This window comes from Natator depressus, chromosome 5 (genome assembly GCF_965152275.1).
Source record: "Natator depressus isolate rNatDep1 chromosome 5, rNatDep2.hap1, whole genome shotgun sequence".
Lineage (NCBI taxonomy): Eukaryota > Metazoa > Chordata > Testudines > Cheloniidae > Natator > Natator depressus.
This window is the reverse complement of record NC_134238.1, coordinates 17,088,015-18,241,447: the sequence shown is the minus strand read 5'-3', so window position 1 is coordinate 18,241,447 and position 1,153,433 is coordinate 17,088,015. Positions and strand designations below refer to the sequence as shown.

General features: G+C 41.3%; 1 protein-coding gene across 1 annotated transcript; it reads right to left on the bottom strand.

The window, feature by feature from the left end:
* Positions 1 to 197,506: 197,506 nt before the first annotated feature.
* DCC (DCC netrin 1 receptor) lies at positions 197,507 to 1,151,887 on the bottom strand. Its single transcript, XM_074952368.1, has 29 exons — positions 1,151,183 to 1,151,887; positions 840,431 to 840,751; positions 738,399 to 738,683; positions 711,859 to 712,009; positions 711,315 to 711,451; positions 590,886 to 591,040; positions 588,384 to 588,504; positions 506,348 to 506,504; positions 487,161 to 487,315; positions 462,067 to 462,215; positions 460,289 to 460,427; positions 446,438 to 446,487; positions 370,120 to 370,261; positions 366,958 to 367,068; positions 358,788 to 358,982; positions 327,365 to 327,460; positions 323,353 to 323,591; positions 316,508 to 316,646; positions 309,809 to 309,916; positions 299,561 to 299,755; positions 291,461 to 291,493; positions 265,350 to 265,415; positions 258,264 to 258,426; positions 253,148 to 253,374; positions 249,636 to 249,752; positions 243,665 to 243,820; positions 230,406 to 230,618; positions 206,560 to 206,702; positions 197,507 to 203,958 (listed from the first exon to the last, which is right to left on the bottom strand). The coding sequence occupies exons 1-29, from the start codon at positions 1,151,271 to 1,151,273 to the stop codon at positions 203,869 to 203,871; spliced, it is 4,344 nt and encodes a 1,447-aa protein (XP_074808469.1). The 5' UTR covers positions 1,151,274 to 1,151,887; the 3' UTR covers positions 197,507 to 203,868.
* Positions 1,151,888 to 1,153,433: the final 1,546 nt, after the last annotated feature.

Here is a 1,153,433-nt window from a genome sequence, read left to right as displayed (position 1 = left end):
GAGGGAGAGAAACAAAGGGTTTGTGTGTCTGTCTACATTTTGTCTTTGCCGGAGATAGACCAGGAATGAAGCCTTAGAACTTTTAGTAAGTAATCTAGCTAGGTATGTGTTAGATTATGATTTCTTTAAATGGCTGAGAAAAGAATTGTGCTGAATAGAATAACTATTTCTGTCTGTGTATCTTTTTTGTAACTTAAGGTTTTTGCCTAGAGGGGTTCTCTATGTTTTGAATCTAATTACCCTGTAAGGTATTTACCATCCTGATTTTACAGGGGGGATTTCTTATTTCTAATTACTTCTATTTTTATTAAAAGTCTTCTTGTAAGAAAACTGAATGCTTTTTCATTGTTCTCAGATCCAGGGGTTTGGGTCTGTGGTCACCTATGCAAATTGGTGAGGCTTTTTATCCAACATTTCCCAGGAAAGGGAGGGTGCAAGTGTTGGGAGGATTGTTCATTGTTCTTAAGATCCAAGGGTCTGGGTCTATAGTCACCTAGGCAAATTGGTGAGGCTTTTTACCAAACCTTGTCCAGGAAGTAGGGTGCAAGGTTTTTGGGAAGTATTTTGGGGGGAAAGATGTGTCCAAACAGCTCTTCCCCAGTAACCAGTATTTGTTTGGTGGTGGTAGCAGCCAATCCAAGGACAAAAGGGTGGAATATTTTGTACCTTGGGGAAGTTTTGACCTAAGCTGGTAAAGATAAGCTTAGGAGGTTTTTCATGCAGGTCCCCACATCTGTACCCTAGAGTTCAGAGTGGGGGAGGAACCTTGACACTCTGGCTATGAAAGCCCCCTGGAGGAAGCGAGTTCCAGAGTTGAGAACCTTCTGCTGAGAAGCTGCAGTGTCTAAAGGCCAAGACATACAAATGTAGGGCAAATTTTCAGGAGATCTTCACCCACATACTGTAACCCTCAAGACAGAGATGCATTTGGTCAGTACTACTCTCAGATCCCTCTGAGGAAAGAATGGAGTGATTCAAGTATAAGTGTTACAAGAAATTCTATTTGAACCCTGGGAACAGTTTTTATGAACTTTTGCAATTATGTATTAGATATCTATTGCATCAATGGTTTTTAACCTCTTCTATACTGAAAGCCCCTCTTCCATAGTGGAATCACCTGGGACCCTGACCTTGTTTAGCTGGGCCACCCATTTAGCTATATGAGAAGGGTAGGTGGCCACATCTCCTTCACACCTGTTTGCTGCTCTCAGGTTAAGAACTCACATTTGACATTATTGTTAGAAAAGATGAGCTGGATTGTTTCCTGCCTCCATGAGTAAGGCAGATGGAAACCTAGAAGATCCATTTTGGGAGTCCACAGAAGAAAGATTTCTGGGAGGATCTTCTGGTTTGTGGGGCCAATACTCTGCTTCTTCCATGGAGTGAGGCAAATTATGACCCCACTAGCCGGCAGTGGAATGATACCAGGGAAAATTCAGCAAAACAGATGAATAATTCCAACATAGGGCACAAATTGGCCTTTAATCTATTAATATCAACTTGTATTTATTATTCCAAAAATGCTTTATTTGATCATAGTTAACTCATTACAGCACTTAGGACATTTAATTTAGTTATCAATTTTCTTTTTTTAATTGGGTGCATCTAAAGCACCTTAACTACTGTTAAATAAAAAACTTACTAAAAATTGCAAATGCCCATGTAAACAATATTTTAAGAAGAGATTCATGGAGGAAATTTCTTTCCCACAAATATTAACCCCAAATATATTCTGACATAAAAATGTTGCTTATTTATTTTTCTAGGTAAAGGAATATCATAGATCGATCCTATAAGGATACAATGGATTATCTAGCTATCTAGCTATCTATCATGCTTCTAATAAGCCTATTGCTGTAGTATCTAGGTAGATTACATTGTTAGCATGTGTGATCAATAAGTCAATCATAAAAGAATGGTTTCAAACTGATCTACTGCAGCCTGGAACTGAAAATGTACTGGGAAGATCCAAAAACTGTTAAATTGTACCCATTAAAATATTAATTTCAAATATTTCTTCTGAGTCTTTCTGATAACTTATCTTCTGGTACTTAAATGCTATTGCAATCTTATTACATCAGGAGAATACAGTTGTTAGACAGCAGAGGAAGGCTCTGGGGTATAGTCTCAAAACAGAGATTAAAGGGGTCCATTCTTGCCTCACAAATGAACCACCCAAATTAGTTTGTCTAGAAGCTCTTGGTCCTGGAAAACTTCCAGAAGATTTTGGAGAGGAAATGCACCACTCCAAAAAATGGTGCATTAATTAACTAGTAGCTGAGATATGCGACCAGTTCAAACAAGTTAGTTTGAAAATGATGCCCATCTAATAGCAGCCACAACTCAATCTAGGAAGGACAGAAGTGAGGGAAACACCACTTTTCTGCAAGTATTAACGTCACCCATCAGTGAAGGCATCAGACTTCAAATCACTAAGATGTACAAAGCCTCTAGGTCATGCTGGACTGATCCTGAAGATGAAGATTGGCACAGCAGTGAGGAATATCTTATTCCATCTTTTACTAATCAGCAAATGAACCCTCTCCCCTCAGAAGAGGTCTTAAAGTCCTTAATGACTGAGGCCACCTCCAATCTTTGGCATTTCGTATATACCAGATGACCGTATGACAAGTCAAACTGGTGAAGATATGTCTTTACAACCCCATAAATATGGACCTTGACTTATGTAATTCACATATAGGAGAATGTGGGTCTTTCTGTTCCTCTGGTCTGATTAACGAAGAGATTTATTAGTATAATTGGTACAAGCTTTAATGAGTGTATATATATATATATTTAATGAGTATATACAAAATATAAAAGAAGAGGTGTGTGTGCGTGTATATATATATATATAGTTGCACTTTCAGAACAAGGAGTTTTGGTAACCATATCACTTCCTAACTATCCATTTAAAATGCATAATTTCAAAATTATTCATTTTTAAAAAAAGTATACTGCATGCATTGATTCTGTTTCATAGTGTATCTTAGTAGAATTTGGCATTTGCTGCTCCCTGTTATTAATCTTTAAACATTTTGCAGCAGTAAGATAATTTTTCTTTTATGTATGGTTGAAAAATCTGAAGCACTGAGATGACGATCGCCAGTATAACTTAATTTCAAAGGTAATTAATGAGACTGCATTTTAATGAGCTTTTTTATGTAGTATTGTGAACTGGGCTGTTTCATGATGCCATTGTTCTCTCACTGCTAGAAGGAAAAAAAAGCAGAACTTGGTGAAATTAATCTAAAACAGACCTATCCCCCCTTCTCCAAATAATCCTATGCAGCAATTTGCATTTATTTTTCTTTAGAGGTGATTTTTGTAGCAAACAAGCAATTATTTCAAAGTTCTGATGGGGGGGGGTAGTAGATTTCTGTCATACTCTTATTGTTTATGACCTTTCATTCATTATTTTGTGATTTAATATTCTGTTTCCCCCCAGTTTGCAAAGAAATCAGGTCTAATCAGAATCAGTGGTGTCTAAAGGATGTAAGCAAACCCATTATTTTTATGGAATAATTTATTTTCTTCATCAAACGATTTCCGAATGGTAGTGTCCTTTAACTCTTTATTAATAGTTTATGCAGAATTACCAGTGGAGTGACAAGGTATGTGTGGGGGATAGGTTATGCATTCTAAGGCTGCAATTTAATGAATATTACTATAAGCTGTATCTGTTAATGACTTATACATGGGTGTAAACATAACAGAAATATGTGCATAATAGTTTAGGGTTGGGAAAACCCAGAGCCATTTTGTTTCTAACGTGTGATCTGTTGTTGGCCAAAATGCTCGGCAGCAATCTAGATATCGTCCAAAATCAGAACGTCAGCTTCAAACTGGTTTATATTCCGAAAGATTTAGATTCAGATCCCTGGATCTGTACCTGCCCCTATTGCTATGGATGGAACTTAAGACGGAAGAGGCTTATTTTCCAGTTCCAGTTTGGATGCATCTGGAATCTCATAATGAAGGCCAATCTTGTGACACTTCCATGATCCAGTCTAGTGGAAATCTCACAACAGCTGCTGAGCTCATAAGATTTCTGCACGTTGGGCCAAAAATATGCAAGAACAACTTGAGAAGTTTTGGTGCAGTCGAATCTCATTTTAAACACAAACCCTAGCCCTTCTTTGGACTTTTATATTAGTTAAGAAGGAATATATTGGCCTAAACTGTCAAAGGTATTAACAGGACCCTGTCACTGTCTGATATTAAACAATTTTAAACAAGGTTGGGGTTTGGTATAGAGAGACTTCAGCATCCTTAATACCATGGCAAACACACCATTAACATTATTTAAAACCTTTTAGTAAAGATTCAGAAAAGAAGGAAAAATGGTTAAAGCATTTGAAATATAAAGCTCTACAACAGGTTTTCATTTTAGCAGCATCCCTTGTTCCCAATCCGTTTAGCTGGAGAGAGTTTTTAGAAGGAAAATTTCCTTTGTTTGACAGTCTCCATGGTATCAAAAATGATAAATATCCTTTTGTGGGAAAAGAGGAGTTGAGACAGGTTGGGGCTTTTGTTAATACTGTTGTTGTTTAATTCTGATCCTGTTTCCTAAGAAGACAAAACAAGACAAACACACAGAAAAGGGGAGCAAAAAGAACAGCAAAGATAAAAATGCAGCTTCCATCTCTGTTGCTGTCCCTTGCAGTCTCACTGCTGGAGAGACAAAGGCACGGCACGGGGTCTTATCAGCCACTCCAAGACTTGGCAAACTTGTACCGGCACTGAGCTGTTTAGGGCATTGTTTTTAGCTGCCTCTCTGGTCACAGGCTTAAAGCAGTGTTGCAAAGTATGCAGTTTTGGCTGGTTAAGCCAGACTCTTGTTAGATAAAAGGCAAAAGGAGAGGGATAAGAAAGAGAGGAAATAAAATAGGGAAGGAAAAGGACACCTGGGAGTATAGGGTGGGGTGACAAAGTCTCACATCTCAGGTGATACCTGGGATTTAGCTGAAGCCAAAAGAATTGGCAATGTCATCTGAGTCTCTCTCTGGCCTCATCTGTCTAGGACATCTCTCAGGATCAGGATGACAAAGGCCTGGGTCCTAAGAGATGGTAGGAGTGGCAACCATGTTGGTGAAGCTCACTCCAGTAACCAATTTTTCTCCCCAAAGTCTTTTTCTTTAAGGCCCCAAAGGCAGTGATGGGTGGAATAGCCAATCCCCTCATTTTGTCCACCAGTTAAACCTAAAATCTGACATACTGATTTTGGTTTATTCATTTTCAGTCTTCACTTCCTCTTGTTTACCAGGGATGATCTTAGCACAGTCCTTGAGTTATGTCAGGGGCCCTTTTCGTTTGGACTAATTCAGTCTGTCTGTCTCCCTTTTGTACCTTTCCCCGTCAACATTTATTATGCGTTATTGTGACATCTAATGAACTTTCATTCACTTTTTTTACACTGGAGCTCACAGTTAGGGTAAATGTGTAGGCCCAATTATTACACAAGGCCTCAACCCCTGAGCACTGCATACGGCTACACTGGATCTGAACACCAGCTCTTCAGTCCATTTTCAACAGAAATCAGAACTTGCAAAACCCAAACTGGACAGAACATACTGCATAATATGGAATGTGTGTACAATGCCACTCTTTAGGGGTCTCTGTCAACGGAGAGCTATTATAATGCTTACTGTGTGAGAAAAGAAAACTATTTCCCTATAAATCTTGTTCTTGGAGGGTATAATAGAGCCCATGCCATCTCTTTCTCAGGGAATGTGGGATGAATGTTTGCATTTTGTATGGCTTCTATCTTTGCTTAAAATAAAGAACAATTAGGCAATTTCTCAGTAGAGTGAGTGTCATATGACTTGCAAACATGCCGTGGCCAAGAAGGCTCATCTTCAACTGCTAGACTATCAAGACTGTTGGTTTAATCTACCGCACTTGTTAGTCCACAGTTAAGAAGCAGACACAGTCCCACAGAAGTTTCACTTTATCACATTATATATTTGTGCCTAAGTCAAGCTGGCTGCTACACGTGTGAATCGTTTTCTGTTGAATGAAGGGTTTGGCTTTTATGTGAAAAGTGTATCATGGTATTACTATTATGATTTATGATTTGTTTTACTGTAGCACCTGGGAGCCCTAGTCATGGACTGGTGCCCACTGTAGATACAACAAAAAGACAACCCCTGTCCCAAAGAGCTTACATAGGGACTAGTCATAAGAGTGGACTCTAGTAGCTGTTCTCTGCCATTAACACTAGGCTGCCGGCTTTAGGCAGTGAAGGGAGGAAGCCTGTCTCCTACTGGAAACAGGGAACAGAAGCTAGAGAGAAAGCCATTACTCCAGCTAGACTTTGACAGGGACACTGAGGCCAGGTCTACACTTAAAATGCTGCAGCGGCTGCTGTCGTGCTTCAATGAAGATGCTAGTACGCTGGAGGGAGAGCTTCTCCCATCAGTGGAGTTAATCCATCTCAGCGAGAGGCGGTAGCTATATTGGTAGGAGAAGCCCTCCTGCTGACATAGCACAGTCTATGCAGGGCGTTAGGTGGGTATAACTACATCACTCGGGTGTGTATTTTTCAAACCTCTGAGCGATGTAGTTATACCCATGTAAGTTTATAGTATAGACATGGCCTAAGGCTAACTACCCTGCTCTCATGTGAGGTAACACATTTTCAGCCCTCATAGAGGCATGGATTTATATGGGCAGTCTGGAAGTGCATCTCCAATTTTAAATTGAACAAAACATACAATATGACAACATTGTAAATGTGCTACTAGGATGCAGAAATAAACACTATTATCAAAAATGTGGCTTGATTCTAACACAGCCCCACACACGCATGTCTCAGTGATTTACACACATGTACCCAGAGGAATGTGCACAAGTAGGCATGTTTAGCATGAGTGCAAAGGCATACGTCTTTGGGACCTAAAAGTCAAGCACAGAATCTTAAATGATCATGAGGAGACATGACCTCAGTTCTACATCTCACAGAGAGCAAAAACCTCCAGCAGCTGGCTTCAAACAGTTAACAGCTAGTTTGATAACATATTGATAAATGCTTCACACTTCTACTAATTTTATTTTCTAGCATCTGTGTTTTGTGATTGTCAGAGGCAGAGCTAAATTGTGTGAGATCAAAATTATCATTCTAGCAACATACTAGTGTGTTTTAAATGCTCCAAATAGGTTTAAACAGATTCCTGAATGGAAAATATAGCTTTATAAGAGATATTTTAAAAGAAATTCTTCACAAGACAAATAGTTTTTTGCCAAATAGTTTAAAAGGTTTTTGAAAAAATAAAGATTTGTAAATACTAATACTGTGTCAATGAAAACTGAGTCCTTGTAATATGGTGATTATAGAATGCAATCTGCTACTAATGGGGAAAGCCACTTAAATTCAAACCTAGCAAATGACCTTATCTGTGATCATTCCCAGGAATGGGCTCAAACCACATAATTCACATCTGGAGTTTGAACACACCGAGGCGGGAAAGTGTTTGGATGTTAGGATTTGTTTCAATCCATGGGTGGTGGAGAGCAGAGGCTTAGGAAAAATCATAGCCACATCTGCCTTCAGATTTCAAACCTGCACAGAGGTTATATAGTTTGAGCTCATCTCTAGTAATTACCAGAAATCTGAGATTTTTTAGGAGCTTTCTTAACTCAATGCAACAAACAAAATGAAACCTTGGTTGGTAAACACATGGAAATGTCTTTTAAAATGACTAAATCCCACTTTATCACTCATTGCAGGGCTAGCAGACCTTCTCCCTATTTCCTTGTGTTATTACTTTCTGTGCTCTGAAGGGCATTCTAGAGCATGTACAATCTGCACACAATATGCAATCATCACATCACAACCCTGGGTAAATGCACCTGTGGAAGTTAAGAGGGGGTGGAAATTACTCTGGGGTAGATTCCACTCTGTTTCAATGATGTAGTGTTCCAGTTACACTCAATCACATGTGTATGTAAAAGTAATATTGATAAATGATATAGGGTAATGTCTTTCCCCCCCAGTGTAGGTAAAGAGGGAAAGGATTTGCAGAGTTAGCACAGGGGAGGTGAATGACTGTACACCTCAGATCTTTGGAAGCACTCTGCATGCTGTTCCTCTGAGGGGATGTGGTATGTAGCTATATGACTGTAGGATTTTTTTTCTTATGTACTGCACCTTTAAATTTTTACAAATCTGCTGCCTGCTGGAAGTAGCTGCCCTTTTTCACTCTGTTCAGATGCAATCTGTTGGAGAAGAGAGGTACACACACTGTGCCATCTCAAGACTGGATGTAGGTTAATTTGTGGCCCTGATTATATTAATTTGTGGCCCTGATTATATTAAACATTCATTTGGGTTCTTTAATAGAGAATGTAATTAATACCCACAGAAAAAGTAATGCCATGTGATGCTTGAGCCCCAGTCCTGCAATTTCTACACACACCCACAACTCTCATAAAAGTCTATGGGTTTTCTGAGAACCTTTCATTTTGCATATGGAGCTCTGGGGCACCTTTTTGGAAATTTTTCTTACTCCTTAAAGCACTCAGTTGGTTAAGGGAGGCATAGATCAAAAAGAGCTTTAAGTCAAAATGAGTTTTTGAAGGAAAAATGCTCCTTGTAATAGCTCTAGGTGATCTTTGAAAAGGGAGCAAATAACAACCACAACAAAAAAAATGCATTTATTTAGCACCCATCACAGCACAGCTATCCCTGGGCACTTGACAAAACTTGCGTGTTTGCATTAAAGAAACGCTGAGAGATCACTGAATATGAATATATGTAAATCACAATATAAACTTCCAAAACATTGCTTATAACAACTGTTTTATTAAGTCACTCTCTCTTTGAGTTTTCGTGAGTTTAGGGGAAGAGGCAGGTCACATTTCAGAGTTTTCTCTCAGCTTTCAAATGTATTTGAGTTGTGTGCCATGAAGTGTATGAGTTTGAAGAATCCAGATTTGGGAAGGTATTTGGAGATATCATCTGATTTATAATAGTGACTCTGCAAGTCATCCAGAACAGGAACAAGCATGAAGGTTTGTTTATTTGAAGGAGACACAAGTTGCTACTCCTTGCCTTTTTTTAGCTGTATTCGTCAATAAAATATGATCAGAGTTTTGGGGAGACTCATGAAGTTTCCATCTGTACGGCAGCCAGTCAGAACCTGTCAACACAATTTTTGGAAACTGTATGGAAAACATTAGCAGAATTAAAAGCAATCTAAATATACAGTCAGGTAGCATGTGGATATAACAGGATGGCAAACACCTTATTTTTTTTAAACAAAGAAAAGGATTTGCTATTAGATAGATTTGAATGGCTAGGCAGTGCTGGAGAACATTCTGTGTTGATCACATGTAAAAACTACAGTAAACAAAATGAATTAACTCTCCAGTTACGCCAATATATTCAGAAGTAGCCAAGTCACTCTTGCTATCAGTCTTTCACATTGTTGTGAATTACTGTGTGACTAAAGGGCCAAATTCCTGCTACATAGGGGATTTTGGCCACTCTTGCAAATCCTCTGGCCTCACCTCACAGCTTCCAGCTGCCCACTCATTGACCATAGAGGGGCCTGCTGCAGAGTGCTGGTCCTTAGCATGCCAAATAGGGGGTACAGGTCACATTCATCCCTGCTCCAATGCAGAGCCCGGCACTGATGTAGCAATCTGGTGAGAATGTTACATGTCCTCCTGTGCCCAATTTGCAGAAGACATGAGTCTGTTAGAACCCCTGGGTCTAGAGTGTGGCTTTTAAGATCAAGCAGCAGAGACTTATCTGTTCAGCTTATGGTTCAGTCCCCTTGTGCCCATCGAGAAAGCAGCCATCACCTAAGTGAGGCTTGCTCAGTATCTGAACTGCTGTGGGTCTCAGATGCTCAGAGAAAAGGTATCTCTGTCCAGAAGGAGTTCATAACTCACAGGTCAGTGTGTGTTAACATCTCTTTCTGTGCCCAGTCCACAGAAGCTGTGGGTCTGCTTCAGCTTGAGAGGCTGAATCTCCAGCTCAAGCTGCAGTGATTCATGCTTTTGGTGGAAGAGGTCCCCACTTTAATCCCCAGTGTTGGCCAAAATGGTGGTCATCACATGGACCAACGGGATGCAGCTTGCACCCTCCCTATCCTAGGGCTGCCCAAGGGCTGATCCAATTCCCAGTGCAGTTAGGGCAGTCTTGAGGGATGCTGTAACTTGAGCCCTGGCTGTCATGGCCTCTATGGACTTTGTCACAGCCAGATAATTGCTGGCTACCACTTCTGTTGCCTGGAATTCATCCTTTACTGACCCCAGCATGTTTCCCTGAACTGGGGGCTCCTGTGGGGAAGACAGTACAGAGCAGACTATGTTGGCTCTGTGAATAGTGGAGAAGGCCTATTGCACTGGGCATATTCCCCAGTGGGGAAACAGCTTATAGCTGCTATGGTACTATTTGGACCAGCTTATCGGGCATAAAGGGCCTATAGGAAGGGTGACCAGATAGCAAGTGTGAAAATCAGAACAGAAGGTGGGGGGTAATAGGCACCTGAAAAAGCCCTGAATATCAGAACTGTCCCTATAAAATCGGGACATCTGGTCACCCTACCTCTAGGACACTGAAGATTTCTGCCTTTTGCCACCATTCACATATCCCGGCTCCACCCAGTGGCTTTTTGCTGAATTTAGGGCCTTGCTCACATATGGCAGGGAGGCAACCTTGGGTCCCAAAGAGTTTGCTGAATATCACAAGACCCCTTTTGTTCTCTGTGCACTAAATGAAGTGACACAGATTGCTGATGTATTATGTATCTATTTTGTGCTCATTACAAACAAAATGTCATGACAGAGAAGTGTCACCTGCTAACATCTTCCAGTGTAAGATTAGTGATTGAAAGGAAGGGGAATAAATTCCTGTGAGTGATTGTCAGAGGAAGGTGAAAGAATTAAACAAGAGGAGGAAGAGGAAGGAAAACGTTTCACGTGTGATGGATTTTTGATGTTTTGATAATATATATTTAATAAATTCCAGACACGTGAAGCACCAAGAATCTCTCTCTCTCCCTCTCTCAGGATATGTCTACACTGACACTGCAAGTTGTAATCCCCAGCTCAAGGATGTGCAGCTGTGGCAGCATGACTGGTGGGAGGGGCTAAATACCCCAAGTACAATCCTGTCCAATACCATAGGTACGTAATCAGGGCGTCCAGCCCCACCCAGCACTTACACTACTGCAGCTACACTTCAGGTTTTAGTGTGGTAGCTCAACCAGAACTAGCGAGGGTACATCTCCTCAAGCTGGCATTTACACCTTCCAGCTCCCATGTAGATAGCTCCAGTGTAATTTGCACTACATTTACTGTACAACACACAGTATGGTAGACCCTATGTAGCATGCCCTGCACATAAAAACCCATTAAGGGGAAAGGAGACTCTGGAAGCACCCTGTGCTTGTGGACTTTCCACCAAATTGTTCCATCAGAGGCTACATTTGCTGTCAAATTGTCAGAATGTTCAGTCCCTGACCCACAGATTCCCCCCAAGCTCTATGGGAAACTTGGAAGGTCCCACACAGATCTTAGGAGAAACAGTGAGATCCAGAGCAGGCACCTGAAGGCCCTGTTCCTGAGTACTGCTCTCCTGGCCTCCATGGAAGTACAGTGACAACGTCCCACTGAGCAGCCTTCACCTCTCCTACCTCACCCACAATGACATGAATACATGAATGAAAAGAAATGAGATCAAGTAGTCCTAGGCACTTAGATACGATGGGGGACAATGCCACAGAGCCAGCATTCCACCCCTTTCCCTTTCTTCTTCCCTCAGCCAGATATGTCTATCTAGGATTTTATACCAGGTTTCTCACTATCATATCAGAGTGTTTAGCTCCACATGATTTGGTTCCCCTTCACTCAGGAAAGTAGCAGGGACCATCTGGCCTGATATTAGACTCCAGTTACCATGCAAAAGTCTGAAGTAGTGCCAGTGTAGCTGAGGGAAGAATTTGGGATGTACCAATAAGCAAATAATAGCCTGTTAACGTTAGAGTTGAAAATGGCGTTACCGTGCATAGGGGTTCAGATACTATCATAATGGGCACTAATACCAAGCCCAAAGATAGATAATACAATAAAGGAAAGAAGAAAAGGAGTACTTGTGGCACCTTAGAGACTAACCAGTTTATTTGAGCATGAGCTTTCGTGAGCTACAGCTCACTTCATCGGATGCATAGCATATCGTGGAAACTGCAGAAGACATTATATACACACAGAGACCATGAAACAAAACTTCCTCCCACCCCACTGTTAGCAGCAGGACAGTGGGGTGGGAGGAAGTTTTGTTTCATGGTCTCTGTGTGTATATAATGTCTTCTGCAGTTTCCACGATATGCTATGCATCCGATGAAGTGAGCTGTAGCTCACGAAAGCTCATGCTCAAATAAACTGGTTAGTCTCTAAGGTGCCACAAGTACTCCTTTTCTTCTTTCTTTTTACGAATACAGACTAACACGGCTGTTACTCTGAAACCTGACAATAAAGGAACAATTTCTACAACTTCTCTATCTTTAGTTGTTTTTACTGGGAAAAAATATAACCAACAAAATTAACCATGAGGCTAAAAAAATAACAAACACCAATATCTCTTTCGTTTACAGAAATGACAAGGAAGTCATGCCACACTACACAGTGGAACAAATTACAGGGTTATTGAATCAGCAAAGTACAACACTATTTGTAAACAATGTGATACTGGGCTCTGGAGAAATACAGAGGGAGATTTTCTGGCACTATTTGATGACCTACAAAAAATATTAAATCATTAGTTCAAGCAATCAAACAGGGTAAATAAGTGAACAGACTTTCTGCTAAATGACAGTGATGTTCTGTGCTCAGTGTTGATTAGTGTCTTAATTTTAATCAGCTGAGAAATACTGCAGGGGAAATATAAATACAACAATAATTTGTTGTTTTGGAAAGAGTTTTTCTTTGTGGTGTTTCAACAGATGGTTATTTTTGTTTCCTGGAGACAGTGCATGTGCAAGCCATTTATGCTTTGATTTAAAGTGGCAGGTTAGTGCGGCATTTTTGAAATTTGCTTCCCCCCCTCAGTATAAATTCTTTGCATTCTGATCTGGGTTCACATCACTGATGCTGCAAAGAGAGGAGTAAAATGAATGTGTGCATCTGTGCAGATGCACAGTGTACTTGTGCGCTATGTGTCAATTCTATAAAGAGCTCCATTAAACAAAGCAGATTGAATATTACTCTGGCTAATTCTGTAACGTTTGCTGTGCCAAAAATTGATAAATTCACTTGTTATGCACTCATAAATTTCAGCAAAGTAGGCTGAGAAACGTGCCAAGCGTAGTGCCACATGTTCCTACTTCCTACCTCCGCTAGTGTCCTCAGACAGGAAGAGATAACTCAAGAGAACCTTATCTAAAAACTCTTTGATATTTTTAACATAGCCTCAGGGTCCTTACTTCTTTTTTAGTCAGTTCTCAGGAAAACTCACACTGAAGTAAAAGTTGAGTGAGGACTTTAGACCACTGTCAGGGGTCGGCACCACCATGTTGCACGACAGACACTTGACAAAATTACCATACTTAGTGACGGACACTGGGGGGGGGGTTATGTCATTCAGTCATTCAACGTTTCTTGAAAAATTACCACGGACCTCAGAGTTTTTACCATGGACACTTGTGACTGTGTACAGACACGTTGCTGACCCCTGACCACTGTATCTATACTTTACTGCTGGTAACATTAAGCTAAACTGGCTGTTTTATGTTGTTTTAGCCTGCATACCACATCCAGTGAAAAACAAATGCCCAAGATTTTCAGAAGTGATTAATGGCTTTGAGTGCTCAATTTAAGATACCTTAAAGGAGCCTGGTTTTCAGGAAGTGCTGAGAACCTGCCCTCTGAAAATCTTGGTCCTTTGGGGCATCTCAAGTTTCCCCCGCTCGACACTCAGAATCAAGGCACTGCGAAACCACTAGTTACTTTTGAAAATCATGAGCAATAATTGTATTTAGAAAGTGCCCCTATTACTTTACCCTGCCCAGGGGTCTGCACCAAAAATGTAAAATAACTTCATCTCATAAAATGAAATACTCCCAATTGCTGGGCCTGGCCCAACTGTGTTCTGTGCAAGACTAGGGGAAGGGTGGCGGAGAGAAATATCCCATTATGTCACATTTACATTCCCTCAATCCTGGGGCCAGCTGCAGACTGTTTCTACTACTGCTGCAAGTGAGGATACATCTTCACTGTAAAAAAAAGGGTGTGTTTTTAATTTGGGTTTAAAATAGCAGAAAAGACTTGGTGGGGAATGTCATAAAAAGGGTTTTAGTATTTTTATCTTTGAAGAACCATAGAGTTTATCACTATATCCTGAGAGAGATGGAATAAATCCATGGAAGAATGACAGATATAACTGAAGAGAGGTCTATGGCAGTAGTAGTCTTCTGCCTAATCTCCTTTCTTATCTCTCTCTGTTTCTCTCTGATTTGAGCTTTTTATAGTGACTCTTGACCTCCTCATACAAAATCATAATTCCTCCTGTATTAGGACTTATTCTTTTGGGCTTAAAAAACATTGTTCATTTCTTAGGAGAGAGATTTTCTGGGCATCTGTGTCTGTAGTTAAGACATACACCATTAGTTTTAGCTTCCTTTCCCTTTGTTAACCTCGTGTTTTGAATGTACATTAGCCAGAAGGATAATCTCTTTGATTCATTTTGTTAATCTTTGTTAATAAATCCTTATTGCTTGCCTTGTTGTCTATTTTTCTATATTAAACAGCTCTACATGTCCCCCAAGATTTTCTAGGGAAAGCTCTGTATCTTTTAGTCTTTATATTGCATATTAAGCTTGTCAGAATCAAAGTCCTTTCATGTTCCAAGGTTCACCAAGTGCTGTTACTTGTTGGAATTAAACCACTGTACTATTTTATCCTTCTTTGTATGGTTGCTTTTGAACTTTTTAATTGTGTCTCTTTATACACACAGGTCAGTGTATGATACCTCCTTTGCATAATAATAACAGTGACATTTTTGTAGTATATTTGTTGTGCTTTGTTCTTACCCTTGTGGAAAAGGTCTATAGAAATAAACAGAAAATGAAAACCTTTCTATAGGTGCTTTCTGCCATCCACCAGAACATAATAGACAATTATATCCCCTGTTGTGGAATTCTATAGGTTTGTTAAAAAAACTATTCAAAATGTATCATTCTCTATTAAACATTATGGGCTAGATCCTCAGCTGGTGTTGGCATAGCTCCCCTGAAGTCAAGGAAGATATGCTGGTTTAGCACAGCTGAGGATTTGGTTTTGTGGGTTCTACGAATATTTTCTATGGGAGCTTATTTGATTTCTGAAACATCCTCTTGCTTTATCCCTCATTAAAGTGTTTGTTCCCCAACTACATTTCCAACGTTAATGACAGTCCAAGGCAAACTATATAATAATTCTGGGTTTTCACTTGGTGGGGATGGATCCTATCTGTTGTGGGAGATCACCTTCTTTACAGGTGTCAGATTCTACTTCCTTTCAAACAGGATACAGAGTCTATATCAGGGGACTGCAGACACTAGGTCTGGCCACCTAGGGGACAAAGAGGGAGAAATGGGTAAAAAAGAGTGTTTTATTTTTTTCTTCCCAAGTGGAATCTAACAAACTGGTTACTTTCCCCAATTTTCTGTTCCTTTAGAAAAAAAGCCAGAAATGTGATATTATGACCCAGAAGTTATACACACACACACACACTCTTACACTTTGTTAGGGCATAAGGGGTCTTCATTAATCAAAGTTTGGACCTGTCTGTTGTTCCTTTGTTTAACCTAGCAATCAGTGACCCTAGAGACTTAATGAAATAAGCCCCACCTAGGCAAAACTTCCTTTGTAACTAATGGGAGTTTTGCCAGAATTGGGACTGCAGAGCTGGGCCCTTGGTTATCAGACATATACCAGAAGTATTCATTTGAATATCATGAATGATTTAGCTTCCTATGTTTATGACACTGCAGTAATTGGAAAGCCTATTCCACATAATACAGAATTATTAATTACTATTTTCTCTCCCATCTTACCATAAGTCATTATTCATATCATGCACATTATCACAGATTTCTTGGTTTTTCTTTTCCTTTCATGGAATTCTCTTTAAGGAATTTAACTATAATGCAAATTTTGTAAATTTTTTAATTAGTAAGGTATTCTTTAAAATTGACTTACAACAAGATACTTGATGCAGAAATCACTGTAATAGGTTTTAAAGGTGCATACTGGATTTTAATTGAACACTCTATGATAAATCCGTAATCACAACACATCAGCTAAACCACATGCAATCGATGTGGAATAGAATTCATGGCTATAGTTGCGTGAAGGGTTTAGGATTTGGTGAACTTGTTGATCTACATTTTGGGTTCACATAACGAAAGCTTATGCTCAAATAAATTTGTTAGTCTCTAAGGTGCCACAAGTCCTCCTTTTCTTTTTGCGAATACAGACTAACACGGCTGCTACTTTGATAACTTATTTGAGTTCACAACTCCTTGCAATTTAAACACATGAGGCCAGACCCTTAGTTGATTTAAATCAGAGAATGAGCTCAGTGGAGCTATGTCAGATTATACCAGCTGAGGAACTGGCCCATTTTTGTTTTTCAATAGACACTGAGTTTTAAAACAAACCAGCATATTTTTCCAGCTGAGGATAAGCCTGTGCTCTCTATGGTTGTTATTTCCTATGCAGTACCTAAGATGTGCCCATTGCTTTACATACTGATATTTATTCCGTACATTAAAGAGCTTGCAATTAAGACCCAGATAGTAAAATGGGAATCTGCACAGAGCCTCCCCATGTGGAAGAGATTGCAAGATCTGGGCCTAAATGAAAATAATATCAATAAAAGTAGACAACACAGCAAGGGATTATGAAAGGAGGATTATTGAAAGGATTATTAATGATCTGGAGGATGGTGTGGATTGCACCCTCAGCAAGTTTGCTGATGACACTAAACTGGGAGGAGAGGTAGATACGCTGGAGGGTAGGGATACGATACAGAGGGCCCTAGACAAATTAGAGGATTGGGCCAAAAGAAATCTGATGAGGTTCAACAAAGACAAGTGCAGAGTCCTGCACTTAGGATGGAAGAATCCCATGCACCGCTACAGACTAGGGACCGAATGGCTCGGCAGCAGTTCTGCAGAAACGGACCTAGGGGTTACAGTGGACGGGAAGCTGGATATGAGCCAACAGTGTGCCCTTGTTGCCAAGAAGGCCAATGGCATTTTGGGCTGTATAAGTAGGGGCATTGCCAGCAGATCGAGGGACGTGATCATTCTCCTCTATTCGACATTGGTGAGGCCTCATCTGGAGTACTGTGTCCAGTTTTGGCCCTCACACTACAAGAAGGATGTGGAAAAATTGGAAAATGTCCAGCGGAGGGCAACAATAATGATTAGGGGACTGGAACACATGACTTATGAAGAGAGGCTGAGGGAACTGGGATTGTTTAGCCTGCGGAAGAGAAGAATGAGGGAGGATTTGATAGCTGCTTTCAACTACCTGAAAGGGGGTTCCAAAGACGATGGATCTAGACTGTTCTCAGTGGTAGCAGATGACAGAACGAGGAGTAATGGTCTCAAGTTGCAGTGGGGGAGGTTTAGGTTGGATATTAGAAAAACTTTTTCACTAGGAGGGTGGTGAAGCACTGGAATGCATTACCTAGGGAGGTGGTGGAATCTCCTTCCTTTGAAGTTTTTAAGGTCAGGCTTGACAAAGCCCTGGCTGGGATGATTTAGTTGGGGATTGGTCCTGCTTTGAGCGGGGCGTTGGACTCGATGAATCATTGATTGACTAGATGAACTCCTGAGGTCCCTTCCAACCCTGATATTCTATGCTTCAATATTTCTATGAAAGGAGGAGGCAACTAGGGTGAATCAATACATCAAGCAGTATGAGGGACAGAATGGCCCTCTTCACCCATACACCTTTTAGGCTGGCACAGGTGGGTACTTTGTGTGGCCAACCTTTTGAAAAAGTGACTAGTGATTTTGGATGCCTCAGTTTTTAGATGCTCCTTTTGAAACAGCTTACTTGGCCCTGATTGTCAGGGGATGGGGTGCTGAGCACCTTTTGAAAATCAGACCCCTATAAGGTGCCTCAAGTTGGACACCCAAAATCATTAGTGACTTTTGAAAATCTTGAATATTGACATAATCTGTTTAATTATTCTCATCGTTTCTCTTATATCCACACTTCTTGTATTCGTCATTTCCCACTCTGCCTCCTTTGCTCTATGTTCACAGTCTTTACTCAGCAGAATGTGAATCCAATAACGTGTGAGTCCAAGGCCAATATTTAAAGCTATGGTGTTTGTAGGGGTGTTGAAATAGGCAGTACAATTTTTCTCACCCCTGCTTGCATTATATCTCATAGAAATTTGATGTTATCTGATGTACTGTGCCCACCATTAAGAAGTCATTTGCAATGGTACCTAAGACAACACAATACTCCCTTACAGCTAAAATCGGAAATCACTGCAACATCTCAGATGCTGTGGTGTGGCAGCCCTAGCTAAATGCTGACATTTTAATGGCAGGCACCATAAATTCAGACAGAACAATAATGAAAATAGGAAGGAACTTTGGCCCTGATCATGCACTTTCTTTCTTCCATAATGTTTACTTGCGTATAATTTAATTAAAGTACTTTAAAGAAAGTTTAGATTTCATAATCTGACCTTGTGCTCCATACACTCAGTCCTCTATCCTGGAGCTAAAAGACAAACTTCATTAGTGGTTGCAAGTGATTATTATTATTATTATTATTAATAGTTTGTTCCACCCAAAACAAATACATAAGGTCTCCTGCCTTGAAGATCTTCCAGTCTCATTTAAAGATTGATTTAATCCACATTTCTAGTTTAAAAATGACACAATGAGGGAAAGAACAAAGAAACAAGAGAGGATAAGGGATGGGAAAGACAGAGTTACATAAAGAGACTTATGTGATGACTTTGGTCAGTTTGTGTACATCTAATAGACCATAAACTTTTAAAAAATATATCCTCTTGTTTAATTTGTTTACCGTGGCTTTGCAGCAGAAATAATTTTTTAGGAGAGATATGAATTAGCAAAGTGTGGATTGGTTTTGGGAAGGCAATCCAAATATAACAGACAACATGTAAATAGGCACAGGCTTATTGTAAACCCTTTGCACACTGGCCACTAGAGGGCAGTAATTCATATACTCACATTCATTATAACCAAAGCAGTGAAATTTTCACAAACTATTTTCTATTTCCTTAAAGGTAGCCTTATCTATACTGTACCCTCTTACAGTAAGTATTACATAAGTTCACTTATTATTTGCAAAGGAAGAGCAACAATTTAGTTACTTAGCTAATTAGACATTTCTGTCTTTTGCTTTTGACATTTACATCAACTTGAAATTTAGCAGAGTAGATTACTGAAAGAATTTAAATTGAATGTTCTAGTGATTAAGCATTTAAAACTGAATACTAATGCATTTAAAACTGGGTTAAAGCTATAATGAATATAACATATTTAGTGTTAAAGTGGACCAATTAACAACCAAGTTTCAAGTGGAACTTATTTACATGTGCATTAAAAAAATCCCCAATTTTTGAGTGGCTAAAGTTGAAGTCGTCAGTTTGGCACCTCTCTGCTGTTGATAGGAATTTGCTGCTCCTCTAATTTCTCCAGATGCCCGACCACTATCTCTTGTCCTTCTCAGGGGTCTTCTCCATCCCCCGGGAGATTCTTTCCAGTTCCCCTGCCCTAAATCAGAAACTGCTTTAGGAATAGAAGATAGGGAGGTCCATCCAAACAGACGGAACAAGAACCCATCATTTCATTAACAGGAAGGCCATAAGGATGGACACCAAGAATACTCACAGATCTGTGCGTGTGTTTCATGAGTTTGAATGACTTGGCTTCTGTTAATGATTATGGGGCAGACGCTGCTGCTATTACATTGAGATTACTACACACGTAGTCCCATGGATTTCAGTGTAGATAGTCAAGTAGTGAGGGAACCACGGAGAGTGAGAAAGGGTGTCAGTGTTGGACTCTAAGTGAATAGCTTGGATAATCCCCATTTATTGTTTTGAAGACGGGGACATTTTAAACTTATCTACAAATGGAGACTCACTGAGAGCCCACCTGGCCAAAGATCATCTCTTCCCAAAGCCTTCCTTTGGCCTAGTCTTTACTCTGCACAATTCCTGGAGGCACTGGAAACTTTTGACAAAAGACAGGTGTATCTTTTGATACGGTATCTTCACTCTCAGTTGGGTGCAGCTATGTTAAGACTGGCCTAGTTATTTTTGACCCAGCTGCAGAAAGCCTCATGTTATGTTTCACAGTATATGCACAGAGAAGTTAGATAAAAACATAAACTACTATTGCTGGAAGGCTCAACATAGCAGAACTTTATTTCTTAGAATTCAGAATTACGCACAAGAACCCAAAAAGAGAGAGAGCAAAAGTTGGCTGCTCCCTAAAACACCAAGGAAACTCCCTGAGAATTTAAAGTGATAGATCACAATTTTAAGAGTTTTCAATAAACAACACCTAGGAGAAAGACATACCTCTTCATCTCTCCCCTCATGGGATAGGGGTAACCTTTATTTTCCTCCTCCTCCTTCTGTACTCAACTAGAGCAGAAGAGGAGTAGGAGGTGATATTCCCTTTGGAATACATTTGACATCTATTTGGCATTTTATAATTGTTGAATTCTAAGGGGATTAGCCCACCTGTCAAGTAAAAATATCAGGTTTAGAATAATGGATCATAGAAGATTAGGGTTGGAAGAGACCTCAGGAGGTCAACTAGTCCAACCCCCTGCTCAAAGCAGGACCAACCCCAACTAAATCATCCCAGCCAGGGCTTTGTCAAGCCAGGCCTTAAAAACCTCTAAGGATGGAGATTCCACCACCTCCCTAGGTAACCCATTCCAGTGCTTCACCACCCTCCTAGTGAAGTAGGTTTAGTTTTCCCCTGGACTAATGCTCTGAATGTATAAACTTTTACACTAATATCATGAGACAGGTTTCCACAAACTTATTTTAATTCCAAGGGAAACAGGGTTTAAAAAAATAAATAAATAGCCATTCCTCCTGCAGCTTCCATTCATAGATTTTTTAGGATGCCAGGAACACCCAATCTGACCCGCAAAATACATGCCCAAGGATCTCATCCAGTAATTTCTGCATCTACTTGTGCAGTCCACACACTGCAGCATTGAGTTATTACATAAGACACTGAAATGGAAATTGACTGGAAGCTAAGTACAGGGAAAAGTAAAAAATGACTTTTTCACTTTCATTGTCAAAGATGAAGAGAAATGCTGAAGGGTAAACAAGCAGCAAAAACCAAAGATGAGTAAGATAGACTTTCAATATTTTTCTTTGTATTGATAAGTAAAGTATGATTTGTAACACAGCTAAGGAAATGTGGTTTAAAAAAATACTGAGTGTGATTTTTAACCTAAAAGTATCTGACTCTGATAGAAGATAATTGAAGCCCCCTGAAACAATTTAGCATTGGGCATGACTTGGTCCCCCAGTTCCTTGCTCCAGCCCTGTTGATTGGCAGGTGATCTACCCCATTTATTCGCTTGGCTCATCTAGCAGGGCCTCCATCTGCCTCAGCCTTCTCTCTTTCAGTTCATGGCCAATTTGCAACCCTGACATCTCTCTCCAGCTCTTACCAGCTGTAACCGTGCAACTGCTCAAAAGACCCTGGATTCTGTTCAACTCCAGCCTTCATGTCTGTCATCACTAGAGCACCTGCCACACCCACATAAATCAGGCACAACAGCTCAAAGTAGGGGTTAGAGTACATTTAACAACGGGCTAGACTAAGGAGATGATCTGGAGCACACAACCCCAGCTACTGTGGGGTGCAGCTATGTAAATCTAGGGGAGATGTTGTGATTCTGTATTCTGGGCACTGCACTTCTAAATGGAAGGAGATTCTCTGCCCCTTTGCTGGGAGGGTGGAAGAAAGGGATAGTGCTATGAATCCTGCACGGAGAGAATATCACCCAGTGCACATAATCTCTCACTAGGCTTTTTTCCTAAAATAGGCAACATATTATTATTTATTATTTGTATTATTGTAGGCCCAGATTCACAAAAGGGCTTAGGTACCTAACTTCTACTTCAGGCACCTACATTGAAAATAGGGGTGTCACTGAGATCCTCCAAACCCCTGCTCACCTGCTGCTTAATTCTGTAAGTGCCTAAACTCACATTTTCACCATCAAAATTCCCTAGATGTCTACGTTTCTGCCTCTGGGCACATGAGCATGCCTCACTCTAGGCATCTGGATGCCTATCTTGTGCCTAAGTCCCAGAGGCTATGTCACCTTAGTGCTCATGAAACCTGTGGCTGGCCTGGGTCAGTTGACTCCAGCTCATGAGACTCGGGCTCCAGTTTTTAAAATTGCTGTGTAGACACTCAGGCTTGGGCTGGAGCCCAAGCTCTGCAATCCTGCAAGGGTGGGGGTCCCAGATCTTAGACTCCAGTCCCAGACCAATCCTCTACACAGTACAGCAATGTTTAGTCCCGTTGTGACATTCCCCAGGGTACAATCCGGACTGGTGAACAGCTGTGTCTCCTACATTCTCCAGCCTGGGGTGCCTTTTACACTGCTTCACTATGGGAGCAACCACTCCTAGTCTGTTCATGCACAGCTTCCAGCATGTAAATTACTGCCAGCTACACAGTCTGAGTGCCAGCCACTCTCGAATGACAAGAGAAATGGGTTTTCTCTGCATGAGGAGAGCTGGAGCTTTACATTAAAGGCTATTGCTTTTTCACATCCTTACAGATAAAAACATGAGTTTGAAGAGTCAGCTGATAGAAACAAAAGGAGCCTGATTCTTCTGAATGACACTGGTTTTACACTGCCATCACTGCACTATGATAGGGAGACAATGTGGTCCAGTGGATAATGCACTGATCTGAGTTTCAGGAAACCTGGGATTGAATCTTGACTCTACCACTGACCTGCTGCATCATCTTGGACAGGTCACAAAATTTCTCTGTAGCTGTTTCCCCTCCCCCACTTTGTCTGTCTTGTCTATTTAGAGGATAACAGATTTGGCATGCATTGTCTCTTACCGACCACAGTGGAGCTCTGCTCTCAGCTGAGACTTCCAGCAGCTACAGTAATACAAATGAATAATAATCAATGGAGCTATTCCTGGTTTAAGCAGAATGGCTGAAAGAAAAATCAAGCCAGCTGAGTTGTTTAGATTGGTAGCCTTTCAAAAGACAAAAAATCCCATGTTAATGCCTTATTCTTCCTTTGGCACATGCCACCTACTCTAGAGTGTTGTGAGCACCCAAAGCACTGTCTAAACAGTACATCGTTTGTATCATTGATAGAGTAGTATAAGTGTACACACAGCCAGACTGTATTGATCTCTGCCAAATACTAGGCACCTGGCCCAAAGAAATCTAAAGACAAACACAAACACTACCAATCAGAATAGCATGCACATATTGTGAGACATGACAACTCTAGCTATCACATCTTAATGAAGAGGTGGGGATTGCTTTGAGTGGGGGGAGAGAGGTATCTTGGCGTATAATAAATAGGAAGCCATTTCTCATGTATGAAAGAAAGCATGGACTAAGAACCTGAAGCAAGGAAACATGCACAGATCATAGGAAGCAGAAGGAAATGCAGGAGGAGATAAAGGCAGAAATATAAGCAGGGTGAAGTAACAGAGAGCTTTGAACGTAAGGAGCTTGAACTTCATACAGAAGGAAAGTGGAAGCTAGTATAATTTTAGGGCCAATCTGGCAAAGCAGACAGGAGTAACTTTACTCATCTGAGTAGTTATTTTACCACCAAAGTGTTTGCATAATGGAGACTTTAGAATAAAAAGTAGGAGGATTGATTCCCCCCCCCATCCGGTTGGAATTCTCCTATATGTGATTCTGTCATTTATTTTGACTTAGTGTTATATATACTTTTTCTGGAATTTCTGCATCTCTATATTCTTTTCCATATCCCCTTTTCTATCCCCTTTTACCTCTGTGTTGATTATAAAAAAGCACTGACAGTTCTAAAGGTGATAAAAATCACAGCTGGTTTCTGCTAAGTTTACGAGCTTATAATAAGTCTTAATAAAAGTAAACTGAGAAGTTCAGAATACCAGGGAGAGAAAAAATAACATATTAGGAAGGAAAATTTGATTTTAGTTGTATTGTGAATATTTTCTTAGGGATGCTTTCAACCCATTCCAAGTAAATGGAGTGTTCTGCAGATGGATGGCTCTCTGTTGGCTGGCATACACCCAGCTGGGCATGTCTAGCAAACAGGCGCTTCAGTTTGTAGTTGTTAGCAGGCAGAGTGGTGCCAAAAGTTTTGCATACACTCTCCCTGTGTTTGCAAAGCGGGTGTTGGGGGGTGGAATTACTGAAGAGACAGCTGGCAGTGTTATTGTTTGGTTGGTTTGTGAAGTTACCTATGAGTGAGTGAGGTGAGAGGTTGGGCAAGTTGGTCATGAGTTGCCGAGTTTACAACTGAGGTTCTGGTTTGGGTCATCACTGGTGGAAGGCAGAGACAATTTATTGTTCCTTAGGGCAGGTCTACACTTACAATGCTGCATTGGTTCAGCTGCAATGCTTAGGTGAAGATGCTCTTATGCCAACAGGAGAGCTTCTCCCATCGGTATAATTAATCCACCTTGTGAGAGGCAGGAGCTATGTCAATAGGAGGAGCTCTCCGGCCGACATAGCACTGTCTACATGGGGGGAGCGAGGGAAAGAGTTAGGCTGGTATAGCTACATCACTCCAGAGTGTGGATTGTTCACACCTGTGAGCGACATGGTTATACCAATATAAGTGTGTTGTGTAGATCTGGCCTCATAAATTTAGGCTTCAGAGAACCCAAGAATAGCACTGTCTTGGGAATTATTTTTTCCCTGGAAAATTTCAGATTTTTTTTGTCAAAAGCCCCCAAATCAAAAGCCTTCTGCCAAAACTTTAAAAATCCATTGCGAAAACTGAAATGGAATATTTTGTGTCAGGTTGACCTAAACAGAAATATTTTCATTTGTTGAACTGAATTGAATTGCTTAGTTTTTGGCATTAGTTTGACATGCTCCCAATTTCCCCTGTATGCCAGGAACCCTGGCCAGATTTTATCTTCCATTGTGCACCACAATCTCAACTCATTGTGACCTATTGCGGTGTATCATAGGACTCGTACGGCTGTGATTCATCAGGGGAGATGTAGTCTGGCCAGGGAGCCTGGCCCATAGAACAGAAGGGGGACCTAAGGCTCCCAAACTACAGCTCCAGTGAGGGACCAGGGGAGTTCAGGAGGACACGGTTTAATGTTGAACTGAGCTGAAACGAAACATTTAGATTCACGAACACTGAAATATTTCATTTTGATCAAAAATATTTAAACCAAATGTACAGACGTTTCTGAACAGAAATTTTGTTTTTTGTCTGAAAACAAAAAGCTTTTTGTTTTTTGGGTTGTTTGGGTTTTTGAGGAAAAATCAGTATGTTCTACTGAATGCAGCCAGTTTTAGTGAAAAATTTCATTTAGTTAGAAACCCAATTTTCCATGGAAAACACCCTTTCAATGAAAATTTTCCACCACCCCATCCAAGATTTTAACCATAAAGTCCTGTTCAACGTTCTTGGGTTATGCAGGCAAGACCATGTTTTCCTCTTTCAAATGGTGGCTGATCTCCTGTTTGTAATATGATCAAGAAGCTGACATCTGATTTTTCCTTCTGCTTGGCACTATATCTTTACTCAATTAGTTTGCTTTAGGTCTGTGCTTCCTTTTCTTGTCTACATACAAACCAGCCAAGAATAAAAGCCTCACAAAGCTAACTAGCATATAAAGAATAGAATAGGGCCTCTTGCAGAGCAAGCAACATACTCCCATATTTTTCATGTTTCATGTTTTTCATGTTTTTCCACTGAATGCATCCGATGAAGTGAGCTGTAGCTCACGAAAGCTTATGCTCAAATAAATTTGTTAGTCTCTAAGGTGCCACAAGTCCTCCTTTTCTTTATACTCCCATTGCGTGTCAATAAGAAAAATAAATCTGATGGCATTATAAATTGATTAATTATATTTAATCAGGTTGCAAATACACTGCATTTTTCTTTTTCTTAAATATAGTCCCAGACAAATAGGAAAATGAATCAGTACCAGTTGTGTACATTGTATATGAAGTGAACTTGAAGACAACTAAAAGTCACACAAATCATCAATCTGACAGGTGATGATAAATGACAAAAATAATAGTAGCTGCATAGAAATTATGAATATATCAAGTATACTAAAAGAGAAAAGTTAGTTCATGAAGTTGGTGTCACACTGCCTGGAGTGGCTCACAACTGTGAGTACCTACATCAGGGCAGACTGTCAAAAACAGGGCAGACTCCTCAAACAGGTGGCATGTTCTCTCATTAGATTTCACCAAGCCAGTGATAAATGTGAACTCCCGGATCACTGTAACAGTCTTAGCATGGAATCACTGACAGTCCCCTTTGACTAGGGTGACCAGATAGCAACTGTGAAAAAAGGGGACAGGGGCTGGGGGGGTAATAGGAGCCTATATCAGAAAAAGTCCCAAAAAACGTGACTGTCCCTATAAAAACGGAACATCTGGTCACCCTACCTTAGACTCTCCAGTCTATCTCGCCACCCAGGCAAGCTGGCCTTAGTGATGAATGGTCACCTACACCAAAAATCACAAAATATTCAGGTTGCTTCCAAGTCCATAGAGACCAGTCACTTACCCCAGATCAAGTGGTACCTGTTCTTACACCAAAGACAAAGCCTGTAGCCAGTCCTATAATAAACTATCTAAAGGTTTATTAACTAGGAAAAAGAAATGAGAGCTATTTATAGGTTAAAGCATAAGAACATAAGAATGGCCTTACTGGGTCAGACCAAAGGTCCATCTGGCCCAGTATTCTGTCTTCCGGCAGTGGCCAATGCCAGGTGCCCCAGAGGGAATGAACAGAACTGGTAATCATCAAGTGATCCATTCCTTGTCACCCATTCCCAGCTTCTGGCAAACAGAGGATAGGGACACCATCTCTGCCCATCCCAGCAAATAGCCATTGATGGACCTATCCTCCATGAATTTATCTAGTTCTTTTTTGAACCCTGTTATAGTTTTGGCCTTCACAACATCCTCTGCCAAGGAGTTCCACATATACACACAAATGAGTTGCAATCTAAATCCTAAGAATGACAAAGTTGTAGAGATCTGTCAATTCAAAATATCTTTCAGGGCGGACCCCCAGGTGACCCCTGGGGATCTCTAGTTCAGTTTAGTATCTCTGGCCATGTGAGAGCTTGAACAATAAAGAGATGACAAATTTTCATGTGTCTTTGTTTTTATTTCCTTCATTCAGGACAAGCTTCCATGCATTGAGCTTTTCCAAGGTGTGATAGGGCCATTCACTGATCCTTTGTATTGCAATGTTCCTTGATGGCCCACCTGATTTTGATAATCCTTCTGGATGGGTGTGTGTGTGTGTGTGGAGGGGAACACTCTTCCCATCTGAGTTTACACGTTTAGAGTGAACATTTTCAAAGTTAGAAAGCAAAACTTACAAACATTCCATTGAGTCTAAACACTAAAAACATTCTTATAAGACTAATACCTATTTTGAGCAACACTAACACATAAGTGAATTGGTCTGGTCTCCAGCTATGAGTTTATCAATTCTTAGCTAATGCCTGCAGCCTTGGCAAGAGCTGGCATCTGGCCCACCACACTCCTGCAAGAAGAATCACATGGTCCTCTACTTAACTGGGAGTGAGAGCTAATCATAGAATCATAGAATATCAGGGTTGGAAGGGACCTCAGGAGGTCATCTAGTCCAACCCCCTGCTCAAAGCAGGACCAATCCCCAATTAAATCATCCCAGCCAGGGCTTTGTCAAGCCTGACCTTAAAAACTTCTAAGGAAGGAGATTCTACCACCTCCCTAGGTAACGCATTCCAGTGTTTCACCACCCTCCTAGTGAAAAAGTTTTTCCTAATATCCAACCTAAACCTCCCCCACTGCAACTTGAGACCATTACTCCTTGTCCTGTCCTCTTCTACCACTGAGAATAGTCTAGAACCATCCTCTTTGGAACTACCTCTCAGGTAGTTGAAAGCAGCTATCAAATCCCCCCTCATTCTTCTCTTCTGCAGACTAAACAATCCCAGTTCCCTCAGCCTCTCCTCATAAGTCATGTGTTCCAGACCCCTAATCATTTTTGTTGCCCTTCGCTGGAATCTCTCCAATTTATCCACATCCTTCTTGTAGTGTGGGGCCCAAAACTGGACACAGTACTCCAGATGAGGCCTCACCAATGTCGAATAGAGGGGAACGATCACGTCCCTCGATCTGCTCGCTATGCCCCTACTTATACAGCCCAAAATGCCATTGGCCTTCTTGGCAACAAGGGCACACTGTTGACTCATATCCAGCTTCTCGTCCACTGTAACCCCTAGGTCCTTTTCCGCAGAACTGCTGCCTAGCCATTCGGTCCCTAGTCTGTAGCGGTGCATTGGGTTCTTCCGTCCTAAGTGCAGGACCCTGCGCTTATCCTTGTTGAACCTCATCAGATTTCTTTTGGCCCAATCCTCCAATTTGTCTAGGTCCCTCTGTATCCTATCCCTGCCCTCCAGCGTATCTACCACTCCTCCTAGTTTAGTATCATCCGCAAAGTTGCTGGGAGTGCAATCCACACCATCCTCCAGATCATTTATGAAGATATTGAACAAAACCGGCCCCAGGACCGACCCTTGGGGCACTCCACTTGATACCGGCTGCCAACTAGACATGGAGCCATTGATCACTACCCGTTGAGCTCGACAATCTAGCCAACTTTCTACCCACCTTATAGTGCATTCATCCAGCCCATACTTCTTTAACTTGCTGACAAGAATACTGTGGGAGACCGTGTCAAAAGCTTTGCTAAAGTCAAGAAACAATACATCCACTGCTTTCCCTTCATCCACAGAACCAGTAATCTCATCATAGAAGGCGATTAGATTAGTCAGGCATGACCTACCCTTGGTGAATCCATGCTGACTGTTCCTGATCACTTTCCTCTCGTGTAAGTGCTTCAGGATTGATTCCTTGAGGACCTGCTCCATGATTTTTCCAGGGACTGAGGTGAGGCTGACTGGCCTGTAGTTCCCAGGATCCTCCTTCTTCCCTTTTTTAAAGATTGGCACTACATTAGCCTTTTTCCAGTCATCCGGGACTTCCCCCGTTCGCCACGAGTTTTCAAAGATAATGGCCAATGGCTCTGCAATCACAGCCGCCAATTCCTTTAGCACTCTCGGATGCAATGCATCCGGCCCCATGGACTTGTGCATGTCCAGCTTTTCTAAATAGTCCCTAACCACCTCTTTCTCCACAGAGGGCTGGCCACCCACTCCCCATGCTGTGATGCCCAGCGCAGCAGTCTGGGAGCTGACCTTGTTCGTGAAGACAGAGGCAAAAAAAGCATTGAGTACATTAGCTTTTTCCACATCCTCTGTCACTAGGTTGCCTCCCTCATTCAGTAAGGGGCCCACACTTTCCTTGGCTTTCTTCTTGTTGCCAACATACCTGAAGAAACCCTTCTTGTTACTCTTAACATCTCCTGCTAGCTGCAGCTCCAGGTGTGATTTGGCCCTCCTGATTTCATTCCTACATGCCCAAGCAATATTTTTATACTCTTCCCTGGTCATTTGTCCAATCTTCCACTTCTTGTAAGCTTCTTTTTTATGTTTAAGATCCGCAAGGATTTCACCGTTAAGCCAAGCTGGTCGCCTGCCATATTTACTATTCTTTCAACACATCGGGATGGTTTGTCCCTGTAACCTCAATAGGGATTCCTTGAAATACTGCCAGCTCTCCTGGACTCCTTTCCCCTTCATGTTATTCCCCCAGGGGATCCTACCCATCAGTTCCCTGAGGGAGTCGAAGTCTGCTTTCCTGAAGTCCAGGGTCCGTATTCTGCTGCTTACCTTTCTTCCCTGTGTCAGGATCCTGAACTCAACCAACTCATGGTCACTGCCTCCCAGATTCCCATCCACTTTTGCTTCCCCCACTAATTCTTCCCAGTTTGTCAGCAGCAGGTCAAGAAAAGCTCTCCCCCCAGTTGGCTCCTCTAGCACTTGCACCAGGAAATTGTCCCCTACATTTTCCAAAAACTTCCTGGATTGTCTATGCACCGCTGTAGTGCTCTCCCAGCAGATATCAGGAAGATTAAAGTCACCCATGAGAACCAGGGCATGTGATCTAGTAGTAGTAGTAATAATGGATGACATCAAGCAGGCTGAGGAATTTAAGGCCTATTTTGCTTCAATCTTCACTAAAAAGGTATATTGTGACCAGATACTTAACCCAATTAATATTAACAACAAGGAGGAAGGAACACAAGCCAAAATAGGGAAAAAGCAGGTTAAAGAATATTTAGATAAGTGAGATGTATTCAAATTGGCAGGATCTGATGAAATTCATCCTAGGGAACTTAAGGAACTAGCTGAAACAATCTTGGAACCATTAGTGATTATCTCTGAGAACTCATGAAGGACTGGTGAGGTCCCAGAGGACTGGAGAAGGGCAAACATAGTACTGATCTTTAAAAAGGGGAAAAAAGGAGGACCTGGGAAATTACAGACCAGTCAGCCTAAGTTTGATACCTGAAAAGTTACTGGAACCAATTTTTAAACAATGAATTTGTATGCACCTGGAGAATAAAAGGGTGATAAGTAATTTGCCAAGAACAAATCATGCCAAACCAACCTAATTTCCTTGCCTGGCAGGGTTACTGGCCTACTAGATAGGAGAAAGCTGTAGGTGTGATACATCTTGATTTTAGTAAGGCATTTGAAAGTCCCATATGGCATTCTCTTAAGCAAATTAAGGAAATGTAGCTAGAGGAAATCTCTATAAGGTGGTGTCAAGGCTGATTTCCCACTCTGGCACTTCGAGTGCAGAAGGTGGGGACCCGCAAGGACTCTAAAAATTAATACTTGCCACTCCAGGTTTGTATTAAATTCTCAAGGTTACAGCTTTTTCTGATCTTGGATTGGTAAATGCTGCCACCATCCAAGTACAAAGCCCCTCTGAGAACCCAGGAAGGCGCACTTGGGAATTCCTTCCTGTGGGGTACCCTCAAGCCCTTTTACACATACCCCCACCACTCCAGGGAAGCGCTGAGAAAGAAAAACAAAGGAAATCAGCTGTTGCCACCAGCTAATTAAACAACATCTGCACAAACTTCTTAGGACACAAAAACCCAATTCTGTTTTTAAAAAAGGTAAATTTTATTAAAAACAAAAAGAAAGAAAATGCTAGATTAAAAAAAACCACTTACAAGGATTAATCATCAAGAATAACTTTTTTGAGGTCCAGCTTAAAGGTTACAAGCAAAACAAAAGCATTTGGGGTTAGCACAGAGGAGTCCACAAGCCATAAAGAAATAACAGGAGGTAAACCTGATCGTGTCTTCCTAGACATTTCCTGATCTACTTACATATCTGGGGTTTCAAATGAGTAGTTTCTAGGTATGATACCAATCATTTTTCATGCCTGGACCCAAGTTTCTTACAGCATAGTTGCTCATTGTCTGTTTCTCCCTGAGAACAAGAACAGACAGACAAAAGGGGAGGCTTGTTTCAATTTTAAAACGTTCTAGCCTTCCCATTGGCTCTTTTGGCCAGGTACCCACGCAATTCCTTTTACCTGTGTATCGCAGTGACTTTTAACCCTTTACAGGTAAAGCAAGTAAAGAATAGCTACTAAGAGGGATTTTATAGCTAAGTGGCTGGCTGGGTCCCTAAAAGGGAGCTGCCCCCCCCTTCCTTTATCACAGGTGGTATCATGGTTTCAGTTGAAAGACTGTACTCAAAGACTAGTTATCAGTGGTTCACTGTCAAACTGGGGGCACATATCTAGAAGGAATGCTCAGATCCTGGATCTAGTATTATTCAATATTTTCATTAATGACTAGGATTATGGAGTGGAGAGTACACTAATAAAATTTGCAGATGACACCATGCTAGGAGGAGTTATTAGCACTTTGGAAGACAGGAATAGAGTTCAAAACAACCTGGACAAATTGGAGAACTGAAATCAACAAGATTAAATTTAACAAAAACAAGTGCAAAGTAATATACTTAGGAAGAAAAAATATCAAATGCAGAACTATAAAATGGAGAATAACTGGTTAGGTGATAGGGGTGCTGAAAAGGATCTGGGGGTTATGGAGGATCACAAATTGAACATGAGTTTTTGGGGAGTTAATTTGGGAATGAATAAGCTGCCATCATTCCACTAGTTACAGATGAAGGGATCAAACTGTCATCTCATCACCATTTGTACAGAGTGGTAAATATACTTTTTTTTCCTGTATTCTATATAGTGCTGTGTTAATCTTTGACTAATCTCTGAATAAAAAATTCCAATTGAGCTGATTATTTTAACATCTTGAATTGTTATTAGTTAAATTATTATTATTTAATTCGAACATTCAACATATATTGGACATTTTTATGAACAGGTTGGACAAACACCAGTCAGGGATGGTCTAGGTTTACTTGGTCCTGCCTCACCACAGGGGCTGGACTAGGTGACTTATCAAGGTCCCTTCCAGCCTGACGTTTCTATGATTCTATGGACAGACTTCTGGGGCTGGGCAGAGTTCTGCTAACTTTACTGGGGATGCATGTGAGTGCAGGGGACTGCCCAGGAAGTTTTCTTTGCAGATCAGGTTTTTCAGCAATTTCTGTGGTTACCATAGACTGGTAACAAAGCTAAAAATGGGGGGTGGGGTGGGGGACTGGTTTTCAAAAGATTCACTTTCGTGTCATGGGTTCCTCTTGGGAGCAAAGTAGTTTTATCTCAATTTTTACTTTAGCAATACAATATATACACAATAATAATTTGTCATGATATAGCTTACTTTAAGGTATTATGTTTGATTTAACAATATTGTAGCAGGTCTCACATTTGTGAGAGCTCAGTGAATAGACAGAAGAACTTTAAGTGCCCAGATGCCAAAAGCATATATGCATTTGTAGATTAATAAGAACCTCAAAGGTTTTCATGCTAGCTAGTTCTTTATGAGCCATTATTAGAGCAGGTCAGTCATTTTTTCATAATGGAGCTAGCTAAATATTATTGCATATGTGATGTATTCACTTAATTTTGCTTACTGTTCAATAATTATTTTGCATTATTTGACCTTCCGTTAGCTGATCAAATACTATTCATGAAGTGATTCAGTAAATATTTTTATTAGATTAGCTCTAATTATGAATCATGTTTATTCATATTAATCCACTCTTCTTGTTGCTTAGCAAACTATTTGCAAACTGATCATTGTTTACTTTGAACACATTCACTGTTTCAAAGGGTGTATTTAATAGCTTCAAGGATTGATTCTTCCAGGTATGGGCTCTTTTCAAATTGCTCACTTTGACTGCTTTCCATTGGTTATTCTTGTTGTGTGGTTGGTCACTTAAGTCACATTATCATTTTTGTTCCCTCTTTGAATGATTGAAACTTTTTAAACATGAAAACAAGTAACAAATATTGAATAGGCACTTTCAGTATGAATTCGTGGATGAATAGTATTTTGTGCTAAGAACCCAGAGAACCAGGAGTTGTCTACGTTCTTGTGAATAAGAAATAATGTGACACTATGAATCACAACAGACTGGGGGTTTTTTGGCTTTTATTTGTGAAAATATTTGCAAATATTTTTTTATTTATTTAGTACTATTTGATCAATTCTAGTTGTTACCAGCTAATAGCAGATGGGCCCCATCTTGCACTGGGACTCTTCAGTGGATCATAATGAAAATCTGTACATGTGACGGCAGAATCAGTAGAAAATGGTTGGTTATGTCAATTCAATTAACACTTTCCCTCAGGGCCACAGGGTACATTTCCTGGTTGGTATGACTGAAGCGTGGGAACTAAATCACATTCTCATAACTGAGCAAGACAGATCTGTGGATTTACAGCTTTTTCCTATAATTGTAAGGAAACAAAGGTTTAGTTTCAATGCAATGCTCCCTATTTCATTTTTAAGACTAGGATTTTTAAAGGAACCTAGAAGAACTACGCACGCAAACCACACTGAATTTCAACAGGAGTTGGGTCTTCAACTCCTTCGAAAATCCCAACCTAAATCATTGTTTCTAAACATACCCCAAGAAACAGCCTGAACAGTTCCTAAATAATTAGAATAAAAAACCTGGTCACATTTTCAGAACCATGGCTGTAATATGTGTTTAAGGAAATAAGGACTTCACTGAAATTGGTGCTTCAACTTTTTCTCTCCGATCGTCTTTAGCACATATCATTTACTGGGATATTGTGTTTCCTAATGATGCATGCCATCTGCTTTACTGTCCTAGACTTTATTTCAGAGGCAGTGATCACTCTTTCAACCTATTCAGCAGAAAAGTGGTCTTACTGCAGGGTCTTCTTAGCCAGCTCTGCCTGAAGGTCACCCTGAATATCATTAAAATATTTCTCCCTCCTCCTTTGTCAATTCTTAGGTTATGTCTACACTGGCGCACACACCTGAATACTGGATTGTGTTCATGCTTGCACGTGCTCCCCTTACTTATGCCCGAGAGTCCACATATGCCATACTAGACACGGGTACAATGCCATGTACATTTGTATACCCGCATCTGTGCTGCCTCTGTAGGTACACAATGTTAGTGCTACCATTTAAGGCGTGGTATCTCACGATTCTGTGCATCACAGGGAGACACTGAAGGAACAAACTTCTTTGTTGTGCTTTGTTGGTACTATTCCCTGCTTTCACACATTTGCCCATGCTAGTTCCTGATCATGTCATGCCTCACTGTTATCTCTGCAAAACTGGATGGAAAACATGGAGCAACTGGATGATGATCTGGTTCCAGTTCTGCTCCTGCTCCTTTATGCGGGACAAATGGTTATGTAGTGGCGTAGACGCTTGTCAAGATGTTGGATGGAATTTGGGCAGCATTTTCTGACACATCAAGGATGAATTACATGACAATTCATTCAGCTCACACTGTACCGGTATAGCAAATGCTGGTATTTTTATGGTGTGCCCTTTGGTTGACTGTTGCCTTTGGTGTAGGCGAACCAGCACAGTATGGTGGGATCACATTGTTTTGGACACCTGAGATGACCAGCAGTGGCTTCAGAACTTCCAAATGAGGAAACAGACCTTCATGGAGCATGAATCAATCCTTCAACACCAGAACACTCAATACAGGGAAGTCATATTGGTGCAGAAGAAGGTGTCTATTGCTCTGTGGAAGTTGGCAACACCAGACAGCTATTGATCCATTGTAAACCACTTTGAGGCTGAAAAGCCACTGTCAGGTCCATGGTTGTGCAGATTTGCAAGGCAGTTAACATTGTGATCTATCCATGGGTAGTTGCCATAAGAAAAGTTTCAGATATAATAGCTGGATTTCAGATGATGAGGTTTCCAAACTGTGCAGGGGTCATCGATGGTACCTGCATTCCAATATTTTGCTCACCAAAAGGGGCAATCTAGTATGTGAACCAAAAAGATTATTGTTCTGCAAGGCTTAGTGGACCAAAGTTGCAGATTCATGGATCGCAATGTGGGAAACACTGGAAAGGTTCATGATGCCAGGCTGCTGGGGAGATCAGGATAGTACTTGAAGGGGGAAGGAGGGACTTTGTTCCCTAGAAACAATATGGATCTCTATGGTGTGGGTCTGTGCCAACTGTATTTTGGGTGACCTTGCATGCTCAGTCCTCACTTGGCTCATGAAACCATGCCCCCATATCAATGACGCTGGAAAAAGGGAATTCAGTGACAAACTGAGTGGCTGCAAAATGGCTGTGGAGTGCTCTCAAGGTAGGCTGAAAGCATGTTGGTGCTGCATTGTGCTGCTCTTCTAAGGTCTCCCATGTAGTTGCTCTATGCTGATGGGAGAGAGCTCTCCCAGTGGCATAATTAAACCACCCCCCACGAGCAGTGGTGGTGATGTTGGCAGGAGAACATCTCCTGCCAACATAGCGCAGTCCACACTGGCACTTCTGTCAGTGAAAATTATGTTGGTCAGGGTGTGTTTTTTCACATCCTTGACTGACAAAAGTTTTACCAACTAAAGTGTAGACATAGCCTAAGATGCAACTGCAGCACCACCTATACCAGGGGGGTCAAGTAACCAGTCAGGGAGGGTCACCTCCTGCGCTAGTTGTTTACACGAAACTAACTGCAAGCACTTAGCATTGTACAACTTAGGGAAAGACAACAGTGGACCATTAAAGTTCATGGAAGACAATGAAATGGAAAAGAAAACCCCAGTACTGGAAAACTAAAGAAGAAGGGAGTTTTCCCTGCTCTGTGTAACCATAAATTAAGATAGTCTTAGGGCAAGTCAACACTTAAAATGCTGCACTGGTGCAGTTGCACCGACACAGCTGTGCCACTGTAGCGGTTTAATGAAGACACTCCAAGCCGACGGGAGAGAGCTGTCCCATTGGCATAGTTAATCCACACCCCCAAGACATGGTATTCTCACGCCGACATAGTGCTCTCTACACGACGGGTTAGATCGGTACAACTATGTCACTCAGGAGTGTGGATTTTTCACACCCCTGAGTGACCTAGTTATACTGATATAGGTCTGTAGTGTCGACCAGACCTGAGAGAAAGGGAAAAAAAACCCTTGCAAACTCTTAAAAGGGAAGAGGGTTTGAAGAGAAGTCGATCAAGAAACCAGGGGCCAGCATCTAAGCAGAGTGCTGTCCAGTGAAACACTGGATCCCTTCTGGGGCAGAAGGCATGCTGGAAAATTGTTCAGAGGCAATAGGGAACTTGTATTAAAAAGGGAATTTAGCCAACACAGAAGTGTAAAGCCTGTGATTGGATCTTTATGTTTATTTTCTGTGTATATTGTATGTGTTTGCTCTTCCTTAATATTTCATCTCTGAATCTATGATTTTCTATTAAATAAACTTGTTTATTTTTACCTCAGCCAGGTCTCTGATGTGCAAACTGGGTGGAATGTGGGTGTGTCAAAATGAACTGATAGCTGGGGTGCAGGTTTCATTACTTCAGCGGTGATGAACCAGAAGGGAAAAGTCTGAGTGTCTGGTAGTTAAGAAATTGGGGAGATGGATTTGGGGATCACCCAGACCAGGAAGGGTTCTGTCACCACCTGTCTTCTGTAACTCTGGCTGCCTTAATGTTGTTGTGGCTTAAAGCTCTGACACCAGTAGCTAGCTTACAAGCATAAGGTCTCCACCCTGGCTCCCCCTGCCCCGTTAACTCCTTGCAGCATGTCCCCACTAGCCCTTCTGGTCCCAAGTCCCCCCAAATCCCTCTTCCTGAGCTCTTAACTACCACTTAGACATTTCCCCTCTGGTTCAGCTCTCCTGAAGGAGTGAAGCCTGCCCCTAGTTATCAGTTCACTTTACACATGTCACACAGGTTGTGACTGATGAGCTGGTTCTGGGGTCTTGGCAGCAGGCAGACGCTGTACTCTTTTGGTCCCCCATTCAATTAGCTTCTCCATTGGGAACTTGGAGAACATAGCGGTTTTCAAAGTACCAGAATGGAAAAGAGAAGTGGCTTACCACATCTGCAAAGGAGATCCAATAATCTGTGCCAGAAAGATGTTTCTGCTAAAGGTCACCCCACTGCATATGGCTGAATGGAGTGGTTTGGTCAGCTCTGAAGGTAGACAAGGCACATTTGTACTGTGGGTGAACCTGAAGAACCAGGTGGAGTTTTGCTGCAATAGAAATTTTCTGAAATATGCTTGCACGATTGGGAGGTAGTTCAAATGGAAATTGACTATCTTGTCAGCTACCATATGGAAATTTCATGCAGAAGGAGATCTGAACCACAAACCACCACCACCTCTGGGTTTACCAGGAATACCTGTGCCTACTTATGGACAGGGAAAGAAAGGGACATGCTGCAGCTTCATTAGGTCTCCTGAAGATTCAGCTGAGCATCGCAACCCTCACCTTAGACAACTGGAAAGGGACACTATTTTTATCCTAATGCCAGACTGGATCTTTCTCCCACCCCTGCTACCGCTGGCTTGTGTAACATGGCTCTGTGAAGGCAAAGGGACAGAGAAAGACTTCATAATCTTCCAAGGGAGAAAAGACTGCTGTAGCTAACTTTTCCTTGGACAACCACTTGTAGGTTTTCTACAACAGCATTCTGTTCCCTTCCTCATCTGGGACCTTCCCTCTCCCACTCCATCCCCTGTTCTATGTGGCTCTTGTTTGGAAGGAGACAGGTTGATCAGAGGTGTGGGAGAAGACCTGAAACTGTGTGATCTTTAAAGGGAGAAAAAACACTAAATTTTCCTTAAACAACCAACTAGGTTTTCTACAACTAAATTCACTACCCCCAAGTAGGATCATTCAAAACCCCTGCCCCCCGTCTGTGCAGCCTCAGAATCAACACTACCTGACTGCCCGCTGAAAAATGCGCAGACATGGGCACACTGGTTGTTTTTTTCTTTTATAAAGCGTTTGGAAAAATATCTTTAGTTATGTAATGCTGCGGTTCACAGAAATAAATAAAGTCATTGATTTATAACTGTCTCCCTGGAGGACCATTTCAGGGTGGAGCAGTAAAAGGGCCAGATGGAGGAAGGAAACCTGCAGGAGTCTGGTAAGAAGACGGAGCTTGACAAAATACTGGCTTCAGCACTGCATGGCATACTATCCAGGGAAGAAAAGTCAGAGTACAGTACTTCAAATACCCTGGATCTTAAGATCAGGAATTTAGCTCCAGCACAAGAGGAGATATTGGTGCGGGGGGAGGTTGGGAGACCATTGTAATTTACCAGCCTTGAGTTCCTGCTGCAGTGTAGGGTTCTCCTCAGGTTTGTAATGGGGGCGGGGGGTGGGGGAGGGGCTTCTTCAACTTGCTCCTCTGGATAAAGGAGTAGAATGACCTGCTTCTCCTCCTCCAGGTCTGGGGCACCCTCTATGGTTCCTGCTGCCTCCTTATCCATGTGCCCTGATCAGTGTCCTGTTGGACAATGAGGTAGGTGGGGCTGAGGAAGGGATCATAAGCCACTCCAAGTTGTGCATTGCGACCTTGATAGCACCAGTCAAGCTCCTTGTAGAAGGGGCATTCACGATGAGCCCTCCTGGACCAACTGTTGGAATCTTTGACCTTCCTACAAAGGTTCAGTACATTGTGGTGATGGGGATGGAGGACTATTGAAACTTGAGAGTACATTCCTGTTACCCCCGTTCACACTGCAGACTGGCTTGGGTATGTGGGCATGCCACAGCTAAGGCATGGACTTACCCACACCCCTCAGGCATGCTAGCTTACTCGCCCTCTACTCTCCTTGAGACATGTTTCAGGGGTTTAAGTGTGGATCACAGGAGGGTTCTGGCACAAGCCCACTCAAGGACATGTATACCGTTGATAGTGTAGACATACCCATAGTTTGACTAACTAAAAGGCTCAGTCGCCTACGCCTGCAAGAAAACTCCAGGAAGGGGGCTGAAGCAGAGAACATCTCTGTGTGAGTCTCCTTGTGGTTTTCTGCCCACTCTTTCTGGTGCAGGAAGCAGCATTTGCCTCCCTTGGTGCCCTATTGAAAAGGTCCTGAGGCCATTCTCCAAACCCCACAATTGGATTATAGGAGATCAGTTGGAGTCTAGGGCCATTCCCACCGAGGCCCTGTACCTCCACACTGGCTCCAAGTCTCTGGTAGAAGTTTAAGCAGAGACAAAAGGTAGCTGTGCTGACATTCCATATAGCCATGCTGCCTGTAGCGATCCTGCAGCCAGAGGTTGCCCCAAAAATGCCTTTTAAGGGGACTTGCCAACATGGAAGGGCAGCACAGACTTCTTATTCAGCCTATGGCTGTATTGTCTTTTTGTTCACAAGGCTGATGGGTGGGAAACAACATGCATTTTTCTCTGTGGCCACCTAGGCCACTCCTGACTCTCCCCCTCCCATCACATGACCCTTTGGACCTGCAGAATGGATCCCTCTGGCATGTCTTAATGGAAAATACCGACACCTCCCTACTCCTCCCCTCCCCAAAGCCAAACACAGTCCTTTAGGAATGGGAGCAGGACTGCTAGACAGTATGATCAGGTCCTGAATAAAGAACAGGTTTTTAGTTGGCAAAATGATGCCCTTTCTAGCTATCTTGAAATTATTGCATTCAGCATTCACAGCTGGTTAAACATGTATGATGTCCTGGTCCCCAACGTCCATGAATATGAATTGCACCAGTTTCATCAGGACAGTGAGTAAAGCTAACACTGTTTCAGTTCCCTTATTGGTGACCGTGCTATTGCATTCATACACCGTGTCTCTTTACACTTCATCGTTCTGGCTGTCATTTTATGCTAAATCAGAATATTCAAGCAGTGCAAGAGGAGGAGAAAAGGGGTTCACAAGCACTTGAGGATACCAAGCAGACGTGTTATCACAGGGCGAGGAGAAAGTGTCAGGGATAGGTCCTGTGCCGGACACGTTTGTCAGCAAAAGCTGCAGCATCACAGAAAAGACACAGCATCTGGCTCTCTGTATAAGAATACCAAGCTTACACAAGGACATTCCCGAACATGGCTCTAGGGGATAAACTCAAACATATAGGAATCTAGGTGACAGAAATTGTAATGTGCAATGACATTTTGCTTAACATGTATCTAAAACAGTACTGTTGGGAGAAAGATTAAAAAATATAGTGGAGCATTCTCATCAGGTAAATAGCTTGAGGCAAATAAACTGAACAAGAGTTTGCACCAGTTGTGTTCATTGCCTTTGAATATAGGACACATGAATAAAAGAGAGATTGCCTATGTGGATTCCACCTGTGCTTACTGCCTTCCCCAGTGCCCTGACTGACTGGGGGCATAGTCACAAAAAAGAGCCCAGAAGACAGATTGCCTTGCTGTAATCAGGCAATGGGCAAGTGAGAGTTTGCTGAAACTACCGTGATCCGGAGCTGAAATTGCCTGCAACAGCAAGGAGGCTTATGTAGTTATGCTGAACTTCAAGTGGCTCAGTTCACTCTGGACAAGCATCCCAAAGTACAGATTCTTATCCAAAACTCTCTGTTCTGGAAATCAGTCTGGGAAGCTTGTGAGAATAGGGTTTCTAGGGAATTGCTAATCACTTGCTGAATTCATCTGGGTTAATACAATAGGCTCTGTGACATTATTTTAGTATTTCCTGTCCTGAAAAAGAGGGCATGCAGAGGTGCACAGAGATTTGAAAAAAGGATGTGATTTTTTTAAAAAAAATTTAACCCAGAATCCTTTCTCAACAGCAATTTTGCATATGCAATTATTTGCAAGTGCAAATGAGGGCATCAGCTGTAGATCTCTAAGTACCTGATCTGCATGCACAATCAGGTTGTTAGAAGTCTTCTGTGTCTTCATTTGCCCTGGTAAAGAGTTGCACTTATAAGATTGTGCTGGCCATTTGGGATATAAATTCTGGGTGTAAAAATTCTGTTTTTGAAAACAGGGTCCAAAAATTTGCTAACCTGTTTCTACCTAAAAAATGGTACTTGTTTCAGATTAAGGCATAAACTGCGGTTCAGACTTCATTCTAACAAGTTCACACTTCCTTCAACCTGACCAGCATTCTAAACAAAATTATGTTTTCTCTTTAAGGCAGGGCCTACTAAGGTCATTCCCCAAAGTGAGGCTGTCACAACTCTTTTGACATGAATTTGGCTCATTCTTCAGTACGTCATCCTGGAAGGTTTGCATTGTAATGGGACAGACTGTATGTATTCAAAGGAAGACTGGGATTAGAGGAAAGCACCATAAGTGACAAAATATTCATTTATATCTCTTGAATAAGGATTAAACAGTGAAATTATAGAAGGTTCTGGTGACTTTCCAGGCAGGGTACTGTAGCTGAATGCAATACCTCTGTATTTAAACATTATTATTGGAATGGAACCAAGTTGTTTGACTTTCAACAACAACCACCATCAAAAAACCCACCCTGATTTAAAGTACCTCTTCAATATTTAATCTTTTTTCTGGTGCTTTTAGTGGCTGATGATTTCAGTTCCTATTAATTCATTAGCATTAATGAAAAGAATCTCTTCTATTTTTAATTATTAAGTTTTCATTGGCCAAATTCTGTTTGGGGTTGCAGCAGTGTAAATTGAGAGTAACTGTAAATAATCTACAAAAATCTAGATTTTACCTCAGTGGTGTAACTGAGAACAGGATTTGGTCCCATATTTCCAGATCCATATCAACTACATTATTTTTATTTTTCAGATCTGCAGACCGTATATTTCAAATATAAACCTGGATTATATTAGCACTGCAGACCTAGGCTGAAAGCGTATGTCAAGAGGCCCATCTTTAGTAATACTGGAGCCTTCCATATAGTTCATTCTTTTTTAGCCCACATGAGAATTTAGTGCTGAGAAGGAACTAGTATCACCGAACTACCCTCACATATCTGCCTGTTCATCTCAATTCTGTCCTGCCACACCAATGCTCTTTTAGTCCTGGGCTATTCTTGAATTTTTTGACCACGTCAGCTTTTATAAATTCTCTCATCTTTTAAATCTATAAGGGATCCTATATATTTTCATCCTTTTCTTTCTTAGGCTGCTTTCTATATATGGCTCTCCAAGTCTTTTTTTTTTTGTTTCTTTGTAAGTCACGTACAGTGTGATATGAACAAATAAATATACTCAAAAGTGTTGAAGGCTTTCTCAGGTTAGTCATGGTCAGGTTAGTTAGATGAGTTAAGTTTAGAAGGAAAATGATATAGTCTTAACTTATTATTATTATTTATTAATGTGTATTATGTAGCACCTAGAGACCTAAATGAGACCACCCCCATTGTACTAGGTGCTGTGCAGATACATAGTAAAAGACAGTCCCTTTCCTGAAAAGATTACAGTCTAACAAGACAAAGGGAGGGAGAGGAAAACAAAGGCACAGAGAAATTAAATCACTTGCTAAGATACCCACTGTGACCCTACACCCCATATTCTTCATAGAGTTATTGTTATATGAATATGGCATAACTAAGATGTATTTTATGCAAGATGGGTAATGTGAGATATTATTGGAAAGGTTCTAATTTACTGAATATGATTATCCTATTTGTATGCATGTATCATTTATGTTTCAGAAGTTAGGAATATGGACTATGTATCAATTACAAGAGTGTTTGCACCTGGGGAATGCCCACCAGACAAAATGCAATCAGTCTGTCTGGTTAGTCAATAAATCCACTAGGGAGAACAATAGGACTCCTTCCTGAGAAGTTTCCTGGGATGCTGCTTTGACATGGCAGGGTCAGGTGATCATGTCACCTGGTACTGGACACCATCTTGGACTTCTTGTGTTTTTCCATTGAGATGGGGTGGGGGTCAAACTGGGAAACAAAGGATTCCCGTCATATACAAATCCTATTTAAGGCTGGGAAGTGAGTTAATCTTGGTTCATTTTTCACTGAATCCCCACCCCGGATTACTGCTGCAAACATCTAAGAAACAAAGACAAAAGGGGAACGGGGGGAGGAGTACTAAACCTGGGCTGGGAATGGTATCTGGCTCATGAAGGATATACCTGGAATTTTAAGCTGCAAGCAAGAGCAGTGTGTCCACAAGAAATTCTGAAACCTGCCTAAAACAACATTTAGGGTGAGAAATTACTATTTGTAGCCAATTTCTTTAGTGTATTAAGCCTAGTTTGCGTGTTTGTTTTATTTGCTCAGTAATCTGCTTTAATCTGTTTGCTATCCCTTATAATCACTTAAAATCTACCTTTTGTAGTTAATAAACATGTTTTTTGTTTATTCTAAAACCAGTTTGTGTAGTTCACAATTGGGGGAGAGGGGGAAAGCTGTGCATATCTTCCTCTACATTGAGGGAGGGAACTTTATAGATTTCTATGCAGCACAAGGCAATACAATTTTGGGTTTATACCTCCAGAGCAGGTGTGCACTTGAGTGCTGGGCAATCCCTGAGCTGAGTCATCCCACACAGAGCTGATCTCAGTGTCTAATTGTCTATAAATTGTGCTTGATAATAGATAGCTTCCCTGGCACATGTCCCCTCCCACTCTCAGGCACACTTTCAAATGGCCTATTTGCAGCCAGCCAATAGGATAACTGAACTGAAAAAAAAGAAGAAGAAGAAGAAGAATTAGCCTGAGCAGACCTACAATTCCTTATATCACTGGGTGCCTCAAGACATGGTAGCCTGGTAAGAAACATTCTTACTGTAACATCATTTGTATGGGAAACTTTAGGCTAAAAAACAATTTCTAAAAATTGATGGGGTTTGACTGGCTTTACAAAAACGGCTTGCTTATTGCATGAAACAGCATCATTTCTTCTACTATTTAATGAGAAAGGTAAAATGGAACCTTTTGAAATTATGGGATACTTGTGGAATGGTTACCCTTCCCTATTACACCTGTTATGACTAAAGTTGATCAACTTTTGTCATGCAGAATAAAGAAGACAGTGGGCATATTTTTAGGCTTGTGAGGAGATATTTTTCAAAACAGTCTAGGGGACTTAGAAACATGTAATCCATTAAAATTAATGAGAAGGATGCATCTAAATTCCCTAGACTATTTTGAAAATCTCAGCTGATAACTGCACAAAAGTTTTCTACAAGAAATAGCCTTGTCAAAGCCTGAATGTTTTTTTTTTAATTTTTGTAATTTTGAGCTGAGCTGTCAGAGTTCAGAGATCAACTGAATTAAGTCTAAAATAACTCAAAAATTTGAAAACTGTCAGTGGGAGCCCAATTTTCCCAATGGTCTGTATTCCTGAAAATCTACGAATAGCTGTGTAAGACAATTTTCTGCATTGGTAACAGGATTTTAGATAACTCTGCTAATGAACTATCTTTTGTTGCTGCAATAATGAAGCAAGTCTTTTGTAGTGTGCTAAAAAATACCACAAAAACAGTTGGGTTCAATTGCAAAGTAAAATATCGAACTTTTTGAGATAGAGTTTGACTCTATAATTCTAATGAAAAATAATTAAATTTCGGTATGTAAAAGGCCATTTTTATCAGCATTGTCTTGATAAAATGAACTGACAGCTGGTAACATTTAGCTATACCTTCAAAAATATGCAGCTTTGACAGAAAGTTTGGTTTTGTGATTATAATAAGATCATTAACAACCCTGTCTGCTGTTAACAAAGGACTGAGATTAAAAGAATTCTGGAACAATATTCACTACAGACTGGACTTTTCTTTACTTACAGGACAAGGATCACAGCCAAGATCTTCATTCAACTCTCCCCAGTTCCCATTAGCTTCAGCCACGTTGACCTGCACCTGCCATTTCAATGGAATACCATTCGGTTAAACAATGTGATCCTATGAAGAGAACAGTTGGAGTAATGGTTGCAGCTTTGGTTCAAAATGTATGGCAGACATCTGAGTGAAGATTGTGGTGTCAGCAAAATATAATTGGAGCAGGAGAATGGAAAAGTTCTATCCACTTCAATCATTCACTATTATTCTCCATATTCCATCTGTATATGCAACCCACCTTTCAGCATTTGTTACACATCCCTATCTGTGCCTGACCCACAGCAGATCTTACTCTGCTACTGCTCTCAGCTAGAGGAACTCGTCCTTTACCTCAGGCTGTAGAAGCTCTGGCTCAGGATCAGTCTCTAGTGACAACATGGATAACTGGTTAAGGGTTGAACAAGGAGATATTTTCTCCTCTCCTCTTCATCACAGGCTAGCCATGTGTACATATGCACACCTTTGCCTTATACTAGATGGAATAATGATGCAAGCAGCAAAGATGTCTGGGTGCCTAAATGTAACACACTGACTTCATTGGGATAAAAAGGCTGAAAACTAAGATACAGAAAACTCAGATTCATCAGAAATTCACAGAGAGTAAAAACGAATTCTTGTTCAACTATACATAAAATAAATAATGCAGATTTTCTGATTCCCCTCATGCTGCTGACTGTATTTGGGCACTCACATGTAGGAATTCTATTGCAGCCTGACAAAAATATAATTCTGGATTCAGTTCAATGCCTGTATTTAGCACATGAGTAATACATAGGGTTCCTCTGACCACAAAGCTGAAGAGAAACAAAGTGTAGCTATATAGTATAGGTAGAAAAATGTAGGAGTTGAGACTAAGGCCTGGCCTACATTACAAAGATAGGTTGACGTAAGCCTCCTTGCATCAACCTAGTTGTGTCTACACTTAGATTTGTCTCCCATTGATGTAAGATCTCCATTACACCAACATGGTAACACCACCTCCCAGAGTGGTATTGAGCAAAGGTTGATGTATTGAGGTCAATGCAGTGCAAATGTGGACACTGCACTACCTATGTCAATCCTAACAGTCCTCCAGCAGCTGTTCCACAACACTGACCACACTGGCCACAATTGTGAATTTCACTGCCCAGGGATCATGAAGAATGGAAAGCTCCCTCCCTCCCCTGACCCTCTTGTAAAGCCCTGCAAGTTTTAGAAAGGCCTTTTCCTGATTGTCCAGCATGGTGAGCACACCTAACAGCTCTCCATTGCTGTATGCAGCTGACCAGGCTGGCTACACACTTCAGATGTGTTCCAACTTGGAGCTGACAGGAGATATTGGATCTCATGGGTGTGTGGGGAGAAGATGCTGTGCAAGCACAGCTCTGGACTAGCCATGGAAATGTGGACCTCTACAAACAGATTGAATGAGGGATGCATGAGCAGGGATACAACAGGGATCAATAGCAGCGCCACATGAAAGTGATGGAACTGCAACAGGCATATCACAAGGCCAGGGAGGCCAACAGTTGATACAGGCCTGAACAGAAGAACTTTTACAAAGAGCTGCATGCCATACTTGGCAGAGACCCTATCCCACCCCCACAGCACTATGGATACCTCTCAAGTCACAGACCCTAGTGAGGAGAAGGAGGAGGTGGAGGAGAATGGGGGACATATGACCAAGGGGTCCAGCTATGCTGTGAGCCAGGACCTGTTTCAGACTGCACTGCAATGCAGTGCGTTCCAGACATCAAACACGAACGAGCCTGATGCAGAGAAAGGAACTTAGGGAAGTGTGTACATTTATTTCCCATTACAGAGATGGTACCCCCAATTTAGCAGGACACACCTATTGACTTTTCATTAATTTACTGATACTAGAAGAGGTGTCGGTACAACAAAGAAAAGTAGAGTTGTTATCTGTTTTTCATTCCCCCTGTAGAGTTAGGCAGTGGGGCCACGTGGAGCAGTTTGTTTTTGTACACAGGGATGTCCCTTGAATCCTCCTGAGAGATCTCAATGAAACTTTCATGGAGATACTGTGCAATCCTCTCCTGAAGGTTTCTAGGAATGGCAGCCTTATTTCTTCCACTGTGGTAGAACACCCTCCCATGCCAGTTGGCAATAATTTTAGCAGTGAGCATTGCAGTAAACTGGCTAGCAGCATATGGGCCAGAGCAGTTCAGGACACCACCAGCAACTGTGCTCATTGTACCTTTGTTACCCTCAGGAGTGAGCAGTTAGCTAAAAACACCACAGCCTGCATAAAATTGTGCCAGTATTCAGTTCCATCACCCTGTACTCAAAGTTGCATGCAACTGAGCAATTCCCTCCTCATTTCTTCCTCCCTGGTGGGCCATACTCACTATGGCTGAAGCTGTGAGTGATGCTGTGCACAAGCACGCCAAAGCAGAAGTGTCACTAAGCTTGTCTTGTTTAAAACTTTAGGGGGGCATGAGAAGGGAGTTCTGAATCTTAACTTTTGCTTTCCCCTGTGAATATACTGACAATGGCACCTCTGTGTGTTTTATCCGTAGCTGCTGTTGTTGAGGCTTTGAGGGATTCCCCCTCCACAATCGTGGAACACCGGAGCCAGTTAAGGAGAGGAAAGAAGCGGACTTGGATGACTCGTTCAGTGAGATCCTGCAAGCCAGTGCGGCATCAGACGGTGAACAGCAGACCGGAAGGATGACTATTGTAGGCTGAATTGAAAAGGAAAGAGTGGACAGGAGAAAGGCCCAGGAGTCGGAGTGGGAGATGCACCAGGACATTATGGGACTTCTCTGGCAGCAAACACAGATACTTCAGACTCTTGCGGACCTCCAGGTTCAACAATCCTGGCCTTGTCTCCCTTTGTGGTCCATGGAGAACTTAAATAAGCACCTTCCTGCACCACCTCAACATTCCATGTGGCATCAGGGGCCACATCCCTACCCCATCACTCCACATCAGGGGACATTAAGGACAGCCACAGCTTCACATACACGGACCTGTGAGTCATGGTTGATGTATGTGTAGCTAAAATGGACATGAATATTCCTTCCCCTTCTTTAAGCTCTGTTCCATACATTTGTCAAGGATTTAATGTATTTGCTTTTAACTGGCACAGATTTTTTGAAGTATTTTTGTTACTCAGTAAAAGTCTATTGTTTGGAAAATAATTTGCCTTTGTTAGTTCTTAACATATGTTACAGAATGCCTAGCAGTAGTGAAAGCACCCACTTAGTTGTTATTGTACATTGTGACACAACTCAGGGAATCAGTGACAAACACAGTGTAATAATCATAAATGTACAGCAAGCACCACAACTTTAATAGTTGCGTTATCAGTGTTATATTCATAGATGTGCACCAAGCACCATACAGTTCGTAACAGAGCTCCAAACTGCAGGGCCACGCAGAGAATGGTACACTAGAATGTATTACCGTGGCTTACTGTTAAAGTGCTCTTTCAAAGTCTCCCGGGGCTGTATAGCTCCACACTGAGCTCTTCTGTTAGCCCTTGTGTCTGCCTGTTCAAACTCAGCAGACAGATGCGCCATCTCTGCCCCTCCACCATAGTGGCAACTTTTCCCTTTGTTTCACAGAGATTATGTGGGACACAGCAGGCAGCTATAACCATTGGGACATTTTTGTCACTGAGATCTAATCTTGTAAGTAAAGAGTGCCAGCATCCCTTCAATCTACCACAAGCACATTCAAGTGCCATTCTGCACCTGCTGAGCCAGTACTTGAATCTTTCCTTGGTGCTGTTGAGGTGGCCGGTGTACAGCTTCATAAGCCTGGGGAGTAAGGGGTAGGCTGGTTCTCCAGGTTCACAATTGGCACCTCAACAGCGCCAATGGTAATCCATTGGTCAGGTAAGAGAGTCCTGCTTGTAGCTCTCTGAACAGTTCAGTGTTCTTAAACATGTGAATGTCATGCACCTTCCCTAACCAGCCACCACGGATGGTGGTGAAATGTCCCAGGTGATCCACACACTTTTGCCTAACCACAGAAAAGTAGCCCTTTCTATTGATGTACTCTGGTGCAAGGTGGTCTGGCGTCAAACTAGAGATATGTGTGCTGTCTATTGCTCCTCCAGAGTTCAGGAACCATCCACTATGTCCTGCATGTTGCTGAGAGTCACAAGCCCTGTGTAGCAGGAGACAATTAATGGCCCTGCATGCTTGAATGACAACAGCTCCCACAGTGGATTTTCCGGTTCCAAAATGATTTCTTACTGACCAGCCAAAATCCGGCACTGCAAGTTTCCACAGTGTGGTCTCCACTATCTTCTTCACTGTCAGTGCAGCTTTCATACTGGTCCCCTGCAGTGAAGAGCTGGGGCAAGCTCAGCACAGGAATGTGGCCTTTCTCATCCAAAAGTTCTGCAGGCAAAAGTTCATAATCCCAGGCCTGCATTACGATGCAATCCCATCAGTCAGTGCTCATTTCTTGGGCCCAGAAACAGCATTTGCAATTGCTCTGTGGACAATCTTGAATTCTTTCTTGCTATGGCCACAGCACTCTGACCTCCAGGAAATCATCATGTTCCCCACGGCTTTTCTTGTGGCTCTGCAAATAGTGGAGGATTGTGTGTCCTGCGCGTGCGATGCTCTTGACAATAGTGCTGTGCATGCTTCTGTCAGAGATGGTGGACAGCAACAAGTGCCTCCCGGGTTTGTGGGATTTTCAAAATAGACACAAAAATTATGGGATAGAGATGGCATTATGCGGTGGAGAATGTCACATGCTGGGAACTTGACCCTGCAGTACCAGTCACCCCTGCACAACTCATTTCTGCACCACCATGCATTGCCAAAACTTTCCAAAAGACAGTGCACTGGACAGTGGTATGCTGCACAGTGGGATAACTACCCCTTGTGCACTGCATTGTGCATCAAAGCAACCACGCCTGCTGATTATGCACAGTATCGGCGCAATGTACGATGTATTAACTGTGGCAGCTTTATGCCAATGTAATTGCATCAGCAAAAGTTAATAGTGTAGACACACCCAAAGGCAGAATTTGGTAGCATCAAGGTAAGGAATGCATTTTCAATACAGAAAGAGATAAAGACTTAGTTCCAATGCTGTAAAGATATTCATACAAATTACTAAGGCCTTAAAGAAAGTGTAGTAGCAAGTAAGAGATGTGTGCTGTGAAGGTGAGCAAACAGCACACAAAACAAGCTCAAGGATATAATTGGATGAAAGATGAGCGTCTGTGATAAATGTCATTAAATATAGTGAACAGTGAAACACTATGTTGTGTTTCAAAAAAGATCAGAAATGCTGCCTGAAAATAGTATATTGACATGATTTACTTGTGCAGTGTTCTCCACAGAAACAAGGTGCTACCAGACACATGAAATGAAGCATCTAAGAGGCACTGAGCATAGCTACCAGCACCCATTTAAAGCTAATACCAAAGTTTTCCCAACAATTGGAAAAGTTTGTTGAATAGCTGTGTTACCAACTCTAGCAATTTGATTTTGAGTCTCACAAAAGGCTGAAATATTCAGGAATAAGTTAGTTCTCATGAGACTTTCAGCCCAGCACCTTATAGTGGTTTGGATAAGGTTCAGATGAACACTTGGAATTGTGAGCACTGAACTTCACACCCTATTTTGGTTTGCCTATGATCAGAGAGGAAAGGATGAGATTTACCCATCCATACCTGGGAGAAAGCATAATCTAGTCATCAGAACACGGGGATTTGGTTTCAAGGTTTAATTCTTGGCTCTGCCACTGACTTGCTAGTGTTGTTGAGTTAATCCATCTGTAAAATGGCTGAAAGAGTACTCACTTACCATATGGTGGATTTGTGAGACCTGGTCAATCAGTGGTTGTTAGAATGCTTTGAGATCCTCAGACGAAGATTATAATCGGGGTTTTCATAATAGATTAGTTATAACCATGCAGAACAGTATTTGATTTAGTGGCAACTAGCCAAAGAACCTTACAAGAACATTACTATCTTTATTCCAAGCTTTTTGGTACATGTTTTCAATGCAAACAATGCAGAGAACTGGTGATGTCTGAAAGCCAATAGGTAAAAAGGTAACACATATGGAGAATCAGTTTTAGCCATGGGTTAAGATAATGGATTAAATGAAAATGGAATGCTTAAAATTAGGCACTTAAATCTACATTTAGGCATCTAAATAAGTGACCTGATGCCTGCAGCTCCCAATTAATGTCAACTGTGGTGGTAGTTTTATTATATGGATATGTATCCCCTAGGAGCTAGATTAAGATATCCCAGTTTATTTCCCATTGTCTATGAAAGACCCAAGGTCTGGTCAATATCAATCCAGTTTAATTTGAACTGGATGGGTAGATGTTATGTCCTATGTCTTATGGACTGAGACAGTCAGTCCAAATGTCTTCTTTCATCCGAGATGGCATTAGCTTTCTGTCTCTCATAAACAAAGTTCCAATTCTTGTGTTGCATCAGTTAGGCCAAGGACATAGACCTGGCAGGAGTAACCTGGCAGAGCAGTATTGTTTAAACCGAGTAGGTTTTACAATATATTTACAGAGGAAATTATTCCACAAGTTTGATTTTTGTAATGGATTTCATTCTTGGTAGTGCTGGTAATAGCACACCTTTCCTGATCACTCTTGTTACAGTCTGTATGGTAACATCCATTGTTTCATGTTCTCTGTGTATATAAAACCTCCCTACAATATTTTCCACTGTATGGCATCTGAAGTGAGTTGTAGCTCACGAAAGCTTATGCTCTAATAAATTTGTTAGTTTCTAAGGTGCCACAAGTCCTCCTTTTCTTTTTATGGATACAGACTAACACGGCTGCTACTCTGAAACATGTCAAAAGTTTTAGAAGTTCAGTTCACTTTGGATACACATTCAAACTTCGAAATCTGGTTCTACTCAAATCTAAGAACTACAGAAATATGTCAAAATTAAAAATAAAATAAAGTCTTTACTAATTTTTTTTGAACATCTAAAAATTCTGGTTCACTTAAAGTTTTTGGCAAAGTTTGGGCCGATTTTTTTTTTATTAAACCAGTTTTTCCATCCCTAAGCATTAATCTCAAGTGTATTCACATGGTTGTTGAAGAGGTAACTTCAGGGGTATTTCATCTGAAACACTCTTTAACTATACAAAGAAGAATTCATAGCTTTACTCTATCCTTGTGTTTAATCAATTCTTTTCAAAACAGAAACTTATTAGCAAATCCCTGGAGTAATGGTTCATGTTTGTGTTGGAAGGCAAAATAAACTTCTTGTACATTCAGTGATAATGGTTTAGTTACACGCCAGGTTTTATGAAGGCCGTAATCTCTAATGTATGTCATTCCAAACAGACTAGAATATTCATTTATTTTTGAGGGTGATAAATGAGTTCTAGAAGGTGACAAAGATTTGTGTCTTGCTCTGTTGATCTAACAACTCTCTGCATTTCTCTGAGCTAAGAAAAAAAAACGGAGTCTTGCCAGCTTGATGGGGGAGTAAAAATGCCATGGACTAGTGAGTACCAAAATGAACTGAACTGAACTGAATCCAAAGCAGCTCAAACTTCAGGCAGTTTAGACTCAGAGCAGACAACTAAAATTTGCAGTGTGACATTTGCCAGTGTGCCACATTTGGGGCCACATGGGACATGATGATTTTTTGTCACAGAGAAATGTTTATTAATGAAAAAGAGAGTTACTTCTTAGGAAACCATTTCCATACCATTTGGGATTAGCTGGCAAGGAGGATGAAGGAAGAAAGTTCCTGGGGTGGGTCAGTTTAAAATTAATTGATTTTGCTGGACCATATAGGCTTGTAAAGCATATGATACAGAATTGAAAATGTGAGATATAGTCACATATGGACAGACATTTATTAGCTATTGCCTAGCATTGTTCTTTTATTTTTCTAGATTTGCAAATGCAACTAGATTTGAGAGACACAGATACAAAGAAGGCGATTACTATAAATAGATTATTTTTTTCCACCCTCCCTAGGGGGGTGGGGGGGGAAGACCTTCGTGGCTGAAATATTCAAAGCCTAATCTTTGTACAAAGATGAGGTTTTTTTCCTTTTTTTTCATTTTTTCAGCTAGCCTTGACTTTATTGGGGGGTAAAAATATACATTCCCCATTCCCATATGATAATTTCTTTCCATACAGTGTGAACGCAAAAACAGATCAACATGAAAACTTGGGGGCAGACTGTGAAATCCCTCCTCACATAGAATAGTATCTTACTCCATGAATAGTCACATTGATATCAGTGAAAAGTACTCAGAAAAGGGTTCACAACCTGACCCTTGGAGGGTAAGTAATCTTCTTAAGAAAATATATCCACAGTTTATGTTTGGAATAATTGGTTGGAGAATAAGCTAGGGTTGCCAGGTGTCCGGTTTTCGACTGGAATGCCCAGTCGAAAAGGGACCCTGGCGGCTCTGGTCAGCACTGCTGACCGGGCCATTAAAAGTCCGGTCAGCGGTGCAGCGGGGTTAAGACAGACTCTCTGCCTGCCGTGGCTCCGTGCAGGTCCTGGAAGTGGCTGCCAGGTCCCTGCAGCCCCTAGGTGCGGCCGCTTCCGGGAGTCGAGCGGAGGCAGGGCAGGCAGGGAGCCTGCCTTAGCCCCACTGTGCCACCAACTGAGAGCATTTGAGGTAGCACCACCTGGCTGGATCCCACACCTGAACCCCCTCCCACCACCCAGTCCCCCTCCCAGGTCAGAACCCCCTCCCGCACCTTAACTCCCCCTCAGAGCCTGCACTCCAACCCTCAGCCCCAGCCCTGGGCCTCCTCCTGCACCCCGAACCCCTCATCCCTGGCCCAACCCCAGAGTCCATACCCCAGCCGGAGGCCACACCCCCTCCCAAAGACCAACCCCCTACCCCAGCCCTGAGCCCGCTCCCGCACTCCAAACCCCTCGACCCTAGCCCAGAGCTCCTTTCTGCACCTCAAACCTGTCGTCCCGGGCCCCACACCAGAGCCCGCACTCCAAGCCAGAGCCCTCACCCCCTCCCGCACCCCAATCCCCTGCCCCCAACCTCCTGCCCCAGCCTGGAGCCCCCTCCCGTACCAGTTTGATTCAAACCAAAAACAATTTAAACATTTTTTTTTGTCAAATTGAAATACTTGATAAAAATTTTTTTGTATCAACAAAAACATTTCAGATCAACTCAAAACTATTTTTAGGTTTGTTTTTTTTTTCATTTAGAGTCAGATGAGTCAGAGTCAACTTGAAACAAAATTTTTTGTTTGTTTTTCATTTTGTTTTGATTTTGAAAATGTTTTTTCATTAACTTGAAATTAATTGTTTTTGTCTTAATTTTTTTATCAAGGTTCTGCAATTTCCAGGTGTCTTTTGTTTTATTTTGTTTTTTGGATTTTTTTGTTTTAAATTGGCCAAATTTGAAAATGAAATGCCATTTTAAAATGAAAAGTTCAAAGGAAACATTTTTGAAAAAATGTTTTCATTTTTTCAGCCAAAACTATTCATCAAATTCAATCTTAGACTGCAAATAGTTTCACTGCCCCCCAAATGCATTTTTTTTGCAAAATTACTATTTGTTGAAATTTTTTTGCCCAGTCTTATGTGTGATTAGTAGGATCTGCTAAGGGTTTACCTAAACCTATTGAAACCCTGTCTCCTTTGTGACATCCCAAAACAGTGTGACCAGAGACCCAAAAGATACAGGGGCTCCTGCTGGGACTGGGTGAGTGTAAATGTCCCATTGAAATACATATAGCAAAACCTTCCAAAAGAAGCATAAATCCTGCTTATGAAAAATTGATTTAAAATGTGTGCATGACTAAATGGAGTAATTGCATCACCATTATTGCTGTAGCCCTCATCCTTTTATATCTTCCGTGTGATTTGTCACCATCAGTTGTATAACATCTAAAATAAGCCCTTTGAGGCAGGGATATGAAGGTGTAATTCTGTCTTGTGTGAAGCACCAAGCATATTTTTGGATGCTATCAAATAATAAAAATTATAGCAGAGGGTCTCTTTGAAATTCTGCTGCTCTCTCCAAACTCTAGGTTTAATATAGATATAGATATATATCTTTCCATTACCATGTTAACAGGTGTGCTGGGCATTGCTTAAGCCTTGCTACATAGGTGCTACATATGGAGATATCTGCCTATTGAGAAGCCTCATGTGGGTGTGTCTACAGCCTCTAAAAGGGTTTCACAGCAGCCCTGCATAGCCCAGTATGGAGGGCCACATTTATGGTAGGTCAGGTAGGGGCATCGAGTACTGGCTTTTAATGCCCAAATACTGTTGTGGAGGGGTTGCACTTCCTGTTCTAATCTATAGGCTGGGACAGCGGCTGTCTGGAAATTGCACAGCAGACCCACACCCAGGATTTCACCTCTACAACCATCCTACACTCCACCTACATACAGCTGGATTACTATGGTTCTATGCATGTGGGGTGAATCTTCTCTCTATGATACTCCTGCCTGTGGCTGATCTTGGAACTTTCGAACATGGAACTTGGGTTTGTTCCACAGTATGAATAGAGAAGCTGCACAAGTTACGGTAGACTCTGTTTGCCCTGAGGGGTTGGTGAGATGGAGAATTCAGAAGAGACTTGATCCTGTCTCCCATATATATATATATATATATATATATATATATATATATATATATATATATATATACACATATACATATACATATGCATGTGTTCTCTCCTGGTTCCATCCACCTTGCAGAGCTGGAAATCAGAGGGGTTTCTACAGGGTTGGAGGAAAGCGGGTGCATCTCATAAAAACAACAATGCCCATTGCCTTAATACCATACGCATCAGCCAGGATCTGTAGGCACAGGAAGTCTACTGCTTGTGGGAGGGAGTGGAACACGGGGACTTCACATTTCAGCGTATACTCCAATCATTCAGAGGCAGATTGTTCTTGTGCAAAATTAAATGCTAAATCTAGATGCAAGCTTTCCCCCTCCACCAGCGTATTATGAGGTGCTTGTGCTGAAACTTTATTATACTAATTCATTTGTGTCAAGTAATATATTACTTAACCTGATTCGAAGACAGGTGGGTGAGGATTCCTAATAACTAACAAAATGCCATTTCTTTAAAAATGTCATCTTTATTAAACTGAAGGTGGCATCTGCAGACCCTGATCCATCTGCAGAGGCAAATGTCTTTAGTTATTCCTGGAATGTGACCAGAGAAGAGAGAGAGGGTGAGGGAACAATGAGTGACAAATGCTGAACGTTCAGTGAAAGAATAAGCAGCATCTTGGCAAAAGTCATTTATTTATCCAGCCAACAGGAGTGAGATAAGGGGAATCAAATCCTCTTGGTGTAGGCACATAATGCATAAATGGGCCCAGGCCTCTTTTCCTTGCACACAGCACAACTAAAACTCCTATTGATCTCTGTGAGAGGTTGGGGCATGATTAGAATGTATGATTAGCCTATAGAAGGGAAGCGCTTGCTAGCGGGGCTGCCCTGTCATATGGTGTCACACACCCCCTTTTTCATTTCTCCACTCCTAGCACAGTAATAGAGTAATTCAGAGTCAGGCCCATAAGATCCAACCATGAAGTGCAAAGTTATGGAGACTGTTACTTGTTTGCCAAGTGATTTTCAGGGCCTCATGTTATTTTCCTGCTGGAAGGGAAATTAGTGACAGAGTCCACGTAATTTTTACCATTATTTGTCTATTTACATTCATCCTTATTCTAGGAACAGAAATTGTTGCAAACTGCATATAGGCCAGTCCGTCTTGTAGAAACCTCAGCAAAGACACTGCTTTCCTTCAATCAAGAAGCAGCTGTCTTAGGTCTCTGTCTCTTTTGGGCCCTGTCTACACTTGGAAAAAAAAGGTGTGTTTTTACACTGTGAAAGCCAACACGCTGTAAAATCCTAGTGTAGACAGCAAAGTTGCCATTTTACCTCCACTTTGCTAGGGTTCCCAGGGAGGTTCACCTCAACTAGCTAAATTCAAGTAAAATTACAACTTTCCCAGTCAACAATAGGGTTTTACAATATGTTACCTATCATGATATAAAAACAAACCTTTTACCTTGTGTCACCATACACCTGGAATCCTACTGCTTAACACACATTCTTTTTGCCTTCTTCAGCCCCTGTGTTTTACAACCTGGAAACAACCCTAACATAAAACCTGCTCATCTGGGATCATGTAATGTTCCAAAGTAGCCAGATGATTTATCTGTCTTTTGTGAAGCTTCTCTGCAACACACACTGACTTAAGCATGGTTTAATTGCCCCTCAAGAGATTTCTTTAACCACACACTCTCCTTAACAAAATTCTGAGTGTGGCTACTGCATGATTACTTTAACTTTTTCTATGGAAATGTTTCATCCCGAGGACTTGTACATCATTGACTCATAACTTGTGTGACCTGTTGTCATGACAATATATTATCAGTGACGATATTAATGAAACTCCATAGGTGAAGTTGAATTTAACCATAACCCATACTAGGCTGCAGAGGTGATGTGTGTGTGAAGGGGGCATGCGGGGTCACGTGCCCCTCCCTCCCCCGATTTGCTGCTTGGCTTATATTGAGCATGCTCACACTCTGCCTCCCGCTCCCCCATCCGCAGGCATGGGTTGTCTCTGCTGGACAGTCTGTAGAATTACACTGGGATGTGCTCCATTCCCTGCTAATGGTCAGTTCAGATCCTAACTTAACTACACAGAGAAATCTTGAATTCATTTGGATACCTTCATTGATTTCAAAGGAGTTGAACCCTTCATTGATTAAACTGTAATGAACCAGCAATTACTCTGCATATACACAATTCTTAGGTCTCAGGTTGTTGGTTTTTTTAATAGCAAAAAATACCAAAATAGGTCATGGGCTAAGTACTTGCCAAGGTCTGCATCTGAAAATCAGCCCATATTAAAATACTAAATATATGAAATTACCATTGTAATTATTTCAAAGTATTTTCCTGCTTTCAGACTAAATAAACAAACCCAGCTCATCTTTTTTGTTATTGGAAAGGGGGATGAAATGCTCTCAGAGGATGAAGATTTCTATGGCAACTGCCAGCCTGAAAGGAACATTTTGCAGCATTATGAACCTTCTGAAAATACATTACTTTCAAACCACGTTGTATTTAATTAGTTGGCCATGCCACATTTTCCTCTATCACTTTTTCCTTTAAAAGAGGATATTGAGGTTGTAAAAGAGCAGAACATGTATAGTCATCAGATTAAATTGCAGAACACTGAAAAGGTCAAAATCATTGCAGTATAGTATTATCTTTCAGAAACTGTCGCCAAAATGGAATGGCCGTATTTGAATGCTTACTCATGCAGATATTTCAACCAAAAGTTGAAAGGGAAATATGAATTACTTCTCAAGTCGGGACTTGATCGTAGGACTTTACAAGTTGATTGCAAAGAGAATCAGAAATAACAACAAATGAAGTCCCTTCTCATTCTAGAGTGTTGGTGCCACTCCACATAGCTTATCTTTTCTTTAAGATATGGGCAGATCTCTTCCATTGACTTCATAGGAATTATGTTTGTTTACATGAACTGGAACTCTGCCTCTCTGTTTCTGTGTCCAAATTTAAGAGATCAATCTTATCCCCAATCATTTACTGAAGCAATTTAGATAGCACCATATGGAATTTACTTGTATCATTTAGCTTCCCCAGTACAGACATAACTCTCAGAATCTTTCTTGTGTGGCAGTTGCACATGTGGCTGGGGAATGATCATTTACCACAATGGACAGAATCAAAGAACTATAGTTTGTGCATTTGTGAGTTAATATTTTCTCCCTGGCATTCACTTGGAACTGTCCCAGTTGTTGAAAGCTTGAGTTGTTTATTAGGCCAGCTTCCCTATTTAAATACAAGCTGTCACTTTTCATCTGCTTCTATCTTAGCGGCTGGTTAGTCATTTGGTCACTTGATTATCAAGGAATGGAGGGGGAAAAGAAACAGATTGGTAAACAAATTGAACTGCTCAATATTTGAAGAAGATCCAAGGGTGAAAAAGACTCAAAATATTCTAAAAATCTGCTGGCTTCCACAACATCAGCAGTCTAAACTATGTTAAAGGAAAACCAACGTGTTTTTAAGATTAAAGGGAGATAAGATTAACTGATTTATATGTCTAGATGAAGCAGTGACATATACTAGAGTGTTTCAAAACAAATTGATTAATTACACCTAAGGGTATGTCCACACTGCAGCTGGAAGCATGCCTCCCATCCCGGATACACAAACACGAGCTAGCTCCATGTGATCTAGCATGTTAAAACTAGCAGTGTGGATTATACAGCCACCTACACCTAAGCTGGGGTCACGTAGACATGTACTCAGGCAGCAGCTGACCTCTGCTGCTGCCCATACCATAACATCCACGCTTTTATTTTTAGCGTGCTACCTCAAGGAGAACTAACATGTGTCTATCTACCCGGGATAGGAGCCACAATCCTAGCTGCAGTATAGACCTACCCTAAGACAGTTTAGCAGCTTCTTTAGTATAAAAAGGTTTGTATCTCATTGGTTGTTCATTATGTTGTGTGAATAAACAGATTATTTCAGAGCTAATGAAAGCTTTACCTTAACAACCGAAGAGCCATAGAAGGCAGGGATGGGAAAGAACTATTAGCACAGTCAATCCTTCTCTCAGCCAATGCAGGTTTGTTACCTACGGTACATTATCCAGGGTTTTGTCCAGCATAATTTTAAATATCCCATACAATGGACTTCTGCCGCTTTCTTTGCTAGACTATTCTATAGCCTAATAGCTGTTGAAGCCAGTTATGACGAGATAACTGGCTCTGTGGATGAGGGGAAAACAGTGGACGTGTTATTCCTTGACTTTAGCAAAACTTTTGATACGGGTCTCGCACAGTATTCTTGCCAGCAAGTTAAAGAAGTATGGGCTGGATGAATGGACTATAAGGCGGATAGAAATCTGGCTAGATTATTGGGCTCAATGGGTAGTGATTAATGGCTCCATGTCTAGTTGGCAGCCGGTATCAAGTGGAGTTCCCCAAGGGTCAGTCCTGGGGCCGGTTTTGTTCAATATCTTCATTAATGATCTAGAGGATGGCGTGGACTGCACTCTCAGCAAGTTTGCAGATGACACTAAACTGGGTGGAGTGGTAGATATGCTGGAGGGTAGAGACAGGATACAGAGGGACCTAGACAAATTAGAGGATTGGGCCAAAAGAAATCTGATGAGGTTCAACAAGGACAAGTGCAGAGTCCTGCACTTAGGACAGAAGAATCCCATGCACCGCTACAGGCTAGGGACCGAATGGCTAGGCAGCAGTTCTGCAGAAAAGGACCTAGGGGTTACAGTGGATGAGAAGCTGGATGAGAGTCAACAGTGTGCCCTTGTTGCCAAGAAGGCTAACGGCATTTTGGGCTGTATAAGTAGGGCATTGCCAGCAGATCGAGGGACATGATCGTTCCCCTCTATTCGACATTGGTGAGGCCTCATCTGGAGTACTGTGTCCAGTTTTGGGCCCCACACTACAAGAAGGATGTGGAAAAATTGGAAAATGTCCAGCAGAGGGCAACAAAAATGATTAGGGGACTGGAACACATGACTTATGAGGAGAGGCTGAGGGAACTGGGATTGTTTAGTCTTCAGAAGAGAAGAATGAGGGGGGATTTGATAGCTGCTTTCAACTACCTGAAAGTGGGTCCCAAAGAGGATGGATCTAGACTGTTTTCAGTGGTAGCAGATGACAGAACAAGGAGTAATGGTCTCAAGTTGCATTGGGGGAGGTTTAGGTTGGATATTAGGAAAAACTTTTTCACTAGGAGGGTGCTGAAGGACTGGAATGCATTACCTAGGGAGGTGGTGGAATCTCCTTCTTTTGAGGTTTTTAAGGTCAGGCTTGACAAAGCCCTGGCTGGGATGATTTAGTTGGGGATTGGTCCTGCTTTGAGCAGGGGGTTGGATTAGATGACCTCCTGAGGTCCCTTCCAACCCTGATATTCTATGATTCTATGATTTTATGAAGTAAGGAAGTTTTTCCTAATATTCTGCCACAGTTCTCCCTTTCTTAAATTCATCCTGTTACTGTGAAACTCCAACAGCTCCAGCCTTCCAATGGGAGCAATGGGGACAAAAAATGTAAATGGCATCCAGATGGAGCTTGATAAGTTTATGGAGGGGATGGTATGATGAGACTGCCTACAATGGCTTGTAGCCAATCAGCAGCTGCTAGTAGCAAATATCCCAATGGCCGGGGAGGGGGAACTAGATGGGGAGGGTTCTGAGTTACTAAAGAAGATTATTTCCCAGGTATCTGGCTGTTGGGTCTTGCTGAAATGCTCAGGGTTCAACTGACCACCATATTTGAAAAGGAATTTCCCCCCAGATCAGTGTGGCAGAGACACTGTTTGTTTGTTTTGCCTTCCTCTGCATCCCTGGGCATGGGTCATTTGCAGGTTTAAACTAGAGTAAATGGTGGATTCTATTTAACTTGAAATCTTTAAATCAAGATTTGAGGATTTCAGTAAATCAGCCTGAGGTTATGGGCCTATTACAGGAGTGAGTGGGTGAGGTTCTGTGGCCTGCAATGTGCAGGAGGTCAGACTAGATAATCAGGATGGTCCCTTCTGGCCTTAAAGTCTATGAGTCTATCAACTGCTTGCAAAAGGTGACCATACTGGAGCTGATCCTCAGCAGGTGTAAATCAACATAGCTCCCTGGACTTCAACGGATTTACATCAGTTTATGACAGCTGAGGAAATGAACCACTATCTTTGAGTCCGAGACTGCAGAAGTAATTATCACTATAGAAATTGGAAAATATGTTTCCTATACATTTAAAATCTACATTGCTATTTTTCATTGCACAAAAACAGATGTAAACAACTATTCTTATTTTGAAAGCAATTATAAGACAATAATTGTAGGGGGAAACATTCCAGCTGTAAATATGTAGTAGACAATGGTACATCAGTCTTACCTAAGAAAATTAATCTGTAACTTACCCAATGAAAAATTACTTCAGCAGTAGTTTAGAAACATTGCTTAGGAAAAGTTCTATAAAGAGCAGTGACTTTGGAGTTCTGCTCATATCTGAAAATAGAGCTGGTCACAAATGGTAAGTAGATTCATTTAATGGAAAATGTTTTGTAAAACATTTTACAAAAAAGTGAAGAAAATATTGAATTTTTCCTCATTTTTTGTTCAATAAAAATGAAAAACAGTGAGAACCACTTTTTGGTTTTTGAAATTTTTCCCTCCTTGTTCCATTCCCCTTGTTTTCTCACTGGCAAAATGAAAAAGAAGGGCCTAAAGGGGATTAAAAAGGAAAGTGAAAGAGGTATGGAAAATGGAAAACTGGGGGTGGGTGGAAGGGGGTTGGTTTTGAAAACTGAAAAAATAATTAGTTTTTTGGTTGCTGGCATTTTTGCTGAAAAATTAGAAAACTTTAAAAAAAAAAACCCAAAACTTTGTCACTAAAATTTTAATTTTTTTAAAAAGGCCATTTTTAATAAAAAAAATTATTTGAATTGATAAATTTTGTCCAGCTCTATATAACAGTTTTTTTCAAATAATGGGGCTACTTCTACATTTCATTGAAGAGAGGCCTCTGGTTCTGGACACATCCTGGTTCTTCCTTCCGGGGGAACCCATCTGCACCACTCTGTTCACTCAGGCTTGGAGCACAGTGGAGGATTTGGGCAAAAGTCAACATCAAATACAGGGTGTGCATAAATATGCCTCCATACATTGCATTCTGGGTAATGTAGTCTTCACTTTTGTTCTCCATACTGCTCATTTAGATAATGCTTGCTGTCCTCTTTATTCTTCCAACCATTTTCCACCAGCCAGAAAGGGAGACAAACAGCTGCCTCCGCAGCTGATGCCAGCATCACTCTCCTGATGCCTGGCAGGTGTTACTTATGCATAAATGGCTGCATTCCATCCCTCCAGCAAACTGGGTGCCTTAGCACTGAATTGCACTTGGCATATATTGGCCCACAATTGTTCCATCATTAAACCAGTTTGTGTGGAATTGGTAAGCTCTAGTCTCTGGAGTCCAGCTGCAAGATCAGGCCACAGGTATAAGACTTAAAGCACAGAGATGGAGCTCAGAGTTCTTGCCATCAGAAATCTGATCTCATCTGGAAACATTCTTGACCATTATGTAGTGGTTACACATAAATAAAGTTATGCAAGAAAAGATTCTCATGTTGGTACCACTGGAATAATTTGCTCTGAACTATAACATTAAGAACTTTGAAAGAGGCTTATCTGCAACACTGGATGTTTCATAATACTGCAGAATTAGAACTACTTTGGCTTTTGTCAGCCACTTAACAACCAGCGGGAGTGCTCACTGGCTCCAGTTTTGACTTAGGGATCTTAACTCCTTCAGCCAGCTACATACTATTAGATGAAGGACAAGTAATGTAAAAGAATAAATAAATCATGCAACATGGAATACACTTCCTTGTAGCTGTGAATCAAAATATTTTCAGTATTTTAATGTGTACTTATATATTAATAATCTTCCTCTTTACAAGGATTATGATGAAACAAATTCTATCCCTTTGGGCCTGATTTCCTAGACTTCAGAGGCTGAGCTCCAGCCCAAGCCAAAACTTCAAAGTACCGTCTACATGGATATTTTTAGAGCTCTAGTGTGAGCCTCTCGGAACTAAGTTTGTTGACTGGGGCTGGGAGGCTCACTCCCACAGGCTTCAAACTGCTGTGGGTAGGTAGACCTACCCTCTATGAACTTAATGGTCCCTTATGGGCCTTAAAATATATGAGTCCATGTAATCAAGTGTTCCTCTCACTATTACCTTTATCTCCCAATGTCACCCAGTTATTGCACCATTCAGTTACTACAGGTGGGTGGATCCCTACACCTATGCGGAACCCCTTGGAAGCCAACGGGACCTGCAGGCACAGCATGTGCCAGTATGCATCTGTCAGGGTTCCTTCCCCACTCTAAACTCTAGGGTACAGATGTGGGGACCTGCATGAAAACCTCCTAAGCTTACTTTTACCAGCTTGGCTTAAAACTTCCCCAAGGCACAAGCTATTTTACCCTTTGCCCTTGGACTTCCACTGCCACCACCAAACGTTTACCTGGGTTTATTTTTATTAGGAAAGCGTTGTTTGGAAATCCTCCCAACCCTTGCAATCCTCCCTCTCCAAAATCCTCCCAACCCTTGCACCCCACTTCCTGGGGAAGGTTTGGTAAAAATCCTCACCAATTTGCATAGGTGACCACAGACCCAAACCCTTGGATCTTAAGAACAATGAAAAAGCATTCAGTTTCTGAAAAGAAGGATTTTAATAAAAGTAAAAAGTAAAAAAGAATCACCTCTGTAAAATCAGGATGGTAACTACCTTACAGGGTAATTAGATTCAAAATATAGAGAATCCCTCTAGGCAAAACCTTAAGTTACAAAAAGACACACAGACAGGAATATCCATTCTAGTCAGCACACCTTAATTTCTCAGCCATTTAAAGAAATCATAATCTAACGCATATCTAGCTAGATTACTTACTAAGTTCTAAGACTCCATTCCTGTTCTGTCCCCGGCAAAAGCATCACACAGACAGACACAGACCCTTTGTTTTTCTCCCTCCTCTCTGCTTTTGAAAGTATCTTGTCTCCTCATTGGTCATTTTGATCAGGTGCCAGTGAGGTTATCCTAGCTTCTTAACCCTTTACAGGTGAAAGGATTTTTCCTCTGGCCAGGAGAGATTTTAAAGGTGTTTACCCTTCCCTTTATATTTATGACAGCATCTAATTGCAGCATCAGAGCCTTAAACTGTGAGCCAAAACCTGCTGTAGTCAGAGGAAAGACTCATTTTGATTCATTGGGCTTTTGAGCAGGTCCTTAAGACTATAAGATTTCTGAAATGTGGAATCTCTCTTTCATGGGTTTGCACAGCATCAGACACAATGGGGCCCTAATCCTGACTGGGGCCTCTGTGTGCCACTATAATACCCATAATAATAATAATAAATAATAAAAGCCCTTTGATTAAATGCAAAATGATAACAATCTCTGTTTCAATGTAATAAAGTGCAATATATTGGGTTCCATTCCATTCTCTATAACACCTATGCGAGTGTAGGGCGATTCCATTGAACTCAGTATGGTTACTTTGAGTCTTCACCGTGTAACTGACAGCAGAATTTGGCCTAGAATTTTTCCTCATTTTATTTTGCATCCTCTGGGAAGACTGGAGACAGCCACCCAGTTTTTAAATAAAACCCAACACAGTTATTTTTCCTTCACAGGCAGCCTCCTCACTTCCGGTGTTGATGTCATTAGGAAACAAGGACACTTCTATACAGCAAGATTTCTGTAATCACAGAAACTCAAGGCTTACAAAAGAGGAGAAAGGTAGCAAAACTATGGTAATCAGAACACATTAAAGCAGTGGCCTTTCTAATCCACTATTCCATCTGGGACTGTGGTCAGTACCAGCTGCTTCACAGGAAGGTGCAAGAAACTCTGCAGCAGGCAGTAATTGGATAACTTTGCCTTAGGGAAAATTTTCCAACTAACCCTTTGAAATGAAAGATTGTCTATGACAGTGGCTCATTCAACTGCCTTGTAATTTTTGTTTCCTTAAAAACCTTTCCACTCCACATCTATTGCTAAATTTTAGAGGTGAAGACATTTGGAATGACTTGCTCAAAAAAGTGCCATTTCAATCTGGGATTTAAGATCCCCAAATGTCCATGTTTACCAGAGTTTGTTTTTTGTTTGGTGAGTGTCTAGACTGAGAATAAAAAGTTTGCATATGTATTTTATGCCTTAATAGCCTTGAGAAATTAAGTCATGTTAGTAGTGATAGAAAGTCAATTTTCCTTTAATTAATTGTGCTTTATTAGTCCCATGATGTCCTGCTGATTGAATTAAACTTTACATCACAGGAAGAGTTATTATTTTTTCACATTATATGCATTCCCACACCCCTCCTCCTCCTGGGAAGCCTGAGGATTTAAGTCCTGTACCTTCACCAGTGATCTTGTTAGAGAGAAATGTAATTATTTTTTGGCACATAAGTTGGACTTTTTGGGACACTCAATTACAATATATATTAAACACAAATGTTTTACTACTGATAATTTACATTTCAATTAGAAACTGCATGACTGTGCTTATTTAAAAAAAAGCTGATTACACTCACAAAAAAAGCTAGTCAAGTCAAGTTAAAGGTTGACACTAATGCACAAAAGTCAGGAAATGTGTTACCAGTTTCTTGTACTAAGCTGCTGATCCAAACCCTAGCTTGATCCGATGGAGGACCTGATTTTTAAAAGTTCACCTAGGTGCATCTGCCAAACACCCTAGGTCTGATTCTCCCTTGCCCTGCACCTTGTGGAGTCTTTGAAACCTGTGCAAAGTGGGTGTAAAATGCTACCAGATCAGAATGTCAGCTTTTTAGATCAAATTTGTGCTGTTGTTAGAGACTACTCAAGGCCCAGGGCAATGGATGACTATGGGTACATGTACCCCACACAAGCCTAATATGGAGATAGCTTTTTAAGTCATCTAAAGAGAAGAAGTGTATGTGTGGAGGGGGAGGAATGAGATGTGTCTGAGTCATTGTTGCTCCACAGATGCAAAATTAGCATTCATGCCCAGAGTTTCTGGGCATGCTCAATAGGTTCCCTGTAGCTGGACTAGTAGACTCTATTGAGCAAAAGCAGACAGGGCAGCTGCTTTACAAAAGGACATGTGACCAGCATGGGTTGGGAGAAGTTCAGCTATCAGAGCAGAAAGCAGTCTGTTTTCCCTTAACTTTGAAGCATTCTGCAGCCGATTGATAATACTGTTAACTTTCCCACAGGGAAACCTTGTTAGTTATAGAAGGGGAAAATTGGGAGGAAAATTAACTTTATTCATTTTAATTGTATACCTTGAATGTTGTTCGATTTTCGCCATTTTTATCACTACGGATCACCTACTATTTTCTTATTTAAATGTGAGATGGGGAAAGAGTCCTTTATGTTTTGCTATTCTCAGTTCATTATTTTTGTGATGTCAAGGATATTCATTTACACATTTTAATCAATACTGATTATAGAATGAGTCAGTTAATTAGTTAGCTGATTAGCTAATTGCGTGATTCCGCAGTCCAGCAAAGGAGGAAGAAGAGTCTGCACGGGTTTCAATTGGAAATTTCTGTAAGCCAGAGTAGGGAAGCTCCTGCCACCCTGCTTTTGACCCAGCAGACTGTGTTGAGCTAATGAATAAGGACTCTGAGACTCAGGTGAACTCAACCTGAGCTTTTGGAACCCTGAGTTACTTCTCCCTGTATTTCTGCAGGGACTGACCTGTTTCAATTTATTTTGTTATATATTTCTGTATAACTGTGAAGATAATGTATGTGGATCATAAAATAGCTTTGTTTTGTAGTAGAAATTAAGCTGTTTTTTTTCTTTGCTATAAAATGTTATATAGTTGGTACTTAAGAATTAAGTGCATTCGTCTTGTTTTTCAGACTTGATTGTGGGCAGGGTGACCCTCTGCAATCCTTGCTCAGAATCCTCCGTGTCTGAATTCTGGGTCTCCATGTGCTTTTCTAGCAGAGTTGTGTTGAAGCATTAGAAGAGGAGTGGTAAAGTTAACTCTGGACCACCCAAAGATTACTCACACATTCATATACATGCAAATTGTCACAGGCCCTGCACAGGCTTCCCCTTCAGAGATTGATTTAGGTTCTCAGAAAGGGCAGCCCATCATAAACACGTAGGCATGCACAACATCTATAAAAAATTAGATATTTCTCGGTTTTCCACACAAACTACCTGATTTGTTCATGCACATTGGGCATTTGGGGGCTGGTTCTGCTCCCACTGAAATGAATAGGCTGTTTGTGGGCCCAGCTGAAGGGTACAGAAAAGAGTGCCCACACTTTTTAGCTGTATGTGGGACCAAACACCCTGCATTCTAAATGGAATAGTAAAAGGGAAATAGTAGCTAATCAAAACACAACCAGAACTCAGACTCCCCTGATGTTTCCCAATTATTCGTTAGAAATGTTTGGAAACCACAAGTGTTAGATCTACAGGAGGTGGTTTATTGGCCACAGAAACTGCGAATAAAGGGATATTAAATGGGGAGGCTGAGAAAAGATTTATTAGCTAAGGAAAATCAGTATGAGTAAACAGTATGTGGTAATGAGCTAGAAGGAAGGAGGGGAAGTTTACAGAATTTCCCTGAGAGGGGGCTCTGTTTTCCAATGTGAAGAGAAGAAAAAACCATATTGAGCAGATTGTAGCAGAGAGAGTGTGAGCAATATTAAGTGATACAATGTATTATTGTGAATAATTAGCTACATTTAAAACTTTCTCATTAACAGTTCTTCAAACGGTGACTTGGAGTTGGGAGCAACAGGCCCCCAACTGCAAGAGTGTTGTGTTGTGTGCATGTTCTCGATGATTTTTATTGCAGCCTCAGCAGAGACACAGGATCCGATTTTCAAAAGAACTGGCCTCATTCTGTTCCCATTGAAATCAGTGGAAGATTTACTATTGACTTCAGTGGAAGCAGAGTTAGGCTAAAGTGGGGTGAGTTTAATCCCACTCAGTGTCCAGACTGTTAAAGATATGTTGTATGAGACTAAGAGGGCAACCCCCACAAATATCTACCAAACCCTGCACTCTCTATCCTATATATCATGTAATGGTCAATCAACACAGGACAGTGCTTCATTACAATCACAAGGTCATGTCCAAAATCTTAGATTTTGTAAAATTTTGGGGGGCAGTGCCCTTCTGAAAAACACCTGATACACCTCTAAGGGCTCATACATACAACTCTGTACCAACATCGTTTATAATAGGTGGTTTTGCAACAATGAGTTTGTTATTAGTTGTCACTAGTTTGGATAAGTATCCAAAATGTTGTATATCTATGTGAGCTCTGCTGTGTACCCCAATAACTGTGTACCCCAAAAGGCCCTGGCTTTTCCTTGCTGTTGTTCCCTTCTGACGGAAGATCTGGTGGCTTCCTTTCCCCCCAATACCTTCGGGGTCAAATTGCAGTATGGTCCTTTTAGGGGGCATCTCACCCTCCTCAGTCCTCTCCCAGTGTTTTCCCCTTCTCTTACTCATTTCCCTGAACTTCCATCTGGTTTGGACTCCTCTTCCTTGTTAATCTATCATACCCTCCCCTGATCTTTGTAATAAAAACATGCTCCATTCAACGGTATTCATGGCGATGCGCAACTAGCTAATAGCATGGCTTAGCTCACATAATTCTCAGAAAAAATGCTTGATCACACTATCTATCACCCACAAGGTCTGTCCTGTCCATGGTGCTATAACAGTAGTAGCAACTGACTCTGAAACTCCCTTTTCATGTATCAGAGTAACAGCCGTGTTAGTCTGTATTCGCAAAAAGAAAAGGAGTACTTGTGGCACCTTAGAGACTAACCAATTTATTTGAGCATAAGCTTTCGTGAGCTACAGCTCACTTCATCGGATGCATACTGTGGAAAATACAGAAGATGTTTTTATACACACAGACCATGAAAAAATGGGTGTTTATCACTACAAAAGGTTTTCTCTCCCCCCACCCCACTCTCCAGCTGGTAATAGCTTATCTAAAGTGATCACTCTCCTTACAATGTGTATGATAATCAAGGTGGGCCATTTCCAGCACAAATCCAGGGTTTAACAAGAATGTCTGAGGAACAGTGGGGGGGGGGAGGAATAAACAAGGGGAAATAGGTTACTTTTTATAATGAATCAACCATTCCCAGTCTCTATTCAAGCCTAAGTTAATTGTATCCAATTTGCAAATTAATTCCAATTCAGCAGTCTCTCGTTGGAGTCTGTTTTCGACGTTTTTTTGTTGAAGGATACTCACTTTGAGATCAGAAATTGAGTGACCAGAGAGATTGAAGTGTTCTCTGACTGGTTTATGAATGTTATAATTCTTGACATCTGATTTGTGTCCATTTATTCTTTTACGTAGAGACTGTCCAGTTTGACCAATGTACATGGCAGAGGGGCATTGCTGGCACATGATGGCATATATCACATTGGTAGATGTGCAGGTGAACGAGCCTCTGATAGTGTGGCTGATGTTATTAGGCCCTGTGATGGTGTTCCCTGAAAAGATATGTGGGCAGAGTTGGCAACGGGCTTTGTTGCAAGGATAGGTTCCTGGGTTAGTGGTTCTGTTGTGTGGTATGTGGTTGCTGGTGAGTATTCGCTTCAGGTTGGGGGGCTGTCTGTAGGCAAGGACTGGCCTGTCTCCCAAGATTTGTGAGAGTGTTGGGTCATCCTTCAGGATAGGTTGTAGATCCTTGATAATGCATTGGAGGGGTTTTAGTTGGGGGCTGAAGGTGACGGCTAGTGGCGTTCTGTTATTTTCTTTGTTGGGCCTGTCCTGTAGTAGGTGACTTCTGGGAACTCTTCTGGCTCTGTCAATCTGTTTCTTCACTTCAGCAGGTGGGTATTGTAGTTGTAAGAATGCTTTATAGAGATCTTGTAGGTGTTTGTCTCTGTCTGAGGGGTTGGAGTAAATGCGGTTGTATCGTAGAGCTTGGCTGTAGACAATGGATCGTGTGGTGTGGTAAGGGTGAAAGCTGGAGGCATGTAGGTAGGAATAGTGGTCAGTAGGTATCCAGTATAGGGTGGTGTTTATTTGACCATCGTTTATTAGCACTGTAGTGTCCAGGAAGTGGATCTCTTGCGTGGACTGGACCAGGCTGAGGTTGATGGTGGGATGAAAATTGTTGAAATCATGGTGGAATTCCTCAAGGGCTTCTTTTCATGTAGTCTTTCCAATACTGGGAGTTCATGATTCAGTGGTTGAAAATATTGAATTGGTTTGATTAAATCAGTTCTTGTTTTTACACTTGTATATTCTGCTTTTTAAATAATTAGGGATTTCTTTCCTGGAATATTCTTTTCTTGATCAAATGCAAAAGCGAACAATTGTCCCAAAGGATACTTCATCCCACTGACATGAGACAGAGGTGTAGTAACACAGACCTTTTCCTGGTCTATCAGTACTGGCTTCAAGCTATGCGTCCCGAGCTGTTGAGTGTCTCAGTAACTTCCTTCACCTTGGGTAGCTAGGTGCAGCTGCTGCCCTGCATCGTCGCCACCTGTGTTAGACATAATTTTCAGGGTTCTTGTTGGGTTTCTCCACCTATTCATAATGCCCAAGCCTTCATCATAGATGGCATAGCTCCAACGAGCAATCCTCTACTTCAGATGTTACACCCCTCCACCACAATGAGGTACAGGTCAGACTTGGAATGGCGGGGGATTCCGCGATCATGAGGCATATTATAACCAAGTGGCGGATGATGCTGAATTTGGCTTAGCCAGGGGAGACTTAAAGCCGGTACTCCGCACAATCCACAACCTCAATGGTCAAGAGGTAGTCATTACAAACAGCATCCTGAACTACAGCCAGGGCCATCCACGTAAATCGGATGATGACATCCTCTCACATTGGGTGGAAAATTATCACAGTGCCCTGCACCAACCTCCAGCTGCTGCTTGTTCAGAGCTGGACAATTTGGCAGCCACTGTGGTTTCAGACCCTGACACTTGTACCTATGCACCAACATTGGATGAAGTGAAGGGTGATATTTGCAAACTGAAAAACGGACATGCAGCTGGCACTGATGGCATCCACCGAGAGCTGCTACAATGTGCTATTGATCCTGTAGCGGAGTCACTTCTGGCCATCTTTCATCTTGTATGGAGAACTGGAACCTTGCCAACCTCCCGGAAGGACAGTTTTGTGATTTCACTTTATAAGGGCAAGAGACTGTGTGGTGAATGTAGCAGCCACAGGCCGATCACCTTGTTGTCTGTGCCCTGGAAGGTGTTTGCACACGTTCTGCTGGCGCATTTGGAGCACCTGCTACATTGGAAGCATCGTCCTCAACAGTCAGGCTTTACAAGGAACAGGTCCATTTTGGCCATCCACTTGTTGTCGGAGATACATCATGAGTTCAAGAAGCCTCTGTATGTAGCATATATAGATTTTTAAGGCTGCGTTTGATTCAGTTGATCAGGTCACACTATGGGTGGCCTTAAAGGGCACTTGGACTTGACTAGTGAGTGGCATAATGGAACGACTGGCTGTATACGTCTAGGGAATCAGATGTTGGCACCTTTTAAATCAGTATCTGGTGTCAGACAGGGCTGCGTCTTGCCCCCTACACTCTTTTGTCGGGCAATCGATTTCATAATGTATCATTCCGTCAGGTCCATAGGCATTAAGATCGGTGATCTCTTTCTCTCTCAGACCTTGACTGTGCTGATGACATTGTTCTTCTAGTACAGAATGCCAACAGATTTTGGGAGGCACTCCAGCACATGGAGGAGTTGTCCATGGTTGGTCTCCAAGTTTTACGGTCAAAAACAAAGCTGCAAAATCTAGGACCAATCTAGTCCATCTGCAACTCCAATCTCTTTGAATAATGAAACTGTCGAAGCAGTCTCCAGCTTTTGCTATTTGGGTTCTATGCTCACCAGTTCCTCCAACTCTCACTCCATTGGATTGGCATCACAGCGTCTGCCATGGGTCGTATACGACGAGTATGCAATCAACATAGGGGAAGGGATAGCTCAGTGGTTTGAGTATTGGCCTGCTAAACTCAGGGTTGTGAGTTCAATCCTTGAGGGGGTCATTTAGGGCTCTGGGCAAAAATTGGGGATTGGTCCTGCTTTGAGCAGGGGGTTGGACTAGATGACCTCCTGACGTCCCTTCCAACCCTAATATTCTATGATTCTATGATCATATCAGCACACCAACTAAGTTCAGGATCTATTCAAGTTGTATCCTCTCCGTACTGTTGTACGGTTGTGAAACATGGACATTATGCAACTCAGCTGGAGGCTTTCCACACAAAATGCCAATGTTGTCTACTGGGCATAAAGTGGAATTACTTCATTTGTAATGCAGATGTTTATGGTCACTCTGGTCAGACAGCATCTTATGTTTTTCATGTATGTCGCAAGAATGCCACAAGACGTTCCAGCAAATGCCATTGAAGGTGGCTTGTAACATCTGGGATAAAATTCCACCAACTGAGGGGTGAAGGCGGCCTGGAGGCCATGGGTTCATCAAGTCTGTTCCAATCTTGGACTCTCGGGCCATCAAGCCTTTGCGGCTGCACTGGAGGAGACCAAATGGTGAATGATTGTTACAGGCGACTGTACAGCGTCGGAGAAGAATATATCTTTGTGAGGAGTAATCAGGATTAAAAATTCCTTTTTGGTAGGTAGTGTAGTCCTGCGAGGGAGCATAGGATTGGGACTCAGATCTGGGTTTTATCCCCAGTTCTGCAATTGACCTGCTGTGTGACATCAGCCAAGTCATGTGTGGTGCTGGGGACTGAGTAACAGAGAGTCTAGCTGGGGCATTTGGAAGTCCTTGAGGTTATGCACAGCCAGTTGGAACCAGATACTGGAACCTGATAGAATAAACCAGATCTCTTGCAAGCACCTTAAGCTTGCAAGACCCTGATCCTCAAAGGTATTTAGGCACATAACTCCCCTGGGAGTGAGATGCCTAAATACCTTTGAGGATCTGGGCCTGAGAGATCACTGAACACAGCATCCTGTAACCCCTTTGTACTGTGGTTTACCCTTCTGTAAAATGGAGATGATTTATTTCTTTTTAAGAATTTTATTTTAATGTTACTGTATAATTTATAATTCTAGGTACTCATCCTGTGCTGGCATAGGTTAAAACACAAACAATAACTGTCCCCGATGAATATAACGACCCCAATCCCCTCCCTTCTCAGTAGCTTGAGAAAAGATAAGGATAAAAAGTGCTGCATAAAAAGCTAAGTGATACTGTGTATTCCTTTTTTTCTTCTTTATTTAATAGACCTCTAATTTGTTTCTTTCACAGCTGTTTAAAACCTGTAGAGGTTTATGTTTCTCTTCACCCAAATTACCACAGTGAAAATACTCTGGTAAGCAGAGCCAAAAGCAGAAGAAAGTATGTTGAAAGGTTACATGCACAGAGAACTTATGAAAGGAAGAACGTTCTTCAAATCTGCCTGCCAAGGAATTTTCTTTTGTTAAAATTCTGTCTCATTTTGAGGGGGAAAAATCCTTTTTCCAGGCTCAGAGCTTAGATTCCCTTGGGGAACTTCTAAAATTCCAAGACTAAAATGGTGGCTCAGATTTCTCAAATGACATGTCTTTCTTTTTACCAGATTAGCATTTTTTCTCATTACTGAAAGGCTCACAAAGAATGCTTAAATAGGCTCTTCTAAATTTGCACATCCAATAGAAATATGGTTAGAATGTTACAGCATCTGGTGTGCCTGATGATTATTCATATACTCCAGAAAGATGACTATCACATGTGTCCTTACTGTTGTTTTTTAAGGAGTCTTTTGCTATTACATATGGTTGAACTCTAACTGGAAATAAGGGATAAATTAGGAAAAAATATTGATTTCCCATCTGGGCAAAGTCAGTTTCTGAACTGGATGGGCACATACCATATCAGGCATGAGTACCTAATGAAACTGCAGGATTTTGGGTGGGGGGGGGTAGCAATCTTGATGAACTTTAACCTTTTGCAAGGTCCCAGTCTTCTTTTGCTTTGCAAAGTGTAGACAATAACGATTAAAACCTTGGTCTGACCAAAGTTGTTGGCAAAACTCCCACTGACTTCACTGGGACCAGAATTTCACCCTAACGGTCCTAAGCTCTGTTAGTATCTGTTGGTAAATATTAATCCTCTTAGTCCTTTTCTGCTTCCAAATCATATTCTAATTGCCTCATTTTCTCCTTCATTTTACTAACCACATTACTTAAAGCCATGCAGGTTACAACAGACCTTGTATAGCCATGCCTTTTAACTTTCTTTTTCCCTTTTTTACCTTTTCCCTCTGTCTCTTCTTCAAACAACTTACACACGTATTTCCAAGGATCACTTTCATTAATTGCTTTTAATGCAAATAAAATGGTTCCTTGTTCAGTAACAGTTTATTATAAAATCGTCCAAGGTTTTCCCCTTGTCGGCTGAGATTTTTCTTATTTAACCTATTTCAAACTTTTCTTCTTCTTATTAATCTTACTTTATTCTTTCCCCCCAAGGTACCTTACTGCCAAAGTACCACAGTGTGCTATGCACATAGGCTTTAAAACAGTAAAGAAAAACACTCTGTTCCTAGACTTTTCCAGAAAACATAGTTTGCCACCCCAGGTAATCTGGATCCAAATGATACTGTTATTGACAATCACGTTGGGGGTCACCAATTTTTTTTGTGTGTGAGTTAATGGCGACTCCAGATTGTTGAATAACAGGCTCAATTGGAATTATTTAATCAAAAATGATCAATCGGGGATTAGTAAATACTCTATAGATTACAGAAAAAATAAATACATTACCACCCTTTTCTTGTAAAATCAAGAGTTGGATCTGTGTCTCTTCTTCACTGTAATTGGAAAGATGAGTCAGGTTTCATTCTCCAAATAAATTCCAGCACCAGTGTCATTATATAGGGTTCTCAAACAAAGAGACCTTCTTTGCTAAAAGAAATATATGTTTTGATGTCATTTCTATACATTCTCAATTTACCTAATTTATGTGTGAAGGAATAATTTTCAGCTCAGAGGACTAACAATTCAAGATAATATCTTTCAGTGAATCTTTCTTCCCCTGTAATCATTCTTCCCTGTTGATTCCCTAATAGGAAACATCTGCTGTAGCAATTATCCCTTATCAGTTTCCCAGGTTTATATATGCTTATGTAAGCTGTGTGTGTGTGTGTCTGTGTGTGTGAAGGGGCTGCTTTCTCAGACTACCTTGAGGTTTAGACATAGAGATGCCATAGAATATTTGATACAGTCTAATGCACAGAATTCCTGAATAGGGTTATTTATTGTTCAAGGACCAGTGATCTGGGCTTTAGAATTCAACATACTCTTTGTTACTATCCTACAGATTTTAAAGAATAGATAATATATAAATTAATCAAATATACAAAAAGAAAATGACTAAAAAGATGAACAGTGAATAATTTACTATTACTAACAGATACAGCTTATCATTTCCAGAAACCTCCTTTTATTTTCTTATCTCATGCCTAAGCCTTGGTGGGAATCACAAAGTAGGTCTTCCATCTCAAGAAATTGCCCAAATGACTAGGTTATGGGAAAATCTCCATGTATCTCCTATTGAAGCTGTTTAACTGTGTATAAATAAATACATATGCAGTGGAGTAGAGGGATTGGAACCTGAGTTTCCCACAGCCCAGATGAGTGACTTAACTATGGGGCTACCAGAGTCATTCTGACTCCATCTTCCTCTGGAAGTTTTCAGAGTTTTTTCCCATGGCCTATCTCTTCCTAGAAGGGCAGATAGCTAGAGCTCCTTGAATAATAACAGAAGTGATTTGTGGGACTTCACTCCATTGTTATCCACAGAGATATATCATTTGTTCATGATTATTTAGATGTGACTGGTTTATTTATCAACTTACTTGTGAATCCTGGAATCCCACAGTTTTTTAGCACAAATGATCATTCACTCCATAGAGAGAAGTATTTTCTTGTTCTCCTAGAGGCAGAGATAGTAGTTGCAGGAACTGAAACAATTTAGGTGGGCAAAAACAATAAGTGTAACCTTGGCCCCATTCAAGTCAATAGATGTTTGCAATTGATTTCAGTTGGGCCAGGATTTCACTCAATAAATCTGGCAAAATGGGAGAAGACTGATTTCCCTGCTGTAATGACTTGGAAAGTGTCACTATGCTATAATGACTGAAAAATCTATTTACTGGAAAGAAGAAACACCTAAAACGTTGGGTTAGCACTTGAGCATCTCACTTGACTGCTTTTAACTGCAATGCTTTTACTATGGCTGTTTATATATGTATGTACAGAGCCTAGCACTGTGAGGGTTTGATCTCCATTTGGACTGCTAGACATTACTACAATGCAGACAATTAATAATAATAATACTCAGCAGTAAAGGTCTGGAGGCTCAGACCACATATGTTTAATACAAAAGCTGCCACCCAAGGGATGAAGGGTGGCCTAGCATTGCACACCACACTGAAAAAACGAGATATTTTGATCAACAACACAGACACTAAACCCTAAACAGATCCTTGATTTTTTTTTTAAGGTCAGAGCACAGAAGAGAGGGTGCAAGGGTAAAATTCACCTCCGTGCAGAAGTTCAGCTCGAGGCCTATGTACCACTTAAGCCCTGTTTTTGAGGCCTTGTGCTGGCTGTCTGCATAGAGGTGAATTTCACTTTTTATATCTCATTCAAAACACCTCCTGTACAATGGGTGAAATCCTGGCCCCACTGAAGTCAATGGCAGTTTTGACACTGACTTCAGTGGGGCCAAGATCTTACCCTGAATACTTCAATCAGACTGACTGAAGGGCTGTGTCAGTCCTTCCAGGACTGGAACCTGCAATTTCAGGGACTCCTGGTTATTCTTACCTGATACTTAGAACACTATGTTTCATTCTTCAGAGGTGTATATTATAGGCTGTATGTTTTACCTGCTGCTATGTACACACATGTAGGAAACAGTCAGAAGGGTGGGAAAAGGCAATTTGATACAAATTCCAAAGATTTGAAAAAAAAATCACGTTTTAGTTTTTATAGAAACAAGACATTGGAAATAAGCATAAGATTTGAAAGTTCATTCTTCACGATTAATGCTTTTGAATATTTACATTTAGCTTTGCAAGAAATGAGAATCTTTGGTTTCCTGTTAGATGGCTGTTGCACGATAAAATATTTTGAAATTGGATGTTACAGGTCATGGGTTTGTATTTATATATCCATTTCATGCTTCAAAAAATCAGCTTCTTAAAATGTAATACTTGATTACAGAAAAATGCTGCCCAGAAGAATAAATAAATAAAATCCTGATAGATGTTGTTCAGCTGTCTGATAGGAAGGGGAGGAATGTGACAATCTGGGAGAGGTACGAAAAGTATCATCAAAATAGCAGCTGCTTTAATTTAGTCATTACACTTGGCCCTTTTTAAAAACAAATAGCTAGTTCTGTTTAAAAAAGAATGAGCCCCAGACAGGTGTTGTGTCTGTAATAGTCAGATGCCCAGGAGGGGCTGTGCACCACGAGAGGTTTTGAAGTGTGTAAGTGGGGGGAATTCTGGGGGCTAACTTCATTTTCCCCTCACATCCTGCCTGCCTCCCCACTCGAGCCAGCTAAACTGTTATGAGATGCCTTTTACCTTAGGGGCAATTCTTGCTTCCACAGAAAAGATTCCTTCTCTTCCTGCTCACCTAAGATATATCCCAGCAACCCCACCCACGACTGGCCTTCCCACCATGAATGCTGTAAGAGACCTGCTGAAAGGAATATTCTCCTCCTGCCATGAGACTCATGATTGCTGGGCTCTCCTCACGACAGATTTCCCACATTATTTTCCCTCTGTAAGACATGGGACTTGCCTCAGTGTACCAGAGCTCTACCCTGCAACCACCCCATCTTCTCACAGCTAATGAAGAGAAATGGCTGCAGCCCGCTGTGGTCCAATCCCAGTCTCCAATCAAGTAAACCAAAGGCTTCTCCAACCATAATAATTTCTAAGGCCTCATCTACACTAACAAGTTAGGTTGACTCAGCTACGTTGCTGGGGGTGTGAAAAATCCACAGCAGTGAGCGAAGTAGTTAAGCTGACCTAACCCCTGGCATCGACAGCACTAGGTCGATGGAAGAGTTCTTCCACCAACCCACCCACAGCCTTCTGGCAAAGCGGATTCCCTACACTGATAGGAGAACCCCACACTAAAGTGCTACAGCAGTGCAGCTGCAGATGTGCCACTGCAATGTTTCAAGTACAGAGAAGCCCTAATGTCCTCTTCAGCTCATAAAGCTCTTTTTGCCTGCTTTTCCACTGTGCTATGTGAAGAAGCAGCAAGTGTGGATGGCCACTTCTGGGCCAGTCTTTCCCTTCTGCGTAGAGAAGGAAACCAGGAAAAATGTAGCTTTGTGCAGCCCAAACTTTTCCCCTGGCTGCTTGTTGAAGAAATAAGATGGTGTAGGCGCTGTCATATATTCTCGCTTGACGAACTGTGGGAAGAGGTGGCTACATTTAGTCTGACACGTTCCACCCCAAAAGACCTTTCGTAGATGATCCAAACCATTTTGCAGCAAAATTCTTGGTGGGAGCAGCACCACTCGAATTAATATTCTGGAGGAGGAATGAAAGAACAAAGACCTCTCATTCTAGCCATCTGCTGCAAGAGAGAGACCTTTTTACTATTACTTTCCTCTGTGCCTCATTGTATCCAGTGTTGTTGTAGGCGTGGCTGTCCCAGGATATTAGAGGGACAAGGTGGGTGAGGTGATATCTTTTATCTGACCAACTTCTGTTGGTGAGAGAGACAAGCTTTTGAGCTTTCACAGAGCCGAAGAAGACTTTGAAAGCTTGTCTCTCTCATCAACAGAAGTTGATCTAAATATTACCTCACCCACTTTGTCCCTCTATATGCCTATTGTCGGTTAAGCTCTGAACAAGCAATACTTGATGTGGATAAGGACAAGCGAGCAAAAAGATACTTGCATTTATTTTTAAGAAGGATCTTCTTCACGCACATGCCAGAGCAATAATTTAGAAAAGAGTGTTCAACATCAATAGCTTCACCATAGCTGAGTGCTACTCCAAGGGCAAGCTAACAAGAAAGCTGTCTCTCACTCATTTCATTTCCTAGTGCCAGTTACTAAAGAAGTCTTCTCCTCCTGCTCCTCGTTTTGCTCTTGGTAATGACAAAGAGAGCAGTGAGGGAGGCTGTGAGTTGTATTGGGCTCACTATAGACCTGAGTAAAATTTACCCAATTTTGTCTAGTAAAATTTTATGTCGACATTTTCATTATTGTGAATGATTTCATTCCCTTGACGTTGCACTTTATGCAAAAATTTCAAGCCCTCTGGCTAATTTTACATCAAAAGAATGTGGTAAAAATGTAAATTTTCCCCTTGAAAGTGAGCCTGTTTTCCCTTGAAAACAGGGTTCCATTTCACTGGGAAAAATTTTAATATTTCTCTAAAAAATGTTGTGTATATCTCAGTAAAGCTGCCTGTGGAAATGATCACATTTTGAGGACTTAGAGAAGTATAAGGAAAAAAAGATGAATTTTGATTGGGTGCTGCATCTCATTAGAAATATTTCACACACCTCTCATCAATATGTGGATAAAGGGTACAATGTGTGAGGAACTGGGCTCATTTGCTTTCCAGGGAGAGGTTGTACCCGGAAGGATCTCTTTCATACCATCATACAGAATTGCTAATGCAATCAGTAGAGAGCAGCCTCACCTTTCAGCCTGATTCTGGAGGCATAATAAATTCTGAAGCTAATTTCTACTCTTTTTTCGGTGACAGCAGTTTGAAATAGACCTTCAAAGGAATCACAGCAGTGCTTTTAGCCTTTGGAAATTATATTTTCCTGTGTTTCAAGTATGTCCCATCCTTAACCTCCTCCCGTGTTCTTCCTCTCATTTCTTATGCTGGCAAGTGCTAATGCTGCCACCATGTGAGTCTTTGATCCAAAGACAATCACAGACTTTGTTAAAGTCAATGGACACTCTTTCAGACTCAATGGGAGGAGCAATTAGGCCTCTTTATGTAGTGAGATAACTGGAAACAATGGAGCTATTGCCCAAGGCTGAAGCAGAGCTAACCCATGTAGATTAACACAGCGTTCCCTGACTGAAAACACAGGAGGCTCGGAGTTTGAATTTACAGGGTATCAGTGGCAGAGGGAGAAATGTGCCTGCTCACAACTGCTTCTCCAGGCTAAAAGGATGCAGAGAGACCGATCTTCTTGGCACAGAATTCACTGAGCAGGCACCCAGTGTATTTCTGAAGAAGGAAACTACCTGCTGTTGCTTGTTTCCATTGTGTTCATGGAAACAGGACATCTTTGTAAATAAACAAGATTGCACCATAAAAATACCCAACTTGAGATTTCTCAAGATTATCAATTTCTCCTACTAACAGAAGCAACCCTCCAAGGCTCCCCATAATGGCTAACCACTGAGGCCAAAGGGTTAACATTATAATTGCAAAACAAAAAATATATTAACTAAATTATGTAACAACCAGGAGATAAATGTACATATGCGTTGTATAGCAGAATATATAATAAATATCTCACAAAAATGTTGCTTATTCAGTTTTTAACATTATATTAAATGGAGGTATGGAATTTCAGGCTGCTCCTGGCACCAACTCAACTTCTGATTTGCAACTTTTGTATGAGGTGATGGATTTTAATAGTAATGTTTCTTTCTGAATGTTCCTCTCACCACTCAAACTTTACATGCCAGAAGAGGACAATCAGGTCTGTCCAACTTTGATTATATATGTACTTGTATTAGTCAATCTATATCTCACTGTATAACTCCATCACCATCTAGCCTTTCCCCCAAATAACGACTTATCTTCCTATTTGGATTAATTTCAATAGCTTGTACTGATGAGTTGGCAACTAGTTCCATACATCAAATGTCCTTGCTTCTTATGCTCTTGCTTTTTAACTAGTAACTATAATATTCAGGTGATTTGCATGAATCTGTCCTATCCTTTTAGGATCTTGAAAACCTTTGAAATTTCCCTTCTTAATTTCCTTTTGAGGTCTGATCTGCCTAACCTTTCTCCCTGAATCTGTTTGATTGTCTTCCACTAACCTTTTCAAGCTCAGCAAAGTCCTTGACCAAAACTGTAAACTACAATTCTAATCTAATATTGGTCTTGCTAGTAGTTTAAACAGTGTCAGCAAAGCTGCTTCCAATTTATAATATATGTCTCTATGCATATATCTCAAGATCTCATTTACTGTTGCTAAACATTGTGCAGATGGTTTTAGCGTACTATTGATGATCTCTCGCCAGTCTTTTTCCTGCCCTTTATAAGTGCTGTGTAGATCTGCAGCGAGACTTTACTCACAAGGGAAAGCATTGAAAAAGTGGCTGGGGTGTGGGACTAAAGGTTGCTTGCACTCTAATTAAACAAAATCTTAAAGTCAAGAACTGGATTCTGTAAGTAACAAACCAAGTTCTGTTTTTACTACTACCAGCTCAACAGATAAGAGACAAAACATAACTAACTCGTCATTCATGACCAGCTTAATTATACTGAATGCCAAAATAATGTAGTATGTATCATAGGTATGTATGTATCATAGGTTTTATCAGATGCAATAGCACCTTTCACAATAAAATCAAGTGAAGCTTGAGTGATCAATTGAAAACATGCTTGAACACAACTACAAAATAAAAATAAGTACTCTAATGATTTGGGGAATTCTGGTGGAATTTATGAAATTGCTGGATCAATGACTGGCTCCGCAGGTGTGGGGTCGGCCATTTCCTAACAGGGGTTGTGTCATGTGCCTCCCAGATGGGGAACAATGGAAAGTCATTAACATGAATGGATCTCATTCAGATGGGAGCATTTTAGGAAAATGGGTTGGCTGTAGCCTAGGAAAACCAGTTGGACTATGTTTGTATACAGTAAGCGGGTTTTGGAGCAGTCCAAACCCACCCCCCCACCCCTGAAAGGGGAAACAAAAAGAGAAATCAGTGCTAGGGCTTAAAAACCCAGAGGGATTGACAGCACTAAAATGGAAGTTTGGGCAGGAGCGAGGAACAAAGGGGAATGCTTTTGTAGCAGAGGGGTTCTTTTGACTGTGGGACCAGCTGGGAAAGAAGGAAGCTCTCTGCAGGAGTGAGAGATTTCATTGTTCAGCAGAAAAGCCATATTCAAGAGGGGGACTGAGGACACTGTCTGAGTCCCAAAGAACACTCAGGAGTGGTGAGCAAGCTGAGGCAGGGAAGGGCATGTTGTTTTTACTTAGATCTATCTTTTGTGCAATCTAAAGTAAAGAGTAATAATTGTGTTACAAAACTTTGCAAAGCTTATGTGTTTTGTGCTTCCTCTGTCACATCTCCCTGGAGAGGCAGAGTGTAAACCAGCATGCTCACGTGGTTGGAGCTCTCAAAAATAGTGTGCTTAAGCAACAGCGGTGGTCTTGAAGGAGAGGGGTTCTGGGGGCCTAGAGCAACCGGACTGCAAGGTCCCGCTTCTGTGAAGGGATAATAGAGTCTGTACCCAGGAAGTGGGCCAGAAAGGCCAAGGGGAGAGAAAGCGCTAGAGCCTACCCAGACCAAGGGAAGCTTAAGAGAGGCCTGTGTGATGGGAGCCAAACACAGCAGCCTGCTGAGTGTCCAGCAGAGGGAGCTCAACCAGGGCTGTGACAAATGCGCATCAGCACCTAAATTAATCTTAGGTTAAAGTTAAGCAATTTATCTTCTATAGCTATTGCAATAGCTTAGTACCTCACTTTGCAGGCAGCCTACTCTTACAAACAGAAATGGAATTACAGCGATGTCAGTGTGAATATAGTAAAGCTGGCTGAAATTTGCTGACGATCTTGGTAAATTTTGAATTTCAGGGGGAAAGTGGGATAGAAACACTCTGGAAAAAATGGTCTCAAAACGTTTTCCCCCTTTCAACTAACTATAATCGTAGGGTCTAGCTGAATAAAAGCTTCTGGTAGGAATATCTTATATATTGTAGGTATGTGTTTATGGCTATGTGTATATCAGAAAACATCTATGTCCAGGCTCTTATTTTGCTAGCCTTTGTTCCTAGACAGGATTCCAAGGCTGGTGGTCAGCCGGGCTTGTTAGGCTGCTCTTGCCTTAGCTCTGGTCACATACATTGTTATCTTCTTCCTTCCTTTTTTTGGTCTGGTCAGGAGTTATCTCAGAAATCCACAAACATTCCTCCTCCCACAGTTTCCACATTTTGGAATAATTTAAAATCCTTTAGAGAAAAGGAGATCTACTCCGGTGCTGTTCATTAAAGCTGGTTGGAAAATGGTAAATAAGCGCTGCAATTTTTTCTTAAGTTTTCCAATTCTTTTTGATTAAAATCTATGGGTTTGTTTTTTTCAGTTTTCATTTTCTTGGGTTTTAGGGATCTTCCCCCTTTTCTCTCCCTTTTGTCCCTTTTCAGTGGCAAAATAGAAAAAAAGGGGGAGGAGAAGGGGAAGGAGAGTAAAGGGGCAAAACAACCTAAACCAGAAAAGGCTGAGTTTTGACTTTTGTAAACCAAAACATTTTTGATTTTGTTGTTGTTGCTGCTGAAAGATTTCAGTTTTGGAAAACTGGCCATTTTACAGCTAAAAAAAGTTACGACTGGAAAGTTTTTAACAGTTGTGCTGTTAAACTATTCTTTAGCTTTCTCTCTCAATTGAGTTCTCAGGACTCAAACAGAGCTGCACAGGTTATCAAATAAAAGCTTTTTAGTTTTCTTCTTCCCTTGTAATACTTAACTGCTGCTCTTTCTTGTCTTACTGCGTTCAAGTTAACTGTGGCCAATTTCCTTTTTGTTATTTCAGTCTTTACTTCTAACTGTCACACTCTTAAAAAATATAAGAATACCTACCAGAGATATTTCCAGTACTGCTGCTGTAATCGAGACACCTACTCTCAAGCTATTACTATGTGGGCTTCACAGTATTAGCAAGTTAGGAAAGCGAATAAATTAATATATTTAATATTAACAAATGGAAGGAAAACTTCATTTATTTTCCAGCTGTTACTCTGGTGTGGCTTTTGTGAGTCACATAAAATAAAGAATAATAGAAAACACTGCAGACAAGCAAGCATCAGCCTTGCCTCTCATGCTGTGAAATATAATTAATAATATTTCTAGCATTTACCTGTCTCTCTTTTGAAAACAATTTGGTAATAATAAGTGTGACTCCTTCAGTGGTTCTAAAGAGGAAAAGTAAGGGTTAGGAAGTATACGAAAAGGGGGAATTAAATCAAGGGAGAACTAGAGAACATCAGTAAGGATGAAATGAAGCCATCACAAAAGGGCCCGAGTTTAGCGCTCAAGCCAGATCCAAATGTTTCTAGTCCAAACCTGAACCCAGTGTTAAGGAGCATTACATGCCTCTAGCATCTGTAAATACTTGTAGTCTCCTGGAGAACTGTGTGAAACATTTCATATCAGTGGGAAAAGTGAAGAAATGTGCCTTTGCTGTTTTCAGTACATGCAGAAAAATATATTTCCATCTGGGTTAGTTTCACCAAGTGTGCCATAAAACAACTTATTTTTCCATCTGAAGACTGCTTTATACGCTTGGAATTGTAGTGCGAAATGCACAGCCCGCTTAGAGAGGAAGTTATAAAATACAGCTGGTTGCATCTCTCAAACTTGATTGGAATGTCGTTACCTACACCCTAACTAAATGCTACTGTTGCGACAGGAAGTCCCCAGCAAGTTAAAAAAAATATATGGATACTCGAAGTTCAGATTGTTAAAATGGACAAAAAGATTCTTAGTTTCTCTAGAGTTCTTCTGTTCATGTTATATCCCCAATTGCCAGAGATTAGCAGTAAAAGACTTTGTTGCTGCTGCTGTGGGAAATAAAGGGGGTGCTGTGAAAATGTTAGGAGAGAAATTGGATCTAAGTCAGAAGAGCACTCCAGAAAGTGAGGAAAGAACACATAAAGAATAGAGCCAAGGATCATCAAAATCCTTCCCTCTGATGCAGCATATATTGATTCTGATATTTCTGCATGTGCTTCTGAGGACAATATGGGCACTTGGACAATACCAATGCCCTTAGAATTGTGCAAACAAAATTAAATTTGTCAAAAATCCAGACATTTACAGTTTGTTTAAAATGTTCAAAAATAGTCCATTTTGTGAAAACCATACAACTCATGACTTCAGTGTATTACTCTGGTATATGAGCCTGCACCTTCTGTAAAAGGGACTACAAGTTATTTGGTAAATAGACATGGGTAATTCCCTATCACAGATATACTGGCTAGAGTGCAGTTCTTTAGGCCCTTGAAGGTGTGTACATGAAATGTACACTTGATGTGGTGGACTGAGTGGGAGCCAATGGAGGGATTCAGAGAGATGGTTGGTTGTGGTGATGTGGAAAGAGACTATGCAACTTCATATTGACCACTGGATCCATTTCATGTTCCCAACTTACAATTTGGACAACTATTTTCCTCTACAGCACAAGAACTTGGAACTGTGGACCAACATTTGGAATTCTACAGCTGAGCATCCCACTTAATAAATATCTTGAATGTAGGACTGATACTCTTTCTTATATTCCATTGGGATATTGTACATCCTTGACTTATTGATTCTTGACTTACCTTAGTGGTGTTTTTTTCTTTTATTTCACTTTTATGTGTTTGTTCTGATAAAAGTAATACATTTATTGAACAACAATGGAAGTAATGAAGAAAGGCCTAGAAAAGATGTGTATGGCTGAAATTCATCTCTTTGCAGAGAGCCAGCAAAAGGTCTATGCACCACTGAAGTTGTTTGCCTTAGCAGGCCTACACTATTTTAAGCATAGACAATAACTGTACTATCTGTTTGTACCACACCTAACATATGGAGCTGTAATCAGGGCATCTGGGTGCTACTGTCATATAAATAAATAACAATGGTGTTTAGGCTTTGCTCTGGCCTTCTCAACTGGGGTGAGTTTCACCCTGTATGTATTGGCACTGGGGGCATGAGCAAGAGCTATATTACTGAACATGCCATGGTGAGGCTAATTTTTTTCCAGGGAAAAGACACTGCATGCATGGGAAAATCTACTTTAAGAACCTACTTGCCAATGTGTCATGGGGAAGCATCTAACAATGAGGACCAGGTCAGAGTAAGGAAAAATGAGTCACAGAAGCAAGACAGGAGTAAGTTAGGGAAAGGCACCTAACTGAGTTTTGTACCTCTATTATCTTTTTATTGTCGTATCCACTTGTCACTGCACTAGATAATAAGGGAAGCTATGTGATGTATTGGGCAGTTGCTATAAGTAAGGTGGCACCTAGCCAATATGTCTATCAGATAATACAGCCTATTGCTGAATCAATCAGAAGGATGACACACTTACCACAAGGAACACCCTGTCAAAGGTGGCTAGATTTCTAGTTCATGACCACTGTCCTAGTAAATAAGTGGCTCTTTCTGTCGTTTTGAAAAAGCCCTTACTGTAGTGAATCTGAAGGAAAAGCTGTTTGACAAGGTTGCCATGTGCTCTGCTGGACAGCACATTTGTCATAGTGACAGGGAACGTTCACATAAAAATAAAGAATCAGAGGGGCCTATCCTTCATTGTCTATATGGCTGAAACTCACTTGCAAAGACTGTAGCCAAAGCAACTTGGAACAACACAGAAAAATTCTTATGTTTAAGGCTTCCAACTTAATATCAGAGAATACTAGTGAGAAATGAAGATGAAGCTCCTTCACTATTAACTAGGAGCAGATCAATGAAAAAGACCCGAATGGCTGACTACTCCCCCCTCTTCTTCATAGAATTCTATACCCTCAACATGCTCTGGGAATGGGAGCTTGGTCTGCAGATGGTAGATGTATAACATGGTTCAAAACTACATAAAGAACTTAGCAGAGGAAAATAGATCCCTGACCGCCCTTCCTGTGTTGGTGTGGGGGCAGCCCTGGAAGGGGGTAGTCGACTACGCCTCCACCCGCACACTAGTGAGGAAGAGTCTAGCGAGGGCATGCTGGATGATTCCAGGGGCAAAAATGGCCCTGCGATGCGTCCATGGCGACATCCGGAGCTACCAGATGGCCCGGGTGCCTTTGGAGACCCAGGGGCGCTTCCAGTGGCAGCAGGTAGGGGTAATAAAGAACTTACGCTACCCGGTCCTACTGGGAGGTGATTGGGGACCCGCAAAGCTGGGAATCGGGGCATGGATCCTGGGGAGGGGGGAAGGAGGAACAAAAGGGGGAGAAAGGAAGTTTGAATCCCCAAAGGGGCAAGAGCCCCCCACCGCGGCAACAAAAAAGGAAACTCCTAGACAACGGTCAAAGAACTTGGGGAATGTTTGTTATGCAGCAACAGGGGATCCTCCGGCCAGGAGTGTGGGCCCCGAGAGCCTGAGGAAGGCCAGAGAGCCGAACCAAGAAGTGGGGTACCTAGGCCACCAACCACAGCCTGAACAAGAGTGTAAACTCTGCCGGGCCAAGGGACATACAGGGAGGCCTGTCCCTACCGCGGAGAGGGGAGGGGGGCAGGAAACCCCAAGGAGGACTCACAAGAACCCACGGCGGGGTAGTAGAAGCCCCACCAAGGGCTGGATATGTCCGGCTGCAGAGGGGAGGGAGCAGGTGGAGCCTGGCAGCTCGTTGAAGGGGGGAGATGTGTGGTAGGGCAGAGGTAACCCCATGAATGCCCTGCTAAAAGGGGCTGGCTGCACCCTGCTTCCTGGCAGGGTGGCCAGTTATGGGGGCCCAGGCACTCAGCAGGGGGCCCAGCTGCAGGCCCGAAAGAGGGCTGGCCCAGAGGAATAAGCTAGGCCAAGTGGAGGCAGCTGTGCTGAGTACTGGGATGATTATATAAACCCTGAGAAAAGCTCAGTCAGGGCTAACCTGGTAGAGGATAGGAGGGCTGTATTTCTGCCTCTGTACCAATCTAAGGAAGGCTCAAGGGCCAGAAGACCCTGGGAAGGGTCTGTCAGGGGATAGCGGCTGGGGGAATTGGGGGCTAACGGGAGCACCGTAAATAAAAACACGAAGGTCAATCAGCACAGGAGGGCATTGAGACTCTTTATTTGACCAGTCTAAGCACAGGGTGCAGCTGTGAGGGAGGGGAAGCCTGAGCAGACCCTGCCACAGGGCCCCACATTGATTACTTTTCCCCATCCCATCTCTTTCCCCATTCTGTTTCTGTCAGAGTGCCTGCTTGATTTGTTTCCCTTTTATAATTTTAAGAGATTAGGGATTTGTGTTCTTAATGTATTTTAATCTGGGATTTTCAAAGAAGCAAAGGGGAGCTAGGCATCCATTGACTTTCAATAGGAGTTTCAGCAGGAGATGTTAAAGGTGCTACGGGAGCACTCAAGGCAGATAAGGCTATTGAAGAGAAGCTAAATGAATTATTTGCATCTGTCTTCGCTGCAGAGGATGTGAGGGAGATTTCCACATCTGAGCCATTCTTTTTAGGTGATGAATCTAAGGAACTATCCCAGATTGAGGGGTCAGTAAAGGAGGTTTTGGAACAAATTGAAAAATTAAACAGTAAAAAATCACCAGGATCAAATGATATTCACCCAAGAGTTCTGAAAGAGCTCAAATGTGAAATTTGCCGAACTACTAACTGTGGTAGTAACCTATTACATCTGTACCAGATAGCTGGCAGATAGATAATGTGACACCAATTTTTAAAACAGGCTCCATAGGCGATGCTGGCAATTACAGGCTGGTAAATCTAACTTCTGTATCAGGCTAATTGATTGAAACTATAGTAGAGAACAGAATTATCAGATACGTAGCTGAGTGTGATTTGTTGGGGACGAGTCAGCATGACTTTTGTAAAGGGAAATCATGCCTCACGAATCTATTAGAATTCTTTGAGTGGGTCAATAAACATGTGGGCAAGGATTATCTAGTGGATATAGTGTACTTGGATTTTCAGTTCCCTCACCAAAGGCTCTTAATCAAAGTAAGCTATTATGGGAAGGTCCTCTCATGGATCAGTAGCTGATTAAAAGATAGAAATCAAAGGATAGGAATAAATGGTCAGTTTTCAGAATAGAGAGAAGTAAATATTTGCAGATAATACAAAATTGCTCAGGATAGTTAAGTCCACAGCAGACTGCGAAGAGTTACAAAAGGATCTCACAGAACTGAGTGACTGGGCTACAAAATAGCAGATGAAATTCAATGTTGATAAATACAAAGAAATGCACATTTGGAAAACACAATCCCAACTATACATACAAAATGATGACAGCTGTTACCACTCAAGAAAGAGATCTTGGAGTTATTGTAGATAGCGGTCTGAAAACATCCACTCAGTGTGCAGTGGGAGTCAAAAAAGCTAACAGAATGTTAGGAACCATTGGGAAAGGGATATAATAGGACAGTAAATATCATAATGCCACTCTATAAATCCATGGTACACGCACACCTTGAATACTGGGTGCAGTTCTGGTTGCCCCATCTCAAAAAAAGATCTATTAAAATGGGAAAAGGTACAGAGAAAGGCAACAAAAATGATTAAGGGTATGGAAAAGCTTTAATATGAGGAAAGATTAAAAGATTGGAACTTTTCAGCTTGCAAAACAGACGACCAAGGGAGGATATAATAGAGGTCCATAAAATCATGAATGGTGTGGAGAAAGTGAATAAGGAAGTGCTATTTCTTTCCCTCATCACAGCACAAGAACCAAGGAGCACCCAATGAAATTAATAGGCATCAGGCTTAAAACAAAAGGAAATACTTCTTCATACAACACAGTCAATGTGTGGAACTTGTTGCCAGGGGATGTTGTGAAGGCCAAAACTATAACAAGGTTAAAAAAATATAGATAAGTTTAGGTGTAGGAGGATAGGGCCATCAATGGCTATTAGCCAGGATGACCAGGGATTTAACTCCATGCTCTGAGTGTCCCTAGGCTCTGACTGCCAGAAGCTGGGTATGGACAACAGGGGATGGATCACTGGATAATTGCCCTCTTCTGTTCATTCCCTCTGAGCACTTGGCTTTGGCCACTGTTTATAGGTAGTTTACTACAAACTTTAAAGAGAAATAAAGACAATGATTTTACTACACCACAAGTTTCATCTAAATGTTAATATTCCCTTTTGATCTCTGAATCAATGGAGTATAGTAATGGAACATTACAGTCAGGAGCTGAAGTTTTAGCATCTACAAGCTAATTAGATCACATTGTTGAACCTCTAGTCTATTTAACATGGCTTTGCTAACTGTCTACAAGGAATGGCCCCGTTTACCATTTCAGTACTTTCTAATATGTCCTTAAATATTGCTTTTAGTTCAACCAGCTTCCTGGTTGCTTAACGCTCACTGGCTCAGCGTCACACAAGTATTTCAGACATCTTCACACAGGTTTTTATTATAAGCATGCTTTCACTGATTCTGGGGCCAGTGTAACTGACCAGAGGACTTGTTTGTTTACGACTGTTGTCAAACTAGTGACATTCATGAGGATGAGCACTCACCTTTCACCTTTACAAGTCATCATTAGCTAATTTAGTACACCAAGCCAAGTGAAACAGGTAATGACAATGGGGAAAGTACAGAAAGGTTATTTTGTCACAAGAACTGCTAATATTTAGATGCGAAGCTTTGTAGGATGCAGAACTGTACATTATAATCCTCAAATCTGACCTAGGTTAAACATGGTGTGACTTGCCTTTTACTCACGAATGCCCATCAACCCACAGGCAGAAGACGTGCATTTGTTTTAATGCTTCACTGTGTTGTGACTACTATGAAAATTACCATAAATATATTTCAACATCTGATGATTAAAACACTGTCATCTAAGTGGATGTTTGTTGTCTGAAAAATGCACGGCTTTGTAAGCTTCCACAGCTGGATTGCTATGGTGACATTTCCATTATAGCTACGGTCTTTTGTGACTTTTTGGTTTCACTGTGAACATTTGGCAAAAGCAAAAGCTGCAAGTTTCACATGTCGCTATTTCTTAGCCCTGGTATCTAACACGACTTTACAATGAACTGCACAAGTCATTTCTTATTCATGATGGGTCTAAGCTTTCCTAATCGTTTTGAATTGTTTTCCTTTGCTTCTTTAATTTTTTTGCCTTTTAATATTAGTACTGCCCCATCTACCAGTAGGAAAATAGTGGGGATATTTATCACCCTCCAAATTATATTAATTGCTTGTTATTATGGTTATTTATTAATGACTATTTGTATTATGGCACAAGTCATGGATTAGGTGCTATATTAATGCATAACAAAATGATGGTCCCTCCCCTGAAGAGCTTAAGTGGAGAGTATTTTAGGACGTGCCTAAACATACCTGTGTTTCTCTCAGCAGTGCACGAGGAAGTCAGTCTTAAAGATCTGGACCATTCCAGATTCCTCAGCCACATCACAATTCTACTGGTTCCAGGTTTTGGTATTTCTGGGCAACACAGTATGGGGAGGAAGTGAGCAGCCCTCAGTGGTGAAATAACAGGTTAAGGACTATTTAGAAAGTCCATGGGTGCATTCAAGGGTGCTGAGGGAATTGGCTGATGTGAGTGCAGAGCCATTGGCCATTATCTTTGAAAACTCATGGCAATTGTCCCAGGCGATTGGAAAAAGGCAAATATAGTGCCCATCTTTAAAAAATGGAAGAAGGAGAATCCGTGGAACTACAGACCAGCCAGCCTCACCTCTGTCCCCGGAAAAATCATGGAGCAGGTCCTCAAGGAATCCATTTTGAAGCACTTGGATGAGAGGAAGGTGATCAGGAACAATCAACATGGATTCACCCAGGGCAAATCATGACTGACCAATCTGATTGCCTTCTATGATGAGATAACTGGCTCTGTGGATATGGGGAAAGCAGTGGACGTGATATATCTTGACTTTAGCAAAGCTTTTGATATGGTCTCCCATAATATTCTTGCCAGCAAGTTAAAAAAGTATAGATTGGATGAATGGACTATAAGGTGGATAGAAAGCTGGCTAGATCGTCGGGCTCAACGGATAGCGATCAATGGCTCCATGTCTAGTTGGCAGCCGGTATCAAGCGGAGTGCCTCAGGGGGTCTGTCCTGGGGCCAGTTTTGTTCAGCATCTTCATTAATGGTCTGGATGATGGGATGGATTGCACCCTCAGCAAGTTTGTGGATGACACTAAGCTGGGGGGAGAGGTAGATGCACTGCGGGGTAGAGATAGGGGCCAGAGTGACCTAGACAAATTGGAGGATTGGGCCAAAAGAAATCTGATGAGGTTCAACAAGACAAGTTCAGTGTCCTGCGCTTATGACAGAAGAATCCCATGCACTGCTACAGGCTGGGGACCGACTGGCTAAGTGGCAGTTCCACAGAAAAGGACCTGGGCATTACAGTGGACGAGAAGCTGGATATGAGTCAGCAGTGTGCCCTTGTTGCTAAGAAGGCTAACGGCATATTGGGCTGCATTAGTAGGAGCATTGCCAGCAGATCGAGGGAAGTGATTATTCCTCTCTATTCGACACTGGTGAGGCCACATCTGGAGTATTGCATCCAGTTTTGGGCCCCCCAGTACAGAAAAGATGTGGAAAAATTAGAGAGAGTCCAGCGGAGGGCAACAAAAATGATTAGGGGGGTGGGGCACATGACTTATGAGGAGAGGCTGAGGAAAATAGGCTTATTTAGTCTGCAGAGGAGAAGAGTGAGGGGGGATTTGATAGCAGCCTTCAACTACCTGAAGGGGGGTTCCAAAGAGGATGGAACTAGGCTGTTCTCAGGGATGGCAGATGACAGAACAAGGAGCAATGGTCTCAAGTTGCAGTGAGGGAGGTCTAGGTTGGATATTAGGAAAAACTATTTCACTAAGAGGGTGGTGAAGCACTGGAATGGGTTACGAGGGAGGTGGTGGAATCTCCATCCTTAGAGGTTTTTAAGACCTGGCTTGACAAAGCCCTGGGATTATTTAGTTGGGGTTGGTTCTGCTTTGAGTGGGGGGTTGGACTAGATCTCCTGAGGTCTCTTCAAACCCTAATCTTCTATGAGTCTATGATATTAGTGGAATACTCCAGATATTGTGATTCTGAGAGCACAGAGAACTGGAGAGAGAGAGAGACCAAAATGCAGGTGAGTGTAAATCAGTGGTTCTCAAACTTCTGTACTGGTGACCCCTTTCACATAGCCTCTGAATGCAACCCCTCCTTATAAATTAAAAACACTTTTTATAAATTTAACACCATTATAAATGCTGGAGGTAAAGCGGGTTTGGGGTGGAGGCTGAGAGCTCATGACCCCCCATGTAAGAATCTTGTGACCCCCTGAGGGGTCCCAACCCTTAGTTTGAGAACCCCTGGTGTAAATCTACCTGGGGTGAATGCACTACATCAGGAGGTTAAGATAAGGGTGCCAACCTCCAGGATTGTCCTGGTGTCTCCAGGAATCGAAGAATAATCTTTAATTAAAGATTATGTCATATGATGAAACCTCGAGGAATATGTCCAACTAAAATTGGCAACTCTAGGTTAAGAGGGTGTTAAGAATTTAAGTACCCCATATTTGGAGCATTTCAGGAAAAAAATATTTTGAAGGACATTTTCAAAAAGAATGAAAAAGCTATGTGTTTAGAGAGGAAAACAGTCAAAATATTTTATAATTACCATGTGTGTTGGGTCATCTGCCCCACACTGGCCTATAAGGGGCCATAGGGAGCCTGCACAGAAAGCAGCCAATTAGAGAGGGGCTGTGAGGAGCAGCTAATCGGTGCAGGGCAGGCCCATATAAGAAGAGCTGCAGGGCAGAGCAGGTTTAATTGCCCCCTGGAGCTCAAGGAGGGATGACTGCTGGCCTTGCAGGAGGAATAAAACTAGCACCCTGGACAGAGCAGTGCTGGGCAGGATTAGGGTAGTGAAAGCGAGCTCCTGGCTTGCTGCTAAGAATGGCATGCTGAGGCCCCTAGGTAAGGGCAAAGAAGGTGTGGGGAAGTGGCACAGAGAAATAGACTGAGAGGCTGCAGGGGATGCAGCATGTGGCTGCCATCTACAGGGTCCCTGGGCCGGGACCCAGAGTAGTGGGTGGACCTGGGTCCACTTGTTCACACTCGCCACTCAGGAAGTGGCTGGACTGTCAGACTGGTATTGTCTCCTGCAAGGGTGGGGTTCAGAAAGTAGCACGGCTGGAGGGCTGTGTCCTGAAGAGGATGCCATGGTCCTTGGAATGACTCGGGTCCAGAAACAGAAGTGATAGTGGGTGAGACACCACCGAGAGTCAGCACACCAACCTGTGGAGTCGAACTGCAAGATGACGAGCAGGAGGTGCTAGTGTGGTGAGTCGCACCCTGTCACACCATGTAACAGGGACTGATAATTGTGCAGAGTTCTCTTATAGCAGCATTAATGCCATATTTCAGAGTAGCAGCCGTGTTAGTCTGTATTCGCAAAAAGAAAAGGAGTACTTGTGGCACCTTAGAGACTAACAAATTTATTTGAGCATAAGCTTTCATGAGCTACAGCTACATCTTTTAATGCTATAGCTGAACTGCTTGCAGTGAATATAATATAACGAATGCAGAAGAAATACAAGGAAAAGATATTGCACTGCAAGCAATTTTTAAACTTTTTTGATCTTATGTACAGAATAAATAAGGTTGTCAAGCTTCCTTCCCCACTCTGAACTCTAGGGTACAGATGTGGGGACCTGCATGAAAAACCCCCTAAGCTTATTTTTACCAGCTTAGGTTAAAACTTCCACAAGGTACAAACTATTTTACCTTTTGCCCTTGGACTTTATTGCTGCCACCACCAAGCTTCTAACAAATATATAACAGGGAAAGAGCCCACTTGGAAACGTCTTTCCCCCAAAAATCCTCCCAAGCCCTACACCCCCTTTCCTGGGGAAGGCTTGATAAAAATCCTCACCAATTTGCATAGGTGAACACAGACCCAAACCCTTGGATCTTAAGAACAATGAAAAAGCAATCAGGTTCTTAAAAGAAGAATTTTAATTGACGAAAAAGTAAAATCAGGATGGTAAATACCTTACAGGGTAATCAGATTCAAAACATAGAGAATCCCTCTAGGCAAAACCTTAAGTTACAAAAAGACACAAAAACAGGAATATACATCCCATTCAGCACAACTTATTTTATTAGCCATTTAAACAAAACAGAACCTAACGCATATCTAACTAGATTGCTTATTAGCCCTTTACAGGAGATCAGACCTGCATTCCTGCTCTGGTCCCGGCAAAAACAACACACAGACAGAGAGAACCTTTGTTTCTCCCCCCCTCCAGCTTTGAAAGTATCTTGTCTCCTCATTGGTCATTTTGGTCAGGTGCCAGCGAGGTTATCCTCGCTTCTTAACCCTTTACAGGTGAAAGGGTTTTTCCTCTGGCCAGGAGGGATTTTAAAGGTGTTTACCCTTCCCTTTATATTTATGACAAAGGTGATAAAATAATTATTTAAATTCAGGAAAAAAGAATACTAATGAAACAATCAGTGATGAGAACAAGTACAGTATGTCAATGCTGGGTAGCTCTTTGTTTTGTTTTGTCTAATTTATTCTTATAGTATTTTCTAAAGTTAGATTACACACTTTAGTGTATCACCTATGGCCCCAAATGTGCTAACACATATACGTAAACATCTCATTAAGGAGACTGTTCACACACTTAAAGTTACAAACATGTTTAAAATTAAGCACATGCATAAGTGTTTGTAGGATTGGGGCCAAAGCTTGTTTTAACAACTGCTGAAAAGGAAGGAAAATGGAGTAATATAATTAATGGTGCTCCAAAGCATTCAGCTCCAAAGGTGATCTCAAAGACGCAGCATGAAATCAAATCACCAGCTATAATTAATCACCAGACCCTCTAAAATGATTAATAAATGTGAGACTCTTGGTTTTGCTAGGAAACTGTTACTAACAAAACCCAAATATCCAGCTGTAATTAGGAACACATCACTCAAAAGGCAAATGAGTACTAGGGAACTCTGAGAAAGAAAACAAGTTGGCTGTAATTGTGTGCATTTTAACAAGCAATCCTTCTCTCACATGAGATTTTTCAGGATTTTTAGTTGATGAGCCAGTTTTCCAGATGGTAGAAATCAGTGTAACTGAAATGAATTGCCATCAGTAGAGATCTGACCCATATTATAAAACCACTTATTAAACTGTACATCTCTGAAGCGCTTTTCTTTACATGAGAAAATGTTTTAGACGTGATATCATTTCTTGTTCACTTTAGAAAGCTGTTAAAGATTGCTTTAAATTGTGCAGATGAAATAATGTTAATAGAAAATAATAAAGTAGATACATTCTCACTAATTTGGAACTCAATAGTTTGGAAGAAAAGTCAAGTAGTCTTTAGGCTACACAGATATTGCTTAATAGTCATTGAATTCTATGGATCGTTCTAGTCACTGGAGAGCTACCATATTTTTCCAGTCATGTTCTAGAAACATAATGAATTCCTTTTAATATAATAGATATTGGTGATGCGGCTGAGGAATGTGGAATGGTCCAGATCTGCAAGACTGACTTCCAGGTGCACTGCTGAGAGAAACATAGGTGTGTTTAGGCATGTCCTAAAATAGTCTCCATTTAAGGAGTATTCATCAGAAAACTCCAATCCAGATGCATGTTCATACTGGCAGCAGTGAGGCGGTTATGAATTAAAGAGTCATTTCTTCTCAGACTGCAATCTGAAAGGTCAGCAACCTCTATCTTTTAGGTAGCTGTTTTCTTGTCTTATTGGAGAGAGAAGCTTTTTGCTCCAGCTGGTGTTAGCCTCCAATCTGACCCCACTAGTGTCCCAATATTGTAGTTTATTTCCCATAAGACAATGATTGCAAGATAAGGAAATGATCTTTTTTGTTCATTTTTATGAACGCCTGTTGGGGTGGGCTAAAACCATCCCCCCCAAAACTCTGCATTTTCTGGTATTATATTGACTATACAAGCAACAGTGTCACTGCCTCTGGATTTTGAACAAGAGGAGAAGAATCCTAATACCATTCTTTTGCTCCCCTTATTTTCTCTCCTAATCAAATCTTTATTTTCTGTCCTCTCCTGATTTTATTTTTTTCCTTCTAAACCTTTGTTCTGCAGTCATGCAGTGTGTAATGGGGTGTCCACCCAAGACAAGGTAAGCAGGTTAAATTAATTAAATAACCTGAGAAGCTGCACCTAGGAGAGGGCCAGGGATTGAAAGGCTGATTGATGATGGAGTCCAGCTGAGAAATAACAAGAGGGACAGGGATGAAGCCAGGAAAATGGCAGCAGAAAGGGGCTGCACAGGAAGTAGTCTGCAGTCACTCTCTGGGAGAAGGGAGGTGTGTTCGGTGCTATGAAGTTAAGTAGTCTGAAGTTACTCTGTGGGAGTAAGGATTTTGGGCTGATAAACTCAAGGAAGAGGGAGCCAGAAGATGTTAGAAGGAGTCCAAGGAAATAGCAAAAGGTCTGGGAGCAGTTGCTAAATATAGGGTCCCTGGACTTGAACCCAGAGTAGAGGGCAGACCTAGGTTCCCTTACCAGCCCCTGGAGAGGTGGCACAGTCTTGGATGTGAAGGGAAGACTGCTATTGTTGTTAGAGAGACTTTGATACCCCAGATGGAGTGGACTATGGTGACCTGGCTGGAGGGCCAAGACATGAAGAGGGAGCACCCTAAGGCGCAGAGACAGAAAGAGAGACAGACGGACAGAAGGCAGGGTGCATGAATGAGCAGTAGAAGGGGGCATCGGACCTGGAAAGCGCTAATCCCCACAGCAGCCAGGAGGAGGTGCCCTAGTAATGAGTAAATCCTGTGATACAGTCACATCTCTCCTTTCTAGCCAATAGTGCTATGTAATACAAATAAATAATAGGGATATTTGAATTTTTTTATTACAGTTTATTTGATCTATGACTTGGACCAAAAATAGATTCTGCCATTTAAATCACCCCAAAATTTTGGGGGGTTAGATTTGGACCACTCCTGGTTGGGTTTTGCTTTTTCACCATCTCTGGACCATCTCTAGTTTTCACAGAGCAAACCCCTGACTGCAGTAACATCTGCTTCGGCATAAGTAAAATACACTACGTAGCAGAGATTTTGGTCATTACTATCCATTATAAGGGAATACCAAGAAAACCTGGAACCAGGAGAAGTGTACTTGTTTGTTTTCACGAGGAACCTAGCTCAGTGGAGGCTTCTGGCAAAGAACCTGGCACAAACTTCATACACACTATATATGGCAGCAAACTGGCTTGCAGCTCCAGGAATCTAAAAGGAATTTTAGAGAGCTTTATATTTAAAGAACAAAACAAAAAGGCTTGAATAGTTCTGACCAGGAATTGTTACAGTCCTTTTTCTATACAATAGCCAAACTGTCCATTTAAGTCACCTGCCAACGTGCTGGTAGAATGAGAAAACCCAACCCTCAATTTTGTCCCTCTTCCTAGACAAGCAGGGTTACAGAGCAACTGACTGACAAAAATGGGGGAATGAGCAGGTTCTCCATTGCTCTTTTGTAGTGGTTTATACCAGTGCAAAGTGGGTGTAAACTGTTACCACTTTCATTGAATAGTGTTTTACCTACACTGGTGTAAATGTCTCCACAGGTGCAAGGCAACAGGCAACCCAGCTCAAATTCTCTAATTTACCTTTATATTAGACCAACTCAATTCTATGTACATTTTTGTATTGAATTTGGTAATACACAATATTTCATGCAGCAGATTTGGTGGGAGCAGAACTGAGTGTTATACTACTCCATTGCTACTTTGAACAGTAGTTTCTGAGGGCTGGTTTACACTGAAAAGTTACATTGGCATAGCTACATCTCAAAGGGGCGTGAAAAATCCATACCCCTGAGAGATGCAATTAAGCTGACCTAACCCCAGTGTAGACAGCAGAAGTGGATTACCTACAGCGAAGGGAGAACCCCTTCTGTTGCTATGGTATGTATCTACACTTAAAACTCTACAGCAGCACAATGTAGACATAAGGCTATGTCTTGTTTTTAGAGCAAGATAGTGAACTGGAGTTTGCTACCTCACTATAAAATCCTAGTAGACAGGGCGCAACTAAATATTACCTCAGATGAGGGGTATAGTGTTGTCTTGACTACCTACATTGAGGTAAAAAACTGTCTGTGCCTTGTCTCCACCAGGATTTTACACTGAGACAGCAACTTGAGTTTGCCATCTCACTGTAAAAACACACCTCTTTGGCACACAGCCTGGGTAAGGCATGCCATATATGCAGCAGTGCACTTGATAAAGACCTGTGCGGAAGAGATGCAGGATTGAATTCATGCAGGGGATGGGAGCGGAGAATATCTGGCAGCTATTCAGCCACCCCCATACAAAAATATTACAAGTTTGAAATGCATAGTAGGCTTACTGCCCCTGAAGAAATATCTCACCAAAGATAAAATATACCGCAGCATATCCAGTGCAGAGAATGTGCCTTGGTTTCTTATTAGCTACTCTGCTACCATAGGAAGGGAAGATACTATTCAGCAATATTCAAGCTGTCAAACCCAGTGCGGGATATCTTTGTCCCTTTTAATCAGAGATTCCAGTACATTTTTCACTTAGGAAACTAATTGACAGATAACATATTTATATGGACATATTTTAAAACTGGAAAGACACACACATTTTAAAGCAAAGCAGGGCCCTTATTCTAAATTCTGCCAAAGGCTGCATTATTTTGGGGGGTGTTGTTTCTCAAAAAAATAGGGGCAAATAAGTAAAAATTATCCCATTTGGATGATAGATAGATATAGGTAGTAACAACTCTTTGCATGAATAAACTTAATCTCAAAGCACTTGACAACTATTTTACTTGTATGTTATACCCAGTTTGGGTTTTTTCTTTAAATTTTCAGTTCTTGTCTCTAAGAACTGTCTTCCTTCATGTTTGCATAGTGTTTAGCACAATGGTGCCCTGATCTTGACTGTATTTCTTAATAATAATTAATAAAAATAACTAAATCTATGAAAGTTTACAGCATCCTTGTGAGGTAGGTAACTTATAGGAAATTCCCTTCACTCATCACTGAAATGCAGCTACCTCTGTAATAGACTAGAGCATCTGTTTAATTGATGCTCACAGCAACATAATACAATAGTTTAGGAGAGAAGGGGTGTGTGTGTGTGGAAATAATGTGTTGTAGCTAAAATTAGAGTAGGTATCTAGGCAGGCACAGGGTAATTACTTAGGACAGAATTTGGCCTGGATATTGGTGTTAACAGCTCTGCTTTTATGAAGCATTCCATGGACTTGTTAAAGTCCATAAATAGTCAGGACCTCCTGTTTATTGCTCTCTACAATGGATGAGCTATTTTGAGAGATGTACAAATATTGTACACATTGTATAATATCACACAGTCTATCACCTTGGAGTGGGACCTGATGGTGCAGGCCTATCAGGACTCGAGCAGACCAGCAGAGGCGAGCCAACCCCAAATGCACCTGACTACCACTGAGACTAACGTTACCTGTGAGTGAAGTATTATTTGGATGGGGTTTATGGTGAGAGACAGTTCTGGACCTCCATAAGATGGACAAGTAGTATTTGGGACTCGGGGATTGACCAAATTCCAGATGTATTGATTTGGATTGCTTAAATACTTGGATGTATATATATATAATAATGAGTTTGCATGTTTCTTTTGACTGTTTTCCTCTTTTTCCCCAAATAAGACGATACAGTGTTCCCAAGGACTCATAGTGCTTGCGACTGGGGAAAAATCTGCAAATGTGACCAAGTTTTATTTAATGTCCCAGAGCCAAGAATAAGACTAAGGTTGTGGGTGAAGGCTTGAACCACAGTTTTATTTATTTTAGAAATGGACCACAAGATAGATTGTTGTAGTACAGGCACCTGGCAGATGGGTTACACATCTATATGAGCATGGATGATAAGAGGGGTATTCAGTGAGAGAGGCTGGCAATGTGCAGCAAGGGTCCAGAATGCCCTAAATTGAGATGGGGGTAATTTGGACAAATTATTGGAGTGCCAGGTTCCAGAGAGATGAATGCATCTGCAAGGGTATATCTTCTGCAGTATCACAGCGTCACACGTTGTTAACAAACAAGCACACTTTGCCTTTTTGTTCTGTGGCTGCTGATCAAAATGGGACAAATGCATCCTTAAGAGCAGTGGAGTTAGTTATACCAGGAATGAACTTGTCCTCATTGAGGACTATACCCGTGGCAAGTTCCGAATTTTGAAAAGAAGAAATTTTTGAGTCATTAGCACACAAAAAATACTTCTTAAATATTTTGTGCCTGGTGAAAGAAAACTATGTGCCATCATCGCAGGAATAGCAAAAGAGAATATTGGGTGTGACTGCAGCAGGTGTTAACAGGGTGGTCGAAGAGAGGGAGATAATGCAATTGGCTGTTCAGTGCCTATGTTTATTCCTGAGGGTCAGTCCTAGGCCAGGTCTACATTAGCGACTTGTGCCATAACAGGTATGCCATAGAATCATAGGACTGGAAGGGACCTCGAAAGGACATCTAGTCCAGTCCTCTGAACTCATGGCAGAACTAAGTATTATCTAGACCATCTCTGGGAGGTGTTTGTCTAACCTGCTCCTAAAAACCTCCATTGACAGAGATTCCACAACCTCCCTAGGTAATTTATTCCAGTGCTTAACCACCCTGACAGGAAGTTTTTCCTAATGTCCAACCTGAACTGCCCTTGCTGCAATTTAAGACTATTGCTTCTTGTCCTGTCCTCAGAAGTTAAGGAGAACAATTTTTCTCCCTCCCTCCTTATAACAACCTTTTATGTACTTGAAAACTGTTATCATGTTCCCTCTCAGTCTTCTCTTCTCCCAACTAAACAAACCCAGTTTTTTCAAGCTTCCCTCATAGGTCATGTTTTCTAGACCTTTCATCATTTTTGTTTCTCTTCTCTGGATTTTCTACAATTTGTCCACATCTTACCTGAAATGTGGCTCCCAGAACTGGACACAATACTCCAGTTGAGGCCTAATCAGTGCAGAGTGGAAGAATTACTTCTCGTGTCTTGCTTACAACTGTCCCATTAATATATCCCAGAATGATGTTTGCTTTTTGTGCAACAGCATTACTGTTGACTCATATTTAACTTGTGATCCACAATACCCTGAGATTTCTTTTGGCAATACTCATTCCTAGGCAGTCATTTCTCATTTTGTATGTGAGCAGCTAATTGTTCCTTCCTAAGTTGAGTACTTCATATTTGTCCTTATTTACTTCAGGCCATTTCTCCAGTTGGTCCAGATCATTTTTCATTTTAATCCTATCCTCCAAAGCACTTGCAACCTTTCCCAGCTTGGTGTCATTCGCAAACTTTATAAGTGTACTCTCTATGCCATTGTCTAAATCATTGATGAATATATTGAACAGAACTGGACCCAGGGTTTACAAAAGTGGCATGTTTTTGTGTGTTGCATTGTACCTGTAATTCAGAGGTGATTTCTTTTTAGATTCAAATTAGAAGATTATTCATGGAAAATATTTTGTATTGAGAGATAAAGATGAAATAAAAGTAATAACAAAATGTATGTGTGATAAATGTCACATATCTTACAGCCAATGTGAACTTTCATAAAATAGCCTGAATATTGGCACGAAGAGGAGTTTTCAATGATTTGATATTCCCTTTTTCGTCACAGATGCATTTTCTGTCTAAAATTAATTTTTGATTTACTTGCAATTGATTTGATTTGAAACCTGCTTTTTAAAAATAAACCTTGACTGTGAAATAAAAGCAAAAGGGAAAATCATCTTGGTCAAATTGGTTTAGTGTTATCTGCTGCTACCTTTGTCATACTATAACCAGTGTCAATACATTTTCACTCACCCCTTAAAGCTTTACCCTTTATCACCCTCACTGTTATCCTTAAGGATCAAAACTCCCATTGATCTTTACAAGTGATTGGAAGGTCAGTGGCCATCTTACCTGATTAAAAACTCCTGGTTGGGGCCCCAAAGTGAAATATAATAATATCCATAGTTCTACTCCCTTTCCATTTGAGCAGTGCACCTTGACACAAATTTCCCCTGGCATTTAATAGGGGCTAGTATATCCTTAACTCTATCCAGTGACTGCCTGCAGTGTCTGCTTTAGTTTCTCATATGGTATAAGGTACACATATGTTGTAGAATTCTTCTCAGTGAAAGTGCACTTCAGCTTACTGCAAGGAAGAACATCAAATCTTGATTTAAAAGTTGTCAGTGATGGAGAATCCACCATGACCCTTGTTCAGTTGTTCCAATGGCTAATTATGCTCACTTTTTAAAAATGTACACCACATTTCCAGTCTGAATTCATTTAGCTTCAACGTCCACATTTTGGGGCTCCCTCGGTCTCTCCTGTTGAAGCTGTTGCAGTTTGGATAAATACAAAAAGAGTAGTTGGGCCAGAGAGAGAGTGAGTGGGAATGACACTAATCCAGTGGATGGAGCACCTATCCGGGGGAGGGGGTGCAGGAGCCCCCGGGTCAAATCTCCCTGCTTCACTCACTATCTTTATTTATCCAGAGTGGACCAGGCTCAACAGGAGAGACTGAGGAAGTCCCACAGCTCAGTGATTGGAGCCTTCTCCTGAGAGATCGGATACCCCCCGTTCAAATCCTTTCCCTCCTCTGCCAGGGAAGGGGGAGTTGAACTTGTATTTCCCACATACCAGGTGAGTATTCTAACCACTGGACTAATGACTTGGGCACCACCACCTCCTCCAGCTGTTTTGTGTGGAGTGAGGCAGGTGCCTCAGTCATGCCTGCAAGAAACAACATAGGCACCTAAGTCAGGAGAGGGGTTCCTGTTTGTGAGTCTTCAGCAGAGCTAGGCATGTCCCTGCATCCTGGATTTAGGCACCTATGGCTGAGAAAGTGCAGGGCTTGATACAGCATCTCCCGCTGGCTAGCTTAGGTGGGCGGCCACCTAGTATAGGTGCCTATCTCTCCCCATTCTTTGTGGAGGCACCTAGGTGCGCAACTCTGCTTTGTGGATTGCAAACTGCACCGCAGAGTTGTTCCTTTGAGTTTCTAACTTTTAGGTACCTTGACACTCAGTATTGCAGCGCCTAAGTCCCTGCATGAATTCCACCCTTACTGTCTGTACTGTGACTGCTCTTATGTATAAAGAGAATTTCTGTTTCCAGAGGTATTGTGCCATCACTTTTCACCATCCCCAACTTCACTAAGAATGAGACATTATAAAATAAATTGGAACACTGCTCAGCCTTGCTTTTGCAGACTTATTTGAAGGTTACACCTAATTTGATGCAATTTTGATGTTCAGGCTCCCAACTGCGAGGAAGCCCACTAGCAGTACATCATTCATAACGAACAAGTTGCTGAGAAACCAAAAACAGCTTTAAATAACAGTTGGTATATTTAAAAAGGTGTTTTAGGTCTCTATGCAGCATAAAATGCATGTTACTGCAGCCTCTGGCTTGTCACAAACTTTAAAAGTCTGAAGATCCTGGCTCTGTGGGAAACTAACCTCTCCAGGCAAAAGATTGGCCTAATGCAGAATCCCAGTATGAAAAGTTGCATTAAGATAGTGAATGAACTCCTCTCTTCAGGCTAATTTTTGCTTATCCCACTTCACTGCTGACTGGACAGTAAACAAGCATGACAACTGAATTTGATAGTGGAATCTAGTCTTGCAGGTCATGCAAGACACACAATCTTACATTAATATTTCCCTTCATTCTCCATAATATTCTGTATTAGGGAGCATGAGAGACTTTTATGTATCCCCCTCCCTGGGAATTACTATTTTTGAGAGTTATGTCTAGTCTAGCTTTAAATTGTTTGAGTTAATTATCATTACTGAAATGAATTAGGCAATTTTATAAGTAGTGTTACTGTAAAATATAGCCATAACAAGAATAAAATTCAGAATGGAGGCTAAATTCCTGAGTTTTGCAGCATACATAGCTCATAAAATCTCATATTTTTCTGATATTTCTAAAATGTACTGCCCCCATGCATGAGTTTAGGACTGAATGACATTTTGAATTATTGTCGATAGCTCTGGGAATTTCCTTAGCATTTTTGTAGATCCCACTAAACCTCAGACATTTAACTTTAATATTAGCCATATCATCAGTTGTTGCAAATCTGCATACTCGCATTCAAGTCAATGGCACTATGCTGTTTTACATCAGCTAAGGATCATCCCCAATATATTTGGTGGTCATGGAAGACAGATGTCAGTGTATAAAAAATGTCATGTACCCAGCTCACAAATAAAGGACTGGATATGGAAGTTAATGAAAGTTTTGTCTGCATATAGTCTTGAGCATTAGTTCCAGCGTAAATTGTCACTGAAGAATTGGTATTTCCCAGCGCTGGTGAAAATGAAGGCAGCAAAACACCCAAATATGCTTCTAATTGTGCCATGGCCTTTCTCTCTACAGGTTCTTCCCGCTAGTCCTAAATGAGCTGTGACAAAGCAAGAGGAGTGAAATACTGCTTCCATTGAAATCAATGAGAATTTTGCCATCGGCTTCAGTGGAGCCAGGATTTCATCCCAGGTGTACAGGGCTCATCTGAAGCCAATGGAAAGACTTGGGTGGGCTTTAACAGTCTTTGAATAAGGCCCAAATTCAGCAAGCTCTCTGTATGAATATGTATTTTCATTTTTTTTACTTGATATTATACATGTGGGAGCCAGAATTATTTTCATTGTTATTTGTGTTTGTTAAGGTTGTGTCTAAAGGCCAATCAAGAGTGGGGCTGCATTTTGGTAGGCATTGTACGGCCACAGAGTAGTAGATAGTCCCTGACTCAAAGAGCTTATAGCCTAAGTAGAGAAGATGGCTACAAGGTGCAAGCAGAGGTATAACAAGCAAACAATGTGATGGCAGCAAACATCATGTTAGAATTCTTGCAATGCAGTCATGGGTTTGTGCAGAGAGATAATAGGTTTCACTGGGACAAGATGGCTTTTAGCAAGCAATATACACAAGATTCTGCTTTATGTTTTAAGGAAGAGATGAGCATACTCAGATCTGATAACTGCCTTCCCCTGCCCCTGCTCTGTCCCCCATATATATAGGACATATTTAAAGTCATGTTCATTGATCATCTTTCTATTTCTCTTGGCCGGTTTTCTTAGACTTGCTGGAAGCTTAGCATTCATCTTGCTGGATACCGTCTCCCTCATTTGCTTTAAATAGAGCTGTAGCTAATTGTTCATCAGCGTTGCAACTCACTTGTGGAAGTTCATGAGCTATCTGCCGTTTGTCAGAAGCTTTGCTCTTCATCATCGTCGTCCTGAGTGTGCATGTTTGGCTTAACAACCTCCCTCCCACCCCCCAAAATGACCATTAAAAATATCATACCACTAAGAATGAGGAAGCTAAGCAAGCTGCTTTGTTGGTTAATGAGAAACAAAAATAAAATTTCCATAATCAAATAGGTCAGCTGATGGGCAAAATAAAGCATTTTGGAGATTCCTGGGTAAAAATATGGAGATGGTTCAGTAAGACATATTATGCCAATTTTTGATGTACATTTTATCAACATTAATTGGATAGTTTACAATGAAAGCCATTGCCTGTGATATTCTAACTCCAAAGATGTTCCAAAAAAGCATTTTAAGTGTTTCTTAACTTAGTTTCTATATATGACAGTGGTCACAAGTGATGCTTAAGACTGAAACTGTAGGTTTTAAAAACTGGAAATGTTTCTAATGGCACAGGCATGGGATGCAGAGTCAAGACCGGGTTCTATTTGTAGGCAGATATTTCTCTGTGCCTAAGTTGATCCATCTCTATAATAGGTATACAGCCGTAGTTATTTGTATTCACTTTTTTAAACACCATGCATTCTTTGTGCTGTATGTGTTCTCATTTATTTTCATGCAACACTTTTTTGAAAATGTCACCAGTTCCTAATTATTGTTACAAAGGATGAATTTTTTTATTCTAAATTTATTTTATGCATTTTCCAGATGTGCAGAAATAGGGAAAAGTCAGTACTAATGTTAGCAGTGCTGGAAGGGTCTCAGCAAGGCGCTTGCTGGAGGCATGATCCAGGAGCTCCATCTGAATCTGTATATCATGTTGGGGGTTGGTTTTTTGTGTGGTTTTGTTTCACTGATGATAGAATTGAAAGGTGGGATTTTCAGAAGTGCTAATTATTGGCCTAATTCAGCTCCCAGTAAAGTCAGCAGGAGTTTTCCTCCAAACACATAAAAGATGCTAAATCTGGAGAAGCAAAACATGATCATTTTTAGTTTTACTTTTAATGGACATCTGGACTTTAATCTAAGGTCTTTTCCAGTAACATGCAGGTGGCTGCACTCTCAATCAGAGGCTTTTTCTATCCTGAAATAAAACTGACTGGATTAATTCCAAGCAAGACATTCTCTGCACTACCTTCTCAGTGGAAAAGGCAATTGGTATTTCTCCAAAATCTGCTAAACTAGAAGCCAGGAGGGTGGGGGAAAATGATGGCAGTGCACATTTTAGGTAGTAAAATAAAATTATCTGAAAATCTCCTCTTTGAACTACTCAGGCAATTTCAAAACTAGTGAAGTGCACTGCAGCACTTAGAAAAAAAGATTACGATCCCAAAAGGTAAAAGTGGCAGGTGTCCCGCTAGGGGAAGTGATTTGGACTTGTGTTCTTTTATAGCCAAAAGAACTTGAGCTAAAAGTTCTGGATATGGATATCAAGGATGATCTTGCAGAAAGCATGTTGGGTTCCAATGTTAAAACACCCAGGAAGGAAGCCGCGTTATCATAACTTTGTCTGGTCAAAGGGCTCAAGGCATATTTCTGCATTTTGCACTTACTAATTTTGGGGTGAGTTTGTGTGGTTGTTTGTGTTTTTCATTTTCTTTCAGGTTATTTAAAGTTACGGGGTCAGCTGAGATTGTGAGTTTGGGGACTATTTGAACCTTTGTTCCCTGGATCATCTTTGATCATCTTTGATCAGCTTCAATCAGCCTTGTGATCACCTTCCCCCGTGTGAAATGAGGAGGTAGGGCTGACCTAGGAGAGAAGGCCTTAAAAACCAGAGGCTAAGCAACCAGGGGAGTTAGCAACCAGGGAAGCTTGTAAGAGGGAGTCTTAATATAATCACTATGGTTAGGAAGGGCCACATCACCAGTGCCAACGCTGCTCCTGTCTCCTCCACCTGTGTCTGTATCCAGAGAACCTGACCATGGCTATTTCTACCCAAATCCTGGTGTGGATTTGCAGACATCGTTGCCCGCATTTTCCACTCTCAGAAAGCCAGGCTGGGGGGAGCGTCCAGAGTGAAAGGTGCCTGCTGGTGGAATCTCTCAGGAAGCAGATGGGAGAGCTACAGGAGTAGGTGGCCAGGCTGAGAAGCATCTGTGCCCACGAGGAATTCCTCAAGAGTATTCCTATGGAGACGTCCAAGGCTGAGGAAGCTATCTCGTTAAAAAGGACTGCTCTCATGCCACCGGGGGAGGAGGAAATAGCTCTGCCACAGGGAGGACACCAGCTCTTGGTTACTTCTGGCAGCCTGGAGCCTTGGTTAGCTAGAAAGATGGGGGGATATTCTACCCTGCTTCCGATTGCCCGCTCTCTTCCAACTGAAGGAGGGGATGCCATTCAAAACCACATACTGCATATGTTGCTGGAGATGGTATATTCTGCTGCTGCAGAGACAGCAAGCACAAGCAGATGCTCATCTTGTGGATGAGGGGCAGGCCCAGTTTGAATGCTTGATCCCTATGAGCCAGCATGGCATGTAAGAATTGGCCACTGCCCAAAGGGAAGGAGGTGCCTTCATCTGGGACTAAGGAACCAGGGTTGGAGGGGCAGTTGAGACAGTTTGTGAGTGATGGAGGTAGCGTTCCTTTTAGGTATGTGGGATTTTAGGTATGTGGGAAACATAAAAAAGAAGCTTACAAGAAGTGGAAGGTTGGACATATGACCAGGGAAGAGTATAAAAATATTGCTCGGGCATGTAGGAAAGATATCAGGAGGGCCAAATCGCACCTGGAGCTGCAGCTAGCAAGAGATGTCAAGAGTAACAAGAAGGGTTTCTTCAGGTATGTTGGCAACAAGAAGAAAGCCAAGGAAAGTGTGGGCCCCTTACTGAACGAGGGAGGCAACCTAGTGACAGAGGATGTGGAAAAAGCTAATGTACTCAATGCTTTTTTTGCCTCTGTTTTCACTAACAAGGTCAGCTCCCAGACTGCTGCGCTGGGCATCACAGAATGGGGAAGAGATGGCCAGCCCTCTGTGGAGATAGAGGTGGTTAGGGACTATTTAGAAAAGCTGGACGTGCACAAGTCCATGGGGCCGGACGAGTTACATCCGAGAGTGCTGAAGGAATTGGCGGCTGTGATTGCAGAGCCCTTGGCCATTATCTTTGAAAACTCGTGGCGAACGGGGGAAGTCCCGGATGACTGGAAAAAGGCTAATGTAGTGCCAATCTTTAAAAAAGGGAAGAAGGAGGATCCTGGGAACTACAGGCCAGTCAGCCTCACCTCAGTCCCTGGAAAAATCATGGAGCAGGTCCTCAAAGAATCAATCCTGAAGCACTTACATGAGAGGAAAGTGATCAGGAACAGTCAGCATGGATTCACCAAGGGAAGGTCATGCCTGACTAATCTAATCGCCTTTTATGATGAGATTACTGGTTCTGTGGATGAAGGGAAAGCAGTGGATGTATTGTTTCTTGACTTTAGCAAAGCTTTTGACACGGTCTCCCACAGTATTCTTGTCAGCAAGTTAAGGAAGTATGGGCTAGATGAATGCACTATAAGGTGGGTAGAAAGCTGGCTAGATTGTCGGGCTCAACGGGTAGTGATCAATGGCTCCATGTCTAGTTGGCAGCCGGTGTCAAGTGGAGTGCCCCAGGGGTCGGTCCTGGGGCCGGTTTTGTTCAATATCTTCATAAATGATCTGGAGGATGGTGTGGATTGCACTCTCAGCAAATTTGCAGATGATACTAAACTGGGAGGAGTGGTAGATACGCTGGAGGGGAGGGATAGGATACAGAAGGACCTAGACAAATTGGAGGATTGGGCCAAAAGAAATCTGATGAGGTTCAATAAGGATAAGTGCAGGGTCCTGCACTTAGGATGGAAGAATCCAATGCACCGCTACAGACTAGGGACCGAATGGCTAGGCAGCAGTTCTGCGGAAAAGGACCTAGGGGTGACAGTGGACGAGAAGCTGGATATGAGTCAACAGTGTGCCCTTGTTGCCAAGAAGGCCAATGGCATTTTGGGATGTATAAGTAGGGGCATAGCGAGCAGATCGAGGGATGTGATCGTTCCCCTCTATTCGACACTGGTGAGGCCTCATCTGGAGTACTGTGTCCAGTTTTGGGCCCCACACTACAAGAAGGATGTGGATAAATTGGAGAGAGTCCAGCGAAGGGCAACAAAAATGATTAGGGGTCTAGAGCACATGACTTATGAAGAGAGGCTGAGGGAGCTGGGATTGTTTAGTCTGCAGAAGAGAAGAATGAGGGGGGATTTGATAGCTGCTTTCAACTACCTGAAAGGGGGTTCCAAAGAGGATGGCTCTAGACTGTTCTCAATGGTAGCAGATGACAGAACGAGGAGTAATGGTCTCAAGTTGCAATGGGGGAGGTTTAGATTGGATATTAGGAAAAACTTTTTCACTAAGAGGGTGGTGAAACACTGGAATGCGTTACCTAGGGAGGTGGTAGAATCTCCTTCCTTAGAGGTTTTTACGGTCAGGCTTGACAAAGCCCTGGCTGGGATGATTTAGTTGGGGATTGGTCCTGCTTCGAGCAGGGGGTTGGACTAGATGACCTTCTGGGGTCCCTTCCAACCCTGATATTCTATGATTCTATGATTTGTTATATTCCCATTGGCTAGTCTTTAGAATGACAGTCTTTACAGTGTCTGTGCTGAAAAAGGTGTTGGGATAGCTCTGTGCTTTGGAGTAAATCCTGCAATCTATCCTGTTAGACCTATTTGTGATGTGAGCATATAATTGCTTTATATTGTGCCATTTAGAAGTTGATAGGAGGGTATATTAGGAAACTATAAAACACTTGCCCTCTGAAAACCTAAGGGGTCTTAGGTTGCATACCAAAAATTGAGCCACCCAAAATCACTAGCCAATTTTGAAAATGTAGGCCTATAATTGATTATTTACCAAATGTTCTTTATTATAATTATGTAAAGCAGAAGTTAATTTTAATGTTAGACCACAAATTTGTCAAGAAGAATTTTCTTCTCTTCTTGGATTATGCTGACTTTTTCTCTTTTGTGTTAAGAGACTGAGCAAACTGTGGATACCACGAAACAGTAAACATTATGGGAGGCATTAAGGGAAAGGAAAACTCAGCCAAGATACCCTTACGTCTACTGCTACTGCCTACACCTAACACCTGTTTACGTCCTGACTTCAGCTTGCCTAGTCATAGAATCGTGGGACTGGAAGGGACCCCGAGAGATCATCTAGTCCAGTCCCCTCCACTCATGGCAGGATTATCCTCTGCCTTGTAACTCACCTGCTGATTGATAATAGGGTTGGCAGGAAAAAGGAAAGTATAGTGGAGGCCCTGTGTTTTTTAAATTTTGGTTATAGTAATGAGTACTTTCAGATATTTCTGCACCAGAATTATGTGGTTTCTCCAATGTCATGTATTTATTTTGTTTTTACTGAATAAAGCATTATTGCTCTATTCAGTAAAAATTACATAACATAAGAATGGCCACACTAGGGCAGACCAATGATCCTTCTCGTCCAAGTTCTATCTTCCAACAGTGGCCACTGCCAGATGCCTTGAGAGAATGAACAGAACAAGGCAATTATTGAATGATCTAGTCCCCAGTCCCAGCTTCTCGCAGTTGGAGGTTTAGGGACACCCAAAGCACGGGGTTGCTTCCCTGCCTATCTTGGCTAATAGCCCTTGATGAACCTCTCCTCCATGAACTTATCTAATTCTTTTTTTTTAACCCAGTTATACGTTTGGCCTTCGCAACATCCCCTGGAAATGACTTTCACAGGCTGCCTGTGTGTTATGTGAAGTACTTCCTTATGTTAAATTAAAACCTGCTGCCTATCAATTTCATTGAGTGACCCCTGGTTCTTGCATTATGTGAATTAATAGATGGACAGTGGATGCTATAGTAATACTTACTTATCTCACAGGGATGTTGTAAAACTTAGTTAACTAACATTTGTAAATCACCTTGCAAATCCTTGAATTCAATGTGCTATAGGAAATCAAAATATTATTGTTCAAGTATCAGTTGGATGGAGACAGTCCCACATAACTGCAGTCAGTATTTTAAGGGAACTTTTTAATAGTCATTATAAAATGGCTCATTTAGTTCTCAAATTTATAGCACCACCTAGAACAGTGTCTGAGAATATCAAGGTACCAGCCAACTCTCAGTTTTAAAAGCAGAGGCTTTCCTTCTGAAAGGAGGAAATGTGTTCTTGATAACTCCATTTTGTCAGAAGAGGGCCACAATTCTCCTAAAAGATACTTATGATACACATTTCTGTTCTCTGTGAAGAGGTACTAGCTATTAGCTAGGATAGGCAGGGATGGTGACCCTAGCCTCTGTTTGCCAGAAGCTGGGAATGGGCGACAGGGGATGGATCACTTGATGATTACCTGTTCTGTTCATTCCCTCTTGGGCACGTGGCATTGGCCACTGTCGGTAGACAGGATGCTGGGCTGGATGGACCTTTGGTCTGACCCAGTATGGCTGTTCCTATGTTCTTATGAATGATTCCCCCAGAGGAAGAGGAGGAGTCCAATACGATGAAGTAATATGGTACTGAACAAGTCATATTTTTAGATGGAGGGAAAACATGAGTTGCTTGAGGAAAAAAAATTCCAGACACTTTGACTGCCCTTGTTTTCAGTTGGTTCTGGTTGCTGTTTCAGCTCCTAAGAGGAAAATGTCTCGTGTGTCCTTATTTGGAAGGAAATGTAGAGAGTCAATGGAGTTGTAAGGAAATCAGTGGAGCTTCACCTGCTTACACTAGGGGTGCATTTGGCCTGATGACTGGTGGAGATGAGAAATACATGCCTCGTAAATGATATGTCTTGAATGACCTTTTACAAATACAGCAAGATTCTTTTGAATTGAAGAAGTGAATACATTTATGCTAGTGCTTCCCCATGGAAATGGTGATATGGAAAAATCATGTAGTGTAATCAGGAAAAAAACAATCAGACTTTAGATTATTTCAGCAAGTCAAGGTTACTCCAAGGTCGCTGCTGCAGTTAAGAAATTCAAGGAAGAAGCTAAGCACTTCTGATCAGTGAAAGTGAGTGATAAAATTTACAAAGAACTGGAAAAATAGCTGGTGTTGAGCTGATACAACAAATAATTAGGTTCCACAGTAATAATAACTTGCAACTAGTTTCAAAGCTATGTAGCTTTCAAATGTTACAATAAAGTGGGTGAACCATTACAATTCACTCAAGGGCATCCTGATCCTCAGGTCTTTCTCATATGATTTGAATGGGGGTTGCATGGTACCTGGGGTGCAGATATAAAATAAATTGATTACATATAAGTTTTCTTCTATTTTGGCATTTCGTGCTTGGATGCCCCGCAACTATTATTGAGCAGCTATATATGCTTCCTTACTGGTTATATCAATTACTTGGTGCTTTGCAGTTAAATTGGTGTCAGATAATGAGTTATTGATCATTAACTGGACTGAAAGTGAGGGGATGGATGGCCTGGAGGTTTATCAGGATAACCTCTAACTGCCATGTTTGCATAGTTATCTGTCATGCTATCATGAAAGCCAGCATTTTAAAAAACCTACTAGGTCATGTAACTTCACTACCAAAGTTTCCTACAAGAAGAGCTGGTTAAAATCTTTTTTTTTGAAAGAACATTTTTGCATCAGAAATTTTTTGTTGTTGTTGAAATAGAAATATTTCATGGGAGTGTGTTGATTTCAGTGATTCAAAATTGAAACGGAATGTTTTGTTTCATTCCAACTGCCTTCTTTTGTTTCAACTTTTACATATCGTATTAATTATAGTTTATATTGTAGTTTTGAATTATTGGAAAGTTTTATTTTGATAAAGTTGTTGCAATGTTTAAACATACCAATATTCCACAATTTCCATTCTAAGACTTTTTGTTCCGATTTGGGATAAAAACAGATTTTGAAAAGTTGTTGTAATTTCCCACGAGATGGAAATTCAGTTTTCCAACCAGAACTACCTACATGTTCATTGTCCAGTCTGGTAAGTATGCTGAATAATGAGGCTTCCACCTCTTCTCTAGAGAGATTACTTCACCCTATAAGTTTATTGCTCTTAGAAAAGTTTTCCTAATAATCAACCTAAATTTTCCATTTCTTAATATCATCCCAAGGGACCGCCATACGTTTTGTTTTTCCTACTGGTTGGAAAGGACTTAACTCTTGATTTATACTCCAGTTGGACGTATGCACACACTCACCAAATTATGCACAGAACCTTCAGTTTGTTGTTGTTCTGACAGTAAGGCAAACACTATCTCTTTTAAAAATTTTCCTAGTGGCTGCAATGATCACTTTGAAAAAATGATCATGAGAAAGAGTCCTTCCTGATGGAACTGCAGCCAAGGAAAGGACATTTTTGTCATAGCAGCTCCAACAGTCTCTGCAAGCTTAGATCTATAATGGACAGCCATGCCTTCATGCTCTGTCTTCTGGACAGCTCACATTTCTAAGGCTATGTCTACACTACTGCGGTACGTTGACCTAAGTTATGCAACTCCAGCTATGTGAATAACTTAGCTGGAGTCAATGTAGTTTAGGTTGACTTACTGCGGTGTATGCACCATGCTGGGTTCACGAAAGACACTCTCCCATCAACTTAGCTTACTCTTCTTGTTCTGGGTGGAGTACCGGGGTCAACCGGAGAGCGCTCTGCCATTGATTTACTAGACCCGCTAAATCAGTTCCTGGTGTCCTGATCGCCAGCGCATTGATCCAGTGGTAGTGTAGACATAGCCTTTAGTAGCTACTACTCCAGGAGTCTGTGGAGCATGTAAAAATAGAAGGTACATCTTGATTCAGCTGATGAGGCAGAAGATTGCTCTTATATATAATGCATGTTTTTAAACATTTAATGGGGCTTCTACAGCAGAAAAAGACTGAATGTTTTCCCCATTGAATGAAACTGTTTTGTCTGCTTCTTTCATTCTGCAGGAAATTATGTATAGCACATTTCAGTCAATACATGAAGCTGCTCTGCTTAAGTCACACGTGACATGCTGGCTCTGTTTAGGAGTGGATAGAGTATGGTGTGTTTTTATTTTTGTTTTAAACCTCAGAGGAAAAAGAAACCCAATTTGTTTGTTCAGCTGTTTGGAACAAAATATGAGCTGCTCTAGGCTGGTGAAAATATTATTTTTAAGCTTTTTAAAAGGATTTATTTGCACTGTCTCATTAAAATACAGACATCAAATAGCTGTTTAACAGAATTGATACCTTATCCTCATGCATGTTTTTCATTCAGTTTGAATGAAAGACTGATCGAATGCAGCACTCCCGTGAATTCACTTCAAATCAGAATTACCCCTCGGTAAACTTTTTTCAAATCAAGCACTGAAATAAAGGATCTTTATGTAATGGTTGTGTGCAGAGATTTCTAAAAGGAGCTGGAGAGTTTGGAAAAGGAGGAAAATGGGCTCAAACTAGTACATTAAACTCTCTGAATGATAGAAAAACACTTTTAAAAAAAATGAGAGCTCATTTAAGCCTGCCTGCAGGCAGCTTTCTCTTGGGTGACTTACTCCCAAGGCCCATCTGTACATAAACATGAACTACTCTTGAACAATTTCTCTAATGTAGTGCATGAGATAAAAATGTATTTGCCTGAAACCATTGGGCATGAATTTTGTTTCACCATTATTCCTCAACAAACCATATTTATTATGGCAAACACTATAAAAACCTCTGTACACTCCTAAACTGCTGCAGATTTGCGCTAAGTGCAGAAGGCGCTATGATTTACATCAGTGTGAGGATTTGGCACTGCAAGTCTCTTTATATACTGTACCGGTAAGACCACAGATAAAGTATCATGTTCTAATCTCCCTAGGAAGTAGTAGACAAATTAGAAATTAATGTAGAGAAGTAAAATGGACAAGGAGTTGATGGGGGCAAATTCACAAAAAAGAATGATAGGGTAGCATTCTGTATGTACTGAACACACATTCATCCAGTAACTCAGGAGTTAATTACCTACATCTGTTATGGATGTGTTAATTTGTACACCACAAGTTAGTTTTTGATATCAATTTCATCTCCAGTGGAAATCAAGAGCAATTTGATTGAACTGAATGGAATTAGGAATGATGTACTCCAGTATAATTTAGGCCAATAGGCCCAGATATCTGCTGTGCTTCTGTTGTCTAGAAGTTTCGGGAAACGGTGTAAAGGTTGTGAGAGCTGGTTCTTTCCCCTGCAGTCTAATATCAGTCTTCGTCTGGAGAAGTGCTGTGCTCAGAGTGATTTAGAGGTAGAGTGCTGACCTTTAGCAGTGGCTGAAGGATGGCCTTGTGATTAGAGTGCTGGCCTGGGAGTATCACACTGAGTTCCCTGCTCTGTCATTGTGTAATCCAGGGCAAACCACTCAGGGCTAGATTCACAAAGAAATGGAGGTGTGGTGCTGCTGGCATCACTTTTAAGTGCTAAAGCCTGAGTTTGGTGCTAAACTCTATGCATGGGGAGAGAGACATGGCTTAGAATGAGATTCACAAAAGCCAGCATGCGAGATGGCTCCCAACCTGAACTAACCAATGGGAAAGGCCAACCTGAGGGCTGTGTGCTGAGCCTCACCCCTGTCTTGGAGATAGATGCCTGGGGGCAGGGAGGCACCTCCCTCCATCTGGGATTCTGAGCTGAAATCATCTCATAATGTTAGACTCCTGTGCCATTTTAACAAGAAGCCAGGGGAGGGTGGGAAGGAGGAGAGGACTCCCCTCATAACTTTTAGCCCAGGGGTTAGGACACTCGGCTGGGAGGAGGAAAACTGCCAGTTCACATCCCCCTCCTTCTCCTGAGGGGAAGAAGGGATTTAAACTGGGCTTTGCCACTTCTCAGGTGAGGCCTTAGCTACGGGGCTGTGGTATATTTGGATATAGGGCTTCCTGAATCTCTCCTGTTGAAACTATTCCACTGTGGGCTGAATAACTTTAGAAAATCATTGGGCCAGAGAGAAAGGAAGACTGAGGCCGACTCTGATACTGTAGTCTGGTGGTTAGAGCACTCAGCTAGGACATGGATTACCCAGGATCCAGTCCTTTCCCTGCTGCTCCTCAGAGGGAAGAATGGACTTGGACTGGGGTCTCCCACCTGAACACCCTCACTACTGGACTAAAAGTTATGAGGGAACTCCCCACCACAGCCATTTTGTGTAAGCTTCCCTATAGGGCCCTGTCTGGTAGGCGAGGTCTGAGCACACTTACTGGATTGAGCCCCACAGGCAGGTTAGGAGGAGGAAGCCTATCTTCTCCCGGATAGTGCATCACTCTTGGGCATAGGCATCTGGGTGCCTGGCATAGGGCTTCAGTGTCTATGCTCAGAGGCAGAGACTTAAGTGCTTAGGGAAATTTAACTTCAAAAACTGAGTGAGATTAGGCATCTATGGGATTCAGGGAAAACACCAAGGGCTTGTGAATCTCAGTGGGGCCTGATTAGGCAGCAGTTAGGCACCTAAGTCCTTTTGTTAATCTAACCCTTAGTCTCCTCTGTGCCTCAGTTCCTTATTTGTATAATGGGGATAATAGCACTTCCCTGCCATGCAGGGTTGTTGTGAGCATAAATTAATTAAAGACTCTGAAGTGCTCAGATACTACAGTAGAAGACCATGTAAATACTAGAGAGTGCTGTGTTGATTTTTTTTTAATTTAAATCAAAGTTAAGTATTTTAAAGGAGATTCAAGTGGGCTCTTGGCTACTGGCTATTCTTCAATGCTAGAAATATACCCAGATTTACCCAAATGTAGCCACACTTAAACCAGACACCAAAGAACTTTGGAGAGTCAGAATTTGAATCCAGAATCAAAATGTTTTGAAAAGCTAGATTGAGCTGACCACAGTTTTCCCATCTATGGCTTATGCGAGGTTACAGCACAGTCTCTTGAAATATTTAAGACTTTGGTAAAAGTGTCAAAATTTTATAAGAGCATCTTAAGGTAAGTCTTTCCATACCATTAACCTTTTCTGTCTCTTCCCCCTTCCCCCGCCTATTGTAAAGGGACAAAAATATAATTAATTAGCTGGTTCAGAACACAAGACATTCTATAAAAAATACATAAAAATCCTGAATTGTGCATGGCCCCATTCACAGGAAATAAAACAAACTTTATAGCCAAGGAGAAAAAATGCAGTTTCCAGGAAGCTAAGTGTCTGGAACAACATTGAAGGAACACTGTCCACAGTAGCAAAGCAAATGGCATAACAGAATAAAGGACTCATTGCCTGGAATATTGAGCATCATGTTGCGAACAAATGTGAGAGAGTGTAAAGAATATATATGTATATATATATAACTGGGGAATTGGAACTCATTGGGCAGCATTGCCAAATAGGAACAGGCACCAGGATGACGGGAGGCTAGTGCTGGCCCTAACTTGACTTATGTTGCTTTAAGTAAATTATTTAAGGTCTGTGTGCTTCCCTTTCCCCATCTGTAAAACAGGGATGCTAACACTTCACCAGATGTTAACTGTGGAGAAGCTATCATATCTCCATAGTTAAGCACTAAAATGTCTGATAAAGAGGCAACACTTTGTTATGCTGCCCCAGTAGCAGACTGAGAGTAGATTGCAACTCCAAAAAAACTCTCTCCTACTAAGTGTATGTACAGCGGCTACCAGAATACATCCCTGATCTCAGCTGTAGCCTCTAATGGTATGTCTACACTACCATGAAAGACCTGAGACACTGAGTCTCACAACCCAGTAGGGTTGCCAATCTTCTAATTGCAGAAAACCAAACATCCTTACACTGCCCTTTGCCCTGCTCCTTTCCTGAGGCCCCCATCCCTGCCCCGCTCCTTCTCTGAGGCCCCGCCCCTCTCATTCCATCCCCCCTCCCTCCATCGCTTGCTCTCCCTCACCCTCAGTCACTTTCACCAAGCTGGGGCAGAGGGTTGGGATGCGGAAGGGGGTGAGGGCTCTGGCTGGGGGTGCAGTCTCTGGGGTGGGGCCAGAAATGAGGGGTTCAGAGTGTGTGTGTGTGTGGGGGGGGGGGGTCTGGGCTATGGCAGGGGGTTGGGGTGTGGGAGGAGGTATGGGCTCCAGGAGGGAGTTTGGCTGCGGGAGGGTGTTCTGACCTGGGACAGGGAGTTAGGGCAAGGGAGGGGGTTTGGGGTGTAGACTCTGAGCAGTGCTGACCTCAGGCAGTTCCTGGGAAGTGGATGGCATGTCCCTCTGGCTTCTAGGTGGAGGCACAGTGAGAGGGCACCTTGTGCTGCCCCCACCTGCAGACGCCACCCCCGCAGCTCCCATTGGATGAGAGTGTGCCTGGATTCCTGGCACTAAGCTCTCACCTAGCAGCATTCATGAGTAATGGTTTCTACTGTCTCTGGTGAATATGAGACTCTGTCTCACCCTGGTCACAACTTCACTCCACAGACACTATAGAAATTGTGCAATAAGGGTAAAGCTTGTTTGTGCAGGAGAAAGAGACTACTTTTGTATCAGTCCATCCCCTCCAAGTGAAATATGCACCTCTTTGACCTGCCTTCTCTAACATAAACAGAGCAGCAAATCGTGACAGGGTAGTTGCCCCTTAAGGGCACTACTGCCTATTGGTTAGTTCACCCCACTCCTGTTATGGCTCTTAAGAACTGAAAGGTCCAGTTATAGATGCAAGATTGGGTAGTGGACAGACCTGATGGGTCTGTATAGGAACAGTGAGACACTTCTCCCCTCCACTAGTCTTGGGGCTAAACTTTGGGTAAGTGTGGATAACCCCTAACTTTCCCTGCTAGGGTTACAGCAAAGTCTTCATTGGCTGACTATGCGGAAGAACACATTAGTGTCAATGGAGAGGAAGGTGATGAAGCCTTTTTCTCCAATTTCTCCACATCTTTCCTGAAGTGAAAGATTTGGAGAAAGGCCAGAGGACCAGAACAAAAATGTTTGAAGGTCTATTAAACATGACCCAGGACAAAAGACTGAAAAAAATTGGGTTTGTTTACTCTGGAGAAGAGAAGACTAAGAGGGAATATAGCTGTATTCAAGTACATAGAAGGTTGTTATGAAGAGGAGGGTGATACAATGAAGAAGCACTGATGGGAACAAAAGGCTGCAGAACTGCAGGAAGTGGCTAACAAGCAAGATCTGAAGGCCTTCTATGAAGGTCTCTGTGCTGTGTTTGACCTGAAATTCAGTGATACAGCCCCTGTCCTCACAGCAGATGGTAACCAGCTGCTCACAGACAAAGGCAATATTCTCTCTTGCTGGGCAGAGCACTTTGATAGTCTCCTGAACTGTCAATCCACTATGTCCAGTGAAGCCATCAACTCACTCTTGCAGCGTCCTGTCCTGGAGGAGCTATCTGTGGATCCTGCTTTGGATGAGGCTTCTGAGGCTATCAAGCATCTGGCCACAGACAAGTCTCCAGTGTACAAATATGGAGATGCCCACCTGTTCAGGAAAGTCAACAGCCTTTTGAAGACTAATGGGAAAAGGGAACCATGCCCCAGGAGTATAATGGTGCTTTTATAGTCCATCTATATGAAAGGAAGAGAAGCACATCTAGCTGTGACGTTGCAGAATCTCACAGCTATCTGAATCAGGGAAGATCCTTGTATGGCTTGTCCTCAACAGGCTCATCTCTCACCTACTTGATTTGGTGTATCCAGAGTCTCAGTGTGGTTTTTGTGCTGGCCGTGGTACCATGGACCATTTTTGCAGGCCGAAAAGTACCAGGGAAGGATCATTAAAAGAACAAGGATTTGTACATGGTGTGTGTTGATATGGCCAACGCCTTCAACACAGTGAATCACAAGGGTCTATGAAAACTCCTTCATGAATGTGGCTCCTTGGAGAAGCTGATTGCTATCATCTGCTCATTTCTCAGTAGCATGATGGCCAGGGTGTGGTGACTCATGGCAAGCTTTCCCTGTTACCAATGGCACCAAATAAGGATGTGTAATGGCTTCAGCTGTCTTTGCCATTGTTTTGTCAGCCCTGCTCTTGTTTGCATTCCAGGGCTTTGACAAAGGTGTACACATCTGGTTTTGATTGGGTGTCTAGTCAGGCTATAGTGACTCAGGGCCCACACCAAGATAATCAAACAACTATTAAGAGAGCTCCTGTTTGCTGATGACTGCACCCTCCATTGCGCACACGCGCGCACACACACACACACACACACACACACTTGCGGATATTCAGCTTATCATGGATCACTTTGCCTATGCCTCAAAATGCTTTAGCTTCACAAACAGCTTGAAAAAGATGGAGGTCATGTACCAGCCAGCACCAGGCCACCAGCATCACGAGCACCATAAGCCCATCATCACAATTGACAATACACCCCTCAACTTGGTCAGGAAATTTTGCTGCCTGGATAGCGTACTTCCTAGGGTGATCAGATTATTCAGCGCCTGGCCAAGGCCAGCTTGGTATTGACAGGTTCACCCACAGGCTCTGGAGGGAGCGTGTAGTCTGCTTCAGAACGAAGACAAAACTCTATTGCACTGTTGTACTCACTGCTCTACAGCTGCAAGTCACAGATGCTGTACTGACACTGCATCAAATAGCTGGAGAGCTTCCACCTTCACTGCCTAAGATTCATCTGCAATGTCAAGTGGCAGGACAAGATCCCTGGCATTGAGATGCATGCTTATCAGGGTTCAGCTTTGCTGGGTTGGACATGTGTCCTCATAGAGGTTTCCTATATCCCAGTGGTCCTCCCTCTCCGTGCACCACAGTCTGAGGACCTCTGCTATATACTGAAGCAATTCTCTACAGCCAGCTGAGCACAGGAACTCACTCTAAGGGTCGACCTATCCTCAGCTATAAAGACACCTTGAAGGCCAACCTCAAAGCATGCAAGAGGGACATTAAAGCATGGGAACGCTGCACTGGACAGACTGAGATGGAGAAGTGTGTGCCATGAGGTCATGTCCACTTTTGAGGAATGGCAAATAAGGTCTCGTGGGAAAAGAAAGCACAGCATAATGCCAACATCTCCAACCTTCCCCCAACAATGACTACACTTGCAAGATATGTAACGAAATGTGCAAATCTGAGATCGGACTCACTTTCCATGGGAGAAGCTGTAAAAATAAAATAAACCCTGAACTCAAGTCAATAGTAGCTGAACACTCCTCCGCTGAAGTGATGGGACAGTCCATCGCAGGCAAGGACCTTGGAAACAGGGAGTGTTCCTAGGAGTAAGTAGGGTTTGGAAGGAAATGCTGGTACTACTGTATTTCTTTAAGGGCTCAGGACCAGGAGCCTGTCAGACAGGACGGAGCAAGGCTCTCTTTTCTCCCAGCTCACCCTCAATTGGCTGGGAGAAAAGGGGAATAAAATGCTGCCTCCCTCATAACAGGGCAGATGCCTGTAGATGCTAAAGGGAGTAAAGGGCTCCTGCAGGGTCCTCAGTTAACATAAGAATGGCCCAGAGGGAATGAACAGAACAGGTAGTCATCAAGTGATCCATCCCCTGTCGCCAGTTTTCAAGCTTCTGGTAAACAGAGGCTAAGAACACCATCCCAGCCCATCCTGGCTAATAGCCACTGATGGAGCTATCCTCCATGAATTTATCTAGTTCTTTTTTGAACCCTGTTATAGTCTTGGCCTTCACAACATCCTCTGACAAGGAGTTCCACAGGTTGACTGTGCAGAGTTTGAAAAAATACTTCCTTTTGTTTGTTTTAAACCTGCAAACAAGGAACAGGAAAGTAGTGACAGGAGAAAGCTTCCAAACCTCCGAGCCTAAGGACTAAGTGGGGCCAGCTGAGGATCACAAATTGCAGCCCAGCTCCAGGAGGAGGGGTGGGGCACCTGCCATAAGGATAAGACACAGACTGAGAAGATAACCCTGAGGGGGCTCGTAACAGAGCTTAGAAGGCAGACTTCTTTTGAAGAAGCACTTTTTTTTATATGGGACTTTTAGTTATGGATCCTTTTGTATGAGGTTTTGTAATAAACAAGCTCCAAGAAGGGTATTATTAAGTTAAGCATCAAGAATGCCTGAAGTGGAATTATTGTCTTCCTGAGAAGGGAAACTGAGGCAGGGAGTACACACAGTGTCAGACTAACTTAGCAAGGGGTGCAACAGGGCTGGCACACCCTTTGACACATGTACATTTAGAGAAACAAAATCCCCAAACAAAACCCTACCCAAACTCTCACCTGCACACATATTTCTTTCCCTGCAGAGAGGATGAGAGAGAGAGAGAGAATGAACCACACGTGAAAAAATGTCAGTCACGTCACTTAAAGCACTATTGGATAGTGCTCAGATACTACCAGGATGCGGTGGCATAAGGATCCATATAGAATAAAGTGGTAGCGTGCTCTGTAACAATGATCGATATTCCATGTAAAAGTTAAAATTAAAAAAAACTTGACCTCAGCTTCTCAGCTTGTCACCACAGCGGCACCATTGCTCAGTTGCCGCTCTGCAAAATTCTTCTCTCACGCCCCCAAGATCAGATAACACAGGCGATGGCAAAACTGAAATTAGACCAAACAGATCTTTAGCGCAGCTTTTACTGCTTATGTTCACAAATGAGTCTTTAATAAACCTCGGCTGAGATAAGGTTCCAAGGTTGCCTCTTTAGGAAACTTCAAGGGATTCTAACTCAGAATATCCCCCTTTTTTTTAATGAGTGCATGTTAAGTGAGTGGGTGTCTGTAATGAAAGTGAAATATATTGTAAAATAGATGTTTCCTAGGAAAAATAAATTAAAATGTTTGACAATATAATAAATGGCTATAGCATAGTTACCATGGTATCTTGTGAGAGCCTCTCTCTGGTCATTCTAATTTCACATCAATAGCTATCACCTTATCAAAATGTTTCAGTGCCTCAGGTGGTCTGGCTATTTCAGATACAAGCTGAGAGCCCTGGCCTTTTGGTCAATACGTCGGTTTCATCCAATAATTTCTGATGTGTGGAAAGGATCAATATTTAAAGCCATCAGAAGTACAGGATTTCACACTTTTTAACAGCTTATGCCTCAGTCCTCTAGCATCACAGATTTAAATTGTTTGGGCTAATCTTATATACCCCAACAGCAGCCAAGGTTTTCACTTAGGGGAATGGGGGGAGCTGCATCTCAATATCTGTCAGAGACCCAGATTGTCTTAGTCCTGGCATGAGCACGGGAAGGAAAAAGGAACTATTTGTTATGCCTTATCCTCATGTCAGGGCTAAAATAAGTAGCAGGCCCCACACTCCAGGGACTGCTGCTCTGTGCACCATTTGATTAGAAGTTCCCCCAAAGTAGGTGGGAAGGAGACACGGCTGGCATGCCTTTGTCTCCCCTTTAGTAGCCCATGGAGCTGGTTAGGTGAAGGAGGGGAGCAGGCTTTCCCATCCTAAGGCAACATCTACACTGCACATGCCTTACAGCAGTATTTTGAGTACATACATTGCATGCCCCATCCCCCTTCCCCGGGTGGATATAAATAGCAGTGTAGATGGTGAGATATTGCTTGGGTGAGGCACGCCTGACCCCTGTGGGTCTGTACCCTCCATGGTTCTCTACATGCCCAAGCAATGCCTCCCCCAGCTACACTACAGTTTTTAGCAGCATAGTGTCCTGCTGATTCCCCGCTGCTAGAGCCTTTGTCTGCCACAAGAAGCTGCTGGAGCCTTCCCTGCTGCCTCCCCCTGCGAGCACCTTTCACTGAGACGTGTAGCTTCATAGTGTAGTGTGGATGCAGCCTGCTTTTCACTGAGGCGTGTAGCTACGCATACCCTATGCGCTGCCACCAGTGGTTTGGAATGTATCCATACCTATGTGATGGTTTGGCCCATGCACGCCCCTGTATGTTGGCAAGCACCATCCTGGAGGTACAATCCCTGGAGTTTCCTTGCGAATGGGATAACGCCACTTAATGATGCAATTTGGTGACATCAATATAGATTCTTCCTAATGATGGTTCATATAAGCAATATACATTCGTTATCTAATCTCGCAACAAACAGTCTACAGTGCAACTGTATTCTGAGACCCACACAATGTAGAGGTAAGTACGATTGCATGAGAATAAAGTTATAATACATTTATAAGCCTAAGGTGCAGTGGTAGGAACTCCAAATGGTGGACTACACACGGCTGCATGTTGGGAGAATTTCCTAGTTTCCTGCCAGGAAGACCCGCTGCCCTCCCAGCAGGAAGTTTAAGCACTGAAGCTGGGAGCAGGAGGTATGCAGAGAGGTGGCTGCAGGACTGGAATCCTGTTCTGTGTTTTGCTACAGAATAAAACTAAAACTTTGTTCCTGGTGGTGTGTCTGGTCTGTGGTGAATATACACTGGCACACAACGCAGAGCCCAGTCCCCCAGAGTTGTGTAAAAAGTCACAAGGCCCTATCTTGAGCAAATCCTACAGGGATGATGAACAGGAGTGTGTGTATGTGCATGTGTGTAGGGGGGTTACACACTGATGATAATATTTGTACAGATGTAGCACCTTACATGCAAAGATTTCAACACGCTTTACAAAAACTAAGATTCACAACACCCCTAGGGCCTATGTAAGTGCAATCACTATATTACAGATGAGGGGAAATGGGGTGTAGATGGGGGGAAAAGAGGATAAGTGGTCTTGCCTAAGGTCACAGACCAGGTGAGTGATAGAGCTGGAAACAGAAGCTAGGAGTCCTAATTCCCAATCCGCTGTTCCCACCACTAAACAGCATAAAAAGAATAATTATATGAGGAAACCTCTTACAGCTGGGAACTCTCATACCAAACAGTTAGTTTGACTGCAGCATCATATTGTGGGTTGATACAGCAGTGGTGCAGAGAGCGCACTAGCCTTTCAGCATTAGGAAGGTGTCTGATTTAGCTCTAGCCTAAAAAAACAAAAGGAAAACACACAGTTGGCAGTTTCTGCTCAAGAGCCTCGAGACTGGCATAGCAGGAGCGTTCAGGTCAGGATGCAGGTGGCTAGGTAGAGTCAAGGGGAGCTGTTTGTGGAACACTTGCCTCCACACTGCTCTGTCTGGTGTTATGCTAGTGGACGTGGGAAATATGTAACCCACTGGTCATTGTGTGTTACATTCCATGTCCCCATCTGACATTGATCCACGGAGGATATGGCTTTATTTCAGCTTGAGATCCATGCCCCATGAAATGGCTATGGGTAGGTAATTGCATATTAGTCTATTATGGGGTTTCTTGGACTTTTCTCTGAGATATTTGGGGCTAGGCATTGTTGTAGATAGCATACTGCACTAGAATGGCCCTGGTCTGATTCCATATGATAATTCCTGCATTCTGTTCTCCTTAGAAAAGAGACAACTAAGGGGGGATATCATCGAGATGTATAAAATCATGACTGGTGGGGAGAAAGTAAATAAGGAAGTGTTATTTACTTCTCATAACACAAGAAGTAGGGGTCACCAAATGAAATTAATAGACAGCAGGTTAAAAAAAAAAGCAAAAGGAAGTATTTTTTCACACAACGCACAGTCAACCTGTGGAACTCCTTGCCAGAGGATATTGTGAAGGCCACGACTATAACAGGATTCAAAAAAGAACTAAATTAAGTTTATGGAGAATAGGTCCATCAATGTGTATTAGCCAGGATGGGCAGGGATGGTGTCCCTAGCCTCTGTTTGCCAGAGGCTAGGGGTGGGCGACGGGTGATGGATCACTTGATGATTACCTGTTCTTTTCATTCCCTCTGGGGCACCTGGCATTGGCCACTGTCAGAGGACAGGGTGCTGGGCTGGATGGACCCTTGGTCTGGCCCAGTATGGCCATTCTTATGTTCTAAATAAAAGCAACTGAGTGATTTCAGAGAGAGAGAGAATCTGTCCTTGCTCCTCTGCATGTTTCTGTAACATCTTCATTCGTATGCAAACTGGTCTGTCTCTTTCCTTTTAATACTTCTTCCATCGATATGCAACAGCCATTATAAAGAATCTGGTATTGGATTCCCAGTTCTCATCTTGTCACAGGGTTTCTAGACCTAGAAACTCCATGTACTATAATTCTGAATCTTGATTAGACTGATATTATTGGGAAGTGAATTTATGGCTTTCAAGAGTAATAGGATCAATATCCATAGAGTAATGGGTTAGGTAACCATGCCAACGCAATTTACCTGCAAGACTTGAGGGCAGGTTACTTTTTAAAACACTGAACATAGAAGTAATTAACTTGATCCTGACAAGACATGCAAACAAATAAGGATGCACTTCAAGACATCTGGAAATTCTTTAGATGAAGAAATAAGGCTAATGCTGAAAACAAAATGAATTCAGTAGGTGGTGTGCGAAACAAAGTTCCCCAGCTTGAGAAAACATCAGAAGAGTTTGTTTTTCTTCTGGGCAAACATTTGTCTCATATTGCGGTCTCCTTTCTTTCAATAGGTACCTGAACTTTCTAGGTGTTGTTTGCGACGCAGCAGCACCCATGTGTAGTGGTGTCGCTCAAGGTATCCTGTCACTGGAATAATGGCGTGCCAGAGATTGAAGGATGGAGCTATTTCTTCTTTTGTAGTTTTCTAGAGAGGGAGATCCAGTGTCTGCCAGGAGAATTATCTCAACCGCACTTTTCACCACCCACAATTTCCACTGAAAATCAGGCCACATCTGTGAATGTCATAGCAACAAAGAAGCTCGAATTCAGCCTGTGTATAAGCAGAGTCAGTGGAGATACACGTACTTACACTGTGTCTGTACCTTTACAAAGATGCATGCTGTGATAGGCTTATGTGAGTGTATGGTATGCATCTTTTGCTAGAGATGTGAAAATGTATCCGCTGAATGTCCTGTAAAATGCAAGTATCCTGTGGGGAAGTATTCTTTCTATCCACACTAAGGTGAGTAACAAATAATCACCTGCTTATTACATTGTTAGCACTGAGAAATGCTGATTTGAAAGGTTGGAGAGTTGCTCTGTAAAGACAGGCACAGCACATTGAAACAATTATTGTTGTTACTTACAATTCACAATACAGCAAGGGTCCATATCACTTTACACATATGGGCCAAATTCAGACGTGGTGTAAGCCAACACAACGTAACGTACTAGGAGTGGCTTTTGCCAAAGTCCTGGCCATAAGGAACTTAGAAGTTGACTCAGACCTATGCAATACTCTGGATAACAGCTAGGTAGTGATAGGTGCAGCTGTCAGTGAGAAAGATCATGAAAAGAGGAGTTTAAGGTAAGTGAATAATTAGTTTAGAAGAAGAAAGGTGCATAAGATACATAAGATGAAGAAGGCCATTCCAAACACGGCAGACAGTGTGAAAGGAGGCACAGAGGCGAGAGTAGGTGAAGGACACAAAGGAACAGTTAGTAGGCAGCCTTGGGAGGAGTGTTGTGGGAGATGGAGACACTCTGGTGAAATGACAAAGCAGTTGTGATGAAATGATGGAGCTTCATGTAAATCCTCTCTTATTCCACCTGTGTTCCCACCCTCATCTACCCATTTGTCACCACCTTATATATTCATCTTCAGGTTTCTTCTGTTTCCCCTCCTCCCCCCAGCTCACTCACAAGTGATGTTTCCATTCCCCTAACCTCTGTCTACTGGCTCTGTCCCTAAATTGTGAGCATCTTATGGCAGAGATCGTCCCTTCTTGAATGTCTGCATAGCACCTAGCATGTTATGGGAACTATCATAAAATAATAATGGGGATGCTGCACATGACACAATAACTGTATAAATTACACATAGCCCATGTGGATGCAAGCGTAGAACTCTGGTCCTTCAGTTCCAAAACATAGGATACTAACACTTAACATAAAGGAAGAACATCAGTAGCAAGTTCCTTACCCTTTCTGTGGGCCGTCCTCAAGAAGGAAACATCAAAGAAACCTACAAATCTCGACAGACAGTGATGTAGTGGAGACATGTTAGTGAAACAAGGGATGGTATCTTGGCAGGAAAACATTTTTTTGTCAAATGCATTTTATTCTCCAGTTGTGTATAAATTATTCTGTGTAATGCTTTTGGCTCCAAACTCATGCTGTAAACATAATGCTAACAGCTGGCAAATCTGTCGTGCCCTGCTTCTGGTTTGCAGTATTGAATTTTATTTAAGAATAGCATCAGCTCGAAGCTGGCAAAGTGAATCAGAGTTATCATGTTTTATCTAGTGGGCCCATAAAATCACAACCTGGATCAGATCACTGGAGCCGTGCGCGCCGGCTAATGAAATCACATTTCTTTACAATGGCCATATGGGCAGAGTTAGAAGATACAACTCTGTGTTAAGGAGGCAAAGAGGTAAATTATGAACACATTCTACTTGTCATACTTTGAATAGACATCCCCCCCAAAAGGGAGTGTTTTCCACATTTAAGACTCAACCTTGAAGTCCACGTAAAACAAAATTCCCATAAAAGTAAATGAGATTTTTGCCTGAATAAGGGCTCCAGAATCAAAGTCCATTGCAAGCTGGGGCAGCCTCTGATCCGGATGATCTCAAGTCTGGGCAATTTTTTTTGGCCAAAACTTTTTTTCTCTGAAAAATGAAAATTTGGGTTGACTAAAATATTTAGCCACAAATTGTTTTGGTCAAAAATATTTTTTTTAAAATAAAACCCAAAATGTTTCATTTTGACATTTGAAAAATGTTTTGATGTTTTTCATTCAAAACCACTTTGTTTCAACTATTACTTTAATTTTCTTTAAAAATGTTAAACTCTAAAACACAATGTTTCATTTTGGGTGGAACAAAAATTATTTTTTCCCCTGCTCTTTCAGTTCACAGAAGAATTCAACCACTTTGGGTTGACCCAATTTTCCCCCCCTCCCCCCTTTCTTTTTTTTTGGCCAGTGAACTGAATGCTGGAGTCCTTACTTTTTATCTCAGTCCTAACTCAGGCAGACATAAATCGGACTGAGTGGGGTTTGGATTTAAGGGCTTGAGTCAGTGTCCTTTGAAATCAATGGAAAGACTCCCACTGATTTCAGTGGGACTGGACCAAGTCCCTAGACCAGTATTTTATACATGTTAAGGTTACTCCTTCTCATTTGTGACTCCTAAAGAGAAATAATACTCTCCTTTCCCCCTTTAAATGGCTTTTTGCTGATCTTCACAGCATGTGGAGTAGGCTTAGCCAGTCAGGGAACCTGAACACCATATAACAAAACCAGGTAATGAAAACTATGCAAAGCAGCTTGCAAATCAAAGATGCACTACAAATAAGAAATTGTTTCTGCCAATCAGTGAGTGAAAAGCAACAGGCAAAACATTTCTCAGGACATACAGAGCATTTTCACAGAAGCGCCGCTGGACTTGAAAAGCACGTTTTAAAATGTAACAAATAGCAGAGCTCTGGAGTTAATTACTTCCAATCTGGAGCTTTGGAACACTGGACCAAGACCAAACACATTAAACTTGGATCACTGAATATCCACCAGAGGGGGCTTTTTAGTTCAAAGGACTTGATCGCACAATTTGTTATATGACGGCTGACAGCTGAACTCATATGGAACCCCATTGATTTGTTTTATTTTTTTACTTCAGTGTAATGCTGTCTGGATACAGCAGTCTGTGTGCTTGCAACACATTGCAGGATCAGGGCCTAAGCATCCTCTGTTCTGATGTTACTGTTTCCTGATCTTTCTCTATTATGTTTACCCCTTTTTGTGGCTTTCTTAATCAACTCTAATTCATTCTCTGAGCCATTTTTCCTTGTTTTGTAGTTTTTTCTCTCTGCATTTTAGGAAACTGCTGTCCTCTGAGCCCTTTCTTCTATACTCTTCCCAGCTCTCTCATTTATATAACTGCTCATGCTTGGCTTTGTAATTGCCCAATCATATACACTATCTTTTTTTGAGCAGGCTTGAGGTAGACTATAAATAGATATTTCTTTAGGGTAATTTGATTTTACAAATGTAGTGTGGGTATCTGTAACATTGTTCTTCTAAATCCTCAGCTGTACCCAATATAAAACAGAAGTGTGTGTTAATCCCTTCAGTTCCTAATCCACACATTTATAAATGGTAACTTCATATTCAGACATATTCCTGCAAACATAGGCACTGATGTAGTGCATCAGATTAGTGGGCCATCTAATCCCGTATCCTGTCTGCACCAGTGGCCAATAGTAGATGCATCAGAAGAAGGTGCAATAAAACCTTGCAGTAACCAGTTTTGGAACAACCTGACCACAGGAAAAAAAATTCTTCCTAACCTCTATTAGTTAGGAGTTGGTTTGCGCCCTGAAGCAAGAGAGTTCATATTCCTTTCAAAATGCCTTTTTTCCTCTTTAAAAAATAGCCTTACTGTTCTAGCTCTGCAGCTTCTTCTTATCCATATAAATGTCCCTGGTATCCTTACAGCAGTCTTGGTTAAAATTAAGAACATTTTTGGTATTATTTGGACTTGCCAGTGATTGTACAAGCATTTATATTTATTTATTTGTATTTGTATTTATTTATACAAGTTTGGAACACATTAAAATAAATATTGTAAATCACTCATGACTAATAATAATTAATAGGCATTATTAATACTCCTACACTAAAATATTTTATATCAATTTACTATTTACCATCCTAAAGGCTCACAAGACATGTAGATTACAGCTATTGCTAACCTATCTACATTACATATCTGGAGTAGCCAGTACTCTGGTCTCCAATGATTACTCTTCAGTAGAAACCACGAAGCAGTGATGCATTACTGCTCCTCTTCCTCAAAGATCCTCCTTTGTAGGGTCCCACGGGACTCAACACTATTCTCTCTTCTCTTTGGTATCTATACGAAACCATTTAAAAATACAGTGAGACATCATGGGATTCACTACCAACAATATGCCAATGATGACACTGAATTGCAGATCTCATTCTCCACTGATGTGCCACCCACCATTACTAAAATGTCCCCATGCCTACAAGAGATTGGCTCCCGGAGGAATAGCAGCTGGCTGTAACTGTACCGAAGCAAGACCAAAATGATGCTGGTTACCCAAGAGAATCAATGTTTGCAGGCGTAGGGTCTAGAAGAGCAAACAATTAATTATGCTTTTCAAAATTTTCCCCCTAAGAACCGTATTTTGACATGAACTACTTATAATGCTTGGAGTAAGAGCCCCCCCGCCCAACCCAACCCTTTAGATTTCGTAAACAGACTACTAGACCTTGGCTCCAGAAGCATAGAAGTAAGTCAGTCTAGATGTCCACTTACTCCTGCCTTAGAACGCATGGGTTGCCTGGGTCTGAGCAGATAATGGGCGGAGCCATAGCTCCAAGCCCCAACTTGCTTCATAGAGTAGCTAAACCAGCATATTGAGGAGGGTTAGTAATTTACTGCTGGCCTGTACATCAGAAGCAAAGTGGAAGCTGGGGAGGAATTTTGACTAAGGGGGTCATCTAAGGGTTTCAGGGGCTAGGCCTAGGATGGCACAAGCTATGTGTCACCCTTTATTCAGGACTGTGCCTAAAGTCACAATCAAATCCACTGTGCGTGTGTATGCAGGCTAATGGGAGAGAGGAAGTTATCAATGTCCTCTGGTTCTGTGTTGTTTTTTCTTCAGCTGTGTAGTTTATTTAGCTGGGCATTTTATGCCTGGGGGATTTTTATTTGTTGTTAGTACCATTTGTGAGAGCTGTTGTTTTTTAAGTCTGTCTAAGAGCAGCTCGCATCTTTGTGGAGCTATTGCTGCATGGATGGTTTGCTGTGTATCTCACACACTTCCAAAGCTGTGCAGTGTGATACTGTTTTTATTTTTTTTAAATCACCATTCCTTTGCTGCAGTTTTTTGCAATTAATCATTGGCTGTTTGCTGGTATGTTGCTCTTCTTTAAGTTTTGGTATCCATAGAGTTGCTGCTCTTGCCCTGGAAATATTTAAATGTTTTAAATGGTTTAAATGTTGCGCTGAACTCTTTTCTATGGAACATCTGTTTTCTGTATCCTTGTCTCACTTTCCACTTCTCAGTGGTGCTTGTTGCTAGATGTAGTACTGTCTAAAGGATACTGAAGGATATATCTCCAACTGAACTTGGTGGGAGGCAGGACAGCTTGGGCACTTGGGATTGCTTTCAATTCTGAGGTGATGAAAGTTAATAGTTCTGGACTGTTAATATTAATGGTTACATCTTTATCTGCTTTCCTGATTGACTTTTCCCTCTGCATTTCAGCACTGGAATTTAGACTGTCTTAAGCTGACTTTCAAGAACAGTAAAAGATTGAAGAGGTTAAAATAAATTATGCTTTCCATGATTTTTATCATCTTTTATGGTTCCCTGTTTATTTTCCCCCATTTATATTCCAACCTCTTTTTTTTTTATTGTCTGAGGGTATGTCTATACTATGAAATTAGGTCGAATTTATAGGAGTCGGTTTTGTAGAAAGCGTTTTTATACAGTTGATTGTGTGTGTCTCCACACAAATGCTCTAAGTGCATGTAGTCGGCGGAGTGTGTCCACAGTACCGAGGCAACCGTCGACTTCCGGATCGTTGCACTGTGGGTGGCTATCCCACAGTTCCTGCAGTCTCCGCCGCCCATTTGAATTCTGGGTAGAAATCCCAGTGCCTGATGGGACTAAAACATTGTTGCGGGTGGTTCTGGGTACATATCGTCAGGCCCCCGTTCCCTCCCTCCCTCCGTGAAAGCAAGGGCAGACAATCGTTTTGCGCCTTTTTTCTTGAGTTACCTGTGCAGACGCCATACCACGGCAAGCATGGAGCCTGCTCAGCTAACCGTCACCGTATGTCTCCTGGGTGCTGGCAGACGTGGTACTACATTGCCTCACAGCAGCAGTTTATCGCCTTTTGGCAGCAGACAGTGCAGTATGACTGGTAGCTGTCATCAACGTAGTCCTGGGTGCTCTTTTAACCGGGCGCCTGGGCAAACATGGGAGTGACTCAGCCAGGTCATTTCCCTTGTTTCGTCTCGTGGCGATTCAGTCCCGCGCTGTCTTTTAATCTGCGGCTAGCAGAAGATGATGGCCAGTAGTCATACTGCACCGTCTTCTGCCAAGCACCCAGGTGTTGACGATGGCTAGCAGTTGTACTGCACGGTCTGCTGCCAGCAAGATGTATAAAGATAGATGAAGTGGCTCAAAACAAGAAATAGACCAGATTTGTTTTGTATTCATTTTCTCCTCCCTCCCTCCTTCCCTCTGTGAAATCAACGGCCTGCTAAACCCAGTTTTGAGTTCTATCCTTGAGGTTTTGAGTTCTATCCTTGAGGGGGCCATTCAGTTTTTCGCAAAGCCACCCCCCTTTGTTGATTTTAATTCCCTGTAAGCCAACCCTGTAAGCCATGTCGTTAGTCGCCCCTCCCTCCGTCAGGGCAACGGCAGACAATCGTTCCGCGCCTTTTTTCTGTGCAGACGCCATACCATGGCAAGCATGGAGCCCGCTCAGATCACTTTGGCAATTAGGAGCACATTAAACACCACATGCATTATCCAGCAGTATATGCAGCACCAGAACCTGGCAAAGCGATACCGGGCGAGTAGGCAACGTCAGCATGGTGACGTGAGTGATGAGGACATGGACACAGACTTCTCTCAAAGCACGGGCCCTGGCAATGCAGGCATCATGGTGCTAATGGGGCAGGTTCATGCGGTGAACGCCGATTCTGGGCTCAGGAAACAAGCACAGACTGGTGGGACCGCGTAGTGTTGCAGATCTGGGATGATTCCCAGTGGCTGCGAAACTTTCGCATGCGTAAGGGCACTTTCATGGAACTTTGTGACTTGCTTTCCCCTGCCCTGAGATGCAATAATACCAAGATGAGAGCAGCCCTCACAGTTGAGAAGCGAGTGGCAATAGCTCTGTGGAAACTTGCAATGCCAGACAGCTACCGGTCAGTCGGGAATCAATTTGGAGTGGGCAAATCTACTGTGGAGGCTGCTGTGATGCAAGTAGCCAATGCAATCAAAGATCTGCTGATATCAAGGGTAGTGACCCTGGGAAATGTGCAGATCTTAGTGGATGGCTTTGCTGCAATGGGATTCCCTAACTGTGGTGGGGCCATAGACGGAACCCATATCCCTATCTTGGCACCGAAGCACTAAGCCGGCGAATACATAAACCACAAGGGGTACTTTTCAATAGCGCTGCAAGCACTGGTGGATCACAAGGGACGTTTCACCAACATCAGTGTGGGATGGCCGGGAAAGGTACATGACGCTCACATCTTCAGGAACTCTGGTGTGTTTCAAAAGCTGCAGGAAGGGACTTTACTCCCAGACCAGAAAATAACCGTTGGGGATGTTGAAATGCCTATAGTTATCCTTGGGGACCCAGCCTACCCCTTAATGCCATGGTTCATGAAGCCATACACAGGCAGCCTGGACAGCAGTCAGGAGCTGTTCAACTACAGGCTGAGCAAGTGCAGAATGGTGGTAGAATGTGCATTTGGATGTTGAAAAGCGCGCTGGTGCAGTTTACTGACTCGGTTACTGACTCAGCAAAACCAATATTCCCACTGTTATTACTGCTTGCTGTATGCTCCACAATATCTGTGAGAGTAAGGGGGAGATGTTTATGGAGGGGTGGGAGGTTGAGGCAAATTGCCTGGCTGCTGGTTATGCACAGCCAGACACCAGGGCGGTTAGAAGAGCACAGGAGGGCGCGGTGCGCATCAGAGAAGCTTTGGAAACCAGTTTCATGACTGGACAGGCTACGGTGTAAAAGTTCTGTTTGTTTCTCCTTGATGAAACCCCCCGCCCCTTGGTTCACTCTACCTCCCTGTAAGCTAACCACCCTCCCCACCTCCCTTCGATCACCACTTGCAGAGGCAATAAAGTCATTGTTGCTTCACATTCATGCATTCTTTATTCATTCATCACACAAATAGGGGGATAATTACCAAGGTAGCCCAGGAGGGGTGGTGGAGGAGAGAAGCCCCAGGAGGGGTGGTGGAGGAGGGAAGGACAAGGCCACACAGCACTTTAAAAGTTTAAAACTTTAAAACTTATTGAATGCCAGCCTTCTGTTGCTTGGGCAATCCTCTGGGGTGGAGTGGCTGGGTGAAGTGGTCCCCCCACCACGTTCTTGGGCGTCTGGGTGAGGAGGCTATAGAACTTGGGGAGGAGGGTGGTTGGTTACACAGGGGCTGTAGCGGCGGTCTGTGCTCCTGCTGCCTTTCCTGCAGCTCAACCATACGCTGGAGCATATTGGTTTGAGCCTCCAGCAGCCTCAGCATTGAATCCTGCCTCCTCTCGTCATGCTGCCGCCACCTTTCAGCTTCAGCCCTCTCTTCAGCCCACCACTTACTCTCTTCAGCCCGCCACCTCTCCTCCCGGTCATTTTGTGCTTTCCTGCACTCTGACATTGTCTGCCTCCACGCATTCGTCTGTGCTCTGTCAGTGTGCTCAGAGAACATTTCATCACAAGTACCTTTTTTTCGCCTTCTAATCTTCGCTAGCCTCTGGGAAGGAGAAGATCCTGTGATCCTTGAAACACATGCAGCTGGTGGAGAGAAAAAAAGGGACAGTGGTATTTAAAAAGACATATTTTCTAGAACAATGGGTACACTCTTTCACGGGAAACCTTGCTGTTAACATTACATACATAGCACATGTGCTTTCGTTACAAGGTCGCATTTTGCCTTCCCCCAGCGCGTGGCTAGCCCCTCCCCCCTCCCCGTGGCTAACAGCGGGGAACATTTCTGTTCAGCCACAGGCAAACAGCCCAGCAGGAACGGGCACCTCTGAGTGTCCCCTTAAGAAAAGCACCCTATTTCAACCAGGTGACCATGAATGATATCACTCTCCTGAGGATAACACAGAGAGATAAAGAACGGATGTTGTTTGAACGCCAGCAAACATACACTACAATGCTTTGTTCTACAGTGATTCCCGAGTACGTGCTATTGGCCTGGAATGGTAAAGTGTCCTACCATGGTGGATGGAATAAGGCTGCCCTCCCCAGAAACCTTTTGCAAAGGCTTTGGGAGTATATCCAGGAGAGCCACAAATGCCAGGGCAAATTAATCATTAAACGTGCTTGCTTTTAAACCATGTATAGTATTTTAAAAGGTATACTCACCAGAGGTCCCTTCTCCGCCTGGCGGGTCCGGGAGGCAGCCTTGGGTGGGTTCGGGGGGGGGGGTACTGGCTCCAGGTCCAGGGTGAGAAACAGTTCCTGGGTGTCGGGAAAAATGGTTTCTCTGCTTGCTTGCTGTGAGCTATCTACAACCTCATCATCATCATCTTCCTCGTCCCCAAAACCTGCTTCCGTGTTGCCTCCATCTCCATTGAAGGAGTCAAACAACACGGCTGAGGTAATGGTGGCTGAACCCCCTAAAAAGGCATACAGATCATCATAGAAGCGGCATGTTTGGGGCTCTGACCTGGAGCGGCCGTTCGCCTCTCTGGTTTTCTGGTAGGCATGCCTCAGCTCCTTAAGTTTCACACGGCACTGCTTCGGGTCCCTGTTATGGCCTCTGTCCTTCATGCCCTGGGAGATTTTGACAAATGTTTTGGCATTTCGAAAACTGGAACGGAGTTCTGATAGCACGGATTCCTCTCCCCATACAGCGATCAGATCCCGTACCTCCCATTCGGTCCATGCTGGAGCTCTTTTGTGATTCTGGGACTCCATCATGGTCACCTCTGCTGATGAGCTCTGCATGGTCACCTGCAGCTTGCCACACTGGCCAAACAGGAAATTGAAATTCAAAAGTTCATGGGCCTTTTCCTGTCTACCTGGCCAGTGCATCTGAGTTGAGAGTCCTGTCCAGAGCGGTCACAATGGAGCACTGCGGGATAGCTCTCGGAGGCCAGTACCATCTAATTGCATCCACAGTACCCCAAATTCGACCCAGCAAGGCTGATCTCAACGCTAATCCCCTTGTTGGGGGTGGAGTAAGGAAATCGATTTTAAGAGCCCTTTAAGTCGAAAAAAAGGGCTTCATCGTGTGGATGGGTGCAGGGTTAAATCGATTTAACACTGCTAAATTCGACCTCAACTCCTAGTGTAGACCAGGCCTGAGTTATATTAGTAGCCATCGGCCGTTGGCTGCTTTGGCTCACTGGGTCTGAACTGACATTCCAAGCTAAAAAACAGGGAGATAGAATTGAGGAAAGGAGAAGAAAAGAAATGGAAGCGAAGTATCAACATGAATATGACATGAAAGAAGGGAGTGGCATGAGAGAGAAATATAGGCAAAAATGAAAAAATAGGAAAATAATAGGTGAAGAATGGGAGAAGAGGTATCTTGGTGGATATGTAGCCAACTAGATGGCTCCTTCTCCATTTACAATGACATCTGTGATAGCTTGGAGCTTGTCTCTTCACAGTTTGAACTAAGCAAAAGAGCTAGTCAAGAATTTTCCACCAAAACTTTTTTTTCTCTGTAAATGGCTTTTTGATGGTATGGAATTTTTCATATAAATTTCTGGGTTTGCAAAAAGAAAACCACCTCAAGACTGAAAACATTGTGGTTCTCATTTGTTAAAACTTGGTTTTCAGAGAGGATATTTTTTTCCTGACAAAAACCTGGAAAATTCAACAATTTTTTTTTTAATTTTGTTTTGTTTTTGGAATTTTTTTGTGGTAAATAAAATCAATTTTTCCGCCAGCTGTACTAAGCAGGAATAGGTAGAAAGAGACAGGAGTAATTCTTTCTGAGTGAAATCCAGCTTTGGCCAAAGTAGTACATCTTTCAACACTTCAGAAGTTTAATTTAAAGTGAAAGTCTTGTTCAGCAGCCTTGTGTAAGCATAATTATATTGTATGGAACAAAATTGTATGTTTCCAAAGAAACATGGGCAGTGTCACATTTGTCTGGTTTTTTCCCAGCAGAAGCAGAAGAAAATTCCTGCAATTAAAGGCAAAATGTTCTGTAATTTTCCAGCGGGCCACTGCCTTGATGCTTTCACACATTCTGTTCTACCTCCTGTGCCTCTGGATGTTAGGGATTCCATCCTCTCCCCAGTTCACCTCCCACAGCTGGGTCTTTGCTGGGCTAGTGTGAGTGATTACATTTTCTGTGCTCTCTCTCTCTCATTCATCTCTTTCTCTCTGTTTTGGGGCACTGTGAGAAGGAACTAGAAACATTATTTCTATATGCTGCAGTGGGGTCTTTTGGCAGTCACTATAGCTTCAAAATCAATTTCCCTGTAGGTTCATACCTACAAAGTGTTATTCACATGAGTAATATAAACAAACTGTGGTCATATGTAGTATCTATAAGTCCCCCCTCTTCATCCACTAGAATTGAATCTGGGATTTTCAGCCACTGTAGCATGATCGAGCCACTGCTCCTTTAGCAAAAGGAGAATTCCTTTAGGAATGAATCAAGAACAAGTTGTCATAGCTGCTTGGGACAGCTAATAGAACTAAAAGATATGATTACATATGTGAGCTCAGTACAGTAGTTCAGTGTACTTAAGGACTACTCACGTGAGTTAGGTAGAGAATAAGAGTCATCTATCATACCAGGGCCTGAAAGAGAAAATTTCTGTATCCTAAAGAAGAGACTTAAGGATAATTGATTTATACCAGGGGTAGGCAACCTATGGCATGCGTGCCAAAGGTGTCACACGAACTGATTTTCAGTGGCACTCACACTGCCCGGGTTCTGGCCACCGTTCCGGGGGGCTCTGCATTTTAATTTAATTTTAAATGAAGCTTCTTAAACATTTTAAAAACCTTATTTAATTTCCATACAACAATAGTTTAGTTATATATTATAGACTTATAGAAAGAGACCTTCTAAAAACGTTAAAATGTATTACTGGCATGCGAAACCTTACATTAGAGTGAATAAATGAAGACTTGGCACACCACTTCTGAAAGGTTACTGATCCCTGATTTATACAGTGCTTTGAAATTGTAAAAGATACCGTAAGGGCCAAGAAGTAGTGTTAATAACTGTTGCAATGTATTTGGAGATTTGGTTTCTGAAATTTTGAACCTTTGTACCAGATAGTTATAGCTCTCCAGCAGTGATGAGATATAGCACTGTGGGGTTTATGTAAAAAAAAGACAGGATTAAATACCACTGACACCGTTTTGTAAAAGCTTACAAATAATGTAGTGCATATTGAGGCTATCCAACTCCATTTTTTAGGAGAGACAATGTGACGTTACTGGGAACAGTGGAGTCAGACTCTTTCGCTATCCAGATGGATCTACTAGAGCCTGACTACAGAAAATTACAACTTAGTGAAAAACAACTAAACAAACATCTAATCTTTCCTCTGCTTAATAAACTCACCAAGCCAACCCCTCCACACAAACCCTGACAACTCATTGGGGGTGGGAAAAAGATGGGCTCTAGCTTTCGTTCTGCAGGGAGACCATGCAGCTGTAACAATACCTGTTTAAGAGTGGGAATAGTGACTTCTACCTATCTAGATACTTATCTGACCTCATCTCTCTAGTATCTGAGCACCTCGCCATCGCTAATGGATTTTATTTTCACAACAATCCTGTGAAGTAGGGAAGTGCTTGTCCCAGTTTTTTTAAAGATGGGGAACTGAGGCACAAGGTTCATTAAGTGACTTGCCAAAGGCCAGACAAGAAGCCTCTGAATGAGCCAGCAACTATATGCAAAAAGAAAAGGAGTACTAGTGGCACCTTAGAGACGAACCAATTTATTTGAGCATAAGCTTTCGTGAGCTACAGCTCACTTCATCGGATGCATTCAGTGGAAAATACAGTGAGGAGACTTATATACACACAGAACATGAAAAAATGGGCGTTTTCATACACACTGTAAGGAGAGTGATCACTTAAGATGCGCTATTACCTGCAGGAGAGTGGGGGGAGGGGGAGAGAAAACTTTTTGTAGTGATAATCAAGGTGGGCCATTTCCAGCAGTTAACAGGAACGTCTGAGGAACAGTGGGGGGTGGGGGGAAAATAAACATGGGGAAATAGTTTTACTTTGTGTAATGACACATCCACTCCCAGTCTCTATTCAAGCCTATCTCCTCACTGTATTTTCCACTGAATGCATCCGATGAAGTGAGCTGTAGCTCACGAAAGCTTATGCTCAAATAAATTTGTTAGTCTCTAAGGTGCCACAAGTACTGCTTTTCTTTATGAGAATACAGACTAACACGGCTGCTACTCTGAAACCTGTCAACTATATGCAGGTACCAGTACACGCTAGACCATCTGTCCTAGCCACAGTCCTTCTGCATCCCCTAGACAAATTGGGATCACTGGATTAACATATATGCAGATTCACTTAGACCAGCTTTGCTAGAATTCACAGTAAGAATCCTATGAAGTATTCATGTTAGTGTTTATATAGCTAATTGAATCATCATTTTTTTCCAGTATTGCAATAAATAGATACCTTGTTATGAAAATGGAACAACTAAGTGATACTGTCATTGGAAAGGAATGTTGGAACTGAGTAATGATTCCCGCTGAAAGGTAAATGCCAAGGCATTTGGAGAAAATAAACTTGTGAGAAAGAAGGGAAATGGGTTACTGCATTTTTCAAGTGGCAAGGAAACCTTCAGCTGGGCCCAGATTTCAATTCCAGGAACATTATTGCCAATCTACTTGTTAGGGGGCTTATTCCTTCACCCACTTACTTCCCTGGTCCTTCTCGCATGAACACAGAACAACAATACTCGAAGTCCAAAGGTGCAAACAATTCGATGTTTATTGGGGTGAACTTCCAGCAAGCATGATTCCAGTTTCCTTCCTTAGTGTCCCCCTTCCCAGCTCTGACACCCCAGAGCCTTACACCTGTATCCCTGTTCCCATTCCTGCCCTTAGCCAAACATGATTCCAATTTCCTTACCCCCATTCCCTGTTCCCATTTCCCCCTTTAGCTAAACATGATTCCCATTTCCCCACCCCCATTCCCTGTTCCCATTTCCCCTCCCCACACCCACCCACCCACTTCCTGATTGACTGCAGACTATATAGTAAAACTTGAGTTCAGCTTAGCTATACCTTAACCAATCATTTTCCTGAAATTTAACTAACCAATCCTAACATACTGTAACATGATTATGTAACCAATTATATCCCACCACCTTAATTAGTTTACACCCAGCAAAATTAATTATACAGCAGACAGGAACAATCACAGAACCAGACAGAGATTATACAGACAAACAATAGCAAAGTGGGAACTATAATGACAAAACAATACAGAAGTGAGGATTTCACATCCCAGCTATTGAAAAGTGAGTTCTTGCCAGACAGGATGCTATCAAACTAAGTTTCCTTTTACATTTTCTAGGCACTTCCCTTTCTCTGGAGGCGATAGGCATTATCAGGACAGGATTGTATTCCTAATAGCCCAATAGCACCTTCTTTCAATGTGACTAGTTTGGAATGTGAGGATGTGACCGGTCACTTCCCAGCTTATGGCTGCCTCTGTTGCTTAGCCAAAGGCCTTAGCCTAAGAACAGGGCCTCAGACTGTCACAGTAAGAGAAGGCCCTTACACCGGCAGACAGTGATTTTGATTCTTTCTTTTATATCTCTATAACTAGCCAAGTGATAAGAATACACCTAAATTCTTAGAGTATAGGCCTTTACAGACAGGCCTGAATATCTATATCCTAACATTACTGATTGAGTGAAAATAACATACAATAGAACAGTTCTAAAAGACTAACAGAAGAATGAGGTTGCAGCAGGAGTGAAAGCTGCTACCTGTCCCACTGCTTTTAGAGTCTGATCCAAAGTGTGTTTAAACCATATAACAACACAAATTGACTTCAATGGACTTTGGGTAAAGGCTCCTAGTGGAAAACTCTATTCCAACTGCCTTAGATGGGACCTGATAGGTTGGGGCAAATGTCCAGCAGTGCATGAGCACATGTAAGGCCCATAAGCTTTGGCATGCAGCTCAGTTGGTTAGTATCATCTGGGTGTACATGAATCAGCATTATTGAGCGTGAACCCATTGCATTTGAGAGCTTAGACTCGTGTATTTCAGGAATAAAGAAAACAGCTTGCTCATAAAAGTGCACATTACTATGCTGATCTATGTTGGCTGAATTCATCCATTTGTACAGTGCTAGCAGCCTTTCTAATCCCATTGATGTGGCGTTTGGGGAAAATAGTTACAGTGACTGAAGCTCTTTGTTTTGCTATTGCCATTCCTGAGGTACAGGGTGAATGGGAGAATTGGAAAGAGATATCTGCTGTTTTGCATACAGTAGGGAAGATATTTTTATGTTGGCATGTGTGGTTTTGGCTATAAAGACAATGGCGCATATAATATGGAGTCTCCATTTCATTGAATCAGACCTTGAAGTTAGTGCAAGGAGTTGTCTGGAACGTGACTGTGATGCAGGGAATACTTTAACTGACTGAGCAGAACTGACAAATATTGCACCACAGGAATGGACGGATGCTCATGGCATGGTTACGTCAATGCTTGGCAAACTATATAGCAAGGAAATAAACTTCGTGATGGCAAAATGTCAAACTTGGGCTACATCTACACTCGGAGCTAGGGTGTGATTTCCAGCTCACATAGACAAACATGTTAACTCTCATCTGAGCTAACAAGCGAAAAAAAGCAGTGTAGCTGTTTAGCACAAGCTAGCTGCCTCAAACTCAACCCTCCTCCTCCCCCGCCCCGAGTCCCATGGATACATCCTCAGGGTGGTTAGCATGTGCCAGCGCTGCCCAAACTACCACAGCTACACTACTATTTATAGCATTCTAGATGAGAGCTAGCATAAGGATATGTAGGCAAGCTGGAAATCACACCCCTCGCTCGTAGTGTAGACATAGCCTTGGAATTTTAAAAGCCCTTGAGTGCATAGGAAGAGGTGAGGCTACTTTCATTGGTTGTCTCTCCTCACAATTTCCATAATTAGATCAGATGCATAATCTTAAGGCTAGGATGGACCATTATGATCATCTGTTCTGATCTACATAACACAGGCCAAAGAATCTCATCCAACAATTCCTGCATCAAGCCCCTCACTTCTGTTTGAGCTATAGCATAGTTTCCAGAAAGAGTCAGGAGACAGGGCTGCTTGCGGTTACGGTGGTTTGTCTCATCAATGTCCATGTCAATAGTTTCCGGAGGGCTGATTGGACTGAACAGTCTCTTCTTAAAATAGATGGAGATCTTGACTACAATAAAGTATTATCTTCAAGGCCCTTTAGCCCTACAGATGTCTCCATTAGCAGCGCCTCTGAGGTTACAACTGTTATAGCATTTTCTATTTTTACAATCTCTTTATTAATTTTTAAACAACTCTACAAAACTGCAGAGTGGAATTGCTAAAAAATCCCCACAAGCCCACAGCTAATAGAACCAAAATACGACGTCCAAACAGCACTGAGACAAGACATAGTGTTCATTGCCTTTCACAGATAACTTCTCACATTGTTTGTCCCCTTTATACTTTCAAAATTTGAATTAGAGAGAGACTATGAAGGTCTCCCCTACACATGTCAGCAATAGGGAAGGGGTAGCCCTACTCCCCATGAACACTGATGGACTTGGGGACTGTCAGAGAGCAGAGCTGACCTCCTGTGGCCCCAGCTGGCTACAGAGCTGGCGGGAAATCCCACCCATGCTTCCTGCCACCAGCTCTCTTCCTGTTGAAAGATGGGGATGCCATTTGATAAAGTGTTGCATGGACTAGAGGACAGATACTACTCTAGGGAGACTGCAAGTCCAGAGCCTGAGTCAGAGCTGTTGGTCAGGTCTAGAGGGCACCCTGGGTGCGTGGCTAATAGGAACCTGCATTGCACTGTATGCAAGACTCAGGCTGAGCACAAATGTGCCCTGATTGGTGACTAAGGGAGGATTTTGGAGGGACACTTGGCCTGTTTGCTAGCAATGAAGATTGTTTGCTCACTAATAAGTGTATTGCTGTAACGTCGACAGTCGAGATAAAGTCTTCTCCACCCAGAGGGAAAGGATGGGATTGGAACAAACTACCAGAGAGGACAGCTTCCACCACGAACACATGATATAAGCAGATACGCTATTATTAGTTAATGTATTGTGAGTGTCCAGGAGCCCCACCACGGACCAGAGCCTTTCTGCTAGGTGCTGTGTAACGCAGAGCAAAAAGACATTCCCTGCCTCCAAAGGGCTTACAATGCTCAGTTACAGTGGCATGGGGTGACTTAAAGACCTATACAGACATATAACTTGAAGTGCCAGATTTTCAGGGTTGTGTTCTGTGAACCTAATTTACACCTTTTTTATCTGTATTCCAGTAGTACCTACAGGCCCCGTTGTGCTAGGTGTTATACATACACATGCTAAGAGGCAGTCTATGCCTTGAGGAGCTTACAGTCCAAATCAACAAGACAAGACAGACAGTCAGTGGCAGGGGAACCAGAAGTAGACTGACTTGCCCAAAGTCACACAGTTGATCAATAGCAGAGGCAGGAATAGAACCCTGGTGGCTTGAGTCATGAGCCATCACCCTATCTAGTGGCCTGTGCAGTATAGGTAATAGTGTGTGAGAATGAAGAGCTATTACTACTTAGAGCACCAAGGATCAATTCCCTGATCAGAAGAGTTTACAGCCTCTGGCCCCAATCCTGCTATGGGATCAATACAAGCAGTCCCCACACAGAATACATCAATAGGGCTCTGCACAGGTGCCAGAGTCTGTTTGCACAGATCAGATTGCAAGAGGGAGGCCTAAATTAAGACAAGAGCAAAAGGACTTAATGGCAGAGTGAGAGGGAGATGAAGACAGGACAATTTTACCATACAATTGCTTGGGTGATTAGTGCTTGTGCTGTGTTGGCTACTTTTTTTTAAGGCTGTAATTTACAAGCCACCCTGATCATTTGCAAATGCACTTATTGCAAACATACATACAGTAATGGTAACAGTGCCTGGAATTTAAATACAAATACTCAGTTCTGGAAAAGTCTGGTCCTAGAAAGGATGAGTAGAGTTGAACTAGCTGGGCATGCTGATAAGATATAATAAAGCAAGTTGGAACTGTTAGTCAAGCGGATCACTCTCCCATTTAATTACTGTTATTCATCAAGGCTTAGGATCCTACAGCATATCACAACAGTACATAGTGAGTGAGGCCAAAAGCAAAGTGATTTCAACTACTCAAAAATGCAGATTATTAACAGCTACACTTTTTTTGGAGCATGTTATTGGTTTTATAAGTTGTATTAACATTTTTGGCTCTTAACCTGTGGTTATTTCAGAAACTCAGATACCTACAGAGTTGAAATCTTGGACAATCCTTTTCTTTTTAAACACAAACAAGCAAAAAACATTTTTAAAATTCTTTTTAACAGTCAGAATTAATTCTGTAGGTAGGAAAGGCCTTGTCATGAATATCAGTGTGATCAATAGTGATCCATCACAGCCCAAGCTGTTCTGATATCCTGCATTTATATTGGCACAGCAGCATCTTAAGTCGCCAAAATATATTGTGGACTACATGGTTGACTAGAATTGGTGCTCATGGCCATCCACCGTTATTGGGGGGAGACAGAGAGACAAGGTGGAAAAATTATTGAAACTGAACTCTGCTCACAGCTACTTTTTATTTGTGTTCTTTCGCTAGGCTATAGCAAAGCATTAGATGCTGCACTAGTTAAAAGTTTGCTATACATAATGGTTTGTTTATGTTCACCTCTGGATGCACGCTGACCTATTCGAGGCTTTACCATGGGGGCAACGATTGCTTCTCGAAGAAATCAAGAAAATGCCACAACCATTCATCACTTATAAAGGTTTGTTTTGGATGCAAGTGGCTTAACTCTGATTTTGGAGCCCAAAGTTCTATATCTCACAACACCCACGTAGCACATAGGGTTACTGTGAGTCTTAAATTACGTTTGCATAGCTTTTTGAGATCTCAGCTGATAGGTGCTAAAGAAATGCAAATGTCAGCATGATACAGACAGAACACAGTTGCAAATAACAACTTGTCTGTTATCTACAGTGTATGCTCAACACAACTGCCTATTTTAGAGGAGAATTGACAGGTGACATCACTGTGTGAAAGCTTGTAATGGTTCTAGATTCTATTATTGTTTCCACTCAGAAACACAAGTCTTGCAAAACATAATTAAGTTGTACAACTTCCTTTGCTGTAGGAAAAGACAGTAGCCTACTAAATGTAAAACTATTGCTGTGAGGCATTGATTATGGCTGTGCTAATTTTAACTGACATTTTCAGTACTTCTGTATCATCAGTACAGTGCTAATACATTCTGAGCAATTACTTCAGCGCATAACCATCAACCAGTGATGGATGACCCTTGAAAGGGTCGAAAAGTTGGTACACATAAAGCAGATCCACAACTTTTTTCATTCATCTCCTTAGGCCTGGAGCAACTTCAGCTCACACTTCTTCAACTTTCTGCACTGAGGCTCCTTCTTTTAGTCAGCCTTCCACCAGTGATCTGCACCCTGGGGCTTCACTCCAGATACCGTCTCCACCTTTTAATCTGTTCAGTGTCAATGAAAGCAAATTAAAAACAACAACAACAACAACAAATAAACCCAATAAGGAACTACCAAAATAAGTATGTAACCGTAAACATTTCTCATGAACGTTTAAGTACAGAAAAGCTCTCCTTTTCCTTCCTGGTATAGGCATCTGTAGCACACATTTTTTCCTGAAAGAAAAGTTTGTAGGTTATAAACCTTTCTACAGTATTTAAAAATACATTTGTTGTAGGTAATAATCATTGGAACAAATGACCAAGACTAGATGCCTTTCAGGAAATGAGCTTTAGCCACACAAGTTATTGGTCTCAATTCGGGAGTAACTGGATGAAATTATGTGGCCTATTATGTACAGGAGGTTAGACCAAATGATCTGATAGTCCCTTCTGGCCTTAAAATCTATGAAAACCTCTCTCTCTCATGTAATTTATCTTTTATCTACCACCCCCCTTCTCCCCGCAGCCTAGATTCTCAAAGGTATTCTAGGCATCTAACTCCCACAGAAGTTCGGATCTGAGGATCTAGGCCACAGATGCGTTTTGTTTTTCTTTTAAATGAATCCGTTAGTGGTTGTGAAAAATGCTGTACTGACATGCCTGGAGATGGCTGTCTAGACTTTGGCATGAGGGCCTGGCATCAGATTGGAGTTGAGGGTGTTCAGCACCTTGCAAATCAGGAGTAGAACAGGTACATCTTAGGTAATGGCTACTCAAGCTTCCCTACTCCTTTCTGTCTATGGACTTGTCCTTGCAGGGAGTGCCAACAAAGGTGTCTATTAGTGCAAAGGGTGATGGTAGCTTCACTCCACTATGAGCTGAACTGTGACTAATTCACTTTATACAGATCTCTGAAAATCCTTTAGAAATTAATGACTTTGAATCATTTCTAACCTGGGTTACTTAGCTGGGTTGGATTTCAAGCAGTCTGAAAGATTCTTTGGCCTGTTACCAATCCCCTGAGCAATCTCGGTCTCCAGCACATAGCAGTTTGAATTAAATGAGATGTGAACTCATACCACATCAAACTGTCTCAGAACAAAACTGCTTGATTAAACAAGAGTCACGTCCTAGTGATCTGAACTCAGGACAGCAAGCCAGGAAGTCGTCCTGAATTTTAAACCTTCTAAACAATGACTCCGTCTGTGGCCTGGGACAAGCAGAGTAGGCCCAGATCCTCAAATGTAATCCAGAATGTTGGCACAAGAGTTGTGATACAAAACATCTATGCTTCCAGATAGACTGCGGAAATAATGGATGACTTTAACTATCTAGGCAATAAATTGTCATCAAATGAGCGCAGCCAGTCAGTCATTCTAAGGAGAATTGGTTTAGCAGCCTCAGTCATGAAGGACCTGCATAGGGTCAGGTACCAAAAGAAGACAAAACTATATGCAAAAGTATGGGTTTAATCAAACCTGTGTACTTCCAATGCGCTTATATGGGTCTGAAATATGGACATTGCTGAGAGAAGACATCAGGAAGCTGGAGGCATTTCATATGTTTGTTTGTTGCCAGTGGTGACTACAGGATATAAACTGGTTTGACTTTATCAATAGTAGGGGTGTATCATTGAGAGGACTGTAATCATCATTGATCACAGGCTCTTTTTGGTCATGTTGTCTGCCTCAGAGACAAGGTCCATGCACACGGAGCTCTGAAGATCAGACTTGAGGTCAGGATGGGGGGAGAGGGTCACTACCTGCCAGCAGTCATGTGGTCACCCAGGATTAACCTGGCTGAATCAGATCAGTGAGGAGCTCTTGGAGCACTGGAATAAAGCCGTAAGGCATGGTCATGGACGTTCGGTGCTATGATCCTTTGCTGTCTAACTGTATAGTTGTTACTTGGTGATTCTGTACCTTTGAGGAGCTGGCCTTTAGTGCCTGATCCTGAAATTCTTACTCATCTGAGCCATTCGTACTCATGAGAATATTGTTATTGAACTCAAAACTATTTTTATGTATCGGAACTGTTCAGGATTTGCAAAGTTGTGCCCTTAACACTCTCTAACATCTGTAAAATGGGGACATTAATAATTACCTATATATTATACCCGACAGCAGTTTTGCTATATACGTGCTAACTATTCATTCCTTAATTAAATTTGTTTTTCTGACCATAACTAATTAAATCATATTCTGTCTTCAGAGCCTCTGATTTGATGTGTTTACTCTTTTATATTAACCTTCAGAAATATGAATTGGTGCTCCAAGAGTTAAGTAATGAATCCATTGCAGTCCCTGTAAGTCAATATACAATGCTGTTGCTTGCCTAGAAGTTTTCAGGGGCTACTTTGTTTTTTTCAGCTTCTAAAGAGGAGTTCAACATTTATTGCCACTTGTTTTAGCATATATTGGGTTGACATTTTTAAAAGAGTTCCCCACTGAACTTCCAAGAAGTGTAAAGACACCCAGTTTTCTTTTTTGGAGATTTCCAGCCTGGATTCTCACTTGGCCAGAGAGTTCTAGCAAATGTAGATTTTGCTTTCACTTGCCTGTATTTCTCAAGAAGGCTGTGGTTTGAAGTATGAACCTTGGTTCCCCGACATCTTCTCACCACACTGAAGCTACGCTTTTTGAATCCAGGAAAAATTATATTTCAAACTAGAAAAAAATAGAGAGTCTGGGAGTAGTGATGTGGTTTAGTCAGTCAAAAGGCCTAGTGGTCTGGGCCTCTGTCTCAGTCTTTCTCTCAGTTCGGGGTGTCCTGGCACTCAGGATGAGGTCCAAGCTGGACTGACCTCTCTGCTGGTAATCCATAGATCTGCCTTCTGTTACAGCGACTAAGTCTCCTTTGTGACTCGCACTTAGAGTTCCTATAAACCACCATAGTTGTTAGTGCCAAGGATATTTCATGAAAATATTCAGCCTTGTCAAGAAAGCTGCTGAGGGTTAAAGCTTGGTGAAAGGGAGGGAGCACCCAAAGTTATGTCTGCAAACATTGACAGTGTATGGTACTACTTGATCTGTCACTCTAAAGGATCCCAAAATACTGTGCAAATAGTAATCTTCCTAACTTCCATGTAAGGTAGTTACTATCCTGATTTTATCGAGAGGGAAACTGAGGCACCGTACTTCTGTGTGCATTTGCTCAAGGTCACTGGGAAAGCCAGTGGGAGAAATAGTTGCAATTTTGTTTTAAATTGAAAATGTTGATGGCATTTTTTGACATCTCATGGTTTGAAATATTTTCATAATATTGGTTTCCCTGGTTTTTAACTAGTAAGGCCCAGGAGTCCTGAGTCTTGGCTCTTCGTCCTATATATGCTCACTCATGTCCCTGGTATTTTGTGTTAGATGGGTAAAGGCACAAAACAAATCCAGGTTTAGGTAACCCAGGAACAGGCTCATCGCGGTATAACAATCACAGATGAGCAAACTCCCTGGCTGACTCTTGCTGCCTGCACCCCCACAGAGCCACAGGGAAGTTCAGCTCTAACAGAGACAGACATCCCAAACAGAATATTCAAACAGACTTTTTGAATAACACTGACCACTGCGCAACAGTCATTCATTCCGATAGCAGATTGAAGGAATGATGTGTAAAGGAACAGCGTAGTTGGCAACAAGTCCTCACTTATTAATTTCAGGCCCAGAGAACCTCCCATAATGCAAATATAACTGCCTACCTTCCCAGTATTTTGGTTTGAGATGCATTTTGTGATCACAAACTAGCCACAGCCAAAGGCCAAAACAATATGAAGGATAACAGCTGTGACTACAGGGGAGAGAGAAAGATTTTTTTTGCTCAAGAAGCCAGTTAATATTTTTTGTTTGTTCGTTTAAAATACCAGTGCATCCTCAATTCCGGCAGAGCCTGTTTTGTTTGGATTAAAATCATCAGACAGTTATATACTATATACTTAGTGTACAAAACCATATTGGCACTTATTTTCCAGAGTGTCACAAGCTGGAAGGCTAATCTCAGCCTATTTAATTTTCAAGATGTAAATTTAAAGGGGCAATTATGTTTTAGTAAGCTATAAAGCATAAATGAATAACTATGCTGCTACCATGCATCGCCCTATCAAATCCATTTGCAGCCTTCCCCTTGTCATCTGTATAGAACTGAAGCTGCTTAGAACTAGTCCTCACAATTCAGCTTTAGCCTTATTCTCTATTCTGCTATTGTGGTACTTATGTGGACCTCACCATTTTTATCTTATTTGTCCCCAGAACACCCCTGTGAGGGAGGGAAATATTGTTATCCCCATTTTACAGATGGGTGACTCATCCTTCATTCCATAATTTACTGTTCCCATTGTGTTCTTCTCCTGCTCTTGTCTCTGTGACTTCTACTAGACCCTATATGCTTGAGATCCTCTCCTTGGCTCTCCCTGCCATGCCTTCCTCCATCCTTTCCCTCAAGTGATTCCTGAAATCACAGCTGTTTGAAAGAAGGATAGTCCAGTGATTAGAGTGCTGACTTGGGCTCCAGCCCTTGCTCTGGCACAGACTTCCTGTGTGATACTGAGCAAGTCACTTAGGCCCAATTTGGAAAGGGGTTTAGGCATTGCTGTGCTCAGTAGTGTAACACCTAGTTGATTTAGGAGGGTGTTGGGGGAGAAATATATCAAAGATTGCGAGGGGGGGGCATCTAAGTACTTTATATAGAGAAAAATTTGCCTCTAGCCTTTGAGACATTGAGGAAGGACGACCTGGGATTTTTCTAGATAATCATTAGGCACTATTGTTGTTCCACACACATCCAGCAGACAGTATATTTAGTGGGCAGTTAAACAGTTACAAACTGTTAAAGAAAGAAGTTTGGAATAAGCCAATACGGGCTGCAATCTAAATCAAAGCTGAGTGAGACAAAGGTTCATGCTTTCTGGAATACTGCATCTAAACTAGATAAAAAGGTACTGACAAAAGTCTTTAAATAAATATTAAAGTGGACTTACAATCAATGTTACTTTGATTTTTTTCCCCGTTTCTTTCTAATGCAAACACTAAAGAAAATAATGCCGCAAATATAGGTATAGATTTTTCTTCCCTAAGCAAATACTGTAGAACAAAGGTTTAGAATTTTTTTTAAAATATGAGCTTCCTCAATAAACTAAAGAATTTCCAAACAACTCCTAATATATTCAGCTTTGAAAAGGATTTCAAAATTACAAAGAAGCGATAATCTGGAATTTATCGAGCCTAATTCTAATGTACACAAAGGCCCCTTTTTCATCATTTTAGCAAAGTGAAGGGTCCAAAATGTATGTGCAAATATAATTTACTTCCACTTTTAAGGACTGTTGTATTAATTTAGATGGAATAAAGAGGCCCAAAAAGTCAAAGGCACTAACATAATCCAGTCACTGAACAGCATTAAACAGTTTTAAATAAGATTTCGGGTTTGGTATACAGAGATCTCAGATTGCTTAGTACCACGGCAAACACACCATTAAAAATCCTTTTAAATTTTAATTAAAGATACAGAAAAGAAAGAAAAATAGTTAAAGCATTTGAAATGTAAAGTATTAAATAAAGGCTTTCATTTTAACAACATCTCTTGTTCCCTTTCCCTTTAGCTCGAAGGAAAAAACCTTCCTTTGACAATCTCTTAGATTTTATTAAAGATAGTAATAACTGTCCTTTTTGGAGAAAAGAGAAGTTAGTTAAGATGGGCTGGAGTTTTTATTGTTGCTGTTGTTAAAGTCCAATCTAGTTTACTAAGAGGACAAAACAGGACAAACACATACAAAAGGGAGAGAGAAAAGAACAGCAAAGATAGAAAATGCAGCTTCTGTCTCTGGTGTTGACTCTCATGTGCAACCTCACTGCTGGAAAAAGTCAGGCACAGCACACTGTCCTAACAACCACTCCAAGACTTGGCCAACTTATACAGTGTCAAGCTGTTTAGGGTATTGCTTTTAGCTGCCTTTTTGCTCACAGGCTTGCAAAATAGGTAGTCTTGCCTGGCTAAGCCAGGCTCTTTTTAAACAGAAGGAAGAAGGAGAGGGAGAGAGTCTATCATCCCAGGTGTTTTGGATTCATACAGAACTGGTAGAGGTGGTGAGGTCATCTGGCTTTCTCTCTCTGGCCCAGTCTGGTCAGGACATCTCTCAGGATCAGGATGATGAAGGTCTGGGGTTGCAGCAGATGGTGGGGGTGACAGACAGGATAGTGAAACTTGCTCCAGTATCCAGTTTTATTCCTCAAAGTCTTTTGAAGGACACCAAAATGGAGTGATGGGTGAAACAGCTCATTATTTCCACCAATTAGGCCTAATTTCTGACACATCAATTTTGGTTTACTGATTTCTGGTTCCACACGTATCGTGTTTACCAAGCATGACTGTAACACAGTCCATGAGTTAAATCAGTAATCCTTTTTCTTTGGACTAATTCAGACTTTCTGTCTTGCTTTTGCACCTTTACTTATCAACATTTATTGTTTATTTATTGTGACATCTTATGAATTTACACCCACTTTTCTGCAGTAGAGCTGACAATTAGGGTAAATTTGTAGGACCATTTATCACAACAGGACCCTTTGCATTGCCACAGAGAGGTGTGAAGTAGCTTAGGGCTAGATTCACAAAGGGGATATATAGAGACACATAGAAGTAGAAGGAACCACAAGGGTCATCTAGTCTAATCCCGTGCGAAGAGGCACGATTTGTTGTGTCTAAATCATCCAAGAAAGATGGCTGTCTAGCCTATCCAGAGAAGGAGCTTCCATGATCTCCTAGGCAGTCTGTTCAACTGTCCTATTGTTCTTACAGTTAGGAAGTTTTTCCTGCAATTTAATCTAAATCTGCTATGCTGTAGTTTGAACCCATTGCCTTGTGTCCTGCCTTTTGTGGCAAGAGAGAAATTTTCTCCATCTTTTTTTATAGCAGCCTTTCAAGTACTTGAAGGCTGCCATCACGTCCCCCCTTTGTCTCCTCTTTCCCAAACTAAACATACCCAGTTTTTTCAGCCTTTGCTCAGATAGCTTGCATTCCATCCTTTTGATTATCTTTGTCACTTGTCTCTGGATCCTTTCCAGTTTCCTCCAAAGTGTTTGAATCCTCCCCCCCCCCATCTTTGTCATTAGCAAGTTTTATCAGTATGCTCTCTATTCCTACATCCAGGTCATTCATAAAGATGTTAAATAATACCAGACCCAGAACAGAGCCCTGTGGAACCCCACTTGAGACCTCCTTCCAATCTGACATCATTCCATTAATAAGTTACTCTTTGTTTGTGGTTGTTTAACCAGTTATGTATCCATTTAATGGTAGTTTCACCAAGCCTGCAATTCTCCAGCTTACTTATCAGAATGTGCCTAGCTGACACTTTAGGCACCTAAATTCAACATTTGGGTGTCACTTGCATTCACAAAACCACTGGTCAGCTGCTGCCTAGTCCTATTTGCACTTAACCTCCTAGGTACCTAAGTTTCCATGTGTAAAGTCTCCTAGGGGCCTAAGTCCTGACACCACTGAGCTGCTCAATACCTAACTCACACCTACGCCCTGGTAGGATTCTCAAATGAGGCATTCCTCTATCTCATCTCCATGGCCAGATCCAGCAGGCATTCTTCAACATCACCTGTCGTGCACAAAAGGCAGCCAGGAGGAGGAGGAAGAGGAGGTGGTGGTGATGTGCCCTTTACCCAGTGGCCCAGTGGTTTGGGCACTGAGCTGGGAAGTTAGAGATCTGGGTGTATGTATCTGCTCTGAATCAGATACAGATATTAATCCAGGTCTCCCACATCCTGGATGAGAGCTCTAACCCCTGGGCTATTGAGTAGGAAGGTGGAAAGGGTTGGCACCACTACCATCTTCTCATTATAGCTTTGCCTGGTTTCACTCTGTACAGTGTACACGCAGATTTCACACAGCCTTCATAGAAGCTGCATTGGGCACCCTGTGCATGTTGTATCTGAACTACAACAGACCCAAAGAAGGTTAGCTATTGCCAGCCAGTTTCATTGCCTTGCATATTTCATCTTCTGTCTGTGCTACCTCTTGTGAATTCCATTTGGAAGAGAAAGGATCAGATTCTCAAACCCACTAAAGCTTTGATTCTTGAAGATGTCGGCTGCATATACTTAATTTTACACGAGTAGCTCATTGACTATAAGGTTAACATATGCATGTGTTTGCAGGATCAGGGCCTACATTTGATTTGACCTGCTCCCAGGGCCGGCTCTAGGTTTTTTCCCACCCCAAGCTCTGAGAGCTCAACTGCCCAAGCAAAAAAAAAAAAAAGGGGGGGGGGAGTGGCCAGAATGCCGCCCCTGGAATTGAGCCACCCCAAGCACCTGCTTGCTTTGCTGGTGCCTAGAGCCGGTCCTGCCTGCTCCATTTGCTAATGGAGGCTTTCATAAATACCATTGAATTTATGTCTCTTTTTGAATGCATCTGCAAGATATTTTGAATCCCATTCTCTTCCCCTTGACGTTAATGGGAAAAGTGCCATGAATTGAAGTTCAGTCCAAGAGACTGACTAAAGCAGAAATCTCTCTTTTGGACCAATTCAGTTTCCTCATCGAACTGCACATCTAGGCTATTTTATTAGCTATTTAGAGTGGAAATTCATCAACAGCATTCCCCCCCTGGAATGGTGCTTTCCTCATTCGCACTCACCTAATTTAAAAATAAAAATGATTCTGACTGTGGAGTTCTCCAAAGGACACTTTTACCCAGAAGGTTTCTCCTTTCTTTGCTTCGACAAAACACCTGCAACCAAATCATTATTTTGGCTTTTCAAGCTACAAGTGCTGGGTTTTTTTCCCCCTTCCACTTTTCATCCACAGTGCAATCAAGCATGTAGTTCCTAATCATATGGAACATTTGAAAACGATGATTCATTGTTAGGAGCACCGAGCTGGTCATTAAAATTTAAAGCAAGGTTATCAGAGTTATTTCAGTTGTGGTCTTTGAGGTAGATTTGAGGAATGACTTCCAGCCAATTACTGCGCTGCCTGACTTGTGTCTCTTCAACTCTCCACTCCTCTCATCCCTGTCTTTTTCTTAAAGCAAGCCATTGGAATGACTTTGCCATTGGATCAAGTGAAATTCTGAAGTCTCCATCTGACTATTAGCCAACACCTTTCGTGAGCCAATTGTAATATGACAGCTCTTTGTTCATATTTTAGTGTTTTTGTTACTTTTTTTTTTCCCCTGGCAAAAGCAGAGTTCTCTAGCATCATATTCCCAAACACCAATAAGAGAGACTAGTGTAAAGACATTTTCAGTGATCCTTTAAAATCAGCCCTAAAAACTAAGTAAATGAAGATCTTTATTCTGTCCTAAATTTGCTGCAAATACACTGTCTATGGGTTTTTGAATATCCATAATAAAATATTCGTATATATCTATGTAAAACATGCAAAACTCCTTTCATCCAGAAGGATCCTAAAGTGCTTCACAAACTATGGACCCGTTCTTACAATCAGACTCAGTCCATGTACCTTTTCAGCTGCAGGGAGCCACACTAGTTAGTGAGGCTCTGCATAGGTGCAGGGGTCCTCAGTAGCAAAACTAATACAGAATGGGGCATGGACGAGCGCAGCACCAGTGAAGATGCTTCTGCCAGCATTGGCGCTGGATAGTAGAAAACTGATTGACACACAGAACAGTTCCCCCTGGTTGGCTGAGGAGAAATGGCTGGTCAAGCGCCCTTATCCTTAGTAACAGTGGCATGGGATCGTTTATGCAGAACACACAGGACCTCTCTTTTTTAAAGTTTCATTCAAAAATCCATCACTAGCTTTGAAAGTGAAATAGAGCACAATGGCCACATCAGTGCAAGGGACTGAAAAGTAGTTTTGCGCTGGCAGTCTGAATTTTTAACCTTTAAGATCAATAGCAAAAAACCCCACAATGGGGGGAAAAAATATGGTGAGAGTGTGCGAGTTCCCAGCTCTGTCGTTTCTCCACAAGCCATTCGTTTGCTGAACTTTCCAAAATGAAATATTTATGCAAACACCCTGGTGGCTTTCTTTTAAAGGTGGTTGTGTTTGCTTGGGAAGAAGCACAGATGGCTCTATTCACTCAGGCTACATTCTTTGCACATCACCAGTTAATTTGCTTCATTCTCATTCCTCAGCAAGCCTTTCAGCATCTGTAGTTATCAGACCTGCAAGGGTACACCTGTGGCTGGGCACAGCTTGCTCAGTGCTCCAGTCTCTCAGGGGAAGGGCTCAGCACTCAGGCGGTGGCTGGGAAAGTGGGTTAGTGCATTCCCTGTAATCTGAACTGCATGCATACCACACGTCAGTGAATTGTAAATGCAGAAAAACGATATTCCCTTGGAGAAAGCTCACACAGCAGGAAGGTGACAGTTTGAGCAACAGCAAATATTTCTAGCATAACCCTGAAACAGAGGGGGCAGAGGAAGTAGAAAGGAGTATTGTTCCAAGAATTGGGAGGCTTTCTGTGTTGATTGTTAGGGGCTAATTGTCTTGATGAAGGGGTGGCCCACAGCTGCACTGCTCCAGAAGCAGAGCACAAGTTGAGACTCATGGAAAACTCCTCTCCTGTGCTCCCTTCATTTCTTTTCATGGAGCATCTTAGTCCCCTAATGTGCCCAGCCAACTACCTAGGCTGGCCAGTAGAGGAGGTGGAACCAGAGCTTCTACTTCTCATCCCTACCCACTTGCTTGCAATGTTTGAATAGCCCTTGCTCTTCCCCTCTCTGGCTGGAATCACAATCTGAGCAGGTCCAAGTAAGGGTGTGGGGGAAACTGTTGTCATCCCTCTTACTCACCTGCAAAGCTGAGTAAGGCCTGCGACTATCTAGCCATGTATGGTGCAGCTGCTCTCTAAATGCTGCACTAAACATTGTTTGTCCATGCTTTACCTGAGCAGATATTGGTTGCATTAACCACAAGCTGTAAGTCAAATGGTAGTAAGGAGAAGCTACCTGGATTTACATCCCCCGTTGAGTTGCCAATGTTTTAAGAAGATTTTTCTGCTAGAATGCAACCTCTGCTCTTACCAGTGGATTACCTTGCAATCCTGCAGTGAGAACTCAGCAAAAGGGATTATCTCCAAGGACATTATCCTTGCTATGGATTTTGGAAGAGTATCCTTCTTGCATGACAGTACTGCTTGCTGTACATGAGTAATGGTTTCATGCGATTCAATTTTTAACAGGGGCCGGAGTTATGTAAAAAGAAACCTGTTGGTACACAGTTCTCCTCAGGCAATCAATATCTGAACTCTATATCAGGGTAAACCATAGACAGGCGGAGCTGGGGTTGACTTTTGAGCAGGAAAGTATCACTGAGCACCAGCTATTTGAGAAAGTTGCTCAGACAGATCTGAACTCTTTCTAGACCTAATACTGGCAAAGTAATATTGAAATGAATGAATGAGCACCCCCACATAGTGCCTTCCTCCTGAGAATCTCAATGATTAAATGATAGGCTGCCAGAGACTGAATCATTACTCACACTGAGTAGCACCTCACACTATGAGTATCCATGAAAATTAATCCTCAGAGTGAGGTGCTACTTAATGCAAGGGTGTTAAGAAGGTGGCCCAAACTAAACCCTTCTGACACCTCTGTGAGAGGTTCTTATTTCCACTCAGGCAAATTGAGGCACAGAGAGGCAGGATCAAAAGCAAGTTATTATCTGTATTGTGGTAGAGTCCAAAGACCCCAATCAAGAAACAAGACGTGACAATCAATAGGTGGGAAGAGTGAAGGAATAAGGAGGTTAATAGTAATAAGGTCACATGGTTACATAGGTTAGCTCTGCAAAATGTGAAGGTTGAGTCAATGGAAGAGTAAGGAACAAAACACAGGAATTCTGAGTCCGTACTCTAATCACTAGATCTCTTTTGACCTACATGTCAGTGGGAGCCTTTTAATGAATACGAGAATTACTGAATATCCACACTGCATGTTTTTCAGAGGAGTGTGAAGTGTGTCCAATACCGACTGAAAGTCAGTGGGATTTGGGAACCTTACTCAGGCTTCTCTGGGTTAAAAAAAAAAAAAGCACAGTTAAGAGTTACTTTGGTTTGCTGATTTCCTGTGTGTATTCTGGTGGTACGTGTATCTGTATGTCAGGGTGCATCAGATTATAGTTATCTGTAGTCAAGATGAGAGCCAAAAGAAATTCAGTGGTGTTGCTTCATAAGGGTTTATGAAAATGTTCTCTTTGGTTTCGATCCACATGGTTTCACACCTTCTAAGTTTCGCTTTGTGTTTAAAGTTATAGTGATGGCCGAACCTGAAACCCTGGATTCAAACATTCCTAAATTTGTATGGTGATTACTAATCTAATTTAGATCTGGATCAACATTTCCTAAGTGGCCTCTTTCTTTATTTTGGACAGGCCCAAAACCCAATTGTAAGTGTGATTCACCAGTCAACCTGCCCCCTTGTAGCAGGGTATGGCACAGCAGGATCTCCTCCTATTTGGCGTGGCTGTCAGCTGACAGTCACACCAGCCCTGAGGTAGTCTGCTTCTTCTTGAGATTCGGCCCTCCATCCAGATTACATATAATCCCGCCATTCCGGGATAAACAAACAGTCCAACAACCAATAGTCCATCAACCCCCCAATTCCAGGCTCTCTAGTCCTTACCACTTGTATCAGGGAGTTTCAATACCCCTTCCCTCTTGTCTCCAGAGGCTTCCATCCTATCTTCCTCAGTCGGTAAGTAGGGAAACCCAGGCCCCAGCCCCTCCTCTGGGTTCCGGTCCAGGGACCCTTTAATAAACAGTCAAGGTCTGGCTACATGGACCCTTGACTGCCTCCCGAAGCACTTCCTATCAGCCCTATCTCAGGGCTTTCCAAAAGCCTTTCTTTGGGCTTACTGTGCATTTGCATCACTCTCACTAAACCTCCTCTCCAGGCTCACTGCAGAGCTTCTTAGTGCTTTCAGCCATCCAGCTGGTTCTGCTGCAGGAAACTTTGCTCCACTCAGAGGTGCCAACATTTCACTTTCCCCCAGGGGTGCTGGACCGCTGCTCCGCTCCAGGCCGTGACCCGACTCCACCCCTTCCCCCAAGGCCCCAAGGTTAATGAACTGGATGCATGAATCATGGAGTAAAATTCAAAGGCCTGTGTTATACAGGAGGTCAGACTAGATGATTAAAATAGTTGCTTCTGGCCTTAAAAATCTATGAAAAGCCCTCCTTGGCTGGAGAGTCCAGAAATATGATGAATTTTCTTGCTGATTTACTTGGTAAGAAAATGAAGAGTTCTGTAGATCAATTTCTAACATAAATAAAAAAAAAAACAAACAAAAACGGACAGCAAATAACACACAGAGAATCAAATCCAACAGATAATACAGTGTAGCCCGATTATCCACATTGTAGAGTTGGAGGCAATTTTTTCCTTTAACAGGCTCATTCCTTTGTCAGATGATATTTATATTCGGTGTATGGAAAGTTCACAGAACATACAGCACGGATATTAGTGCATAGCAGCATATCGCATTAGCTGTTCTAATACTCATTCGTGACTCCGCCCAAGTTGCTCCATGCATCTGCAACCGTAAACGAGGAATAGGGCCTAATATTAACACGTTAAAACTGGGTTCCATTGCCAGTGCAGGGAATCCTGGCTGTACCACTGACTTAATCTCTGTGCCTTGGTATAGCCCCCAGTAGAACAGGAAGCTTGTTTGCAAATTGCTGAGCTCTTTGCTTGACAAGTCCTACTCTCATAAGTGTAAAATATTTGACTTCTGAACTACAGCTCATGATCGAAATGTGCCTCTTGCGGGTTGAAGGTGCAAGTTAGATAGTTAAAGGAGACAGTGCTAGGGATTAACACCACCGGGCATTCAATTTTAGCTGCAAATTGTTCTCACAAAAACAGAGGTTGGGCCTCAGCCTGAAGCGTTACCTGAAAACATTCGCTTTTCAGCATATTCTGGAAAAGAGTCTGAGCTCATAATTCGTATTGAACAATATTCAGGGGATCTGACACGGCTTCCTAGGAAGGGAAAAAAAGGAAGGACAGATAGCAAACCCAGTCTCTGGTAGCAGTGGGCTGTGGATGTAGACTCAGTGATGGTGCACTGGCTGGCAGTTTTGCTGTGTGCATGTTGAGGCAATTTCTGATCAGTCCTCTGCTGGTACAAAAGGCCCTGCCTGCAACTTCAGTGGGACACTAGAAGTGGGTGAAATCTTTCCACTGAAAAGTTCAGATTTGGGTCAACCAAAACATTCCACAAATTCGTGTCGAATTTGCTGAGTTGTTTCATTCAAAGCCACTTCCCCCCCCAAATTTTGACATTTTTGTAACGAAATGTTTCTCAATTTGAAAGTTTTTTGTTCCAAATTTTACTTCAGTTTTTATTAGGAAAAAAGGTTAAAAAACTCTTTAAAACTAAATGTTTCATTTCAGGTCAGATGAAACATTTTTGTCGACTGGAAATGACATTTTTCAGTTTGCCAGCAAAACAAAAACAACCAAAAAAAACAAAACAAAAAAACTAACCAACCAAACAAAAAACAACCCAGCAACCCACACCAGTTATTCACATAGCTCTCTAGGGTATTCCTTCACTGAAAGAGTGCAGTTCTTAACAACCTGGGTGGGTGATATTCACTTCCCAGGTATCCCCACCCTTGGGGAATGCCCCAGCACATGGCTGAACAGCTCTGACTTTGGAGTAGGGCCAGCATTTCCTTGAAGAGCAAGGCCATACAGGTTGTGCTGGCCTATACATCTAAAACTCTTGCTTCTCTTTAAAGTCCTTCTTCAGAGGCTAAAATAGGGAACGAACAAATTAAAAATTACTTAGACAAGTTAGATGTCTTCAAGTCACCAGGGCCTGATGAAATACATCCTAGAATACACGAGGAGCTGACTGAGGAGACAACTGAGCCATTAGCGATTATCTTCATGGAAGATGGGGGAGATTCCAGAGGACTGGAAAAGGGCAAATATAGTACCAATCTATAAAAAGGGAAATAAGGACAACCCGGGAAATTACAGACCAGTCATCTTAACTTCAGTACCCAGAAAGATAATAGAGCAAATAATAAAGCAATCAGTTTGCAAATACCTAGAAGCTAATACAGGGATAAGTAACAGTCAGTATGGATTTCCAAAGAACAAATTGTGTCAAACTAACCTAATAGCTTTATTTGAAAGGGTAACAAGCCTTGTGGATAGTGGGGAAGCAGTAGATGTGGTACATCTTGACTTTATAAGGCTGTTGATACGGTTTCGCATGACCTTCTCATAAACAAACTAGGGAAATACAACCTAGATGCAGCTACTGTAAAGTGGGTGCATAACTGGTTGGAAAATCATTCCCAGAGAGTAGTTATCAGTAGTTCACAATCAAGCTGAAAGGGCATATCAAGTGGGGTCCTGCGGAGATCAGTTCTGGGTCCAGTTCAGTTCAATATTTTCATCAATGATTTAGATAATGGCATAGAGAGTACACTTATAAAATTTGCAGATGATACCAAGCTGGGAGGGGTTGCAAGAGCTTTGACGGATAGGGTTAAAATTCAAAATGATCTGGACAAACTGGAGAAATAGTCTGAAGTAAATAGGATGAAATTCAATAAGGACAAATCCAAAGTACTCCATTTAGGATGGAACAATCAGTTGCACACGTACAAAATGAGAAATGTCTGCCTAGGAAAGAGTACTGCGGAAAGGGATTTGGGAGGGTCATAGTGGATCACAAGCTAAATATGAGTCGTGTGACACTGTTGCAAAAAAAAGCACACATCATTTTGGGATGAATTAGCATGCGTGTTGTAAGCATGACACGAGAAGTAATTCTTCCACTCTAATCCAAACTGATTAGACCTCAACTGGAGTATTGTGTCCAGTTCTGGGTGCTGTTTAGTCTGGAGAAGAGAAGACTGAGAGGGGATATGATAACAGTTTTCAAATACATAAAATTTTGTTACAAAGAGGAGGGCGAAAAATTGTTCTCCTTAACCTCTGAGGATAGGAGAAGAAGCAATGGGCTTAAATTGCAGCAAGGGCAATTTAGGTTGGACATTAGGAAAAATTTTCGAACTATCAGGGTGGTTAAGCACTGGAATAAATTGCCTAGGGACATAGGTGCTGGAACTAGTAGTGCGGGGGGTGCTGCCACACCCCCTGGCTTGAAGTTGTTTCCATCATATACAGGGTTTACAGTTTGGTTCAATGGCTCTCAGCACCCCCATTATCCAAATTCTTCCAGCACCCCTGCCTAGGGAGGTTGTGGAATCTCCATCATTGGAGACTTTTAAGATCAGGTTAGACAAACACCTGTTGGGGTGGTCTAGATAATACTTAGTCCTGCCATGAATGCAGGGGACTAGACTAGAAGACCTCTCAAGATCCCTTCCAGTCCTATGGTTCTATGGTTCTTTGAATAGGCAGTGTAATCACAAGAGTAAGTCACCACATTGACACCAACCAACCATCCCCTGAAATAAATCAAATCCTAAACCTAAACAAAAACCAAAGTAGCGCTACCACCCCACCCCCCCAGCACACAATTCCTTCCTCTCCCCTCCCTCCCCCACTTCCAAATGGTGAAGTGTCAGAGATTCTGTTAAATCCTCTTGGGACTTTGTTGCTGCTGTTGTTTTTACATTGAAGATGTTCAGATACTACAGAGATGGGCAACAGAATAAAAATTCCCCTGTATGTGTACATCCAATGGAAATGCATGAGCCTTCCAGGGTATATTCCGTAGGCAGATTTAGTAGACTTTTCACATTTATTTGGATAGAGATATAATTTGAATGTGGAGCTCTCAGATCAGGGTATTCTAAGTATTTCTTAATGACTCACCCATAGTTAAGGCTGATTGTAGCTATATATGTGAAGCATGAGTCACATGATCTGTAAAGCTTTATACCTCCCCCCCCCCAGCACTTTTTTGTTGTAACCATTTTGTTGCAGTTGGCTGGGTATTTGTGTGTCTGCCTTTTACATTTACAGAAACTTAACAGAGAGTATTGCAACAAACAACATTTTCAAAATGAATTAATGCTCAGATCTTCCCTTGGGGAATTTGATTATTAGGAACTTGGAAACAAAAGCTGACAAGTAAATAACCAGCTTTTACTTGCATGTGCAAATACATTGCCTTAATTTAGGCAACAAGGTAGGTAGCTGATCATTCTGAACATGCATTTGAGTGTATAAACTGATAGCCTTGTCCCCTCATTTCATTCCTCCCAGTTAGACAGCTAATTTTTAATTGTATCTCATTTGGATGTGCACTACTAGATTTTCTTCTCTGAAGTATCACGGTCAAAGATGTTCTAGTACAATGAAAGCAGAATTAGGCCAAAGGAGAGGGCTTTTTAAAAATGCCACTCTCCTTTGCAGTTTAAAGCTGTAGTGTGTCATGTGTCTTTTGGAAAATGTAGCCATCAGGCATGATTTTTTAAACCCCAGCTGCCGCTTTTGCATACACAAATAATCATGGATGCAAATGACTGAGCCCACAAATCAGCTAGCTGGACATCCAAGACTAGCAAATGAAGGTTGTACAATGCGAAATTGCAAGTACACAAGGGGGGGGCGGTATTAAAAAAAAAAAACAGGACCAGAATGTTTAACTGATTAAGTAGTAGGGAGTGTGCTTGTTTTGCTAGAACTTTGAGACAAATGCATTTTCTCAACCTAAGCTACTTTAGAACTGTATAGTGACCCTTGTGAAATTAATTGGTAGTCTCAGTATTGCTCCTTGTGGAGAAGTATCAAAAAAAATATCGTTCTACTAGGCAGCAGCTGGCACCCCTATTGGTAGTCTTATTAAAGGCAAGGACTGAACTGACCATAGAAACTGAACTCTAGCCACATCACCAGGTCAAGGTTGAGAGGAGGTGAAGGACCTTGCACTGCTTTGCTTGTGCTACCTCCAGTGTGAATAAATGGAGGATTTTTTCTCCAAAAGAGTCTTTCTGACTCCTCTCATTCACAGAATATTCATTTTAAATCCCCCTACAGTATACTGTGGAGATAATAGTTTAAAAGGGTATCTGGCTTATAATGAGCCATTCTGAGTCTGACCGACCTCTTCTACCAGGCACCAGGATCATTCTCTTTGGGAAAGATGCCCAGAATGGTTGTATCTGGAGCAATTTTATTTTTGCCATCTGGTGGATTATAGATGTAACTGCAGCAGCAGGGGTCCACATTTTCCAGGGATACATTGGCAGAGTTGGAAAAAATTTAAAAAAGACACACACTCAAACCAGAACATCAGATCTGAATCCCCTCGAGCTTTGGGGAAGCCAGTTTTAGGCTGAGGTTTGTGGGTTGAGTCACCCCCCCACACACACACAAGGTTTATTTAAACCTTTTACGTTTTTAACTGCGAATGAAAGTGTGATGCTCCAGCCAGTAGGACCCAAAGCAGAGACAGCTGCCTTAGGAGGAAGGGGGTAAAATGGGGCCCATTTAAGGCTACCCTTCCCATTTAAGGCAAGTGAGAACCCCCCACTCTGGTGATATTAGGGTCCAGTGGTGCATCCCCTCTGCCCTGCCCTGTGGCCTTGGGGGACAACTGCAGAGAGGAGCCAGCCAGAGACTCCAGCCCTACAAGAAGCAGCCAAACCTGGCACCTCTGGGAATTCTAGTTAAAACAGTAGAATGGTCTGAATTTCCCTGCCCTGTGCTGATTGGCTGTTTGCACCAGCAATCCCAATAGTCTTTTCACCTCAGCTGCACGCCACACCTGCTCCTCCTTCCCTGCTCCGTTCCCTTCTTCCCCCCCGCTTCCCTTTTTTCCCCACTTAGCTGATCCCTAGCTAAGTAAACCCCCTGGCTCTCCCCAAAGAAACACTTATCCTGGAACTAACATGCCAGTTGCAGTCATCACATTGTTCACTCTGCTTGTGTGTTACAGCGGTGGTTCTCAACCTGTGGCCTAAGGGGTCTGCAAAAGACAGACTGAAAACTGACTGAACAGAATTCAACTACATATACAAACAGTAGATTTCCAAAGGGGTCCACACCTTCATTCAAAAATTTTTAAGAGCACGCAAGTGAAAAAAGGTTGGCAACCAATGTGTTACAGCCCTTCCCCATCCTGTGTCTGTCTTGTCTAGTTAGACTGTAAGCTCTGGGGAAGGGACCATCGTTACTGTGTTTGTACAGTGCCTACCACAATGGGATCCAGGTCCAGGAGTAGGGCTCCTAGGTGCTGTGGCAATACAAATAATAATCATAACCCTAACAACAACAACTTCTCTGCAATGCTTGCCTGCTTTTTGGTTTTTGTAAGCAGTCAATGAAGAACTATTTGTAAGGGAATGTTAAACTGTATTATACTAAAAGCAGCAAAGAGTCCTGTGGCACCTTATAGACTAACAGACGTATTAGAGCATGAGCTTTCGTGGGTGAATACCCACTTCATCGGCTGCACCCACGAAAGCTTATGCTCCAGAACGTCTGTTAGTCTATAAGGTGCCACAGGACTCTTTGTCGTTTTTACAGATCCAGACTAACACGGCTATCCCTCTGATACTTGTATTGTGCTAACCGCAAAGAGTCCTGTAGCCAGGGGTCGGCAACCTATGGCACGCATGCCAAAGATGGCACGCAAGCCGATTTTTAATGGCATGCTGCTGCCTGCTGGGTCCGAGTCGCCGACCCCCGCTCAGCCCGCTGCCGAACCCAGGCTGGGACCCCGGCAGGCAGCAGCGTGCCATTAAAAATCCTGCCCTCCCCAGCCCGCTCTTCTCCGCCTCCACCACTGCGGGGGCAGGGTGAAGAAGCTTGGTCCTGCCAGCTGCTGCTGCAGGGCAGGCAAGGTCCCCCCACCCCCCTGCCATGCTGGGTTCCTGCCCCTCCTCCTCTCTCTCCCTGCCGCCGATCAGCTGATGGCGCTTGCGAGGGAGGGGGAGAAGCGGAGCCACAGAGCGCTCGCTGCTCCGGGGAGGAGGCGGGGAAGAGGTGGGGATGGGACCTTGGGGAAGGGGGATGGAATCAGGGCATATCCCCTCCAGCCCCCTGCTGTGAGTCAGTCTGGGCAGGGAGCTGGGAGCACCCCCACGACCCTAGCCCACACCCACACCCCCAGCCCTCTGCCCTGACCCCTGCACCCCCCCTCACACACCTCCAGCCCTCTGCCCTGACCCCTGCACCCCCCCACAACCCCCAGCCTTTACTCCAGCACCCCCACACATATCCAGCCCCCCCTGAGCACCATGCCCTGACTCTTGCACCCCCCACATTCTCACCTCCACCCTGAGCACCAACCGGGAGCTCCTGCACCCCCCCCCACATTCCTACCTGCACCCCTCGCACCAAATGGGAGCTGCCCAGGTAAGCACTCCACACCCAAACCTCCTGCCCCAACTCTGAGCCCCCTCCCTCATTCTAGCTCCTGGCCAGAACCTACACCCCAACCCCCAGCCTGCTCCTTCACCCCCAGCCCTGTGCTCAGTGCACTCCCACCCTCAGCTCAGTGCAGAAAGAGAGGAAGAGAATGGGCTAGAACCAGGGAGAAAATAGGTACCCACTCTATGTGGGCAGGGCAGGGATCCCAGACCGGCAGCGGGCTGAGCAGAGCTGGCAGCCGGGACCCTGAGTCTCTCAGCCCACTGCCGTTCTGGGGTCCCGGCCGCTGGCCCCGCTCAGCCCGCTGCCAGTCTGGGGTTCTGGCTGCCAGCCCCTTGCCAGCCGGGGTCCTGGCCGCAGGCCCCGCTCAGCCTGCTGCCGGCCTAGGTGAATGGAACCCCAGGCCAGCAGCGGGCTGAGCGGGCTGGCGGCGTAAGATCAGCATTTTAATTTAATTTTAAATGAAGCTTCGTAAACATTTTGAAAACCTTGTTTACTTTACATACAACAATAGTTTAGTTACATAATATATAGACTTATAGAGAGAGACTTTCTAAAAAAAAACGTTAAAATGTATTACTTGCACAAAAAACCTTAAAGTGAATAAATGAAGACTTGGCACACCACTTCTGAAAGGTTGCCGACCCCTGTGATAGACTAACAGACGTATTGGAGCATAAGCTTTGGGTATGCGTTGGATGCATCCAATGAAGTGGGTATTCACCCATCAAAGCTTATGCTCCAATACGTCAGTTAGTCTATAAGATGCCACCGGATTCTTTGTCGCTTTTACAGATCCAGACTAACATGGCTACCCCTCTGATACTTGTATAATATTATTCAGCCACCAGGTGGCACCGTGTGTAAAATAGCAGGGATCTTATGATGAACACATCTGGTGTAATAAGCAAGCTCTGTAGCTAGACGATATCTGGTCCAGGAACACAACATGGTGTCAGGAGTAAACTAAAAACAGAAACAGAAAGAGCAAAGGTTGCAGACAGAAGGAACAGTACCAATGGTTGGAAGATTTCATCAATATGCCACTCTTCAATGCCCCAGAGAACTTCAGCTTTGACAAACCTTCACAATGGACAGACTGGAGGCAATATTTTTCAAGAATTGGAATTGCAAGGAAACTCCACACAAAAACTGAAAGTATACAGGTATCTTCTTTAATTTATACTATGGGGAAGCAGGCAGAGAATATCTTTAAATCCTTTGAAGACAGTCACAAAGATGATGATGAAAGCATTCTGGCTAAGTTTGATGCATACTTTATACCTGAGAGAAATGTGGTTTACGAAGAACATGTTTTCACCAGAGAATTCAGGAACCAGGGGGAAATGTTGAATGTTTTATAAGAAGCTCTGCATACATTGGCTGAAAACTGTGATTTTGGGAATGCAATACATGAAAACATCAGAGACAGGCTGGTTATTAGGTTAACATATAAAAACTTTTCACAGCAGCTACAGCTGAAGAGAGATTTAACCCTAGCCACAGCTATTCAAAGCAATCAGAGCTGGTGAAACAGGAGCAACTTGACAAACGTGAAAAACCTGAAACTAACTTAGCAGCTATAAACAATCACTTGTATGTCAAAAATCATCATCATAAAACTCCTGAGGCAAGGACAGAAAACTCCCAGGGACAAATTCCAGTCTACATGCACAAAGTGTGGAAAAAATCATGTCCCAAGAAGTGATGCATGGCCAGCCAGAGGCTCCTGACATAATAATCACTTTAAATATGGAGATTTTGCAACTGTTCGATGCACCAAAGTGGTCAGGGAGTTGACATATTACAAACAGACAATCAAGAACCATTGTTTCTGGGGCCTATCACTTGTGATGTCATACAACCTGCCTGGAGAGTGAAATTGAATATTCATAGCAAGACTACTGACTTTAAAATAGACTCAGAAGCTGATGTCAGTCATCTCAAAAGGGATTTAAAATAATCTTCAACACCTCCCACAGCTCAAGTAAAATGACATAGCTCTAAACTAGCCCTGGAGGTATTCTTAATGGCATAGACCAGTTCATGCAATGTTGATATAGCTGTGTCCGTCCCAGGATATTAGAGACCAGGTGGATGAGGTAATATCTTTTATTGGACCAACTTCTGTTGGTGAGAGAGACAAGCTTTAGAGCCAGTTCATCACATAAACAACTTAGAAAGACAAAAGCTGAGCAATTCAGAGCATATATGATTAAAGGACCACAGACTAACAGTCTTCTCAGCCACAGCGTGGCAGCCATAATGGGCCTAGTGAGAAAGGTGGAAGAACTCAATGGAATATTTAGTGAAATTGGACTTTTGAAAGCAGATCCAGTACAAGTAAGCGTAAGAGACAATGCCGAACCATACAGCAGTGGTTCTCAAAGCCGGTCTGCCGCTTGTTCAGGGAAAGCCCCTGGCGGGCTGGACCAGTTTGTTTACCTGCCACGTCCACAGGTTCGGCCGATCGCAGCTTCCACTGGCCGCGGTTCACCGCTCCAGGTCAATGGGGGCTGCGGGAAGGGCGGCCAGCATATCCTTGGCCTGCGCTGCTTCCTGCAGCCCCCATTGGCCTGGAGCGGTGAACCGTGGCCACTGGGAGCCGCGATCGGCCAACCGTGCGGACGTGGCAGGTAAACAAACTGGTCCGGCCCCCCAGGGGCTTTCCCTGAACAAGCAGCAGACCGGCTTTGAGAACCACTGCCATACAGTGTACATATACCTCTCAGGATTCCTTTTGTTATTGCACATGCACAGAAGCATAAAAATTATATGTGCAGATTGAAAAGGAGTGCCTGGCAAGCATACGGGCTTGTGAGGCATTTTACAGATATTTGTGTGGACTGGAATCGTTTACACAGATAACAGACCATAAACCACCTGTAACCCTCATCGATGGACAAGACCTGGATCAGGAAGCTAAGATGCCAGTATCTATTTCTATGGTTAATGAGATTTAACCTCATTTCTAAATATGTTCCTGGGAAAAATCTGGTAGTAGCAAATGCTCGGTCAAGGAGCCCACCATCACACTCAACTACCCATGAGCTCAAAGATGAAGTAAAGGCATACGTGTATGCTGTGGACACAGACCTATGTCTGAAGAGAGACTATTCCAGTTACAAAAAAGCAACTTTGCCACACAATTCTAAGTTACATTAGGGGTGGCTTGCGTAAGTATCTCAGAGGTCACCAAGGAAGCGCCTATCCTGTGTTGTGGTGTGTGGACAATTAAGTGAGTCAAAGGGACTCATGATTAAAAGCAATTGCGTCGCATTTCCAAATGAAATGAGAGGAGAAAACATAAAACTCATCCATGAAGGACATCAAGTATTAATGGGACAACTAGTCACTGTGGTGGCTGGGCATCAGCAAGGACATAAAGAATGAAGTGTCTGCATGTGAACATTGCAGAACTAACAGGCCAACACAACACAAAGATGCTTTAACACCACCACCTTTCCCAGACAAATCTTGCTGCAGATTTATGCAAATTCAGAGGACATTACTACCTGGTGGGCATGGGCTATTTTTCCAGGAATATAGAACAAATGTGTTTGAGACATAATACGTAGCTGTGTTATCAAGAAACTGAAAAGCACTTTTGCTTATTTTGGTATTCCAGAACAACTAGTGACAGACAATGGACCACAATTCACTGCAGCAGAATTTAAGTAATTCCAAATGAAATATGATTTTGGTCCTATTACTAGCAGTCCACATTACCCACAAGCAAAGGCAGAAGCTAAGAGAGCTGTATAGACAGCCAAGAAAATCCTACAACAGGAAGAGACATTCCTTGCTTGTCTGAGTTACAGAAAACCACCAGTAGCAGCTACTGGATATAGTCCAACACAACTCCCTATGGCAAGACAACTCAGAACTACTGTTCCAACTTTGGAAAAGAATCTATCTCCAAAGTGGCCACACATGAAGAGAATAGCCAAATCAGCTAAAAGAGTTTAGGAATACTTTTAGAAGAGATGTCACTCGGACAGCTGCTAATTCTAGAATACCATGACTATGTTCATATCAAGCTTGGCAACAAGGGCACACTGTTGACTCATATCCAGCTTCTCGTCCACTGTAACCCCTAGGTCCTTTTCTGCAGAACTGCTGCCGAGCCATTTGGTCCCTAGTCTGTAGCGGTGCATGGGATTCTTCCATCCTAAGTGCAGGACTCTGCACTTGTCCTTGTTGAACCTCATCAGATTTCTTTTGGCCCAATCCTCTAATTTGTCTAGATCCCTCTGTATCCTATCCCTACCCTCCAGCATATCTACCTCTCCTCCCAGCTTAGTATCATCTGCAAACTTGCTGAGGGTGCAATCCACACCATCCTCCAGATCATTAATGAAGATATTGAACAAAATCGGCCCCACGACCGACCCTTGGGGCACTCCACTTGATACCGGCTGCCAACTAGACATGGAGCCATTGATCACTACCCGTTGAGCCCAATGATCTAGCTAGCTTTCTATCCACCTTATAGTCCATTCATCCAGCCCATGCTTCTTTAACTTGCTGGCAAGATAACTGTGGGAGACCATATCAAAAGCTTTGCTAAAGTCAAGGAATAACATGTCCACTGCTTTCCCCTCATCCACAGAGCCAATTATCTCATCATGGAAGGCAATTAGGTTAGTCAGGCATGACTTGCCTTTGGTGAATCCAAGCTGACTGTTTCTGATCACTTTCCTCTCCTCGAAGTGCTTCAACAGAGCAAACTCAAAATCTCAAATAGATGGCAGATGCAGACCATGAAGATGACAACTCTTATTCCAAACCAACTGGAGACAGTCATTGTAACTAATGGATAGCCAGATGACCAAGTTGTTACGTGTTCAGGTCATGTAATTAGAAAACCAGTACAATTCAGAGATACTTAACAGATTGCTACCTACTGAACTTCAAAGACAGCATGATAGTGTAAATATTGTAAATGGTCGGAATGTAGAATTTAAGGGGGGAGATGTAATGGAATGCTAAACGTATTATACTGTTGACCTGCTAGGTGGGACTGTGTGTAAAGTACCTTATATAAATGAACCTCAGTCATACCTGGCAGAGTATTAAAGGAACTTGCGATGAACACAGCTGGTGTGTATAAGCAAGCTCTCTAGCCAGTCCATATCTGGTACAGGAATATGACACCATTCAAAAGAAGCCTGTTGTTGGAAGCAGGCCAAAAATCAGGATTATTACTGCAAGTTTCCCTTTACTGCCAGGAAGTGTGAACAAGAACAAAGCAGATGCAAGCACAGCATGAACAGCAATAATGTGCAGATGCTCCCTGTAATGTATGTGTTAGCCAGTCTCGCTGCTATCTGTGTTCTAGTAGCAGGAGACTGATGGCTCATTAGAACTTGGCAGGGCCTTTTTGGAAGGACAATTTGCTGCGGGGAGTAGTTTAGTGCTAGGAATGATGCCTCCTGGAAACATAGATTCAGCATGTATTCTCCCCCAAGTGGGGCTGTCTCAGCTTCAGTAATGGGTGCCTGTGGTGAAATTCCCAGGCCTGCTGCATGCTACTTGCCTCTCTAATAATATTTATCTGGGGGCTTTGGAGGGTGCAGTGAAGTGCAAACTTAAAAAAAATAAAGTAACTGGTCTGCTTTTTCTCTGCCACAAATACACAGGTGGAGATGTGGACTAGCTGGCTGCTCTCTGAAGAGAGAGTCATGTAAGAAACTAGCAGCCATAATCAGTGATGTAAAGAAGAGGAATAGAATGCCATTAAGAATAGAATACGCCCCCCTCCTAGAAGACATCTCAAGGGAGGTGGGGCCTAGGTACTATAATGGGAGGACAAGGAGTCCTCTAGACAGAAGACAGTGGGAGGGTAGGTCATTATTCAGACAGTGATATTTGTGTTCAAAAGTCCCAATATCATAGATGTATATTTAATACCAGAAGGGACCATTACATCTGACCTCTTGTATATCACACACCTTTACATTTCATCCAGTTACTCCCGTACTGAGCCCAATAACTTGTGTTTGGCTAAAGCATCTCTTCCAGAAAGGTGTCCAGTCTTGATTCGAAGGCATTAAGAGATAAAGAATCTACCGCTTCCCTTGGTAGTTTGTTCAAATGGTTAATCACCCTCACCATTAAAAATGTGCCTTATTTCTAATATGAATTTGTCTGTCTTCAGCTATTGGTTCTTGTTATGCCCGTCTCTGCTAGATGAGAACCCATTACTACCTGGTATTCTCTCTCGGTGAAGGTACTGTAATCAAGTCACCCCTCAACCTTTTTGATAAGCTAAACAGATTGAGCTCTAAGTCTCACTGCAAGGCATTTTCTCCAGCTGTTGAATCATTTTTTGTGGATGTTTTCTGCGCCCTCTCCAAATTTTCAACATCCTTTTAAAAAACAAGCACATGAGAACTGGGGGCATTATTGCAGTATCGGTCTCACCAGCACCATATACAGAGGTAAAAATCACCTCCCAACTCCTAGTTCCCTGTTTATACATCCAAGAATCATATTAGCCTTTTTTGCCCCAGCATTGCACGGGGAGCTCATGTTGACTTGCTTATGCACTATAACGACCCTTGAATATATCAATATATAGTAGTATTTAACCATCCTTCCTCTCTACTGGATTCAGTACAGCCTAAAATTGCAGTGGATCTGGCCTTCATGACAAATTCACATTGTCCCTCATTGCATCTTATTTTTATACCCCCACATATACAATCCTCTACCACATGCAGACTTGTCTCAGACAGAGTCCTTTCTTTCCTCATTGACTCCCACAAAGGTGCCTTGGTAGACAGATCTGCACACAACCAGCACAGGGGATTACAGATCCCTGGCGGCCTTGAAAGGGGGTCTCAAATCACTTTACTAGTATTTTGCTTTTACATCTTGCAGAAATTTGCTTTTTCTTCTTTGACCTATATCAGGCCAAATTCCACCACCCTTACCCATGCTGAGCAGTATTTTATTCCATCAGTGAAGTCAATGGGACTCTTTGCAGAGTAAAGTTCTCAATATTACAACCTTAATGTAAGCGCAATGTGATGGCCCTGGATTCTCAGCAGCAGGGATCAGACCCAGAATCCTCTGCCTTCACCAGCATGAGTTTCTGCTGCCTGAGCTGAAAGACTGCTCTGTTAGCCAAGGCTATGACAGCCTCTCCAATCTGTATAGCTGGCCCAGGGACAGAGCACCACACTGAGTGGGAGTGGGTTACACACACACCCTGGCTGGGGAAGTTCATCTTGGTCTTCAAAGTCCAAAATCATCTTGTCCCTGCTCAAATCCCACTGGAAGTGGGGAATCTCAGCTTCTACTGTGGAGTGACTCCTGGCCAAGTGGGGCAGGGATTAGCTGCAGGCCACCAGATTGATTCTGGGCCAATCATCTGCACAAGGGTAGACTGAGTGATGGGAGATACACAGCTAAAGCCTAAACACATCTTATTTTGCAGCTGCTGGAGGGATCAGGCCCAAGTGCAGCTTTACCTATGGTGAGCAGGCCAGGGGAAGTTTAGACCTAGCACGTGTCCTGACCAGCACAGTGGCCATGAGGCTTGGCACCAGGTAGCGCAGCAGCATTTCCAACTCTGACAGTTTTATTGTGACTCTACCAATTCTGGGGTGTTTTACCTGTGTCATGACAACATGATGAAAGGCTGCCAACTGATGCGTTTTTCCTCATTCAACATGGCCACCATCCCCTCTTACTGCCAATGGGGTTGGAGCCAGCAAGATGGCCGCCATTTCCTTAGAGGCTAGCTCGGGGTAGGCAACCTATGGCACGCTTGCCAAAGGCGGCACATGAGCTGATTTTCAGTGGTACTCACGCTGCCCGAGTCCTGGCCACCGCTCTGGGGGGACTCTGCATTTTAATTTAATTTTAAATGAAACTTCTTAAACATTTTAAAAACCTTATTTACTTTACATACAACAATAGTTTAATTATATATTATAGACTTATAGAAAGAGACCTTCTAAAAACATTAAAATGTATTACGGGCACCCGAAACCTTACTCGGCACACCACTTCTGAAAAGTTGCCGACCCCTGGGCTAGCTGTATGTGACTATGTGTTGGGGGCTTATTCCTTCACCCACTTACTTCCCTGGTCCTTCTTGCATGAACGGAGAGCAACAATACCCGAAGTCCAAAGGTGCAAACAATTCAATGTTTATTGGGGTGAACTTCCAGCAAGCATGATTCCAGTTTCCTTCCTTAGTGTCCCCCTTCCCATCTCTGACACCACAGAGCCTTACACCTGTGTCCCTGTTCCCATTCCTGCCCTTAGCCAAACACGATTCCAATTTCCTTACCCCCATTCCCTGTTCCCATTTCCCCCTTTAGCTAAACATGATTCCCATTTCCCCACCCCCAGTTCCCATTTCCCCTCCCCACACCCACCCACTTCCTGATTGACTGCAGACTATATAGTAAAACTTGAGTTCTGCTTAGCTATACCTTAACCAATCATTTTCCTGAAATTTAACTAACCAATCCTAACATATTGTAACATGATTATGTAACCAATTATATCCCACCACCTTAATTAGTTTACACCCAGCAAAATTAATTATACAGCAGACAGAAACAATCACAGAACCAGACAGAGATTATACAGACAAACAATAGCAAAGTGGGAACTATAATGACAAAACAATACAGAAGTGAGGATTTCACATCCCAGCTATTGAAAAGTGAGTTCTTGCCAGACAGGGTGCTATCAAACTAAGTTTCCTTTTACATCTTCTAGGCACTTCCCTTTCTCTGGAGATGATAGGCATTATCAGGACAGGACTGTATTCCTAACAGCCCAATAGCACCTTCTTTCAATGTGACTAGTTTGGAATGTGAGGATGTGACCGGTCACTTCCCAGCTTATGGCTGCCTCTGTTGCTTAGCCAAAGGCCTTAGCCTAAGAACAGGGCCTCAGACTGTCACAGTAGGAGAAGGCCCTTACACCAGCAGACAGTGATTTTGATTCTTTCTTTTATACCTCTATAACTAGCCAAGTGATAAGAATACACCTAAATTCTTAGCGTATAGGCCTTTACAGACAGACCTGAATATCTATATCCTAACACTGTGATTCAGGCACCAGACGACTCAGGAGATCTGGGTTCAGTTCTCGGCTCTGTCACATTGCTGTGTGATCTTAAGCAAATCATTTAGTCTGTGTCTCCGTTCAGCTGTCCTACTCATTCTCTGTCTACGTACAGCACAAGCTGTTTGGGGCAGGAAGTGTCTCATATTATGTGTACTAGCAAATGGCCCCCTGATTTCAGTTGGTGCTTCGGGGTGCTGCTGTGTATATATATATATATATGGTGACAAAGTTCCTCCTCTGCCTTGGTGGGTCCTGCGCTTATTGATGGATTTGCTCACCTCAGAGGTTCATGGCAGCCCTCAGTTTGGCCACTTTCATGGCTCAAATCTGTCATTCACTCAGTTAGCCTCATCACTGGCCAGCATGGGGAAAAGGAAGAAGAACAATCCCCGCAGTCTCTGCTGATCCACCTAGTGGACAAGGGAACAGGCCAGAGACCTTCCCCTCTGGTGGAACCCACAGTCCAGGTCAAATCCTCCGGTATCAAGTAGGGAGTTGGGGGGATGGAGGGAACCTGGGCCCGCCCTCTACTCCGGGTTCCAGCCCAGGGCCCTGTGGATTGCAGCTGTCTACAGTGGCTCCTGCAATAGCTGCGTGACAGCTACAACTCCCTGAGCTACTTCCCCATGGCCTCCTTCCAACACCTTCTTTATTCTCACCACAGGACCTTCCTCCTGGTGTCTGATAATGCTTGTACTTCTCAGTCTTCCAGTAGTACGCCTTCTCACTCTCAGCTTCTTGCACCTCTTGCTCCCAGCTCCTCACACGCACACCACAAACTGAAGTGAGCTCCTTTTTAAACCCAGGTGCCCTGATTAGCCTGCCTGTCTTAATCGATTCTGGCAACTTCTTGATTGGTTGCAGGTGTTCTAATCAGCCTGTCTGCCTTAATTGTTTCCAGAAAGTTCCTGATTGTTCTGGAACCTTCCTTGTTACCTTACCCAGGGAAAAGGGACCTACTTAACCTGGGACTAATATATCTGCCTTCTATCACTCTGCTGTAGCCATCTGGCCTGACCCTGTCACAATATGTATTTTATATATATATATCTCTCTTAAGGGGAAAGGACCTATTCTGCCAGGTTCTAGAATTTTGATGTCTTGGGCAAATCCCAATCAAAATAATGGAATGGATGATACAGGAATAATTAGACGAAGAATTAATGGAGATTAATGTAATTAATGCCAAGCAACAAGGGTGTATGGAAATAGATCTTGTGAAATGTACCTGATGTCTTTTTAAGATGAGATTACATGTCTGGTTGATAAAAGCAAATGGTGTTGATGTAATATGCTTAGAATTCTCTAAGTCATTTGACTTGGTACCACATGACATTTTGATTAAGCAACTAGACTGGTACAACATCAACAAGGCACACTTCAAACAGATTAATAACTGGCTAACTGATAGAATATCCTCATCAAGGAACAGGAGAATCCTCATCAACTGAATGTTTCTAGAGGGGTCCTGGAGGGATTGGTTCTTGGCCCTTTGCTATTTAACATTTTTTATCTATGAACAGGAAGAAAACAAATCATTACATATAAAGTTTAGAACATAAGAGCGGCCATACTGGGTTGGACGAAGGGTCTATCTAGTCCAGTATCCTGTCTTCTGACAGTGGCCAATGCCAGGTGCTTCAGAAGGAATTAACAGACCCAAATCATCAAGTGATCCATCCCCTGCATCCACTCCTGCTTCTGGCAGTCAAAGGATAGGGACACTCAGAGCGTAGGGTTGCATCCCTGACCACCTTGGCTAATAGCCATTGATGCACCTATCCTTCATGAATTTTTTAATTTTTTTTTCAGATGGCACAAATATTGGCAGAAAATGATAAATAATGAAGAGGCAGGTCACTAATACAGAGCAAACTGGATCACTTGGTAAGTTGGGTGCAAGTAAACAATGTGCATTTTAATATGGCCAAGTTATACACGCAGGAACAGAGTGTAACCCATACATGCAGGATGAGAGATGATCCTGGGAAGCTGTGACTCTGGAAAAAACCTGGGGGATATGGTGCATAGTCAGCTGAACATGAGTTCTGAACGTGAGGCTAATTCATCCCCGGATGTATAAACAGGGGAATCTTGAGGAGTAGTAGAGAGGTTATATTAGCTATGTATTTGGCAGAGAGGCAAAAGCTAACAGAATACTGATTCCAGCTCTGATGTCCAGAATTCAATATGGATGTTGAGAAATTGGAGCCGGTTCAGAGAAGAGCCAAAGAATAATTAAAAACATTGGAAAACATGCCTTAAGGTGAAAGACTCAAGGAGCTTAATCTGTTTTGTTTTATTAAAGAGAACATTAATGAGTGACTTTGTTATAGTTTTTAGGTACCCATATGGGGAACATACATTTGATAATAGAGGCTCTCTTCACTCTAGCAGACAAAGGTATATAACCCAATCCAATGGTTAGATATTAAATCTATTCAAATTGTGACTAGAATAAAGTTCATATTTTTAACAATGTACCAAGGTTGTGGTGGATTCTCCAACACTGAAATTTTGAAAGCTACAAGCTGCGCTCTAATTAAAATGGGAATTAAATCCAGGACGTCCTATGCCCTATGGTATGCAGGAGGTCAGATCAGATGATCACAGTGAACCCACTGGCCTTATAAAGCATGCATCTATGAGTTAGAGATCTATTTTGTACTCACACCCACATGCCTGAGTTCATGAAGGCAAACACCCCTGAGCACTAGTATGCTATTTTAGTGCTAAGCTGGAGGTGGGCTAGAGTCCCAAGGTTTGGATTTCCATCTGCAACTGAATCAGAAGTTCATCACTGTTGGTTTTGCAGGGATGTGAGCCAGATAGGAAGTTTGTTTCTATCGGATGAAGCTTGTGCTTGTTTCTAGCGTAAACAAATGAAAGAAACCTGCCATTCCCCTCTACTCCATTTACGTATCTTCCCTTTCTTTTGGTCTTTTCCCACTCCTAATTTCCTTGCACCTATTTACTTGCTGGCTTTTCCTCTTGAGACAATCAACTGGTCAACTTCTGGTTGCCAGTAACTTAGATTGTTATAATAATGAGGCAGTAGCTTTCCACTTTCTCCGTATGCTGTTGTGTTAGTTACTTGTCCTGCTTTAATTATCCTTTTAAAATGCCTCTAACAGCCTTGTGATTAATCTACACTGTGATTATTCTGTTTCCATCTCACACTAACTCTTCCTTAGTTACTGAAATATTCATGTCTGGAGCGGGTTGTTGAGAGGCTGGATAGCACATTGTCATAATAAAGTTATATTGATTTTACATGGTTGGTGCCATTTTCTTTTCACACATTCCAAACCCTATAGATTATGTTTACTCTTTCAAAATTAAAGAGTAAATAGTATTTTTCAAATTTTAGAAGGTAAGTAATTTATTAATCAAAAGAGTCTGCTTGTTATGAAAATTATTTCCAGTTATCAAAGATAATGTATACACCAATATGTATAATCATTTATAGGTCAGAGCCACAATGCAAAGTGGAACAATCCTTTTACCCAACACTAAGAACAAAGTAACTCTGACCTAAATTCATAATCACACCATTACCACCAAGATGAATCAAGTGATTGGATGAGATCTGCTCTTTAATGAAGAGCAGCAAGCTGAAGCTGAAACTGAGCAAGTCAGAAGTGATGCTCGTGGGCAGAGGACAATACTTTGAAGAACTTGCAGCCGTGGTGCAGTCTCTGTTGGTTGAAAATACAAACCCACAATTGGTGATATAGTGTGTAGTCTAGGGGTACTCTGATTCCTTACTTACACTGTGCTCTCACATAGAATTGTAAGACCCCCCTGCACACATGGCAGGACTAAGTATTATCTAGACCATCCCTGACAGGTGTTTGTCTAACCTGCTCTTAAAAAATCTCCAATGATGGGGATTCCACAATCTGCCTAGGCAATTTATTCCCATGTTTAACTACCCTGACAGGAAGTTTTTCCTAATATCCAACCTAAACCTCCCTTGCTGCAATTTAAGCCCATTGCTTCTTGTCCTATCTTCAGAGATTAAGGAGAATAATTTTTCTCCCTCCTCCTTGTAACAACCTTTAAAGTACTTGAAAACTTATCATATCCCCACTCAGTCTTCTCTTCTCCAGACTAAACAAACACAGTTGTTCAATCTTCCCTCACAGGTCATGTTTTCTAGACCTTTAATAATTTTTGTTGCTCTTCTCTGGACTTTCTCCACTTTGTCCACATCTTTCCTGAAATGCGGCACCCAGAACTGGACCCAGTACTCCAGTTGAGGCCTAACCAGTGTGGAGTAGAGAGGAAGAATTACTTCTCTTGTCTTACAACACTCCTGCTAATACATCCCAGAATGATGTTTGCTTTTCTTTGCAACAGTGTTACACTGTTCACTCATATTTAGCTTGAAATATCAGCATCTGTAAGACTTTCTACCATGTCCGCAAGGCAAGGGAACTCCATCCTTTCCTGGTGGACAAAGATCTGGCCTCAGTTATTCTTACCTTCATCACCTCTCAGCTGGAGTACAGCAAAACAATATCCTGGGCATGCAGCCTTCAGCATATAGGAAACTCCAATGATTCAGAATGCTGCACCATGTCTCCTCAGCAACACAGGCAAACCTGTCCTCTGCTCTCTACACTGGATTCCTATAGAATTTTGAATCCATTTCAAGGTCTCAGGCCTGATCTTCAAACCCAGGGCCCAGACCAAGATGTGCTATCTAGAAGATAATCTAAAGCTCCGGGATGAAGACCGTGGTGTGCTTATAGCACAATGGAACTCTCAACAATAAGAGTAAAGCTCATCTGTGCAGGAGACAGAGCTTTCTCTGGAGGCAACACACAAGAATAGGTATGTTTATATTTTAAAAAAAAACAAACCCCACATCCTGCTAACAAGACACTCCACTGCACACATTTATCTCCCTTGGGAGAGGATGAGAAAACCACCACCATGTGCCACATGTGTAGTCATGTTGCTTAATGCACTACTGGAAGGTGCTCAGATACAACAGTGGTTAGTGAGATATAAAAACCTATACAGAATAGAATAGAAGGTGATTAAGGCACTGGACTGGGGAGACTTAGATTAAGTGCCTTGCCTAAAGTCAATCAGAGTTCCACATCTGTAAAATGGGTATAATAGTAGTAGAATTCCCAGATAGGCAAATTTGCCTTTCATGTTAGAAATGTGTACAAAAGACCTGAAAACACTGATCTGCAGCATAGCATTTCTGTCTAACTGAATGGCCTTGTCAAGCTCATTTGTATCTGGTAGCGTGGGTTCAGACTATTTCCAGTCAAACAGCTTCTCTGAAGGTTAAGAAAGAAGAGGGACACTGCTGGTATTCTGTTCAGTTCTGCCAGTCAGAGAAGCTTGGATAGACATGCTTATAAAGCCAAGCCATTTAAACAAAGCCAATGTAGCTCATCCTGGATTAGTGACCGCTTTACCCACCCTACTACATAATATATGGTAGGAGATCAAGTGAGGCCCACTGGAGCCAGTACACACAATTCTTGTTCTTGCTTGAAAGAGAAAATATGTACAAGGAGGATTCTTAGATACTAGTCACTTCTCTCTCTGTGTAATATCTTGTTCTGACTCCCCAGTCACCTTCCTTTTGTCCAGGTCTGTGATCCTCTGCAAGTGTTATGACTTGCTCCACTGAGCTGGCCAGTGGACTTAGTTACATGGTAAGGACTGACAGGCAGGCACCCACTGGAATCTATGAGGTTCCATGCAGGCGCAGATGTCTGCTAATTGCAGGACTGGGTAGAGCTGTTAGGAGACTGGAGAATTAGAACAGTTCAGTCCAGGCTTTAAAGAGAAAGGTGTTTCCAGAAGCATCAATTTTCATAATATTGTTAACAAGGATGGAAGGGGAAAAGTCATTGAATTGTAGAAGTCCAAAATGGTAAGAGACCTATTCTGGCATCCAGTCCATCTCCTGACCAATGTGGGATTCACTTTCTATGGTATATCTAGCACTGAGTTCTAGCTTGTTTTAAAATATTTTGAGTGATGGGGCTTCCATCACATCCATTGATATCATTTCACAATTTGTTCAGATTTCCCTGTTTTGAATTTTGTCTGTATTTTTCCCAGTTTAAGTTGTAATTAATTTAAATATCAAATAAGATCAGTACAGCCAAATTTATCACATTGATATAATTGCCATAGTATCTGTAACAGCCTGGGTCTTGTAAATAGAAGTATTTCTCTTATACAATGTTTCTGAGGTTATTTCACATGATCCTGACTCTCTCCTCCAAAATATGCCAACTAAACTAAGTCATTATTTTAGCACACATTAATAATGAAGACTTTTCCTCTACAGAGGGATGGATATATGGCCAATTGAATACTCAATGTTCTGTCCTTGAACAGAGTTCATATCCATAACCATTTATCACATGCAACAACCAAACAATTTCAGTACATTAATTCTGCCCAAATCAGCAAAAGATTCATTTCTGTGTTTAGTAGATGGGCTTAAGATGGAAAAATAAAACTTATCGATACAGCACATCACAGAAATGGCCTTTATCAAGCTAGAGTCATTGAATAAAAGCAGGCATATCAGAGCAAGCATATACAGTGCCATGGGGTGATTGATTTCCTCAGAGGTTGCTGATTGTTAATGTTGTTTGTGTTTGAATATTTAAAACTGTTTAGGAATAGAACATTACGAGAAGGAACTGATGATTTTGACACTCTGTAATTCTCCTGGTTAAAAAAAGTGAAAGAAAAACAAAGTTAGGTTTTTGCCCAATTGTGCTTAGTTCTGGTGTGCATAAAAAGGCCATTTCCCCCTTAAAGCTATAAAGAATATCAGGAATTTTGTTAAAAGAAAAGGAGGACTTGTGGCACCTTAGAGACTAACCAATTTATTTGAGCATAAGCTTTCATGAGCTACAGCTCACTTCATCGGATGAAGTGAGCTGTAGCTCACAAAAGCTTACGCTCAAATAAATTGGTTAGTCTCTAAGGTGCCACAAGTCCTCCTTTTCTTTTTGCGAATACAGACTAACACAGCTGTTACTCTGAAACAGGAATTTTGTTATTGCTGCTAGCAAGCTCCTTGGATGACCAGAACTTTTAGTTGCTATTTGAAGAGATAAGAGCACTGAATCCCTCATAGAGATGCCCAGTCCCAACAGTGTTGCAGTTGTTTGCTTGTTGTTAACCAAAACAAAGGAAAGGTTTTTAAGTCTGACTGTGAATTCCTTCCCCTCAGTTACTCAGCTTTCCCCTTCTTTGTCTTTGTGATGTCATTGTGTAAGTTCTCCCATATTTACAGGTGGATTAGAGCAAGCTCGCTGTGTGGTCAAGGCACTGGCCTCAGATTCAAGAAATCTTTGTCTTGTCTCTGCCACAGACTCCCTCTGTGATCTTAAACTAGTGGCTCATCATAAAACAGGAACAACAACATTTCCCTTTTCTTGTCCAGTTAGACCAGTGGTGGGCAACCTGGCCGGCCACCGGACAGTTTGTTTACATTGATTGTCTGCAGGCACAGCTGCCCACAGCTCCCAGTGGCCGCAGTTCTCCGTTCCCGGCCAATGGGAGCTGCGGGAAGCGGTGGCCAGCACGTCCCTGCAGCCTGCGCTGCTTCCTGTGGCCATCGGGAGCTGCGGATGGCCATGCAAATGTAAACAAACTGTCTGGCAGCCTGCCAGTGGATTACTCTGACGGGCCATGTGTGGCCCATGGGCTGCAGGTTGCCCACTACTAAGTTAGACTGTAAGCTCTTTGGGGCAGGAATTTATGATTGTACAGGGCTAGCCCCATGGGGGCCATATCTCAGTGGGGGGTCTTTAGGAGCTAGTGTAATGCAAATAAAAAATAGCAACAAGACCAGAATCTCAGATGAAAACACAAACAGAAAGGGGAAAAATACCTTTCAGGCATTCTTTATACACAGCCAGCCAAAGAAGAAACCATTCTCTTTTCCTTTTGTAGGGCACCTTTAAGAAACTTTTCACCTCCCAAGCTTTGTTTCTGTATCCAAAACTGTTTCAAGTGGAGACCCAATCATTCTGCCCTGGCTGCTGAGGGGGATAATATAGTCTTCCAATTTAATAGTCTTATCTCTTTCTTTGTGCCACAGGTAACTTGCACTAACAGACTTGAATCACTGGGCTTAGGACATCACTACATCTGTTAAACTGGCACGTGCCAAGAAGCCTCAACCCAACTCTTGTAGAGTCAAATGAACACCAATGACTTTTCGACTGTATGTTACCAGGGAACGCTCCAGGCATGGTACAAACAAGCAATGAGGAGATAAATTTCACTTCCTCAGCCTATCACCACCAGGAACCCTTTGCTAGTGCACTTTGTAACTTCAGATGGGAATTTTCCAAAGTTTGCCTAAGCCCAAGTGGTCCACTGCGCACTTGACTGGGGGCTCAGCATATGTATGGGGACTCCAGGCCTTTTTGTAGAAACAGTCTGTTGATGTACGAAAGTCTCCCGAGATCTCCGGGTGCTGAGTGTTCCAAGAGGCTGTGCCAAACATGGTGTGTGCTCCTGCAACATTCACCCATGTACTCAGAGGGCCCTACATGCCCAGTCAGGTACTTCTGAGTGAGTGGTGCCAAAGGCACAACTAAACTTGAAGATGCATGTTTAGCCACTCAAGCATCAGTCATTTGCTCATTGGTTTCCTGGATTATCCCACACTGAAGATTCCCAGTATAAACAGATTAAAGACATCAGCTGAGTGGGTGGAGGCTGAGAGAGAGTGTATCAGAAAAATGGCAGGGAACAGGGTATGTGCCAGACAGGGCAGGGGGTCTGAGAAAGGATTCCTCTTGGGTTTTGCACTTCTGGGTAGGGGCTTCACCAGCCACTGGTTTAGCCCAGTGCCCAACCCTGCTAGGGTGCATATGTGGAGTAGGAGGAGGGAAGATTTGTCCTCACTCAGAGACACAGGTGGTACCAATGTCCTCCCAAAAATGAGTCTGAGACAAGTACCAAAAGGCACTGGTAGTCCAGTGGTACAGATTCACTCTGGATGTCATCATGTGATGAGCTGAGGTGTGGTCTGGAGAAGGCAACACAGGGGTCATAAGTACAGAACCTCCCACCACCTCCCTGCAGATAAAACTTGTATAAGCTCATCTGCTCCCTCTTTCTAAAAGACTTAGTATTATGGTGAGAAGGGGAACACATAACACCCCCATGGACAGAAATACACAAATATCCAGGACGCAAGAATTCATTTTCTGTCCATGCTAGACAGGGTGGCTCACTGATCAAATATGCAACATACAAAAAAAACCACCCATGCAATCATATATATGTTATTTCCCATTGTTATCCATATAATTGGTAGACTATCATGCATATCAATTTTATTATGATTTTATATTTATATGTTGGTGAGTCCCCAAAACCCAATGTGTTAGACCTAGTGCAAGATATGGCCCCAGCACTGCAGAGCTTCCAAAAAAGTGTTCGCTTTACTTTTGTGCAATGCCCTATTCTTACTTGAAAGATTTTGTGAGGCACTGTGGTTCCTTCAAACTATGAGACTAATGCAGTAGAGCAGCTCTGTGTTCCCTGTTTGTCACTGTGGATGACTAGATGCACGCAGAGGCTCACTTGAGGTTCATTTTCTTGGGATGCCCTTAGCTCTGGGAGTTAAAAGCACTGATGCATGAGTAATTGCTTAGCTCTCAGTGCACAAAGTAAAGGTTAGTTTTTCTCTCGGGAATAGGGGAAAGGGTGGGGGAGGGAGGGGGAAAAAGAGAAATGGGTCTTAAAGGAAAACACTTAGTGTTCCCTGGAGGACTTTCTGAGCCAGCCAGCACTATTGGAATTATTAGAATGCTGTAGCGAGGCGGTCTGGCTCCCCGCCGCCCCGGAGAGGGATGAGCCGGCCGAACCCCCCTACAGATGCATAGGGCAAACACTGACAGGACAGGAAGCCTGTACTGGCACCAAGTACTGCAGTGACTCAACATGCATCAGTGACTTCAAAGGATGCTGCACAAATACATATTCAGCAAATGAACTCTATGCATATAAATAACCTCCTCCTCCTCCCAAATATAAAGGTTTTACATGAAAGCACATTGATGTAACAGTGTCAAGTTTGACTTTAAAAAAACACAAACCAACACCCCAAAACCAGATAGCAACATTTTCTCTTTAAACTCTATTGATTTATTGCCCATACTGTTATTTTGTTACATGAAAATCTCAACTGGATGTAATTTATTAGGCCCAAGGGAGGACAGCATCTTTTTGTGCCTGAAATAAAAATATTCCCACTTGGCCAATAAAATACTGAATCATGATCAGTTTATTAGTGTGCCACTATTTTAAATTCAAAGTAAAACCTCACACATACAATTCATCATGGCTTGGTTTACCCTACACTCATATTTCTCTGCCCTTAAATGTGATATAATAGAAAAGGCTTCCATTAATCCCGACTGACAGTCCCAAATAGATTTTTTCAAGGACTCTAGCACAAAAATAAAAGCAGTGGTTTAGAACATGTCCTCAGGTTTGCACCTGGACGATCATTTAGAGATAATGATCCACCTCTTTCATATACTAGGGCAGATCGAGAGTAATTCATTGAAATCAAGTTATAACTGTGTGAGAGGAGAATCGGGCCCAGTATCAATAGACTAGAACATAGTCACAGATAATGGTCTCCTGTTGCTAGGTAAGTGCTGAGGCAGGGAAGAAGAGATGGCATCAAGGCAAAGCAGAGATGTTTATTTTCAAAGCCAGGCTCGTTTCTTTTGCTGATCATATTCTACTCCAGGAACTTCCCTTTCTGTCTACAGAAAAGCTGGGGCCTGACTTTCCCCACCCTTGTACCTATTTACACCAGCGTAACACAATTGATTTCAGTGGCATTGCCACTGTAGTGTCTATTGGTGTATCTTAGGTACTTATGTGGCCCCCGTCAGCAGAGCATGTAAGCACCTCACAATGCATTTATCCTCACAATAGTCCTGTGAGGTAAGGAAGCGCTATTATCCCCACTTTGTAGTTGGGGAACTGAGGCACAGGGAGACTTAGGGCTTGTCTTTGTGGACACAGTTTGCACCAGTTACTACACTCCAAGACAAGCCCTAAGTGGTTTGCTCGGGATCACATAGGAAGTCTGTGGCTGAGCAGGGAAATGAGCAAGGTCTCCCAAGTCCCAGGCTAGCATCCTAACCACTGGGCCAGCCCATCTGTAAAGACTTACAGGCCCGCCACCTCATTGACTTAAAAATGGGTTTATTCTACTAGTTTGCAAAGTCAGAAAGGACAGCTGTGATCATCTAGTCTGACCTCCTATATAACACAGCCCATAGAACCTCCCCCAAATATTCCCTTTTGCTTTGTGTGGTCCTTTAGTCTCCTGGCTGTGTCTTACTACACCCAAAGCAAAAGGGAATATTTTGGGGAGGTTCTATGTAGTGTAGCAAGACAGCTCAGAGGGCATGGTCTCATATCATGCTGGTACTACTTTGTCCTGTACTTACTAGCTGCCTCCTTTTTTTCCCCCAACAGCAAACAAGCAGAAAGATGTTAAGACACCTGTCCCTTTAGCAGGTTACAGAATTCATGCTTTCAATGCGGCCAGGCCTAAAGTGTCTGAGCCTGCTCACCAACCAACATTTTTAAGAGCAGCTGTGGCATGGGAGAGTATATAAAAAAGACAATTCCCCTTGCCCTTACCTCAGTGGCAACCAGTGAGAATGACCAGAATAGTTCCTAGAGTTATAGTAGGCGAGTTTCCTCTTGTGTTGGTAGAAAGGCTTCTTGCTGTGACTCAAGAGCTGATGAGAAGAGTCTTCAGTTGGAGGATATCTTGGCATTTCCCATCCTTTCTGATTGTTTTTTCCCCCCCTCAAGCTGCTGCATGTATGGGCTGGTTTCCAGTTTACTGCTGTTATATTCCTCCCTCCTTCTCTCCTGCTTCCCAAACACGCAAAGGGCAATCTCATGCTTTCACTTGGAATGATTTAGTTTAGATTAAAAGCCGAATAAAAGAAAAGTCTCAAACAGGGAGAGACTGTTCATTTTGGTGGAATAGGGGGGCCCAGAGAGTTGAAGTGTTAAACGGGATCCTGTCACTGTACAAAACAAAACAGTTTAAATGGGTCAGGGTTAGGCGGGCCCAAGATGCCCCCATATTAACACACCAATTTGACTCCTTTGTAAGATACCCCCTTTTGATTCTGTTCACATTCCGGATCCCTTGGGGAGAGGCTGAATTTTTGCTATCCAAACTGCAGAATGCTAGCAATGCACAGTGTAGGCTAGGGATTATGGATTACTCTACCAGCTGGCTGTTGAATGAAGTAATACAGTGTCTTCCGCTGGCTAGATCCTTTCCATCCAGCTCAGCACGGGCAGAGTCAGCATGTTTGCCACACTGCACCACAATGACTCTTTAGTCTATCAGTTAAGTAAAGGGCTTGTCATATAGCAATTTTGATGGCTGGAAGGGATTTAATTTAACATATCATGTACATTCCTGGGTCCTGTTTGACCTGTCCTGTAGGTGATTTCCTACCCTGCAGGATAAATTCTATTGAGTAGTTCCTGTAGAAAAGTCTCTTGCAAGACAGGAGGGGCTATAAGCCTCTACAGCTGCAGCCCAATCATATTTAGCACCTATGGATGCTTCCAGAAGGAAAGTCTAAACTATTACCTCCAACCTCTGCACTGACTCCACACCTGCATTCCTGGGGCAGTCATTGACTCTGGTGAGAGATTGGGAATGGGCAGGGAACTCAGGATCATGCACAAGGTATACAAGCCCTCATTTTTCACAAATGAACTACAATCTTTCGTGTTCCAGAGGCTGTGGATGTTGGGCTGTGTGTAGGTGGTCAGTTCCAAAGCTCTTACTCACATAAGTAAATCCTTAATTAGCTAAGCCAGCCTCTTGGAGTCTTAAGAGTCTCAGGCATGTAGGGGAGTCATGGGGGTGGGTCTGCTACTGTTAAATCTCAGGTTTGCCTCTTGGCTACTTGGGGATGCGGAGCCTATTTCCGTAGCAGAAAACGTGTCCAGGAAATGTCTCCTCTCTGCCCCCATTTCTCCCAGTGGCTGCTGTGATGATTGGTGCCTCCCTTGTCATTAGTGAAGTTCTGGTGCAGGGATAAGGGGAGGATGCAAATACTCCCCCAACTTGGCTGATTGGGGTGCTGGCGTAGGTGATATTCATCTTTAGGTTGAGCTGGTTAGCCTTTCAAGTTACTCTCTCTAATACAGGGCCCATCACTGCGGTATCTAAGAAGCCCCACAAAACTGACATCCCGAATTGACGTCACCCAGGGAGCTCACTATGGTATGCAAGTCACACACTACCCAGCTCAAGAAAGTTATGTGATTGGATGCTCTGCGTGCCTCTTGCTGTCTCCCCTCTGCCGAGGGGCATGAGAGTTGTTTTTATTCTGTTTTAAATCCAAGGTCATTAAGTTCTCCCTTCTGCAAATTCCATGGTTATTTGTTTCTCTATATTAACTTTGAAACTTTAAAGTCTCCTACCAATTTGATATTATAATTTGGCACTGCTTGGTACCTGCAGCTCCTTAGCAATTATTCAGTACTTTGCATGGTCTCCAAGGCTGCAGACGTTTGCAGTGATTGACATCTGAGAAGACTGTGTGTGTGTAAGTAAGAAGGGCCGTGGAGAATGGGCAAAATGACTAAGTCTTCCAAAACCAAGACAACTTATGGGGTTCCACTCACCACTAGGCACCTCCGCCTCACTGCTCTGGAGATGAATTCTTTCCACATATGCCATCCCCTTCTTGCAGTTGCTCACTCGGATCACTTTGTCATGACTCAGTTGCTCCCTCTTTTGTGCTTGGCCCTCCAGCCAGTTCACTGTAGTTTGCCCCTTCGGGGGGATGGGGTTGTGTATCAAAGTCTCTCTGTACCAACCAACCAACCCAGGCAGTCTTCCAATTCACTGCCTTTCAATGGTGCCACTTCCCTTGTGGCTGGTGGGGAACCCAGGCCCACTCTCTTCTGCTGATTCCAGTCCAGGGACCCTACAATCAGCAGCTGAGGTCTGCACTGTCCCACACATTGCTGCTCCTCCCCTGGACTACTTCCTACAGTGCGTCTCTCAGGCTCTATCTCTACACTGCCCAGGTAGGCCTGTCCCTCTGGACCAAGCATCAAAGAGAATGACTATAGAACTCCCCCCTACCATCCCTTTCTGTGCTATACCTGGCTTTATATAAACCCCAACTGTTGCTGTCCGGGTGAGCTTCCTCCTTTAATTAGTCCTCATTGCTCCTTGACTGCTCCTCCAGGTGCAGCCTACACAATTAATTGGCTCATCTAGCCACCTTAACTTTTTCAGAGGCTGGTGTTGGGTGACAACCCCATCATAAACCTTTAACAGGATACATGAACCCAGGGGGATAATGTTGTCCCCAGTGATTCCCCATCAAATGTCAGTGAAGAGAACCACAGAGACTCTGAGAGGCTTGGGGTTTTTTTTCATGGATTTTAATTGGAAGGGGAAATACTAAAATACTAGAGGTGAGCGCTTCCTAGACAGTGTATTGATGCATTTCTCATGTTCATTTAATCCTAATAAATCTAATATCAGCATTTCTTTTTCTAAGGACAAGGTGGAAATGGAAAAAACTGGTTGATGCTCTAGATTATAGAATCTGCAGGAACTGTTGGACTAAAGGAAAGGTTGGAAAGCAAGAAGCTTGAGGGATTTTTTCAGGGGTCATTTATTAAACTGCCTGGGCTGGGCTATTTCGTGATAGGTCGCGGTAGAAAATTGCTATTTATTGAGCAGGATCATGCCATAGAGAGAGGCTGTGCTGTCTCATATAAATGCTTAAGTATTATTTTTTAGAGCAGGTATTTGTGTAAGAGCTTTCTGACCCTTATAGCAGACATTAATTTTCTCAAACAAGTTTTTCAGAATGCAAAAAAAATATTTTTTTTTGATACATTACACTGGATCACATGGCCTCAGAAATAAATACTTCAGGGAGAAAAAAGAGCAAACATTTTGTTCCATTGAAACACCTCCCCACATTACCAAGTCAAGACAAACACTGTGAAAGAGAAGAAACACCTTTAGGAATAAAACGCTGCTTTTAAACAAGACTGAGGCTGTGCCAATGCCTCAGGAATAAGGCAAAGTGGAAAACATAATAGGAGCTAAGGATATCAAGTCTAAAATGGCTGCCCCTCCAGTTACTTCCTCCACTGTCTGGACCAAAAGTTGTCTCTGATACATTCCAAGAACTTATTGGCGATTTTGTGTTTTGCTGTATTACTTTCTCAACAGAGTCTGGGTGGTTAAAGCCCACTCCACCTCCTGCCCCGCATTAGTACCAGGTCCTGTGTTTGAATATTTACATTGTTTGTTTTAGAAGTGCCGCATATACTGCCTAATTCTGATTTGGTGGTCTATGACATCACCCCTATTTTTTAACCCTTTTAGCTTCACCCAGAGACACTCAACTGGTCTGCCTCCCACTTCCTTCTGGCCCTCAGAACAAGAGCCTATATCCTTTATGTAGCATGCAACACCTTCTCCCTTTATTCCCTGCCTATTCTTGCTAAACAAGCTATACCCCTCTACACATGCAGTGGGTATAAGAGGCGAAGGGAGGCTAAGCCTCCCCAGACAACTGGCCCACCACCTTTGGAGCACGCCGCTGCTGAAAGGCGCCCCAGCCATGCTCTGCCCCGCTCCTCCTCTTCCCACCTCTGCTCTGCTGGCATGGGGGCCTCACGCGAGGAGGTGAAGAGGCGTGCAAAAGCAGTGAGTGGCCAGCCATCAGGTGGGCAGGCGGCGGGCCCTGGGAGAGGGCAGCGAAGAGGTGTGAGCGGCAGCCAGGGGGGTCTCGGGAAGGGGGGCTGAGTGGCGCTGGGTGTGGTGAGTGGGCAAGGCTTTGGGGGGAGGAGGCTAAGCAGAGGCTGGCCTCAGGGTGGGGCCACAAACCAGGCACGCGCAGCCTCCCCAAATGGAGGAGTCACGCGCTGCCCATGCCCCGCTATACCAATATTCCAGTCATGAGACTTAGCCCACCAAGTCTCTGCGACTCCAGTTAAATAATAATTTAGCTTATATATACCAGGGAAATGTGGTCTAGCTGAAATTACTATAAGGTGGGTGCACAACTGGTTGAAAGACTGCACTCAAAGAGTAGTTATCAATGGTTTGCTGCCACACTTGGAGTCCCCTGTCTAGTGGGCATAGCTAGTGGGACGCTGTAGGGGGTTTAGGCCTGGGTCTAGTACTATTCAGTATTTTCATTAATGACTTTGATAATGGAGTAGCGAGTATGCTTATAAAATTTGCAGATGACACGAAGCTGGGAGTCGTTTGCAAGAGGAGAGGTTTAAAATTCAAAATGCCCTTGACAAATTGGATAATTGCTTTGAATTCAACAAGATGAAATTTAGTAAAGACAAGTGCAAAGTAGTACACTTAGGAAGGAAAAAATCAAATGCACAGCTACAAAATGGGAACTAACTGTTTAGGTGGTAGCACTACTGAAAAGGATCTGGACTATGATTCTGGCATGTTGTATATAAGACACAGAAGGTAATTGTCCAGCTGTACGTGGCACAGTTGAGACCCCAGCTGAAGTAGTGTGGCCAATTTTGGGCACCACCATTTAGAAAGGTTGTGGACAAATTGGAAAGAGTCAAGAGGAGAGCAACAAAAAATGATAAAAGGTTTAGAAAACCTGACCTATGAGGAAAGGTAGAAAAAAACTGGGCATGGTTCGTCTTGAGAAGACTGGGGACCCTGATAGCAGTCTCCCAATCTGTTATAGAGAGGATAGTAACAACTGTTCTCCGTGTCCACTGAAGGCAGGACAACAAGTAATGGATCAGAAAGTTTTTCCTACCATGTAACCTAACTATAAGGGCATTAAGCTCTGGAATAGGCTTCCAAGGAAGGGCATCCTTGGAGTCCCCATCACTGGAAGTGTTTAAAAAAAAAAAAGTTGGTCCAACACCTGTCAGGGGTGGTCTAGGTTTACTTGGTCCTTCCACAACACAGGGGGCTGGAGTGGATGACTCCTCGAGGTCCCTCCTTGACCTACATTTCTATGATACTTACCAGATGGAAAGGAGAGAGCCTACAGCAAAGACACCTCCTTACAGGCTATATCTTCTGTTGTTGCTTAAAGGATCAGAACATGCCAGGAAAGTGTCTAGTAAAGGCAAAGTTGAGAACTAAATGCTGCCTAGGAATTTATTAGAGGGAAAGGGCTAAGCTCCTAACTCTAAGGGTTGGGGAATCTGTGCAGAAGACCACATTCTGAGGTGTTCAGAGCTAAATGGTAGGGTGTTTTGAGATATTTCATGTCATTTCAGTTTCCTAAGACATGTTTATATAATATCAATCTGGATGCCTTTTTGACATCAGTTACTGCCCATGCTTAAATTTAAAACCAGCTCATCATGACCAGTAATAGGAATGAGGCAGATCCACTCATTAATTCTCATAAAGAAAAGGAGAACTTGTGGCACTTTAGAGACTAACAAATTTATTTGAGCATAAGCTTTCGTGAGCTACAGCTCACTTCATCGGATGCATGCAGTGGAAAATACAGTGGGGAGATTTATATACATATAGAGCATGAAATAATGGGTGTTACCATACACACTGTAACGAGAGTGATCACTTAAGGTGAGCTATTACCAGCAGGAGAGCAGGCGGGGTGGGGAGGGAGGGAAACCTTTTGTACTGATAATCAAGGTGGGCCATTTCCAGCAGTTGACAAGAACGTCTGAGGAACAGTGGAGGCAGGGGAGAATAAACATGGGGAAATAGTTTTACTTTGTGTAATGACCCATCCACTCCCAGTCTTTGTTCAAGCCTAAGTTAATTGTATCCACATCACCTTCGGCCCCCAACTAAAACCTCTCCAACGCATCAGCAAGGATCTACAACCTATCCTGAAGGACGACCCATCATTCTCACAGATCTTGGGAGACAGGCCAGTCCTTGCTTACAGACAGCCCCCCAACCTGAAGCAAATACTCACTAGCAACCACACCCCACACAACAGAACCACTAACCCAGGAACCTATCCTTGCAACAAAGCCTGTTGCCAACTGTGTCCACATATCTATTCAGGGGACACCATCATAGTGCCTAATCACATCAGCCACACTATCAGAGGCTCGTTCACCTGCACATCTACCAATGTGATATATGCCATCATGTGCCAGCAATGTCCCTCTGCCATGTACATTGGTCAAACTGGACAGTCTCTACATAAAAGAATAAATGGACACAAATCAGACATCAAGAATTATAACATTCAAAAACCAGTTGGAGAACACTTCAATCTCTTTGGTCACTCGATTACAGACCTAAAAGTTGCAATTCTTCAACAAAAAAACTTCAAAAACAGACTCCAATGAGAGACTGCTGAATTGGAATTAATTTGCAAACTGGATACAATTAACTTAGGCTTGAATAGAGACTGGGAGTGGATGGGTCATTATGCAATGTAAAACTATTTCCCCATGTTTATTCCCCCACCCCACCCCCCACTGTTCCTCAGATGTTTTTGTCAACTGCTGGAAAATGGCCCACCTTGATTATCACTACAAAAGGTTCCGCACCCCCCACTCTCCTGCTGGTAATAGCTCACCTTAAGTGATCACTCTCCTTACAGTGTACATGGTAACACCCATTGTTTCATGTTCTCTATGTATATAAGTCTCCCCACTGTATTTTCCACTGAATGCATCCGATGAAGTGAGCTGTAGCTCATGAAAGCCTATGCTCAAATAAATTTGTTAGTCTCTAAGGTGCCACAAGTACTCGTTTTCTTTTTGCGACTACAGACTAACACGGCTGCTACTCTGAAACCTGTCATTAATTCTCATGTTCTTTTAAATTTGTGAACCCATTGGTGTAGCCAATTAGCACTAATCAGGCTGTAACAGTAGCCCCTGTACTCAGGGGATAATGACTCTTCTCATGTCATAGGCCCTGTCACAATATTAGGGAGACAAATATTATTGATGGGAGATACCGGTTAGGGCCTGATTCAGAGGTACTGAAAGCACAGCTTCCACTGATTTCCGCTTTGGGTGCTCAGCACCTTGAAAATCAGTCCCCTAGATCATTTTCTCTGCCAATACAGGAATATTCACTATGGTTTTTTAATAGTACGTTGTCCATTCTAAGGCACCCAACCATGCAAACACTTAATTGAGATTACTAATCTAAATAAGACTTGGCCCTAACTGTTCCAAGCAACAGGATTTCTACCACTTCCCAGGGCGGATCTCACCCCACTCAATTGAACTCGCTCACTGTCAAGAAGTGTTCCCTTATATTCAGCATAAATCTTCCCTTTTCTTAATTATACGCTATTATTCCTAGTTATACCTGGTTTCCCCTATTTCCCCAGTTCTATTTTATTCTTATTTCTACGCCATCCCATTTTCCCAAGTTCTACCTAAAAAGTTCCTCTCTTTCCTTCTCTTTCAATCCTGCAAACCCTTATGCACAAGCTTAATTTTAAGCATGAGTAGTTGGGTTGAGGTCAGTAGGATTCTCCTTGTACTTAAAGAATGTACCCATGTGTTTTCTATGATCAGGGCCTTACTGTTCATAATTTTCAAAGAGTTCTTGCCTGTTATTTATCCTTTCCCACCCACCCTTTGTCCTCACCAAGCTAAACTATCTAGTCTGATTTAGATCGTGCAAACTTTACTTATACTGGTGAACAATTGCTTATTGGAGGAGCTCAAAGGGCTTCTTGGGTGAGTAAGTGCTTGCCAGTGTATCTAGGGGTTGTACTGTCATCCTCACTCAAACTCTTTAATCTTTCTTCATAAATCAGTCTCTAGCCTCCTAATTAATTTTTGTTGCTCTCTGTGAATTCATCTGGATAAAGCTTACAGACTTTTTACCCTTTCTGTGTTGTGACAAACAAAAATCCTCACAAAGCTAGTCAATGTTCTTGTTTTCACTTTGGGTCACGCAGTGCAAATAAAAAATGCCTGAACTTTGTACACCAAAAGGAGGACGTTTGTATCAAAACTTTATTTATTAAACAAAAAAATGCACCATTGGAATAACATTTCTATAAAAATGAATATGAGACTGTTCTACAGTGCATTACAAAACCCCCTTTTTCTTCATGTAGTAGTATACAAGAGTGTGTGTAGAAACAGTCATTTATTTTTACATTGTAAGCAAGTTTCCTTTCGCATAGAACAAGATTTACACTTAAATATTGCAGTCACTAGTCTAATTTGGTTAACAATGCTAGAATTTGACAATTTAAAGAAACTGTTTATAGGCTCAAAATGCCATTTTCAGGCCTTTTGTAACAACAAGATTTTTTTTTAAACTAAGGCTAGTTAAAGCTGTAGTGTAACCCATTTCGACCAGATTAAGGTATCACTAGTTGGCTAACAATTTGTTTGAATTACCTTGCAAAGCCCTTTAACTGAAGAGAGAGCACTGTTTTCCTTAATGTTGTAACGATTAATTAACAGTTTACGTCAGTGTTTCACAGTCACCATCTTTTGTGTGACCTCAGTGGCAGATACCAGTGAATATTTAGCAAGATATCTTTGCCAGTTACTCTTGAGTACTCTTATAGTTAGGTCTGAATAATATAGTTTCAAAACACAACACACTGAGACATGGGACACAGCAGCTTTAACAGCCAACTCTAGGTTTCCAACCAGATCTCCCTTTTATCATAAATTATCCAAAAGAAAACACTCTAAATAATAAATTAAATATTACTTATAAAAAGTACACCCTTCCCCCCAACCCTCCCATCCTACACATGGTGACAATTCAAAAATGTAGGAATTGCCAGGTATATTTTACAATAATAAAAACAGCAGTTTTCCCTTCTTCTACCAACATTGCTTTCTTGCACTTCAAAATACGTGTACAGCATACAGTGAGAGACTCTGGCCTGTGCCGCTTTATGACAGATGTACTGTATTGTTATTGTTTCTCTCCAATCAAAAAAGGTCAGAATGAAGATGCTTAAAATGCTGTCTGCTGAGATCTAAAAAGAAAGACTGAGCAAATTCAACTTGAAATCAGACAGGATACTTGCTGGCCAACAGAGAGACAAGTCAAACAGATAAGAAAAATAATCTCTGATCACTTTCAGTAGTTTGTGGCTTTGCTAATAATCAGCTTCCTTTATCCAGTTTCCAGTGCTTCCATTTCTGACAGAATACTGAATGCTTTTCATCTTATCCACCCTTTATGTTACTTATTTACACTGTACAATGTGTATGTTTGTGACCTGAAATATTTTTATTTTCCATATTTTTACATGCTTATATATAGATTCAATAATGTTTAACACCCTGACTCTGAAAACACATATGCATGTGCTTAACTTTATTACCGTGAGTAGGCTCAACAGTAAGTTACACATATGCACAAGTGTTTGCATGAGGTTGCCAATTCTCCAGGATTGTCCTGGAGTCTCCAGGAATCAAAGATTTATCTTTAATTAAAGATTATGTCATGTGATGAAACCTCCAGGAATACATCCAACCAAAACTGGCAACCCTAAGTTTGCAAGATTGGGGCCTAGCCATTTTTAATAAAATACAGATTTGGCATGCCAATTAAAGGATTCAGTGAAGATATTTGGCTGTCAAATAACCAGGGATAAGGGGCTACTGGAAACAGGATCAGAATGTTCTAATGGAAATAATCATTTCATTATGAGGTTGAGTCTTGATACAGTAAGAGACATGATTTTCTAAAGTATCACAACTGATGCCTTGGTTCTCAAGTGTGTTACTCTAGTTTTTGTTGATTCAATTCTGTTGATTGCAGTGAGTCTGCATTAGTGTATAACTGGAGTAACACTGTGGAAAATCAGACTTGAGAATAATATTGCATTTAAGAGAGGACATTTTTATAACGCAATGTAAAACTCACCAGCTCCCACCAAACTCGATGACAAAGCTCCCATTCACTTCAGTGCTGAGCAGGACAAGGCCTTTTATCAACACAACAGTTCACAAAACCACTCTTACAATAAGGATGTGGGATTAGTAAATTATGATTTTGCTCTTCATGTTAAAAAAATTCTTAGGGCAAACTTTGAATGTACAAATACCTTGGCCATCATTCTTCTTCCATTTAAGTTAATGGAGTTTTTCCTTCAGTGGAATCAGAGTGGTGCTATTTATGTTTGTGGTATATTTGTATATTAGTGGTTTTCAGATTTCATTTGTTAAACAATACAAAGTTGTGAGACTAACCTAGGAATTGTGTTCACAACTAGGGGTAGGCTAACTGCTTTGGAGAAAATGAGTAATAACTCCTGAACTATTGGTAACATTATTTTGAAACTCCAAAAAGGTAAATTAGCCCTTTGAGACTGCAATCTGAATCACCTGGGTGGCCGCTGTACTCATATGGAGCCACAATGATTTCAGTTTGCGATACTTTGCAATTCATGGCTTCTTCTGGTCAGGAAGCAGAAATTCCCATACACCATGGTTTGGGCAGCTTTTGCCGTATTATCCAGCCCAAACCATGAAGTAATGGAGATCATATGGGAGTATACCAATTTTTCTGCTAGTTTACCAACCAAAAGGATAAATGGCCTTAGATAAGTAACTAAATGTTTGGATGGTTTCCTGAACTAAGCCTTCCAAAAAAAAAAAGAAAAAAGCCAACCATCACCAGACTAACTTTGACAGCCAAGTTCTCAAGCTAGAGGACTCTTAAACAATGAAGTTCTTGGCAGCATTCCATCTGTGAGGTCTTTCTCAGAAAAATGAATATGATACAAGATATACAGCTGCAGAAGTCTTGACTGCAAAGTCTATCTGCTACCTGTAATGGCAGCCAAGGAAACCATTCCTAGGTGTGAATAGCTAGCTACTTCCCCATGGCAGCTTTACAAATTCATTACAAGTTGATTTATCTTTCTTTACATTTACGAGGGTGTTTGTGGTAGAGAATGATTCAGTGTCAATAATTTTTCATTTTAAATATTCTGAAAGCTTAGGAATCAGTCAAAACTGAAATAAATTTTACAGCTGAATTCACTGCAAACGTAGCACTATCAAAATATGCCTTTAAAGGTTCTGTGCCGTTACACTCATGTGAGTCTCCCATGTTTGGATGTTTATGTAGAAGGTCAATATCTTTGAAGTCCTAATGTGGGCGTCAGTCCTTCAAACGCGTCTGTTTAACTTTACGGAAGTGAGTTGTCTCATCTAAGTCAATACAACTTTGCAGGACTGGGGACAAAATCTGAGCTAAAATAAATTCCTGTGTTCTCTATCCTATAAATAAACTATGGGAAGGAACAGCTCATTCTATTAGCTAATACCAAGAAATGCTAAAACCTTTCATTCTAGTTAGTAAGATGCTTCTGCTGCAAGTTGAGTTTAAAATTTGCCAGGAAAAGTAGAACTGTGCCTATTGAATACATATTTCACATAAAAAGTAACCGAGTTTTTCGATTAATTTTTAATTTCTCCATTTTCCAAATACTCTAGACAAGTACTAAGCTATGAACATTGTAGATTACCTCCATTTGTTCCTCTTGCCAATCCAGTTTATACAGTTTAGGTTTTGCACATAAGTCTCCTTTAAGATTTCACTTGATAACTAGAAAAGAAGCTGTAGCCCTGTGACTTATATCAAGCTAACTGAAAATAAACTTGTCTACAGGAAAAATGAAGGATCTCTGGGCAATAATGCCCTTCAGAAACTTTATCAGAGGAAGTCCAGAGACTCTGAGTAGGATTATTAAATAAATAGCTACTTAACTTTATATTTTCAGGTATGACTGCAAATGCCCGCAAACTAGGGATGACTGAATTACTATGTAAAATTTAAGAATCTCCTCTTCCTGAAGACTCACAGATATCTAAAACCAAACTTGTTCTGAATCTTCTTCAGGTTCTGAAATTTTGCATTTCTTTTTCAATTTCCAGTTTCTGGCTGAGTTTAGAGATGGAAATGCTTTAGAATTCACAAGAAAGGCTGTCCTCAAGAGAAATCCAGACCAATTTTGCAGACATACAAGGGTCTAACATTTAAATCAGTGGGAGTTGCACATTCACCAAATGAATATGATAATCCATGTCACAGGACAGCCAACACCATAACCAATGTTCAAATAATCATCTGAATATTAGGATGCTTATCCAAACAAAATCCAGCTGTCAAAACTTTTGAGGTTCACCCGTCACATATTTTAGATAATTTTGTACCATGGATATATTCAGTTTTAGGTTAATGTTCTATGATTAAAAGCCCCTTGTTAAAGTCCTATGAGTCAGATACTGTTTTCCAGAGTAAGGGAGTACAGAATTTGGTCCTATGGTCCCATTTCAAAATAATTGACAATCTCTGCTAGAAGGGAAGAGGCTCTTTTTCAGAAGCTGTATTGAAACCTGCCTTGCAGAAACAAGGTAGTAGGCTGGACATCATGGGATCCAATACCAAAGCTATGAATTTGATTGTCATCATGACAGATTTGCTTGCTTTGTTTTCAGTGGAAGTTCTTAGTTACAAATCTAACAGAACATAAAAACTCAACCTCTCACCTTCTTAACTCTTAGGAAATATCTGACTAAAATCTTAGTCAATTGAATAAAAATATATTTTGGTAAGGAACATTTTCACAAACACACTAGAGTTCCTAATGAAGCATTTGAATTCCATCCTTCACATCTGATTTCCTCTCCAATACATGACTGCAGAAAATAATCTGAATTATTACTTCTGTTACAGTGCCATTTTATGCCAAATATTTTATTCAGGGATTCACATATAATTACCCACCTAATAAAAGGAACTATTAGGTTGTAAAGATCCCGGCCCTTCCATGCTCTTTTAAAATTATGACCTACTCAAGCTTGAAATCAAAGGCAGAACTGAATGGAGTAATTCATCTGAAACTCTCTTATTGGGTTTTGCAGCCTCCTAACTGATAAATATGCAAATTAGTTCCCTTTTGGTGATTCAGCTGCATAAACAGGGATTAACTCTGAATGCAGCTGAAAATTCAGCAATAAAAAGTATGCTCACAAAATTTAGTCAATTCAAACAGTTATAGTTATCAATAAATGCTGTAATATGAAGCTAGACTACTAGAAGAGGGAGGAAAACACTGAAAGGGTTCCTCTAAGTTCACAGCAGTGTCCTGATGCTAAATTGTGATTGGTTGGTTGTTTTTTAACTGTGACTGAACAAGGAATATTCTACTGCAATCAAGCACCTGTAATTTGTTTCCCAATTATGCAACACAGTTTCTGAATTCATTTTCTTGGATTTGTTGCTTGTCTGTAAAAACTGTGATGTGTCCATCACTGTTAACCGATAAGTCTTATCTTTCACTGTGCCTGACTGAGGGTTGCTTTCCAATTTCTGCAGCCTTCACTGAGTTAAGGAGAAGCCATTGGTGACTGAATCACAGAGTTAATGGAACCGAGCAGTCTCAAACAAGAGGTGGAGCAGTAGAGAAAGGATGGGAGGAACTTCACCCCATTTTCCTCTTTGCTGCTGTGAAAGGTGGCCCTGGAGGAGCTTTCAAATGTCATCACAGTGCAGTCTGGCACAAAGGCCACCCATATTTAGAAGTGTTCTATTCCAAGTTTAAGCACATCATTAGTGTGTGTCAGAGAAGATTGCATATCATATCTTCTTTTTGTAAGCATACGGCAGCTGGCAGCGTGCCACCAATGCAGGTTTTTTTATGTTCCCGTTCTCTGTAGCCAGATATAAAATGTTACATATGGGAGGATTTCCAAATACTTGCAAAAATGGGTGGATTTTACAGCAACTCGCTAATGCACACCGCTTGTGCAAGATGAGTGATTGAAATTACAAAAGAAATGGGAGTTATTTGTCTGGTTTTGTGCTGTTGGTAACACTTCCAATCCTTTGGTGCTATGTCGTGATTATTTGTTACGGGTGCTTTCATGTAAAAAAGGTATATAAAAAACAAAAAAAAACCCAAAGAGTGAACTTCCACCCTGACAAATTATGGCATGGTATATGTTTAAAAATACATTTGAATGACATAAAACTAGATTTTCACCAAGAACCATACACCTCTATTAAGTAAAATGTGAGATAGTCATGACACCTCAAGTATTACAAAGGCTAACAGATCAAAATGAGCAATCAAGTGGCATCACCTTGGTCTCTGCTGTAGTTATTTCACTTATTTGCAAGGGCTGCACTTTAATTGCTTTAGATGCTTGATCTATGGTAATGTAACATATTTTTTGTTATTTATTTTTTAGGACTCATCAAGACTCTTCCTTACGTTGAATGAATGGTACTGCAGAAAGGGTGGTTTTATGGGGTTGTGTATGTGTGTGGCATATGTGAAGTACTTGTATGCTGCAATGTTCCTGGATAATACAATTTATCTATTCATCAACAGCTGTTAGAAGGCTGAGCCTGTAATAGCGTTAAGTTGCTTCATTAACCCCTCCAAACTGGCCATTTGTTCACTCAGATCATCCTGTTCATATACCTGCAAAAAACCCAAATCAACAGTCAATGTGAGCAATAACCAAAATCTGTTTTAAAGGACACAGAAAAGACAAGGAGGGGCAGAGCCACTTGAAACAATGCATTAAAACAGTTGTTCTCAGATTCATCACTTTGCCCAACGGAGACCCCGTCACCTCCTTGCTCCCCTTCCACTGCAGTCAGCAACCTCCTCTCCTAGAGGATATCTAGTTGGTGAACTCAAGGACCAAACTCTGTGATGAGTCCTAGAGTTCCAGTATATGCCTTCCACCAGCAGTGTTGTTTGCAGTACTCCAAATCTTGGATTATTCCAGACTGGCATGAGACTGAACGAAGGAATGGGAATGCAGCCATGGTGCACTGGGATGTACTACAGAGGCTGCTCCTGGAGTTCATAATGAAGGGCCTGATTCTGCCAGGAGCTGAGCACTCCCAACTCCCATTGTAGCCAGTGAGTCTTAACTCTTACCATTGCTGTTAACGGGATTTGAGGGCACGCAGCGCCTTGCAGGAGGTATTCAGTACCCTGCAGGATTAGGGTCTGTGACAACAGTGGAGGGGGAAGTACACTGGACAGCCGACTGAGTACCTGTCATGAAACCTTAAATGACCGGCAAATGTACCTATCATTGGGAACCACTGACCTCAAAAGTTATAGAGACAAGAGTAAAATGAATGATTCTCTGCTTTTGATTCACTGAGCGAGAACTCAAACACTAGTTATTTATGTGGGACTTTTCAAAGTAAATGATTTGAAAGCACTGTGGGAAATCTGCAGCCTAAAGGTCTGGACAAAGTTAAGAATCCAATAGCATAATCGTACCTCTGCAGAAATAAACTTAAAAAACTCCCACAATTCACCCCTCCACCCCCAAAACTCTGACTACCTGAAGAGCCTATTAACTCCTGTCATTATTTCCTACAAGTGCTTACACACTTGCTGAGTTTGAAAAGTGTTCCTCTTGGGAAATAAATTGCGCTGCTGTTATAAGATGTTTAGAGCCGAAATAGCATTTCATGTAATCAAATGTTCTGTGCTAAATTACTCTTTATGTCAGTAATTTTACCAAGTAAGTCATTTTCATTTCTCTTCCCCCAATACAAGACTCCGTGTCCCTTATCTCCTCTCTGCGGTAGAGCCAACAGGACTTGGAAGAAGTTCAGAGAAATAGTAAAGGCTGCAGTAACCCACAGGACTGCTCTGTGACCACATTGTTCAGTACTGGATTTTACCCACTGGTGCGCTGGCTCAGCACTACCCTTCATTCCAAGCACTAGTGGTTTCAGTCCCATTGCTGTTGCAGGGTTAGACTCTAAATCATGGAATCATGTTACACTTGTTGAGCGAAGGTCCAGGTGATGGCCAGAATCAGGAAAAAAAAATCCCAACACAGCAAGGGGAGTAAAGAAGTTTGAAAAGAAACTTCTTTAGTTAGACGAGGATATTTATCTTATCTGCTTTGGAAAGAGCTTTGAGATCTGTGGATAAAAGAACCAGGGCATAAATCCTGCAAGTAGATCTGCATTTACAAGAGTCAGTGCTAAGCATTATTATCAATATTACAAAGAGCCACTGGCAGCATAAGCATCACTAGAAAAAAAGCTACTGGGTTAGGAAAGGGTCAGGTAAGAAAAACCAGTTTTTTGGAGATGGCTCCACACTTTGATGGCCATTACTCTAACCTAACATGAAACGAATTCTCTCAGAACAACACAATAGCACATTGCTTATGATACTACTAACAATAAGAGGGAACATAATTTAACTGTTCTACATTTCTATGGGCAGCAGACCAAAAATCTCTCTGTGCATGTCAAAAGCAGATTTCTTGCTTTTTCCCTTCCCCAAGGTTTCAAACATAAGAGGATTAGGTGACAAGATGCCAGATGAACCTGTCTCATGATGCCTAGTAAGCCACTCTCACATGCAAGGAAATGAAAATAGATTGTACATAACAGTCTGTCTCCCTTATTTTTTTCTTCCTATTTAGTTTCTTTTGCTCTCTCCCCACCTTTTGTAAAGTACTGCATCTAAGATTGGGATCGTTTTAAATTTTCTGATTATTTTTTCAGACATCTTTTCCCTCTGATCCTTTCTTTTCATCTTACCTGTCCCTTTCACATTATTTTCTCTCTCCATTGTCTGGTATTACTTTATAATCTTTTATTCCTTAACTTATTTTTTCTGACATCAGTTTTCTCATTCATTCTCTCTTCCATCAGTCCCTTTCTCCTTCTGGATCCCATGCTTGACAACTAGAATTGTTTTGATCTCTCAGTCGGTACAAAAGAGATCATGTAAGTAACAATATGAATTATATGTGCACAGAATACAGGTTATCTGTCCATCTCTATCAGACACAGGCCCAGATCCGAAGACCACTGAAGTCAACAGAAAGAATCTTACTCACGCTAGCAGGCTTTGGATCAGACCTGTTGTTCCTTAACTGCTACTCACTGGTATAACCTAACACATCAAGTAGGCAGAGATGAAGCTGTTCAACTAAAATGATTGCACAGAATATGATTTACAGCTATGACCCTTCACTTAAAGTTAATATGATTTGCGATGAGACTCTTGTTTTTTTAAGATTGTTCTTACGTTAGCTGGATCATCTGTCTGTTTGTGGCCCTCTTCTGACACTTCTGGGGCTGTTGGCACCGAGACTGGAAGCAGAGGGGATCGTGCTTTTCCAGCTAATCCAAGTGATGCTGTTTTAACCTGAGCCTTGGGAAGATTAGGCCCTGAAAGAGGAAACAAATCACAATAATAATGTATGAATAATACATATAGGGGAACAATGAGGTTTAAGCCTTCTATGCAAAATGCACTTGATTTAACTGGTTATAATTGGTTTTATATTTTCAATCCTAAATACAGATTATCTTTTCCAAATGTTCTTATATTGCTTCTTTCCTGAAGGGAAACCAATTCCGATTGGAACGCTCTTGTTAAAACTCTGTCAATTAGATTTCACTGTGAGCAAGCTCTAAATCCTATTGCTGCCATATTCAGATTGTCAAGTATTTTGGGATGTCTTTGTAATCCAGATGGCAGCTGTTTTTGCCACTAGGCCAGACCACGGTGGGCTCATCTCCCAAAACAGGACTTAAAATCCTGCCCAGTACTAACACTTCAGCATTGTGGGTGGTGGGAGAAGTAAGGGTTGCTACTTGCCACTCGTCTAATGAGACATTATAATGAGGTCCCCGGTGGTTTTTCTGGTGGAAATTAAAGGTCCTCTCTCATGTTTTATCTTTTAAAACAACCGGTAATAAAACCAGTGTCGTGGTCAATGTGTCCTCTCTACATACAATAACTTCTGATGCTCATGGATATGTGGAAACTATTGCTGCTGACATAATGTCTGGCTACTGCACAAAGTACATGACTCTGATTTTAAAGACACTGGAATGGTTTGAGAGTGAACAGTACCATATGAAATAAAATGTATAGTATTCATTAAAGAAATCGGGCACATATCAAGGACTCATACTATTAGAGGTGAGGTTTTCAAAAATGGTCAGCTTTGGCATAACTCTGCTCCCACTGAAGTCACTGGTAAAAGTCCCACACTACCAGTTGTGTAAAGCCAACTCAGTCCATTGCATCTACTTTATCCCTTCTCTTGAATATCCCTTAATCTGACTCTCTTCTACCTTGCCTCTATGGACACTCAACCACTGCAATGCATATTTGCTTCCTATGGTACATTTTAGGTTGATATGCCCAGGTTATCAGCACTCTCCAGATTGAAATTTGTTTGGCAGAGTACATTTCTTGCTAGGGTTGTGGAATCTCTCTCAAAGCATGGCTGCTATCAGTTGTCAGGAGATCGCTGCTAATACAGATGATCCTGTTAGGGACAATGCTCCATTTTCTATACTGTGCAAGACATTTTTTTATTCAGTTCATTTGTCTCTCTGGGAATCAAAACCAAAAAAATATATGAATGAATGACTCTGGCCCACCAGCCTCCCTTCCTTATCTCCCATAATGTTACTAGGAGCAAGGCATTTAAAATGTCTGTGTTTTTGTCTACCCATGTGTAAAATGGGTACAATAATAATTACTTACCTCACATAGGTGAATTATATCTAGATATGGTCTTAAAACCACCACTATCTCTGTAGTATCGGAGTCATGTTAGGCTTAATTAATTAATGTTTGTAAAATGCTGTAAAATACTTGTATTAAAGATGCTAGGAGAAGGTGCAAGATGGCATTATATAATATTTTCTATGTCTATTACTACATCAGTTTGCTCTCCCTCCTCCATGTGTAGATTAAATCATTGGGAGTAAGGTGCCTAAATACTTTTGAAGATCTGGGTTTACCTTCCCAGATTGGATTATCATACCATCCAGTCTGATATCCTGCCTCTAATAGTGGCCTATGTGTGATGCTTCAGAGGAACATGAACATCCCTCCTGGCCAAATAATACACCAATAATACCATCTTCCTGATGTCCTGACCCTGGTGGAAATATCTGACACCCCGAGGCATGAGAACTGATTATCCTATTTTAACAAGCAAATATCAGTTTTGGTCATACAACTTATCCAGCCTCTATTTAAATCCAGACTGTCCTTTCTAAATTATAGGGTTTAACTTTAATCATTCATTGCTCTTGTTCTTCCCCAGTAGGTTCCAACCTGATGAGCTCAGTCATTGTAGATCATTAATAGATCATGAAGAGTAATTCTCTGGGGCCATCAGTGGTTCTACCAAGAGGAATAACTCTCCTATGGTAGGAAAGGCAGCTGCTGCAGCTGGAGCAGAGAAAGTACTCCCCTACTCCAAATAACGGATTGCAGTCATGATAGTTTTTAGTATTTTTACAGCTCTAGTGAGTAGCTTGGGGACAAAAGCTGCAGATTAATTCCCTTGCATTTCAAAGAATTGTTTTTACATTTTTAATTAGTTTAAAATGTGTATAACAGAACTAAAATACTCAGGACCCGCAGCAGAAGAAACACAAAAGAGCAAAGAGAGAATGAAATCCCCCCCATTAGAGACTCCCCTAGCACATTAGTTATAAGTAACTTCCAATAAAGAATTATAAGACAAAGACTAAAAGGAAAAGAGACCCATGTATCAAGCTCTTTGATAATACAAGTTTAACTGAAACAACAACAAAAAAGGAAAGTCAATACTGACTAAAAGAGATCACTAAAAAGATACAAACCCTTTGCTTGCTCCAGTTTAGTAGCTAAAAAAGTTCTTTAATAACTGGCGCTCCAAACTTCCCAGTACTTCAAAGAAAGACTAGAAGACACAGATATCTCCAACAGATAAAATCTCTTAAATGTCACAAATTCAAGTTTCAGAGTAGCAGCTGTGTTAGTCTGTATCCGCAAAAAGAAAAGGAGGACTTGTGGCACCTTAGAGACTAACCAATTTATTTGAGCATAAGCTTTCGTGAGCTACAGCATCTGATGAAGTGAGCTTATGCTCAAATAAATTGGTTAGTCTCTAAGGTGCCACAAGTACTCTTTTTCTTTTTACAAATTCAAGTAAAATTTGTAAGAAAGAAAATGTATTTAGCTTCCATTTCCTCAGAGAAAAGTGATTTTCAAAAGGGAAGAGGCTTTTCTCTCTCTTTTTTTGGCTATTAAAGGATTTCTGCTGATGTTGAAGTGAATGCAGACACCCTCATTTGCATTGATGGAAGCATTCTTTAAAATTTGTGTTTGACCAAGCAATTTCTGGACCCTGGCTGTGGCATCAGAATCCATTTGATATTATAAGAAATCAGTACATGTTGTAAGGCATGCAGAGGAAGAAGACAAAGCTCTCAAGATAAAATGAGAAACCATCCAAACCTGAACTTTTAAATTCTATTTACACAAAGAAAAACATTATGAGTCAGAGGGCGTACATGGGTGTATCTATATTGATTTAAATGGAACTGTGTCCATTTACACCAGCTGAGAATCTGGCTCTATAAATTATTAATACCCTTTTGTTTGTAGTTTCAAAATGCGCTCTGTAGGTATCTGTCCGTATGAAACAGCAGGAGCAGAGACCAGAAACTGGCTGAGAAGCCTGGATGACCCAAGCCCACAATACTGGGGGCCTTTCACCTATGGGTCCCAGGTGTGAATTTTGCCAATGTTTGTAGTGATCAATGTTCAGTGGGCCACTATATGTGAAACAGCAGAGTGGTTTCAGTCCAGTTGTGAAAGGCTGGGGCCCCAACTGAGCAAAGCGCTTCAGCATATACTGAACTTTAAACACATGCTTAGTGACTTCAGTGTGGCATACACACATTCTGAAAGTACATCGGCCTCCATATCACAAACCCACAATTACAGCTACCACTCTTGTTGGAGGTCTCACTGGAGAGACCAAAGACTGATTGCAATCACAAAAGTGATTCCTCTGGGTCCCGGTTGAGGCACAGTGAAGGGTCCTGTGCTATATCTGTTGTGAATAAAACAGGATTTCTGTTTCCAGTACTATCCAGGCAGCGCCTTTTGCAAGCTCTGAATTCAATCAGCATTGTTTTATTTATGCCTGGCTGCCCTTGACTCCTATAGGCTTTTAAGGGACTCAAGCAATCCCGGTTCAATTCCTAGCCCTGCCACTGGTTTCCTGGGTGTCTTGGGCAGGTCATTTCCCTGCCTGTGCCTCAGTTTTACCATCTGTAAAATAGGAATAATTATACTGATCTCCCTATGTAAAGCGCTTTGACATCTAGAGATGAAAAGCACTATATAAGTGATAGGTCCTCCTCCTCCTTCCTCTTCTTCCAACCAGTGCTCACTGGAGTTCAGGAACAATTTGAATGGGAACATATCCTTGATTCCGCTGATGTGGTACAGAATAAAATAATGCAAGCCTGTTCTCCCAATATACTGTCTGTACAATACATAACATATTGTTGTTACAAGAACTTGCTTGGTCTTTGTGACCATAGCATCTGGGTCTCAAGCCATGCATCCACCTAGGTTTAGAGCTTACTTCAATTGTTTGCATGCTGATGTGCAATGCTGCTGAAATATAAAGCAGAGTAATATAAAGAGTTCAGTAATGCCTTCTGAAACAAGACACTGCCTGGAATGTGCATCTGGCAGTCATATATAACTAATGAGCAAATTAAGTGTTTAATATTTTTAAAATATTAAAGATTTAAAAAGGTAAAAACACTATTTAGGTGCTGGTGTGCACAGACTACAGACTATCATGCTGACCGATACTGTCTTATTGTTCACTCATACTCCCTGATCTGTCTGTATCCATCTGTTGTCTCTTGTCTTATACTTAGCTTGTAAGCTCCCCGGGGCAGAGACTGGTTTTTGTTTTGTGTTTGTACAGCGCCCAGCACAATGGAGTTCTGGTCTATGACTGGGGATTCCAGGTGCTATGGTAATACAGATAAAAAATGCAATAAACTGTAAGCTGGTATGGGCAGGGACCGTACCTTCTTATACGTTTTTAAAGCACTAAGAGTAACCTATGAAGAAAAAGAGTGCAACTGTGACTTCTGTAACTGTAGGATTTATTTTATTTATATTAGCACCCAAAGGGCCCAATAAAAATATATTTATTCAGATTCCTATTGCAGTACAATTTGATTGGAACCTTTGGGTACCACTGTAACATAACAAAGAATAAAACTAAACAATTGCTAGTCAGACTTGCACCATGCTTGTTCACTGGTTAGCACAGCTATACTGTATAATGTTTCTTTCAACAAATGACTTCATACTGTGACTTGCTTGATCTTCATGGATTTGGGGAGAAAGTAAACATTTTACATGGAGGAGAATGAGTTTATGTGAACTGCAGAAATATTCTGCTACAATATTCCTGCTGTAATGCATATTTGTACCTGTAAATCCCCTGGTAAAAATCCTGTTACTAATATGTAACTCATTATAGTAATTGGCCTTAAAGAGCTGCTTTTCTGTACAAAGACAGATGTTCCCTCCTGGATATTGTTAGAGAAAAGCCAAATTGACAATTAGCATTTTGTTTCCCCTTCAGCTCACAAAAACAACAGGCAATTTCTAAAGCTTGTAACTAAAATGACAACCAGAAAATGTTACTTAAGTAACCCTACATTTAAAGTTCCCCAGTAAATGTTTACAGACCACTATCAAACCACACACAGTATATAATTTCATGAGTTGTACATACAAGAAAGAAACAAAGAATATTAAAAAGACCAAGCAGACCTTTCAAAAAATACACTGGACACAGAAGGTTGATGTGGTAAGTAAGCTCATATATGCAAATGAATTACTAATTAAATTAACAACATTAGTTTCTAATGCTTCCAAACCCAGCAGGACCCTTAGAAGAAAAATAGGAACTGCCAGCTCATGAAGAGAAAAATGACAGCGCTCATCAGGTGTAGTTCTAAGTAGCCACAGCATGAATTTACTGTTTTAAAGTTTTATTTCTCAGAAGGGTTATTAATTAAACACTTCATTTGCTCATTAGTTATACAACATACGGTTGCTAGGTGAAAATTCCAGCTAGTGTCTTATTTCAGAAGGCCTTATTGAGCACGTGATGTCACTCTGCATTATATTTCAACAGCACTGCACATCGGTGGGCAAATAAGTATTCTGTAACATCATTAAATGAAGATAACTGTAAATATATTGCATGCAAGAAGCAATATTTCAGATGGAAAGATAATTCCATAATTGTCCACTATAGGATTTCTTGCACTTTCTTCTGAAGCATCTGGTTCTAACCACTGTAAGAAAAAGGGTCCCTAACTAGATGGACCACTCGGGTGTGATTCAATATGGCAGTTCCTACATCCCTTTCTTATATTCTGTTCTTCCTACAAGTGTGCAGCCATGAACATCAATGCAGGCTGAGCAAGGTATCAGGATCTGAAAAGAGAATTTTGCTCCAAGAGGTGTATGGGCACACTTTAATGGTTCCAGTTTTTAACTTACTGGTATTGAATCCACTGACTCCATAAAGAGTATTGGAGGACAATAACATGCTGTCAATTTTAGTTCTGAATGAATTCCCCATCCCCTTCTCCATTCCAGCTAGTACAGCTCATGGAATTTTTAGGGTTGGATCAGACCCTCAGTAAGACATGTAGCCAATTCCTCCCCACTCAACCCCCAGGACCCTAACATGTCATGTGTATAACTCATACATTTAGAGTCACTCTCTTTTTTTGAAAATAACTCTTTCATTCACAGACATGCAGTTATTTAAAGAATGGTATTTCCCCCCAACCCCCATTTACACAGAGAGTTTTTAAAACTTACTTTTAAGGTTTCATTGAACAATACTGAGAATGAGAGGAAATACTATGTTTGATGAGGTTAACAATTTTATCTATTACACATTGTATTTTCCCAGTTTCACCGTAAAGTGGGAATTTGCAATCTGGGAATCATTTTAAAGTAAGAAATTGCTAGGCTCAAAAGGCAGAAGCTGACTGAATGTTTACATGCTCTCGAGGGATTTAAAAGCTAATTAGGCAGACATTCAAAAGACTATAAGAAATAGACCAAGTGAGCTCAGGTAAAACTCAAGCTGTTAACTAATTAACTAGCCTGTTACCATTGCAGGAAGGATCAACACATAACAGCAGGTTTCAGAGTAGCAGCCGTGTTAGTCTGTATCCGCAAAAAGAAAAGGAGTACTTGTGGCACCTTAGAGACTAACAAATATATTTGAGCATAAGCTTTTGTGAGCTACAGCTCACTTCATCGGATGCATTCAGTGGAAAATACAGTGGGGAGATTTATATACACAGAGAACATGAAACAATGGGTGTTACCATATACACTACCAAGACTACAAAAAGAAGGATTCTGGGTGGACTCCTCCTTAAGGTCGAAACAACAGACTGGACTTCTACATAGAGTGCTTCTGCCGACGTGCACAGGCTGAAATTGTGGTAAAGCAGCATCACTTGCCCCATAACCTCAGCCGTGCAGAACACAATGCCTCAGAAACAACTCTGACATTATAATCAAAAAGGCTGACAAAGGAGGTGCTGTCGTCATCATGAATAGGTTGGAATATGAACAAGAGGCTGCTCGGCAGCTCTCCAACACCACTTTCTACAAGCCATTACCCTCTGATCCCACTGAGGGTTACCAAAAGAAACTACAGCATTTGCTCAAGAAACTCCCGGAAAAAGCACAAGAACAAATCCGCACAGACACACCCCTGGAACCCCGACCTCAGGTATTCTATCTGCTACCCAAGATCCATAAACCTGGAAATCCTGGGCGCCCCATCATCTCAGGCATTGACATCCTGACAGCAGGATTGTCTGGCTATGTAGACTCCCTCCTCAAGCCCTATGCTACCAGCACTCCCAGCTATCTTCGAGACACCACTGACTTCCTGAGGAAACTACAATCCATCGGTGATCTTCCTGAAAACACCATCCTAGCCACTATGGATGTAGAAGTCCTCTATACCAACATTCCACACAAAGATGGACTACAAGCCATCAGGAACAGTATCCCCGATAATGTCACGGCAAACCTGGTGGCTGAACTTTGTGACTTTGTCCTCACCCATAACCATTTCACATTTGGGGACAATGTATACCTTCAAATCAGCGGCACTGCTATGGATACCCGCATGGCCCCACAGTATGCCAACATTTTTATGGCTGACTTAGAACAACGCTTCCTCAGCTCTCGTCCCCTAATGCCCCTACTCTACTTGCACTACATTAATGACATCTTCATCATCTGGACCCATGGACAAGAAGCCCTTGAGGAATTCCACCATGATTTCAAGAATTTTCATCCCACCATCAACCTCAGCCTGGACCAGTCCACACAAGAGATCCACTTCCTGGACACTACGGTGCTAATAAGCAATGGTCACATAAAAACCACCCTATCCCGGAAACCTACTGACCGCTATTCCTACATACATGCCTCCAGCTTTCACCAGACCACACCACACGATTCATTGTCTACAGCCAAGCTCTACGATACAACCACATTTGCTCCAACCCCTCAGACAGAGACAAACAACTACAAGATCTCTATCAAGCATTCTTACAACTACAATACCCACCTGCTGAAGTGAAGAAACAGACTGACAGAGCCAGAAGAGTACTAGAAGTTACCTACTACAGGACAGGCCCAACAAAGAAAATAACAGAACGCCACTAGCCATCACCTTCAGCCCCCAACTAAAACCTCTCCAACGCATCAGCAAGGATCTACAACCTATCCTGAAAGATGACCCATCACTCTCACAAATCTTGGGAGACTGGCCAGTCCTTGCTTACAGACAGCCCCCCAACCTGAAGCAAATACTCACCAGCAACCACACCCCACACAACAGAACCACTAACCCAGGAACCTATCCTTGCAACAAAGCCCGTTGCCAACTGTGTCCACATATCTATTCAGGGGACACCATCATAGGGCCTAATCACATCAGCCACACTATCAGAGGCTCGTTCACCTGCACATCTACCAATGTGATATATGCCACCATGTGCCAGCAATGCCCCTCTGCCATGTACATTGGTCAAACTGGACAGTCTCTACGTAAAAGAATAAATGGACACAAATCAGATGTCAAGAATTATAACATTCAAGAACTAGTCGGAGAACACTTCAATCTGTTTGGTCAGTCGATTACAGACCTTAAAGTGGCAATTCTTCAACAAAAAAACTTCAAAAACAGACTCCAACGAGAGACTGCTGAATTGGAATTAATTTGCAAACTGGATACAATTAACTTAGGCTTAAATAAAGATTGGGAGTGGATAGGTCATTACACAAAGTAATACTATTTCCTCATTTTTTTTGCCCACGCCCCCACCCCTGCTGTTCCTCAGACGTTCTTGTCAACTGCTGGAAATGGCTCACCTTGATTATCACTACAAAAGGTTTCTCCCGCCCCGCTCTCCTGCTGGTAATAGCTCACCTTACCTGATCACTCTCGTTACAGTGTGTATGGTAACACCCATTGTTTCATGTTCTCTGTGTATATAAATCTCCCCACTGTATTTTCCACTGAATGCATCCGATGAAGTGAGCTGTAGCTCACGAAAGCTTATGCTCAAATAAATTTGTTAGTCTCTAAGGTGCCACAAGTCCTCCTTTTCTTTTTGCACATAACAGCAGTGATTCATCATGTAGAGAGTATCAGAGGGGTAGCCGTGTTAGTCTGGATCTGTAAAAGCGGCAAAGAGTCCTGTGGCACCTTTTTGACTAACAGACGTATTGGAGCATAAGCTTTCGTGGGTGAATACCCACTTCGTCAGATGCATGTAGTGGGAATTTCCAGAGGCAGGTATAACGGGATTAGTTCAATCAGGGTGGATGAGGCCCTCTTCTAGCAGTTGAGGTGTGAACGCCAAGGGAGGAGAAACTGCTTTTGTAGTTGGCTAGCCATTCACAGTCTTTGTTTAATCCTGAGCTGAGGGTGTCAAATTTGCAGATGAACTGAAGCTCAGCAGTTTCTCTTTGAAGTCTGGTCCTGAAGTTTTTTGCGGCAGGATGAATCATAGAATATCAGGGTTGGAAGGGACCTCAGGAGGTCATCTAGTCCAACCCCCTGCTCAAAGCAGGACCAATCCCCAATTTTTGCTCCAGATCCCTAAATGGGCCCCTCAAGGATTGAACTCACAACCCTGGGTTTAGCAGGCCAATGCTCAAACCTTTAAATCTGCTATTGTGTGTCCAGGGAGGTTGAAGTGTTCTCCTACAGGTTTTTGTATATTGCCATTCCTAATATCTGGTTTGTGTCCATTTATCCTTTTACGTGTCCATTTATCCACAAATAAGATATTAGGAATGGCAATATATAAAAACCTGCAGGAGAACAATTAAGCCTCCCTGGACACACAATAGCAGATTTAAAGGTAGCCATCCTGCACCAAAAGAAAAAGTATTCACCCATGAAAGCTTATGCTCCAATACGTCTGTTAGTCTATAAAGTGCCACAGGATTCTTTGCCGATCATATAGAGAGTTTGCCTGTAAAAAGGAAACAGCTCCCAACAGACTTGGCAGAATTCCAGTTAGTCCCCAATCCAGCAAACATTTATACATGTATTTGATTTTCATGGGACAATTAATAGTAGTAAATTTAAGCACATGCATAAACGTTTACTAGGATCGGGGCCTTATTTCCTATATAGGCTCCCAATTTTGCAAAGCATTTAAACACCTGCTTAACTTTAAGCATAAATAGTTTCAGTATAGAATATTAATATATGTAATCTATAATAGATATTCTTTATACTGGGGCTGAATTAAGTCTTTAGTTTTGTAAGAACTGAGCCATTTCCTTGCAGCATTAACAGAATTGTGAGACACTCTGCAGGATTGGACCACGAATGACTAAGTAAGGTACTACAGTCACATTAAAAGATATTTAAGCATTTCATTTAGTACTTTCTTCAGTCTCAGATGCTTCTGACTATAAAGAAGGTGACAGACAAAACTTGAATCTTTATTATTTTAGTTAGTAATAAATAAATGTGATGTTTTTATTGTTATGAATTAAATATTTGTAGAGGGGTTTCTGGGGACGGTTATGTATACTGCAATGCGAAGAGGTCTTTTTTCCCCTTTCAGTTCCACAACAATCACAAAAGGATCAAAGACAACTAACGGGTTATTCGATACTGACTGTACTAAAGTGTGTGTTCTAGCTGTTTAAATGTAGTTCTGAGCTTGCTTGTAACTACATGGCAGAATGTCCCCATTAAGTGAGATGGTGCCTCTCAAGGGAATGGAATGTGAAAGCATATGAAAAATATTTGAAGACTAGACTGTTTTACACTATAAGTAAAAAAAAAATGAAAGAAATAAAAAGATATTTACATCATCGGTAAAAATGGAGCTTTAAAAAATGACTTTCCCAGATGATAATGAACAGCGGCTTGACTCATTCTATAGGGGAGATGCTTTTAAAAAGAGCCAAAGTTTCATTTGGGTAACTTTGATATTGTGGGGAAAGAAATTCAAAAAGGCAAACAGAAAAGAGAAAAAGGAAGAGGTCATTTTGTGAATTTCAAATGTACAGTACCAGCTATTTCATGGAATTGCCAATTGGGAAGACTTCTGAAGGATGTTGACAAGCCTTATTTTTAATGTAATAAGTCTTCATGATAGATGTAACAAATGGTGGGTATAGAAAGGACACTTGAAGATTAAAACAATCACAGAGAATGTTAACACGTAGAAGATGAAAGTCAAAGCCTTGAAACATACGAGATGTTTGTTCTGTCCTTTCAGGGTCTCTCCATCAAAATTACAGATATAAACTTTAAGACCATGAAGACACTCACAAATTTCAATTGGGTATTATGATGTTTTCTTACAATTCCGTTATATGAAGTTAACACATTTGTCAGAATTCCATGAAAAATCCGGTGACTGTTAGTGTTTTACTTTACATCACCACATTGATCCTCTTTGTCTTTTAATTCTCAACAAGGAAAAAGGCTTTTCATCTCTCCTCAGGAAATATGCAATGAGATCAGTGAGCTGTCAGTATAAAATGGATGTTGCTGATCAGTGATAATGAACACAATCTCAACTGCATATTCATACATCCGAAAAAGATTTTCCTCCTCCACCTTTGTGACACTGAGCCAAGCCATATTAGATTGACTCACGCTTTGAAATGTAGACTTGCATTCTTAGAAGAATTGGAAGAAGGTAGTGATTGTATTGGTCTGAGTTTACATATATCTTGTTAGAGGTTAACAATGTAACCAGATGGTTCCTGTCTGTTCCTGTCTTTTATCTTTAACTCAACTATCTTTAACTCAGCGAGCAGCCCCAGCAGTGCTCCCCGTGCCTATATCTCCCACCCTTGGTGCAGCACCCCAGGGGGTCTCGTGAGCCATTACGGCAGCACCCTGCCAGCCCAGTGACAGCCCACCACCTCTCCAGCAACCTTGCAGCGTGTCCCCCAAGATGCTTTAGCATGGTGGGGGTACCTTTGCCCATGTGTCTGCTCTGGGGACCTGTGCTCTATACTGTGAATAGCAGAAGCACTTTGCCCAGGCAGGGAGCTGGCTGCAGAGGGAACTGGACTCAGATTCTCCACTCCCTCATCAGCTGGATAAAGGTGTGACACTCTTCAGCCTCGGCACATGACGTTATGGCCAGTGGCTGCCAGGCTGGGTCCTCTGGGGCTGAGTATGATGGGGAGGGAGGGGAGAAGAGGTAGAGAAGGGTAATGGGCCAGAATCGCCAGTGGAGTCATTGTTGGGGCCTGGGCTGTGGAGCCTGTGGCCCAGAGAAGGCCAGCACAGACCCAGAAGCAGGGAGGGTGGGATCAGAAGGTGCGCAGATTCAGTGTGTTTCCCAGAGAGTCTTCCCCTGCCAGCAGAGCTCCTCTGGAGCCCAGATGGAACTGAAAACCCTTGGTGAAGGGGAACCTGGTGCCACTACCTGGCCTCCCCTTGGTTTGGCGGGGGGGGGAAGGTGGGGGTGAGGGGGCTGCTCCAGGGCAAAGCAGCAGCAATTGCCAGAAGCCAGAGGGATCAGTTTAGAGAAAAAGTTCAAAAGAGACTGAATCTCTAGAGCTGAGCTCACAAAGGGTGGATGGGGAGTGGCCATGAGAAGTGACTGCAGGCTCCTGGAGGGTGCAAATGCCATGGAGCAGGGTGGATAAAAATCAATTATTCTTTTTTTTTTAAAAATCAAAATCAGATTTTTTTTAAAATGTCATATTTAAATGAAATAGAGGTTCAATTTTTAAAAGTAAACCTATTGTAAATTAAGTTTGAAATTTAAGGCCTAAATTTATTATAATCTATTAAAATCATTTAAATTAAATACAAAAAATAATATTCACCAGTACAGCTTTGCAGCCAAGCTTTTAAGCAACTCAAACTGCTGAACTGGTGGAAGTCACTGACTAGGCACTCGGAACCAGAGTTTGCTGAAGTGGATCACTTGATGATTACCTGTTTTGTTCATTACCTCTGGGACACCTGGAATTGGCCACTATTGGAAGACAGGATACTGGGCTAGATGGACCTTTGGTCTGACCCAGTATGGCCTTTCTTATGTTCTTATTGATTCAGAGATCAAAAGGGGATATTAACATTAAGATGGAATTTGGGTGTAATAATATCACTGTCTATGTTTCTCTTTGAAATTTGCACTCAACTGTCTATGAACTGCTGAATGGATAATTACCTTATGCCGATGAATGCAACTAATTACCTTGTATACATAGGATATAAAATGTTTTACTTCAAAGCCACTATTCTTCACCCAATGAATATCTGCTGTCAAGAGACTATCATAGCCTACCAGAGATCTATAAAAGTATTCTAGGGCCCTGATCCTGTATCTGAGATCTACTTAAGCTTTGACAGGAGAATTTAAGTCTCCTCAAGACTGAACTCCAGTCTGGATCACCCTGATATTGGACATGGTTTGCCTATTTTGGACTATAACCTGATGAACTGATTCTGAAAAGAACTTTTTGCAACTCAAAAGCTCACCATCTCTACTATGAAATGGACCTAAGAACTTTACTCATATCTGTATGTATAATGATCTTTTAACCAATACTCTCTCTCCTTTTCTTTTTTAATAAATTTTAGTTTAGTTAATAAGAATTGGCTGTAAGCATGTATTTGGATAAGATCTGAAATACCCATTGACCTGGTGGGGAATGTGTCTGATCCTTTGGGACTGGCAGAACTTTATTTTCGATGAATAAGATTTTCAGTAATCCCCATCATATTTGACTTGGGTTTCTGGGGTGGAGGCCTAAGGCTGGGCTGTTTTAAGGGAGCTGTGTTTTTGGCTTCTGGGTAACCAGCAAGGTATTGTAGAAGCTGTTTGGTTGCTGGATTGGTGAATCTAATTATTAGAAATAACCACCAGTTTTGGAGATCACCTGCCACCCCATTCTTTGCAGTTTGCTCTCATTAAGCAATCTCAGTGTGCCCCCCGGACCCTGGTCACAACCTAAAAACCAGGTGGTAAATAAGCCATCCATGCAGTATTTTTATGGATTTGTAGTGGATCTTTTGGAAAAACACCCAACATTTTCAAAGAGAGTTTTTTAGAGAAGATGTAGTGATTCTCCAGAAAATCATTACAAAAAAAAAAAACTTGACAAAAGTGTAATCAATCAATTTATTTCTATAGGGGCTTGATCCTGCAAAGCACTTAAGCACATGGTAAATTTTAAAACCTTAAGTAATTCCAGTATAGTCAATAGTGCTATTCAGTAGTTAAAATTAAGCAGGGGCTTAAAGTGTTTTGCTGGACTGTGGCCAGATGTCTCATTAACATGCATGATTAAACCCCTGTGATCCTTCATCACTGAAGTATTCGAGTTGAATGGAGGAAGCCTGACTTAATAAAATGACATGGGAGCCAAAAAGTTTGAAAGGGTTTTTAGGGGAGGGGGACAGGGTATATGGGGGGTGGGATTTTGAACATAAATGACAACAGTCTTTGACTTCAAAAGTTGTGTTTTTTTATCTGATGCTAATGTGAATTAATTTACCATTCCAGCACCAAAAGGCTGTGAATATGCCATTAGTTTACCAAAGAAAGTTTCTAACATACCTCCTGCCCTACCAGTGTTTGCTGCATTCTCAAGACATCTGTTACTCTGTATTCTAGATAATTTATCAAGAGAAGAATCTAAAACTGCCATTTCCAGCCAACATTAAAAGATGAAGAACTGGAACTAGAAGAACCACAGTTCTCATAGTTTTTATGCAAAGAAGCTGAAGGCTCTCTTTAAAAACTATTAGGTGAATTGGTGGGAGTTAGAACTATATATAAAACGACAATAGGATTTTATTTAAATTTTCCATTAGCAATGGGAAATATTGACTCTGAGGGGTAAATTTCTAAAAAAGCACACAGATTTATCTAAAAAAGAAAAGGAGGACTTGTGGCACCTTAGAGACTAACCAATTTATTTGAGCACAGCTAATTAATTAGTGTCAGTTGGACTCATGTGAATAAATGCCCCTGTTCCATCACTTGATTACACCTCTCTGCTTTGTGCTTAAGTACAGTTCTGCTCCACAGGGTGTTAGATTTATAGTCTCCCCCAATTACTTCCTGATCGGGTTTGCTTTGCTTACAATTAAAGAGTTGCCCTTGCCCTTGGAACACAATTAGCAGTTAACAGCTATTAATTATTATTATTATTATTATCATTCATTTAGTAGTAGTGCGAAGGAAGCCTAGTTCTGGACCAGGAACCCCTGGCCCTAGGTGTGGTACAAACACAGAACAAAATGAGAGTCCGTGCCCCAGGAGAATCGAGCTTGCTCTCTCATAGCTTTGTTGGTTCTGCAGTGCCAACAAAAGCAAAACTACAGCAGCCTTTTGTCTGTTGCTATATTAAGCAGCTATGATTCTAAACACACAAAAGTATAATGGAATGCTAACCTGTATGATACTGTTCAGCTACTTGGTGGCACTGTGCAAAGCAGATCTTATTTAAGGTAACCTCAGCCTGTATTTGTTTTCTCTTTTAGGTGTTTAACAGGGTCTGTGGAATTGGTGATGCCGCAGAAGAACAAGGTGGTGACAGTGCACGAAGTGGAGACTGCCACCCTAGCCTTATGGTTCTCGGGTAATCATGTCGGAAAGCCGAAGTGTTCTGGTACAAAGTGGATTGCAACCAAGGTGGAGGATCCTACAGCAAAAGCAACTCCCAGGAGCAGGAATATGGACTGGGGGACCTACAGGGTGTGGTGTGTTTAAATGGAGTGCAGTTAACACTTGCAGGAAACGTTACGGTTATTTTAGTAGATCACTGAACTGTCGCCCATGAGTTCGCCTACCAAGCCAGGAAAATGACTAAGGCCATGTCTACACTTAGAGCGACAAAGCTGTACCGATGCAGCTGCGCTGCTGTAAGATCTCTGGTGTAGCTGCCCTCTGCCAACAGGAGAGAGCTTTCCTGTCGACGTAATTAAACCACTCCCAACAAGCAGCAGTAGCTATGTCGGCAGGAAAAGCTCTCCCGCTGACATAGCGCTGTGCACACTACCACTTATGCTGGCAAAACTTACGTCACTCAGGCGTGTGTTTTTTCACACCCCCGAATGACATCAGTTTTGCTGACATAAGTAGTAGTGTAGACATGGCCTGAGACTTTGACCTGCTCTCTGAATGTGATTAAGGACTGGCAGAGTACCACTCGTGAACGTACTGGAGTAACAATGCCTCCTACTCCAGAATTGAATCAAGATGATGAACCATGCCTAGAAACACAAGCAGGACCTAAAAATGGACTAATGATAAATTGTGAACATCAGATTATATATAATAACGTACAGTACCAACTGATACCAGTAGTATTGAATTTAACCAATTTTTCATCTCAGCAGCTCTGTCATGGAAAATATGTGCGCCTCTGTGTGCAAACGATGCAAAGTTTCAGACAAGCAATGGATGGGGTGGAGTTGGAGGAAAGTTGGTGGTCTGAGAAGGGAAAGAGTCAGGGAAAGAGAGATAAAAGAGAGAGACATAGGAACAGTGTTGGGAGTGAAGGTATGGGTAGAGTCTGATAGAAGCCTGCTGTGAATGTTAAGAGTCTGTTCTGATAACATTTAACAGCGTAAGCATAAGTAGAACTGTACTTGTGTGAGAAATTACAGAATAATCATGTTTGTGAGAAAAAGAAAAGATAAAGTAGCTAAAAAACTAGAAAAGACCAGTTTAAACTAACACTAGCTCTGTACTGACGGGGGAGGAGCGTTAACAGGGAAATGTGAGATTAATACATATGTATAAGAGAAGATAACAAAAAGTTATAAATAAATTTGTGTAAAAAAGGGAGGTCAAAACTCTACTGTCCTGTGCTGGATGTGACTGTGATGAGATCATCCCGATGAACTTTGCACTTGTAAGTGATCACTACTTGCTGAGTGTCTTGCCTTAATAAAGATGTTAGACCGACCTGCCGAGTAAATGAATCTCAATCTAACAATATGTGGCAGAACATTAAAGGGTCTGATCCTGAACATATCTGGTGTGTAGCTCTGTAGCCAGCCCATATCTGGTACAGAAGCCTGATTTGCTAGTAGCAGCCCTGCAACCTACTGTGTACAAGAAATACATGACAGGGAGCAGATCTGTTGAATAAGATGGTGTCACTTTTTACAGGCATTTTTCCAAACACAACAGCAACTTCTTAGGCTACAACTGCACGACGAGCTAGGGGAGTGATTCCCCTTGTCATGCACATGTATTTCTGCTAGCTCTCATCACACCAGTGCAAGTATAAATAACAATGTAGCCACGGCAGCACATGGAGGGGCAGCGGAAGCACAGGTGAGCTGTGCTGAGAATGTCCCCTCTGGTGTCAGGCGGGTTTGCCATAAGGCCACTGCCTGTACTATGTTGGCTGCACTGTAGTATTATACTCATGCTAGGCTGATAAGAGGTAGCACAAGTGTGTGCACGCAAGCAGGGAATCACACCCTAACTCATAGTGTAGATATAGCCTGTAATTATGTCTTCTCTGGCCAAAGAGGCCTTTATGTATGTGTGAGATTACTATGGCACAGGATTAATTAAGTTATATTAAATCCATTGTTTCATATTGATTTTACCTCTCATTTCTGTGGGTGTGATTTTTGTTTTTGTTTTTTCAGTTTTCTCTCTTGTTTTTCTGGTTCTTTCTTTGAAATCTTCATACAGAGGAAGAAAAGTGGCAGACTCAGCAACCACCAGACTGAGCTGATTTCCTTACGCAGGTATGCTGCGGTAACGTCTAACAAAGACAGTTAATGGGTGGCTATAACCAGGCACTGGTAGGGACTTGTACTAATGTGCTGCCATAATTTATTACTTTTTTATATTTATAGGCATGCATGCTCGACTACTTCTTGCAAAAAAAAAAAAAAGTTATGCCAAGAATACATGATGTCCTGACGAGCCAGAGAACATAAATCAGTCCACATTCTGTGCAACCCTCCCCTACAACTTCCGGATCATATCCAGTTTAAATCACACCTTACAGTATGTAAGGAAGAAAACAATATCAAACTCAATTTTTCTGTACAATGATGTACTTTTTAGTTCTGTCATTTCCCCTGGCATATTGGTCCATGGAAGATTGAAAAGATGGGAATTATTACTTCTGTATATACATATTATGCAGAAAAAAGGAAAGTGGCAATAGAGTACAGCACTTTTACAACTGCAAAAAAAATACAAGGGCTAAAGTTATAAACCTGTGATACAGTATACAAGGCTCTACTTATGAGGTCACATTTTCTATCCTGCTTACAGCACACTTCCAGCTACAGAAGACAAATGGCCTGCTAATCCAGGTTCATTTAAAGTGCAGCGGATCATTTCAACAGTTAAAAGGAATTTCCACTTGTCAGGAATTTAAAAAAAAAACCCACTCCTTTCCTGGCCATTTGTAGAATTTATGTCAGATCCATCATGCAATAAGCTCAACACTCCATCAAGCATTTTCTATTTAACCTGAAAGGGAACTAAGTCAAATCGCTTAAATGTCTATGTCCATGATTTGCAGGGAGAAATGACCGCAGCCACAGTGGAGCGTGGAAAGGAAAGATTGTGCAGTGGCTCTCATGTCTTCAGATTTAGTATTAAGAATCTGAACCAGTGTATCATAAAGCGGTGATGAAACGGTGTGATCTACTATAAAATATCCATAAAATGGGCCAGCTTAAAGCAGAGAGCAAACTCAATGGCCTCAAGTAAAAAGGAGTAAATTTCAGCTTTGGGGTATGTTGCATGCATGACCTGAAAAACAGGATTGTGGCCTTTTAAGTAATTTATTGGTTCCCTTATGGTAAAATACTATAGAACTGAATAAATGATGTTAATCTTTCTACAGGTTTGTATGTACTAGTTTATAGATGTTAATAGCTAATTATAACACTTCTGTATGTGTGAGATTACTATGGCACAGGATTAATTAAGTTATATTAAATCCATTGTTTCATATTGATTTTACCTCTCATTTCTGTGGGTGTGATTTTTGTTTTTGTTTTTTCAGTTTTCTCTCTTGTTTTTCTGGTTCTTTCTTTGAAATCTTCATAAAGGAAGAAAAGTGGCAGACACGGCAACCACCAGACTGAGCTGATTTTGGTTGGCTAAAATGCCTGTAGAAAAGATCTTCTATTAGGGCTTGTTTCAGTGCCCACTGGGAGTGGGGGTGTCAACAAAAAGACTCCCATTGACTTAAATGACCGTGACATTTGGCCCTTAAATTCTGTGGCCATGATTTTCAAAAACAGGGGCTTAAAGTTAGTCCCCTAAATCCACATTTACGCATATGAATAAATGGTCTGATTTTCAAAAGTGCTAACATACACAAGCTTCCACTGAGATCAGTTTAGATCTGCTGCATAGTCAGAATCTTTAAGAATCAGGCTGCTTATTTAGGTGCCTGCATATATTGATATAGGCTCCTAATTTTAGGGATCCACTTTTGAAAAAATCTTGGTCTATAGGTTTTTAGATCAATTCCTATAGAACCCTGTTATATTTCTATAGAACCCTGTTGGCTTCATCCCAGTTCATTTAAATAGGAAGTTTCCATCACTGTTATTTTTGACGGGATAAGACAGTTGCCCAACATGTGTTTGAGAAATGAGAGAGTGATGTTTTCCATGACACTCACTTAAACATTTTCCTTGCTGTAAGTTAGGGATCGGCAACCTTAGGGAAAGCCCCTGGTGGGCTGGGCTGGTTTGTTTACCTGCAGCATCTGCAGGTTCAGCCAATCGCAGCTCCCACTGCCCGTGGTTCACCGTTTCAGGTCAATGGGGGCGGTGGGAAGCGGCGCGGGCCGAGGGATGTGGTGATCCTCTGAGCTCCATACAATTATCAGGGACTACCCACAAATAAGCCAGTGTGTCTCCACAGCGGCTCTGGTACATGGCAGCCACCTCCTCTGGAAATGTGGATCCAGTGGTCACAATTAATGTTAACTTTTGTCTAATTAACAACACAGCCTTATACAGCGTAGGGAACACAGCAAATTCTGAGGTAACATAATTACTCACAAACAGCTATTTTAATGGTGATCACTGAACTTTATATGGGGATGGCTAACATGCCTTTACTTCCCCCCACCACCAAATCACGAAGATTAAGTGCAAACACCTGATTGCCAAGTAGTTCTACTGAAGTAAGTAGGCTTATTCACATGATAAGGTCAGTAGGATTTGGCCGTAGGTAAACTTGTGGTATTACATAAGGATGAACAAACCCTAACACATATAAAAATATAGTTCAGTTGTAAGAGTTGGCCAAAAAAAAAAAGACTTTCCAACATTGTAAGGTTTCTCTGCTTCTGTCTGCTGTCAAAAATTGAATTACCTGGTGATGGATAGCAGGTGTTCAAAGTAGAAACATGGTGCTTTTTTGGTAGTCCTGTAATCACTTACAGTTAGGTAACATATGCTATGTGGCAAGAACACTATGTTCAGAGAGCAACATCTGAATATAGAACAGAATTCAGCAGAGCTGAAATTTCTGAACTGCAGGTAATTCTGCCAAATTGAGCAACCCACCAAATTGCACAGCGTGAATTATCAATATTTTTTAGTTCCCATCCTGCAAACGTTATTCACACAGGTAGTCCTTATTTACCAGATAACGCTATTGACTTCAAAAGCACAACTCATAAGAATTATTCATGTAAGGATTCTAGGATATTGGGCTCATATTATATATATATATATAGTAAGGCTTATGTTATAAAACTCTTCTAATTTTATTGCATTTAATACAATATAGAAGAGGGGTGAAATATGGGGTGGTGTGTAGTTGTGCTATCCTAGCAGCATCCCAAGAAAGGAATCTCTTTAGAAAAGCGCAATTCCCTCTCTCTGCTCCATAGTCCATAATAGCAGCAAACAACTACCTTCCCCATGACAGCTCCAATGTGGAGATGGTGCATTGTGGAGAATGGACCTAAGATTCTACTCTTTCCCCACTTGCTTGTGACGCAGGATAGTTGGTAGATCAGGTCAATTTTTTTGGCATATAGTGTATTTGCCGAAAAATGCAGTTTCAGTCAACATGGAACTATTTGTAAATTTGAACCAGACCATAGATTATTTTGGGATGGGGCACACTCTGTCTCTCCTTTTGAAGCTGTTCCTCTTCCTATAAATAATCATTGGAGCAGGGATTTAAACTTGAGTCTCCCTCACCTGAGTGAGTGTCCTAAACACCAACCTAATGACTCTGTAGTGATTCTCCTTGTCTCTGGCCAAATGACTATTCAAGTACTTAACACAAAGTGGAGGAGCTTCGAAAGGAGAGGCTGAGACAAAGCCATCCCTATAGCCTGGAATGGGATGAAGCCTGGGTTCAAATGCCTGCTCCAGAGCAGGGATTCAAACCTGGCTCTCCCAATCCCAGGAGAGCACCTTAATCACTGGGACACAAGCTCTAGGGAGGTCCACCACCATCTTCTCCTCCTCCAACCACTTTGTGTATCTAGTCCTTTTAAAATGACTGGAAACAAAATGTTTCAGGTCAAACTTTTGTTTGACCCAAAACAGAATTTTTCAATTTGCCAATTTTTTTGGCATTTCTGGATTTGGTTTGATCCGAACTGATTTTTCCACTCCTATTTTTCAGAACTGCCAAGAGAACAAAAAAATCAGGTATTTGTTCATCTCTAGTAGTGAGGACTCCCGGCCCCTTACCTCTCTGCACCTGGACCCATGGTGCAGGGAGGCAATGCAGGAATTTAAAGAAGGGTCTTACTAGCATCATTCTCATCTCCTAGTGTTTTTTTCGTGTAACTGTTTTCTATTTCTTTCCATTCCCTGCAAATTTATTTTTTATTTTTAAAGAGGTTGCTGTCAGGACTGCATTCCAGACAGTTTTTCTGGCAAATATACATAATCCTTTCATTATCAAGAAAGTAAACCTTGAAACAGGAGCCAAGGATTTGGCATGGGTTTAATTTATTGAAGCAAATATGAAATTTGAAATAAGACCAACATATTCATTTGGCTCCTGATTTATTTAATTCGCCTCCCTTATTAGTTAACTCTAATTTTAAACTATTGCCTTATTCTGAATTCCCATTCCAGAAAATCCTAATGAAATGCTGGAATATTATCATAAAATTGTCTGAATTCTTTTTTCATTCTACAAGAACTTAAAGAAACTTTTTTAAGATACAGGACAGTCTATATTTTATTTCTGACAGTTAAAGCATGTCTTTTTCTTTCAAGTGAGAACTTAACTGTATTTAATGGAGCTTCCCTGTAGAGGATGAGGAATTTTAAATGTAGAGGACTGCAACTTTTAAGAAAGTCAAAATATAGGTAAGGGTTGACCTTTAATTCTACAATTCTCACCAAGATGTCACTTAGTTTCAGTTCTACAAACCGCCTCAGTCCGCAGGCACAACCATCACTGATGTCAATGATGTGACTGGGAGTGGTGTGTATAGATAGAAGGCGCAGTACATGGACATTACAATTTATAGCCAGATTGTGCCTATTAGGATCTGGCCCAGGTTGCTGGCAGAGAAGAGCTGCTTTGTTCCAAGGGGCACCTCTGAAAGGTACTGGAGGCCTGATTTGCATTTACACTCAGGCCCCCACTTGACGCCACTTTGGAGCACTTAAGTGGGCATTAAGGGCATTTATGCTCACTTCAAGGCCCCCTCCAATGGCCAGAATGATGTAAAGAAACTTTGGTGCAAATGAGTGTGAGGCTCATCCCTTAGAGTACAGCATGTGCTCCTCTCCACTGCTGCTCCTCCCACTCTCCTTTGAGGTGCGTAGCCCTCCAGGGAGTGTTGAGAACAATCTCTGTATTTAGGAGAACACAAGGACTGCAACTGTGGCTGGCTTATATCTGGGGTTCTGCAGCAGGAGGGAAGGTCTTTGTGTCCTTCACTTTCCTTGCACATCCATGCCGGGTGCCGGCGCAGTACAAATTAAATGCAAAAAATAAAATGATGGCAGTCTATGGAAAATAAGCAGAACAAAAATCAAAGCCCTACTGCAGAAAGAGGAAGGATGGTCCAGTGTCTAGGTCGTGGAATATCTGGGTTCAAATCCGTAATCTGCCCACAGATTTCCTACATGGCCTTTGGCAAGTCACTTAGGGCCAGGGCTATATAGGTATTTAAGCTCCTAAAGATGCAGATAAGTACCTAGTGGGATTTTTCAAAAGCACCTACCTAGGTTCCTGTGGGCTTGTGAAAATCTCACAATGTGCCTATCTGGATCTTTAGGCACATAAGTAGCTTTAAATATCTGGCCCTTATTTCTATGTGTCTCAGTTCCCCACCATCAAAATGGGGAAAACAGAATTTCCCTGCCTCACATGGGTATTGTGAAGATAACTAACTTAAAATTATGAGGTGCTCACAAACTATTCTGAGGGCAGAGGTCAGATAAGTACCTTAGACAGATAATCCCTGCATCCAGTCTCGACTAGAATACTGCACCTTGGTGGCTAATAAATAATACCAGTCATTCTTTCCTGAATTATTACCTGTTTGAGACAAAAGTGGTGTATAAGGGACTTTCGGTTCTATTGCACTCATTGGTGGAGGTAGCAAGGGGTTGGCAAAGCTGCGGAGAGGGTGCGTAGGCCGGACACAGGCTGTGGGAATCGTTCTGCTCGGGGCGTCCTCATTGCTGGCATGTTCAGGCTGTGTCTGTGGCAGCATGGATGGCTGTTGTGGGACTGGTCCTTCACTCACCGCTGTAAGGGAATAATAAAATGAACTATTATTGAGATATTTTTCCAAATCCTATTTCTTACTTTTGTGATCATTTCCCAAAGAAAGGGAAGTGCCAGCCTTTAATCTTTGAGGAGCTGTAAGATATATGTAAACATTTTTTTTCAAAAGATATGAACAGATGAATTAGAAACAAGACATTCCTAAAAGCAGCCATGTGCCAGAGTGCTGCAATAGATCTTCCTTCAAATAAAGTACAGAAAATGACATTTTTAGCTCCCTTTGTGTATTTTATTTGTATACAAACTTCTTAAGTTCCCATCACTATTGGATCTAGGTGCCTTTAAATTCTAAAAATCAACCAAAATCGTAAGTATATCATATGGATAGTGACACAAATCCCAGTTGCTGGAACTCATTACATTCTGCCCTATATTATTGTTATAGCCACAGCTAATGAGAGTTGAAGACAAAGAAGGGACTTAATTTCTATTTAACCAAATACCAACACCATTTTTCCTTGAAACAGCGTAATATTCACTGTGCCAAAGCAGTCAGTTGCTGTTTTATTATCCTTTACTCAAAGTCAATTTTTCTGTGATTTAAACACGCCATGTCAACCTGCAAACATAAATCAAGATTACTTTATGTTCTAGAGTGTTTCTTATAAAAGGCTCTCAAAAATTACCTCTCTCGTGAACTTTCTATGCCAGAACAGAGTTACAAACTTGACTAAAGTAATGTGAAAGAAAAATGAACGAAAAGGAAAACATTTCAGTGGATGAAATAATTTCTTTTTTTGTCTGCTTTGTATCCAGACTGGTAATTACAACTGTTTAGGCATTTTCATCATGGTCACTGAGCAACAGCATGGTCTGTTACTGAGAATATGCACATATTGCAAATGGAACTACAGAGAAGCTGCTCAGTGATGTTTTCAAAGAACAGTGTCAGGATAAAAGAGATGCTATGTGACAGTGCCAAAGCTTCTGAACATGTTAAGGGCATTTGTATTAATACTGTAAACCAGTGCTACTCAAAGTGGTGGTCCGTGGGCCGGTGCCGGTCCGCGAGCCATCGGCTGCCGGTCTGCTCGCACATTGGAAAAAAAATTGCTGGTCCCCCACATCAGATAGCTTGAGAAGCACTGCTGTAAACCACTTTATTTGCACAGTCATGGGCCGTGTTTGAAAGCGATAAATGCTCTGGGTTCATTTTTTTTTTTAAACTGAAAAATTTCACGTGAGTTGAGTTCTCATGAAAGGTGTTGGATTAAGAGTCCTGGAATCTAAAATTGTTTGCCTATTTGCAGCAACCAGCATGGAACTTGGAAGGAGGAGCACAGGTTGCAGGAGGGAAGAGTCAGGAGGAGGCAAAGGAAGTCAGTCTGTGTACATGTAGCTGGAAAGCTAGCTGCAGTTTCAGAACCTCTGTAAATAGTTCTATTAATAAAGAGCCAGTTTTGTTTTTGAAACATGGAGTTCTCTCATGATAGTACCCAGCATATGATATATAAAATGCTATGCACAGAACAAGTACAGCACAAGCAATGGCATGGTTCAAGTTTCCCCATACTGCTCTGTCAGTAGTTTTACTGGATCACCTGTGGGGCAAAGGGTAGTTCAGATTCCATGCCCATTCATTTCTTGGCTACAGATCTCTTTAGGGCAAGAGCTATGTTAAATTATTTCCTTCTCGGATTGAGCCTGCAAGTGGATCATGTGGTATGGAGGAAAAACATGAAGAAGGTGGGGTCCAGCTGAGCAGGGAGCATAGTGGAAGGGTTGAAAACCTGATCATATCACCCCAGTCTAACAGACCATAAAGGGATCTTAGTGGTTATGGTTTGTTTGTTTATCCAGAAGATAAAACCCAGGAGTTGAGCAACTTGGAGGAAGAGGTATCTCGTTGCATCTGTATATGGAGGGATGGAGGCATAGAAAGTGGGAAGGAGGGAGTAAGATCAGATGTCACTTAATCTGTGTGGAGACTGGGTATGAAATCCTGACCCCATTCAAGTCAATGGAAGTTTTGTCATTCACTTCAATGGACCCAGGATTTCACCCTGGGTATCTCATTTTACAAAGTTATCTGCATTCTGTAAAAAGTTTGAGTGCTCCGTCTAGTGCTGTCTCTAAGTCATCGAGTGTGCTGGTCTTTGCTATTTTATATAGAGATGCAATACTGCACCATCAGAAAGTCATTACTGTACCACAGGACATTCTTCAAGGGTACCACACCATCCAAATGAAGTTGCTCTGCCAATAGATTAATCAAAAATATAAGGGTGAAGGGAATAGATTATTTTGTTCTTGAGAGAAGAATTTTAATTTCGAAGTAGTAAAAGTCTCGAAGAAGTAAATCCTAGCCACCCCTATCTACCATGACAGGCCCAACTAGCTAGAGTTATCCACGGGACAATAAGACTGTGAGGAACAAACGTTGGCTGGCTATGCCATGGTTATGGGTATAGTATACTAAACAGAAAGATGCCCAGGAATTCCCTCTCCCCTGTCACAAGGTGGTGGCCACTTCCACACAATGCACAGCCAACCTGTGGAACTCTTTGCCAGATGATGTTGTGAAGGCCAAGACTATAACAGGGTTCAAAAAACAACTAGATAAATTCATGGAGGATAGGTCCATCAATGGCTATTAGCCAGGATGGGCATTGATGGTGTCGCTAGCCTCTGTTTGGCAGAGGCTGGGAGTGGGCAGCAGGAGATTGATCACTTGGTGATTGCCTATTCTGTTCATTCCCTCTAGGGCACCTGGCATCGGCCACTGTTGGAAGACAGGATACTGGACTAGATGGACCTTTGGTCTGATCCAGTATGACCATTCTTATGTTCTTATGCACTAGCTCATAACGCTACTCCATGGTGAGAATATGGGAAATTGATCTGCACAGTGTCTCAACCATCCCATTCCAGATCCTACATCCTAGGAAAATTCATAGAGGCCCTGCAGCCCTGGGCTCTGCTGTGTTTCCTGAGGATTTCCCAAATCCTGCTCCACTGCACCGAGGAATCTCACTAGAGCAGGGTTTGTCCATTAGTAAGTAGGCCAAGAGCTTCCCTAAATGACTAAAAATCTTTACTTTACTTGCAAACAGAGCAGTGGAAGGGTGAAAACAAGTTAACAAAGTGTAATCAGAGGAGGGATGTCTTTATTTTGAGCAAACTGGATTTGTCCAGTCTTGATTCAGGTAAAAACTCCTTAATATCTGTCCCAGCTAGAATGGCTCATAGCTCAACAGTTAATCTTGTGGCAGGAGCCCAGAAAGCAAAAACAAACAAACAATCAAGACCCCAAACAGCTCATCCTTCTTCTATAGAAAACAATCTTCCTGACACTTAGATATCAGATCTAGTTGTTATACTGGGAATGAAAATACTCTAGAGGATCTGGTTGCTTTCAAAATCCAGAACTCATTGTAGAAATAACGTAATTACAGAGCCAAGACAAATCTCAAGGCACTTTATAATAATGAATGTCAATGTATATAAGTAATTACAATCTACTAGGTGGCAAAATTATTTTGAAAAATGGAAATGAGGGTTTTTGTTCCAGAATCCTGTTATCTGTTCCCGATGCAATATTGCAGACCTCTCCAGCAATTTGGAACTCCAGGCAGAGGAGACTAACTACAGGATGAGACCAAGGTCACAATCATTTGTAGTTTGTAAAAGTTTACTTGGATTGTAGTGAAGTTTCCTTGTCCTCACCTTCAGTGCTCTCTGCATAATGATGCCACTGCCTGGCATCTCCACTCTTCTTTCCTTCCACTCCCTTGCTATGTGCACCCTTTCTACTCTTCTTTCCTGACTGTTCTCTTTGGACTAGGATTTGACTTGGACCACATGCCAGTGCAGGAGAGTAAAAACACCCTTTAAATCTCTGACTTGGTGCACAGAGGTAAACTAGTGCTGTGGGAGCAGGCTGGGAAATAGTAGGGGCAGAGAATGGGTGGAATGTTGGCTCCATCTCTGCTACCTGCTGGCCAAGAAGAAACTGGAGAATCGTGACTCAAAGGTATGTGTCTCAGTGGCAAGGTCTTTGAGGGTGACTCCTCGCTCACAGCTGTGCTTAAAGGAAAAAAATCCAGCCTTTTGTCTCTTTCTCCTGCTCTTGGCCTCACATTTTCTTTCATGATATTAGGAACAGCCTGCTTCTTCTACTGTGCCCAAGGCTATCATGTCCTTCAAATCCACTTCTTTTGGGAGTCTGCTGGCTCGCATGCACAGACAAGAGAGAACAGGCACATATGGCTAACCTCCACTGACCTGCCTGATATCTTCTGAGTTTATGGTCTCAGAGAGAAAAACTTGATCAGCTGGCAGCAGCAGTGTAGAGAGTGATATTTTTAACATTAGATTAATGGGCATTAGATATAGTTCCTGAGAAAGTTTTTGTATAAATCCAAGTGGGCTAGAAATGAAAGATGGTGATGGATATTGGAAGGGAAGCACAGTTGTAAAATCTGAAGACTACAATAACTTTTATTATACAAAAAACTTGATAGGGTTGAGCACTCCATCTACAATTGAAGGCAAGGATTCCATAAAAATTAGAAGGTTAAACTTGGGCTGTAAATATTGAAAGTAAGTTGTCTGAGGAAGATGTCTAGTATTTGAGAAGGGAGTTTTAAAACAATAAAACATACATGCTTGAAAAACTAATGAGAGCCATCAATTCGCAGTTAGTTCAGGTTCCTGAGGGAATGGAAGATGGAAGCTCTGAAAGTTTATTTAAATAATGGATGAAGATGAGTCCGTTGCTGGTACCACATGATCCAGTTACCTCAATTTCCCACTTAGAAGCTAGACATTTGTCCTTATGAAACTCAGCATGGATGTCTAATTCCAGAAGAATTCTGATTACTTGAACAGATATTGTAGTTAAAAAATAAGATTTTCATGGAAGCTAGGCTCTCAGACAACCCTGAATATGAAAATCAGTGTAGTGGGTCCCAACTGTCCTCACTGCTGAAGTTAACAGCTTTGACAAGGTAAAAAAAAATTTGCTGTACCTTGGCACCTGATCCAAACCCCAATGAAACCAATAGGAGGGCCTTCCACCGATTTCTAGGGGCTTTCACCAATTTCTAGGCCCTAACAGTAGTACTTTTATGTCTAGGTAAGCTCCATTTACAATGTGGAAGATTTATTTACTTCTTTAAATCCTCTGCTGCTGTCATGTTTTTCTGGATTCCAAAAGGAATGAACTGTCTACTAGAAGAACAAGAGGCATGTGATAGACTTAACACAGACTTAGCATTCTTGGTCCTGCTTTGAACAGGGGGTTGGACTAGATGACCTCCTGAGGTCCCTTCCAACCCTGATATTCTATGATTCTATGATATTCCATGATTCTGTATATTTTGATTTTCTCTTGCATTTGCATATAGACTAATAGAATCATAGAAACATAGGCCTGTAAGAGACTTCAAAAGCTCATACATTCCAGCCCCCTATGCTGAGGTAAGACCATCCCTGACTGGTGTTTGTCTAACCTATTCTTAAAAACCTCAAATGACAGGAATTCCACCACCTCCCTTGGAAGTCTATTCCCTTGCTTAACTAACTATCCTTATAGCTTGAAAGTTTGTACTAATAACTAACCTAAATCTCCCTTGTTGCAGATTAAGCCCATTATTTCATGTCCTATCTTCAGTGGACATGGAAAACAAATGATCACAGTCTTCTTTATAACCTTAATATATTTTAAGACTATCAGGTCTTCTTTTCTCAAGGCTAAACATGCCAGGTTTTTTTTTAACCTTTCCTTCTATGCCAGGGGTGGCCAAACTTACTGACCCTCTGAGCCGCATATGACAATCTTTAGATGTTCAAGAGATGGAGCATGCCTGCCGGGGCTCGGGGCTCCAGCCCCGAGACCCCCCTCTCCACCGGTCAGAAGTTAGAGGCGATGCGTGGTTTTTTTGCCAGGATTTGCTGGCCCTGCTCGGTTACATGGTGCCACCGGGCCCCCTTCCTGCACGGCCTCTGCTGGAGCTGGCAAGCTGGGAGCTGTGGCCGTGGGGAGAGGCAATGGCAAACAGCTGGGAGCTGCAGGGGGAGCCACTGCTTTTGTTGCTGCCCCTCCCCATGGAGCTAAAGCAGCAGCTCCTCCCTGAAGCTCCCAGCTGTTTGCTGCTGCTTCTCCACGTGGAGAGAACACCTGGCAGCTACAGGGAGGGGACGCTGAGGGTAAGAGGGAGGGTGTGGCTGGGGAGGCATGACTGAAGCTATGGGGGAGGGTTGCGAACCTTTAAATTGTGCCTTCCCCACTCAGCAGGCACCAGTTGTCTCTGGCAGAAGCCCCTAGTGCTGAGCTCCTCCTCCCCCGCTCTGGTAGGTGGAGAATGGAGGAGCGTGGTGGGGTGGGGAGGGGCGCGGGCTCCACAAGCTGTACTTGAACTGTCAAAGAGCCGCATGTGGCTTGCGAGCCATGGTTTGGCCACCCCTGTTCTATGCTCCCTATACCAATATTCTAGTCATGAGATTTATTCCACCAAGTCTCTGTGACGCCACTTAAGTCACAATTTAGCTTGTGAACTAGTACTTCCACATCTTCTGGTTTATTCCTGCATAGGTCTTGGTTTGATAGATTTGAGAAGTTTAATGATGTCAGACGTATGAATCGTTCATTGCACATCTTTTACTGAGTGATATCTTTGAGAAGTACTCCCACTTTGAATGTGGCTGTTTGCCCCACTCTGACATGAGATAAGCCCGGGCTATCCAGCGTATGTTTAAACATGAATGGCCATCATGACCCAGAGGATGACCAGGGTATCAGACTGGGATTTAGGAGGTGTGAGTTTTATTCCTAGCTCTGTGTGACCCTGGGCTGCACTTCTCTGTGCTTCTGTTCCCCCTCCCATGCGTTGTCTGTCTTTTCTACTTAGATTATAAACCCTTTGGGGACAGGTTCTAGCTATTTGTATAGCACCTACACAATATGGCCCCCATTTCAGTTAGGGCCTCTGGATTTATTGTTATCCAAATAAGAATAATAAATCTGCTAAAATATCAGTTTTATTCTCAGGTGAGAAGTTTAGGTATTTATATTTATATTCTTGGGGAAAAGGTGGTGTGGGTGTTGGTTTTTGGTTTTGTCTTATTTTTTTGCATTTGCAAGAATAAGACCAGATCCAGCTTCACTGAAGTCAATAGAAATATTTCTGAAGTCATTTATGATGGATCCCCAAATAATTCATTTCTTAAAAAAAATTACCTTTAAAGCTATTTTTCCTATTCATCCAGTCGATAAAGAACAAATGTAGAAAATGAGGGAGAAAGAAGAGCCTCAGTCAAAACTCAAGGATTGGGCCCACAGCTACATTGGGTCATGTCACACCATCATTTGTACGTGCAGCAGTCCCCAATGAAATCACAGAGAAGGCCTGCCTAAAATAGAAGGCATGATATAGCCCAGTATTAAAGTATCCTTTCTCTCCTCTCTTAAAAAACTGGTTAAACTGAAATATCAGTGATTCAGCTTAACAATACTTCCTACCTAAAATCCCAGAATTAAATATTCACTGTTACAGTTAGCTCCAAGAGGAAACACTGTCAAGAAATAAGATTTATTTTAATTAAAAAATGAGTATAATTCACTTTTGCACTTTGAGGGAGGTGAAGCTATTTTAGTTCCTTGCTAATCACGTATTGTTACCTCAAAATGGTGAGGACTGTTTCTTTCTTTCTTCTTTTCTTTAGTTTTTTGTTTGTTTTGGTTTTGGTTTTACAACTAACAATCTTGCCTTTACTCATATTTTCACTGGAAATTCATAAATTATCATTTAAAAAAATTCACTTGATTTCTGGCTTCCTCTTCTACTGAAGCCTCCGGTGAAAAGTGTACAGTACTGGGCATGTGGTGATGATGATCTGCCCCTTAGAAGGGAAGCTGATCTATATTGGACAAGTGGAGGCGTCCATATGACCTTCAGAGTCAGCCAAGTCAGAGCACATTACAATAGCGCAATCTAGAAGTGATTAAAACGTGCTGTGGTTATGTTCACATCTGAGAGGGAAGTCTCCTGGACAGCACCATTTTGAAAATTGGAGAACAGACCTCCCCCCGCCCCCAGTTGAGGGAGACACTGCAGCTCCTACTAGTCCTTAAAACTGCTTCTTCCTGACCAGTACCACTTCAGTGTTTTTCTTAGTTGAGGATGAATCATCAGGTCTCATCCAGTTGCTCATTTCTCTCATATTCTGAGACCTCAAGGGGACAGCATTGTCTGTGCTTGATGGGGAGGAGACAAAACTGAGTGTCCTCTGCAAATTTGATGACAGTGCAGTCCACGGCATTTCACAATCTTTCCCCGGCATCCTGAGGTACACATTAAACAGCTCAAAATAGAGACCAGACAGATTCCTCAGGTGAAGGCTAATGGTTAGGAGGAACTGCTGCACAGAGTGAAGCCACCTTAATATGGCACCGATATATTTCCTGGCAGCAAGGATAGAAAAGCAAATGTATAATAATTGGCTTATATAGATTTCACTGATAGTGTGAAACAGACAAGCAGATCTGTTATTCCAAGAGGTTCTGGTTGATTCTGATTTAGCCCTTCATTTTTTTTTTAAAGTTTTCTTCTCAGTAGAAGATGAACAGTAAAACTTGGCTTAAGGAAGATTTTCAACACTGGAAGCTTTGAGGTCAACCATGAAGAGTTTCAGGAACAGAAAGAGGTGTTGGAGCATGGTCCACTTGGCAGAATGCACAGCAACACCCTCCCTAATGACATTGCACAGGATGTATTCAAAGATTGCTACGTCCTGATCAATAGCATGTTCAGCCATGTAGTACAGTAGGTAGAATTCACCGCAAAGGAATTACTGCAGTGCATGTATTTTATTTTTTTTAAACTTTACTGCAATGGGACAAGAATATCATGGGTTTTTCACTGTGTAGTTCAAATGGATACAAACCTACCTTATGCACCTTCCCTAGTATGATCTTCAATTGCCATTCACTGTCAAGAAAACCCCACATGATCACATGAAGACAAAGAAGTGGGTATGACTGAGTCAGAATCCTAGATTAATTTTGCTGAAACCATTTTCTGCAGAAGAGAAGCCGTATGGGAGACCTGTTAAGGTGATCCAAACATGAAGCAGACGCTCCAGCTGCTTTTTAATGTTGTCTGCTGGCCGAGTGTGTGGGAGGGAAATGTGAAACAAGGAGCACAGCCATTCTTTCATATGATGTGTTGCTGCCAGGCCCTGTGTCAGTGGTGGCAGCATTAGTAGCGATAACAGGTATGTACATACATATATATGTACACACACACACACACACACGCACACAAATCTATCTGTCTAGCCTCCCCTCCATTCTACTTAGGCAGAAAGCTAACCCACCATGTTGTTACAGAAAGCTAGGCAATTGCTTGGCTGGTTGTCTGCATGTCACCGATAAAACAAACAACATATATAAAAATAGTTTCTGCCTTATGGATTTTTTTGTGTATGGAGTTTTGTGGCACTTCTTTCTGTCATATTTTGCAGCTGAGTTTCCTGCATCTCTGATGAATGCTGCAGAAGTAACAATGTCTTCTTTGATTTCCCACCTGGTTTGTTGCATGTGTGGGAATTTATCCATAGATAAGAACATAAGCATGGCCGTACTAGGTCAGACCAAAGGTCCATCCAGCCCAGTACCCTGTCTGCCGACAGTGGGCAATACCAGGTGCCCCAGAGGGAGTGAATCTAACAGGTAATGATCAAGTGATCTCTCTCCTGCCATTCATCTCCACCCTCTGACAAACAGAGGCTAGAGACACCATTTCTTACCCATCCTGGCTAAAATCCATTAGTGGACTTAACCTCAATGAATTTATATAGTTCTCTTTTAATAACTCTCCTCACTTCTTCTACTCTGCTGTGTAAAAGCGAAATATTTTGGCAGAAATTTTCAAGATGTCATTCTGAAAGTAGTGCCTCACAATTCCTACTGGAGAGCTGCAGAAATATCTGCTTTGGCTCAAACACTGCTGTACAGAAATGCTCAGCTGCTCTCACCGCCTGCTTCCAGTGGTGATTCCAGGGTGGGCAGGTTGGTCAGACTCAGTTCAAAATGCATTTTTTCCCCAAGAAAAGGGTAAGCTATTGATCAGATGACTGAGGTGTGCTATGACATCCTCTGGGGAGAAGTCTGGCAATGTGGGGGCCATGTAAAAGGATTGTTTGTGGATGGAAGCACTTGATGGGGTGAATGCTGTGAGAGGTCACAGGAGAGGTCTGGAGGTATTAGAAAAAAGATGAGGTAATGCCACAAGGAGGGCAAGATGATAGCGGCTGATGTAGCAGAGTTCAGAGACAGGAGAAAAGGGCTTTCTCTCAAAAGGAGGCAGTCATGTTCCAATCCATCCTGATGGAGGCCATCTACAAGATATGGGGGAAAGGACACCAGCCTCCTGTCCAGTGCTCTTCAGGGGAGTGTCGAGTTTGTGCATGCCTTACTTTGTGTTATACTGCTGACAATTTATTAGATATATAATCCCTTGTGAAATGTACCATGCAATATACTTATGAAATGTACGGTCCCTGCTCCACATTGCTCCTGTGAACACTATTGCAGTGCCTATCAGAGGTGCAATTGCCCATGCATTCACATTTTTTTCAACTCTCCAGGATAAAGACTACACATTCCAATCTGTCAATCTTCTCTTCCATCTCCATGGGTAGGCAGAATGTAACACCTTGTAATGTGAAGTTAAAATTCTCCCTCCAAGTCTGGTTCCCATACATCACCGAGCTGTGTTTCTGTGTGTTAAATCTGTGATAATTTTGGGGTGAGGGAGGTCTATATTCTCAGAAACATCCAGCCAGAGTTAGCCACCCCAGTCACGCCCTCCAGAGGCAACCACCACCTACCCTTGTATTGGACCCAGTCATTGTAGGGGAAGAAGGTGACAATGATACTGGGCTCATGGATAGAACATCTAGGCCCACAGTCTACCCACAAGCCTTGTACTGAAATGTCAATTGCCAGTCCCTCTGGGCCTGACCATAATGACTGAAAGCAAAAATCAAACAGGATAAAAACCACTCATGGAATTTATTCTCCATGAACTAGCTGCACAGACTGCCAGGAATATGAAAAATGTGTGTGATAGATTGACATAAATATGTCAATAATTCATACCAAAGAGTAGAATAAAGTTAAGAGGGAATTATAAGAAAATATGAGCCCTCCAGCTATGATAATTAGCATGCAAAAGCATGGTCATAGGCTAGAACATATGGCCCATGATGTTAGGACTGCTTATTTAAAAATAAGGTGTGAAGGTGAGGCTGAAGGACAACTGTTGTGTGCATATGCTTTCCAAAGAGCATTATAAACTGTAAAGTAAGTACAGGAACAAAAAGACCCCAATCTATTTCTCTAAAGAATATAAGTCTGGTAAATGTATGCCAAGGCAAGCAGTGTGGGCTAGTGGAGAGTGCAATAGTCTGGAACTCAGGAAACATGGATTCTATTCCTGGCTCTGCCAATAGCCTGCTGGGTGACCTTGCACAAGTCATTTCAACTCTGTGTGCCCCAGTTTTCCCATCTGTAAAATGGCAATAATGATACTGACCTACTTTGTAAAGTGCTTTGAGATTTACTGATGAAAAGTGCTATATAAGAGCTAGGTGTTATTATTTCATGCAAGACTGTTATATCCTTCCTGAAGGGTCCATATGTGGTAATATCTTTGTGGAAGATGCCATAGCAAGGCAGTTTAAAGTAAAGTGAGAGGATGAGGGGGCAAAGGATGGTATGAGATGCCTGAGTCTAAGAAATGCTGCCCTGTCAAACCATCAGGGACAAAGGGGCAAGCTGATAAAAGGATGCATTCTCCAGAACAGTACAAGATTTCTTCCAAGTTTAATGGCATGACTTGGACCTATCTACATAAGTTGGTGCAGAGTTTAAGGCTAGATACATTATGCAGATTGTTTTTTTTTATTTTGATCCAATTCTCTTTCAATTCTTAATAAATCTCATTTTGGTACAAACCAAGGGGTCTTAAAACTTTGGGGGGATTTGAAACAGATGATCCTGAATAGTGCAACAACTTTCAACCTCTAAGAAGAGATGTGAAGCAAGGCTGTCTGGTGTCGCCCCTGATCAGTATTCTCAGTCCACCTGGTACAAACTAACGAGCTCTCTACCATAATGTTTTGATCCTCCAAATGCACAAGAATGCCTAATTAAACACAGATGAACACTGAGTTTAAGGAGTATATGATGACAATGTTTTATAAGGAGCAAGTCTGCTGGTAAGAAAATATTAGTGCAATTTTGGCAAACCTGGGTTTAATATAGAGAATGCTGGGTGGGATTTTGAAGACCAATCAACATTGGCCGAATTCCGTTCCCACTGAAATCAATGAAAATGTTTCTACTGATGGCAATGTGAATTTTGACATTGATTTCGAATTAGACCAGGACGGAGTGCTTTTTGAAAATGCAACCCACAATGTATTCTTTTTATATTGTATACTGGTTAACTTTGAGAAGAAGAAATTAACTGCAAAGACCGCATGTATTCTTACTACACTTCAAAATAATACTGTTCTACACAACTTCAGATATTTTCCTTTTTAGTACTGGCTCATACCAGAAAACATTCAGAGGAACCCAGTCACGAGGTGAGATGTCATTTTGTTCAAATGAATGTGTACACAAACTCTAAGCTAGTTATAAGCCTTCCTTTACAGTATACTGTCCTCCTGAAAAGAAAATAATACTGTGTTTGCTATTTCATAGATTCATAGATTCCGAGACCACAAAGGACCCATTCTGATCATCTAGTCTGATCTCCTGCAGGCCACAGAACTTTCCCAAAATTATTCCAGTTTGCACGAGAACCGATCTTGTAGAAAAGCAGCCAATCTTGATTTAAAATTTGCCAATGATGGAAAATCCAACACAACCCTTGTTCCAATGATTAATTACCCTCACTACTAAAAATGTATGCCTTATTTCCAGTCTAAACACCACTTCAAAACACTTCATCAGAGAACAAACATCAAAATAAAAGGTAAGGCACTGTACTGACTTCTTCCTGTTCCAAAGGTTCGGTCAACAGAGAGTGTTGGGAATGGCACAGGCCGGAGGGTGAACTGCGGGTGTGGATATCCACATGTTGGCGATGGCAGAATTCCTGGGTACTGGGCACTTTCTAGTGTTGGCACTGGGATGGCACTGACAACAGCTGAAAAGAGAGAGAAGGAGAAAGAGAAGTAAAGATCTCTTAACATTCTGTGGAATTAAAGATCTCTTAACATTTGTAGAAAGTTAAAAATAAATGGATGGATCTCTCAGAAAACTACAAATGGCCACATTTCCAAAGCAGGTGCTTAAATTGCAGCCACAAAATATGTATTTTGTACAGTGCCTGATACAGTGGGGTCCTGATCCATGACTAGGGCTCCTAAATGCTATGGTAATATAAATAATAGATAAACAAACAAACAAACAAACAAACAAACAATGTGTGTATGCTCTTTATAGACAAACCAACACACATACATACACCACATTTGTATACAGAAATAGGCATGTTTCATGTGACTGGGATATTTTCACATACAAAAAGCCACTTTTATGTATGAAACTATCTGCACACATAAATGCCTGTTTCAAGGGTGCAGATTAGGCAGACAAGTTTGAATATTTTCCTGTTAAGTGACAAATATTTGAAAGGGAAATGGATGAATCAAGGCTTCAAGAGCCAGGATATAATCTTAGTGACTCTACTAAAGTTATTCCTGATTTACACCAGTGTAACTGAGATTGGCCTTACTTCCTCAGGGCTTGGCTACACTTATATTTTATAGCACCCTAACTTGCTGGCTCAGGGGTGTGAAAAATCACCTCGCTGAGCGCAGCAAGTCAGACCGCTTTAAAGCGCTAGTGTAAACAGGCTCCGAGCGCTGGGAGCTGTGCTCCCAGTGGTCGGAGCTAATCCCGTCCTGGAGGTGGATTACCAGGAGCGCTGGGAGAGCTCTCTCCCGGCGCTCGCACGCAACCACACTCACACTTCAAAGCACTGCTGTGGGAGTGTTCCCACAGCAGCGTTTTGAAGTTTCCACTGTAGCCATGGCCTCAGTGTGTACATTTAACTCTAATTGTTCTAATGGGAATTACAACCAAGAAAGAGAGGAAAGAGAAACAATGCATTATGCAAATTAATCACCTGAACATTTAAGGCTTCTCCAAAGCACATGAACCATTTTGGTTTGGAAACTGGCTCAAAATCTAATGAAATCAGGATTTCTTGTGAGTGAATTCCAATATGTTCTGGTTTTGAACAATCCAGGAATAAACAACCAATAACAAAAACAATGGGCCAAATTCTGAATTCCTTTACCGGTTTTTATGCACTTCTTACTCAGGGAAACTCCCACTGACTTTAACAAAAGTTTTGCCTGAGTAAACACTGAGTAGTAACTTCAGGATTTGCCCCAATGATGATTTTTTTGGCTTACGTAGCACTTTTAACACGTGAATTGCAAACAATATAATAAATATTAAAGTAGACATTATTATTACTTCTAGCCCTTATTAAATCCACCACACAGAGCTGTAAACTGGGCAATTTGCCCAAGGTCACACAAAGAGTCAATAATTGTGCCAAATCTTATTCTTTATTACTTCTTTAAGCACTAAACGACACAGTCTTTGTTGGGCATTTCTGTACTTCCAGAGGAAAACGGGAGGTGTAGAACCGCACAAAACTTTTATTAAGAAATGATAATCATAATATTTTGAACGTTCAAAATGTCTAGGTTCAATTTACCCATCCTTAGAATAGAAATCTTACTATTCAAAGATTTAATTTTATCTGTGTAAATCATTTTATTCACACTTTTGAAAGGTTAAATAATAGTCTTCCTGTTTGTAACATTGTTAATGCACTGCAAAAACAATCATTCTGTACTGAGTCATAAAAAACCCAACACATTTATTGAAGGCCATCCCTTCATTCTTCTCAAAGATATAAGTAATAAGAATAAAAAAAAAATCAGAGTATTCACTGTAATATTATATTTATGTAGAGAAGCTAAGGGAAAAGATAGCTTCAAGCATTTTCAATAAGTCTCTGCAATATGACAAGAAATTTGTTCTGACATAGCCTAACAAGAGTTGAATTTGTATTTGATATGGATGCTTTCTGCTATGAAAGCAGAAATTCCCTTACCAGATTTTGGAGCTCCCTGATCACTGCCCTTCTGCGTCAAAAATTTTCAATATGTCCTATAAACATGTAATCTAAGTATGGCTTATTGAATTTACAAAGTAGAGATTCCAAAGCTGTGCTCAGTAGCCCAAAGTCCACAGATGCTGCCAAACACAATATCAACATGATTGTTTCCACAACTTGGGAAAACATACTTAAAAAAAAATCAGTGATAATAAACCCCCAAAAGTGATTCATTCTATGAGCATATTTCTTCCTCACACAGATGTATTATAAAAAATAAATATATACTGGAATTCTGTAGGTAAATCACAAGAACATAAAACTAAGTAGTCAAAATTTTTCTACCTCCTTTTTAAAAATCTGCCCTTATATAATGATACACTCTTATCAAGTTATTTGTTATCTCAGCGCTTACCCTATTATAACATTTTGACTAAGCCAATCAGAAAATGGAAAATCTGCTGTGTTGATGCTAAGAAGGAGCACAGGTCTTTCACCAGTAGATAACACCCTGAATTCAACTGTCCTGTTTTCCAGATTTTACTCCATAATTTGTCACCATTTTGATACAACAAATTGTGATATAGCCTCCTGCACAAACAGACTTGGGATCGAAATCCAGATCTTTGATTTTAAATGCTTGGGGAGAAGGAAGGTGTTTAGGACTATGTATCATCAGCTAGATTTCAGCCTCTTTTCTGGTTTTCAGCTCAGCTCTCAGCTCTTTGATCTGAGTATTTGACATCAATTGTGTTAGTTATGAATTGGAAACAATGCTCTGAATTGTTTTTCAGTTTTGTCCTTGTGTGCGTCCAGGTCTTCGTTATTAATTTGATCAAGCCAGATTTCCACTGAGACTGTGACTTTAGCGTCATTGGACTGTAATCTGCCAAGACCCTATGAAACCCCCTTCAATTGCTTTATCAAGTTTAGTGCCTTCCTGTGAAGGAATTTAGAGACTTAAGAGTATCACAATGGCTACATTTCAATAACAATGATGGCCTCAAACAGTCTCACTTGTAGCATCATGAAACTCACCAATGTTTTTCCCTTTTACGTCAATACAAAAAGTTTCATTCAATAGCTCATTTGATCCTGAAGAACCCAAATAAACTGATTTTCTGTGCTTTTTAAGATCAGCTTAAATCACATATATTTTGTCACTTAACAGTGCCAATGTGTTTATTTTACTTCACAATAATTACCTCTTTTGATTTCTTCAGTCCTTTCTATAGCTTATTTCCTATCACTTTTAATGTTTGGCACATTGAGTCAGATAAATTAAAAAAAATACAATAAAGCCCCTCAAAAACATACCGCTTTTATTTTATGGAGAAAGAAACAGGTTTTTTACAACCCAGCCTAAAAAGTTCACAAATTAGACCTAAATGTGAGATCAATTTCTCCCCCACCCCCATGTATCATTATATAATCTCTCTATTAGACATATACTAGTGGGAATAGGATACAGATAGAAAACAGGACCACCCTTCTAAAACTATTTATGATTTGATCCTAAAAAACCCAACAGCACATTTATCCATATACACTGACCTATAAAGCGGACTGATTTTACTTATACTGGTATTGTCCCATTGCAATTATAATGAGTTTGATTCTGATCTTGCCTACAACACGTCTACATCCGTGTAATTCCACTGCCCTTATTCATATCTCCCTTGTATCAGGTAAATCAGGAGTAATGCTACTGCAGCTAGTGCAGTTATTGCAGCGTCAGTCTAGTGTGGGAAAGAGGATTATCAGGCCCATCAACATCAGTGATGTTACTTCTGATTTTCTCTGAAGTAAATGAGATCAGAATCCAACCCACTGAATCTTTATCCTGTGCATTCTCCAATATTTTTTACGTTTACAACTCCCCTTAGGGAAAGTATGTCAGGCCGGAATGTCAAAGTGTGTATGTGACCGCGTTATCTACAAGTGGATACAGCCTAAAAAGGAGAAAGTTCCCAAGAATGATTTTTGCCTCCGTATATTTAAGTACTTCCTTACCTTAAAGTACAAGTTGTTCCATTGATATCAGTGGGACTGCTAATGTGCTTAAAGTTAAGCACCCATGTAATGGATTGCTGGATCAGGGCCTTATAGATTACTGGTAATGTAACATATACCAAATAATGTCTAGATTTAATATGTGTTGAGCAGTTCTTTGAAACCAAGGAATTCTTTCCAGAGATAAACATCTCCATCCTGTAATCCATGTTGAGAATCACACTGCACAGTAATGCATAAAGAATGAGGAGAACTTGTGGCACCTTAGAGACTAACAAATTGATTTGGGTATAAGCTTTCGATGGGCTAAAACCCACTTCATCAGATGCATGGAGTGGAAAATACAGTAGGAAGTCTGTTATTGAGTGTCCAGGTTAGTGCTTTCGTTGTGTGATGTGTAGTTGCTTTTGAGTATTTGCTTCAGGTTGGGGAGCTGTCTGTAAGTGAGGACTGGGCTGTCTCCCAAGGTCTGTGAGACTGATGGATCATCCTTCAGGATAGGTCTACAACCTATACCGAGGGACGATCCCTTACTCTCACGGACCTTGGTCAGTCCTCGCTTACAGACAGCTCCCCAACCTGAAGCAAATACTTACCAGCAAGTACACACCACACAACAAAAACATTAACCCAGGAGCCTATCCTTGCAACAAACCCCGTTGCCAACTCTGTCCACATATCTACTCAAGGGACACCATAATAGGACCTAACCACATCAGCCACACCATTAGAGGCTCGTTCACCTGCACATCTACCAATGTGATATATACCATCATGTGCCAGCAATGCCCCTCTGTCATGTACATTGGCCAAACCGGACAGTCTCTATGCAAAGGAATAAATGGACACAAATCAGATGTCAAGAATTATAACATCCAAAAACCAGTCGGAGAACACTTCAACCTCCCCGGACACTCAATAACAGACTTAAAAGTGGCAATTCTTCAAAAACAAAAACATCAAAAACAGACTCCAATGAGAAACTGCAGAACTGGAATGAATTTGCAAACTGGACACCATCAAATTAGGCCTGAATAAAGACTGGGAGTGGATGGGTCACTACAAAAACTAAAAACTAATTTTCTCATGCTGATACTTCCCCCTACTGTTACTCACACCTTCTTGTCAACTGTTTGAAATGGGTCACCCTGATTACCACTACAAAAGTGATTTTTCCTCCTGTTGTTAATAGCCCACTTTAATTGAATTGTCTCGTTAGAATTGGTAAGGCAACTCCCATCTTTTCATGTACTATGTATATCTTCCTACTGTATTTTCCACTCCATGCATCTGATGAAGTGGGTTTTAGCTCACGAAAGCTTATGCCCAAATAGATTTGTTAGTATCTAAGGTACCACAAGTACTTCTCGTTGTTTTTGCTGATACAGATTAACACGGCTACAACTCTGAAACCTGTCGTAATGCATAAAGAGTACATTTGTTGGCTAAATTTTATAATTAAGAACAGCAATGATCATAATAAATATAACTCTTTGTAACATATGTCCCCAAGTACTGTACACATAGGAAATGTACACATAGGAACTGTGTGGTCTAGTGGTTAGAGCAGTGGACTGGGAAGTTAGGACTTCTTGATTCTATTCCCACCTTCTGAATCATTGTGAAGCCTTGGGAAACCATGGTTTACTCCTTTGTAAAATGTGGCTAGTGCTATTTACTGTAGTTGTGTTATGAGGCTTAATTAATTAATATTTGTAAGATGCTTTGCGATCCTCAAATGGAAGAAACTGTAGATGCACTATTGTTCTCACATACAATTGTAAGAGGGAGTAAGAGATGTGCTACTCACGAGGGTTGTTTGGTTGTGAATCCATCGGAATCATGAGCTTGGCACGAGTGGCTCTGCGGGCAGCAAGCGAGCGCTCTAATGTGGACATGCTACTTCCCACATCCTCCGTGTCAGGACCTAGTGAAAAGCAACACAGTGGCTATGTTAATAACAGCTAAACACCAAACTGTTTCCCTCTTTACCATGTGTCTTGCAGTAAAGTGGATGGATATTTTTTCAGACATCTATCATTCAAACCGATCACTTAAATGGTATCATCTCCTAATTGTTCTACAGAGACTACTTTGGACACCATTCCTGAATAAAATGGTTGTTTCTCATTTTTTTACAACTGTCTTTAAATGTAAATTTCTCCCTTTACAATCACATCCTGGTTTAACTCCCCTTTCTCCCTGCCGCTGAAACAAAAATTGCTTCATAAAAATGACACTAACCCTGTGCCTCAACATTTCTTGTTACCCACTTCCTTTAAAGTTCAAACAAAGTATCATGGCCAGATTTGGGTGCATAAAGTAGGACGTCTAAATCCATAATCTAGCACCTAAATAACTGGCCTTATCTGCAGAGATGCTTTATATGCACCCACCAAGTCCCATCAAATTCAAATGATTGGCTCAGCAGCTACAAAAATCAGGCATTATATTTAGGTACAAAATATAGATGTAGGTATCTTCAGGTAGCCAAATTGAAAGTTTTAGTCCAATTATACTCATACAGAGATGTTTGGTGTAACCAAAGAAGCTAGGGTAACTATCTCTGGTTACGGAGGTACCTTGTTTTCCGTGGTTTGGTACAGTAATTCCCAATGAAATAGAAGATACGTTTTCTGGTTCCCAGATTGTAGCATATCTCATATGTATATTATATTAATGTCACATAAGTAGTTAAACTACCATGGGGAAAATGAGTTTATTATCGCCATAATAACATAAACTGAATTTATTTGGTATCTTTGAGTAGTTCACCTCCATTTTACCTACTCATCTCCACAGGGCTATTACTTTCTAAACCTCTGAGCAGCTCATAAACTTTTTTTTTAAATAAGAGTCTCCACAAAACTATTTCCTTCAAATTATCTTGATTTAATTTTCAGGACTAAAATCTCAGTCTTGCACCAGTAACTGTTTTAAGGTCCAAAATCTAGTGATTAAATAGGGCGAGGACAATATGTTTTATTCAGTTGATATTTTAGGATTCCTAGTACTATAAAAGTATTTGTATGTGGCCTAGTTGTTTGCATGTATTTGTATCTAGCCCTTATAGCGAGGCAACTGGTGTGCTGTGACACTGCTTATCTTGGGTTTGATCCAAAGATCACTGAAGACAGTGGAAAGACTCCAGTTGATCATAATGGGCTTTGGATTAGGGTCCATAATCATCTTACTTATGAACAGATTATAAAGTCTTTGGGGCAGGGATGTATGTTTGTGAAGTGCCTAGAGCAATGAAGCTGGGGCCTCTCAGTGCTAATCCAAGACAAATTAAAAAAAGAAAAAAGACAAACCACTATGTAAGAGTTCAAACCCTAAAATCCTGACAGCAACCTCTGATTTTTAGATCATTTTAGAGGTTTGAAATCCAATTAGGTCTGCCATTTCTTTCACACTAACACCTGTACCTCTTATGGTAGGTAAGGAATAGAGAGACACAAACCATAGTAGCAGCTGAAGAAATCTAAGCATTTACCATCATATATATCACCAAAGAATCTGAAATACTTAAAAGCCTATGTGATTTTCCAGACTAACTTGCTTCTGTCACTCATGAATGATGCAGCCATGCAAACTCATGCCAAATATACTTATATTTTGAATCTATATATTGCTTCTTCTTCCCCACCGCATTACATTTTATTACTGAAAAAAGTTTCTCTAACAAAAGGGAAGCCTGTACAGTTTAAGGATAGAAAAGAAAAGCTAGGCTGTCTGTATACTACACTTAAATTGCATTCTTTGCATTAGAGTTTTTTTTCTCTCTGGACCAAATTCTGATCTCACTTACGATGGTGAAACTCTTTTTTACTGTGTTGTCTCTCTGCTCCATTTTTCATTTGATTTTTTTTCCATTGTGTTCCCCCCCACACTATGTCATTCCCTTCCTCCCCCCGCCACCAATAGGTTCTCCTAAAGTGGAATGCAAACTCAGGGCCTGTCTACATGGAGACTTAGTGCATTGCAAGCCAGGAATATACAGCATGCTAGCCTGCCGTGTTCACCATGTGGAGCCTGCAACTGCACACTAAAGCACTATAGTACACTTTGACTAGCTGATTCATACAGTAGGGTCCACATGACCAGTTTGTATGTGCAGGCTAGGGCACTGAAGATTTACACCCCAGCTTGCGGTGTACTAATTGACCGTGCAGACAAACTCTCAATAACGTTTGATTTCCAGCGAAGTTCTGAGCCCATCATGAAAGAATGGAGTAGAAATCAAACATAATGCATATTCTTCTAATTATTAACTGATGCAAAGTAGCATGTCATTTTGGAAAAATGAAATGTACCTGTTCTGCAGACACTATTGAATTGCCTAATATTTGATTTCTTGAAAAATCATTCTTATCCATTAAACCAATTGGGAATATTTGATTACGATAAGCTAAAACCTTCCAATATTGTATAAAATATACTCTGCTCATCAATTGTGGGTCCAGGTGATTTTTTCCTTCCCTCAGATCTCAATTTCAACATATGTATTGCTCCACTTGCATTAGAAGCTACCCATGCAGCTAGTCATGCTGTTATATTAGACAAGAAGTATCTGCCACCATGCCCAGTCGCAGTGTTGCCAACTCTCCCAATTTTATTACAAGTCTCCTGATAATTGGTGTTTGTTAGAGCCCCAGTTGCTGGAATCTAGACTGGTTATCATCTGAGAATCCCAGATTTCATTTTTTTGTGGCTACAGTGCAAAGCTTGACAGCATGAACTCTAAATACTCCAACATCAGAAGGCAAATAAACAGAGCCTAAAGTTAATTATTTTTAAATCTCGTGATTTTTTTAAACCAATCTGCGGATGGCTTGACTTGTGATTTTTGAATGCCTGGAGCTGGCAATACCACCAGAACTGTATTGGGCCTGTTAATCACTGCTGGCATTGGTGGAGGGGGCCTGCAGCAGGGGACTCCCTCAGAGGCACATTTTAGAGCAACCACCGTAGTACCCTTTACGCATGTACATTGCACATTTCCACCCTGTGTTGGCTTGATTCTGCCGGCTGCTCCCTTTGGTGGGTCTAGACTCCCCAGTCCTTATGTCTAGGAGTACAACAATGGGAGGGTGGCAGGCCCATGTATAAGGATTATGAGCAGCCTTTTCTCTCTCAGATAAAACTGTATCCAGCTAGGCCAAATTTGGACCATAGCACCCAGATTTATTGATTTTAGGACTGACTGTGTTATTCTGCCCCCCAAAGAGACTATTTACATATCACTACAGATGCTTGAAGTTAAAAACAACTCCAGGCAGAGCTGGGACATTTCAGTGAGCACAATGGCGGTGCTGTTACCAGACTGTGAGGCACTCTTGCTGCCCAGCTGAGTTTCAGACTGGCTGTGGCTGACTGGTGTGATGTCTTGACAGCTCTGCATCGGCGAGTCTCTTCCTGAGGGGTCAGAACCTGACGGCTTTTCAATATTCTTCATCTCCATCTCTTCATGGTGTATCCAGAGGTCTGGGGGCCTCAAGTCTTTCTGGCTGCCCTTCCTTTTACCAGCACTATGGGTAGCACGCTTTCTATGGAAAAAGTCAAAATTGAAATCTAAGAAAATGTCCCCCAATAAAAAAACCAAAAACCTTAAAAATTAAGTGATCTCAGGTTACACAACAAATAAATCCATTTAGGTTTGTCCTACAAGGCTTAGGATCCAGTTATCTTGGATCTGGCTGCTATGCCTTTAGGCCTCTAGAGATAAATGTATTATTGCGATATGTTAAATCCCCAGGGCATGGGGGTAGGTACCACCACGTGTCTCACTGTCTAGCACCAGCTGCTTGCTGATCCATGAAATGGCACTGGCGTTAGTTCCAGATGAGGCCACTTGCCAAGCCCTTAGAGCTAGACATAAAGGTGTCTCACTGACAGCATATGTTTAGGAGATGAATGAAAGGGGCAAGTGAGAGGAAATACTGCTGTTTGCTCCAAGGGGTGGGCTTGGGGCTCAGCAGGGTAGGTCATCTGTGCACCAGCTGATGTGCAACTGGAGAAAAATTCCTTCCAGAAACAATAGGGGAATTGTGAAGTTCCTCTTGGGAAGACTATAATTTCTGATTTAACTACATATAGCAAAAACAATTGAATAGTGCAGAATATATTCCCATAGTGTCCTGCAGGCCTCATACTTTCCATAAATGGCTACAGCATATATTATATTTCTTAAAAGTATATTAAAACATTATTTTTATCACACAAAAGCTAAGAAATTCAGAGTGATATATCCCACAGCAACATTAACTTTCCTCCTTATGTATATTCATTACAATATGTTCTATCCTTACAAGACCATACAGTGTATGTGTGTATGTACACAAAACATGCACGCACACACATTCAGAGACATATGTGCATCTGCTGTTACAGAAAACGTATGCAACTTAAATATAAATCAAGAGCTCTCTGTTGCAGCTACCTAAAAAGTTTCATTGGAGATGCATTATTTAAACTCATTTTAAGCAATCTAAAAATATGGAAAACGTGCAGCCCCTCTGTTTTATTTTTAATGGTATTAATTGCAGAATAATCTGCCTGAGCATTCACATAGCATTTTTCATCGGCAGATCTCAAAGCAGTTTACATAAACGGATAAGTATAATCCAATGTACAAGTGAGGAAAGTGAGATACACCTCGATGAGGCCAAAATTTTCAAACTTGGGTGCATATTTAATCATCAGAAAAACAGCAGCTTGATTTTCACATGCTGAGCACTCCCAACTCTTATTCAAACTTCAGAAACAGACTTCAAAGAGAAACTGCTGAGCTACAATTCATTTGCAAACTTAACATCATCAGTTTGGGCTTGAATAGGCACTGGGAGTGGTTGGCTCACTACAAAAGAAATTTTCCCTCTCTTGGTATTGACACCTCCTCATCAATTATTGGGAGTGTACCGCACCCACACTAACTAAATTGGCCTTCAACATTGGTTCTCCACTTGTAAGGTAACTCCCTTCTCTTCATGTGCCAATATATATTTATGCCTGTTTCTGTAATTTTCACTCCATGCATCTGAAGAAGTGGGTTTTTTACCCACGAAAGCTTATGCCCAAATAAATCTGATAGTCTTTAAGGTGCCACCAGACACCTCGTTGTTTTTGTGGATACAGACTAACATGGCTACCCCTCTGATACCAACTCCTGTTGAGCCACACAAGCTATTCATGCCAAAATGCACTTTATACATCTACCGAGTCATCACAGGCCTGATTGAAAGACCATTGAGCCAGGAACTCCTGAGTTCTAATTCTGCTCTGCCATTTATTTACTTGATCAAGTTGCAATCAATAAAACATTTACTTACTGCAGCTATCTCGCATGGGAGTCATGAACATTCATTTGTTTGTAAAGTGCTTTGAAGATATATGGTGCTGAGTGCAACTATTATTAAATCTTAAATGTCTTTTTGGTAATTGAATTAAAAATTAAGATGTACTACTCTTTACTTTTAAACTTTGCAATACACACAGAGTATGGTATTATACAGTACACCTTGTGGAATTCACTAAGACACAGTACACGTTGAATCTTTTAAGAACGCTCTTTCCACTTTGCTGAAACATTGCCTTTTGTTATGCAGACACTATCCTAACCAGCTTGGATGAGGCAAATAAGTGAAGACATAGCTGATAACTCATTAGCATCAGACCTTGGAAAGGATGTTTTGTCCCCTGCAGGAGAACAGCTTTTTGTCTCTGATTTAAACCAATTACTGTACCATATCATAAGTCTTCCAGCAGATAGGGATTCTATCTCCCAGCAGCTGTAGACAAATAAATAGAAGAGAAGCTCAATGAAGCCTTTTGCAATTCACCCCATTTGCCCTGACAGCATCGTACATATAACACTTGTCTGCACTTTTGTTTTTGTAACAGGCTACAGTAAAGGGAACGCAGCTGATATAAAGGTGTTAGTAAGAAAAAAATCTCTTTACAAATGAGAAGTGATTTCACTTTCAGCTCAGTTATTTCCTGCAGGTTACCATGAAAGGAATGGAAATGACACGTCTTCCCTATCCCCATTCACACCACCAACAAATGTAACCTAATGCCTGGCAGGCAAGAGTCAAAAACATAAGATGCAGCTAATGAGCAATGTCAAGGTGGGAGATGCAGAGAGAAAGGAAAAAAGCAGAAGACATATCCCAAGAGAAAACTGCAGAGACATACTGAGGATGTCTAGTGGCTGCTGACTTATTCGCCTGAACTTTATTTTGCTTTTCTTTAAGTCTCCACCTAGCTTCTCCTATCTCTGTACACATTTGCTACCATCAGTTATAATAGTACCTTGCCAGTAATCTTTATTTATTTCTCATATTTTTCCTTTACCCACTTCAGATGTCTAACGTCATATTCACTACCTGACAACTTCTGAAGGACAACCTCCTATCAGCTAGCTGCTGTGCTCTGGAGTGGCTTAGGAACAGAGGATTTACCTAACTGGATCAGACTAGAGGTCCACCTATACCAGTACCTTGCTTCTTGCAGTGGCCAGTACCTGAGTTTTTTTAACATCTCAGGTTTTAATTTACATTGCACATGTGAGATTTCATGGTTTTAGCTTGCTGCAAAGGCCATTAATAAGCATTATATTATACAATCTAAGCACAATGTCGTTTACCATCCAATCCTGACAAACTCCTGCAGCAGTGAAGTTCACGGGTTGGCTATATACTGCATAAAGTAGAATCACAAACACATAGGGCTGGAAGGAACCTCAAGATGTCATCTATTTAATCTCTCTATGCTGAGGCAGGATTAAGCATATCTAGACAATCACTGCCAGATATTTGTCTAACCTGTTCTTAAAAATATCCCTTGATGGGGATTCCACAACTTGTGCTTAACTATCCTTATTGTTAGAAAGTTTTTCTTAATATGTAACCTAAAGTCCTTCAATGCAAACAAAGCTGATTATTTTTTGTCCTACCCTCAGTGGACATGGAGAACAATTGATCACTGTCCTCTTTATTACAACCTTTTCCATTTGTGAAGACTGTTACCATGTCCCCCGAAAGCCTTCCCTGGTCTAGTCTAAACATGGCCAATTCTTTTAACCTTTAGTCCTAGGTCATATTTTTAATATCTTTAATTTTCTCTCTATTTACTGCCCTTTACTTTATGTAATTTTGTCTCATTGTTTACTTGTACTCCTCCATCTGTCTCTCCACCTGTTGTCTCTTGTCTTATACGTAGATCGTAAGGTTTTTGGGACAGAGACCATATTTATATTCTGTGTTTCTCCAGTGCCTAGCACAATGGGGTCCTGGTCCATGACAAACAAATAAATACATATATACACACATACATGTTGATACTAGGGAGATGTGTTATATATAGAAGTTAAATTGCCTGATCTTTTATTAATGAATAGTAAGGCTGCACATGAGGATGGGGCACCAGGGCTGCCCGTTGGTGGGCCCTGCTGATCAGCTCCTCCTGCTCCCTCCCAGTGCTTCCTGCTCACTGCAGTCAGCTGTTCAGTGGCATGCAGGAGGCGCTGGTGGGGGGGAAGGAGCGAGGAGGGGGTGCGCTCTGGGGAGGGGGGCTGGAATGGGGCGGGGGCAGCAGGGGTGGGAAGAGATGGGGCAAGGGTGGGGACTTGGGGGAATGGATGAAGTGGGAGGCGGGGCCTGGGGCAGAGCGGAACTTGAGCACACCCCGGCAACTTGGAAAGATGCCACCTCTGGTGCACCCTACACTGTCCCTTTAAAATATATGAAAATGGTCTCAAATGGTCTCAGTGCTGTTTTCTGGCATTTTTTACATATATATGAATAACAAGAACAACAGATGTTAACTTTCTTTTGCAGGACAAAAGCCTCACAACAGGCTGAAAACTGAGCCTGAACTTCCCCATTTTTCAGCTGAATGGGGAGAGGAAGTTAAGTCAGACAGTCTGGTACCTAGAAGGCATTATCAGGCATGCAGACAGATCACATTTTTCCTTAAATCAATGGAATTGATTCTTCCCCCTGTTTGATTGAACAGAGATGGGGTGGGCCATGAGGGGGCTGGTTCTGGCTGTCTGATTCTGAGGAGCAGCCCTCGGCCCCAATAAATGTTTGAGCTACTTTTTAGCATCACCACGCCCTCTCCCATTCTACTGTGTGCTCCCAATGTGCTCCATCAAGGGTAGGCCATCTGTGGCAAAGGGACTGGAGTTGGGAATTCCCATATGACAGGGAAATTCTCTCCACTGGCCAGTTGCATCCAGTTTCTGGAACTTTTGCACCCTCTAAACGGCACAAAGTGGTTGGATCTGATTACATATTTCAGCCTGTGATGCCACATCCTCTAAATGCTCATTTGAGGACCTTGCTCATACCATCTTTGAAACCTAACAACAGAAAAGACATTAAAAAGTGGCCACTTTTTTGTCTGTTTGTTCAGGTATTTGACAGCAACATACTTTCTCTGTTGTGCTGAAGAACGCCTGGTGCAGATCACAGCCACGATCACCACCACCACCACCGTAATGACCCCAACGGTGACCACAATGATTACTAGAAGGTTGCTGTTCTTCTGAGGCGTTACACTGCCGTGTGGAGGGTGCATCTGCCCTATGGGAGGTTCTGAAAAAATATAAATCACGAGAGTTTCAGCAGCAAAATTTAACAACAGAATGTAAAAAACAGATGTCATGTACAACAACAGTTGGCAGAGACTGCTAGATCCGGGGTATAGACCTTTTGCCCATCAGATTGCCTGGATAAGTTTTGTCCCCAGTTGAGAGAGACAAGGAGAAAAAGATATTTTATGCCACACAAATACTTTTCTGACATAATTGATGAAAGGTCATGGTTTATGAGAAATAGCCTACTTATTTCATGCAGGAAGACAAATTGCTTGACACATTATGATCACAATTTACCCCCCTTCTCCTTCAGAAGCCACCCATAAAAAAAGGCACAATTTAAAACCTGTCTGGGGTGTGTGAATTCTACTTTAAAACAGACAGTGGGATCAGAATGGTGTCATAAAGCACTGAAATTTATGTTTCACTGTGTTTCAGTGGTATAGCAAACAGGAAAATATTGAAGCAGTAAGGACTGAGGTGCAAGGCGTTTACTGGAGATTAATGACCAGCTGCTGGAGTTGATGGCTATCAGTTCATTATTGCTATTAGCAGCTAAAACTGAAAAAAAAAAGCAATATGCATTTTTATTCCTTTCATAGCCTCTATTGATATTTACCGGAAAATTAATGTCTTGTGTATTAGCCAATCTGAATGTGTGATTCATCTCTCAAGATTCCATTCAGCTCATAATCAGCCACATATTATATTCTATTGTATTTATTGATATAGCTCCTCTGATGCAAGGTGTTAATCACTCTTCACTTGGAACATAATAGCAGATACAGAGGTCAATTCAATGGAATGACAAGACTGGACGCCAAATGATTAAGTTACATCATTTCAGGTTTCAGATCCCAATACCACTGACTTCAAAGATTGGGCCCTTGCTCACTAGCTTTTATGGATGCTATTACATGGTGGATGGCACATTTTTCAACTGCGTTGACAGCTTCTTGCATAATTTACATAGAAAAATAATTACTCCCCTTGCATACCATCCAGAGATGGCCCAATCATGCAGTCTTTATTCAACAAAATTTGCATTTTGGTCAAAGGAACTTTTTGCCTGAGTAAGGACTGAAGGTTCAGGATCATACATTATAGACACTAGTGTAGGACAATATGAAATTTGGTTATTTTGTCTGCTAATGGAGCCCATAAAGACTAAGAGCTCAGAAAAACCAAGAGATGATGACACTCAAGTTTGGAGAACTTGTCAATAACTTCATGAGCAGAGTCTGTCAAGAGTTTTCAGACAGCGGCATCATCCCAAAAGCCCATCTGTAACTTAAAAAAAAAGTGATTGTGAAGTCATTTTACCTTCATTAGAACTGAATGAGCAAATGACAAAGGTCAAAGCTTTCTAAATTGCCATTTTAGCTAGTGATAAATGTAATTTTATTGTAATTTTCTATCTTCATTCTGTACTGTAGTGTCATTTCTTTATATAACAAATTAATTTGTTTAAATAAATTGACTTTTTCTCATAGTTCTTTTTCAGGCAATGGAACATGACAAGCTCTTGTGAGTTTCATGGCTTTTGTCATTAGAAGACCTAGTACAGGAATTCAGTAGTTTTTCATTTCCATATTGTGTATAAGGAATATGACATGTATAGTAAACACTGTAAAACAAATTAGCCTTCCTCCTTCCCTAGTTCATGCATCCATCCTCTGTTCTCTCCGCAAAACTCAATTTTTCCATGAAGCCAACAACTATTAACCCAGATCCATAAAATCCGCTAAACCAAGCAAAATAAACAAGCTGCAAGACAGAACCTTTCTGAAGGCTTTTCAGTAAATTTTGCCTCAAAAGTCTACTTAGAGTATAAGCTTCACAGAGCACGGACTGTGCCTTCTGTGTCTTGTACGGAGCACATGGTTGCTGCTTAAATAATAATAATTATTCCTATAAAAACAGTAAACAAATGGCAGGTCTGGTGTTCCATTCTTAACTAGTGAAGTAGGAGTAAGTCCATGGATGTAATACTAGTATAAAATTGATACAAGATGGAGGAAATTGCTAACGGCTTATTTTAATTTTTCTCTTGCAACCCAGGATAGTGATTCATATAATAAAGTACCGACTGGATTTGTCTGATCATTATTAAGGTAACAGAATCCATGTTCACACATTTTCCTCCAAACAAGATGTCCTGGACTCCAAACCCCCCTCAACCTCTTTGAAGCCAGGAACAGCCAACCAACAGGAATAGGCACAGGAAACTTCAAAAAAATACCCTAACAACTTAAAAGACATATCCAGACAGCAGTAATCATTTAAGCACACGCATTACCTATATAAACCACAAATTGATATTTTCTAGAGGTAATAGCGAGGGTTTTCTTTTTTTAAAAAATTACAGTATCTCTCACATCTTAATATAACACTTGCTGAAAAAGACTGGAGAAGCTTCTATTAAAAAAGAACACCATGTTAAATAACAGCCTTCATCCTATCTTTCACACAACATAATATCCTTTAGAAACATCCATATTTTCTACAGTTTTCTCAGGGATTTAAGATTACACAGTAAATATGAATTATCTGGAATCAAGAAGCCTCAGATTGATTATTTGGATTTTAAACAAGATTGTTCAGCTTCACAGAAGTGGCATATAGCAATGCAAACGTAATTATTAGGTATTTCTGCACTTCTTCCCCAAGGGTGTCCAATGTCCCCCAAACAAGCCATTATTTTACTGTGCAACTTCTTTCTCTACTACACGCTGTAGGCATGTGTCAAGGTTCCTTCCCCACTCTGAACTCTAGGGTACAGATGTGGGGACCTGCATGAAAGACCCCCTACGCTTATTTTTACCAGCTTAGGTTAAAACTTCCCCAAGGTACAAACTGTTTGACCTTTTGTCCCTGGACCTTATGCTGCCACCACCAAAGTGTCTAACAAAAATAACAGGGGAAGTGCCCACTTGGAAACATCCCTCCCCCCCCGCCAAAAATACCCCCCAAGCCCTACACCCCCTTTCCTGGGGAAGGCTTGATAAAAATCCTCACCAATTTGCATAGGTGAACACAGACCCAAACCCTTGGATCTTAAGAACAATGAAAAAGCAAACAGGTTCTTAAAAGAAGAATTTTAATTAAAGAAAAAGTAAAAAAAAAACCTCTGTAAAATCAGGAAGGGAAATACCTTAGAGAGTAGTCAGATTCAAAATCCCTCTATGCAAAACCTTAAGTTACAAAAGGACACAAAAACAGCACATTCAGCACAACTTATTTTATCAGCCATTTAAACAAAACAGAATCTAACGCATATCTAACTAGATTGCATACTAACTCTTTACAGGAGTTCTGACCTGCATTCCTGCTCTGGTCCCAGCAAAAGCATCACACAGACAGAGAGGACCCTTTGTTCCCCCACCCACTTCAGCTATGAAAGTATCTTGTCTCCTCATTGGTCATTTTGGTCAGGTGCCAGCGAGGTTATCTTAGCTTCTTAACCCTTTACAGGTGAAAGGGTTTTTCCTCTGGCCAGGAGGGATTTAAAGGTGTTTACCCTTCCCTTTATATTTATGAGAGCATGTAGGTAAGTATAGCGGCCAGTAGGTTTCCGGTATAGGGTGTTTATGTGACCTGTACTTACCTACATGCCTCCAGCTTTCCTCCAGACCACACCACACGATCCATTGTCTACAGCCAAGCTCTATGATACAACCGCATTTGCGCCAACCCTTCAGAGAGAGACAAACACCTACAAGATCTCTATCAAGCATTCTTGCAACTGCAATACCCACCTGCGGAAGTGAAGAAACAGATTGACAGAGCCAGAAGAGTACCCAGAAGTTACCTACTACAGGACAGGCCCAACAAAGAAAATAACAGAACGCCACTAGCCATCACCTTCAGCCCCCAATTAAAACCTCTCCAACGCATCATCAAGGATCTACAACCTATCCTGAAGGATGACCCATCACTCTCACAGATCGCGGGAGACAGGCCAGTCCTCGCTTACAGACAGCCCCCCCAACCTGAAGCAAATACTCACCAGCAACCACACACCACACAACAAAAACACTAACCCAGGAACCTATCCTTGCAACAAAGCCCGTTGCCAACTGTGTCCACATATCTATTCAGGGGACACCATCATAGGGCCTAATCACATTACTATCAGAGGCTCGTTCACCTGCACATCTACCAATGTGATATATGCCATCATGTGCCAGCAATGCGCCTCTGCCATGTACATTGGCCAAACTGGACAGTCTCTACATAAAAGAATAAATGGACACAAATCAGATGGCAAGAATTATAACATTCATAAACCAGTCGGAGAACACTTCAATCTCTTTGGTCACTCAATTACAGACGTAAAAGTGGCAATATTACAACAAAAAAACTTCAGAAACAGACTCCAATGAGAGACTGCTGAATTGGAATTAATTTGCAAACTGGACACCATTAAATTAGGCTTGAATAAAGACTGGGAGTGGATGTGTCATTACACAAAGTAAAACTATTTCCCCATGTTTATTTTTTCCCCCTACTGTTCCTCAGACGTTCTTGTCAACTGCTGGAAATGGCCCACCTTGATTATCACTACAAAAGGTTTTTTTTCTCTCCTGCTAGTAATAGCTCACCTTACCTGATCACTCTTGTTATAGTGTGTATGGTAGCACTCATTGTTTCATGTTCTCTGTGTATATAAAATCCCCCTACTGTATTTTCCACTGCATGCATCTGATGAAGTGAGCTGTAGCTCACGAAAGCTTATGCTCAAATAAATTTGTTAGTCTCTAAGGTGCCAAAAGTACTCCTTTTCTTTTTGCAGATACAGATTAACATGGCTGCTACTCTAAAACAAAGTAGGGTACTTAATAGCTGGATCTGATTTTGTCTAAGATACCATTACTAAGTTCCTTTTAACAGCAGGAGCTATGTCTAAAATATGAAGCATACATTTGTCAGCTGGCAAAATATAGCAAGGAAAGGTTACTGAGTTCAGTATTCCCTCCCTGTCTGGTCTATGGAAAGTAATCAGTCTGACTTAATCAGTTAGGTGCCTTGCAATAATTGTGTATATTCCAGACTGGCTTTATATAGCACCTCTGGTGCACTGTTCCTCTCATTTGTTCAATAATGTGAAAACTAAAGCTCCATTAGGTAACTGGGGAGGAAAAGGTGTTGATAGCATATCTAAAACTCAGTTGATAGTGGTCAGATTCAGTTAATCTTTAGTAATCCACAGCTTTTCCTCTTGTGTCTTGCTATATCAGCTCAGGTTTAATTAAGATTGCATTTGCCAACAGGAGGTTTAACACATTGAAACAAAATGCCATGAAATACTTTTTATGATGTTTTCCCTTTACGATCTTTTGGTTCTCTGTTTTATTTCTTTTACTTCCTTCTTAACATTGTTCTTATGATGTGAGATAAAACTAAAACATCTCCTATGAAGAAAATAGCTAACTGGTTTTACAATAAGCTTCTACTAGGGAAAGAATATCTTTTTGACTGGAAATATGACAGGGGATTTATTTATTTTTTTACTTTGCTGGGTCAGCTTTTGAAACAGTCAAAAAAGATTTTTTTTTAATTTGTCACACACAAAAAAAGAGGACTTCCTTTCTGATATGCTTTTTAAAATGGAATAATTTCCTCTTTCTGTGGTTTACAATTGCTAAATCTACAATACATATAATAACTATTTAGTCATGGTTAGAACTTGCCAAGGGATAATTAAATTTTCTCAATTATCTATTTCATTTTACTCTTTAATCTCCTTTAACCTCTTTTCTCTTACAGGCTACTTTGCACCAGTGCTTACAGAGGTACCTCAGTTGGCAATGGAATGTAATACTACTATAGGCTGCCTCATAGCAAAATCTTATCAATATCAGCCTTGTTTAAATTTCACTTAACTCCACCTGGTCTTCCTCTCTCAAGTGTACTAAGATCCATTAATGTCTATCTAAACTACAGGATCTGAAATATGATTTCAACTCATCAAAACTGTTATTCCTCTTCCTCTACTGGCCTAGGGCATAGAGGGGAAGCAGTAGACATGATATATCTTGATTTTAGAAAGACTTTTGACACAGCCTCACATGACATTCTCATAAACAAACTAGGGAAATGTGGACTAGATGAAATTCCTACAAGGTGGGTGCACAGCTGGCTGAAAGACCGTATTCAAAGAGTAGTTATCAATGGTGTGCTGTCAAAATGGGAGAGTGTATTTAGTGGGGTCCCATAGAGGTAATTCCTGGGTCTGGTTCTATTCAATATTTTCATTCATACTTGGATAATGCAGTGGAGAGTACGCTTATAAAATTTGTGGATAACACCAAGCTGGAAGAGGTTGCAAGCACTTTAGAGGACAGGATTAGAATTCAAAATGACCTTGAAAAATTATAGAATTGGTCTGAAATCAACAAGAAGACTGAGGGGGGACATAACAGTCTGCCATTCTGTTAAGGTCTGTTATAATGAGGGTAGTGATCAATTGTTCTTCATGTCCACTGAAGGTAGGACAAGAAGTAATGGGCTTAATCTACAGCAAGAGAGATTTTGGTTAGGACACATGTCTAATTATAAGGGTAGATAGAAGCTCTGAAATAGGCGTCCAAGTGAGGTTGTGGAATCCCCATGACTGGAGGTTTTTAAGAAAAGTTTGGACAAACACCTGTCAGTAATGGGCTAGGTTTACTTGGGTCTGCCTCAGAGCAGGGGCTTGATGACCTTGAGGTCCCCTTTCCAATTCCATATTTCTATGATTCTGTAACACAAACTATCATACTATGAATGGGATTTTGAAACTCACCCATATATGAATGGAACAATCTTATAAGTGGTGAAGAAGGTGATGGGGAGGGAGAGAGAGGATGGGGTTCACTGCTGAAAATGGACTTAATAATCAAACTTAATTAGAAGGAGTCTAGTTTAGTCTATATTTACCATTGAGGCTGCTTCTGTCAATCAAGTTCGTGTCAACTGGCCAATAGGCCCCATCTCCATGACGACCTGTTAACAGAAAAGCATGTGTCAGAAACAGAATAACAGATAAACTGATCTAAGTGTGATCTGCTTCTTGAAACAGAGTCCATCTGACAACATTTAAGCCATTAGACAGTGAAGGGAAAAATAATTCTGTATGTGCATGAGAAAATCTGTCATAAAAGTCAACTTTTAAATGAAGCTGAATTTCAAGCCTTTGAGAGGCTTGCCTTTTTACATTCTTTCTCCAATAGTCCTTGTCAAAGGGACAAAATAAGGTGAGGCAGTAGTAACAGTCAGAATGTTCTTCCTCAAAAGCTGACAGATCTGATGGAAAAGTTAGTTCATAGCACAGATGAAAGACATAATATTGGGCTTCCCTCACATTTATGTGGCTTATGTTCATTGATGGCTCCCAACTGACATTTCTTTGAGTGCAGGTAAATTGTCATTATTATTCTACAAGATGACAGTACATCTCATCTAGTGTCTGGGTGTCTAGTATTCCTTCTGTTACTTGCCACAGAAGATAAGTTTAATATTTGATTATATTCTTATATGGGGAAAGTATAGTTTATAAACTGATATAGTTTATAAACTGATGTTCTTTGGGGTGCTATACTTAGTATTGAATCAAATCAGTCAGAAGAATGTAAGAACACTGTAAAATTGTCAAATAGTATTCCACAAGATATTAAGCAAATAAATATATATATATATATATATCATTTTATTCCATCCCCAGAAATACTATTTTTCATGGAATTGCCATTTTTTACATTGAAAATGCAGGAATTTCAAAATGGATATGAAGTGATTATTGTTCTAAAGAAACTACAAAATCTCCTTTAAAATTAATATTTGTTGTTGTTTTTAAGAAAAGAATATTTGCCCCATTTCAAAGGTTTTACACAAACGTGGAAAATAAGGAAAACTTTGACTTCTGAGATGTTCATATTTTGAACTTAATTTTTGTATGCTTATACCAGTAAGCAATTTTAGGGCCAAATTCAAAATGGTGGCTATGGCCACCTTGAGCCACCCAGGTGATGAATCTGTGATGTTGCCAAGGACTATGCTTATGCCTTCCCCATTCCTGGTAGATGGGGCATGTCAGGGTTGGTAGGGGGCAGGGTAGAGCTCTGCTATACTATGTTTATCTTCCACTGGTATAGGATCAATCAAGGACCATAAACCACTGGTAGAATGTAGTGCAGCTCTGGTGCAGGACAGAATCTGAGTACTTTGCCAGTCTAGGAATCCTATACCAGCAACATACTGCTAATATGGATGCAGCTTATACTAGCAAATCTGTGCTCTTGGCAGTATTGCTTATTCCACCCCCATCCCTCTCAGCAAAACAAGCTGTACCAGTAAAAGTGAAATTTTGCATTTATTACTACATTTACATTAGGGGCTTCTGCTGGCACATCTACGTTTGTCAGGGTGGGATTGCACACTTTCACACCCCTAACCATTACAGCTATACAGCAGACACCTGTAGTATCGGCATGGCCTGAGTAATGTACTTTCCCAATAGATAGCGAGGTGACTAAGTAGATGGTATTCTTCCCTCTGAGTTCGTAATAAATCAGCATCCTAGCATGGAGTCATGGAGTCTTGTTACTTCCATTTTTCAGGTGAGACATAAAAATGAGCCGATGACCAATTTTGGACAATAAAAAACCCAGGAGTCTTTTTAGAAAAGTTGTATGGGGGCATTTAACCCCAAATGTTCTAATTAAATTCCAGCTCTGGTATCTAGTGTTTAGTTTACTTCGAATCCCTCAGTAGTTGCAGCTGGAAAACATTTTCTTCACTTCCTACCATACACTATTATTATATTTGTGCATTGTTAAACAGTTGCAGCATTTCATTCCAGAGGTAGCTGTGTTTTGGGGGAGTATGAAGTGATTCCTATGTATAATTTTGTCTATCAATTTGTAAAGTGCTTTGCAATGAAAGGAACTATATAAATGTAAGATCATTATCATCATAGGGACTTCAACATAATCATCTTTTCAATCAGCATAATTGCACAGCAAGGTTGTACAATATTTAGCTGCAACAAGTAACAGGCAAAAGTGAAATGAATGTAGGATGCACTGTAACTCTATTTACAAAAACTGCACTGTATATAAGTAATATTCCCGGGTTTGCACTAGAAGCTTTCAATATATGGGGATAAATTGTCAATAGAACCAAGTAAATTGGGTATCTCAGTGGGAGATGCTGGTGGGTACTCAGTATTTGTTTAAAAATTTGTCCTTACTTAGGCGTCTAAGTGGGAGTTGATCTCTTTTAAAAATCTAGCCCCTACTGTCTGCTTTAACACCTCTCTACAATTTAAGATATTAGAACTCTTCAAGGCATTACATGTCACATTAATTGATGTACAAATATTTTAGAAACTGGAGGCCAATTTAAGGTTTCATGATCCTCATGAAATCAGGGATTGAGTAATTGAGCAAAGTACAAACAACATGGCTATTTCAGAGTCCTAAGGCCAGAAGTGACCTTCAGATCATCTAGTCTGACCTCCTGCACATCATAGGCAACAAAGCGTACCCACTTATCCCTGTACTGAGCCCAATAATCTGAATTAGACTACAGTATTTACACCTCCCAGGAGACTAAATTACTCTGTCTCACAGGCAGAGAATAGGAAGGACTGAGGTGCCGCAACAGCTAAACCCCCTGCAATGGCAGGGAATTGATTTGGTGAGACTTCTTCTAAGTTCATTTTCAACTGAATTGCCCTACAGGCAAACCATGGTGAACCTGACCAGAGTAAGAGGAACACTGGGATTCCAAAGATCAAATAACACTTACTACAGGGCTAGGTTAAAGCACAGGTAATATAGGCTTGTACCTAGAGACCCAGCTCTTGAAGTCGTATGATTATAAATAAAATAACTGTAATAGTTATTCTTGAAAATGTGACCCAGAGGTAATCAACACAGTGATGTCGGTCTGAGTGGGCACACATCATAAAACAATAGCACTGAAAGGCATAAATGGCGCTATACATCTTCCTGGATGTTACCGCCAAGAATTGCTGTGTAGAGGAGTGGTCACCCACTCCTGCCCTGAAGGGCTTGAAATCAGCCCTAGGAGAGGGCTAAGGCTGTGAGAGGGCTGCTGCTAGGGAAAGCAGCAAGCCTCGGCTGATTGGGGAAACAGCCACAGCTGTGGCCAAGCCACAACCAGGGCCCAGCTGGCCTTTATAAGAGGGCAGTGGGCCAGGAGGACACACTCTTTCTCTAGATGTTGAGAGGGAGGGGCCTAACTGCTGGGAGCTGAGCAGGGTACCTAAAGTGGAGCAGGGCTGGGGAAAGGCCAGAGGAGCTGGGGAGCTCTAGCCTGGGCTGATAGCCAATGATGGACCTATTCTCTGAGATGCTTAGGACAGCTCTGAAAACACTCAGTGTATGGCAGGAGGAGAAGAGTGCAGCCATACCCACTTACCTAAGCAAATACACCCCAACTTCTGGGGTAAATAATGGTCGGGTCCTCTGCTGCTACCCCTTCCTCTCATGCTTCTGTTCTTGGGGGAAAGGAGGATCCCCATGATGCTCTGGTAGGGGAGGGAGAACCGTGCCACTGTGCAAGCGGTGGGGGGAACAACCTTATAACCTTTCATAAAAAGAAAGCTTTCATAAAAGGAAAGCTTCTAAAATGTCTTTTGGGGGGGAAAATCAGCTTCCTGGCAAAGGAAAATGATTTAATTTTATGCATGAAAGCTAATGTTTTCAAATGGTCTAACTTTTGATAAGTGTTGATTAGACTGATAACAGGGCAGAGAAATAAATAACACTTAAGCCCAGCACACAATATTTCAACAAAACTAGCTATCACCAGTAGCTAAAATTGGATTTATGGTAATATAGATTTACTCTGGTATTAAGATAAACAAACAAACACAATTATTCAACATTTTGATTATCTTGGAAATCTACACATTTAGGAGGCTGTAAAGCTGTAAGGTAAATCTTCAACACAGCGTGCTGGAAGCTAGATGCTAAAGAGTAAATGGTGCTGGTGCAGGACTATTAATGCTGTACTTCGAGCCAACATGCCTTCTTGGAAGCTTTCTTCATCTAGCTCTGTGTGGAGCTTACCACTTTCTTCCTTTTGAAAAGTAAAATGATGCACAGGTCCATTGCTACTTTGAGCCCAAGTGCTTCATTCTGGCTTGATGTCTCATTCTCCCATTAGCCTACATACTTAGTCTCATCTACACACAAAACCACCTCCTTTGTGAATCCTTCTGCACTTACAACATCACCTCCTACCTTGCTAAGCCTGCCTCATATCACTGTGATTTTTTTTCTGCCACACTCAGAACTGTTGCTATTCCCCTGTACAATCTTCCCCTGGGTGAAACCCCACCTTTCTCACTTCTCCTTCTTTAGTGGAGACCTTATATTTCCCCCTCAATATCTGATCTATGTAGTTGGCACAAGGCTGGGTTCTCGGTACTCTGCAGTTTTTCTCTGAGTTGTGTAACGGGTGGCAGAATTCAAAATAGCAGAAATATGTTCAAGAAGTGCCAACTTTTCACTCAATTTATGCAGAAAGGATGGTTTTAACTTTGGACATCACTTCAGTGTGAATGATTTCTGACCTTTCTATTTCCCATTTGTCCTCTGTCTTCAATTAGCTCCTTCTTTTGAATGCTTCTGTGACTAAAGTCCTCCACTGGAAAATGTCCTTCTCCCACAACTATAGCTGAACTACCATTACTTTTAATATGTTTTAACTTTGCCTCATCAAGGCCACAAAACTTGAAGTTCCCCATGACTACAAATTTTCTTTTTCTTGTCAGTTCTCCAGCATTTGTAAATCTGGCATCACTCCTGCTGTAACTCTAGCAGACTTCTTCATTGTTAGCTCATTTTTCCTGATTTATGCTTCATCATTTATATTTTAACTACTGAAAATCCCTTATCTCCAAACTTCAGATATCCCAGAATGCCCTGTCCAGAGTACTCTCACTCCAGGAATTATTGCTTCCATTCTACTTAATGTTAACTATATTATACATGGGTACTTGCTATGAAGAGTAGTGACATCATTATAGTATGTCTTGCTCTCCACGAAGGACTCATCATCTGATTCATCTGACCCAGATACATCCTTTCTCTACCAATGTTTTCAGCCCTATACTCATTTAACCCTGGGAAAATTGAGAAGTAGTCTTATTTCAGTTTACAGAAGCTGTAAGCAATTTTCCTTCCCTCCAGGAGCCATAGTTTGAGACATGATGCCAGCTATAAGTCCTTCGGTGCTGTGTATGGATACCAGCCAATGCAAGGCCGTAATATAACCATCCTATTTTACTTCAACAAAAAACCATTTCTTATGTGGCACATGATTTTCCTCTACAGGCACCAGAGCTGCCAAAACAAGCTCCAATACACTAACGGACACTCCTCAGACATAGTGTACAATGGGCAAAAGAAAATGTAAGAGAGCCCAGCTCTGCCCTTTCGCGCTTCATGTTATTCATAGACATCTTCATTGCCAAAGTTAGGGATTGCCTCCTGGTTGTTCACCCTTGTATTTCCTTAGAGGTACTGACAGTTTTCAATCATAAAAAAGAACATTATATTTAGTCAAAGATGTCTCAATTAAACCTCTTCATTGTGCCAACACACCAAAAGCAGTTTTTCTGCCATAGGATTGTTAACACAGACAGCTTTGGATGTAAGCTGCAGCATCACCCATTCCAAAAGCCACTGAGTATTCTATGTGCCTGCACCCATGGGTGATAACTTGGCCATGCACTTTGTCTGAGTCTGCAGGCTTTATCATGCACAGAAAGGTCAATCTTGGGACTAAGGCACTGGATTGGGACTGAGGAGATCCAGGTTCAATTCCTGGCTCTGTCACAGTGAGTCTGGTCTCGTCACTTAAGGTATGGCTGCACTGCACTTGGGTGTGAGCCTCCCACCTTAAGTAGACAGACTTAGGTTTGTGGGGCTCGCGCTAATGTGCGAAAAATAGCTGTGCAGATGTTGTGGCACTGGCGGAGGTTTGGGCTAGCCACCTGAGCTAACCCTATTCCCTGGGTCTGAGCTCAGGTGGCTAGCCTGAGCCTCCACTGGTGTTGCAACATCTACGCAGCTATTTGTAGTGTGCTAGCACAACCTCTGCTAACACAAGTCTGCCTACCCAGGCTGCAGGGCTGACTCCCACTTGCAATGTAGATGTACCCTTAGGGGCAGATTTTTCAAAACTGATCAGCATGTTGGGTGCTCATTTCTTTTGAAAATCTGGTCCTTAGTGTCAGAATGAGAGCTGCCGGGTGTTAAGTACTATTGAAAATTTGGCCCTTATTTAGGTGCTTAAATGAAGCTGAGCTCTTAGGAAACTTGGTGCCAGTTGAGGGTGCTCAGCACTTGAAAATCTTGCCTTGAGACATAAAGCAGCTGCAAGAGAGAAGGTCTGAAACAACTGAAGCTGGCCTTCTAGCAGCTTTGGAGAGCGAGCTCAAATTGGATTGCCAAGCTGCCACCTGGGAAACTGGCTATGAAAGCCAGCCAGGTGTATATAATAGTAGAGTAAGGAAGGCTGATGGAGAGGAAGGAGCAACAGGAGTTTGAGCATGGAATTGACAGACAGGAATTTGCAAGAGGAAGTAGGAATCTGATTACCAGGAAACCCATCCACAGGAAATCTACCCACAAGGGCCAGCAATAGTTTGTTGTAAACATGATAGACAGAATGTGGGACTGGAAAAGTGGCACACAGAAGTAAGAAGAGAGATAAGAGAGATAAGATTAACTTGCTACACTGTACAGTTCAAGGTGGCAACTCCATTAGCTGCTCTTTGTCAGGAGGATTGCTACTCCCTTTTAGACTTAGACTGGCAATAATCAGTAGATTGGGAAGATGACTCCGTACTCATCCACTCAGCCAGAAAGAAGGATGCCAAAGTTACTCAATCCAATTCTTGGGACTGAGACAGCCCCTTTTGCACCACTCCAGTGGCTAACCAGGATTCCTTCAGTTTTGGGAAATTCCTACCCCTGTTGCTACAATCCTGGTGTAGGGAGCATGGCCAGGGTGTTACTGAATTCCATCTATCCTCAGCTGCTTGAATGGCCTCTTAGAGGTGCTGGGCATAAATTACATCAGTTCTGGTGGGCCCCAGGATTAGGCAGAGGATGGTGTAAGAGACATAAATCTATCTGTGCCCCCACCAAGCAGAGTTCAACCACACCCAAGAATGAGGGCCACATGAGAGCTTCGCGAACCAGCTGAGCGGCGGCGAACCAGCTGAGCAGCAGGGGACAGCAGAGCAGCACACAGCAGGAGTTTGCCTGGGATTGGTGAGTATCCGAGTGCTTGTTTGCTGAGTAAGTATCCGAGTGTGTGTGTGTTTGCTGGGAGGGCAGTGTGAGAGCCTGAGCGAGTGCCTGATTGGCTGGTAGCCTGCAGGGGGCGGGCCTTGGGGCTGTCTGTTTGTTTGTTTCAGGGAAGCCTGGCTGTTTAAAAATAGCCAGAGCTTCGCGAACCAGCTGAGCAGCGGGGGACAGCAGAGCAGCACACAGCAGGAGTTTGCCTGGGAGTTCGCCTGGAGTGAGCCCAGTGAGGCTTACATCTTGCCAACTTCTCTGAGGAAGCTCATGGTAGGAAAGTGATATGGAAGGGGGGGGTTCAGCTGTTGTGACCTGCACTGGATGTGCCATGTTTGTCTTTCTTCCACAGGACAGAAGCGACTTTGTCTGTACAAAGTGCAAGCTGGTCTCCATATTGGAAGAGAAGATTGAAGGTCTGGAGCAACAGATAATGACCCTGCGTTGCATACGAGAATCTGAGGATTTTCTGGACAAACGTCAGGATATGCTTCTACAGGCACAAAGCTCTAAAGATTTAGAGCAGGTTGCACAGCGGAGCCAAGAGGCCAGTGAAGAAGCTTGGCAACATGTGACCTCCAGAAGAAGAAGGGGGAATGTCCGGGTTCCAGCAACGCAGACACAGGTAACTAACCGCTTTCATGTTCTCTCCACAGGTACCATTGCGGAGAGTGGACCAGACAATACGTCTGGGGGGAGAAAGCAGAAGGAGACTCCGCTGGTTGGAAGGCATGAGATGCGATGTCCTGAGGTTGGGGGTTCCACGACCACCACTCCCAAGAGAAGGAGGCAGGTGGTGGTGGTCGGGGACTCTCTCCTCCGGGGGACTGAGTCATCTATCTGCCGCCCTGACCGGGAAAACCGAGAAGTCTGCTGCTTGCCAGGGGCTAAGATTCGCGATGTGACGGAGAGACTGCCGAGACTCATCAAGCCCTTGGATCGCTACCCCTTCCTGCTTCTCCACGTGGGCACCAATGATACTGCCAAGAATGACCTTGAGCGGATCACTGCGGACTACGTGGCTCTGGGAAGAAGGATAAAGGAGTTTGAGGCGCAAGTGGTGTTCTCGTCCATCCTCCCCGTGGAAGGAAAAGGCCAGGGCAGGGACCGTCGAATCGTGGAAGTCAACGAATGGCTACGCAGGTGGTGTCGGAGAGAAGGCTTTGGATTCTTTGACCATGGGATGGTGTTCCATGAAGGAGGAGTGCTGGGCAGAGACGGGCTCCATCTTACGAAGAGAGGGAAGAGCATCTTTGCGAGCAGGCTGGCTAACCTAGTAAGGAGGGCTTTAAACTACATTCACCGGGGGAAGGAGACCAAAGCCCTGAGGTAAGTGGGAAAATGGGATACCGGGAGGAAGCACAGGCAGGAACGTCTGTGAGGGGAGGGCTCCTGCCTCATACTGAGAATGAGGGGTGATCAGCAGGTTCTCTCAAGTGCTTATATACGAATGCACAAAGCCTTGGAAACAAGCAGGGAGACCTGGAGGTCCTGGTGATGTCAGGGAATTATGACGTGATTGGAATAACAGAGACTTGGTGGGATAACTCACATGACTGGAATACTGTCATGGATGGTTATAAACTGTTCAGGAAGGATAGGCAGGGCAGAAAAGGTGGGGGAGTAGCACTGTATGTAAGGGAGCAGTATGACTGCTCAGAGCTCCGGTACGAAACTGCAGAAAAACCTGAGTGTCTCTGGATTAAGTTTAGAAGTGTGAGCAACAAGAGTGATGTAGTGGTGGGAGTTTGCTATAGACCACCGGATCAGGGGGATGAGGTGGATGAGGCTTTCTTCCGGCAACTCGCAGAAGCTACTAGATCGCACGCCCTGGTTCTCATGGGTGACTTTAATTTTCCTGATATTTGCTGGGAGAGCAATACAGCGGTGCATAGACAATCCAGGAAGTTTTTGGAAAGCGTAGGGGACAATTTCCTGGTGCAAGTGCTAGACGACCCAACTAGGGGGGGAGCTTTTCTTGACCTCCTGCTCACAAACAGGGAAGAATTAGTGGGGGAAGCAAAAGTGGATGGGAATCTGGGAGGCAGTGACCATGAGATGGTCAAGTTCAGGATCCTGACACAGGGAAGAAAGGTAAGCAGCAGGATACGGACCCTGGACTTCAGGAAAGCAGACTTTGACTCCCTCAGGGAGCGGATGGGTAAGATCCCCTGGGGGACTAACATGAAGGGGAAAGGAGTCCAGGAGAGCTGGCTGTATTTCAAGGAATCCCTGTTGAGGTTACAGGGACAAACCATCCCGATGAGTCGAAAGAATAGTAAATATGGCATGCGACCAGCTTGGCTTAATGGTGAAATCCTAGCGGATCTTAAACATAAAAAAGAAGCTTACAAGAAGTGGAAGGTTGGACATATGACCAGGGAAGAGTATAAAAATATTGCTCGGGCATGTAGGAATGAAATCAGGAGGGCCAAATCGCACCTGGAGCTGCAGCTAGCAAGAGATGTCAAGAGTAACAAGAAGGGTTTCTTCAGGTATGTTGGCAACAAGAAGAAAGCCAAGGAAAGTGTGGGCCCCTTACTGAATGAGGGAGGCAACCTAGTGACAGAGGATGTGGAAAAAGCTAATGTGCTTAATGCTTTTTTTGCCTCTGTCTTCACTAACAAGGACAGCTCCCAGACTGCTGCACTGGGCATCGCAACATGGGGAGTAGATGGCCAGCCCTCTGTGGAGAAAGAGGTGGTTAGGGACTATTTAGAAAAGCTGGACGTGCACAAGTCCATGGGGCCGGACGAGTTGCATCCGAGAGTGCTAAAGGAATTGGCGGATGTGATTGCAGAGCCATTGGCCATTATCTTTGAAAACTCGTGGCGAACGGGGGAAGTCCCAGATGACTGGAAAAAGGCTAATGTAGTGCCAATCTTTAAAAAAGGGAAGGAGGAGGATCCTGGGAACTACAGGCCGGTCAGCCTCACCTCAGTCCCCGGAAAAATCATGGAGCAGGTCCTCAAGGAATCAATCCTGAAGCACTTACACAAGAGGAAAGTGATCAGGAACAGTCAGCATGGATTCACCAAGGGAAGGTCATGCCTGACTAATCTAATCGCCTTCTATGATGAGATTACTGATTCTATGGAATCTGTGAAAGCAGTGGATGTATTGTTTCTTGACTTTAGCAAAGCTTTTGACATGGTCTCCCACAGTATTCTTGTCAGCAAGTTAAAGAAGTATGGGCTGGATGAATGTACTATAAGGTGGGTAGAAAGCTGGCTAGATTGTCGAGCTCAACGGGTAGTGATCAATGGCTCCATGTCTAGTTGGCAGCCGGTGTCAAGTGGAGTGCCCCAGGAGTCGGTCCTGGGGACGGTTTTGTTCAATATCTTCATAAATGATCTGGAGGATGGTGTAGATTGCACTCTTAGCAAATTTGCGGATGATACTAAACTGGGAGGAGTGGTAGATACGCTGGAGGGCAGAGATAGGATACAGAGGGACCTAGACAGATTGGAGGATTGGGCCAAAAGAAACCTGATGAGGTTCAATAAGGATAAGTGCAGGGTCCTGCACTTAGGATGGAAGAATCCAATGCACAGCTACAGACTAGGGACCGAATGGCTAGGCAGCAGTTCTGCGGAAAAGGACCTAGGGGTTACAGTGGACGAGAAGCTGGATGTGAGTCAGCAGTGTGCCCTTGTTGCCAAGAAGGCCAATGGCATTTTGGGATGTATAAGTAGGGGCATAGCCAGCAGATCGAGGGACGTGATCGTTCCCCTCTATTCGACATTGGTGAGGCCTCATCTGGAGTACTGTGTCCAGTTTTGGGCCCCACACTACAAGAAGGATGTGGATAAATTGGAGAGAGTCCAGCGAAGGGCAACAAAATGATTAGGGGTCTGGAACACATGACTTATGAGAAGAGGCTGAGGGAACTGGGATTGTTTAGCCTGCGGAAGAGAAGAATGAGGGGGGATTTGATAGCTGCTTTCAACTACCTGAGAGGTGGTTCCAAAGAGGATGGTTCTAGACTATTCTCAGTGGTAGAAGATGACAGGACAAGGAGTAATGGTCTCAAGTTGCAGTGGGGGAGGTTTAGGTTGGATATTAGGAAAAACTTTTTCACTAGGAGGGTGGTGAAACACTGGAATGCGTTACCTAGGGAGGTGGTAGAATCTCCTTCCTTAGAAGTTTTTAAGGTCAGGCTTGACAAAGCCCTGGCTGGGATGATTTAATTGGGGATTGGTCCTGCTTTGAGCAGGGGGTTGGACTAGATGACCTCCTGAGGTCCCTTCCAACCCTGATATTCTATGATTCTATGATTCTAAGAGTACCCAGGAAGTGAGGGAGGAGAGAGGCCACAGGGGAGAATATTCACAGGGTCTTAAGTTTGTTTTCCTTCAGCCAATTAGATCCTGATATATTTCCGGGCAGGAAACTGGAGTTTTGAGTAGAGATGAAGTTATCCCTTGACTACATTAGCTATATCACCTCTAGATTTGCTCAACTTTCAGTTTCAAACATTGTAGTGTCTCAGCAAAGCAAAAATTAAAACCAATATTCAGTTATATCTTTTTAGCTTCTTTCCCAAGAATGCTAGCTATGCATTGCTCATTAGCAAAGCTTTCAATGTCTCTCCCATTAAGGATGACTTTCTATTGGCTGCTTCATAATATTAGCCATATAACTGAATCCCTGCTGACTTGGGTGGTGGGGAGATGTTCCACAAACAAACATGGCATTTTAATTTCTGTTTTCCTTAATCTCCTTGCTTATTATACATACAGAAACAGAGTATTTCAACCCACAGCATTATTTGTTTAGAAATAATCAGACATGCTGCCGAAAATCTTGTGCATATCAAAAGTCATCGGCCTCCCAGCACCTGGTAAAGACCCAAACCAGGCAGCGCCACCTGATATTGCTGCTTTCTGTGTCTCAAGATTTTAGAGCACCTAATTTTACAGCGAATAACATGAGAGGTGGAGAACACTTTGAATGGCAAGGAAGGAGACTTTCAACAGGATCAAAGCACATGCGACCAAGTACTTGTGCTAACCACATGAATCCAAAATGGTTTTCAAAGAAACCTGAAAACAGGCACTATTTTCTTTGACCTCACTGCAGCATATGATGTGGTATGGCCCACGGGTCTTCTTGTTAAAATATTAAGAATCCTTCCACCATGGGTCACTGATGTCATCGAACTGCTACTCCAAGACAGACGGTTCAAGGTGCATGTAGGTGAGCAAACAAGTGCTTGGAAAAAAAGATGAACGGGTTGCCCCAGGGATCTGTTCTAGCCCCAACCTTTTTCAATATATACATCAATGACCTGCCACCAACCCAGTCATGGAAGTTCATCTATGCAGAAGACATCTGCTGAGGGCTACAGGCTCCAACTTTCTCTGAGCTGGAGAAGACCCTGAGTAACGAAGCTGCAAAGCTTGAAGATATGGTGCCTTCAGCCTAGCACCAGCAAGACAATCTCTGGCACATTCCACCTCCACTACGCCAACTCTAAGACGGAACTAAACATCATAATAAATGGCCAGAGGCTGAAGCATGAAGCATACCCAGTTTACTTAGGTGTGACCCTTGACCGAACACTGACATACAAAAGCCACCTGAGGAAGATAGCAGTGAAGGTCAAAACATGCAACAACCTTTTCAGCAAACTGGCAGGTTCTTTACGGGGCACAAATGCTCCATCCCTAAGGACCTCAGCCCTTGCTATCTTGTATTCAATAGCAGAGTACCGTGCACCAGTTTGGAGTCAGTCAGCACACATCACAGCACAAATTTGCTGACTTACAACTCAACTCAACAACGTGCATCATACTAGGAACTCTCCGACTGACTCATCTTCCATGCATAGATGACTTGTGCATCCTAATACTGGTGGGGCACAATCTAAAGGGGAGGACACATGACCGCCCCATGTGTCTCCTGTGCCCAGGGACCCCCCAGCCCTGAGCCCAGCCTGGGGCCACTGTGCTCTCCCCACCTCACCAAAGTTACCTGTGTGGGGAGAGGCTCTGTCCTTCTCCCACTGTGCCTCCTCGTGGCATATTCAGCCACTCTCCCTGGCAGCTGGGCCTGGGTGGGGAGCAGAGGTGGTGGGACAGAGTCACTTCTCACGCTGGCTGAAGGAGGCTGCTCAGGGTCACTGCTCTGTGCAGTGTAGCAGCTGCCTGAGAGACAGCCCAGCCACCACTGCCACTGCCCCAGCCAGACTCTCGCAGGCAGCAGCAGTGCTGCACAGAGCAGTGACCCGAGTGGCCGGCATGAGAAGTGGCTCGTCCCACTGCCTCCACTCCCTGCCCGGACCTGGCTGCCAGGGATGGGGCCAAACGTGCTGGGGGGAAGGCATGGCGGGAGAAGGACAGAACCCTTCTCCCCCCGGTTGTCTAAGCAGAACTCTTGAGGGGCATTTGACCCTGCATACTCCCCCCACGCATGGCCTATGCTTCTATGGCTCCTAGTTCTGAGCCACACTGCTCACCCTTACATAATGAGGGAGATTGCAGCTGGCAAGTTGCTTGAGAAGCTATGTGCCAACCCAAGCTTGCCCTTGTTTAATGACCTTTTTAGTCCACCAGCTACATCTCTTTCATCACGACACCTATTGTGGTTGAGGTTGCCATGCTAGGATGTGACAGCAGAGCCCTGTGGTGGGAAGACTGGTGCTTAACTTCAACCAGCAGTCAGTTCCTTATCACAGACCCTACTGTCTGCTCGCCCGGCTTTGAACTGCCAGGTCATCAGTGGGCCCTTCTTTACCGATTCTGGACTGGACAAGGCCTTTGTGCAGCCAACCAGCACCGTTGGGGGTCTTTGAGACAATCCAAGCTGCAGCTGTGGTGCAGATCTAACAATGATATACATTGTGGAGGACTGTCTGCTCGCCAAATCCAGCGGTGGGCTCCAAGAGCCCCACTTAGCCACTAGCAACATTATTGCTTTGCTTGGTGAATATGTAAACCGTAAACAAATAAATAAATTTGTTTAGAAAGCAGCTGTTTGAGATGCTCATGAATTACTCATCTTATTTATCTCTGCTATGTTCACAGCTTCCAAGAGAGACTTAGGGTATAATACCAAAAGCCTGGAGCTAACAGAAGCTTCCGCAAAAGGTAAAGAGGAGAGTTAGCTGCCTTCTGCTGTCACAGTATGGGAGCAGGTTGCTGTCTCTAGGCTGACATCAGGCTACAGATGTATTTGCAGTTGTTTTCATACTGGCAGAGAGGAAGCAGTAAGCAGAACAATGAGATGGTTTATAGTTTTCAGATTAATGATATTGAACACTGGATGGTTTATGCTTCAAATAGCCAAACCGCAACATGCCCACTGTAATCCAAACATGGCAAAGGTTGAATGACAGAAAGTTAAGTTCTCAGCATGACTAGCCTGCCTTAAAAACCCTATTTCCCTGAAAGCTAAAACAATTAGTGCTCTGTTTATTCATGAGCTCAAAACCACTGAGGTGTAAAGTGGTTAGGTACACAGCCACGTGTAATGCATTCATTCCCTATCCAGAAAAGTCAAAATCCTTTGAATTCACAGGGATCTGTTTGGATGCCTTGCTGAATGCCCTCAGAATGACGAAGGCCACCATTTTCTCCAGGGTTTTGAGACATGAGTCTTGGTTTTCAGTCTTGAGTGATCTTCCAGCAGTGCTTCTGATGCTAGACCCATCTGAGGAGAACTTCTTTACATCCTGCCAGATATGCTTGTTAGATCAGATACTCAGCAGGTGTAAATTGGCATAGTTCTTCTGGTCCATTGTTTTTTCGAGGTTTATAAACTATAGATAAGGCAGATGGCACTCCATTGGACTTGTACATCGTGAAATTATTCCTAATGGTAGTACATTTTATACATGCCCCTGTAAATCTCTAACTCATGGGCTACCACCAAAAGGGTAATGTTATATGAAAATCTGACTTCTCGTCAACACACAACACAATTTTAATTTGAAATAACACAGCAGTCTGTACTGGCAAATTGAACCTAACCAACTCTGGAAAGCTCAAAGGAGTCATTGCATAGATTATATATTTGAAGAAAAAAAATCTACTGAACTTCCCCCAGGATAAGGAAACTATCAACTCAAAAACTCACATGTTCCCTTTGACCGAACATTACAAATCAATGATAAAACTTACCTAAGTCCACACATAAGAATCAGCTTGTCACCTGAGAAGACATGATTGCCAAATTTGGAACCAACCTTAATTCTGCATGTAACTGCTACTATTTTTTCATTACCTACCTATATACTAATCTGCTCCTATCCAGAGAAAATATGGAATGAAGAACTTGATATGAGCTTATCATATGAAAACTGGGATAGGATAAAACAAAATAAACCAACCTCTTCATCACCCACTGTTCACTTATTTAAAAAAAAAATCTTAAAGAGAAACTATTTAGACTTCAACAAGACTTTGTTACTCAGCAACTCTAACAAGCTGTTTGAAAGTATCTACACACCTCGGATCCTCTTTCATATGTACTTTGTGCCTCTGACAAAAATTCCTTCTCATATGACCTGGTCTATAATTTTACTTTTACCTTCATATTGACAGTTATTGCCTTGGAACTTGAGCAGGCCTATAAATCTCACACATTCAAAGTAAATAAGGGGAACCTAAATCCCATTTCCAAATGCACCTAACCCATGGCATGAAGGCTCCTAAGGGATTTGGGTACATTTGCAAACTAGATTTTGGCTTCTCACTGACTTAGGCACTTTTGAAAATTTCACACTCAGTGTACATTTCCTTAAATCTCTGTGTACCTCTAACCTCTGCAAAGAGCAAGGGGGACTCCCTATTCCAGGACATTCAGGGATGGATTTTTAAAGGTATTTAAGTGCCTAAAGATACAGATTGATGTCAAATGGAATTTTTAAATGTGCCTAGGCACATAACTCACAGTGAGAAGTCTTTTGAAAATAAGAAAGTTTTTGAAAATCTCACTAGGCACCTATCTGCATCTTTAAAAATCTGACCCTCAGTCCCTTAGATCCAATGAGTGGACATTTTTGCTAATAAATCAAGATTAGCTCTTAAAGATGCCAAATACAGTGCTGTAGTATTACAATTCCACCTGTTCTGAATCACATTTCCTACCCTGGAATAACATTGAGTTCCTGATGTTTTTAAAGCAATTGTCTTTCTGAAGGAAATGGGAATTTTAAAGTTCAGTCATAAAGATGGGACGACACTTTGTTCTGTACACAGGACTCGAGACCCAGCTTCTAAGTGAAAGTCATGGCTCCATCCCTGATTTGCAGCATGACCTTGAAAAAGATTCTCACTGCAAATGAAAAAGGGTATTATTCTAATCTGTTAAAAAACAACTTCAAATACAAAGAGAATCAGAGGGCAAAGCTTTAGTAAATCAATTAATTACAAGTCTCAGATGCCCCCAACTCTCCCTACCATAAGAAGTGATCCTCAGTGCTGAATGACATACTATACTAAGAGCATGTCTACACTACAAAGGTAAGTCGACTTAATGTAAGTCGACATCAGGTCTCCACAGTAATTAAGTAGATCGTTTGTGTCCACACCACTCTTATTGTGTTGGTGGAGTGCATCCTCACTAGCAGCACTTGCGTCAATGCACAGAGCAGTGCATCATGGGTAGCTATCCCACAGTGCAACTAGCTGCAGGGGGTTTTGGGAAGGTCTTGCAGTGCTTCATGGGACCAAAACATTGTCGCAGGGGGAAATGGGAACATGGCTTGGGCTTCCCATGATGCAATTTCCTCCCTCCGTCTCCCTTCTGCTATCAACAGCAAACAACCATTTTTTTCTGGGGGGCTTTCACTGGAATGGGGCTGTTTTCTGTGTACCTGGCTGCTGTGCAGTGGAGTTGAAAATGATCTCCAGAGCATTCACAGTGCAGCATTATGGGATATCTCCTGGAGGCTATTTCAGTTGAATTATGCAACTATGTGTCTATACCGCCTTTCTGTCGACCCATCAATATTGAATTAAATGCTATGGAGGTGGAGTTATTAAGTCGACATGGAGGTGGAGTTATTAAGTTGACATTACAGATGAGTTAGGTTGGTGGAACGGACCTGGTTGTGTAGATGCATACTTTATTAAGTTGACTTCAGGCAGCTTCCATCCACCTACATTTGTAGTGTAGACCAGGCCTAAGTAGTCATAAGAAATGTGCTATTTCTGGGTGGCCCAATATATGCTGTCCCAAAAGGTGCAAAAGTGTTAATATTATACAATGATTTAATTTCCATAATTTTGAGAAATTCTAGCTCATTTTGAGAATTATTCTGGCTGAGATTTTACAAGTTACACATTGCTTCCATTTTCATACAAACAGAACTAGGATGAAACTTTATTAAGATCAAGCACAGTATTCACTCAGTGAAACAGCTGCCACTCACAAACATGATAGAATTAGCTGCAAGGGCTATTATTATTGACTTTGCAAAATTGGGAAAAATTTGATCTGTCACTTCAGCGGAAGTGCTAATTTTTGAGTACATCTGGAGAGTCAGTTCAAATGAATCTAGGCTATTTTGATTGTATAGAGTTTTCTTTATATCCTGACAATTTGTTAAATAGCATTGTTCCATGCGGTTAGACAGTTTCTGTAATCCACCCCAGAACTGGCTGCATTTTGTTGGTGCCTGAGATGATTACTATACTATACCTTTCACAAAAAAATTTTAGGATTATTTTGGTGAACGTGAGCTGCATAAATATGTGATATAATTCTACTCAAAATGCCTGTCTGCCTCTTCTTCTCCTTCACATAAGAGTGCTTTTAAGCAGGGCCGGCTCTATCGTTTTTGCCGCCCTAAGCAGTGGAGAAACCTGTCGCGGCCGAAATGCCGCCGCGGATGGCAGGACAGAGAGAAGAAGTTGCCGCCGAATTGTAGCCGCCACAGAAACTCTGCTGCCCCTTTCTGACTGCTGCCCCAAGCACCTGCTTGGAACGCTGGTGCCTGGAGCCGGCCCTGCTTTTAAGCAGTTCACTGTGCTCTTATTTGTTTTCTTCATCTGCTGTGCTTCTTTTCCCTTCTTCTTTGTTGACAAGTGCCTGCCTTGTGCTCTTGCCTCTTTTCCTAGCTTGCTCTTTTGACCTTTTAGATACTGAGCAGCTGACAGCAGAAGTTAGTTGCCTAGGCTGAACTAGCAGAGTGGCTTTGACACCACCAATGCTCCCACCTACTTCACTGCATGCAGCTCTCATGTTATTAGAGCATGCTGTGATGACATAGCTGTCATTAAGGGTCATGGTTAGTTCCTGCTGAGCCATGTGAGTTTCTCATCCTCCCTCTGTCTCCTTTTTCCTGTAAATCTCTTTCTTTGCTCCATCCAAACCTAGTGGACGGATAGGCAGGGGGTTAATGAAACAGCTGCAGCAAAAGAAATGGGAGGGAGCACAGGCAGAAAATTGAAGGAAAAAATAATGCATGGGCACATTTCTCAGTAGCTGCTTTGGAACCTGGGGAGCAAACAGGTCTCATTATAGGCATGAGAGTCTTTCTAGATTCCAAAGTGGAAAACTCTGTGGGAGAGACACTGGAGATTATGTTGGCGGGAACAATCCTGCACTAACAGTAGAATGAAGCAGATGCCCTAATAGGGTTAATTCTGTTATTCTATGAGAAGGACAGATGTGATGGAATACACCCTAAGGGCCTGATCCAACACTCTCTTAGGTATGTCTAGGGTGCTTATCACCTTATAATCAAAACTCAGCTTCTAATTGGATTTTATCTTGGTGTGTGCTTCTACTGGGCCAAATCCTGAGATCCTTACTAAGGTTTTACTTGGTGCTTACTTATCTCCACTGAAGCCAATGTCAAAATTATCTTGACTTCAGTGGGACCAGGACAAACAGTAGTTTGTGTAAGAATTGTGTGAAAACTGAGTAAGAACCTCAGGATTTGGCTCATATGCTTGAGAAATTTATTAGATGACTTTAACGTACCTCTTTACTGATTTAGGACCTGATCCAATGCACATTACATACCATAAGATGGGGTCCTTAATGACATACAATACTAAGTAGTCCACAGAAATGTGCTGTTTCTGCGTGGTCCAAAAGGTGCAAAAGTCTTACTATTACCCCTAAGTGAGATATCATAGATGGATGGGAAATTAAAGCCTGGTTTTTACATAACACAGTCATAAATAACTCAAAATGGTATGTTAGAGCTACTCTGGAAACATATTTGTGTATAGGTAATACCAGAATGTTTCATAACACGGAACGTTAGCTCAGAATATCCTAATGTCTGTTAAAACAACAAACTACATTTATAATGTATCAATAATGTGGCCCAGTCAAAAAACTCCCTAAACAAACTCCAAATCAAAACAAACTAGGGTATTCATAGACTATGTCTGAAATCTCAATATTAACTTAACCCCCTGAATGTATTGGTTACACCTGAATCTCAGAATATAGTAGATATAAAACACTTTCTGAAATCTATACCCAACCAAATCAAATTTTATTCAGAGTTTATTTAATCACATATATCACAAACATTCCTCAGATTGTTCTAGGGACAGTATTTTAGCCTTTAAGTTACTTTTAAAATTAATTTTGTGTTCATGAAAGTTGCTGGATTGAGAGCATTGAAAGACCTACGCAGGACAGTTCCAGTATGGGCAGGGTCTGTAAAAACCCTGACCAGCTATATGATTCAGAGTTTTTCAGTTGTCAATCCTTGGTCTCCCTTCTGGGATTGAAAACAAGATTGCGGAAATCTGTACTCTAGTAACTGAGCTGAGACCACTAACTCATTTAACCAAAGAGCAATCCAGTGATAACACTTTTGTAGTTGCTGACACTGACTTTCAATTTATGGCCTACATGCAAGAGTCTGCATCTCAGTACTCCATGAGACATCCTCAGGTTCTTTTTGTATTTATTTATTTCCTTAATTTTAACTCTTGTGTCATAATGGTGATTAACTATGGTCTGAAGGAGTGTAACTTTCATAAGACAATTAAACCTGATACATTTAAAATGTGTTTTGATTTTTTAAGAATAAATTTGTGCCTGCCAGTACCACTGGTAATATTCAAGGTGTCTTTCCATTCTATTTGACACAATACAGATTGCCATGGTACAGTTCACCAACAACACATCCAGCAGGATGACTGGCATAGCTCTGGGACTGTGTTTTAGACTATATTTAATTTATGGGATACTTTGGTGGAGAGAATCCCCTACAGGAAGTGATTGGTGATGATGTAGTGGAAGAACACCATGAACATGATTTCTATATGGGGTTGATGGACTGTGCTTGAAAATGGAAGTCAGAAGAAAGATACAGTTTAGTGACACGAGCATGAGAATGGGGACCAGGAGCATCTCAATTCTAAATTCGGCTCAGAGAGAGACAACAGCCCCGCCCCAGCAAGTCACTTAGGCCTAATCTTCAAATTTGCATGCACCTAAACATGCAGGTCAGCACCCACAACTCCCATGTCACTGTCAGTTTAAGTGCCTAATTTTAACTGCTTGACAGTGAGCCTGACACTAGGTAAGATATAGAGCTCCCTGCATGAGGATCTCAGAGTCTCAATATGGAGAAAAGACAAAACACCCCTATCTTATTCTGACTGAAAACTTGAGCTCCTACTACACCTATCCGCCAGCCTTGCTGTGCTATGTATCCATCCTGTTGTTTTTACAGTATTGATATACTTTTCTATATCAACTTCTATGTGTATTATATATGGCTCTTCGAAATGAGCTCTCTCTATAAGTTATCTTCAGTTACAACTATGTTTAGTGCCTATAATAGGACAGAAAGTCCTGCTTTCTCACTTTCAGTTCAAAAGAATCATAGAATATCAACGTTGGAAGGGACCTAGGAGGTCATCTAGTCCAACCCCCTGCTCAAAGCAGGACCAATCCCCAACTAAATCATCCCAGCCAGGGCTTTGTCAAGCCTGACCTTAAAAACCTCAAAGGAAGGAGATTCCACCACCTCCCTAGGTAATGCATTCCAGTGCTTCACCACCCTCTTAGTGAAGAATTTTTTCCTAATATCCAACCTAAACCTCCCGCACTGCAACTTGACACCATTACTCCTTGTTCTGTCATCTGCTACCACTGAGAACCGTCTAGATCCATCCTCTTTGGACCCCCCTTTCAGGTAGTTGAAAGCAGCTATCAAATCTCCCCTCATTCTTCTCTTCTGAAGACTAAATAATCCCAGTTCCCTCAGCCTCTCCTCATAAGTCATGTGTTCCAGTCCCCTAATCATTTTTGTTGCCCTCCGCTGGACTCTTTCCAATTTTTCCACATCCTTCTTGTAGTGTGGGGCCCAAAACTGGACACACCAACGTCAAATAGAGGGGAACGATCACGTTCCTCGATCTGTGGCAATGCCCCTACTTATACAGCCCAAAATGCCGTTAGAACTTCTTGGCAACAAGGGCACACTGTTGACTCATATCCAGCTTCTCGTCCACTGTAACCCCTAGGTCCTTTTCTGCAGAACTGCTGCCTAGCTGTTCGGTCCCTAGTCTGTAGCACTGCATGGGATTCTTCCATCCTAAGTGCAGGACTCCGCACTTGTCTTTGTTGAACCTCATCAGATTTCTGTTGGCCCAATCCTCTAATTTATCTAGGATAAAAGGATTATGTTTGTGCTGACAAAACCTTAACTGTAACATTACTCGTGATACTACACTTGTTCTTTGATCAGTGAATCAAAGTACCATGTACATTCTCAGCATAAACCTGCACTGAGCCTTGCTGAGCAGTAGTTCTGGGCAAATGGAGCTATTTTTCTATTTTCCTAGCAGATTTATATAAACAAACTTGAAATAGCCTTGTTCATATCCTGGTATTATATTTGCACAGTATTCAAGACCCTATTTGAATCTGTAGTAAAATGCACGTTTATTACAGTGGAAAAAGAAGTGATTAGATCTCTTGGTGATACAAGGAATGTATATTCGTATATGATACACAGGCTAGTTCCACCTTCAACTGACACACTTATTTAGTTCCTCACATGAATTAAACTACAGCACCATTTTTCAAAGGGGGTGCAACCAGCCTCCCTGCTGAGGCTCTGATCTTTTTCCAAGAGGGACTCGGGCAAGTCTAGAGAAAATGAAGAGAAGACTATACTTTTCCCCCCTACTTATTAATTTTTTAAAAGGGCATAGCCAATGCTGTATCTAGAATATTCAATAAATGTTCCTGTATTTTTGCTGGTTTCTACATGGATACAAGCCAGCAGACAAGAAACAAGAACACCGCTGATCCTGACTTCATATTTAAATTATGCACCTTTTTCATGGGCAGTAGCTGTGGGACAAATACAAAAGAATCCTGAACTAGAGGTAAGACAGGCTTGGATAACCAAGCTATAGCAATTTTGTACACCACACATTCAGAAATATAACCCCAATGCCCACAGAAAAACTACAGCCCTCATCCTTTAAGTAACTCTAGGAAGGCAAACATGAGCACCAGTATGGAGCCCTCCTGGGGTTCCATATGGGTGCAGGTGCCTGTCTGTACAGAGCCTGTTGGAGGGCTGAGGCTTAGATTAGTTATTTGCCATCTGAAGTGACAGCAAGTGGGGCAGAAATAAATACATTGATTTCTCCCTTTTCATTCCAAATAATTTGCCATGACACAAAACATTAAATTGTGCAATATTATGTTATGTACATGCAATTTTACATTTAACTTGAATTAATGCACCATACCATAATGCTTTAAAGAGCAACAGTTATCACTAAAACCCCCCTACCCTTTTGTTTTCAAGCCTATTTTATGTTATATTGTTGGATTTCAAGTTGATAATCCAAATTTATTATGTGGGTAGCAAGTTAGCTGCACTGTTACCAAAATGATAACTCAAGTTTCCCTCTATTTGCATTTATTTAAAATCATTCCCAAGGTATCTGAGCAAATTGGCATCTTCTTTACGCTCCCGATTTTCTATTAAGATCAGAATTGACTGATTACTTGATTGCCTCATTTGTAAACTGGCATCAAAGGTAGAAGGAACATTTTGTAACAGGCAGTCCTGGAGTTATAACAGCTGGGGATCTTACTGAAAATCAAGATGCCCCGTTTGTTTTATCAGCTAAGGCAAGTCTAATGAAATATGCGGAGATTTTTGCAGAGATCTAATGGAGTTATGTGCCCAATTCACATTGTCTTTAATTAGAAGAAGAGTGCCTAAGTGGTTTAGACCCCACTGAAAATCATAGCCTATCTACTTATCATTCTTAACTGTTCCTCAGTACTGATAATTTTAGTATTAGGGCTGTCAATTAATCACAGTTAATGTATGCAATTAATGCAAAACAAATTAACTAGATTAAAGAATAGTTACAATTAATTACCATTTTAATTGCACTGTTAAACAATAATAGAATACCAGTTTAAATGTATAATAAATATTTCCGGATGTTTTTCTACATTTTCAAATATATTGTTTTAAATTACAACACAGAATACAAAGTGTACAGTGCTCACTTTTTAGTATTATTTTTATTACAAATATTTGCATCATAAAAAATATAAACAAAAGAAATAGTATTTTTCAATTCACCTTATACAAGTCCACTCAATCTTACGTCTTGTTCAGCCAATCGCACAAACAAACAAATTTGTTTACATTTATGGGAGATCATGTCGCCCGCTTCTTAACTACAATGTCACCTGCGAGTGAGAACAAGCATTCACATGGGACTGTTGTAGAGGGTGTTGCAAGGTATTTATGTGCCAGATATGCTAAAACATTCGTATGCCTCTTTGTGCTTTGACTTGTAGGCTGTAAAGTTTTACATTGTTTTGTTTTTGAGTGCAGTTATGTCACCAAAAAAATCTACATTGGTAAGTTGCACTTTCATGATAAAGGGATTGCCCTACAGTATTTGTATGAGGTAAACTGAAAAATACTATTTCTTTTGTTTATATTTTTTACTGTGAACATATTTGTAATCCAAAATAATAAAGACAGCACTTGTACACTTTGTATTCTGTGTTGTATTTGAAATCAATATATCTGAAAATGTGGAAAAACTTCCAAAAATATTTATAATACGTTTAAATTGGTACAGGCAGTCCTCAACTTTACAACGTTTGACTTACGATGAGATGTTTCTGAATTGATACCTTGGTTCGACTTATGACAACTGGTTTTGACTTAATGACGCTCGGTCCCGCAATGGAGTGGATTGCAGTTCCAAGTTACGATGTTTTGACTTACAACGCAATTTTCAGGAACCAATTGTGTTGTAAGCTGAGGACTGCCTGTATTTTATTGTTTAACGGTGCCATTAAAATTGTGTTCATTAGCAACAATTTTTTAAAATCTCATGCTTAATTGCAATTATTTTTTAAATTGTTTGACAGCCCTATTTATTGCTTGTTAGGCCTGCTTGGAAAGAACAATTATTTTAAAAAGGCAAGGGTGGGGGGTTAATTTGAAACTATTTTGCAGCCCACAATTTTTCACATTTTCCAAAACAAAATAAAATTGGTTTTTCATGTAAAAGCATGGAATTTGTCTGTTCTGGTGAAAAACCTAACATTGGTTGAAATCAAATGTCAAGTTTCAAAAAGATAAATGTTGAGATCCCTGTCCCCAAAGATAAAGAATGAAATCCTGAAACCTTAGGGTGGATTTTCAAAACAGTCTAAAGACGCATCTTCACTGGGGTGGGAGGTATGTTCTTACCTTGTGGTAACTGACACGATGTAAAATCCTACTTAAGATACAGTTTATAGCTTTCACAGGTGCTAGCAAATTGAGGTAAAGACTATGGGAGAGCATAGGCTTTACTGTGACCTGCTTACACAAGTGAAAGCTACAAACTGCATTGTCTTCACTAGGATTTTACGTCATGTTAGTTAACTCGAGTTAGCTAACAGAAGGTAAGACTGCACCTTTTCTCCAAGTGAAGAGAGACCTAAGGGGTTTGGATACCTTCTTTCCATTGAAATTAGTGTGAACTGGGAGTTCAAATCACCTTCTTAAACTTCGTAGCCTTAAACTTTTCAGATATCATTGTGAATATTTCCCCCTCTCAATGTTTTGAATGACATTACTTATGTGGAAGATGCTATAGTTGCATTGGAAACGGATGTTGACAATAAATCAGTTTGGAGTAAAAAGAAGATGAAAATTTCCAAGCAACAGACAACACAAATAATAAAAAAAACTGTAGTAAGTTAACAGCAGAAGAAAAATGACTAGTTAGACAACATTTCATACTTGGTAAACATAGCAATGATAATGCCTTGAAAAGTTGACTAAACTTTGCTTTTATTAAACAGGGGCTGCTGACTTGAGAAAGAAAATGATTCATGATTTTTCACTGCAACACTTCAGAACTTTAATCTATAACCCATGAAAGGGTGCAAGAGCGGTCTGAATATTATGCTGAACTTAATTATACTTAATGTGAATTATTCAGAAATGCAGCAGAGAGAGTAAAAATTTATTTCGTACAAAGAAGCTTGACATTTTAATTGGTCCTTCAGAAAAGAGACAAAACAATTTCCTCTCAAGAAAATTTACATCTTCCCCATCAAAGCAGCAGCCTTTGCGAAGCAGAACTTCATTAACAAGATTAATTATCATGCCAGTGCCTGCCTCATCAGGTGTGCAGCCCAGGTGAAAAACAGAATGCAAAGTGACGAGTAACATCGTTCCTAACATTCAGCACTGATTCTAAGAGAAAACGTGACAGATTGAGGCTACTGTACCTTGGTCATTAGCCATTTTGTCAGGGTGTTCGACTGCAAGAAAAAGACAATATCATTAGACTGTGACAGCTCCTAGTAGGAAAGCTGACATATCAAATCAACAATTTTGTTAGCAGGTTTTCATATCAAGTTGCTGCTCTCCTGCACTTTTGGCAGATTGACTGGGACAAAGAGAGATATTTTACCTTTTTCCTGTTCAAAGAGATTCTGAAGAACAGACAGGACAAGTACAAGTCGCACTGTATTTCTCATCAAATGTAGTCACAAGTTCTTAAAAAAATAAAGCAGTAAAAATATATATATTTCCTCAACTTGTTGGTCTATGAACTTAGAAGTATCATCTGGGAAGTTTAATTAAGCTTGGAAGTGAAAAAGAGAGAGAGAGAGAGAGAGAGAGACTGTTCCTTGAATGGTTTCAGAGTAACAGCCATGTTAGTCTGTATTTGCAAAAAGAAAAGGAGTACTTGTGGCACCTTAGAGACTAACCAATTTATTTGAGCATAAGCTTTCATGAGCTACAGCTCACTTCATCAGATGCATACTGTGGAAAGTATAGAAGATCTTTTTATACACACAAAGCATGAAAAAATGGGTGTTTTACCACTACAAAAGGTTTTCTCTCCCCCCACCCCACTCTCCTGCTGGTAATAGCTTATCTAAAGTGATCACTCTCCTTACAATGTGTATGATAATCAAGGTGGGCCATTTCCAGCACAAATCCAGGGTTTAACAAGAACGTCTGGGGGGAGGGTAGGAAAAAACAAGGGGAAATAGGTTACCTTGCATAATGACTTAGCCACTCCCAGTCTCTATTCAAGCCTAAGTTAATTGTATCCAATTTGCAAATGAATTCCAATTCAACAGTCTCTCACTGGAGTCTGGTTTTGAAGTTTTTTTGTTGTAATATCGCAACTTTCATGTCTGTAATCGCGTGACCAGAGAGATTGAAGTGTTCTCCGACTGGTTTATGAATGTTATAATTCTTGAGATCTGATTTGTGTCCATTTATTCTTTTACGTAGAGACTGTCCAGTTTGACCAATGTACATGGCAGAGGGGCATTGCTGGCACATGATGACATATATCACATTGGTAGATGTGCAGGTGAACGAGCCTCTGATAGTGTGGCTGATGTTATTAGGCCATGTGATGGTGTCCCCTGAATAGATATGTGGGCACAGTTGGCAACGGGCTTTGTTGCAAGGATAGGTTCCTGGGTTAGTGGTTCTGTTGTGTGGTATGTGGTTGTTGGTGAGTATTCGCTTCAGGTTGGGGGGCTGTCTGTAGGCAAGGACTGGCCTGTCTCCCAAGATTTGTGAGAGTGTTGGGTCATCCTTCAGGATAGGTTGTAGATCCTTAATAATGCGTTGGAGGGGTTTTAGTTGGGGGCTGAAGGTGACGGCTAGTGGCGTTCTGTTATTTTCTTTGTTAGGCCTGTCCTGTACTAGGTGACTTCTGGGAACTCTTCTGGCTCTATCAATCTGTTTCTTCACTTCCGCAGGTGGGTATTGTAGTTGTAAGAATGCTTGACAGCGATCTTGTAGGTGTTTGTCTCTGTCTGAGGGATTGGAGCAAATGCGGTTGTATCGCAGAGCTTGGCTGTAGACAATGGATCGTGTGGTGTGGTCAGGGTGAAAGCTGGAGGCATGTAGGTAGGAATAGCGGTCAGTAGGTTTCCGGTATAGGGTGGTCTTTATGTGACCATTGTTTATTAGCACTGTAGTGTCCAGGAAGTGGATCTCTTGTGTGGACTGGACCAGGCTGAGGTTGATGGTGGGATGGAAATTGTTGAAATCATGGTGGAATTCCTCAAGTGCTTCTTTTCCATGGGTCCAGATGATGAAGATGTCATCAATATAGCGCAAGTAGAGTAGGGGCGTTAGGGGACGAGAGCTGAGGAAGCGTTGTTCTAAATCAGCCATAAAAATGTTGGCATACTGTGGGGCCATGCGGGTACCCATAGCAGTGCTGCTGATTTGAAGGTATACATTGTCCCCAAATGTAAAATAGTTATGGTTAAGGACAAAGTCACAAAGTTCAGCCACCAGGTTAGCCGTGACATTATCAGGGATAGTGTTCTTGACGGCTTGTAGTCCATCTTTGTGTGGAATGTTGGTGTAGAGGGCTTCTACATCCATAGTGGCCAGGATGGTGTTATCAGGAAGATCACCGATGGATTGTAGTTCCCTCAGGAAGTCAGTTGTGTCTCGAAGGTAGCTGGGAGTGCTGGTAGCGTAGGGCCTGAGGTGGGAGTCTACATAGCCAGACAATCCTGCTGTCAGGGTGCCAATGCCTGAGATGATGGGGCGCCCAGGATTTCCAGGTTTATGGATCTTGGGTAGTAGATAGAATATCCCAGGTCGGGGTTTCAGGGGTGTGTCTGTGCAGATTTTCAGGGAGTTTCTTTTTCAGGGAGTTTCTTGAGCAAACGCTGTAGTTACTTTTGGTAACTCTCAGTGGGATCAGAGGGTAATGGCTTGTAGAAAGTGGTGTTGGAGAGCTGCCGAGCAGCCTCTTGTTCATATTCCGACCTATTCATGATGACAACAGCACCTCCTTTGTCAGCCTTTTTGATTATGATGTCAGAGTTGTTTCTGAGGCTGTGGATGGCATTGTGTTCTGCACGGCTGAGGTTGTGGGGCAAGTGATGCTGCTTTTCCACAATTTCAGGCCGTGCATGTCGGCGGAAGCACTCTATGTAGAAGTCCAGTCTGCTGTCTCGACCTTCAGGAGGAGTCCACCTAGAATCCTTCTTCTTGTAGTGTTGGTAGGGAGGTCTCTGTGGATTAGTATGTTGTTCAGAGGTGTGTTGGAAATATTCCTTGAGTCGGAGACGTCGAAAATAGGATTCTAGGTCACCACAGAACTCTATCATGTTCGTGGGGGTGGAGGGGCAGAAGGAGAGGCCCCGAGATAGGACAGCTGCTTCTGCTGGGCTAAGAGTATAGCTTGAATAGAGACTGGGAGTGGCTAAGTCATTATGCAAGGTAACCTATTTCCCCTTGTTTTTTCTTACCCCCCCCACCCCCCAGACGTTCTTGTTAAACCCTGGATTTGTGCTGGAAATGGCCCAACTTGATTATCATACACATTGTAAGGAGAGTGATCACTTTAGATAAGCTATTACCAACAGGAGAGTGGGGTGGGGGGAGAGAAAACCTTTTGTAGTGGTAAAACACCCATTTTTTCATGCTTTGTGTGTATAAAAAGATCTTCTATACTTTCCACAGTATGCATCCGATGAAGTGAGCTGTAGCTCACGAAAGCTTATGGTCAAATAAATTGGTTAGTCTCTAAGGTGCCACAAGTACTCCTTTTCTTTTTGTTCCTTGAATAATTACATACAAATCACCTACATATTGGAAGCTAGATCTGAATTATAATGTTATTGTTTCCGCTTTTTACAAAAGAGGTTTTAAATTATTTACACGTTTTTGAATAATAATTACACAAATGATGGTGTGATTTGAAGTGCATCAGACAAGGCTTCAGAATTCAACAGACACATTGAAAACTCTTCTGAATGGTTAGCAGCTCCCAGCAATTTATTAAATGATAGAGAGTATTAACTTTCCCTTCAGATTCAGAAATAGCTATGATTATGAAAAATTATCCAATTTTCTGGTTAATAAAATTTAAGAGAAATTTAAGCTACAGGAGATTTAAAAAAAAAAAGAGTTTGACACACCTGAGTTTAAGTAGCTGAGTAAGTAGTCTATAAATATAGGGTGGTTTTTAGAGGCTGGTCTATTCTCCTTTTGAAGAACACTACATAAATTGGTTACCCACCTTCATGTTATGATCACCATGTTATCCCATGATTTAGCTTACAAGATGTTGCCATGAACAATAAAGGCCCAAGCTGGTGGCAACTTACATGTAGCACAATGACATTAGTGCGTCTATTTCTGATAACAATGTCATCAGCACCTGTTATCATTGTAACTCCCCTCAGTACTTATGAAAGTTCCATGTGTGCAGCAAATGGAAAACAGACCCCTGAATGATCATCATGCACTCTATTATTTTAACTATGTTAACAGAGAAAAATGTACAGAGTTGTACATATTCCCTCAAAGTTTCTAGAAATCTTTTGGGGAGAATGGGTTTCCCTGCTGAGTAATATCTGGGATTATGACCTTCCCCGGAGAACAAATTTATTTATAAAAACATTAAACCCTTGATTGCAACTGCAGTTACTTCATTCCAACTATTTATAACATTTAAAAGCTGACCTCAACTTTTTCTGCCTTCTTCGAGTTATTAAGGAGATGTAACCTGTGACATCTACAGTGTTGTGAAATACTGCTGTGGTGGGTCAGTAGGTAACATTTTTCTCTGGCAGGTCATAAAGGTTCACGTTTTGTAGCTTAGGAGCAAGGATTTGTTTTTTAACCACCACCCCAATACAGCATTAGAGGGCACTGTAATGCTAGAAATGCTGCCCCACATCAGCTTTGCCAAAGAAAAATGGGACATCGGCAGTATGTATTCCTGATGTCCTGCAGCAAGTCCCCAAATAAAGACTTTCCCTGCTTATCTTCGTACAATGGCATTAGTAATATCTGACAAAATTGAAAAGCCAAGATAATTCTCTCTCTCTCCTTTTTATAAACAACTGACCATGTATTTCATTCATCCTTGAAATAAAGCTTATAAATGTACTGCACGTACACAGATTTGTAGAAAATGCAGTATGTACATTTTCATATTGTTATCTATGCATGTTGGTTTATTTTTGTGTGCGACATTAATAAACAGTTCAAATACTGTTATTTTATTTGCTTCATTTAAAGTTCAGTAGACAATTATGGTTTGTTTCTAAATTGAAGCTGAAATTTAGAATCAAATTATGTTTCAGTTGAAAAGGGGGTAAGTACAGTTCTGGGATTTATTAGTTTCTGCTACAGGTGAAAAACATAAGTTATTAATAAGTTAAAATTGGAAAGAATGAGGGGATCTCCTACTGATTGGACACTACTACATTCAGACTTTCTTAGCTAGCCTTTTCATAAGGCAGTCAGAAGTAAATTCCAGACTGGAGTTGCTTCCCTATCTTGTTAAATAGATTCCAGTTACTTTGCTTCAGAAATGTATCATTTAATGTTACTAATTTACATACAGTAAATCTAGTGGAACATTGAGATTGAAGTTCTGCTTTCCCACTTGTTACTGCATGCATCTTTAACTTCTAGAGGAATCCATGTCAATATGCAGTTTAATATTTCAACATATAAAAATATGATTTACTTCTAATTTTCTTTATATTTTTTCAGGACATCTAATGAAATCAACTGGAACCTGTTCGCATAAGAACTAAATAAAACCTGAATCAGGTGATTCAGGTTTTGGTCCAACGTATATAACAACAAAAAAGGGACGCACTCCCCAGTAATTAATTATGGGGTAGATAATCACGTCACACCCTCATCTCCTCCAGGCACATAAGAACGACCTGGTAATGCCTGTATCCGAGCAATTATGTCTTAAATGGTGAATATGACCATACCCAGCCAAAGAACATGCAGGCTGATCCTCAGCTGGAGTTATGACAATTTAAAACAGCTGAAGATCTCTCCTTGGATTACATTTTGTTACCAATGGATCTAAGGGGAAAAACCATAAGCACTTTGCTCATGTGGCAGTGATATGTACAATAAAATGTATCTGTTCTTGTACAGGTCACTGCATAGTTAGTTACTAAAGGCATGTTACGGAGAAAAAAAATTCAGCTGCAGTTTTATAACCGACTATGGGTGTGGTTTCCTTGAAAGAGCTTTGTGTGCTATAATATCTTAAATCAGATAAGGGGTGACTTTATAGATCTTTGATGCTTCCTTAGTTCCTTGCGGTTTAAAATATCTTGTGATCAAAACATATATTTGCCAACAGAGCATTCATTACCATAAGTCACATGCATATCTCCTGTTAATAATCATTAAGGTCAGGAAACCAACGTTTCTGCATAATGCAGAATGCACTCAAGCCTTCAGAAGCTCTTTTCGCCTTATAGGTAGAGACAGATTTGTCAAAAACCAGCTGAATATTATTGAACATGACATATTTAGGGTGGATAACATTAAATATTCACGTCAGGGTATTAAACATAGTCCTTGTAGACTATTACAAGATGTAACAAATGTGTAAATTTATCTTTTTGGTATCTCTTGATGCTCTCTGATATAGAATTTATTTCCCAAATGAATTTTACGGTACTTTGTGTAAACACTATGAAGTAGGTGATATCTAGTCCATTAATCTTTTTGTTTAGTTAGATATCTGGGTCTCTGTATCTTTTGATGTCTCATTACTCTGTCATTATTATATTTTGATTCTTTGACTCACTTTAAATTATCTCTAATAGAGTTCTTTTACTTGGCACAAATTAGGAGCATGAAATTAACTTGGCACCCCTCAAGTTGATAGAGACTAAGCACTTGCAAAGTGCTTTCTATTCACATTTCATGGTAGTTGAGAATGAATAATCAGGATCCTACAAATAATTCATTCAGAGTGAAACCAGACTCGGACAAGTAAATCCTGAAAATCTGGATAGACTGTGATAAGCTCTGAACAAATTAATACATTTTTTTCATTTTTCTGACTCTTGTTAATTCACTAAAACTGTTATATGAGGGTTTTCACACTTAGCCTGAATATTTGATAACATGGTCTTTATACACATAGATAACGGCTAGCCCTCTGCCAATGCTGCTGAGTGCACTGGCCAATTCATTGCGATGCTAGGGACTGACTGAAAATGGAGTCTCCCTTTCCTCCTTCAAAAGCAGCAGGAGTAGGAAAAATGACGTTTCTGTTCCAATATTTGTTAAAGGCTGAACTTGCATAATACCTCTTTCCTACAAGGAAAACAAGGATAAGATGTATGTAGATCTACAGAGTATTGCATATGAATTGCCCTTTTGTTCAGTCATTTTCATATATATGTTTAAATTAAAGATAGGCCTGAAGCAGAATATTGGATCCAGACCTCTTACTCCCCACAAATGGAATTGGATCTGAAACCTCTGATCAGAGCTTTTCAGCTCTGGCCCATCTTCATTTTAAGCAGCCTTCTGTGAAGACATTATTTTTTATACTCAAAAGCTTTGGAATTTTTGCTCTCGAAAAGCTACAGCTCTACTACATGTGACCCCAGTTTCCTAAAATAGGCACATAACTTATGTCACTCTATTTGTTTCCTTAATTAATTGCCTTTTAAAAAAGAAGACTTTATATTCTGTCATGTAACTACATAAGTGACAGTTTCAAACATAAGGCACACAGTTGCTGCCAGTATCCTTTGTGCCACTCGCAGTAATATAGTCTACCTTTTCATGGCTAATAATGTAGGGGCAGATTGTGACAGATCTTTGCGTTTGTGGATATCTCTCCACTTCCACTTTCAATGGGGCCAAACATGGTTGCAGTCCAGAGTTCCAGTAAGCACAGGCACTGCTCCCCATTAACACGCACTGAGGCACAAGCCATTGATAAGGTCCCCCTCATCTTGCCTTTCCTCCATACTGGCCAGCAAGAGAGATATCTGGCACAGACTTGTTTAGGCCAACAAATAGTTTGTTCCAAGTAAGAGAGAAAATTCCATATGTATCCAATTAGACTGTGCCTCAGACAGTGTTGATCTGTTCTTTAATTATTTTGCATTTGTTTGATCAATTAAAAAGAAGGAAATCATAATTTTGTATCCCTATTTTCTAGATATGTGAGAGAGTCACTACTAGTTCTTTACAGCCACCAACAGAGATAAAATAAATACCAAGGTGACACAGTATCTCACTAAGAAATTGCAATCATGTGCAATTAGCTTCCTTGTTCATGGGAGAAAATGGAATGATGTCATAGTTTTTTTACCCAATGGTATGCGTGTGAATACAGCTGCTGCATTATTATGGCGTTCATTTTTGTCTACTATGGCGCTAGTTCCAGTCTCTCAATAACGGTTTCAGAGTGCCTTCTAAAACTTTTGTATTAGTGTTAGCATAACTGACTCCTAATGTCACTGAAGTAAACTGCAAGCATTGAAGCATGAGCATGTTGTATATCTCATTAATATCCAGCTATCTAAGAGAAAAATTCAAACCTTTCAGAGTCCGGAAGAGAATAGGGTCAGAGAGCGGTCCCACTCCTTTGGCATTGCGAGCTTGGATTCTAAAGTAATACACAGTATCTAGGTTGAGGTCCATGATTTGATGAGTAAGTCGGTCACCACTGATTGACTCCATAACCCAGTCATCAATTGGAGCATTCTTGTCCAAGGTGTAGAACAGAATATAAGCTGCATAAACATTGTCTTGGTTAGTACATATAGTGCATTTTACATTCTATATTTAAAATTCAAATTTCAGACAAGATAAATGTTTTTTATTTCACCTACATTAATGACAGGTCTTTCATTAAAATCTATTTTGATGAATGTTACAAGAATTAATGCATAATTTTCCTATTTCAAGATCAGAGTATCAATTGCAGTATTCACTGCAATATAAAACATAGGATTAACAATTAGGGAAATACCTAGCAAGCTTTATTGTGTTATATTTGTTACTTGTACAATTGCACTTGTCAATTCAGACTCGTGATTCAGTATGATATCAGTCATAAGCCATATGTGATAAGTCTTTAGTGTTTCAGGGCTGGTATAAAACTAAACAACATTGATGATAAAAGAAAAGGAGTACTTGTGGCACCTTAGAGACTAACCAATTTATTTGAGCATAAGCTTTCGTGCTCAAATAAATTGGTTAGTCGCTAAGGTGCCACAAGTACTCCTTTTCTTTTTGCGAATACAGACTAACACGGCTGTTACTCTGAACATTGATGATGCACATCATTCACTGGGTGCTCATGAGAAACCATGCAATATTTCCTGGTAACTATACAGTAAATCCATTTGAAAAAACCATGGTAACTCACTGTAATACTATCACTGTATCTCACAATCCCCAGGAAAATAAAATAAACCACCGCTGTAGGTAATTTGATTTAGTCCTAAATTGTGCACAGGAGCCTGTCCAAAAGGTGAATACAGCTGACCCGCTGAGCAATAATGACCATAATGTAATTAAATTTAACATCCTGGTAAGGGGGAAGATACCAAAGAAACCCACCACAGTAGCATTTAACTTCAAAAAGGGGAACTACACAAAAATGAGGAAGTTAGTAAAATGGAAATTAAAAGGAACAGTCAGAAAAGTGCAATGCCTGCAAGCTGCATGGAAACTTTATTAAAAAACCATAATAGAGGATCAAACTAAACGTATACTCCAAATTAAAAAAAAAAAAGCAGTACAAGGATCAAAAAATGTCACCATGGCTAATTAACAGAGTAAAAGAGGCAGTAAGAGGTAACATTCAAAAATTGGAAGTGAAATCCTAGTGAGAAAAATAGAAAGGAGCATAAACACTAGCAATTCAAGTGTAAAAGTATAATTAGGCAGGCCAAAAACATGTTGAAGAACAACCAGCAAAAAGTACAAACACTAAAAGCAACTAAGGACACAGAAATCAGACACAGGAATCTTGCAAAACAATCAGAGGGGCACTGGATGATCGAGGTGTTAAAGGAGCACTCAAAGAAGACAATGCTGTTGTGGAGAAGTTAATTTTTTTTTTTGCATCAGTCTTCACTGCTGAAGATATGAGGGAGATTCCCATACCTGAGCCATTCTTTTTAGGTAACAAATCTGAGGAACTGTCCCAGACTGAAGTGTCAATAGAGGAGGTTTTGGAACAAACTGATAAATTAAAAGTAATAAGTCACTATAACCAGATGGTATTCACCCAAGGGTTCTGAAGAAAATGCAGAAATTACAGAGGTGAACTTGCAGAACAACTAACTGTAGTACGTAATCTATCACTTAAATTAGCCTCTATATCAGATGACTGAAGGATAGCTAATGTAATTCTGATTTTAAAAAAGGACCCAGAGGCAATCCCAGCAATTACAGGCTAGTAAACTTAACTTATTACCTAATTTCTTGCCTAACTTACCAAGCAAATTGAATGAAACTATAGTAAAAAACAGAACTATCAGACACATAGATGAATACAACATGTTGGGGAAGACTCAGCACAGATTTTGTAAAAGGAAATCAAGCCACAGCAGTTTATTAGATTTCTTTGAATGTGTTAACAAACATGTGGATATGTAAAAACAATGAAGAGTCCTTGTGGCACCTTAGAGACTAACACATTTATTTGGGCATAAGCTTTCGTGGGCTGTAACCCACTTCATCAGATGCATGGAGTGGAAAATACAGTACGCAGTACATATATTACAGTACATGAAAAGATGGGAGTTGCCTTACTGAATTGGGGGGGGGGGTCAATTCACGAGACCAATTCAATTAGAGTGGATGTGGCCCATTTTCAACTGTTGACAAGAAGGTGTGAGTATCAACAGAGGGAAAATTACTTTTTGTAGTGACCCAGCCACTCCCAGTCTTTATTCAAGCCTAATTTGATGGTGTCAAGTTTGCAAATTAATTCCAGTTCTGCAGTTTCTAGTGGAAGTCTGTTCTTGAAGGTTTTTTTGCTGAAGAGTGGACACTTTTAAGTCTGTTATTGAGTGTCCAGGGAGATTGAAGTGCTCTCTTACTGGTTTTTTAATATTACAGTTCTTGATGTCTGATTTGTGTCCATTTATTCTTTTGTGTAGAGACTGTCTAGTTTGTCCAATGTATATAGCAGAGGGGCATTGCTGGCACATGATGGCATATATCACATTGGTGGATGGGCAGATGAATGAGCCCCTGATGGTGTGGCTGATGTGGTTAGGTCCTATGATGGTATCCCTTGAATACATATGCAGACAGAGTTGGCAATGCGGTTTGTTGCAGGGACTGGTTCCTGAGTTAGTGTTTCTGTTGTGTGGTGTGCAGTTGCTGGTGGGTATTTGGTTCAGGTTGGGGGGCTGTAAGCGAGGACTGGCCTGTTTCCCAAGGTCTGTGAGAGTGAGGGATCGTCCTTCAGGATAGGTTGTAGATCCTTGATAATGTGCTGGAGAAGTTTTATTTGGGGGCTGTAGGTGAGGGCTAGTGGCATTCTGTTACTTTCTTTATTGGGCCTGTCCTTTGTAGTTGACTTCTGGGTACCCTTCTGGCTCTGTCAATCAAGCATTCTTAAAACTACAATACCCACCTGGGGAAGTGAAGAAACAGATTGACAGAGCCAGAAGGGTACCCAAAAGTCATCTACAAAGGACAGTAACTACGGGGGGTGTGAGTGATTGCTGGACCCAGACAAGGAAGGAGTCTAGTCTGTGAAAGAAGCTTATTGGAACATCTCTAAGGGTGAGATTTACCTACATTTAGTTTCCTACTGTATTTGGCTTAGGCTTGTGTGGTTTTGTTTTAATTTGCTTGCTAATTTACTTTGTTTTCTCTGTTATTACTTGGAACCACTTAAATCCTACTTTTTATATTTAATAAAATCACTTTTTGCTTATTAATTAACCCAGAACATGTAATTAGTTCCTGGTGGAGCAAACAGCTGTGCATATCTCTCTATCAGTGTTATAGATGGCAGACAATTTATGAGTTTACCCATACACGTTTTATACAGAGTAAAACAGATTTATTTGGGGTTTGGATCCCATTGGGAAGAGGGTATCTGGGTGCTAGAGACAGGAGCACTTCTTAAGCTGTTTTCAGTTAAGTCTACAGCTTTTGGGGGATGTGGTTCAGACCTGGGTCAATGTCTGCAGCAGGCTAGTGTGTCTGGCTCAATAAGACAAGGTACTTGAACTCCCAAGCTGCCAGGGAAAACGGGCTTAGAGGTAGTCTCAGCACATCAGGTGGCAGTTCACAAGGGGGTTTCTGTGGGGTTTCTGTGACCCAACCTGTCACCAGAGATGGTATGATGGGATAACATGATTCTGGCAATTAACTGATCTTTAACTATTCATGGTAAATAGGCCCAATGGCCTGTGATCGGATGTTAGATGGGCTGGGATCTGAGTTACTACAGAGAATTCTTTCCTGGGTGTCTGGCTGGTGAATCTTGCCCACATGCTCAGGGTTCAGCTGATCGCCATATTTGGGGTCGGGAAGGAATTTTTCTCCAGGGCAGACTGGAAGAGGCCCTGGGGGGTTTTCGCCTTCCTCTGTAACATGGGGCACGGGTCACTTGCTGGAGTATTCTCTGTTCCTTGAAGTCTTTAAACCATGATTGAGGACTTCAATAGCTCAGACATAGGTGAGAGGTTTATCGCAGGAGTGGGTGGGTGAGATTCTGTGGCCTGCATTGTGCAGGAGGTCGGATTAGATGATCATAATGACAGGTTTCAGAGTAACAGCCGTGTTAGTCTGTATTCGCAAAAAGAAAAGGAGTACTTGTGGCACCTTAGAGACTAACCAATTTATTTGAGCATGAGCTTTCGTGAGCTACAGCTCACTTCATCGGATGCATACTGTGGAAATTGCAGAATACATTATTATATACACAGACACCATGAAACAATACCTCCTCCCACCCCACTCTCCTGCTGGTAATAGCTTATCTAAAGTGATCATCAAGATGGGCCATTTCCAGCACAAATCCAGGTTTTCTCACCCTCCGCCCCCCCACAGACAAACTCACTCTCTTGCTGGTAATAGCCCATCCAAAGTGACCACTCTCTTCACAATGTGTATGATAATCAAGGTGGGCCATTTCCTGCAGGAATCCAGGTTCTCTCACCCCTTCACCCCCCTCCAAAAACCACACACACAAACTCTCCTTACAACGTGCATGAAAATCAAGGTGGGCCATTTCCAGCACAAATACAGGTTTTCTCACCCCCCCCACCCCCATACACACACAAACTCACTCTCCTGCTGGTAATAGCCTATCCAAAGTGACCACTCTCCTTACAACGTGCATGAAAATCAAGGTGGGCCATTTCCAGCACAAATCCAGGTTTTTTAAACCACCCCCCCCAACACACACACACAAACTCACTCTCCTGCTGGCAATAGCTCATCCAAACTGACCACTCTCCCCACAATGTGCATGACAATCAAGGTGGGCCACTTCCAGCATAAATCCAAGTTTAACCAGAAGGCCGGGGGCGGGGGGTAGGAAAAAACAAGGGGAAATAGGCTACCTTGCATAATAACTTAGCCACTCTCAGTCTCTATTTAAGCCTAAAATAATAGTATCCAATTTGCAAATGAATTCCAATTCAGCAGTTTCTCGCTGGACTCTGAATTTGAAGTTTTTTTGTTGTAAGATAGCGACCTTCATGTCTCTGATTGCGTGACCAGAGAGATTGAAATGTTCTCCGACTGGCTTATGAATGTTATAATTCTTGACATCTGATTTGTGTCCATTTATTCTTTTACGTAGAGACTGTCCAGTTTGACCAATGTACATGGCAGAGGGGCATTGCTGGCACATGATGGCATATATCACATTGGTGGATGTGCAGGTGAACGAGCCTCTGATAGTGTGGCTGATGTTATCAGGCCCTGTGATGGTGTCCCCTGAATAGATATGTGGGCACAGTTGGCAACGGGCTTTGTTGCAAGGATAGGTTCCTGGGTTTGTGGTTCTGTTGTGTGGTATGTGGTTGTTGGTGAGTATTCGCTTCAGGTTGGGGGGCTGTCTGTAGGCAAGGACTGGCCTGTCTCCCAAGATTTGTGAGAGAGTTGGGTCATCCTTCAGGATAGGTTGTAGATCCTTAATAATGCATTGGAGGGGTTTTAGTTGGGGGCTGAAGGTGACGGCTAGTGGCGTTCTGTTATTTTCTTTGTTAGGCCTGTCCTGTACTAGGTGACTTCTGGGAACTCTTCTGGCTCTATCAATCTGTTTCTTCACTTCTGCAGGTGGGTATTGTAGTTGTAAGAATGCTTGATAGAGATCTTGTAGGTGTTTGTCTCTGTCTGAGGGGTTGGAGCAAATGCGGTTGTATCGCAGAGCTTGGCTGTAGACGATGGATCGTGTGGTGTGGTCAGGGTGAAAGCTGGAGGCATGTAGGTAGGAATAGCGGTCAGTAGGTTTCCGGTATAGGGTGGTGTCTATGTGACCATTGTTTATTAGCACTGTAGTGTCCAGGAAGTGGATCTCTTGTGTGGACTGGACCAGGCTGAGGTTGATGGTGGGATGGAAATTGTTGAAATCATGGTGGAATTCCTCAAGGGCTTCTTTTCCATGGGTCCAGATGATGAAGATGTCATCAATATAGCGCAAGTAGAGTAGGGACATTAGGGGACGAGAGCTGAGGAAGCGTTGTTCTAAATCAGCCATAAAAATGTTGGCATACTGTGGGGCCATGCGGGTACCCATAGCAGTGCCGCTGATCTGAAGGTATACATTGTCCCCAAATGTAAAATAGTTATGGGTAAGGACAAAGTCACAAAGTTCAGCCACCAGGTTAGGCATGACGTTATCGGGGATAGTGTTCTTGACGGCTTGTAGTCCATCTTTGTGTGGAATGTTGGTGTAGAGGGCTTCTACATCCATAGTGGCCAGGATGGTGTTATCAGGAAGATCACCGATGGATTGTAGACTCCTGCTGGAAATGGCCCACCTTGATTTTCATGCACGTTGTAAGGAGAGTGGTCACTTTGGATAGGCTATTACCAGCAGGAGAGTGAGTTTGTGTGTGTATGGGGGAGGGGGGGTGAGAAAACCTGTATTTGTGCTGGAAATGGCCCACCTTGATTTTCATGCACGTTGTAAGGAGAGTTTGTGTGTGTGGTTTTTGGAGGGGGGTGAGGGGGTGAAAGAACCTGGATTCCTGCAGGAAATGGCCCACCTTGATTATCATACACATTGTGAAGAGAGTGGTCACTTTGGATGGGCTATTACCAGCAAGAGAGTGAGTTTGTCTGTGGGGGGGCGGAGGGTGAGAAAACCTGGATTTGTGCTGGAAATGGCCCATCTTGATGATCACTTTAGATAAGCTATTACCAGCAGGAGAGTGGGGTGGGAGGAGGTATTGTTTCATGGTGTCTGTGTATATAATAATGTATTCTGCAATTTCCACAGTATGCATCCGATGAAGTGAGCTGTAGCTCACGAAAGCTCATGCTCAAATAAATTGGTTAGTCTCTATGATCATAATGGTTCCTTCTGACCTTAATATCTATGAGTCTATCTATAAAAGTCATTGTGAATATTTCTCTGAAACCATCTGCTTAAAGTGCAATGGCAATCAAAAAGGCCCACCGAATATTAGGAAAGGGATAGCTACTAAGAGAGAAAATATCATAATGCCACTACATAAATCCATGCTACACTCACATTGTGAATACTGTGTACAGTTCTGGTTGCCCCATTTAAAAAAAAAGATATATTAGAATTGGAAAAAGTTCAGAGAAGGGCAACAAGTACAAGTAGGAATAGTGGTGTTGGAACAATTTTCATACTGGAGGTGCTGAAAGCCACTGAACAAAACTGAAAACCCCCATATATGATGGAAACCACTTCACAACAGTGAGTGCTGCTGCACCCCCAGCACCTCTACTTCCAGCACCCCTGATAAGCAGTATGGAACAGGTTCCATTTGAAGAGAGATTAAAAAGACTGGGTCTTCATCTTGGAAAAGAGACAACTAAGGTAGGAATTGATACAGTTCTATAAAATTATAGATGGTGTGGAGAAAAGTGAATAAGGAAGTGTTATTTACCCTGTCACATAACACAAGAAACAGGGATCACCCCGTGAAATTAATAGGCAGCAGATTTAAAACAAACATAAGGAAGTACTTTTTCACACAAGACACCGTCAACCTGTTGAACTCATTGCCGGGGTATCTGTGAAGGTCAAAAGTATAATTGGATTTAAAAAAGAATCAGAAAAGTTTATGGAGGATAGGTTCATCAATGGCTATTAGCCAAGATTGTCAGGCATGCAACCCCAAGCTCTGGATGTCCCTAGAGTGGACAACAGAAGCTGGGAGAGGACAACAGGGGGATGGATCACTTGATAATTGCCCTATTCTGTTCTTTCCCTCTAAAGAATCTCACACTCGCCATTGTCAGAAGACAGGATACTGGGCTAGATGGACCATTGGACTGACCCAGTATGGCCATTCTTAAATCACTTATAAAATTCCACCACATAAAACCACAGTAACTGTAAAATAAACAAACAAAAATAGAAATTAAGTATTTTCATATAAAACCAAAGTGACTAAAACCACAAGAACTGTACTATGAGCAAATTGAGTCCCTGATCCTACAACCAGATCTATGACTGGACCCTCATGTTTTTGTGGACCCCGACCAACTTACATGAGACATCACATGGGTAAAGATAGGTGAGGTTCAGATTGCATTATTAAGCCTTATGGTATTATTTTAAAACATAAGATGAAAGCCCACAGAAATAGAAATTATAGTAACCCTTAGAATAACAGAACTAACGTGAAATAATAATTGTCTATAGAAATAATTTCCTTGGCTACTCTAATTCTTGGGAAACTTCTTGTGTCTAAATCCTCAGCTGGTGCAAATCGGCATAAGTATTCTCATCAATATCCCTCTATTCACTTTAAAATAAAATAATCTTTGCATGTCCCTGTTTCCAAATTAATTGGGGTATTAATGCAGAGAAAAAAATGTCAGAATGAAAGGCCATGATTGTACTTTAAAGAGTTTTGGCATTGTATGATGTTTACAGGATTGTATGCAGTTATTTAGAGGTTGTTCTAACTATGGAAGTTCTTTGTAGTCATGTATCAGTCAGCCCATTTAGGTTAGTCCTTCTGATGATGATATGAATGTCATGTGTCATATATCACCTCAACTATGTAACATATTACAAATCATTCAATGGGATTAGTCACATTAATAAAGTTACACACTTGCTTAAATATTTGCAGATACGGAGTTTTGGTCGTTTTGCCTTTGCTTGACATTTCTAAATAACATTTGGCCACTCCTGGCTGCATTATAGATTTCCTGTATGTGTCGTTTTTCAAACAATTCCACAATGAAGAATAGTTCTCCATGGAAATTTTCAAGCAAAGTCAGCTCTCACTTACAACCCTGTAAATAAGAAACTCCATTAAAGTTACTGCCTTTGATTCTTCTCTCACTTACACCTATGGAAATCAGGAGTAATTCTTTTTAAGTCAATGGAGTTACACAGCAGAACAGAAAGAAGACTCAGGACCACTGACTGCCAATTAAAATGACCATTTTTCCCTCTGAACTTGGGTTAATGTCAGAAAAAAACATTTTCTATGAAAATGCATACCTTTAACATGCCTTTCTTTTGGATGTGGTCATTGAGTGTAAAGTACTGAATATAATGTACAGGGAAATAATGAATACAGTATTTCCAACCTGAGGTGTATTATCCCTGGGAAATTTCCCGACAGATCCAAATATATCTTATTTTACTGGTAATACTGGACCAGATTCTCCACTGGTGTAAACCACCCCAGTTCTACCAAAGCCAATGGAAATATGTTGTTCAGCACAGGTTAAGAATCTGATCCAATAGGCTTTGAATTACTCACACAGGGTTTATATTTAGAAGTATTCTTGCGCCAGCATTTATAGTTCAGGATGCTTGAGCGATATGTGTCAGGAATTAGTAGTAGTATTGGTGACATACACAGACTATCTCTGACACACAGAAGATATGCTGCATGACTTCCAGGTGTCTACCCCAATAGTTTGTGTTAATTAAACCATTATGTGCATATTTTTAAATTGAATTATATTTGTCACAATAATTCTATGTCTCTTAGATGTCTATTAAAATCCTAAAGTGATCATTTAGATGCAAAATCTCTGATAGAACCTGTTATATTTTTCATACTAAATTAACATTATGGGCTTGTAATGGGTGTCTTAATTATGCATTGATGTTATCTGCAATATTTTGAACAATAAAATTTGTCATTGTGAAGCATCCATTAAGTTCAGTCCTTGTCAGTCAATATTAGAGTTTTTCTGATCATCAGTGCTTTAAATTGTTATGATAAAGTTAAACATCTACATAAATCCTACCATTTATGTGTTGTACTAAGCAACCTATCATTATATACCTTATGTATTACAATATTGCCAAACAAACTACTTATTATTAGTCATTTCTAATTGCCACCAGAAGACCTTTGCTCAGAATTACTACATTTAGAACGTATATTAATGCCTTCAGCAATTAAAACTAAAGGATTTATATTCTCTCAATTCTCCATCTCACTGTAACTCTGGCACTGAATTAACTACTAATATAACTCAGCATTTCTATGCAGAAAAAAAATAAAGTTCAGATGAAATATTATAGTGGAAACAAAGAAAGATAGAAGAAGAATAATGGAGGAGTGAAACCAGAAAGTGAACAGAGCTGTAAAATAAAAAGATAGACATGGGATAATATAAGCTTTTACCAGTAATTTTTCCATTGGCTTCTAATGGAGGCTGCCAGCTGACAATGACAGCTCGAGGCTTCCCTTCCCGAGTAATGACTGTCAAATCCTTGGGAGCAGAGGTTGGTGCTTAAAAGAATGGAAATAATAGAACACAAACCATCAGTTTCTCAGCTATATACTTGTTTTCCTTAAAATGCTATATCAGTCTTTCTGCATAACTACTCATTCTGCATTTACTTCTTTTCTTAAATCCTCTGATGCATTACAGATACATTCTCGGGCAATATATGTTGAGAACTAAAACCTCGATTCTTAAGGGAAACTATTGTATCATCCCATTGGTTATGGGTACTTCTGGAAATGTAGATCCTTTTTATCCCATTCCATTCCACTTTGGTGCTTATCTTTCACGCATCACTGTGGTATTTGAGCACCTACTGTCCATGTTAGGGCCTCAAGGCATCACCATATTTAATATTAATACCACTGCTACTACCATGTTACAAAGATTTTTTAGGTGCCCATCACCATTTATGAAATTAAATTAAATGAAAATACACCTAACATGAGACATTCTGGATATAGTAGCAAAGTCCTGGGAGTATTGTGTAACAATAGTACAAAAGGAGTCCTAAATAGAGCAATATATCCCATTAAATATAGAAGGCTGGGTCTGTGAGTGTCTTGTGCCTTCTTTACACTGCATGTCTGTTGCATGTTTGCCACATAATCTTGCAGAGTGGCTTAGGGATGATCATCAGTGGGATCTTCTGGTGGTGTACAGACTATCAGCAGAGTGGAGAAAGAGGGGAGTGGTTATTGTTAAAGAACATGATGAGGACTGCACTGAGCTATACTGTTCCTGAGCTAGATGTTCAGTGTTTGGGGTATAATATAGTAGGTGTTAACTTAGGGCTTCCTTCACTACTGGGGTAAGTCGATCTAAATTAAGCTATTATGTGAATAACGTAGCTGGAGTCGACGTAGCTTAGGTCAACTTACCTCAGTGTCTTCACTGCGCTGGGTCGATGGGAGACACTCTCCGGTTGACTTCCCTTACTCTTCTTGCAGAGCTGGAGTACCGGGGTCGACCAGAGAGTGCTGTTCCATCGATTTTGTGGGTCTTCACTAGACTCACTAAACTGATCTCCCCATGGTGAAGACAAGCCCTTAGATTATGTCTACACTGTAGTCTAAGGTGTGATTTCAGCACAGGTATATATAAGCACATGAGATTTACCCATGCAAGTATAACTAAAAATAGCAGTGTAGATGCAGTGACATGGGTTTTAATGTGGGCTAGCAATGCAGGTAAGTATCCAGGATCCTGGAGTGCTTGTACAGCCATGCTGAAAACTGTGCCTCTTTCCTAGATTCGTTCATAGATTCATGGATTCTAAGGCCAGAAGGGACCATTGTGATCATGTAGTCTGACTTCCTGTTTAACACAGGCAACAGAATTTCCCCAAAATAACTCCTAAAGCATATCATTTGGAAAAACAAACAATTTTTATTTAAAAATTGTCAGTGATGGAGAATCTACCACAAGCCTTTTGTAAATTGTTCCAATAGTTAATTACCCTTACTGTTAAAAAATTATGCCTTATTTACAGTCTGAATTTGTCTAGTTTCAACTTCCAGCCACTGGACTGTGTAATACCTTTCTCTGCTAAATTGCAGAGCCCATTATAAAATAGTGGTTCCCCACGTAGACACTTGCAGATTGTAATCACATCACCCCATAACTGCCTCTTTGTTGAGTTAAACAGATTGAGCTCTTTAAGTCTATCACTCTAAGACAAATTTTCTAATCCTTTAATCATTCTGGTGGCTCTTCCTTGAACCATCTTCAATTTATCAACATCCTTTTTGTACTGTGGGTACAATATTTCATCAGCAGAAACACCAGTGCCAAATATAGAGGTAAAAATACCTGTCTACTCTTTCTCGAGATTCCCCTACATATGCATCCAAGGATCACACTAGCTCTTTTGGCAACACCATCACACTGGGAGCTCATGTACAGGTGATTATCCACCACAACCATAAAATGTTTTTCAAGGTCACTGTGTCCCAGGATAGAGTCCCCCAACCTGTAAGTATTGCCTATATTCTTCATTCCTAGATGTATACATTTACATTTAGACTATTAAAATACATATTGTTTGCATGCACCCAGTTTACCAAGTAATCCAGATTGCTCAGACCCATCCTGTTCCTTGTTTACCACTTGCCCAATTTTTGTGTCATCTGCAAACTTGGTCAGTGATGTTTCCTTATGTTAAATAGCATTAAGTCAAGGAACTGATCCCTGAGGGACCTCACTGGAAATAAACTAACTTGATGATGATTCCCCATTTACAGTTACACTTTCAGACCTACGCTGCTATTTTCGGCTGTGCTATTGCAGGTAAATCTAATACAGGTATGCCTACACATGCTGTAATCATACCTTGGCTTGCAGTATAGACATACCCTTAGAGCAGTCACACAGCTCATTGTGAAAGGCATGTGCAATATAGAAAAAGAACAGGGCAGTGCAGTGTGAGCTCCACAGCTCTATTCACCATCTCCTACCTGACTTCCACTATGTGAATTTTCTGAATATTTGAAAATCTGCATCAAAGTCTTTTTTAAAATATTGTTTCTAAAAAGTTTGTTGGGTTGATGTTACATCAGAAAAAAATCTATATTAAACAAAGAGGTTCTAACTGAACATCTGACCCAAAATGAAAAATATATAATGGTGCTAAATACTGTGAAACAAATGAACAACCACACACTTAACAAAGAAAGGATCATTACGATATTGAATATAGGATTCAACAGAATACTGATCAGCTAATCTTATAATTAACGTGTCAAATGACCCTATTCAAAAAAGGATCCCAAACAATCAAGAAAGATGTAAAAAGGAAGATCACATTATAATTAATATTGATAAGTAGGTGAGACGATCATTCACTGATGTTTTGGCTTAGGCCTAATGGCTACTGAATGCTAACTTTAACTATTCCATTGGGTTTCCTTACAGATGAGCCTGGTCATGTCAAGATTTTTGATCATTCTATTTAGTAAGGCCAAAATATTCGAACAAGGATGTTCAAAATTAGGCACACAATGCACAATTTTAGTTCTTCAAATCTCTTAACCTAGATATATTTACAGTATGACATGCCTGCACACTTAACTAGGAAAATTAGTGTAACAACAATAGCCTCTAATGGGTTGTGCTTCATAAAAAACATTCAACTCATAACCTGTTTATGACATTGGCTCATCAATTTCTGTTGAAGGGCTGAAGTTTGAGTTCTGGGATTCAACAGATTGTGAACATAAGGAATTGTGAGTAAAATTAAAAGACCGAATCTTGCTCTCAGCTCTCATTAACTCCTACTGAAGTCAATGAGAATTATCTGGGTATATCAAGGGCCAAAATTTGGCTCTAATTATTGTTTTTGTATTGTGGGTGCACACCTTCTTTCCACCCCATGTTGCTGATTTCTACTGAATTTTATATGAATATTGATATGAACATTCTTCATTAAGGGAACTTCCACACGCAGAATGGGTATAAAATAGGCATTAACAATCAGAAATACAGGATCCCTTTAGTTAATGCAGCTGCATCTCCAGCTTAATTAATTGTATGTCAACCATATGGGAAAATCTACAGATACATATATTTCCACTGAGTTTCCCCCTGTTAAATAACTGATGTGTTCAGCAGTTGCCATTAAAAAGTCAATATTTACCAGCAGACATTTCCACATTTGACATCTGTTGGTAAATGTTGATTTTTAGTTGTAACCATTGTACTTTTGCTGCTTCTTGTCATGTACAGAAAATATCACAGATATTACATAGTCATCTAAGTTTATATATTAGTTTATATATTAGAATCAACACTCAGTTAGAAAGGAAAATATCATACTCAGAGCTATAGATACACTTTTTATTGAGCATGGGAAATACAATAAAGTAACTAAACAGTTTGGATCCTATCCAGCACAGTATATCTGCAGTCTTCTGAGCCACTCAGTTTGTGGAAGATCTACCAGCTCTGCAGAAGGCCTACCTATTCAGAAGAAAGACTGGCCTACTTTGGAGTGCAAAACACAAAATGAACAAAAACAGTGAACCGGAGAGCTCAAGTTTAGTAACTGCATTTAAGAAACTTCCTGCCTGCTCTTCTCCCTATTTAGATTCCGCGGATCTCCCTATGCTGAGGCAAGGCAGCTCATTGGCTTGACTCAAAAGCAATTCTTCTGAAGAGCCTCAAGGAGGGAAGATGAATAATTTATTCTAAACACATATAGAATTTAATAGAAAATACTAATCATTCTGTAGAGCAGTGATACTCAGACCTCAGTGGTTCGGGAGCCAAATTAGTGATCAACATTACCCAAAAAAGCCACAGCAGTGTGAATTCATTGTTTCATTTATATATTTAATACATATTATTCTCACAGCAAATAAGTGAATAACTTGATAAAAAATTTGATAACTTAATTGGTTAATAGCATAGTAAAAGCTGACTGGTTAATAACTTAGATTGGTTAATAATTAAATCAATCACACAGTGTTTTAATATCATGTGCTGAAGAGAGCCTCGGGAGACACATTAAAGAGCCACTTGTGTTTCACAAGCCTCAGTGCGAGTACCACTGCTGTAGAGCATTGTTTTTATCCACTCAATAGAATTCTATATTTTGGGATACACTTCCCCATTAATGTCATTATAATATTAATATGACAGTTAAAAAAGCAAAACCCAGAGAAAAGGTATCATTCTCTATTTTTTTAAGGGAGAACAGACTAGAAGGAAAATAGAGAGGTTGGGACCTGACAAGCTCCTTAGCTTCCTTTTCCTTGCAGACAGAAATAAAGGTCCAAGCCAGAGACCTCCTAACTCTATTGCCCTTTTAATATATGCTCATTCAGCTTACTGGAGATGTTATCTTACAATAAACATTACATGACTGCTACCCAAGCAATACTTTTCCTCAGAGTCTTAAGTAGCCATCATAGTTGTATTCCTGAGAGCCCCACTGAGCATCTGAGGCCAGCAGCTACATAAAATCCTTAATGCCTAATATCTATTCAATGATATAATAACAATTCTAATAATAGGGAAAGAATAATGGTGACTAGTAGGGGCCTGAATACAGAAAGGTGTGAAGACAATGGGAGTGTCATCCAGGGCTTAAATTCTCATTCCCACTCAGGACTTGGGACTATAGCCCCATGGAGGGGGCGCCAGGGCCTGAGGCTTTAGTCCTTCAGGGGAGAAGGGGGGTGCTGGGGCTTCAGTCCCCACAGCGCATGCTGTGGCTTAAACCTCAAGCCCCGGTGCTTCCCGTGGGGCTGAAGCCCTAAACCCCAGGGCTCCAACGGGGCTCTGGTGGGTTCTGACTGAATTTAAGCCTTGGTGTCATCTAAGGAGCCTCATCCACCCAGGCAGGGAGCCTCTGACATGAGACAAGAAGTTCTACAGGTAGAAAGTTTGTATCTGTAAATAACATGCAATTTGAAGAGACTGCTCAACTTCGTTGCATATTTTTTGTTTAATTTTGTAGCTGTACCAGCTGCTGTAACTCCAATTCAGGATCTTTAATCCATCTGGGCTGGAGCACATGATTTAAGAGGAGAGGCTGAGGGAACTGGGATTATTTAGTTTTCAGAAGAGAAGACTGGGGGGGATTTGATAGCTGCTTTCAACTACCTGAAAGGGGGTTCCAAAGAGGATGGATCTAGACTGTTCTCAGTGGTAGCAGATGACAGAACAAGGAGCAATGGTCTCAAGTTGCAGCAGGGGAAGTTTAGGTTGGATTTTAGGAAAAACTTTTTCACTAGGAGGGTGGTGAAGCACTGGAATGGGTTACCTAGGGAGGTGGTGGAATCTCCTTCCTTAGAGGTTTTTAAGGTCAGGCTTGATGATTTAGTTGGGGATTGGTACTGCTTTGAGCAAGGGATTGGACTAGATGACCTCCTGAGGTCCCTTCCAACCCTGATATTCTATGATTCTATGTAATGTCCGCATACAGACACCTCCAGAGCCCACAGAACTTCACATATACAATATAGTTAATAGAACTGTGGGCCTGTGGCTTCAAAAGCATCTTCTCCTCTTCAGCCAAAAAGAATCTCTATTAGCTGGTATCAGTACTTGATCCATTCCCAGAGGCACTAGGGGGCTGGGACAGGATCACACACACTAGAGCCAGTACAAGTCGCCTTTTATGAATTAATAAATGAGAGAGACTAACAAAGCTGCCATCTTAGTCATAGAAGACTATTTCCATCATTGTTCTCATCTGATATCAGTTTTCTTTGAAAACTGAATACCAACTAGGTCACATCATTAGTGAAAAAGATCTTTGAAGCTCACCGTATTTATGATCCATATTATTGGAAACATGCCATTTACTAAATTCCAACATTTGGCTTTGAGAAACTTTAGAGGAAATATTAAATGTCTTCTGTTTTGTTACCCATAGAAAAAAGTGAAGAAAATAAATTTAGCTTTTAATGTACACTGTTGATTTGTTTTGCTGGCATGAAATTTGACAATGCTACCAACTATATCAGCAGTAGTTCAGCAATTTCAGTATATTTAATCAGTTCCAGATTTTGAAAATTCCTAAATATATTTTACTAATATGAGCATCTTGAAACAAAATCACTTTTTAAAGCTATCAAAATATCTAGACATACCTGCTTCATATGTTGTGGCATGTGCAGTCATGCTCCACGTGCTTGACCTTCGACCTTTTGTTACCATGACAGAGAATTCATACATAGTGTTTGGCTTAAGGCCTATTACACTATGGCTCAAAGCTGTTGTATCTGCTGACTACAAAAGGGGGGGAAAGAGGAAAACAAATACATGTTTAAGCAAGTAAGACTTGAAAAACGCAATCCTAGAAAACTAACTTCCACACACACTTTCTCCATATAACAGAGAAAATGGAAGAGTATAATAGAGTAACACTAAATAGCCTTGGCACTGTAGCATGTATTTTAGTGGAACTATTATTAATACTATAAATAAGATACTAAACTTGTTTTCTATAATTTAGACAGTTAACTAAGGTATGGAGAAAAAATGTTTAGCAGCCTCTAATGGAAGTTTACAAATACATATTTTCTCACCAGAATGGTTCTAACTAAGGCACTCTGGTCTTTCTACGTTTCTTGAATGAATATGTATTTAATTTCTTATAAAAACTAGAACTGTTAAGTGTTGTATTTTTGCTTGTTTAATTATGCATTATTTATCCGGTTCACTACAGCATGTTAAGAACAGGTATATAAACTAATATTGATGTGCATATTACATTTTTATAACGTAGATTTACCTGATCTCAGCCTGTTCTAAGGAATGACTTAAGAGACACAGCACATTTTTATCACATGAATAGAGCCAGAGGAAAATTGCAGGATAAAACTGGTGAAAACTGAATGAAACCCTGTCTGTATTTTCAGAGCATTATGAAGCCCCATCATACTGGGCCCAATTTCTGAAGAGTTAGGCACTTCCAGTGAGATGTTGAGCATCTTCCGTGCCCACTGACAGCAGTGAGAGTTGAGGGAATGCCACATCCAGTATAACATGTGATCTCAGCTCATTTATCTGAGCGGTAAATCTTTAACTTGTACGATATATCTGATGGCCTAAAATCTACCAAATGATGCCTGAACCACTAGAGCGGGTGAGTGAAATTTATGCCCAGTTATGCAAAACATCTGACTTTCATCATTAGAATGGATCCTTTTTCACTGTTCGATAGGATGTGTTTGGAACTCTGCAGCTCTCTGGTATTCACCAATAATGTCACCCTTGTGTAGACATTAATCTTCAGCCCTAATGATGCAAGTTAAATCTTGTAAAATGTTACAATTAGCTTCGAAGGCAGTGCAGAATACTGCTTTGCTTTGCTACTCCACAAGCATTTACACTGAGGCTTTGCACAGCAGTTAAACAAAGAAGCTTCTGTATTCAGAGACAAATTCCGTCATCTTTGTACTCACTGGGACAAATCGTAGCCCTATGCAAGCTAATGAGAGATTTGCAGTTGACTTCTTTGAGACTAAGATTTCACCCATTGAGTAGTCCCCCACTCTGTGAGTAATCCTAGTGAAATCAACGTGTCAACTCATGGAGTAAAAGTGGCAAAATTTGACCATTAACTATGTGACAGATTTCCCTGTGGTGGGAATTACTGTTCACCGTAAGTACGCCACTGACTTAAGTGGGACTATTTGTGGAATGAGGTACTACACAGCATGACTGAAGGAAGCTAAATCTTATAGACAGCACTGTAGAAATTAGAGTTATATTGGTAGGATGGCCCATGCAATGATCTTTGATGGAAGATGACCAAGGGGGAGGCCAAAGACCGGCTATGTGGACTAGATATAAGCTGACTTTATGGAGACCAATTTGCATGACAGCCAGGCATACTATCATGAGTTCTGGAAAAAGGCTATAAAAGCCGCCAACCCCAAGTAGGAAAGAAGAAGAGGAAGAGGAAGAAGAGCACTGTAGAAATTAAACTTTCCTTTTATTTCAAACTTGCTCAGATATTTCACATGCTCAGGATGAAGGGACAGGAATAAAACAAAAAGGGCAGGTCTCCACTATAGCACTACATAGGCACAGCTGTGCCCCTGTGGCACATCTGGTGAAGACACGTTATGCCGGTGGGAGAACGCTCTCCTGTGGCCATAATTACTCCACCTTGGCAAGAAGCGGAAGCTATGTCAGCAGGAGAGCATCTCCCGCCGACATAGCACCCGTGTGGACAGCGCAAAACTTATGTCACTCGGAGGAGGGAGGAGGGACAGTCTTTTTCACACACCTGGGTAACGTAAGTTATATTGACTTAGGCTGTAGTGTAGACCTGCCCAAAATGTTTGGAAAACAGGCTGGGGTTGAACATGTTCTGGACACAATAGGCTTTGAGTGAACATACATTCATTGTGACTTTTTTTTTATTAAAAGTAAAGTTGTGAGATTGCTGCTTCTGGCTGAACTGGGAATAACAAAGGAACAGACTGATGTGACAGATATTGCAACTGTATGCAGAACCTTGGGGGAAACATTGTATCAACATTGTATACTGTGATAGACCCAGGCCAGTTGGGTACAGAAGAGTAGCCTTATTGAGATCCAGGAAGTGGGCAGGCAAAGCCCGGCCACTGCTAAAGGATTCCCCCCCAGCCTAGGGGGGGCGCACAGGACCTGGAAAACCAATTAATTATGGGGGACAACTCATGAACAACAGGGACAAGAGTGCGGTCAAAGGGTCAAACGAAGGGAACCAGACGGGGACACTGAGCAGAGAACCCCGGACAGCGCCCACCGCTCCTCAAAGGCGTCAAGGGAGTCAGTGGACGCCGCCCAGAGGAACTCTGCCCGGAGGCGTGAACGGACAGAGGATCGGAAATAGGCCCCACAGTCGCAGGAGACTCCATCGGCCAACCTCCTCACCCTGGTTTTATAGATGGCCACTTTAGCCAGGGCCAGGAGGAGGTTGACCAGGAGGTCCCGCAACTTAGTGGGGCCATGGACAGGGGGTGCACAGATAAGGAGGTGAAGGGAAAAGTGCAACCAAAATCTTAACAAAATATTTGTGAGGAGCCGGAATAGGGGCTGCAACCTGGCGCACTCCAGGTAGACGTGCTCCAGGGTTTCCCTCACACCGCAAAAGGGGCAGGTGTCCGGGATTGGGGTGAACCGCGCCAAGTACACGCCCGTGCTCACGGCCCCGTGAAGGAGCCGCCAACTGATATCCCCGGCGGGCCTCGGAACTAAGGTGGAATAGAGGCTGGCCCACCGGGGCTCCTCACCTGCTAGAGGTGGCAGGAGGTCCCGCCACTTTGTGTCAGGGTGGTACAGAAGAGTAGCAGAAGGCAGATATACTGGCCACTGGATTAACAGTGTTCTGTTCCCTGACTAACCAGAGCAGGGGCTGCTCCAGGCTAATGAGAGCACCTGACTCCAATTAACCTGCAAAGAGTGACCACCTGACTCTAATTAAGGCCCCTCTGATAATATAAAAGGGCTCATTCCAGTCAGGCAGAGAGAAGCCAGAGGAGAGGAAATGTGGCTGAAGGGCTGGTTAATGAAGACACCCTCAAGTCATTGGTAAGGGAGCCCTGAGGTAAGGGAGAAGCAGGAGAACTGTGGGGAAGTGGCCTAGGGAAATGTTGCAACTCTGGCAGTAAAAGGTTGGCTGCCAACAGCTGCTGCCATTAGGGTCCCTAGGTCGGAACCCGGAGTAGAGGGCGGGCCCGGGTTCCCCCCAACCCACCACTGCAGAAACACCTCCTGGGAGGGAAAAACAGGCCCCTGTCAGGACAGGAGGCTAAACTGTTTTAGCATGAGGCTGTAGGAGCAACAGAGACTATGGGAATTCTCTCACCAACCTCCATTGCTGGCTTATGTTGAAAAAGGCTCAGTAGACTGTACCCCTGGCCCTAGAGAGAGAAGGGCTATGTAGTGAGCCTCTGAAGCTAGCATAAACCGCCTGGAAGCGCAGGACCCACGGGGACAACTTTGGAGCTCTGCCACAATACATACAATCCCTGTGGGCCAGGGATTGTATGTATGACCGTGTCCTTCTCCACAGGGAAGTGTTACCCGAGCTGCTTCAAGAACTAAAATAGCAAGGGGTTGGGAGGAGGGGCAATTATTAAGGTGAATCACTCAAAATGTAAACTCCTCCAGAGAGATACCACTTTCTGGAGAGGTTCAATCTAGATTTTCCAGAGACTATGAGACAAATACATGGCTTTTGGCATTAAAAAAGCCATGTTTAAATTGAGTCAGGGCCTTCATTCTGATCCAGCTAACGGACAAGACTTTCTGTCTTAGGGCCCCAACCCTTGCGGATTGGGAAGACTTTGGCCCTGCTAGGGCCTCAGAAGATTGATAGGTGACTTCTGGTAAGCTTTTTGCATGCGGATTGGAACTTATTATTTTTTGTATGTTTTCTTAATGCTTTTACTGTAAGAATAAATGTGCTTGCCTAGAGAGTAACTTGTAACTGTTGGCAATACACTGTTCATAGCCCTCAGAGAAAACGCAACACACAGGGGCAAACTTTAGGCAGAGTGCCTTTCTGGGGTATCCGAGTATAAGGCAGGGAGCTGTGCAGCCTTAAGATCTCCAGGCAGAAGGGAATGGGACAAGGGTCCTTGGTGAACGCTGGAGACCTTAGGCCTGACTGGTCACTCTAAAGCGGACCATGGAGGAGGGGATACAGATGCAGTTACCTGGAAACTGCGACAACTAGTTCATGACATTTCAGCTACAGATTGGCTAAACCAAACCAACCAAATAAACAAAAAGCCCAGAAGGGTTTGACTCTTCATCCCCCAATTCAACTGAACTTTCAATGGAAAAAAAGCAGATTTGGAGACTGTCTTGAGTTCTGGATCAACTCTAATTTCCATAATTCTCCTTCAGGTGGAATCAACATGAGCCATCTCTTTTGTTGTCCTGTTCACTAAAAATAACCCTATATGATCACCCCACCTTAAGTTTTTCCATCAGGCTTGGTTGTCCGTATAGTTACTTTATAGTTACCTAAGCTTTTGTTTCCAGTCTTGACCATTCCTAGGGTTCCTTCCTATATCTATGTGCTGTAATAAGTTAGTTTCTTCAATGAGTTCCACTTATCCATTTTAACAGTTTCCCAGCAAGAAACAGGGTGATGACAGGGTGGGGTGTCACAGGCAAACACAGTTAACCTGTTAAACTCGTTTTACATAAGTGTGGTTACTATGAGATGACACTAACAAAGCTAGCTTTATATTTTTTGTTTGGCACATGCAATTTTCCACTGGGCCTGCACATGATGAACACACAGTGACAATGTGGACAATTTCATAATTGTCTAAAGGTCACAAATGATGCTGTGCTCTTTGGAGCCTTGCTCTTACTATAGGAACTAAATTAATAAAACTGTCTCGTTCTACTGTATTCCACATTTTACTGGGAATGGGAATAAATCTCTCAATGGGTACAATTACATCAAAATACAAAACTACACTATTTCAGAAGCCTTAATTTTTCTACACTGGAGCTTACTACACTGCCAACAAGCCCCATGTGTATGCTACATGAGCGTATAAGAATTTGGTGATCTTACGGTTTAACACTGGCCCAGAACAGTGCTATCTGAGGTTGAGATAGCTATGATAGTAATTGTGACACCACTCATTCTGTGATACACTTGAAAAGATGTTCAAGATGTACTGTTATATAGTTAAGCACGTTTAACTAGTATCTCTTAAGACATTTAAGATCATCAGCATCTACAGTTAAAAGACAACTGGCCTGATTCTCCTCTCACTTACACTATTGTAAATCAAAAGCAGTGGTTACAACAGTGCAAAACTAGTGTAAGCAACAGAAAAATTAGGACCACTGAATGAAATTCTGGCAGATGTGTTATGGTCTCTACTAGAAAAATCATGTCCAGCAGGGGAGTGAGAAAAAAAGTTTCCACCATTATTTTGTCTCCTTTCAAAATCCACTGACACAGTGATATAGCTCAGAGTCTAAGAACAAGAACCAGATTCTAAAAGGTATTTAGGAGCCAAAAGATGAAGATAATTCTCTAGTGGGATTTTCAAATGCACCTACGTCCCTAATTCAATAAATATTTTTAAAAATCCATCCCTAAATCCACGCTTCTAATCACAAATTCATTTACTCACTAGTGGCCCTGTGATCATAATAGGAACAATCTGTACTAGAGAATTATGTTTGGGGTGGTGACCAGTCACTTATCGGTGAACATATTTGCAGTGTATATGTGCAACTATTGGGAACAATTGCATGTTGCTCAAGAAGATAGCACCATATGGCAAGAAAAGTTAACCAGTAATTATGACATCACATGACAGGAATGGTGAAGCATGTTCACCAGGAGTGATTTGGACATTATAAGATGCAGGATATGAATTGACTATAGTATGTAAATTGATAGAGTTTATTTTTTCAGATTATTAATTATTATTATTTTCTCTCCTATCCCACATACATTTTAATATTTTGTTGGCATTAGTGTTTGAAAACATCTTTCATTTACAAGCAGTAGGATATTCATCCTATTACAGGCTATTTCCAAATTGAGAAGTTTCCTGTTCACTTGGTGCTTTTTGAGTGTTTGTTGCTAATATAATAAAACAGGGATTTCCAACAGTGTGGTTGATTTGAAATTGGCATCCCAGTTTCATTCTTGGGCATTATGCTGTCCAATCAATGACTTTCTAACTTACATATGATATGTAAAATTAAACATGAGAACTTTCAACAATTAGATTTTTAGTGTGGCATTTTCAGGCCAATAAATACTCTTAAAAAACCTCAACTATATATATTTGTAGCCCTATTACATGCTTGCTATTCAGGACAAATCTCCCATTGACTATACTGGGAGTTTTTCCTGAGTGAAGTACAGAATAGGTAGATTCAGGTTATTGTCAAATAAAATACGAACACAAGAAATCGCAGGTCTTCAATTCATATCCCTTTATAACTTCACCTTGTATTTAGCACTTGTAGAATAGCTGGTTCTCCAACGGACAGTGTAAAAGCGAACCTCAGTTGTCTTTTGATTCTTTGGGACAGAGTTGTCTGCCCAGCTGACTCTCACTGCATCATGGGTAAGTGCAACAGCCTGGACACCTACTGGTGGGAGCATGGGGGTGGAGATATCTGGGACTGAGGTAGGGAAATCATCAAGCAAAGGATAAAAATCAACTTCTAATGGATCAATGGGATCTGGGTCAAAAACCACCAAATGAGCATTCAAAAAAAATGAATAGCAGTTAAAATAAAATCAAAACAAAACAATCACCAGTGGATACACATCACAATGGGTTAAATGATGAGAGGGGAACAGGAGAAGAACAGAAAGAGAGGCATTAATTGAAAAAGATAATACCGATATATATATATATATACACACACACAATATTTCACTTACATTACTGTAAATAAAGCTAACTAGCAATTAATGTTATTTTGCATGGCTTGTTCAAATACTTCCAGGTGTGCTTTCTTTTCTTGGCTCCAAAATGAAGTTGAAATGCATTGTTTCTCCTTAAAATGATTTACTTTGCAGAAAAAAGAAATACATAAATGATACATTATTAAAAACACGTACAAAATAGTGTCATTCTAAAAGACACTCTGATGTGTGTAGGAGTTACCTATGCTTTTCTCTCTCTCTCTCTCTCTGCAGCTTCTTTTGTTCTTTTAATGCTATTCAAAGCAGCACTTCTACATCTGCTTAAACATTTGTCAGGCAAAAGAGAACATAATTTTAATGCTAAGATGGAGGTCCCCATTTGTTGATTTAAGAATGCCAGCATGATAAATGTGTGCATCCAGGTATGGATATGTGGATTGTTTTCATCTCTGAGCATGTTTCCTCCTTGAGACATAAGCACACTTCTTTTATGCATTTGGTGATCATGCTGCCTTCAGACAGATCAATAGACTGAACATAATGATATGCAGAGGTAGGTGAACTTAGTACAACATACAGAGGCAATCTGTGGTAGGTTTTATTATATAGAAAAGTTTGCTTCCATTTCCAAAAATGCAGTTCCATATTGGAAAGCCATACTTGGCAGTTAGCCAAATGCTATCTAAAACATCATGGGCCTGATTCTCCTCTCACTTCATTGTAATTGAATTGACTTCAACAAAATTAACCCTGATTTACAACAATGTGATAGGAGAATTGGATTGTATGTCTTTTTTTTAACCTCTGAGTTTTAAGTGGTTAAACTACTACCTCTTAATGCAGAAAATGTTGGTCAGAGCAGAGTCATTATGTTAAAATGTTACCTTTTAAAAATATATATTTGCAATTTAAACGCAAGATTATGATTTTACCAACCAAAAATTTCAGGCAGCAGTAGTTATGACACAGCACACACCACCATATTTTTTTCCAAAATAACAGACTGCGTAATTAATCAAAGCACAAATTAATCTGACATTTCCCGATTGATAATTACTTCAGTTTGTCAGCTTTATATGTATGTCAAACTGCTGACACTCTTTGATCACTTTTTTTTTTGTAACTAATTATTTACGACTTCAGGAGGCCATAGACTTTGGAATAAAATATACAGGAGAAAAGCATGTTTAAAATTTTTGATGAGCAACTAGATAAGCCTTTTATTGCTGCTGTTGTTGCTGCTTCATTCATCATCAGCTTCTTTAGAAGCTTGAAAATAGATGCTTGGGAAAATAGAGCAATCTGGTAGTTCACCTACGGTTCCAAAATTCATTCGGACATTCTGCATAGCAGGATGGGTTGAAACTTCTTTGCCTATTCACAAAGAATATTGCTACTCTTAAGATTTCAATTCCCAGTTCTAAACTGAAATTTTCAAGGAGATTTGTCTATAAACCGTGACATAATGAACACTTTTCATTTTTGTTTCTTTTTTGCTTACACAGTTAATGCTGTAAGGTAATATGCATTCGGTATTTTGGCAAATAAAACACTGCATCTTTTTTCTTTCCCCATAGTGACATACTGAATTCTGAAGGTCTGTTGTACAGAGGATCATGAAGAAAGACTAGGTCTAGCAAAATAAATGATTAGATTCAATCAAGATGATTCAGTTCTTGACACCTGCCATCACTGAGCTGAGAAACGGTGGAATTTCTATAATCCTTTGGTGTCTGAAAATAGGTCCCTAAACACTTCCTCCACTTTTCATAACAGAGTTATTTGCTGCTGTTCGTGTTCGGACATCTGTCATTTAGAAATTGCATACCCTGGATAAAAAGGTTTCTGCTTCATTTAAATCTTATTTTGCTTATCACATCATTTGAGATTATATATTACACACACCCACACACAAATTTCTATATCTGTCTATATACACACAATTCTTATGCACTGAAATAAATACAGTAGTTAAATCTTCTTTTTCATTCAGGGCAAGTCAGTTCAACAACCACTCAGGGAGTTCAACTAAAATGCTTCTCACTTTGCTGAACGTAGTTTTTGAAATGTTCTTCCATGAATGACCCAATGGCACTGACTCGCTTCAGAAGCTGCATCCAGAGGGGTAAGAGATTAGATAGGAAGCTCCTTGTTAGAGCTGCTCTTAGAAGTAAAAGAGAAGCTGCAAAATGGCATACTTGTAGTGAATCCTTGGGTCAATTCACCAAAGTAGAATCCAAGCTTGACATACCTTTTTCACATCTGGATAACATTTAATTTATGAGAGGTCACATACATACATACATAAAAAAAATTCCCCACAGGCTACACATAGATAATTCTTGATCTAGCATCAACATGGAACAAAAGGTCAAACAAACAAAAACAACACATATATTTTGAACCAAGTTAATCAAATAAAGATTTCAAAAGACACATACTTAATCTCGCATGCCTAGCAGGAAGAACTGACCATTTCAGATACCACACCAGAAGTGATATTAACAATGTTGAAGTCACATGCTCACTGTTAGATATTACATCTGGATACGGTTTCTCACAGTTGTCTTTGCTTTTACATTGACTGTTTTTCCCCACCTTTGGGACTTTCCAAGATTTCTTAGGGGAATACTTCACAAAAACATACGGACAACGGATGGTTTTCCATTTGGAGCCACAGTGCTGCCATTTGATTTAATTATCCTTAATGGTTCACCCTAGTCAGTCTGTCTGTCAATGGTCCTTTTGCTCTCAGTGACATAAGTGTCCTTCCTCCGAGGAAGTTCTTAACGTGGTGGGTGAAACACAAGGAAAAACTACCAAATGATGGTGTCACTCCAGAGGAAAATCGTTTTTGTTTTTGTATTTTTTTTTGTTAGCTCTCTTCAGTTTCACCCACTCATCCCCAAAACCCATAAACGTACAAAGGTCACCAAAGGAACCCTAAACTTAGTGGCACCCTGTTTTTTTGTACGAAGAATACATCTATGAAGAAAAATGTTGCATGGTAAGTGAGTAGCCTGATTAATACTGGGTATTCTGTTTTGTGTGAGTTTATATCATCATTAATTATTTGCAATACTTTCCTTCATCTTATCTGAGACCCGGCTACCTGACCCTATCTATGTCTGTGACTGTTCTTGGCTTTAATTAATTAATTTAAACTTAGCAAAAATTATAAGAGATACAGAAAATAATTAAATTCTGTGCTTGATCTGTAACAGCAGCTACAATTTTAACCTGATCTTCAGATATTCAAATTGCTCTGGGATTCATGCTGCTCCCAAGCCGACTCAATCAAACTACTAACGGATGTGCAAGCATTACATTATTTTATATCAGCTAATGAAAATTTACTGCTGTAAAATATATTTCAGGAAAGTGTAATTAATTCATTATCTTACATCCATGTAGTTCAACCATTTAAAATGGGGTGGAAAAATAATAATGATTTATTTTAGCAGAAAGTTGGATGTTGAAGAGCTCTTTCTTTATTGGCTTCCCAAAATAGTTTGCCTAATATGTAGGTAAGGCTAATGATAACTGATATGGAACAAAATAAAAATCAACATTGCCAACTCACCTGTCAATGATCTAGTGGTGGCACTTTCATAGAGAGGGACTCCTTCACCCACGTTGTTAAAGGCTTTTAAAGAAATTACATAATGGGAACTTGGCTCTGCAGGCAAAAACAAACAAGGCATAACACACATTGTTAAAATCAATGCTCTGAATCAGACTGGATTAGCATTTTCATGAAAAATAAATAAAATATGTCAAGTGAACGCCTGTTCAAACTAAACCAACAGCTATAGAGCTGCTTAGAAAGCTGTCATGTTTTTGCTTTCATTCCATTCAGGCTTCTAATTTAGGACCAACCTTGTAGTCCTTTCTCAGTCTTTAATCAAAGTTCCCATTTAATTCAATGAAAGTTTTGCCTGAGTAAGGACTGCGAGATCAGCGTTTTCTTCCACAAGAAGTAACTACTGATGCACAACTCTGCATGGAGGTTCATTCAGGAGTTCACACTCCCCCTGCATGTTGCATGGAGTTTTGCTTTGTGTCACTATGCAGTATGGATTTAGCGATACATCAGGAATTGGATCCGCTGGCCCCTATATGGAAGGAAAGTTGTCAGTACAGATGCTGTGGTTGCCATTCCATTTCAATAATAGGAAACATTCCTTTTTCCCAACCCCTGATGAGGTCCCCAGCTCACCACCCAGGTACTCAGGCAGTGTATTTGGGGAAGAATTTGAGGCCAAGATTTTAAGATCGCTAACTATATATCTGACTAGTTTTTTGAAATGCATGTCAGTGCATTTAAAATGTTCCCCTCCACCACCATTTTGCTGGAGATTTTGTTCTGAACCAAAATTTGAACAACTCACATACCATTATCATTCCTATATTGCTGCTGAGGAGTATATCTCACTCACTAACTTTGTGACAGAAAATTCATTGGTAATAGCTATTTTACTACTGTTGATCTTACTAATATTGAGCATTTATCAAGCCTTGAGCTATCTGAATAATGCTGCATCCTGACTTGAAGCTCAGACATTGTATATCACTCTGGTGTGCAGTTAGAGATTTATAATTTACTAACTGTTGTACTAATGAAGACCACTAATCATCCAGGGATATACATCCAAAGCTATCCAGCTATGCTGTAAATGTGTGGGATGAGAAGGACAGAAATACTGACATACAAGAATTAACTTTTGGCAACATGAATATTCTTTGATACCTTTATGTGTCATAGATTGCAATAGGAATATTCTAAATATATTCCCCCAAAGAAAAGAAAGAAACAGAATAGGTCAGTTTTGTAATGCTTTTTGCTACCGTTTTCAGAAGAAAATAAAACAATCCACTCCGCTGCATGTTATCAAGTGATACCTTCAGGGCCACATTTTCTTCAGTAGGGAAGTTGGTAGTTATTGTATTGATGTAAATTTTAACCAAGAATGCTGCATGCTCACATATGGGCCAAACATAGGGAACCACTTTCTTGAGATTCTTTATTTCACAGAAACAAATGATTTTAAGTGAGGAGACATGAATTAACATAACATTACAAAGGAATTGCTGTGGAATTACATACTTTATCCACATTAATATTAAATGAGTTAGGAATGATAGATGTTGTTATACTGAATGAAATAATAATAATTAACAATGTATTGTAAGTGTTGCTAGTACCCCCGAATTTTGTAATTAATATTATGTTGAGCAGAAACTGACGTATTTGTTTAATATTCAGGTAGATGCTCTGTTCATTTCCAAAAAGAGCTAAATTTTTAAAAGTGGCTAATGAATGACTGGAGCATTCTCCATTAATAACGCTCTACACTAAGTGTTCCACAGTGATTACTTCAATTGGTATTCAGTGTAATATCATTCGTCATGATGAAATTATTTAGTATTCATGGAGACGTAATATAGATATGCATGTGATTTCCGCGATACACTAGCTTACTATCTTAGATTTCTAATCTTTGTGGGTACCTGACTTTTTTTATCTTTAGGTTCCATATGAAAATATAGTAGTTATTATAATTTAAAAAAATTGCCTAGTATTTTGCAAATTTTACAGTATGATTCTACAAGTTATTCTCTGAAAAGAAACATATCATGTGATCTACATGTCGAATCAAAACACTTTTTGAACTTCCAATATTGAATACTTGATATTAATTGCTCAAAAATAATCTACTGACCAAAAATTATTCCTAGGAATTATTTGGCAAACAATTTCAAACAAATTCTTTGCAGAAAAATGTGATCTGTTCACAGAAAATCCACAAACAGAAGCTATATTCATCAAACACATTCTTCCTTACAACTGTCTATCGAGCTCTAAATTATTATCCACCATCCCTTATTCTCTCTCTCTCTCTCTCTCTCTCTCTCTCTCTCTCTCTCACACACACACACACACACACACACACACACACACACACACACACACAGATGATACTTTCCTGCTTTCACATTTTAACTAATTTGGGTGAGGGTCCCATTAGCAAACATGGATCATGTTTCAAGAGAACTTGGTTTGAAATTTGGCTGTGAGGAAAAGAATTATGGCTTTGAGTAACAAACAAGAAAAGTTCAGAGGTTTCAGTGAAGTCTGTTGCTAATTAGGACAATAAGTAATAGACTAGGTCTCATTTAAAAAAATAACATTTACCATACTTTAAATAGGTCTTCATCCTCTCTTTTGAGTTTATGCCCAGATGCATTCATAGAGATCAATCATATCCCTTCTTAGCCTTCATTTTGCTATGCTAAACATGCAAGCTTGTTTAATCTCCTCTCATCAAATAGGATCTGCATTCTCCTGTTCATCCTAATAACTCTTCTCTGCAACTATTCCAGTTTGAATTTACCTTTCTTGCTCATAGGGTTACCAGAAATGTCTTCCAAATGAAGTCTTACCAGTGCCTTGTGTGATGTATTAATTTCTCTCTACTGGAAATAACTTGCCTGATAAATTCTAGGATGACAAGATGGGTGAGGTAATTTCTTTTATTGGACCAACTTCTGTGGGTGAAAGAGACAAGCTTTTAAGCTACTCAGAGCTCTTTAGTTCTGACCTGCAATGAAAATTAATACATTGTACAAGGTCTGACCTGAAGAAGTAGCTTAAAAGCTCTGTGTAGGTCAAAAGCTCGTCTCTCTCACCCACAGAAGTTGGTCCAATAAAATATATTACCTCACTCACCTTGTTTCTCTAATACCCTGGGACCAACACAGCTTCAAAACATGGCAAACATCCTGGGACCACATTTGATTTTTTTTTTACAGCCACATTACAATGGTGGCTCATAGTCATCCTGTGGTTCACCAACACACCAGGGCTTCTTTATTCCTCTGTCACTTTCAAGCAGCTTACAGCAGAAACTCTTATTATTAAACCCTAATGCTGTGGTATTTGAGCTCAATATCAGAGCTACATCCTATTCTAAATCTAAAAAACACTGCAGTAAAGTCAAATACTGTTGCATGGCTAAATGTTGCCTTTTAAATTGAACCCACTGTATATTAATATTACTTATGGGGCCACTCTGGAGTTGAGTTTTTTATTTCTGTATTCAATTTGGTTTTAAAATATAAATATTTAAAATGACACTCGGCACCCTTGACAATTTAAAAATACAATCCAAACCAGTTAAAAACACCAGTGTCAAAACAGCAACCATCATACAAGAAGACAAATTTTCCCCCCACCTCAGTTTCCAAAAAACCCTAATCTTTCAATTCAAATCTACTCCCAAATTCCCCCTCCCACCTAACATTTCAGCTTTTCCCAAATGCTTACCCAATACATGTGCTTTGAAGAGTGCCCTGAAACTCAATACCTTTGGGATATTTCAGACTAAAGATGGAGTCTCTACTTACCCTGAAAAATGTGTCCGTTTTACTGTTACCTGAGATGCACATTTTACTATTACCTTCCAACTGTGGTGGCTGAACTTTGTGACTTTGTCCTCACCCATAACTATTTCACATTTGGGGACAATGTATACCTTCAAATCAGCGGCACTGCTATGGGAACCCGCATGGCCCCACAGTATGCCAACATTTTTATGGCTGACTTAGAACAACGCTTCCTCAGCTCTCATCCCCTAATGCCCCTACTCTACTTGCGCTACATTGATGACATCTTCATCATCTGGATCCATGGAAAAGAAGCCCTTGAGGAATTCCAGCATGATTTCAACAATTTCCATCCCACCATCAACCTCAGCCTGGACCAGTCCACACAAGAGAACCACTTCCTGGACACTACGGTGCTAATAAGCAAAGGTCACATAAACACCACCCTATACCGGAAACCTACTGACCACTATGCCTACCTACATGCCTCCAGCTTTCACCAGACCACACCACACGATCCATTGTCTACAGCCAAGCTCTACGATACAACTGCATTTGCTCCAACCCCTCAGACAGAGACAAACACCTACAAGATCTCTATCAAGCATTCTTACAACTACAATACCCACCTGCTGAAGTGAAGAAACAGATTGACAGAGCCAGAAGAGTACCCAGAAGTTACCTACTACAGGACAGGCCCAACAAAGAAAATAACAGAACGCCACTAGCCATCACCTTCAGCCCCCAACTAAAACCTCTCCAACGCATCATCAATGATCTACAACCTATCTTGAAGGACAACCCATCACTCTCACAGATCTTGGGAGACAGGCCAGTCCTTGCTTACAGAAAGCCCCCCAACCTGAGCAAATACTCACCAGCAACCGCACACCACACAACAGAACCACTAACCCAGGAATCTATCCTTGCAACAAAGCCTGTTGCCAATGGTGTCCACATAGCTATTCAGGGGACACCACCATAGGGCCTAATCACATCAGCCACACTATCAGAGGCTCGTTCACTTGCACATCTACCAATGCGATATATGCCATCATGTGCCAGCAATGCCCCTCTGCCATGTACATTGGTCAATCTGGACAGTTTCTATGTAAAAGAATAAATGGACACAAATCAGACGTCAAGAATTATAACATTCAAAAATCAGTCGGAGAACACTTCAATTTCTCTGGTCACTCGATTACAGACCTAAAAGTTGCAATCTTCAACAAAAAAACTTCAAAAACAGACTCCAACGAGAGACTGCTGAATTGGAATTAATTTGCAAACTGGATACAATTAACTTAGGCTTGAATTGAGACTGGGAGTGGCTAAGTCATTACACAAAGTAAAACTATTTCCCCATATTTATCCCCCCCCCACCCTCCACTGTTCCTCAGATGTTCTTGTCAACTGCTGGAAATGGTCCACCTTGATTATCACTACAAAAGCCCCCCCCCCCCCCCCGTCCTGTTGGTAATAGCTCATCTTAAGTGATCACTCTCATTACAGTGTGTATGGTAACACCCATTGTTTCATGTTCTCTATGTATATAAATCTCCCCACTGTATTTTCTGCTGAATGCATCCAATGAAGTGAGCTGTAGCTCATGAAAGCTTATGCTCAAATAAATTGGTTAGTCTCTAAGGTGCCACAAGTCCTCCTTTTCTTTTTGTGAATACAGACTAACACAGCTGCTACTCTGAAACCTTCCAACTATATGTCTCTCTTTTGTTGTGTCTTGTCAGAAACGGGGTCATAATCTCTTTGGGACTAGAAGATATTAATGTAATACAATGAATAAATAATAATATAGGTGAATTACAAAGCCAAGAGCCCCCAAAATGAATTCCCTGCCAACATCCCTTCTCTCATATACCAATCTCAGCTGTCGCAGTAAGGCACAGGGAGAATGGCGGTAGGGTGACCAGATGTCCCAATTTTATAGGGACAGTCCCAACATTTCGGACTTTTTTTAATATGGGCTCCTATTACCCTCTACCCCCGTCCCAATTTTTCACACTTGCTATCTGGTCACCCTAAATGGGGGTCTATCAGATAGGCAAGTCACAAGTCATTATGGACTTTACACATCAAACCCACAACCTTGAACTCTGCCTGAGAAGCAATGCAGATCTCAGAGTACTGGTGTAATGTGCTCCTGACAAGATAGCCTGCTTAACAAGTAGGCTGCCACCTCCTGCTCTAGCTTCTTGTACCAAGTTGGTTTAAGACGTAGCCTTGTGTAGGACTTCTTACAGTGTTCTACTCTTGGGAAGACAAAGGCCTGGAGGATCGTAGTGAGGTCTGCAGAAAGGGCGGGTAAACTCCAGCCATCTTGGTCATGGCTGCTGTATGACTGTTTAACAAGAACAAGGATTCTAACAAAGCATCTGAACTGCAAATGTGATGAGTTGAGGGGGGCTGGCCTGGATAATACTGAGGAGCTGCTTGAGGGAATTTTGAAGCTGTGCCATTGATATAATGCCCTTAGGCCCCCTCGCTTGTGAAGTGTTGCTGTAGAGACCTCTGCTTCATCACAGCCACTTACAACTCCCCTCCCATCTTCCACCTCTTCTATACCTGGGGTGGAGGTGGAAGGCCCAGCTGCACAGGAGGGAGTTCCCCTCCAGCAGAGGAAAGCTATACTGGACAGTCACAGCAGAATTATGGCTCCTTTGAATCATTTGAGTGGCACAAAGGGTACATAACCTGAGAATCTGGCCCATTCTATTTTCCATATCTTCCAGTTCCCTATCTCAGCCTGCCAACATCACTTCTTTTTCTCTGGATTGAACCTTATCTGCACCCCTTGAGTCCCATGACATGGAGAGAGAGAGGAGTGTTGTCAGCACACTGAAACACCTCAACCTAGGCCTCAGCCCTACTAACAACCCCATGTATAACTTGAACAGGATGGGGGTGATAACGTGGAATCCTACATGAGTGATTCCTCAGGGCAGAAAACGAAGCTTCTAAAATTATTTCAGAGAGAAATGAAAAAGCCACCAAAAAGCAGTCCAATCTGCTCCCATTTAGGTCTGTGAAACAACCACATGCAATGACCAATAGTATCAACATATGTTGACAAATCTACTAACATCAGCATTACATATTGCCAGAAAGAGATCATTAAGCAATACAACAAGTGCCAAATGGAGGCTGAAAACCAGATTGACAAGAGCCATGGACGTCTGAGATGTTGAGAGCCCAGGTTTGGAACAAAGGTTTCCCAGCACATGCAGCAACTCAGTAAGCTGCACCATTGTAATTTGAGCAAAGGAGTCTGAGTCACTGCCTACTTCAAGATTTTGCTCTTTGAGACAACTCAGTGTGTATCTGAAGAATGCTCTCTGTAAAATAAGGAGGAATTTCTTCATAATGGGAGGCACTCAGATCTGGCCCCGGAGAAAACTGCTAAGATATAGCAAGTTACTCTATGCAGAATACATCTGCTCTTTGAGATTGATACGGTGAAGGCTGCAGAGCTGGTCAAGCATGCCAAGGGAATTCACTGCACTACCTGTAGGAATATAGTAGTAGATGTGATTCTCTTGAGGGCTGGAAAGCCCAGGGAGGGATTCTGCTTTCTTCCTGAAATTTCCTGTGAGGCAGCATGGGTGTGCACCACCACCAACACAAACATATTGAACTTGACAAACTGGAGAATTTGTCTGATATCAATGAAATGTAATTCAAGAAAGACAAATGAAAATACTATGCTTTGGAGGGAAATATCAAATGCATAAATAGAAAGTGGGGAATAACTGGTGAGACAGCGGGACAGCTGAAAAGGATCTGGGGGTTATGGTGGATCACAAATTGAAAAATGAATCAATCGTGTGATATAGTTGTGAAAAAGGGTAATATAATTCTTGCATGTATTATCAAGAGTGTCGTATGTAGGATATGGGAGGTAACTGTCCCATTCTATTCTGCATTGGTGAGGCCTCAGTTGGGGTACTCTGTCCAGGTCTGCGCATCACACGTTAGAAAAAATGCGGACAAATTGGAGAGAGACCAGAGGAAAGCCAGAAAAAATGATAAAATGTTTATAAAATCTAACCTATGAGAAAAGGTTTTAAAAACTGGGTATTTTAGTCTTGAGAAAAGAGGGGGGACCAAATAACAGTCTTCAAGTATGTCAAAGGCTGTAAAGCATACTGTGATCAATTCTTCTCCATGTCTGCTGATGGTAAGACAAGAAGTAATCAGTTTATTCTGCAGCAATGGAGATTTAGGTAAGATACTAGGCAAAGCTTTGTAACAGTAAGGAGAGTTAAGGACTGGAATAGGCTTCCAAGGGAGGTTATGAAATCTCTGTCATTGGAGGTTTTTAAGAACACGTTGGACACATACCTGTCAGGAATTGTCCAGGGATACTTGATCCTGTCTCAGCAGAGGGGGCGGCACTAGACGACCTCTCAAGGTCCCTTCCAGCCCTACATGTCTATGAGTCTATGTGCCTTAATGTTACAATGAAGCCCTGATTCAACATATTTTCACCGCCATTAGGTGCAGTGAGATTACAAAGAAACAGCAAGATTGACAAGTTCTCCATCTTGCACAATCTTATCCTTTCCCCTGTGAACAAGACTGAAAAGTAGACCTGAACCCAGTATAAGAAAATTATATCCTATTTAGAAACAATCTTTTAATCCTATTAGCAGCCTTTAATCATATTAGCTGTTCTCTTTATAAAATATTGTATTAGCATAGCATTAACAACGTGTCATGGTGATGCTCAAAGAAGTTAATTTCTTCTTACCTAAACTTCTCCTGTAGTTACAGCTAGATAAATGAATTTTTACTTTCTGCCTTTAACTTCTGCTATGCATTGTATACAAATCACCTTCCACCTCAGAAATGGCTGTATTTCAGTGATGGATAAGATCAACACTATAATATCAGTGGATAAAGTAGGCCAGGTAATTTGGAATTTTTGCTTGGTTGGCAAAGGAACACTTTAAGTGATAATTGTTATTATTACGAATGAAATGGAAATACATGTCTTTTGAACACATTTTCAGTAAACTAAAAGAACTACCAATATATTGGCCATTCTGTAATATACTAGAACTTGCATTTGTTTTTCATCTTTCTGGTAAATTGTACGTTGCATTATAACAGAGAGGAAATTACTGTATTTAAAAAACATGTTAGTACAATGCAATTTAAACTAGCCTTATAGGGTATACTTCAAACATTTCTTCTGCATGTCTATAAAATGTGGGTCTAACTCTCCTATTTGTTTCACAGTAGCAGCCGTGTTAGTCTGTATCCGGAAAAAGAAAAGGAGTACTTGTGGCACCTTAGAGACTCAACTAAGTTTGTTAGTCTCTAAGATGCCACAAGTACTCCTTTTCTCCTATTTGTGTACATGAAAAACCAAGGATTTGTGCACACAACTGTAAGCAATGTGAGCATCTACAAATAGTGAAGGTTGAAGTTTGGCTGCAGATGTGAAAATTCAGCCAATAATATTTTCCTAGGCCAAAAGGTTTAAACTTGGTGCCCAAATTCAACCAGCTAAATACCTTTTAGGCACCTAAGTAAATGGCCTGATTTTTGAGATACTGAAGATAGGAGAGTGTGAACCTCCTAAAAAAAATCAGGTGGCTTTTGTTTAGGTTCCTAAATATAAACGTAGGCTCCTGAATTGGGCACTCAAGCCTGAATGTTCTGGCCTATCAAAATATGACAGGCTGAACTTTCAAACCTGCTGCAGAGGATAAAGAATGATCTTATGATTAAAACGTTGGACTGGGATTCAGGACACCTGGGCTCATATCCTGGCTCTGCCACAGACTTCCTGAGAGACTTCATTTTTCCATGCCTTAGTTCCCTGTTTGTAAAATGGCATTAATCATTCTGCTACCTTTTGTCTCCTCTCTGTTTAGCCTCTTTGCGGCTATGCTCTTTGTGCAGGGGCTGCCTCTCACTATATGTTTGTCCAGGGCCCAGGTGCGCTAGGCACTGGTCTCAGTTAGATCATCCAGACGCTATGGTAATACAAATAATAACAACATAATAATATATAAACACTTGGTTACATTTAAAAAATAGTGTTTACGTTTAATTTATAATGGTGCCCAGGGACTGCAGTGTTACCATGCTGCTGCTGCCCAGGGATTCAGGGGGTGGAGAGAGGTCCTGGCTAACCTGTTTTGCAGAAAGGCCCAAGCTTGCCCTCCGTTTTTCATCCAATGCCAGTTATTAACCTAATCCACTAAAGATGTAATGGGGAGTGTTATAGGAGCAAATTCTGCAGTCTTTACTCAGGCAGGCCTCCTACTGACTTTCCTAGAAATTCGACTAGAATCAGTACCACAGGATTTGGCCTCTTCTGTGACCTGTATAGTAACGTTTCACTTGGATGACTCCTTCAGCACTCTGCTTCCCTGACTTCAGAAGACAGTCAATGAATCATTGTGAGAATTAGATGTATGCATATCCATAGGGCCAGTGTGTCTTTTCAGGCAACAAACAATCCTAAGGCACTGAGGTAGTAACACGACTTTCAACTGGTGAGTTTCATGATATTAAAATATTTCATTGTGATTGGCTGTTAATTGTGCCACAATATATTGGAGTCAATTGTGTATATATAGAGATACATGTACTGCCTCTAGAAATAGTTTGTTTCTAAAAAATTAGGGAGTTTGATTCTCATTATAAATTCTCTCTTCTCTGTTAAACAATCATCTGCATTAATTTTAATGCAGTTCAGGAGATCCCATCAAGAGCAAATCCCATCTATACAGTAGCTTTTAAGATGTCATCTCATCATGCAATATACCTGCTCACTGATTTCTCTTGAGTCATGTCCTATGTGCATCATAACAAAGCATACAGGCTTTCAAAGAATGACTGTAACTAGAACATGCTTAGAAATAGGTCTCCTCTCCTGTGGAGACACGAACCTTTATAACTCCCACAGTGCATTACAAGCTCAGTGCATACTGTATAAGTTATAAAGCTAAATAAGTTTACAAAAATAAATGGCATATGTGTTTGGAATTTATGTTACAAACACAGCTGAAATCAGTAAAAGTTAAACAGTGTAGCAGAAACTAAAGCAAAAGATATATGGACAAATGAATTAAAAATGAATAACTATAATCTACAAGGCATTCTGGCTTCCTAGTAAAATGAACTCACTGTGTGAGTAGTGTAAACTTGGCTTTGTGCAGGATTTCTTTAGGTACATGTACAGAAAGTAAAACTGACACTTTTGGAGCAGGAAAAGGCTGTCTGACTTCACAGAAATGGTACTTGCATTCAGGGAAATGTGAATGTATGTACTTAGGATCTGTTTCACAGTTTTGCTCTGCTCTGCATCAACCTGCTGAGGCAAGGTGAGGCAGAAGTAAGCCTATCTAAGGCAGGGCACACCACTGAATTTTGTAGAGATAACAAATCTTTGAGAAAATTCACTTGTCACTTGATTATTACCATTTGGTAATAATCCTGTCATTTTGCCAATATTTATGAGCAAATATATGTAACTAAATTATTCCTTTGTGATATTTGTCTCATTTATGCAGGAAACTGGGCCCAAGGAGTTTATTCTAGGGCATTCTGCGCTGCTGCAAGGAACACTACTATTAAAATCTAGTTCTTATATAATTCTTTTCACCACTAGATAGCAAAGTGCTTTACGAAAGAGGTAAATGTCATTCTTCCCACTTTACAGATGGAGGCAGCGGGAGATGAGTGACTTTCTCAAGGTCACCTAGCAGGCTAATAGCAAAGGCAGGAATAGAACGCAGGTCTTCTGAGTTTCTATCCAGTGCGCTAGTCACTAGGCTACATTGCAGCATTGCCCTAGTCTCTTGTTCTCCTGCTCAACTTTAGTTGTCTTTCTCTTCTTTCACTCTCGCTAGGATTCAAATCTTGCCCTCGATAAGTGAGGAGACAGACTCAGCAACTGCTGCAGGATTGTGGTGCATGGGGAAGAGAGGCAAACTCTGGGAGCTCATGTGAGAAATATGGGTTTGAGGGAAAGCCTGTGCATGCTGCAGTGTCTACCTTTGGTCTAGAGTCTGCCCATCCGTTCAGAAAAAGGAGTAATAATACTTGCTTTCTCCCACCTTTGTCTGTCTTGCCCATTTAGATGGTAAGACCTTCAAAGTGGGGCATGTCCATTATTATGTGTGTGAACAGTGCCCAGCACAATGGGACCCTGGTTTCTATTGACCCACTATTTCTGTAAAGACACTATTGTAAGCATAAGAACAATAACCAGAGTGGTAGGAGCTTGAGAGGAGATATCCAGCACGGGCCCTGTGGAGATATCCAGCACCAAGCCTCATTACACAGGTTGGCAGAAATTCACCCTGGCTGAAGGCCAGGACAAGGCCTCTGTACCACTCAAGACCAGGACTGAAGCAGCACATATGTCTTGTGTTGACCCTCTGCCCCAGAGTGAGGCCTCATCTACACCTAAAACAGGATGAACTAGCTCCATCACCCAGGGGTGTGAAAAAGTCACACCCTTGAGAGATGTAGTTAAGCCAACCTAAGCCATAGTGTAGATGCTGCTGGGTCTCTGCACTGAAACCAGGATCTGAGGCCACAATACAGGGAGAAGGAAAGAAGGAAGGAAAATCAGTCTGTGTAATGTTTGGTGCAATGAATCATTTTGCAGTCATTTCTCAGAGGAAGGAAATAGAATGAACAGTCCCTGGAGTTTTGAAATGCTTTTTTTTGCTACTGCTGTGCTTTAATTTGATCTTTGAGGGAGGAAGTGGAGCTGCATAAAACATAACATGTTTTTGTTTGATTTCTACTGCTCCATTTTGTTTTAAAAAAATGTAAAGGGAAGAAAAACCCTAAACCTATAATAAAAAAACCACTTTCGTTTCCTTTCATGTCTTTGTTGGAATCCACAACTGTCATCTGCAGAGATTAAACAAAATGAAGAGATCTCTCACTCTCGGTTTGCAGCAAACCAAAATAATCATTTGCTTCATTTATGTATGAGGGTCAAATTTAATCTAATCTGTAGTTAAAAGGGAGGTGAAGTCCTTTGATGTTCCCTATGCTATGTTCATTAAAATATAACTTCAGATCTCAAGTGCTTCATCTGCTTGTATTTGTTGATATTCTCTTTGCTCTCATTCTGTGAGCAATGACGTGACCTCCAATGTTTAATGGATAGACACAGAACTATAGTGCACTACCATAAGGGAACATGGTAGCTGCAGGAGGCACAACTCTGCAGAGATAGCTGGGCATCCCATGTGCCTCAGAAAGGGTCTCTGAACTGGCTCCACATAGGCCAGCACTGAGGCATGTGATGGGAAGAATGCTATGTGCTCCAGCTTTACTTTGAACCAGTGGCTTCAACACCCTCTGTGAGCAGGTTGGCTTGGGTACAACTGCTATTGCTACCGTGAGCCTTTGGCTGGTTGGGAAGTGGATTTCACCTCACCAATTTATCTGCATTTATCCTGCCTGGAACCTGACTACTCAAGCTCTACTGGTGAGAAGCAGATTTCAGCCAAAATTAATACAATGTAAAATATAATGTAGCGTTGCAACACATTGAAGAGCCACTAAATCAAATTTAACACATCCCAAAATTTTCTTGTACTGTTCTACTCACATATGATAGATGATTAATGTGAAGGAGTTTGAAATAACTCTAATTAATTCACTTTTCACCATTTATTTTTTATACTCTTGTTGTGATCTACACTTCATTCAGTGTAGGAAACAAAAACTATCTAGTAAGTTTCACTTTGTTTTTCTAGTCAATTTCACCTTCCTGCTCCTCACAGATATTGCAAGTCTGCAACATTTGGTTTGCAAGCACTGTAGGGGAACTAATTCCATTTAACATTCATTTAAGGAGTGAAACTCTGGTTATATATAAACACTAGTTGGTAGTCTTAACAGGGTATATTACCCCTGGGGAAATTCTGCGCCACTGCACACGAGGAGAATTCGTGTCCCCTAGCAGATTTTTTTTCCTCTGCAAAAAATACATTCTGCCAGAGAGGCACTAGAGTTATGCGTTTCACCCACCAGTGGCTGCTGTGGTGCGAGAACAGAGGATAGACGCTCACCAACCGAAACAGCTGATTGAGGAATGCAGCCTCTGCTCTCTCCCTAAGCACCGGTTTCAGAGTAGCAGCCGTGTTAGTCTGTATTCGCAAAAAGAAAAGGAGTACTTGTGGCACCTTAGAGACTAACCAATTTATTTGAGCATAAGCTTTCGTGAGCTACAGCTCACTTCATCGGAGGCATAAAAGTGGAAAATACAGAAGATGTTTGTTTTTATACACACAAATCATGAAAAAATGGGTGTTTATCACTAAAAAAGGTTTTCTCTCCCCCCACCCTACTCTCCTGCTGGTAATAGCTTATGTAAAGTGATCACTCTCCTTACAATGTGTATGATAATCAAGGTGGGCCATTTCCAGCACAAATCCAGGTTTTCTCCCCCCACCCCCCAAACAAATTCACTCTCCTGTTGGTAATAGCTTATCTAAAGTGATCACTTTAGATAAGATATTACCAACAGGAGAGTGGGTTTATAATTAATAATAAGCTATTATTATTAGATAAAGTGATCTAAAGTGATCACTGTAGCTCACGAACGCTTATGCTCAAATAAATTGGTTAGTCTCTAAGGTGCCACAAGTACTCCTTTTCTTTCTCCTTACAATGTGTATGATAACCAAGGTGGGCCATTTCCAGCACAAATCCAGGGTTTAACAAAAACGTCTGAGGAAGGGGGGGGGGAGAGGTTAGGAAAACAAGGGGAAATAGGTTACCTTGCATAATGACTTAGCCACTCCCAGTCTCTATTCAAGCCTAAGTTAATTGCATCCAATTTGCAAATGAATTCCAATTCAGCAGTCTCTCGCTGGAGTCTGGATTTGAAGTTTTTCTGTTGTAATATCGCAACTTTCATGTCTGTAATCGCGTGACCAGAGAGATTGAAGTGTTCTCCGACTGGCTTATGAATGTTATAATTCTTGACATCTGATTTGTGTCCATTTATTCTTTTACGTAGAGACTGTCCAGTTTGACCAATGTACATGGCAGAGGGGCATTGCTGGCACATGATGGCATATATCACATTGGTAGATGTGCAGGTGAACGAGCCTCTGATAGTGTGGCTGATGTTATTAGGCCCTGTGATGGTGTCCCCTGAATAGATATGTGGGCACAGTTGGCAACGGGCTTTGTTGCAAGGATAGGTTCCTGGGTTAGTGGTTCTGTTGTGTGGTATGTGGTTGCTGGTGAGTATTTGCTTCAGGTTGGGGGGCTGTCTGTAGGCAAGGACTGGCCTGTCTCCCAAGATTTGTGAGAGTGTTGGGTCATCCTTCAGGATAGGTTGTAGATCCTTGATAATGCGTTGGAGGGGTTTTAGTTGCGGGCTGAAGGTGACGGCTAGTGGCGTTCTGTTATTTTCTTTGTTAGGCCTGTCCTGTACTAGGTGACTTCTGGGAACTCTTCTGGCTCTATCAATCTGTTTCTTCACTTCCGCAGGTGGGTATTGTAGTTGTAAGAATGCTTGACAGAGATTTTGTAGGTGTTTGTCTCTGTCTAAGGGGTTGGAGCAAATGCGGTTGTATCGCAGAGCTTGGCTGTAGACAATGGATCGTGTGGTGTGGTCAGGGTGAAAGCTGGAGGCATGTAGATAGGAATAGCGGTCAGTAGGTTTCCGGTATAGGGTGGTGTTTATGTGACCATCGTTTATTAGCACTGTAGTGTCCAGGAAGTGGATCTCTTGTGTGGACTGGACCAGGCTGAGGTTGATGCTGGGATGGAAATTGTTGAAATCATGGTGGAATTCCTCAAGAGCTTCTTTTCCATGGGTCCAGATGATGACGATGTCATCAATATAGCGCAAGTAGAGTAGGGGCATTAGGGGATGAGAGCTGAGGAAGCGTTGTTCTAAGTCAGCCATAAAAATGTTGGCATACTGTGGGGCCATGCGGGTACCCATAGCAGTGCCGCTGATTTGAAGGTATACATTGTCCCCATATGTAAAATAGTCATGGATAAGGACAAAGTCACAAAGTTCAGCCACCAGGTTAGGCGTGACATTATCAGGGATAGTGTTCTTGACGGCTTGTAGTCCATCTTTGTGTGGAATGTTGGTGTAGAGGGCTTCTACATCCATAGTGGCCAGGATGGTGTTATCTGGAAGATCACCAATGGATTGTAGTTTCCTCAGGAAGTCGGTGGTGTCTCGAAGGTGGCTGGGAGTGCTGGTAGCGTAGGGCCTGAGGAGGGAGTCTACATAGCCAGACAATCCTGCTGTCAGGGTGCCAATGCCTGAGATGGAGGGGCACCCAGGATTTTCAGGTTTATGGATCTTGGGTAGTAGATAGAATATCCCAGGTCAGGGTTCCAGGGGTGTGTCTGTGCGGATTTGATCTTCTGCTTTTTCAGGGAGTTTCTTGAGCAAATGCTGTAGTTTCTTTTGGTAACCCTCAGTGGGATCAGAGGGTAATGGCTTGTAGAAAGTGGTGTTGGAGAGCTGCCGAGCAGCCTCTTGTTCATATTCCGACCTATTCATGATGACAACAGCACCTCCTTTGTCAGCCTTTTTGATTATGATGTCAGAGTTGTTTCTGAGGCTGTGGATGGCATTGTGTTCTGCACGGCTGAGGTTGTGGGGCAAGTGATGCTGCTTTTCCACAATTTCAGCCCGTGCACATCGGTGGAAGCACTCTATGTAGAAGTCCAGTCTGCTGTCTCGACCTTCAGGAGGAGTCCACCTAGAATCCTTCTTTTTGTAGTGTTGGTAGGGAGGTCACTGTGGATTAGTATGTTGTTCAGAGGTGTGTTGGAAATATTCCTTGAGTCGGAGACGTCGAAAATAGGATTCTAGGTCACCACAGAACTCTATCATGTTCGTGGGGGTGGAGGGGCAGAAGGAGAGGCCCCGAGATAGGAAACCTGGATTTGTGCTGGAAATGGCCCACCTTGATTATTATACACATTGTAAGGAGAGTGATAGAATCATAGAATCATAGAATATCAGGGTTGGAAGGGACCCCAGAAGGTCATCTAGTCCAACCCCCTGCTCGAAGCAGGACCAATTCCCAGTTAAATCATCCCAGCCAGGGCTTTGTCAAGCCTGACCTTAAAAACCTCTAAGGAAGGAGATTCTACCACCTCCCTAGGTAACGCATTCCAGTGTTTCACCACCCTCTTAGTGAAAAAGTTTTTCCTAATATCCAATCTAAACCTCCCCCATTGCAACTTGAGACCATTACTCCTCGTTCTGTCATCTGCTACCATTGAGAACAGTCTAGAGCCATCCTCTTTGGAGCCCCCTTTCAGGTAGTTGAAAGCAGCTATCAAATCCCCCCTCATTCTTCTCTTCTGCAGACTAAACAATCCCAGCTCCCTCAGCCTCTCTTCATAAGTCATGTGCTCTAGACCCCTAATCATTTTTGTTGCCCTTCGCTGGACTCTCTCCAATTTATCCACATCCTTCTTGTAGTGTGGGGCCCAAAACTGGACACAGTACTCCAGATGAGGCCTCACCAGTGTCGAATAGAGGGGAACGATCACGTCCCTCGATCTGCTCGCTATGCCCCTACTTATACATCCCAAAATGCCATTGGCCTTCTTGGCAACAAGGGCACATTGTTGACTCATATCCAGCTTCTCGTCCACTGTCACCCCTAGGTCCTTTTCCGCAGAACTGCTGCCTAGCCATTCGGTCCCTAGTCTGTAGCGGTGCATTGGATTCTTCCATCCTAAGTGCAGGACCCTGCACTTATCCTTATTGAACCTCATCAGATTTCTTTTGGCCCAATCCTCCAATTTGTCTAGGTCCTTCTGTATCCTATCCCTCCCCTCCAGCGTATCTACCACTCCTCCCAGTTTAGTATCATCTGCAAATTTGCTGAGAGTGCAATCCACACCATCCTCCAGATCATTTATGAAGATATTGAACAAAACCGGCCCCAGGACCGACCCCTGGGGCACTCCACTTGACACCGGCTGCCAACTAGACATGGAGCCATTGATCACTACCCGTTGAGCCCGACAATCTAGACAGCTTTCTACCCACCTTATAGTGCATTCATCTAGCCCATACTTCCTTAACTTGCTGACAAGAATACTGTGGGAGACCGTGTCAAAAGCTTTGCTAAAGTCAAGAAACAATACATCCACTGCTTTCCCTTCATCCACAGAACCAGTAATCTCATCATAGAAGGCGATTAGATTAGTCAGGCATGACCTTCCCTTGGTGAATCCATGCTGACTGTTCCTGATCACTTTCCTCTCATGTAAGTGCTTCAGGATTGATTCTTTGAGGACCTGCTCCATGATTTTTCCAGGGACTGAGGTGAGGCTGACTGGCCTGTAGTTCCCAGGATCCTCCTTCTTCCCTTTTTTAAAGATTGGCACTACATTAGCCTTTTTCCAGTCATCCGGGACTTCCCCCGTTCGCCACGAGTTTTCAAAGATAATGGCCAAGGGCTCTGCAATCACAGCCGCCAATTCCTTCAGCACTCTCGGATGTAACTCGTCCAGCCCCATGGACTTGTGCACGTCCAGCTTTTCTAAATAGTCCCTAACCACCTCTATCTCCACAGAGGGCTGGCCATCTCTTCCCCATTCTGTGATGCCCAGCGCAGCAGTCTGGGAGCTGACCTTGTTAGTGAAAACAGAGGCAAAAAAAGCATTGAGTACATTAGCTTTTTCCACATCCTCTGTCACTAGGTTGCCTCCCTCATTCAGTAAGGGGCCCACACTTTCCTTGGCTTTCTTCTTGTTGCCAACATACCTGAAGAAACCCTTCTTGTTACTCTTGACATCTCTTGCTAGCTGCAGCTCCAGGTGCGATTTGGCCCTCCTGATATCTTTCCTACATGCCCGAGCAATATTTTTATACTCTTCCCTGGTCATATGTCCAACCTTCCACTTCTTGTAAGCTTCTTTTTTATGTTTAAGATCCGCTAGATCACTTTACATAAGCTATTACCAGCAAGAGAATGGGGTGGGGGGAGAGAAAACCTTTTGTCGTGATAAACACTCATTTTTTCATGATTTGTGTGTATAAAAACAAACATCTTCTGTATTTTCCACAGTATGCCTCCGATGAAGTGAGCTGTAGCTCACGAAAGCTTATGCTCAAATAAATTGGTTAGTCTCTAAGGTGCCACAAGTACTCCTTTCCCTAAGCACCCTGTCTGCGAGGCCAGAAGAGGAGGCACATATGATGGGGGACAGACAGAGTGGGGCACATGGGGCTTCTGGGGGGGCCACAGACTGTGGTTCAGTGGAGGGGGACAGACTGGGGCAGAGGCTAAATGGGAGTGGGGTGCAGGGCCACCTGGGATGGGGGGAGTGGGTGCACGGAGACAGGAGTACAGGGACACATGGGGATGGGGGAGGGGTGCAGGGACACATGAGGTCAGGGGAAGGGAGGGTGCAGGGAGACATGGGGTGGGGCAGAGGTGCCTGACTGAATGAGAGAGGTTAGGACTCATCCAGGGTCTGCATGCGGAAGGCTCCACAACTCCCTAACTATCCCTCCCCCGAAAAACCCCCCAAACTGTTCCATACTTCTCCCACTCACACCCCAAAAGCCTCCAGCTTCACTCCCAGCCTCCTTCCCAGCAATTATTTCCCTTTCCCTCGGCTCTTCCATTACCCCTGACTCCCCCAAGCCTTTGCATTGCTTCTGAGGAGTGCAGGAAATGTGTTTCTGTGTTGTAGTTTAAAGGAATCATTACTCAAAGTTCTTTACTAATATGCCTAGTAAGGAATCTATTTGTCAAAAAAAATTAAAAAAGAACATTTCCTGAACCTTTTTCATTGTCTGTATTGTTACAGAAATACTTGTTGACAGGTATTTTGAAATAAATTACCAAAATAATTGAAACTGGTATGATGATTTATTTTGACAAATAAAATATGCAGAATTTTAAAATATTGTGTGCAGAATTTTTGTGTGTGCGCGCAGAATTCCTTCAGGAGTGGTATATGAAAAGCATAGAACTACAGCATGTAAGTGTGGTTAAAATGTTTCTCTGTGTGAGTTTTATTAGTACTATTGATGCTTATCATTTATAGTTTAACCCTTATTTTCCAAACTACTGGTTAACAAAGGTTGGTTACATCCCCTAGGTTTACACTGTGGAGCTCATTATTTCCATAGATGGGCAGCTTCAGTTCTACAGAGCCATTAAGCTCTATAGGGCTTAAGAGAACCAAAAATTTCCATAGAGCTGCTCTACTCCACAGTAGTGGAGTCCCTCTTCCATCTATCCTCCTAAAAGCAACACAGGAGCTTAGTTTTGATGCTGCAAAGTTTAACTGAAACTCTCAGTTTTATGAAGTGTTCAAGTATCCCTGGGAGATTTTTAAAATCAGGATTTACCTGTAGATAGTGCCAACAATGTACAAGGTATTTTATAGGGAAGAATGAAGTCAAAAATAGAAGTTCTTATTTCAGCAGTTTAAATCAGAAAAGAAACCCAAATTCTTTAAAAAGTCCTTATCTAGATTATGTACGAGGGCTGTGTTTTAGGAGATTCAGTTCCAGGGGTGGTGAAAAAGCATCAAAGGTTTACATCAAAAAGAGAATAATATTTAAAGCTGTGTACTCCTGTTTCCCAAAGAAACCCTTTCATGTGCTTGTAGATGAACTCCTACATTACCATCATGCTCAAGGAGATCAATTTGATTTCTTTCTTAAGACGCTTAGACATGAAGGTCCATGTTTTTAAAATGTATTTAGGCATAGGTGCTGCAACTCTGAATGCAGCAAAGTCTCATTTTCACAAGTGATTTAGGTACTTATGAGCCTTTGAGATTTTGGCTCCTAAATTATGTTTTCTTCTTCTGTTCATAAACAGGTAAAAAGGGAAAGATGTACTTTAAACAATGAAATTCACATTCCTTTAATTTACTGAAATTCAATACTGTGTTCATCTGATACTTGATTAGTAAGGGTTTTTTCAACAGTTAAATCGTAACAGGTAGTTTTATATAGTACTCCTCACACACAGATCTCAGGGTATTTTACAAAGAAAAGGAAACATCATTATCAGGGAAATTGAGGCAGAGACAGTTGAAGTATCTTGCCCAAAAGTCACACAGCTGGTCAGTTACAGAACTGAGACTAGAACCCATATCGCCTGGCTCCCAATCTAGTACCGATACTTTGGCACACACTGCCTGTCCTATCATATGCTCACCAAAGTATTGTTTATTTGCTCTCTCACATATGTTATTAACAAAGAAATAAAGCTTTAAAGATCATAAAATGTTTCATTCAGATTATCATAGTGAATCAGTTGTTCCACTGCCAGACTTATTCATTTTTCACTTACTCAAAGTTTTTGTCGATAGTCGCACATTTAGTAAACTCTGGTATGCTTCTTTCCTGTTCTTTTTCACTTTTGATTTCATGAGTAAGTTTTAACACAAAGCTCCATGGATGTGAGCCCAGTCATCTCATTACACGGTTTAATGCCTTTTGAGTTGGATCAGTACAAAAATCATTATAACTTATGCGTAAAAGATTAGAATGGGCATGTGTGGAAGTTCCAGAATTGAGCATTTGTCAAAACATCCATTAATCAGGCAATAACCTTGCTATTTATAATCATAAGGTGGAAAAAAGAGCACATTGCAAATGGGCCTTCTTGTTAGAATTATTCATTTGGGAATCAGTCAACCACTGATTCCTTTGACACAGAAGAGGTTGAATGAGAGCAGTGGATGATTGCACCTGAAATTTATGAGACTGACACAAATATCTTTCAAACACCGCAAAAGAAAATATAACAAATTCTTCACTGACAAAGCTGAAGTCATTCCAGATTTTTATATTCTGACATGCCCAAGAAGAGTATTTCCCAGGCAGTATGACCACTTTCTCATGGGATTAATCACTCTGTTTAATTTATGCTGACTTTCAAGTGTTAGTACCAGCCAATCATATTCAAGGCAATCACCACAAGAAAGGGGACCCCCAACAGTTATTAAGACAAAGTGAGTGCTGTCCTTTATGCTTTTGAAGTGATTTATTCAATATTCAAACTGTACTGCTTGGGTTACTTCTGGAGCAAGCAGCTGAAGGCTGATTAGGTAATTAAGAAGGCTTCTGGGATACTAAAAGTCCATGAAAAGCTGAGATGAGGTGCAGGTAGACAGATTAAGGCATGATGTTTTGTTTGGGAGATCACATATTATGAAGAACCACCTATTTTGGTGTGATATTGCCAGTCACTGAGAGAAATAAAGTAATGTATTTATTGGACCTGCTAAAATAACCTATTCCGGGAGATTGTGGGTCTTTGGCTCCATCTAATGGATAGCCCATTGAGAGGTTGATGAGTCTGCTACTGCTTCCAGCTGGTGGATTTAGGGCCAGATTTGTAAAAGTATTCAGGTATCTAATGCTGCTGATAGAAACCTAGTGGGATTTTGAAAAGTACATAGGAACCTAATCCCGTTGAAATTGGTACCTATCTGCATCTTGAACAGGAGGAGGAGGAGAACACTTACTGAGGAGATGCAGGATCCCCCTACTTTAAAAATGTCTAGCTACTTATTGGCTAACTTGGGGAAGAAGGAAGCTGACTGGGTCCTCACCCTCCCTTTTTAAACCCTAGCCTGGGCCATATGGAGCTTCTTTGTGTTCTGTTCCAGCAGCCCCACCTTCTCTGTCCTGAATTGCTAGTTCAAAGCTATGTTTTGCAGATGTTGTGGATCTGACCAGTCACCAGTTTGGGGGTCAGGAAGGAATTTTTGATTCTCAGAAGGACCAGATTGGCAGAGGCATGGAGAATTTTTATGCCCTTCTCACAGCATCCTGGAGACACAGTTAAGTTAAATAGGAACAGTATTTAATTATTGATAGTACTTAGTAAGGATGTTAGTTCATTGCAACTTGCGGCCAGAAGTAAAAAACCTGGGATTTTACTGATGGACCTTGTGCTCGTGGGATAGGGATGGTCTTGTGGCCTTTGAGGGCCGAGGTCCCCCCTTTTAGTATCTTGTGCCATGTTATAGAGTGAGTGGGTGGTAGAACTCAGAAGAGTGAGTGAGTCCTAGGGGTTGGCTGAGGAGAGCCTACCCTGAGTTATGGGTTAGATAGTAGGAGCCCTGTAATCCCAGCACTTAAAATGTCTGGTACGTGACAGGGCGGGTGATCCCCTCCCCTGTGTTTAAATTTAATTAAGTTGTGGCCTGTCACTTAAAATCCATCCCTGCCATGTCTACATCAATTCCTTTTGCTTACATTTCTAATACTAAAGTTCAGCTCAGGTACTTGGTGATTGCCACTCCCCTACCTGACCATCACTAAATTTAGGGTTACAAGATATTGGATCGTAAGCCTTTCGCTAGTGCACTACTGAATACATTGCCTATTCTGCCTAATTGGCGGAAACTTAACACTAGAGGGGAAAAATGCACAGGAACACATTTTTTTTAATGGCAGGTGACTGACTAAAGATTTAACATGTCAGAATTAGTGAGCAGAGTGTAGGTGAGGCACTCAAAGGTGCGTAACAAATCTAGTTTATCACCTGGCTCATCCATGTATTACAAATATTATGTTACCACACCTTGTACATATCTATATAATGATTGCCACTGTCTGTCACTCTGAAGCTTAACGTCATGTTTGAACCTAGAGCAGAGAGAGGTTCCTGGGGCAAGAGGTAGGAAAGTGGGGAGGTAGGGAAGTGTTACTGCTGGGTCCAAACAACTGGGAAGGAAGGTTGGTATGTTATAGTTAGGTGATAAAAGCCAAAGTTGTAACATGTAATGGGTCCAGGCCTATTCAACATACTCATAAATGATCTGGAAAAAGGGGAAAACAGTGAAGTGGCAAAATTTGCAGATGATACAAAACTACTCAAGATAGTGAAGTCCCAGGCAGACCGCAAAGAGCTACAAAAGGATATCTCAAAACTGGGTGACTGGGCGACAAAATGGCAGATGAAATTCAATGTTGATAAATGCAAAGTAATGCACATTGGAAAACATAATCCCAACAACACATATAAAATGATGGGCGGGGGGGTCTAAATTAGCTGTTACCACTCAAGAAAGAGATTTCGGAGTGACTGTGGATAGTTCTCTGAAAATATGCACTCAATGTGCAGCAGCAGTCAAAAAAGTGAACAGAATGCAAGGAATCATTAAGAAAGGGATAGATAATAAGACAGATAATATCATATTGCCTCTATATAAATCCATGGTACGCCCACACCTTGAATACTGTGTGCAGATGTGGTTGCCCCATCTCAAAAAAGATATATTGGAATTGGAAAAGGTTCATAAAAGGGCAACAAAAATGATTAGCAAAAAGAAAAGGAGTACTTGTGGCACCTTAGAGACTAACCAATTTATCTGAGCATAAGCTTTCATGAGCTACAGCTCACTTCATCGGATGAAGTGACCTGTAGCTCACGAAAGCTTATGCTCAAATAAATTGGTTAGTCTCTAAGGTACCACAAGTACTCCTTTTCTTTTTGCGAATACAGACTAACACGGCTGTTACTCTGAAAAATGATTAGGGGTATGAAACGGCTACCATATGAGGAGAGATTAATAAGACTGGGACTTTTCAGCTTGAAAAATATATGACTAAGGGGGAATATGATAGAGGTCTATAAAATCATGACTGATGTGGAGAAAGTAAATAAGGAAGTGTTATTTACTCTTTCCTAGAACACAAGGACTAGGGGTCACCAAATGAAATTAATAGGCTGCAGGTTTAAAACAAACAAAAGGAAGTATTTTTTCACAGAACGCACAGTCAACCTGTGGAACTCCTTGCCAGAGGATGTTGTGAAGGCCAAGACTATAACAGGGTTCAAAAAAATAACTAGATAAATTCATGGAGGATAGGTCCATCAATGGCTATTAGCCAGGATGGGCAGGAATGGTGACCCTAGCTTCTGTTTGCCAGAAGGTGGGAACGGGCAACAGGGGATGGATCACTTGATGATTACCTGTTCTGTTCATTCCCTTTAGCGCACCTGGCATTGGCCACTGTCGGAAGACAGGATACTGGACTAGCTGGACCTTTGGTCTGACCCAGTATGGCCGTTCTTATGTTCTTATGTGCGTATTGCAGGTAGACAATGTGCATGTTTTGCACTTGCATTCTTTCTATGTGTGTTGACTAACAGTTTCTTCCAGCAAGCTCTGTCGCCTCATAAGACGAATTACACCCAGACAACAGCGCAGGCTTTTAACTAGTATAAGTGTATGCACTGGATGCTCAGCGAGTGATTATTGGTAAGCTGTACTGGCAAAGTAGACAGGGCTTTTAAAGTGTAGAAGCTGAGCAGAAGAGTGGAGGGATGGTTTTATGGTTAAGACATAAGACAGAAATTCTAGGTTTGGTTTCTAACTCAGCCAGAGACACACTGTATGATACTGGAAAGTCACTTGAGGTGAAATCCTGGCTGACAAAACTCACATTGATTTCAATGGGGGCAGGATTTCACTCTTGCGCTTTCTATGCCTCAGTCTGTCATCTGTAAAATCGGAATAACACCACTTCCTTTTCCCATCCTTTGGCATATTTTCAACTGTAAGCTCCTTATGGCAGTAATTCTCATGTACGAGGTGAATATGCAGTGCCTAGCTTAATAATAGCAAATTATAACATGCCCACAAGTTTATGGGTAAAAAACAACAGTAAGTTATCCTCATGTTTACATTTTCATTTGCATCCCATTGTCCATGTCTATCTTTTTTGACTGTAAGATCCTTGGGGCAAGAACTCTTTCTTATTGTGTATTGTCCGAACACATAGATAGTTCCTGGAAAGAGGTTTATGTATGCACACATATATGGTGTGTACAGAAGTGGTAGCAAAATTGCAGAGTCATGTGATAAACTACATTTATGTAGCACCTTTGACAGCCTCACCTATACAAGAATACTAATGCATTCCACACACCATTTCTTCTACTCTTTGGTAGCCTTGCTTATCTTATACCTTGTTATTCTATCCTAATCTATTCCACTCTACTCAGGTTCTTATGTTACCCTCATTACCATAGTATCTAAGCACCTTCCAATGGTACATTAATTTGTTGGTTACTTTTTCTGCTGCAACCCCACTCATCTACCAATTGATACTCATGTCCATTTGCATCAACTCTCAAATGTTTCACTTATGACACTATGTTGCCTATTGGCCTGATTTTCAGATGGGCTGAGCACCTACAGTTCCCATGGATTTTAACTGGAATTGCTGATGCTCAACCCTTCTGAAACCAGGCCACATGTGTCTTCCTGCTCCAGTCAGAATCCTTCTCTCACTCCCATTTCCAAGCTCTTTGCCATTCTCCCCTAAGACGTCCCTGCTGTCCCAGTTCATGAAGGCATGCATTTTTCTTCATTTAAGAAGCTCATAAAAGCCATTTCCCTTAGGCCCTCAAATGTGAGTTTATAATGTTATTTCTATTAATTAAATTATCTCCAACCATGGATTTAGGTTGCTAGCTTAAGGATTTACCACAGAAGTGAGTCAGCATGGATTTGTGCAAGGTAAATCATGTCAGGCAAATCTGATTGCTCATTAATGAACAAACCTATTGCTCTGGAATCCAAATTATACTTAATTAAATATTTAACATATTTCAAAACAACACCCAGAGCATAAACAAACCAAACACACACTACAGTGCATTTCAGTCATAGGGAGGTCAGATAAGTATTAAGTTTGAGCCCTGAAACAAAGGCCTAGACTCTCAGTTACACCGGTTGTCCACTGGGTACAGCTGAAATGGAGGGCCTGAAAGGAGATGGTTGAAGAGCCCCTATTCTGGGGCTGGATTTACAGTGGTCCCGTCATAGATTAGAGCATCTTTTGGGCTGCTCTAATCCACAGTGGCTGGTAATGGCCTATGCTAGCTGGGGGTACACCCACTGGGAGAAATCCTCTGTTAGGAAGATACCTGGCCTTCCAGCTTATTTGCATCAGCAGAATGGTACAAAAGGGCCAAAATAAATAATAGGATCTGGCTTAAATAATTTTAAAAAGGGTGAGAGAAGAAATATGTTAATAAATTACACCTTTAAAAGTTGAATTTAAGTGCTGATATTCATTATTTGGGACCTTGGGCCAAATTATGAAAAACGGCCCTTAACTTAAATTCATATATGTACCTACAAATATACACTTGGTCATGAAGATTCTCAGTCTGATTTGAATATGTAAATATGGGTTCTGAACAGACAGCCATTTTGATTTTTTACTAGGTCCTGAACTTTCAGAAAATGATTATTAGGTCACCATCTCCATGCAGAATCCTCCAGTGCAGGATCATTCTCTGTTGCACACAAGACAGTATAGGATAGTTTGAAATGTGCCAAGAGATAGGGCTTTCCAACTCTTCCACTGGGAGACATCTCTAATAATGCTCATATTCAGGAAGCTTTTTCCTGATATTTACCTATTTTCCCCTTTCTGAATTGTATTCTATTACCCCCAGTTACGGGGTAACTTCCTTTCATTACGCAAAATAATTCCTTTTCCTCCATGAGGTTTCAACATTTAAGATACCTGTAGACTGTTACTGGTATCATGTTGCCCACTTATTTACTGCTTTGCTAAAATACATATTTATCTCCTTCACTCTTCAACACATCTGGGCTACATGACCATTTTTGTTGTCTTTCTCTAATTTGTCAGTATCTATTTGGTAACAAGATACCCAGAACTGAATGTGGTATTCCAGGTCCAGAGCCGAATAGGACCCCTTCCTGAGATGAGGTAAATACCTTTGACTTCGTAGCATCAGGCAGAAACATGGCCACAGAAAGTGACTATCAAGGTCCCTCTCCTGTGATGTTCATCTATATAGATGGAGCTGAAAATAAACCTGTAATTGCAACTATCATATTACACTGAAATATTATGTCTAATGTTCTGATCGCTATCACCCTATGTCAGTATTACTAATTCACCAGGAGTCAGACTCTTGAGAATGTCTGGAGGACAGCATGAGGGTTTGTAGAACTGGGCAGGAGATGAAGGCGGGGAGGAGTAGTCAGAGCTGGGCAGTGAGTGGGTGAAGGTGATGCACCAGGAGAGTGGGAATGCAACAGGTGTGGTGTTTGCAGAATGAGGAGTTGGAGACATTATTTGGGACCCAGGAGAAGTGGAGTTGGGAGAGGGAGGGATGAAAGACAGTGGAGTATAGGGGAGATGGTCTGTGAATGCCACGGTTGTTGAATGGGTTAGTAGGAATTTGTTCTTTGGAGCACAGAGGGAAGTCTGAAGTTTCACCATTTATTTTAGGTATCAGATTTTTATTATCATATTATGTATTAACAATACCACTTAATATGCATGGTTTGTGGGACATTTTACAACAGTTGGGATAAGACCATCTAATGCCTATCTTTTTTCCTTTCTGTCTGTTAGTGTATTTTGATCCATATCTTCTTGAAAACAATATTTCCATTAGGAAAAGAATCCTGTCTAATCATTTTGTAGTAATTTTCTTGTAATGGTCTCTCATAGAGTTAGGTGAATAACGTAAGAAATTTTGGAAGATGTTTGTTCTAATTTTTAAAAGCATTCTTTGGGCTCTTGGTTACATCATTTCAGGGTTCATTTTTTGTGAACATTTGAGCAACTGACTTTAATTAGCACAGTTGCTCACCAAAAATGATTTTCAAAGTTGTACACAAGAGTATTCACAGACATTAAGTATAAAAAGTACACATGCCAAAATTCCCAAAGTTAAGTCCCTCAACCAATTAGGGAACAAATGCATATGATGTATCTGGAAAATCACAACTAAATAACACTGTTTACATTTTGAATATTTGTGATCAAACCAGAGTATAAACATCCAAAAAAGCATTTGGCCAATACATTTGAATACTGATGAAATCTTGAACAGCTAAAGAATGTTCAGAAAGTTAAAAAAAAAGAAAAAAAGGAAGCTACATTCAACGAATAAGTTATTTGTAACTAAATATTTGCTCAGCTCTAAATAGTTTCCTCACACTTTGGTAGAAGTTTTAGAGTAATTTCTGGAACTACAATAAATTAGAATAATTGAAGCCGCATGATGCCATGTTATGAGGCATCTCTTCAGTTGCTAGATAGAATATCTATAATGAAAGGTGCTCATTAAAAACTTTCAAGAATTTGGTTGTATAACCATCTTCTCCTGGGGCCTTGCCAAAGTCCAGAGAACATACTGACCTATATAAGTCTGTTAATATAATTTCTGTTTCTAATACCTTCAGGTCAGTGGAGGTGAGACACTTCAATTCAATCTCAGTAAAGTTATGAAACGATTTAAAGTAGGATGATTAAATTTGGAAGAATATAAATCCATTTTGGAATCTAGAAAAATGTGTTTAATCATTAATTGTTAGACCTATAAAGTCATTAGTAATCACTTTTATCCTTATGTTCCACTAACCTTCTTTGACGGCCCATTCAGATCTCTTTCCATTTTGCATAATAACTTTAATCTCCATCAAAACACTTTCAAGTCAGCCTTTACATATATAACACTTTGAGTCTTTGTACTTTGGTGGCAAAGCTTACATGTAGCTCCCTGCAAGTACCTTCACGGGCACAATTTCGAGAAATTCTGATTATTATACATTTGAGGGACATGGAATATATTAAATGGATTCAGTGCTGTTCATATGAGTTACTGGGTTGTCCAGAAAAAAAACAGTTCTTTTATCATAATGGTGCTGAGAATGGGAAAACTACAGTAACATCTAGCGCTGCGTATTTAATTACTTAAGAATTAACCGTAGATGATAATTGTGACAATATTGTCATCATCATCAGTCACAGACTACCAATATTTAAGGGATTTAAAACATTCCTGAGAGATTTTTGATATATGTTTCTATATGTTAGTTTTTTGCATTATGGTTGTTTTTGTTTTGTTTTTTTTTTCTAATTTTTCAAATGACTTTGCCAAGCCAATTTCTTAAAAATACAAATGCCCTAATAGACACAGAGAAGCCGCTTGGTGAAGTCACAGTGAGCAATTTCTTCACAGTGCCTTTTATTGTGACACCCCCCCCCAAAAAAAAACCCATCCCACCAAAAACAAAACAAAAGTCCTCCTATGTATGAAGAAAGATTTTATCTGTATGAGATTTCTCTTGAGAACAGGGTGATCACAGAAATGAATCATATCTGGTTTCTTGTGCTACTGGATGCTATTACCAAAAAGGTGTATCTAGTGATCACAGAAGATGACTGGAAGACAAGAAGTTCTATGTTCCATTCCCAGCTGTTACAACAACTATCTGTATAAATTCTAGCGAATCATTTAACTTTTGTGCCCAGCCTTAACATACAGGTGCATTATGAGACTTAATATTTGTAAAGCATTTGAGCAAGCCTAGAGCATCACATACAAATGTTAAATAACAATAATAATAAAGAAAAATAATATCTTTGAAAGAAAAAATGCTATAGAAGTAAAACAAAGAAAACTGATTATTTCTCATGACTTCATTCAAACTGTGAACCATTTCCCCAATGCTTGAATACCAGTATTCCATCATCAAAGTACCAGTTCCCTGCATACCAGGCCCAGCATCAAGATGAACCATCAGAGACAGTGTGCAATGAATAATGGGATAACAGAATATCTCCTTAAACCTTTTTGACAGATACAAAATATGAGTTTTGTGAGTGCCATTAAATTCAAACACTTGGGCCAGCTCAGGGAATAGCATTTCCAGCGCCTTTTCTCTTCAAAATAGGGGGCCACATGGTGAAGTGCTTATTTAGTATTTAGATTTGCTCTGAAGTGTAGGAGCCAAGCTGATATGCCACCAAAGTTGCAGTCCAAAAATATAAAATGCTGATTATATTTTGGAGTCTATCTTTAGCTCAATGAGCTTTTCATTGGATCATCAGTTAAAGGTCTACTACATGACATGACCACTTGATTAAGAAAACTTGATCCTCCCTGATCTGGCTATTATTATAGTTTTCAGCATATGATCAAGGACAGAGAATAATTTCAACCAATCGGTGACGAACAAATAAATGCATGATCTCAGTTTAGTAGATGAATTATTTGTTCTAAATTCCTTGGAGACAAACGATTTTTATTTCCTCTTTTCCCAACTCAATCATTGATGTATCTCATTGTTTCGTAAAAGCCAAGCAGAAGATGATTTAGCAATAATTTCAAACACATTAAGAGAGTGTATGTGCTCATTAGAATCAAATACTGTAATGATATAAGATCTTTTGTTGATTATTGTTTCCAAAGTTATAAATGTAATGTAACTAAGGTTCCATCTAGACTGTAAGTACAATTTTATTCTGGTAACATGGTTATAACACCTTCATTGACATTCATGCTACAGAATTATAGTGTTATCACCTGGTTACAGGAAGATAATCAAGTGCCAGTTTTGGTCAACTGCAGGAGTCAAACCTCAGTAGCCAATGCTGTTAGTAGCTGAATATTAACCATTGTTTGTGTTGGCACAAACCATACTATGGCAAACTCAGCCATTAAGTGGCTACAAATTTGGTTTGTACACAAGGACTTAGTGATAGCCTAGGAAAAGTCTCAAAAATTAGTAAACTCCAGAAGAAACTTCTTTCTTTTAAAATCACTAAAGAACAAAGAACTACCTACCCAAGTTTTCAATGGAATAGTAGCGCTGTTTGCTGTCTACTCGCACTGTCTCAGCATATGGGCTGCCCACTCCATAGCCAATGATGTATCCGCGTACAACAATGTTTGGATTCAGTGGTGGAGTCCAACTCATGACGATACTGGTTGTCAATGGCCTGACATGAAGAGAGCTTGGCTGATCAGGAACCTGAGATTCTGGGATACAAATAAAGGATCCATTAATATCCTGCTCATTGAGTTTTACCATTCACAAAGGCAGAGTTGAGATTAAGAAATATGTTATAAGAAAGTAACCAGGAATCTCACAGCTACATGCATAGTCTACCTGCAATTTTCCTTCTGAACATTCAGACTTGTTTTGAACTACATTCTTCAGCAACAAGTACATTAAGCAGCTTCTTCAACATATAAGGGTCTCCTTTCCTCTTTTTAAGAAAAATAGAATATCCCTCTGTTCGTCCCATTTTTAGTGTATGAATACAAGGCAGATCTGAAATTATGCAGGAAAGTGGAAAATGGAAATGTTTGGAATTGATAAAAAATTTTCCATAACGAATTTTGAAGTCTTCCTGGTTTATTTGCAAGTCGAATAAGATGCTGAAATGAACTAGATGACTTATCATGGGCCAGTAGTTTAACTACAGTATTTAATGAGCTGGTTGACTTTGTAAGTGATATAATAGCATTTATAACAGCAATGACCTATCTCATGCCTGTGAAAACTTAATGTTAATTACGAGCAAGCACGCTTGAACTTTCTTGGACATGCCTCTCTTGGCTTGGAGGCTGCTCTGAATAATACAACAGCACTCGGATAATAAAATGAAATAATACAATGATATCTTTTATACAAAAAGAAAAGGAGTACTTGTGGCACCTTAAAGACTAACAAATTTATTTGAGCACAAGCTTTCATGAGCTACATGCATGCATCTGATGAAGTGAGCTGTAGCTCACGAAAGCTTATGCTCAAATAAATTGGTTAGTTTCTGTAAGGTGTCACAAGTACTCCTTTTCTTTCTGCGGATACAGACTAACACAGCTGCCACTCTGAAATCTTTTATACAGGTTCTCTCAAGACATATTCATTTCTTATGTAGTACTTAATGACTTGACGTGTTATTAGCACACTTTGTCTTCAGTGAACCCATTTTTACTTTAAAGAATAGATGAATAAACGCCTTTTGTTGGAGTGTATGATAGCTACTATATCACAAGTCTCTTTAGAAGAGCAGCACAGTAGCTTGTCTTTTTGAGAGCAGAAAGAGACAAGCTACTATTTTTCCCCACTGAAGAGGCCTGTAATATAATAGGCAAATGCATGGGGGGAGTGGTACAAAATGCTGGTGTAAAACTCCAACAAAAGATATTTTGAGATTGTGAAGCATTCCCACTATAAACCTTGGAAAAGACCATAAAAAGATGGACTTAATACTTTTCAGTCCTATTGTCATATATGGTACAATGGTGTCTTTGGTATTTTATGTCCTTTGAAATGAATTCTGTTTAATGCATTTAAAATCTTTTGAAGAACTATTGAATCTGATTAGTACATTACCAATCTGATATATAAGTTTTAAAAGTTCTTTGCACTCAGTTTTCTTAAAGTTGCTATACATGGTCATAAACTTTAAGAATGAAGGAAATGCATTGAAGAATAGCTAATGACAAAACAAAAACCAGATTACATCAGCAGTGCCACAGCAAATCAAATACAATTGTCATTCATCTCCTTCTGACCTCCAGACTTTGCTTCAATGCTCAATCTAAAGTTACTTGAATGACTGTCTTTGCATACCGATAATTTTTAAAATTACAAAAGTGGTTCTTACGTGAAAAAGACATATAGTAGCAGTTTAGCACCTTGTAATAGGAAGTCGTAGAATGAAGTGATACTGGATTCCTTGCACATGGTAGAAGCAGTAAATCTCAAGCAGTTCATGAAATCTGAACATTCAAAAAGCTATTGGCATCAAGCAATAATCTTTTCATCTCACTTACATAATATATAGAGATTTTAACACCAGCATAGACATCCCTAGGTAGCTGTTGGGTTCAAACAATTTTATTCTGATAGGCTGAACTGTTAGTATGAAGGAATTCAAATATATGTATCATACAATTTTAAACAGCGGTGCCACTGTTGTCTCAGTAGGAAAAACTATAAGGAATTTACCCTTCTTGTGAAATACAGAGACAAAAATGAACCTAGAGTGAACTCAACCATTTTGGACTATTTGCCCACATAAAAGTTTTATGAACATGGGAACATAGGACATTTCAGGGGCAGAATGCATTTTAGAGACAGAAGAATTCTATATATAATTCTAGCTTAAATCTAGCACCTGTCCTACTCCTTTTACATTGTTACTTAGATGATGCCAGGTCTTGGCATAAGGGTTTAGGAGAACTGCAAATGTGGTTAACTCTAATCTTTCTGAATATAGCTAAGTGCTTAGAGTTAACAATCCACTCTTGGAAGAGCTTGTTTCCTTCTGGCAGACTCATGGGAACTAAATGAATTGGTTTACTTTTGAAGGTTTTGTTCACAACCAGAAGGAACAGAAATGTAACATCACTCAAATTCTGCAAAAAACACTGTAAATGCTAAGACTCCACCAAGAAACCTTAATTATATGCCAGACTGTGGAATTTCCATGCACAGGTGCTGGAACTAGTAGTGCTAGGGGTGCTATTGCACCCCTGGCTTGAAATGGTTTCCCTCAGATACAGGGTTTACTGTTTGGTTCAATGGCTCTCAGCACCCCCACTATTCAAATTGTTCTACCACTTCTGTTTTCATGGCTGGTAGTGGTCTAATTATGATTAGAAATGATGCAGAACATAGTCCTTTTGCTTAAACTTATTATCTGATATTTTTCTACCCTGGAGTAAATGAAGCAATCTATCCATACTCCTCATCTAGCCAACTAATTCTGAAATGTATTGCCTTTGTACTGACCAGACCCACAGTTTATTTTTGTGATTAAACCATTTCATCACATTGCTAGCCATTATTTCTTTAGGTCACATATCTAAAATGATCCAAAATACTTCCCCTTACACAATTACAATCTGCCTTGGATATCCAAATAGGTTCTTTATCTGCTCAAGTAGCTCATCCCAATATCACCCATTGTCAATTCTGACTATAAGCTTCTTGGATGATAATGCACTGTAAACTTCCTTAAACACCAAATATATTACTTTAGGCCAGATCCCAAGGTGGTGTAAATTGATGTAGCTCCATTGACTTCCATGGAGCTATGGTTGTTTCTGCCAGCTAAGTATCTGGCCCACTGTCTCCACAGCCACATTCATTCATCAATGAATACTTCCTAGTTCACCACTGTTCTCTTTATCTCTTCTACTTTATTAAATGTCTATATCTGTTTACTGAAGCTGGTCAGAAAAATTAAAATGGAACTATTTTCCATAGGAAAATGCTGTTGTTAAAACCAAATGCTTTGTAAAACAGTGTCAATTTTGTAAACATTTCATTCCAGACAAAAACTGAAAAAAGGGCCCAATGTCTTCACCATGCATTAAGCAGTGGAGCCCTTTCTCTAGATGGATGTAGGAGGTAAACTGTCCCTTTCAACTTCAGTAATGGGGTTTGTACAGAGGCTGGTTGAAAGGGGGCCATTGCCTCTTTAAGGCTCGCCCTCCCCCCCGACCTCCATGGATTACCTTTCCCAGGTAGCAAGCAGGAAAACAGTACAGCCAGAAGAGGTCGGGGTGGGGAATGCTGCCCCCTCCCTTTCCAGCTAGCCGGAAGGCAGGGGTGGGGGTGGAGGTTAAAAGAAAGGAGGAGTGTTTATATGCATGGAAATTCTGGAAAAGCCTTCTTTAACCTGGACAAGGTATGCAGCTCCCAGAAGGAATTAAAATATTAGCTGTGGGCATTACACTAGTCACCCCTTTTCTTGGGGGGGCGGAAGAGGGGAGCTGGGAAGGAATTTTCCCTCACCACCAAATTGGCCTAGGTGAGATGGGTTTATTGCCTTAGGTGAGTTGCTGACCTATTGAGGCAGAAAACAGGGCGGGGGTGGGGGGGGAGGCTGCAATGTCACAATTCATTGTGCAATGATGTGGCAGATGTCCAGTGCAAGTATTCCATTGGGAATGGATATGGATCAGATAAAAAATGGATGGGTAAAGGAGCTACAGAAGACACACTTTAAATAAGCAGAAAAAGGGGGTTTGGGGCTCTTACAATTGATAGGGCAAGAAGTCAACTCCTCCTCCTTCATAGCCCCACTTGACCCTCATATGAGAGGCTCAGTGGCAGAGTCCCAGCAGCAGGGTGGCTGGGACCAGAATGGAAAAGGGGAACAGATGATAACAGCCCCCAAGAAATGATCATGGAATTACCTGCACTGTACAATTTTATCAGCCAAGTATTCCCAGGTATTTTAAAAATAAAATTGCAGCCTAAATAATACCACATTCAGGGTCTCCTGTCTTCCTCCTAGCATAGATGGGCAATGTTGTAACAGAATATTTCAGCATCATTTCCAGAATGAAACATTTCAATTTTTTTCATTGTGAAGTGATTTTTCATTTTGATGTTTTCCTTTTTATAATATATAATATGACCTTTTTTAAAAAGTCAAAATTGAAGCCAAAGTATATGTGGTGCTTGATTTGAAATGATTTTTAAAATCATCCCTTGGAGAATTTTTAAAAGTTGATTTTGTTCTGATTCAAAACAACGCCAAATTTCAAAATCTGAAACACTTTGTGAAGCAGAATTTACATCCTTCACACAGCTCTACTCTTTACATACCTTTTACATTTAGCCCCTAGTAACTCTCACTTCCCCATCATCTTCCAGCTAAATGCATGTAAACATCTACTTAGAGCGTATAGATACATCTCTTGGTCTCTTCTTTATTGCATTTTTTTGCACTTTTATAGTCAATATCCAGTTATGCCTTTGTTTCTAACCTTTTTTCTATCTACCTGATATTAAACATGATGCCAGAGACATTTCCGAAAGAAGGAATCTTGAAATTCTGTTTCTATACATAAATCCTCAAACCTGCTTTGAAAGATCTCCATTCTACTTCTACATTTGTCAACGCTTCTAATATGAATAAAGATTCCACTTTCATTGCACTCTGCAATTGTGCATGGAGTTTCTCTGACTGTAATTTGATGTCTCCTGTCCTCGTTCATAGAAGGAAAAATTCTATGTATACGTCAGCTGCTGAAGTCACACAGAATTGCACACAAGTATCTGAAGGCTGAATCTGGCACTCCATGTTACTTTGATTCTGCACTCTTTACCTTCTGCACTATGCACATTTTGAGAATCTTAGGGCTTGTCTACATGGTGCCAAGTAGTCAAGCTAGATTCTCCAAGAAATAAAACCCTATACCATAGTTTCACTGCATAATGTACTATCTTCTTCATTTCATCCTTAATCAATTACTCTTTTATGTAATGGTCCAATCACATGTCTTTCATTCAGGGAATGTCGTATGTTTAAAGGTCCTTAATTCCTCAGGCTAACTGACAACACTAAGAAAGTTATTTATATTTGGGTCACTTTAGCAATTGTTGTAGAGCGTTCTCTGGAGTTCATAGTTGTATATTTTACAGATTAAATTAAGGCTATCTGATATTATTTTCATTTTCTTCCTGTATTCCCACAATTCATTTTCAGAAGAAACTATACTGTAATATAGGTTTAGCTTGTCATGCTCTTAAACACTAATTTAGAGCTGAAGTTAAACTATATCACTAATATTTATAATAGCTTCCATCTGTTCAAGGCAGTAAGCAGAAACTGAAAATTCTAAACCCATTTTCCTGGAGGATACCTTTGAAAACTTGAGTCTCTTGCATTCTTGCTCAAGCTATTTAAATCAGACCCTATGGGGAAAGCTAAATTTCCATTTTTTAAAGCACAAAATTTGAGGCTCAAAAATAAATATTTAAAAGCTTCCCAGCTGTCAGTAAGGGCACACAAGCTTTCCAGGGAACCTTGAATAAGCAGTGATGTTTGGCTTTCTAATCACTTTAACAAAACACACTAATTAAAAAGAATATCCATAGGGGTTAGTGTAGTTCTCTTAGAAACTGTTCATCTTTGTGTTGCTTATGCCAAGCAGACATACAGTGAAGGCAAGAAAAACTGCACAAACCATAAGAGCAGAAAGGGAATTGCGGTTAACAATCCGTGCAACGGCATTTCTACTATTTAGCTGACAGTTGCAGGACTTTGCATAACTACAGTAATAAGTCGATTTCTCCCCAGAGTTTATGAAATTATCTCAGTGGTGTATATATTATGCAACACAGAGCACGCAAAGTGTCAGACTGCTGCAGCTTCACTACAGATTTTTCATTGGTACTGTAAATGCAAATATGTGTAGACACAATATATGAAAAAAGTCTTCAGTTTAATTTGATTATCAGGGTGTTTTCATTTTCACTGCATGTCCCCTATGATTACACTGCTAGCATCTTTGCATGCATATACATATATATTGTTGGATGAAAACAAATATCATGATATTTTCATATGGATTAAATGCAAATAAAAACAAATGTGTTCCAAGAAATGCATTGTGTTTCATTTTGCAATATAAATAAATAAAGCCAAAGGATGTATTTGCTTTAAAAAACAACAACATGATATTAAATATTGAGACGTGTTTAGAATATATTTATTTTTACTTACTAAGATCTACCTCCAAATGAATGGCCAGCTGCTCTCATCTTGAGTAATGTGTCATTTCTGAAAGCGCTATCCACCCAAAATAGTAGTTAGTAGAATGATAGCATACATCACCAGATACCATAGCATATTGTGGCCAGTCAGTATGGTCACATCACTTCCAAAAGTGTCATCACCTCTTTAAAATGTTCATTGGAACCCAGCTGCATTGAATACAATATTTTAGGTGCCAAGTAAGCCAGATAGAGTCATTCCTGGATCCTCCATAAAAATGGAATTGGACATGCTGGTGAGGAAAAATGCTCAAAGTAGGGCAGGCTGGTTGTGAGATCATGAGGAAAGACTCTTAGTCAAAAAAAAAAAAAAGGAAGATGACAATCTCTTGTTGCCTGTTTACTTATTGCCTGTTTATTCTTTCATCCATTTTACCTTTGTTCCTCTTTAGATGTTTTTGGCTTTATTTTGCTTCTGAGACTTGATTTGTTTTTTTCCCCTCGTTCAGTTTCCCCATATTTTCTATTGATCTCCTTCCTTATATATTTGCTTCTTGACAATTTCCTTATTTTTCCCCTCAATTTCTATCTGCATCTTTTTTGTTCCATTTTACTTGCACTTTCTTTACTTTTGAAAGTAGGAAGATGTTTCCATTACTTTCTCTTTCTTCTTTTAGTTCTTCAAATGTCTCAGTCATTGTATCTGTCCCTTTGCTTTCAGTCACTTTTTTTCTTTTATATCAACATCTGTGCTCATTTTTACATTCCATATTTTTCAGGTTCCTGTTTCTATCATCTTTCAGTTATTACGTGGCTTCATTGCCAACCATCTGAAAATAGATAGTTCAAAGACAATAATCCTCAAGACATTTGTAGGCTCATTTTGATGAGTTAGAGGCATCATTATTATTTTAAGTGTTTCTCTGATTGATTATGTTTATCGTTCATGATGTTATTGGTTCACTTCCTACTAATTTTCTTTCCAATAGTCATGACACAAGGCATGAAATTCTAATACCTGATAATTACAACAAAGACTTTTGATGCTTTATTGGTGATCAGACCAGAGATATAGCTTAAGAAATATTAGTAGTGAAATCTATGTATGCATTATTTGGTTGGTTATTATCCAAGATTGTTATTGTATATTTTCACAAGTGCAGCAAAACTGGGGGACAAAAAAGTGAGACTGAAAATGAGAGTTTTTAGAGTGCCCGTGTAAATGGGGGAATAAAATTAAGTTGTCTTGTTTTATCCCTTCCACTTCACTTGTTCAGAATGCAAGCAGGCAATCTTAATAATGGGTAATCACTGAGTTCTTCTGCTCAAAAACACCCAGACAACAGCTCCTGCAGCTATAATCACTGGAATCTAACCCAAGACCTGCACAGCATCTGGTTAAAGCTCTAGGTAACAATTAGAATGACACCCGTCAGATAAAAACCTAGAAGGAATGTGGTGATAATGTCTGAAAAGAAATGTAATTACCATCAAGATCATTCTCTGGAGTTTCTGCTGTATACCAGTCCGAGGAGGGTCCTGTCCCATTGACTGTCATGGCAGCTACCTGGAAACTGTACTGGCTTCCTTTATCAAGTCCTGTTAAAAACATAATATAAACCAAATAGAAAAAAATAGTTTTATCAAGTTCCAAAGTTTGCAACAGAACTAGAGCAAAATGAATAGTCTCCAGTAAAATTCCAGCTTCCTTGCCACATTGAGTTGTGTAGATAAACAGGTCTGCACTAATATATTCATTTACATGAACAGCAATAGAGGGTATGTTCCTACAGACATATTCATTTACAACAGAACCACTGGTCACTCTAAATTTCTATTACTGTTGCTACTTAGTACCAAATCAGTTTAACTCATAGACTCAATTCTGGACCCTATGTGGCTATGGTGAAGCAATCTGGCCACCAAACCTCCTATAAGTGTTTTATCATTTTATTTAGCCCATCCTGACCATAAAGTACAAGAAAAACTGTTATGTTCAATTGCAAACATTCTCTGAAGAAGAATGATCAAAATTAAAAACAGCAATTTAAATTTATCAGTCATTGGAACTTACAATAAAACAGATAGCAGCCTTTTAAAATCTTTGTTGTAACTCTAAGTTACTTTGCTATTACAGGTTTCTACATTACCCTACAAAAATACCTGCCTAACAAATAGAGGATTGTAAAAAGTATTTACAACTGAATATTTAAGTCATCCATTTAAAAGAACTGTACAGTTCAGCTTCTCTAGCAACTATTTTATTATTTTATTTTTAATATTTTATTATGTTAGAACCTATAATAATGCGATCTGAAGGAAGTTTTGTTTTTAAACCTGCACATTTAAATATGTATTTCCACTACTTTCCCAAAACAAAATACCCAACTTAATATTTTGAAATGCAGAAAATCTTCCACACATTGAACCCCCCCACAAAGACAACCAGCACCCTGTCCTCTATGCTAGGTATATGCCTACATTTGAGTCTCACTTTACAATTAGAGTCAAAACTTTAAGGACACTCTTTCTTCCTAAGCAATGTTGAATTTTCTGAGGTCAAGGTAGCTCTATTATATTTATATTAGTGTCTACAGTACAGTGTGCGTGCATGTGTTTATTTTACAGAGGGCTATATCATAGACTGATGATATCAGAGGAACACATTATGGAGTCATGTGATAAAACTCCCTTCATTATGTACCTTTGACCATATCACCTGCATTATTCCTTCTAATCCATCACCACCTGGAGCACTTTTAACACTCCAAGTCTCTGAGCATCCACCACTTTTTATTTTGAAATCACCTGTCATAGAAATGTTTCATTCTTTCCCAACAAACCTGACATTTGTATCTCCCCAAAACTACCCTGCTCTGAATCCAATAATCACTAGTCCTGCAACCTTTACTCACATAGTCCCATTATCTTTGAGACTATTTACATGAGTAAGAACTACTCATTGTTGCATCGTTAGGTCTTAATTATGTAAAAATTATCTTCTGCGTTTGGTGTTGTGTGACTCTAAACAAAGTTGGTGTTTTTTCAACATAAATATAATTTTTGTCCCTGAGATATGTACTTTCATGAGACAGAAATATTTTCAAATCTCAAACAATACTATTTTATTTTAAAGTAAATGGAATGGGGATATTTCAGGGGGAGAGTCTGGGTTTCACCTATGGAACTTAACTTCCTTCACAATAAACACATATTGCTGGTGCAATATGAAAATATACCTGTGATAGTCTGACGATATCCTGGACAAACTTTATGGAATTAAGATAAACTTTACTGAAAACAAGTTAAATGTTACTCATAGACTCAGACTTTAAGACTAGAAGGGACCATTAGGATTAATACTTCTGGGGGCCAATTGGTATTAAAAATGAAACAGTGTATTGTGGAATTGATGTACCTCCTTGAGCAGGGATGGGGATGCTAATGTACTTCCTCCATTATCAACCCTTTGAAGGCACCTCCCAGGAGAGTTATGCATATACTAGTTCAACCTGGATTCTTCAGGATTTTTGGATAAATAGCCTGGTTTTAAACAGGCTCAGTGCCTTTTTTCTAATCCAGCAAATAGACAGGATCCCGGTCCGTGGAGGGCCCCAATCCTTAGGGAAGGGTTGGAAGCACTGGGCCTACTGAGGTCCATAAGACTGTGTGCTTATTCTGAGCTGAAGCTGTGAGGAACTTGTAAGCACAAGGAATCCCCTTTGATGGGGATTTGAAGGACTGCTTCTGCCAGAATCTAATGTTAGGGTTGGGTTGAACCCTGGTAAGCTTATTAGCATGTGTGTAGGTTCTTTATTGTTTTAATATGTTTTCTCTGTAGCACTTTTATCTTAAGAAAAAAATAGTTTTGTACAGAAAAAAAAACAGTGTGGTGACGTATAACGATAGCAATTACACCTGTTAACTATCTCCGAAGAGAAAGCAAGCAGGTGTGCTTGAGTAGCCTATGCTGGGAATAACACAGTTAAGGAAGGGAACTGTGCAGCCTGAAAATTTACCCCAATCAGAAGGGCATGAGATGCAGGTCTCCACCAAAGAAAGGCAATGGCTGGGGAGCTGGAAGCTTGATACTGGGTGCCCTGGCTGGGCCATTGAGGAGAAATACAGATACATCTGCTCTGTGACAACATCCTCCTCCAGAAAGGACTGAAATGAAATTATTCTTTGTTTAATTAAATGTTACCTTGAAAGTACTGATTTGGCTGCTTACACTTAGCATGGCAATTATATTTTTAAAATAGTGTAGTGTTGGACCTGTCACACTTGGAAGAGAGATTTCCCCCCCATAAAGTACAAGAAGAGGGATGGCGAAAAAAAAAAGTGTGGTAGATGTCGTTGTACTAAGAGAAAGGATTTGTGGTGGACTCAGTGGTCCGAGAAACCAAGCTAGGTTTAAGATGAACAGAGGGAATTTGCTTTCATTAGGGTGATGAAATCCAGGGGACAAAACGTATGAAAAAAGCATTAAGAAGAAAAGTAAAAAATATATATATAAAGGTTGTTCCTGTACAGCCCAATAAATGTCACCTGCCAGAAAAGAAATCAATGTTTCCTTGAAGTGAAAATATATTTTATTCCCAAAGCATTTAATTCATCAAAACCTTGCAAGGCTACACCATGAACACTGACCTGTGAACAAGTACCAGAGGTTGTTTGGCTCCAGTGTTTCTATCTCACCCCTGCGGGTAGTCTTTCTGTGTCGGATTTTATAGCCAGTAATAAATCCATTTTGTGTGCCTGATGGTGGAGGTAGCCAACTAACTTTGATGCTCTGTAAAAACAGGAAATGTTAATGTTGAATTTTTTGCAAAAGAAGACGAGAAATGGAGCCACAATAAATGGAATCACAAGTAAAGAAAAGTGTGGTGGGGGTAGGTGTGGGGAGGAAGAAGGAATAGATGTCAAGGCTGTTTTTTATAACAACATTGATTAATTTTAGTTACTACTACTAACTTTAGAACAAACAAATGTAATTTAAACCAGGCACCAAATAAGTTTGAAAAGATTAAAACAATGATATCACAAACTACCTATTAATTGGCAAAATTAACTATACGGATGGTTGAAGCTTGGGAGATAAATAGCACGGTCCCTTGCTAAAAAACTGTCTCAGTTTCAGGAACATTTCATTTCAACAGGCCAAAGGGATGTCTCAGCTCCTTCATGTTACAGCTGTCATCTTTATATGTGAACATATACTGTGGCTCATCTCCACTTTCTAGTGAACCTCGAAGTTAAAAAACCACCCACGCTAGCTGTACAAATATTTAGAGACAGATTCACATCAAGAGCTTTCTACTTCCATTGACTTCTGTGGAATAATTTCTGACTTATACTAGTCCCCATCAAAAAATCAGTCCCCTTGGTTTTAATCTTATTGATGATTCTAATACATTAGAGCATTTTAGCAGAATTGTTCATTGAAGTCAATAGCACTAAGATTGATCAAAATTTGTGTAAATACATTGGCCTGCCTTTTCCAAAAATGACTTTGATTGTCTCATTTTTGGAGCACCTTAAAAGAAGCCTGATTTTCATAAATACTGACCACCACACCCTCTGAAAAATAGGTGTCTCAAACTGGACATTCCCAGTACTGAGGTGCCCCCAAATCACTGGTCACTTCTGAGAGCTGAGGTAGTTGCTTTTAGGATTCTTTATGATAATTCACTTTACACCATGTTATCAACAGATACAATAAAATCCCCGAAGGCATGATTCTTATCTGAAAAGTGAAATCTGAGCTACCATTTATAAGGGAGCTTTTGTTGTTCATCAATATCTTTTCCCCAGGACCACTGTCTGGGAATTCACTCTTTGTAAGATTCTGGTCACGTGAGTACTGAGTGCCTTTAACTCCCATTGACATCACTGGACAATTAGGATGTTCAAGACCTCACAGGATCAGGGCCCTATAAAAGTAACATACCCAGTCTTCAACAGAACCTATGCAGCCAGCTTTTGGACAAAAGGAAGAGTCATCTACAGGGCAGTGGATAGTTTTTTGACCATATACAATTAATTACCATTATTGAATTGCTTAGTCCATGCACAAATATAAGTTATGGCAAATATCAAATTAATTACTGCAATATAAAAATCAATTTTGCACATCTACTGCATAGTGATTTATTGGTCCAAACCAATTATGCATTTCAAAATCAATATGTGGGGTTTTCAATATGGTAGAACAAGCTACATTTTTCAGTTCAAGGAATGATTTTTTTTAAAAAATGGATTTAGCAGCTGTGGCTATAAAAATTGCATTCATGTAATATGTTTATGGGAAAATGCAACTGCTCAGAAAAGAGAAGTTATAAACATAGACGTAATGGAGAACATAAAAAAAATGCTTCTGAATTCTTTTGGGAGGTTAACAGTAATTCTGTTAACATTTGCTTAAATGAGGGATTTTAGCTCATATAAATCTGAGCACTCTGTGGGCCCTAAAAACTGCATGGTACTGTGCACCTTTGTATGATCCTGTGCATCTTTATCTCCCTCTGAAGTTAATAGTGATGGCAGACCCTTGAATGATTGGCCCCATAGGAGCAATGGGTTTGATCTCACATTCAAGGTATAATGCATAAAACTACTTTATAGTTAGACAAGTCCCAGTCCCTTACAGCTCTACCCAAAGCTGTCATTATTATGGTAACGGTTCACTTTCACCTCAACTCAGTCTCCATGGACACTGCAGCAATGCTTTTCATCAATAGTACTTAACATGTGACCCTTGCTTCTCAAAAATCAATGGCTAAGGCTCTGAAGTGCTTCTTCTCCTTTACTCGGTTTGAGAGAGAATAGTAATTACTCGTACTTTAATCCTTTATGTTTTACAGAAGGGACAATTTACTGAAGGAAAATATTTCACTTCTCTCATACCAGGATTCCTAAGGAAACCACAAAAAGATTCAGCTATCAAGTTTGTTTTATGAGTCTTCTAGGCATGGCTGAAAAGAAATTTTAATAATGCACTGAAAGGATTTTTCACCACCTGTGTGTTATTGCAATAATTCCACTGTAATCAGACTGTGTACACTGGCCTGCACTTCTGTAAGGTCATCACCACCAGCACTGTATGGGTCTCAGAAGCCAAAGAGATCATTGGGTTCATTCAGAGCTGCACTTTTGAAAGTCAGACCCTATGCTTATTGTGGCACAGCAATGGACATGGCACTACCCCACTCATAACGTGGCACAGATTACAACTCTCCACCATAATGTTTAGACACATCTTCAAATGTTTTCAAAGGGCCTATCCTTTTAGTGATTGCAAACTGCACTGCATGACACGCATTAGGTTGACTGAGGACCAGTAATCATAGAATCATAGAATATCAGGGTTGGAAGGGACCTCAGGAGGTCATCTAGTCCAACCCCCTGCTCAAAGCAGGACCAATCCCCAATTAAATCATCCCAGCCAGGGCTTTGTCAAGCCTGACCTTAAAAACCTCTAAGGAAGGAGATTCTACCACCTCCCTAGGTAATGCATTCCAGTTCTTCACCACCCTCCTAGTGAAAAAGTTTTTCCTAATATCCAACCTAAACCTCCCCCACTGCAATTTGACACCATTACTCCTTGTTCTGTCATCTGCTACCACTGAGAACAGTTTAGATCCATCCTCTTTGGAACCCCCTTTCAGGTAGTTGAAAGCAGCTATCAAATCCCCCCTCATTCTTCTCTTCTGCAGACTAAATAATCCCAATTCCCTCAGCCTCTCCTCATAAGTCATGTGTTCCAGACCCCTAATCATTTTTGTTGCCCTTCTCTGGACTCTTTCCAATTTTTCCACATCCTTCTTGTAGTATGGGGCTTAAAACTGGGCACATTACTCCAGATGAGGCCTCACCAGTGCCGAAGAGAGGGGAACAATCACGTCCCTCGATCTGCCAGCAGTGCCCCTACTTATACATCCCAAAATGCTGTTAGCCTTCTTGGCAATAAGGGCACACGTTGACTCATATCCAGCTTCTCATTCACTGTACCCCCAATAGGTAAATCTATTCAGAAAAAGTCGGTATTGACCTGAACTTTCATCCAACATTCATTGTCCTGTTTTATAAACAATGTATACATGTTGTGTGCACGCTGCAGCTGCTGCTTTTCTTCTTCTTTCTTTCTTTTTTTTTTTGCAATGCTAATGGATAACGAGGATGCAATTTTCAAAAAAAAGGTCAACTGAACATGCAAAAGTGTATTTACAATTAAACCAACTAGATCCACAAATCAAGTAACTGCACCCAGGAAAGAATCATAGAATCATAGACTTTAAGGTCAGAAGGGACCATTATGATTGTCTAGTCTGACCTCCTGCACAACGCAAGCCACAGAATCTCACCCACCCACTCCTGTAACAAACCCCTAACTTATGTCTGAGCTATTGAAGTCCTCAAATCATGGTTTAAAGACTTTAAGGTGCAGAGAATCCTCCAGCAAGTGACCCATGCCCCACGCTGCAGAGGAAGGCGAAAAACCCCCAGGGCCTCTGCCAATCTGCCCTGTGGGAAAATTCCTTCCCGACCCCAAATATGGTGATCAGCTAACCCTTGAGCATGTGGGCAAGACTCACCAGCCAGACACCCAGGAAAGAATTCTCTATAGTAACTCAGATCTAACATCCCATCACAGGCCATTGGGCATATCTACCACTAGTAGTCAAAGATCAATTAATTGCCAAAATTAGGTTATCCCAACATATCATCTCCTCCATAAACTTATCAAGCTTTGTCTTGAAGCCAGATATGTCTTTTGCCCCCACTGCTTCGCTTGGAAGGCTGTTCCAGAACTTCACTCTGATGGTTAGAAACCTTCATCTAATTTCAAGTCTAAACATCCTGATGGTCAGTTTATATCCATTTGTTCTTGTGTCCACATTGGTACTGAGCTTAAATAATTCTTCTCCCTCCATGGTATTTATCCCTCTGATATATTTATAGATAACAATCATATCTCCTCTCAGCCTTCTGTTAGTTAGGCTAAACAAGCCAAGGTCATTGAGTCTCCTTTCATAAGACAGGTTTTCCATTCCTCGGATGATCCTAGCAGCCCTTCTCTGTACTTGTTCCAGTTTGAATTCATCCTTCTTAAACATGGGAGACCAGAACTGCACTCAATATTCCAGATGAGGTCTCACCAGTGCCTTGTATAATGGTACTAACACCTCCTTATCTCTACTAAAAATACCTCGCCTGATGCATCCCAAGACTGCATTAGCTTTTTTCATGGCCATATCACATTGGTGGCTCATATTCATCCTCTGATCAACCAATACGCCGAGGTCCTTCTTCTCCTCTGTTACTTCCAAGTAATGTGTCCCCAGTTTATAACAGAAATTCTTGTTATTAATCCCTAAATGCATGACCTTGCACTTTTCACTATTAAATTTCATCCTGAAAGGTCAGTTATGCACCTAGTTGGCCATTTTTGAGTTCACATATGTACCTGATTTGCACATGCCCCTTGTTAGAAAACCTGGCCTTGAAAACTGTCAAAAATGTGGGGAGGGGAAATAGAATTAAAACAGGAGGACTCTAGAGTAAAATTGTGTAATTGTGCTGCACAATACACAGACACATACAGTTTGTATAAAGTTGAACAAAAATAAAAGAAAGAAGAGTGTAAATTCAAATCATCTGCTGTGGCCACATCTGATGACTTCATTCAACTAAGAGATTGACTATAGCTCTCTGAACACTCTAGGAGCAAGAAACAACTCAGTTCTAATCCCAAATCTAACTCTGACTTCCTACATGACCTTGGACAATCACTTACCCTATTCATTGAACAGGGCAGGAAACTTGGGAGTCAGGAGACCTAGACCTGGACTCCTAGGCAAGCACTTAACTTTTCTTTTGTTTCCCTGGGGATAACATTTACTAACTTTTGTAAAATGACCTGAGATTGTTGCATAAAAGGCTCTATTTTAAGTATTATTTCTGCCTCAGTCTAACCATATCTGCCGTTTACCGATATCAACAGCAACATTGTGAAGATTAATTATTTAAAGTTTGTAAGGTGTTGTGTACTGTATGCATTAAATATTAACAATAATTTCTGTTCAAATTGTATTCTTTCAAATTGTGTACTGCACATACTTACTGTGTGCTGAAAATTCATAGGAATGTTATGTATTGCACTTTAGTACATATTCAATTTAAACAAAACTCCACTCTCCCTCAAAATGAACTCAATGTAGTGAGAGATTTATATTAAATAAGAAAGTAATCCATAATTATGGAAAGTAGAATTTTCTGGAACAGACTTCGAAGCACCAATCATTCTGAATTTCTAGTTTAGCCATGGTAGTTCCTTCAAAACCAGCATATTCCAGCAGAGTAATTGCATCCTGTCTACACTGAACAGTATCATTGGTTCCAATACTTCTAGGGAATGATATCTAAATGCATAGGGTCATTACAAAACCTAAACCTAATTTCCCCAATAATAATTTCCCCCTACTGTTCCTCACTTCTTGTCAACTGTCTGAAATGGGCCACTCTCATTACCACTTCAAAAGTTATTTTTCCTCCCTTGGTATCCCACTGTCAATTGAATTGTCTCGTTAGTCTGACCTCACACTTGGTAAGGCAACTCACACCTTTTCATGTATTTTTACCTGCTCCTGTATTTTCCACTCCATACATCTGGTGAAGTGGGTTCTAGCCCATGAAAGCTTATGCCCAAATAAATATGTTAGTCTCTAAGGTGCCACAAGGACTCCTCATTGTTTTATCTAAATGCAGAATACCATTCACAGCAGACACCAGTTACAAATAACAACAACCTCCTAAACACATTTGATGGAAAGCTTTAAGATTAGTTTGACCCATCTTCAGTACTTAAGAAGGAATTGTCTCATAGGATCAGACTAGCAACAGTAGCCCAGCTAGTCCAGTATCTTCTCTCCAACAGCGGCCAATGCCAGCTGCTCTAGAGGAAGGTACAAGACATTTTTCATTAGGCTTCAGGAAAAGTCTGTCTTCAGAAAAAAATTCCTAACCAACTCCCAATATTCAGATGCTGCCTTATGCTGTCAAGCATGAGGGTTCCAATTTCTACCAAACCCTTTTTAAAAAAATTACTATTAGAACTCGTGATAGATTTATTACCCATATAAATGTCCAATTGCTTTTTGAATTCTGCTGAGTTCTTGGCTTCCATGATATCCTGTGCCAATGACTTCCATGTGCTAACTGTGCATTGTGTGAAAAAGTGTTTCCTAGTATTTTGAATTTGCCACCATTCCATTTAATAGAATGTTCCCTTGTTTTTGTATTATCAGAAAGGGTGGACAGACAGTCCCAATCTACCTTTTTCATTACAATTAAGTCCAAGTCTCCTGAATAACCCAATAGTTGTTGAGCCAATCAGACGAGAACATGTAGACCATTTCCTGAATCAAGTATTTTTTGAAAAACATGTGGGACTTGAAAAGAAACAAAGATTATATTTGAGAAACAAGTATAGTCTTCAGGTGTATTTTAAGGCAAGTTATTGCTTCAGCTTTCTCAAATAAATGTTTCCTTTTTGCCTGAGAACATGAAAATCAATGTATTATTCGAGCAGTAAGATGTGCTAACAGATGGCATAACTGTAAAGTAATTGATTTCACCAGTAAGTTAACCATCCTGAGGTGAAGGCAGCTTAATGTACTGACACTTTGCTACACGTGAATTCGCTCACTTACGGGATAAGATCAATTTCCAAGAAATGCCCATTAGGTTTTATGTATGTGTAATTGGCTTCCATGGGGCAAAGATTAAGATTATATGCAAAATCCAAACTCTCTGTTTAGAAACGGAACTATGGTAGTCTCTGGAATTGGTGTATGATGTTTAGTAAGAAATAAGTGTGTCTCACTTTGAAAGAGGTCACATGTGCTTCAGTTCTGTGAGAAAACAAATGAAGCCCAAGTATTACACATGATATCAAGACCCTCAGACTAAATATAGTACTTCAATTGAACACCCCAGTTATTGTGACTGAAAATAATTTACTTGTCCACCTACGTTTCAGTCCTTATCTATATTTATGCGTATAAAAGAGTAACCAAACTACAGAACTCCCAGATCAACCAGGCTAGGTCCTGAGGCTCGTTGTGAAGGTCTGGGTGGAGGAAGCTTTCCCCTGAGGTTGCAAATCAGCTAAAGAGTTATCCCATGGCCAGTATTGTAGTCTTCAGACTGAAATAGCTCTCATTTCTCTTTCTTTTGTCACTCCCCTACCTCTGTCTGTGCACAGAAATCCCCATACAGAACTACGTTCTGTACAGCACACTGGGGGTTCATCTCCTGCACTGACTCCCCAAATCCATCTCTCTCGCATACACACGTACAGAGCAGAACCATGATAGTTTTGCCGCATATGGGAACCATTGAAAGCATAAGAGGTGAGGGAGGGCAGAATTCACTCCTTATCCAGTTACTTTCCTTTAAAGCTGATCAGAAAACTTCAGAAGCTGATGGAAAATAGGGATGACATTTTTGTGAACACTGAATCATTTTTCAACCAGCTCTAGCAATTCTGCTTATATATGGAAAGTGATGCAATGGATATAAAGGACCTTAGTTCCAACTGTACCGCTGAGACATCAGGGAAAAAAAACAATTTAATTCATGATGTTTGATCTCCATAATAAAAATATTTAACCCACAATGTCTATCTTGCATCCTGCATCCCACAACATTCACTTCCTCTCTTGTAGAAGAGGTCTAGCAGTATTAGTTTAAAAAAAAAAAAAAGGAACAGACCCAAAACTTCACTCTAATCTAAACCCAAAGAGAACATTTTTTTAAAATTCCTGAATTCAGATAACTTGCATTTTCTTCTCACCCCTGAAATCACTGCACGTCTTGACTTTGGCTGGGACTGGAAGTGTTAAGCTACCTTGTAAATAGACTATTCTCATGGTAAGCCTGGAATATAAAATACATTCCTTCTCACAAGAGAGCCTGTTTACTCAAGCTTACAAACCCAATATTTAAGACATTTGGGTGTGTGTGTGTGGGGGGGGGGCAGGTCAGCTAAGCCTTCCTACTTAGAGGGCAGATCAAAACTGAACCTCTGAACATTCAGAGATTCAATTAGAAGTTCAATCACTAGCCGGATGACTTATGTCCCAGGAACAACACTGTACATACAGTGCAAGACACTATAAGGGGAGGGGGCACAGTTAAAGGGGTACTTTACTCCTTGATACATTATTGTAAATGAAATGCCCTGTCTACCTTAACACATTCCCTTGCCCCATTAGTATGTGCATGCACAAGAGGCAGCGGAGGTTTCATGTTTAATATTAAAGCTGCATTTCCTCAAATATACTTGCTGCTGTCAGATCTCAGTCCTCAATCCTCTTCAGCATCATCGCCACTCCACACCTGACTTACTCTGCACTGTTAGGGAAGTCTCTATTGTACAACTAACTTGGAAACTGCAAATTGATTTACAAAACAGGTCTGATGTCAGTGGACAGTTGCCTTGGATTCCCGCAGTTTTGAAGTCCCCAATCATGTTGTTTTTATTAAACCACTTTTGCTCCACTGTTCATCATGACAAAAAAATTATACGAGATTTTGACAGCATTAAGACCCTGCCAGTGTGTTTTGGGTATTTCTCTTCTGCAAATATTTCCCCAAAGAGCTCTCAAATTAAAAATGATACAGTTAGATATTTAACACCGTCTCAACACCACAAACTTAAAAAAAAATATCAGGAAAAGAAGACTGATATAACACCTAGGACCTCTTCATGGTTCTCCTGAGTGGCCCAGCCCAGAAAGCTGGTGGGATTTTCCAAAGTGCAACATTGGTTTAACTTTAATTGTATCTTGATTATGCAGTTACTAAGAGGGAGAGAGGGGGGCATAACCATATACACGTGTCTAAAGAGTTTAAACAACAAGTAAAGAGAAGAATTATTTAGGGTGGCACAAGACAGTATAACTAAGAGTAATGGGATGACATTAAGTATGGAAAAAAATCTTTTCTAATTTCCACTCCCTATTTTCTATGCTTCTGCGATACAATTGCAGTTATTGCATATGCAGTGATATATTGGTCATTCAAATAACTAAATAAAAAAACAACAGATATTGCTCTCATTCTTTCTAAACTAGCCTACTTTACTATTGCATTTAAATATGATGTGGGTAATAAATATGTACAACTCAGTAAAGTATCCTTTGGAGGTAAAAAATATAGTATTAGAAATACTATCTAGCTGGTTGGGAATTTTTCAACAAAAAAATTTTCCAATTAAAAGAATGCTGATTTTTTTTAAAGCGAAACTTTTAATGGGAAAAGGTCAGTTTTGATTAATTTCCTGTTTTAAAAAAATTGAAAAAAGTTTTGAAGCTGTCAAAAATGGAACTTTGACATTTTATAAATGAAATGTTCCAGGGGTTTTTTTGGTTCAAAACAACTTTTCATTTAGAAATTTAAGTAAATTTAGTAAAATAAATAAAATAATAATAATAAAGGTCAAAACTGAAGTGAAACATTTCAAAACTGTTGAAACAAAATGTTTCAATTGACCCAAACCGATTTCCAATTTGCAAAAATTTTCAAGATTTTGACTTTTTGTTCCAATTTGGGATAGGAAATTTTTTTGAAATCTCAATTTTTTCCAAAGAGACGAAAACCATTTCCTACCCAGCTCTAGTACTATATCACAACAGAGGTAAAATATTACTTTTTAGTATGAAAGCCTTCCCTTCTGACTCAGGTTCATTTATTCCAGTGATATTTGCTTTTTTCCCTTATCAGTATTCTAGCTTCCAAATGGCTATAAACATGTGGACTAATTAACCCCCCATGAAGGCCAATCAGCAAATTGACATTGATACTGACTGCAGCCTCCCGGCAAAATAAGAATTCTATAATTGTTTATTGACTGTCACATTGCATATGTAATGGCCCTGGCATTTGCCAACTCCAGACATACAGGGACAGCAAAACCATCTGCAGAAAGCCGCTTGTTCTCATGCAAATAAACCTATTAAAATTCAAACACCCATTCAACAGCCAGTCAAGCCAGTTCTGATCTACAGTACCAATTTTATTCATATGAACTGGAGTGGGCAGGGCCATTGATACTGACGTTTAGAGCCAATTTTATTCTCCTACAACTCTGTAATATTCCACACCTGTAAAATGCTCAAGTCAACTTCCAGAATACCAAGAGGCATTTCACTGTTCCAAGGTCCATAGGCAAGTATCAATACTTCAGTTGAGTTTTCAATTACAGATGCAATAATTATGCATTTGATTGATTAACAATTAGCAGCACCTATAGTTGGCTATCATTTAATTACTGATTACACCAGTGCTGATTACTTAAATATCTGCATGAGAGCCCTATGATTAACAGTTTATAAAACAAAGGGCACAACAATTCCAAAATAATTAGGCTATTAAGATTCAGATTAAAACCAAAACTCTAAATATTTCAAAGAGATTTCCATTTTAAACAATAGTAATGTTCTTTTCCTTAATTATGCAGCACAGATCTGAGGAGCTTCCTAGCAATCACTCTAAGGGAGCTAATCGCCTGCTTCTCTCTTGGATATGGAATATGTAAGTTGTCCATCAGAGCGAAAAACAGAACAAAAACAAACAAAAAACCATGGACCCCACCCCTTCTAATTCTGTTTATTAAATATTCATACTTCAGCAATGGGAAGCTTGATTTTTTTTAATAATGCATTCTGTGATGCTGGCTGACCAGGTGCTAGCTCATGCCAATGTCCCCAAGCCTTAATGGAATACTGAAATCAGTCTCGCTCACCTGTGTGTATTGTTAAAATGGATATTAGAATTATAAGAATGTGTTTAGTGATTAGACTTTATAGAATGCTTTTAAGTTTCTGCCTGCATTCATCTCACTTGTAACATCTGTATCCCACATTATAAAATAATATCTGAGTGTTTGCATTGTGAGCCTCTGTCACCATGTAAATCTCTAGAAGGAAAGAGACTTTAACTAGCATGAAATGCCAATCTCCAGCAGAAGGAAGGCCCCTCAACACCACACAGACTAGAGTGGAACATTAAAGAGCACAAAAGACTTTGTTGTTTACCCCCATGAAGATATGTCTTGCAAGTGAATTCCTCCCATCCGGTGAATTTGCAGCTCAAAAGCAGAATGGGGAAGGGAATAAAAAACTCTAACAAGGAGGAACTGTGTCTTATTGCTGCTTGGACTCTGGGGGCAAGATTTCTGTGCATAAGGAAGAGATCCCCAGCTCCTTAGCCTGGATTAGCCCTAAAGGACATGTAGAGTTTACTTATAGAAGCTTCTATTACCTTTTGAAATTTAAGATTAAAACTCATTTTTATACATAGGTTTACCTGCTTTAGCCTTGGAAATAACTCATTTCCTTTTCCTCTTAATAAATCTGTATATAGTTTATTATAGGAGTGGCTACAAGCATTTTTTGGGTGTGAGATCTAAGGTGCAATTGACCTGGGGAAAATCACTGGTCTTTTGGGACTGGAAGTAACTCGAATATGACTGTGATTCACAGTGTAAAGGATCATCTATCAGAAAGTTAGGCTTACCTCAGTGGCAGATCGGAGTACACAAGGGAACTCTCTGTGACTCCATGTCAAAGCTGTTACAGTGCCTAAGGAGTTTACAGTTGATAATTGTTTGGTGAAATCTAAGTGTAGAACTCACAATCAATTTGGGGTTTGTGCCTAGGTTCTTAATAGCATGCCCTGAGGTTGGTACTACTGCTGTTAAGCTACTGCAAGACAGCTTGACATATTCATCAGTCATTCCTTTTCCAAAGTGCTCTTGATTTCTTTGTCATCACAATAAAAACCACATCACTGTGACCACATTAGATGGATGAGAGAGTTCGGCAGAAATCTACAATTTACTACTTAACTAAGGCCTGATTCTGCACTCTTGCCTTATTCATACTGAGTAGTATCTCTCTCCACAAATAATCCCTGATGACTGCTACTCAGTGTGAATAAGAGTGCCAGAATCTGGCCTATAAAGGTTAGGGCACCAATCTTGTTCCCACTGAAGTTAAAGTTAAAACTTCCACTTACTACAGTAGTGCAGGACTGAAATTTAAAACTCAATTGTACTCTCTCTTTTCACTGCTTTAGTTGCTGCCCTGACACTGACTGTGTGTGACCTATGGAAAGTCACTTAACTTCTACTTGTCCCAATGCAGCTGTGTGCAAAATGGGTATAGTAAGTAATTACTTACCCCCACATAAAAGAAAAGGAGTACTTGTGGCACCTTAGAGACTAACAAATTTATTTGAGCATAAGCTTTCGTGAGCTACATCGGATGTTGTGAGGCTTATTTAGTGAAGGTTTGTCAAACACGTTGAGAACCTCAGATATAACACGATATAGAAGTGCAAAGTATGACTATCGTTACTATTTACTTATTATTAAGGCTGCGAGTCTGTCATGGAGGTCACAGATTCCACGAGTTTCTGGAATCTCTGTAACTTCTACAGAGGCCGGTGTGTCTGGCCTGGGGGCCGCCGAGCAGCTCGGCAGCCCTGGGCCAGCTGCAGCGTCTGGTGCTAGGGCAGTCTCGGGCCACCCCCCCGCCGGCCCCCCCAGCGGGAGTCCCAGGCCACCCTCCGCGCCCCCCCTCCCCCGCACTAGCGGGGGGTCCCATGCTGCATTGCCGCTGCCCATCACACACCCAGCACCAGCGGTGGTCCTGGGATGCGAGGACCAGAGCAGAGCAGAGCAGCGCACCTCGGACACCCCTTACCCCAGAGCATGCAAGATTTAGTCAGGGGCATATAGTACAAGTCATGGGCAGGTGAATTTTTGTTTACTGCCAGTGACCTGTCCATGTCTTTAACTAAAAATACCCGTGACTAAAATGTAGCCTTATTTATTATCCTGGATGCTGTCTTTTTGATTCTCTAATTCAAAGAGTACAAATGCAGTTCTCTTGTGGAAGGCGCAAGATCTATACAGGGGCACCATCTGGGGTCTCAAGAGGGGTGGGGGTTGAAGTCTAAAAAATTTAGGGAATGTTTCCCAAAATGTTATTGAATTTGTGAGCTAACAAAAATGGCAATTCTTCAGCCTACAAAGAAGTGACAAAACATGCAAATATTATTAAATCAGATTTCACTGATAAGCTGTTAATCAAGGGAAATGTCTTGTGAATGAGCTCTGTGGGACTGGGGTGAACAATGGGTTCGAGGTAGTGTGAAGGGGGCTGTTACAAGACAAGGACCACGGGGGAGAGGGGAAGGGGGAGAGGGAGTTTAGGTGCAGGGGATTTGGGAGTGTGAAGTGGAAGTGAGGGGCTTTGGGGGGAGGAGACCCTGGATGAGGGAGGAGATTGGGGCAGCCACTGGTGGGGGAGGGTTTAAGAGCCAGAGTCAGGTTGGCCAAGGAAGTAGGGCTGGGGGTGGAGACAGGCCTTGACAGATCTGATCTGCATCACAAAGTTGAATTGGTTGGTGGGGTTGGTGCTTTTCTGAGCCGTGCCTATACCAGCACCCACTGGCAGCCTGACTAGGCCCTTCGCTCCTGCCAACACCTGGGGCCGAGCCATCCCGGCCCCACCCTGAGCTGCCTCAGGAGCTACTTGGATATGGCAGCAGAGCTTGGGCTCCTACACAGGCTGCTTAGTAAAAAAAGGCTGGCAACAGGCCACCACTGCCCCCTCCCAAGAACCAGCACCCCAAGAATCTGCATCCCGCCTTCTCCCACAGCCCCTCCCCCGCCCCGACCCAGCTCTGAGTTCTCAGCATCCTCCCTCCCCATGGGCAGCATGCAGGGAGTCCTGGAGAGGCAGCGCATTCTCCACCAGCTGGCAGCAGTCACAGCCCGCGTTCCTCCGCCACTGCCATTCTCTACAGGCAGGGGGAGGAGACCCGTCGGCATGGCAGCACGCTGCCTCACAGCACTCCCAGCCAGGGGATAAAAGTTTACCGAATGTGTCAGGTGCAAAGGGGGGGGGGGCGGAAATCTTTGCTCGTTCCCCCCCATCCCCGCCTTGTGGTGCCCCTGGAGGTATAGGTATCTTTGCTCATTTCCCCTCCCTCCCGCCCCTAACACAATAAAGATATGTCTACACCTGGAGCTGGGGTGTGTGAGATTCCCAGCTCGTGTAAACCTACTCACACTGGCTCTCATCAGGCTACAGCACTAAAAATAGTAGGTTTCAGAGTAACAGCCGAGTTAGTCTGTATTCGCAAAAAGAAAAGGAGGACTTGTGGCACCTTAGAGACTAACCAATTTATTTGAGCATAAGCTTTCGTGAGCTACAGCTCACTTCTCGAAAGCTTATGCTCAAATAAATTGGTTAGTCTCTAAGGTGCCACAAGTACTCCTTTTCTTTTTAAAAATAGTAGTGTAGTTGGGACAACAGGGCAGCAGCAAGAAGGTTAGCTGTGCTGAGTATGTACCCACAGGGGTCGGGCGGCTTTGTATTCAGTCCGGCTAGCCCATACTGCTTCTGTTGCCACTGGTCATGCTACTCCGGCTACACTCCTATTTTTAGGGTGCAAGCTCAATGTGAGCTATCATATGTAAGTCTATGCAGCTGGGAATCATATCACTAGCTTACAGAATAGTTGTAGCCTAAAAAGAAAGCAGAGTGAGACCCAGCCGCCTGCATGCATGGCAGCTTTGAGCTCTCGAAGGAAAAAAAGAAGCCACGTAACTTGCATCAGAGCAGCTGACTGAGGACAATCTACAGTGGGGAAGTCACTCTGCATGGGGCTGAACCAGGAGCCAATCAATGAAGAGGTGAAGTTACAGGTGGCGTGTACAACTGCTGCTGAAGCGCTCAAAGATATAAGAACATGAGGCTGGGAGAAGGTGACCACATCATCAAGCCTGAGAAAACAAGAAACCCTCTTATGGCTGGAAACGGCCAGGAATAATTCCAGACTATTGCACAGTTTAACCAATATTCTGAATGTGTGGTTTTGAGAATGAATGTGCAATTACACATTCACACTGTGCAAACGCATAATGAACTTAGAAATGGATTTCCTACCCAACAAGACACTTCCCATATCTTTTAAAATTTCTCTTAAGAGGTAACATTTCATATGCCAGGGTCCAAGAATACCATTAATTTCTATTGACCTTCGTAAGAACTACTGATATCCTCTGGAGAAACAAAGATGGGGAATGACAGGGCCCCAGAAGTTAATAATTAAACCTTACAGACATAGGTGCCAGCTTCATCTGGGCCCTGGAGGTGCTCAATCTGCAGCCCCACCCCCACCAGACCCCTTCCTCCAAGGCCCCACCCCTGCCCCAGACCCCGCCCCTACCCCATCCCTTCTCCCAAGCCCTCTCCCTCGCCTCTTCCTGTCCCCACTCAACCCCCACCTAGTTTTGCCCCATCCCCCAAGTGTGCTCCATCCCCCTCCTCCCACTCCACCCAACATATCTTGCACACCGCAGAACAGCTGACCATGGCAGGCAAGAGGCAGTGGGAGGGAGGGGGAGGAGTTGATCTGCAGGGTTGCTGGTGGGCGGGAGGCACTGGGGGGGGCGTGAAGGGGGGAGCTGGCTGCCAGTGGGTGCTAAGCACCCACTAATTTTTTTCCTTGGATGCTCCAGCCCTGAAGCACCCAAGGAGTCGGCGCCCCACAGATACTCTTGGGTTAGCATATGAACCAGTTTGTTTATTTCTACTCCAGTCCCTTCCCTTCACAAATGATAACTGACTCATGTCCACTCTTAACATAGCATTGTACACAGGATTGGCCTTAAACCTTTTTTGTGGGGGCAGAGGGAATGAAAGGGGCTGACTGTAGGAGAAGTGGAACCTAGGTGTGTGTGCTGGGATCTGCATATTGTTTCTGAAATTTAGAAAAGTCTTTCAATGGACAATCCTCAAAACAAGCTGGGTGGTGTGTGTGCAAAAATTCACCTGAATGAGCACTTATTAGCATCACTTTACAAATATTAACTAAACAAACACCTTAACACCCTTGGGATTGGTATACAATAACATCCTCCTCTTGTAGAGGGAAAAATTAAGGAAGGAAGTCTTAGTGACTTGACAAAGACAGAGATGGAGTAAGTGTCAGAGATGGAATTAGAAGGTACTTGCAGAAGACAATAGTTAGTATTTCCATGGAATCATGGATTTTAAGACCAGTAGGGATGATTATAAACCTGTAGTCTGACTTCTGACACATCACTGGCCAGAGAATTTCACCAAGTGTTTCCTACATCAAGCCCATAACTTCTGAGCTAGAGCACACGTTTTAGAATGACAGCTTTTCCCAGCTGACCATGGGTCAAATTCACCCTGCACATAATGCCAACACAAGGCATCTGCAACACTTTTAGACCTCAAAGTAGTGCTTAAGTTGGACTTAAGTCCTGCTTAGGCCTTTTGTAGACCCCCTGCTTGAGCGTGAATTCTATCCCATGTGAATAGTTCAAGTGGGCCTAATTTTGAGCTTTTATGAAGATCTTACTCAAGACTTTAATGTCAAGGGAAATTTTACTTAGCTCGGTCCTTGTTCCAAGTCTTTTGAATTTGGTCCAGTTACTTCAGTGGGGTTTTCTGGCATGAGCGTGTAAAACAGAATTCAGCACTGAGCTATGCATGACTTTTTGACAGGCATAAACCCCCATGCTTTTCAATACAGTGTTTTTACAACTTGAAACCCACAGTGACTATGGGAAGAATCAATCCTCTTTGTTACTGCTATTCTCTGATTTCTCTGTCCTGTGTTTTATACAATGTTTTTGATATTATGCTAAATATTATAGACAGATTGGAAATAAAAGACTTCTCACACATTGGTAAAGATAGACAGGCAAACTGTGAGGGCCCAAACCTCTGATACCATCTAAAATTAAAATGTGAAGTTGGCATTTTGGTGAAAAATTAAGGTGCTCGGCCATTTTCCCTAGAGCAAATCAGAATACGTTAATCCATATCGAAGAGCAATTGGCAATCCTACCTTGGGTCTCCTTTCCCCGATAGTTTTTTGTATCTTGGCACTTTAAATCCTGCCCACAGTTCACTTCTCCACATTTTGCATCCCAAGGCTGATCTTATTCATAAATTCTTATTGAACTTTATCTATTCTTTTTGCTTTAAGCTTTTTGAATTCTATAAAACATTGGCTCTTTAAACAAAAGTACTCCAGCTATCCCATATTGCCTTAAATATCTCTGGCTGCAGGCAGCTATGAAAATACATGATCTTTAATAATTATTTTAGTGTTGATCTCTATATTTTCATCTTTAAATTTTAGATGCTGGAGGGTCCTGTAATTATCCTGGGCACCAGACACCAAATTCATCTTGAAAAGGTAAATGACTAGAAGTTGCTAGACAATGCAACACATTATATTGATTTTTAGGATTAATGACTAGGGTCATTCAGCACAGGTCTTTAAATTGTGCACCCACTGGCATCCGTTTAATTAATATTTTTTCCCCTCTTCTTGTGCACATATCAATAACATTAAGCAGAGTTCTTAAAAAAAATCAACTTTGCCATAAAAATAGATTTTCCTTTTTTCCCCTTTAACTTTTATAGCTGCAGAAAAAAAAAACCCTCTTCAGCTGAAAAAATAAAAGGAATATTCCGCCAGTTACAAAACAATTACACTTATAAAAAACAAAGTCAGACATTTGAAAATAAATTTCACAACCAGACATTTTTTAAATTTTTAATGCTGGTTGAAGAGCAGCAATTTGAGAAGCCAAACAAACTTGTGCAGGACTTCTTTAGCTATCAGCTAGATTTTGATGGTGTCTTTGCAGACAGTCTTGAACCCATTAGGCAAACACATTCTACATATCTGCAACTGATGTTCATAAAAATTGTGAGAACACAACCCTTTCTGTCCGTTGGGCTGAGTTCTTTATATGGCACCAATCAATGTAGGATGTAGTCAGGAGCAATTCCGCTTCCACTGAAGGCAATGGGAGTTTTGCCATTGACTTTAACGGGAGCTGGATTTTCAGGGTTGCCAGGTGCCTGGTTATTGACCCGAAAGTCTGGTAAAAAAGGGGACCTGGCAATGTCCGGTCAGACACCAAAAGTCTGGTTACTGCGGACGGGGGGAAGTGTATGTGTGTGCGGGGGGGGGGGGGCGAAGGCACCGGGTCATCAACCTATGCCAGCCCCTGCTCAGCCAGGGGCCATCTCCTACCTGCATCTCGTGGGCAGACAGCAAGCTCCACAGCAGGCTGCAGTTCCCGTCCCATCCCCGGAGCAAAGGGAGCCCAGCTGGGGAGGGCAAGGGAGATGAAAAGGTCTGAGTGACAAAGAAGGGTTGTAGGAGGAAGAGGAGTGAGCAAGAGGCAGGGCCTTGTGGAAGAGGTGGACAGGGGGGCGGGGTCCGTTTTTCAGCCATTAGAAAGTTGGCAGCCCTAAGTGGGCTTTCTTGGATCAGCACTAAAATAAGCAAATTTGAGGGATTTCTCAATATAAATAGTGAAGTAGGAAGCAGACTTAGAAACTAGACCCAGGGTTTTCAAAAATAAGTTAAAGTTAGGTTCCTAAAATAATAGCCTGGGCGTTCCAAGTGCTGAGTACCCACAGCTTCAATGGGAATTCTGGATACTCTACACCACTGAAAAAAATTGGCATTACAGAGACTTGGTAGGACACCTCCCATGACTGGAACACTGGTACAGCGTGTTCAGGAAGGACAGCCAGGGATTATACAAGCTTGTCCAGAGCTCCAGAAGGACGTGAGAGAAGGACCAGTTGAAAGTCTCTGGGTGAAGACAAAAGGGTAACAAACAGGGGCAATGTCATTGTAGGGGTTACCATCATCCACCAGATCAGAAGGAGGAGGCAGCATTTCCAGAACAAACAACAGAAATATCCAAACCACAAAACCTGGTAGTAATGGGAGAATTTAACTATCCAGACGTCTGTTGAAAAAGTAATAAAGCAAAATACAAAATGTCCCCATAGGTTCTTAGAATGCACCTGGGACAACTTTTTGTTCCAGCGGTGGAGGAAATAACCAGTGGGACAGCCATTTTACTCTTGATTCTGACTAACAGGGAGGAACTGGCTGGAAATCTAAAGACTGAAAGCAACTTGAGAGAAAGTGACCATGAAAAGATAGAGTTCATGATTCTAAGGAAAGGAGGGAGTAAGAGCAGTAGAATCAGGACAGTGGACTTCAGCAAACTCAGAACTAGTAGGTAAGGGTCCATTGGAAGAACATCTAAGGGATAAAAGGAATTCAAGAGAGCTGGCAGTTTCTCAAAAAGATATTAAAGGCCTGAAATATTAATGACCTAAAAATCAAAAAGGAATCCTACAAAAAGTCAGTTATTCACGGCACAGTCTCTCTCTCTCTGTGTCTTTCTCTCTGAGTATTGGCATGCTCCCTTTCTTTGTGACTCAGCCCTCTGGCTAGATCACAGATATATAGTCTTATATAGTCCCCTCTTCCGGGATATCAAAGTCCTTCTGGACCAGATGTCCGGTTGGCATCTCCCATAATTCTTTGCCACTTCCTAGTGGCTTATAGGGGAAACCGGACCCACCCACTACTCCAGGTTCCAGCCGAGGGACCTTACAATCAGCAGCCAAGGTCTGCACAATTTCTATCTTCTGGTCTTGCTGCTCTTTCCCTCAGCTGCTTCCTCCTTTACTTCCCAGAGGCTTTCTACACCCTTCGAGGTAAACCCTTCCCTCAGGGCCAGGATCCCAAGGCTTCGTTCACTCCCTGGGTTTCCTCCCTTTCCCTCTCTAAGCCCACATTGTGACTGCTGGCTTCCACACTGCAGCCCCTTTCTGCTACAAGCCTCCTGGTTTTGTACCTTGGCTAGCTTCTCACCCACCTGAATTTTATCACCTGGGCTGTAAATCAAGCCAGATTCTCCACCAGATGCAGCCTAGAAAGTTAATTGGCCCACTGTGTGCCACCTTAACTCATTCAGGGCTGATGTGGGGTTAAAATCCAATCCCAGGTGGGTGCAAAACTAGTTGAACGATGGTACGCAAAGGATAGTTATCAATGGTTAACTCTCTACTGGGAGGGCATATCTAGTGGGATCCTGCCGGGGTCAGTCCTAGGTCCAATACTATTCAATATTTTCACTGATGACTTGGATAATGGAGTGGAGAGGGTGACATCAAGCAGACACAGGAGATAACTCTTCCCTCTACTCAGCACTTGAGGCCTCAGATGGAATACTGTGTCCAGTCTTGGGTGCTACACTTTAAGAAAGATGAGGACAAACTGACATATAAGTAAAGGTTAAAAAAAAAAAAGACTAAGGGGGGAAATCTGATAACAGTCTTCAAATATACTAAGGGCTGTTATAAAGAGGACTGTGACCAATTATTCCTCCATGTCCAGATTATTTTTCTGGATTACAATTTTTGGAAAATAACCCATTATAATAATCAACTCCTTTAACAACCCTGGCTGGATTCCCAGTTGCTGATCACAATTAACTTCCAGAACCTGAAAGAATATTTGAGAACAGTGAAGTACCTCAGCCTGGCAGAATTATCACTTTTGGCAATTTTGCTCCTTATTCTTTGTTAAAAAGTTTTTAATACAGCAATAATGTAGGTAAAGATGTATTTGAATTCTCACCATCCTCATTCACAGGGACACAATGTTCATGCCATTTTAGAACAAGAACTGTTAATTTCTTGGAAAGTATAGACTAGTAAGAATTTACCAAATCACCTCATGGTGTTGTGCAAAGAACACCAATGCATTAAGCAAATTATGTGTCTGGTTTCAGAGCAAGTGCAAGCTTTATCACATCAAACTGCCTTACTAAATATTATCAACCTTTCACAAGAAGGGGATCCTAAAAGAGACTGTCCTGGAGCTTCCTTCATAACATGTTAGAGTTTAGGGCCTTACTCTCTACTCCATTGCACCAGTTTTACATTGGTGAAACTCCAGTGGAGTTTACTTGAGTTAAATGCACTCAAAACCAGAGTGAAGAATCAAGCCCTTACTTATCTTCTGACCAAATAATTATATGCATAACAAAATGCTGCACAGTGAACCATACTCAATGCCTTGTCATCACTATTCAAAAAGCAAAACCGCAGAAATATTATGATTATATATATCATCCCACACCATGTCCTTCTCAAAGCCTTAGTGGGCACATCAGGAGCAGTAAATTGCCAGTACATGAGCTATTCTCAGAAGTAGTGGTTTTATAAATTTGCAGAGCAAAGCATCAGAGTTATACTGGATATAAATAAAAGTCAGAGTTGGTGGTGTTGTGCTCTGCTGAGTTGAGGCACTGATGATTTTTTTTTTTAAACATAGTGTTTTCGTCAAACAAATGACCAAAGATTGCTCAGGAATTGTCCACGGAATAAGGGAAAATGTTCATTGTAGATTATATTCCTCAGAACTTAGTTTGTTCAATCTTTAGCATCACAACTCTACAGGAAGAAGAAAGCAGCTTAAAAAAAAATCTTTGTCACATATTAAATGTGACAAACCACTTCCATGGTTTTTGCTAGTTTGCTTAGTTTTTACCTGATGTCAACTCTCAGAATATTCAGGCTGTAGTTAAGATGATAGTATAAATTAGTGTTTAGGTCCCATTTGTATTTGGCATGGAAACCTAGCTTGCAGAATAGCAAACATACAGAATAAATTGTTGTCCAACAGCAAAGAGTGACATTTCCACGAACTTCCTTAAAAGAGACAAGCTTCAATCTTGCCATCTGGGTGAAAGCACTCGTATGCATATGTGAACCTAGACGGACAGGGTCCTAGCAACGGTAATTAGGTCTTATGTAGAATTTTATAAAGAGAGATCTCAAAACGCTTTACAAAGGAAGGTAATCAGAGTTTTACTGATAAGGAAACAGACACAGGGAGGTGAAGTGTCTTGTCCAAGGCCACAGAGCATATCAGTGGCAGAGCAAGGAGAAAGTACACGGAGAGTGGGCAAAAGAAACAGTGAGGGCAAAGAATACTATGGACCCAGCACATTCACATGCAATGAGGGAAGTAGCTAGTTATGGGAGGAGGGCACAAAGAGGTCACTGGAGGCCCAGATGTAGCTTTAATCTAGTCAACTGGTAGCGTTATCTGAAGAACAGAGATGATCCAAGCCCCAGATCTGGAACTAATCCAAATTTCCTCAATGTTTGGGGGTGTCTGAATCTGGGACTTTGTTTTGTACCCAGTACTACTGAAAAGTGCTGAGCATGAATAATAATCATCATAAGCACATACACGGGCAGAGGGATTTTACTACACTTGGTTGCCGTAAGTAGATCTGTTAAAACACTGGCATTGTCCCTTTAATATAACTAATAAAGATGAATGCAAAAAGGATGTTGTTGGAGATTCTTCAGAGGTTAAAAAAACCCAACCCTCTGAATCTGTTCCTCATGACCCACATTAGCTTAATCGAAGAAACAGTTATGCAAGGATGTGCAGCATATGTCTTTGGTCCATACATATGTGGCTTCTCTGGGTGTATGCTGTATGAATTCAGTTTCAATAGCTCATTTGGACAAGAGAAGCAAGATGCTGAAATACTGCTGTGTTTAAATGAAAAACATCCAGAAGACACCATAAAAAAAATGCAGGGAGGGATGGAAAATAAGTAACTCCCTGAGCATTCAAAAAACAAGTGGAGAAGGGAAGAAACGTTAAATAGATTGTCAAGTGCAAAGTGCAGTTTAATACATCAGTATAAAAAAACTTACAGATGTGAAGATATTTAGCTAAACACATGATATTTAATATCTAGTTTTTGACTCAAAAAAAGGCAAATAATGCTGTATTTCATGATGATACCAGATCTACTTCTCCCTAATGACAGTGAAAAAACAAAGAGGTCAACAGCATCATTTGGTTTCATTATTTAAATGGTAATATGTTATCAGTCTGGGCAGCTGTTGCAGCATCTAAAAATGAGCCAGTTTTGTGTGCACTAAACCCCATATATTTTTCACATCCAGATCCAATGCTCATTGCAGTTAATAGGAGTCTTCTACTGACTTCAGTGGGTATTGGATTGGGCCCATAAAATGGGTAATTGTGGACATAAGCAAGCAGTGAAACCCACTCTTATATACCAAAAATTCCGGTTGTTGTGCATTTGCAAATTGATGCAAACATCAAAACTTCGGGCCTCTTTTAGAGGCCAACAAATCTTTTCTATGATATGTAAAATTACCCACTGCATGGAAACTTTTGAAATATTGTGCTTACAGTAGGCAAATATGAAGGGAGCACAAGATAGAATTTAGCTTTAGTTCAGAATTTTCCTACATTAGTTGGTTTAATTAAACTTTTACCCTTATTCAAATGTAATTTTGTGGAGACTAAAACTTCTTTGATGATGATTTAACTATTCTGGAAGAAATACAGTCGTATAATTAGCTGCTTTGCATGCTGTGTAACGAACAAGAGTTAGAGTTGTGCATAGTTTCTGTAATAAACTCAAAGATGTTGAAGCTACTGCTGGAATGCTTCTCCAGAATAACTGTGGTGTTGCTCCATGGATAACAAAGAACACCAACTCCTCTACTCTCCTCCACTCATCCCCCAACTCCTCTCATCCCCCCAAAAGAAAAACTCTGAATAATACTGGAAATTTCACATACTTTCTGAATTCTTGCTGAAAGATAACACTGAGTTTGTGAAAGGAGTCGATTATGCATTAAAAGGGTACTCTGACGGTTACTTTAGAAATTCGTAGGCAAAGTTTTCCTGGCATGACTGATTCCACTGAGTATCATGTAATTTAGGCCTGAAGACAAACTATACCTTTGAACTTACATGTATTCGTGAGTGTGAAATCTACACCCACTCAGTATGGCATCCATATGTATACACAAATCTACACACAGTGTGCATATCAGAAAAATGTAGTCTCTGAGGATAAATGGTCCTATCAACATGTTTGATTTAAGGGCTAACTCTGGCCCTAACTGGTAATTACAAGCAACAAAAAGCTGAAAGACCATAAAAACATTTTAAAGTATTCAGCAGTGTGACATTTTATTTTATTTTAAAAATAAATCCTAAAATGATTTCCACATTTGGAGCACAGTGGTAGTTCCTTAAATTTTTGAGATGGAAACCAATATCAATAAGAGGAACAGTTTAACTTTATTTTTTCTTTTGAATTTTTCATCCAACCTGACACCTGTCCCATAGATGACATTTCTGCTCAGACCGTCCATTCACTAATGTGCTTTTATTCCAGAAAAATGCATCACTATTGCAAATGATGTGGACCACAGTCCATAAGGGGCAACTGCCTTGTCTCCCAAAGGTGGTCCTCACAAGCTGGCTTCCTTACTGTCCATCCATCCTCATTTTACACTGATCCTAAACGAACTCGGAGAAACATTTGGCTTTCTTCTTGCTCAAATAAAGTGGAAAATAATGCTGCTGTTAGAATCACTCAGGATATCATCGGAAAGACTCAGAAATAACATGGTAATCATGGTACATTTTAAAACTAATGTGACAGCCTACGTTTGCTGAGTGAAAGTGCTCCCGTTTCTACCAAGCTGACTTGAGCAAGGTCCAGATGTAAATGCTGTCATTTTTTACATATAAAGAGAGAGGACTTTGGGAACTTACATCGACCTAGCTACATTGCTCAGGGCTGTAAAAAATCCACACCTCTGAGCATCGTAATCAAGCCGACCTAACCCCCAGTTTCGACAGCACCAGGTTGAAAGAAGACTACCGCCTCTCACGGAGGTCGATTACCTACAGCCCTTCTGTCGGCATGGATAATGTCTACACTGAAGAACTACAGTGGCACCACTACAGTGCTGCAGCTTCACCACTGTGGCTTTTCAAGTGTAGACAAGCCCTAAAAATACTGAAGGAAAGACAGAGAAAATATGTGGCCCAACTAATATAAAGCTGATCTTTCTCACCAGAGACATCTAGAATATTGTTATGACAATTATATTATTCCTCTCCTTTCCAGGGACAAGGATTTAAGTTCAATTTTAACTTCTCCTTCAGGAGCACCAAAACCAGTTTTCAAAAGGATGGGTCATATTGAGAGAACCAAATTAAGAGACACACAGGAGGGTCTGGGTTTGCTAGGAGAATGTCAGATGGTTATGCTTTGTTCCTGCAACGGAAGAAGAAAATCTATCTAATTTAGTGTGTGTGAAGAGGCAAGATTAGATGAGAGTAAACATGCATGTTGGCTGTTTGTGGTTATAAATGCCTTTTGCTTCTGGTGTAGAGTTCCAACTACTAAATAAAATTATTTTGTTTCAAGAAAGCTGTTGGTAGCACTGGTCACAGGTTCCAGAAGACAGGACAGGCAGGTGCCCAAACCTGAGTTGGACCTGCAAGGTGATCAAATGGCTGGAATATGCTGCAGAGGTGTACCAAGTTCCCAGTCTTAAAATGGAAAAATTGGTATATTTCAACCGAGACAGGTAAGAGCAAGAGGCCTTGCACCTGAGGTGCACTCAGAGAAAACAGAAAGGGGGCTGGGATGCAGTTAGCTTTATACTGTGACCATGGCATGCAAGTTCCTGTCTTTGTTTTCTGCAAAACTGGGTTAACAAGATAGCAGCAATAAAGCAGTTTATACTCTTACGCGGTATCTTTGCAATGGGAGGAGACAAAAACTTGGGGCCTAACCCTGGAAGACGTTAAGCACACTTAATTCCTATAGGAGTCAATGTAATCTGAGGAAACTAAGCACTATATAGGAGATGCTCAGCACCTGTCAGGATTGGGCCTCATGTATTTTGTTTGGTTCTTTGTTTAAATGAGAGCCTAGAATATGACCACATTTGTACCGTGTAGCAAAAAATGATAATTATGGGATCCATGATTTTTTTTCATGCCAACAAATTTTCTCTTATCCTTAATATGGATTAAAAACAAAAACAAAAAAGACTTAGGGCCAAATTTTCCCATAGAATTGGCACCTCACCTGCTTAGATGCTTTTAAAGATTCCACTAGGTGCCTAGCTGCATTTTTCAGTGCCTAAATACGTTTGAAAATCTGGCCCTTACGAGCCAAGTGGTATTGGCACTTGTTCCTAAGTCTCAAGTCTCTTTTGAAAACGGGACACAGGCAATGCTGAAAATTTTACCGCAAGCACAGAAAAGTTCAGCTCAAAAGGGGAATATTCCAGAATGTTACGAGGCCATGAAAAATGGGATTTATGATAGAAACTGATTTGTAATAATGATAGTAGGCACAACTATTGATGCCTATAATAAATTAGATCATGAAATCAGACTGGTAGCTTATTAAATAGCTTTTGTTTTAGGTATTGTTTATTCTGTGTGTTATAGTGGTGCCTAAAAATCAGGGCCTGATACAGTGTACAAACACACAGAAAGAGACAGTCATTGCTCAAAGAACTTTCATTCTAAATAGATAAGACATTCATTTCATTCTAAATATATAAGTGTGAAAGTGATTTATCTAACCCTGCAGGTCAGTGTAAGAGCCAGGAACAGAATCTAGGCAGATCAGTGCTCTACCTAGTAGACAAACCTGCCTCTTTAAAGACAAATATGTTGCAAGATTTCATTTCAAAGTGAAAATGTGTGTGTGTGTGTGTGTGTGTGTGTGTGCATGTGCATTTTTAGTATAAGTCAACATAAATTCCTGTAATTTCTACCTCAAACACTCAAAACTCATGCAACTGCAAGAATGGAAAGTGAATTTCTTTCTCGTTCCTTACTCCCTAAAATAAGCCTCTCAAAGAAAGCTCTTTATTCTTGACAGCTCTTAATATTAATCTTGTTCATGGACAAATTTACTTTAGAGACCTTTTAAATACTCATTTCAGTTGCTTGTGTTCAAATTGAAATCAAATATTACAGATGTAATGGAAGCTCCCAGCTATACCGAAGCAATAAGTCTGCTGTACAACTTTCTCGCAGGGGAATCTTTGAGAGTTTCAAGGGCTTTCTTTTTTATAACTTCAAAACAATTATTTCTGTAGTTAGAACACAAAAGAGACTTCTATAGATGAAAAACATCTCTTCCAGGTTTATCCTTTATTAGAACATTATACCTTGGAAGAATGCCAAGGAGGAATCTAAACATTTCACCTTCAATTCACCGGATTTTGACAAGTCAACGCACATATAGCAACTTTACTTTCATCATCAGTGTTTAAGGTGCATTTAATAAAAAATGCATGTTTTGTAAGGGAATATTCCTACATAAGTGCAGAGTCTGATTTAAGCGAAGAGTCAAGGGGGAAACTAAAACAAACCTCTCAAAATCCTGAGGGTGACAATGTATTTCGGGCTAGCTCATCAGATCCCAGAACACATCATGGGTCATTTTCTACAAGTAGTGACAGCTTATGCCTGTAAACTATGTAACCTACCCTCATCTCTGCAGCAGTAAGTCATGTTGCTTTGCAATGAGAGCGATGAAGCTTTGAGAATACATTTTTTATCCAAGGCACCTGACTCACTGAATTTGGATAAAAGAGAACTGTGTACCTCTCTTGCAGAAGTCATTGCTACGGAATCCATTGTTGGGGGTCATAATTCGATATTTCTACACGTAGTAGCTTATTCACCCTTTTGACTCACAGGAGTCACAATTACAGACAAAAAAATGAAGTCACATATGCATAATTTGACACAGACCTCTAAGATCTAGGGCAGCATCTCTATCTAGCACTCAGGTGAGTACTTAAAAGGAGGCTTGGGTTCAACATTAGCCAAAATTCATGACTCCTAAGAGGCATATAGTCCGTGATTGGGAAACATGGTTTCAAAAATGTGATTGCTAGGGGCTAACAACATTGTGCACCTGGCAAGGCATTCTGCTAGCCCAGCCTGAGCCATCTGGTACCAACTTGATAGCTTATTTTGTGCACAGTCAGTCCCAACCCACTCCCTCTGCTCACTTCTGATAGGCTCAAGATTCTCCTTTAGTAATTGCACATCTATAACAAGATCTTACGTTATATAAGATAAGTAGCAAAATTATATAAGTGATTTTGCTCACTGGTCGCAGGAATTAGCATGAAGAGTTCTAATATTTTCAGTGATATTACATATTAAACAAAACTATGCAGCCAAAACTAGAAAACTGTTTTATACCTGGATAAACAAATGACCAGAAAACTGCTGATAAATTTGAGGGAGTACAGAGAATAGCAATTCCAGTGATCAGCGAGGGGAGGGGAATTTAGTTGTAAGAAAAAGATGACATGAACATGTTCACAAAAAAATGTGTGCATATTTGCAGACTCAGTTAATGTAATCTCGCAAAGTACCAGTTAGGTATCCAAAGTTGTTTGCACATGCAGTTTTAATGCATGTGCATGTCAACAGAATAACTGCCCACAGAAATGAAGCACACATTTTTCTGAAAATATATCCCTTAAAGAAATAAACGTGTATAGCTTGACTAAGTGAGAACAAATGCAGGAACAAGACAACTGTCCAAAAACATATGAAGGCTATAAATACCAAAGGAGAGGCATAACTAGGAGGAAAAGAATGAAATTAAAAATGAGAAAATTTATGCTGACAGTGAAATATTAGCCACTGGAATAGCCTCCCAAGGGAAGTGACCGATAAGCACTATCACTCAGAACTTCCAAAATTAGATGTCGATAAACACTAGAAAAATGCATGGTAGGTAACAAAGAGTGAATTAGGCAAAGAGTAGGTCCTGATGATGTAATGACTCTTTCCAGCTACAATTTCAACCATTCTATGACAGAATCACATAACCCAGAAGCCTTTATTTCCTGGTTCACTGTGAATGTAAAAAACCCTCTTACTCTAGATTAATGAACCTCAGAAATAAAGTTTTCATGAAGCCAAGCTTAGATGGACACGGGCTTCATCAAAGGCATTTATTGCCTAATTTGTTTTAAACTGTCTCATATTTCTTCATTCTCCCATTGCTGTGCTCTTGTAATTAAAAAAAAAACTTTTCCTAAAAAAGGCAATACAAAAGAGAAAGATTGCACCCAAGATTATGATTTTAAAACCTACAGTACAAATAAATAAATAAAATAAACCCTTATGGTTACAATTCAACAGAACTGCCCAGTCACTTCTGATCCTTTGAGAATGAAGGATTGTCCTATTATGTTCCCGGTCTTAACTGTATATTGCACTGTAAATGTTGCATTTCATTTTCTGGCCTGCTAGTATATTGTGAAAAATTATTAGAATTATGGAGCTTATGGGGAGAGCTCTCTGACAACTAGTTTATAATTGAACTGGGTATGGGAGTAGCATACCTCTCTCATCTCACTCTAAGAGATGGATTATCATCATCATCTCTCTTAAATGAATAGAAGCAGCACAGTCAGGTTCACTATTGACCCCATCCATAAGCCCATGAAAGTACACCATTAATTACAGTTAAACTTTAAACCAAGGGTGGGTACATGAATATGTTCACTGAATATATTCTACTCTATGGGCACACTGAAGCTATAACTTTTAATCATCTGCAGAGGAGTCCAGCAGAAGAAGTAGGCTGAATGTCGGCATAAACCATGCAAACTACAGCTTGTGCAAGTGTGCACAAGACGCCATCCATAATTACAGACCTTTCACTCTAAGAGAGCAAAATCTTGAAACAAGCGTTATCAGCAGTACTAGCTGCCTAAAGGTGGGTGAAATCATGGCTATGCCTTCTCTGGCCCAGCCAGTGGAGCTGACATGATATGGGAGGAATGCCTGCTGCATTCTTTCAGAGTATAGCAAGCACCATGTTAGTCTGAATTTTCAGAACCATTTTGCCTATCCCAGAGACAAAGGCACACAAAACATACAATATGTAACTGGTCAAGGCTGATCATTATCCACAGATGTAACGGAAAGGTCCCAGCTCCCAAAAACTTTTCTTTAAGGACAACACTGATTCACAAAATAAGAGCTGTCAACTTATTTCTTATTAAATTCTCTGTCTGGTTCAGATAAATAATATCTTCTATTTATTCAGTGCTTTTATCCCAAATGGTTCCAGAACACTTTGCAAACTATGAACCAGATTCTTTATCCTAATGTACTTACACACATTTTGTACATGGTATAAATTACAAAGCAAGCTGCAAGGCAGTGATGAATCAGTTCCACACACACACACATTTTCCGGAAGTGGTCTCTGGTTATGGACATGTAACTTTATAAGCACAAATACATGGGCAAATGGATTTTGCACTTGTAAATTCATCTTGGCACGCGGCAGTTAGAACCTACCAACTGTAAACACTAATATTTGTGCTAAAAAATGTGTGTGCAGGTATCTGTACATTACAGATGGAGGCCCCATGCTCAGCATAAGCATCATGGAACATGCAGCCTGGTGCACACTACTACATGACACTGAGGAAGGTGGGGACATTTTTGCTAAGGTCACTTTGGCTGTGCCCATTTTCATTAGATCTTTGGGAGCAGATTTTGCAACAGTCCTCTGTATGGCCACCTTGTGTGCATGCACACATGCACAAACATTTAGGCATGCAGATGATTGCACATTAATGTGCAAATCCCACTTGTGATTACAAATCACACACCAATGTGTGGATATGAATATAAATTGTTACTTATACACAAAAACTGTGCACACAAATGATTATGTGTTGCAAGCTGTGCATGCACAAATACAGGTCACGTTTTGATAATTTAGCCCTGCATGTCCAAGGACAGACATGCTGTCCGTTTTAAAGATCTTCTCCACAAAGCCAGCATACAATAAAATCCATCAATCCCTATTTCTTTTCCCTACATCTGGAATTTGCTTCCTTGGGTTCCAGAGACTAACTTTGGAGACCTTCAGAAGAAAGTTTTCTCAAGTATGTCTTTGGAAGGGTTGATAAGCAGCCTTTAATGGGGGGTTGAGTGAGGGACTGATTGGATATCTGTGTAATCCCCACTTGGAGTTGGCCAGCTCCTGGCACTCTGTCCTGAGCCTGTAAGGGGTCCTACGTAATAGACTACAACAATAATGACTATCCCCAGAGGCCTCTGACACCATCATGCCCTTGGAGTCAGCGGAGGGAGTTAAGTGGGGACAGAATGGACTTGCAACACCGGCTGAGGCCAATTGGGAGGGTTCTGCATGGGGTGATTTGCTCAGACAGTTTGCTAGGCCTCTAAAGAGTCAGGGCTGCTAAGCCCCTCAGTGGGAGGGGACAGCCTGACTGAGACAACAATTAGTTTTAGTTTCAGGTTTGAGCTTTCAGTTTGGGAGCTGTGAGACAGAGAAGCAGAAAAGTTCAGGAAATCTCTGATTAACTCCCCCTCCCCACAAAGTCTTTGATCTGCTGTGGGATCTGCTGCATGGCTCAGGCCATTCCAGCCCTACAAAGTCCAGAGTGGCAGAAATCAGACCTGGTGCTGGCTATCAAGAAGCAGCGGAGCTCTCCACAGGACTCCAGAACAGGGAGCCAGGAGAGGACCTTGTCCTGCCCAGGGGAAAAAGATACCGTAAAGCACTTCTCCCACTCCCGTTTTTTGTTTTATTTAGGCTGGCCAATATTCACATCAACACCCATTTCCAGATTCATCCCCAGAGTACCAGCTGCGTGGGAAGGTGCTAGGGAGGGAGCTGGGGGCTGGGAAGAGTGATGAATTGGGGAAATAGGCATTTACTGTATTATTCACGTTTCAGCATTTATTAGTTAAACTTAACCCCTTTGTTCTCTTTGTCCAGTCCCAAATAAACTCCCCTTTGCCTTTGCTAGAGTGGATTTTTTGTGTGTGCAACCACATGAAATGCCATGCTGTGTTATACTCCTTGTTAAGAGTAATAGCATTTTCCCAAGGAACACCATCCCATGCATAGTGGGGGGTTGGGAGAGAAGGGTTACTTGGTAATTTCTGCAGTATCCTGTACAAATCTTATTGAATTAAATTAAACCTTACTGAATTAAGTATCCCAGGAGTTCACTGTATGAAAAAAATGTATGTGTTCATGTGGGATTTTAGATAACTTCTCCAGGAGACATAGCTAATACAAACCTTGAGAAGTGTTATGAGCTTCAAAGGACTCTTTGAAACGAATGTGCTGGACAGACAAAATTAAGTGAGATTGCTGGGAAATACTTGGGAGGAGGGGAAGGCAACTTCTCACCTCCTGGACCCATCCTTTTGAAGCTGTGCCCTAAAGAGAAACCATTGTCTACCGATCCCTTGTTACATGGAGGACAAAATCAGAGGCCCACTCTAGATAAAAGAATGACCCTCGGATTCCTGGATATGCTTCTCCTGAGCAAAAGCTGTTATGAACTTGTAACCGCAGAAAACCCCTTAGGTGGAGTCTGAAGGATCATTCACCTGCCAGAGACCTTGCTGGAGTTGGGGTGATTTCTAGTAAGCTTATGCATCTAGGTTCTTTTATTGTTTTTAATGTTTGCTCTATAATGCTTTTACCATGAGAATACATATGCTTGCTTTGAAACAGCTGTGGGATAACTCAGCTGTGGCAACTGTACTATTTATAGTCTCTGAAGAGAAGACTAAACAGGCCTGCTTAGGCAGCCTTTGTTTGAAGGGGAATTCACAGTGAAAGCAGGGAACTGCAGCCTGGAACAACCCCAGTCAGGTGGGAGGAAGATGTGGGTCTCTACCCAAGAGAGGTGACGGCTTCTTACGAGTGAATGCTCTTGCTTCACAGAGGGGAAACAGAGGTGCAGTCGCCCTGAACTCTGACAGAGGTGTCAGGCATCACAGCAAAGAACCCAGGACCAACCCCTTGAAAGGAGAAGGGAGAAGCCACTTCAACAACAGATACCAGGGAAGAGGCCTGAGCCACACCTCAGGGGAGGGGCTACAGTGAACGGGGAATAGCTGGTTTGGGTGTTGGTGATATTACAGAAGGTCTTTGTTCTTTTCTTGTATGATCTCAGAGTGGAGGTCTGACCTGGAAAACATTCTATTTCAAATATTATATATAGTTTTGAACTGCAGTAAATCCTGAGATAGGTGCAATGGGTATCCGTGATTGAATAAATATCCTGAGAAGGTTAAAGGATAATATTGCACAATGCAGCTAGGGATCAGTTCTGTTGAAGACCATCACACAAATGTTACCAAGGAGTGGGTTTTCATTATTCTATGCTATTCCAAGTTGTCACTCTTTCAGCACAGGCAAGTTGTTTATCCCTTTGCAGATAAGTTTGTACATTGTTCTTTTTTACTGTTGAAAGTAGAAATTTCCATTATGGCATTATCTTCAGAGGCAGAACTGCTGCATATTCACTTGTGAACAGGAAAATTTCAGGCACTGAACTTACATTCTGCAATAATCTAGCAGCAAAAACAAATTAAGTCTCCTCCTGTTGGATGTAAAGGATTCAAATTTAATTATAAGAAGGCCAGCATAGCTTAAGCAGGGTATTTGAAAGATTACAGTATCCTAATTCTGATTTGACCAGACTCCCTGGATCAGTCTACCTAGAGGTCTGAGAATATATATTACCAGATCACTTATTACTTCTTGGTTCTGCTTTCCTGAATGTTTCAGTCACTTCTATATTCCTTTCAGGATTTCATGCATGTCTGGGTAAAGGAATTTGAACTCAACTAAATATGAAAAACAAACAAACGAGGGGTTTTTTTGTTTGTTTTTTAAAGACACTTTGCATCTCCTAAGTAGAACCCTTGGCCATTATTTTTATTAGGTTTTGGAGAAGATTCCAATACAGCACAGCAACCCACCAATACTAAGGGGAGAGGAGAACACCAATCCACCTTGCACTGTGGTATTGCAATCTTAGACCCTGCAGTAAGGCAGCAGCGAGGCTGGACTCCACATTATCCTGAGACTCTTTCCCTTTGTTCTCTAGCTATAGTTGCAGAACAAAATAAAGTTCTAAAGATTTTGCATAAAAACAGTTCCAGGATCCTCTCCTTTCAAATGGAGGCAGCAGGCTACACAGGCTGGAAGTAATTAAAATCCCCTCTGAATTCCTTTAGTTCCTCAGAAGAGAAAAAAGAGCACAGGGGCCGATTCACCATTATCATGCTCTTAGTGTAGTCATTTGCACCAGCACAAAGTGGGTGTAAAATGCTACCAGATCAGAACGATAGCTATTTACACCCATGTGGCATTAGCATAAATGTCTACACTAAGTGCAAGGCCATGGTAAATTGGGCCTACAGTCTTTAACACAAATTAGGCTCACTCTGAAACTGGCAGTTTCCTTGCCTAGATCTGCCACAGTCCTAGTCACATTGCCAGCCATTCCCAGCAGGCTCTAGGTGGTAGTTTGTACTTCCTTTTCTATGCTCCTGACAGGGTAATAAGCTCCATGCTATTCTTCCCCTTCCATTAAACCTTCCCTCCATGGAAAAAAAAAACCAATATGGGACTCCAGGGCCTTCTGAACCCATCAGCCTCTTGTCCATCTTGGGATTCAGGAGGGTACAGACGGTACATTGCATCACACAATAATCTAATTAGATATCTAGGTTTCCTAGACACCTGCCAAAATTCATAGCTTCTATCTGAATCACTCTGTTTTCCCACACATATCAAATGTACTTGAAGAAGCATGCTCCATACCCAGCATTCCCTAATATTATACGGTATATAGCCATCCTCTGGTGTCATTCAGTGCCTCCTTGACAGATTCACCATTACAAAAATGTGTTGTTTTACTCTGCATGCATGTATGAGAAAATGTATGTTGTCATCTCCACATAACGGGAAATGAAAAGATCCACCTATAAAAAATGGATACCTCTGATGATCACCTAGTAGAATACGTAGATTCCAGTGGTATAGATAAATTTTACATTCACTGCTCCTAGGGAAAATAAGTGGCAACTAATAGATGAGTTTCAACTGTCTCCTATTCTAGGGCTTTGACTTTAATAGCATAGTACAGGTGATAATACCTGTGCACTTTTATTTAATTTTCTCATAGCTTTTATGATTGAAATAACTTTGTTTTCCTCATTCAGTAATTTTGAGTACTGCAATCTCAACTGAGCAATTTTCATCCCTGGAAGAAAGGGTACTATACTGAACAGTTACTAGATATGCTATGTACATAAAGTGTACTATATTTTTCCGGGAAGTTGACAGGCATTCATTCATTTCATAGGGGGTTTGTTTTAAACAATCACAAGACCTGTGATACTGTTTCAGTAAGAAGATTGTAGAAATCAACCAAAGTGAAAAGAAAAAGTCATCTCAAGAAGTACAGGTCAGATAAGTAGCAGCACTGTTGACAGCCTATTAACAACCTTGGCTGACTGCATCTCCTTCCTTTATATTTTATAGGAAATGTCTCTACCTTTTGATCACCAAAATGCTTGGCTATATTAAGTTTTGGATGCCAAAAAAGTATTTATCTAACACCTGGAATGCCCAGGAGATACACTTCTTCAACCATAGCATCTTCGCACTAAACTGGCTTTGAGAGGCATCCTGTTATTTTTATTCATCACTTATATTTGAATAACTATTAATCACACTTTAAATTCAATGGTTTTCTTTTTATGGTATCATAGGGGTTTTCAATTTCTCAAGAGTGAAGAGATAGAAGCTTTCTATATGCTCCTAATAGAATTTTTTGTATTTTACAAAACACTTGTTTGCCCCCAAAAACTTGTATTGTGTTTTGATAGCAAAATTAAGCACGTTGCTTACTGAGTTCTAATTTTACCAGCAATTAAAGGCAATCTAACTGACCCCCATATTATAGATTTCTGAGTAAATTAACAAAAAGTAGGGAGAGATAGAACAAAAGTTAGATTGATTTCTATTGAATAAAACTGAGTGCCTACAGTAAAGATACTCCCATTCTGTAGGACAGGTGGGATTTCACAGCTGTGGGAATGAATTGCTAAACTTTGCATATATTGTTTTTACCAGAGATAAAAAATACTGAAAATGTCAAAATCATGTAAATCTATATGGTGTGCCATCCAAATGTAAAAGAGGAATTTTCTTAAATAGCATCAGTTCAATACATCTGAGGATGCTAAAAGAACATATTGTCAATGTATCCATCTATATAAAAGGCAATTAAAATATAATGTTAAGAAATATCAGAAAAATTGAAAGAAAGACACCACTGTCTTTTTTTTAACACTAAATAATACAATAAAAATACAATACCATTAAGAAACTTTGCAAATGCTGCAAAAATCTTATGACTCATTACACGCCACTGGAAATCAACAGAAGACAGACACCCTAAGTAGTTGACAACCCAAACCAAGTGTATCCAGAGACAGTGGAGGAATGAATTGCCACTGTGTTCCTGATTCAGTCACTCTTTTTATCGTGAGTCAGTGTAAACATTTCCAATAGCTCATTTTATTTTCATTGTGTTTCAGTTGAGAAAAAAAAAAACTTGTCATAATGAACGAACAGAAGTTTATAACAAACACCCACACAACAGCATTTAGCAAGTTATTTGAATGGACACATCACTTTAGGTTGAGCCTTTACCATCTGTTTCAGTCTCTGATTAGCAACACAAAAAAAGAGCAAAATTCACAAGTGCATCATAAAATGAAAGCTAGTGATTGGAATACATGTGTGTGATCTCTCCATGCTTTTTTTATGCATCAGAAACAAATCACTAGGAAAATCTGCTCACTCTGCACTGGTATGCAGACTATTGTATAGGCCACTAGAATTCACTGTAAGAGGACTACAATGTACCTATCAAGAGATGATTCTGGTCCTTTCTAGAATCTATATGGTTGGAAACAATGGGAATTGGGAGCAGTTGGCAGCTCACAGGAGCACTTAGCACTTTTCAGGATCTGGTCCTAAATCAGTAGCTAAACTCCCTTTCACTTGAACAGCAGCAAGCTCATGTCACTAATTAGTTTTTAACAAAATCTACATACACATACTTACAATTATATTGACTGGGGAACACTACTAAAATGCTTCTTATCCCAAATTACCTGTTTAATTGACAAAGACATCATTTTGGATATCTTATCTGATGATTTCTGTAATCATAGTGGAATAGTCAAAATATCCACCAAGTGAAGACTAGCTAGAAATAGGTAACAGCTACCTAGGAAGAGTACCCAGAAGTTGCCGACTACAGGACAGGCCCAACAAAGAAAATAACAGAACGCCACTAGCCATCACCTTAAGCCCCCAACTAAAACCTCTCCAACACATCATCAAGGATCTGCAGCCTATCCTGAAGGACGACCCATCACTCTCACAGATCTTGGGAGACAGGCCAGTCCTTGCCTACAGACAGCCCCCCAACCTGAAGCAAATACTCACCAGCAACCACACACCACGCAACAGAACCACTAACCCAGGAACCTACCCTTGCAACAAAGCCCGTTGCCAACTGTGTCCACATATCTATTCAGGGGATACCATCACAGGGCCTAATCACATCAGCCACACTATCAGAGGCTCGTTCACCTGCACATCTACCAATGTGATATATGCCATCATGTGCCAGCAATGCCCCATGTTCATTGGTCAAACTGGACAGTCTCTACGTAAAAGAATAAATGGACACAAATCAGACGTCAAGAATTATAACATTCAAAAACCAGTTGGAGAACACTTCAATCTCTCTGGTCACTCGATTACAGACCTAAAAGTGGCAATACTTCAACAAAAAAACTTCAAAAACAGACTCCAACGAGAGACTGCTGAACTGGAATTAATTTGCAAACTGGATACAATTAACTTAGGCTTGAATAGAGACTGGGAGTAGATGGGTCATTACACAAAATAAAACTATTTCCCCGTGTTTATCCCCCCCCCCCCCCAGCACTGTTCCTCACACGTTCTTGTCAACTGCTGGAAATGGCCCACCTTGATTATCACTACAAAAGGTTTCCCCCCTCCCTTACCCCCCCCCCTGCTCTCCTGCTGGTAATAGCTCACCTTAAGTGATCACTCTGGTTACAGTGTGTATGGTAACACCCATTGTTTCATGTTCTCTATGTATATAAATCTCCCCACTGTATTTTCCACTGAATGCACCTGATGAATTGAGCTGTAGCTCACGAAAGCTTATGCTCAAATAAATTTGTTAGTCTCTAAGGTGCCACAAGTACTCCTGTTCCTGAGCATTAGAGACTCATGCAAACTTGACGGAACCAATTTTACTTATTTCTTTTCTGTCTGCCAGAGAAAATATTTTTCCAGTGTCTAGGCTATTTGCTGTCTACAGTTAATCCTGATTCCTAATTAATTCTCAAACCCTATAAGCTCCAAAGACAACTAGCACAAAGGCTGTCTGAAAGCATCTGGTGCAGTAACTGGCCTGAAGCACATCACAACTCCTGACTTTAAGGTGCTCCAGAGCTCTCAAATGTGGTAGCAACATGGGATGCACACTGAGGCATTGACTTTTTAAACTGTGGAATGTTTTAGCACAGCAAAGCAATAACATCAAGAGAAAATGAGATGAAAAACTTTTCTTGAACTCAGTTTTCAGACAATATAAATCTATAGTATAAGGGTATTGATAGCCTGATTGAATACATCAAATAATACTATTGGTGATTATATTCTCACAAAAGGCCTTTGTACATCACAGAAGCTGCTCTGGCAGACTCCAGTATTCCTTCTATTGCTGTTCCCTCAAACCAGGATGGCTTAATATTCCTCTTCATGGCAAGTAACTAACTGAGTAAATATTATATTGAAACTGGTGCAAAGATGTTTTGACTTTTCTAACTACACTGCAAGCACACTTACACTCAGTAGTGAGCTGAGGCACATAGGAGATTGTCCAAAAGGCTTGTAATAACTATTTTAACTGTCTGATAGCTTCAGACATTCTTTTTAGCACGTTGGTCCAGGACCTGAAAAACCTTCTGAAATGATTATGCATAAAATAATCATGTAAAAAGAAGCTGCAGTAAACTGCGAAAAGCCAGCTTATGAATATGGACGACGCTTTCACCTGGTTTGTTCCAGAACAGGGGGGGGAGCAGCTATAGTCTGAGAGTGGCTGTTAAAGAGACAGAAAGCAGAAAAAAAATGGCAATGCTTCAGATGAAAAGGACTCGGTTTACTAGTAGAATAATTGGAGGAACAAAGTCTCTTTCCTGACAAAGGGATGAAACCTGTAGAACAAAGAATCTCTTTCCAAAGAGGTAAAACCTACAGAGTTGAATTTTCATCACAGATGATCTACTGAGGGCTGACTGCACCAGCAGAAAGGTGACTAATAGAGAGTATTTTGGAAATGCTTAAAGTGGTTGCCATTAAAATCTTGATATTTTTGCCTTTTATTACTGTAATAGGGCTGTCAAGCGATTAAAAAAAATAATCATGCCATTAGAAAAATAATTGTGCGATTAATCACAGTTAAACAATAATAGAATACCATTTATTTAAATATTTTTGATGTTTTCTACATTTTCAAATATATTGATTTCAGTTACAACACAGAATACAAAGTGTACAATGCTCACTTTATATTTATTTTTGATTACAAATATTTGTGCTGTAAAAACCAAAAGAAATAGTATTTTTCAATTCACCTAATACAAGTACTGTAACGCAATCTCTTTATCATGAAAGTTGAACTTACAAATGTAGAATTATGTACAAAAATAACTGCATTCAAAAATAAAACAATGTAAAACTTTACAGCCTACAAGTCCACTCAGTCCTACTTCTTGTTCAGCCAATTGCTCAGGCAAACAAGTTTGTTTACATTTGCAGGAGATAATGCTGCCTGCTTTTGTTTACAATGTCACCTGAAAGTGAGAACAGACGTTCGCATGGCACTGTTGTAGCTGGCATTGCAAGATATTTATGTGCCGGATGCACTAAAGATTCATATGTTCCTTCAACTTCAACCACCATTCCAGAGGACATGCATCCATGCTGATGACAGGTTCTGCTCAATAGTGATCCAAAGCAGTGCAGACCGACACATGTTCACTTTCATCATCTGAGTCAGATGCCACCAGCAGAAGGTTGATTTTCTTTTTTGGTGGTTCGGATTCTGTAGTTTCCACATCAGAGTGTTGCTCTTTTAAGACTTTTGAAAGCATGCTCCACATCTTGTCCCTCTCAGATTTTGGAAGGCACTTCAGATTCCTAAACCTTAGGTCAAGTGCTGTAGCTATCTTTAGAAATCTCACACTGGTACCTTCTTTATGTTTTGTCAAATCTGCAGTGAAAGTGTTCTTAAAATGAACATGTGCTGTGTCATCATCTGAGATGGCTATAACATGAAATACTTGGCAGAATGCAGGTAAAACAGAGCAGGAGACATATTATTCTCCCCCAAGGAGTTCAGTCAAAATTTAATTACACATTATTTTTTTAACTAGCATCATCAGCATGGAAGCATCTCCTCTGGAATGGTGGCCAAAGCATGAAGTGGCATATGAATGTTTAGCATATCTGGCACGTAAATACCTTGCAACACTGGCTACAAAAGTGCCACGCAAACATCTGTTCTCACTTTCAGGTGACACTGTAAATAAGAAGCCGGCAGCATTATCTCCTGTAAATGTAAACAAACTTGTTTCTCTTAGCAATTGGCTGAACAAGAAGTAGGACTGAGTGGACTTGTAGGCGCTAAAGTTTTACAGTGTTTTGTTTTTGAGTGCAGTTATATAACAAAAAATCTGCATTTGTAAGTTGCACTTTCATGATAAAGAGATTGCACTTCAGTACTTGTATGAGGTGAATTGAAAAATACTATTTCTTTTGTTTATCATTTTTATAGTGCAAATATTTGTAATCAAAAATAATAATATAAACTGAACACTGTACACTTGGTATTCTGTATCATAATTGAAATCAATATATTTGAAAATGTAGAAAAATATCCAAAAATATTTAATACATTTCAATTGGGATTCTATTTTTAACAGTTTGATTAAAACTGTGATTAATCATGATTAATTTTTTTAATTGGGATTAACTCAAAACAATTAATCACATGAGTTAACTGTGATTGACAGCCCTAGTAATTTTTTATATATATATATATAATTTTATAGGAATACTACACTAACAATAACTTTCAAATGACAAATGCAAAGTTTTTAATTGTGAACCACTGGCGTTTTGTATTGTGTGTGTGTGTGTGTGTATATATATATATATATGCGCGCACATTTGGGCATGGAATAAATAATAATATTCACATATACAGTGCATGCAAGCACACCCAAGACAGAGAGAGGAAAGCACCTTCAGGAAGAAGCTTAAGAAAGTCAGATCTAGGAAGTATGACCCTATGCCTAACTCTAGTTATGGGAAACTTGGGGTTAGGTTGTAGAGTTTCTTTTAAATTGTTTAGCCTATCCAGGATATAGGTTAGTAAATATATAGGCTAGATATTATTAAAAATAATATTGTGTATTGATAGATATTTAAAATTAAATATGATGCTTATCTGTTGCCTTGTTCTTTAATAAAATATATTTTATTTACATAATATTTTTCAAGGTACATAGGAATTGTCATACTGGATCAGAATAATTGGACTATCTAGTCCAGTAACCTGTGTCTGATGGTGGCCAGCATCAGAAGAAAGTGCAAGAATGCTGAAGAGGGCAATTATGGAAAAACTTCCACAGAGAGAAAGTTTCTTCCTATCTACCCATGGTATTTATAGACTAGACATGATAAATCAATCCCCGCTGGATCGATCGCTGCCCACCGATCTAGCGGATAGTGAAGACATACCCCAAGGCCATGTCTACACTACCGTGGTAACTCGACCTACACTACGCAACTCCAGCTACATGAATAACGTAGCTGGAGTTGATGTACATTAGGTCGAGTTACCGCGGGGTCTACACCGCGGGCGGTCGACAAAAGAATCTCTCCCATCGACTTACCTTACTCTTCTCGTTGGGGGTAGAGTACAGGGGTCGACTGGAGAGTGATCTGCTGTCCATTTGGTGGATATTCACTAAACCCACTAAATTGACCACCGGTGGATTGATCTCAGAGTGTCGATCCCGGCTGTAATGTAGACTGGATGAGGAGCCCAGGGAGGAAGATTGTGACTAGAGAAAAACTAAAGCCAGGAGCCTGAGACAGGGTTATCAGGGTTTCTAGACTCCCTGATGCATAGTGGGGGACTCATTTGACTCCTGAGGACTCCCCAGGAGCAACCTAGGGAGTGGCTCTGTTTAATTTTGGAAAAATTGAACAGAAACTTTTCAATTTTTTTGAAACCTAAAGAATTTTCAGAACATATTTTCCACTTGAAGTTTTGAAATTTGTAACTTTTGTTCTGATTCCAATCCAAAATGTATTTGAAATGTTAGCATTTACATTCAGCTCTAATTGGGTCTGGGGCCAGTGGATATGGGGAACGTGGGTCAGGGATTGGGTGACCGAGGCCAAAGTATGTTGGGGGAGAGACAGATTAGTTGAGGAGCCAGGATGGGATGGAAATAGGACTAGCTGAGCAGCAAAACTAGAAGCAAGGAGGTGGGGGTAACTAGACAAGGAGACTCAGTGTTGGGGGAACTGATACAGAGGGTCCGGAGGGCTAACACTAGATTTGCTGGGACTGGAATGAAAAACCTGAAGTGTGCAGACTGGGACGACTTAGTTGAGGAGAACGGAAGTGGGAGAAGGAGCCAGGGGTGAGAAAGAGGCAAGTCTGGGACAGGATGGAGGGGAGGAGGAAGAAAGGGTGAGGCTTGGGGAGGAATGCACAGAAAAATCTGTGCCCGTCAGAGCCTGAATGGAACCCAGGATTCCTCACCATTCCTCTGCAGGCAGCAAATATCTGTGGAATCAACCGACACAGTCTGTGTCTCATTCTCTTCTAGCGCTGGTACATGTAGAGGATGCTATTAATTACTCAGTTAACTCAAGCGGCGAGGTCTGACTGGTAGATATAAAGTTTACAACACTGCTGCTGACCCATATGGAAAAAAATAGCATGTGATCATATAATTAAAGATTGTACCATAATGTCTACACACAAGGGGGCTGAATTAAGGTTGCACAAGCAGACTTAATTGTGACACTTCATAACTTTTAAATGCTTGATTTTGCAACCTTACAAATGTTCTTTTAAGAGTTTTTTTAATTGTTTTGTTTTGAAGTGTAATTTAATACAGATTACACAGTAGCCTGAAAAGAGTGCTAAACAACCTAGCTATTTTATGGCTATGACAGGAGATTAAAAACTTCGCCACCTCAATGTACTCTTCTTCCTGCCTGTCATAAATATAAAGGGAAGGGTAACCACCTTTCTGTCCCCAGTGCTATAAAATCCCTCCTGGCCGGAGGCAAAACCCTTTCACCTGTAATGGGTTAAGAAGCTAAAATAACCTTGCTGGCACCTGACCAAAATGAGCAACAAGGAGACAAGATACTTTCAAAGCTGGGGGGGGAGGGGCGGAGGTGAAAACAAAGGGTCTGTCTGTCTGTGTGATGCTTTTGCTGGGAACAGATCAGGAATGCAGCTTAGAAGTCCTGTAAAAAGTTAGTAAGTAATCTAGCTAGAAATGCGTTAGATTTTCTTTTGTTTAATGGCTGGTAAAATAGCTGTGCTGAATGGAATGTATATTCCTGTTTTTGTATCTTTTTGTAACTTATGGTTTTGGCTAGAGGGATTCTCTATGTTTTGAATCTGATTACCCTGTAAGGTATTTACCAACCTGATCTTTACAGAGGTGATTCTTTTACTTTTTCTTTAATTAAAAGTCTTCTTTTAAGAACTTGATTGCTTTTTCATTGTTCTTAAGATCCAAGGGTTTGGGTCTGTGTTCACCTGTACAAATTGGTGAGGATTTTTATCAAGCCTTCCCCAGGAAAGGGCTTGGGAGGATATTTTGGGGGGAAGACGTCTCCAAGTGGGCTCTTTCCCTGTTCTTTGTTTAACACACTTGGTGGTGGCAGCATAGGGTTCAAGGACAAGGCAAAGTTTGTACCTTGACAAAGTTTTTAACCTAAGCTGGTAAGAATAAGCTTAGGGGGTCTTTCATGCAGGTCTCCACATCTGTACCCTAGAGTTCAGAGTCTGGTAGGAACCTTGACAATGCCTTATAATCAGAACATAAGGATTAGTACCTGCAAGACAACCACCAGCTGACTGGATTCTTTGCCTATGCGGATTACTTCTAAATTGGTAGCCAGGTCTGCATCAAACAAGCAAATAGATGAATCACTGCAGAGGTGTTCAAAGAGTAGGCAGTATTCTTCAGAAGTTAATTTCTGACTGTGAATGAGGTTATGCTTACTTACCTCATGAGGGTATTGGGAGGATTAATTAGTTATATTTGTGAAGCACTTTAAGAATTAATTGTAATAGCTCAATTATTATTAATCATTGAGCTAGCACACTCTTTTGAAACAGGGTTTTACTTCAACCAACATGCCATTTAGATGTGCATGTTTGAGCATGAGGAGAAACCTAATTTTATATAGTGAAAATTATCTTAATTATCTAATATTTTCAGATAATTGTGCTTTAGAAATTTCACTGCAGCCTCCAGATTCCAGAAGTCTGCAACATAATAGCTCTAATATTTTGCATAATTTGCCATGGAGTGTCATCATCCAAGTTCTTCTAGTGTCATCATGCAAGTTCTTCTAGTTTACATTCCTGTGATCACTGCAATAACAATAATTTTAGCAATAGCAATAACTTGAGCCAATTTGCTTTATCATACTTGTTATCCTCTCACAGCACCAAAGATGTGTGTGACCACAGGAGCCAAATGAAAGGATATTCACAGCATGGTACTAAGAAAGCCTCAACATCTGATTTACCACAGTTATCGGCCAAATGTCAGACACCCCATATTCACTATGTTCGGATTAATTCATTTTAGTCTGGCTGCCACTCAGTTGTGTTTCTCAAGCCACACCGTCAGAGTAAAGTGCAACAGGATTCTCAAAGAATATTGAATATTTCTACTGCAGTCAATTAGTCAGATATTGTCTTCTGGTTCCCTATGTGTGCAGAGGATTCCAACTCATGCAACATGCCTTCAGAGGTTTTCACTGTCCCCTACTAAAATGACAACCAGTTTTGTTGTCAGTATAGAGGCTTTGATCCCAGAATACAGAGAAGAGGAATTCACAGTTCAGTTTCACTAGTAATACCGCTAGATATAGTAGCATCAGCATCATTGTCTTACATAAATATGCAGCAATTTAATATCTCATATAGCACAGAAGACTGTAGCAGGCCACTGACAGATGGCAGCAATTATTTTCCAAGTTGCCATTGAGCTGGAATCTTGAATTTTCCTACACCCATTGATTGCGGGCTACTAAGATTCAGACATGAAATCTGACTGGCTCATCAGCGGTCATCAAAAAGTCAACAACTATGTGGTTTTTTAAATCGGATCTAACCATTCCAGTGTCATTACATGTGTAGACGCAGCAACAATTTTAAATGAGTATAGTAATTTTTTTCCATAAGCCAGTCATGCTGGATAAAAACTTCCCAATTTGGAGAAATTAAGATCATTCAGGGCTACCAGTTCTATTTATTGAATTTTAGCCAAGAACATCTATGCAAGTATCTGGTAGGTGATTACACAAATTACATTAATTTCCATGTTCTCCTCTGTGAGACTGTGGACCAAATTCAGACACGACATATAAAGGTGGGTATGCAGTGTAGTTGTAGCCATGTCCGTCCCAGGATATTGGTGAGACAACAGAAGTTGGTCCAATAAAAGAGGTTATTTTGCCCAGCTTATTTTGCTAATATAAAGATGGTGTCAGTTTGCCATCCTTATCCCTAACATCAAGCTACAAACGTGTAAGCATCTTTAAAATAAGTGTAACTTACCCGGAAGAGTCAGAAGAAAGTGGAGTTAAAATTACCCTACCTATTTTAACCTGTGCCTTTTACCCCACCATCTAGCTTCTCAGCATGTATCCTTCACCAACGTAGACCCCCTGGCATGTCAAAAGAGAGGTGTCAAAGGTGGTCTTAGAAGTGTAAGGGCATTTTAAGTCCGTATTAGGGGGTCTACATTACACCGCCTTGAATGTCACATTTGAATTTTGGCCCCATCCATTTGTTCGCAGTCAGCTGTTTGTTGAACTAGTGCATGGGTGACCAGAGGCCACTATTAAAACATCAATGGCAATATACTGGTGTCAGAATAGTGACCTCTTTATGCACACATGGCCAATATAGCACTCCTAGCTCTGAATCAGGCACAGGCAATAATGTTTGTGTGAAAAAGCTAGCTGCTTGACAGTTTTATGTTTTAAAAAGTATGATGAAATTACCATATACAGTATACTCCCACTTATCCCAATAGCCTGGAGGACATAGATTTTATTCAGATAATTGAGAGTTTTGAAAATCCAAAGGGTAGGTGCTATTCAGTAGTGGGGTGGCCTCCCCGGTGGCTAGGGGCTTGTCTACCGCTTTCTTCTTTTGGTCCTGGCTGGAGGTTTCTGCTCTATTGTCTCACCTCTGTATTAGCGGAATCCCACCCTCGTTCTCCAGCATAAGATACATGGGGGACAATAAAGGGATTTGGATAATGCAGATGTTCAGATAATGGGGAGGATACTGCATGTCCCTTCTGCAATTTCTGTATCCCCTTTAAAATATGAAAAAAGTATTACTAGAAGGATGAAGATCTACATATATGAAAAAGGAATTGAGTTTAGTGACCACAGGCTACTCTCCTTGTTTCAAATAAAAAGAGCAAACAAAATTGCAACATTTACAAGTTGGAACTTGCCCTAAGCAAGCAATGTGTTGCAGCTGCTGACACTGATCACTATTAACTCTAAAAAAAATAGTTTCAAGTTTGCAAGACAATTGTCAGCATCTTGACAAAACTGCCCTCCACTTCCATTACCTTGTACGTATGTTTGTACAGCAAACAAGCTCATCCTTCCCCCGCCCCCAGCAGTAGGCCATTGTTATACTGACATTTCTGTGATGTCTCACATTAAGACACAGCCAACCATTCAGGGGGTCCAAAGTAACATAAAATCCACAGACCAAAAGTATCCTTGTTTGCTCTCAGTGAGTCAATTCAGTAGTGTTCTAGACACATGGGAAAACTGACTGCTACTTGACTGTCCTATAATATATTTTTCTATTTGTCGTTGCTTGTGTTAGCATCTTCTGTTCTTTGTGTCTTTTCAGCTGTAATGGCAGTGTTACTCTCATTTACAATTTTGTTGTTCAATTTAAAAATTCTGTTTTTATTGCAAGATGTTTTCTAGTCAAAACAATTACAGAACAGACATTAGGTGCAGAGGACTAAGTGATAACAAAAACCAAAGAAATCAGTGTGGAATAAAATCCCTGGAAGGATTACAGAATTAAGACAAAATAAATTAGAGATGAGCGAATAATTCACAATGAGTAATTTAGCCTCCTTTCTGGTAAAAAAAACATCCATGAGAAACTTGCAATTACCTCATATTTATTCAAAAAATCTTTGAAAAATGTTACTCTGATTTGATTATACAGACTGCTTATCTGAACTGTGTAGATTTGCTGTGACTTGTCCTATGTGTCACATGGTATTGTTCCTGTTGCCTGAATGTGTGAGCACACAAACACTCCTGTTGCAAAGACTTGGATGTGCAAGTTTTAAATTTGGTTTCCACAGACACTGATATATGCTGTCCTCAAAGGCTCACAGAAAAGAAACACAGCCAGAGTAGATTCAGCTTGAAATGAATATGCAAAGAAATGTTCTTACTTTTGTCGCCTACCTCTAATTAACACACAGGATGAAGCAATAGGACAACAGGGAGCTGATTCTGCATAGAGAGAAATAGTTGTAACTTTTTCAAAAGCAACTAAATGATTAAGAAGTCTAGGTCCAATTTTTATATATAACTGAACATCAGGGATTTAGGTGCCTAAATCCCATTATTTTCAAAAATAACTTGGGTATTTGGATGCCAAAGTCATCTGGATGTTTTTGAAAATTTTACTTAGGGTTTTTTTTTTTTTTCAGATTGATTGTTTTGTCATTAACATTTTCCACATTTAGTGCTCCTGTCCAGTTTTATTGAGCAATACTGGAGGGATATTATCCAAACTGATGGCCAATATCTTTACTAGATTTTTAAAACTGGCATTCAGGAGCAATATTGATTGATAAAGGCAGATAAGCATTGAGTCCCTCAGCCAGTGGTAACTACAGTATTGTAAATGTATATCTGAGGGTAGGTTCAAACATTTTCGCAGTGATCTCCAAACCACTTAACATTACTGAATTAAGCAGAACAGGACCATTGTTAAATAATATTTAAGACTGGCTGGAAAAACAAGAATTCTGTTTTGTGAAAAGATTTGAAAGTTTTCAATATTTGTTTTAATTTGACATTGGAAAAAAAAGTCTGATTTTTTTCATTAAAAAAAACCACAGGAGACAGACCCATTCCAGAACAGCCAACAGCCCAATGGTTAGGGCATTTACTTGCGGTGTGGGAGGAAAAATTGTTGAAAGAAAAGTGGTCAACTGCATTGCTTTTACAACATTATGCTTATTAAGATTGCTATTATACTAATCTCTCAAGAGTCAATATTTTGAGGAGATGTATAAATTGGTTTATGCAACAGGTCAAATGAAGGAGAAATTGTGTTTAGAATCTTATTGCTGATTTAGTTATGAATATATCCTATTTGTTATCCTCAATAGGCATAAGCACAAAAGGATCAATATCAGTTAAAGTAAAAAAAGAAAATTTACTGTAACTCACTGAATTGTAGAATCCAAACAGTTTTGACAGAGACAAAATAAACATTTTTACAAAACCCAATTTACTAGTTTTTCACCAAAAATAAGAGTTTTAATATTAACTATATTTTTAAAGTCAACAACAGGAAAAATAAAAGCATACTGGAACTGTTTCAGAGGGAAAGTCATATATAACACTTATGCTCCACACTGGAGTGTCATGGGGAGGTTATAGGCTGTGGGGCGATACCGATGGAGCGTTAGGAGTATAAACACACTGTCACGGAGTGTGGGGGAGTCCAGGCCCTGCACCCCTCTTCCTGGGATTCACTGAGACTCTCAGCCAGCCAGTAAAACAGAAGGTTTATTGGACAACAGGAACACAGTCCAAAACAGAGCTTGTGGGTACACCCAGGACCCCTCAGTGAAGTCCTTCTGGGGGAGCAGGGAGCTTAGACCCCAGCCCTGGGGTTCCCTGTGTTCCTCCACCCAGCCCCAAACTGAAACTAAACCCACCGAGCAGGTTCCCTGCTGCAGCCTCCATCCACATTCCTGGGCAGAGGTGTCACCTCCCCCTCCCCCTCCTGGCTCAGGTGACAGGCTCTCAGGTCTCCCGTCCCCAGGGCACATTCCCAGGTCAACACTCCCCCCTCCCTGCTGCGTCACATCGTCACATCTCTCCCCCCTTCGAGACTGAACTGAGCGGGGTCACTGTGACCAGTGACCTGGGGAAGTTCGGGGCCCCCTCTCCGGGACAGCGCATCCGCTATCAGGTTGGCACTTCCCTTCACATGGACCACGTCCATGTCGTAATCCTGCAGGAGCAGGCTCCACCTCAGGAGCTTGGCGTTGGCTCCTTTCATCTGGTGCAGCCAGGTCAGGGGAGAGTGGTCGGTGTACACGGTGAAGTGTCGCCCGAAGAGATAGGGCTCTAGTTTCTTGAGGGCCCACACCATGGCCAGGCACTCCTTCTCGATGGCCGCGTAGTGTTGCTCCCGGGGTAGCAACTTCTTGCTCAGGTACACGATGGGGTGTCTCTCCCCCTTTTCATCCTCCTGCATTAACACCGCCCCCAGTCCCGTGTCGGAGGCGTCGGTGAACACCACAAAGGGCTTGTCAAAGTCTGGGTTTGCTAGAACTGGGCCACTGACCAGAGCCTCCTTCAGCGCCCGGAAAGCCTCCTGGCACTGCTCGTTCCAGACCACCTTGTCTGGCTTCCCCTTCTTGCATAGCTCAGTGATGGGGGTGGCTATGGCGCTAAAGTGGGGCACAAATCTTCGGTAGTATCCTGCCATCCCAATAAAGGCTTGGACCTGCTTTTTGGTGTGGGGAGCGGGCCAGTCTCTGATCACCTCCACCTTGGCCGGTTCCGGCTTTAGGCGGCCGCTCCCCACCCGATGGCCCAGGTAAGATACTTCAGCCATCCCCACCTTGCACTTCTCCGCTTTGACAGTCAGCCCAGCCCCCTGGAGTCGGTCCAGCACTTGTCTAACCTGGGACACGTGGTCCTCCCAGGTCTGGCTAAAGACACAGATGTCGTCAATATACGCCACGGCAAAACTCTCCATCCCCCTCAGGAGCTGGTCCACCAGGCGCTGGAAGGTGGCCGGCGCTCCCTTGAGGCCGAAAGGCAGGGTCAGAAACTCATAGAGCCCCAGAGGGGTGATAAAGGCCGATTTCAGCCGGGCATCTGCATCTAGCGGCACTTGCCAGTAGCCCTTTGTAAGGTCCATGGTGGTAAGGTACCGAGCTCCTCCCAGCTTGTCTAGGAGCTCGTCCGGCCTGGGCATGGGGTAGGCATCCGACACAGTGATGGCATTGAGCTTCCGATAGTCCACACAGAACCGGACTGACCCATCCTTTTTGGGGACCAGCACCACCGGCGAGGCCCAAGGGCTGGCCGATGGCTGGATCACCCCCAAAGCCAGCATGTCCCGGACCTCTCTTTCCAGGTCCTGAGCAGTTTTCCCTGTGACTCGGAAGGGGGAGCATCTTATCGGCGGGTGCGACCCTGTCTGCACCCGGTGGACAGTCAGATTAGTGCGTCCAGGCTGGTTGGAAAACAGCTGTCGGTACGGATGCAGCACCCCCCTGACCTCAGCTTGCTGGGCAGGGGTGAGCTGATCCGAGAGGGGGATTGTTTCCAGGGGGGAACCAGCTCTGGTCCCAGGGAATAGATCTACTAAAGGGTCATCTCCCTGCTCCTCCCACTGACCACACACAGCTAACACCACATTCCCCCTGGCATAATATGGCTTCATCATATTCACATGGTACACCCGGCGGTGGTGGGCCCGGTTCGACAGCTCCACCACATAGTTTACCTCATTGAGCTGCTTGACGACCTTGAACGGGCCCTCCCAGGCGGCCTGTAGTTTGTTCTTTCTCACGGGGATGAGAACCATCACCTGATCCCCGGTGGCGTAGGCACGGGCCCGCGCCGTGCGGTCATACCAGACCTTCTGCTTCCTCTGGGCTCTGGCCAGATTATCCCTGGCCAGGCCCATGAGTTCAGCCAGTCTCTCTCGGAAGGTCAGGACATACTCCACCACTGACTCTCCATCGGGAGTGGCCTTCCCCTCCCACTCGTCTCTCATCAGGTCCAGGGGGCCCCTCACCCTCCTTCCATATAACAGTTCGAAAGGCGAAAATCCGGTAGACTCCTGGGGCACCTCCCTGTACGCGAACAGCAGGTGAGGTAAGTACTTGTCCCAATCCTGCGGGTGCTGGTTCATAAAGGTTTTCAGCATCATCTTTAGCGTCCCGTTAAACCTCTCCACCAGCCCATTGGACTGGGGGTGATACGCTGAGGCCCAGTCATGCCGGACCCCACATTTCTCCCACAAGCACCGGAGCAGGGCCGACATGAAGTTGGAGCCTTGGTCTGTCAAGACTTCCCTGGGGAACCCCACTCGGCTGAAAATGGTCAGGAGCGCATCTGCCACGGTGTCTGCTTCAATGGAAGCTAAGGGCACTGCCTCGGGGTAGCGGGTGGCGAAATCTACCACCACCAGAATGTATTTCTTCCCCGACCGGGTCGTCTTGCTGAGAGGCCCCACGATGTCCATGGCCACCTTCTGGAAAGGCTCCTCTATGATGGGCAAAGGTCTCAACGCCGCTTTCCCCTTGTCCCGGGCCTTCCCCACCCTCTGACAGGGGTCACAGGATCGGCAATACTGCCGGACGGTGGTAAAGACCCCGGGCCAGTAAAAGTTCTGTCGCAACCTCTGCCGGGTGCGCCGGATTCCCTGGTGCCCTGCGAGGGGGATGTCATGGGCCAGGGACAGGAGCTTGCGGCGGTACTTCTGGGGGACCACCAGCTGCCTCCTGATCCCACAGGACTCCCCTTCCCCTGGGGGAGCCCATTCTCGGTACAGGAACCCCTTCTCCCACAGGAACCTCTCCTGGCAGCCTCTCCTCATGGTCCGTCCCTCACTGAGGTCGGCCAGGTCCCTGAGCTTCTGCAAGGAGGGATCTTTCCTCAACTCGGCCTGGAACTCAGCGGCTGGGGAAGGGATGGGGCCTGGTTCCCCCTCCGTGGCCAGGTCTGAGGCCGCAGCCTCTCTGAGCCGTGCCCCTCGGCGCTCCCTCCCCACCCGAGTAGGGTCTCGCGCCTCCAGTGTGGTACCCTCCCCAGGGTCAGGTCGCAGTGCCCCTCGCCGGCTCTGGCTACGGGTCACAACCAGGGCGGTCTGGGGGTCGCTTGGCCAGTCCTCTAGGTCTCCCCCCATCAAAACTTCAGTGGGCAAATGGTGGTGTACCCCCACATCCTTGGGGCCCTCCTTGGTCCCCCATTTCAGGTGTACCCTTGCCACGGGCACCTTAAATGGGGTCCCGCCCACCCCCGTCAGGGTCAGGTAGGTGTTGGGCACCACCCGATCTGGGGCCACCACCTCGGGCCGGGCCAGCGTCACCTCCGCGCCCGTATCCCAGTATCCATTGACCTTCCTCCCATCCACCTCCAGGGGAACAAGGCACTCTCTCCGGAGGGACAGCCCCGCACCCACCCTGTAAACCGAGCACCCTGAGTCCAGAGCCTCCAGCCCTCTGGCGGGGCTGGCTGGGGGTACTCTTCCCTCCTGAGCAGGTGGCAAACTGGTAGCCCCCCTTTCCTGGGTCGCCTGCCCCTCGTCCAGCTGAGTCCCTACCCAGTTAACCCTGGGTAGGTTGGGTCTGCTCAGTTTGTCCCTGAGCCCGGGGCACTGGGCCCGTACGTGGCCTCTCTGGCCACAGTGATAGCAGCTCAGGTCACGTTGGTCCCCTCGAACGGGTCGGAGGGGCCCGACACCAGGCGTTCCCCTTTGGAGGGGGTTCTCCCTATTTCCCCGCTGGGAGGCCCCATGGTGACTCTCTCTCTGCATCGGGGGGGGGCCTGTTCTTTTGGGACTCCTCCCGGCTACCCCCTGACCGACTGTTCACAAACTCGTCGGCCAGCTGCCCTGCATGCTGGGGGTTCGCGAGCTTTTTGTCCACCAGCCACAGCCTCAGGTCGGAAGGGCACTGTTCATACAGGTGCTCCAGTACAAACAGGTCAAGCAGGTCCTCTTTAGTTTGGGCCCCCGCTGTCCACTTGCGGGCATATCCCTGCATCCTGTTGACCAGTTGTAGGTAGGTGACCTCAGGCGTTTTACGCTGACTCCGGAACCTTCTCCGGTACATCTCGGGGGTCAGCCCAAATTCACGGAGCAGGGCCTGTTTGAACAGTTCATAGTCCCCTGCCTCTGCCCCTGTCATCCGGCTGTACACCTCCACGGCTTTGGGGTCCAGTAAGGGGGTGAGGAACTGGAGCCTGTCTGCAGGGTCAACCCTGTGCAGCTCGCAGGCATTCTCAAAGGCCGTCAGGAAGCTATCTATGTCCTCCCCCTCCTTCCGCTGGGCCAGGAAGCACTTATCAAAGCTCCTTGCAGTCTTGGGTCCCCCCTCACTCACCGCAGCCGGGGCCCCACTGCTCCTCAGCCTGGCCAGCTCCAGTTCATGCTGTCTTTGTTTCTCCTTCTCCTGCTGCTCATGTTGACGTTCCCTCTCCTTCTCCTGACGCTCCCTCTCCTTCTCCTCCTGCTCATGTTGACGTTGTTTCTCCTCATGTTGACGTTGTTTCTCCTCATGTTGACGTTGTTTTTCATGATCCTCCAGCTCCCTCATTTTCCTCTCCCTCTCCCATTCCAGCCGCATCCGCTCCAGGGATGGGGAGCTCCACTGGGAGGATCCCCTGCTGGCTGCTGGGGTCAGGGGGCCCTCGGTATTCGCTGGGCTTCCCACAACCCCTCCCCCAGGCATAGGTAGGAAGGGTCTCGGGGTGTCCTGGGCAGCAGTCTGACCCCTCCCAGCCTGGTCAGGCCCCAGGGCCCACGCTGCGTCTGCCGGGCGGCTTCCCTCAGGGACAGGGATCGGGTCATCCAAGCGATCCCTCTCCTCCAGCTGGGCAATCAGCTGTTCCTTGGTGGACCTCCCGACGCGCAGCCCCCTCTGCCTGCACAGCTCCACCAGGTCGCTCTTAAGGCGTTTAGCGTACATCTCCCGGCTGGCCACTCGCAGGCCGGGCAGCTGTCCACGGTTTCCAGGAAAAGCCCCTAGTGTGCCAGTCCTTCTTGAGGTCACCACCTCTTTGCCAGGGTCGAGCTGCAGACTCCTCCGCCCCTGGGACCGCTCGCTGCAATCCCCCGGGGGACCCTGTTACTGCAAAAGTCCTTCTCTCTGGTCACACACTCCCAGGGGTTAACCGCCCCCTGAAACCGTCTCTCTCTGAATCTTCAGCACGCCTGGTCCCCGTCAATCCCCCTTCGTTTTACTGTTCCCCAGTCACTTACTGCAGGAAGCGCCGTTCACGGGGTGCAGTAGATCCCACCGCTGCCACCAGTTGTCACGGAGTGTGGGGGAGTCCAGGCCCTGCACCCCTCTTCCTGGGATTCACTGAGACTCTCAGCCAGCCAGTAAAACAGAAGGTTTATTGGACAACAGGAACACAGTCCAAAACAGAGCTTGTGGGTACACCCAGGACCCCTCAGTGAAGTCCTTCTGGGGGAGCAGGGAGCTTAGACCCCAGCCCTGGGGTTCCCTGTGTTCCTCCACCCAGCCCCAAACTGAAACTAAACCCACCGAGCAGGTTCCCTGCTGCAGCCTCCATCCACATTCCTGGGCAGAGGTGTCACCTCCCCCTCCCCCTCCTGGCTCAGGTGACAGGCTCTCAGGTCTCCTGTCCCCAGGGCACATTCCCAGGTCAACACTCCCCCCTCCCTGCTGCGTCACATCGTCACACACACATCTTTTCTTAACAGAACAGGAGATAAAATAGTGATAAAATATACTGGGTGAAAACCACTTCCTGTATATAAAGCCTTAGTAATCAGCTCTAAACACAAGAAGTGTGAATGCCCTAGGGAGAATCAAATCTCCCTGTTTAGATTCTTAAGTTACATCCATCATTGTAGTATTTGAGTATCTGGAAATCCACCCCCAATGTGGGGCCTAAGCCTGGGGGCTGCAGTGCAGTGCAGTCCTCCATGACTGCTACTTCAGCCTATGGGCTAAACTAGCAGCCACAGTCCCTTTGTAATACACATGAGCGTCCGGACCATATGCGGCCTTCAACTGTCCTGCTCCCTCTAACAGTGCTGGCTTAGGCAAGACTAGCTTGGAGACCATCGGGTGCGCCCCACAGCCTATAACCTCCCCATGACATTCCAAGGTGGCGCATAAGTGTTATATATGACTTTGTAGTACAGGTAAATTTCACCCCCAGGGGTCCATCAGTTGGGCAACCCACTGAAGACTGACAGAGAACAGCATTTGGCTCATACTGTATTGGGAAGGATTAAATGCAGTGACCAAAATGATTAGTAAGTTGGATGACTGGAGAGCTCACTGGGTTGGTAATGAGATACAGAGTTTGTCTTCTATCCCACCACTCAAATCCAGTTTAGCGCCTGAGTTGCCGAAGCAAAAAACAACAACAACAAAAAACCGCTGGAGCAGCCAAAGCTGCAATATCGGGACAAATGGCGTTCTGACCGTGCATCAGTCGGGACGTGGGACAAAGAACTAAAAATCGGGACAGTCCCAATTTTATCGGGACGTCTGGGCACCCTAAATGTAACTACTATCTAACAGCTGATCAGTTGCCCAGATGAAGTGAGTTGGCTGTTTCAATCTGCACCCAATGGACAGGTATCCACATCACACACACAAAAATACTGCCACAATTAACACCTTTCTGGTAGTCTGAGAGCTCAAGAATGGGATGGGCATGGAGACTAAACTATTCTGTAGGTCCTAGAGGTGGTCACTACAGATCAGGACTCAGGCACGCTGGCAGGATGTGTGAGGAAGCTACTGGCAGGGTGTCTGAGCAATCTGCCTCTTTTCCCCAGTACTAAACAACTGGCTTTTAAAAAGATTGTATAATAAAACTAAAACCATGGCTCAGGGCAAAGAAACATAAGAACAATAAACCCATTTACATTTTTCAGCTGCAAAATGAAAAGTCTGAAGAATTCTAAATATTGTAATGCCATGGAGAATGGAAATGGATGGATGATATGTTATATTTTTCTTATCTGATTTTTATGCATGAAGATTTTTATTTTCTTGCTGAACATAGTCTCTCTAATTTATTTCTAGAGAGGAGGCTTTTAGCTTTTGTAAATTCAAAGATTTCTTCAGGCTGTTTGAAGACATGTCTTTTTCCAAGAACTCATCAGGCTTGCTAAATATTGCAGGTCACACTGTATTACAACCGTACCTGAGATTAGACTTAAACAAAACAAAATCCTTGTAGTTTCTTATATAGTTCAGCAGAAAGAATTTGGAAGAAACATATATTAGAGCATGCAATAGTTAGCTCACTCTTCCCTGAATTCTAAAGGTAGGGTTTTTCAACCATGATGTTTACAAAAAACAACAAATAAATGTCACAGTTGTTCTCTGCATAACAAGCAGTCTTAGGCGATCCTATGCATATTTTTAGTGTGTTCAAACAACGTCACTGCACATGTTTATTCAGCATCAAGTACAGCAGTGCCCTGATCCTGATTGGGCTGTCTGGGGACTACTGCAATACAAATCATTCTTTTTTGCGGGGGGAGGGAATGGGGAAGAAGAGGTTGGGAGAGAATTTTATAAGTAGCGAACAAATCTCCAATTAAGATCAATATCTATTGAAGCATGTTAATAGCCACCAAGGACTCCATAAATATGTGCTATGCTTCAATTTGATCTCTGGTTGTAATCATACCAATCAAAGAGCTGGCTGACTTTGAATCAGTTGAACTCTTTATCTTCTTGTCAATGAGAAAATTTTCCTTGTCAATTCCAATTTGATCCTTTGCCACATTTTATAATAGCAATGAGATCAGGCAATGTTTTTTTCAGGCCATACATTTTATTTTTTATTCTTGAAATAGTTTGTATTTGAGCAATTATATTTTCTTAACAGAGCCATCATCTCCATCATGATTTCCCATTTCAAAGACCCAGCTCATTTAAAGTTTTCCTTAGCCGCAGCCACTTTTGAGAGGCAACTGATTCCACTTTAGTGTCCGTGTAACTCTTTCACCTAATTTCCAGTAGAGCTTTCAAGCAGTCTTGTCTCAGAGGACCCAATCCAGCACCCATGTAAATTAGTGGGAATATTTCCATTGCCTTTAACAGGAGTAATTTAAAGGACTTACCAGTACGCCACAGTCCTGAGCAGGGGCGTGGCCTCAACCAGAAGAGGCGTGGCCTCAACTGGAAGAGGCAGGGCCTTTAAATCAAGATTTAAAGGCCCCGGGGCTCCGACTGTGGCTGGGAGCCCCAGGGCCTTTAAATCACCCTGGAACTACCAGCTGCAGAGGTGGCTGGGAGCCCCGGGGATCAGGGGTGAATTAAAGGGCCCAGGGCTCCAGGCCCCTTACTGCAGGAGCCCTGCCGCCGCTACCCCGGGGCTCCGGCAGCAGGGCTTGGGCGGCGCTTTAAAGGGCCCAGGGCTCCCGGCAGCAGCCCGAGCCCTGGGCCCCTTAAAACACCGCCAGAGCCCTGCTGCCGCTCGGGGTGGTGGTGGCAGGGCTCCGGCGGTGCTTTAAAGGGCCCAGGGCTCCCCACAGCAGCTGGAGCCCTGGCCCTTTAAATCACCACTGGGGAAGCCAGTCCGGTACACCGGACCGGACCGGACCAGCTTACTTGCACTTCTGCAGGAGTTACATCAGGATATTAGGAAGCTTGGAATTCAACTTATGCCTAAACCAGAAGTGCCTCATCCTCCATAGCACTACACCATTTTTTAACCAATGTGGCTGTACCAAATTCCAGAATAACAATAGAGTAACACTGAGGAGTATCAGGCCCCAATGTGGTTCATGGGATAAAATCCTCTAAAATATAGATCAGCACGTACGGCCTGATCTAAAGCCTATTGAAATTAACAGTAAGGCACCCTTTGACTTCAAAGGTCTTAGCAGCTTGCTTGCTTGTATCCTGTCTCATGCAGAGCCTCTTAAGGGGCTCGATCCATAGCCCATTGAAATCAGTTTGAGTCTAAATACTTCAGTACATTTTTAGATCAATCCCTAATCTTTTCATGGTTCATATGTAACCATAATAGAACTGGAAATACTTGGGGAGGTGAGATAGTGACTATAAAGGCCAGCTGAATAATGTCATAATGAATAATTTCCACAGCAGTTAAAAGTAAATGAATAAAGATACATTGACAGACAAGAGATAAGAAGGTAGTTGTAAATTCCTTGAGTGCTGCTGGAGTATATTAAAAAAACGAAGGACCTATAGCACTGCATAGATACTCTACAGACTTCAGAGGTAGAGTAGCAACACACAAGTCCTTCCAAATGAGTAAGAGTGACACTGAGTATAGCACCTGTTCATGAATGTAGCAAAGGGGTGACACAATGGTCAGCAAAATTTAGTGAAAAATATAACACAATGCTTAGAAAGAATCTTTAGAGTAAGCTTGAAGAGTCAGATGACCAAATCCATTAAAAGAGATGGCTATGTTGTCCACAATGTACTTAAATGCCTGGGAATGCAAAGCAGGCTTTGAGAGGTTGGACTCCAAAGACTAAAAAGGAAAAAAACATACTCTGATGTATGTCTGGAGAGTCTTCAGTGCCATTAAATGACCAAAATAAATAAGCACAACCTTGAAAAGCCTGCTTAGTAAATAGAATCATAGCATAATTAATGTATTTCATGAAGGAAGATACAAAAATATAGCAAATAATTTATAAAAAGCATATACCTGATTTAATGCCCAAGGGGTTCCCAAACTGTGACATGGTGACCCCTGGTGGTACATGAGCTCAACGGTCCCATTCATTCACTTCACAGCAATTTTTAAGAAGGTGATAATTAAAACAATAAACTGTGGGAACTGCTGAATGGCAGCAGAGCAGCTTTCCCTCTGCCGATGCTTCAGTGGTTTACCTCCCCTGTAATCTTATTTTATTCTGTTTTTCCCTTCCCAGACCCATTGTCTTCCAAGCAATAGCTGGCTGAATAATGGAACTTGCCAGTTTTATACACTAGTGCAAAATGGGGAAGGCCCCGGTCAAGATTTGAGAGTTTCAGTTACTGTGTGAATTTCAGACTTAGCAGAAAGTCACCACTGACTTGCCCAAGGAAAACATGGCAGATCAAATGCATTTTCCCCCTTTGCAAAGAATGAAGAAAAAGGGAATACTGGAGTGTAAGAACCCACTGTTCATGGTGTGTTACATGCCCCGTGCACCCATGCCTAGCCAACAGAGGATATTAGCCTGTTAAAGCTGACAGCTAAGGGACTTGGCTCTTTAGATCAAACTCTAGAGGCTCATGCTTTTAGCTTTGGAGAGCCTGGTGGTGACCTTACAACAGTGGGGGCTTCTCTGAGATCTGAGCTGCTGGGGACCTCAGATTGTTGTATCAAGATTCCACTGTCCAAGAGAAATATGCAACTTGTTGTTCAGTGAAACTCATCCCTCTCTGTGCTGAGCCACAGAACATATGAATTTAATACAGCAGGGAAAGCCTCACCTTTCCTAGCACGCAGTTGCTAATGGTCTTCCAAGGGTTCATTAGCTCCAACACTAAGGTTTATGGGACAACTTTTCTCCTAAGCTTATGCAGTTGAGTTTCCCAGTTCCTGCTGCACTATATGGAATGGAGTAGTCACGTTCTAAGAATGCTCTTTACTGGGAAGGTGACCAGATAAGGGAGAAGTAGACATACAGTGTCTCCATCAAGGTTTAGAGGATGCAACAGAGTCCACCAGATACCAAGAGTTAGGAGTCCGAGGGAGCCAGCTCCCTTGAAAACAAAAATAGGTAAGAAGAAGGATCTCAAGCTTGAGCAGAGGGGCAACTGCAGGACATAACTAGGTCAAGAAGGAGTGAGCATTCTTCTTAGAAGCACTGCTTCTTTGTAGAAGTCTTGGTCCTAATTCTCCACAGCCCTGCATCTTGTGGAGTCATTTACACCTGTGCAAAGTGTAAAATACTTTTACTAAAAGTTATTTATCCCTGTTTAAAATACTACCTTCTAAGAGCTTTCCATTTATTTACATCAACGGCAGCATTCTGCACTGACTTTGCACATTTCTTACGGACGACATTAGGCAAGTCAAGGCAGTGGAGAATCAGGTTCCTTACATCCAAGAAAATCAACAAGAGGCTGATTTGCTGCCAGATATTGCTAATGGCCCCAAGAGGACTCAGTTCACAGATAACTTGAGAACAGAATCCTCTAAGATTCTAATAGTTCTGTCTGCAATGATTTAGGAATAGCTGTGAGCTTTGCGCCCATTTCTGTTGCCAGCACGTGGAACCTTTGGAACTGGAAATTAGACAATGCATCAGCTACATGATTGTTCTTTGATGGTACATAACTGGCACTGAAAAGTATTCTATGACTATTTTCCATGGCATAAGTATTTTGACCCTGCTATGAGACTGATTTTGATTAAGGGGGTTGTTTATTCTCAGTCTTGAGTACAGGTTTATTATCTAAATGAAATATCACTTTTTATCCTTCAGACTTTTTATCCTTTATCCCCCAAGTTGCACCTCTATACAAGACAGAAAAATTGGAGAACATATAATCTCTTGTAATTCCCAGTTTGCCACAGACTGTTGACTGCTGTGCAGTACACCATGATTCTCAGCAAAGGAGAGGACAAAAGAGGAAATTAGACAAAATAAAGCTACCACCCCATTTCCAAACGTTTGTCCATTTCTAGAACCAAATCTGAATCAAACGTTTATGAAAGTTCTGACATATTTCGCTGACTCCGTTTTAATATTCATTTTCCTTTCTGTGCCTCTGAACTAACTTCTGCTCTGAATGAAAACCGAAAGTAATGGAATGCTCACAAAAAACACCTTTTGGGAAGGTCTGCAGGCAAGTTTTGCAAACACAAGAAGTTGAACTATCGGAGGCATACAAGTGTTTGCCTCAGCTAGAAGGCAGTGTAGTCTGGTGGTGAGTGAAAGGAGGTTGGAGTCAATACCGCAGGGTTGTTTCTGCTCCACTCTGCCTCTTGGTCATTGTGTAATCTCAGGGGAACCATTCAACCTCTGTGCCTCAGTTTACCCCTATGTAAAAAGGGGATAATAGTAATACTCAGCTTTGTACCAATGCTTTGAGATCCTGGGGTTTGACGCATTGTATTACTACCATCCAAACCTAAAGCATAGCTCCTAACATTTCATCGCTATAATGAATTCCAAAATCCCAGAATATTATAACATGTAGCTCAAGCAAATAAGTACATCCACTTGGACTGAAACAATCACTCTGTATTTCTTATGTTTAAAGGAGATCGTCTGAACCATCAAACTTAGGTGTTAGGTTAGATGAGTGACTTAAAATAGAGAGATTTTGGCAATGTGTCTGATAACTTCTTTACAAACTACCTTTTCCAAAGCCTGCACAGGTGTAACAGATGCCTTCAGCATAAAATCTCTATGATTCAAGATATCCGAGAAGAAATTTCACTGGCTATTTTACAACTATCAACTCAAGGTCCATTTCCAAGGGTCGGTATAATCATCATCATCTGTCTTCAGTTAATGAGATTCTTAGGTATTGATAATTCTTTTAGATGGTAGAATGCTTTCTTGATATCATCATTCTTAGCTGGATCTATAAATGCAATATACGGATATAGTGTACTCTCCTTATAAACAACTTGAATTGAACCTGCCCATTTGAAGGATATTCAGAAGCCTATGGGCAAGGAATTACCAAAATAATATTAGACACTGAACCACATACCTAACAATTCAAAGTCCTTGGGGGACACTGGCAGTTGTCAAAACGTTAATTCAATACTTTTTGAATGTTGATGCTGAGTTGCCTAATGATACAGCACTCAGTTATAGTTAGAGGAAGCCATTATCTGATGTGCCTTCCAGATATGATACATGACAGATGTAACATGTATTTTTCCAAACTCCCTTTTTGGCACCAGGCCATTGGCAAAACAGTTAGAATTTGGACAAGAGAAATTATATTTCTAAGCTTAATATATTAAATGTTCTTGTTAAAAATGCTTCAGTCTTCATTCGATGCATTATATAATTAAATGACTTGGCTTTTTAGTTAAATTGCACCATAACCTTGGAGGACATGTGTGCATGGCTGACAGTGAGATACTAACTAAATAGATTTAGAAAATACACTTAAAAAGCTAAACCTAAAGCTAAAGAAATTAAACCCATATAAATAGCTAGAAAACTCATTAACAGATTTAGAACAAAATATTTGAAACACGGTATAATAATGCCACCCTGCTACTGAAACTTTTTCAGTGGCATAAGTGCAAAGAATATTTACCAAGAGAATGACCCACAAATGGTGTAAAGTGAGAAACAAAAGATATGTTGACTTACAGACTATCAGCAAATTTCTCCTTTTTAAAGGTTAAGCTCAATGTTCATTGCTGTCCTTCCCCATAAGTAATAGGTTTAAAGGTTAAAGAGCTCCTGCGATGCAGTCCTCTTCATAAGCAATATATTTAAAGGTTAAACCCATATCCTAGGGGTCGCCTCTCTAAATAGTGGTGACAATCATTGTTTTCACTTTTTTGTGTTTTTAAATATTCACTTGACTATTTTATAATACATTTTATATTTGCCCCTGGATCTCATTAAAGTTTATTCATGTCGTCATGGGTCAAAAATCTGCTGAATATTTTGAATGTTTTCAAAAACTAGTTCCCATTTAATTTTATTTTATTTTTACTCTCTGATAGTTCTTCATTTTGCAAGACTGGAGTAAACATTTTATCTTTCCTCCAGTCTCAGTTTTAAAAAAAGCAGCTCACCTTTGGAACTTGTTTCTATTAAGAATATTACTTTGCATTTATGTAGCTCTTCCCAGCTTGTTAGTGTTTTAGAAACAACAGTTAATTAAATGAGTCAGACACACACCACAGCAACCTCTGTGCTAAGTTCCAGCCTAACTACCCACCCGAACATTCCTACATCCTTTGATATAAAAATGCTGCATTGTAGAAGCACAGGACAATATTTTCAACTGGGGTGACTAAAGCTAATCACTGAAATTGGTGACTTGATTTGCAACAGTAATGAGCTCCCACAAGCTTCCACTGACTTGAGTGCCTTAGACAAGCCTTCCTACTGGAGACACAGCTCATTATAGGCAAATATATATACCAGTTACAAAATAAGCTATACTGGCAAAGGGACCTTTCCCCCCTCCAGCATTATTACATTTACACTGGTACTTTCGCTGGCATAGCTATGTGGTTAGGAGTGTGATTTTTTTTATATTCCTAACCAACACAGCTGTCCCACCAGACCTCGACTTGACCATCTGCAAAATGGGGATAACTGCTGCTTAGGGTAGCTACCTGAGAAAGGTGATGTGACTGAATTCTAATTAGTTCCCGATCCTAAGACCCTCCACTCCCTCTCAAGTCAATGTATGTGAAAGGCAGTCAGCATCTGGCAGGTTCAGGCCTTAATAGATGGTCAGTGCTTTGTGATCCTCAGATGAAATAAGTGTGCAGTGTAAGTGCAAGGAATTATCATAATTGCTTAATACTCTACTGCAGTGGTCCCCAAACTTTTTCAATCATGCCCCCCTTTACCCGGTCTGCACCGCGCCCCTCTCCCCCAGGAGCCAGGACAGAATGTGGGGGGAGTGGGGCAGGACAGTGGAGGGTGAGCCGTGCTTGGGGCAGGACAGGAGAGCCACCGGTACCCCTCTCACTGGAGTTGTCCCTGAGTGCTCCTTGAGGCTCCAGCAGCAGCTGCTTCTGCTTCTGCTCTTCCCGCTCCCTGGTGGCAGAGGCCAGTTACTCTGGGTAACTGGACTTTTAGTGTGCAGGCAGCTGGGACTGGTTCCAGAGCAGAATTGGGAGCAGAGCTGGGCTGGGTGGCGCTCTCTCCCCACCCGGGGCTGGGCTGGGCCCACCATGTCCTCCCCAGATGTTACTTTGCACCCCCATAAGGAGGCACACCCCACACTTTGGGGACCACTGCTCTACTGGAGGTGTTCAGACACTACAGTGATGAGTTCAGTGTAAGAACCAAAATAGAATATAAAAGAATAGTATAGAACTGTATACCTGCCTCATTGCTTGGGTTCAGCTGGCCTTGCAGACAGCTAGTGGTGGAGATGCTACTTCTGGTCCAACATCAGGTAGCAGAATGCATGGAGGTGACCAGAGGGGAGGAGCAAATACGATATATGCAGATTCAGGGCAAGGACATGACCCTCCACCCGCAATCATGGTAACCAGTGGAATGCTGAGCCACCATAAGCAATTCCTTGGTGCTTTAATGTAAAGGACATATTCATCCTAGTAATTTCACCCACTCAGTGGCATTAAAACAGGCTGTGTGGCCTGATATGTCAATATTGTAAGAATGGTTTGGGATGGATTTACATGATATTTCAATGCAGATTTCATAGGAAAGTAATTTTAAACAGTTGAACTAAATGTGTTGTGATAGACCTGTTCATCCCTTTACTCTGCTACAGTATATAAATTCCCTTCAGTACAGAGCAGTCGCCAGACCCAGATGCCAAGCAATGAAAAAAATATTTTTCCACTGGCAAATCTGGCTCCTGTGTGTCTCGTGTATGTCACACTGTATCCCACGGCATGGCTTCTGATGTCTGCGTCCGTTTAAGTAGCAGAAATTAATTCCAGGAGTAAAACCAGAAACAGAAAAAGTGCAATAGCATTTTAGAGTTACAGTGTTTAAAAATGGTGGCAGCCACAGTTGCATAGGAATGATATGAACAAAGGGAGGGCACTGGCTTGGAGGACTAGAATTCCACACAAAGTGGGTGGCGTGGAAATAGGCACAGAGACATTTGTAAATGAAGCAGGCTAATGGTGCATCAATGCTGGCATCATTGGTGAAGCAGCAGCAACACGAACTTACTGTGCATAACAACCCAAATGGGTCCTATTTCCAGGTTTGGCACTCATTGTGACCATGGGCAAGTCTTCTAGCCCCTCTGTAAAATGGGGATACCAATACCACTCACCAAGCTCTGAGCAGCATTGCAAGACTTAAATTAAAATTTGTTATTATTTATACAAAACAGAGGTGCCCGGTGCTTTACAAAGGAGCTACCTACATGAGTAAGTAGCACTCAGGGTGAATATAAGTTGTAGAATTGGATTTTAAATTAGACAAAGGAGTGGGAAGGGAAAGAGAAGCAACAAACTTTCATGTGATTTTTTTTTTAAAGAAAACGTTTAAAAACCCATTCTGATATTTCTGAACTATCTGTATTGTAGGGTGTTGTTTTTTGGTTTTTTTTTATAGTGCCCATCACCCTAAGGGCTCTTTTTCATGACGAAATGTTATTCTGATTGAACATGGTTAAGAATCAAGTTAGCAGACATGATGCTGACTACAATTTGTCCTTCCCTAGGTTGATCAAAGTCAGGCTCAACATTGCGCCAGACAACCATCATGGAACCCTTACGTCCTCAGGTTTAATCATGATTAGCTGACACAGTGCTGAATGTGATTTGCTCCGGTCTACCCTGACTACAAAGTCATGCTCAAAATCATATTAACGAACTTGATTCTTGATAATTGTATTCAAACACATGAAAATTTTGCAGTGTTGACCAGCGCTCAGAGTCGTATGAGTTGGAGGCAAATCATCAAGCCACAAATATATGGCTGGTGGTAAAAGTAAAGTAATTTGCTAAAGGCAGTGGACCCGATTCTCCATTATTTTGCCCCTTATGTAACCATTTAAACCTTTGCAAACTAAGGACAAAGTGACTGTAAGATGCTATCACCAGTTTATGTAGATATTTCAGATTTGGTAGCATTTCACTTCAATTTTGCCCTTTGTCAAATGACCGCACCAGGCACAAAGCAGGGGAGAGTGGGACTCATTGAGTGCTAAGTGTTATAATTATTACTACTGTAAAGTAAAAAAGAATATTCAACACTTTTGCAAATAAAACATTCAAAAGGATATTCCATTATCATCATCTGTTTATGCCAGCCATTGTCTCCTTCAGCATGGCTGCAACAAGAATCTTATGCTTGTCTTAACTTAAATTGATGAGGATGATCATATTGAAGAACATTCTTCTGAACTTTTCATATACAGTTAAACAACTTATATCTTTTCACACTTTATTAACTGTGTGAATTTTATTTGGGGTAAGATTCTGCAAACAGTACTTGACAGAGTACTTATTATCATAAGTAGCCCCAGTGAAGTCACACTATGCCTTTGTGATAATAAATCTTTGATGGATCATTTGTGGGTCTTACTGTTGTAAATATTACACCCTAAGCATGGCTGGGTCTGATTCTGCTCTCAGTTACATCAGTATAAAACTGGTATAACATTGAGTTTCTTCTGATTTATATTGGAATAAGAGAAGAATCAGGCCTGTTACCCTTTATCTCATCTTTGATTCGGAGGAATTATTACATTCCCGGTTCTAAGACCCTTAACTATATTGTGCAGTGCCTTACTTCACAAGCAGTCCCAGTCACTTCAGTGGAACAACTTGTGGATGATAATTATTAATAGAAATATTGTAGAGACTAGGAAACCCAGTCATAGGCCAGGACCCCCCTTGTGCTAGGTGCTGTTCAACCAGAGAACAAAAAGATAATCCCTGCCCCAAAGAGCTTACAATCTAAGTAAAAAGCAAGAGACAACAGGTGGCTACAGACAGACTGACGGGGGAGTAAAAGGGAAAAATGAGACAATACTGGTGAGTATAATAGGCAGTAGTCTCAGCACACCAGCTTATTGTTAATTTTTTTGTAGGCATCACAGCAAAGGAGATATTTAAGGAGGGATTTGAAAGAGAAGAATGGGAAACATGCCTCTATGTTTGCTGTACAAATCCTTGATGCTCCTCTCATACAGGTCTTTTGAAGTACCACACAGATAATGTAGACATTGAAATATAATACAACTACTGCACACTTTAGTGGCTTTAAAACTGCCAATATACTAACAGGCATCAAAGTTTCTGTGCATCACAGAAAAATTCAAAGACCGTATTGTATTAAAAAAAGCTCCATTATAACAAAAATCCAAACAAAGAAACCAAAAATAGACTGAAATATTTCTCTTCACATAGAAGGGCTCTGTTCAGACTAAAGTACTTTCCATTTTAAAAACAAAATAGGACAAATATCAACTTAATGGCTATTGCCTCTCAGCTAAAATAGCAGCTGGTCTGTCAAAGAAATCAGACTGGAATTCTGAAGTGTTTAGATCCAAGACAGGTCTCTTTCGCTCTCCAAAAGAAGAATTTCTTATAATTTTTACCCAGAGCTAGAGTTATGTAAAGAATTTCACACATATCCTCTCCCACAAGAATAACTAAGCACAGTATTATACCAAGTAACTTGCTTTTAAATTAACTTTCTTGGCACATGGCACATTTGTGTAGGTGGCTCATCCTACTGACATCACATTATGAATGCCACAGGTTTTGTTTTCTTCTCCAAGATTTCCAATTTTGTCAGTAAATATGAAAAAGCACAGAGCTGTATATAACTTTATGGTCAAACACTGTTCTAGGATGCATGCTACCTCCCACTGACTAATGAAAGAGCTGCCACGCGCAGCTCTGAGAGCTGAATTTGAGCCCATGTAGAAGTTAAACTGAAGGAAATACACACACAAACACTATAAATGCTTATTTTTTGTAACGCTGGGATACCACAATGGAACATGCATTAGTAGAAAAAGAAGATCTGGAACAGTCAAATATTATGTGTAAAGAAGTTATGAAATAAAATTTCATGATAAGATAGACTTTTGGCCACTTAAAAGAAACACAGGCAGTTGTGATTACGGCTACTGATTGGCTATGAATTGCCACACACAGCTCATCTAGTCTCCGATAAGACATTCTATGATTTTTGTTACTCTGTCTTCCAATAACCCTCAGCCACTTGCTTATCTCATCCCCCTGTAATATCTTGTATTTTAGATTGAAAGCTATTTAGGGGCAGGGACTGGTTTTTACTATTCAGTACCTAGCAAAATGGAACCCTGATCTGACTGAGGCCTCAAGGCACAACCACAATATAAATGTTAATAATAATAATACTCCAAAAATCTTCTATGTAATTAAATGTTTATATCTCCCACCACTGAGGAAAAATATTATGAAGCCAGAAATCTTATTAAAGTCAGCATGAAGTTTAAACAGGTATGGGACGTGCTGAAGCAGGTTATTTTATTTGACAAGGTTGCATTATGAAGCATAGTTGCCCTGTGCAATATTTAAATACAATTTGGGAACTGTGCTGGAATAAAGTTCAGCTACGTTTTTTTTTAATTTAATCAATTTGTGAAATGGAAGTTTTTAACTGAACTAATTCTCAGTGACTACTGTCAGGTTAGAAGAAAAGAAAGAATGATCAGGACAAAAGCTGACAGAGCGTAGTGTTATATTTTAGATCGTTGCAAACCCGAAGCGATAAAAGAAAAACATTACAAAACTCATGCAGACTTTCACAAGACTGGAAAATAATTGTAAAGTTCAATGTGAAATTGGGAGTTAAATTATGTCTTGGCAACAAATGCCACAAGAATCATATTTCTTAGCTATAAACAAATGCATTTTAAACACAGCCCATGAAACCAGTTCTTCTGCTTGATTAACTTTGTTTCTCTAGATTTAGTGAATTTACTTTTCTTTTTACTGTATTAAGATTGTTCTTCAAAAAACAACCCACATTTAGAAATCTATTCTAGCTTTTTCAAACAGTGCTCCTGTGTAGATATACACGTCTACCAATGTACTTTCTAAAGGTTGCGGGCTTTAATGATGGACAAACATGAAATGTTTCAGAAATTCACTTTGGGACCAATAAGCACTCAGAAGTTGAGATGCACACTCTTGGAATCACTCTTTTTGAATGGATTGCTCGTCAATGGTGCCATATTGATAGCTCTAGGAAGCAGAAATTCCCTATTAACAGAAGAACACTTCAGGGACTATCCACAGAATATTTCCCACACTTCCCTGCCAATGTGCATCAATCTTGACATAGTGGGAGGGCAGTTCAGATTCCATATCCAGCATTCAATCCTTTGCCTTCAGTCTCTTCAGATTGCCAAAAAGTGTGCATGTTACCGGTCATTTGGTTCTGTGATATCGAAACTTGGCCACCGTGAAAAGAACTGGGATAAATTTGTTTTGCCTGGGCTACAGCACAGCAGTCCTGTAGGCCATGATTCAGCAAAGCACGTAAGCATGTGCATTAATCCATCCCCATTTAACAGAGCATTTAAATATGTATTTTAACATCCCATTGAAGCTTTATGCTTAAATGCTTTGTGAATCAGAACTAGAGTAGCACCTTCTGATTATGCCAGATATAGAAAACCTAGAGATAAAAGGCTCTATCCTTTAGCAGTGGAAACATAAATATCATTACTATAGGAACAAACAAAAATAACTTTAAAATGGACTTAGTCCTCCCCATTTCTGTGTAGCATTATTTCCTACAGCATATTTTCCTGTTTTTGTTTTAAATGTCTTATCACTGAATGATCTCTACATAAGGTCACCAAAGATTACCAGCTGCTCTGTGACATGTGTCTTGAGAATAAGTCAAAGATACACACAAAGGTTTGGAATGAGATATTTCTAGACAGCATTGCCCGTGGGTACTATATGTAGGAGGGTTTTAAAAGTGGAGAGTAGCACTTTTTTTAAAATACAAATTTGCATTCAAGAGAACAAGAGATGGAAAATGGAGATCAGCATGACTGAAATTTAAGTTCATAATTAACATGAGATTGCAGAAGTGTTTCCAAAACAGTAAGTTCATCCTTATTAATGAGCTTTTGAATTAACTTGTTGCTTAAGTGTCAGTGGTGCAAAAGGAAATGTCTGAAGGGCATGTTCCATTAGACCACCTGTAAATACAGATTTCACACATGGACACTTTTCCATTATGTCTGATGGCTGCTGAAATTGATAAAGTATGTATGCACATTTCTTTTAATGCTCTGAAGTGTCAACTTGAGGGTCTAAATGGACTTCCTATTGCAATGAGTTACCAAAAAAAAAATTATGTTGCTCCAATAAAACAGGGAAAAAGAACCTCCCAAACACACAGCATAATAAAATAGTACATTGCTATTTATATAATATAATGCTAACAGAATTAATACCAAACATATAAAATATCAAATGGAAGAGACAGTATTAACCAGCATCAACAAAAGGTATGACTACACTGCAATCAGAGGCATGACTGCAGCATACATAAATCTGAGCTAGCTTTGATCTAACTAGCTCGAATAACAACAACGTAAGCGAAGTGACGGCAACGAGGGGTAGCAGCACAGGCTTTACAAGCGCACCAGGGACCCTGGGTATGAACTCATGTGACCAACCAGTGCTGGAACTTCACTGCTATTTTTAATTGAGCTAGCTAGATCAAAGCTAGCTCAGGTATGTCTACACATGCTGTAATCACACCTCTGAGTGAAGTGTAGACAAACCCTAAAGGCTTGCCTACACAGCAAGCTACTGCATGGCAAACTGGTGCACAGTAACTGGCCATGTAGACAAGCCTTTAGTGATCTCTTGGATTTAATTGACATTTGTGCCATTATGAAGGAAAAGATGTCAACAAATATATTCATAAACTTAGCAAGATGCAAATAGTCATACACAGGACATAGAAACACTGCAAGCCGTGTATGTTGAACATAATTTCCTGGTGAGAGTTTTTCCAAAGGGCACGTTTGCCTCTCTGTCTTCTAAGTGATTGTTTCCTTTGGTGATCATTTATGATTTGGGATTACCTTTCAGTTGTTCACCTCAGCTGCACTGACAGTGCTGTTGGCTGAATCCTGAATGAAAAAAATCACTACTTAAGATGTTTTACAGATACCTTTCTCCCCTTGCCTCCACCATATTTTTTCTACATTGGATTAATTCTGTTGCTCAGTTACAACTTCTCAGTTGACAACCTTAAAATATATGAGCAAGAGCTGGGTTTTGTAAAATTGATCAGTGATTTTATTCACTGCCTGTGGGTCTGTTTTGTCTTCGTAAACTAGCATGGCTTCTTATTGCGATTTCTATGGGGCATGTACAGTGATTGTTTTTATGAGCTAATAAGTGGTTGGCATCAGCTGGTATTAATTCTTGTGTGAAGATCAATTTAACCCTCAGGAAATTAATGTAAGTCAGTCTAATATGTGCTAACATCTCATGTCCACGTTGAAAGGATAAGATTAAAGAACGCCCATTAGGAGATGGTTGAAATTCTGAATTTCTGTCCTGAAGGAAATTCCATGATTTCAAAATGGATATCATCTCCAACCACTTAGTAAAGGCGAAATGTCGATTTTTTTCATGGAACGAACTATTCCAAATATGCCAGTATTTCATTTTGACCTTATCCAAACATTTGGATTCAATAAGATGGAAAAGTTCCATTTCCACTTTATTATTTTGACATCTGTGTTATTTTCATATAATATAAAAGCTGAAACAATAAAATCCAAATCAACCTTACCAAAGCAAAACATTTAGATTTTATTAAAATGAAACATTTTGATAATTTCCTGAAAAAAATAGACAAAAATCAATGTTCCCATTAAATGTTTCAATTTTATCTGATCAGTATTTTTTTGATGGGAAACTGTTCTGCTGGCAAATTTTTGACCAGCTCTGGCGCCTCATGTACAGTGGAATTTCATACCACTAGGACAAAACTGATCTGTTCAGGCTGTTTCCAGATTGTGGAGCAAACTCCAACAGGAGCTGAGAACCATCACAAACATCACGCCCCTCTGCTCAAAGTGCAAGACACACTTCTTTGACCTGCCTTTTCTAATACAATCATATAGGAGCAGATACTACATATTTATTAGGACTGTCGATTAATCGCAGTTAACTCACGCTATTAATTCAAAAAATTATTCATGATTAAAAAAACTAATTGTGATTAATTGCAGTTTAAATCACACTGTTAAACAATAGAATACCAATTTACATTTATTAAATATTTTGGATTTTTTTCTCCATTTTCATATATATTGTGTTGTAATTGAAATCAAAGTGCATATTAGTTTTATTATAAATGTTTGCACTGTAAAAATGATAAAAGAAATAGTATTCTTCAATTCACCTCATACAAGTAATGTAGTGCAATCTCTTTGTTATGAAAGTGCAACTTACAAATGTAGATTTTTTTTGTTACATAACTGCACTCAAAAACAAAACAATGTAAAACTTCAGAGCCTACAAGTCCACTTAGTCCTACTTCTTGTTTAGCCAATCGCTAAGACAAACAAGTTTGTTTACATTTACAGGAGATAACGCTGCCCTCTTCTTATTTACAACGTCACCAGAGAGTGAAAACAGGCATTTGCATGGCACTTTTGTAGGTATTTACATGTCAGATATGCTAAACATTTGTATGCCCCTTCGTGCTTCAGCCACCATTCCAGGGTACATGCTTCCATGCTGATGATGCTAATTAAAAAACATATGCATTAATTAAATTTGTGACTGAACTCCTTGGGGGAAAATTGTATGTCCCCTGCTCTATTTTACGTGGATTCTGCCATATATTTTACGTTATAGCTGTCTCGGATGATGACCCAGCATATGTTGTTCATTTTAAGAACAGTTTCACTGTAGATTTGACAACACACAAAGAAGGTACCAATGTGAGATTTCTAAAGATGACTACAGCACTTGATCCAAGGTTTAAGAATCTGAAGTGCCTTCCAAAATCTGAGAGGGACAAGGTAGGGAGCATGCTTTCAGAATTCTGGAAAGAGCAACACTCCAATGCGGAAACTACAGAACCCAAACCACCAAGAAAGAAAATCAACCTTCTTCTGGTGGGATCTGACTCAGATAATGAAAAAGAATATGCGTCGGTCCGCACTGCTTTGTATTGTTAGCAAGCAGAACCCGTCATCAGCATGGAGGCATGTTCCCTAGAATGGTGGTTGAAGCATGAAGGGACATATGAATCTTAGTGCATCTGGCACATGAATATCTTGCGACGCCGGCTATAAGAGTGTGATGAGAATGCCTGTTTTCACTCTCATGTGATATTGTAAACAAGAAGCGGACAGCATTATCGCCTGCAAATGTAAACAGACTTGTTTGTCTGAGTGATTGGCTGAACAAGAAGTAGGACTGAGTGGACTTGCAGGATCTAAAATTTTACATTGTTTTATTGTTGAATGCAGGGGGTTTTTTTTACATAATTCTACATTTGTAAGTTCAACTTTCATGATAAAGAGATTACACTACAGTACTTGTATTAGGTGAATTGAAAGATACAATTTCTTTTGTTTTTTTTTACAGTGCAAATACTTGTAATCAAAAATAAATATAAAGTGGGCACTTTACACTTTGTATTCTGTATTGTAATTGAAATCAATATATTTGAAAATGTAGAAAACATCCAAAAACATTTAAATGATATTCTATTATTGTTTAATCACATGATTAATCGTGATTATTTTTTTAATTGCTTGACAGCCCTAATATTTATTTAAGAGAAGAAAACAACCGCCAAAGCACTAGACTATAGACAAAATTTCCCCGTGGGGGGTATGAGAAAGAAATGAACTTCACATGACAGATGTTAGACCCATCACTGACTGCACTAGTGGAAAGTACTCAGATACTATGGTAATGAGGGTAGTACAAGAATCTATTTAGAATAGAATGCTTACTTACATTTACAACCAGATATTGGTATTTCACACCGTGACAGGGCTCACAGTACTCCCACTCATGGCCCACCAGGCACTACTCACCATGCCTCGGGGTCAGATGCCACCTTTCGTGATGTCCAGTGCAGTGGTGTATAGACCCTCTGGCTAATGCATTTTTCAGTCCCACCCCTTCCAGAGTATTAATATTCACAAATAAAAGACAAACCAAGAAACCAAAATAGGGTCATCCGAAGAGTCTTTGGCAAGACCCTACCATATTTAGGTTCTGTCTTCAAACAACCAGTCCTTTGGTCAGTCTCGCAGGGCCTGGTCATTCCATCCACCAGGAGGCTTGTATTACCAGCAAGCTGTCTCAGTCTCCTGGCTGTAACCAAGCTTCTCTCCGAGAGAGAGAAGTAGAGCTCTGCCCTCCTTCCTGTGCAGCCCCCAATTCAACTTGCTCTTCTCATTTTAACTTCTATCTCCACACCTGATATCTGCTGCAGGTGTAGCAGAGCAGGGCTAATTGGGTCCACAGGTCCTCTTTAACCTCCTCCTTTCCAGTATGGGTCCTATATGCCTCATCAAACACAATGATTTTTTAAATTATTTTTATTTCAGAAGCAATTTCTAGCACATTTGTCCAAAAACATTTACACTGCTTTCAGCAGTTTAGCTGTTTCTATCACAGAAGCAATCATTCAGATAAACTAGCTTGGCTAAAATTGGTTGCTTATGACTGAATTGGATCATATTTTTTCAATTTACTAATTTTCAAGAACCACTATCTTGTGCACGGAACTATTTGTGCCCAGAAAGTGTACATGTGTATGTGCAAAGGGGTCATTGTGCACAAAGGCATTGCTACACCAATGAAGTCAACACAAGTTTTTCCACTGACTTCAAGGAGAACAGAATTGACCTCAAAGCATTCATTTTCTTATGTGAAAAATGGGTACTTATGAATTCTGGTAGCCCTTGTACACACACAATTACACTCTGTGGTCCACATTTTCAGCTGGTACAAATTGGTACAGCTCTAATGAAGTCAGAGCTACACTGTCTGTTTCCCACTGGCAAAAATCTAGCCCAGATTTGTGAGGACAGATGCTAAATATGTGTGCCCTCTTTGCATCCACACATTCTACTGGCAAACCATAAACAGATGTACATCACAGAAAAAAATAATGGTGTATTGAAAAGCTAAGGGGACAACAATAAATAGCTATTTACATTTTCAATTTTTTTTTTAAAATGGGAGTCAACTATGTGTTTTTGTTTGTTGAGACAGAATGAACAGAGCAAGACAGGGAATCAGGGAGTTCTGCTGAATGGCCCTTTGCAAGTCACTTAACAGTTTCCTTGTCTGTAAAATATTAATAATTACCCTACTTTGTTAAAACCTTTGAGATTTACAGTGTAATAACAATAATACTTAGAACTTACAAAGTGCTAACAATGAAGCACATTCTTAAGCAGGCTGAAGACTCGATTGTAAAGTAGTCTAGGATTTATTCCCCACTTTGCTACAGATTTATTGGGCATGTCTCCTATCCTCTCTGTGCCTCAGTTCACCCAACTGTAAAATATGAACAACATCTAAGTCACAGGATTGTTGTGAAACTTGTTTTGTGATACAGCAAGTACTATTTGTAAATAAGGAGTTTCATTAAATGTGTTGAGGAGAGAGACTAAGTCACGTTCTTCAGGAGAACAGAACTTTTCATGGTTTCCAGAGAAAACTGAACTCCTTTACTAGTGATAGGGAAACCCGTTTGAATGCAGTAGAGTCAGCACTGTGTCAAACTCCAGACTGCAAAATCAAGTGCCACAAGAATGATGCCTCATTAAAAGCATTGGAAGGAGCAATCTTCTCTTTGTTTGTTAGAATCAACAACAAGATTACAAAGTCTAATTCATTAGCAATGAATACACATTCTCATCTAGATTGTTACTGTAAGAAGTTTGTTGTCTTAATTACACCAACTCAGGCGGACACTATGGCCTATGGAAAGGAAAGAAATATAATGTCCACCAAAATGACTGTCACAAAAGAGAAACAGGGATTTGGAACGGTCAGTTCAACTAATAAGGAAGGATAAAGAGATGAATGAAACAAAGCATTGTGTGGAATTTAGAACATTTTCTCTAACATAAAATCTACACATAAATAGGGTGTGTTTATACAGGTTTACCAAATATATATATGAACTCTGACAATGAAATGGTGAACATATGGCAGACTTACCCTTGAATTAACCACTTCCAAGGAGACATTCTGAGGCATTGCACTTGGTACTAAAAGGGGAGAAAAAATTGGAAATATGTAATTAGCAGCAGAGTCATAAAAGGCTATGTCAAATCTCTCTCTTATTGGAAAGAACTGAGTATGGCTTTTCCACACACTTTATAATCTGTTCATAAATGTGTAGTTAATTCAGGTGGCACTTCAGGGGTCCCCTCGAGAGACAAAAAAATAAATACATCTATTTGTTTCTTCTCATTTTTGGTAGACCTATTAGTGAGCCCCTTAAACAGTTAGTCAGTAGATTTTATGCAGTGATACCAAGTAGCTGATTTCAGTTACTTGTTTATTTCAGTTGATGTTTATAACAAGATCTTTCAGGTAATTGCTCTGCTGAGCACCAGGCTATTAGAATACATGCATTTCAGAATTCACACTGCATTAAGATAAATCCGTGCATGCTCTCCTAATTGGTACTAGTTCTGAAGATCTCCCAGAAAATAAAAGAATTTGAAGTCTTTTTCTGATATTAGTAAAAAATTATTTTAAAATATACCATCTTGCTCTAAGTAATATATGTAACTGGGGAGACACTGTTTATTAATTTCACTATTAATTTTATTATGTCCACACTAGTAAACATACTTTAATTGTTAAATGCAACTAATGCTTATTTAGCACCTCATCTTACAAGCTGCTGAGCACCCTCTTTCCAGCTGCTGATGCCCTTGGCTCCCTCAGAACGGAATCATCAGACCCCCACAAGAGCAGGCCTTTAATTTGAAGAAATAACTGATTCAAGTTCCTATCTAGTTAAAATTAGAACTTCCTTCAAACAATAAATCTATTTTTATTAAACATCCCCAAAGTAAAGCTTTTGTTCATCTAGGACTCATTTCTGCCATCCTCACCCACATTGAGTGATGCCACTGATATCAATGGAATAGTATTCAGGCTTCACCATAAAGGTGGTAGAATAGGTCCTTATTAGCTAAATGTTTACAGAACTGACAATTGTCTTCTTGGTGCCTGTATAAGTGAAGCAGATGTGTACTACAGATCTGGCTGTGGGAGGAGGTTTTCATATATATTTTCTCCTAGCACACAGTCAATGTTCAACCAGTAGCTTAACAGACGATATCTTCAGACATAAATTCTTGGTTTGTGGTGCCTTTGCACATTTTGTCGCCTCCTGTCACTCAGAGATCTAGACCCATAATTCCCTCTGACCTGAGTATACAAAGAGAGTTCTGGATCACATGGTAAGATGGGCTCCCTTAAATTTGAACATGCATATTGATACAGCTAAATGACCATCATACATCTAGAAGCCAAGACTGTAGGTCACACATATAGAATGTGGGGGACTGTATTTTCATAGAAACATAGAAATGTAGAGTTGAAAGGGACCTTGAGATGTCATCAAGTCCAATCCCCTGCACTGGACCAAATAAACATTGACTTTTAGTTAGAAAGTTGTTTGTGACATCTAACCAAAATTTCCCTTGATGGAGATTAAGCCCATTACTTCTTGTCCTACCTACAGAAGATATGGAGAACAATTCTTCATAACAGTCCTTATCTTTTGAAAACTGTTTTTTTTAAAAAAAACAGTGACTAAACAAAGAACTTAGGGACCACAGTGAATAATCATCTGAACATTAGCTCACAGTGTGATGTTGTGGCTAACAGACCAAATATGATCCTTGGATGTATAAGAAGTAAAATATTTATTAGGAGTAGGGAGCTGTTAATACTACTGTATGTGACATTAGTGAAACCATTACTAGAATACTATGTCCATTTGCATTGTCCACAATTTAAAAATGCTGTTGACGAATTTGAAAAAGGTCAGAATACAGTTACAAAAATGATATGAGGTCTGGAAAACCTGCCTTACAGTGAGAGACTAAAGAAGCTCAGTCTATTTAGCTTAAACAAAGAAAATTAAAAGGACACTTGATTGAGATCTAACACAATAAGAATAAGGAGAAGATTTCTGATAGTAGAGAGATCTTTAATCTAGCAGACAAGGACAAGCTCCAATGGCTGGAAGCCATTCATACTGGAAATAAGGCTTTTTTTTTTACAGTGATGGTAATTAAGAATTGGAACAATTTACCGATAGGTGTGGTGGCTTCTTAATGTGTTGGAAGAACAGGATCGTAGTAGGGAATATAAATGATAGTTTCATGTATTACCCTAAACTGCTTTGCTCATGAAACTGAGAACTTTCAAAAAAATTGTGAAAACCAGAGACCCACTTAAACTAGAGTACCTAATAGCTTACTGGTTAGGCCACTCACTTGGGATGTTGGAGACTCCAGTTCAGGTCTCTACTTCAAATCAGGCCCAGCAGATATTTGAACCTGGTTCCCTGACATCACAGATGAGTACTATTGTCTATTCTGGGATGGGTCTCTCACCAGGAATTCCATCCTAGATCTGAGGAAAGTTTAATCAATACAGCTACATTTCTGAAAAAAGTTTCAGTTTTGAGAAATCAAAAGAAATGTTGTTGAAAAATTTCTCACCAGCTCTAATTTCTATCAAAGTGTACCAAGAAATACATGTTTTGGATGAATGGTGCAATGAAGTGTTTGACAATGATCTTTGAAACCTTTCCTCAATATATAGCACATCACAGGGGTCTGCTTTGGAAAGGATGATGAGCAATCAAGCATTTGAACATAGCTTCAGGTTTCTTAAAGTGACAACTGAGTCTTTAGACTTTTCCCCAGTGCTATTGAGGTTTGGTGTGGTCTTAGGAGACATGTTCTCCAAGAAGTGTTTACAACTGAATTGATGTTCTAGATTGTTAATGTCCATTTTGTGCCTTTTGCATTAGGAGACACAGTATGAACCAATGATTAGGGCACTAGAATGCGAATCAGGAGACCTAGATTCTATTTTTAGCTCTGCTACTGACCTGATGTGTGACCCTGGGCAAATCACCTCCTGCTCTCTTCTCATCTTTTATCTGTCTTATGTATTTAGATTGTTAAACTAGATGGGACAGGGACTGTTCCCTACTGTGTGTTTCTAGCAGTTCCTCGTACAATGGAGCCCCAGTCTTGACTGGAGTCTTAGGTGCATCCGATGAAGTGAGCTGTAGCTCACGAAAGCTCGTGCTCAAATAAATTGGTTAGTCTCTAAGGTGCCACAAGTACTCCTTTTCTTTTTGCGAATACAGACTAACACGGCTGTTACTCTGAAACCTGTCATTAGGCAGTACCATAATTCAAATACCAATACCAATAATACGTTGGTATACAAGGTTCAGTCCAGCTGCTTAATATCTAAGGAAGCTGTGGTTGCTCATCAGTTACTCCAGAGATTGTATTCATTACTTCATTCTGACAAATTTATAGACAGAATCTGTATCTGTAGGACACTCAATAATTCAAGTCAAAAAGAGAAGTAATTATGGTATTCCTGTGATATTACTGACCTGATCAGAAACAGTGAATAACTGATCTCACACAAGAAAGCCTGTTCTCATGAGCTATTTTACAGAAGCAAGAATTCAGATAACATTTCTATATATAGTATATCAGTATTTGTAATATGATCATCATGATGGTGTGTGAAGGAATTGTACACTTATAAAAACACTATGCTCGCAATCTACACAAAGACCCGATTTTTTATTTCTCCCCTCCTGCCCAAGAAGCAGGAGGAATGGTGAAGAACAAGGATTGTTTTTTTCCCCCCTCTCTATCTTCTGCAGAGGACAAGTAGGAGTGTTTGTCTGGTTGGTTTTGGCATAGCGCATCTGTGTATAAGCATCATGGTGAGGCTATGACAAAGATGGGTGGATCTTTCACCTTCTCTTGGTGCTGGTGGTCAGCATTCACATTTGTGGGTGCTTATGTAATCAAAAATATTTTCAAAAAGAAAAGCAGTACTTGTGGCACCTTAGAGACTAACCAATTTATTTGAGCATAAGCTTTCGTGAGCTACAGCTCACTTCATCGGATGCATACTGTGGAAAATACAGAAGATGTTTTTATACACACAGACCATGAAAAAATGGGTGTTTATCACTACAAAAGGTTTTCTCTTCCCCCACCCCACTCCCCTGCTGGTAATAGCTTCTCTAAAGTGATCACTCTCCTTACAATGTGTATGATAATCAAGGTGGGCCATTTCCAGCACAAATCCAGGTTTTCTCACCCCCCCACCCCCCTCTAAAAACCACACACACACAAACTCACTCTCCTGCTGGTAATAGCTTATCCAAAGTGACCACCCTCCCTACAATGTGCATGATAATCAAGGTGGGCCATTTCCAGCACAAATCCAGGTTTTCTCACCCCCCCCACACACACAAACTCACTCTCCTGCTGGCAGTAGCTCATCCAAACTGACCACTCTCCTTACAATGTGCATGATAATCAAGGTGGGCCATTTCCAGCATAAATCCAAGTTTAACCAGAACGTCTGAGGGGGTGGGGGGTAGGAAAAAACAAGGGGAAATAGGCTACCTTGCATAATGACTTAGCCACTCCCAGTCTCTATTTAAGCCTAAATTAATAGTATCCAATTTGCAAATGAATTCCAATTCAGCAGTTTCTCGCTGGAGTCTGGATTTGAAGTTTTTTTGCTGTAAGATAGCGACCTTCATGTCTGTGATTGCGTGACCAGAGAGATTGAAGTGTTCTCCGACTGGTTTATGAATGTTATAATTCTTGACATCTGATTTGTGTCCATTTATTCTTTTACGTAGGGACTGTCCAGTTTGACCAATGTACATGGCAGAGGGGCATTGCTGGCACATGATGGCATATATCACATTGGTGGATGTGCAGGTGAACGAGCCTCTGATAGTGTGGCTGATGTTGTTAGGCCCTGTGATGGTGTCCCCTGAATAGATATGTGGGCACAGTTGGCAACGGGCTTTGTTGCAAGGATAGGTTCCTGGGTTAGTGGTTCTGTTGTGTGGTATGTGGTTGTTGGTGAGTATTCGCTTCAGGTTGGGGGGCTGTCTGTAGGCAAGGACTGGCCTGTCTCCCAAGATTTGTGAGAGTGTTGAGTCATCCTTCAGGATAGGTTGTAGATCCTTAATAATGCGTTGGAGGGGTTTTAGTTGGGGGCTGAAGGTGACGGCTAGTGGCGTTCTGTTATTTTCTTTGTTAGGCCTGTCCTGTAGTAGGTGACTTCTGGGAACTCTTCTGGCTCTATCAATCTGTTTCTTCACTTCCGCAGTTGGGTACTGTAGTTGTAAGAATGCTTGATAGAGATCTTGTAGGTGTTTGTCTCTGTCTGAGGGGTTGGAGCAAATGCGGTTGTATCGCAGAGCTTGGCTGTAGACGATGGATCGTGTGGTGTGGTCAGGGTGAAAGCTGGAGGCATGTAGGTAGGAATAGCGGTCAGTAGGTTTCCGGTATAGGGTGGTGTTTATGACCATTGTTTATTAGCACTGTAGTGTCCAGGAAGTGGATCTCTTGTGTGGACTGGACCAGGCTGAGGTTGATGGTGGGATGGAAATTGTTGAAATCATGGTGCAATTCCTCAAGGGCTTCTTTTCCGTGGGTGCAGATGATGAAGATGTCATCAATATAGCGCAAGTAGAGTAGGGGCATTAGGGGACGAGAGCTGAGGAAGCGTTGTTCTAAATCAGCTATAAAAATGTTGGCATGCTGTGGGGCCATGCGGGTACCCATAGCAGTGCCGCTGATCTGAACGTATACATTGTCCCCAAATGTACAATAGTTATGGGTAAGGACAAAGTCACAAATTTAAGCCACCAGGTTAGCCGTGACATTATCGGGGATAGTGTTCTTGACGGCTTGTAGTCCATCTTTGTGTGGAATGTTGGTGTAGAGGGCTTCTGCATCCATAGTGGCCAGGATGGTGTTATCAGGAAGATCACCGATGGATTGTAGTTTCCTCAGGAAGTCAGTGGTGTCTCGAAGGTAGCTGGGAGTGCTGGTAGCGTAGGGCCTGAGGAGGGAGTCTACATAGCCAGACAATCCTGCTGTCAGGGTGCCAATGCCTGAGATGATGGGGCGCCCAGAATTTCCAGGTTTATGGATCTTGGGTAGTAGATAGAATATCCCAGGTCAGGGTTCCAGGGGTGTGTCTGTGCGGATTTGATCTTCTGCTTTTTCAGGAAGTTTCTTGAGCAAATGCTGTAGATGCTTTTGGTGACTCTCAGTGGGATCAGAGGGTAATGGCTTGTAGAAAGTGGTGTTGGAGAGCTGCCGAGCAGCCTCTTGTTCATATTCCGACCTATTCATGATGACAACAGCACCTCCTTTGTAAGCCTTTTTGATTATGATGTCAGAGTTGTTTCTGAGGCTGTGGATGGCATTGTGTTCTGCACGGCTGAGGTTATGGGGCAAGTGATGCTGCTTTTCCACAATTTCAGCCCGTGCACGTCGGCGGAAGCACTCTATGTAGAAGTCGTCTCTAAGGTGCCACAAGTCCTCCTTTTCTTTTTGCGAATACAGACTAACACGGCTGTTACTCTGAAACCTGTCAAAAATATTTTGAGGTCCAATCCTCACTAATCCTGAGGTATTTAAAAATGTGGGATTTTAAAGGCGATCTGATCAGTGCCAAAGCAACTTGTGTCTCCTGAATTCAGGTGGGATGTCTCAGCCCATGCAGATCAAACTTGCGTTTTTTAACTACCACATTAAACTTCGATGTTGTATATAATTTGCTCTCCATTATCACCTTAGGCCTTTTTTGTCATTATTCCTTTTCCAAGTATTACTGCTACTGATTGTTAGTTTCAAAAGATTCCTCACCCAAATGCATTAGCCTGCATTTCTCCAGGTTGACTATAATTGTTTTTCCTGTCCACATTGATAACTTTTTATTATTTCTCTGTCCTCACTGTGTGCAACACCTCCCAATTTGGTTTCGTGTGCAAATTTAATTAATGTGCTGTTTATCCCTTCTTCCAGATCTTCAATCAACATGCTAAATAAATCCAGACCCAGTACCAAACTGAGTCACCTTCACAGGAACATTGCTGATTGTCTTTACCTTTGTTTACTGTACTTCAGCCAATGAGACAGTACTTATAACCAAGACAATGCGATTTAATATTTTAGGCAAAAAAAAAAATCTGTGGGTCACTGTATCAAATGCTTTACAACAGTCTAGAACGATTACAACTGCTTTATTTCCTACTTCTACCAGTTTTGTATCTTGATCAAACAAAGCAATTGAGTTTGTCTGGTGCAACTTGTTCTTTATAAACGGATGAGGCTTATTATCTATGGTTCCATTATGTTTGATTAATCATTGGTCTATTATAATCTAGGTATTTAGAGACTTCTTCTTGCTCTTGATCAACCAGTAACCTAAAGTTTAGTGAAGTCAATGGGAATACACATCCATTAACATCAGTGGTCTTTGGATCCAGACCCAAATTCTTACAATAGATTTCGCAACTCTTTCATATTCATACAATTTTAAAAGCACCCAGTGTCCTCTCCACAGGCAATTACTCTCTGCTGTGTCATTAAACTAAGCAGGTACACAGCACAAAAAACTCCAGATTAACTCTTCCTCCATATTCAAAAACAAATGCTGCCAAGTGCAATTACACTTCAGATCATTAAGCATTGTCTTTTTGCCTTCCTTTGCTGCATCATCACATTTTCCAAAACATAGTACATTACATTTATTTTTGAGGTGGCCAATCAAAAACAAACTAATATAACTTCAGATTATATGTAGCATGGGGCAGGGGTTGGGATTGCTGGCAGGAGTCATGACTGGGAGTCACTCTGAATATGAATATGAAACTTCTTATCATTCAATAAAAGAACACATCATGTATCTGGAGGCTGGGATTAAGCAGTTTTCTTGTAATCTATTTTTAACTAACTTCAAAATGCAGGGCTAAATTCAGGCCTCATTTACACCTGTGCAATCACATTCAGAAATTTAAGACAATGGGTTGCAGAGTTTAGGGGAGGCAGAATGTTGCCTGAAAAATCTTCCTTACTAGCATTGGTGCATGCACCAGAATGAACACATTTTTACTTTCAAATCCCAGGCTACATTTGCAAATCTGGAGGCTACCCAAAAAAATCATGTCGTATTTGTAAACTGAGAAGATCTGATATGGAATCTTTGAGAGACAATAAACTAATAACCCTACCGACCATTGCTACGGAGTCACTCTTCAGAACTGAACAGAAGCTTGTATTCTTTTTTTGTAGTGCACACCACACATCCTAATAGACAGATTGTGTTGTGTGCCACATGGATTGCAGTTATTTATTATTTGTATTTTTAAGTGCTGACAATATGCTCAGGGCTGTGCCAAACAGAAATGAAGCCAGGCCCTGCCTGGAAGAATTTATAATCTAAAATACAGACAGAGATGAGAGGACAAACTGGGAAATCAAGAGGATGGAGTAATTCCCCCACTTTTCAGGGAACAGACTGGAAACATGTCCCTGTGGCCCACACCATTTCTCACTGCTCCCATTGGTCGGGAATGGCGAACCACAGCCACTAGGAGCTGCGGGCAGTGGTGCAAATGCAAACAAACTGTCTGGCGGCCACTGTCTTAGAGATTATATAGGAAGGAACTGTGAGAGCAAGGATGGTCTAGTGCTTAGGGGTGCTAGCCTAAGACCTGGGATACCTGAGTTCAAGTCCCTGACCTGCCACAGAATGTCTGTGTGACCTGGGGGAAATCATTTAGCCCTCTCTGTATCTCAGTTACCCATCTGTAAAATGGGGATATTAGCACTTCCCTACCTCACCGCAAGGTACTTAGATACTGTGGGGAGTAAAGGGAAGTCTGTATACAAAACACAGAGAGGTCAGATAATATTCTTTAGTTGGAGCTAACTATACCCAAGAGAACTGGGGTTCAACAGAACCCGAAGGAGTCCTAAAGCACGACATCTCTCACAGAGTGTTTGCATAGGGGAAATCTGCACTCTTGTGAGTTAGAACCACACAGATTCTGGTAATTTTCTGCATTAAATACTATAACAGCCTGCATTTCCTCTGCCACTGTTACTTCTCCCCCCACCTGCAAGTAAACACATGAATAGCTCAAGTTATAGAGCCAGCTGTTGATATATGAATAACTTTATATGCTCAGTGTCCTGACTGTGTCAGTTTGATCCTCACTCCTTAATTTTTTTTAAAAAAAATATTCCTATCATCATTATGGATATTAATTATTTTGAATCAAATATTCAGAAAGAATTAAAAAAAACTGTCTGCCAATTTTTGGGATTAAACACATTTTGAAAAATTCTTAGGCATGATCGTTCAAAGCATTTCTGGAATGGCAAAAAGCCAAAAAGACCAAATATTAACTGAGCTGTATATTAAACAGAAAACTAAACATTAAAGAACCGGTAAATTCTATAAGTCTGTGATTCTATAGTTCCTGGAATTGAAGATAATAACAACTGAAGATAATAAATCCCTGTGATTAAAGTATATTTCTTAGACTGTACGTTAGATCCCAGAGCTTCATGAATAATTTCTTCCTACAGACATGCAAGGAAATAGTATGCGTGGCTTCTTTATGACATCATCTACTGTATCATATAGTGTGAAAGTGCCACAGAATTTAACACCAGAAGGAACCACCAAATCATCTAGTCTGACCTACTGTGTATCACAGGACATCAATATAACCCAACACACACACACTAAACCCAACAACCGAAACTAGACTGAAGCAGTACAGCCCACAGTGAAGGACGCACAGAAAAAAAGAACACAGGAGGTGAGGTGGGGACCTACAGAAGTGATGACACAGCAGTGTTACAACAACAAAGAAAATCAGGTAGAACAACAGTATCAAGGCTTCTTCATCATTTTAATTTTTAGTCCTGTTCAAAATAAACCCTTGGAAGACTGAAAAGGAAATCTGTTTCCTTAACAGAATCCCTATCCCCTTTTTCAACTGTACACCTACACAAGTCTGTTGTAGTATTCATCTTGGAGAAATAAAATAAGATTACATGGTCTTTGCAAAGTGATACAGGGGAAAATGTTGGTCATTAAGTTTTAGAGAGGAAGGTTTTGGTCTTGTGGTTAAAACACTGGCCTAGGATTTTGGAGACCTATATTTAATCCCTTGCTCTACACAGCCTTCCTACTTAATTTCTCTTTGTCTCTGCTCTCCATCTGTAAAACTGTGATAATAATTCTTCCTTTCTCCCACCCTCTGTCTGTCTGATCTATTTAGATCATGAGCTTTTTGGGGTGGGAATGTCTATTACTATTTGTTTGTATAGTACAGTACGTAGCAGAATAAGGCCCTAATCTTGGTTGTACTCTCTAAATTCTACTGAAATAAAATAATTGTAATAAGTTCTGGTATCACTTTCAGCTTCGCACTCTTTAATTCCCTTCCCCCCTTCACCGTGCATAGCATTTTTGTGGGAACTCAGATCACTGTATGATATTATACATAAAGGGCCAGATCCCAGGCCCCTCTGCCAACTACTCCTGGGCTACTGTGGCAGTGCAAAACAACTGAAAAGCTGTCCTAAAGAGGCAACCAGAAATCCCAGCATATACTTCCCCCATTTCCTCCCCCCCACACACACACTTTGGGAATATAATAGGGGGGCAGGGCCAGAAAGCCCAGGCTCCAGCCTTGCTTTGGCCAGAAGAATGGTCCCAATGGCACCACGGAGGCTGGTATAATTTAGTCCAGTGTTTCCCAAACTTGGGACACTGCTTGTTCAGGGAAAGCCCCTGGCGGGCCGGGCCGGTTTGTTTACCTGCGTCGTCTGCGGGTTCAGCTGATCACAGCTCTCACTGACCGTGGTTCGTTGCTCCTGGCCAATGGGGGCTGCAGGAAGCGGCAGCCGGTACGTCCCTCAGCCCGCGCCGCTTCCCGCAGCCCCCATTGGCCTGCAGCGGCGAACTGCGGCCAGTGGGAGCCCCGATCGGCCGAACCTGTGGACGTGGCAGGTAAACAAACCGGCCTGGCCTGCCAGGGGCTTTCCCTGAACAAGCAGCGTCCCAAGTTTGGGAAACACTGATTTAGTCCATAGATTGCTCTAACTTACACCAAAGGCTTAAATGTCTCCTAGTGGCCCTAGGATCAGGGAAATGGAAAGATGCCTTAAAGACACCTTCCTCTCCTCCCCTAACTACACCAAGTCCTCAGTGTTGCAAAAAGCTACAGTTTACACCTCCCTGCAGCACCAGGGGTAGTTTTGTCTGTGTGTGCTGCAATTGCTGTATTCAGTGGGATGAGTTAAAAGGGCAAAATCTAAGTTGACAGGCTCAAAATTTGACTGTCCTTGCCACAGAACATTACAATAGTTTTACAAATATCTCCTGGATACTGAAAACTCTGTTAACTCTAAAAGAAGAGGAGAGGAACCTGCGTAAAATTCTTAATTCTCTGCTGGGCAGCTCACTCCCACCAACAAAACCAAACCAAGAGCACTGAATTAGTTTGGATTCATGATAATTTACACCACATCATCTATGTCCGCTGCCTGCCTGCTCCTTTCCTGTAAACTGAACCTGCAACTGATAAGAAGGTTGCTCTGGAGCAAAAGACTTTTGTAACTTTTAGTCACCTGCTGGCACCCAAGAATGGAACCCACTTGTGGGGACAGCATGAAGCAAATCTACTCACTTGCTTCATGTACACATATACAAAACAATGCAAAACTGGTACCAATAGGTTTCATTTCAGACCACCCCACCTTCTCCCCTTGCTTAACAGCAGAGAAGTTAAATGCTTCTTGGGATGTCATATTCTCCATTTTGCTGTTTTCTGGAATAGTTTCATAAAAGCCTTCTCTTCAGTGACATTTTGTGCTCCCAAAGAGGTGAAATCTTCTGACAAAATTTGCAGAGGATAATCTTCAGACTCATGAATAACAATCTCTCCCTTTCTCACTTATGATGACATTTAAAACCAAAGTGAAGAACCGAGCCACAGTACTACACTTCACAGTCTGAATTATATCTACATAAATTATGCAAAATATTCATTTTCACTTGTTTTCCTTTTGTTTTTATAATTATAAGTGTGAAGTAATTTATTCTGCCAAGATCCAATCTGTGTTACAAGTGATGACTGAATTAGATGGATAGGCCTAAGTAGTACTTGAAAAAATATTGAAGAGGTATCAAATGTAAAATAATTGAAAGTTGAAGTGCCAAATGAGGTGTGGGTATCACAGATGAACCTTATAAAGGATACTACAATGATGGTCTGAAACACTACAGCCTACAATAATATTATCATAGTGTTTTTATCAATTCTGTAGGATAGCAAATATTTGTTTTTTAATAAGGGAAATATTTGTAAATACAACAGAACTTGAGGCAAGGGTTCATCCTTATCTATTTAAATCTTTTCTTCCATCATAGGCACTGCCTAGATTAGGAAAAGGAAATGTTTTTAGCAAGTGTGTTAGCTAATATATTTATAAGCACCATTGTCTTTGTCTCCACTGGCTGCAAAGTGGAGTTTTAAAATGTGTTAAGTAAGTGTTATGCTAACACGTTTGCTAAACACTTCTGTTTTCCTAAGTTTTGTCTTCACCACAAAAAAATGTGTATTTTTTTTACAGCTAAGTAGCCATGTCTCTGTAAAAATGTAAGAGAAACAAGGGCAGGTAAGTTCTTCATTTAAATGGAGCTAGTCAAGGTCAACTCTATATCCCCACCTGGGTGTGTGCCTTGTCTCCACTAGGATTTTATAGCAAGATAGTTACCTAAGTGTAAAAAACCACCATTTTTTTGCAGTGAAGACACAGCCCTGGTAAAGACAGCACTACTGTGAGCTTAAGTCAAACAGTGATTCAAATACAGGACAGGAGCAGAGACTGTAATTTGAATACCTAAATTCAGAACTACACAGGAAAAAACCATGGCTATCAGAATACATGCAATTATAAAAATCTCCATCACTACCCCAACACTACCACCACCAATACTAATTATTCCCTTCTAACTTTCAGGGTTCTGTTTTCCTCCAAAAAGTTGTAACAAGTTTCTAGCAGTGAAAAAAATCTACCCAGAAAAGTCATCAAGGTACCACCAGAAGGACACACACATCCATTTTTTGTACACCCAATTATTGGGCTAATTCTCCTATCATTTACACTGTTTTTACACCACTGTAACCAAACTGATCAATGGAGTTACTCCTGATTTACAAGTGTGGGAATCAGGCTCACTGACTTCACCAGGAGTCACTGCAGCACTTACACATGAATATCAGGCATTAGACGTTTCCAAGCACAAAATAAACTTCAATTTATTACCCCAAGAATGCGGAGACACAAAGCACAGTGCAAGACATGGGACGAGTGACTATGCAATCACTGTGACAGGGAAGAAAGTAAACCAAACATTTTCTACTCTAGTATTCCAAATATGAGGAAGATCTAGAAACCTGTTTCTTCAGATTACCAAATATAATAAAATACTTTCCATTAAAAAGTGGTGAGGACAAACCTGTGTATAACTTCAGGAACTGGAAAGGGAGGGTAGAGATAGCATCATGCTATGTAACAACCTTCTACCAAACTAGGAAAAATGAAAAGGACAAATGATCATGAGGGATATGACCACAAACACCTATGAAACGATATAATGGGGAGACAATGAATCTATGATTTCTGCCTCTGAAAAAGACCTGAATATATTTATTTATTTATTATTTTATTTAAGAGTTTACATTTTCGTAGTCAATTTTCATTTAGTTTGTCGTGCCTATCATTGACTTGAACTGAGTATATAGTAGAGGAAATCCTAAATTTGTCCTGGTCCAAGGATAAAACTTTTACATAGCGATCTGTGATGTTCATCTACAAAGTGCACATTTTTCTTCTCCTTACATTGTCCATCCTGGCACCTGTAGTTCTAACTTACCATCAGAAAGCGTCACGACAGTAAGATCTTCAGTGGATACCCCAGGGCCATAGCGGTTATAAGCCAGGAATCGTAAGGTGTATTCCGTGAATTTTTTCAGCCCCTCCAGTTTGTATGATAGTCCATCAACCTCTATATTCTGGGCACATAAAAATGATAATTGTTACTAAGGGGAAACGTTAAAGAAGATATGACAGTAATGCTGAGGGATGAACTGATTACACAGTAGGGCTTTTCTATGTCTAAGAGGTAATGCTAAATCCTTATTTAAGTTGCTGTAAAAGGTAATTTGTAACATAGCATTGCTTGTTACAGCTCAGTTCTCAATAGATTATGATATTAAACTGCCACAGTTCAAGATGTAGCTGACTCTGGTGCTTATATCTTTGGTTTAGTTATTTAAAGCACAGTAGAAAGTTTCCTTGCTTAAATCAATCACTCCTTCTCCCATAAGAAAGTGATAGGGAAAGGAAGAAGGGAAAAGAAGGGAGAAAATAAGGACTAGGAGTCATGGAGGAATTCCAGGAAAAAAAGGAGAGAGTGAAATAAAGAAAGACAAGAGAAGAGAGAGAAGATTTTGGGGGGTGAAGAAGCCAGATAAATCTACCCTGGGATTTATGATGCCTGTGACTGCTACAGGCTACTAATAAATTAAACTGGCTCAGATGGAGAAAAGGGGAGTCCCTATTTTACTACCCTGTCCTCTTCTAAATCTCTATTATTATTTTTTTAAGTCACATTTCATCCACATAGCATATTTCAATGACCTCTACAGGATCACTATGCCACCTTAACTTTACATCAGCTACTGATGTACTATGTTAACAGTCTGAACTGTTTAAACTGTTTATTTGCTAGAGTGCAGGATCCTTGGAACAGAGACCATGATCTTATATGTTTCCACATAAAAACACACAGTCATTGCAGAACACCAATAATAATGATGATGCAAATTCCCTTTGTTTAGATCTCTCATTTATGAGAAATACAGATAATGCCTAGACTGGGTTTATATATTTTACACTCCTGGAATGGACCTGGCCCTGAGGAAAGGGAAAACGAGCCACTGAGGAAATAAATTAGATCATATCTAATTTGTAGAACTTCCCTTAACATCAGTAGTAGTTCTGCACAAATATAACAGGGATTCTGTGTCTGAAAAATCTAAAGGACTGTTATAAGGGAAGGGCTCTTTGCTTCGTTTCTAGACTTTGGATAAGAAAGGTAAACTAAGGGCTTGTTTCTCTCCTGCTTACACCAATCGTATGCTGGTGTGAATCCATATGGCTTGATCCTGCTGCCATATTAGTAAATCATAAGACTAATGTGGATTTCAATAGGCCATCCCATTTACTGCCGTGGAGATACTCATGTCTTGCACAGTGTAAGTGAAAGAAGAATGAGTTCCTCTATATATTAAAGTATTTTGTAATAGGCCTGTGTAATATTCAGCTAAAGTGGCATGTAAATTCTCACAGTTCAAACCTGCCAGGGGTTCTAAAGGCTTGATTTTTTTCAAAAAAAATCCCCTCTACTCACTGCCTTTCAATGAACATTTCCAAGGTACTTAACCTGAGGAGTAACCACTCCAATCTGTTATGCCATTGAAGCACCAAAATTTCCACTATCAACAGGTTTAAAGCTGCTGAACAGATATCCTTGATCACTTGGATTGAACGCTTCTTCTCCTTCCTGTCTGATTTTGTCACGTCATCCAGCAAAAGCCTGCTCTCACAACTAACTGAAAGAAGAACATACAGCTCCATTAACTTGCTCACCTGTTCTTTTCCAGTAGCAGTCTCTGTGCAGAACAATCTGTAACCTTGGACTGGACCATTTGCATAGGCAGGGGGTTCCCAGGAAAGAAGAACTGAGGTAGGTGAGGTAGATACAGCCCGCAGGTTTTCCACTGGCCCTGGAACTTGCACTGTATGAAGAAAAATTGCCTGAATAAAAGCAGTCATTTATTGCAGCTCAGTTCCTTAATCATTTCGTTATCCTTTTGATTGCTCTGGCATATCCAGCCCCAATATGTGTCCCCAAAAGCGCACACTTCTCCTGCTATATATGACTGTGCAGAGCTGAATGTTTTTAACATTGGAGTGAAGTGTGTTTCTCTATGAGGAAGCATTTAATAGACTTGAATGGTGTTGGGGCAAAGCACGATTAATCCATAAAGAAGCACCGCAGAGTGATACAACATTGCATCACAATAACCTTCTAAGTACAGAGGTGGCTTTGTAAAATACTGCCAATCAATCCCAAGACTGGTTCAAGAAAAGGAGGAACTTTAGCAGACACATTACTTTCTACTTATAAAAGAGCAAAACTGAAAGACACACAACCTAAAATATCAACACAAAACCCAGCTTTTCAGAGAAATACAATGTAGCCTTACCATACTTCTTGAATATCTATTCAAGCTGTGTATAGACTGGCTCAACTGCTACTTGTTTAAAAATTGATTTAATGCATCATATATTGGCTTGGCCTCCTATTACCAGTGCAACAATGGGGTTTTAGTATCACTCCTATTTACATTGTTGCTTCATGTCCCTGTATATTTACTTAACCTTAGGTATATTTTATATGCTTTCCTGTAACTAACTCTTTGGATCACAAATGCATGGTTGCTAAAAATAATCATCATAATAAAAGTAATCTTGGGCATGCACTGAGGTCCAAACTGGGAACTATGAAACACACAAGTAATCCTATTGCCTTCTTGGATTCACAGTTTGGCACTGAACATTGCTAGTGATTTGGTAGGAAGAAATGCAGTTTAGTGTGACTGAGACATAAGTAAAAACTTTCAAACCTGGATACCTAAAGTTAGGTCCTGAAATCCATATTTAGGCACTTAAAGAACTTTCAGGTTTGAATTTCCGGTGAAAGATAATTATATGAATTGGTAAGAAAATGTAGCACATCCCCAGTTCTGTTTAATAACAATGGTTTTGTATTTGTGCAATATCTAGCACTCCGAAGATGTTACTGGAACTCAATACTTATAAAACTAAAAGCAACAACAAAAGTGTTAAAAACTGCAACCATCTGACAAAATCTTGCAATTATTGGAGTTAGTGCAACCAGTTCTAACAATACTTTAACCTGGAACAGATTTATTTTCAGGCAAAGGAAAATCTGGGACCAAAAACACAGAAAGCTGAATTATTTTCCATTTTCAGTATGATTTCATAAAATTTGGTGTAGGAGGTGAGAGAGGAGATTTTTTTTGGCATGAACCAACCCAAAATGAAATTGCCTGTTTTCTTCACAAATTTCATGGAAAAGCCCCCCAGCGTTGCACAGCTCTATGTTTTTATGTTTTATGTTTTTCACTCTTAATTCTGATTGTCACACATTATTAATGTTATGCATTCACTGTTGACTTGAACTAGTTACCAAATAACAAAAGTGCTATACTTGGGAAACTCCCTTTACCACTAATAGCCATTCCATACATAATCATTCCTCACATGTCAGGCAATGAGAAGGAAACACTACGCAGACTAATACTTTCAAGTCTGTCTCTACAGTTCATCTGTCCCTTCAGCTGAAACCCAAGGAAGAGTAACAGATGAGAGAAAAAGGAAGAAAATTGGCAGAAAAGTCGCAGAACAAGTGGAGAACCAATTCTGAAAATGATCTAAACGTTAAAGACTGGTGTGATCAACAGTGTTTAATATATCTGAGTTGTTGTTGCATGTCTATACCTTTTTCTTGCCTGAATATGAAATGGTCTATTCATATTTTACATATAGAAAATGCCATCAGGCAAAACAAATTTGCCAGTTATTGTGCAGTTGAAAGATAGCAGCATTACAATTCCTATAAAAGGCTTTTCACAGTCAAATGAATGTTACCAGACAATTTCATAGAAGAAAGCTGTTAGGGTAAAACTAACAGGTTTGTGGCAAGTGACAGGGAAAGAACATGACACTTTCTTCTGCTAATACCTGTGTATTTGACAATATGCTAAATGCAAAGTGGAGGATATCTAAAAGACTGCTACCCGGCCCAGGGTAAAGATCATGGTTGACAATTTCATTCCTCTGGCCCAAACAGAACTCTGTAATAGGGATAAACCATGGGAGGCAGAACTTTCTCAGGGGCTAGACCGAGACGTGTAGTGAACTAGTCCCTCAGGAACCAAGGCTTGTCACTCTCTACTCCAAGTGTAAGGGGCATTTCTTTGACTTCTAACAAATACATAGCAACATGTGTATTAAAAAACCCAAAACCAAACAATTCACTCGGGTGCACACACTGCACCCTCTGGGGAGAGGAGGAAAAAACGAACAACACATGCCAGATGTCTGTCACATAGCTGAATGTACTACTGGAAGGCATTCAGATACTGTGGTGATGAGCATGGCAGGAGAACCAATACAGAATTTGTAGAAAGCTAAAAATCAGTGAAAGGCTGCCAGTGACATATACTTTTAAATGGCTTTCAATATTCACTCTAATATAGAATTAATACATTTTAAAAGGTTTTTCCCTCCAGCTTTCCATTTCATTATATTTCAGTTTGCCTGGCAGGCCCGCTAATATGCTAAACTTCTCAACGCTTTGGCATGCAGAAATTCTTTCGTCTCTGCTGATCCCTGCTGACAATAATGTAGGGGGAAATAGCATTTTGTTTTGGTCCTTGTTTTCCTGTTACTTTTTTGTTTTTGTTTTTTTGTTGGTGGGAAGGCTTTAGAAGTACAGCAAGAGCCATTCAAGCAGCACAAACCACTTCTCCCAGAAAAGTCATTCTCTTTAGATCAATCAGTTTCCTGGCCAAAAAGAAACATACCCAAAGATGGGAAAGAGCAAAGATTAAGTGCTTTTTGCCCCATATGGACTGTGCATAAATTGTGAAGTCATATTTATATTTGATCATTAATACTCACAGGAACAAAACATGCTAAGCCTACTTATTCCATTGAGAATTTTCCTCCTGAAGTTTGAGACACTTTTATAAAATAAAAGCTACATTAATTGTGAAAGAATTTGATTCTACTCTCACGTATGGCAGTTTTACACCACTGCGAACCCACTGATTTCAGTGGAGTTACTCCTGATTTAGACCATGTAAATGGGAACAGAATCAAGCCTAAAGCTACAAGTGGTCAAATTCTATATCATTTTCAAGGCTGGCTTTAGAAATATGGTTCCGTTCAATATCTACATAAATGATATTGCATAAATGATATAGCATAGAGAGTACACTTATAAAGTTTGTGGACAATATCAAGCTGGGAGGGGTTGCAAGCACTTTGGAGGACAGTATTAGAATTCAAAATTGCAAATGACTGCCTAAGAAGGAGTACTGCAGAAAGGGGCCTGGGGCTTATAGTGGATCACAAACTAAATATTAGTTAATCACTGGAACAAATTACCTTGAGAGGTCATGGAATCTCTGCCATTGGAGGTTTTTAAGAACAAGTTGGACAAACATCTGTCAGAGATGGTCTAAAATACTTAATCCTGCCTCAGTGTGGGGGACTTGACTAGATAACCTATTGAGGTCCCTTCCAGTCCTACATTTCTTTGATCTATAATACCTATAACTGTCTTAATTTCTCCATAACTGCTGAAGGTGCCACTGTCTCTCATTGTGCCTGAGTGGAGTTAATAGGGCCCCATTTCAGCAAAGCATTGCAGCATGTGCTTTATGGGGGGAGGGATAGCTCAGTGGTTTGAGCATTGGCCTGCTAAACCCAGGGTTGTGAGTTCAATCCTTCAGGGGGCCATTTAGGGATCTGGGGCAAAAATTGGGGATTGGTCCTGCTTTGAGCAGGGGGTTGGACCTCCTGAGGTCCCTTCCAACCCTGATATTCTATGATTCTATGTCCATTCCTATTCAGCCAAGCACTTAAGCACATTGTGGAACTTAAGCAGTTACTTAAAGTTAGGCACATGCTTCTGGACTTCATTGAATAGGAATAGGCTGCTGAACTGGGGTGTGAGAATTTTAACATTGGTTTCAGTGCGCACAGGTTCAAACCTAACAAAAGCTGCCTTTTTTATTATTTCCAGCAGATTGTCCCCTCTGATGAGGTAGGTCAAGACAAAGGAAACGTAGGTCAGCATTTGAATGCATAAGGAAGGCAAAAAACTTTCACAGCTGCTGAAATAGAACACTGATTTTTTTTTAAACGGTCAAAACCAATGTTTTTAAATTAGAAGTCAATTTAAAAAAACTTTGTGAGCTTAATTTCAGTAGGTGTATAGAAGTAAGAGGTCCAGGACCTGTTTTTCAGTGCTCCATAAGTGCTACTGCCTACTTTGGTCATGCATAACCAGATTCATAGAATCATAGAATATCAGGGTTGGAAGGGACCTCAGGAGGTCATCTAGTCCAACCCTCTGCTCAAAGCAGGACCAATCCCCAATTAAATCATCCCAGCCAGGGCTTTTTCAAGCCTGACCTTAAAAACTTCTAAGGAAGGAGATTCTACCACCTCCCTAGGTAACGCATTCCAGTGTTTCACCACCCTCCTAGTGAAAAAGTTTTTCCTAATATCCAACCTAAACCGCCCCCACTGCAACTTGAGACCATTACTCCTTGTCCTGTCCTCTTCTACCACTGACAATAGTCTAGAACCATCCTCTTTGGAACCACCTCTCAGGTAGTTGAAAGCAGATATCAAATCCCCCCTCATTCTTCTCTTCTGCAGACTAAACAATCCCAGTTCCCTCAGCCTCTCCTCATAAGTCATGTGTTCCAGACCCCTAATCATTTTTGTTGCCCTTCACTGGACTCTCTCCAATTTATCCACATCCTTCTTGTAGTGTGGGGCCCAACACTGGACACAGTACTCCAGATGAGGCCTCACCAATGTCGAATAGAGGGGAACGATCATGTCCCTCGATCTGCTGGCTATGCCCCTACTTATACATCCCAAAATGCCATTGGCCTTCTTGGCAACAAGGGCACACTGTTGACTCATATCCAGCTTCTCGTCCACTGTCACCCCTAGGTCCTTTTCCGCAGAACTGCTGCCTAGCCATTCGGTCCCTAGTCTGTAGCGGTGCATTGGATTCTTCCATCCTAAGTGCAGGACCCTGCACTTATCCTTGTTGAACCTCATCAGATTTCTTTTGGCCCAATCCTCCAATTTGTCTAGGTCCCTCTGTATCCTATCCCTACCTGCCACCATATCTACCACTCCTCCTAGTTTAGTATCATCCACAAATTTGCTGAGAGTGCAATCCACACCATCCTCCAGATCATTTATGAAGATATTGAACAAAACCAGCCCCAGGACCGACCCTTGGGGCACTCCACTTGATACCGGCTGCCATCTAGACATGGAGCCATTGATCACTACCCGTTGAGCCCGATAATCTAGCCAACTTTCTACCCACCTTATAGTGCATTCATCCAGCCCATACTTCTTTAACTTGCTGACAAGAATACTGTGGGAGACCGTGTCAAAAGCTTTGCTAAAGTCAAGAAACAATACATCCACTGCTTTCCCTTCATCCACAGAATCAGTAATCTCATCATAGAAGGCGATTAGATTAGTCAGGCATGACCTTCCCTTGGTGAATCCATGCTGACTGTTCCTGATCACTTTCCTCTCATGTAAGTGCTTCAGGATAGATTCCTTGAGGACCTGCTCCATGATTTTTCTGGGGACTGAGGTGAGGCTGACTGGCCTGTAGTTCCCAGGGATCCTCCTTCTTCCCTTTTTTAAAGATTGGCACTACATTTTTTCCAGTCGTCCGGGACTTCCCCCGATCGCCATGAGTTTTCAAAGATAATGGCCAATGGCTCTGCAATCACAGCCGCCAACTCCTTTAGCACTCTCGGATGCAACTCGTCCAGCCCCATGGACTTGTGCACGTCCAGCTTTTCTAAATACCTACCACTTCTTTCTCCACAGAGGGCTGGCCACCTACTCCCCATGCTGTGTTGCCCAGTGCAGCAGTCTGGGAGCTGACCTTGTTCGTGAAGACAGAGGCAAAAAAAGCATTGAGTACATTAGCTTTTTCCACATCCTCTGTCACTAGGTTGCCTCCCTCATTCAGTAAGGGGCCCACACTTTCCTTGGCTTTCTTCTTGTTGCCAACATACCTGAAGAAACCCTTCTTGTTACTCTTAACATCTCCTGCTAGCTGCAGCTCCAGGTGTGATTTGGCCCTCCTGATTTCATTCCTACATGCCCGAGCAACATTTTTATACTCTTCCCTGGTCATTTGTCCAATCTTCCACTTCTTGTAAGCTTCTTTTTTATGTTTAAGATCCACAAGGATTTCACTGTTAAGCCAAGCTGGTCGTCTGCCATATTTACTATTCTTTCGACACATCGGGATGGTTTGTCCCTGTAACCTCAATAGGGATTCTTTGAAATACAGCCAGCTCTCCTGGACTCCTTTCCCCCTCATGTTATTCCCCCAGGGGATCCTACCCATCAGTTCCCTGAGGGAGTCGAAGTCTGCTTTCCTGAAGTCCAGGGTCCGTATTCTGCTGCTTACCTTTCTTCCCTGTGTCAGGATCCTGAACTCGACCAACTCACGGTCACTGCCTCCCAGATTCCCATCCACTTTTGCTTCCCCTACTAATTCTTCCCGGTTTGTGAGCAGCAGGTCAAGAAAAGCTCTCCCCCTAGTTGGCTCCTCCAGCACTTGCACCAGGAAATTGTCCCCTACATTTTCCAAAAACTTCCTGGATTGTCTGTGCACCGCTGTAGTGCTCTCCCAGCAGATATCAGGGTGATTGAAGTCGCCCATGAGAACCAGGGTGTGCGATCTAGTAGCTTCTGCGAGTTGCTGGAAGAAAGCCTCATCCACCTCATCCCCCTGATCTGGTGGTCTATAGCAGACTCCCACCACTACATCACTCTTGTTGCTCACACTTCTAAACTTAATCCAGAGACACTCAGGTTTTTCTGCAGTTTCATACCGGAGCTCTGAGCAGTCATACTGCTCCCTTACATACAGTGCTACTCCCCTACCTTTTCTGCTCTGCCTGTCCTTCCTGAACAGTTTATAACCATCCATGACAGTACTCCAGTCATGTGAGTTACCTCACCAAGTCTCTGTTATTCCAATCACGTCATAATTCCTTGCCTTCACCAGGACCTCCAGTTCTCCCTGCTTGTTTCCAAGGCTTTGTGCATTTGTATATAGGCACTTGAGATAACCTGCATTCACTCCCCCCTCACTCATTAAACACTATGTGTGCACATATGTAGCCAGACTCCCAAATCCTCTCAGAGCACGATCCTTCTCACAAACCTTCTCAGTTCTTTTGCTCTGCATTCTCACACAGATCTCCTAACTGCTACCTCTTACCCAAAATTTTGTGCATAGTCCTTAGTCGTTTGTATTGTATCTGTCAAATTCTATACCACTCTTTTTCAGGGAAAGGGTCTCATCTTCTCGAATATGAACAACAAACAATAATCCTTTCCCATGCATCTAAATCCTGACCTGCATTTCCTTTGTCTCAAACAGTGTCAAGGTGCCTATTTCTATTTATTATTATTATCATTATGTATTACTCTAGCACTCAGGAGCCCCAGTCATGTTTATGATTGTTGGTTTGTTTCTGTTCTTATGTAACACACTTTAAAACATTTTTCTAGTGATTCATTCTTCCTTATGAGATGCAATGATGAAAATTTTATTTTTATTACATTTCACTTTCCCTTAAAACAGCTGATTCCTATGCTGATTCGCAATGAAACCATTTAGAATGTGACACATTTACGAAGCCACTTGCATTTATTGATAATAGAGTGCATGCTTTGATTGTGTCTTTGATTTTTTCCCCCCTTTCCCTGTAGTTAACAGCTTTAATGATATTTCTGTAAAATCTGTTTCTGTGCTGTATGGGGAGATGTGACTTCAAAAAGCCTGCAGGCAATGTAATTATTAGCATAATGAAACCCTTACTTCCCTGCACTGTATACAGCTGAAAGATATGACAGCAGTTTGGCAAGAAATGCAAAAACTATCCTGGTCTGCCTCGGCTGCTGATCCATGGGAGTTCTGCTGGACACAGGTTTTTGAAAGTAGCTGTCACTTAAAGATATTTTCACATTTTGTTCTGCTTTGCATCGAGTTATTCTGTATTTGCTTACATGGTGTGCAACTATATTCCATAGTCAAATATATTAACCTACTGTACAATGTTTTCTTCACATTACTAGCAAAACTATGGGCCAGATCACATATCATCAGATATGCAAGCAGCAGGTCTCTTCCACCTGCAGGTCTCCCACTTTCTCTGTAGAAAGTTGGCTTTAAGGGGGGACGTTGCCTTCCTTGCACAAGCCCTCTGTCTATGGGGATGGGGACTAATCTGTATCTAGTTAGGGGTCTTGGGAAAACACCTCTCCATCCACTTAACCCTACTGCAGGGAATCTGATTTTTTTTAAAATGGGGAAAAGGGAGGTACAGGAGTAAGTGACTTGCTTATTGTCACTGTCAATTGCAGAACAGGACATAAAAAAGAACAGAGGACAAAGTGCACACTTCATTTACACCGCTGAAACTCCCATTGAAGTGAATGAGATTAGAATTCGGCCTTGGTCTCGACTCCAAGTCCTGCACAGTAGTCACAAAACAACAAATTATACTAACAAAATATAACACAAAACACATAGGAATACACACACACCTCATCTCCATGGAAGGGAAGTTATAGAAAGCTCAGATCAAAGGAAAAGACAGTTTAGATGGAAGAACTTCCCTGCTATCTCCTCTACGAACGCATCCTTGATTAGAAAGATACAGTGTGTCTACACAGCAAACGTGCAGCTGGCCCGGGTCTGTTGACAGGCTCACCAGAGGGGAGTGTCTCAGAGCCCAGGTTCCAACCTAAGCCTGAACATCTGCAGCCTGAGCCCAAACCAGCTGGCATGGGCCAGCCACAGGTGTTTAACTGCTGGGTAGACATACGCACAGAGCATTGACATCTGAAGGAATCACTACCACAGCTTTTAAGCTCAAAGGTTCCTATACTGGTCTGTGGAGAGTTGATCTGGTCACATGGGGACAAATTTTCATTTACGTACCTAATTAAAGACCAGATTTTTTTTTTTAAAAAAAGGACTCAGCACCCAGCAGCTCTCCTGGTGACAATGCAGCCAGATTTTCATGTTGAGCTGTTCCAAAAAAACTGTGGGAGCTGATCTGTTGAGCATCCTCATTGTTTGCAGCTGCTAAGTTGTAGTAAGAGACAGCCTAACATATATTAAATGATGTATTAGTATTACTTTTGCACAGGAGTAATTGCTATAGTTGCCAAAGTGAAGCTACCCAATTGCAAATGGAGGGCGAGGTGGTCGATGCAATAGAGTCTGGGTCCAGGAGACAAGCTCTCTCTTAAAATGAAATTATTGTTCGTGGTTCTGTCATCGACTTCCCATGTGAGCCTGGATAAGTCACATAATGTTTTTGTGATTCAGTTACCCTACAATAAAATGGGGAGAATGCTTTCTTTTGCCCACCTCTAGTCTTATCTATGTAGACTGCAAGCTTTCTGGGACAAGGACTTACTCCAAATATGTACAGCTCTGTAAGGGTGTGGGACTCACCCGTGCGGCGCCACCTGCTGGTGTCCTGGGAATTAGCTCTACTTCCAGCCTTGGAGCACCCTCTGCAGGCAGGTGTCCTGCTTATGCCAGGCCCCCATGTCCCTCCTGGATCCGGTGCCCCTTGTACGCAGGGGTGCTGCCCCCTAGCAGTAACCCCTCACTTGCAGGGTCTCCCTCCCTGGGGAACCCCAACCCCCTATCCCTACCTCACCTCAGTCGTAGGCTACTGCCAGTCACCAGCTAGTCCCCAAGCCCTGGGGCAGACTGCAGTATAAGTCACTCATCACAGGCAAGGTTGGGTTTGGACCTGCTGCCTCTGTCTAACCTTCCGTTGTCCCCTGCAACCCCAGTACCTGTTGGGCCTAATACTAGGCCACAGCCTGGGGCTTTCCTGGCTGGTGCACCCCCAGCTCCTCAGGCCCTTCCCCAGCCCTGCTCCAATCTAGGTACTCTACTTAGGTCCCTGCAGCCAGGTCCCTCCCTCTCAGAAGCTAGAGAGAGTCTTTTGAGCTTCAGCCCAGCAGCCCCTTTATAGGGTCATCTGAGTCTGCCATGCTGAAGCTGCCTCCCAATTAGCCCACCCTACGGCTCCCAGACCAGGCCTCTCTAAGGGCTGGCTTTTAAGCCCTTTGGGCTGGGAGTGGGTGACCACCGCGCTACAAGCTCCTAGCACAATGGGGCCTTAGTTTCAGGGTCTAGATACTGTTACAAATACACATGATTTATAGAGGGGACTGCTTTGATAATTATCATTATGGGGTTAAAGGGAGAATGGTGATCTTATAATGCCTCCATACCAAATATGCAATTCAAGCATGGGAAAGAAAACATGTCAATCTGAAGCATCAACAAGGCTCTTCTTTCACTGACAACCCACAGTTATGATAAAGTTTTAGTTTAGTGGAAGTATTCAGAAGATAAGTTCATTACCACCATAGTGGATGTTGGCTGGTTTAGAGAGAGCTGTATGAAGACAAATAGATTTCAGCAGAATGCCATCCAGAAATAGTTTTGGAATGATTCTGAATAAGCTGAAATTGTTGTGCTTTCATGGCAACAGATAAGATCAATTTTACTTTATAGTAATTGCTAAATCATGTCAGATTACGTCAGACCAATACTAAATTAAAAACATAGGCGTGCTACTCAAGCACTATTAAATCAAAATGATTTTTGCTGGACCTGAAGACGAAGGGAGGAAATTGACCATAATCTTTCTTAAATTGCAAAAGTACTTCACATTAAGGAGACAGTTTTTTCTAAGTAAACACAGAGGTTGCAGATCTTATTTAAAAGCTCTGGATGGATGTGTTCTCTCTTAAGCAGGTCCAGAAACTGGAGATTTTATACAAATAATGTAATGCCTAAATTTGCATGTTTGAAAAATATGCAAAATCTCAATTGCATATATATGCATGTATGTATTTAAAACACTACCGCAGCATAAATGTGAATGATTCGTCTGAGCCAAACCAGAAACTGCCATATTAAGTTCATTGGTGTTTCTGACCCCACAGAAGCCCTGGTGGGAGGAGCTCTGAGATCATTCAAGAGGAGATTCTTTCTTTCTTTCTTTCTTTCTTTCTTTCTTTCTTTCTTTCTTTCTTTCTTTCTTATATTCACCTTCCCAGTTCCCCAAAAGACTCACAGAGCCTGGTTTCAGTCCTAGCCCAGCTGGCTCAGCTCCCATAGTGAAATCCATCCATTAACATACAGGCACTCTATCCCCAATACAGCCCATAAGAACTATGCTCCGAGGTCTGCTGGGAAGTAGCAGTCTACACTTCTAGGCACTAGCCATGGAGCAACCTAGCTGAGACCACAGACTAGAGGTCAAATCCTGGCCCTACTGGAGTCAATACTCCCTGGGGCCAGGATTTTACCCACAAAGTGTTTGTGGGTAGAGTCTCACCCTCACTTACTGTTTACATCTAATTTCCCCAAGAGATTCAGACTCTCAGTTGGGAGGCCATGAGACAAAGAGTATGCACAAATCTGTACAGGTTCCTGCACACAGTTAACTTTGTCTCCTGGGTTTGGGCTGAGGAGGTGAGAAACAAATGGAGCATATCTGGCCCCGCTTCCCCATCCTGTCCATTCACACAGGATCCAGAACTTCATGGAAACCTTGTGGAAACCAATGTGAACTCTTCCATTGGATTCGGTGTGGAAATGAACAACATGCCATGGAAACAGCTTTTCCCTCTTGTGGGCAGCTGGATCCATGATTTTTGGCTGCCCTTTGCTTGTGGAAGCAGAGAGAAGTATGGGGCCCTGTACTATTACAACAATACACAAAAATACCAATAATCTTAGCATTTTCTAATGTCTTAGGAATGGGATAAAAAGCATGTATCAAAGGGGACTACACATTTCCATTGAAAAGGTAATACCGGACACATACATTATCTTTTATAAGCAAAATGGCATGTCATGTAGAGTGCAAATAACCTGTATTGACGAGAGGAAAAAATGAACTAAAATCAATAGAAAAAAGCTATTTACTTCAGTCTTATTGGAATTCCCTCTGAAATTACTATAATTGACCCTGATACAGTCCATTCAACCAGCAAGAGACAGATTTCCACACTGGGAAGTTTATGTGTACATTGATATCAGCCATAGCTAGACAGGCCCCATCAAAATGGTGTAAAGAGAGAATTATCCATTTCAATTATCACTGCAATGCAGCATCAAAGAACTGGGCAACAAGGGGAATAAAGGCTCATGCCAAGCCAGTGATTTATAACAAGGAGCAGGAACAGATGCATCCATTTTGTTTTCAGCATCTTGTGTAGACTAACTTCAATGTAGCATGAGGAAGTCTAGAGTAATTGTTCTCATTGCTACTGTTATAATTATTGATGCTTTTGTGGTAACTGATGCTGATATTATACTTAGATAACATTTACCCTGGAAAAGGACATCACAAGAGACACTCCAGCTCATTCAAGTTCAAGGCCATTTTTATACCTAACAAAATATAAACTATTTTAAATAAATTCTGCAATAAATGTAAAAAATGACCTTTGTGCTCAGAATAGAATCTCTTTCTACTGTAGCAACAACCTCGCTAATCAGGAGCAATCCAATTAAATACCTGTGTGCCTTAAACTGTCACTGATTTAGAGGGCACTTAATAAAGTACTATCAATTCTACCCTAAGTGTGAAGCCAGGGAAATCTCTTTAGAGGATTATTCATAAATTCACTAGTAAAGAATCTCTGTATGCTTCTAATGTAAAATGTATTCCTGGGTTTCTTGCACTGTGGGACACAGGATGCAGGTCTCAGAGAGGGGATATGGAGTCACTCAAAGTAAGTTGTAATTACATATTTAATGTATCCATGTGAGTTTCTAACAAGATTGGCACTTTTCAAAGGAAACAGTAGAATGGTTCAAAAAAAAAAAAAAAGATGTCCAGTGTATTATGCCAGTTAATTAAGATGAATGGTGAACAGTAAATAACTAGTTGGTGCTTCTTAGAATTAAACACAAGGCAATTTAAAAAAAATAAATTTACTTTTTGGTTTTGATGAGTTCTGTTATCTATCTCTTAGTTTACCACTGTGCTCAGTAAGGAAACTGCTCCTAATGGGCCAGATTCTGCCATCTTACTTATGAGGGTGTACCTTACTCCTAGAGCAATTAATATTTAGTTCTGATTCAGCAGTGTACCCGGAAAGATAATGGAGCAAATAATTAAGCAATCAATTTGCAAACATCTAGAAGATAATATGGTGACAAGTGACAGTCAGCATGGATTTGTCAAAAACAAATTGGGTCAAACCAACCTGATAGCTTTCTTTGACATGGTAGCAAGCCTTGTGGATGGGGGGAAGCAGTAGATGTGGTATATCTTAACTTTAATAAAGATTTTGATACTGTCTCACATGACCTTCTCATAAATAAACTAGGGAAATTCAACCTACATGGAGCTATTATAAGGTGGGTGCAAAACTGGTTGGAAAACCATTCCCAGAGTAGTTATCAGTAGTTCACAGTCATGTTGGAAGGGTATAATGAGTGGGGTCCCGCAGGGATCAGTTCTGGGTCCGGTTCTGTTCAATATCTTCATCAATGATTTAGATAATGGCATAGAGAGTACACTTATAAAGTTGTGGACAATACCAAGCTGGTAGGGGTTGAAAGTGCTTTGGAGGATAGGATTAAAATTCAAAATGATCTGGACAAACTGGAGAAATGAGAAATGGTCTGAAGTAAATAGGATGAAATTCAATAAGGACAAATGCAAAGTACTCCATTTAGGAAGGAACAATCAGTTGCACACATACAAAATGGGAAATGTCTGCCTAGAAAGGAGTACTGCGGAAAGGGATCTGGGGGTCATAGTGGACCACAAGCTAAATATGAGTCAACAGTGTACCACTGTTGTAATAAAAGCAAACATCCTTCTAGGATATATTAGCAGGAGTGTTGTGAGCCGGACACAATAAGTAATTCTTCTGCTCTACTCTGCACTGATTAGGCCTCAACTGGAGTATTGTGTCCAGTTCTGGTTGCCACATTTCAGGAAGGATGTGGACAAATTGGAGAGAGTCCATAGAAGAGCGACAAAAATGATTAATGGTCTAGAAAACATGACTTAGGAGGGAAGATTGAAAAAAATTGGTTTGTTTAGTCTGGAAAAGAGAAGACGGAGAGGGACATGATAATAGTTTTCAAGTATGTAAAAGGTTGTTACAAGGAGGAGGAAGAAACATTGTTTTTCTTAACCTCTGAGGATAGGACAAGAAGCAATGGGCTTAAACTGCAGCAAAAGAGGTTTAGGTTGGACATTAGGAAAAACTTCCTAACTGTCAGGGTAGTTAAGCATTGGAATAAATTGCTTAGGGAGGTTGTGGAATCTCCATCATTGGAGATTTTTAAGATCAGGTTAAACAAACATTTGTCAGGGATGGTCTAGATAATACTTAGTCCTGCCATGAGTGCAGGGGAATGGACTAGATGACCTCTCGAAGTCCCTTCCAGTCCTGTGATTCTATGATTCTGTGATCATCCATAGATCTGAAAGTGCCTTTACAAAGGAGGGTAGGTGTAATTATCCCCATTTTGCAGATTAAGAAACAGAGGCATAAAGAAATGAAGTGAGTTGCCCAGCAGTTGGTCCTCCCATGGGGCTCTTTTTGCAGAGCTTCACAGTATAAGTCTACTACCTCCTGCCTGCAGTGCAGTACTCAGCTCTCCTTATAAGCTCCTCCTCCAGCCTGTGCATGTGTTGCAGGTGTGTGCCTAAGCCCTGAGCAGTTCCTAAACCCCTTCCTCTCCTATGTGGGGGTTTGTAAACTCCATCGTAGTTGCTTAAGAATTAAGTATTTTCATTAGCCCTCTCTTGCAGTGCATGGTATTTTGATTGGAAAATGGATTTCTTTCCTCCTCCATTACTACAAATGTTCCAGGGCAGTTGCATGTCTGTGATGCTGATTTGTTTCTCCGATCTCCACCCCATCCTACCAGTGAATGTAATAGCTATAATATAATCACATGATTAAATACTGTGTTTAACTCCAACTGACTGGCAACTGTATATTGTCACAGTGCATGGGATGGGATTATGTGACTGGCATCTGTCATGTAAAGATTTGTTTTAGTTTATATAATTTTATCTTTAAATTTCAGCACACGCTGAAAACATCCAGTTAGCATAATCTGTGTGGCCAAAGAGTGAATAAAAGAGTGTATATTATTTATTAGCTTTGACTTTGTGGTTCTCAGATCCAAAGCCCTTTCTTTGAAGTTAAAGGAATTGGCCTTTAGGATGTGTATTCATATATGGTACCCCTTATATATAGTGAATGAGGGGGTGCAAAAGTCAAAGAGAGGCCAGTTTTTCCACAAAGCTAGATTTTTCAAAAGAGTTCAACTACCAGCAGCTCCTACGGTGATGACATTTTTCTTTTGAAAACACCAGTCTCAATAATTAAAAATCATGAGTCAGGCCCCCCAGAATCACTAGATTGTCTTAAATGTAGTAAATTTGAGGTTCTTTTTACTTGCCTCCTGGCTTTTGAGCTCAGAGTTTTTGTGCTTTTCTCCAACATTGACAGCTAGGAACTTACTATTATTTTTCTTTTAATAAAACCTGATATTCTGACATAATTATATACATCTAAAAGCTGAGGGTCAGATTTTTAAAAGTTTTTTATGTGCTTTTTTTGTTAATTGAAAGACATAAGATGCTGTGTTTCAATATAACTTTTTACAATGGAATTGAAACAATGGGAGGTAAAATTAAAATGCACAGCATTAAATCTACTCAGCTTGAAACTTTATTTCACCTACAAGGAAGTAGTATTCAGTACTTGGTCTGAATTAGTAGGGCTAGCTAACTTCACACCATTAAGCAGCTCCTGATTTAACTTTAAACAGTTAAACCTGGCTTGGCTGCCTGTGTGGAGTTGTTGGAAGCAACAGTACTCAGAGGTGGACGTTAGAGTAGAACAGGGTTGTGAAGCAGAAGAGCAGGTTCAGCTCTGTGGGAAGGTGTATGCAACTGTACCTTCTCTGGTTATGCAAACTTAACCTTTGGAAGCTTCACCTTGAGAAGGGGACCTTTTATTTTTGGGGAAGTTCTATGGTCTGAGTTATACAGGAGGTCAGACTAGATGATCACAGAGGTCCCTTCTGGCCTTGGAATCTATGAAAAATTCATCCACTGATCACTTATCCCATGAGGACAAGATCAGAGGCTCAAACTGTATAAAGGAGTGACTCTCAGATTCTTGCTCTGAGCAAAAGGTGTTATGGACTTGTAACCACAGAACAAAAACCTTGGAGGTTGAAGTGCTGACACCTACCAGAGCCCTTGTTAGAGTTGGGATAATCTCTGCTTATTGGCATGCATGTAGATTCTTTTATTGCTTTTAATATGTTTTCTCTGTAATGCTTTTGCCTTAAGGATAAATGTGCTTGCTTAGGAAAAGCTGTGTGGCACCTTGTAACTGTGGGCAATTTTGCTGTTTAGAGCCTCTGAGGAGAAAGCAGAGTAGGCTCCAACACCTGGCTCCAAACATGCCCATTGGCCTCTGGTTCCTGAACTCTGCACTGAACACCAAGCCTGGACACCCACTTCCTGCTACTGGTTTTCCACAGATGCTGACCCAGCATGAGGGAGTTACAGCATAGCATTTTGATGCACACACCTCTAGCCTGACCTGTGGGGTAGTGTAGACATGCGCTAAATCTCTCAGATCAGAATGGATGCCAAGTAGTGCCAAATGTCATGCTGTTTGTGATGGTGCACAAGTCTATTAGAAGGAGGTGGGCCAAACTCACCGGTTCACAAATCATTTTGCAAACGAACATCCAGCAGAAGAGAAGGTTTTGTTCACAGCCAGCCTGAACCAGTGACCTAGAAATGAAAATCACCTTTCCTTCTACCCCACTCCCATTACCAGATCTATCCAGATGTCTGGGAAGCGCAGATTTATAAATTCACTGAAATTTTTGACACCTTTCCAAAAACATCCCATGACGGTAATGCCCTGAGTAGATCTAGATGATGACAAGACAACAATCTGTTAACAGTCTCACTGTTACATGTTCTGCTTTGATGTGTTGTAAAAGAGCCCACTGCTTATCTCCTTGGCATGCAGCCACAATAGCAGCAGCAGTTGTTGTTTTTGGATCATTCTTTGCCAATAATGATGATGGTTCCTTCTGGCCTTAAAGTCTGAGTATATAATGCTAGTCGCCCCAGGAGTACCAGATTCCTGACATTAAGGGGTTAAGTTACACCTCTCCCAGTAAGATATAACGAAGAGCTGACTGGCTGTATAACTTTGCCCTTGACCAAAAGCATACAAATATTGTAGAGCATATGTCCTGAGAAACAGACAGATGCTTCATGTCATAAAAATGACAGCTGGAGATGTAAAAACTACAAGTCCATTGACCCATCATCTACCTATACTGGACAACACATCAATCTGCACTTTCTGGTAAGACTTTCTAATGTTATGAGTTAATAATCCATAGACCAACAATCCATGCATTACACTGAGACATTCTGAAACCCGGGCTTCCATTGTATTGTTGGCTAGAAAAATATGTCATTACTGTTGTTATTATTAATGTTGAAAGCGCGAGCTAGAAATTCTAAACATTGACACCTTAAATGTTTGAATGGGAAATAACTGTGGTAACTGTGTGTTGAGCAATGTTGAACATTTGAAGCAAAGGGCCCGATTCAGCATTGCCATGTGACCCCAGCCAGCCACAGACTGGGAGAGGTACAAACTCAGTCCCTCCAACAGTATCTGCAAGAGGATGAGTCTGCTCTGACCTTATTTTTTTTCCTATAAAGAAAACAAAATTTGCAAGTTAAAAGGACACAGGTGTGTATGTGTTACATACACATATACTTTTGTTCTTTAACTTGCCAATTCATCTCTCTTTCTCTCTCACTCACACACTTATCACTGTGGAGCTAGTTGTGGCTTGATAGTTGAAACTGGGTTCTGAAATGGGCTTAAAATGTGGCACAAATCCCTGTTTTCCCCAACACCTGACCTTTTCATGTGAAATTTCACAGTGTTATTTTTTATGCTCTTCAAATTTTCTAAGATGTTTTGTTTAGATACATTTTTAATAGCAAGTGTTTAAACTTGGTTGTGGCTGACATTGGTCTATGTCAATCTGATTATTGTGTTTATAACTATTTTAAAATATTGCTTATCTACACAAAAATTGGTTGAGAAAGAAAACTTGAGTAGATCTGGTCAACATTTTTTAAATGTAGTATTTAGGGATGTTTTAGCCATTGTTTGTTTAGTTGCAACAGACAAATAAAATCTTCTCTGTTATAGACATAAACGGTGATATTTTCAAAAGCACTTGGGGGCAGATTTACAAAGGCACCTAAAGATACAGATGGATACCCACTGAGATTTACAAAAGCATCCAAGCAGGCAAGGGGCCTTACTCCTACTGACTTCAATTAAAATCAATGGAATTTGTAGATATTTTTTTCAAAAGCATGTAAATGATTTAGAAGCTTAAATCGCACTGACTTTCAATGGCACATAGGCTCCTAAGTCACTTGTGGCTTTTGGAAATCCCACCCAAAATCTTCTGTTGGCAGCCACACATTTCTGTCCAGTTTTATTCTCTCACAACTACTGTACACTGCAGACCAAACATTGCAACCTTAATTCTGTCCCTTATGAATGTCAGTCTTCTAGCAACCCCTTAACCGACTAACTCATCCCAATATAATACGCTACCACACACAAATCCACAACTAATTAGGATTAGGGCCTCAGGAGCCTGAATCTCTGAGGTGCTGTGAACTGACAAATCTCACAGGATATGTGGAGACAGCGTCCTCAAAAAATCAGGGGGCTGGATTGAAGGGCCTAACATAGGCATCCAATTGTGAGAAATTTGGCCTGAGTGTTTGTCTCCTCTTGATAATACGTATGTGTGCTCTGAAATGCTCTCCGAATAATCAAGCCAGTTCTGTGTTGTCATTGATGTTTGACCACATATTTGGCTCACTTCAACAGGTGGATGTTTCCCTGAGGAAAATCAAACAACAGATTAAATACCCACTTAAACGAAAAGCTGGCTTTTCCTTGGCCTCCAGGAAAAACCTGAAAGTAGCTACCTCACACTTACTGTTTCTACCATGGGGACAAAGGGATTTAGAACTGAATATCACTCCCTTGATAATCACAGTATGTCCTGTCACAACAGTTATTCATTTGATTATTTTTTATAATAGAAGAAGGCCAGAACATAGAATCAAATATTTCAAGCCTGTTTTTATCTGCTTCCATTACTCCAAAACACATTTTTTAAAAATTAATGGAGACTTGCTTATGCCTAGTGTGGAGCAGACCCTGTAAGTGTTCAAATAAATTACTGCAACTCTTTCCATAATGATTTTTTTTTAGCAATCATAAATATAGTGATAGTTCATCTTTGATACTGAAAATGCAGGTTTGGATGATGGATTATAAGAGAGTGGATTAGCTCCTCCTGTTTATCAGTTTCCTCCTGATTTATTAGGGAATAATGGTTTTTATCATGAGGCCAAACCTAAGGCTTTTATTCAGAGTTCGATCCTTCTCCCACTGAAGCCACTGACTTCAACAGGAGAAGGATCTGGCCTCCTATTTTTTACTCAATGGACCTGATCCTGAAAACATTGAGGACTTTCAACTCCCCTTGCAGAGAAGAAGGTGCCCTGCACCTTGTAGAAGAGATTCAGCACCTCGGAGGATCAGGTCCACAACCAGTAGAACCAGGAAAGCTCCTTCATCCTGTGACTGCTCATGGAAAATATATTAAACAAATGCCAGTCCTTCCTCTAAATTACATTATCTTTCTCCTTTCTCAAATCTGCCTTGAATAGTGAGAAATGTACTGTTACAATATATTACAGTCAGCCCTGTAGCACTCTCTTCCAGTACTAAGTGACCTCTCAGATAATGGAAATGCCCTGCCTTTCAGCTCTGTCATAACTAGGATCACAATAAACTGCCACAGAAAAGCAGTTACACTGCTGAGACCCCTTAAGACCTAGACTCATGGATGTAGAGATTCATATGATTATGTTAAGGAGAACGGATTACCTACAGTAATTCATCTTCCCTGAAAAACTGGCCTCCAGTCCTGCTGACAAAGACCACACAACCACTTCCCTTGATTGCACTTATCTCATTTCCAATCACAGTAGATATGTACTGAAATAATAGCAATCTTCCACTCTAACCGTAAAACCTTTAGTCTGTGGATCTTTATCACTCACAACATCTGTTGAAAATTACTGATTGTGACCAGTATTTCACTCTTTCATTTCTCACTTCACACAATTTCTTTAATCTAAAGCAGCAGCATCAGGCAGTCCTACACTTTTTTCAATAATACATAGTTGATCTGCAAAGTCAGGTCTAGTTAACCATGCCTCTCTGAAATGATATGTTCATCTTAGTTAATTTAATAGATGTCGGGCCCTCCGACTTCTAGCAGCAGTGCTCATAGCAGCCACACTACAGTGATTTGGCAGCTAGAGGGACTTACATGGGTGTGGAGAGGCTGGATTGGCCCAGAGTGTGCAGCAGAGAGTTAATCCTGTCTCAAGCAGCAATAACTCTTCAGCCTGTGGTTGGTTTGGTTTCTGGAGGAGGAGAATGCCATGTAATGCAGCCCCTCCTCCCAAACATTGAGCTCACCCACTTTTCCATTGTCAACAGACTATGTGGCTATTTTGTGGAGGGGGCAAAGTGGCTGGGCTCCATGGATGGGGGCATCCACTTAGCCACTTTTCCTCCCTGTGTGGGATCACTGGCTTTTCAGTGGATTTGCTCCCTTCTGCACCACGCAGTGTGTGTGTGTGGGGGGGGGGGGTGAACATATGGATACACAGATGGGCCTCTGTGCTGCAGTTAAGTAGGTATAATAATACTTCCCTACCTCAGAGGGATGTAGTAAGGCTTAATTAATTATTCCTTATCAAGCCCTTTAAGACTCTTGCATGGAAGGTTAAATGTAATTGCAAAGTAAAAGGATTCCATTAGACTGCAGATGATCAAAGGCAATGTTTACAGGCTGCAAATTACACGACAGTTAAGCAGTAAATCAATCAAATTATTTAAGTGTATATTGACACGTCTCCCTATTAATCTTTTCTTTTTCCAACCTCTTCCAATACACATATCACAGAGAAACAGGGTTAATAAAAGGCATGTGTCATGAATATAAAGGGATGGGTAACAACCTTCCTGTATACAGTACTAGAAAATCCCTCCTGGCCTGAGGCACAAAATCCTTGTACCTGTAAAGGGTTAAGAAGCTCAGGTAACCTGGCTGGCACCTGACCAAAAGGACCAATAAGGGGACAAGATACTTTCAAATCTTGGGGGGGTGGGAAGGTTTTGGTCTGTCTGTTGTGTGTGCTTGCCGGACACTGATCAAGGAAGCAAGCAATCCAACTTCATTAGAATTAGTAAGTACTAGCAAGGGAATGCGTTAGCTTATTTTTGTTTTGGCTTGTGATTTTCTCTGTGCTGAGAGGAAGGTGTATTCCTGGTTTTCTTTTTGTAACTTTAAAGTTTGGCCCAGAGGGAAATCCTCTGTGTTTTTTAATCCGATTGTCCTGTAAGATTATCTTCCATTCTAATTTTACAGAGGTGCTTCTTTTACCTTTTTTCTTTATAATAAAGTTCTGTTTCTTTTAGAATCTGATTGGGTTTTTTTTTAGTGTCCTAAAAACCCCCAAGGTTGGTCTGTGCTCATCTTGTTTATTCTCAAGCCTCCCCAGGAAAGGGGGTGAAGGGGGTGGGGGGATATTAGGGGGGAGTAGGAACTCCAAGTGGTCCTTTCCCTGAGTTTGTCTAAATCACTTGGTGGTGACAGTGCTACCTAATCCAAGGTACAAGGGAAAATTTGTGCCTTGGGGTGTTTTTAACCTAAGCTGGTAGAAATAAGCTTGGGGGTCTCTCATGCGGGTCCCCATGTCTGTACCCTAGAGTCCAGAGTGGGGAGGGAACCCTGACATGTGTCTTAATAGCTAACAGTGGTGAAGATAATGGAGTTGGTGCCCCAGCAGGGAGGCTACCTTCAAAAAACACAGAAAAGCTCAACCCTTCAAGCTAGAACTAGACCAATTTCTGTACTCTCTGCTGCTCGGCTGCTCTAATAGCATCTTGAAGAGTCAAAATAATAACTCACAAAGTCTCCACATGTGGTATGAAAAGATTAGACAACTTAAGCGGGCAGGGATTTAAATCTTGACTGATAATACAGTTGTGAAATTATACACCATCAAAAGCAGAGGAAAAGGGGTTGGAGTTTAGTCCAAAGGAAGATTTAATCTGGAGACAAAGACCTTCATATAAATCCATCCCATATATTTTGGATGATTATTTCAAAAGCTGGAACTTGTGCTTGTTGATCTCTTAAACTGATTACTGAGAAACTGTATGCACTTTTAGAAACAGTCATTGACAGACATGCATTTCAGATGTTCTTTTTCATTGGTTTTTATTTCTTAACAAAGCTAGATTGCATAATACTTCTGATATTTTCAAATAACACAGATATCTTGATATTCAATTTGTTGTGCAGCTGTATATTTTATTGTACAATAGCTACCTCATGTTCCAGGAGACAGCAACATAGATACTGACTGAATTCCAGCACAGAAGGGAGTTGTTTCAAAATGATAACATCATTTTGTCAAGGGGGGAAAAATAATGATGGGAAAAGATATTTTCTCCAACCATCAAATTCTGATACTTTGGAGCAACCTTCAAGTTACTGAATAGGAGAGAAATTTTATTAAATACTGTAGGAGTCCCTATGTTATTTGAGCTTCACATACACTAAGAGCAACACTAGGAAGTGTTGGTGCATGTTTATGCAAGGATCTCTTATGAATGTGCTTTCTTGATAGATACATTAATGTAATTTTTTAAATTGAATATATATATATATATATATATATATATATATATATATATATATATATATATATATATATATATATATAAATTAATGGTTAAAAGGAACATAAAAATGGCCATACTGGGTCAGACCAATGGTCCATCTAGCCCAGTATCCTGTCTTCTGACAGTGGCCAGTGCCAGGTGCCCCAGAGGGAATGAACAGAACAGGCAATCATCAAGTGATCCATCCCCTGTTGTCCACTCCTGGCTTCTGGAAAGCAGACTCAGAGCATGGAGTCGCATCCCTACCCATCCTGGCTAATAGCCATTGATGGATCTATCCTCCATGAACTTATGTAGATATTTTTTCAACCTGTTATAGTCTTGGCCTTCACAACATCCCCTGGCAAAGAGTTCCACAGGTTGACTGTGTGAAGAAGTGTTTGTTTTAAATCTGATGCCTATTAATTTCATTGGGTGACCCCTATTTCTTGTGTTAGGTGAAGGAGTAAATAACATGATAATAGCTAATTTAATAGCACCTTGCATCAAAGGATATCAAATTGCTTTTCATATTTATAAAGTGATTTTCAACCTGATTTCTCCTCACTCAGGGCTGAAATGCAGCCACCTCTGGTGGACCACAGCAGGGGAATAACAAGACAAAACAGCACTGCAAAAGAGTTTCACGGCAGGAAATGTAGAATACTTTGCCCAAACAAATCTGCAGTACAGGAGAACTTTAGGGAAGCTGAATGTAATTTCCCAGGTTGGCATTGGTCCTGCACTAACATCCCTACTTGTGCTGTGGTGGTGGGGGGAGAGAGGGGTTGTTTGTTTGTTTGTTTGTAATGATCACAAATGAGAGTATCTTGGTTTTCTCTCCTAATTAACACACCCAGTGTGTACATGTGGTTTCTCCAGTCCATTCCAAAGACCTTCCACACGTGTTGTAGTTGGGCTGAAGGTAGCCCTTTCCTGGATTTGATTTTATTCACAAAAGGAACGCAGAATTAAACAGTATAAAATCCAGCTAAGCCTTCTCAAGAATCTTGGCATCTCAAGAGACTTGTCTCCAAGACCTCAGTCTATTTCCCCCCACCACAGAGAGCCACGCCCATCTCCTTCACTTAGATGGGCAACAAGTCACTTGCAACAGTAAATAAGGAAACCCCATTTAACCCTTTCCACTGAGGCAAAATGTATTACAAACTAAAGAAGATTCCCCTTCTGACAATAAAGTTGACCTACCAATTGGTGGTGCTGTGAAAATCAAAAATTGGTCCAGCCTGGGTCCCTTTCTCTGGGACACTGATTGGCTAAGTGGGACAACCCTGACATATTGCAGAATACTCTGAACTAAAGAAAGTTTATCTTCCTTCTGAGGATGAAACATGTGTGCAAATATTTACAGCTGGAGAAAACAGAGAAGAAAGTGCAAGGCCCTGCAAAGAAGCTCCAAAATATACTGAAGACTAATAAAAATATTTCCAATTAACCATGAATAGATGAAACATCTAGCAACTGGAAAATTTTCCATGCCCTTCAAGGGGACTAGTATTTCACCCTGTATGTAAAGTGTGAGAAATACTGTGTGTGTGAGAGAAAGAGACACACACACACAATACAAAGTCAACACACCAACTAACAATATACCGTAATGTTCAAATCTAATAAACAATTCACTGATCAGATCAAATATTTTGAAAATACATTGTAAGAACATATATTATATTACAATGCAAATAGAGGGAAGTTTATTTTGACCATCCATATGGACTCTGTTACTAATATTGATAATGAAGAATTATTTGTAAACCTTAAAGAAATTCAGCATGACAAATGCAGAGCTGCTGCAGAAGTAGATCATTACTAACTCTATCTAACTTGGAAACACCATTATACCGCATACTTACATTCAGGCTGCGTGGCAACCTTGATGGATTGCGAGCTCTCTCCTGGTCCCCATTCATTGTATGCCACCACTCGGAACGTGTAGGTCTCCTCTGGTTTCAGATTTCCCACTGTAAGCTGAAGTGTCTCAGACTGTGTTGTGTTCTGTGCCCGTTCCCTAAGTAAAGACATTAGCACAGCAAAATAACTTTAAAATTAACATAGCCTTCCAAGCAATACTTATTTAATAATACTTGGCAAGCTAGCAAAGTGTCGCTAATTCTTTTAACTCTGACTTTGGGCTATAGAGTTTCTTTTAGGTGCCTGAAGCATTATATTACAAATTAACTCATGCGATGGGGCCCAAGATAAATGCTGCAAGAACTACAAGGACCTCAGAAATGTTCTATTATAAACACTTAATAAGCAACACAATCTTCTGGTTCCTTCCCTGCCTTAATACAATAGGAAATGGAAACTGATGGGAAACAAATAGCTATTCAATAAACAGAAACATCTGTGATCTTGACGGTGAGATGTGTACTGGATCATAAACACTGGGCTAATGACAGAAAAACAGGTTCTGATGTTCTACAAATTGTTTTGTCAGTGCCGCTAACAGATGTGCCTTCTTGATGACAATGGGGACAAAAGTATACCACCATCCAGCTAGCAGTGCTGTGTTCAGTGGTGTCAGTTACTGTAGCTAATGCAAAGAGATCACACAGAGATGAAGTGTATCCATTTGATTGAGTCCGTCTCCATTACAAAGGTCTGAAAAGAAGGCAAATTTGTAAAGTTTGCCCCACTTAGCTCTTTTAGCGTCTTGGCAAAAATAGCACAGAGATTATTAAGTGGTGTTCTCCTATCCTAGGAAGACAAACAGTCTCTGATACATATGTGCAATTCCCATGGCTGTCAACAGCCGTCGAGCACACAGATTAAGGGCGATATATTGCAAAAAGTATCTGGGAGTGTGGCCTGTTTACGAACTGAATAAGGATTTTAGCCTCAGTCCCATAAGATAAGACTATGGCTGGTCTTGTGCATGTACCCAAAGCTGGGAGAGAGAATAAAAGGAGTCCTTCTTCCTTCGCACATCTTCTCAGATTCTAGTCAGGTTACTGATCCTGGCCTCTAAGTACACAAAGACTAAGGGTGTGTCTGTTGGTGGCACTGGACTCCCTAAATAGGGCAGGAGGAAGCCATTGTTTCATGTCCTTTCCTACTGATCAATAGACAGAAGGCAGCATCAGGAGAGCATGTTACACCTTGAGAAAGGAACTGCTGTGACCACAGCTGTGTGGAAACACCCTGCATTCTTAGAGGCATTGGGAATACTCCAGGCCCAGTGCCTCTGAGGGCAGTGTTCCTCCATACTTCCCTATGCTAGACTGTGGCTTGAAAGCCACAGAGGGATAGACTCTTCTGATTTTGAGAAACAGTGAAGGCTTAGTAGGTTCAGGCTTGGTGTTTGGGCTCCCTAGAACCTCACCTTCACAGATTCCGAGGCCAGAAGGAACCATAGTGATCATCTACGCTGACCCTCTGCATAGGCCAGGCCACAGAACTTCCCCAGAATAATTTCTACAGCAGATCTTTTAGGAAAACATCCAATCTTGACTTAAACAAGGTCATTGATGGAGATTCCACCATGACCTTTGCTACATTGTTCCAATGGTTAATTACCACATTGTCAAAATTTACACCTTATTTACAACCTGAATTTGTCTAACTTCAACTTCCAGCCACTGTATTCTGTTGTACCTTTCTCTGATAGACTGAAGAGTTCTTGTTCCCCATGTAGATACTTACAGACTGTAATCAAGTGATCCCTTAATCTTTTCTTTGTTATGCCAAATAAACGGAGCTCTTTGAGTCTATCACTATAAGGCAGGTTTTCTAATGCTCTAATAATTCTTATGGGTTTTCTCTGAACCCTTTACAATATATGAACATCCTTCCTGAATTGTGAGCACCAGAACCGAACACACTATTGCAGCAACAGTTGCACTAGTGCCAAATACAGACGTAAAATAACTTCTCTACTCCTATTCAAGATTCCTGTTTATGCATCTCAGAATTGCATTAGCTCTTTTGGCCACAGCATTACAGTGGGAGTTCAAGTTCAGCTGATTGTCCACTATGACCCCCAAATCTTTTTCAGACTGACTGCTTCCCAGGATAGAGTTCTCCATCTGAAAGCATGGCCTACATTCTGTGTTCCTAGATGTATACATTTACACTTAGTCGTATTAAAACACATATTATTGCTTGTGCCTGATTTATCAAGCGATCCAGACCCCCTGTCATCTGCAAACTTTATCAGTGATCACTTTTTCTTCTACTTTTGCAGGACTATGTCAACACTACTTTCCTAACCACCAGGCTACAGTATCAGTCTCTCTCTCTAGATTAGAGCACTTGGGGGGGCCCAGGTTCAAGTCCTTGCTCTGCTTCATTCAGACAAAGCACTGGTGGATTAGACAAAGCACTGGTGAATATAGTCTACGGAGCAAACCAGCAAAGTCCTACATAGGAGATAGTGGGGACCATAGGTCTCTTCTAATGGTGCAAGCAGATAAAAAGCAACAGGTCGATTTCCTGTTACATGGGCCAGAGAGTTGTGGAGTAGTGCTGCTCCTCCAAAATGGGAAGAGGAGGGGAGCTCTCCCTTTGCTTTTAGCAGAGGAAGTAGATCTGTGCTTGACCAAACCAAACCCTCTTCACCCCTGGTCTCTTCCATCTCCAATTTCTATTATTATTCTGGTGGAATCCAGAACCAAGCTACTCCCTTCTTTTGGGAAATGGAATCTGTTGAACTCAAAACCAAAATAAGCCATATTGCAGGCTCACTGACCCTGAGTGCAACTCCGCTGAAGTCAGTGAGGTAGCAAGAGATTCATGTCAATGCAGAATCTAGCCCATAACAACCTTTACATTAATTCTTTGCAATGTGGGAATTCACAACAGTAAGAAATGAAGGAAAAAAATAACTTCAGTGAGCTGTGGGATGGTCAGACACGTATTGCTATTGCCTATGAGAACCACTTTTTTGTTGAGATAAATAAGTAACAGAAGAGGCCCTTCAACACACAAAACAGTAGGAAGGAAGTGATAAAAGGAAAACAGAGATGAAGCAAAAATGGGAAATTCTATTCACCTAAATCTCAAAAAATGAAACTTCTCTTAAGTTCAGCAGCTCCTCTAGAACTTTTGATTGTGTATTTGCTTTTATATATCTGTTTATCTTCATCTGTGGCAACGCTACCTGCAGTGATGTCCATCTTATACACATTAGGGACGATACACAGCACATTAGGGATGATACACAGCGTCCAGCACTTCTGCAGCAAATCTATTCCAAGTAATATGCAAAGGAAATACTTGAATTTTCTTTCCCTGTTATGTAGAACTCCAGTCAAGGAACTGAAGAGCCTATTATGCCTGCTGAGTACCATTATTTCCCCTAAGTGTATCAAATCTACACTTTAGGCTTAAAGGGTCTGAATCTCTGCTGCTTTACAACTTGTGTAGTCTGTGCAAATTGGGTGCAAAATGCTACCAATGGCATGCGTGAAAATGCTGACATAGTAGCATTTTGTCCTCTGCAAAACAATGAAGAATCAGGCCCACTGGACACAGACCAGGGTGGGATTTATAACTATTTTGTTTCTCAGACCTACATCTCAGGCTACTGTTCACATCTTAATCCATTCAGAATTAGGCTTGTCAGAACAAGTGATCAATACGCAGATAGTGATTCTGGCTAGGACTTTCAAAGGCACCTCAGAGATTTAGGTACTCATCCTCCATTGAATTTCAGTGGTATTTGGGTGTCTAACTCCCTTAGGCTCTTTGAAAAACCACAGTCTAAGGTGTTCCCGTTCCTGGCTAGCTTGCTCTATACTAACCAATACTTCCCTCTTTATATGCTAGAAAAGATGGACAGTATTATATTATGGCAGGTTCCATTATTTGTCTAATTCCTATTTTGGGGGGTTTCCAGCTGTCGTATTGAGGATGTCTTCCAAATAAAGAATTAGAAACCTGACATCTGAGTCTAGAAATGTTCTTTTTGCAACTGCAACACATAATTTTCCTATATGTCTTATATCCCAGATTAATGACCTGAGACTAGCTGATGTATTGTTTTATAAAATCTAAGGAGTGCTTTTATGCTTCCCCCACTTTCTCCTAACTTCAAAAAATAAGAAATGTACCATAGCAAAAGTAAATTTTCCAAACTTGACTGAGTAAGGACTGAGTAATAACCCAAGCAAGGACCTCAGGATTTAACGTGCGAAAAATAACAAAGAAAGAAGGGCTGAGATTCATGAAATCCATTCGGGACTTTATAATTGCTTTCAAGTTCACATGGGAGGCAACCCAATACTATGGTGATGGGCAGTAGTATAAAGCCATAAGATAGCTAGACAGACAGATAGATAGATCTTCAAAACCCGGTGTTCTAAATTAGAATCATAGAATATCAGGGTTGGAAGGGACCTCAGGAGGTCATCTAGTCCAACCCCCTGCTCACAGCAGGACCAATCCCCAATTAAATCATCCCAGCCAGGGCTTTGTCAAGCCTGACCTTAAAAACTTCCAAGGAAGGAGATTCTACCACCTCCCTGGGTAACGCATTCCAGTGTTTCACCACCCTCCTAGTGAAAAAGTTTTTCCTAATATCCAACCTAAACCTCCCCCACTGCAACTTGAGACCATTACTCCTTGTCCTGTCATCTTCTACCACTGAGAATAGTCTAGAACCATCCTCTTTGGAACCACCTCTCAGGTAGTTGAAAGCAGCTATCAAATCCCCCCTCATTCTTCTCTTCTGCAGACTAAACAATCCCAGTTCCCTCAGCCTCTCCTCATAAGTCATGTGTTCCAGACCCCTAATCATTTTTGTTGCCCTTCGCTGGACTCTCTCCAATTTATCCACATCCTTCTTGTAGTGCGGGGCCCAAAACTGGACACAGTACTCCAGATGAGGCCTCACCAATGTCGAATAGAGGGGAACGATCACGTCCCTCGATCTGCTGGCTATGCCCCTACTTATACATCCCAAAATGCCATTGGCCTTCTTGGCAACAAGGGCACTTTGTTGACTCATATCCAGCTTCTCGTCCACTGTCACCCCTAGGTCCTTTTCTGCAGAACTGCTGCCTAGCCATTCAGTCCCTAGTCTGTAGCGGTGCATTGGGTTCTTCCGTCCTAAGTGCAGGACCCTGCACTTATCCTTATTGAACCTCATCATGTTTTTTTGGCCCAATCCTCCAATCTGTCTAGGTCCCTCTGTATCCTATCCCTGCCCTCCAGCGTATCTACCACTCCTCCTAGTTTAGTATCATCCGCAAATTTGCTGAGAATGCAATCCACACCATCCTCCAGGTCATTTATGAAGATATTGAACAAAACCGGCCCCAGGACCGACCCCTGGGGCACTCCACTTGATACTGGCTGCCAACTAGACATGGAGCCATTGATCACTACCCATTGAGCCCAACAATCTAGCCAACTTTCTACCCACCTTATAGTGCATTCATCCAGCCCATACTTCTTTAACTTGCTGACAAGAATACTGTGCGAGACCGTGTCAAAAGCTTTGCTAAAGTCAAGAAACAATACATCCACTGCTTTCCCTTCATCCGCAGAACCAGTAATCTCATCATAGAAGGCGATTAGATTAGTCAGGCATGACCTTCCCTTGGTGAATCCATGCTGACTGTTCCTGATCTCTTTCTTCTCCTCTAAGTGCTTCAGGATTGATTCCTTGAGGACCTGCTCCACGATTTTTCCGGGGACTGAGGTGAGGCTGACTAGCCAGTAGTTCCCAGGATCCTCCTTCTTCCCTTTTTTAAAGATTGGCACTACATTAGCCTTTTTCCAGTCATCCGGGACTTCCCCCGTTCGCCACGAGTTTTCAAAGGTAATGGCCAATGGCTCTGCAATCACAGCCGCCAACTCCTTTAGCACTCTCGGATGCAACGCGTCCGGCCCTATGGACTTGTGCACGTCCAGCTTTTCTAAATAGTCCCTAACCACCTCTTTCTCCACAGAGGGCTGGCCACCTACTCCCCATGCTGTGATGCCCAGCGCAGCAGTCTGGGAGCTGACCTTGTTCGTGAAGACAGAGGCAAAAAAAGCATTGAGTACATTAGCTTTTTCCACATCCTCTGTCACTAGGTTGCCTCCCTCATTCAGTAAGGGGCCCACACTTTCCTTGGCTTTCTTCTTGTTACCAACATACTTGAAGAAACCCTTCTTGTTACTCTTAACATCTCTTGCTAGCTGCAGCTCCAGGTGTGATTTGGCCCTCCTGATTTCATTCCTACATGCCCGAGCAACATTTTTATACTCTTCCCTGGTCATTTGTCCAATCTTCCACTTCTTGTAAGCTTCTTTTTTATGTTTAAGATCCGCAAGGATTTCACCGTTAAGCCAAGCTTGTCGCCTGCCATATTTACTATTCTTTCGACACATTGGGATGGTTTGTCCCTGTAACCTCAATAGGGATTCCTTGAAATACTGCCAGCTCTCCTGGACTCCTTTCCCCTTCATGTTATTCCCCCAGGGGATCCTACCCATCAGTTCCCTGAGGGAGTCGAAGTCTGCTTTCCTGAAGTCTAGGGTCCATATTCTGCTGCTTACCTTTCTTCCCTGTGTCAGGATCCTGAACTCCTGATTTATGCTTTCAAATCCTATATTCTTACTTAGGCACCTACATAAGTGATTTAATTTTCATATGAGAAGGATGAGCATCCGTTAGGGCACTAGGCTAGGACTTGGGAGACCTCGGTTCAGGTACCTGCTCTGTGACAGCCTTCCTGTATGACCTTGGGCAAGTCACTTAGATTTTCTCTGCCTCAGTTCTCCATATATAAAATGGGGATAATAGCACTACCCTACCTCATAGGTGTGTTGTGAGGATAAATACACTGACAATTGTGAGGTGCTCAGATACTACGGTAATGTGGGCTATAAATTACCACAGATAGTGAGGAGGATCCAGCAGCTCCCATTGAAATCAGGAGCCTTTAACTTTAGACAATCAGTTTTTGAAAATCTAGACCACAACATTCATGTGTAAAATAAACAACAGTTTCTAACGTGATTCACTTGTTTATAAGATGGAGCCTACAATATGTAATTTCCAAAGGTGAATGTAGATCATCTTACATAAGTGTATCAGGGTTAATAATGCAATTACATTGTTCCCATACACCTCTGAGGCGAGCAACAAATGCTTTTACAATGTATCAAACACCTAATTAGTTGTTTCAAGGTGGAAGAGTCATGTTAATGTTCCTTGCTGTGAAATGCATATTATTAATTTAATAAGGTTTTAGCACCTTAAGTTTTTTTGGTACCTCCCACTATCTTCACTCCTGGGAAGTAGCAGAAAGACCTGGATTATAACAGGAAAACAACAAACATGAACAGTGCCTCTAGGAATAATTTTTAAAAACTTTAGGATGAAAATCTTTCTGGGAGATATGTGTTAGTCAGTACAGGGGTAGCTGAGTGAAATTCTATAGCCTGTATTACACAGGTCAGACTAGATGATAATCTGATGGCCTTTCTGGCTTTAAGATTTTGCACCTGTTAATTTGTGACCAAAAAGAAAAACAAATCAATGCCTTGGTCCTTTATAATATTAATGTAGGCCCTGATCTTCCCTACGTGGACCTTTACATCAAGGGGAGTCCTGTTGTCTCCAAAAGTATCAATCTCTTTGCAAAATCAGGGCCTTAATTTCATTTATCAGAGAAAAAACTGAGATTTATTAATAGTAACTAAGAAGAAAGATGGGCACAAACCAAAATACCAGATCCAAACACAATCAGAATTTGAAGGGTTAGAATCTAAACATGGACTTTGCTTCTTGGGCCCATGTCTAGCTGAAAATGTTGGACAGGAATATATATTACAGTATAAATACAGCATTGCTCTTTTTATTCTCCACTGGGAAGACTGAATTCTGTGAATACTGTGCACGGTTAACTAGACATATTCTGAGGTGATATTAGAACTGAATGTAATTTTTTCTCATAATAGCATGCATCAGATCAGTGGTCTCCAAACTTCTTGGATCGCGCACCCCCAGGGCCAGCTCTAGGGAAGCAAAAAAAAAAAAAAAAAAGAAGAGCTGCCGCCGAAGGCGGAGCAGGGAGAGCCGAGCTGCCTCCGGCCTGCCGCCGAAGACTCAGCGATCCAGGAGCGCACCCCACTTTGGAGACCACTGCATTAGATCATGAACAAATTGCCAAAAGCAAACAGTGGGTCTGTCCTTGTGGTGACTAATGTAAAACCACACAAAGATCAAATGCCTGCATGAATCAATGCCCACACTTGTCCAGGGTCAGCCTGACAAAGACAGAGATGGGGTGTGGGTGGTGGATGGAAGATTAAAGATGAAAAGAAGAGGGAATGCAAACAAATGGCCAGCGAGCAAATCCTGCATGTTTAAATTAGATCAGGAAAGAGAACTGAATAAAAGTCCAATCTGGGGGCAGGTTTTAAAAACAGTTCAGCCTGAGCAGGGAGCAGTATGAATGCTCAGAGCTCCGGTACGAAACTGCAGAAAAACCTGAGTGTCTATGGATTAGGTTTAGAAGTGTGAGCAACAAGAGTGATGTAGTGGTGGGAGTCTGCTATAGACCACCGGACCAGGGGGATGAGGTGGATGAGGCTTTCTTCCAGCAACTCGCAGAAGCTACTAGATCACATGCCCTGGTTCTCATGGGTGACTTTAATTTTCCTGATATCTGCTGGGAGAGCAATACAGCGGTGCATAGACAATCCAGGAAGTTTTTGGAAAGCGTAGGGGACAATTTCCTGGTGCAAGTGCTAGAGGAGCCAACTGGGGGGGGGGGAGCTTTTCTTGACCTGCTGCTCACAAACCGGGAAGAATTAGTGGGGGAAGCAAAAGTGGATGGGAATCTGGGGGGCAGTGACCATGAGTTGGTCGAGTTCAGGATCCTGACGCAGGGAAGAAAGGTTCGCACCAGGATACGGACCCTGGACTTCAGGAAAGCAGACTTCGACTCCCTCAGGGAACTGATGGGTAGGATCCCCTGGGGGACTAACATGAAGGGGAAAGGAGTCCAGGAGAGCTGGCTGTATTTCAAGGAATCCCTGTTGAGGTTACAGGGACAAACCATCCCGATGAGTCGAAAGAATTGTAAATATGGCAGGTGACCAGCTTGGCTTAACGGTGAAATCCTAGCGGATCTTAAACATAAAAAAGAAGCTTACAAGAAGTGGAAGGTTGGACATATGACCAGGGATGAGTATAAAAATATTGCTCGGGCATGTAGGAATGAAATCAGGAGGGCCAAATCGCACCTGGAGCTGCAGCTAGCAACAGATGTCAAGAGTAACAAGAAGGGTTTCTTCAGGTATGTTGGCAACAAGAAGAAAGCCAAGGAAAGTGTGGGCCCCTTACTGAATGAGGGAGGCAACCTAGTGACAGAGGATGTGGAAAAAGCTAATGTACTCAATGCTTTTTTTGCCTCTGTCTTCACGAACAAGGTCAGCTCCCAGACTGCTGCACTGGGCATCACAACATGGGGAGTAGATGGCCAGCCCTCAGTGGAGAAAGAGGTGGTTAGGGACTATTTAGAAAAGCTGGACGTGCACAAGTCCATGGGGCCGGACGAGTTGCATCCGAGAGTGCTAAAGGAATTGGCAGATGTGATTGCAGAGCCATTGGCCATTATCTTTGAAAACTCGTGGCGAACGGGGGAAGTCCCGGATGACTGGAAAAAGGCTAATGTAGTGCCAATCTTTAAAAAAGGGAAGAAGGAGTATCCTGGGAACTACAGGCCAGTCAGCCTCACCTCAGTCCCCGGAAAAATCATGGAGCAGGTCCTCAAGGAATCAATCCTGAAGCACTTACACGAGAGGAAAGTGATCAGGAACAGTCAGCATGGATTCACCAAGGGTAGGTCATGCCTGACTAATCTAATCGCCTTCTATGATGAGATTACTGATTCTGTGGATGAAGGGAAAGCAGTGGATGTATTGTTTCTTGACGTTAGCAAAGCTTTTGACATGGTCTCCCACAGTATTCTTGTCAGCAAGTTAAAAAAGTATGGGCTGGATGAATGCACTATAAGGTGGGTAGAAAGTTGGCTAGATTGTCGGGCTCAACGGGTAGTGATCAATGGCTCCATGTCTAGTTGGCAGCCGGTGTCAAGTGGAGTGCCCCAGGGGTCGGTCCTGGGGCCGGTTTTGTTCAATATCTTCATAAATGATCTGGAGGATGGTGTGGATTGCACTCTCAGCAAATTTGCGGATGATACTAAACTGGGAGGAGTGGTAGATACGTTGGAGGGCAGAGATAGGATACAGAGGGACCTAGACAAATTGGAGGATTGGGCCAAAAGAAACCTGATGAGGTTCAATAAGGATAAATGCAGGGTCCTGACTTAGGACGGAAGAACCCAATGCACAGCTACAGACTAGGGACCGAATGGCTAGGCAGCAGTTCTGAGGAAAAGGACCTAGGGGTGACAGTGGACGAGAAGCTGGATATGAGTCAGCAGTGTGCCCTTGTTGCCAAGAAGGCCAATGGCATTTTGGGATGTATAAGTAGGGGCATAGAGAGCAGATCGAGGGACGTGATTGTTCCCCTCTATTCGACATTGGTGAGGCCTCATCTGGAGTACTGTGTCCAGTTTTGGGCCCCACACTACAAGAAGGATTTGGATAAATTGGAGAGAGTCCAGCGAAGGGCAACAAAAATGATTAGGGGTCTGGAACACATGACTTATGAGGAGAGGCTGAGGGAACTGGGAATGTTTAGTCTACGGAAGAGAAGAATGAGGGGGGATTTGATAGCTGCTTTCAACTACCTGAGAGGTGGTTCCAGAGAGGATGGTTCTAGACTATTCTCAGTGGTAGAAGATGACAGGACAAGGAGTAATGGTCTCAAGTTGCAGTGGGGGAGGTTTAGGTTGGATATTAGGAAAAACTTTTTCACTAGGAGGGTGGTGAAACACTGGAATGCGTTACCCAGGGAGGTGGTAGAATCTCCTTCCTTGGAAGTTTTTAAGGTCAGGCTTGACAAAGCCCTGGCTGGAATGATTTGATTGGGGATTGGTCCTGCTTTGAGCAGGGGGTTGGACTAGATGACCTCCTGAGGTCCCTTCCAACCCTGATATTCTATGATTCTATGATTCTATGAATCATGGCAACAGCCCCAGTGTTTGGGGGAATACTTGAAATCTGAACCAGGGTGTGGATCTGAATATTGAATCTAACTCCCTATTATTATGAGTGAATTTTCACAGGGAAAAAATGTGCTACACAGTGCACAGAACAAACAGAGCCCTGCTCAAAAGACCTTGCAATCTATATACTATGCCAGACCTAAAGCCTGTGTTTAAATGCTCCTGAGTTTTGGGGAAATTAAAGAGCTGGATCTAGAGCTAGTTTTTGCATCTTGAGTCCATTACTAATTTTAAAGACTTTGAGTAAATTTTTCGAAAGCACCTAAGTGACTTGGGAGTCTAAGGCATTGTCTACACTACATGGAAAAGTCAATCTAAGCTATGCAATTTGAGTTACGTCGGGGTTCTCAAATTGGGGGTCGGGACCCCTCAGGGGGTCACGAGGTTATTCATGGGGAGTAAGAATAAGCTGTCAGCCTCCACCCCAAACCCCGCTTTGCCTCCAGCATTTATAATCATGTTAAATATATAAAAAAGTGATTTTAATTTATAAGTGGGGGGTCACACTCAGAGGCTTACTATCTGAAAGGGGTCACCAGTACAAAAGTTTGAGAACCACTTAGTTACGTGAATAATGTAATTCAAGTCAACGTAACTTAGATCTACTTACCGTGCGGACCACACTATGCGATGTCGACGGGAAATGCTCTCCCATCGACCCCCTTACTCTTCTCCATCTGGTACAGTACAGGAGTTGACAGCAGAGTGATCTGCGGTCGATTTAGCGGGTCTTCACTAGACCCGCTAAATCGACTGCCGATGCATGGATCGCCACGTGTCGATCCCCGGTAAGTTTCGACAAGCCCACAGTCCCATTGATTTTCAGTAAGACATAGTAGTAATAGTATTTACTATTTGTATTATTGTAGCTCATAGGAGCCCCAGTCACAGAACAGGCACTGTACAAGCTGCTCGCAATCTAGGTAGGCTCCTAAGTGACAAAGTAACTTTTGTAAATGGGTATATATGTGTACATGGAAAAGTTTTACAGGTTACATAGATACAGCTATCTCAGTATCATTACCTTCTTATCCGTCTAAAAGTGTCTCTTTTTGGTAAGCTTATCTCACTTGGGAAGAGGTTTGAACTGCGGCTGTTGATTAATCTCAGTTAACTCATGCGCTTAACTAAAAAAATTAATCATGATTAATCACATTGTTAAACAATAGAATACCAATTGAAATTTATTAAATATTTATGGATGTTTTTCTACATTTTCAAATATATTGATTTCTATTATAACACAGAATAAAAAGTGTACAGTGCTCTCTTTATATTATTACTTTTATTACAAATCTTTGCACTGTAAAAATGATAAACAAAAGAAATAGTATTTTTTCAATTCACCTCATACAAGTACTGTAGTACAATCTCTTTATTGTGAAAGTGTAACCTACAAATGTAGATTTTTTTGTTGCATAACTGCACTCAAAAACAAAACAATGTAAAACTTTAGTGCCTACAAGTCCACTCAGTCCTACTTCTTCTTCAGCCAATCGCTAAGATGAACAAGTTTGTTTACATTTACGGGAGACACTGCTGCCTGCTTCTTATTTACAATGTCACCTGAAAGTGAGAATGGGTGTTTGCATGGCACTTTTGTGGCTGGCATTGCAAGGTATTTACATGCCAGATATGCTACACCATCGTATGCCCCTTCATGCTTGGGCCACCATTCCAGAGGACATCCTTCCATGCTGATGATGCTCGTTAAAAAAAGAATGCATTAATTACATTTGTGACTGAACTACTTGGGGGAGAATTGTATGTCTCCTGTTCTGTTTTTCCCGCATTTTGCCATATATTTCATATTATAGCTCTCTTGGATGATAACCCAGCACATGTTGTTCATTTTAAGAACACTTTCACAGCAGTTTGACAAAACACAAAGAAGGTACCAATGTGAGATTTCTAAAAACCCAAGGTTTAAGAATCTGAAGCGACTTCCAAAATCTGAGAGGGACAAAGTGTGGAGCATGCTTTTAGAAGTCTTAAAAGAGCAACACTCAGATGTAGAAACTACAGAACCCGAACAACCAAAAAAAGAAAATCAACTTTCTGCTGGTGGGGCCTCTGACTCAGATGATGAAAATGAAGATGTCCGTCCATTCTGCTTTGGATTATTATCGAGCAGAACCCATCAACATCATGGATGCATATCCTCTGGAATGGGGGTTCAAGCATGAAGGGACATATGAATCTTTAGTGCATCTGGCAAGTAAATATCTTGCGACACTGGCTACGACAGTGCCATGCAAATGCCTGTTCTCACTTTCAGGTGACATTGTAAACAAGAAGCTGGCAGCATTATCTCCTGCAAATTGTAACCAAACTTGTTTTTCTGAGCGATTGGCCGACGTAGGACTGAGTGGACTTCTAGGCTCTAAAGTTTTACATTGTTTTATTTTTGAAATCAGTTATTTTTTGTACATAATTTGACATGTTCAATGTTCATGATAAAGAGATTGCACTACAGTACTTGTACTAGGAGATTTGAAAAATACTATTACTTTTGTTTTTTAGAGTGCAAATATTTGTAGTAAAAATAATAATATAAAGTGAGCACTGTACACTTTGTATTCTGTGTTATAATTGAAATCAATATATTTGAAAAGGGAGAAAACATCCAAAAATATTTAAATAAACGATATTCTATTATTAACAGCACAATTAATCACGATTAATTTTATCAATCATGTGATTAATCACAATTAATGTTTTTAATTGCTTGAAAGCCCTAGTTTAAACTAAACCATAAAAGCCAGAATATACTTGTATAACGATATCCATTTAAATCTGCAACCTAGTTTACACTGAACAAAGCTTTCCCATGTAGACAACGCTTTAGCCTCCCAAGTGACTCTGGCACTGTTGAAAATTTTACCATTATTTTTAAAAGTGTGACATGATATTTTCATGATATTTTAATGGAGAAGATAAACATTAGCACCCACTAACAGATGTTTATCATTACTTTTCGTCATCTGTTCCTTTGAATCATGTTTATTTTTCCTTTAAATATGTCAGCAGATAGTTTGAAAGCATGATGTCTTTTAAACGAAAGCATTTTCTCATGCAGATATTCTTTTGGATGCAGGTGTGTTCTGTGGTCTTTATTTATTTATTTCCTAATAGATTTAGGTTTGTTTTATCATACTTATAAGAATAAAAAACCCTGCCCTTTACCTGTAAGTGCTTTCCTTATCAGCAAGCAAAACCATTTCAGTGTTTGATCCCCTGAAGCAAGCCTACCCAAGTGCGAAGATTAAAAAGCAGGCCATCAAAAACACACCAAAGGTGAGGGTATATGATAAATGCTTCACTTCCAAAGGGGTTTCTCTTTAGAAGTGTTGAGTCAGGGAGCCCTCTTGTTCAAATTGCAGCCCCATACTACACAAACTTCTCCCTCTCTTTCCCCTTTAGATGTTTTTGGTGTCTGGTAAGGAAAGACATTCTTGAAAAGAGTCCAGCTTGTTTTCAGCAATTCACTGTTCCTATTAGCTCAAGTTCAAAGACTTGCCTGGCTCTTTGGCATCCAATAACAGCATGTAATACAAGAAAGCTGATGGGGAAAATTTAAAATTCACTTATTGGAAAGCTGGATTAGCAATAAGGCAATAGCTTCAACCTAGCAAGTGTACGATCTGAGGAGACTTGGTTCTCAATCTGCTTTTCAAACCTGTGAGATGGATGTCACCCAGTAGTTACTGTACAACTAAAGGTTTCAGAGTAGCAGCCGTGTTAGTCTGTATTCCAAAAAGAAAAGGAGTACTTGTGGCACCTTAGAGACTAACCAAGTTAGTCTCTAAGGTGCCACAAGTACTCCTTTTCTTTGTACAACTAAAGATTGGCTCTAAAGAAGTTTGAGGTATGGACTTATACACATCCCTAGCATTACTGGTACTGTCAATCGTCACACAAAATTACTGTTATTCTCAAACTGGGAAGAGCTTCTTACTCTCGAGTTACAGTAATTTGCCTGACAATTTCTTTGCATGCCTGAGGTTAATGTCAGATCCACTATTTTTGTAAGGAGAAAAATAGCTCTTCTGTAAAAATAACATATAAACAATAAATGACTCAGTAGTCTATGCAAGTGCTTAAAGGAAAACTACCTTCATTTGGTTCAGCCTCACAGGCTGAAAGTTCAGAAGACCAGAGGCAGTTCTCGCCATGGCTAAACTGTGAAATTTATTTTTTAAGAAAGTTTTTAATTACAATTGGCATCTTTAAGCTAAGCGCTGGAGGCTGCCATCTTGCTAAAAAGATTTTTTTTTAAATTTTGGAAGCATGAAAACCCTCTGCAAGGGAGTGTTAACAACTTCCATACCTGGGTTAGGGCTAGAGTCTGACACCCTCACATTGAATAGTGCCTTACCCTCTGTGAGAGTGTTACTGAAATTAAATGGAAGAAAATATTCAACCAGTGTAAGGGAATTGGAGGCCCTTACTACACAGATACAGATATAGATATGGATATATCTTGGAATCTTAAAAAAATAACAGTAGTTTTATATAAATATTTCATATTTAAATACTGAAGTATTCTTTTCAATGTTAAGCTGCTACTGGCCATTGTTGAAAACAGGATACTGGGCTAGATGGACCACTGGTCTGATTCAGTATGGCATTAAAGCAGATGAGAAATAATTGTAATAATGCTTTGCATTGTTACCATCCCTTCCATCCTCAAATCCCAAAGCATTTTATAACATCAGTTCTGAAAGTTCCCATGTGCAGTATGGGTGGTATTATTATCCCTAGTTTATAGTTGAGGAAATTGAAGCACAGATGTTAACATCCATATTTTCAAGAATGTCCATTTATTTGAGAGCATCAATTGTTCGGTGCCCAAACTGAGATAGCTAATGGATAATGCAACGATTTTGTCACAGGTATTTTTAGTAAAAGTCACGGAGAAGTCACGGGCAATAAACAAAAATTCACAGCCATGACCTATCTCATGACTTATATTATAAATACCCCTGACTAAATCGGAGGTGCCTGGGGGCCGCTGCTGTGAGGAGCAGCAGCTGCTCTGGCTGCCCCAGGGACCGCTGCATGCTGCGGGGATGCCAAAGTGGCTGGCTGCAGAGCTGCGCCAGTAACGGATGGTGTGGCAGGCTCTGTGGCCACCAGAGCAGCTGACCCGGAGCCAGCTGCTTGGGCGGTCCTGGGGTCAGCCACACTGGCCACTGCACAAGTCACGGAGTTCGCGGAAAGTCATGGAATCCGTGATAGACACGGGGCCCTACTGATGGATTGATTGTGTAACATGCTGAGCATCCGCTGATCTAAATTGGATTTTAAGAACAGTCAGCTCCTCACACAGTGGTTAGCATGTTCTAGCTATCTTAGTTACTTATATATCCCAAATTTCTGTAGTATCTAAGAATACCTTAGAATCTTTAATTGATAGGCCTGTAAATTAATCTTATTTAACGCAAGCAATTAATGCGAAACAAATTGCGACTATTTTTTTAAATCTAGTGAATCAATCACAGTTTTAATTGCACTGTTAAACAATAATAGAATACCAATTTAAATTTATTATACATATTTTTACCTAACTGCACTCAAAAACAAAGCAATGTAAAACTTAAGAGTCTACAAGTCTACTCAGTCCTACTTCTTGTTCAGCCAATCGCTAAGACAAACAAGTTTGGTTATATTTATGGGAGATACTGCTGCCTGCTTCTTATTTACAATGTCACTGAAAGTGAGAACAAGTGTTTGCATGGCACTGTTGTAGCCAGCATTGCAAGGTATTTACGTGCCAGATATGCTAAACATTTGTATACACATTCATGCTTTCACCTGTACGCTCTAAAGGTTTTACTAATAATAATTCTAAATTTGTAAGTTGCACTTTCACAATAAAGAGATTACACCACAGTTCTTGTATGAGGTAAATTGAAAAATATTATTTTATCTTTTTTACAGTGCAAATATTTGTAATAAAAATAATAATATAAAGTGAGCACTGTACAATTTGTATTCTGTGCTGTAACTGAAATCAATGTATTTGAAAATGTAGAAAAACATCTAAAATATGGCTAATTTAAATTGGTATTCTATTCTTAACAGTGCAATTAAAACTGTGATTAATCACAATTTTTTTAATCGTGCAATTAATTGTGATTATATTTGTAATCGTTTGACAGCCCTATCCATATATTATCTTCACAACACAAGGTCACAGAGAAGTCTGTGGCAGACCCATGAATAAAACCCAACAACCCTGGCTCCTAGGGCTGTATTTTCAACAGAAGCCCATCATTCCTCTTCACCTTTATAGACACTCCACAGGGCTCCCACAAATGACATCATGTTTCAGGAAGTTGTGCTGTGGGCACTGTGTACTTGCAGGGTATTCTGCTGAGCAAAATGGGTGCAGTTTTCCATTAAAGAGAATGGTTTGACTCTTGCTGTAAGAATTTCTGTAATAATTGTAGGTTTCTGTTTGTTCTGAGAAGCGCATAGCACTATTTTTCTTAAAAATCCCAACATTATTGTAGCATCATCAAATAAAACATATAATGCTAGAGATCAAGGGCCAAACCCTGCAGTTTTTTGCACATGCTAATCTCCAAAAGGGGAGTTTCTCCTTTGGTAAGACTGTATTGATTATTAGTAGTATTAAAGTAGCGCCTCTGAGCCCTAGATATGGATCAGGACCACATTGTGCTAAGCACTGCACAAACACAGAACACAAACACAGTCCCTGCTCCAAGGGGTTTACACTATAAGTGTAAGATAAGAGATAACTAACTGATGGTTACAGACAGACAGGAGAATACAAGTAAACAATGAGAGAATGGGACTGGGCCCTTCATAGCTAAGCACATACTTCACTGTGGATAAGGCATAGTTCCCAAAAAAACCCAAGGCTAAACCTAAAAATCTCTCTTTGCAGATGCTACTCCACCTCATAAAATGAGATCAAAATGTGGGAAAAGGTTTTTGGGGAAAATGACTATACAAAATGGTCCTGGGGTGCCAAGTATATTAGTTCTCAATGATTCCATTGCAAATTCATTTACTTCTCAAATCAATATAGGTTTCATTCTAATTCACCCTCAGAATCTGTGTTCTTTCTGGCTCCTACAAGAATACCATTAACCATCACACAGTTGAGGTGTATTACAAGTGCAGTTAAGGTGAAAGTGACGTTTAATAGACAATGATGTGAAGGAAGGGAAAATCCATCTTAACTCTCAGATCTCAGGCTGATTTTGCCCATTAGAAAAACTAAACTAAACTAAAAGCATCTTTTTCACATGTACCCTGAGCACATTAGACAGGGAATCATGTGAGCAACAAACAAGACCCCCACAACATCTTTATTACAGAATAGCTTTTCAATGTACAATTATAAATACTTATGAAACTGAGGCATAGCATAGTGCAATCTCCAAAACACAACTCTGCTATTAACAGCTCAGTTCTCACCTGTAATACCTGTACCACTCTTGCACCCATTCTTGTTACTCCATTTTACACCATTGCTGAATTAGACATTGGTTTTTTGCTGGAGCTATCCTCCTTTATCAATTAAGGAAAGCTCACCAAATTTACTTTCATTTGTGATTTTAACAGAATTTGAACCTGTTTCTCCAGAGGGAAATGAAAAGTAAATGTGCTAATCTACTAGCCATATATTAGACAAGAAATTAGGATGATAAAGTTGTTGCAAGTAAATTGGGATTGCATAAGCTACAATCAATATACTACCCTCCTAGCCAGAAAGGTGCTCTGTTATCAAGGTACTAAGCATGGTATATGAACTTAGATAAATTACAGTAGACAATCTCAGTCTTCATACTGGCTATTATTGTGAAGTATTGTATCCAAAACCATAAGAATAATTTGTGAGACACTAATAAAAACCTTGCGCAGCTTTAGGACCATGAACACCCTGATAACAGTAGTGGGCTGCTTAAGTCATCTTAGTCATTTTCACCTACCTGTTGATGCTTTCCCTGGAGAAGTAGACAGTGTATGCCAGGATATTCCCTTTAGTTTCTGCAGGTGGGCGCCAACTGAGACGGACAAATCGACTGGAGACCAAAACAGGGACCACATCTCGGGGAGCAGAGGGGAGGACACTGGAACTTGGGATAGCTGAAGGGGAAGGAGAGGAATCAATCAGAGAGGTTGGTGGAACAGGGGATTCAGGGCTGGTGGGAAGCAGTGTAGTTGGCATAACTGATGTGTTACAAAACAAAGGGCCAATGTGAAATGGAAGTGTGTGAATAAAATGAATGGGAGGGGAAAAAAAGAGAAAACTGACAGTAAAACCACACTTTAAAATACAACATTCTGTGCAAGCAATAATCCACAAAGTTCAACAGCAACAAACATATATTAGATGAGCTACTGTCCTGCTAATGTTCAGAGCTTCTCTCTTACATGTATGATCACAAAAACTCATAAAAATTGCATTGCTCACACAGAAATCTTTAGTTATCTGACAAACAAAAATTTTTTAGCAACTCTTAAAAATCCATTTTCTACAAGAACCAACCTTATTGGACTGGGAAAGGCAGAAACTAAGAACTCTTCTATGAATTACTTAGTGGATGATTGCATCCAAGTTCAATACAATAAAAAGCAGAATGGAAACTCAGATTTCAGTTTTAATATTGGTACATCTGAGCATCTGTTTTTGAGTTAAAAAAAAAAAAAGTCAAACACACCAGGTGCATAAACAGTAAAACGAGTAAATGGATAGGTCAGGGTTTCAGGTTGTGAAATTTACAAAAGTATTTGTGTGTGTTGAACACTAAATGTTTGTCTTATAAGTTGTGGTTCCAGCTACATATAGTTTTAGCATGCAAACTCCATAACCAGCATCCACAATCATCTTTCTTCCTTTGTGACCTAATGTGAAATCCAATGCTTAATCTCACAGGCCGGTTGCTGTTACCACGGTCACAACTTCCTGAACTGTTGTCATGGAGAACCACAGCCACTCAAAGAATACCAGCATATTCTTATAACTTTTTGAATGATCCGTGTTTCTGGTTGTCATAAATATAAAGGGAAGGGTAAACCCCTTTAAAATCCCTCCTGGCCAGAGGAAAACTCCTCTCACCTGTAAAGGGTTAAGAAGCTAAAGGTAACCTCGCTGGCACCTGACCAAAATGACCAATGAGGAGACAAAATACTTCCAAAAGCTAGAAGGAGGGAGAGAAACAAAGGGTCTGTGGGTCTGTCTAGATGCTGCTTTTGTCGGGGATAGACCAGGAATGGAGTCTTAGAACTTTTAGTAAGTAATCTAGCTAGGTATGTGTTAGATTATGATTTCTTTAAATGGCTGAGAAAAGAATTGTGCTGAATAGAATAACTATTTCTGTCTGTATATCTTTTTTGTAACTTAAGGTTTTGCCTAGAGGGATTCTCTATGTTTTGAATCTAATTACCCTGTAAGGTATCTACCATCCTGATTTTACAGAGGGGATTTCTTTACTTCTATTTACTCCTATTTCTATTAAAAGTCTTCTTGTAAGAAAACTGAATGCTTTTTCATTGTTCTCAGATCCAAGGGTTTGGGTCTGTGGTCACCTATGCAAATTGGTGAGGCTTTTTACCAAACCTTGTCCAGGAAGTGGGGTGCAAGGTTTGGGGAAGTATTTTGGGGGGAAAGACGTTTCCAAACAGCTCTTCCCCAGTAACCAGTATTTGTTTGGTGGTGGTAGCGGCCAATCCAAGGACAAAGGGTGGAATATTTTGTACCTTGGGGAACTTTTTGACCTAAGCTGGTAAAGATAAGCTTAGGAGGTTTTCATGCAGGTCCCCACATCTGTACCCTAGCGTTCAGAGTGGGGAAGGAACCTTGACACTGGTCAAGTGTCCAAAAGGTGTGGGTGGGGCCCAAAGGGAGTGATTGTTTATGGAGGATGCAAGCTTAGTGGGGAAGTCCCCCTGGTGGGATGTGCTAGGGGTGGAGTTTTCCTCTGCGCATTTATTATTGGTTTTGGTTTTGTTGTGTTGTTATTTTAAATACTATCAAATGCCCACAGAGTAGCAGACAGGCACCTTTGATATGTTTTATAAACTTCAATGAGAAAAAAAAAAAGCTGGCTCACCGTAGTATAGTACAAAATAAGCAGACCAGGAGCCTGACATAAGCCACTTAAAGAAACAGAATGCATCATTTAAAACCAGAAATTTGCCACTGATGGTGCACCTAAAGAAATTACTTTTTTCATAACTGTTCAGCTTTATTGGCCATGAAGCAATAAGCCCTATGGCTGTCCGCAACCTTTTTTTATTTTTTGGTGTGTGCTGTGAACAGTGTTATAGACATTAACTTACACTGGGCTGGTTAACAGTTCGTGAACTGTGTTATCTAAATCGCATATAAAGGATGGCTTGATGTGTTCATAAAAATGCAAAAAAAAAAAAAGTAATTTGCATTGAATATTAGATCAACCAATGAACTTATTTGCATGTCCTCATCCTCAAATTCTGGAACCCTTGCTATTAACGAGATGTCCAAAATATGGCCACATCTTTTGACTATTTTCATGAGAAGAAATACTCCTTTCTATTAAATACAATACTCAGTATGGTGGAGTCCATTAAAAAGTAGTAATGCTTGAAGGATAATTGTCCTCAGTGGAAGAATTGTGAGACCCGTGGAATTTCTTTATGATATTCCTCATGCACTATCTGGTGGAAAAGAAAGGCCATAGTCTTGACAGCTCTTGACACCTGGGGCTGATTAACTATTATTATTTTATTATTTGTTCTGTGGTAGTTGTATTTCCTAGAAGTCCCAGTCCTGAACAGGGCTGATTTGTGCTAGGAGCTGTACAAATGCACAACAACAAGTGAAATTCTCCACTCACATCTTACAGCGGTGCAACTCCATTTGTTGCAATGGAATGACAGCTGATTTGCAATACTAAGATAGATTCTGACTTTTGGTCTAATTTGTATATCAACACCAATGCCACACGCCTTAATCAGGCCTATTAATGAATGCTAGACTGCATAAGTACATTATGGAAGCACCAAGAACCTTTGCTATGTTTTTAGTTGAATGATAAGATAGAAATGTTATTAAGTTGACAGATTTTGTAAGATCAACCCCAACTTTGAGTAGGGTAATGAAAGTTCCGAGGGGAAACACATCAAGGTTGGGAGCTGGAGGGTCTACCCACTCCTTATTGCTTTCAGTAAATACTGTAGTGTTTGAAATATGCATTTTCTGCTAACTCCAGTAAAATCTATTTCACTTTTATGTTTGTTAGCAGCGAATAGTAAACATGTATTTATCCTTATAATATAGAAATAACCTGTTAACTTGCCATTTATCTCAACAAGTAATATCCTAAAATCCTTTAAAGTTTCATATGAATATACTGGATGAAGTCACTTGCGTCTGATCAGGGATGAATTTGTCCCATTTGTTCCCACTCTGTAAACAGTGGACATTTCTCTACTGTCTTGGCACCTAGAGTAATCATTTACTCCTATGTAAAGTGAGTGTAAAACACGACAGTTCTGAGTCACTTTGCACAGGCATAAATTACTACACAAGATTCAGTGGAGACCATGGCAGCGGATGAACATAGGGCCACATTGTCAAAAGAGCTCAGTTCCCATTTAGGCACCTAAATAAACAGGCCAGATTATTAATCTGGCTGAGCTCTTTTGAAACTCTGGCCCCAGTTGTGAGAACTGAACTCCTCTGAAAATTCTGGCCATAGGATCCATCCCTGCAGGACAAAAGTCCTGTGGGAAATGGGAGGTGTGTCAGAGTTAGGTGCACAGGCAGCTTTGACACAGGAAGTTCTTATGAATAGGGCATAGGCAGAACCATCTGTATATCACCAAACTATTTTATAGAAATTAAGGGCAACATTTTCTCTGATCTACCCTTTCCATTTGATCGTGCCGCACCTTTAAGCAGGGAAGATGTTGTCCGGCTGGCTGAGGGAAAGGGAACGGGGCTTTATGGGTGTGGAGGGGAGAGAACGTCAGAAGGTGTTGCAAAAGGGGGGAATGGGTCAGCATGGCCATGCTGACTCCTCCCCTGGAACCGGAAGGGTTGAAAGGGGACAAGCCCAGACAGGAAAAGCAAGGACAGGGAGGTGAGGGTGGGGGAGGATTCAAACACTGCGAAGCACAGATGGAGTGGGATTGTGGAGGTCAGTGGTAAGCCAGAGGTAGGATTCTCGCAAGAATGGTGGAAGGCTGGCCCCACAGCCTGGTGCTGGTGGGGTGCTGGTGGGGCTCAGGGTGCCGTGTTTGATTACCAATGGCAGCCCCCTAGGCAATAAGTATCAATTGTGGGGGGCTTGGTGGAGTGTGGGGTCCGTGCACTATTTGTCCCTCTGAGGATTTACATCGGGGAGATGGGGATGGACCTAGTGGGGTATTAAATGGGCCAGGGTAAGAATTGGGAGACTTGTCTGGGGGGCACACCCTTGCAGGGAGGCTCATGGATTGCACAGCTGCTACAAGCTAGCTTGCAGTTGTTGCAACGGCTTCTGGCATCCACAGGTGAGTGGTCTGGCCAGGGTGATAATGGATGCACAGAGAGGGCACGAGTTGGGGAGAGAGGCAATAGGAAGGTGGGGCAGACCCCTGCACTGGTGGGGGAGCCCTCAATGGGGAGGAGGAGGAGAGATCCCCCAAAACCTTTCAGCTCTACCCCTGTCAAGGACGGTAACTACATGGGATGGAGTTGCAGTCCCAGTGCTAGTTGGGAGGTAACAGGGCAATGAGGGACAGTCAGTCCCGATATGGTTATGCTTGGGTGGCTGACCTGATGGGAGTCCACCCTCTCAGTACCACTAGAGAGGGTGGGGGGAATTTGTGGCTATATTATCACTGTTGCACAGGGAGGTGTCGGCGGATTGTAAACAGGGAGTGAACAAGCAGAACAGAGAGATGCCCAAGCAGCTGAGAGTACCTAGACTGTGGGAAAATTGGAGAGGCTCTTCTATGCAGGTGTTACAGCAGAGCTTTACCCAGAGAGAAGCCCAGCTTTGTTTAAATATATGGATATAATCAGGTGGGCATACAATACATTCAAGGGCATGTCGTTTCATTATGATGAGCAGTTTAGATTGAGGGCGGCAACCCAAACATCAGACACTGTGGTTGGAATGGATGATGCCGCGGGGGCCTGATGCCCACACAGATAGTGGCCTGTTCATTCCACAGCAGGACTGGCAGGGGCCAGAGTCACGTAAGGTTATTTCCTGGGTGTTTAATGATAGCGATTGTCAAAGGGCATCCTCAACAGTCTTGAATCGCCTCTCTGCTATTACATTCACCAGTAGGCTAAACGGTTATCCAGATCCTTGTAGCGGTTTCTTAGTTTCATAGAATCATAGAATATCAGGGTTGGAAGGGACCTCTGGAGGTCATCTAGTCCAACCCCCTGCTCAAAGCAGGACCAATCCCCTGCTTTGAAAGTTTGAAAGTTTCTGGCGGGGTGGTTGCATACCAATGACCCCAGGGAGGATTCACATCGTCCCACCACAGTTAACATACTTAGGGATCTTGTGCAGATCCTTGGCACCATATGTCGTAGTGGACCAGAGGCAGCCTTGTTCAGGGCAGCATTCTTGATAGCGTTTTTTTTGTTGGTGCTTTCAGTGAGCTAGTACCTGGGTAATGTAGGGACTCCATGGGAAGGGCGTTGGAACTGCATGATGTACACTGGCAGGGGCAAGCAGTGCTACTAAACTTGTGAAAGAAATACTGGATCAAGGAGGTCAGGGTGAATCTATTATCCTGTGGGAGGGTGGTGAGCCTGGGGTCTGCCCCATGGAGGCTTTGAGGGCCTACATGGCAATACGACTGGGGAAGGAGATGGGTGTACGGTGACAGGAGTCCCCTCACAACGTATCCATTTGTTATGGTGTTGAGACAGGGACTGATGAGGTTGGGGCTGCCAGCCCAGAAATTTGGTTCCCATTCATTCAGAATCGTGGCAGCAACAAGAGCAGCACAACTGGGTATGAAGGTCAGAGGCGATTCAGGCAATGGAGTGTTGGCATTCAGACGCGTACGGAATGTATGTGAGACCCCAGGTGGTAAATCGGCATTGATTTGTTGTAATCTCATTCCAGATGTTGGAAGACCGGCCATGCAGATAGTGGTGTGGATCTGCAGGTACAGTCTTGTCTTTTTTGGGTGCATAGGCAGGCATCCAAGTTGCTGCGGGTTCGCAGCTGGGGTTCGGCAGGGAAACTATCCTGATTAGAACATTAGGGCCACATTGTCAAGAGAGCTCAGCCAGATTAACTTCTTTTTTCTATGGTCTCTACTAGTTCCAGCTCATCAACATGTGTGGAATTTATTTTTTGATGTACTATATATGATGTTCCTTTAACACATCTTGGCATGTGTTTACGAAATTAAAAATAAAGTATTTGCAAACTATCCCCAAGGGCAAAGCTCCTTCCATCCTAAACCATCATGGCACACAGTCAAAAGCCAGATGTCATGTACAGTTGAGTTTTACTGAATATAAACTTAATTCCCTCCAATCACATAATCTATATGCCCTCATATAGGCCTTGAGCCTGCAAACACTTTGGTTTATGCATAAAATTACATACATGAGTAATTCTCTTGACTTCAATGGGACTGCTCACATGAGTAAACTTAAACATGAACAAAAATGTTCGCAGGATCAAATCGTTATTATTTATTTATTTATTTTATTTTATTTTGATTTTTATTCAATGTGCTCCAACTGCATGCAAACCAACAATAACAACTTTAACAAAACAAAGAACTCCCCTCACCCCAACAGCCTAGCAACTGTTATAAATACAGTGTTGCTAACTTCCATGAGTAGAGCCAGAGTCTCACAATTTTTTCCCCTTAGAGCCTCAGCTGCCACAATCATACTCATGCATGAGAATCCCAGCTTTCATTTGTTTTCTTTTAAAGTATGTTTCTGGCCCTTAGACCTCAGGATTGTAGAGGATAGCTTGAAAATAAGAAACAAGTGCACCCTAAGGCTGAAAATCCAAAAGGCAAATAAAAATTATACAATGTTTAGTATCTTTTTAAAAATATAGCATGAATTTTAAGCCACTCTCGTGAGTTTGGGGGACTACACTCATGATTTTTGAATGTTTGGGGCTGACAATACTGTAGATAGCACCCCCTAGAATACACTCTTCCTAAACTACTCCTTTCTGAAAAGTCTAGTAGAAATAGATACGCTTGCTGGAAAATCAACAGACTATGGCTCTGTAAACCAAAGTTCAGTGATAAAACAAGTTGTGAAGTCAAGATTCCTTCCTGTAAATGCCTTCCTCAGTCCCAATTAGGCTAAACCAATGTTATGCCACAGCTGATCTCAGCTGCCATGGAGTCCCACGAGGTGAAACGCCATTGTTCAAATAAGGCACTTACACCGCTGTCCATTAAACCAGCAAGTTTATTTGCACCAGAACAAAACTAGCAGCCAGTGAGTAAAGACCTCAAGAGGTCTTCTACTCCAGAACCCTGCACTCAAGGCAGGATTAAGTATTATCTAGACCATCCCTCACAAGTGTTTGTCTAACCTGCTCTTAAAAATCTCCAATGATGGAGATTCCACAACCTCCCTAGGCAATTTATTCCAGTGCTTAATCACCCTGACCATTAGGAAGTTTTTCCTAATGTCCAACTTAAACTGCCCTTGCTACAGTTTAAGCCCATCACTTATGGTTCTATCCTCAGAGGTTAAAGATAACACTTTTTCTCTTGTAACAATCTTCTATGTACTTGAAACTGCAACCATGTCCCCTCTCAGTCTTCTCTTCTCCAGACTAAACAAACACAGTTTTTTCAATCTCCCCTCATAGGTCATGTTTTCTAGACCTTTAATCATTTTTGTTGCTCTTCTCTGGACTTTCTCCAGTTTGGCCACATCTTTCTTGAAATGTGGCACCCAGACCTGGTCACAATACTCCAGCTGAGGCCTAATCAGAAAAGAGGAGAATGATGTTTGCTTTTTTTGCAATAGTGTTACATTGTTGACTTATATTTAGCTTGTGATCCACTATGACCCCCAGATCCCTCTCTACAGTACTCCTTCCTAGGCAGTCATTTCCCATTTGGTATGTGTACAAGTGATTGTTCCCTCCTTAGTGGAGTACTTTGCATTTGTCCTTCTGGAATTTCATCCTATTTACTTCAGACCATTTCTCCAGTTTGTCCAGATCATTTTGAATTTTAATCCTATCCTCCAAAGCACTTGCAACCCCTCCCAACTTGGCATCATCTGCACACTTTATAAGTGCACTTTCTATGCCATTATCTAAATAATTGATGAAGATATTAAACAGAACTGGACCCAGAACTGACCCCTGTGGGACCCCACTCAATATGCCTTTCCAACTTGACTGTGAACCACTGATAACTACTCTTTGGGAACAATTTTCTAACCAATTATGCACCCACCTTACGGTAGCTCCATCTAGGTTGTATTTTCCTCGTTTGTTTATGAGAACATCATGCGAGACAGTGTCAAAAGCTTTACTAAAGTCAAGATAGATCACGTCTACTGCTTCCTCCATCCTCAAGGCTTGTTACCCTGTCAAAGAAAGCTATTCGGTTGGTTTGACATGATTTGTTCTTGACAAAACCATGCTGTTACTTTTCACCTTATTATCTTCTAGGTGTCTGCAAATTGATTGCTTAATTATTTGCTCCATTATCTTTCTGGGTACTGAAGTTAAATTGACTGGTCTGCAATTCCCTGGGTTGTCCTTATTCCCCTTTTTATAGATTGGCACTGTATTTGCCCTTTTCCAGTCCTCTGGAATCTCACCCGCCTTCCATGAACACAGAGCAACATGCTCTCTGTGGGAAACAGCAGTGAGCAAGCAAAGCAACCAACCATATTCTGCACTAGCTGAATTTTCCAAGTGGACTTCAAGTGCAGCCCTATGAAGAGAATATTGGGATTTGGGAACTATAGTGAGGTCTTGATCCAGATGGAAGAGTTGCAACCATCTAGCCAAAGCGTAATTGCTGCGAGCAGTGAAGGTGCTGTAGGAACAACAAATAAAATAAACCACCTGTCCACATTTCCACAGATTTAAAGCACAGACATGTCACCTCCCTCCTTCAGACAGCTCTACTAGTTTCACGCTCATTTCAGGATGCAATTAAAAATAATCCTCTGTGTTTAAACCTACCCAATGGACAGTCAACTGTAGCTCCTGGACTTCACTTTTCTACTCTACAAGCACCATTTCGATTTCCACAATCTCGCTGTGTAACAGCCACCTTCTCTCCTGTCTTGCCATGTGGAACAGCCTTTCTGTATCTCTGTTTCTTCTCCGTTTCATGTATTTTCATGATCTTCATTTAAAACATCTTCCCATTCCTTTGATTATATCACTTACTTTGTCTCTCTGCTATTACATATCATTTAATTCTGGAATGCAGTTTGAGATACAGGTTGTGTGAAACAAATTTATTCAGCACATGTCTCTTTCTACCCTATATAGCACTTTCTCTCCCAATTGTTTCTGCCCTGCTCAAACTGAGAGTGGACGCAATATCTACCTTCAGATTAAAACTCTCATTTTGGAATGAAGTATGGTCAGTGGGCTAACACATTAATTTGTTACCATGCCAACAACCTGGATAATCTCATTTTTTTAATGTATTGGAGAGGGGAAATTGACAGTAAAGCTGTAAAGCATAAAAAGGGCTCATTGGCGAGAACGGCTCTTGTACTTAAAACCCATTAAGTAGGCAAATGAAAGGAATAACTACTAGCAATGATTAATTAAGGTAATAAAAACTCATTATGTAATCATAAATCATGGACATGCATCAACCGCCATCTCATTTACTGTCACTTTAAATAGAAAAATATTAATTTCTGGAGTTTGTGAAATAATGATGTGTTAAATATTTTTCTTAACAAAAATAACGCTTCTGCTGTGAAAGAGTATTACTGTGTGAAAAAGTTACTTACCAGTGACAGGAAATGGCATATAATTGCAGATGTTAAAATTACTTGTCGACAAAACACAAAAAGTTCAATATGCAACATACTCAAACTTTACATAGAGATACAGGAGGCAATCACTCATAATTAGGGACAATTATGCCTATTGCAATTTAGTTATGATTTTTTTCTAGATCGATGGCAACATTCTCTATGTCTTTATTACTAATAAAATGTACACCCCCTCACACAAAAAATAAAAACGGTTCAAATGAAATTCCAACAGTGGCCAGTAACAGCAAATCCAAAAAAATAATTAAAAAAAAAATCATGGCCCATATTATCAGGAGTGACTAGCAATTCTGGGTGTCTCAATTTTTGGGTGTCAGCTGAACACCATAATGGGGTCAGATTTTACAAAACTGCTGAGCATTTAGCTTCTGAAAATCAGGCCACTTAGGGTATGTCTAAACTGCAAGTGGACACCCCCAGCTGGCCCGTACCAGCTGACTAGGGCTTGCGGGGCTTCGGCTAAGTGACTGTGGTGTAGGCGTGGCGTAGGCGTTTGGGTTCGGGCTTCAGTCCAAGCTATGGGACTGTCCCACCCTTCAGGGTCCTAGAGCCCAAGCTCCAGTCTGCACCTGAACATCTACACTGCAGTTAAACAGCTCTGCAGCCCGAGCCCCAGGAGTCCGAGTCAGCTGGCACAGGCCAGGCACGGGTTTTTGTGTGTTTCAGTTAGGATATTTGAAAATAAAGGCACTCAGTATCACATTTTACACTTGGAAATCTTGTTTTTAATAATAGAATCATAGAAATGTAGGACTGTAAGAGACCTCGACAGGTCACCTAGTCCAGTCCCTGGCACTGAGGCAGGACTACGTCTTACTAGACCCTCCCTGACAGGTGTGTGTTGAAGTTGTTCTTAAAAGCCTACAATGACAGAGATTCCACATTCTCCCTAGGTAATTTCTTTCAGTGCCTAACTACCATTACAATAGGAAGTTTTTCCTAATCACAGAATCTCAGTGTTGGACTAGATGACCTTCTGAGGTCCCTTCCAACCCCCTACTCAAAGCAGGACCAATCCCCAATTTTTGCCCCAGATCCCTAAATGGCCCCCTCAAGGATTGAACTCACAACCCTGGGTTTAGCAGGCCAACGCTCAAACCACTGAGCTATCCCTCCCCATCTAACCTAAGTCTCCCTTGCTGCAATTTTAAGTCCATTATTTCTTGTCCTGTCCTCAGTGAATAAGGAGCACGATTTATCACCCTTCTCTTTATAACAACTTTTTATGTACTTGAAGACTCGTATGTCCCCCCTCACTCTTCTATTTTCCAGACTAAACAAACCTAATTTTTTTTCAGTCTTTCTTGTCGGTCATGTTTTCTAGACCTTTAATCATTTTTGTTCCTGTCCTCTGGACTTGTAGTGTAGTGTCCAGAACTGGACTCAGTATTCCAGTTGAGGCTTTATCAGTGCTGAGTAGAGTGGAAGAATTATTTCTTGCGTCTTCCTTATCACACTCCCACTAATGCATCCCAGAAGGATGTTCACTTTTTTGGCAACAGTGTCACACTGCTGGTTCATATTTAGCTTGTGAACTACAATAACCCCCAGATCCTTTTCTGCAGTATTCCCTCCTAAGAAGCCATTTCCCATTTTGAATTTGTGCAACTGATTATTACTTTCTAAGTGTTGTACTTTGCATTTGTCCTTATTGAATTTCATCCTATTTATTTCAGACCATTTCTTCAGTTTGTCAAGATCATTCTACATTCTAATTCTGTCCTCCAAAGTGTGTGCAGCTCCTCCCAGCTTGATATTGTCTGCAAACTTTATAGGTGCACTCTCTGTACCACAATCCAAATCACTTATGAAGATATTGAATAAAACTGGACCCAGGACAAATCCCAGCAGGGTCCAACTTAATATGCTCTTCTAGCTTCACTGTTCACTGTTCCAGAGACTTCAGTGAGACTCCTTGTGAGTGAACAGGTCTTTTTGTAGTATCAGGGCCAATCCTGAGAAGAGAAAAGGAGTACTAGTTTCACCTTAGAGACTAACCAATTTATTTGAGCATAAGCTTTCGTGAGCTCCAGCTCACTTCATCGGATGCATTCTGATGAAGTGAGCTGTAGCTCACGAAAGCTTATGCTCAAATAAATTGGTTAGTCTCTAAGGTGCCACTAGTACTCCTTTTCTTTTTGCGAATACAGACTAACACGGCTGCTACTCTGAAACCAATCCTGAGAAGGATATTCCTGGTTATGTGGAGTCCCAGAGAAGTCAAAAGAACTCTAGGCAGGCTTAAAGCTCTGTGCAGTAAGAGCCCTTTGGAGGATCGGGGCCTTAATTTGCATGATAGGATAAACAGGATGTGACCCCCTGCTGGGGTACCCAGAACTGAGAGTCATGGTATTACCCCTCTTAGTCTCAGCAAGTGAGAGCTTTGCTTCTGCTAAGCTATGTGTTAGCTCCCTGACACACCAGCTTGTCTGCCTTGCCAACAAACCTCTCTGGACTCTGCCAGTCCAAATTTTGCCTAGCAGGTAGCCATCAGTGACCCCCAATTCTCGAGTTTCTCAGTGACACCCTTCTTTGCAGTGTCCAGCCCCTCTAAATGTAGCAACCACAAAACCTTATCAAGTTTGCTGCTCATTTAAAGAGACAGTACACAGCCACTTATGACATTAACTGGAGTTAACAAACACTGTATTTCAATCAAAGTACTGAGTTGGTTATGCTAAAAGTAAAATGAGTTTATTAACAAAAGGACAGAGGTTTAAGTGATATTTAGTGTAAGAAAGAAGGATGGAAACGGTTACAAATAAACCAAAAGTAAAAATATGCTTCCAAGACTAAAACTCAAATTAACAAACTAGAGTTTTTAGTTCAAAGAATTTTTCTCACCACAATCTTTCTTCCTTCACAGGTGGCTAAACCTTTAGCTAGGACCTAACACATAGAGCTCAAAGTGCTTGGTTTCTTTGACTCCTTAGGTGAAGGATAATTTAGGGGTTCTCTCCCCCCAATCTTTATAGTCCATTAAATGTTTGTGATGGATTCTTTGAAAAGTAAGCCCAGACTAAGTTCTCTCTCCTGCTGGGGAATAGATGCCATGCTGTCTCCTTCCCCAGTTATTAGCTTGATAGCTTTGTTTACCTTATATGTAAATATACCTTCATTGTCTCTACCTGACGACCAGGCTGGTCAGACAAGCAAATATACGTTCCTTTTTTGAGGGCAGATTGGGTTTATGCATTGCTTGCCAAATATCTCTTAAAAACATAATTCTAGCACATCTTTATAACTCTTTGTACACACCTCATACATACACCACACAATGATTTTGGGACCAGTGTGTTACCAGTCTGCGTATGATACCTTACATGACATCTTTTAGATAAAGATTATGACAACAGTGTGCTAGGTGTGGTGAGTGTGTTAGGCTGACAAGAGTTGCTGACACAGTGTAGTGAAACACCAATGGACTTCTGCATCACATAAGAGTAACAGAGAGTAACTAGCTAGCTACCTAGCTTATATAGCTGCCGTCATTGTAATACTGTACCTGAGCAGGAAAGGGATGGGGTAAGGAATGACATGTTAGGATCTTGTGACTACTCAGCATGTGCACATCTTCATGGTCAACTTAAAGTGTTTTTAATCATTTATTGTTGTTGTTATTGACTCACTTCCTATGGACATTGCAGGAAAAAATGGGAGTTAAGGAAGAAATTGAGAAAAAGGAGGGTAGTGATGAGTAGTTTTGAAGCATTACAATTGAAACCTATGAAAAGACTGAATTTTTTGATTCAAGTTTCTTGTTAGTTTATCACCAGCAAAAATTGCCATGACACAATATAATGGTGGTCATGGGTCACAATCTGATTTTTAAAACTTTTTGTTGCAAGTTATTCTGAATATTCACATTCAGGGGTAGATCCTCAGCTGATATAAATCAGCATAGCTCTGTTGATATTTAAGTAATGATAATGGGCACATATTTAATGACATTCATCCAATGATGTCAAAGCTTTTTACAAATATAATGTGTCACCACACACCCTGTGACACATTATCATTGAAAAGATTTATTATATTAATTTTTCTGGTGGGTATAGAGAGAGTAACTTTTTTGAGGTCATACTATGTTTGAATGAAAGAGGATGAATTTCAATGTTACCTAATTAGTAATGGGTTTGAATTTTATCAAGGTGTAAATGGAGCAAAATGAAATCCATCCAAAATATTTATTTTAAATGTTTTAAATTTATAAATAGAACTGCTCCAGAGTAAAGACATCTACAGCATGCTCCCCTCACCCCTGCAATACTGCTCAGTAGTGGCTGAAAAGTTTTTCAGCAACACAAACAACAATAAATCTATCACATAAAGGTTTATGAAAAAATAATCCTATTTTACAATCAACTCTACTGCTGATATTCTAAACACATCCAACATCCAGACGCAGAAATATGATATTTCAGGCATGACATAAAAACATTAATCTATTCCTATTTCTGAGGCCTCAATGTTAAAAGGAAATGCTACCTAAGGAGAGTGTTAGCTCCAAGAACATTAAAACACATGATTACCGCTTATCACTGCACAAGAATCTATACACTGAGGAGGCTTTTGTGTACTACTGTGTTTGGAGAAGTACCCAAAATTTTCAAAACTAGTTTGACTGAACTTAAGTAAGGCCCAATTGTAATAGATACAGGTGAGGGGGGGGGGGGGAAAGCAAGTTGCAGGCAAAGCCATTAGGTTTCTAGAAAGTGAGGCATCTTTCCATTAAAAAAAAGTGTTTATATAATATCAGCTATCAGTTTTAACCCGCCCTTTCATATTTTAGAATTTATGTATATGTCATAGAATCATAGAATCTCAGGGTTGGAAGGGACCTCAGGAGGTCATCTAGTCCAACACCCTGCTCAAAGCAGGACCGATCCCCAATTAAATCATCCCAGCCAGGGCTTTGTCAAGCCTGACCTTAAAAACTTCTAAGGAAGGAGATTCCACCACCTCCCTAGATAACGCATTCCACTGTTTCACCACCCTCCTAGTGAAAAAGTTTTTCCTAATATCCAACCTAAATCTCCCCCACTGCAACTTGAGACCATTACTTCTTGTTCTGTCATCTGCTACCCCTGAGAACAGTCTAGAGCCATCCTCTTTGGAACCCCCTTTCAGGTAGCTGAAAGCAGCTATCAAATCCCCCCTCGTTCTTCTCTTCCGTAGACTAAACATCCCCAGTTCCCGCAGCCTCTCCTCATAACTCATGTGTTCCAGTCCCCTAATCATTTTTGTTGCCCTCCGCTGGACTCTTTCCAATTTTTCCACATACTTCTTGTAGTGTGGGGCCCAAAACTGGACACAGTACTCCAGATGAGGCCTCACCAGTGTCGAATAAAGGGGAACGATCACGTCCCTCAATCTGCTGGCAATGCCCCTACTTATACATCCCAAAATGTCATTGGCCTTCTTGGCAAAGAATTGGTTGTGTCTTAGTTTCACAGAATTCCTGTTTATTTTAAATATGAAATGTGTCTTTAAATCTCCAAACTCCAGGCAACTCAGAAAGTTAGGGGATAGCTTTAGTTCTACATCCATTTATATTATCATGCCTGACACAAAGAGTTTATAGTCTAATTTGACTTTACAATTGCAATAGTACTAATATGACTTCATTATTTAACAATTCATGCTGTGATCCTAAGATGGAATGAGCTGTATTATTGTTCTCATGCAATGCCATTCATTCAGAGATCACAAAGCATGTTGGATATATCAGTAAGCCACTACTTATATGAGGCAGGTGAATTTCACACATCAGTTAAGAGACATGTTCAGTGTTGCACAGTAAATCAGCAAGAGTAAGAAATGAGGACCAATGATGACTCCCAGTTTTTGCTTAAGTCATTAGACAATTCTCACTTTTAAGATACTGTAGATAAATTTTAACCTGGATTCTAATAGCTAGAAAGAAAGCAGATAGGAAAATACTAATGATTTAGGGTCTCATAAGTATATTAGATTAGTCCTGAAGGATCACTAGTTATGATTAGCTGAAATATTACTCTTCTCTGGATGTAAAACTCCCATTTATCTTCAGTGGGATAAAAGGTAGCATTTGGCTCTGACATTTTAAAGGAGAAATGTTCATCCAGCCTATGAATTGTGCTCCATATTTTCAAAGTGCTAAGTGCATGCACATGTTTACACTTGCCCAATGTGGGTGCAAATATGTAATATGCAGCTCAGTTTAGGTTGAGTATATGCCAAAGTGTGAGTAAATATCAGCATATCCTTCTTTTAAAATGTTAGCCTGTGGCGATGATGTTAAAGCAGTGAGTAAAATATTGGTTTTGATTGCCACACAAACTTCACCTACTTTTGCATTTGAATGGAAATGTGTTATTTCTTGGGTCCATAATGATGTCCTTAGAACTAAGTGGTGCAGTGCTAATTTTTACTATGCCTCCTGTGTGACATTAGGGGACCTGTAATAAATACATTATTTATGGGCCCATGCTAATAATGCCTGAAGTTACTGAAAAATGGAAAGACTGAGGAATTCACACAACACCTCTCAGGATCAGACCCAAAGCTCTTTTAAAAAAGAAAAAAAAAACAGGAAAAGGAAGCTGTACGAGATTTTTGATAGATCTACCCCTGTGCTATAATAACCAGACCAAAATTGAACCATGCACTGCTTTCTCTTCTCCTCCAGCTTCTTTTTCTTAAACACAGAAAACAGAAGTACATAAGACTAATAGTTTAATTGCTAAGTTGTGATAGAGTGGAGGAAGGAGGCTAGTTATCTGCTAAGTGGCTGTACTCTAAAACGAGTAAACAGGGACACCTCTGCAGAGAGCAATCTGTGCATTTGCTCCCACTCTTTAGCACAGATCTTACTAGGATTACATGCAGAGAAATTTTGCTAGTGCTCGGAGGGTTCTTATGAAGAGACACCAGATTTGCCCTCTCAGGGCTGTGGAGGCACTGCACCCCATTGGCGTGTTGCTGTGTACGACTCTGTAACAATGCTGAAAAGGCAGCTGCCAGGGAGCAATTGGAGTTAGGCTAAAATAGAGGTATGCTGGGAGTGTGGACTAGCAGTAGCCATTGTTCCAACCCAGAGACCTGAATAATGGGTGCATAAAGACAGTAGAATGTGCCCATGTGTTTGCTGCTCATGGTGAGGTTGAATTCCATCCCCACCAGTCCACATTTAGCGACTTCCACAAAGCCAGGTCATTTTGGTTTGTCTTGGGGAGAACAGACTTCCACCAATGACTGTTTCAGTGCTAGAGTATTAGTCATTCAGGCATCCATTGTTACTTTAGTTACAGCTGAGTAGGCAGCTCTATTTAAGGAAACTCATCGTCTCCTTAAATTAGTGAGAGTGTGAGGACATGCTGAAGATCTGTGGGAAACAGGGACTTTAGTTTTGTCAGACATCACAATTATGTCAGAGTCAGCAGTCAGTAGTCAGGGGAATGAATTGCAAGGAAAACTTCTCCATCAGGGGTTATGCCATAGGGTGCACACCCAAGTTGGATACCATCTAGCTGCATTTTAGGTTTGCTACAGAATCACCCATGAAGCTACTGTGAGATGATGTGCAATCCCACAAGGATCACCAAGTCCACATTCATAGGTCAACATACAATGGGGATGATGCAGGCGTTTTCCTGACACACCCCTCTCCCAGCTGAGGTTCCATAGGGCTTTCATCCTCTCCCATCCCTCTGCAGTAGGTTTTAAAGGAATAAAAGGGAACATGGCAGACAAAGGGAGCACTAAGGCAAACAGGCTGGGCGTACCACAGAGACTGGGATGCGGCCACAGGAAATGATGGCATAGATGTGGTTTGGGGTAAGGTTATGCATGGCCCTGCAGGTGTGGACAAGAAATTTGAATGTGATGAAGTAAGAGACACAATGCCCATGGAGGAAATCAAGTTATGCAGTCCACGATGTGGAAGAAGATAACATTAATAGTGGTCTTTTGCACAGCCTGAAAGAGAGGGTAAACCCAGACAGGAGACGGCTACAGTAATTAATGCAGGAACAGCCAAGGATAGTGTTCTGTAAATTACAGAAAATAACAATTTGGCTGGTTAAGGGTTTTAGCAGTGCAGACTGCGAGCCAGATATTGAAGATTCAGAGGGATAAGAAATGACAAGATAGCAGAAAGACAGAAAAGAGGGGAGAGAAGAGTCAAAAGGCTAAGGAAAAATACTGGACTGGTCAATGGAGTTTAGGAAAGGAAGCAGAGGAGAGACTGGGAGCAGTATGTAGTTCTTGAGGGCTCTTCATTGCCAACATTTACGTGGTCTAGCTGGCATCATTCATGTAAATTGCGAATGTCTGTAAAAGGTTTGTCTCTACATATTATTTACTCTGGGGGGAATTCTGTGTCACTGCGTGTGCGCAGAATTCATGTCCCCCACAGATTTCTTTGCTTCCCTGCAGAAAAATGCAAGAGCAGTCACACACCATTCCCTAGCTTCGCAGGTACACTGTTTCAGGCACCCAGAGCAGCTGGTGGAGAGGTAAATCAATGTGGGGTTGGGAACACCCCAGACAATGGCTCCTACCCTGAGCTGGGATCAGCTGCTAGTCCCATCTGGGCTGGAGGCAGGAGAGGGTGGGACTTCCTCTTCCCCTGCAAGGAGTAGCTGAAGCTGTGTAAAACCCACCCCCAGAAACCTCCCCACAGCTGCAGGAAGCTCAGCATCCTCCCCTGCTTCCTGCCCCCATCGCTCCTCAGTAGCAGGGGGAAGGGTCACTGCACGGGAGCTGCTCCCCAATCCTCCCAACTCCCCTTGCATCCAGACCTCCTATACCCAGACATCCCTACCAAGCCTCACCTCTTGCACCCAGAATCAACCTAGTCCTCTGTACCTGAACCCCACCCCACTGAACCTCAACCCCTGCATCTGAAGCCCCTGCACCCAGACAACCCTCCACTGAGCTCCCTGACCTCAAACCCCAACCCTGATGAGTCCCACCCTGCACCACCCTGAGCCCCCATATCCAAAACCCCATGCCACTGACCTCCAACTAGCTGCATCCAGAGCCCCAGACCACCAAGCCCCACTCCCCAGCACCCAGACCCCTCCGCTGAGCCCCAACCACCTTCACCTGGAAGCCCCTGAAAGTCCCATTGCCCCTGGAATCTCCCCAATGAGCCTCTGTGCATCCAGATCTCCCACACCGAGACCTCCCACTGAGCTGCCTGCACCCAGATTGTTTCATACAGAATCCTCTCACCCCACACCTGGATCACCTCACACTGAGCCCCACCCCATTTGAATCCTCCCTGGTTGAGGCTGCCTGCCCACACCTGGTGTGCCTGGTGCAAAGGGGCAGAGCCCCAGGGTGTTTTTGGGGCAGGCCCAGGCCTTGTGCTGTATCAAGGTTGGGTTCAGCCTCACCACTGTGTCCGTGTCCCAGGGGTGAGGGTGTTGCAGGGTGATCTCCCACCTTTGTGCAGTCAGTGGCCTGTGCTCCCCACTGCCATGCTGGAGCCTCTGCATTTATTTATTGACAAATAAAACTTGCAGAATTTTAAAATATTGTGCGCAGAATATTTAATTTTTTGGTGAAGAATGCCCTCAGGAGTAACATATGTAATCAATGCAATGGAATTTTGCCAACAAAATGCTAAGTAAGCACATCCCTTTTACAACCATATGTGCATGAAAAACATCTTTTCTATATTATTTAGAAAATCTAGCAATTACAAGACCCTGTAAAGTTGAATTAACCCTGGGTGATCATGGCCACTGGTTATTTTGAACGGCTAAATAAAATGTAGTTAGTGGATGATCAAATTAAGGAAGATATTATTACATGAATCACAGTTGCTAATTTGCTGCTACACAGGTGGAACAATACTGTGTACAACCGCTGCAACTGTGAGGACATATGTATCATTTATTTAAATCTGTCGTGAGACACAAGCAGAGGGCTGTGACAAGGATCTAAGCAGCAGCACTACAGCGTGGGGTGGGGGAGAAAGACAGAGAAAGCACCCTTATGGATAATATTATTTTCTTCGTTGTAATAAAGTTCCTTGTTCACTGTTAGAAAAAGTGAGTTTTCTGTGATTCTTTACCATTTTCACCTGACAGCAATTCTGTAGTGTGACAAAGTTCCTCCTCTACCTTGGTGGGTCTTGCGCTTATTGGCGGATTTGCTCGCCTTGGAGCTTCACGGCAGCCCTCAGTTTGGCCATTTTCCTGAACCCACAGTCCAGGTCGACTCCTCCTGTGTCTGACCAGGAGTTGGGAGGATTTGGGGGGAACCCGGGCCTCCCCTCTACTCCGGGTTCCAGCCCAGGACCCTGTGGAATGCAGCTGTCTAGAGTGCCTCCTGGAACAGCTGTGCGACAGCTACACTCCCTGGGCTACTTCCCCATGGCCTCCTCCCAACACCTTCTTTATCCTCACCATAGGACCTTCCTCCTGGTGTCTGATAATGCTTGTACACCTCAGTCCTCCAACAGTCCGCGTTCTCACTCTCAGCTCCTAGCGCCTCTTGCTCCCAGCTCCTCACACACACACACCACAAACAGAAGTGAGCTCCTTTTTAAAACCTAGGTGCCCTGATTAGCCTGCCTTAATTGATTCTAGCAGCTTCTTGATTGGCTGCAGGTGTTCTAATCAGCCTTAATTGTCTCCAGAAGGTTCCTGATTGTTCTGGAACCTTCCCCAGAGAAAAGGGACCTACTTAGCCTGGGGCTAATATAGCTGCCTTCTATTACTCTCCTGTCACCATCTGGCCCGACCCTGTCACACTAGTCTGCTATTATTCTTTTTAGAAACATGCCATCTGTAGTTAATATTATCTACATTTGTTTATTCTCCTTAAATACAATACTTTCTGAAATGTTTTTATTTACACATTCAAATCCTGTTTAGACACAGTTGTGAGGAGTTTCTCTTTGGGTCTTTAATTATCAAAACACTGCAGTGGTACAGTTGGGAATGTTATACTATTTATAATGTTTTGTTTGAGGTATTTATATACTATATTATATATTTTTCTTCCCTTCTACAGCTGGGCAAATTGTTGTTCATGTTTGCAGGGGGAAAAAAACAATTGGAAATACAACCATAATGATTGCTTACTTCTGTGCAGTGACCAGATCTTCGTAATTAACTGACACCACACTGGAAACAAAATCAATGAACAAAAACACCAATGATCAGCTCACCAATTTCAAAAGAAGGACTATTATGTATACCCTCAATCCTGCAGCATTGGCTTCATAGCTCAGGTGACAGCCATCATAATCAATTGGTCAACAAGAAAAATTGTGGGGGAGAAAATAGTTTGTTGATTGTAAGAAATTCAATCACTCGCAAATATTTCCTTAGGAAATGCTGGCCAGTTAATCTAGTCAACCATCTTTGATTCATTGAACAATAGCTGCCTTTCACAGTAAAAGCAGAAATAAACAAAAGATTTGTTTCAAGTAGCCATGGGACTTCCAAATAAATTTCACAGCCAAATATCAACAGCGTTAAACAGAAAATGTAACTGTTATGTGTGTTCAGTTCAGCATACATAACATTGAGTGTATTTATTATTTCTACAGGTCATATTCAGCAATGCTTTGGAATGCTCAGTAAAATGATATTGTGGCTGGAATATCTACCTAACTGTTGCTGCTCCTCATGAGCTTATTATGCATTGTTATATTTTTTATTGATCACAATCATCATCCTTTCTGTGACTTTGCGCTATGTACAGGTGAGAAGAATCAGTAACACTGTAGGATCCAGGTGGGAATAGCCTAGCTTGTTTGCTGCTGCTAAATAAGCTGTCCTGTGGCTGACCAAATTGATGAAAATTATAATGCTTTGTCACCCATCCACAGACATTCTGTGACTGATGTACAGCCATTGTTTGTAACTTTCATCTCTGTTTACGCATCGCTACTGAATTTGGCCTAGATACTACATTGGGTTTTGTAGCCATATAAGTCAGGCTTCATTTTGATGAAATGTTCCCCCCACCCCTTCATTGTTTGAACAGTTCTACATAAAGTGATATTTATTTGACTTAAAATGTAAGCTACTGGGACCAGAGGACCTTGAAATGCTGGTCCGATTGAAGTCTTTGGGGGCTTAACCACTGATTTCAGTAAGAGCCAGGATTTCAACTCTTATCTTTTATGTACTCTATGAAGCATCACATGTACTTATGGTATTCTATAAATAATATATGATAAAATATGTTGTAATCATAGCTATTTATTATTAAGTCTATTGTTGGATGAGTGTCTCATACAATTTGCCAGTTTCACACTTCAAATCTATTGAAAGAACTGGGATCTGTGTCAAATAGAAAATCACTATTTTCTGCAGAAAATTAAGTCTATTGATCTTCTGTGCTGTGGGGGAAAAAACCCAGTGGACTTAACTATAATTAATTATAAGTCAACTAGTCCAAAACATAGACAAATTTACAAAGTCTAACATAAAACGATAATTAAAATGAGAAACATAACAAAATCACTGTAATTAATCTTGATATTCTGATTTTCATTGAAAAAAGTACTAATGAAAGGTACCTAGTACCTACACTCTGACTGAGACATTGTAATATTGGGGCCAGTAGATCTTAGATTGGTACATACTGGCTTTGGACACAGTTTTCTCAATGTAAGCATCTGCTCAGCCATTTGCTCACTGCTTGAGTTTGTCAATCTTCAAGTCACTTTTCAAGACTTCCCCCTTTATTCAATGTTTTCCACAGGAGAAATTGGTGTAGGGTAAGATATGAGGCCTTCTGTATTTTTAGAATTAGTTGATACTCACTGAAATGATGAAAGGAAGTATGTGATTATTATTGTTAAGGCTACGTTTTAGTCACGGGTATTTTTAGTAAAAGTGATGGACGGGTCATAGAATCACAGAATATCAGGGGTGGAAGGGACCTCAGGAGGTCATCTAGTCCAACCCCCTGCTCAAAGCAGGACCAATCCCCATTTAAATCATCCCAGCCAGGGCTTTGTCAAACCTGACCTTAAAAACTTCCAAGGAAGGAGATTCTACCACCTCCCTAGGTAACGCATTCCAGCGTTTCACCACCCTCCTAGTGAAAAAGTTTTTCCTAATATCCAACCTAAACCTCCCCCACTGCAACTTGAGACTATTACTCCTTGTCCTGTCATCTTCTACCACTGAGAATAGTCTAGAACCATTCTCTTTGGAACCACCTCTCAGGTAGTTGAAAGCAGCTATCAAATCCCCCCTCATTCTTCTCTTCTGCAGACTAAACAATCCCAGTTCCCTCAGCCTCTCCTCATAAGTCGTGTGTTCCAGACCCCTAATCATTTTTGTTGCCCTTCGCTGGACTCTTTCCAATTTTTCCACATACTTCTTGTAGTGTGGGGCCCAAAACTGGACACAGTACTCCAGATGAGGCCTCACCAATGTCGAATAGAGGGGAACGATCACGTCCCTCGATCTGCTGGCTATGCCCCTACTTATACATCCCAAAATGCCATTGGCCTTCTTGGCAACAAGGGCACACGGTTGACTCATATCCAGCTTCTCGTCCACTGTCACCCCTAGGTCCTTTTCCGCAGAACTGCTGCCTAGCCATTCGGTCCCTAGTCTGTAGCGGTGCATTGGATTCTTCCGTCCTAAGTGCAGGACCCTGCACTTATCCTTGTTGAACCTCATCAGATTTCTTTTGGCCCAATCCTCCAATTTGTCTAGGTCCCTCTGTATCCTATCCCTACCTGCCACCGTATCTACCATTCCTCCTAGTTTAGTATCATCTGCAAATTTGCTGAGAGTGCAATCCACACCATCCTCCAGATCATTTATGAAGATATTGAACAAAACTGGCCCCAGGACCGACCCTTGGGGCACTCCACTTGATACCGGCTGCCAACTAGACACGGAGCCATTGATCACTACCCGTTGAGCCCAACAATCTAGCCAACTTTCTACCCACCTTATAGTGCATTCATCCAGCCCATACTTCTTTAACTTGCTGACAAGAAGACTGTGGGAGACCGTGTCAAAAGGGTCACGGGCAGTAAACAAAAATTCATGGCCCGTGACCTGTCCATGACTTTTACTATATACCCCTAACTAAAACTTGGGCAGGGGGGCCAGAGGTGCTCTGGGGGGGCAGTCTGGGACCCCCATTGGTGCTGTGGGGGAGGCGAGTGGTGGTGTGTGGCCTGGGACCCCCAGTGGTGCTGGGGAGGAGGGTTGGCGGGGCTCGCAGGCTCCCTACCCAGCTCTGTGTGTCCCTACAGTTCCTAGGGGGAGTGGCAGCCAGGGGGGCTCCAAGCGCTGCTCCTGCCACAAGCGCCAACTCTATGGCTCCCATTGGCTATGGTTCTTAGCCAATGGGATCTTTGGGGGTGGTGCCTGCGGGTCCGGGCAGCCCGTGGAGCCCCCGGCCCCTGCTCCTAGGAACTGCAGGGACATGCCTGTGGGAGACGGGAAGCACCCCCCCACCAAGGTAAGCGCCCCCTCCCACACACCCAAACTGCTGCTGCTGGCCCAGGAGCTCCCCGGAGCCAGCACGGGCTGCTGCAGAAGTCACAGAGGTCACAGAAAGTCACGGAATCTGTGACTTGTGCAAGCTCTGTGACAGACACAGAGCCTTAATTGTTGTACACAAAAATGCCGAGAGGCCATGGTAGGTATATTTTTATACTTCAAACGATTAAGGCATCTGATCTATCTCCCATCATATAGTCATAGATTTCAAGACCAGAAGGAACTATTGTGATGGTCTACTCTGACCTCCTGTATAACACTGGCCATAGGACTTCCCCAAAATAACTCAGAGAGCATATGTTTTAAAAAAGCCATCCAATCTTGATTTAAAAATTGTCATCATGATCTTTGATAAATTGTTCCAGTGGTTAAGTACCCTCATGGTGAAAAAGTGTCTCTTATTTCCACTCTGAATTTGTCGAGCTTCAACTTGCAGCCATTGGATCATATTATACCTTCCTCAGATAGATTAAAGGGCTCATTATAAAATGCTCAGAAAGAAAAAATCAGGTCTTGGGCATCTCACAGTGGGCACTCAACATTAGTGAATACTTTGAACCATAATTTCTCTGCACCACAGTTCCCCATCGGTAAAATGGGGTTAATAATTCACCTTAGAGGGTGTTGCAAAAATAAATTCTTCATGAAGCACTCAGATATTATAATGATGAGCATCACAGAAAAGCCCAGGAGGAAATTAATAATTCTCTCTTTAGAGCAAGGTTTCAACTGATTTCTGTAAATAAGGCATGATGCCACGCATTGAACATCAAGGAGAAAACAATGAGAATAGATTCTCATTAAGTGAGCACCGTCCATCCTGGGCACTGAATGAGGCGCTGGCAAAAAAGCTCATTTACAATTGCAGATGCAGTAAACCACTATTAAAGACACCATCTCCCTCCTCAGAAGAAATCAAATCTGTGGTTTGCAGCAGCAGTAAGTGATCAAATTCTAGTTTATTTTATTACAAAACCCAGTCTGGCTTAGTTGACAAATAGAACTGTCCCTGTCCTTTCTGACCAAACATATCTGCCTTTGAACTTTATGACTATGGCCTATAGTTTGCAAGCTTTATTCTCTCTCTCAAAATCAAATCAACCTGTCTTACAGCAGTTGCCGCTAAATTCACAAGGCTCTACAAGCTGCTATACAGTCTATTCTGGCTTGGAAGGAAAATTAAACTGTTGCTGGACTATCTGACAAAAAGAAAGGTCTTTGGACTGCTCGACAGCATATTCAAACAGAGGCTTTATTTCAAGTAGGCTCAGCAGTGCCCTTCTCCTTGGTTCCACCCTTTCTCCCAAAGCATCACTTGCATGGCTGGCATTCGTTAAGCCTATCCCCCTCACCTCTGACTGGCAGTTTAATTCTTTTGCTCTGCTCAGCTCTCCCCTTGTGACTGATAGCTTAGTTTTATTGCCCTGCTCAGCCCCATGCCTGAGGCAATTCAGCTTCAGCCATCATCCTCTCAATGCTATTGTGCATTATGGTTCTCAGTCAGCTTCCCCTGCTCTCCTTGACTGGCATGCAGGAAATCTGACACTTCTACTTGTCCCAAGGTTTTGGGGGCAATAGGCATTTTCCTGGCCTGCAGGTTTATGATGATTATTGCATAGTGACCTTACATTTGCAATGAATCTGTTTTTAATAAATTGCATAGCACCTAGCTACTATTGTTATAGATTGGAAACAAACCTATAAACAAATTAATCAAATCTCTCATAGCAATTTTCCTTAGGAGGAATTTTTAATTCCTGAGTCTGTGCAAACTTCACTTCGTCATGCTGCACAGAACTGGCTGTACCACCACTGCTCACAGTGGAAATGAATGTTAATGTTCCACAATGGGTTTTTAGGCCTTTTGGTTAAGTGCAAAATCTGTATGCCGTTGTCTGTTTGTTTTTAATTGAACATTTACCACATTCCGACTCTGTGAATGCTAGGGGAAAAGCAAAGCTGAGCTGATGAGTGGCTTTACTATAATAAAAATTATTTATTAATAGGTGGGGATAATTTTACCCAAACAGACTGCAGTTTGATCAGAGGAAACAACCAACCATCAAGAGCAGGGTGGAAAAGAGATCATGTGATGAAGGCACTAGGTCTGGCACTCAGCAGAGCTGGGTTCGATTCCTGAGTTTGGCGCAGTCTTTTACTTTCTGTGTTTCAGCTGCCCCATCTGTAAAATGACCATAATAGTCTGTATTCTTCTTCTGTATTTCTTTTAGCATAGCACCTAGAGGTCCCAGCCTACTAGGTGCTGTCCAAATATATGAGAGACATTCCCAAAGAGTTTACCATTTTAGGGTATGTTGACACTGCAGTGAGAGGTGTTATTACAGTCCGGGCAGTCATTTCCATGCTAGCACAGCTAAAAAGATTAGTGTATATGCAGAGGCATGGGCCTCCATGCAGACTAGCAACACAAGTACATACCCAGTGTGCTAGTACAGCCTCTTCTGAAGCCCATTCTGCTACATCTGCACTGCTATTTTTAGCCATGCTGAAATCACACTGCAAATTGAAATGAAGACATACCCTATATTCAAGTCATGATGCAATAACAAGGTGCAGTGAGGATAAGTGTATTAATGTTTGAGAGGCACTCAAAACGTAGGGCGAGATAAGTACTGACACAGATAGATGAGAATATAAGAGGTCTTTTCCCATTTCTAAGTTCCCAGGTGTCATGCTTGCTTTGCTCTTACTGTTACCTTTTCCTGATGGAGGAGCTTCATGAGTTCAGTCATTTTGCATTTCCTTTTGAACCCATCATTTTATTGTAAACTCCTCTGTGTGCAAACAAGGTGGCTAAAATAAATTTTACCGTCTGTGATGGGGTGTACAATCCCCACACTGAGCAACAAGGGCTTAAGGGCTTAGTTTGGGCTCAGCCAGCCACACCTGCAGCAAATGCTCCATCTGCTGGAGGAGTTAAAAGGCAGCAAATTAGCTCAGTTGGTGAGCAGCACTGAAGGTGAGCAGATCTGCAGTGCAGAGCGGAGTAAAACCTAAAGGCTCTGAAGCAGCTGCCCAAGGGGCCTCTGTGAGGAAAGGGAGGACCCTCTGCAGAGAGGGAAGTATTCTGTGGCCCTGGACAGTGGTGACTCCCTCTTGCTTCCTTGGGATTTGAATTTTGCCATCAGGCGAAGGCCTTGGACTGAGGTGACCGCGGGGGGGGAGACGAGAGGAAGAGGCCCAGGGCGGACAGCCGTAAGTAGTCTTGGTTGCCAGGTTACTGGTAGCTAAAAGGGCCCAGGGTCAGAGCCTGGTGGAGTGGCAGGGCCTGGGCTCCACTCCCCACAACCCCCTTGGCAGTCTGGGGCTAGGCCACGCTTCCCAACCAAACTCTGAGTGAAGACCAATACACCATCTAGCTTCAAAATAAACACATAAAAGAAACAGCTGAATTCAGATTGACTGTTAAAAATTTCACTGTTTCAATCTGGCCAGCTCTTGAATGACTTCCTTCACTGCTTGTAATGCACACAACGCTTTTGGTATGACACCTGGCACAAACAGCTGGGATAACAAGATCACCAATGAAATCAGCAAACAGCTCAGAAAATGTTACGCAAAGAGCAGTTCAGGAAGGTCTACCTCTTCCAGATGTACTGGCTGCTTTATAGCCAAGGCACAGCCAAAGGCTGTGTGTACCCAGAGCTGCGCTACCATCCCAGCACAACAGTGCATACTGCATCCGTAGTGCACGCATGGTGCAGGGACCTTTTGTGTGGTTCAATCCAGCTGAGCATAAAAGTCAGGGAACACAATAATGAGATCAGGGCAGATAACTAGATGGCAATCACAGAGTGGAAAGATTGCTCATTGAAAGCACAACCACTATGATCCAAAAGTACAGATTATATCAGCGTTACTGCACATCAAAGATGGTGTGTGCCAGGGTTCTGGGGGCTTAAATGGTATCTGTGAAAAATAAGATGAGAATATGGCTATAAAGCAGCAACTTTAATTGGCTAGGACATGTTTAATGGTAAGGAAAGAATATCCAGCCAGAAAAAAAGGGGGTTATTTTTCCCTACATCACAGAGATGACTGCTTTAATAAAGCCCATAAATCTTTGGCAGAGTAAGCAAAATCATCACAGAACTGGAGGCCTTCCAGACGCCCTGTGCAAAATGGATATTATCCAGTAAGGTATCTCAAGAAAAGTGTTTTTAAAAGAGAGAGATTTGCAGTTACTGTGACCTTCAAGACTTTTAAAAATAAACCATATGACTGCACAGAAGGAGAAGAAAGTCTGCCTATGGGTTCTTTGAAGAGGTGTAATGCAATCAGAATGAAGTGTTGTAGTGATCAGCAAGTGACTCAGATGTCAGGGATGTTATCTGTAAGGTGGCGGGTCAGTCTCAACTTGCTGCAGTTAACTTCCTGAATGATCACTAAGAGCACAAGAAAAGTATATCTGGAGCCCTGAGTAGGGATGGGGTTGGGACTCGACTGCAACTTCCATCATCAGCCAATGTCCTTGAAAGGTCAGTGGACCTGGTCTGCAGCATGTCACAGACCGGGTAGGCTCTTACTTGGCTTTTGTTGTAGTCAGGGAGTTAGTGGCCTGAACCACGCTCTGATTCCTCCCTGAATCCAGTAACCCTTTCCCACAGGCTATCTATCCCAAGAGCTCTGAGTGAGCACATTACCACCTCAGACGTTTGGGGCTACTAGGTATTCACCAGCGTCCCCTGATCCCACAGGAATTTCAGGGAGCAGGAAGCGCTCTGCCTAAAGACAGTAACAAAGAGTGGCAGAGGGAGTGTTCCTGTCTTTGCTACTGTGCTAGGAACCAGGGACATTCTTCCTCATTCTCAACCTTCCCAGAAGATGATGTGGATTGGGACAAATGGCAACATGAAGCTGTGAGATGGGGATGGAGCCACTCAGTGACCCCGAAACACCCTCGGGGAGAGGCCATAGGCCCAAAGGCAGGACTGTTTATTAATTCACAAACTTCATTTCTGTATACAGACTAACAGCCGTGTTAGTCTGTATTCGCAAAAAGAAAAGGAGGACTTGTGGCACCTTAGAGACTAACCAATTTATTTGAGCATGAGCTTTCGTGAGCTACAGCTCACTTCATCGGATGCATACTGTGGAAATTGCAGAAGACATTATATACACAGACACCATGAAACAATACCTCCTCCCACCCCACTCTCCTGCTGGTAATAGCTTATCTAAAGTGATCATCAAGTTGGGCCATTTCCAGCACAAATCCAGGTTTTCTCACTCCCCCACCCCCATACACACACAAACTCACTCTCCTGCTGGTAATAGCTCATCCAAACTGACCACTCTCCCTACAATGTGCATGACAATCATGCACATTGTGGGGAGAGTGGTCAGTTTGGATGAGCTATTACCAGCAGGAGAGTGAGTTTGTGTGTGTATGGGGGTGGGGGAGTGAGAAAACCTGGATTTGTGCTGGAAATGGCCCACCTTGATTTTCATGCAGGTTGTAAGGAGAGTGGTCACTTTGGATAGGCTATTACCAGCAGGAGAGTGAGTTTGTGTGTGTGGTTTTTGGAGGGGGGTGAGAGAACCTGGATTTCTGCAGGAAATGGCCCACCTTGATTATCATACACATTGTAAAGAGAGTGGTCACTTTGGATGGGCTATTACCAACAAGAGAGTGAGTTTGTCTGTGGGGGGGCGGAGGGTGAGAAAACCTGGATTTGTGCTGGAAATGGCCCAACTTGATGATCACTTTAGATAAGCTATTACCAGCAGGAGAGTGGGGTGGGAGGAGGTATTGTTTCATGGTGTCTGTGTATATAATGTCTTCTGCAATTTCCACAGTATGCATCTGATGAAGTGAGCTGTAGCTCACGAAAGCTCATGCTCAAATAAATTGGTTATTCTCTAAGGTGCCACAAGTCCTCCTTTTCATTTCTGTATAGATATTTCTACAGCTCTCATCTCCCTCACATCCAACTAAATGGACGAGTGGTGCAGTGTCATCACGAAACCACTGATGACCTAGGGTGTGCAACGGGTTTGAGGGAAAAGGGAGATGAAGCTGTCTTGAGGGAGAAGTTTCTTGGGGGTCCAGATTCTGCAAAACTCCAACCTCCTGCAGGGAATGGATGGTGCCAAGCCCTATGCACCAACACCGAAAAAAGTCTGATTTGGTTAGCTTATGCAAACAGAACCCTGCAGGGTTTGCTCATCCCATAATAGGCAGATGTACTTCTGCCCCCTAATGACTGGCTTACAGAAAATAAAAGGTCAACTACTGTTAAGAGGTAAAGGAGAATAAGACCGTGATCCTGTAAACACTTGTGCTTACTCTTGCATGTGCTTAACTTCACACACATTGAACTCAATGGACCTGCTCACATATGTTGAATTAAGCATGTGTCTAATGTTTGAAGGATAGGGACCTAAATGATTATAGCCTGTGTTTCTGGAGCCAAAAGTTAAAGGCATTAAATGAAATCTGTTCACAGTCTTCCCTTGCAGCTTTTTTTTTACTCAATCAAAAGATCTGCAAGATGTCTACAGCAGTTGATTCCCAGATTTCTTTTTTTTTTTCAAGTATTAGTTGCCAAAATAAGTAGCTGAGAGGATTCACAGCCTGAAAGAATTATTGCTTCAAATCTTCTACAATTCACCCAAAATTCTACCAGAAAATCAAGGTACAGCAACAACACAAAAAAGAAGTGACAGAGATTTGTAAGGTCTTGGTACAATGTGAAAAGACATGTAAAAACATTTTCTATTCTACCCTGTCCTCTACAATGATACAATTGGTAGCTGCAGGTTCTGTTATCAAAATGACACGATTACAAAATGCATATTTTAGTTGTGTTTGCTACATGTTTTCCTAAGATAAAATTTTCCTAGAATATTGAATTTTACAGACATAAGAAGGAAAGCAGCTGAGCTAATCTATACCTTAATGAAACTCACTGTGTCCCATTAGAAAAGCAGTTTATTTTAGACAACAGGAAATATATATAGCAGGTTATGACACTAATGGTTTTGTTAACATTATCTACTTTCACATAGATTTTAAAAGAATTAGACATTATAATGGTAGTGGCTGCTATCTTTAAAGTTGCTTCTTTTTATAGGATGTGGAACTTGCCAAACCAATTTGCAGCAGCCCCATCAATGAAGTGCAGACCCCTCAAATCTGGTCAGAGGGCAGTCATCAGTGATGTGTGACATTGTCTGTCTTTGGCCATAACCACATGTGGGATCCTCTCACTGGCCCTAAGTAGGAAGATTGGCTACACATTGACCCTCCAGAGTGGCTCCAGAGTGGTGTGGCAAATCAAAGCTAGGTACATGGTTGATTGGGTCAGTTAGAAGAGACTTGTTTCTAACATCAGCCGCAGACCATTCTTCACAGCATGTTGATATCACAGAGAAATTGAGGCAAGGCAAGTGGCCCCACAGTGGGTGTCTCAACGACAGCACGCTCTTGAAGGGTCAAAAAAGTTTGTGTATAGTGGGAGGCTCAGTCATCTGCTCTTGTCTGGTCCAGAAACACAGCTCCTGTCTTCATTTTTTTTTCTGAAATCTGTTTTTGATTAATGTTATCAAAGCTAGAATTTGTTTGCAGATGGTCTACTTTGCCAAAAGCCTACTGGCTCAATGCTGAGTATTGACTCCATTTCTGGAGAGATGCACTAAAGAATGAGATGCTCCAGCACCTTGAATGGCACAGACGGAGATATTTGTTGATAGCTTGCAATGTTATGTGGGTCTTTCCCCAGTTTTGGGACAGCAATTTGATATTCGCCATGTCTTCAGAAATTAATGGATCAGTGTTCTTGTTGCACACTCCATGAGTACCTGGTTTGTACTGGGGAAATTGATGATCCAACCAGTGGACCACATTTGAAGTCCTTTTTAGGGATGAATCTTGATCACTTGCCAATCAAAATTCCTGATGTAATTCAGCCCCTCTCCACCCACCCCCGCCCCGTGTTTCAGCTATTAGGCTAAAGGCAGAGCATAGGGATTGTTGGCAACCAAATGGAGCATTATCAGCAATTAAAAGTTACTGAATGGTTTCCATACTAATTTTCTCCTTACAGTCACTCATAAATTTCAAAATGTTAACCTATCAGGTTGCAATTTTCCAATGCTAGCATCTCCACAACTGTGATTATGTTTTGAGGAGGAGGAAGAAGAGAGATTGGGGTGGGAAGAAACATTTTACTCATTATGGAAAAAAAAAATCTTATGACCATTTTTTATTGCAATGAGTTTCATCACTAAAATTGGAGGGCCCGTAACATTGAAATTTGGCGAGGAAAGAAATGTCACTGATAAGTGACTTGGAGCGTTCAGAGAAAAGGCTTTTGATTAGACCAAATTATGAGGCTTTGAAAGTTACACTCCATCAGTGTGCAGCACATTTTGACTAGTGGGTGCAAAAAGCTTGTAAAGTGTACAGCTATGGAAGGCAGTTTGCTTTGCTGGTGCTGTGTAGACAAGCCCTACCCTCCTGAGTAGTGTTGTGTACTGTACATGCGCTGAAGCAAGGGCTCCAGTGCTCCCAGGCTTCCTGAGCCCCCTTCTCCTGGACTCTTCAATCCCCCAGGATACTCCTCTTGTTCTGGTTCTCCTAAATGGCTAGGAGTCCTTAGCTGTAGACTTGCTGAGGCACACAGGAGGGAAGTGCCAATTTTTAAGTTCTGTGGCATGCCACCAGAATGTGAGTAGCGCTGCCATGTTGTTGTGATTTGAGTAATGGAGGGTTTCAACCACAGAGGACCCGCTGCAAGAAACTTCATCAGCAGAATTCACATCAAGGGAGACAAATCTTATTTGATATATAATTCATATATTAGTGCAATTAATTTTTAAAGAGATGATAAAACAATTTCTTGCCCCCCTCCCCCATCTCCAACTCCTTTCCTTGGAGGATCATAATCATAGTGGCTGTGGTCTGAAGTGCTGGTTTTATTTCTTTTCCGGGATAGTGCTTTGAACTGAAATAGCATTGGCTCACAGAAAAATTGGAGGATTCAACAAAATAATCCTTCCCTTTTTAAATATTAAATGTGATTTTATTTTGAACAGTGGTGTCAAAAAATAAAAGTGCTGATGTTTTGGCTGGGGTTACAGTTCCTAATCATCTAAGGAGACAGACTTAAAACAAGTCTATAATAATCAAGGAGTCTAAATAATTGAGCAGAGACACACAGATTGGGGGGATGTTTTTTGTGTAATAGCATCCCAAGATTAATTATTCATAATCATGATGATGATTATTAGTCGTGTAAGTTTCACACTATATCACTTGTAAATTACATCACTGATTCCTATAACCAGAGAGGTTAGAACAACATTGAGTTAATTTTCCTTCTATTTATTATAATCCGCCATCTAAAATTCAATATAGGAGGAAATGGTTCTCTAGTATGTGAAAAAGAAGAAAACTCCATTTATTAAAGTGACGACTTCTAGAGCTCACGTTTAAAAATCAGATGTTTAATTATGCCCCTGCTCCTTTTCCCACTGAAGTTAATGGTGGCAAATCTCTCATTGATTTCTAGGGTGCAGGATAGTGCCTATAAATCAGTATGGAATTAGAAACGACACTAAAAAATGTGATGTTTAGGGCTGGACTGTGATACCCTCATGCACATTACACCATGAATAGTTTGAAGTCAATGGGGCTACTTGTGGTATAAGCTACTAACCCTGGGTAAGAGTTGGAGGATCTGGTCCCAAGTATTTAGGTAAAATATACACTATGCTGACATGAACATTGGTAGTCAGACTTGCATGTTAAAAGGAACAGTTAAATCCATATCACTTGTTGATGCAATATACTACTTATGGGAAAAAACAAACAATGGGCAAGTGGAACATGATTTCATTGGTTAAAGAAAAGGAAGTCTTCTCAACCGGGATATGTCAAACTGCAGCTAAAGTGGTAGATGGATAAAACAGCTTTCTTCAAACTTCTTATGAAACACAGTTCATCACAAATTGCTGGCAGGTGGAAGCGATCACAAATCCTGCCAGTAAAGTTATTTTACAGCTATTCACTGATGGGAAAAGGGCACGAGGATTTTATTGCCAGCACTTTTCCACTATTCAGCAGATAACGTAATATCTGTAATACAAACTACCATGGTCTCTGTGATATTGAATTCTCTATGACTCTCGCAGAAAGTAACTACTCCGTTTATAATACAAGACAATGGATTATAAAAAAATTATCTAAGGCACCACCCAGGTATTTATGAATGTTTGCTCCTAGCCCTGAATTTTTGAAGTCAACCTGCAACCATGTGTTGTTGTTGTTTTTTTTGCCCCACTGACAAAAATTAGAAGAAGTTGCCCTATAATACATGGGAGAAGTTGCAGTTTTCTTTTTTCAAATGCTTTAAACAAGTCCTTGGCTTTAAGATTCAGACCGGAAGTGTTCCGAGTGGAGTAGTTAAGTCTCCTTGAGATGAAGTTTTCAAATATTTATAATTAAACAGGGCTTTTTTCATTTTTAAACTATCGGTAAACTTTTTGTTTTTCATTTGCACAAAGATAAAAATAGCTATGCCATTGTTCTTAAAATGTTGGATGAATATTCCATTTCAAAGGGCAATGTAATACACACACAGGCTTTTGGCAAGGGAGAGGGAGGAAGTAGGAACATTTTTATAAGGGACCTATATGAACAAGCACAGTATTATAGCTTTAGTTTGAATAAGGTGGAATACGTAAGACATTTTCCAGTAAATGAGATTGTAAACAGGCAACTGCTAGAAAAATTAAAGTTAATATTTAAGCAAACTTTAGAAAAGACAATTCATTTCATTAGCTCAGACTGACATGCCAGTTGCAAGATGCAAAAAACAAAAAAATAAATAAAAAAAAGGAATGGAAGCATGGTCTAACAAATAGCACAGAGAAAACCTCCATGGAGAAAAGGGAAGAACCATTAAAAAAAGCCTCTTAAGAACACACCAGGTAGAGACATGACAAAGGCCAACACACAACAGATGGAGTTTGCCCAGCTTGTTTTCCTGCACATGCTTGTGGAAGCATGTGCAGGAAATGTAAGAAAAAACAGGGCTTGAGAGGTTGTCTGTTGGAGCAAAGGAATCAAGGACATAGGTAAGTCATACTTATTTTCAGGGATCTGTGTCCAAAGACAGCATTCACTGTTTAACTCAAGATCTAAAATACTATTAAGTTTAGAACTGATTCAGGAGATTAATGCAGGGACAGAGATGTTTTGTTAGAGCAGTCCAAGGTAGTGATCAATAGCCTAAAAGGAGAGATAAGGTTGTCTGGGTCAATTAGAAGACCATACCACCTATGGCAGAAAGACAAAGAGCATGTGCTTGTCATTAATTGAGCCATGGCAAGTATCCTCCTTGACATGAGCTCCAACCATTGAGATGGGCCTCATAAAAGAGATAGAAAAAGCAAATGTGGTGTTTGGTGAAAATGTCCTGCTTAAAGGGAGAATCAGGGTGGATTCTACTGAAAGAAAGGGATGTACCCTATTTTCTCAGCACAGTATAGAGGATACCAATTCTGCTGTTTCTAAAGCGAAGGAAGAATTGGAGAAGGAGAATTTAGTAGAGTGCATAATTGAACCAAGAGAATCACTACAGTGCCTATTATGAGAATGGAAAAAGGCTCAACTGGACACTGACTGTTTCTCCAGGAAGAGGGGTTTTTTTTCCCCCAAAAGGTGGAGTTTTTGTTTGCACCAAGAAGCTAACCCCACCGAATTTATGGGTAAAGCTCTCTGAAGCTCATGATGGGAAAGTAAATCATCCCCTCACAGGGGCTGAGATCTCTCTCAGTCATTGTGCTCCACTGGAATGATGAAACCGTTAATCCCCAAAGGTCACATTTGTGAATATGGGGCACAGAGTCTTTTCAGCAACTAGTCCAGGACTATGAATCTGCTTTTTGGCAGACCACAGAACTCATTGCCTATAGAACAAAATGCAGGACTTTATTTAGTCTACCCTACCACAAGAGTAAGAAGACAGGAGAAGAAAGAGGAGACACACTCACATGTACATGTTGAAAGGAGAGGTGTGAATGAGAGTAATTCCAGCAGCCTCCTATAGAGGAGGGAGAAATACAATCCAGAAACCTCCTAGAGAGGAGGGAGAAATAAAATCGTATCTTGTGTTGCTCTTTTTCTGAGAGGCACTCAAAAAAGGGAAGGAGGAGGATCCTGGGAACTACAGGCCAGTCAGCCTCACCTCAGTCCCTGGAAAAATCATGGAGCAGGTCCTCAAAGAATCAATCCTGAAGCACTTACATGAGAGGAAAGTGATCAGGAACAGTCAGCATGGATTCACCAAGGGAAGGTCATGCCTGACTAATCTAATCGCCTTTTATGATGAGATTACTGGTTCTGTGGATGAAGGGAAAGCAGTGGATGTATTGTTTCTTGACTTTAGCAAAGCTTTTGACACGGTCTCCCACAGTATTCTTGTCAGCAAGTTAAGGAAGTATGGGCTGGATGAATGCACTATAAGGTGGGTAGAAAGCTGGCTAGATTGTCGGGCTCAACAGGTAGTGATCAATGGCTCCATGTCTAGTTGGCAGCCGGTGTCAAGTGGAGTGCCCCAGGGGTCAGTCCTGGGGCCGGTTTTGTTCAATATCTTCATAAATGATCTGGAGGATGGTGTGGATTGCACTCTCAGCAAATTTGCGGATGATACTAAACTGGGAGGAGTGGTAGATACGCTGGAGGGGAGGGATAGGATACAGAAGGACCTAGACAAATTGGAGGATTGGGCCAAAAGAAATCTGATGAGGTTCAATAAGGATAAATGCAGGGTCCTACACTTAGGATGGAAGAATCCAATGCACCGCTACAGACTAGGGACCGAATGGCTAGGCAGCAGTTCTGCGGAAAAGGACCTAGGGGTGACAGTGGACGAGAAGCTGGATATGAGTTAACAGTGTGCCCTTGTTGCCAAGAAGGCCAATGGCATTTTGGGATGTATAAGTAGGGGCATAGCGAGCAGATCGAGGGACGTGATCGTTCCCCTCTATTCGACACTGGTGAGGCCTCATCTGGAGTACTGTGTCCAGTTTTGGGCCCCACACTACAAGAAGGATGTGGATAAATTGGAGAGTGTCCAGCGAAGGGCAACAAAAATGATTAGGGGTCTAGAGCACATGACTTATGAGGAGAGGCTGAGGGAGCTGGGATTGTTTAGTCTGCAGAAGAGAAGAATGAGGGGGGATTTGATAGCTGCTTTCAACTACCTGAAAGGGGGTTCCAAAGAGGATGGCTCTAGACTCTTCTCAATGGTAGCAGATGACAGAACGAGGAGTAATGGTCTCAAGTTGCAATGGGGGAGGTTTAGGTTGGATATTAGGAAAAACTTTTTCACTAAGAGGGTGGTGAAACACTGGAATGCGTTACCTAGGGAGGTGGTAGAATCTCCTTCCTTAGAGGTTTTTAAGGTCAGGCTTGACAAAGCCCTGGCTGGGATGATTTAACTGGGAATTGGTCCTGCTTCGAGCAGGGGGTTGGACTAGATGACCTTCTGGGGTCCCTTCCAACCCTGATATTCTATGATTCTAAGTATTAACATGATGGGAGCTTTTTGAAAACATAGATCAATTAGAAACTGTAGATTAGACAGCTATCCTATTTTAGCGGATGGGTTAGAAGAAGAACTTCAGAGAAGTCATGTGCTTCTCCTTTGTTGACTGTTCATACTTGTCACCTAGAGTTATGACAACAGAGATTGAGTCCATTGGAATCAAGACAAAACCTCTTCTTTGATAAAGAAGAGGCAAGTAAAGAGATGGCCCTTGGGAATGATTCTGCAATGGGGGAATAGAAAAAAGAACAAAACATAGCATCTCCAGCAAATGGAAATATCCCTCCCTTCTACACAACCCCAGCAACTGGAAATGGAGGGGTCTAAGCGTGTTTGCTCGTTGTTGTTGTTTTATTTTCTCTCTTTAAACAGGAACCTGCTCCTATCATGAGGACAGTGCGCCTGGTTATAAATTTGCAAATATTCTTAAATCTCTTCCCTTAAGAAAGTCTGCAAAAATACACACAACGTTTGAGGTAAATGAGAATGGTAGAGTTCTCATTTACCTCAAACCAGAACCTACAGGGGCTCATGCACTAGTACTGATTGCAATGGGTGTGAGCTTTCAAAGTTCAAGATTATAATTGCATTTGGACATTTCTTTAATCAGATGTATAAAATTTCTTCATGTGTATTTCATTTAGCCCTAAATAAATGAGCCGACTTATTTTGACAAATTTGTGAATCCAATCAAAATGTAATCAAACAGAAAGGTCTGCAGAAATCTATAGCTTTGGCCTGGTCTATTCAGGGTGATTTGAAGGTCTGAGTTATTCTATACAGGAGCAACTCAGCACTTTGTGGATGATCTGCACGTAAATAATCTACCACCATGGCTTGAAAGAGTGACCGAATGCTGCTCTTTTTGCAACCCTAGCGAGCCATTTGTTCTGTCTAAGGCTATTGCCACAACACTCTCCCTTCTGCTTGCTTTTCAAGGATTGCTTCTTAATTTTGTACTTTTTCAGCTGATTGTTCTAAAACAAACCTCCAAAGTTTTACCATGCACTGCATACCAAAGCAGGAGAGCAAACACATTCCAGTTTACTTTATACATAGAATTACCTCTTTATGTGCCTGCTGTTAGTTTATGCATGAGCTGTTTCTCTGGGGAATACATTATGTAGCTGGCAAACACTGGCTATTCCATGGAGCATTAACCATTTTACATAAAATCAAAAACAACTTAAATATTTCCATTGTTGTCGGCATCATATCTGATGTGCAGCAATAAGTGGAAAAATTTCATTTAAAATGGATACAGTTTTAAATTGAGGCATTACCAAAATTTGAAAAAAATGCTACCAACTGGTGCTACTAATGACTATTTGGTGGAAAGTAATTTAATCTATATGAAAATTAATATATTATGTTTTGTTATTATCACAAAGGGACATTAGAGATCACCAGCCAGTTACTTTGGGTTTTTTTCACTTCTTCTTTTAATAACAGACTCAAAGTGTAGCCATGGTTCACAACAAGGGCATCAACAAATTTTAATCCAGGGGGAATTCTGTGCTATTGCATATGTGCAGAATTGATGTCCCCTGTAGATTTATTTGCTTCCCTGTAGAAAAAATGACTTTCTGACAGGGAAGCAAAGGGAAGGCACAAGAGTGGGCATGTGACGCTCCCCAGCAGTATGTTTCAAGTGCCCAGGGCAGCTGGCAGAGAGGTAAATCACTGTGGAGCAGAGTGAGGGACTGGGGAAGACTCCTGCCCTATGCCAGGCTCAACTGCTAGTCCTGGCTGGGCTGGGGAGGACAGGACTTCCTCTTCCCCTGCATGACATCTGAGCCTGTGTCAGACCCACCCCCAGATTTCTCCCCCAGCTGAAGGAAGCTCTGCACCCATTGCTCCTCAGCTGTAGGGGGAGGGATTTCTGTACAGGAAGCTGATCCCCCATCCACCCAACACCATGTATACAGACCCCCTCATCCCCAGACCCTTCTGCTGAGCCTCACCCCCCCCACACACCCAGAACCCCCCTCGATGAGCCCCACTCCCCCTGCACCTAGACCACCCCAATGAGCCACCCGCACCCAGATCCCCACCCTACTGAGCCCCAACCACCTTAGCCCTGACCCCCCTGCAGAGTCCCATTACCACTGCACCCAGAACGCCCCCTTCCCCCCACAAGCCCCAGTGCATCCAGATCTCCCCTGCGTCTGGATCCCCCACTGAGCCACCCGTACCCAGACTGCCCCACACAGAACCCTCTCAACCAACACCTGGATTCCCCCCACACTAAGCCCCTTCACACTTGGATCCTGCCTTGCTGAGCCTGCCTGCCCACACCTGTTGCACCTGGCATGGAGGGGCAGGGCCCTGGGGTGTTTCTGGGGTAGGCCTAGTCCTTCCTCTGTGTCAGGGTTGCGTGCAGCCGCACCATTGAGTCTTTGTCTCGGGCATGGCGGAAGGACTGCAAAGTGATCTCCCACCTCTGTGCAGCCAGTGGCCTGTGCTCCCCAGTGCCATGCTGGAGCCTCCACATTTATTTGACAAATAAAATTTGCAGAATTTTTCCCGAATTTTTAAATACTGTGCACATAATTTTTATTTTTTTGGTGCAGAATGCCCCCAGGAGTAAAATTTGAAAAGGCCCGATTCCAATATCACTTAAGCTAGTATAAATTAGGTGGAATATCACTGAAGTCATCAGAATTGTATTGTTGCAAGTGAGATCACAATCAGGTCTTAGGTATTTCCACGGAGACTATTAATATGTTGTCTCCAATGCAGCAAGGAAAGGCAGGGACAATAGGGAAGCTAGCAAGTATTGCTCTGAGGACAAGGAAAGTAAGATTGCAACCTACATTGTCCACCAACACAGAATTTAGTGATACCAAATTAAGCAACATTCTTTAGTAATTCAGTAGAAAGAAATCCAAAGAGATAAGGTTGCTCCTGACTGGTTTTTGTCAGCTTAATATGCCTGCATTTAATTGCCTATTGCCAATTAAGTCCAAATGCAAGGCAGGGCTCTGATAAAGATAATAGGACATTAAGTTATAACTCTTGGCAAAAGAGTGTATGGAAACTGAAGTAGTCAAGCATCACGGAACTGAGCAAATGACTGGACATATATTAAGATACATCTCCGTATGGCTACATTTTGTTTTCTGTGGATACATAAGGCAATTTATTTTTAGGGGAGAAAACGAAGTTTGTACAGGACAAAATAAATCTGTACAACAATATGGTGTAGGATGTTAAAAGAAGAGCACCATTTTGATGGATATTTGATAAATAGTGGGCTAGATTCTCAATTTCACCCAGTATCTGTTAAGTACAGCAGTGTAGGGAGCTGAAAGGGAGATGTCTGCAGCTTTGTGATTCCAGGGCCTGTTCTGTTCAGACCCCAGTATGGTTTCAAGCAGACTCAGAACTATGCTGCTGACTGTGGCTCCTATCAGCTGGGGATCATTATGCTACAGCCCCACCCTTGCCTCTCTCTGGCATGCCCCTGGCATCCCACTACATAGAAACATAAGAATTGCCTATTTGATCAGACTCAGGGTCCATCTAGATCAATATCCTGTTTCTGAAAGTGGTCAATAATGTAATGGAACAAGAGGAGGTAATTCAGAGGCTGGCTTTGCCTGCTCTATACCCAGTGGGGACTACTCTTGCTTGGGGAATCCCCAGTTGTGGAGATCCAGCTGGCTTCCACATGGGTCACACCAAGGGAGAGTATGTGGCCCTATAATAATTAACCTAAGAAAATAGTATTGATTCTCTAACTGTATTAACATAGATAAATGTATAATCCAGGTGTGGCCAAACCACAGCTCATGAGCCGCATGTAGCTCTTTTACAGTTATAGTGTGGTTTGTGGAGCCTCCCACACCCCATCCCATTCTCCACCTACCAGACTGGAAGGGGGAGCTTGGGGCTTCTGCCCTGTGGCAGGGTGTTGGGCCTAGAGGCTTCTGCCCTTCAGGGAGGGGGTGTTGGGGCTTTAGCCTTGCAGGCAGGCATTGGGGAAGAAGCACCGCACCCCAGCAGGTGCTGCCCTGCGTGGCAGGTTGTGCATGTCTCGCGGCTCTTGAACTTCTGAAGTTAAAAATATGTGGCTCAGAGGGTCAGTAAATTTGGCCACCCCTGGTATAGTCTCTGGCTGCACATAATATATCTAGATCATTTTGTCTGCTTTATAGTCCATTCACAGAAAAGTCTCCAAAATGAAATGTTACATCTCACTGAATTTGCTCCTGTATCTATCTATATATTTTTTAAAAGATAGAATATACATCAGCTGTTATTCTCGTATAAGCTTAGATTTTACACTGTTTCCAAAAGTACATCCAGTGCCTTGTCATTCACTGGATTTCAAATGAATGTTTAAAACACTATTTTGAACGTTTCATTTTGAACCTGTGGAATCCTAGGAACCCATTTAATGAAAAACCTCTCATGTCACAAGCGGTGCATGGTATTGATCCTATAGATCAGTCATGAGCTAGCAGCCCAGCAAGAGAAAAATTAGGCTGCGATCAAAACAAATATCTTACTTCTTTGACATGCAAGTCGGTATTCCAATCTCATTCTTGAAACTGTGAGTACAAATGGCACATAAACAGTAACAGACAATATTTGGAAAAGGAAATTCAAGCACAAAGGGATCGAGCCGGGGGTGGGGAGGAGGAAGTGTGGCCTTCTATCCAGATACCCTTTTTTTTTTTCTTCCTGGATGGTGCTAAAATAAGAATGCACAACCAAATGAGTTTGAGGGGCAGATAGGTCTGATACAAAGGGTTAAAACATTTCTATGCCTGAAAGGAGGAGTTTCTATCTGTATCTTAGAACTGGGAGAAAAACTTATTTTTCAGTTAGCTGGCCGTTCGGGGGAAAAAATTGGTTCAGGTCAAACAAAACATTCTGGGTTTGTTTGTTTGTTTTTTGTAAGCAAAGCCAATGAAGGGCTAGATTCACCAAGCTGGTGATGGTGGTGCTGCTGCTACCCTTATAACCTTTATCTCAGGGGTTGGATGGAGGAGACCTAGATTTGAATCCCCACTGTTGAGGAGGGCCTTGAGCGTAGGTCTGCCTCCTTACAGATGAGTGCCCTAGCCACCAGGCTATAAAGTCATTGTCTCTGTGGCCCAATGACTACTCAAGTATTTACACAAAGAGGAACAAATTCAACAGAATAACCAATGGCCCAGTGGCTAGGGCATTCACCTGGGAGGGGGAGACCTGGGTTCAAGTCTCTGATAGGGTACTTGAAGGATAGTGGCATAACAGTTAGTACATCTGAGTTGCAGGCCCTTGCTTTTTCTGACTGGGCAGCAGAGGTGCCTGGTTTCTCATCTTTGGCTATGAACGTTCTGGCCTCCACTCACTTCTGGGCCTCAGCCCTCAAGCAGGTGTGATAGGGGGACCTGAGTTCTCCCCTCCCCCAGGTTCCAGTCGAGGGCCCTGTGTGAAGCAACACTGACAGGGTCCTTCCTGCAGAGAGTGTAAGGCCACTGCCCTGGGCTACTTTCTACCTATAGCCCTTCAGTTTGGGACATGGTGTCCATAGTCCAGTCTGTAGTATCTCTATGTTGGAATAACCCACTTGTGTACCTTTTGCAGCATCCTGCCATGGCCTCAGGTCCCTCTAGGCGAGGTCAGATGTACAGTTGTAGGGGCCCTAGCCCCACAATGTTCTGACAGTCAAACAGTAAAGTTGTCTCATAGTTGGGTGCTCCTCAGTCTCCCCAACTGTCTCTCTCTCAGTCAGGGACGCAGTGCTTTTCTCCCAGTGGCTGTCCCAGCTCCCAGATTTGTAGTGAAGCTCCCCTCAACATACAGAGGCAGAGCTACCTCCAGTCAGCCGTGAACTGAGCTGGGTTCTCTCCTTTTCTTCCCCCTCCAGGCCTGGCATTGGCGGAAGGTTTAGCAGGGCAGGGTTAGCTGGGCCCATAGGCTCTCAGGCTCACTTGAACCCTTTTTCTGATGGTGTGAGGTTTCTCCGCTCCATCACATTTCGCTATTCCAGAGCAGAGATTCAAATAGGGATCTTCCGCATCCCCCATGAGTGTTCCAACCACTCGGCTAAAGAGCACAAGAAGGGCACTACCACCACCAGCACAATGTCTTGTGCCAAAATCCCTTTATAACTCTAGACTGAAAATTTGAAACGTTTTGTTTCAACATTATGGAGTGTTTTTCTTCTTTTTGTTAGGACAGAAACAATTTCTTGAAACTGACATGAATTCAGAAAATGTTTCTGTTGACCTGAATCTGTATTTTTTAGCAAAAAAAAAAAATCCAACAACAACAAAATACACTTTTATCCAAAACATTGTAGCCAGCTCTAGGTACTAATATGGCCTAATTATTGTCGGGTCTGAATGTGTCACAATCTTTAATGCATTTACCTTCAAAACATCCCTGTGAGCTATGAAAGTGCTATTATCCATATTTTATAGATGGGAAACTGAGGCACAGAGTGTCTAAGGGACTTGAAACTGGGTCTTCCAAAACCTAGGCGACAGTCCTAAATGGCTAACTTCCTCTCACAATACAGCTACTCCGAGGGAGAGGGGAAAAGAAGAAATTTTATTGTCACAGGGAATTAAAAAGGAAGGAGTCCCAGCTTTTCTATGTGACATTCAATGCTTGCTTCAAGCCCTAGATGGTCCCAAGATAGTTGATATATTATTTAATGTCAATTTTAGATATATTTAAAATATATTAGTTACCCTTTTTTCTCTCTCTCTAAACTCTATACAATTGGACACATGGTCATTCCCTTTGCAATTAAAGCAATACAAAAAATAACCCCAATAAATTGTTTTAAAACTCACTACAACATTCCTAAAATACTTTTTGATAACATATACAGAAAATATGGAAGTGTGATATGCTGTGATAGTTTTGTCAATACCCAGGAGTCTCCAGCACTCAGATGCCTCAAATGCATGCCAATAAAACCCTTAATAACTGTCAAATGTTCAATATGGCTCCTATCCACCAAAGCCTTTAAGCATTGACCTTAGCAGGAGTCCTCACCTGTTTAAAATTAAGGATGTGTTGAATGCTTTGCTGGATTGGGATGTTTAGATATATATAAACATAGAAATAGAAGATCTATATAAATATATGAAATACACTCTCTCACACACACACACACGCAGTAGAAGGTGGTGTTTGACAATAGCTGTTAAAGATAATAATAGTGATCAACAGGGATCAGAGCACCAGTCAAATTTCATTCAGGATGTGTTGATGCTGTCTTCATATACTTTACAGTGGGTACCTAACATAATCCTATGAGGACAAGCTGCGTTTGTTTTGGTTTATTTATGAATGACAATGGAGGGAACACAAAACTATCCAGCATACACAGAACTGGCAGGTTTTCTGCTATGTTCCCTAAGTGAAAAGTGAGTGGTTTGATATATTTTTAAAATTCATATATTCAAATAAAAAGATAAGAATCTCTTAATGCAAAACACTACTTTAAACAGTAGACATTTTCTGCTTTACAGATCGTGCTTTCTTTTTCAGGTCATCAGGGTAATGTAAAAAATGGCAGGCAGACAAACTGCCTGAGGCAAAATTCAAGAGTACACCAAAGAGTACATTCAAACAGTGGTCACACTAGAATACTTCTCTGAGTCTGGTATGATGGCAAAAAGCTGGGGTGTTAGAATACAAATTGTCAGAGACTGATAAGAAAATAATCTATCTGCAGCAAAAATGCATTACATTTTCCAGGCTCCAGAAATTCACGTTACATTGAAATAAGAACAGGAGGCAAAAATGGAACCATATAATTTACCCCAAAGTGTAAAACAATAGTTTTGGTGGCGATTAGTTCCATTTAGATATTGGTTTAATTATTTTTTTAATTTTACAGCTTATTAAGAGTAAATTTATTGTGAGCCAATTGCTACAAATTGTATGTGGAAAAATTCCATCTAACCAAGAAGTATCCTGATAATTTATGAAATCTGATAAAAATAATCTGCTTTACTACCGTTAATGGCATTGCTATACATGATAAAGCTGACAGGTCATGGGGATGAAAACCACATACATGACTGTTTTTGTTATGCCTTTGGTCAGGGATCTCAATGACAGGTGTTTGGTTGTGTGTCTGTGGTATGGTTTTTTGTTTATTTAGCAGCATTTTAGACTTCTTAAGAATTTTAAGCTTAGATCAGGAAAAGTTATAGGACCTTTATAATCTAATTTTCAAAAGCTAAACTGCAATCACAAAATATTCACACAGAACTCATTGCATCTGCAATCAGATACCATTTTATCTAAGGGAGTAACTCCAACACCCTTCAGTATGGAGCAGATGCTTATCTTTACTGGTATCAGCCACTAGAGGGAGACACGATCACACGCACTAATCCAGTGTATGACATGAGCCACTGTATTTATTTGCACGCCATGTTACCAATTCTATGGGCGTAAATGCTATCACACAATTTTGAAAATCCAGCCCTTAATGCCATTGCACAGTAAATGTTGCAATGTCAGTCAAAAGCCACAGCTAATTGCCAGGAAAAAGGAACTTAGGCAACAGTTGCAACCATCACTATCCATGATAAAAGCTGTCAGAAGTTGGTAACATGTAAAAAGTATTAAACAACAGAGGAACACATCCAGGGTTCAAGTCTGAAAGTATCTTTCTCCCCGCCACATTTTGTCAGTGTGTTGAACGAGTAGCATGGATTGTAAAATATTCAGGAAAACACATCTCCAAAATACTGACTTCGTAGAGTAAAAGTTTCAGGCCAACACTCTTACTTTAAGCAAAATAGTAGCACAGGTTTTTATTCTCTAATATGGTCATATTCCCTGTCTATGGGGTTAAAGAAGCTGCCTCTCTCCAGGCAATCAGAAAGAAGCACATTTGCTGGAAATCCACAAGGGGCCAGAATATTTCATGTTCTACCATCTCTGTACTAGCATGACTTTAGGCTAATGAGCTACAAACGGCCTTGTTTTCAGCTGTGTGTTAACTAATTTGTCCTTTTTGTGTCTTCAGTTTATACCATTTGGCTGTTTATCTGATTATACCTGTACTACTGTACATCAGGTACAGTAGTCCAATATGTAGCTCACATTAATTGCACCTGATAATTGCAGGCAAGAAAAGGGAATCCAGATTTAAAAAATCTAACCCTATCTGCCTTCAGGAAAACTTTTATCTTATTGTATTTGTGCTGCTTAAACCAGTCATTTTGTGTTATGCTCTAATAAAAGGTTGGAGTCTTAAAATTCCACTTGTCTGGCAGGAAATGAAATCTTTTCTATTTTTTTAAAAATAATAATAGTGAATAATAATACGTAGTTCTGATATAGCTCTTTCAATAGATCTCAAAGTGCTATACAAAGCGAGGGAAGTAGCATTATCCATTTTTATAGAGAGGACAAGTGAAACAAGAGAGATGAAATGCCTTGGCCAAGGTCAAAGCGCAGGTCGGTAGCTGAGGTGGGAATTGAATCCAGGCCTCCCTTGTCGTAGCTCATTGCTTTATCTGCCTCCCAAGGAGTCAATGGAATTCATTCCATAGGGCAGATGGTATTTTAATGCTAAAGTACTGCCTATAGTTTTGAGTAGCTTTGCCTTTATTTCTTTTATTGGGGATTACTGCAGTGCTGACATTACAGAGTATGACTGACAGAATAACGTGAGCAAGGATTTTAAACATAGACATAGGATTCTTATCATGTGTCCATACAAAGGAACAGTTGTGTGCAAGTCTTATACCACCATAGTATCCAGTGATAATGAAGAATAGCTACCTTCAATCTACTATATACAATAGAAACTGGTTAGTATTCTGGAAGAATTGCCTCAGTCCACCGCCTGCTAATATCTGAAAGCTGCCATTTCTAATGCTTTAAAAGCTGCCTCCTTCATAACCTCCACACTTAGGATAATTGCATATGCCCTGGCAATGGGTCAAGAAGGATGCTCATGTCCTATACAAGATGAGGAAAATTAATTTTAATGTCTAGAAGGAAGGAACTGCTGGCAAGCCTGATAATAAACAGAATTGATTCTGTGGCACAAGAGTCTTGAAGGCAAAGCCAAAAGGTTTGGAACAACTGTCTAATGCATTGCTACCCTGGGTTGGTGAAAAGGGCATAGGAGAAACTCAAAAATCAGTGGAAAGCGGGCTTCAATTTCTCTTCTTTGCTTCACTAGAAAGGTCACATTCTGCTACCAGATAGACACACCACACTCAGTTCCTAATGAAATCAACGAGAACCATGTGTAGGGCAGTATTTGGTCCAACATGTTTAAGGAAAAAGGAACTGCTGGAACAAATAGCCATGCATATCTGATGTTGACGAAAAGCCAGGGTGTGACTAATATACTGGAGAAATTGTTAAAGAGCGTTTCCTCTTTATGCAAAGATTGCCCCTGTGATTCCGCCAAGGTTATGAAGACCTTGGGTTATCAGGTCTGAAAATACTATTAGCTCAAGTAACAGCTGTCTGGAGGCGGATCTGCAGATGTAACTTGTGTGTGTAATTTTTTATTTAAACATTTTGTAAGGTTATTTATTTATTTATTTATTTATTTTTACTTAAGGGTCAGTGCAACTTGCTTATTTTTTGCCAGCAGCTCCACCATTCCCTCTCACTCTGGTTCCATATAGATTTTGCATACACTATTTGCATAATGGAAGAATTTTCCATGAGACATACACTCTCATGAAAAAAAGGCCAAGCATGTAAATACCAACTGCACATACATTAGATGGGACAATTATGTTCCAGAATTTTGCAATTCTCAGTTACCAGGTGAAGGATTTGGTTAGATAGATTACATTCTATCTCATCTAGCCATCTACAATCTATTAAATCTATCTATGGACAGATCAAATGAATTATATTAAAAGAGAGGTAGCAAATCAGGTGTTTTTTGTTCACCTCAAGGCTTTGGGTTCTCAAAAAATGGTATCTTGAGGTCTGGTTAAAATGTATTATATAGAGAGCTGAATGGGAATTTTCTAGCAACGGAATTTCTGACAGAAAATGCAGTTTCTGCAAAATCAAAATTTTATGCAGAAAAATCTAGACTTTGCTGAAAAAAATGATTTTTCATTGGGGCACTCACAATTAATTTTTGCATTCACATTTTGACCTGAATAAGAATATTTCATTTTTTGAACTGACCCAGAAAGTTTAGTTTTGAATCAGTTCAATAAAACATTAAACTGCATTTTCCTGTTGTGGTGCATTGCCTCATGGAAGTTGTAGTTCGAGTCCTCATTCTCTCCTATGGGCTGAGCTCCCTGGAAGACTACATCTGCCATATGCAATGTGGATTTTCTTCTCACCAAGCTCTGTGTGGTGCATCATGGGAGTCACATAACTCTAGAGTTTGAATTTGTGATGCTTCCAGAGTATAAGACCAGAAGGGACCATCATATCATCTATTCTGACCAATAACTTGTGTTTGATTAAAGCATATCTTCCAGAAAGGCAGACGGTCTTGATTTGAAGACAGCAAAATGGAGAATCCACTACTTCCCTTTGCAGTTTGTTCTAGTGGTTAATTATCCTGTTTTCAGGTGTCTAATTTTTATTTGAATTTGTCTGCCTTCAGCTTTCAACCATTGATTCTTGATCATAGATTCCAAGGCCAAAAAGAACCATTGTGATCATCTAGCCTGACCTTCAACCTGACCTTCTGTATAACACAGGCCAAAGAACTTCTCCAAAATAATTCCTTCAGCATATCTTTTAGAAAAAAATCCAATCTTGTTTTAAAAATCATCAGTGATCTCATTATTAAATATTTGTTCTCCATTGTAATAAAATCATCAACCTTGACTGTAATCAAATGTCCCCTTAACCTTCTCTTTGTTAAGTTATTGATTAAGCTCCTTAAATATATCACTATAAGGCAGGTTTTTTAATCCTTTAATCATTCTCATGGTTCTTCTCTGAACTCTTTCCAATTTGTCAACATCCTTCTTGAACTGTGGGCACCAGAACTAGACACACTATTCCAGCAGCAGTTGCACCAGTTCCAAATACCAAGTTAAAATAACCTCTCTGCTCCTACTCAGTATTCCCCTGTTTATACATTTTCCTCCCAGCTGATCTGGCTCAAAATTTTTTTTAGCATTGTGAAATTGGCCCTTTTAAAGCACCAAGTATGGATAAATAGATAAATCTATCCCTGGCCTGGACTTTATTCTATTTGCACAGTATAAATGTAATCAAGTCGTGATCACTTGTACATAATTTACCAGTATTTTTTAGTACTGTGATCAGTTGCTCCTTGTCTGTCAAGATGAGGTCTAATACAGAATTCCTCTATGTTGAATGAAACACTTCTTGAGTTAGGAAATTGTCATCTATAATATTTAGACATTCCAAGGATGTTTTAGTACTAGCAGCATGAGACCTCCGACATATGTTACTCAGACTGGAGTTCCCCAGGATCACAGAGCTTTTTCCCCCACACATTACAGATAGATGCTTAAGGAGCAGGTCATCCTGTTCCCTAATGTGATTGGTCTGCAGCACCCGATTTTGTGCTTTATCTGTTAAGACAGTGATCCATAAGCAATCAGGATCATTTTCTTCCCAGTGATCAGTGACTTGGAAACAGGTAATGCCTTTCTCCCCAAGACTCAAGAGTGCTTTAGTACCTGGTATTTTCTGTCCATTAAGGTACTGATACCCTGTAATCAAATCATCTCTCAAGCTTCTTTTTGATAAACTAAACAGATTAAGCTCTTTAAATTTCTTATTACAAGGCATTTTTTCAGCCCTCAAATAATTTTTGTGGATGTTTTCGGTGACCTCTCCAACTTTTTAACATCCCTTTAAAAATGTGTATGTCAGATGCTGTATTCCTCCTGTATGTCTCACCAGTGCCACATGCAGAGGTAAAATTCCATTTCTACTCACTACTCCCTGTTTATACGTCCAAGGATTGCATGGCTTTTTTGGCCCCACTGTCAAATTGGGAGATCATGTTAAGTTGCTTGTCCACTATGATCCCTAAATCCTTTTCAAAGTCACTGCTTTTTGGCATACAGTCTCCTTTTCTGTACATACGGCTTGCATGCCTTGTTCCTAGAGGTATCATTTTGTCTTTGGTTGTATTAAAACCCATTTTGTTAGAATGGGCCCTGCTTACCTCGTGATCCAGATAGCTCTGTATGACTGCCCTGCCCTCTGTAGTGTCAGGGTTAGTACTAATCCCCATGGAACCCCACTAGAAATATCCTCATTCAATGATGATCCAACAATGACAACTACTTTTTGAGTACTGTCAGTTAGCCAATTCTAATCCAAATAACAAGTACTATACTGATATTGTATAGCACTGATTTTTTAATGAGAACTAAGTCAAATGCCTTATAAAACTCTAAGTATATTACCAAACTTGTAATCTCATCAAAGAATGATCTTAGGTTGCTTGCCAAGAGCTATTTTTCATAAACCATGTAGTATGGAATTAACTATATCCCTATTCTTTATCGAGTAAGTCCCACATCCGCTTTTTCTTTATTTTGCTGAGGACTAATGTCAGGCTAACTGGCCAATAGTAACTGGGGTCATTCTGCTTACCATTTTTGAATATCATCACAACACTAACACTCTTCCAATCTTCAGGGATTTACCCAGTATTCCAAGATTTATTAAAAATTAACATCAGGGGGCCAGAGATCTCCTCAGCCAACTCTTCTAGGACTCTTGAGAGCAAGTTATCCAGGCCTATTGGGAGCATAAGGCTCTCTAACTACTTTTCCCAGAGGCATTGTGACACAATGGAAAACTGCAGTTTAATGTTGAACTGACACAAAATAAGCATTTCTGGGACATTTCAACTAAACATAATGAAACATTTGATTTCAGGAATGTTTAAATATTTTGTTTTGATTGAAATAATGCATTTCAACATTTCTGGAATCAATTTTTTTAGGAATATCTGAAAAAAATTGAAATATCAACTTCCAATGTGGGCTGAAAACAAATGTTGAAATTTTGAAATTTTGCTCAGCTCTAATTGTTTATTTCTTTTAGAGAGGCATCAAATCTTTCCCTTTTCATTTCTATTTTCCCTCCAAAACAAAGTTGAATCCATATAGAAAAGATTGAAATACCAGAAATAAAGCCTGTTTGATAGTCAAAAGTATGTATTGCTTTGTTTACATCAATTCAATTCAAAACTAAGGATATTGTGTCTGAATTAGCCTAAAGTTCATCTAATGACTGCCAGGTCTAAACTGGAATTTATGAAGCCTTCATATAGTGACACCAGGCACTTCTTTGATCTTATGCCATTTCTAGCAGACTAGACAAAATAATTTTTAAGTCAATAAAACAGAGTCTTGCTCTTTTGAAAACACTCAGGTAGCTCAGGTACCTTTCCCACGTTTAACCTTCACTAACACTTTAGGCAGCTGCTAAGTTAGTGGATAAAATGTGTTCATAATTTTCTCTTATGTTTTCTCTCATCCTCCTCCAAGGAACTATTTTTCACAATGGAAGAATGCATTACATAAATTCTTTGTTTTAAACTGGCACATTGACTCCTCCTTTAGCTGAGTGCATCTGAGGATAGTGAAGTATTATCCCTATTTTTATAGACAAGGAACTGAGGCCCAAGGTAAGTTAAGTGACTGGCTCAAAGACACATGGGAAGTTGTGCTTTAGCCAGGAATTCAGCGTCGGCCTCCCAAGTCCCAGTTTGTTGCCTTATCCACTAGCCATTCCTTCCATCTTGTCTAGCGTGGCTATTCTTCTTGCCCTTTGCCCAGTCACACCATGGCTAATACAAGAGTCTTCTCCTTTGCAGCCTTGAAATTTTCATTTTTCTCTTATCCTTCTTGAAATGTTTTCTCTCTCTTTCTTTCTCTCTCTCTCTCTCTCTCTCCTACTCTTATTTACTCATTTATCTATTGTAAGAATTTGTAAGGTGGCTGTCACCTTGGTATCTCTTTAAGCATGAATATAAATTAAGATGCAATTAATTTACAACCATATTTTTCCCTTATCTCAGTCCCTTTATTCTCACCCCTTCTTCTCTCTTTCTAATATTGTAATTAAACTTTGAAACTACATTCTTTAATTCTATAAAAATATTTTAGGAATAAGGTTTGAGTGACAGAAGCTAGATAAATATAGTATTGCACTGCACAGTCACTAGCAAAATTTTAGCATAGTTATTTGGTAATGGTATCATGGACAAGCACAAAAATACAGAATAAACATCCTGATATATTCTGATCATAGGAAAAAGTAATTAACCATTCCCCCAGCCCAGAACAATCAGTGCAGCATTTGGCTGGCATTTAGACATTTACCACACTTTATTGCTCTGTCCAATGTAAAGGACTTAAATATGGCACCTTTTACTGGCTTAAGCCTAAACTGCCAAATCTCTCTCTCTCTCTCTCATGCACACACCAGTGGCACAGACCCAATGCATAGCAAAATACAAACCAAACCCAAAAATGTAATCAATTTTCATCCATGACTCTCCAGCTCTCCCTAGTGGCAGATGGCAGATGGTGATAATCATTTTGGTGAAGCAAAAGGTGTCCCAGAAAACCACCCGCACACTGCTGGATGATATAACAGTCACTTCAAATATGCATGAGAAACACAATAATTCTAACCATCATTACAGCCCTGCAAACACTATAGCTACTGGGTTGGGTTGCTTTAGAAACCATTTTCAAAGCTCATTGTGAAGTGGCTCTGCTGTCAGTTATATCAACCAGCACAGCTGTTTGCTTTGTGACTATTTTAGGCTGCCCAAAAGGAGATAATCAAGACCCACCAATCCTTTGCTTTACTGGAAAACCTTTAAAGAAGATCCAAATAGGACATTGGTACTCAATTAACGAGAGGGGAGCTGAATGAGCAAGAGGAATCGCTTATCAGAAGTGGGGAATTTTTAAATGGCCTTAAAATGTCGTAACACCTCAGTCAAGATCAAGAATGTTTTAGTCCATTGTGTGAATCATTAGAAGTTGTGGGAAGCAAATTCTAGCAGACTGTTCACTTTACACAGAAGAGTGTAAGGTGTGCTTCAAAGATTTGAATTTCAGCTGGTAGTGTTTATAGTATGATTTTATGTGTTACAATACTCTTTACATGTCACTTAAAGTTTAAGGTTAACTCACTAGTTTGTACCAGCTTTGTCCATGATACTACCCTATACTTTCCCACATCTCATTTTGAATACTACATTCCAAATGTTGTTAAGCCATGAAAGAACTCTCTAGCTGTACATATTACAAAGTATTCACGCATCTTTGCTTTGAGAAGCTTCCTATTTTCTAATGCTGAAGCTGACATCAGGTTTGCAGAGTTTTGTGGAATGCCTGGCATGGGTGAACCGAATTGTAGGAAGAGCTTAATACATTCAGTTAACATAACTTCCCAACACCCACATATATACACTATAGATAGTATTAATACCATGCACATAATACCTATTAATGTGGTATGCCTAACATATATGTATTAGCTAACACAGGGTTTCCTGACCTTGGTGCCAAATGCAATTGCAGTTAGATAACATTTGTCCATAGAGCAAGCAGCAACACTAGCACGAGTCTATGCTATAAAAAGGCCTTCTGTTATATGCGGTTCCTCTGAACTGAAGGAGCTAGCAAAGTGCTGTTGGTTGAAAATAGTGGAATCAACATTGTATGATTTGTGGGATCTAGCATGATGAGTTAGTACACATCTATTGAAATTCGTAGATGTTTTCAGTATAATTTTTTTGCAAGCCAGACACACATTCTACTAATTCTAGCAAACAGTGAAAAAAAGCCATTCTTGAGTCCTTCCATTGTAAACCAGCCCTTTGGGAAACCAGAATAGCTGCTATTCAGGGATTAATAATGTTTCAAGGCTAAAGTAAAGCCAGGGGGAAGGGCTAAAACTTCCTGCTGACATCAGTGCTGTTTTTGGTGAAAAAACTAGACTTTAACCTGCAAGGGTGAGGGGTTAAAGAAGTAGGTTAATCAAGGAATTACGAGGACGAGGAGGAGGAGGAGGAGGGAGAAGCAAAATGACTGCAGATGATAGACATCAGTAATGCATCTCCCAGGGATTAAGCTTCCCTCATAATTCACAGATTTACATGCATACATTCTTCTCACCTCCTCATATAGCTCAGTTTGTATAAGTCGATTTATTGCCAAAGTATTCTATTCCTGTTATGTAACCCATATGGAAACTAAAAGCTTAAATGCATTGTCCTGTAGCTGAAGGCTTTAGCATTACAATTTACTTATTGACCCATTTCACTGTGGGATATTAACATTCTTCATGTTTGTTTGATTGTCTTAAAATTCTCCCTTTGAAACTCCTCACATTTAGGTGTGCGGTGATCACCAATTTTTTAAAAATGTATTCTTATTCTTAAAATGGGATATTCTCTTATTAGTTATTCTCTTAGGCTGAATTGCTTAGTCTATGTTTCCAAGGCAACAGACAGGAAGCAGGAGTTAAGCAGAATCTTTCATCTGGGGAGGGGATGATGGGAACGGATGAGGGAGTTTGAGCAAGGTCAGGCATTTACCGCTGAATACAAATCTGTCACGCCTAATAGATGAAGCTCTTTAGTTTCTGAGCTACTCAGGCTGCTCCCAGCAGCCAAGGAGAAAATAAAAAGACACTCAAGCATGAATGCCAATCAGCTTGTGCTGGCAACAATGATGTATATACATGTGTCATAGCAGCTGTACCAGAGTTGGCTATGGATGAAAGGAGAAATTAAATAGGTGTCAATAATTATAGAAGGTCAGGATCTAAAGCTCTGAATATTAAATATATTTTAATAATATTGGATGAAAGAACAGGGAATAGTAAACCAACAGGCTCAAGAGTCCTGGGCCTAAAGTGCAGGGAGATTATGTAGACGTTATATTGGAAAGGCAGCCAGGCCAGCAGGTGGGAGTCGAGAAAACAGAGGGACCATGAGACGTGACTGACCAGCAAGCACATGTTTAGCAGCTGCAGCTCTTCTGGCTGGCCTACAGGAGGAGCTGCAGCCATGTTGGCTGGATGGAAAGGGGGAACAACATAATGGTTAGCGTGAGAAGAATTGCAGAAACTGGTCAAGGAGAGCTGGCTTGTGGGGGGCAAGGAGTGGTGAAAAGAGAGAGAGAACACAGTATGGCATTCATCTCCAGGCTGCTATGTGGTAAATCAGAACGAAAGGGCAAGGTGGCACACAAAATATTAGGTATATTAGTGATCCTACACCAATATGGGGAGCGAGGAGCTATGCTCTATTAATGATCACACCTGGAAAACTGGGTTCAAAGTCCATCATTGTAACAAAACAAGGGCAAAGAGGCTGGCAGCTCTTAAATTCTCCATGACCATTTGTTAGTCGATCATCACTATAATGATGTGATGCTTTTGCTACCTCTGAATCCCCAGAACAGAGTCTTCACTTAAACTTTCATAAAGAGGTTTTACACAGCTTAATGGCATCTAACATGAATGTCACCCAGAGTTTGTAATTCCAGATTATGCTGTCTTTATTCAGACAAAACTCCCGTGGTATTCAACAGTACATGTACCTATAAATGGCCTGTGTAAGGAATGCAGTATTGTGCCCAGAGTAGTGAAAGAAATATATTTGCTTAATTTAACACAACAGTGTTCACAGAGACTCGTGTATTAGAATTAAAATCACAACTACCAAAGAATAAGTGGATCAATTTACATTACAAGTATTTTGCAGTGACTATCCCCCCCGCAATTTCTTTTGCGAGGAGTTTGTGAACTGCTCATGGGCTGAGATGCTTTATAACATTGAACATGAGATGCTACAACCTGCTTAGGGCAATAATATGAGGGCTGACTGGCTCTTACTTGAGTGCATACGGTATGGGGGAGAGGTAGTATGCAAGCAGTATTCCATCCCATCACGTCGTGCACAAGTGCTACTCTCAGTTGCAATTCCTGAACTCAGGGGAGTTCAAGGATAATTCCCTCTGTGCACATAACAGGCTGTGCATTGCCCCAGGGGAACTAGAGAGAACCTCTCCTGCTCTTCCCACTCTCCATAGTCCTACGCAGACTTGGCCAGCAGTCCCAGAGTGGGTGGACTTCTCCATCTGAAACATGACGCAATTTGCATACTTCCCCTCTGAATCAATCCACTAAGGAAAGGATTCTGCAGCTCTGCTTAGCTCCTAATGCAGGCCAGTGGATAAATGCCACATATAGGCCCTTTATTTGGTAAAAGACTGAATGAAAAAACTATAAAATGGTGGTTAAGCTTTTTTGGGGGAAAAAAATCAATCTGAGTATAATCTCCATCCCATGCTAATTATAAGTGATTGCAGATGACGTGGCGGAAATGTACTAGTTAAACTGAACCTTCCTGCAGAGAAAGCATTCACTGTACTGCTATACTTTGCTCACCGATTCATTACCAACATAAGGCTGCTTCCTGCACTTTGTAGAAATTTTTTTAATGGGATTTCAAGTAATTGGAAGCCAGCGAATAAAACATTTTATGGTTTAGTTTTACAGTTTGTAAAGAAGTATGCATAGTTACAGAACATAAGCAATGTCATACCACATGCAGCTTTACATTTCTGTGAAACAGCATGGTTTAAAACAAGGCATTGTTAAGCATGCCTTCAACACTGTGCAAAATATCCATGATTTTTATTATATTTAATACGTTATTTTTGTTCTATATCACTAATATTTACATACAGAGATACATTTCACCAAGTTCGGTGCTTCATAAAGGATTGTAAAAATACTGACAAGGGGTAGTAAAAGAGATTCTGATCTCATTTGCACCAATGTAAATCCAGAGTAATTTTGCTGTTTTCAAGGGAGTTCACATCTGAGGAACTCACATCAGAATCTGACCCATTTCTTATTGCTAGACTGGTTACGCATGGATAGTGAGTTCAGGGCATAGAGAACTCTAAGGCCCGCCGGATCGGCAGGTAGTGATTGATCCCCAATTGCTCTGCTGTCGACTCCGGAACTCCACCAGGGCGAGAGGCGGAAGCGGAGTCGACGGGGGAGGGGCGGCCGTCGATCCCATGCTGCGAGGACGCAAAGTAAGTGATTCTAAGTCGATCTAAGATATGTTGACTTCAGCTACGCTATTCTCGTAGCTGAAGTTGCATATCTTAGATCGAACCCCCCCCCACACACAGTGTAGACCAGGCCTAAGAGACACACAGACCAAAACTGAGATAAAACTGGATGAGAAAAGAAATGGTGTACAAGAAAAAGTGTGGTGTTCCTCCTCCCTTTACTAGCCACCTTCAAATTCCTCTTTCTCTTCTACACCTCTTCTTCAGCTTGCCCAAACTGCATGTGAAAAGTGCGGGTATGGCACAGACATCAATACTCTTGGACTCTGGGAAAATGGCCCATGCCAGCTGCCACTGAAGTCAGAGAAAAAAGAGTCCTACTGACTTCAGTGGGAATTGGATTAGGCGCCCAAAGTAAAGAAAGTTACCAAAATATTAGATTCTCGTTATTCATTACATAGCATCAGATTCTGCTCATCTAACTCATGCTGAGTAGCACTGCTCCATGAGTAGCCTCCTTCATTACAATAGCACTTCTCACATAGTAAAGTATTACTCATTGAGAATAAGGAAGGCAGAATCTGATCCATCATGATGAGGTTATCTGGTTCTGGTTTATTTAGTTCCTGTTTCTTTTGCACAGTTAGTAATTGTGACAAATATTTCAAGGTTCTCATTCCAACTGTATTAAAACAGTTGGATCCATAAAATTGTACTTACCAAACTTAAACTGCTGGCACAAAGGCTTATTGACAACAACTGGGAACAGTTGTTGCAGCTTGAAGGATGACTATAAAGGTTTGGTAAGGAAAATCCTTCCAGTTGTTTCTCTTTCGGGAATCTTTCATTTGAGTGACTGACCCAATAATCTACCATACACTGATAGAACAGACTAAAAGACTGCTAATTAAAAGATCTAGATTTTCTTATTCCTGGTTCTAAAAGAAAGTAATGTTATGGGATACAAAGAAAAGCCTTTACAATCCATAGAATGTTTTCTTCTACAATAGAATAGTACATTAGAACCTCAGAGTTATGAACACCAGAGTTACAAACCTACAGGTCAGCCATACATCTCATTTGGAACCGGAAGTATGCAATCAGGCAGCATCAAAGACCATAAAAAGCAAATGCAGTACAGTACTGTGTTAAATGTAAACTACTAAAAATATAAAAAGATATAAAGGGGAAGAGTTTTTTAAAAAAAGATTTCACAAGGTAAGGAAACTGTTGCCGTGCTTGTTTCATTTAAATTAACATGGTTAAAAGCAGCATTTTCCTTCTGCATAGTAAAGTTTCAAAGCTGCATTAAGTCAATGTTCAGCTGTAAACTTTAGCAAGAACCATAACGTTTTGTTCAGAGTTACGAACAACTTCTTGAGGTGTTCGTAACTCTGAGGTTCTACTGTAGTGCCCTTCAAATACTGTATGCTTTGACTTGAAATAGGTTGATAGCTGTGCTTGAGATCCTGTATTACCCATAACAGAACTCTAGCTCTAGGAAACAAGGAGACCAGAAGAATTTTCAAAAACTTTGAAAGACAAAAATATTGTTTTCTACAGAGGGTGCATTATTTACACTGATGATGACATGTAAGCATAAAGGGCCTTATGACCTTTTCATTTATAGCATTGTAACACCAATGGCTTCAGTGCAATTACTCGTGATCAATACTGGCATAAATGTGAGAAGAATCAAATCCAAAATTCTTAAGAGTTGATGCCGTGGGGACTGTATTTAGTGTCTGGCTCTAAGCCAGTGAGGAAATGACCTTCCGAGTAATTTTTTGTCTATCTTCTATCAAAACCTTCTGGTAGGTGTGTGGAAATCCAATTCTGCTCTCAATTAAACTGGTGTAAATCAGGAGAACTTCCCTTTAAATCAATGTAGTTACCCCAGATTTACATCAGAATATGTGAGACGAATTTACCCCAAAGAATGGTACTGACAGCCTGCCGATGGAGCTGTATCCAGCCCTCTTACCACACTGGAAAGGATACCATGGCCCTCTCTCTTTCAAGGGTGGTGGGAAGCAAGGGGAATAACTCAGATATCGCTCACTGTTCCGGTGGGGGCTTGCAGAACCCCTGAGGAAGAAATGAAGGTCTCCTCAAAGAGGAGACATCAGAACAAAGGCCTCCTCAGCTGCAGCCACAATGGCACAACGTATCTCAGGAAGAATGTGTGCACAAATTCAGTTTAAGTCTCCTCTGTGCTGTCCCAATGCAGAGTGGACTGTGAACTGGATCAGTCTCCAGGCATACATTAGCACATTTTTAGGCTACTCTATATTACACTTACCAATGGCTCTAAGGGCCCTGACAGTAGCCAAAGATCACCAGGAGATAGGGAAGGGATAGCCATCCCCAGAGGCTATTAATGGGGAGCACAGTGGTGTGGGAGCTCTAATGCCAGCTCTGTACCACTGGAGTTCATCCTCCCACGGATGGCTACATCAGCTTTAGGCCTGCCTTATGCTGGTGTCTGAAACGCAGGAAGAATCTGGCTCAAAAATTTTAATAAACATTGTAACCTAAGAGAGTTACTTTTCAGATTTACCAAGAAATCTCCACATTTCAATTTACTAAATGAAATCCTGTCCCCTTCTATACAGGTATTAATAGTAAATGCAGCTACTTATGAGCACTTGACTGAACGAATTCTTTTTCCTTCTCTTAATGGCAGCTGCAAATAAGTTTTACTCTGAATTTACATTTCAAAAGATTTTTAAAATCACATACAGAAGTATCATGAGCCCATGAGAAGAAGAAAGATTATGGGCCACTAGAAGGAATCTTATTTCTCACACTCATACACGTGTGCGCACACACAGAGTAGCTGAGGATTCTGGACTAATTTCTCAATTAACTACTCTTCAGAACAGTGGTAGCTGCAAATATGAGAAAGAGATAATAACCTGTGTAAGTATTTGCAGGAAGTTGACACCAGGGCAGGAGAGAAATTCTTTGATGTGAGTAAGAACAGTGGGATGAAATTAAGAAAAGAAAAATATTAAAGAGCTTGAAGGGAAAATCCCCTAGTTGTGAGATCTACTAGCTTGTGAAAAAGTCTCCCAAAAGAATATGTGAAACAAGTGGATTAGGCTGGATGAAGACCTAGAAAGAAACATACTGAGGGAAACAATCCTGCCACGGCCAGTGGCTGAGTAATGGATACCCAGTTATACAGCCACAGCTTGCATGTGGTGAACGAAGTCAGTGTGAGTCCCTCTGCATAATCAAGTCCTCGGAAGTCTTTTTAAGAATTAACTTTTATGATTACATGAATGCTCATAGTAAACTTGGTGTATGATCTCAGGTACAATGGTGTATGTTTAGCAATTTTAATGGATTTACATCAGTGCAACTGCAATCAGAAGCAGGTCCTCAGGTGAAAACTGTGATAATTGATGCATCTTTTTAAAAAAAAAATCAGAACACAAATATTCCATAGAGTATGTGGCCAGGGCACAGTTTTAGCTTGCATAACTGATAACCCCTATCTGATCCCTCCACTAACATTCCAATTAATATAATTGAAGGGTTCTGCATGTTTAATTTTGACAAAGACAGAGTTTAGATTGAGAACCTGTGGACTATAAATTCTAACCTTTGATAGCTGGTCACCTTGGCCTTCTATATCTTGCAGAATTGGAGTGTATTCTGTGCAAAGAGTTGATTTTACTGCTGCAAAGCCTCCACTCCAGGGGAAGGAATCGAAAGGCGAGAATGTTGTTGAATATAAATAGGAATAAAGCACATTATAATTACAAATCTGGCTATCGGATGTACAGCTCTAAACCCTGAAATGATAGGCTGACACTGTCATCCCAGCCCAGACACCAATTACAATTACATCTAACTGAGGCCACTGAGCCAGACAGAGGAGGGGGCTGGATGAAAGAGGCACCTTCTCAGGGTTTCATCTCCCAAACTTCCAAGGAATTTCATTCTGCAAATTATCGGTGGATCACCCAAGCTAAATAATTAATGTTTAAATAAGGTGCATGAGATTATTCAAGAGTGGTGGGAAGAGGGAAGTGGGAGGGAAGGATGGAGAAGAAAAAGGGTAAATAGAGGAAGCCTGTTTTATCTGTCACTCAGAGAGAGAAGATATTTGCATTCCTGCAAGAAATGTGCCTGTTTCCTCCCCTTAGGAGATTGCACAAGGCTTTTTCTGGTCACTGTTTGATCCTGCAGATGTAAATAAGTAAATAAATAGACAGACAGGATGGTGATGGGTCACAGTCCACATCAGAACAAAACAAAGAAAACATCATCTTCATGAACAGGAGCATATTCTGAAATGTCAGAATGCAAGAGTGCTGTTTTGATCTTATTAAGAGATTTGCCTGTTCCTAAACTCTAAACTGAGTTTGCCCTGCAAAATCAATTTGTGAGCTCATTACGCAAATCCATATTATACTATTTAGTCTATATTTAACACTATAACAAGGATATTCAGGGTGAATTAAGTAGATTTTATTTCTAGGTTGCAGAGAGCCAAAGCTTGCCCTTCCTCTTTTAATTCTTTTCTAGGCTCTAATCTTTTAACACTAACCAAAAATCTTTTGTATGTAAAAGGAGACAGACTCTCTCTCTCTCTCTCTCTCTCACACACACACACACACACACACACACACACACACACACACGAAATGAGAAGGGAAAACTCAGACAGTCTTCTATCATTGGATCTTTAAGTGCTACTCAAATCAATATATAACAGTCTTCAGGGCAATATTGACGACATACTTTTTGTTTTCTTATGCTAATATTCCCCATGTTGTCCTGTTACAACAAAGTACATCATTGATGCAGTACAATCCTCAATCACTACAGAACAAATAGCCTGCAATGTTATACCATATATACGGAGCGCACAAGCATTTGTTACATCAGTGGAAGATAAAAAGGCTTTTCAAGCCCATTATGGAAGAAGATGTAGCATGCTCATTTTGCAAGGCAGAATTCTGTCGTCAATTATATGTTAGTAATAACTCCACACCATTGGTCTCCCATGATGAGCATTGTGATGCCACAAAGAAAGGCAGGTCTGTTCTGTTGGCTTACTCTGTGAGTAGGAGTTAGAACCCTGAAGAAATCTCCTGGGTAAATATTGCTGATTTTTGATGGGTTTCCCTTGTTAATCTATCAGTGTGTGAGAGAAGGGAATATGACTTTCTGGTCAGGAGGAATTAAGGGCTTTTACTGGGAGATGCTAAAGGAAAAAGGTGGAATACAGCTGAGTGAAAATTTTCCAACAATACCCTTTTTGATGGAAAATTTTGTTTTTAATTAATTAAAAATTTTTGCAGAAAGTGTCTGAATAATTTCAGTTTTTTTACTAGCAAACCAAAAGAAACAAAGAAAATTAATTTTTTTTATTGTTCAGTAACACCCAAAAATCAGTTTTGATTTTCTGACACAACATTGAAAATTCATGTGGGAATGTTGACGAAGCCAAAAATGTTTTTGTTTTCAATGTAATTTTCCACAGAACAACAACAAAAATTCTTGACCTGCTCTGATTAAGGGCAAGCAGAAGTAGAGGGATAGTACAGACCTCTAGGATTCCCCCACCTACTGATGAGGGAAACCTTTGGACCCTGCCTCCTGTGGCAGACACAGTATTGGGTCCCATAAAGGGACATTTAATCTGATTTGCAGAAGGTCCCCGCTTCCTTTAATAGCTCTGCTAGTCCTGGTTGCAGAGTTACTTCACAGCTGTTCCACATCCCCCTCTATTCCATCTCCATGGCATGGATCCCCTGATTCACCTTAGATTAAAATTCCTACACAGATGCCCAGGGCAAGGTGTGGAATTAGCCCAATGATAATGATCCTGAACACTTGTGGAAGCGTTTCATTCTCAAACATTAATTCACTCTACCGAGGCTAGATGGTTTCCTCTAAACTTCTGTGCCAATCAGTAATATTTTCTTTCATTTTATACCCGAAAGGATGGAGCTCAGGTACCGCTGATCATATGCTGTGAACAAACGCATCACCAGTTTTCGATCAAGCAGCATCCTAAGTGGGCGGCTTGTGTGACGGCATGCTCTCTTCTTCTAAATCTTTTAGAGTCAGGGAGCAGAGCCAGCAACTGAACATTACTGACAAAAAATGCCTAATGATCAGCTTGCTGTTTCCCCACAAGCAAAACATGCTCAGATATGTCTAAGCCTTTCTTGCCTTTGAACAAACAGCTACTCAAAAGAAAGGCTTCCAGCTTTAAATCCTTCCTTCCCCGTTGTGAGGATGACAGGCTAGAACACTAGTTATAAAACCAGTCAGTACTCGGACAGCTTACAATGAATGTGGTGATCTTATTACAATGGGGCTTAGTGCTGCCGCTCCATCTAAGCCTCCATTAGAAACTAGCATGTTTCGGAGAAAGTGGAGGGTTAACTCTTGGATTAAATTTCCCTGAGCTGACACATGGCATGTAAAGTCAGAGCCCCAGTACATATAACTCAAGTCAGCAAAACGATGTGGTAAGCACACTTGTCTAACCTAGAAGGAAAGAAACAATTTGGAGTAAACATGCCCACCTATCCTAGGTACTTACATGACCCCACACCTCCATTACTAGAGTATTTGGGTACCTCACAGTCTTTATTGTATTTATCTTCCTTACTCCTGTGAGGTAAGGAAATGCTATTATCCCCATTTTACAAAGACTTGAACCCTGGTCTCACAAGTCCCAAATCAGTGCCCTAACCACTGAAAAATTCTTCCTCTGTAAGACACTGACTGGAGAACGGAGGAGAATAGCCACATGTGGAGGTGGGAAATCCTCTGGAAAGGCATAGAGCCCTTTACAAGGGCCACCAGAGTTCAGAACAGCAAGAATTCCTGCTTCTGAGCAATTCTTAATTTTTTTTTTTTGAGCTTAAGGAAATTCCTATGTAAAAAGCTGCATCACCCTGGAACTAAGGATGAAATAATTTATCACTTCAGCAAATAAACTCACCAGAGAACATTAGTTAAAAAAATAAAAAGTCTGGAAATTCAGATTTCTACTTCAGAAACAAAACGCACAGTTGATGTCAGACAAAACACCTTAACTGCTTAGCACAATGGCAGACAGTTTACAATGAATGTGGTGGGTGAATAAAATATCTTTAGGGCATACCTACTTTATCTTTCTAACATCCTGGGACCAACACAACACTAACAACACTGCATGTCACACAATGGCACTCCAACAGCAACCAGAGAGAACTTCATCTACCCACCACAAAAGTTTACCCATTTGTGTCCTAGAAAACATTACCTGCAGTATCGTGCTGAAAAGGCAGAGTTAAGGGTGTTTGGATAATCTTTGGACCCTTTCAAATGTTTTAACTTGTTTTTGTAAAGTGTAACTTTATTTTGAAATACCATAGCTTTCAAATATTTGTGTTTGTTCTGAGAAATCTACAGTGCTCTCTTATGGATTTCTTTCATGGAAGTGAGAGAATATTTTAATCTTAACTCCAGGTTAGTGAAGTTACTTTACCTGGAGAGATTAAAAATGATCCAGACAAAGCTCTTAAAGGTAGATTTGCTATACTTGCAAACAGTTTAAAGTTTACAGTTGCCTCCAATGTGATTTATATGGAAAAGTATATTACCATTTTGCACCTAGCTATCCCTACCTATTAAATTTACAAATTACTGTGTGGAAGTTGCTTATGCTCCCTAGCCTCCATATATAATCTTTAAACTATAACATGGCACAAAGGGAAATGCTAGACTTGTTGACACATTGCTGTAATTGTGCATAAATCCTTGTTGAACCTACACTTATTCCTTCCCAACATAACCACTGAAATTTCACATTTTTATAGGTGCCTTTTGTTATTTTCAAGCCTGGGTGCAAATGTCAGTGTATTCAGTTCCACATTTAAGAACTCAAGCTGGCACTAAAGCACACAAAATGGGTTTCTAGCTACCTATAGTAAATGTTAACATGGGTACCCTAATTCACCCTATTGATCAAGAAATCTTTGTGGAGGATAGGTGGAATATTAAGATTCTAGGAGAACTGTGATTGTCAAGAGGGAATCTTGTGCTTTGTTTTAAATCTCCATTCCCCCCAAAAGGAGCCCAGCTTCCAAACTTGAGTGTATAAATTGGGGTATTCAAGTTAACATTTACTATAGGTACCCAGATACCCATTTTATGTGCCTTGGTTCTAATTTGAGAGCTCAAAAGTAGATCTGAGTGCCCTGACATATGCACTTATGCTTGAAAATTGAGATCCAATTGTGTCACTTCCTGCTTTCAAAATAGGTTAGCAGGATAACAACAATCTCCATGATGACTCCTCTGAAACCTGTACTGGAATCACTGTTCAAGTCACATTCACCTCTACTGAATGTCAATGCAATTTCACCAGCGATGTGCATTAGCCCTTCTCCTTTATCATTTTGTTTGGTTTCATCTCCTCTTGTTCTTTTTTCCTTTCATTTTACAGTCAGTACCAAATACCCTGCAGAAGCTAACTGTTCTGTTTATGGCTAAAATATGCTGATGCAGCTGGGCTTCCTTTAAGCACTTCATTATGTGACACCTTGAACAAAAGATGCAATGACTACTACATCTTCACTGTGTACTTGATTTCCTTTGTTTATGAGTAAATATGTGCATGCATATATCACATGTATAATGATTGTCTCTTTGTTCTTCACCTGTAATTTAATGTAAAACTCAAAAAATAACCACATAACATTATATATATATATATTGCTTCATCCATGCAATCAGAAGTCTGCAGTTCACAAGATGGGAAATAAAACAAACCCATCAACCTTCTCAGTGCACATTACTTTTGAGAATTGCCACATTCAGAGATGAGTAGAAACAGATGGATAACTGTTAGATGCAGGTAGCAGTAAACATCAACAATTTGAATTCCCCAAACTTAACTGACATTATAACCTATTAAGGCTTAGCTAAAACTTGACTCAGCAAATTCTGGGGATTTTTTCTACAGTGCTAGATCGCTATGTAATATGCTATATTACTGTAAGTGAAGAATAAAAGCCTGAGCTTGTGCCAAACCTGAATGAGAAACTATTATATGAGCTGTTTGTTAGTATATAGGTCTGTTTGTTAGTCTGGGATAGAATTTTGGGTTTGACTTTTTGATACTCTTATACTAATATGTGTAAACAAAGGACAAAGACACTGTGATGTTGCTTCTGCCTAGTCAAATGGATTTCTTTGTACAATGGGAATAGATAAAAGCAGTTAAAGTGTTACTCAGAGCACACTTTAAGATTGCCTCAACCCCTATCTGAAGGCAAAATCAAGCAACCAGTCAGAGGGGCAAAAAGGCTTGGAGGGGAGGTATAAAACACTAAAAGACCAAAGAAATGCCCGTCCTGACCAGAGCACCACCTCACTCCTTACCCCTCCCATGGGGTACAAAAGAGGTGGGATGAAGACCCCAGACCCAAAATGGAACATGACCCCATGTTGTAAGGGACTGTGGGCGTGCATTTCAGGTATAATTATGCCTCCTGAGGAGAGGGGGATGAGACACTGGGAAACAAGACTCTGTGGCGTCAGAGTTATGGAATACATGTTTGCTGGAAACAAACCCCAATAAACATTGCATTGTCTACACTTCAGACTTCTGGTCTTCTGCTTTCTTTCCATGTGACAAGAACCAGGGGAAAGGGTGAAGGGAAAGCACCCTAACACCGTTCAAGGAAATATTTGCTTTGCACACAAAAGTTCCTCCTTGGAAAATGAGGCTTCCAGGGGTATAACAGTCTAGTCATCCACAAAATGCTTGAATCATAGAATCATATCAGGGTTGGAAGGAACTTCAGGAGGTCATCTAGTCCAACCCCCTGCTCAAAGCAGGACCAATCCCCAACTAAATCATCCCAGCCAGAGTTTTGTCAAACCTGATCTTAAAAACCTCTAAGGAAGGAGATTCCACCACCTCCCTAGGTAATGCATTCCAGTGCTTCACCACCCTCCTAGTGAAAAAGTTTTTCCTAATATCCAACCTAAACCTCCCCCAATGCAACTTGAGACCATTACTCCTTGTTCTGTCATCAGCTACCACTGAGAACAGTTTAGATCCATCCTCTTTGGACCCCCCTTTCAGGTAGTTGAAAGCAGCTATCAAATCCCCCCTCATTCTTCTCTTCTGCAGACTAAACAAACCCAGTTCCCTCAGCCTCTTCTCATAAGTCATGTGTTCCAGTCCCCTAATCATTTGTGTTGCCCTCCGCTGGACACTCCCCAATTTTTCCACATCCTTCTTGTAGTGTGAGGCCCAAAACTGGACACAGTACTCCAGATGAGGCCTCACCAATGTCGAATAGAGGGGAACAATCACGTCCCTCGATCTGCTTGCAATGCCCCTACTTATACAGCCCAAAATGCCATTGGCCTTCTTGGCAACAAGGGCACACTGTTAACTCATATCCAGCTTCTCATCCACTGTAACCCCTAGGTCCTTTGCCTAGCCATTCCGTCCCTAGTCTGTACTGGTGCATGGGATTCTTCCGCCCTAAGTGCAGGACTCTGCACTTGTCCTTATTGAGGACAGATTTCTTTTGGCCCGATCCTTTTAATTTGTCTAGGGCCCTCTGTATCCTATCCCTACCCTCCAGCGTATCTACCTCTCCTCCCACTTTAGTGTCATCTGCAAACTTGCTGAGGGTGCAATCCACCCCATCCTTCAGATCATTAATGAAGATATTGAACAAAACCAGCCCCAGGACCAACCCTTGGGGCACTCCACTTGATACCGGCTGCCAACTAGACCTGGAGCCATTGATCACTATCCATTGAGCCCGACAATCTAGCCAGCTTTCTATCCACCTTATAGTCCATTCATCCAGCCCATACTTCTTTAACTTGCTGGCAAGAATACTGTGGAAGACCATGTCAAAAGCTTTGCTAAAGTCAAGGAATAACACGTCCACTGCTTTCCCCTCATCCACAAAGCCAGTTATCTCGTCCTAGAAGGCAATTAGATTAGTCAGGCATGACTTGCCCCTGGTGAATCCATGCTGACTGTTCCTGATCACTTTCCTCTCCTCTAAGTGCTTCAGAATTGATTCCTTGAGGACCTGCTCCATGATTTTTCCGGGGACTGAGGTGAGGCTGAATTGCCTGTAGCTCCCAGGATCCTCCTTCTTCCCTTTTTTAAAGATGGGCACTACATTAGCCTTTTTCCAGTCACCTGGGACCTCCCCTGATCGCCATGAGTTTTCAAAGATAATGGCCAATGGCTCTGCAATCACATCCGCCAGCTCCTTTAGCACTCTCGGATGCAACGCATCCGGCCCCATGGACTTGTGCTTGTCCAGCTTTTCTAAATAGTCCCGAACCACTTCTTTCTCCACAGAGGGCTGGTCACCTCCTCCCCATGCTGTGTTGCCCAGTGCAGTAGTCTGGGAGCTGACCTTGTTCATGAAGACAGATACAAAAAAAGCATTGAGTACATTAGCTTTTTCCACATCCTCTGTCACTAAGTTGCCTTTCTCATTCAGTAAGGGGCCCACACTTTCCTTGACTTTCTTCTTGTTGCTAACATACCTGAAGAAACCCTTCTTGTTACTCGTAACATCTCTTGCTAGCTGCAACTCCAAGTGTGATTTGGCCTTCCTGATTTCACTCCTGCATGCCTGAGCAATATTTTAATACTCCTCTCTGGTCATTTGTCCAATCTTCCACTTCTTGTAAGCTTCTTTTTTGTGTTTAAGCTCAGCAAGGATTTCACTGTTAAGCCAAGCTGGTCACCTGCCATATTTACCATTCTTTCTACACATTGGGATGGTTTGTCTCTGTAACCTCAATAAGGATTCTTTAAAATACAGCCAGCTCTCCTGGACTCCTTTCCCCCTCATGTTATTCTCCCAGGGGATCCTGCCCATCAGTTCCCTGAGGGAGTCAAAGTCTGCTTTTCTGAAGTCCAGGGTCCGTATTCTGCTGCTCTCCTTTCTTCCTTGTGTCAGGATCCTGAACTTGACCATCTCATGGTCACTGCCTCCCAGGTTCCCCTCCACTTTTGCTTCCCCTACTAATTTTTCCCGGTTTGTGAGCAGCAGGTCAAGAAGAGCTCTACCTCTAGTTGGTTCCTCCAGCACTTGCACCCGGAAATTGTCCCCTACACTTTCTAAAAACTTCCTGGATTGTCTGTGCACTGCTGTATCGCTTTCCCAGCAGATATCAGGGTGATTGAAGTCTCCCATGAGAACCAGGCCTGCAATCTAGTAACTTCAGTCAGTTGCCGGAAGAAAGCCTCATCCACCTCATCCCCCTGGTCCAGTGGTCAATAGCAGACTCCCACCACGACATCACCCTTGTTGCTCACACTTCTAAACTTAATCCAGAGACGCTCAGGTTTTTCTGCAGTTTCATACCGGAGCTCTGAGCAGTCATACTGCTCTCTTACATACAATGCAACTCCCCCGCCTTTTCTGCCCTGCCTGTCCTTCCTAAATAGTTTATATCCATCCATGACCGTACTCCAGTCATGTGACAGGTTTCAGAGTAGCAGCCGTGTTAGTTTGTATGCACAAAAAGAAAAGGAGGACTTGTGGCACCTTAGAGATTAACAAATTTATTTAAGCATAAGCTTTCGTGAGCTACAGCTCACTTCATCGGATGCATGCATGAGTCATGTGAGTTATCCCACCAAGTCTCTGTTATTCCAATCACATCATAATTCCTTGACTGTGCCAGAACTTCCAGTTCTCCCTGCTTGTTTCCCAGGCTTCTTGCATTTGTGTATAGGCACTTGAGATAACTCGCTAATTGTCCCTCTTTCTCAATATGAGGCAGGAGCCCTTGCCTCTTGCGCTTGTTCACACCACAACACATTTCTTCTTTTTCAAGGTTTAAATCAAATAAAATAAAAACAAGGCTCTGAATTTATAGTAAGAGTTCCTATATTAAGTGATAATAATTACACTTAATTGTCTGCAAGTAACTAATACGAGACTAGGAAGTACATCATTTTTCATACTCATAGATAGTCAATTCAGTGCTATTACCTAACAAATTAAATGCTAACAAATCCTGAAGTGTTAAGACTAAGTGCGCACTTATTCATTCCATCTTGTGATTCTTCTGAAGTTACTATGTAAGGTCAATATACAGTAATGGATATTGTAATTAGCATCACTTAATACAATATGTTAGCAAAATGCCTTCTAGTTTTCTCCTGACTATTATTTATTACTATTATGCATTATTTATTAAGGAAATTAAAAAAACACATTCATTAGATTCTGTAGCTGGGTTTAAGAAAGAACTATCAATTTAAGAGGAAAACATAGCCTTTTTATAGTTATTTTTAAATTAAACTATTTGTATATAATTTAATAACTAATACTCTACCTTCTAAGCTATAGATAGGAGATTCTCTCAAACACTAAGTTTTTAGAATAAAGTTTGTAAAATTCTATTATATTGCTATTGGTCCTTAATGTTTTCATCTTTGTTATATTCTAAATTTGAATTTTCAAAAGGTGTCTAAATGACTAAGGAGCCTCAGTCCTGTCAACTTTCAAACAGAATAAGGTTCCTAAGTGAATTAAGTACCTTTTGAAAATGTTACCCTAAAGCCCATTTTCAGAAGTGACTTAGGTGTCCAAGTCTCATTGAGAATCAGTGGAACTTTGGCTCCTAGATAGATAGATATAGATATGTGGGCCCATTACTGTTGTATCTGAGAACCTCTCAATCTTTAATAACACGCCTCTAATGTAAGGATGTGCTAATATTCCCATTTTACAGATGGGAAATGGAGGCATAGCAACACTAAGTAACTTGTCCACAGTCACAGAGGAAGTCCGTGACACAGCAAGGACTTGAACCAAGGATTCCCAAAAGCAAAGCTAGTGCCCCCACCACTGGATCATCTGTCCTCATTAAATCACTTTTGAAAATGGACTCTGGAAATTGCTCCTTGTGATGGCTTACTACAGCCTGAAGTTGGCAGCCTTCAGCAAGGCACACATCTTCTATCAGGCTTTCAGCACAGATAGTTTTAGGCTGGGCTCTGTCACAAGGCAACTTAAGTGGAAATGTTTTAAACCAAAAATAATTTGGCTAACTTAGCATTTTTGCATGGTTTCATTATAAATTCACAGTCATGATATTATGGTGAAGGCCATCATAAAATACATAAACAAAATTTATATTTATCATTATTACTACTACCTATATGGTGCTTTGCATTTGAACAGCACACTAGCTATGCATATTAAAACAAGGGCAAGTTTCAGGGCATAAACACGTCATGATGGGGTCAGGAAGCCATTCCCCATCTCATTTATGGTAGTGTACACCTGGCTATATGCTTTATGTTAGGATTTTTTGGCTTTCCCCTGAAGCTTCAGTTAGTAGCCACTGATGGAAGCAGGATTCCAGGCTTGATAATGACATAGTAAATTCTCAATACACCCGCCATTAATTAGTATACACATTGAGAGAGATGGCCCTAGCTCCGACCTGCCACAGGTGAGCAGTGGTGATTACACCACACACTCATACAACTCTGCCCCCAAACACCGCTCTGTCTACAAAGAGAAGGCAAGGAGATAAAACGTATTCTTTTGCAGCATGCACTGCAACTTATGAGAGCTCTCTTGTAATTCCCACTCCTCCTCCTCCTGTACCACTCTACCTCTGGCTAACTTACAGGAAATAGCATTGTAAACTTTGCTAGTCCCTTTGCACATCACAGATGACAAACTCCAGCTCATTCTTCCTTCCTCTGAGGAAAAATGTAAGAGTTTGTCTGTTAAATATGTTGGCCTGGAGAAAAAAAATGGGGAAACATGAGTATAAGGCTAAAAACAGTGAGAATAGGGTGGATGTAGCATCACTGAGCCCGCCTGTCCCACCAGCCTGCATTCCCCTTACTCTGTGCTGCTGTGACAGGCTTTCAAGCCCCCTTCCTGCACACACACAGGTAAAGACACACCCAGATGCAGCTATATTCACACAGATGCTGAGATCAGCTCTGCATGGAATAGCTCAGCTAAGGATTGCCCAGCATGCAAGTGCACACCCCCTCTGGAATGTAAACCAAAAATTGTACTGTCTTGTGCTGCACAGAGAACCATACAGTGTAAATTCATAAAGTTTGCCCTCTCCCTCAATGTGGAGAGATATATGCAACAGCTTTCTGCCCCAAGTATGAGTTCCACATTGGTTTTAGAGACAAAACAAAACAAATATATTGACTACAAAAGATAGATTTTAAGTTGTTATAAGTGATAGCAAACAGATCAAAGCAGATTACCTTAGCAAATAAACAAAAATCATGAAGTGACCTTAACACACTAGATAGATAGGATATAAATTAGCAAATTCTCACCCTGAATGATAAACAGGCTGGCAGATACTTAAGGCACAAGCTGCCTTGGCTTTCTCAGGTTTTCATACACAGGATAAAAATCCTTCTAGCCTGGGACCATCACTTCCCACAGTTCAGTCTTTGTTTCTCAGGTGTTTCCAGGTGTGTTGTTGTAGGGAGCGTGAGGTCCCCCCATGATGTCATTTCCCCCCTTTTATATCTTCTCCCCACTTTCTGGAAAGCTCTTTCGCTGTGACCTGGGTCAAACAGTTCCATTGCAGTGCTATCTCTGAGAGGTTTCTATTGTACACAGTCCCTGGGCTAATCCTTGTTTGTGTGCATTTCCTCAATAAAACCATTAACATTGTATGATCTTTTTACTGTCATATCCGAAAGGCTGCTTGTGGGTGTTTTCAACCTCACAACATGTTTCAGTAACACATACACAGCTAAACTTCACAAATGATGATAGCACATACAATTCAACTACATATTACTGTCTAGCAGATCAAGACTTTTAGACACCCCACAAGGCATACTTTGTATAAGGCATATCCTAATTACATGGCAGTGGTGAATATTGGGGTGTCAGGATGTCACAGTACCCTATACTAAATTGCCAAGGGGGCAACAACCAGCTGCAGCAGCACCCTCTGCCCCACCACTGCAACCCTAAACCTGGCCTAGTTAGAAGGCAAGGCCCAGAGAAAGGGGAGGGGGAGACTTGAGTGTGGCAGTTTCTGCCCCAAGGGGCTGGGCCTGGCTTCCCACTCCAGACATTGCAACCTGGTAGACGGGTATGGCCCTACCAATTTCACGGATGTGAAAAATGTGTCATGGACCATGAAATCAACCCTCCCCCATGAAATCTGATCTCTCTTACTGCTGGGATCCCAGGGCTCCTAGCTGCTAGTCTGGCCATGCTAGGGGGCAATAGGAGTTGTCCTTCCCCTGCACAGCCACTCTTGGTGGGGAGATCAGATCCACCTCCAGAGGCAGTGCAGAAATGAGGGTGGTATATCCTCCCCTGGGGGCTTCCACTCCTGGTGGCTGCAGCTGGGGCGGGGGCAGCCCAGGCTCGGGGCTTCTTCCCCCTGCCACTCCAGCTGGGGGCTTGTAGCCCAGTGGGCTAGCTTGCCTTTATTATAGTCACTGCTTTGCTTTATATTCTCCTTTGCATTATATTCAGCAGCAATGCAAGAAACCTACAAGTCTGTATCCTGTAAGACATTAGTTTCAGCAAGTTAACATAAGGCTTGAGGCCTATGAACTTTGAACAGATAAATGGCCCAATGGAAAACCCCAAGTATTTGGGGAGCTGAAAATAGAATTTAAGGAAAGTTCTGACCACAGATACATGCGTCAACCACAGAAGTGTCCTGGCAATGAACTGATGTACACAACAGGTACATGAGATACATCTAAGGCTCGCCTGCTTGCTTGCCTATATATCTTTTCTTATTTTCTTATGGGCTTGATTATTTGTTTTATTATAATAGGTTTATATTAGACTATATTTTGGCTGTAATGCAAGGGACCTACAGGTCACATCCTGTATGTTGAGCTAAAGCAAAGTTAGCATACATGTTTGGGACCTTTCACCTAGATACATGGTGATGAGCTAAAGCATGAGGTCCTTATATGGTTGTGACCTTTAACATAAAGGATGCATTGAAGTAGGTTGGCACAGGGGGCTTCCTAAGTTCATACCCTATTAAACTTAACAGGTACACCACAACATGGAAGTTGGAAAGAACTGAAATAACCGGTTGGGACAGAAATAACAAATGTGATACCTAACCACAAAAGGGCCATGGTAACAAATTGACATATATGATAATAAGTTGAAATCATTGATATACTAATCTATAGAAAAAAGACATTCCAACATTAGTAAGGTGAGGAAATACAAATAACAAAAAGGGAAAAAAATCCCCTACTGAATATGCATGGAACATAATGGCATCAGCGTAACGTCTTATAAAAGTGGCATCCCAGCCCAGGGGTGGTAGGAAAAAGATGTAGCTCTTGGGAGGTGCCGGAATGATGGCCACTGGTGATGAAGGAAAAGGTGATGATGATGAGGAAGATGATGGCTAACATTTCAGGTTGTTCCACAAGGGATGGTGTGAGTATATGGATGTGCAGATGTACATTCTGTAGTATCTCTATCTACTTTACTGAGGGTGTTTGCGACTGTGCTAAATAAACTATATTTGTAAATATAAAAGAGTTCTTACAGTGTAAGTGTTGCAACTGTGCACATCGGGGTTCCCAACTATGTAATAATTTAAACAATACTGGGCCTGATCTTGGGACAAGAACCTGTCAACCCTCAGAGTAATAACTGGGGATTCCTAAGTAATCAACATAATTAATATACAATCTAAAGATCAGGCAACAGGCTTAGAATCATAGAATCATAGAATATCAGGGTTGGAAGGGACCCCAGAAGGTCATCTAGTCCAACCCCCTGCTCGAAGCAGGACCAATTCCCAGTTAAATCATCCCAGCCAGGGCTTTGTCAAGCCTGACCTTAAAAACCTCTAAGGAAGGAGATTCTACCACCTCCCTAGGTAACGCATTCCAGTGTTTCACCACCCTCTTAGTGAAAAAGTTTTTCCTAATATCCAACCTAAACCTCCCCCATTGCAACTTGAGACCATTACTCCTCGTTCTGTCATCTGCTACCATTGAGAACAGTCTAGAGCCATCCTCTTTGGAACCCCCTTTCAGGTAGTTGAAAGCAGCTATCAAATCCCCCCTCATTCTTCTCTTCTGCAGACTAAACAATCCCAGCTCCCTCAGCCTCTCTTCATAAGTCATGTGCTCTAGACCCCTAATCATTTTTGTTGCCCTTCGCTGGACTCTCTCCAATTTATCCACATCCTTCTTGTAGTGTGGGGCCCAAAACTGGACACAGTACTCCAGATGAGGCCTCACCAGTGTCGAATAGAGGGGAACGATCACATCCCTCGATCTGCTCGCTATGCCCCTACTTATACATCCCAAAATGCCATTGGCCTTCTTGGCAACAAGGGCACACTGTTGACTCATATCCAGCTTCTCGTCCACTGTCACCCCTAGGTCCTTTTCCGCAGAACTGCTGCCTAGCCATTCGGTCCCTAGTCTGTAGCGGTGCATTCTTCCACTGCTCCATCTGGAGCAGCCTGGGCTCTGGGCTTCCTCCTGGGGCTTGGGGTGATCCAGTAGGGGCTTCTGCCCTGGGGCTTCTTCCAATGCTGGAGCACCCATTTTTCCTGGGGGTGCCCAAACTGGCAGGAGTCCCTGCCTTAATCTGTCCCTGGGGTGGATTAGCAGCTAGGAGCCCCTGGCTGGGGCACTCCCAGCAGCATGGGGGAGATCCTACCCACCTCCAGGAACCTCCTCTAACTGCAGGAAGCTTGGAGGGTGCTGCTTTCAGAGCCCAGCTCTGAAGGCAGCACAGAAGTGAGGGTGGCAATCTTGGGACACCCCTACAACAACTTTGCAACACCATCCCCTCCCCCCCCCCGCCCCCCGCCCATGATCTCCTTTTTGGTCAGGACACCCCCACCCCACCCCCCAGTTACAACACCATGACATTTCAGATATAAACATCTAAAATTGCGAAACTGAAGTGAAGCTTGCCAAAAGTTTTCTTTATAACCCTCAATGCTCCATAGTCCGTAGTGTGAAACTGCCTCTCCCATTTCCTGTAGCAGTGGCTGGACACAAAATAACTGATTATTAAAATATTTCCAGTACAGTATATCCTCCTTGTGTAACATAAATAGCCCATGTAGTTTCCTGTTGTCTAGTTATTTTATGTAACAGATGATTTTCTTTATCTTTCTGTTTTCAAGTTAGCTACTTCTTATAATGTCTGGAGCTCCCAATGGTAAATAATCCATGGTATCCATGGTAAAGTGTATATCCGTAAGTTAAAATTTGTTTAACAAGGAATTTATTAAAAAAACATAATTGACAATTGTCCATTTATGTGAGTTGATTATTTCAGGATTATATTGATTAGTTTCTTTATCTGTTTTTGCACACTATGGAGTAAATAATTCTCCTCCCACTGCTCCCCTCCACCCCCACCAAGCTATTGGAAGGACGGATCTGAGTGAAAGTATGGGCATTAAGATAATAATTGTTTGCAGGTTCTTTGGGGAGAATTTTCCTCTGGGATCATGACCATCATATCTGCAGTTATGCATGTCCATCATATTTAATTTTTTAGATGTGCAAATGATGTTTTTTACAGTTCTAAAAATAAATAATTCACTAACAAAAACCTCACTATTAACCATCCTGTTCTCTTCATGAAGTACATACTGGGGGCTTTATTCTAGAAAACCTCTAAGATGTACAACGGATCCTACAGATTATAGAAGGTCCACAGGGATGGTCCTTCTTTAGTGGAAGCAGGAACAAAACAGGGTAGCTTTGGAGCATAGGCGGAGGCTGAAGAACCCAGGAAAGCTGAGCTGCAGAAGATGATAGAGTTAAACATTTTGGAAACAAAGCGATTATTTATTATTTTTTTAACGGATGCAAAGGGGATGGTTATTACAGGACAATGATTGCAGCCTTCATTATGGAAAGAAGAGCAATTTCTCCAATATGTAATTCAAAGATGATGAAATGTTAAATACAATGCCTCCATAACTATAATCTCAGCTAAAAGCTAAAATTTCAGTTAATTTTCCCAGGAGGCTCACTTGCTCCCCAATGTCTAACCAATATATATTTAAATAGCATTTAACATTTTAACAATTCCATCTGGAATTCTAGAAGAAAGGTTATAATCTGTGTAAACTCACTACCCATTTAGCTTGCATTACTCATTTCAGTGTTGTCTAGTTTCAACTGAGCATACCACTGTATTTACACTGAACATAATTTATGGGTCTGAATCAGATCTCACACTGGTTTTATAGTTGACATCGGTGGTGTTACTCCTGTATACCAGGAGTAACTGCTGTTTAAGTCAGCTCAGAATCAGATGATCAAGCTACATGTTTGTGTAATGACAACAGAAAGATTTGGTATCAGAGCAGGATCACAGTAACTAGAGACAGAAAAGAATCTTAAGATCTTCTGATTTACCCCCTACTAGACACTATACTGGATATCTCCAATAGACTATGCATCAGCCATTGAATAGATGACACACCTAATTTTAAGTTCATAGGCTGGCCAAGAATATTTGTAACTAACTAAAATGCCAGTAGCCATGATTTTACGAATCTCATGGAGGATAAATGGTCATCTATTTATTTTCCCCATTATTTTAGGGAATAAAAAGATTATTAATTTACCTAGGGGCTTTTTGATAAACCTGATCTTGGCTATCAGAAAAAGAAAACTCTGTTAGCTCTTTTACATGTCTTGGACTCTGTTCCCTCAAAATTAATGGTTACAAAAAGGGGTTGGTAACTATTTATAAAAGACTATATTGAAACTTCATTAGGCTCTTCTAAATACTCACCAACAGAGAATACTGGATTTAACAGGTCATTGTCTATGCCTTAACAAGAAGCAGATTGTCACAGTTGCTAGGGGTAACCCTTAGTTTGAGGCCTGTGGACAGGCCAAAACTGAACAGCTGTGCAGTGCAGAGCTCACACTGAGTGTGAAAGATATGGTGACCGTATATTGACTAAATTTAAACAGAGAGGGCTATGTACTTCCCACCATGGTCGGCCCCAGCACTTAATTTGTATTTATAGCTGGCTTCTCTGCCATCTGTGCATGCTGGCCTTCTCAACATCTCGGAGGAATTGGAGTGGCATTGTTTGAAGATCTGATTAAATAGCTAGGAAAAAGTAATCCATCATTTATAAAGGGAAATGGAGACAGTTACAATAGTATCCATAGCTCTTTAGGATTTTGTCTTCATTTTCTTTTACTTTCATTCTAATCCAATGCCAAACATAATAAACACTGACCAAAAGTACAGAATTTACTGACAGCATTTGAACATCTAGGTGGAAACAGTAATGAATTCTCCCATTTCCTTTAGACTGATCCTATTGATAAATAAAACTACATTATAGTTCACGATGGCCCCTTTTCTCCAGGGTTGCACCTGTCTAAATATATTCCAGAAGCATGAGCTAAATGCAAGATTCAGCTTTAAAAAAAAAATCAAACCCTTCCTCCTCCCCCCACAAAAAAACCCTCTTTTCCCCCCATTACGATGTTTAATAGGGATGAAGTTATTTTTAGGTACCATTATATCATTCTGCTCCCAGCTGCCCATCTTAAATATCGGTAGGGTTAAGTGCTATGTATAGTTACTGTGCCAAGGTTTTTTCTTTAAGCACCTTCTTATGTTCATGTTTCCCCCAAAGGAAAGGTAACACTCTGCACAGAAGGAGAGAAATACTCATCTGGCTTGATTCTGCACTATGCAGGTGCAGAGTGCTGAGTGTATAAAGGCCAAGTAAAAATGTGATGAGCCATACCGGGAGCACAAGTGTAGCCTGATCCTGCTGTGCAGACATCCAGTCTATTAATAGCATGAGTCAGGCCTAAGAGGAGAGTTGCACAGTGAAGTGTCTCATTACCACAATGAGGATGAAAATCATGCCTCTGTCCAGGGTTCCCATGAAGCAATGTCACTGCGTAGCTGCATCCCCTGCTAGCAGGCACAGCTCACAGTGGGGGATTACTGCACAAGGGAGCTGGCTTGGGATGTGGGCTGAGAAGTGATCCATGGCTTCCCCAGGTGCTGCTGGAGTTGCATTTTGGACATGGGTTGGTCGGAGAAAGAATGAGTGAATGAAGGAGGGATTGGATAGCAAGGGAGAGGGAATGGGAGTGACAAACTGCTCAGAGGTTTAAAATTTGAGCTCAGGTAGTCATTCATTCTGTACTCAGGAACAAAGATAGAGAAAGGACATTGGTCCTGTTCCCTTTTCTGTTTACCGTGTGTACTTGTTGTCAGGGAAATGCTATGCCAGGGACTCGAGACTAGTGAGGATCTAGCAGTTAACCCTGGTTGTGCCCACCTGGAGTTACCACTTGCATTTGCACTGCAGTGCAACTACCTGGCACGCTACTGCCCACAGGACAAAGGCTTGCAGTATCATAGCCTTTCAGGAAATCAATGGTCTTTAACAACACATTACAATGTTACTAGAGTGTTCCATATTACTTGTCTAAAACACTACAGTGGGTGGGTGTGTTACTGTAGTTATGGGCCATTAGTGGAGAACACTGTTTTTGGGTTTTTTTCAAATGATGGAAGCGTTTAAGTAAAGCTTTACAATTTTAAAATTATTCTGTGCGCACTTTTCAAAACAAATTCTATAGCATGTGCTATAAAACAGGTCAAACAAGATGATGAAAGTGGTCCTTTCTGGTTTTAAAATCTATCAACAACTATGAACTGCCAATTTTCTACTTTTTCCAGTCCAGGTCAGGGTGTGAACGAACTATGGCTGCATCTACGCCACAAGCTAGGGTAGTGATTCCCAGCTGCCAAAGACATGCCTGTGCTAGCTCTCATCCAGCCAGCATGCTAAAAAGAGTAGCATAGCTATGGCAGCATGGGCAGCCACCCCAAATATGTACCTGTGGGGTCCAGGTGGGGTTAGTGCTGGGGGCATCTAGCCCATGACACTCCTCATCACTTATTGTACTACCACAGCTACACTATTATTTTTAGCACACGAGCTCAGAGAGAGCTAGCGCAAGTATTTCTACCTGGGCTGCGAATCACCGCCATAGCGCCAAGTGTAGACGTAGCCCATATTTCTGAATATTTACTTGCTCACAGCTTAATGACACAATTCTACATAATTAACAAACACAGCAGAACCCACTTCAAGTAAATAACTATCATATAAAACACAGAAAGCACATTAAAGGCATTTAGACATGTTTCACCTTACTTGGTTTAAAATGAATACATAGCTTTTATGTATTTACAGTTTAATATTCCATAAAGAAATAAACCCCATCGGTACTGGCACAAGAAAGGACAGTTTGTAATTCTTGTGAAACTATTCATTTCTGGGCCACAGAAACACACTTTTGTTCCCTTGTTGTATAAGAGACACCAGCCTTTCAATCAGTCTCTTTGCTACCCCTACCATCGCAGTGCTAAATTTCACCTACCTTTTCCCCTATGACAAATATTCTGAGTGTTCACTGAGGAGCCATACAATATTTTATTCTCCATTCCATTTGGACTATTTCTTCCATCTCCCCCCTCCACACACACACACTCCCCCTGGCCCTTTATAATCCCCAACCTCTTCTCATATTTCAGCAAGATGAACCCAGTGGTTGAAAGGGAAGACACTGTCTTTGATTTTTCATGCTGAGATTCTGACCTCCAGTGTCACTTCAGGGATGCACCCAGCATCTGTAATTGTCCCAGTGACAGAGAGTCTCAAGGTTACACCAAGACAGACCTGCATCTCCCCTAGTGCTAAGGAACACACTGTTATAAGTCAAGCCAGCCAGCTAGCTAAATATTTTTTAACATGGCTGAGAATGAAGTGTGGGGGGGGGGGAATAGTAGGTGCCCAACTAGGATTTATGCTAATTGTATTAATCACTGATATGATTCTCTGTGTCCTTTGTATCTTACCCGGCTCAGGGATGATTAGCTGTGCACTGGTCTGTGCATTCCCAGCATCATTTTCAGCTACACACTGGTAAAAACCTTCATCTGACTTTACAAGGCCCAGAATCCGCAAGTTGCTGCCACCCTAGAGAGACAAAGAGGGGAGAGGGGAAAGGGAGGGAAATAATTAGAAAAAACTGTCAAACTGAATGTCACTTACTAAGGAGCTTCAACAATATTTTGTTTGTGAAACAAGAGCAGAGAGTATTAGGAAACATCAGCCTCCGTTCGTAATATCTTTGTCTCCAGTGGATTGTAATAAAATGCACATTCATCGGAATCAACTGATTCTTTTTGTTCTCTTTGCACCACTCTGTTACAAGGATGGTGCTTGTGCCCTTATTCACCCTGGGACAGAGGAGGGCCAGCCCAATACCTTATGCAACAATTAAACACCATATTAAAAGCTAGAGTGGGACTTGAGTGGGGAACAGGGCTTTGTATTGGCTCTTTGCAGCAGGGGAGATATAAAAGAACTTCCAACTTTTGTACCTTATGTACAAACAGCATTCTGAAGGTCAGATCCTACATCATGCCATGAGACCCAAAGACCAGCAGCAACAGAAGGCTCACTCATTGTGTGCTGCTGATGGGCAGGATTTCAGTTTTAGCTGCTGCTAGCACTAGCAGAATTAAGTGACGTGGCAAATGTTGGCTTCTAAGGGACAATTCTTTGCATAAGAAAATGCTGCAAGAGAGATTCCCTTGCTATAAATATTTCTTCAGGAAATAAAAATTGAAAGGATAATTCCCCTCCACATTATAATAATAATAAAGGGACTTTCCATTCCTTGGCAAGTACACTTATTGCTGTCTGATCCTCCTCATAACAAACAGTGATGCTGCATAAAGTAGCATGAACTTGTGATTCCATATAACTAACTGAGTAAATCTTCTCCACAAGAAAAATATGGTAAAAAACAACCTTTATTCATTGGAAGAAGTTTAATTTACAGGAACATAGTCCATTTCATTGATTAGAATGGGCATTCACTAGGAAATTGGCACTAAATATTGCAATCTGATCTATATGAATGAGACATGCTAACCTTCTTATACCAAAGTCATCAAAAGAAAAAAATTATCTCATGGCCTGTGCATATTTTTATCATGCTGTAACAAAAGATAGACATATTAGGGATGAGATTTTCCAAAGCACTCTACAGTGTCTCAACTCTGCTCCCACTGAAATCAGTGATAAAACTATCGTTAACTTTCATGAGACTAGTTACGCCAATGCTTTTGAGAATTCCACCATTGATGTTTAACTTTTAATATAATGCTATTTGGGTAATAAAAAATGGGAATGTGACATGGTATCACACTACCAATTATGTGCTACGGCGACAAACTTGTGTCATATGATAATGGTCATGTCAAATGACCATTATCATGATTAATGTAATTGTGGTGAAAATACTTTGCATTTGAAGAAACTGATGGATCGTCATTGAAAGATCAAGTTCAGCAAATATGTTCTAAAACAGATTTGAAAACAATGCAGGGAGGGATGCCAGTTGACTGTCATACCTGTGGCAGAAATATCTGTTTCACTTTTAACTCCTATGAAAAGAAATTGCTAAGAAGCTGCAAGATCTGCACACTTCTGTGAATTCCAAATGGCATTTGTTAGCTCCCTTTTAAGAGCTCTACCTTTCTCACTTATGATTACTTAAAATGCGTACTGCAGCATATCCTTAAAACAGAGGCTTAAGGATATTAAGCCCCGTTTCCCCTTTGTCCGAGTTTATCCCCGTTGTTGCATTGTGGCTCACAGCCTGTTTTCTCTAGCTAGAAAGGCCCCATGCAGATGTGTGAAGTATCGCTAACCTCCATTGTAATTGTTGATCCGCTATCTTCAAATTTAAACATATCTATTTTTAGAAGGACAGATTAAGAAGTTGTGCATTTAACAATAAATACAGTTGATGATTGACCACTGTTGTATTCTTCATCCGCCCACATTCACTTCCTTCCCTTTGTTTGTCATCTCTTACTACCTTACGTCTGAAAGTGTAATTTCCTCGGAGCAGGGATTTATCATTTTTTGTCTGTAGTAAAGCATCATACATGACACTGATGGCACTTTATCAATAATAGGTGATAAATAATAATAATAATAATAATTTAATTGAAAATATGACACAAAGTTATGGTCAATGCTCTGTTCTGGAGAAGAGCCTAAACAAAAATCTAAACCACTGTTGAATGAAAGAGTAAGGGCCTGATCTAAATCCCAGTGAAATCAGTGGGCTTTGGGTCAGACGATAACAGTGCACTCTGGTACCATATCCCCTTTGTCCACCAGGAGGCAGGAGAGATTTGATCAGTTTTGCTTAGATGTTTCCTGCTTCTGCTAAACTAGTTAAAACACTGGTTATGAAAAGAAGGAACAAATCAGAAATAAAAACATACTTTAAAATAAGTCAAATAGTGAATTTGCAATGACAAAAATCAGATAATTACCACTATCTGAAAATAATCACTAGGAATGACCACTTCTCCATTCTTGATCCAATCCACGGTAGGGACAGGCTTACCAGAGACAGCACATTCAAACTCAATGTCCATACTTTCATAGGCATAGAGGTTTGAAGGGTGATTTAAAAACCACGGAGGAACTGCAAAGAGAGAGATAAAAACCAAAACAAATAGTGAGTGGATGTGAATGTAAATTTAGCAACCTAATAATTTCACTAGGCCTGGAAAATATTAGACAGAAATAGAAAACATATCTGCAAATCAAATTATTTCCCCAAACCCTGTTTTTTAAAAAAAAAAATCAAATACCAGGGAAAACATTTATTTTAGTGAATACAGTTTAACAGTCATATGATTTTTGCAAAAAGGAAAGCTTAAAAACCCAGTATGGAGAGTATGTAAGATTTGTGTGAAATATACACAATAAGCACCTTGAGTAACCAGGGGCCTGATCCAAAGCTCATTCAATGGACCAGGTGCCAAAAGCATGCACATTAATATGCAGGTAGGTAGCTTTTAGACAAGTACACAGTGCAGAATGAAGTATATTTAGGCTTGAGAAAACAGTTTCATATAACCAAGTGGAACTTATGACTGGATTTACAAAATATGAGGATTTCACTAATAAGAATGAATTTTGTCCATGATGATAGAAAGAAGAAACAATCTGGATTATTTTTGCTGAGGACAAATTCTTATTAAGATAGCAATTATCTGTTGCCTTGTATTACTATAATGTATTCTCACTTTTGCAGTATGGTATATGATATGCTAATTTAATTTAATTTCATCATTACCATAATACTGGTATGATGGAGATTTGCAATTTGAGGAAAACTGCTAATAACATCAAATTTCTAATGAGATCCCTGTCACAGAAAAAACAATTCACATACAGTTCATCATCTTTCACAGGGGAACAATGTTCACTATTTTGAATATTCATAGTTGCTAGGAAGCCAGATTACATTCATTTCTAGGTAGCATCCATGGCTTCTCATTTGAACAGCAAATGCAATTGTATTTCTCAAGCAACCATTTCCAATGCCTGATTTATAATATATCTAAATCCATTAAAAGCGGGGGGACTGACATGAAAAGACTATTAAGGTTGCAAAATCACACGCTCAAAAGTTAGGAAATATCAGAATTAAGATTGCTTGTGCAACCTTAATATGACTCCTTGTGCTTATACATTATGTGTCTGTCTTTAATTAAATGGCCACAGGTCTCCTGCTTCTTTTAGTGCACAGAATGGACATGACTCGCTTTATTAGCCATTATTCAATATTTTGTTTTCTCCTCATTGTTCAACATGTGGCCCTATGCCTTTTTATTATTTATTTGGCATATGCAGTCCAGTGAAGCCAAGCCACAGTATTCTTATCAAGGATGTTCAAGGCACAAAGACCTCCAGGAAACTGCAGTTCTCAACAATGTGTATCATAGCTTGTGGCTGCCCACATTGACATAGTAGATTGTCTCTAAACCACTACCGAAATTCCACTGCAGCCTTATTTACTGCATACTATTCAAACCCAGTTCTCAACATAGAATTAAAAATTTCCTCCTGGGCTTTTCTATGGCACTCATCACTATAGTTTCTGCCCACTTCAAATTAATTAATTAATTTTCATAACATCCCTGTGAGGTGAGGGCGAGTATCCCCATTTCACAGATGGGGAGCTGCGATACCAAGACCTTTAAGAAATTAAAGGTCAAAGATGTCCAGTAATTTTGGTTGCCCAACTTGCAATGCCTAGGATCTGATTTTTTTTCAGAGTATACAGCACTATATAGCACTTTACATGTTTAAAACTCAGCTTTCACAGACATCTATTGCAGTTGTGAGTGCTCAGCACTTCTGTAAATTAGACCTCAGGATCTCAAGTTGGCCACCTAGAAAATGAAGAACACTGTGGCCACCTGTGTAAAGTTTCGCTTAAGTGACTTACCCAAAATCACATAGGAAATCTGTGGCAGGCAGAGATAGAATCCAGTTCTCCAGGGTGGCATTTAATTGCCTTAACCATGAGTCCATCCTTACTCTTCCTGCAATCTCCTGCCTCACTCACTACATACCTTCAACTTGTGCAACAAAGGAAGTAACGTTATGACTCAGGAATCCTATGTTCTACTCCAGGTTCCGAGGAGAATATTATCTAGAAGTTATATAGACTCTTCTGCCCAGGACCCTTGAAACCCTCAGAACTTCTCAATGCCAGGGTTCACCATTCTATAACAGCAACTCCTATCAGACCTGATAAACTCACTACATCTAACATGACCTCCTGAGGTCCCTTCCAACCCTGATATTCTATGATTCTATGACACTTTGATATCATTTATTCACAGATAATATCAAGGCATTAAATGAAAGCCACAGTGACACACTAGTCACCATTAGCATTGTGAGATGTATCTACAGATGTTGTGTAAGTTATGTGTACCTACTAAAATATATTTTAAACTATGTAACAAGGCAAAGATAATAAACAGGTTTTCTGCCAGACAAAAGAATGGCCGTTCACCTACCCCTGTCTCTGACGTAAATTAAGAATTGTAAGCCAAACACAATGGGAGCTACATTTGCATTCCAAGTCACAGTAAGGATATGATGTCAACACGGGGGTCAGCACACAGGAGAACAAACAACAGAAGGGCTCTTCAAAGGTTTACTGGACTGTAAGGAGGGGGAAAGAAAAGCACTTTGTTATCCATTCATGGAGGAAATCCCTTGAAAGGTGTGGGTTGTTCATGAAAATTTGGAGCCTTGTTATGACTGAAAACCAGAAACTCTGTCAAAGACTGAACTCTTGGGACAAAGTCTACTTTATTAAATAGGAGCGGTAACCATTAATAAGTGTAGACTTAGGATTGCATTTTATGTTTTTTTCTTATATGTGTAACCACTTCTGTTTCCAGTCATTATCCTTACTCATTATTTCTTAAGTCTTAATCTTTGATAATAAATTTAGGATTGTTTCACTGTAGCTGTATCTCCATGGCCTTGAGTTGTACCAGTCAAGCTGTGTGTATGCTGTTCTCTTGGGACTCACAAATTACTGTGTCCAGTGATAGGGGCTGGACATTACAGAGGGATGCTTCAGAGGAGCTTGGAGACTGGGGTACACCAGATGTTAACCTGCAAGGCAAAGTAAGAGCTGGCAGATCTATGAGGAAATTATTTGGGTGACTAATAGGCTGGTGGTGTCAGGGAGCTGACACCCAGTTTAGCACCAGCAAATCTCTCTCTCGCTAAGATGGGGGAGGGGTGTAACATGGTGACACTATCCTGGGCACCCCTCTAGCCTGTCCTTGTCCTTTTCCCAGTTTCTTCTCTACCTCCCCCTCAGCTCAGCCAGGGTGCTTAATGATCGGGGATATCTAAAAGAACAAGGTCCAGGTCCAGGACAGCTAACATAATGCCAACTTTTAAAAAGGCTCCAGAGCCGATCCTGACAATTATAGGCTGGTAAGTCTAACTTCACTACCAGGCAAATTGATCACAACTATAGGAAAGAAAAGAATTATCTGAGACACATTTCAGAGTGGTAGCCGTGTTAGTCTGTATCAGCAAAAAGAACGAGGAGTACTTGTGGCACCTTAGAGACTAACAAATGTATTTGGGCATAAGCTTTCGTGGGCTAAAACCCACTTCATCGGATGCATGCAGTGGAAAATACAGTAGGAAGATATATATACACAGAGAACATGAAAAAATGGGTGTTGCCATACCAACTATAACGAGACTAATAAGTTAAGGTGGGCTATTATCAGCAGGAGAAAAAAAAAACTTTTGTAGTGAGAACCAGGATGGCCCATTTCCAACAGTTGGCAAGAAGGTGTGAGTAACAGTAGGGCAAAAATTAGCATGGGGAAATAGTTTTTACTTTGTGTAATGACCCATCCACTCCCAGTCTTTATTCAAGCCTAATGTAATGGTGTCCAGTTTGCAAATTAATTCCAATTCTGCAGTTTTTCTTTGGAATCTGTTTTTGAAGTTTTTTTGTTGGAGTACTGTGACTTTTAGGTCTGTAATTGAGTGACCAGGGAGGTTGAAGTATTCTCCAACTGGTTTTTGAATGTTATAATTCTTGATGTCTGATTTGTGTCCATTTATTCTGTTGTGTAGAGACTGTCCAGTTTGGCCAATGTACATGGCAGAGGGGCATTGCTGGCACATAATGGCGTATATCACATTGGTAGATGTGCAGGTGAATGAGCCTCTGATGGTGTGGCTGATGTGATTAGGTCCTATAATGGTGTCCCTTGAGTATATATGTGGACAGAGTTGGCAACAGGCTTTGTTGCAAGGATAGGTTCCTGGGTTACTGTTTTTGTTGTGTGGTGTGTGGTTGCTGGTGAGCATTTGCTTCAGGTTGGGGGGCTGTCTGTAAGCAAGGACTGGCCTGTCTCTCAAGATCTGTGAAAGTGAGACACAGATAAACATGGTATGTTGGGGAAGAGTCAACATAGCTTTTATAAGGGCAATCATGCCTCACCAGCCATTAGAATTCTTTGAGGCTGTCAACAAGCATGTGGACAAGGGTAATCCAGTAAATATCGTGTACTTGGACTTTCAGAAAGCCTTTGACAAGGTCCTTCACCATAGGCTCTTAACCAAACTAAGCAGTCATGGGATAAGAAGGAAGGCCCTCTTATGGATCAGTAACTGGTTAAAAGATAGGAAACAAAGGGTAGGAATAAATGCTCATTTTTCACGATGGAGAGAGGTAAATAGTGTGGTCCCCTAAGGATCTGTACTGGGACCTGTGCTATTAAACATATTCATAAATTATCTGAAAAATGGGGTAAACAGTGAGGTGGCAAAAACTGGAGACGATACAAAATTACTCAAGACTGTTAAGTCTAAAGCTGAATGTGAAGAGTTACAAAGGGATCTCACTAAATGGGGTGACTGGATGACAAAATAGCAGATGAAATTCTATGTTGATATGTGCAAAGTAATGCACATTGGAAAAAATAATCCCAACTATACACACAAATGGACAGTGTCAACATTTGTTGTTACAACTCAAGAAAGGTCTTGGAGTCATTGTGGATAGTTCCCTGAAAAGATTTGCTCAATGTGCAGTTGCTGTCAAAAAAGCTAACAGAATGCTAGGAACCATTAGGAAAGAGACAGATACTCAGACACAACATATTGTAATTCCACTATATAAATCCATGGTATGCCCACACCTTGAATATTTTGTTCATCCCATCTCACGAAAGATATATTAGAATTGGAAAAAGTACAGAGAAGAGCAACAAGAAGGATTAGAAGTATGGAACAGCTTCCATATGAGGAGGGATTAAAAAACTGGGGCTGTTTGGTTTAGAAAAGAGATGACTAAGGGGGAATATGGTAGAGGACTGTAAAATCATGAATGGTGTGGAGAAAGTGAATAGGGAAGTGTTTTTTACCCTGTCACATAACAAGAACTAGGGGGCACTCAATGAAATTAATAGGCAGCAAGTTTAAGACCAGCATAAGGAAGTTCTTCTTCACACAATGCACAGTCAACCTGTGAAACTCATTGCCATGGGATGTTCTGAAGACCAAAAGTATAATTTGGTTCAAAAAGAATTAGATAAGTTCATCAATGGCTATTAGTTAAGATGCTCAGGGATGCAGCCCCATGCTGTGGATGTTCCTAAATCTCCAACTTGCCAGAAGCTGAGAGCGGATGACAGGGGATGGATCACTCAAAAGTGTCCTATTATGTTCATTCCCTCTGAAGGATCTGGCACTGGCCAACGTCAGAAGACGGGATACTGGGTTAGATGTTCTGATCAAGAACCCTGGGCTCTTCTCTGATATAAGAGAATGCTCTGCTGGAAGAGCAAAGCTCATTTATGCAGGACTCAGATCTTTCTGAGGGGCCATCGAAGGATGGAATGAACTCCTGCAGCATCTCAGAACCACCACACATCTCACCACTTGTCACTCCAAGTGCAAGGCATACTTTAATAAAAATACTCAGCAGCAGAAACTTTTCAAATCCACAGACTATTTCCTCCTCACAAGAGGGAGAGAGAAAGAAGAACTACATGGGGCAGATGCTTCTTTTTAATGAACTCTTGGTAGGCAATCATATACCCCAGCGATAGATTAGAATTGAAAATAGGTTGTTTTCGGAAGAAACGAAACAGAATTAATCTCCCAGAACACCAGCAGGAGAATGGAAGGGATACAGGTACGAACTGAGCCACATGCAATACTGTAAGTTACTTTAATACACAGAATTGTTGAACAGAGAACAGAAATATCATATTTACCAAAGTATTGTATAAAAAGAGCTAGTAGCATCCACAATCTTTAATTTTGTGAAAGCTTCTTAGCGTCAGTTTCCTGTCATGCTTATCAAAATACAGGTGTGATATTGTATAGTTGTAGATAAGGTATTTATTTTAATCCTTCACCAATTACGTAGTCATAGTGATAAATTAAACTAAACTGATTCCAAAGCACAGACTCATGGCCAGAAATAAATTAACCCCAAGTCCAGCAAACTTCAATTTCTAATCTGAGCTCCCATATACCTCACATTACCACCAGTGAGAGGCAATAATATTTACTAGCTAAAAAGCAGAGAGAAATCACTTTTCAATTCACTTTAGGAACACTGAATTGGTGTTTTGAATGAATGAGGAACAAGAATCTTTTATAACTTCCCAACTCAAATCTGTAGAAGAGGAACAACATGAGGGTAAGCCACATGACTCCTCTAAAGAATAATTTTGTAGAGCTTTTCTATTTATATGAGCAGATAGACTTATGCAATGGAGTCAAGAATAGATATTCACGTGTTTCGCCTACTTGTAAATAACTAGAAACCATCTTTTAATTCTGGTCTAGGAAGTGGCATCAATGAACCAAAGGCTCCTTTTTTCCACTCCAGCTTCTGTTCTTTAGTCTATGTAAGGTTATGTTTCCATTGCTTTGAAATTCCAAGTTTTTTCACCAGCATTTCAGAATGATCTGCTGGAGCTTCTCTCCATAGCACTTCACAGTGATATATCAAGTACAACAGACAGCCTACAATGTAACATATGTTTTGCTCTATACAGTGGGAATAATCAGCAGCCTGTGGACAGTTAATATAGTGAGGTAGGTGGAAGGGGGCAGTGGGATGAGAAGAGGGGGTGGGGGGAATTTGGGATGTGCAGGACTGTGGCGGCGAGAGAAAGGTGACTTTCCCCAGCTCCAGGGTTGCAGCTGCCAGGGAGAGATGGCCCTCCTTCCCAGCCCCAGCTTGGGGGCTGCTGCGGCAGGGGATAGAGAGAGAGAGACCCCCCCCTCCTTCCCAGCCTCAGCTCAGGGGGCTGCCATGGCGGGGAAGAGAGGGCACATCCATCGCATTAGAAAGGTACGACTACTGATATTAAAATATGAGCTGTGTGCTTTTATTTGTAGCACAAAAAACACTAATGATTATTTTTTTATATATAGCACTTTTATCCAAAGCGCTTTACAATAGTTAGATAACGGTACAAACAACATTTGGAAAGATCATTAAGCAGTCCGCCGAGACCCGCAGCAATTTTCAAGTGGTCCACACAAAAAAAAGTTTGAGAACCACTGGTCTAGTGGGTAGGTAAATTTACTGGACTTCTATGATATCTTGACAGCTGTACTATTGACTCACTTTGTTACCTTCAGCAAGTCACAAAATCTCTCTATTGGTGTTTACCTATATATATATATACACACACGGGGGGTTGGGGGGGTGGGGGGGGGGAAGGAGAGGATAATATATGCCTGCCTAAAGGAGTGGTGCAAACTTTTGTTAATTAAACATATAAAGCATTTTGAGATTCTGAGATGAAAGATGTTCTTAGTACAATGTTATTATTATTAGAGCTGTTGATTTTTACCATTGCTTTTTCCTAAAAGTCAGTGAACATTTAAAAAAATCTCCATGCACTATTTTGTGGCTGGTTTTGTTTGGTTGTTTTAAGTGTGTGAGAGTGTCCTGGCATAGTTCACAATATGGTACATGCACTGTGCGTTTGTGAATAACAAATGACAAAAATCGGATGGGTTTTCATGTGTAGTTTGCAAATTCCCAATTTTCAGCCTGTGACAGAAATATAAAGAACATATTAATATTCAAAGTCCAGGTCATGTTTGAAGCTTTCAGGATTTCTATTGTGGCTTATAAAAGGAGAGTTAATAAAATCACTAGCCCCTCCCAACTGGTACTTGCCGCTGTCTCTGTGCGGTGGGAGAACATCATAGGGTTGTCTCAGTTAGAATATGAGCGGCTCAAAGGTACCACACCAGGTCCACAAGGAAGCCCTGCTTTGCCTTATCCAACTCACACATTCAGCAGCACTGAAGCAGTTAATTTATTACTAAAATTAGGAGTTTCAAAATAGTTGCTGTCACTGTTCTTGTCAATCAGAAAATCTGACTGAACTTCCATGCCAGCTAAATCTCACCCAGGACTTTGGGAGACCCAGTGTTTGGTGATTCTAGACAGCATAGGCTGCATTCTGTGCGAGCCTGGCAGTTAGAAAATGAGATCCACAAGGTCCATATCCAGTGTCCTTCATAAAATATCCCCTCCTTTATAGTCATTACAACAGAGTCCTGAATCTCCTCAGCCACACAGGATGCTGCATTGACCACTAGCACCGAGCTGTGGGTGTTATTTGTATACTTAATATAAACTGGTTATTTAAAGTGGAAACTTCAAAGTGGGTGAAAGAGCCTGTTCCACAATGAACCCTATTACTTGCCATCATAATGAGTTTGCTAGAGTATATTCCACTTGGCATTGGGAATAGGGTTTTAAATGTAAATACTTATACACAAATAGTAAAATATTGGGTTTCTGGGCCTTGTAAATATCTTAACATGGCATGATGACACTCAAAGAAAGACAGGCCACTTAGTACTTTGCAGTTATAGTTTCTATTAGCTGCACACATAATATTTTATCAAAAACTAACTGCTATTGTATACATTTATTTTATTTTGCGGTTAATTAAATAATCTGTCATTATTATTCTTTGTATTGTGGTAGCACCTAGTGTCCCTAGCACTATTGTGCTAGGCACTGTACTAACAAACAATAGAAAGACATCCCTAGCCCAAAGTATAAGAGCCAACAGAAAGATACAACAAAACGAAGGGGAAGGCGAGGGGAGTGCAAGATAATAATGAGATAAGTTGAACTGACAGCAGAGAGCTGGGAGAGATTTAGACCCACTTATCGTCAAAGGATGAGTCTCCCAAAGAAAGCAATCCACTACTTTTATACTTACCTTTGCAAATTATAAAGATGAAGCTTTTGATCAGTGCAGCTATGTTTCATGGGTCAAATTCTGCTTTGATCCCTACTGGGCTGCTGGTGTTTTATGTCAGATTTTGGCCTAATCACTTTACATATAAATAGTTACCCACCTATCACTCTCTGGTATCTTAGCTATAGCGGCAATGATAGTTCAAGGCATGTACAGGAGTTTAACACTACAGACCATGCAGTGCGTATATCAGTAACATCCCAAAAGTCACCCCCATAAGTTACTGGTTTTCATACACAAAGATCATAATTTGACCTTGCCCCCGCAATACTGCAGATGCATCTTTCAAGCTGATGCTTTAGGCACCCATTGACATTGTGTAGGTGATGTGTAAGGTGTTGTAAAATAGACTTCATATAGACTCAGTGGGTCAAATTCAGAGATGGGTGAGAATGTAAGTTGCAGATTGGTATGTGGGTGAGACACTGAGAAAGCAAGTAAATCCAACAGATTCTAAATTGTTGCAACGCACACCGTGAGGGGATCAGAAGAAGATACACCAGCTTAGACTCTTCTCCAAATTTGGCTTTGTGATTGTAGTCACTGTCATTTCTCAGGGACTTCTCAACGTGAGCAGAGCTACAAATGGATGCAGAATCTTGAGAGTGGCTTGTGAATTTTTGCTTTGTCGTTTGCAGGAGGCACCAGAGACAATGAATAAGCGCTACTTTCAAACTGTTTCACACTGCTTTAAAACTTTACTTAAATTAGACAGCTGGGGTGCTGTGACCACCACCTATCCTATTGACTAATATTGTCTCCTTGTTTCCTGGTGCACCCCTGTTTGTCTGTCATATCCACCTGTTGTCTCGTCTTATACTTAGATTGTAGAGAGACAAGGTGGGTGAGGTAATATCTTTTATTGGACCAAGTTCTGTTGGTGAGAAAGACAAGCTTTGGAGCTTCAACCGACCTGAAGAGCTCTGTGTAACCTCGAAAGCTTGTCTCGCTCACCAACAGAAGTTGGTGCAATAAAAGATATTAGCTTACCCACCTTATCTCTCTAACATCCTGGGACCAACACAGCTACAACACCACTGTATACATACTTAGACTGTAAGCATCTGGGGAGTGATAACACTTTTTTGTTGTGTGTTTGTACAGTGCCTGACACAATGGGGATTTGATCCATGACTGGGGCTCCCAGGTGCTACCACAATACAAATAACTCATAATAATAAAAGAGAAAAAGGAAATGCCTCCTGTGATTTGTTTTTCATATAAAAAATCCTTAATAAGGGGAACATTGGTGAGTACATTCTAATTCAAGCAATTTGTGGTGGGGTCTTTATTGTTGTTTTAACTGGAGTTGAGAGAAAAACATCGAGAGCAAATTTAGTGAATGTAGCTGCCTCTGAAGTCAGAGGGAGCTGTGCCCATTTATATCTGGGCTGCATCTTGATCAAGGAAACAGCAAGAAGATACAAGACGTTTAACCTGATATAAGAGAGTTGAAGGACAAAAATGGGATAAGAGGAAATATATTCATCTATTAATTCTTTTGTCTTATTTGTCTTAGTCTAATCCATGCATTAAAGTCAAATAAAAAATGGGAGCTGTGTGGCTCACAAGCCATGAATACATTTCAGAGTCTGTCAAAATCATAAACCACTCAATCTTTGCTTGTAGAGTTTATTATGATGTTACCAGAAACCCACAATGAATTTATAGACTTGTAATTCGTAGACACCCATGAGTTATTCTGTATATAAACACACAAATGCAAGGAGTCTGACCTCTACTTGTGAGACTATTCGTTTTCCACCCTAAAATAGAGTTGTTTCCCTCTCCCCCATTTTTCTTTATTGCTGTATTTTTCTAGTCTGCAAAAAACATACATCCACGTCATTAGGTCTATGAATATAACACCAGGCTCATGCTGGGAAGAAGGCAGTTAGGATACCAGGGTTATCCCCAGTTATAACTATGCCAGTCAGAAAATGAGGGAAGAAAAAGAAACTGCCTTGCATTCAGTAAAGATAATCTAAGGGAGGTACTTACCAGCCCTAAGGGTGCAGTATATTTATCAGTTCATGTTTTCCCATAAGCAAACTACGGGATCTGTACTTTTCTCATGCAAAAAAAGGGTCATAATCCAGACTACATTGTTCCGCTTCAGGAGTTTGGACTGGAGTCAGTGAGAGGTTTATGTGGGGACTGAGAGTAGAATATGGCCTGAAGTTTGTAATCCTTCTTCGATACCCTTGTATCTGCTCATCCATTGCCTTCAGCTCAGTGATGATACCTGGAAAGTACAGCGATTGCTTGATATTGTCTGATATGCTTATTTACGTGTTGAGTTTGTGTGTGTGTGTGTGTGTGTGTGTGTGTGTGTATTATTTTGTCTAGGGAGTTTCATTTGTAGCTGGTTGTATATCTGAAGAGGTTTATATATGCACACTTTTGGTAATTTATGTATGTCCCAAATTTTAGAGAAGGATTTCTTTTTACTAAAGATGACACTACCCTTAGTAATATATATGGTTTCTTTGGCAGATACATTGTAAAGTAGTAAACTGAGAAAGATTTAGATACTATAATGAAAACCTTTAAGAATAGTTATGTGCATAGAAAGTTATTGATAGGACCCATGAATAAAAGAAAACATAAAACAAAAGCTAAGAGCATCTGTATTGTTATTTATATTGCAGTAGTTCCCAGGAATAAAAGGTATCCAAACCTTTTCAGCTATTATCTTTTCTGTTGAAATCAAAATGTTCATCTGAACTTTTTTTGGGAATGTTTCTCAAGTACAAACTGGAATTTTTGATCTCAGTCTTAGACTCATAGACATTAAGGTCAGAAGGGACCATTATGATCATCCAGTCCGACCCCCTGCACAACACAGGCCACAGAATCTCACCCACCCACTCCTGCAATAAACCTCTCACCTATGTCTGAGCTATTGAAGTCCTCAAATCATGGTTTAAAAACTTCAAGGTGCAGAGAATCCTTCAGCAAATGACCCGTGCCCCATGCTACAGAGGAAGGCGAAAACTCCCCAGGGCCTCTTCCAATTTGCCCTGGAGGAAAATTCCTTTCCGACCCCAAATATGGCGATCAGCTGAACCCTGAGCATGTGGGCAAGATTCACCAGCCAGATACCCAGGAAAGAATTCTCTGTAGTAACTCAGATCCCAACCCATCTAACATCCCATCATAGGCCATTGGGCCTATTTACCATGAATAGTTAAAGATCAATTAATTGCCAAAATCATGATATCCCATCATACCATCTCCTCCATAAACTTATCGAGTTTAATTTTGAAGCCAGATAGGTCTTTTGCCCCCACTGCTTCCCTTGGAAGGCTGTTCCAGAACTTCACTCCTCTGATGGTTAGAAACCTTCATCTAATTTCAAGTCTTCAAGTCCTGATGGCCAGTTTATATCCATTTGTTCTTGTGTCCACATTGGTACTGAGCTTAAATAATTCCTCCCCCTCGCCGGTATTTATCCCTCTGATATATTTATAGAGAGCAATCATATCTCCCCTCAACCTTCTTTTGGTTAGGCTAAACAAGCCAAGCTCCATTGAGGAATGGTTTTCCATTCCTCAGATCATCCTAGTAGCCCTTCTCTGCACCTGTTCCAGTTTGAATTCATCCTTCTTAAATGTGGGAGACCAGAACTGCACACAGTATTCCAGATGAGGTCTCACCAGTGCCTTGTATAACGGTACTAACACCTCCTTATCTCTACTGGAAATACCTTGCCTGATGCATCCCAAGACCGCATTAGCTTTTTTCATGGCCATATCACATTGGCAGCTCATAGGCATCCTGTGGTCAACCAATACTCCAAGGTCCTTTTCTCTCTCATTCATATATGTGCCATAACCACCAAGCTATTCTTTGTGTCTTTCTCTCATATATATAACACATCTCCTGGGATATAGAACACCAAGGTTTAAGTCCCTGCTCAGAATCAAGACAGACCAGGGACTTGAGCCTGGGTCTATTGAATCATAGCCCTGGTCTACACTAGGACTTTAGGTCGAATTTAGCAGCATTAAATCGAGTAAACCTGCACCCGTCCACACGATGAAGCCCTTTATTTCGACTTAAAGGGCTCTTAAAATCGATTTCCTTACTCCACCCCTGACAAGTGGATTAGCGCTTAAATCGGCCTTGCCGGGTCGAATTTGGGGTACTGTGGACACAATTCGACGGTATTGGCCTCCGGGAGCTATCCCAGAGTGCTCCATTTTGACCGCTCTGGACAGCACTCTCAACTCAGATGCACTGGCCAGGTAGACAGGAAAAGAACCGCGAACTTTTGAATCTCATTTCCTGTTTGGCCAGCGTGGCAAGCTGCAGGTGACCATGCAGAGCTCATCAGCAGAGGTGACCATGATGGAGTCTCAGAATCGCAAAAGAGCTCCAGCATGGACCGAACAGGAGGTACGGGATCTGATCGCTGTATGGGGAGAGGAATCCGTGCTATCAGAACTCCGTTCCAGTTTTCGAAATGCCAAAACCTTTGTCAAAATCTCCCAGGGCATGAAGGACAGAGGCCATAACAGGGACCCGAAGCAGTGCCGCGTGAAACTGAAGGAGCTGAGGCAAGCCTACCAGAAAACCAGAGAGGCGAACGGCCGCTCCGGGTCAGAGCCCCAAACATGCCGCTTCTATGATGAGCTGCATGCCATTTTAGGGGGTTCAGCCACCACTACCCCAGCCGTGTTGTTTGACTCCTTCAATGGAGATGGAGGCAATACGGAAGCAGGTTTTGGGGACGAAGAAGATGATGATGATGACGAGGTTGTAGATAGCTCACAGCAAGCAAGCGGAGAAACCGGTTTTCCCGACAGCCAGGAACTGTTTCTCACTCTGGACCTGGAGCCAGTACCCCCTGAACCCACCCAAGGCTGCCTCCTGGACCCAGCAGGCGGAGAAGGGACCTCCGGTGAGTGTACCTTTTAAAATACTATACATGGTTTAAAAGCAAGCATGTGAAAGGATTACTTTGCCCTGGCATTCGCGGCTCTCCTGGATATACTCCCAAAGCCTTTGCAAAAGGTTTCTGGGGAGGGCAGACTTATTGCGTCCTTCATGGTAGGACACTTTACCACTCCAGGCCAGTAACACATACTCGGGAATCATTGTACAACAAAGCATTGCAGTGTATGTTTGCTGGCGTTCAAGCAACATCCGTTCATGTGTTATCCTCAGGAGAGTGAGATATAATCCATGGTCACCTGGTTGAAATAGGGTGCTTTTCTTCAGGGGACACTCAGAGGAGCCCATTCCTGCTGGGCTGTTTGCCTGCCGCTGAACAGAAATGTTCCCCGCTGTTAGCCACAGGGAGGGGGGAGGGTTGAGGGGGTAGCCACGCGGTGGGGGGAGGCAAAATGCGACCTTGTAACGAAAGCACATGTGCTATGTATGTAATGTTAACAGCAAGGTTTACCTTGAAAGAGTGTAGCCAGTGTTTTATAAAATGTGTCTTTTTAAATACCGCTGTCCCTTTTCTTTTCTCCACCAGCTGCATGTGTTTCAATGATCACAGGATCTTCTCCTTCCCAGAGGCTAGTGAAGATTAGAAAGAAAAAAAAACGCACTCGAGATGAAATGTTCTCCGAGCTCATGCTGTCCTCCCACACTGACAGAGCACAGACGAATGCGTGGAGGCAAATAATGTCAGACTGCAGGAAAGCACAAAATAACCAGGAGGAGAGGTGGCGGGCTGAAGAGAGTAAGTGGCGGGCTGAAGAGAGTAAGTGGCGGGCTGAAGAGAGGGCTGAAGCTCGAATGTGGCGACAGCGTGATGAGAGGAGGCAGGATTCAATGCTGAGGCTGCTGGAGGACCAAACCAGTATGCTCCAGTGTATGGTTGAGCTGCAGCAAAGGCAGCTGGAGCACAGACTGCCACTACAGCCCCTGTGTAACCAACCGCCCTCCTCCCCAAGTTCCATAGCCTCCACACCCAGACGCCCAAGAACGCGGTGGGGTGGCCACCGGCCAACCAGCCACTCCACCACAGAGAATTGCCCCAAAAAAAGAAGGCTGTCATTCAATACATTTTAAAGTTGTAAACTTTTAAAGTGCTGTGTGGCATTTTCCTTCCCTCCTCCACCACCCCTCCTGGGCTACCTTGGTAGTCATCCCCCTATTTGTGTGATGAATGAATAAAGAATGCATGAATGTGAAGCAACAATGACTTTATTGCCTCTGCAAGAGGTGATCAAAGGGAGGAGGGGAGGGTGGTTAGCTTACAAGGAAGTAGAGTGAACCAAGGGGCGGGGGGTTTCATCAAGGAGAAACAAACAGAACTTTCACACCGTAGCCTGGCCAGTCATGAAACTGGTTTTCAAAGCCTCTCTGATGCGTACCGCACCCTCCTGTGCTCTTCTAACTGCCCTAGTGTCTGGCTGCGCATAACCAGCAGCCAGGCGATTTGCCTCAACCTCCCACCCCGCCATAAACGTCTCCCCCTTACTCTCACAGATATTGTGGAGCACACAGCAAGCAGTAATAACAGTGGGAATATTGGTTTCGCTGAGGTCTAAGCGAGTCAGTAAACTGCGCCAGCGCGCCTTTAAACGTCCAAATGCACATTCTACCACCATTCTGCACTTGCTCAGCCTGTAGTTGAACAGCTCCTGACTGCTGTCCAGGCTGCCTGTGTACGGCTTCATGAGCCATGGCATTAAGGGGTAGGCTGGGTCCCCAAGGATACATATAGGCATTTCAACATCACCAACAGTTATTTTCTGGTCTGGGAATAAAGTCCCTTCTTGAAGCTTTTGAAACAGACCAGAGTTCCTGAAGATGCGAGCGTCATGTACCTTTCCCGGCCATCCCACGTTGATGTTGGTGAAACGTCCCTTGTGATCCACCAGAGCTTGCAGCACTATTGAAAAGTACCCCTTGCGGTTTATGTACTCGCCGGCTTGGTGCTCCGGTGCCAAGATAGGGATATGGGTTCCGTCTATGGCCCCACCACAGTTAGGGAATCCCATTGCAGCAAAGCCATCCACTATGACCTGCACATTTCCCAAGGTCACTACCCTTGATATCAGCAGATCTTTGATTGTGTGGGCTACTTGCATCACAGCAGCCCCCACAGTAGATTTGCCCACTCCAAATTGATTCCCAACTGACCGGTAGCTGTCTGGCGTTGCAAGCTTCCACAGGGCTATCGCCACTCGCTTCTCAACTGTGAGGGCTGCTCTCATCTTGGTATTCATGCGCTTCAGGGCAGGGGAAAGCAAGTCACAAAGTTCCATGAAAGTGCCCTTACGCATGCGAAAGTTTCGCAGCCACTGGGAATCGTCCCAGACCTGCAACACTATGCGGTCCCACCAGTCTGTGCTTGTTTCCCGAGCCCAGAATCGGCGTTCCACAGCATGAACCTGCCCCATTAGCACCATTATGCATGCATTGGCAGGGCCCATGCTTTCAGAGAAATCTGTGTCCATGTCCTGATCACTCACGTGACCGCGCTGACGTCGCCTCCTCGCCCGGTAGCGCTTTGCCAGGTTCTGGTGCTGCATATACTGCTGGATAATGCGTGTGGTGTTTAATGTGCTCCTAATTGCCAAAGTGAGCTGAGCGGACTCCATGCTTGCCTTGGTATGGTGTCCGCACAGAAAAAAGGCGCGGAATGATTGTCTGCCGTTGCTCTGACGGAGGGAGGGGCGACTGACGACACGGCTTACAGGGTTGGCTTCAGGAGGCTAAAATCCACAAAGGGGGTGGCTTTACATCAAGGAGTAGTTCAGGCAGGACTTCACGGAGGGTTCCAATAAGAAATGGTGCACCTAAGTTATTGTTCTTATTGGAACAAGGAGGTTAGCCTGGCCTCTGATTGATACATGGCTAGATCTACCTCGCAGCACCTTCTCTGTGAGTGACTGCAGTGTGACCTAGAGGAATGAGTCCCCTAGACAGGGGAGGAGGCAAATGAGTACAAAACAAATCTGGTCTATTTCTTGTTTTGATCCACTCCATCTATCTTTTACATCTTTGGCTGGCAGCAGACGGTGCAGAAGGACTGCAAGCCATCCACATCTCATGGCTGCTCGGCAGAAGATGGTACAGTACGACTGCTAGCCATCCTCATCTCTTGCCTGCCTGGCAGAAGATGGTACAATACGATTGCTAGCCATCGTCATCTCTTGCCTGCCCGGCAGAAGATGGTACAATACGATTGCTAGCCATCGTCATCTCTTGCCTGCCCGGCAGAAGATGGTACAATACGACTGCTAGCAATCCGTATTGCCTGCCTGCTCACCATTAGACGGTTCAATACGACTGACTGCAGGACTAAAGAGAATGACCTGGTCAAGTCACCAAAAATTTAGTCCCTGCGCCCATGTCTGCCCAGGCGCTCCCAGCCGACGTGGCCAGGAGCACCTCGGACATGACGAGGACGGCTACCAGTCATACTGCACCGTCTGCTGCCAGAAGGCAATGGGTTGCTGCTACTGTGTAGCAATGCCGTACCGCGTCTGCCAGCACCCAGGAGACATACGGCGACGGTTACCTGAGCGGGCTCCATGCTTGCGGTGGTATGGCGTCCGCACAGGTAACTCAGGAAAAAAGGCGCGAAACGATTGTCTGCCCTCGCCTTCACAGAGGGAGGGAGGGAACGGGGGCCGGACAATATGTACCCAGAACCACCCGCGACAATGTTTTAGCCCAATCAGAGTGCTCCATTGGGCTGCTCTGGACAGCACTCTCAACTCAGATGCACGATTGTTTGCCGTTGCTCTGACACAGGGAGGGGCGACTGAGGACACGGCTTACAGGGTTGACTTCACGGAGGGTTCCAATAAGAAATGGTGCACCTAAGTTATTGTTCTTATTGGAACAAGGAGGTTAGCCTGGCCTCTGATTGATACATGGCTAGATCTACCTCGCTGCACCTTCTCTGTGCGTGACTGCAGTGTGACCTAGAGGAATGATTCCCCTAGACAGGGGAGGAGGCAAATGAGTACAAAACAAATCTGGTCTATTTCTTGTTTTGATCCACTCCATCTATCTTTTACATCTTTGGCTGGCAGCAGACGGTGCAGAAGGACATATTGCCTGCCTGCTCACCATAAGATGGTTCAATAGGACTGACTGCCGGACTAAAGAGAATGACCTGGTCAAGTCACTAAAAATTTAGTCCCTGCGCCCATGTCTGCCCAGGCGCTCCTGATCGACCTCACACAGGCGACCAGGAGTACCTCGGACATGACGAGGACGGCTACCAGTCGTATTGTACCGTCTGCTGCCACAAGGCAATGGGTTGCTGCTACTCTGTAGCAATGCCGTGCCGCGTCTGCCAGCACCCAGGAGACATACGGTGACGGTTACCTGAGCGGGCTCCATGCTTGCGGTGGTATGGCGTCCGCACAGGTAACTCAGGAAAAAAGGCACGAAACAATTGTCTGCCCTTGCTTTCACGGAGGGAGGGAGGGAAGGGAGGGACTGACGATATGTACCCAGAACCACCCGCGACAATGTTTCAGCCCCATCAGGCATTGGGATCTCAACCCAGAATTCCAATGGGCAGCGGAGACTGCGGGAACTGTGGGATAGCTACCCACAGTGCAACGCTCCGGAAGTCGACTCTAGCCTCGGTACTGTGGAAGCACTCCGCCGAGTTAATGCACTTAATGCACTTCTGTGGGGACACACACACTCGAATATATAAAACCGATTTCTAAAAAACCGACTTCTATAAATTCGACCTTATTCCGTAGTGTAGACATACCCATAGAAGATTATGGTTGGAAGAGACCTAACGAGGTCATTTAGTCCAACCCCCTGCTCAAAGCAGGACCAACCCCAACTAAATCATCCCAGCCAGGGCTTTGTCAAGCTGGGCCTTAAAAATCTCTAACGATGGAGATTCCACCTCCTCCCTAGGCAACCCATTCCAGTGTTTCACCACCCTGCTAGTGAAATAGTGTTTCCTAATATCCAACCTAGACCTACCCCACTGCAACTTGAGACCACTGCTCCTTGTTCTGTCATCTGCCACCACTGACAACAGCCAAACTCCATCCTCTTCGGAACCCCCCTTCAGGTAGTTGGAGGCTGCTATCAAATCCCCCCTCACTTTTCTCTTCTGCAGACTAAACAAGCCCAGTTCCCTCTACCTTTCCTCATAAGTCATGTGCTCCAGCCCCCTGATCATTTTTGTTGCCCTCCACTGGACTCTCTCCAATTTGTCCACATCCTTTCTGTAGTGGGGGGCTCAAAACTGGACACAATACTCCAGATGTGGCCTCACCAGTGCAAAATAGAGGGGAATAATCACTTCCCTCGATCTGCTGGCAAGGCTCCAACTAATGCAGTCCAATATGCCATTAGCCTTCTTGGCAACAAGGGCACACTGCTGACTCATATGCAGCTTCTCATCCACTGTAATCCCCAGGTCCTTCATGGGATTCTTCCATCCTAAGTTCAGGACTCTGCATTTGTCCTTGTTGAACTGCATCAGATTTCTTTTGGACCAATCCTCCAATTTGTCTAGGTCACTCTGGACCCTACCCCTACTCTCCAGCGTATCTACCTCTCCCCCCAGCCTAGTGTCACCTGCAAACTTGCTGAGGGTGCAATCCATCCCATCATCCAGATCATTAATAAAGATGCTGAAAAAAACCGGCCCCAGGACCGACCCCTGGGGCACTCCGCTTGTTACGGGCTGCCAACTAGACATCGAGCCGTTGATCACTACCCATTGAGCCCAACAATCTAGCCAGCTTTCTATCCACCTTATAGTCCATTCATCCAATCCATACTTTTTTAGCTTGCAGGCAAGAATACTGTGGGAGACCGTATCAAAAGCTTTGCTAAAGTCAAGATATATCACGCCCACCACTTTCTCCATATCCACAGAGCCAGTTATCTCATCATAGAAGGCAATCAGGTTGGTCAGGCATGACTTGCCCTTGGTGAATTCATGTTGATATATCTTTCTCTCTGTTTTTGTACTGAAACATTTCTGAAGGTCCCCACACACACATCAGAAATCCAAATTCCAAAACCTCAATTTTTTTCATAAAATAGAATTGTTGTTTTTAGCCAGCTCTGCCTAGGACCCCTCCAAGCATGCTAAACACTGTACAAACACAATTTTTTAAAAAAATAGTCCCGTCCCAAAAAAGCTTAAAATCTAAGTTGTTTTAGCAATCTAAAGAGTTCTTAGGAACAAAGGAAAGACATTTTTATCCTTAGAAACGTAGGGCTGGAAGGGACCTTGCAGTCATCGAGTCCAGCCCCACCCAGTGAGGCAGGACCACGTATATCTAGATCAGTGGTTCTCAACCTATTTACCATTGTGGGCCGCATATGCAGCTCTCTCTGTGTTTTAAACATATATACTAGCTCTATGACCCTGAGAATCTCACACAGGCCACAGCTGTGCGCTGATTGGGCCACAATCAGCACACGGGCTGCAGGTTGAGAACAACTGACCAAAACAATCCTTGATAGGTGTTTGTCTAATGTGTTCTTAAAAACCTCCAGTGCAGGGAATTCCACAACCTCCCTTGGAAGCCTATTCCAGCACTTAACTACCCCTGTAGTTGGAAAGCTTTTCCCAATATCTAACCTAAATCTGACTTGCTGCAGATTAAGCCCATTACTTCATGTCCTACCCTCAGTGAACATGGAGAACAATTGATCCCCATCCTCTTTATAACACATCTTAAAATATTTGAAAACTGTTATCAGGTCCCCCCGCTCAGTCTTCTTTCCTCAATATTAAACATGCCCAGTTTATTTTTTTTTCCTCATAGGTTGAGTTTTCTACATCTTTTATCATTTTTGTTGCCCTCCTCTGGACTCTCTCCAGTTTGTCCACATCTTTCTTAAAATGTGGCATCCGCTACTGGACACAGTACTTCAGCTGAGGCCTTACCAGGGCTGAGCAGAGCACGATAATTAGCTCCCCTACATTGTTTTCAGCAGTACTACTGCCCCGCCAGTTATTTCCCATTTTGTAACTGTGCATTTGATTTTTCCTTCTTAAGAGTCCTATTTTGCACTTGTCTTTACTGAATTTCATCTTGTTTGATTTCAGACTAATTCTCCAATTTGTCAAGGTCATTTTAAATTCTACTCCTCTTCTCCAAAGTGCTAGCAACCCCTCCCAGGTTGGTGTCAGCTGTAAATTTTAAAAGCATATTTTCCACTCCATTATGCAAACCATTAATTAAAAATATTGAATAGTACCCAACCCAGTACAGACCCCTTCAGCACCCTGCTAGATAAGGCTCCCCAGTTTGACAGAGAACCACTGATAACTATTCTTTGAGTATGGTTTTGCACCCACCTTATAGTAATTTAATCTAGACCACATTCTCCTACTTTGTTTATGAAAATGTCCTATGGGATTGTGTCAAAGGTCTTACTAAAATCAAGATATATTACGTCTACTGCTTCCTCCTATCCACTGAGCCAGTAATCTAAGTAAAAAGTTTTTGTTCTTGATGTTGACGTTGCAGTTGGCCTTTGCAAAGGGTCAAAGAAAGAATGAAATGGAATTTAGCCCAGATTTATGTGCCAATGTCCCCACTAATAATGCTGTGGGGGACATTCAGCACAGAAATATGGACCCTAATGTGCAGTTCTGTTTATTTGCTAGTAATCTCATTGATGTAAGTGGGGCCAGTTAAATGAATAATGATTTCAGGATCAGCCTGTCATCAACTAACTTTTTAAAAACAAATACCATGGCTTCTCTTGCAGATATCTGGTGTATGTAACATCATATATTAGGACATCTAGGCACCAAAGATAACCAAGATATTTTATAGAGAGAAAAGAATTTTTAAATGGTTAGTTTATACATTTCTATGCTGAGTGCACCCAGCAGTCTTGCTGGTGGGGTTACTCAAAGAAAAAAGCTGGGTTTAACTCAATTATAATGTTTCTTTTGCAGTTCACCACTAAATGTGACACCAAAATTATCACAGGTTGACAGTCTGGTTCTAAGAAAACAGTACTGCGGCATCTTCCAAAGAATTTCTTGAAAGGACAGTCAAAGATGTGCCTTTCCTGGGGATTCTACATTGGCTTAGAATGTTGGATCTCATCTCTGAATACTGACAAATGGGGCTTCCTCCTTAAGGTACACAGGAGGACGCATTTACTACAGAAAATGTCAGAGAATCTCTGTAATGAGTCTGCAAAGGAGCCTTAGCGACTAATTGAGTGCTTGCCAGCAGGAACAGCTACTTTAGAGAGCTGCGTGTTGGGATGACCTCAATATTTCTAGAAATACCTTCTAAGAAACTATAGCTGACCTTACGACAAGAGGACACATTTTTAACTCAGAGAAATGGCAGCTTTTCCTAATGCAAAGTGTCTTCTCTTTGTATGTCTGAATAAAGAATGTGTTTCTACCGACCCAAAAAAGATAACAGCTGTCACCCACTGCCCAACCTCTGTCAACACTGAGACTGGGAAGACTCTTAAGTGCATGTAGTTAAAAGGTGGGCTTGTCATCTCATATATTCAGATCTTTTAAAAACATTTCCCTTGCATTTTTCAGTGTTCACTTGCAAAACGTGTGATTTTTTTTTAAAAGCTACATGTAAGCCAATGCACCACAGTCCAACTGTGTTAGACTGGGGTAAATTCAGAGTAGCTCCATTAAACTCACTGGAGTTACTCATATTTACAATGGTATAACTTAGGGAAGAATTTGACCCCTTTATTTATTCTCTCCTCTGTTTGTCTTCTTAAAGTTTGAATAGCTGCTTTGTATCATCTGTACATAACATCATTTGACAGATCAAATATCCCCAGGTCACGAGAAGCTATATTGGACTCATGCAGTGAAATTAAAACATAGGACAAAGGAAAGCAATTGTAAGGAAATGCAGGGTTTTTAAATTGCTCTGTAGATATCAACTCTCCAAGTGATCATTACTTCAGCTGGGAGCACACATATCTGACCCTGCTTCCCACCCCTGCCACCTGCATCCATCTCTGCTGCTTGCTCCTGACCAGATAGCTCTTATTCAACCCCATCTGCACCATATCTCTTCCATGACTCTTCCACAAGGGTGGACCCTTTCGGCAGCCAGCATTCTACACTGATCTCGTGCAGCAGAATGAGGTGCAGGATCACTTCTGAAATCACTTCAGGATCAGGGTCTGAGTTTATAAAGTGCTTTGGGATGAAAGGTACCATTTAAAAGATCAGGTATCTTTTCTCCTTGGCTCTGTCCTCAAAACAGGCTGGGCTAGGTCACCACAAGATATCCAAATTCAGGGCACCTTGCAAGTAGCCTCCGTAGTCAAGGTTCCTATGGATACCTGACTGGAATTTAAAGTAGTCTTTCAGAGAAAGAATACTCCTCTCCAGGTGAGCTCCATTTATGGGAGTAAAATTGGCCTAGTATTTTGTTAAGGTTGCTTTGTTGAAATTGGGCATTAACATGAGACATTTCAAGATAAATACCAGTGAGTACCCCCCCATACACACACACATATCCTGCTGTATATTGCAGGTACACTTAATACATGAATCATGTTAGTATTCCTGCAAGCAGAAGCCTTATTACTGAAAATGGTGTTAAAATGCAGATATCATTTCATGGGCTAGCAAATTTTTTTCTTTGACAGGTTAACAAACCTTGTTGATTTCTTTGACAGGGTGATAACCCTTTTGGATAAGGGGGAAGAGGTAGATGTGGTATGTCTTGACTTTAGTAAGGCTTTTGATACAGTCTCACGTGACCTTCTCATAAACAAACTAGGGAAATACAACCTAGATGGAGCTACTATAAGGTGGGTGTCTAACTGGTTGGGAAACTGTTCCCAGAGAGTAGCTATCAGTGGCTGATAGTCAAGTTGGAAGGGCATATCAAGTGGGATCCCTTAGGGATCAGTTCTGGGTCCAGTTCTGTTCATATCTTCATCAGTGATTTAGATAATGGCATAGAGAGGACACTTATAAAGTCTGCGGACAATGCGAAGTGGGGAGGGATTGCAAGTGCTTTGGAGGACAGGATTAAAATGCAAAATGATCTGGACAAACTGCATTTGTCCTTATTGAATTTCATCCTATTTACTCAGACCATTTCTCCAAAGTACTCCACTTAGGAAGGAACAATCAGTTGCACACATACAAAATGGGAAATGACTGCCTAGGAAGCAGGACTGCGGAAAGGGACCTGGGGGTAACATAGTGGATCACAAGCTAAATATGAGTCAACAATGTAACACTGTTGAAAAACAAGCAAACATCATTCTGGGATGTATTTGCAGGAATGTTGTAAGCAAGACACAAGAAGTAATTCTTCCACTTTACTATGCGCTGATTAGACCTCAACTGCAGTATTGTGTCCAGTTCTGGGCGCCACATTTCAGAAAAAAATATGGACAAATTGGGGAAAGTCCAGAGAAGAGTAACAAAAATTATTAAAGGTCTAGAAAACATGATTTATGAGGGAAGATTGAAAAAATTGCGTTTGTTTAGTCTGGAGAAGAGAAGACTGAAAGGGGACATGATAACAGTTTTCATGTACATAAAAGGTTCCTACAAGGAGGAGGGAGAAAAAAATGTTTTCTTAACCTCTGAGGATAGGACAAGAAGCAGTGAGCTTAAATTGTAGCAAGGGCAGTTTAGGCTGGACATTAGGAAAAATGTCTTAACTGTCAGGGAGGTTAAGCACTGGAATAAATTGCCTAGGGAGGGTGTGGAACCTCCGTCATTGGAGATTTTTAAGAGCAGGTTGGACAAACACCTGTCAGGGATGCTCTACATCAGGGTAGTCAATTATTTTTTGTCAAGATCCACATTTCTGGATCAAGGTATAATCAAGGTCAAGGCTCCGAAGAAAATAATAAAAAATACTAACAATAATGATAATAAGTAAATAAAAACATTTCGGGGTCTGTTTAAAAGCATCTGGTGGTCCGGATTTGGCCCACATCTGCCTATTGACTACCCCGGTCTACATATCCAAACCGAGACAGTAAGTTCTCAATATATCTCCCATCAGACCAGCCTTGGAAACAATAGTGTCTTAAGAAAAATAATACTGATATTCTACATAAAGCCTTGCAGTTCAACCAAGTAAAGATACTTCTTGTCTTGTTTGATGCTTTTTGATTATTTTCATGCTTCTATAGTTTTCAACATGAAGGTCAGTTAGTGCAGAAATTCACAAAAGCAGATCTTCATGGCTCTGAAGAGGAACAGACTAGAGCCATCAGAAATGAAAATGAAATATCGCTGTAGTTACACATGAAAGGTAGCTGTAAAGGATTTGGAAATATGCCAAGTGGTTAGAGCAGGCATGGGTGGTCAGGGCATTTTGAGCTTGATCCTCAATTGTAGCTGAGACATCCTCAGTGCAACTGGAGAGGTGCAAGTGGGTGCAAAGGTTATTTTTAACCAATTGAAGTCTCCAGTTCTGGAGTCAACCAATGGTCCAGCATAAGATAGAACAGCCTCAGAATTTCTCTCTGTTACACCCAAATTTTCATGATCCCAAGGGGTCATTCCAGCAGCCAGGGTCCACCAAAGCACAGCTATGCTCAGTTAACTCATTTTTTCCCTGTGAATGCTTCCTACATTGCTACAGTTCAGGGTGGTGTGGACTCAGCTATGTCCTAGCTAGTGGAACTCCACAGCCTGGCAAATCTATCAGAGAGATAAGAGGATAGGACAAGAAATTATCATCATTTACCCCTTATTTCCTATGAAAAAAGAGTCAAATTGAATGTCGCATTGACCAGTTGAGAAGCTGCCAACCTTTGATACTGTCTTCATTATATATTGATGCAAAAATCATTTTATAGAAGGGATTATTTTCATTGTCTCCATTTAAAAATAAAAAAAAACCCTATTAATAAAAGTGCCAGGACCACACGTCAGTATTGAGGGAATATGCAGGGATCATGCCTAGCCTAGCCTAGCTGTAAAGCTCTGCAAGGGTGACCAATACTATACTAGACTTGAGAATATTTTGTTAATTAAGTCTAGACTCTGGACTGTGTGTTATGGTTTTGTTTTATACATAACCATTTGTTTCCAATATTTCTAGTTGCTACTACTTGAATCTCTATGCTTTGTTAAATAAATTTGTACTTGATTTCACTATAAACAAATCTAAGTGTGGTGTATTAAGCAGAGTGGTGAGCCAAGGTGAACCTGGTACTCTGGGGTATACTGTTTCTTTGGAAGCAATGAATCTTACTCTTCCCAGGGGTACGCAGGGTTGTGAGGCACATTGCTACCACATGATGTTAGCATGAGGAAACCTTGTCTGGGCCTGCCACAGGTCAGGTCCCCAACTCCTCTGGCTGTGGACAACACAAGCTTTCCCCTCTAGGCCTCGCTGGCCATGCTTTCTCTCTACAGGTTAGTGATTGCCAAACGGTAACCCTTGAGCCCTCTGAGTGTCTCCCTGGAGCATCCAACCCTTGGTCCACTGGACACTCACAGTATTCACCAACCTGCTGCTTCCAAAGAAGCTGTACACCGTGGCGTACCAATTTCTCCTCAGATCAGTGCTCCATTCAGCTCACAGCATTTAAATTTTACACTCTTTAATAGTATATGCAAGATCCTTGTATCACACATGCAAAATTTGTAACATCAGCATTTCAGTCCCTAGCCTCTGTTTGTCAGAGGGTGGAGATGGTGGCAGGAGAGAGATCACTAGATCGTTACCTGTTAGGTTCACTCCCTCTGGGGCACCTGGCATTGGCCACTGTCGGTAGACAGGATACTGGGCTGGATGGACCTTTGGTCTGACCCAGTATGGCCATTCTTATGTTCTTATATTATGTTCTTAGGTTATGACTGTACACATTCTGCTCTTACAGAAAAGACCTATAGAATTAAATAAGTATGAAATCAGTTGAATAGGGATGAAACTAATAGGGATCTACACACTTTTAATAGGATATACAGAGATTACCTTAAAAACCCATAGAATATCCTTTCTGTAGATTTTACGAGCCATTGTATAGAATTCTTCAGCACAAATAGAAAAGGAGTACTTGTAGCACCTCAGAGACTAACAAATTTATTTGAGCATAAGCTTTCGTGAGCTACAGCTCACTTCATCAGATGCATGCAGTGGAAAATACAGTGGGGAGATTTTATATACACAGAGAACATGAAACAATGGGTGTTACCATACGCACTGTAACGAGAGTGATCAGGTAAGGCAAGCTATTACCAGGACAAATGTAATTTTCTGTTAAATTTTAATAGAATGTGTTTTAAATCCTATGGAAAATGTATCCTTTTCTATAAGGACTTATAGAACCAATCATAAATGAATTATAAGAGCATTCTCTTCTAATAATCCAAAATATTGTAATGCCATTTTAAGCAATAACATTCTGGATCGTTATTACATAATAAAGGTGTAAGTTTTGTTGTAAAATGGAGAAGCATGCATGAGCAATTTCGACCCTATATTCTAGGCATACAAGCAGTTAAATCTCACAGTACGTTACAAAAAATACTGTTTGTCCTAAGTACAGACTTCAATATGATTCTTGAATGAAGATGCCTGTTTGAAGACCACAGCAGCAGGATGTTAATAAATGTTCTCTCCATGTAATCTACTCCTAATAGGGAAAATAGGGAGAGAAATCAAAGGTCACAGTTATCCGTCACTTCATAACAGCCTGAAGATTTTATTTTACTGCAGCCTTTATGACTTACAGTACAGACATCAGTTATTGACCATACACCATCTGCACTGTGGATAAATGTGCCTTATTTTTTCACTGTGCACTTTATACCTAACAGTGGGCAAATTTTTGCCCTTGGATGCGTGAACATGATTCCCATTGAGCTCAATAACAGCTGAGCATGTCTCAGACACCAATATGCTTGGAAGCTTCTAAGGACTGGGATTTAGCTAAATTGTGACTAGAAAATGTAATACGAAAGAAAGATTTAACTCATAAGAAAAATTATAAGAACAGTGGAATTTTCCCAGGCTATTTTATTTTTTCATATCTTGTCTCTGTACCTGAGGATGGCCAATGACTACAAAGAGGAAGACAGACCAAAAGGGACATGAATTTTATACTAATAGAGAATAGCTCAGACATTTGCTCCACAAGAGCGCTGCAGCCATGGCCTTTCATGTCTTTTAAAGAAAATTTTGAAGCCTTTTCTAACAGGACTGAAAATAAACACCTACCTCAGGCCCTTACCCCTCCTCTATGCAAGCATAAGCATCCTGGTCCCTGTGTTTTGTCAAAGATCAAGAAGGAATATTTTTGTGGGATTCTCTTGTTAAGACACATGCGCACACACTGCAACACTTTACACTCATATGCAATAGCACTTTTCATCCAAGTATATCAAAGCTCTTTGCAGATGCTGAAAGTCACCAAGTAGTTTGCAGACGGGTGAACTAATACAGAGAGAGAGAGAGAGAGAGAGTGTGTGTGTAGACGACTTTCTCAAGGTTGTTCTACGAATCTTGTGCTATGAATCAGTGACCATTATAAACAGCATAATTAATCTGCATCCCTGTGTGGCAGTCTACACTTTTAAGAACCCTGCCCCTTCCTTTCTGGGCATCTGTAGCCAAAGCCGTAAGTTTTTTTTTTTTTTGGTGGAGGAGAAGAGGTTATGAAAATCCTTTTCTGGACTGTTTGCCCCAGAATGTTCACTGTAAAACCAAGTTGTCACTGTGTCTATTACACAGAGCTGCTTGTATTTCACTTACATAATCTCAGACTCTTTTTTCTTTTAAATTGAGGTTCACGGGCAGGTAATCACTGGGTTGAGAGTCCTCCCAAGTCACAGACTCTTATTATAACCATTAGTTCCCACCAGAGAAAGAAAGTGACCTAGGGACTCTCCTCTCTAGTCAGCTCAATAATTGAGCCAGATCTACAATGTTCTGCTCTCCCCAATACTCTGCATCAAGAGAAGAATATCAGCTGGTATTCTCATTTAATCAGAAATTAAAGAGGCTACAATCAGATGAAAATACTGGACATGTTGGGGGAGGAATAAGAGAGAGAATTTTCCTAACTGCCTCTCTCACAGTAATGTGTGTTTTTAATCTGTTGCTGTCTCTGTAGCAAGCTTTGGTCATCAAAGGGCTTTGTTTGTTTATTATTTTACTTATTTTACAACTAGCACCATCACCAGGCTGCTTCTTGCAAGTCTCGCGCCTGGGAAATGTTCCTATCTCTTGTGATACTGAACGTTTTGCAGAGTAACAGCTGCAATAGAAATTACAGCAGCGTGTCCCTCTAACTCAGGATTTGGTTGATATTACACAATGTGGCTGAACAGCCTGTGGGAGCAGAAGACAACAGGGTAGCTGTGGCTATTAACTTTTTCTTTTTTAAAAAAAAACTTTTTTCATTACATCTGAGAGCTACGTAGCCTGTAGCAACAGGTTGTGGGGAGATGAGAGTCCAGTGACGTATAAAAACACACAAGAAAGAAGGTAGTGTGACAAATTGTAATGATAAGGCTGTGTAGGTAACTTGCAATGTAGTGAAATGAAATTTATTGCCAGTGCTATGTTCTGCTCTAAGTGATAGGGCTCTATACGTGCCTATTGTGCACACAGACCTGTATGATTCCATAATTAAGGAGTGGGAACAAGGAGTCCGGTGGCACCTTAAAGACTAACACTTTATTTGGGCATAAGCTTTCGTGGGTAAAAAAAAACCACTTCTTTTTTTTAATCTGGTTTTTTATCCACGAAAGCTTACGCCCAAATAAATCTGTTAGGCCCGGTCTACACTATGGGGAAGGGATCGACCTAAGATACGCAACTTCACCTACGAGAAGAGCGCAGCTGAAGTCGACGTATCTTAGGTCGACTTACCTCATGTCCTCACGGAGCGGGGTCGATTGCCGCCACTCCCCCGTCGACTCCGCTTCCGCCTCTCGCCACAGTGGAGTACAGGAGTTGACAGCAGAGCGATCAGGCGGGTAGTGTAGGCGTACCCTTAGTCTTTAAGGTGCCACTAGACTCCTGGTTGTTTTTGTGGATACAGACTAACATGGCTACCCTCTGATACTTAAGGAGTGCGAGTTGTTTTTAATTTCAATCACAGAAGATGTCTTAAGAAAAATAATAGACAAAGGTCTAAACTCTAGACCCTACCTTAGCTGATTCAGGATTGTTTCTTCACTAATACTACTACACATATTAATAAACTAATGGGAGTTGAAGGAACACAGCCCCACACAGGACTGGGCTATGGGCAACGTGCCCAAGAAGGTGACATGACCAATATGACATAGGAGGTCAGGAATAGACTCCAGATCTTCTAACTCCCATTCCTTTGCTGCAACCACAAAACCAATGCTTTGTCCAATCTGCTTTTAAAATGTCCAAACAAGGGGGTATCCGCTATCTTCTCTCTTGAGTCTATTGCACAGAGTAACCGACCAAGAAGCTTTTTTTCCTGGTAGGCACCCTGTAGTTTCCCTTTCCTAATTTCATTATGTTAACCCCATGTCACTGGGTGTACCTCTTCTAGCATGTCCTGCTGGCCAAGTGTGGCATTGTAGGTCCTCCCTGCCTCATTTTACCTTAATGTCATCAATAAGTTTAACAAAGCTTTATATAGGAAACAATGCCCCTTCTGAGGGGTCCAGCTGATTTATCAAAGACCCAATGAAAATATAAGAAGGGCTTCACCCTGGGATCTTAGCTAGGAAATAGAATAATTCAGTTTCTCCATCCCCACCTGGGTCCACCACTCCCCTGCAGTAGGGTTCTCTCAGCTCGGGTCCCTTTCCTGGAATCAGGTCTCTTGCTACAACCTGGGAAGAACTCTTCCACAGATCCAGGGCGTCTATAGAGATCTGTCAACTGTTGCTCCTGTCTGGGGCAGCAAATAGTCGCTGCCAGGCTGGGCTTCCTGCTACTATTTGGGAGTTCCCTCTGCCTCAGAGCAAACATTCCAGGTTCTGGTGAGCACTCCTGGCTCAGCTCTCCTGGGAACTTTAAGGCTAGAAGTGACCATCATCTAATCTTACCTCCTGGACATCACAGGCCACAGAGCTCCTCCCCTCAAGAGCTTTCTGTCTCTAGGATCCACCTCAGCTGAGACTTTATCAGGCTCATTAGCTAATTAGCGAACAATCAGACACTCTGATTGGGGTATACAAAACCTACACTGGAGAAGAAGGGGTTCAGGAGCAGATCTGGGCCCAGGTGGCCCTGCCCCACTGCACCTACAAAGCCTGCATACGCTGGAAGTGGAGCTTAACAAGAGAAGCAGAGCAGCTCAGAAGCAAACACCTAATGGGAGGGAACATCCATGGAGCTCTGGCTGCCTAAAGTTTGGAGATACTGACCTGAACAACCTTGCAAAGGAGGTACTGGTGACTTGTGAAGGTCAGGAACTTTAATGTTGTGTTCAGTTCTTTATTTTTCCCTGCAGGAAGAGGGGATCCTGGTAGGAAGTCATCCAGGGAGGCAACTACATAGCACCCCAAGATGCAAGTGTTAGCTGGCTACCATTGGGCCCTGGATTGGAGCCTGGTGGAGAGGGTGGACCAGACTCTCCTATCACCCTCTAAGGAGGGGACATTGACAGAAGTCCATCCCTTGGCAGGGAAGCTAACTGGAGTCCAGATTCTGAAGGTGCAAGGGTCCAGATGCTAAAACGCCAACCCAAGGAGAGAAGCCCTGAAGTCCTTACTGACTACTGTAGATTTCTGCATCATTGGACTCTTCATGTGTACCCCAAAAGAAGTGCCCTTAAACTTGTGACTGGGATTCTGGGCTGAGTTACTGAAAGGACAGACCCCCAAACAGCAGATCTATAGTGAGAAAGGCGAATGCCCAGGAGGAAGACAACCTGTCACACCCCTTGCCATACCTACAGGTGTAATTACTTCCAAATAGGTCTGAGTTGGTCCGCTCTCCCTTGCAGGAGCCTGTCACAGGTAGGCTGGGCCCTGACTTTCCTTAAACGTGCAGCCCCCATGACACTCCAGTTATATTCCCTCTTTTGGGAGATCAAAGTCACCCATTTAATTTGGGCACCAGAATACTTGCATAATAATATATGCATTAAGGCTGATGAATGGTTGGTGGGGTGTATAGAGAAGGGGTGTGTAGAGCAAAAACAAACCAGGAATCCAGTCAAAGCAGCACCATTTGCATTTGCTAAGGCAACTCTGAATATTGCAGGCCAAGTTTGTTTTCTGCCATGCTGAGGTATGGTGACAGTCTGTCACAGTGCAAGAGCAGGCCAGAGGGACAGTGCTAAAAAAGTTATCATGTACTATTTATATGGCCCAAATCATCATAGTATCTCAGTGCCTAGATGGGCAGAAAAGGAGGAGTTGGATCAATTAAAGAGGCACTATATATAATATTTATTATATCTAACACTTGTGTTTAGTGTCACAGGTGTCTATGCTGTTTTACATGGGCCAAATTCTGATACTATTTATTCATGCTAAATACATGAGTAAATAATACCTACCTCTTCAAAAAAGTCCTATTCAAACCAACAGGACTATTCATGGAGGGAGGTACTACCGAGCTTGAATAAGGGTGGTTGAAATCTGTCCCACAGAAAGTAAAGTGATGGTCTCTGCCCGACAAAGCTTACAATCTAAGATGAGCAGGTCAGAGACAGGTTTCAGAGTAACAGCCGTGTTAGTCTGTATTCGCAAAAAGAAAAGGAGGACTTGTGGCACCTTAGAGACTAACCAATTTATTTGAGCATGAGCTTTCGTGAGCTACAGCTTACTTCATCGGATGCATACTGTGGAAATTGCAGAAGACATTATATACACAGACACCATGAAACAATACCTCCTCCCACCCCACTCTCCTGCTGGTAATAGCTTATCTCAAGTGATCATCAAGTTGGGCCATTTCCAGCACAAATCCAGGTTTTCTCACCCTCCACCCCCCCACAAACAAACTCACTCTCTTGCTGGTAATAGCCCATCAAAAGTGACCACTGTCTTCACAATGTGTATGATAATCAAGGTGGGCCATTTCCTGCAGAAATCCAGGTTCTCTCACCCCCTCACCCCCCTCCAAAAACCACACACACAAACTCACTCTCCTGATGGTAATAGCCTATCCAAAGTGACCACTCTCCTTACAACCTGCATGAAAATCAAAGTGGGCCATTTCCAGCACAAATCCAGGTTTTCTCACTCCCCCACCCCCATACACACACAAACTCACTCTCCTGCTGGCAATAGCTCATCCAAACTGACCACTCTCCCCACACTGTGCATGACAATCAAGGTGGGCCACTTCCAGCATAAATCCAAGTTTAACCAGAACGTCGGGGGGGGGGAGGAAAAAACAAGGGGAAATAGGCTACCTTGCATAATGACTTAGCCACTCCCAGTCTCTATTTAAGCCTAAATTAATAGTATCCAATTTGCAAATGAATTCCAATTCAGCAGTTTCTCGCTGGAGTCTGGATTTGAAGTTTTTTTGTTGTAAGATAGCGACCTTCATGTCTCTGATTGCGTGACCAGAGAGATTGAAGTGTTCTCCAACTGGTTTATGAATGTTATAATTCTTGACATCTGATTTGTGTCCATTTATTCTTTTACGTAGAGACTGTCCAGTTTGACCAATGTACATGGCAGAGGGGCATTGCTGGCACATGATGGCATATATCACATTGGTGGATGTGCAGGTGAACGAGCCTCTGATAGTGTGGCTGATGTTATTAGGCCCTGTGATGGTGTCCCCTGAATAGATATGTGGGCACAGTTGGCAACGGGCTTTGTTGCAAGGATAGGTTCCTGGGTTAGTGGTTCTGTTGTGTGGTATGTGGTTGTCGGTGAGTATTCGCTTCAGGTTGGGGGGCTGTCTGTAGGCAAGGACTGGCCTGTCTCCCAAGATTTGTGAGAGTGTTGGGTCATCCTTCAGGATAGGTTGTAGATCCTTAATAATGCGTTGGAGGGGTTTTAGTTGGGGGCTGAAGGTGACGGCTAGTGGCTTCTGTTATTTTCTTTGTTAGGCCTGTCCTGTAGTAGGTGACTTCTGGGAACTCTTCTGGCTCTATCAATCTGTTTCTTCACTTCTGCAGGTGGGTATTGTAGTTGTAAGAATGCTTGATAGAGATCTTGTAGGTGTTTGTCTCTGTCTGAGGGATTGGAGCAAAGGCGGTTGTACCGCAGAGCTTGGCTGTAGACGATGGATCGTGTGGTGTGGTCAGGGTGAAAGCTGGAGACATGTAGGTAGGAGTAGCGGTCAGTAGGTTTCCGGTATAGGGTGGTGTTTATGTGACCATTGTTTATTAGCACTGTAGTGTCCAGGAAGTGGATCTCTTGTGTGGACTGGACCAGGCTGAGGTTGATGGTGGGATGGAAATTGTTGAAATCATGGTGGAATTCCTCAAGGGCTTCTTTTCCATGGGTCCAGATGATGAAGATGTCATCAATATAGCGCAAGTAGAGTAGGGGCGTTAGGGGACGAGAGCTGAGGAAGCGTTGTTCTAAATCAGCCATAAAAATGTTGGCATACTGTGGGGCCATGCGGGTACCCATAGCAGTGCCGCTGATCTGAAGGTATACATTGTCCCCAAATGTAAAATAGTTATGGGTAAGGACAAAGTCACAAAGTTCAGCCACCAGGTTAGCCGTGACATTTTGAACGCAGGACAAATAATCAGTGAGGGAGGAGTTAATGGAAAAGTAACAATATTTTGTCCCTTCCCCATTATTTACAAAGCTTGGGGGAGTCATGAGGCAGTCCTGACTTCTGAGTCATTAACAATGAGTCTAGACAAAGCACTGGAAAATAATATACTGTAGGGAAGAATATAATATAGTCTTTTCCAGCTCTAATTTCTCTGTCTCCCTTCTTCTATACCAGCACGTCTCCTTTCAAAATGAATTAAACTTGGTTAGGTGTAGACTGATTTCAGTTGTGCCCAGTCAGCAATCAACCTCTTGCCTAACAAAAACCATCTAAAAACTGCAGTTGGATTAAAAAAACATGTACTATGCTGGTAACTTGTGAAGTAGGGTTTCTTTTCTTCAATTCCACTAGCTTGGCCAAGATACAATATGAATAAAATTATGCAAAATGTTAAAAACACTTTCAATGGAGTGAAGGTTGTTGTGGGGTGAGGGGGTGGGGTGGGAGTTTCTTCCCTGTTCTGCCATTCGATGCTCTGGGGACACAATAACCTTTGTTCTCAGCATTAAGAGTTAAATGCAGATAGATGAGAGGGAGTTAAACAGGCCCCTCAGCTATGGACAGCCCATTACAATACTACCCTTCTGCTTTGGGTGAGGCAGTTGTATTTTGATCTGATAGAAAGGAATCAACAAACTCTAATTTGATTAGCAAGCAAGAATGCCAAATAATTTTTAAGTAATCCAAGATTATTGGGAATAAAAGTGTTTCAGTTTTACATGTGGTGTTCAGTGAAGCATAATTTGACAACTATTGTTTCAACAACAGCCAGGTCATTTACTTCAGAAAACTATGTGAAGCCATTTGTCCAGGAAATGGGCTGTCACACTTTACTGTACCAACGGGGAAGAGGGACTAAATTGTGACCCCTCCAAGTAACAGAGTGCCTGATCTGTTCCTGGGGAGGTGCAACTACACACTGCCTCTTATTGTGGCGTTACAATCTAGACCTAAATGACTTGCCCGAGCAAAGGTATCAAGTTAATAAAATGGCAGAGCATAGGAAGAAAGTCCTAAGTCCCTGTCTTGTTTCCTCTCTCAGAATAATAAGTGATATTAAGATGCATATTTAGAGTATGTATTTAAAAAAAAAATACTGCCATAAATCACAAAAGAAAGGTCAGATCAATACATGTCTGCTAAAACAGGAACTGAATAAAATATCATTGTTTTTTACCAATATGTTATTTGTGGCCAAACGAAATGTCATACTTTTTAGGAGCGAAGTCACACACAATGGTTCGGAAACAGTTTCCAATTATTCTAGTTCCACTGTGCATTTTCTGTTTATTGCCATCTTTTGTGTAAAAGTGAAAGCAACTCCACAAAAATTTGAAACTACATTGTGGTATCACTACTTTCCTATCAGTTACCTAAGCTACTCGTCCTTTTGTAGGCAACCTTAGGTAGGTAGGTACTGTAGAGCTCATAGTTAAATATACATATAAGAGATAATAATACATTCGGTCATATAGCTTGACTATCTTTCTATCATACTGTAGCATCTCTACACTGACTGGAAATATGACCACATGCTGTTCTTAGATACAAAATACTTTAAGCCTGTTATTAGAGACAATGTGGGTGAGCTAACATCTTTTAATGAAAGTAACGAATTTAAGTTACACTCTCGAATGAGCTCACACAGGAAAATGATAAAAGACAAAAACACCCTATCACCTGTGGGTGATCGCATTGTGAAAAGTGTTCACTCTATCTGACTCAGGGCTGTCCTTACCCATACGCAAAGTACGCAGATGCATAGGGCACCAGGAAATTTGGGGCATCACATTTCCTGGTGCTCTGCGCAGCTGCATGCTGCTCCAGCCCCTGCCCCGCCTCTTCCCGCCCCAGCCCTGCCCCACTCCACCCCAGCCCCAAAGCCCCCACCCCACTCTGCCCCCACCCTCATCCTGCCCCTTCCCCGCCCCTAAGGACTGCAGCAGAGCCAGGCCTGCACTCACCATGGGAAGAGCAGGAGCCCCGCCCCAGCTGCGCTGCCGGTGAGTGCCGGGGGTGGTTCCCCCCAGTCCCCCAAGGCAGCCCCACACCCCACCGAGGGCCCCACACACACCCCCTCCCGCACGGGGGCTGCGTAGGGCCCCAGAATAGCTAGGGACGGCCCTGATCTGACTGATCAGTCCTCATCCTCAAAAGAAACCTGCACAACACTTTCAAAAGACGAGCCTGGGAACTTAAATTCATTACTCTGCTAGACACTAAAAATCATGAACTGAACAGAGACACTGGATTTATTGCTTATTACAACAAGCTGTAACCCACTAACCCCTTCTTTTTGTCCTCTGACTGCAGAGGTGTTAACAGGCCACTCTAACTTGAATGGCCCCTTACAATATGTGCTAACTACTTATGTTAAACAATCTGTTCCACCTTGCATTTTGCTGTGACACTGGGAGTATCTTTCCCAGATCTGAAGACCAGTCTGTGTGGCTCGAAACCTTGTCTCTCTCACCAGCAGAAGCTGGTTCAATAAAAGATATTACCCCCACCCACCTTGTCTCTCTAATATCCTGGGCCAGACACAGCTACAACTACACTGCATTAAACCTGTTATTTACTTTAGCCTAATAAAACCATTAGCTGCTCCAGCATGCTATTGCATTGGGAATTAATTAATATTAATTAATTACATTTTATCATTTGCAGGCATGCAATATTTTACTGTAATTCTTAAAGAGCCCAAATCACTGTTTAACTGCTATAATGTGTTCAACATGGCAGACTTAATTTTGTTTCACCGTATAAAACCAGGCCACACTTAATCCTGTTTATAGGGATGATTAAGGTGATGCAACAATCATTCAGGCTAATTCATGCAAAATTGAACCCCTTTTGTCTAAATACAAACAAACCACATCTGCACCTCGGACCATGTACTGATCAGAACAGGACTTTGTTGACTTGTGGATGGGAGACCTTCAAGGAAATCCTATAGTATCCATCATTCAGGCCCCAATTCAGCAAAGCACTTGAACACATGTTTAACACTAAACACACACAGTGCAATGGTTACCAATGGGCATGCACTTATTTATGTAAGTGGCACGACTCACAAGGTTAACGTCAAGTGTGTGCCCAAGTGCTTTACTGAACTGGGACCATATTACTGAATTTCAGTCTCCATTCATCAGCAACTCTTCCTTGAAAGTGAGTAGTAAATCAATGGCCCATCATGGTATTATGCTGCTGGAGGTGCTGTCTCTTTTTATTAAAATGGAAACTGAAGTCCTCACCACTTACTTGTGGTGACTGAACTGCCTAGAGCACCTTTTTCACAAGAAAAGGACAGTGTTAACTCTGGTGTGCTGGCCAAATGTCAATGTAAAGGATTACTATCTGTCTATGTTCATTTCCCTTATAGTTTCAACTAGCATAATAGTTACATACATCCATTCACTGCACAGTGTGTGCACCAGTGATATTATCGTTTATACAACTCCAGTGTTCTAGACACTTCAAGAACAAACAGAAGATATGACCCCTGATTCTAGGCTCTTAGGCTCAGCTCCACAAAGAGACTTCATTGCCTAAACCCTAGATTTAGAGACTACTGCGATCCACAAAATCCACGCTCAGCTGCCATCTAACCATGTAGGTGCCTAAACTCACTTGGTACCTTAATGTTTGCTGTAAACATTCCCTACTTGCCTGTGTTTCAGCCTCTGGGCATGGGCACTGGTGCCTCAAGTAGATGTCCAGGTACCTATCTCATGCCTAAGCATCAGGTAAAGAAAGGCAGAGCAATACTTATCTCACCTGCAGGGCCTGATCCTGTAGGCATACTCAGAGCCCATCTAACTCCACACAAAATGGCAGGGCAGGAGACCTCCCTCATAAACTTTATCCCAGTTCTTAGGGTACTCTCATAGGATGTGAAAGACCTTGGTTCAATTTCAACTTCTGCCTGATGCAGAAGAGGGATTTGAACAGGGGCTCTCCACTTATCAGGTGACTGCTCTAACCACAGGACTATGGGATATTCTGATGTGGGTTCCTCTTAATCTTTCATGTTGAAGCCATTCTACTTTAGATTAAATGGGCCAGGGAAAGAATGAGAATTACTCACCCTAGCCACTGGACTGTAACTTACATGAAAGGTGGGACCCCTAATCAAATCCCTTATCCACAAGAAGAAAACTAAACTGGTGTCTCCCACCCAGGGGTGAAAGTAACTTAAAGGACTTACCAATACTCCGGAGTCCTGAGCGGAGGGGTGGCCTCGACCGGAAGAGGCGTGGCCTTTAAATACCCGGGCCCTTTAAATCAAGATTTAAAGGTCCCAGGGCTCTGGCTGCGGCTGGGAGCCGCCAGGCCTTTAAATCACCCCCAGAGCTACCAGCTGCAGAGTCAGCTTGGAGCCCCGGGGCTCAGGGGCAATCTAAAGGGCCCCAGGCTCTGGCCACCGCTACCGCAGCAGAGCTCCGGGCCCTTTAAATCTCTGCTGGAGCCCTGCTGCCGCTACCCTGGGGCTCCGGCAGCGGGGCTCGGGGGGTGCGTTAAAGGGCCCAGGGCTCCAGCTGCTGCAGGGAGCCCCAGGGGCTCTGGCAGCGGGGCTCGGGGGTTGCTTTAAAGGGCCCGGGGCTCCCCGCAGCAGCCGGACCCCCTGGCCCGTTAAATCACCGCCAGAGTCCTGCCGCCGCTACCCCAGGGGCTCCAGCAGCGGGGCTCAGACAGTACTTTAAGGGGCCCGGTGCTCCGGCCACTGTGGGGAGCCCGGGGTCCTTTAAAGCACCAGTCTGGGGAAGCCGGTCCGGTCCAGCACGGCACACTGGCTTTTGCCGGTACACTAGACCGGACTGGACTGGCTTACTTTCACCTCTGCTCCCGCCTCCGAGGTGAGTACCTTAACACTGGGATAAATGTTATAAGGGAGGTGGCTTTCTCCTCCTCAGATTAGAATCATACAAATGTAGGACTGGAAGGGATCTCAGCACATTATCTAAAAAATTACTGCAGGTAGTAAGTAAGTAAGTACTTACTTCAGGTAGTAAGTAAATAAGTAAGTAAGTACTTCAGGCAGGTAGGAAGAATATAAATGTAAACAAAGAAAGTTACTGGTTGCCGGGGGATGGGGAGAGGAAGACAGTATCCTATAAGTAATTCAGGGTTTGCAGTACAGTTTGATACATCCTTTAAAATGTCCAACTCCACTAGACCAGCCAATGTTTTTGTTTTGTTTCCTTGATTGCTTCACCTACCTGCTTATCCTATTGGGATCCAGGAAGCGGGTCATGGGCAGATATTTGAAGTATTGCACCTAACTGCACTTGGCAGAAACCCAAGGCTTCACTCTTTTTACATGTTAGCCTTGTGCCTGCTAGGAAAATGAACAGTTACTGAAAATGGTTCTTAGCACTGGTTCCCAGAAAAAAGGTATTGGAAAATGATGTACATGCTAGTGAAGACCTGACAAAACTATTTTAACACCATTTCAGAAAGCATTACTGAGATTTGGTAGATGCAAGTTTTAGAAATGGCTCAATTTCCTAGTGTAGACAAGCTTATTGAGATTGGATTGAGGAAATTCTCAATCCAGTTCTGTGCAATGGTAATGTAATCTCTTTTGCCTGATCTACCTTAGCACTTAATCAGTTTTCAATATTAGTTCAGAGAAATCAATGCTGAAAAACATTTTCAGCAAAAGTTCATTTTTCTGGGTTCAGAAAGGGCCTTCTGGCAACACTCAGAGTATCTCATGACAAAAAGTATTTCTGAATTTGTATCTTCTCAACTCTATAGTAATAAGTGAGGGACCTTTCACATTTGGTAGCAAATCTTGTGGTCCTCACTTAGGTCCTCACTGCAGAGTTAGATGATCAAGAAACAAGAAGTTGGCACCAAAAAATCTTTACCTTTTGTTATTTTACCACAGGAATCCGCCTCTAGTTCAGTCTTCATCTCTCTCTCTTTTTTTTAAGCTTTAGTTTTCTCTCTTTTGATTAAGGTACAGAGCTCTTTTGAAAGGAGAAATATACAATGAAAAAATAACTTGAAGGGGAAAAAACCTGGGGGGAGGAGCAGAGCCACAAGAAACCTTTCACTGAAAATTAAACACTGATGAAAGTAAAAGAAAAATGTCTCACGTTACACAAAGCCTGTCAGAGGGAATTTGTTTTTTATACATTCAGTGCTAACTCCATATTATAAAAAGAACGGATGAACAAGTTGGGATAAAACACAAGCTGATATGATATGTACTGACAGCCAAAACTCAAGCTGAACTTCTCTGGTGGTTTGAAAAAGTTCGGGGAACATTTTTTAAATCTTTTTTTATTATATTTTTGTGTCCTTCCTGATGAAAGTTAGGACCAAGCCATCCTTGTGCTAATTTTAGGTGAACTGAAATCAGGAAAAATATCAAAAATCTTGCAAGAAATCCTGTTCTCACTAAATTTCCAATCCAACGGCTTCTGGCCTGCTTCCACTGAAGTCAATATAAGCATTTCCTCCTCAGTGGAAGCAGGATTCAGCCAATCTGACAAATCTATATATTTCAGATGGTTCATTACTAAACATTTTGGAGTTTATTCAAACCAAGCAGAGCCCCTAAATTAGAGATATGTTTGAGCCACAAAGTTTGAATCTCCCCCAAAATTGGCAGATGTTTTCAGCCGAGGAATTAACTTCTAATTCCAAACTTTCAAGGGAAGCCCGTTGTTATTTAGCTATCAAAATGACATTTATTATTGTATAGACCAGTGGTTCTTAATCTTTCCAGACTACTGTATTCCTTTGAGCAGCCTGATTTGTCTTTGTGTACCCCCAAGTTTCATATCACTTTAAAACTACTTGCTTACAAAATCAGACAAACTTACAAAAGTGGCACAGCACACTATTACTGAAAAATTGCTTACTTTCACCATATAATTATAAAATAAATCAACTGGAATATAAATATTATACTTACATTTCAGTGTGTAGAGCAGTATAAACAAGAGTTTGTACTGACTACACTAGTGCTTTTTATGTACCCTGCTGTAAAACTAGGCAAATATCTAGATCAATTGAGGTGTTGTCGTCATCCCCCACCCCCAGAAGACCTCTGCATACCCCTGGCTGAGAACCACTGGTTTCAACCCCAGTCAGTTAACATTCTGCCCCAGCAGCACCTTGTTTTTGTTTCAGTATACATTAGTTTTACTCTTCAAAAGGGCCTCTGAACCACATAATCCCTCACTAGGACTGCACAGAGCTGCTCTCAACAGAGCAAGATGTTCTGAGGTGCCTCTGAACACCCTGCACCCCACAAGCTGGATCTCCATCCTAGCTTCACTCAGTCCATGACAGAGTGTGGTGATGGAGGCGGAAAAAGGATGAGGCAACTTGTTGTAACTTGTTTTATTAACACATATAAACCAATCCTGGAATATCGGTGGTCACAAATAGTGTGCAGGCAATCTTCATACCTGCAGAACTCTCAGCCCTTTCACCCCAACACTCATGCCCAGTTCCAAAGGATCAGTTCTGGCTCAGTTAATTGACTCTAGGTAGAGAAATTAAGGCAGTGAGAAAACACCCTCCTTATTTGCCTCAGCTCCCACAAAAACTGCAACAAAACACACTTTCAAATCTAAAACTTGCTCACATATTAAGACAAAGACTATGTCTCACAGCAGCATCTAGTGACCCCAGCCATAATACTCCTTCCATCCATGCACACTGAAGTCCACTGAACATCAGTGAGTTCGATGCAAAGAAATCACTCCATTTCTGCCCAACTCTAATGATTTATATTCTCTTCTTCTGCTGATGGATCTCAAAAACATCTTTTCTATTTTACTTCATCAAAAAGCTAAGATGATGGCCTCAAGGATTTTCCTATTATAGTCGCATGTATTTCCTAGCTTGGTTCATTGCCTCCAGACCTATATCACAGATGTCATATCACACTATGTTTTCATGCATTTTGCTGAGTCACCACAAAAACTAAGCCCTTCTAAATCTGGCTGCATTATTCCTCATTAAGGACAAAATTGACATTGATCAGAACGCAAGACCTGAACTAAAATGGAGAGCATAATGTGAAACGGAAGTCCTCAGTATAAATTCAAGGTCATAATTCTGCCTTATGTCTTCAAATTTGATATCATCAGCACATCAGAACTGTACCTCTTTCCATCCACCCTATTTAATATCTCTCTATTTCCTATATGTTATATATATACACACACAAACATGACAAGGAAGTCCCCAACAAATTACCTCTTGACGTTGTCATGTTCTTTCCAGCTAGAAATAATACTTATGTATTGCCATTTTTCTGAAGTTTGACAATTTTCTGTCCAACATGCAATTTTACCCCCTATGTAGTACCATTACACTGTACCTAATCTTACCAGTTATCTTCAATGTGGAACCTTATTTACATATTAAACCTTAGTAAATGGCTTTGGAAAATTTAGCATATATCTCCAATATTATTTCTCTAGTCTACCATGAAAGTAATATCTTCAGAGAACATCAACAGGTTATTTAAGCAAGACTGTCTTCTCATAAATTCATGTTGACTGTCTTTAGTCAAATTATGTTCTCACATTAAATCCCACAAAATCATTTCTAATATCTTTCTCACAGCTGATGTTACCTTCATTTTTCTACTAATACTTACTAAATCTCCTGGCTAAATGTAATATTTTGATGGCCAATTTCCAGTAATTACATTATTAGTTTGAATATCTTAAATTTCTGGCCAAAAATAAACAAAACAATGACCAGAATCACATTTGATTTTCAATGAGAACCTCTCTCTAAAAAATACACTTTATACCAGTGTTCTTATTCAGGGGCCTTATAGAAATTAATGAGCTGTGCATCATTGGGACTGGGCTGGATCCCTCTGTGACTATATACTGTATTTGCAACTATACGACCTCATCATTCTCCTAAAAAGAATGTAGGAAGCTCTGAAGAATAAGAATATGCTACTGGAAATAATCTCTTGAATGCTACATCTCTTTTCTTTCTATCAGCTTTATGTGATGAATGAGGGCTTATTTTTAAGTTTAAACCCTCCCAAATAGGGGCCAATCTCCTGGAGAGCTGAGCAAAAACACTTGTCAGAGTCAGGCTCCAATTCCTACTAATGCAACAAGCAAGCCTTTGGAACTTTACTCCACTATCCCCATGTTCTAAGGAATTGTTAAGGTCTAAGATGAAAGACATGGAAACTCCAAACAGAAAAACAGGGTACCAATTTCTTTGATGTCCTCATTTCCCCTCCAAAAATATTTTATATTAAAATGTTAGTACATTTTTTATTTGAATTGTATTTTTATGGATTCAGGAAATTAGGTTGAAAAAAAGGTGTAGAGACCATCTTTGACTGACCAAATATTTGTCCAGAGCAAGTTGGTTTATGCAGTGATAAAGGAAACGATCTGCCTTTCAATCTGCAGGCCAGAGTTTGGTTGCACATTCCACATTTGTTCTGTCTGAGTGGAATTTCTGTTGACATTAGTAGAAGATTTGAGTGCAGAATAAGCACGAGAGAGCCACGCTACACAGAGGAGAAATCTGCATTTCCTGTGGCTTTATATTTTAATGAATATGTGTAATATTTATCTAACACCTTTCATCTGGACAAATTGACAGATTAATTCTCCACTGAAAGAAATCTCTCCTCTGGTATGCAGTGTGGAAACTAAGTATACCACATTCTGCAGACTGCAAAGGTGGAAAAACTTTTGACCAAGAGCCCTGGGGCAAACACAACATACTATTCAATCTCTAATGTCCACCCTCACCTTCTGTATTAAGATCTCATCTGAAATGCACACATATGCAGAGAACTGCATGGTAGTCTATGTATTTCCAAAAGATGGAAACACCAAGTCTATACTGCTAGTACTTGAATTTGTGTTCTAGGGAGTTTTGACATTCCATGCCTGATGGTCAGCCTTTAAACTATTCCCTCTTCCAGCTCTCACCTTTACTATTTGACCTGGGAAATTTCAGATTTGCTACGTCCTTTATGCTTGCATACATTCAACTCTTTTGTAAGATTTTCATATGGTAAATGACAGTCTTAAAAGTAAATGCATTTCTATACATACCAATAGCAACCAGCATCATTAACTCTCATATCTTACATGTGTGACAGACGTAATAGTTTGGAAACATGGAATATTCAAAGACTATTATACGGAGATGTGACAGATGCTATGGACCCATGGAATAATCAGTGACTATTCTGCCAAATTTATAAATATTATGTGTATCTTCCTGGGAAGGCTAGCAATTACATTGCTGGCTCAATGGGTGAGCTAAATGATTCTTCATACAGCAACTAAAGTCATTGCAGGAAGGGGCAGTTAATGCAAATTCTTAATGCAGATAAAAGTCTGTGAAAGCTTCATTTTGTGGGGAAATAGTATAGTCTGGTTTGACTTAGTTCAAGGGGCCTTGCAGACAAAGCACTTAAAACTATACAAAATGGCTGCCCCTGACCTAGGCAGGGAAGTCACTCCCACTCGATCCAAGAGAGACAGGACCTGAGAAATGAGCCAGAAGTACTTGAAACTTCTCCTGGTCTTCATGTGGAAGTTGGATGATTGCCTAGAAAGCTAGATCGAGCCATTTATTATTTGTATATGTTTTCTCTCTAATATTTTTTGTTTGAATAAATAGTACTTTGCTTTTTGAGAACGGGTTGATCACTGGTTAACCCTGTCATTGCCCCTAAGAGAACAGGACTGTGGGTGCTAAACTAAAGTTAGACCTGCAAAGATCATCTCAGTGAATTGCAGCCTAGGTCACTGGTCTGGAGGGTGAGGATTGTGGCATCCTATCTCAAGATAACTAGAGGCCTGAAATCGAAGAGGGAGTGCTCTCAAGTGATCATGAATGGGTCAGAGGTGCAGTTACCTCAAGAACTGTGACAATATGGATGCGCACACACACAAAAGCCAGCTTTGGCTACATCTTCCTCATGGTAAGGAAAAGAGAATGTACATAAGCTTCAGGGGTTTGCTCTGCAGGCTTTGTAATTAGCACCAGAGAAAAGAAACTGAAGCAGGTTTATGTGACTCTGGAAGTAATTGTCATCCTGCTACAGATGAAGAGCATGGAACCTTGCTGCAAGTGAATGGAGGAATATGAAGAAGCATTAATGTGCAACATCCTCGTTGAGTGGGACAGAGTAATGTCATTCTGCTAACCTGGTTCTGTAAGGGATATTTTTACTTATCTGTTGAACACACAACTGTTACATATGCTTGTTACCATGTTACAATATATTCAGGTTAAATAATATTTTGATTTTTAAGTTTGACTTTTATGCTCAGATCTATGTATCTCTTTATCTAGCAAGCTATTACTATGGACTCCATCATCATAGTGCTCGAGTGCATCTTATAACAACAGCTACCTTGACATTTTTAAAGGGTGCTCAGTTGTATATTTCTTTGTTCTCCTCACATAAATATTGCATAACCACTCAACATAATCTCCTGCATATTGGTAGAAACTACAATGAGGAGCCATGTGAATACCATAGATTAGCTATGGCTTTGAGGCTTTCAAGATATAAGAAATGAGCAAACCATTTATGCCATTCTGCTAGCAGGCAAAAGGTTAGAGTCTGGTATTCAGTGACCTTTGGAGGTTGGTGTTTTCTTCAAATAAAAACTGTACTTACAGTGACTGTAAGAGCACAGACTACCGCAATTCCAGTTCACTAATGGTTTGTAAGTTACAGGGAGATGCATAGCTATGACCTGCCAGATTAAAAAACCATGACATGACATTTAACAGCTGGATGGTTGGGATTCATGGACTACGGAGCATCCCTCTTGGCAGATACAACAACAGATCAAGAAAATGTTGTGTTTATCTGGAGCTATGGATATTTTGATGGGCGAAAGCTTCAATTTAATTAGTTTAGCTCCTGATTCCAAGGTTTACACCCATTCAATCTTAGGAAAGGAATGCATAATTCACCGTCTCTAATGGCCTCTTTTGTTTCCAGGACTGATTTTAATGTTTTATTACTTGTGTTAAAATATGCGGTCCAGAATCTCAGCTATCATAAATCAGTGTAGCTCCACTTAAGTCAGTTTGCACTAGCTGACCTGAGCTGAAAGTTTTTGGGCCTCTCTCACTCTTTATCAATGAAGTAGCTAACATTAACCACCAGTCTGTATGCTGCTTTGTTTACCACTGCTGGCACTGCACCCTCAGGGAACCTATGCTTTCAGTCACAATGGTCCCATCAGTGAACACACTGATTAATTTAATCAGGGGTTCAGAAACCAAATCACAGTTTAAATCTTGCCTAAGTCAACCTATTCGTTTCAACAAGCTATTTACAATTACTGGGGCATCCATATTTATGCTCTTTTGAACTCCATTTTTATCAGGCGTACGTTATATTAGTTCGTACTTACTGATTATTTATAAAGTGGCTTGAAACTACATGTCTTAGAAGTGCTATAAAATCAGAGCGGGGTGTTGCTCATGTTAATATCTGCAATCTGTGAAAGCAGGCAGAGCACTAATGGGTTGCATTTCAAAATCTTGCTTGTGTTAAATACTGTAAGGCTCAGGAGCTTATAAATATTGTAGAATTAAATGTTTCAAGCCTCAATAGAACCTAATGTAGTGTAATTTTTTTAAAAATCATCTTAGTGAGCTCTAGATCTCATTGGGAATTTTCCATCAGAATGATTTGCTGATGGAAAACAAAATTTCCACAAAATCAGAATTTTCTGTGGGAAAATATTGATTTTGCTAAACATTATCAATTTTCCATTGGGGAAATCAAAATGAAATATTTCATTCTAGGTCGGTCCAACCTGAATTGGAAGTTTTTTGGACTGATGCAAAATGTTTTGTTTCAAATCAGTTCCACAAACATTAAACTGCATTTTCCTATCAGTGCACTGCCTTTTGAGATTTGTAGTTTGCTCCCATCCACCCACTGTGTCCTAGGGTTGAACTTCTGGAGGAATACATATCGCATAACGTAATGCAGATTTCCCCCCGGATCAAGCTGTGTAGGAGTCACATGGACTCTGGGTGCATTAAGGGAGATGTAGTCTGGTCAAGAATCCTGGCCTATAGGAGAGAAAGGGGGCATAAGGCTCCCAAATTGCAACTATCATGAGGCAATGTGCCACAATGGGAAAATTGCTTTTAATATCGAACTCACTCAAAATGAAATTTTGAATTTTTTCAAAATGTCTGTGCTGCAAAACATTACCGATTTCAACTTTTTGTCCTGATTTGGGACAAAAACAAATTTGAACTGTCAGAATTTCTTTGGGATAGAAGTTTGAAATTTTGCTCAGCTGTAGTCAGTTTTAAAAAATGTCATCTGTTCCCCCACTTCCTCCCAACATTAGAGCAAAATTAAGAAAAGAAATTCGGCTTGTCAGTCATGTTCTTTACCATAATCAGTGCCAAATCTACATGCCAGCTACATACCTGAATTTGAAAGTTATGGACTACGGTGGTTTTTATATAATGATGATGGGATTTTCAAAAGCAAAAGCACTGGCCTGACTCTGGCCTCATTGCAGTCAATGGGAGTTTTACCATGGACTTCAACAGACTTAAAACAACACTGAATACTTTTGAAAAGACCACTCCACTAATATAAATGCCGCTCAAGTTGGTAGCTAACAGAACTAATCACCCATGAAAGCTATTTGGTGGTTTATATGAGATAGTATCCTGAAGTGTAAATATTCTTAAGGAACCAGGACAGACTAGGAATGAGCATATCCAGACATATCTGTAGCTTTTCTTTTCTTTTTTTCTTTTCCTTTCGTTATTTTTGTATGTCAACAGCCCAACTCAGTTTTAGGAGTTATGGAGATAATTGGGGCAGCCGGGGGTAAGAGGGGGGAATGACAGCTAACTCTTTATTGGACTTGTGCCAAATAAGGGAATCTGACTCTTTAATTATTTCCTCAATGGCTAATAATATAGCTCGACCCATAGTAACAGTCTGATTATTACTAGGCCATTTGGAATCTGTTACATTTAATCAGCTACTTAAAGGGTTTCCTTACGCTTTTGAGTAAGAAAGGAAAAATGCCTACATTAATGCAATATTGTAAATGAAAATGTACATGCAGACGTCAGGAATTTCCAAAGTTAAGCTTCCCTGACATATTTCAAGTGAGCAAATGCTGCTTTGGGAAATTTAGGATTAAAGCTGAAGACTTAAATAAAACAAAACAAAAAAGAAATTTTCAGGATTATTGGGGTTTTGTTTTTATGATAAATTTCTGTTTAAATATATGTTTTCTAATACATAACATACACAGACCCACAAGATCCGTGATCTTGAAGACTGAAAAGAAAATCTGAACAATTGGCTAGCTTCTACTTTCAGCTACACCTTTGTAATCAAAGACTCAACGTCACTGAAATCATTGGATTTACAGTGGTATAACTTTATTATATATGTAGCTCTGTAGAGGTGTATGATGCTTCAAAGAACCAGTTAATATGGATTCCCTGATCGTAACACTTTTCATTCTAATTAAGAGCAAACCAAGTGCAAAACTTCTGATCCATCTTCATGATGGTAGACTTTCCATTACACTCCCACTGTCACAAGAGTTCATTTTATGTCTTGCCTACAAGGTAGCTTGTCTTTCTGAAAGAAGAGATCTGAAAGCATCTGAATTTCTGATTTAAATAGTTTGCGTGCTTCTGTAGGCAATGTTGCTATTCATAGGTTTTTCCTCCCCTCCTCCCTTCCTCGGATAGATTACTTCATTCTACATAATTCATAAACAAAGAATTGTTTATGATTTATAACCATGTAAAATTACCTAATCCTTCCACAAGTGCAGTCCCTTTTCTCCAGTACTCCAGCCACTACTGGTATATAAATCAATCATCAATGTGTTAACACTACTGCACATCACAGGCAACTAAGGAGATTACACACTAAATAATACATATACCTCTAGTTGCCTTTTCAATGTAATTCAGGCATAGAATAATATATAAAAAGAACAAGAAAAGCCAAATTATGTTATTTACAGACAGCACAAGCCTCTCAGGACTCTTGGAATACTCACTATCGATCCAGCATCAAACTGACACAAGAGAGAAGCCTCTATCAGCTCTTTAACCTGGGTTTCATTGATATTGATGTTCAGCCATCAAACAGAATATAAGATTTTGAAAAGACCACACCCTAAGGCCCCGAATCTCCTCTTACTTACACTTAATGACGTTGCACTGCCAAAGTTAGGACTATTTACCTTAGGTACTCATATCGCCTCTATTTCTAGAGTATCTGAGCTGCTTGCAACATTTAAAGGAGATATGTACCCTCACAGGATCCATGAGAGGTAGAGAAGTGGCATTAGCCCCATTTCACAAAGGGGAAGTGAGAGTATAAGTGACTTATCAAATGTAACATGAGAAGTCTCTGGCAAACCAGGGTACTGAACCTCATAAATCCCAGATTGGTTTTTTTAACCACACTACCATTCTTCCTCTAGGTTCTGACCCTCTACTCACATTGAGTAGTATCCTGCTTAACATGTTGTCTCATTCAATGGGCTACCTCTGAAGTATGACATTATCCGGTGTGACTAAAGGGTTTGCAATCTGGCCATTATATTGTAAGAAGTTTGCACATTAATTGATTCTAATACTACTTTGCACTTTCCATTTTCCATTTGTAAATCTCAAAATATTTTACTAAAACTAATCAAATAAATTTTACTATGCTCCTCTGAGATAGGTACTGTATTATTATCCACAGTATATACAGGAGAAGTGGAACCATGGAGATGTTAAATGAATTAACCAAGGTCCCACAAGAAGAAAGTGAGAGAGCTAGGATGAAAACCAAGTCTCCTGACTCCTTGTCTTATCTTTTTGTTCTCTTACAGTGCCAACTGCAATGGGCTCCTGGTCCATGACTAGCCTCCTAGGCGCTGTGGTATTAAAAATAAATAAATAAATAAATAAATAGGCAAATGCTTCCTCTCAAAGATAATTGAGATACCTTGGAGAGTGAAACATTTGAGGATTGATCAATGCAATCCACAATACAATCAAAGGGAGTTTCTACTTATTGACCACAGAACTGGACCTACATGGTCAACTTAAACCTTAACTACAGCCATGATCGGCAGGTTTTCACATAAAGCTAAGGTAATTTTTAGTATATAACCAGTAGCAGAGGACCACCTGATTTAAATAAAGTACACAAATCAGAACGGACTGAAAACTTTGCCCAAAACTTGAACCAAAGCTTTTCTGAAGTTTGAAAATGAGTATATTTGTATATATCTAAACTATGTGCCTTGTCTTTCGGCAATGAAAGAAACATAATACAATTAAGAAACAAAAACAGGTTACAAAAAGCAAGTTATCTGAGTGAGAAAACTCTCCTCCAGTCAACAAAGTTAGAGCCTGAACCATTGATTCTCTCTCACCTCACCATAAGAAGAAACTGTATTTCCTTTAGTAACTGGGGAAATACCCAACCAAGAAAATCAAACATACACATTAGGATCATTGACTGGATGTTCTTCAGAGTTAGTATCTGAAGGATGGGATCAATGGTAATGAGATCTTCTAAAGCTGTTAGTGTCGGTGTATCAAATTGACATGGTAATAACCTTGAGCCAAATTCTATTGTCATTACTGAAGGAAAATTCCACTTCAGTTAGAAGTTTTACCTGTATGGCAGTGGCTCACTAATATAGATATGGCCCATTGATTCTAGATATGGAATAGGCTGAAGACCCTGGCTCTTCAGCATCGACCCTTCTAACAATAACTTCAGAGCATTTACAAAGCATTTAACCACTGGCAAAATTTCCTATACTTATTTCCAAAACAAGAATGTATATTGAACACTGACCATGCATCATCCCATGCTTCTTTATTCTGGACAGTAAATGTTAACAGGAGAAATACAGCAAGAAAGTCTGTTCTGATTTTTGCTCTTTCACTCGCCCTTTCAGCCTTACTGGTTAAAAACTTAGAGCTTTTCGCTCATGAGAGTCTACGTTCAGCTTTAATACTTGAGAGGGTCAGACAATTCAGATCAGCATCCAAACTTCTGAAAAAGCTACTACTTTATCAGAATCAGAATCTCCAAGGTTTTTGAGGCTTACCTATCATTACTAGAAGGCGGCTGCTGCAACACTGGATAGAAACTTGTCACTTAACAGATGAAGGTTGCTGCAACACTGGTAGAAACAAGAAGCAAAATCCTGGGTCTAATACTGCACTGCTTTCACCCTATGTAATCCAACTGAAATAAAGGGGATTATGCAGCGTGAAGTCATCAGATAATTTTGTCCACTGTAATTATAATGCAAAATAAAATAATAATAGTAAAGAGACTGCAATGAAGTTTTGTAACTCAAGCACTTCGACGACCAATGACACTTAAAAGTAGTAATATGGGGAAATTACTGTAGCTATTGCAAACAGCTCTGTTGAAACTAAAAAAATTGTATTATACACAGATTGGGATAAAGAGGAACAGTAATTAAAGTTTGTTGCTTCACATATGTTATCCCTTGGACCGGTTTGGTCCCCTAAGGCTTTTCAATGGGCTAAAAGTTATCACATTCCACTAGTCAATTTCATGATGTTACCAGAGCAGCCAGAAATCACTACAAATTTATATTGCCAGAAGTAAATAGAGTACTTTCCACAGCAGAGGAATGGTTAACCTCTGGCCTTTCACCTAGAACAGTGATTATCAAACTTTTGTACTGGTGACCCTTTTCACATAGCAAACCTCTGAGTGCGACCCCCCCCCCCTTATAAATTAAAACACATTTTTATATATTTAACACCATTATAAATGCTGAAAGCAAAGCGGGGTTTGGGGTGGAGGCTGACAGTTTGCGACCCCCCACATAATAACCTCACGACCCCCTGAGGGGTCCCGACCCCCAATTTGAGAACCTCTGGCCTAGAATATCCTACTCAGCCAATCAGCCTACATTTATAAAAACAGAGTTCCACCCAATTTTTCTAGAACACGGATAACTCGGGAATGAAACCAACCATACAAAGATATTTCTCCATTTAACTAGAAATGATGCTGAAGCTTCATAATGACAGTGTGCCTTTAAGTCCCTTTACAGCAGTAAGTAGGGAACTCAAGCCCTGTTGGTACATGAGTTTGTTTTTTTTTTTTTTGCCCTTTTTTTTTTTAAATCTCCACAAGACAGTACTCGGAGGAGTAATAAGCCATAAACCCTCTTGCACTTGAATTTTTTCTCATCTCATAAAATTAGAGATTAGTCTCAATTAGGGCTGTCAAGTGATTAAAAAAATTAATTGTGATTAATCGAATGATTATAAAAATTAATTGTGATTAATCGCACTGTTAAATAATAATATATTTGGATGTTTTAGACATTTTCAAATATATTGGCTTCAATTACAACACAGAATACAAAATGTACAATGTTCACTTTATATTTATTTTTGATTACAAGCATTTGCACTGTAAAAAACCAAAAGAAATAGTATTTTTCAATTCACCTAATACAAGTACTGTAATGCAATCTCTTCATCATGACAGTTGAACTTACAAACGTACAAAAAAAACCCCTGCATTCAAAAACAAAACAATGTGAAACTGTAGAGCCTACAAGTCCACTCAGTCCTACTTCTTGTTCAGCCAATCGCTCAGACAAACAAGTGTGTTCACATTTGCGGGAGATAATGCTGCCCACTTTTTGTTTACAATGTCACCTGAAAGTCAGAACAGGTATTCGCATGACGCTGTTGTAGCGGGCATCGCAAGATATTTACATGACAGATGCGCTAAAGATTCATATGTCCCTTCATGCTTCAACCACCATTCCAGAGGACATATGTCCATGCTGATGACGGGTTCTGATTGATAACGATCCAAAGCAGTATGGACCGACGCATGTTATTTTCATGATCTGAGACAAATGCCATCAGCAAACGGGTGATTTTCTTTTTTGGTGCGTTGGATTCTGGAGTTTCTGTATCACAGTGTTGCTCTTTTAAGACTTCTGAAAGCACACGCCACACGTCATCCCTCTCAGATTTTGGAAGGCACTTCAGATTCTTAAACTTTGGGTCAAGTGCTGTAGCTATTTTTAGAAATTTCACATTAGTAACTTCTTTGCATTTTGTCAAATCTGCTGTGAAAGTGTTCTTAAAACGAACTACATGTGTTGGGTCATCATCTGAGACTGCTATAATATGAAATATATGGCAGAATGTGGGTAAAACAGAGCAGGAGACATACAATTTTCCCCCAATGAGTTTAGTCACAAATTTAATTAACGCATTATTTTTTTAACAAGCATCATCAGCATAGAAACATGTTCTCTGGAATGGTGGCTGAAGCATGAAGGGCCATACAAATGTTTAGTATATCTGGCACATAAATACCTTGCAATGCCAGCTACAAAAGTGCCATGCGAACGTCTGTTCTCACTTTCAGGTGACATTGTAAATAAGAAGCAGGCAGCACTATCGCCCGTAAATGTAAACAAACTTGTTTGTCTTAGCGATTGGCTGAACAAGAAGTAGGACTGAGTGGACTTGTAGGCTCTTCAGTTTTACATTGTTTTGTTTTTGAATGCAGGGTTTTTTTGAAAGCTGCACTTTCATGATATAGAGAATGCATTACAGTAGTAGGGCGTGAATTGAAAAATATTATTTTTTATCATTTTTACAGTGCAAATATTTGTAATAAAAATAATAATATAAAGTGAACACTATACACTTCGTATTCTATGTTGAAATTGAAATCAATATATTTGAAAATGTAGAAAAACATCCACAAATATTTAATAAATTTCAATTGGTATTGCTATTGCTATTGTTTAACAGTGTGATTAAAGCTATGATTAATTGGGATTTTTTTTAGTTAATTGTGTGAGTTAACTGTGATTAATCAACAGCTCTAGTCCCAATATTTAAAAGACTTAACATCCAAATATGAAGCTATTTAAGCAATACTTGATGATGTCTACAGCATGTGATATATTTAGTTTTAAATATACCATTCATTACAAATTTATTTCTACAAATTAGCTTGTTAAAAGTACTACATACAAACCAAAAATGTCACACAGCTTGCAGTAACATACCAAATGTTTGTACTTCATGGCCCAGTTCTGCTCCCAGTTGTGTAAACCAGGCATATAAATCTACACACGTCAAAAGCAATTTCAGCAGTATAAAACCTGTGAGAGTACAGAATAAGACCCCATACACGCACTACTCTTGAGGTGTAGAAAGTATCTGCAGTACTCCAATTCATCTCTCCCCTGCCATCTGTTAGGAAAGCAGTGTGAGTATGTGTAAGCACCTGTCTGGTGGGTCATGAGACCGGAGTTCTATTCCTTGGTCAAGCGACTGAATGAAGGAAGGTAAAATGAAATCTGCAGCTACAAAATGGGGAATAACTGGCTAGGGGTGGTACTGCTGAAAAGGACCTAGTGATGCCATAGCCGGAGTATTGTATCCAGTTCTGGGCACTGCACTTTAGGAAAGATGCGGGCAAATTGCAGAGTCCAGAGGAGGGCTACACTAAAATGATAAAAGGTTAAGAAAACCTGACCTGTGACGAAAAGGTTTAAAAAACTCATCATGTTTAGTCTTGAAAAAAAGATGACTTAGGATGGACCTGATAAGTTTTCAAATATGTTGCAGCCTGTCATGAAGAGGACTGTGATTTATTGTTCTCCATGTCCTCTGGAGGTAGAATATGAAATAATGAGGTTAATCTGAAGCAAGGGAGATTTAGGTTAGATATTAGGGAAAGCTTTCTAACTGTAAGGGTAATTAAGCACTGAAATAGGCTTCCAAGAAAGGTTGTGGAATCCCATAACTGGAGGTTCTTAAGAACAGATTGGACAAACACCTGTCAGGAATGGTCTAGATTTACTTGGTCCCGCCTCAGCACAGAGGTCTGGACATGGTAACTTCTTGAGGTCCCTTCTAGCCCTACATTGCTATCAGTGTGGGACAGGCCTCAGCAATATAGGGGTGATCTGAAGAGCAATGTGGAAGAGACCAAAGGCACCAATTAGGTAGGGCTGCCCCCAGAGTTTCATACAGGAGGTGTGCTCCCAGGTGGAGCTCTTAACTGCTCTGAATTAGTGTGGAATGTGAGTTCTGCAGAGAGGTGCTTCTCCCAGCTTGTGTCCCTGGGTCCGGGAGTCAGTGTCTGGTTTACAAACAGAGGCAGGGTTATTAAGAGAAGAAAAAGGCTGGTAATTAAATTAAGGATCTGGAAGTCACTAGATGAACCTGTAAAAAAGGAATCCCTCTGAGGGGAGTGATGGAGGGGAAGGGGGTTTGAAGAGAGAACACAGGGACTCAGAAGAAATACAGCCAAGCCCTTTGAGCCAACGTTACATTCAGAAAAGAGGAAGATGTGAGGAGCACAAGTGAAAAGATGGGGCCAAAACTTAGGGAATGGATAGCAGTGATATACAGGAGTCCCTACTCTATCTGTGGTACTTATGTTGCCCCATCACTGTAGTATCAGTGCCTCACATCACAGCCCCTCGGTGAGGTAGAGCAGTATTTTCAAAGGTATTTAGGCACCTAGTGGGATTTTCAAAAGCACCTAGAAGGTTAGGGGCTTTGTAAACCCCACTAGATGTCTAGCTGCATCTTTGGGTGCCTAAAAACCTTTGAAACTCTGTCCCTAAGGCACTGACCTGAGGTCATACAGGAAGTCCATAGGGGTGAAGGGAGGAAAGTACAACCCAGGTCTCTCAGCTCCCTATCCACTGGACCAGCCTCTCTCTCTGCTGCATGCTGCAAAAAAAGGCCTCTGATGGATGGGAGAAAAACCAAGAAGGCCAGTTCTCTGAGACTCCAGCAATTGGTCCCAGGTGATTGGGAAGGATGTCATGATTGACAGTATGAAAAGCTGCACAGAGGTCAGGAAGGATGAAAAAAGAAAAAGAAAGAAAGAATGAGTCAGATGTGAGGAGAGCACTTAACCACCAATGGGTGGCAGGTTCTGCCCTAGGCTGAGTTGTACAGCAATGCCTCCTGTGCAATTTTAGATTTTAATGGAAAACCATTTTGTTGTTTAATTTTTTTTGTTCCGAGTTTGAGAAAATGAAGGAATGAGAAAGTGTTGTATGAGTATCGGATGTGATTATACAACAAATTCTTAGAGTTTCAGCTGTATTCAGGCCAATTCCAGAACAAAGAACAGAAATTGCATCCACAGAGTCCATAAAGTCAACGATTATTGTCATGATTTGTGTTATTCATTGGGCATCATGTGTGTGCTCAGCACTTTTAAGAATATGCCAGAAAATGTATTCCCTGAGCCATTGTATATAAGATGTATAACTCTGGATAAGATGGCTCAGATATTTAAATATGAAGTGTATAGTTATTGACCACACATGTTATCACTTGTTCACTGTGATGTTTATATCTATGAGCGGAGGCACTGATGGCAATAGAAGTTTTACTTGATTAAGTACTAGAAGATTGGACCCTCCTACTTTCTTTCAAGAGGAAGAGCTGCCCAGAGCTCCTGTGCCTGTTTATTTTCCTTTCTTGTCTGCAGTGGCCCTGATATACCTCTGAAGTCTTAATTTTTTCCCCAACTTTAAAACGTGGAATTTTCTTGGTGCTTGATTTAAAATATTCTCCTGTGAAAACTGCAACTCAATCACTGTAATGTTGTGTTTAAGACCCTTCTGGACCCTTAGGAGCCTTTTAACCAGAAGTGAAAGCAATGCTGCCAACTCTCATGTTTTTGTCATGAGTCTCATGATAATTATTGTTTTCCTTAAAGCCCCAGATCCTGGAGTCAAGTGATATGTGATGGCTTCAGCCTTCATTTTTAAAGAACCGCAAAAAAAGTGATAGAAAGTAACCTAGATTTTTCTTTCAGAGTAACAGCCGTGTTAGTCTGTATTCGCAAAAAGAAAAGGAGTACTTGTGGCACCTTAGAGACTAACCAATTTATTTGAGCATAAGCTTTCGTGAGCTACAGCTCACTTCATTGGATGCATACTGTGGAAAGTACAAAAGATCTTTTTATACACACAAACCATGAAAAAATGGGTGTTTACCAGACTCCAGCGAGAGACTGTTGAATTGGAATTCATTTGCAAATTGGATACAATTAACTTAGGTTTGAATAGAGACTGGGAGTGGCTAAGTCATTATGCAAGGTAACCTATTTCCCCTTGTTTTTTCCTACCCCCCTCCCCCAGATGTTCTTGTTAAAACCTGGATTTGTGCTGGAAATGGCCCACCTTGATTACCATACACATTGTAAGGAGAGTGATCACTTTAGATAAGCTATTACCAGCAGGAGAGTGGGATGGGGGGAGAGAAAACCTTTTGTAGTGGTAAACACCCATTTTTTCATGGTTTGTGTGTATAAAAAGATCTTCTGTACTTTCCAGAGTATGCATCCGATGAAGCGAGCTGTAGCTCACAAAAGCTTATGCTCAAATAAATTGGTTAGTCTCTAAGGTGCCACAAGTACTCCTTTTCTTTTTGCTAGATATTTCTACAATTGTTTCAATTATTGTATTCAGGAGTTAGTAACAAATTAAGAATATACATTAAAATTTTAAACCTAACCAGTGTCCCTTAAGTGACTTGACACAAGATGTCAGAACATGTTAGTATTAGACCTGAGTGGGTCTAATATTTAATTTTCTTTCTTTATATAGGAATTAGAAATTATTATCTGACAGGAGCACTGTATCTAAGTTATCTGCAAAAAACAAGAGTTTTCAGGTGCCCAAGTAGCCTCTGGAATCACAGTTAAAGTTGCCCCCTCACACCAAAATCTGAAATGGCACCCTGGAAGAGACTCAGGACATGGCATTGGGGACTGAAAGGAGCTAGGAAAACTTTTAGTCCAGTTTGAAGACTGAATGCAGGTTTGTGTGGCTCTTATTTTACTGATACAAGTTACAAATCTCTGCAGAGTTTAGATCGGAGACAGGGCTCATCCCTGACATCCAGGAACCAGATCTGAACTTCAGCTAAGTTTGGCTGATTCAAACCAACTCTCTAGCTTTGATTTAAAGCACAAAGCCTTTCAGGAGAGATTGGCAGTTTGCTCTAACTAAACATCAGCCCTCTTTGGAGGACAAGACCTTTGCTACACTTAAACCCTATTTTGAGGACTTAAGTAGTGTATAACCCTCTGCACAGGAGTGAATTTCATCCTCAGTAAAATATTAAATAACTACCAGTGCCTCATGGACAGCTATGCTAGAAATAGCTCTGCTTCTATAGTCCATATGTCCCCTTCTTCTCGTCCTTTGTTCTTCCTAACTAATGACTTCTGTCTAAAAATGGGATTTTGGTTACTAAAATGTGTCTCTAACCCCTGGTGGCTCATTTCCCTGCTCAAAGTGGAAATCCTTGAACTATCAGAACTGACTGCTGTGGAAGCAATTATGTCATTGTGAAGACAGAATTATAACTTCAGGTGAGAAATAAGCTGTAGGAGTAGATAAACATGAAAAAAAAAGATCCTGTTTTCATGCAGATGTGTTCAATTATAAAAAAAACCTAGAAGAAAAATACAGAAAATATAGGACATAAAAAAGAGTTGTTTTTAATAGAATGTTTATTGAAGATTTTCATGACACATGAATAGCTCTTTAAGTGGCAAGTTACTGGTTTCCTGCAGATTATATGCTTTACAATCCAATTGAATTATTGAAATGTCTTCCATCCACCAATTTATTTACCTTAAGTACACCGTGTTATTTTCATACTCTGATACCAGCCTTCACACAGAGTATTTACAAAATGGGTTTAGGGCAATTTATTTATAAAAGTGACATTTTCACCAGCATTTAGTGTATATAATCCAGCTTATGAATTCTGTATTTAGTCTTATTCATTACAATGATTAAACTTTTAGTTATTTTATAGCAATGGAATAAAATCACACCAAAGCAGGAAAAAAAACATAAAATGCATTGATATGCTGATAAACATCTTCCTTATTCTCATAGATTCTAAGAGCTAGCAGGGTGATCTAAGCAAGGGATTCAGCGGAGCCTGGAGATGTGGTCCTGATACTACAGCTAATTCACTATAAAAAGAAAAGGAGTACTTGTGGCACCTTAGAGACTAACCAATTTATTTGAGCATAAGCTTTCGTGAGCTACAGCTCACTTCATCGGAACTCACGAAAGCTTATGCTCAAATAAATTGGTTAGTCTCTAAGGTGCCACAAGTACTCCTTTTCTTTTTGCGAATACAGACTAACACGGCTGTTACTCTGAAACCTAATTCACTATGTCACCCTTGGCAACATATGTAGGCCTAATTCTACTCACTTTATGGCCCCTTCACACTGCTATGGGTTTTAAAGTGAGTGTAAATTAAAGCTGATCAAAATGTTGATGAATTTTTCAACAAAAAACAAGAAGTTTTGGGCTTCTTAACCAGTGTTGGTATATTATACTTTAAGGCTCCTTTCATTGGCAGTTGTATAAAGGGAGCCTAGTGTAAATGAAAAGCTGCCCCTCTTTGCCTCAGTCATGCCATCTGAGAAATGGAAACAATAATGCCCATCTTTATAAACGCATTTAGAGCTCCTCAGATGAAGGTTTATATGTAATTACTCAGCATTAATTATGAAAGTGCTCTTATTTTTAACATTAAAGGTACACTGATCAGTTTGAGAAAGGGAATCAAATTTGAAAGAATGATCGTATATATATGCCTGATATATTATGGCTGACATTTATTACATTATGCAGAATACTATACTTTCCTGAATCATTAAGAACAAATGAGGAAATGTTATAAGCACCCCAGGCCAGGTTTTCAGCTGATATAGCTTGGCATAGCTATACTGAAGTCAGTTTCAGGGCTCCTCACTCATCTCAGTCCAACTTTGTGTCACACATTGTGATTAATTACCCCTTGGGCCCCAAGGAGCTACTTTTTTTTAGGCTGCTGATGGGAAAGGCACAGAGACAGTTTTGTTTTCCTGTATATGTTTCTTTCCCATCTGCATGCTTTGCAGTGAGGCACATTATCTAAATTATTGGTCAGTCCACATATAGCCTACCTAAATTCCTGCAGGTTGTATTCCATCAGGACCAGGTCAAATTTGTTTGTGCATAATTAAAAATAAACTATCTTGAGTATCATAGAGTCTCTATTGGTGGGGGCAGAGGCTAGGACAGTTTTGGCCAGGAACCCAATGGGAGGAGGTCATTAGATACTCAGATTATAGGATGGGACAGAGAGAGAGGGTCATTGGCAAAGGATGGGGTAAAGATTTCAGTGTCTGCCTACTAGAAGAGTTCTAAGCAATGCCCCTATTTTACCCAACTAACACAGTCAAGGTGAAATGAAAAGGATCATATTCATGTGTCAGTAATAATTAAATATCAATCTTACATTCACTCTAATGTATGATGTAAGGGTACATTTACTCGTTTTGCTAGACTTAAGGATTCTGGTTCATCAAAGCCCATATTGCCTAAGTGCTTATGTCCAAACAGTGAGGCATTATGTGTTGTAAAATGCCCCACTCCACATTTAGCAAACTATTACAAGAGAAAAAAGTGTAACATTAAGAACTGTATGTGCCCTATTATGACAAACGGTCTTCATAATAATTAGATTAAATACATCCGTCTCTAGAGGACATAATTTTATCACTCTATAACAAAACACCATAAACCTGCTGCTATTCCCAATAAGAATAACAGTTTTGATTAGATCAGGGGTGGGGGTGGAGGGTTGCTGCAGTAGATTTAGACAAACTGATCATGGCATGAAAGCAGCCCAGGGACGAATTAGATTTTTGTGAAGATTAACTGCAACATTAACTAAACACCACAGAACTGGTATAAGGCAATATCACACAACTGGGCTTAATCACTTTTTAAACAAATTTAAAATGGTAATAATACTTGATGCATTTTACTTTAAAAAAAGCATTTGTCATATTAATTTTAAAGAGATGCTCCTATGGCTTCACTGCATCTTCCGAGAGGATAAAGTACCACTCAGGCCCAGTGTTGACGTGACGACCAATCTCAGTGGCACGGACATTTCAAGTTCTTATTCATTAACAATTGGACAGGAAATAAGCTACTTCCCACCAGGAAATTAAAAATAAAATAAAATATCAATCACAACCAGGGATGATTTCAGAACTTTTGATACACTGATGTTTTCATTCAGTTTAGGGATTGTTTGCATTTTCTACTTACTCTATTAAAACATGACAATATTAAAAAAAAGTTTTCTTTCCGCTGGGTACACAGCTGAATAATTGTGATGGACCCAGAATTAGACTGCACTCATCTTCCATCGGCTACAGCTATGTTAAAAGGAATATAAGCCACACAGCTGGATGGCCAACTTGTTTTTTCTTTTAAGTATCTATTCTCTGTATGTAGTGTAGTTGCAGCCATGCCAGTCCATGGCCACTCTATCTTGAATGGTCCCTGAGAATATGTGCTAACTACTTATGCTAAACAATCTGCTCTACCTTGCATTTAGCTGTAACACTTGGAGTACTTCTCCCAGACCAGAAGAGCTCTGTGTGGCTCAAAAGCTTGTCTCTCTCACCAACAGAAGTTGATCCAATAAAACAGGGGTTCTCAAATCTTCTTCTTTCTGCGGTCCCCCCAACATGGTCTAAAAGCTCCACGTCCTACCTGTTCCACATCAACTGTTTTTCTGCATACAAAAAAGGCAGGGCCGGCGTTAGGGGATAGCAAGCAGGGAAATTGCCTGGGGCCCTACATCATAGAGGGCATCACAAAGCTAAGTTGCTCAGGCTTTGGTTTCAGCTGCAGGTGGTGGGGCTTAGGGCCTCGGGCTGCAGTCCTGCATGGCGGGGCTTCGGCTTTCTGCCTGGGCCCTAGCGAGTCTAATGCCAACATGGTCAGTGGATCCCCTGAAACCTGCTCATGGGCCCCCGGTTGAGAACCACTGCAATAAAAGATATTATCTCACCCACCTTGTCTCACTGTCTATTCTCTGTTCTTTTTCTATGCTATTTGGGTTTATTTTTCCCGCTTCTTGTCCACTTCCTGTAGCTCAATAGCAGTGGTAGCTCATGTGGAAATGGAAATGTGAGGCAATATTTTTACTACAAGAATTACCAGCTCCAAGGTAATTTTGCCAAACACTGAAAGGTAAGAAAATAAATTGAAATATTCCAACAACTCCTTGGCCAAACTCATTCTGACACTGTGGTCACCAACTAAGCAAACACATGGATTTGATAGTATAATTTAAAGTGTAGTTCTATTGTGAAAAGTAACTCTTCAAAAGAACAATATAGGGTTCCATGTTTATTATCTCAGTGATATCCAAATAAACTTTGGTCAGTTCATAAGTAAAATTATTCAGAGAAGGGGGTGCAGGGTTCACACTACCAGCACTGCAAATTCCCCTGGGATCTGAATGTCAACCTGCACTCTCTTCTTCTTGCACAATTTCACCAGAAATAAAGATTCTTCAGGCCAAATTCTGTCCTCAGGTAGACCGTTGACTGCCTTATTTTCTTCAAGTTATGGTCTTGTCTTCTCCAAGAGGGTTGGAACCCACTTTCACTTGTTCTGTAACAACCTAAGATTGTTAACCTACCGTGCACAGTGCAAAAACCTTCTTTCTTCACTGGTTCATGGGGAACTGGGAGATGCGTAAAGGTCTAGGAGTGGTTAGAGGTAAAAATTCTGGTGATAACTTTGTTAGTGAGGTTTATTAAATGATGTTGCTGCCAAGAAAGCATTATCTGGGAGTAATCGTTCGAATCCATTAATTTTACTATATTCATTTCTAATGTTTGTCAAAGATGTATAGATGGGCAACATTGTTCATTGTAATATAGGCAGGAATAAATAAAATAAATGACGAAGCACAAAATTCTGTTGATGGCAAGTGAAAAAAGAAAAAAAAATCTCAATTCATTCTCCTATAGCTGGTCTGACTACAATTTAACAGGAGTAAAAAGTAAAAATAACAAAACCGCCACCACTTACTTTTGTCACTAAAGTTGATATGGCTCTGAATACACACAAGGAGAAAACCTCTGATCCGTTCCTAACTATACCCACAAGAAAGAAAGAATGGAACTAACAGGACATTTGCTGCCCTCATATTGTTCATTTTGCTTGTGGGTTCCACTCTTCCCCCCACCACATGTCTGTCTTGTCTATGTAGATGATAAGCGCTTCAGGACAGGGACTATCTTTTTGCTCTGTGTTTGTACAGCACCTAGCACAATGGGGGAGCCTTGGTCCATGACTAGGGCTCTGAGGTGCTATGGCAATAAATCATCATCATCATAGTCGTTTTCAGAGTAAAACAGCACTTTAGTAACTTCTCAAATAAACAGTCCTCCATTTGAGCTAAGAACAGCATTAGCTATTGGTAGCATTAGCTTTACATCCTCTGAAGGCTGCAGCCACAGTAGAGCAACACCAGGCTGAACTGGTTTGCCTATCTATAAACGTACACAGTAGTGTGAGTACCATACATTGCAGCACATCTGTTGTGACAAAGGCATTGATGTGGTCAGGAAAACAATGAGACACAACACCAGAATATGGTTAAATAGAGAGGCAGCAAATTCAATTAAAACAATTATCCACTTGGGGTAACCATCCCCAAGCTACCCAGACCTAGCACGACTGGTCCAGTGTGGACTACAACCGGCACCAATGGGGTACTACACCTCTCAGGGGTAGTATGAAGGTCATGGCCCCTCTACACCCACGAGCTGCCCAGGAACCTGCCAAAGTTGTGGCAATTGTAAATTATGCCTCCAAAATCAAACCTCCAGGATGACACATGGCAGTTTGCCAATTTTGTCATAAGGGAAGAATCCTTTCTAAATCCCAAAACTGGTGATGAATCCAGCCCCTGGCACCAAAGAAGATCCAATATACTAGTGTAAGGGTGGGGTTGCAATAGGGAGCCCCAAAAAGCTAAGGGTCTGTGCAGCAAACCATAGCAACTTGCTTTGTCACTCCTTCTATATCAAACTCTGTGACTTGATAGATTCCCTCTTCAAATTCTCAGGTCTTACCAACTAGTAACTCTTGAAACAACTGACAGTTGACAGTAAATGAAATGGTAAACTCTGGTTGGAATGCCATACCTGGCTTCTACATATTCAGTTGACTGATATCCTCTTCTGACATTATTGAAGATTTGCTTATAGATTTTTCAGTGTCAATTTTGGCTATTACGCTATCAATCTTACCACTCTTAATTATTACATCCAAGTCTAGTTCTCCTCCTGTACCCCAAATTAAAATACAGTCCAATCTTGCTGCCTCATTGCAGACAGCCAAGCAAGGTATAAGTAGTTAACAAGTTGTTACACAATGACAGAACTAACCTACAGTCCTGATGTGATGATGTGCTTGCACTGAAGTATCCCATTACAATTAGTAAGTCACACTTATGTACATCATTCCTGGTGATTTGGCACATTGAAGGCTGCTAAATAATTCCTCTGACTCTCCAGGGTCATTATCACTTGTCAGGGCACAGCACAAAACTCCTGAGACCTTGTCATGCCCTGATTGAACTGAACCAGCTGCCAGATATATATTGACAGGGTCCATGACTTAAGCTCTCTTCTCACCAGATCTGACAAGGGCAGAGCAGCTCCTGGGTAATATAATAGAGCTGATCTGAACAGCTACTGTACAAGATGGCTTTGACATCAGTCTTTGTTTCTACACTTCTTTCCATATATTTCATTTAAAATGAAAATATCCATAGTATATAAGAAAAGGAGTACTTGTGGCACCTTAGAGACTAACATATTAAGTACTCCTTTTCTTTTTGCAGATACAGACTACCACGGCTGCTACTCTGAAACGTAGTATATAAGAAGCTCCCACTGAAAATGTACTGTCTGTGCTATGAAGATTTGCTTCTTTACTTCATATTCTTCAGTCAATTTTTGTGGTTATGGATTATCATTACTAGGTTTGTTTTCCCTTTCTGGTCATTGCACTACTTCTTTTCCTAGGCCTCTAAAATGCTTTCTTTTCCAAGGTAGAGCTGCTAGCTTTGCATAGGGCTTTTCCATTCATCCTAGCTCAGCATCAACACAGAGAGAATAGATTCATACCACTAATCTTAAGCTAAGCATATTGATGCAGAGGAGTAAGCACTGTAATTAAATCAAGCAATATATACCTAGCAAAGCACTAATTGTACACTTTAATCAGAACCAAAAATATATTAGACACCTTTTCCAAATATTAATTTAAAGCACCTTGAAGGCTGCCACTTTGCAGTTTTAACATGGTGTATGTAACCAGTTTGGATGTTCCGTCTATTTGTTTATATGATCAAAAGGATTTGGGTGTTCAAATCATAGCCAAGAGATAACACAGCATAAAAAAGGCCGAGGCAGTCATTTTTCTATGATGGCAGAAGGCAAATGTAAACTGGATATGCTAAAGCTCCAGCAAGAGCGACAGAGATAAGCTCGCCTGGGTGCACTTTCATTGACTTCATCATTGTCTCCCACCAGCAAGCTTGGCTTTCGCTTAATAAATGGCAGCCACAGTGGGGAAAACGCCATGAGAATAGTATTGATTTTTTTCTTCCTTTCTGACATTTAAGGCACGTGGGGCTTTGTTAATGGAAGAACAACAACAACAACAAAAACCCATGATTAGTGACCTCAACAGAAAAAGTACTGCATTTCTGCAGGAAACTGACATGAATTAATTCAAATCCAAATCCTATGGAAAGTGTGAATAATTTTACCCTTGATTGTACATTTTATTGGAATTACCTGAGACAGTACAGATTGCTAATTAAGGGCCTGGTCCAGAGAGGAGCAGAATACCTGTGATTATATAGGAGTTGTGGGTGTAACAATTTAACAAAGAAAGTTAACCATTAAATACATGAGGATTTCACTGTAAAGCTTTAGGCACATGAAAACTAACTAAAAGAAGCAGATCAATTAGTAGTGAATTTTTCTCCCAAATCTGCTCTCTTCCCCCTCCCTGAAATCCTTTTCAGCTTGATGGGAGCTCCAACGGCATGCTTGGTATTCTTCACTTGATGATACCTATAGGAACAGAAGTTAGAGAAACGGGGAAGCACCACACAAAAAAAGCACTGAAAGCAGCAGCTTTGAGACTGAGACGCAGAACTTGGTGGGAAATACAGTTTCTGATAGTCTACCCTCAATATCTTATCACTAGCATGTACCACGACTTAAAAAAAATACAAAGGTAAATCAAAGGTTCCTCCTACAGAAGTACTCCCAGTGCTTATTACTGAAAGAGAAAAAAAGGAATCTTTTGCTTCAGCCTGAAGCATACTGTGCACCAGGAAGGAGAAATGAAAACAGCGTGAACAGCAGCGGCAGGAGCTGTACCAAAACTGTTTCACCACAATAACTCTTATGTGGTCAACTATAAGGCAACTAGAAGGCCAGAACAACAGTGTCCACCCTATTAAGCTTATAAAAAGATACTGAGACTGTCGGTCTTCTTCACGGAGCAAAAAAGAAAGCTGACTGACCAGTGAATGCATCCAATGAAGTGAGCTGTAGCTCACGAAAGCTTATGCTCAAATAAATTTGTTAGTCTCTAAGGTGTCACAAGTACTCCTTTTCTTTTTGACCAGTGAAGTTAAACCAGTCACAGAGGGCAGGAATCATATTGGAAAAAGGATGTCTTGTCCGTTTGCCAGACTGAGAGCCCTAAAGACAAAAGTCCTTTAACAACAGTACAAATATAGCATAGGGGCATTGGCAGTGCAAATTTTCCCTTGCCATCCCATGAGTGATTCCTCATTCCTGACCTGGACAGACCATATACAAGATTAGTGGGGTCCATCAGCACAAATTCTCATTCAAACCTTGGCCTCCTGAGTAAGCTGATAAGAGACAATTAATAGGGGGGCTTAAAAGAGATTAACACCTCTCCACTGAATCCACCAAACTAATTTCCATACAAGTATAGTGAATAACCATGAAGCAACTTTAGGCTGCTACTACTTTGGGGTGGCCTTAGCATATGCTTAAATGCTTTGCTGAATCTGGGCCTTAGACAGGGCAGGTTCCATTAGTGCTCCCTTTAGGCATGTAGCCAGCTAACAGAACAAGCTTTCCAAATCATAGATGTAGCAAGAATCGGTGTCTGTAGTGATCATTTTTCTCACTCTTTTTTAATACTTATTTATCCAATTCATGATCAGAGCATTACTCAGTCAGGTGGTAGATCATCTCCTTTTATTATTATGCGGTTGTATTTGCTCTTGTATTCTTTTCTGACCATCTCTCACTTGCCTGTTGGTAGCAGAGGAGAATAAACACCATATATGGTGACAGGTTTCAAAATGGTAGCCATGTTAGTCTGTATCAGCAAAAACAAAGAGGAGTACTCGTGGCACCTTAGAGACTAACAAATTTATTTGCCATAAACCCAAATACATTTGTTAGTCCCTAAGATGCCACAAGGACTCCTCGCTGTTTTTGCAAACACCATATAGGTGTTCTCTACTAACTATTTTCCTTTCATTTGTACTGGCATGATGGAGAGATGCATATTTTGCAATTACCCCCTCTAAGCCATTATTATTACTACACTCCAGCATAATTATTTCCCTGCAGATTTGCACAAGAAACTACTTGATGGGAGCAGAAAACAGTGCTAGATTTCTCAACTTTAATAACAATGATTATAATTTTTGAATGTTTCTAGAGAATGCAACTTCAACTATCCTGCCTATCTGCTTAAGGAATAGCCTCTATTTTTGGGTCCGGATCCCATGCAACTTACAAAGGCAACACTCCCCTGGAAATACATCTCTTCAAGCCTCTTTCCTACTATTTCCATTCTCAGTTCACCACTGACTGGTTCCAGGAAAAAGCACATAATAAAACAAAACTCTCTCTTGCAATGTGGCTGGGGCTCAAGCTATCCTGTTCTCTGTATTTTTGACATTCACATCTTCAGGACCCCCTACTGGTATGTTCAGCCATGGTAACTTGGAAAATCTGCATTTTTCAAAGAGTCCTGGGTTTCTGATGCATCCTTTTTTATTCTTTAAAAACAAGAACTAACCTCCTTCCTTGCTCAAAAATAACCCAAATTTATTGCTATAATGCTAATTATTCTCCAGGGCCTTTGAAAGAGAAAGAGAAAGGTGAAGTGGAATGGGTATTTATTTGTTTATTTTGTTGGCTAGTTATACTTTGTGAGGGGGGTTGAAGTGAAATGACTTCAATAATAATTAAAGATTTACCAAAGGCAGTTAGAACTTGGGATAGGTACCCTTTATAATATTTATAGAAATGAAAGTAAATAAACAGAGATGGGCAAATGGGTTTGAATAAAATGGGGACAGGTTTCTGTGGTCAGTAGTAAGTTAAGCTAACTTTTTGCCTTTTATTTAAAAAAAAATTAAAATGCCCCTGTTTGTCCTGTTTTGGGGTTTATTTGGGGTTTTTTTTTGGGGGGGGGAGGTGGAAAGCACCAAAATATTACAAGAAAGGCTGCTCTTGATTTGTTTCTGACCTAAAAGGTACTAGAAACTAAATGAAAAATCAAGAACTGCTGGTAATCATCTGGAAAGCAGCATCTCGTGAGCTTTTTCCACTCAATTTCTAGACCAAAGGATTCAGATAAGTGTTCAAGATCCAAAGACTAGAAACTGAAACTAGACCAATTCAGACTGTAAATAATGTACAAATTTTTAACAGTGAGGGTTATTAACCGTTCACTGAAACCAATGAACCAATTTACCTAGAGAGGAGGGGGGGGAGGGGGTTCTCCAATACCTGAAGTCTTTGATTTAAAGAATGAATACCTTTCTAATGACAGGTTTCAGAGTAACAGCCGTATTAGTCTGTATTCGCAAAAAGAAAAGGAGGACTTGTGGCACCTTAGAGACTAACCAATTTATTTGAGCATAAGCTTTCGTGAGCTACAGCTCACTTCATCGGATGCTTATGCTCAAATAAATTGGTTAGTCTCTAAGGTGCCACAAGTACTCCTTTTCTTTTTACCTTTCTAATGGATATATACTAATTCAACCAGCAGTTATGGGCTTGAAGCAGGAATCATTTAGGGAAAATCTAAGGCCTGTGTTATGCCAGAGGCCAGACCATCATAATGTTCCCTTCTAGCTTTAATATCTAAGAGGTCTTCGGTTATCCCTCGATGCAAGGATGATGTCTGCCAAGGGGAATCATTGGTGGGTTTTTAGGTGGCTGAGGATCCCAGTTGGTGCCCTGCAGATTTTCCCACAGAGGTGACAGGTATAATCGTGTGGTTGTTAGCTGGAGTGTTGTACCCTTTCTTTCCTCCGTTGTCACTTCTCTGTCTCATGAGCACATCTGTTCTCCTTAAAGTGGGCTGTGGTTTGGTGTATGGTGTGGCACCACTGTGTTCTGTTCCGCACCAAGTCCTCCCAGTTTGTTGGGTTGATGCCTTCCTTTTTAAGGTTTACTTTCAGTATGTCTTTGAAGCACTTCCTCTGCCCTCCGCGTGCCCTTCTTCCCTGACTTAACTGAGAAGAGTGTTTGCTTCAGGAGGCGAGTGTCAGGCATACTTGCACAGTAGCCAGCCCAAACAGTTGGTGTTTCGTGACTTGCACTTCTACACTGCTGATGTTGGCTGCAGAGAGAGCGCTGATATTAGTGTGTAGGTTTTCCCAGCTGATCCTGAGAATCCTCCTGAGGCAGAGCTGCTGGAACCTCTCCATCTTCTTGAGATGTCGTCTGTAGGTTACCCAGGTCTCACACCCACAAAGAAGGGTGGGGATGACAACTGCCTTGTAAACCAAGATCTTGGTGCCTGTTTGCAGATCCCTATCATTGAAGACTCATTTGAGTAGTATTCCAAGGATGTGCTGGTACAGAGAATCCTGTATTCGGTTCTGTGTCAATGTGGCTGTTTAGGAGAGGTGTCTGCCAAGGTACGGAAAATGGTCCACTTTTTCCAGGGGTTCTCCACTGACGGTGATTTGTGGAGTATGAAGAGTAGTTTGTGCAGATGAGGGCTGGTGGAGTACCTTGATTTTCCTGATGTTCAGAGAGAGATTCAGGCTGTGATAGGCACCTGAAAAAAGATTTAGGGTGCTTTCCAGGTTGGCCTCTGTATGTGCGAGAATGACGCAGTCATCTGCATTCTGAAGGTCAGTGATTCCAATTCTCATGATCTTAGATTTTGTTTGGAGATGTCGGAGATTGAGGAGTTGGCCATCCATATGATACTCACTCCCAATTCCGTCAGGAAGGCAGTCACGGATGAGAATCAGGATCACAGCAAGGTAAATTGAGAAGAGTGTTGGAGCTATGACACAGCCCTGCTTGACACCAGTGCAAATGAAGAATGGTTCGGTCTCTGACCCATTGCACAGAATGGTGGCAGTCACCCCATCATGGAGTAGTCAGATGATGGAAATGAATTTCTGTGGGCAGCTAAACCTGCACAGCACCTTCCATAGGGCATCATGATTGATAGAGTCAAAGGCCTTGGTTAGATCGATGAATGCCATGAGCAGTTCCTGATGTTGCTCTCTGCACTTCTTCTGAATCTGTCATGCCACGAAGATCATGTTGGTTGTGCCTTGGGATGGCCTGAAGCTACACTGTGATTCGTGGAGGAGTTCCTTGGCAAGGGGGAGAAGGTGGTTTAGTAGGATCTGGGCAAGGATCTTCCCTGCGATGGAGAGGAGGGCAATACCTCTGTAGTTCCCGCACAAAGATTTGTCCCCTTTCTTGAATATTGTAACAATGTTGGCGTTCTTAAAGTCAGGCGGAATTTTTTCACAGGTCCAGATTTTGTTGAGGAGTTTGCTAAGTTTGTGCAGGAGGTAAGTGTCAGGACTTGGGCCGCTTATCCAAACTTAACATTTTTTTCAGTACTTAACACAAAGGCAATGTGCAATAGAATTCATTTAAAAACAGAGAGCTGTAGAAAGCTGAATTTTAATACTATCTTCCCCCTACAGTAGGTGATAGTCAAAATGGTTTCTATTACGAAGTATGCATCCTCTCTGAGTCCTGGATGCATTTTGTGTAAAAGGTGAAAAGGCAAAATGTTAGTAATCTTATCATCTTTATAGCCCATGTGTGAGGTATTACATGATGCTACATAATAATGCACAATATAGATCTCTTTGCTTAGAAACTCTTCATTTAAAAACCTTTTCAATCATTTATTGATGGTTTGCTTTCAATAATCCTTTTTTAAAAATTATGCAGCAAGGATTCTTTCCAGCATTTTAAGTACTAAGTAAATGACTGTGTAGGATGTCTCAAGTACCCAAGGAACATTTGAGCTGATGGAAAGCAAACATGCTAGGTAAACTTGCTAGGTAAGACTCGGCTTACTGGAAATATCTTGTGGAAGCACTGATTTAGCATTTTCTAGGTAGCTTATAGTAGTTCTGACTTCAAGATATTACAAATTCATATTGTACCGTGTTGCTTCACATGTGTAGATTTCCTCATACAGACTCCAACTGCAGCATACACACGCTTCCAGAGCAGAGCTCTCACCCTCTCACCAACAGGTAACCCAACTGTACAGTGATAGAAAAATCAGAATTCTAACTGCCTTAAAGAAGCCCCATGCTGGTAGATTATAGAGTCATGTCAGAGGATCTTGCCCCCCCCCCAACACATACACAAGCACCACAAACAACAACACGCCTATGCCAACAACATTTCTAAATTAAACAAATAAAAATAGAATTCCTTCTCCTTTGGTGAGTTTGAAGGCTATATGCCACTTCTTTCTTGGGTTAGATGAAGGTGGCTTAAAAGTGTTAGAGCTAGAGCCCTGTGTAGGAAAGGCACAATAAAGGCTCCAACTTCATTGCTGTACTCTGATAATTCTGTGCAGCAGTGGGTGCTCTAACCCCTCTCTTGCCACGTAGTGAAGGATATTAAATAATACTGCAGAATAACTACACAGGTATTGTAGCATGTATAGTACACATTGCTGTGAGAAAGACGTTGGCTGTCTTATTGGATCAGCACTACTGGCTATACAGAGTCAGAAAATGCTATTAGTCTCATTGTTGAAAGGAACCACATGTCTGTCTTCCCAACCAGAGGCAAGGTACCATGACAGCAGCAGCTACACAAGCAAAATTGTGCTTCTGAGGTGCAGGGAGGAAGTTCACAGCCTTTTCCTGCATGTAAGCAAATTAGGCCTAAAGTTACTGAACATGCCAGCCTGGACATCAGGGAAAAGAAAATGACACATCCAGCAAAGGGTTGATATGAGAAAAACCTGAGATGAGAACACAAATATGAATTTAGAGTTCCCCTGCAATCACACTCAGCAATTCAGTATTATTTTTCATTATAGCAGCTTGATTTTCTTGTTGTTGTGGTTAATGCTAATTGGTGTTAGTAGTTCCCAAAATATTCTTTCAGATACTCAAAAAGGGACATTCCCTGCCCACAGATGTTCAAAATTTAAGGACGGGCAGACAATTACACAGTACTTAGTGGAGCGGAACAACAAATAAGGAAATTTGAATATGAGAAGCTGTCCTTAGCTCATTCTGTAGCATCCTCCCATTGCTTATTTACTCTGAAGAAGAAGTTTCATGCTTGCAGCTAATGTCTGTGGGCTGCTTTTTAACATTTGATATTTCAAGCATAATTAAATAGATCACGAAGAAGAAATACAAGTTGGTTAAAGATACATTCAACGTCTCCAAAGAGTATCATCCACATGGACTCTTTGCCGCATTTATGGAGAAAATAGTTCCTCAGGGGATACCTGCCTTCTCAGTTCATGTCATTCAAAAGGACCTCTGAATCAAAGGCAACCTTGATGTCCATTCTAAGCCAAGGTTCCCCTGGGGTGAGCATGATACCAAGTTGGGAATCTCTGGCACTGCATACCTTCAGTGCTTCACTGCTATCATCCATTGTCACAACAGCTTAACTGATCACTTAATAGGCTACATCCTCTCAGCTCCTGTGAAAGTTTAATGGAATACATATTCTAACAAATATGGTATTTTAACATCAAAGCTTATTATCCTCCTCTTGAGCCACACAGGAATGTCAAAGGGAGAGACACATGCAGAATGGAGGGGGGCAAATAAATCAAGGCACGTATCCCAAATTCATTAATCAGGTCACACTTTATATAATTATGTGTGTGTTCCATTTACAAATACTTTATAAATGGTTAATAAATGATAAATGGATGCCATAAGCATGTTACTGACATGATTTATGTGTGCTATAGATAGTTCTAAGCACATAAGTAGGTGTTATGGATGATTATACAACACAGTTATAAGTAACATATTGACCTTTAAGTCTCAATAACTGATTAACCATTTAATAACATATATGTTAAACAATTATTAACCATTAATAAACTACAGAAATAGAACCTTAATATAAAGTGTGACCAAATTGTGTGGTTCACTTAACTCTGTTGTTTACTCGCATCAGTAGCATGCAAGTATTTTATTCAGGCTCGCTTTCAAATTTCACAAGGAAAACAAAACCTTTCCGTCATATTAGACTCTTTGGTATAAACATTCGGAAATGACCTGTAATTTTATACACACAATATTATGTTATACCCACAACATTATACCTACAAGTTTGGAACCGACAATTTTGCACTTACAACAAGCCATGGCCCCAAATGGTAGCAATTAAACATCTAACTAAATGTGTCAGTCACTTTCATTTGTTGCCGGCACCAAACACCGGGTGAAAAATCAGAAGCTGGTTTGAAGTTCGGCTGAAAGTCAGGGCCTGTTTACCTCTGCTTATCTGTGGAGCCGTTTTCTTGCACGTTCACCTTCTGATCTGACTTCTCATGCTTTCTTTGCAGCATTTAATTATGTGACTTTAGCACACGACTCTGGGTTACTTTGCTTTACTAATGTAAATCCACGAAGACAATGGAATTAGCCTCTGAAGCCAGTAGATTTGCTTCGGATTCATGTTAGTATAAATGAAATAAGAATCTAGTCCCTACTAAGGTGGAATTCTCTATCATTTGAAATCATAATTCAGGTTGCCATATTTCTTCTGTAGTTCAATTTAAACAAATATTTTATACCTATTTCACAGAAACTTGATGGAATAAGGATAATCAATGGGACACAGTAATACCAGGGTACAAAATATATCGGAAGGACAGAACAGGTTGTGCTGGTGGGGGAGTGGCACTATATATGTGAAAGAAAGCATATGATCAAATGAAGTAAAAATCTTAAATGAACCAAACTGTACCATAGCATTCCTAAGTGGAGCACAGGATCACATCTAAGAAGTGAATATAGCTGGACCCCGCTTGGTAATAGTGATCATAATATAATTAAATTTAATATCCCTTGTGGTGGGGAAAACACCACAGTGGCCCAACACTGTAGCATTTAATTTCAGAAAGGGGAACTATACAAAAATGAAGAGGTTAGTTGAACAGAAATTAAAAGGTACAACACCAGAAGTAAAATCCCTGCAAGCCATATGGAAACTTTTTAAAGACACCATAAAAGAGGCTCAACATAAATGTATACCCCAAATTAAAAAACATAATAAGAGAACCAAAAAAGAGCCACCGTGGCTAAACAACAAAGTAAAAGAAGCAGTTAGAGGCAAAAAAGGAGCATAAACTCTGGCAAATTAAGTGTAAAAATACAATTAGGAAGGCCAAAAAAGAATCTGAAGAACAGCTAGCCATAGACTGAAAAACAGCAAAAAAATGTTTAAGTACATTAGCAGGCTTTCTGCTTCTGAACAACCAGTGGACGATCAAGATGCTAAAGGAGAACTCAAGGATGATAAGGCCATTAAGGAGAAACTACATAAATTCTTTGCATCTGTTTTCACAGTAGAGGATACGAGTGAGATTCCCAAACCTGAGCCATTCTTTTTAGGTGACAAATCTGAGGAACTATCCGAGATTGAGGTGTCATTAGAGGAGGTTTTGAACAAATTGATAAAGTGAACACTAATCAGTCACCAGGACCAGATGGTATTCACCCAAGAGTTCTGAAGGAACTCAACTGTGAAATTGCAGGACTACTAACTGTTGTCTGTAACCTATCATTTAAATCAGCTTCTGTACCAAATGAATGGAGGATAGCTAATATGATGCCAATTTTTTAAAAGGGCTCCAGAGGTGACCCCAGTAATTACAGGCTGGTAAGCCTGACTTCAGTCCAGGGCAAACTGGTTGAACTATAGTAAGGAACAAAATTGTCAGACACATAGATGAACATAACTTGTTGGGGAATAGTCAACATGGTTTTTGTAAAGGGAAACCATGCCTCACCAATCTACTAGAATTCTTTGAGGGGGCCAACAAGCATGTGTACAAGGGGGATCCAGTGGATATAGTGTATTTAGATTTTCAGAAAGCCTTTGACAAGGTCCCGCACCAAAGGTTCTTAAGCAAAGTAAGCAGTCATGGGATAAGAGGGAAGGCTCTCTCATGGATTGGTAACTGGTTAAAAGCTAGGAAACAAAAGGTAGGAATAAATGGTCAGTTTTCAGAATGGAGAAAGGTAAATAGTGGTGTCCCTCAGTGGTCTGTAATGGAACCAGTCCTATTCAACATATTCATTAATGATCTGGAAAAAGGGGTAAACAGTAAGGTGCAAAATTTGCAGATGATACAAAACTACTCAAGATAGTTAAGTCCCAGGCAGACTGCAAAGAGCTACAAAAGGATCTCTCAAAACTGGGTGACTGGGCAACAAAATGGCAGATGAAATTCAATGTTGATAAATGCAAAGTAATGCAAATTGGAAAACATAATCCCAACTATACAAATGATGGGGTCTAAATATGCTGTTACCACTCAAGAAAGATCTTGGAGTCACTGCGGATAGTTTTTTGAAAACAGTTATTCTGCAGTATGACTTAGTGACTCAATGTGCAGCGGCAGTCAAAAAAGCGAACAGAATGTTGGGAATCATTAAGAAAGGGATAGATAATAAGCCAGAAAATATATTGCCTCTATATAAATCCATGGTACACCCACATCTTGAATACTGTGGGCAGATGTGGTCACCCCATCTCAAAAAAGATATATTGGACCTGGAAAAGGTTCAGAAAAGGGCAACAAAAATTATTAGGGGTATGGAACAACTGCTGTGTGAGGCGAGATTAATAAGACTGGGACTTTTCAGTTTGGAAAAGAGACAACTAAGGTGGGATATGATAGAGGTCTATAAAACCATGACCCCGGTGTAGAGAAAGTAAATAAGGAAGTATTATTTACTCCTTCTCAGAACACAAGAACTAGGGGCCACCAAATGAAATTAATAGGCAGCATGTTGAAAACAAACAAAAGGAGTATTTTTTTCACATAATGCACAATTAACCTGTGGAACTCCTTGCCAGAGGTGTTGTGAAGGCCAACACTATAACAAGATTCAATAGAGAACTAGATAAATTCATGGAGGATAGATCCATCAATGGCTATTAGCCAGGATGGGCAGGGATGGTGTCCCAAGCCTCTGTTTGCCAGAAGCTGGGAATGGGCAACAAGGGACGTATCACTTGATGATTACCTGTTCTGTTTATTCCCTTTGGGGCATCTGGCATTGGCCACTTTTGGAAGACAGGATACTGGGCTAGATGGACCTTTGATCTGACCTCGTAGGGCCGTTCTTATGTAACAAAGATATTTCCAAACATACTGAAAGGGGGTAGTATTGTAAGTGATAACAGAAAACCTATTCCCAATATCTTTCCAGGAAAGCACCTACGTGCGTGTTTAAGTTCATCCCTATTTAGGAAAGCACGAATGCATGTGCTTGACTTTAAACACATGTTTACGTAACATTGACTTCAACGGGATTTAAGCACAGCTTAAAGTACTTTCCTGAACAAAGACTCTTTCTTCAGCCAGAACCAATGAACATGCACATAAGAATGGCCATATTGGGTCAACCCAAAGATCCATCTAGCCCAGTATCCTGTCTTCCGACAGTGGCCAATGCCAGCTGCTGCAGAAGGAATGAACAGAACAGGTAATCCTCAAGTGATCCATCCCCTGTTGCCCATTCCCAGCTTCTGGCAACTTACACTTTTGTAAGTTTATCTGAATCCAATCCCTTGAAGTCTACCCATCACTGCATTACATTTAAAACATGACCTAGAAGATAGCAAAACCATGACATGATCTGAAGATATAAAGTTATTTATATTTCTTTCATAAAATGCAGTATTGTATCATTAGTGTTATGCCTTGATGAAGTTTTTAATCAGAGTCCCTACACTGACAGTATAAGACTGTCTCCCCTACGCTTCATCATCAAGGAAGACAGAGCATTGGCCTTGTTCCCGTCTCACTCCTGCTCTGTTCCAGTCCTGCCCTGGTTCTGCCCTGACTTGTTCCTGTCCTGCTCCAGCATTGCATTCCCTTCCTGGTTCCTAGCGCCAGCTCCCAATTCCTCACTTTGGGTTCAACTTCTATTTATGGTTTCTGGCTCTGGCGCTGACTCCAGCTCCTATTCTGGCTCTGCTTCCTGGCTCTGGTTTCTAACTTTGGCTCTGACCCTTTGCCCCCAACTCTGGTTCCTGGCTCCCTCAGCCCAGTTCTAACCATTGAGATGAACTGCCAATGCCCACTCTGACAACCTATAGGAATGCAGGGGTGAATGTTTGAGCTTCATAAAAATCAGCGAGTGTCATGGCTCTATAATCCAAAGAGTGTTTTCAGTCAGTAAGGTATTGGTGTAACACCGACAGACCCTGGTCATCCGCAGGCGGGCAGGATCGAACCTGGGATCGCTGAAGCGTAATGCATGAGCATCTACTGCATGAGTTAAAAGCTACATGGCTCTTAGCTAAGGCTGTAGCAGACTCATTCTTCCCTAAGTGGTCTCAGGGCCACTAGAAGGGGACAGAGCACTACACCCAGGAGGTGTGTGGGTTACACTGGTCTGGATTTAAAAGGGGGGAAATGTGAAAATTCTGTTGTTTTTAAGTGACCTTACTTGACATTTTCACATACAAGAATATTGACAAAAAATTTTAAATAAATCTTTAAACTAGGTTAACAGTTAATCAACTTATTTTGGTTCCCCTTTAGCAATTGTTATTGATTCTGAAATAAAATAGTGCTATGCTATTAGTTAAAATAATGGATAGCAGGATAGATCAAATTTCTGCATTCAAAAAAAATCACTCAGTGAAGCAACTTGTACATTAGTCACAGAACTATTTAATTAAACAGAAATCCTGATGTAACAATGAAGTTGACGTTAAAAAAAATACCAGATAAAAATGGAAATGTAAGAGACTAGTCAGTAAGATTCGTATGATTCTGGGACAGATACAGAAAATATATACAAAGTACCTCTCTAGAATGATAGCAGAGAGTCCCCATGGCTTTAATTTAATTAGCATAGGTATTATAATAATTGGAAGAAATAGCTTGAAGAAACATATCAAATCTACTATTAAACTTCAGGTGCTGAGCATGATGGACATTTGAAGCCCCAGTCACATGATGAGGACAAAGATTCAAATAGAAATCATAAGCAGACCTACTGTATTAAAGAATAATGCACTAAGATGTATCTAAAAACATATGAAAGTAGAACATCCACATCAGACTACATTAAGATGTGAAGGGAGTGCAACCCTTTTGGGGAAAAAATGAATACCTAGAATTTAATTTTGAAATCTGTGTTACTCAAATGTAAGGTGGAATCAGCCTTCCTCAAATGTAATATTAGGTCATTAACACCATAAGCTTCAGTACCCATTATACATGTAGGAAGTGAGTCACCGATAATAACTAGTGTGTATATGTACACACGTGTGCATGTATAATAAAATACACACACATTCACATACACCCAGCAGAATTATGAACTGAATGAAATATATATACTTTCAGCTGAAACATTTAAACTAAGTAGCCATTTGATATTACTGCTATAACACTATTCTTTATCTCCCCATTGCTTGTTACCCAACTTCTCATACCATATTTAAATAAGGACCTCATCCTTCAGTGTTCCCCCTGGGTGGGTTTCTGTGCTTGAACAGGAGTTTCGTAGGATCAGGTCCCTAGTCTGCGTACTCATTGCAGCTCATTGTCCCAGTCCTGATCAGCAGAGCTACACCCAAGCTCACACCATTGCAAGTGCTCATAGCAATAGACGTACCCCAGCAGAGTATATAGCACTGTACGTGGTATGAGATTCAGGGCTTCATCCCGTTTCCATTAAAGTCAATGGAAAAAAACTCAAGCTGTCAGGTCCTAAATTCTTCTTTTTTTATTACAGAAAGCCCAGCACATTTTTAGACACTGTAATAATTTATATTAAAAAAAACTGATCAAAATGTGACCATTAGATTGACTTTTGACTGGTGCTGTGTGTATAGCTAAGTTATATCTCCATATAATGTTATGCTACTCAAGAGAATTTCTTTTATTTTTTCCATAGTTTATTGAAAAAAAATTACCACAGAGAATACCGCAAAAAGCAGCAACAGAAAAGCCCTATCCACAGAAGCGACATTGAAATGAGACTTCTATTTCTGTAAAATGTCTGTACTGTCTTATTAACAGTATCTAAATTAAAAAAATACAATACATGGGAAGTTATTCCCCATGAGTAGGCATGATGTGCTGTTGTTGCAAGAAATAGCTTAAAATATATTGCTTGTTTCATACCGAGCTTTAAAAAGCCAATATTCAATAAAAAAAAATCTGATCCCATTGAAAAATATCTTTTAATAACTATACCATAGTACTCACACCTTTAAGGCTACTGCATGGATTTTGCATATTTGATGACAGCACAATCTTAGAAACAATGCGTAAATCATTTAATGGCTGTCATTTCTCCAGCTAAACACCCCTTCTCATACTCATAATATCTGATGGGCTTTGTGACACAAGTCACCACTAATTGTTCCCTTCTGCAGTGCACTGAACCTTTATACTCTTTGGTGCCGTAAGTTCAAGTCCCAAATGGAAAGTCAAATTCACAGTAAGACAGCAGTGGACTTGGGGACTCCATTTCCCTTGACATACAGGTCTTTCTCCTTAGTGAAGAAGAGGGAAGGAAGCAACTGGAACTAGAATTGTCCCAATCAGCTTAAGCTTGCCTCCTCCATGCATCTGAGCAAGGAGGAAGTTTAGCTGTTAAGTTTAGCTGCTTAAGTGAACTCTCTGGTCTATCATCTGCACGTCTGTACAGTGCCTCACACAACAGGGCTTTGATCTTGGTTGGGGTCGTAAGGTGTTACTGTCATATAAATAGTAATAATAAAAGTTATTCAAAGGTTGGAAGTTGAAGGTAGGCAAATTGAGACTGGAAATAAGGTGTACTCTTTTAACAGTAAGAGTAATTTACCATTGCAACAATTTACCAAGGACCATGGTGGATTCTCCATCATTGACCATTTTTAAATCAAGACTGGATGTTCTTCTAAAACATATGCACTAGGAATTATTTTGGGTAAATTCTATGGCCTGTGTTATATAGGAGGTCAGACTAGATTATCACAATGGTCCCTTCTGGCCTTAGAATCTGTGAACACATCCCTCAAAGATTCCAATAAAACAACAAAAACAGTAAGTCACTCTGGTCATGAGAGGAATAATTCCTTTAAATTCAAACCATGTCCTGAGATAAGGCAAGCAGGATTTGACCCTGAGCATGCCATTCCCTTCCAAAACATTCTGAGCAGTATAGACCCTTACTGCATTACACACTGAATTATTGCTTAAAAAATCCTCATTAAAGTTGAAATCCAGCTGTCCTTACTTGGACAAAACCCCATTGAAGTCAGAGTGGCTTTTGGTAGGGCATGAAGGATTTGGTCCATTATACTTGCAGACAGATTGTATGGGTCTGGACAAGATGCTATTTCTAAGAAATATAGCAGTGCATTACACACACAACTTTTATGTGAGATCCTTTGTGTTGTTTTTCTAAAAAAACATTTTTGTGCGTCTTAAAACAGATTTTAATTAAACAACCGACTGAAACACAGTAGCTTTTGGTTGTTGCAATTTGATGGGGAACAAAAAAATTAGCCTAGTACTGCTCATTGCAATGTTAGAAAATAAAGCACAGGAGGCAATGAAAAACGACCAGTCATTTCTTTTCTCCCAGCTGATACATATCTTATTTATTCTTCCTTGTAATGTGTGAATGCTGTGCCATGCCCTATTTTGTCTTCCACCTCAATTAAAATGTTAATTTCTGCAGCCCATCTCTAATTCCAAACTGCTCCAGGCAGGGGAATTTAAACTGCTCTTAATAAAACCAACTACAGATGCTGCAATAAGATTCCTTTCAGACTGTTTGAAATCTATATTTTTAATGGTATTCTGTGTGTTACACAGTTATGTCATTGCTATGAACTTTCCCATAAGAGCAGTATTTGAAGAACTATGCATTGTAGATAAGCACTGGCAGAACTCCATACAAACATGCACACACCACTCCTTCAACAATTACTTATGGCAATTGCTCCTTTTTATACCTATAAAAGTCATAATGAAGTTAACACACTTAGGATTGTATGCCTGAGCTCTGCATCTTCAAAGTTCTCAAAACTTTTTCATGAGCCTAATCTTTACCAAATTAAGTTTTTAATCAGTAACTAACAATCCTACATTGGCAGGGAAATGGACTCAATAACTTTATAGTTTTCTTTCCCCTCTTCTCTGAGTTCTATGATGCTGAGCTAATGACTCAGAAGATAAATGTCACTCTCACGTTTATGTGAAGTAGTCCTGATGGGTGTATTTCTAATAATGGAGGCTTACAGGAAATCTACTCAGTTAACTCCAGGAAGGGCTGAAATCCAAAGTGAGGATTCAGAATTAACTCCTGTCCACAATATTGCTATCAGTAAGTCCTTGTGTGGACAAATCTTGACTCTTGCCCCCGCCCCCACCCACTTTTGCTTGCACACAAGAAACAGAGAAAATACCAAGTTCTCCTGTGCTTGGGGGGAAGGCCATGAACAAGAGATGCAGTGGTCTCCAAAACTCCTGTATACCAAAGAACAGGGCGCTCTGTAGTAATAGAGTCCCAAGGTGAATTCACTCCTACACAGGATGGAGAACTGACTACATGGATGTACTGCACAAAATTCCACTACAGCCCAAGAATGTTCTGGTAACTCAACTAATTTACCACGCACACTTACACATAATAATAACCCCTGCACAGTGGTCTACATTTCAAAGCTCTGCATGACACATGGCAGTTGTAGTGAGAATAGAGCACCAACACTGGTATTCCACATCCTGCCAACACTTTGGAGAGGGGGCTTTTAATCCCCCAAATCCCTGAACAGCTGCATAAATAAAATCTAGATGAGTATTTGTGGCTCTTGACATATATCGTGAAATGGGAATGTCTCTCCTCTCACTTCCTCTTTCATTCCCCCTTTTTTTTAGAAAAAAAAAAACAACCCAGATTATTTGTATGATGCTCTGACAGTTCACATCAGCTCTGATATAAAAATGGATGTACTTTTGCAGTCCCTTAACTGAATGTTTGTGTGTCCAACAGCACTGTCAACCTTCCCTACTGGCCTAATTCATAAATAGTCTGCAAAACAATCATTACATTTGATCACTCTAACACCTCTTCAAATGTATATTAGTCTTCTCCTTTCCATTCCATTACAATTTTGTATGCATTGGCTCCAGCAGATCTCAGGCCACTGAATTCTACCCTGGACAGATCTGAGGACTTGAGAAGCATTTGGAAGATCTTTGTAGAGTACAGCTGACCTTACAGCATCTACAGATTTTTGGAAGTTTTAAGAAAAGGGAATGGGAAATGTCTGTGTTACAAATATTATTTATTTATTTCTGCTTTGAATTTGCTTTCACCTACTGTTCTGACAATATCTCAGCATGGAGATAACAAAAATCAATCAACCAATTCTGTAAGGCACTATGCACGATCATCTCCAAGTCAAGAAAATCAGGCCACTTTGATTTAGATGCCTATTGCCAAAATTTAGACAGCCAAGTTTAAATATTAAACTCAATGCCCGCGGTGTTACCCCACAGTCCATTCATACAGTTTCCTCCCAATTTATTAGTGAATCATCTGGACCACAAAGTGAGTCAATGGAAGAAGCTGGATTAGAAGCCAGGAGTTCCCATCTTCTACTCCCATGTTTAGCCCAATAGACCAAAGTAGTTTGCAAAGGCCCAGAATTTATAGCATAACAGATAATGGGCTCATTGCCTATTATAAAAATAGCCACTTTAAAACATGATGCATAAGGTGAGGCTGACGAAGCCCTTGCTGATCTTCCAACCAGGGACACCATGGCAACCACAGTGGAGATGTTGGTGCCAGTTGGAAATGGAGTGCACAAGTTCAGTACAGGGTCTGTTGGCTGCTCACAAGAGGGAGAAAGAAACATTAAGTGGACTGGGCTCTTCTCAGAGTTTTCAGGGCTAAAGAAGGAAATGACACTAAGTAGCTGAAAAAAGAAAGAAGAAAAGTCAACGTGAATGAGCAGGTATAGAGAGAGGGCATGTTCCCCCCCCCCCATTGAGTTTGTCACTGAGTTTAACGTGGGGATGACTGGGTTCAAACTAATTAAAATGAAAACCATATGAAGCAATCATGTAAGAAAAGGCAAAGTAAGGAGATTTATAGATGTAAGAAGCAACACGCATACATTAGAGGAGGATCAATGCAACAGTGTAGCTGGAAAGAATGGTCAAAGGAGCCCATCAACCCACTGCTACTTCCTCTGAAATCACAGAACTAGAAAAGTGTCCTATTTGAGTGGACAAGTTTGGAAATCATGGTTGGGATTGTAGTTTTGCTGGACACTAAAGCAGCCACCTTTTAAAAAAATCTGAATTCTGAAGCTGAGGCATATTGATCCCTCCTCCTGAGCTGACAAAGCATACTCCGCCCCCACAGTAAAGCCAAAACTTCTGTGTAATTCATTAAATGTTTCAGGAAAGAGAATTGTAATAAGGAGCCAGAAGCAAGCAGCTAGATACCAATAAACCCCACCTGTACACAAAAAGAGAAGATCAGCAAGGCACCCAAGATGACAACTATGTAATTATACACAGGGCTCCATGGACACTGAGAAACAATGAGATCCGAATGAGGCAGGAACTCCTCACAGAAACATTAATTTATTTAATCACCATAGAACAGCCTTCATTCTTGCTCTCTCCCTCCACACACAAACGCACACATTTGTGGATCACAGTTGAACATACGCATTGGCATGAAGTCTATTCATAGGGACTGTAGAAATGTGTTATCTCAAATGAAACTGTAAAATCAAACTGTAAAACTCACACCCATTTTAAACTGAAATAATTAAAACCGTTTATAATAGTTACCACACCATAGTCTCTGAGATACCAAAGTTTCCCCTATAATTGGAACAGGAGATATCCACTGGTAAGTGTGCAGTAACTGTAGGCCAACACTGAGTTTTTAATAGCAATCAGTGAATTTTATTTTTAGGGAGATGTATGAAAGGGGCTTCATGTACCATCCCAGGGGGACATACAGCAGACAGATTCGCTGAAAATATTTAATGACAGAAGAGGACTGACAACTTGGAATTCCAAACATAGAGGGACTGCTTTGCTTCTCTGGAAGTTGAACTAGTCTCAATTCCAAAATCCACAGTCCTGAACCTTTCACTGTTAGTATAACTACTGTTAAGCTCATACACCACATTTAATCAATTCACTCCTACTGAAGTCAAATACAAGGACTTAAGCACATGCTTAAACTCTTTGCTGAATCCAGGCCAGGGCTAATGATCACCGTCTTCTAAAAAAAGCCATTTATTTAAAACTCCAGTTCTGTAGTCCATATGTGTCTCCCTATATTTGCAGTCAATCATCATGGGACAACTGAAATAGAACAAAGGGCAGAGATTTGTGGATCAACATTTTCAGTTATTCTTTCTTAACTGTATACAGCAACATAGTGAGGTGGGTGTTTTGAATGTATTTGTGTTTCCATAGAGTTAATCAATGTGATATCTGAGCAATGGACAAAATTTAATGAATTAATCCTCATAACACCCCTGTGGAGATAAGGAAATGTGACTCTTCCCAATTTGTAGGTGAAGATACAGAAGGCTAGATTCTCAGCTGGTGTAAAACCAGGGTAGCTTTGCTGTATTCAATCAAACTGCACTGATTTACAGCAGGCGACAATTTGGCACACAGATATGAAGTCTCCCAGAAATCTACAGTAGAGCCAGGTATAGGAATTTTGAGTCCTAGTTTTGTGCCTTAACTGTAAGATCATCACTCTTTGAAAATGCATGTTCTTTTTCTCCTCAGACACTTATGGCAAAGGAGCCATTTGTGAATTTCTTGTCAATATGGAACTTTTTAATCATTTTCATAGTATTTATTTGCATGCCACCTGTTATAAATATAAGTACTGTTGCTACTGTTGCCCTATCACTAGCTCTTCCCTGGGTTAATGCCAAAGAAAACAACAACAAAGAACTATAGCCAGCCCAGTCGTGCCAGCAGCAGGCTACACTGCCAACTGGGAAACCTGATTCCCACTGGGGATTCAGGCTCTGAAATGCCAAACCAGAGAAAATAGAGCTCATAATCAAGGTGGTGCTTTCAGCTCCCATCCACAGAGATGAGGAGCATCTGTAGGTCTCGTGGTGCCCCTTCATAACGATTCTAGAAAGTATTATCAGCAACAAGTTTGGAAGGAAATATTCATCTGCATTCTCAGTCAAGGAAAAGGTACATTAGACATCACCAGCATTCTGTGTGTGTAAATTGAGAGAGGAAATAAAAGTAATACATAAATCAGCTTCTCAATCAATCTCAAATTGAGAGAGAATTTGTTGAGCATGAATTCACACAATATTTTTCCATAAAAATAATCTCAACCGGTAACATGGACCTTTTGAACATGGGTGTCAAAAATCCCAAGTATTTTATTTAGAAATTAATTGTGGGGCTGGTGTTAATAGATCCTTCTACTGCTGAATTTCTCTTGAATTTTGTTCAGCCCTTGAATCACAGTTTGACATTTTTAAATAGATACATGAAATGGTCTTGTCAGTAGCTTATCATTTTTGAACAACTGGCTTGGTAGTCAAACCAGAACTAAACTGCTTCAAAACATGGGGCAATGAAGGAACAGACTGAGTTTATAAAGGCACTCCAAAATTCATAAGAAGAGGAACCAAACTTTCAACTGTGGTGGGTTTGTTTTTGTTTTGTTTTGTTTTTGGGGGGGTGGGGGGAAGGGTATGGACATGCACATTTGCCACTTTGGCCAATGGTGAAATTTCAACACTGTAGTTTATTTATTTAAAAACAAATGATCCCCAAAGGGCAACAAAATAGCAAATATTTCACCCATAAAAACAATTTGTGGTTTCCAGGCTTCTCCCCCTGCACACACTATTGATATGTAACAATAAAAAGTTAAACATTTTGTGAAAGCAGAAAAAACACAAGCTTTTACCCAAGCAGTGAGGACATTCCTCACAGGTCTATTTGCTTTCCAGGAGTTTATCTTTGATCTGTTTCATTTTGATTGTAACACACAAGATTTTGAACTTAAGTTTCTTCAAGTTATTGAATTTCTTTTCTGAAATTCAGTGATTTATTCCCAGTCACTACTAGTTAGGCCAATACATTAGGGACCCCAAATCCCTATTCTATGGTCCTTAAAATGAGAGAAAATTTGATAAACATGACTTCTCAAGCAGGTTTTTATTAAGTCTGTTCATGCAACACAGGGTGGACAACTTCTGTAAAATGCATGAACCAAGACCACATTCCTAAGAACATGCAGCAACTTCAAAAAGATGCCTGTGAGCATACTCCATGTTAATTATCAGGCTTGCCTCATAAATGACTACAGTTTCCAATATGTCTGCTCAAGGAAAATCTACTGCAATCTTTAGGTCTCTCCTCTTTGTGTTTTTTTTGGAAACCTTTAAGCTTCTTTTCAAATGTTTTAATGTTACCAAACCTACTGCATCTTTTAGCTTGTAAACTGTTTAAGGCTGTTTGAGACTTTTTTGGTTGCTGTGTGTTTATACGCTAATTAACACAATGGGGTTCTGTCCATGACTGGAGAGCCTAGGTGCTATCCCAATAAAAATATCATCTCAGAAGTTTTCCTAAATCTCTGGGATGTAATAAGTTAATTGAGATGATTAGTGAAATTTGTGAACACTCGCAATAGATAAGTCATGATATTATCTACTGGCTCAGCATAATCCTCATTAAGAATAGCCTTTCGTCACAATTTTCTATGACATGACTAAGTTCACAGTCTTGGGAACCTTTTCTCAGGATCTCATCCCAACTTCTTCTCACCGTCTCCAGTTTAAAAAAGAAAAGTGCTGCATGTGTCTAGGGAAATAAGCTAAGACTGAACAACCAGGGAAATAACTTGAGGTGGGACAACCAGAAAATCCTCTCTCTCTGAAGGGGAAAAACAAATAGACCGTAATACAACAATACAAGCTGGATGAATGGCATCCGCTGTGACAACTTCCACCAAGTAGGTTTTTTCAGTTAAAAACACCTCCCTATGGATCTGAAGAAGGGTATCTCTTCCCCCCCCCTTCCGTTTTGTTTGTTCGCTTAAATGTAAGCCTTTTCCTAATCCTACAAACACCTTTTCAATGCAAGCCCAGTGGTCACTGCCAATCTCACTTGATTATTTACAGGCTGTTGCTTTCTTAAATGACATGCTGAGATGGGGCAGCCTTCTGAAAATCAATCGTAAAGTGCTCTGAGACATCTTCAGACAAGCAATATATGGGGCCCAGTCTCTCTTTGAAGTGTGACTGAGAGATGTTTCTGCTCTGCCTTACACAATCTAGTTTCTCTTTGTTGGGGAACTCATGAAAGAAAAAGTCAGTTCCACTCAACAAGATGTGCAAGAGTTCAATCTGCTTCTCAATGCAATGAGTTGTTGACTTCATCAGTTATATACTGGTCATCAGACTTCTCTCTCCTGCCTGGGTTAGGTATCATTTTACTTTTGACTTACTGAGTACAGTCCCATTTTAGTAAATTATACTTACGTCTTTCCACACAGTGAGTTCTGCAAAATCAAAATCTGAAAAGGGAAAGGCAAAGTTTCCTACTGAATGACTTTGTTCACCTCTTCAAATGTTATTCACAAACATCAATTGCAAAAGGTGCTTGAACATAGCTTTCCATTGTAGCAGGAGACAGATGACCATACAACCTTCATTCCAAAAGCCATGGGAAGTTTGCTGTCCAGCAATGCCTTATTCAGAAAGAGAGACCAACCAACATATAGTCAGGTTTGAGACACCTTGTCAAGGTTCCTTCCCCACTCTGAATTCTAGGGTACAGATGTGGGGACCTGCATGAAAGACCCCCTAAGCTTATTCTTACCAGCTTAGGTTAAAAACTTCCCCAAGGTACAAACTTTTTCTTGTCCTTGAACCGTATGCTGCCACCTCCAAGCATTTTAAACAAAGAACAGGGAAAGAGCCCACTTGGAGACATCTTCCCCCAAAATATCCCCCCAAGCCCTATACCTCCTTTCCTGGGGAAGGCTTGATAAGAATCCTCACCAATTGGTACAGGTGAACACAGACCCAAACCCTTGGATCTTAAGAACAATGAAAAATCAATCAGGTTCTTAAAAGAAGAATTTTAATTAAAGAAAAGGTAAAAGAATCACCTCTGTAAAATCAGGATGATAAATACCTTACAGGGTAATCAGATTCAAAACATAGAGAATCCCTCTAGGCAAAACCTTAAGTTACAAAAAGACACAAAAGCAGGAATATACATTCCATCCAGCACAGCTTATTTTACCAGCCATTAAACAAAAGGAAATCTAACACATTTCTAGCTAGATTACCTACCATCTTAACAGGAGTTGTAAGGCTGCATTCCTGATCTGTTCCCGGCAAAAGCATCACACAGACACACAAACCCTTTGTTCCCCCCCGCCTCCAGATTTGAAAGTATCTTGTCCCCTCATTGGTCATTTTGGGTCAGGTGCCAGCGAAGTTATCTTAGCTTCTTAACCCTTTACAGGTGAAAGGGTTTTGCCTCTGGCCAGGAGGGATTGTATAGCACTGTATACAGAAAGGTGGTTACCTTTCCCTTTATATTTATGACACACCTTGATACCAAACATGAAAGCACCCCAGGCAGTTTAATACTATCATGAAGGAGGCAGCTGTCTTTTGGGCTGTATCTCTCTTCTGTTTTTCTTTTTTCTTCCTCTCCTTTTCCCCAATTTAGTGTTTTTAAGAAATGTAGGTCTGGAAGGGATCTCAAGAGGTCATCTAGTCCACTCCCTTGCACTAAGGCACAATTAAGTATACTTACACCATCTCCAGCAAGTGTTTGTTTAACTTGTTCTTAAAAGTTCACACTGAACTAGGTAACATATTCCAGTGCCTTATCTATCTTTATAGTTAGGAAAAACTTTCTAATATCAAACCTAAACCTCTCTTGCTTCAAACTAAGCCAATCATTTCTTATCCTACCCTCTGTGGCCATGGAGAACAATTGATCATCTTCCTCTTTATAACAACAACTTTTTACACATTTGAAGACTTATGTCCCCTCTCAGCCTTCTCTTCTCAAGATTAAACATGCCCAGTTTGTCAACATTCTTTACAGGTCATTTTTTCTAAACTTCTTATTTTTGTTGCTCTCCTTTAGACTCTCTAATTTGTCCATATCTTTTAACAGTGTGGTTCCCAAAATTGGACATAGGACTCCAGCTGAGGCCCCACCAATGCTGAGCAGAACTGACCAAGTACCTCCTGTCTTGTGTCTTAAATTCAACACACCTTTTAATATCCCCAAAATGATATATGCCTTTTTTGCAACTGCATCACATTATTGACTCATTCAATATGCAATCCACTATGACCTCCAGATCATGTTCTGCAGTACCACTGTGTAGTCAGGTATTCCCCATTTTTAAATGTGCATTTGATTTTTCCTTCCTACGTATAGTTCTTTGGACTTATCTTTATTGAATTTAATTTTGTTGATTTCAGACCAATTCACCAATTTGTCAAGATCATTTTGAACTCTAATCCTGTTCTTCCAAGTGCTCGTAACTACTCCCAGCTTGGTACCAAGTATCAGAGGGGTAGCCATGTTAGTCTGTATCCACAAATAAGTGTGGAGTCCGGTGGCACCTTAAAGACTAACTGGTTTATTTGGGCATAAGCTTTTGTGGGTAAAAACCCACTTCTTCAGATGCAAATAAACCTGTTAGTGTTTAAGGTGCCACCGGACTCCTCCCAGCTTGGTATCATCTGCAAATTTTATAATTATACTCTCCACTCCAAGGCATTAATGAACATATTGAATAGCACCTGATCCAGGACAGACGCTTGCAGGACTCCACTTGCTAAGTCCTTTTTTGACTTCAAACCAAAAATAACTACTCTACACCATCTCTATAGCACATCACATTCAAAGGCAGCACTGGCTCTCATATTCAAAGTAGTATTTCTCCTTACTTTATTAAGGCAATGCAGACATTAATATACATTCCTGTAGGTCATAAAGTATTTTCAATTACAGAGAAAAAATGTGAAATCTTTCTCTACTTGCTATAATCTATAAGGTGCTGATCACTCAGAGCATTTTAAAGATAATTGGCATTCTGCAAGGCCATCGGAGTTCTTTGGTTGTTTGGGGGAAATCGTATAACAACAGAGTAGTAGATAGAGATGAAATGAGGTACTGCTTCTACTGTGATTTCTCTGATTTGACTGTGGTTGGATTTTGTTTAAGTTAGGGCTTCTGAGTATAGTATTATTTGTGTGTGTGCTTAAGCAATTACAGGGCTCCCAGAATCTTTGTGTGCATGCCTCCTTATTATCATTTTACAAATCCAAATAAATAAAATGTGGTGCCCAATTACTAGGCCAGCTGGAAGCTCAAAATGTATGTGCAGTTGTACACCTAATTTATGCACACAATTAAGATAATATGAGCAATTGTACCTACAGGGCTGGCCCACAACATTTTGGCACCCGAGGCAGGGAGCTCAAATGATGCCCCTATGCCCCCTTGCTTGGGCCAAAACTTTGAAAGGTCTCAATTCTGCTTTCTTCCTGTTCTACTCCTCTCATAGTACTGCTCTGCTACCTACCCCAATAAAAGGAGAACTAACAACTTAAAATGCCTTGTTCAAAATTTTTAAATGACAATTAACTTTCAAACACCTGAACAGCAAATGTAACTTTTCTTGTCTGCATAGTAAACACTGGCATTTTTATCTGTTTGAATAATCAAAGTGGTGTTTTCCGTGCCTTCTTGGTTGCAAAGATTTGGACTGCTTCCTGCTGAAGGTCCACCGTCTGGGCCAGCTCATGCTCTGTTGAGATGGTTGCAAGGCCGACCAGCCTCTCCTGTGTCATTGTGGAGCGTAGATGTGTTTTTATTTACTTCAGCTTGGAGAAGCTGCGTTCTCCACTGGCAACTGTTACAGGAAGTGTTAGAAGTATGCGCAGAGCAACAAAAGCATTTGGAAAGAGGGTGGTCATCTTATTTGTGCACATATATTCCAGAACAGCCTTTGAAGTTGATCCTGCTGAAATGTATCTTGAAATGGCTTTCAGTTCATCACCTAAATCACTTGCATCAATATCGCATGTCATCATGTGTCAACACTGTCTCTAGTGCCCTGCATTGCTGGTGTAAGTCTTGTTCAGGTATAGTGAGGAGTTTTGGAGTATCATACACATCCCAGATATACTTCTGTGTTCCTTGAGCTGCATGAAATGTTCTTCAACTGACTGTATTGCACAATCTAGCACCTGGTTAAAGAATTCAACTTTGAATTGTTGTTTGGGGTCTCTTATGGGATTATCCCATGCCTCAAAATCAAAATGTCTTCTTTGGTGACTCTTGTATTATTGAATGGGTGGGAAAATAGCTTCAGTGTGAAGTTCCTCTGCCAACTTCTGTGCACTCTTCAGAACATTTTGAAATCCCTCATCTGACCGGTAAGACTGTAGGTATGACTTTGCTTTGTCCAGTTGTTCCATTGCTCCAGATACATCAAGGTCAACACCTTGGAGTCTCTTGCTTACAACATTTATTTCAAACAGTATGTCATGCCACAACACTAAGCCACACAGAAATTTGAAGTTATGTATGTTTCTGGTGATTCCATTTCCCTCTGCCACTGTTCTCCCACAAACAGTTCCCATCACAGCATTACCCTCCATAATGACAACTATGGCATCCTCTATCTTCCCAATTTGGTGTTTGATAGGCTTTACCGTCTCCACTCGACTTTCCCATCGTGTGGCACTTAGTCATTTCAGTAGCAGAGAGGATGTTCCCAGACGTTGATTCAAAATTTGCCATTGATGAGCTGATGCAGAGAAAAATACATAGATGCTTTGAATTATATTAAAAAATTCAGCAGCCTCATTAGAAGCTGATGCTGCATCACTGACCACCAAGTTCAGTGAATGAGAACTGCATGGGACAAGAAAAGCTTGAGGGTTTAACTCTCGGATCCATGTCTGCACTCCTCTGTTCTTTCCTCTCATGTTGGCACTATTATCGTAGCCCTGACCTCTCATGTCAGCTACCGCAATTCCCGTATCTTCCAGCTTTTTAAGAAGCACATTTGTCATACCAGCTCCTGTAGTACCATCAATGTCAATAAATTCTAGAAAATGCTCTTTGACAGTCACCACTGTAGGGACATTTTCACTAGGTTCTGTTGCTGTTACAAAATGCACCATTAAAGTCATTTGTTCCGTATGGCTGATGTCAGGTGTGTAGTCCAGAATAACAAAGTAATATCTTGCTGACTTCAGATCTGCCACAATCTTCTGCTTGACTTTTGTTGCCAGTAACTGTATGATCCCATTTTGAATTGTTTTTCCAAGATAGTGGTGTGTGTACATTTCTTGGGTGGTGACTCTTCTGAGATGCTTCTGGAGTATAGCATCAAACTCAGCCATCAGCTCCACAATTTTAAGGAAGTTTCCATTGCTTGGCACATACAGCTGATCTGAAGTGCCACACAGTGCTATGTTTTGGGTAGCAAGCATTCTCACAATGACAATGAGCCTTTTCAGAACATTTTGCCAGTAAAGAGACTCTGATGCAATCTTCTCTTGATGCTGATCATCTATGGTGGCCTTTAACCTTAGTCTCATCTCAAGCTCTTTCCACCTATGGAACGCTCTCTGGTGATTTGCTGCCTTCTCATGGCATGCCAGATTTCTAGCCAGATTTTTCCAGTCCTTTGTTCCTGTAGAACCCAAGGTGGCTGGAACATTAGGAAGAGTCTGCCACAAAAACAGTATGCAGCATTCAGGGTTTCTGAGTACATAAGCCATGGCCTCTCCACTTTGTCACCATGGGAGATTTCATGCCAGTAATGTGTTGGATGGAAACTTCTATTTTCATTGTCTTTGGGGAACATGAAGCTTTTCACTTGCTGTGGCCCCTGCAGTACAAGGAAGTCCCTCAGGCTATTGCTCAAGTGTGTCCACAGTCCTGGATCATCCAGATTTAAGGAACTAAACTCAGCAGCAGCTGTTTTTTCCACCTCCACCACACTCTTCTCTGATCTACACTTTTCTTCAGGAATGTGCATGGTTACATCCATTTGAGATGGAGACACGGATGCTGCAGTAGCTGCCAGGTCACCTGCACTCTGACTAACTGGAAGATCAGGCACCACCTCACCACTCACTGGGGCTGGAAGGCTCACCCTGAACATTTGTGTCTATGTATCTCAGGGGAGCGCCTTCCTGTTTAGATAGAAAATCTTCCTTTGCTTTCTTTTTCTGAATGCTGCCCCAGAGGGGCATTTTCTTCTTTCACTCATGACTGCTGTTCTGTGCCAGCTATAGGCTCTCAACACTCAATTGAGGGGGACAAATAAGCAGGCTAGTAGCAGGGCCCGAGTGAGGGAAGACATCAGCGTCTTAAGGGCCTAACTGGCTCCTATTACTTCAGTTGACTGCCTGTTCTCCTCAGGTGGGTTCAGGGAAGCAGCAGGAAATAGGAAGCTCCCTGAGAAGCTGGTGTTAATCAGTCCAGGCTCCTGGGGGTGCTAGAGAGGTACATAAGAGGCTCCTCCTCTTCTCGCTTCCTGCAGCTCCTGCTGCTTTCTGTTATTCCCTCACCTTTTCTCCTGCCTGCCTGTTAGGTCTCTTGTGCCCTCCTTCCTCCAGCACAGCACTCCACCATCTCTGTGCATCTAGAGCAGAGAGAATACAGATGCACCAGCAGCAGACACAATTTTCTACACTCTGGGTCCCAGTGATGCCCCCCCTCTTCCCCACAGTCTGGCACCTGAGGCGACCACCTCAGTTTGCCTCATGGTAAGGCCAGCCCTGTGTACCTAATCAGTCATCAGTTGTGTTGCACAATCTTCCTTTATCTTGATATCTGTTCTCATATAATACATTTTAGATTTCACTCCTTCATCCAGAAGACAAAGCAGAATCTTGTATGATACTCACTTTGATAGATGGATATTCAAAGTCAGCTAGTGAGGGCTTCTGCTTTTTGGGGTTTGTTTTTTGCAATATTTGAGTTCTATGTTGATGTCCAAAAAACAAGGGAGGAGGGGGTTGGGGCTCTTTCTTTGTATGAACTCTAATAAGTGATGTGTATACACACACACACACACACACAACTCTTGAGAGTAGTATATACTGCCTCATGCATACCACTTGCAATGGCATTGCATGCTCTGGAATCTCTGACTTATGAATCGAGGAAAAAAACAATAAAACAAAAATACAAACACAATATCTAAAAAATATCAACACTCTCCTTCTCACTGAAATACTTCCTGTTTCTCAGGGATGACAATTTAAGACTTCAGTAAGCTTTTTTTTTTTTTTTTTTTTTTTAAGCTACTATAGCACATTGGGACTTACAAAACGGCTGCCCCAAGTACTAAACAGAGCAATAAAAAAAAAAAGAAGCAGTAGAACCAGGGCCTCATAAAAGCAAGACAGTCCTATTGGTGTGGTAAGAGTCAAGCAATTCTGCATGCGTGTGATTGTAGTACTAAATGTTAACATTAGGCATCATAATCAGAGATGTATTGGCTATCACATACCCCATGCAACTGGCACTTCAGAGTCCTTTCCAAGGTATGAGATAGGGTGAAGAAAAAGATCTATCAAACATTTCTACCCATTAGGCTTCACACAAAAGTGTGATAAAATTCCCCCGACAAAAGTAAAACAACAACTTTTGTAATTTTTTTTTATTACAAAAGCATTATTTTCCAGTACTATAATAAATAAACAAATAATTTGTGTGGCATTATAATTTAAGTATGATATTACAAAAGGTCAATTTTCTTTTTAAAAGGTTAAGGTCTTGCTGATTAGCTTTAATTTTCTTTTAAAGCCTGGAGCATTTGAACCATCTCAAAAGGCAGGGCATGCAAAATACTGTGGTGTATATATCAATTTTTCAAATTCAGTTTCTGAAAATTCTGATGACATATCTGGTTTCTAAAGTTTTTCCTGAGCATTACTAGTAAAAGGGATACATTCTGCTCTCAGTTCTCTTAAAGTAAAAATTTAGTAATTCCATCAGCTTTGCTGGAGTCACTCCAGATTTACTCTGATGAAATCATGAGCAGAATTTGATCCAAAGTGTTCATTTCTTCTTGGGAATGAATTGAAACAACTTTGATGTTTTTATATGTAATAAGCTCTAGGTACAATGTTCAGAATAGTGCAGAACATCTTAACAGCTCATTCATATAGAGGCATGTGTTCTGCTTAGAAATAAAAATGTTTCAAATATAAATAAAATATAAAATGAGAACTGACTTGCGGAAGCCCTTTCTTTTTGTTTCCTGAGGCAACAAAACCATTTCAGTTAGTAGCAGTGAAAAGCTGAGACCAACAGAGTACAGAGTTGTAAAGGCCTTCCATATCTCAATATGCCCATAATTCAAAAAAATCATAATATCTCAGAGACGTATCTTCAAATGTAAAATAGGGCTGTCGAGCAATTAAAAATATGTTTTAATTGCGCAATTAATCACACTGTTAAACAATAACAGAATACCATTTATTTAAATATTTGTGGATGTTTTCTACATTTTCAAATATATTGATTTCAATTACAACACAGAATACAAAGTGTACAGTGATCACTTTTTATTTATTTTTGATACAAGTATTTGCACTGTAAAAAAACAAAACAAATCATATTTTTCAATTCACCCAATACAAGTACTGTAGTGCAATCTCTTTATGAAAATTGAACTTCCAAATGTAGATTTATGTTAAAAAAAACCTGCATTCAAAAATAAAACAATTTAAAATTTTAGAGCCTGCAAGTTCACTCGGTCCTACATCTTGTTCAGCCAATCGCTCAGACAAACAAGTTTGTTTACATTTGCAGAATATAATACTGACTGCTTCTTGTTTACAAAGTCACCTGAAAGTGAGAACAGGCATTCTCACAGCAATGTTGTAGCCGGCGTCAAAAGATATTTACATGTCAGATGTGCTAAAGAGTCATATGTCCCTTCATGTTTCAACCACCATTCCAGGGGACATGCATCTATACTGATGATGGGTTCTGCTCAATAACAGTCAAAAGCAGTGTGGACTGACTCATGCCAAGCAGCCCACCATGCTGAAGACAAGAGGGAGGAAAAGCAGGAAGCAGAGGGAGCACATGGATCACTTCCACAGTTGCTCCTGGAGATGATCTCATCTCCCCCCCACCCTGAGGATGTCTCCGCTGCTCCCAGCCCCATAGAAGCCACATCCCAGCTAGGAAAGTGAGCATTTGTGTTGCTTTTGGTTTCAGGAACAGACACCCACTATTTCAGTGAGAGAGCAAGAGCCAAGTACAGCACCTAGGCTGCAGCATTTTAAGCCATGTTCCCCTGGTGCTAGATGATTAATATCATGAACTTAAGAAGTATTGAAAATATTGTGTGGGTGGTAGGATCAGAAGGGTATGCACAGGAAAGGTGGACAGCAATTTACCCAAGTGGACAAGTACAATCCAGTGCAGTTAACATTGCCCTGACTGAACATCCTTCTATTCCCACTGGCTGAACTATTCCTTCTTGCTTTTTTTAAAATTTTATCATGTATGCAGGTACAGCACACTCAACAGTCTGCTGCCCCACATAAAGAAGATATATAGCCAAAGTGATGTTCAGAATTGTATTCAATGATGCATTTGAAGATAATGTGGCTCAGCAAAGATACAATGCAGACTTAACTACAAACACTGAATAACTATAGTTTCTGCTTTAACCCAGATCTACCAGCACCAGTGACAGATGTAATACTGGGTGCGATTTGGGAAGAAGAAGAGAGAAAACACTGATTTAGGAAAAAGCTGCAAAAGGCAACCTAGTGGAAGATTTTGGTCTCCACTGAAGGAGAACTTTGTTCTTTTAACCATGATAGCCCTTCTCCAAATGTTATACTATAGTATGTATTAAGGAGTATTAAGAATTTTATATGTGATATCTTGGAAATAAAGGTTCAAACCTTGCTGTCCTTACTCAAGCAAAAACGTCCATAGATTTCAATGGGAGGTGTGATTGCGTATGGCAAGCAGGATTTGACCCGAAGCATATGGATGATCTATTGAAGATGTTCTCCTTGGAATATTCTATTTTCTACAGTCACAAAAGTCAGTCACGCCGCCATTCTGTAGCCATTCTATTCACAGGGAATCACAGGAAATTAGGCATCACCTGCTAAACAGGCCACAATTCAAATTGTGTCACGACAGCTAAATTCCTAGGTCCAGTTAATAATTCTCAATTAGTAGCATGGGAGCCACAAAAGAAGTAAGATTTGATAAGATGACTAATCAGTCAGAATGTGAAAGCTCTTAAATAGAGAACTCTGGGTAAATGAAACAGTGCTTATGAAAATAAAAAGGAAGAATGAAAAAAGTCTTGATCCTGCTCCACTAATAACCGTCAAGTCTCATGTTGGAAATTGTTTTTCTAAGTAGAAACCACATTAGCATATTGAAGGAATTTCTTTGGAAAAAAAATTAGTGACATGCCACTGACTAAATATAGCATTGATAACAGATTAGGGTTCAGGTTTCAGAGTAGCAGCCGTGTTAGTCTGTATTCACAAAAAGAAAAGGAAATGTTAGTCTCTAAGGTGCCAGAAGTACTCCTTTTCATATTAGGGTTCAAACTGAGATGTTTTATATACAGACGTTCAAGTCAAGATTCGCCCCTCTCACCCTCAAGTGTGAATTTTAGTGTTTCTAAAAGGTGCCAGATGAAGTCTTCTATACATAGTTTACACAGCAACAGTGACTTCCTCATGGTATCCCACAAAACATAATATAAAGAGACAACCTGAAAGGATAGTTCAGTCTCCATGTAAATTCAGTTCTTGGCATTTCTGCTTACATTGCTGAAAGAGAAGGAGATCAATGCAAATTGTGGTCATGAATTTTTGTGATGCAGACTTCTGTCCTCTGGAAAACCATAAAAATCATTTCACGTATGGGTACCTGACACCATAGTTAGTAATAATGTTCATTTTCTACTACCCCAGTTAAATTTTTAAATAAGGGAGATCATAGCTGAAGGTGTAAGATTAAAGATGAATGGTTCTATTTCTAATTGTATGAGCCATTCACTCTCTACTACTGCGAAAGCCACTTGGTTTTTGTTTTAGGAAGACTTGTCATGGATTATACTCTTAAAAAAAAATTCCAACTTTCTTGTTGTGAAGATGCTACATCTCTTCATTTTCCAGCTGACACGCACAACTCTTTATATTGTTGATACTAGAGTTGGTAAAAAAAAAATCCCATTTTATTTCTGTGAAAAATTTCTAAATTGTTTTGTTCAATGTTTTTGCAGAATATTTTGATTTTTTCATGAAAATATTTGAAAGGAAAAACACATGCATTTAATTTCTTATTGATATGTTTGGTTCCCTTTGAATTTTCATTTGATTTTGTTTTTTTGAAAGCCAAAATTAAACAAATGTGTCATTTTGAAGCCTAAAAGGTCATTCTGTTTCATTTTAAATTTTTTATTGTGAAAAAAGTCAATTTTTTTCCTAAATCAAATGGTTTGTGAAATATTGATGAAACTACAATTTTCACTGAAAAAAATTCAAGTAGAATCACTTCAAATAGCTCTAGCTGATGATAAATAATAACTGGAAAACAGAAAATTGGAGGCTGTTTTCCAACACAGTATTACTGAGTTATAGCATGCCATGAGGAATTTACACATTAATGAGAGATGAGAATTTCTCCATCCTGTTTCCATCTTCTAAAGCCATTCATAAATATGGATTGGAAGATCAAGCAAAAATTTGCCCTATTAATTCAGAGGTCAGGGCAACTTTGCATGATATGATTAATTTATTTATTAAATAGAACAAAATAATTTGCCTTCATATATATGAAACTCTTGTGCACACTGTGCTGTGTTTTGTAGAGTTTGTGCAGGCTACAAAAAGTCAAAAGAAGACTTGTATCTTCTCCTCCCCCACAAAAAATACCCCACACTCTTTGCATTGGGTACCGTCTTTATGAAGCACAATACTGAATTAGATTTTTCGTGCTACCTTCACAGAGAAATAGGTGTCCTTTAAAATATGGGCCCATACAACCAGAGTGAGGGAGCTGGGTTTTAGGATGAAAGAAGATTCTATGTGTGAAATTCCTGTATCCATCATTCACATTTTTAAAAATTCCCTTTTGTCCTCAGAGGCATGAGGAGAGGACAAGTTCCCCCTGTTAAACACTTATTAATGAGTTTCTAGTCAGGGATTGTTTAAACCGTGAATCATCAGGAATATGCTCTTCATTTTAAGAGACGCTGTATAAAATTGGGCTGGAGTATACTGCAGAAGCTACAACACACTCACATAGGAAAGAACGGCTGCACTGAAGAATAGAACACATTTGTATGGAACATTTCAGATTTATTCCTCTATCTAAAGGGGTCATTTTTCTTTTCTGTCTCTTTCTACAGATATTATTTATGGGAAAATAGAAAACGACAGAGAAAAATGGTTTGTGATAAACTATCTTTTTGTTGTTGTTGTTGTTGGGGTTTTTTTGAGTGGTTGGGTGGGGAGGGGAGAAAGCTTTTAAATCTGCAGTTTTTGCAGCCAGACTGAATTCAAGAACAACTTCTGGTCTCCACACCCATTGCCATGGGGAGATTAATGCATATGTGCGGAGATAAACTACTTGCTATAAAACTCTATGCTGGGAAGAAACATGGGGAGTGAGGTAGATCCAAAAGGCAACCAATCTTAATATTCCGGTGCTTGAAGATTCCTGCTATTAAAAAAAATTTTTTTTCGAAAGATATTTTTATACCCCACCCAAAATCTGTGAATTGTGCAACATTTCTGGGAAAGCACCAATTTGACAAGAGTTTAATTCCAAGCTTCTATTACACAACCAAAGAGGAATTAATCCCTCACAAACAGCACTAAAATCCCCAGAGACCGGTTTCCTACCTTGAGCGGAAAGATGGCTTAGTGGTTCGGGTGCCAGTCTCACAGACCTGTTGTAAGGACAAATTCCTTAAAGATTGTGAGGACCTCAAAAACCACAATACTGAGAGCCATACACAGTAAAACCTCAATTGTATGAATATGGATTTTATGAGTGACTGGTTTTATTATTTTTTTCTGCCACAAATGTGAATTTGATCCTTCAGCCAATGTTCAAGCAGCTGTACAGGTTTGAAAAGAAATAGATTTGGCAGCAATGAAGGACTGCAGTTCTCTCAAATTAAAATTGGGCACGCTGTATACATTTGTTACCATTCATTACATACACATCAATGAATTATTAATAAATTAACGTATGCACCGTATGTACTGTAATTTTGAGATGTTTACTTTTATTAACTTTGATTTTATGAACACCTCAGCCCCCAGGGAGTTAATAAAATAGGGGCTCTACAGTAAGTACTTTGGATACACAGTATGTACCTAGCCACCTCATCTCCTTATCTGCTCCCTGAAACTCAGTCCTTCAAACCACTGTTCACTTAGGAAACTGCTCTCACCCCACTGACATCATTAGAAAATCCTCAATAAACCGTGATGATAGTATATCAGTGATTTGTAAGTAAGAGATCCTAGAGCTATGCTGAACTATATCAGTGAAGAACATGCCCTACATACTCTAATTATCCAAATCCTCATACATTAAAAATAAAACATAACAAAATAAATAAAAAAGCAGCAACAAAACAAGTAGGGATGAAAGATCAACGTTTTAAAAAAAGAACATGAACTGAAAAAAACTAACAAAGGGGTGAGACACCCATAATTCTCCTAAATATAAACAGTCATAACAGCACATAGCTCTCATACAGCAATGTTCATCCGTACATCTCAAAGAACTTTATAGAGTAGGTCGATATTATTATCCCCATTTTACAGATAGGGCAACCGAAGTACAGTGAGATAAAGTGACTTGCCCAAAGTCACTGGGAAAACCAGTATGGAACTGGTCTCCTGACGCCCAGTCTGGTGCCTTATCCAGCAGGCTAATCTCACTCCTGCAGGATGTAGCTCATTTGGTAATCCATCATTTACTGGGTGCCTTGACTCAGCTTGCTATGTACATGTGTTTTAGGGGCAGACATTATATGCTGTGCTCTCACACACAGCATAACACAGTCCAACCATATTCTGAAAGAGTTTTTGCCCTTCCCTCCGTCCTTGGGGTTCAGATAGTGCTTTTACTTCAGATTTCAATGTATGAGATGCCTAGCAGGGACCCGGTCAGGCTGGCAGTTAGCTCCAAACTCTCTTCTGTTATTCTGTAGGATTGTCTTCTTCCTTAATACACAGAGCTACAAGAAAAATGCAAGCTTCCCTCTTAAAAAGGCAGTACTTGTTATACTGTATGCACTATTAATTAGTACTGTAATTTTACGCAGAAGCAACCATACATTGTATACATTCCCATACAAGTCACTGGGACTTTTTCTCCAATGACTGAGATTAAATAACTATTAAATTACTGTGCATGGCTCTCGGTGTTGTGGTTTTTGAGGTCCTCACAATTTTTAAGGAATTTGTCCTTACAACACCTCTGTGAGGCTAGCACCCTAACCACTGAGCTATCTCTCTGCTCAAGGTAGGAAACCGGTCTCTGGGGATTTTAATGCTGTTTGTGAGGGATTAATGTTAGAGTCTTATAATGTGACTGTCTGAAATTCCTCTTTGGTTGTGTAATAGAAGCTTGGAATTAAACTCTTGTCAAATTGGTGCTTTCCCAGAAATGTTGCACAATTCACAGATTTTGGGTGGGGTATAAAAATAACTTCTGAAATTTTTTTTTTTAATAGCAGGAATCTCCAAGCACCGGAATATTAAGATTGGTTGCCTTTTGGATCTACCTCACTCCCCATGTTTCTTCCCAGCATAGAGTTTTAAAGCAAGTAGTTTATCTCCGCACATATGCATTAATTTCCCCATGGCAATGGATGTGGAGACCAGAAGTTGTTCTTGAATTCAGTCTGGCTGCAAATTCTCCTCTCACCACCCAACCACTCCAAAAAAAAACAAACAAAAACAAAACAAAAAAAGAATCTGAAAATGATTAGCTACCCATTCAGTTTAAAGTATATATTTATCAGTCGCTAGTGTGCTGGCATAAACAGATGACTGAGAAAAGCTGCCACGCTGCAAATGATTGTGAATTAAAGACTCTGGCAGTGAGACAAACAATATATTTGTAAGAGTGTTAAAAATTAACACAGAGTGAACAAAGATGAATCCCAGCCCCATGAACCAATAAATTCAAAAACCATTTGAATAATATTTGAAACTCTAATTCTAAAGGTACTCTATGCAGTTCAACAACACTTCACAATCTCGTTTAATTACATGGAACAATTTGATTCCTAAATATCAAAAATGTATGCACTGTCAATATACATACTTTTCAAATTCAGTATTTCTAGATAATGGCCAAAATTGATACTTCAATTAACTCCCATGCTAAGTCACTCAAGTAGCAGTCTCAAAGATTGACTCTTTTTGAAGCAAAAATATATATACCTAAATTAGTAAAATGTTCCCCTATAACAACTAATGAACTATACATTTGCGGACTTCAACCACATTCAGGAAACCCTCATCAAAAGAGAAGCTGCATGCTGCAAAAATAATCAGGGATTTGACCACCAAAGTATTAAAGAAAAATTTTCAGAAAAATGGACTTTTTGCTCCAACTTGACTAAAACCATTTATAGTTTTGTGAAACTCATTAGACAACCCCAAATCACACGAGTTTCTTTACAGATTTGATTCTCAGCCCAATCTCATCACAAACTTTGCAAACAAACGTGAGCTAATTTAGTTTCACAACAAAACCAGTGAACTGAGACAGTTTTGACAAGTTTGCTTTGAGTTCATTTGAATCCAAAGTTCAAAGTGAGCCAATCCACACAAACCATGAACAAAGTGTTTTTCCGTGCATTGCTGTGTTTCCGTGCATTGCAATCTCTTAAATTGCAAACATGAGAAGATATCTAACTTGACTGCTTCTAAAATACAACAATAAATATATGGGATGAAACAAAGGAAATTAACCCTTAGCTCTGAAACTTTTATGAGAAAAATAAGGGTTACTTTGGTGGCAGTGACTTTAGGATCTTTTGGGTTTGGGGGAGGTTGTTTTTGTTTTCATTAAACCAGAAATTTAATGAAAGAAAGTCCAAAAAACTTCCTTGTCAAGTTGGCTAATAGGTAGCTACTACATGCCATGAAAAAATGCTTTTACTAAAATTCATGAGCTCAGTATTGCATTCTCTAGAGTTCAAAGTACGCTGTGCATACTTAGGGTGGGTTGAACTCCCAGGACTTTGAAGCAAACATTAATCTTGGAACAATCAGAGAGGTTCATAGACTTTTTAGGCACATCATATGGGGGGAAATGCGGGGTGGGGGGAAGAGCCGCAGTGAAAAAGAGAGAGGGTTTCATCAGATGGAAAACAAGTCAGAGAACAGAACCATTAGTCTCCTCCTTCCATGGAAAAAGGGATTTGGTTTGGACTTAGCTGGATAACAGAGGAGGGGGCAGATAAGGGGTAAGACATGGTTAGCAGTTAGAGCAAGGAAGTGAACTAAAGTAAAAAGAGCAGGTGGACTTTGTGGTTATGGGGAGAGGGCTTTTCAACACCTGAACAAAGATTCACTTTTGGTTAGAGGGATGGTTGAAGGCTCTGAAAGGTTCTTCTTGTGTACAAGCTTATATGTCTACCCACAGTTTATAGAGTTTGCAGTGTGATTCTTAAAAAAAAGCTATCAAACATCCCAACTATGGGAGATGCATCCATTCTTGCAGGAACACTGATAGTGAATAGGAACATGAAAACCATAAAGTGTATATTGTCAGCACAAAACATACTGCATTTCTGGGACTGTGTACTCTTTATTTCTGGATATTTTAAAATGTTTAGCCCTCGTAAATATTTGCATAATGTGTCTTTTTTTCCCAGATGGCTGCTTTAGAGAAATGTATCTTGTGGCATATAATCTTCTGTTACTTCCCACTGCTTTATCAAAACTATTTCCTCTCTCACTTAAAAAAAAAAAAAGAGTTCATTAAAAATTGCTCCACTCATTCTTTCAACGAAACCATCAGTGTAAAAATGATAAGACTGCCAAGGGGGAAACCTTACTGCTGAAGGTTAAGATAACAGGAAGCTTCATGTGACTTTCCCTTCTATAGCCTAGCTAAAGTTCAGCGAGAGTAAGCATGTTGCAGTCTGCTGATGCCTTATTCTCTGTTCTAGCTAGAGCTGTCTGATTAGTCTGCTAGTTTTCTCACTGAGATTTAATATCTACGCATAAACAGCAGCTCTCTCCTTTATATGAGAAAAAGAGACCTCATTTTATGATTTCTTCTTATACATAAAATGTAGTTAAAACACTCCTGGTTAAGTTTAATTGGCCTACAGCTATGGTTTAATTCAATAAATTGAAATAAAACATTGCTCACAAACCCCATGCCAGGCTTAACTAATATGCTTATAATAGACTTAAAAGGGAATCAGAAAGTAAATCCTAACTATATTGGTCTTTCCCAGCTACATACAACTAAAGTTATTCAGAGCATTCTAAAATGCTGCATATTTAAAAATTTGTTTCTCACTGATCACACTTGTGCTTTTTATTTTTTAATGCAGTCAAACTCTCACTTCACTTCTGGATTGTTTTGAGCACTATGTGGATGCTACAGTGTAGAAATCCCATGTGCCCGTGTAATAAAAATGAGTTCCATAACAGGCACTAATTTGACAATATTAAAGAATGTAATATTAAAGCTTGTGCCAGGTACAGTCTGTGGATGAAGAATTTCAGGGACTCTAGCAGCTTTCGCAGCTTACCCTGACTCCTCTTACAAATATTTTATACTGTCATATGTAATTATGGAAAAAGTCAAAGCAAGGATGGGTTACTGCTGGCTGTATAATTATTATACATTTAAATACATTTACTAGGAAGATCTTTAGTTTACTTTCCAGCTTCTATTTTAGGTGGAAGAGAAAAGTAGTGCACCTCATCCCAAAATCCACATTTATTTAGCAATCATTTGGGATTCACCTAGGTTTACTTATGCAGTTTACATGAACAATGATGTATCCATCACATAGATACAATTTCAGTATTCCCCTCAGGCATATCTGAATTGTGTGCCTGAGCTAATAGATAAATGCAGGTATTAACCCAGCCACCTTTTAGGAAGCCTTTGCTATGCTCCATACAACATATTTTAGTTAACTTCACCTGAACCATTTGTTCCAACAGCTTTGAAAATCTGTCACAAATGGAACACCCATACTGTACACAGATTGACTGTACACTGAATACAAGTAGCGTCTGAGTTCCCCAATGGGCACTAGCAGATCACCACTGTGGGAGCTGTAAATGACTTCAGTATATCTCTCTCCCAGCAAGTGGTGAATATACTCAGTAAAGCTAACATGAGGCATTTCTTCCAAGAATCTAAAGAACAAGGGATTGAAGGTTTCTGTGTGCATCGTAATATGGGCTGAGATGCAGTAATTGGGACAGTTCTGACACTGGAAGTCTTCTATCCATCCATCCATAGGGTGCAGTTAGAGGATATTATAGACCATACTCTGGAGCCTTTTTTTCCTTCCCCTTCTCCCCCCCGTTTTTTTTTTTATATAAATTGAAGGTTTGCAGCTGCACCGATTTGTGTTAATTGTGCTCATTTTATGCGGATGACTGTATAATCCAGATCTGATTGAGTGGAATTCACCATTCACTTCACTTAGGATCTACTAAAACCATTAATCAAACTGAGGTTCAATCACTCTTGTCAGAGGTTGAATCAAACTGGAACTTTGAGGCAAAAGGGTAGAGACTGATCCAATGAACATTGTCATAAATGTCATGTTATAATAATGGAATATTCAGGCTTTCCACAAAATCTTTTAAGTGTCATGCTTTTCGTTTTCCTGTAGTCTATGAAACTGTACACACCAAATGTGGTGCTTTAGATGTTCCATTTGAGGGACAGAATTCCACTTCCTAGAATTTTCCTCGACCAACAACAACAACAAAAATCAAACCCAATATATTATCAATTCCATTTTTTCAAATGATAATAATGAAACTAGACAACATTTTACAGGTTTATAAATGTATCAGCCTAAAATATTTTTGTCAAGCTTTTTGCTGCAGAAAGTGCTCCTGAGCGCTTCAATAAGTGTACACCCAGAACGGTAGTGCAAAACACTTTGACAGAAACAAGAAACCACTTATCCCATTACCGTATATATTTATGCAGTCTTGAACTTCTAGCTTAAAAGATCATTCTCAGAAGCATTCAGCTACAAGCACTTCTGTCCATTCTGCTAAGTAACAAAACAAGATGGTAAAAATCCAACAGGAAATTTGAACATATTAAGGTGAAGGTACGAATCAGGAAAAAACTCCTACCAGAAAAATGAGACTGCTCATCCACAAAAAAGCTTTGTGCTGAAAGAGGCCTAGTTCTCTTAGGACTCCAGCAGCCTAATCACTCCTGGTTTTGTTTGTTTTTTACAAGCTGTTTGGAGTGTCTGTGTGTGTGTGTGTGTGTGTGGTGGCGTGACCTGTCATTTTTACTCCACAAAACCAGTCAGCACTATAGGGAAAGTCCCCTTTCATTTTGTGTTTTCCTAGCTTCTTGTCTTCTGTCTTTGGAATGTGCCTAGCACACCGGCGATGCTACCGCAAATAAATAAATACTATGTTAACATTCATAATATATTAATGTCGAGACAGTGCTATGATACAGAGGTTTCTAGCTTTATTATCCAACACTCACAGGAGAAGATGCTGGGTGATACAAGCCCAGCACGTGCAATGCAATATTTAAGAGCCTTTTGCACTGTATTTTTGAAATTACCCTTAAGGCTAGAACTCTCAGAAAGGCTCGGTACCCATAACTGGGGCCAGATTTCAAGAAAGCTCGGTGTCTGAGTTCTTTTGAAAAGCTAGCCGTTATTCAGGTGCCTCAAAGGGAATGAACTCTTTCTAAAAGTTGTCCCCGATTTGGGTACTGAGCACTTGAAAATATGACCCTAAGCTCTTTTGAAAATCTGGTCCCATAACCTCTGGTGTGGGGCATGCTGTAGTGGGGGTGTGGAATTCACTATAAACAGAATAAAGATGCTTTCTTTCAAGATTTATTTATTTGTTGGGGGCTTACTTATTTATTTGTTTGTTTATTTGTTATTCAGTGAATCATTTTGGCAGCAGCTGATGCCAATAGCTCTTAACAAAAAAAAACAAACCCCAAACCCCAAACCAAACACATCCACTCCGCCAGTGTAAAATGAAAAGTAATTTCAGTTTTCCTCAATGGGTCATTTTTTGGCGGGTGGAGGGGTGGGTTTACAACTATATTTAATGACTTTGCCTTTATGCAAAAATAAAAAATGTTACTTATTTCAGATACTAATAGGGAATAGCAGCATAGATGTGGCAGGTACTGACTGGGGTGTAGAGAGGTGCATAGGGCACTACCCTACGATTCTGACATGTCTTTACTCAACTCACCTAAGTAGTGCTTCACCATCTACACTGCTATATATACACCTGTGCTCGGGATGCATACAGTATATGTACTCTACACGTTACCATAAGGTTAGACATAGCCTAAATTCCCATAAATGACACTCCTTTCCTGTGGGTTAGGAGAAATTTTAAAGGGCTAGAAGTTTTCTAAGACATGTGTAGTAATTAATCTTTGAAACAATGAGAGAGATACACAGATATTCTTCCCATTTGACAGCTGGAGAAAGTTAGGCACTTAGGGTCAGAGTTGTCTTGATTTACATCTGCTGGGAATCTGCCACAGTATTGTTCAGGGACCGATCTCTCAGGCGTGATGAACTGTCCATTCCACTAATTTGCAGAGTCACTCAGAAAATATAGATCTTGCCAGTCTACAGCCTTAACCACAAAATTATCCTTCCTCTTTTGAAGGACAATTGGTATCTACAGTTCCACTGTTAAGGTCTGGCCAATAATAATTCACGTAATTTGATAATTTAGGCCCATTTCCTGTAATTTGTTGAACAAGCAGAGTCTGTTTTGCCCACATGCAATGAATTGCAAGATCCAGGCTCAAATCATGAAATTGTTTTCTTTTCTGACCCTTTAAAGAATAAGGAGAAGTGAGTTATAAATACCAGATTAATTACTGGAGGAAGAAAGAAAATTGGGGTGCCATTACAATTGACATTTTCTCCTGCATAATGTAGAATAGTGCAGGGAATGCCAAGAAGGCATAGAATCAACATCCATAACACAGTTGTAACCATTAGTTTTAATTTATTAGGTAGTTTGCTAACAACTATATTGTGTTCTATTAGAATTTATTACATTTTATTGTCTTTTACCATGGATGTCAACACAGGCTTTACATACTCATAACTATTCTGAGTCAGAAGCAGCAACAATAAAACTTAGCAAAATCCATTCAGTCACAACCCTAAATTGTAGCAATGTAGAAGATCTTGGAGGTTAATGAACTGACATTTTGGCCTGATTTTCAAAGATGTGTGCTCACCTGCAAGCCCTGCATCTGAGACCAGACAACCTATGGGCAAATTAGTTATGAAACAGCATACAAACCAGTTTTGAAAATCAGTCTGAGTCAAGATGGTATAGTTGCTAAGCAACAGCATTAAAAGAATGCATGATTTTTTTGTTTGTTTGTTTGTACGTTCCTCTATTCTGTTGCTTATTTCTCGGGGGGGGGGGGAAGACAAATATTTAAATTGGAATTTAATAACTGTTTTTGCTTTTTAATTACACAACATTGAAAAATTAATGAATAATATCTGGGCTTCTGAAGAATAAGAGAGAGAATTATACATCTGCATGCATAATAATTATATAATTCAAACAGAAGAGAGAATTATACATCTGCACGCATAGTCATGGTCATCAGGGTGGTAAGCATGAGTGAGAGGGACAGCAAATGAAGCTATGTGCCTGCTGTGTTCGTATATGGCCCAATCCTGCCTCTGAAATAGTGGGGAAAGTCCACCTTGACTCCAGTGTTATCAGAATAAGGCCCTAAATTTTGACCCTCATGAGCCAAACATCAATGCAGTACCAAAAAAAGTACAGTGTACAGCTTAGTTTTCCAGCATGGACATAAGGTATGGCCTTACATATTAGATGAAGATAAAATTTTGAAAAACACTTAAGTAACTTAAGAACCTAAGGGGGAGATTTTCAAAGGCACAAGGAGCAGTTAGACTCCTATCTCTCACAGAAAGTTATGTGGAGTTAGGCAGCCATTCTCCTTTTGTGTCTTTGAAAATCTCCTACTGTACCATTTTCAAAAGTGACTTAGGTGCCTAGGAACTTAACACCCATCGACTTTCAATTAGAATAAGGCTCCTAAGTGCCTAAAAGCCAGATTTACACAGGTATTTAGGTGCCAAAAGATACAAATAGGTGCCTTGTGGGATTTACAGAAGATTAACTTGAAGCCTGTGGGAGTTAGGTGCCTAACCTTTTGAAAATCCCAGTAGGTACTGTGACAAAGTTCCTCCTCTTCCTCAGTGGCGGATTAATGATTTTTCTGCCCCTAGGCCCAGAAATAATTGCCGCCCCCCCACCCCAGCTCACCTCCGCCTCCTCCCCTGAGCATGCTGCCGGGTCCTACTTCTCCCCACTCCCTGCCAGTGCTTGTGCATAAAACAGCTTCGCAAACGAGGGGGGTGGGGGGGGAATGCAGCGCGTTCAGGAGAGGAGGCGGGGCTGGGGCGGGGATTTGGGGAAGGGGACCCATAGGGGCAGGGAGGGGGTGAGGAATGGGGGCAGGGAAGGGGTGGAGTTGGGGCGGGGCCAGAGGGTGCAAACCGGCACCGGAGGAAGCAGCCTCTGGCTGCTATTATAAATTTGCCGCCCCTGCAAATTTGTTGGCCTAGGCATTAATACACTGCTGCTCTGCCTTGGTGGGTCCTGCGCTTATTTGCAGATTTGCTTGCCTCAGAGATTCACAGCAGCCCTCAGTTTGGCCACTTTTGCTAGTGGCTCAAACCTGCCGTTCACTCAGCTAACCTCATCACTGGCCAGCATGGGAAAAAGGAAGGGGAACAATCCCCGCAGTCTCTGCTGATCCACCAGTGGGTCGGGGAACATCCCAGAGACCTTCCCCTCTGGTGGAACCCACAGTCCAGGTCAACTCCTCCTGTGTCTGATCAGGAGTTGGGAGGTTTGGGGGGAACCCAGGCCTGCCCTCTGCTCCGGGTTCAGGCCAGGGCCCTGAGTGCCTCCTGGAACAGCTGCGTGACAGCTACAACTCCCTGGGCTACTTCCCCATGGCCTCCTCCCAACACCTTCTTTATCCTCACCAGAGGACCTTCCTCCTGGTGTCTGATAATGCTTGTACTCCTCAGTCCTCCAGCAGTACGCCTTCTCACTCTCAGCATTCTAGTTACCTGTATAGTTGTTGTTCTGCAGGTTTGAGGACACATATGCAGTAGATCATTAAACTATCCATACACAACAACAGATTACTACCTGCTATTGTGATGGTCTGTCCTTTTCGTAGAATAGATCTCACTTGTTATTATGCAGTACAGTTGAATCTTTTTATAAGGCTCAATCTGAGCAATTTCCATTCTGATTGTTATAGAGTATCTGACTGATCACTACAGCCAGATCTACAAAATGATACATTTCCTAAATTAGAGAGTTATGCATAGAAGTAGCAAAGGCATCATGCCAATACTGATCTTCCTGTGCAGATGGATTCAAACACTTTTTCCCACGGACCAATGCATTTCCATTGCCACAACAAAGATCTGGGGAAATCATCCTCAAATTCAGTATCTCCAACAATTTCCCCTAGGTCATTTTGAGAGAGCACCAACAACAAATAGCTCCTTTCTACATGCATATTCTGCTGTTGGGTGGAACATGAATATGCATAATAGCTGAAACTGGCAATAAGCGGAGTTTTATTCAAGCCTTTCCCATAAATAAGTAGCACAAGAGAGGTGTGGCCTGTGCGTTTGTAAGAACCTAGCCCACAGATGTATTGACAGGGACTACATTTTCAGAAGTGTCTGAATGAGTTAGGTGCTCAGTTCCCACTGAAATTCAATGTAAATTAGGTGCTTATTCTTAGATTACCAAACACCGTCCCCAGACATCCTTGATCTGGGTTCATTTTCAATTCACTCTTGTGAGAGCCCATTAAGGCAAGACACTAGCAGAATTTTTTCTATCATGCTGCTACAGACGGAACTGCTCACATCTGCACCAACAGGTTCAAGAAAGCAAGGAACATAGCAACAAAGAAAATGCTATCCTGGATACAGCAGTGCTCATCTTAGTCCAGCATCTGGTCTCTGACATTGACCAGTACCAGCAGATTCAGCATAAAGCAGAGTAAAGTTATGGAACACCACCTCAAAATGGAAAGTTTCTTCTTTACCCTTCATTCATTAGATGTTGACTAATGCATGGAAACATAGGGGCTTATATCCCTACCAAAACTCTATTTTTAAAATCTTTGTTTATAACAACTCTGGATGTTTTCATTATCCATATAAAATGTCCATTCTTTTTATAATCCTACTAAACTCTTAGTTTCAATGCTACCCTCAACATCCTTCTATATTCTAGCAGTAAAGTTTTCTTTCCTTGAGGCAAACTTGAACCAGAGACTCTAAGCAGACAAATCTTCATCACACCCCTCCATTTCTCCCCACACTTCTGCTTTTCTCTTTTTATTTCTGTTTCTCACCAAAAGCAAAGTTCACCTGGGATGCAAATCACAAGAAGGCTTACTTATGATCAAAACCTGTGAGGTACCCAGATTTCTCCACCCTCGGTGATACTGCCTTTATTGTGTGAGCCTTGCACGCAGGCACCCAACTTATGGGGTAAGATAAAACTTCCATCACAGCCTTAATAAAAACAGAGGGTCAACAAATATAACTTATTCTGTATGACACAAAGTCTACAATTTTCAATTACTTAAAAAAATGCTAGAAAAGGATTTAATAAGAATTTAAGATAAATACAGGGTATATCCCCAATAGCATTGCTTTTCATAACATTTGCAGTAACTGCATCTGTATCATCTTCATCATAATTTTTCCATTTTCTTCATAAGCATGATGCAACAGTGGATGGAGTGATTCTCAAGGAAACATTACAGCCTCTCAATCAATTGCATAAAACACATTCTGAACACTGTCCAAATGGGTGTTTACTAGACGTAAAATAACTGCTCCTATGGAGCCCTTAAAGTCTATTGATCGCACAATATGCATTTTAAAAATTTTCTAAATAAGAGAAAACAAAGATGAAAGGAAATATTGATCCATCCAGTTCAGCCCATCTTTTGGAATGACTAGCTGAATTTTAGCAGGTATAAAGTTGAAGTGCCAGCACTCCTCATAGATTCATCCATTCTTTTTTATGTTTGCAGCTCTTGTGACTTCTTTGAGCACGGGCAGCCTATCCCATTTCCCAACAGCACAATGCAAAATATTTTCCCAATGCCCAAGCTAAATACATTACTTTTACTTCATTCATGTCAACTCTTAAACATATTTTTGATACTTAATATTACTGTGAAAACACCAGGAAACAAAAGACATCAATGCAAAGCACGCCCTTACAGTTCCATGGAATTTAACCACACAATTCCCACTAATGCCACGAAGAGATAAATCGTAAAAAGAATGAGAAGAAAATGGACACTGCAGCATGATGTAACTAACAAGCCTCTCAGCAGCACTGAAGAGCTGGGGCATGGGGAAGCAAAAGAGGAGGGACTTCGATAACAGTAAGAGGAAATGACAGGGTGGATGAGTTATCCTCTTGCATCCTTAGTTTGCTTCTGCATTCACTTCTGATAGATACAGAAGAAATTTAAAAAAAAAACTCTGATATCCTGTATTCTACTTTTGGACCTTCACCTTATAGTGATGGTAAAAATGACTTGAAGGGAGTTTTTACAGCCTTTTGGGGATTTAAGATTTATTAATTTTTTTTAAAAATTGCCTGGGATAATGCATCATGGAACCATCTTTTGGATGATCTGTTTCCACTTTAGCTTTCCATCGCATACATAAACATACAATGTTCCAAATAGAATGATAGATTCAGTTAGAGAATAAGTGAAGAGCTTCAACTGTGTTTGGCATTCAGAATAAAACACCTGACTGAACAATCTACGTCAGCTAGCTGCTGTGGGATTAGCTATTGGCCACAAACAGAACATTCAAAAATATTAACAGAACAGACTGATATGGGATCCTTAACTCACCCTACCATGCAAAGGTAAAGAGGGACAGATCCTCAACTGGTGTAAATTGTCTTCACTCCAGCAAATTCAATGGAATTATTACAATTTCTACCAGTTGAGGATCTACCCTGGAATGTTTCTGTGTCAGGGATTTAAGAACAGTGAATGATCTTTTACAATGTGGAACTATTTTACCATTGATGTTTAGTAATATGGTGTATCCTTGGACATATTTTTCACATCCAGAGTAGACTGAATCCTTATATAAATGCTTCATGATTTGTGCCAAGCAGGGTAAGTTTAAAAGATGCTTCTGTAGCCTTAATATACAATTGTCTGGCTTTTGTTCCTAGGCATGTCAAACAATGTTATTTCAACACAGGGCTTTTCCCCTAGCATTTACTCTGTTCCTAAATTATTCACACACAGGAACATGCTCCAGGCCTCCATCAGTCAATATTTTTCATCCTTTTGATCTGTGTACACATCTTCTGGCAATGGACATTCCGGAGTGGAAATAAAACCAAACAAAGATTAGATTGACCATCCTTTGCAATACCGACTACCTCTTAGTCTTGGCAAACTAAACTAGACTTGTTGGAGACCTGGCTCATAACACCATGGAGGCTCATCCTTCTTGCTGGAAAATAAAACTGATGCAAAAAACAGTTCGTCCTGAAAACTCAATAGTAAAAGGTGCCTGTTTCCCTTGCTGCAGTTTGGAAGCATTTTCTAAGTTGTCTCTTTATAGATTAAATATAACTTGCTTTGTAAAAGCTATGAACGGTGTTTTTCTGTGAACACCACCTCTTGGACCCAGTCTTCTGTTCTTGTTGGCAATCTCTGTCTAGTCAGTAACCTGAAACCATGCAAAGCCAGTGTGCTAACCTTGCACTGTTGGGAAACAATTCACTTCTGTATTGCTCTGTATGCGACATTTACAGGATCTTTAAATCACAGAAAGAGAGAACAACAATTATGTTATGTACAATAATCTCAACCCAATTAAAAGTAGCTTTGAGATCCAAGTGCAATTTTATTATGAACCTGAAAATATGTCACATTAATATGGACGTGTTTATTTGATTAAAAATCTTCTTTATCCTCAAAAGGCTATGTACATCTTCCTGGACTTGACAGGCACAATTCTAACTCTATGTTATTTGAAATCTGGCAGTCACATTATGTTTGCCATTGGAATGTATAGAATTTAGAGACTGTCAGGGATATGCATTCATTACAATAAATGCTTGCAAAAGTCAGTTTTGCAAAATTAAGCTCCAATCCAGTGACTGGAACTGAAAACTCTGACTCTCACTCCAGCATAACACTGTGCTGAAATCAGTGGGATTCCATGCTGGAGTAAAGACCTATGCTTGATCAGTGCTATAATCCAGCCCACCTCAGGCCCATTCTTCCATACAGAAATGGCTAAAGAATCATAGAATCATAGAAGATTAGGGTTGGAAGAGACCTCAGGAGGTCATCTAGTCCAATCCCCTGCTCAAACCAGGACCAACACCAACTAAATAATCCCAGCCAAGGCTTTGTCAAGCCAGGCCTTAAAAACCTCTAAGGATGGAGATTTCACCACCTCCCTAGGTAACCCATTCCAGTGCTTCACCACCCTCCTAGTGAAATAGTGTTTCCTAATATCCAGCCTAGACCTCCTCCACTGAAACTTGAGACCATTGCTTCTTGTTCTGGTATCTGCCACCACTGAGAACAGACGAGCTCCATCGTCTTTGGAACCACCCTTCAGGTAACTGAAGGCTGCTGTCAAATCCCCCCTCACTCTTCCCTTCTGCAGACTAAATAACCCCAGTTCCTCAGCTTCTCCTCGTAAGTCATGTGCCCCAGCCCCCTAATCATTTTTGCTGCCCTCCGCTGGACTCTCTCCAATTTGTCCACATCCCTTCTGCAGTGGGGGCACCAAAACCAGATGCAATACTCCAGGTGTGGCCTCACCAGTGCCAAATAGAGGGGAATAATCACTTCCCTCGATCTTCTGGTAATGCTCCTACTAATTCAGCCCAATATGCCATTGGCCTTCTTGGCAACAAGGGCACTCTGATGACTCATATCCAGCTTCTCGTCCACTGTAATCCCCAGGTCCTGTTCTGCAGAATTGCTGCTTAGACAGTCGGTCCCCAGCCTGTAGCCGTGCATGGGATTCTTCCTTCCTAAGTGTAGAACTCTGCACTTGTCCTTGTTGAACCTCATCAGATTTCTGTTGGCCCAATCCTCCAATTTGTCTAGGTCATTCTGGACCCTATCCCTGCCCTCCACCGTATCTACCTCTCCCCCCAGCTTAGTGTTATCTGCAAACTTGCTGAGGGTGCAATTCGTCCCATCATCCAGATCATTAATAAAGATGTTGAACAAAACCGGCCACAGGACCGACCCCTGGGGCACTCTGCTTGATACCAGCTGCCAACTAGACATTGAGCTGTTGCTCACTAATATCTAAATGAAATCACTCAACTAAATCTCTTGAGAAAGAGATTTTGTTCAAGCTTTAAATTCACCTTCCAAAGATCAAACAGGAAGAATTCCAACCCCAAAAGATGAATGCTTCTAAAAGCTTAAGACGATCTAGAAAGAAGAGTTATAAGGGACACTCATTAGTCAACCTAACCATAGCAATCATCTTGCCAGTGATTGTCATCATTAAACAGCCTAGTCCTTTAAAATCATTGCCAAGCATGCAGCTGATTTATAAAGTGAGAAGGTAATATTTACTGGACTTTTAAACTTTCTACTGCACAAGGAGACACAACTGACATCCTGCCAAAAAGGATTTGTACGTGAAATATTCAGAGTTAAAAATTTGGCAACAAATATTATTTAGCCTTTCCAGCAACTTCGTTCCTTTCTGCATTTTTAGCATTATGGCCAGTGCAGGTGAGGGGTTGTTTTAAGATCCTCAAGAGAAATGATACCTAGGATCTTCCCAGTGAAAGACATTGGTTTTCCTGCCAGATAGTCTTTTATCTTTTAAATAATGAAGCTATCGCCCTATCATGTGATGCAACTAACTTTGATCTAGTATTAGCCCATTCACATAGCATTCAGGAAAAGATTTAATTATTGGAGTGTTTAATTTTTTAGGTGACACATGTAAAATGCTTTGCCCACCCTTTTCTCCAGAACATACTCTTACACAAACTGTTTACATGAAAACAATTATCTTTCTAATAAACAATGGATTCTTTACAACTAAATGTGCATTTGCAATTCACAGTTTTTGTTTGATAAATAACCCAACTTTTTCTGAAGAACATATACGGATTTATACCCCACCAATGGGAAATGAATAAACCATCAATTAATTATTACATGTCTATAAATTAGGCTAATGGTATGAGCAACTCTGGTAAACTTCTCAGAGAGTTTCCTACTTATGGAGATGAATTTAACAAATATATATGTCCAATTTTTATGAAAATAAGGATATATGGGGATTTCTATTGCCCTCCAAGTAGGTGTGTCGTTTTTGTTGAATCTTTTACATATTTACTATAGCAATACAAACATAATAATTGTTGCTAAGCAATATGATACATGGTGTTAATTTAAAGCTGCCACCCTACATGCTTATGAAAATAAATGACCAAACTTTTAAAAGTTATCAAAATTGTACTTCCAAAACTTACACCCACATTTCATTAGCTTATGTGACTAGACACTTATGCAAAAAAACCCAACCCACTTTACTTTGCATATACAATTGATTGTTTTGCATGCACAATGTTTGTATTATGCATTTTTATGTATTTTGCATGCATTTGCATGTTTCTGTGTCAAATTTAGATTTCATTTTCATTGTGCCAGTGATTGTGCTATCCCTTTATGTTGGTACAGCCCCAATCAAACTGTGGTCAATAAGTAACAAGTGCCGCCTTTTGAAACCTCTCTTCTACCATTCATATATGACCATTATCACTGAAGTATCTGAATCCAAGTTTGTCCCCAAAATTGTAGTACACTCCCCGTTACATAGTTCTCTCTGTATAAGCATGAAAATAAATGCAAAGTTAATTTCTATATAATGCATTTTTAGCATAACATTATTATATATTTATATAGAGTCATAGTCCAGCAATAGTAAAGTGCATTATAGAGAACAAAGACATGGGCTGAGATTTTCAAGTCCCGAAAGGATTTGGATATGAAATTTCTATTAACTTTCATGGAAACTGGATAGCCAAATCCTCTACAGAGCATTGAAATTTCAGCTTTGGCCCATGCCACAGGATCCTGCAATCTACTATAGGCGAGAAAAAAAGAAGATTCACATAAATAGCTGCAGTTCTTTATAATTTCATTGTTGGTTTCTGATCAGCATCTTTCGGCAAAGCTAAATAAGCCTTTTATCCCAGAAGTTTTCTTCCATTTCTGTGTTTGATTCTTTGCAGATTGGAAATGTAGGTTTACAATAAATAGTTAAGGTGAACTTTTTGCAATTATAAAGTCATTTTTTAATTTTCAAAATGTAGCCAATAAAACAGTATATTGTATTAATGTACCTAAAGCAATAGAAAGAAAGTTTCCATCATGTGTAATTACTATAACGTTGCATTATGATTTGATAAAAGGATATTGTTATACAAGCATTGAATATCCTATAATCCAACTTTGGGCTCTGTTCTCTAATGGAAGTATTTTAATGCATAAGCTTTAAAACCAGAATGCAAAACGAACAGCACATTGAAATTATGCTATTGTTTGACGAAGTATTATCTATGTAGTTTCTTGAATCTTATTGAATAATGCTAATGCAGCTTGGTATTGTTCTCCGATTAAAAAAACACAACACTTCTCAGAATTTATTATAATTCTGGTTCTATTAAAATTTGACACAATAGGGGAGAAAAGCCTGTTTCAAAATTTCTAGGACATCTTTTCACATGTTTCTCAGACAACATATTTTGTTAGTTAGCCACTAAACCTACCATCTGAAATAGAGGAGAAAACATTTTTATGTAGAAGGTAAAACTAGAGTGACCAGATGTCCTGATTTTATAGGGACAGTCCTGATATTCGGGGCTTTTTCTTATATTGACCTATTATGCCCCACCCCCTACCCTGATTTTTCTATCTGTTCACTCTAAGTAACACAGGAAATCCTCACTGCATCATTGCTCAGTGGGTAGCATGAAAGGTGATCTTCCAAACTTGGGGGTGGGAAACAACATATTTTTGCTTGAATTCCTGATCTTCAACCCAAAGGTTTTTAAAGCCTGGCCATTAAAAGCAACAACATAGGCACATAATACCAGATGCTAAAGCAAGGCCATGGAGTCATAAGAGAAAGAGAAAACAGTAAATCAATTTCAGTAAGCAATACTATAGTTATGCACAACTTGCTAAAATAAGATTGCAGATCACCATTGTCTCCATTTGTGATGCCATAAACAAGAAAAAACAGCTAACTGAATGGAGCAAGTTGGGATTTGACACCAACAAATATTCTACTAGCAATTAGATTATAAGCCATAGACATCGTAAGAAGTTTTATTCTGCTGTTTTATGTTCTTCCATGAGGTATATTGATTATGTGTATATACTGTTTATAGGTGAGTGAAAATCCTGTTCAAAGAAGGGTGGGAACCCCACCAGTTTAGAGATAAGTACATGGAGACCCGCAGAGGAAGGAGTTATATAAGCGCTAATGGTTATCAACATTCTTGGGAAAGCAAAGGACTCCTCTTGAACAGAGTCTGAAAATCTGTACTCACCCATAACTGTGAGCTCTGCAGAGGCACTACTGTTCTCATTCTTGTAGCTGACAATGCAAGTGTATGTCCCAGAATCGTCATCAGTCACATTAGAAATAAGTAAGTTACTGCCAGCCAATAATGAATATTTTTTGGATCTGTAACATTGACAAAAAAAAATCCATGTTCACATTAATCTCCAATGAAAAGTACTCAGGATCTAAGGTACTCCATAGAGACTTCTAGGTGAGCTAGCTCTGATCTTACAATGTTGTTATTAAATGTGATAATTAACTTTTGAATGCCGCTCTACCTGATTTAAATAGCATTTCATAAAAGAAGACATTTATGGCCAAATTCTGCCCTCAGATGTGCATGCACAGCTGCAAAGGAAGAAAACAGGAGTTTCATGTGCACATCCAGTCTTATTATTACTTAAAATGAAAGCTTGATCTCCTCAAAGCTGAACCAAATTGACAACACTTAAAATGGTAGTTAATGTTTTACCCTTACTTCACCCTGGGAAACAAATTTTCCTTACATAAGAGACCTTAGTATTAAATACCTGACAGGAATAATTTCATCTCCTCGCATCCATGTGAAGGTGGGTGTGGGAAACCCAGAAACACAACACTCAAGAACGGCATCTTTTCCCTCAAGGGCTACCACATTTGATGGTCTCTGCAGGAATAATTGCTGTCTGTGCAAACCTGGATCTGTGAAGGAAAAAGAGAGAGTTATCATAAAATGCTGTTTGATTTCAGAACAGGGAATCAAAACAGCCTGTCACTAATGGACCCAAGGAATTCAGGTCTTCAAGTCTTCTCTCTGAAGAGGAAAAAAAAACAGTAATAAAGAACTATAGAAAGGACTATGGAATGGAGATCTGATGGAGCTGTTTGTGGGTGGAAGCCAATGGAGCTGCTTGATTCTGGGGCAATGTTATCTTTTTGAATAGCTGTAGAAGCATTCTTTAGAGATTGGAGTCAGAGCTGAGTCTTGGGAAGGCCACAGAAAACGTTGCACTCAAGCAAGAAGAGACAAAGGCATGTATAATGATGTCAGAAAAGCTGGGGTCAAGGTAGTCACGGTATTTTGAAAGTGTTGATAAGCAGATTGATAAATATGAGAGGTGAAAGAGAGGAAAAGGGAAACTCTAGTAAATCAAGGAAGTCATCAAGATTATGAACCATGGACATAAACGGAAAGTCTGAATTGAGAAGGAAGCTAGGAGAAAGAGTAGTGTCCAAAAAGCTCCTTTGGCTCAAGGGAGGCTCCTGAGACAAATTTACTGGGTGATGTTGAGACACAGCTTCAAATTTAGTTGGTAGTAAGGAAGGCAGAAAATAGACAGAAAGGGTGACCAGGAAAGAGTCAAAGTAGTGAAAAGATTGGACAAAGACAGACAGATATTCCTATATTTGTTTACTGTGTATATAATAGCAAGCATCGAGAAGTTTAACAAAGGTATCACTTTACTTTACAGGGTAGATAAAACACTTGAGAACAGAACTGTGGAAATTCCTGATATGTCATGGGGATGAGATGTCTTAAGTCTGTTCCAACTCTATTTAAAATGATTTCAGAATATATATATAGAGATATACACACACACACACACACACACAGAGTAACTACCATTACACATACTTCCATTTCACCTGATAAACACTGACACCTGCAAATCTCACTTAAGTTAGCAGGAAGCCACAGTATTTAGGATCTCAGGTCCAAAGTAATGGCTCTGTTTTACCAAACATATAGCTAGAAATTTTATTTATTTGTATGCACTGGCTTATCTGTTGCTCCATGTCTACCATACACCCAGCCTTCCAAGATACACATGCCATGCCCAACTGCAAGTTAGTAGACACAGCACAGGATTTACTTTGTGAAATTCTATGAGCTTCATTATGCTGGAAGTTGGATTAGATGATCAAACTGGTCGATAAGATCACTACCTTAGAAGGTGTAACTTAAAGATACAGTAGACATAGAGAAGTAAAATCTAAATGCTGCTTTAAAAATGCCAATTTTCCAAGCTAAAAACAGTTGTGAACAGAACTGAATAAGAGACAATATTTGAACATAAAAATTTGAATGCCAATTACGAATTGTGACTGCTTTATTATATGCTCAGAAAAACCCACTCTTCTGCTACCATGAAAGAAGGCTTCTTTGGTTAAAAAAGTCCTGATTAAGAGGGGAGATAAAGGCAGCAGTAAAAACTAATACACAGAAAACAAATTAAAAAGTGAGGAAGCTGATAGCAATGAATACAAACCAGGAGTTAGGAAATGCTAAAAATGAGACCAAAGGTATCAATGAAAAAAAGAAAATTTGCAGCCAGTAAGCTTAAGGGCATTAAGAAATAATTCTTTAAATAGATCAAGAATAAATTAAAGGATAGCACTAGAATAGGTCCGAATAACACTCAAGGATGATAAAATTATGCATCATGATGCAGAAAAGGCAGAAATATTCAATAAATATTTCTCTTGTATATTTGGAAAGAATCTGTTTGATATATTCCTATATTACAGTGATAATTAAATATTTTTTACTCCATCAGAATCTAGGGACAATGTTAAATTTGATAATGGCTATTTAGCATCTTGTTTAGCCATTCTTAAAAAAATGTTCCCAGATAACAGCATCCTCCTTTTTCAGATCAAGACATTATTAACTGGAGGTAAATCAATGAAGCAGGAAATAGTTTTATTTTAAAAAAACTGAAAAAATTTCTGATCTGTTATTTCTCAGGCTGTCAAGTGATTAAAAAAAATTAATCATGATTTATCGCACGATTAGTCATGCTGTTAAATTATAGAAAACCATTTATTTAAATATTTTTGGATGTTTTCTACGTTTTCAAATATTTTTATTTCAATTACAATATAGAATATGAAGTCTACACTGCTCACGTTAGACTCACCTCACACTTGGGAAAGCAACCCCCCCATCCTTTCATGTATTTATACCTGCTCCTGTATTTTCACTCCATGCATCTGATGAAGTGGGTTCTAGCCCATGAAATCTTATGCCCAAATAAATTTGTTAGTCTCTAAGGTGCCTCAAAGACTCCTCGTTGTTTTTGCTGATATAGACTAACAAGGCTACCACTCTGAAAACTGCTTACTTTGTATTTATTTTTTATTACAAATATTTGTATTGTAAAAAAACCAAAAGAAATAGTATTTTTCAATTCTCATAATACAAGTACTGTTGTGCAATCTCTTTATCATGAAAGTTGAACTTACCAATATAGAAGTATGTGCAAAAAATAACTTCATTCAAAAATAAAACAATGTAAAACTTTAGAGCCTACAAAGTCCACTCAGTCCTACTTCTTGTACAGTCAATTACGCAGACAAATAAGTTTGTTCACATTGCAGGAGATAATGCTGCCCACTTCTTGTTTATAATGTCATCTGAAAGTGAGAACAGGCATTTGTATGACACTGTTATAGCCGGCATCTCAAGATATTTACATGCCAGATATGCTAAAGATTCATATGTCTCTTCATGCTTCAACCATCATTCCAGAGGAAATACGTCCAGGCTGATGATGGGTTTCTCCTAGGTAATGATCCAAAGCAGTGTGGACTGATGCACATTCATTTTGATCATCTGAGTCAGATGCCACCAGCAGAAGGTTGATTTTCCCTTTTTTGGTGGTTCAGGTTCTGTAGTTTTCGCATCAGAGTGTTGTGCTTTTAAGAATTCTGAAAGCATGCTCCACACTTCGTCCCTCTCAAATTTTAAAAGGCACTTCAGATTCTTAAACCTTGGGTCGAGTGCTGTAGCTATCTTTTGAAATATCACATTGGTACCTTCTCTGAGTTTTGTCAAATCTGCTGTGAAAGTGTTCTTAAAAAGAACAACATCATTGGAGACTGTTATAACATGAAATATGTGGCAGAATGCAGGTAAAACAGCAGGAAACATACAATTCTCCCCGAAGGAGTTCAGTCATAAATTTAATTAATGCATTATTTTTTTAACAAGCATAGTCAGCATGGAAACATGTCCTCTGGAACGGTGGCTGAAGCATGCAGAGGCATATGAATGTTTAGCATATCTGGCATATAATGCCAGCTACAAAAGTGCCATGTGAACGCCTGTTCTCACTTTCACGTAAATAAGAACTGGGCAGCATTATCGCCTGTAAATGTAAACTAACTTGTTTGTCAAGTGATTGGCTGAACAAGAAGTAGGACTAAGTGGACTTGTAGGCTCCAAAGTTTTACATTATTTTTGTTTTGGATTGCAATTATGTAACAGAAAAATCTACATTTGTAAGTTGCACTTTCAAGATAAAGAGATTTCACTATAGTACCTGTATTAGGTACACTGAAAAATATTATTTCTTTTGTCTATCATTTTTACAATGCAAATATTTGTAATAAAAAATAATAATATAAAGTGAGCATGGTACACTTTGTATTCTGTGTGTATTTAAAATCAATATATTTGAAAATGTAGGTAGTCATCCCAAAATATTTAATAAATTTCAATTGGTATTCTATTGTTTAACAGTGTGAAATATTAATCACAATTAATATTTTAATCAATTAATTTTTTGAGTTAATCGCATTAGTTAACTGTGATTAATCGACAGCCCTAGTTATTTCACGTGTTTTTCTCTTGCTTCAGTTTTGCCTGGCCACATTTTTGATATAGCTAAAGTGTATTAGATACACATACTTTAATGGAAACCCTAATAAAAATGATACAGCTAGATTAGTGACTTTTTAAATTGGAAAATGCTTATCTGAATGTGAAATTGCCAAATTTCATCTAAATCTGAAATTTATTCAGCCTTTCTTTGAGGATAACTTCAAATCATAGCTTAAACTATTTAGATGAAATAACTAAGATAGACTCAAAAATCTAAGTTGCAAGGAAACTTGTTTATTTATATAAATCTTCCTTAGACCAGAACTTTAAAACAGGAGGCTTGATGCTTGAGCACATTTGCCCACCTGCATTAGCATGTGTAAACAACATGATTGTGTGGACAAATGGCAACCAGCACAGGCAATCACGCGGTTTCTCAGTATACATATGTATAATACCATTGCATAATCGTGCTTCTGCTTTTTTTTCCTTCAAAATTTGTTATTTAGTCATCCAAGCCTCATTTGTCTGACTTCTCTCACCCTCTGACTACCTATTTCCTAGCTGGGCTACTTTTTTTTATATCTCCAGTAGTTTCTAAATTTGCATTGTCGTGCCTTAGACTCAACCCAGCTGCCTCTCTCTCTCTGTCATCTAGCTGCTTCTACTTATTAATGTACAAATTTCCTGGCACAAGAAGGAGGAACTGTGCTGTATGGTAACAAACACCATTTCAATATCTGCCCCACTAAGACCTTAAAAGTGCAAGGCCAGATCTCTATCTGAACTTTTCTTTCCTGCTTAGCCACAGAAATGCTAGTTGAAAAGGCAGCATTATCTACACATCCGTATTTCATTTGCAAGTCCACTTCAAAAGCAGATACAAATTATAAATGAGTAATTCTTGAAACATCAGCAGAATTGAATGAAAGCTCTACCTGAGTGAGGGAGTGCAAGGCATGGCCAGAGACTGTAGCAGAATGGTACATAAAGATCTTAATAGAAAATCAGTTACAAAAAGAAAGGATGAGGAAATCACCTACAATTTTCTGAAAAGCAAAGGGAAGAACAGAATCTTTGGTCTCAGATCCCTGAAGTCTACTTAGAAATGGTAGGAACTCCTGCACAAAGGGGGGCAAGACCCTGGAAGGTGCTGAGGACCTCCTGGAAGTTGATGACTGTGCTCTCATCTCCCATATACGTCAATAAGAGTTAAATGTGCTCAATGTTTCCCCAAAGATGATCAGCCACAGAATCAGGACCTTAGCCCTTCCTTATGCCAGCTGTATAAAGGCTGTAAGTAGTTTTTGAACAAGAGGGATCAGGTAGTAGCTAATAAATTGTATTTAATTGCTGAGCAAATATGACATTTTGGGTATTGAATGCTAGTCCCACCATCAATATTTGGAAACAAGAATTGATCTGCTATCTCAGGCTATCAAACCTGACATATAATCCCAACAAATAACTGAACAAAACTCACATGTGCTGGTTAACTGGAATGTGAAAAAGAATGTCAATTTTAACCTAAAATAATGCAACTGAAAATAACACACATCACGGTGTTATACAAACTATTTTTTTGTGCCATGAAAGGAAGAACTGCTTTTAACACACACTGATTACTTAACAATTAGTGTATTTATTACCGTTACTTTTTGTTTTTTATGTTTGATTGGGCAGATCCTCAGCTGATCTAAAAAGTCCAATGAAGTCAGAGGAGCTATGTCAATTTAATCAGCTGAGATTATGGTCCAATATGATTTTATTAGTGATATTCAGTGAAAAAAAATCTATTGATTATGAAAGTTTACTGGATTATATTTTTACTTAGCAATAAGAAGGTAAAATAGCAATAAAAATATTACAAATTCATTTCCTGTATTTTTGCCCAAATTATATGCAATTTGTCACTTGTACTTATCATAGTCACACTCTATACATGAAGACAGAAGAAAAAAGGGAAGAAGAAAAGAATGTCATAATAAAAGAAATAGAAACTAAATACTGTAATAACACTCAGCTATGCCTAAAGAAAAAGGGAAGTGGTCAAAAAAAGAATTCACCCTGCCCCTTATGCATCCTTCACAGACATTGTACTCTGACACACAATGATCATGAAAGCCTGTCATGTACAGACAACCCATAGCCCCGCTCTGCCCCAACCAGTTAGTAGACCTGGGATAGCATATACTGAACCATTTAAAAGGGGGTCATTCAGGCCCATGCTACCCCAATGCACGTGGAGGTCTATGTTCCACTAGAGCATCTGGACGCTCGCCCAGTTCAGAAGGAGTGCACACTGAACCCTCTCAAATATTATGGCAGGGAGCAATTAGGCATGATCTCTTAGTGAATCTGGAGGCCCCGGTTTAAACACCAATAGCTTGATTCTGTCCTTACATAAGAATGGCCAATAGTCCATCTAGCCCAGTATCCTGTCTCTGACAGAGGTCAATGCCAACTGCGTCAGAGGGAATAAACAGAACAGGGAAATTATTGAGTGATCCATCCCATCATCCACTCCCACCTTCTGGCAATTGGAGGTTTGGGTATACCCAAAGCAGAGGGTAGCATCTCAGCTAACAGCCATTGATAGACCTATTGTCCATGGACTTATACAATTCTTTTTTTGAACCCAGTTACGCTTTTGGCCTTCACAGCATCCCCTGGCAATGAGTTCCACAGGTTGACTGTGCATTGTGTGAACAAGTACTTCCTTTGGTTTGTTTTTAACCTGCTGCCAATTAGTTTCTTTGGGTGTCCCCTGGTTCTTGTGTTAAGTGAAGGGGTAAATAACACTTTTTTATTCACTTTCCCCAAACCATTCAGGACTTTATAGACCTTTATCATATCCCCCTTAGTTGTCTCTTTTCCAGGCTGAAAAGTCCCAGTCTTCTTTAATCTCTCCTCATATGGAAGCTGTTCCAAAACCTTAATTTTTGTTGCCCTTCTCTGTACCTTTTCCAATTCTAATATATCTTTTTTGAGATGAGGCAATTAGAATTGCACACAGTATTCAATGTGCTCATACCATGGATTTATATAAAGACATTATGATATTTACTGTCATAGTATCTATCAATTTCCTAATAGTTCCTAACTTTTTGTTAACTTTTTCGATTGGCGGTTCACACTGAGCAGGTGTTTTCAGAGAACTATTCACAATGACTCCAAAATCTCTTTCTTGATTGGTAATGGCTAATTTAGAACCCCATCATTTTGAATGTATAGCTTCGATTATGTATTCAAATGTGCATTATTCTGCATTTATCAACACTGAATTTCATCTGCCATTTTGTTGTTCAGTCACTCAGTTTTGTAAAATCCCTTTATAATTCCTTGCAGTCTGCTTTGGACTTAGCTACGCTGAGTAATTTTGTATCGTCTGTAAATTTTGCCATCTCATTGTTGACCCCTTTTTCCAGATCATTTATGAATATGTTGAATATCACTGGTCCTATTACGGATCCCTGGAGGACACTACTATTTACCTCTCTCCATTCTGAAAACTGACCATTTATTCCTATCCTTTGTTTCCTGTCTTTTAACCAGTTATTGATCCATGAGAGGACCTTCCCTCTTATCCCATGACAGTTTACTTTGCTTAAGAGCCTTTGGTGAGGGACCTTGTCAAAAGCTTTCTGAAAAGTCCAAGTACACTATATCCACTGGATCATTCTTGTCCACACGCTTGTTGACCCCCTCAAAGAAACGTACTAGATTGGTGAGGCATGATTTCCCTTTAGAAAGGCCATGTGGACTCTCCCCCAACACATTGTGTTCATCTATGTACCTGGTAATTCTATTCTTTCATATAGTTTTTCATCAATTTGTCTAGTACTGAAGATAGGCTTACTGGCATGTAATTGCCAGGATCACATCTGGAGCTTTTTTTTAAAATTGGCATCATATTAGCTACTGTTCAGTCAGCTGGTACAGAAGCTGATTGAAGTGATAAGTTACATACCACAGTTAGTAGTTCTTCAATTTCATATATCAGTTCCTTCGGAACTCTCAGGTGAATACCATCTGGTCCTGCTGACTTATTACTGCTTAATTTATCAATTTCTTCCAAAATCTCCTCTATTGACACCTCAGACTGGGACAGTTCCTCAGATTTGTCACCTAAAAAGAATGGCTCGTGTATGGGAATCTCCCTCACATCATCTACATTGGAGATGGATACAAAGAATTAATTTAGGAAGTACTTTTATCCCCATTTCACAGATGAGGAACTGAGACCCAGACAGATTCAGTGACTTATCCTAAGTCAATCGGGAAGTCTGTGGCAGAGCAGGGAATTAAACTCTGGTCTCCCCACTCCCAGGGTAGTGCCCTCATCATAATTTATTGTTATTATTATTAATCATCATTTACTGATTATTCCTTTAATCAAACCAGGGGTATGTTGTAGGTCTGTATCGTATCTTATTAATAAGGGTTGTGATGCATTTAATCTCATATCAAATGGAATTAGGCAAGAATAATTCAAATTCTGTTTAATATCTCACCCCGTAAGCCTCCCCAAGTAGGAACAACAAAGGAATTTGCAGGGAATTTGGCTCATTCAGTGTTACAGAAATGGAGAGTGCCTGGCCGGAGATAGAGACTGTCACTACTGCATTTGAGCTATGCTGTACATTACTATGAAAATGGGAACTGGTTCCATACAATGACCTATTTTGCTGGCCTGCAATACACAGTTTCTCATTCTACTAAATTACTTTTGCACTACAGTCCATTAGTAAGAGTTGTTCAGCTGAAAGAAAACTATCATATATATGAATTTTGCTGAACATATTTGCTAATAATGTATATCAGGCCAGTACAATGTTATTTTATTATTGCAGCAGTTTTTCTATTGCAAACTGCAGAACAGATTCCTTTAATATGACATTAATGTCTGTAAGTGCTCATAGTCACATTTCTAAATTTGATTAGAAGAGATAAGATTCAGACTTACTAAAACGCAATTTTGCTCTCTCCTGTCACAGAGACAAGGACAAACCAATTCCCTGACCTGATCTTACCATCACGCCTAGAGGCTGCATAGTTAATCCTACCAAAAAAGCAAAGGTTATGTGTGAACAACGATAGAGAAATCTGTCATTAAAATGATACTGATCTGTCAATATACAGACTGCATTAAAGTGTATAACCACAATGTACGAACGTGTTTGGGATTTTGCTTCCCTCCACCCCGAAGGAAATTCAGGCCTGGCTTAGCAGAGCTATAGGATGTCATATGAGCCTATGCGGATAAGCAATAAAGAGGTAAAAAGATCATAACATTCGTACGGACACCCATCAAGGCATTCTTCTTGCTACAGTATTTGCAAAATACTTTTACAGTCTGCAAGAGAGGCAGTGTCAACTAATGGTTGGACTATGGGATTAGGAGTCAGCTTTGCGGCTGCCTTGCTGTGTGACCTTGAACCTTCGGTTTTCCTGACCTGTGATGGGAATAAAAATATTTACAAGCCTTTGAAATAATGAACAACTTATTATTGGGGTTATTACTTTTAGCTATTTAGGGGGAGAGTTTGGGGGTTTTTTTAAATTAAATATATCAGAATTTTGTCAAGAAAACAGTTGCTTTGGAAAAGCTTCTTCCGCTGCGATTTAATTGTCAGTGGCAAAATGTTACAGAATGAGGAACTGTAATATAGCTAAATTAGTCCATATCCTTAATAAATTATGAATTCATGCAGTCAAGAAAATATGAATGTAACCCTGCATAATTCCTTTAACCCCTCTCAATATTGCTCTGTTTATACATTCAGAGATTGCATTAGCTCTTTTGGCCACAGGGCCACATTGGAAGCTCATGATTACCATTACCCCCAAGTTTTGTTCACAGTCACTGCTTCCCATCCTGCAAGACTAGCCTGCATTCTTTCTTCCTAGATGTATGACTCTACATTTGGCCATATTGAAATATGTATTGTTTGCTCACGCACACCTTACCAAACAACCCAGATCACTCTGTATTACTGACCTGTCCTCTCCATTATGTACCACTCCACTTCCCCAATCTTTGGGTCATCTGGAAACTTTATCAGTAATGATTTTATGTTATCTTCCATTAATACAAAATGTTAAACAGCACAGGGCCAAAAACCCATCCCTGCTGGACTCCACTAGAAACACCTCTGCTCAGTGATGATTCGCCATTTACAATTACATTTTGAGACCTATCAGTTAGCCAGTTTCTTAATCCATTTAATGTGTGCCATATTGATTTTGTATTGTTCCAGTTTATTAATCCAAATGTCATGTGGTACCAAATCAAACGGCTTACAGAAAACTCAGTATATTACATGAACACTATTATCTTGATCAAGCAAAGTAATCACATCAAAAAGATAAAGTTAGTTTGATAAGTTCTGTCTTCTATAAATCCATGTTGATTGGCATTAATAATATTATCCTCATTTAATTGTTGATTGACCCCTCTATCAACTGTTTCTTATTTTTCTAAGGATCAGTGTCAAGCTGACGGTCTATAATTACCCACCTAATCCTCTATCTTTTTAAAATACTGACACAACATTAGCTTTCTTCCAGTTTTCTGGAACTTCCCCAGTGTTCCATGATTTATTGAAAATCATCAACAACAGTCCAGAGAGCTCCTTGGCCATCTCTTAAAATTGACAGATGCACGTTTTATCTGGACCTGTTGCTTTTAAAAAGTCTAATTTTTTAACATCCTCCTGAGTTACTGTTGGAATGGAAAGTATTTCATCACCATCATATGATATGAATACATTATCTGTCTTTTTTCCCAAATATGGAACAGAAATATTTGTTGAACACTTCTGCCTTCTCTGTATTAATATGACAAATGTGCTATTTTTATGTAGCAATGGAAAAATACTGTTGTTGGGACCCCTTTTGTTCCTAATATACTTGAAACAATCATTCTCCTTAACTCTTCTGGCCACCAGTTTTGTCTTATGCTTCTCTTATCATTTTTCTGCAATTCCTAGCATCTAATTTATATCAATCACTATAAAATTTCCCTTTTTTTAAATTCAATATATATATCAAATACACACACACTTCCCAACCCAGCCAGCCTTGTTTTCTAACTAATGTAATCTCTCTCAATTTTGGCTTTTGGGGCTGTCAAGTTTCCTCCCCCACTCTGAACTCTAGGGTACAGATGTGGGGACCTGCATGAAAAACCTCCTAAGCTTATCTTTACCAGCTTAGGTCAAAACTTCCCCAAGGTACAAAATATTCCACCCTTTTGTCCTTGGATTGGCCGCTACCACCACCAAACAAATACTGGTTACTGGGGAAGAGCTGTTTGGACACGTCTTTCCCCCCAAAATACTTCCCAAAACCTTGCACCCCACTTCCTGGACAAGGTTTGGTAAAAAGCCTCACCAATTTGCCTAGGTGACTACAGACCCAGACCCTTGGATCTTAAGAACAATGAACAATCCTCCCAACACTTGCACCCCCCCTTTCCAGGGAAATGTTGGATAAAAAGCCTCACCAATTTGCATAGGTGACCACAGACCCAAACCCTTGGATCTGAGAACAATGAAAAAGCATTCAGTTTTCTTACAAAAAGACTTTTAATAGAAATAGAAGTAAATAGAAATAAAAAAAAATCCCCCCTGTAAAGTCAGGATGGTAGATACCTTACAGGGTAATTAGATTCAAAACATAGAGAACCCCTCTAGGCAAAAACCTTAAGTTACAAAAAAGATACACAGACAGAAATAGTTATTCTATTCAGCACAATTCTTTTCTCAGCCATTTAAAGAAATCATAATCTAACACGTACCTAGCTAGATTACTTACTAAAAGTTCTAAGGCTTCATTCCCGGTCTATCCCCGGCAAAGACAAAATATAGACAGACACACATACCCTTTGTTTCTCTCTCCCTCCTCCCAGCTTTTGAAAGTATCTTGTCTCCTCATTGGTCATTTTGGTCAGGTGCCAGCGAGGTTACCTTTAGCTTCTTAACCCTTTACAGGTGAGAGGAGATTTCCTCTGGCCAGGAGGGATTTTAAAGGGGTTTACCCTTCCCTTTATATTTATGACAGGGGCATCTAGTAAAATATATTTAAACTGTTCCCAATTATCACTTGCATTTTTCTATTTAAATTCTTTCATCCAGCTGATCTGGCTCACAGTTGTTTTCTGTTGCACCTTCCGTAGTTATAGCTGCGTCCACTATGACTTCGCCCCTCCAATCCCTGGCCCTGCCCTTACAACAGGACTTGTGTAGGGAGCCTTCTAAAACTGCCTATTGCTGCCTTACTCAATTCCTGCACAGGGAGAATTCTCTCCAGCTGGACCCTGGGTTTTTCTGGTCCCTTTACACTTCAGAATAAAGAGTCCATAACAGGAGGGAGAGGACATCCTCAGGAACCCTTACACACAGTCCCCTCTTCTAAACATCTGGCAATCCTGCCTAATTCTGGACAATTATTGGACAACTACTGGCCCCCATTACATGTTGCAGGTAAACCCTGTGTGCTGCAACACTGACAAAACCTAGCCCCGAATCTGGCACAAGTGGCTATGAGTCTTGAACAGCTGACGTAGCAGCTCCTGTGCCACTCCTCCTCCCTCCACCTTCAGTGGATGTATGACAAACAAAGGTGTATGGGCTTCTTTATACCCAGAAGATCCCAGCTGTACAACACACAGCAGGTCCAGGATTGGAGAAGAGTGAAGATGAGCTTTATGCAACCTTTTCACACCTCTTTACATGCCTCAGCTGTGCAATTCTCAGCATCTAACCCAGTATTTCTAATTTTTCAACTCTCCTATGACAGAAGAAATATCTTTCATCATTTAGCACCCAACAGTTTTCATTATTAAATATGTAGTGCCATGATGTGGTGTAAAATAGCTTTGCCATTGGAAAGTAAAGGCCACTCCAAGGCTACGGCAGGTATTCTTTTTGACTGCTTTCCATGCATATTGTGCCAAATTGATTTAAAGTGAAAGGAAATAGTCCACTCTTGTCTCTATCCCCAAATTTGTAAACTAATCTATTCCCCACTTATTGACAATCTTCAATCTAGTTAGATCATCCTCAATCTAGTTAGATCTCATGAAGATCATCCTGTACAATAGGTCTTCAAATAACAAATTGTATTTCAAATACATTCAGAGGCAAATTACATGATACTATTATTGCCCTTCTTCTGACCTAAGTCCGTGCATCGAATATCTTAAACACAAAACTCAATCCTACCCAAACTAATCACAGGAAAAACCCTAATCTGGCAACAAGCCAAGGAGTTTTGAGCAGACAAGGAAAAGTCAGAAGTTTCTTGGTAGCTATTTGTTATTGCACTTACAGCTCTCTTACTCCTGTTATTTGACTTATACCAGTTCTATGCAAAAAGTGACACGACTAGGTATATATGCCTATATCTGTATTTATTTCCCCATCCATCTACATATATGCTATACACAGTGATATTAGTATGTTATATGTTGTATAGCCAATGGGTTGGCCTATTCAGAACAGCATCCCATTATATTCTCTAAGTATCACAGACTACCTATAAAATTGTATACCATATCTGGAAAAATATACATTTATGAGTGGATGGTTATTTACAGCCAGGACTGAAATTAAGGATACTGTTTTGTTAACGCTTAGCGTAAAGCTAGCTTGGAAATACAAAACCTTTATATAATTAATGGGTATGCCACATAAAAGAGACTTTCATACTGGAAAAAAATGAAACTACATCATGCTAATGATATGGATTTATAGTTCTGTGTTGTGCTTCCATAAATTTCAATCCCCCTATGGCTAAATAGCAAGAAAGCCTGTCTCCCCCTGGGATAACAGACAGCCTCTCCTATATGATTCTTCAGTGAAGTCAAAATCCTGATTTTATTTTTTTATAATTAAAGTGTTTAGTCAAATTTTCTACTAGCAACACTAAAAAAACCCAACATACCAGCACCCTGATGAGGATCCTGTACTCTGCACTCAGATGAGAAACCCCATTGATCTTGGCTTACTCGTATGAGTAAAAGTTGCTTATTGAGTATGTGAGTTGGGGATTAGGTCCCAAAACAAGGCACATAAGTAAAGTAGTCACTGTCAGACACCTGTTAAGGTTGAAAACAGTATCTATGATCATTATAATCCCATTTTCACACACACTTAAACCTTTCTGAAACAATCAGCTTTTGGGTTGAAATTATCCCTGTTTGGCCTCTTCCATAAAGGTGAATTTTCCTAGAAAATTTGAGCAAAATCATGACTTATGAGAAGAACATAGGTATTTTTGAAATCTAATACCACCCCCTAACCACCTCACCCATATGGCCTAAAGAATGAGCAATAACTCCAGAATTCTATTCCCACTTTTTCCACTTATTGGCCTTAAAACACTTCTCACTTGTCTAGCATGTTAAAAACACACGTTAAGCTTCACAAAACCTGTGTGAGGTACTGAATTATCACTCTGCACATTGCAACTTTGCCGCTCTTTATTCAAGAAGCTTCTCTTCAACAGTTCTCGGCATTCTTGAGCATTCAAATATGTGCAAACCTGCCCTTTCAAGTTCTTATACCGCATTGTTATGAGGAGAGGCTGAGGGAACTGGGGTTATTTAGTCTTGAGAAGACAAGAGTGATGGGGGATTTGATAGAAGCCTTCAATTACCTGAAGGGTGGTTCCAAAGACAATGGAGCTAGGCTGTTCTCAGTGGTTGCAGATGATAGAACAAGGAGCAGTGGTCTCAAGTTGCTGTGGGGGAGGTCTAGGTTGTCTATTAGGAAACACTGTTTCACTAGGAGAGTGGTGACGCACTGGAATGGGTTACCTAGGGAGGTGATGGAATCTCCATCCTTACAGGTTTTAAAGGCCCGGCTTGACAAAGCCTTGGCTGCGATGATTTAGTTGGTGTTGGTCCTGCTTTGAGCAGAGGATTGGACTAGATGATCTCCTGAGGTCTCTTCCAACCCTAATATTCTATGACTATTCACCATAGTATACATTGCCAATATACTCATCATTATGTGCTATACAGTACATTGTACACAGAGTGTACACACAGAGCAGAATTCCTCTTCACTCTTTGTATTCTGTTTCCTGCTTAAGGTATAACCAAATGTGAATAAAATGTTTAGGGTCAAGAATTTTATTTTATTGGGTCTTTCATTTTTTCTCCATGAACTAAAATCACAGTTCTCCATTGAACTGTTGACATGTTATTTTATTACTCTAAGTAATACTACAATACTTGCAGTATTTCTGTGTACTTACTAAGGAGTGCCATGACTGACAAATTACAGTACAAATTACATGACCTCAAACACAGAGTTTAAAAATTATGTGCTAGGGTCACAAATCCACAGGATCAGTAACAGGCCCTAGTTTTGGAACAGTCTCTTGGAGGAACTTTTTCAGTGTACTAGACGCGCCCCCCACCCAAGGGGTCTCTCACTTCCCCCAGGGTACGACAGATGGCCTCGCCACCTTCTTGATTGAAACTCTGGGGCTTTAGCACCCCTGCCTCACACCTTGAGCATTGCCCAGCAAGTCCAAATGAGACAGGCTCCTCGTAGAGACTTGTACACTCATCAGGGATTAATGCACCTCACCAAGCCTTTTCAATGACTCTCAAATAGCATTGTCAACATAGTAGGATTTATTAGTCAATTGGAACACAGCATAGGAAGTCCTGAGGTTAGCATAGAGAACTGAAGGTTAAAGCACATAAACCATTCTGGTTAGTCCAGAGCCCTGCCAAGCTGTAGTGAACCCCCATGTTCAGGATGTTTGTCTCTCTCTCCATCTGACCTACTTCATCAAATCCCAGGTGAGAGCCCTGACTCCTTCCAGCAGCCAACTCTTATCCTCCCCACCTCACATCTCTGTCCTTTGTTCTCAAGCTGGGGGATGTTGCTCAGCTTTCCTGCTAAGAGGTGGGGAAATACATCTCTCTATGGTTGCTTGGCATCAATGTCCTGGTGACTGGATTTGTCATTTTTGTCTCAGATTCTCTGTTGCTATGGGGTTGGCCTCAGCCAGTCTTTTTTCAATGACCCATTCAGGCTCAGACAGCAAGGTGATATTCATACCTGTGTCTCTTGCCTACCCTGAGAGCAAAACAATCTCTCTTACCCACCCCCCATCGTAGCCTTGCAAAAATTGAGGGAAACTGAGGCACAGATAGGTGTCAAAATATTACAGAAAATTCCCACTTCGTTATAGCGAGGCCCCCAAATCATTAGATTAAAAAAAATAATCTGATGATTTTAAGTCAAATAATAAATATTGGGTTCTTTTTATTTGTCGTCTGGTTTCTGAGCCAGTGAGGTACACTTAGACTCCTCAACCATGAAGGCTAGAATCTCACTGCTTCCTCTCACATAAACTAACAATTACTTGAATCCAGAAGCTGGGGATTTAAGTAAAACACCAAATATTGCAAACCTGGTGATCAAATTGTAAGCCTCGGCTACACTGGAGTTAACATTAAATATTTACACACAGTATATTTCAAACACATCATTAATGACAACTTAAGTAAAAAAAAAAGTGCAAAATCCCTCGTGTGTAGTGAAGAAAAGAGTTTGGCAATTGGACCAGGCCGTAAAAAATAAGATTTTTTTGTATTTGCAAACTTCACAAAGCCCAACACGCTTGGGAGGCAGAGGACAGTGAAAAATTCCTTTCTAACATTGTATTGAGATGAAGAGCAATATAGAGACAGTCTGCTGAGAATCATTCAGTTGAGTTGACCTAACTGTTCCATTACAAAATAAATGAATGCTCCGATGATAGGAGTGCTAAATATAGCATTGAAAAAAAGTCTAAAGCAATAATTTCTGTATCAGTATGTTGTTTGGGCTGATGCTGGCATCTCCCTTATCTTCAGTCTTTCTCTGAGTCTTTTTTTTTTTAAGTCCCTCGTCCTATTTCTTGGCTCCTAGTTCTATTTAGCTGTATTTAAATGCATGTTGTTCAAGTGAGCCAAGACCACTCGTCATCATTATTTACCACTGCACCAATTTTTGTGTCATTTGCAAACTTTACCAACACTGATTTTATATTTTCTTCCAGATCATTGATAAACATATTGAATAGAACTGGGCCAAGAACAGATTCCTGTAGCACCCCAGGGGATCAATTTAGCCTAATAGCGATGACTTTTGTTCAACTGGGACAGTAATTCCACTTTTATGAGAACACCTTCTCCCAGTGCTGTAGGGTTAAGTGGTGCTTAAGCAGATGTGAAGTTCTAATCTCTGGTCTTTTAATGTAGAAGTTACTTAACAACCATCAAAGTATATCTTAGCCCTTCATGCAATTCAGAGTGTGTCTTATTACTTCAATAGGAACAGCAACTCTAAAAAAAAAATCTCTCTCATATCGCCCTTACGTCTATGCTGCATTTGCCCTCCTCCCTCTCACCCCCCCCCCCATAAGTACAAGTGTGAACATGGAGCTGATCACTCAAAGGCAAATTAACTCTATTTTTCATTAAATAAGAACAGGTTGCAAGTTTTTCTTCATCCTTGGTACAGCACATTGTGTGTGATTTTTGAGGGGGGGAGAAGAGGGAGGCAAATTCTGCATTGTAATTCAGCAGAGGTAAACTGTGTGAGACAAAAGAGAAGACTCCAGAATAGGTAACACTATACCCATCAATGTTATCTGTCCCTAAGGACAATGCAGGGTTATTATTTACAAAAGGAAAATTAATGCTTTCAGACAATGAACTGCACAACTTATGCATTGGGGGGAAAAAAGTCATTGCACTTCAGCAGGGTACAGGCTTCTCCAGAAACCAACTGGACCAATCAATTTACATCAGGGATGAGTTTGGGAATGATTTTGTACCATAGATTCTTTTCTGTGTACAAGAAGATTCTTTTCTCTATATTGATTAGCGGAGTGTATGTGGTGATATGAGTGTCTCTCTTGTTTTCCGAAGTCTTGTAGTATCTGTCCAAAGTGTCTGGTTGAGGTTATGTTTCTGGAACCTGAAGAAAAGGGGTGCATTTTAATTAAAGGTTAGGTCTGTGCATCGGGAATAAGCATTCTTTGGGGGAAAATGTGTGTTGGCTATTCGTAAAACAAAGGAAGAAGTGAAACAATGAAAGGGTGTTAGATCTTGGTTAAAAGCCTTTGCTCAGATAAGCATCCAGTAGTTCCAAAGCTCATCCCAAGTTTATCCAGTGATGTGCTGGAGTTTGACAGCAGAGGCTAGTGGCTCTCTTGTTGAAATTCTGCCACCAAGCTGAAGGCAAGGTTGGCTACTACTACACCATCCCATCCCTGCCAGAGATGACTTACCCCAGGCGCTCATAATAGTACATTGCAAGAGAAAATGTTTTGCCTTTGGAATAAACCAGATTGCACCAACTGGCAGGTATTACCAAAAATATTCTCATGGGAGGACACTCCCAGACACCCTTATCTATTTGATATTATAAGAGTTGAACTTGGTGTCTCTGTCTTTGGTGATGGTAATGGCAGCATATTTTGTGTTTAAATGGGAAAATAAATGAATAGATTCTCCAGTCTCTCAGCTCTCCTCTCTGCCATCATACACACATCAGGTACATGGGATTTACCATAGGCTCAGAGGGATATTTACAGGATCCCCCTTGTTAAATCCTGGGCAACACATCACTGAATTTATTGACGTTTATCCCAAATTCAGCCATGTTGACCCAGTGCTGAAAATACTGAGAACGGGATTTCTTATGAAATTTCCACTTCTCTTTAGCTTCAGTGAGGTTGGAAATTCCAAGAGAATACCCATTTTCCCAGGATTTCGGCACTACTGCTTCCGGTCCCACATGGAATAAGGAAGTGCAAGAGCTCAAAGTAAACTGAATTTTTCCGGACATCAGAAAAGATTTGACTTTAGTTTGGGTTCTGGATGATGGTCTGAGACAGCTTGCATTTTATCCAAACTATCCATTTCCCATATTGCTAGTGAGGATCATAGAATCATAGAATATCAGGGTTGGAAGGGACCTCAGGAGGTCATCTAGTCCAACCCCCTGCTCAAAGCAGGACCAAAAACCAACTAAATCAGGAATGTTGTTTTCGAAGGTGGAATTCAAAAGACTTCTCAGTGTAAAGGAATGCTGTCAAGACCTATCTTTCTATGGCCAGATACTGCTCTCCGAGTTGTGCCTGCACTGAAATTCAATGAGGGCTGGAAGCACATATCTACAGGCTGAATTTGACTGAGACGCTCTCTCATCAAGTTTTTAAGTGCTCTCTTAGAAGACTAAAGGAAGACATTTCCCTACAAAATGTTTCTTCTTTTTACTTTTTTCCCCCCATTCTGATTTTGGAGGAACACACCTTGCTTCTACCTATTTTTGTTTGGTAGTGTCTCGTTTATTTACAGCATTACTGATCATGTCACAAGAATAATTTCAGTTATAGGTTTAATGGTCTAAACAAATTTGTGCTCTTTGGTGGATAAATGGATTAAATGTGTCAAGTTTTGTTTTCCTCCCCATCCCCACTTTCAAAGCAAAAGAATAAGAGTATTTATCCATGCTTAACTAAAATTTCCCTTTCTTTAAGCAATAAGGTCTATAGATCCATTACAACGGGAACTTCCACCTGCTTGCAGCTTGGGGCCAGCCAGACCTGTCAGTAACTGGCAGCAGGGGAATGCCCTGCCCCCGAAGTATCCTCCAGTTGAGAAAGTTTCCATAATCAGGATAATTCAAATACACTTTCTTAAGTTACAGATTTTGTTAAATATGCTTTGAGGAAAACCACAACAATTTCTCCTACTGCAGAAGATGGTAAATTCCACCAAAGGACAACTAACCCTAATCTTTCAATGCCAGTTTTCATCTCTAATCTGCATAATCCACTAATCTCCAGGATGGGCTGGATCTGTAGACCTTATTACCTGAAAAAAAGGCAATTTTCAGATAAGTATGGATAAGTTTTCCTATTCTTGGGACCATTAAAATTATTTTTTGTGCCAATGTGCTTCAAGAGTGGGAAGCAAAATTATTCTTTAAATATGGATACCATGCATGGAGAAAAACTCTGCCAAAAGATTAAAAAAATGACTCTGGCTAAGACTGGATGACCAATTTTCAGAATTTGGTGAACAAATGGCCATCTAGCAGATCTCAATACAGGAGAAACTACTACTCTGCCCTGAGATTTCAGTGTGCTCCTAAAGACTGGACTTCAATGCTGAACAGAAGAAATATTTCTTGGATTTATTTAAGGAATAAATGTTATGATAGTTGTGAGGACCACCTATCTGAATTAAAAGTACAATACGGGGCCTCATTAGAGAAAGCTCCCAACTTCAAATAAAAAAAAAAACAGAATGAAAATTGTAGCCCTTGAAAGGCCTACTCCATTGAATAGAGAACATAACAGCTCCTGCAAGGGTTTAACCTAGGTAATGCTGTAAAGAGCAGAATGAGGTTCCAAGGACATGTTCTATTCCCTGGGGCTGGAATAAGGTTGATGATCGAGAAAGCATTTGATGTTAGCATTTGTACAAAAAACTTCCTTTTCTTGAACATGCTAAGAACTTTATACCATAGAGACTTGATCTTTTTGCTTGGACGCTGTTATATACCCATAACCAAGCCTTCCTGGGCTGGGGTCACACAAGGATATGTTTCACTGTCTTAACATGGTAGTTAAACCATGGACTTTGCACCCTCCAATAGAATAGGTTCTATATGTTGATTTCTCTGTTGGGCTCCATGAGAGTAATCACCACTTCATCCAAGTATCCATTTTAAACCTCACTGGTCCTGCAATAGCAGAGCTCTGTAAGACAGGCATCTGAAGATCCAGGGCCAAGCTAATCAAGCCTGAGTATCATAGTCTCTACATCCAAAAAAGCATAAGCTGTATCTCATTCTGATGTTTTGTATTGTCCTGTGGAGCAGTGGAAAAGGTGAGAAGATGTAGCAGGGACCTTGCCCAGCTTTGCAAGATGCCATTCACTGCCTAAGATCCTGAGCCCTGACACAAGAAAGGCCCCAGGGCACTTTATTTTCTGTTTCTAATTGCAAAGGAGTTGATCACCAGCCCATCGAATTACTTATGATGAGTGAGATATTTCTGGGTGCAGAAGTCACCCCGTTACTCCAACTTGTGCCATGTAGATCTTGATGCTGTTTGTCTCCCCCTTGCACAATGGCTGGGGCAGAAGCAGAAGCAGAAGCAGCTGGGCCGGTACTTTTCACTGGGCTGGGGTCAAAGGCAGGAGTCAAGACTGGTGACCAAGGTGAGGCAGGAGATGAATACTAACGTCAAGCCAAGCTGGGATCAATGGCAGAAGTCAGGAGCGAGATAGGGCAAAGATGAGATCTGTAGCAAGGAAGAGTCTTCATTCCTGCTTGGACAGCTCTTTGGGACAATGTCCTAATTTAAATAGTTGGTGTGGACTAACCAGGTGGCTGCAGGATTCTGTCTCTCTGGCCTCTTCAGACAGTATTTCCTGCAGTTCCTAACCCTCTTCAGGCAAAAAGAAAAGGAGCACTTGTGGCACCTTAGAGACTAACAACAGTATTTCCCGCAGTGCCTAACACTCCAATAATTGTTGGGTGCTGCTTCCTTGGTGGCTCAGGACCCTGCAACAATGAAGCAATGGAATGGGTTACCTAGGGAGGTGGTGGAATCTCCTTCCTTAGAGGTTTTTAAGGTCAGGCTTGACAAAGCCCTGGCTGGGATGATTTAGTTGGGGATTGGTCCTGCTGTGAGCAGGGGGTTGGACTAGATGACCTCCTGAGGTCCCTTCCAACCCTGATTTCTATGATTCTATGAACCCTGATTATAACCTGCGGATCCTTACACCTTGTTGGGCAGTGCACAAGTTTGCTCCACCCAAGGCAGGAGAATCTCTCTGGGGTGGAGCTGATTATGTTCTTCCTACTTATTATGAAAATCCTATCGGACACACTGACTGCTACAACAACAACAGGTCTGTTATCCATGAAGTAGGGTGACCAGATGTCCTGATTTTATAGGGCAGTCCCAATATTCAGGGTTTTTTCTTATATAGGTGCCTATTACCCCCCAATCCCTGTCCCGATTTTTCACACTTGGTATCTAGTCACCCTACATCAAAGATACAAATGCTGTGAGACCCAATGAATCTCTATGTATTAGTGGATGTTGTAATCTCTTTCTGGTATACATTCCCTGAACTGAACTGTAAAGATCACTTTTTAAAAAAGTCCGATTCTCTGCAATCACCTGTTTCAGATTCCAAAGTCAGAAAGGGCCATTGTGGTTATCTAGTCTGACCTCCTGTGTCACACAGTCCCTGAAAAAATTCCTAGAGTATAACTGTTAGAAAAACATCCAATCTTGAATTAAAACTATGCCACTGGATAAGTTGTTACAATGGTTAATTATCCTCACTGTTCAAAATGTAAATCTTATTTCCAGTCCAAATTTGTCTAGTTTTAACTTCCAGCCATTGCATCATGTCATACCTTTCACTGCTAGACTGAAGGGCCCATTATCCAATATTTTCTCCCTATTTGGATACTGATAGACATGAATCACATCACCCCTTAAATGAAATAGATTGAATAAAAAGGTTAACTCTTTGTGTCCATCACAATAAGTCACATTTTCTAATCTTTTAACTATTCTTGTGGCTCCTCTCTGAACCTTCTCCAATTTATCAACACCCTTCTTGAACTGTGGGCATCAGAACTGGGAACAATATTCCAGCAGCAGTCACACCAGTGCCAAACACAGAGATAAAATAACCTCTCTACTCCTACATGAGATTCCCCAGTTTATGCATCCCAGGATTAAATTAGCCCTTTTGGCTGCACTGTTGCACTGGGAGCTCAGGTTCAGCTGCCTATGCACTACCATCTGCAAATCTTTTTCAGACTCACTGCTTCCCAGGATAGAATTCCCCCATCCTGTAAGTAGGGTCTACTTCCTTTGTAGATATATATTAAAAAGCATATTGTTTGCTTACATTCCACTAACCACTCACTTCAGATTGCTCTGTACCTATCCTCTGCATTATTTACCACTGTTCGAATTTTTAAGTCATCTGTTAATTTTATCTGGGATAATGTTATGTTTTCTTCCAGACCTTGATAAAAATAGTAAATAGCATAGGGCCAGGAACACATCGCTGCAGGGCCCCACCAGAAACACACTGGCTCAGTGATGATTCCCTGTTTACAATTATATTTTGAGACCTATCAGTTAGCCAGTTTTAAATCTGTTTAAAGTGTGCCATGTTAATTTTATATCATGCTACTTTTTAAATCAAAATATTGTACAGTACCCAAGTCAAATGCCTTAAAGAGGTCTAAATATATTATATCAACACTATTAACTTTTATCAGCCAAACTGGTTATCTAATTAAAAAAAAAAGGAAATCAACTTAATTTGAGAGGATCTATTTTCCAAAATCCCATATTGATTGGCATTAATTACTACCCCTTTATTCAACAGGGTCCATATCAGCCACTCCATTATCTTGCCTGGGATCTATGTGAGACTGACAGGTCTATAATTATCCGGTCACTCTGTTTACCCTTTTAAAATACTGGCACAAAATTACCTGTTGTAAGAGCAGAGAATATATAGCAGAGCTAGATCTCTGCCAACAGATGAAATAGAGTGAGATGTAGATGGGTTATCTGGAATTACTGAACAGGTATTATATAAAATCTGGATCATTGAATCACACCTGTGTATGGTTTAGAATTCCCATTAGGCTCCAATATGAACTGGATTTCCATCTCAGTGATACCACTTGTATTACATTATGGCCATCTCCATATTTGTGCACATTCTTCTGAGATAAAACCTTATATCTCATAGTATTCATTCTCAGCTCAGGCCTATAATTGACTTCCCAGGCATCATATGTCTGTGTCTGTCCTAAATCCAACATATTCCAGGAAACGTATAACTTTGTGTATTTGCTTCAGCTTTCTCTGTACAGAACCCTGATCAGAAAAATTGTTCAGAAAGAGGTAAGTAAATTTCCTTCTTCCCTGTGTAGAGTATTTTAAATATATTGTAAATATTTGATTATCTAATGCTGATAATCTGGCCTTCCTGCCCTAAGAAGGAACAATTCTATTTGTGGGGAGGGGCATACATACATGCATGCCTAGAAGAATCAGTATGTTTATGGCCTATTCTTTTCTGCATTGATCCACCATGCTGCACTCTTCTCATGAGACAGGGAACCAGGTGCTGAGGATCAGTTGCCCTGCTGCATTCCAGGGAGGGGAGCAGAGGAAACAGGGCTGATTTTATTATTCAGTTATTTATGGGAGCTTGTCGCCATAATCCTGCTTTTGATGGCGAAATAAAATGGGGTTCCGAGATTGTAATCCACTTGAAATATTTTCAGAGCCATTTCCCTGTCCTAAAAGAGGCTGGAACTATTTGTGTCCCTCTCCCAAATAGGCCCTTTCTGGGTCCCAAATAGAGGTCTGGGATTCTGGATCTCAAGTCCCCAGAATCACAACCCTCTGTTGTATGGGATCCACATGAGCCAGATAGGTCTTGTTCTCTCCTGGATGCCTAATCCTTGTATATCAGTAGGGGGCAGAGGGGTGATTACAGAGGTCACAGCAAGGGGAGGGAGCTGGACATGAAGGCTCCTTACTGCCATTTGCAGTGTCCATACTGTGCCCAGTGCCCTCCATCCACAACTCATGGGGAAGCAGATGGGGAGGAGGTGGCTGTGCTCCACAGTGTGAAGCATGGCCAGGGCCCACGTGCAACCACATCTGGGGTGCTGCCACTTTGACTTCACTCCCATGGCAGAGACTGGGGAACTACTTTCTCTGGAGTCTGTTCTTTTCCAATCCTGCCTGCCTCCTTTCCTGCCAGGGGGAAGGGTATCAAGGTAACCCCTCCTGGACTGAGTTGGGAGGGAGACTGCATCTACCCACAGAATTGGCCCAATATTTCAGCAAGACGCTCATGGGGAGGAAATAGAGGGGAGGGGCCACAGTCCACACCTTTTGCCTCTTACCTCTTTCAGCCTAGCTCTCTCCCTGAAGCCTTCAGAGCACCAGCGACTGCCCATGCCTCAGAAGAGGAAGCAGAGCTGAGGATACAATTCCTCAAATGGCAAATTATTGAGAATTGTTTATCTAAGAATTTGAAATGGAGTTTGGAATTTCCCTATGAAAAGCTCAGCAGCTGGGAGGGCTGCAACCACTGAGAATGCAGAAAAAAACTGCAGGGAACTTTAGGAGGTGGGGTATTAACTTGCTACCAGCAAATGATGGGTTTGAGTCTGCCCCCAAGCTGCAAGCAGTCTGTAACGCATCCAGAGGAGTTGGATTTGGGAGCTATAATCCCAGTCTATCCCACGGGTTTTGCCCTGGCATCAGAATCTAAGATACAGAGAAAGTTTGAATCTCACAAATCCCATTCTGACAGGTTTCAGAGTAACAGCTGTGTTAGTCTGTATTTGCAAAAAGAAAAGGAGTACTTGTGGCACCTTAGAGACTAACCAATTTATTTGAGCATAAGCTTTCGTGAGCTACAGCTCTGAGCTCTGAGCTGTAGCTCACAAAAGCTTATGCTCAAATAAATTGGTTAGTCTCTAAGGTGCCACAAGTAGTCCTTTTCTTTTTGCAAATCCCATTGGCTCTGCCCATCAAATCAATGGTTTCCAGAGCCATCTACCACTCCCCAAAACAGAGAATAAGCAGAACTCTGTGAGCCATGCCCCTATAAGAGATCCACGCATGGACAGATCCATTCTAATAGTTCAGAAGTAAAATCCTGGCTCTGCCAAACTCAGTGGCAATGCTCCAAGTGGCTTCAGTGGGGCCTGGATTTCACTCCGGCAGTCCGAGAGACCTGCACTGTGCCCTTTGGCTTAACTAGAAGTCACATATACCTGTGATCATCCAGCAGGAAGGCGTTTCCCAGCAGATTCTAAAAAAATATGATGGTTAATGTCTTTGTAGAACTTCACTGGTGTTTGCCTATAGACACACAGCACTAGAAGGCAAGGCATTTCTGCACAGAATCATCCTGCAGAGCAATCTTCTGCTGCTCAATTATATTCATGATAATATTTCTAGAAATAAAGAAGCTGGAGCTAGATGGAAGAATATTGGAGTGGTGGAAAACCTGGCAGGCCAAAAGGTACATAGAGTGAGATTTGGATACAGGAATGAATATGGATATAGATACAGGAACATAAACCTTTAACTAAAATTGCATCAGCTCTCAAACCATGGCCTATGGAAATTTGGCTAGTCACATAAGGCCAGCTACTCACCTTCACACCCAGAAGCTTCTAAAGGTCTCCAGGCTCTTCAACATAAAGAACTTGGAAACCTATAGAAGCAACTGGAAAGAAAACTTAACTGCCCCCATTAGGAGTGACAAGGTGGGTGAGGTAATATCTTTTATTGGACCACTTCAGTTGGTGAAAGACAAGCTTTTGAGCCACTATAATTGGGGCAGCATATAAGGACAATGTAAAAGCATATGGTTCTTACCGGTCAAAACTCTGACTTCTGCTTCATTTCCAGTTCTTGAACTAGCAGGATTTTTTCCAAGGCATCTATAGATCCCACTGTCTCCTGCTTGGATTCTGCTAATCTGTAAAGCTCCAGAGGGCAAGACAGCCACTCGGGTGTCACTCGGGCTCAGGATCAGGTCCTCCAGGTTTTTTTGCCAGTGTACCATCGGCATAGGCTCTCCAACTACTTCACACTTTAACAAAACTGTGTCTCCTGCAAAAGCTGTGACAGATTCTGTCTGGGAAAGAAACCTCAATGGTCCTGCAAGCACAAGGAAAAGAAGCAAGTATATAGTCACTGAAAATATAAATTGCATGCTGTTTCTATGTTGATCTGGATTTGGTTAATCATGCAATCTGAAGAATAAGTGATGTTCAGACAAGTACTTTGAGGCTTCCGTGACTGCTGAATGACTATCAGTGTGCCACTAATGAGTGTAATTTAAAGAAGAAAATAATAGATGTGTTTATTGACATAAGAAGAGTACCAAATAGCAACCCATTGCTTACAAACAACTTCAGGAATAACTTTTATCAAAGTACAAACACCATGTTATGCAATACAAACTATTCAGAACAGGATGAAATTCAAAGAACAATGTACTGAAATTAGGTAGGGTTAAGAAACTTTTGTTATTTTTCACAACTTTCCACCTAATGGAATCTTTCTTCCATGCTGCACATCAAACTGTACGACTGACATACCCTCTGAAAGGGTACTATTTGTTGTGTGGAAACAAGGGACATATATGTGCATGTTATTGCGGGGGGAGGGAGCAACTCCTATATTTAGGCTGCCTACCACTCTTCATTATGAAGGATTCTTGCAGCCTATTTTTGGAGAAGTTCTAACACAGCTGTTGTTTGCAGCAGGTCTTCAAAATTCAATAGGGCCCAAGGCTTTGAGCTAGTCTGTTAAAAAAATCACCACTTCCCCCAAGGAATGCAAATGAACGATTTAAGTATCCTTCAAAGCAACAGTGGCAGCAGCACTGGGAACATATGGGAGCTATCAGAGGTGAACCCTCTCCCTAGACCCAACACATGGCACCAGTAGCTCATTCCACCCCTTCTGGGACAATCGCAGTCTCTTGGTAGCAACTAATGTAGTTAGTCCTATATCTGAATTGGTAGCACTCTCTGACTCAGAGTTCAAATTCTGCTGATGTATGATGGCAGGGTTACTACAGGGGTAGATACTAGAAATTGTTTGTATCTTTTCCTTAAAAAGAAATTACCTACAAAAATGCACGTTACCAACCAAAACACCCCCCACCCAATGCCTAATCTGGCATTAGGAAATGGCAGATTTATGGTCGCCAATGCAACATTAATTCTGCCCCCTTATGCATATGAGCATGATACTGTCTTTAATGATATGATCAAACTATTCCCACCCACCCCAAGTACACCAGCCTTATTCCAAGCATGGGATACCAAAACTAAAAGGCCAGATCTGTGAAAAGTCAAGTAGGTAGAAGCTGCAAGAATTGGACCTGGCCTGAGTGATTCAAAGATAATGCCCAGATTATAGGCCTCTATGGTGATGTTATCAATGGCAACAGAAAACCGAGGGAGAAGGGGAGAGGGAATGCTCAGTTGCCAAATGATGACGAGATGTCATCAGAGAAACAGGTTGAAGTTAGGGTTTGGATAGAGGGAGACAGGTCTTTAGCAGAGAGTTAGATCTGTGATGCTATTTGAAGCTATTTGAAGCCACCCTCATGGATAAGATCATTTAGAAATAGGAGGTAGAGAGAGAAGAGCAGGTGGACAAGCACAGAGCTTCTTGGAGAGGCCTATCAACAAAAGGCGGGAGTGAAGAAAAAAAACCATCAAAACAGATTTTGAAAGCAAATTGGAGGGGTAGGAGATGACCAGTAAGAGGCAAGAGCCTCAAAAGTCAACGGAGTACAGTACTTCAAAAAGTAGGGGAATGGTCGCTGGTGTCCGAGGCCACCAAGAGTTAAAGGAGAAAGAAAATAAAGACCCTGGCATTTTGACCAGTAAGAAGTCACTCAAAAGTTCACTGAGTGGGTAGGGCAGAAACTAGTATGGTCTAATAGATGTATTGTTAGAGTTGGATTCAGGAAACCTGGGTTCAATTCCTGGCTCAACCACATTTCCTGTGTGATTGGGGTCAAATCACGTAATCTACCCATTGTCTCAGTTCACAACCTGAGATATTTCACACGAAGAGGGAGGGCAGGGGTGTGAGGATGAAATCCATTAATGATTGTAAGCTGCTCAGATATTATGGTAGCAAGAACTATATATTATTATTATTTATATTTCCATAGTGCCTAGGAATCCCAGTCATGGTCTGGGATCCCATTGTTCTAGGTGCTGTACAAACACACATATAATATACACACATTTAGCTAAATAGTCAAGGATGGAGTTGGAGGAGAGGAACACATGCATCCTTTAACTCAATAATGAATTTTTTCATTCAGTAACTGCAACCTGTGAAAAGGTTCCTGCATGTTAAAAAAAAGTCATACTGCATATTGTCCAACATGTTTAGTACTTTGTAATCATAATGATCACAGTTAATACATATTTCAAGAGTACTTTGCTCTGAAAAGAGAAAGAACAACTAAACTCTACATGGTAGTTTGGAATTCCACACCACAGGTGAACAGCCATCAGCTGCACCCTTCCATAGTCTACAGAAAGAGCAAAAATGCTACATTTCAAATTAAGCTGTTGGCACAGACACAGGATGTAACAGCTTTTCACACACAGCAAAGCTGAAGTGAACTAGAAAAGTAGAAGCACTGAACGCTTTCCATTTTAGCTTTGCTTTAAATAAAAAATTAAAAAGTTAAAAGCAACATGAGTGTGGACAGAAAGCTTTTAAAAACCACTGCTACATCCATGTCAGCAGAAAAGAAGGTTCACAAAAGTTCAAGAGAGCAAAACAAACAAACAAACAAAACCTGTCCATCAAGATAGCATATGTCCAAGGCTTTTGTCACAAACAGCGGGTTGTCCTCAAGAGTCCATGCAACAATCCCAAGAGTCTCCATTTTAGGCAAATAAAATAAATAACTGCAGGACCAAGGCTGATTCTCACTTCGACCTGGCCACCCTAAGTAGTGACTCCAGAACTCCTTAAGAATGTTAGGCATAATACAAACAACCATCACCCTCCATACGTCACAGATTCATTTATTGTAGGAAAGGAGGAACATGCTTCACTTCACCTGGAACCCTTGTGGCACATGCACCTTTCACCAGACACCACACAAACCCCTTCATGGGTTCTGTGTGGGAATCCAGACCCAGAAGTTTGGGGTGGGGTTAGAGAGAGAGGAGAATCGGAGGTCTTCCTTCCAAGCCCATATGCAAAGCAGTGCAAGTGACTGCAGACTTTCCACTCCTGCTGTGGAAAAAGTCCTTCTAAACAAGGGTGTACTGGGGACAGTGGTGGTGGTGGCTGAGAGAGATATGCCTATTTCAGTGGTGAATTTGGCTCTTGTCAAGGTTCCTTCCCCACTCTGAACTCTAGGGTACAGATGCGGGGACCTGCATGAAAACCCCCTAAGCTTATTTTTACCAGCTTAGGTTAAAACTTCCCCAAGGTACAAACTATTTTACCTTTTGCCCTTGGAATTTATTGCTGCCACCACCAAGCGTCTCACAAATATATAACAGGGAAAGAGCCCGCTTGGAAATGTCTTTCCCCCCAAAATCCTCCCAAGCCCTACACCGCCTTTCCTGGGGAAGGCTTGATAAAAATCCTCACCGATTTGCATAGGTGAACACAGACCCAAACCCTTGGATCTTAAGAACAATGAAAAAAATCAGGCTCTTAAAAGAAGAATTTTAATTGAAGAAAAAGTAAAATCAGGATGGTAAATACCTTACAGGGTAATCAGATTCAAAACAGAGAATCCCTCTAGGCAAAACCTTAAGTTACAAAAAGACACAAAAACAGGAATATACATTCCATTCAGCACAGCTTATTTTATCAGTCATTTAAACAAAACAGAATCTAACGCATATCTAGCTAGATTACTCACTAAGTTCTAAGACTCCATTCCTTTTCTGTTCCCGGCAAAAGCATCACACAGACAGAGAGAACCTTTGTCTCTCCCCCACCCTCCAGTTTTGAAAGTATCTTGTCTACTCATTGGTCATTTTGGTCAGGTGCCAGAGAGGTTATCCTAGCTTCTTAACCCTTTACAGGTGAAAGGGTTTTTCCTCTGGCCAGGAGGGATTTAAAGGTGTTTACCCTTCCCTTTATATTTATGACAGCTCTACTGTATATAACACACACATTGTTACAACTCATGGAAAAGATGGAGAAAGACATTACAGTTAGGATTTTCAAGAGTGCCTAAGTGATTTAAAAGCACAAGACTTTGTGACCCCCAATGGGACTTGTGCTCCTAAGCTACATAGGTCCTTTTGAAATTCTACCCTGTAGATGGCTACAGATTGGTGCAGTGTGGTATAAGGATTTTATCAGTCACAGATTGGACGGCCATGTTACGTTTGCGAGGCAGTCACTAGTTATGCACTCAGCCCAAAGCACCACCACTCAACACCACCATACAGTCTATATATACCACTTATGTTACAGAAAAGACATTTTAGGCAGGTTTTAGAGAGTTTTAAAACATTATTGGGACTTTTCATTTTTTCTAAGGTCAGGCACCTTCATTCTCAGCTCAAGCATTCAGAACACAGAGAGAGCCATAAAAAAAAAAGTTTCAAAATAACCTACCATAGGCTTTTTGTATATATATAAAATGTCACGGTTTTAAATTCTGATCTCCTGGGTCCTTGCAGGGCTAGAAGCATGTGCTGTTCCACTGGAAAGCAGGGACCTTCCCTTTTCCAGTGGTTATGTACAATGCTCCTGTTTATAGGTCTCCGGGATCCCACTATAGCACACCCCAATGCTGTCACTGGTCCAGGACTACATATTGCCTGGCAAAGGCCTCAAGTCTGTACAGTTTTTATGGTGAAATTCAACAACATTATTAGGCTTTTTTTTTTAAGATAGTTCTTTTGAAGCTGCTCAGAAGCCTGGAATGTTGTAAGCTGGTTCGGGGAGAGGACTAATGAGTAGATACTGAGACAGTCAAAACATTTATCACATGGTCAGCAATTTATCACAATGTTTTCCCCGCACCTAAAGTATTTTAAATATTAGTAGCCCCAGACACAATCCTCATTACAGTACTGACATCTGGTTCAACTGGTTTAGCCTGGCGTTGATTCCCTTGCATAGTTATACTAGTTTTAAGACAACCATAAAAATAAACCACTTCACAGTTCAGGTTCATGCCATCCATGGCTTTGAACGCACTGGGCTAGCTGCCTTTCACCCGCTGTCTCAGAGCATTACACCCAGACCTGCTTTTTTAATTCTAATCTGAAAATGACATGCAGGTCTGATTTGCCCTGCAGCCTGGTTGGCAGCCTATCAGGATCCCCATCTTTCCCTATAGAAGGTCTAATTATTAAGTAATTAAACTTCATTTAATAAAAAGGCTTATCATTTGGGGGACAGACCTTGGGGTCTGGAGCATGCTTAGCTATTAAATATTCAGCAATTTAGTAACAGTCAGTAAAATCCCATGAATGAGAGCTGCTTTAAGTGTTTTGTTTGTTTCAAATTAATGTCTGCAAGATTACATAACATCAAGGCAAGACCCTTTTTTCCACTTTCAATGCACACAGTAGCTGAAGGGCAGGGAACCAAGTTAATGAAAAGGAGCTATATGCTTCTGTTAGGTTCAGGCAGCACCAAAGGAAGAGCAGCAGTGAGTCTGGAAGAGAAAATCTTCCATAAACCTCTTCCTAATTAACTCTCCCTTATTTTTATTGTTTTCATTTTGTTTTTTTAATCTTTCCTTTCCCATATTTTTATTCTACTTCATCTTCATTAGAAAAACTCTCCACACTAGCTGAGCCAGGGAGTCAACAACAAAGAAAGGGGGCGAAAAGTATCAGCAAGTATTGAGTATTCATGGCTTGCAGCCAGACCTATTTGGGCTGTAATACTGTATAAATCTCACATATTAAGCTGGGTCAGGATTGGACAGTACTTGTACAAGGACCTTAAAGGATAAGTCATGACAATTCTTGAATTAGTGATGCCTGTAAGTGGAACTCTTCTATTGGGATTGTGCTGAATCAGGGTGACAGAGTAGCGTTTGGTGGCACTGAGTTGCTGGAGATGCTGTCTTTTTAGAAGAGATGTAAAAATGAGGTTTTGGTCACTTATGGTCATCACAGAACCAATGACAGGGTTCCCCATCCACCAACAGTGAATGTTTTTGGCTCAGACACTAAAGTTAAGACCCTAATTCCCCTTAGGGCAATTTCTTTCTATCCAACTAAAATAACTTCTCATCTCTGCAGTTTCAGAGGGCTATGGGATTCCTTTTTCCTTCCTCTCCTAAATGGTTGTGAAGTATTGCTGTGCACCACACAGCTAAATAACGGGTGTGTTCCTTCCAAAACGTTGCTGCATTTTAGGGGTTGATGAAGAAAATGGGGCCCTAAATGCTTTGGTGGAATTCTAGCTTGGGGTGAATGAATGAAAACATTTGATGGAGTGGCACTTCAGTTTGCTGAGGCAGTATGCAGAAGAAATGTTACAAAAGAACATGTATTTTAGCATATGGTTAAATAAAGGTAATTTTGTGCTAGGGTTAATTTGTAATATCATCATCTAAATGGTTCCTTTCTTGTTACAAATCACACCTTGGGAAATTGGCGGCAGTAAACCACAGTAGAGGTAGTAACATTGATGAAAAGCTTCTGGTAAAGCTATATAATTTAGATTTCTGATTTAGGAGAACCTATTGGGAGAAAATTGAAGTTAATGATATACATTTAAAAATACTTTTATAATGGAAAGCCAACCAGAGAAGATGCCTCAACCACTACAATAGAGCTATTCTGAGTTCCTTTTGTCAACCTAATTAGAAAGATTCACCAAGCTTTTAAGTTGTTCAACTTAATGCATCTTAATAGGATAGTTTATGCGTATGCAATTACACCTAAAACTTAAGCACTTATGGTTTTCAAAAAAGAAAACTTGACCAGCCAGTGCCAAAGGACAATGAATGGGGAAAAGAGCAAAGGCTGGAAAGTGAGGGTACAGCTACACCGCAGGTGAAGGTGTAATTGTAGGGCAGATGTGCACCCCCATGAGCCCTGGGTATGTACTTGGGTTGCTTGCCCATACTGAAACCCATGCCACCATGTCTTCACTATTATTGTTAAACATGCTAACTAGATTAAAAATAGTGCAGATGTGCCTACCCCTGTTACAATTATACCTTAATTTGTGGTGCAAATGTACCCTGAATGGCTCAGGAGCAGAGCAGGCCCGGGCTAGGAGAAACAAAGGAAGCTGGTGAAACAGTCATCTCTGCTCTGTTTAAAACTACACTCCCAGGGGAGGAAAAGTTGAACCAATGTTCAAGCTTTTGCTCAATGACATTCAAAGCCTTTCATTCTGACAGGTTCCTGATGTTTCAAGTAATACGTTTTGAAAGCTCCCTGGAGCAGCCCTTAAAGCTTTCTAAACCAGGTGTGCCAATGTAAAGCAGAGGAGATATGATTCTTCAACTAGTTCCACAACCTCAATTCCCAGCTAGCCCCTTTTCTTTCTATCATATTCTATTCAGGTCCTTATATCATCCCCATCACCATGCTATTCAGGGCACCAGGAAGTATCTTTCCAGCTTTTCAGCTAGGCTAGCCATAAGTCCTCAGCCATATTTATAAAACCAAACCAAAATGAACACTCTACAGTAATGACAGGTTTCAGAGTAGCAGCCATGTTAGTCTGTATTCGCAAAAAGAAAAGGAGTACTTGTGGCACCCTAGAGACTAACAAATTTATTTGAGCATAAGCTTTCGTGAGCTACAGCTCACTTCATCGGATGCATTCAGTGGAAAATACAGTGGGGAGATTTATATACATAGAGAACATGAAACAATGGGTGTTACCATACGCACTGTAACCAGAGTGATCACTTAAGGTGAGCTATTACCAGCAGGAGAGCAGGGGTGGGGGAAACCTTTTGTAGTGATAATCAAGGTGGGCCATTTCCAGCAGTTGACAAGAACGTCTGAAGAAAAGTGTGGGGTGGGGAGGGAATAAACGTGGGGAAATAGTTTTACTTTGTGTAATGACCCATCCACCCCCAGTCTCTATTCACTACAAAAGGTTTCCCCCACCCCTGCTCTCCTGCTGGTAATAGCTCACCTTAAGTGATCACTCTCGTTACAGGGTGTATGGTAACACCCATTGTTTCATGTTCTCTGTGTGTATAAATCTCCCCACTGTATTTTCCACTGAATGCATCTGATGAAGTGAGCTGTAGCTCATGAAAGCTCATGCTCAAATAAATTTGTTAGTCTCTAAGGTGCCACAAGTCCTCCTTTTCTTTTTACTCTACAGTAATAAAGTGTGCATGGAATTTCCTACAGTTAAGATTGGTTAGGTATGTTTCCATGCATTAGCATTAAAACACATGGAAATCACAAGGTAAGGTACCTTTTTACACCTAACACAATTCTTCAATCTCAAGTCTTTGCATCTGCACCAACAGACTGAAACGCTCTCCAACACACATTCTATGTGGAGTATATCATGCTGAATGCACATACGAAAAATCTTCAAATCACACCATTATACACAGCTTTAGCTCTCTTGTTAACGTGTTCTATAACATATTACTATATCCATGAAGTGGTGAATATGCATACTTTTCAGTACTAATTGACTGGCTTTACTTAATAATATGTGCTGCCAAAAATCCAATTTTTGAAAGTCAGAATGTAAATATAAAGTAGAAGATTGATTTTGTGTGGAAAATGTCTTGTTTTCAAAAACAACTTTAAATTCTTTCTCTGGAGGTATGGTATACAGATAAGTTTCCTTGTACTCCCCTTTCTGTCTGTATCTACCTATTGTCTCTTGTCTCATATTTAGTTTGTAAGTCCTTTTTGTGGCAGGAACCATCATTTTTGTGTGTTTGTACAGTACCTAGCAAACTGAGATCACAGTCCATGACTGAGGAAATAAGAACAATTCAAAAGATAAAATTGTAATTTTACAATAATTGTTACCTTATTCATTATGTATCATTGAAAGGTCAAAGCTACTGTTGCCCATTGCAGTGTGATTCTTAGATCTTTCGATGTGTTCTTTGAAGTGTAATAGAATTGTTAAATTGAAAGCGAGTATGTTAGAGAGGGTATGATGACAAGAATGGGTTAATACTTGGAGATGAACATTCTGCTGGATGTGAATGTTGACTTGAACATAGAGCTATGCAAATAACTGATTCTTCAGTTTGACAGACACAGCCGTGAAATAATTTGGTCAGTTTCAGTGAAAAATGTACTGACCAAAAGAACTTCCCCCAGCTCTACCGAAGCATGATTCCCTTGCTTTCTGGTGGCGGTGTGTGGAATTACACATAAGCAAACTTAACTCTAATTTAACAGCATTGTTGGCAAGGGAGCCACAACTTAAGCATAAAGATAAATCAATAGAAGGATCAAAGCCAATAGAATAGCATGGCCTACTAGCCCAACACATGCCTAGCGAGGCTGCATTTACTTGCTGTACAGCAGGCTGACTTGTAGGACCAAATTTTGAAAGTGATCATAAAAATAGCCTCAATGTTTGCATGTGCAATCAAATGTATGTGCCAATTTCAAGCAGTAACCCATCTAACTACCTGATCTATGGGCAAAGTCAAGTAATCAGATGTCTAAATCTAGTATTTGCCTTCACAATTAATTGGACCCAAAACTGTGCCTGCAAAAATGAAAACCATTAAAAATTATGCTCAACTCAAATGAAAAATAATAGCTGATGAGAATTGCAGAGATACTCAGAGGGAGGAGGTGAATGCTTGTACAGAAGCTCCTAAAAGCATTATGATTCACCAATCCTTTTTCTCCTCTGTGCTGTATCTGTGCAGCTCACAGAAAATTTATTTCCTAGGGCTGGATTAACTCAGTCTTGGTCCTTTTCAAAGCATTCAATGGCCTGGACCCAACATATCTAAAAGATCACCTAAAACACTATGACAAGGGCTGTGGTCAACAGCTTTTCTCCTGTGGCACAATGGAATTCTACAATACATCCTACATCTAAGTAGGAGACAGACCTTTTTCAGAGGATGGTCCCAGACTGTCACAAACCATCATAAAGCTCACCTCCTGCCACTCCAAATGCAAGGCACTCTTCTTCAGTTTTGTGTTCTCTAACATAAAAACAGCAGTTTGTACATAAAAGAAACAAAAAATACTACATAGGTTGAACACACAATTCTCTCCCTGGTGATAGGATGAGAGAGAGAACAAACTACACATGACAGATATCAGCCACGTCATTTAATGTACTATGGAAGGTATCCAGATTCCACAATGATGAAAGTGGTACAAGAACCTACATGGTATAGAATATAAAAGCACTCTTCCCATATATGGCCCCAGTAGATGAAATGAACTGATTGTTGTTTTATGAGGCCCACTTTAAAATGCTTCCTTAGCTGACACGATGTCAGCCATCCTAGGAAGACCCCACCCGCTTCTTTACAGCATCCAGTGACACACTGGTTTTACCTGAACATATTTTTCCATGAGCCTGATTGTTATTTATAGCAGCTGAACTGAGTGGTACCTATGACTCCACCACTAGGGAAAAGGCAATCTTTGAATTCCAGAGAGCCTACTAAGTGGCTATCCCCTTATCATAGAAAGAAGCCAGTTTAGAGGTGGCTAACAGCAGCCACAGATACTACTACAGGTAGATAGGAGCCTAGACTTCTGAACTCAGAAGTCAGACTGTAAGATGGTGGCAGACTCCAACACCATATATATAGGAAATAAGGTTTTTCGAGGCAGTGATTTTAAAATCCTGTATTAGGAATCAAGGTAACTGCTGCTAAAGCCTGCTGGCAGGTGCCTCCATGTAACTCCAGTGAGAATATTGTGATACTCTGTGTCCTAAAGTGACACTCTGCCCCTCATATTCACCATGGTGATATAATTATGGTATGTTTTGTACAAAATATGTGTAACCCACACACCTTCTAGGTGTGATGTTGTGTCCCATCTAGTGGCACTGAGACCACTTAGAGAGAGGGAGAAAAAATGAGTCTTCTCTACAGCCTTAGCTAACAGGCAGTTGACTTTTAGCTCATGTTGTAGAGGCTCATGCACTAAGCTCCCAGAGGTCCACTTTTTGATCCTGTCTGTCAATGACCGGGGTCTATCGGCATTACATATGCCTTGTGAGGTAATTTAAAAGTCTTGATCTTCTGAACATTAATATCCCGTTGGATTGTATGTGCTATCACTGTATGTGAAATTATGAAGTTTGGCTGTGTATGTGTTGCTGAAATATGTTGTGAGGCTGGAAACACCCACAAGCAGCCTTTCAGGTACAACAATAAAAAGGCCAAACAATGTTGATGGCTCATTGAGGAGAATACAAACACTCACAAGGATTACCCCCAGAAACTGTGAACAATGGAAACCTCTCAGAGATAGCACAGACCCAAAGGAGACTGGTTGACTCAGGTCACAGCAAAAGATGTTTCCAGCAAGTTGGAAGAAGATATAAAAGGGGGAAGTGACATCACTGCTTGGCCTCACTCCCCCTACAACACAGCACATGAGAACACCTAAGGAATAAAGACTGAACAGGGAAGGGGGGTTCCAAGCGGGAAAGAAGAAAGCCTGCCTGCATATGGAAGCTTGGTGGACTGTTTGTACTATCTAACAGGGTGAGAAACTGCTTGATTCAAATCCTATCCAGTTTAGAAAACTTAGATTGCATTTTTGTTTTATTTCTTATGGTAATCTTCTTTGATCTGTACGCTATTACTTATATGCACTTAAAATCTATCTTTCTGTATTTAATAAATTTGTTTTATATTTTTTACCTAAAACTTTGATAGAAGTGCTTAGGGAATCTGCTCAGTAACAACAACTGGTGCATGGTCCTCTCCACTTTGAGGGAGGGGCAGATAGGATAATAAATTTATATTGGCCAGGCTTTTGACTGGGACAAGATGGTACAGCTCTGGGGTCCTAGGCTGTGGAGCTGGGGAGAAGCCTTCAGGTAACTGCAGCTGGGTGTGGAAAGGTTTGTATGAGCGCAGGACCGGGAGTGGTCTGCAGCTTGTCACAGAAGCACAGTGTGAGAGGGGGAGCCCAGGCTGATGAGACAAATGGCTTGGGGTACCCCAGTTCCAGGTTACACCCCAGGGGAGGACGGCATCACAAATATAACCTATTTTAGATACTTATATAACATCCAAGTGCCTCACAGTCTTTAACACTGTCAAGGTTCCTTCCCCACTCTGAATTCTAGGGTACAGATGTAGGGACCTGCATGAAAGACCACCTAAGCTTATTCTTACCAGCTTAGGTTAAAACTTCCCCAAGGTATAAACTTTGCCTTGTCCTTGAACCCTATGCTGCCACCACCAAGCGTGTTAAACAAAGAACAGGGAAAGAGCCCACTTGGAGACGTCTTCCCCCCTTTTTCCATACAAGCCCTACACCCCCTTTCCTGGGGAAGGCTTGATAAAAATCCTCACCAATTTGCATAGGTGAATACAGACCCAAACCCTTGGATCTTAAGAACAATGAAAAAACAATTAGGTTCTTAAAAGAAGAATTTTAATTAAAGAAAAAGTAAAAGAATCACCTCTGTAAAATCAGGATGGTAATCAGATTAAAAAAATAGAGAATCCCTTTAGGCAAAACCTTAAGTTACAAAAAGACACAAAAACAGGAATATACATTCCATTCAGCACAGCTATTTTACCAGCCATTAAACAAAAGAAAATCTAACGCATTTCGAGCTAGATTGCTTACTAACTTTTTACAGGAGTTCTGAAGAGCGCTCCTGATCTGTTCCCGGCAAAAGCATCACACAGACAGACAGACCCTTTATTCCCCCCGCCCCTCCAGCTTTGAAAGTAACTTGTCTCCTCAATGGTCATTTTGGTCAGGTGCCAGCGAGGTTATTTTATCTTCTTAACCCTTTACAGGTGAAAGGGTTTTGCCTCTGGCCAGGAGGGATTTTACAGTTCTGTATACAGAAAGGTGGTTACCCTTCCCTTTATATTTATGACAAACACATTTATACTGAAGACATTTCTGAGAAGCAGGCCAGTGTTATCACCCCCATTTTGGGGAACTGAGGCAGAGATGGACTAAAGGTAAAATTTTCTAGCGGCAACTTAGGTACTTAGGAGTTCCACTAAGGCCTTTTCTACACTACAAAGTTAAGTAGACATGAGGCAACTTACGTCGACCTAACTTTTGGGGAAATCTTGACAGAAACTTTACAGGTGGAAAGGAAACTTAGGTTCATGTTGTGGAGTTAGTTTTCAGCTATAGCTAATAAAATAAAAACAGAACCCAGAAGGAGATAAGTTTGGACTCCAATTCAGGTCTATGCACTCTGCCAAGAATGGGGTGCGCATTCAACTAGTTCACACAGACCCATGTGGGAAGTTACCATTTGGCAACAAACCCTGGATCCATCAGTCTAAGGACATCAATTACTTTCAGACACTCAATTTTTCCCCCATTTAAAAAATATTTGAACAGATACTCTTTATGTTCAATATTTGCCCGCCAAAAAGTCTCCTTTTATTATGCTATTCTGATGTTCCCTTAGTTAGTGCCTCTTTGTTCTGCCATCCCAGAATGAGTAATATTGCTTTCTGCCAAGAGAGCAAAAGAAGTTTAAATGTTTTCAACCAGCTTCATCCCCAAAGACAAAGCATTTGGACTCACTTCAGAGGAATCAAACTGTTTTCAATCCAGGCACCTGAGGGTAAAGTGAGATGTCATTTCTGCAATTTGCATTTCACACTCTATTACTGAATTAGGAGCCTATTACTGCATTTCTGCTATAATGCCACTAAATCTTTTTTAGTAGATTCTTTCAGTAGAATTTCACCTTGGATATTTAGGGGGTCAAAATGCCATAAGGTTTGCATATTATATATCATAAGCCCACATGACATCTCTACAGTTGAGTTCCACCTGGGTTTGAATCACTTTGAGCATAGCTATCTGTCATTCACACTAGCTGAACTGTTAATTTTCAGTGACAATACACCTGTGGGGAAACAGGAAATATTACCCTTATTTTTTTTAATCCACTGACAAACCCACATACTGCTTTGTCCCTGCTCAGACAGAAATCAGAGAGTACAAATCTCTTCATCTTCCTTTCAGCACTTCTTGCCAAGATGCTAGTGACTTGCAGCCAGTAAATGGAGTAGGCTTCCTGCCAATCACCAATGGAACCACTTCATCTGCTTCTCAAAACAGGAAGTCAGCAAGAAAAAGTAACAGGCCTGTCACTGCTGAGGGATCTAGAAGGAGCCATATTTCAAAATCTCTAATTAAAAACAATAAAAATGGAGTCTTTGTCATCCACATGCCATGCATTGGTAGTACATGTGTCATAAACAATGTAGTTTATTAAATTCAAAAGTAAGCAGTTTGGAGCAGGGACCTTGTTTTTATAAGTGTTTGTACAGTGACCAGCACAATGGAGTAGGATCTCTCAGTGTTATTACAAAAGAAATAATTAATAATACATATATTTATTCTTCCCCATAGTCAAACTATTTAGTTTCTCAATCACTTTGAAGAGACCTTTGGAGAACTTAAAATTCCTTTGGCAAAACCATAAAAGCTCTTTCCTAGATCACTGACATCTTCACCTCTACTTGAGCTGAATGGCTCACAATTGTCTGCCATTAGGATGCCTGAGAGATTCCTTGAGCAATGTTGAAGGAAATCCCTAATGCTCTGTTATGGAAACAGAGTGATATCATGCTCTGGGTAAAGAGATGGTGTATAACATAGCATGTCTTGGCCTCTGAGGATGAGCAATTGCTCCTAGACCCTCACAATTGTATTCTGCTGCACAGGAGACCTACAGCATTTCCATTGGGCAGCAGCTGCCACAAACAAAACCCTGTTGAATGAAGGGCTCAAAGCTCGGGCAACCCACTACCCTAACGGATTCTTCATTGTGAGACAGTGATAGTGAGCCCAGCAAATGTAACAAAGGTCAGTGTGATTTGTGTAAAACTAACACATCTGTATCAGCAAATCCTTTTCAACATGGCTTATGAATCCAGCTCTATATTTTGGAGCTGCAGCTTTTAGAAATCTCAACAGCTGTCTAATGTGACATGACCAGTGGTTTATTCCTTAGTGATATCATGAGGTATTCCTAATATGACAGACCAGTTCTGACATGCTGAAGGTCAAACTGTTCAGTCAGAGGATTGACTGCTGTCATAACCAGCAAACACATTGCGTCTAGACTAGACTACAGGGCAGAAAATGCTTATGTACATTCCCTTTCCAACCTCTAGCTTGCAGCATGGACCATCCATTTTCAATTTTTGGAAAGTGCTTAGATCCAAAACACACCAAAGATAAAAAACAGTACAGCATGCTGCTGCTGCATATCCTCCACTCTCTACAGTGGCTTTCTACTGAATATTGAATCAAGTTCAAGGCTTCAGCCCTTATTTCAAGCCAGATAGGGTTTGTCTGGGGAGCAATTAAACACCCGCAGCTGGCACGAGTCATCTGGGCTTGCAAGGCTTGGGATACAGGAATGTTTAATTGTAGTGTAGACTTTCTGGCTGGAGCTGGAGTCCAGGCTCTGGGACCTTTCAGGATATAGAACTTTCTTAGGTGCTTCTCCCAGATTGTTGAATAAAATTCCACAAGAATTAAGGACCGTCACAAATCTCACCACCTTGCTCTCCAAGTGCAAGGCGCACTTCTTTGATCTGCCTTCTCTAACAAACGCAGAGCTGTGGGTACATATTAAAACAAAACTAAAAAACACAACAGCAGCAAGAGACCCTCCCAAAACACTCTACACTACAAACATGATTCTTCTCATGGGGAGAGGATCAGAGAGAGAACAAACCACATGTGACAGATGTCAGCGATGTTGCTTCAACTGCTGGGAGGGTGCTCTGATGCTACAGTGATGAGGGTGGCATAATCCTATATAAAATAGAAAACACTTTTCCACCAAATTAAGCTGAGTTTGAACAAGCATTGACTGTCATAATTATAGTGTTAGTTTTACCAATTATTACTACCTTCATTTTGAGCCCAATTCTGTGTTGAGCACCCTTAACTCCCACTTACTTCAATGGGCACTAACTTCAATAGACATTAAGGATGGCAATGTTTTGCCACTTTGGACCCATTGTTTTTTACAGCAGGGTACAAAGCTCATTGCTTTCCAAACATTCAAGAAGGATGGCTCAGAGCTCACAGTCTGAGCAGACAGACAAGCTGGCAGATATCAGGGTAAGGGGAACAGCCATGGGCAATCTATATAGGTCTCCTTGTTTCACAATAAGCAGCATGACAGAAATGGGTTTTTAAGAGGGACTTAAAGATGGACAGGGTAAAAGTCATGTGGATGAGGTCAGGGAGGTGACACCAAGCATAGGGGCCCGTGTGGAAGAAGGTACAGAGATGATTGTGCATGAAGCTGTCAAACAAGTAAATAAGGCTGGGGACACTGGTGGAGCAGAGGGGAAAGGGGATAATACAAAGCTTGACAAGTGAGAATTCCTGCCCAGTAATGTCGATTATAATTGAATTACTATCAGGTAATGCTTTTAGCACTTTGGTTCAGCATAGTTCCACTGTTCACATCTGCTGCCTGAGGAAACTCTGCAGGCCACCAAGCCTGTAAATGCTAATTGTGATTCTTCAGGGGGTGATGGAATGATGGTAGTGCCCTGGAGGACCCACCTTCACAGCTCCTTGCTTGGGACAGGATGTTGTAGAACCCTGAGGCCTCTCAACAGGGGCCTTAAAGGGCCTGGCACTCTCCTAGTTCATTATCTAATAGTAAAAACTAGAGAGAAGTATTGAAGAAGCAAATTAGTTGAAAGGTTCATTCCGAGGAACTACACACCCAAAAATTCAAAAATCACAATTCAGGCCTCAAAAATCATGACATTGTCTTAAAACGATGAGGTGGGGGGAGGATGGGGTTGTTGTTTTTTAATTGTTTTGGGTTGTATTTAGTTGTGCTTTGCTTTTGGCTTTTAGGGCTCAAGTTTATGCTTTTCTCTCCAACCATCAGAACTAGAAAATTCCTTTTATTTTTTTTCTGCGTAAACTGAGATTCTCACATAATCACATGTATCCAAGAGCTAGGACTTTAAGGAAATCACCAAATATCAGGAGATTTGTGATAAAGCCTCAAGAGTTGGCAACACTGTATGCTTATTAATTTATACTGTGAAGGAATAGTGTAACATTACATAATCCATATTATGAGCAGTGCCAAATGCTACAGCGGCATGAACATGTAAGAAACTTAGTATACTAAGCATTGTATCATTATAGACAGAAATATTTGTATAATACAATGAAATTCCTCTTATGCCCACAACATTTATATATTTATTTATAAAGATACAGTTAAATGTACTTGCTACACATGGGAAGATTTGGTCAAGAATGTATTACGTTTTGGGGGTTTTTTTGGTAAATTATTAGCTAATAAAATTATCCTCCCGCCCTTCCCCAAAGAAGTTATTGTCTTGCTCATGGAAGCAGATGGAGAGTGATAGGAATTTGGGTCTGGTAGGTTGTAAGGGACCAGCGCATAAGTGGTCTGGCCTAGCGGTCACAGCTGTGCTGGGGTCCACGTCAGAGACAGTAGTGATGAGCAAGGATTGGCCTCCTGGTGGCACTGAGCGAACATCAGCTGTCCCAGATTCTAATCCCTGGTTCCTTACATCACCCACCACCACTTCAGGGGCACCCTTCCTCCGGATAGGTTACAGACCTGGTTTATCTAAGTGATATTGATGAAACCTTTTTCCAAGTCAGGGTCATGGACATGGGCAGCAGGTTCCAAGGAGCATTCTTCACTGGTTAAAAGACATGGAACAAAGGGTAAGATTAAATGGTAAATTTTCAGAATGGAGAGGGGTAACTAGTGGTGTTCCCCAAGGGTCAGTCCTAGGACCAACCCTTTTCAACTTATTCATAAATGATCTGGAGAAAGGAGTAAACAGTGAGGTGGCAAAATTTGCAGATGATACTAAACAGCTCAAGATAGTTAAGACCGAAGCAGACTGTTAAGAACTTCAAAAAGATCTCACAAAACTAAGTGACTGGGCAACAAAATGGCAAATGAAATTTAATGTGGTTATATGTAAAGTTATGCACATTGGAAAAAATAACCCCAACTATACGTACAATATGATGGGGGCTAATTTAGCTACAACTAATCAGGAGAAAGATCTTGGAGTCATCGTGGATAGTTCTCTGAAGACGTCCACGCACTGTGCAGCAGCAGTCAAAAAAGCTAACAGGATGTTAGGAATCATTAAAAAGGGGATCGAGAATAAGATGGAGAATATCTTTTTGCCCTTATATAAATCTATGGTACATTTTGAATACTGCATACAGATGTGGTCCCCTCATCTCAAAAAAGATATACTGGCATTAGAAAAGGTTCAGAAAAGGGCAACTAAAATGACTAGGGGTTTGGAACGGGTCCCATATGAGGAGAGATTAAAGAGGCTAGGACTTTTCAGCTTGGAAAAGGGGAGACTAAGGAGGGATATGATAGAGGGATATAAAATCATGAGTGGTGTGGAAAAAGTGAATAAGGAAAAGTTATTTACCTGTTCCCATAATATAAGAACTAGGGGCCACCAAAGTAAATTAATGGGTAGCAGGTTTAAAACAAATAAAAGGAAGTTCTTCTTCACTCAGCACACAGTCAACCTGTGGAACTCCTTGCCTGAGGAGGTTGTGAAGGCTAGGACTATAACAGGGTTTAAAAGAGAACTGGATAAATTCATGGAGATTAAGACCATTAATGGCTATTAGCCAGGATGGGCAAGGGGAATGGTGTCCTAGCCTCTGTTTGTCAGAGGGTGGAGATGGATGGCAGGAGAGAGATCACTTGATCATTATCTGTTAGATTCACTCCCTCTGGGTCACCTGGCATTGGCCACTGTTGGTAGACAGGATACTGGGCTGGATGGACCTTTGGTCTGACCCAGTATGGCCCTTCTTTATGTTCTCCGGGACCATAGCCCTCCCAATTGGTTAGGTAGTACAGTATCCCACTCTGCAGTTAAAGTCAAGGATAGCATGGACTACATATTTTTCATGCCCCTGGATCTGGACTGGCAGAGGTGGTTGTTGGGACTGATCAGGAAAGGGGTCCTCTGTGTAAGTCTTCAGAAGGGATACATGAAAAACTGGATGTACCTTAAGTGATCAAGGGAACTGCAATTTGAAGATGCTGGGATTTTTGCTGACAAATCCGGAAGGGTCTGAGGACCCTAGCTTGCAGGATAGCCTGTGCATACAGAGGTGTCTTGCTGCAAGCCAGACCTTTTGATCCACCATGACAGCTGGGCCTTCCTGGCATTGATGGTCTGAGTACCACTTGTAGTTCCTTGTCACATCTTTGAGGTTATCTTTAATCTCCTCATGGATATGGTGAATTTGTTGGATCCAGTGAGCAGCTGTTGGGTTTGGAGAGGCTGCTGGCAAGGCCAGGTGGAAGGAAGGGTGAAACCCATAACTGGCAATGAAGGGACTCTACCCCATGGAGGAGTAGTTGGCATTGTTGTATGATAACTCAGCATAAGGAAGAAGGAAGAACCAGTTGTCTTGATGGTCGTTGACAAAGCACCTTAGGTATCACTCTAATACTTGGTGGTCCTCTTCATCTGCCCACCTGTCTGGGGATGATACATGGAGCAGGTAAAAGTGCAAACATCCATTAGTCAGAGTGCTTCACACCAAAAGTGTGAGACAAACTGTGGGCCTAGGTCTGAGGTGATATGGTCCAGAATGTACAAGGCAGCTGGCCTTTGTCCTTGCTGGAGTCTTTGTGCTGAGTGAGCACAATGAAGGTCATTAAAATGTGGAAAATGCTCACAGGCAGGGGTGCTGGAACCTTTTGTATAGTGGGGGTGCTGAGAGACATTGAACCAAACTGTAAACCCTGTATATGATGGAAACCACTTCAAGCCAGGGGGTGCAGCACCCCTAGTTCCAGGACCTATGCTCAAAAGACGGCATTCCAGTCTTCTAACACCCAGCCATCCTGCACCGCTCCTTGGCTGTGACTCTGTAGGAATATCAGCTTTATCAGGCTCAGAAGACCTGAGCTGTAGTTCCTGGGTGCTTGCACAGATTTACTTACATATCTGTAGGCCCCTGGAGTGATCAGATCATGTAACTTACCTTTTAATGAGACAAATTTGATAAAAGCATCTCTAAATTCAGCCCTGAAATATAGGGCAATGAAATGAGTGTTCTCTATATGGCCACTACACAGGAAGAAGCACAGGCAGAGCCAAATGCCAATTTGAGAAACAGATTGGTATTTTATTGAATATTAGCTGGCAAAACTAAATCATTGGATATGCATAAGAAACGATTTATCACTACTATTGTTTGTACTACAGCATCTCCCAGAGGCTCTGATCGCTATCATGGCTGTTGTGGTAGGTGCAGTACACACACACACACACACACACGCAGGTTCGGAGTGTTGTTTGTATGTTAAAGATCCTATTTAAGTCCATGTCTCCTCAGATTTGACCATTACCTGTCCACACTCTTCCCCATTTTACTCTGTTCTATAAGTAAGGCAGTGGACTGACAAGAGTCTTGAAACACTCTGCACCTAAGCAAAATATCTGCTTGAAACTACCCCGTGTAAATCCAGAAGAAACCCGCTAACTCCAAAGCACAGAGTGAGGAGATTCAGAGCACAATCTGGCTCCCAGTTCTTCACCTTACTTGCACCCATGTTTACCCTAAACTGGCACTTTTGCTAAAGCACAACACCTTTGCTGCCCTTGCTGGATACCATGCAATGTCTTGCAGGGTAAGTTAAAACTTCACTGTATATGTCATTTTACTTTAGTGAACAACAGAAATCACTGATACTGGCCAGGGGGCGATATTTTCTAAAGCTTTCCCTCTCCAGAGTGTAGGGGCAAAGGAACTGGATCCTGACAAAAAGGAACAAGTCATGTATGTCCATTGGTTTAGTAAATCTATTTGTCCGGCTTAAAGGACAGAAGCATGTTCTAGCGTACAGAAAAATCCTTCAACTACTGATGAACAAAGTACACACGGAGGGTCGAACCCTGCTTTATTCATTAACAAGTTCCCATTGACTTGAATGGGGACATTCCTTTCTGTCAGGGTGAAATTCTCATGCTCATAGCACCAAACTGGAGAGGGAAAACTTCTGAAGATACAACAATCTCTTCTGCCAGGGCTTAGCTTGTCTTCTTTAAAATAACAACAATGATCAAAAAGGTTTCCGAGTAGCAGCCGTGTTAGTCTGTATTCGCAAAAAGAAAAGGAGTACTTGTGGCACCTTAGAGACTAACAAATTTATCTGAGCATAAGCTTTCGTGAGCTACAGCTCACTTCATCAGATGAATGCATCCGATGAAGTGAGCTGTAGCTCACGAAAGCTTATGCTCAAATAAATTTGTTAGTCGCTAAGGTGCCACAAGTACTCCTTTTCTTTTTAATGATAATAAAGGCATTCCATTTATTATTCCATAATAATGGAAGCCAAATACAGCAACCTGCTAGGGTTATTTAGATTGAGTACTGTAGCATTGTTACGCTTTACCACAAATCCAAAGTAAATCAGCAGTAGCCTTCAGCACCAATAAATAACATGAATATTTTATGCTGTATCATATCTGACTTCAACTTTATTTTTTATCCATAGCTGAGGATGGGTTACATGAAACTGAACAGTCTCAGTGAATTCTTCAGTATTATGTTTTCCGTACGCTTATTGCCCCTCTTCCCCCCCACACTCTCCTCCCCCTGGATATTATGCTCAATGTTTGCATTTCACTGCTCTGTCTATCAGGGTTAGATGGAGATATACTGTAGCAGTACTAAATTTGTTCAGTTAAAAATAAAGAAGTTACATTACGGTGCATCTTAGGTGGCCTTGACACTTCACAAAAGGAGAAAATAATCCAATTTTATGATGCACCTCTCTCCTTCCACCCAGACACCTCCCCCGGCCCTCCATCCCATGCCAGGAATCTCAATGGGTTAGGAAGCAGCTGCTCATCTCACCCTTTCAGCAGGCAGAAGGACAGTAGGCAGCAATAATCAAGAGCAACAGGGAAAGTAAGATGAGAGCAGATAAAAGTTGGGGCCATCTACTAGCCTCTAATAATCAAGCACTGATATGTTTTGCACTTACATAACGCTGTTTGACCAGTGCGCTCAAAATGAGGTATAAATGTTCATCCATTCACAAAGCCTTTCAGTTCTTTTGTCAGGTAAGCAATCATCATTTTGTCAGAGACACATTTTACTGATGGAAAAACCTATAGAAAAGTAAAGTCACTTCCCAAGGCTATACAGGGAGCCAGTGGAAAAGCTGGAAGTAGAACACTGGAGTGGCATCTCCCAGACCTCTGCTCTAACTACAACACAACATTTTAAAGGAAAAGGATGCTCGGGGAGGCAGTGCCTCCTAGTGGTGAGAGCCTTACAACCAGAGTTCTATTCCCAGCTCCATCTCCGGCCTACTGGGTGGCCTTGGGCAAGTCATTTCACCTTCACTTAGTTTCCCCAACTGTAAAATGGCGATTATGGCTCTTATCTCCTTACTGATGAAATCGCTATATAACAGCTAGGTGTTATTATTTCTACTCATTATAGGCTCTTATATGGCCATAATCACCATAGGATCTGAGTACCCTTCAGTAAAGTGTTAACTGGCATGACTAAAATCTGCCATGTGAGGTTTATTTGCTTTAATGTATTCCATTATTGTAACAAATCTGTAGCTACATAACTCTTTACGGTAGTTCCTGAGCTGCTCACCACAATCATTTGGAACAGCTGAGATTGAACTCAAGTCCCCTTCCTCCTGAAATATAGACCCCTTCCATTTAAGGAAATTCTAATTTTCTACATTAGAAGGGCTGGGGAGTGGAACACATACCCCTAGGCCAGTTCATTTAAGTATTGTTTCTGAAATAAAGATATAAGAAGCAAACTTTTCGTTTAAGACAATTAATACACTGGGTAGTTTGTTATTAAAACATTGCTACACATGTCGCAACTTATTTTCAAATTCAATGGCAAAAATGTTCATTAACACAGAGTTACTGTTGCCCAGTGATAGCTCATGCCCCTACAGAATGCTAAGTTTTGCAAAACTCAGACTTCTAAAAACAAGGAAGGCCACACAACCTTAACTCTGCCTTCCTGGAGCTGGCATGAGCCACTGAGAATTATCTGCAAGCACTCTAGTTGCTTTCAGTGTTTTAGGTGTAGCTGTACTGAATGGTGGAGCCAGTAAGTGGGACAAGTTGTCAGAGGTTTGTGATATGAGGAGATCAGGGGATTAATCAGAGCTGTGATTGTGAAATGAGTAGATTTGGGTCTGAGTCATCCCCCTACCCACCCCCAAGAGTGATCAAAGGAAAGAGATGAATATGTACTTTGCGGTTCTAGACTGCACCATTTCACTACAGAATTTTGTAGGTTGTGTCAGTAGCACAAGAACTGTGGTCTTTTTACTATTGATATTATCAGTAATGAGATGGGATAGGAGAGCGGCCTGTGGATTTAATGGTAGCTAGGGGAAAGCACAGGTTAAAGTGGTATCCTGTGTGCAAGTATAAAGGGGTGCAAAAGGTTATGAAGTGCTCGTTAAATTTTACGAGTGTGGTATTCTTTGGGGGAATGTAGGGAAAGTGCAGGTAACGCCTGTCCATTAAAGTGAAAAGGCACAGCTCCCATCCCTGCAGATCCCAGTTTACATGGATGCGGAAGGAGAGGGCCTCAAACCCCGCAAGAGGAGCAGGAGCTCCCAGATTCCAGCACACTCAGCAGACAGGTCGAGGCCTCAGAGCCCTGCTGTGGGGTAGACTCCCCCAGATCCCAGCACATACACTGAGGAGGAGAATCCATAACTTCATCTGCTATCTCGAGACCCTCCCACTCCTCCTAATGCCCCATCCTCCTTCCTTGAGCCCCAAGCCCTCTTCCTTCTCCCCAATCCTATAATACTCCATCCCTCACTACAGACACAAACCCCTCTCCCTCATTCTCACTTATTCTTGCACCCCTAATCATCCCTTCCCTCCCAGTGAGCATTCACCTCTCTCATTTATTTTCTTTTCAAAAACAGTGTAAGCACCTTCTTATTTATCGGCTGTACTCAGATTACATTTCTCCAATATAAAATAAAATATAAAATAGCCTTGACAGGGGCACATTTTTCCCAAATGTTTACAGCTCATTCTCAGTTCTGCCCAAAGTGGATTTCAAACTTCAAAGTCGCTAAAATCTGTGAACGTAATGAAAATGCTGATTCCCCACTACCCAGAGGCTGTACCTTGGGAACTCCTTGCTCAAAGGACCCCACCCTACCCTACACGCTCCTGAAGCATAACAAATTTCACAACAATCAGTTTAAAATGTGGATTTTAGAACACTTAGAGAGTCATCCTTTAAACAGGAAGGGCTTCCTAAGCTCAGCTAAATCAGATCTAGCACTGCACTACAAGATTGTACAAAATTAGAGGGAAAATGGAGGGGCGGGGCTGCACACATCCATCAGCAACATAGCAGGCTCACAGGGGCTAACGTGGCCCATTCACCTAAATGAGATGTTCTCATCTGAGAGAGAATGCACAATGGAGATGAATACAGCCTGAAACAATAACTCTGAGAAGGGTGAACTGCTCCATTCATATCACTGGGTGTTGCCATCCCCCCTGTCCAGTGCTGGGGAGAGTCTGATCTGTGTCAAGCATACCCATTCTCAACTCCTCACCCCATCCTCACCTGATTGTTTTGGGTACATGTTCCGAACGTGCCTATTCTAAGCTCCCAACCAGGGGCAGAGCTTCCCAGATCCTGGCTCACATGAGGGTGTATGAGGGGCTCAGATGCCCCCAGAAAGGTAAGGTAAGCCTCCTCCAGAACCTGGTTCACAAGGGGTGGCACGTAGAGGGTGTCAGGCCCCCACAGATGGGTAGGAACCCCTGGATCCTGAAACACACATGGGAGGAAGAGATAGGGGCTCACAAACTCCTGGGGGCAGGGACCCCTATATCCCAAGCCAAATGAGAGAGGGAGGGAGTGGGACTCAGACCCAACCCGGAAAAATCCCACCCCCCAACCTGTCTCATGTAAGGGAGGAGGTCAGGCCACCTTTAGATGGGCAGGGAGGCCCCAGTACTTTGCTCACATACAGAAAGGGAGAAGGTGGTAATGACAGGTGTCCCTCCACTCACCCTTATGTCCCCTTCCCAAGGTCCTTCCCCATCACCTGAGCCCCACAACCCCTCTCACTTCCCCTACCACCTATACACATTTATCCCACTGTGACCGAATGCCTCCCTGTATTCACACCCTGCATGCTACTGTAATAATCTTTGAATAAAATATGCCATGTGAAGTATCATTTGAAAACTAATAACTCACTGGTCAATAATATCATGGTGAAATGTATGAAGCAGTAATATGTGTAAAGTTAGGAAATCCCCCCACCAATGATGTTAAAGGCACATGTTCAAACTCATGTAGGCCCAGTTAGGTAGAACTGGTCAAGCAGGCCTGTCTTAAACAAGGGCATGTACGCGTAAGGAGACTTACTATCATTCAGTGGGGGTGTTTTTGTTGGCTAGCTTCCAGTACTAAAAAGGGAAGGGTCTATGGGAAATCAGGACCCTGAGACTGATAGTCCCCAGGAACAATGGGGAGAGGCCAATGCTGGGAAGACGGGTCCTACCACTTAGAGCCTGAGAGCGTGTGGCCACCACCAGAGCAAGTGTCCAACCCACAGCATCCCTGCAGCACAGCCAGGGCCTGAGAAGAAGGCCTGGGACTTACAAGGAACAGATTGTGAACTGCCCTGACAATCCAGAGACACTGTTTGTGATGTTCCCTGCCACAGAGCGGGGTGATGTGTTTCCTTTAACCTTTCCCATTTTTCCTTATTCTGTTTAAAATTAATTGTTGATTAAATAACTTGCATTTGCTTTAGCATGTATGTAATGGTCAGTGGGTCAGAGAAGTGCCCAGTGCAGAGAGAGTACCCCGGAGTGGGGAGACCCTACCCCTGTCCTAGGTGACCACAGCAGGGTTGGGGGTCAAGCCCCTCAGGAATCCTGGGCCCAGCCTTGTTGGGATTACGAGGACTCTGCCAGACAGGAGAGTGGAAAGGGAGTCCTCAAGGGCAGGGAGTCCTCAAGGGTCACTGGGTAAAGGAAGTGGGAGCGAGGACTCAGATCCTTTCGCTAGCCCACTTCACCGGGGTAGTGCAGAAGCCAGGAAAGTCCCCCACAATAGCAGGACTATTCCCCCGCTTACATATGTTTACCTCAACTGCAAATAAGCTGTAAACAGAGTCCTCAGACAGCCAGAGGGGGAAGAAAGAAGACACAAAAAATCTGCATTTCAGCATACACAGGTGAAAAGAAATATCATGAAGCCTCTTATATCCACCAGACTATGTCGTCTTACTCTCAGCCGGAAAGAACTTTAACTAGGGGTTACGCTCAGGAAAATGTTTTTCAAAGGATGACTGAACTATAAAAATAGGGGCAAAAACTCCCCAGTCTCTCTCTCCCTATCCATCCCTCTTTTTCTATCTAACAAGACAAAAGAAACAGCTTATAGACTTCAGGAGCAGATCCTTGCTCGAGAGATTGGTCAGTAAGGTACTGAAAACGTGGTAAGAATGTCACCTTGAACCAAAGCTAGTTTGTTAAGTTTAGACAGTGTTTTATCTTTATTTGTCTTGTAACCATTTCTGACTTTAATGCCTTATTACTTGTACTCACTTAAAATGTCTCTCTTCGTAGTTAAATAAACTTGGTTTATTCTTTCATTAAAACTAAGTCAGTGTTGTGGACTGTTTGGGTAACTCCATTTAACATAGCAGACCACTGAATATTGATTCCCTTATGGGGCAATGGACCTAATATATCTGGACTATCCAGTAGAGGGTTGGACAGTGCAATACACACATTTTTTTAGGGGAAATCCAGGACTGGGAGTGTGTTGGGGTCACCCTGCAAGGCTGCTGGAAGCCAGAGTGTGGCTGGTGTTTGCTGACAGACTGCTGGGGTTACATCTGCTGGAACAGGGCTGTGGCTGTACACAGATACTCAGGGTGTGACCTGCATGCTGTCTGGATGTTTAGGAGGCGCCCAGGTTGGCAGCTACAAGGGCAAGTAGTGACATAGCCTTTCATTGGTCTGGATTACAGCCCAGAATGTCATATCCCCTTCCCTCAGTGCAGCCCCAACCCCCTACTTCTCTCCACCCCCTAAAATGCCGTTCCCCTGCCAGCAAGCATTTCCCTTCTTTAAAAAAAAAAATCCCACACCTCACAGAGACAGATTTTAGCAGTATGCTTCCTGATCTTTTCCAGATTTCTGCCCAAAGGGAACTCAAATTGTCCCTGGGTGAGAGAGGCTCAGGATCAAGGGCTTAGCCTCTTGAGCTACCTAAGCTCTTGAGTCCCATAAAGCATTCCACTTACAGATCCTCTTAGCTAGGCTCTCTACACATGCTCAGTGTGATCTGCTAGGTTCTCGAGTAAGGGTCAAGTACCAGACTGGAAAACTAAACTCTTGCTCATAATTTTCTAAATTTTGTTCATGCAAAGTGCTAGTGGGTGCCATGCGCTCTCTGAGGTTAACCCTCAAGTCACTGAGACCCTTGTACTGAGATTAGAGCCCTGGTATGATCTCTAGGTCGGGGGTGGGGGGGCGGATGACACACACAAAACATTGCCAGAATATGCCAACCTTTAGAAAAGCTGTTCATTTTGGGGAGGCTGTATTTCAGGAACCTCTTGCTCAAATGACTCCACATTTGGTTCACTAGCCGTACCCCACACCTACATGAAGCACACCAAATTTCAAGGCAACCTGAGTAACTATGCAAATTTTACAGAACTTAGAAAAGTAGAACTTTAAATGGAAAGGGATTTTTCAAACAACTATAGGGGAGCTGGTGCTACCCTTTATTATTAATATTTTAATAATAAAATTATTATTAATACTAATAATAATTAATAACCATCCTAAAAGCAAGTTGCTTTAGACCCTCACAGTGTTTCTGGTATCAGCAGAGATGCAGAATTCCCCATCTTCTGAGAAAACATTAGCAATGGGCATAGAGAAACAAAAAACAGGTCTATTTCCAATTTGCTATTAGCAAGAACCTTTTAGTGGAAAGCAGCAGTAGCAAAAGATGGTTCAACTGATCAGCAGTGCTTAAACACAGAGTGATCTGCTGTTTACTAAACTCTTCCTATCAAACCCATGAATAAGTCTTAACGTCTCAAAGACATGCTAGGCCTGCTATTATCCAATGATGATCTTTCACTAGTTTGTACCGAAACTGAGGGCTTGCTTCAAATATGTTACTGTTTTACATGTCCTGTCTCCAGTAACCAACCTGCCTCTGTCCCACAACTTATCTCCAAATTTTGCTCCCCCGCCCCCCCTTATTTTTTTTAAACTATGTCTGCCATCCCATGCAATCTAGGCCCCTTTAAGCCTTCTCCCTGAGGCAGCTATAGCTCCAACAGAGCAGATCCTTTCTTGGAGTGGATATGGATTCTCCTTAGACACAGGTTCTATCTGCAGCGGATTCTGAAATATGAAGACTTTCTCTGTTGCACTCTGGGAGGGATTCTCCCCTCTCCTGAGAGCCATGCACCGCTTCAGTTTTACTTGAGCCTGAGGATTTAAATGGTGCCTCTTCAAGGCCTCTTCGCAGGGGCCCTGATTTACACAGTTTAACACAGCTGACGACTTGCCAGGACAGAAGGGCTGAATTTATTTTGCATTAGCCTTCAGGTAATCAAAAATAAATGCACACAACTCTACTTCTGTTAATCACCAGGAACGTGTTTGTTGTTTGAGATCTCCAGTAATAAAAATCTGCAGTTGATTGGCTTTATCCTCACCTTGCAGATACCTTGCAGGAGCTGTGTTTTATGGCTCTGGGCCAACAGGCAACCCTTATCTTAAGTATTCCACCAAGGAACTTCCAAGGTTCTCTTTTTAGAAGCATTCTTGCAAAAAGAAATACTCTTCCTAGTCCTAGTTAATATGCAACCTAAAAGCCTAGTTTGGGCAAACAGAACAAATAGAGCACAATACTATATTGTCCTGATATCTTTACTTGAGTTGTTGTCCTCATCCCCATAATTTTTTTTGAGCCAGACTTCTTACTTAATCCTTCTTATAAGCAGCCATAGATATGACAAATGTCTGTCTTCACGTTGGAGGACACTGAGTCAAACTGATTCAATCCCTTCAGTGACTTCTCCTGGCCTTCTGCACCATATTCAAGCTCTTGATTTTCAGGGCTCTGCAAACTGCCCTCTTGCCTATATCTCATCAGATACCTTCCTAAATCCTTTCTTGCATGATTCATTTTGCCAAAGCCTCCACTTGACTGCTTCCTTCAACTCATTCTCCCATTTGTGCCTTCTCCCCTTATATCTGAAAAGATTTTCCTTGATCTTGTGCACCAAACAACCAGCATTCCACTACTGAAGCCTCTCCTGAAAACCTGTGTTTTCCTCAAAACCATCAACTCCATCAAAAAATTAATTTATGTACCCATGCAAATATTTATAGAATAATACAAATAAGTAACTACTGGGAAAGTTCACAATGCAACTAGCTTTTACTACCTCTCAATGCCTGTGATGATGTCTCACCTTTTCAGGAAAGAGAAGGTTAGGGTGGAGGTTGACAACATAGGAGTGCTAATACTAGTTAACTAACAGGGAAGGAGCAGGAAGGGATAAAATGGGACTACAGCTGCTTCTGCCTCCTGAATATAAGGCCTTGTCTACTCCACAAAGAGTTTGTCGGCAAAAGTTATGCCGCTTTAATTAAAGCACTTTAATTAAACTGCTGTTGCATGTCCACACTTGCTCCTTGTGTCGGCAGAGTGCGTCCACACTAGCAGCTCTTGCATCGACACAGAGAGCAGTGCACTGTGGGTAGCTATCCCACTGTGTAGCTGGCCACAGAGTGCTTTGGGAAGGGTTTGCAATGCCTTGTGGGGCAGGTACAGCATCACATGATGCAGATTTCTCAATCCCATTGTTCCAGGGGCATCCTAGGAGATTGTCAGCCGCTTTTCAACTGAAATGTTTGGGGCGGGGGGAGAGTGGGGCGTGGGGAGGGTAGGGGGCAGACAGCAGGCTGACTGACCTATCCTGAGGCAGGGGGAAGAGGACACCCCTCCCCATATCAGCCCCCTGCTCTGCTCAGTACAGCAGTCTCCCTCCGACCCCTCTTCCTGGCAGAAGCAGCCCGCTCTGCTTGCCTGTCTATGGTTCTGTGGTTCCATCTGAGTTCCCTCACATCCTCCTCAGCTGCTGGGAGCCATGTCCTGAGCTGCTCTGTGAGCTCTCCATGCTGAAGAATGTCAAAGCAGCACAGCAGTTCCTCCCCCATCCACCCGCCACTCTCCACAGCAGCAGTCTGCCTCTTGCTGTGTTCCTAGTGCAGGGCAGAACAGCAGCATTCCCCCTTAATGTTCCCCAAAGGGAGCAGCAGGCTCAGTTGTCTGATACTTCCTGGAGCTTTGAAAGAGGAGAGGCGCATGCCTGCAGGGCAGCAGAGATCAAAACAGTGAGCAGAGCAGTATTGTGGGATACTGGGAGAAGCCAGTTATGTCGACATAACAAACAGCAGTGTCTCTATTCTGATGCTTTGTCTCTCTAACTTTGCTGCAAAAAGCTTTATGCCTCTCATCGAGGTGGTTTTATTTCATCGGCAAAACAGCAAAGCCTTGCCACCAAAAGTACTTTGTAGCGTGTACACCTCCACTGTTTTGTCAGCCAAAGGCAGCTTTTGCCAACAAAACTTTGTAGTGTACACAAGGCTTAAAGGACTAGCTTCCAGAAAAGGTGAGAAAGGCTTCTATAAGAGTGGATCTAAGGCCTTGTGTACACTAGAAAATTAGGTTGACATAAATATGTCACTCAAGGGAGTGAAAAATCCACACCCAAGTGGTATAGATAAGCTGACCTAAGTCTCCATGTAGACAGCACTAGATCAAAGGAAGAATTCATCCATTGATCTAGCTACACCACCTCTCGAGGAGATGTATTACCTACACAAACAGGAGAATCCCTCCCGTCAGTTTAGGTCGTGTCTACACTACAGTGCAACAGCAGCACAGCTGTGCCATTGTAGCGTTTTAAATTTAGACAAGCTCTCAAAAGGCAATCTGGGAGGCAATAGCTTTTAGGGAAGAAGTTGCATTTCCCCCTTCCTGAGTGACAGGGATCTGTGCAAAAGTCACCCTGACAACAAACTTGTATGCTTTTTGTTTTCCTTTGCTATTATAAAGCTTTATTTAAAAAACAAAAACAAAAAACAAAAAACCTAGGTGAGTTGTGGATATCAGCTATTTCCCGTGCTTAAAGTTTACTAACATTGTACCACAATCCCCTTCCTTTCATTTAACATCGCCTCCCAGCACCCTCAGTGTCTCTTGTCCTTTTGTTTTAACCCCATTTTAAGCTAACCCCTTCCAAGAATAGCTCTTCCACCATGCATATCTCTGTAAAGCACAATGTATGTCTCTAGTGCTATAAAAACAATCATTCACATTGCTAGAGAGAATTCTCCAAATCCCGTGGTTAATCCTTGAACAGTGACAGGTGCTAATCCGTCCAGAATCAGAGAGGTCTAAAGGCTCTCTCAATGGGCTTCGAATGCTGATTTCGAAAGAGTGGAATCTTTTCTGTCCAGTGGTTTCAATACAGCTCTCATCCACACCATGTCTATGTGAAGTTGTAGCTCTGAAGTTACCAGGACGACCACAAATGAAAAATGAATAACATACGTAGTTCAGTAATCACCAAGACTGGTCAATGAATAGTATCATGGATCCCCACCCTACAGACACATATCAGGTGCAGTCCTTTTGACTTCAGCAGTACGACAATAAGTTTACAGGACCAGGACCAAGGTTGATATCTGCATCCTGAATTGCACTAGAAGAAAGCTATAATGCATTAGCTTTTCCTTTTTAGCTAAAGAAACTAATTCTGAAATTCAGACTCTGAAGACTCTTAAAAAAATTATTTCCTCCAAACAGCTGTGTCAGGGGATTTTTAATTACGAATCGTTTTTTAAACAATTACTGAAAAACGATTTTGTTATTTATGGTCAATGTTTAGACTAAAAGAGGATGCTTTAATTACAAGATTATTATTTTCTCATTGGTAATGATTTGGCTCATTAGAATGCTAATCCCTTTCCTTCATTTTACTGACTGTTGTAACCTTTCTGGTGACTTTGATAGTAAAATTACTCACTTAGGACCTGATCCTGTGAGCTGCTGAGTGCTTTCTGGGGGGGTTCTCAGCACCTTCAACATCCGTGGACTTCTAACAATGTCCAGGACACTCGGCACCTCCTACATTCAGGTCTTTCTAGAGAATATAACTGCACAGTGAGGCAATGACTAGTGCAACATTCAGCCATATAAAAACAGTGAGCTAGCAACAAATTGTTCCTCATATTATGTGCATGTTTAATGCTTGGTGATCACTCAAGACACTTGCACTGTTTCATCTTTGTGGCCTCTTAAGGATGAGATGTTTGATTCTAATTACACAGTATATCACAGAAGTGTCTAGCCAGCAGAATTCAAATAACAACCAGCTCATATTTTCCTAATATTTCCAACCATTTAACCACTGGGACATTTATAAAACTCTGTCTTCAAGGTTTGACATTTTAAAAAGGCACATGAATCATGCACAGAAGTCTTAGCAAGACCAGACATGAAGGGAACAACTACTTTTCTTTAAAAAAAATTGGTATGGGAACATAACTCCTGAAACAGGGTTACTCGGCAGCGTTATCACTTGCATAGTGTGGAAAGAAATAACGAAGATTCTAACCCCCGCCCCCCACGCACCTCTACAGTACAGCTTCAAATGACCACCTCAGTTTATCAATTGTCTGGCCAAAATCTTGCTTATATTTACCCGATAGTCCCAGAGCTATTTTCAGCAGAAAGTACTTTTCTCATCTTTTCTATCAGACTACAGCAATTAGAAGTCACTCTCTGAGCTCAATATACACTATATAATCAAATCAATGTTCTTTGCAAGATGACATTTTAAGAATGCAATACATTTCAAAACGCTAAACTCTTTAAGGGTTCAGATTTGGGCATCCTTAATAAAAATGTACCTTAAATCTATGAGTAGTTCTGTTGAAACCTATGAGACTATTCACAGAGCATCTGATTTTGATAGCCTTGCCTCATTCTGAATAGTACCTTACTCCCCAAGTAGCCCCACTGATGCGTAAAGGAGGTAGAATCTGGCCCTAAATATGTGTAAAAAAACCCCATAAGTAGCAGTTCTAGAGTTGATGGGAAGTGGATGTTAATTTTCTGTTTATTTTCCATAAACCAATAAAAACTATTTTCAACAATAGAGTACTTGCAGTTTTAAGTATTAGCATAGTACAGATCTACAGATTTGCTTTAAAGTAATAGCTTTATGCCTAGTTGAATATTTGTTTGAAAGGAATGTATGTTGTATAAGTCCCATGGGCCCATTTAATGACCATTGATCAAGGAAGCTTGATTTATAATATTTTTCCCATCAAATAATGAAAACACGTTTATTGCATATTGAGAGAGGCTATCTTTTATTGGTCTTATAATTCATTAGTAAATCATAACATACAAGACATCTCTACAGTGTGGAAAAATACAGGCATTAAAAAACCTTGTTAACCTTGTCTTGCTAGCAACTATCATCTGCTTTTATCAGCTGGAGAAAAAATACACAATAGAATAAAAGAAATTTCAAAATGTTTATCATCCTTCCTTCAGGATGGGCAGGAATGGTGCCCCTAACCTCTGTTTGCCTGAAGCTGGGATTGGGTGACAGGGCATGGATCACTTGGTGATAACCTGTCTGTTCATTCCCTTTGGGGCACCTGCCATTGGCCACTGTCAGAGGACAGGATACTGGGCTTGATGGACCTTTAGTCTGACCCAGTATGGCCATTCTTATGTTCTTATGTAAGAAACACTCTGAAGAGTTACAAAGATTGTAATAGTCACCTACAGGCAGCAAGACTGGTCACCACTTTGATTGCTAGGCAGTTTTATAGGATAATTACGTACCACACCAATGTTATTAGAGGATATTGCCAAGACAATTGTGAAGTTTGCATTATCACCAGCTAGGATGACCATACATCCTGTTTTGGCCAGGACAGTCCCCTTTTTAAGCCCTGTCCCAGACATCCCAATTTTTTTTTGGTAAAACTGGCCATTTGTCCCATTTGCTCTTGCCAACTGACGATCAGTTTTGCCAAAGAAGTGGGGTGTGCCCCTCTAGGGGAGCACAGAGGGAGTTTCAGGGGGAGGGGCAAGTAGTGATGCAAGGCTAGGGTGACCAGATGTCCCAATTTTACAGGGACAGTCCCAATATTTGGGGCTTTTTCTTACACAGGCACCTATTACTCCCCCATTCCTGTCCCGATTTTTCAAACTTGCTATCTGGTCACCCTATGCAAGGTGCTGGGTGGCAGGATTCAGGCGGCCAGCTCCAGCCCCAGCCCTAGGCAGCACAGGGCTCGGATGGCCAGCTCCAGCCCTGGGCAGCAGAGGGCTCAGGTGGCCAGCTCCAGCTCTGGGTGGCATGGGGCTCCAGCAGTGCGGGGCTTGGGCCAGGGGCGATGTCAGGTGGCTCAAGCCAGTCCTGCATGGGGGAGGAGCAGCTCAGCCCAGTCCTACGTGGGAAGGGAAGCACGGGGGGCTCAGGAGAGTGGCAACACCAGGTGGTTCAGGCCAGCTCTGCAAGGTATCCTGTTTTATTCTGGGAAATATGGTCACCTATCGCTAGCTACCATCATTGTCCCCAACAGGCTTTTGGGGTATCATTCCCTTCCCTTTGAAGACACTGCGAGTCTTGCCACTGACTTCAGTTTAAATAGAAGCAGACCCTTTATTCTGAAATCTTTTAAAGGTTTAAAAAGTAACACTTCAGAAAAGATGAAAATCACCTATAATTTTTACAGGTATGAAGGCTATTCAGTTATCCAAATAAAGCAAATATAGGTAGAAGTGCTCTTATTCCATCACATAAATGGGACATATTTACCTCTCTGTATTACACAGTTTAATAGATTTAGTACAAAGGAATTATTTTAAATTAGTTCTGAGACTAATAGTCCATTTGCAGCTTTTACATTTTCTCCTTGTCATGGGATTTAATCAACTACGATTATTTCAGAAAAAGTGACTGCAGTATTAACACCAATAACTCTTCCAAACTAATTAACATGGAAACTCCCTTGCTATCTCCCAAATAATCAAATTGCCAGCCAGTGTCCTTTCAAACTAATCTGCACTGTCTCAATGAAGGCAGAGACAAGAGTTTTATCCAAGAGAAGCAAAGCTCAATGGAATTTATGTGGAAGGTCCTGGGCAGTGATGAAATAGAGATAGGTCTAAAATGATCTGTGTTAAATGTACACTATGTACAACCACCTGACATTTGTGACCAAATTCTCAGCAGTGAACTGGCCTCTTTGTACCACTAGAGACATACAAAGGGACCAAAAAGTAGGCAGATGATTGCCCCCTGTGGGTAATGCACAGCTGGTGCAACTCACGGAAGCTACTAGATCGCATGCCCTGATTCTCATGGGTGACTTTAATTTTCCTGATATCTGCTGGGAGAGCAATACAGCGGTGCATAGACAATCCAGGAAGTTTTTGGAAAGCGTAGGGGACAATTTCCTGGCGCAAGTGCTAGGGGAGCCAACTAGGGGGGGCGCTTTTCTTGACCTGCTGCTCACAAACCGGGTAGAATTAGTGGGGGAAGCAAAAGTGGATGGGAATCTGGGAGGCAGTGACCATGAGTTGGTTGAGTTCAGGATCCTGACGCAGGGAAGAAAGGTAAGCAGCAGGATACGGACCCTGGACTTCAGGAAAGCAGACTTCGACTCCCTCAGGGAACAGATGGCCAGGATCCCCTGGGGGACTAACATGAAGGGGAAGGGAGTCCAGGAGAGCTGGCTGTATTTCAAGGAATCCCTGTTGAGGTTACAGGGACAAACCATCCCGATGAGTCGAAAGAATAGTAAACATGGCAAGCGACCAGCTTGGCTTAATGGTGAAATCCTAGCGGATCTTAAACATAAAAAAGAAGCTTACAAGAAGTGGAAGGTTGGACATATGACCAGGGAAGAGTATAAAAATATTGCTCGGGCATGTAGGAAAGATATCAGGAGGGCCAAATCGCACCTGGAGCTGCAGCTAGCAAGAGATGTCAAGAGTAACAAGAAGGGTTTCTTCAGGTATGTTGGCAACAAGAAGAAAGCCAAGGAAAGTGTGGGCCCCTTACTGAATGAGGGAGGCAACCTAGTGACAGAGGATGTGGAAAAAGCTAATGTACTCAATGCTTTTTTTGCCTCTGTTTTCACTAACAAGGTCAGCTCCCAGACTGCTGCGCTGGGCATCACAGAATGGGGAAGAGATGGCCAGCCCTCTGTGGAGATAGAGGTGGTTAGGGACTATTTAGAAAAGCTGGACGTGCACAAGTCCATGGGGCCGGACGAGTTACATCCGAGAGTGCTGAAGGAATTGGCGGCTGTGATTGCAGAGCCCTTGGCCATTATCTTTGAAAACTCGTGGCGAACGGGGGAAGTCCCGGATGACTGGAAAAAGGCTAATGTAGTGCCAATCTTTAAAAAAGGGAAGAAGGAGGATCCTGGGAACTACAGGCCAGTCAGCCTCACCTCAGTCCCTGGAAAAATCATGGAGCAGGTCCTCAAAGAATCAATCCTGAAGCACTTACATGAGAGGAAAGTGATCAGGAACAGTCAGCATGGATTCACCAAGGGAAGGTCATGCCTGACTAATCTAATCGCCTTTTATGATGAGATTACTGGTTCTGTGGATGAAGGGAAAGCAGTGGATGTATTGTTTCTTGACTTTAGCAAAGCTTTTGACACGGTCTCCCACAGTATTCTTGTCAGCAAGTTAAGGAAGTATGGGCTGGATGAATGCACTATAAGGTGGGTAGAAAGCTGGCTAGATTGTCGGGCTCAACGGGTAGTGATCAATGGCTCCATGTCTAGTTGGCAGCCGGTGTCAAGTGGAGTGCCCCAGGGGTCGGTCCTGGGGCCGGTTTTGTTCAATATCTTCATAAATGATCTGGAGGATGGTGTGGATTGCACTCTCAGCAAATTTGCAGATGATACTAAACTGGGAGGAGTGGTAGATACGCTGGAGGGGAGGGATAGGATACAGAAGGACCTAGACAAATTGGAGGATTGGGCCAAAAGAAATCTGATGAGGTTCAATAAGGATAAGTGCAGGGTCCTGCACTTAGGATGGAAGAATCCAATGCACCGCTACAGACTAGGGACCGAATGGCTAGGCAGCAGTTCTGCGGAAAAGGACCTAGGGGTGACAGTGGACGAGAAGCTGGATATGAGTCAACAGTGTGCCCTTGTTGCCAAGAAGGCCAATGGCATTTTGGGATGTATAAGTAGGGGCATAGCGAGCAGATCGAGGGATGTGATCGTTCCCCTCTATTCGACAGTGGTGAGGCCTCATCTGGAGTACTGTGTCCAGTTTTGGGCCCCACACTACAAGAAGGATGTGGATATATTGGAGAGAGTCCAGCGAAGGGCAACAAAAATGATTAGGGGTCTAGAGCACATGACTTATGAAGAGAGGCTGAGGGAGCTGGGATTGTTTAGTCTGCAGAAGAGAAGAATGAGGGGGGATTTGATAGCTGCTTTCAACTGCCTGAAAGGGGGTTCCAAAGAGGATGGCTCTAGACTGTTCTCAATGGTAGCAGATGACAGAACGAGGAGTAATGGTCTCAAGTTGCAGTGGGGGAGGTTTAGATTGGATATTAGGAAAAACTTTTTCACTAAGAGGGTGGTGAAACACTGGAATGCGTTACCTAGGGAGGTGGTAGAATCTCCTTCCTTAGAGGTTTTTAAGGTCAGGCTTGACAAAGCCCTGGCTGGGATGATTTAACTGGGAATTGGTCCTGCTTCGAGCAGGGGGTTGGACTAGATGACCTTCTGGGGTCCCTTCCAACCCTGATATTCTATGATTCTATGATTCTATGTCTTCCCCACCCTGTGTATTTCAGAGGTAGGAGGAGATGAGGCTAGATTGTGGAGAACAGATATTGTGAGTTTAGTTCCAGCAGCCCTAAGGCTGCTCTAAACTGCCAGGACCAGTTTTGAACCAGCCCCAGAATCAGGGAGCCATAACTCTGTTCCTCCGTAGATTGCTCAAACACCCACTCCAAACTGGGGCTAGTGGACACTGGGCCTTTTAACTGTAACTGTTATTCTGAAAACTTAATGCTTGACCCAGAACCTTTCCTTGCTTCGTTTATATGCTCATCCACTCAGGGCTTGTCTATTTATAGTGCTGCAACTTTCTTGTTTGGGGGGGGGGTGAAAAAACACCCCCTGAGTGCTGCAAGTTTCAGCGCTGTTAAGCGCCAGTGTAGACAGTGGCGGTCGTTCTTTTAGAGCGCTGGGAGACCTCTCTCCCAGGGCTGTGACCACACAAGCCAAGTTAAAGTGCTGCTGTGACAGTGCTTTAGCATTACCAGCGTAGACTAGCCCTAAGCCTCTGACCCAGTAAAATTCCTATGCTGGTCGCATGGTGTTCTCCAACAGGGATTTCTCATTGCACTTTATTTTACTCCACATTGTCACCTCCCACACACACATTTCTTAAAGCGATGATATTAGTTTTGCTTTCCTCATTTTCTTACCTGGGCAATACTATATTCTCTTAATCCTTTAAAGCCAATCCAGACCAACACCAAATTAGAAAGATATTCTGGCATCAAAAATACATGAATGAAATCGCTGTGCAAATCAAGGCATTCTTTCCTACCTCTAAATATATTTATAACCTCATTAAGCCTGGAAGCAAATCTATCTTCTAAAAAGACTGCAAGAAGGTTCTGTTGCTCAATACTTTGACTTCTTTGAGAACAGACAGGTACTGGAATTTCTGGCTGACAGTTTTAGAAGTCACTCAATATCTTCCTACAGTATATGTGGAAAAATCACACTGAATCTTCCAATAAAAAGGATTCTCTTGAAATTAGTCCTTTGGAAGCCCACAAAGAGAGGGGGAAAAATATCAATATGAACAATAGCCTTCATCTTGATTTACTTTACTTCAAATTTCAACTGCTAATAAAAAAATAAATATGTTCCATGCAATTTAGAGGCATTGTTCCCCTATCACTGGAACTCCGTATTTCAAGATATATTAGATTGACTTGCTGTATAGTTTATTGAGTGAAAATAAATATTACAGGCTGTTTAATATTTTCTTGAGCCCTTTCAGAAAGGAAGAGTAGAGAATTCATTATAATCATCAATTATTTTACTAGAGCTCACTGGAGGATGACAACTCTATTTTGAAGCAACTTTCAAAGGTTTCAAATTTTGTTTTCATTCTGTGTTGGAACAGAAACAAAGCCACATGCATGTGAGCATACGTAGCCTTGTGGGAGACCCAGCTTAAGGTCCCTGCTCTCCCTGATTCAGAGCAGAGTTTTTCATCCCAGGTCACTTGAAATCAGGCCACCAGGCTATAGAGTCTGTCTTTATCTCTTCCCCCTTCTCCCACCCAATGAAAACATCACTGAAAATGACAAGTCTCTGAAAAACATTTTGGCTTCAATGAAACAGCATATTTCAGTAAAATTTAATTTTGCCAAAAATGTTCTGACCAGCTCTCACTTTTATTCAGAAGAGTGCTAAGTTCTTTACAAAAGCATTATCTTCTTATAGGAGGATATTTTCAGGTTGTTCAATATTATACAGAGATGCATGACAGTGAAGGGATAATTAAACTTGGTCTTCTCAGGAGAAATCCTTGATAACCAAGAGTCTAGTAGTAAAAACACATTTAGCTAAGGGACCAATCCAATGCTTACTGAAGTCAAAGAGTCTCTTTCCACAGACCTTAAAAGACATTGGATCAGGCCCTATGTTTATGTAGACATCAACTGATGCTATCAAGTTTTGGAGATGTATATGTTCTTGAGAGGTTTGCCGTCATTTTTGGGTGGGGTATTTGTTTGTTTTCTGGAGTATGGCAAAGTACACATCATTAGTGTAAGCAGAGTCTGAATGAGCTCTCCCCTGACATCGAGTGATGAGCAGAGCGGGAAAGACTTCAGGAACAGTCCATATTTGTATAAACATACCTTCTCTACCTAGGTATTCAGCTGTACCAAAATGATCGGTTTTGGCTGGTGTTGGGATAAATAAAATAAAAATAACTAACCCTTTTCTGAAATCTTGCTAGTCGACTTAAGACTTAAGAAAAGCAAAAAGGAAAAGAAGGATTTTTCCACCAATGCACTATTAAAATCAGAGATTTTTTGTTGAATAGTTTAACTGTAAATAACCAACTATAGTATTTTTAAAACTATGTTTTAAAAAACAATTTTTTAAGTTAAAGGCTAATTATAGTTCTCTGAAAATTCTTTACAAGAATGGCGTGCACCCAGATTAATTAACTTTACTTCCTAAGAACTGGGAGTACTTCCAAATTTCGACTAGTATGATTACTATACTTCCATGCAAAATGTTACCTAAAATCCTGCCTTGGTTAAATGATCTCAGAAATGCCGTTATGTATTTTAAATTTAAACACAGAAATAAATCTCCAGTATGGATTCATAGAATCCAACACCATATATCTGTCTGATTAGAGCTCACCAATTGAATGCTATTGGGACTAACCTAACTGGAGTAAAAACACATTGTTAGTAAGATAGTAGCGTCTAGAGGCCACACTCAGCATTAGGGCCCCATTGTGCTAGGCACCATACGAACACATAGTAAGAGTCCCTGTGATAAACAGCTTATATTCTATATAGACAAGGCAGTCAAATGTGGAAGGGAACAAGACAGAACCTACCAGAAGAGCACTGGGAATTCAGGCAGAGAGATTAAGTGACTTGCCCAAGGTCTCACAGTAAGCCTATGACAGAGCTGGGAACTGAACTTTGATGTCCTGAGTAGAGCTGGGAGAAATTTTTCATCCCACACTCTTTTTTGCTGAAAAATGCCGCTTCGGGTGGGCCAAAACATGTCATGAATTCATATTGACTTTGTCCAATTCTTTTAGTTGAAACTCCTGCCCCGCGCCACCCCCCAATAATGAAACATTTCAATGTTTCAATTTGAAACAATTTTCATTTTGAAATTTGCTTCAACTTTCTTTAAAATTTAAATCAAAAATGAAAATGTTTTATTTCAGGTCTAACAAAAATGTTTTGGGTTGACCCAAAATGATTTTTTCCTTTTTTGCCAACAAACTGAAAAATCAGTTACTCGTGCTCTAACCCCTGATTCCCTGTATAGGGCCCAAACCACAAGATGATCCTTCTACTTGTCTTTGTCTCATTTTAGACACTATCATATTCTGTTTTCTGTGATGTTTATTATCCATGAGTATTCCACAATAGTTCCACAGGTTTTAAGAAAAGATCAGATGAATGAAGAGCCCATGTTAAGCCTTTTGCTTAACTTGAAACAGCTGTTCTACTGTCAGACATACAGTAAATCTATGCACAGTGGATTCCACCTTCAAATATAAAATTCTGTAATGAAAGTATTATGCTAGAAATGGGACAGAGAACTTTCCAATAAATAATCAATTTATAATAGCAACATTTATGAGTCAATCCACAAAGGAACACACTGTATTGCCTGTACTGTTTTTGATATTTGAATGCCATTCAGAGCATTCACCTCATTTATACCTCAGCGTATGTATTGTTTGATCATTAAGAAATGTTTTGTGCATGCTGCTTGATGCTCATGGTTATTGGATTTAGCATTTGTATCTCAGCTAGCAGCAATGATTAGTTATAGTGTTTTCCCTGTAGAGTTAAAGAGAAGAAAGGCAGAACTGGACAATTCAGTAAGACACTAGAATGGTTTTGAAAACAAAACTGGCAGGAGCTATATATGTAATCTGAAGAGTAGGTAGGGAATGTATATGCATAACTGACCTAAAGAGACATGACCTGGGTCAAATGCCAATGGCTGCATGATCGGGAAATATTGCTTAGAATAAATAAGGCTACCCTGATGAAGGAGAGCAACAGACTATATATTCCAAAATAACAGAAAAGCTGAAAACAAGGTTTTAAAATATATGGGAATGAAACCACCTGATTATGATTGGAGTCTACTGCATAGATTCCAACACGTACAATTGCCTCCTGAGAGGAAATATGGCCTAGTGAGAACTTCTGCTATCTCCCAAAGACAGTCAGTGAATGACTGCGGTGGACTTTTTCTTAGGAGTGAGTTCCACAACCAAAGATCCTAAATTTAAGAAAAAAAAAAAAAAAGACAGACTGGCTCTTGGCCTAATCCAGGTTGAACCTAGAGCAAATTAGCCCCAGCTAACCATAACTGCTAGACAAGGACACAGAATACTACAACCTGAATGATTTGGAATCTTGGCCAGTAAGATTTTTCCTTCACTCCTGCCCATTTTATAAAAAAATATTAGCCCCGTTGCTGTGCATTATTTGTGCTGTTGCATCCAAGTTCCCCAAAGACCTGTCCACAACATTAAAAAAAAAAAAAAAACCACTTCTTGTCCATCTCAGAGGAGAGTCCAGGAACTGAATGGGAGTGGAGCTTGAACTATCTTCTAGAGTTGGTTCTTCCCAGTCAAGAATAAAGCACATGGAAGGAGCAGTGGGAAAAAGGTTACCTGTACTGTTTTTATTTTATCGGTACAGAAAGGATGTCAGTCTCCCAGGCTAATAATATGATACTTTGTACCTAACCTAAATATCACACATCCTTTAAAAATAGAAATAAGATTTACCATAAAATTTCTGAGACTGAAGATTCTCTATAGTTATTATTTACAGTATGTATTCATCTAGGAAGCCTGGAATTCACTAACAAGGTCAGATAAAATAAAAACCCCTAAAGATATGTCCAAAACTCCAATGCAAACCAAGTATTTTAAGGTGAACTTGAATAAATTTCATGAATTTGTGTTTCTCCTTGTCCCATTTAAGTTTCATTTTAGAATTGCTCTCTGCATTGATGGATATAGTTTGAATCAGAATCAGTAATATTCCATGACTGTTCTCATGGCATTTCTCATGGGTAATATGTAAGGATAATGTATTTACAATAGAACCTCAGAGTTGCAAACACCTCGGGAATAGAGGTTGTTCGTAACTGAAATTTCATAACTCTGAACAAAACATTAGGGTTGTTCTTTCAAAAGTTTACAACTGAACATTGACTTAATACATCTTTGAAACTTTGCTATGCAGAAGAAAAATGCTGCTTTTAACCATTGTAATTTAAATTGGGGCTGTTGATTAGTCGCAGTTAACTCACGCAATTAACTCAAAAATATTAATAGTGATTAATCACTCTGGTAAACAATAGAATACCAACTGAAATTTATTAAATATTTTTGGATTTTTTTCTACATTTTCAAATATATTAATTTCTATTACAGCACAATACAAAATGTACAGTGCTCACTTTATATTATTGTTTTTATTACAAATATTTTCACTGTAAAAATGATAAAATAAATAGTTGTCAGGGTTCCTCCCCCACTCTGAACTCTAGGGTACAGATGTGGGGACCTGCATGAAAAACCTCCTAAGCTTATCTTTACCAGCTTAGGTCAAAACTTCCCCAAGGTACAAAATATTCCACCCTTTGTCCTTGGATTGGCCGCTACCACCACCAAACAAATACTGGTTACTGGGGAAGAGCTGTTTGGACACGTCTTTCCCCCCAAAATACTTCCCAAAACCTTGCACCCCACTTTCTGGACAAGGTTTGGTAAAAAGCCTCACCAATTTGCCTAGGTGACTACAGACCCAGACCCTTGGATCCTAAGAACAATGAACAATCCTCCCAACACTTGCACCCCCCCCTTTCCTGGGAAATGTTGGATAAAAAGCCTCACCAATTTGCATAGGTGACCACAGACCCAAACCCTTGGATCTGAGAACAATGAAAAAGCATTCAGTTTTCTTACAAGAAGACTTTTAATAAAAAATAGAAGTAATTAGAAATAAGAAATCCCCACTGTAAAATCAGGATGGTAGATACCTTACAGGGTAATTAGATTCAAAACATAGAGAACCCCTCTAGGCAAAACCTTAAGTTACAAAAAAGATACACAGACAGAAATAGTTATTCTATTCAGCACAATTCTTTTCTCAGCCATTTAAAGAAATCATAATCTAACACGTACCTAGCTAGATTACTTACTAAAAGTTCTAAGACTCCATTCCTGGTCTATCCCCGGCAAAGACAGAATATAGACAGACACACAGACCCTTTGTTTCTCTCCCTCCTCCCAGCTTTTGAAAGTATCTTGTCTCCTCATTGGTCATTTTGGTCAGGTGCCAGCGAGGTTACCTTTAGCTTCTTAACCCTTTACAGGTGAGAGGAGCTTTCCCCTGGCCAGGAGGGATTTCAAAGGGGTTTACCCTTCCCTTTATTTTTATGACAATACTATTTTTCAATTCAACTCATACAAATACTGTAGTGCAATCTCTTTATTGTGAAGGTGTAACTTACAAATGTAGATTTTTTTTGTTACATAAATGCACTGAAAAAGAAAATAATGTAACACTTTAGAGCCGACAAGTCCACTCAGTCCTACTTCCTGTTCAGCCAATCGCTAAGACAAACAAGTTTGTTTACATTTACGGGAGATACTGCTGCCCGCTTCTTGTTTATAGTGTCACCTGAAAGCAAGAACAGGCATTCACATGGCACTTTTGTAGCCGGCTTTGCAAGGTATTTACGTGCCAGATATGCTAAACATTCGTAGGCTCCTTCATGCTTTGGCCACCATTCCAGAGGACATGCTTCCATGCTGATGATGCTAGTTAAAAAAAACAGTGCATTAATTAAATTTGTGACTGAACTCCTTGGGGGAGAACTGTATGTCTCCTGTTCTGTTTTACCCGCATTCTGCCAAATATATTTCATGTTATAGCAGTCTCAAATGATAACCCAGCACATGTTGTTCATTTTAAGAACCCTTTCACAGCAGATCTGACAAAATGCAACGAAGGTACCAATGTGAGATTTCTAAAAATAGCTACAGCACTCAACCCAAGGTTTAAGAGTCTGAAGTGCCTTCCAAAATCTGATTGGGACAGGGTGTGGAGCTTGCTTTCAGAAGTCTTAAAAGAGCAACACTCCGATGAGGAAACTACCGCTGGTGGCATCTGACTCAGATGATGAAAATGAACATTTGTTGGTCCGCCCTGCTTTGGATCATTATCGAGCAAAACCCATCATCAGCATGGACACATGTCCCCTGGAATGGTGGTTGAAGCATGAAGGGACATATGACTCTTTAGCAAACCTGGCACATAAATATCTTGTGATGCCAGCTACAAAAGTACTACGTGAACTCCTGTTCTCGATTTCAGATGACATTGTAAACAAGAAGCGGGCAACATTATCTCCTGCAAATTGTAACCAGACTTGTTTGTCTGAGCGATTGGCTGAAGTAGGACTGAGTGGACTTGTAGGCTCTAAAGTTTTACATTGTTTTATTTTTGAATGCAGGTTTTTTGTACATAATTCTACATTTGTCAGTTCAACTTTCATGATAAAGAGATTGCACTACAGTACTTGTATTAGGTGAATTGAAAAATGCTATTTCTTTTGTTTTTTACTGTGAAAATATTTGTAATCAAAAATAAATATAAAGTGAGCACTATACACTTTGTATTCTGTGTTGTAATTGAAATTAATATATTTGAAAATGTAGAAAACATCCAAAAATATTTAAATAAATGGTATTCTATTATTGTTTAAGCGCACGATTAATCATGCGATTAATCGCGATTAATTTTTTTAATCGCTTGACAGCCCTAATTTAAATGAAACAGGCACAGAAATAGTTTCCTTACCTTGTCAAATCTTATTTTTTAAACTTTCCCTTTATTTTTAGCAGTTCATGTTTAATGCAGTACTGTATTTCAATTTTAACTAATTTCTCTTGCTTCTTTTTCAGTGTTCATTATCCATGAAAAAAAAAAAAGCCAACGGAAAAGCCTACCAATTTAAATGCTCGTTCAAATAGCACTAAAAGAAAATGCTGCAGCAAAACGTACCGGCACTAGTCTTTCTAATGACATTAAAAAAGAAAAAGTATCCAAACTTCACTTTCCTGTTTAAGTACTACAGGATAAACTACGTAGACTTGAAAAAAAAATCTATGGTACTCTGCTTGAGATTGCTAATATGCTTTTTTGCTGCCAAGATGCATAGCTCTTGAAGCATCATTATGTTCATTGGTGCGGCTTCAGGCTATTGTTCAAGCCACTGAAGATAGGTATCGGAAGCGCTCTTCTGCCTGCATGTGTGGGATCTTCTGGACATTCTCTCCTGCCTCACTGGCTCTCTCCTTCCGCCTGGAGTGGCACCTGGGCTGCCACTCCTGGTGGGGGACATGGGCCGACTTAATGGTGGAGCTGCTGCTGCTGCTGACGAGGGGATGCCACACGCGGAGCTCCCACTCCCTGCCATCTCCCTTCCCCACTGCCTCTTCCCCCTCCCTTCCCCCTTCCTTTTCCCACAGTTCCCTGCCCCATCCTCCTCCACTCACTCCCACATCCCTCTCCTCCTGCCCCATTCCCTTATCCCCTTCTCTTCCCCGACCCTATCCTATTCCCCTTCCTTCCCCACTGCCTCTTCTCCCCCCTCATCCTCCTACCCCCATTTCCCCTGCCACACCCTGAGCCCTTGCCCAGCCTCACCGTGGGCACTCACAGTTCTACAGGACACTGGATGGTGGCCATGCAGGGCACCCAGCACACATCAGAAGGGGAAAACAACTGGTGCTAGCACCCAGGAGGTGGCATTCAGCTGCAGAGCTCTCCCACCCCCTCCCGGCCCTGGCTTGCAGGGAGAGGGGTCGAGGGAGCTGGAACCTGCAAAGGCACAATGTGGGAATGACAGAGCCCTCCTCCCGCTGGCAGGCCGAGCAGAGCAAGCCCCGGGCAGCTCGGAGCTCACCCACATAGTGCTGTGCACACTACCATTTATGCAGTTGAGATCTTTGTTACTCAGGGGTGTGAAAAAACACACCCCTGAGCTACATACGTTTTGCCGACATACATGGTAGTGTAGACATGGCCTAAGGGTAGACCCAGGTTCATGTCTTATGATTTTGCTTTATATTGTAACCATTTGTTTCCTTCGTTCTCTCTGATTTCTAGTTAAATTTTAATTCTTTCTTATAATAAAATAAAAGTAGGTTTCTTTAAGTGCTCACAAGTGCTAGGTGGTTTACAGGAGCAGTGATTTAAAGATGAAACTCAAACCGAGGCACACTGCTTCTCTGGGGACAGAGGATCAGGGATTTCTGTGAGTAGCCAGCATCAGGGGTTGGATATCACAGAGGAATAATTTGAAGGGACTCAGGTGCACCTATTGCTAACCTGTAAGGCAAAGACCAGGATGGTATAGCCAAGAGGAGAATGCTTGAGTGGCTGAAAGGCTGGTGGTGTTAGGGTGCTGAGACTCAGCCAGACCCCGACAAGACTTCTTCACAATAAAGGCAGTGGGTAACAAGGTGACTCAGTCCTGAGAGCCCTGAGAACTATCATGACGATGGTGTAAACTGGTGGGTCAACTGACTGGTCAGTGCATCAAACAGTCCCAACTGTGACAGGATTTCAGTCCCTTTTCTTCAGGGTTCTTTCCAAATCAAGACAGTTCAGCATTAATCCAAAACATAAACCCAGGGTCTCTTGCAAGAGCCCACCTTGTCCCTGCCAATGTAACTATCCACTGAGCTGTTTGTTGGATTTTTATCAGAGGACCAGGTGGCCTCACAGACTATCAACTGGTCCCTGGCCTAAGTCCCATCACTTGAGAGGCAGCTAATCAGTCACTGGTGGAGGTAATTCCAGCACCCTTATAGAGCCATCCCATCCTCTGACAGATGGTATGTCAGCAATGACAGAGAATGGGGGCAGGGAGCATGGAGAAGGTTGACTTTTCATTTTCATATTACAAACTTTAGCGGATAATGTTTAAGTGAAATATATTTCACGCTGGAATACTTTCCATCTCGCCTGGATCACAAAATAAATTACGCAGGCAGTTTAATTTATTATATTAAAAAGGCTGTAATGACATGGTTATATTTTTCACTGTATGGTACATATTCAACACTTCATGCTATTTTAGAGTATAAATTTGTACCACAGTGATCTTTTCACAAAGTGATGCTTTAGCAGTGGTACATCAGAGTTTATAATAAGGTTCCATTTATAAATGGTTTATGAAAGGTAATAAATAATTAAAAGATGTTTTAAGCATATTACAGACATGAAAATCAGATGTTATGGCAGATTTTAAGATCATCATAATAAATAATACCGCCTAGCACTTATATAGCACTTTTCATCAGTAGATCTCAAAGCACTTTACAAAGTAGGTCAGTATCATCAGTCAAAGATGTTATAGAAGATAACAAGCAAACAAATGACCTCTTTAATAATCTATAACAATTGATTAGCTGTTTGTTAAACTGTTAACCAATTATTAACCTTATATGATTTATAAATGAAAACTAAATATAAAATGGCACCCGATTTTTTTCCTTAGTTACTTTATAGTACAGAACAATTAATGAATTCTATTCTAGGGGTTTTATGCCCTTCTATGATACATGCACCACTGTTGGAGATAGGATACCCATCTAGATCTAGATGGACTATTAGTCTGTTCTGGCATGACAGTTCTAGTGTACCTAGGGTTTACCTGATTTCCTGCACAGAGATAATTACATAGACATCTATTCCACCCTTGGTGTCAGATGCCAATAATTTGGATTTTTTTCATACTTCAAACAAAAAAAAGTGGCAATACAAGACACTGTTTCCAAGTAAATGATAAATGTTTATCTCCTCTGGATTTCTGCACACATGCTGGAAAACAGGTCAACAGCAAATGTCTAAAGGCAACTGGAGAGATGGGATGGGTGGGTGGAGAATAAATACAGCCCAAATGGACAATTGATATTTACTGACAATAATTTGGGGGTACTGTCATTGGCACATGGGGAATTAACTTGAACAAGTACCATTAGATGCTACCATTAAGACCCCACTTTTCACTCAACGTTTTTGCCCCTGAGGAGCTTAAAACTTTCATCACCAGCACTTAGCATGCTAGATCTCACTGACCTTGGCAGCATTAAAGAGGTCACACGGATGAACAGGTTTTGAACTATTTTTCCAATGCATTAAGCACACAAAGCTTCCCTCCACCATCCTGCCTATTTTTCTTTTCAGGTTTGTGATGGGGAACTCTGCTAAAATATCCTGTACCCCTGCTCACAAAGTATCGGGCCTACAAAGGAAAAAGTCTTTGTTTTACACAGTAACATTCATTTCAAGTACTAATGTTACTAATGTTTATATTAGAGCAGCTCCTCCAGACCCCAGGCAGGGAGCTGTGACCCTATTGTGGTAGGTATTGTACACAGTCTCTGCTACAAAGAGATTACAATATAAGTATATGAAAAGGCACAACTCGTGGCATCAACAAACAGACCAGGAAGCATCAGGTACCACTGAGGTGATTATAAGCAGCAGGATAAGTAGTAGTCACCGCTTACCAATTGCCTGGCCATTGTTAGTCTTAAGGAAGAATTTGAAGGAGGACAACACAGTGGCTTTTTCAGGGGATCCTCCCAATCATAAGGGGCAGCATGGGAAAAAGCAGGAAGGTGATTGGGGGAAAATTGGACTGACGTGTGACAAAAGCTGGCATCTTTGCCGGAGCAGAGATGGGGATTTACACCTCAGTATTTAAACAGATATTGTAGAGGTTGGTAATTCCAAAATTTAATTTACCTTCCCTCCCTACCACCCCCAAGAACTGCGCAAATAATGAATTTTTCCATTCAAAAAAAAAAAGTTTAGTTTTGGGTTGAACTAGAAATGAAATTCTTCAGTGAATCCTTTTGACCTGACAAATTTCATTTATATTTTGGTCATTTTGACAGAGGAGGACTAGATCCACAAAATACCAAGAGACAGCGGGGAAAGACAACCTCCTTTATAACCTTTAGTCCAATGACTAGGGTACTTTCTTGGGATGTGGGGAGACCCAGGTTCAATTCCCACCACTGGCTAATGTGGAAAAAGGATGTGAACTTGGGTCTCTCACATTGCAGGAAAGTGCCCTAAACCACTGGGCTATTGGGGGAGTTCTCGACCTCTCCTGTTGAAGCTGTTCCACTTTTTCTAAATAATTAAAAATAGTCCTTGGAGCTATTTGGATCTCCCTACATCCTTGGTGAGTGCCCTAACCCGCAGGTTTTGGGGTTCTAAGAACAAATTTTTTGGTGGCCTCAGAGTGCGGCCACCAACTCTTGCTGCTGGTCACTCTCACACTTCTTCCAAAAATACATAATTAGCTTTAGGAAAAACAAATAAATATGCACACAGATATGTCCAAATCATTGTAATTTATTTATTGCTAGCTAGTAATGTCTGTTGTTAAAAGTGATCTTAACAAACATACAGATATCACTTTTCACAGCAGACTTAGTTATCCCTGGCAAACCTGGGGACAAATTAAGCCCCGGATGGGGAATCGGGGGGGAGACAGCAGGAGTCAGGGACAATTGGGGTGCGGTGCTGGGGGAGACAGTCGGGGGCCAGAGTCCCATGGTCAGGGGATGGAGCTCGAAGCTGCATGGCCAGAGACTGGGGCCTGCCACCGCACAGCCAGAGTCCAGGGCTGGAGCCCAAAGCCCCATGGCCGGAGTCTGCCATGCCACCACCCCAGGGATGAAGCCCAAAGCCTGAGCCCCACCGCCCCGGGAAGATAGAGAACTCACCAGCTGCCTGCTCCAGGAAGATAGAGAACTCACCAGCTGCCTGCTCCTCCAGTGTTGTGCCCCAGCTGTCTCCAGAGGGGGCAGGGTCTGACCCCTGCTTGCAGCCCTAGCCACCAACACCAAGGTAGTTGGCGCTGCTCTCCCCGCCTTCCCCCACCCCTCATCACAGCCCAGGAGGCTGTGGCCACAAGAAAAGCCCCTGATGGCCGCATTTGAGAAATGCTGATTTAGAATCATTCTCACCCTTTTCTCCCAGCATAATGACTGTCCTTAATCATTTTGATTTTTTTCAGTTCACCTGCAGTTATTTGGCAAACTTGGTACAAATTGGCAAACAGTTTTGGGGTATATATGTAGCGTAGCTGTAGCCATGTCCGTCCCATCCACCTTGTCTCTGTAAATAGTTTTGGTGTCGACGGAAACTGCATTTTTCAATGAATAAACCATACTACTCACACTTTTCTATCTGTGTCAACCCAGGAAACTCATGTTATTCTTTTTTTCCAAATGAGTATTTCAATGCTGTCTTATGACAGTACAAAGCCACCACCTCAGTACTTGCAAATAGAGGGTTAGCTCCCCTGCTGTACTCTCCTGCAAATTTCATTTCAATTTTGGGGGATTTTGACAGAGGCCAAGGAGGACTAGAATGACAAGCTACCTGGAAACGGAGGGGGAAGATGGAAGGGTAGGGTAATCAGGCAGAGCTGAAGGCTCACTAGGGCTTAGCACTAACCCACTGAGGCTCACTAAAACCAGTTCCCTGTTAGCTGGAAAGAAGAAAGCCAGAGGGAACTGAGAAGGGAGGTGGAATTCTGGTACCGTCAAGCTGAAGTGCTAGAATACTGTCCTTTTAGCTCCTGAGGAGCCTTTTCATTTTGCCTTTTCTTTATGTTTTTTAAAAGTGTTCCTTGTTACAGCCCAGGAACCTTAAAACCTGTGAATAAAAGGGAAGAAACTCTCTTGGCAAAGAGCTGTGTTCTTGCTATTGAAACAATTTGGGCCACTCCACTAGCTTATGTTATCTTTCCCCCGCCCCATACAAATGAAGAAAACGATGCTAGTCGCAGCCCAGCATGCATGAGCAACCCCACAATAATAAACCACAGTGTGAGAAATGGAACAAAATAATTTTAGGAAGGAAACAAATTTCAGTTCCATGCATCCAAAGATATATGTATAAACAGCAGCAAGGGAAAAAATGTTTTAAAAACCATCTGAAAAGGCTTTCGTGGCATCAGCTAATGGTTGTGTATAAATCTAACTACTTAGAATAAATCTTTAAACAATCATGAACCAAATGAAGAATCCATGCTTGAGCTACTTGAAATATGTATTTGATAATATCAACTATGTTTTCAGAAGGCAGCGGGGCAGGGAGGAGCCAAGTCCTTCACCAAACATCAATCAGCTAATCATTCTGCCTAGTTGCACAATCATTTCCTCTAATGAGAGGTTTGTAATTGTCACTCATGATGACTTTACACATCCTTGCTGATTAGTACTGGAGAGAAACATCTCTGTAACCTGCTGCTCCCAAAGTTCACCTCCCCTGTTGTTGTGAAAAGTCTTTTGCCTTTCACATGTTCTAACGGTGTGTGAAGCGGTTAGGTTTGCTATTTATTGCTGGTAAAGTCTAGCACACACTCACCAAAAAAAAAAAAAATCACCCTCAATTAGGGGATTATTTCTGCTTCAATAAAGAAGCTCACTCTGCAGAAATCTGTTTTATCTTTCCAAATGTACAATGACTGTACATACGTGTTTCCACAAAGTAAGCACAGCGACTTCATAATGTGGCCTAAAATTAATCTCTTTATCTGATTTGGTTTGACTTAATCTGGCAAAATTTAAAATGAGAATTTTAAAATAAAGCATGATTTTCTTCTAGAAAGCTGATATAATCACAAAATGCAGGTCATTCCTCAGTTCTGACGCAATGGCAGGAGTTTGAGAAAACAGCTAATGCTTTTGGATGAATGCTGGATGGATTTTTATCTTTCCTTGCCTACATATCCTCAAAACAATCTATATTGTTGTTTTCAGTTAAAAACAGTCTATGGATATTTCCAGGTAAAAATATATGCCCTAGTCCATTCCCCTACAGGTATAAAGACACAAAAAAACAGACTGTTCACTCTTATACTGTAATATATTACTTGGAGCTCTTTACAATTCTTGTCAGTGTAAGATTTCATTCTTAAATATATAGTTTCTGGTTTTTTTAAAAGTGACAAAAATCACACTGATGTCTGAAAATTTGAACCTACAGTAAGTTTAGGCATTATTTGTAACTAAAAAAGAGGATTTCTTTTTAGTTTTCTTTTTCAGCTTGTTCACTTCCTGCATTTGACAGAGCTTTTGTTACGGTCATTTGCATTATTTTCTTTTTATAGGGCACTTAGGCTCTGATCCTCTGAACACTTACACACATGCTTAACTGTACTTACCTGTGTAAAGTTAAGCATGTGCATTAGTCTTTGCAGGACTGAAATGTTAATTTCTTCTTTTATAAAAGACCATGATAACCAGAGGAGCAGAAAAGCATTACAAAATCTTTTGTTTTTCTAAGAAGGACTTTCTTTTTTTAGATTCAAGACGTTATTTAAAGGACATGATTCAAGATGTTATGTTATTTCACATATTATCAAAAACTGTAATTGATTATAATAAGTTCATTTAAAAAAATCAGTCAGCCAGTCAGTTATATAATTGATATTTTCCAGTGTAGCCGTTTTCACGTTCTGCAGGTCTTGAAAGCCCTTTTGATGTTAGGAAAAGCTTTGGGTTATCACAAGTTAGTATCTTAACTAACCATATGGAGGACCTCATTGCTACAGGCTTCAGGGGTAAACAAAAAATATTACTCATGTATTTTTTTTTTAATTTCTCAGATATCTACTTCTATTCTGTATTCATCTGGAAGTGTTGAATAGGACCATCTAAATTGCCTTTAACAGTTTTTCATTATACAAAATGCATAATGATGGTGCTTCAAATAAAAATAGTTGTCTCGGTCATCTTTACTGTGGCACATTTGCTGGAGTAGCAAGACGTCTGTACCTAGTAATATTTACTAGATATGAGCCTCAAGCAAAATCTCAAATACAAACTTTAGCTATCTAAATCTATGTTTTCCCACCGGCACCTATATTTATAACATATTGAACCAAACCCCACCAGACGTGAATCTCCCCATAATGACAGTGTTCAAACTCTGTGTCTAAATTACTCTGATATAGGGTCATCTCTAGTCTTAACCTTCATACTGACAGGTTTCAGAGTAACAGCCGTGTTAGTCTGTATTCGCAAAAAGAAAAGGAGTACTTGTGGCACCTTAGAGACTAACTAATTTATTTGAGCATGAGCTTTCGTGAGCTACAGCTCACTTCATCGGATGCATACTGTGGAAACATTAAGTCTTCTGCAGTTTCCACAGTATGCATCCGATGAAGTGAGCTGTAGCTCACGAAAGCTCATGCTCAAATAAACTGGTTAGTCTCTAAGGTGCCACAAGTACTCCTTTTCTTTTTGCGAACCTTCATACTGAAAATGTACAAAAGGCAGTGGCATAAAAAAAAAAAAAGAGTATGAGTGTATTCAGCTACAAATGAGAAGAAAAACAGTGTGCTGTCACAGAGCGCAAGTCATCCGTCAAAGGTTCCCTTAAAATGGGAATGTAGTTTCTACATAAAATCATGATTATAAATTAAACTACTGTCCTAATCCTGCATATGCTTAACTTTATGTATATTAGTAGTCCCACTTAAGCCAATAGAAATACTCACATATGTAAAGTTAAGGATGTATGAAAGTCTTTCAAGGATCAGGGTGTTAAAAATGGCAGTTTGCAGTCTGGCTACAGCAAAGGAGCTTATAATAGTGACATGAATATCCACCAACAGGTCTACTCTTATTATTCATTTGTGTATTACATAAGGTCATACTTATGTGGTACACACTCTATGCTAGGCACTGATTTATGAACCATGGCCTTGTCATTCTTTCTGATCATGGTTGAAAGTGAACCTCATAGCAGGAATACTCTAAAAATCAATGTTTGGAATATTATCACACCTTGCAAAATTCTATTTACCCATTCATCTGGGGCAACTAAATTCTTTTGGGCAGACAAGTAAAATATCCTTTAGCTTTTTTTCCATTCTCATCAATCATCATGGCAAAAAGCAGACAAGTAGATTCTGTGACAGTGACAGATACAGCAATTTCCTACAATGTCCTTAGAAAACCTTACCGAATTAAGTTTAAATAGCTTTGGAGTCCAACGTATCAGAAATGCAAAGTTTATATATTATTATGGAATTGAATGTAACTTCTATAGCAGGGATGCATGACCACTGTAAACCCTGAGAAGTTAGAACCCTCAAAGGACTATTTGAAACAATGTTCCAGAAAAGAATAAACTTATGGGACAAAGCTAAGTTGATTTCCCAGGTAACCTCCAGGAGGAAATGAATGTGAATATACCATCTCCAGTTATGCAAAAACTCAGCCTTTTGAAGTTAAAGCCTGAGGAGGGGACTTTTTGTCTGCTGATCATCTGTTATATGAGGCCCAGATCAAAGGCCCAAGCTGTATAAAGGAAAGAATGAACCATTCACAGTTCTTGTTCTGTGAGCAAAAGCTGTTACGAACTTGTAACCACAGAAAAATCAGTGTGTCCAGTTTGGAGGACTGATACCTACCAGAGCCTGAGGTTTCATTTAGGGGTGATCTCTGGTAAGCTTATTAGCATGCATATAGGTTATTTTATTTGTTTTTAAATGTGCTTTCTCTATAATGCTTTCATTTTAAGAATAAATGTTTGCTTTGAACGGGCTGTGTGATACCTTATAACTGTGGACAGTTATGCTGTTTATCACCTCCGGAGAGGAAGCAAAGTGCAGATGCTGACTCTTTAGTCAGTCTGGCTTTCAGGGAATAACACAGCATCTTCAGGGAACTGTGGAGCCTGGAAAAACCATGATCAGGAGGGAGACAGATGCAGGTCTCTGACAAAGGGAGGTGATGGCTGAGGGGACAGAAGGCTAAAAATGGGTGCCCTTGCTTGACCACAGAAAGGTAATACAGGTGCATTTGCCCTGAACTGTGACAGTGACTGGGCTATTAAATGTTCACACCAACTTTGCAGTGCGAAATCAGCAAGATTTCATCAAGTTACCAATCTTCTGTGATATTGTTATCTATGTTTTCAAGATAATACACCATGAAATATTCATATCAAAATACCTTTCACATTGCCATTGCTAGGGCTTACATTCTATAATAATAATAGCAAGAATGGAAAAACCACCACCACAATACAACTTTTATCTTGGATTTATACAGGGAAACTACTCATGCTTACTTGATTTCATTCTCATCAATGACTGTAAATATAAGAGGAGGAGCATATGCCTCTCATTGTAAATGAATTCATGTACACCGTCCATCCAGGCTCATAGGCTCTGGTAACAAGCGTATAAAGAGTTTTAATCTGTACGTGCTCTCTCTTGGAATACCGTGATGCCCTGGTACCCAGCTGTGCTGTCATATGTCAAATATGGAACTTGAAAGTGTTGAAACATGGTCATTGCACATATTATATACACTGCTGCCTTACATTGACAAGAATAGCAAGACATATTGATCCAACAGGTAAATATCGACTGAGGAAAAGATGAGGTCAGTTTCTTACCTGAAAGGACAATAAATCTTCATGTCCACCAAAATATGGAGCCATCATATGAATAGTGTGACACATACCTCTTTCATCACATCAGGGCTCAGCACTTCTCCCTCTGGCATTGAGAGAGAGGGAGCTCAGATAAATCAGTCCCACTCCAGAGGTTTCATTCTTCATTGGGTTATTTGCAATATTTACACAGTAGATCTCAGGGTTGGCTCAAGGAAACAAAAAAGTACATTTTCTAACCTCCACTGGAGTACTGCCTCTTCTTATGCTGGCTACCAAGCACCAACCACCCTGACTAATCCACTCGGGGCCCAGCTACACTGGGAACCAAGCCCCACTCCCTAAACAGAAAAAAACACAAGATTTTCCTTATAGAGGAAAAACAGCTCTTTACCTAGGAGAAGCCTTTTTCTCTTGCTGCACACAACCCTTTCACAACTTGTTTTTCATCCTTCCACTCTTCTCACTCTCTCAGAAAGTTTATTTTTCTTTTTAAAGATCACAGCCTGTCCTTAATTAGACTCAGGTGTGTGTAATTAACCTGAAGTAACCTCTTCCAGCTCATAGGAAAAAGGCCTTTAGCCATTCAAAGACTGATGTACCTTTCTTCAACCACCCTTCCTGAACTGTCAGCTCTGACTTTGTCACTATAGTTACATACATTCTGTCTTCTTCAGAAACATCCTGAAATCTCTCCATTGTGGATTTCAAAAGTGTAACTATATTTCTAAAAGGGAAATTAAAAGCTACACATCAGATCAGATCAGAATGCACTCATTTGCACAGAGTTGCTGTTTTACCCCAAGATCACCAGGAGCTTTCACTAGAAGACTGCCTGAGGAGCTGATGTCCTGACAGATACTATACTGGTCTACACTACACAGTTAGGTAGACAAAGCAGATTATGTCGACCTAGTTGTGTCAGTATCTATACTACAGCCTTCCTCCTGCTACGACACCAACATCAGAACTCCACCTCCAAGGTTTATGTCCGTGTAGTTAGGGTGACACTGCATCCCTTACATCGACTATTGGCTGTTTAGCCCATTTCACGGCAGGAGCCCCAGCAGGGAACTGGGCTCCCAGCAGGGAACTGCCAGGGGAGTAGAGAGACTGGGTTCTCACCTACCCACACTGCCTTTCCTAGATCGGTGCAAGCGCTCCTGGTGAGGACGCACACCACCGATGCAAGGAGGGCAGTCTGGACATGCACCACTGCAGTAATTACTGCAGTAACTAGAAGTTGACCTAATATATTGCCTAGGGAAGTGGTGGAATCTCCATTATTGGAGATTTTTAAGAGCAGGTTAGACAAACACCTGTCAGGAATGGTCTAGATAATAGTCCTGCCATGAATGCAGGGGACTGGACTAGATGACCTATCGAGGTCCCTTACAGTCCTATGATTCTATGTCAGGGGTGGGCAAAATATGGCCCGTGGGCCGCATCTGGCCCTTCAGACCTTTTAATCCAGCCCTTGAGCTTCCGCTGGGGAGTGGGATCGGGTGCTTTCGCCGCTCCATGCAGCTCCCAGAATCAGCAGCATATCCCCCCTCTGGCTCCTACACGTAGGGGTAGTCAGGGGGCTCCACATGCTACCCCTGCCCCAAGAGCCAGCTCTTCAGCTCCCATTAGACAGGAACTGCGGCCAATGGGAGCTGCAGGGGCGGCACCTGTGGATGGGGCAGTGTGTAGAGCTGCCGGGCCAGCACTGCGTCTCTGTATAGGAGCCGAGGGGCGACATGTCACTACTTCCAGGAGCTGATTGAGGTAAGCGCCGCCCAGAGCCTGGACCCCGACCTCCTCCTGTGCCTCAACCCCCTGCCCCAGCCCTGATCCCCCTCCCGAACCCCTCAGTCCCAGTCCAGAGCACCATCCTCCATGCCAAACCTCTCATCCTCAGCCCCCAGCCAGAGCCCTCACCCCCTCCCACACTCCAACCCCCAATTTCATGAGCATTCATGGCCTGCCATACAATTTCCATATACAGATGTGGCCCCCAGGCCAAGAATTTTGCCCACCCCTGTTTTCGGACTTACATTTCTAATGTAGACATATCCTCACCTTAGGTTTAGGATGACGGTTTAGATTTTGAAGCTGAAGTGTGTTAAGTTTGGGGTTGAATGCTGAAATCTCATGAGCTATTTTCATAATATTTTGATCCCAAATTGTGCACATTTCACAAAAAGTGCTTGTTTTACCAGATTTAAGCTATCTTGAACTAGGGAAATAGCACTACATCAAGTTGTTCTTGTGAGGTTTCTGACACATTAGCATGTACTGAACCAGATCAGGAAATAGCTTCCTTTCAAAAATATGATTAGGAATCAACATTATAGGTTTCATCCAGCTGTACTGAGGTTGGAAACTAAACTCCAAATCTTTAGGGTAAGGAGACTAGATTTGAAATTTTACTTTAGACCCACTTCTACTTTCCTTTAACTGAACTGTAGCCAATTAGTATGCACTTACATACATAAATTATCTGACTGATTCACATTTTACCAGATGTCAGCATTATTCACCTCTTTTGCAATAAATAGAAACATACTGACTTACACATGACTGTGGTCAGCCAATTGTGGGCCAGGATTTTTCTACTGTCTGTAACAATAGATTATTGGACATTCTCGTTACTTTCCCCCAGATCTGAGGAAGAGCTCCATGAAGCTGGAAAGCTTGTCCCTTCCACCAACAGAAGTTGGCCCAATAAAAAGATCTTACCTTACCTAACTTGACTGTCTCATTTTTATTTTGAAACATTTTGTATACCAAACGCCATTAGGATTAATGGAAGTCGTGTTTAACTCTAAACCATTCTGATGAGAAAATACACCATAATTTCTTTGGGAGTATTAAGGGTCTTCTGATTTAAACAATATCCTGTGGAAAATAGAGAAAATTAATCTTCTAATTTGACCTGGATGAGAATAATGTACATTTTAAAACTTATTGAGCATGAGAATTGCACCCTCACGAGAGCACCGTGTTGCAGTGAGAAAGGATCATTTATCAATATAAAGGTTTTAAAACATCTTGGACCACTGTGTGAAATTATTTCTGAAATCGTGTTGAGTGATGAGTTTAGTAGACGATCCATTGTAAAAAATTAGAATGAAGAAAAGCTGATACATTATTATATCTCATATCATAATAATTCTGCTTGTTATCATTAGATGAGAACACTATACCATTACTTTCTTATGATTTTTCTGTTTAGAGGATTTTTTGTGATCAAGATCCCACCACCCCCTTCCCATTTTCCTAGGTAGAATGATAATTTCTAATTGCCCTGAAGGAAAAACATTTTTATCAACTAGAACTAGCTCATAGAGTCTGAAAACTACACTAGTAGTAATGCCTATATGGCAACTATATTAAGTAGAAAGAGCTCCACATTTTTACTTTGAGAAGAAATGGGAGAAAAATTAGTATTCTCAAAGTATTACTCTCATTCACACTTGCATATTCCAGAGTACACCCCAAGACTGTGATCTATGTCACCTCTCCATAGTTTGGGTTTCCTTTTATCTTTAACATTTCTCTCCAACAGAGCATTAAAATGAAACCTCACAGCTTTCACCATATGTATTGTGCCTCACTCACTCCAGCAAAGCAGCACGGCTTTGTATTTACACTTTCATCACTCAGTGAAATCACAGGTGATTGATTATGTCATTTCTCCTTTCTCAAAACTGTTAATTGGGGGGAAAATAAGGATTGTACAGGGCAATGAAGAAACTATGTTTTCGGAGATGTTAAAGTTATCGTGTAAAACAAGTATCTCTCCCAGGCATCAACCACACATGACCATGTCAATACAATTAATCTCTTTTTAGTTTTCAATATTTTCTTAGTAACAACACACTGTCCATTTTCAATGGTGCATAAAATTTAAGGGAAAACAATATCTTTTTGGAAGTGTTAAGAATAACTAGGTTTCAACAAAAGTTTTCCATCAAAACTGCCTTTTGATGGAAAATTGGATTTTGACTAAAAATGTTCATGAAAAGTGTCTCCTTTCCACAAAAAAAGTTTTAAATTGTGTACTTATTTATTTAAGTTGAAAAGCCAAACACCTGAAAACTGAAATTCTTTATCCAAAACCCAAAATATTTCCGCTAAAATTCAGAATATTTTTATTTAATTATCCCACCACAGTCCCTGACAGGAGTTACATTTCACTTTCCGCACATCCACATTCTCCTCTGTTGGCTGGGCTCCCTAGACAGACTACATCTCCCATGATGCACAGTGACCAGATACTTTCATAACACAGCCACGGCCCTCAAGATAATGGCAGACTGCTCTTGGGGGATGTAGTCTGACCAGGGAACCAGCCTATGGAGGAAAATGGAAGTATGAGCCACCCAAAATATAACTCATGGCACCATGGCAGAATGACAGCATTTCCAAATCAAAATATTTGAGTTGTCGGCTGAAATATTTTGGTTTTTCATTTTTTCATTGAAAACATTTGTTGTGGAAAATCTCAAAGAGAATGATTTCTTTCTCTCCCTTAAATTTTCCACTGAAAAAAAGCTGATTTTTCAACCAGCTCTAATTCTATCCAGTACACAAAGCTGTGTGTTTAGGCGAGGGAGGCATACATGCAGTCACAGGTTCAAGTCTGAGCTGAGAAGCTGAGCACAACAAGTAGTATATGGGAATGAACAACTGTGGTATATGACTGTTCATGTTGCCTCATCGCTTCATTTCTTTCTCCCCTTTCAGATTATTTTTTCTTTATAGCCTTCTCATTCATTGCTTCAGTCTTGAAAAATATATATGAAATAGGCTCACTTATGAGCAAGAATAGGTTTGGTTGGCACAATCAGGGCTATTTAGGTAAATGGGAAGGTGGGAAAATATAGCCAAAAACCTTGTGTTTGGGGAATTTTCTTTATTTATAAGAAATGAATTAGTGTCTAGGCACCAAATTTATTACTAAGTCTTGTAGGCAAAGATTTTAAAGGGACTAAGGAATTTGGATTTCCAGGTCCCATAATTTTAACATATAATTGCCATGTTATAATAAATGGCAGTTATACCTTGCTTAGGCCATAGGAGAATTTAATCCCAGGTGTTTTGGGGGCAAGGAAAGAAGTAGACTTGTAAGGGTTATTAAATACTGTCACAGAACCTTCAGAGTTGTGCTGAGCTTGGTACTCCTTCTAAGCTGGTAACTGGTAATCAGAGTAAAAAAGAACTCCATGGTTAAATGAACTTTTCATTCGAAGTGACTTAATTTGCTCCACTTACATGTTATTACGGGAACTTTACTTCAAAAGATCAGTGTGTCCAACTGTACGGAAAGAAGTAGGGTATAGCCCAAATGTCATCTTATCTTAAAAATGTACATGCGCACAAATATCCTGCATTAAAAAAAGACATTATGGTTACAAAGTCAAGCACTTATACCATTTATGATTTATCCTCAGAGCAGGTCCATCCTGTGCATTGAATGAGGGAGGTATCCTGTGGGGAAAAAAGAGTATGTGATCATGTAATTAAAGACTATCTGAATGTGTGTGCATAAGGAGAATTAAGGTTGCACTGGTAATCTGAATTAGGGAATTCCCCACATTTTGAGTACTTGACTTTGTAACCCTAGTAGTGTTCTTTTAATGTAGTTTTTGTGTGTAATTTCCTAGATTTTTAAGAAAGCGAACTCTGTCATGCAGTATTGTATTGCAATCAGGGGTAGAACCCTTGGATCTATCACACAGATTTCTGCCTTTTGAGATAACAGAGTAGTAAATAGCAGTAGTAGGTTGTTCTCATCCCTTGTGGACCAGCATTAATGGGACATAGAGGACATTTTGCCAGTGGGTTTCACAGATATTTGCTGACAGCATAGGAATAGTGAAATACAGGAATGTTGGGTTCCATTCCAGGCTTTGGAGGGGCATGCATTCTATTGGTCATAGACTCTTCTGCCCATTCCCTCCAAGCATAACTTCTTCTGCCCCCTTGCCTCCAACCTATCCTTGCCCCAGTACTGTCTCTTCCCTTTCCATGACTCCCTGTCCCATTTTTTTTTTTTTTGCCTTTCTCTGCAGTGTGGGGCACGGGTCATTTACTGGAGGAGTCTCTGCACCTTGAATTCTTTAAACCATGATTTGAGGACTTCAATAGCTCAAACATAGGTTAAGGGTTTATTACAGGAGTGGGTGGGTGAAATGCTATGGCGTGTGTTGTGCAGGAGGTCGGGCTAGAGAATCATAATGGTCCCTTCTGACCTTAAAGTCTATTTTCCTCACCTAGTTCTAGTCTCCACTCCTAAGACTTCTTATTCTAGTCCCAATCTTCTAGCCCAGTGAGTCCCAGTCTCACCCCTCCAAACTGCTCATGTAAGTCCCAGTCTCCACCCCAGTCCCAAGCCCCGTTCTATCCACACACCTGCTCCTTGTCAGATCTGTCTTCCTCTTCCTCCTGCCCCAAAGGTTCTTAGTCCCAGTCTCCTCGCCAAGCCCACCCCAACTCCAGTCCGACTTTCTGCTTCTCCCACGCCCACTGGTACAGCTCTTTCCACTTCTGAATTCAAATAGGCATCTTCCTCCTCCCTGCTACCTGGGCCCAATGGAAGAGAGTGAGGGCATTGACAACATAGGAGATACAGTCTCACTGTTGTCAGTTCAGGTGCTTGAACCTGGACCTCGCATAACCCACAGCATCCTAGAGCTACAGTTGCAGGGAAAGTCCTGCTCAGCTCCGGGCTAGCACATGCCCAGAGTGGATAGACTCTTCAGAGAGTTTAGCTCTCTCCCTCTCCAAACACAAGGGGTTTAGAGGCTGATCCACAGCCAACTGAAGTCAGTGGTTATTAATATCAATAAGGCTCAGGCCTTAGATTGTGCTCCTCAGCAAGCAAAAGACTGGGACCTGGAATAAATTCCTAATAGAATTTTCCTACTCGTACCAGATGGAACTATAACCGAGCACTATAATAAAGTGCTGTCCACGTGCAAAGGTTTAATTATAGACCACCGCTGACTACAGAACTCTAAACAATTCAGGCAATGAAAAGCTTTTGCCAGTAAATGACACCTTTTCATTAGAGCATCTCTAAAACATTTTATAAACATTAGTTATGCCTCAGTGTGCTCCTGTGAGCCAGGCAAATATTATTACAGGTATCTCACAGGTGAGTAAACAAAGTGCAACATGGTTAAGTAACATTTTCAAGGTCTTAAGCAAGAGAAAATTTGGGATTGCATCCTGATTTTCATTCCTCATGTGCTAACCACTAGGCCCCACGCTCTAAACAAAAATAACAGATGTTCCACTTTATAGCCATGTATATTCTGTCAGGTTGGAGGTCTCAGAGATTAAGATACCACTGCCTAAAACAAACAAACAAGTCATGTTTTGCTTCTCAATGGCCACAGGCTTGTGCACTGTGACAGATGCATGATCATATCTTTAGCCAAAGATGTTTTTCCCCCTCAGTTGCTGTTGTAGTCTTTTGAATTTTAATGAACGTTGTCCTACGGTCATGCAGGCAGAAGAAGATCAATGCTACAGGGCACAGACTAGTGACATAAATTATTCCATCCATATTAATTAAATTTTCATTTGGGGCACTCTCTAAAATACTACGTTTAAATGTAGAGATTTACTCCATTAATTTACTAAAATGAATTGTTTTATTTCTGTAATTAAAACAGTATAAACTACATTTTAAAAATAGAGAAAGGCTGAGCATTTAGATTGTCTGTTTACCATTGTAGTCTCCAATTCTGCAAAGTCCATGGTGAGGTTCACTCCATAGATCTCCACAAGGAATTGCACTCTAAACCCCCAATCCTGCAAACACTGATGCATGTACTTTACTTCACTCATGATGATAGTAGTCTCATGCACTTCAGTGTGACTACTCACATGAGTAAATTTAAGCACTTGCATGTTTGTAGTGTCCAGTACGTAGTTGGCTTTACAGTTCACCACTCTACAAAAATTGTAATAACTTAGTTGTTCAAACAACAACTTCACAAGACCTATCATTCTGGTGGAGACTCAGCACTAGAAATGAAATGTTAGAAGACTGTGGCACCGGACAGTCTACAAAGTGTGGCATTTCAAGCATTAGGCCATGGGGGAATGGTGACGATGATGAAATTCAACTTAATTCTCCATACTGGAAAAATGCCAGACAAGTGATGAAGGTAGGACCAATGTGCTAATCAAGTGTAAAGGGGATATGCCGGAATGTAGTAATTAATGACCCATCAAGTTAGTGAGTCACAGGATGAAATGGCTGGAAAGAATTATCAAAAAAGACTTTGTAAGGAACTAAAACATCAAGCAAGGAAGCTCAACAGTGGATGCAGTGTTTTCAGCTCAAATATTACAGGAGAAGCAAAGAGAGATATGCAAAGAATTGCATTTAGTGTTTGTTCACCTTCAGAAGGTTTAGAGTTCCTAGAGAACTGATATGGTAGTGCCTGCAGTCACACAGTCTGCCTGAGATAGCTTCAGACTATCATGGCCATGTATGTGGGGAGCAAAAGGATGTGAGTAGCTGCTGCAGCTGATCCTTGATGTAGACCTACCCTCACAGTGAATGAACAGCAGCTACTCATTCACTGTGAGGGTAGGTCTACATCAAGGATCAGCCTTAAGCCCATTTCTGTTTGTCACTGTAATGGATACCTTGATGATTATGTAAGCGGGGGAATAGTCCCGCTCTTGTGGGGAACTTTCCAGGCTTCTGCACTACCCCAGTGAAGTGGGCTAGCGAAAGGATCTGAGTCCTCACTCCCACTTCCTTTACCCAGTGGCCTTCCTGCCCTTGAGGACTCCCCTTCCACTCTCCTGTCTGGCAGAGTCCTCGTAATCCCAACAAGGCTGGGCCCAGGATTCCTGGGGGGCTCGACCCCCAACCCTGCTGTGGTCACCTAGGACAGGGGCTAGGGTGTCCCCACTCCAGGGTACTCTCTCTGCACTGGGCACTTCTCTGACCCACTGACCATTACATACAAGTTAAAGCAAATGCAAGTTATTTAATCAACAATTAATTTTAAAAAGAATAAGGAAAAATGGGAAAGGTTAAAGGGAACACATCAACCCGCTCTGTGGCAGGGAACATCACAAACAATGTCTCTGGATTGTCAGGGTAGTTCACAGTCTGTTCCTTGTAAGTCCCAGGCCTTCTTCTCAGGCCCTGGCTGTGCTGCAGGGATGCTGTGGGTTGGACACTTGCTCTGGTGGTGGCCACACGCTCTAAGTGGTAGGACCCTTCTTCCCAGTGTCACCCCCGCCCTGTCGGGGCTTCAATCCAAGCCTGGCCCGCAGAGCCTCTTTGCTGAGGCGTCTCCCTGTGCTGGGCCCGCTGCCCAGGGTCCCTCTCGGTCTCTCCAGCTGCTCATGACACCCGGCTCCGGACTGCTCCAGCCCCAGCTCCACCACTCGGTCTCAGCGCTGCTGCTCTGCCTCCAGCTCCCTGGGCTGCTTCTTTGGCCCGTCTGCCTCTAGTTGCTACAGCTCTGCTCCCAGGACAGGTCTGCTCTGCAGGCTGCTTCTGTGACTTTGCTCCCAGCACTGACCTGCTTCCTGGGCTGCTTTTCTGGCCCCTCTGGCTCTGATTGCTGCAGCTCTGCTCCCAGGGTAAGTCTGCTCTCTCTGGGCTGTGCCTCTGGCTTTGGGGCTGCAGCTCTGCTCCCAAGACAGGGTGTGCTCTCTCTGGGCTGCTTTTCTGGTTCCTCTGGATCTGGCACAGCTCTGCTCCCCAGCTCAGCTTGGGCCCCTGCTTTCTCCTTAGCTCGGCCCCACTCTGTCTGACCCAGGCAAATCCAGCTCACACGGAGGATGGGACCTCCCTGGCCTCCTGACTCCCTCATTAGCCTGCCCACCCTGTCATTCAGACTGACCTGGAGCATTGGCCTCTCCCCATTGTTCCTGGGGGCTGTCAGTCTCAGGGTCCTGATTCCCCATCGACCCTTCCCCCTTTTTAGTACTGGGAGCTAGAAAACCAAAACACCCCCACTGAATGTTAGTAAGGGGGCAACAGTCCCCTTACAATTAGAAGAGAGGGTTGATGGACCATCGTTTCTGCTGATGATGCTAGGTTGTGCAACTGAAAAGGGATCTAGAACAATGAAGGGCTGCATTAGAAGAAAATGGTTTACAAGTCAGCTGACAGAGGACAGAATACATTTGCTGTGTGGTGGAAAAATTAACCACGCGTTGTGTTTGCATCAGAACCAAGCCTGAGGCTCCTTTATTGATTACAAGCGCAGTGGGGTAACAAGTCTAAGTAGCTGCCCCCCGGTGCAAAGCACACACAGCTTTTTAAAGCTTAAAACCACAGACAAATTACACATACTTTTGTCTTAATTACCTTATTTGGAATATAGCAAAACAAGCTTTTTCTGTTATTGACAGGTGTTTTCTTTGTGGTTAACAAGCTATTTCTTGTTATTGACAGGTTGTTCTTTTGCAGTTAACGTTTCTTAAGCTGTGCTGCTGCAACTGCCTTACAATGGAATTTTCCTCACTTTCTTTTTATGCTTTATATACACAGTTAGCTTGACCAAAGTTTTAGGCCTACTTGGGAAGTTTAGGCCTATCTGGGTCTACTGAACTTTTCCTCCACAGCTGCTTCACTGAGATGGACAATGAGAAGCCAGTAAAACTAGATAGTACAGAATTCATTAAACACTGCATCCATTGTTGATCTTCCTTGTATAAACCCAAATTGGTTGTTGCTTGCTTGATGTTCTAGTTCAAATACTTAATTTCATTGTTGAGCTATGATGGGAATATAGATATTAAGAATCAGTTGAAGAGCTCTTGATGCAAATTAAGGGAGTTGATGGGGATTCTTTAAAAAAAGGGAAGAAGGAGAACCAGGGAACTACAGACCGATCAGCCTCACCTCAGTCCCTGGAAAAAACCATGGAGAGGTCCTCAAGGAATCCATTTTAAAGCACTTGGAGGAGAGGAAGGTGATCAGGAACAGTCAACATGGATTCACCAAGGGCAAGTCATGCCTGACCAACCTGATTGCCTCCTATGATGAGATAACTGGCTCTGTGGATATGGGGAAAGCAGTGGCCGTGATATATCTTGACTTTAGCAAAGCTTTTGATACAGTCTCCCACAGTATTCTCGCCAGCAGGTTAAAAAAGTATAGATTGGGTGAATGGACTATAAGATGGATAGAAAGCTGGCTAGATCATCGGACTCAATGGGTAGTGATCAATGGCTCAATGTCTAGTTGGCAGCTGGTATCAAGCAGAGTGCCCCAGAGGTCAGTCCTGGGACAGGTTTTGTTCAACATCTTCATTAATGATCTGGATGATGGGATGAATTGCACCCTCAGCAAGTTCACGGATTATACTAAGCTGGGGGGAGAGGTAGATACTCTGGTGGGTAGGGATAGGGTCCAGAGTGACCTAGACAAATTGAAGGATTGGGCCAAAAGAAATATGATGAGGTTCAACAAGGACAAATGCAGAGTCCTGCATTTAGGATGGAAGAATCTCATGCACTGCTACAGGCTGGGGACCGACTGGCTAAGTGGCAGTTCTGCAGAAACGGACCTGGGGATTACAGTGGTCAAGAAGCTGTATATGAGTCAACAGTGAGCCCTTGTTGCCAAGAAGGCTAACGGCCTATTGGGCTGGATTAGTAGGAGCATTGCTAGCAGATCGAGGGAAGTGATTATTCCCCTCTATTTGGCACTGGTGAGGCCACATCTGGAGTATTGTGTCCAGTTTTGAGCCCCCCACTACAGAAAGGATGTGGACACATTGGAGAGAGTCCAGCAGAGGGCAATGAAAATGATTAGGGGGCTGGAGCACATGACTTCCGAGGAGAGGCTGAGAGAACTGGACTTGTTTGACTGCAGAAGAGAAGAGTGAGGGGGGATTTGGTAGCAGTCTTCAACTACCTGAAGGGGGGTTCCAAAAAGGATGGAGCTCAGCTGTTCTTAGTGGTGGCAGATGACAGAATAAGGACCAATGGTCTGAAGTTGCAGTGGGGGAGGTCTAGGTTAGATATTAGAAAAACTATTTCACTAGGTGGGTGGTGAAGCACTGGAATAGGTTACCTAGGGAGGTGGTGGAATCTCCATCCTTAGAGGGTTTTAAGGCCTGGCTTGACAAAGCACTGGTGGGATGATTTCGTTTGGGTTCGTCCTGCTTTGAGCAGGGGTTTGGACCAGATGACCTCCTGAGGTTTCTTCCAACCCTAATCTTCTATGATTCTCTGTGACAAGAATATGCCAGGTAAAATAAAGAGCAAAGGGTATAAGACCATGATTAGGTCAGCCATGAACATTGGCCAGTGAGAAAGAGAGAACAACAAGTACTTCCCCCAGCTAAGATGAGAATGCTCAGGTGGATACTGGGTAAGATGAGAGCTGATAGGCTATGCAATTAAATGGTATGAGCCGCGATGCAACCCCCATAATGGAAACTACATGAGAGTATTAATTGAGATGGCTGGGTCACATGAGAACGAGATTCGAGATATGCTGGCCAGAGAGTAAAAGATCTGGTAGTCACGGGACAGAGACCAGGAGGAAAACCAAGGAAAAAGATGGTTCGAGATTCTGAAGGAGGACAAGAAGAAGCTTGGTATCAGCTTGGAAGATGCACCTGTCAAGAGAGCTTGGAGACAAAGTACAAGAGCTGCTGACCCCAATTAATGGGACAAGGTAAAGAGGAAGAAGTTCCCTTCACCCTCAATACTGCATTGCTTTCAGGTACAACATGTCATAAACCATTATACTGTTATAACAACGCATCTTAGGTCAAATCTAGGGTATCTTCTTTCCTTCAGAAAAACCGCATCATGTATTTCCTATATAATTGATGTTCACCAGAGGAGACTGGTTCCAATCTAAAACCCAGTATTATTAATAAAATCTCTACAAATGCGTAGCACCTTTCAACAGAGGATCCAAAAGCACTTTACAAACATTAAGCCTCACAACATCCCTGTGAGGGTAGTTAGCATCAGAGTAATCATCTTGCAGATGAAGAAACTGAGTCATAGAGAGGTTAAATAATTTGCCTAAGGTCACATAGCAAATCAGTCGTCCACCCACCGAGAAAACCGAGGTTTATGAGGATCGAGTCTACTGTTCTATTATGCAAAAACTCCTTCACCAGATCATTTTGAGGAGGAAAGGTTCATTATTAATAAACTAGAGGCAACATTCTTGTCCGTGGAGAAAAATATTCACTTCCTATTAAAATCAATCAGGCAATTTCTTTGCAATTTTCCAGTGAGTTGCTGAGCTGTATAACAAGCCTTCCACTTTATGAAATTAATACAACCCTTTACATTTTCTCACCAAACCAGTATAGTATACCTTGCTTCTCTTAATCAACTTTGGGCTACCCAGAGTACTCATTAATTTATGTACAGAGGTTATGGGTTTTTTTAACTAAAGAACAGAGTTTTTCTGCAAACACAGCATTTTTCAAGTTTATCTTTAACCAGATATTTATTAAAAATAGTTTAATTTAAAAAATCTGTAAATTTGATGTTTTATACAGTATGTTCCACTTATTCCTCTTGGTAGACTTATTCAGGAAGTTATTGGGACATCAGTTCATTGTGATGGGAGAAATGACAATAACTGGTGCTTAATTTGGACAGTAGTAGCATAAACTCTGATACAATGATGATGCAGTTTGCCTGTGTCCAGTGGTTAATCGCTGTTTATACTCTTTCTGCACTGAAGTATTGGCCAAAAAAAATACACATTTTTCATTACCTCCGCTCACCTTCTCCCTAAGCCCCAAACTGGAACTCCACCTTCTTCATTACTATTGGCCACTCACTTTCCCAAAGCAAAGAAGACATCTGCCACTTTCTTACACAGCCCATTCCCCACACACTCACACACACTCTCTCCTTGATTCCAAATGACAGAACACCTGTTCCTACCACCAACAGCCAAGAGATGCATGATCTATCTGTCATGCAGCACCGTAGGTTCCAACTACATTCTGCTCCCCATTCTTTCCCTGATGCTCAGCCTAACCTGTCTACTTCACTACTCTGCTAGTTCCTAGAATGAGAAACAGGTAGAGAACAGGCAAAAAAGACAGGTGAGTCATATTGGGATTGCAAGCTGAGGCAGAGAGAACTTCCTAAGAAGTGAGAGTGTGGTTGGAAGAAACCAGCTTCTCCCAAGAGTCTTGACCTGGCTTTGCTTTCAGGCAGCCAGAAAACTCTCCTCTTTCCCTTGGGAGAACCTAGTGGCATCCATCAGGCTATAGTTAAGTTCCTAAGGGTTAACTAGATCCCAAATTCATAGCATTTATTAAGTCAGAAGGGATCATAGATCATCTAGTCCAGTGTTTCTCAATCTTTTTAATACCAGGGACCAGCTTGCTGCCTTTCTAAATTGTGGGAGATCTCAGGGACCAGTGCCGGTTCACTGACTAGTCACTGAGAACGACTAATCTAGTCTGACCTTCTGTATATCACAGACCATTACATTTCACTTTGTTATCCTGATATTGAGAGCAATAACTTGGGTTTGAGTAAACCCAAACTTATACTGAGCTAAAAGTGTATCTTTCAAAGAAACATCTGGTCTCGATTTGAAGACATCAAGAGATGGGCAATCTAACACTTCCTTTGGTAGTTTGATCCAATAGTTAACCACTCTGATTGTTAAAAAATGTGTGTCCAATTTCCAAATTGAATTTATCTGGCTTTAACTTTCAGATATAGGCTCTTGTTATGCTTTTCTCTGCTAGGGTAAAGAACCATTTAGTACCCAGTATTGATTAGAATGAAGGTACACACTACAAGAAGGATGTGGAAAAATTGGAAAGAGTCCAGCGGAGGGCAACAAAAATGATAAGGGGACTGGAACACATGATTTATGAGGAGAGGCTGAGGGAACTGGAATTGTTTAGTCTGTGGAAGAGAAGAATGAGGGGGGATTTGATAGCTGCTTTCAACTACCTGAAAGGGGGTTCCAAAGAGGATGGATCTAGACTGTTCTCAGTGGTAGCAGATGACAGAACAAGGAGTAATGGTCGCAAGTTGCAGTGGGGGAGGGGATATTTAGGTTGGATTTAGGTTGGATATTAGGAAAAACTTTTTCACTAGGAGGGTGGTGAAGCACTGGAATGCGTTACCTAGGGAGGTGGTGGAATCTCCTTCCTTAGAAGTTTTTAAGGTCAGGCTTGACAAAGCACTGGCTGGGATGACTTAGTTGGGGATTGGTCCTGCTTCGAGCAGGGGGTTGGACTAGATGACCTCCTGAGGTCCCTTCCAACCCTGATATTCTATGATTCTATGATACTTATTCACTCCAATCAAGTTATCTCAAATTTTCTTTTGGATAAGCTAAACAGATTGAGCTCATTTAGTCTCTCACTGTGAAACATTTTCTCCAGTCCTCAAATAATTTGTGTGACTCTTTTCTGCACCCTCTGCAATTTTTCAACTTCTTTTTAAAATGTGGACACCAGAACGGGACACAGCATTCCATTGCTGGTCTCACCAAAGCCTCATACAAAGGTAAAATCACCTTCCTACTCTCTTGTTTACACATCCAAGGATTGCATTAGCCTTTTTTGTCACAGCATCCTACTAGGAGTTCAGTTGATTGTTCACTATGACCACTACTGTCCTTTTCAGAATCACTGCTTTCCAGGACACAGTCCCCCATTCTATAGGTATGGGCTGAATTCCTTGTTTCTAGACATACAGCTTTGCACCTGGCTATATTAAAACACATTTGTTGGAACTGACCCCTGAAAAGCAGAGAGTATCATGTTTATTCTTCTACTTTTATTCAGTAGAACAATTTACACTATTCTGTGGGTTCTCAGACTTTTCTTTTGATGAAATATCCTCTTTGCCCATTCACAATGATGGATACACCAGTGGACTAGCTCAATGAAGAGGATTCTGTTGAATTAGATTAATACTGTACAGCATGCATTTTTGTTCTGTAGCAGGTTTCACTTAAAGTCTGTTTCCAGGTATCGTGTGTTAACCTGAGAAATACTCCAACTTTTCAATCTTCAGATCCTTTTACAGGGTATTGTGTTTTCAAATCATCTGTGTAACAATTACAATTCTGGACTACTCACCTTTTAATTGAGTGGTATCATGTGTCCTAATTTCTGTTTATATACTGAACTTCCCCAGCATAACAAGGGAAAGCATGTCACAGTCTAGCCACAATCCAAAGTGTAGGACAGAGTTTTAGTAACACAAAGCATTAGTGGCCATAGCAACCATAATACAGTGACCTTCTGGCCATTTAATTATGGCATCAATCAATATTACTGCATCAAAGGAAAACTGGGGCAGTCCCAAAATGGCCTAGAAGAATCACCTAAGAGTATAACATTTTTTTCATCCTGTCTTAAGGAAGATTAGAAATAGTTGTTACACAACAGGATGAGCCGTGAGCTACTAATGGAAAAAATACAAAATCATATTAAAATCTTAAATTTGCACCTACATTAAAACTGGCAGCGTCTAGCAAGGATGGGGCTAAGCACTTGTTTGTGTTGGAGTTTGTAAAATTACACAGTGTTCCAGGATTATTATGGATCTTGTCAAAACTACTCCAGAGGCAGAAGGGGAGGATTATGGTGGAGTTGACTTCCTCAGACTGATTTTAATGAAAAGTCAAATTTCTGAGACAACATTATAATAACGTTTCCACTTCTCTCCACAGCCTGGAGCACTTTTTTTTCCCCCTGCTGCTTGTCTGTTACTAAGCTGGTATCAACACTTTGATGTTCTTTTTTTTGCCAAAGCATGTTCTCCCTGCACATCCCTTTCTGGAAAACATATGGTTTCCAACACACCAATATAACTATATTGTGTCAGACACAGATCAAAGAATCATGCTGTCACATCTGTCTGAGAAAAAGAAGCAGTTTGTACTTGATCCATAGCATCCTGTAGGACACAGATGCTTATTGTAAAATTAGCAATACTGAACACTGTAAGAATTAGGTATGTTTTCTGTAGATATCCAATTAGTATAGACGTATTAGATGTCCAGATGAGGAAACAGTGTCTAATTATTTTTATGACTAATGTAGTTTACACTGCTATACTGAGCAACTTAACCACTAGTAATTGAAACAAACTAAATTCTTTTGTAAAGAAATGAGCTTGTGTTCATGAAAAATATTGACTTTAATGGAGTTACACCATCATAAAATCTGTTTATGGGAGTGGAGAATCAGGACCAATAGGTAAGAATTAGTGAGGTTATGCTATATTTATCATTTGCTTTTTAAAGAAAACCTTTAACTTTTCTACTTGTCAAAGTTGTTTATAAACTGGGCCATACAGAGGCTGACTTCTTCAAATTAAACACAGTATGTCAGTTACAGAAGCTGATTTGAACCCAGAAGTCCTGGGGTGAAATCTTAGCACCACTGAAATCAATGGCACAAGTCCCAGTCACTTAAAAGGAGCCAAGATTTCATTCCTTGTGTATCAGGTCCAATCCCTTGAGTTAACCATTAAACCACAAACTCCTTTTTTATTTGTTTATCTTCTCACTTTGATCAAAGAAGCAATAGGTGCTGCAAATCCTGTATACTTTCATAATATCCTGCCTGCATGGAGATCTGCTATGAATTAGGAAACAGACTTTGTCTGAACTCTGAAACCTATATGACAATTTATTATTAAATATTTCCCTTATAATTTTTAGTTTGTTTCTAGGATGTTGCAAGAAGAGAGGATACCTCTCCTGTATTTATCATTTGTAAATGGTCCTGAACTATAGCTAAAAATCATCCTCTAGAGTATATGTACCTTATATGGCAAATGCAGAAAGAAGTTCAAATCCTGTGGGGATTGAGTTTTTATGAGAAATTCTTCACGTCTTTTCTTCTCTCACTACAATATGGATCACTACTCTTTTTACTCAATTATCTATATAAATCAAAAATACTCTGCATTTAATGATACTATTTTAACAACCTTTTCTTTGAGAAACAAGACATAATCTACTGTTTGGTATTAAGTTTAATTTTCCTGAAATTTGATTTTGTATGCATGCAGATCTCAGCATGAACCAAGGGACACCTTAGAATGTATTGGCTCTACATTCAATTTTCCTGTTTGAGGTGTTCTTTTAAAATATACTATTACTCTTATTTATTATTTGTAGCACATAGGAACCCCAGTCATAGACCATGACCACATTGTGCTAGGCATTTTACAAACAGACCAAAAAGATGGTTCTTGCCACAACGAGCATACGATAATCTATGAACAGAACAAGAGCAACCGGGTGGATACAGAGAGACAGAAAGCAGAGTACAAGGAAACAATATTGTAAATGCAAATGCATAAATGTAAAGTAATATCAGGACAAAATTAAACAGATAAGGAAGTGAACTTGCTTTAATGTTATAGGTACAGCTCGTTAGGTTCATCCATTCTGTATCCATTGTCTTTATTTCATTTTCCTGACTTTATATTTATGACGGACAAATCTCCCTTGATTGCTTCCAACTCTAATCTCTCCAGGTCACTCTGGAGTTTGGTTCTGTTTTACTGTGTGTTAGAACAAAACACCCAACGACGAAGATTATGAAGCAGCCACAACAGAATATTTGGTTGTTTTCCATTTACTGGGCAAAAGCCTCTGGAAACCCTAAAAAGAGAATGGGTTACAATTAGCAGAAAACCCTGCTTGAAGTCTGCTCACTGTGACAGAAGTAGCTCCAGTGACCACGAATGGTGCACTTACCAGGTCAAAAGAAAGTGTATTATTGCTATCATGGGGAAATGTTTCAAAAAGAAAAAAAGAGAATGGCACCAACTGAGAGTCTCAGAGTAAAAGCAGTTCCTCTGTTGCTGATATCCTTTCTTACAGTGGTGCTCCTAAAGTAAGCAAAGTATTGGATTTCATATAGCACATTTAGCTTTAAAGCAGGTGAAAGTTGTATTCACCTGTTTCATGCTGCTATAATGTTACAGCTTATTCAAAAGGTAAAAAAGTAGAGCTAGAAAGTTAAAGATACTTCAAAAGAGTCCAGAAGTTTTTAAGACATTGCCAAGGTTGAGCAGCACTTCAACCAATAAGTGGTCACGTTTGGCATTTCACAAGTTTGTACTTAAGCATGGTTTTACTTAAGTAAATTCAACTACAAATCAAATTCAATTTCCTAATTTTCAGTTTTGTAACTGTTTGTGAGTTAACAACTCGCACAGTAATGCTCTGGTTACTTATTTAGAAAAGAGAGAGAGAGAGAGAGAGGTCTTTTGATTGGGTCTCAGGCTGGAAAGTCCAGTCTGCTCTAGCCCAAAGATGTTTTACAATGGTGCTCTCCTCTCCCTCCCCTTGCATTAAACACCGATGTGCAAGGCCAAATATACCATTTTGTTGGTGCTTTTGAGGTGCATCCTCATTGCTTTGGTCCCCATACATGGTTCAAGACCATAGCTATCCTCCTTTCACACCCTGTGCATACAGAATATGGTTGTCAGCTCTGCTCTGTGTCTAAGGTAAAGTATCCCCCAATCTTTAGATAGTCTGTCCTCCTGTCCTGTGCTGTATCAACAATCTCCTCCCTAGCATAAAAGCTTTTCATACCTTCACTTTTGTAAAGGGACCTCTCACGGGGTGCCTAGCTCAGTGTGTCCCTGCAACCCAGCTTTCTGTCTCAGTTTCCCTATTCCAGTGGTAGCAGTAACTCCACACAAGCTCTCTAAAATACAGATAGCCCTTTAAGGGGTTAATTTATTAGAAAAGTCCCCAAACTATAATCCAGATTTTCCTAGTGCAGACGATACATTCCTCTTTCAAGTCCCACTAGTCATGAATACCCAAGTACAACTATGGGCATGTCCCAGCTCTCAGGTACAGCTCTGGCATCTGATCTCTGTTTCATTAGCAATATATCATGCAGAAATCACGCAGAGTTCTAGCAAAGAGATCTTTATTGAGCATACAGAAAGGCCATGCTAAGAGAGCTGTGTTTGTCTATCGTCAGCCTTGCCCAGCTTGCACCATTCTGCTGAAGGTATCACATCAAACTAGGTCTCCTCTTAGAACCTGACCCTCTTTCTCCAGTTCCACTCATGCTACAATCTCCAACAGTAAAAATTCTCTAGGCTGTGTTTCATAGTCACTTACACTTGCGATATCCTGCTGTATCCAAATCCTGTCCCTAATGATACTTGTGTAACCTCGTTGCCTTCAGCGGTGCACACAGGTGTAACTGATAGGGACTTAGTAAATGATTCTGTTAAAAGATGCACATGAAGGAAATAAAACCCAGTTCCCTCTCTCTTAGCTCTACACTTTTAACAAGAGTAAAACTCAGCAAACGCTTATCTTTCTCACTGAAGTCAGAAGATATGACTCTGAATATATACAAAGAATGGAGTTGTTTAGCAAGGAATTGGTGGTGTTAGAGTAAAACCACCCTTTAAGCAAAAAGAACAGGAGTACTTGTGGCACCTTAGAGACTAACAAATTTATTAGAGCATAAGCTTTCATGGGCAGCTTATATCTTTAGCTTTAAGCAGTCTATTCTCTTAACAAGTATTCAAAAGAGAAGGTTCCCTTTGTTGACAAAGTACTTTTTGTTTGGTGCACAGAAAATGCAATAAATGAACAAATCTCTTCCCTTGACAGGTCTCTTTTGCATTGCATTTTGTCTTTTGGAACTGGAAACTTATCCATTCATCAGATTTATTCCTTTATCAGGTCTTCAGCAGAAAGGTTTTCATTGTGAGGTGGTTTCTGTGTCTGAGTCAGAATAAAGAAAATGCTTCTTTTAGCAAGTTGGTTCTTATCAGGGATTATTTCATTGGGTCTCTGGCTAGTCTGAAAGAAAGGAAAATTACTCCCCAGTAATTCCTTTCATCAGTTTCCTCTTTTCCCATTTTAGGAAGGAACATCTCAAACATCCAGTCCTAGGCAATGCTCCACTGGAGCAAAGCAGTCCTGAACCCAAAGGACTTCTCTTGCAGAGACCTAGAACCACTGCTCCTACCCTGTCTACCGTAGTCTCTGCAAGCCCGCACAAAAGTATGACTGAGGAAAATGGGGGATGAGCAAATTTATCCTTTGCCCTTTCACTGGAAAAAAAATGGCAAAAAACAATGGCAGGAACTGCAGTAATACTTGACCTCAGAAAGGGTAACAAGTGATTAACTAGCAGGGATTCTTGTTAAAGCAGGTGATCTCCTGGGAAGGAAGGGAGGAGAAGTATACACTACTAGGACTTAACCCGAAAGACATGAATCAGACCAAAGAATTGGAGATGCTTCAGGGTAGTTTGGCTGCCAGAGTGGCTTTTCTGCAGTGTGTTTGAGAACAAATCCTCTGGTATGAATCATATTCATCTAACCCAGGGATGGAAAGGCTTCCATTTGCCCTTACTAGGGTATTCTCATTAGACACTACACCTAACTGGTTATCTTTGATTGTTAACCCACACATCATCTACTCAGCCTAGAGAGATATTTTGCTGATCCATATTCCAGAAAACAAATTTTACACTATAAGCCTATTAAACTGCAACACCAATCATTGTGTCATTTCTACCATAAAGTTAAGCAGTCCACTGAGATGGCTTTAATCAGGTTCTCTTAGAAATCAATTGCTCCTCACAATGTACTCTCAGACCTACTATTATTATCCTCCTGATATTCATGGTTTACTGGTTGTTTTTAATCATGGTACAATGAAACCCTGTTTAAAGAATAACTGTGAACATGAAAATGCTAAGCTATGAAGCGTTCAGTACTGTTAGACGTAATTATTTGCCTAAAAGTTCTTCACTGTAATATCTCCTCAATACATAGAGGATCTCTAATAGCTTTCAAGGGAAACTCAGTAATTGATGAGGACTAAGAAGGCTTATTGAAAAATTCCCATGGGTGCTATTGATTCCAGAAGATGCTGCTTGAGCCATCCATGTATGCTGAAAACTGCAGAAATATAAAAGGGTTAATAAAGTAGATGCTAAATGTTCAGAGGATAAGAGGGGGCATTTCAGCTAGAGAGAGGAGAAAAGGAGAACCAGATAATACCTAATTACTTTAAAAAAAATTAATATATGGCCAGATTCTCAGCTGGTGTGAATAAGCATAGTGATATTGACTCTGCAGAATGCAGGAATCTTGCAGTAGAATGTATGGACTTCAGTGGACCCATGTTGAATTATATCAGCTGAGAATTTTGCAAGCCATGTTTTAGAACATGTAAATAGCTACGTTTTCAATAACTCTAACAATATGCAAACCAACTGTATTCCCAAACAAAAGACCAAAACCAACTGTGTTTCCAGTTCTTGGAATTGTACTTCAAGTATCATGATTTTTCTAGAGTTCTTAAAAATGTAACTTCTGAAATCAAGAGCTTAAATCAGAATCTCAGCTGTAATTAAAAAGAAAAGTAAGTTTCTAGCCCTTATGGTGTGGAGAAAAGCTTGAAAATGTGAAGCCACTGTATCCCTGCGGCTCCACAGCCCATTTCTTTATTTTTGGGACTGAGTCAAGAAGCCTGAGGTTGGCAATACTGAAGGCCTATGCAATCCACAGTCAGCTAGACCTAAATTCTGTGGCAAGATTCCTGCATTCTGTAGCGCTTTTATGTGGCAGGTTTGAAATTCTGTGGGGGCTTCATTTAAATTTTAAGAATGTGTTTGTTCAGTGAATTCAATGGAGTACTGAATAACACAATCAGTGCCTTAGGTCCTGTGTTATTTAAAAGTATTTTAAATTAAAAGTATTTTCCACCATCCCTACATTTTCAGTTTTCAGAATGCCAGTGTTTTTTGTATTGAGAATGCAGAACCAGACTGTAGAAATTGCTAAGGGCATGTCTACACTAAAAACTTAAGTCAATCTATATATTAGGCTGACTTACAGCCACCGCAGTAATTTGCAGTGGTTCATGTCCACACTACGCGCCTTCAGTTGGTGGTGTGCATCCTCAGCAGGAGCGCTTTCACTGACTTAGGAGGGGCAGTGTGGGAAGCTGAGAGCCCGGGCTCTCAGGGCTGCTCGCAGCCCCCCGCCGGGAGCCCAGCAGCTGGCCGGGGTCTCGCCTCCCCACCAGGAGCCTCAGGGCAGTCGGGCTCCCAGCGGGAAGCCAGGAGTACTTGGGACAACCTGGCTTGGAGCAGGGAGCCTGGGCAGCAGCCCCGCTGGGAGCAGAGAGGACTTTCATGTCAATTTCATAGCTTCAGTGTGGTAAAATTGACAAAAGAGAGAGCCAACAGCTGATGTAAGTAACATAAGCTGCTTTACCTTGACATAACTGTGTAGTGTAGGCCAGGGCTAAAAGTGAATATGGAGGTTTTGGCAGCTAAATAAGGGGTGGCTAAGGCTTTTTGCACCTGAAGAGGATTGGAAGTCAGTCAGGGATTGTATGATAACCACATTAGTTTACACATACGGACCCATTTTCTCTGTCTCAAATTTCTGCTTCTTTCACACCAGATTTCAGGGCCCTCCTTTTCCTACTGTTGTGTCTTTCGCTCTTTACTTAACAAAGCATGAGTCCCAAATTACTGTGTTCACTAAATACACACAAAAGTGCAAGGTCTACTACATGTGCAAGAAGAGAGTTCATAAACTATTTACATGAATACTACCCTATTCCTATGCACTACACGTAGCATGAACCAAAGGTCATAGCACGGATTGTAGCTTGGTTTTATCACAATGGTACCAAATGGTGGCATACTAGCAATATAGGAAAATAAGAACAGCCATAGTGGGTCAGACCAATGTTCCATCTAGCCCAGTATCCTGTCTTCCGACAGAGGCCAATGCCAGGTGCTTCAGAGTGACTGAACAGACCAGGCAATAATCAAGTGATCCATCCCCTGTTGTCTACTCCCAGCTTCTAGCAAACAGATGCTAGGGACACTCAGAGCATGATGCTTCATCCCTGCTCATACTGGCTAACAGCCATTGATGGACCTATCCTCTATGAACTTATCTAGTTCTTTTTTGAACCCTATTACAGTTTTCACCTTCACAACATTCCCTGGCAAAGAGTTCCACAGGTTAACTGTGCATTGTGTGAAGAAATACTTCCTTGGTTTGTTTTAAACCTGCTGCCTATTAATTTCATTGGGTGACCCCCTACTTCTTGTGCTATGTGAAAGAGTAAATAACATTTCCTTGTTCACTTTCTTCCCACCAGTCAACATTTTATACAACTCTATTATATCCTCACTTAATTGTCTCATTTCCAAGCTGAAAAGATCCCAGTCGTTTAAATCTCTTCTGATATGGAAGCTGTTCCATACCCCTAATAACTTTTGTTGCCCTTCTCTGTACCATTTTGAATTCCAATACATCTTTTTTAGAGATGGGGTGACCAGATCTGTGTACAGTATTCAAGATGTGGGATACAAGAGATTTATATAGAGGCATTATGATATTTTCTGTCTTATCATCTATCCCTTTCCGAACAGTTCCTAATATTCTATTAGCTTTTCTGACTGCCACTGCACACTGAGTGAATGTTTTCAGAAAACTATCCAAAACAACTCAAAGATCTCTTTCTTGAGTGATAACAGCTAATTTAGATCCCATCATTTTGTATGTATAGTTTGGGTTATGTTTTTCAATGTGCATTACTTTGCATTTATCAGCATTGAATTTCATCTGCCATTTTGTTGCCCTGTAACCCAGGTTTGTGAGATCCCTTTGTAACTTTTTGCAGCTGCTTTGGACTTAACTATCTTGAGTAATTTTGCATTGTCTTCAAATTGTATCACCTCACTGTTTACTCATTTTTTCAAAATCATTTATGAATATGTTGAATAAGACTGGTCATAGAATCATAGAATATCAGGGTTGGAAGGGACCTCAGGAGGTCATCTAGTCCAACCTCCTGCTCAAAGCAGGACCAATCCCCAATTTTTGCCACAGATCCCTAAATGGCCCCCTCAAGTATTGAACTCACAACCCTTTGGTTTTAGCAGGCCAAAGCTCAAACCACTGAGCTATCCCTCCCCCCAATACTGTTGTCAAGGTTCCTCCCCCACTCTGAACTCTAGGGTACATATGTGGGGACCTGCATGAAAAACCTCCTAAGCTTATCTTTACCAGCTTAGGTCAAAACTTCCCCAAGGTACAAAATATTCCACCCTTTGTCCTTGGATTGGCCGCTACCACCACCAAACAAATACTGGTTACTGGGGAAGAGCTGTTTGGACACGTCTTTCCCCCAAAAATACTTCCCAAAACCTTGCACCCCCCCTTTCTGGACAAGGTTTGGTAAAAAGCCTCACCAATTTGCCTAGGTGATTACAGACCCAGACCCTTGGATCCTAAGAACAATGAACAATCCTCCCAACACTTGCACCCCCCCTTTCCTGGGAAATGTTGGATAAAAAGCCTCACCAATTTGCATAGGTGACCACAGACCCAAACCCTTGGATCTGAGAACAATGAAATAGCATTCAGTTTTCTTACAAGAAGACTTTTAATAAAAATAGAAGTAAATAGGAATAAAGAAATCCCCCCTGTAAAATCAGGATGGTAGATACCTTACAGGGTAATTAGATTCAAAACATAGAGAACCCCTCTAGGCAAAACCTTAAGTTACAAAAAAGATACACAGACAGAAATAGTTATTCTATTCAGCACAATTCTTTTCTCAGCCATTTAAAGAAATCATAATCTAACACGTACCTAGCTAGATTACTTACTAAAAGTTCTAAGACTCCATTCCTGGTCTATCCCCGGCAAAGACAGAATATAGACAGACACACAGACCCTTTGTTTCTCTCCCTCCTCCCAGCTTTTGAAAGTATCTTGTCTCCTCATTGGTCATTTTGGTGAGGTGCCAGCGAGGTTACCTTTAGCTTCTTAACCCTTTACAGGTGAGAGGAGATTTCCTCTGGCCAGGAGGGATTTTAAAGGGGTTTACCCTTCCCTTTATATTTATGACAACTGTATAGTACTGACCCCTGGGGGACACCACTATTTACCTCTCTCTTTTCTGAAAACTAACCATTTATTTCTACCCTTTGTTTCCAATCTTTAACTAGTTACTGATCCATGACAAGACCTTCCCTCTTACCCCATGACTGTTTATTTTACTTAAGAGGTCCTTTGGTGCAGGACCTTGTCAAAAGCTTTCTGAAAGTCTAAGTACACTATATCTGCTGGATCACCCTTGTCTACATGTTTGTTGACCCCATCAAAGACTTCTAATAGATTGGTGAGTCTAAGTCATGATTTCCCTTTACAAATGCCATGTTGACTCTTCCCCAACAAATCATATTCATCTAGGTGTCTGATAATTCTGTTCTTTACTATAGTTTCAACCAATTTGCCTTGTACTGAAGTTAGGCTTACTGGCCTGTAATTGCCAGGATCACCTCTGGAGCCTTTTTTAAAAATAGGCATCACATTAGCTATCCTCCAGTCCTCTGGTATGGATGCTGATTTAAATGACAGTTTACATACCACAAAATAGTATTTTTATTTGCAAGTTCTGGGAGCAGCACCAGCATCGCTATGTATTCCTGGCAGAAAAATTAACATAGTGGTAGAAGATGCAATGTTCTCCTCTTCCTCCCTGCCACCACTGACCATATGCCATCAAAATGGAAAGCAGGATATAAACATGGAATTTTGCTGCCAGAGGTAAAAACCATACTGCCAAGGAAACCATGATGGCATGCCAATGACAGAGCACTGGTAAACAATGGTATCTGTTAAAAAAAATCGTTTAAGATAAATGTCCTCCCTCCCTGTTTGAAGACCCATCTTTCTGCTGCAATACACTCTGCTCTTAGTCTTCCCTTTCTTCTCTCCAAACTCCTCAGTCCCCTTCTCTCTACATTCATCCTCCTCTGACTCTACTCCCAATCTCCTTTCTTTGCTCTTCAAACCTCTCTGCCCTAGTCACTTACAAGTCTCTAGCTGGGGATGTCAAACAAAGTCACAAACTTGAGATACAATGTGGTGTAGAAGACAAGCACCAGATTAGGAACTGAGGTACCTCAACTCTATCCTTCGCTTTGCTACTGACTTCCTGTGTAACCTAAAATCTTATATGCCAGACTTCAGCCTATGTGAGTTCTTAGAGCGGAGTTATAAACCCATAAAAATGGAGTTTATAATGGAATGCTGACAGATTTAACTATAGCTACCCTAATGGGGATCAGTGTAATAAAATGAATGCAATCACTCACTTCATTTTACCAGATTTGATTGCTATGGAGAAGATTAAGAAACTTAACATCTTGCACTCCACTAAATTGCTTTTTTCCCCCAGACTTTTCCTACAGTATCTAGTAAAATGGTATGCCCTTTGTGATACCACTTACTTGTAAACATCATCATTTTTGTCTCCATATTCAAACACACACATTTAACAGCTTGCATTAGCATTCTCTTCTCTATAGCACTTAATTTCATATCAGGCCAATCTTACTCTGAATCTTATTCAAATTAAAGCTGAGTTATTATGCAAGGTGCAAAGTTTCAATTTAAGTAAAATCAGGACCATTTTCTTTTGTTTGATTGTTTGTTTTGCATGAAAACAATAGCCTAATAAATTTTAATCATTTCAATCTTTTCAAATTGAAAGCTTTTCAAGAGCATTTTTGCACTTAAGAATATAAGACATGCTTTCTATTTCCATGCTTAAGGCTTGTATAGAATCATAGACATTAGAACTGGAAGAGACCTTTGCGTCATCCAGTCAATCTCCTGTCAATGAAGAATTGTCTCTCTCCAGGTGAATAAGGAATGAGAGAGTGTAAGAATGATACATTTCTCCTTGTAAATCGGTGATCATCCAACATCAATTTTGGCATGCAGTGAAATCTGGAGACATAAGTTTCCCCACACCTAGCTTGTCAATCAAATCCCCAAACTGTAAAGTGCACATGAAATAATTCTATTGTTCAAATGCAGGCAGCAGTTGGGAGTAGAGAAATCTGCCATGCTTTAATTAATTTGCTTTGATATTGTGCTTTCCGAAACTTGGAGATTGACTCAATTCATGTAAACATCTCCTTCCTGCAGTGACATTCTGTGGCATCTAAAATAACCTGCTTCTCATTTGCCCACCTGAGGTCACTAAGGACAACTAGAAATGTTGTAAACAGCTCCCCTCATCTTATTAAACACCACTTTTGAAATGTGTATAGATTTCAAGTATGGGAGGTCACAATACCATTAGAGAGGTTAAACTGGAAACAAGAAAGCATGCAAGTGGTCACAAGATCATTTCAAGGTACACAATTAAATTAACCTACACAAATCTGTGCAGGTGGCTACATCTATATTACTTATCTGGGACAGAGAGTGAAATCCAGAAATGGGGAGAGGAATTGTCAAAAAGGAAACTGACTTCTGGAGATGAACAAATTCCACAACGCATTGTCTACAAATATTCCTATTTTAAAAAAACAAATTTACTTTAGCTGGGATCATTCAACCTTTTGTACTCACTCTATGTGAACATTTCGCTTATTGACTTTTACTAGCATGAATGCATGGGGAAAGCAAATCTCAAAGCTATGTGGAAACTAAATTTTAAATCCATGCTTCACAAGGTATTTATTCCAAACGGCCTGCATGGTCATCCAATTAGGGATCAGAAAAAAGGTAGTGTGAATTATCTGACCAACCAAAACAAAACAACACCACTCAAACGTCAAATAGAAGTATAAAATTCTTGTACTGAACTGTTCACAATTTTGAAAAGGAATATCACAGGCTTCAGCAAATATAATTTTAAAACAAATATATCCAAAGAAACGGTGATCTGCTCTTGATCATTTTTATGCTAGTTTTGTCTAAAATTATTCATTGTGAATTATTTGCTCAGCTCTATGTATTTCATAAGAAAAGCCTTATTATCTACCCTATGTCACAAATAAGGGCTTAAGATTTCAGTATTTTTGCCTCTCTCTGTACTATAAATTGCACTGCAGATTATAAGGAAATGAATGGGTGAGGAACGATCCCAAAAGGTTTATTATTAATATTTCACATGTTTATGTAACCCTTCACCCGCAAAGGATCTCACCATGCTATGGAAACCATATCAATAAGGCACTTCTGAAATGCAGAGACATCCTCTGTGAAGGGTGTCAAGCAACCACACATATAGTGCTCCACATCTGTAGGAAGATGGAGAAATTTTCCCAAAATATCAGTGAAAATCCCTACTCTCACAAAGACTCCTGGAGATCTTTATTATGAATGCAGAGCAGACAGGCCTTTAATATCTGGCCTGAAAGACCAGCACCCAAAGTGGTAATCAGTTTATCTACCTCAAAAGGATGATGGGTTGAGCTGAATCATGGGATTTGAACCTGAGATTCTAGAGGTTTCTGAACAAAAAACTTAAATCACTAAGCTAGTATCACAGAGTGACACTGGCCCTCTAAGAGGGATCAGAGTAAGTGAAGCTGTGACTCATCAACTGCCTCCTAATTGGGCTTAAAAGAGGACACCTGGGCCATAGAGGGGGAGAGACCTGGTGAGTAAAGGTTGCCTTAGACCACAGGCAGAGTCAACAAGGAAAAGGGCAAGCAAGAGCTGCCTGAGAATCGGGGCAGGTGAGAACTGCCAGAAACCAGGGGCATGTGGAAGGTCCTGGAAGGAAGCTGTAGTTGGTTCCTGGGAAAAGATGGGGAGGTCAAGCAGCAGCAGAGGGAGTTGCCTGCTGACATCTAAGTCGGAGAGCCAAAGTTGAGGACCAGCAACTGCTGACATAGCTGAGTCAGAAAGCTGGGCCAAGGGGAACAGTGAGAGGGTCCGAGGGAACGAGAGCTGCTCTTGTGTGATAAATGGACTATGTTTTGGGATTTAGAATTTGGACTGTTCACACAATGATTTTGTAATAAACTAGCCTCATCCAAGGGTATTATTGAAGTAAGAAAGCATGGCATAGAGTTATGGGGGACTCTGAAGGAGGGAAACCTGATGTAGGTGGGATGTTATGCCACAGGAGAATGACACTTTAGCGTGAACCAGGAAAAAATATATAAATAGGTTTCTATTTGATCTGGGCAAATAACTGATTTTGCAGTTCACTGGCAATTCTTTAAAAAAAAAAAATCACTTTGACCCAAACTGAATCTGAAAAATGTCAGTAAATTGGGAGGGGGAGGGGGAATTTAGTCAAATGACAGTTTATTTGCTACCCAAACATAAGAATGGCCATAATCGGTCAGACCAATGGTCCATCTAACTCACTATCCTGTCTCTGACAGTGGTCAGTATCAGATACTTCAGAGGGAATGAACAGAACAGGACAATTTTGAGTTGCCCCATCCCAGGTTCTGGCAGCTGGAGGTTTAGGGACACCTAGAGCATGGGGTTGCATCCCTGATCATCTTGGCTAATAGCCATTGATGGACCTATCCACCATAAACGTATCTAATTATTTTCTGAACCCAGTTATTCTTTTGGCCTTCACAACATCCCCGGTAATAAGTTCCACGGGTTGAATGTGTGTGGTGTAAAGAAGAACTTTGGTTTGTTTTAGCCCTACTGCCTATTAATTTCCTTGGGTGACCCCTGGTTCCAGTACTGTGAAGAGGTAAATAATACTTCCTTATTCACTTTCTCTGCACCATTCATGGTTTTATAGATTTCTATCATATCCCCCCTTAGTCATCTCTTTTCTAAGATGAACAGTACCAATCTTTTTAATCTCTCCTGATATGGAAGCTGGTCCGTACCCCTAATCCCTTTTGTTGCCATTCTGTACATCTCTTCGAATTCTAATACACCTTTTTTGAGATGGGGTGACCTGAGCTGTATTCAGTACTCAAGGTTTGGGCATACTATGAATTTATACTATTTCTGTTTTATTATCTATTTCCTAATGGTTCCTAACATTCTGTTAACTTTTTGATTGCTGCTTCACATTGAGTGGATGTTTTCCGAGAACTATCCACAATGACTCCAACATCTCTTTCTTGAGTGGTAACAGCTAATTTAGACCCCAGCATTTAGTATGTATAGTTGGGATTATGTATGCCAAAGTGCATTACTTTGCACTTATCAGCATTTAATTTCATCTACCATTTTGTCACCTAGTCACTCATTTTACTGAGATACCTTTGTAACAATTTTCATTCAGCTTTGGACTTAACTACTTTGAATTATTTTGTATAGTCTTCAATTTTTTCCATCTGTTTACCCCCTTTTCCAGATCATTTATGAATATTATACACATTACAGGTCCCAGGGCAGATCCTGGGGGAACCCCACTATTTACCTCTCTCCTTTGTGAAAACTGACCATTTTTTCTACCCTTTGTTTCCTATCTTTTAACCAGTTACTGATCTGTGAGAGAACCTTTCCTCTTATCCCATGACTGCTTAGTTTCCTTAAGAGCTTTTGGTGAGGGACCTTGTAAAAGACTTTCTGAAAGTCTAAGTACACTACATCCACTGGATCACCCCTATCCATGCTTGTTGACCCCTTCAAAGAATTTTAAGAGATTTGTAAAGGTATCATGCCCCACCAAAGCTGAAAAAAGAACAATTTTGTTTAGTTTCTGGGTATTTAAACGTAAAAGCAAAGGCAATGAAGGGCTAGATTCACAAAATGGCTGCAGGAGGAGATGGTGCACCCAATATAACTTTTAGCTCAGGCACTCATTTGGGATGTGGGAGAGCCAGGTTCAATTCCCACCTCTGCCTGATGCAGATCAGGGGTCTGAACTTGGTGTCACACATTGAAGAGAAATGCCCTAACAACTGGGCTATGAGATATGATGGTGTGGGGCTCTCTCAATCTCTCCAATTATCTATATATAGTCATTGGAACAGGAACATGGACTTGGGTCTCCTACCTCACAGGTGTGTACCCTAACCAATAAGCTATCAAGTCTTTCCCTCTCTCTTTCTGATTCAATGACTAAAGTATTTTATATAAAGTGGAACAGCTTCAACTGGAAAGATTACCCTTATAGCCCAAGGTGTAGGGCACTGTCATGCAGTGTGAAAAACTCATTTCTAAATAGCTGCCCTAATCCGAGGTGCTTAGATATTACAGTGAATAGATTCATAGAAATATAGGGCTGGCAGGGACCTCAAAAGGTCATCCAGTCCAACCCCCTGCACTGAAGCAAGACCAAGTAAACCTAAACCATCCCTGATAGGTGTTTGTCTAACCCCTTAAAAATCTCCAATAATGGGGATTCCACAACATCCTTTGGAAACCAATTCCAGAATGTAATTACCTTTATAGTTAGAAAGGTTTTTCTAATATGTAATCTAAATCTCCCTTGCTGCAGATTAAGCCCATTACTTCTTTTCCTACATAGAGAACAATTGATCACAGTTCTCTTTTTGTAACCGCCCTTAATATATTAGAAGACTGTTATGGTCCCCAGTCTTCTTTTCCCAAGACTAAACAGTTTATTTTAGCCTTTCCTCAGAGGTCAGGTTTTCTAAACCTTTTATCATCATTTTTGTTAGTCTCCTCTGGACTCCAATTTGTCATCTTTCCAGAAGTGAGGTGCCCAAAACTGAACACAGTACTATAGCTGAGGCCGCACCAGTGCTACATCTCAAGTACTAGTACTCGCATCACATATCGACACTGAAAGAAGATCCAATAATAGCAGGGCTTACTTTGATACTCCTACTTTTTAATTGTCTGTTACATCACTATAAGGCCCAGAGGGAAAAAAGTCACAGTAAAACTGAAAGCAAGATTAAGAGAAATTATAGACTGCAGAAGAAAGAACGAACAAATTTATCTAGGTTGCAAAACAAATAATTCTAAAGCTGTTGGGGACTTAGATTACATAACTAGTGTCAAGGACAGCCTTAGGCAAAAGCAACACAAGTGATCGGTTGGCCCCTGTAGTCCTACACTAACTCAGCAACTCACAGTCTGGCCTCCCATGTGGAAGATTACGGCTGAAGAAGTATAAAACTGACCCTGGGCAGTGAATTTGTTCAGATGGACAGCAAAGGAGAGCAAGAAAGGACCAAGCTATGAGCAAGAGAAAATGTTCCAGATGGAAAAGCACCTACTACAGACTGCACGTGAAGTATGACATGCTAGGAACTAAGAGCAGGACCAGGCCTAGCCTTTCCTCAGTGCCTGAATGACTGGTCAAACTGGAAACAGGATGTTGTGGGGACGAGGTAGGATGGGAAGAGCAAAAAAAAACCCATAATGATTCAAATAGTTTGCTGGTAACCATAGGTTTAGGGAAGTTGCCTGAGTCATAAAGGCTGTTTCTCACCAAGATAGGTGCATACTAATAGATTCCTTGCTTATTCTACCATGGGAGCATTTGTGGAGATACCCGACTTAGGAAAATTAGACCATTACATTAATTAAATTTCCTTTGTATCAGTTCTAAACATCATTCACAAATTTTAATTTATGCTTGAAAAGAAAACAGAAGAGTGACATCAGTAATGATCAGTACACCCATTTATTTTCAAGCTTAAAAGCATTATGACTATAGCACTTATTTAATTTGGGGCAATAAAGGACAAGTGGGATGAAATTAATAAAGGGAAAATTGAGGCTTAATGTCCAGGAAAACTTCCCAAGAGATTTGTACAGCAGACTTCCTAGGAAATCACATCACTTGGGACTTGTAAAACCAGAGTGGACATAGCATGAGAAAATGCACTGTAGGGAACACTAGATTGTGATTCACCAAATCTGCTAGTTCTCTGGAAACCAATTGGTGCCTGGAGACTGTGGAGAATCAGGCCCCAAGTCAGGATGCAAGTGAACAGTCAGGCATATTATTTGGTTTCCCAATATGTCCTTCTAAGTTTCAGATCACAGCATAATTAATTTTTCAGTTTTATTAGAATGGTGCTTAATCTGCTTTAACAATGTTATAGAATGGACATTTGTATGTGTGTGTATGCACACATACATGTAAATCTTACAGTGATAACAATGGGACATTAAACAGTAATAGCACAAAGTGTGCAATCAGGAACAGTCCATTTCATTAAGTAAAAACACAATTAAGTAGTATTAGTCATCAAGTGATATAGGAAGCACTCCTGCATGCACACACTATTGGGCCATGTAGCTTTAAAAAGAGAGAGAGAGAGAGGAGAGAGAGGAAAAAGAAGAAAAACAAAACTTCAAGATCATCCTTCAGCACAACAAAATTAACCAATTCCCGAATGATTTCTAAGTGGTCCTACACACCAGTACTCAGTGTGCTGCCTAGGAACAAGTTTATCTTTAAATTATTCACCAACTCAATACATAATAGAACCACGTCAACTCACAGGCCTTTATAACATATTGAATTTGAATAAAAGAATCATGCTTTGAATATAAAAAGAAAAATAGGGAAACGTCACTGATAAAAAGTTCATAAAAGTCCAGTCACACTACTGAATTTACTATCAGATGGTCATATTTTTCTCAGAGTTTTCCAGCATTATTGTCTCTTCTACTGAGTTACTAAGATTTAGACCTTTGTTATTTCAGCATTTATCAAGAAACTCAATTTTTAGAGAGCCACAGGGGATTTTTGGAAAGAAATTGGTTTTAGTTTTCTTCTACAAAATTATTTTAAAAGTTACTACCTAGATTTTATTAATTTCTCCGCAGTATGGCTCACTTTCATTGTTACACAAATAACACTTTTTAAGACAAACGTGAAATCAGGGTATGGCTGCAGTCAAAAAGATTGCTATGCTGGGGACACTACACCAGACAAACAGGATGCCAAAGGAAATAACAACACAGTCAAGGTCAGGCAGGTCTAGAGGCCTACCACTAGTTGGCTAGGCATTGTATGCAGGGACATGAACAGTCTGGGATTAAGATAGGAACAATCCATGGGCAGGAATGAATGGCAATGCTCCATTGTACCCATAAAGATGCTTTGGGATGAGAAGAAGAATGAATCAAATTAATACTTGACAGCTTGAGAGGTGGACATATGTTAAAGGATGCTTGCCTCCTCTATAAAAGTGAGTATCATAGAATCACAGAAATTCAAAAAGGAACAGACCTAATGCTCTCTCTCACATTTTCTAGAGCTGTCTCCAGTCTAGCATTTGCTAATATTCCGTTGACATTTACTTTATTTCATCCCATTACCCCTAGGTAATGTATAGCCCTTGTGACCCTCTAAATCAGTGTTTTTCAAAATTCAGGTCACGACCCAGTACTGGGTCACGGCAAGTAAGGCACTGGGTCGCCTTGCTCAGCACCCAGAGACCCTAGCGGCTCTGGTCAGCACCACCGACCGAGATGTTAAAAGTCCCATCAGCGGTGCTGCCCGGCTAAGGCAGGCTAGTGCCTACCTGTTCTGACACCACGCTGCGCCCCGGAAGCGGCCAGCAGCAGGTCTGGCTTCTAGGTCATGAGGCGCCGGGCACTGCCCCCTCCCCAAGCACTGGGTCCCAGCCAATGGGAGCTGAGGGGATGGTGCCTGCAGGCAAGAGCCGCGCGGAGATGCGAAACTAGGAGCCAGACCTGCTGCTGGCCACTTCCGGTGCAGCGCAGTCCACGGTGCCAGGACAGGTGGGAAGCCTGCCTCTGCACTCCAGCTGCGCTGCTGACTGGGAGCCGCCGGAGGTAAGCCCATGCCCCAATCCCTGCCCCAGCCCTGAGATCCCCCAAACCTGGACTCCCTTCCTGAACCCCAAACCCTTCATCCCTGGCACCATCCCAGAGCCTGCCCCCACAGCCCAGAGCCCTGACCCCCTCCCACACCCCAACCCCTTCCCCCAGCCCAGAGCCCCCTCTCAAACCCTGAACCCCTCATTCCTGGCCCCAGCCCTCACCCCTTCATCCCAACCCTCAGCCCCTCATCCCCAGCTCCATTGGGCCGCAGGCATCAACAATTTTCTTCAACTGGGTCGCCAGAAAAAAAAGTTTGAAAACCACTGCTCTAAATAATTCATTTTAATCTTAGTTTATTAATGCCCTAAAATAGTTGTAAATAGTAATGCCCCTTAGTCTCCTTAGCTGTTAATTAAACGTGCTGTGCCACACATCAATAGTTCTTTTAAAATTATTAGTGGGTTTAAAGTTTTAAAAATTAGGAAAATTTCTCTCTCTGTTGGAGAGCTTTGATCTGGGATTCAGATTTTTCTTTTTCACATCTATAAAATTTTAATCTCAGGTTCAGCCATGATCCTATTCACTAGTTTTCTATTACTCTGAATTTGACAATACTGTTAGAGAAATTACAATGTGGAACAGTCCCCTGGAATGCATGCCCCTGAACCATGGATGCTGGGGGTCGCTGGGGTCCCCAGTTGCCCACCATGAATCCAGGCAGGATTCCCTGGGAACCCTGTCTTGGATTTGCCAAAGTTCATTGAACCAGCAATGTTTTAGGCAAAACACTTTGGACTCTAAGAATTGTGATTTTCTGACTAAACTTTCTCTTGTTGGAAAAATTCCAACCAGCTCTACTCATTAGGTGAATGTACAGTATCTAGCAAAATGGTGTCCTGTTTCTTATTGGGACTTTTAGGAACAATTGTAAATAAAATAATAACATACATAATAATAAGTAAAAATTCACATTACCATCCCTATCCATTTGCAAAATTTTAGCATTCCACATGCCACCATAATATAGCTGCTAAGAATTTTATAACTAATTTTAATTAAAACACATATTCTAAAAGAAAATTCACTGAAAGATTTTTTACAGATATTGTGATAACTAATATTTTAAGCAGAGAGGAGATTTAATCGTGCTTCTCATACTGTTATTCAGAAGATAAGTGAGAAAATTTGCAACCTGAAAGTCCCATTGTGTTTAAAAAATATTGTTCTATCCAAATTGTCCTTTGCAATAAATTGAATTGATTTGGCTTTTTTACCACTGAGGAACAAAAACTAAGCCCATTTTGAGTCAGAAATGTCTAGGCATATAGGAAAACTCTTGTAGTTAGTTTGGCATAATACAAAAGGCATGTTCTTTCAAGAATAAAAAACAGGTTTTGGATTGTTTGCAGTAACATCCAAAATCTGTATCTCATCCCAACTGCACAGTTACCGCAAGTGGCTGGAAAGCATGAAAGACTATGTGTATGTTGTCAGAATCCAGGGTCCATTCTATTGTGTTTAGGTATTGTAAGGTGCCATACAATAGGGTTTACAGGTATCTCACATTAGTACTTGTGTAGACATTTATCTTCACTGATTTCCACAAGCAATAACATATGGCAAGATGTTCAGTTACACCAGGGTAGCCAAAAGCATTGGGTCTGTCACAGGTATAGCCTGTATGTTTGTCACATCCCTGACTTCCTTAACAAAAATTGATACTTTACTGTTTCTTCTTAAAACTCTCCTCAGTCAGCCCACTTCTGAGCAAGACTACTGCATTAATTGTATACAAGTTTGGCTCTATATCCGGTGGTGTGGAATATGAGTTCTTAAATGCTTATAAGGTTAAAGTCTGAAGGTCTATGCACCACTTAGGCTCTATAGGTTCAACTGGGGTTCAGGTTGTCCATTAGGCCATTCTGTGGGCCCTCTATGCTGGGTATCTTCTACCCCATAACTACTGAATAATATAAAAGGCTCAGTTCTACCAAAGTGATTCCCCTGAGTAGTTTCTTACTGCATGAGTAGCCCAACTGATTGTAATTGGGACTGAATTAACAGGAATACAGTAAGATATTACTCAGGGTGAGTGAGGTGGCAGAATGTGTTCATAAATGATTTTCAACAGTTATCGCTTTAGTCATAATTTGCCACAACAAACAACGTAATCAAATTTTCGGATGACAAACATGCAGACTGAACAAGAAGCATGAAGCTGAAGTGCAGGAATTCTGTATAATCTAATCTTTTGGCTTGTCTTTTAATACAATTAGGATATTGGGGCCAACTAGTTCAGAAACTGTCTAATCCAGAACCCTAGTTTGACACTCAAATTCCTGCCCTTCCGTGAGCTGTAGCTCACGAAAGCTCATGCTCAAATAAATTGGTTAGTCTCTAAGGTGCCACAAGTACTCCTTTTCTTTTTGCGAATACAGACTAACATGGCTGTTACTCTGAAACAATTCTTCAGTCTAATTAACTAATCTGTATAACCTATCCTACCTTATTTTTTCACCATTACAAGAAAAAAACATGCCCCATTGTGAGAGGGTGTACCAGGCCTTTGTGGACACTGCTGAAAGTCCCGGCATCCTAGTTCATCCCATTCCAGCAAAGTGACAGGAAAGTCGCAACAAAGGTGGATCCTCCAGGCCTGCCTAGAGAGGCCTCAGGGAAGCAGCCCATCAGAGCCCAGAAGGCTCAGATAAAAAGAGCTGCAGGGCCTTAGCAGATCAGTTCCTTGCTGGGACCAGAGGGGCAAGGAAGGATGCTCCTGTCTGGCCAAAGGAGTTTGAGAGATAACCAGAGATTTTTTTTTTCCTGGCTGAATTTTGCATTGCTGGGTTTGGGAGAGAGAGAGCTGAAGAACCTTAACCCCGAAATAAGGGTGATGCTAACGGGGCTAGCATGGAAGAGGCCGAGAGAAGCAGCACAACTAATTGAATCAAGCAGGAGATAGGTGCTGCTTATAGGGTGCTTGGGTTGAACCCGAAGTAGTGGGCTGGCCTGGGTTCCTCTGCCACTGCAGGTAAAGTGGCATAAACCCAAAAGGTGCAGAGCTTATTTGGAAGCCAGAACAAAGGGCTGAATTTAAAGGGCCCATAGTTGGGCTGAAGACCCTAGCAAGGACAAAGAGACTTTTATTTGCTAGAGTCTTTAATACCCTGGAAAGGGTTCATTCTGACTTTATAATTTGACCAGAGGCCCAAGCCACTGAGGACCCACCAGGGTCAGTCAGCAGCTCGCAGGTGGCACCAGGGATGTGTAAAGGGCTGTGGTTCACATCCAGCAGCTTGGAGGTGCTCAGGAGGTGAATGTCCCATGACACCTACATGGAAAAGTTTACCCCTCTCAGATTAATCTAGTTGGTAGCCTCATTCAAAAGCCAATTGCTGCATTAAGAACAACAGACTTCCCTCAACCCCCCTCAATAAAAGAGCAATGTTTTGGGTTGGTTAGGGTACTGTTAAAGCTAGAGACTCTGGATCAGTGACCCAAGAATGGTATATGAATAGAAATCAAATTGCTCAATGTAATGTCTGTATCTGAAGACCTACCCATTACTAGAAATACCAATAATCAGTAGCCTGTTAAATTGGGACTTTTAATAAGATGTTAAGAGTAGGAGGCAGCTCTTAGTTTCTCTTCGCTGCTCTCATTCCCACTTCAGCCAAGAACACTTTTACAACTGGTGAGTGTCAAGGCCTCAAGAGCCCTTGAGAAGGTCCTGGAAAATATGATTTGTGGTACATGGCAGGTTCCATGCATAAAATTTCTTGACTACAGACAGCTTTCATTTGACACATTTTCTTCATTAAATAGCACTTTAATAAGTGAAAATAGAAGGGGGGAAGGGCTTTAAAAGGGCGATATACTTTCAGTACTCTTGAGCAGTTTGTTCTAAGCAAAGTTGACTGTTATCTTTTGCAAAAGGATCTGTTTAGCAACCATGTTTCTGGTATCATAACTGATCACAGAGGTTCAAACCTCAACTGATAATATTAACCAAAGATCTATCCAGAGCTTCTCCTGAATCCTTGATATCTGCCGTATTAATTTTGATGGAATTAAATGCACATAGGTATTAACATGACCCTGTCACTGTACAAGACAAAACAGGCAAACATGGTTTTGATTACACAGACCTTGGCGTGCTCAATCCCCTCAATGGCGAACACACCATTAAAAATTATTTACCTTTTATTAAAGATACAGAAAAAGGAAAAAAGTTAAAACACTTGAAATGTAAAGTATTAAATAAGACTTTTATTTTAACAATATCCCTTATTCCTTTTCTCTTTAGCTGTAGAAATTTTGTAGAGGAAAGAATAACTCTGCTTGACAGCCTTTTAGATGGTACTAATAGTGGTATTAACTGTCCTTTTTGTGGGGAGGGGCGAGAGAAGAAGTTAGTTGAAATGGTCTGGAGCACTTTATTGCCCTTGTTGTCAAAGTCAAATTTCCTTGAAGTCAAAACAAGATGCACACACATAAGGGGACAGAAAACAAGAGAAAAAATAGAAAATATAGTTTCTGTTCCTGGAGCTGACTGTTACTTGCAGTCTCATGGCTGGAGAAACATGGGCACACCACATAGTCTGCTCAGTCACTCCACGAACTTCCAAACTAGTACCAGCATCAGGCTACTTAGGGCATTGTTCTTAGCTGCCTCTCTCATGAAGGGCTCACAGTTGTGTTCCAAAAGACTGAACTGTCATTGCTGGCTAAGCCAGACTCAAACAGAAGGCAAAGAGAGAAACAGGAAAGAGAAGAAAGAAGGTTAAGAATGAAAAAGGACATGCAAGGGAGGAGTTGAGAACAGAAACCCAAGCCTCATAAATATCACTCTTTTCAATTCATCCATCTTCCACCTGGTATCACTATTCCCCTCTGTCTCTTTTAAGGACCCTGAACGGGTTGAAGAGTGGGTTAAGCCCATCCTCTCATATTTTGTCCACCAATTAGGCCCAATTTCCAACACACCAATTTTGGTCATTAATCTCCAATTTCATTTGCCTCTTGTTCACCAACCACACATCTCACAGTCCTTGGTACCAGTGGATATTTTTGTTTGGTTTAATTCAGCCTGTTACCCTTCTCTACTTTTTTCCAAATAATGTTATTTAACAATCTGAGTTGATCTTCCATTACTTTGGACAACTTAAAGTACTTGCACAACACAAGCCCTGTAAAAGCAGCTTCATGCAGTGATTAGTGCAACTTACTGGAGTGTTAAACCTTTATTTCTCCTCTTACCCTTCTTCCCTTCTCTGTCGTATCTTTCATTTGCCTGTGTCTTAAGTCAGCGGTGTGCTGCCAAAATTTTAACAAGGACTTCTTCAAATATTTTCCAGCTCCCTCAGGAATACATCTGACCTTCTGTCAGCAAAATACTCTTCCCACACTTCAAATAACCCCACATACTTATCCTCTACCCCACAAAATGTAGCAATTCGACACTCTTCCCACACCAAACAGCGGCATCAGTGATTTCACTCTCACGCACATCAATCAGTCCCTTTAACATGCCAGGCTTCCCTCTACCCTGCATCTTTCTTTCTTTTAGAATAGCATCTTGGGACCCCAGTCAGGGCTTTGGCCTCATCGCTGTACAAACACCACAAGGACAATCCCTGCCCCAGAAATCTCACAGTCAGGGATTTAGGCCACACACAACCAATGGATAAGTTGACAAGGAACAGCAGAGACAGGTGCATTTACTTAAATTAGTAATCAGCAGAAGTCCAACCAAAGCCAAACAGCATCTCAGAGGATCCCTTCTTAGGCAGCTGTTCCTCAAAACAGAGGTGATTGTAGCAGGCAGCTGTCTTAAAGCCTCTGTCTTGGGGTGGTTGGTCAGGTAGAGAGTGGGATGGTGAAATGGGTGTTTTCTGCTAGGTTGGGGATGTACGCCCTTGGTTCTTGAGGTGGGAAGTTTTGTCCGACTGAGAGGGGTCTACCCCACCTTGTATAGGGATCAAGTAGGGGAACTAGGTCTCCCATTGCTATTAAGGATATTAGGTTGGGGGGGAAGCTCTCCCAGGATGGTGTGGAGGGCTCAGTAAGTAAACAGGCCTTTGCTGGCTGGTATGAGGAGTCAGCAGGAAAGTGGGTTTCTCCAGATGGTGTGGGCGAGTGGGTCTTCAGTGACTAGTATAGTGGTCAGGTTGGGGAGTGGATGTCCCCTAGACCAGTGGCTCTCAACCTTTCCAGACTACTGTACCCCTTTCAGGAGTTGGTCCCACCACCTGTGGTGTTGAGCATGAGGGTTTTCCTTATGGGAGTCAGAGAACAGGTTCCTGTATGGATGTGTAGGAGAACCCTGCACTGAGATGGATGTGACTGAAGGAAGGTCTTCCTCCTCCTTGGTATCTTCCAACTAAGGGGGCACCAGCTGAAAAAGGGTGGAGAGTCCAGTGGTACTGGAGAGTGATAGTAGTCTGGAGAATGGGGTCTCAGTACTGAGAGGTGTGTGGTACCCATGAGTAGTGGAGATTCCAGTCCATCTGCCACTGATAAAAGTCTTTTGAGTATCTGAATTCCTGTGGTACTGAGTGGAGGATTGGTACTGACATAATAGCGTGCTTGGCAGTTGAATCAGACATACTGTAGATTTTGAACATACCAAAGTAGGCGCCAATGGTCTGACACTGGTTTGCATGGTTGTACTGAAGATCCTGACTGGGGAGCTACTAATGATGGAGCTGTGCTCAGTGGTACTGGTTTGGAGGAGTGCTTATCCTCCTTGTCCCTTTTAGACAGTTCCAGGGCTCTGTTGGAAATGTGTTTCTCTTAAGAGTTCTGGGATTTCCCAGACCCACCAGTTCTGGAGGAGGAGTCTTTTGCCTCTACAATGCTGAACTGAGAGGCTGGGGCTTCTGATGCCATGGACTCAGCAGGGGACGGGGGTCTTTTGGGAGCAGGGTCCTTATGATAACAGTCAGCAGTTCTCTTTTGGGACCCTTCATTGAGGTCTCAAGAGTTTTGCCCCTCTTAGGCAAGATCTGTGTTGAGGTCAAAGGGGAACTTGATCTGCCCAGAGACAGATGTCTGTGGGAAGGTCTTCTGACCTGACTCTGAACTGGGTCAAAAGGAGCACTCCAGCAGCAGCTTGACCTCACAGTTCTTCCTTGCTCTGGATTTAAGAGCCAGGCAAAAGTTACACTTCTGGGAGACATGTGACTCTCCCAGGCAGCTGACACACTTAGAGTGGCCATCATTGACCGAGATAGGCTCCCAACAAGAGAGGCAATGTTTGAATCCTGGAGAGTCGGGCCTGCCCTGCCAGGAGAGAAAGGCTCCCTGAAGTGAGGGAGAGGACCAAAGTTAATCCTCACACTACTTATCTACTAACTATGCAACTAACAATGATCTAAAACCAACTAACACTATACTAAACTATAAAGAAGAAGTTCACTCGGGCATTCTCAATGCAGACACGCTAGGGCTCTGTCTTAGGCCGAGGTGGTTGAGAGGGAACCGAGGGCAGATCGACCGCAGCAGCCCTATGTAGCCTCAGTGCATGGCACGAGGATGTATAGGCAGGTCAAACGGACACTGCAAACAGGAAATCTCTGATTAAGGATGCTAGAGACACAGGTGTACCTGAAGTGGAACACCCATAGGGACATTACTCAATGAAGAATTTTTAGCCCACCTCCCCCAGTCTGCTGCTGAAGGAATGGATCCCATCTGCGTTCAAGTCTAGCAATCAAGTTGCATTTTCTAGGTTTATCTTTGGAACAAGAGTGGCTACAAATTTATTTTTCTTCGTCAAGAAAAAAATTCCTTTCACATGACCCAAAGAATAGCTCCGTTAACAAGGGAGCTCTCCAGTTCTTCTGTGCTTCAAGTACCATCAACTCTGATTCTTAGCATGACTGTAAAAAATACTTACCTAGACTCTCTTTCCTCCAAGGAGATTAGAGACTTGGCTGCTTTCAACCATCGTAAGACCAAGGACCCTGTGCCTGCAAGTCTCCCATAGTAAATAAAGTAAGAAAGGGGAATATAGTCCAGCTCTGGATATCTACTCGCAGGAAGTCCAGTTCAAGTTCTGACCATTCTAGGCAGCCAAAACATTATTTCAGTCAGAGCCACATCTAGTAACACACTGCTCCAGATCAAAAGAAAACCTACTGCCCTGTGAAATATTTTAATAATGGTTTACAATGATCCTACAGAAACAGGCTGAAAGCTAGATGCCATGGGATACTAAATATAACAGGGGTGGGCAAACTACGGCCCGACTCTCCTGCCTGGGCCCTGAGCTCCCAGACGGGGAGGCTAGCCCCCGGCCCCTCCCCATATTCCCCCCTCCCTGCAGCTACACTGCCGCATGGGCAGCGTGGCTTGTGCCCACCCACCTCCCAGGCTTTCAAATAAGCCTTTCCTGCCACTCTGAGCGGCATGATAAGGGTAAGGGGACAGGGGGAGGGCAGGAGGTCCCGGGAGGCGGTCAGGGGGCAGTTGAATGGGGCAGAGGTTTGGGGGGGTGGGCAGGAGACAGGGAGCGTTGAATGGGGGGGGGGTTCCGGGGGGGCCAGGGAACCAGGGGAGGGGGGGTTGGATGGGGGTGGGGTCCTGGGGGGGGCAGATAAAGACAGGGGTCCTGGAAGGGGGCAGTCAGGGGACAAGGAGTGGGGGAGGGATGGATGGGTTGGGGGTCCCAGGGGGCAGGGGTGTGGATAGGGGGCGGGGCAGTCAGGGGACAGGAAGCAGGGGGGGGTTGGATAGGGGACGGCGGCCAGGCTGTTTGGGGAGGCACAGCCTCCATATCATTTCGCAACCCCGATGTGGCCCTCGGGCCAAAAAGTTTGCCCACCTCTGAAATATAACAACACTTCATTATTTAACCTTTCATTCAAGGGTCTCAAAGCAGTTTGCAATGATTAGCTGATTAAGGCCTCACGCCACCCTGTAAAGTGGAGTACAGTTATTCCCATTATACAAAAGGGGAAACAGACATGGAGAGGCTATTGCCTATCCTTTTAAGTGCCCACTAACTTGAGGTGACGACATTTTTGACACACCTAAAGCATTCACAAAGGCCGAGCACCTACCAATCCCTTGTGTCTTCAGTTGGCATTGTGGATGCTCAGTTCTTCTGAAAATCATATGTAGGAGCACTAGCTCCAGGCCCCCAAACAGTGAGTCACCCAAAATTATTGGCCACCTGTAATAATTTAGGCTCAAATGGTTATCATATAGAAACTCAGTGGTAGAGCCATAATGAAACCCAGGTCTCCTGATGACCAATATTCTGTTCTCACCACCATATTATACTTCCACCCAGGTACTTCAAAAAAGAGCTACAGAAATTAAGGCTACAAATTCCAATAAGTTGTATAACGGATTCTTGTCAGTGGGGAAAAAAAAGACCTAAACTGAAAAACAAATTATGCACATTTTACGTCCCACAGAGGTTCAGCATTTTATTTTTTCTAAGGCTGAATTAACTAAGAAAGCAGTTAATTTCCAACTTCAAAGATTTCTTCTTGTTTTGAAGACAATAAATATGCAGCAAATATCTCACAGCAACAAGGAGCTGATTAGACATATTTAAGCAAGAATAGTTGCTTGTCAAAAATAATTAATGTGTCATGTCTGGCTTTATTTTATTTATTTTTGGGGGGAAACCAAACCACACATTTCTGCCAGAAGAATGTTTCCCTACATTTTAATGCTTCTTTAAAATTGTTCTCACAAGACAACGTTTCTAGCAGTTTAAACAACAGAAGAGTTATTCCTACCTGCTACAGTGACTTTAGCTGTCCGACTGATGATAGCCCCAATGCCTTCTAAAGAGGCCTCACATTGGTAGAGACCCTCATCTGGCTTATGGTGCCTGGAATGGACTATGCTTTGTATCAAAAGGGAACCATTGGCCATCTGCTGTCTCCTTTCATCCACTGCCAGATTTAAGAAGACTGCATCTTTCTTCCACTTGATGACAGGAATTCCTTGATCTGACTCCACTGTGCAATTCAGCAGCACATTACTTCCACGCATGGTGACAGCATCTGAAGGCTCAGTCAGGAACCGCAATGATGTAAAACCCTTAACTTGTGAACCTAAAATAAGAAAAGCTTGGTTATTCATTCACGTACAGGGAGATAGATGCCAGTTCTGGTGCATTAACTCATTGAAGAGTACGAACACAAAATCCCAGAATAATGACAGGTTTCAGAGTAGCAGCCGTGTTAGTCTGTATCTGCAAAAAGAAAAGGAGGACTTGTGGCGCCTTAGAGACTAACAAATTTATTTGAGCATAAGCTTTCGTGACCTGAGCTGTAGGTCACGAAAGATTATGCTCAAATAAATTTGTTAGTCTCTAAGGTGCCACAAGACCTCCTTTTCTTTTTGAAAATCCCAGAAGACACTTTGGGTGCCTGGCGAACAGTCTGAGAATTAATTTAATTTAAAATAGCATGTCTCAGCAAATTGACTGAAGGAAAACCAAGATGAATATTTTGGTGCCACCAGTTCAAATACAATATTTACAGAAGGGAGACAAATATGTAAGCAAAGCAAAATACCTTTAACCATTCCCCCCCCCAAGCATTACTTCAGGAAATAAGTTCCAATGTGTTCAATTTTCTCTAGTGCAGTGGATCAGTACAAAGCCTATGCACTATTTCAGTACCATTTTGAGGGTATAAGTGGAATTTACTCTAATTGGCTCGTAGGGCTTGTGCTGGACCCCTGCACAGAGCTGAATTTCACCATGAGAAGTTTGCAAATAGCACTTGGGTGGCTTTGTATTTATGAGCAACCTTTCAGAGGAGATTAGACAAATCCAGAGTCTGGTAATCTTTTGGAAGTGCTCCCAACTCTTTGTATATGATGAAGCTTTTCTCCCCTAACCAAAATGACACTCACATCTGTAGGAGGAAGAGAGTCTGAGACATAAGCCCTTGTATCAGAGGCCTGGTATGAGGCAGGACCTGCTCACAGAATTTGGCAAGAACAGGGCTGATATTGCAGAAAAACACATTCCTAACAAGTGCTAGTCACAGAATGCTCATGCAAACACATGCCAATGTCCAGTGGTACCAGAACATCCTGATATCAAGGGTGGTACAAAAACATTACCCAAGGATAACAGGAACACAGTGACCCATCCTAAAAAATAAGGTCAGGGTGATAGTACAGAATAGAGATGTTCTGATCGAGCCAACATGTACAAGATGGGTGATAACTAGCGATGTCAGGGGGCAGTAACTAACTATATCAAAGGGGCAATACTAACTTGTTTGTATCGGGGTATAAAGATGTATCAAAGAGGGAGTATCTTTGTCTGGCCTTAGGGAGGAATGGAAAGTCCTGCCATTCACTGAGCTGGTCCATTGTTATGGGCATGCATATATTAGTGGTCTGGCAGAGTCTGCAGGATACTAGTATCATGCTTTGTCAACAATACACCTGGCTGGGTGCCTTCATCCCTTAATGGATCTTGTGGTCATTGGGTGGTTCGCTCAAGGTCTGCCATGCCAGCTGCCTGCACAGGGCTGGGGCGGCACACAGAGGGAACGAACACACACACACACAGCCAAACAAACATCTACCAACATCTAACCACAACATCCTCAAAAACACGTCCTCTTGACTTCTTTTCCATTCCTCTGCAATAGAGAGAGCAATGGGGGAGATACTGAAGTCCCTTGGGTACCAGCTGAGAAGGTGTCACAGCAGCAGCCATTACAGGCTATTCTTACGCCATAAATGTGTGACATCAAGAATGCATGACAGGGCTGCAAAATGCAGAGTCTAGGCCCCTTTGCAGCCCTGCACAGTTAGGAGGCAATGGAGAAGAAGATGGAGTGAGAGGCTTCCATGGAGGGCCCATGATATGAAAACCTTAACTGATAAAGACTACAAAACTGTTAAGATGCTTAAGAACTAGTAGATTTTATTACATATTCTAATGGCACAATAAAAGGAACGGAAATGGCCCTGATTCTGATTTTCTACTGGATTGCACCTTTTCCAGTCATTTACACCTGTGCAAAGTGCATGAAATTGGATTCTGATTTGGTAGCATTTTACATGCACTTTCCACAAATGTAAATTACTAGGCCATGGTCCAGGTGTGGAGAATCAGGCCCTATAATTTCCATTGATTGCTAAATGGTATCAGAGAGTCAAAACTTATAGGACATTGCACGTCTTTACAGCTGCTGACTGTGAATGGAAACGAGGCAGATATCTTCTGTTATGCAAACCTTTTCCTCAACCTTTCTTCCACAGATATGCTATATATAGCATTCCTAGCTGTTAAGGGTTGGGTTGACAGTGTGACCTTGAACTGCTTGGCTCCTGATTGACTAAGCCTCCAGTATATGATATTTCCAGCCCCTCGCCAGCTACTATCCTCCTCTCCACATTACCTTTACTCTGACCATGTTCTAAAGGAAGAACAAAATTAATTGACTGGCAAAAGATGTATTCAAGGCCTGATCCTGATCTTGCTCATGTTGGTTTAATCCCAATTGAAGTCAATGGAGCTACACTGGTTTCAGCAGCCTAAGATTGCATATTGGTGGAAGGTACACTTTTGTCATGAAACTGTTGTTAGTAGCAAACAGACCCATTTACAATTTAGGCAAGTACAGTTATCTTAAAAACATTTATTGCTTTTTATTCTTCCACAGGCCTCTGGTGTTTGTTTTTAAACCACAGCTTCTTGTTGGACATTTTTATTTATACCACCAAAACACAACACATTTTAACACCCAGCTGTTTATGACAGTATGTTAATGAATTTATGTGACTAGTATCAGAAGTAAATAATCCACTTCTTCTGAAACAGTGGGGTAATGACAGATTTCAATTCAGGGAGTTCATAAATTACAGAAGTTAACTCTCTTTTCATGCAATTACCCTTGCAGTTCAGTCACAATTTCAGCTATTCATATCCTTTGCAGAAGCCATAGTTATCTTAAATTGCTTTAGTGCATAGTACCTAAAAGCTTGAATAACCTGTAATGCTTTTGGAATGTGAATACAATTCAAACCCTTCTCTGAAATATTGCTCCTGGAGGTTGAAGTGATGAGAGGTTGAAGAAATGATCATATGCTTTCAAAGACAATTTCTTGGAAGTCCAGGAAGGAGGAGGGATTAAGAGACAGGTTTTTAAAGGTATTTAGATGCCTAATGATACAGATAGCCACCTACTGAGATTTTCAGAACTGCCATAGTGCCCAACCCCTATTGAAATCAATGGCAGTTAGGTGCCTAGATGCTTTTGAAAATCCCACTCGGCTCCTATCTGGTTAGATACCTAGGAATTAGATCAAGCAACCCCCAACCAAAATATTAGATCTTGAATGCCAACCAACCTTTGGGAACATTCCAAACCATGTACCATCATTATTTTAACAAGGGACTTCCACAAACCTTTTCCTCCCTAACCTGTGGTAAACCCCGGGTACCAGAGTGCACGCACCTGCAGACAGGAAGGCTGAGGGACTGAACATTGTTCAAAATTTTTATGATATGTCCAAAGATTACACAGATTTAGTCTTTGTTAGATTAACAGGGAACCAGATTCCAGACCAAAGCTGGACATACAACCCTAGAGCCTGTCAACTGGAACACCTTGGTACTCAGAAGCCCAATCATGGAGAGTTTTAAGGTGGAAACTCACAACGTAAATTGCACTGAGAAACCAATATGAGGGCAGTGCAGTGTATGAAGCACATATTAAAGACATTCTGTGTAACCAGGCAGCAATATTTTACACTTGCTAAAGTGTTCAAGCAGTCATCACGTGTGGCCCTGTTTCTAGTGGATTGCAGTAATCCAGTTTTCTTGTTCTTCACACACACGTTTTATAGTTGGACTCCAGGTCCTCTGGGAGAGAATATAATTTCTTGATGGAGAATAATATTTTCCCCTAGTGAGTGTTTAATTAGTGCAGCAAGAGTTGAAATCGAAACAGAGAGAAAAGATGCATTTATGAATATATTTTAGAAATTCCAAAATTGAGTTTAGCTTCCCAAATAATCTTCAAACCTATTTTTTGCTGAGACCTAAATAAATTCCACTTAGAAATCATTGCTCTGCCCTACTTTCTCACAACATTGCAACTCATGGTGACCTTCCCTCTAGTGAGCAGCACTGGAAATAGCTTCTTCAGGGCACAAGGGGGGGCGGGGAAATCCCAGTGTGTTTTCCCTTATTCTGCCAAAAGCGGAAATGCCACCTCTGAAACGTTCCTAATGCCCAGCACAGGGACATCTATTGAAGCCAATAGCAAAACGCCTGCTGGCATCAATGAAAGGAATAGTGGGCTGTTGGGAACCAGATCTGAAGTCAAATCTTTACATGGCAAAGCACTGTCCCGAATGATTATCTCTTCAGCTACAGCCAGTGGAGGTTTTTAATCTCGTGCTATTGGAAGATGTGAAGATGCTGTAAAACTTCTTTAGTATTTGTCCGAGTCCTTGAGAAGACGCTTCCCAGCTGTGCTTTACCTTAAATATCTCATGAAATCCAAGATGAGTTAACAATGCAATGGAAGCACCTAAATACAGCACAGTTTACAACAGGCCATTAAACTCTTCACCCCTAGTATTTGGAGGAGGGGTGGGATTTGTTTTTCCATTCGAGATGGCCAATGGGCTCATTTTATTTCTAAGAACCAGACTGATATTTTCCAGCTATGTTTAAACCTCTAGACTACTAAAACTTATGCCAATAGCTGAAATTAAGGGATGGGAGGAAGGGGTAAACTAGAAGGTAGCTGTAGAGAAGCTCTTTTAAAGTATACTGCAATATAAAATGTCTCTTCTACAGTTTCAGTGCTTTATCTGGCACGTTTGATCACCTCCTTAATTTTTTTCCATCTTTAATTATATTTCCCTTGCAATCCCTCAGAGTTGCAAAAAGCTAAACATTAAAATAAAAAGTTTGTGATTATTAAACTCCCAAGCATTCAACATCAAACCCAATGAAACTGAATCTTGGATTTGATGTTCATCAGCGTTTTTGGAAACCCTATGTTTATGAAAGTTTGGTGAATATAGATTGAGGTTACTTGCAGAGAGCCTTAATTACTTCCATGGGATTGTCTGCATAGGTAAACGCTAACCAACCTGAGTAAAATTTGCACAATTGAGTCCATGCCTGGGACGTTGCTGCACTTCTGTCACAAAAGTTTACCTCCCTTGTGACTTTTCCCCAACATGTTCCTTCAGGTTCTATGCCTCTCAAAGACATCTACAATCAGAGCATGAGATGTGTGTGCTTTTCTAATTGTTTTAAGTGTTATAACAATCAACAGCTACTTCCATTGCAGAGAAGAAGAGATTTCACAGTTGCAACAGCATTTGACCAAACAACCCTGGGAGCTTTTTTATTTTTCAAACACATATTAAGAAATAAAAACTTTTGCACACAAATTATTTGAAATCTGCAAACGTAAGGGTACCTCCATCTATCAGAAATATGGTAGCATAATATACTAGCTGAACTAAGTCAATTATAATAAAATGTATTTATGGAAGCCCTGAGTATTTTTCTCAGGGGCCATTTTGATTTCGTCTACAGATCCTGCATTAAATTAGCTTAGTGCTCAGACTAGTAAACACTTAATTTACAATTCCAGGTAGCGTACAGTACAGCAAAACTTGTCACAATTTTCTATGTGCTCCAAATCAGCTAAAACTGAAATGAGGCTTCAAATATAATAAAATTATTAAAAGGAACGACCTCATTTTAATCTAACTTGTGTAGCGCTGATTGTTGGTGCTGAGCACTTTAAATTCTAGCCCTTTTTGAATATCTGGCCCAACATGTGCATTAATATTACATGTCACATGTAGAAAGACAAGCCTGCTACCCCCAAGGAATTTACAATCTGATTCAAAGGAGCACGGTACATAGAACAACTCTTCAGGCATTATATACAATTCTGTAGTTCTCTATAGTGGTGCATCAGCTCACTGCATTTTAAAATAGTTCTCCTGTAGTGTTTTGGACTGACACTGTAGTAATTTTTATTAGGAAAATTGTGTCACTAACTCCCAAGAATCCTGGTGGTTACTGAGCACATATAAAGAGTAGGTTTTCAGTTTAAACATTTAGTTTTGACATTCATAATTTAGATTTTTCATTTATGTATTTAGTTGAGTTTAGAGCTCGTCGAGAATTTTTTGATGAAATTTTCTTTAATTGGGAAATGCCAATTTGTTGAAACCAAAATTTTTCATAGGAACATATTCGTTTTAACAAAACCTACCTAGGTTCAATCCCTGTTCTGCCTGATCCTACCATGAGAAGACAGTTTATCCATGCAGGAAACAGAGCTCTTTAGGGCCAGTCCAAGGCTGTGGCGTGAACTCCCACAGGAACCAAGGACCATCACAAATTTTACAACTCTCAGTTCCCTGTGAAAGCTGCACTTTTTTTACCATGATTTCTCTAATAAATACATAGCAGATGGACATAAACTAAAATAAAAACCCTATCAAACTAAAACACCCCACTACAGACACATTTCTCCCCTGGGGAGGGAATGGGAGAAGAATAGGCCTCATGCAATTGATGTTAGTCACATCACGGAAGGTGCCCAGATATCATACTAACAAAGGCGGTACAGGTTTCAGAGTAGCAGCCATGTTAGACTGTATCCGCAAAAAGAAAAGCAGTACCTGTGGCACCTTAGAGACTAACCAATTTATTTGAGCATAAGCTTTCGTACATCCAATGAAGTGAGCTGTAGCTCACGAAAGCTTATGCTCAAATAAATTAGTTAGTCTCTAAGGTGCCACAAGTCCTCCTTTTCTTTTCACTGAAGCTCAGCTGCACTTATGACCAAATATGGCCACTCTTTGGCAGCCTACAGAAACACCACATGACACATCAGGACAGAAGTTGCCACTTGGAGCTGCAGAGGAAATTCGGAGTGGCAAAGAGTTGGAATCTGGCCAACTTTAGTAGCGTGAACTACTTTGACATAAAAAATGCTCCTGGACCTTTAGTGATGTGAGTGTTATATTTCATCCAGAAGACATTAACTCAAAACAGCACATGATCCCCTGGCACCATAAGGGGGCATTGCTTCCACACTGACTCAGAAGGTGCCTCATCACCTCATCCAGGGCCTACATTTTCCCTAGGTTTCTCCCATCTTAGTACTGCCCCATCCTGACCCTGCTTATATGTGGCCTAGTGAGGAAGATATAAATTCAATCGTAAAGAGTGTTACCATTTCAAAAAGTATCAGAAGCAGAACAACTCCTTTCACCCTTAACAGAGAGAGGCTGTCTTATCTTTTCATTCGAAAAAATATAAGATTACACACTGTCGAGGTCATGCCACAGACTTGACCAACTTTGCTAGGGCTGCTTAATATAGTTCACGAGAAATTAAGTGGTCATCTTTTTGGGTTTCAGAAGGAAAACATCAAGGATTAATTCTGTAATAATTTGACAGGTTTTTTGAAAAATCTAGACAAAGTGGTAAAATGTACAGAGCCAGAGTAATTGCAGAGAAGAACTTGCAGCTCGTTCCTTCACTGCTGGATAATTTTTAAGGCTTTTTATGGACACTGAATTAAAAAAACCTGACAGTTCTATAACTGGAACACACACTGCATAATCCTGTCTCTCTGATTTGTTTTTAATGTTTTGCTCATTGTAGGAGTACAAAAGTCAGCTCTTTTCTTATACACTGTTGTTAAAGTCAGCCACTTCTTTCTATCTTCTGCAGAAAGCTCAAAGTCAGATCAAGAATAAAGTACTCTCTACTTAAAAGAAACTCTCTTATTAAAGGAATACTATGTCCTGCAATCACTACTAGCAGCTACAGAATCTCAGTCTCCTCACAAACTATGACTGTCCTGTAAGATTCTGCCTATGGCTGATTTCCTATTCCCTATAGGCTCCCTGCCCTCTCATCCACTGGCCCGCTGCTTTTCTTGACCCATCTGTGGAGTCCAGCAATTGTATCTGGCTCTCTGCTGGGGCCTCTGCATTAAAGTTTTGTGCAGTGTAGGGTTCCAGCTGTGAAAGGGACCCCAAAATACTTTATACACGGGAGGTGAGTGATTTCCAGATTGCTGGTCTCTGGGGACCACTCTAAGGAGGTACCACAACTTCTGGGCCCTACAACTTTAGCATAAAAGTTACCCTACAAACTGCTCCGAAATTTAATACATTTTGAGTTAGTCTTAGATGCAGTTAAGTTCAGGCAAGTTCTTATTTCAACTCATCCACTGGTGGCTGTTGAATGTGATTTGCTGGTGCAATTTTGTGTTATCACCTATACTCAGGTTGTTGTCAGACCTTTTACTGCATGAGCCAAAAGGATGATGATGTTGTTGTTTTTACGATCATATTTAATGCTGTGCACAATAGCTAGCTCATACAAGCCCCAAGCAATTGCAGGTATCTATGTGAAGTTGGAACACGCCGGTTTCCTTATGTAACCTATGCACTCTGCATTCTAATTTGAACACAAAAGTTCTATGGGAAAAAATCCTGCTTTAGGTCTTTTAAAAGTACCGCAACATTTTCAGTCTTCTCCTTTTCAAGGGTCTAGATGTGCTAATTAAGTTTGCTTCTCAGGGCTAAAGGGAGTTAGGAGTAGAGGCAAAATGCTCAGGCCTGGCAAACAGCATTGCTTTAAGGTGTTTAAAAGCAACACTTCCAATTAAAAAGACACCATCAACATGAAAAAATAAAATCCCATTTCTGTCTGAAAATGTTGTACCTACTATAATTACAGGTACCATCTAAGATAACTGTCACTGAAAGAAGGTAGGAGAAAGACTTTTTCCTACTGCGTTTACTCTATTTGACAGCACTCAGTCTCTTTCATTATTCTCCTGTATAGCCATCTCATTTTCTCCACCAATAGGAAAACAGAAAATCCCTTATCAAAATGTTTTAAAGCATTTTTTTTTTAAAGTTCAGGACATGCTATTTAAGGTGTTCTCTATCAGAAACCGCTTTCTTTTCTTTCTCTCTCTTTTTAGTTAGTAATTAAAAACAAACAAACTGAGTGTCTCTCTTTAAGGAGCAGTGCTGTGTTGTCAATCCCATCCAATCTGCTGCATCCAAAAACGTACTGATCATGGATTGAAACCTCTAGAGCAGTGTGATGTCAGTGGGGGTAAATGTGAATGAGGAGAATCCCCAAAGAAGGGAAGCACCAATATATGAAACATTTGGGAGGTATAATAACATGTAAATAGTTCAGAGAGGGGAAACCTGGCCTGTAGTACAAGAGAAGAAAGGGGAAAGGAAGGGGGAATCTGGGGGGATGGGAGAGATGAACTGCTTGTTTGCTAACTATGAAATAATCTAATGATCCTATTTTCAGAGGATGGGTGGGAGAGGATGAACCACCAGGATTTAGCCACAGGGTGTTGTGGGAGGTACAAGAACCCAGTTCACCAGGCATCCAGCCAGTCTGTGAAACTTACTGAACCAAAAAAGGATCCACGGGGATCAAGCTTAGAGGGAAAGAGAAAGCAGGCTGGAGACAGCAGCCTGGGAGCTGTGTGCAAAGACAAGGAGATTGGTTTAATTGGTTTAATTGCCTCTGACTGGGCTAGACTCTGGCATGTTCAGTGGCTTGGGATTTACAGCAGAACTGTTCACTCCTGCATTGCAGGATCAGATTGAGCACCCCCGCCCCCCATCCTCCTGTCAGGACAATGCACAAGGCCAGATACCTGTGGCACAAGCTACCCCTAAAATTGGCAAGATGGGTGCAGGACCTAGCCCTATTACCCTCCCACAGCTGGCACTTTTTCAAAAGGTGGCAGAATTGCCACTCCAAAACGCCTGGAGGAATTCTATCTGCATCGGAATCTGAGGTTCTCACTGCAGCAAGGTCACCAGGAAGAGTCTTGGCTTACAGCAACCAAGACTACCCTGCCCCATGTCCCTGCCTTGACACCGCAATCTCGTCAGCTATTATACCATGTACTTTTCCTAAAATAGCTGAAAGGTTTAGAAACACAACAAATATTAATCTGCTTATCTCTATCACACGCTTACAGGCACACTTCCTGTATTTCCTGATGCCTCCAGGTGAGAAAGTAGCGCAGTTCAAAGCTTTAATGAATTATTACCCATTTAAAAAACGATCAAGACAATAAACTACACCCAACGCTACAATGTAAGACTATATTTTTATTGACAACAACATAAACCATGAGATCAATACTCAAGTTGTATGAACATGTCAGCAGAAACAAACCAAGGCCAGAAATACAGCTTTACATTGTGCACAGTTAGGTGTACTTTGTTGTAAATGATAGACAGAGAAACCAAATCAAAACAAAGTCATTTTTCTGTATCAGTCTGCCTGTTCTTTCCTGACAGAGCCACACAGTGGAGCTTGTTGCTGGCTTTATGAAAACATCCTCAATGTACAAAAACCTGATTTTTATGACATTATCTTATTTTGCAACAGGTATGTCAAGGTTCCCTCCCCACTCTGAACTCTAGGGTACAGATGTGGGGACCCGAATGAAAGACTCCCTAAGCTTATTTCTACCAGCTTAGGTTAAAACTTCCCCAAAGCACAAAGTCTTTGCACTTAGATTAGGTAAAACACTGCGACCACCGAGTGTTTTAGACAAAGAACAGGGAAAGGACCACTTGGAGTTCCTATTTCCCCAAAATATCCCCCTAAGCCCTTAAACCCCCTTTCCTGGGGAGGCTTGAGAATAAACAAGATGAGCACAAACACCTTGGATTTTTAAGACCCAAAAAACCCAATCAGATTCTTAAAAATGAGAACTTTATTAGAATAACAAAAAAAGATAAGAGAACAACTCTGTAAGATCAGAACGGAAGATAATCTTACAGGCAGTCAGATTCAAAACATAGAGAATCCCTCTAGGCAAAACCTTAAGTTACAAAAAGACACAAAAAGAGGAATACACATTTCCTCCAGCACAGCGAATTTACAAGCCAAAACAAAGAAAAGCTAACACATTTTCTAGCTAGATTATTTACTAACTTTACAGGAGTTGGAGAGCTTGCATCCTTGATCTGTTCCTGGCAAAAATATCACACAGACAGACAAAACCCTTCCCCCCACCCCTCCAGATTTGAAAGTATCTTGTCCCCTCATTGGTCATTTTGGGTCAGGTGCCAGCGAGGTTACCTTAGCTTCTTAACTCTTTACAAGTGAAAGGATTCTGCCTCTGGCCAGGAGGGATTTTATAGCACTGTATACAGAAAGGTGGTTACCTTTCCCTTTATATTTATGACAAGGTATTTTGTATGTTGTTGAAGTTTCTCCTACTATGGTTTGGGTTTTTTTGGTAACTTCCTTTTGGAGTCAGGTAAACAATAGAGTATTGTGAATTATAGGGCTTTGACTCCACTGAGGCGTGTGGTGACACCATGAGCCATTCACTCTTCTAGTTTACGTAGAAAATCGAGGTAAAATTCTAGTAGAGCCAATTTGTAATTGCTGTTTTGTACTTTTAATGTAATATGATACAGTACATTTATGTGAACGCTCCAGCATCCCACCCCAAGTTCATGGCCTGCATGTGTTGCTACTTCCCTCAGGCTCCTAGTGCTGTAACACATAACTGATGTATAGAAAGTCCAGCCCTCTGCCTTCAGAGAACCCTGGTTGGCTAGACAGCTGGTAGGAAACCCCATCCCTAATTCCTGCTGCTAGCTTTTGTTTGGTTGGAGGATGGGGATGCAATTTGAGAAGAGACTGTGCAAGTGGTGCTTCTGCTGCAGGGGGGAGGGATAGCTCAGTGGTTTGAGCATTGGCCTGCTAAACCCAGGGTTGGCAGTTCAATCCTTGAGGGGACCATTTAGGGATCTGGGGCAAAAATGGGGGATTGGTCCTGCTTTGAGCGGGGGTTGGACTAGATGACCTCCTGAGGTCCCTTCCAATCCTGATATTCTATGACATAGAAGGCAGAGTGTGAGCCCAGGACAGGTCTAGGTAGCACCCTGAGCACATGGTCTATATAATAAGCCTGCACTGCACGGTAGGTGAGAACAAGTCTGAGTGCAAAGAGAAGGAGGTACAGTGAGCAGGAACTAAGGGATCAATGTTAGAGGGCACTTTGAGTGTTTGCTGATAAAGTTGGTGGAGTGATTTCTGGCTGAAGGAGGGTTCTCCACAGAGAGGCAAGAGATGGGAGTTTGGAACAGATGGAAGCCCTCACCATAAGAGTCTGCTGTAACTGCCCTCTCACCTCCATCTATCTAATCTGCCTGGAATATTTCTAAGGCACCTATAAGCCTGACATCTGAGAATCATTGTAGCTTCCCCTTTCTTGTTACTAGGGCTTAATTCAAATCCCAGCGGAGATTCCCGCTGACTTCAATGACCTTTACACCTACTGATCCTGCTTCTCTTCCTCCCCCCTCTGATAGTTGCATCTGATGCTCAGCCCCTGGGATCTTGATCTGATCTTTGTCTGCTGGGAGAACAAGCAGCCTTCCTTCTTCCTCCAAAGGGTCTTCACTTTTGCCCTAGGAGTGGGAAAGCTTGAGGTTAAGGAAAGGGGCAGCAGAGTTGCACCTGTCAAGCAAAAGGCAATGAGAAAGCCTCCTTTCCTTCCCCTTTCTTTGGCCTTCAGGAGTGCTGTTGCTGAACTCTTTTATTTGGCAAAACAATACGAAAAAGAAAGCTACCTTCTACAGGTTACTTTCCTACCCAACCCAGGTGCCCCTCACTTCTTGCTCTCAGAACAGATCATCCTGTGGAACCACAAAAAATGAGTTTTTGTGGATAGCTGATGGTTCATAGACTGTAATTTGAGAATTTCTCTACTATTTGAAACTATTGTGGATGATGGGAGGATACGGAACTGGTTCGGATAAAATTATCCCCCAGAGCTTTCAGTAGATCTTAGACCAGAGGTGGGCAAACTATGGCCTACGGGCCACATCTGCCCCGTGGGACTGTCCTGCCTGGCCCTTGAGCTTCCGGACAGGGAAGCTAGGCCCCGGCCCCTCTCCCGCTGTCCCCCCTCTCCCACAGCTTCAGCTCGCTGCGCCACCAGCGCTCTGGCCCGCTGCTCCTACGGGGCAGCGCAGCTGCAAGCTCCTGCTGCTTTTGAGTGGCATGGTAAGGGGACTGGGAGCTGGGGCGGGGGGTGTTGGATAAGGGGCAAAGGGTTCCGGGGGCAGTCAGGGGACAGGGAGTAGGGGGTGATTGAATGGGGTGGCGCGGTCAGGGGATGGGGAGTGGGGGGGTTGGATAGGGGGTGGGATCCCAGGGGGCGGTTAGGGGCAGTCAGGGGACAAGGAGCAGGGTGGGAGTGGATGGGTTGGTGGCTCTGAGGGGGGCAGTCAGGGGGTGGGAAGTGGGAGGGAGCAGATAAAGGAGGTGGGGGCCAGGCTGTTTGGGGAGGCACAGCCTTCCCTACCCGACCCTCCATACAGTTTTGCAACCCCGACGTGGCCCTCGGGCCAAAAAGTTTGCCCACCCCTGTCTTAGACTGAAGCATTTTCTGGGATTTGTAAATAAGCCTGACTGTATTGTATCATTATATTCCTCTCTCTGCACATCTCTACTCATCTGGTTTACACATGGAATGGGAAGGCAAAGAATGCCATGCAAGAATTTGTTCCCGTTATATGCAGATGCCTCCTTGGGAGCATGGGGATGTAAACTTGGTCTCCTAGGTCAATCCCACCCATTCCTAAACAACATTGGCTGGCTCCATGGCAAAGTAGGGGTTTGGGGAGCTAACGCCCTTGCACCCCCCAACTCAAGGCAGACTATCCATTTCCCGGCGCCATGTCATCATTTGCATGTGTTGTGCCAGCAGAACCCAAGGAGTGGGTCAGGCCTGTTTTCATTGTGTTCATTCTCGGCAGGCAGTAGGGCATCCAGAACAGATATCGGCAAGGTAGTCACAGAGGTGGAACTAAACAGAGCTGGAGAGGGGGAGGATGACAGAGATATTTAGGGTTTTAGAATTGTAGGAGGTGGTAATTGAAGCAAAGAGAAAAGACAAAGTCACCCAGAGTTAGATTGTACAGGGAGAAGAGGAGGGGGGACAAGGACAGAGCAAAAAGGGACACCAGTGTTGAATAGAACAGGGAATGGGGAGAGCCACTGAGGGAAATGTTGAAAGAGCATTCAAAAAGTAGGAAGAAAGCCAATGCAGGACAGAATCAAGGCCAAGTTGGAGAATTGATGTGAACGTGTCAAAGGCAACAGATGGATCAAAAAGGATGAGGATAGGGAAGAGGTCCTCACCCCTGGCCAGAAACAGATCATTAGTGAACTCAACGAGAGTGGTCTCAACGAAAGGGAAAGGACAAAAGTCAGATTGCACGAGAGAGAAAAGAGGCAATGGGAACAGACAGAGGCATTGCTGGTGAAGGGGGTGAGGGAGAGCTAGGGATTTTGGGGATTAGAAACCCAGTATCTTGCTTGAAAATAGAGGGAAAGGTGCCAAATGAAGTAGGATGGAAGGATGGGTAAGAGTGAGAGGTGTCAGGAAGGTACGGGGTCAAGAGAACATATTAATAGGTTGAAAAAGGAGAACCCTAGGGAGAACTTGGAGATGAGAATAGGGTTGAAGGGAGACTCAGAGCATGGAATGTTGGAGTGTACACATGTAAAGATAGAGAATTGTTGTAAAAAACAGCTCCACCAATGAGATCTGTGTAGTAAGCCAACCAAATCCAATTTAATAGAGAAACACCAAAGCTCCTATGCAATGCTACAGCATAACACCAGTCGAACCCACACTGCACTTCCACAGTGAAAGCACTTCTCAGAGAGACAATATATTTAGGCAGTATTTTTTCTTGTTTCCATTTTTGTTCATTCTCTAAATGTGTTCCCTCCTTCCTCTGAGGCCATTTAGTAACGCAATAAATTAATTTGTACTTTAGAGTGAACTCTTTAATCCTTTTTGTTCTCTCCCCTCCCAATCAAATGCACACTTGTAAATTTGCATACATTAGCATAATGAAACATTAATTACATAGTATTCTGGATAGGACAAGCACAGCGCTTCAATCAATCTCAATAACTTGCACTGGGAAGGTGAAACTGGCCAGTCTTATCAGGACAACATAATAGACACAAACACATCCACAGCGGCTGTTGTGAGTGTGATTTATATGCACCATTGGAAAACAAAAAGCAGAAAATTATAAAGAGGCTAATAAATATCAATTATCTTAATGATACACAGACAAATTGTATTCTGTTGTTTATGTTAGATTCTAGGGCTGTGTTTGCACTGGGGGATGACAAGGGATGAGCTGGCACATCCCCAACAGCATAGGCTTTACCTACTTCCCAATCCACCACCTGCTTCAGCCACTAACAATAGCTTGAAAAGCTCCTCCAAAATAAACCTTGATGAGCTCAACTGGAAATGGTTCAGGTCAGAAGGGACCATGATGATTATCTAGTCTGACCGTCTGTATAACACAAGCCACAGAATTTTCTGCATTAAATCCAATAACTTGGGCCGGGAAGAATAATGGCGCCCATCTTCCCCTTACGGAATCCCCTGGCTCTGCTGCCTACCCATGACAAAGTCCCACTCATCACTGGCACACTAGAAGCATCCATGGAAGTTAGTGTCCACCTATTGTACGGATTCATATACATACCCAGCCATACAAATTAGAACTGGATTTACCTCTGACAGCAGAATTACAAATAAAAATAGCTGTTCCCTCTTTGTGTCTGCGTGTACATTATCCCACTTTAGCCGCTCTAAATTTATTAAATGTAAAGGGACAGAGCAGCTCTCCCTTTCATCCCTAAATTAAAGTGCTCCCATTTTTAGTAAAAGACTTCTGGGAGAACAGCAAAATGGTCTTCATTAACAAAACAAACTGCGCTGCTACAATAATGAATGGGAGTGGTGAGGAAATAAATGGTGTATTCTCTGCAGATGCAGAGCCTTTCCCTCTTGACACAATGAAAGTGCACACTATAAAGCCTTGAATGAATTGTTACAGCTTTTGAAAAATCTCAAAGACATTTTTAAAAAAAGAGCATAACCTGAACATAATCCAAATTGTAAGACATCTGACAGCAAATGAGACTGCTGGATTGAGGGATCACCAAGTGAATATCAGCAAGCCATTACCTTCATGCTTCCGGGTGCATCAGCCCTTCCAAAAGGGAAAGATTTGGTTTCATAATCAATCACAGCTTCCATGTCTCACTTTCCTTTTAACTCAATTAATCCCACAATTTCAATTAACAAAATTATTGCCTACGGAAATATAGCCTAGACGAACCTACTATAAGGTGAATACACAACTGGTTTGAAAAGTATACTCAGTAGTTGTCAGTGGTTCACAATTAAATGAAAGGTCATATTGATTGGGGTGCCACAAGGATATGTCCTGGGTCCAGTTCTATTCACTATTTCCCTAAATGATTTGAATAAAGGCATAGAGAGTACACTACCAAGCTGGGAGAGGTTGTGAGCACTTTGGAGGACAGGATTAGAATTCAAAATGATGTTGACAAACTGGAGAAATGGTCTGAAATAAATAGGATTAAATCCAATAAGGACAAATGCAAAGTACTCCACTTATGAAGGAATAATCAATTGCAGAAGTACAAAATGGGAAATGACTGCCTAGGAAGGAGTACTGCAGAAAAGGATCTGGGGGTTATAGTGGATCACAAACTAAATCTGAGTCAATGTAATACTGTTGCAAAAAAAGCAAACATCATTCTGGGACGTATCAGCAGGAATGTTGTAAGCAAGACACAAGAAGTAATTCTTCCGCTCTAATGCACACTGATAAGGCCTCAACTGGAGTACTGTGTCCAATTCTGGGCACTACGCGTTGGGAAAGATGTGGACAAATTGGAGAAAGTCCAAAGGAAAGCAACAAAAACAATTAAAGGTCTAGAAAACATGACCAATGAGGAAAGATTGAAAAAACTGGGTTTGTTTAGTCTAGAGAAGAGAAAACTGAGAGGGGACATGACAACAGTGTGCCAGTAGGTTAAAGGGTTGTTATAAAGTGGAGGGTGATAAATTGTTCTCCTTAGAACTGAGAACAGGACAAGAAATAACGGCTCTAAATTGCATTAAGGGAGATTTAGGTTAGACATCAGAAAAAACTTCCTAACTGTAAGTGTAGTTAAGCACTGGAACAAATTACTGAGGTAGGTTGTGGAATCACTGGAATCTCTGTCATTGGAGGTTTATAACAGGGTAGACAAACACCTGTCAGGGATGTTCTAGGTAACTTAGTCCTGCCTCAGTGTAGGGGACTGGACTAGATACCTATCAAGATCCCTTCCAGTCCTACATTTCTACAATTAGAAATATATAAGGAAAACCTGCAATACACAAATTGGGGTAAACCGCAATATTAGCATTTGAAATAAATCCCCATCTTCAGGTTTAGGTGATATTACAGAAATAGATTATTTGCTACCCTGAAACATAACACCTTTATTATGTGAATTACTGTAGCACCTAGGAGACCAGGGATGGAGTAAGACCCCATTGTGCTGTAGAAACACAGATTGTAAACTCTTTGGATCAGAAAGCAGCTTTTTGTTCTAACTATATATACTGTATTCTTTGCACCAAAACTAAGGGGCTGATTCTTTCCCCACAGGATCTGAGTAATTCTCATGAATTTCAGTGGGAGTTATTCATGTCTTTCATGGGGAAAACTGAACCCTACCTGACTTACACACACAATTCAGTTGACTAAAACCTAAACCAGGGTCAGAATCAGTAACTTTTTCAGCTCAAAAAATGTCAGGGAAAAAGTTTTGAAATTGTTAAAAGTAAATGTTTTGACATTTTCAGAACAAAAACGGTTTGGTTTTCCAGCTCAAAATGACGTTTCATGTCAAAATGTAAGCTAATTGGATGGAATAAAAAGTTTAAAAGAGGAGGCTAAATAATAATCACTTTGGCTAAATAATGAAAAAGCCATTGGAGCAGAGCAACTAAAACCCGAGTCTCCCGCATTCTGGGAGAGAGCACTAACCACCAAGTGGGCACCCTCGCTCAATCTGAGTCATTTTATGCAAGCTCGCCTCGGGTGAGTTAGACAACTGATCCCTTCCCCTGGTTTGTGAATCACTATGAGACTTAGATGGGAGATAGGCATCCAGACACCAGCAGGGGAGCAGAAGTGCGCACTCCCAGAGGCAGAAACATAGGCACCTAAGGAACTTTTACTGCAAAAACTCAGGTGCCGACTGAGTTTAGGTGCCTCCAGGGTCCATTGCAGTGGTCCTAAAACAGTGACTTAGGCACTCTTGCATTATTTTAGATGTAATATAGGAGCTCAAAGATGTTAATATAATGCAGTTACTGTCCAAAATTAAACAGGTTTAAACAAGGCTCAGGGTTTTGTTTGTACCGCTCTGAGGCTGCTTAGTACCAGGGCAAATAAAAGAATTTTTAATAGTATAGCCTTTTATTAAAGATAAAGAAAAGAAGGAAAAAGAGTTAAAGCATTTTAAATGTAAAGTATTAACTTTAATTTTAACCATAGGCCTTATTCCCTTTCCTTTTAGCTGGAGGGGGTTTTTAGAAGGAAAACCCCTTTGTTTGACAGTCTCTTGGACGATATCAAGGATGGTAATACTGTCTTTTGGGGTAAAAGAGAAGTTAGTTGAGATGGGCTGGAGCGGTTGTTGTTGCTACTGTTGTTATTAAATAGGGTTGCCAGCTCTCTACTTACACAAAACCAAACACCCTTGGCCCACCCCCTGCCCCTCCTCTGAGGCCCCACCCCCGCCCTGCCCCTTCTCCGAGGCCCCATATCCCCTCCTCCTGGTGCTCGCTCTCCCCACCCTCACTCACTCATTTTCACCGGGCTGGCTCATGGGCGTGGGGTGCAGGAGGGAGTGAGGGCTCTGGCTGGAGGTGCTGGCTCTGGGGTGGGGCCAGAAATGAGGAGTTCAGGGGGCGGGGGGCGGGGCTCCAGGCTGAGGCAGTGAGATGGGATGAGTGAGGGGGTGAGAGGAGTGGGGCCAGGGATAAGGGGTTTGGGGTGTAGGAGGGGGCTCTGGGCTGGAGCCAAGGGTTTTGGAGTATGGGAGGGGTCCGGGCTGAGGCAGAGGTTTGGGTTGTGGGAGGGGATGAGGGCTCCAGATGGGGGGTGTGGGCTCTGGTGTGGGGCCGGGGCTGAGGAATTTGGTTGCAGGAGGGGGCTCCAGGCTGGGGCAGATGGTTGGGGTAGTGGGGGGAGGGCTCCAGTTCAGGATGCAGACTCTGGAGTGAGGATGGGGATGAGGGGTTTGGGGTGCAGGAGGGTGCTCTGGGCTTGGATTGAGGGGTTTGGAGGGTGGGAGGTGTATCAGGGCTGGGGAATGAGGTTGGGGCATGGGGGGGGGAAGAGGTCTCCAGCTGGGGTTTTGCACTCTGGGGTGGGTCTGGGAATAAGGGGTTTGGGGTGCTGGAGGGTGCTCTGGGCTGGGACTTGGGGGTTCGGAGTGTGGGAGGGGGCTCTGGGCTTGGGCAGGGGTGCAGGGTGAGGGCTTCGGCTGGGGGTGTGAGTTCTGGGGTGGGGCTGGGGATGAGAGGTTTCAGGTGCAGGAGGTTGCTCTGGGCTCGGATCGAGGGGTTCGGAGGGTGGGGGGATCAGGGCTGGGGCGTGGGAGGGGTCAAGGGTGCAGGCTCCAGATACTAGTCACGCCCTGGTTCTCATGGGTGACTTCAATTTTCCTGATATTTGCTGGGAGAGCAATACAGCGGTGCATAGACAATCCAGGAAGTTTTTGGAAAGTGTAGGGGACAATTTCCTGGTGCAAGTGCTAGACGAGCCAACTAGGGGGGGAGCTTTTCTTGACCTCCTGCTCACAAACAGGGAAGAATTAGTGGGGGAAGCAAAAGTGGATGGGAATCTGGGAGGCAGTGACCATGAGATGGTCGAGTTCAGGATCCTGACACAGGGAAGAAAGGTAAACAGCAGGATACGGACCCTGGACTTCAGGAAAGCAGACTTTGACTCCCTCAGGGAGCAGATGGGTAAGATCCCCTGGGGGACTAACATGAAGGGGAAAGGAGTCCAGGAGAGCTGGCTGTATTTCAAGGAATCCCTGTTGAGGTTACAGGGACAAACCATCCCGATGAGTCGAAAGAATAGTAAATATGGCAGACGACCAGCTTGGCTTAATGGTGAAATCCTAGCGGATCTTAAACATAAAAAAGAAGCTTACAAGAAGTGGAAGGTTGGACATATGACCAGGGAAGAGTATAAAAATATTGCTCGGGCATGTAGGAATGAAATCAGGAGGGCCAAATCGCACCTGGAGCTGCAGCTAGCAACAGATGTCAAGAGTAACAAGAAGGGTTTCTTCAGGTATGTTGGCAACAAGAAGAAAGCCAAGGAAAGTGTGGGCCCCTTACTGAATGAGGGAGGCAACCTAGTGACAGAGGATGTGGAAAAAGCTAATGTGCTCAATGCTTTTTTTGCCTCTGTCTTCACTAACAAGGACAGCTCCCAGACTGCTGCGCTGGGCATCGCAACATGGGGAGTAGATGGCCAGCCCTCTGTGGAGAAAGAGGTGGTTAGGGACTATTTAGAAAAGCTGGACGTGCACAAGTCCATGGGGCCGGACGAGTTGCATCCGAGAGTGCTAAAGGAATTGGCGGATGTGATTGCAGAGCCCTTGGCCATTATCTTTGAAAACTCGTGGCGAACGGGGGAAGTCCCAGATGACTGGAAAAAGGCTAATGTAGTGCCAATCTTTAAAAAAGGGAAGAAGGAGGATCCTGGGAACTACAGGCCGGTCAGCCTCACCTCAGTCCCCGGAAAAATCATGGAGCAGGTCCTCAAGGAATCAATCATGAAGCACTTACACGAGAGTAAATTGATCAGGAACAGTCAGCATGGATTCACCAAGGGAAGGTCATGCCTGACTAATCTAATCGCCTTCTATGATGAGATTACTGATTCTGTGGATGAAGGGAAAGCAGTGGATGTATTGTTTCTTGACTTTAGCAAAGCTTTTGACACTGTCTCCCACAGTATTCTTGTCAGCAAGTTAAAGAAGTATGGGCTGGATGAATGTACTATAAGGTGGGTAGAAAGCTGGCTAGATTGTCGGGCTCAACGGGTAGTGATCAATGGCTCCATGTCTAGTTGGCAGCCGGTGTCAAGTGGAGTGCCCCAGGGGTCGGTCCTGGGGCCGGTTTTGTTCAATATCCTCATAAATGATCTGGAGGATGGTGTGGATTGCACTCTTAGCAAATTTGCGGATGATACTAAACTGGGAGGAGTGGTAGATACGTTGGAGGGCAGAGATAGGATACAGAGGGACCTGGACAAATTGGAGGATTGGGCCAAAAGAAACCTGATGAGGTTCAATAAGGATAAATGCAGGGTCCTGACTTAGGACGGAAGAACCCAATGCACAGCTACAGACTAGGGACCGAATGGCTAGGCAGCAGTTCTGCGGAAAAGGACCTAGGGGTTACAGTGGACGAGAAGCTGGATATGAGTCAGCAGTGTGCCCTTGTTGCCAAGAAGGCCAATGGCATTTTGGGATGTATAAGTAGGGGCATAGCCAGCAGATCGAGGGACGTGATCGTTCCTCTCTATTCGACATTGATGAGGCCTCATCTGGAGTACTGTGTCCAGTTTTGGGCCCCACACTACAAGAAGGATGTGGATAAATTGGAGAGAGTCCAGCGAAGGGCAACAAAAATGATTAGGGGTCTGGAACACATGAGTTATGAGGAGAGGCTGAGGGAACTGGGATTGTTTAGTCTGCGGAAGAGAAGAATGAGGGGGGATTTGATAGCTGCTTTCAACTACCTGAGAGGTGGTTCCAGAGAGGATGGTTCTAGACTATTCTCAGTGGTAGCAGATGACAGAATGAGGAGTAATGGTCTCAAGTTGCAGTTGGGGAGATTTCGGTTGGATATTAGGAAAAACTTTTTCACTAGGAGGGTGGTGAAACACTGGAATGCGTTACCTAGGGAGGTGGTAGAATCTCCTTCCTTAGAAGTTTTTAAGGTCAGGCTTGACAAAGCCCTGGCTGGGATGATTTAATTGGGGATTGGTCCTGCTTTGAGCAGGGGGTTGGACTAGATGACCTCCTGAGGTCCCTTCCAACCCTGATATTCTATGATGATTCTATGATTCTATGATAGCGCTTACCTCAAGCAGTTCCCAGAAGCAGCAGCAAGTCCCCCCTCTGGCTCCTACACAGGGGTACAGCCATGCAGCTCTGAGTGCTGACCCATCCACAGGTGCCGCCCCTGCAACTCCCATTGGCCGTGGTTCCTGGCCAATAGGAGCTGCAGAGCCGGCACTTGGGGCGGGAGCAGTGTGCGGAGCCCCCTGGCTCCCCTACGAGTAGGAGCTGGACGGGGGACATGCCTCTGCTTTCGGGAGCTGCGCAGAGCCATGGCAGGCAGGGAGCCTGCCTTAGCCCCGCTGCGCCACCGACCAGATTTTTAATGGGCTGTTCAGCAAGAGCTGCCAGGGTGCCTTTTCGACCGGGTGTTCCCTATTGACCCGGCAACCCTATTGTTAAAGTCTGATTCCATTTCATCTTAGGTGGCATCTGGAATTCCTCTGGAGCTGGTAGAGGTGGCGCTATCATCTGGATCCCTCTCTCAGGACCAGGATGATGAAGGCCTGAGGTCCCTGGAAATGGCAAGCATGGTAGTCATGATAGTGAAACTTGCTCCAGCAGTCTCCGGCTGTTCGTCCATTTTTTTTTTTTTACTAATTCAGTCTGTTTCCCTTTTCCCATCAACATTAGTTATTAGAAGTTATTGTGACATCTTATGAACTTTCACATACTTCCTATAGTTGACCTAACGATTAAGGTAGATGTGTAGGTCAAATTACCACACCAGCACCTAAACAGATTTAGGCACCTAACTCCTTTTGTGCATTCCGACTTTAACTTCTTTGTGCCTCAGTTTACCTACCTGTAAAATTAAGACAGTAATGACGACACCTACCTCACACAGGTATAGTAGACAGTTCATTAATGAAAGCTTTGAGCTTTCTGAGATCCTTAGATAGAAAGGCCATGTATGCCTTATATATTATATGCTGTGAGTTTTTACTTCTTACTCTGACAAAGCTCCCTAGAAAAATAAGTAAATAACACAGCAGTGGCATGTGCAGGAAAAAAGAGTCTGAAGTCCATATAAATAGATGAGGATAAGCAATGTGAAAAGCTCAGTTGTTAAATGTGTCCTTTGAGATTAGACTGTAGAGAAATCTCAGAGGTCAGTTCACACAATTTAGTCACTCATATTAAAACATTATACCACAACAATAACTGCGGTCAATTTTATGTTTGGAACAAATAAATCTGAAACCCCACACTGTCCTATTATGAACTGTATACCTTTGCTCATAATAAAATTATTTTTAGAAGTTTGCCAGCTCCAAGGGAAAACAGAAGGAACAGTCCTACATTAAATTATCCACTTGAATGAGTTTCCAAATTGAAATCACCAAGATTGCAAGTACAGAGTTGTAACTACACGGGAATCCATTTGAAATAATTTCAGATCTGAATATCGCCATACGGTCCTGTTGATTTCAATAGAGAAAACCTACTCATGTGGATAATATTATGCAGATGGGACAGTGGCTTTGGGGCCTTTTGCCAAGGCCTTGTACGCTCCTGGCCACCCCTGCAGCCAAATGCTTTTTGATTAAAATCCATATGGATCACAAGTCTTATGAAAGAAAAACTGTACAGCAAAATATTTGTTACCCCTCAGTTAGGACTAATACTGCTGTTGTAGCCATATGGCTAATCTGCTTCATACAGTACACCACACTACAATGCTCTAGACTCAATGCTCTTTGAAAGCAAAACTTCTGGAAAATGTGAAAGGCTAATGGTTCTACAGATATGAACAGAATAGGCGGGGGGGAACCCACAACCTTGCAGAAATATTCAGCATTCCCCTTGATTCATACAGTGCATGAAATGTATTAAAGATTTCCCCCCTCTCCAAAATATACCTTGAAGAGTATAGATTGTAACCAGTTTGTACATTTGAGCCAAATTTTCAAAGGGGCCAATAACTTGACCTCCATTTGTTTGCAAGCCATTTTGCTTGTGCAGTTACTTGCATATATAGTGTTTGATTGAGCAAATGATTGCATTTGCAGCTGCAAATTCTGTTAGCAAATGAGTTTTGGGCGTCTACATTTTATACTCTGTGTGCATAACTCCAGTGGTTAAGCACAAAACTAGGAGTCAGAAAACCTGAGTTCTCTTCCCAACTCTGCCACTGACCGTTGTATGGCCCTGGGCAAGTCATTTAATCACTTTGTACTTCCATTTCTCCTCTCATAAAATAGCCCCAGTCCTGCCAATTGAGCATTTAGACCATCAGGACCTGAATATAATCCAGTATGAAATGGAAAGCCAGGAAAGGCATTAGTGAATCAAACGATGTGTTGATATCATCCTGGGCTGCTGAGTAGCTGGGCTACTACATGCTGAACCAGCAGCAGCTTTTTCTAATGCCTGTGTTTTCCTTCCGTAAGTCTGTACTTTCCAAGAATCCAACCTGCAGGTCATGAAGGCTTGGATCACCGTGCCAAAGTTTGCATTAGGTTGGATGAGGAACACTCTGGCTACTATGGGAAATTAATTAGCAGCCTTTTAAACTCAGAATGGCTAAGGTAAAACACTGAAATGAGTTTGATGACTGTCTACAGAACAAAACACCATACAGGGTTCCCCGGTATCAGCACTCTGCAGAAGGGAAGGCAGCGCCTGCCCGCACAATGCTTGGCTCTCACTACAGCTGTCATTTCTTCCCCCTTTCACAACGACTGAAATTTCTCAAAAGATACCCAAAAGGGGCCACCCACAGCTAAAAAATGTAATATTGCTTCAAGGAGCACGACAGATGACAAACCTGGCTTTCCGTCTTGGTGAGCAGTCCATTTAAAATGTTGTATCATCGAACGGTTTAATGCTTGAAATAGAACACTAATTATTTACAGCTACCAAAAGTGTGCCAGGTGTTTCATGGAAGACTGCCAAACAGCCTTTGCCTCACCACCCATTTCGTTTAGTTACATAAAACCTTACACAGACCCCTCTGCCCTTGAGGCTATGTAATAGGTTTCTGCACCCTGCTTGTCTGTGCAGACACATCTTGGCCCGATGACAGACACTCATTTCTGGCTCATTCTACAGAAAACTCCCATAGTGAGCCAAAAAGAGCCAGACTTTATTTAATGCTTCTTTCCACTGCCCCTCAGCATCTGACCTGATTCAGACTGGGCAAAGGCTCAACGCAGACAATTTTAGAAAATAGTCAGAACCTAATCTATCTCTGAGTGAGATGAGGGGCAGAAAATGAGAGAAGGCAAACATCTATGGTAGCAGTTTCCAAGGAAGAGGACAGGTAAGAGGTTAGAGAAAGTTAAACAAAAGGAAACTACCAAGACTCCTAGTTTTGTACCAATTTGTAACAAGGCAGGGCTTGCCACATGACCCACTGCCATAGCCTGTCACTTGTAGGCAGTTCGATTGCCTACAAACTTCAACCTAACACAAACACACACAGTTCTTCACCACACCCTAGGCAGCTGGGCTATAACTCCCCGGGGATCTCTTCCCCTTTGCCTCTCACTACCTCCTCCTCTCCCAGGGGACTCTGGCAGTCCTGCTATTTCTGCTCCTGATTCCTGCAGCTTCCTAGCTCCAACCTGCCAGGTTGGTTACAGACCCACTCATTCACTCCCACTCTTCCAGTGGCCCAGGTACCCTCTTTTAAAGCCTTATCTGTGTCAGCTGATGAAGCACAGGTGCTCTGGCCCTGCTCCCACTTACAGGGCCAGCATCACCCTGAGACACCTTAATAATGTCTAATGGTTTCTTTTAAAGGCAGATTATAAAATCACAAAAAGAAAAGGAGGACTTGTGGCATCTTAGAGACTAACAAATTTATTTGAGCATAAGCTTTCGTGAGCTACAGGGTGCTACAGCTCACGAAAGCTTATGCTCAAATAAATTGGTTAGTCTCTAAGGTGCCACAAGTCCTCCTTTTCTTTTTGCGGATACAGACTAAGACGGCTGCTACCCTGAAACCCATAAAATCACAGTGCCTATTATTATTTTTTGTATTACATTCATACCAACTGACACCAGGGCCCCACTGTGCTAGGCACTATACGAACTCACAGAGAGAGACAGCCCCTACCCTAAAGATCTTACAATCTAGACAAAATAGGGCACCAAACAGAAGCACAGAGCCTTGGCCACTGTCACATGGCAGATGACAGGGTTAGGACTAGAAGCCAGGTTGCCTGCCTCTCTGCTCGGTGCCCAGGACGTGAAAACACACTGAACCATCAGCACAGTGTGTTGAAACAGTTTTGAGCACAAATCACTATTGGAGCCACCTGTTGTGAACCCAAGCTAGCTTCAGTTTTTTTTCAGCTCAGAACCCACATGATCACTTTGGAATCAAAGCTCTCACTGAGAACCTGCCAATCTGGTTCCTTGTGTCACCACATATGCATATAATACAACCACCTCCCATATAGCAGAGCCTCTCTCTTTGCCGTTGTGAAGACTGTAAACCCATGACTCATATGACATCCATGTTAAAAACATATCCTTAGAGATGGGACATTGGAACCTCTAGCTATAGATTCATCAGCATGGGCAATGATTACAATCATTTTAGATGGGAGTCTGTGCACATTTGATTCACATATGTAATCACATGCCTAGTCCAGCTCATGCTAATCTGTTAAAATATAATTAGTACTTTATATTCCCAAAGGACTATACAAACATCTAGTTAATCCTCAACAACTGAGAGGAAATAGCCCCCATTTAGCAGGTGGAGAGAAAGAGTCACACGTAAGTTAAGGCACTTGGCCCAAATTCACACACTAAATCAGAGGCAAAGCCAGGATTAGAACCCAACAGTTCCTTGCTCGTCATTCTAGTTTACTCACTACACTAGGATGTCACTCTCTAGCTGTTACTTCCTCTTAATGGTAGCATATTCTTTCCTGAAAAGTTGTTTTGACCTTGCTTCGTTGTCTAGCTGCTAGGCAACGAGAGGTTTAAATTGATACTTTTTGGAGTCATGCCATTAACAAATTTTCATGCACCATCATACTTTTCCTTTGCTGAATTATTAGTGCTTCCTTCCTCCATGTGGTTGTTCCCTTATACTGATACACATGTCAAAAGAAGAATCACTGAACAGTGGGAGGAAGAGAAAGCACAGAGTTCACACAAAGGCATTTTTGAATGCCAGCATGACAGGTTGCATACCACATATTCACAAAGAAGCCCATTAAGATCACTTGGGGTGTCAAAATTATGTAACATGAGATGTACAGCCTGCAGGCACTCTACAGGCTAACCAATGTCTGGAAAATGCCCCTAGGAAGAAACTGAATCACAAAGGAATGAATCCATATCCTGGATTCTGTGTTAATATGTGACCAGCTGAGTAGTCATAAGCCTGACTGGTCAACCACAGGGTGTACAGTATGTTCGTTTCTTCAGTGGGCCTGTAGAAAAGAGGAGATTTTTCTCACACTGCGACAAACACCTATGATTGCGCAGATAGCATGGATGTGCATAAGATCAGAAAGCATAGAAAATATAAATCTGTTCCTGCTTACAAGACCCTAGCTAGGAGAGCATTCAAAGTCTATATGGGCTCCAAACGAACCTCTTACAGCACATTAACACTGAAGGGAACCATGGGATTCTTCTTTACGCATGTCTGCTTCTCTCTTGCTAACAAGCATCTGGATTAAGGTGGTTGCAGAAACGCACTGGGTTAGTCTAATTCTGTCGTGCTCTCCACGCACACCTACGTGACTCAGACTGATTTTGTTAACCCATGGGCATGTTAAGAGATGCAACTTAAGTAGGGAAGGTCTGGAATGATCAGGGGGATATTGCCCAAGTTGTGAGTCTGAGTGCCACAGAGCTAGTGCCAAGTGGTTCCTGGCTCCTGAATCAGGGTCAGGCAGCACGATGAGAGATAATCATGGAAAATTATAAGGGGTTGCAGCCACTGTCAGAATTGGAGTGACAGAATGGAGAACTTTGTGAGATGGAAAATTATGATGCAATAAGGGGTTGGTGCAAAGGGGATTCCATGGAGACCACAGAGGACAAAGTCTTCTGCACAGACTGACTTGATTCTCTTTATTCTCTCATGTGGAAGTATAAGTGTATTAAAAACATGTTGGAAACTAGAATGTCCACCTTTTCCTTCATCTGTGAGCCAACAGACAAGTCAACCCCTTCAATGTTAAAGAGCTCGGTGATTTCATTCCACTCTTTCATTCTGTGATATAACTTCTCGGTCTCCCAACATACAGCTTGTTTCTAGACTGGAAAAGGGGGCCCTCGAAAATTCTGTTCTTGGTTACATCAGATTAAATCTACAGTAACTCGATTGCATACAGCAGATTTACATGAGAGTAGCTGAGTGCTCAGTTCAGTCATACAACAATCCCATCGAAAGAAGAGACACCGTAGGCCAAATTCTCCTCTCAGTTACACTAGTGTAAATCCACTGAAGTGACTCCAGATATATACCAAGGTATCTGAGAGCCTGTGTGAATCCAGATTATAGAAAATGGCTTGTCTCATTGGCAGCAATTATGCTATAAATGTAAACAATTTATTGAGTTAGTCACTCTCCAACGGTTGACTTTTTCCTGGAGAAAAAGCAGTAATTGTACTGGTGCCTGGTAAGGCTGTGTCAGCCTTTTCTTTAAAAACACCGTTTTTCAAAGGTTTGCAACTCAGCCATCAAAGCTGGCTCCATGTGGAAACTTGGTTGCTGCATAAAGTCCCAGCTTTAAAAGCAGATTTTATGATGGCTGTTATTTGTCCACTAAAGGATGATGTGTGTTGCAAGAGAGATGCCTACAGACTCCTAAATACACACAGTTAACCTCTTCACTGCTGCCAACAACAGTAGCTTCTGTGCAATGGAACACACTCCACACCACAAATTAGCAGTATTTGAATCAGAAACTTTCACTCCCAAAGGAACCGACTTCTGCCACTTGAGCTAAAAAGGTTGCTCCCTTAGCTAGCAGCAGTAGTTAACCCCTAGACTAGCCACCTGAAAGTGGAGGCATGGTGCATGCTTTACAAGGGTGTTACATATGGTTCCTGTACACAAGTAGCAAAACAGGCACATTCGGTCTAGATGGTTTTTATTTAGGATTAACGAAAAGAAGAAAGAACAAATATAAAATCCCCAAGGGAGAGAAAATAGAACATATTTCTCACTCTGTAAAATCCTTTTGTCTTGAAATGCCTCCTAGCCCTGGCCTTTAGCAGACTTGTTGGCAAACACCTTAGCAATAAAAGGTACAACACATAGCTGCATGCACAACACTGTGTTCAGGTCTTAGAGTAAACTCTTCAGGACTGAGACCATGTATTCATATACAGTGCTTTGCATAATAGGGCCCCTAGATACTACCGTAATACAAATGTTATTTTACATGTACTTACAATTTAACATATGATTACTGCTCCCTTTCTAAATGAAAAACAATCTTTAGTCTACATGGTTCTCTAACAACTTCTTGATATAGCAGTATATTTTTTTAATATTTCACTGTTCTTGGAGACTCTGGTTCCATTGTGTCTTGCATAAATAGGTAAGCCATAAATAAGTCATATGAACGTGTAAACACTGACGGTGCTTGGTTTGCTTGCATCTGCCTATATTTGTATCTAATGCAATAAGTAAAGGAGACTATATTGGAGAGAAAATAGGAATAAAACACTCAGTGTGAAAAGGTTAGGATTCAAGCATTTTCCTTTAAATTACTGGCACTTCTGCAAATAAACAGCATTCGGTAATTTCAGTTAGGCGCTAAAGAGGTTTTAGCCCCCAAATGGCCCATTTCTACCAATTATGCCAATTAATTAGCAAAAAAAGATGGAATAGTGGTGCTTTGGTTTCTCTAGAAACAAAAACAGGAAGAATGCAAAACCATTTAGATTAATAAGCAGTCATCAAAATACTCTGACTGACAATCAGTGTAATGGTGCATTTATGGTACATATGGTTTATAACTGGTTGCTCATTGTATCTGTTCTGCACACTCTAAAGAAAGCTGTCTGTAAACAGCTCCTCTAACATATGGAATAATTGTCATTTTCATGTTAAAAAAATAGAACGTACAAAGATGTGGATGTGACTTTTCAAGTAGAACATCTATAACCCTTTCCAATTCGGACATTGCCTCCACTGTAAAAACAGTATTCACTTCCAAGCCAGGAGATACTGTCTCTCATATTTTAACACATTTAATGGTAACATCAGGAAGAAACATCTATTACAAACAGATTTTTCTTACTGCATTTAAGGAGAAATCTTCCCCTTAAAAATAGCTTTGTTAGTAAATTTAAGATCAGAATTTCTTTTGTGTCATTCCTTAAAAATACAATGAACATGCCACCACCAAAAACAATATTTTATCTTTCCCACAGAAGTAGTTCACAAATTATACAAGTTCAGTAACACCAAATGCAGCCATCTCTGGGGTTGAGGACATACCTCACAGCCTAACAGGGTGGGGAAAGGAACTTTTGCCCAGAGGTTAAGGGGCAAACTCTTAGGACATGATTTTCAGGCTCGTTTGTGGCACAAAGAGATAAGGGCCTAGGAGAGAATTCTCCTTTCATAGGGTAATGTTTTGTTGGTGCGTTTACACTGCAACTGGACTCTGTATCTTAATTTCCCCCTAGGTGGCACGTTGGGGAAAGGGGTGGGCATAATGGAGTTCTGCTCTACTTTTTCTATCGTCAGTGGTTTAGTGTCGATTAAGGACCCCATATCAACGGTGCAAGTTAATGCTGCTCAGAGACGAAATAAGTCCCATTGGGGTCAGGGCTTGGGAATCAAGAGCTATAACTGGCTCTCTGAAACAGAGCTCTGGCATAGAAGAAAATCTGCCCCGACTCTTCAGAAAAGTATCATGAGAACTACAGAGCTGAATTTCTAAAATCAGGCTCACGTAATTATATGGCTTATTTGTGTACGTAATTACAGCAATTTCCATGTGCAAAAACCGGCAGTTGCATGCAAAAAATTAGGCACACGTGTTTTACAGTTAATTGGGCATCCTTTAAAAAAACAAAAACAAAAAACCCTTCAGGGTGCAGAGAGAAGAATTGTTTTTCAGGTGTCATTTGAAACACCCCCATACAATAAACCACTAATAATTTAATTTTCTACTTTGCATAGCTAAAAGGGCTGAGACAAGTTTGCTAGAATTTCAGCACGTAATTCTACTCCATCATTTTTGGCTTTAAATACAGTACATAAATAAAACATATCAGAATATTTCATTTTAGAGTTTCCATCACCTTGGAAAGTCGACTTTACCGTGATTATATGGAACTGATTTTTGGCCATGCCTCAGCCTGTTATTGACTCCAGTTTTTAATATATAAATAATAGCGTGAGTGCATATCCTAGTGGAATAAGGCTTGCCTTTGCATTTCTGTCTGCCAAATATTTTTATTAAAGCAATTAAACAATTATTCCCCTTACTCATTCAATATCAGGTTTCCCTTCAGCAAACACTCAACCACTGCTGTGGATGCATCAAAAGCAGAGTATTTTTTGTAAAATCATACTAATATAAAAATAAACTACCCATTTATTATCCAATTTTGCTGTATCTTAAAAAATAAAAAGGTTTGCAACTTTTCTTACTTTTATTATTGTGATTTTAGTTCTCATAAAAGATGCCAGATGGAAAATGCTGAAAACTGAAACTATAGGTTTACATTTATGTACTGATTTATTTTTGCGTTCCTCCCAAACATCACATGTGGGCTGCTTTTAGAGGTAAGATACCAAGCTAAAAGGTCCAGATAGTATGTTGCTAATTGTGTTCCTAGCCTGTCCAGCTCTCACATCTCACAACTCTAACCAGTCCCCAGAAATCATAAATTTCAGGCCCTCCCCTTTTAATACAGGTGATTACAATAAGTCGGATACTTCTACCAGTGAAATCAATAGGAATTTTGCTATTGACCTCAGTAGGTGCCAGAGGAGGCTCAACGTAGCTATGTCTGATTCTCTGTTCCTGGAAACTGATGACTGGATCCTGTTCCGTTGGCAGGCTGACCGAGGGAAAACCTTGGATGGTACAAAGCCAGCAGACCTAGCTTTATGGCACCAGTTCTTCATATCCACCATATGTTGGAGGTGTGGAAGAGAAATGCAGTGCACAGCACACATCATTTTGCCATCTGGCACAGTGACTGGCTGCAGCTGGTGCAACTTAGAGCAGCCCTCAGGGTGCTCTAAGGGCTTGTCTACAAGGGACATTACTCCACAGCAAGCTAAGGTGTGACGCTACATCATGCTAGCTTGCTGGACAGTAACATCCAGTGTGGAACCTGCTACAGTGCACTAAAAGTTCCATAGTGTGCTTTGATGTAGTCCAATTTCAAATAGCAGCACTCCAGAACTTTTAGTGCATGTTCACATGGGACATTACTGTGTGGCAAGCTAGTGCGCTGTAGAATCGCACCCTGGCTTGCACACAGTAATGTCTCATGTTGATGTGCCCTTGCACCTGGGACTATTTTGGCCACTTGCTAACGCAGGATCAGAAGATCTAACACGTGGCTTAATGTTCTCTTTTTCCCCTACCCCATCAGCTACTCCAAGTGATTCAGTCCTCAGTAGTCTAAAAATTTTAAATGCTTATCACAGCTACTGCTATTGTGATGAAGCTGAATTTCTTAGCACAGAAAACACAGTTTCAACTAGAGAAATAAAATTGATGGCAATAAAACCCATAATGAGATTTTTGTAATTCAATTGTAAAAATAACATTTTAAAATAGCCAACCATCTATCCTATTAGGTAATTTGTTATTATTAGAAATCACCATGTTTTATTTACCCAAAATATCCCAGAAACTCAATTAGCCTTTGATCAGATCTTATTACAGCTATAATATGCTGCTAGTGATGACATTTACTATTAGTATGTGTTTGTTGCAAAGAGTCCTATATATGTTTAATTATTTAACTTCTATTGGATACCCATACGCAATTACATATGTTCAATATATTTCAATTAGTGGCATGTACCTTTTGCTGCTTTGACATCTGCATCTTTAAAAATGACCCACTGCCAACACAATATAATTACACTGTATTCCATTAGGAGAGATGGCATATTTTGAAGACTTTTCTTTTACCAAATCCACTTCAGTTTTGGGTGGGAGGAATATTCTAATAATAATTCTAACAATACAGTGCTTTCAAATATCCTAGACACTGCATTACAGTTAATTAATTAATACAAGGGTATATTGTACCAGTCATTTAGGATTTTAAGTAAAATCTTACCTCCATGTTTTCCAGTACTCTCATTGATTTTGTGGTTCTACTCAATGTGATTAACAGGGGGCAGAATATGGCACATCCAAGTACTAAAAGAGATCTATATCTCACCATATAACTGATTTTCCTTGCCCATTAATCTGACTATGGTCCTCATCTCTCATGTGTAGAATCACAGAATCATAGAATACCAGGGTTGGAAGGTCATCTAGTCCAACCCCCTGCTCAAAGTAGGGCCAATCCCCAACTAGATCATCCCAGCCAGGGCTTTGTCAAGCCTGATCTTAAAAATTTCAGAGGAAAGAGATTCTACCACCTCCCTAGGTAATGCATTCCAGTACTTCACCACCCTCCTAGTGAAATAGTTTTTCCTAATATCCAACCTAAACCTCCCACTGCAACTTGAGACCATTACTCCTTGTTCTGTCATCTGCTATCAATGAGAACAAACTAGATCCATCCTCTTTGGAACCCCCTTTTCAGGTAGTTGAAAGCAGCTATCAAATCCCCCCTCATTCTTCTCTTCCACAGACTAAACAATCCCGGTTCCCTCAGCCTCTCCTCATAACTCATGTGTTCCAGACCCCTAATCATGTTTGTTGCCCTCCGCTGGACACTTTCCAATTTTTTCACATCCTTCTTGTAGTGTGGGGCCCAAAACTGGACACAGTACTCCAGATGAGGCCTCATCAATGTCGAATAGAGGGGAATGATCACATCCCTCAATCTGCTGGCAATGCCCCTACTTATACAGCCCAAAATGCCATTGGCCTTCTTGGCAACAAGGGCACACTGTTGACTCACATCCAGCTTCTCGTCCACTGTAACCCCTAGGTCCTTTTCTGCAGAACTGCTGCCTAGCCATTCGGTCCCTAGTCTGTAGCAGTGCATGGGATTCTTCCATCCTAAGTGCAGGATTCTGCACTTCTCCTTGTTGAACCTCATCAGATTTCTTTTGGTCCAATCCTCTAATTTGTCTAGGGCCCTCTGTATCCTATCCCTGCCCTCCAGTGTATCTACCTCTCCTCCAACTTTAGTGTCATCTGCAAACTTGCTGAGGGTGCAATCCACGCCATCCTCCAGATCATTAATGAAGATATTGAACAAAACCGGCCCCAGGACTGACCCTTGGGACACTCCGCTTGATACCGGCTGCCAACTAGACATGGAGCCATTGATCACTACCGATTGGGCCTGACAGTCTAGCCAGCTTTCTATCCACCTTATAGTCCACTCATCCAGCCCATACTACTTTAACTTGCTGGCAGGAATACCGTCAAGAGCTTTGCTAAAGTCAAGGAATAACATGTCCACTGCTTTCCCCGCATCCACAGAGCCAGTTATCTCATCATAGAAGGCAATTAGATTAGTCAGAAATGACTTGCTCTTGGTGAATCCATGCTGACTGTTCCTGATCACTTTCCTCTTCTCTAAGTGCTTCAAAATTGATTCCTTGAGGACCTGCTCCATGATTTTTCCAGGGACTGAGGTGAGGCTGACTGGCCTGTAGTTCCCCGGATCCTCCTTCAGTGTACTTCAGTTGACTCCCTCTCGCACACATCATGAAGTGTAAAAATCTTTTGCACACCTTTTCAGACCTAAACAACTCACTCTGGCCTACATCTCAGACTTTTCTCCCACCACATTTCTCTTCAAACCTTCCGCTCTGCTGGTGATGCCATCCTTGACGTCTTGTTTGAATATTTCAATCACCCCATCTTGGTACCTTTTCCCATGCCACCTCCTATGCCTGCAGTACCTTTGAACACCAAGTCACCGGTGTCTCCTCTCCTGCATAGCTCCTACAATCCTCCCCCTTTTATGATGATCCAAAGTTGTAAATTTATAATTATGGAAAGGATCACAAACAAATCTGTTATCCACACCCCTCTAGATTTCACAGGGTATTTTGTCTTTTATCTATTGGCCTGTAAGCTCATTGGGGCAGGCAGTGTCCCACTTTACACTGTGCTCACTTTACAATGCTTAGCACACTATTTTAAATCTAAAAATAGATAGCAATACTATGAGCAGACCCTGTAGCTCAGTTCAGCAGGCTTACACACTTGAGTCAAAGAAAACATTCAAATCAGGTATAGTGAGGCCATGAAATCAGAGCCCTTGACACCAGTCCTGATCTCACCACTTTTGTTATAATCACTGATTGACATGCTTCTTACCCAAAATGCCACCCAACCTTAGATGAATAGTATGCTGGTATCAGCTTGTCCACACCATCTCATTGTAGAGCACTGGTATAGTATAAATATCAACTTGTTATGACTCAGTAGGCCCAATTATGATCTCACACCATTTTTTGACCAGTGTAACTCCAACGACTTTACTGGACTTTCTCCTGAATAACAGTGTTTTAAATGACATAAGAAAAAGGACACTTGTGGTTCCCTATTTACATTTTGAACCTGCACACATTGAGATGGCTCGAAATTGACCCAAACTCTTTCTTCCCATCTTGATGGCAAATTAAGTCTCTTTTAAATATCTAGTTCATTTGCAGTAATTGCAATTGTGTGATCAGACAAAACCAGCCCTGTACAAAGCACAACCAGGGGATTTTCACCTTTGAATTCAATGATTCAATGTGCGGTCATTGAAAAAAGGTATAAATAAGGCCTGGTCTACACTGGGGGGCGGGGGAGAGTGGAGATCGATCTAAGTTACGCAGCTTCAGCTACGTAAATAAAGTAGCAGAAGTCAATGTACTTAGATCTACTTGCCGTGGTGTCTTCACTGCGGTAAGTCTACAGCTGATGCTCTCCCGTCAACTCTGCATGCGCTTCTTGCCCTGGTGGAGTACTGGAGTCGACGGGAGAGTGCTCGGCGGTTGATTTATAGCGTCTAGACTAGACACAATAAATTGACCCCTGCTGAATCAATCACTGCCTGTCGATCCAGCCGGTAATGTAGACAAGCCCTAAGTATTGTTCTCTGGTCATTGCTTGCCATTTTCCCAAGTCAACTCTTAGACACTCTTTTAGCACAGCATTGTATTGTTCAAAAGGAATAATCATAGTTGGTTGGGTCAAAGAGTCTAGTGCTCTAACTTAAATAAAGTTGAAGTGTAAGATTCTCCACTCTTTGCCACTAACATAGTTAAATACTCCAGTACAAGCGATTTCAAAGTGAGTGTAAAATGTTACCAATCAGAATGGTAACATGGTCATATATTTATGAAACTGCCATTTCTAAACAGTTTATTTAGGATTCAGAAATGATCAATAGGTGTTATAAGCATGTTACAGATGTGTAATATACTTTACAGATGGCTGTACATATATCAGTAGAAGTGTTATAGGCAGTTATAAGCCCTTGTTATATTGACTTGCTGGACTGAATAACAATTGATTAACCATTCATTAAGATATCTATTATTCAGTTTATTAATACTTTATAAACTATTTCAAAATGTACCTTTAATTTAACATATGACCAGTAATGTTTTATATGCACTTTCCACTTGAATAAATGACTACAAAAGATCTATTTACAATGGTAATTTTGTCCCAGTGATGGCAAAATGCTACCATCTAGCAGTGCTTTGCAGCCATCTTACAGGGGTGGAATTGATTACACAAGGGATGAGACAGTGCAGAATCACACTTGATATGTCAGCTACTATTTAGTGAAGCAAACTGTAGAACAATGGTAAAGGAGAATTCATGGCAGAGGTTGAAAAATGGATAGATCTTAAAAACTAGCTGGCAAAAAGCACATTCAGCAATAGTCTTCACCACTCAGCAAAGAAAGGCCAATCTACTGTGTTTAAAACCACTCAGATATTACTCAATGTAGGTATTATGCTCTGAGACACATATGCTCATAAAATATAGAGATCGAAGTCTGCCACTAGCTATAGAAATAGATTATGAGTGCTGTTTCTACAGTAAGGAAAGAAACAAAGGCTTTTCAAGATAACGCAATCACTCATTGACAGAGATGACACGATATGGCTCTGCTTTTGAGACAAGCTCCAGATGTCACAATCAACTAAGTACTCTGTCAGGTGTGTTGACAAGTGAGCTTCTTGATCTCTCTGATGCTGTTATTCTGCTTAAGGAAGAGAGAGGAGAGAAACTTGAACCCGTAAGCCCACTACATTCAGGAAATGACAGATGAAAGAAATCTTTAGAGAAGGAAAATAAAATTCAGTGCCACAAAAGTTCACCTAACAAATCAGAAGTTGTCAGGTCAAACAAGTCTTCAAGATCTTTTAAAGTGAAATGTTTTTAAATGAATGATTTGATATTATCAAATCAAAAAGTGGCACCTTGTGAACACTGGCAACATTTGTAGGCTCACTCAATAGCTTCTTGCATAATCAGTTTGCCAAATTTGGCAGGTCTAATTATGGAGACCTGCTGAAAAGTATCTGACAGTATTTGTCCCACAGAATGAGACTAATATTAACACAGTTAACCACTTTCTGCTGCCTGAGTTTCAGGATTTTTCTTTTCTCTTGTAAGCAATTAAACAGCAGATAAAATTGAATAACAGATGAAAGATCATCACAGTTGTTTGATGAATCGGGTTCATTTGGTAACTCACAGAGGAAAGAAGAGACTCTGAAAGTTTGGAAAGGTAAGATAATCTTCTTAGTCGACTTTTTCCTTCATGCTGCTTTACTTGGTGAGGGTCGAGGTGGCAGCATAAAGAGTAGGGAAGACCAGACCTCCTTTTCCTCTGCAACAGGTGACAGCTCCTCCTGGGGGATCCCCCAGTGTTTCCAGGGCAGCCGGGAGATATCATCCCACCAGTGTGTCCTGGGTCAGCCTCCGGGCCTCTCCCCAATGGGACATGCCTAGTATAGTTCCAATGGAAGCCCCATGGGGGGCATCCTTATCAGGTGCCCGAACCACCTCAACTGGCTCCTCTTGATCGGGAAGAATAGCAGCTCTACTCCGAGGCCTTCCTGAATAGCTAAGCCCCTCACCCTGTCTTAAAGAGCAAGCCCAGCCACCCTGCAGAGAAACCTCATTTCCACCACTTGTACCCGCGATCTTGTTCTTTCGGTCATTTCGCAAAGTTCATGACCATAAGTGAGGTTGGGGACATAGAGCAACCTGTAAACTGAGAACTTCATCTGAGAATTCAGCTCCCACTTCACCAGTACACCATGGATCAGTACAGCACCCGCATCACTGCTGCCACTGCACCAGAACAAGACCCCTAGATATTTGAACTCTTCCACTAAGGGCAGCTGCTCCCACCTCACCTGGAGAGAGCAGTCCACTTTCTTCTGGGAGAGGACCATGACCTCTGATTTGGAGGAGCTGATTCTCATCCCAGCTGCTTCACACTCTGCAGTGAAATGTTTGAGTGCACATCGAAGTCAGAAGAAGCAAGGAGGACACTATCATCTGCAAACAGCAGAGATGGCACCTCTGTGTCCCTGTACTGGATGCACTCAACAGCTCGTCTGTGCCTTGATATCCTGTCCACGAAAATCATGAACAGGAGTGGGGACAAGATGCACCCTTGGCGGAGTCCAGCACCCACCTTAAACAAACTCAATTTAATGCCAAGAATCCGAACACAACTCTCACTTCAAGAATAGAGGGACTGGATAGTGCGCAAAAGCGGCCCCGGCACCTCATACTCCCACAGCACTTCCCACAAGACATCTCGGGGAATGCAGTCATATGCCTTCTCCAGGTCTACAAAACAAAGTTAGACCAGATTAGCAAACTCCCATCACTCTTCAAGTATCTGTGAGAGACTAAAGAACTGGTCCGTTTTTCCATGGCCGGGACAGAATCTGCATTGTTCCTCCTGGATCCGAGGTTCAACTAATGGGTGTAACCTACTCTCCAGCACCCTGGCAGAGGCTTTGCTGAAGAGGCTGATGAGTGTGATCCCCCTCTAAGTGGAACATACCGTCTGGTCTCCTTTCTTAAAAGGTCATCCAAGCGAAAGCCCAGGCTTGGGAGGAGTTTGGAGAGACCATGGGGAATGACAGCTTCAAAGGTGTTCTGCAAACCATTTGTCACCTTAGGAGGGGTCAGCGGGACGTTGCCCAGGCTGTACTCAGCAAGGGTGGTGAAACGCTGAACTCAACTGAAGAGAGGTGGAAGGAGCACTCTGAGGAACTCCTCAACCTGATTGACATGCCCCCCTTTCAGGAGACAGCTCCAGAAACCTCCAGTGAGGTCGGATCTATTTCTGATGCTGAGGTTGATACAGCAGCAAAGTGCCTTCGTAGTGGTAAGGCATCGGGGTGGATGAGATTCGCCCAGAGACGTTGAAAGCACTGGACAATGTTGGGCTGTCATGGTTAATGCGCTTCTTCAATGTTGCATGGAAGTCGGGTGCAGTACCTCTGGACTGGCGAACTGGGGTGGTGGAAGATAATATTTTAGATGCTTATACTCAGCAAACCTCTCAACTCTTTGAGCTTGTCCCAACTCTTGGTATTTAGATACACAAATAGAAATCATCTGAACCAAAATCCTCGATCAGATCACATTGAGGAATTATCAGAATAAAATCCTGGCTCTGGATCCAAATGTTTTTTCTGGCCCATCTCTATATTGTGGCAAACCAACATCTTGGATCTGTACTTCCACAAACATTCGTGTAAAATTCAAACCCAGAACACAATTTGAAATTCAAGCCCATTTCTATAACATGCTGATGAAGAAGCAATCATGGTCCTTTTAGTAATCTCAGGCAATACACATACAATTCTTCTTTGGAGTAAAAAGATACAGGGTCAATGGGAGCTCTGGTGCTCAGCACCTCTGAAAAACAGGGCCTTGTTATCTACAGAGAGATGCTCAAAAATTGATGCAAGCAAAATTCTAGGCCACTTATGAACAATTTAAGTTGTGGGTGTGCATAAATTATAAAAACAGAAATAGTTCACTATTCCACATTAATGGCCCAAACATTATAACACTTACTACACTGTTTGAGGCTCATTACTATACAAGACTATGACTGCAGAACAATATAATTGTGAGGTTTTTTATTTATGTTTTTTTTTAATAAGAGGTACTTGAAGACCCCTTATTGAACTGTAAGGTGGGAAACTGAGGCCCAATTCCACCCAATTTAGGCTTAATCGATTTGAGCCATTATTTATAATTTTTTAGACACAATCATTGTCACTTATAATTTCTGATCGTACATTTATGACAGAGAATAAACAAATAAGATGGAACAGGTCAGGCCCCAAGTTACCATGTTCTGGGGAATTGGGAAACTCTTCATGACGGTTGTCTCAGTCTCTAGTCCAGAACTTTCTGACTTGGGCCCTTGTTCATTTGTTTTTCGTATGTTAATTTGTGCATCTATGTCTACACCATAAAGCATCTCACATTACATATTCATTAGTTCTCTTCCAATCAATGTTAAGATTGTGTTTTACATAACACATACAATACACATGCACAAGGTTCAATTTACATAATTTTTGCTGTCTACACTAATTTTCCTGTCATCATGTCACCTTACTCCTGTTTTTCCCAGTGTAGGGACTTTTTAGCATTGCGTTTTGTGTATTTTACTGTAATGATTAATTTAGTCTTATTGATGCCCTCCAACAGAATACATTCCACTAACAAAACATCACCTTTATCCTCTCAGCTCTGAGCATTACTTAAGCACACCTACGTGAGAGAGAAATTGTCAAGACAACACTCATGTCAAGCAAAGCTATGCCAAAGCCTTGGCATAAGTACTATCCTGGCCTATCCAAACTCATTCACTGTACATAAGCATAAACTATTAACATTAAATCAAAATTGTAACCCTGATTTTTACCATTCAGACATTCTTCATTTTTGATCATCATAATTCAAAACATATGTATCATCCTAAATTATTCATTAACCTTAATTTTTTTATTTGAGTAGGAGAGTTATGGAGAACAAGGTGACCTTAATGTCAGTGTTTTCTAATCTTTTCCGAACATGGGTTTTCAGAAGATTTTTTGCTTAAAGTCTAGCACCCTGTTTGTAAATCCTTAAAACGCCTTGTCAGCAATTTTGCCTGTTGCACTTTGAAGTGCTTTATTCAATTTTAAACCTGTCCTCAACAGAACCTTAGCAAAATATGAAGAAAATGTATAGTATACAATAAACGGAGGCAATAACAATATGCCAGAATAAGTCCCCAAACAAGAGCAATGCCTCCAGGAGAGCTACATGTGTGCAGTACCCATAGTAGACACTAAAATGCTACCTATTTGTAGAGAGCAAATATCTTGGGATACTATCCCCTCCCTCTTTCTTAACTCCCGTAGTTTAGTGAGACATTAAAAGTTATTGCACACTGCTGATTGACAAACACAGCCATATCACAAACACATAACCACAGTTCAACCGTCACCTCCAAAGGATTCCAGCTATACAAAGCTTTTGAGGTACCAAAGCTCCTCATGTTCTCACAATGATTTGGGTCTGCACGATAAATGCTCGCACCCGAGTCCAATATTAGGAGAGTAGGTGAGTGTTTGGGCACATGCTAAAACATCAAGCATTTAAATGAGGTGTACTCTACCCCCTCCAGAGCTGCAGCCAGCAGCCTTGTTTTAAAGCAATGATCCAATCTATCAAAAACAGCAATATGGCAAAAAAATATGTGGCAGGGAAAGGATAAATTAAAGGCCCTCACCATCTGGCTTTCAGGGTTCTTCCAGACGTTGAAAGCTCCTTTTCAAAAGAGTGGTTAGCATTCTAAGAGTTCAGACCACTTTCTTACTACCATACCTAAAACTTTCACAGATGAGGTCCAATTCGATACACAGACAGCAGCCTGGGAAACCTCAGCATTCTCACTGCACCACAGAGAACCAAATTCATCTTTCCATTGCACGGATGTAAGACCCTAAGTGGGTTTGCATCCCTGTGTGACAAAGAAAAATTGAGCCCAAAGCTTTCATTCGGAATATTACATCATAATCCAATCTCCCAGCAGGTGTCACTGTGGCATGAGGAAGCACATCCCCGTGAAACTGCAGTGACTGACTACTAGCCAAGATATTCTTGGTGGTGGTGCCTCAAATCCAGCAAGCCCCATTTGTTCCTCTCAATCACTTACCCACCTGATTACTGTAATCACACTTCATAGCCTCGGGGAGCAAAGTCATCCTTCCTTACATTAATTTAAGCAGTAAGCCCATTAAAAAGGTGCCTGCAAAGAGTGTGTGGGATGAGGAAACAAATAAATCTCAACTGGTATTGTACTTATTCCTACTGCCACCTCTGTAAGAAGGAAGCCATATATGTTTCTGCAGCATCCCTAATGTAAATAAAATTCTTTCAAACTTAGGCATAAAATAAATGAATGGCAAAAAAGGCAACAGTAGTAGTTCATTTGCTACAAAGCCTACAAAATAAATACATGTGGATTTGTAATATTGCACAAATGGAAAAGTCCTATAGTAATGAATAGGAAACCCTAACCTTTCTGTACATTTTTAGTCATTTCTATGAGAATTACTAGGAAATTATATCCCTACTAGAGAATTTTATAGGATTACCAAAAAAATCTACAAAAAGGTTAGCATTTTCTGTTCAGTTCTATAGGTTTTGAGAATAATTTTTGTAACAAGTTTCTATAAAATCCTATTAGGTTCCATTCTTAGTAAATTCTCTAAGATCTTTCCATTAGGTAGTAGATGGTCCCAGGACCATCAGATTTGGTTCTCTATAGGCATGCATCAGCCCCCGGTCAGTTGGGTCCAAAAGAAAGTCTTTAGATTTAGAATCATATCCGTTAGACACTAATTTTAAAGTGATAGGAATCTATTTCATCTTCTGTAATCAGCATTTTAGCTTGGAGCCATTCAGGAAAGCAACAGGAGGCCCCACTACTGTCAGAGCTCACAGTGCATGCAAAAGGAGCAGGATGCAGCATTACTTCAGAAAGGCTAATTACTGCCTAGTGTAATGAAAGGATTTAGTTCCTTCTGCTAACACTTCAGATGATCATGGCACGGAATTAAACTATAGCTGATCTTTACCAGCAGGAGGAGAACACAGGACTCAGTTGCTGTGCAAAGGAAATGCCATGTTAAAGGTGGGAATGCCTCAGCTACCTGATGGTTAAGTTTCAGAGTAGCAGCCGTGTTGAACACTCAAGCAGCACCTACCAAACTACTCAGCAACAGACAGCAAATTCCAAAGGTGGGGGTTCATCTCGGAGTGCGCAGTTCAGACTTGGTGAAGTACAGTAGAATGGCTGTGACAGGATTTTGGCACGAATCTGAAGGTTGCAGCTAATCTCCATACAAACGTCCATCTTTTTTTAATAAATAAATGCAGAAAGTCATAATGGATGCTTGTACAGTGCTTGTCCTGTCCTTGACACATAGAAATTGCTTACTGTATGAATTCACCAGCAATAAAAAAAAAGTTACAACTGATTGCCCTGCCCAGATGGAAATGTCCTACAGAATTTTATAGGTGTGAAAACTAATAAGGTGCTATAGAAATTATTCTGACAATCTATAGAATTCAACGGAAGTGGAGGTCTTTCCTATAGACTTGGGTTTGGGGGTGTTTTGTGCTCTTGTTTTTGAACCGTCCTACAGAAGGTCTATAATAATTAAATGTTATGGGATGATTAATTGAGAATGAGATCCTTTCTATATATATATTTAGATTCTGTTACATTTTTACCACAGGATATAATTACAAGGAAAGCGTAGGCTTGTGTTGCATTTAGTCATTTGGCTACTCTTTGGGAACTCCTGGTCTAGCGCTTGCTCTCTTGCTCCGATAAGTAACCACTTTGTTACCTAATTTTTTAATGACCTACAAAGACAACAGCCTCCCTGAGTCTCTCTGTGCATAACACTACTTCGGTTTTAAACTCCCTTGCTCTCTCTAACCTCCCAACAGGCTCTCTCTCACCCCCCAAGTAACACATTGTGATTTACTAAACCTGATATGAAGAATCAGCATGGATCAGCTGGCAAGTGTGAACAAGAAAACTCAATGACAAAACATTTTCAAAGAACTTCTTTATAAAACAAGGATCTAAGCACCTTTGAAAAGATTCAAACCAGAGGCGTCCAGCCCATGGGTTGAGGCAGGTAGCAGATAATTTATTTCTGCAATAGCTGTACTTTACAAGGGACTTCAGTGAAGTATATAACAGCCTTATATCAAAGGATAACTTTTCAAGGAGCAAAGTGTATAGAAAGAATGCACTAAATCTAATGATCAAAGACACCTGAGGACACAGGGAAAGAAAAGGGTGATTTTATGGTTTCCTCCATTCCTGTAGTGCTGGAAATCATTATTTCCTTGTCAGACAGCAGCTAGGATTCCCCAGTGTTCTGAAGTGTTTGTGTATTGCTAAAACTGTCACTTTATCAGGGTCTCAGAATGCAGGGTGATTCCTGATTCCCACATTCCTTCAGAAGTTCAAGGCAATCGTGTGTTTACTACCTCCCATTTAGCAACACCCTGACCTCATTGTTAGTCCAACCAATATTATATATGCACTGTTAGAATCCATGAAACAGAAATCTGTTCTCACACACATGCCATACCAATGACTTCAGACTGTTGTTCTCACGTAAACAAAGACAAGTGTGGGGACTTCAGTGGGACTTCTTTTGGTTAAGGACTATTCACATTAGTAAAGATTTGCAGAATGGAGTTCTTGGTCTGTACTGTGTAAAAAGCAGATGAAATCCTGTTTGTCTTGTCCACCCAAGTAGTCCCACTGACTTAAATGAGACTACTCATGCAAGTAAGGGGAGCAGAGTTTGGCACAATAGTAAAGGGATAGGAAACAAAATAAGGAACCAATCCTACCATCTTTCCTTATGTGAGAACTCCCTGCACGTCTGAGTAAGGCCAGCAGGACTGGGCTTTCAGTTAGCAGTAAAATAGAAAATCTTTTTGATTTGTCTGATAAATATGCAGTTTCTATTTTCAAAAATCATACTCCAGGGGAACTTGCATGATTCTTTTTCATTAGCACTTTAAACAGATACACCCCCAATTTAAGAGACTTCTTTCAAAACAAGTTCTTATCTTAAATTAACATTTTAACCATTGTATTCAATAGGAAAAGTTGGCTCCTTTTTGGCTCATCCCTTTTTCTCAAGGCTTTAAATCAACATCTACCAGATGGAGGAGCTCGTGGAACAACTGACAGGGACCCTCGCTTTCCTAGTCTTCACTCATGTCAGACAAAATGTCAGAGACTCCAGAACTGCTCTTGGCAATACACAGAATGGAAACAATCCAAATTCAAGCAGCTGAAGGGGCTGCACAATCACTACACAAAGGAACTGATGTGCTGAATTCTGACAATGATTACATATAATTGTATCATTACCTAGAGTGAAATTAATGGACGGAACTATTCAGGAAAATATGAAAGAAATTAGCTTTGAAGTAGCATAATGGAAGATTTTAATTGTGGAAGAAATCAGTCACTTTTTTAAATTACTGGTTATGGTGCCATCAAACATACACTATCCAAATATCTTTGTCACTTGGACATCCATACTTTTTTTTGTCTCAAATCACAGCATTATTTTACAACAGCCAAATGTTTGTAAGAAGCATCTTCGTTTTGATGTCTCAAAAAGTACATCCAAAATCTTAGTCCGAATTCATATCTGTCGGTGATGGAGAAACTGCATGTTGTCAGATCAATAAGTGAAAGCCAATATTTACTGATTGTTTCAAAATACATACATCAGAGCAAGTTCCATTCAAGCAAGACACAAACAGCAATATTTCAAAAGGAATCACACAGCTGTAAAGGATTTGCTCTCTCTCTCTCTCTCTCTCTCTCTAACAGATCAAAAAACACCCAATAATTGGTTGAATAACAGTTTGCAGTCCGGTGCTGAAAGGAAGCATTTCTATTCCCAAGGAAAATAAATGAGATTTATCATCTGCAACTTGTTACCCAAACTAGCATAGAATAAGGCACAGAAGCTTTTGCAGGGAAGATATGGCACCAATTATGACTCCGAGATGCTCTGGCAGTTTTAAACAAATTAACTTTTTTTTTTACCTTTTTAACAAATTAAACTCAATTGCACCATTTATTATTGAGAAGTTCATATTCAAGGTACTGTAATGGACAAAACTCAGGCAGTCAATAAGACATGGAATATGTAGCCCCATTAGTGGCAATTTAGTCTTTCTGCTTATATATTTACTAACTGCAAGATTGGTAGTGTTCCTACAAAGCTCAATGTTTCCAGTACAAATTGAGTTACAATTTGCACAAAAGCCTCCAACACAAAACAAGTTGAAAGCATGCTTAATGATCTCCAATCGCTAACTGAGAGCAAATTGGGCTGGATATAGTTTAACTTACTATATAATTGTGTGGGTTTCTAAGAAGGGGAAGGTCCCTCATTAGAAGCACTGAGAAGAGAGTTGTATTGGTGATACAAAGACAGTACTTTACCCTCCTTGCAGTTGTGAATGGAGCACTAAGTCTCCCTGGCATGTTGGCTAATCACATTACAGAATGAGCTGGCTCAAATAACTAACTTAATTCCAAATCAGCAAAGTAGGTTTGCTTGCTTTTGGCCTCTCTGCGGCAGGTAAGCTGGATCAGCAGTAGTACCATAACTAACATAATTGGATTTAAACATAATAAAACAAGGGGCACTGGTCTGAAGGGCTTTCCAAAGCACTTCACAGCCGGTCAGTGAAGTCAGTGGGAAATTTCCCTGAGTAAAAATAGAGTCCAGCCTTCAAGATCCGGCCCATAATTTATAGGAAAAAAAACAGTATGAACATATTCATTGCTTTATCCTTGATGACAGCCCGCTGCACTAATGCAATTCCCACAGCCTGAAAGTTGGGGAGCTTTGTCTGGACTAGAGGGGGGAAAAGAGTAGTGTCTCCTTTAAGAGTCTCCCCTAGTTTGGGAGTAATGAGGAAGGCTGGGACATGGGGATGGGGTGGGGAGAGGAAGGCAACATGATTAAGGCTAAAAGAAAAGGAGTACTTGTGGCACCTTAGAGACTAACCAATTTATTTGAGCATAAGCTTTCGTGAGCTACAGCTCACTTCATCGGATGCATCCACCTGCCGCCACCAGGACCACTGCTCGGGCACCCCAGGGCCAGCCACACCGGCCACTAAAGCTGCAAAAGTCACGGAATCTGTTACTTCCGCCACCTCCGTGACAGAATCGCAGCCTTAATCATGACGTGAGCTGGTGGGCAGGCCACTGGGTCTCAAGTAGCCCCATTGGCCCCTGCACATCTACGAAAGAGAGTATATAAATCACATCCCTCCTGCTTGAGCCCCCTCTTATGCCCAGATCAGCAGCTCCCACCCTCTCACCTCTGGGATTAGTGCAGGACCAGGATTTTACTCTGCAGTGGGCATTGTGGTAGTTACCTTTTTGGGGGACCCTGGAGGAATTTTTCCCTTTGTGTCAGATTGGCTGGGTGGGATGGGTTTTTCACTTTCCCCATAACAGCTCAGAGACCGAGTGGGGCAGGTCAAGTTCAAATTGTCACATCTTAGCAGGTGGGAGGTGCCCAGTGAAGTTACTCCATATTCCACAGGAGGTCCAGTTCCCTGATAAGCCAGAAGTGGAAGAGGACTTAGGGGAAGGCATCTCCTAAAGAAGTTGGGGAGTGGGCTTGGGACTCTTTATGTCTGGTACAGTGAGGAGACAACCCCTTTCCCCCAGCCCCTTAACATTTATATGAGAGGAAGGAAATAGAGGCCCAGCAAGAGGCTGGGGAACAGCTGCGGATGGGGTGGGGTACCTGAGAGCAGCCCGCTACTGGAGATGATTAAAAAAGGAATCATGACCTGCACTGTACCAATTATTGCCTGGTACTTCTCAGATGAGTTAAGTTAACAAAACTGTAACATAATTAAACCACATCCCTTGCATCTTGTCTTTTTTTTCCTCGAGTCCAGGACAATGCTAAAGCTGTAATGCATCCAACATAGTGCAAAACCAGAGACAGTGAATTACACAACAACTTCCTACTATGATATTACATGGAGAGGAGACAACTTCTTCTAGTACAGTATTTACAAGCCGTATGTAACTTTACCCAGGTTTCATTATATGGGCTGCCATCCTCTTGTGCTTTGGACTGCAGCAAACCAAAAAAATTAGGCAAAACTGCAACTTTCACCTGATTTTGATATGAAACCATTCATCAACCCACCTTTGTGACTCTTACTAAACCTGGTAATCCTGAGATGAATTTAGGGCTGAGCTAATTTGAGTTTGCAGGTGAGCAGATTACTGTTGGTTAATCTGAACTGACTCTTGTAATTATTACTATATTATTGTGGTAGCACCTACAAGCCCAAGTCATAGACCAGGACCCCATTGTGCTAGGTGCTGTACGAACACAGAACAAAAGGACTGTCATTCCTAATGAGTTTACAATCTAAATCATGAAACCCCTGAACCACCCAAATTTTGCCTGGCTTCATGTTTTACGGGGAATCCAGCTTTGACATCCAAATGTTTACATGTTATATTAGAACATCGATCAGATCCATTTGAAGTTATTTAGTATAGAAATCAGTCCGTAAGTCTCACAACAGTCTCACAAGACCCCTGGTGCTTCCTGATTCCTATCAGGTTGGAAAGACCATGGCAATCGCCGTCTTCCTGGCTTCTCAGCACTTCTGTTTCCAATGCCAGCTACAGAAAGGGCAGAGGCAAGTAAAAATGGTAGGAGAAAATAAACTGACGATTGTTTCAGTCTCAAAAAGTTTTTGGTTTCGGTTGAATTTGAGGTTTGAATAAATAGTGATCCTAATAGTGATGTTTTGGCCCATCCCAGTAATTTGAGGATGTACCCACTGTCTAGCTTGCTGGGAACAACTTGATAGGTTTTTGTACCTCCTTTAAACCTATCAAGAGACTTATGCTTAAGGTAAGAAGGTAACCAAATCCTCAAAGGTAAAAGCAGATCCTCTGATCATAGTTCCAAAAGATGGCTCCACTTGCTTATGTGCAGTCTGTCTAACACAGCTGCTCTCATCTCAGAATCCCATAAATAATATTCTTTCAAAGGAAAAGATGAAGCCCTGACGTAAAACTAATATTTTAAAGCTTTATCCCTTGTAGGCTACCAAACTTCTCTGCTGACCCTGCTCCCATGGGTCCATATTGATTTTTCAATTAAAAATTTATCAGGACTTGAGGAAATAATAAAGCAGCCAAGATCAGTCAGAGAGGTCCAAGGGATTGGGGGAGGGGGACAGACAGGGAAAGATGGTTGCTTTGAGGGACTGAAAAGGACCCAAGATTCAAAGAGCAGTTGATGCATGCAATATCCAAATGTAAGGCTAACATAGGTCCATTACAAAGGGAGTGAGAAAGACTGAACAGGGAGGAGGAAAATGGAGACAATCAATGGAGTTACATTCTAGTGAAAAGGTTAATTAAATCTTTTGCTGGCTTGTACTTTAGGAGTCACTTTTCCTAATGTAAATATATAAAGTGCCCTTTTCCGAGCCTCCATTTACACAAACAGTTGGTGCATAGGAAAAAACCCCACAATAAATCACTTTACTTTCTGAAAGGTAGAGTGGTGCAAATGTATAGCTGTTGACCTGCAAATAAATCTCACTAGACAGACACGTCTATTGTTGCCTGGTGCATTAACTACCAGCAGGCTTTTTTTTTTTTTTTCTTTAAACAACCACCACCGGCAGCTCACAGTATCGGAACACACTATTCCAATAGACCCGGGCAGACCAGTGTGTGCCGACCAGCATGCATACATCTGTTTGGCTAGGTCAGTCGAGCCGCTTCGCCAAAGCTCAAGGAACAGAAAACGTTATAAGCAGAAGAACTTGTCACTGAACCTTCGCTGTATTTGCGTTGAAGATCACTGCTAACACCACAGCAATTTTTCTCTCTCACTCTCAACCTCGCTTGGTCACCCTGACTATCGTTATAGCTGATGAAAAAAGTTCAGGTTGCATGACAATTGTTTAATGCAAGCGCTGGGATGCAGCTCATGTCAAGAAGCAACAGAAATAACAGCAGCAGCCACAGAAGGCAGCAAAATACTTATTTTTAAGGTTCCCCTAGCAGAGAAGCTGGACAATTTATGTATTTGATTTTTTAAACCAAATCCGGCCTCCACTGCATTTTGTCTCTGCATTCTGTAACACAGACCAACCTACAAAACTCTTCTTGATTTGTGTGTTTTGAAAATTAGAGAGTATCCATGTTACCAAAATAATTGCATTTGATAGAGTTGGAGGTGGTGGGGGGGGGGAGGGGAGGAATTATTGCCATACTTTCTTATCAACATGCCAAGATTCATAGATTCTCATATGCTTGAATAGAAACATCACGTATAAAATCAAAAACTGAGGGATGCAGTTTCTTCTGGGAGCTGCTAGTTTTTCTCTTTTTGCCAGAAAGCCGTCTTATAATACTCTCTACTACAGTGTCATAGGGTGTTCGTACAGACTACAAGCTGATCCACAATCTGAACAGAGGTTTCTAAAGAGAGGCTTTCTCTTACCCTTACAGAGAGAAGTCATTTAGTAGCTACAGAGGATCGACCAGAGAAAATGTATTCAAAGTAGCAAAGATGACACAGGGCCAAATTTGGGCATTTAGCTACTGTCCTCTGTTGGGATTGAAGTGGCAATGCCCCCCGCCTATGGGAAACTCAGGAAGGTACAATACCTACTCGAGCAGACCACTCTGAAAGAGGACTGCATGGGCTGCACCAAGTCTGTGGCTGGAGAAGCCTACTTCCCTTGATGCAGCCAAGCCACCCTTCCCCCTCTGGAACACAATGCAGCCAGATACTGAAGCATCAAGGGTTCCTGAATGTAATGACAGGCTTTCACGCAGATTACACAGGGGTGGACTGAGGGGCTCCTTGTGAATTCTCCTCCCCATGTGTCTGTCTAAAGATATTCCACAATACAGCCCCAAATTTTCTTATTTTGCTTTTTAAAACCTGCTCCTATCCATGGCTCTAGACCTGTCTGCAACTCAGTCCTTAAACATGTCAGGCTGACCATATGCCAGCATTACAACCTTCTCAGAATGCCTAGGCAATACTTTCTTCCCTTTCATCACAGCCCCTCGGGAACAGTCTGGGAAAACAGGCATTGCAGCCTGCTCTGAAGGTTACCAAATCTGGGCTTTGTTGGACCAAGGAAAGGAAAAATCTCCAGATGCTATGAGCTCCTAATAAGGACTACCTACTCCTATCCCACAGGCAAAAGTATCCAGAAACTAAGCTAAAGTGTCCCACCGTAGCTCATCTGTCAGGGTGGAAAAAAACGGAAAAAGGCGTGTTTTCCACAGAAAGGAAAATGACAGCCATGAAATATGTGATTATGCAATATCAAGGTCCAGAATCTGTTGTCTTTATGTTCAGGGCAAGAATGGGCAAAGTTTCCCAAAGGGACCAGATTCAACCAACTGCTGTCTTCATGCATAAAACATCCTATATTTGTAGCTGGTCTAAGTCGCCTTTTGGTGTGTCCAGATCAGACTCCAAAATTACGAACACCCTCAAATTTTAGGGTATTCAAATTTAGCCTTTACCCAGGATAAGCCTTTGCTGATAACAGGCATAACCCAAACACCAAAATTTGATGAAGGAGGCAAATTGGTTGAAACTATAATAAAGAACAGCTTTATCAGACATGCAGATGAATGCAATATGTTGAGGAAGAGACAGCATGGCTTTTGTAGAGAGAAATCATGCCTCACCAATATGTTAGAATTTCTTGAGGGGGCCAACAAACATGGACAAGCGTGATCCAGTGGATATAGAATACTTGGACTTTCAGATAGCCTTTGACAAGGTCCCTCACCAAAGGCTCTTATGCAAATTAGGCAGCTGTGGGATAAGAGGGAAAGTCCTTTCAAGCATCAGTAGCTGGTTAAAAGATAGAAAAAGTGTAGCAATAAATGGTCAGTTTTCACAGTGGAAAGAGTGGAAATAGCAGGGTCCCCCAAGGATCTGTACTGGGACCAGTGCTGTTCAACGTACTCATAAAAATGACTTGGAAAAGGGGGTAAATAGTGAGGTGACAAAATGTGCAGATGATACAACATTAATCAAGATAGTTAAGTCCAAAGAAGACTGCAAAGAGTTACAAAAGCATCTCACAAATTTGGGATACAGGGCAACACAATGGCAGATGAAATTCAATGTTGATAAATGCAAAGTAATGCACATTGGAAAACATAATCCCAACTATACATACAAAACGATGGGGCCTGAATTAGTTGTTTAAACTCAAGACAGACATGTTGAAGTCATTGTCGATGAAAATATCTGGTCAGTGTGGAGCAGCAGTCAAAAAAGCTAACAGAATGTAAGGAACCATTAAGAAAGGGATAGACAATAAGACAGAAAATATCAGTGCCACTATATAAATCCATGGTACACCCACACTCTGATTATGTGTGCAGTTCTGATCACCCCATATCAAAAAAGAAATTTTAGAATTGGAAAAAGTGCAGAGAAGGGCAACAAGTTTCCATATGAGGCGAGATTAAAAAGACTGGGACTGTTAAACCTGGAAAAGAGACAACTAAGGGGGGATATGACAGAGGTCTATAAAATCATGAATGGTCTGAGGAAAGTGAATAAGGAAGTATTATTTATCCCTTCACATAACACAAGAATCAGGGGTCACCCCATGAAATTAATAGGCAGCAGGTTTAAAAACAAACAAAAGTAAGTACTTCACACACATTCAACCTGTGGAACTCGTTAAGGAACGTTGTGAAGACCAAAAGTATAACTGAGTTCAAAAAAGATTTATGTAGTTTAGGTCTAATAATGGCTATTAGCCAAGATGGTCAGGGATGCAACCCCATGCTCTGGGTGTCCCTAAACCTCTGACTGCCAGAAGCTGGGACTAGACAACAGCTTCCCTTAATAAATGTCCCTGTTCTATTCATTTCCTCTGAAGCATCTGGCACCGGCCACTGTGAGAATACAGTGTACTGGGCTAGATGAACCATTGGTTTAACCCAGTATCTCCATTCTTATTTTCTTATGAGAGGATTCAAAATCGAGATCATGAGCTGGGATCTACCTCACACTGATCTCTTGTTCATCTGTAGTTCCTGTTAGTGTTGTTGGTTGTTATATGAACACACTGAGTAGAGAAGAGACCCCTAAAAGGTTATAGAAAGTCATTTTAATTGATATCTGCACCCACTGCACAGGCAAAACCTGTATAATGCAGCAGAAAACAAAACAGCCAATTGTACACGTGGTCTGTCAATCATGCAGGCCACTGGCTGTTTTGTTTGTTCAAATATCTGTTTGCTGACATGAGCATGGTCAAATTTTGAGGGTCTAATATAAGAAGCCAGTTTGATGCATAGAATGTCTCTATTGTACATTTATTGGAGGGTGGGGAGTGGGAAGGAGGGAGAGGAATTGCAGAGCACCTAAGAAGAAAAGTGTAACAAAAAATACATTTAACAATTTAAATAGTGATGAAAATGAGCTGAAAATTTCCAATCATTGGGGTTGTTCATTCCATTATCACAAATTTTAATTCCAGAAATGCAATAGTAAAAAGAGAAAATATGCGGGCACATGGAACCAAATGATGCCATTGTGATGGTAAATCAGATTGAGAAGGGAAAATGGCATCATCTGGACCCTTTGATGTTATAAAAACATATTGGAAAAACATCAAAAAGCAATACTTTGCATTTCATATGAAACAAGTTCACTAGTGTAACAGAGGGAACTGAGAGGAACAAGCAAAAGGCAACGTTTATGATAAATGTCTTATTTTTTAAATGGTTCCGTTTTAATCGCTCATTTCAATCACTCATTCTCCCCAAAGATTAGTGATCAGCTGCCTATGATCAGATTGATAAAAAAATAAACAGTCAGTGTCTGTCCAATTTACCTTGCTTTTCAGAAGCATATAATGTAGCCTGGAGAAATTTGTTTCTCATAAAATCAAACTGCAGAGATACCTGAATCTGATCATCATGATCCTCCCCAGCAGGGGTCATTAAATTAATGATAAATATAACATAGGCTCTACAAATTGAAATATATATTTTGCCAACAAAAAAATGCAGCAGGACTTCTGTCTGCAGAGGTTTCTTTTGAAATCTAAAAACTCTCTCTCTAATAAATGGTTAAGAAGCAAGAAAATTGATGATTCAGTTTTATGAGGCTCAGTAATAAACAAAGTTAGCATAGGTTAGCATAGCTGCAAATATATATATCATCTGCAGCTTGTGGGCTTCTACTATTATATACTAAATCTACCTTTGACCTTCAGAACAATCTTTCTTAATATTTTATATCTTTAGGATGATACTTATAAAACCTTGGGCAGAACTTCAATTGGCGTAAACCGTTGCAGCCGCAGAATCTGGCCTACTGAATTCAATGGAGGTATTCTGATTTCCACCAGCCAAGGTTCTGGCCTCTCCTCTAGATGATTAATTGCAAAGTTCTCGCATCATTTTTGTCGATAGCACTAAGTATAACTTTAAATATTCCCAGATTTCAGGAAAAGTTCTAGTAAATAACTACATTCTAATGAGATGTTTTCCCTTAACTTCCAAAAGAAACAAAGACAAGATTTGAAAAACAGCAGCTTTTCTTCCCCTTTACTATCACCATCTTTGCACAAATGGTACTTTCTTTAATCTGCATTCTGTCTCTTCTTTCCACACACTTCAGTTCACTGACTGGATTAAATTCCTCATTTACTGATCTTTATTAAAAAATAAAGTATGCAAGTTTTTGCTTTCCCCTCAGTGGAGCTTCTTTGTTTCTTAAGTATAAATGAAAGGGAAAAATCTTGAAAAAATGTTTCAGAGTAGCAGCCATGTGAGCTGTAGCTCACGAAAGCTTATGCTCAAATAAATTGGTTAGTCTCTAAGGTGCCACTAGTCCTCCTTTTCTTTTTTTGAAAAAATGTGTTGCTCAATGAATATGTTTAAGTGTCGACATGTCTGTTTCCCTTTTTAATTTTTTTTAAGCTGGCACATTCTCAAAGTTGCATTGTTCACTTTGAAGTAGTTTCCATTGTTTCCCCAGCAGCCTTATCAAGGACTTTTGACAGATGACCTGTCAACAGCTCGTTACTTTGTCTTCCAAACTCCTTATCACCCTTAATTTTTATTGAAAAGGGACAATCTGCTTGGCCTACTGCCTCTTCCTCTAGGAGTAGCAGTTGGTAAGCCAGGAGTCTCCATGTACCCATTGGCTTTTATGCAGAGCATGTCTGCGTCCCAATTATCCCAGGAGAAGTTCTGCATAAATTAGCAGATATTGTTACTAAAGCTGTCAGGAATAAATTGTTCTTATTTGCCACAACTGTCAAATGGAGAGAGGGGGTTCCCAGATGAGCTTTGACACAGCACTGCTGCTCAAAGGCAGAGATGCAAATGCTACCTCCTGCCAGGGTGTTGTCCTGATGCCTCCAGCCATGCCTGGGAGATTTTTTTATTAATTATATTATTATTATTATTATTATTTTTAAAGCAACAGCCATATTAAGAATATCAGGTTTCTGTATATATGCCAAAGAATCATTGCCTTCTTCAGTACAGAAAGCCAATAACAGAACAGGACAGCGCATACCATTACCATTTTCATTCCCAAATTTCGCAGGCCTTTCTAAGGGCAGCCTATAATGGAAACTTATGTCGGCAGAGCTACATTTCTCAGGAGTGTGAAAAAAAAGGTATAGACAGCGCTAGGTTGATCTACCTACTGCCTCTCGGGAAGGTGAATTAACTACAGTGAAGGGAGAACTCCTGTCACTGTAGTGAGTCTCGACACTGTAGCATTCTAAGTGTAGACTTAGGCCAGATCTACACTGCAGGCCTATACTGGTATAACTGCATTGCTCAGGGGTGTGAAAAATCTACCCCCCTAAGCGACAGTTCTACTGACCTAACCCTTACCCCCCCCCCCCCCGGCCCGTGTAGACAGCGCTATGTCAATGGGAGACCTTCTCCCGCTGACGTAGTTATCACCTCTCGGAAGGTGGATTAACCATGTCAACAGGAGCTACAACGCTGCAGCACTGTATGTGAAGACAAGCCCATAGCCTAAAAAGTAGAATTGAGGAACGGAGGGCCCGATCCTACTCCCATGACAGTCAATGAGAAATCTGCTATTGACGTAGATGGGAGCACTTTGCTTTTATGGTAATTTACAAAGTGGGAGCAAAAAAGTATCTAATGTTGTTTTTACTCCACCGGAGAGTATTCATTCATTCATTCTGAAAGACTTTGGACCCAATTCTCTATGGCCTCATATTTTGTCTCATTGTTCACACCAGTGAAAAGTAAATACAAATTGGGTGTAAATCACCTACCAATTCAAACATCTCTCTCACTTATGCTGGTGGTAGTGGTTTGCACCTACTTTTCACTGGTGTCAGTAACTACACAGGTTTCAGAGTAGCAGCCCTGTTAGTCTGTATCCGCAAAAAGAAAAGGAGGACTTGTGGCACTTTAGAGACTAACCAATTTATTTGAGCATAAGCTTACGTGAGCTACAGCTCACTTCATCGGATGCATTTATTTGAGCTTATGCTCAAATTAATTGGTTAGTCTCTAAGGTGCCACAAGTACTCCTTTTCTTTTTGTAACTACACAGGAGCACCAGAGGATAAGGAATTTGGCCTGTGAACTCTTCTCACAGATGTGAGACACTGGGCCCACCTACCTATCCTTTCACTTACACCTGTGTAAACCAGAAGTAACTCCACTACAGTCAATGGATTTACAGAGGCAAAAAACTGCTTTCTCTGCCTTCATCCAACTAAACTGAAGAAGGCCTTTTTCTCAGTACATAAAGTTTTATGTCTGGGAATATTAGTTGCTTGTGTGGAGTTACTTCTGATTCAGACAAGTGCAAGCAAGGGGTAAATCAACTCCAAGGACTTTCATCTTGTATTATTTTGTGTTTGGTGGTAGAACCTAGAGGCCCAATTCAGGGAACCAGTTCTTATTTTGCTACATGCCGCACAGACATCCAATAAAAAAAGAGACAGTCCCTGTACCAGAAATCTTTAAACCAGAGACAACAAGTGATGCAACAGATAGACAGGAAGAGAACGAAGTAACAGAACATCAAATAAAGCCAATGTTGGTCACATGAAATTTTGAAAGCCCTTTTTTTTTTCCCTAGAAGTTTCTTGGAAACATTTTTCTACATGAAACCAACCTCCCCAACGTCTTCAGATTTCAAAATCCAACAATATTTTCAGTTTTCATTCCCCTCCTTTTTCTTCCTCCTCCACACCCATTTCCAGCATTAAGGTCAGCATATTACCACCTTCCTACCCATTGTCGTTATATCTTCCAAACATAGTGAAAGGAACATCTTCCATTAAAAAAACACACACAGATATAGGTTGCTGTAGGTTCTCGGGCAGACACAAAAGGAATAACCAGACAGAAAGGTTGTTAATTCTCTGATTCTTGCCTACAGCAAAAAAAATAAACAATACCTTATATGATTTTGCTATTAAGTATATTGCAACTGCTCTGAATCAACAACAAGATGCAAATTGATCCACTGATTGTTTCTGCTTGCACATTCTTATGCAACATTTTAAGTACAAGTGATCACATGCTGGATCTTTCTGATGTGATGGGGTGTCCACCCAATACAAGGCCTGAAGGGGTTAAGGTGGTGAGGCAGACCAATTAACCACCTAGGCTGCTCCTGGACGAGAAGCCAGTGAGCAAGGACTAGTTAGAGATGAAGCTCAGCTGGACAGAAACAGGAGGTGCCTGTATAAAGACCAGTAGCTGAGAGTAGAGGGGAGGATGCAGAGAGAGAAGCTGCAGTCACTGTTAGGATGTGGGACGGCAAGGTAGGATGTAGCCCAGGGATACAGCAGTAAGGGACAGGACTGTGCAGACCTTGGCTGCTTGTTGTAGGGTCCATGGGCTGGAACCCAGTGTAGAGGGTGGGCCTGGGTTCCTCTACCAGCCACAGGGGAAGTGGCACTGTAAAGGGCATTGAAAGAGAAGACTGCCTGGAACAGTGGGTCCAGAGAGACTTGGCGTGTGTGTATCCCCTCAGAATGGGAAAACTACAGTGACCTGGCCAGAGGGCCAAGCCACAAAGCAGGAGCAACCAAGTCCCAAGAGAGCAAGACTGCAAGAGTGATGGAGTGAGTAACAGCAGGAAGGGGCATTGGATTGGCGGAGCTAATCCCCAGAGGCGGCCAGAAGGAGCTAATCCAGTGGTGCATAGAGCATCCCGTGACAGTGATAATATAGTACACTTAAGTATCCTGGCTGATAGGAACAAAGGTGTAATTCCAATACATTAATAAGGTTAATCTGCTTCATACTACGTTACCAGTACTGTTTACTGCTTCCAACTACTGTACACACCGGCTATGCATCAAAGCTATTGTTTCTAGCAGCCAAGCCATTTCAAAGAAACCCTGCCATTTCAATTGAACCCTATTTACTTTGGAATATGTGGGTTCCATCAAAATTCAAATGCTTCATGGAAATATGTTTCAGAAGAAAACATGGGGTGGAGGGGGAGTTCAAACAATGTCAAAACGTCCCATTTCAAAATTTTTGGAACAAAATGTTTTGTTGTGGAACAATTTTTCATTTAGTATTTTTTTTTAAATTGTTCTAGTATACAATACAAAAACTATAAAACCAGAACAAAAGGTCTTGATGAACCCCAAACTTTTTATAAGAAATTTTTCCATCCTAAAGAATTTTGAAATTTTTGATTTTTCAGTTCTAATTAAGAATAAAGCCAAAATCTGAAATTTCAAAATCCTTTATACAATTGAATTTCCTTTCGCTACACAGCTCTACTCTGGAGTTCAATCCTTTTCCCATGTACATTAAAAGGAGTTTTGCCATTAATTCAAAGGAAACAATATTAGACCCTGCTCCATCTTTTTTAAGCAAAGGGTGCGATTTTCAAAAGCACAGCTCAGGTGGGAGAAAATATCTTTTCTAAGTTAACCCTTCCCCCAAAATATGACTTTTTCTTTCTATGTCACATTTTAATTTCTCCTTTATGACTTCCAGGACATAGTAACTCATTCTGTCAAGAAGCTTTGGTTGACTTCAGTACAGTGACAACATCCTAAATATAGTCCTAAATGAAAATAAATGTGTTTTTGTAAGAGAAGAAGCCCAGATTTCAGATTGTCCACTGTTTATGGTGGGTAATGACTCAGTTTATGAGCGCATCATAGTAACAATTCAGATACAGAAACGTACTGTTATACTGACACTCAATTGTTGATTTATTATTCATTTTCTGTATCTATTTGGTCTATAATCTAAATAATTTCAAAGCATTTTGACATAATTGAATTCTGCAGGAAATTAAGTTTTTCTTTAAAATGAAAGCTGAGCAATTTTCCTGAGAGTTCAAACTTTGAGATTTATCATCAGAATGTAGCTACAATTTCCTTCCTAGAGTTGTTAAAATATTCATTATGAATCATATTCACTGCAAATTTTAAGAATTTTGTATAAAATTAGTTGAACTTATCTTCTCCAGAAGAAAGCATTAGGAGTGGGGCATTACAAGAATTTGTGCTTTTAATACTGAACCAGCTCTACAGATAGCAAATAAACTGCTGCAAATTCTACCGCTCTCATGGAATAATTATTTGTTTATATCTTTCTCCATTATTTAACCAGCTGTAGTGCTGGGATTAAAGCTTACACCTCAAACCTTCAAAATCATCTTGAACTCAATGGGACTATGTGAAAGTAAGGGCCTGGGCTTTGTAGGATATGAAAGAAGGAAAAGATCTATTTTGGCTTGTCTACAGGAACATTTAGCTCACAGCGAGCTGAGGTGTAAATCTACTCTGCATTAGCCTGACACACACTAACAGTTCCTGAAATGGGACTACATCGAACCACAGTGAGGGACTGTTAGTGCTTGTCACAAAGAAAGTTAGGGTACAGCAGGCTAGCACAGGGTAGATTCACACCCCAGCTTGCTGTGAACTAAATGTTCCTGTAAACAAGCCATTAGACTGAGTCAATTTCCTTGCTAAATAAGGGTATATACTCCTGACAGGAAGAGGCATTCTGTCTTATTGGGGTGGGGAAAGATGTATGGTTGGACTGGCAGGAGAATGACCAATCCTTTGGGTCCTGGTTGGAACTGGCAAGACCTCTGGACCAGGTCTCCTTTGCTTCCTCTCTCCCTACCCAGATGTACTCAGGTTTGTGGGTGGATGGAAGCTGAAGGTGGGAAGAATGCAGCAGTGGACCGCAGCAATCCTGGAAACCCAGATATAACTATCAAAGCTGGGCTTCCAGGATTGCTGTGGGTCTAAACTAATCTCTTTTGGGATCAGGAAAGAATTTCCCATCTGGGCAAGACTGGCAAAGTGAGATTTTTTTCATGGTCTCCACAGCATCCCGGACGCCTGGTAAGTAGCGATGATAAATATGAGAGAGTACCCAAAAAAATAAAAGAGAGAGCGAGAGAGGGATAATAAATATTGGCACAACTTGTGACCAGGCAGTTGGAGACTTCAAGGGGCCAGGTTTTGGGGTAAATCGGAGCACAGAACTAAGAGGGACTGATGCCCCCTCTTAGCCTGTGTGGAGAGAAAAGGTCTTAAGTCTCAGCTTTCTGCTGTCTGTCCCCTCATTTCCCCTTGTAAGTGGAAGGTGGTGGGACTCAGCTTTGGGCTGAATCAGGAATTGAAGATGGGGCTTTGGTTAGGGGAGCCAACGTTCATTCTTTGGTCATATGACAAGGAGCCATTCAACCCTTCACTGGACCCAATTAATGTCTGGTAATTTGGTGGAGGGTGCAGGGAGTGGGAGCTCACCTCTCCTCCCTGCTGTTTCCTCCTTCCCCTACCCCCTTAGACATATTTCATAAAGTTGTGTCCCGCCACTTTAAATCCATTCACCCATCTCTTGTCATTCGTCTGCATGTCCAGATCAAGATTTACTGGTTATTAAACTGGCAGCATAGCTAATCTGTATTAGAAGGCTGGCCTGTAGTTAAGGTACTAGAATTTGGGCTATCTGGATTCAGTTCCTGGCTTTGCCACTGTAGTGTGAGGCCTTGACAAAGGAGCTAGGAGAAAAGTAGTCCTAGCCCTCCTTATATATCTGCATGTGGATTTAGACTCTGATGATAATTATAGAAACACTGTCTAACCATTAAACATCACCATGCACAACACTGTTGAATCTCCTATATAGATATATATGTTTTCCAGCATTATTGTAAATCAAGATCATATTATCTAGTTGCAAATTGGCAACTTCTGGATGACTTCCAATCTCTTTCATGCACATCTGCTCTATACACCAACAAAATGTACAGCACCCAGTGCTGCAAAATTCAACATAATTTCAATATTTTGTATAATTAATTATATGTAATTAAACGTAATGTAATTACATTTGCGTTGTCTGAGGGAACTACTTTATAATTAGTGTGCCATCAACAAATGACTTTTTTCTTTCAGTTTGAAAAGCAGCTCAGAGAATGGAGACATCCCATACATTTATGATATTTGTGAAATAACCACAACACCAACCAGAAAAGAAAGATTCCAGCTCATCAACCTCCAGTTTTGATTATCCTCCTTAGTAACACAGGCCTGTCACAAGCCCAGTGGCATGTCACCACAAATATTAATAACTTTCCATGTAGCCCTGGCTTAGAGTTCAGAGGTCAGACACTATCCTCCTCTGCTTTTATCTGCAAGAATGGACAGCTTGCCAGGAGATCAACAGAGACAGCAAGCATACCATCCTCACTCTAGGATATGTCAGCATGGCCAATAAAGCTATGTCTGTCTACCTGTCACACTTTCATGGGTCAGGAATTTAATTAGACTACAGTGTGGAGAAAAGCGTCTGTTTAGTTGTTCTCTTCAAATTTATTTATAGTGGCAATTTTGTGGGGGGCATTTTAAACTAGATTTCCATGATGTGGACGTGGACAGTGTAACTTCACCAGTGCCATTTCAGAAGTCTTACAGTATTTAAAACTAATGGCCCATGTCATATACCAACTAATATAGCAATGAAGAGGTTCTATTCTGAACTCTGAATCTGGCCTTCTGGGTAACCTTGGGCAAGTCTCTTCATCTCTCTGTATGTTCCCACCCTTTGTCTTATCTATTAAGATTAGAAACTTCAGGGCAGGAACTGTCTCACACTATGTGTATATACAGTGCCTAGCACAATGGGACCCAATCTCAGCTGGGGTCTTTAAGTGCTACGATAATACAAGTAATAACCATCAATTCTTTATCATACGACAGGCTCATTTTCTTTCAGAGTAAGTCCTGGGATTTCATGGTAATATGCATCTTTATTTAGAACAGCCACTACTTAAAAAAACAAACCAAACAAATCAGTATCTATGACATCATCAGCTCTGATTGACTGCAGCCTTTCCCTGTACGTAGAACGGGAGATCACACTGGCATCTCAGATACTGTGACATAAATGTTGTTTTTTCATAGCAATCCCAATACATTGATATAGGCACCGGTTCTCAGTTCACCCAAGCAACTCCACTGATTTCAGTGAGATTGGCCAGGTGAAAAAAGAGCAGAATAGAGTTCATAATGTGCTTGTTAAGGAAAAATTACTGGCAATACTGGAGTCTTCTCTTTACCAAGACAATTGCAATATTTTTCCACACTATCCTGAAGGGTGACCTGTTGGTTTCTCTAAGACACATTTGAAGTCAATTTTAAAATGAGGCATACACAGACTGCAGCTCTGGGTACCTGCACAGTGTGATGAATGTCAAGGAGAGTTTCTTTTGCTAGCTCTGGACTTTGGACTAAAATTTGTCTCATTCTGTGACATGAAATTGGTTGACGTTCTTGCTTGGTCTTTCATTCTGAGTAATTTTTTACTGGAATTCATTTACTAATGCAGTGCATCTTGAATCCTTCTTTCCAACAGAATTTAACTTTAAAAAGGAAACCTTACAGAAAAAGTCACACTAGTTTATTTTTTAGTCCAATTTTGTCCATAACATTGTGTCTATTATTGTACTCTGTTTTTATTTTTCTTGCGACCACAGCACCCAAATTCAGCCCTATCCCATACAAAGGTCTTAAACCTGATTCTGATCTCACTCCGTTTACTTCAACAGGGTTATTACTGGTTTTACATCAGTTAACAATCAGATCAGAATCTATCCCTTTATCAGCTTTCCTTTATAAAGTCTATCACATAGGGTTATGATTTCAGTGTTTCCAGGCACATCATGCTGAAAAAATCCCCCCTCCCCCAAAACAGAATATCAGCATTTTGGGGTTTGATCAGTGAATGCTCAGAATTTTGCACAGGTGCTCAGAACCTTTCAGGATCAAATCATAGACCCTTTTTTGGGTGCCAAAATAGTAAAAAACAAAACAAAAAAAGTCTTCCACTTTTAAAAAAGATTTGTACAGATTTTAAAGTTAGGCATATCTGTCTGCATGCTGTGATAATGACTTTCCTAAAATATGGATTATATGTATCTATTACACAAAAAAACCCTCCTATATTTAAAAAAAATTTTAAAAATCAGTCTGTGGCAGACAATAGCTTTGAAAATTTCAGCCTGAAAGGATATAGTGTGGCAAAAGTTATAAGCAACTGAAACAGGGTCTTTTAATGGGAAATGTCAGGCAATCTTAATTATAGGCTGCACTACCAGCTTCACCTATAATACATGGATTGCAGGCTTGAACCTCTGGTACAGCAGACAGAGCTATTTTCTGCTCCACAGAAGACTAGTTTTCAAACTCAAACTACTACCCTGCTAATCACAAACTCCTGTTGTCTTTCTGAAGCAGTACCTTCCCTTTCTGGGATCTGATTTACATTAAAATATAGAATGATGGTTTAATGTGACCATGTTTTAACTTTATCTTTCTAAGAAAGTGAGGAAATAGCACACACCTTTTCTATAGGCAATCAAATTTAATCAAGCATTTTCTTGATAGAAGCTTGAGAAACTATCTTGAGAATAAAAAATATTTAAATCATTCTGGACAAAAAAGCCTTCCAATTTAGCAAGGATCATTCTAATAGCAAGTTTTGTTGCCAGGAGATCATAACTCCAAAGCATCAGGATGGTATTCCCCGCCCCATTTTAAATAAGAAATGTTCTGCAATTAACATGCTTAACAGATAATGAACAAAGGTATCAATGTTGTATGAGATACTGAATTCAATATTCAGGCCAGATCCTCTGGTGATGTTTTACCTGGTGATGTAAATCCTAAGGGTTGTACAATATTATCTAGCTCCATGTTCAGTAAGTTACATGTTCCTCTCTGCACCTGATCCAAAGAATACAGCTGTGCTACAGCTTCCACCTCGCACAGTGGTGCTCAAACTTTTTCAGTCGTGCTCCCTGTGACGCGGTATGATTGAAACATGACCATTTATATCATTAATATTGTGACTGTTAGACAATTACAACAAATCTTATACAAAGTATGTCATGTAAGGTATCAATGGAAAAGTAACAGTCTATCAGATATGATTATCTTGTTTTTATGCGTGTATCATTTTTGTATCTGAAGTAATAGATATTGACTATATACTGGCATCCTACATACGTGCGGTGTTCCTGATTAACACCCGCCAGGTAAAATCTACATTGAAGCCAGACAGCACATTGTGAATGGACTATTCAAGTTGATGGCCCAATCAAAGAATATTTACCTCACAATGGGTCACAACGGCCACCTTCCTGTGGACGCCTTAGCCAAAGTATGGGTAATGGCTGCTCCTATGAATCACTGAATCATGCAAGGACCTGTGACTTGCTTATGTGACCTTGGACTGCATCTTGTGCCTGTAACTTTCCTCAAACTAAGAATGAGAATATCCCCTCCATGTGGGTGAAGATATAAAAGATCCATTTTATAGCATCTCCATTTTGCCTCTTTCCTGCTCTGATCTCTGGACCATGGACTTACCCTAAAAGGAGTATTATAACCAATGAACTGAGGCCCTTCCAATCTTTTAGAAGTCACCAGTGACTTCACAAGGCAGCAGTCTGTATCATCACTGCTAAAAACCCGATACACACACTGATTGCAAAGTTCTTGTATTTGATTTCCTTAACCATTTTAACTCGCTCCTCCTTTTTTTCCTCTTATAAATAAACCCTTAGATATTAGGTACTAAAAGATTAGCAACAGCATGATTATTGGGTAAGATCTGAGTTATATATTGACCTGGCTATGTGGCTGATCTCTTGGGATTAGAAGGACCCTTTAATGAAATTGGTTTTAAATAACCACTCACCATAAAGTCCAGTATCTGGATGGTGAAACAAGGGCTGGGATACCTAAGGAGATTGCAGTTTGGACTTCTTGTTAACCAGTGTGGTGAGACAGAAGTTTACTTTTGTTACTGGCTTGGTATATCTTATGGAAGAATAACCACCAGTTTGGGGTGGGTCTGCCCTATTTCTCAGAGGTTTGTCCTGAATCTGGTATCCTCAGCCACTGAGGCACAGTGACACCCCCCTCTGACCAATAATGGAATCTGTCTGCGCCCACCTCCAGTACTGTACAGCCAAGGCTTCCTCAGCAGCAAAGCTTGGGCTGAAGGCAGAGCTGGGGGTGGAACTGGGGACGGTCGAGGAGCTGGGGCTAGAGGCCAACCTGGTCTGGGAGTGGAGCAGAGGGAGGAGTGGAGCTGCAGCTTGGGTCATAGCTGGTCTAGGGGCAGAGAGGGCGGAGCTGGGTCTGGATGCAGAGCAGGACTGGGGACTGAATGGAGTTGGGGAGGAGTGAGGCTGGGGGCAGAGCTGTTCTTGGAGGGAACAGTGCTGGAAGCATGGTGCTCCCTCTCCGCCCTCTGTGGGGGCTGGCCATGGCATTGCACCCCCAATCATTCCTCCATGCCACTCCTGCATCCCCCAATCATGCCTTCATGCCCTCCATGCCCCACAGTTTAGGGACCACTGAGCTAAAAGAATTAATCTTTAACAGTAGAAGACAATGCTTTGGTTCTGGAGGTCCCAGGTTCAACTTCAGATGATGGCTAATCTGATAATTTTTCTAACTGCACTATGTTTTTATAGGGGCAGTAGTTGTGTGGTTAATGGAGTTTGCAGTGAGACTATAGTTCTTTTTATATACCTGTGTGAGTACTCATGGTGGAGATGTTGCCATGCTGAACAACTCATGATTCATGCTTTTTTATTTTAAGATGAGACATGCTAAACAGTAGAGAAGAAAAACTTTTTTTTTGCTACATACTCTAACAGTTTATAATAAAATCTGAACCTCGCTGAGTCATTTTATGTCTGAAAGATTCTTTCCCGTAAGGGGGGAAAAAGAACCATTTATATTTTCACCCCTTATAACTCTGCTGAATGAACTCTTTAATTTATCGTGCAGAATACACTGTCCTTCCTCCACACTTAGAGAAAACACCAAGGTACTTGTTGAAAGGCAAAGGAAGTACATGGGTTAATGGAAAAAAGGCAAAGGTTCAGCTGCTTAACACGATGTATTCACCCTTTATGAATGCTTCAGTTCCACTGCACAGCACAGAGGAATTTATTCCTGCAGTCATGCATGGAGGATTTAAGGGTGGCTGGCTTGTATTTATGGCATGTTGCAGATAAACAATACAAGCATTTTCCTGACACAAATAGCGAGAGTGCTTTGTTGGGGAAATGCAAGGTGTCAGGAGGAGAGCTGGTCAGGAACTGGAAATTCCAATTCAGAATGAAAAGCCAAAATCTGTAAAATTTCCCAGGAATTCTAAAAAATTGCAATTTGGGACCTGTGAGCATTTATTTTGGTAGTATCCATTTATTTTGACTCAGCTGGAAACCTCGAGTGAAATGCTGACCCACTGAAATCAATGGCAAAATCCCAGTGACTTCAATGAGACAAGAATTTTACTCCAAGTGTCCCGCATGCTCTTCTCTTTTTCATTTTCAGCTGCATTAGGAATCAACAATTCATAAATACCTAGCAAAAGTCCAAGTATGTTAGTTTATTGAGCTATAGAGGAGAAGGTGGCATCTTATATTTTTATAAGAAAAGCTGATTAACAGCAGTGAAACATTCATAGATTTTAAGGTCATTTAATCATCTCTAGTCTGACCTCCTGTACAGCTGAATTTCATTCAGCTACTCTTGTACTGAGTCTAATAACTTGTGTTTGGCTAGCCCATATCTTACAGAAGGGCATCTAGACTTGATTGCAAGACGTCAAGAGATGAATAATCCACCAGCTCCCTTGGTAGTTTGGTCCAATGTTTAATCATCTTCACTGTCAAAAATGCATGCCTTATTTCTAATTTGAATTTGTTTGACTTCAGCCTCCAGCCATTGGTTCATGTTTGTGGTGGCTGGACATAGTAGTCGGAGCCAGAGTCTGCAGTCATGGGACAGGAATCAAGAGTCAGCTGGATCAGGATACCAGGAGGTCAGAGGCAGAACCATGAGTCAGGCACCAGAGTCAGGCCAGATCAGGATACCAGAGGCAGGAGACAAAATAGAAATCAGGAACCACAAGTCAGAAACCAGTAGTCAAACTGGGTCAGGATGCCAGGAAATCAAGATAGGGGAACAAAGGCAGACAGGCCAGAGCAAGGTGGAGCCCAATTGTTCAGAAAGCTTCCTGTTACTGCTGCTGGATTAAATGGGGCCAGTGGACAGATCAGCCACTCTGGGACTCTGCCAATCACACCTCAGGAGTAGAGCCTCACACTCAGGCTGAGCCTCAAGAGTCCCAGGTAAGTTATTGGCCGCAGGTTGCTGGGTTGGAGCTTGGCTGCTCCTGGGAACCCTGCAAGCCTGGGTTCAAGATCCTTTTAGCTGCGAAATCTAGTCACAGAGACATCTGGTGTCTTTACAAATCATCTGCTTTCAGTTTTCAAGCACCAGGGTCCAGATGACTGAGCTCAGGAATTCCTGGGTTCTGTCACTGACTTATTGTGTGATTATAGCCAAGTCACTCAACCTCTGAGTGTCAATTCCATCATCACTGAAATGGAGAGAATCACTAATAAACCCCTGAAATACTGTTGTACTTTGGAGATGTAAATGCCTCTCTGAAGGGCTACATATTACCATCTAGGGCCATTTTCTGTATTTTTTATCTGCTACAGGGGTCTTTAGGTACGGTTTCTGAGCTGGATCCGGAACCTGTCTCCATCTCCTTAGCACTACTCTGTTGACACAAAGGGGACAGAGTAGGACAATTCCCAAGTGGTAATGAAGCCTAGAGCTGGGCAAATAATGGATTCTTTGGCAATTTAGAAAATCTGGAAAACATAGAGGTCAGAGCAGAACCAAAAATGTTTTAAACTGTTGATGAGTTGGAAACAGTTTATTTTGGCTCAAATGAAATGCTTTGTTTGACCTAAACTGAAATGTTTTGTTTTGATTTTGGAATATTTTTTTTAATGTCTCTGCATTTTTTAAAAATTAAATTAAAAGGAAATTTCTAAGCAAAAAGTCATTTTCAATAGAAAAATCAGAGCATTTCACTTGGAAAATATCAAAACGAACATTTAGATTTTTTTTTTTTATCTTTGGGGCTTTTTTCAGAATCAGCAATTCAGCAAACCCAACATACATTGGAAAAACATTTTGGTGTCACCAAATCTTCATTTTTTGCACCCCAAATTTTAATCAAAATAGTTCACCCAGCTCTACACTACATGCTCCTGTGCAAGCACAGGGGGCATTCCTAGATGGACCAGTGATGAACCCTGATGATCCTAGGCTGGCAACAGTGGTCCCAAGCGTGTATCACTTAGGCTGCTCTAAGTTACACCAAAAGTCAGTTCAGACCCTGGTCGGTCACAAAATCAGGGGAGCAGAGAGGTGGCTCAGGGCCAAACTTTCTTTCTCCTGCACTGAACCCAGTTTGGCCAGACTTGAGCATCGGTCCCTATATTCAAGTCCCACATTAAATTGTTTCACATCTAGTTGTTGCTATCAGAATGTTACTCCAGGAAAGGCCCTGAAAGAAAAGACATGATGCTACCTTTCCTGTTTGTTTTTTTTCCTTTTGTCTTTGTCTGCTCTCGTCAGGGGGTGGATCCTTGGCCTTTCTAAAGAGACTATTACACAGTTTGCCAATCATAACAAAGAACCGCAATTGCTCAGTATCTTTCTGCTATGATTCCACAATGTCAGTGCCTATTGAGATGAAGAAGAAAAGGAAGAGCATGATAGTAATTTGTTTCCCCTGGCAGAAGTTGGTTGTGTTGGTCATGGATTTCAATGCGCTGCTACAGCTCAAGCTGCAGTGACAGCAATGAAGTCACATATTCATAACTCAAAGCACAGATGGCATATTTGTTGTTTTTGTTAGAGTCCTGTCTAGTCACACTGAGTACTTGTTTCATTTCACTAGCACATCACAGGCTGCACTAGGAGCTAAAAAAACATATAAGCCCTTAAACAAAGTAAACAGGAATAAATAGATTAAATATAAATTTGTTATTGGTTTTTGAGTAACAGCCGTGTTAGTCTGTATTCGCAAAAAGAAAAGGAGTACTTGTGGCACCTTAGAGACTAACCAATTTCTTTGAGCATAAGCTTTTGTGAGCTACAGCTCACTTCATCGGATGCAACTGTAGCTCACGAAAGCGTATGCTCAAATAAATTTGTTAGTCTCTAAGGTGCCACAAGTACTCTTTTTTTTTATTGGTTTTTGAAAGTTCTGTCTAGGTACATTGGACACAAATTTCCATTTTCCTCCCAAAGCACAAGCCACACTGACAGCACATAAGTCAAATATCCTTATCTGTCTAAGCACAACGTAGGCATATTTCATTTGCTGGCATCAAGACACAGCGAGCTGCTTCAACCATCTCAACAACAAACTATCAATGCGTCCTTGTCATTGTAATATTTCACACATTCCCTCTATTGCATTGGTGCTCAATTATCTCTCAAAGAAACCTATTCTCCTTAATCAACTCCCATTGGCTTTTAATCTGGAAGGAAAACTGGGCCCCCATAATGTCAAATATAACAAAAGAGAAACAACATCACAGGAGGGGAAGAATTTTCCAAAGCCAGTCGTCTAAGTTCTTCTCTCAAAGTCTCTGGATTTTTTCCCCTCGATGCAGCAAGCAAATTTGTTAGAAAAGATTTTCAGCATGCATCTTGCTAGCACTACTTTTACTTATTCTCTACATGGGTGAAGAGTGGTATAAGTTCCATCACTTGAGACGTTTCATACCAAACAACACACTTCAAAGAACAAAGCACTTGAAAGCATACCGTAAGGAACAATCCTGCTGTGGGCCACAGATGATAGTTTTCCCCCACTAACTTCTATGATTCTACGACACAGCCCAGCTATTGAAATAATACTAGAATTCCTTCACCATTCTTCTCTACCCCCAATCTCAGGGGGAAAACAGAGCACATTTATTGCTAACGGAATTAGAACCTACAGGTCACCCTTTTCCTCTTTCCACAATCTCAACAACAAAATATTCTTCAGGATGAAAAAATGGAGGTAATCAAATCTCATGCCTTGTGGTGCAACATTATCATCCCAAGAGTCAGTAAGGAACCCTCTTATTCTTCCATAGAACAATGAACAATTGTCCAGGTCCATTGTTCGAAAATGTTTTCAACATCCTCTGAAGTTTGGATCACTTGCTAGAGCCAGGCTGCTGATGCAATAGTGGTCTAATCCTGTGAAAAAGCAGCAAGCCAGTGGCATACCCATTAGCAGTAGCTGAAAAATTCTGTTACACCTATGCTTTGTCCTAACAATAGAGAGCAAGTGGCTAGTTTGGAGTTTTTCTTATGTGCATGAGAAACTCAACCTTCTTTGGTGGAGGTAGACTATTTTCCCGCTTGTGTGTTATACAAATTGGTTATGTTAAACTGTGGCTTTTACTGAAATTCCCCACTGTAACATATATTCAATTGTGATAATGCTGATTGCATTGCAAAAGACAGTAGCGGCACCAAGCTTGGAGCAATAGGCAACGGGCGTCTAACTTTTTAAAGGATGAATGTCAAAAACTTCCCAGGTTTATATGTCTTTCCTTTTAATGTACCACGAATTAGATAAAACTGCATAGTTAGAGGAACTGTAGCAAGAGGAATAAATGTATATGTAAAGACTCAAGAGTGGATTTCTCTGTCTTTCTCCTACTCCCTGCAAAACATCTGAGTGTGACTCCCACCTCTGAAAACAATGTCTGATTGCAAATTCAGGATGAAACACCTGGAGGTTGGATATGCACAGCTGTCTAAGGCTGATTCCTCTGCAGAGTAAGTCACATTATTGTTTGATTTATTGTGGGTTGAGAAGTGGTCCTACTAGGATGAGAATAAATCTATAGCACCATTCCAGTGACTCATTTTCTTTCCATTTCTTCCCCATTCTCTTTCCACTATGCTTCTTTTATTTCTAGTGCATACTATAGTAATGGCATAAAACACATTATTGGATACAACATAATGGCATTTCAGACAGTCATTTGAATGGTATTGAACACAATCCACATCTTTTGAGGTACCAGATAAGCACTTTGATATGAGAACATTCAGATATTAATGGGCAGGATTAGCTCAATGTGCTACCATTCTCTGGTCAACAAGCTATAGTCAATGGACAAAATCTAACAGCACATGTGCCCTTAAAATTCAACAAAAATGAAGTTATCCATTCTTATGTTAATAAAAATGATTATATGTGCAGGATTTTTCCAGTCATGCACCAAATTACATTACTGGCATATTATTTCTGTTGTGTTTCTTACATTAAATAGATTTTAAATGTTTAATAAAATGTTTGTAGACAATAGTTAGAGGAGAGTATAAAAATTACTCTGTTAAATCTCTTTAAATATAATTTCTTTCTAAGGTATCCTAGTTCAAGACAATGGATTCCTGGTTTCCTATGAATTATGTTAAGAGACAGATATGTTTCATAGTTAAATTTCTGAATTGTTTTTCCAAGCTTTCAAAAGCTAGTACTGTACTTAGCAGTAATTCTAAAAATGTGGCTAGCAGCATCTACAGAGGAAACTAAATAGTAATATTAAAAAACTATTGATGTAAATGTAAACTTAACTGTATGTATATGCATTAAAATAAGGTTTCTTGGTGCCTTATGTTTTCAGAAATAAGTTACTAGACAAAAATTTGATAATATTCAAATTCCACAATTTTCAGCAGACATGGTCACTTATCTTAAGTGCTTCTGAGTGTACGATGGCAACTTTTGGAATTGACTTTATTTTGCCTAAGGATAAATAGTATCCTGTATGTCTTTCTGCTCTCTTTCTGCTTCAGAGAACCCAGTAGGGACACCTCTAGAACGAGGTTGCCACTGACATTTGCCAAAGAGTACTTAGCATGGGATTTGGCATTTAGATGGACACCTCAGTTACTTGTATGCAGTGTTGTTGCAGCCATGTCGGTCCCAGGGTATTAGAGAGAGAAAAGGTGGGTTAGGTAATAGTACTGTTACTCACCCAACTCAGTTACTTGGTAGTTTTTTTAACATTGAGTTAGTCTTATTTTCCAGTGCAAAAGACAAGAGATTGATAACAGGTCTAAGAATAATGAAGCAAAATAAGATGGAATAAAGAAAATGAGGCAGGTAACAGGAAGTAGAGTAGCATTTCATTTAAAGTAGATAGTGTTCTATGGGAAGGACCAGACACTCTTTCCTTTACCTTCATCATTACCTTTACCCTATAGATTAAGACCAAAGCAGTCTAAAAGTGTCACGTCTCCAATACTCGCTGGATACATTGATTTTCTTCTTCTTTTGAGTGATTTTCCATGTCTCTCAACAAAAGAGAAAATCCTTCATTGCTCAGAGACTGGCAGCTTTTTGTATGCTTTTTTAGGCTGTTAGAAAACACTCTGATTTGAGAGGTTTGAAGGGATTTGGTGTCTTTTGCTCTTTGAGCTCTCTATTCTGAAGCACATCTCTCTTTTTTGGGTATTTTGGACAAACATAAGGGTCACGCTTGAAATATGGATTTACTGAAAAATAACTTTGAACAAAGAAATGCAAAGATGATCATGAAAAATACAGCATAGTTTGAATTCTAGAGTTTCCATAAACATATAAAACAGCTACATATATAGATAAATAGGACAATGCTATACCGCACATTTATGACGTGCCTGTTCCCTAAAAGTATGACTAGAAATATTTTATTTTTATTTCTAACTGCTATCAAGCCATAAATAATGAAAATGTCATTCGTTCTTTGGCGCAAAATTTACCCTAATGCCATTTAAGCCCCAATTAAGCCTGCAGGGTGGGATTTTTGAAAAGTACTCAGCACTGGCCTAACTCTGCTCCCACTGAAGTCAATGGGAGTCCTACCACTGACTTCAGTGAGGGTCATCTTAGGCTGACATCGAGTGCTTTTGAAAACCCTACACTTAACATGGAGTCAGCAGATACATAAGGCTTTGCAACAGCTAGCTGCAGCAGGGTGCATTTCACCCTTTGAAAATCCGAGTTGGATTTTTGCCTCACTTGAACACTCTACTGATCCATCTTCCTCCAGCAGTGCACAATGACTGATATTTCAAGGGATGGGGAAAACACACACACACACACACACACACACACACACACACACACACACACACACACACACACACCACCAATCTAGCCCAGTGTTGTGTATGGTAGAAAACTATACTTCCTGACCCTTGCAGATAATCATCTTGGATTTTGCAAAGGATGACATCTGAATACATGTAACTTGCAAAATGTCAAATGTTCCTGGTGATGAAAAAGCCAAGCCTGCCACCTCAGGGTGCTGCAGAATTCCTGGTTGCTGCAGAGTACACAGAGCCTGCCTACTGGAATTCCAATTGCTGCCTTATCCCTCCTGATCATTGCACAACAAAAGCCAGTGGTTTACTTATTATTTACACTTCAATAGCAGTTTATCTTTCTAGGTGCCCAACATCACTCAAATAAATTGCTATATCATGTGATCGATATGACAACCGTTGGGCCACAGCAAAACACGTAAAAAAGAAATTAAGCCACTGTGAACTTTTGAAGACTTTTGTCCTTCCAGTTTAACTGCTGAGGCATAAGGGCAGAATGACCCAAATTGAGTTCTGCAGCTTGTGCCAAAACACAGACTACACCTTCTCACGTTGCTCACAAGTCACTCAGAAGTGCTCTACATATATTTTTGCAAAGTAAGAGACTGCGATGAAGACCAGGGAGTTCATGTCTCAATGTAAACATCCTAAAAAAAAAAAAATGACAACACATCAGATGTGCTTTATTTCCCTCATCCCTCTCCACACCTGTACGGTATAAAGATATGCAAGCAGCAAAACCACATGGAAATAAATTGTCCAGAGACACAAAACAACCTCCCCCCCCCCCCCGCAAAACAACAACAACAACATAAAAGCCATTACCACTCTCACCAGAAATAGCCTGTGATGGGTTCTAGCAGACTAAAGCTGGGCAAAATTGGCAAACAATTTTCACAAAAGTTTGTGCATAATTTTCCTTTATTGAATTTAATGTTATTTTCCCCCACCCCAAATAGCTGATTTTTATGGGAAAATGGGCAGTTTCCACATTAAATCATGTGAACAATCAAAACATGGTTTCTGTCCTGAAGTGAAGAAGAAAACTGTCCCTAGAGGCCACATGATCTAATAGACTGGGCATAGGACGGGGAGCTAATAACCTTCCTGTTCTGCCACTGACTATGTTTTGCACTTACATGGCAATTTACGTGGGTGATTTAGCTACACCACATAATACCTCTACAAAACAGGTAAATATTATTGGCCCCTTGGGGAAATGAGGCTGAGAGGGGTGCCTTTCCCAAAGTCACACAGAAAATGAGTATCAGATCAAACTCTTTTAGACTCTTAGCACTAGCCACCATTCCACTGACCAGTAGTGCACCCCCACATCTCAAATTTTCCCTGTATCTCAGTTTTCCCATTTAGGGGGACAGAGACACTTAGTTTGCTACATGACAGTGATACTGGGGGTGATGGGCTAGCCAGGCACAACAACTGCTATCTCCATATTGATACAGAAGAGTCTCGCATCAGTTCTAAAGCATTTTTATCCCAGAAAATACTAAAAATGAGGCAATTTCTGAACCCCCAAACACGGAAAATTTGTCAAAAAACAACATTTTTAACAAATATTTGTCCCTACTCTGGTGGAAGTCCTCTCCTGAGTCTTTCCAAACCAAGCTGAACATCACTGGAAAATAGATCATAGGGATAATCCTGCATTGACTGAGAGGGATGGACAACATGACCTAAGAGCAGAGATAATTCATTGCTTCACTGAGAAAATAAAATACAGTAATTTTACCTTCCTTGCTACAGTGTCTCTTTGGAGAAATAGGTGTTTGAAAGAAGTACAGAGCCATTGTTATAGAAGCGCTCCATATATGTAAATAGCTACTTAGTGCATAACGGGCCCGTAGATGGCACTCCAGAATATATAGCATATATGTCCTGGGTTTTGTAGTACCAATAAAACTTCTTGTTGAGTGCTGCCAATGGCATCCTCTTGCAGCTCTTTACATCACCATTCGCACTTGGAGCATGGAGCAGCAACTTTATTAGTTCATAAGCTAATACTACATGGAGAATAGACTCAGTTCTCACTCGGTGGCAGCAATAATGTGGATGCATCACCTACCGGAATATTTTAATACAGGACAATTTCTTATTATGTTGAAACAAATAATACAATACTATTGCACTGTGCCGTTTGTTTAATTAGTGGCATAGATCTTCCATTTCCAGGTGGAGGCAGATATCCTTGTATCTCAAAGTAGGGAGTGCATATGTATCCCACTGGTGGGTGTTAATAGTTCCCCCTCTGTGCCCAATCCACAGAGGCTGGGAGTCTGTTACAGCCCCGGCTAAAGTGCCAGGGCTCCCTAACTGAGGCTATAACAAACTCAGCCTCCGGGGATGAGGCAGGGGGGACCTGTAACACATACTTTGACCAGTGGATTACACATGTTAATAGTTTCACAGTGCAACACCAGAAGGGACCATTAGATCATCTAGTCTGACTTCCTGAATATCACCAGCCATTAAATTTCACCCAGATACCCCTTCCCTATATTGAGCCTATAACTTGTGTTTGACTAAAGGATTTAGTCGGCAGGAGACTAAGCTGTTGTGTGCCACACACAGAGAACAGGAGCGACTCAGAGGCTCCCAAGAAGCAGCAAGGGTCTTGGGAAAGCACTTGCACTTCAGTGAACAGCATAGCAGCCACAGCATAGGGCTAAAGAGTGCTTTTAAAAGAGCCCCTTATCAAGGAGCACACATGCAGCTATGAAGCTGTACAGCCTTCCCTTAAACGTTTCTCAAGTCACCAGCAGTCCAGCAGGATTTTCAGAGAGGTAAAATCATGGATTAGAACCACTCTGATTCAGCATTAAATCATATGAGGAGTAACGCTATTAAAGGCCATGGAGATACACCTTTGTAGAGTGAGAGGAGAATCAGGCCCACAGACACTCAGTTGCAATGTTTCAGAGTGGTAGCCGTGATAGTCTGTAACAGCAAAAAGAACGAGGAGTCCTTGTGGCACCTTAGAGACCAACAAATTTATTTGGGCATAAGCTTTCGTGGGCAAAACCCCACTTCATCAGATGGGTTTTTGCCCACGAAAGCTTATGCCCAAATAAATTTGTTAGTCTCTAAGATGCCACAAGGACTCCTCTTTCTTTTTTCAGTTGCAATGGTATCTTAAGCCAATGGAACTATGTGAAATTACAGTGATGTAACAGGCAAGAAAACGTGACCCTCTCTATGTGAAATTAGAATCTCTCCTATGTTGCTTTTGAAGAATGTGCAGAACAAAAAGGAAACATCCTCAAAAGTATCAGTTGATTTACAGTGATGACTGGTCCCAGGTTCTGAAAATTAACATCAATTCTTCAAGGAGCCATGACATAGAATATCATGAATTTTTCATGCCTGCAATATACTTCCTCAATGATTGTTCCTTCTAATACAGTTGCTAATATTGTTTGAAATTCACATTCTGAAATAGGCTATTACCATTTCCCCTACCACAAGACATAAGCCACGTGTGATATTAATATTCATATTTCCCCTCCCCCGCACACTAATACTTTTCTTACCAAATCCATTAATACGATAATACTTTGGTAATGAATTTGCAAAATGTCCACACAAATACTACATAGGCTAATACAATGAAAAACTGTGGAAACATTATACATAATTCATTAGCTTTTGTGACAAAAGGCTTCCAGAAGCAGTGTTTGGCAAACAGTAATAAATTTGAAAAGCAGCTATCTGATTAAAATGTATAGCTGGTGATAGAGCCACTGCAAACACTGAACAATCTACGCTGTTCATGCACTGGCAGCCATACCAGTTCACTGACTATGCAGAGTGCCTTTCCAGGCTTCAGGAAATCTTTACAATTAAGGATTTAAAATGAAATTATTTGTGCTGGCTATAACTTTTCATGGGAAAAGTTACTTGTCTAAAAGAACCCAAGAGGAAAAGCGGGATGGGAGGTGTTTGTCTTGTTAGCCCCGATGAAAGGCCTGTAACTGGTCAAAATGTTGACAGGGAAACTGTAAGTATTCATAAATAGTCAGGGTATCACACCCAAAGAGGGGGATGCATTTATGAAGGACAAGCAGGATTTCTTCTGCAGAATTTTCTCAATAGCTCATACGGTCAAAGTCTATTCCAGTCTTATAGCGGTGGTAGGAAGTCATACAAGTATTATCACTGGAAATATTATTACTTGTATTACAGTATTCAGAGTAGCAGCCGTGTTAGTCTGTATCCGCAAAAAAGAAAAGGAGTCCTTGTTAGTCTCCAAGATGCCACAAGTACTCCTTTTCCTTTTGTATTACAGTAGAGGCCCCAGCCGAGGTTGGGTACCGCTGTGCTAGGCATTGTACATACACGTAGTAATAGAGTCCTTGACCTAACGAGTTTTCAATGGAAATAGACAAGAAAAACAAGGATGGGGGGGAATAAATATTACTATCCTCAGTTTACAGATTAACTGCTCACAGAGGAAGTCTATAGCAAAGCCAAGAATTGAATGTTGATTTTCCATGTCCCAATTTAGTGCCTTACCTGAAAGACTATTTTTCCTCCATAAGAAGGAGTGATAAACATGAAGGGAAAATTAAATGTGTGGAGGTAAATCAAATTCTCAAGAGATGAAATATTATGGGAATCAGCATATTTTTGACTTGAGGGATGTTACTTTTAAGAAAATAAAAGACTGATACAGTGTAGGAATGGCATGAATAGAGGGATAAAAAAACCGGCTTAACTGCTTCCCAAACCTTTGCACATTTTGAGAACAAAGCCATTTTTGAGGTTTTGAGATAGATCTATTTAAATTACATAGACCCACACCCCTTTTCCCTTCATTTTCACATGACATTTCTGGAAAGGTTATTCCCTAGTATCTATGTGTAGAAATCTCACAAGAATGATTTCCAACCCAGTTTTGCATATTTAATGGGCTAAATTCTGCTCGAAAACACCCTAGGGTAAATCTAAAGTAACTCCATTGACTTCAGATAAACTTTGGATAAGCACTCATATCTTATGGATGTTTATATGGAACTCAAATTCCAAATCTATGATGGTTTGGACATCTCTGCTGCGAGGGATTGATTGTATGGAAAATCTATGGCTTGAAAGTGGAATATGCTGTATTTAAGAAATCGTTTTGACAAGCACAATGAAAATTCATTGTAGTTAGCCCAGGAAATGACACGGGAAACAGAGACCAGTGTGGTTAAGCAGGGCTGTAAAGATTAGTATAATCAATCAGAAGGCTTTTAAAAATATATTAACAAGCTTGGTTGGGAGGGCGGGGAGACTATCAAACAATAAGTAGAAACAAGATAAAGGATCATTAGAGGGACAAAAAGATACTGACCATAGAACTGCATCATTCAAAAGAAGAACAATTTTGAAATACATATTGTAGCAGACATGCATCATCATCATCATCAAATGTATACAATGTACTGAGGACTGTTGCGCCACCCAGAGCGACCATGGTATCGTACCAGGCATTGTAGAGTGAAGTTCCCAAATCTGGCTAAGTCCTGTGAATACATGAATCTTTGGGGCAGCCCTGAGGTGACGGCAGGTGGCGTCAAAGCATGCACCCCTGGATGTGTCAAAGGAGAGTCTGAGAGGACTCTGTGCTGAGGTGTTTTTGTCCATCCTGGTGAAATGGCCAAAGAACATGCAACACTGCTGTCATAAAATAAAAGGGAAGGGTAACCACCTGTCTGTATACAGTACTATAAAATCCCTCCTGGCCAGAGGCAGAAAAACCTCTTACCTGTAAAGCGTTAAGAAGCTCAAGTAACCTGGCTGGCACACGACCAAAAGAACCAATAAAGGGACAAGATACTTTCAAATCGGGGAGGTGAGGGGGGAAAAGGCTTTGTCTGTTCCGTGTGGCTTTTGCCAAAGACAGAACAAGAAAGCAAGCACTCCAACTCCTTAGTAAGTATTTAGCAAGGAAATGCGTTAGATTATCTTTTGTTTTTGCTTGTGATTTTCTCTGTGCCGAGAGGAAGGTGTATTCCTGTTTTTTCTTTTTGTAACTTTAAGGTTTTGCCTAGAGGGAAATTCTCTGTGTTTTGAATCTAATTGCCCTGTGAGATTATCTCCCATTCTAATTTCACAGAGGTACTTCTTTTACCTTTTTTCTTTCTAATAAAGTTCTTTTTTTTAAGAATCTGATTGGTTTTTTTAGTATCCTAAAAAACCCAAAGCTGGTCTGTGCTCATCTTGTTTATTCTCAAGCCTCCCCAGGAAAGGGCTTGGGGGGATATTTTGGGGGAATAGGACTCCAAGTGGTCCTTTCCCTGATTCTTTGTTAAATCACTTGGTGGTGGCAGCATTTACCTAATCCAAGGTACAAGGGAAAATTTGTGCCTTGGGGAAGTTTTAACCTAAGCTGGTAGAAATAAGCTTGGGGGGGTCTTTCATGCGGGTCCCGACATCTCTACCCTAAAGTTCAGAGTGGGGAGGGAACTCTGACAACCGCTTTTGAATGTAGTGAGTGAATGGAAGAAGGCTAGATCTCTGTAAGATTATGGCATTTCACGCAAAGTCAAACCACTCTATGCTCAGACTTTGCTACTGACAGCACATACGGAATGCCTCTAGCCACTCCAAGTCTGCCTGTAAGAGGATCCAGGTTTGATAGATTCTGAACTTCATCTCAGCACAAAGATGTTTTCATGTTATTAAAGGGTACGTTCCACTCCTGTTCTCTTGCCCTGCAGAAACTGTGCAGACTCCCTTAGTTGTGCATTCACAGTGCCATTTATTTTGTGGTCCCTCCACCAACACCACTACAGTTCTCATGCAACGATCAATTTACAATATCTTCTGTGCTTTGGCCCTCTCATCAGGACCTGCTTAGGGGAAAAGAAGTGTGCCTTACCTGAGGCCTCTGAGGATATTTCTATACCATCCCCGCTTCCTTCTTCCCATCCTCCTATATAGCCCTGGGCTAATTGGGCTGGCTGCTGGCTCTCATTCCCCAATTAGGGCAGGTTCTTTCCAGCCAGCTCCACTTTATTCACTTAAATGGGGCTGGCGTGGCAGAGGGCTGATTCTGCAATCCTTCTGCTCAGCACCCTGTCACACAGCCCCTCTTAACTCAGGTCCTGGAAGTCAACTGGAAGTATCCCACAATTCCATGGGACAACTTCCTTAGTTCTTTCTAGCCTCACAATCTGCAATCTGCTCTATTGAACATGGAAGCCAACCCTCTCTTCTTTGTGAATGGCAGCAGCTGAGGTCAGCATTCTCTTCTGATCACCTATCTGCATGCATACTATCGAAGAACCCCCTAGGTTTGCAATGAGGAGTGAACTAATCAAGCCTTTTGCAGAAGCCAGGGGGTAAGGACAGTGTCCATTGTCACCCTTCCAGTATTGAAACCCAATTGCTGTGGATGATGTCATCTGTTAAGCAGCGGCTGCATCCTACTAAGCAGAACATGAGCCAAAACCTTTCCAGGAACCAATAGCAATGAGACAGGCCTGTAGTTGCCACACTCAGTGTGAAATCCTTTACATGTGTACAGAGAACCTATGATGCCAATCTGCTGCTACTCTCCCTGATGCCAACACTTTTAAAACAGCTGGCCAATGCTCACTGGTTCCAAAGAACTGTTGAGCAACCAGGGTGGAATGCCATCAGGTCCAGAAGCACATCCATTGCATAACTTTAGGATGGCCTTTTGCACAGTAGAACCTCAGAGTTAGGAATACCTTGGAAATGGAGGTTATTTGTAACTCTGAACAAAAGTTATGGTGGGTCTTTCAAAAGTTTACATTGAACATTGTCTTAATACAGCTTTGAAACTTTACTATGCAGAAGAAAAATGCTGCTTTTAACAATCTTAATTTAAATGAAACAAGCAGAGAAACAGTTTCTTAATTCTGTCAAATCATTTTTAAAGCTTTCCCTTTATTTCTTAGTAGTTTATGTTTAACACAGTAGTGTACCATACAATATTTTCTCTTTTTTTGTCTCTGCTGCCTGATTGCATAGTTCCAGTTCCAAATGAGGTGTGTGGTTGGCCAGTCAGTTTGTAACTCTGAGGTTCTCCTGTACTTCCTTAAGTGATGCAGGATCAATGTTCATCATTGGGTCTTCTGTATGGTTGCTAGGTCACACAGCTCTGGACAATCATCAGCACATGCATGCTTCAGCATTGCTTTAATAATGTGTTTTCCATCTATATAGGACCTTGTCCATTGATGAGCAGGGAAAGCCATTTGGTTTTGTGATGGGAATGTTAGAAAGCTAATTATGGCTGCCAGACAAGTATGTAAAAGCCCTGTATGCAGGATAGATTGTTGTGCTTTAGGCTGTCCTCTGTTTTTGTCAACCAGAGAGATGGTGTAGATCTCATGGTTATGTTTTGCCATAGCCCAGAAAATGCCTTCCAACCCTTTATGTTCTTGGCCATCTCCCTGTTTGTGCGCTTCTGCCTTTTTCACTAATATACCAAAGGACTCTTCAGAAAAGCCAAGGTTTCTTGTGAGACTATTGTGCAGATGATTTCAGCACTGATGTGTGATATAGCATTATATATACACTAAGCCAGGCTATATCCATATCATCTAAGAAGGTACCAATATTACGTATGTCATCTTCAGTGACCTATGTGTATTTCAGAGCTTGAAAAGGATCCTTGGAAAGACACTGGACATTGTGCTGTTGATGGACATCTGGCTTGAGAGGAGTTGGAAGATGTAGTGAGAGCTGAGCAACAACTAGTCTAGGGTCTGAGTTTCCTGGTGCTTCTGCACTACTGAAGACCTGGTGACATTTCACTATGGAGTGATTTCTGAGAGGATGCAGTTAGTTAGTTTCTTTCATGGCACATCTACTGTTTGAAATCCAGATCCATCTTGTTATTGAGGTAACTATACCAGGATCTCATGACAGACAAACCTTGGCAGCACACAATTTAGAAGCCAAGTGCTGTCATTTGGAGATCCCAAACCAAAAGGGACCTATCGCAGTTTCACATCCAGTTTGATCACAGCCAGTCATAGCACTGAAATCTCCGAGCACTAGCAGTGTGTTAAATGGAAAAGCTGACGGGATTGTTGCTGCTCTAGCTGTGGTCATAGAATGCATCCTTTTCTGCAGCTGATGCATCTTTCATTAGTGCATAGGACACAATGACACATAAGTGCCCATGATGGTGTTGAAGACAAGAACAAAGTAAGTGTGGAGAGAACGGGTTCCATGTGATTAAGGTCTGTGCTAGAAGTTGCCTAATAAACAGTGCCACTCCTTGATTATAGTGTGGATCATTGGAGTGGAAGAAGGCTGCTCCTTCCATAGTGACTTGAGAGCTTTGTGGCAGGAGAGCCTCGGATGCCATTGTTACAATTTTGTAGCAGGTGAGTTCTTTGACAAGGGCTCTCTTACACCCCCTACAGTTCAACGTGAACACATTCCACGAAGTGACACAAATACACCTCTGAGGTCTGGTCTGGACATCTGGGGAGTTGGGGCCATCGGTCCTGCATCTTCCCTGAGCAGAGTTTGAGTTGTACCTTTTATATATGTGTGAAACAGACCTCTCCTCCTGGAGTCACTAATAACAGGGGCTGTTGTTGCAGTCTCTCATGGCTGGCTGCCCCTTCATTTTGTTCTCCCTCCTTGGGACTGGGGAGATACAGAGGTTGGCTATTTTGGGGGGGGGGCGTGGGGGCGGGAGATTGTTCCCTTTCCTAGGAACTCTTCAGCCAGATGCTGTTGGCTCCTGAGGGCATGGATGATGATTTTAAAGATCTAGCTCTTCTTCTTCCCTGTGTGGTCCATGTATCCATGGTGATAGCTTATCCACCATCACCACCATTAGGGAACATGGCCACTGAGTCATTGGCCTTCACTCATTACCCTGAGCAAGGGCCTTGTCAGGTGCTACTAACTGGAGTCACTTGGAGCTGAGGTTCGCATGGACAGGGATAGGACCTACAATAGGACATGCAATAAAATGGGAACGGGGAAATTAAAGGGTAGAGGGTGAATTAGAGTAAATTCAGAAATTACTGATTTGTTCAATAGTTCTTTTGCTTTCGTCTTCAGGTGATTTGCCCAGAAGGACACGCACAGAGGATAGGGCTGGTAAGGGTAGCATAAGATTCTGGTGGGAATTTTTCAGTGAAGGGAGAAGGTTATAATTATTCCTGAATGTTAAAGGAAGTGAAGCTACAGATAGTAAAGTCTTCTTTAAAGGTTTATTTTTAAAGTGCTCACATGACAGTTTAGACTCTCTGAGAATTATAAACCTCCTCCCATCATCAAAAGGTATGAGATGCCACCCAAAGAAAGTGAAACATAGTGGTTTTGGCAGATTTTGCTTTGATTTTTTTAGATTCCTTTCTGCTTGTAACTCAAAGGGAAACACAGAAGGAAAAGACTTACCTAAAGTGAACTCCCGGGTTCACTGATCCATATATGGACAAAAGCATCTGAATTTTGCACAGCTCTGATAAAACAAGCGCGTGGTTAAAGTACGAGATTTAAAATTAAGAGCTGTATTCTATTCCCATTTCTGCCTTGGACTTCCTGTGTGATCATGGCAATTAATAGGGCCAGATTTTGCAAGAAGTGGCCAATGTGTGCGCACATGAAAACAGCTGTAAGTGCAAGAGACTGAGTTTATCAAATGCATGCACTAGACAACACATCTACATACATACTGCATTTATAAAACTGGGATTACAAAACTCAGTCACCTTTATAGAGCACTATGAGATTTTGGGGTGAAAGTGTAAAGTACATTACACTTATAGGCATGCATAGCTTTAATACTGTATGGTGATGCTTAGCATACGAGTAGGTAGCTAGGTAGAACAGTAGTCAACAATGACAATACAAATTAGAGTGATAGCTGGGTTGTTTTTGTGAACGTTCTAAAATATAAAACATGCTATTCAGTTAAATATAATAATGCCTCAAAAATCAACACTAAGAGAACATTTTTAAATGGAGCAGGTTTTAGAAAGCAGTGACTAGGAATGGACTTCAAGGGTTATTATCAATAAGCTATTTGATATCATCAATCTAGCACTTGATTAAAAAGGCTCCAAAGATACCAGGATGACCAGTAACAAAATACTAGTCAAATAATGATGTGATGCAATTATTGTGCAAGGGGCTTCTTTGGTTTGATTTGAATTAGTCCCATTTATTCAGTTTTGGTTACTCTCCCTCTCTGGAAGGTTTTTTATGGCCCTGAGGAACGTTCAATGAAGGATAAGCAGAAAGTTTTGAAGGTTGATTTTTTTTTGTGCTGTTTCAGATATTTGTTTGTGAGTGAAAATCAAGAGAGGTTGTGTGTTCTCCCTAAAGAAGCAAAGATAGAGAGGTCACCTCAGAGAAGTAGTTAAAATTAAGGAGGAGTCTTCTAAAGTGGAGAACGAGAAATTGTTCATGTGGCCAAGGGTGGGACTCAGAATCCTGGGGAATTATCATTTAAGAAGTAGGAAATTAAAAGGGAGGAAGGAAAAGAAGATAAATCATATGGGATTAACATATCAAGGATGATTATAAAAGCATATCAAAGAAAGATGAGGAGAAAAGGCAACCCCGATTCAACAAAACACTTAAGCACATGCTTAAATTAAAGTCAACAGGATTTGAGCATGTGCTTAAATTAAGCATGTGCTCGAGCAATTCGCTGAAGAGCGATGGTTTGCTGAATTGGCTGAGAGAGAGGTGGGGCGGGGAAGAGTGGGTTACAAAAGATTTAGTTCCAATTGAAAAAAATCTGAATTTTGTCTAGATCTGCTGTTTAATTGTTTAGATACTTAAGCAGAAAAAGGTTTAAAGCTCAAAAGAAAGGGGAATGAGGGCATAAGTTAAACTCAGAGTTATTGGTCCTCCAGTTTCTAGAAAGGATCAGGACAGGTTGTATGGGAGACTTAATATGGTGATTGACTACTGTGACCAAACGTACCCCTGAATTCACACCCAACACACTACTGTAATACTCTTTATACAAAATATGCCTTGTGAGCTATCATTTGAAAACTAACAATTTTCTGGGAAATATCATCATAGTAAAATGTACGTAGCAATATTGTATGTAAAGTTATGAAATCCCCCTGTATAATGATAATGGCACATGTTCAAAACCACTCAGCCCTGCCTAGGCAAAAGTTGTTAAATGGGCCTATCCTAAACAAAGGAATGTGTGTTTACCTCAATTTACATATAAGTAGTAAGGTGGGTCCTTGAAACAGCAGAGAAGGAGATGGCAAGAAACAGAACAATTTGGATTTCAGCAAAGACACAGAGGAAGAAAGAGCATGGAGCCTCCTTCACCACCAGATTTCGTGTTGCCTTATTTACTGCTTGAATAAACTTTACTTTGAAGGATAAGCCTCAGGAAAATCCACTTCAAACATTCACTGGATAATAAAAGGGCAAAGAACGCCAAGTTCTCTCTCTTCTACTTAAGATGACAAGGGCACCAGCAGCTTTGGCCTCTGTGAGAGATCCTGACCAAGGAAAGGGCCAGTCATCAACTTGTTGGAAGACTGGGTGAGAAAGGCCATCTTAAACAAGGCCTTGAACCAAAACTTGCTAGATTAAGTTCTAGACTTTTAGATGCATGTTTTCTCTTTCATTTGCTTGTAATTCTTTCTAACTTTCTATCTTATATTTGAATTCATTTAAAATCCTATTTTCTTTTGTTAATAAAACTTTTTTTTTTAATCTAAACCAATCCCGTGCTAGGTTTAAATTGAACTGGTTGGTAACTCCAGTTAAAATAGCAAAGTGTGCAATATTGATTCCTTAAAGGGCAATGGATCTTAATCTCTATACTGCCCAGAAGAGGGCTTGACAGTGCAGAACACATTTTTGAGAAAATTTGGGAGGGACTGGGAGTGTCTTGAGGTCACCCTGCAACTAATAACCAAAGCTGGTGGAAGCCCGAGTGTGATTGGTGTGTCGCTGACAGGTTGTTGGGATCAGAGCTGCTGGACCAGGACTGCAGCTATACACAATCAGGGTGTGACTTACACACTGGTAGGCTGTTTATGTGTGGTCCAGATTGGAAGCTACAAGAGAAAAGCATTGTGAAGCACCTAAGGTTGTGGAGCAAGTGGTGACAGAACTTCACACTGGTCTGGGTAGAACCCCAGAGTGAGACAACTTCCCAATAGGAAGGCATTTTCATGCTCTCTGAAGATGCATAAGTTACTTTCTCATCTCCCACAAAAATAATCTTTGAAGACTCTATTGACGAAGCAAGAAGCTGGGATCAGTTTAAAGAGAGAAAGATGAATTGGGAAACTGGTAACAGGATAGAGAGACCCTTGCACCTTTAAGCTGCTAGGTAGAATGTGTCTGAGGCTGACATAAGAAGTTTTTTCAACCCTAATGGCTGTTTGGTAGCCTGTGCAAAAGGGGTTAGTGATCAGTTTTCCTCCTGTTCTTGAGGGACATCATAAAAACCCAACCTATGCTGACTGGCATTCTTATGGATGTTCCAGCAGAAGAGTCAAGGACACAATGTGTATGGAGACAGAGGTACTCTTTCACCCTGTGCGCCCCCACAGATCAAGAATGAGACACTCACTTGGCAGCGTGGAGACAGCTGATTGAAATCACCTCTTTCCCCAGCATCTAGCCAGTCTCTATGGCTGATCATCCATTCAGAAAAAAGATAGCAAGTTTGTTCCAGTAGGTGGATTTTCAATGGGTTCCTTTTGGCTCTACTTGACACCCTGGCTTTGAAGAAGAACAATGGATGAGGTGGACTACTGATTTTAGAGCTACTAATTTGCCTGTAGAATCCCACTTTCTGCTCAGCAACCTGTTACCCAACAGCCATATTCCTTTATGGGCCTGATCCAAAGAGCATTGAAGTCAGCAGAAAGACTCCCCTGGACTTCGATGGGCTGCAGACAGGGGTGGCTCTACCAATTTTGCTGCCCCAAGCAGCCGCTGCTGAATTGCCGCCGCAACAGCGGTGGAGCTGCTGCCAAATTGCCACCGCGCCCGGGAGAGCGGCGGAGCTGCCACTGAATTGCCGCTGCGGGACACAGACTGCCGCCCCATTCTGAATTCCACCCCAGGCACCTGCTTGGAAAGCTGGTGCCTGGAGCCGGCCCAGGCTGCAGATTAGGCCCCATCTGGAGCAGTGCATTTCAGGGTCTCTTTAAAGAGCTCAGCTTCCACTTCCCTTGGAGATTTTCATTTTCATACTTCGACCATCTCCTTTGTTATAAAAACCATTTTACATCTCAAGTCACCGCTATCAGGACTGCAAGGAAATAAAGATCTTTTTGTTCCCTCATTCAGAACACGTGAAACAAAGCGAGCCTTCCTCTCCCTCCCCTGAACACACACTTGCATTTTTCATCTTTAAAAATATGAGCACATAAAAAGGGAAATAGAAATGTTAATTTATATTTAGGTCTAGAGGAACCTGCACAGTTTTAATTACCAGATGCAAGTCTCAATTGAGAGTCATTTAATTTTTGCCGAGATTTATGAGGAAGCACTCGCTTAACAGAGTTTGCACTGGAGCATTTAAAAATGCTTTATTGAGAGAATTTCATCTTCATAATTTACTGCACGGATTTAGACTTCTTGCTTCCCCCTCCCACCACTTTCACTGTGGAAGAAATGAATCCTTGCCCTTGAAGTGGAATTCATGGTTGGGGGCTCTGGGAGGATCCAATGCACTTGCCACCCAATCTGAATGAAAAACAGGAAATTCAACTGCAACAACAGAAAACAGGATTACTGGAGCAAAGCTCCTTTTTTTTGTTAATTTATTAGTCAGGAAAAAAAAAAAAAACCTCTCTCTATGTGCCTAGCACACACTTGTGCGTCACTGAGTTATTTCACTGTCCTTGCTGACATTATGATAAGCCTGAAAGCAGTCTTGCCATGAAGAGGTGCTGCTTCTTACTGCCAGCAAGCTAAAAAAGAAAAATGTGAAGGGTTGAGGAGCTGAGGGAAACAAGAGAGACAGAAACTTGAAAGTGTGAAAGTGAAAGTGAAAGCTCAAATATGGAGGAAGAGAAATGTCACCAGAAAAAATAAAAGGAGTACTTGTGGCACCTGTACTCCTTTTCTTTTTACGAGTACAGACTAACACGGCTGTTACTCTGAAACCAGAAAAAATGTTATATGAAGTAGGGTATCCTTGAATAACCTTGTTTAGAAAATTGCATAAAATAAGTCAATCTATGTAATCCAGTTACAAACTGTTATCTTATGGGCTTTATTCACAGAGAAACTGTGTCATGAGATTAAGCCACACAAGTAAACATGCCTGGCTGTAGCTTACTGGATCAGAAGACAAAAATCCAAAATAAAGAAAGCACTAAGAGGACAAATATAATGTGGTCTTTTTTAAAGCAAAACAATTAGGAAGGAAGCTTGTGAGGTAATAAAAATGCAACCTCACTCCACTGCATATCCCTGTAGAGAATAATTGTACTGGCTTCATTATATCAACATTCATTTCTCAATGTCTTTTATTATATGTAAAAGTTACTTGGTTTTCAAAGAGAGACACAAAGATGTCTGATTGCGCCTGATGAATTTTCATGTTTCCTCTGCTGTCAGAGAAGGTTTGTTGCCAAAATACTTTAAGCCTTACTTTTCTTGTTTTTGAGCAGAAATGCATTTCCAAATGATTGTTTAAAAACAAAATTGTAGATTTTCCCTTGTTTTGTAGTTGAACAATTGGTATCGGTATATGTGACATCTCTCCCATGTCCCTTAATTGGAGGGATGTTACTCCTTTTAGTACTATAACTACCTATGTTCTACGCAAGTGTTGTGTTCTTCTGTCTTCTAAAGTAATCCAGAGCATGCAATTTAACACATTATTAGTCAAGCATTACAGACTACAGAAACCCGACCCTGCTGGAAGCCCCGCCTTCCAAAATGGAGGATGATCATTGGTCTGTACAGCCACACATCCTTATCTGAGGACACCTGCACCACACAAATGTGGTGTCCCTCACCTTTATTGTTAAATGTTATTTACATCAGAAATAAATAACCATGAAACTAAAACTATAGAAAGAGAAACTTGTAACAATGGAAAGGAATCCCACAGCATGTTAAGTGTTGGGCAGGAATAGTGTTTAGGTGTACCTCATTATGGGTCATTCCCAAAGCTGGAGCTTGGCAGATTCAGAGCTACAGTGTGGCTAGGTGGGGAGTCTGATACTCTTATGCAATCGAAGAGAGGGTTATGACATATCCAAGAGGGCAGAGAATTCCCCCTAATAACTTGATCGGTTGGATCATTGTTTTATGCATTGAGGTGACCTGCAAAGGTGTATATGTGAAATTACATTCGAAAAATCACTTCCTTCCACAATAGTTCATGTTTCACTCTTCTTACTTGTGAAGTCATAACAGCTATGACCTCTTTAGCCATCCATGGAGTCTTCCTGAAATAACAGCGCGAGGAGACTTGAATTTCTAATTTAAAAGAGGGAGGAGCAAGGAGCCCTGCTTAAGGGGCTAGACAATTGCAGTTGCTACAATGTCCCATTCCCAAAGAGTCAGAGAGGAGGCAGCAGCTGCCTCCCTTCCCACTGCAGAATGAGGAGGCAGAACCTAGGAGCTCCATATTCAGCACAACGTGGCCCTAAGGAAAGGAAAAGGGTAGAAACATTTTTCCCCCTTTTGCACATCACTTTCAATGTCTTCGTCTCATGCATTACATACCTCTTACCATGACTAGTTCGCAGGCACTGTAGGGGCCTGAACCTACTCCCATTGAAGTCAAGGTAAAACTCCTGTAGGATCAAACCCTAGGAGCATCTCCGCTGAACTTCCCCCACACATAGTCCTACCGCTCCCAGGAGTCCCGATCCTGCTGTCATACAAGTCAATGGCAAACACTCCCTTTGACTTCAGTAGGAATGCTGGGAGCTTATCAGTCTTTGAAAATCAGGACACTTATTCAAGTGTCTGAATATGGATTTAGCTGACCAAGATGGAATGTTTTTAGCCTTCGAGCTGTGCGACTACATGAAAAACCACCTTTGGCGGGAAAGAAATCCCTTCCGTCCAAGATGCATCCAAACAGATTGAGAGGCAGCTGAAAACTCTCCCTTCAATTCATTCGAGGTCATACCTCAAGCATTTCACCCCACCCCCACACCTGACCTACTGCCTGCAGAGGGAAGCAATGCATGCAAAACAAAGCTAGAAAATGATTTATGTTGCAGTTCTCTACTCTGCTGCCATATGTAGTCAGCATTTTGCTTTGGGAGTACAACAGCAACCTCTGTCCCTGAGCTAACAGACAGTGTTCTATGCAACTTCCAGTAGCAGATATGATCAGACAGAAAGGATTGTCCCACATGTCCCTTTTGTAATTTCCTTTAGAACTGTGCTTCAGACAGACCTACTCCTAAATGACTATGCATTCATATCACACTGCTGTTCTTTCTGCCCTAGGGGACATATAAAAGAAAACATACTTTTGGGGGGAGGGGAGGACATTGAGACAAGTAGAACATGGAGAAATTTTATCTTGGAGAAGAGTTCAAAGATACCTCATTGAGATTTCTCAAACTTCAATAGAAGCCTTAAAATGGCATAATTTATAGTTGTTTTCTTGGACTTCTGTTCTTGGAACAGTGGGATTTAAATGATGCTGTAAGACATTTTACTGACAAAATCACAAACTAGAGGCCTGGAGATTGGTTGCTAATTTGAAGCTCGGCTCATATTCGTTAAAATGTTCACCAGGCTTTTGGTGAACCTGAATTTTGAAGACCATAGTTCAAGTTATATTTTTTCACTGGAAACCATAAAAAGTCAGGTGGATTTGCATGGCTTTGAACCTCAAACCAGGAATAATTTGGTTCTCTGGGCTGAGTTTTGAGGTTTGTTCGTTACCCATTCAAGATGAATTCAAACATGAACAATAAACATACAACATGGGAAATGACTGCCTAGGAGGGAGAACCGCAGAAAGGGATCTGGGGGTCATAGTGGACCACAAGTTAAATATGAGTCAACAGTGTAACACTGTTGCAAAAAAAATCCCGAGCATCATTCTGGGATGTATTAGCAGGAGTGTTGTAAGCAAGACACAAGAAATAATTCTTCTGCTCTATTCTGTGCTGATTAGGCCTCAGTTGGAATATTGTGTCCAATGCTGGGTGCCACATTTCAGGAAAGATGTGGACAAATTGGAGAAAGTCCAGAGAAGAGCAACAAAAATGATTAAAGGTCTAGAAAACATGACCTATGAGGGAAGATTGAAAAAACTGGGTTTGTTTAGTCTGGAAAAGAGAAGACAGAGGGGACATAACAGTTTTCAAGTATGTCAAAAGCTGTTACAAGGAGGAGGGAGAAAAAATGTTTTTCTTAACCTCTGAGGATAGGACAAGAAGCAATGGGCTTAAATTGCAGCAAGGGAGGCTTAGGTTGGACATAGGAAAAACTTCCTAACTGTCACGGTAGTTAAGCACTGGAATAAATTGCCTAGGGAGGTTGAGGAATCCCCATTGTTGGAGATTTTTAAGAGCAGGTTAGACAAACACCTGTCAGGAATGGTCTAGATAATACTTAGTCCTGCCATGATGCAGGGGACTGGACTAGATGACCTCTGAAGGTCCCTTCCAGTCCTATGCTATGATTCTATGAAAAAGAAGAAGAAAGGATTCACTCAAAAGTTCAGCACCTGTGAATCAACCTTGCTGATTTTCACAACAGTGCTACTGACTTCCAAAACAAGTGGTTTCTTTTACAGATTATCTCACACAAGTACTAAATAAAGTTGCACAGTTTAAGAAAACTATTAGGACTTGTCCATCCTCAAAAGTAGCAAATTTGAGTACATAACATCCCAACTGTTTGAAGTTTAGAACTGGAACTATAAATAGAGTCCCTTGAATTCCTACACAAAGAACCTATTAGTTTATAACAGCTATTGTCTTACTAATATTTATGCATTGTTTGACTCAAACTTTGTGCTGTTGTGAAAGAACAGATTTCAGAGTAGCAGCCGTGTTAGTCTGTATTCGCAAAAAGAAAAGGAGTACTTGTGGCACCTTAGAGACTAACCAATTTATTTGAGCATAAGCTTTCGTGAGCTACAGCTCACTTCATCGGATGCATACTGTGTTTTATGCATCCGATGAAGTGAGCTGTAGCTCACGAAAGCTTATGCTCAAATAAATTGGCTAGTCTCTAAGGTGCCACAAGTACTCCTTTTTTTGAAAGAACAGAATTAATCTTTCTGTAGCGTATATTTGTGTCTGAAGGGAACATAATATTATAAGTTCTGTCTCTTTAAAGATCAATCAGCCAGGTACAGTTTTACACCTGCAGCCAGGGACAAATGACTTGCACACCAGGATCCAATCACCTTTGCTATTTAGGTTGACTAAAGTGGTATCTGAAATGCCATCATGTTAGAGAGGAGATTGGAGGAAATACCCTTAGAACTGAATGGTGTTGCTGCTAGGAGGTACTGAAGACAATAGCCATATCACAGAGGCAATTCCATTCCCCCCAGATAGCACATGTGATCAGATGTTCCATTGTTGAGAGGCTGACGTTGACCTAGTATGTTGATGCACTTCATCTCACCTTCAATATAAAAAATGGTCATATGCTACTGGGATCCCAAGGTGCAGAGGAGAAGGGAGGAGAATGACAGCAAGAGACACCTGAAGCTACAGGTCATATGCCAGGTATGCAACACAGCAAAAGGATCAATGATTAGAGGACAAGCTAGGAAACAAGGGTTGCTTATTTTCCTGTAATTAACCCAAAAGAGGACCTTGATCTATGAATAGCTAGATACCTTAAGCATTATTTTCTTTTAACAGGATTTTTGACTTTGTCTTTTTGAGAAATCTTATTTTACAACTCCAGTGATTGTAGACTATTTGGAAATGTCACTCAAAACTCCCTGAAGAGGTGAAACAACCTCTAAGGAGCGAGAGCGAAGAAACAGTGTCTGGAAACTACCACATTCAGAACTTTCCATCTAAAGGCCACAGGCCTTCAGGAAATCCCTCCTAGAATGTAGGTTGCTTGCAGCACTGTAATCCTCCAGGTACACAGGAAATGCTTCATGACCCCAGATGAGAACACAGTTTCAAAAGCCTAGAGTTACAGTTATGTCAGATTTGTCCTTCATATAGAATTATTAATGCTTCAGTACAGTAACACCTAGAAGCTCTGACTGAAACAGGGCCTCACCGTGCTAGGCACTGTAAAAATACATAGCAAGAGACATTCTCTACCATGAACAGCTTACAATCATAGAATCACAGAATCATAGAAGATTAGGGTTGGAAGAGACCTCAGGAGGTCATCTAGTCCAACCCCCTGCTCAGAGTAGGACCAACACCAACTAAATCATCCCAGAGACGGCTTTGTCAAGCTAGGCCTTAAAAACCTGTAAGGATGGAGATTCCACCACCTCCCTAAGTAACCCATTCCAGTGCTTCACCACCCTCCTAGTGAAATACTGTTTCCTAATATCCAACCTAGACCTCCCCCACTGCAACTTGAGACCATTGCTCCTTGTTCTATCATCTCCCACCACTGAGAACAGTTGAGCTCCATCCTCTTTGGAACCCTCCTTCAGGTAGTTGAAAGCTGCTATCAAATCCCCCCTCACTCTTCTCTTCTGCAGACTAAATAAGCCCAGTTCCCTCAGCAACTCCTCATAAGTCTTGTGCCCCAGCCCCCTAATAATTTTTGTTGCCCTCCGCTGGACTATCTCCAATTTGTCCACATCCTTTCTGTACTGGGCAGGGGGGGCCAAAACTGGACGCAATACTCCAGATGTGGCCTCACCAGTGACAAACAGAGGGGAATAATCACTTCCCTTGATCTGCTGGCAATGCTCCTACTAATGCAGCCCAATATGCCGTAGTCTTCTTGGCAACAAGCACACACCATTGACTCATATCCAGCTTCTCGTCCAATGTAATCCCCAGGTCCTTTTATGCAGAGCTGCCGCTTAGCCAGTCGGTCCCCAGCCTGTAGCGGTGCATGGGATTCTTCCTTCCTAAGTGCAGGACTCTGCACTTGTCCTTGTTGAGCCTCATCAGATTTCTTCTGGCCCAATCCTCCAATTTGTCTAGGTCACTCTGGACCCTATCCGTACCCTTCAACGTATCTACGTTTCCCCCCCCAGTTTAGTGTAATCTGTGAACGTGCGGAGGGTGAAATCCATCCCATCATCCACATCATTAATGAAGATGTTGAACGAAACAATCTGTATACATCAAACAGACAAAAGATGGGAGGGGATGCAGAGGCACAGAGAGGAAATGACTGGTCCAAGGTCACGCACTAGTCAGCAGCTGATTCTGGAATAGGATCCAGCACCCTCTGAGGTCAATTGGACTCTTTCCTTTGACTTCAATGGGCATTGGATCAGGTTCCAGGTCTCTGGACTCCAGGTTCAGCGTCCTATTCCCCTAGGTTATGCAACCTTCCACATTAGCTCAAACTTTTATTCCTATACTCCCTTGCTGACATTCTTGTTTCCTTCTTTTACTACTGAAAATGGTAAGGCTCTACACTAGTCTAGAAGGCACTGCTCAATGCTTGTCTAGAAGGCTAAAATATAGAAAAATATATGAATTGGGGTTAACTTCTGTTTTCCAAGTGAATTTCCTGGCCCAAAAATCTGCTCTCAAGGTAGCAACTACTTTGACCATAAAGGCTTGAAACGAAATGGGTGAAGCTGAGATGAAGGACTGATTTACCTTATTAAGACCCTCCAAAGATCTGAAGGGTACCAGGAGACTGGGATAGTCCCCTTACAATGTGAAGTATTCACACCAAATATACACTAGGTTCTCCCCATCCAGCCTTGAAACTGCGACTTGATGTTTCAAAGATGTTTGGGCTACCTTACATTTCCATGAAAGCGGTTGTCATGCAGGTGGAGAGCTCTGGCATTTAAGTGACATTTTCTACAACACAGGAAGAGCAGTTCACTCTCATTTAGCTGTTTTAATTTGAGAAAGATCATTATAGAATTGTTTTCCTCTCTGATGCTGGTGCAAATGATGTGTTTCACTGTTGCTTTTGTATGTGTATAGGACTTCACTGTTTAACTAAGCTCACTTGAGGCTATCAGCCTTGGAGTGCCTTATAGAAATTACTTATGATAAAAATCTACTGGAATTTTGGGTTCCTTGTATGCAGAATTCATTAAATTTAAAGGCCAACTCTTGTCTTTGGATAGTCTCACACAGCGTCAATGCAAGACACTAGGAATTTGTTGTGTAAAGAACTAAAGGCACAACATACGTAACATGACAGAACCACATGGGCATAGTGGGATCCAAATAACCACGATTATTACAGGCAAAGCCACGCTTCCGCTCTGGCAAATTTCTGGTGGCTTCTGAAGCACAGAAGATTGAGGACCAATACAAACTATTTAAAGGGATAATACCTAATTCTTATACACTATATGCTTTTTATATACCTCATTGCAACAACACTCAGAGGAACAAGGATTCCTCCCATATACATTTTCAGTAGCACTGAGGTTTTCTGCAGTTTCACCTCTTTAAGTACTCTCTGATAATCCTCTGTGAAATTACAGAAGCAGTAGACTTCGTATCAAGCTCCATGTTAAGTCTTACTCCTTCCACTTGTAAAGAAATCAGAATAACCCCATTGTTTCTTGTCTTCTAAATAAAACAGCTGTAGAGATCCTCTAACATTCTCCATGTTATCACCTGCAAGCTGATGAATCTGAAACCATCTATTTCTCTCATGATGTGGTGGTACTTGCACATCTTCCGCTTGTGCCCCAATTTGTTTCAGTTTCCACTGTGTTTCGCCTCACAGTAACAATCATTTGCATTGTTAGGCCACTTCCCTCAGCTAAAGTTCACATGATTTTTGCTCAAATTGCACTTTTTACCTGATCTATTCTATTTGTTACACACATTACATGATGCTTTTGCAGCTCCCTGGCATCTTCAGGCGCTTACTCCATTAACAGAGCCATTTCCAGAGCACATGTGAGGGTTGAATCAGCCCAAAACAACAGCTTGTTTTGGATTATTCCACTTTGTATAATCACACACTGACTGGTCCCTTATCGCATCCCTATAAACTCTTTCCAAACTGGCAATGTTAATTTTCCTAACCCCGCATATATTGAGAAATTGTTTCATTTTTGTTTTGGTTCCATTAATAAAACCATGAATGCTCTGTAGTCAACAGTGGCTTTTGGGGATATTGTAGAATTTCCACAATCTCAAACGTTTGGTCTGCTGATTTAACTGTTGAACTGATAAACTATGCACCTGATTATAAATTTTAGCTCACATTGCACTCTGTAAAAATGTCAGTTATAGTATTAGTGAATATATATTGTTCCTGATTGTTGATATACGTGGGTCAGTCCTCACAGAGCTATCAAACAAGACCATTTTTCTCAGTCAGTCAGATATTTCTCTCTTAAAGAGCAGTTTATGCTCAGTCGTGGTGGCTTCAGGCTGCAGTTTCCTTGTCAGTTTTCCTTGCCTCTGTAGTAACTCTCTGTTTCACGGTATTCCGGGATTAGGATCCCATCCTTGTCATCAATTGTGGTGTTTTACTCTTTTATACAACAAATGTAATATGAAGAACCATATGGGCACAAAGAACAGGAGTACTTGTGGCACCTTAGAGACTAACAAATTTATTAGAGCATAAGCTTTCGTGGGCTACAGCCCACTTCATCGGATACATAGAATGGAACATATAGTAAGAAGAAATATATATACATACAGATAAGTTGGAAGTTGCCATACAAACTGTGAGAGGCTAATTAGGTAAGATGAGCTATTATCAGCAGGAGAAAAAATCTTTTGTAGTGATAATCAAATGGCCCATTTAGACAGTTGACAAGAAGGTGTGAGGCTACTTAACTTTAGGGAAATAGATTCAATATGTGTAATGACCCAACCACTCCCAGGCCCTATTCAAACCCAGGTTAATGGTATCTAGTTTGCATATTAATTCAAGCTCAGCAGTTTCTCGTTGGAGTCTGTTTTTGAAGCTTTTCTGTTGCAAAATTGCCACCCTTAAATCTTTTACTGAGTGGCCAGAGAGGTTGAAGTGTTCTCCTACCAGTTTTTGAATGGGCACAGTGAGGTCCAAATAACTACGTAACATGCAAGGCCACAGGCTCGCTTTCATGCGCTCGCTCTCTCACATACACACCACCGCTCCTGCTCTGGCAGGGTTCTGGCGGCTTCTGAAAACAATGATGTCCACTAAAGAGTTCAAAAACTATTTTAAAAGGGACACTACATAATTGTGTATACCCAAGGGTGCAATTTACCACCATAGACCTACCTTCCAGTTTCTGATACAAGACTTACTTGAGAAATTATTTCCCCCCTTCTCATTCCTGAGGCATTTGAGAAATGAGTCAAAAGCACAGTCATTTTATAAAGAGCGATGAGATGGGATATTATCCACAAGTTTCACAGTCCATGGAAATACTAAATAGGTAACACTTTCCTCAACATCACAAAGCTGCATCTTTCATGTATTTGTGATATGCCAATAACAAAGTGCTATATCAGGGATGCCACCCCAAATTTTTCTCATGGGACGCACGATGCATAATAGCTCCAGGGGTGCTGGTCTTCTCCAACAAAATTCCTGCCTGGAGCAAGGAAATAAAATTGAGCCACCCACCAAATCCCGTCAGTGGGCCCTCAGTAAAAACCTCTCATGTCTGCCCTCCAAAGGGCTCTCCAGCATCCCACCCCGTGCAGTTGCTTACCAGAGTGCCCATAATTGTTGCAGGTCCTGAAGCTGAGCAAAAGAAACACTGGTTGCTGAAAGAGGGGTGAGACTGGGCAGGTACCCAGGGGGAAGCCCTGGGGCATGAGCTGTCCCAATGCAGCCACAAAAAGGAACAGTGCTCGCCCCTCAGGTTTGGCCCTTTGGACCTCCATCATGACAGAAAGTCAGCAGGGCCAAAACTTAGTGAGTAGCATTGCGACCTGTGAACAGGAGTCATAGGGCATCTCTAGTTTGGCCTCTCATGCGAGGGGGGGGGGCAAACTTAATGACATTGCAACCTAGTACAGGGGTTTGCAGTCACTCAGATTTGGTCCTGTGGCCCCCACGCCCTGAATGGTGAAGCGACCCCCATGTACCAGATCAGAATGCCACTCGTTCACTTTTAGCTCTTCCACGCTCTGTGATGATGAAGGGCCACAGGGCCAAACCTGAGTGGGCAGTGGGGCAGTCAGTGCTGGTGCTCCTTGCCACTGCCATGGGGCCAGCTCTGCCCCTGTCAGGGGTACGCACAATGTGTAACATACGTACTGCTCTAGGTATCCTGCTATATATATGTAAGTGGTTGTTATAAGGAGTATATTTTTAACCGTCCCATGGCCTAGCCTCCTTGTTTTAAGGTGCAATTTACATCTGCCACAAATCTGAACAATTCCACCTATAAAATTTTCTTATTTGCTCTAGCAATCTGGTTGTTAGAGGTGCAACTAAGAGCTGTTTCCATTTTTAAAATGTGTGCACATATTCTGAGGTCCCAAATTGCTGAAAATAAATCCTTAATTGCGTGACTGTTTTGCTGATTTTCCTACTTTGTTCAAATGCACATTCTAGAACTGTAACGTCTCATTAGAAAGACGAGACATCGGCTAGTAATTAATGAATAAAAGTAATTATATTTATATCACTCTGGAAGACAGATCAGAGTAAAAGGCTACTATTTATACAGTAAAAACAGACAGTTGGTAGAGGTGGGGAATATAATTGCTAAGGCATCCATATTTCCTTGCCGAGAAGAAAACCATGAGTTTCGGTCTGAATTTATCTTTGTCCTTTGATAGACACTGTATTGTATTTTTTCCTCTCCCCTTCCAGGGAACCGGAGAATTTTTGATCTTGTCATTGTTCATTTTTCAAGTGTAAATACTTCAGATTTCTTTAAAAATGTATCATATAAAAGACAACCATTCCTACAGCTGTTAATTTTTTTCCTGATGAAGAACAAAGTTACTGTTATTTTAAGCACAAGAAAGAAGGGATGTGTCAAGGGTCTCGAAGGGAAGGAACAAATGAGACCGGAATGAAGAATTTACTAAACTGGCACCTGTCCATTTGATCTTGAATAGAGCTGGTCAAATAATAAAATATAAAAACAGCCAAAATTCAAAAATTATTCTAGCAGCTTAGATCTTAGGTTACAATAGGGAGAGCTGGTAGTGGCCCCTATATTTGCATTGCCTAAATATTTCCCTTAGTAAAGATTCTTGTGACTATTTTTGAAAAGATCTAACACCTTTATTGTTTGCAGCAGATGTTTGAATTTCACCAAAGAGAAAGCCCTATGGATAGAGAAGTGCCTTGTCTTTGTCCCATAGAATTTGGCTCAGATTTGGCTGAGATATAAATTGCCAATTCCCCGCTTTCACTTGGGTGGTGCACATTTTGGCAGGCAGGCAAAATAAATGAACATTCACATACTAAGGCTGGGCCTGTGCTGCTGGGAAAGTGGTAGCAGCAGGACATGCTGTACTGGGAATTCCTGAGAATGGCGTATGCATTTTGATTTAGTCTGTAATTATATAATCATTCACTCTTTTTCCACAAGACCCTTGCATCAGTCCATGCAGACACTGGATGCACAAAGGGGCAGAATATTGCTTGCACGGGCAACTCTAAATCTGACATTTCTGAACTTTTGAGTGCTTAACTCTGCAACAAGTATTCTTCTTATAAGTAACATTAAAATAACTGTTATTAATACAACTTGTCATGGTTAAAGGGTTAGCAGCATCTCTGTCCCCTTTCTGGTCTCTGAGGCTCTCTCTTCAGCTGTCTGGTCTCATGCCTTTACCTATCTTGGGGTAGAATTTTGTAATTCTCCCACTCTTAGACAGGCCCTGGGCTACAGCAACTTGTGCATTATCCGTTCTTAATGTAGCAGGTCCAATTAATAGATTCCAAGGCCAGAAGGAATCATTGTGATCATCTCGTCTGACCACATGTATAACACGGGCCAGCTGACCTTCCCTCATCTTAATTTAAAAATTGCTAGTGATGGAGAATCCTCCACAAGTCTTGGTTCATTGTTCCAATGGTTAATTACCATCATTGTTAAACATTTATTTCCCTATTTATCTAGCTTCAACTTCCAACCATTGGGATATGTTTCTCGGCTAGATTGAAGAGCCCATTATCAAATATTTGTTCTCCAAGTAGGTAATTTTAGACTGTAATCAAGTCACCCCTTAAACCTCTCTTTGTTAAGATAAGTAGCTCCTTGGGTTTATTGCCATAAAGGCACATTTTTAAATCCTTTAATCATTCTTGTGGCTCTTCTGTGAACCCTCTTCAATTTATGAACAGCCTTTATGCATCGTGGGCGTGAGAGCTGGACACAATATTTCAGCAGCGGCCACACCAGGGCCAGATATAGAGGTAAAAATCACCTCTCGACTCAAGATTCCCCTGTTTATGCATCCAAGGTTTGATCCTCCGCTGGTACAAACCAGCATGCCTCCCTTGACTTCAAATGATTTACATCACTTTATGCCAACTGAGGAACTGGATCCTTGTCTTTTTAACCACTTAAGTCCAAGACCGCAGAAGTAAATATCACTACAGGAGTTGTGTATACACTCCTATATATTTGAAATCTCCTTTACTATTTTTCATTGCACAAAAATAGAGGTTCAGAGCTACTGTTATTCAGAAAGGAGTTGTAAGATAGCAATTGTAAGGTGGGGTGGGGAAGGGATTCCAGCTGTAAATATGCAGTAGACATAAGAACGGCCATACTGGGGCAGACCAAAGGTCCATCTAGTCCAGTATCCTGTCTTCCAACAGTGGCCAATGCTAGGTGCCCCAGACGGAATGAACAGAACAGGGAATCATCAAATGATCCATCCCCTGTCGCCCATTCCCAGCTCCTGGCAAACAGAAGCTAGGGACATCATCCCTGCCCTTCCTGGCTAATAGCCACTAATGGACCTATCCTCAATGAATTTATCTAGTTCTTTTTTGAACCCTGTTATAGTCTTGGCCTTCACAACAGCCTCAGGCAAGGAGTTCCACAGGTTGACTGTGCGTTGTGTGAAAAAATGCTTCCTTTGTTTGTTTTGGTGGCCCCTACTTCTTATGTTATGAGGAGGAGTAAATAACACTTCCTTATTTACTTTCTCCACACCAGTCATGATTTTATAGACTTCTATCATATCCCCCCTTGGTCATCTCTTTTCCAAGCTGAAAAGTCCCAGTCTTATTAATTTCTCCTCATACGGCAGCCATTCCATACCCCTATCCATTTTTGTTGCCACTGTTGGAACCTTTTCCGAGTCCAATATAACTTTTTTGAGAGGGGATGACCACATCTACACACAATATTCAAGCACCATGGATTTATATAGAGGCAATATGACATTTTCTATCTTATTATCTGTCCCTTTCTCAATGACTCCCAACATTCTGTTCGCTTTTTTGACTGCCGCTGCACATTGAGTGGAAGTCTTCAGAGAACTATCCACAGTGACTCCCAAGGCCTCTTTGCTGAGTGGTGGTAACAGCTAATTTAGACCCCATCATTTTATGTGTGTAGTTGGGATTATGTTTTCCAATATGCATTACTTTGCATTTATCAACATTGAATTTTATCTGACATTTTGTTGCCCAGTCACCCAGTTTTGAGAGATCCTTTTGTAGCTCTTTGCAGTCTGCCTGGGACTTAACTATCTTGAGTAGTTTTGTATCATCTGCAAATTTTGTCACCTCACTGTTTACCCCTTTTTCCAGATCATGAACGAATATGTTGAATAGGACTGGGCACAGTACAGACCCCTGGGGGCAGGGCCATCCCCACCCATTCTGGGGACCTACGCAACCCCCCCACCCTGCAGGCTTGCAGTTCCCGCTGCCCGTGAGTGAAGGCCCAACCCTGCAGCAATCCTCAGGGGAGTGGGGGTAGGGATGGGGCGGAGCAGGGGTGGGGCGGAGCGGCGGGGCTTTGGGGAAGGGGGAGAGTGGAGCCGGGGCTGGGGTGGGGCAAGGGTGGGAAGAGGCGGGGCTTGGGCGGAGGCCACAGGGAAGAGGCAGAGCAGGGACTGGAGCAGAACGCAGCTGCCTAGGGCACCAGGAAATTTGGTGCCCCAAGTTTCCTGGTGCCCTATGCAGCTGCGTACTTTACGTATGGGTAGGGACAGCCTTACCTGGGGGACACCACTGTTTACCTCTCTCCATTCTGAAAACTGACCATTTATTCCTACCCTTTGTTTCCTATCTTTTAACCAATTACCAATGCATGAGAGAACCTTCCCTCTTATCCCATCACTGCTTACTTTGCTTAAGAACCTTTATTGAGGGACCTTGTTAAAGGCTCTCTGAAAATCTAAATACACTATAGCCACTGGATCCCCCTTGTCCACATGCTTGTTGACCCCCTCAACGAATTCTAGTAGATTGGTGAGGCATGATTTCCCTTTACAAAACCATGTTAACTATTCCCCATCTATGTGTCTGACAACGTTGTTCTTTACTATAGTTTCAACCAGTTTGCCTGGTACTGAAGTCAGGCTTACTGGCCTGTAATTGCCAGGGTCACCTCTGGAGCCCATTTTAAAAATTGGCATCACATTAGCTATCCTCCAGTCATTTGGTACAGAAGCATCAATGATGCAATAGTGCATCATTCTCACCTAAGCAAAATAGCCTTTAATCAACCCAATAAAAATTACTTCAACAGTAGTTTAGCAACATTACTTGGAACAATGTTTTGTAAAGAACTATGGTTTCAGAAAGTCAAGTTGTATGGGCACATCTCGTCTGCCTTGCCTTAGGCCCCTTATTCATAGCAGCACAATCGTTTTGCCAACAGTCACTGGTAAGCTACAAGACTGTGCTGCATCAGACCAATAATTCAGTATTCTGTGACTACTTCACCTGCTGAGTGTTGCCCTCCAGCTGCCCTCCCCGTCTCTTTGGAAATTATATGCAAAATGCTCTAAAATATACCCTTTTGTACTTAATAATAAAATACCAGCAGAAAATGTATTCTAGCCAAGCGCCCTCAGATTACTTTATTTGTGTGAGGGTAGGAAGTTGGATGGCATAAGCCAGTCTCTGTTTTATTACAGCACAGGTTAGTTTTCCAACAATACTGGCAGTGACTCACTTCCATCTACCAACCCTGAAATAGCAAGCAAAGCCAAGTAACTGAGCAAACTAAGTACACACTTCTGCTGCTTGAGGGCCTCTTGTTCAGCTGCCTTCTTCCACCATCCTCCATACCAAGGCTAATCACAATCTGGAGCCGTGCCAAATTGTCCTAACGAAACCCCTGACCAGCCTCAGTGTTCATTTCAGAACCAAGTCTTGGGTCAGGTTTACTGAGGCTGTAACCCTTTCACTGAACCTCAGTCGGTTTCTGATTGGCATGCATTCCACACAAAAACTCAGTGAGGAACCCAGGTGCTCTCCAATATGAAACCATTAAGAAAAGATAGTGGTTATCGTTACATTTTGGGGCCACCAGAACCTAAAATTCAAAACAAAACTCAGAATGTGGGGAGAACAGCAATTCTTATGACCCAGAACTGCAAGCAAAAAACACACCCCAAAAGTAACCCAACTCTGATCTCATACTATACTGGTGTAAAAACAACATGAGTTCAGAATCAGCCCATAGGAAACTCTACCAAATGAAACAGTCTAGTAATTTATGAGCCAGATTCAGGTGTAAATCCACAGTAATTCTAACATGGAAATGGTGCACAGGCAGCATAAATGATTATTTGGAGCATGGGTGCATCCTGCTGATCAACATTTCTTCATTGCAGCCAAAATAATCCTTCCCTGGAGCATCTTATCTGAAATCCACCCTGCTGTTTGGAAAGGAGGTTTTAGCTTTTAAGGGACGATCCTTCAAGATACTGATCCCTCCTGCCAGGTGCTCAGTGTCCTCAGCTCCCAGTTAAGTCAACTGGAAAGGAAGCCACTCAGAACCTTCAACAGACTGGTCAGGATTGTACAGGATCAGGCACTTAGAACACCAAGACAGGAGCCCAGATGTCTTGACTTTGTTTGCTAAGGCTGCGATTTGCAAAGGGGCCTAAAAGGAGTTAGGCATAAACCTGCAAGGTGTCTCCAGCAGCCCATAGGATTAGGGCAAGATGCTGATTGTTGATTAACTTTAATGGGAATTGCAGATGCCCAGCAACTCTCTGGATCAGGCCCATATTTTTTTGGATGCAGTTTGGTTGTGATTATTTGATAATATTTCATCATGGACTTACAAGGCTACAGTTCAGTGGACACCATTAAAAACCCTCCATATTCTTGTCCCTGGTAGTTCCTGTAACCTCAGTAATTAGAAACACTTTTGGGCAGTGGCTATCATTCATGTTATGTGGGTTAGCCTAAGGGAGAGAGCACTGGACCAGGACTCAGGAGATATGGGTTCTATTCCTGCCTCTGGTCTGCTGTGTGACCTTAGGCAAGGTACTTCACTTCTTTGTGCTTCAGTTTCCCAATCTGTAAAACAGGGATAATGATACTCACTTCCTTTGTAAAGCCCTTTGAGCCTGTTGATGAAAAGCGCTATAAGCTAAGTATTATTACAGAACTGAATACGTTGTCACAGTGTTTAACAAATTATAAACTAAAACAAAACACACTGGACCAACTTTTTAGAGGCGAACTTATCAATACACAGCTCAAAATGTGTGTGCCCTCACAGTGACTGCAAAATTCCACAATTTTTTTATATAAAATAGCCACCTGCATATGGTAACTGACATTCATCGGTGTACATGCAGAATTGCGACAGGTGAAGCATTCGATTGAAGCGTACACCATTTGAGCTCCACTTTGAGAATATGTCCGAAGGGTATTCAGCCATGCATATCTAGGTTGCTGATTCAAATCCACCCCATTGTAGAAATGACCTGACGTCTAGTTGGCTCATTCCATTTCCTAATGGATACCCAAGAACCACCACCACAATTAATGTTTTCAGTGGCAATAGAAAAGGGGCCAAGGACTGAATAGTTATAAAAACTGAAATTCCATCTCCTTGCTAAAGGTGATCTCTTCTGACCAGATCAGAGGATCACTGGAGGAATAGCATGGAGAGGCTTGCACTGCTGCTATCCATCCTGTACCCAGTCAGTGAATAAACAGAGGAGTAAAGTTTCCAAGGGCTAGCAGTCTGGCACTTTTCTTAAGGGATTCCAAAGAAAAGAGGAGAAAATTTGGCTCATCATGTCAAACTATATTTCTGAAATGATGGAAATCGGCCAGTTCAGTATTTGAAATCTGTTTAGCTAGAAGGATTTGAAATATCCAAGTGACATGAATACAATGTGTGCGCGGTGCACTGCCATAATTAAATGTTTCAAGAAGAGGTTACACTCAGACTGTCAACAGCATTAAGCAGGCTTGGGAAAAAGGCTACAGAAAACAAGCTACTGTAAAGAGAACTTATGACACCTATAACCATAGCTGAATTGATAAAGAAACAAGACAACAAATTCCCCAGTGGTGGGAAAAATGAAGTGAAAAGAAATGGTGGTGGCTGAATTAGGGCCCTGTCAAAGGATGTCAGATATTGTTTTCTTTTGGTCGGGGGTGGGGAGGAATGTGGTTGACATGAAAGCTGGAAAAAATATGATTTTAAAGGAGATAAATTGAGTATCACTTTTATCTCTCCCCTTCCGTTCCCAGTCACAGACACACACACTCCTCTCTTTGCTCTGGACTTCTATAAAAGTGAAACAACTGCCAGACAGTTTTGCTATTACTTGAAATAGATATAAACCACTTGGGGCTTTTTAACATTGTGCCTGAAAATCATGCAACAGATAAAGCTGCTGAGGAGACTCATAATAATCAATATGAAATACATTTCAGAGGGCATTTTAATTAATTTCCATCAAACATGACTCATTTATTTTTCCAGTATTAAAAACAGTGACAAACTCTGCTGTATGACTCCCAGATAGCTTGCCTTTCTTTAATTGCTATAAGACAGTAACCCTGACCCCAGCCGGCAACCTATATCATTACCACAGAGAAGACCTGACCGAATGTATTGATTGGATTTCAGAAGCAGGATGAACTGCTGGATCCAAATTTAACTACTCCCATTATCCCTAATCAGTTATGTCTTTGCTCATGTAATACTCACTGTATGACATTCAAAATCAAGTCCAGACACAATGATGAAAAAGTTGCAGTGAGGAAACAAACTAGAATCTGACAAAGTACAGTCAGAAAGCATTTAGTAACAGGTATAGGAATTATGAATAAAGTGTATATTGCAGAAATGCCAATACATCACTTCAGGCTGCTGGCTCCAGACAATTTTGAATTTGCAGTATGGCATTTTATCCATTCTCTATTGATTCTGGCTTATGATTACCTGCAATTTACTTGTGTTCTACATTTATTATACAGTACCATTTTTTAGGCTGCTCACAGTGGCAATACTGAACAAGTAGCAGGTTCATCTTAGTAGTTGCATAGCAGCAGATGTAAGAGCCTAACTAATGGAGTACAATAGCTTATTAGTTATAATTGCTGTTTTTTCCCTGGTTTCAGTTGTCCCACATTAAATTGAGTGTCATAAATTTAAGATGAAATCTACCATTGCTTTATACAAACCTGTCATTAATATTAGTTTCACCTCAATGACAATCTGAGATGATGTACTAAATAGCTTAAATTCTGAAACAGATTTTTTCTTCAAAGAAATTAAACTCATTATTTTGTGGGGAAGGGGTTTCCATCAGCCTTGTGAGCTGCATTTGATCGTACAAACAGAGCTTTAAACACCACTATATTTCCCTCTTGAGCAGTGACAGGTTAGGCTTCGTTTGGCGTAGCTGCAAACAGTGACAGAATTAAAAATTCAACAGAAAACAAGCTTTTCATTCCAGAGAAGATATTCATAACCTGATGGGTAAACATGAAGAATGAGACAAGCTGGTTGTATAAATCTTGCATAGAAAAGATTACTCTGCTTCACGCAAGAAAGTTTAGCCGCTTTATTTTGTATCTTTGCAGTGTTGTTCAGTTCAAAAAGGGGTTTTGTGCACACAGATGTTCCTGTCTTTCCTGTGCCATATCAAGAGGTAGCACTGTAGTTCTCATGATTTATAACTGTTTTTTAATCAATATGTAATTAACTATTCTGCTTTGAGAGCTCAAATATGCTGCTGACATTGTCTGATTGGCTCGGTTTGGTGAACTGCTGCAGCTGATGGCTGACCTAGTTGAGCAAGAAGCAGCGTGCATTGGCCAGGTTATGAATCCAGATAAAACTAAATCTGTGTCAATTACCATCAATCAGCCTCTAGCTCAGTATTGACCTGTCCAGATGGGACACTGACAGTTGCCACCTGCTCAGATACTTGGGCCAGTGCTGGAGGTTGGTTGACAGATGTGGACACTTATATAGCAGCGGCTGCTGCCATGTGTTGGGCCCTTCAGAAGCCTGTGTGGGGATGTTGAGACATCAAGTTTGCTACAAATCTGTGGATCTATAGACGCTTGGTTATACCCGCGCTACTGTATGGCCATGATACACGGGCACTGAGGAAAGCTGAAGAGTAGTGAATTGGTGTTCTGGAATTTTGTCATCTTAACAGTTATTCCATATGAAGTGGCAGGACAAGATCAAAAACAAGGATATTTGTAGCCAAACCCAGTAATTGCCTCCATCAGCACTGGTTCAGTTTCGACAAATTTCTTGGTATACATATTGGGCTGGAAGACCAACGGATTATGAAAGATGCTTACCAATGAATGTCGCTACAAGGCCAGTGATAACATGGTTGTCAAAAGCTTTGTCATGATAGTGGATCATCAGTGACACATAAACGGAGTAGCCAGACTGACTACGTTAAGGATCTAGGTAGAGAATGATCTGGGTGGCACTCAATCTGCAAGGAGGCTAAGGCCTTGTCTACACTACAAAATTGAGTTGACTTAAGTAACGTTGATGTATAGCTGCCACATTAATTAAACCGCAGTTGCACGTCCACACGTCATTCCTTGTGTCAACAGTGTTCGTATCAACACAGAGAGCAGGGCACCAGAGTTGGTTACCCCACTGTGCAACCTGCCACCAACTAGCGCGGGGTGTTTTGGGAAGGGCTTGCAATGACTCATAGATGCAAACAAGTCCCCAGGGGTGGCTGGTAACATGAGTTCAGCATCCTATGGTGCAGTTTTCCCAATCCCCCTTTCATAAACCCCACTAACCCGTACATTTGCCATCTCTGTGAGAAGCATGGATCCTGCACTGAGCTTCAGTATTGCGCTGAGCATAACAAACACAATGCACCTGATCCTGCAGTATTTCCTGAGCTGAGAGTCTGATGATGCCTTGGTGGATGTGCCATGGAAACAAACAATTCAAGATTGGTTTTGGCATTCATGAGATGCTGCACCCAGTGGACCACCAGTTCTGGCCCCAAGAAACAAGCACGGACTGGTGGATCACATCCTTATGCAGATATGGGACGATGAAGAGTGGCTGCAGAAATTTCAGATGTGCAAGGCCACATTACTGGAGGAGCTTGCCACAGCCCTCCAGCACAGCGACAATAGGAGAGCTGCATGCATGGTGGACAAGCAAGTGGTGATCACTGTGTGGAAGCTGGCAATGCCAGACTGCTACCAATGAGTCAGGAATCAATTTAGAGTTGGTAAATCCACCGTGGATGTTGCTGTGATGCAAGTGTGCAGAGCCATTATTTGCATCCTGTTATGATGGACTGTGACTCTAAGCAATGTGCAAGAAATAGTAGATGGTTTTGCAGCTATGGAGTTCCTGAACTTCAGTAGGTCGATAGAAGGCACACATTCCTATTCTGGCATCAGATCACCTTGCAATGGAGTACATCAATTGAAAGGGCTACTTTTAAATTTAATATTCCTGTGGCGAGGAAAACACCACAGCGGCCCAATGCCATAGCATTTAATTTCAGAAAAAGGGACTATGCAAAAATGAGGAAGTTAGTCAAACAAAAATTAAAAGACACAGTACCAGAAGTGAAATCTCTGCAAGCTGCAGGGAAAGTTTTTGAAGACACCATAATAGAGGCTCAACTTAAATGTATACCCACAAATTAAAAAAAAACATCGTAAGAAAACCAAAAAAGTGCCACCGTGGCTAAACAACAAAGTAAAAGAAGCAGTGAGAGACAAAAAGGCATCCTTTAAAAAAGTGGAAGTTAAATCCTAGTGAGGAAAATAGAAAGGAGCATATACTCTGGCAAATGAAGTGTAAAAATATATTTAGGAAGGCCAAAAAAGAATTTGAAGAACTAGTGTATTTAGACTTTCAGAAAGCCTTTGACTAGGTCCCTCATCAAAGGCTCTTAAGCAAAGCTCTTAAGAATGGAGAGAGGTAAGTAGTGATGTCCCCAAGGGGTCTGTATTGGGACCAGTGCTGTTCAATATATTCATAAATGATCTGAAAAATGGTGTAAACACTGTGGTGGGAAAATCTGCAGATGATACAAAACTACTCAAGATAGTTAAGTCCCAGGCAGACTGCGAAGAGCTACAAAAGTATCTCACAAAACTAGGTGACTGGGCAACAAAATGGCAGATGTGGTCACCCCATCTCAAAAAAGTGGGGATATGATAGAAGTCTACACAATCATGACTGGTGTGGAGAAAGTAACTAAGGAAGTGTTATTAACTCCTCATAACACAAGAACTAGGAGTCACCAAATGAAATTAATAGGCAGCATTTTTTCCACACAGTGCACAGTCAACCTGTGGAACTCCTTGCCAGAAGATGTTGTGAAGACCAAGACTATAACGGTTCAAAAAAGAACAAGGTAAATTCATGGAGGTTAGGTCCATCAATGGCTACTAGCCAGGATGGGCAGGGATGGTGTCCCTAGCCTTTGTTTGCCAGAAGCTAGGAATGGGTGACAGGGGATGGATCACTTGATGATTCCCTGTTCTGTTCAATCCCTCTGGGGCATCTGGCATTGGCCACTGTCAGAAGACAGGATACTGGGCTAGAAGGACCTTTGGTCTGACCCAGTATGGCCATTCTTATGTTTTCTATAGTGTTGCAAGCTCTGGTGGCTCACCATGGTCATTTCACTGACATCAACACAGGATGATCAAGGAAAGTGCATGACACATGCATCTTTAGGAACACAGGCCTGTACAGAAAGCTGCAAGCAGGACTTTCTTTCCAGATCAGAGGATTACCATTGTGGATATTGAAATGCCAGCAGTGATCCTGGGAGACCCTGCTTACCCCTTATTCTCATGGCTCATGAAGCCATATACCGGCCACCAACAGCATCAAAGAATGCTTTAACAACAGGCTCACCAGGTGCAGAATGATTGTTGAATGTGCCTTTGGCCACTTGAAGGGCTGCTGGCACTGTCTACTCATGAGATTAGACCTCAGTGAAGAAAATACTCCTATGGCATTGATGCCTGCTGTGCACTTCATGATAACTGTGAAGCAAAGGGGGAGAAGTTTCTGCAGGGGCGGACTGGCTGTCTGCTGATTTTGAGCAGCCAGATACCAGGGCTATAAGAAGAGCTCAGCGAGGAGCTATTCAGCTCAGGGAGGCTTTGAAGGAGCATTTTAATAGTGAGCCACAGTAATGTGAGTTGCTGTACTGTGCTGTGCTTGGTTGTTTTTTTGTTTTTTGTTTTTTTTGTTTTTTGGGGGGGGGGGGGGTTTGCACCATGCTATGAACCTTGTAATGAGTGATATGTGCGCTAATATAACAATGCAAAAACAACTATTGCTATTATCTTTGAATGGTGGCCACAGCCACCATATGTTAGAGATTAATAAAGATGAATTCAGTTTCCTAAGATAGACTTTTATTCCACAGCCATGCAAATATACCTGCTTCAAGCTGAAATAAACTTCTTACATACAGGTAAAAGTATCTTTAAGGGGGAAGGAACAGGGAATTCACAAACATATACACCAACCTAGTCTGTCACAGCTCGGTGGATGTGCTGCTATCATTGTGTTCAGTGTCCTTCGGAGCAGAATGGTTGGCGTACTACTGTGGCCCCAAAAGAAATCTGGGCTGTGGGGGTGAGGGGAGTGTAGGGAGGTCCTGGAATGCAGTTCTCTATGGGATGCAGGAGGAGGTGAGCACAGATGCACTCAGCCTGAAGTTCAATTAGGGACTGCAGCATGTCTGTTTGCTCCCTGGGCAGCAGGGTCATCTCTTGCTGCCCATTTCTCCTGTCCTCCCTAACTCTCTGCATTTTGTCATTGATTGTCACCCTCTGCTGCATCAGGCTCGCCAGTACTGGAGTGCTTGCAGTGGCTTGACTGCTCAGGAGTCCAACACAGATCCTGGCTCGCCATGCCACTGAATCCCATGGTTGCCTGTCCCCCATACTCCTCCTCCTCATCCAGCACCTCATTTTGAGCATTTACTGTGGTGCCTTGTGATTCCAGCTCCCTGGAAGTATCCACAGGGTGCTTGGTGGTTGAGGTGGGGTCACCGCCAAAGATGGCAAGCAGCTCCTTGTAGAAGTAGCATGTCTGTGGCTCTGCCCCAGCATGACTGTTTGTCTCCCTTGCCTTCTAGTACACCTGCCACAGCTCCTTGATTTTCATGCGGCACTGCTGCGTGTACCTGTCGTAACCCTTCCCCACCATGCCCCAAGCGACCAGCCATAGATGTCTAAGTCCCATGGCTGAATGGGAACTGTGACTGCACAATCTTCTCTCCCCACAGACACCACCTTAAGTGCACTCCATGCAGGAGCATGTCTGCTGCGTGGCTCCAGCATGGTCAACTGCTAAGTTAGCTCTCCACTCTGAGCAAATAGGAAATGGAACCTCAAAAATTCCTGGGGCTTTAAAAGTGGAGGAGCATGTACCAGTGTACTTGGCTTTCAGGCAGTGGGGTCCAAAACAGTGATCAGAGTGGTTACAGTGAGGCATTGTCGACGTAAGCGACGCAATGTCTACACTGATACTGCATCGCCCTAACTATGTCGACCTACATGCTATGCCTCTCACCAAGGTAGATTTATTAGGCCTGCATAACGGGCAAGTTAAAGCAGCATGACGAACATTGTAGACACCTACAGAATTAGGTCAACATAAGGCAGCTTATGTCAACCTAACTCTGTTGTGTAGACCAGGCCTACATCCCTCTAGAATTTGCCAGGACAACAGTGATGGCAATGAATTAGCATATTACTTTTAAAGGCACCATAACTGTATGGGCTGCTTTCAAGATGACAAAAAATATCATGGGTCTCACCCAAAGGGCTTACAATCAAACTCAAACGATTACATTTCACAGAACTTTTCAGGTGCTAAAAAGTACAGAGACATTGTTGGAGTGTAGATCAGGTTTCTAGATACTGTGGTGATGGATACTTTACAAAAGCCATTAGTTGGTAGTTATAGAGCTTTGCAAAAGAATTGGGGCTTAAGGAAGCATTGGCAATGAAGGCAGTCCTCATGGTGAAAGTGAGAGTCTGCTGCAAGCCAAAGGAGTGGGATGTAAAAGATAAAGTCAAAAGTGGATAAGGGAGAGAAAGGGAGTCACAAGGGAAGAGGTTCTGATAATAAAACAACAAGTGTTACGCCAGCAAGAGCTCACTAGCAATTCACAGCACATATCCCTATGTTCTTTATGTCAAGAACAGGACCATTTTCCTAACAATGGAAAAGCATTCCATCGGGATCACAAAAGTGGGCTTAATCCCAGGCAATGCCCCTTTCTACACTGGTACCAATGTGTGTCTTAAACAAAATTTATGGGTCAAATACCATCAGCATAAGTGGGTACAACTGCAGTCAAACAGTAAACCTGGCCCTCTATCTTGCACTGTTACTAGTCAATAAAAGTCAGCATGCTGAAATTTTAAGGCAAAAATGAAAGACAGTGACACACTCCCTTACAGGATCTTTCCAGTTACTACTTTTGAGTAGAGTCTAAAGCGGGTTGAAATTTCACCCTTTTTGGGGGGAAGGGAGGGTAAAGAAAACCATTTTCAAAAAAAAAAGAAAAAAGTGTGGAAAAAAATTACCAAAAATATCAGTTTTTTTCTGAATGTTATTCTTATTGGTAATTTACTGAAATATGTTTATGATAATGATTTTAAAATTTTCAGTTGCCACAAACTACATTTTTTTAAGATGATTTCAATATAAATTTAGATGAAACTTCTATTAAAAGGAAAGTCACAAAAAGTATTAGTACAAAATGAAAGATGGGTCTGTTCTGAATTCTGCAAAATGGAGACCACTTTTTTCCAAATTTTAACTTGCTTTATTAAAAATCAAACGTCAATTAATCTAGTTAGATATATTGTCACCTGCCATTGACTTCAGTCTGCACCTATATCCTTAAAGAAATATTGTATTGAATAGTAGGGAAAGATCCTGTCTTATAGTTAAGTAGCTCAAATTTGGCTCTGAGCTACATCATTGTAGATCTGCAGTAATTCCAAATCAATGGGCCAAATTCTATCCTTTTACTTAAATCACGTGCAGTTCCATTCAAATGGGTAGTAAATGGTGTAAGTGAGGGGAAAATGTAACCCAATATACACCATTGCATGTTGTAAGAGAGCAGAATTTGGCCACGTTATAGTTTTACACTTCACAAAAGCTTTCAATGCTAGTGCCATGCCCGTTATTTCAGCATGTCCAGCTTTTTTCCTTATTTTCTCTGTTTTAAAATCTTTGGCCAGGTTTGCCAGTTAGAAGAAAGACGGCAGAGAAAAGATTCTGTAAACATCCTAATTGGTGTGATTGCATATTTTCTGCGTTGTGAAGAGTGGCAGAAGTAATATTGACCGATCACTGCCAGCTGACGGCGAAATGTCAAGACAGGGTTGCAACAATATACTTTGTAATGAACCAATTCTGAATACAAAGTTGAGCACGGAGAGCAGAAATTAAGTGAGAATGAAAAAGTATAAACACTTCTGATTAACAGCCAATAGCACCAGCTGGAACAGACAATATAACAGACCTCCTAGAGCAAAAGGGTCAGCTACGCTGATGACAGGCTTGGCAATGCAACCTTGTTAATAGCAAGGTGAAACCTCATTTGCTCACAATTTTATAGGCTGTTTTGTGGACATCTATTGCAAATTGATGTTAGTAGATGGAATTGTATTTAGCTCCGATTCTCTGGCAAAAAGAAGGATTAAAAAGAGTATTTTAGCGAGATGATCTTTGACCAGCAAAGCAGACGTGAGTTACAGCTGCCCAAACACCTTCAAAACAACAGTAACAAAAACCCCCATACAAGTCTGTAAATCTGGTTCCTGAATGAGTGGCCATGTGTGCTTTTATTAGGCTCTCACCAGAGTGCCATGAAAGCTGATAAAGATCTTCCACTACAACAAGAAAACAATGTAATTGTTGAATGCTGCATGACATTGCAGCTCAATTCAAAAATAGTTAGACAACAAAAGGTATTTTCAAACAGGATCTTCAGTAATAAGTAGAGGCTAGTTAAAAAACATTAAAAGGCATTTAAGCTTCATTGTCTAACCTCATAACTATTACACTTATTTGCATGGCACTTTGAAATTGCCATATCAAGATTTCATTTTAAACCCCAATATTAATCTCTGGTTTCTCTTCAACATTCTAGCTCTGTAGTTCTGTTTAGTTTCACCTCTCTGGAAATATACAGAATCTTTGTGAGTTATTTATAAATAAATCAAAATTCATCTTAAGAAAGGATGCATGTTTCTTTGTAAAGAGGTTATGAGAAATGTGGGAACTAAACAACACCGACCTCCTAGTGTAGGACCAATGTAATATTAAATCTGGCTCTACTGAAGTCAACAGAAGTATAGCCACTGACTTCAATTAAATTCAAAATTTCACTCAAATTGAAATATCCTGTTAGCCAAAGGCTACAATATTTACATATTTTCATATACAAATATTCTAGATCTGATTGTGAGATGCTGACTATCTCTTACGACAGCTTATCATAAGTTTATGGAGGAGATGGTATGATGGGATAACATGATTTTGGTAATTAAATTGATCTTTCAATATTCATGGTAAATAGGCCTAATGGCCTGCGATGGGATGTTAGATGGGTTGGGATCTGAGTTACGCAGGAAAGAATTTTCTGTAGTATCTGGCTGGTGAATCTTGCCCATATGCTCAGGGCTTAGCTGATTGCCATATTTGGGGTCGGAAAGGAATCTTCCTCCAGGGCAGACTGGAAGAGGCCCTCGAGGTTTTTCGCCTTCCTCTGTAGCATGGGGCACGGGTCACTTGCTGGAGGATTCTCTGCTCCTTGAAGTCTTTAAACCACGAGTTGAGGACTTCAATAGCTCAGACATAGGTGAGGTTTTTCGCAGGAGTGGGTGGGTGAGATTCTGTGGCCTGCGTTGTGCAGGAGGTCGGACTAGATGATCATAATGGTCCCTTCTGCCCTTAGTATCTATGAATCTATGCTGACCAATGTTGTCTCATTGTTTCATTATACTCTCTTTCTCAATCCATCTTTTGTTTCTTGCCTTAGACTGTATGGGCTTTGGGCAGGAACAATCTTTTTATTCTGTTTGTACTGCACCAAGAACAAATAGTCCTGGTCCATGAATACAGCTCTTAGTCATGGACCAAAATAATACCAAATAATACCACCAATTACAAAGTTCTGATTACCTTGAACTAACTTTAATAGAGGTTGAGGGTGTTCATGTCAGAAGATCAGTTCCAAGGTCCTAATCCTGGAAACACATATGATAATATATTTAATTAGTCCAGCTACACTCACTGAGCCAGATCCTCAGCTGATGTCCACAGCTCCATTGATTTCCAGTAATCTATGCTGATTTACACCAGTGGGGGATCTGGCCCAAAAGCGGTATATGTGATTACAGAATCAGGGCCCTAGCTCCAAACACTTGCACTTTACCTTAGACTAGCACACGGACAATAAGGTTTCTCAGCCTCTGTGAAAGATAGCTTACATTAGTTGTCTAAGGCAGTGGTTTTCAAATTTTTCTGGGGACCTAGTTGAAGAAAATTGTTGATGCCCATGACCCAAAAGAGCTGGGGATGAGGGGTTTAGGGTGTGGGAGGGGCTCAGGGCTGGGGCAGAGGATAAGGGGTTTGGGTTGCAGGAGCGGGTTCCAGGTTTGGGGAGACTAAGGGCTGGGGCAGGAGCATGGACTTACCTCCAGTGGCTCCCAGTCAGCGATGCAGCTGGGGTGCAGAGGCAGGCTTCCTGCCTGTCCTGGCCCCACGGGCCCCACTGTGCCCCAGAAGCGGCCAGTAACAGGTCCGGCTCCTAGGCGGAGGCGTGCGCAAGTGGCTTCACGCAACCAAGAGGAGTGGTTCTCAACCAGAAGTATGTGTACTCCCAGGAGTACACAGATGTCTTCCAGGGGGTACATCAACTCATCTAGATATTTGCCTAGTTTTACAATAGGCTACATAAAAAGCACTAGTGAAGTCAGTACAAACTAAAATTTCAAACAATGACTTGTTTATACTGCTTTATATACTATACACTGAAATGTAAGTACTATATTTCTATTCCACTTGCTTCATTTTGTAATTATATGGTAAAAATGAGAAAGTAAGCAATTTTTCAGCAATAGTGTGCTGTGACACTTTTGTATTTTTGTATCTGATTTTGTAAGCAAGTTGTTTTTAAGTGAGGTGAAACTTGGGGGTGCGCAAGACAAATCAGACTCCGGAAAGGGGTACAATAGTCTGGAAAGATTAAGAGCCATTCATCTAGAGGTCCCAGGTTCAATCTCCACTAATAGCCCATGAAGTGGCACTGGAATTACATACATTTTGCAGTTTTTTCTCCTCCACAAACACACTGATGCTGCAGAAGAGATCATTATTGTTTATTCTCTCTAAGTCCTTGTCTACACTTGTCTTACAGCACTGCAACTTTCTCATTCAGGGATGTGAAAAAACACCCCTCCTGGGCACTGCAAGTTTCAGCGTTGTAAAGTAGCAGTGTAGACAGTGCATCAGCACTAGGAGCCGCACTCCCAGCACTGGTAGCTACGCCCCTCGTGGAGGTGGGTTTTTTTGTTTTTTTATAGTGCCGCCCTTCGTGAAGGTGGGGTTTTTATAGTGCCGCGACTACACAGCCACGTTAAAGCGCTGCTTAACGTTGCTAGTGAATACATGCCCTTAGAAAAAAGTATAAGTATGTCTTTTTCTAAAGTATTGGATCATTCAGGGGTGAGGATTACCTAAATTCAGAATATATGAAAGACAATGACAGCTCCAGATGTGCCATGATCACAGTTTATAATTATATGTTATCTTTAAGGTAATAATATATCTTAAGAAAGAATTACTGACAGTCTGAGGAGATAGAGGAACAAAGAACAATGGCCTGGAACTAAGAGTTCAATACTTGAGATCAGAGAAGTTCTTAAAGGAAAAAACAATTACTGGAAAAGACTTCCAAGGAAGATGGATGAATCTACTCTGGCCACTGAGTAAGGGAAGTCTGGAGCCAAGACTCCATCTATTCCCTACTCGTCTGCACAGGGGAGGTAAGTAGGTAGGTGGGTAAATAGCCTCATTTATGACCACATATCTGAGCCTAAGGTCCAGGCGGCACATATATACACACATACTTTCTCTTACCCGCTTGCATGCGTTCTCTAGTCCGAGTTACAATCTAGCCAAATGCATTTACCACAAGGGGTAGATTTTAGAGTAGCAGCCGTGTTAGTCTGTATCCGTAAAAAGAAAAGGAGCACTTGTGGCACCTTAGAGACTCACAAATTTATTAGTGCATAAGCTTTCGTGAGCTGAGCTGTAGCTCACGAAAGCTTATGCTCAAATAAATGTGTTAGTCTCTAAGGTGCCACAAGTACTCCTGTTCTTTTCAAGGGGGGGTAGTTCAGTTTCCAGGTCCTTTCAGGCACTGTCCTCTGTCTGGTGAAGCTGCCAAGAAGGTTGCCAGTTATTGCCAATTGGGTTGCTGGTTTCTGTGAAGTTTGAACAATCAGTGTAGGCCTGATTCTTCACTGCCTTGCACCTTGTATGGTCACGTACACAGTGGTGAGCTGGAGCCGGTTCGCACCGGTTCGTGCGAACCGGCTGTTAATTTTTAGCAGGTTCTAAAACTGCTTCAAAATTTGTTACGGCTCCCTGAGGTCCCGGCCGGGGAGGCTCCCCTGGCCCCTCCCCCCCCTTGCAGAGCCTCAGCGTGCTGCACCACCAGCACCAGCGCTCTGGACCGCTCCTGGGCAGCTCTGCAGCTCCAGCCGCTTTGAACAGCATGGTAAGGGGGTGGGGCTGTGAGCTCCAGCGGGCCGCGCGGCATCCATTCACGCTGCCCTGAGCAGCATGGTAAGGGGGCTGGGCCGGGGCTGGGAGGAGGGGTTGGATAAGGGGTAGGGAGTGGTTGGAGGGGGCGAAGGTTCTGGGGGTGGTGGTCAGGGGACGGAGAACGGGGGTGGGGGGTTGGGTAGGTGTGGGAGTTCCAAGGGTCTGTCAGGGTGGTGGTGGATGAGGTCGGGGCAGGCAGGGGACAGGGAACGGGGCAAGTTGGGTAGGGGGTGGGGTCCTTGGGAACAGTTAGGGTGGTCAGGGGACAAGGAGCGGGAGTGGGGTTGATTGGTTGCAGGTTCTGAGGGGGGCAGTCGGGGGCAGGAAGTGGGTGGGGGTCGGACAGGGGACGGGGACAGGCTGTTTTGGAAGGCACAGCCTTCCCTACCCGGCCCCTGACACAATTTTGCAATCCCGATGTGGTCCTCGGGCCACCTTGGTCTAGTTGCCCACCTTGGTCTAGTTTATTATTTTATTAACAGGGGTCGCACTTGCCTTGTTGTCATGTTGATATGCTTTTAATAAAGCAATACCTGGTTTCTATTGTAATAAACATGTAAAAATGTTTTTTTATTGTTAAGTACGACTCCCAATGACTCAATGCATTGCCACTTTTTATGGAGAAAGGTACAAAAAATACATACTGTGGCACATCCCTTAAATCAGAACTTTTTATAGGGAACCAGTTAAGATTTTGGCAGCTCATCACTGCGTGTACACCTGCAGAGGGAAGCATTTTTATACCCAACTTTCCCTTCACTTTGCAAAAGTATGGATGATTATACAAGGTGCAAAGGAATAGATAGTTGGAACCTTTTCTATCCCAGGTCACATATTTGCTACCTATGCTCTATCGTAGAAAATACAAAAAACAAACCCATTCTGACAGCTAATAAACAAAAAAAGTGAAACTTCCCATAAAATGTATGTTTTCTCATTAGGCTCTAATGCAGGGGTTCTCAAACTGGGAGTCATGACCCCTCAAGGGGTTACCAGGTGGTTACATGGGGATCATGAGCTGTCAGCTCCGTGGGGCTGACAGCTCCAAGCCCCAATTAAATTAAATTAACTCCCCCTCCCGTTTTTAATTTATAAGGGGAGGGGGCACACTCAGAGGCCTGCTGTGTGAAAGGGGTCACCAATACAAAAAGTTTGAAAACCACTGCTCTCGTGTGTCTGTCAACCAGAAACCGTTGTGTCTGGGCTGAGTTAAGTCTTGGAATGGATAATGAAGAAGTAGAGAGCAAGAGAGAGCACGCACGTGCTGGCTTTTCAGTAGGTGAAACAAAAGTCCAGTAATGTATTTTGAGGATTATGGTAAATAACTTTCAGAGATGACCGGCCTAGACAACTGGGTATCCTCAACTTATTACAACATATAATAAACAGCACCAGCAACAATAAAAAGAGTAACCAGCACAGATGTCAATAAGAAAACATACAGTTCCAGATGTAATAGTAATAGACAGTGACTCTAGTGTCCTCCTGAGAGACATGTATCCTGATGTTAGTTTCTGCATAACTATAGTTCTTAATAAAAAACAGACATGCAGCTGCACAAAAACTCTTTAGGAAAAAAGCCTGTAGCTCTGTAAAGAAATGCATCTCTTGAGAGCAACATCAGATCCCAAAGCTGATTTTTACATCCAAATGCTGGCAACTATAAAACTAGAACCTTGTTTGCTCTTATGAGCCTGTCAAGAGTGTCTGAGAAGGGTAGGAAGATATTCATTTTGTTGTAACAGTTGAAGGGAAAAAACATCTGATCAGAGAACTCCTTATAAATGACTCCTTATATAAAATGGTTTCTCTGATTTATCAGAACAACAACTCATATACTACCTGCCATCAGGAGGAATTCTGCTCTGCAGATTTCAGGTTTGATTTAAATTACATGGGTGTAAATTGGAAGTAGCTATTCTGCAGTCAGTATAGTGACACTGATGTAAAACCTGTGTAAATGACTACAGCATCAGGCCCACGGTAGGTATGCTAGGATCAATTCACCCACCACTGGAATGCAGTTATAGGGAAGACTGTAGTTAATGATTTACCAGTGACAACACCACTATACAAAAGCTGATAAGTAGTAAAAAATAACTGGCCTGATTCTGATTGTATCAGAATGAAGAATCAGACTCAACCTGCCCAACTGAATTATTGGAGAAATACTGGGTCCACCAGAATGAAATTAAGTGATAAATACTTTGGTCAAGACACCAGGATTAACTAATTAGTAGTAAGGCTTAGGGAAGAAAAATGTTCACTTAATTTATTAAAAATAGGATGATCTAACAGTTAAGGCACTGGAAAGGGTATGATTCTCTTCCCACTTAAGTAAAAACCATTTATTCATGACTGAATATTGGTGACATCACAAGAGAATTTTGGAAACCTTCTTGATCCATTGCTAACTTTGAATATTCATCAGATGACCTCCCAGATATTTGCTGCTCACCATTTATCCACCTCCTCACGGGTCATCCCCTATTACAAAGACCTGACACCATTCCTTTCATGATAACTTTCTTTGGGTTATTTCCATCTTTACGCCTTATGTGACCAAAGTACATAAATTAATTTCTGCCAGCTGAGTCCGCTTCTCTTCAATAATATTTCTAGCCTAAGCATTCATCTTTTTTTCTGTCCAGGAGCTAGGCAAGCATCCTTGTCAACACCACATCTCAAAGGCTTCAATTTTCTTCTGAAAAAAGAAAAGGAGTACTTGTGGCACCTTAGAGACTAACCAATTTATTTGAGCATGAGCTTAGCTCACGAAAGCTCATGCTCAAATAAATTGGTTAGTCTCTAAGGTGCCACAAGTACTCCTTTTCTTTTTACGAATACAGACTAACACGGCTGTTACTCTGAAATTTTCTTCTGGTCAGCAGTATGAGTTCGCTCAGCCTCTCCTCATAAAAGTCATGTACCCCAGCCCTCTAATAATTTTTGTTGCCCTCCGCTGGACTCTCTCCAATTTGTCCACATCCTTTCTGTAGTGGGCGCCCCAAAACTGAACGCAATATTCCAAATGTGGCCTCACCAGTGCCGAATACAGGGGAATAATCACTTCCCTCAATCTGCTGGCAATGCTCCAACTAATACAGCTCTATATGCCATTAGCTGTCTTGGCAACAAGGGCACACTGTTGACTCATATCCAAGTCTTGTCCATTGTAATCCCCATGTCCGTTTCTGCAGAACTGTTGCTTAGCCACTCGGTCCCCAGCCTGTAGCAGTGCATGGGATTCTTCTGTCCTAAGTGCAGGACTCAGCACTTGTCTTTGTTGAACCTCATCAGATTTCTTTTGGCCCAATCCTCCAATTTGTCTAGGTCACTCTGGATCCTATCCCTACCCTCCAGCGTATCTACCTCTCCACCCAGCTTCGTGTCATCCACGAACTTGCTGAGGGTGCAATCCATCCCATCATTCCAGATCATTAATGAAGATGTTGAACAAATCCAGCCCCAGGACAGACCCCTGCTTGATACCGGCTGCCAACTAGACATCCAGCCATTTATCACTACCTGTTGAGCCTGATGATCTAGCCAGCTTTCTATCCACCTTATAGTCCATTCATCCAATCCATACTTTTTAACTTGCTGGAGGCCAGATCAAAAGTTTCACTAAAGTCAAGATATATCATATCCACCGCTTTCCCCATATCCACAGAGCCAGTTATCTCATCATAGAAGGCAATCAGGTTGTTCAGGCGTGACTTGCCTTTGGTGAATCCATGTTGACTGTTCCTGATCACCTTCCTCTCCTCCAAGGGCTTCAAAATGGATTCCTTGGGACTACAGACCTGGTATTTCTGTGAGTGTTCAATGTAGAAGGGGCTGGACACTACAGGCGAATGCTTTGAATAGAACCCGGGATTGCGGTACACAGATTGTTAGCTTGCATAGTAAAATAAGGGCTGGCATAGCCCAAAGACGAGTGATTACATGTCTAACAGGCAGATGGCATCAGGGAGCTGATACCCAGAAGCATAAACAAGTCTCCCTCATGCTGGAGGCAGGGGGGTAACAAGAGGACTCTCAGTCCTGACTGGGTACCCCAAGAACCATCACACCTTGCCCCTCTCTGAAACCAGTTTGCTGTGGTGGTAGTTCTGCTTCTAAACATTCGCTGCAGATCCTGGATTATGTAGAGCAGAGCTTTGCTTGTGTGCGATATCAGGGCGAGAATATGATCGTTACTACACTCTTGTGTCTCTTTTCTTTGGTAAAGGCAGAAAGATTCCTTTCATCTAGTCATCTGGCCAATTTCTAGTCATCCATCCATCACTGCAAATTTTCCACACGAGATCTATACCACAGTCACCAATCACTTTCAGCAGTTCTGCCGGTATGTTATCTGCTCCTGGTGCTTTCCTAGGCTCCATTTTCATAATAGTTCACATCACTTCCTCTCACAAGATTGATGGCTCCAACTCCATACTGTATTCATCTTTCTATTGTTCAGTATTGTAAGTGGCTCTGATAAGGCATATAGATTTCGGTATCAATTTCTCTATTACTATTTGATAATGCCACCTTGAGTGAGAACTCTGCCATCATGATCTTTTATTATCATGCTTGATCATGGGGAAAACTTTTTGTAAGAGGCCAAACCACTGTGAACGTATGTTTTGTATTAGGACTCTTTATAATTCTCAAGTTCCTCTCCTTATGTCCTGATGCATTCACTGTTGCCTCTCTTGTCTGCCTTTGAGTCTGTCTGCTCAATTCCATGTACTCCCATCTATATTCTTCCATTTCCAAGCCATTCTGCATCTTTTTTTTTCGCCAGTTCAAACACTTTCTTGGCTAGCCACAACGCAGTCCCATGCAGACTTTTCGAAATGTGTGCTTTTGAAATTTAAGCATAATAGGTCAATTTTCATTTTATTCCAAAGATCATTCAGGCTGTTCTCCTCTTTCCTCTTTCACCTGTGACAATGTCTCAAACATATTCTGGATGGAAATCATGACAAATTACACTGGAGAGGAGGTTCTAGCCATTAAGAGTGTTGATTTTAGTTATGATGGTGCTTCACCAAATCTTATGGGAAGTACAGTGCATGTTTGCACCAAGGAAAAGAATGACGTGAACCTTCATAAACAAATCGTTAGAGTAGGAATGTGGAATGTGAAGAGTATGTAACAAAGGAAGTGTGCCATTGTGACCAAAGAATTGGAAAAGTATAGGAGAGAAATGTGTGGAATCTCAGAGCTGTGATGGAATGGTAAGGGTCATTTCATGGTGCTGGATGGATATGCAGTGTACTACTCATGATCCAAGAAAATATGGGGAAGGGGGTCTAATTTATCTTATCCAAGGAAACATCAAAATGCATGCTTGGATATAACCCAAGCAGCAACAGAACCATAACTATTTGCCTTTCAGCAAAGCCAGTTGATATGTCCATCATCAGGTTTACGCTCCTACAAACAGCTGATGATAATGCGATTGATAAGAAAAAACTAACGTGCATACTGGGTCAGACCAATGGTCCACCTAGCCCAGTACAATAGAACCTCAGAGTTACGAACACCTCGGGAATGGAGGTTGTTCGTCACTCTGAACAAAACATCTTGGTGGTTCTTTCAAAAGTTTACAACTGAACATTGACTTAATGTACAGCAATGTACAGCAAAACTGGAGCTCGAGCATCCAATGAACAAAGACTTTCCCAACGAAAGATTGCACATTAGACCATTAACTGTTAGCCTCAAACATAAAATGAAAACTTAAACAGTTAAGGCATTCAACAGGCCTACTCTGTCTGCGCTTGTCCAGAATGAATTAAACTGTCTGACTTCTTGCCACTTTACTCAAGGGTAAATCCTGAATAGATCCATTGTAGCCATTGGAGTTTCTCTGATGTAAAAATGGAGATCTGGGTTTGAGTGCCAGCTTTGCCACAGACTCACCGAGTAACACACTTAACTGGTCTATGCCTCAGTTTCCCATCTTTATCTATTTAGATTGTAAACTCTTCATAGTGGGGAGCGTCTCTTATGGTGTGTTGTACTGAACCTAGCCTAACGGACTCTCAATCTCAATTTAAAGTCTCTAGGTACTATCATTATACAAGTAATAATTACTATTAATTATACTATAATAATACACTTCCTCATTTTACAAGTCTGTTGTGAGGATTTAATTTTCAGTGTTTGTAAAGAGCTTCGAGATCCTCGGAGGGAAGGGCTAAAAGGACTGCAAACTATTATTAATATTGTCATTACATTCTGTGATTTCAGTATAGCAGGGTTAGTGCTGCTCTGTTTTTACTTTGAGTTGCAGCCTTATCATTAATTTGGGGTGCAAAATGCACTTAGCCACCAAAGAATGAACCTATTATTAGTGACATGAAGCAATTAAATTAAGAAGATGATTGTTGAGACACAGACTTTATGAGTTTTATTATACCACAATCAATGTAAGCAATATGTCAGACCTAGAAGAAAAAATGACAACAGCAGAGTCCACATCACATATACTCATGAATCATGGGACTCTGGGTTCACCTTAAAGTGAGATTAAGCATTCAGATAGCCACCATTCTGCTTTCCCAAGATCCTGCTGAGGGTTGGGTTCGAGTCCCTTTTAACGAGCCCATTCCTTACACCTATGTATTTCCAAGACTATATATGGTTAAGTTTTGGCCTCTGGTTCATGTGTGTCATTTCTGCTACCCATTTTGGGGGTTCTGACAACTGTTGTAAGCATTTGCACAGCTAGGAGATTCTCTGAACAATGTGGTTAAGGAAGTCAGGCTAAATAAAGCCTCTGGAGTCTAGACAGTTTCTCACAAGATATATATTGCTAAATCTTCTAACCCAAGGTTACTTACTAACACTAATTTTAGTAGGCCTAATGTGGCCTGCGCCATTACCACCACCACTAGGCCTTGAACTAAATACCAGCCTTCAGGCTAACTGCAAAGCTCATTTTAAACAAAATGTTTAAGCGTCTTTGTTTATTCCTATTTGCATTATAGTTTTAGTTTCATTTGATTGTTTACCTGATCACCTGAGCTCAGGCCATGGGTCAAAGGTCAGAGTTTTGCAGGTTCAATCAAATCCAATATTTCAAAGAGAAACTCAGATGAAACTGCTGAATTTCACCTGAGTTCAGTTTTGAAACTGTTGGGGACACTGGGCATGGCCACTAGGTAACTCGAGGGGATGGAAGACCACGAGTGTCGATGAAGCCCCCTCGCACTAGGCCCAAGTGTCCTTGGCCCCCCCACCTGGAGGCACTTGCAGCAGTTATGCTGAGGATCTGCAACACTATGTTGCAGAGTCAGACTGCCTGAAACTAAACAAGGCCAAACAGGGCAGATATGGAAAAACAATGCTGAATAAAGCAGCTTTATGTATAGTTTAACAAATGATACAAAACACAAGGGAACTAGCTGGTAACTGGATTGGCTGGCTATATGGATACTTAGGGCAGCTTGCTATTGGATAAGTATGCTGAAGAAAGGATGTATAAAAGCCTGTGTAACTTCCTGCTCTGTGTACAGGATTTGAGATTCTAATCTCCCTGTACCTTTTTGAAGCTTCAAATAAACTTTTCTGCTTCTCCACCCCGTTGTGATTATTGAGTGAAGCACACCGGGTAACGAACCCCTGCTGTTGTTTTGCCTCTCGGCACTGGGTGCCGGCAACAAAACCTTTTGAAGACAAGTAGTCCTTGTGATTTTCGAGCAAAACAACACGTCACCTGGGGCTGGTTTGAAGCATGGCACAGGTTTGTCCAAAAGGTTTGTGAGCTTTAAATAATCTTTTGATTAACTCAGTCTTCACTACCAGTTTGTAACAAAACTAGACCCTGAATCAAGATCATGGAATCAAGATCACAGAATCAAACCTGTTCAAACTTAGGGGGTGTTTGAAACCTGGACTGAGTCTCAGACCCAATACGTAATGTCACTGGGTGATTTTGGTATGTGGCCCTTCTCATTATAATGAATCATATCACATGCTCTAGTGTCAGTCTGAATATTCCTGAACCATGGACTAGTCAAACTCTAGATCTAAATTTTTAACCCATCTGGAAATAGGGAGCTGAAAGCAGGCAAGTTCAATGTCAAAATTGTGCATACTTTTTGCACAGCTCACCTTGACACCCCCAACACTCCAATGCTGCGATATATGACCCACAAAAGGAATGAGAACCTGGAAAAGGACTCCAATTTTGGTAACTGAATTACACTGCCTGGTTGCCAGGGCTCCAATTTCCCCAGTAAAAGATTCAGCAGACTTCTATTTGTTCTTCCATATATGGCACTATGCAAATATTATGAGAGAGTTTAACTCAACATGTGAGCTCCTAATGCTCTCTCTGTCTTCTCTAAGATAGTCTTTAATTAGTCAATAATTGCTTGAAGGAGCCAATTGATTGGCATTATAAACACAGGAAAATGAAAATGGTCCTTTTATTTCAGAGCTGTATTTAAGGTTTAGTAAAATGTTAGCAGCATATCATTAAGCAGAACAGAGCAAAGCAGCCTACAAAGCACGTTCAAGAAGCATGACTAAACACCACACTATCCTACTTTACTTTTCAGATTAGGCTAGTGACAAGAAATAAAATGAGGATAATGCATGTGCCATTCTACGAGACATCAAAATACTATATTCTGCATTGTCTTGCTTAGAAATACCCTCACACTTCAGGGGAATTTGACAAACAGCTGCAAAAGCTCAGCAGGTCTTTGATGTCATTTCTGGTGAGATTTGTGCTTTCTTTAGCTGCAGAATGCTATATGTTCATTTTATAAAGGCAGAGATAGGTTTCATCTGTGCTTCTGTGGATTTCATTCATCTGTTGTCAGGGTTTAATGAAATACATTGTAGGCTGGTATTTCTTGAGATGTCAGCCCACATCCATTTCCCAAACCTACCCTCTTTTTTTGCCTACTTTTGAGAAACTGTAGTGTCTGAAAAATCTTAGTCATTGACAACAAATGTAGCACAACCCCTTTAAACACTAAGATCATGCTGAACACCAATGCAAATAATATATTCATGAGGTGTAAGCAGAAGGAAAGATTGGGTACTTATTTCCCACACATCTGCATAAAAATATTTGTACTTGGGTCAACTTTAGATTTGAACCAAGTAAATACCTAAGACCAAATCCTGCCTTCCTTGGTCCTTATTTAGGCAAAATTTCTTTTGAAATCAATGGGAAATGTGTCTTTGACTGCAACATTGGCCCAAAGGGTGTGTGTCACCAACCTCTCATTAGCGTCTCCTGTCAGCTCGGTGCAATCCTGCGCTCTTTTCCTCAGCTCCTGCTGCCCCGTTCGGCTGCCAAGCTGTCTAGGCAGCTCTTCACTGTCTCAGCCCTTCAGCCAATTCACACAGTCAATATGCATGAATGAACCCCTTCTGGGATAACAGAGGTCCAATAAGGACTATCACTGTTCCCTTGTTAGGTTTCAGAGTAGCAGCTGTGTTAGTCTGTATTCGCAAAAAGAAAAGGAGTACTTGTGGCACCTTAGAGACTAACCAATTTATTTGAGCATAAGCTTTCGTGAGCTACAGCTCACTTCATTGGATGCATCACGAAAGCTTATCCTTATGCTCAAATAAATTGGTTAGTCTCTAAGGTGCCACAGGTACTCCTTTTCTTTTTGTTCCCTTGTTAGTGTCTTCAGCCTTGTCTCTGGGCTCAGTTCTCAAACGCTTCTGGGCTACCTGAGTCCTGCCGTATTCTAGAGCATTGCCCCAGGGCTTTCTCCCTGGAGATTCTTTGTCTTCACTGCTTCTCAATGCCCCAGCTCTCCAATGAGGTCATCTCTCAGGGTCAGTCCCCTTCTGGTGTTCACCAGATAGTCTGTCTGTCCTGACCAAGGTCTTCACCCCATCCCTCAGCCCTTCAAATTCAAACCCTTTACTTGGGCTTCTCAATGAGACTTATCCCCTTCTTGGGGCTTAGGCCACTTCCACAATGACTGGTGGAGGGAACCCAGGCCCACACACTACTATGGGTCCCTACCCAGGGAACCTATGAACAATAGTCATGCCCTGCTCCCTTTAACTCCTTCAATTAGATGCTACAGTTTTCCCTGGGCTTCTTCCCACTGGTCTCCTTCCTTTCACCCAGGACCTTAGGGTTACAGTTATCAGGTCCTTGCAGAAAGCAAAATGCAGCCAGAACTCAAAGTCTGGTTCTCTCTCAGTTTCCTATGGCCAGAGAAGAGCACCCGGCCTTGCTGCTCAGGTCCCAGCCAGCAACTGACCTGCTAAAGCCCTGTATTGCCTTTTAACTGAACCTGCTGGGCTGCTTCTTATGAGGCCTCTCTAGGAAGGTCTGGATGACCCACCTTTGCTGCTCTTCTCCTGGGGCAGGGTGTAGTAGGGCCTCCAGAGGGCCAGGTATACCCTGTCACAGGGTGGAATACATATGTAAGGTTGATACACCACTAAATAGGTGTAAGTGAGACTAAGGGCTTGTCTATGCTTAAAACGTTGTAGCTGCTGCGACACTGTAGTGCTTCAGGGAAGACACTACCCATGCCAGGGGTGGGCAAACTTTTTAGCCCGAGGACCACATCTGCGTGGGAAAATTGCATGCAGGGCCATGTATTTCAAGGAATCCCTGTTGAGGTTACAGGGACAAACCATCCCGATGAGTCGAAAGAATAGTAAACATGGCAAGCGACCAGCTTGGCTTAATGGTGAAATCCTAGCGGATCTTAAACATAAAAAAGAAGCTTACAAGAAGTGGAAGGTTGGACATATGACCAGGGAAGAGTATAAAAATATTGCTCGGGCATGTAGGAAAGATATAAGGAGGGCCAAATCGCACCTGGAGCTGCAGCTAGCAAGAGATGTCAAGAGTAACAAGAAGGGTTTCTTCAGGTATGTTGGCAACAAGAAGAAAGCCAAGGAAAGTGTGGGCCCCTTACTGAATGAGGGAGGCAACCTAGTGACAGAGGATGTGGAAAAAGCTAATGTACTCAATGCTTTTTTTGCCTCTGTTTTCACTAACAAGGTCAGCTCCCAGACTGCTGCGCTGGGCATCACAGAATGGGGAAGAGATGGCCAGCCCTCTGTGGAGATAGAGGTGGTTAGGGACTATTTAGAAAAGCTGGACGTGCACAAGTCCATGGGGCCGGACGAGTTACATCCGAGAGTGCTGAAGGAATTGGCGGCTGTGATTGCAGAGCCCTTGGCCATTATCTTTGAAAACTCGTGGCGAACAGGGGAAGTCCCGGATGACTGGAAAAAGGCTAATGTAGTGCCAATCTTTAAAAAAGGGAAGAAGGAGGATCCTGGGAACTACAGGCCAGTCAGCCTCACCTCAGTCCCTGGAAAAATCATGGAGCAGGTCCTCAAAGAATCAATCCTGAAGCACTTACATGAGAGGAAAGTGATCAGGAACAGTCAGCATGGATTCACCAAGGGAAGGTCATGCCTGACTAATCTAATCGCCTTTTATGATGAGATTACTGGTTCTGTGGATGAAGGGAAAGCAGTGGATGTATTGTTTCTTGACTTTAGCAAAGCTTTTGACACGGTCTCCCACAGTATTCTTGTCAGCAAGTTAAGGAAGTATGGGCTAGATGAATGCACTATAAGGTGGGTAGAAAGCTGGCTAGATTGTCGGGCTCAACGGGTAGTGATAAATGGCTCCATGTCTAGTTGGCAGCCGGTGTCAAGTGGAGTGCCCCAGGGGTCGGTCCTGGGGCCGGTTTTGTTCAATATCTTCATAAATGATCTGGAGGATGGTGTGGATTGCACAGCAAATTTGCAGATGATACTAAACTGGGAGGAGTGGTAGATACGCTGGAGGGGAGGGATAGGATACAGAAGGACCTAGACAAATTGGAGGATTGGGCCAAAAGAAATCTGATGAGGTTCAATAAGGATAAGTGCAGGGTCCTGCACTTAGGATGGAAGAATCCAATGCACCGCTACAGACTAGGGACCGAATGGCTAGGCAGCAGTTCTGCGGAAAAGGACCTAGGGGTGACAGTGGACGAGAAGCTGGATATGAGTCAACAGTGTGCCCTTGTTGCCAAGAAGGCCAATGGCATTTTGGGATGTATAAGTAGGGGCATAGCCAGCAGATCGAGGGATGTGATCGTTCCCCTCTATTCGACACTGGTGAGGCCTCATCTGGAGTACTGTGTCCAGTTTTGGGCCCCACACTACAAGAAGGATGTGGATAAATTGGAGAGAGTCCAGCGAAGGGCAACAAAAATGATTAGGGGTCTAGAGCACATGACTTATGAAGAGAGGCTGAGGGAGCTGGGATTGTTTAGTCTGCAGAAGAGAAGAATGAGGGGGGATTTGTTAGCTGCTTTCAACTACCTGAAAGGGGGTTCCAAAGAGGATGGCTCTAGACTGTTCTCAATGGTAGCAGATGACAGAACGAGGAGTAATGGTCTCAAGTTGCAATGGGGGAGGTTTAGATTGGATATTAGGAAAAACTTTTTCACTAAGAGGGTGGTGAAACACTGGAATGCGTTACCTAGGGAGGTGGTAGAATCTCCTTCCTTAGAGGTTTTTAAGGTCAGGCTTGACAAAGCCCTGGCTGGGATGATTTAACTGGGAATTGGTCCTGCTTCGAGCAGGGGGTTGGACTAGATGACCTTCTGGGGTCCCTTCCAACCCTGATATTCTATGATTCTATGAATGTAGGACTGGGGCAGTGGGTTGTGGTAGGGAGTGTGGTGTGCAGGAAAAGGATCAGGGCAAGGGGTTGGGGGGCAGGAGAGGGCTCAGGGCTGGGGGTTGGAGTGCAGGAGGGGTGTGGGCTCTGGCCCAGCTCCGCTTACCTGGAGCAGCTCCGGGGTGGCAGCGGCATGCAGCGGGGCTAAGGCCAATGGGAGCTGCAGGGGGCGGTGCCTGCAGGCAAGGGCAGCATGCGGAGCCCTCTACCCTTCCCCCTCGCCCCGGGGCCACAGGGACATGGTGCCAGCCGCTTCCGTAGTTTGTCCACTCCTGACCTATGCCAGTGGGAGGGCTTCTCCCATCCACATAGGTGATCCACCTCCTTGAGAGGCAGTAGTGAGGACCTAGTGCTGACTGTACTGGGGGTTAGGTCAGTCTAATTGCATCATTCAGCCGTGTCGATTTTTCACTCCCTTGAGCAACACAGTTATACTGACCCAGTTTCCTAGTGTAGAGCAGGCCTTAAGTGGAGCATGTCCCTTGCGCAGGTTTTCTGAAGAAGGAGGGAATATTACCCAGAGTAAACAACTCAGTTCAGCTTACTGTGATCACACACACACACTGGAGTTGAAGTTATTAGTGGGAAGAATAAAAACCAGTGGGAAGAAAAAAGTGGCAAACAGGGAAGTGCATGTTTCAAGGTCTAGGTAATGGGAAAAATGCCTTTTATGGCTATCAGTTCAAGTCCAGACCAGGGCAATAGTGACCAAAAGACATTTTCACATGATGGCGATTTGGTAGCCTGTTTGAAATGACTTGGTGCTGGGTGGCACCACAGTTACTAATGAATGGGGCATCTCGATAATGAAACCATAAGCACCCCAGATGGCAATTTGTCAGCAGATGACAATTTGTCAGCCCCAGAAAGAATGGGCATGAACACTAATTTATTCTCTCAGTGGTGGTCCTTCTACAGGCACAGTGAGGGAGCAGTGTGGATAAAACTTGTTTGCTGCTACCCAGATTGTAGCAGGTCTGTGAATAAGTATAGCACTTTAGTCTTCAAGACTGTCAGTTGGGACACTTTTCACAAACACTGAAATTCACTAATGATTTAAACCAAACTAATGATTAGCAATACGATAAAATGCCCATTGTTGCTCTGTTTACGTTAGTATTTCCAAAGTATTAGGGACAGAGGAGTAAATCAGAAACCCCACTTAAATATTTTCCTGTGAACTTCCCAGCTGATAAGTATTTTCTAATTAAATTATTCAAAGTAAACTGGCTCATAATAACTGAGGTTTTGCTCACTAACATGCCTCATCTGACAGAATCCCAAATAAACTGAAGATTACAATTTTTTTGGCCAGACCAGCTGGATTCTAAATTCTTTCCTGACTAAAAAACCATAATCTGTCCATTTTTTTGACCATCAGAATGAACCTAGGCTCTCATCTGAACAAAGGAAAACAGCTAAGTAGGTGGGAGTTTTAACTCCCTCAGTCTGCTCACCAGATATTTTGAAAACATTTAAAAAGCACCTGGAACTAGAACAAAACTGGAAAGTCTCGAAAAACTGCAGACACATCTATATTTTTGGTCCACGCCCATGAATACTGGATCAGAATCCCACTGACAGCATTTCTGATACACAGCGTATTTCCTGCAAAGGAGAATCTCTACACTTAGTCTCTACACTGGAATAGAAGACCCATGGAATGGCTGTGGCTGGCCTGGGTCAGCTGGTGTGGGTTCACGGGACTCCGGCTTCAGGGCTAAAAGTTGCTGTGCAGATGTTAGGACTCGGGCTGGAGGCCGGGCTCTGGAATGCTCCCCACTCATGGCGCTCCCAGAACTTGGGCTCCAACTCAAGCCCAAAGGTCTATGCAGTAATTTAAAGTGTTTAATTGCTGTGTAGATGTACCTATGTCTTAATTCCCCATAGCCACACCAGCTAAAATAAGTTCAAGTTCATTGTTTTAAAGGCATGAATCTTGCATCTGCTGTTAATCCAGCTCTTCTGCCTAGCACTGAACCAAACACTTGCAGGAAGTTTACTTTGCTCAAGTACTGATTAGCAAGCAATTAAGCTTCAATCCCAACTCAAACCCATTTATGAATAAGAATGAGTCAAAGAAGAGCTAAACTGTTAAAACTGGCTCCTGGTAGTCACAATGACATATACTGTCACTTTATAGATAGATTAGATAAATTACTCTTGATATATGTATAACCACTTCTAATAGTTCATTTTATGTTAGGTTTCAGAGTAACAGCTGTGTTAGTCTGTAATCGCAAAAAGAAAAGGAGTACTTGTGGCAAAGTGAGCTGTAGCTCACGAAAGCTTATGCTCAAATAAATTGGTTAGTCTCTAAGGTGCCACAAGTACTCCTTTTCTTTTCATTTTATGTGTTTGCTAATGGAATCATGAATACACCTTTAAAATGGAAACCACAGCTAAAATAAAACAAACAGCTAATTTAAAAAAAAAAACTTGGTACAGACATCTTGGCAGCAGTGAGAAGCGTAAAGTATATTAATAAATGTAGACACATTGGGCTAGATCAATAACTAGTGTAAATTGGCTGAATTCAGTGGCGTTACATCACTTTATACTAGCTGAGTGTCTTGCTCAGCTGATATTTCTGTGCAGGTTGATCTAACGTATTGAGCTACGGTAGGCATTTCTGGAGCATGCTTTACTAAAGTAATGAGGAGTAAACTGTACTGAAGATCTGAAGAAACCAGAAAATGAAGTTCACTAGCTTTCGGATGGCGATATATATATTGTACACATTCACACACACACACACACACACACACACACAATGGGCCAGATTTTCACAGGATGCAAATCAGCATAGCTCCATTGACTTCACTGATTTCAATAGAGCTACACCCAATTTACAAGAGCAGAGGATCTGACTCGATATTTCTTTAGTTCTAGATTTATTTATTACACATATTTCTAATGGCCCCATCGCTATACAACATGGGCATGTCTTGTTTTCCACTGTGGTAGATACAGGAACTAAACCTAGACAGACCTTTTAGAATTGTTGTCTTCAGAAAACAATTGTCCCACTTATTTACTGGCTAATCTCTTTCACAAATGCCGGTTAGACAGGAAAAGCATTCCTGTTCTAAGAACTTTGCATGCAATCACGTTCTATTTTGATATGTGGATAGCATCACTGAAGGTAACTGCTGGTCCCAGGTCATTGTTTATCCAGATAATCTCCCGTAGCATTTGTGTTATATTTATACAGTAAAAATGCAAACGAGAACAATCTCAGATATGAAGAAAAGCCTCTTATGCTGATTTGAAGCCATGCATGAGAAGGCTGGCTCATACCAGACATCTAGATGACATGTCAATAATAAATATGCATGCATTAACTCATTGGTTTTTCAGATATGAATCAGGCTGCTGTAAAATTTTGATGGAATATTTGATAGAAAACCACCTCGCAAAATTACAGGAGTAATTGTGTCTGGAGATTAAATTGTGAATGTTGTTAAACACAACAAGCTGCCAGTTACTGTGGTTTCCTTAAGCAAATTAAGTCCAGCCCTCGACTAAGAGGTAAGTCCACATTACAGGGAAGCCCCAGAGGGCCTTTTTCAAGGAAATTTCCCTTAATTAAGGATTTTCTTGTATCATATGAAAACACAAACAGTATTAATTGGCTAGCATTAAAAAACAATTTTTTTTTCATCAATCATCTATCTTTGGAGTTTTTCTCGGAGTCATGGTATAGCACGGCATTAGGGAAATTAGGCTGTAGAATTTCAATTATGTTTAAAATATTTAGGAAACAATGACCATGATTAGGTTGTGGGTTTTTTTTAAATGGTAAGTTAATAGAACAGGCTAAATTTTGGAGATGGCTCTATCAGATGAATTCTCCTGATGTAGCTGCAATGCAAAATGACATTATGCTTTACCCCTAAGAGGCCACTTTGATTTCCAAAATACATTTTCATAATTTCTTCCACCTATTGTACCCAAGGAACCATTCTCACAATTTGACAGATACTTTCAGATAATGGCAAGCATCTAGATATACCCCCTGTAATGAAGTCATCCCCCAGATAGTTGTAATGATAATGGAGATAAAAAAAGAATGGAAGGTCAATTTGATAAATACAAAAGGAGGAAAGTGGTGTCACTTCAACTCAAGCTGAAACAGGGCTATTATAGCTAATTGCTTGAAGGCTTTATGATAAAATATGGTCTTGTGGTTAAAGTGCAGGACTGGGACTTGGGAGATCTGGATTCTCTTCACAGCTCTGCCTTAGAGTTCCTGTCTAACTCTAGTTAAGTCACTTAGTCAGTCTTTGCCTCAGTTTCCCCATCTGTAAAATAAGAACACGATTTAATATTTACCTCACAGTGGCCTTGTGATGCTCAATTACAGCTAGATCATGGCATTTTACTATAGCCCTGAATATGCTGTGACAGTAACACCCCCAGTGTGCCTCATGGGCTACATGAGTTGATGTAGAAGTGGTTGGGGGTCACAGCACTGCCTTCTTCCTGCCATTTTTGGAACCTACGCATCATCCCCAAGGGGCACAAAGCAATCAGTCCTCATTTTCCCCTCACCGCAGGGACTGTGATTGTCACTGGCTCTTGTGTATCTGTACAAGGGGATGAGGCTCTGTGTGACCTATAACCTAAGGGGGAAAGAACTTCAGTACAATAATATTTTCCATTTTTGCCTTTCAAGCCAGATATCAAAATATTTTACAAACATTAACTCATTACACTTCAAAAGACCCCCATTATAGAACATATAGTGCCTTCTTTTCTATCCAAGGTAATTATGGCTCTCTTTATTGAAGTATCTGAACACCTCACAACCTATCTTTAGTGTATGTATCTTCACAATGCTCTGTGAGCTAGGGAAGTAATGATTATCCCCATTTTACAGATGGGCAACTGAGGCACAGAGAGCATAAAGGACTTATCCAAGGTCATGCATGAAGCCTGTCGCAGAACAAGGAATTTCACTCAGGTTTCTAGCTAGTACCCTGTCCACTGGGTCATTCTTCCTTCTTTTATCAATAACATTTATATAAAATATTGTTAAAACATTTATCCATAGATTTCAAATTGTTCTGCTTTTTCCAGATTTCCGTAAGTGACCATTTTACCTTTCCTATGTGTCTTTTTAACCAGGAGACCTCTTTACTGATTCTTCACTTCGTTTTTAGCCCATTGCTGCTTTACATCTGTATCCCAAGTCTTGTTCTGATTTCACGTACAGAGAGGACAACGTATCATTTTTCAAAAGATGATTTCTAGATTATGGAAAACTACAAAAAATAGTCTATGAAAGAGCACAGAGCGTGACTCTTTTGTTGCAAGCTGGAAGCACCTCTGAGAACAAAATGGCTGCTTAGCTTTGTGCAAAGGAAGAATGCGAATGCTTAGAAACAAAGGTGCAGAGAATACCAAAAAACAGACATAATAGTTTAATAGCTACAAACACCACACCTGCAATGTATGTAAATATTATATCCACTTGAAAGATGAGAACATTGAAACAGAGAGATACTAACTGACTTCTGAGGTGTAAGCAGCATAGCCAGGAGCAAAATGTCTTCACTATCAATCCTTATGTTCAGCCGACTAGACCACATTCCTTTTCAAACTTATCCAGCTCTTGGAGGGTCTATATTATTAATTTATTGAGACGAGGAGAGTTTGGTAGACACACTCTGGTCAATGATCATTCTCATTTTTATTTTTCAAGAATTCGGTCTTCTGTTTGCACCTGTGCATGAATAGTCTAAAAATATTATTCCAAGTCACAAACTGTCCCCAGGGAAAACAGCTAGAAGGCAGGCTTATTGTAAGATTCAGACCTTTTTCCTGGAAGAGAATTTGCACCTGAGGGCAGAGTGAAATTGGCAATATCATAAAGCTGCAGGAGGAGCCCACAGGTTTCCATTTACATGACAGTTGTGTTTCAACCATCAGGTCAACTGCTGCTCATTACTATAAGGTTGACTGCCTCCCTATTATGACTGTTAGCAGCACTGTTAGTCTCTGCAGATGCTTCAATACTCATTACTCTTTGTAAAGGAAGTTCCTAACATAATGCCTGCTAGTAACTTTCCCCCAACTGACAGCAAAATTTGTTACAGAGCTAGGCAACCTTCCAATACTGAGGGAGAAAAAGAAAAAAAAAACAAACCAAAACCCCTGCTCCTTTCTGTGCTGAGCCACAGTTCAGCATTCTTGTTTCATTGTTCATACCATAAATGAATTCTGAGCCACAATTACTCACTTGTTTGTACATCAGTAACGACTCTGATAAGTTGTAACTGATTGTCCATACCTGCTTTTGATAGCACAGAACCTGTCCACCACAAAGAAGACTACTGCTGCTGTGTAGTCCTCTTTGAACTGCAGACTACAGGCTGCTTTAAAGGGCTACAAACAGGTTTAGTTTAGACAGTAAACACTAAATAAAAGACAGGTCTTTGTAAAGACAAAGACAATGCATGTAAAAGGCAGGAAAACAATCAATCCAACTACCTATGGAAAATGTGAAGACTTACTATAATGTTACCTTGTCAAAGCAGTATCTGTGCCACTGAACAGATTGTCATTTTCTCTCTCCTTTGTTTTCTCACTGCTTTGAAGATAGAAAGCATTGTGTGAGGAGAACAGAGAGTCGAAGAGATTGTCTTCTGGCTAAGGCTCAGGACTGGGAACCTGGATGCCTGAGTTCTATTTCTGATTCCACCACAGACTTCCTGTGTGATCTTGGGCAAGTCACTAATTTACGTCACTAAATGGCAAATAATTAGTAATAAAATGGGAATATTTCCCTACATCAGTGTTCATGGATGGGGTTCGCGGGTTCATTCATGCATGCGTATAAAGTACTCTGTGATCTTAAGAGAGAAAATGCTACAAGAGAAAATGCTACAAAAGTATTAAATATATGCTAGGGATTTTAAATAATTCTCTCAGCTAACCTTTGGCTCAGATTTTCTTTTTTAAAGAACAAATTAAATTAATATGTGAATGAATATAAAAAAAAAATCACATAGGAAGGATTTTCCCTAACATACTTAGGGTCATGCTACGGAAACACATCCTTCTATTTTCCACCTTTAAAGCTGTGCATCCTAATTTGAGTGCCAACTTCTGTACAATACACTTTTTGTTTGTCCTAAAAATGTCAGTTGGAACACCTGATTAGCATGAATAAAAATCATAGAATTTGCAAACACTGGATAAACCAAAATTATTGTCTCAAATGTGGGTGTGCTATTTTGGCCATGCAAATATAGAGGAAGGTTTTGAAGCTGCTTGCATCGGCACTCTTAAATTGCCCCTGAAAAATACATGCCTGTAAGTACAAATTATAACTGCATATGTGCAGAGTAACATCTGCTGCAGAAGGATGGACCAAAGCTCTCTACAACACTAAGTCCTGTTGCACGGCTGGGAGGCAGACTACCTGCGAAGGCAGTCCTCTGCAATCCCTGTATGCCACATAGATTGATTCTGCAACAACATCCAGTAGGCTCCAGCAGAGAATGGCTGTGGGGGATAGAACAATGGATGTTTGTCCAGCGATCAGTTCTGAGTCCAGTTCTGCTCATTATCTTCATCAATGATTGAGATAATGGCATAGAGAGGACACTTATAAAGTTTGTGGACGATACCAAGCTGGGAGGGGTTGTGAGTGCTTTGGAGGATGGATTATAATTCAAAACGATCTGGAGAAACAGGAGAAATGGTCTGAAGTAAATAGGATGAAATTCAAGAAGGGCAAATGCAAAGTACTCCACCTTGGAGGAACGATCAGTTGCACACATACAAAATGGGAAATGACTGCCTACAAAAGAGTACTGTGGAAAGGGATCTGGGGTTCATAGTGGATCACAAGCAAAATGAGTCACCAGTGTAACACTGTTTAAAAAAAAAGTGAACATCATTCTAGGATGTATTAGCAGGATCGTTGTAAGTAAGACATGAGAAGTAATTCTTCCGTTCGACTCCACCCTGATTTGGCCTCAACTGGAGTATTGTACCCAATTCTGGGTGCCACATTTCAAGAAAGATGTGGACAAATTAGAGAAAGTCCAAAGAAGAGCAACAAAAATGATTAAAGGTCTAGAAAACATGACCTATGAGGGAAGATTGAAAAAACTGGTTTTGTTTAGTCTGGAAAAGAGAAGACAGAGAGGGGACATGATAACAGTTTTCAAGTACATAAAAGGTTATTACAAGGAGGAGGAAGAAAAACTTGTTCTTAACCTCCGAGGATAGGACAAGAAACAATTGGCTTAAACTGCAGCAAGGGCGGTTCAGGTTAGACATTAGGAAAAACTTCCTGTCAGGGTTGTTAAACACTGGAATAAATTGCCTAGGGAGGTTGTGGAATCTCCATCATTTGAGATTTTTAAGAGCAGGTTAGACAAACACCTCTCAGAAATGGTCTAGATCAGTGGTGGGCAACCTGCAGCCCATGAAAGTTTGTTTACATTGACCATCCACAGTCACGGCCGCCCGCAGCTCCCATTGGCCGGGAACCGTGGCCACTGGGAGCTGCAGGCAGCCGTGCTTGCGGACAGTCAATGTAAAGAAACTGTCTCACGGCCCGCCAGCGGATTACCCTGACGGGCCGCTTGCAACCTCGGGCCGCTGATTACCCACATCTGGTCTAGATAATACTTAGTCCTGCCATGAGTGGGGAGCCCTAGGGGGCCAATGACTGCTCCAGCCTCCGCCAGGGGGCGGGGAATCCTGGGGGGGTGGGTAGCAGCTTGGGGAGGGAGCCCCAGGCCAGCCGCTGCTCCGGCCACCCTGGACCACTGCCAGGAGCCGCTGAACTGTGGCTGCTCTGCCATCCCCTGGGACCACTGCTCAGGCAGTCCCCAGGGCCAGCTGCCTGAGGCCGCCAGAGCAGCAGCTCCAGCAGTGGCTGCGGGGCCACCCGAGTCCAGCAGCGGCCAGTGTGGCTGTCCCCAGGGCCTCTTTCCAATGTATTTTTCCTCCCAAACACCTTTGTGAGGTAGAGGAGTACTGGTATCTTCATTTTGCAAATGGAGAACTAAGGCACTCAGAGATTAAGTGACTCGTCCAAGGTCACTGAGAAGTCTCTGGTGAAACAGGGAGTTCTCCTAGGACATGGGAGACTGGAGTTCATCACTGGACCCGCAACCTAGCCCCTGAACCAACGAGTGAATTCAGTGCAGCTACATTGGTTTACACCATCTGATATCTAGCCCTATTTATGTAACTGCAGTTTCTTATTTTTTTTCCCCACAGTGTCTTCATCTTCCTCTGAAACAAATGTTTAAGTCCTGAATAAAAATGTCTGAAGAAAATATGAAAAAGACAGACATTAAAAAGCAAAGTACATGATTTTCCATAACCAACACTGATAGCATCAGATTAATAGAATAGATTGTGTTGATAAAGAATTGTGATAGTGGAAAACTCAGAGACAGTGACAGAGAGTGTACTGTATCAACACAACTATTTGCTGTTACCAAAGGAAGCCAATTACTAGAGTAGAGGTGTTTACCTTGATTTACTCATTGAAAAGTTGGCATATTTGCCAGTAATGCTATTCAGATATGGGAGGTACAATGTCAGGAGATAGTGGCCCTTCAATGATGTATTGTCTATCCTATTATGAGCTGCATCGTGGAGGAAAAAATGTTAGTCTACCTCCTTGACAGCAAAGGACAAGGTGACTAACTATCGGTTCGTATGTTTAAACACCGTGAATCATGACAGAAAAAAAGCTACAGAGTTGTTTAGGAGAATTCATCCCCTGCTCTCAGGCCTTTAGATTTTTGAAAGTTTTATAGCATTGAAATATTCTAAATCTGAGAAAGCATTGACTTGGTGGACTGAATTTATTTCCATGAGATTTCTTGGTATACCTAAATCTGTCCAGTTTTATAATTCACTCCCAGAAATTCTTGAACTCTTCTACGTTTTGGATCTTAGTAACTATAGCTCTGCCTAACAATTTATGAAGAAGGTTATAGTATTATGTTCAAATGACGTTAAGGGAAAGGAAGTGTAGCTGAAAAGAATTACCAGCTAAAAAACTGAAGTGACTTGGAAACGTTACAGATGTTATGAATTCTATTGCAGCCAACATGGTTTTATTTGAAGGGCTTGATTTTCACCTATGCTCGGTTGGTTTTGCGGACACAGTTTTGCCCCCACAAATAACTAGGTCACATTTAAGTGCCTGCAGTTAACTATGGGCAAAAAGTGCACTAGTTACATTTGTAGGTGCAAATGGATAATTAACATTATCCTCACAATATAAATCGCTGGCACTAAAATGTGCAGGTATATGTGGGCATGAAATTAAACATGCCACACACACCCACACACACACACAAATAACCCTGTAGTGAAAAGGAGTCCTTAAATGCCCCAAATTAAATACACATTTATATTTAATATTATATCACACACACAGAGAGAGAGACAGAGAGCTATGGTCTTAACTAAACTGTAGCTTGTGATAGGGGTACTGGCAACAGACTAAGTACATTTTAAAGGCGTCTAATCAGGAACATGTTTTCCTATGGACTTATTAATAGAAGGAGTAGACAACACACTGGCCAAAAACATGCAGGTATTAAGTGGATTGGTGACATACATTATTAAATTATACCCTGGGGCAAAAGGATTAATCTTTAGATTATGGTATGCAGGGTTCTCCCTATGGGAGCATGACCCTTCACATGCCTTCCTGGAAGAGATTGTACTCCTTCAATTGATCTTCCCTAACTATCTGGTAATTGATAATGCATGCTGTATATATTTAGCCTGTCATAACCTATAAAGTATAAACAGAGTCATTCCCACTGAAAGAGCCCTGCATTGTTGTAATGCCATTTTAACCTGTAGTCTTTCCCTACATTTGTATAATGATCCCCAGTACCAGGCTAACCAACTTTTACAGATAATTTATGCTTTTAAATAACACTTTGCATCTTTACATAACCTTGCATCTTGTATTAATGGCAATGAATTTTGTCTAAAATCACCCCTGTGAGTTAGGAAAGTATTAACTCCATATCACACATTAGAAAATTGAACTGCAGAACGTTTGAGGTCCAAAAGTTACCCAGGAAGTCTATTGTACAACCAGAATTTTGCTTTTGGTCCTCTGCTTTAACCATAGGACTGTCCTTCCCTTCTTAATGACATAAAACTTCAGTGTATCTATAAACTCCCCCAGAGGCAGAAAATTATTTTTGGACTACTATGCATATACGTTATGTGATTTCTGATTGGCAACAACATTAACAGGCACCAAATTCACTTTGATTAGTCCCAAGTTTGGAAATGTAGCAAAGTGTTCAGGTCCCCAACTGCCAAAAGCTCAGCAACCAGGGTAGGGAAGGGCAGCAGGCATCCTTACCTTTCCTGAAGTGCCTAGTTATTGTAAACATCCCTTGGAAGAGATGTTTGCTGCCCACCTTCCCCACAAGCAGAAAGATGTCTCCAAACAAACGTCTCCTAAGCTTGAGAGGCAGTTTTATACTGTTGTGACAAAGTTCCTCCTCTACTTTGGTGGGTCCTGTGCTCACTGGCGGATTTGCTTGCCTCACAGATTCACAGCAGCACTCAGTTTGGCCAAGTTCATGGCTCAAATCTGCCGTTCACTCAGAAAACCTCATCACTGGCCAGGATGGGGAAAAAGAGAAGAACAACCCCCTGCAGTCTCTGCTGAGCCACCATGTAAGTCGGAGAACAGCCCAGAGACCTCCCCTCTGGTGGAATCCACAGTCCAGATAAACTCCTCCTGGGTCTGATCAGGAGTTGGGAGGTTTGGGGGGAACCCAGGCCCACCCTCTACTCTGGGTTCCAGCCCAGGGCACTGTGGATTGCAGCTGTCTAGAGTGCCTTCTGTAATAGCTGTGTGACAGCTACAACTCCCTGGGCTACTTCCCCATGGCCTCCTCCCAACACGTTCTTTATCCTCACCACAGGACCTTCCTCCTGGTGTCTGATAATGCTTGTACTCCTCAGTCCTCCCGCAGCATGTCCTCTCACCCCCAGCTCCTTATGCACCCCCCTACTAACTGATGGGAGGTCCTTTTTAAACCAGGTGGCCTGATTAGCCTGCCTGCCATAATTGATTCTAGAAAGTTCTTAATTGGCTCCAGGTGTCTTAATTAGCTTGCCTGTCTTAATTGGTTCTAGCAGGTTCCCGATTACTCTAGGGCAGCCCCTGCTCTGGTCACTCAGGGAACAGAAAACTATTTATCCAGTGGCCAGTATATTTGCCTGCTACCAGACTCCTGTACCCCACTGGTCTGGGTCTGTCACACTGTGAAAAGCAACACAGGGTAAAGATGAACTTAGAGGGCTACCTTCATCGCTGGAGTAGCACCACTGACTTCAAAACAGCTACAGCAGAGATAAATTTGGCCCACAGTGTCATGTGTTTAAAAATAGATGAGTAAAATGTAGGTCCAGGTCTTTGATAACCTCTTTAATGATCATTTAAAGATCCACACTAAAAATATCACGAGATCTACCCAGATGGCAGCCAAATTGGCATTCTGAAAGTAACTTCTGCATCATCGTACCGCAAAGCAGCAGTATACTCAAGGGATATTTTACTCAGAAATACCAAGGTATAGGACTACTTACAGCTTATTTAACATTAGAATTTCATGCAGATGTAACAAACTACTGTAACATTTGAAACCAATTTGACACTTAGTGTTGCGCTTCTCTTTACCTTTGGTACAATAACGTTCCTATTTTATACACAAATGGTACTCAGTGCCACCCAACAGACTACAGAGTATGTAAGTACCCTTTTGCATGTCATCAGGACAGGCCATCAAAAAAGAACAGTTAATTTAATACTTAGGATATACATAATTATGACTCTCTTGAATTACCCAATATGCAGTTGGAGGCTCAGTGCTAGCCAGGAATAAATTATGGACTCAATTATTTAAATAAACTTGCTTGATAAATAGCAGTAAAATTAGCAGTGTCCAATGTAGTCCACCAGGCTGAGTTTATTTTAAAACAAACAAACAAACAAACACACACACACACCACTACTCAAACTGGTTTAATTGGTAACAAACTTTGAAAGTCACATAACACTGTCTCATTTTTGCTTGCACCAAGCTATGGCTATTGAAAATTGCACGCACACGTCAATTTTCTTCAACTTTTCAATACATTTTGTAAGATGCAGATACTGGGATCTGTTAAGAGACTCAGCGCACTGTAAACAGCAACAGGACAACAAAACATCATGGAAACACAAGCGTAGAGAGGGACTAAATCCAGAACCATTTATATTACTCTCAAACCTCAATCCTACATGGTATTTTGGGACTCAGATTAAATTGGATCTGAACCATCCTTGTTTTTCGTTCTGCAAAACTGAAACCTAACCAACATTTTGCAAAGTAAGGAGTGGGTCAGACTTTGTTTTGCCCAGCTCTAAAGAAAGTGTTTGTGTTACAAAAATGCAACTCCATATCAATTAGTCCCATGAACGTCCTGCTGAAGTGCATGGGACTGAACTTGTATTGAAGTGTCAGAAAAGAAGAGCACATTGATAGGGACCTTCACGAGCCTTCATCTCCCCGTTGAGCATCAGTCAGGATCAATTGGTACAATAAGAACTTTTGGTGTGAGAAATTCTCACACTTCTGATTTCTTATTAGTATTATTATTAGTAATAATAATATCATTTGTGTCTGATGGTGCCCAGAGTGCCATTTGGGGCGGGGGCAGGTGGGGCTCCTTAAGAAAGACAGGACACACAGAAAGATGGAGGATTTCAGAGGCATAAATGATCCTTCTGTTTCTATGTTTTTGAGAAATGAATAATCAATAGATCACCCTCATTTTGGACCACTATCTCTGGAATTACATTAGATGCTATGTTAATAAACAAATAAAAGCAAAATATAAGTGGTCTTGGGCAGTAGCTGTTTGGGATGAGTGAGCAGAGAATTGGGAAAAAAAAAATCAAAGAATGGAAAGTCCACTAAGTGGAAAGGTGTGTAGAAAAGAATATGAACTCATTACTTATAATAATCCTGAATTAAGTATTCAAACAGAACCTGATCAAGTCAAACTCTTTATCTGTTTAATGATGACCATCCTTCTTAACTAACTCTGCTAGAAGGACGTTCATTTGGAAATCATCAGGGGGCACTCCTAGTATTTCTATCAGAATTCAGTGATCTGAACCAGTAGAAGGTGTGACGCTGGCAGACCAGGTGACAGCTCTTGCCTCAGCCAAGCCCTGACAAATTCATTGCTGGAAACCAGTCTCTTTCACCTGTGTGTTAGTATGGTTAAGGTGGGTATTGGACTTATTACAATGTGTTTAGTGTTTGGTCTTTATGAAATGCTTGTTAGTTGCTGCATGCCTTGAGGTCACTTTTTCTTTATCGCATGCTATAAGGTAATATTTAAGTTTTTGCTTTGTAAGTGTAAAAAAAAATGGTTGCTCCGAAACTGAGCCAAGTCAGGAAGGATCAGCTCCTATCCTTGAAAGAAGACCTGTCAAAACTCAGTAGGCCATTGTGGGACACCACAATACAACTCAGGAAGAGGCTGTGTGCAAAAGGGCTCATCTCATCAGCTTGAATTGGAAGAAGAAAATAAAAGTAACTGATGAGAAAAGTTGTCTTCTTTTGCTGTTCGGACTCTCACAGGGAGCTGGAGCTACAAAACAGAAGCAGAGATTTCCCAGGTTCAACCTGGGTTAGCCCTAAAAGGCTTTCAGAGGTGACAGATTACTACAACTCTATCACCTTTTGAAACCATAGACTAACTCATTTTGTATATATTTGTTTGCCTGCTTTAACTTTGCAATAACTTTAATTTCTTTTCTTAGTTAATAAACCCTTAACAGTTTACTATAGGATTGGCTACAAGCACTGTCTTTGGTGTGAGATCTAAGGTACAAATTCACCTGCAGTAAGTGACTGGTCTCTTGGGACTGGGAGCAACCTGAGTATTTTGTGATCTTTGGTGTGTAGCAACCATGTATCACTAAGTCCAGCTTGCCTGGGTGGTTAGATAGACTGGAATGTCCCAGGGATTCCATGGTAATACTGTTAAGTACTTTACAAGTTCACATTTGTTACTGGTTGGTGAAATCTAGTAACAGAACATGTAACAATTTGGGGTCTCTGCTCTGCTTCTCAACAGTCTGCACTGAAGCTGGCAGTCATGGTTGAAAGCTATTCCAGCCAGCATAACAGAGGGGTTTCTCAAATTTACCAATAAACATTCATCTTGGAATTATTTCTTTAGCAATCAGTCAAAGCTAAAATGTTGTATTTGTTCTATGGCTTTCACAAGTACATGGTAGTGATATTCCAGCACAATCTGTCTTCAGATTTGAATGAAACATGAGCAGCAGAAACACTGCACCTTTATCTTCATTGTCAGCTAATTTTTACAGACAGAAAACAAGTTTCCTCATTTATTGATTCTGACAACTTGAAGACATTAGGAAGGTTTGCTGCCTTATGATTTCAGCATTAGTGTAAGGAAGAAAATTTGAATGACATGACTATATTGATTGCCAATATTTTTACTTCAATTAACATTCACTATAATCTGGAAATTAGAAATAGCAAAAGATGCATAAATATATATATTTTCATCTTGTGTCCTCTAATGATCCTCCTATTTCAAGCTGACTGTGTTGAGGGAAAATGGTGGAAGCCACAGAAATCTGAATTTGTGCACAATGCAACAGTCCATTTCAACAGCAGGAAAATTATATTTTATTCTAATGCTTGTGTCTTAACAGGAATGTATTCTATATTCTTTCTGGGAATACATTTTAATTCTATCTTTGCATTTGTAGGAATTGTCATTTGGGATTCTACTCCATGGGAGACAACCTCCAATTTTAGCCAATCGTCTTGCATAATATGATAAACTAAAACAGAGAGAACAAATACTTCCTGGAGGAGTAACATTATTCTCAGTGAAAGAGTAATCTTGCTTGCTAAAATTAATTGAGCTCCTTATCTTCCCTGCAGATCTATAAGAATCCGAGGCATTTATTTTCACCAGCATTTCCCAGAACGGAATCCCCTAGAATTTCTTGCTTCATTTTGGAACTGTTCTATCTTAAAGAAGATTGAATGACCACGTCCAAAATACATCGGAACCTCCTATACAAATCTATTCCAAATGATCACCCATTTTTAACACTGAACTCAGAATGAACCATTCTTCACATTCTGAAACGTTTAGCTTTGTATTGCCTCCTTCCAATCTCTTATTGGAATAAGACCTGGAAGGGTGACAATGTGAAAGAACCTGTTCTCACAGCATTTCCAAATGGGACTGGAAGCAGAGTGCCAGATATTTCATCACAAAACTTGAGTTTGCGAGATTTCCAACCCAGTTTTGCAGACCCTTAAAACTTTCAGATATGATTTCACAGATTCAGGGCCAGAAGGGACCATTGTGATCATCTGGTCTGATCTCCTGTATCACACAGGCCAGAGAACTTCCCCAAAATAATTCCTAGAGCAGATCTTTCAGAACAATCTAAGGCCTCGTCTACACTTGCAAGTTAGAGCGCATTAAATCAGCCCCGGGCGCCATAACTCCTGAGGTGTCCACACTGGCAAGGCACTTAGAGCGCCCGGACCCCGCGGCTGGAGCGCGCCTGGTAATTCACCTCCATGAGAAGCAAAAAGCTTTATGTGCCCGGGCTGAAATGCCGGGGCGTCAGCGTGGATGACGTGTTGCATTACTGCACGGTGATTGGCCTCCAGAAATGTCCCAAAGTCCCCTGAAGTCAAGTGGCCCCTCTGGTCATTGTTTTGAACTCGGCTGCAGGCATGCGAATATCCCCTTTCAAAGCTCTGTTCTGACAGCTTGCATGCTTATCTGTTCTGGGACAAAGTAAAGCATTACTGTGGAATGCTCCTGCTGCAGAGGCAGGCGTGCGTGTGTGAGTGAGAGAGAGAGGCGGGTGGTGTGGGTTGATGTCGGGTTGCCCCCTCCCCCCGCCGCTGTCTGAACTTACAAGATAGCAAGCTGACACACACTGCACCGCAAAACACACACTCTCCCCCCGCCACATACACACAACACACTCCCTGTCATACTCCCCACCCCCTCATTTGAAAAGCTGCTGGCAATCTAGTAGGATGCCCATGGAACAACGGGATTGGGAAACCTGCATCATGTGGTGCTGTGCCTGCCCCATTAGGCATTGCAAACCCAAAGCACACTGCAGCCACTTGCACACTGGGATAGCTACCATAATGCACTGCTCTCTGTGGCATTGCAAGAGCTGCTAATGTGGACATGCTCCACAGTCACAAGGAGCACAGTGTGAACACACAGCAGCGCTTTCTCTGCTGATGTCTCCAAGGGCTGGTTTAACTCCTGGCACTCTACATCTGCAAGCATAGACGTAGCCTGATTTAAAGATTGTCAGTGATAGAGAATCCACCACAACCCTTGGCAAGTCGTTCCAATGGTTAATCACTCTGACTGTTAAAAATGTACACCTCATTTCCAGTCTGAATTTGTCTAGCTTTGACTTCCAGCCATTGGATTATGTTATACCTTTCTCTGCTGAATTAAGAGCCCATTACTAAATATTTGTTCTCCATGTATGTACTTACAGTCAGCAATCAAGTCACCCCTTAATCGCCATCCAGAAAAAAAAAAGTTATATTAACTGTGTCATGGGGGAAGTTTGTACCCAAATGCATTCAGAAACTAAGAACAATTATTCAATGTTGTAGGCAAAAACAACTCTATTTAACTAACAAATTGAAAGAACTAGCAAGAGTCTCCTGAGTCTGCAGTGTTTGGAGCAGAATACCTAGCCAGAAGATCCTCTCAAGAATGTTAGGCAAAGAGAGCCGGCATCAGACCATTCTGGTGTGAGGATTCCTAACAAGCCTGGACTTGAAGGGATGAACCTACGAAGAGTACCTTGGAGTGACTGTATGCAGCAACCACCGTCACTGCAATACATCATCAATTAGCATATTTGGATGGCCACAAGTTCGTGAGTTAGCGTAACTTATATGGTTGTGGGGTACAACATTACTCCACACAAGCATTATAGCATATGTAAATTAAATTTATGAAAAAAACCACAAGTTTGATTAGTGAGGGAGATATAGTTATCACTATTACAAGACAAGATACTCTCTCTAGAAGCAAACATGTACATAGAACTGCTAAAAATACAGGGTAACAGTGCAACATGTTTGGAGCACATTTGTAGCCCACATACTTTTTGAAACAGAAAAAAAAAATGTTTTTTTATTCTACATATTTTTTTTCACCTCATTGGGTAGCTAGGTGACAATGTCCTAAAACAGCACAACTGGAAGGCCACTAGTTCATGAGTTATCGTAACATATATGCTCACAGGATACAACATTACCTCACAAACATGGGTAAATTAAACAGATTGAGCTCCTGGAGTCCATAAATATAAAGGTATGTTTTCTAATCCTTTAATCACTGTCATGGATCGTCTCTGAGCCCTCTCCAATTTATCAACATCCTTCTTGAATTATGGACACGAGAACTGGACACAGTATTCTAGCAGGTTTCAGAGTGGTAGATGTGTTAGTCTGTATCGGCAAAAAGAACAAGGAGTACTTGTGACCAGGGCCATATACAGAATACGAATGGGACTTCTTAGATATTGAAGCAGATGAGACTTGAACTTGATATCTTTTGAGGTTTACTGTGAGTTACCACGAGCCAAAACCATGCAAAAAAATTGAAAAGGATGATGCTACAGCCACACAGACTTGGGTGACTTGATTTTGCAGAGGTTTGTGCATTTTAGTTAGTTACCATTCACTTGGCTTCTTACACCCTAAGTTTTTATTTCAGATTAGCATTCAAATTATCTCAAAATCTAAGAGAGAGACTCCCAGAAACCTAAGATGTGCTCAGGCAACATTTTGGATTTGATTTTGGATTTTTGAAAGCCCAGAAATTGAAAGATGTTAATCTGCAGAGGTTTCATGTGAGCTCACCTCCAGTTGAAACCATTGAGTGTCACCTAGATTCACAATGACAATATAAAAGCATGATTCTGACACAAACTGTAGTGGTCTCAAATGATCCTAGGTCTTTTATTTCTTTGAAATGTTCACAAACCTCTTTAAACTTTGTCTGAGTTTTAAGTTTGTGATGAACCGCACAGACATGGGCGAGATTTCCATGTTTCGGGACTTCAGTGCAAACATTTCATAATGCCTATGGAATACAGAATCTCCTCCAGTATCCTAACATTCACTCTGCTTAGTGTGTTTTCTAATTATTACAGTGTTGCATAAAAAGAATTGCACCTACTGAAAAACTAGTGAATCTGCCCTTTGTATTTCTGAGTAGGTGGATTCTTTACTTGGCTGGTTTCTTCCAAAGGGAAATCCTCCTGTAGGAAAAATAAAAACTAGCATACTTTTGGCTTAAATGAAAGTAGAAAGAGGAGAAGTGTCAGAGCTGAAACAGCTTATCACAGTGTGTGGAGGGTGGAATTACGTGTGTGGAGGTGAACATCTTAGAATGAAAGAGGAAAAAGGAAGAAAGACGCTAGAGAAAGGAATTGAAAGTGGATGAAAACTTGTTAAAGCTTCTTTCTTTCTTCACGCATTGAGAAGAACTCAGACTAACTGTCAGAAAGCTTTCTGTTCTGAGAGAAACTAGGTGGTCACAAGAGACTCATGGGACAGTAAGTGACAGAAAAAAAGCAAAGGATGCAAATGAGGACAGAAGCAGGAAAAGAAAGGGCTGAACCATATAGGTGATAGGCAGTGAATGGTGACAGCAGTCTTGAAAACAAAATGAAAAGAAGAAAAAGAAGAGGTAGAAGAGGAAATATATTTTACACCTAGATACCACAGTCACTGGCACCATACAAAGAGCAGTTTGCGACTCTAGAGAAGTAACCTAACACTTATATAGCACTTTTCATCTGTAGGTTTCAAAGCACTTAGCAAAGGGAAATTGGTATCATCCCAATTTTACAGATAGGGAAACTGAGACAGACAGTTGAAGTGACTTGCCCAAGGCCATCCAGCAGCCCAGTGGCAGGGCTAGGAATGTAACACAGGTCTTCTGAGTCCCAGTCCAGTGATATAGCCACCAGGTTACACTTCCTCCTAGCAATATCAATGTTTTTCATTGCAAATTCACTTGAGTTGAGGTGAATTGGAATTGCCACACTTCAATGCCTTAGATCAATTTGAGACTCACTTTCTGCTTGATAATGAAAGAATTTTTCTAGACTGTAATATGGATGAAATTCAGCTTGGGGTTTTTTTTAGTGCTAAAGAAAGCCCCAAGAACCACACAAAGTTTCCACCTTGTGGAAAGATCTTGTGGTTAAGGAAGCAGACTTCGAAGATCTAGGTTTAATTCCTGATTCTGTGACCTTGGGCTAATCACTTGATGTCTCTGTGCCCTGGGTTCCCCCACTGTAAAATGAGTATAATAATTTCTTTGTCTGGTTAGATTGCAAACTTTTCAGGACAGGGGCTGTCTCTTACCATGTTCATTTACAACATCTAGAAGAATGAGGCCCCAATCTCAATTAAAGCCTCTAATTGCTACCATAATAGAAGTCGTTAACACTAATAATACAATGTGCTGGAGGACAGACGATACAAAGTAGGCTCCAGGGGAACTCTCCACTCCTTCTGTGCTATGGAGCTGGGATTCACTCCTACTTCAGATAGCTTAGTGTGCAGGAGGTGGGAGTTTCAGCAGACCAAGGGAGAGGCTGTACCTGGTAACTGGATCGTGATTACGTGGATCCAGTAATCTCCACTGATTCCTAAGATCCACTTAGTTTTCATTTCTCCTTGTGGCAGATTCAGCTACAGAACCTATTGTTCTGTAATCAACAGTACTGGTAATCAACCACCAAAATGAGATTTTATTCTAAAATTGAGGGGGGGTGGGGAACTTGCAGAGTTTGGATTCATTTTGTCCCTCTGTACGTTTTTAAATCTGGCCCTTTATTTAGATATTCCAGACCATCCCCCTTGCAGTGCAGGATTGTTGGCTAGAATATATTTTCTAGCACTTTGTCCATTCCAGTTTTAAATTACTTTAATGATGGTGTTTTGACCTCACTGGAACATTATTCCAGTTTTATAGATCCCAATGATAATACCCCTCCCCTGATGCTATCACTAGGCCTAGTGCTTTGATCTAAATTTCTCTTTCTGATCTGCTTGTACTGCTGGGTGTATCCTTCTGGAGAGGAGAGAGCCATTGGAAGGGCATTACCAACCAAAAGCACAGCCAGTAACAGACAGAGATGAGGGGCAGGGGTGAATGACACACTACCTAATTCAAAGCACTCCTAAACGATTCATGATGGGAGGCCTTTTTCTAATTTGTTTGCTTTAGGAGTACGAGGCACTGCGTAGGATAGATGAGTTAAGGAATCCTTGAGCTTACTAATAGGCCCAGAAATTTTCTTGGAGCTCCTGCTAGTATCTTTCCCCTGCTGCTTTAATTTCTCTCCCCTGGTGCACAAGTAGCCAGCAAATAAACCACATGTGCTCTCTCTCTGAGCTCTGCTTCAGTGCCCAATTCCATGAACTTTCACATGCTGTCAGGGGTGAAAGTAAGTCCAATGATTTACCAGTACGCTGGGGCCAGCTCTGGCCCCCTGAAGGGGCAGAGCCTAGGGCAGAAGGGGCAGGGCTGAGGGGGTCAGAACCAGCCCCAGCCCACCCTGTAAGGTAAGTGTCCCACCGCCTACTTCTCCTTCTCCTCCTCCCCCCCTCCGGGGTAGCAGCAGCAGCCCGGGGCTCCGGGGGCTATTTAAAGGTCCCGGGGCTCCCCTGCTTCTACTGCCTCGGTCCTTTAATTAGCCGCCGGAGCCCTGGGGAAGTGGCGGGGCTCCAGCAGCTATTTAAAGGATTGGGGCGGCAGAGGCAGCTGGAGCCCCGGTGCTTTAAATAGCCCCTGGAGCCCTGGGGTAGCAGGGGCTCCAGGGGTTATTTAAAGGGCCCGCGGCTCCCCTGCTTCTACCGTCCCGGTCCTTTAAATAGCCCCCGGAGCCCTGGAGTAGTGGCGGCGGGGCTCCGGGGGCTATTTAAAGGGCCGGGGCGGTAGAAGCAGGGGAGCCCCGGGCCCTTTAAATAGCTGCCGGAGCCCCGCAGCCGTTACCGCAGGGCTCCAGCAGCGGGGCTCTGGAGGCAATTTAAAGGGCCTGGTGCTGCAGCCACTGCTGGGAGCCCCAGGCCCTTTAAATTGCCCCCTGGGGAAGCCGGGCTGCCCCAGTACGGTGCACCAGCTCTTGCCAGTACGCCCTAGTGGGGCATACCAGCTTACTTTCACCTCTGCATGCTGCTCAGTGAGATCACAGTAACGAAATTTCCATACTGTACTGTCATTTTTGCACACATGGTCTCTGTTAACATGTGCAAAATGAAACTCTCCTCCTCTAACCCCCAATCTGTTACTTCACCCTTAGGGACCTGCCCATGGTCACTCACTTATTACCCAAAGTACTGTAAAAAGGAAGGGGTTTTTAAACTGCTACACTAAGACAAAACATTAGTTCAAAGGTATGGATTGTTTACAGTCTCCTGTTAAATAAATATAGTCTCCCATTAAATATAGCAAATGTGGCCCAAAACTTCTTTACAAGAAGTCCGTAAATCAAATAGGTTGCAGGACTAACCCTTATAAATAGTTAGAAGACAGTAACCTCATATTTGTCGAGTGATGAGAAGGGCATGTAGGATTTTTGAAAAAAATAAATGTGGTCTAGTTGGACTAGCAATTAGGACACCCGGTTCATCTGTCCCCAGTTTGGTCATTGTCTCCTGGCATAGACACTTGACATTGCTTTGACACTGAGCAAATTGATAAGGGCTGGTCTACATGGGCAAATTATTCCCAAGCAAAATAGGGTGTTAATGTAAAGCTCTGTGATAATTGGTCTGGTCACTAGAATTATTCTGGAATACCTACAGCAAAATTTCCTTCTCAGTGCAGGAATATTGTGAGGCTAACTTCTTTAAATGTTTGGAAAGCGGTGGGAACTCTTTGGATGGAAGTTGTTAGAGAACTTCAAAATATTCTTATTTTTCTAAAAATCCCTCGTTTATCTACCAATCTATAGGTGAAGTGGGGAAACAAAACACTTTTATGTCAAGTCCAAGACAGAAGATCAATGAATTATTTAAACACCAACAAAAATTTCCTTGACAACCAGGTGATGGGAAGAATGGACAGGCCAGCTAAAAATTCCGTGGAGACTTGTAACTGCAGAAATGCGATACTGATTTGATTTCCTTTAAAGAGTGATCTGATAGTTTTAATCAAGATTGAATCAAATGACAAATAATAAATCACAGAGAAGAGTTCACACCTGAATAAATAAACAACAGCTGCTAAGGGTGGAAGGGGGAATAAAAAAGGAAAATGTTTAAGAAATCTAAAAAGGATTGATGATCAAGGTAAATGCCTCAATTTCTTTCCTATAAGAAAAGGAGTACTTGTGGCACCTTAGAGACTAACCAATTTATTTGAGCATAAGCTTTTGTGAGCTACAGCATCCGATGAAGTGAGCTGTAGCTCACAAAAGCTTATGCTCAAATAAATTGGTTAGTCTCTAAGGTGCCACAAGTACTCCTTTTCTTTTTGCGAATACAGACTAACACGGCTGTTACTCTGAAACCTTTCTTTCCTATGGCATTTTGGTGATAAGGAGGTTGTGATGCAGGATGTTAACATATCCTAGCCAGGTGTGTAGCTTAAATGAATACTGTATACCTCAGGCCTGCTGAGATTCTGTAGCTAATGGTCTCAAGATTTTATAAATCTTGAATGTGGGATAAAAGGATTTCAATGTACAAAAGTGGGGGGAAACCAGACTCCACTGTCAGTGCATATATTCCTGTTGCTGTTAGGATACTGGTGATAAACGTCACTTCTGTCAATGATTCTCCCTCATTACTACTAAGGTGTGACTAGTCTCTCACTGGATTATGAAAACCTGTGCAGCTGGAAAGCCATCACTGCTGCTATCTCAAAAATAGAAGATACAGCATCTTTATAAAAAGTTCTGAAGCCAGCAAACATTCTTGCGTGCAAGCCAAGAGGACAGGGAGGAGTCTGGCAAATTGCTGTGTGTGGTGCATTTCCCCCAAGGATCTCAGTGTGCATTACAAATATTAATTAATTAAAATCACACATTGCTCCAGGGGCAGGTAAGTGTTAAGAGGCCAATTGACAAATGAGCACATTGGGGCACAGAAAGATTCAGGCCAAAAAGCCACTTTTTTTCTTTTTCTTTTTTTCTTTTTTTTTTTTTTAAATGTGGGTGCCTGGATTTAAATACTTGTATGCAGATTTAGTCTCTCTATAGCACTTCTCCGGCCCCCCTCACATAGTAGCCGAGCAACTCACAAGCTTTAATACACTTCGCCTCAGAACTGCCTTGTGAGGCAGGAAGGTGCTGTGGTCCCCAAAGCACTTAGGTGAAGAACTCCCATTGATTTAAATGAGAACTAGGTGCCACGGCCCTTCTGGAAACCCCAGTAGGCACTTAAATCAGTGCTTCTCAAATGCAGCCACTGTGGCTGCGACCACAGCCTCCTGGGCTGTGATTGGAGGAGGGGAGGCAAAGCAGCGGCCCCTCCACTTCCCCGTTGCTCCTGGATGCACTGCCTTGGTGTTGGTTGCTGGGACCACCAGCAGGAGTTGGGTCCTGCCCTGCTCTGAGAGTCCCTTGGGACACAACGCTGGAGGAGAATGCTGCTGCTGAGTTCCCCACCTTCCCAGGGGCGCTGGGGCTAAGGCTTTGAGGCTTCAGCCCTGGAGTGGTGGGGTGGCAGGCTCTGGCCGTGGGGCTTCCAGCTCTAGCCCTGGGCTCTGGCTGCGTGGCAGCAGGCCCCAGACTCTGGTCATAGGGCTTCAGGCTCCCGCCCCCTGCTGCTTCTCCCAACCCCTCACCCCCATCGCCCCTGGCCCCCACTGCCTCCCCGACCCTCCATCCAGGGCTTAATTTATCCCCAGGCTTGCCGGGGTGAATAAGTCTGCTGTGAAAAGTGATACTTGTATGTTTGTTAATATCACTTTTCACACAGACTTACTAACCAGCAATAAATAAATTACAATGATTTGGATGTGTCTGTGTGCATATTTATTTGGTTTTCCTAAAGCTAATTAAGTATTTTAGTAAAAAATGTGAGACCCCATCAAAAAAAATTGTCCTGAGAACCCCAGTTCTAAATACTTTTACAATTCTGGCCCTAAGTGACATGCCAAGGGTCACATAGGGAGTTTATGGTGGAACAGGAACTTGAACTTGTGTTTTCCATGAGACCCAAATTAGAGTCCAAACTAGGTTTACCAGGTGTATGGTTTTCTACCGGAATGCCTGGTAGAAAACGGACCCTGGCCATTAAAAGTCCAGTTGGCAGCACAGCAGGGCTGAGGCAGGCTCCCTGCCTGCCATGGCTCCCGGAAGGAGTGGCATGTCCCCCCCTCCAGCTCCTATGCGTAGGGGCAGCCAGGGGCTCCGTGCACTGTCCCCACCCCAAGTGCCAGCTCTGCAGCACCCATTGGTTGGGAACCATGGCCAATGGGAGCTATAGGGGAAGCACCTGTGGAGGGGGCAGCATGCAGAGCTGCCTGGCTGCACTTCTGCATAGAAGCCGGAGGGGGGACATGCCATGGCTTCCAGGAGCTGCCTGAGGTAAGTGCCGCCCGGAGCCTGACCCTATCCCGTGTCCTAACCTCCTGCCCCAGCCCTGGTCCCCCTCCTGCTCTCCAAATCCCTCACTCAAAGCCGGGAGCACCCCCCGTACCCTCATCCCCAGCTCCACCCCAGAGCCCACACCCTCAGCCGGAGCTCTCACGCCCTCTCGCATCCCCACCCACCGCCTCAGTCCAGGGACCCCTCCCACAGCCTGTCCTCCTCATTTCTGGCCCTACCCCAGAGCCCACACCCCGACCCAGCCGGTTAAAATGAGCGAGTGAGAGAGGGTGGGTAAAGCGAGCAACAGAGGGAGGGGAAGAATATCGGGGGCGGTGCCTCAGAGAAGGAGCAAGGCTGTTCGGTTTTGTGCAGGTAGAAAGTTGGCAACCCTAGTCCTAACCTGTGGATCATCCTCTCTCTCTTGGTTTTATTTCCTGGTTCTGCCACTGATTTGCTACACAGCTTCAGGCAAATTACTTTTTAGTTGAAAGTTTTTAATGTCAAAGCCCTCTACATATAGATATAAGATGCTTAAAGTTAAAGTTAGTCACACACAAATCAGTGGGAAAGCCAGGAATGGAACCCAGGAGGTCCTGACTGCTCCAAACACCATATACACTTCCCGGATAAAAGGTAGTTTCCTCAGGCGATGTATTGTACAGCTAGTTGTAATTTATAATGACTGCAAGAAGCTACTCTAGTTTTAATCACTGGCCAGTAGCACTGTATCTATCAAACTAGCATCAGCCATATTGCTGGAGGCTACATCAATCTCTCCCGACACAGAACATCTAATAATTTATAAATAATAATAAAGTATATTAGAAGCACACAGCCAGGCAGATATATTGGGTCAAACTATTGGGATATATTGGGACTCACACCCTATGGCTTTGTAAATCAGTATAAAATTTGGTCCCTCAGCAGTTTTACCCTTTCAGCAGACAGTTAAAGGAAAAGTTTTCCAGTGTGTAGACCTATTTTATCATAAACTACTCATTATTTTCTTAGACAGTCCTTCCTTCCTTCTCCTGTCTTTTTCATCATTTCTTTTTGGGAGGGCTATTTAAAGGGCCCTGGGGCAGTAGCAGGGCCTGGAGCCCTGGGGCCCTTTAAATTCCCGCCGGAGCCCCACCACCGCTACCCCAGGGCTTTAAATTGCCATCTGGGAAAGCCAGTCCCAGTACGGTGCACCGCTCTTGCCGGTATGCCATACTGGCTTACTTTCACCTCTGCTGAGAGTACTTGTGTTGACTGAGTTTATGTTAACTAGGTTCCTGCTAACCCGGCCAGCCAAAAGCAAAACAAAAAAATAAGCACACATCTATAACATTTGTGAATTATCCCTGAGGAACCAAAATGTTACACTATCAATCTTTAGCATATCTATCAAGCTCTCATTTTCAAAGTGCTGTATAGACATTAAGACAGAAATTTGCAAAGCTTCATAGATCCCATTAATTCCTACATTCTCTTAGACATGTGTGAAAATCCCACCATAACCAAATAATTCTCACAGTACCATGGTGAGGTAGGTAAAATATTAATTTCCATTTGACAGATGGAGAAACTGAGGCAGGTGGAATCATGTAACTTTTACTTGGTTCAGCTATTTTGTACCCCGGACAATAATGAAAATTCCAGATCTTGCTGCTTCTTTGGATTAGACAGGAATTATGATATTGTTGGGTTGCTCAGGAGTGCCTGTCTTGAAACAGTTCTGACTTGTAATAGAAATGGTTTTGTAACAATAACTATATGCACCCTGTTACTCCAGTGCGAAACCCTAAGATTGATATACATGGCCAAGTGCCAACTACAAGGCAGAAATAAATCTATATGCGCACACACACACACAAAAGAGAGGATTGTGGGGACACTGTGAAAATCTGTGGCTAAAGGCCCCCTGAGTTGGGAGAATGAAAATATGACACTCTCAGCTGACATTTTTCTTTTAAGTAGTAAGTTTCTACCCCTTTTCCTGGTGAGGAGAACAGAGAGACATTTTTATGTGTCCATCACCATCACAACCAGCACAATTCTGAGAATCTTTATTAACTGGCAGCAGCTGAAGAGAAACACAGAGTATAAGGCCCTGGATTTTATAGGATCTACAAAATATGTAGCTATTTTCCTTGAAAACATACACCGATCACTGATGTTGAAAAGATCTCAAGATCATCACGTGTAGATGTAGAAGACTCAGTTGTGTCGGTGGTGTATTCTAATCTAAAGAACCATCCCATTGTCCCTCCCACAAATCTTTATGCCTGCCTTGTGAATAGCAATGTAACAGCAGCAAACAGGAGCCATGCATGTGGGGGGGCAGCAACCATTGTTATTCAGGCATGCTCAAAAGTGCTAACTCTGGCTTTGACACTTAGTATATTATTATCCTCCAGCACAATTCAAAGGAAGAGAAAGGCCAGTCCCAATGCTCCATATTCAACTCAATTACTTTGTTGTCACTTACTTAATTGCTGTTCCAAAATTGTGACAGCATTGCCTAAAAGTTTATGTCTGCTTTCATTTTCCAAACACACAAAGAACTGCACAGGGAGCTAAATATGCCTTTAAAAAGAGCCCATAATTTTTAACAGCAGAACAGAGCATCCATATGGAAAGGTGATGTACGATTACTGTCACAAATGGTCTGATTGATTATTGATTGCAATCATCTACTACTTTCCATGATGAAATTGGCTATAACTCCTTATGCAGCAACTGATAACGCTGTATCCCTCCGATTCAAAGGCAACATATGCATTCTGCACATGATAAATCACTCAGTGCAGGAGAAAACTACCCACCCATTGTAGGACAGCAACAAAGGTTTATTAGATGCACAATGATGTAGTACACAGAAGGCCTACAGAATTCTACTGAAAGTCCCTATGGTCAAAATTCTGCTCTCAATATTGAGTCCTGAAGGCATTGCTCCTTAGGGAAAGGCTTTCATTTTTCTGTAAAGCATCAGGCACGGTTTTGTGTGGTGTAACTCAAGACAGGATCTGACCCATTGTTTTTAGGAAAAGCTGTAAGTGGAAGGACAAAATGCTAGCCCTCACTATAAAATCATCCTTGAAGAATGACTTGCACTGTACAGCATATCAGAAGTTATTTCCAGCTTGGTTACTCAGGCCTCAGTCATGCCATGTAGACCTAAACCTGTGCTGGGGTAACTGCAGCCAAAATTCTTCAGCATGGTCCAGCGCTGGAGGAGGACTCTTGCTGATACACCCTTCTGGGTAGATTTCCCTCAGTGCACTAGATTCATACTGCAAGGGGGAGGATCCCCACAACATCTGAGTGCAGTTCCTGCTTTACCATGAGTACAATAACCATTAGTTGTGACGGGCCCTTAAGAAGAGTACACAAGGTAGGTTGAGGCTCCTTTGTTCTCATTTCCCCACTTTCCCACCCTGTTAAGAAGCAGTCACTAACTGGCTTCAAGGAACCAAATGTTCTACCCATGTGAAAATAGTGACAAAGATGTTCAGCTATTTCCTAGCCAGGTGTGCAAAGGTTATGATGATATCAACACCTCTAAAAACAGATTTCCATTGTTGGTGTTTTTCCTACCTCTTAACTTCTCGATTCTTTGCTGTTCTAAAATTGCTTATAAATAATAATGTTTTGCATTTCATTACTACTTCCCATTAGTTGATCTCAAAATACTTAAGAAACAACTAATTACATTAACCCTTACAACCTCCTACTCCTCCTCCAGGAGATAGGAAAGTACAAAACATTAACACACTCATTTTACAGCTGAGGAAACTGAGGCACAGAAGATGAAACTCAGGTGTATGAAGGCACCTGTATGGGTTTTAGAAGCTCTGGATGGTCACAGTGAGAGTTGGAGGTGCTCATCTATGCAAATGAGATCACTTATTTAGATACCTCAATAGAGCACATTTTGAGGTAACTTGCATGAGATCATCAAATCAGTAGAAGAGCTGGGGATAGAACTCAGAAGGCTGGTGGCATCTAAGTGGGGTTTAATCTCTTGGACCACAGCTGCCTTCATAGGAACGGATGTTGAAAAATATGGGGCTTCATCTCAACTGTGCGCTAGCAAGGAATCAATGTTTTGTCATGCCATGATATTGCATCAGCTAGTTCACTGATTAACATGGTGTAACGAGCACAGAAACATGGTTTTTCTACTAAAAATTAAAGTGCTGTGACTTTTTTTTTTAAGACCAGACAAAGTGCTAATATTGTATATAGCTGCCTCCCTCCAGTTGCAATTGCTGCTGCAGACCAGCAAAGCAAGCAATCTCCCTCCTGTTTGCACATCTAATGCAGACTAGGAGGCTGGTCTGACTCCAGTTAAAAGGATCATGTCTGTTTAAGTAAAACATAAAGTGAGGCATTTAGCCGATTCTTGAAGAGAGATCTCAAATTCACTCGGTGCTTTGTATTTCAGAGCTACAAGAGCAACTTTGAAGTGAGCTGTAGCTCACGAAAGCTCACGCTCAAATAAACTGGTTAGTCTCTCAGGTGCCACAAGTCCTCCTTTTCTTTTTGCGAATACAGACTAACACGGCTGCTACTCTGAAACCTATAAACACCAAGTGTCAGACATTTCTCTCAGGGATTTCATAAAACAACTGAAGTTAAGACTGCAATGAGATTTCAGTTTTGATTTTCACTGACTAAAGGACACTTTCATATAGCACTTCTTTTGTCATTCTCTCAGTTCTTTGTGATATTCTTCCAAAAGTCTGGAAATCATTTTTTCTCTCTCTCTCTTCTCATTTTACCATGCGTGGAACTGAAATTAACATGGCTGTTTGACTGAACGTCAACTTTTAAAGGTTATTTTATTGTATACAAACATCTTTGTCTAGCACCCACTATCAGCTAGGAATCTTTATTAGCTGACTGCCAGACAACATAGAATATGTCTACACTGCAACTGGCAGTGTGCCTCCCAGCTCAAGGAGACAGATCACCCGCGCTCCCTCCATTTGAGCCAGCGCATTGAAAATAGCAGTGTGGACATTAAAGGACAGGCGACAGATAAAGCTATGTGTATTCTACAGCTACATCTACACTTGGAGCTCGGGCGTGATTCCCAGCTCATGTAGACATACTCACGCGAACACTCATCAAGCTAGTTGCTCACTAAAAATAACAGTGTAGCCACAGAAGCAGGGGCAGCAGTGAGCGGCAGCATGGGCTAGCCACCTCAAGTATGTGTCCACAGGGGCTCTCAGCCCACGCCACCACCCTGCTACCACCGCTCCACTATTTTTAGGGTGATATCTCAATGAGAGCTAGCACTAGTATGTCTACTTGAGTTGGGAATCACAGCCCTAGCAGCAAGTGTAGACACAGCCTACAAGGGCAACTGTGGTTGTACCTTTAATCTAGCTAGAGCGGGTAAAATCATCGTGAAGACATGGCGGCATGGGCTTTATCATGAGCTAACAATCCCAGTACAAGCCCACTGGGGAGTCTGGGTATGTACTCAGGTTGCTAGCCTGCATTAAAGCCCATATCACAGGCCTTCAGTACTGTTGCGACCTGTGATAGCTAGACAGAAGCTAGCACAGATAAGTCTACCCATGCTACAATCACACCTTCACTTGCACTGTAGACATGCCCACAGAGAGCACAAGGTATTTTTCGGTAGACCCTAAAAAGGCAATAGTCGCATGGATTTTAGTTTTTTTTTTTTTAAAGTGTCTAAGTGTCTAAGATTTAACACCCTGAGCATTATATACAATAAGCCTTCGTGCTGATCCCAGTATAAAATTGTAATCTGAATGGAACTTTACAGTGTCTCTTGTTGGGTATCCATCATGTGCTCATATAGTTGCTTAGGGCAACAGAGCACTGAATGCTGGGATATATAGCCTCTGTGGAACGTACCTCAGGACTGACTTATTGGCCTTATCGTCAGTGGGCTCTGGATCAGGCACTAAACCATGAGGGCAGTTGCAGTCTATTCCATTTATGTAAGAAGTGGGCCTTGGGTTACCAACGATTTTTGGTTGAGCAAAGTTTCTGCAAACACTCACACAGCAAACCCTACGAAGATGGTAGATTTTTATAAACACTGCTGATACTAAGCAGTTTTAGTGATTAAAAATTAATCTCAGGAAAACTGCCTAAGGCAAAATATTTTCCACTTATGTTAGACTCAAAATTATCTGTTTAAAATATTCTATATCTATATATCTACAACTACGTTTCCTGTTCTTTTCCAAACCCAGGGTCTCAAAGGCTTGATCTGGGTACCCCTTCACCTACGCATTGTGTGCATATTAATACATTTAAATTGCTACATATGTAAACATTAATATGCTGATTTAGCAACTACGGAACTCTAGATTTTCCAATCACCTTTATTTTCATTCACACTTCTAACAAACAATAGGATAATACCCCATCAATTAAGTATAATTAAGCTTAATAATTGTTTAAACTTGTCATCCATAAATCATGACCAGCAAACCAGTAGGAACGAATTAATCACTGGTGGCATCATTAGGTATGTTTATTTATAGAGTATTTATAAAATACATAGTGTTGTAATAGAAAAAAAAAGGAACACACATGAGTTTGGAGTGATAATATTACTCACGAGTGGTGAAGCCATGGGTGAGGTCAGACCAGATGAGTTGAGTACCCATAAAATTTTTATACAACACCACACCATTTTATATGTTGTATATGCCAAACTCAGGCACCTGTGAAGCAGCAGAAGTCTAACTCACTGATCAAGTCAAAGCTGGAGGGAAAAACTGTAACTAATGAAGGTTTAGAAACAACAACAAAACTCCTAAAATTTAAATTTGATACATTGTATTGTGGTAGAGGCTAGGGGCCCCAGTCATGTCCCAGGACCCTATTGTACTAAGAGCTGAACAAGAAGACCAAAAAGATGGTTCCTCCTCCCCCCTCTTCCCCTCCCCCCCAAAAAAACAACTTAATGTCACAGTTAAGAATCAGGGGTTGGGATTTTCAAAGGAGTCTAAGGAAATTAGGCACCCAAATGCCATTGAAAAGAAATGGGATTTGGGCATCTAATTCCTACTTTTGCTCCTTTGAAAATCCTAGCCAGATAGCATTTCAAGGTCTGAGTTAAATATACCATGCCTCCCACTGGAAAATCTCCTTCTGTATTTGGCCTTAAACTTGTTGCAGATCCTGGGCTGAGTACTGCTTCAACTCAGGCTATAGTAATTTTTTTAAAAAATAGAAAGGGTAGTTTGAAGTTACTCGGAGGTTCAGAACATGAGTAATACTCCCAGGTGGGGATGGATTAGCAGATAAAGTGGTGAAAGGTGAGTGCAGCAATGCAATTGATGACTTCTCTAGTAGACATCTCTGTTCAAAAATTTAAAAAGGTTCTGCTTGAAAAAAAAAAAAAAAAAGTTATGAACAGAACAGCAAATCCATTGATCAACTGGTTCTTGAGATACAGGTCTTCTAGTAGAAACCAGCCAGCTGAAGGATTCTAATGGCGTCTATATAATTGTTCAAATTAATATTTCGCAGTGGTGTTCATGCCTGTCAATCCTAATATAACTTATCACATTTATAAATGTGCCTATCACCACAGTATCTACACTCATTTCATTATAGTGGTAGCTACTGATATTAGATTAACTAAATTATCATCCTGATTATATACAGTATACTCAGATTAAAATAATTATATTCAGCCTTCAGGCCTGAATCTAGCATGTTTTGAGATCAATGGGAGTTTTGCTTCAGAAAGAATTGCAGAACTGGGCCTTGAGAGTTTAATATTATATATTCTTGTATTTTACTAGATAATTTGAAGTCTTCTAGCTCTTTTCCATGAAAATAACAAATGCTTTGTTTAATTTGTATTTGTTAACAACCCATTATTAGTAAATGCTTCTTACATGGGAGAAAGAGAGAATATATTTTTCTAAAAGGTCAATATCCCCTCCTCATGGTCTGCCAATTACCTCCAGGATGTGCCATTAACTTACTGTGTAATGATTCTGCACTCTTAAAAGCAACTAATTATGTGTATGCTGCCCAAAGTTGCACAGAGGTGTAATTGGCCCTGGAGCTAAAGGACGAGACAGAAAAACTCCACACAGGTCAGCTAAAACCCATAAATGCTATATCATCAGGTGTGGTATGTGGGGCTTTAGTTAGAACTCTTGACTGCCAAAACTATTTATGTTGACAGGCACGCTTTACTCTTCTTTGATAATTTATATAATATTCGTATTTTTGTTTAACTATGCTAAAATGTCCACTGTTACTTGAAATACAAAACGAAGCATTTGCTATGTGTTAGATCTATAGGAGTTTATAGTTCACCCAGTAAAGGCTATGGAAACTTCCACAGATTATCACTTTCATTACTCTGGCTTAGAAAAATGCATCTTTTTTTTTTTCCTTATTAAATGGTTCTCCCAATTCCTTGATATTATCAATAAACAAACTTAGAAATTTAAATGTTACTGATCCAATGCCAAAAAGTTGTCAGTGGTGTATAAATTAGCATAAATTAATACATAATTCACCATTTGCAACATGGCTTTGTTGAAAAATTGATGAAAATTCATGAAAGAATCTTTCCAGATTATGTTGCACAATAAGCATGTAGCCAGTGGCATTCATAACATAAAGGTAACAGTTTAGAGTTGCCATATGCATATTTTGTCTATTTTAAATGTGTATTTTAGACTCTCAGACACAGATTATGTATACAATGTATTGTGTATATGTAAATAAGAGGTGTGTGTGTTTAATAAACATTTCTACTGTTTCAAAACATTCTACTATTTTCAGGGATGTTCTCTATCTCTAATGAGGAATTCTGCTAGAAATGATAAAGTATTCTATTGTTCTGAAAAAAGTTAAGTGTGCTGACTGTATACAATATGCAAATATTGGGGCTGGAGAAAAATTGTGTGTCTATACTGTTTTTAAATGGAAATCTGGATTTTTGATGAGACAAATTTTTAGCAGAAATTGCTTCCCACAGAAAATGTTGCCTTTGTCAAAAAACTGACACCACCACAAAACTTTTCAGTGAAAAACAAAAGGGTTTTGGTTTAAAAAAAAAAAAAAAAAAAAATTTCTGCATGGTGAAAAAAAATCATTTACTGACAGCTCTAACAAATATATCAGCACAGATGTGTATGGTCATGTGTACAGTGTGTGTGTGTGTGTGTGTAAATACACAAATGCCAATCCAAATCTCTCAATCTATTCCTTATTCTCCTATGACCACATTATCTAAGTTTCATAAAATATCTGTGGCGGACAGCAAAGCAATGGTCCTCTATCTATTTGGATTTAATATATTTTGGTGAGGACTTTCTTACACAGATACAGATATAAATACAAACACAACATGCAGCATTTATGCCACACCCAGTGTTCACAAGTTAAATGTATGCGCAAATGAAGCACGCTGTAGGCATGCTGGTTAACAGTATTTCTTTAAGGGTAGGGAATGAAAACAAAAGAGGTGTTGTAAAAACAGAACAGCTATTCAAACGGCAACAGAAAAGCTGTCCTTAGGCACCAACCTTGGAGTTCATTCAACACACTATCAAGACGTGAGAACATGGATGCCTTTTTTATTCCAAATTTATCATCTGAACAAGACAGTGTCTTTTTTACATATTCATACAACTGAAAAACTGATCAATTTCTTCTATTTTTAGAATAGCCCTGCAGCATTCCCCCCCAGAAAATAGATTGCGCTCAATACATTCCACTAGGAATGTAAGTGTTGTCTAATTTCCAGGATTATGTACTTATTGCAATATCTTAAAGACTCCTTGTAAACTAATTTGAAATAACTTCATTGTTTAGAACTGAAAGTTCTGATTGCATTTGAATTGACCTGACTCAATGACTGATACAAGAGAGAGTTTGGATTCTTTCCAGGAATGATTTACTCATCTCCACTCCAAGCATCCTGTTCACATTGAAGATTCCCCTCTATGTTTTCACTGACATCACAAATATTTGCGCTCATCAACTCTAAATTTGTGCTCTAAATCAAATCAAACGAGATGCATTTAGACAAATTTAATTGTGTCTTTGCAAAACTGAGTCCCTAATAAAACTCCCTTATTGAATTTGGAGCCACAGGTGACTGCAAAGTATCTTTTCATTTTATTTATGGGACAGTGGAGATGGGCTGCATATTTTTAAAGACACATTGACAGTGAATATGAATGAAACCTAGAATGGATGATTATTCAGACTTACAATATAGTAGTACCCATAGGGCACAATCAGGCCAAAGGCTTACAATGACACAGTCCTTGCCTGGGAAAGCTTACAGTCTCACAGGACAAGGAGGGAGAGGCAATCAAATAGAAGTTATTGCATTGATAAGCTAGTGAACACAGTTGTCAATTTCCTTTCTATTTGAAGATATGTGGAAAGGTAAAAACCAAGGTGGGGGGGGGGAGAGGGAGGAAGAAAAATCAGCTCCTCATGGAGAGTACAAGAAAAATAAGCCCTGGGACTTCTCTGAATTTTTCCACCCTCAACTACAAATTTTATGATGAAAATAGACAGCAAAGCTATAAAAGGTCTTGGCTTTATACTGAAATTTAGCTGCAGCAGCTGTGAGAAACTACATCACAACTGTTAAACAGCATGCACACCTTCCTACCCATACAGCACTTACATTTTATGGGTCGGAGCCACATGATACCAGAGGTGATGGCATTACCACTGAGACCCATTTAGGGATAAAACATGAATTTTCTCTCTGTCTCTCGCTGATGGTTTCTGTCCATCACGGTTCACTAGAAGTTCTTCACCTCCAAATCAGGCCCCACTCAGCTGCCAGGCAACCCCCAGCCGGAATGGCAATTAGCCAGATGTCAGCAGTCCTATTATCTCCATTGCTCAGTTCTACATTATTTAGTCACTGCAGGATAACTGCAAGAAAAGAGAAAATTACAGGAGAGAATCCCACCAGGACTCCACTTTAGAAACCTGCAAGGAACCTGAAGGAGGGCCAAAAGAAATGCCAAAGTGAGGCAAAAGTAGCTAAGCATGCTCTCTCTTTTTCTGTTGTGATTACTGTTGTTTTTCTCACCTTTAACTCTTTGCTGGAAGAGAGAACAGGCTCCTCTGGGCCATTGGGAGGATGACAATATTGCACAGAGTTCTTTTTACTTGGCATGCATCGGCAAAATTCTGTACATAACTTATCCATTTTCTCGAAAGCACTGGATTCTACCATCTGAAAATATGGGGGCTGCCGTATACACACAGCAAGGAAGCAGGTGGAATGTGTCTCATGTTTTATTTTACAAGAGGGAAAATGTCTCTTTGATGGCAGACTAGAGGAAACTATGTTTTACGGAAAACAAAATATCAAACTTGTTTATTTGAGTCCAACACCTGAAGGGTTATTATTTTCCATCCCTTTATATTGTAAAGAGGTGATATATCTGCAAAGGGGGGGACAGAAATGACACAAAGATGTAATAATTGTGAAACCTCAGGAAAACTTTTATTTTTTACCTACCAATATGCCTTTGCATTTTAAAAAAAGTGTTTCAAACTGAGGGGCATGCTTGTTAGTGTTTCTGGGTAATTATACAGGGTCATCAATTAATCAGCACTTCAGATGCCCAGACAGGAGATTAATCAGTGGCCTGAGAGAAAGATAAACCATGGATGATGAAAAGCAAACATGACAGCAAGTCTTGGTAAATACTTAAAAGTGTGGTTAATGTTTGAAAAGGGACTCTGTAAAAGTGACATTGCAAGGGTCCCTATTTATTCTTTGCTTGCATACAGATTAGAATCAAAAGATCTTTTTCTAACCACCAATAATCTACACACTACCCAGAGGCTGAATATAAAGATGCCTTTTTTCCACTTCTTGCATTTTTACATTTTGCACTTCCATAGCAGCTCCTGGCTGAGAAATTCAAAGTGTTTCATAACCCTTCATGAACTAAGCCTCACGACACTCCTGTGAAGTAGGTAGGTTTTATTACTATCCCATTTTACAGATGGAGAAACCAAGGCGCAGAGAAGTTAAATGCTTTGCTGAAGCTCAAGGATAAGTGGTCCCACTGTGACTAAGGAAGGAGAGGAAGAAGCCAGGAGTAGCTATGCCCTTACTGCTGCTAAAAGAATTTAGAAGTCCGAAACAGAATTGTAAAGGGATGTTGGTTGATGAGACTGAGGGTACACCGCAATAGAACACCCATGGCTGGCCCATGTCAGCTAACTTGGGCTCACGTGGCTCAGGCTGAAGGGCTATAAAACTGTAGTGTAGACATTCAGGCTTGGGCTGAAGCCCAGGCTCTGGGATCCCACAAGGAGGGAGGGTCCAAGCCCGAGCATCTACACTGCAATTTTACACTGCTCCAAGCCCTGCAACACGATCCCAAGTTAGCTCACACAGGCCAGCCGTGGATGTTTTATTGCAGTGTAGGCATACCTTGAGCGGCTGTCATGTGTAAGTTACTCTTTTTCCTCCAAGATTTCATTCTGCACTGAGTCCAGGGCAATCTACAACTCTTCAGAGAGAGTGAAGGCAGTCTCCTTTCTGATAACAGGACTTCTAATTAATGTGGGTTCTGCATGGTAGGACAGTGGCACCTTCCTGTACCATTCACACTGGTTTTACTGTGAACAGGAATCTGGAGATTTTTGCAGACTAGCACTGTGAACTTGGCACAGGTGATTTTTTTTCTGCTTGGATCTGTGGTAGCTACTGGATGACTGATGTAGACTTGTAGGAAGTATAAATTGGGTCAAAAGTTCACTTGACTGCCCATCATCTATTTTGAGATTCAGAGGTTCTCTAAAGGAACTATTGACTTCTGAGGGCAAGATCAACTGCTGAGTCCACTTTAGGCTGAGAATTCCAAGCTTTGTGGAATGTACTCTAGGGTCCAATCTGAAGACTTTTAGGAGCTTCTGGACTGGGCTAAACCCTGTGATTGGGTCAGGCATGGCTGCCACCTTCCATTCGGAATAAATGTGAAGACAACATTGTATTCAGGTGGCTGAAACAATAACAGTTAGCACCCCAAAACCAAAGGCACATGGAAAAGCTGAACAGAAGCTGAATCAAGTGGCCCACAGCGTTTCTAATCCAGGGGCTAGGGATTTGATTGGTGGACCTGTTCGTGTGCGTGCGCGCGAGAGAGACACTCCAAACAAGCTGATGTACAACAAGGCAAGGAGAAGCTACACAGAAGCAGTGAAAGAAAGCCAAGCAAACATAGCCTGGAAGCACTGTCATGTAGTCTTGAGATAAAGCAAGAAGGAAAAAAAAAGTGTTTTGAGTACAGAGGGTTGGCTGGGAAAGCAGGCTTGGAATAGCAAACAAAGGAACTGCCTCAAGCTATGAGAGTCCTCTTATGTTCAGAGAAGCAGGACTTTGTATGTTCCTTGTAAATAAATAAGATTGCATCAAAACCAAAATTTCTGACTCCCTCATCAATTCCTCCTCCCAAAGCATGGTGCATTCCTCCAGCCTGGCTGAGGCTAAAGCCCAGTGAGAACACTGCTGTACTCTGAGCACTGCCCCCATTCCTTGTCTGGGAACTGCTTCATCTGTAGGTCCTTAGGCTGCTGTTGCTGCTCCAGGCTGATTCTTTTTGCTTCTTGTTCCTGAAAAAAATCGTAGGCATAAAACAACATGCCTGAGGAAAAGACATGGTGCCTCAGCAAAAGGTGCCAGCTGTTCCTTCCCAGAGAGGCTGGGTACAACTGGGGAGTCTGAGGCATGAGCTGGGGAAGGATGTGGGCCTAAAGCCAAAGCTTTGCTCCTGAGTGGAAGCCACCTGCCTGATGGACAATGAGGGAAGCAGCACCCCATTATCCACTATGACGGCAGCCAAGCCACAGAAACAACAACAACAAGGCTCCTTGCAGGAGTGAAGGTGCCATGATGAAGGGGAACCCACACGAACAGTGTGGAGAGACCAGCTTTGGGTTCCCTTCCCAGTGGATACACTGCATTCATGGAGTTGTATTCCTTACCGTCTCTGTGGCCTGCTAATGCCCCCCACACTGAGGGGATTAGAGAAAGGAAATTTTGTGAGTTTAATCTTGTGGAGTTTCATGGGCCAATTGTTCCCTCTTGTGGATGTTTCCATGGCCCTTGATTTTTTAAAGCTAGCTTCATTATCCCATTATAATTATTTGTTTTAATATCACAAAATTGGAGAGTTTATATCTTACAAAATATAAGCACGTTTTACATGTTATTAAAAATAAAACATGGCAAATACATTCTGTGTAGACTGCCTCTAAAATATACCCAAGTTTAGCTGTGATATACATATGTTAAACCTTCCAATACCACACAACACTAGTGAGTTATTTTGCATTTGAACCTACTTTCCACTCTCCCAATAGCACAATATTTGCAAATACTACATTAATCTAGGTCAGTGTATTTTGAAAATTAGAAAGAGATTGGAAAATGACACTCCATTTCCTGTGCTCTTGCTTAGCAGATCTGACATCATTTGATATAAGTAATTAGTTAAACTTGACTGGTTTGTATTAGAAAGGAAGATAGCTAACCCGTAACTAATGATGTTATTAAACAAGTCAGTTGCTTTCTCCAGATACCTGAGCCATGGACATTTTTTGGTCAAGCTTTTTCTTATACTGAGCAAGCAGTGTACTCTTGTGCTTAGAGAGGGGAGTTCGCATCAGACATTCTGGATTCAGCCACTTACAAATGGTATGACCTTGACCACGTCTCTTCATCTCTCTGTCACCTCCGTTTATTTAGATTGTCTTAATATTTCTGAAGCAGCTTCAGATCCTGGGGATGAAAAACACTAAAGAAATGCAAACTATTTTTTCACTGCTTCCAAGTATTTAACCTCTAGACATATAGTGTGTGTGTGTCTGTCTGTTATATGAGAATCTGTATTATGCACATTGCCTAAGCAGCTAGGTTCATTACAGCATTTAAAAACACAAGTGATGCTCATAACATGTGACAAGTTAAACTAATCCCACCATTGGCCACTCTGACCCACCAGCGAACACATTTCACCAACTGCAGCTGCATGGCCAGCAGTCAGGAAAATGCTTAAAATAAAGTAATAGCTTGCAAAAATGCCCTGAAGACCACCAAATTCCCACTCAGCTAGACTGGGAAAGAGAACAAGCAGAGCTGGGGACCTACCACCAGCCCTCAAGAAATCAAAACTTTAGGTCCCCTAGATGGAAAGCCTCTCCTGATATCTGGAATCCAGCTGTGCATGGAGCCCCACAATACAGCTGGCTTCTCACCCTTGATCAGTACAAACCACTGTGAGCCTAAACTTTAAATGCAATGATCTAAAAGATCAATGATTCACCTGCAACTGTCACTTTAGATCATCTATCTAGTGTATTGTTAATGATTGTTCTTTAAATATTTCACTGAAATGCAGGGCGGAGGGAAAAGTTATACTGATGGCTAGAAAGAGCAAGACAAGATGACAAATTAGCAGAGTCTTTAATTATGGCAGCATCAACAAGTAGCACCTAGGTTCTTTCCTGCTGACATTTTTACAGTATAAAGGGAAAAGGTGGTGTTGTTTGCTCATGACCATATTTACTGAAAACATTTGTCACAGAGACTTACACACGATCAATCCAATCCTGTGCAACCGCTCAAGTGACCAACAAAAACTCAGATGCTTAATGGAGAGGGCTCTCTCATAAAGGAGGAGCAAAGCTGAACTCAGTGGGCCAGGTCTTCCAGTGGAGTGCGGCTGCTTTGCACCATACTCATGGCACCGATGCCATCTGAAATGCCCAGGGGAAGATTATCCACTATATGAGGAATGCTACAGTAGTGCACAGAAACTCTTACACCACCCACTCACCATCCTTGCTTGGTGGAAAAGGGGACCATGTGGCAGGATCCCCTCTACTTTGTGAATCCTCAGTTGTGTTTTTAGCTTCTAAGGTCACTGCTGTACAGCAAATGTTAGTTCAGCCCTTAGCCTAACAGAGCACAGCAGAAGAGACAGCCTGGTACAGCAGAGAGAACATTGGAGTTGGGGTCAGGAGAGCTAGGTTCTATTCACAGATTTGCCATTGATTTATCATATGCCCTTGGCCAAGTCACTTAACCTCTTTTCCTAGCTAGGACAAAAAGTGTGTGGTGGGGGAGGGAGAAATGTCTAGATGCTGAGATACTACAGTGGTGGGTGGGAGCAGCAGAACCACCAGAATAGGCCTCTGCAGGACCCTAAGATCAGAGAAGTGCACAGGTGAACTTTCAGCCACCATTGCCTGCTCACTCCAATTTCCATTCTGTACAGTCTGGCGGCACCTTGGAATCTGGCCCCTCTCACTCACAATGGTTTTACACTGCACTTACTTCAGTGAATGTACTCCTGATTTACAGTGGTGTAAGTGAGCAGGAAAACCAAGCCCAGTGTGTTTGACACTTTGGGGTAGGCATTAAGGCAGGATGTGATATAAAAAGGCTGGTGTGTGGTACAAGTTTTTCTGCATGTGATATTTCTGTCCCTGTTCAATTTGGGGTGAGTTAAGTTATTAGTTATCCCGTAAGGAAATGATATTAGTCCTAAGAATGCAGAACCCCAAACTTTGCTGAAAATGTGCTGAGCGCACTCTGTGAAATGACGCTATCCCTTTTTTGCTACAAATGCTATCTCCGATTATTTCAGATGCAGAGGACTTCACTCACACTGAGTTTGCTTTTATATAGGCAGTAGAATCCTCTTCTAGGAACAAATCCTGAATCTCTTTACTTAGCTCTTTTATCAATGGGAATTTTGCTTGAGTAATAGAATACGAGTAATAACTACAGAGGATTTGGCCCATGGCATAGCCCTGGGGACAAAGAAAATTGATAGATTTGGGATGGATGTTGTACAGAAAGAAACAGTGGACATGGAGAAACTTAGCCCAAAGATATTGAAAACTGATGTGACTGCACCATTTTTCAGATTTATTTATCCACGCACTTGTAATTCCACCAAACACACCACCTGACTCAAACACAGAGAGGCTATGACCGTTGGCTTCATGTCATCCTATGGGAATGTAGGACTGCAAAACACACACAAAAGCCAAGATCCTGTGAACACATTAATACATCTATAGTTCTTATAACTCTGGCAGAAGGTGTGAACAGCGACCCTTTACAGCACACCCTTGAATGTCTACTCCAGTTCTGTTAAAGAGGTCATCAGCAAGTGGTTCGAAAAAAGTATCACAGCTGCTTCACAGAATTTCTCTCTCTCTCTTTTTTTCCCCCCATCCTGACAATTTGGTATTGTCCGTTATGCCTAAGAGTTCACGGGCTTCCTGTACTGACCATGCAGTCTTTTCAGATCTTTAAATAATACAAACACCTAGCTCTTATATAGCACTTTTTTAAACATACATCTCAAAAACACTTTACAAAGGAGTTCAGTATCATTATCCACATTTTAAAGATGGGGAAACTGAGTCATGAAACAAAAGCAACTTGACTAAGATCACCCAGTAGGTCAATAGCAGAGCCAAGCACAGAACCCAGATGTGTGCTTAACAAGTTGGGCACCTTATGTCTATTTAATTTCAACAGGAGTTGGGCGCTCAGGGCTAGATTTACTAAAGGACATAAGCACCTATCTGCCACTTTAGGTGCCTAAATCCCAGAATCTGACCCCACTCAGATGCACAAAATTCATGCTCAGCTGCCACCAAATCACATAGGTCCCTAAACATACTCAGCACTTCCGTTTTTGCAGTAAAAGTTCCCTTGGTACTTATGTTTCTACCTCGGCACATGCATCTGGACATCTATGCCCCAGAATGATGCAGGAACCAAAAGTGTTCCTCCACCTAACTCCCTTGTGGGGCCCAATCCAGTAAGTGTCCTCAGAGTTTACCTACCAGATTGGGCCCTGAAGGCAAACTTGTACAAAACAGCTAGTGGGAGGGGTGGGGGAGGAGGACTTCCCTCATACCTTTTAGCCCAGTGGTTAGGGTACTCATCAAGGATGTAGGAGACCCCCACTTCAGGTTGCCTGAGAGGGAGAATGGAATTGGACAGGTATCTGCCATCTCTCAGGTGAGTGCTCTAGCAACTGGGCTATGGGATATTCTGATACAGGAGTTCCCACAGCCCCTCCTGTTAAAGACGTTCCACTATGGATAAATAATTTTAAAAGCCATTAGGGTCAGAGAGAGGGAGAGCAAGCATGAGAATGACTATACCCTGGTGGTTAAAGCACATACATGGGAGACATAAAAAAGAATCTTACAAGAAGTGGAAGGTTGGACATATGACCAGGGAAGAGTATAAAAATATTGCTCGGGCATGTAGGAAAGATATCAGGAGGGCCAAATCGCACCTGGAGCTGCAGCTAGCAAGAGATGTCAAGAGTAACAAGAAGGGTTTCTTCAGGTATGTTGGCAACAAGAAGAAAGCCAAGGAAAGTGTGGGCCCCTTACTGAATGAGGGAGGCAACCTAGTGACAGAGGATGTGGAAAAAGCTAATGTGCTCAATGCTTTTTTTGCCTCTGTTTTCACTAACAAGGTCAGCTCCCAGACTGCTGCGCTGGGCATCACAGAATGGGGAAGAGATGGCCAGCCCTCTGTGGAGATAGAGGTGGTTAGGGACTATTTAGAAAAGCTGGACGTGCACAAGTCCATGGGACCGGACGAGTTACATCCGAGAGTGCTGAAGGAATTGGCGGCTGTGATTGCAGAGCCCTTGGCCATTATCTTTGAAAACTCGTGGCGAACGGGGGAAGTCCCGGATGACTGGAAAAAGGCTAATGTAGTGCCAATCTTTAAAAAAGGGAAGAAGGAGGATCCTGGGAACTACAGGCCAGTCAGCCTCACCTCAGTCCCTGGAAAAATCATGGAGCAGGTCCTCAAAGAATCAATCCTGAAGCACTTACATGAGAGGAAAGTGATCAGGAACAGTCAGCATGGATTCACCAAGGGAAGGTCATGCCTGACTAATCTAATCGCCTTTTATGATGAGATTACTGGTTCTGTGGATGAAGGGAAAGCAGTGGATGTATTGTTTCTTGACTTTAGCAAAGCTTTTGACACGGTCTCCCACAGTATTCTTGTCAGCAAGTTAAGGAAGTATGGGCTGGATGAATGCACTATAAGGTGGGTAGAAAGCTGGCTAGATTGTCGGGCTCAATGGGTAGTGATCAATGGCTCCATGTCTAGTTGGCAGCCGGTGTCAAGTGGAGTGCCCCAGGGGTCGGTCCTGGGGCCGGTTTTGTTCAATATCTTCATAAATGATCTGGAGGATGGTGTGGATTGCACTCTCAGCAAATTTGCAGATGATACTAAACTGGGAGGAGTGGTAGATACGCTGGAGGGGAGGGATAGGATACAGAAGGACCTAGACAAATTGGAGGATTGGGCCAAAAGAAATCTGATGAGGTTCAATAAGGATAAGTGCAGGGTCCTGCACTTAGGATGGAAGAATCCAATGCACCGCTACAGACTAGGGACCGAATGGCTAGGCAGCAGTTCTGCGGAAAAGGACCTAGGGGTGACAGTGGACGAAAAGCTGGATATGAGTCAACAGTGTGCCCTTGTTGCCAAGAAGGCCAATGGCATTTTGGGATGTATAAGTAGGGGCATAGCGAGCAGATCGAGGGACGTGATCATTCCCCTCTATTCGACACTGGTGAGGCCTCATCTGGAGTACTGTGTCCAGTTTTGGGCCCCACACCACAAGAAGGATGTGGATAAATTGGAGAGAGTCCAGCGAAGGGCAACAAAAATGATTAGGGGTCTAGAGCACATGACTTATGAAGAGAGGCTGAGGGAGCTGGGATTGTTTAGTCTGCAGAAGAGAAGAATGAGGGGGGATTTGATAGCTGCTTTCAACTACCTGAAAGGGGGTTCCAAAGAGGATGGCTCTAGACTGTTCTCAATGGTAGCAGATGACAGAACGAGGAGTAATGGTCTCAAGTTGCAATGGGGGAGGTTTAGATTGGATATTAGGAAAAACTTTTTCACTAAGAGGGTGGTGAAACACTGGAATGCGTTACCTAGGGAGGTGGTAGAATCTCCTTCCTTAGAGGTTTTTAAGGTCAGGCTTGACAAAGCCCTGGCTGGGATGATTTAACTGGGAATTGGTCCTGCTTCGAGCAGGGGGTTGGACTAGATGACCTTCTGGGGTCCCTTCCAACCCTGATATTCTATGATTCTATGATTCTATGACCCAGGATCCAGTCCCCCCATTCTCTAGTATTTGACAGTGTTACCTAGAAATGAGAGAAAGTTTGCTATACCTACATGAAGCAGCTCTGGTGAAGTTTAGAAGCACAGAGAAGAGACATTAGTGAAGGAATTCCCTTGCATACAAGCCATTTGGCAGAAGGTAACTAACCTATCTCTGGCAGCCTCCACAAGAGGGAATGAGGTAGCTCAGTTTCACCTGGGAGTAGTTAATTCACTGGGTAACTGGGAGGCAGTTAATTAGGCAAGGAAGCACCTGGATGGAAGTTTAAGGACCTCTGTTAGAGAAACTCTGAAGAGAAAGACAGCTACTAGAGAGACAGAAGGTTTGTAGAGAGAGGATCCCTTCGGAAGACTGGTGAGAAGCTACCAGGCAAAACCAACACCCCAAAGAGGGAGAAATGGAGCAGGAGGCTACAGAAAATCACAGAGATAGGAATTAGCTCAGGGAACAGAAAGGGACTGAGAAGGGCTGAGGAGATCTAGGCCTGATTAGCCCCTACTGAAGAGCCACACTCAACCACAAGGGAGTATGTGGGAGGTGACTGTGCCCCTTCTACACCCAATCTTTGCTCAGATGGTTTCTCTGGCTCCTGGGTACTGATTCTGGGAGGCAGGCAGTATCTTCACCTAAGTTAGAAATTACATGGAAAGTCGGATTTACTTAAGTGACAGGTTCTCAACCACAAGGGAATTGCTCAGTATATGCAAAGAGGCACTCTACCTGCATGTTGAGGAAAAGTTATATAATTTAAACATGAATTTTATTCAAGCTTTATTAATAGCAAAGAAATTTGCTTAACAGAAAGAAAAGTGAACTACTTTCCCAAGTTTCAGGGGAAAATGGCAATCACTTAAACTTCCCTGGCTTGGCTTTACACACAGGGCAAAAGTCATCCTGGCTGTATATCTATCCAAGTCACTGATCTTATAGTAGAGATGAATTTGGTCCACAGAGATGAATCTGAACTCTCTGGGGAAATATTAATGCTGTGTGTGATAAATTAGGAGATATAGTAGGTGGAACCCCTAGAAGTAAGATTTTTTTTTTCAGAGTATGTGGAAGTTTTCCCAGGCTGTGGTTAAAATAAACATCACACTTGGAAGGTGTATGAACTCTTGCTTCGGGGCTTCTGGAGCACCTCAATAAGATTATGTGAGTTATTGAATTGTGCTGTGTATGCAAAACTTCAGGCAATTCCATGGCAGTGTAATAAAGTATTTGTCAGGTTCCACATTGGAACAATCAATGAACTGACTATTGGCAATGCTTCTATTGATACAAGCATAATGCACAAATATTTTACTATGATATAAAATAGGCAGAATGTTCAGTTCTCACTGCACAATTAACTGGTATTCCTCATCACTAAGTGGGAATCCTATATTGTGATAACAGTGCTTACAATATGATCCTCTAAAGTAGTGGTTTTCAACCTATGGTCTGCAGGCCCCTGGGGGGGAGGGGGGGGTCCACAGACTATGTCTAAGATTTCCAAAAGAGTCCACACCTCCATTTGACATATTTTTACAGATCCACAAATGAAAAAAAGGTTGAAAACCACTGCTCTAAAGTAACCACATAAAAAGGAAAACATTCCTTTGGGTTTCATATACAGGAATGTGCCATTAGAAGAGCATTTCTGAAGTGCTGAGAACACTTCTGAGAAGTGGGGATTATATGCAGTCAACGTCAGCAGAGGTGGAAGTAAAGTAAATTAATTCCTGACTCCAAGCTCTCCGCTAGAACAGGTGATGTCACCATTTGAGGTACCTTCAGTTTAAAAACAAAAACAAAAACACATAAAACAAATATGATTGAAAGTGTCTATTACTTTTTCTCAAGGAGACCTGAGCTTCACCTACTAGCTATTTCATGGCACCAAACATCTATTAAACATCCTTACATGCTTGTAACTCATTTTCCCTTCCTCTCTCATAGACAGTATTGCTTCATTGCAGTAGGGGCAAAAATTAAAATCACTGTTCCTTTACGAAAAGTCTAATAGGAAATGCCATGTTGTTTTAAAAAGGAAAGCAGTCATGTGATGGAGTCCAGAGTGCCGTAAGATCTGCTGTGATCCAGATAGATCAGATACTATTGCATTCAGACATGGTGGTGACAATATAAAATTCTTGCAAACTAGTGATCGGAGACACCTTAGTTTAGCAGTAATTGGACGTGATTAAAGGACATGGTAGGCTGTCCTAGTGGTAAAACAGCTAGGAGCCACACAAAGGATCAGGGTTTGAGATTCCTCCTCAGGTTGGCAGAGGTCTGGAGCACTCCATGTACAGCCCACTTGTTTCACAGGGTGAAGGAACCACCTTATCTTATTTATTTTCATTGTATGAAGAATACACAGACCAATACCTCACCTGTGATGAGGCTCTTCAGCATACGGAGATGGGGAAAGGAAGGGCAATTCTGGTAGTAGCGTACGGCTGCTATCAGTGAGGGCATATACTATACGTAGAAGACCTCCTGCTGAAAAGTACCAGAGACGATTGGGGAAAATCACCACATGCTTTTAGGTAATCTGTATCTCCTGGATCATTCCTTTGCCAGAGCAATATTGTTCCCTACACTATATTCTTCAGATTTTTCTGTAGCTCATTTGTAAATATTTCAAGCAATGTGGCAGTCACCACTTTGGCTGGGAAAGCTAGCATTAAGGTGCTATGGTATGAGTAAAAGGGGACTAGAATGAGACCACCATGAATTATTTTCACATGTGATCCAAGTTACCATCAGAATTTAGATTTTCAGAGATCGAAGTCTAGCCACTAACTCACAGCGTCACTTCGATATTGCTCTTGTTTTAGTGAAACATATGAACTTAATACTGACCATCAAACCAATTGTCCATCTAGTTCGCTATCCTATCTCAAATAGCAGCCAGATGCTTCAGAGGAAGGTTCAAAGTACTCCTTGATAAATAGTTATAAAATAAGCTGCCCAGGAGAGCCCCCCAAATGAGACCAAGAGTCAACCCACCGCCACCTCTCTTCCTTCAGGGTGAATTCCTCTTCCAATGTAGGTGTCTCCATGGGTGTAAAGGGGTTTGCCAGCTGCATGCCCATTCACACACATACACACACACACAGACTGTGCCTCTGGGAGTTAATCTGGCCCACAATGTATTGTCTAGATGTGTATTCTGTATACCTGTTTGGAAGCTCCATGCACTTTTTCTTCTCTGCTCCAAATGATTGTTTTGAGGCTCTTTTGGCTAATAAAAAAACAATAGTGCCTGCAGCTCTGCACTCAGGAGCAACCCTGCAACAACAAGTCACACTGCACACATACCATGGAGGAAAAAAAAATAGATCACTGATCCAAGGGCAGTTGTTACTAACACCACCAAGAGCAGATATTTAAAACTAATTATTAAAATGCCTTGGGGTCAGCACGATGAGGAAGCCTGAGCCAGGCTGGTGCAAGGGAGAAGGCTGCTCTCCTTTACACCCACAAAGAGCTGCTCTCCCTTCCACCAGGGGTTGTCTTGACCCCTACAGCAACCTGGAATCCTAGTCAGGCATTTATTTCTATGCTGTCTGGCTCAGGAGATGCAGCACAGATTCTGGCCCCTTATTATTTTTATATTGATTGACTCTGGGTCTGATCCTGAAAGTGTGCTGAGCAGCTGGAAACTCCAACTCACTTTCATGGACCAGTCATTGAAAGCCTATGGGAACTTTGCTGTTGATTTCAGTGGAAGCAGGATCATGCCCATTGCATACAAGTACTCAACACAGTCTCAGCATCAGCTTCCGCCCTCTAGTTCCCCTTTTTCTTCTGGCAGAAATTATCTGTCTTCTTTCCTTTTTTAATATCAAAATCTCTAAACAATTGCATTTGGGTTTGGTAAGACGGCATTTTCATCATGAAACTGACATGTACAACCTTAAGAAAAACCTTTATAGTGAACCGTTTGCAAGTAAATACTGGGATTTAAACTGATGAGAAACAGACTGGGTGTTGCCTGTCAAAGCCCCAAAGGCCACATAATAAATGGCTAGGTAACAGCAGCTCCAGCTCATTGAAATGCAGACATTATTCACCGAAATTTCATTTGCACGGCTTATTCTCCGCTGCCTCCTTAACAGATGTCAATGAATCAGATATACACGTTCAGTGAAATGAAGTGCAAATACCACTGAAAATCAAGAGGAAAGCTGGTGGAGGCACAGAAATGCACATCAGTTCCTGCCAGTGTGTCTGCTCCCCTACTGCCGCCATAAAATTCCCCCTTGAGTGTTTGAGGTGCCAGTGAGGAAGAGGCGATTAGGCATGATGGGGCAAAAGATTAGCATCCTGTCTCTCTGTGCCACTGTGTCATCAGACCCATAGAGAAGAGTACCCATAATGTAACATGGAAAAGTAATGGGCCATTCACAGAATGCTAGAAATTAGACATGGCAAAACAACTATACATTTTTAGAGCAAAATTTTCAACAGTGAATTAGAAACTTAAGTCCTACTGACTTTCAATGGGCATTAGATTCCTAAATTACCTGGATGCTTCTGAAAATGTTACCTTTACTGTACCCCATTGCCAAGGCATGTTTGTTCCTACACTACCGTTAGTGCTTTCGGGACTCTTCCTTTTCTGCATGAACTGCATGGAATCATCGATATACAGAAGCTGTTCAGATACATTTGAATATCTACCCTGATTTATGTTAGCTATAAACTCATACCAAGACATTAAGAAATGGGACTGTCAGATGTTACAGAGGTTCTGTCAATTTGTAGATGTGTGTATAAAATTCTAGGATTATTTTTGCAATGACATCTCAAAAATCAGGAAGCTCTCCTTCAATAAGGGACACAAAAAGGATAATTAGGGTTTTCAATTTTGTATCTAAAATTAGCGCTGAGCCCCAGACAAGACTGTGTCCTGCCATCTAAGATATTTAAACTGTGTGAGAATATTCAGAGTGCGTCTGAACCATTTGTGTGACCTTTGGCTTTTTACTCTCTGCTTTCACTCTATTTTAAAATGACTTATCTCCTCCTCATGTGTGTTTCATGGCTCATATCCATTTCTGTGCGATGGGCCAAATTCTCTGCTGGTATAAATCAACATCACTTCTTTTAAGTCAACGGAGATGTGCTAATTCATACCAGCTGAGAATATGGCTCTATACTTGGTTTCTATTATAATTTGATTTCTTTTTCTAATAGAATGTCAAAATAGTTGTTCTTTTTTAGGCTACTTTGCCTTATTCTGTTTTTTAAAGGAATGCCATCAACTTCAAATTCAACCAAATTTCTGTCTAAAACCATTGTACAAGTAGCACCAAGCAATACCATAACTGAAAGCCAATAGAGAGGTGGAAAAATCCTTCTCTTGTCCATGTGGTTATTTTTGTGGATTTGAGAGCAATTATTATGTAGTCAGTTTCACTGTCCCTTTTGTGCCCCAACCCCCAACTCTATGTCACTCATTAATTTTCCCTTGTTTGTGGGTCTTTCACACAGCAACAGGGGATAGAAAAATCATTTTATAATATAGGAAAATGGGATTGTAAAACCACAACAATTGACAGAAGAAGGTGCAGGACACAAAACTACTTTATTAAATTTAATTGTTTCTTTACTTGAATTTTAATTCTGATTTTGAAATTGGCTAGGTTTCAAAGTGATGTGTCCCTTTAAAACATCAACAGTATTAACATTAGCGGGGAAGAAAGGTGGTTAGTGCATTATCCCAGTACTTGGGATATGCAGGTTCAATTCTTTGCTCCATCACAGACTTCCTGCCTGACTTTAGGCAAGTCACACGATCTCTCTGTGCTTCAGTTCCCAACCTGTAAAAATGGGGATAATATCACTTCTCTACGTCACTCTAATGTTGTAAAGATAAATATATCCAACATAGCGATGTGCTTGGATAATATTGTGATCAGGGCCACATAAGTACTTATGATAGGACACAGGACTTGGCAGATCTGGGCTATGGTGCACCTTGTATGGTATCCTGCCTTGGGCAGTAGCCACTGTCTGATACTTGAGAGGAATGGGGGGAAAAGCCCTACCAATGTCCCTAGCTTTCTGGGCAATCCTGTACACAGAGGTAGGAGACTGATTCTTACTGACATGTGAGTAGAGCTGGCAAATTTTTTTTTACAACTTTTTTTTTTTAATGAAAAATGGCTTTTCAACTCAAATGAGATTTTTTGCTGAAATTATTCATTGAAGTTAAATGTTTCCTACTTTTTAATGAAAAGCAAAAAATTTGCTGTTTGAAAACTGAAAACTGTTGTTCCCCTGCCCTCACCCCCTGCATGTTTTTTGTCCCTTTTCTCTCCTTTTCCAGTGGAAAAAGGGGAGGGGAAGGCAAGAAGGGGAGAAAATAATAAAAAGAGAAAAAAATGTTTTTAAAAACTGAATACGGGGGGGGGTAGGGGGGGAGTTTTTTGAAAATTGGAAACTGAGAATTTTTTCAATTTTAATTTAGACAAAAACCTGAAAGATTCCACCAAAAAACACTAACATTAAATTTTCCATTCTGTATGAATTTCCCCCCTGAAACTATATAACATTTTTCAATGAGCTCTACCTACAAGGCAGTTGCTACACCCTGAAACAAAAGATTTGCATCTACTTCACTTGCACAATTACCAATGTTACTACTAAGTCAGACATTTTTTCATATGGGTTATACAAACTTGGAACAGCACCCTGAGAGGTATCTATGAAAGTATTTGACCATATAGGCCACCAAAACATTAGGGAACTCAAAATGCTCAGTGTGTGAATGACTGTGCCCTAAGATCTACCAAAATAAATAGCTTCATCACTCAAAAAAGTTCTAAGGGTCTAGTTCTCCCCCAATGTCCCTGTTTCCACGTAGCTCAATGGCAACGTTCCCCAAAGACTTCAGTTGAGCAGGACCAGCCCTTTAGTGCCCCAAGCTTGAAAGGAAATCATGTGGGGAGAGTATGCTGCAGAGAAAAACATTTTCACTGGTCAAAAATAATAATTAATATCACTGGAGACTTTTAAGAGCAGGTTAGACAAACACCTGTCAGGGATGGCCTAGATAATACTTAGTCCTGCCATGAGTGCAGGGGACTAAGCTAGATGACCTCTCGAGGTCCCTTCCAGTCCTATGATTCTATGATTATCGATTCATAGACTTTTGTTTTAATGACAGAAGTGCTAGTTCAAGGGATTCTACTGCCCTAGGCAAACGGACGGTTTTTTTGAATGTTTGGTATCCCAGAGGAATCCAGGCTCATTTTAACAAAGTCCCTTGTTCTTCTTCTGAAGCAAAGAAAAAGATCTACTGTTAGTATAGGTCTGGGAAATGGGTCAGATTCTGCTGTCAGTTATGCTGCTGTAAATCTGGAGTGACTGCACTGCAGTCAGAGCAGACTCTTCGTTTTTCACAGATGTAGTAGAGCAGAATCGGGGCCCTTTTTCTCCATTCTTGAACCAAGGGATTTACTTGTTGCCACTTTATTCAATGGTCAGAACGGTCAGATATCAGGCTGGGACGCTGAACATGCCAAAAGCCGTGGACAATCCCTCATTTCCTTACTATAGCAAAGAGACATCCACAATATTTCTGAAGAAGTCAAGAGGACTGTCTGAGTTCAGAGTGTTTGAAGGGGCTATTAACGAACCGTTGCACTTTAAAAAGTCAACTAAACTTGGATGGTTTCACTAGAGACCACATCCTCAGCTTTAATCACGCCTTATATTATGTCCCACAACTGTGTCATTGGAACACAAATAAATATTTTAGAACAAGGAGCAGCTTTGCTCTCTACTCTTTCTTCCCCCCTCCCTTTTTGTCTCCACTGGACTCTGACATGCCATTTTTCAACCTTGTTAAAAGCTGCTGTTATATAAATTGCTAGATCTATTAATATATCTTAATTAGTGCATCTTGTGCTACTCTTAGCTTCTTGTGAGGCACAATTGTCATGATTTATACTATACTAACAATGATATTTTTATATTAGTAAGCAATTAAAGAACTGAACAGTACCCCTGGGAAGTTCAGAAAAGCTTGGAAGATTCACCATCATTTTGAGTTATATCTGGTCTAATTGTATTTACAGAAACCTTCCAAAAGAATAAATAACTTGTCAAAATATTTGCAGTGTTCAGAATAAATGTATGTGTAAAGAGCATCATTAATGGTTCATATTTATTATAGCAGTAAAACAAAGGTAAAGAAAATGGACTCTGATGAAGTTACACAGGGAAATTGATCAATAGATTTTAGGCTTGTCAGTCAGAACCATTTAGAAGAAAATAAAGCCGATTCAAATACTCTTATGGTCTTTGCAAACAGTACAAAGATGACAGATATGGTCATTAGAGCATATATTCCTTTAAGTTTAATATTACAAAAGTGACAACCATGCCATGTTAGAAGTTGCAATGCTCTGACTACAAAATATACTTGCCACCACAGATGCAATCAAAGTAGGGTTTTCCCATCAAGGCACACACCACCATGCAGATATGCCTCTATCTTGTGCTATCGTATATATCACTCAGTAATTAAAATTAGAAAAGACAGTGAAAGATACATGACTGAACTTGGTTTGTCATCAATGATAAAGTGGTTTCAAATAGCAAGACTTGGGGGGGGGGAAAGGCAGGGGGGAATCCTTTGCTGGATTCAGTGGTATAAAATAGACTATTCCTTTCATTCAGCTCCCTAGGGGTCCAGATTCAATCACTGTTGCAAATACTGATAGTGCTTTTCTGTACATATAACCCGTTGAATGGCATGAACAAGTAGTGCTCAGACCAAGTGTAGGTGGGAGAATTGGGCTCTATGTAGCAGAAATCCTGTCTATTCATTTATTTAAAGAAAGGTTTAAGAACAAAGGTACAGAACCTTGAAGACTTTGGGTACCAGTCAGTGAAAGGTACACTTTTACCCTGGCTAGCATAAAATAGTTTCATTGTCTCTCCACTAGCCTGATCTTCAGAAGTGCTGAGCACACAGTAGCTTCCGTGGAATCTTTTGGGTGGGTGCTCAGCACTTTTGAAAATCAGCCACAAACAACTAGTGGAAAGATGCCTGGCTCTGACTCAACTTCTCCTTTGTTCACACCGTCCGCTATCGGTGATGACTCCACCTCATAGCCCTGTCTTCAATAGCCCAGAAGACAGTTGCAGGTTAATCATAGCAGGATATCTAAGCCCTGGCTGGGATGATTTGATTGGGGATTGGTCCTGCTTTGAGCAGGGGGTTGGACTAGATGACCTCCTGAGGTCCCTTCCAACCCTGATATTCTATGATTCTATGATTCTATATGCGGCATAAAATATTCAACACTACTGCCTTCTTTTACTTTCAAGGTGAAGGCGGGAAATAATTTTCAATCTAAAAGCTATCAATATGTCAAGCAGGTGAATATACCTCGCTTTATTTCATGGGGAAAGAAATCTGAGAACTTTCAATCTTTTGAAGTCCTTACTCAGGAAAAAAATCTGTTAAAATCAATGACCATTTGAGAGCTTATCAGAGCAAGAGCTATAAGATCTGTCCCTTCTTATGTCCCCAGATGGCTTCACTGTTATGCTGTTTTCCCCAAGTCTATTTCTTGTATCCATATGTTGTCTCTCATTATATACTTTGACTGTTCTCTCTTTGGGGCAGGGACAATCTTTTTGCTATAAGTGCTTAGCAGAATGGGGCCCTGATCCTTCAGTGGTGTTTTTAGGAGCTATCACATTACAAAAAAACCAACCGATTATTGTTCTGAAACATACAGATTGTGTGTCTAAAGTGACCAGAGTGAACACAAATGTGGCCCTTCATATGAAGTTAATGAGGTTATACAAGCACACAGCTCATGTTGCATTCATGTAAATGTAAAACAAGCCATTTATATTGATGGTGAAAATATGACCTCTTGCGTGAATTATGCTACACACACTCACACAGTATAGCAAGGATAAAACAACTCTTCCACTGCCCACATTCACAGATAGTCTACACAGATCCATTGTACACACATATCTTGTACAAATAGAAATAATATATTAAGACTAGAGACCTTGATCACAGCTTGGATTTTTTCAGTTATATATATCAGGCTCTTCATTTTTACACTTTGACAGCAATTCAGAGTAAGTTTTGAATATACATAGTCTAGAGTTACCTTTTAACTCTCAATTCCTATTAACAAGGCTTTTTCAGATCAGTATTCATTAATAGCAATCAAAATAATTGTATACATGCTATACAACCACATAAATGCTAGTGCAATTAATAGTTGCCCTTTCTTTTTTAGCCTTTATTTTATCTTTTTATCCAAGTCTATAGCAATACAAAATATGGGTTTTTCCTTTCCCATATTACTATATTTCTATTAGTCAATGGTCTAATACAGCGGTTCCCAAACTGTGGGTCAGGACCCGAAAGTGGGTTATGACCCCATTTTAATGGGTTGCCAGGGCTGGCACTAGACTTGCTGGGGCCCGGGGCCAAAGTCAAAGACTGAGCCTCACTGCCCAGGGCTGATGATGCGCTGGAGAGGTTTTAGTTGGGGGCTGACGGTGACGGCTAGTGGCGTTCTGTTATTTTCTTTGTTGGGCCTGTCTTGTAGTAGGTGACTTCTGGGAACTCTTCTGGCTCTGTCAATCTGTTTCTTCACTTCAGCAGGTGGGTATTGTAGCTGTAAGAATGCTTGATAGAGATCTTGTAGGTGTTTGTCTCCGTCTGAGGGGTTGGAGCAAACGCGGTTGTATCGTAGAGCTTGGCTGTAGACAATAGATCATGTGGTGTGGTCTGGGTGAAAGCTGGAGGCATGTAGGCAAGGATAGCGGTCAGCTGGTTTCCAGTATAGGGTGGTGTTTATGTGACCATCGCTTATTAGCACTGAAGTGTCCAGGAAGTGGATCTCTTGTGTGGACTGTCCAGGCGCATCATCAAGGATCTACAACCTATCCTGAAGGATGACCCATCACTCTCACAGATCTTGGGAGACAGGCCAGTCCTTGCTTACAGACAACCCCCAACCTGAAGCAAATACTCACCAGCAACCACACACCACACAACAAAAACACTAACCCAGGAACCTATCCTTGCAACATAACCCGTTGCTAACTGTGTCCACATATCTATTCAGGGGACACCATCATAGGGCCTAATCACATCAGCCACACTATCAGAGGCTCGTTCACCTGCACGTCTACCAATGTGATATATCCCATCATGTGCCAGCAATGCCCCTCTGCCATGTACATTGGCCAAACCAGACAGTCTCTACGTAAAAGAATAAATGGACACAAATCAGACGTCAAGAATTATAACATTCAAAAACCAGTTGGAGAACACTTCAATCTCTGTGGTCACTCGATTACAGACCTAAAAGTGGCAATATTACAACAAAAAGACTTCAAAAACAGACTCCAACGAGAGACTGCTGAATTGGAATTAATTTGCAAACTGGACACCATTAAATTAGGCTTGAATAAAGACTGGGAGTGGATGTGTCATTACACAAAGTAAAACTATTTCCCCATGTTTATTTCCCCCGCCTACTGTTCCTCACACGTTCTTGTCAACTGCTGGAAATGGCCAACCTTGATTATCACGATAAAGTTTTTTTCTCTCTCCTGCTGGTAATAGCTCACCTTACCTGATCACTCTCATTACAGTGTGTATGGTAACACCCATTGTATATAAAATGCCCCTACTGTATTTTCCACTGAATGCATCCAATGAAGTGAGCTGTAGCTCACGAAAGCTTATGCTCAAATAAATTGGTTAGTCTCTAAGGTGCCACAAGTCCTCCTTTTCTTTTTGCGGATACAGACTAACATCGCTGCTACTCTGAAACCTGTCCAGATAGGCACTCTCCTCAATCCTAGGTATTCTAAAATGCATATCAGTACAGCATCTAACCATCAGCGCTCATGAAAAATAAAGTTACACTGTTACTGGCAGCACCAAGACTCTCACTACAAAACAATAAAGATCTGAAACTTAGTAGTCATGCTTGTGGAAATGGAAACAAAGCATCATTACATAATGTGATCGTAGTGTCACAGATTATTCAGGTTGGGAGGGAATTCTAGTGAGCAATAAAATCTATCTTCCGGCATAATGGCAGAATATTCCTAAATTGTCTGTGACACATGGTGTATGAACTTTGAATATCTCAAATTATGTGATTATGTCTTGGTAGTTTGATCCTGGCTTTGGTACTCTTGGAATTCTAAGGCTACACAAATTCTGAAGAAATAAAATCTTTAAAGCCAACTTTTCAAAAACCGGGGTCTAAAACTGATTTTCTTTGCATCTAAAAACTTACCTTTGAGTGTGCAAATCTCATTTCTGGGCACGCGTTTGGTGGTTAGACAACGAAGTGCCTGATTTGCATGCGTACCATGTCTGCACAGGCAAGTCTGAAACTTTACACGTGCAAAGTGCAGCTATCTGTGCAAACTGGATATCTGTGCATGGAACTGGCTAGTAAAGAGTCTAGATTACGTTAGTTAACAAATACACAAATAGTATGTGCAGTTATGACAAATCCATACATTGATTAAGTCTGCAATTGTGTGCAAGGGGCCCTAACAGCCAGACTTTTTCTGAATTATACCTTTCGTGTCCAAAAAGCTTGAAAAAAATTGACTATTTTAACTATGCCCATAATACACGTCAATTGGGTCAGAACGATTGGTAATGACGCATGAACAGGAAAGAACACTGCTTGACTTTCAGTCCCCAGAGTGAGTTTGTCAAGCAGACTGTTAGAAAAAATGACAATAATATTTTCCTCTCATAAAGAGAGCAAATTTGATCTGGAATCAGTGAGACACAATAAACATGATTCCAAATTCAATATTCAGAGTCGAACTAAACTTTTATCCTGAAGTCTAACTTCTAGGTAATTTATCAGTCAATAATTATAAATAAAAATTGGATGACTTAAGGACATAACTCCACTGCAAATAAAGCTTAAAGTGTGTAGAGTTGTAGTCTTGACCCCAAACTTGCTATTAACTGATCTAAAGCTTTCAATCATGTCCCAGTTATAATAGGGTTAAATTCCATCGAGGCTCCAATTTTGAATGTGTTATAACTGGGTGTCCTGCAAGAATTGGTTGTACAGCACAGACAGGCTCTAAAGTCAGGGTACTTAAAAATGTCTTTGGGCCTTATTATGGACTCATCTACACTGTGGCAATCTGGATAACTCTGCTAACACAGTAGGGTAATACTGTGCCAAACTGGTTGAAATGAGATGAGAATATAACTCATATATCAATAAAAAATGAAAACACTAGATAACCCAGAAATATGGAAACAACAAATTCCACCATAGCATTACTTCCCTCCCAGAAAACAAAATATCCCATTGGCTCTTGAGATTTGGGATACTGTTTTTACTATAAGGAGTGTAATTGCTGATACAGGAATGCACAAACCCCTTGTGTTTTCCTTAACCGTACAGACAGTGATCACTATAAAATGGGGAAATAATTTTCTTGATATATATCAAGACAACTATACTTTAATTATTGAAAATTAGACAACTTGTATGCGTTCATCACTGATTTTTTTTTTAAGTAATACTGTGAAATCCTGGCCCCACTGAAGTCAATGACAGTTTTGCCATTAGCGTCCCTTTGGGTGGGGGGGTCAGAATTTCACCCACTGTGTTATCCATTCCATATTGTTGTGATAGATAATTGATGTCAATAGTGGTTATCAACATAAGAATGAGCAAACTGGATCTGAGTCTGTCATGGGGAAAGGAGGAAAAGGAACATGACCAGTTTTCAAAAAACGGGAAGCCACATGAGGAGTCTGGGTTTTGATGCATGTTTGTTTACTAGGTCGGGCCAATTGTTACAAATTCTCAGTAACACAACAGAACTAGTTTCTAGTAGAGGAGACCTAGAGAAGGTTTAGAACTTACTTTATAAAAACAGTTGAAAGCAGTTGTAGAGATTCATTGATTCACAGATATATAAAGCCAGAAGGGACTACAGCAGAACCCCGTTTATCCAGTGTAATGGGGACTGGATCCAGATCAGATCATCAAAAATTCAGATAATCCAGAGAATGGGAAAGTGTGAGGCTGCAGCACTGTCTAGCAGCCACAGGAGAGATCACCCGCGTGCTCTAATTGTTCGGTTAATGCAAAATGCTGTTATGCCACCCGGCTCTGGTTACTGCCTCCTCATTCCCTGACACACGCATGGCTGGGAGCTGGGGGATAACTGCAATCAGATTGTCTCCCAGCTCCCACAGCCAATGGGAAGACAGTAACAAGTGCCAGGTGGCATGGGTGATGGAGAGGTGGCTGGGCCAATGAGTGCATTGCGACCTGGTTCGTGAGCTCCTCGTCCCAGCCTCCACTCTGTACCTCCTGAAAGCCTCCTCACTCTCAACACTATGGCTGATGCTCAGATTTGGGTAGGCTGTGGACTGGGTGCTAATTGTGTGGGCTATGACCAACCCAGGTCCACTCACGGTTACGCCCCTGCTCATCTCCTCCCTCCCCCCCCAAAAATAATATTTTCAGCAGCTTCCTATGGGTGGGCCAAATTAAATGATCAAACAAGCCACCCATCCCTGCTTTAATCATTCTCATGACTCTTCTCTGAACTCTCTCCAATTTTTCAGCATCCTTCTTGAACTGTGGACACCAGAATTGGATGCAGTATTCCGGTAGTGGTCATACCAGTGACCAATACAGAAATAATATGACCTCTCTGCTCCCACTTAGTATCCCCTTGTTGATACATCCAAGCATCGCATTAGCCTTTTGGCCACAGCATTGCACTGAAAGCTCAGATTCAACTCATTATCTACCAGGACTCCCAAGTCATTTTCAGGGCCCTGCATCCTAGGATACAGTTCCTAGATGTACGACTTTACTTTTGGCCATACTGAAATGCATATTGGAAGCCTGCTATACTGATTATAAATAGAGGGCTGTTGCACTGCTGAATAGGTAAAGAAGATTTTAGCACAACCCCTTTTAAAATTCCTGTGTAATCTTTAAATACTAATAACCAAGTAGTGATTAAGATCCAGGACATTGGGGTCAAGAACTCTTACAAAATGATAAAGTACGCAATTTTGAAAATGAGAATGATTTTTTTCTCTGGTATAATACACTATGATCTGTTTTTAATACTGTTTAGAGCTGTAGCTGCTAAAGACTCCGTATCATGGGTTCAATTATTATATCCTTCAGAGAATAAATTAGACTTTTTTCACCTATTTTCTATTCATTAGTATTTTATAGCTAACTCTGGTATTATGGAATCTTGTCATGCGGGAGTCCATTTCCAACATAAACCTGAGACTAGGTTTTCAGCATAATACGTTTCTAATTATCATTTTGTTTCTGATTTCATTAGGTAACTTCTTCATTCTTATCCAACTGATTTTTCACTCCTACACAGGGAAGTGTATTCTTATCAAGTATGATTTTCATTTGGACAAATATCCATCTTTTGAAGAAGTTCAATGCACAGTCATCAACATTTTAAAACTAGAATTCCTAGTTTAGGCTCCTAAATCAGTTGCCTGGTTTGCAGGGGTGGTGAGCTCTCACAACTTTATATCTTCACAGTTGTAGGTGCTCAGCATCCCTCAGGATTTTACAGGATCGGGCCCCAACTGTTAATCACACAAACACTTTGGCTGCTTATCTGAACGATACAAACCTTTAGAGCATGTACATTTTGGCCAGAAGTCTCACAACAGGTTTCTCAAAAGATATCTTTCTTCCAGTTAGGTCAGAAATAATGTGAGAACATTTAGTTTTGTTTTGTTCGTATTTCTGGCCTTTTTCAGAAAATACAAAGGTGAATGGAAGGGGCGGGGAAACAAATTTAATTGATCATTTCAGTATTTTGAGGGTTCTAGGAATGGCCAGAAGTTTTGGAGATGGCAGAAGAGAGGATTTTTTAAACCAATTTAATCATCCCTACTTACAATCTCAGGCACTTTCTCTGCAGCAACAAAACAAAAACCACCTGGGAGAGGAGTGACTGCTTGAATTTTTGACATGCAGAAACTCAAGGGATTTTGTTTCCTCTATTTTTCGTTAATGAGAAGAATAAGCTGCTGTTTCTTAGGATGGAGAACTAAGTCTTGAAAGCTACTTGATCCTATTTCAGAACTGCACAATAAGAACTGGTTAGCTGGCTGGGCAACTTCAAGGCAAAGTTTGCAACTTTCACACTTATGCAGATGATTATGGTGATATAGCTCATCCTAAGCTGGCCATGTTGTATAAGCATCCTGAAGCCAGCATATCCAGCCCCAAGAGGAACATGCCAGGATTTAAGTAAGGGAGATTTCCTCACACAGTATTCTCATTATTGCACATACCATATAACAATCTGAAGCAGGAAGGTCAGATGATCACTTTGCCTAGTGGTTAGCTGATGGCCTTAGGGTTTCTGCCACTTTAGTCATCCCAGGCTGTGGCCTTAATCACCCCCTTGTGCGCCAACTACTCCCCCAGAGCTCAGTCACTACAAAGCATCTGTGGGGAGGCTGTAAGGTAGGGGGACCCAGGCCCACCTACTCCATCGGATCCCTAGGGATTCGTCAAAGTTTCCAATCCTGTTACTGAGCTACTCCAAATTATATTTCCCCTGGGTCACTTCCCAGCAGTCTGGACCTCCTCAATTTGGGGCGTAGCAGACTCTTCTCAGTCTCTTTGTGTCCTGTTCAGTCAGTCAACTTCTCGTAGGGCTTTCAAATCCAGAAGATGGGGGTGGGAATCCAAGTCCCTGCTGGTAGACCAGCCTTCACAAAGCTGTTGCCATTCCTGGCTCAGTTTCTACCTCTCTCCCTGGTGCCACATGCAGCTCATTCCCGCCTTTTCCTGGGCAACCAGTGTCCTTCTAAACTGTTCCTCCACTGGAAACCTGCCTTGCAACTGTTGCGGGGCAGGGCCTCTCTACCCCAATATTGTTCTGCCCATCACCCTGGTTCCGTGTGGGGCCTGTAGACCCCATCACGTGGTCAAATTCCAGACTGGTGACTTCAGTGGAGTTGCAAGCAGTTACTCCAGGTCTGAACTTAGCCCCCGATTTGGTTTTTAAGGCCTTGTACACTGAAGTGCATGTTTATTAGAGTCCAAATAAGGACACTAATTGTCCAAAGTCACGTTCTCATTGGCTAGCTACCTGGACACTTTTCATCATAACTCTCAAAGTTACATGTAGCCCAAAACAAAAAATCTCTCTGCCCATTAAGTTAAATGGGTGGACTGAGGGATAGGAAATTGACAGGATGCACTATGAAAGAAAGTAGCAGAAGCTTGAGGAGAAAGATTGATGTTTACATTTCGCCTGTTCCTCCACAGTCCAAATCTGCCCTTTCAGGAGCAATCTGTGACATTTTAGCCACTTGTGATCCTCTTGTTTTTGTAAAGGCTACACTAGAAACTAATCACTAATAATCCAGATGTATACTTAGCCAGTTTACCAATGAAAGTATCACATTGCTGCTGAAAGGGAAGCTGTGAGTAGTGCAAAGGGGTCTAGATAATAAATGGGGGGTGAGGGTGGGCGGGAGATGACAAATAAATGATAAAAGTAGAGAAAAAAATGTTTATAACCTTTTCCCCGCTAAGTTTTTCCCTGATACTGTCTCTTACAATTTTTCTAGGGATTATTTTAATAGTGGAAGGACACATTTCACAGTTCCACCTCACCTCCCAAAATGTTGTTCAGAAAGGTAGTTTACAATGTGTGAAGTTTATGAGCTATATTCTAATAGCAATAGGCCACTTCAGGGTAAGCACTAGTGGGCAAACTGATTTACTTTTTGGATGGCTGAATGCAAGGCCAGCCTACCCCAAGAACTTTATAATGCATACCCTGTTGTGGCTTATTGCTGTACTAATTCCCATTATAGCATATGCACTTAAAAATGTTGAGAGATCAGTCCTCCTTTTCTTCCCAAAAAACGCTGAATCAGGAATAAGCTCTACTGATATGACTACCCTAATGGGAAACTCTTACAAAATGTAATGGGGCTGAAGCCAATAGGATTCTATAGAAACTTATCAGATTTCTATAGATGTTATTCTTAAAAAAACCCTTGAGAATGTAATGTAGAATATCGTTTCTATTGCTTTTTGAACAAACATATAGAATTCTATGCCAGAGGTTTAATTTTCTATTAAATTCTATAGGACAGCCAAGAAAAGTTACCATTCTCTATTGTATTCTGTAGGATTTTTCATAAAACTAAAGGGCAATAGACGGTTTCTCCATGCTATCATGCTGCAATTACCCCTGCTGAATTAATAAATATGATCTTTCTATTCTGTGGCTTTAAAATTACATCCACAACTGATTGCATAGATGAGCAGCTATAAAAATATTTTAGAAGAAATATTTCTGTGCCATATAGTTGATGGGCAGTTTGGAACTGAAAAGGATTGCAGCTTGATAGCCATTTTGTACAACATTGAAGGTCTCTCTCTCCCCCTCTCTCTCATTGATTTTATACTGTAGGCATGTTGGTACAGTAAAGATCAAAATAAGTTAACAGAGCATGTTGCTGGCATTTATCGTTGAACTAGAATTTAATGGATTAGTTAAGGGGAAAAATCTTTGCAAACATAATTTTGGAATTAGCAGCAGGAGGAGGAGTAACAAACTGAAGTGAAATTAAAGGATCATCAGGAAAACTGAGTAGAATAGGGCAGCATGTTTTTCTGGGATGGAGGCTGCAGAGTATCTTCTCACTCTGATGAGATAACTGGCTCTGTGGATGAGGGGAAAGCAGTGGACGTGTTGTTCCCTGACTTTAGCAAAGCTTTTGACACGGTCTCCCACAGTATTCTTGCCAGCAAGTTAAAGAAGTATGGGCTGGATGAATGGACTATAAGGTGGATAGAAAGTTGGGTAGATTGTCGGGCTCAACAGGTAGTGATCAATGGCTCCATGTCTAGTTGGCAGCCAGTGTCAAGCGGAGTGCCCCAAGGGTCGGTCCTCAGGCCGGTTTTGTTCAATATCTTCATAAATGATCTGGAGGATGGTGTGGATTGCACCCTCAGCAAGTTTGCAGATGACACTAAGCTGGGAGGAGAGGTAGATATGCTGGAGGGTAGGGATAGGATACAGAGGGACCTAGACAAATTAGAGGATTGGGCCAAAAGAAATCTGATAAGGTTCAACAAGGACAAGTGCAGAGTCCTGCACTTAGGACGCAAGAATCCCATGCACTGCTACAGACTAGGGACCGAATGGCTCGGCAGCAGTTCTGCAGAAAAGGACCTAGGGGTTACAGTGGATGAGAAGCTGGATATGAGTCAACAGTGTGCCCTTGTTGCCAAGAAGGCCAATGGCATTTTGGGATGTATAAGTAGGGGCATTGCCAGCAGATCAAGGGATGTGATCGTTCCCCTCTATTCGACATTGGTGAGGCCTCATCTGGAGTACTGTGTCCAGTTTTCGGCCCCACACTACAAGAAGGATGTGAAAAAATTGGAAAATGTCCAGCGGAAGGCAACAAAAATGATTAGGGGACCGGAACACATGACTTACGAGGAGAGGCTGAGGGAACTGGGATTGTTTAGTCTACAGAAGAGAAGAATGAGGGAGGATTTGATAGCTGCTTTCAACTACCTGAAAGGGGTTCCAAAGAGGATGGATCTAGACTGTTCTCAGTGGTAGCAGATGACAGAACAAGGAGTAATGGTCTCAAGTTGCAGTGGGGGAGGTTTAGGTTGGATATTAGGAAAAACTTTTTCACTAGGAGGGTGATGAAGCACTGGAATGTTTTATCTAGGGAGATGGTGGAATCTCCTTCCTTAGAAGTTTTTAAGATCAGGCTTGACAAAGCCCTGGCTGGGATGATTTAGTTGGGGATTGGTCCTGCTTTGAGCAGGGGGTTGGACTAGATGACCTCCTGAGGTCTCTTCCAACCCTGATATTCTATGATTCTATGATTCACTAGCCCTGATCCTTCTTGACCCACAGATTCCCCACCATGTGGTATGCCTGTGGAATAGCTTCCATGGCCTCTATGGGAGGAAGAAGCATCTTACAGAGATGCAGCTCACTCTTCCATGGTCCCAACCCTAGCCAGTTCAGCACATAGTAATTATCTTTGGGGGGGTGGGATAGCTCAGTGGTTTGAGCATTGGCCTGCTAAACCCAGGGTTGTGAGTTCAATCCTTGAGGGGGCCATTTAGGGATCTGGGGCAAAAATTGGGGATTGGTCCTGCTTTGAGCAGGGGTTTGGACTAGATGATCTCCTGAGGTCCCTTCCAACCCTGATATTCTATGATTCTATAGATCTTAGAGTGTTATATTGCAATTCATCATCACAGTATCTGAGAGCCTACCACACAGGAGGCATCGATGTTGTCAGTGTCATTCTTGCTAACATTTCTCAGTGTCTCTTAAAGACAATCAGGCTGGATCTGAATAAACGCCTCTATAAATTCATTCCCCCTTGACTGCAAATGTTTTGGCCCCTGCAATTTCATGCTTTGTCCCAGGGCTCCCTTCTGCCTATGTGCATAGAGGGGAGCATCAGGAGCACAGTTACTAACTAGATACATTCTCATACTCTGATTTTCCCATGCTGCAGTCCTTACCTGTAACTTCACTTCCTTCGGTGGGATTTGCCAAGGGGAGGACTGCAGGATTTGGCCCTGCAGGTTGCACAAACCAAAATCTACAGCAGCAATAAAGATACTTCCATCCAAAAGTTAATGAGGTTTAACCTGCACTCTCTTTAGCAGTGGTGATGGTGCATGAGAAACAAAGAATCCACTTATAATTTTGCGGGTTGGCAGTTAGGATAAACATATTTTTGCTCATAACTAAAATACACTTTATGGAATCTATGACAGGCAATAAACATAGAACCTTAAAAAGCCATTTTTTCAGTCACTTTTCAGAGTAGAACCACAGTTCAAACAACATATAATTCAAACCAAAAAAGTGAGTAAAGAAACACCCATTCTATGAATTTAAAGTGCTAAATTTACAACATATTTTAACTTTAAAATAAATTACTTCTGAAAATTCATCTAGGTCCCTTTGCAGTTGACAAACTTGATTTTTAGATATTTTTACTTGTTCTCCTCTTCCTTCAGGGTGTAGTATAGTAATGCATTTTTAAGGGCTTTCCAAAGAACATTTATGTCTTTGAAAGTTTTACTGAATTGCAAGTAAATGCATATGTGGATTACTTTGGAGGGGAGGGGAGGAGTGTTCTTGATAAAACTATGAAATCCGTGAAATTAAAGTCCCTGTAGAACTATTCAGGAATCAAATTAAGATGAGAAAGACTCTCTCTTTTCCCACTTAAAGGGTAAAGTAGCTTTCATCCATTTCAGGCCTCTGAAACAACTCTACACCAAACACAGTAACATCTTATTTATAAATGATGCTCTGTAACAATTTCATCCATCAACTTTCTAGAATTAGAGAGACAACCTGGCTAATTCTCTCTTGTGTTTTTATAGCACCTGATCCCCAAGTGTTTTAGGACCATATACACAGGAGATTACAGCTATATACACCATATGGTAGTACAGCAAATTCTAGAGTGGAACATAGCAGCAATGTTACACAACATTTTAGGACAAGAAATAAATACTACTGTATCCAGTTGAAACTTTAAGGGAAATTCAGGGCTAAAAACCACCATGTTTGGGGTAAAGTACCACAGAATCTTTAACAGTCCCAAGTCATTAGTAGCTTGGTTTTAAATCTCACTTGAAAGAGCACACTGCCTCCTGACATCAATTCAGTAATAACTCAGAGGGGAAAGGACCCCCTACCACATCGCCTCCTTTTGGGTATTCATGGAATGTTTTACATTTCAGCAGTGACCAGGCATAACCGTGCTTAGCTTATAAGTAGGGCTCCATGTTTGTCACGGAGGTTGCAGAAGTCACGGATCCCGTGACTTCCTGAGACTTCTGTGACTTCTGCAGTGGCCAGTGTGGCTGACCCCAGGGTGGCCCTTGGGACAGCCAGACTGGCCACTGCTGGAGTGGCTCTCTAGCCAGCTGCTCAGGTGGCCCTGCAGCCAGCTGCTGCTCTGGTGGCCCAGGCAGCTGGCCTCAGGGACTGCCCAAGCAGCGGCCAAAGCAGCTGGCCCCGGGGACCGCCCGAGCACTGGTCCCAGGGTGGCCGGAGCAGTGGCTGGCTCCGGGGCTCCCCACATAGCGGCGGCCAGAGCAGCCACTGGTCCCCCAGGGCTCCTCCCCCACGGCGACAGCTGGAGCAGCCGCTGGCCCCCTGAGCCTCCCCACCCCCACAGCGGGCCCCCTTGGGGATTCCCCCTGCAGCTAGTGCTGCAGGTTCCCTCCCACAAAATTCAATCAGGGGTGTTTATGATATAAGTCATGGACAGGTCACTGGCTGTGATGTTTTCTTTCTTGCCCATGACCTGTCCATGACTTTTACTAAAAATACCCACAATTAAATCATAGCCTTACTTACAAGATAAGATCACAGTTCAAAGTGCTATTGTGACAGGAGGTTCACATGAACATCATTAAGTATTTCCTTCCCAGATGACAGGTTTCAGAGTAGCAGCCGTGTTAGTCTGTATTCGCAAAAAGAAAAGGAGTACTTGTGGCACCTTAGAGACTAACAAATTTATTTGAGCATAAGCTTTCGTGAGCTACAGCTGAAGTGAGCTGTAACTCACGAAAGCTTATGCTCAAATAAATTTGTTAGTCTCTAAGGTGCCACAAGTACTCCTTTTCTTCTTCCCAGATGGGATATGGAGTTTGCAGTTTTTTGACCTATTCATAACACCCACTCAATTTCTGTGCAATGCACTGTGGAACTCTTGCTAATGGTAGCCGGAGAGTTCCACACCTGTAACAGGGACAGTAGAGATGCCATACAATGTGTGATGTCTGTTCTGACAGTGGAAACGTTTCACAATGTGGTCCCTGGTGAGGCTTGTCTATTCTACCAGTTAGAGGCAGCAAAACTGCTTTAGTACTGCATAGAAAACTAAAGGGCTATGAACGAGAAAGCAAAGAATGAGCCCAAGAAAAGCCTGTGCAAACACCCCTTCTTCAATCTTGTTTTTTAAGTGTTCAAAATTCATATCATGGTTCAACATTAAACAGTAGCCAATAGAGACAGAGACTACAAAGGGAAAACAAATAGATGTAGTGCAAATTTTTTCTGAATTGTAATATCCTGTAGTCTTAAAAATTCCACTTTGGCTAGAGGAGATTTTATGCACTAAGCTCTTTTAAAAATACATATTCTCTTCTTTCAGGATAACTGAAATATTAGGGCACTCGTTTTTGTAAGTGTCATCCTTCTTAATTACAATGTGAAAACAGAGAAAGAATGAATTGGCTTAAAGGTAAGTAACATGAGTGAAATATTGGCCCCATTGATTCAACAGTAAAACTTCCACTAACTTCAAAGGAGCCAGGATTTTCCCCCAAATTTCTATGCAACCAGAAAAGCATCAATTCATAACTATCCAACTGTGGTATTACCTAGACGCAGTGCTCATAATGAAAAAGTCAACATTTGCCAACAGCCTCTGACCCTACAAAGCTAGCACTGTTTTTTTCCTATTCCAAGTCACCAGAGAAAAACTAATATCTCGGGGATAAAGTGGACACCCTTAAGAACACACCAGCTGACTTTTAGATATTTTAAACAATGTTACCTCAGCAAATGCAGTATTCCCCATAGTAAGTACAGGGAAATGTAAGGAATACTGAAAACAGTAAGTTTATATTATCTATACCTAAAAGAACACTGGCCAGTTTTTGTTAGCACCAACTACACTTGTATTCACTTGCAGTCAATGTTTTTAAACAATAACCACTGGTCTGTATAGTGCCTTTTATTTTCTGAAACAAGATAAAACCTCTGCTGGTTTTCTATCAACATAGAAATGCCATAGTTATTACTAAAACTGTTCATATTTGCTTTTCAATTCTCACAAGGGAAAATGCCATCCAATTTTTTTTTAATTTCTTAAAAAATAACGACATCATCCCAAGCCATGTGACAAACCAAGCCAAGTTCAGTGCAGAGCTGTGTGTGCAAGTCAAACGCACCCAGTTCAGTGCAGAGATGTGTGTGTGCTGCAGATTAATTAAGGGCAGAACCATTATTATTTTGCATAACATTTTTTTTTCCACAGACAAATTAAGGGAGCTGAGTCAGGTTATAATGATAGAAGCTGAAACCAATCAATAGGAACTCTCAGAGCTCTAGAGTTTACAAGCTCGGCAACAAGCCACTTTCCCTCTGATCTCCCCCCCGACACACCTCCCAGACGGGTTAAATTTTCCACTCATTTTCATTGTCTGAGATTTAATTTGGCTCCTGCCATGTCAGTGAGGGGCAGGAGGTGGTCACAGCCCCTCTGCCTTTCCAGCCACAACCATGGCCCTGACAGCTACCAAGCCAGAGCTACAACCGCTCAGCACCCTGCCAGTAAATGAGGCACGGCTAATGCTGTGTCAAGAGGCCATGTGGACTGCCATTAAAATTCATTACCGGCACAAGATTGAAGGCCTAAACTGATGCTTTTGACAAGCCTGAAATCAGCAAATGAGGATGGGAAGGGAAAAAAAGGCATGAAAACTTGGCTAATTTTACAGCCTGAATCTTCTTTTCTCCCTCTCCCCACTTGTTTCATTTTCCTTTTAAACTAATATAACATTAAATTAACTGCTTTTATTTCCCCCACTAATCCTATTAGGATTTAACTATGGAAAGTTTAAGTAATTTTTTTTCTGCTTAAGTTGTCTTGGTAGTGAAAGGCTGGGCTCCAGCTGTCAGGCCCCCCAGAGGTTCAATGAGATTAATTCTAAAAGATCTTAGAGTCATTCCAAAGGCTGTAACAACCCTGCATCTTCAGAGAAAACTGTTTTATTGCATCCCATCAGTTGAGTGTGGGGTCAGAGCTAAATATAGGCAGTTGGGAGACACATGAAGCATTGAAGGCAAGAAAATCCTTCCTGTTTTACCCTTGTTTCTGGTAAACTGAACGACATACTTTGGCTTTTGCAAAACTGAATCAACAGGCTCTGAATGAGCCCCTCTCTCAACTAGTGCTGACTACACTGGACGTACTCCTGATATATGCTGGTGTAAACAATAGGAGAGTCAGGTCCCTGGGGTATAAAGTTACTTCAAAGGTCAGTGAATGTGATGCCCAATTCTGACATCATGCCAGCATAAATCAGGAGTAATTCCACTGACATCAATGGAATCACACCATTCTTCTTAGCATATGCGCAATCTACCTCAGGTAGCACGTGACCAAGATTCATCACCAAATCTGGTCCACCGGTTAGATCGTTAGCTTCCCAGCCCAAGCTGGGTACTGACAGAGAATGTGAGAGGAACACAGATTTACAAAGTGCTGACTCTGAATCAAGTCCACCATCTCGCTGTTCTTTATCTTTTAGGAGTTAGTGAACATGTGCAAGTTAGACATAATACTAATTTGCATTTCTATATTACTGTTAATCAAGGGATCTGAAAGTATAATACAAATTTATCTTAAATGCCATGTTACCCTGGTGAGGTAGGTAAACATTATGATTCCCATTTTACAGATGAAGGAACTGAGGCATGGAAAGGTCAAGTGTCTTCCCTAAAGTCACAGGAAAAAAGTGGCAGACACAGCATTAGAACCCAGAAGTCCCACACCCATTCTTTGACGATTTACACTGCCTTGGCTTTCCCATATGCACATAGACATTGGTTTTCAATCTTGCAATCCAAATAAAAGATCCTACCACTCAAGCTCATTAAAAATCATAAGTTTGGTTAAAAAAGAGTGCATATTCCCATATGTCGCTCAGGCATGTCAAAAGGGCTTCTTCAGTTTCAAGCATGATAGCACTGTGCATGAGAACCTGTGCATAAGGAAGAGGATTAGGACCCCATTCAGTTGATGGTTTGTGTCAAGTTACCCAGAGGATTTCCTTTCTCAATCTAAAGAGTTAAACAGCACCATCAAGGAAACAGCACTTATCTTAGGCAATGAGTAAAGAGACTATAAAGCCTGTTGTAGAATTGTATGCATGACTCCCTAATCCTATCTCATTTAATAATAACCATTAAACCAATTGGTCAGTATTTAGCACTAAATATATATATATATTTTACTATTCCCCAGAGCTTCTTTTTCATGTTGTAGAAGCGAAAAGAGAGAGACAAGGCACTAGAATGACCTAAAAAGCACCACAGTGCTCCAAAAACACAGTTCTTAAGGTCAACAGAAAAATTCAACACATGCTGTGTGCTTAGTTCCTGTTTTACTTCATGAGTGATACACACACCCTTTATTTTCACAAATTTCATACACTACTTTAACCTAGAAAAACAGTCTCATTTTCAAACATCTCCTTTGTTGTTGGGACTTTTTTGCCCCCCAAAAGGTGCTCTCTCCTATTAGGCCTGAAACAAGAATGAAAATTAAACTTAAAAAAAAAAAACCCCAAAAAACCCACCTCTTCTTCAGTATACACTGGAGAAGGATGTTCTTATCTTCTAATAAGTTGAACACAAACACACATATACATATTAAACAGGCGTGATGGAGGTATCTCAGTAAATAAATAAGGCAACAGAACTTGTTCACAAAGGGGCCTGAATGTGTATACCACTTCAAATATGTAGAACAACCAGTTTCTTTAATAAAGCAGTTCAGGGATATGCTAATCTCAGTGCTAAAGCACAAATGAAAGAGTGTGATCCAGGGGATAAGACATGGATGGAAACCTCAAGAGACTTGAGTTTTGTTCCTGGCTCTTCCTCTGACCTGTTGTGTGACTTTGAGCATGTCACTGTGCCTCTGAATCCCCTTTCTCTGCGTCAGCTATTTAGACTGTCAGCTCATCAAGGCACAAGCTTTCTCTCATTATGAGTTTTTACGATGCCTATCACATTGGGTCCTCTAAGTGCTATTATAACACAAGTAAATAATGGGCATCAAACACTGGCGTACAATGATTTAAAAACACTGATAGCTTCAGGTTTCATACACAACAGAGGAGGCCATTTGAATAGTTGCTGACTTGGGGGAATATTCAAGCTCCATGTTTTTTCAAACTTTCCGAAAAATACTGTGCCCAACCCAGAACCTTATATGTCAAGAAGGTGCACAAATAAGGGTTTATCATGTAATTGCAGAGATTATGAGCGAAATCCTGGCCTGACTGAAGTCAATGGAACAAAAATCCCATTGACTTCAATGGACCTTTTTAGATCACTTTCCCCATCCCTAGCCTATGAAAGAGCCCTGCATTTTATTTGCCAGTGCTTTACCCAGGCAAGCCACATGCAGCATATGAGAGGCCCACTGAGGTACTAAAGCCCAGTGGTGGGACTTTCAAAAGCACTTAAGAGGATTAAGCACCCAATTCCCATTGAAAACTAATGGGAGTTAGGTGTATAATTCCCTTAGATGCTTTTAAATATCCTCCCCATCCACATGTGTTTAATGCACCAGAGCGGCCACCTCACTAGGTACAATGCATCTTCCATAGATGACGTGTTAACTTTTGTTCTCTGCTACCTTATGATCATCGAGAGAGATTTTTTTTTCAAAGGAACTTTAGCTGTGTAACTGCTACTGACTTTCACTGGCGGTCAGGCCCTTTGTTATTTTTAAGTTCACTCCCTATAAAACGAGTTATTTACTATGGCATTCATTGGTGTGATATTATTTCATTTGTATTGCAAATGTAAGTGCCTTGAATTATGAAGACATTAATAACAACTGAAACTGAACATAGAAAGCAAAGCACTAATAAATTACAAGTAAATGCTTCATATTAACAACCAGAACTTTTGCTTGAAAACATCGGTCAAGGCTTCACCAATGAAATTAATTTTTAAAACTAGTAAGGAACAAGTTTACTAACCACTGAACAGGCTGTAGAGGATTTTCAAAGACCCAGCAAAATCTTTCAGAAGAGGTCAAGGTACCGAGGGGCTAGACTTTAAGCATTTCATTTTCATTTTCTGGGGAAATCTTCACAGTCTGATATTGAAATGACTGGTAATTATAAAGTACAATGAGGAGGATCTCAGCTCCCTCTTCAGGGAAAGCCAGGGCACTTCTTTGTTTAGCTTTGCAGTAAATCCCCTATGGCCCATGTATGATATCTAAAGTTGCAGAAGACTTGGGAAGAACTACCTGGGATACTTTGGCCCTGATATTGCTGTCTTTACTCAGGAAAAATCTCTGAATTCAATAGGAATTTTGTCTGTAATTAGTTCAGAATCAAAGTCATTGTCTTCATAAGAAATGTGTTAAATGAAGGTCAGCTGTCTTGTATTACTGTATATTTTACATTCATTAAGAGCAGCCAGTATTCAGGAAGAGAAGCATACAATTTTAATATTGTTAGTTGAGACATATATTAAGAAGCAACTATCAGAAATTTTACAGTCTATGTAAAGATAGAATGTCTAAAGAACCTGGGCCAGATTCTGATCTCACTTGTATTGGAGTAAATCCAAAGTGGTTGTAAGATTGCAAGTTAAGTATTTAGGGCCAGATCCTGCTCCCACTAAGGTCAATGGCAAAGCTTCCACTGAAGTCATGGGCTAGATGTAATGCTCAGAGTAGAGCAATTATGGAATCATTCCAGATTTACACTGTATAACTGAGATCAGAGTCTGCCCCACACAGTACTGAGATAGAGAAATTAGGTGTTTATCTACTCTAAGGCCTGGTCTACACTGGGGGGGGGGGGGAATCAATCTAAGTTATGCAACTTCAGTGAATAACATAGCTGAAGTCAGCGTACTTAGATCTACTTACCATGGTGTCTTCACTGCGGTAAGTTGATGGCTGATGTTTCCCAGTTGACTCCGCCTGCGCCTCTCACCCTGGTGGAGTACCGGAGTTGATGGGAGAGCACTCGGCAGTCGATTTATTACGTCTAGACTAGACCCAATAAATCGACCCCCGCTGGATCGATCGCTACCCATCAATCCAGCAGGTAATGTAGACAAGCCCTAAGATATTTATATTGTGCTCATCACCCTAGTATCTGAGTGCCTTATTATAAATTAGACAGACATCACAGATAGAGATATACAGTTAGGAAATAGAAAACCCATAAAAACAGCAAGAGACATAATATTTGCTAAAAAAAAAATCAAGTTTTTTTTATTTTCCTTTCTCAAAGTGTTACAATTCTTCTAAACAATGAAAGTAGCAATTAAACAGGGCAAACCTAGCTACAATGGGCTGAATAGAGCCACTTGAAGCACTAGACCTTAAACAGATGCTTCTTTTGGTAAGATAAAGGGCCCTCTGGCTTCTTTAGTTAGCTATTGTTGTGCCAAGTTCCCTTGGGGGGGATCTTTAAAAAGTATGTGCTCACATTGACATGATGTGCCCATTGTGTCTTAACAACTGTGCAGTGGAGGCCTCAGTGTGGAAATGAGGAGGAAAAAAGCAGCGCACCTGGAGTCCTGCCTTCCTTGCAGCAAGGAGTCATGGGGAGGGAGTTTGGTGACCAAATGATTTAGTAACAGATGTCTATTCCCAAGCCGGGAGGCCCTCAGCTTGGTACAACTACACAGAGACGGTTAAGTCCCCTGTTGGAATATAGTTTAGTCCTCCCAGCAGACAAACGAATTCCTGGTAATTTATTTTACCCACCGCTGTGGCTTGGGGTTTCTCCTGCCTGCAGGGCATAAATTATAAAAGCACACTGGACAATCTGCTGGGATTTAACTGATAGCTTTTTGAAATTAAGAAAATAAACCCATTTCTTAGGACTCATGAAAATGTATGTCTTCATGTTTAAATATAAAAAATGAATCCCCTGAATAAGCAAAGGAGTAAAAATCTTTATTAAACCACAAAAAGTTAAATATTACTTTATTATTTAAATAGAAATTTTCATTATGTAAATAGTAAAATTTGCATAGCTAATAGTCAGCTAGCAAAAGCTAATGGGGATGACATAGATAATTCCATATACATAATGCTGTTAATGCGCCACTGCTAAGGTTTGAAAATATCTGTTAATGTTTAGCTTTATGGTAAAATATTATTATATGGGCTTGCAGCTGACCCACAGGGTTTTTCATGTATATTTTGCTGTAACAGTAGATTTATAAAATGGGTCATTCTGCACCTAATTTTGCATATACAGTGACTTATCTGTCTTACAGGGCTTTTGATTGAGGGGTTGGAAGGCAAAAGAGAGTGCTGGTGTTTAGTTTTGATTTTCAGGGTGGTGTCTCTTAGTTTTCAGTTAACATTGATTAACACCTTTTGTTTGGCAATAAAAAAAATGGTATATGCATCAAAAGAGGAAATCGACAAGGTTCATTTTATAACCAAAAAATAAAACACATAAATGGATGCTGTACACAAATTTTGCATGTGCCAGTTACGCGTCTCTTTGAACCTGCTAAACCCACCTTTCTGCATGCAACCCAACAACTGTACATACAAAAGGGTAAATGCACATGCAAAACAGACAATCGCACATACAAGCCTGGGTTGTGGATGTGCACTCCTTGAGGGGCACTGTTGTGCTGTCTTTGAAGTGTTGGCCCTCAGTGTATAAAGGCTCAGTGCATACTCAGCCAAAACACTCATTGACAAGGGCAGACATTCTCTTCCAGTACTTTAAAAACAGTATGAAGGAGGGGAGAGGAGAGGAGGGGAGCTAGTATTTTTCACCATCCCTTTGAGCCTACAAAAGTCCCTCTAGGGGTTTCAAGGATTAGTGGGCTTTGCCAGCCAGAGGAGGGTGAAGGCAACGTACAGATCCCTGGAAAATCCAGGGAATCTCTGTTGGGAAATGCCTGCAAGATTTGATGCTGCTTCTTGCAGCTTTACCTCCAGTTCTGCTCCTTCTTTCCCCTCTCAGAGAAGGGGAAAGTGAATAGGTGGTGACCTAATGGTAGAACAATTACTGAGTGAATGAGGGGGCAGAAATACTGAGGAGCACCACTGAGGAGTTGTCTGTCTGCCAGATGCCCAAAAATACATGGGATTTCCCATTAATCAAAGGACATCTGCCCTCCTACTCCCTCTGCAGACACACAAACACCGCCCTATCTCAGAAGAATACTGTGCCCATACATAATTCCTGAATACATTTTACCATCACGTGAGATGGTTTAGCCCAGGGAGAAGAATAAGAGCGCCAAATTCATTTCCACATCTGCACAGTTCTAATATCACTTCAGTGAGACTCTCTGTGCGCTTAAGTGCTTTGCTAGAGTAAACCAGTACTCCGTCTCTTGCAAGACTCTCTAACTCTACAGCTCAAGTCTCCAGAGAAGAATGATTGCTACACTATCATCACCACTTCCTATATCCTGCACAGGATACATTCTAGCAAACAAGTAAATCGTGTGTTTGTTCCATTGGCTGGGAACGGCAAACTGCGGCCACTGGGAGCTGTGGGCGCCTGTGCCTGCGGACGGTCGATGTAAACAAACTGTCTCGCGGCCCGCTACTGGATTACCCCGACGGGCCACGTGTGGCCCGCGAGCCCCAGGTTGCCCACCACTGCGATAACCCATCTATACTTGTAAATTATAAAGTAATGTATTAATAATTGCTCACCAGAGCTCCATTCCGGCTCCCATTTAGGTCCATAGTAATAGTCCAGTTAACTTCAATGGGAACAGGAATACACCCCTCCTGTTATGCATAGCTAGCGAAGGTGTTTGCATAAAGAATGGAGACATGCGAAAAAAGTAGTTGAATAACCTAGGGATAAATTACACATATTAGTTACTTAAATACAATATGTTTCTATATCCTATTTCTTCCACAGGAGGAGACAGGGAGATTGGACAGGAGTTCTTTCACTTTGGTAGATTAAAAAGGAACAGGAATTGTCCAGTTTTCTGGAAAAAAATATTTCTAATTTTTTTTTAGCGTTCCACTAATTTTACCAAACCTTATAGTAAAGCTGCATAATAAGTTCTTCCCCTTAAAAATTATGCTAGTAGGACTTTTATTCTGATAACCTGTATTTGTTTTAAATTACAAGAAAAGATTTTGTGATTAAAGTTTAAAACAAGCCAGCAGATTTGAAAAAAAGTTAAGGGAACAAAAGATTTCTCATTTTATACTCTCTCTCTCTGTAGCTTTGTTCCTTAATTTCTCTGCCAGACAATAGATGTACTGAAGATAGATATTATTCATAAATATTTCTGAAATAGTATCACTCAATTCAAACCCTTAAAACCCTAATAACCCTTGTTATTAAATGGACCAGAATTCCATTTAACAACAAGAAAAATGCCTGAATTTTAACAAGCTGATTCTTCTTCACCTTGTAGAACCTTTTGTGTTTACCTCCGCTTCTTATCTATTCTCCTGGAGAAATATGAGGGTTAGCATATCACATACCATGACCCAAATTCATTGATGATGTAATACTGATTAAGTCAGTGGAGTTACATGGATGAATTCGATCCAGGGTGTTCAAAGTGAACGCAGCATCCAGGTGTAAAACCCTGAGCACTGCTCACTGAGTCTGGAATTATGAGTGTGATCCATTTATTTATCAACTGCCATATGAAGCAGGCCCCACAGCTTACTTCTTTAATGTTTGTTCTATAAGCTACACCCTGAGAGTTCAATGCTTTCTCATAGACTTTAAGGTCGAAAGGGACCATCATGATTGTCGTGTCTGACCTCCTGCACATTGCAGGCCACAGAACCTCACCCACCTACTCCTGTAATAGACCCTTAAACTCCGGCTGAGTTACTGAAGTCCTCAGACCATGATGTAAAGACTTCAAGTTACTGAGAATCCACCATTTACACAAGTTTAAAACTGCAAGTGACCCGTGCCCCCATGCTGCAGAGTAAGGTGAAAATCCTTCAGGGTCTCTGCCAATCTGACCCAAGGAAAATTCCTTCCTGACCCCAAATATGGTGACCAGTTCAACCCTGAGCATGTGGGTAAGACTCACCAGCCAGACACCTGCAAAATAATTCTCTGAAGCAAATCAGAGCCCTTCCCATCTTGTGTCTCTCCAATGGAGATATCTGTTGCTAGCAGTGGCAGATCAGCTACATGCCATTGTAGGCAGCCTCATCATACCATACGCTTTCACTCTCCCTGGTATGATTGTGTCCTATTTATTTAAATTAAACATTTCATCGATGCCTGTTATGAATTGTAATTCATAACTCAAAACTACTTCTTGAGGTTAGATCTCAATGAAAAGAATACCAGCAATGAACAGTAAACTTCCTTTTTCATACTGTGCAGGATGTTTCATTTCCATAAACAGCAGTGTAACAGAATGAACTCTGCTCACTTTCACATAAATCAAGCACTAAATAAAGGGGAACCATACTGACACATACTTTGAAAAAGTAAAATGCAAGAGACATTTTCTGTGGAGGAAATGGTACCAAGGATTCCACTCTGTGTATGCTCTATAAATGACACCAAAATTTTTTTTATCACCAGTCGCTCCTGCCACTGGCATCTGCATCCATTTTTCACACAATAGGAAAACATTTGAGTGGAAAGAGGAGTTGGCTTATGAACGTCTGTTTCTTGTCATTTTCCTAACAAAGGATGAAAATTATAATGTTTATATGCATATTTCTTATATATAATGTATTGTCTGTCTTGTGTATTTAGATTGTAAGTTCTTTGGAGTAGACACTGTCTCTCATTATGTAAAATGCCTAGCACAATGGGGCCCCATCCACAGTCAGTCTCTTGGCATTACCATAATAAGCAAACATAATAATCTGATAGACACAGCTTGGACCATAAAATAAAAGGATGAAACAAAAATTACCTTTATAGAGAAGGCTTATAGACTTAAAAGGGATAAAATTAATAAGATTCTATAGAAAACACTCTAAAATCCTATAGAACTGAACAGAGAATGATCTCTTCCATAGGTTTTTTTGAATAATCCTATAGAATTGCACAGCAGGAATATAGTTCCCTGTTAAATTGTGTAAGACGGTTATCTTTTTAAAAATGTTTTTCTATTAAATTCTATAGTACATTCTTAAGTGCTCGAATACTCCATTTTTCTATTTGTGACATGTGCTGTGAGATACTTTGAGACAATAGAGTCTGATATAACACACTAGTGTTACAACGTTGTCACATATATACCTACAACATGAAGGACCAAGTGTGTCCAGGAAATTTATAAGCTTGTTTGGGAGTTTACCTGACATTGTGAACAGTTTGACTCACAACCCTGTTGCAAACAGGAAGAAAAAAACGGTTATACCAATAGTACATTTTTAGTGCTGTCACCTAATTTGCATTCTAGGTAATAAATTGCATGATTTGGTTCATTTAATTTCAGACATACAAAAGTTACAATATACTGTGTCCTTGTGGCACCTTAGAGACATGCCACAAGGACTCCTCGTGGTTTTTGCTGATACAGACTAACACGGCTACCACTCTGAAACCAGGTTTCAGAGTAACAGCCGTGTTAGTCTATATTCGCAAAAAGAAAAGGAGTACTTGTGGCACCTTAGAGACTAACCAATTTATTTGATTATAAGTTTTCGTGAGCTACAGCTCACTTCATCGGATGCATCCGATGAAGTGAGTTGTAGCTCACGAAAGCTTATGCTCAAATAAATTGGTTAGTCTCTAAGGTGTCACAAGTACTCCTTCACTCTGAAACCAGTATACTGTGTGTAAGCTATTGAAAAGAGAAAAGCTAAAAGCACAGACCTTTTATTAATTGTCTCCATTAAATGAAATCCAAGTGAATGGAATTATAAATAAAATGTTAAGATGCAAAGCTGCAGTGTCTATTGTGACAGGGTCGGAACAGATGGCTACAGGAGAGTAATAGAAGGCAGATATATTAGCCCCAGGTTAAGTAGGTCCCTTTTCCCTGGGTAAGGTAACAGGGAAGGTTCCAAACAATCAGGAACCTTCTGGAGACAAGACAGACAGGCTGATTGGCTGCAGGTGTTCTCATCAAGAAGCTGCTAAAATCAATTAAGGCAGGCTAATCAGGGCACCTGGGTTTAAAAAGGAGCTCACTTCAGTTTGTGGTGTGCGTGTAAGGAGCTGGGAGCAAGAGGCGCTAGGAGCTGAGAGTGAGAACGCAGACTGTTGGAGGACTGAGGAGTACAAGCACTATCAGACACCAGGAGGAAGGTCCTATGGAGAGGATAGAGAAGGTGTTGGGAGGAGGCCATGGGGAAGTAGCCTAGGGAGTTGTAGCTGTCGCACAGCTATTCCAGGAGGCACTCTAGACAGCTGCATTCCATAGGGCCCTGGGCTGGAACCCGAAGTAGAGGGCGTGCCCGGGTTCCCCCCAAACCTCACAACTCCTGGTCAGACACAGGAGGAGTTGACTTGGACTGTGGGTTCACGAAAACAGCCAAACTGAGGGCTGCCGTGAAGCTCCAAGGCGAGCAAATCCGCCAATAAGCACAAGACCCACCAACGTAGAGGAGGAACTTTGTCACACTATGTATTCAAACATAATAGGGACTTCTTGCTACCAACTAGGAAAATCAAGTCCTAAAGGTACAATAATATGAAGCAGCCAAAGATTTATCTTTAAACATATCCAAATGAAAATATGTGTAAGACAGAGTTGTGCAGTCCAGAGGCTTGGTTCAGTACCTGCCCCTGCTACTGACCTACTGAGTGACCTTTGGCAAGTCCTTTCACCTCCCTGTGCCTCAGTTTGTCCATCTAAAATACTTGCCTTCTGATACTATATTATGCTTATAAAAGGCTGTGAGATCTATAGGTGAAAAGCACTATGTTGAGAGCTTATTATTGTGTAGGGTCCTGTCATGGAGCCAGTGGCCCTTAGGGAGAATCAGTGCTTAGCTGACCCATGATGACCCTGTAAACTACACCTGGGAGCAGGTGGTGGCTCGTTAGCCAATTAGCAAGGGAGCAGCTGAGTTCTATAAGACTGCCTGCGCAGTACAAGCGGGAAGCTGCTCAGGTAGGAAGGATGATCTGAGGTAAGAGGAAGGAGAAGAGTTCTCTCTCTGGGGAAGGCCTGGGACTGCAGGCTACAAGGAGCCCACAGGAAGCAATGCAGGCTCCTGTAGGGGAGGAACTCTGATTTAGGGCTTGGGGGTAATTGGGAGAGCCCCAAAGGAAGACTGATAGACCCTGGGGAAGGGAGACCTATGGTTATTAGCTCAGGGAAGAGAGCTGGTGGATGCCTTTGGAGCGGCCCAGCAGTTTAGCTGTAGCTGGAGAGCTGAGCCACACGAGTAGCGCTAATTTCTATCATGGACCCCAGGACCAAAGGGCCAAGTGTTGAGAGAGCGGGACAGGGAATAGAAGAGACTCACAGGGTTCAGGGTAGGCTCCTGAGGGGGAGCCCTGAACTAGCTCTGAAACAGGAGACAGAAGAAAGGCCTGGCAGGGGCAGAGCACCTGTTTATGTTGGATTTGGATTCCCAGCAGGGAAAAGCCTGGGGAGTCACAACTCTGATGCGAGTGAGAAGGAACTGTGAGTTGAACTTTAGATCTTGTTTTCTTTTTTGCCCTTTTCAGCCCCTCTTTCTCCCAGTGACTGAAATGAGGGCAACCAGAGAGCTGGGAGACTAGATAACTGTCTCATCCACCCACATATTGTACTGGTTGTAAAAGACAGAATAGTGCACCATCTGGGTTAAACACAGTGCTTTCTCCTCCAGCACTGAGGCTCTCATCTGGGGCTACAACATGCTCATATTTTCTGTGGATTGGACACAGATGGGACCTGTAACACCAACTTAGCAGTGGTTACATTTGTACATTCCCTAGAACAAACAGCTGCAAATATATGGTGACATTGCTTAATGCAATGCTAGAAGGTGAGCAGATACTACAGCTATGAACACAATATAAGAGCTTCTATAGACTAGATTAGAGCCCTGATTAGGACCTGTGGGCTCTATTGCAATATAAATTATAAATAAATCGTACAGAAATAATTGGTACTCCTGCATGTAATGGGGATAGCAAACAAAGGTGATAGAACATACAAAACCCACCTGTCGACTCTATCAACTGCACATACACAGATGGATAATGCTGCAAAATGAATACTCAAGCATCTGCATGTCCACAATTTTATGCACACACACACAGTTGTCAGATGGAGGCCCCTTTTGAAAATTTGGCCTCAAAGAACAGCTCATGTCATGTAGAACTTGTCATATTGTATCAACTACAGAATTCCAGGTTCCTCGGATCATTCACAAAATTATCCAGGCAAAGCTCTATTATGTTCAGTGGAACATATTCCTTGAATGTTAGTGCCATGGAATTAATATTAGATAAAGGGATCATTAATAAAACTTGGTGAAGCATAACTGATCTATGAAGGTTTAATGACAACTCCAAATGATGTAGCATAGAACATCGATACATCTCTCCATCATCATGCAGGTTTTCACTGTTCATGATGATGGATTCAACTGGAAAGCAAGGTCTTATCTTCATTAATGGCTACATGTAAAAGCTTTTCATTACAAGATAGACTATTATGGCCTTGATTTATTAATTAGGCAGGCATTTTTGTAGCCCTGAATAATTTAACCAAAAGGGCAGTAGCTTTGTACTCCAATCTCTTAATGGTTCAGAGAAAGATCCCACCTGTCTCTTTGGTACATTGAAAACCTGCAGCCATTTAATTGAAATTGTAGCTAATTACTGCAAGTGAACAAAAACCAACAGTTCAGCTATACTATGGTTATCAGCTAGCCAAACTGCTCTCTCTTCCTTATCAATGACATTTTTCTGGGACTCCTACCGCAGAACAACAACAAAGCCTAATCTGAATACTAGGGGGACGGGTGGCAGTGAGAAGCAACAGTTATGCAAACGAGACGAAGTGTTGTACCTTTTGAGGAAAGCTCTGCCTAGAAGTGATGTTTCATCATACCATTTACTGTCTTTTAATTTAGCGGTTTTTTAAATGACCTCCTTGTTGATAATCCAGCACCTCTTCCCTTCGTGGTAAGGGAAAGGGGTTACAACAAAATGTCCACTTAATGAAACTTCCATTTATTACAGACAACTTCAGTGGAATATGTAGCAAATTTTGGCAGAATCTGTTCAGAGCTCAGAATTTCTCCTGGCTAGGAATTATTAGGCTCTCAGGATCTCTTAGTTAGTCTTTCACTAAGTGGCAAGCTCTTTGGGGGATGTTTTAGATGCAGGAGGATGGTTGTATGGTGAAAGCACAGGAGTAGGAGTCAGGAAGCCAAGGTTACATTTTCAGCTCTTCTACAGATATTCTGTATGACACTGAGCAAGTCACTTAACTGCTCTGTGGGCCAGACTCTTTAGTTCAATGCAACCATTGTGTACACCTCTTTACAACCCCGTTTTAAGGGCTGTGTCATAAATGGATGCAGTATGGCTGAAACACACCTGTAATCCAATTAATACCAGCAGGTGTAATAGCCCATGGCCAGCTGGCATAGGTTAGAGCAGCCTTTATGCTGCTCTAAATGACATTGGGACCTGCATAAAATTGGCCTCAGCATCAAAGAGCTGCAACACTTGATAAAGCCCTGGCTGGGATGATTTAGTTGGGGATTGGTCCTGCTTTGAGCAGGGGGTTGGACTAGATGACCTCCTGAGGTCCCTTCCAACCCTGATAGTCTATGATTCCATGAACACTACCTTTGCAGGGCTGCCTAGTAAGCTGAATACCGTGAAACTTGGGCACACTGGAGAATCTGACCCTGGGCCTGTGCTTCCTTATCTGTAAGTGGGGACTCTGCCTACTGAAATAGGTGTCATGAGCAGATCTGGATGAATAATTTTTTTTTTTGGTTTTCTGGCAATTCCAAAATAATAATTTTAAAAAATTGTTTCAGGCTGAGCCAAAAACAATTCTTTAAAAACAAATTTCAGCTAATCAAAAAGTCAAAAATATTTCAATCTAGGTAAAACCAAAATATTTTGTTTCAGCCAGACTTTTTGTTTGTTTTGATTTTAGGTATTTTGGCAAAAGCAAAGAAGGACTAGATTCATAAAAACACATAGGAACATCTGAGGAGGAGAAGCAGCAGCAGCACCCCCACTTATAACCCTTAGCCCAGTGGTTAGGGTATTCTCCTTGGCTGTAGAAGACCCCCATTCAATTCCCCCCTCAACCTGATGTGAAGAAAGGATCTGAACATGGGTCTTCCACATGGAAAGAGTGTGCCTGAGCCATTAGACTACGGGTTAGGCTGCTGTAGTTCTTTCTCAGTCTCTCCTGTTGAAGCAGTTTCATGGCAATAAATAATTGGTAATTGGATCTCCCGAAGCCTAAATGAGTACACTAACCACCAGCCTATGGAGTAATTCTCACTCTCTCCCTGGCCCAATGACTGTTCATAGCGGCAATTCACTGACCCTCATGAGGATAAGTCTAGTTGTGGGAGCAAAGTTTTTCCATTTGTGGAGACTAAGGTCAAAGACCGTTTTATGCCACATGAAACAGAATTTGCTTTCTGAACCAGGTAATATAATTCTCCATAGTTAAACATGTCTCTGAAAAAAATCTATATATGCTTGTCTGGCATCAAGAGATTAATTTCATGAGCTCACAGGATGATTACAGCTTTCTGGAGGAGAAGACAGAAATAGTGATAAGACCACATTCAATCCATCCTCTCTTCCACCAAGTAGCGTTGACTAGCTTTCATTTTCTGAACATCACTGGAGGTATCAATCTCACTCATGGATTTCAACTTCCATTGATTGTGATGAGCATATAATAAAATATTAATATGATAAATTAGTTTTAGCAATCACTGCTGGCTTACTGATGCTTCTCTGTGCATTTTTATTATGTATTGTGCTCCAGTTGAATTTTTAAAAATAACATAAAAAGTAAAAGTAAATTTATGAAACACATCTCCAGATCCATTATCTGGGACATGAGATGATGCAAGATTACACAAAAAATAATACACAGTAACCAGCTAAGACAAGTTTCTGAGTGGCAGAGAAGTCAGAGTAGAGATGGCTCCAAACCAAAACTCAACATAAATGCCTTCAAAACTCTTTTGGGAGGATGACAAGAAACAAAGAGAAACATGAGTTGGATTCAAAACCCAAGATCCAAATTGTGTTGGATCAAAAAAATGGCCATACTGGGTCAGACTAATGGTCCATCAAGCCCAGAATCCTGTCATGTGACAGTGGCCAATGCCAGGTGCTTCAGAGGGAAAGAACAAAACAGGCAATCATCGAGTGATCCCAGCTTCTGGTAGTCAGAGGCTAAGGACACCCAGAGCATGGGGTTGCATCCCTGACCATCTTGTCTAATAGCCATTAAATCTGTTTTGGATTAATTCTGTTTCAGATGTAACCAAAAATGACAGAAATACTGCAAAGCAGCTGATCTTGTAAGCTTTTCACCATTCAAGATTGTAGGAAATTCATTACAACTATGGATACCAGGAGAGTTTCACTACTTGGAATTGAAAGGCAATTATGTGCCTGATTTGGTTAGAATCCAGAATCCCAGCCCTCCCACTAACCAGGATCTAAATCTGAATTTTGCTTCTTTGGCTCATCTATATCATGTCCATAATTTTCATTCCTATTTGAAGAATTTTCTTATATTTAATTTGAAGGAAAGTTACGAGAAAGTCTATAAAAAGACATTTTATTTCATTGTGTCTTAATATTCTATATGAGAAAGCAGACTGTGTCAAACCTTTCCATAGTCTATCTCCTTCATTCTCAATAGAATAGAATGCATGCTTGTGTTAATCATTTTACTCTAGCTTTGATTCACATAATTATTGTTAATCATAGATAGTATCTTTAAATAATCAAGGGATTCTTCTTATATTAGTATAGTTTTTTAGAATGTTTCTCATCTTTTCACTTTTTATCCCAACAGAAAATTTTCTATGTGACTTAAGTCCTACTCCTCATTAACTAATTTTAAAGGGTGAGTCTCACCATGAAGTATTGGTGACAATCTTGCAAACATTAGGAACCAAGATTTTCATTATTTTTTTATACCATACACAAATATTTGCCTGGTAGATTTAAGCCTAACTTGTGCATAATGAGACAGCCCAGGCGTGTTGTGACCATTTGGAATTTTGCACACTGGCACACTTAGACCCCACTCATCCAGTATGCACGCTGAATCAACTTCTTCCCAATGCAGAGGGAACAGCACCAGTCTAATCTGTCACTTAAGTTCCACCATTTTGTTTTACTGCTACTTGCTAATTTACTTGTACTAATACAGTGATATCACACACCTATGTAGACCTAAAATAATATGGTCAGTTCCCTTTGTACATTTTCTTTGCCTTTGTCTCCAAAGTCCCAAGAACTACAGGTTTTTTACATTTCCCTCTCCTTGATTCTCTCCATGGACTTCATCTAGAACATTAGAGTCAATCTTCTTATCAGAGGCTAAAATACGGAAAGAACCAATTAAAAATTACTTAGGCCAGTTAGATGTCTTCAAGTCACCAGGGCCTGGTAAAATACATCCCAGAATATTCAAGGAGCTGACTGAATAGATATCTGAGCCATTAGCGATTATCATGGAAAATCATGGAGCAGGTCCTCAAAGAATCAATCCTGAAGCACTTACATGAGAGGAAAGTGATCAGGAACAGTCAGCATGGATTCACCAAGGGAAGGTCATGCCTGACTAGTCTAATCGCCTTTTATGATGAGATTACTGGTACTGTGGATGAAGGGAAAGCAGTGGATGTATTGTTTCTTGACTTTAGCAAAGCTTTTGACACGGTCTCCCACAGTATTCTTGTCAGCAAGTTAAGGAAGTATGGGCTGGATGAATGCACTATAAGGTGGGTAGAAAGCTGGCTAGATTGTCGGGCTCAACGGGTAGTGATCAATGGCTCCATGTCTAGTTGGCAGCCGGTGTCAAGTGGAGTGCCCCAGGGGTCGGTCCTGGGGCCGGTTTTGTTCAATATCTTCATAAATGATCTGGAGGATGGTGTGGATTGCACTCTCAGCAAATTTGCGGATGATACTAAACTGGGGGGAGTGGTAGATACGCTGGAGGGGAGGGATAGGATACAGAAGGACCTAGACAGATTGGAGGATTGGGCCAAAAGAAATCTGATGAGGTTCAATAAGGATAAGTGCAGGGTCCTACACTTAGGACAGAAGAATCCAATGCACCGCTACAGACTAGGGACCGAATGGCTAGGCAGCAGTTCTGCGGAAAAAGACCTAGGGGTGATAGTGGGCGAGAAGCTGGATATGAGTCAGCAGCGTGCCCTTGTTGCCAAGAAGGCCAATGGCATTTTGGGATGTATAAGTAGGGGCATAGCGAGCAGATCGAGGGACGTGATCGTTCCCCTCTATTCGACACTGGTGAGGCCTCATCTGGAGTACTGTGTCCAGTTTTGGGCCCCACACTACAAGAAGGATGTGGATAAATTGGAGAGAGTCCAGCGAAGGGCAACAAAAATGATTAGGGGTCTAGAGCACATGACTTATGAGGAGAGGCTGAGGGAGCTGGGATTGTTTAGTCTGCAGAAGAGAAGAATGAGGGGGGATTTGATAGCTGCTTTCAACTACCTGAAAGGGGGTTCCAAAGAGGATGGCTCTAGACTGTTCTCAATGGTAGCAGATGACAGAACGAGGAGTAATGGTCTCAAGTTGCAATGGGGGAGGTTTAGATTGGATATTAGGAAAAACTTTTTCACTAAGAGGGTGGTGAAACACTGGAATGCGTTACCTAGGGAGGTGGTAGAATCTCCTTCCTTAGAGGTTTTTAAGGTCAGGCTTGACAAAGCCCTGGCTGGGATGATTTAACTGGGAATTGGTCCTGCTTCGAGCAGGGGGTTGGACTAGATGACCTTCTGGGGTCCCTTCCAACCCTGATATTCTATGATTCTATGATTCTCTCCAGCACATGTTCTTTCACACTAAAAGAATCTAGCTGACTAAGCTACCTGTGTGTTATTTTCTGAAGAAAAATCCCAACACCTCCTATATCTTCATGCAGTGTGCTAGCTATTGCTTAGGTTCTGGTTAATCTTTGTGATTATGCCCATTACTCCCAACTCTTACTGTCCTTCTTGTCCATGCATTGTTTCTCAGTTTATAAACTCTTCAGGACAGGGATCATATCTTATTTGTATAGAGAGGCACCTGGATGCTGTTAAAATACTAAACAATAATAATGAGGGAATAATATGAAGTGGCTTAGTACCAAGGACCAGACAGTTACAAACAAGTTCTAGGGAATTCTATTGCCCACCAGATAATGAACTCACTCATTTTTATGGGATCAATAAAATCCAAGTAGCTTTAGACACTCCAAAAGAAGTCTAATGATAGGAAGATTTGAAATGTCTTCATTCTGATAGGGCGGGATTACAAATGACAAAATAGCCAGATCTATCCAAAAGCATAAGAATGTGTTAACTCTATGATCATGAGAATGTTCCATTTAGGGAAATACTTTTCTGTATGAACCTCCACCCCTTTCAATATCCCCTTACCTTCACACAAAAGGGCATGCAAGCCCTTGTGTGAATCAATTGTAAAATGCAAATATCACCTACTAGGCAAAAATACATTGAAAAAGCTAACTAATGCTTACAAATTGGAGCTTGAGCTGAAAATACTATTTAAAAATATCTCTGCATCTGAACTTTGTTTCAGGTTTGTATTTGAAGTGCATAACATACACAAATATACAGAGCTGCTTGTAAATTTTCCAACAGGTCATTTATCTCATCAGAAAATTTCAATTTATCGATATCTTATCGACTTTCAGAACCATATCCATTTTGCCAAAATTCTGATGAAAACCAGACAGAACTCCATTCCTGACATCTCACCTGCCCAGCTCCTTAGCACCCTGCCTTGGTCCCAGACTTAATGGCTCCTGAGCAGGCTGGGCTTCCAGCCTCCCAGCCCCTCTTCAGCCTGGAAGACTTGGCTCCGTGTGCTGTCCAGTTCCCAGAGCTCCCTGGAGAGCCTCAGGGACATTTTAAAATTCTCATCCCATGGTAAACTTCAAAATTTAATTTGTGTTCCGTTCCAAACAATTTTTTTTATTTCCCACAGAGTGAGAATTCCAGATTCTCCAAATATGTATATATCAAGTTTTCTACTGCTGGTTTCTCTCTACTACTGTATTCATTATTTCCCTGTAAAGAGGAAGGCAAGTAAATACATATCGGATGTAAGATTATTAATTGACTAAAATCCCTCTCCTTTTATTAGGGAAAAAAGTCATGCTGTTCTAAAACCTGATATTTTTATATGAATCAGCAGAAGAAAAATATCTGCTGCATTGGTGGGACTAGGCATTAATAACATCTAGTAACTTTTGATGTCTAATAGCAGGGAATTGTTTTCTTCATACTCCACAGGGCATAGTCTGTTCTATGTTGTTTCCCAATAAATGGGGTACGTTGAATAGATTCCACTGCACTATACAGAGTGTTAGGAGGTTTTCTGTTGAACTAAAAAAAATGCAGACTTTGTTGGAATTGATCACCATTTAGCTTTCAACTTAACCCACAAATCAAACAAAGCTATCAAATAGTTTTTAAGATCAGCATAAAAGACAGACCAGGAGTTCAAACTCAAGAGCATGAAGGTCTCTTTGACAGGAATTCTCCAAGATGCCAGGTTTAAGGAACAAGTAAATCATACAAAAAATAAATAATCCACGACTACTATGACACTAGAACAGGTAACAAAACCATTTAGCCTTTGTCTCATGAGGTTAATAAACATAAATTTAGTTGTTCTAATCTCAGACGTAAAGGAAAATACAAAAAAACCCATCAGATTAGCAGGCCTTGGAGAAAGATGGTTCTTTTATCTCGTCACTCAGTAATTTAAGGCAAAGAAATGCTACTGACACTGTTTAGCAACTATCCAGCTGCCTTTCCTCAGTGTGAGTCAAATGCTCATTATTGCAAAACTAAATTTTGGAGAGGCTCCTTTCTTGTTTTGACTTTTAACTTCTGGTCCTTGCAGACTTTAGTTTGCAAAGTGATTTGGCAGTTTCTGAAGAGAGAAGAGTATGGTTTGCCAATCATTTTGGACAGCTCCCCATGAGGCATCAACTGAAAAGTCACCATTGCAAAGCCCCTTGGAGGATGCCCTCATTAAAAGAAATGTCTGAGATGGATCAAGATTTAGATATTTGAAAAAGCCTTATTTTTAATGGAATCTAAGAGACCAATATTTCTGTGCCTCAACACAACAAAACACCCACTCAAGTCAATGGACTAGATTAATATCTCAGCATAAATCTGGAATAACGCCACTCTGTTACACACTGTATTTACAGCAATGTCAGATCAGACTCTGGCTCAAGTAGAGCGTTTTGGCAGAAGAAGTAATGTATGATTGGATTTATTAGCACTGTCTGAGAGCAGGTGTAAATTCACCTTTCTCTACACTAATTTGGCTCAGGTGCAAAATGATGATATGACCAGTATGATCTGGGCTCTGCTGTATCCTGAGCATACACAGAAGTATTCTCTGTGCCCTCAGAGTTCTTTTAAAAGTGGAAACACTGGCTCATGTTTCATTAATAGCAAACAGACCATGAACCCTGATTTTAATACAGCGCCATTTAGTTGCAATGCTTGCCATTTAAAGAATGCCGGAAGCATTAATAACGCTTCTTGACAGGCTAAAATCAGGATGAGGTCTCCTTTTATAACTAAGATTATTAGCACTACATCGGACATGTCCATTTTTGCATTATAGGTTAGTCTTCAGAAAGAGCAATGCCATGAATAAATATCACATATTTTTACCATGTTCTCCTCTTCCCCCGTCCCCACCCAAAGGGCAGACTAATACCAAGCTCTAATACTGCTCATTCGATTGACTCTGCCCAAACAGCCTTTTATCAGGCACAAGCTACTTCTTTATGATGGATGGCTACAGTTTATGGCATAGCTGTCATTTGCAGGCACAGTTTGGAAATTCTCCTTCACGGGCAGAATTCTGATGAAGCCCACAGCATCATTATCGCATACTAAACTCATTAGAGTGAAAGGAAGGAGATGGTGGGCTGGGATTTCTGAAGTATCCACTAATCTTGTGTCAGAAAATAAATTCAATTTCTCTCTGTGGGACCTGACCCAACTTGAACTTTTGTTTCCTATTAGCCACCAGCTTCAGTTAGAGGTTGCAAACCCACAAGGATGTTTGGAGTATTTCATTTTACATTTTTAAGGTTAAGGAAGGACGAGGAGACTCAGACCTGGCTGAGAAATAAGCACTCAGAAACAAACGTAGCTGCATTGATTATGTCAGTGTAAAGCAGATGAAAAATATTCTGCTAGCAAAAGATATCAGAATCAAGTATACTTGCTTAGGAAAAACAAGATGTAAGCATGCATAGATAATTGGTCCTTGAGATTTCTCTCTCGCTCTCAGATTATGGTAAGACACAAACAACCATGATAGTGTGGAGATTTAAGTGTTTCTAATAAACAAGAGGGAATTGTAGCAACAATTAATTGACCAAAGGGAAAGAGTCAAGATGGGGAAAACTTACACACCAATGCATTTTGAATTGTTGGATCAATAGAAACATCCCTCAACTCTAATGCATTCATGTCCTATTTTCACAGCACTCCTATATCATGTCATCCTCATTTTGGATTCCATATCCTATTGTAAAGCATTACTGATCCTCTAACAAATGGCCTTGGACAAACATGGGCATCTCATGCTCAGTTCCATCAGTTCAAAATTCCACTGACAGAGAGTGCCTCCAATTGCTCACTGATATTCCTAAAAAATTAACCGTAAGGAGAAGTTATCAGCTGTTTGCTAAATCAACAGATCAAGCAAAGCCAAGGTTGGTTAACACATGAACAAACCTTTCACTAATTTACAAATAACAGCTTCTGAAGTATTTCTACCCAAAGATACTTTTTTGGTAGTTTTTTAATAGCAGCAGCATATTTTAAATTATTTGGATTCTGCCCCGTGGTCATTCAATACAGAGCATCTGTGAGTTTGGCTCAGAAGGGTTCATGCACCCATTTCTCGGCACTGAATGAACCCAAACGCTCAGAACAAAGCTCAACTGAACTCAGAATGTTTTGCCTGGGTTGCCTGAAACTATGCAAAAATCACTGAGTATTCTCTAGATTCCACCCGAAACCATACCCCGGCCAGAGGGTCTCCGTCCAGAGTCACTGAAGATTCATGAGCCCTGTCAAATTGTTGGTGACTTCAGTTTTTGGGTTTGTAACCTGGTCTCAAGTTTCACTATGATGATATCACATGCAGATTTGCTTGATATTACTTCCTGTTTCACACTACCCAAAATACACAACACAAGTAGCAGCGCCAGTAAAAATACAGGTGTCATCCAAATCATTCTGCGCTACCATCATCACAAATCTAACATGCATTGCCCCAACAGCTAACAAAGTCTGATTTTCCCAGAAAGCAACAGGGCTTGAGTAAAATGAACATCTCTACTCTGCAATTTAGAATCCTACTAATACATCAGTTATTAAAAAAAAAGGCAAAAATCTCTCCCTGTTCTATGAAACATTAACCATGCACTACCCCTTTCTTCAATCTCTTCTCCCCAACTTTCAGAGAAGCGGCAGCTGACAGAGGAACTGCACCATTAAATGTGAGCACTATAATTCAAATTCAAAATGCAGGCAAACAGCCCTACTCACAGGTCTGCTTCACATGGACACATATAATGATTATGAATCTTGCCAGTCTCTTGGACTCACCCATTTAAAAGAGCTTCTTGGTGCATCCTATGGTGTTTATAAAATCTGGCACTAGTGACTAATTCATCATGTTTGACAGTTTAGGATGAAGTGTCTTTACTATAAGGACAGTAAATCAGGACAAGCCTGCAAATGTAGTTGGTTTCTTTAAGATTTAGGCTGGGACTTTCAAAGGCTCCAGTCCTAAATCACTTAGGAGCACAAGTCCCATTTACTTTCAGTGGGACTTGTGCTTAGGGTTTCCAACCCTCCAGGATTGTCCCGCCGTGTCCAGGAATTAAAGATTAATTAAGTCTATTACTCTGGCAAGCGTGGACTACTTGAAAACTGAGGGACCGGATCATGTCATCAATCACTAGTATGAAATGGCCTTGACTAAAGTGTCTTTGCATTTGAGCCTAACTTATCTGAGCCTAACTCATGATCCAGTCCCTCAGTTTTCACATAGTCCATGCTTGCCAGAGAAACAGTCCTTATTTTTAAAGTGACCTAGTTCCTGTGTTGTGTTCCTTTAATGTGAACCCCATGTCATTGGAAAGCTCAGTTTTTGTTTATTTTAGCATGAGATTGAACAGAACAATCTTTTTAAAGGGATTTATGTGCTGTAGTATATGTTTGACTGCACCATATGACTAAATGTTGCCGCTTTCCCAGATGGGAAGAGGCTATATGAGTTAAGTAAGATTGCATTAATGTGCAAAATTAATAAAGTTCTCCTTCATAGGTCCAGAAGGGCACATAGTACCTAAACTACCCTTTTACAACACTCCAAGTAACCCAAGCTAATGTCTGTTTGAACACCATATGCATAAGAAGTGTTATAGGGTTCTGTTGATTAAAGCCGAGAGATCAAACGGAAGACTAGCATTTCAGGAAGATTGCATTCATTTTGCATGCAGTCAAGGTGTGATTGCACCTCATGCAGGCTGCATTTTGAGGACAATAGAACAGGAGGCAGTGAAGAAACAGCAGGATTAAGTAACAGAAGGACTTGGGATTCGTTTTCTCTAAATGGGTAATCTTGATGGAAGAAACCGTGATTTTAATAATCTATTTCATGTGCTAAATTGTCTTCCTGAAAGACATAATTTCTTGTCCGATATAAATGGTAATGTTTTACTGAAGGAGGTGGAGGTTCCAGGATAGTTAATCTAGCTGGAATCTGTAACAAGGGAAGTGGGAGTGGTAGAAGCCCCATCACTTGGGACACTTAAAACAGAATGAAAGAATAATGTTCTTTCAGAATGCACTAATAATGTTCTCTACGCGGCAACAAACCGGCACTTGTAGGTGGGGTGGATGCCCAAAATATTTTTTGCATCTCTAATGTATATTGTTCTCTCGCTATCAAGAACAGGCCAAATTCCTATCCCAGCAAAAGATGGGTTTGCTTTGTTGTTGAAAACGGCAAGCACAACTGATTTTTATTATCCCGGTATGTCTTTTTGACAGTGTTCGTTAGATGGTAATGTGAATAGCTTATTGAAACATACAAGACAAAGGGTGTACTGAGCGCAGGATGGGAATCAAAGGTGGGCAAATGATGTTGCTCTCATCTCTAGTACAGAGAGAGTAACATCCATTTTAGATACTGTGTCTACAGACGCCAAAATAATCTGGGTCCTAGGGAAAGGTACGTATCAATCTAAGCAACAGATACAATGAAAACATAGCCTAGGAGGAGGATGATTGTAGTAAAGTGGATTACTTTAGGAGCCTTAGTAAAGTGGATTGCTATCATTATGTTGATGCATGGGAAATTCTCTTCAACTCTACAAGTGGAGAATGGGAAACAGCTAGCTCATGTCTAGCATTCCAGGTAAAGCTCTGCAGGGTGCTTAGCACTGACAAGTGGGTAAAGATGCTCCAGCCAGTTTCCTATCTAACTGCGGACTTCAACAGAGAGTTGATGTTTAAGTGCTTTCATCATCTTTCCCACCTGTGAAAAAGACAGCATAGAAACCAAACAAATGTTTCAACAGCTGGGTGTGCAATGGATACTCTTTGGAGAATACAGCAGATGAAGCAGAGGTATTTTTCTTACACACACACACACACATACACGTTTCTACTGGCAATCTGGAGTGGAAAAAAAAACAAGGAGTACTTGTGGCACTTTAGAGACTAACAAATTTATGCCACAAGTGCTCCTCGGGTTTTTTTTTTGTTTGTTTGTTTTTTGCTGATACAGACTAACACGGCTACCACTCTGAAATCTGGACTTGGAGTTTCTGCAGAGTACAGAAAAGCAATCAGCAGGTTAGTTGAGACAACTGTTGGAGGAACAATGTTATAAATGGGAAGGGCAAATAGGGTCAGCCAGCAACTAGGTTAGCAGATTACAGAAAGGACAGAAAAACCCACTATCACTAATACTGAGCCTTGGGTAATAATATCAATGAAAAAAGAGCAGGATAAACACTTATGTGAGAGGAGAAGGAAAGATGAGCTGGTTGTAACCCCTTGTTCACCAAGGACCAGGAACTTAGAACAAAAATTACACAGGCAGATTTGGATCCTGGGATTAAAATCTGAACCTCTGCATGATCTGAAAGGGTTGGGAGAGGAGAATTCAATTTTAGCTAATCTCTGCTAAGTACAAATAGCTGTCATCATAGATTTAGATTTACACACTATCTCTGGCTCCCTTCATACCTGCATTTAGAGACAAATGCTTACACCTTTACTCAGGCAAACCTCCCACTGAAATCAGTGAGAGATCTAAAGTCAATGGGAGTAAAGGATGGGGAAAACACTTAGCATTTGGCCCTTTGCAGAGTGAGATCAAATAATCCTGTGCTGTACATGCTGTGCTCTGGATCAAGAAAAGGTGGGGCCTCTCACATAAAATTAAAAAATATGAAAAAGAATAAAAATAGATTACGACAAAAAGGTCAAGGAGAGACTTTCTCAAGAAATGAACAAATCCTCAGAACTTCTTTTTTATTTTTCTCCCTGTGTTCTCCTGTAGTGAAGAACTAATGTATTCCAGTGTCACAAAAGGTGAGACACACAAAGAATTCCTGTAGATCCTACAGACAATAATATTCTGTCTTTGCAGTATTGCATTCTTGCCTTTGCCAAATTATATCATATACCTTCCAATAAGAGGAAAGTTTTATTAATGCCATTAGAGAGCACTTAGGTAACATAAATTAGATGCAAGTGGATGGGAAGTTTCTTTATTTTGTTCCTCTTTCTACTTAAAAGGAAAATAGCACATACACATCAGAATAATAACACACATCAAGTATCTAAAGCCAGCAAATGTGTTAATATATCAAAGGAGTCAGAGCCAGTAGGGTAAACCACTGTCTTACTGTAGCAACACGGACATCTCTATGCTAGATCATGAGAGCGAATGCATTATTAAAGAAACAATAACAGCAATCATGCAACATGTTGAAGATAAGCGGTGGTCAATGAAATCCTGAGAAGGGTACAAGGATCAGCTAAAAGGAGATACAACTCTTTCAAGGCTCGGACAGCAGTGGAGAAAGCAGCCTGTCAAGTAGAGAAAGATAAAAGTGGTAAACAGTGCAGCAGAGGTGAACCACAGATAAAATAGGGAAAAAGGGAAATCAACAAAGGCAGTTCTGACATTTCTGACGTTTTGCTGCAATGCACTTAGGTTTCCAGGATGTCAAGGGCTGAAGATATTTTCCACAGCAAAGCTTAAAAGGATCATGCGATGAGAGAAAGGAGGCTGAATTCTATCTCCCCTTCAAATGTTTTGCCACGTAAAAGATTCATTAAATGATTCCAGATATTCAGATATTCTGGGAAGGAACTTCGGATGGAGAGGAAATCTGCCCAGTTAAGGTAGAGTCTAAGGCCCAACTCCCTTCTCACTTTTGTATGTTCATGTTTCATATGAAAATGTTCTCCATGCATTTAATTAGGGTAATGATGCTCTAAGAACTCAAGCAAAGCCTCTCTGTGTCATGAAATAGGAGTGTCATAAACAGGGCCATCCCTAGGCATTTTGGTGCCCTATGCACCCACACACACACGCAGAGGGCCGGGTTGGGGGGGGAGTGGTCCCAGGCCTCCGTGGGTAGGCAGGAGCAGGCTCCACTTCCTGCCGCCCGGTGAGTGCAGAGTGGGTCTGACCCTGCACTCACGGGGCAGCGGGAAGTGGAGCGACTCGCCCCAGCCCGCTCCGCTCCCCTGGCTCCCAGCCTTGGGTCTCGGGAGGCAGGGGAAACCGTCCCGCAGCACTCACCGGCAGTGCAGCTGGGAGCCGGCGGCACGGAGTGGGCTGGGGCAGGGTCGCTCCACTTACCGCCACCAGGTGAGTGAAGCACCCAACCCCTGCTGCAGTCTTCAGGGGAAGGGGTGGAGTGGGGGCGGGGGTGGAGCAGGGGCGGGAAGAGGCGGGGCGGGGGCGGAGCAGGGCCGGGGGCCATGGGGAACAGGCAGAGCAGGGGCCGGAGCAGCACGCAGATGTGTAGGGCACCAGGAAATTTGGTGCCCCAAATTTCCTGGTGCCCTACGCAGCTGAGTACTTTGCATATGGGTAAGGACAGCCCTGGTCATAAATGTTACCAAAACAATGACAGACAAGAACATAAAGCACTACAAAACTGCTAACCACCATAATAGTCAAATCAGATCTGCATTGCTGAGAATAGTTCTTTTGTTCTGAAATGCTCCTGTAATTCTGAAACTTTTTCCATCTGCTTTACTAACACTAGTTACATCAAGTCTTTTTAATACAGGACTCAAACCTTGCTCATGTGAGTATTGTTAACAGTACCGTTCATGCTGAGTAGAAGCATACTATCCTAAATCCTGCAGATTTTACTAGTTTCTAACTGAGGCCCATTGGAGGCTCAGGGCAGCCATTGTAAGCCTGAATCAGATACACCAGCATATTTACCTTCTGCTGTAAATCAGCCCTTATTGCATCTTTACAAATCAATTTTGCTTACCCACTTCAGTCAACAGTCAACATTGCCATTTTCTCCAATGGGAGTTACACCTCAGTAGGAACTACAGGATTTGGCAAACAAAAAGAGTGTAAAGAAAAGCAAATGTATTTCACCCATCAGTCTCCCTCACGCAATGCCAGCTGCAGCTGCAGCATTCTCAGCCACCCCCAACTAAACTTGAAATGTTACTTTTGTTATTTCAGATCTAATTAAGTCTTCCAATTTTTAAAATCCTTTGTGCTAAATCCAAACCCCTCTCTGAAGTAATTGATTAAGAATATAATGGAATGCAGCTTTCCAGTGCTGCAGGATATGATCTTGAGCCTGGTTCAAAGCAAGAAGGTTGAGAAACGAGACAAGAAACTTTGCCATACCCATTCAAGGTAAGTTTGAAAGGCCTTGGGAAGGTCAGAAAGGGCATACATGCAGATGGGAGGTCTGGGATTTATTGAGGATGACCAGCAGTAAATCACAAAAATCTTCAGCTTTGGAAGACAAGATGAATCAACTGTGTGCCCTTCTTGCCAAGAAGGCTAATGGCATATCGGGCTGTATTTGTAGGAGCGTTGCCAGCAGATCCAGGGAAGTGATTATTCCCCTCTATTCAGCACTGGGGAGGCCACATCTGGAGTACTGCATCCAGATTTACCCCCACCCCCATCAGAAAGAATGTGGACAATTTGGAGAGAGTCCAGGGGAGGTCAGTGAAAATGATTAGGGCGCTGGGGCACATGACTTATGAGGAGAGGCTGAGGGAACTGGGCTTATTTTGTCTGCAGAAGAGAAGAATGAGGGGGGATTTGATAGCAGCCTTCAACTACCTGAAGGAGGGTTCCAAAGAGGATGGAGCTAGGCTGTTCTCAGTGGTGGCAGATGACAGAACAAGGAGCAATGGTCTCAAGTTGCAGTGGGGGAGGTCTAGGCTGGATATTAGGGAAAACTATTTCACTTGGAGGGTGGTGAAGCACTGGAATGGGTTACCTAGAGAAGTGGTGGAATCTCCATCCTTAGAGGTTTCTAAGGCCTGGCTTGACAAAGCCCTGGCTGAGATGATTTAGTTGGGGTTGGTCCTGCTTTGAGCAGGGGGTTGGACTAGATGATCTCCTGAGGTCTCTTCCAACCCTAATCTTCTATGGTTCTATGAATCCAGATCTCTGGCCTAAAGTCAGAACTCACAAAGAAGTGTTTCCTGTACATGGGCATCTTCATTCATAGTAGTTGATGTTATCACAAAAGATCAGAAAAGCCATAGATACTTTGCTATGGCTTTTAAGCAGAAAGGTACACTGAGGTTGCATTTGAAGAGTATGTTTACAAAACACTCAACAGACAAGCAATTCAGAACCTTATTACAACTGGTTTATTACAAAGAAGTGCAGTCCTACCTGTTGCCTATTGATTGTATATTGATCATACTACTGATTTAGTTTCCCCAATTAGCACACTGAAATTTGGTAAGTTCTTATCCCAAGATCAGGCCCAGTATTATCAAAATTACTGTTCAGCTTAGGCGTGGGAACTAGTGGTGCAGGGGTGCTGCAGCACCCCCAGATTTTGTGTGGGGTCCTGTCCGCCACACCACGCCTAGGGTCCCAGCACTGCGGGCCTGGCGCCCAGGGCTTTGCTCCTGGCCCCACACCTGGGGTCCCGACTCCCAGCTGCAGGACCCATGCCCAGGGCTGTGTTCCTGGCCCCGCACCCAGGGCTCTGCACGCAGGGTCCCAGCTGCCACCAGCCCCACACCCAGGGCTCTGTTCCTGGCCCTGCGCTTGGGAGCTCAGCTCCTGGCTGCCGCTGGCCCCGCACCCAGGGTTCTGTTCATGGCCCTGCACCTGGAGTCCACATGCGGGGATCCCAGCTGCTGCTAGCCCTGCACCGGAGGCTCTGCTGCCAGCCCAGCATGCGGGGTCCCAGCCTTGGCCCTCTTACCCCTGTCCGCGTGTCTCGCTCCAAGCCCTGGCCCCGCTCCTGGCCCCAGCTCTGGGAGGTGGGGTTGGCACAGACAGGAGTAAGGGGGGGTGAGGTAAAAAGTTTGGAGTGGGGACCACTGGTTTTCAGCACCCCCACTGTAAAAATGTTCCAGCACCAACGGTGTTCGGTTGGGAGCCCTGATGCACATGGTTGCAACACTCACACTTAGGAAATCACACTATATTTATAAAAAGAAAAAAGAAAAGGAGTACTTGTGGCACCTTAGAGACTAACCAGTTTATTTGAGCATGAGCTTTCGTGAGCTACAGCTCACTTCATCGGATGCTATGCTATGCATCCGATGAAGTGAGCTGTAGCTCACGAAAGCTCATGCTCAAATAAACTGGTTAGTCTCTAAGGTGCCACAAGTACTCCTTTTCTTTTTTCTTTTTACGAATACAGACTAACACGGCTGTTACTCTGAAAACTATATTTATAATAGTTTGGTTAACAGTTAGCAAATTCACAAACACTCCAACCCAGTAAGGCAGGTAGAGGGAATACAGAATGAGCTGAGCATCCATATACTTGCACTATCCCTTGCAAAACAACCTAAAGTGTTAGTTATCATCTTCCTCATCTTCCCCCTCACCATCATCACCAGCGGTCATCATCCTGGCATTTCCCAAGGGCTATAGCTCTCCGTCCCAAAGGACACAGGCTGGGATACTACTTTTACAATGTGTTACGCTGATACCACTATGTCTAATGTATATTCAGTAGGAGTTTCTCCTCTTTTCCTTATTTGTATTGCCTCACCTTACTAATGTTGGGATGCCAATCTCCCATAGGTTATTAATCCTTTTCCCTCGCGCTTATTAGCATATACATCAATTAGTTACTATGGCTTTCTTGTGGTCAGACATCTGCGGATAGGCCTGACTAAAAATATCCCAAGCTGCTATAAACTAGCATTTTGTGATTACCTACCAGCAATTTAGTCATTACATCATTCTATCTTGTGATATCTTATGAGCTAGGGTTACTCTTGGTTAGCTATTCATGTTAAGGCTTTTTGGACCTCATGCCTTAATTAGTTTAACTAAGCTATTGTCTTACAGGTCATGAGGCTTGTAGGCTCATTGCAATATTGCAGGGGTGACCAGTCTGTGTCTCTGAACCACATGCGGCTCTTCAGAAGTTAATATGCGGCTCCTTGTATAGGCACTGACTCCAGGGCTGAAGCTACAGGCACCAACTTTCCAATGTGCCAGGGGGTGCTCACTGCTCAACCCCTGGCTCTGCCACAGGCTCCGCCCCCACTCCACCCCTTCCCGCCCCCTCCCCTGAGCCTGCTATGCCCTCGCTCCTCCCCTTCCCCTCCCAGCCCCCCCCCCCCCCCGAGCCTCCTGCATACCACAAAACAGCTGATTGGGAGGGAAGGGAGGCCCTGATTAGTGGGGCTGCTGGTGGGTGGGAGGCGCTGGGAGCGGGGGGAGCGGATGGGGGGCTGCTGATTTATTACTGTGGCTCTTTGGCAATGTATGTTGGTAAATTCTGGCTCATTCTCAGGCTCATGTTGGCCACCCCTGCATTATTGCCTTAACAGATACCTATGCCTTACCTAGCAAATATACCTATACCTGTAGGCTATGCACCACATTATAGTTGAACATGTTAGTGATTGCTACTGACATCAAAGACATACCGTCATGATTAAAACAGAGACGTGCTGTAAGTATACTACTTAGAGGAATAAAAATAACTAGATTTCCTCAAGCCTGAAGAGCTGTCCTCACAGGATGCACTAGCACCAACAACTTCACATACAACTCAAGTGCTGTTGAGTATGGAATCACACTGGATTCTGAGATCAGAACCTGGTGCAATATGTGTTGAGGTGGCCCGTAGGCTTCTGATTTATTGTGAACTTTAATCAAGCATGGAGGAAAATGAAACTTTAAAAATGGTATTCTGTTTTACAGAAATATAAAATTAAGCATAACAATTTTGAATATAAAATTAAGATTTCCACAAATATCTACTGGCGCTGTAAGTTCTCATTTTGAAACCACACAGAAGAAAGGAAGGATGGTCCAGTGGTTAGGGCTCTAGGACTCTACCATGCTCTGTATGACCTTGGACAAGTCACTTAATCTCTCTGTGCCTCTGTTTCCCATCTGTAACTTGGGCACAATAAGCACTTCCCCACTGCACAGTGGTGGTGTGAGGATGAATACATTAAAGTTTGTGAGGTGTTTAGATACTACTGTGATGCGGGCCCTATAAGTACCTCAGATAATCAAAGTTCGACATCACAATGACAATCTTTTCAAATGAGGAGAACTAGAAGAGATGGGACAAAGCCAATTCTTCAACATTCCCGCCTCTTTAGTGATTAAATAAACTGCCTCCGAGTTTTGCGTTTGATTTTTGCTGTCATTTTCTGTTTATATTTTTGTTTTATGAATTCATGCAGTTCTACGAAGCGTACCACTACAGCATCTGATGTGGGGTGAAATTCTGTGCTCCGTCTCAGAGATGGAGCACAGAATCTGTAGCACAAGTGGAAGGGGGGCTTATGGTAGCATTAAACCGCCTTTGTGCCCTCTCAGTCCTGGGCTTTTCAGGGGCTGAAAAGGTCACTGATGTACTTTACTCAGCTCTAGGGACCTCTCTAAGTTATGGCAACCTCTGTGGGCTGCCCTGTGGGCCACAGAGGTGACCAGAATTACCACAGGATTGTGTGCTTCAGCCTGGCCTAACATCCTCACATACCAGGGCTTGTGAAAGGGTCTTAAGGAGGCAGCCAGGAAAATCTTCCCCCAGCAGGAAGTGGCCTTTAAGGACCCCTTTGTGCCATTCTGGCATTTTACCCAGTGTAAAGGGGCTGGAGCAGTGGGGTCTGAAAATCTCACCCAGAATGTCTGGAGGCTGGGTCAGAAATAACCACAACCTCTAATGGGCCAGAGGAGGATTATATTTATATAGGGGTTTGTTTCTGCTTCCCCTTGACCCTCATCAAGTCACCTCTGCCCTTCTGAATGCCTTAAAAGATATCTCTTTTCAGTAACTTAAGGCGGCGCTCACAGACCCGTTTTTAGAGGCAATGCATTACACATCCATCTAACCCATTTCATTTTTCTGTGTTTTCTATCCTGTACCTTAAAATAAATATGAGTTTGGTTTTATCTAATCTGGAAAGAATCTATTCGAGGAAACACACCTGTACCATCCTGGAGAAGTGTAGTATTCACCTGCTTTCAATTCCAAAAGAAGGCAATGGAGGTATGTGGGAGGGACTTTGAACAGATAAGTTGTTGGTTGGAATAGGAGAAGAGGATGCCGGGTCATTTCACAAAAATTATTCTGGCAGAACCTAACCATAGGCTGGGCAGGGGACCAAAAGAGATACAGACCAAGCGGGCAAGAGTGGATAAACCTTTGCAGAGTTATCTTCCCCAGCTGACTCAATGCAACATTCACAGTACTTAGCCTTTGGCTTGGAAGTTGAAATTCATGGAATCCCTGGAGACCATACAGAATAAGGTTGTCCCTCCACCTTTTGCAGGGATATTTCAAGCTGCAGATTTTCGCACTGGTGTAAAATTCCTAACCCAGCGCTAATGCATTGATTTTCAAAATCCTCCCATGATTTCCATGATACCGCCATCCCATTGGGTATCACCACTAATATTATTAATGTTGGAGATGGCTACTTGGTAAGTTGGATTGTCCTTCATTCCCTTTTTCTCCCCTTCTTGTGATGGGAAGATCCCAGACAACTGCCTGCTACCAGGAAGCAAGGAGATAAAAGTCAGTGGATAAGTTAATTTTCTAGCTTTCTTTGAAGTTCTAGGCTAGAAGCTGCTATATTAACCACAAAATTATTGTGTGTTGCCGTTGCCATAACACATAGAAAAGCAGATAGCTGTCCAGGACTGAAAAGTCAAGAGTATAGCAGAATTTTACAAATGCAGAATCCAAGAGCTGGACTTCTGTAGAAATGTAGCAAATGCAGTGACAGCAGCAATTCTAAGGATCTCAATAACCTCTCGGAGGGAGCAATTCACTACCTAACTCAGAAGCAGAGGGGAGCACCGTCTTAAATACTTCAAACATATTAGCTGCATAGACATGGACCACAGGCTATTAGGGGAGAAGCTTTAGAGAGAAGATGTCTGTCAGCTGAGCCCCATTACTGAGATTGTAACATCCTGTGTGGAGTTAAGGTCACATTGCTGAGTTGAGTCATTCTCTCAAAAATATTCATCCCTGGCTCTGACAGGAATCTCCACCCCAAAGGTGGCCAGCAACCTAAAGATGATAGATTCCTGGGGTTCTGCAGAAGAGAAACAAATAGGAGAAAAACTGGATGGAAATCTGTCACTGAGGAGCAGTGTAGTCACTATTTGGTGAGGGAAGGCAGAGACCTGAGTTCCAGTGTCCAGCGATTACAGTTTCCTGAAGATCAGAGTCCAAAGCCAGCACTGCAGCCCCTGAGGAGCTAGGGACAGTGAACACATCCAGCCCTACGTGGTGATTGCTGGGTTGCATCAGAAGGTTTAACATTCATATTTTGGGCAAACCCCAAAGACCAGAAAAATCTTGGCAATCACCACCACACCCTCCAGCACCCTCCAGATGAAAACGAATAGTAATATATGGATGCAGAATGTACTAGGTTTACATACTTTCCTTTCTCTGTCATTTAAAACTAATTTCAATGAGTGAGGTTGCCCCTGCCCCAAGCACAAGCGGCAGGAGGGCTGGAGAGGGGGATGAAATGCAATCCCCTCAAAATCCTTGTGCCGTCATCCCCAAAAGTGAGCAAGTTTTGCTCACCACAGAAGAGGCTAACGGAATACCATGCCCCTAAAACCCACTGGTTCCCAGAGGATTTGCAGAAAGCCCGAGCCATCTGCAGATGGTCCTGTGCATCCACTGAAGATCTGACCCCCTCCGCCCCCCGCCCCCACCACTGTGTTGTGTGCTCCCTACCAAAGACTCCACCTGGTCACAACTGCCCTGGAGATATCTTAAAAAGAGGGAGCCTCACTCACTGTAGAGGGGCTCTGCAAGAAAGATAATACAGCTGCATTTTCTTGTCTGTAAACTGCGGGAGGCCAACAAGCAGGATGTACACCCTCATAACCACACTCCCAATCCACTCATTCTTCCCTCATTCCCTGCCCCTCGCCTATACAGGTCTCTAGAATGCCCTCAGTGCACGTGGAAGAGAGGGACAGGGCTGATGTTGTGAAAGTGGCTCAGGAGAGCCAAGATATCCTGGTTGTGGTGTTCTGTCTCATCGAGTGGCACAAGACCATTTAGAGAGAGAGAGATTACTGAGTCCACTCTACAGCCTTAGCTAAGGGCCATATGGCTTTTAGCTCATGCAGTAGAGGCTCATGCATTTAGTTCCAGAGGAGGGCCCAGGTTTGATCCCACCCACCGACGACACGATCTATCGGTGTTATATATGCATGGAGGGTCACATGAAGATCAGTGTGGTGGACATGATGCTGCACACACATACAGTTAGGAGAATGCATTTGACTATAGTACCACCTGCTGTCATGTATTCAATATGCTGGATAAAAAGATGTGAACTTACAAATAGCTGCCTGAAGATGGTTTGATTCCTCCCACTTCAGTAAGTACAGTATCCTTCCCTTATACATCTTTTCCATTGAGTATTCCAGTCAAATATTAGTTCTAATCAACAGTTCTCTTAGCTTTATTATTTTAAACCCCTTTATTCTAAAAAACCCCACTAAAGTATCTTTAGAGTTCACGGGGGGTTATTTTTCAAATGATTTTTACAAAGTAAAAAAGGAGTAAGAAGCAAAAACAGTAAGTAGCCAAGCGTTATTTAATTAAAGCAATTTCTGCTCAGATGAGACTCACACAATGGCAATTCTTAATAAGGTGCTGGATGTTATCAGGCAGAAAAATTAGACAGCTAATAACTATGCAGGGAAGTATGCCTGGTGGTAGTAAAGCTTGTGGAGGGATGATGGTTCATGGATAGAGGACAAAAGATAAGTAAAAGTGGATAAAAAAAAGAGATAAGGAAGGTAGCATTTAAAATGCAAGGCCAGGGAAGTAGTAAAGACGTGTGCCAAGACACCAGGAAAGACAATTGAGTCTCAGGGATGTGACAAGAATGAACAGCAGGCAGACTTGTGGAGGGTTTTTCTCCTGGTTCCAGATCAGTAGTGTGAAAGATTAGTCTGTTTGTCTCCTAACGTGTTAAACAAATCCTTCAGCCAACTTCTCCTGACAAAAACTATTCATTGAGAGAGAGAGAGAGAGGAAGACAAGTGGGCTCCTGGATGCTAGATGCAGATCAGGAATTAAAACAGCAAGGATATTCAAACATGGAAAAAAGAAGTGATTATTCAACTAAGTGAGTTATCAGTATCTGCAAATAAGTGGAATTATCCCTCCTTTCACAAGATAAATTATCAACTCAAAGCAAGTAATTGCTTTGAGTATGATCCATGTCCTTTCTATGCCTACTGTCTTCGATGTGGCATAGTCATACTGATAATGCAGCCCGATCAGGTTTGCATGCCAGCTGAGGGTTTACATTCAGTTCTTTTTGTGTAACATTAGTGGCTTTGATCTCCCTTTGATCCACATTGGGGAGAAAGCACTCAGTCAAGGAAAATAGAAAACAATTATATTGCGTATAGCTGTGGTGGAAGGAAAGAAGGACATGTCAGCAATTGATTGACGTTCACACACACACACACACACACACACACACACACACTTTGCAACCTGTTTTCATGCACAGCGATGATGGTGCTGACACTTTGTTTCAAGTGCCAGCTGACAACTGAAACAAAATACATAGGAAGCAAGAGCCAGTACTACTTCACAACATCTGGTGCTATAGATCCATCCTTAGCAGAGACAATCGTGTCCTTAAAACAAATGGATAAATGAAGGTCCATATATGGCGCACAGATAGCACAGCTTTCCACTGATGATGTATAGTAAATAAAATTCTTAGATCCAAATTTTCTCCTATTGTGTAAAGGGAAAAAAAGGGGTTAGGTTGGGGGAAACGCTAGACCTCAAACTCCTTCATACTGGAAAAATGCACAGTGCGTCCTGTTCTCTCATCAAAGCATGGGAGCTTGATACCTGAACAGCAATCAGCAAGGGTAGCAAAGGAATGTGCCATATCAGAGAGAAGCAACATTTATCCCAAATGCATTCGAATTTATGGCACCTGGGACCGAAAATACATCAGATTGCCAGTAACCACAGAAATCAACTCTTCTTTTTGAAACCCTACTATACTAAACACAGGAGTAGTATAAGGCTCTGTTGGTTTTATTGGTTACAATGGGAAACGGATTGTACTAGCTGGAAATCTAGTTTACAGGGAAATCAATATAATGTATTTACTATTTGTGATAGGAAAATAATTTTACTGGCTATTATATGTTCGCAATAAACCCATTATACCAATTGCCATGTGGAACAACTTTTTTGTTATAAATACTGGACTAGTTTCCAAGTATACCGGTTTTACAGATATAACTAATAATGACAGGTTACCAGCATAGTTCGTACAGTGGCTTCCATTAAAGTTTTGCTACTTTTGCCTTTGCAGTTTAGATAATATGACCATTGTATCTGCAGCATTCCTTAAAATATCCCTATTATTGGAACAGGAAATACTACATAGGAATCACCATACAGCATTGGACCCATGGTCCATCTATTCCAGTATCTTGTCTCTAACAATGGCCAGCATCAGATGCTTCAGAGGAAGTTTCAAGTAACTCCACTGCAGTCACATGAAAGCAGGCAGACATACCTCTCAGTGCCCTGCATTGAGGGAACAATCAATACCTGCAGGATGGGGTAGGAAACACCTACTGGGCACACTCAAACGCTAAAGGGGCTGTTGAGAAATCGGGGCATAAGCAATTGCTTAGTCTGCTTCTGTCTTTCACGGTGGCTCTTTTCCCTTTTCTTTCACTATGTGCTTATATTATTTAGGTAGTTGTTCATATATATTGACCAGACAATGGCAGGGAATAGGGGAATTGGAAGTACTTATGCTTATGTGTGTATTTATAAATACATAAATACTATTTCCACAGCATATGTATATTTCTACTTATAAGTACTTCAGTAATGGTATGCTTGGCACTTACATGTAAGTCCTTTTAATAGCCACTTACATCAACACTGGATCATATCCACATCAAACATATTATGGACACTCTCCCCCAATAGTAATGCAAAACCAAGCAATAAATGGCACATATCCCCAAAGTACATACATTTCACAAGACAAATGCTGAGTGAGAGATCATTAGGATAACAATGTCACAAACAAGCAAATTTCAATTTTTTACTGGTCCATTAGGCAACTACCCACTGTCCCAGCAAAAAGCAATGATCCCCCAATCAACACCAGAACTAGATGGGAGGAAGGGAATAGGAACATGTAAGTCTGTCTTGCTTTCAGTATTTATTTCTTGCTCACTTTTTGCCTTGATATTGGAGGGGAGTATTTGATCCTGACCCCCTCTTCTTATATAGAAGAGCTACATCCATTTTTTCCACAGAGAGTCTAAAAAGTGAGCAAGGGCAAATCGTGTGCTCTGCATTGCCCTTTCTGTTGCTAAGGTTAGGAGAACAGTGCAGCTTACTTTGTTGTAACTAATGACCTTTGAGAGAATTGGTTGTAACTAGGGTTGTCAGTTAATTGCAGTTAACTCAAGCGATTAACTCAAAACAAATTAACTCCATTAAAAAAATTAATTGTGATTAATCACAGTTTTAATCACACTGTTAACTAATAATAGAATACCATTTTATTTAAATATTTTGGATGTTTTCTACTTTTTTCAAATAAATTGATTTCAATTACAACACAGAATACAAAGTGTACAGTGCTCACTTTATATTATTATTTTTGATTACAAAAACTTGTACTGTAAAAACGATAAAAGAAACAGTATTTTTCAATTCACCTCATACAAATACTGTAATGCAATCTCTTTTTCATGAAAGTGAAACTTAACAAATGCAGATTTTTTTTAACTGCACTCAAAAATTAAACAATGTAAAACTTTAGAGCCCTACAAGTCCACTCAGTCCTACTTCTTGTTCAGCCAATCACTAAGAGAAACAAGTTTGTTACATTTACGGGAGATAATGCTGCCCACTTATTTATAATGTCACCTGAAAGTGAGAACAGGCATTTGCATGGTACTTTTGTAGCTGGCACTGCAAAGTATTTACATGCCAGACATGCTAAACATTCATATGCCCCTTCATGCTTTGGCCACCATTCCAGAACACATGCTTCCATGCTGATGATGCTCGTTTAAAAAAATGCATGCAAAAATTGGATTTTTACCCACATTCTGCCATATATTTTGTGTTATGTCAGTCTCGGATGATGACCAGCATATGTTGTTTGATTTAAGAATACTTCCATTGCAGATTTGACAAAATGCAAAGAAGGTACCAATGTGAGATTTCTAAAGATAGCTACAGCACTCAACCCAAGGTTGAAGAATCTGAAGTGCCTTCCAAAATCTGAGAGGGACAAGGTGTGGAACATGCTGTCAGAAGTCTTAAAAGAGCAACACTCCAATTTGGAAACTACAGAACCCGAACCACCAAAAACCTTCCATTGGTGGCATCTGACTCAGATGATGAAAATCAACGTGTATCATTCCACACTGCTTTGGATCGTTATCAGTCAGAACCCATCATCAGCATAGAAGCATATCCTCTGGAAGGGTGGTCAAAGCATGAAGACGCATAAAAATGTTTAGCATATCTGGCACATAAATACCTTTCGATGCTGGCTACAACACTTTCAGGTGACATTTTAAACAAGAAGTGGGTAGCATTATCTCCCATAAATGTAAACAAACTTGCTTGTCTTAGTGACTGGCTGAACAAGAAGTAGGACTGAGCGGACTTGTGGGCTCTAAAGTTCCACATTGCTTAATTTTTGAGTGCAGTTTAAAAAATCTGCATTTGTTAAGTTTCATTTTCATGATAAAGAGATTGCACTACAGTACTTGTATGAGGTGAATTAAAATTACTAATTTGTTTATCTTTTTACAGTACAGGTATTTGTAATAAAAAATAATAATATAAAGCGAGCACTGTACACTTTGTATTCTGCATTGTAATTGAAATCAATTTATTTGAAAAAAGTAGAAAACATCCAAAATATTTAAATAAAATGGTATTCTCTTATTGGTTAACAGTGTGATTGAAACTGATTAATTGTGATTTTTAAAAAAATCTTGTGATTAATCATTAATTTTTTAATAATTTGACAGCCCTAAAATGAACATAATTAAGTAGGTTTGTTCTTTATCTCTGAGATAGATTACCTTTATGCATAACCTTGTGTCATATGGGAAGCAAACTTTTCAGGTCTCAAAGTGAAGTCCCTAAAAAATCATTCATCTAAGCAATTGTGGAATACAGAAAACTGACACTCCATAAACTGCTTAGTGGTTCTTTAGAATACTCAGGGGCTTTCCTGAATTGGTTCAGTCTTATTGATCATAAAAAGATCAATCAGTAAGTTACATATGCATACAAACAAAATACAGCAAAATATCTTTAGGGAACTGCATTACAAATATTAAAGCAAACACACTGAAATAGATTTTTTTTAAAAATAAACCCTCACATTCAAATGCCCCACCCCAAACAAGGTATATATGAAATGTCCCATATGCAGATCCTTCTATAGATAGAGTACCAGCAACAGTTCAGGAGCCCGCAACTAGGTTACTACAGTGAGTGAATAAGCTCTCTTCACAGACATATTGCTGAGTTCATTAACAAAGCAATGAGGGGAAACCTGCATTGTAGCTCTCTGCAGTATGACTAGCCTGCAACACTGCAGTTTGCAGTGCTGCCAACTGCTTCGTTTTTACTGCAGAAATAATTGCTTAGAGTCTAAAAAAAAAATGCACCACCACCAGGATTAGTTGATTGATATCCTTTGGACTGAGTGTAGGAAAGTTACTGAAAAATATTCTTAACTAAATTCTCCACTTTCAATAGCCCTAATTTTGAACAATGAAAAGTAATACTATCTATATACCAAACTCTCCAGTCTAACGAGAGTTTTGCTTGAGTCAGAAATTCAGGATTTGGTCCTGTACTAAGAATAGGAAAATAAAACTGCAGCCTGAATTGCAAGAATTTCATTTGAAGATGCTGAAAGGTCTGTAGAATACCGAGAAACTGTAATTTCTAACAAAGATGTCTGGGGGACCAGGTGGCTAAAGGACAGTATTGCTATCAGAATATACTGATCAGCCTTTCCCCTTTACGTGGCTGGCTCAAATTCAGCCCCCATTTGTACTGTCTGAAAGTTATGCCGATACTGTAGATTAAACACATTCGAGGAAAAAATATATCTTTTTTATTGAAAAACAAAACAGAACACCAGATTCTCAGCTGCTGTCAATCAGTGTAACTCCATTCCGTGCAGTGGAGTGCTTCAATCTTTAGTGAAAGATCTGGGCCTATATTTGCAAAAAGCCATTGTAAGTGCCATTGCTTTCTGAGCTAGGGCAACCTTTGTTACTCCTACATATGATAATATGAGTCTAAATGATGTAAAATGAACACAAGGCTCACCAGCCGCCAGAAGCAGCACGGCCACAGTAGGTAATGTAACCCAACCTATAATCTACTGATCTTTGACAGCTCACTCACACAGGCAAGCCACAATTGGTCACATTTCTGATCTTCATTATGTGTGCTGCGTTGAGACATTTGGTATTCTACACCATGTTGCTCATAAGATGTGTGTCAACCTTTTTATTTTTTTTTTTAAACTGGCTATCTGCCTCAGCACGCAGCTTAAAATGAAAAGCGAAGGTAACCCACAGAACATGAAATTTACAATGCAGAAACAGCGCAGTTTCCAACAGCTATTGTATTTTTCTCCTCATTTCACATCATGCAGTGCTAATATTACGTGTAGGTTTGGCTAGACTCAGTAGTACAAAGTAGCTGCAGTCATTTTCTCACGTGAAGCCTAAAACAAAAAAATGACCTTATTAGACCTTATGAATGACCTTATTAGATCACCTCAGTTGCACAGAAATTACAAAAAAAAATGCAAAGGAATTGTTTGAATTTATGATAGGATTCAAAGCACATTAGTTTAATTCCAGATTGTTCATTTTTATGTGGTTTTATTTTGTCTTTTCTCCCACTAAACATCTCCGTGACCTTTCACCAAGGATATCAATGGCTGCATGATAATTTTGCTTTTGCACATAGAGATAGATTTAATAGTAGCTTTTTTATGTGTTTTGTTGTTGTTGTTGTTGGTCTGGCTGTATGATCTTAATCTTCAGACTTTAAAAAAATTACCAAGAAAATGTCAGAAAGAAGTCTCATTCTGTGAATATTCAGAACCTTCAAGATGTGCCTTTGTTTATCTTGTTCTATATTTGCTGATCTGACCTTTAATTTGTCATTAATATAATAGCATTTGAAATTATTCTTTTAAGAGCACAGAAGTGGTGATCATTTTCAGAGGATATGATTTTTAAGAAAGGTTTTATTTGAATGGGTTCTGGTTCAGTAAATCATTACTACAAGCCAGGGCAAAATATAAAATTCTATAGGAATTTTCCTTCCAAAGTGTTTTATCCTTTCACAACTGCTGCTGCCGCCCTCAACATTATTAATATTGTATCCAGCCAGCACTTGCAGCCCAAAGGAGGCTTCAGTATGATTACCAGAAAGAAGGTTCAGTAATGTTTGAAGGTTTTTTTCCCCCAAATTGACTTTACATTTCAAAGAATGATATGTGCGGTGTTGGTTCCCTACACTGTGCATTGTTCTGTCTTTCTAAATCACCATCAGATTAGTTTGCTTTGCATATCATTTTCTCTCTTGGAGTTCCAAAGACATCATCATAGGTGATGGATGTATTCCAAAGTGTCTTACTGCCACGGAAAACAGAGGAACTGCTACCACATTGAACTCCAAGATTATCTAACCATCATAAATTATAATTGGTAATATTCAGATGCCTCATGCCTTTTTACAGCAGATGAGATGACATTTGGGGAGGGAAAAATAAAGACAGCTATGAGTCCAGATGGCTTGAAGCTTACAACATGAAAAACTGACAGCACTGTGGAAAAATAAAAAAAGGGGAAGAATGAAGGAAAAAAACAAAGTGTCCCCATCTGGGTGAGTATTCCATAGTGTGAAGGAAACCCCTCATCTTTAGAATGTTGAACAGCGGAATTCCACCTGCCCATACACACTTCTAAACTCACATTTGCAATTTGCTGCTAAAAGTAACAAAAAGGCTAATTTGTTGGTGTTAAAATCTTCTGCAATCTCTGCAAGCCAACTGATATCCCTGTCTCTTGCAGTGCAAGACTGTGTTTGAGAGAAACATAAACCAATTAAACGTCAGGAGCAATTAACTTCTGCATTGTTCATGCAACACAGAATGGGAACATTTTATAGAGCTTCTATGATTAAAGTTAATAAAAATGAATACACAAAGCCCCAAGGACTGTAAATCATAGAACTTTATCTGATCACAAAATACCAGTATTAGCCACCCTGCAAGGTTACTCCAACATCCAATGAAGCACCTGAGAACCTCTTGCTCTATACCTTGCATCTCATGAAGATTTTGTATTGTGTTGTTTGAGGCACACTGGAAACTGTCTCTATTGAAATGCAGCACAAAAGAAGTTTGCTCTTCATCAGTGAATTACCCTTTATTAGCTCTGTAATTGCAGTGAACCATAGGTGGAAAAAACATTATCCTGGCTTGTGCTGATAAGCTAAGTAGGCAGATGAATGACAAAGAGCAGGAGACAATAAGAAGGCTGCATTTTGTGGCAAGGTATTTGGAGCAAGGCTAGTTTTTGTTCTATGTTCATAGTACATGGACCAGTTCAAGACAGAACAAGAAGCAATGGTCTCCAGTTGCAGTGGGGGAGGTCTAGGTTGGATATTCGGAAATACTATTTCACTAGGAAGGTGGTGAAGCACTGGAATGGGTTACCTAGGGAGGTGGTGGAATCTCCATCTTTAGAGGTTTTTAAGGCCCGGCTTGACAAAGCCTTGGCTGGGATGATTTAGTTGGTGTTGGTTCTGCTTTGAGCAGGGGATTGGACTAAATGACCTCCTGAGGTCTCTTCCAACCCTAATCTTCTATGATTCTAAGACAAAAGTAGTTAGAAATGAGGCCTCACAATCATTAATCTACCTGGGTTCACGACCCACTTCTACATATGACAATGACTCACTGTGTGATGTTGGACAGATCTCTTAACCTTTATATACCTCAATTTAATCTTCTTAACATAGGTACACTAATTCACCTACCTCACAGCTCATAGTTGTAAAGCACTTTGAGATCCCTTGGAAGTGCAACAGAAGTATATAGTCTTTCTCAGTGGAGAAAACAGTAGAAATTATACTGCATGGAACAATCCTATATTGCAGGATGGATGGGGGTGCCAGGTAACCCAATATTAAATTCCTAATTCCTCTGATTTATTATTTTTTAAAAGCACTCAAACATACACATTATGTATGTATCTTAGAGCTGAGTCTGAATCAAATCCCTATCCCTAATGCCCTTGAACTTTGGGAATGTTTGTCCCCAAGACAGAAACCCAGAGCCAAACGCCTCCAAACTTTGGGAAACTTTACTCCTCAGACGACTCTGTAATATACAGGGACAGACATATGCATACTAAAGAACTGTTATAAGGCAGGGAGACCATAATGCTCAGAATCCATATGCCAGCTGTAGTAATTCTGCATGTCAAGTAATATTTTTACATTTCAGTGTCCAGACTGTTACAGAGTCTGTGAGTGTTGTGGTACATTTCCTCCTCCTCAACATTGTTTTAAGACTTGTTACACTCAGTGCACAGTAATTGCAGGAAAGTCACATTCTTTCTCCTTCCACCAAAAGATGGGAACAATGAAGGAAATGGCAGAAAACTCTATTTGCTAAGCATATTTGCTATGCCATCGATGGCTTTGATGAGAAAACTCTTGCTCAGGTGAATTGTGTCATGTAATCCCACTGGACAAAGTTCATCCCTGAAACAGTGGAATTTACACCAGGGATTAATCCAACCCACTAACTACCAAATAAGAAATCCATACAACCTTTCTGTTATGCTGGGTGGTTGTCAGCTTGCCAATTTGAAAACCAGAGCCATTTTAGATATCTACTGATCATGAGTTTTCACACATGGTGTACAGCCTGTTAGTAGGTTAGTAGGTAGACAAACGTTTATCAACGTTTAGATAGTTCTCTAGATAAGAACTTTATTAAAAGAAGACAGAAAGACACAGAGAAATCTATTTTTAGTGTGCTTTGATTATTTATTCATGATGCAGTCCACATGGAAGCAGCTCCATAAGCAGTATGCCATCAAATGATCTAGACAGTATTGCAAGCAACATACATAATACCACATGGCATACTGCCTCTGCTCCAGCATATTTTAGCAGCAAGGAACATGAGTAAACCAGTTTGCATTGCAACATCTATTATTAATTCTTTTTTGTGTGTGTTTGCTTTAACAGTTGTTAATAAAAATATTGAACAGGTGAGAGCTTTCAAAAGGTTTTGAGGACCACAGCCGGCAGAATCCTTGTAAAGCAAAGTTTTTTCATATGAATCTAATTCAGAGATAAAAATCTCAATTGGAATCAAACCTGGCCCTTGAATTGCTCATGTTTTCAATAAACACACTGATGGTACACATTAGCTGGATGGGTTAGCAGGATGACCAGAGGTAAATTCTACTCTCATGTGACTTGCAGAGCTCAGATCATCCCTGTGGAATAAAACAAGCTGGTTTGGCTTAATCTAATTCATGGGGTGATTACATATAGGGGAAATAATATAAGGCCTGAATCTGATCTCCCTTAGGCTATGTCTACCCTAGAAATCTTACAGTGGCACAGCTGTACCGATGCAGCTGCACCGCTGTAAGATTTCTTGTGTAGCCGCTCTGTGCTGATGGAAGAGAGCTCTGCCGTCTATGTTATTAAACCACCCCCAATGAGTAGCAGTAGCTATGTCGGCGGGAGAAGCTCTCCCGCCAACATAGCACTGTCCAAACTGACGCTTATGTTGGTCTAATTTATGTCACTCAGGGGTGGCATTTTTTCACACCCCAGAGCAACATAAGTTATGCTGACATAACTGGTAGTGTAGACAGTCTTACACTGGTTTTACAGTGGCATAACTCCAATGGAGTTACTCCTGCTTTATGTTGGGTGTGAGACTAGAAACAGGAACATAGAAGTCACAAAGTATAGTAGGGCTGAAAATTAGCAGCTACGTCCAAGGACAAAGCTCTACCGTTTCTCATGCTTCCCTAGGGGAGAGAGTATAAATGGGCCACTTATGAGAATTGTAGTTATGTAAGAGTATCCATACACTGAAGTGCATCCCAACACTTCTTAATTTACACTTCAACCACTTCTAAAACCTCTCCTCTATCAGGCAGGTTTTCTTTGCAAGACCAAGTTTGTACCAATTTCTAGCTACTGTGCAATTATAATATACTATATATAAAAAATGAGAGCCTAGTAATCACACATTGAGCCCTGGTCTACTCTACAAACTTATGTTGGTATAACTACGTTGCTCAGAGGTGTTGAAAATCCACACCTCTGAACAACGCAGTTATGCTGACCTAACTCGGTGTAGACAGAGCTGCTGACGGCAGGGCTTCTCCTGTTGACATAGCTACCACCTCCCAGGGAGGAGTCCCATGCTGACAGGAGAACCTCTCCTCTCAGCGTAGGTAGCTTCTTCATCAAGTGACACCAAGTGCGCAGAATCACCAGGGTAGCTACGCAGCTGCAGTGCTGTAAGTATAGACAAACCCTGAGTCAGGGATGGATTAGGTAACCTCTGCCAAGAACAAACTTCAAACTGAAACAGTGCAGTACTAAAAACTGTAGTTACTGCAAATCTCATGAACTTTAGCATCATACAGATATAGAAAAGCAACTGAAATGTTGATGCAAACTAGAATCTCTACAGAAATCGTACTTGAAAAACAATTATTCAAGCGCTTCCTTTGGAAGACATTGACCTTGTTATGCTTCAGTTTGTATTTTAATTTTAATAATTTCAAGCCAAAATATGGATGCATTTTAGTTATTGGACGATACTTTTCTAAACAAATTCCAATGCTCCTTTAATAGTATTACACACCAAGGTATACACAGTCCCGTGGAATGAGCCATAACAATCTCCCAGGAGTCAACAGGAGAAAAGGCATCCGATCTTTAAATGGAAAATTTTAGCAGAGCACAATTTAAAGTCAATGATTTTAAAATTAAAAAGTGAATCTCTTATGTATTTGGCAAAAACTACGGAGTATTTTGAATGAATTATGCCCTGCCTTCTTTTCTCCCCAGATATCAGCTTCTGTCCTGAAGCATGAGAACTTATTACCATTATTTTAACTATAAAAGTTATTTTATACACAGAACTTTTGAACTATAATGAATTATGTCCTGTGTATTATTGTCTTATACAGTTATAGTTCTATTTCTGCTATAGCAAAACTTTCCAGGTCCCCCCTACAGCAAATACTCTTATACTGGAGGTTAGAGGAGTCCCAGAAAGTTTTTCTTTGATCTGTGGGCAATCACAAACCTCACTGAAGCTGCTCGGCACACTAGCTGCTTTCCATTCAGGCTAAATGAGGGAACAATTAAATGGGCCTTTGTTTAGGTATAACTGAAACAACAGACATCACCAACCAAAGACTAGACTGAATGGTAAACACAGGGGGTGGGGATTGATTTGACTGCAGCTGCTTGCGTGTGTGAGGCAAAGAAGCAGAAGCAGCCTGCAGGCAGAGAGAAGCAGATAATCAGGACACAGCAAGAGAGGCAGCTCAGTGTCCCTGACAGAAAGCCAACAATATTCACTTTTTGGACAGAGTGCTGGATGAAAAGAGGCATGGAACTGCGAACTGCCTCCAGTTTGATTCCTACTGTGTTCAGGGAAACAGAACTTTGTGTATATTATTTGTAAATTAACAGGATCACAGAGCAAAGAAATAATTGCACCATCAATTTCTCTTCCTAATAGAAACAACCTGCAAAGTCCCAAATATTGGTTAGCTGCTCAGGCTAAAATAGGCAGTGCATGTACAAATTGGCAAAAAAGAAAAGAATTACAATTATACTACACAGTCATTACCTACCAAAAATGATCCAGTCCCACTAATTTCCTTATAATTACCATTATATGTCTGACAGGTATTATACATCAAGTTTCCTCATCCTGTATTCCTTATTCACCCAAAACTCCCACTGATTGCCATTGGCAGCGGTGGGAAAAGGCAAGGAATGAAAGAACGTGCTTCAAATATAATATTTGTAATACATTTTGTATAACACTCGTAATGTATATACATTTGCAATTTACACTAAATTCAGTGAAAGTGGATCTGATGTTTCCACAACAGTTATAGAAAATATTTCTAAGTAGGTGACTTTATTTTCCTCAGCACATAATATTTAAAGTTCAGAAATGCTTAAAATATTTCATTTATTTCAAAATATACTGGACACTGTTTTAGCACTTTTCATTTTCATGCTCAATGGGCTTTAACTTCAAGCATCAACTTATGTAATTAATCCTAGGAATCTCTCTATGGTGTGTAAAATATTATTTATCTTACAACTGAGGATACTGAGACAGGGAGGTTAAGGCCAAAATTTTCAGTCTTGGGTGCCAAAAGATAGTTTCAATTGGATTTTTAGAGGAATGAGTTCCTGCAACTCATTCAGCACCTCTGAAAGTCAAACCACTTATTTAAGAGCCTAAATATGGACCTAAATGCCTAATCGTAGGTCCCCTAGTTTCAAATTTCTGCCCTAAATGACTTGCGCAAAGCTACATAAGAAGTCCTAAATAATAATTTTGACCAACTCCCAGCAGTGTGCTTAAACCAGTGGATCAGAACTCATTCAAATAAAGTGCCACAAACTCTCCAGCCAACACTTGCCAGTTCACTAGCAGACATTACTAATTATTATTATTATATATTACTTGTATTACAACAGTGCCCGTCTGCCCTGGTAGGGATTGAGGCCCCATTGTGCAAGGCACTAAAGCAATAAATAAAAAGATAAGAGGACAGAATTGCAAGTATCTGCCACCTACAATCCCCAGACTCCCCCTCTCCAAAGATATTGGCTGCATATCTTTAAAGCATTGATGTCAATTATTTGTAGGAATGGATCTATAATTTATAAAACAGTTTAATCAATGGAAAACTGGAAGCGAGACAAGTCCAAAATATAGACCATAAAATATACAGTATCTAGTTTATAATCTCTGAAATCTTAGGTGCATTTGATTCATAAGAATATATTCTCTACTCTTCCTCCCCTCCCCACATGTTCAATTTCCTGAGTTACCAAATGGAAAAACTCGTTAATGAAAGCTCTTTGCATCCATAACTCAAGACATAGAGCTTCTTTTCAAACCCGGCAATAAAGCACCATTTACAGTTAGGACTGGTTAGATCAAATACCAACTAATCCAAATGAAGGAAACAATGTGGCAAAAGTAATTGCTCGTTAGCAATCACCCCCCAGCTGCAGCATTTTATACCGTGCAATGAAGTATGCCATTGAGAAGCACAACTCAGCGTCAAAGGACATGGTGATATAGGGAGAAGACCCAGTAAAATCAGAATCACTGACCCGTATTTAGCATGTGTAATCCAGCACTGTAACTAGCAGGGGGGAAATTACAGATATATATGATATGATATATAGGAAGCTCAGACAATTCAACATGTTGCAGACTTGTATGAATCAAAACTATACAAAGAGTTAATAAAAAGAGAACAATGTTAAAAAACAAAATAAAATTAATGCACTCGAGACAGAAATCTTTGTCTAGTCATTCAAACTCGATTTCTGGTTACAATCCATCATATATAAATGCATCTGTTCATTTAATATACACATGTGATTAATGATATTTTTGACCATGAAAAGGAAGTTGAGATAAATGTATGTTTTTGGATTTGCAGCTATGAGCACAAAGAGTTGAATTAAAACAAGAGGATATGTGTATGCCCAAAATGCCACCACCTGAAGACCTGTAGGGTGCAGTAGCTACACTTTCCAATCTGGTTTCCCTCCTCTACTCACCCAAGACTCACAGAATTTATATTTTGGAGGCTCTCCACTGATGCCAAGAATTTAGCAAGATTCAGATAGGGATTGGTTATTTACATGGATAACAAGAACATCAAGAGTTTTTATAGTTAATGCTAAAAAAAATGGAAGGGGTATGGGGATATAAACCTCATGTTCAGGGTTTAAGGCAATCTCGAACTATTAGGGATTAAGATAAGACTTTCATGGGGCCACATTTTCCCACACCTGCCTACACTGGGGTTTCTTGTATCTTCCTCTGAAACATCTGGTGCTGGCCACTGTCCAAGGCAGGCAACTGAGTTGGCCAGATAATGGATGTGATCTAGTATGCAATTACTATGTTCCTCCATATGTAAGCCACATGCTGAACTGTGGAGGCATATCTGGGGCCTACATATGACTAACATGATAGGGTGTGCAGGGCACTCACTTTAGCATGTTCCCCACTCCTCTGATGCACCAGTTCTGTAGGGATAACTTCTGCATGGGTAGCTATGCAGGAATCATGAGGGCGCCCAGCCCACATTGACTGCAATATGTGCACAAAATTGTGTCTAAGGTTCCAAATGCAAAAGAGAGCCAGAATTTTGTCCGTATTATTTTCTTTCCCATTTGATTTGTACAGTGAGTAAAGAGATAAATTGCATGAGCTACTGAGCAAAAACAGTGTAGCTACATCTTCCTTCCCAACACCCACAGTTACGTAAATATCACCTTAAAAGTTTACTAGTGATACTGCTACCAAGTGTGGCTTTGCTTATTAATACTGCCGTAATGAGTCTTGTTACCAGCAAGAATCTTACTGGCATAGACAGGCCATCTTTATTTTTTCCCTCCAGTGCCTTTCTAAGTGTTAGGGTCAAAGTGTGTCACCAGTTTTTAAGTCCACCTCCTCACTGATTCCAATGGGACATTTAGGGAAAAAAAAATCAATGGCACAATATAGGCCGTAGTTATTACTCAGCTTGTTTTGACGGGCTCTCTTCTCTTTCTATAGGAGCATTCTGAAATCAACAACTGGGCTGCTCCCACTCAAGAGGCTGGTTGCTTAATGATGCCTGTTTAATTTCAATTCATTAACTCTCTGCAATATGTAATTATTATTCTCCTCTTTTAAATATGAGGAATGATTTTAGTAATCTACAAGTTTGGGAGAACAAAGTTGAGTTTTGCTATGCAATTTATAGACTGCATCTTGGCTTTTAACCGGAGGAAGCACTGGCTTCTACTCCTTAGAGGCTCAGGGAACAATTGTGAATTTTCAATCCCTCACACTCTGTTCAAGCATCCTGCCAGCGCTGCCCCTCTTGAAATATACAGCATTTTTGTTCTTAAAGAAAATGACTATTTTTAGCTCATGAAATATGGTATAAATCACAGTGTGGGTCAATGCTTGCTAATTACCCATGACTAAATCCCAATTTAATGTGTATTGATACAGAGAAATTCCAAATAATTATGCCTTCTCCCCCTTCTCCCTTACTGCACAACACAGTCATAAAATATACATTAAAGAGGCCTTCTTTTAGGAGAGCAGGTGCTGAGGCTACATACTGACAAAAAGGCACTTCTGCGGTGTGAAATACGTTATTGAATTAGCAGTGAATGCATTAGTTAGGTCTGAGTTATGCTTTGAACATTTAAAACGTACACAGCCACACCATTTCCCTCCCTCCTCCTTTCAGCCCATTTTCATGGTGAAAAATTCATTCATCGCCTGATGAATACAATTTGGGACACACCAGGCAGTGGAGAGGACACCGAAAAAACAAGGAGAGGAACAACTGAGATCCTGGGTGGTTTGGAGAAAATGGACTAAGAGGAAAGATAAAGAGAATGATACATATACAGACAGGATAAAATGAAAATTATTACAGGTGGGATAGGAATGGGGTCATAAGATTCTCATTTAAGGGGGGCAGAAGGGCAGGTCTGAGAGAAAAGAAACCTTGCGGGTGACTTCAGTCTCTTATCCTCTCTCAGTGGCAGATTCTCCTTCCCTAAAATTCAGACAAAAGTTCCATTTAAAAAAAAAACCAAACCCCAAACCCGTTAAGGGTATAAAGTGCAGCAATGTACTTGTCTATCACATTATTTAAAAAACCTAAGCACTTAAAGCCAGGGCAATGAATAGTTTATGACATCGTAAGTCTTACTCTGCCACATACACAAACACATTTTTCTTACCCTGTATGAAGGAATGAACATTTCATCAAGCTGACCCATTGATTTCTTTTGTAAAGCATTTTTTGCTATTTTGAGGTCAATATCTAAATATTGCCTTTTAAGGAACACTGTTAAGAAGGATTTATCAGCTAATATATTTATCAATTGACAGTAGATATTTGGTCAACTACTTACAATTGCTGTTTCTTAAGAATAATGGAGGATATGGCATCTAATAGGAAGAGTATATAATATTGTGAATACATGGCAAATTATTCATGTATGTGGTCCTGATTTGAAACTCTCAGATATATATGGATGCAAGAAAATACGTAATTACTTTATATTTCTTTTTCAGAAGGACTTTGTTTCCTGCTTCATATTCTGAAAGTACTGTCGAATGAAAAGGATTTAATTGGTGTTAGTGGTAAGGACAGTTTGTGTTTTGCTGAAATGTGTATGTCTTTGTGTTTTATGAGAAGAATGGGCCACATTTTCCTCCGTTGTAAATCACTGTGGCTCTGTTGATTTAAATGGAGCTGTTGTGCCATTAGCGCCAGCTGAGGATCTGTCCCAATGCCTTTATTTTCAGTGTGCGGACAGGGAAAGATTTATGATGCCCTCACTATTGTTGTGATAGTACCCAAAAGCCCCAAAGGGGATCAGAGCTCCATTGTGCTCAACACTTTACAAACACAGAGTAGCAAAGAATCCCTGCTTTGAAGAAGTTAGCACCTATGTGTTTCATTGCTTTTAAGAGCTTGGGTGTTTTACACAATGTGAAAGCTAGAGGGCATAGTTATCACCAAGTAACCACAACCGGTTTTGGAAACAAAGAAGAATTAAATTTGGGGATTTCCCGGGCTTGGGGGTGGTTGCTTGTTTCAGTGTCTTGTTTTGTCTCTCCCACCCCATACCCAGCCCCATGGTTGTCTCATCAGACGTCCATGACTCTACCTTCCCTCTCCAAATCTGAGCCCCCTGGATCTTCTTTTATGTCCTGTGTCTCCAGAGCAGGCCTCCTCCAATCTCCACTGCTGTTGGGCGGGGAGGGCAGGATGCTGAAGTGTGGTGTGGTAGGCACAGTCAAAGAGCAGAAAGGGGAAGACACACTTGCCATCCCTTTCCAGTTTCCTAAAAGAAGCTGTAGTCAGAATGAACAGGTCAGATTATGAACAGGAGGCTGCCAGGCAACTCTCCAACACCACATTTTACTGGCCACTATCCTCTGATCCCACTGAGGGTTACCAAAAGAAACTACACCACCTGCTCAAGAAACTCCCTGCTATAGCACAGGAAAAAATCTACACTGACACACCCCTAGACCCCCGACCAGGGGTATTCTATCTGCTACCCAAGATCCATAAACCTGGAAACCCTGGACACCCTATCATCTCAGGCATCAGCACTCTTACAGCAGGATTATCTGGCTTTTGGAGTCTCTCCTCAGGCCCTACGCTACCAGCACTCCTAGCTATCTTCGAGACACCACTGACTTCCTGAGGAAACTACAATGCATTGGTGATCTTCCTGAAAACACCATCTGGCCACCATGGATGTAGAAGCTCTTTACACCAATATTCCACATGAGGATGGACTACAAGCTGTCAAGAACAGTATCCCTGATGAGGGCAGGGCAAACCTGGTGGCTGAGCTTTGTGACTTTGTCCTCACCCACAACCATTTCAGATTTGGGGACAACTTATACCTTCAAGTCAGTGGCACTGCTATGGGTACCCGCTTGGCCCCACAGTATGCCAACATTTTTATTAGAACTTAGACTTAGAACAAAGCTTCCTCAACTCTCGTCCCCTAGCACCCCTCCTCTACTTGTGCTACATTGATGACATCTTCATCGTCTGGACCCATGGAAAGGAGGCCACTGAGGAATTCCACCAAGATTTCAATTATTTCCACCCCACCATCAACCTCAGACTGGACTTGTCCACACAAGAGATCCATTTTCTGGACACTACAGTATAAATAAGTGATGGTCACATAAATACACCGGAAACCTACTGACCGCTATACTTACCTACATGCCTCCAGCTTTCATCCAGACCACACCACACGATCCGTTGTCTATAGCCAAGCCCTAAGATAAACTGAATTTGCTCCAATCCCTCAGACAGAGACAAACACCTACAGGATCTTTATCCAGCATTCTTAAAACTACAATACCCACCTGGGGAAGCGAGGAAACAGACTGACAGAGCGAGACAGATACCCAGAAGTCACCTACTACAGGACAGGCCCAACAAGGAAAATAACAGAACACCACTGGCCATCACGTACAGCCTCCAGCTAAAACCTCTCCAGCACATCATCAACGATCTACGACCTATCCTGGAAAATGATCCCTCACTCTCACAGACCTTGCGAGGCAGGCTAGTCCTCGCTTACACACAGCCCCCCAACCTGAAGCAAATACTCACCAGCAACCACACACCACACCACAGAAACACTAACCAAGGAATCAATCCCTGTAGCAAACCTTGTTGCCTACTCTGTCCCCATATCTACTCTAGTGACACCATCAGAGGACCCAACCACATCAGCCACACCATCAGGGGCTCATTCTCCTGCACAACTACTAATGTTATATATGCTATCATGTGCCAGCAATGCCCCACTGCCATGTACATTGGCCAAACTTGACGGTCTCTACGTAAAAGAATAAATGGACACAAATCAGGCATCAGGAATGGTAACATACAAAAGCCAGGAGAACACTTCAATCTTCCTGGACATTCTATAACAGATTTAAAAGTAGCCATACTTAAACAAAAAAACTTCAGAAACAGACTTCAAAGAGAAACTGCAGAACTAAAATTCATTTGCAAATTTAACACCATTAATTTGGGCTTGAATAGGAGAGTGGCTGCTCACTACAAAAGCAGCTTTGCCTCTCCTGGAATTGACATCTCCTCTTCAATTATTGGGGTGGACTACATCCACCCTGATCGAATTGGCCCTGTCAACACTGGTTCTCCACTTGTGAGGTAACTCCCTTCTCTGCCTGTGTCAGTATATAATGCCTGCACCTGTAATTTTCACTCTATGCATCTGAAAAAGTGTTTTTTTACCCATGAAATCTTATGCCCGAATAAATCTGTTAGTCTTTAAGGTGCCACCGGACTCCTTTTCATTTTTGTGAATACAGATTAACACGGCTAACCCCGGATACTTAAAAGAAGCTTCACGTTTCTTTCACTCAAGGGGGACTCTGGAATGCTTGGAAAACAAGATGATGCCTCAGAAAATATGTAATTACTTTATATTTCTTTTTCAGAAGAACTTTGTTTCCTGCTTCATATTCTGGATGCCAGTGGCAGTTGCTCCAGCAAGAGTCTGGAGTACGACCAAGAGCACAATGCCCGGCTGTGAGAGGAGGAGGAACTCGGAGTGAACAATTCTGGCTCAGGATTGGTGGCCACATGGCTGCTTGTTAAGTGAGAGGAGATACACCCTTCGTGTATATTGGTGGCAAGCAACCACTTTGAAATATTTGATTGTAAATCCCTGTGTACGTGCACAATGCAAGAATAACAATAACTAAGATCTGCCCATAAAAAACTGCAGTAGTGCAACATGAGGGGAGTGACATTGTCTCATTAATTAGCCAGAAAACATTAGAGGTGATAGATTTTAAATAAAATCATTGCTACATTCAGCATAAATAGCACACAGACATTTTAGCAGTGGAGAGGCAGTTTGGGCTTGTGGCTAAAGCAGCAAAGAAGAAATTGGGGTTTTTGCAATCCTGCTCTCAGCTCCACTACTGATTCGCCGACTTATGTGACGTACAGCATTTGGCCTTTCTGTTCTTCACTTTCTTTATCTGGAAAAGGGGAACCATAACATTTACTGACATTTTGAAAGGCACAAATAGCAATTAGATGCCTAACTTCTGTTGACTCATTTGTGACTTTGAAAATCTCCCCTGAAATGTTTTGGATTCATTCAGTGAAAGCTGCTCTAGAAATGCAAAGCCTTCTGCAAAATGATAGTGGTCTCAGTGTGTGATTAGTAGTCTCAACAGAGAAGCTGAAGATTTCATATTCAGGGGCAGGGTAACCTGAACTAACTACCTCTGGAGGTCAGGATGAGACACATAGGTAGGACTTTGTGTGGAAGTTTTCTGCTATTAGACAGTGAAACCGACTCAATCCAGCCTCTTTCATAAGCACTGAGTTCACTTTAATTTTTTTTCTCTTTAAAAAGAATCCTCAAAAAGGCAGGGGGCAGAGCCCCTTAAAGCCCTAATGATTCTATAACACTCACTGTTTTTCAGAAGACTTTTCTAAAATTATGTTTTAGTGGCACTTTGAAGAAACGGTGCTACATGAAACTGCACTACAGCTCACATTATTAAATTCAACCCAGGAGGTTTATACGACATGAAATTCCTTGACTATGATGGCCTATTGATTAGTTTGTCCAAAATGCAGCCTCATTTATTATGGTTTGATTTAAGCACCTAGAGCTCACTGGAAAAGTAATTCATTTTTATCCATTTCTGGCCAAAAAAAAACAAAAACAAAAAAAAAACCCACTCCCTCTTTCCATTACTACCACTCCAAAGCAATGTTGTTTTAGTTTTCCCTTTTGACTCTCTGGACCACAGCTAGGACTGATGGTGCTTGTTCTGCACCCAGTTTGAGAAGCATTACACAGAAACTGTTGCAGAAGAAGAAAACCTCTCTTGATTCAGCAAAGATAGAATGCCCCGCCGCCCATTTGCTGACACAAACATCTTCAACTGTAAAATGAACATATTCAAATGGATATGCCAGTAATTACTGAAAACATGGACTAGCATATTTAGGAGACTGGGTCAGCATTTTTGCATTAAAAGTTAATGCTCTTCAAAAAAAAGGCCATTATTTTACAACAAAACTTTTCACGAATAATTGTTGACATCTAAGTTTTCTGCAACATATTTTATCAAAATCATTGTTGATTTTTTTTGTTTATTGAAAACTCCGCTTTTAGTAAGTAAAGACTAATTTTGTGAAGCAGAAAAGTTTGACAACAATTTTGAGAATAAATACTATGAAAATTTTCACCCAGAATGGGTCCATTTCAAACCTTCTAAAGTGGAAATTAGGTTTGAAACTTTTTGGCATGATTGTTTTCCTGATTTTTGACCAGCTTTGACATTTGGTTCGCAACAACAGAAACAGAATTAGAATATATGAATTGCCATATTGCACGACCGCACCAGCCCATCTGCTCTAGCATCATGGCCCTATCAGTGGGCTTGTCTCCACAAACGCTTAGTTCATGGCAGAAGGGTCCACCTGGACACTTAATGCACAGCAGGCTAGTGCGGAGTAAATTCACACTCCAGCTTATTGTGAACTAAATGTTCGTGTAAACAAGTCCCTAAGGTTTCTAAGTGCTTAAATCCTCTCTGAGAATGAGACTAAGGTTCTTATGTCATGTAGAAGCTTTTGAAAATGTTACTACTTCTTGCATTCAGTTTCGTGGTTTTGGTTCAGGACATCTCTATTAATATGTTATACCTCCCAAGCCATGATTTATATACTGGGGGCTCAATTTCCCAAAGTATCTGCCTCAACTACACATGCAAATCCCACATACTGTATGCATATTGGAATGGGAACACAGGTACACAAAATACAAGAAAAAGTTCCATTTGCATTCAGCCTTTAGGAAGCCACTTTGGAAAACTGGGCTTTGTTTACACAAGACACTCAGTAGCCACTAATATGCAGCCACCTCTAGGGTGAGTTTAGGCAGCCATTCTGGCAGCAACACAATACAACACTTACAGGGAGGGGAAGTGAAATACAACTTAAATCAAAAAGTGTCTTGCATGGCTGCTCATGTAAGAGCACATAAAATGCAAACACAGACCTAGCTACAGTTCCAGCCCAACCTGGTTGTAGCTTCAATGATCACATGCAGAAATTATGACTACAAGCTACTATTACTGATGCCAAAACACACCACATACACAGACACCCTGAGTGTTTGAAATAATTGGCTGTTTTTACTATTTTGTGAATTTAGCAGCTGCATGAGTAATGCCGTTACTATGGTCAGATGCGATAAATCTTCCTATCTAAACTGATAGGTCTAAATAAAATGTGTTCTCTGTGCCTCTGACTTGCTCAGAGTTTGAGAGACTCTCCCCTGCTCTAATTGCAGTGTCAGCCCTCATTAAAACTGAGAGTGCAACACAGAAAACAAATACTGAGGTTGCAAGACAACACAATTTTATTTGTGTGCTGTCTTGCCCACAGACCGCATCATAAAATGCTTTATAGAGCTGCTGTTAAATAATGCAATTACAGAGTTAAATAATAGCAGAGCAACTTTAGGAGACATGAGGGAGAAGAGATATGTTTTCAGCAGAGTTCTGAAATGAGACAGAGAAACTCTGAGGCAGGGATAAATCAGAGGCTACTTTTTCCCCAGCAATGGCAAGTCTAGAGAGGCTGATGCTGGATGAAGGAAAGTAGTCGAGAAGGGTTTAGAGACCAATAGGGCAGTTTTCACTGGATTCTGTAATGAGTGGAGAGCCAGTAAAGTGACTCACAGCTCCGAAGGATGCAGTGAGCCAGAGGGGGAAGAGAAGGGGGTCATCATTTGCAGAAAAGGTCATGCATGTGAAGGAGAGTAGATTCTCTTAGAGTCGTGGACTTTAAGGCCCAAAGGGACCTGAATGATCATTTAGGCTGAACTCCTGCATGACACAGGCCATAGATCCTCATCCAGTAGTTTCTGAAGCAAACCCATAACTTCTGTTTGGGATATAGCATCTCTTTCGGAAAGACATCCAGTCTTGGTTTAAAAAAAGTCAACTGTTGGCATGAGTGCACTCTTATCAAAATCCATAAAGCCACCATCTCTTCCTCCTTCAAATCCATACTTAAGACTGACTTCCGCTATAATCCCTGTTGTCTCACAAAGGTTTCAGCTATAAATCATAAGCCTCTATTGTGGAAATGGAGAAGAGAGAAAAGATTGAACATCTTTTCTGTATGCTTTGTCACAGTTTCGTCAAGCGTTCAGGTAACAAGGTGATGGGCACCTCAGAAATACCTAAAACAGACATAAGTGATGGGGAAAGAGACAGACCAAACTAAAATCACAATACTTTTGTTGAAATCGTTTACAAAATTTTCGATTTATTGAAAAACCAGTTTTCAGTAAGAAAACAGTCTTTGGTAAACTAAAAAGAATTCAACAACAATTTTGATTTTATGACTTTTTATAAAAATATTGAACAACTACCATGTTCAATTTCACAAAAAAATGGAAAATGCATCAATTTCAAACCCTGCAAGATGGAAGCCACTTGAAATTTTTCAGTGAATTCCAATTTTTTTGACCAGCTCTAGGATTACGGTGTGATATGTGATCAGAGAGACCAGAAATGGCTATTTTCTCTGCATTTACCATAAATGGAAAGATTAGGAGTTGTGCCATTACTAACAGGAAAGGTGAGGACCTAGGAAAAGATTTTAAGAAGGAAGAGGACAGTGACAAATTGTAGAGAAAATGTATCAGCGGGAAAAAGTTTTTGACAGTGGTGGGAGCACAGATGTGGATAATAGGATCAAAAAATAAGCATGGAATGGGGTTTGAGGAAGTGGCTGGTTTATTATGTTAGGAAAGTGCCTGAGGGACAAGGAAAAGGTAATACTCTAATGGACAGGAATGGAGGAGTCAGTATCTTACACTGGGGCAAGCGCCGATTGATAGAACAAAGCCAATTCCTTGCACTTGGCTGAAGAACGGCTTGGAGGAGAAAGTTGAAAAAATGTTCCATAACAGTTGCTCTTCAAGATGCGCTGCACATGTCCATTCCACTCTTGGTGTGTGTGAGTGCTCCTCACACAGTTGTTGGAAGTTTTTCCCTCAGCATACCCATAGGTGCAACTCGAGCATCCTCTGCTTCCATGTGCCACTGTGTTCAGGTACAAAGAACAGAGCCACCCCTGACTCCCCTCTGTTCCTCCTTGCTGGAAAACTCCGATGCAGAGGGATAGGAGGGCAGGTCATGGAACAGACATGTGCAATGCATCTTGAAAAACAACAATTAAGAACAGGTCAGTAACCATTTTTTCTTCATTGAGGGATTGCACATGTGCATTCCACTTGTGGTGATTCACAAGCTGTGATATCAGGAGGTGGGATCAGAAGTCTATCTGAACAAGGACTGAAGGACAACTGGCCCAAATCTGGCATCGTCTCTAAAGCGCTGAGTGATGGCATAATGGGATGCAAATGTGTGCACTGAAGACCAAGTTGCTTCCCTACAAATGTCTAGGATAGGTATCTGAGCCAAGAAGATCGCAGAGGCCACCTGTGACCTTGTCAAATGTGCTGTCACACTGCCTGGCAGGATAACATTAGCCAAGTCATAGCACAAACAAATATAGGAGGCTATCCAAGATTATATTCATTGAGAAGAGAAGTAGAGCCCTTTCGTTCTGTCTGTGATAGCCACACACACAGCTAGGAAGACAAATAGGTGAGCAAGAGACAAAGATGGTACCATGGATGATGAAGGTGCTGCTTTAGGCCCAGATTTGACGGTGCCTGCCCCAGCACCGGCGTCAACAGTACTGCTTTAGCAAATGAGTGAGAGAAGGAGTGCTTTGATTTTGACTGCAAGCTACTAGATTCTTTGTTCCCTTAGGTAAACTTAGGAACAGGTGATGTTTCTCTCCTGGCAGCATCCTTGGAAGCCTTATGTTTCTTCCTGGACACTGGAGAAGGTGAATGGTGCTGGGACTCAACTAACATTGGAGGAGCACTTCTCACAGAAGCTGAACTGCTCGGCACCCTCTCTGAGCAGGAAAGCTCAGAAGGTGGCCTCAGAGCAGCCTTCATGGAAGTTTCCCCCCAATCCCCATCAAAGAACATTCAGCCTGGCCTCCCTGTCTTTTTTGGTCGTTGGCTTGAAGTCTTTACAGATTTGACATCGATCCTAATGTGAGACTCACCCAGACACTTGAAATAACTGGAGTATCTGTCACTCGTGGGCTTTGGTTTAGAAGACGTAAGACAGGGCTTGAAGCCTGGTGACAGAAGCATTCCTTGGTACCAACAATGGAACCCCAAACTTGGGGGACCAAGAAAAATAACTTTACTAACAAAAACTTATCTCATAGACTTTAAGATCAGAAAGGACCATCATACTCATCTAGTCTGACCTCCTGCACATCGCAGGCCACAGAACCTCACCCACCCACTCCTGTAATAGACCCCTAACCTCTAGCTGAGTTACTGAAGTCCTCAAATCATGATTTCAAGATTTCAACTTACAAAGAATCTACCATTTACACTAGTTTAAACCTGCATTGACAGGTGCCCCATGCTGCAGAGGAATGTGAAAAACACTCAGGGGAAAAATTCCTTTCGGACCCCAGATATGACAATAAGACCCGGAGCATGTGAGCAAGATCCACCAGCTGGATACCTGGAAAAGAATGTCCCATCAGTGGCCATTGGAGATATTTGCTACTAGCAATCACAGATCAGCTACATGCCATTGTAGGCAGTCTCATCATGCCAGCCCCTCCATAAACTTATCAAGCTTAGTCTATTACTGACACTAAAAACTATAGAAATAGGTAACTATATAAAATTATAACATGCTGAAAGAACTTGCTAAAGCAAGCAAACAAGTTCCTATAACTGCCATAGGTGGTAAGAAAACTGAGGAGGGTTGGGGCACATCTCGCCTTAATATGGCGCACAATGGCGAGCGGCAGCAGAAGGCGCATGAGCTGCCCTGACCTGTACCACTGAAGGAAACATTTCAGACAACTGTGTGCAGGGCACACACATTGAAAGTGGAATAGACATGTGTAATGCATCTAGAAGAACAACAGTTACAGAACAGGTTAGTAACTTCGTGCAATTACTCAAAGAAGAAATGTGGGCAGAGAAGAGAGTTGATACTGCTGACTATGGGATAAGAACTGCCAATGCTTATGGAAATCAGGGAGCAATTAGATTGACCAGCCGTGAAGATATCTCTGTAAAGTACCTCATGAGATAACCAGGTTTCATAGTGAACATGGAGATAGGGCATGTGCCATTTGTCTTCAAGGCATTGACTTGTGTAACAGAAGAGGCCTGTGTATTATGGAAAGCTGAAGTTCAGGGACAGTGTGTTTTTGACAAAGGGGCAGGCAAAGGATCAGCAAAAGAGGGATCAGAGATGCAAATCAAGCCAGTGAGGCAAAGGTGTCTGAGAAAGCAGGGAGACAGGCTAGTTTTTGGATGGAGTGAGGCAATGAAGATAGTTGCTCAGACAAAAGCAGGGGAGGTGTTGATCCGAACAACAGAAATAGGAGATGAAGTTGACGATAATGGGAAAGAGCAGTGAGGAAGTTGAAAGAGACATGGCCAAGGGGCTTGTGAATATGCTCAAAACACCAAACTCACCTCTGCTGTGATACTGGGGAAGTCAGGGGAGATGCAGTAGGTATGAATTTGACATTTTTTTAAGTGAGTGCATGGCTTTAGAGCCTCTGAGCTGTTGTTGGCATTGGTTTCCATCTCCCCCGACACATACTTTTCACTGTGTTGTTGTTGTTGGAGACTGGTGTTTAGATATTCAGGTTTGGGTGCTGGAAGGAGACATTGCCTATTAAATGTAAGATGGTAAATCTCAAAAAATGTTAAAAAGTCATGGAACCAATAAACCTACATAAGACATGGCCATTCATCACACTGCTATTCATTTCATCCCCTTTCCTCATCCTTCAGTTGTAAATTGCCAAGCAAGGCCTTGATCCTTCATTCAGATCATGAGGGCTGTGTCTGGGCACAAGGGCTTATTCCTAGATCTGATTGTTGGGTCAGGCTGGAGTCTAAGATTTTTGGGGTAAGGACTTTGTATGTAAAGCGCCTTATTGGCACTATGCAGGTAATAATCATACTAAAGATGCTGAATTTAGATTTGATCTGTCACGTGACGCAGCCTCTCAGCAGCACTGGAGATGTGTACCGGAGGTTTGCAAAGTAAAATGAACAAGCAAAAAAATCTCAACCTCCTGATAACACTGAACAAATTATGCAGCCCAAAGACCATCTATCACACATTACAACTGCACCTCACTGTTATCTCAGTAATTTGCATTTTGTTTTATATAAATTTGAATTGGACTTATTTATATTATCCACTCTCCCTCCATATGTTTCCCTTTATTTTGGCTTGGGTTTTCTTCTTATTGCTTGCTCTCTGTGCTGATACAGCACCTATAGTTATAAATCATTAAAGTTTGACAGCACTGTTAATATTGGTATTCATGCGGAGTTGACATTTTAATAGCATCCGCATGCAGAGATGTGGCATACAGATTTCCTAATGGTTGGAGTTAGCTTTGTTAACATGATTGTGACTCATTTAAATACATACCTTAAGACATTTGCAAGTGTGGAAATGTAGCAGTTCCTGTCATTAGGACGGGCAATATCATATTTCAATTCTCCAAATTACACATCGGAAGCATTGAAAAATGAACAAATACATCCCCACAGCTTGCTATCCATCATTATGAAACATGCGTTTACCTGGAACTTTGGAATGGACCCAATTCTGCAGCTTTTATTCCAGGCTCTCTTTAAAGTCATGCCTGCCATGATGTCTACAAAGTACTTGATAATGGCAAAGCCACTGGCATGATAAGCCTGCTGCGCAGATCCTGTTCATTTCACTGTTGCCTCAGCCTCCTCCCTGGCTGTTTGTTGTAGCCATGTCACCTCCTAATATACGCTAAGATTGTAAACTCTTGGGGGGCCAGGAGTATCTTTTTCTTTAAATGCATGCACAGCATCTAGCAAAATAGAGCTCTGTTCACTCATTGGGGCCTATAGGCACTACCACAATAGTGAACAATGATCAGCATTGTTATGATAACCAAAACCAATGCGAGTTTCGCCTCAGTACAGATAGTCTTCAGGATTTGGACCCTCATATGTTTGTATGTACAGGGCCAACTCCCAAAGACCTCACTCAATCCTTGCTCAAGCAGAACTCCCATTGACCGAATAAGGGCTTCAAGATTTGGCCCATGAAAAGCGTACAGATATTCGGTCCATGTTCTCAAAGAGAGTAACTGAATATGCATATGCGGAATACAAGCCTTTTAATTGCCTTCAGAAACTAAATAATGCTACCTCAGAGTTTGCAATAATCCCCAGTTACATCCTAGAGCAGGGGTGGGCAAACTTTTTGGCCTGAGGGGTCACATCAGGGTTCCAAAACTATATGGAGCACCGGGTAGGGAAGGCTGTGCCTCCCTAAACAGCCTGGACTCCGCCCCCTGTCCGCCGCCTTCCACTTCCCGCCCCCCTCCGAACCCACCACCCATCCAACCCCCCCTGCTCCTTGTCCCCTGACCGCCCCCTCCCAGGACCCCCTGCCCCTAACCGCCCCCGGCGGGACCCCACCCCCATCCAACCCTCCCTGTTCCCTGACTGCCCCGCCCCCTATCCACACCCCGGCCACCTGACTCTCCCGTCCTGGGACCTCCCACCCCTAACCACCCTCCCGGGACCCTACCCCCATCCAGCTCCCTCTGTTCTCCGTCCCCTGACTGCCCCGCCCCCCCAGAACCTCCACCCCATCCAACCCCCCTGACCCCCTGGGACCCCCTCCCCTTATCCAACCCCCCTGCTCTCCGCCTCCTTACCATGCTGCTCAGAGCACCAGGACTGGCAGCCATAAATAGTACACCGTAAGTAGCACATGCCTACAGGGAGCAATTTAATACACATCCAGCAGGTGCTCGCAGCCCTGCCGCCCAGAGCACTGGAGGCACGGCGAGCTGAGGCTGCGGGGGAGGGAGAACAGCAGGGGAGGGACTGGGGTCTAGCTTCCCCAGACGGGAGCTCAAGGGCCAGGCAGGATGGTCCCACGGGCCGGATGTGACCCGTGAGCCACAGCTTGCCCACCTATGTCCTAGGGCATAATTTAGATTGTAAACTCTTCAGAGCAGGGACCACATTTTTGTTGTGTGTGTGCATACAGCACCTGGCACAGTGGGGTCCTGGGCCATGACTAGGACTCTGAGGTGGTAAGATAAAAATAATAATAAATATCGAGGTAACTATCAACTGATCTAATACAAAATTCAACCTTTTTAAAGTACTGCCATTACCCAGCCCAATTTTAAATGATCCAAGCAACTGGCCTTCCACAATTTCTCTTGGACAATGATTCCACACTCCAATATATCGCACCATGAGAAAATTTACGCAGAAATTAGCCTAAAATCTCCTTGGTATCCCAAGTGCTCCCAAGTTTACCATTCCCAATCACTCTTCTTTAATCCTGGATTTTTAAACTTTGCAAATATCATATCTTTCCTTAAACAATAACTTAGTCAAGTACCACGGTGCTGCGGATGTAAGCTGTAATGCTGCCATTACACAGAACCTCATTGTCTGCAGTTTTGTGGGAGTTAGTCCCTGGGCAAACAGTCTGGAGATGTGGTTCTCAGATATCAGCCGCACAGTGGCCTTAAAATGGATGCATCATTACAAAAGGCACTTTAAAACAGTTATAAACAGCATTTGTTATAGTTCACTGCTATAACCGGAGCATAGAAGGGGGTGCGTAGCTGCATACAGATTAATGATTAAAGTATTTGGGACACTTCTGAGAGACAATCTTTGCCTGGGCAAAGTACATAACATAGGTAGTTTATCCTATTTGCACAGGCAAGCTCTGCCTGCAAACACAGACTGCCAGGACTCATTGGGACCCCTAGCCTAACAATCCTATTGTTTTCCCCATAGGAGGGCATTTAACCAGCTTTTGTAAGCCTTGGTTTAGGATGGCCATCTTTCATGAATGAAAACCTTTAAAGGGGTCCATTAATCACAGCTGGACTGGGCCTGATTCACAGCATTACTGCTTCTAATTGAAGATGCAAGACAGTTTTGCAAATATGAAAAAAACAATTAATTACTCTACTATGGTGAATATCAAGGGCAAGCTTCCACTCAAGCCAATGGCAAGTTCAGCCATAATTGATCTTCCTGGACTACACCCTTTAAATGAAGTGTTTGTGATAAACTCCACAGACCACAAAAGCAATGCTTTCTCCTTAGCTTGACTCTCTCTGTAAAAGCCCAGTGCTAACGTCATTCCACTGTGGCCAACAGGCAGACGTATATCTGGTGTGCCAACACAGCTTCCCATTGCATTTGTCATTGCGTCTTCCAAATGGGAGACTGGCTTCCCTAATTTCTTTATTTAGCCTCCACAATTTTACGAAATGAGTTCCATCACTGGCCCTCAAAGGGTGAAGGACAGGATGGCTGCATGAAGTGATATGTAAATGCTTGCTATTCCTCTCCCACCCCGGCAAGCTGTTTTCAAAAAGTGTATTTTATGACATACTATTAATACTGCACAACAGGTTTAAGTAATCTCCACACCAGCCCTAAGAGGTGGGTCACTATTATTCACATCACGGATGAACAAAGGAAGAGATGTTAAATGACGTGCCCTTGGCTACAGAGGGGAGACAGTGTCATAGACAGACTGGAACTCAGGTTCCCTGCTCCTACTGAAAAGCTCAGGCTGTTAGCCCACCCCCTTACATAAGTGGGGGGAGGCATACATGGGAGCTGAGCACTTTTGAAAATCTGTGTATAAATAACTATATATAAATAAAAAGAACAGGAGGACTTGTGGCACCTTAGAGACTAACAAATTCATTTGAGCATAAGCTTTCGTGAGCTACAGCTCACTTCATCGGATGCATTCAGTGGAAAATACAGTGGGGAGATTTTTTACCTTCAGTCCTTTTGGTATGATGTCCATCTGTTTGCATTTGGAAAGGAAGATGATGCCTGTCCGTATGAGTTTTTTCATGAAGGTGATAGATTTCCACTCCATACGGCTAAATTTCAGAAAACCTGTCATTATGCAAGGCACTGAATTTAGCCGTATGGAGTGGAAATCTATCAACTTCATGAAAAAACTCATACAGACAGGCATCATCTTCCTTTCCAAATGCAAACAGATGGACATCTTACCAAAAGGACTGAAGGTAAAAAATCTCCCCACTGTATTTTCCACTCAATGCATCCGATGAAGTGAGCTGTAGCTCACGAAAGCTTATGCTCAAATGAATTTGTTAGTCTCTAAGGTGCCAAAAGTCCTCCTTTTCTTTTTGTGAATACAGACTAACACGGCTGCTCCTCTGAAACCTGTATATAAATAAGGAGCCAGATTTTCAGAAGAGCTCAGTATGCTGTGTGCTGAACTCTTGTAAAAATCTGACTGTGAGTGTCACAATGGGAGGTGGTGGGTATTGAGCACTATTGAAAATCTGGCCCCCACTATGGGTGCAATTTAAAATCTAGCCCCAAATAATAAATCAGAATAAAAACAAGAGAAAACATCTCTAACACCACTTAAATGTACTTGTTCCCTTTCTTTCCATCCCTTTTTAACTGTCTACATATATATAAGTTGATCATCTTGAGAATTCATCTGGAAAAGTGGGGCATTCACTACAGCCAGAGAAAGCAGAAAGGACCTTTTCTTCATAGCATGTCATCCTCTCAGAACCAGATAAACTAGATTTTGATTATTAAGACCCAACAAAGGTCACGCACCTGTTGAGATAGCCTTACTCACTCACCAAAAGGTAGCCTTAACTAAAGGCCACCATATCTTCGAATGAATTTCGGACTTTTTTAGCGATCAATTGCAACAGCAAGTGTCAGACAGAAATTGTGGGGAAAAAAAAGCAAGATATGGGTTATAGCATCTAAATGTGAAAATACGCACTGCACAGTATATTAATCCTGCCATTGTTCATGCCTGTTTCACGCTGATCTTCCAATCTGAATTTGAGGTGGCTGGAATTTTAGGTTGGATTTTCAAAAGATTCCGAAGGAGTCAGATGACAAATTTCAGGTAACTCACTCCGAGTCTCCTTTGAATATTCCAGCCTTAATGCTGATATTTTCCAACAGGCCAAAGTCTGACATGGCTACTTTGCAGGTTCAAGTCTGAGTACAAATGCTTCTAACTGCCTTTGTACCCAAAATACAGATGGATAAAATGAGGCACACAGAGATGTGAATGATTTGCCCAAGCTCACTGACAAGGGCAGAGTCAGGAATAGAATCTAGATCACTTGTTCTAACCTTTAAAGCAAACTGCTGCAGTGGGAGTTGCACATGGATCAAGAGCAAAATAAGCTCCAGAGAACCGCATGGTGGACTGGGCAGGCTTGGAAAGGAAAATCACATACCCTCTGTAGACTGTCAACTACCATATTGCCATGAGGATCCGATCCCGTCTGATGTGATGCGTGATAGATGAAGACACTTGAGACCACATTTTCAGTAATTGATGCCAAACCTGTACCCTCAGAATTTGCATGTCTACTTGCAAAACCCACATTTCTTTGCAAAAAGCACATTTTTATGCACAAACCAACAAATTGCGCATGCAGCCCACACGTGGAATTACCCATTTTGCATCTACAAATTCTGACTTGCAAACACAGCTTTCCCGTGTGCAATGGATTTGTCTACTAATTTTTCAGGCCCATCTTGAGAATCAACCATTGAAACTTTGGCCATTGGAATTATTGTCATGTGCTTTTTCATAGCAAACAGAGCATCAAGTTGAATTTGAGTTTATGGTACTGGTGCTGTATGTTACGACTATTTAAACATCTGCTACTTAAATATATTCATTAATGTTACATCTACCTCTATAAATGAATCCATCTTCTATTATGTTCTGCAGAGACCATTCATTCTCTCTATTTGCTGTGTTATTCAGTGAAACCGCAACAGAACATAAGGGTTGGGTGGGAGCAGTTGCAGTCAGGATAATCTGAATTTGTATCTATTTTTGTTATGAATTTCAAATAGTTTTTCCTATTGGTCTTAAGAAGCTTTGTATTGATGCCATAAAACAGCTAAGTCAAAATATGTGGGGAAAAAAACATATCCGACTTTTATATTTTTCTTTAAAGGAATTTTGGGTTTCAGTGCTTCTATAACACAGTTAACTCTCCTTCAGCATGGAAAATACCATCCTGACCTTCATTAGTGCCATTAATTCTATAGATTTATTTTTTTACTGCCATGATTTAATCCCTTGGCCGCTCTTCAGTATTGTTAATGAACGGAGCCTGTGGGAGGGAGCCATGCCAAATGAAACATGATACACTCTCATATCTCTCTCGAGGTGCCTGAAGTGCATCAGAACAGCCACTGAAAATACGAGCAGGTCTGATGCACAGTACTATTTGTACTGACAAGGAAACGAAATATGGAACAAATGACAATGTTTTCAATTTTGGTGATAGGTTTAACACAGTCATCAGGTTTGTTTTGTTATGTTTCTTTTCCTAACGCACCGTTACCAGAGAATCACAGCCCTTGAAGATAGAAAGAACCTGTTCAGTCAGTGACTCCATTCATCAGTCTGGGATTGTCCCGTACATGGGAAAGCTGAGATTATTTGTATTACGTTATCTTTTGGAGACCCAGTCAGAGTAAGCCCCCCCATTGTGTTTGGTGCTGCACAAATGCACAGTAAAAGACCTAATCTAACCTAGTTTTAAATAATCCAAAATGTGAGCCTTCCATTCTGGCCTCTGAGGAATTATTCCACCGATCTCAGCATTTCTCTGATACCCAGACAAGTATATTTTGCTTAATTTCATCCCACTATGGCTAGCTGTGTCCTCATTGTACTTACTCCCCCTTATTCCAGTTCCTCTTCCCAATGAAGAGCTACATTGCGCCTTGGACTGCATGTCCAGAGTGTAAGAGGGAGCCAGTGTATCCCTGCACAGACTGGCCACACCTTGGGTTTTGGGGCACAGAATTAATTCATTACGGTGCATGCGCCACTACCCCACATCCTGAATCAAGGGTACAGGGAGCGTTGGGGAATGGGTGGAGCCTTGAAGGCTCTGACCCCCAAAATGCATCCAGTTGACCTGGCACAAAGCGTGTTGTAATCTGATGCTGGTCTAGGCCAGCTGCAAATACCACCTCCCAGCCTGTGACAATCAGGGTGCAGACACCCTAAGGGGAGAGCAGGGGTCTGAACTCCGAAAAGTAAGCAGTTGAATCAACTAGTTGTATACATTAATTGTGTACAGAAATATGTCCAGTACGGTCTTTTATGAAAGCCTGTAGTGTTCTGAACTTGATGGTCATTATGAGGTATGTATATAGACTGTGGTTATGAATCTATGTATTTCTGTATATAGAATACTAAGTGCATGACCTGTACTATGACATTAAATACACTTCACAGCCAGTTGTTTACACAACACCAGATACAACCAACCACGCATGGTACAACCCAAGAAAAGACAAACGATGGAGTTAAAGGAAAGACACTGAGACACCCCAGCTACCAAGCTGAAAGGGAATTTCCCTCGCTCTGAGTAAACTTGGATCACCATAGTCTGAGCGAAAGGGGAAAAAACTGCAAACCCTTAAAAAGAAGGGGTTTGAATGAAGGCTATCCAGAAACTGAGGGACAGTTTTAAAAGCAGGGTGTCTGGGAATGCTGACTCCCTCCTTAGGGGTAGGGGGCACGCTGGGAAACTCTTCAGAGTCAATAGGTAACTTATATTAGACAAGGAAACTTACCTAATGTAGACATGCAAAGCCTGAAGTTATGTCTTTATGTTTATTTTCTGGGTATGCTGTATGTGTATGCTTTCCCTTACTATTTTACCTCCAAATCTGTGATTTTTCTGTTAAATACATTTTTGTTTAGTTTTATCCCAAGCAGGTCTCTGCTGTGCAAACTGTGCGGGTTTCAAAGTGAACGGATAACTGGGGGGCTGTTTTCACACCTTGGGGGGTGATGCACTGGAGGGGAAAAGGCCGAGTTTCTGGTAGTTAAGAGATCTAGGTAGACAGATTTGGGGAGACTCAGGCCCGGAAGGGCTGTTGAGGTCATCCTGCAAGGAGTTAACGGGGCAGGTGGAAGCCCGGGTGGGACCTTTATGCTGGTGGGCTGGCTATTGGTGTCAGGGCTCTGAGCCATAGCAGAATAGCGCTAAGACACCCAAAGTGACAAGGCCGACAGTGACAGGACCCATTACTGGTCTGAGTGATCCCCAAAACATCACACACACCCTTGGAGCAAAAATGGGGAGGAGCAGGGAGGGAATTGTAGCTCCCTGGACCACAGTTCCTTCCCTGGGATGCGCCTGGGGTTGCCCAAGCCCCCACCCACTGAAGGCTGTGTCCATCTTGCACAACTTAGCCTGTAATGTTTACACCTTTTCAAATACTGCACATGGCTATTGTGTGTCCCATTAATCATCATTTGGCCAAGCAATTACAGAGCATAATAGACATTGCTTTGGTGATTGCTTTGGTTCCAAATAGAAGCCTCTCTATCATATAGTATAGCAGTTACAGCATTAAGTCTGACTTTTTTTTTTTTAAACTGGAACTCTAACTTATGGACTCTACAGCCCTAAACTGGCATTTTAAAATAATTAGGAACCCTTTCTCACTTTTCTAATTAGTACCCTGTTTTCAGGCATCTGGCAAAGGTTACAATGGCAAGCTGCTCTTTGCGATTTTTTATTGATCTCAGTATGTTCCCTAATGGTAGGTTTATATCATCAGCTCTGTTCATTTAAGTCTGGGCACACAAAGCTGATCCAATTCTAAAGAGGGAAAAAAAGACTCAAGAAAAATCTTTAATTTCTTTTGGATTCCCGGGGGAGTTTCAGTGGTACAAAGATCAGGAGAGGAACTTTCTAGGATCATTGACTTTTAGACCTATTGAACAGAAAACTATTTCAATTTATCTTCTGTTGTTAAAAAGTATTTTTGGCTACTTCACTCCAGAGTTTGTGGGACCGTGGCCCAGTAAAGATTTTTGTGGCTTAGCTCAAGGGCCTCTTCCACCTGGAAAATTATGATGCCACAGATGATACATTTGGAAGAGACTTCCTGGGTTGTCTATTCAAACACCTGTATCTCCCCTTTATTTGTACTAATTCACTCCAAAACCAACTTAATCTACTTTCAAAATAGATTCTCTAATTTGCAATAACTGGTCAGTTAATTCAAAAGAAGAACTGTGTATTGTGGATGTAGGGCATTTTAATTTGAAAAAACAAAACTTACCAGAAAAAACCTCCTAGAGTAGACAACCTCTCAACTTTCTTATCCTAGCCATACTGCCTGCAACAGCAACATTAATTCAGGAATTTTAGGATGTGATGTTATTATGGGTCAACTCCTGCCTCCTTATCACGTAAGTAGCCTAACTGAAAACAGAATAAATAGTGTGAATGCATAAATAGTAACAGGCAATATATGAGCATGACGGAGTATACCTTATCTATCACTTGCTTTTGTTAGTAATGACCATGTACATTTCCATTTGTCCCATTTAATTATGCACTGCAGCTAGCTTTCCATATATAGCTATACCAAACTCAGCCATTCATCATTTCTGTAGTTTACATTCTATTCAGTTTCAGTTCTCCCTTGTTCTTATTAAAGTTTAGTTTGGTTTAATTTTAATTAAGTTTAGCTAAGCTTTTGTTCACAAATCCAGTCTCCTTGCTGTCATTTACAAAGAGTTCTCGTTTTCCTCGGAAGAGATTTTTATCCTCGTCTATGTCCCATAATAACTAAGCTTACATCCCAGAGGCAGCTGCTACTGAAGTAAATGGGAATTTTGCCATCAACTTCATATAGAAGCAGGATCCCTGGGAAACAAAACAGATGGGGGAAGTGGGGTTCCCGAAGGATTTTGAACCTGGGGAAAGAGCTCTGAATAGGCTGGTGCTTTTAAGAGCTATAAGCTGGAGAAGTAAAAGCGGCAACTTAGGACTTCCTGTGGTTTCAAAACTTTTTATGAAAAGCTGGGAACATTTTTGACAGAAGGGTCTCCCCCCAACCATTCTCCTTTCATTGTGTCTCTCTCAGTCTACCTCCCCCACTCACTCTTTCTTCTTTCTCTGTAGCTGCCCCTGTCCTCCCCCACATTCTGAGGGGTCTATTCTCCTCTTGGTGTGTAACTCACATTAATGTCAATTGGAGTTATGCACGCGTACGAAGGGGAGAATAGACCCCTTGGAGCGGAGCTAATTAAGCTCTTCTTTAGAAGTCAGAATCTGCAATCTCACAGACAGCAGTAGCCTGCTGTCAGTCAGGTGCATCCTGGTTTGTCAACCCTATGCACCTGTTCATTTCTGGGTTTCCAAGGGGTACCAATAATTCAGGTTGGGGGCCAGGCAATTGCCTACTTCACCTCTTTGGGTATAGCCAGGACAGGGTCTCACTTTTAAATCATTCCGTAAATGGACTTTGGCTATCAAATATGTTGTGCGCATTCATTTTTATGCATACTGCAGGCTAAATATTTCTCAGTTAGACCTGTGCAACTCCACTGACATCAGTGGGCTTGCACAGGTCTAAGAGAGCAATATTTGATCTTGTAATTGTAACTCCCTAGAAACCTTAATTATGGTTTGTAGACACCATAATATCTGCTTGGGATCTCCCCTGGATGAACCAATACAAAAATAAGTAAGAAAGCAAGCAAGCACATTTTAATGTATATCCTATCTGGTTATGTTCCATTTCTTTCTCCTCCATTCCCGATTCAGCCACCTTTCTGTGAAATTCCATTGCTTCTAGGATCAGAGTATTAATCTCTTTGGCAGCTCCTTACCCTTACCCTTCGTACCCACTAAGGTCAAGCAGGATGCAGCTAAGTACCCTACTTACCCAAGTAAAGCCAAGTTGGTATTCAGGCATTATTCTGCCACCTATAGTCACAGTTCCTCACTTGAATATCGTAATGCTTTCTGTCATTCACAACCCAGCAGGCTTTGCACAAGCTGTTAGCTACAACAGTGTTATGTCACCATGGTAAAGAAGGGCCTAGGCCCAGATTCACAAAAGGGCTTAAGTGCTTAACTCACACTTTAGGTGCATACATCCAAAATTTAGGCACCACTGAGAGCCTCAAAACCCCTGCTTAGCTGCCACCTAACCCTGAAGGTGCCTAAAATCCCTAGGCAACTACATGTCCCATGCTAAAGTTCCATAGGTACCCAAGTTTCTGTCTCTGGGCACTGCTGCCTCAGTCCTGACAGACAGCACCTGTCTCGTGTCTGTAGGGCCCAGTCCAGTAGCACGCTCAAAGTACTTCTCCAAAACAGCAAAATAGCCAGAGGAGGGCCCCATATAACCTTTAGTCCAATGGTCAGGAAACTCACCTGTAGGAGGAGGAGATCCCAGTTGCATTCTGACCTCTGCCTGATGTGGAGAAGGGATCTGAACATGGGTTTCACACCTCTCAGGTGAGTGTCACAATGACTGGACTATAAAGACTTTCTCACTGGTCCAATATAGTTTAACTATAAAAGTGGAACAGCTTCAACAGGGGTAATGGCGAGACCCACATCAGAATGTCCCGTAGTCCAATGGTTAGGGCACTTGTCTGAGAGCTAGGACACCAATGCTCAAATCCCTTCTCCACACCAAGCAGAGGGGGGAATTTAACCAGGGTCTTCCCCCATCCCAGGGGAGTTTTCCTAACCTCTGGACTAAAAGATATAAGGGAAGCTACTACAAAAACAAACTAGCATCCGTAGCCCAGCACTGAAGAACAAGCCAGGACACACAACCCTGAACTCTAGAGCATCTGTACTAAAATATTGCCTTGCTACAACAAATGCTGTAGTCAGAATCAACCACAAGTTGTTAGGCTAGAACAGGGGTGGGCAAACTTTTTGGCCTGAGGGCCACATCTGGGTGTAGAAATGGTATGGCGGGCCATGAATGCCTCACCAAATTGGGGTTGGGGTGTGCGAGGGGGTGAGGGCTCTGGCTAGGGGTGCGGGCTCCAGGGTGGGGCCAGAAATGAGGGGATCAGGGTGTGGGAGGGGGCTCAGGGCTGGGGAAGGGACGGTGAGGTATGGGGGCGGGTAAGGACTCCAGCTGGGAGTGCACGGTCTGGGGTGGGGCTGGGTATGACAGTTTGGGGTATAGGTGGGTGCTCCAGGTTGGGACCAAGGGGTTTGGAGAGCGGGAGGGAGATCAGGGCTGGGGCAGGGGGTTGGGGCTCTGGGGGGGATGTCACTCAGGGGTGCAGGTTCAGGGCAGTCCTTACCTCAAGCAGCTCCCAGAAGCAACAGCATGTCCCCCCTCCGGCTCCTATGCAGAGGTGTGGCTAGACGGCTCTGTTGCGCGCTGCCCCCTCCGCAGGTGCCGCCCCTGCAGCTCCCTTTGGCCGTGGTTCCAGCCAATGGGAGCTGCGGGGGCGACACTTGGGGCGGGGTGAGTGTGCAGGGCAGAACCCCCTGGCTGCCCCTACATGTAGGAGCCAGAGCGGGGACATGCCACTGCTTCCGGGAGCCACACGGAACGGCTCCCTGACCCTGCTCCCCAGCTGGAGAGCCAGAGAGGGGGGTAAGCCCCAGACCATGATCCCCAGCAGGAGCTCAAGGGCCAGATTAAAATGGCTGGCAGGCCAAATGTGGCCCACGGGCCGTAGTTTGCCCACTCCTAGGCTAGAACCAGGAATCACTGGGTAAAACCTATGGCCTGTGTCATACAGGAAGTTACATGATCACAATGGTTCCTTCTAGCATTGAAAAATCTATAAATCAGAATACTAAAATAAGTGTGTGCACATGTGATGGGAGAAAAGAAAATTCAGTTTTAAAAAAAAGTTTTTGTTTCAAGCTTCTAAGGAGAGTAGGATAAACATTGAGTGATGGGAGGCTATTATTTTAAAAAGTTATAAATCAGCCGGTTGGAGGTGACCCCTGCGGAATTTGAGACCAATAAGCTGTCCGTGGCTCACGGGAAAACGTAAATATTCTGTTTTAAATTACATACATTTTAGATATAACAAATTAAGCATTTAAATCTCAGCCTGTAAAGTAAAAGGCATGCATATTATATCAGTAGGTAAATTCTGTATTTCATATACATTTTAATGGTAGGTGAATGGCCAAGTTAGCTCCCTAAGGCTTAAAATATAAATACAAGACCTTTAAACATGTAACTACCTTTTACAACAATACCTATATTCTAGCTGTGAAAACAGTGCAGCCATCTTCCCCGAGGCCCTTAACTATGTTTCATATTTTACTCACAGGGAAGTGTTTTGCTGTATATTGTAATGTGGTGTTTAACAACCCTTCCAAGCATTTTTTTAGAATAGAAAAAACTTAACAGTCCAAATTCACTCCAGGTGGAAGTAAGAGCAAATCCACCAAGTACAATGGAGTTAGGCCCATTTACACTGGTTCTGAATTGGACCCATTGAGTAGAAACATGTTTCAGTTTGCAGGTGGTTTGTGCAATTTTTAATTTATTTTTTTTAAATGAACAGGCAGCAGGTTTAAAACAAACAAAAGGAAGTATTTTTTCACACAACGCACAGTCAACCTATGAAACCACTTGCCAGTGGTGCTGTGAGGTTAAATTCATTGACATTTATAAAGTTAGTTGAGATCCCTGGATGGAAGACACCATAAAAGCGCTTTTCAATGTATTCATATTATTTTATCTGCAATACTTAACAAAAAAGAGGCCTTATTTTAATATTACCCATTAAGCTTTTATTTTCTTGCTGCTGCTGTGTTGTGTTTTGTTTTTTTTAATTTCAGCTGTACAGTACAACATAAATTATACCAGGTTCCCATTCTTAGTGTATTGGAATAATTATAATTTTAAATGCACAAAAAATATTCAACAGCTAATTAAGGTTTGCATTTAGAGCAATTAACAAATCCTGGTGTCAAGTACTTGTTTGTAAAAATGTTCCCAAATGACATGGAAACACTAAGTCGGCAGTACTAACACATAATTCTTCATCGGAAGGGGAAAAAAATAGCTCTCTGGCCCACTGGAGCACCCCGTTTTGTTCTGCAGGAGACCCAGGTTGAACTACCAGTGCTAATCGTTTGCTGCCTGGACCAACAGAGAACTATGCTCATCTTCCAGTACCAACATCTGCACAACTAAAAAGCATAACTGATAGACTCTAAAGGGATTGCCATTCAGTACTCACTAAGGCAGAAGGATGAATGAAGCACAACCATAAACCTAAGATCTAGTTCAAGCAGAATTATGTTGGGGAAGTTCTATGGCTTGTGTGAGAGAGTGCAGGAAATCGGACTAGATGATCACAGTTGTCCCTTCTGGCCTTAGAATCTATGTACAGACCTTCTCAAAAATGTGAAGGGGAAAAATGGAGGGAAATGGAAAGGCTTTCTGGTCCAAGTCAGGGACGTGGAGACCAAGTCTGGATGAAAATGGCCACTCCATTCTGCTAACCAAACAGACAAGTTTGCTTCAGCCTAACCTAAATGATGGGAATAAGATATATCACTCTATTAATTAGCTAAATTGCGCACATAGCTAGCCTATATAGACACACGTTCTCATTACTGTAGCCCTCATCTAGTCTCTCTCCCAATTCCTCACTCATTATATCTTGTTTTATGTTGGACTGCAGGCCCTTCAGGGCAGGAATTCTCTATGTATTTGTACAGCATCTAGCACAATGGAGACTTTAGGCTCTACTGTAATTCCTGGATCTCTAGAAATTAAAGTAAGACTTGACTGTTGACTAATGGAAAGTTTCTGTTGCCAAGGCATTTTGGAGACATCCAATTTCCCCCGTAAGATACAAAACCAAGATTCTGACAAACCAGGGGAAATTCAGCAACTAAGATATAATGTTTGCATTTAAAAGTTGGACATTTACAATAAGTAACCACACTATGGTACATGAAGATAGGTACATAAGATATAATGATTGCATTTAAAAGTTGGACATTTACAATAAGTAACCGCACTATGGTACATGTAATGTAAGTGGTTTAGAACAGGATTAACGATCTTATCTCGGATACTACAGTATTACCAATCCTAAGCACTCAAACAATCATGAGTCAGGTCCCAGCAAATCATGAGATTGGCTTAGAAATCATGCAGTATTTTTAAAAATAAGTTTTGGGTTCTATTGTCCTTCTGGTTTCTGAACCTTCAGGGTACATTCAGGTCACATTTTCAAGCTTTTCTCCACAACCATGAGGGCTTGAAACTTTTTTTAAAGAAAATCTGAGATTCTCACATAATTACTAGATTGCAGGAGCTGTGGCTTTAAGAACAACAAGAAGTGTCATAAGAATGGCAAGAAAATCTTGAGAATTGGCAAAACTGATATTGCAGATTAGTAACAGCTGTTAAATATTTCATTTTTAATGCTGATTACTGTATTATTGCATCTAGGATCACAGCTAGGCCGGAAGAAAATGGAATACGGTTACAGAAACTCATGGGTTAAGCAACTGCTTTTCTATGCATGCACTTAACTAAAAGACTCTTGAACAAGTTTTGTGTTTCCTTCCTCTCTCCCTACCATATATGACACTAAGAATGGAGAATCATTAGAGATCACATGACACTTTTTGCCAGAATAGGAGGTTTGACCCAAGTGTCTGTCCCCATTCTACCTTGGATAATCACATTCTGCTGACCCAAATCCTGTGCAGCGTCTCAGAAAATGCAGCATAAACATAAAAGGAGTGTAAAACACTTACTAAATAGAAAAAAAGAGATGGAGGTACTTGTGCTGAAACAGCCTGGTGCAAAACGACCATTTTAGAACTGAAATTGGTTGTTTCTGCCAGATTTAAAAGGCCATCTCCAAGAAAGGCATATGGGAAAGAAGTTGCCATAAGAGATTAACCTTGCACAGAGTACAGTAAACAAGGTCCAGACAATGATTAATGAAGGTGTTATATCTGCATGCCCCTTATCAACACTATATCACACAGATGTACATGTTGTTTTTAAATTTTATATCCTAAATGGTTTGGTAGTGTTCTGTGTTTTATATCTTCTGTCTTTCACCCTAGAGGTGCCTGCATTTGAGGAATAGCCAAAGTGATTCCTGTACAGTTTGTAAAGCTAGGAAGAGAAAAGTGATATAAGACATTACTGTTATTAAAAATTGTCTTTGTCAGGAGTTAGACATAGCATTTATGCTTGGCAGCAAGTGCTTGCTAAAGTTAATACTCCAAATCTATTTAACAGTAGTTGTACTAACATTTATTTTGATTTTCATTACCAATCAGAGAGATGGACATAATCACTGAACTGTTGCTTGGTGTTAATGCATCACTTTGAAAATAAAATGGAATCAAAGTAATTAGACTCTACAGTTTGTAAGATGAGCCAATTTCAAGTCCAACATATTTTTGTTTAATTATTACTGCATCTCATCTTAAAAAAATAAATAGCCTGGCATTCTCAAAACTGTTTTAACTATAGCTGGTTGAAAAACAAAAATCACAAAACTTTTCTTTCAAAAAACACCATTCTATTGAAATGAATCCCTCTGGACCAAACTTTTGTTGAGAAGGTTTCTCAGGTCCAGAATGGAATTTCTAGTCAAAATGACAAAGGGGGGAACTTGAGTCTCCCACCTCCCAGATGGCTACTCTAACCACGAGGCTATTGGCTATTTTTAGGCCTTTCTCATTCAGGTTTTTTATGAAAATTCAGAACAGCCTCATTTTTGTTCTGCATCAAAACAAATTTCAAAACCTCAAATTTTTTGAGAAAAAGGAATTGTTGTTTTCTGGACGTCCTTTGTTTTAACTTATTTTAATTAGCTTCTGTTTTGTATTCTGGCCTGTCCACATTAAGTGAATTTGGCATATATTCACTCACATCTATTGGACTTTGATACCTGTATCCCTCCGATATCAACAAATATTGAGATGTATCTGTGCACTTATCCCTTGTTAGAGGATTTTTAAGTGTGCAGCCACCAAAAGGATTGTGGTTTTTTTATAACCCAACCTTTAGTGAAACTAATAACTTAAAAGCCATATGGGTCTCTTTCAACCATTTTTAGACAAATATCAGAGTTATCGTTCTGAGCATGACCATTTGCAAACAGAGACAGTTCTGTTAGCTCAGTGAAAAATCAATATACAAGGGGGGAAAATAGCCTTCCCCCACATCCCACTGTGCTGTGTTAAATTATCGTTTTTAGGGAACAAGGCATTTTCTGGATTAATCCTTCCAAACCACATCAAAGAATCAGATCTGACTTCGAACTCTCCAGGGTCAAAAGAAGCCACAGCTGTCGATCGAAACAATTTATTAAAGCTAGCAAAAGATGCTCTTGGGAAGAGTCAAGCTCTATCTGTATTATTTTACTACCTACCTTCAGCTGTGTGTTTTAGGGTGGGTTTTTTGTTTTTTTCCCCAGTCTTTCCACCTCTGTTTCTTCTCAGCGCTGAATGAAGTGGGTGTGACAAGAACCACTGTATATTTCTCACTTCAAATAGACTAATCAGATGGCTCCATTTCACAGCCTAACCCAATAATTAAGGACTAGGTTCTGATCACCTTTGCCCTGTTGGGTAAAAATAATCCTTAAAAAATTCCACTGATGTCAGTGGGATTGCTTGTGTAGGTTGGTACTACTCAACATGAGTAAGTGTATTCAGATCTGTCCCTTAGTGACTATCCTTCCAGCTTTGTCACAGCAGTTGAGTCTCTTTCCCTGTTGAACTTTCTCTTGAAGTGATACTTGAGGAAAAAAGAGTAACCGTGGCTGGAAATGAGGCCACTGAGCAGCAAGGCAAAGCTGTAACAAATGTTGCAAATTTATAAAAATAGCTCCAAAGCCATATGGAAATGCAATGAGTGTGTAACAGGAAAACGGTGTTCCCCACTTAGAGGCTGAAACACAGAGCACTAGTTCAGTAACCCACAGGGATGGCTGAAAACGAGGCTCAGCTCTTGTTCCCAACCTTGTGGAGCTGGACACTTTTAACACCTATGAAGGGGTTAATTTAGACATATAAGGCTCTGGCGGGCAGCACTGCCCTTCCCTCAACCCATGACCAGCCAGTGAAGATACATTCTGAGGATATAATGTGTATAATCTGAGAGCCTGCTGGCATACTTGGAGTGGGGTGGGGGCACAGGGAGGGCTGTCTGTGGACCTGGACCGAAATGGATTCTCTCTCTCGCCTGCTTGTTTGTGCAGTTTAATTTCAGAACAGTTGATTAATCTCTTACTCTCAGTGAAGTCGTTTGTTATTTTCCTAACTCTGAAACAGCCCCTAAAGGCCATTATTCCAAACAAAACATCTGATACCAAACTTAAACCCCGATTCTAGACTGCTAACAATTTTCTCCTCTTCTAGGTTTACTGCAGCCGTGTGTGGTGTTGGTCAAGCGAGTCTTATGGGATGACTGAAACAAATGTCAGGCCTTTCATACCTTGCTCTGGTGAGGCTTGGCTTATATCTATGTGATGTATCCACAAGTCCCATCACTGAATGGGTCTGGACACATATACAAAGACACCATAGTTATCCAAGAGGAACAGAACCCATGACCTGCATCAAAAGCACAAGTCCTTGCTATTTTAGCTTAAGAAATAACTAATGTACCCCAGATGATATTAAGTACCTTACTTTCAGTGAGGCCAGCCAGTACGAAACATGTTCATACACAATATGCGGGTGTATTATGCAGTGATTAATAATACATTGAGCCAAATGCTTATTTGTAAATCCTCTTGATTAAGTTACTTATAAAAATTATATGGGGCCACATCCTGCAGTTTTTGGTCAGCAAAAACTCCCACAGAAGCCAAGTTTATGGGCATTTTGACTGACTCTGTAGTGCAAATTTTGGCTCTGTGAATGAAACTTGTCTGACTCTATAACCTAGTTATTGGTTTTCAGTCTCTCTATGCTGTCTGTCCATCACAATAATCAAGGCCTGGCATTGGAGAGTGCCATTTATTGCTCAACTCTCACAACAGAAATGACCCAAATTTAGGATCTTCATGTACTCTTCACCATGTATTGTCATTTTGTCCTCACTGATTTCAACACTGCCCTGTGCCATAAAACTCAAAGTCAAGACATATGCAGTGCTTATTGTTAAAGCTAATGCTGTCACCTGCATAATGCTTACTGATTGTTCCTATGCTTTTTTTCATTCCTAGGAAGCTCAATATATAGATTCATATGAGATTATATCATTGTTTATAAAGGGCTGTAAATTTGCATGGCACATCACAAGAATATAAGGAAAATAAATCTGGGCCCAGCCAGTCCTTGGCTACCATGGAACCACTTCTATCTTTGTAATGATACCCCATTGTGCTCTGCTAAAAGGCCCTGTGGATATTTTAACTCTGACACTCATTGGTGTGTACTGTGAACTGTATGCTATTGCCTGATTTTGCAAAACAGGAAACACAGGCCATTCCCAGATGTGGAGTGTCCATCTATTTTTCTATGTTCCCTCTCTCCCCAGATGCGTATAGTAGAAAGCACTAGGTATAAACTGTGGTGGAATACTGTATATTGGTGGAGATGGCATTTCTGTCTTCTGGGAGAATTTTGTGTCTCAGCCAAGTAATCTAAGACAACTTCATATGTGTGTGCAGCAAATAAAGGTATGAAGAGGAGGGTAACAACAATTACATATATTTATTATTTCTCTTGATGTATTAAAATGCACTCAACCAGTGCTCTGGCTATATGTACAATCTCTGTTTTAAAAAAATACACATTGCAATAAACTTGGTAGTGGAGCAATGTATAAGTGCCTCTGTCATCTTCCCCTAGAAGAGAAAATTCTCCCAGTGAATCTATGCAACTCATAAATACCCTTTCCCTCCCCGAGGCAGGCTGGGTGAACAGAGAATATTTGCAGCTTCAAGAAGTGCAAGCTCATGCAAACTAACAGGAGAAGCAAATTAAACAGAGCAAGACTTGTATCTAGCTAGTTCAGATATAAGATGAACACCACTCACCCTCTTGACACCCTGAACATTTGCCTATCCTTGGAAGCAACCCCAAAGCAACTTCTTGTTAAAAATTCAAAAAGGGTATTTCATCACACAAGCACTGCAGGGTTATACTCTTAGGTAGATTTTGTATAACTGTCTATCAATGATACTTCTCAGGGACTTCAGTATCTAATTGCCAATTATAGGGCATGTACATATGCTGAAAATGTGTTTTTCACATTGGAGAGATGGGCAAGGAAAGAGCAGAAGAAAGAGAGGGATTATACTGCAGCAGGGAGTGAGTTAAAAAAATAATCACTGCAGCTCCCCCAAGAATGACAGATAGTTCAATTCCTGGGCTAGTGCCAGTATGAACAGTAAACAAGATACTACTCACTGTCTTGCACTGATGGGGTGCCCTTGGAGCCTGTCCTAACCTGAGATATGCCCATAAATTTCACAGCATATTTGTTTTAAAAATTTTGACCACATTCTACTCTTAGTTACACTCATTGGCTCCAACAAGTTGCCATGAATATAACTAAGGGCAGAATTCAGTGCTCATTAATTACATCTGCCAAGCCGGCAGGGGCTTTTTTTTTTTTTTTTATTTAACGTATGTTTTCTGACTAGAAAAAAAAGCAGCAGCTGTCTTTTCTGAGAGGGTTCAAAAGTTAGAACACAGATTATCACACTTTATCTCCTAGTGGTGGAGTCCCCACCTAGTGCCTACCATGTACCACCATATCTAACAACTGTACTTTCCTGGCCTATCATTCTGACTTCTAGTTCACTCTGGTTATAAGTGAAAGGAATGTTAGGCCCCCCTGTTGGTCTCCAATATTGCCACTGCAGCCCGTGCCTGCCTCTCTCCTACCTTCTGGTCAGTTTTTAAACTTGTCAAGAAATTGCAGCCTTGCAATTTTACTGTCTCTGAGAGCACTATAGTTCTGATCTGTCTGTTGCACCAGTTTCAATGCTGGCGAGATTCAGCAGCTGGAGCTATTGAAGGTGGTCTTGCTAGTTCTGTTTATGTGAATGAACAGTTCAGAGAGAACTGCTTATTGTCAGCTGTGGTGCATTTTTTAAAGATAATGAACATATTTCCAGTAAAGTTTATCCCCTGTCTTCATCTTTTTGACTCAAAATCACTTTCTTAGGTAGAGTTGCTGCCTGTAGGTTATACCCAGTCAAGTAAACAAAACAGTACATGGTCTTAAAATGTTTCATTTTTTGACCATCATTTTTAAACCATCATCTGCACAGGTGCAGTGAATCCATCCCTCCCATTCACACTAACCCAACATAACCCATTCTTCACCTTCATTCAGTGTCTTAAGCTGCATGATGCATATACTCTATAGTTCCTTTTCCATTTTTACTGCACTCTGTCTTCCACATCTTCTCAAAAGCCTAGAGGGCAGAGAGGAGAGTGTTACATTTATCCCTTTGGCCACAGAGGTACTGTAAGTCCACTTCTACTCTCTCACATCCACAGCCAATTCCTCTCCAGGGACCCTGGTGACAGAAAATCTGCTTCAGAAAGTACAGAGTTGTGGCAGCACGAAATAGAGACTAATTCCCATATGCCAGGGAATATAAGGGGACTATGTGGCCATGAAGTGAGCATGGACAGAGAATCCACTGGTTCTGGATCTCTGCTGACAAAGTGCCAAAAAAAACTCTGCTGAGAATAGACCCCGTATCAGAGACCCTGAAGGAAGGCTGAAACAAAACAGTGTCTACCCATACAGCCAGCTCTCTCCTAGGATAAATCTCTTCCCAGTTCATGAAAGTTATTTACACCGTCCTTTGACAATTTTTCTGAATCTGGCCCATTGGCTGATACTGTACACAATGTACATTGCTGTCTTCCCGCTACACAACAAAGAAATCACCTCCACGGTGCCAAAAATCTGCTTTACTATTCTACCTTGCACACCTTCCCATCTCGAACCACCAATGATAATATCACTAGGAAAGATGTCCCAATTTTCTATAGCAAAATCTGGCACTTCCCCATACTGACTACTGTGCATGTGTATCAAACATTCTGGCATTTTCTTTTATTCAAATAGAACAGGGAATCGATCATTAATTCACACTCCGACTTCTCTTTTCTCCTATGGGGCTGGTGGTCTTTAATGTCATAAATTTATAACTTTTCAATGTTTATTTGGCCCTTGACATTGACTTAGGCACCAGAGGTTTGGATAAACATCTGTTAGGCATTCGTGTTTTGGAATCTTAACATAAACACACTTCCCAATTTTCCCATCACCGACATTCTCTGGCAGCCCTTGATACATACAGTTAAAGCTGTAAAACAATTTCCATAATAAACCTCTATCTAAAGCATTTCATGTTTTATCTTCTTCCTAAGATGACTGGTTTTTCTCAGCAAAGCTGGAGTAAAATTCCTTCCACCAGTTTGTAGTTATCGGAGCTCGAAAAAAATTACACTTTAAAAAAGTTCTGATCATTTTTTTCCACTGGGTGACAACTAGGAAAAAAAGGTAGAAGTCAAACTTTACAAGTAAAAAACCCTCAGTAAGAGTACAGGCCAAACTTTGCCAATATTTCTCCACCAGAATAAACCCACTGACTTCAGTGTAATGTGAGTGAGAACTACCTGTGTGAACAGGTGTTTGCAGGGTCAAGTACCCAAGCCTGTGCTGTAGAAGAGGGGAACTCTGTGTCATCCAGTGGAATTCACTCTACAGCAGAGAAAATTCACAGATGGAACATTAAGGCTTCAGGACTTACGCACTTTGTTTATGGGAAAATAAAGTTCTGAATATTTGAAAATACAGCACTATGTTCAGTGTGGATATGACAGGATGTCTTTCAAAAAGATTTGCTATAGCTCAAACAGACATTGGGGGCTTGATGAAGGAATTACTGGGGGAGGTTGTGTGTGGCCTGTGGTATTTAGGAGGTCAGATCAGACGCCCATAATGGTTTCTTCTGGCCTTAAAAAAATGAATTTGTGAAACAAATTTACTGTTTTACAGTAAGCAGTAATCATTTATTATTGAACGCTTACTGCTGTGACCCTTACTTTATGTTTTGGAGAAAAGGTGCTACATACATTAATAAAATGAAATGTATATATAGTTTGTGCATATGGAGATAGATTTATTGTCCCCTTTTGTAAGTTACCACCAAACTGAAGGCCATCCTTGAAATTAATGTGCTGAAATCTAGTAGTCAAAGAGCTTAACAAGTTTTGGGAAAAAATAAATCTATCTCCAGCCCTTGATAAGGGAGATACACAAAATCCTGACTAGTACAGGTAAAATGCTGAGGAAAATGTGATTGTTCCTGTCCAGAGTAAGTGCTGAAGCCCTGAGTGCACGCACCATCTAACTACTGAATTACTTTTGCAACTCCCCAGGTAAAATTCTAGGAAAGTTCCTGGACTTACATAGGAAAAGAATAACCATGACTGCCCATTCCCTATTCCTCGTCAGCCATGAGAGCTGGATCAGTGCATACCCTTCATCAGAAAGGCAGACAGAACAAAGACCTTGCAACTATTAAACTTCCTGAACCATTCAGCAGAATGAGAGGCCTTACCATCAGAATACCTGTAATCTTCCTGTGTATTAAGTGATATACTAGAGAAGCCATTGATACATTTCTATCAAACCTGATTAATCTAAATCAAAGTGAACTTCATGCCTATTTGGCTACACGTGACACTGGTACAGTTCATGCACAGGAAACACTAACATTGTTTACCACATGGAGCTTTTGGTCACCTAGACATAGGGTAAAATGAGACATGGATTAACTAGGTCTGACTGTATTTAATTTACTACGCAAACAGCACAGTAGAATCTGTAGTAAATCCTCTGCGTGAGGGGGGAATGAAGATACCAGTTCCTCCTGATCAGAGAGTGCAAAGGCCGACACATTTTTAACTATGCTTTGGCACAAGACAACACGTTTTTAAAGGACTCTTGTCAAAGTATTTTTCATCGTTTTTTCTATAATATTGTTTTATAGTGAACATCCATGGAAGCTTGACTCTGAAATGTCTTACTGTTTGTATCCCACTCCTCTTTAATACAAGCAAGATGGGTTGTCATTTGGGGTAATGCAGTGCCCCTATATGGGTCAACAGTAGCAAGGATCGACTCCAGGACCTTTGGGTTTTAAAGAATAAGCCTCAACTACCTGAGCTAAAAAAGACCGTTCAGTAAGTCACGTTAGTCAAGCTCATCAACCTCCCTAGGTGTCCCAGCCGCCACGAGAGGGGGACAGAGCACCACATTGAGTGGTGTGAGGGTTACACTTGTAGTTTTTCTATCTGTAAAATGTGGATAATACTACTTACCTTCTTTGCAAAGCAATTTGACAGCTACTGACGAAAAGTGCTATATAAGAGCTAGGCATTATTTTTATTGTAAGGTGCTCAAGAATGCCCAAATGCTGTTTTAGTCATTTTTGTTTGTTTGTTTTTTAGACCAGAGGGTGAAGTTCCCCTTTAAGAACAGGCATAAGTACCACGTAGGTCCCACTAAAGCCCCAGTGCATAGACCTTCTCTGGCCATCTGCACAGAGATGAGTTTCGCCCAAAGAACGCTGAAGCAGGCTGAATTAGGGCCTTACTCGCCTTACTCACCTTGACAATGTCCTTTTACGAAGAGTTCTTACTGCGTTTGGAAAGTGTCTAAATATCTGTATTGCTTCGAGTCAAGTGATCGGAGGATTCTTTCCAAACCATTGGTCAGAACAGATATTTGACTCAAGTCTTCCTACCCTTTAACTTCGTAAAGGAAGAGACAACTACATTTGTTCCAAGGGACCATGAGAGGAAGGGAGATGAGCAGTGGCAAAGGGTGATCTCATGTACCCGTAAACTGGTGATGATGGCTCATTTTTAAGTAACGACTAACCTAGAAATAGAAACATAACCAAACAATTATTCTATCCGTCAAAATAGTCAAAGTTAATGTAACACTGACAAATTCCGGACGCAGGCGGGCAGGATCACACCCGGGACCTCTGGAGCTAAATGCATGAGCCTCTGCTGCTTGAGCTAAAAGCCACATGGCCCTTAGCTAAGGCTGTAGCAGACTCATTAATCTCTAAGTGGTCTCAGTGCCACTAGATGAGAGAGCGCACCACACCCAGGAGGTGTGTGGGTTACATTAAACCTGGCTAAATGCAGAATTCAACAAGAGCTTCAAATCCCAAGAAGGTACTAAACACAGTGCTGACGTCACGGTTCCATTGAGCAGCTGCTGGCAGAGCACAGAAAAGCCATGCATGCAGCAGGACCGTGTGTCCCCTGCATGCCGTACATCTGTACTCCAAGAGACACTCTCCACAGCAGCGCAACACAGAGTTGAGGACTGGTGGGACTGACATTCAGGCCCTAATTCAGCAAAAGATTTACTCATGTGCCCAAGCCCATCCATATCCAACAAAGCACTCGAGCACATGCTTAACTTTAAGAGCTTGCTTCAGCCTCCTTGAAGTCAAAGGGTCTTCAATGCATGCCTAAAGTTAAGCATGTGCTTAGGGATGGACTGTTGAATCAGGGCCTGAGTCCCTCACTACACATGTTCAGCAACCCCACTAGCTAGAGGGTTAGCAGCTACTGCCACATCTCCTGGGCTCTAAGCTCTGTGCTCAGGTTCCCTTGAAAAAGGCCGTTTATGCAGGCTTTGTGCATAGGCCCTGGATTTTTCCCGGAGAGAGTAGAGCATAAAGCAAGCTTTCAATTTGATCATGGACTGAGAGGGGGGTTTTGTTTTATATTATAAGACCTGTTTTCAGGGTGTTGTGTTTTTCCCTACAACAGCAAATGAAGCCGCTAACACCTAAATCAGCACAGCCAGATGCAGTCCTGTGTTCCTCACACAACATTAGAAAGCAGCATAGGGGAATGAGCTCTACTGTGGGCAGGGAAAGAAAGAAATGCTATAGTACAGTGGAAAAAGTGAAAGGAGGGACTGATTTTATTTTGTACATTACTTTGATATCTGAGCACCTCGCAGTCTTTACTGTATTTATCCTCCCAACACCACTGTGAGATAGAGAAGTTTGGGTCCTTCACAGAACAACAAAGGAGAGAAACATCTTTAAAACAGGAGAATATAGCTGTAAAACCACATAAACTGACAGGAAGACCCCTTTTTATTTTTGAATGACAATTTCAGATTGATGATATCCCTGTTATACTATAAAGAGAGCCCGGCACTCACTCATGCACAAAAATAATTGGCCAGATTTTCAAAGGAGATCAGACCCCGGTGGGGTGAACTCTTTGGAAAAACTGCCTGTAAGTGTCATAACGAGAGCTAATGGGTGCTGAGCCCTTTTGAAAAATCTGTCCATAAAAGTGACTGCTGAGACCTTGAAAATTTGGCCCAAACTCTTTTGAAGCTCTGTCCCCACAGGTATGCAAACCTAGATCCAAAGACAATGGAAGTCTGTTGCAATAGCAGTTACTTGGGTAGCACTTATAGTTAAGGCACAGTGTTTTGGGACTTTCATTTTCACTGTCGGATAAAATTTTAACTAGATTGCTCACATAAATTAAACACCCATTTAAATGAAGGATCACAAATTTCAAACTGGGGAATACTGAAATCCAACTGCCAAACATTCTTGCCGGGTAAATATTTCCTTCAAAACCATAAAAAATATATTATATGTAGGAAACTCAACTTTAATGCATTACAAATCAATATTTCCCCTCTCCGTCTCCACATTTACCATCTCTGCCCATATCAAGCCAATTGTTTCACAAAGCACAGATGTATAAAAATTATTCCAGTTTCCTGAAAAACTCAGCTGGAAACAAATCCAATCAAATGGAATAATAGAGAGAGCTTGATGTCTCTATGGCAGCCTATAGAGCCTTAGGGACAGGTTCTGTTCTTAAGTGTTCAGCTTAAGCTGAAAGCATTGGAGTGACTGCGTTTACATCAGTGTAACTGAATGCAAAATTTAGCCCTGAAGCACCTAACTTTCTTCTGATAACAGTTTTGCATTGTTGCAACTCCATCACCTTCAATTAAGTCACTACTGATTCACACTAGCATGGGAACAGAATCAGGCCTACAGAATCTAATCTCATCTACTTTTTCCTACATTTATTTAAACCATTGGAAACCTTTGAATAGAAGAGATCTGTGTAAGCTCAAAAGCTTGTCTCTCTCACCAAAAGAAGTTGATTCAGTAACAGATATTACTTCACCCACCTTGTGTCTCTAATATCCTGAGACTGACACACCTACAACACTGCATACAGGCTTTCTTAAGACATTGGCAGTGTTTCCTGGGTTTGGCCAGATAGGGAATACCACAAAAACTGCCTTTTTCATGGCTAATAAACAAGTCAACTTCTGCTGACACCTGGAAGTGCAGATACCCAGAAGAAAATTAAAACAAAGGAAAACAAATCCTAATCCTAATCAAAGTTAATAAAGCTTTTTCAAACTTCTAAAGACATTTGGTTAAGTTTGGGGTTTTGCAAAGGCTTTAAAAGTCATAGTTCACCAAACCATAATTTCAGTGCACAGCAATTTTGATTTGCATCCAATCATTTGTTACAAGCACATTCATTCCTCATGTTAAATTCCCTGTGTCTCTTTTTTGGAGGTGAAAGTGGGAAAATCCAGGGTATAGTGAGAGTTTGCATTAAATTGAATTCCACTTTTGAGATAACCTAGTAAATGCTGGAAATACAGGTTCTCTTCAAAACTATGTTCCCAAATAGCATTAACTATTATACTTGATAGCAGGAGTCACTAAATTTCTATTTAAAAAGTGCTTATTTAACAAATGGTGCACTGATCACGGATACATATTTTTTTCAATGAAACATCACCTCTAAGAGAAAGTGGACATATGGATTAATTGAATATATGTTGGTCAGTGCCAATTTAAGCACAAGTATGGAAACAGTCCTGAATGTTCATAATTAAAACAACAACCCTGCAACTCTATGCTACATGGTTTCATTATTATGGTCTCTTCTTTTAATGAAGACATAGCACAGCACTTTGTTGGCCTAATTTACACTATAGATCAAAACTACATAAAATTTCCTAATACTATAAGGGGAAGAGAAATTTCTATATACATGACTTACAGTGCTCATTATTATTTTAGGTTATGAAAATAGCATCACAGCACAGTGGCAAATGATTGCTAGAATGTGCTTAATCTGGCAGCAAATTTCTGGTTCTCAGAAACCCAAATAATATTAAGGCTATTTTGTCCCTACCAATAATAGCTAAATCTGCTGTTAAAGCTAAATCCTTCCAGCTTGTTTGCTCAAATGTTACATATCACTTTATAAGATGGGAAATAATGACCATTGTGGTGTTTATCTGCTATTTTTCTATCAGAGTTAATAGCATTTCCAGCATTTTAGGTAGCTACTATTGTTTTCCTTACTATCAGTCTACCAAACTCTCTCGCTTTCTGTTAAACAGTGAATAAACAAAGGGCTATATTTTACTCTCATTTACACATGTGCAACTCCCACTGAAATCACTAAATAGAACAGAGGGCAGAATTTAGCCCACAGACTCTAGAAGGATTTGCAGGGCCATACTGAAGGATGCAAATTATAGCATGATTTTTGTCCAGGAAATTAAAGCACTCACAGCCAAGATTCCATGAGTCTCACTTACATCAGTGTAACACCTAATTAATATAATGCGACTGAAGTCAGTGGAGCTATGCTGGATTCAGACTGGTGTAACAGAGAGGAACAGGTCTGACACTATTCTACTTGGGCTTTAAGTTAAGCAAATAATTACTGAAATACAGGAAACTATTTTAACAGTGATATGAAGTTTCAGAGTGTTGGCAACGATGATGTATCTACCTGTGCAGAAGGCTAAGGAGCCTTTCATCTGGGTGAGTGCAGACATCCAAATGCCCATTTGTCCCAGAAAGTGACAAAGATAATCAGCAAAAAGAACGAGGAGTACTTGTGGCACCTTAGAGACTAACAAATTTATTTGAGCATAAGCTTTCGAAAGCCAAGGATCATAGTGAGGTGCTCCCAGGTCTGTGCTGCGCCAGTGATATTGTTCTTATTGATGAAATCCAACATTGTCCCTCAGGGAAGTAAAAAGAGAGCTAGAGATAGTCTCTAAGGTGCCACAAGTACTCCTTGTTCTTTTTGCTGATTCAGACTAACGCGGCTACCACTCTGAAAGACAATCAGGTGTCTACTGTGACATTAAAACAATAAGAATGGGGAAGGGAGAATCTTTCTGATACCCGTAGGATGCTAAGAAAAGACAGAGTACCTGTAATATGCTAACTGAATGATGTCACCCTCTAGCGACGGGGCCATAGAAAGGATAAGGAACCAGATGATCTCATACCATTGAGAAGCCCATCAATTTCCTTCCTCAGAGATTAGAGGAGGATTTATTACATATTTGAAGATACACACCAAATTAAACCCCATTACCATAAGAAACCAAGGACATGAAATCTGCTCACTTAGTTCAGAACTTATAGTTACTGGGACTGATCCAAAGACCATTGAACTCAATGATCAGTCTTTCATTGATATAAATCGGCTTTGGATCAGTCTCATTAAATATATCTACTACATGTTTCTCACCCATTATATTTAAAACATATTTTATTTAATGTTCCACTGTCCCACTCTTCCCACTCCTCTGTTCAAGTAGACTTTCTGCCACAAGAAGCCTGCAGCTTGGGTTCACAACAATACAACAGGACAAAAAAAACCTACAAAGCCATACATTGCAATATCAAAAAAGAGCAGAATGAGCTGTGCTCATTAGTTGTACCCCTTATCTTGTCAGAAAGTTGGCAATGAAGCCCTCTGGTGGGAAAAATGTGGACATTCCTGCAATACAGAGTATGGAGACAGGGTACATATGTTCCTTATTTTCTTATTTACCTTTTGTCTTACTGTTATCATAAATTTACTGTGTGGGGTTGCTGTGCATCTGCCCAGAAGGTGTGTAATGAAGAGAGTGGTGACATTAGAGGTAAAGTGGGTAAGTCACCTGTGATAGCTCATATGAATACAGAAGGGCGTTCTCCATCTGTTCTTCAGTTCACCAGGGCAGAGAATGTCAAGAAAATTATCTGGTGTGATGACAGAGGGGGTGGGGGGGAAAGCTTTTAGCTACTAGGGAGTGTTTTTCCACTTACCATTCAAAGACCAATGGACCGAAAGCAAGAACAGTTTTTTCTTCAGCGTAATAGTTTGTGAAAGACGTCGTCAAATGACTTCAACAGAAGGTTTACCTGTTATTCTTACATAATTTAAAAGACCAACTACTCCCTCATGGAAGTCACATTCCTAGGATTTTTGTGGAGACAATTATCCACTAATATTCTTATGTGCTACATTCCTCCTATATGCGAAGCAACACATGTTCAGGTAATATGATTAACGCAATCCAGCTAGCTGGGGATAAATGAAGAGAGGATAAATCCATAATTGTGCTTTTGTGGAACTACCTTTTACGTTTTATTTATTGCTGAGCTATCTCACGTGTTCATTTGGGTTGTATCAGTATTAGTAAGATTAGCTTTTATAATAGTAATACATTATATTTGTATAGCACTTTTCTTCTAAAAGAATCTCAAAGTATTTTACCAGTTGAATCCCCGACTCTGTAAAGATTTTCACACTTACTTAACATTAAGCATAGTCTCACACTGACAGCAGTCCCACCACTGCAATGGAGCTGCCGCTGGCATGGAAGGTAGCAAAGGTGTAACAGTCCACTGCACAGCAGATGAGGAAAGGAAGTGAAAAATAATTTATCTGACTGAAAAAATGAAAGGGAAAATTAGGGAAGCAGCATGCAATTAAGCAAGTTGGAATTTGGCCAAGACACAAGTAGTAACACCCCTGCTCATGAAAAGAGACGCAGCATCATTAATAAACCGCAAGTGGTTAGGATTTTGGTTTTACATTTCAGTCAAAATATGAGTATTTCCAGAAACACCATGGCCCACTGTTGCTTCCCAGGATCATGTGGGTCATTTGCCAGAATCATCTGGGTATATCTCACTTAATTCCCTATTGTTGCAGGGTTTGGGGCACTATTGCCCCTTGGTCCCGCCTATTCTCTGCCTGTGGCTCATAACAGTTTAGTTTCCTCAGGCCTATGACTTTTTGATCAAATTTTCATTGTTGAGTTTAGTACGTGGATGCCGAGTGGTGTTGGTAGGCTGTAATATGCAGGAGGTCAGACTCGATGATCTGGTGGTTCCTTCTGACCTTAACCTTTAGGTCTCTATGACCGGCTGCAGCATTGATTCAGTTTTATCTTTGAGAAAAATGCCACCAACTGAAACATCAGCCTCGCTTCTCACAGCAACTGGGTGTTCTTTGGAAGTTTCTCAGTCAAGCAGTGACCCTGGCCAACCCCGCATAAATGGTTTACTTATTTCTGACACATCACATTTGCATGTCGTACAGCAATATACTGATATAGGGAATAGTACGGAGCACAGCATAAAGTAATCCTCTGCAATTTTTGACAAGATAGAAGATGTCAGTAATAAACAAAACTAAACAGTGCCTATCAGTTAGCTGGCGTATGAATGATCACACACACAATTCGTTTACAGAGGCAGACTTTGGCAACGTGAACAATAAAATACACTGAATACCCATCAAATGGAAAGATCATTTGAATTGCACCAAGGTAATTCCACTTATCCACAGTCTGAGAATCCTTTAGTAATATGGGAACAAATCACTCAATTTTTAAGCAGCATTTCCCATTAAAAAAAACAAACAGTGAGGAGTACTGCTTTAAAGATAATTAACGGTACAACATTGTCCATGCTTTTGCTATAACAGACTCCCAGCATTACAGCTCTCTAAGTCTCGTAGCTCATAGTGACAGATAATCTTGTTTATCCCGCGTTTTCACTGCAGTATCTTTCCTTTGCACTACTGTTGCAGCCGGAGGCCTCTTTGCCACCAGTGCTTGTTGGTGTCCACCTCTGATGAGTAGTGAATGAAATAACCAGCAAAGAATCTATAGCTCTCTTTTTACCTCCCTGAGGGACAATGTTGGATTTCATCAATAAGAACAATATCACTGGCGCAGCACAGACCTGGGAGCACCTCACTATGATCCTTCTATTTTAGATTCCACTCCAGTTTTCTGTTAGGATTTGAACTTATTATCCCAAGGCTCACAGTTTCAACGCACTTTGTAATGCTAGATAGTTTGATAGCTATGTTTAACTGCTGCATCTCCCATTCTAAGGATGTACCATGAGAGCTGATGATAAAAATAGCTGGACAATGTGGCTAAAGCGTTGCATGTTTAACAGACAAGGCTCACCGCACAATGAAATCTACCTTGTCATTCTCAATTCATGGCCTCACTCTGTGATACTTCGAGAATTTGCATTAAATGGAGCTTAAACTTAAGAAAGAGTACAAAGCCCAGTATTATTTCACTGTCTGTTAGAGATTAAAAATATTTCGCTCTTGATTCACAAAGACAATCCAAAACAAAGCAACTGTGCCAAGGGATTGGGGTGGCTCTTTGCCAGCATACACATTTAAGCAGGGAAAAAAACCCATCAGTATTGGAAAATTTGCTCATTTTAAAACTATCCATGCTTTTGTCTCATGTGAACTGTTGGTAGAGCATTATAAACAACCACAAGTGCCCAGATCCTCACAGTGGTATCATATGCCATTGATTTTAATTGTGTTTTATTAATATGATACAATTCAATTATGCCCAAATCAAGATATAACTAATACTTTAATAATATAATACCAGGTCCTAACAAATTCCCTGCACAAAGATGAAAACCTGATTACGTTACTGATGCTAGAATAACCTCAGCAGTCATGTTAATAACACTTTTAATATCAGTACAGCTGCTTTAGCAAAGCCTGATTAGTCTACTGTGGTTGTGAAGAAAGAGTTAATATCTATATTATGATGTGGAACATGCAAAATCATCATCAGCAAATTGCATTAAAAGGTTATTGTTCAGATAAAGATTATCTGGTCTAAATTGGTGTAACTCCATTTATGTCAATGAAGATTTACATCAGCCCTGTATCTGGCCCCAGATATTAAGTGAATCCTTTTCTCTGTTATTATAACCTCTAGGTCATTAAAATGGACAGATTTTTTTTTTAAATCTAATTTACTCTTTAATACTTAGAATTTAAGAAAGCTGTTGGAACAGTGTGGAAGTACAGCTGTTTTGTTTATGTCACGTTCCCCAACACTTTTCAGCCTACATGACCTCTATTTCAGATTAAGGAAAACCAAAGAAAGAACAAATATAGAGTCTTGATGAGAGAGAGAAAGAGAATGCATAGAGAGTCAGTATGTAACGTTATGCATCAGAACTGAAGATACCTCTGAAATGTACCTGTCATTCCATGGGACATCACTTATTTTAGTTCCAAAATTTGGTGTCCCCCCCTTTTATTCCCAAACGTAATTTACATCAGAAAGACTCATTAAATTGTGCTTTATAGAAGGAATAATTTACACTAATGGAATGACTCCTACAGCACTTTAAAGTTTCTCAAATGAGTGATTTTTGGTGTCCTTCATTTGTAACTCTGTCAAATATTGGTTCCCACATTTGGGCCGTTGAGGGGTATTTTTTAATTATAAAATAGCAGCTGCCTTATAGTTGTCCCTGTAGCAGGCAAGGAAACTCTGTACATTTATAGGTGGCCACGGAATGACATCTTTCAATTACTGCAAAAAGGTACATAGACCATAGTTTCAATTTTACATTTCACTCATCCTCAGCAGAAAAATGAGATTGATTAGAAACAGAAGTGAAACTAGCCAGTTTCACACTGCAATTCTTAGATATGACATGATAATAATGTTCATTTGGGGTTTCCAACACTACATTAAAACGTTTAATTTATCCGAAAAAGTTTTCTTTCACCAAAAATTTCCCCAACCTCCTTTTTCTCAAGCAAAGTCTAAATCTAAGGCCTTAAAATACTTTCAGATGTACAACAAGATGCTCTTCACTGATTCAGCTGAACCTTTTCAATCTTGTGAGCAGAGAACTGTGTTGGAGGTTTCATTCTTAAAACAAAAGAGGTGAATCTGCGGTGAATAAGGAATGGGGAGTTAGGGAAGTCTCCTTCCCCAAGTGCTCTTTCAGAAGCATACACAGTATACAAAAGGAGGTGAGCAAGTATAAACTGATTTTTACTTTGGATAACAGGAATACTGTGTGAAAGATACCGTGAAATTTACAAATGACTATGAAATTTACAATATGTGATGAATCAAGGGAAAAAACCCACACATCACAGCAAACAAACTACTGTGAAATGTCATATACTTCCAACTTACTTTCACACACACTACAAAGCCCAAGGGTTTCCTTGGTGAGCTCACACAAACATTTCTCCATGAGACTCATAAAAAATGCTATTAAAAAACCTGAGCTTTATAGCTGTCCATCAGGAGCTTTACAAAAACACCTGCCACCAAGACAATGGCAAACAAAACCTCAACCTGAACAAGAGCCCACAGTGCTTGAATAATACAAAGGTAAAGTTCAGAACCAGGTCACGGCATCAGGGTATCATTCTGAAGATGTTCTGTTGTGTGTCATCAGCTTTGGAGAATCTGAGAGAGGGAAGGAGGGGAAAAGCTGAGGGGGCATTTTTAAGTGCCATTTTTCCTGAGCATTAGAGAGGCAGCAAAGGGCAAAGAGAAAAAGAAGAGCATGTAGACTGAGGCCCAACTGAGTTCTTTAAAATACTTTTCCCCCCTTCATGTAACAGAGAGGAAAAGCGTGAATATTCTAGATAGAACCCCCAAAGAGTGTTTTTAAAATGCTTTTTAGTCTTCAGCTAGCAAGAGGGAAAGGATCAGAGAGAACCTCAAAGAGGAAGGAGGTCAGCATGTGAATTGAGCACCAAATGAGCACTTTTAAGTAGGTATGGCTGGGGACTAAAGTACCTAACTCCACTTGGTATGCCTGCAGGTATCCCCCAAGTACCCCACTACTTCATTAGAAGTCTGTTCAACTCATAAGGAAGCAACTTTTAAAAAAAAAATTACAATTCTTTTGGAAATCCATCCCCTAGAAAGAAGCGCTTTATATGATTATATCAATCAACCTTGCCCATGACTGCAACATCTCCTGCAATCACTGCTTTCTGGAGCCAGGTGGAAATGCCTACCAGTTTAGCTGTCAGTCAGATAGTTAATACAGTCACAGGCCTTCAGACATCCCGAGCAGAGAGATTCCGGAGATTTGCTGAACCAATTTTGGCTTTCAGATACTTTTCTTTTATTTTTATGTTACCTTAAAATATATTCAAAGATGAAAACAATGATGTCAATAGGAAAATGTTGGACTGAGCCCCTGAAAGAATACTTATAGGGCCAATTATTGGCTGCCCTCACGGTCACCCTCCCTGTCTCACACAGAATAATCCTGACAATAGCAGAGTAAATAATGTGGAATGAGACAGGTGAGGCTGCATACACAGACTATCAGTGCCTCTATGGTCAATTTGTTTAGCTTACTCAAAAGAACATCAAGAGGTGACTTATCATGGTGTATACCTTCATACGAAGAAAATACCAGGTATGAAGGGGCTCTTTAATTCAGCAGAGAAAGATGTAACAAGAACCAATGGATGGAGATAGAGTCAAACAAATTCAGATTAAATATAAGGCCAAAAAAAACCCCCACCAGTGAGGGTGATTAACCATTGGAACAAACTACCAAGTGGTGGATTCTCCATCTCTTGAAGTTTTCAGATCAAGACTGCCTTTTTGGAAGAGATGCTTTAATCAGGCAAGTTACTGCACTCAGTACAGGTGTAACTGGGTGAAATACTATGTCCCGCATTATACAGAAGGTCAGACTAAATTATCTAAAGGTCCCTTCTGGCATTCAAATGGATGAATTTCTTAATCTAATTCTCTGTAGGTTTGGTGGGAAACCAGAATTGGGCATAGAATTGGACAGATAAATTGTGATTCAGGATTCCCCTGTTGGCTGCAGCTTTTCAGGCATGAACAACCCAAGCCAGGATTTGGCCCTAAGCATTTTCCCTTGGAGATTTAAGACTCAGCTCTCATATCCACAACCAGTCAGGGAAAGGAGACAAAGCCAAAGTACCAGTATTTTTTGCTTATAGAATGTATCGTCCTCTACTGTACCAAAACACCAGGCAGGGAGAGCAAAATTAGCCTCAAACCAATTTACCATGCCACAGCCTCTCGCTGTTCTCCTTGCTTTTTTGTCCAATAAAATCACTTTATTCTATCAGTCGCTGCTGCTGCTACCTCCGATCAAAGAGCCACTGTGGTGGTGGCGTAATGAAAGCTACTGGAGCAGTGGGCAAAACTACTCTGGTGGAGATTAACCCAGAGCTGGAAGGGTGGCTGTAATAGAAGACATCAAGAAGTTTGGGGAACAGGAAGCAGCAATGGGAGCTAATGTAGTTCAAGGAGGAGAGAAAAGCAGCAAGCAAGTACTATCTGGAAGAATAGAAATTAGCTATCCATACATCCCATCCATATATATACATGGACTATTCCACCATAGTATCTGAGCCCTTCATGTATTGGCAGGTGTGTACAGGACTATGGAACCATATATTATGTAAAAATTTAAAAAAATAAATTGAAACTGTATTTCTATTTTAGGGCTCTTCTGGTCAGATGAGTTTTGCCTTCAGTTCAACTCATCTCCAGAACTCAATGGTAGAATTATAGCCTGGCAATTCACAGTGATCTCCTATTTATTCCACAGTGTATATTATTACACAGGACAGCAGTAACTGCACTGTGTAGTCTATATTTTCTGTTTGCAGAGTACCTTGGACTTTGGACATCGTCTATAATTCATAACCAGGAATCCTAGATGACAAGTAATCTTCTTCTGTATTCGTATTAAAAACAATTACATTCCTGATTGTATTCATTTGTGATTTGTTACTTGTAATTGTCTAGGAAATTGAGAGTATAAATCAGGTATTTTAGCGATTATGACATTTTGAAGTGTGTTCCCATGTGTTTATTGTACACTTCTCCCCAACATCCAGTTGTAAGATCATAGTAGAGGACATTGGGAAGTATCTATTTCAATAAGTCCAACTTCCTGGAAGTTCAGCATATAGAACCCCAAGGGAGGATGGAGCAGATATTAAAGCAATTCATAGATTCTAAGGCCAGAAGGAACCACTGTGATCATCTAGTCTGACTTCCAATATTACACTTGGTGTTATCCAAGGCTTCAAGTCCTGCAATAAGTTGAGCCAGGAGTCCATCATGAAGCTGAAAATCAAAAGAAGGAAAGCACAACAACAATTGGTTCTAATCTCAATAGTCTCATCAGCCTGTGCTCAATTAGGGCCTTGATCCAAAAGTCCACTGAAGTCAAAAGGAATGTTTCCATTGATTCCAATGAGGTTGGGATCAGGTCCTTAGAAAATACATGATGTTTCTGAAACTTTACACTTAAAAACAAATAAAAACACACCTTCAGAAAGTGTTACAAGGGTTTTTCTGCTTCCCAGCAGATGTTTACAACAGTCCTCTATCAGATCCATCCATCTATCTACCTCCTCATTCTCTCTGCATACATTCCTGTTTGCCTGATTATTGCTGCCTTTTCAATTTCGGCTTTGGTATTTCTGAAATGGGGGGGTGGGCAGAGAGGAAGGGGGAGATTACAAAAAACTTCCTGTCAGTATAGTTAAGCAATTAAATAAAGGGCCTAGGGAGGTTGTGGCATCTCCTGGATGTTTTTAAGAGCAGATTAGACAAACACCTGTCAGGAATGGTCTAGTTATTATGTAGTCCTGCCTTAAGTGCAGGGGACAGGACTAGATGGCCTATTGATGTCCCTTCCAGTCCTACACTTTGGTGACTCTATGTGAGCTCCCCCTGCAGGCAGTGTTTGAAAATGACGTTCCCACACAGTACTAGTGCTTGAGACAGGTTGCCAACTGATCAGCAAAACAGTGAAACTGACTATATACGAAGTGTACAATAGTACTGATTGTGTCATTTCTATGTAGTACCCCATGGATAAAGTGGTCTCAAACCTGCATCTCTTGCATGTAAAGACAAGTTATGAAGACAATTTTTCACAAACTGTTTGCTGATGATTGTGCTTTATTGACCCATAACATCAGGGGCTTTCAGTTTACTGACTGCTTTGCATGTGCAGCGAAATATTTTGGCTTAATGATCAGTTTAAGGAAGACTGAAGTCATGGTCCAGCCTTGGGAAATACTGCAGCTACCTGAATTGTGTCGACTGATGATGTACCACTCAAAATCATTGACAAATTTTGCTACCTAGGCAGTGTCATTTCATGAGATACAATGACTGACAACGACATTACAAAGTGCATTGGTGCAGCCCGTGATCCATTTGGAAAACTTTAGCATCTCTGGAACAAACACAGTGTCAGACTGCAAACAAAAGCTGATGTTTGGCATGCCATTACCATCACAACACTCTTGTATGGCTGAAATACATGGACTAGTTATCAATGCCACATAAAACTTATGATGTCTATGGTGGATAGTGGGAATTAAATGGCAAGATTTTATTCCAAATACTGAGGTCCTTGAGTGCTGCATGCATTGATGCTTTTATAATGAGAGCACAGTTGAGGTGATGTGGCCATGTGGTCCATATGCCTGACAGTAAAATACTGAAAACCATCTTTTGCGGAGAACTGCAGACTGGAACTCATTTTAGGGACAGACCAGGGAAATGTTATGAAGACACTCTTCACTGCAACCGTCAATCTTGCAACGTTGACCTCAACACCTGGGAGCTCTTAGCCCAAGACAAGATCCGAGGGCGGTAGCTCTGTCACCTCAGACTGAAAGATTCCAAAAGCTTGCATATATAGAGTTGTTTGAGGCTTAAAGCAATGCACATTTGTCTACAATTGCCTTCATCTGTGGATAGGACTGCCAGCCTGAAATTGCTCTTTGGTCTCATCAAATTTGATGGGAAACTCCTTCAATAAAAAGTAGAAAAACAAAGCAGTTTTCCCTCTTAATCTCTTTGTGTTCTAAGAGCTTTAGGGGGTATATTTGTAGCAAGAGTAGGAACAAAATTTTCAACTGGACGTTTAATTTCCATGGGGATAGTATCTCTTTAAAGGGTTTCTCTGTATTTTACCAATACTTTGGGCAACCGCTTAACCAGTTTTCAATATAGTTTGAGTATTCGTAGCATTTATAAAATTACAGTACGTATTGGTATTACTGCTGGTAAATGATTGCCATCAATGGAGACTGAAGCAGATATTTAATTGTGAATTTTTTCATGTCTCTCTGTAGCTGTAGTTTCCTTTACCATGAGGATATCTATAAACTACCAAATGAGACGTTCTTACATTATCCCAATATAGCTGTAGTCTTTCACATCAAATTTGAAATTGACAAACACTGTTTAAAAGAAACAATTTTGATAGGTCAGTTATCCATTTTGTTATCTTTCAAGAAAAATATACTCTGCTTTATCAGTGTATTGATTATCAGAAATCACAGACTACTCTTTATAACTTTCAGCCATTGCCTTTCATGGAATAAAGCTAATTCGATAGCTTTCCTTACAGGATTCTATATGGAAGACCCAAAGGAATGCATCCAATGAAGTGAGCTGTAGCTCACGAAAGCTTATGCTCAAATAAATTGGTTAGTCTCTAAGGTGCCACAAGTACTCCTTTTCTTTTTTCCAAAGGAATGAATCTCTTTAATGCCTAAGACAAAGACATGCTACCAACATTAAACCAGGATATGCAAGCATCAAGCATTCTGAGCATTAGTTAGCAATTACAGTTGCTTATAATCAGAAAGAGTGCTAAAAAAAAGACAGCAAACTTTATGGAAAGAAAGGAGGAGAGTGGGTGCATATGCAGTGAACACACTAATTGTTATTTCATGAGGATCAAAACCAATAGCAACTTGGGATATCCCCACAAATGCTCATAACGTTTGAGAAGGAAATCTTTAAGGTGGGAGTGAAAAATATTTGAAAGGAAGTCTGATACAATATGGTACAATGATTCTGCTGCTAAAATCAGCATAACAGTATGGCCTCAACTCCACCTTTAAATGTGCACTCAACATTCTGTCCCCTGGGATTGAAGAGTAGGGATAGTGACACCTAATTTTTGTGCACCCAGAATCTCAGGCATGCATACACAAATCAAAGAGTTTGCTTGTGCGAATCTGAATTTGGGGTGTGCAAAGCGTCCCAAAATTACAAAGTCAATAATTTACCCATTTTTTTGAAAAAGCCCAGACTTCAGAGAGGTGATATGCTTTCTGTCGGGTGTTGACTCAATGAGTGTTGAAGGCATTCAACAACTTGCAAGATGGACCCCTACATGTGCAGATCTCACACTGGTTCAAATCAGGAGCAACTCCACTGAAGTCAGTGAAGATACATTAGTACAATTGTGGTATAGGTGAAATCAGAATTAGGCCTAAAATGTTTACCTTGGATTGTACTAGAGATATAAAATGTAAATCAATGATTCACCCGAGGGATTATTTTAACAGAATCATGTGAAATTCTGTCTTTAGATAATTAGTCTTGAAGGCCTCTGTGAAATTTTGTCATTATTCATTTTACACAGGCAAAGCCAACATCTTCAGAAATTTACTTCTATTTATACTACAACAAAGAGAGATTGTCTTCATTGGATCAGTCTATAGCAATTCTGCATTTCAACGAGAAATGAAGTTATAAACAGGAAAATATAATCTGCCTTTGAGGGTCAAATTCTCCTACAAATTTTGCTCTTATAAATATGGAGTTACTCTGCTGATCTAAATGAAATTACTCCTCTTTACACTGGTGTAATTAAGACCAGAGCCTGACCCTTAGTTACCAGTGTAAAAAGACAGATTCTCCACTTATTTGACTCAGCATAAATCAGGAGTAACTCTACTGAAGCCAACACAGTAATACTGGTTTAAGACGAGTGTAAGAGGAAAATCAGGGACGGTTCGGTCTAGCACGTTTTTGAAGTATTGCAATGGGACAAACTTCTTATGGTATGGTAGTAAACACATTTTATTTAGTGATCTCCACAACGATCTCTTCCATTAGAAGTACAGTTGCAAAATCAGTTTAGAAACTGTATCCTTGTAGCTGCATTTGCTGTACAAACAGCCACATAGAAAACTATTTTGATTTTATAACCTCTTTTTTACTAGGCAGAAAATAAGAGCCAGGAGTTCAATGATGGATCTCTAAAGTACATGTGGATGAAATAAGTGCATTGTGAGACTGTGAGGAGTTACTCTGAAAGATCATCAAAGAGAAAACATTTTATTAAAGGCAGCATATCACTGAGGGAATTCATGAAATGCCACTTATGCTCAATAAGAAACCAAACTGGGCAGCATAAAGAATACACGCACATACATATACATATCTTGGAGACTGGATTAAAGCACAATCCAAGTGATAAGCAATATTGCAAAGTAAAGTCAAAGAGAATACAGTGATATATCACAAAGAGAATACAGTGATATATCACATGCACACTGCACAAATCTAATGCTGATCAAAGGCAGGATGCTGATGAGGCAGGACTGGTGATACAAAACTAGATTTTCCGCTAGCAGAGGGAAAAGACGCTGGTGTGGTGGCAGAGGGAGCGGTAAGCTATAGATAAAGGACCCACTGGGAAATTCAGACTACACTGTCAGCGTACCAGCTCTTGTCTTAGGCTGATGACCCAATTATGCAGGTCTTACTGAGACAAAACTCCACGTGGACCTCAAGTGGGTATTTGGAATGACTCACTCCAGAAGACTTGGTTTAAGTCTGAATAGTATGGCTGTCTATATCGTGGTGGCACTGTCATGGCTTGGATTCCAGAATAGACAGCTGGTGCTGTGTTATGTGCTGGGAAGTATGTTGGAGGGGAATTCAGGAATGAGAAATAAATGGAGGATGAAATTCTGACTTCAAATCTGGAGACACTCCATTGAAAGAATTAGTCCAGATTTACCCACGTGTAACCGAGAGCAGGATTTGGCCTTAATTCTGCACAAACTGGGGGCGGGGGAGTAAAAAGAGAAACAGAAGGCAAATAGTGTTTGTATACACATAAATCAAGTAATTATAAAATGACAAAGCTGCAAATATATAGACTGAAATGCTTGCCCTCAATCATGACCATCACAACTTTTAAGAATATGTAATCAAATACCCTAAGCCTAACCTAACACACTCGTATAACCCATGCGTTATAACACAGAGGGCAACTCTGCTGCGTGTGAAACGGATGTTGTGACAAGTCACTGTCGATTTATACTGCACCACTCAGAGAGAAAGGGATTGCCATATTGGCCAGGCACCACAAGGTTCTGACATGTTGTACCATGCTAAACAGCATACCAAGATGTGAGAGTAAAATAACAAATAATCACGTTGGGTTTTGTTTCCCCCTCCAGACAAAAGAGTAGTTTGCATTTACTTAATTATGAGTGGCAAGCAAACTATATAGTGCCATATATGTGTTTACTTTCCAGTATTAAGTGCTAAATAGTCAGAGATTTGGTTCTAATTAATAATGTCTTTTCCTGTTCTTTTTCCAAAACAGCGAACATTGCCCATCAATTCCTGCTCAGTAACATATGCCTCTGTGCATTCAGATTTTGTGCAGAGAAAAGAACCTTTTTTTTGGATTTTACTTTTGATCGCCTACCACATAACATTTTGCATCTTACAGACAATGGAAGTGTGAATGGAAGGGACTTGAATGACTTCATTCAGGCACAAAGGTAGCATATTCCTCCTCATATGTTGACACTGTGCAACACTGCTCTTTGTTATTAAAGTTTTTAACAAATTCTTACATCTCCAAACCAGCTTTGGGGTTTAGTTAGAAAGTGTGAAAGGACACAGTCCCATTGTGCATCTCTATAAGCCCTTTGTTACTAGTCAACAAAGTCTTTAAATGCCCTGCCGAATGGGAATTTTGCCAAACAGCAAACCAGCTACTTGGCTTTATTAAGGGCACCTCCTACTGGTCCTTTCATAGAGTGAATTATGCTTTCTTCGCTATCAGTCCCCTACTAGGTTTCTGAAAAGAGAAAATAGCTACTAAGAAGAGTAGTGGAAACTCAGATTAATGAGCAGAGGCCAAAGCCGCCTGAACAACATTTCCTTAAAGACGCAGGATCTCTTATTTTGTCAGTTGAATCCAGAGATTGTGAAAAGAGGGCTCAAAACAACAATCTCAGGAAGGATCTGGAGGCTAACCATAGGGAAAACTTTGCACAATTCTAGATTGCAAAGGACAGATCAGGGAACTTGGTACAACACAGAGATGCATGTCTCCAAAAAGCAGCACAATAAATACACATTATACGTAGAGAGTGAAATGCACAACCAAAATGTACAGCTAGGAAACAACCTGATTCTGTAATGAGTTATCTGCATAATATCAGACATCATTCCCCCCACGACATCATTAAGACAATATGCATCCTCACTCCCTTCCTCTCTCTTGCATGCACACATGACCCCAACTCGCCATATGCCCGCAAAGAAGTCTGCAAGTCAATCATCGTTCCAGAAGGAGGATCACTGACATGTCTCCCATCTACTAGCCTTTAAGGTGGAAATTCAAGAGACACACCTATTATCCGGCTCTGACTGCCCAAGTCCCACCTTCCATGCAAGTTATTGCAGAGGACATTGTGAGGGACACACACACACACACACACACACAAAATGAACCTTCTTGTATTTAACAGAAGCATCTTCCCAATTCACTTACTAGCTCTCCAAAACAAGCCAAACAATATATATATATTTTAAAAGGAAGCATCATCTATATGAACAATTTAAGGCATTTCTATTTGCATACAGCTGATATTCTGAATGATACTAGTCTAGGGTAAAGATCTTTTTGCAAAGGCTTTCATATGCAGCACTTTCCCCATCACAAAAAAAGCTGCTTTAGTGGGGTGTGTGTGTGTGTGTGTGTGTGTGTGTGTATGTATGTGAGAGAGAGAAAGAGAGTGTGTGTGTGTGTATGGGGGTGGAGGGGCTATCGGTTTCTATTGTTCAGCAGCAGCTGGTGTGGAAGCAATTTGTGTGTGTTTATTTTATTTATTTTTGCTTTTCATGCCTCTCTCTTTCTAAGATTGCTCCTAATGAAACCCAGCTCATTTTCTTCTGAAGAAAAAATGATCACTGGAGAATAATATTTTCCCACATACATTCTACACACACCACACACGCACACACACACACACAGAGTCACCTACAAATCGAAGCTGCACTTTCTTAGTTCCTAACACTTCTCGATAATACTCCAATTCCTGATTTTTTTTTTAAAAAATCTCTAATTCCCAGCTCTTCTCTGCCTCCAACACAGATAGCTCCTGAGCATCACAGTATCAATACCCCCTCTTTCCTTCTCTATCCTAATTCAATATACAAACCAGCTTTGCCATTTTTAATCAGAAAATGTGCCTGCCAAGTGCAAAGAGAGAGAGAGAGGCAGCCCCAAAGAATATCAATCAAATGGAGTTTGGAGAGCTCTGCAAATAACTACATTTTCCATCTTGCAAACTAATATTTTGCTTTTCATCATTTACCCTTCCCCTACCATCTGAAAAATATAAATAAATCTATAGATCCCATCTCAGCCTAAAGATCAAAAAAAAAAGCCAGAGGCAAATAAATCCAGTTGCAACAGTGGTCAGGTGCAAAAGAGAATACAAACCAGTGTACACACATACACACACACACACACACACTATCACCACCTCCTTCCACATTTCTCCTTTATTTTTCTGGGTTTCTTTCCTTTCAGTTGGTTTTCCTTTTTCAGAGGCTGCTCAGGGTGCTTCTAAACCGGATTTCGTCTCACTCCTTTCCAAATCTATGTCAACTACCTGAAAAACCCCACACTGATCCACAACAACAACAAAATTGAAAGAGGGGGGGAAAGGCTGATAACACATAAGAGATAGGCACATTCCTTAGGGTTTTGCAAAATTCACCCTTATCCATGGAGTGCAAAAGACAAATAAGGCAGCGATCACTTACCGGTGACTTGAAGATTCAGACTGATCAGAGAAAATCCGAAGAGTAGAAAAGCCAGCTTTGGTACCCAGACACATCCAAGACTATTCTCCATATTTCAACACACACCTACAGAGATTTGGGTCCTGAGCACCAGCAACAATCACACACACAGCCCCTTCTGCCTCCTCCTCTTCTGTGTTTTCTTTCTCCAGTCCCCACTGACAAAGCTCAGCAAAAGGAGGAGTTGGGGGATGTGGAGGGAAAAAAGTTATATTCAGTCCAAGAGCTGCCAAGCCTCCAGATTATGTTAGGAAACAAACTCAAGGAAAAGGGGGAAAGGTGGGGAACAGTGCTCCCACTGCTGGAAAACCATACATGGAAAAATACTGCAAAAAAAAGCGAACCAGGGTGCATCAAAAGATTGGGGGTTGCTCCATTTCCACAGCTGGGCAAAGTACAAAATATATATGTATTTATAAAAAAAAAATTAAAAATCAGAAGAATACAAAAGGGAAAGCTTGTGATTTTCTTCCTTGTTGGCAGATGTTGGTGTGGGGGGAAAAAGAAGGGGAAAGAAAAAGGGGATGTAAAGCTCTCACTTGTTACTGGAGCTGTCCACCAGCAGTATGTGAGATGGGAGTTAGAGCTGTAACATCCATTGATCCGAAGAAGTGGAGGGCTGGAAGGGAAAACGTGGAGAGAAACCAACCGGATCACGGGAAAGATTCCACTGAAAAAAAAAAAAAAAAAAAAACCAACCCTGAGCCCTGCTGCTTCCAGCAGCTGCAGTCACGGAGTCTACATATGAATGAGCTGGGATGCCCTCTGTAGGTAAAGCGTGGGAAGTAACTTTTCCTCAACGGAGCTATTTAATACAGGGCATGTCCCTTCTTATGTAGCTAGCTCACCTCCCGTCAGTATAAAGCTCCCCAGTTTTGGTCTGCAAGGGGGTTGATTGGTTTGTTTAATCTGCTCCTAGAAGTCTGGTCTGCAGTGACAGGAGTTTAAACCATTAACAAAGGCATGCTGTTTTTTAAGCTGATCAGCCTTGATTCTTCCATCTCACAAAAAGAAAAGGAGTACGGCTGTTACTCTGAAACCTTCCATCTCACAGTACTGCCAACTCCAAGCATCCAAAACTCAGGAGTCAGACCCCAAATAATTGCAGTATAAGCTTGTTGATTTTTACAAAAAATTGAGTTATTTTCATTTATCTTCTGAAGTTTGAGATTTTAGGCTTCACTTTTCCATGCTTTCCACAGCTACCATGAGGACAAGAAACTTTTAAAAATGAAAGCTGAGATTTCCACAAAACAACATGATTCTGGGAGCTAGATTTTACGATAAACACCAAATATCATGAGACTTATGATAAAATCACGAGAGATGGCAACACTGATTTTATCCTCACCATATTCTTTTTATTTTGCAATACTCACCCTGGCATAGGATGGGTCAAATAACTAATTTGTTCACTCTAGTTCCCAGCATCTCTAGGCTGCCAGTACTTAGTCATCATCTTCTGCTGGTATTGCTCACAATTTTGTCCTTTCACACAGTAAGGAAAAAGGGGTGTTGTAATAATTGATCCTAGAAACTTACCCTAATTGTAAGCTCAATTGTAAAAAAGTGAATAAAAGTTTACAAAATGCTCCAATCACATGTAATAATAAATGTTGATGGGAAAAGGTGGAAAAAGAAAACAAAAAGACTCGGGCCAGGTCTATACTAGCGCTTAAGTCGATCTAACTTACGTTGCTCAGGGGTGTGACACAAGTTTCCTCCAAGCAATGCAAATTTTGCACTGTCCACACCAGCGCTATGTCGCCAGGAGATGCTCTCCCACTGACATAGCTTCCACTTCTTGCCGAGGTGGAGTAATTATGCCGACGGGAGAGCGCTCTCCCATTGGCATAGTGCATCTTCACCAGTACTGCATCTGGTGGTTGGTGCATCTGTGCTGATGTAGTGCTATAGCGTAGACTTGCCCTAAATTAGTCCAAACAAAAAGGCCCACTAATATAATTGAAGAACTGTGCTAAAACCACACTTAGTAACCAAAAGAAATGTGGGACCAAAATTTGTGTGTCAGAAATTAGGCCTAATTGGAGAATCGACTAATAAGATGGGCTAGTGTGTCCCATCACTCCCTTTTGGGGTCCTCAAAAAGAAACTTTGGGAGGGAAAACTGGCTACTGCAACACTAGCTGACTGAAAGAAGGGGAATCATAACTTCTCACACACATATACCCACTCTCTCCCTGGGAATCCA

Coding starts and splice junctions, on each gene's coding strand:
- DCC (XM_074952368.1), bottom strand. CDS start 1,151,273: ATGGAGAATAGTCTTGGATGTGTCTGGGTACCAAAGCTGGCTTTTCTA. Junction 591,041..711,314: donor TGCAGAGCTCACAGTTATGG/GTGAGTACAGAT, acceptor CTCTCTTTGCAG/TTCCTCCGTGGTTTTTAAAT. Junction 460,428..462,066: donor CTGCTACTGGAAAAGAACAG/GTGAGCAAGTTA, acceptor TTATGTGCCCAG/AATATAGAGGTTGATGGACT.